This window comes from Lissotriton vulgaris, chromosome 3_1 (assembly GCF_964263255.1).
Source record: "Lissotriton vulgaris chromosome 3_1, aLisVul1.2, whole genome shotgun sequence".
In the NCBI taxonomy this organism is placed as follows: Eukaryota; Metazoa; Chordata; class Amphibia; order Caudata; family Salamandridae; genus Lissotriton; species Lissotriton vulgaris.
Window position 1 is genome coordinate 1,890,385,147 of NC_141689.1, and position 1,130,694 is coordinate 1,891,515,840.

Below are 1,130,694 nucleotides of genomic sequence, written 5' to 3' on the forward strand. Positions count from 1 at the left end.
TTGTGATATTGTGGTAGTTATTGAAGTGTAACTCACCAGAGTCCACTTACCCTCTATTCCTGACAAGCTTTCTGTATGCAGGATGCCCAAGACGTTTGCCTCCGAGGGTAAGAGTTGTAATGGTGCACTTGGAGGGCCACCGCCAGTCCTCTGAGTATCCAAGTGGTGACTGTTGTACTTGGTATGTACCCTCAACCTGAGGTTGTTCCACCACTTCCTAATGTCTCCCTGTGTGTGCACGGTGTTACCAACAGTATTCACTCTGTTTGCTATCCTGTCCCACATTTGTATTTCTTAGTACTGAGAGGTTTATGCTGGACTTGGGAGCCCAAAATGTGTGGCTCTACTCTAATGATTTTGTCCACCATGACTGTCAACTCTTGCTCAGTGAAGCTAGGTTGTTTTTTTATTGCAGGCATGGTGAAAAACAAAAATGGGAGTCGGTATATGAAAAAAAATAACAAACCAGTGATAGAGGTAAAAAGTAAAAAGGTGCAAAAATAAATAATGTGCTGGAGAGTGCTAAATGTGAAGATATAAAAAGGGGTGCCTTATCTAAAAAGTGCAATTAATGACTTTCTGTCTGTTTTCCCGCAGTTTGGAAACAAAGCATGCTGGTCAAGGATGGGGTGTGTTTTATAGTGTGATTTACAGACCTGTCCACTTGCCAAATCACATCAGGTGTGTAATTTTTAAATCCATCCAATGGTCACAGTTTTTATTTTTTGGGTGAGTACTGCAGCAGACAACCGTCATTGGGTAACCACCATTTTTTGAGCACTGCTGTGAGACCGCGAATACGACTGTATAGTCGTAATACCCTCCTCGGGTGGACAGCGGACCTGGTAGGGGAGTTGAATGCACCGCTGAAGTTTCAGAACACAACTGTCCTGCAGTGTAGACTGCTGTAACCGCGGTCGGAGTTTCAAACAGCACAACTCGTAATATGGCAGTAAGTAGATTACCGGCGCAGCAATGGAATGAACAACATGGATGCGGTTCTCAGCGGTCGGACTGCAAGCTCGTAATAAGGCCCTTGGTCTCTGAAATCAAAGGCAAAAATTGTCAGTGCCGCAAGGCAGTAGGCTGAGGCAGAGAAGGGCTCCACAAGGCCCGACAGCCATCAGATGAGGTTCTGGTGAAGCCGTTGACTTTTGGTGAGAAAGCTACGAGCGGTAGAAATTCAACATTTATGCTCATGGAAAGTCCTCACTAAGGATACTTTTGGCACCTTCGCCCAGTGATGATTTCTACATTCATACTTAATCATTTTTTTGGAGCTCGGATTTCTCCAGTAGGGCAAGGTTGAAACCTGTAGCTGAGAAAGGCTCCATGAGGATGGATTTCCTCTCCACAAAGTTGTGTTTAAATGCATTTGCTGGTATGGAAAAGCTCAGAGCTGGATTAACCTGAATCTTTGGTCCAGCGACAACGCATCTGTGTCAGATTGACTTGGCAGGTTTGTCCTAGTCCTCGGGAGTTCTATGGAGCCAACAAGTTTCTACATCACAATTTTTCAGGATATTATGAAGAGTATACACTGGCACAGCCAAGGTACTCAGAACTTCAAGAAAAAGCACTTTAGGGTCAAGGCTCACTCCAGCAGAAGTCACCAGCAGGGTCCACAGCAGGTCCAGCTGGAACTGGTTAGTTGGGCTCCTGAACAAAAGAGCTTATTGCATCTCGTTGTGTCCTTTGAGCTTAACAGGAGATCAGCCAACTGACACTTAGAATCCACTTCTTTTTCATGGGTACTAGTTGGAGCAGGTCCAATCTTTTTGGTCTCCTCACAGGCCGCAGCAGCAGGACAGTCCTTCTTCTGTCTTCTATAGGCCCAGTAGTGTTCTGAATAGGATACCCACGGGTGCCACATTTGTGACTGGCACTAGCCCGTGGATGTAGGTGACTCCTGACCCCTCCCAAACCAATTGGGGAAAGTTCCCAGGGGTAGTATGCCCACTTTTGGAGCAGTTTATGTGTGCCCTACTACAAACAACCCCACAGTGCCCCTCTCTACCTAAAAGCAAGGCGGTAGAACATTTCTACCTCTGTGCAGAAGTCTTGTTCCTACCCCAGAGGTGTGGCCAAGATAATGAGCAACACTTCCTCTGTGATCACTTCAAACCAGTCCTGTGGAGAACTCCTCACCCACTAGGTTTGGTGCCTGTCTGACCAGGTGCACAAAATAGGTCCCTGTCAGGTGTCAGCTAATATTTTTCTGTGGCAGTAAAAGATACATTGAAGTTAATCATGTTCCTGGGCACAGCTCAAGGAGGTCATCCAGCCAGAGGAACAGAACATGTCCCCAAACCCAAGGTACTTGTTTCAGCTCTAGGAGCATGTTTGCACCTCATTAAAGGGTTACTCAAATCCTGGGTGACAGTAGTAATTCATACACATGAGCCACCAAAGACTTTAGGCAGGTTAAAATATAACTTTCTAAAGGTATATTTTCCTAAATATGTATTACAAATCCAAATTCACCAGTGAATTGGGTTTGTAATAATTACTTCAAGATTTCCAAAAATTAAATTTGTAGCTGTTACCTAGCTGCAGATAACATTATTAAATGTAATATTGTATCCCAATACTTTCCTATGGAACTGTTAGGCCTCCAACAGTGAAAACAACTGTGGGGGATTTTCACTGCAAGGACATGTTTAACATTAAACCTACACATATCCTACTTTAAATATTATGCACCCTGCCTTATGGGCAGTAAGGCCTACTTATTAATGATTTGTTAATATTTAAAAGGAGGGTTTAGGCCTGTAAAAAAATGAGTATTTTGGCAGGTCGAATTTGAAGTTTTAAAACTGCAGAGACAGGCTACAGTGATATGCCTGCAGTCGTGTGTGCACTGTCAATGTAGTGAGTGGAACTATGGGTGGTGCTGTCTACTTGTGACATTTAATTTAGAGGCCCTGGGTTCACTGTGTACCATAAACTGAGCACTTATAGGTAATTTACATTGGCCAATTAAGATTATAGACAGGAGTTAGGGCTCAGATCACATCTCTTGGGCCTGGCTAGGGGAGTCTCAGTGCACAGAGTCAAAAACATAGCACCATCAGTCCAAACAAAATGAAGGGATCATGCAAAAAGAGGCATTTTTCTACAAGTGGATCAGTCAAATTATCATTGTAATTGTTAATAGAAGATAATCCTTCATCCGTGTTTGCGCCATTCTCCTTTATGGCATCCAATTGTTTATTTTGTACCACCAACATTGATTGTTCAATGTGAATACATTCCTCTCTTAGTAATGTTGGTCCTGGCACATTCTGTGGTACAGTTGCCTGTGGTCTCAAAGGTACCAATATTTGCCTTCTGAGTCTGTGTATGTAGAAAGTTGCTATGCATCATCAAGTTGGACATATGTCTGCTGTAGCTGTTTCTGTTCATATTCTGAGAGGCACTTTTGTATGACAGACACTTACAGGACTTGTAATGTTTGTTGGTGTTGGACTATTGATAATGATATTGAATGTATTTATAAAGCACAACATATACCCAGAAGTATCTTGGCGCTAGCCGTGATCCAAGTTATAAGTGGCTCAGTTGGTGAAAAGCCAGGTTTTTAACATCTTTCTAAAAGCTAAGAGCTGAGTTGTAGATTTTAATGAATGGGGGAGTCCGTTGGTAGTGGTGTTTCTAACACAGCTCCTACTCCCCCTCCCCCCCCCCATGACATCTGCTTGTAGGGGGAACAACCAGGTTCTTCTGAGAGCTAGAGAGTAAGGATCTAGTTGGAGCATACCAAACTAGATTCCTTTTTAGATAGTCTGGCCCGGTTCCAATAGAGTTTTATGCACAACACACAGTGCTTTAAAAGTAATGCATTTTTCTATAGGAAGCCAATGTAGTTTCTTTATGGCTGGAGACACAGATTCTAACCTAGGGGTGTTAAAAAGCATCCTTGCTGCTGTGTTTTGCACTGTCTGAAGTTTTTTCAAGAACAGTTTTTGGAGGCCTTGCAGGAGACATTCCCAAACAGCATCACCTCTGTTTTGGTAGAATTTAACTTTATGTAAACACACAGAAGGCCAGAAGAGGTATAACGACCAGAAGGGGCGACTCCACTACAATGAACTAACAACTCAAAAAGGCCACCCTGGGTCAAGACAAAAGAAGAAAAGTGAGAGGAGTGTTTGGGGTTTCCTTTTATAGGACGAATTCCCTCACCCACCCGTGGGTGGCATACTTCATCATCCGGAACTTACTCGCACTACGAGACTGGTCGGATTGTGGGCTACAACTCATCACTTTTTCTTCTTTTGTCTTGACCCAGGGAGGCCTTTTTGTGTTGTTAGAATTTAACTTTAGGCAGTTTCTGCTCATCCAATCACTGACCTCCCTCATACAGTTGTTGAATTTCTCAGCCATGGTTTGGATGTCATTGGTAACTGACACAATAATCTGGGTGTCATCTACGTAAATTACCAGTGAGAAACAAAATGATATTATTAAGATGACCTGGGAAGAATTAATCCTGGCACTAGGTTGTTCCTAAAATCATCCTGAACATCTTCCTCGTGGGCCTCTGTTAGACTTTGAACAAAGTAAGTTGTGGAAGGATGACATTTTTTTGGTTAAATAGCTTTCTGTTGTTTCTATTAGAAAAAAGTGATTTAAAGGACATTGACATGCCTAATTTACGGACAATACACATTATCTTCATGACTTTGTTGTTGTTATTAGTTAGTGGAACATGTAAAGGCAGTGATAACTGGTGTATTGTGTTTCAAAGTGAGTATGCTGATTTATTTTGCAATTAACATAAGAACATATAAAAATGTACAGTATTTCTAATCTATGTTTTTGATTGGAAATGTTTTTCTTGACAATAAAAATAACCAGGGGCACATAATACAGACACACTTGGAATATGATATAAAGGTGTGTTAAAAATTCAAATAAATACTTTTTTGATTAGGGGCAGAGTTTAACAGGCCAATACTGTCTAAATTATGTATTATGTTCAATGTGTACCTTTAAAATACCTTAACACACCATTTGTGTGCACGGGCAGCACACGTATAAGTGACTACAACTCCCATAATGCATTTCATCATGCAGTAAGAAAACGACTTTGCTTTAACAATTTGAAATAGCATGCTACAAACACATAAACAAAGACCTAAGATCACTGATATATTTCAAGATTTCATTATATTTACCTAGTGCATTTTATAAATGTAAAACAACTATAGTGAAGGTGGCTGTGCAGGTTTCAAATTGTCAATAGCTATCAATCCTGACACAGCCTCTGGTACCAAGAAACTCTCAATAGCCTCATCCAAATGTGTGACTGGTGGCTGAGTGGATGGCCCCCCTCCAGCTCTGGTAGCCTTCTTTTTCTGACTTGCAACCTCCTCCTTAGTTTGAAGCATACCAGTGTTTCGTACCGTCTGGTATAATTTGGCAGGTTAAACATACAGCATTAATTTGCTCCTGAATTGTGGTCCAAGCCCTTTTTTGATGGTTTAAGGAACTGTTCATGAATCATTACTGTTGGCCACACATTCCTCCACCAGAATTTCAATCACTTGGTAGGTGAATGTATGCTGCCCTCTAATGTCATCATTGAGTGTCAGTGCGGTATTCCCAGTTTGAGAATGGGACTAAATCGCAAATTGGATATGGCGATTTTAGGATACCAAATCATCTCTAAGGTACTTTATTGTACATTTAGGGCCATATGAAGGAAGCCTAATTGCACTTGCAAATGCTGAAATTCCCAGAATTTCAGCATTTGAGATCACAATTAGGGCAGTGTGCTATGTAGCACACAAAAAGCCACATGCAAAATAAGGAATCGCAAAATTTGCGGTTCCTTATTTTGCGATTGCATTTAAGGAATTGCAAATTGTCATTCCTTAAATGCAATGTAGGAAGCACCCAAGTTGTGCGAATTGTGGATTAAGGAATCGCAAAATACCACCAACTTCTGGTTGGAGGTAAATTGCTATTTCTTTGAAAAATGCACTTTTGGGCATTTTTCAAAGTGCCATGTGGGTCACATACATGCCCTTAGGGCATATATGTTGGCCACATGTGCACACATGTTAATTTCAGGGGTGCAACAGGGTGTCCTATTGACACCCTTGCAACCCTGAAATTGCATTCTCAATTTGCGATTCTCTAATTGAGAATCGCAAATTGAGAATGTCTTCCAATTCATTCCTATGGGCCTTCTAGCCCATAGGAATGAATGAGAAGGTATTCCTTATTCGCGAATCTCAATTAGCGATTCGCAAATAAGGAATAATTGGGATTTGCTAAAAAAATTGCTAAACCTACCTACATTTCTTTTTGAGATTCTCTAATTGCGATTCCCAAAAAATCGCAATTTGAGAATCGCAAAACACAAATTACCTACATATGGCCCTTAGTAATTTAGTGATTCGCATTTTGCAATTCAGCCACTTTCGCAAATTAGGAATTGCTAAATTTCACAATAGTACTCTGAGTCCGAGGAAAAAAATCATCTTTTTGAGGCAAATTGACATCAAAAAATCTCTGTTTTTAATGAAAAGAGCACGAATGGATAGGAGACATAGGGCCAGATGTGCAAAGCTTTAAACCAGTCGTAAAGACTCTAATTCAGTAAATTAGACGGTTTGTGCCCGTTTGAAAGCTTTTTCTAAAGTACTAAACACATTTTACAAATCACAAAGTGAGTTTAGAAATGGTTACCAAATCAATATTAGGAAGGGTTGTGTTTTCACATGCCTTCAAATCAGTACCCTATATATCAACGGTTTGAGGTGGTAATTCCGAACTCAAACCATTGATAAGTTATAAGTGCCAAAGCTATTTTTATTTCGATTTAAAACATTTATAGAGCGCGACAGCTGCCCCAGCCAAGGGGCGTCCCGGCGCTAACGGCAACAAAGCAGCAACACCACAGACAGCGGCCTACACAGCAGGAAAAAGAAAAGTTTTAATGGCTTTCAATTCAATCTTTATTCGGTTAAAAAAACCTTGTAAGATACAATACATACAACTAATAAATACAAGCGGATACAAAGTCACAGTAAAATTTGGGTACAATTAGCAGCACTTTTTCTTGTATCAAATAATACAGAGTATATAATTACATTTCCCTGAGGGTTTTTTTTTTTTTTTTGGTTGCAAGGCAGTTCATCGTAGTCAGCTTGCCTCATCTAACGAGATCACTTAATAAATATACAGAATAAAACAATAAAATATTTTCTATATAAAACAGTACCAGGATCACTAAAAACAACAATGTTATGCTAGCCAGTTCTTTATACTTCTGCACCTAACTTATACGTTCAATTCTAGCCAGCGATAGTGCAATACAATAGTAGATAAAGTTAGATTTTAAAACCTTTCCTCTTTCTGATCAAAGCTACACATAAGAGGAAACGGCTCAGGCTGAACACTATCGGTTGAGAGGTGTCTCCCTTAAAAATTCTAAGCCCAACCCCAATGTGGCGAATGCCTAACATTTTGCATATGGGCTTTAACCATTTTTTCCCTGCGTTAAGATATGCAGGACATATAAATAAAACATGAGACTCATCCTCTTTCAACCCCATTTCACAGAGCTCACATAAAACTGAAACAGTATTCCTGTCTGCACCCTTATTACAGTGCCATTTGATTGTCCTGTCCCTCGTTTGCAAAATGCTGTACCGGAATTTTAGATATAGACTTTTAGCCAACAGGGGGTAGATTTCATCCATAAGGGGCTCTAGTTGCATATTCATTTTTACTTCAAAGAATTTTGAAATCAGAGTCCCTATATTGGGGTTGGCTAACACTGAGTCACTAATAAACTCCCAGTACCTTTGTTTCAGAAGCTTTTTTGAGCTATTAGTGAGGGAATCTGGGTCTGACCAGAAGTTACTCAGGCCCAGTTTTCCAAACCATTTTTAGACGTACACTAACCATGGCAGATAAGTGATATTTTTTATAGCCATTATCTCTTTCAGTGCTTCTCTGTAGTCTACCAACTCCTCTGTAGACCACAGGCGGACCCAGTAAAGCAATGGGCGAAGAGAAGCATAATCATCTGTGCATCGAAAATTGAGGTCCCACAATACAGGGGTCAATGGCGTGGAACCAGGTACACCTAGGAGCTGTCTGATGAAGGTATTCTCTCGAACTAGAAAGGTGTCCTTCAATGCATAACCCCAAAGATCTGCTCCATAGAGGGAGGATGATTGTGCTTTACATTTAAATAATTCAATGGCCGGTGAAACTGATTTAAAATGACTATTCTTGTGCTTTTTTTAAATCGGGAACTGGTTTTGAGTCAACCTCAGTTTTGCATTTTCTAATTGAGTTTTCCATGTTATTTTGCTATCTAAAATGATACCAAGGTATTTAAAATTAGGGACTTCTTCAATAATTTCATCATTTATTTTAAAAACTTTGTTAAAACCTTTATGAGGGTTGATGGTCATGACCTTTGTTTTTGAGGAATTAATTTCCAATTTCCTGTCATGACAATACAAACTAAATTTATTTAAAAGGTTCTGAAGTCCTCTAGGTGTCTGAGAGATTAAAATGGTGTCATCTGCAAATAACAATGCCGGAACGGCTTCACCACACAATTTGGGAGAGTCATGCTCGCAGCCCAAAAGGGTGTCGGGAATATCGTTAACATAAAGGGAGAATAGGGTAGGTGCCATTACACACCCTTGCCTAACCCCTTTAGCTATTTTTATTTTCTCACTTAGTTCCCCATTTGGTCCCCATCTGACTCGTGCATAATTATTCTCATGCAGTCTGATTAATAACTGTAGAATGTTTCCGGGCACGCCCATATTATTTAGTGTCTTCCATAGGTCTGCCCGGGGAACCATATCAAAAGCTGCTTTCAAGTCGACGAAAGCCACATATATATGGGAGCTCCTTATGATAGTGTATTTCTAGACTAAACATAAAAATCTAAAAACCTGGTCCACTGTGCTTATTTTTGGTCTAAAACCAGCCTGGTACTTGGTAAAAATAGAATGATCTTCGATCCATAAGGCAAGACGACTAAGAAGTTGGCGGGCAAAAATTTTTTGTAACACGTCAATCAAACTGATAGGGCGATAGTGCAAGGGATTCGACCTATCACCTTTTTTGAATAATGTTACAATCTCCGCCCCCTTCCAAGTTTCGGGGACAGGGGCTCCACTAGCAATTTCATTAGATAATAAGTTAATGTAGGGAGCCCAAATGTAATTCGCGTGTTTCCAGAGGTCCCCAGGTATTTTGTCCGGGCCTGGGGCTTTTCCTGGCTTAACAGCTTTAATTGCTAGAATTGTTTCATTCAAGGTAAATACAAGAGGGGTTTCATGCAATGCCAAGTCAAGATACATATTAGCCTGGTCTTCATTTTCACCTAGGTCGGCACAAGCATATAGTAAAGAAAAATGCCTGACCCAAGTACTTTCCTCAAGAAATCTATCCTTAGTTTCAGTGACCCCTGAGGTGCCTCTAGCAATAAGGCTCCAAAAGGAAGTCTGGTCTTTGCACTTACAAGCATCTAACAGGTCAGACCATACCCTCTCGTCCCATTGTTTTTTGGCCGAAAGTAAACTTCTTTTGTACTGAGCTCTTTTGATTTTAACATTGTCTGATGAGTTTTCCCGGACTGCAATAATTAAATCTGATTTGGCTCTCCGGCATTCTTGATTGTACCAAGAGTTACCCATTTCTTTACACTTGTGAGCGGCATTTGATCTTTTTACCACTCTAGTCAAGATCTCACTAAGCTGGCCAATTAAATGGTCATGGGATTCTGTCAGACAAGGGCTATGGTTAGCAGTACTATTCTCAGCTAAGGGGGACATATGTCTAACAAAGACGTGGTAGATCTGGCTAATAGTGTTTGTATTTCCTAAGACTGCTGGCCACTTTAAGGACCTACGATTATTTGCTTCTAAGGGGTCTTGTAGTTGGTAAATATTTTGTCTGGCACTCTTATTAATAGGCTTTCCGAAAATCAGGGAGATTGTTTAGGCCGCGAATATGAGGGGGCAGAGAGTTCCAAAGAATCGCCGCTCTGTAGCGAAAGTAACGACCTCCGGCCCGAGTTTTCCTAACTCGAGGGGCCAGCAGCAAATGTTGGCCCATGGAGCGGAGTTGATGGGAAGGAACATAGAAAGAGAGCAGATCCGTCAAAACATTGGGGGATCCGAGCTTCAGAATTTTAAAGGCTATACAAAGAGCCTTAAACTCGATCCGTTGGGCCACGGGTAACCACTGAAGGTGGCGAATAGTGCTGGTCACCGAACAGACTCTGCGCAAGCCCACAAGAGCTATAACTGCGGCATTCTGTACTCTCTGTAGCCTATGTATTTCTGCCTTGTTCGCTCCTAAGTACAGGGAGTTCACATAATCAAGCCTAGATATAATTAATGCCTGAATAATGATCTGTCTGGTCGGGGCATCCAAGAAACCTAGAATGGGTCTAAGCCCACGTAATAGGCCAAAATAGGTACCCGCTACCTTCTTCGTTTGTGTCTGGAAACTGAGTGAGGAGTCCATCCAAACCCCCAAGTTCTTTTCCACCTGTTTAGGGGGGAGGGGGGCGCCTGGTCCCTTCCCACCAGCAACACCTGGGATTGTAACTGATTCACAAGGGTTAGGGGCCCTCCTTTCACCATTTTCCGCTTGGAAATTGGGGTAGCAGTTTCAGGGAGGAATAGACAAGGGTTTTAGGGTACCACTGTCAAATTTCATAGAAGTTTTTCACCATTTAAAACTTTCTTTTTTTAAAGCAGCCGTGTTTCCTTTTAGAAAATCGGGCTGCTTTAAACAAAACAAAACAAAAAGGTTTTCACTTTTGAAATGCAATCACAGGGATGTTCATCTGCAGTCCCTTGCAGGTCACCACCCAGTGATTGTGATCAATAGTAGGGGGTCGCACATTGTGATTTACCTAATTAATATTCACTAGGCAGGTCGTTCTGCGACCCCCTGTGATTCTTTATTTTGTAAACCGACCTATTAGGCTATAGGTCAGTTCGAATACTGGTCGCAAAATTTCGGAAACAATTTGTGACTTTCTGAGACCATATTTTAATGCATCTAACCCATACTTGTCTTTCTTGTGGGAAAAGAGATCTATTTAACCAAGTTCTTCCAAAGTACTTCCTACAGGCCAACCTATTGTATAAAGCTATAACCAGAAAAATATATATCACACCAAATCTTATTGAAGAGCTGCACAGTTTCGGTATCAGTGTTGTTATGTGTTCTTTTGACTGTGTTGTATCCTTCGACTCAGCAGTATGAGCAAATAAAAAGATGAAACTGCCATCCTAAATATCAGTTCCACTGTTTTCTTTTAAATAGTTTCTTAAAATGCAATCTCGTTCTGGTGCGTTTTGTAAAATGGGATTGTCCTCAGTAGCGCATCAATTTCCCCCAAGGACACGGCACAGAGAAGATAGAGGGAAGGAAGTGCTCTAATGGACACAATTGCAACTGCCGCTCGCCTTCTGTTTATGCTGCACGCGCCTTCTTCCAGAGTCCAGAACCTGTTGTTGTGTGTACACCCTGCACTATAGTGGCACAGGATGCTGAAACAGGATCTATGAACAAGCAGTCATTGTGTGTTCCTGTTAGGAAACTTTAGTGTCGCTCCTTTCGCCCCCACCCCCTCGCACCTTCTGCTGCTGTGCGCGAGACTGGGGGACCAGCGAGGGAAAGGCGCGCGGAGCTGCTTGGAAGCGCATCGCAGTGCACGCAGCCTCGGAGTGCCGCCGCGCGCCGCGCTCAGGGTACCGGCTGCGAGCCCGGCCTCCGCCACAGAAACCTGGCCGCTCTCGGGTGACTCCTGCGCGCCCTGGCGCAGACATGAGAGCTCCCGTCTTCTTCCACCTCTGCTGGATCGCCGCAGTGAAGTGTGAGTACAATGCGTGCAGAGCTTTGATGGCTGGTGCTTGAAAGCAGAATGGAATGGACTTGCAATGGGACTTGGGGCAGGTGAGGCGCGCGGGGACTGCTGAAGCGTCCTGCTCGGCGGTGAGGCAGCTGGGGAGAGACTGGAGAGAGGGGATGTGGCAGAGAGGCAATGCGTGTTGTTTCCCTTTCGAGATGCAGTGCTCATTTTATGTTTTATGCACCTGTTGACTCGGACAGTCCCGGAACTGGACACAGACTTTAATCATGTTTCCATGCGAAAAGTAAAGTGGAGTAGGGAATGTTTTTGCTCGCGAGGCGAGGGCAGACTCTGCAGGGTCACATTTGCCTAGTGCCACTTGCAGCTCGCGCTGAGATTGATGGAATGCCCTCGAGGTGTACCATCGCTGCGGGTGCCCACGGGTCGAGACAAAGTGGGAAGTGTGGTGCTTCGAGGAGCTGCACAGTATGCCTGAGCATCTGCAGCAAATGAACGTCTGATTGTGCCCCGCTAGAGAGCTTTACTACTTGCCAAACTAGAGTAGCGCGTTGCTTCTGTTTCTCTAAATCACACAGTGGCGCTTTAATAAGCATCCAATTGTTCTTTTGCCTAAATTGCTCACATTTTCACCTATTTGCCACCTTTCGCTCTTAAATGATCGCTTCCATCATTGCAAGTAAATGCATGTAAGAAGCTCCCAACATGTCTCTGTAGGATCACTTTAAGTCTGTCGTCGTCTCATTTCGATGACCCGTTCTATCGCGGGGGCACGTCTAAGTCTAATAAATAACCCATTTATTAAACTCACTGTCTGATTTAAAATGTGCTATTGATGGAGAAGCAGGCACCGAGAGCAGGCGCGCTCAGATCGCTGTACCGCTGAAGGGAATCCCGCATCAGTTATAATTAATTCCTCGCCACCGGAAGACGCCTTGATGAAACTGAATTCATTTTGATGGAATCTGTAATGAGGCATAATTAACTACGAGAACGATTGCCCCGAGGGGAGTTTATCAAGTACCTCTAATGGATTCCCTAAAGTCCTTCGGAAATCAATGCCTTCCTTCACGGGTTTTGGTTATTTGATGACTCAGCAGAATTAAGCTCACACCTTTCATCGGTAGCCTGCCCAGGTTGGACGGCCACCTCTAGCCTGCATGGCTCACACCGCTCGATACCTTTCGCTGAGGGCAAGGCAGCGATCACCAAGTCTTCTCTCTGATTGGAAGCTATGTGTACGAAGCACAGGCATGGTGCTAATTTTTTTGTCTTTTATATAGAGCGAACTTGACCCGAAGATATCAAACGTCTTTACATGAACACCAGTTGCGTTACAGACAGGCACATTCATTTTTGTTGGGCACGGGGAAATTAAGTGATTTGTCCAGAATTACAGGATGTTGAGCGTCCCTGCCGAGACTCGAACCCGGTTCCCCAGCTTCGAGGTCGACCGCTCTGGCCCTAAGGCCACATCCTCTGCCCTTACTACAAGCAGCAAGGCAACATGACTGGAATAAAAGATTACTTTCTGTACGAAAGCTGGTGGTAACAGTAGGAAAATATCATTACCTCCTCGTAAGTCTTCCTCGCCACATGATTTACATAGTGAGCTTTAGCTCCACAACAGAACCCTCCAAAGCAAAAAGAAACCACCTCCCACCCCCTCCCAACATGGCCGACCAGACCCACCTGACCTCTATAAGAGGCGGGCCGGCCCAACCAATCAGCCTGTTTTTTTTGTTCTGCACGATTCTCTCCAGAGCACTGTTCAGGTAAGATGGGCCGGCGTGAGCTGGCCCTTGGGGTTTAGGGTGGAGGACCTGCTCTAGCGGTCTCGAGTGCCTTATGCCTATATAAATCCCCCCCCTCTTCCTTCCCCCGGTCCTGTGGGGCCGGTTAGGTGCTGCTCTAGCGTGCCATGGGTTTACAGGGGGGGGGGCGGCCGGGAAGGTGGGATGTTGGTGCATTCCTGTGCCTCCCCCGGTCGTTGCTGTAGGGCCCTGGCCATAAAATGGGGGTCTGCGCTGTCTCCTGGGTGTGGTGCATGCTGGTGGACTAAGGAGCTATAGCTCAAAGGTTGCCAATGCTGTGGACACCCGAATTTTTTGCTACAGCAATTGAGGTGTTTCTTGTGTTCCTGGCTCCCCGGTTTGGGTAGGCGCCTGGAATTACGCTCTGACTGCATGCACCGAAGTGAGGAGATAGCTCACATTTCAGCCGTCTCAAGTGTAGACCACGGAGACGGGTCACTTCTAATTAGTGAGTTCTCTATCTGGCACTACAAACAGACATACTCACTAGAGCTTTCTGGACCATAGAGGTGCTGGCTCTTATGTGATTTGGCGCTGAGACGTGTTTCATTTTGTTACTTTGAGTAGTGCGCCAGCATGTTTTTGCACCCAACCTCAGACGCAGAGGGCGCTGTAAGACTGCCTGCGTGTGTACCACAGCCCTCACAGGCCAGGGTTCAAATCCTGCCAGTGCTGTAGAAGTATCCCAAGGTGGGAAATTTTCAAACAGTGGTTTACGTCTTCTCCCGGTACGGCGAGAGACTCACGGGGGGTATGTTACACGCATGGGCATGGCCCGCTTGTGTCGCTATGCGCGGCGCGCTGGGGCCATACCTGTGTCGGCGGCGCGTCTGCACAATGGCCGCGCGGCTGAGTCCGACTTCTAGAAGGGGTGTCCCAGACCTACCTTCTTGTCGATAGGCGGTCCGGACCGGGCGCTCCCCTCCGGCGGGGACGCGGGTCGCGGCCGAGTCTCGCCTCTGCCTTCCTTCGGGTTTGTAACTGCCCTACGGGCCGCGGCGGGTTGCCGCGCTGTGGTTGGCTCCGGGCACCTCCCGCCTCTCGGGGGCGGGGTTCTGGTTGCCGCCAGGTACGACCGGGGTTGTCCTTCTTCGGTCTTGGATCTCCGGCCAGTGGCGTCACTAGGGGGGTGCGGGGGGTGCGGACCGCACCAGGTGACACCCCTGACATGGGGTGACACCATCAATCAATCAGTTACGCTGTGTATGTAACACAGCTCAGTCTGCGGCCGGCAGGAGCTTAATGATGTAAATGAAAGCAATTCACTTTCCAACCATCACGTGAAAAACACCACAAGCAAGCACAAAAAAAAATCATCGCAGTGCAGATATCGAAGTGCTAAACTGAATGGGCATATATAAGTCAAAGGGAAACACTTCTCGGGTATAAAAACAGTTTTCTGGGAAGGGAAGAGGTTACTTGAAATGAGAGGGTTCGGTATTGCTAGTCACTGAATTCAGGCAGGCAATGGACTAAAATTGCCCAGAAAGCTCCCAAGATTGAAATTCCCACAGACAAAAACAGATGACAAATTCCAAGTAATACTGTAGTTAAAAGAAATCGCTTTCTGGATTATCGGCTGTGTTTCGCAGTGCCCCGGGTGCAGGCGGAGGGGGAGGGATGGTGCAGGCATAGAGGGAGATGGTGCAGGCAGAGGGTGAGATGTTGCAGGCGGAGGGAAGATGGTGCAGGCGGAGGGGAGATGGTGCAGGCGGAGGGGGATGGATGGCGCAGGCAGAGGGTGAGATGTTGCAGGCAGAGGGTGAGATGTTGCAGGCGGAGGGGAGATGGTGCAGGCGGAGGGGGAGGGATCGTACAGGCGGAGGGGGAGGGATGGTGCAGGCAGAGAGGGAGATGGTGCAGGCAGAGAGGGAGATGGTGCAGGCGGAGGGGAGATGGTGCAGGCAGAGGGGAGATGGTGCAGGCAGAGGGGAGATGGTGCAGGCGGAGAGTGAGATGTTGCAGGTGGAGGGGAGATGGTGCAGGCAGAGGGAGAGATTGTGCAGGCAGAGGGGGAGATGGTGCAGGCGGAGGGGAGATGGTGCAGGCAGAGGCGAGATGGTGCAGGCAGAGGGTGAGATATTGCAGGCGGAGGGGAGATGGTGCAGGCAGAGGGAGAGATGGTACTGGCAGAGGGAGAGATGGTGCAGGCGGAGGGGAGATGGTGCTGGCGGAGGGGAGATGGTGCAGGCAGAGGGAGAGATGGTGCAGGCGGAGGGGGAGTGATGGTGCAGGCAGAGAGGGAGATGGTGCAGGCAGAGGGTGACATGGTGCAGGCGGAGGGGAGATGGTGCAGGCAGAGGGAGAGATGGTGCAGGCAGAGGGGAGATGGTGCAGGCAGAGGGAGAGATGGTGCAGACGGAGGCGAGATGGTGCAGGCGGAGGGTGAGATGTTGCAGGTGGAGGGAGAGATGGTGCAGGCAGAGGGGGAGATGGTGCAGGCAGAGGGAGAGATGGTGCAGGCAGAGGGAGAGATGGTGCAGGCGGAGGGAGAGATGGTGCAGGCGGAGGGGAGATGGTGCAGGCGGAGGGGAGATGGTGCAGGCAGAGGGAGAGATGGTGCAGGCGGAGGGGGAGGGATGGTGCAGGCAGAGGGTGAGATGGTGCAGGCGGAGGGGAGATGGTGCAGGCAGAGGGAGAGATGGTGCAGGCAGAGGGAGAGATGGTGCAGACAGAGGGGACATGGTGCAGGCAGAGGGTGAGTTGGTCCATCCGGTAATTTGTGAGGGGGTGACACCATGAGTTACCCGCACCGGGTGACACCACCCCTAGTGACGCCACTGTCTCCGGCAGCTGCGTTCCTTGAGAATTCCGCAGCGGTTGGGACGCGGCGTCCTGAGTCCGGAGCACCATTTCCTGTGAGGTGCATCGCTCACAGGTGAGTCTTGAAGGGGAGCTAGTGGCGCGCGCTGTCCGTGCAGCCAAGATGCAAGCAGCACTTCCCCGGGTTCGAGACCCGAGACTACGTTATAAAAAACTTCAAATTCTGAGCTGGAGTCTCGGTATTGTGCTGTTAAATTCGGTGCTGACGGCCACACAGGCCAGGGTTCGAATCCTGCCTACGCTGTAGAGATATCCCACGGGGATCTTTTCTTACGGTTTTGTGCCCTGTTGTTCCGGGCGATTGACATGCGACTCAAGTTGCAGTGGGAAGTGTTTTCTTCCTTCGGCGGGCAGCCGCAGGGCCTGTGTGGTTGTCTCATTCACGGGGTGACTGTGCTGTTCGGGCGCGCCCTGAGGGGGCGCGGTGCTGCATGGGGTCAGGTCCCTTTGGTCCGTGTCCCATAGTCTGGCGCCCGGGGGGACTCGCCCTGGGCCGTCTGGTTGCGCCGGTCGCGAGTGTTCCACTCGTGTTGTCCCGTTCTACGGCTGTGCAGTAGCGAATCAGACCCTGGTGCAGTGGTCTGGCCCGGGGTTCGATTCCCCGCCTCGGCGGGGCTTGGTCTCGATTTCCCTGGGATCTGTTATTGCCTCTGGGCTTGGCTGGTTTGTCTTTCTCCCCGCGTCGGCCCCACGGACTCCTCCTTGGGCCTCAGGGAGTGGGCCGGGTGGGGACTACCGGGGCTAGTGACTCGATGGGTTGCTGCGTCTACTACAGGGGCTGGTGTTGACCTCGTGGTCGCAGGTTCAAATGCCGGCGGGCCCACTCGGCCTTTCAGCCGTCTGTGGTCGGTGTGAGTATTGCCATGTCGTTGGCTGACCGCTATTGTTCGGCACCAAGTTGCCCGTAGGGGTGAGTGGGCACCTTACTAGTCCTTGTGTTTTGTTATGGGACAGCGGCTTTCGTGCTTACGCCTTGTGCCCTTGCGGGGGACATGTTGGTGCGCTCCTGTATGGTCCGGCTTGGCCCCTGCGCAGTTCAGGTGCGGTCGTCCCGCCCTTGCGTGGGTAGGGTCCTGCGGCGGGTCCGGGCCCGAGTTTTCGGCGATAACCGGTCTCGTCCTGGTTCGGCCACTCCCGGTCTCACCCTTAGGGACTGACTTTTCGGCCCTCTCGCTCCTGGGGGTCCCCTGGGGGGGAGAGGGGGGGGCGGTTGCCTCCGCTGCGTACCGTTCTTGGGCTCTTCGGGCTTGCTGTCCGGTCTTGCGGAATTCCCGCGGGGGTAGTGATTCAATCCCCGGCACCGGTGGCAGGTTGGCCCGGCACCATTTGACTCTGGACAATAGCTTGCTGAATCTTCCCGAAGGCGCCCAGTGCAGGTAGGCCTTCGGGTAGCTGAGCGCTTTGCTGTCACTGGATTTCCAGTTTTGTACCCACCGTCTCGACGGGTTGGGGTCCCCGCTCCTTCCATTGTCTCTCTTGTAGGTTTTCTGGGACCATGGATTGGCCTGTGGGGCCGGCCTGCGTGTGGGGGTCCCCGCTCTCGACCTGGCCCACCTGGTGGATCTTACTCGCCGGGTGTGGGTCGTGGGGTTCCCTGTCTGGCCGTGTGCTTCCTCGCGGCCTCGTTTTTTGTCCCCCCCCCAGGGGAAGGTGGCTTCACATCTGACGGTGTCTCTCATCAGTCGGCTTCCTGGCCTAGGTCCGGTGGTCCCTTCGGTCCTCGTCTCGGGCTTATCCTCCTTCGGGGGGGGCGTGTGCCTGGTCCCGGTGCTTCCCTCTGGTTCTTTCAGGGGGGGGGCGTCCTTTGGCGCCGGGTCGTTTGGAGGTCGTTGGGTTCTCCCGCGGCCGCTCAGCACCTCGTGCTTCGGGGATTGTTGGATGTCTTCCTGGCCGGCCGTCTTTTTGCTGTGCTCGCTTCGGCAGCACTTTTCCTGACCTTGGTTGTGGCTGGCTTGGCCCCTGCACGTTGCCGTGTGGCATTCCATTTGCCGGGGCTTGGGTCCCCGGGTCTTGGTCGGGTTGGGCGCCCTGGTGGGGGTGTCACCGGTCCTGGCCCTTCGGGCTGTCTTCCCCCGGGGTCCGACGGAGTCGGGTCTGGCCTTCGTTGCATGGTCTCGCCCTGCCCCGGTGGCGTTTCGACGCCTAGGGCCTCGGCTCGGTCTGCCTCCGAGGTCTCTGGTCTCGGAGGGAGGCTCGGCCCGCCGGCCCGGGTTCTACTCCTCCTTCCGGGTCCTTATTGCCTGTCTTTCGCGTGGCCTTTCGGGCTGCTGGACGCATCTCCCCCGTGCCCTCTGGGATCGCGGTTCCTCGGCAGGAGGCGATTGGGCGGGGCCGGGGTGCTCATGGGCGCTCGGCTCGGCGGCGGATGGCCTTGTTTTGGAACGTTGCGGTGGTGTGGTACCTGGCACCCGCGCGTGGTTGCCACGCAAGTCGTGGTGCGTTCCTGTTTTTGGTTCCCGGCGGGGTCCACCGCCCTGGGTTCCTTCTCCTTCGGCCGAGCTGGCGGTTCGAGCCTCCTGGCCGTTCCCTGATCTTCCCGTACAGTGGTTGGGTCCCCCGCTCTCGATTCCGGTGCTCGCTTCGGCAGCACGCATACATAAATTGGACACGGCTCCGGCGCAAGAAGGTCACGCTAATTCGTGGAGCGTTCCATGTTGGTGGTGCAGTGTGGCTCAGGGGTTGGAGGCGGCAGTCCCGGTAGCTGAGATGGTCCTGGACCAGGGTTCAATTCCCCGCCTCGGTGGGTCTTGGGCTAAAATACTTCCTTGGACTCGTGAATTCTCATGCTGGTGCCTACTCGTCTCGCGTGTTCACACTCTGCAGCTCTGGGCAGATGCTTGCCTAATCTCCACTTGGGCCCCTTGCGGCGGGATGCCTGGCTCACGCCTTGTATCCTGCTGGGGTCATCTCACAGGGGTATACCAGGTCGGGTTCCCAAGGCCCGCACCTTGATGCCTTTTGGGTGATACGTGCGCTAGGCGCATCGCAATACGCTTGCATACTCCCTCTCTCGTTCTACGAGCTCTTCGGGGTCCGCCCTTTTGTGCCCCGGCCCTCGGTGGCTCTGCGGTTCCTCGCCTGTCAGGTTTCCATGGTGGCGATGGTGTCTGCTGGGCGGATGGACGTGCGGGGGTCATTCCTCCGCTCCCCGCCCTTCTTGCGGGTTTGGCCGGACGGGGTGGTTCCGCCGGCTTGTCCCCCGTGGCCTTCCCGGGGTCCCTTCCCTGGGGCCTCGGACTCAGGTGGTATCTTTACCGCTTTTTTCCGGCCAACGTGGTCCCTCCCTTGTCCGGGCTGGTTGTTCGGCGTGCTGTTTTGGCTTCTCTTAGCCGCACGTTTTATTCCTTTCCCGGTGGGATGACATGTGTTATGCCTTTTGGGCCCGGTTCGTTCGGGCCGCTAGCCCTCGTTCCTCCTTGGCTCGCGGGCTTACACAGGCTGGCGTCCTTCCCTACGCCTCGCTGGGTTCGGTGGATCCGGCGGGGGCCCTGGGTCGGTCCGCGAGGTGTGACTCTGTTCCCTGGGCCCCCTTCGTGGGTGTCTCCTCTGTGGAGTAGTGGACTGACTTCGGCGTGGTCGTCACCCGCCTGGTACGTGGGTCTCTAGCAGTCCCGGGGGGACTTCGCTGGGGCCGTTCTGAGTGCTGGAGCTGCGACTCCTGGTTGGCCTCCTTTTCCTGGAGGTCTTGAATTCAGGTTTCCTGTGGGCCCTGTGTTCTTTTCAGTTGTTTACATCAACCTGGGGTTGGTCTCTCTGCATCACCTTGTGGTGTTGTGGTTACGGTGGTCAATGAAGCCTTGTTGGCTTGGGTATTTGCTCACTATGTAAATCATGTGGCGAGGAAGACTTACGAGGAGGTAATGCCCCGGTTACTTACCGGTAATCTTCATTACTCCGAGTATAGTCTTCCTCGCCACATGAGTTCCCTCCCCCCCTCCCTGTCTGGCTATCGGCTTCATTGTTTGCTTGGTAGATCAGGCTGATTGGTTGGGCCGGCCCGCCTCTTATAGAGGTCAGGTGGGTCTGGTCGGCCATGTTGGGAGGGGGTGGGAGGTGGTTTCTTTTTGCTTTGGAGGGTTCTGTTGTGGAGCTAAAGCTCACTATGTAAATCATGTGGCGAGGAAGACTATACTCGGAGTAATGAAGATTACCGGTAAGTAACCGGGGCAACAACCTCTTAGAAGGAAGCCAAGCCAGCATATGCATAACAAAAGCTAAAGAACACGTGTTGCTGTCTAAAAGCGAAAGACCGGCCATCTTCTGGGGTGGTACCCTATAGACTTCCAGCATTCATATTAAATGTAGGCATCGGACAGTGGGCAAGGTCTTCCATCATGTCATAGCTCTTGATATTATTGTCATGTATTTAGTTAGGAATTCTGTGTCACCGGCATGTCACTTTTAGTCACTTTAAGGCTCTTTCAGGCCCTGTAAAGAACAGGATCATCAAAGCTAGGGGAAGAGACGGGTGTGAAGAAGAGCAGAATGGGACTAGTGAACATAAGCGTGGGGTGAAGAATATTGAAACAAATGCCACAATACATCCACTGCAGAATGTACAAAAACAGAGAGGACCCAATACACCAATCAGTAACACACACTTGCTTGTTAACAAAGAAAATGGCAAATCTTTTATTGTTTCTTGTTGTCATCATCAAAGAACACTTTTTTGGCATGTGATAGGTTTGACTGCAGTACCATGTCATCCTTACACGAAAGGAGCCTGTCTGAAGCTTGCAAACGCTGCCTGCGTATTTATACTGAGAAGTTTCAGTACGTACTTAATTTTCATATTCATCAGGACAAACATTTTTCAGATAGGACGGTGGGCAGAATAAAAAAAAAAGAAAATGGGGTGGTGGTAGAGTGAGTCTAACAGTTAGACAGTACTGTACAACATGATCAAGTCACTTGTGCTACATATTCCTTCATTTACAGATACTTGAAATTGTTTAAAAGTTGTATAGTAGCTGGAGAAACTTAGCTGCTGTTGTCTTTAGAAAATGTTGGGATGTTTGTTATGAGCTGTAGACTGCAGGGAAAGTTCTTAAGTGTAGTTTAACATGTAATCAAACTGGCGAATGGCTTGCTAATAACTTAATGATGCATCGGCTTTCATTTTAACATTTTAAATAACCAACTAAAGGTAACAAGTAGGCCTTTATAATTACAATCTAAATAAATACATAAAGATACTCGTTGCTAACCCAATGTGGCGTGTGGTGCTACAGAGTTTAGTGGCTGGAATTTGCAGTACAAATAACTGACAATTTATCCCGCCAACTATGTCTAGATAAATCTAATTGACTAGAAAATCTCCCTTAATCAAGTCTCTGTCCAAGACATTCATGAGTTCAATTGGAAGGGATGTGGGAGAGAGCTGCTTTGTGCCTTGCAAACAATCTATGCATCAAGACTTATCTTACACACTGTGCTGCCAAAAGTGTTTGATAAGAAGATTTTGTTTGCAAGCATATCTGCTCCATGTGCTTCCAGGGCTCATTGCTCAAGTCTTTGAAACAGGCAACTGTTCCAAGATCATTAGACCAGGAACACATAGTGTTCAATACAAGAGAATTTCACTGAGTCACAAACTACACATTTCTTTCATCGCATGTATTTTTAAGCCAAAATAAAAAAGAAAGGAATTAAAGTGAAATTTGAACGCACTTTTTGCAAGGTTTGTCCACTCCTGAACGTAAATTTCGCCTGGAACCAATCCTAAAATGACATGGGTTCAAGTTGGTATTTGGAACCCATCCCTAATTGGATTGGAGTCAAGATAAATATATTATTTTTGCTGAAACCATTGGTCATTTTTTGACCGAGTAGGAAAATATGACCCTTGAATCCTTGAGTGTATAAAGAAATGAAGATTTTTGTATCCAAGATCACCGAAGTAATTAGGGGTGCAGAACTAGAACTGCTGTGGGGATCATCAAGCCGGACCCTGCTGTGGAGCAGCAGCCTTCACTGTGGGACTGCACTCATTACTTGATTAAGGTTATGTTTGAAGTCTTGTGGTGGCGGGTTTCCAACCTTCTCGCGTGGGAGGCCTTCTGCTAGTGAACTCCTTTGAAGGAAAATGCACTTTCTATCTATATTGAAATCTTTTTCATTGTACTCAACCAAGTATATACTGCTTTAATATTATTTTAACAGGAGCAGGTCATTGGTTTATTAATCCCCGTTAAATGCTCTCGTGTCCCTCCTACTCTACTTTGTAGGAAAACATGTTATTTATATTTACACTTTGTTCTACTCGTTCTGGGGCGATTTAGAGTGTCTTTAAATGTTGTTTTGATGAGGAAATGGGAACGGATCAGCCTAAACGTAGCTAAGCTGATACATGATCATGAAGAGGGGATGCTCTTTTATAGCTCTGAAACATATACCCCCTTTCATCTAACACATGAAACCTAATACTGTATTTACATTGTTGCTGCTTTATTTATTTATTTATTTTTAATATTTCTAAAGCGCTGCTTATACCCGTAGGCGTCTTGGCGCTATGAACCAGTTATTTGTGAATGACTCTGAGCAGGGGTGATTATTGGGTAAACAACCAGGTTTTCAAGAGTTTACGGAATTGAAGAAGAGTGGGGCTTTGTTTGATATTGAGTGGCAGGGTGTTCCATAGCTTGGGGGCAGCTACCAGGAAGCGCCGATCGCCCCAGGTGACAGTATTGGTGCGGGGGATGACTAATTGATTGAGAGTGGCTGACCTTAGGGCTCTGGCAGGTTTGTGCATTTGTAATTGATCTTTTAGAAACTGGGGGCCTTGATTATTGAGTGCCTTGAATACAATACAGAGGGATTTGAATTGGATTCTTTTCTGCACAGTGAGCCAGTGAAAGTCCTTTATGCTGTTGGAGATGGATTCGAATTTGGTTTTGCCAGCGAGCAGGCGGGCTGCCGCGTTTTGAATAGTCTGCAGTTTGGTGATGACTCTAGATTGAGCGTTTAGAAAGAGACCATTGCAGTAGTCCAGGGAGGACAAGACAAGAGAGGTGACCAGTGTCTTGATGGCTGAGTCAGGAAGGAAAAGACGTATTTTCCTGATCATCTTGAGTTTCAGGTGTGCAGAAGACACCGTTTTATTGGCATGGTCCATGAAATTTAGGGCATCATCGAAGATGATGCCAAGGTTCCTGACTTTGGTGGCAGGCGTAGGAGGCGTGCCGAAGGTCTCAGGCCACCAGCTTGAAGGCCAGGCTGGCAGAAGTGTTCCAAAAATGAGTACCTCGGTTTTGTCAGAATTCAACTTTAAACAGTTGGTAGACATCCAGTCTCCTATATCTCAGAGTCCTGTCTTAAATTGTTCGGCCACTTGATCTCCATCCCCTTTGATTGCCAACACTAGTTGGGTATCATCGGCGTAGGAGGTTAGGCTCATCCCATGAGCTTTGATGGTTTTAGCAAGGTCCGACACGTAGATATTAAACAGTGTCGGACTCAGGGATGAGCCTTGAGGAACGCCGCATGGGGCTGAGAGTTGGGCCGATTGAAAGGGTCCTAGGATGACAGCCTGCGTTCTTTTGTCAAGGAAGGACGCAATTAGGTTTTTGGCGGTGTGACAAATTCCAAAACCCTCGACCCGGTCGACCAAGATGGTGTGGTCAACCGTGTCGAAGGCTGCAGATAGGTCTAGCAAAACTAAAATGGCTGTGCCTCCCTGGTCCCTAATTACCCTGATGTCGTCAGCAGCCTTGATCAGGGCTGTCTCTGTCCCATGGAATTTCCTAAATCCGAACTGGGTGTTATCCAAGAGATGATGTTTTTCTATAAAGTCGGAGATCTGGGAATTACCTGCTAAATTAGCTACTCACATAATGTTTGTTAGGAAGTGTCACACCTTTATCCTCACAAAGTGACTTTAATCCAGTTATATATTTGCATTTTTTTGTTCCTATGTCTTAGTGTACAACATTACAGATACTAGAACAAAATCTTGTGTTTGTTTGCAATATCCAAAGCAGTTCTGAATCTTTTTCTTCTCTGACATTTGCTTGGGTGACATATTGCATATTATGTTGTGTTTTCAATACATTTGACTTCAAATCTATGTGTTTCCTGCTCCAGGTTACTTTCACATATGTCAGGCAAAACCACCTCTGATACTCACCGTGAGATACTCTGTTGAACCTCACGGCCTAGGTCTCGGTTTACACCAGGATCTCAGTTTCCAGGGCATTTGTTACTAGTCTGCATCATAGTCTGTGTACTAAAATGTCAATTGCTTTACAAAGACAACATACTCAATTCAGCTGCATCTTCTTAGTCCACTGTGCTTACACGTTTCCCAGGATTGCTTCTGTGTGATGTGTTACCCTCTTGCTAGTGCTGTCGTGTTATTTCCCTGTAGCCGGGGTAAACACCGAGAAGAGCAATCAGCAGACACAAGAGGTCTTGCAGTGAACATTATTGAAAACAAAGTGCTGCATTCCTACTTGAAAACCAGATATGAGCAAGTCAATGTGTACAACATCACACTCAATAAACCAGGGACACCCCAATGCTTCTCTAAATCTGCATATGTTAAGACTCATGTATGCCCCTCCAGTCACATACAAACGTCGAGATCACACAGTGACCTATTCTCTTCGGCCAGAACAATACTATCCAGGGCACGTGGCTTTGCCTGCTGCTTCTCTACTTCAGTGTCCATCATTATATTCTCGCTGCCTGTTCTTTTCACCTCTCCCCCATATTATCCCACCTCATGCTTATACATATTTCCAATTACAGTCTCCTCCCTCAATTCTCTTGCATGAATTAATTGATATTATTAAATCTGTAAACTTTCCCGTGTTCCATCTTACGTTTTCAGACTCCACACCATCAAGCCCCGTTCTCTTTCCTCCAATATATTTGTTATTTCAAATGTGATTTATTTAAACCCATAGGTACAGAAAATGCGTTCTGGGCTCTTTGTTTTCCGTTTTTTAATCACTCCTGCCTACCTGGCCTCTAGGGGCTCGATTCACAAAGGTCCAATGAGAGGAAAGTGTAACTCTATGACTTTCGGTATTCACAAAGGACATTTACTACTCGTAAATGCCCCTTCGTAGATGTCCTTTGTGAATACCAAAAGTCGTAAAGTTAGCCTTTCGTCTCACGCCACCTTTGTGAATCGAGCCCTTGGAGCAAACGTCACAAGGCAATTTAACGCACATAAGATAGATGCACAAATGACATAACATATGGGTCCATATTTATGTTAGTGATTCAGGAAATGTGAACTTACACTTGTATGTGAAAATACTCAAACTTCAATGCCAAGGTGACAGACTGTGGCAATAGGCAGTAAAGACCAACAAATGCACATGCACTTTCTGCAGGTCTCTTACCACACAGGAAAATGTTGAACATTTACTTCTGTTAAGGGCATCAATAAATATATTTTCATAGTGGCGGTGGGGCGAAAAATATTCGGTCGGTATGCAAAAGATTTTCTCCCTCGGAAAAATAATTTTCTTCAAGGTGGAACAAAAAAGTTTCCAAGTGCAAATGAAGCGGTGCGACACATTCACGCATGTGCACATGTAGAATATGTTTAAAGGTGAGCGTGGCCTGCAACCCACAAAGAAAACCACGAACTATTCATGCACATCTGATATCATTTGTGTAACTGCAGAAGCATGTTTCTGAATATATTTTGTGATTCAGGCACTTAATTTTCGAACTGACAAAGTTCTAAACCCACACCCATATTGAGCTCCTGCCCACGGAATGCAAAACGTGCTCTCACTCCTGCTTCTAACTACACTGCCCTTCCCAGTCAGAATTATCCATCACTCGTATTCATCGACCGGGGCTTATTTTCAACCTTTCTCACGGGGGAATGCATCTAGACCTGCCTGGTGGCAAGTTCTAAGCCTTCAGAGGTGACTTTTCTGAAGAAAGAGATCATCTGTGATGTAACCCTTATGGTCCATGCTGCTGCTCAGCAAACCTTTTTGTATTGCAAAACAAACTCCCAAGGTGGGAGATTGTTCTTGTAAAATAAAAGAACTAATTAAACTAACCCCCTGGGAGTTTTCTCCCAGAGCGTGGGCATTTTTTCTGGCTGTCCTGAACAGAAAAAAAGTTCACCGGACTGTCCATGCTACATAGTGTGGATGTTGCCTGGTACTTACACTGTTAACCTTCAGTCCAGTTGCTTATTGATGAAACCAGGATGGCGAGGCTGGCTCTAAATAGAAAGGTCAGGCCAACAGCTTGATTTACATAGGAACTTGCTATGTATGTAGCAGACTATCCAGTACTGAAGGCTCTAATTAAGCCTCTAGTTCTCATTTTGACTCTTGTCACATGAGGAGATTTTAAATCTGCCTTCGATTGTTTCTCCTCCTATCTTTAAAATACCTTGTGTTCTGCCTCCTCACCCATTTCTTTCTCCACCTACCTGCATACCAGTGGGTGCCCTAAGGCTTGGTCTCCTCCTCTTCCCCCTCTACAGTACACCTCTCAGCGACGTTGTAGCCTCTTTGTCCTTTCATAACGCTAATATGTTGATGACACCTAAATATTTTTCCCTGTCCATTCTTCTTGGCATGCTGATGCATAATGACCCTGTAGTCGCTCAAGCTGCGTTCTGCTTAAATCAAAATACAATCTCATCAGGGTAATAAAAATAGGAAAGCAGATATATTGTCTCACCCAGTATATACTGTTGGCAACGATGTGAGAGTATCTTATTTTCCAGAAAACATTCTAATTAGCGGTATGTGGCTAGCATCAGCCCAAACTTTTCAGAGATTGCATAGAACGCTCACAATGAATGAATTTCTACTGACTGATCTAGCCAGGGAGAACGTCTAAAGGCAGGTTATTTTATATAGACAGAAGATTTTGTCTTTCTAAGGGTGACTTAAAAAAAATCTTTAAGATGATGTCTATATTTTCTATTAGCTAAACACACTGCGGAGACCAAACTCATTCAATTGCTCGAATGATAATTTTAGTGGTTATCAATTTCTTAAGATACCAGTTTTTTTGAAAAAATATGTGCAATGTATGTGCCCAAGGAAAGTTTCACATTTTGCTCCCCTGGGACTGTTACTTCCAATTCCTGTACATTCTGGGCCTTGGCACACTGTGTTGATGAACTCTATTGTGGAATTACCTAAAACTACGACTGGGTCTAATACCACTTTTGAGGTTATTGATAATTTTGCCACAATCCCTCATTTTACTCAAATCAAAGGAATTCCACTGGCAGTCAAGCTAGCAGTATTTGTTTGATTTTTTTTTTACAACAAGTGGTTATGCTCTATGATTTCTTTCTGTCTAGATTACTGCCTTTGTAACTCAATTTTTTATCTCAGTTTTGGGGCTTCTGTGGAATTTGATGCTCATCTTTCATCTAGTTGATGAAACTCTTCCAATTGGCGAACATCAATATTGCGACCCACTTCATCAATTCGAGGTGTCGAAAAGTCTTATCTTACTCAATATAGATGTGTATGACACTCTGTAGGAGTTAACATTCATTTGCATCAGCACTTTAGAAACCAATTTCTCTATGTATACCTGATTCTGTAGTAGTTTTGATCATTTGTATTAGTATCTGAGGAAATCTTGTTTTTTATATATCCGGGGTTCTGAATAATATAGAAGTCTTATTGCTGATGCAAAATATAATATTTATATGGATATTTCTGTTGTCACTACATGTTTTTTTCCTTAACAATAAATTCTGAATGAATGCAGTTGAATGTTATTTGTTTTCACAGCCTTTGCATTTACACATATACTACAAGGCAACATCATTCACTCCCAGGGAGACACTCTTGACTTAAAGAATAAAGACCAATATTACAAATACATTTGTATCTCACCTTTCTGCTCCAACACAATGGATTTCAAGAATATTATTTACCAAAACTAACATCTATGATCATCACTCATATGTCCTTTGGAAAACCAGTATTTGCAATAAACTAAGTCTTGAGTATCAGAGATGAATTGGTATGATCAGATCCATATCTAAGAGCCAGTATCACTAACACCCTCACAATCATGTGCAACTCCCCCTAATTGAAAAGCAATACTCAGTGTGTCATCAAACCATAGAAGATGCAGAATTGATTGACAAAAACAACAAGATTAAGCATTCATACTTTTTTAATTGCATCACCAGAAATGTCATCTGTGGCATAATCTGCTGATGTTCCCTTCTGTACACCAGTAAAGCAGGAGGTCACAAAACACATTTTCCAGCACACATCTAGAATTTGTTGCAAGGGTATTACAGCACCACTAGTACAATATATCAAAGAATCTGAACACATCGAAGGGCAATTGAAGTGAATCGTACTAGGTGTTCAAAATGTACATTGAAAATGAGGGAATATTGCCAACATCATTTAAAAAATAGATGGTGAGAGAATTATGAAGCTAAAATAAATCACCACTGGGCTTAATCAAACTTTAGAATTATACAACATTCTGTTATACATCTAATCTACACTGACATTTACAATTGCCCATGATGATAAACTAAAGAATATGCTTAGGGATTTTAAATATAGCAAATACTGAACAGTCATACACTTCTAACAATAACCTTTTACACCAAAATTCAGACTTGAGTCATAAAAAGAATTAATTCTAGTATAGGTTATGCACAGCGGTGTCAGACACTTGTGAGTGCATTGCAGAATGAGGGTTTAAAGTTGCCAAGGACGTTATGTAAGCCAATTTCTAACATCTTTATGGTTCACTAATTTCGACAACAGAAGAACTGACCCTAGACTCATCCAAAACACCATTAGTGGACTCCTGAACCACAAGGCTTTACAGTGCGTAGAGGCTGGTCTGCATTAGCAGGCTGCTCCTTAAGGGGTATTCTACTTCACCTGCAGCTCGAGCAGTTGGAATTGGACAAACAAGGTCAGCATGATTTTCAAGTATTGACACCTACAAAAGATACACATTTTCTTGACTCATGCATCCTTTCTATCTTACAAGATACAATTCCTGAGTGCTAGATGATCCAAAGCAGCACACCAACATGTGTGGGAAATCCTCACTAAATAGTGAGGTATGCCGTCCACCAATAGCATGTATAAAATTGTAAACACTACTGTTGTTAATATTTTAGCCATCACTTAAAAAATATAGATATGCCACATCGGCACTTGTCTTCAAAGTATAGATAATAGAAGGTAAGTGATGCAGGGTGCGCTACGAAATTCGTTTTATTTATTAAATTGTTTACTTACCTTCAATTATCCATACTCTAGTTTTTAGCAAAGCCCCCACCTTGCCCCTCCCCCGCCCCGCCTCTCTGCCCTTCCGAAACTCCCTCCACGGGCCGTGGCTGGAAACAAGACGGAGTAGGTGCACTCTCACGTGTACAGTTAGTAAGCATCTGTTCTGTTATTCCTTACACATATTACTTTCATTTATATGCAGACCATATGGAACACCACATTCTAATTCCTCAGGAGATCCTTAAGAAACACAATGGTGGAAACACATCAATTTCAGCAAAGGAGGAATTGGATGACGGCACATTGCTTAAAACTTAATGCTGAAAAACGGAGATTCTTCTATTTGGTGGAGCCGAGCACATACGGGATGACTCCCTGGGGACTTTGACTCTGGGTACAGCACCTGTACCCAATGATACGGCAAAGAATTTCGGAATTACTATTGATCAGTGTTTATCCATGCAGTACAAGGTCATGACCATGTGTGGTAAATGCTTTGGCCTGCTAAAACTTCTCAGGAAAGGTTTCTGATGGATTCCGATCAACTGGTGTTGCATTGTAATCCAAGCGTTAATTGGCAGCCGTTTGGATTATGGAAATGCATTCTAAATGGGGATGGCTGACTATATGTTTACACGTTTACAGGTGATCCAAAATGCTGGCACAAAGGTACAACAAGGATAGATATAGCTCTGCCACAATTTGTCTGAAATCATTTCACTGGCTGCACATATGAAAGAGAGCTAAGTTTATGCTTCTCTGCCATACCCATAGGGTTCTCATTGACTCTGACCCTCTGCTTCTCAGGCAGAAGGTGGAATTTTACCAAACTACCAGAAATCTAAGATCAACTAACCTTGCCCTAGAAAAAACAAATTGCACCAAGAAGGCCAGAATGGGTGGTCGCTCTTTCACCTACATGGCCGCAAACCACAGGAACTCCCTTCTCTTGGATTTCCATCTCATTGAAAACAACTTTAGGTTTAAAAAAAACTAAAAACGTGTCTCTTCCCAGATTAATGAACCTTCTCTTCATGCTCCCTGCCCTGTTTCTCCCCTGTTGACTGAACAGGCAGAAGTATCAGCGTCTTATATCCCTGTGGGGATGAATGATAGCGCTCTATAAATACTGCAAAAATAAATAAATTAAGGAAAGATATTATGGGCCCAATTCACAAAAGTAAACCGAGATGAAAATCTAACTCTGAATTTTGGTATTCATAAAGGCCATTTACGAGTAGTAAAGTTAGACGTTTGTCTCCAGTTAACTTAAGTTCTGGTCTTAAGTCTAACAATGACAAAATTGAAGTTAAACTGAGAAAAAAATCTCCAATGGTTTGGGGGGTCCCACTTTTTTATTTTTCTAAAAACAAACTGCCACTTTGAGAGTTCGCTTTTGAAAAACCAAAAAACATGTTAAAAGTTTGACGAATGTCCGTCAATTTCATGGTACTGTCCATCAAACATTTAACATGGATAGTAACCACTTTGACGGCTGCTCCTGCTAATGACTAGACATGTCCACATGCCGGTGGATATCTCTAAATTAGGACAACTGGTGCTCCATCAAGGAGACAGAGTATTTTACGCTGTGGTCCTGACAGAGTTCAAACCTTTCTCCGCATGCTGAATCAGGCCTGTAGTTTCCCAAAACAATTGTTTAAATACGGCAGCTGATAAAATACTAAAGGTCCCCCGTCTATGAATGAGGCAGGTGTAACAAGTTTGCTAGGTAGGGTACTCTAGCACGTTTACAAATGAATACACTGCCCGCCAAACTTTAAATCAGGCCTGTAGTGTTTAAAATAAAACAAGGGTTTTCAAAAGATATATTTTAATTTTGCATAATTAGGCTGTACCTGGTGCAAACATTGTTATAAGTGCCCATTAAAAAGACGCACTCCAAACCATAGCTGACTACCATCATCATCATCATCATCATCATCATCATCATCATCATAACTTTATTTTGATCACAAGGATCTTAAAAAGTAAATTGAAATAGAAACAAGTAAAAAATTGGTAAAAACATAAGAGCCATTAACAAATAAAATTTCTTCCATATATTCAGTTAAACATGCAACAAAAATTACTATACAATGTATTTTGAGCGTTTAAACCATAGAGCTAACAAAAATGTAGCTTACCAAAGACTAGTCCTCTACAGGTGTCTGTAGAGAGAATTCTCAGCACACCAAGGTAGTGGCTGGGACCGATAAGCCTACACAAGGGGATTATCCACTTTCCCCTCAAGGTCTTACAATGGGGGCAAAAGAATAACAGATGGACCAGGGATTCGGGGCTTCCTTTACAAGCTGGACATCTGAGGAATCATGAGTGTGCCACTCATTACAAAACAGTTTAGAGTGAAGGGACTTCTATCTGAATTGGAGGAATAGTTTACGTGCGAGGGGAGGAACAATTTCTCTGATTGTTTCCTCAAACAACTGAGCTGACTACAACCTTACATTGCGTCCTAATAAAGAATATATATTTTTCACAATAAGCTTCAAATACTGCAATTAAAGCCTTTACTGGTTCCAAAGTAGTCTTTACATTTTGGGATTAAACAATGTGGACACATTTACATTCCTTTGATGTAGCGGGCAGTGACAGCTCCTCGAGGGAGTGCTGTGGGGTGGGGTGGGGTGGGGGAAGGTCGGTCAGGGTGGGAGGCAGTAAACTGTGGCATACGGCCGGCCGGCTGGAGATAAGTGAATAAATTAATTAATAAAACAAATAATATTGTGAGCGCTGCAACGCAAATGGCATTGCAGCGTACGCAATGTCATTCATTTTATTTATTTATTTATTCACTTAACTCCAGTCAGCCATATGCTAGGGTTTACTACCCCCCACTCTGGCCCTCCCCCACCACGCCACCCCACCACCCGCAGCACTCCCATGAGGCGCCGCCACTGATAGAAGGTACCCTGGTGGCTTGCTTGCTTGGTCATTCATTTTTTTTGTCCCTCCCTAGGCTCCGTAGTACAGACAATCCCCCCACCTATCCCCCTTACCCCAGTTTGCTCAAACCTAGAGCCATCTTAAGATTGGTATTAACTTTTCAAGGACGGAATTTTTTAAACATAAAGAATGAGAACTGTAGTTGTAAAGTTAAAATAGCATGGGCACATCATTCACTATAGGCCCCACCCTCTTCAAGCTCTGTTTAGACGCTGATGTCATTTCAGGGATCTGTCCTTTGAGTGAGCAGAGGAGAGAGCTTGCGTTCCTGGGCTGTAGGTGTCATTAGTGTTGCAGGTGTAGTGGCACAGGGGCCCAGGGCTGTAGGGGCAAACTAAATCCCAATTATAACTGTTTACTATCCTTCCTATAGTTGTACACAGTGCATCCCTGCTGTGCCAGTGTTGTTTTGGGCTTCAGAGCAATGGCTGAATGGAGGGGAAAATTGAAGAAGAGAAGTCAACTTAGTGTGGCCCTTATAGTGTGGGGAGTGGGATGAAACAAGATGGAACTCATGCTTTTAACAAGGAGCAGCAGATACAACCCTCCTTGCACGACTGTAGCTATCATTAGTCAAGAAAGTACATTGGCACTGGGGTGTGAGGTGCCCACTACATCACAATTATTACTATCAAAATGGCTATTTATGGTAATTTTCTTTGATAGTAACAGGGATGAGGGCAGCCTTGCGACAAGGGTGTATTATGAGGGAGCTTATTGTTTTCTGAAAGGGACAGATAGTCTGTTTCAAGATTAGAGTGAGGGACAGTCATGGTGGTAAAGGGGGGAAGATTCAAAGGAGGCAGCCTGCAACTGAGGGCTGCAGCTGTCACTAGTGCACTAAGGGCTGTTGCATTAGAGCACAGCAGAATGAGGAGCTCACAATACCCCAATTTTGGGGAGTAATGTTTTTGGACAGTTTCTGTTTTTGGTAGATGTATTTGTACTGACATTTAGTATGGATTGTGAGCAACAACAAAAAGATCCTCTGAAATTATATCATATGGCCAGCCCCCCTTGGCACAGCCCTCATCTTACAGCTTCACCAATCCTTTCCACAAAGTTTTGGAGGGGACCCAACTTCAAAACATTTTGCTTAGGAGGAAGCTCAGAGCAACAATGTTTGAAGACCTCTGCCTCATATCACTATTAAAAGACCGTCTAAATGGTTGTATAAATCTTAAAAATACTGCCTTCAATAAGAGGCTAGATATCCAATTTGATAGAAGTGTGTGTGAGAGTTGTGTGGCAGTGTTTGATGGAACACATTGAAATTCAGATTAAATATTTCCTAAAATCAGAAACTTTCACATATCATGTGTAATTGAGAGGTAAATGGATAGGAACTGGACTTCATTAAAAGTTCTAATGTTTTGTACTTTTACTAGGAAAAGTTAGCAAATCCTCCAAAGGGATCTATATTATATTTTTATTTAAGACACAGTCTGCTAAGCTACTTAATCTAAAACATGCATGAGCAGATGAGTTTCAGGGTTTATTTTCGTGTAAGGCTTGCCAAGTGTCCACATTTTATGTATAAAAATACCTTACTTCTTACATCAAGCAACAAAATTAGCCTGTAAGAAACAAGTTAATCACAGTTATTTATTTTCGAATATCAATTTTTTATGCTAGTGCTCTGTTGGAGACACATATATTTATAACTTGGACGCTATTAACAAATATTTTAGCTCATCTAAGTGAACATAGGTGCACAAACAGTTGCATCAGCATCTACATAAGGCATACTCCAATTCATAGAATTAGGATCTGTTCACATCAATAAGCACAACTTCCACTTAATGCAATGCAAAACCTACCAAATGGTACCTAATTTGGTTTCTAATTGGTGATTGAAAATTAGTTAATGCAAAACCAAGGGTGCCCGGAGGCCTAAAGCCCTCTGTAGCACCCCCTCCCCCCCCCCCCCAACACAAATGTGCACATTTAAAGTACACACATGCCCTAGGGGCATATATGCGCTACATGGCACTTTGCAAAAAATGCAATTGAACATGGTTACCATCGACTTGAAGTTGATGATAATAGCATTTCCTAAATACTTATTTTGCATTTAGGAAATGCTTGGTACATGTCCTTAGGGAATTGCGATTCCCTATTTGGAGTTGCAATTTTAGGTAATCGCAAAAAAATGCAATTACCTAAAATGTACTGCCAAAGCCCTTCATACATCTTGAAAGGCTATATTGCATTTGCAAGTGGTCAAATTTAGCGATTTGCACTGTATACAAGTGCAAACTAGATTCAGACATGTGGCCCTGTGGGTCTAAAGGACCATCAGTGTGAATGGTTTTGCATTACCTATTTCATGCAAATTCTCTGGGCAGGTATTACAGCCTGTGCTCAAGATAGGCCCTAGTGCATTTGTTCTATATCAGCAATACCACGGCTTCCCCAGGGGTCGATTTTACCACAAGTCCTGCTGTGAGATGGGTGCCATACGCATACAACTCTCTATATTTTTACGCAGGTCAACAGTATTGTCATTCATTTGGTGGAAAATGTCCCATAAATACCAGGACATACAGATTTTGGTCCAGTAAGCATCAAAATCCATGTTGTGCCCCATTTTCACAGAGGATCTCATAATTGTCATTATTGCATCAAATAAATGACGATCCACATGGTATCGTTATTATCAAGTGTGGTCAATACCTTTACAATTTTACACACTTGAACCCCTTTTACTTGGTCCAATCTCTTTATGGTACTACAAGTTTTCTCATATTTCTCATTTTAAACTGCATACCTGAGTACCAACAGTGATTTACATTGCTTCATTATCTGACATTTGGCCAGCAGCATTTAAAAAAGTAGACATGTAGTGGTTTATGAGTTACAAAAGTAATTCTGACTAATAAAAAGGCTTTTGCAACCCTTTATGAATTGCCGATAGGTGGGAGTGTGAAAAGGACATCCTTCTCTTGTCTATGTCACAAAGGTATTTATCAATTGTTTGGGACCACATTTGTGATCAGTTATCGACCCCAGATTTAGGGCCAGATTTAGATCTTGGCAGTACTGGTCAAGGGCGGCTCCTCCACTATGTGTCATTGTGTAACGCAACTGGTGCTCATGTAAAGCACTCCTATATGATACCTTCGGGTCAGGTTTACGTTATATAAAACTCTGAAAAATAAATAAATTAGATCAATCTACTTTAATGAAATTTTGGAAAGGAAAAGAGTTAAATGCTTGTAACTTTTCACTGAAAGAGTTTGGCTATTTTGAAATTAAAATGCTCGCACGGTGAGAGCACATGGTGTCATTCATGGGAAGAAAGATTGTCACAAAAGTGTATGTAGCTGTTGAGGGAAAGGATTGTTTAGATTGTTAGTTCAAGTGAGATTGTGTATCATACTTAAACCTGGGCCATCCACTCTGGTTCAGTTGGGTCCCTGCTGGGTGAAGGAAGGCTCACAATATGTGAACATGGTCGACAGGAATCTGTCTTTGATGAAGATTGATGAGGTTGGGGTAGCGAACATTGAATTGCTTTTGAAGATTTACACCTCAGTATTTAACACCTTAGATGCGGCGCAAATATCCCTCCCCAGTGCTGCGCTGTCCATTGGAACTAGTGCTGAATGGACGTCCAATGGTCGTGCGCAGCACTGGGGAGGTAGTGCTGCCGTCGGCCAACGCCCCGACGCAGCACTTAAGAGGTTAAAGGAACTATTGGGTGTGTGAAGGATTTTTAAAATGATAGTGTGTTGAAAGAAAATTCTAAACTCATAATGCATAAGGTTAGGAATGTTCCGTAAAGTGTTTGCAATGATTTGAATTCCTTATTGGATAAGATGCATGAAGCTGAGATTATCATGCCTATGGATTGTTCTGAATGGATGTCAAGTATTGCTATTGCATGGAAAAAGAATGGTGAAATTAGGTTATGTGCTGGTCTTTGATCATTAAATAACAATGCTTTTGAATGTCATCCTCTTCCTAAAATACAAGAAACACAGATAGGGGGTGTGTGTATTTTTAGCACAATAGATCTAAGGTCCACTTACCATTAGATTAGACTGGTAGATCATTCACAACATCTTTCAACTTTCATTACATCATTCTGAGTTTTTCAGTATATTACATAGGATGAATGTCTCGGCCACTGTTTTACTGTAACTTTTGGCTCCCGTCGGTAATGCCTTCCATCATATTGATTATTTTACTCCCATTGATATGAACTGTGTTGTTCCTTTTTTATGCATTTTATCTATTCGATTTTATATGGCTAAGAAATGTTGTTACTTGTTTTTGTATACATTTCAATGATGATTTTAATATTGTTGTATGTATTTACATGTATCTTTTATGGTCTAAACGGCCGAAATAAAGATTTTTGGATTGGATTTCAGTATATTAGACTGCCATTCAGGTTAGCTCCAGCTGGTAGAGTTTTTGAGAGACCTATGGATGTTTTGTTTAGGGCTGTGCACATGACTTATCAGGATGATATCCTCATATTTGCATCTACTATGGTGCCATGTTGCCATGCCTGTCTTACCTTTGTTCCAAGGTCAGGCATGGCTGTGGGCAGGAAGAGGAGGAGCCGCGGGTGAAAGCGGCAGTTCAGAGATGGAGGCGCGTAAATAAAGACGTGCTTGCTCCACATCCCGCGTCCGTGTGTTTCTTGATTGTGGGGACAGGAAATATGGGTCAGTATGGTGAGATTTTATGCAGAGTTCTGTTAATTCTTCAGAAGCATAGTATGACTGTGCACAAGGAAAAGAGTAAGTGAAATTGGACATTTGAGCCATCACATTTCTGAGAGATGTATTGTGCCCAAAGAAGATTTACTTAAAGTGAAGAGCTGCCCACATCTACTGATAAGGACAGTTAACGTTCCTTTCCGGGACTGACTGAGCATTATACTAGGTTCATTTGTGGTTTTGGTGTTGATTCTTGAACCATTAAAACTATTATTGAGCAAAAAGAAAAGTTTTGCTTGAAGGAGGAACAAATTAAAGCATTTGATGAGGTAAAAGAACTGACTTTACAGTGTGATGCTTTGAAACCTTTTGGTCAAGATTATCCCTGTGAGGTTACTGTGGATGCCATCACTTTTGGTGTAAGTGCTGTGTTGTGTCAGAGAGTAGATGGTAGAGAGAAAACCACTGCATTCATATCTCATACCTTCAAATGTGCTGAATCATGATGTAGCACTATTGAAAGGGAGGCTCTAACCTACGTGTGGGTTGTGAATAAGTCGAAACGTACTTGTGGGGTCGGAAATTCAAGATTTTTACAGATCATAAAACATTATTTTTCCTCATGAGACACATTGGTGTTGGAAAGTAGTCTTTCATATTGGTCAGCTTGATTTGCTGATTTGCTGCGAGTGGTTAAGCCCTGCCGTGCCTGATCCCTCTGGTGCTGACACTTGTCTCCAAGTTCATGGTCACTCGCCAGAGTGCCCTGTGCCTCCTGGGATGTGAGACTGCGTGTGACGAGAGACAGCCCCCAGAGCAGCCTTATGGAATTTTTCCCTCGGGGCGTGGTGCTTGGCTGCTGCTGTGCTGAGCGGCTGGCTCCTTTGATGGCACTTGGAGATGGAGAACTTTCAAGTTCACTGTTAACAGTTTTGGCAGTCGGACAGGCGGAAATCACTCCTTACAGCACACTACACCTTACAGCTGCATGGCACTGTCTGCCCCCTTCTTCCTGTGCCCAGCGCTGCCAGCACTATTGCTATAATTGCCTCACCCCCTAAAGACTGCCCTAATGGACTGATGAAAGTGTGAATGGGAGGCAGTTGCCAAGTGTAATTTCGTTTTGCTGCCTATCCTACACAGGAATTGGGTGACAATTGGTGCTCTGGAAAATGCTGTTATTGCAGCGTTCCTGCCTAGCATGAGAGGGCAACCTAGCTCCTATGATGCACTGGAGGAGTGAGAGCCCTTCCTCTGTCTAGATCACCACAGAGAGGGTGTAAATCCTAAACCACACAACTTCCAGTGACTTCATCTCCTGGAGGTATGGGGTGGAGGAGGAAAACCTAACAGTCTGCTTGGGGCTTTTCAGTTGCCCCTTGGCAGGTGGTGGTGAATACCAACTTGGCCCTCCCACCATTCTTCGACCACATGGCGGTGGAGTCTGCAGGGGTTATCAAGGCTTTGTCACCAATGATGTCCGGTGGTAGAGGAGCCTGTGTGGTATACCAAATTAAATTGGACAAGTTTAACCACACTAAGGCGGGGCTAATAAATTCCCGCCAGAGGGCAAGCAGCTGACTAGCTCTCAGCTTGGCTGGACAGGAGGGAGGCGAGGTCCAGATGGGTTCTTGAAATCCTAAATGTGGCCAGAGAACACGTTAGGAACCAACAAGGTCTGGCCTCAGTTTTTGAAGAGTATTATACCCGTATCTATGCTTGTGCTAACACAGCCACAATTGAGGAATCACATCAGCTTCTCACGAACATCCAGATGCCTGGTCTAGCACAGTCAGACAAGAAATTAATGGAAATGGGTACCTGACGGAGGAGGTAGCGGAGGCTAGCAGAACTCTGAACTCCAGTAGAGCGGTGAGTGTCAGTGGTCTCCCCATAAAACTGAACAAACTAGCAGCCCAAGAATTGGCACTGCGCAACCTGCACATGTTTTTGGAAAACCGTGAGGCCTGTGTGCTGCAGAGAGATCAATGAGTGGATACCATAGTAGTGGTCCATAAGGAAGGCAAGCCGCCAGAAGAATGTGCCTTGTACAGGCCAATTTCATCGCTAAACGCGAAATTCCTGGCCACTTTTGATTCCGGTGATTCAACCACTATTTCACCTGGTCAGTCAAGCTTTATGCCGGGCAGGAGGACAGCACTTAATCTGCACCGATTGCATGGGGTCTTGGGCCATGCAGAGCAGATCCTGGTAGATGCCACCATACTGTCGCCAGAAGCGCATATGGCTTTTGACTGAGTAGAGTGGCCATTTATTTATGAAGTGTTGGAGAGGCTTAGGTTTGGCTCTTGTTTCCTGTCCTGGACTCAGCCCTTATTCTCCGATCCACTCGCCCAGGTTACAGTGAATGGCGGCACATCTACCCTGTTTTCCTTTCAACAGGCAGTCGTCTTTTCCCCTGAATCTTCATCCTGGCGCTAGAAATATTGGCAGCCTAGGTGAGGACTGACTCTATGATCAGAGGGCTGAGATGGACTGAGGAGTGGGAAGACAAAATCTCACTCTAAGCAGATTATATTCTGCTGTATGTTGCTGATCCCGCCAATTTCCCTAATAGAATTATGCACGTGTTCACACTATACTGGAGGTATTCAGCTATACCATCAATCGAATAAATCACTGATATATGTACTTAGCAATGTGACTCCGGTGTTGCTGACTGATTGTGAAGCTCAGGTAGTAATGGGTGGTTTTCGATATGTAGGAATTTTCATCATGCATGATCAGAGGGTATTTTATGCACATACTCTGGAGCCCCCATTGGCAAGACTGAGAGTGGATGTCCGGCACTGGAGGGCTTTGCCTCTGTCTCTTTTGGAGAGGTCAGCCCTCTTCAAGATGATGACCCTGCCACAATTCTTGTATGTGTTACATAAAATGCCACACCCTGTTCCTGCATCCTACTTCCAGGCTAGCAACAGTGTGTTGTGTACCCTTCTCTTGGATGGGGGGTCCCCTACATATTGCCCTGCAGAAACTGACTCAGATTTGGCTTGATGCTGTTATAGCCTTTCCCGACATAGAACAAGTATTACTGGGAGGCACAACTGATGACTATTAACCACTGTGTCCATGTGCCGGAGGTTTAACCGACATACAGGATACACAGGGATAATATGAGACCTGGTGGTCACCTTGGAGCCATAATGAGGGTTTGGGGGCTGCACCTTTGCTTCACTCTACCGATACTACACTAGCTCTGGCACACCACACTTAACAATATGGGGTGGACAAAATCATGCAGGCCACCCCCTTAAGGGATATGGCAAAGTTGGGCACCTTAGCAAACACAAAGAGGGTACGACAAGGGGAACTTAATTGGTCTTGGTCTGTCAAAGGTGGGTGACCGGTGGAGGCAGGGGGATATGCTGCCTTGCTCTGAGTTACAAAGAGAGTACAAGCTGGTTCCCACCTTCCACTGTCTACAGATCCGACATGCCCTACAGAAGGCAATTCCTGGGTGTAGACCTCCATGAGACCACTCCACTTGAAGATTGGTTGTTAGATGAGTACATCCTGAGACAGGCCATCTTGCTCACCTATCGTAAATTGATTGACAACTCCCCTGATTCTCGGGCCAAGCTGCTGATGAGCTGGGAGCGAGACATAGGAAAATTTGGAGGAAGGAGAGTGGCCTAAAGCCCTGTCCTAGGGAGGGTACTGGCTTGCCTCAGAGAAATAGTGGTTAGTGATCCGGCACTGTTGGCCAAATGGTGCCCCCTTAATGTTTGCGATACAAAAGGGGGCTGAAACAGATCTTAATTATATGGACCAACTCTGGCTCACATTGGAACTGAAGGCGGGCAAGTGAAACATAGCTTGCATGTGCCAATCTGAATTGAGCCCGAGTTTCAGGGACTAGAAGAGAGACATGGACATGTGCATGCTGGCTAAGAGGGTGGCATATGTTGGGTGAGGTGGTCCAAATAAGTGGACTAAAATATAGGGTAAGTGGAATGCATTTGGGGAACTCTGTGAGCCCCTGGGTGATACTGATGATGATGTTTCATTATAGTGATGGTGTGGATCTTGCCGCTGAACTGTGTATTGGTGATGCAATGGTCAAATGTTGTTATGTAACAATCATTCTGGGTCTTTGTCAGTTGATGCTGCTGTCTTTATCTTCTTATCTGAAATGTCTACTGTCATCGTAGTTTTCTTTGTTTAACTGTTTAATAAAAAGAAGTTGAAAAAAAAGAATGTTTATTATCTGATAAGAGTTGGGATTTGAACAAAATCCCATTAAGTAATGTGGAAATGCCTGAGAAACAATGGGAAAAATAGCTATAGATTTTTTAGGACAATTTAACCCCTTCCACGTGGGGCTAATTCCCCCACGGTGCAGGGGGTGGGCCTCACGCTGCGCAGCGTGCTCGTGTAGAGCCCAGCTCGTCATGCTGCACAGTCGAGCTGTGCTCATGATGAGCTGGGCTCGTCACGACTCAGCCCACTCCTTTAGAACGCCCGCACAGGTGGGGAATTAGCCCCGCCTGGGCTGTCCGCGGCAGTTATGACGAGCTCAGCTTGTCATAAGCACAGCTCAACTGTGCCTCATGACAAGCTGAGCTGAGCTCATCATAAGCATACAAGGGGTTAAGTGTCTTCCTATTGATCAGAAGTACTTTATTGTTGATTTTCCAAATGGATTTATATTAAGTCTGTAAGTGAGATTTCAACTGATTCAACAATCAAATTTTTTTTAAAGTGTTCTTATTGGAGGGTGATCCAAAGGTTTTATAGACCAAATATGAGTTTAGGAGGCAGACCGTCAGCCTGCCGCGGTGGCGGTTGGGAACACGCCACCAAGCTGGGGGCATCCGACCACCGCATTGTGACACACATCAACCTGGGGCTGATGGTGTGTTGGTAGCACAGCCATGGCAGCGATGTGCTTCGGCTCTTGAAGATAGCCTGAATTCCATGCCGGCTGCACTGCTGCACCTCCCGCAAGTCAGGCGCACTGTTTCCATGCACCATGTCATGCATGACAAACAGTGTGCACACAGACAGTGAAGGCATAAAGGGGTACAGCATGGTCCCTTGTCACAATCCACATGGACTTATCTTATTCGCCATGGGGCCCTTCTTGTGGCCCGTTACCTGCTTTTCAGCCAACCTTTTCATGACGGTGTCCCTGTCATTAAAGGTCGGGAGAAATGCAGGTCATAATTCATACAGCGGTGCCCAGGCTGGCACTGCCCGCATTGACTGCCTCTGTCCTCACCAACACAGCTGTAGGCGCTTGCATCTTGTTGGTGATGGCAGCCCAAAGGTGGTCTACCTGCCCACATTGTAATATAGCAATCGGACCGCCAAAACGTGTAAGCAGTTCCCGGACCTCCAGGGTCGTAATCAGTCCCTCAATCTCAGATAATGGACCCCAGTGGACGTCAATGAAAATGAGTAATTTCCTAAAGGAGAATGGCATCAATCACTACAAATTTGCTCTGTATTCACCACATTCTTTTAGGCTAGTAGAAAGGGCCAATACAATAATTTAAATAGGGGTTCAAACTGCCATCTCTTCAGGTCTGAATATAAGTAGTATTTACAATGTAAAATTTGCAGTTATCACAATACACTTCATTCTATGACTGTTGCAACAACTTTTGAACTGTTTTGAGAAGTTTTGATTTTCTAAAACATTCCCCCGTTGAATGGATTTAGCGAAGTGTTCTAATGTAAAGGATGTTTCCAAAGTTAGGAAAACTGTTCACGAAGCACAACCAAAAAGAAACATATATTATGATGCAAAGTTGAAGGCGAAATACATTTTTTTTCAAGTGGGTGATTGGGTACTAATACCAAAAAACGTTTTGTACCTATCTATCCCCCAGATGCATCAAGAACCCATTTTGCTATTCCTTAATAGCGAAAAATAACGATTCTCTATTAAGGTATAGAAAAATGCAAAGCATGAAGAAATCACTAAAAAAATTGTGATTTCTTAAAATTCCTTAATTGCTACTCGCAAATTGTGAGTCGCAATTAAGGAATACCTCCCCATTCATTTCTATGGGCCTAGAGGCCCATAGGAATGAATGGGAAGACATTCTCAATTTGCGAATCGCAATTAGCGAATCGCAAATTGAGAATGCGATTTCAAGGGCGCAGGGGTGCCCAAAGGACACCTTATTGCACCCCTGAAATTGATCTTTACACATATGTTGTGCACACACATGCCCTTAGGGCATGTGCGTGCGCAACATGAAACTTTGAAAAATGCACTTTAGTGCATTTTTCAAAGTTTTTGTAAATTAAGTTGTAAAAAGTTTTTGTAAATTACCATGAAGTTCAACTTCATGGTAATTTGCAAGCCCTATTAGCGAAATCTCTAGTTTTTAAACTTTAATTCATTGCATTTAAGGAATCTCAATTTGTTTATCAAAAACATTGACATTTTTTCTAAGCCCCAATGCAGAATGGAACCTTGTCACTTTTTTAGAAAAATCCCCCATCCCCAAGCAGGACACCGCTGAAATTGTAGCCGCTTCCACTGAACGAAAGGCCCAATTCCTGAAGCAGGTTGGTCCGGTTGGTCCCCTTGGAAGTTTCTTGCTGAAATGTTTTAAATCCCAACACAGAATTGGGCTTAGTCATGGAGGTGCAGAGATCTCTGAGAGAAATGATGCTGAAATTCACTCTAATGCTGTGGAACTGCTAGAAGGATACTTTTCCTAACGTTCTTATGGTGTCAAAACAATCATAGGAGTACACTTCTAAAGTCCCCAAGACCTCAAGTGAAGGCACTTAGAGGCTCCTGTTAGTCCTAGTGTAAAAAATCTGACAGTACCACTCACAAAATTCAACACTTTCTCCCTTTTGCAGTGCCTGTGCATCGACCCAAAGGGTGTGGTCAGCGTAATAAGAAGTCCCCACCTTGGTGGCCTCTCAAAACCGGTTATGGTCTAGCTTTCCTGACACTGGGTTTCGGTGCCAGACGGATTATGGGTACAGATACTGAGCCTTTCCAAGTGTCAGCCAACATTTTGTTGCGGCAGGGCAGCACAGCACAGTTTGAAGTTAATGAAGATCCTGGGTCCTCCTCAACTGGTCTTTAGGTAAGGGGAGAAAACACACATCCTCACACCCAGGCCGTAGTCTCTGCTCCAGGATCAGTTTCCACAACTTTAATTCAGGCGGGGCACTTGCTGGAGAGTTAATGCAAAGTAGCTTCAGGCAGTGTAAAGGTAACTTTCTAAAAGTTAAATTTCCTATATATGGAATAGAAATCCAACTTTGCCATTAGATTGATTTCATACTACATATAAAAATTGGTCTTCGAATAGTCTATAGCTTGTAAAGGCCATATGTTATACATTAAAGTGTAAAATCTACACCCTGACTAATGATATTGTCTTTTTGGGCCTAGTTCTTAGGGGAATGTGCAGTTTCCAGTGTTACCAATGTTTTCCTCTTAACTATATGCAACCTACCTTGTGGACAGCAAGGCGTGCTTAGAGATGATATATCTAATATTCAAAAACAGGTTTTCCTACCATTCAAATGGGTGATTTTGACAGGTACGTGAAACAGGGTGCCATATGTTCACTGCCACTAGTGGATGACACAATAGGTGCTGCAGTTCACAAGTGCAATGTAACTTTCCGTTCCAGGGGTGTATTTCTGCAACATAGAGGCCCACATGCATCAGAGCAAAAAACGGTTGCAAACCGGCAGGATCTAAGAATCTGGCTCTTTGCGACAGGTATTTTTGCATTTGGGTTGCATCATCCCAAACGCAAAAATCACAATTTAAGTAATCTCTAAATTGTGATTATTTAAATTACGACTGCATTTAAGGAATCTCAAATTGAGATTCCTTAAATGCAATGCATTAAAGTAAGAAAAAATCGCGATTTCGCTAATAGTGGGAGCAAATTACCATGAAGTTGAACTTCATGGTAATTTGCAAAAACTTTGAAAAATGCGCTAAAGAGCATTTTTCGAAGTTCCATTTTACACACACACATACCCTTGGGGCATGTGTGTGTGCAAGATGTACTCATTTGCAGATTTCAGGGGTGCAACAGGGTGTCCTTTTGACACCCTGGCACCCTTGAAATTGATTCTCAATTTGCAATTCTCTAATTGAGAATTGCAAATTGAGAATGAATGGGGAGGTATTCCTTAATTGCGACTCGCAATTTGCGACTCGCAATTAAGGAATGTTTAGAAATCGATATTTTTTAAGCGATTTCTACATAAATAGCCTTTCGCTATTACTTATCAGCGAATCCTTATTTTTCCCCCAATTAGGAATCACAAAGGTCATTGTTTTTTCATGTGCCAGATAGAGTGTACTCATGAGAACGGTAATTGCAACAATCAGGTTTAGGCCCATTATAAATCATACAGGCAAAATAAGATAAATGGAATCATGATTTTCAAAAAATGTAAGTGAACTTGAAATTGCGTTGTTTCCTTATCTTTTTACTTGAGAGATGAGTAATGGTGTATTTTAAGAAGATCACTTAAGACTTTTAGAAGGATAGCCGGAAGTCGATCCCACCAACAGCTATGTCGAATGAAGTTGCCCCAAGAAAAACTCAATATTTACATTTCCAAATGTAGATGTAAGTAGTTTTGCGAACAGCATAGAAAACTGGGACGAGAACAAAGATGATGTTTCTGATCTAAGGTTATAATAATTCCTATGTTAGTCAAGTGGACAGCCAAATTAAATTGTACAACACGATATACGAGCATATTTATGGCTGTGAAGGCCTTCCTAATGATTCATTGTATTAATAACTGAAATACCGCAAACTGCAATAGCCTGTGGAAGATATATAAATTCAAAACAATCTTTATTTTATACTGAAACATTGAGTACAAACTAACCAAACTTAAAATATCAAATAAGGAGCATTATGGTCCGTATTTTGTGAGCCTTGGCAGAGTGTATCAGATGGTCACAGTCTGTTTCATGTTTTTGATTTGACGTGGTCTGTCCGTGCATCCGTCCCTTACTGCATACGTACACAGCTTGTCTTCAGCTGTGCCCCCAATGAAAGCGTGAGAGGAACTGTTAAAGCCCTTATGGCAGAAAACTAAAACCCACAAAATCCTAACAACACTCTTACACTTATCGCAGACTAGCAGCCACACCAGGTAAGAGAGGTGGGACCGGGTTGGGGAGGGATTTCGACAGACGAGGACGAGAAAAATGAAATAAATAATTAATTTTCCCTCATCATTGTCCATCGAAATACCCCCCCCCCACCCCCCACGCCCCCCCAACCTGGCCCCACCGTCCCACTGCTCTTACCTGCATGGGCTACGGCTGAGCCGCACTACAAGAAGCATTCTTAAACCCAGTGGCGTAACAAACCTTGAGGGGGCCCCCCAGCAGGGTAAGTGAAGGGGCCCCCTCCGGACTCAATCTAGAGCTCCCCAGCAGAAGTGCGGTGCTGACGGGGCCCCCTGGAGGATGAGGGCCCCCCCCGCACCGCGGGGGTTGCAGGGGCCTGTGTTACGCCCCTGCTTAAACCCTCATATACCAGCACATTCTATTATAAGCAAGATATGTTGACTTTGCCAATGCATGTTTTTGCATGTATCTGAGATTCAAGGAAGGTTTTGTATACAGACTTTCAGTAATGACCTTGTAAGCCAGACAGATGGATAACTACTCAAGTAATGGCAGATCTGAGGATTAGACCAATTAATCTGATTACTGTAACAAAGTTAGACTCTTATCTCATAGTTCCTTATCATTTTATAATGTAGGACGCCAGGCTGAATGCATTGACTCCCCTTTGCTGCTTTAAAATGATTTACAATCTTGAAATAGAGTGTGTAATGTGTTCAAATACGGATTCAGAATTTCTTGTTTACGGTTTTAAAGCCTTCTGACTGCATAGGTCCAGTTTAGGTCATGATCCAAGCCAGTTTGTCAGCCTAACCACTTGCCATGTTTATTAATTTAAATTCTCTCCATTGTATACAAATGTACATTTTGTGGCTATCCTTGTCATTGGCACAAACACGATGCACCTCTGCCTGTGCTCACTTGTCCATATGTTTTCTTAAATATGAATTGCAAATGTATAGCAATCATATTAGAAGTTTTTTTATCTGCTTGTTCCTGCATACATAGCTAAGACCATCTATTAGTTATGTTGCTAAACCCTGTTTTCTGAAGCTTATTAACATTTCATTAATTTGCACTTTTCGAAATTGGACTCTGTATTTTAAAACGAGGCTATAATGAAAAAGCTGTGTGCCTGCGCATGGACTCAGAACAGAGCTGTGAGCCAGTTAACCAAAAAATTGCGTTGTTTATTGCGTATATACTAACTCAGTAACACTGTAAGCTAGAACCAGACCTGAAAACAGCACAACACAGAAACATGAATCAGTGGCTACCTCTACAGACAATGAATCTAAATAGATCACTAAGAGTGCGATATCCCGAAACAAGCATTTGCAATGCAATATATCACGCATTTGCGAGACAGGGGCGGCCCCACCACTAGAGCGGATGACCGTCACCCCACTGTTTTCTCGCAGTGCAAGAAGCATAAAATGGTAATAACTTTCAGTTATTACCATTTTATGTTTGGTTGCGGGCGGGTGAGCGGGGCTGCTCTGCGAGCAGGGCAGGGTAGGAGTGGTGTGCCTGCCCACTCCCAAGTCGGCAAAGTCTGTTTGGTCGGTCCCCTGGGGCCGCCCAAACCAGTCATGCACACTCTGCCCTTCTCCATGTAGTCTGCAATGCAGCCTGCATGGAGAACATGGCCTCTCCATAAGCCCCTGGCTGGGTGGCGCCCGACCAATCACAACGCTGCTTGCAGCATTGTGATTGGCTTAGGGGCGGAAGCCTAGCTGCCTGCTTCCTGTTCCTGCCGGAGGCAGGAGAGCAGGAGCACAGAAGGTGCGGGACCCGGCCGGCGAAAAGGTAAGTAATTTTTTTCTTATTATGAAATTAACCCCCGCGTGACCCCCTACTCCTTGCGTGATCCCCACTCCCTCCTTGCCCGATCCCCCACCCACGAGCCAGCTGGTCGCAGTGACTGACAATGTCTTTTACTCATGTGTTTTGGTTTGCAGTGGAGAGGACATATAAACAAGGGTACACAGACAAAATATCGAGTTTTAAATTTCGATATACAATTATATCGAAGTTTAAATATCGATGGGACATAATATAGAAGGTAAGTAATATCGACAGTCTTCATATCGATATTAGTATGATATTAGTAATTTCGAAGTTTTAAATATCGATGTCAATAATATCGAAATAAATAATTTCGATGTTACTAATATCGATTTTTAAATAAATGTTGTGTATATTATATTGTATTTATTATGTTTTATTATTTATTTTTAATATAATTTAATTAAATATTGTCTTTTAGTACTGTAGCGGGTTGTGGGTTTATAGGGGAATAGGGTGGGAAGTAATTTAATTATGTTAAATTAATTAATAATCAGTAGGAATTATTATTTAATTAATTGAGAATTAATTTTTAATTAATTTTAATTAATTGATTAATTGATAAATATGTTCTGTAGCGGGTTATGGGTTTATAGGGGAATAGGGTGGGAAGTAATTTAATAATGTTTAAATAATTATTAATTAGTAGGAATCATAGATTAATTAAAAATAATTGGTAATTATATTTAATTATTTTGGTAATTATTTTTAATTAATTGATAAATATGTTCTGTAGCGGGTTATGGCTTTATAGGGGAATAGGGTGGGAAGTAATTTCATTATGTAGAATTAATTATTAATTAGTAGGAAGCATACATTTATTTTTATTAATTGGTAAATAAATTTAATTAATTGGTTATTAATTTTAAATAATTAATTAATTGATAGATGTAATTTATAAGTATGTAATTTGAACCCCTACGCTATCCAACACTTTCCCTACTGTTGCACTCTCTGGAGTTGGAATAGAAATGTTTACCCCTATGCTGTCCAACACTTTCCCTACTGTTGCACTCTCTGGAGTTGGAATAGTAATTGTTACCCCTACGCTATCCAACACTTTCCCTACTGTTGCACTCTCTGGAGTGGGAATAGTATTTGTTACCCCTACGCTATCCAACACTTTCCCTACTGTTGCACTCTCTGGAATTGAAATAGTAATTGTTACCCCTACGCTATCCAACACTTTCCCTACTGTTGCACTCTCTGGAGTTAGAATAGTAATTTTTAATCCTACGCTATCCAACACTTTCCCTACTGTTGCACTCTCTGGAGTTGGAATAGTAATTGTTACCCCTACGCTATCCAACACTTTCCCTACTGTTGCATTCTCTGGAGTGGAAATAGTAATTTTCACCCCTGCGCTATCCAACACTTTCCCTACTGTTGCACTCTCTGGAGTTGGAATAGTAATTGTTACCCCTACGCTATCCAACACTTTCCCTACTGTTGCACTCTCTGGAGTTGGAATAGTAATTTTTAAACCTACGCTATCCAACACTTTCCCTACTGTTGCACTCTCTGGAGTTGGAATAGTAATTTTTAATCCTACGCTATCCAACACTTTCCCTACTGTTGCACTCTCTGGAGTTGGAATAGTAATTGTTACCCTGACGCTATCCAACACTTTCCCTACTGTTGCACTCTCTGGAGTTGGAATAGTAATTTTTAATCCTACGCTATCCAACACTTTCCCTACTGTTGCACTCTCTGGAGTTGGAATAGTAATTGTTACCCTGACGCTACCCAACACTTTCCCTACTGTTGCACTCTCTGGAGTTGGAATAGTAATTTTTAATCCTACGCTATCCAACACTTTCCCTACTGTTGCACTCTCTGGAGTTGGAATAGTAATTGTTACCCTGACGCTATCCAACACTTTCCCTACTGTTGCACTCTCTGGAGTGGGAATAGTAATTTTTACTCATACGCAATGTATTTAGCTTTTTTATTAGTATTATGTTGTTATTAATTGTTATTTATGTGAATATTTTATGTAAATAAATGTATTAGTAATTTATTACATTTTTATTTGTTTTTAAGTTATGACAATAATTAATTTAGAGTTATTATTAATGAAAAATATATTATGTATTATATATTTATTAACATTAATTTGTATTACCTTATGTATTAATTATAAATATTATAGTACATTTTTAAATATGTTTATTACATTTATAAGTATTATTTTGTTAATATTACTGTTAGAGCCGGCTGTCTCTAGTTGGCAGAGGTATACACTTCTGACAAATAGGGACACACCTTTTCTAGTCAGGGCAAGGGGATCACACCCTTTGATAACCCCTGCTCACCCCCTTGGTAGCTTGGCAGAGCAGACAGGCTTATCTCAGAGGCTGTGTGTTAAGCATTTATGACCACATACAGTATTAAAGTGAATACACTACAAATGGACACGACTCAGTAGTATTATAAAAATAAGTATTTTTATATAAGGCTTAGCACAAGACCAAATAACGACAAAAATGTACACAATCTTAATAAATACTTTGGGAAGGGAAAAATAGTTCAAAGGTAGTTTCTTCTTTAGCACAAAGTCTTTAGTATCAAAGCAAATCTTCTTCTTGGAAACACAGTTCTTAGCAACAGGGTAACCCACACGGGGGCTACACGACGTCGAGGCAAAGTTAGTCCAAAGGTTCGGCGTCGACCGCGAGGAGCGCTACGTCGAGCCCGGAGTCACACGGACCCCCAACAACACAGTACCTTTGGAAAATGAAGCACACGATGATCAGCGGCGTCGAGCAATCCGTCGTCGCGTCGTTGGTGTCGATCAGGCCTCAGCAGGCGTCGTTGTCGATGATGCGGTTGCAAAGAGTGAGCAGCGCTCACGGCGTCGAGAGGGCACGAGGGCGATGCGATCAGCAGCGGTGCAGACAGGAGGTCCCTTGGAGCTGGAGCCGAACTCACTACTCACTGGAGTTGCTGCTGGCGTCGATCGGGCCCGGCGGCCGGCGTCGAGGAAGCGGGACACTGGAGCCGTTACTCACGATGTCAAGCTGGATTCAGCGACGTCCGTCGGCGTCGAGGTTGCTGGCTCTTTCAGAGGTGCTGGATTCACAGGTTCCAGCAAATAGCACTTTAAGCAGATGAAGTCCTTTAGCCCTGTGACTTCAGCAGGAGACTGGCACTCTTCCAGTCCTTGGAGATTTTCTTAGCAAGCGTGAGAGTACACACACAGTTCCTCTCTCCTGGTTCCTTGGCAAAAATAAAGAAGCACTGCAGGATTCCCCCCAGCAAACAGCACACTGGCAGAAGGGGTAGGCAAGTCCTTAGATCAGCAGGCCTCTTGTCCTTGGTTACAAGGTTCCTTGTCAGAAGTGATCTAAATTCTTGGTTCAGGGGTCCTTCTCTTATACCCCTTTTCGGCTTTGATCCCTTTGTCCATGCCGGGGGATTTCTCAACATCCTGGGTCTGTTGTGGGTGGAGCCAGGCAGAAGCACCTGGCCTATTTACTGAGCAGGGCTGGGTCCTCAGACGCCCAGCGGGAGGTGGAGCCAGCATTGTCACGGCCAGGAGCAGAGCCATCAGTCGCTTGGTAGGAGGTGGAGCCAGCATTGTATCAGGCAGGGGAGGCTATCAGCAACTACTCTCCCCCTACTCTCAACGCAAATGTCCCACTCATCCCACACTGACTCATCCAGACCTCTGGAGCCACCCAGCTCCTGTCACACACACGCAAGACCAGCAGAAACCAGAAATGGTTAGACAAGAAAATAGACACTTTCTAAAAGTGCTATTTTCAAACCCAGAGTCCAAAAACCATCCACACCAACGGATGCGTAGTTAAACCCTGAGTTCAGAGATACCAAACTCGACATTTCACCATGCTCCCCGAGCCATCTAGGATCATAGCATTAATAATCCCGGCGGCCCATTCTAACTAATGGAGAGCAGGCTACCTCGCAATAGTGAAGAACAAAGATGGCTGTAATTCACTATTAGGACATGCCAACTTGGTCAGGCGTGTCCTACCTTATACTTACAATGCACCCTGCCCGCGGGCCTACCATAGGGGTGACTAACATGAAGTCAAGGGAAGGTTTGAGGGGCTGGCAAGTAGGTATACTTGCGCAGCCTGCGTGACAGCACTAGGCTGCACGTGGGTCTCGCAATGACCGACCCGTAGACATTCTTTTACGAGGCCGCTCCTGTGGGTGGCACAACACGTGCTGCAAGCCCACGAGCGGCGTTTGTATTTACAAGCCCCGGCACTCCTGGTGCACTAGACTAGGGACTGACAGTAAACCAAATAAGCCAAACATGGATACAATAGGTACATCAATTTAACATAGGGAGTACTTGCGCTGTGGCACTGATCAGCAGTGGCACAGCGCCCAAAGCATATACCAGCAAAACATCGTAAAACAGTGGAGGCAAACAGAAAAAATGGAGGAGAGACTCAAGACAATGATGTCAGGTCTAACACGTGTCCCCTCCAGCTGAAATGTGGGGAGAACTACCCTTGACCTAGGGAGTCCTCTTCACTAAGGCGGAAAAATCTGGACAGACCATCAGCATTGGCGTGATCTGTACCAGGGCGGTGTTCCACCGTAAAGTCCATCCCCTGTAGGGAAATGGACCACCTCAACAGTTTCGGATTCTCACCCCTCATCTGCATCAACCATCTGAGGGGCCTGTGGTCTGTCTGAACCCGGAAGTGAGTCCCAAACAGGTAGGGTCTTAGCTTCTTCAGCGCCCAGACCACAGCAAATGCTTCTCTCTCTATCGCACTCCACCTCGTTTCCCTGGGAAGTAGCCTCCTACTGATGAAGGCTACAGGCAAGTCTCGGCCCTCTTCATTCACCTGAGCTAGAACAGCCCCCACGCCATGCTCTGAAGCGTCCGTCTGGACAATAAATTCTTTCGAGAAGTCGGGTGCCTGGAGTATAGGTGCTGTGCACATTGCAGTTTTCAGGGTGTCAAAGGCCGTTTGACAGGCATCAGTCCAGATCACGTTTCGTGGCTGCTTCCTGGAAGTCAGCGAAGTCAAGGGGTGCACAATGTTACCGTAATCCTTGACAACCCTAAGGCGGAAAAATCTGGACAGACCATCAGCATTGGCGTGATCTGTACCAGGGCGGTGTTCCACCGTAAAGTCCATCCCCTGTAGGGAAATGGACCACCTCAACAGTTTCGGATTCTCACCCCTCTTCCGCCATAACCATCTGAGGGGCCTGTGGTCTGTCTGAACCCGGAAGTGAGTACCAAACAGGTAGGGTCTTAGCTTCTTCAGCGCCCAGACCACAGCAAATGCTTCTCTCTCTATCGCACTCCACCTCGTTTCCCTGGGAAGTAACCTCCTACTGATGAAGGCTACAGGCAAGTCTCGGCCCTCTTCATTCACCTGAGCTAGAACAGCCCCCACGCCATGCTCTGAAGTGTCCGTCTGGACAATAAATTCTTTCGAGAAGTCGGGTGCCTGGAGTATAGGTGCTGTGCACATTGCAGTTTTCAGGGTGTCAAAGGCCGTTTGACAGGCATCAGTCCAGATCACGTCACGTGGCTGCTTCCTGGAAGTCAGCGAAGTCAAGGGGTGCACAATGTTACCGTAATCCTTGACAAACCTCCTGTAATAACCCGTGAGTCCTAAGAAGGCTCTCACCTGAGTTTGGGTTTTGGGCGGCGCCCAAGCCAGGATGGTATCAATCTTGGGTTGCAGGGGGGCAACCTTGCCGCTCCCTACTTGGTGCCCCAAGTACACCACAGAACCCTGCCCAATCTGGCACTTACTGGCTTTGATTGTGAGGCCTGCTCCGCGCAGGGCCAACAACACTTCCTGGAGGTGGCGCAAGTGTTCCTCCCAGCTGGCGCTGAACACTGCGATGTCGTCCAGGTAGGCGGCACTGAAATCCTCCAGTCCAGCCAAGACCTGGTTGACCAACCTCTGGAAGGTGGCAGGGGCATTCTTCATCCCAAGGGGCATTACCCGGAACTGGTATAGCCCATCTGGTGTGGAGAACGCGGACCTCTCCTTTGCCCCATCAGTTAAGGCGATCTGCCAGTACCTAGACGTTAGATCAAACGTACTAAGGTACCGGGCAGCCCCCAACCGATCTATGAGCTCATCAGCTCTGGGGATGGGGTGCGCGTCAGTCTTCGTGACCGAATTGAGTCCTCGGTAATCCACGCAGAACCGGAGTTCCGGTGAAGCACCAGGCGCTGCAGCCTTCGGGACCAAGACCACTGGGCTGGCCCAAGGACTGCTAGAGGACTCAACCACCCCTAACGCAAACATCTTGGAGACCTCCTCCTTAATGTATGATCGAACCTTGTCAGTCACCCTGTAAGCCTTGTGCTTCACAGGAGGGCTGTCTCCGGTGTCAACGTCATGGACACACCAATGAGTGACACCCGGAACCAAGGAAAACAGATCCGGGAATGGCCTCAACAGGTGGCGACAATCCTGTTTCTGCTCAAGGGTCAGTGTGTCAGAGAGGACCACACCATCCACTGACCCGTCTTGCTCTTTAGCACACAGGAGGTCAGGAAGAGGCTCACTCTCCTCCTCCATTCCAGCATCTGTAGCTAGGAGCATGCCCACTTCGGACCTCTCTAAGTGGGGCTTCAAACGGTTGACATGCAGGACCCGCAAGGGGTTCCTGGGAGATTTCAAGTCCACCAAGTAGGTGACATCGCTCTTCCTCTCCACAACCTTAAACGGTCCAGTCCACCTGTCCTTGAGCGCACAAGGTTCCACAGGGGACATGACCCACACTTCTTGACCAGGCTGAAGCTCTACCAGAGTGGCATTCCGGTCGTACCATCGCTTCATCTCCTCCTGGCTGGCCTCCAGATTTGCCTGAGCAAGTTCTCTGAAGCGCCGAGTCTGGTTCCGAAAGGCCAGCATGTAGCTGTATACATCCTGGGGAGGTTTCCTGGGAGATTGCTCCCAGCCTTCCTTGACCAGACTCAAAGGCCCTCTTACCGGGTGACCGTACAGGAGCTCAAAGGGGCTGAACCCTAGAGACTTCTGCGGCACCTCACGGTAAGCAAACAACAGGCATGGCAAGAGGACGTCCCCTTTCCGCCTCATTGGTTCTTCAAGACCTATGATCATGCCATTAAGGGTCCGGTTGAATCTCTCAACCAGCCGATTTCCTTGAGGGTGGTAAGGAGTGGTGAACTTGTAGGTTACCCCACACTCCTTCCACAGAGACTTCATATAGTTAGAAATGAAGTTGGTACCACGGTCTGACACCACCTCTCTGGGGAACCCCATCCGGGAGAAAACACCCATCAGTGCCCGTCCCACCACGGGGGCCGTCACTATTCGGAGAGGGATGGCTTCCGGGTACTGTGTGGCATGGTCCACCAAGACCAGGATGAACCTGTTGCCCAGGGCTGTCTTGGGGTCCAGGGGCCCAACAATGTCAATACCCACCCGGTCAAAGGGGGTACTGACCACTGAAAAAGGTTGGAGGGGAGCCTTCTGCTTTCTCCCGCTTTTCCCACTTGCCTGGCAAGTGTGACAAGTCTTACAATGGATGTCTACATCCCTGCGCATCTGAGGCCAATAAAAATGGGTGACAAGCCTGTCATAGGTCTTGTCCTGCTCCAGATGTCCAGCTAACGGAACGTCATGAGCCAAACCCAGTAGGAAGGCTCTAAAGCGCTGGGGTACCACCAGCACACGGGCTGACCCAGGCTCAGCAGCCTTAGGCTCGCTATACAGGAGGTCGTTCTCCCAGTACACAAAATGTGACCCTGACTGATCACCTGAGGATTGGGCGGAGGCCTGCTGCCTCATACCCACAAGAGAAGGGCACACCTTCTGTTCGGCACAGAATTCCTCCCTGGAGGGACCACCATCCTGCTGCCAATGGGTCAGCTCGGGCAGGTCTCCCAGTTCGGCAATTTGTTCCCCTGTGGGCTCCAGGGCATCCCCCTCAGGGTCTACCTCCTCCTGGACCACGGGAACTATGGGGGCCGGTTTCCCGCGCCTCCTGCCTCTTCTCTTCACAGCTGGGTCCTGGGCCGTACTTTCAGGCTCCGGGACCCCATCAACACCCTTACTCGCTGTCATCGATCGAGTGGTTGCACACACCCACTCTGGCACGCCCAACATTCTCAAATGTGTCTCCCTCTCCACCTTAGCCCAAGGGGAGTCTTCTAAATCATTGCCCAGGAGACAATCGACAGGCATGGTGGGCCTCACAGCAACCTGAAGAGTACCTGAAACTCCCCCCCATTCAAAGGAAACCTGAGCTACCTCACTCTCTTTCTGGGAGAACCACCTGCTCTCTGGACACCAAGTGACACTTGACAGCTGTCGCACTCGCTCCGGTGTCTCTGAGAGCTTCCACTCTATGGCCATTAATGGTCACCCACTGCCTATATTTACTAATGTTACTAGGCAGCGGGGGTGGAGGGACCATTTCCATGTCTCCTAGCGAGACCAGGGACATTTCTGCGGGACCCCTCCCACCAGGGACAACCATCTCCTCCCCTCCCAGGGCTACACTCGCCAACTGACGGGGGGTGCACGCGGCGGTGCATTCGAATCCTTTTTGGGACACTGGGGGTCATAAAACCGGTGTCCCACCTGCCCACAACCGTAGCAGGTTAGGGGGCCCCTATGAACAGGTTTACCCGTCGGGCCCCTGGCTTCTTCTCAGGGGGAGGCTGGGAACCTTTCCCTTGGTTCCCTTGGGGATTACTTTGGGGCCCTTTCTTGGACTCCTTCTGTTTACCCTTGTCCCCCCACTCTTCTGCTGGGGACCCTGCCCACCTTTGGCTGAGTCTCCCACTGGACCCTTGTGGACCCTGGTACTGACCCAGCGGTCCGCCTCCTCAGCAAGTTTTCCAGGGTTAGATATCTTGCTATCAATAAGGTGCTGGCGCAGCTCTGGAAAACAGTTATTAGACAAATGCTCCCAAGCAAACAAATCATAAAGAGCTTCCTAACTTTCCACTTTGCTGCCCTTCACCCAACCATCCATGGCTCTGCAAAAATAAGACACATATTCAACCCACGTCGTACCAGGCAACTTCTTACATTCTCTAAAAGCTTGTCTGTACTTCTCGGGGGTTAGGCCATACCGCAACATTAAAGCATCTTTCATATGAGCATACGACATCCTATCCTCAACAGGCATGTCTAACAGGGTATCTCTCCCCTCATTCACAAAGCGACCCCACAACCCCGCTCCCCAATTCTTCTCAGGGACCTGGTGGGCCAACAATGCTAACTCATATGCTTTAAACCACTGACCAATATCTTCGTTCCTATGATAATCTTTTATCACATCTTTGGGAAAGTAAAACTTACTTTCTGCAGGCCCAGATGGGATGCTGCCACCAGAGGGATTCAATTCTAACTTCTTAGCTTGGATGTCCAATTCCCTCAACTTGGTATCACGCTCCAAAGCTAACTTCTCTCTTTCAAAATCTAACCTTTTGGTCTCCAAATCAGCTTCTCTTCTACCTCTTGCATTTTCTAACTCCAACTGCCCATTTATCTTTAGCCTTGCCATTTCCATGTTGTATGCACGCTCCTTTGCCCTTTCTTCTCGTTCTTCAGGGGAAAGACCTTTTGAGGAAACACTGCTTCCGGGAGAGGACTCAGGCCCATTCGCTGGCGCCTCCTCATCCCCTTCCACTGGCGGTACCACCACCGGATCAGTGGGATGTCTGGCTTCCAACCAGGCCTGCAATGCTTTGAGATATGTTTCCTTAGCCTTGAGACCTTTGGTAGGAACTTTAAATTTCTTGCAAAAGGATTTCAGCTCCTCCAATCTGTAGACGTTTATCTTCGCTCTATCAAATTCCTCCTCAACAACAACAGGGGTAGTGACTCCGGTGTCACTCATGGTCAAAACTGGCAGTGTTCAAAAATCAAGCTTCAGAAAAGCAGAGAACCAAAATAGAATCCTTCCAAATAGATTGTGACTGCGCTATGGTCTGCTTTCACTATGTAGCGCCCACTAATCACTGCACATGGGTCATAAATGCAAGGTTCAAATCCTCACCGCTGCATCCAATGTTAGAGCCTGCTGTCTCTAGTTGGCAGAGGTATACACTTCTGACAAATAGGGACACACCTTTTCTAGTCAGGGCAAGGGGATCACACCCTTTGATAACCCCTGCTCACCCCCTTGGTAGCTTGGCAGAGCAGACAGGCTTATCTCAGAGGCTGTGTGTTAAGCATTTATGACCACATACAGTAATAAAGTGAATACACTACAAATGGACACGACTCAGTAGTATTATAAAAATAAGTATTTTTATATAAGGCTTAGCACAAGACCAAATAACGACAAAAATGTACACAATCTTAATAAATACTTTGGGAAGGGAAAAATAGTTCAAAGGTAGTTTCTTCTTTAGCACAAAGTCTTTAGTATCAAAGCAAATCTTCTTCTTGGAAACACAGTTCTTAGCAACAGAGTAACCCACACGGGGCTACACGACGTCGAGGCAAAGTTAGTCCAAAGGTTCGGCGTCGACCGCGAGGAGCGCTACGTCGAGCCCGGAGTCACACGGACCCCCAACAACACAGTACCTTTGGAAAATGAAGCACACGATGATCAGCGGCGTCGAGCAATCCGGCGTCGCGTCGTCGGTGTCAATCAGGCCTCAGCAGGCGTCGTCGTCGATGATGCGGTTGCAAAGAGTGAGCAGCGCTCACGGCGTCGAGAGGGCACGAGGGCGATGCGATAAGCAGCGGTGCAGACACGAGGTCCCTTGGAGCTGGAGCCGAACTCACTACTCACTGGCGTTGCTGCTGGCGTCGATCGGGCCCGGCGGCCGGCGTCGAGGAAGCGGGACACTGGAGCCGTTACTCACGATGTCAAGCTGGATTCGGCGACGTCCGTCGGCGTCGAGGTTGCTGGCTCTTTCAAAGTTGTGCTGGATTCACAGGTTCCAGCAAATAGCACTTTAAGCAGATGAAGTCCTTTAGCCCTGTGACTTCAGCAGGAGACTGGCACTCTTCCAGTCCTTGGAGATTTTCTTAGCAAGCGTGAGAGTACACACACAGTTCCTCTCTCCTGGTTCCTTGGCAAAAATAAAGAAGCACTGCAGGATTCCCCCCAGCAAACAGCACACTGGCAGAAGGGGTAGGCAAGTCCTTAGATCAGCAGGCCTCTTGTCCTTGGTTACAGGGTTCCTTGTCAGAAGTGATCTAAATTCTTGGTTCAGGGGTCCTTCTCTTATACCCCTTTTCGGCTTTGATCCCTTTGTCCATGCCGGGGGATTTCCCAACATCCTGGGTCTGTTGTGGGTGGAGCTAGGCAGAAGCACCTGGCCTATTCACTGAGCAGGGCTGGGTCCTCAGACGCCCAGCGGGGGGGGTGGAGCCAGCATTGTCACGGCCAGGAGCAGAGCCATCAGTCGCTTGGTAGGAGGTGGAGCCAGCATTGTATCAGGCAGGGCAGGCTATCAGCAACTACTCTCCCCCTACTCTCAACGCAAATGTCTCACTCATCCCACACTGACTCATCCAGACCTCTGGAGCCACCCAGCTCCTGTCACACACACGGAAGACCAGCAGAAACCAGAAATGGTTAGACAAGAAAATAGACACTTTCTAAAAGTGCTATTTTCAAACCCAGAGTCCAAAAACCATCCACACCAATGGATGCGTAGTTAAACCCCGAGTTCAGGGATACCAAACTCGACATTGCACCATGCTCCCCGAGCCAGCTAGGATCATAGCATTAATAATCCCGGCGGCCCATTCTAACTAATGGAGAGCAGGCTACCTCGCAATAGTGAAGAACGAAGATGGCTGTAATTCACTATTAGGACATGCCAACTTGGTCAGGCGTGTCCTACCTTATACTTACAATGCACCCTGCCCGCGGGCCTACCATAGGGGTGACTAACATGAAGTCAAGGGAAGGTTTGAGGGGCTGGCAAGTAGGTATACTTGCTCAGCCTGCGTGACAGCACTAGGCTGCACGTGGGTCTCGCAATGACCGACCCGTAGACATTCTTTTACGAGGCCGCTCCTGTGGGTGGCACAACACGTGCTGCAAGCCCACGAGCGGCGTTTGTATTTACAAGCCCCGGCACTCCTGGTGCACTAGACTAGGGACTGACAGTAAACCAAATAAGCCAAACATGGATACAATAGGTACATCAATTTAACATAGGGAGCACTTGCGCTGTGGCACTGATCAGCAGTGGCACAGCGCCCAAAGCCTATACCAGCAAAACATCGTAAAACAGTGGAGGCAAACAGAAAAAATGGAGGAGAGACTCAAGCCAATGATGTCAGGTCTAACAATTACATTTTTATTATATTTAAAAAAAACTATATTTTACAAAAAACGATATTTTTGTCATTCTATATTTTATTTTCGATATTTTTGTACTTACCTTGTTAGGGATAGGATTCCTATATTTTTGACTTCGATATTTTTGTTCCGATATTTTTGTATATCGATATTTTGTCAGACATTCATAAACAAGCATTTGCAAAGCAATCGGTTTCGCATTTGTGAAAATTAGAGCTCTTGGTGTTGAAAATGACAATGTTTTTTACTTTCGTTTTTTTGTATGCAGGTGAGTGGTGTTATTTGCTTAGCGTTCTTGCCATTCGTATGACCTCACGGTGCTGGAGAACCAGAAAATGAGAAATAGGTATTGAGGGAAATGAGACAAGAATTATATGCTGGCTAAAAAAAAAAGTAACAACGTCCTGGACATAGCAAACACTTATAGGGAGTGCATTATTAATTAAGTAAAGCATGTGAAATATAAGCAGGAGCAACTTAGTAAACTAAACGTTTAAACACTTATGATTCAGAACTGTTGAGTGTTTTTGCCTGAAAAGTACAGAACATGTCTACAGGGCTGTAAGGGACCTGTTTCAATGTCCATTGCTTATATCCTTACAAAACGTAAGCAGTATGGTTTAAAAACCCAACAAAAGGAAACCCGCTGACACATTAAACATTTTTTACTTTACGCATCAACCAGGTATTGCAGTGCCTCCATGAATGGTATACATTCCTACCCAGGGAAAGCAATGTTGTTCAAAGAATGAGGAGCAAACTAAAGTAGCGCTTCACTGGCAAACTGTAAACTGGCGCCAATGTCTGTGGTTGTGGATAACAATAATAATATTTTTTTCTTTTTTTTTTTCACTCCGTCCCGAAGCTGCACTCTCAAATAGAAACATTTCTGAAAATTACGACATTTGCAGCCAAAGATTTTTTTGGTTTGTTTTTGCGATCAATTTCAAAAGGGAACAAATAAAGTAAAGGGGAGGAAAGAGAAGGTAAGAGCCATTTGTTGATGTCCTCGATTTCAGCAAGTGAGGATGAGTGAGACAGAATAGAGACAGAAACAGAGGGAATAAGAGGAAAAGGCAGAATGAGGGGGAGGCGCAGTGGCAAAGCAGGAGAAGTGAACACTGTTGTACAAAGAAAGAAGAGAAAACGAAAGCAGCGCTTCACTGGCAACTTTATAAAGTGGCGTTAATGTTTTTGGTTCTGAATAAAAACAATCTTGCCACTTTTCGTATTTAGAACCTTTTTTACTCTGCACTTTGGATTTCAAAAATTTCAAAAAAAGATTACATTTGCAGGCAAAGTTTTCTTTATTTTTTGGATCCTTATCACAGGAGAACACATCAAGGAAAGGAGAGGAAAGAGAGGGTAAGAGCTGTTTGTTGAAGTCGTGGTTTTCAGCAAGTAAGCCTAAGAGCAAACCTAATGCTGTCAGATTTCCTCATTGGAAAATGTTAGCGCGGTGAGCTGCCACTTTGGAACTGGAGAACTGGTGCTCACATAAAACGCTTCAATACATTCCTGTCAGGTTCACACAACAACTGCAAAAATAAATTACTGGAAAGCAGTGACTCCATTAGTGTGTGTAGTCGCCGAAGCGCTCTGAACTGTGCTTGTCGAATTGCAAAGTGAAATTAAACACTGCTTCATATTAGTGCACTGAGCAGTCGTGCCAGGGCCGGACTGGGAACCCAAACCAACCCTGGCAAATGTTGTCAGACCAGCCCCCCCCCAGGTGTGCATAGTGAGTACAAGCGTGTCTGACCTCCACTGAAGGGTACATTTGGAAAAAATGTCTAATACTGGAGCCCAAGAGAGACGTGTTTAGCCTGCAGGTCACGGGTTTGAAAGCTAACAGGGGCGGCTCAGCCTGTCATCTTGTTGAAGTCGATGGAACGGGGAGCATTGATTTTTGGTGACAGTATTTTGCAGTGCTAAAAAATCAGGTAGCAAACGCTACATACATTCAGATAATACAATCAAATGGTGTTGCTTGTTGTTGGGGGTCAGTCCCATCCATTGATTGGTTACATTGATAACATTCAGTTCGTACACATCCCTGATGCAGGCATAGTGCTGGGTGTGCGGCTGCAGTTAAATGTGTAAAGATAAACGTGTGCCTGTTGGGGGCGCGTTGCACCTGTGCAGCACTGGTACTCACTCACACCGTGATACACACTGTGCTGCACATAGGGAAGTTCTCATCTGATGGGCACAGGTGTTAGAGTGAGGTTGGTCGGGGCCCTTATTAATAATAATACACTGTCCTTCCCCTATTTCTGTGTGATGGACAGCCTCTCTCAGCCCCCCCCCCCCCTCCTCCTGAGAATCTCCCTGTGAAAAGTTCACGCTCCCTCAGCCGGGTAAGAGGGGCCCACGTACTTCAGCAGGGCATGGGTGGGGGTGCACCTGCCCCGCAGACGCTTCTTCCACAGCACCTCCGTGGCCGTTACCTGTGGGTGCTACGCCTGCCCTGTGTGGACCAGACCCCCAGGCTGAGTTAGACACAGGTGCGTGGCGCCTGTCCTGTGTGAACACCAAGCAGACGCCGATCCCAGACTGCCCACCGCTACTAGCCTGTCCTTGGCTAGGACCTGCTCCATGCCTGCACATGGGTACAATCTGACTTCTACGTGGACACTACTTGCAGCCTGCACAAAGGTACCCCATGCCTGTCCTCCTGCGTGGATCACGGCGCGCAGCCTGCAGTGGTACCCTCCCTGCGTGGATACCGGTGTACACCCTGCACAGAAGTGCCCTGTACCTGTCCTGCTGCGTATACTAACCATGGCGTGCAGCCTGCACAGAGGAGAGGAGCCATGTGCCTGTCCTACGACGATACTTCGCCCTGCCTGAACTAAAATACTCGGAACGTATCCTTCTGCATGAATACTTCATATGCTTTGCTCAGAGATGCTCTAAACCTGTCCTCCTGTACGAATAATTTAATCCACAAACAGAGATATTCCGAGCCTGTCCTGCGTGGATGGACTGTTGCCGCAACCTGCACAATCGAGCGTGCCACAGTATCTTTCTGCAGGGAAAATCTCCAAGATCAAACGGATTTGATCTGAGACAGTTCGGTTTGAAAACTGCTGCAGTCAGTACACAGAGTCACTTGCCTGGCACCGTCCTATGGGGACCGCGTGGTTACTTCTCTCTGCCCTGCACTCCAGAATTTCTGAGCAAGTTATGTGTGGAAATGCATCCGTGTTCCCTCTGCCCTGGCACAGCACCCAGCCTGCACAACCTTGCGCCGTACCCGCGAGCCATCCTTCCAGTATGGTGGGGCCTGTGCTGTGTAGTGGATACTATGTGGAGACTTCACCTAGCCTGCACCAATTCTGCCCATCTGTGGTAAGGACCTGATCTTCGTGGATAATTACTTCAATCAACTTGCACTCGCCTTCTGTGCCTTCCTGTATGGACAGTGCTCCCAGCATGATTACAGTACCCGTGCTGAAAGGAAACTCTCCCAGCCTGTAGTGTAGAAAGCCGTTCTGTGCTTGTCCTGCTTGGACACTTCAATCAGCCTGTGAGCGCCTTCTGTGCCCCCCTCCCCCGCCTGGACAGCTCTCCCAGCCTGCTTACAGGACCTGTGCTGAGAGGAAACTCTCCCAGCCTTTAGTGTAGACAGCTGTTCTGCGTGGACACCTCAATCAGTGGAGTGGTGTGGCTCACTGGTTAGAGGCGGCCGACCCGGGAGCAGAGGACGGCCCGGGACCAGGGTTCAATTCCTGACGCGGCAGGGTCGTGGACCAGGGTCAGCGGACTCGATAATTCTCACCTCGGTGCCTACTCTAACCAGGGATCACACTCGGCAACTCTGGGCATTAGCTTGCCTCATCTCCACAACGGCCCCCCACATATGCCGGGGATGCCTGGTTTCACCTTGGAGATACCCAGTAGGGACCATCTCACAGGGAAACTCGGACGGGTTCCCCAGCGGTCTATTGCGCAGAGATACTCCTTCGGGAGTCGATTCTAGCACGTTAGAAACCCGCAATTATTCAACCTGTGCGCGCCTTCTGTGCCACCCCCTCCCCCTCCCTCCCAATGGACACTGCTCCCGGCCTCCATACAGGACCTGTGGTGAGAAGAAACTATCTCAGCCTGAACACAGCCGCCATGTGCTTGTCCTGCGTCAACCCTGCACACAGGTGTCAGTACTTGTTCTATGTGGAACGGTGTCCATCCTGCAAGTAGCTCTTCTGAACGCTGCCTGCGTGGGAAGATCTGCTCCCAACCACTGTGCCTGACCTACGTGCACTCTGCCCCCAGCCTGCACACATGTGCTAAGTGCCTGTTCTGAGCTCTGCGCCTCTCCGGTGTGGACGCTACTCCCAGCCTGTCCCCTGGCGCCTGCCCTGTGTGTTCACTGCTCTCAGCCATGATAATTCAACTTCTGGCCCACCCCGGTCGCAAAAGACAGTGCCACCGTGGCAACCACTGTCGCCTGGTTGCGACTCAGTGCCAAGTGACGGAACTTGCGACCGGGTCAGAAAGAATTAAAATCAAAAGGGGCCTGGGGCAAGGCAAGGGCCTAGGCCCCGGCCACCACCACTGCGGATGAATCAAATCAGGCCAGGAGGATTTAAGGATAGGATATCATGCAATTTAAACAACTGGACAGCGTCCGGTCCAGTCGTAAATAGATTCACCTGTTGGTGGCAGTCCAGACAGGGGGGAAAAAATTATGGGGTGCCTCGCTCTTCTTTCCCAATCCCTGGGCTCTGAGATGCCTGCCTCGACCTCGCCTCACAGAGTCATGCGCACTTTTCATTGCGTGAGCCAAATGCGCATGAGCAGCACCAGGCAGCAGACCCCACAACTAACTAAAACCAAGGTGCGCAGACGCGCAGGCGGTGACATCTGCACGCTGCGCATGTTTACGTCACTCATGATCAACGATCACATGGTCAGGTGTTTTTTTTAAAATAAATTATAATGAGTCTGGTATGGTAGGCAGCAGGCTGACTGCTGCTGCTGCCTAAATGAAATTGAAATCGGCCGGCGGGTCACTGCTCGCGTCATGTCACGGACACGGACCGAACACTAGCATCTTATGCAGGAGAATCGTTGTGCTCTGCTCAGGCAGCCTGGTTGTGCTTAATGCAATGTTAATTATGTTTGACTTTACTTTGCACGGTCGGTCCGCCACCGCCATGGCCGAATCGGCCCCCAGCAACCGAACCGGCCCCCTGTCATAAAACCGGCCCCCATCCCATCCAGCCTACCGGGGGATTGCCCGCTGCCCGGAATTGCTCCGGCCCTGAGTTGTGCTGAATCTAATGCAATTGTCCTCATTGAAAAATATTAGCGCGACGAGCTGCCACTTTGGAACTGGAGAACAGGTGTTACGTAAAGTGCTACTATACCTTCCATTCGAGTTTGCACTAAAATGGCAAAAAAACAAGCAGTGTTGTGAGGATGCAGTACCACAGGCCGTCGCTAGGTGTCCCTTGGGACCACTTTTGCCCACATATGGTACTGCACCCTGCAACATTGCTAGGCAAAGGATTAGGTGCAGCAGTGAGAGCTGCTGACTGGTGAGCTGGGGATGTGTGTTTGAGTATACTGTCGGCTCAACATCGTTTGATAATGGGCTGATTGTTTAATGTCCTGAGCCCATGGCTAGGTACCAATATATAAATAAAAGTGTTTAATGTAAAATTTAATGTTCCATGCAGCGATCTCAGGGGCAAGCAGTGTCATGCAGGGAGGTGGGGGTAGATGGCAAAGGGATATCAAATGATGGCACTGCATTGCAAATTATGGTAAAGTAACCAGAAAACAAAGAAACAAGCAAAACACCAGTGGCCTCGCAGGGGTGGTAGGGGTCTGAGACCAGCATTATGGGAGGGGTGCGGGGGAGCACAGGGAGATCAAGGGCCATAAAGCAACCGAAGCAATGTTGTGGGAGGGCTGCGGGGAGGTACAGGGAGATAAAGCGACAGCAAGTAAGTAATGCAACCGAAGTTTCATTTCATTGCACATGTAGTTCATGAATAAAGGGGCAGGCCAACTAAAAAAGAATTGTCTCTGAGTATAAATATCTTGAAAAGTAAGAACACATGTAAGAGGGCAGGCCCTCATGGGAGGATACAAAATTCCAAATAGAGGGATTACTAAGAGCGTGATTACAAATTTGGCGCATTTGTGATGGCTATCCGCTGGTGTGGCTGCGCCAAAGCTACGCAAAGACTGACTGCCTGATTACGAGTTTTTTCCATGTAAGCGGACTGTCTCTTTGCCATTCCCATGATGGTGCCAGAAAAACAGGCACCGCAATGTGAATGGCAAAAAAGTTCTAGCACGGCATGGATATTGACATCCATGCTATGATGGAACTGGAGGTGCGAGCAGATAGGAGGCACATGTTGTGCCCTTAATGCACCCCGTTGGCAGGGTTATCGGGGCCCTATAGGGGAGCACGACATGAAATAGCTTGCGGTTGAAACATTTGTAATATGATTAGCAGGACTGCAACTGTCCTGCTCAGCATGTTACATTGGGCCTCCACTATGCCACTGCCAGGGAACAGCTGTTCCCTGGCGCAGGCGGCAGTCCACTGCTGTATGACTTTGAAAGTAGTAATCCAGCAGACAGTGGCCTGCCACTCTGTGCTGCCATGAGTGTGGCGGTCAGAAGACCGCAGCGATTGTATTCAGCCCCTAAGTGCAATCAGCAAAGAAAAGCTGGCATTTCTAAAGGACAACAACAGGAACCAATGTAAAAGATGGGCCTTTTTTCAAACCCATATCCTAGATACAGCATGTCTCAAAGACAAAGTGCAAGCTCTGCCTAGACAAGACCTAAAAACGAAGGAACAGTTCTGTTCTGCACTGGCTTGTAAAAGCAGTCCATTTTCATATTGAGGCCAGTGCTTAAACTGTAATAAAATAAGTGCCAGTCACAAAACATTTTATCAGGGTTCAATGAAGGTTTATCCTAATCTCTGTCTTCCCACTACAGCATTCAGCTTGACTAGAGAGCTTCATTCATGACACTATACAAGAGGGGAGTAGCACAATCCTTCCTTTTTTTCCATAATGTTTGTAGAACTAGGAGGGCTGCCAACACACCAAATGCTAAGGGATGAATACACCTATTTCCGTAGACCATTGTGGAAATGAAAAAGGAACGGCTTTGCAATATAATGTAATCTGAAAGAAAAAAAAACATTTATTATTTTTATATATTTTTACAACTTTTTTTGAATTTATATACAATTAATTTCCATTAAACTACTTATAATTAGCTTTAGAAATTGCATTTAATAATCATAATACAGAATACAATTTTTTTATTTACTCTGTAATTTAATTTTATAAATGTATTTTAAATGTAGAACATAATATAAAAATTGTACAGCACTATTACATTGATTTTGAACTAAATCTTTATTTAATTATAATATATTACATGAAATTGCATTAAAAAACATTTCTGAAGTTTATAATTAAAAACAAAATTCACTCCTAAAATAAAAGATTTCATATTTTGTTGTGCATTGTTAAATATTTAAAGTGATTTACAGCCTGAAACGGTTAATTTAATTATATTTTAATAAAAGTTAACTTTACATTGATTCATAAATTCAAAATTGTTGTTAAAATAGGTTAGAAAATGTATTTATAGATGTAACTATTTTACAACATTTAATTTAACATTATTTACCATGGGTTTTAATTTAAAGACCCCCACAAAAATTTCTATGAGAGGGTGTTGCAGTGCCATTGGTTGGCAATGTGTGGTGCTGACTTACTGTAGCTCTGAGCGGTAGTATTTTAATACTGTTTTATGTCCCTTTTTGTCTGTAGTAACTTTAGAAGTACAGTTTGCAAATAGCAATGGGCTTACTCTTTTGCAGGTGGGTGCAAGTTCCTCCCTATACCCCTCTCTAACCTTCCTTAAACCCTTCCTTACTCCTCCCTAAACCCTGTCCATTTAACAGTATGTCTGCCCCATTTTCTAGCCACTTTCCCTTGTCCCATCCACATTTACTACTTAGGGCCCAGTTCTGATGTCATTAGGAAAGGCTCTGGATGGGATTCGGTATTGCAGAATCCAATTCGGAACCATTGTTTCTGAATGAATCGTACAGATTTCCCAACGACCGATTACGATGCCCGGAAACTGTTCGAGCAGTCCGAATCGGTTCCGAAAGCCTGAGTCTTTCAGGGCCGATTCGTAAAGCTCTATGGACACGGTTTCCGTACGAGCAATTACAATGACCGATTTGGTTCGGTTTGTCTGAGACGAAATAGCTGCCGGAATCTGTCTTTGGGGGCCTGTTGTGGGCCTCCCTTTATCCGGAGAAATACGAATGCAGCCCATGGGGGTACCCAAAGGACCCCCCTTCCCAATCATGCACAATGTGGCAGGCAATGTGGGGTGCCTGCCACAGGGTGCAAGGTTTGCAACAACCACCCCTATTTTCAATGGAAGCCTGTTCTCTCATTCGAAACACAGGCTCCCATTGAAGTCAACGCGAGTCCGACTGAATGATGTTGGGAAGTATCGTAATCGGGCGTCCGGACTCGCAAGACCAGATTAGTTTGCAAACTAGTCCGGAACCAATTCGTTCAGGACAGTTTACTAATGACATTGTAATCGGGCCCTTGGTAATAAACGTACCTGCTTGAGGAGTAACCCATAGAAAAGATTGGATCGTGGAGGTGGCTATTTACCCTCATAGGTTTGAGAATAACATTTTGTTGTACTTTAGTAGTACCATTGTAGTTCTCCTAAACATACTTAAAAAATGCAGTTTGTGAATAGGCATAATTGTGTGGCATATTTGAAAAGCATCCTTTAATGCAGAAGAATAAATACTGATCTATATTCCAATGGCAAGGATTTTGCCCATGCAATCAACCATACACATTTTCTGCAGTATAATTGCAAAATATACACATGAAGAATAGTATGAAAAGTAGTATTATAAGCATGTGTAGAACATTTTCCATTAGTCATGTGCAACAAAATGAAAAATAGCCACCTTCTTATAGAAATACACTTTGCCAGGAAGTTTGCATTTATGTGCACTCGGAGTACATATTTGAGAGAATATTTAGAGTGTGATATATAGTGCATGGTCTTTTAATTGCAACAAAGTTATCAGAGAGTTCTGTCCATTTGAACGACTGTTCATAATATGACTGCAAAAAAAACAGGAATGTACCAAATGTAAAATATTTCAACAAGTCAAGCATCCCCTACTTTGACGAAAAATACAAGCTATGCTTTAACTAGGCACTACAACAGAGCCAGCCCTTTTCAACATTCCTGAAGACCAGCCAGTAAGACTCAGAGTGCTCTGATAAGGCCTACAGCATAATTAAAAAATAAATACAAATACTATAAATATATTTTAGATTTATGACAATTGTCCCCATACCATTTGGAACACCTATTAATCTACCCTGGATTATACACGGCAGGAAGGTGTCTCCTACAATGGCCGTTGGTATTATGATGGACTACCTTTCTATATTAAAAGCGGTTCAATGTTACTAGTCTCAGCTTGTTGTCTTTTAGCTACTTATGGAGACCAAGATGTCTGATGTCTGATGCTATATGTAATATAACTATTACCGGCTCACAACAATCATAGCAATTCAAGCTAACTCAGCATAGAGAATATATTATATTCACTATATGCCAAGGCAAGCTTCGATTTGTAAATAAAGATAGTTCACGTCCGAATGAACACCTGGCTCAAAGAAATTACTAAAAATGAAACCTCTCAATCAATAGGTAGAGGGACATTTTAAGAGAAATTCTGAACAAATTCTAGATTGAATAGACACATTTTTGATACACTAATGTGAAGGTTTTTTTTTATACATCCCCTTAACCCCACAAACAATTAGCATGGGACAGAAAGAATAATATGCTATTGCAGGATGCTTTGTTTGCTTTAGGACCAATATTATATGAAATAGCGTGCTTATTGCTATATTGTTTAGTGTTGCATGATTGGTGTTGAGAATTACCACTTGATTGCAAAAAGGAGGTGATGGTTGCCCACAGTCAATCCGCTAGAAGTATTATGTACATCACAAGCCATAATATTGAAGAAAAATTAATTGGTGTGTGGACTACAAGAAAAACAATATAATGCAGATTTTTTGGGCAGTTTGAATTAATTAAATTCATCGACACCACACAATAACAAATTTAAAAAACATGACAGACACAATAAAATCATAGAAATGGTTAAATCTTTCAATAAAATATTCACATTTGATTTTATAACAAAGAATCCACAAATTGTAAGTACAAACTAGCACCCAGTGTTTTATTCCATAAAGGCACAGGCCTCGGTAAACTCGTTACCCTTCACCTATATTCTCTCCCTACATTATACTTGTCAAGGTTTACAGGGACTGACCTTTTACCTAGATATTACACTGCATTCAGAACGCGGGTTTTCCCTAGTCCGAAATCTCATACAATATGCATGAGGGTTCTTGGAAGCACAGCTGGGCTGCCATCTCCTGTAAAAAATATATATAGAAACTTCATGCCCGACGTTATCCTTAGGCCGTCACAGTAATACAGCAAGATAGGACCCCTGGGTAGACCTATGGGTAAATATACATCACATCTTGCTAAGATAGTTAGAGGAGATCGAGACTTCCCGGCTGACACACTGACCAGAGACACTGAAGTTCCTGCATGTAGATGCTCCACCTCGCAGTGGTCTAACCTTCCTCGTTGAGTGTCCAACTCGAGACCAGGACGGGGTCCCACAGTCTCACTTAAGGTAATAGGGTTGACTAGATCCTAGAGGAATTCTTGGCTTAACACCTACACACATGCTAGGTACATTTAGGTACATCTAGTTAGGGAGGCATCGTAGGAATACACACCTTTTATTATCATGTGTTTTATGCACTTGAGTGTATTCATGATTTTAGTAAAACGGTAGAACTATACGATCAATGTACCTTTATAGTACTGTTAATCATTTATATCCTATACTGTCTAGCGGTTGTTGCAGCACATCTATTCTACACCAGAATAAAAACTGTTCAATAAAAGATTATTGAAAACACCCAGCTTGTTTCATTCGGTGTATCTCTCTGAGACAGACTAAGTAAGCACTAGTGACTGAGCGAAAGGTAGTATATTGTTTCCACTGTCCTAAGGGATCATGGTTGTCATGTTCGATGGTTGCCAAGAACTATTCTCTCCTTGGTAAGAGGAGATTCCAGTGGCACTGTGAGTTTGTTGATACGAAAGGGCCAACATACCCGGTGGGGGTGATCAGAGTTCGTCTGACACCAATCCTACAGTGTATGTTGTCTAAATGCACAGATCCTGTATATTTTCTATAAGAACTACACAATACCAGAAGGTATAAATGATTGCAAAAAGTAGCCTGTGCGAGTTTAGTGCCTAGAGATGAGCAAAAAGACAGTGCTACGTTTTTTTAATCTTCTAAACCAAGCTGCTGTCTAATCCCCGAGACTAGGCTTTATCCATTTTAATAGCAATTGCTTATATGTGAGCAGAATAAAAGTAAATGCTTGACACTTTCATAATTATCATCGCATACGGGGCATATTCCATGATCTGAGTTTGGCTCAGACCACCTATATGCAGAAGATATTAAAGGAAGAATGCCCAGCCTGATTTGTATGTACAGTTTCCTGACATGTAGGATTTGCAAGTAATGTAAAATTCCTCAAATTAATAGGCAGACCATATGTTTAAAAAAGAAGCTGTTAAACTCCCCACAGAGGAGGATGTCACTCTTTTTGCCTGGGCTTGAAGCCAAAAGCTCTTTGTTACCATGAGAGACACATCAGTAGGAATACAAGCTGGATTAGACCAAAATTATGCGAATCCTAGGTTGGCAAGAGACTCTATATTGTACCTTATCCATGAGATTTTTAATGCTTGGGGTCTGCTGATAACATCATGCAAGCCTGTTCTAAAGTGGGTTAACTCTTTGGTAGACCAGACTCTGAAGCAAAATAGGATGTGCTTCAATCTAGCACACTTGCTTATTGGTTGCAAGCCTAGATCTAGGAACAGGAGTGGTAAATGAGTGCTCTGAAGCAACCTCAGTAGTGATCTTAAAAAATTATTTTCAAAGGTGGCAAGATCTACAACTTCGCTATGGCCCCAGAGTTGTGCTCCGTAGGTTGCTGTGCTAACAGCCCATGTGCTATAGACTTTCAGTGCTGGGGAGATTGGTTGTTTGTAAAACCCTTTAAAAAGTTAGCTGTTGCGCACAGCCTGTGTTTTAGCAAAAGCTTGCTTTTTTGACTTTGTTCAAACCATCTATCAGAGTTGGACAGCTAATACCCAAGTAGTTAAGTCCTTCACTCTTTCCAAAGTGTTAGATCAAAAGTTATTCTGCACCTCTACAACCTCTTGGAGTTAATTATTAGTTTGGCCTTTTGGGAACTTATCTCTAAGCCATTTTTTCTACAATATAGACCAAACTTCTCGAGCAATATCTGGAGACCTTTCTGTGTGTTGGATATCAATAAGGAGTTGTATGCAAAGAGTAGCGCTAGGTTCTTTTGGCCTGTCAGTGTAGGTGAATCAACCTCACAGGCAAACAAGATCTAAAGCTGGCTTAAAGTAAGCTTAATGATTAAACTAATTGGACTATAGTTGCCTAGTTCTTTGCAGAACCACTTTTGGAATATGGGCACAATCTCCAGGACCTGCAAGCACCTGGATACCCTATCAGGTAATTAGCCTCGCTTTATAAATCCTGATTGATTGAAACTCCGTATCCTTCCAAGATTCGGGAATTGGACATGCCTGCTAGACCGCATTGTATAGGGTGTTTATGTACTGTCAGTGGCGGCTCGAGGGAGTGCTGCGGGGGAGGGTCAGCGTGGCGGGTAGTAAACTCTGGCATATGGATGACCGGAAGTAAGTGAATAAATAAATAAATAAAACGAATAACATTGCGCACGCTGCATCGCCATTTGGCGGGAACCTTGCCATGAAAAGGCTGGTTGTAAAGGAACATGGCCCCCACGCCATGGGGATACATTCAGGGGGGCACAACGTGTGTGCCCCTGTCTGCATTCCCTTAAAGTTCCAGCACAGCATGGACGTCACCTGAACTTTTTGCCGTTCCCATTGCAGTGCCTGTTTTTCAGGTGCCCCATAGGAAAGAAAATGACCATTCGCCGTACACGAGTTCAACTCGTAATATGGCAGGCGGTTCTTGCGCATGTTTCGTGCAGCTGTGCCGACAGAGAGCCGACGCAACTGCGCCAAACTCGTAATCAGCCCCTAAGAATAATTATTTTTGGCTGCTTTGAGTAGCTTCCCTATGGTCGCTATCTCCCATTCCTTTTTGGATGCCTGCGTAGTCTTTTGATGTAAATATCTAGTTTCTTTTATCACAGCTCTATAACCCACATTTAATAGCCTTACAGAGGCTCGCCTTTTTAGAATGGCAATTCGAGCTAAAAAAATCCAGGGATTTCTGCTGCAATACCCTCCAAGTCCTTGGTTTCACAAAAAACCTTTATCTCTTCAAAGAGTGAACCATGAATATCAGGAACAGTCATTGAAGAATTAGTGCGAGTTTTGAAGAGATCAAGTGCAATGGAAGTGCCTACAGAAATAGTTTCACCAACCGACCCATGCCCCCACCACGTCTTCAACAAGGCCGACTCCGTCATTGCACCCCAACTCCGAGACATCATCAACTGCTCTTTCAACACCGCCACCTTCCCGGAGAGCTGGAAGCATGGCGAACTCAGCGCCCTCCTGAAGAAACCATCAGCAGACCCCATCGACCTCAAGAACTACCGCCCCATCTCGCCCCTCCCTTTTCCTGCCAAAGTCATCGAGAAGACCGCCAACAGACAGCTTGCCACCTCCCTCGAGACGAACGGATCCCTCGAACACTCACAGTCCGGCTTCTGAGCCAACCACAGCACCGAGACCGCCCTCATCGCAACCACCGACGACATCCGAGCCCTGCTCGACAACGGGGAAACTGCAGCCCTCATCCTCCTGGACCTCTCCGCAGCGTTCGATACGGTCTGTCACCGCACCCTAGTACAGTGCCTCAGCAACATCGGAATCCAAGATAAGGCACTAGAGTGGATCATATCGTTTCTCGCCCGAAGAACCCAGAGAGTCCAGCTCCCCCCGTTCAGATCCGAGGCCACCGAAGTCATCTGCGGCGTTCCACAAGGATCATCACTTAGCCCTACCCTCTTCAATGTCTACATGAGCCCCCTCGCGGCCATCGCTCGCCAACACAATCTCAACATCATCTCCTACGCCGACGACACCCAGCTGATCCTCTCCCTCACCAACGACCCAGCCACCGCCAAAACCAACCTACACGAAGGGATGAAAGACGTAGCAAAGTGGATGATGAACAGCCGCCTGAAACTGAACTCAGACAAGACGGAAGTCCTCATCCTTGGATCATCACCCTCTGCCTGGGACGACTCCTGGTGGCCCCCTGCCCTGGGCAGCGCACCCAAACCAATGGACCATGCACGCAACCTGGGCTTCATCCTGGACTCCTCCCTCTCAATGACCGGACAAGTCAACGCCGTCTCATCATTATGTTTCAACATCCTACGCATGCTCCGAAAGATCTTCCGATGGATCCCCACTGAAACCAGGAAGACGGTCACCCAGGCACTGGTCACCAGCAGACTGGACTACGGAAACACCCTCTACACCGGGACCACAGCCAAACTACAGAAAAGACTCCAATGCATCCAGAACGCCTCCGCACGACTCGTCCTGGACCTCCCCCGACACAGCCACATCTCTGGACACCTGAGAGACCTGCACTGGCTCCCCGTCAGCAAGAGAATCACGTTCCGACTCCTCACCCACACACACAAGGCCCTCCACGACCTGGGCCCCAGGTACCTCAACAACCGCCTGACCTTCTACACTCCCACCCGCCAGCTACGATCGTCCAGCCACGCCCTCGCCGCCGTTCCACGCATCCGAAGAGCCACCATGGGAGGAAGATCCTTCTCCTACCTGGCAGCCAAGACTTGGAACTCCCTCCCCATCCACCTCCGTCTGAACCAAGATGACCTCTCCTTCAGGAAGCAACTCAAGACCTGGCTGTTCGAGCAGTAGCAGACCCCCCCCCCCCCCCAAGCGCCATGAGACCCTCTGGGTAAGTAGCGCGCTATACAAATACCTTGATTGATTGATTGATAGTGTGGGATCATTAGACTCTTGTGATGGACCATTTGATGTTTTTTACATTATTTGTCATGTCATCACTTCCCTGGGATAGCCCATCTAATAAATTGTTAATCAGAAAATCAACCACCTCTAGCTGTAGTAAGAATAACCGTAGAAGTTTAAAATTAAGCTTGAAGAAATTTGCTATAAGACTGCAAGCACACAACAATTTTTTTTCCATATCAACACAAAAGCAAAATCTACTAGCTTCTAATGTTTGTTTTTGTACCAGCCTCAGCTCAGTTAGGCACACTCGGGAGATCTTTGCCTGCCACGAAAATGAGTCTTCATTTTGACTTTCATATTTTGTGTTTATTGTATCACTGCCATCACCCTTAGAGACTTTGGTAATTGTGTAGTGTTGCATCTTTGCAGGTATTCTGACTGGTAAAGTATTTTTGTACAACTAATATACATGCAAGTGATAATTATGTTCCATTGTTGAAAATGGACATTGTATCTAGTATTATTAGGCATTACAAGGTAGCCAGCTCTTTTTTTTAATCACCTGCTATTTTACTTTTGCAACCTTAATTGTAAATAATACAGGGATATTCACAAAGGTAAAGCAATTTGCACATGCAATTTACCCTTACACGTTTGAGAAATGTTACTACTTTTGGCTATTCACAATATCAGAGTGTAACGTTACTCAAATTTATGGACGTAAAACATCTCCATCCCCTGAAAAATGGGATAGCGTCAAATTTACAAGTGTAAGTTATTATGGCCCAAAAAAAAAAATAGTAAGTCTGGCACCACACATGAACAGCCACTGATACTGTAACACCCTCACATAGGAAATAATGGAAGATACTTAAAACAAAACCACAGAGGAAAATAATGTTATCTTAAATTATAATATTTCAACACTTTAAAATATAAATAAATATATTTGGATGTTAAAATATCTAAAACTAAAACAGACTAATTAGAAAATATCTAACACACTTTTTAAATGAATTTATAAATTAATGTAACATCAATTCATCTCAAAATACAAATAAATTTACTTTTAATTAATTATGTACATCATTTACCAAGGATGCAGTGAAGCTGAACATATGTACTCTTCGGAGAACACAGTCTCATTTTGTAAACTTTGATGTGTTTTGAAATGAAGGATTACACTGTTGATCAAAGCAACTAGTTCTTCATTTACTTTGTTATATAAATATTTGTCTTGTTCTACCATTTACAAATAGTCCTGCAGCATGTGCAACAAGGGTATGGCTTGGTTAATGGTACAATCCTAATTGTTGACTTTCCTTTTCAAAATCCCAAAAGGCACTAGCCTTTGGTTCCGACTTTACTAGCCCCTATTTGTCCACTTTTATGATCATTCTTTATCAGTTTCATGCTGTCTTCTTTGCAATACTTAATCATTAATAGAAATCTACTGCTGAAACAGGAGTGGCAGCATGTATAAGGTGGAGTTGCAATGGGTTGGGACCTCCTATGTGAGAGTTTTATACTGACTCTATTACCTAGCTGAAAGCTCTGCAAATGCTTCCTGGCTTTGAAGGAATGGCTGAAATGGTTGCACATAAGCCAACAGGTGACGAACATTTTGTTAACTGCTTCTTTTCCTAAGACGTACTGCTACACAACAAGGTTGATGTAATGAGCTAAGCTTAGAACTCTAGAGTATCCTCCATAAGCCCTGGCTTTAACAATATTATTACCATAATCAGTGGCAACAAATCCAATGCTGAGATCTCTGGGTTAAAGCCATTCCTAGACTTTGTATTGATTTTTTTTGCGGATGCTGTTGTTCACATGTGGTGTGCTGATGATTGATTTAAAAAGCATTGGTTTCAGTAAGAGCAGTGCTAACCTTTGATTAGCCCCTTTTAAGGAGATTCAGCATACAGTGATGCACATATAGTCTGTAGCTTGACATCTTGTCCACATGCATGTTGTGAGATGTATGGACTGATGAACACTCTCCTTCATTGCTTCACCAAGCAATTCCAGCACTTCATGGTTAAATGCTGGTAAAATTGTTGAAAAATAAGGCGTGGCGTGGAACCTTTCATTTTTGACAAAGGGTCTCAACAATTTTGAGAAACTACTCTCCTCCGCCAATGAAAATGAGATGCTAACATTTTCACCAGCATCCAATTTGATAAATAGACTATCTCACGATGTTGGTGCTACAAACACTCCTTGCTGAACATAGCCTTGACAGTGTATTGCTGTATTTGTTGTTGTCTTTGTGGCTTTCCCACTTCAATTGATCTATAGGCAGTAATCAGGCTGCTTCCATCCCTTTTTTCACTGTGCCATGCTGAGGTGACCCAACTGGTCTTCCTGCAAGGGGAAGAAAAATACCTCTTCACACCAAGGCCATTGTCTCTGCTCCAGGATCAGTTTCCATACCTCTTTCATACCTCTTTCATCCATTCAGACTGGGCAGTTGTTGGAGATCTATTTCAAATTAGCCTCTGACATCTTCAGGCAGGGTAAAGGTAACTTTCTAAAAGTTACATTTCCAATATATGTAATAGAAATCCAACTTTGCCATTAGATTGAAGTTGCACTAAATATGAATATTAAACTTTGAATAGAGTCTATAGCTCGTACAGGTCATATGTTATAGAGTATAGTGTATAATCTACACTTGGACTTTTTTTATGTGCCAGTGATATCCTGACTAGAGATAATATCTTTTTGGGCCTAGTCCCTAGGGGAAAAAACCAATTCCTGTGTCACACATGTTTCACTCTTAACTATATGCAACCTACATTGAAGACAGCAAGGTGTGCTTAGGGTGACTTATTTAATATTTTCCTACATTTCAAAAGAGTCGTTTTGACAGGTACGTGCAGCAGGGTGCCATGTTTTTACTGACACTAGTGAATGGCACAATAGGTGCTACAGTTCACAGGCGAAATGTATCTTTCCATGCCAGAGGTCTATTTCTGCACTGTAAACTGTGTCCTTATGCGAAAGTTAATTGCAGCAATCAGGTTTGAGCCACTTTTGTCATGAAGAAGCACAGGCACTTAACTTCTGTTTTGCGTTAATAAAGTGCAAAAAGTTCTAATGCCAGCAAAACAGATAGGGAAAAGGTTGGGGGGGCAGGGGCACACAAAAAGATGGCCATTTTCTCAATCAATCAATCAACCCGTAAGGGTCTCAAGGCGCTGAGGGGGGGTTGCTACTGCTCGAACAGCCAGGTCTTGAGTTGTTTCCTGAAGGAGAGATGGTCCTGGGTCAGCCGTAGGTGCGTGGGGAGGGAATTCCATGTCTTCGCTGCCAGGTAGGAGAAGGATCTTCCTCCGATGGTGGATTTCCGAAAACGTGGGACGGAGGCGAGGGCGAGGCTGGCGGATCGGAGCTGGCGGGTGGGTGTGTAGAATGTTAGGCGGCTGTTGAGGTACTTCGGGCCCATGTTGTGGAGAGCCTTGTGTGCGTGGGTGAGGAGTCTGAACGTAATCCTATTGTTGACGGGGAGCCAGTGAAGGTCTTTCAGGTGGGCAGTGATGTGGCTTTGGCGGGGGGTGTCCAGGATGAGTCGTGCTGAGGCGTTCTGGATGCGCTGGAGTCTCTTCTGACGTTTGGCTGGGGTTCCAGCGTAGAGGGTGTTCCCATAGTCCAGGCGGCTGGTGATGAGGGCCTGGGTGACCGTCTTCCTGGTTTCGGTGGGGATCCATCGGAAGATCTTTCGGAGCATGCGCAGGGTGTTAAAGCAGGACGATGAGATGGCGTTGACTTGCTTGGCCATTGTGAGGGAGGAGTCCAGGATGAAGCCCAGGTTGCATGCGTGGTCCGTTGGCTTGGGTGCGCTGCCCAGGGCAGGGGGCCACCAGGAGTCGTCCCAGGCGGAGGGAGATGGTCCGAGGATGAGGACTTCCGTCTTGTCTGAGTTCGGTTTCAGACGGCTGATCTTCATCCATTCCGCAACGTCTTTCATTCCTTCCTGGAGGCTGGCTTTGGCGGTGGCGGGGTCGTTGGTGAGGGAGAGGATCAGCTGGGTGTCGTGGGCGTAGGAGATGATGTTACGGTTGTGCTGGCGTGCGATGGCAGCGAGAGGGCTCATTTAGACGTTGAAGAGGAAGGGGCTGAGTGAGGATCCTTGCGGGACTCCGCAGATGACTTTGGTGGCCGCGGATCGGAAAGGGGGGAGGCGGACTCTCTGGGTTCTTCCGGCGAGGAATGAGATGATCCACTCCAGTGCCGCTCCCTGGATTCCAGTGTTGCTGAGGGGCTGTATCAGGGTGCGGTGGCTGACGGTGTTGAAGGCTGCTGAGAGGTCCAGGAGGATGAGGGCAGCCGTTTCCCTGTTGTCGAGTAGGGACCTGATGTCGTCGGTGGCTGCGATGAGGGTGGTCTCGTGCTGTGATTTGCTAGGAAGCCGGCTGTGAGGGGTCGAGGGATCCGCTGGTCTCGAGGAAGGCGGAGAGTTGTCTGTTGACACTCTTCTCGATGACACATATCTTCAAAGATAAAATCATTAGACTTTTGCTGATGTATCCACCATTACTGTTACTCTCCATGTGTCTTGACAAGCACCTCCCATGTAGTTTTTTGCAATTTCCTACCATGCTTCAGGGCATTTTCATCACAAGGATCTTTCAGTGCCCTCACATGGGTTTCTTTCAGTTTTCATGTAGGGGAAAGATGTGTTAGATTTGTGTTAACTGCTAGGGTTATTTCTGGAGCTTAAAATGCTTATTAAAACCTTTCCCTCCCAATTAAAAAGTAACCTTTTAAGGGTTTCACTCCCCTTTTTTTACCCACGTCAATAAATCTTTGGTGAGCAAGCATTACTTCTGCATGTATTATACCTAGACATTAAATAGCAGAAACAGGGCCTCTGAATAGTTATGTACACCCACAGATGGTCGATTAGTTTCACTAAAAATCCACCAGTAGAGCATATTTTCCGTAGCACGAGGTTTAGGGATGAGATGCAATGTGAAAAGTGCTTGCATACGAGGGGCGTAGGGTGATCATTGAGAAGGCAGTATAAGCCAACAAAGTTGAAAATCTATGTCGAAAAGCCAGCATAAATTGGTAAATTGAATATTAGGAAAGCCCAAATACCTGTACATTTAATGGGTCTATAGGTCAACTAATTTATGTCCCGGAAAAATAATTTCTACTGGAGAAAAAAGAGCAAATGTATTTGAACCCTTAACCCTAAACCTGAAAATGAGGCATTTTTCACCAACCTAAAATCTCATGAGGTGGGATTTCGAGTGCAGATGGAAATCTACAAGTTTCATAGATTTTCATATTTATTTTCTGTGAATATCAATACATCTCCAGAAAGTCGGAAAATATAGAGGGAAAATATGATGAGTAGAATCATGACTTTTCAAAAAATGTAAGTGAATTTGCCACTGCATCGTTTCCTTATCTCTTTATTAGAGAGATGAGTTATGGTGTACTTTAAGAACAGCAGTTAGTAGGTTAGAAGGAAAGTTAGACATCGATCTCACCAACAAGTATGTTCAATGAATATGTCCAAAGAAAAACTCAATATTTACATTATCAAATTAGGTGTGAGTAGTGATTTGTGAAAACATTTCTAGGATACAACTTCAGAGCCAGGCATGGAACGCTGAGAGGAGAACAAAAGAACAAAGATTGTGTTTCTGATCTAGGGTTATAATAATTCCCATATTTGTCAAGTGCATCGCCAAATTCAGTTTTACAACGCGATATATGAGCAGATTTATAGCCATGAAAGCCTTTATAATGATGCAGTGTATTAATAACTGAATTCCTCCGTATGGCAGTAAACTGTGGAAAATAACCTAAATTCAAAACAACCTTTATTCTATACTGCAAAAGAGAGTACAACCTAACCAAAACTTAAAATACAAATCAAGGGAATACTGTAGCTGCATACCTAACCAAAACCTAAAATACAAATCAAGAGAACAATGGAGCTACATATGAATTTTGAAGATGGTATCTTGAGTCATGCAGTGATTAAATCAACTATTGGACTTAATAAACCTTCGGGGCATGAGTGGGAGAGACAGTTAAGCACCTTGATGATGCTAGAGCAGTAGTGTCTCCAGAAAATGCCCCTCCTTATCTAGAGGATGATATTTACCACTTAATACTATAATTGCATATTTTTGGTATAGTTAAATAGGGTGGTTTAGTATGCCTTTGTACAGAAAAGTGAGTTCATGTATTTGTCATTGCATCCTTTATGGTCGGGCAGTGCTTCCAAGATGTACCAAGCACTGTAGTAGGAGCGAGAGAGCTCCTCTTATGTCCTCATCCTATGAAGGATGCTCGGAGATAAGATTCAATCATTTCATTATCCCAGTCCTGCTAGGTTCTTCACTCCTCCATCACATCCGCTCTCTGTACACCTTTCATGCGCTTAAAAAGAATTTAGCACAGAACATGGAACAATACACAGAGTACTGCTGTGCCTGTTCATTCAGACTAAACATAGTTAAATCCTGCTCGAAATGTACAACCACATGAAACCGAGGTCCACATCTGTGTGCTTTCTAACCATACCATCATGCCAAACCTCAAATCCATGACTGGTGAGAACATTATAATAAACTACACAGCATAGAATACTAGGACACCTGTGTAACATGGACCACCCGAGGCGTTTATAAACACTGCAACTCCCATTAAAACCCAGAGCTCTTCAGTGCGACTTGGAACAGGAAACATCCCCCAAAGCAGAGACAGTCAAGAATAAAATATTTTAACATTGAAGGCATACTTGCTTTTTTATTTCGGGCAGATGCATTTTTATTGCTTACTTTTAACACCCACCTTTTATAACTAATCATATTAAAACGCACTGGAGTTTCCAGAGTTGCACTTTCCTTTTTCACATATTTCTCTTTTTTCATAAAAATAAACAAGGACTCAGTTAATAAAGAGAAAAAAACCTTGTAATTCTATGATATCATGCAAAGGCTGTTTGTCCAAATTCTGTGATTCTAAAATTAGCTTGTTGTTTTTGTATGTAGTTCAGCATACAAATTCCACAGTTAACGATTAACACTCATTTACAATCCAGTCATTTGAAATCACCTATGGGTGTGACCTGGGTAGCCTGAATTTAAAGTTTCATGTTATTGCATTACTTTGTTGAAGAGCATAATACGCTTTTTCTAATTGAATATGTTCTGTAAAGGAACTTAGAAAATGTCATGAATTTCTTTCTTGCTGGTGCCAGAACACGTGAGCTAAAAACACGTGAGCTACAAAAAGCGAGAATATTTGAATATAAACATGCCAGGCTTCATTGCTAAATGCATAGGACTGACTTTTGGATACCTGTTTCTGAAATCTTACTCGTGCGTTTATAGGAGATTAATGATGTGTTATAGTGGTACAAAGGTTCACAGAAATATGGAAATACATCTATGGATTTGGAGTACTCCAGATTACAATGGATGTGGCTTCTCCACCCTATGTAAAGTTCTGTATACATTAATGGCAGACAAATGTGCTTTAAAACTTGTACAATGTGTTGCTCTGTAAGCAAATATTTTACTCCCGTTGAATCGTCCTTTCTTAAGCTTCCAATAAATATGGGGGTGTTCCCTGCTCTTTGTCATCCTGCAAACGCACTTACTTCCACCTTCACGTGCATTTCTAGTGTAGAAACAGCCTTAAGAGATATGTAAATAACCACAATCTTTAGCGTTGTTGATATTAAGCTGCCGTTGCACGTTACCTCTCTCCAAAACATCTGAAATCCACCCAACCCTAAAATTGTGCGTGCTATACAGAGAACCTGTTCAAATTTGTAACAGTACATTGCAAACATAAATTTCCACCAATTCTGATTATGGAAATTTTAATCTGAAATTAAAGCATGGAAAGTGTTTTTTGTGTTTTAATTTATCTTGTGCAAACATCTTCATGCAGACTATCCCGAATACAAATAACGTGACAAAAATGATGAGGAAATTATAATTTTGCAATTATGAGACTTGGTGCAATTGCATGATCTTTTCGATTGTGCAAAGTACCTTCCTAGCATGGGAGCGGCAAGGAGGGAACTAGCGGTTTCTGCTTGTTTTCTCTGTGGAAAAAAATAATAGTGTGATCTTCCAATACTCTGCACCAATTATAATGTTTTTGTAATATGCATCATATGCAGGTTACAAAACATAATGAAAATGAAAATCGCAAAGCACATTAACATTGCAAACGGTAGCACATCTCTCTTAGGTCAAAGCACATGCTGTTAATCAAAGGGTCCCCAGGTCCACCTAAGTGTTAATCTTATATGTGCAACACTGGCAGAGATGTCAGTGTGGCATGGCCTGTATAGAGTGTGGCTTAGCAGAGCATGGATGATGGATAAAAGTGCACCAGTATATACAATAAAAACAAAGAAAGGTACTGCTACCCGTAGAACAATGGCTTATTTACGATGCCCGGATGCATGTTATATGTCCTGAGAAAACTTGTGGCTTCTCCTCAGTTTTCTCTGACAAAGTTCCAATTGGGATGCTATACAGAGGGTGTTACAACATCGGTGGCACTGGGAAAAGTACGCGGGGTCTTCCTCAATATCATTGAACGCTTGTGACTTCTGGGGTTGTTTAGTGAGTGAGAACTGAGAAAAGGTCATATACAGAGCATTATGGTCCGTACTTTGTGAGCAGAGGCAGAGTGTATCAGATGTCCAAAGTCTGTTTCATGTTTTTGATCTGTGCATCCGCCCCTCATTAAATACGTACACATCTTGTCTTCAGCTGTGCCCCCAATGAAAACATGAAAATAACTGTTATAGCCCTTATGGTAGAAACTAAAAACCCCAAAATACTAACAATACTCTTACACTCAACTCAGCCTAGCAGTCACACTACGAGAAGCATTCTTAAACCCTCACATACCAGTATTTTCAGTTATAAGCAAGACCTTTTGGCTTTGCCACTGCATGTTTCTGCAAGTATCTGAGAATCAACTAAGGTTTTGTTTACAGAGTTTCAGTAATGACCTTGTAACGCACTCAGACGAGGAACTACTCCAGTAATGTCAGATCTGAGGATTAGATTATTTAATCGTATTACTGTAGCAAAGTTAGACGCCTTATCTCATATTTCCTTATCGTTTTAGCATGTAGAACGACAGGCTGAATGCATCGACTACCCGGTGCTACTTTAATTTGATTTTGTGTTAGCAAAACATTTTAAAAAGATTTACAATCAGGGAAGAAAGTGTGTGTGATGTATCCAAATACTAACCGAGAATAGATTGTTTTGACCTTTTTTAAAGCCATCCTACTGCATAGAACCAGCACAGGTCGTGATCCGAAGCCAGATTGTCTGCACAACCACTCGCTATGTGTATTTACATTTTTCTTCATTGTGTACAAATATGCATTTTGTAGCTATACTTATAATTGGTACAAAAGGAAGCTCCTCTGCATTTGCTCACTTGTTCATATGTTTTCCTAAATATGTATTACCAATGTATAGCAATCTTATTTGGACGTTTTTCTATTGGCTTGTCCCTACATTAAATAGCTCAGACCTTCTATTAGTTCTGTTGCTAAACTCTGTTTTCTGATGATTATTACGTTATTTTCTTAGTTTGCACTTGTCGAAATTGAACTCAGTATTTTAAACACGAGGCCATAATGAAAAAGCGGCGTTTATCACAAAATTGCATTGTTTAAAACTGATATACCAGCATAGCTCAGAAACATGAAGCTGCATTACCTTTCCAAACAATAGATGTGAAAATATCACACACACTGCGATATCATCAAACAACGGGGGCACAGTTCTGTTTAGCCCCTATATGTAAAAGCAATCCATTTTCATGTTGCGACCAGTAATTCATTTTTAATAAAATAAGTGCAAGTTACAAAACTTTTGTCAGGGTTCAAGATGGGTTTATCTCAATCTCTGTCTCCCACCTCTACATTCGGTTCGCCCAGAGAGCTTCTTTACACCATACAAGAGAGAGTAGCACAATCCTTCCTTTTACTCCCTAATGTTTTGTTGAACTAGCAGAAGGGCTGCCCAATACACTAAATGCTAAGGGGTAACTGCATTGGGCGTCCTTCATCTATTTCCATAGACTATTGTGGAAATTAAAAAAAGACTTCTCCGCAATATAATTCAATGGAATAAAAACATTTGCAATTTTCGATATAAAATATTTTAACAAAATTTCTATTAAACTACTTTTAATTAACTATAGAAATTGAATTGAATAATTATTAATTCATAAGTTTTTTTAACTTCATGTCCAAATTTTTTTTAATATAGGTTTTAGAAAAGTAACTTTAATTAAATATATTTATTATCATTGGCAATGCCATTGTGACCGTCTTTGGTGTGGTGATGAAGCTAGTATTGGGAAACCTTTTTTGGTGGCCATGCGCTTTGTTAATCACCTGGAAAAAAATGATTGACAGTTTTATTTCAACATTGGTTAAATGAAGATGCAATATTGAAAAAAATAAAATCTAGATTTGAAATAAATATATCGATTTAATTTACAATATTTTTTTTAAACAATTTTTATTGAATTTTAAGCACTGGCAAGTGGCAAATATGAATATATGGCACACAAATAGTACAGTACAGGATGAAATATCAGGACCGCATAAGGCAGTAGCATTCAAGCAGTACTTCACATAAAGCGTACATAATGACCAGGCGTACATAGTAATGACTACCTCAAGCAGTTTGGCCCAACTATTCCCCCAAACCCACCTGTGTTTCTGGGGCCTCCCATCCAATAAGTGATAGTTGCTAATCAGTTGACGGATGGCTTCCCGCATTTTGGGTTTACCATCCCCATCCAAGGGGCAATTAAAGTCTCCTGCCACCATGAGTTCTCTGTCCTGTGTCAGGTCCAATGTCCAGAAGACCACAGTCAGGAATTCCCCGTCGTCAGTGTTTGGAGCATACATAAGCTTTCCTGTTGTTAGTTTTTATTTTTGGTTAATTCTGGTGGGGTTTTTTTCAGTGTTTTCAAGTGATTTCAATACCTTAAATAAACAGTGGTTATCATTGGTTAGACATTTTCGCGCTATTAAAAACAACAGAAACAGTGTTTTTCCGGTGTTTATGGAAAGTTTTGCTGTTATTATTTCTTGCTTTCTGCACTGATTGTGCATGGTATGTAGACAGTGTACGTACAGTGTATATGAGGTCCAAATACATTTTTGCAAATCAAATTTATTGCAGCACACCATACAATACTTCTTCTGTGAGACTTTGTTCGTGTGCGCTCGCTCTTTCCTTCCAATGTAAACCTTTGTCTGTGAAAAGGACCTCTCAACATTGGCACTTGGGCCAGTACACAATATGCTAACTCTGGCCACTGACATAGCTTTCCATGCCAATACTGGTGCACTTGAAGATTGCGATTCTCTCATAAGGTTCTGCAACACTTGCATTAAACTGGGCGCTTATGCCCTCAGAGTTATTGAAGCGGTCAAAAATGAAGCAGTACTTTTGAAACTATGGAGAAAATTCCCCTTTATGGAAGGTATCTAGAACTTGTAGGAATATCACAGTGAGGATTCATTGACTTCAAATGCCATGGTTAGTGAAGGGACATTTCTATGCATCATTGCAAGCCATTTCTCATACATTGTAAAATAAAAGTTCCTGAGTTGCTCTTTAAGATTGCTTTGCTTACCAAGTGGCAAGCACTCTAACATAGAACATGTTGCAGTTCGAAAGTCACTAAAGGTGTTGCCAGCCTACTCTCAAGAAGATGTTTCACCTATACATTAATTATGCTGAACACTTGGCAGACAAAGGTGTTTTCAGACTTTAATTTTTTTTTTATTATGTCCACTACAGCAGTTATGGTTTCCTGTAAAAATCTAAGAATGCAGTACAGTATACTTTTTTTTACAACACTATCAATATGAGACCAAATATCCTCACATTCCTTGCCTTTGGCATCATCACTCAGCCCAAATTCTGTAAACGGTTGGCACATGGATAATATAGCATTTACAATTGCTTGGACTGAGAACCATCAGCTAAGTTACACAGTTGGGATGACTGTTTCTTTGATGCCACACAAAGCACAAACTGAGAAATATTTGCATTTTAGTTCCTGCGCATAAATAAACAGCGCACCAGAATGGACTAAAAAGGTAATAGAATTCTTCATTAACTCTGAAGATTTTAAAGATGCTTTCAGCATACTATCTAACAAGTGGCAAGGATCTCTCACAGGGAAGCACTTCAGCTTAGGTATCGATTTTGTCAGGTCATCACACATCTTTTTCATATACATAGCTGAATCACTGCGAATGCAAACAAATTCACTCTAATCTTTGTTGAACTTGGAAAGAACCTTATAGTAGCAACTTTCCAAGTGATACTGCATTGCATGTTTTCTAAATGTCTGGTGTCATATTTTCACCACTATCCCATATGCTCGGTGATAGCACTCTTTTCACGTACACTTGTCAAGTCAAGTCAAGTCAAAACCACTTTATTCGATTAGTTAAAATCATAAAAGTATTCTAGACATATATCAGACAAGTCAGACATATTAAAATCAATTAATACAGTATTAAACATGACGTAAGTTTAAAATACAGTTTAAAAAGGAATATTTACACAAAATTCATTTCAGTTTGCGCTCAACAGTACAGTAGACAGGAATTAATTATGAATCCTCCTTTGTAAATCCAATCTTGACCTTAATCTCTTACTTCTAACAGATGCAGCCAGGAAACTAGCAGTGCAATACATAATTACAGAAGAATTCATCATCTGTAAATATAACAGTGCAGGCTTGTACTGCGTGAAACCCGACTCCTTCAGGATTGGTTTTAGATATCGGATACGAGGTTCACAATAAAAAGAGCAAAAGAACAAGAAATGCGCATTATCCTGGGTGGAAAACCGTAACATTGGCATGGGGACGCCTCCTCAAGCTTACACCAGTCTTTCTCGTCCCACAGGACCGTATAAATTTGATTGAAGCGGAACTTGGTAAGTAACCACCTATGAAAGAAATTAGTGACCACAGCCAAGTAAGGAGTCAGCTCAAAAGATGACGTTATCATTACATGTGCCCTCACAGAGGGTTTGCATAGCTCATCCGCTTCACGCTCGGCAACACGTAACCTGAAAAAGTTAGTCTTCACCCACATTAGGTCAGCTTTACACAGGGATTGTGGATTATCGAAGATCTCAGGGCGTCCCAACTTCGCGGCCAAGGACTCAACATAGGACAACCACTGAATATCCCTCCTGTGGTCTAAATTAAGACAGTCTTTGATGATCCTGTGGTTAAGGCTAAGGTTCGGATTTAGCCAGGAGCTTGATCCACATTAGGAGCGGAGCTAGATTTATTGTATCTAGAATATAGGCCAGGCCTAGCTCAAGGTGTATAGAGTAGGGTTGCAGTTGACTGAGGTAGTCCCAGCAAGGATCGAAGAAATTTATTTTCCTCTGTCTGGATACATTTAGAAGTAGCATATCCCCAGACTGCAGCACCGTATCTAGCAATCGCGGCAGTCTTGGCTTTGTAGATGGCCAAGATAGCCTCGATTGGTTTTCCCCCTAGTCTCTTTGCAAACCCCAGGATTGCAGAGGATGAACTTCTCACCGCGTTTGCTTTTGATGTTAACTGCGGTGACCAAGTACCCCTTTGATCAAAAATAACCCCCAAATAGGTAAAAACTTTAACACTTGTGATAACCTCGCCGTCACAGAAAAAGGTTTTTTCTTTAGATTTGCTACGACCTGCTGACATAGTGTGGGATTTACTCTTATTAACCACCAAGTCAAGACTAGACATGAAGTTTCCAAATGAATCAAGTAACTTTTGCAGGGCAATTGGGGTCCTGGCTATTAGCACCGCATCATCGGCATAGAGGAGCACCGGAATTGGTGCGCCCCCCATGCTCGGGATATCCTTCGTGGCTGCCGTTAAGTCATCCTCCAAAGAATTCACGTATAACGTGAATAACATTGGGGCCAGTATACAGCCCTGACGGACCCCTCTAGTTGATCTGAAACTTGCCGTACATTTCCCATCTGTTGTCATTCTGATCAGGCTCTCAGATCTTTATGGAGCTCAGCCAGGAAATGTACTAGGGAACTATCGAGGCCCAACTTCAAGAGCATTGCCCACAGCCTAGATCTATTGACAAGATCAAAGGCTGTGGACAAGTCCATGAAGCCTAGGAATATCGTTCCCCCTTTTGCCCTTGTATATTTGGAAATTATAAGGTGGAGATTGAGGCATTGATCCTCTGTACTCCTCCCTGACCTGAATCCGTATTGTGCCTCGGACAGAATATTATTCCCTTTGGCCCAAGAAGCTATTCTCGCCAGGACAACCTTGCCTAAAATTTTAACCGAGGAGTCCAACAGAGATATAGGTCTATAGCATCTAGGGTCTCCTCTCTGCCCTTTTTTAAATATTGGTACTATTGTTGCCAAGGACCAGGTATAAGGGAATCCCACTGCTGCAGAAGCATTAAAAACTTTCGTTAAGATATTGGCCCAAAACAGCGGATTTGCCTTAAACATATCCGCTGGTACTCCATCGGGACCCGGGGCCTTTCGTTCTGCAGTGTCCTCTATTGCTCTGAGCACCTCAATTATATCAAAATTCACAGGCTCCAGGGGGGTATCAGAAGTGGGGACTACAAAGGGTTCCAGCTCCCTGTTGCTATCATAAATTTTTTCGAAATGGCTAAGCCAATCCGCCTCTGGTATATTAAGTTCTAGCACAGAGTTTTGGTCACCTGAGAACAAAGGAGTGTTGATAATTGACCAGAACTTTGCACTGTTTTTTAGGGTGGCTTTGTCCATAAGTTCTGCGCAGGCATCGCTCTTTAGTTCGTTTTTACGCATTTTAATTGCCATAGAATAATCCTTTCTTAGTTGCGCAACTAGGGCTTTTTCCCTTGGGCGAGTATTGAGTGATTTCTTAAGGCGATTATGAGCTTTACTGCAGTTGTTATCGAACCAGCCCTTCACCGGTTTCTGTTTACCCCCCTGACCTTTGGCTGTCAGGCTTGTAGCCACAAGCCGACAAACACCTTCAAAGGAGGATATAACCTCCTCGCTCCCAGCGAGGGGATTAGCACAAACATTCAGATCTTCAGCAGCCAAAGAGGTTAGGTTTAAGAAAAAATCATCAGGAACAACCTTTTCCCATTTCATTCTTCTCCCCTGGTCCTTAACCTTTAGTGACAATATAGCTTGGGGTGTAACAAATGTTTTTAACAGCAAAGAGCTATTTGCTAGCTCCAACCCCACAGTAAGCATGGGCGAATTTTGCGAATCTCGCGTTCGCGAATTTTGCGGATTTGCGAACTCGCAATCCGCAAAATCCGCGAATTCTCGCGAATTTGCGGATTTTTTTTTTTTGTGTTTGCGCGGGTTTCTGCCAGTTCGCGAGGGTTTTGTACAATGTCGCAAATTGCGAACTTACCTGTCGGGTCGCAAGTTTCGCGAACTTGTTGTTTCTACGTGTCCAGCCTGTTTGGGACACTCTTCTTCATCACTGCCACTCTCTGTCACCACTGCCACTCTCTGACTACTCATGCCACCCTCTGGCCCACCCATGCCACCCTCTGTTTCATCACAGCACCCTCTGGTTGTCCAGTCAGTGTACATTATTGTGGCAACGCAAGCACACCTTCCCTGCCTCAAGTGACCTGAATTAATTTGGGGCTGATTAATGTGTCAGAGAATATTTTTTTAGCTGGCACCTGCTTCCTTAGTGCTTCCTGATTAGTGAACTTTTGCACTTGCTAAGTGCTTTCATTGTTGCAAAATTAGTTACAACACCTGCCCTGCCCCAACTGACAATAATGAATTAGGGGCTGATTAATGGATTTGAACTGCCAGCCTGGCTCCTGCTTGTCTCCCTTAGCTGTAATTCAGGACCTTTGTGGCATATGTGTAACTATTCTGAGGTTCAGAGCAGGGTCACATAATAGTTGCAACTGGCAACTGAACTCTGGAGGGGCCCCTCAGCAAGCACTACAGGAAATGGCTACTAATGATGAGCCTGAACTTTTGAACCTGGTAAGTAGTTTCAGTTTTGATTAGATCGTATTTCTGCAATTTTGCACTTATTCGCGGGGCGCGAAGTTGTACTGGGAAGCCGCGAACTCACGCGAACAGTGCGAGCAGTGCGAGCAAAATCCGCTGCTCGCGGATTTGCGGATTTTGCGGGAGATTCGCGAATCTCGCGGATTGCGAATTTCCCGAAAATCCGCAAAATCCGCGAGCGAAACGGATTTTCCGCCCATGCTTACCCCACAGGATTATGATCACTCATTGGCATAGCGATCGCATTGTAAGAAATCACATGTTTAAGGAAACCTAATGAAACAAAGATAAAATCAATTATCGAGTCACTAGCCCTTCCCGTATAAGTAGCGACCCGTGTACTGTTATCATAAAACTCTGGTTCGTACAATTCATTTTCCCTTAATAAATTTTCGAGCACCAAACCCTTCTGGGTATGTTCTAGATGAGGGGGGAAACACTATCAGGCCCATCTTCATCTGTTAAAGCACAATTAGAACATAAATGTACATTAAAATCGACCATTAAAATAAATCGACAATAAGTGGTTTGTTTTTCCTTATAGAGAGTTAAAAAATCTGCTAACCATGCAAGGTACACAGTTTCTGGGTATCCGTTCGGTGCATTATAACAGTTTACAAGAAGCAGTTTACAGCCATCATCCAACTTTATCTCTAAGACAAGAAAATTGTGAGAGGCACAGTCAATCATAGTAATTTTGCCCTGATGTTCACCGATACCAACGTCAAATGGCCTCCTCTATTCCTGCCTGCTGAGGAGGGCAAGGCAGGTACAAAAAAGGAAGTAAAACCATCCAACCAGTAATCACACTCCATGTCCCAGGTCTCTTGGATAGCGATGATGTCATAGAGCTTTACAAAGTTCGACCAGTTTGGGTCTCCCGTCTTTGACCGTAAGCCAGCAATGTTCCAGGATAGCAGCCTGACTATGTCCCCTTTTACAGTACAAATCTCAGTTGAAATATTGCCATCGTCACCGGAGGAAGGTACAGGAGCCGTGGGGATAGATTCCACTATAACTTCATCCACTGTACCCTCTCCGGCACCCCGTCAATCGCAAAGATCGAGTCCTGAAAGAGCATCGAATCTATTGTGAGTTGTAATGGGGGGTCCAAAAATGAAGAGATTATCGCTTCCCTGGATCTGTCTTTGACTTACCGATCTGGGCCCCACCAGAGTAAAGGGACTTAGCCCTTGTCTAGAGGGAGAGGCTATAGTGAGATGATTGTAGAAATACCCTAACGGGCGCACTTGAATACCATTGCTGTCATTTATCAACGATGCGGCCCGTAAAAGAACTGTGGCCACTTGTTGTGGGTATTTAAAGTTCACTACCACACAATCCCTTCTACAAGTTTTTCTCGAGGGACCGATCCAATTTACCCTCCTGGTCGTGATGATTTCTCCGGCAAATTTTGTGGTAAAACCACATTTTGAACTTAGTCAAGCCACCACTTTGTTTTTAAGGGAGTCGTGAGATTCCTCATGTGGCTCGGATGTAGCCGGGTTATAGGTCGGGACATTTTCCAGCACAACTACATAGTGGGCGCAATCTGGGGGTAGATTAATGAAATTACTACGCCTACTTTGGATGGAATTTGTGTTTTGTGCGAGACCTAGCTTTGGACCTAACTTTGGATGTATAACAGCTGAGTCTACTGGCGAAGAACAAGAACCTGAAGGGCCGATGGGTATATTGTCGGCTCTGTTAACCTGTAGAGATAAGTCGGTTGGTTTAGAGATCTTTACAGCATTTTTCCCTACAACCTCTGAGCTCACTGTGCCAGTTGAAGGGAGTGGGGGAGTCACCTTATCTAGGTTGGCCAGCTGCAGCTCCAACAGGCCTCCTAGTCTTGTTATCTCAGCATTAGCAGTATCCAGTTTGGCCGCTAAGGAGTTAAGGGATTCCTTGAGATTTAGATCGATTTTGGCTTCTATGGTTTTAATCAACAAGCCAAACTGCTCAGGACTCAGGGTGATACTAGTCTCTTTTTTGCCCTCTACGTTCGGGGTCACCTTAGGGAAGTGAGTGTCTCCCCTTCTCCTGTGGGTGATCCTACCCCCCCTTTTGCTTTGCTGCTTTCTACAAGTTCTGACAGGTCTCGTGCTTTTATTCTCTGCAACCACCTCTTCCTCAGAGTCCGAAGATGATTTATCAAGTGTTGCTGTGTTGGGGGCCTGATGGATCAGTGCTTCTACTGCACTAGCTACACTGACTCCGCCTTGCCCGCAATCAGTGCTATTCTCAATCTCTGGTGGAGCCTCCAACGGGGTCAATCCCACTAAAGAAAGATCATGGTCTGATGAACCACCTTTGCCCAATGAAGCCCTTCTGTCGTTGTTGATTTTGTTCACCATTTTAACTAAGAAATTGTCAATAGGACCTGCCCCCGTGACTACCTTATCTTTCTTTGTGCACGACATGGAAATAGTTCATACAATACAATACTTCTTTGAGCCTTTGCGAAGGTGTCACACGGAACTCTGTGGCCAGTTTTTCAAGGTATGTACAAGAAGACCCACAGCCTTATCCGTCGCAGTTCCAAGTAAAAAAGAAAAAAAGGTGCACAGTAGAGTACTCACAGGGTCTCTGGCCCAGCCCAGCCTCCTCCTGCCTCAGACGGCCCGCCCTCTGCCCGGGCTCCGCCCGGCGTCGCCCGCGCGCGTCCTGCAGAAGTACCGGCAAACCGGAAGTCGCCGCTAGGCTCCCTGGGAGCTGTAGTCTCCAGCCGCGGGCCGCGAGGTGTAGCAATGCGGCGCGGCGAGACTACAGCGTTAGGGACCCAGGAGTCTTTGTCCGCCCTGTAGTGTGTCTCCTCAGCTCCTCTGCGCGATGGATTTCCTCTCCCCCGCTCCACTGAGGAAGCGGCCTGCAGAAGTACCGGCAAACCGGAAGTCGCCGCTAGGCTCCCTGGGAGCTGTAGTCTCCAGCCGCGGGCCGCGAGGTGTTGCAATGCGGCGCGGCGAGACTACAGCGTTAGGGACTCAGGAGTCTTTGTCCGCCCGGTAGTGTGTCTCCTCAGCTCCTCTGCGCGATGGATTTCCTCTCCTCCGCTCCACCGAGGAAGCGTCCTGCAGAAGTACCGGCAAACCGGAAGTCGGCGCTAGGCTCCCTGGGAGCTGTAGTCTCCAGCCGCGGGCCGCGAGGTGTAGCAATTCGGCGCGGCGAGACTACAGCGTTAGGGACCCAGGAGTCTTTGTCCGCCCGGTAGTGTCTCTCCTCAGCTCCTCTGCGCAATGGATTTCCTCTCCCCCGCTCCACCGAGGAAGCATCCTGCAGAAGTATCGGCAAACCGGAAGTCGCCGCTAGGCTCCCTGGGAGCTGTAGTCTCCAGCCGCGGGCCGCGAGGTGTAGCAATGCGGTGCGGCGAGACTACAGCGTTAGGGACCCAGGAGTCTTTGTCCGCCCGGTAGTGTGTCTCCTCAGCTCCTCTGCGCGATGGATTTCCTCTCCCCCGCTCCACCGAGGAAGCGTCCTGCAGAAGTACCGGCAAACCGGAAGTCACCGCTAGGCTTCCTGGGAGCTGTAGTCTCCAGCCGCGGGCCGCGAGGTGTAGCAATGCGGCGCGGCGAGACTACAGCGTTAGGGACCCAGGAGTCTTTGTCCGCCCGGTAGTGTGTCTCCTCAGCTCCTCTGCGCGATGGATTTCCTCTCCCCCCTGCGCGATGGATTTCCTCTCTTACACTTGTCACTATACCTTACATTGAATATTTAAAACCTGAGGTGTTGGCAATTCACCTACTATCAATAGTGACTCACTAGAAAATGGGGGCTAATGTATCAAGGGTTTTTACCCATTTTTTGTAGGTAAATGTGATGGCACATATTGGGAAAATTTCTTATGGAAACCGGCCCTTTTACCTATCAGTGGACTCAAAAGCAGCCAAAATAACAAATATGATTTTGATATTTCCTAATTCTCTACAGTTTATAAAATAATTAAACAAGTCCTAAAACATGCTTCTTTAGACCAAAGACCACAAAACCGAAAAAAGCAAAAGGAAGAAGAAACAATATTTTAGTGACATCCCTAAACAACAAAACTTAAACAGAATAATGTTAGCCCAGTCTTTCTTGCTGCTAGCTTGTATACCAAAAATTATATTGTATTGGGCCCTTCAGAAAGAAAGAAAATTACTCCTTCACTCTCCTTTTCCTTACATTGAATGGCATTTATTTTGTGGTTGTGCAGGTGTTTTTTCAGTGTTTATATATTTACACTGATGAGGGCTATATCCCTTTCAGTGGGGTTTTATCAGTTATTATAGGTTTAAGCCTAAAACTGGACAGCCTAAGCATACACATTAATTAAACACAAGTGTCTTCCATCCAGCGTCCCTTCCACCACCACGTACCTCCTGATAGAGTCAGGATAGCATTTTAACATCTGAAATGGGACTCCAGGTACCACCCATATAAATGCCCCTTTTGCAAACCCCGAGTACGAGGTCGCAAAAAACTGGCCCCGCCATCATCGTTGGACATATTTCAGGCAATCCCCCCAAAGATGGGTCTCCTGGAGAAAAGCAATACTAATCTTGTACCGCCTCATTTTGACCCTGTTATTGAGTCCCCTAACGTTCTACGTTTTAAGTTTATAGGTTTGTCGATCCCCTGCCATAGGAATAGAAGTTTAGCTAACCACCGCAACAGATGCTGGAGAAGGAGGAATTGTAATGCCCAGCGTTGGGACCCTCTCTGCCCCCCCCCGATCTCTCCCAAGACTCTGGTGACCAGGTAGAGAGCATTCCCCTGATAGAACAAAAATGGAAAACCATATGAAACTATACCCCCCCACTCTCGGGCAGTAGAACCTCATTCACACAGCCCAACCTTGGCCCGAGAATTCCGGACTCTGCTCCACAATCAGCACCCCACCCTAAAAACCCCCCTCAACAATGCAAATAACAGTAACAGGCTACAGAAAAAAGAATCTCAGTCCTTGTAATTCAACCAAACTGCCGGTGCTGCTCAACCCCGCCCGACCAACGGTCTAGCCGAGCCTCCACAGCACAGCACAGTCTGGGCACCTAGACCACATTGTGGCGGAATAGCGCCCCCTTCCCCTCCAGCTACGTTCCCTCCCCCAGCACAGTCCCTTAACAGTCCCAGAGCGGGGCTCCCCTACAGGGGGTCCATAATAAAGTCAGAGCGCCGCCGCGGTCAAGTTCACAGTCCACGCTATCCATAGGACCACACCCTCCATCATCCCTCCAATCTCAACCCCCATACTTGCAGCCAGGCGTCTCACAGGCCATCCGCTGGCAGGCCAGCCGTGCCCTCTGGATCCGATTGAGTTTCTTGGACTAGGCACAGCAGGGAAAATTATTTCTGCGTCGGTATACCCCTCAACTCCTCTAGCAGGGTGCCTTCCAGTCCCACCAGGATGCAGCCTCCGCCCAGTTCCCCCTGTGACCTGGATCGTAGTCCACTATTGCGGCGACACTGATTCTGTTTCCGGGCGCCCCGTCTCCTCTGTTCCTGCCAATCATGTTGCTGATCCTGCCCTTCCATACCCATGGATTCCATCCAGTCCACCGCGTCTTGCGGGGTATTGAAGAAGTGGAGCCTATCCACTTGCTGTACTCTAAGTCGGGGCGGGAACATGAGACTGTACTTTATATTAAGGTCCCTCAGCCTCCGTTTAACCCTCAGGAAGTCGTTTCACGAATCCTGCACGTTTTTGGTGTAGTCTGGATAAATATGGATCTCCTGGTTTTCAAATCTGGGGGGACCATTCTTGCGGATATAATGCAGGATCATGTCCCAGTTCCTGAAGTTGACCAGGCGAGCAATCAGAGTCCTAGGCCGCGACCCCGGCTTCGGCGGGGGACCAAAAGTTAAACACACATATATAATTATTTATATACATTTACTTTAAAACAATTAATAAACAAATAATTTTAATTTATTTTATAATTTTAACATTATTAAAACATTTAACAAACAAAAATATATATATTTACATATACCATTGAAATAAAATCTATTAAAAAACATTCTATCATGAATTAAATCTTTCAACTTTAATGTTCTACTTCAGTCAGTGCAACAGTAGGGAAACTGTAGGATAGTAGCGGGATAAGATTTACTATTCCCACTCCAGTCAGTGGAGCAATAGTGAAAGTGTAGGATAGTGGAGGGGTAAAAATTACTATTCCCACTCCAATGAGTGCAACAGTAGGGAAAGTGTTGGATAACGGAGGAGTAAAAATTACTATTCCCACTCTAGTGAGTGAAACAGTAGGGAAAGTGCTGGATTGCAGAGGGATACAATTTACAATCCCCCTCCAATCATTGCAACAGTAGGGAAAGTGTTCAATAGTGCTGGGGTAATAATTACTATTTCCACTCCAATGAGTGCGACAATAGGGAAAGTGTTGGAAAGCGGAGAGGTAAAAATTACTAATGCCACTCCAATTAGTGCGACAGTAGGGAACGTGTGGTATAGCGGAGTGGTAAAAATTACTATTTGCACTTCAATGAGTGCAACAATAGGGGAAGTGTTGGATAACGAAGGGATAAAAATTACTATTCCCACTCCAATGAGAGCAAAAGTAGGGAAAGTGTTGGATAGCAGAGGGGTAAAAAGGACTATTCTCACTCCAGTGAGTGCAACAGTAGGGAAAGTGCTGGATCGCAGAGGGATACAATTTACAAACCCACTCCAGTCATTGCAACAGTAGGGAAAGTGTTCGATAGTGCAGGGGTAATAATTACTATTCCCACTCCAGTGAGTGCAACAGTAGGGAAAGTGTTGGATAGTGGAGAGGTAAAACATTCTATTCCCACTCCAATGGGTGTAAAAGTAGGGAAAGGGTTGGATAGAGGAGTGGTAAAAAATTACTTTTCCCACTCCAGTAAGTGCAACAGTAGGAAAAGTGTTGGATAGCAGATGAATAAAATGTACTACTCCCATTCCAGTCAGTGCAACAGTAGGGAAAGTGTTGGATAGTAGAGGGGTATAAATTACTATTCCCACTCAAATGAGTGCAACAGTAGGGAAACTGGGGAACGTGCAGGATAGCAAAGGGGTAAAAATTACTATTCCCACTCCCATGATTGCAACAGTAGAGAAAGTGTTGGATTGCGGAGGGGTAAAAATACCTACTCCCACTCCAATGAGTGCAACAATAGGGAAAGTGTTGGATAGTGAAACAGTAAAAATAACTATTCCCACACTAGAATGCAACAGTCGGGAAAGTGTTGGATAGTGGAGGGATAACATTTGCTATTCACACTCCAGTCAGTTCAAATTAAAAACAAACAAAATGTCAACAAAATCAAAAAACATTTTTAAACAAAATAAATAAATATATTACGCATTTTAATATAAATATATTTAATATTAAAAATTAAAAAATATATCAACATATTATACTGTTAAATACTATCACGAATACCTACAAAGATTATATTAAATAAAATAAAATAAATATTTTCAAACAAATAAATCTTTTTATTTAGAAATTATTTATGAATAAAAACATTAATTATTAAATAAATGTAGTTTATTTACTTCCTATCCTATAACACCACATAATTCACAATCCACATCTAAATTAAAAACAAATTGTCCATAATTATCATAATTAATTATCAATCGAACAAATATTAATAATTAAAAAGCAAATTAAAACACATAAACATGAATTACCTTCCCACACTTTACCCTTATAATCCCCACAAATCACACCTAAAATGCAACTGCAAAAAAATTAGTTACACAACTAAAATTTCAAATTAAAAACTGATAGTATTTAATAACTAATTATAAAGTATGTACAATTAATTTACTCCCCACCTTTTACCCCTATAAATCCCAAACAATTATCCTAATTAGTTATCAATTAATTATTAATAATTATCAACTATTTATTAATTAATTAAAACGAAATGACTTTTCATCATGGAGAAGTGTGGCTCACTGGTTAGAGAGGCAGACTCTGAAGCAGAGATCGGGCCCGGGACCAGGGTTCAAGTCCCGACGCGGCAGGGTTTCGGGCTTAATATCTGGGGACTCGATAATTCTCGCCTTGGCGCCTACTCTAATCATGAGTCCCACGTTGCAACTCTGGGCAATAGCTTGCTTAATCTCCACAACGGCCCCTACAACACTGGGATGCCTGGCTTCACCTCGGGGGTGCCCAGGAGGGCATCTCACAGGGAGAGCCAGGAAGGGTTCCACAGCGTTATACAGCGCAGGGACGCCCCGTTGGGGCAGCTGTGCGCTTTACAAAATACACTACTACTACTACTACCCCATAAACCCCTCAACCCACACCTAAAATTCATCACATAAATTCCATATTTACTGTTCAATTAACTAATCAATATTAATTAACAACTGATTATTACCTAATTAAAAATAAATAAGCCCCACCTTTTACCTTTATAAACCCAAAACCCACACCCCAAAAAAATACAATTACACAATTAACTAAATGATCAATTATTAATTACTATCAACTAATTATTTATTTTAAAATACATTAATTTCCATCCTTTGCCCCTATAAACCCCACATCCCACACCTAAAGATATTTACACAACTACCATAATTAATTACCAATTAATTAATTAATATTATTTAACATCGATATTTTAAACAACATTTTTTTTGCAGACAATAATAATAACTTGTATGTTTTTTTAAATAATATATTTCTTACCTTAAAATCGATATTCTTGAACACGATATTCTTGTTGTCGATATTTCTGTGTCACGATATTTGCAACTCGATATTTGTGTAGGTCGACATGTCCAGCTCAATATTTTGTCTAAATACCGCTGTCTGCAGGATTATTTTTGCACAGGAAGGTGCACCTTTTTGCTCAAAAACAATCCTGTGAGTCTTTTTCCTCTTTTTATGTGTGCTGCAGAATGCAGCACACAAAGAAAAAGGAATAAGCGAGGAGAAATAAAGTTATTTCTCCACGTTGTGCCCATGGCCGGACTGGCTACCAGGCGTTTTGGCATGCTGCCGAGCTGGTGGCTGATGTCACTGCGGTGAGGGCTAATTTTGTTGATGGAGACCTGCGTGTGCTTTGAAATAAACAAAGCAAAACAAATTTTGTTCAGCACACGCAGGTCCCCATCAACGAAATCAGCCCCCAGCTCGGCAGCATGCCAAAACGCCAGGTAGCTAGTTCGGCCCTGGTTGTGCCTCACCTGAGGAAGTGTAAGGAGAAGTGTGGCTCAATGGTTAGAGGAGGAAGACCCTGATGCAGAGGTCAGACCCGGGACCAGAGTTCAATTCCCGACGCGGCAGGGTCTTGAGCTCAAAAATGTCCAGGGACTCGATAATTCTCGCCTCTGTGCCTACTCGAATCCTGGGTTCACACTCTGCAACTCTGGGCAATAGCTTGCTTAATCTCTAGTAAGGCCCACAGCGATGGGATGCCTGGTCTTCACCTTGGGGATGCCCAGTATGGGTTATCTCGCAGGGAAAGCCAGTACTGGGTCCCAAAGCAAGCGCTAAGAGACCTGTCGGTGATTTGGCGCTATATGAAACAAAATTAACATAACATAACATAACATTCCCAGGTGTATGGTTTAGCAAATCCTGAAAGCGTAAAAATCCATGGGTTTGCATGGTAAAACCCACAGCAACATCCATGGAATGCCCCCTGTGCAGAGTATGGCAAGGCAGCAATTTGCACTAACTTAGTTTACTCCATATCTATGAGGCCATTCAAAGCCACACAAATGTGCTTTGTGTGACCTCATAAATATGATTTTGTAGTTTGTGCTGCCAGAGCTTCACAAGAAGTGAATCTCCAGCGGCGCAAGAGGGTTAATAAATATTTGCCCCATAATTTCTAACGTTTGTTTCGAAATTAATATATTCTCCTACCCAACAAAAAGCTCTACAAATTGTCCCAAAATTGCCTGTGTATGAGGTAGAGTTCCCATGATTTTTCCAATATTTTCACCTGAACCGCACACTGAAATGGTTAACTACACCAAAACATGTTTCTAAGACCTCAAAGATACACATAATAAGGGCAAATGAAACAATTAGATGGATTGTCAGGCCTTGTTCTTTTCAAACTACGCTGATTCTCCTACATGATTTGCCTACTGTGTAAAGCTCATTTAGGGTGCTTGTTCAGAGTTAATTCCATAATTCGTATTAATGGATTGCCTGATGAAAGGGGAATGGGTTTGGTATTGCTCTTTTATCACATTTAAACCACTTTAAATTAGGCGTTAAAGCGTTTGTTTCTACTGCTCCCAAGGGCCAAAAAAGCGCTTGAGCCTGCAGCCGCCGGCATCTCTTTTTCTTGCACTCTCTCAGATCTCCAGCCCCAGCCGATGGGTCGATTTGCATTACTGACACTCTCAATTACGGATGACGTGCTGCGATCCTCGGAAGTAATATCAGGGGGACTGAGCAGGAAACTGGAAAATACGCAGCGAGGCAACAACACAGGCGTTCGATAAAGCTCAATGTAAAGTTAAAAGCAACACCCTGACAGTTTGTCAGTTGCGATTTTTACACATCCATCAAGCATTGCAGATGTCAATAAACAGAGCACAATTAATCCGGGAACACAATCTATCAAATTAACAGTTTTCCCATTTAGACAATACTCTAAAGTCTTAGGATCACAAAGGGACCTGCTACATCTACTGTTCCAGAAATACAGTTTAGTAAGTATTTTGCACTCTATTTAACCGGCTGAATTCAAATCCAATAATATCATTTCCTTAGCCATGCATCCTCAATGTATTCATTGATAGGCAATATTGGTAGTGTCCCTTGCAAACCCAGTCACTTTGGATCCCTGAAGATTGGACAGAAGACAGAAGAATTAATAAAGAAAAAGTAGATGACAAGATGGAGTGCGTGGCGTAGATTTCAGAAATGTTATTAAAAGAAAATATTTAAAAGTGAATATTGCCACTGTTAAGATAAAGGCAGGAGAGTTTCAAACTACTGCTTTTAACCCCTTCGCTGCGGCGGCAATTCCACCGCAGCGCTAGGGGGGGGGGGGCCCGAGCGGTGCTCGCATGTTCGTGACGGAGCGGCTCCGTCACGAGCCACGGTTGCTCTGTGCTCATGACGGAGCGGTTCCATCATGGCCCCGCCGCTTAATAGAACGCGCCGCGCAGGCGCGAAATCAGCGCCGCGCAGGCGCTGCGGCAGGGCCATGACGGAACCGCTCCGTCATGAGCACAGCTCAGCCGATGCTCATGACGGAGCGGCTCCGTCATGAGCATGGGAGGGGTTAAAATGTCATTTACCTTCCACAGCTTGGTTATTAACCAGCTGCACACCCGGGTTCATGCTTGATTTTCCTCTCACCATCAGTGACCAGATATATCGAAGTACTAATCAAAAACAATTAATTGTTGAAGTGTCCATGCTAAAATAAAAATGTATTGATGTGATGTGTGCTGTTCAATGCATGAGAAGGAAATGCCCTCCAGCAGCTACTCTGTACTGAGGTGGCCTGCTGAAAGTCCTTCCTAAGGCCAAACAGACTTTCTTCAGCAGTGAAGCATCTACTATAAGACTAGCATCAGTCTACATCATATAGTATGCCATCCAGAGACCACACCGATCACATTTTTTAATCACATGTGAAAGCATATGGACTTCCAAGAGAGGTAGGCAACAATCATGTCCTCTGTCTCAGCTTGTCATGTAAGGAATTCCATCCAATCTGTGATGAATTGATTCCACATCAATTTTTGCGGTAGAGATCATACCTTGTCACTCAGTCGCGTAGCTAGACCTTGTGCCACCCATGGCGGACCCTGCATTTGTCACCCGTGGCAGTTGCATGTAAGAGCAGGGGTCTGGTGATTCCTGCGACGGCTGCCCCAAGATGGCCGCAGGTAAGGGAGGAGGCTGCCGCTCCTAAAACTTGTGCCGCTCAGGGCGGACCGGCCTCCCCTTGCAATGCTACTGTTGTCACTCACATTCGAGTTTGGCTTATGAACCTCCTTTGTGTAGCTGAAAAGGCTACTATTTGATCATTACTGCTCAAAGGCTTAGTACTGGTCAACGACCTAAATCATCAAAATATGGTATATTGCACCATACCTTATTTTTTTAGAATTTCTAATGTATTCTGCATGTGCTTTTTCGTTGTACGGTCTCTCTATGCCACAGAGATCACTCTTTTGAACTGCACACTTTTGATGTGTGCCTCTCTCTTTACTATTTTGGCTCCATTGTATTTATTACGTTTGTCCCCTTTTCAATTGTAGTTTATTTCAAGTTTGTTGGATATTGCAATTGTACTAATGCTACATAAGGCACTTTGGTACCCTGTATGCTTTGTTTGCATGTATAATAAACTACAAATGAATAAAGTGCTAATAAAAATGCACTCTTGAACCCTGTGGGCTGTGTACCCATTACATTAATTCACTAATAAATACAATTCCAGTCAGGCAGCAGCAGAAAGCAGTGACAGGCAGGGCACTTAGGTGTAAAGTGTGCATGTCTTTTTGGCCGGCTGTCTTACGATGGCCAGCCAGACATTCACAGTTTAAACCTCTCTAACTCAGCTGTCTTAGACAACTGGGTAAGAAACAGCATAGCATTCCAGTGCCCTCTGAGCGGCGAAAATGGCCGCTCCCTCCAATCCTGGCGCTGCTCTGATGCAGCATTAGAGAAGCGCCAGGATAGGTTACTGCAGTTTCCTTGAGCCAGCCCGCCTGGAGAAGACCTGAGCAAGGAGGAGGATGTCGCACAGAGAAAATAAATAGGATTCACTTTTCTTTATTTACTTCATGCTTGTCCCCCGCCACACCACCCTCCTTACATGCCAGCCGCCACTGCATCACTGATCACATATGTTAGGACCACTTTCAAGAATTCTTGAACATATAATATCATGCATCTTGATCCAGCTGCATCCCCACTATATTGCTCATCAAACACCCTTTTTATGTTGATTACTTAAAACTATACAAGATAGTTAACAAGATCCATATTTTATGCATTTTGTATTTTGGTAAAGTTGGTTGATATATTATAGTTTCTTCTAGGCAAATTATCTGTTTCTTTTGTTTACTTTTCGTTCTGGTTTAGAGACAGATTTAGCTACCTCAATACCCTCATGTTATCAAAAAATCATAAATAAAAAATAAATACGTGTGCGCACGCATCGGGTGGCTTTGGATCAGCCCTCCTTATACACAGACTGTTCTACATCCATTCACCTTTAGCTTCAGCCAGCATGGCATACTGCTTTGGGCAATAGGTTAGCTAAATTCAGCCACTGGCTTTTATACTTCAGGGTTTCAAACACTTCAGAATTTGTTTTCCATCTTTGGTGTTTAAACTTACATTTAAGTAGTTCAAAGCCACTAGTATTTTTTCTTTGATCTACCAAGACTTATATTTTCCTGTGATGTGCATTAAAACTTTAAAGGAGATGTATATCAGTTATAAACACACGTGGCTGCTAGTAAACACCCATGTTTCAATGGTTTCTTGTTAATTTAAAGGGGTAGATTTATGAAGGGCTTGCGCCGCCGGTGCGTCACTTTTTCCCAGGTTAAAAATGACGCACCGGCGGCGCAAGGCTTTCATAAATCTGCCCCAAAGTGTTTAGGACAAGCATAAGAACCCCACACTTTGGTGGTGAAATGTTTCCTTTTTTACTTTCTTTATGTTGTTGCGGCATATGCTTGCTGTAAAAAAAAAAAAAAAAAAACTATTGTCCATCGCACCAGTTTGCTATTAGGGGGCATATTGGTTTTGCCAGCGGCTTGTTTACTTTTTTCAAATGAGTTGTACATAATTTTATTTCATGACCTTTTGAATTGCGGTGCGTTATTAATATACTATTATGAGATTTAAATTAAAGCCTTTTTGGTCGAATAAAAATTCCCAGATAGACCGACATACAGACCGTCTATTCAAATATAATGCTAGTGTATTTAGAATCTGACAGAGGAAGAATCAAACATAGTGAACGAGAAAGGGAGACAATCAATAGAGATGAATAATTACAAATTGATTTCTTCTCTTATACACAGGAGCCACCTGTATCAAGTAATTTTGCTCTGGGTCTTTGCTGCTTATAAATCCATGTTTTCATCCAAACTCCACTCTGGAGGTCACCCATGTGAGACCACGGCTAGCAATGGGTGTATAATTTATGGTGCCATGGAAGCTTTAAGTAAAACATACTGTCTGCAGAAGGAAGCATGAATATGGATGCTGCATTGTACCTTTAAGCCAAAGCGCAAAACCAGTGAAACTGGGATCATTTATAAAAAGATTTATGAGAGCAGTAGTCTAAAGATTTGTTTGCACATTTTCAGTTTTGCCTAATCAACAGATGGCATTCCAGTACCAGTGTTTAACAAGTATAATAAATGAGCCATAGTCAATTCATTGATATAATGTAGTTAGTGTATTGAACTAAGTGCCATCTACCAATAGAACAAATAGCTGGTTTAAATAACTGAAATAAATTAGCAAAGAAATGTGATTAAATGTAGTGCAATCGATGGTACGGGATAAAAATTAACCCCTAGTTTAGGTTTTAAAAATAGGATATATGTATACATTATCTCAATGTGTACTACAATATATGGGTGGACGTGGATTATTAGTTGAGGTGGATAGTAGTCCTCATCAATTAATGATGTCACTGTTCCTTACTAGCCTCAGTTAGGTATCAGAATTTAGCAAGAGCTCAACCCTTGGTAGATGTAGCAAAGAGCAGATAGGCTTAATATAGGAGAAATGTGTATAGCATTTATCAGTACCAAAACAATTGCACCGGCGTCCTGAATGATCAGGGATCGTAGGTGGATCTGGGACTTTTAGTATTCTTTTAGCAATCCCGAAGATTTCCCTGGGGAGTTAGCTGTGTGGGAGATCTTTTCCTCGAAGTATAAGGCTTGGGCTTTTTTCATTTCCACCTTGTATGTTCGTAAGGATGCTCTATATTCCGATTTCTTACTGTCGGAAAAGTCTTTCCTCCACAGTCTCTCCAGCTTTTTGCATTGTTGTTGGATGAGGTGTAATTCATGGGAGAACCATGCTGTTTTATAGGATCCAGCTTTTTTCTGGATCAGTTTTTTGGGAAGCACTGAGTTGAGTGTGCCTTCAATCCAGGTGGTAAAGCGGTCACTGGGTTAGGGTCTGCCTTTCCAAGTTCAAGGGGCCATTCCTCCAGCGGGAGTTTGGACCAAGGACATCTAAGGGTTTGGGACAGCTGAGTATGAGAAACTGTAGTGGCGGGGGACCAAGAGAAGGGGACTATGAAATGCTCCGACCATGGAAGGGGGATAGGGGATTTTCCTGTTACTTCGTCCAGGCTGGAAAAAATGGGATCGAGAAGGTGACCTCTGATATGGGTGGGGTGATGCACCTTCTGTTGCAGATGGTAAAACAAGATGTCTTGGGTGAGGTCAGTGGCGACCATGGCGGTCGAATCGTCAAAATGCAAATTAAAATCGCCCAGGTGGGTGAAATTGGCATTTGTGTTTACAAGGTCAACTGCTGTTTCCAGCAGCGAATTGCAAAATTTGCCCAGCGCCACAGGAGGGCGGTATATAAGAATCCCTGAGAGTGAAAGTGTTGGGGTAAATTCAATAGAGAAACAAATGTTCTCACAGCCTAGAATTGGGCAGCCGAGTAAGCAGCAAGTCTTGTCATTTTTATAGATGATGGCCATGCCGCCACCCTTACCTGTCTTTCTATCTACCCTTTGAATTGAGTAAGCATGGGCGGAAAATCCGTTTCGCTCGCGGATTTTGTGGATTTTCGGTAAATTTGCAATCCGCGAGATTCGCGAATCTCCCGCAAAATCCGCAAATCCGCGAGCAGCGGATTTTGCTCGCACTGTTCGCGTGAGTTCGCGGGTTCCCAGAACAACTTCGCGCCCCGCGAATAAGCGCTAAATTGCAGAAATACGATCTTAGCAAAACTGAAACTACTTACCAGGTTCAAAAGTTCAGGCTCATCATTAGTAGCCATTTCCTGTAGTGCTTCCTGAGGGGCCCCTCCAGAGTTCAGTTGCCTACTTGCAACTATTATGTGACCCTGCTCTGAACCTCAGAATAGTTACACATATGCCACAAAGGTCCTGAATTACAGCTAAGGGAGACAAGCAGGAGCCAGGCTGGAAGTTCAAATCCATTAATCAGCCCCTAATTCATTATTGTCAGTTGTGGCAGGGCAGGTGTTGTAACTAATTTTGCAACAATGAAAGCACTTAGCAAGTGCAAAAGATCACTAATCAGGAAGCACTAAGGAAGCAGGTGCCAGCTAAAAAAATATTCTGTGACACATTAATCAGCCCCAAATTAATTCAGGTCACTTGAGGCAGGGAAGGTGTGCTTTGCTTTGCCACAATAATGTACACTGACTGGACAACCAGAGGGTGCTGTGATGAAACAGAGGGTGGCATGGGTGGGCCAGAGGGTGGCATGAGTAGTCAGAGAGTGGCAGTGGTGACAGAGAGTGGCAGTGATGAAGAAGAGTGTCCCAAACAGGCTGGACACGTAGAAACAACAAGTTCGCAAAACTTGCGAGCCGACAGGTAAGTTCGCGTTTGCGAAATTGTACAAAACCCTCGCGAACTGGCAGAAACCCGCGCGAACACACAAAAAAAAATCCGCAAATTCACGAGAATTCGCGGATTTTGCGAATTGCGAGTTCGCAAATCCGCAAAATTCGCGAACGCGAGATTCGCAAAATTCGCCCATGCTTAGAATTGAGTAGCCCAGAGGAAGGGCTCTAACAATGTCGGGTTTTGAACTAGGGTGAGCCAGGTCTTAGTCAGGAACAACACTTCTGGGTCGAGGTCAGTTAATAGCAATGAGATCACCGTCAAGTGTTTCGGAAGGCATCTGCAGTTGAACAGCAGTAGATTAAAGTTGGAACGTTTCCCCACGGAGATTGGGGTGTGTGTGTTTGTGAAAAGTTTGTGTTAACAATGTACGCACTTATCCTGAAGGTCCTCTAGCACGATAGATTGAGTGCATTGAGGGTCTAGTGTTCTGTTCAGCTGCTTTACCTGAGAGCTAGTGTAACCGCAAAAAACTGGTGTGGAGAAGCAGGGGTTCTGGGCCCTGGGCCCAGATGGGCACAGCCGGGTGCAAACGGGCGCAGATGGACTTGCCTTAGGCGCGCCAACGGCATGCCCGCTGCACGTATGATGGGTGGAAGGATGAATGGATGGGTTTAGATATAGATGGGAGGACAGACGGAATGTTAAAAGACTGGATGGTGTATGAAAGAATGAATGGATGACAGAATGTAAAGGTGAAATGGTAGATATCAGCAGGTGGATAGAAGGATGAAAGGATGAATGGATAGATGCTTGGATACAAAACACAAGAGAACTCTTCTGAGGATGGTCACAATGACTTGCTTTGTTTGCTTGGTGCCATAAGAGCTTTGGTTCGATGTGGAGTGTATTTTAATTTTCTGAATACTTCCGTGGTTAAAGCCGAGCGTGATGGAATATGGGCCGGATAGGGGGACCAGGTTCAACTTGGTGGAAAGTTTAACTTCTGGCTCAGTCATTGATCTGGAAAATGTTTAGCAAGTCAGGGAGCCAGCTAGATCCAAAGAATGACATATCAATGGTAGCCGACTGATCGCATGACCTCGGTGGGAGCCTGGGCTCTCATGGGACATTCAAGGCTCTCGACATTTAAAAAGAGAAGACTCAAGCGGGTGATGTCAAAAGTTTAGACCAAGGAAGGTGGCACTTTCAGATGTGTGCTGCTCAACATTGGTCTTGGTGGTCGTCTATGTTAAGACTTGTAAACTTTTCTGGAAGTTAAGATACTTTCTGTGGAGTGAACCAGCTAGTTGAGTCCAAACTGGCGTTCAATGTTGGCGACTTTGGCTCAAAGGCTGTTTGTTGTTAGCCTCTGTTTTTTTTTGTGAGAAGGTCAGTAAAAGTTTTTAAGTGTTCAGTCTTTCAATTTTTGACAGAGAGAGAGTACACTTTAATAGCAGCCAATGGTCTAGGACCTTTTCGGCACCACTGGGGGTTAGGCCCCAATTACCCAGAAGCCACCAGCAAGGTCTAGGGCATATCCTGTCGGAACTAGTCAGCTGGGCCTGGGCTCAGCAGAGATTTGAGATTCTTGCAGCTTTAGTGTTCTTTGAGCTGAACAGGAGGCTAGCTATCTAGCCCATGTAGTTTACTCTTCTGTCCTGGGAACAACTGGAGACCAAGTCCAGCCCTTGGGATTTCTCTCCTCAGGTTCAACAGCAGGAGCAGCCCTTCTTCTGTCTTTCACAGGTCTAGAGGTGTTCTGGAGAGGGTAATGAAGGTGCCACTTTTATGTCCAGTGAAAGCCTGTGGGTGGGAGATTCTCCTGGCCACTCCCTAACTAATGAGGTAAAATATCCCAGGGGTGCCCAAACCCAATTTTGTAGAACTTTCTGTATGCTTTAATGATAAACTATCCCATAGTGCCCCTCTGTATTTAAAATAAATACAGCAGAACCTGTCTTCCCTTGTGCACAGTTCTGGGCACACCCCTGTGGTGTGTCCTAGGGGAATGAGGAATTTCCCCTGTAAACTAGATCTAGAACAGATGTTCCCTGACTGTGATTGGTGTCACGATGGCTACTGCGATAATGGCAGGAGGCCAGCCTAGGTATGAGTTTCATTTGTCTGTGACAGAGGATGCCCCTTTGATGCTAGTGCATTTGGTGGGTAATTCCCCGGGCCATAATGTTAGAAGGAGGTCACACCTCCTACCAGCAAAGGCCTTTTTGTTCTATTTTCTGGACATTCACAACTTCCAACATACTGCTAGGTGACAGTTTAGGATTCTCTGAAATAGGTTACTAAAGGTTTGAGGCAGGAAAATGCAAACTTTCTAAAAGCAGTATTGTAAAATCCTACTTGACCATTAGATTGGATTTTAAATTAATAATAATTTGTTCCTTGAATTATTATTCTAGCTACTCCCAAACTGAATGTATGCATTATAAGGTGTTATAATGTAACCTAGTGCTTTTCAATAGGAGAGCCAGCCTTGCCACAGTGAAAAGAGACTTTGGAGATCTTTCACTGCCAGGACATGTACAACTAAAGTACATATGTCCAAATTCTTAAATGCCATGCATTTTGCCCTCTAGACATTTCGGGCATAAGTTAGGAGTGACTTATGAGTATTAAAAAGGAAGTATTAGGCCTAGCAAAAGATTAATTTTACAATGAACACTAGCCGGTGCCGAAACGGTGCGCCAGACCCACGGTGCACAAATGGCAGGTCTATCGACAATATTAGTCCAGTGCAATCAATTTTTGTCCAGCATACTACACATTTTTTCAATCTTCAACACATTATTAGAAACATGATGATCCCAATATTACACATTCGTGTAAAATGCCCCCCCCCCAGCTTGTTTCAGCAGCACATAACGATTTTGAGATTCATCATAAAAAAAGTTAATATCATCAACCAATACATTTTGAGACAACTGAAATACGCATTTTAAAAAGGTCAGGTCAGAACCAACAGTAGACAGCATGTTATCAATCAATAATGAATAGTGTAATTATGCCAATTTCAGTACCACATGCATAACATACAGCTCTAAAATATTAACACAAAACTCTGATCCAAACCAATCAGTGAGTACAATAAACTGAAATCTAAACAGCTGTTTATGTAACACAGCATGCATTAAGAACTATCACTAAGTGATAGACTCCAGACCAGCCCAGGAAAAAGGTAAGTGACTTATTCTGAATAGTTATTTGTACCGTTGCAATGTTGTTAAAGGAATTGTTTGCCATTTGCCATGTAATTCTGATATATTGTTTAATTACAGTCACTCGGGTTTACTCTCATTCACTTTGAAGCACGTAGTGCACAAATGATAATAGTATTTTGCCTATTTTTATTTTCCATAGGGCTAATTCCAGGTCACTTGGCATAAATTGTACACCTTTCTTATACTCAGAAATATATTACATAGTAGACACATTTGACAAAGGGGCTGTATTTTCAATCTGTCTTTAAGAAAGTCTATGCCTGCGCATCATTTAAATAACATGTATCTTAACAGTAAAGTAATGCAAATTAAGTCACATGAGGTATTAAAGATGGGCACGTTGTATTACCGATAGGCTAAGACATTCAAGAACTTTCCAAAATAAAAAAGCAGCAATAGGAATGTTATGCAGCATAGTAAATAAGTGAAAGAGTCAAGTCAAGTCAAGTCAAAAATTTGTATAGCGCACTACATACCCAGAGGGTTTCAAGGCGCTTAGGAAGGGGAGGAGGATTATTTGTCAAATATCCACATTTTAAGCTGCTTTCTGAACGCTAGGTGGTTCTGGGTGAGGCGAAGGTAAGCGGGGAGTGAGTTCCATGTTTTAGCAGCCAGGTATGAAAAGGATCTGCCTCCCATGGTGGTCTTGTTGATGCGAAGTACAGTGGCGAGGGCTTGGCTGGAAGAACGTAGTTGGCGGGAGGGGGTGTAGAAGGACAGTCGAGAGTTGAGGCAATCTGGTCCGATGTCGTAGAGTGATTTGTGTGCGTGGGTAAGCAGTCGGAAAGTGATCCTCTTATTGACGGGTAGCCAGTGGAGGTCTTTAAGGTGACCAGAGATGTGTTCGTTGCGTGGGATGTCTAATATGAGCCTGGCTGAGGCGTTTTGGATTCGTTGGAGTTTCTTCTGGAGTTTTGCGGTAGTACCCGCGTAGAGGGTGTTTCCGTAGTCCAGTCGGCTCGTGACCAGAGCGTGGGTGACTGTTTTCCTTGTTTCGGAGGGGATCCAGCGAAATGTTTTTCTGAGCATGCGAAGTATGTTGAAGCAGGAAGAGGATACGGCGCTGACTTGTCTGTTCATTGAGAGTGAGGAATCCAGGATGACGCCAAGGTTCCGTGCATGGTCTGTTGGGATGGGTGCTTTTCCGAGGGCTTCCGGCCACCAGGAGTCGTCCCATGCAGAGGGGGATGTACCTAAGATGAGGACTTCTGTTTTGTCTGAGTTCAGTTTCAGACGGCTTTGTTTCATCCATTCGGCAACTTCTTTCATTCCTTCATGTAGGTTAGTTTTGGCGGTGCTGGGGTCATTGGTGAGAGAAAGGATCAGTTGAGTGTCGTCCGCGTAAGAGATGATGTTGAGGTTGTGTTGGCGTGCGATGGCCGCGAGGGGGCTCATGTATACGTTGAAGAGGGTGGGACTGAGTGAGGATCCTTGAGGAACGCCGCAGATGACTTCAGAGGCCTCGGACTTGAATGGAGGAAGGCGGACTCTCTGGGTTCTTCCGGTGAGGAACGAGGTGATCCATTCAAGTGCTTTTCCTTGGATTCCGATGTTACTGAGGCGTTGTAGAAGGGTGCTGTGGCAGACTGTATCGAATGCTGCAGAGAGGTCGAGGAGGATGAGGGCGACTGTGTCTCCATTGTCCAGTAGAGTTCGAATGTCGTCTGTTGCTGCGATGAGGGCGGTCTCAGTGCTGTGTTTTGCTCGGAAGCCAGATTGTGAGGGGTCGAGGGATTTGTTGGCTTCGAGGAAGGCGGCGAGCTGGTTGTTGACGGCTTTCTCGATGACTTTGGCCGGGAATGGAAGAAGCGAGATGGGGCGGTAATTTTTGAGTTCGGTGGGGTCCGCTGTTGGTTTTTTCAGAAGGGCGGTGAGTTCAGCGTGTTTCCAGCTTTCCGGGAAGGTGGCGGAGTTGAAGGAGCAGTTGATGACGTCTCGGAGGTGCGGTGCTATGACGGAGTCTGCTTTGTTGAAGATGTGGTGAGGGCATGGGTCTGTGGGGGATCCTGAGTGGATGGAATTCATCAGGCGGATGGTGTCCTCAGTGGAGATTGGGTTCCAGGCGTTAAGGGTGTTCACGGGGGGAAGATGGTCAGCAGATGGTAGGGTGGGTTGGTTTCCGGGTTGGTTGTCAAAGCTGTTGTGGATGTCTGCAATCTTGTTGTGGAAAAAAGAGGCTAGGGAGTCGCAGAGGGTTTGAGAGGGGGTGATGTCGTTGGAGTTGGCCGAGGGATTGGAAAATTCCTTGACGATGTTGAAAAGTTCCTTGCTGTTGTGGGCGTTGTTGTCAAGTCGATCCTTGAATGCTGTTTTCTTGGCTTTTCGGATCAGTTGGTGGTGAGTGCGGGTGGCGCATTTGAAGGCGTCCTTGGTGCTGGTGGTTGGGTCTTTTTTCCAGGCCTTTTCAAGGGAGCGGCAGAGTTTCTTGGACTTCTTGAGATCATCGTTGAACCATGAGGCTTTCTTGCTGCCAGGTTTGCTTTGACGTTTTTTCAGTGGAGCTAAGGTGTCGGCGGTGTTGGATAACCATAGGGTGAGGTTGGTGGCGGCTTCGTTGGCGTTAGAAGAGAGGGCTGGGGAGTTTCGAAGGAGCGATGCGGAGATTTGGTCCGTGGTGATTTTGTTCCAGTTTCTTTGCAGGGTAGGTTGGGAGTGGTTGATGGGTTTCGGCTTGTTGTAGGTGAAGTGAACGCAGCTGTGGTCGGTCCAGAGGAGATCCGTAGTGTGGCTGAAGGAGACATGATTGCTGGATGTGAAGATGGGGTCGAGTGTGTGACCTGCGATGTGGGTGGGGGAAGTGACTAGTTGTTTAAGTCCGAGGTTGGCGAGGTTGTCCACGAGGGTGGCGGTGTTGTGGTCGTTTATCTTTTCAAGGTGAAAGTTGAGGTCTCCCAGAAGAATATAGTCTTTGGAGGGGAGCGCGTGTGGAGAGATGAAGTCCGTGATGTCTTCACTGAATTTTGCGCGGGGTCCTGGTGGTCTGTAGAGGAGGGTGCCTCTGAGTGTGGTCTTGGGGTCGATGTGGATCTGGAAGTGAAGGTGTTCGGAGTTGGCGAGGTTGGCGTCAGAGCTGGTTGAGATGCGGATAGATTTCTTATGGACGATAGCGATTCCTCCTCCTGTGTGGCTGGTACGGTCTTTGCGGGTGATCTTATAGTCTTCAGGGATGGCAATGGTGATGTCTGGTGCGGAGGAAGCATTCATCCATGTTTCCGTAAGGAAGGCGATGTCCGGAGAAATGGTGTCTAGTAGATTCCATAGGTCAATGGCGTGCCTGTGGACCGAACGGGTGTTGAGAAGGATGCATTGTAGGTGGTTGGGGTCGGGAATCTGTGGTGTGGTCGTAGCGGAGAAGTTGTCGGTGCCGCTGAATTTGCAGGAGTAGCAGGAGAAAGGTCCATGGGTGTGTCCAGGAGCGGCTAGGACGCAGGTGGGGGCGCGACCGGGGTCAAGGGCTAGGAGGGTGGCGGCCTCGTAGGTAATGCGGGAGGGCTGGGGAGCGCGTGGGGCAGGGGGTCTGGCGCTGGGCGCGGTCCAGGCGCGGACGGGCGTAGACGGGCTTACCTTTGGCGCACCTTCGGCGCGGATTGGGCGCGGTCGCTGCGCGTGAACGTTGCGCGTAAGGTCATTGGTCATAAATGGATGGTGGAGGGGGCGGAGCGTGGGAGGGGCAGCAGCTGGGAGGAGGCGGTGGCGGGAGGAGGGGCGGACCAGGGGAAAAACCTAAACACAAAATGGAGGGTCAAAGGCCAGGGGCAGCAAATGCACAGCGTGAAACGAGTCTTACACGCACAAAACAGCAGAAAAGTCTGAGTTACAGCCTCAGAGACGTCGCGCTGCTAATTAAATAAATAAGGCGACAGTGCGGCACATATAAATAATTAAAGCGACAATGCAGCGCAATTCAGCGAGTACAGTTCAGCGCTATGGAGCGACAGTGCAGCGCTAGCGGTTAAATAAATAAAGGACAATGCAGCGTTAGGAGCTGAAATGCAGACGATACCAGCGTGTAGTTCAGCTGTGGCGTGGGGGAGCAACCGGACTGAATGAGGGTCCAGGCGGTCCCTCAAAGAGCACCCACTGCATATCAATTACAAGCTACCAGCATTTCACTTCGCAGTCTAACAAAGGAGTTCATGGAACCCATCACCAAAACTTAATATGAGCCCAAATGAGACAACATGAGAATCCACAAATTGCGTAAGTCTTGAAGGACAGCCCATCCATGAATGGTAAAGTAGGGCAAAAAATCTGAAGGTCAATGGATAATGGCGCTAACCCTAACCCTGCTCTCTCCATATACTTATTGTGCTTTTTACAAGAATTATTGGAATGAGGTTACAGTAGATAGATTAAAAATCATTTTATAATGTTGTGTTTTTAAGTTGGTTGCTCTTAATATTTTCTTATTCAATGCTAATGCATAGTCCAAATCTACATTTGGATCCCCAATTCTAAGAGCCCATGCGTTTTCCACTTGCACCACGTCATCTTCCAGACTCTGCAACAAAAGACCATAGCCTATTTTAATCTTCCGACCACCATTCCTTATATATTGAACAATCGGATTCATCTCCTGGATAGAAATCCTAGGTCTTATGGATTTCACTGATTGTTCTAACTGATTATACAACATCCAGTGGTTCGCTGAGATGTCATATCTTTGTTGCAGAGTCTCGAACCCCAACAACTCTTCCTTACTCATTACATCCCCCAGATACCGGATACCCAGCCTTTTCCAAAGGGCACTATTCCTATTCTGTCCAAGATGTTTAAATGGGTTTGAATCCCAGAGGTCTAAAATACCATTAATTTTCGGGATCTTAAGAAATTTCAACATTTGCTTCCATACACCCCATGCGCCTAACATCAGTTTACTTTTACTCCTCTTATAAAATTGCGCATTTACTTCCCGTATTAAAATCCCCTTGGCTTTTTCACCTATTACTAATTCATAAATTGTGGGGATTCTGGAGAGGCCAGGCTGGCCTACCGGGGTGTTACAGCATAATAACTGTTTCATATGCAACGCCAAACAGACCCAGTGATATAGTCTGAGATTAGGGGCTGCTAGCCCTCCCCTCTCTAAAGGTAATGACAATTTAGCTAGCGATCTTCTTACTTTACCATATTGCCAGAGAAACTTTGAGAAGACTGATTCCATTCTTTTTATCAGAGTTTCTTCAATTAATAAGGAAATAGCACGAAATAAATACAGCAGTTTCGGAAACATTGTCATTTTGAGAACATTAACTCGTCCAATCAAAGATAAATGTAAAACATCGATTCTCCTCAAATCTTTCTCTATCACCGCCAATACTGGCAAATAATTTTCCTGAATTATCTTTCCCACATCTGCATTAATTTTAACTCCTAAATAAATAGCGGCATCAACATATCTTTGATCTCTTTTCTGGATATTTTTTGTACAGATTATTATAGTTTTCTCCGTGTTGAGTTTATACCCTGAATATGCCCCGAACTGATAAGCCAGATTATTTAATTCCTGTATTGCTATATCCGGCTTATTAGTAACGATTGCCAAATCGTCCGCGTACGCTAGTATCTTAGTAGTATGACCATGTGACATAACAGGGGATATTCTATCTGAGGCCAGGATTTTCCTAATCAACGGATCTATATATAACGCGAATAATATAGGTGAGCAGGGACAGCCCTGGCGTGTGCCTCTTTTGATTGTTACCTGCTCTGATTGAAGCCCCATAGTAGTGATTCTGGCAACTGGATCCGCATACATAGCCTTAATACCTTTCCTACAGTTTTCTCCGAAACCTCTTTTCTCCAACACCTCCCACATAAAATCCCATACTACACGGTCAAACGCCTTCTCGGCACCCAATAAAATCATAGCCATATCACTCCCTGTCATAGTAGCAGCATCAAATAATGAAATAGCCCTTGCAGTGTGTTCTGTGGTACCACGCCCTGGAACAAACCCATGTTGCCAGGGCGATACAAGTTTATCTATAATCCCTCCTAATCTTTTAGCCCAAACTTTTGAATATAGTTTCGCATCTGTATTAATTAAAGAGATCGGCCTATATGAGCCCGGGTTTTCCTCTGGCTTTCCCTTTTTGTGGAATACCACAATATTGGTCTGCTTCCAGCTATCAGGAATAACACCTGTACATATGACTCCATTAAAGAGATCCTCCAGTATTGGGAGGATTTCTTCACTCAAAGCCCTATAAACCTCAATCGGGATCCCATCTGGACCTGCAGCTTTGCCCAATGCCAGTTCACTCAGAGCATTTTTTATCTCCTCACTTGTTATACCCAATTCCAGTCGATCTCTATCATCATCCTTCACCCTAGGTGTTATAAAAGATTGGTCTTGTATAGGAAATACCGCCCCTGGATCCTGATCATAAATTTTTTGGTAGAAATCGTGAAACGCCTGTATTATAGAGTTTGGGTCCTTATATTCTCTCCCGTTGTAGCTTATCTTACTGATGTTATTTCTATTCGAATCTTGTCTTATACGCAATGCTAATGCTCTGCCCGCCTGCTCCCCGGTCTCATAGCGCCTTGCTCTTTGCGTTTGATATGCACAAATCTCTTTCTGAGTGATTATTTTTAGAAGGTCACCCTTAATCCTGGCCATATTTCTAGTAGTCTCACTACTATCTTTACCAGTTATTATTTCATCAATATGATGTCTCTCTGTTTCAGCCAGAGCGGCTATCAAATTATCTATCTTGCTCTTGTCTTCTTTCCTGATTCTTGTTGCGCAGCTAATTGTCTCCCCTCTTAATGCAGCTTTATACGATTCCCAGACTCCATTTCTGGATGCACTATATCTATTAACATCAAAGAATTCTTTTGACCACATTTTCATATGATTTAAAAACCTTTCGTCATTTAATAATTTCCTGTCGAAGGTCCATCTAGATGTTTTCCTTAATACACTGGGAGCTTTATAAGAGAGTACCAGAGGATTATGGTCTGAAATTATTCTTGGTAATTTCTGAATGTTTACTTTCCCAATCTCTCCAATTGTGATGAAGAAATAGTCTAACTTAGAATACTTTTGTGCTGGATGGGAGAAATATGTATAGCCACTATCACCTGGCATCTTATCTCCCCAAATGTCTACCAGGCCATGAGACTGCAGCATGGAGCTTATTGCTGCCTTAACCTTTCGTTTGCGGCCTGTATATATACTCCCCTGGCGCCAGTCTGCAGAAATGTTCATATCCCCACATACTATCAGCGGGGCATCCCAATTGGCCAATTCCTCTTCCAATTTATCAAACATCATAGGATCATCCTCATTTGGGCCATATTACACATAATGTGAACCCCATATTCATTTCCACCAATAGCCATCTGCCTGAGCCATCCGTTTTGATGCGTTTCGCTCCGCCTAGATGATTTTTAGCTAGTATGGCCACTCCTCTTATCATTGACGATTGGGTGGAACAACCAATCAAAGTGAACCCATACATTTCCAAAATCTTCCTTTTATTCCAAGGAATATGGGTTTCCTGAACGCAGACTATATCAATATTATTTGTTCTGACTAAATGGGTCAATCTCTGCCTCTTCTTCCAATCATTTAAACCCCCTGTATTAATACTACAAATTCTAATGTCTGACATGTTTTACATATTTGCCTTTCCTACCTTGATTCTTATCCAGAAACCTGATATCAACCTGCAGACTATTCCTTTCCATCTCTTGCTTTTCCCAATTTTCCCCCCCCCCTTACCCCCCACCCCAACCCTCTCCTCCCACTGCGCTTCCTCCCTCCCCCTGTCGAGCTCCGGAGTGGAGCTCCCCCTCAACCCTCCCCCTTGTCTTGAGGCGCTCAGACCGCTGGTCTGTGCACGTGATGGTTACAGCTTAGCGTGAGGAGAAGTGACAACTACTGTAACCTTTTGTCCCCCTTAGTTTTACCCCCCACCAAATTTACATTAACAAAAAGTGATCTCATTGTGATCCCTCACCTTTTACCAACCCCTCCACCATATGTGTTAGCTACCAGTTAGGATCTGCCATTTTTCTTTGAGCTCCTTAAATGATACACGGGAGTACCCCCTACTCTGTTCACTCCACAAGAAAATACTATACTACCGTACTCCCATTTCCATTCCCATTCACAATTTGGGTCAGCATTTGATCATTCTTTTAGCACACCAGTTACGACATCAAAAACTCTTTAGCTTTGATCTCTGACGAGAAATAAAATGTTTTTCCATCCTGTATTACTTTCAGCTGGGCAGGGTTGATCAGGTAGGCCTGCATACCCTTGTCTTGGAAAGGTTTGATCATCTGCCGTAATCTCCAGCGTCTCTCGACTGTAATATGGCAGAAATCGGGGCGAACGAAAAAGGTATATTCATCAACTATTTTTTTCTTATCAGGTCTCGCCCTCTCAGAAATGGCTTGTCTCAGATTAAAGTTGCCCAGAAAGATTAAGATTGCCCAGGCTTGACTCCCTCTTTTGCCTTTTGATAGATGTTTGCCGGGGTGCGGTGTGCTCTCTGGATCTCCCTCTCAAAATCCCAATCTTTCAACTCCTTAAAGGCATACACGAAGAGCTTGACGATGAATGCTTTCATATCTGACCCCTCGGCCCCTTCGGGGATTCCAAGGACACGAAGGTTGTTTTGCCGCGACCTATTTTCTAACGACTCAAGTTTCCACTGAACGTCGGTAAACTGTTTTGCTTGCATGTCGACTTTCTTGACTGCCGCTGCTGAATCTGCTTCTGTGGATACCACTCTATCCTCCAGATTAGTCACTCGCTCACCGAGGTTCACACACGCCTTTGTCAGCTTTCTCACTTCCCCTTGTATTTTCCTCACAGCCGCCTGGGATTTCCGACTATCTTGCCTTGCTTCCTCTCTGTGAGCCAATATCTCCTGGTGAATAATCTCCAGGAGCGACATTTGTGCCGAAGCCCCCTCAGAGCTGTCTAGGGGGGCATTTGAAAGCAGTGGCTCTCCATTTTGATTAAGTGTTTTTGCTCTCACCGCCATTTTTACCGCTGTGCTTGGGGGGGGTGCTTTCCTCCGGTTCTGAATCACTGCCAGTCTCTATATCGCTGATTTCTTGTTCCAAGCTATCCTCTCCTTCCTCAGACCATTCGGAACTCAATGCAAGTGCATTTAATACATGCTTTGCTAGGACAACAGCATCGGAAACGCCCCTCCTTCACAAAACAGGCACACCCTGGTTCCAAACTGAGGTGGCCTAGTGAGCAAATGAACAATGGATTTAATCCAGATCTTTTGACAGGGTGTTTTGTTTGATTTGTTCAGCATTCCATCCATCATTTGTTGCATTTTTCGCCCTAAGTGGGATGGGTAAGTCCTTTGCTCGCTGCGCCACTGGATTCAGCCTGGCTGATGAGGAGTGATACCCTGAAATCGGTCCCATGATGGTGGTTTCCGGTCCAGAGAGGACTCGGCTGGGCAGTTCGGGCTTGACTCATCCCATGAGCAGCAGGGTCAAGACTGCTTTGCATATGGCTGTGTCGAAACTGGGGTTGCGTAGTGAGCAAAAGAAGGATGGATTTAAACAAGATCTCTTGCCCAGTGTGAACGTTTGATTTATTAAGCATTCCATCCATCATTTGTTGTCGCAATACCCTGGGAAGTAACAATGCCAGCTTCTCTCTTTCAGAGGACACGTACAAATAGGTCATCTTACTCTCAAGCTTTGCCGCCAAAAGACATGCACAAATTGAGCAGCAGCAGGACAAGCTTTGCTTACTCATAAAACAGGCACAGAATTGCAGTAGCAAAGCAAGCATCCCTCTGTCACAGAAGGCAAGTGCAATCTTCATTTCCCTGTAAAGCATATTCAGCATGGCAGATTAGTCCAAGCTTCCATTGCTCACAGAACATGTAGGTAACAGACAGATCTCTGAGATAGGTGCCTTACCTACGGAGAAGAATGAATAGGTGGAGAAATGAGTAACTATGCTAATTCCCGCTCAGGTCATAATGAACATCAGCTCAATGAAAGGTCTGCTGCAGTCACTCAGAGACCTTCTGTCATGCCGTAACTCCTGTCATGTCCTGCAGTCTTCTTGATGTCACCTCCTGTAGATCTTACTGCTGCCATTCACATGTACATTTGTCAATTAACTTTAGATCTCAAGGACTGGGCCCTCACTATACCAATACATATGCTTTTCGTATTTCTGATGTGAAAGGAGTTGGAGTGAGATATATATACCCACTATAGTTATTTAAAGTCAAAAGGACAAAAGTAAATAAACAAGACAAATCAACTCGATGTTACAGATTGTGTCTCTATGTTCCCCTTTAATGGGTATTCTCCATTTCTTTCACCCACACTCGATTCATTCTCTACCTCTATCCAACTCCCCCTTCCTCCCTGTTCTCTTCTTCTCTTCCCCTACTCTCTCTCATATTCAGATCTTCAGCTTTAGTTTCTCTCTCTTCTCAATGTCTTCTCATTTTCCACTTGTTTAACCATTGTCTTTTCACATTTATCTTTCTGTCAGCTCCCTCTTTCATCCTCTTCTATCCTGTGTGATCTATTATACATTCCTCTGTCACACTCTTCTCATCCCCTCTGTCTCTTACATTTGTTTGCTATCTTAGTTGAAAGTATACTTTTCTGTGCTTTTCTGTGCCACCCACTCTGGTAGTGGAATCGCATTTGCTGCGTGTACTGGTGATATGACATCCCCTCCTGGTGGCAGCCTAGGGATTCACCAGGTAGCCTCGTCCCCAAAAAGTTTGTTTGCTCTCTTCTGTCACACACTGTCCTCTTTGCTCACAGCTATTCATTTGAACTCTAATTCCATCATTTATCCTCATTCCTTTTACTAAACCCATGATCCTCACGGTTTCCCTTCTTAGGCCTTCACTTCCCTTTCTCTATCCAACATGCCGTTCTTTCTCACACTTCACATTTTAACACTCATTTCTGTTTATTCTCTGATACCCTGCATTCTATAGCCTTCTCTCCTTCCTCAAGTTCAGCTCAAACGTGCACTATTATTTCTTACAATCATCTCATTATCATTTCTCATATATGCTTTTACGGTATCTTTCTTTCCCATATTTCCTAATCTCAGTCTTCTCTCGAAAATCCACTTTTCTGTTCACATACTTTATTTCCATCCCGTTCTTGCTGAAACACATACTCCCTGATTGCCCTCTCAATTAAATGCTACTCTCACAAATACATGAACACATTATCTTCTCTCTTTTGAACCCTTCCTTCCCTTGCACACCTCACACTTGACCTCCCTTACGTACTTACAGTGTGCCTTCTCTTGCTCATATACCTCTTTTTCGCACTTAACCTTTCTCACAAGCACCTTCACTTTCTTGCTCTCTCCTTCACACAGAAGCACCTACTCAATGATGACTGTGTTTTCTATGTTTCCTCTCTGCAGTACAAATGTTGAGCTATTCTTTTTGAATATAACATTGGTGAAAACAATGCTATGCCCTACATTTAAGCAATAAAGGGCCAAGAATTTTGTCTGAGGAGAGAGACATCTGCAGGATTGTAGATTTAAACCAATTCAGTGATGTTTTAAAGATGAAACATGAATATCGAGATGGAGCCAAATGAAATTTGGGAGCATTTACAAATGTCTGGAATTTGTGTAGATTGTTTAGTTTTACACATATTGAGAAGTAGCCATCAGCTAGTAGGTTATTGTTTTTAGGAGTGGCCACAGCCTAAGTAACTATGCTTTGGACAGGCACCCAGGTGATATGATAACCTCTGTGAGTACATGTCAGATGCATTTTCTATAGCGAGGGGGACGCGGCAGGGTTGCCAGCTTTCCCCCTTGCTGTTTGCTCTGGCAATGGAGCCATTGGCGTGTCATCTGCACAAGATACTTCTAGGACAGGGCATACGTGTGGGGGACTCGGAGCGTGTGGTGTCAATGTACGCCGATGACGCGCTAATATACCTGAGTCGACCGACCCAATCATTGCCGACATTGATAACTGAGCTGGCCCAATTCGCGGATGCCTCTGGGCTTTACATTAACAGAACAAAGTCACAGCTCTACACGCTTGGAACGGAGATCGATTGGGGAGAGGATCGACGACCGGTGCTGGAGCTTCCATGGGCGGAGTACACGGTCCGATACCTAGGTATATGGGTAGCTAGGTCCGAGGCAGAGTTTTTATCAATGCAACATGGGGTGGATAATCCTGGGGCTGCAGGGTAGTATTTCCTTTTAGAACACACTTAACCTCTCCTTGATGGGAAAGATTGCACTTATAAAAATGGTGGTCCTGCCCCGATGTCCCTATACTATGCAAGGCTACTTCTTTGAAATTCTGCACCAGGTATTTAGAGAACTCGATACACTGCTGGTTCAATTATTTTGGAATGAAAAGCGATGCAGGGTTAGTTTAGAAGTTATGAAACGTAGTTGGGGTAAGGGGAGTTTGGAGATCCCAGACTAGGAACTTTACTACTTTGCATCACAATTGCAGCATGCCATAGCCTGACTGGACACGGATCCCTCCTGGGAGAGATCCCTGCTGGCAGGTACGTAAGGGGACCAACAGCTCGGGCGATGTTATGGTGGGTTGGGGGGCTCACAGTGCAAGGTCCGCCTTTGGTGCTACTTGGGGCTGCAATTTGCAATCGAGTGGTCTGTAGAATAATTAAGGAAAGACCCTTCGCCCCGGAGGCGGACTTCTGGCAGATGCCGCACTTTGCTCAGGTTGAACAGGTGATGTCAACAGAGGCCTGGAAGGCGGGGGGCTACCTGATGTTGTCGGACCTCTACCCGGACGGTAAATTTATCACTTATCAGGAGGTGGTGACCGCCTTTGAGCTGGGAGCAGGGCAGTTTTCACAATATGCAAAAATAGCGGCAACGGCGCGGCAATTATGGCCCAAATTTCCAGAGGCCCCGAGGCACACCCAAACCCTGATCACTATGATTGCTATGGCAGGATGGCGAAAGTGTGTCACTCACCTCTACTGGGCATTGAGGGATTCTAAAAATAGAAGGAAAATTGCAGCAGGTGTGTCCACAGGAGGTCACAACGCGAGATTGGGAAAAGATACACGGGAGTGTGCGTAAGGTGTCGGTGAGCAATCGCTTTAAGCTAATCCAGTACAACATAATACATATGACATACCTCCCACCTAGAAGGCCGCATGCCATCGATAGCTCCAGAGACCCTCACTGCCCCAGATGTCGCTATGGTCTGGCAGATTTTCTGCATATGGTATGGACGTGCCCAACGATCCAGACGTATTGGGGGGCGGTTCTCGAGGATCTGACCCGGATAACGGGATGGACAAAAGCATTGGATCCACATGCTTGTCTTCTGGGTTGATTCCTCTTGACCTGAAGTGCAAGATAAGCAGGCGGTTCCTGATCCTGGGTCTAGTCATAGCCAAGAGGCGTATAGCAATCCACTGGTTACCTCAGCAGTAAATTTGTGAAAAACACTTTGACTATCCAAAACAAAGTGTGGAACTCTAGGAATCCGTAAGTTGTAAAAGATAACCAATTTCTGTTTTCTTTCTTTTTTTACTTAAGTGTTAAGGAAGAAATGCATTCATGTGTATACCTTCCACAAAGGCACCAGGAAACCTGCATTCCAAATTGCGGAAGAAACAAAAATGGTGCTTGATGAATTGAATAAAGTAGACTGCCAAGCATGACATTAAAGGCTAAATAACAGCTTAATTGTAATACCGCTAACATATCAAGTTGAAAGGCAAAGCATAAAGATAATTTCACGATAACAGTTTTGAAAAGGCCTATGCTCTAACAAGGCTTTTGTCAATCTGTTCGAAAAAGTGATTGAGTCTCCTACACTGGCACACCAGAATTGTGATCACACAGAAATACAGTAAAACACAACTGCATATATGCATGTCTATATATATATATATATATATATATATATATATATATATATATATATATATATATATATATATATATATATATATATATATATATATATATATATATATATATATATGAATGTATTTGGTAATTATCAAGCACAAACCTAACTGAACAGCAACAAAGAGGTGTATTTGGTCACCGGCAGAGATACAATGAGACTGTGATTCCAGGTAGGGTGTTCTGGGTTCTGGGAGGCCTATTTACTGCATCAGTAGGTAGTGTTCTTTAAAGAAATGTGACTTTTGTGCTATCCTAAATTGAAAACGGGTTGGTGATGAGTTTATATAACATCACGTTCTAGATGTCAGATTGTTTGTTAGGTGAGAGGTTGAGATCAAGAAAGTGAGGTCCTCACCTGCAAACTGAGAGAGCCATAGATAAGGTGGCACCTGCCCCGAGGTAAAAAGATAGGAACAAGGGCAAAGGGCCCCCCTGGTTCAACGAGGACAACAGGGAAAGGAAGCAAATTCTACACCAACAGGAGAGGCTATGGCGCAAATCATACGACCCAGTGCCGCCTGCAGGCTGCAAACCATGTTGGCCACATACAAAAAAGCCATCATGACCAGGAAGGCTGAATATTACGCGGCGAGAATCACGGATGCTGATAACAAACAGAAAGATACCTTCAGAAACTAGATCAGAAATCCACTGCCAGTCCGGGTGTCTGCACTAAGTTCTAGTCCTTCTTCTTCCACAAAATCAGGGACATCTTAACTGACATTCACAATACGCCCACTAACAAGTGCCCCCTGGCAGTGGACCAAGCCCCTCGCACCCTCGCTTCTAAGGTTAGACCGAGACTCCCTGTCCCTTTTAATGGACGTGTCAAGTCAGTCTCGCCAGCGGATCCCTGCCCACCAAGGGTGTTCCCAATGGCCCTACCCGTAGTAGAGAGGGAGGTCCTTGACCTGCTTAACCGATCTCTGGAGGCGGGTTGTGTCCCACTTACCTCAAGGAAGACAGGATTATCCCCCTACTGAAAAAACCAGGGGCAGATATAGCCAATCTTAAGAACTATAGGCCCAGCTCCCCTTCCTGGCGAAAGTAGTGGAACAACATGTCCTCAAAACTCATTATTGAGGAACAACAGCTACTCCAGGTACAGCAGACAGGCTTCGGGGCCCACTACAGTACAGAGCTGGTGATGCTGTCAGTGCTGGACGAGTTTAGACTCATGGCCGACAGCAGGAAGCCGAGCGTCCTGGTTCTACTAGACCTTTCAGCGGCGTTCAACACGGTCAATCACGAGCAACTACTGTCCAGGATCTCAGAATTGGGTATCCAGGAGCTGACACATCAATGGATTGCGTCCTTCCTGTCAGGTCGGTCTCAAAGGGTCCAACTGGGTGATCAGGTGTCTAATGTTGGTGCACTACCTTGTTTAGTCCCCAGGGTTCAGCACTGTCTCCCCTTCTCTTTAACATTTACCTCCAGCCACTTGTGGCTGCTCTGGCCCGCATGGACTGCCAAGTGTTTAATTACGCGGACACAAATAATCCTTCAGATTGACAATCCTCCCAGGCCTACGCATGCGTGCAAAACATACTTAGGTACACAGTTAACTGGATGACAGCCAACTTGTTTAAAATCAATCCCGACTGAGGTCCATGTCATAACTATCAAAAAAAAAACCTGGAATAACCTCCTCTGGCTACAAGAGCTGGGTACCACCCCTACGCCAGTCCGGGTACTAAAATGCCTAGGCATCAAAATAGATGCCAAGCTCACCATGTTGAACCAAGTGTCTACCGTGGCTAGGACCTGCGTGGGCTTACTGAGACAACTGCGGAAATAAGGTCCCCTCCTTTCATTCGCCACACTACAGACGGTCAATCGGCAAAAATTGTGTCTACGGCAGCGCCTTATACATTGGTGTCCCAGAGAAACTGCTTACTAAACTACAAGTGGCCATGAACGATGAAGCTAGGCTGATCTTCAGGCTCCCAGGATAGTCACATGTTACTCCTTTACTGCAGCAGTTGCACTGGTTCCCCATTAAACAGAGAGCAAGGTTCAAAGGCCTCTGCATCACCCACAAAGCCATCCATGGCCAGGCCCTAGTATACATCAAGGAGCGCCTAGGGAACTATGTGCCTGGACGTACCCACTGGTCATCCGAGGCAGGCCTACTGGCCTGCCTACGTTTCAAGACAACCTCTAAAAGCTGCAGATCCTTCTCTGTATTGATCCCTCAACTATGGAATAGGCAACCAGAGAGCCTACGCAAGGAATTCGCCCTTCTCCCCTTCAGGAAAAGATTCAAAACTCTGTTCATAGAGGCTCTGGGCACAGTATATGCCTCGACCGGGTGTATGTACATCTGACTGTTGGGGTTTAGTTACTCTCTCGCAATGCTAAGAGACCTGCCGGTGATTATGCGCTCTGTAAATCCCAGTTAACATAATAATAACAAGCAGAAGTCATACTTGTGTGAGTGCTTTATCTTGTTCCTTTTGTGTAGCCCCAAAAACCAGAATATCATCACTGTAATTAAAACCATGTGTAACAGGCTGAATTATTCAACTAATGAGATCTTGAAAGATTTCTGCAGCTGACAACACACGAAAACTGAGTCTTTTATATCTGAACAAATCAATATGAGTTAAAGAAGTAGTAATGTACCTATAGTTTTTTTCCAGTTCAAGTTGATGAAAGTTGTTTAAATCAAGGCTGCAAAAAACTTTGGCACCATTCATCTGCGTGATCATGTCTTCAATGTGTGAACCTGGATGTCTTTCTCTTTTGATTGCTTTGTTGGCCTATTGCATGTCAACACAAATGCGCACTGAATCTCCACTGTCTTTTTGCGGCAAAACCATAATGGGTGAAACCCATAGTGTTTCTAGGTATTTCTCAATGGCTTCCTGTAAGCGAAAAGCAATTCAACAGTGTTACTGTACAACAGGGCAAATATCTTCATTAATGTGAAGCTGTACCTTCATTGTCTTAAGTTTCCCAAGTCCATAAAGTAATGTTGGGAATTGACTCACTACTTCAGAATGGGCATTCAAGTTGTAGTTAATAGAGTTCAGTCCCATGTCAGCAGCAGTATTGAATCTTAAGAAGCATGCACTAGGCAATGTATCTTGGAGGACATGAATTGGCTCTTGCACTGTCTTCTTGTGCAGCATGGTCAATACAAAAGATCCTTTACTCTGCAAGGGAGAAAATGCTGCCCAGGTGTACACATTTGCTCCCAATGGTGTGAGATATGGTATCGGAAACAGTTCTTTGTGCTTTTCTGATGTTTATCGACTCACCACTGTCTATAATGATAATTGTAGGGCAACCATTCATCTTGAGCATGATTTTTGGGCAATGTCCAAATGAACTTTGTTACGTAGTGTGGCAATTCTCTTTAGATTTATGTTTTTCTTTGCAAGCGTCCAATCTTACATGCGCACGAAGATCCGTGACTGGCATCACCATCGCACATCCATCTTCCTCACTGTCACTCGAAGATGATGTCAATGAACCTTTGGAATATTAATTTTATAGCAATCAACTACATTTTGTTTCCACTTGTCTGAGTCGATGTTGGCGCTTGAACTTGTGGGAGTGGCTAGAGTGCTTCTGTCATTTTCTGGCATCCATCTTCTTGTCTCTTCGTGATGCACTTAGTTCCTCTTTGGCTTTGCAAACCATTATAAAATAGTTTTCCTTCCACAGCCTTTGCATATTTGTCTGATGTTAGGTTATTTACCTTCATGTGGAAAGGACAGCAGAAACACGATTTTTCTTCTTCCGAGACATCACCCTGTGGGCCTCTGCCTTGTTTTGCTGCTTACTTTTCATGCTCAATGGCGATTTATTTTGGGTTGTTCCAACTTCCATATCAGCAGGTTCTCAGATCGCACATTCCTCTGCTCTTGCAGCCATAAGTACTTTCTACAAGCTGGGTGTTTCTCGCAGCATGCATCATTGGGATCAATCCGAGAGTCAACCATTGATAACTCTAAGACGCTTGTGTTCTTCATTATTGAATTCATTTAACTTGCAATGCTTTATAAGCATATCAAGTTTCTCAACAAGCTCCTCCATCATCTCACAAGTTGTCTTGCTTGGTTAAAAGCATACCTTTCATGGGCGACATTTGGCATTGGATTGAACTTGGCCTCAGGCGTCTTTCTGATTTGACAGTATGATACTTCATTAGCTTGTGATATCTACTTTATCACTTCTTTTACTCCGTGAACTGCAAGCTTCTTTAAGTATTTGATGATATTTATGTCATCTGCTACTTCTGTAGCACCTATGAAGTCATCAAAACTTTTCAATATGGACAGTCTATCTGGCAACAATATTCTGCTTTCTGGCAGTATCGAAAGGAGGTAACGGTTTCAGGAATGCAGAGGCATAATATTTGGTGCTCTTTTCAACAGCCACTGGAGAGCTTCAAAGCTTGGAGATCTTTTCAATTGCACTGAGTACCACCAGCTGCCTCTGTGGCCACTTTTGCGAGAACCAACAGCTTCATAAGCACAACCCCATTGTTGTGGATGCTGTGTGCTACTTTGAGTGCACTGGCCCTCGGTCAAGTTACGATTGAAAGTCGGGTGGCGCTTTTCTCGTTCTCTGCGGCGAGTACAGTTGTAATTTCTGTACCTTGTTGTCTCTGCCTTAAGCGTTTTCTTGCACCTGGCTGTGGCTGCCTTCAACGCTTCTCTGTACTTGGTTGTATTTGCCTTTAGCGCTTTGCTACGCTTGGCTGTTGCAGCCTTTAGCACTTGTTCATATTTGCTTGTCACTGTCTTTATCATTTCTTTCAAAACCGTTTTTATTAAGAGTTCAAGCAAGATTCGGTACAGCCCTCCACAGTCAGGAGGAGACTGTCAATGACACATATGTAAAGGCACAGCATTGAACCCAGAGTTTTAGAATGACATACCCCAAACCTCACCCATCCCCAAGAACACCCTCCAACCCCGGTCCCAACTACCCACCCCTTATCCCACCCAAACCCAGTGCACGTGATCACAGCTTAGCAACATGGGATGAAAAGCAAAGGCTGTGTCGGCCAGCAGCCTAGGGTACAGGATGCACAGCTGGAGGCAGCACATCGTCAATGTCTATCGGGGGGTCAAGGGCCAGGCCCCTATAGTCCGCCCATCGTTTCCAGATTTTGTAATGTTTGCGGGGACACCCCCGGGCTTCAAATACAGGCTGCTCCAGGCCCATGAGAAAGTCGAATCGTGCCTTCCATGCACCAAGCGGGGGGGCACGTTCACTCTTCCAGGCCTGGGCCAGATCCCGCTTGGCCACCACCAGCCCCAGCAGCAACAGGTGACGTTTGTAAATGTTGCCCCCAACGTTTTCCAGGACATGAAGAAGGCCCAGCCTAGGGGTACGGGGCAGGTCCCACCCCAACACCTCCAACAGGCAGTCCCAGACCCCAGCACAGAATCTAGTCAGTCAATTACAGGACCACACGGTATGGAAAAGTGTCCCCCTTTCAGCACCGCACCTCAGACACTCCGGAGCGGCTATAAGACCCGCTCGCCACAGACGGTCCCTAGTATAGTATGCCCTGTGAAGATATTTGAATTGGATAAAGTGAAGGCGGATGGCTATAGCAGCACCACGGGGAGATTCAAGGGCCTCACGCCAGTCATCGTCGTCCAAGGGGCCAACATCTCTCTCCCAGGAGGCCTTCAATGTCGAGAGGGAAGGGGAGCAGTGTGTAACCAGGGAGCGGTATATCTGAGAGACCTTCTTGTCGCCCAGGTCTCCCATAAAAAGTTTTGCCTCAATGGGACTAAAGTCGGGGAGTTGCTCCAAACCCACCAGGCTAGGGGCGAGGGCGTGGCGGAACTGAAGGTACCGGGAGAATTGGGACCTGGGCATGCTAAATTCAGAACTAAGGTCCTGAAAGGACTTAAGCGTAGTGCCAGTAAGGACATGGCCGAGGGACGAGATCCCGATCGCGTCCCAGCCGCCAAACCCGGACAGAGACGCCAGCGCCGGAAGCAGGCCATTACGCCATAACGGAGTCTCGGCCGTCAGTCTACCCCAGCAACCCATACGGTGCAGGGCCTGTCGCCAGACCGCCAAGACCACCTGGGTGACTTTCGGCAGCAGTCTCCTCTGCCTGGCCGAGTACAGCAAGGTGTGGAGGGAGGCAACACCCATTAGAGAATGCTCCAGAGCATAGGCCGGATCACTACGGTCCCCATACCACCACTCGTTAAGCACAAGGAGACAGCAGATCCGCGGACGCCAAGCCGCCGCAGTATGTAGAAAGAAAGCACGTGCGCAGCGCAACCCTGGAGGCACCCCCGGCCCACAGAAACCGGCCCAGCACAGAGTTAACACTTCGGAACCACTGCGGGTCGATCTTAAATGGATGGTTCTGCAGCTGGTAGAGAAGCCGAGGCAGGGCCACCATCTTGAAGATGGCCGACCGGCCATAAATATTAAGAGGCATACGCGTCCACGTTTTGACGTCCAACTGAACCCGATCCCACACCGGCAGAACGTTCCGATCCCACGCCACCGAGGCCGAGGCAGAGAGAAAACGCCCAAGTACTTCACGCCATCTACAGCCATCTGAAGGGACGCAGCCCATGGACAGCTCACCGCGTCACCCCCCAACACCCATAGGGTCGACTTAAGAAAGAGCCCCGACGCCTGACCAAACTCTTGCATTAACTCGAGCTGAGCTCGTCATGAGCATGGAAGGGGTTAAAAAAGTCTTCTACACCTGCGTAAGCAATTTTGGAAGCCACAGGAACCAACTGATTATGCTCACTACAAACAAAACAAGAGCAGACTGGGATCCAATAATGACCTCATGAAGACCTTGTTGATTTGTTGACAGATTTGGGCAGATTTTGAAATGTGTTGCTGGCACCCAGGAAAATACACAAGATTTGAAGAGCCTTTAACTAGCAATAGAACCCCCCAATGACCATTAGGATTATGCAACACTAAATTGAGATTTTTATAGCCTTGGTGTCTGAAAGTCTAGATTTTATTTAAGGCACAGAGGTGAGTATTATGCTGTCTTTTCATAAAACCAAGGAAGAGAAAAAAAGAAATTTGCAGAAAACCTGGTAAAAGGACTACAAACAATGATATCACAATAGAACAACCGATAGGACGTTGAGAAACTCAATAATTATCTTAACTTACAGTAACAAATCCTCTTTTCTTGTAGTCATTCAATCAACATAAGGTATGGAAAAAATAACAATACCGAGTAGAAAGTAAGTAGCAAAGCCAAAAATTCTGCAAGGTAGTACAAATGGAGAAGAGGAACTCTGTTCCGAGCAGGATGAGATAATCCATGACATAGTTGAGAAGATTGCATCAGAGAAGAGACTCCAACTGGATTATGTTGAGGAAGCAGAAGAAGGTGCTAGAATTGCAGGAGAAACAAACCAGGGAGCGTTAATGAAACAGTAGTAGGATAATACTCGCCTCAGTTGTCTTTAAATAAATCTAGCCTTTCTGACACCAAGACTAGGAAAATCTCAATTTTATTACAAGACCGGAGGATCATATTATGCTTGTTCAAAGCATTGCAATAACAGAATCAGAATCATGGGAAATTGGTTTACAATAGAAAGTTCTGAAAGTATCAACTTTCGACCAAACTGCTGATTTGAGAATGATGTGCAAACTAACACCTGCTCAAAAGACCCTAAAGCTATAGCTCCGCGGCCGAATGGGCGCCAAAGGAATCAACATTAATACCAGCCAAAGAAATGATCCATTTTATCCAGAGGGCTAAAGTAGGAGAAGAGCCAGGTTATGGGGTTTCTGGAAAGAAATAGGCAGTTGGGTAAAAGAGAGAGATCTCAAATCTGCAGTTCGTGAAAAGTACGTTTTTAGACACCTTGCTACACATAAATTTGGTTAAGAAAGGAAAAAAGGATATGGAATAGTGGATACATTGGTTTTTGTACATCTATGAATTTGAAAAGAAGCACCAAGGGCTGAATAGTGGAAGAAGGACAGATCTAAGGTTTTGACATTGGAAACAGATTTCAAGAAAATTAAATATAAAAGCATTGTCAATTTTGCTGATAACTGTTTGAAAGAAAGATAAACATTATCTTGTCATGTATTGCATTTGGGAACCAAAGGTTTAACATATCGTACTCCCTTTAAGAGACAACAGACCAAGGGGGTGTTTTCCAATGAGTCTTCCATTCACTCTAAGATGTTAAGCTGACATGGGCAATCCGTAAGTATTAATCATACGTTAGGCCTTTCCATCCTTGAGAGGTTAGCGAGTTAAACAAATTACCACTAGATTTATATCTGCTTAAATGCGATCTGAAGCCCTGTCCATACACCAGGCCAACCAGGCCGACTTGTAGAGTTTAGAAGTGCCGGGGGCCCAGGATTGTTGAATGAGATGGATAGCCTCCTCCGAAATTCCTGGCGTTCTTCAGTAAGACCCAACATCCTCCAGGCGATCAGGAAAATAGAGCCCTCTAGAATCATGCTGTGTCAAAGTCCCTCAGAGATGAGAAGTAAATCGGGAAAGAGAGGAATCCAGTCTGTGAAGTCTGAGGCCAGCTCTAACAGAGTTGGATGCCTGGGTTCAGCTTGCCAAAACAGATTGATTAGAACTAGAGATGAAAACTGTCTGCAAGTCTGCGCTAGTTTGCGCACAATCAATAGTACGTGGGGAAATGCACAGAGAAGAGACTACAGCCAAGGTTGGAGAAATCCATCTATGGCCAGAGCTTGAGGATCTGGACTCCAGCTGAAAAAGGAAGGAAATTTGGTATTCAGTTGAGAGCAAAAAGGGTGATTGACATGTCTCCAAAGATGGAAGAAAGACGATTGAACACTAAAGGATGTAAACAGCAATCGCTTGGCTCTTGAAGATGTTTGGAGCACCAATCCCCTACAACATTCAAATTTCCTGGTAGGTAAACTGCTCTGAACAAAAGGTTCCACATGAAGACAATACTCCCAAAGATGTTTGGGGAGTTCTGCAATAATTTTGAACCTTGTAATCGCAAGATGATTTATATAGTTGACCGTTGTTAGATTGTCGATCCGTAAAAGAATGGTGCATTTTCGTTTTTCTTTTGTAAAGGACTGGATGGCAAAAGAACCTGCAAGCATCTCTAAACTGTTGATAATCAAGAATGATTCCTGATGAGTCCATATACCTCCAATTGAATATTGACCGCATCTTGCACCCCAACCTGTACGACTCGTATCAAATTCTAGGACAAGATCTGGGACGGCAGAGAAAGTTGTTCTCCTGTTCCAAGCGTCTAAGTGAGTCAGCCACCAAAGGAGTTCTTCTTTGGATTCAGGATCTAAAGAAACTGGGTCTGAGTAAGCGAGACCTCTGTGGAGATACCAGATTTTTAATCTTTGAAGATCCCGATAGTGAAGGGGCCCAGAAAATTCCCTTGAATCACAGAAGCCAGAAGTCCCACAAGATAGGCCAAAGATCTGAGAGAAAAATAGGTAAAAGTTAAAGAATGACCAATGTCCTTTTCAATGAGACTGACCTTGTGTTGAGGAAGCTGCAGGATAGACTGAGAGGTATCTATCAGGAAACCTAGTAATTTCATCTCTTGAGTGGTAACTAGAGCTACCTTTTGAACATTGATAAGAAAGCCTAATCGAAGTAGAAGGTCTTGGCAAAGATGTTAATGAGTAACAAGACCATTCTTGTCCTGGGCCGTAATCCGGAAGTCAACGAGATATATGATCAATCTGATTCCTTGTGCTCTGAAAAAGGCCACAACAGGCTTGAGGATCTTGGTGAAACACCAAGGAGATGTTGAAAGGATGAAATGAAGAGCTTTGTAGCAGAAGAAGGAATTCCCCCATTGAAATTGGAGATATTTTCTGTGAGAGAGATGTACCGGAATTGTAAGATAAGCATCTTGAAGATCCAGTCTGACTAACCAATCGTCTTGAAGCAAAATATCTCTGAGGTGGAGAAAAGCCTCTATCTTTAAGTGATGATACACCACGAAGTTGTTCAAAGCTTTTAGATTTAAAACAAGGCAAAATCTTTTGTTCTTTTTCTGTACCAAGGAGATAGTACTGAGAAAACCTGTGGACTCTAATTCTGTTTGTTCGATAGCTTGTTTGAAAAGAAGAGATTGAATTTCGTTTTGGATCAGAAGGTACTGATCTTGAGACAACAGAAGAGGACGGGGAAGTCACAACTGTACTGGGGATTGATAGAGTTCTATTTGATACTCTTGAACCATTTGTATAATCCAGGAATCTGTGGGGAGAGCAAACCATGTACTTAGACAACAAACTAATATCCTCTTACAGGAGGAAGGCCAGGATTGGAAAGTCTTAATTGTTCTCCTTTGTTTCTGTATCCACTTGACTGGAAACATCTGGAACAGCAGGGATACAGCAAGGGTTTGTAGCCAGTGTAGACATCGACCTGGGACTGCTGGTTGAAGGAGCCTCTGCTGGGAGATTGTCCCCTTGTGGGATGAGTGCCGGAAAGCGACTCCTACCTTTGCTGGCCCGGGCAAAACCCAGAGAAGAGAACATTTTCTTCAGGGAGATTTGAGCCTTATCCATCGTGGCAAAGGTGGAGACATTTTTCCCAAGTTCTTGGAAACAAGAATCTCCAAATAGAAGGCCTTTAGCAAGAGGTCCTTCTTCCTTAGTGGCAAGACTACTCAGCTTAGGGTCTATTTTTAGTAACAAACTCTTCCTCCTATCCTGCAAATGTGGGCGCTGGCATTGCCCCAAATGCATATGGCCTTTAGGCCATATTAGAGAGGGTATCTGGATTGACCGGCGTGCCCTCAATTTTTGTCTCCTCGGGCAAGCCTAATATTCTGGACAGAGGACCAACCAAATCTAAAATCCTGACTTGACAGTTGGACCAGGCCTTGTCAACTCCTTTCATTGAGTCTTTCCCATACTTAGTAAAAACTTTAAATATTTGGAACAATGATGGAAGTAGCTGTAATATTATTGGGAAGAGAAGGACATTCTGACTTCCACTTATTTCTAGAAGATTTATCAAGAGCATGGCGAAGGTAAAAAGAAAATATTCAGCTCCATGCCCTGAAGGGAACTCCTTGGTAGAGCTGGGATGATGGATAAGGGAGGGATCAAACATGGGTTCCCCAAGATGCTCAACTAATTCATCAGACACTGGGGGGCATATTTACAAGGGCATTGCACAACCGGAATATCACTTTTTCCGATATTCCAGTGGCGCAATGCACTGCTCCGTATTTACAAAGTGGCCTTAAGCCACTGTGCGTGGCTTCCTGCCACATTGTAAATATCATCCCATTTAAAGCATGTATCTGCATGAAAGGGGCATGCAATGGATGTTGCTCTGGGCATTCCACCATAACACCCATTGCTTTTAGACGCTGCCCCAGATTTACAAGGATCTGTATATTTGAGGCACTGCCAAAAACTAAAGCCAGGGAATGGCAGGCGTTAGATTGGCGCAACTAGGAAAAATTATTTTATTTCTCCTTGTATTTGCTCTTTCTATGTTAGAAAGAGTAAATCAACTTTAAAGATAGTTTATGTGCAGGAAGGTGTCCCTTCTTGCACACAAACAAAAATCCCTTTAACACAGACACCCTTGCACCATGGTGAAAGGGTGCCTGCGTTGCAGGGAATCATACATCCAACATAGAGACTGCTACAGCCTGCTAAACAGAATCCTTAAGAAAGGATTTAAAATTAACCTTAAAAATCTGAGGTTCTTCCTCCTCAGACATTCTTAGCACTACCCAAGGTAACAAATAACATTTATAAGGCTAAAAATGGTATAACCATCAGACAAAACAAATACTATCAACAATGCCTGAAAAGTCCCTGAAATTAGGAAGGAAAGGGTTAAGGCTGTGAGGAAATTAAAGGCAAAAGAACCTTTAAAGAGCATGGCTCTGAGAAGGGTCTTGCAAAATGGGAGGAGTTGACCTGCCGAGAAGGACTGTGAAATGGGAAGAGCTTAAAACGTGTTGCAGGAGGCGGCGGTGAAGATGCGACCTGGGACACACTGAGGCAAGTCTAACAGCAAATCGCTCAAGTGAAAGCAGAGTGTTGCAAGAGAGCACACAAGAACACAGAGACGAGCAAAACCAGTACGAATATGACCATTAACAATACAATATATTGAATGTTTACATTAAAAGTTTCCATGATATGAAGAGAAAAGTGAATATAATACTTATCTTGATTGCGAGAATCAGGAAGGGAGGATTTGTAGCTCTCAGTCAAGATAAATATTGAGTTACTCAACTGCGTATTGGTTGTTCTATTCTGATGTCATTATTTGTGATCCTTTTTACAGGTTTTCTGGGAAATGTTGTGACTTGGGTGTTGCCACACACCTTTTCCTTAATTACACCTTCCCTACTGCTCAGCCAGGATGAGTGCTGGAGTGTTTGCTGATGTAGTGGAATGCTGAATGCTTGGTGATTTCATGGAATGCATGGGTTCCTGGTGATGTGCTGAGAGTCAGTGGGACATGCAGGCTGAGCAGCAGGGAGGCTGCTCCTGGTGGAGCTATCTGTTATCATCAACCTACTTACCTTGTAACTAAGTATAATAAAATCATCTTATACAAACCTATTCTATGACTACATGGACCTCTTTTACCATCACAACATGTCGTTTTTCTCTTGCTTGGCTGCTGGTAATAAAAAGCAAGAAAATACAGCATAATATGAGCTTCGGGTCTTGAAATAAAATCAAGAATAGGGCTTCTACTAACTGCATCTTTCGGTGAGTTTCAGATAGCACATTTTGGACCTGAAAGGACTTAACTTCTGCATTGATACATAAGGCCTCGTGTGATCCTCAGAAAATATTTGAGACTTAATGATGCACATAATGCTTAATTTACAATGAACTAATCTGTTTCTTTGGTTGGAGAAGCCAATGTGAAAGTGTAAATGTTTTGTTTCACTTTTCCTGATACTATACATGATTATTTGACTAACATGCATTGATTTTTGACATCTGCTATTTGTTATACATGTTATATTTGGTGATTGGAAAAACATTTACTTATTGTTTACAAATAATTCCGAAATTAGATAAATAAGTATCCTTGATGCACTAAGTTTGGTTCCACATCTATGTTATCCTTTTTTATGTGTCACAAATTGGTCACAGGACCACAGTACCATGGCAGTGTTTCTTTGCACCTCACAGATTAATAATCGATTATCGTTGGGAAACAAATCATCTCCTTTTTGTTCCATTTTCAATGAGCCACACATTTGTCACCGGACTTCTGAATGATTGCCATGGTCCTTTTCACCTCAAAAATGGCTGTAGCTAGGTTGTAATATGGGGGAAATCTCAAAGCTGTTAACTTTGCTCAGAATGAAGGGCCCGATTCACAAAAATAATCTGAGACAAAATCCTAACTTTACGACTTTCGGTATTCACAAAGTGCATTTAGGAGTCGTAAAGTTAGGATTTTATCTCAGTTAAACTTAAGTTTTGGTCTTAAGTTTAACTTAAGACCAAAACCTAGGTCTAACTGAGACAAAATGTTGGTCTTAAGTTTAAGTGCTAAGTTTAAGTTTTGGTCTTAAGTTTAACTTAAGACCAAAACTTAGGATCAACTGAGACGGTTTCCTAACTTTACTACTCCTAAATGCCCTTTGTGAATACCGAAAGTCGTAAAGTTAGGATTTTGTCTCAGATTACTTTTGTGAATTGGGCCCATAGTTTGTGCTGTTCTTTCATATACTTAAATCCTCATTATGAGTGGCAAAATTCCTGCAGGATAGATAACTATGGGTGAAATTGTATAACTCTCAATTCCAAGTGGCTCTTGGCTTTGATATATTAGGTCTTTAAGTGTTGGAACAAATAATTCTGAACCCGGTAACAACGGACCTTTGTTTTATGCTACGGGCAGGGCCAGTGGGTAGCAGCAAGCCCCACTTCCCCAACCCTGCAGCAATATGTGGGAGCAGGCACATGCGTCTCTAACCCCAGAGCCTTCGATCAGCCCTCTTCCTGACACTTTATACCAGCTCAGAACTGGCACAAAATGTCATCAGTTTTATCCCCAGAAAAATGCATAGTAAAGGAACCAATCTCCAGTTCCCTGCTGTTAATCTCCATTCCGAGAACTTAAAAAGTAATCAGCAGATTTGGTGTATGAATGCTGAACAGAATTATGAATTCTGGTTTCTGTGCAGCAAAATTAAAATGAGTATGGATCCATTTTTTTTCTTTTATTCTCTACTTGACAATTATCTAACTCCTTGAAAATTAATATTTCTTTTAATTTAAAATGGAGCTTGTCACTTTTCAAATCATTTTTAGTTTGGCCCCCATTTGGTCGTTCCCCTTTTTAACTTTTTGAAATCTGAAAATATGATCTTGGCTTGCCCTTGGACCTGTAGATACCTGTACAATGCGTTTATATTTATGTACCAGTAAAAAACATTTCCCTCGTAGCATGTATCTATATCCCCCATTATATTTGCTGAAATGGTGAGTAGTTTAATTTAGTGACAGCATTACATTTCTCTAAAGTAAATGTTCAAGGGATTGGCATTTCATAGTTGTTAAAGTGAAGCTCGACTGTATGATTCACTCTGGGTGAAAGAAATAGATCTTAAGAGCTTTATTTTGTATCTCACTCAAAATATGTTTGGGATTGAAGAGTGTTTAAATTGGCTTCGCCTTCTTTAAATAACCTTTAGAAGATGACATATTAAAGCTGTCAAAATCCCCTAAAGCTTGCTCATTGTAGTTTGAATGTTTGAAATAAATGAAATCCCAGAGACTGTCAGGATGAAGTTTTGAACTTTATCCAGCCATAAGATGTGTATGCATCTAATGTCAGGGCCAATTAATTGGTGTGAATCAAAAAACAGACTGAGCACATGCAGCCCCGTCTCAAGTGCAGGTACAATGGGAGCTCATGTAAGATACTGGTAGATGGTGCTTCGCTTTTGCAATACATCGTTTTTAATTTACACCTTTCTTTATCACTCAGGTAGGTTAACTGCCTGCAATGTGTCTTACTGTTACAATATGGACAATTGACCCCTTCGCTCGTGAGACTTCCACTGCCCCACCTCCCTCCAGTTCTGAGCCCTTTTGTTAAGTTAGAGGCACTTTAAGCCTTCATAATATGTTTTGCAAGAGGTATCCAGGCCAAATTTGCATCCTGTTATAGGTGAAAGGCCCAGCCACACAAATGAGGTAGAAATTGTATGGGTCCCTGCAGATTCTGGTACTTATCCCTCACAGAAATGTGGGGATAGGTGTGACTTTAACCAAAGTTTTACATCTTCAGGGCTTTCTGGGTATGAAATCAATCATAGAGGGGTCTCTGCCCTGACAGCCCCAACTGTAATGGTGCCTGGATTTTTAATTTTTGTTGTGGGTGAACACGGATCATGTATGTGCGATATGACATAGACTTGTCTCATGGATTGCAGTCTTTTTTGAACGGGGTGCAGCCAAAGCGCTACCCTCATAGTGGTGAAAGGCTACTGCTTTTACCAGGAGTTAAGTAGAGCAAGTGCAGTGTTGGCAGCAAACAATGTAGTGATCAGTAGGAATAAACAGGCCTTTTTACCCGTGTCACTGTAGCAAGGCTTATGGACTAATTTATTTATAGTTCTGCCGCTTTGTGTTTAACTCACCCGTGGCTTACTTCGGGTTGGTGTGCAGTGCTGTGCAGTGTGTGTGTGGTATACATGTGCTTGGTGAATGTGTGTCTGTGAATGGCACAATATAGTAATTGTGTGATGCTGCGTATGGGTGTATATCATATGCATATGCAGGGTGTATGTATGTCTGTGAATAGTTCCATACATGGAAGTCCTGGGTTCCATTTTAGGTGTCTCAGGGCTAAGTGGAGGAACAAGAGGAGGTAGATGAACCCCCCAAGACAGATTTGTGAATTGATGCATTCCTGAGAGCTGGGTGGGACACACAAGAGGATGGTAGAGCCAGACTCTTCAGTGCACTTCAAAGGATGCTCCTTGTTTCAGCGATAGGTCACAAGGAGGGTGCCTGGGCACATCTCAGGAAGTAGTTGGGGCTGGCACCCAGGTATGAACTCCCAGTCACTCCCATGGCCTGTGTTGTTGGGCTATCAGACTTGGAGTCACTCATGCTGTGACAGACTGCTTTCTCGAGGAAGGGCAGGGATGAGGAGAAGGCCCTTTAAAAGGAAGCAGACCCTCAACGTAAACCTCAATGACACTGAATCACATTTGTAAATCCTTTTGTGAATAGCAAACAAGCGTAAACGTACACAAAAGAGTAGGTTTACCTTTGTGAATCAGGCTAAATGTGTCTGGAAATGAACTATAAGGGGAGCTTGAAGCCCACCAAACAATGTCAACTGTCAATCAGCCAGCCGGGCTGTGCTAGGAGAAACTCTGCAAGACCTCTGCCTGTTTCCAAGACTGGGAACCAAAGACTGCTGGTCTCCTAGCTGGCTGATGTAACATCATTTAGGGACTCACGCCCATCAGCTCCTGTAGCCTGAATTGCCAGTGCCTGCATGCTTTCCAAGACTATTGTGTCTGGTAATCAAGAGGAGAGCGTTGGAGAGAGTACGATCCAGTAAAAGATACTGTCAATTGGAACCCTGTAGCGAGAAGTGAAGAGGCCGTTGCTGCACCAAGGGTTTATTGCCTGTGTGCAAGGAAAAGTCGACAACCCCGTATGCCAGAGGAGCGATGCCATGAAGTGAGTCATGACCCTTGCTTGCACCAGTTGGATCATCGCTCGTGTGCAGGTTATCGATGACCTCATATGCCAGGTGGGGCTGCAGTGAAGGGTGCTGCTGTGCCATTGGGCTGATGCAAATGTGCAGAGTTAAGTTGGCGCCCCCATATGCCCGGTGATCTGCTGTGAAGAAGTGATACTGTGTTGAATGGGCCATAGCCCATGGGCCGAGTACCAGGTGGGGCCACCGTGAAGAGTGATTCAATGCCCATTGGACAGTAGCCTGTGTGCGAAGCTAAGTCGGTGAACCTGTATGGCAGGTGGGGCTGCCATGTAGATTGCTGCTAGGCTGACCGGGTCAAGCACATGCAAGGAACTCATGAATGCTGCCCCTCCCGAGAAGCATGTGAGTAACATATTGGAGATAGCCACTGAAGATTCAGCAGCTATGAAGCGGGTGTGCTCGTATACTCCGGGCACTCACATCATGAAGTGCAGGTACGACTGATTTATAGGGCAGAAGGCCCTGGGGGTACTTGCCTGCTATATAGTGCTTTGGATTTGGACCACTTTTGACTTTCATAAGGAGTTTGAGACTTAGACTACTATTAGGGCTTAAACCTGAATGTTGCCTATAGTGAATCGGGACTAAGCACTACTGCTAGTAGGAGAGGAGTGGGACCCGCTTATAAAACAGTAGAGCTCTGACCTCAGGGCTCTGTGTGTATTGTTTGTGAATGGTGTATTTTACTTTGTGTTCATATATAAATGCTCCTTTCTTCATAAAATTCATAAAAGCAAATATTTAACTGGACATTCATTTATTGCTGCTGCTGAACATATTTTGAGTGTTGAAACTGCGTTCACCCTCCCCGTGTCTAAATCCCCTCCCAAAAGCCTTCAACTGCTCAACCTGCACTACTACTGAAAGGCATGTGCTGAAGGGATACTTGGCCCAGTAGCTCCAGATCCACAGTAGGTCAGGCACTGGGACATCAGGAATAAAAGTCCTCAACGTCTATGGTTGGGCCCAGTAGCTCCTGCTTGCCCCATGGCCCTTTGATTGGTGTTCTGACACAAGCTATATAACCCTGAATATGTCTTGGTTCCTAAGTTTTATAAATCCGCAGATGGGTAAGGTTACTGGCTGACTCATAGCCTAAACGGTGTGGCCATTCATCATGACAAGTGAGAGAAAATTGGGATTTACCCCTTCTCTTCCAGCCCATATGTCAAAACTATGTCCAAAAGAATTCAAATTTCCTTTAGCTAGCCAACGAGCTGGGGATTCACTAGGCCATGGTGGGTAGAAAGACTGTTGAGACTTTAGGTAAGTGGTTGTGGCGCCATGACACTATAGGCTGACAACAGCCCCATATTTGTTTTCTGCTGAAACTTACTCCAGCATCCAGTGAGCCAGATTGGGGATAAACTCATTTCGCACAGAGGGCAGAAAGACTGTTGGGTTTTTTGAGGACTGCTCCCACACCCACTGTTTTTTTTTAAGCATCCATGGGTGTAGTGGGCTTTCTACGCCCCAGGAGGGCAGAAAGGCTGTTGAACCTATTTCAGAGGGGGGCATAGCTCATTGCCCCATTCCTTCTTTTTTTAGAGAAGGGGTTTGCGCTTCTCTTACAACATTGTTTAGCCAATTCTCTACATTCGTCATAAAGATTTCATTATCAAAATGAAGTAATGAGATTGATGGGTTGGAAGCACACTAAACAAAGTGTACGCTTTCTTAAGGGGACTATAATCCTAAGTTGCGCAAATCTTTCTCGTACTACCTCTGTACTCCTCTAAGTGCAAATCTCAGAATGTATGGGTGGAAGCAGTGTTGAAATTGAAATACAGAAGTGTAGGTATTCCCTGTCCCAGAGTGCCTGTTTGCTACTGAGAAGTGCTAGTTCTCTCCCAAAAACATGCATTGGAACAGTGCCGAGAAGTGCTGGTACTATTCTTTCGAAATTAAAGTAGTGCAGGTACTGAGGACCTGATAGTAACTGCTCATTTAAAGCACTGGGTGGAAGGTCTTCCTAAGACACCTACATAGATCATTTAAAAGAGCAACTAGACTTTGTGCGGAACCTTTGAATAGTCAATACGTTGACTCTAATTTGTCCAAATAGCCCATATTTAAAGAATATTTAAAGAAATATTTATTGTGGCCTCCAGTGTGTAGGCTCCCCTCCACCCCCCCAAGTATATATTGAATTTTCCCTTGTTACCCCGTCCTGAATTTTAACCCAGATCTGCCTATGACATGTTGGTGATGTTTAGCTATGACCCATCCAGCTTTAAAGAAACCCTTAAAGATGTCACAGGGACGCCCTCACTTTGGTAGAAAGGGGCTGTGTTACTGATCCTTCGCAGGATGGCAAAGCTCCAAATGCATTGCTAGAATCCCTAGAATGTATAGGTATTTGACAAACTGGTCTCTTGGTTTCATTAATTAGATAAAACTACTCTTGGAGAAGACACCTTACCTTGACCCACAATTGTTCTCTCTATCTGGCCAAGACTTTTAAGGTCACACAAGATCTTAGACCCTGAGGCTCGATTAAGTAAATACATAGTTTGAACAACCCTGCATTGCAATTGGATCAGGTATAACATAATATTTGCGTGAACTGCTTAACGCCGAAGGTGGGTATGGGAAAGTATATTCTTTTGGTTTGCATTACGAACTCAGTTGCAAGGCAGAGAGAAATGTTCCTGTTAGCATAAGAACCTCATGATCAGAACTGATGTGTAGATTTAAATATGTTTGGTCATTCTGCATCCTGTCCTGCTACTACCCTAAGATCAATTGTATTATGAGGAAGAGAAGAGCACCACATGGTACAGAGGAATTACTGGCTCACTGCCTATTGCCCAGGCACTTAATTGTAGCATTACATCAATTGTGCTGTGGTGCAATATTTGAATACTGGTTTTAGATGTTGTTTTATATACCAAAATTAAGAGGTGCCAAATGTCTTAGTACAGAGCAATCAGTTGTCAATTTTACATAAGACAGGTGGAGAAGGGCAGATAAAAATAGACTTGGGGTGGGTAGCTGGTGTATTAACCTGCCCCAAACACACATATGCTTTCAGTGACTACATGTTCCCTTGGTCACAGAATAGTAAACAAAAACAAAAACACTGCCCAGTGCCACGTAAGTTAGAATCTCATCACGTTATGTTATGTTATGTTATGTTATGTTAAAAATAATTGTAAAGCGCTCTTACACCAAGCTGTTTCATGGCGCTGGCAGGGGGGTGACAACGGTAGTCGAGAGACGGAAGTTTACTTGTATGTTTGTGAAAACAAGAGGGTTTTAAGATGTGTTCTGAAATGAGAATAGGAAGTTACAAATCGGAGTTCAGTCGGGAGGGAATTCCAAAAGTGGGGAGCCAGAAAGGAAAATCGGAGGCCGCCATGATTTTTCCGTTTAAGGGAGGGGATCGTGAGCAGGTTGAGGTGGGAAGAGCGGAGTTCACGTTCAGGGGCATAGCGGTGAATCCTAGAGGAGATGAAGTCTGGGCTCTGGCCAGCAAGGGCTTTCAAGATGGTACAACCCAGTTTGAATACACAGCGTTTAGACACCGGGAGCCAGTGAAGGCTCTTCAATAAAAGGCAGGCGTGTTGATGGGGTGTCAGCCCAAATATATAACAATCACTGATGACATTCAGCTCGAGATTGTATCAGTTTGCTTCAAATCTGTTGATAAGAATGTATAGAAACGGGTAGGTTGGCAAAAATGGACATTGAGTCAATGTTCTACCTATTGCCAGCTATTCTCAATGCTTTCAGGTTGTGAGGTTACCCACTTGATAACCAATTCTTCATTGTTGTGCATGTGCTTGTGGGGTGTGCTGTTTCCTGAACAAACTGTGAGCATTTTTGTGCATTTTCATTAACATGATTTTTCCCTCAATCTATCCTGGCTGGAGGGACAATGTGAACAACCAGTTTGGTATTTGATATTTGGCTAGGGCTATTTATTTTGATTGTCATTACTTGTACTTGTTATTACTATATTTGATTTGTACTCACAAATACTAAAGGCCTCATTTATGAGGAATTGGTGTGGGGCAAGGCCACACGACTTCTTGCTGTGCTGCCCAACGCCAATGTGAAAGGGCAGGAATGCACCGTATTTATGAAATACGGTGCATTCTTGTCCTTTCCCCCTGCGCTAGCGCACAATTTGCTACCTAGCGCCAAAGTAGATACCAGGCAGGATTGTTTTTGCACACAATAGGCACCTTCCTGCACAAAACCAATCCCTGGAGGCTTTCTCCTCTTTCAATGAGTGCTGCGGAATATAGCACACATGGAAAGAAGAAATAATTAGGAGAAATAAAAATATTTCTTCTTGTTACGCCTGTTCTGGGGATGCGTAAAGTTTTGACGCTGCCTCCGGTTTATGTGATTAAGTAAATCTGGGGCAGCATTAAAATGCATGGGTGGTGCATGGGAAAACCCACTGCAATACCCATGGAATGCCTTCTTGACACCGGGTAAGGCAAGGCAAGGCAAGGCAGTGACTTGCACTTCTTTGTCTTATTCTATATCTATGATGCCATGCAAAGTCATGCAGAGTGGCTTTGTGTCGCCTCATACATATGATTAAGAAACTTGCACAGTCAGAGCATCAAAAAAAGTGCCGTTCCAGAAGCATAAGCCTCCCCTCCAGTAGGCTGCCTTTAGAAGGAGCACTGAAGGTGTGCCACCTTTTTGTCGTACACTTTCAGTGCGCCTCCTAAAGGGATGATAGTCTCATCACCTGCATCCATAACACAGCGCAGGAACAGAGGCAGAGTGATTCCCTCATTTGCATGGGGCCACACACCCATGCAGATGAGGGAACAACCTCTAATGATAGCACTGTTGCTACATGTGCACCATCGCTATCAGTATTGCAGAAGGTGCCACACAAGAGTATGCGGCCCCTTCTGTAATACCAAAGTGCCACGGGGGTACACAAAGCAGGGGTGCATGCCCGTTGCACGAACAATCTCTATTATATAGCCCCAGGATGGCATACTGGCAACTGGAAAATGGTCTTATAATGGTACAAAAATACTGGATTGACTATCTTTAAAGAGGAGGCTGTTAAACGTATTGCTTCGCATTTCTGTACCCAGAGGTTAATTGCCCACTTCTTCTTACTTCAGATTTGCTCCTTCTTGGACTTTCTTTGGATTAGTTGAAGAGAGTGAGGTCTTATAAAGGTAATAATCTTACTAGGGCAATGTAATTATTTCTACAGTTATAAAGCATTGTCAAGGTTGCTAAATTATTCGCGTGGGCAGCAAGCTTGGCTCAACATGAGTAGCCCATTTGTATTGTATTTTATTTTGCAACCATATAAAAGAGATAAAGTCGCAAAAGGTAAACAGTTGTTCCAAAATTCTGAAAACAAAATTCATAATATCGAATTTTGTATCACCACCAATATTATGTGGGCCCTTATTCTGACTTGCAGGATAATACTAGGATTGGGTGCAAGCAAAGTTTAACTACAGATCCACATTCAACAACTTTGTAATGTCTCTAATGATACAGTGGTACTTGACTAATAATCACAACTGAAACAAGCATTGACAAAGCCAATAAGCGTGGCCTTGGAAAGCCTGTGGGATAGTTAAATTCTAAAGAAAACATGTGGCCACTTCAATGTGTCTTGAATATGCCTGCATTAACAAGTATACATGAAAAAATGTTTTAAAAAATTCATTGAGGTGACTCTTTCCTGTGTTGGAGGTTTATAGCCTGTCACCCTCTTGCAATCACAACTCATGCGTTGAATGAAAGAGTGACTCAACTACTTTTGACATCAGTCACTATGTTTTCCTAGCATTTGCGCCTCTTTCACATTTAGAAAAGGGGGTGGTGATGAACAGAGTGTCTGAATTAAGCAGACCACTCTTACCCAGTCCAAAGATCAGGGCTTGATCCATCACCGTTTTTTAGCTCACTGCACCATCCCAGCTCAGAACCTGGCTACATTCAAATTAGTCTGTTCCTGTCCCAGTGCATGATGGGAACAGGGCAAACCAAACTACCAAGCCAATTCTTATACTGGGAAGGAAACAAGCTTCCGGGGACCGGTTTCTGGCATTTCAGCCGTTGTCGGCCCGGCTTGCTTGAATCCTGATGGTGCAATGAGCAAGGGACTCACATCTGAGTATACCCTTCCATGCTTATGGTGGACAAAATGATTCAGAAAAGGGGGTGGTGATGAACAGAGTGTCTGAATTAAGCAGACCACTCTTACCCAGTCCAAAGATCAGGGCTTGATCCATCACCGTTTTTTTAGCTCACTGCGACATCCCAGCTCAGAACCTGGCTACATGCAAATTAGTCTGTTCCTGTCCCAGTGCATGATGGGAACAGGGCAAACCAAACTACCAAGCCAATTCTTATACTGGGAAGGAAACAAGCTTCTAGGGACCGGTTTCTGGTATTTCAGCCGTCGTCGGCCCAGCTTGCTTGAATCCTGATGGTGCAATGAGCAAGGGACTCACATCTGAGTATACCCTTCCACGCTTATGGTGGACAAAATGATTCAGAAAAGGGGGTGGTGATGAACAGAGTGTCTGAATTAAGCAGACCACTCTTACCCAGTCCAAAGATCAGGGCTTGATCCATCACCGTTTTTTAGCTCACTGCACCATCCCAGCTCAGAACCTGGCTACATGCAAATCAGTCTGTTCCTGTCCCAGTGCATGATGGGAACAGGGCAAACCAAACTACCAAGCCAATTCTTATACTAAAAGGAAACAAGCTTCCGGGGACCGGTTTCTGGCATTTCAGCCGTCGTCGGCCCGGCTTGCTTGAATCCTGATGGTGCAATGAGCAAGGGACTCACATCTGAGTATACCCTTCCACGCTTATGGTGAACAAAATGATTCAGAAAAGGGGGTGGTGATGAACAGAGTGTCTGAATTAAGCAGACCACTCTTACCCAGTCCAAAGATCAGGGCTTGATCCATCACCGTTTTTTAGCTCACTGCACCATCCCAGCTCAGAACCTGGCTACATGCAAATTAGTCTGTTCCTGTCCCAGTGCATGATGGGAGCAGGGCCAACCAAACTACCAAGCCAATTCTTATACTGGGAAGGAAACAAGCTTCCGGGGACAGTTTTCTGGCATTTCAGCCGTCGTCGGCCCGGCTTCCTTGAATACTGATGGTGCAATGAGCAAGGGACTCACATCTGAGTATACCCTTCCACGCTTATGGTGGACAAAATGATTCAGAAAAGGGGGTGGTGAATCGTTTTTGGCCACTATAGGTGTGGCAGGGTATACTCAGACATGAGTCCCTTGCTCACTGCACCATCAGGATTCAAGCAAGCCGGGCCGACGACGGCTGAAATGCCAGAAACCGGTCCCCGGAAGCTTGTCTCCTTTCTGGTGAAGAATTGGCTTGGTAGTTTGGTCTGCCCTGTTCCCATGATGCACTGGGCCAGGGACAGACTAATTTGCATATTGCCAGGTTCTGAGCTAGGATGGTGCAGTGAGCTAAATAACAGTGATGGATCAAGCCCTGATCTTTGGACTGGGTAAGAGTGGTCTGCTTAATTCAGACACTCTGTTCATCACCACCCCCCTTTTCTGAATCGTCTTTCACATTTAGACATGTAGAAGGACTGATACTTCAGAGCACACACATTCCTTGTGTACATGTGTATATAATATTCACATTCAAAGTCCAGTGACCAAAGCTGAGCTCAGCGCTGGTACACAGTACATTTTCCAGGCCCTTTCTCAAAATACTGACACCCATTAAAGGATGATTTTAGACACTTCCCTCTCCAACCATAGAGGAGATTTCTCTGCATATTGTTCATACATGGGATCCTTTTACCTTCAGCACACAAACATCTCTGTACTGAAGATGGTTTCTTGGATTACTAAGGCGTAAGAACGAAACGTTGACGCACAGTCCATCTTGCTTCTGGATTACTTATTTCACTACAACAAGTCTTGTCTCAATACTATGATTAACATTATTTTTTTGCCTAGAGCAAGTGGACTCCAAGTACATTGCCAGATGTCACGAGAATTTTTGACTTTAGTTGTGCTGTAGACAACACATTGTCAGTGTACGACATTTTTTTCATTTTTGTTGAACCCTTTCAATCCTTATCCATTTGACTTCCAATACAATATTGCAATAAGTATATACACCTGCCTTCGCAATGTATTCATTATTCTCTTATAACCTTATGTTCTTTGTATACAGTACAACCAATTGAATTGAGATGTTACACCTGGACATCACCCAGAAATTATATGATTATTGTCACTGTGTATCTAAAGTAGACAGAGAATGTGTATGTACTCAGAACTGCTTTGAATTGGCTCTTATTTCAGTATCTTTTGAGGCTGTCTTCAGACACAGCCTTTGCGTAGAGTGATGATCCTCACAGCAGGATCTTCTCGAGTTTGGAGCACACAAAACAGAGGCATATAGAGCTGTTAGCTTTCCGCATCTTGCTACCAGCAGCCACAGTCATCAGGGCAAGAGATAAAAGGCTGGGCTCCCATAAAGGACCCTTCACATTTTGAACAAAGACTACCGACCCACCTTTCACCCTCACCATCAACTAAATGGCAGTCCTCAGAAAGACTAATCAGTAGCTCTTTCAGCATAAGGGCTAGTTTTTCTCCATTTAAGGGACTAGATTGTCAACCACCAGCTTCAGGTATGTCAGCTACACACTTTCACAATCACATACCTCCATCATCTGTTTCCTTCATGCCCACAATGAATGCACCACAGCGTCCATGCAGATACATACATTCAAACAAGCGCTGGGATATTAGCATTAGAAGCTGTGGGCCCAATTCACAGAACTAACTTAAGACAAAATCCTAAACTTACTACCATTTTGGTATTCACAGAAGGCATTTAGGAGTCCTAAACTAACTTTACTACTACTACTAAACTGAGAAAAATCCTAATTTTAAGACTTTTGGTATTCACAGAAGGCATTTAGGCATATAGGAGTCCTAAAGTTAGGACTCCTAACTTCTGTGAATACCGAAATGAGTAAGTGTCTTCTGTGAATACCAATATGAGTAAGTGCCTTCTGTGAATACAAAAATGGTAGTAAGTTTAGGATTTTGTCTTAAGTTAGTTCTGTGAATAGGGCCCTATGTTAGTGCACAAAAGAAAAACTTTATATAAGTGGGCCAATAGACGTTCACGCCTGTGACACAGATAAAATATTCTGCCACTTTGTATGCCAAACCCATGACAGGAGCGTTAGTCCACTGTAAAACAAACGAGGGCACACTTTGTTCACCCATCCAGGTCCAGCTCATTGATATCAAGGGACAGGTCTAGAGACCTCCATACACTCACTGGATTAGTGCGAGGCTTGGACCAAAATCAAAAACAAGAGTATCAGATGCTATCATTTATGCACCCAAGACAAAGGAACGCAACTGTACACCACGCAGGGGGCATTCCCATACCAACAGATGCCCCTTCCACATCAGTTTATTGAGAATTTTGCTCAGCCATTGAAAAGGTCCTGTGGTTGGATGAGCAAAACTGTTGGGAACGTCCATCAGCATTCCCATGGGTCATTCCAGTTTTTTGCTCTACTGTGAATTAAAGACCTTGCAGGGAAATATACCATCTCAACTATTTGGGATTTTGACCCTTCATTGCTTTCAACCACTTGAGTGTTTTTGATCTGACTGGACCACAAACTTAGTTCCAAAAAGATATGACCAGAACTTTCTCAAAACAATCAATAAAGGCCAATGGATAATGATGATACTTGTAAAGCGCAGTGCTACCCCATCTCGGGGTGTCCTGGCGCTGAAGACCGCTGGGGAACCCGTCCTGGCTTTCCCTGTGAGATGGTCCCTTCTGGGTATCTCCAAGGTGAAACCAGGCATCCCCGGGGTCTGTGGAGGGCCGTTGTAGAGATGAGGCAAGCTTAATGCCCAGAGTTGCCGAGTGTGATCCCTGGTTAGAGTAGGCACCGAGGCGAGAATTATCAAGTCGGTTGACCCTGGTCCACGACCCTGCCGCATCGGGAATTGAACCCTGGTCCCGGGCCGTTCTCTGCATCTGGGTCTGCCGCCACTAACCATTGAGCCACACCACTCCACTTCTCATCATGTAGATGAGCCAGCACTGCTCCGAATGAGGGTTGGCTGTACTTACGTTCCTTAGTAAAGGTGCATTACACAGGGCTCTCTGCAGTTTCTCTTCTGCTTTTTGACATTTTTCAATCCAAATCACCTTCTTGGGCTGATTCTGGGATGTCAACGAACCCAAATGGGTCACTTTGGTTCCATAGCTAGCTCCAAAGTTCTTATAATAACCAGTGAGTCCTAAAATGCTCTCACTTGTACCTGAGAAGTGAGCACTTCCCGCTCCATAACTGACTGAATCTTGGCATCCAATGGGAAAATCTTCCCATTATCCATGTGAGGACAATGTACACTACAGTGGATTAGACCTGGTTAAAATTGACATGATGCTGGTGAATTTAGGGTTATGCTTGTTACACAAAATTGTTGAAATGATTATTATTATAGAGGCTTTTGTAGCGCGCTCTGTTACTAAGAAAATAGTATCCTGGCGCGAAAGGGATGAGAGGCAAGGCAGAGGGGGACCCTATACAGTGATGTTGAAAAGGTGGGTCTTCAGTCCCTTCTTGAACAGAGTGATGGATGGGGCTGTTCTTAGCTGCTGCGGAAGGGTGTTCCATGCTCTCGCCGCTCTGACTGAGATGGATTGGCCTCCGAGCCTGCTGTATTTGAATTTTGGGACAGTCATTTGGTGCAGGTTAGATGATCTGAGGGGGCGGTTGGGAACATATAGGGAGAATCTTTTCCTCAGGTAGACTGGACCAGCTTGGTGGACAGCTCGATAGGCGAGGACAAGGATTTTAAATAAAATCCTGTGGGCAACTGGGAGCCAGTGTAGGGTGCGGAGAGGTTGACGGACACTTGAACTTTTTGGAATATTAAACAAAAGCCGTACAGCGGCATTTTGTATAACTTGGAGGCGATGGATCAGATAGGCAGGAAGGCCGCAGAAGAGGCCATTTGCGTAATCCAGTCTGGATAATATGAGGGCGCGGATGACGGTCTCTTTGGCCGCTCTCGGGAGGAGTGGGAAGAACCTGCTTAAAGTTTTAAGTGTAGAAAAGCAGATCCCGGTAAGTTTTTTTAAATGATCCTCGAATCTGAGGTCATTGTTAAACCAGACTCCAAGATTTTTGGCAGGGCCTCCGATGGATTTGGGGCATGGTAGATCGGCCGGCCAAAGAGAGTTGCCAAAGTTGTCTGGGAAGGAGCCATATAGCAGGATTTCAGATTTGCTTTCGTTGCATTTTAGTTGGGCGAGGGCAAGCCAGCGAAAGACAGATGACAAGCAGGTTTGGGCTCCAGATGTATCCAGGTTGTTTTTGGGCCACGTGAACAGGAGTTGAGTGTCGTCAGCGTAGGCCATTATTTTTGCTCCCAGATGTTCAGCGAGGTAAATGAGCGGGGTTAGATAAGGGTAGAGCCCTGAGGTACACCCGTTGCAAGTTTCTTGGGGGAGGAGGCAAAAGGCGGCATCCAGACTTGTTGGGATCTGTTGTCCAAAAAAGACGTTAGCCAGTCAAGGGCGGAGCCTGTGATGCCTATGGCCGCTAATCTGGTAAGCAGGAGGGAGTGAGGGACAGTATCGAAGGCGGCAGAGAGGTCTAATAAAATCAGAGCCGCTCTGCCACCTTTGTCCAAACACTCCCGGATGGCCTCAGATATTTCCACCAGCGCCGTCTCCGTACTGTAGGCTGCTCTAAAGCCTGACTGCGCTGGATGAAGAGCCTGGGAATTTTCGACGAATTTGTCTAGCTGAGTGAAAGTGACCTTTTCACATACTTTTGCTAGAGCCGGCAGCAGTGATATGGGCCGGAAATTAGCGGGGATAGCAGGATCTAATCCATTTTTCTTTAGAAGTGGGAGCAGTTTAGCTTGCTTCCAGCAGGCCGGGACCGTGGCAGTGAGGAAAGAGCGGTTGATAATATGCGTTATCTCGTTGCCGATTGTGTCTGCGAGACGCGCAAGCACTCTGGCAGGACAAGGGTCAGAAAGGGATCCTGATTGTAGGGAGGCGAGGATGCTGACAATGTCCGTGATTTCTACTGGGGTGAACTGGTGAAACCGTTCCGTGGGGGTAGGTAACACAGGAGACGGGATGACCAGTGTGGGTGGAAAACTGTTGCATACAGTAAGTAGATCATCCTGGATTTTGGTGATTTTGTCAACGAAGAAAACGGAGAGTTCTTTGCCCCATTTCTCCGTGGAGGCAAGTATGGGTTGGGCAGCGCAGGGTGAGGTGAAGCTTTTCACTATAGCAAAGATTTCTTTGCTATTGTTATTGGCATTAGTTATGCGCCCTTCGAAATATTGGCTTTTTGTGGATCTGATCGCCGCATAATATTTCTTTTGCGCCATCCTTAGGTTCTTTTTAGCCTCGGGGAGATAGGCTTGTCTCCATGTCTGTTCAAGTTTTTTACAACCTGACTTAAGATCACGGAGGGTGGGGGTGAACCAGGGTTTGGAAGGGGTGGTACGCAGTCTGCAAACCCGGCCTGTTTTTATTGATGCGGCCGTCCCACCTTCAATCCAGGAATTGAATGTGCTAACGGCAGACTCAATTTCCGTAGGTAGAGTGGGGCGGGAGGTGTCGAGATGTTCACACATGATCTCTACATTGATTTTTTGTTTATGAGCAGTTGGGTCGTTAGTCTTGGCCGGGCGTGTCAGGGTCCAGGAAAATCTAATCAGCATGTGGTCGGACCAGGGCACAATTTCGGGATTGGTTAGATTAATGTCGAAATTGGTGCAGACCAAGTCGAGGACATGTCCACCTGAGTGGGTGGGAGTTTTAACCCATTGTTTGAGCTGGGCCATGGCAAGAGCTTCACTTAAGCGGGACGTGTCAGGGAGGTCTAGATTATCCACATGTATATTGAAATCCCCCAGAAGAAGGTATCTGGAGTATCTCAACGCCCGTGGGCCTACTATGTCCTCCAATGTACCTAGAAATCTACCAACATGGCCTGGTGGTCGGTAGACCAGGGTACCCCCTAGAGTGAAGTGCGCCCCAAGTGAAAGTGAAAAATGCAGTATCTCAGCATCAGCTGGGGGGCCTTGGGGTTCTAGAGAGAGAGTCCATTGTTCTCTGAATATGGCTGCTAGGCCACCACCTCTGCCTAATGGGCGGTCGTTCCTGGCAATTTTGAAGCCTCGTGGGATGGCAAATTCGACCACCGGTCCGCATGTCTCATTTAGCCAGGTTTCAGTGACAAAGAGGAAATCGAACTGGTTGTCACTCAGTATTTCAAAAATGTCCTCAGAGTGCTTGACCAGTGATCTGGCATTGATCAGGCCTGCACGAATGAGTGACGGATCACCGGGGAGCTGAGTTGGGTATGAGAGAATGGGCTGATAGCGAAAGTTGCAGGCTTGAAATTACACCTATATGCCACTTTGTGTCATTTGTGGTGAAATAAAATGTACACAGAACACACTGGAACAACAAAATGTTGTTTGTGGTGCTTTTGTTTAAATGTGTTCTCATGCGAAATTGATGCAAAAGTGCATTTTGCATTTAAATATAGTCCAAATTGATGGATTTCCATTTTGCATAATTAAGCATAATTTCATGTCAATTAGCTGAAATTTTGTGTAATTGCTCTAAAGCAAAATATGTAAATTTCACACACTCCTTAAGGGATCAGGATGAGACCTGCCTATTAAATATAAAGGGAGACCTGGAGAAAAGAAGCCTTTCTTCTATAGGCCATTTGTAGCCAGCTTGGCACTAGCCCAATAGCAGGGAGAACTGGTCTCAGAATCAGTTCTTTGGGGTTGAGGAGGGGTCAGTAATTTCGATAGACATACCTCTGGGTGAGACACGTTGTAGTAAGGCAGATGGGATGTGCTGCAAAAGTGGGAAGGTTTGGCCTTGGGAAATATTCAACCCTTAGATAGTGTCCAGGAGTCACCTCACACCCAACAGTTAGTGAATCTCACCCTGGCTCATCAGAACACATTCTGATCCTGTGGAAGAACATATGAGGAATGGACCTGCTGCATGTGACCTGTACTGAGGCATAAGGGGCTGGACGTGCTCCTATTTGTACCCAGGACTGAGAAGTGAACTCCAAAGTTCAGTTGCTGACATCTTGACTGGCTAAAGGGACACAACAAGCTGCAAGAGATCTTTTTCTTGAAGAGACCAGTTGATCAGTGACAACTGGATCTGGACTAGACTCTGGTTAGTGGCATCTGTTGGAGTGAGTCCTGGCCCCTAAGTGCTGTCCCTTATGACCAGGGAGATTTAGAAGAGACCAAAAGGGACTGCTAGGTATAGTCTAGAAAACTGTGAATTAGAAATTTTGGGAATCTGGAGCTTCAGCAGATCTTCACAGCAAAGGTGTCTGATTTTGAGAGGACTTTTTAAAGTACTGCTTCCAAACTTGTCCTGATGGAGGATTTTGAGCTCTAAAAAAGAGACTAAGGGTCATATGTGCAAGGAAATGTTGAGCGCAGACCGGCACCAAATTGGGCAGCGCCATGCTTTGACATTTCCAAAATGCAGGGATGTACCATATTTACAGCAATACAGTGCACCCCTGTGTTTTTGCTAGTGCTGGCGCTAAAATTCGCTGCCTAGTGCCAACGGAGGCCCACTTGCACCATAGTTCAAGTATCCCTATGTTGCAGGGAATGAGTGTCTATGTGCAGGATGGGTACCTGCGGGCACATAAACAATCAATGAGGGTGATTTGTTACTTCTATGTGTGCTGCAGAATGCATAGAAGTAGCAAATCGTCATTGTTTATGTGCAAGAAAGGACTTATTACTTGGCAAGGACTCCCATCCACCTCAATTAATAACCCATTTTCTTAGAGTCTGCTGCTTCAACCGCATGGTAATCCTGTTACCTACCCACTTGTCAGCCAACACAGCAAGTTTCTCTGAATCCATATCTGTCAGAGTTGACAGGTATTGCCTAAAACAGTTTTCATTAAGGGCCAGATGTAGGAGCCGAAATACCGGTCGGTAACGGCCTATTTCGGTCGTTACCGACCGGTATTTAGAAATTGGCATGTAGGGGCCCTATTTTACCGATTCGGTAAATTTACCGAATCAGTAAATTTACCGAATCGGTAAAATACCGAATCAGTATTTTTACCGATTTGGTAACTTCCTGATGTAGGTGGGACTCTTCTGAGTCCCAATGGCCTTACAGATTCTGTATTTTACCACCCAATCCCATTGGGTGGTAAAATACCGAATCCAGGTGTGCATGCACATGTGTGCATGCACACATATGCCATGTGACAGACAGACATGCCCTTAGGGCATGTCTGTGTGCCACATGGCACACATGCCAGTATTTGGGGTCCTAGAGGGTGTCAAAGTGACACCCCCTGCACCCTTGCTGGAATCGGTACTTACCGAATCGGTAAATAACGATTTGGTAATGCCCATTGATTCCTATGGGCTTCAATGCCCATAGGAATCAATGGGCATTACCGAATCGGTATTTATCGATTCGGTAAATACCGATTTTTACAGAATCGGTAATTCAATCACCGATTTTACCTACATCTCCCCCCTTCTATTTTACCGATTCATAAATACCGAATTGGTAAAATTCGGTATTTATAAATCGGTTTAAATAGAATTACCTACATCTGGCCCTAAGTCACTGAGTCACCACTAACTGGCTATGGGAACAAAAATCATTGGCCTCCAACTCTCTCACCGCTTATTGTAATCATGCAACTCTCCATGAGTTCAGGTGACAAATGGTACACCATTTTCGCTCGTACTGAGCTTCAGTCCAAACATTTTCATTTAGAACTTCTTACACTCGCTTATATATCATTTGTTCAACAAATAGCATCCTTCCACTAACTGTCACACCTTCCATGGGCAAGCGACTCATGAGAGTGGCTGCCTTAGACCCTTCATTCAAAGCGTGAGTCTACAAGCAATCTCAAAACTCACAAACAATTCCAAAATATTGTGTCCCTTCACATACATGTACATATGCTCATTTGGAACCTTGGCAGGAGCTCCTGGAGAACTGGAAGTGGAATCACTTTTCCAGATGCAGTTGTGTCAGCTGCCCTGTGCTTTTATCTCTAAAGCCACCCTCTACTCTTTTTTCCCTATTCTTTCTCCTTTTCCTTGTCCTGCCTTTCTCATCCCCTTTCCCGGTCCTCATGCTCCCTCTTACTCTACACATCGGCCCATTCTTTCTGTCTCTTCATCCCTCTTTCCTCTTGCTCCTACTGAGATAATATCAGCTTCTACCTTTCAAATTCTCTGGCTTCCTACCCTTCCTCACCCGTAGCTTTCGGGAGAGGTGACTGCAAGTTCTGGGTCTCAGATTTAACCTTCCCAAGGGAATAGCTCCTGATTTTGGTGATAATGCTACCTTAGAAATCGGTGGTGGTGATTATCTTTGTTGACCACTGGAAAGCAATTTTTGGGATACACTCAGGCTGTACCTAGGGAAAACCTATGCTAAGGGGTTAAGAGAGTCCGACGCTACATCACTCCCTCCCTGGTTCTTATCATGATAGCCTCCCCAGAATCCATCACAGGTCCTTTCCTCTTCTCCTGTTTCTCTAACTGATCTCCAATGTAACTCACAAGGGCCTCACTGGCCTTGTTTCTGATCAAAATCCAAACATAGATCTCTTAACTGATCTAGAGACAGGGTGCCACGTTCTGGCTCCAACCAAACTTGTACCTGACATGTGGCTATGTAGGTTTTAAGGTCCAAAGGTTAACTTATTACTCTGTTGTTCAAATTTGGAATGGGCTTAGCAGGATTTCACACAACTTTCCAACCATTATCAAACCATGTTTTGTAGGGGGGGGGGAAGGGTCAAACAGGGGCTGCTGGGCATCAGCCATGGGGGCTGGGGTTGTTTACATTCGATGCCCCAGGGTCCATCATTCTATTCCTTTGAAAACTGGACTACATACAATCCCTTCTGCACTTGACCCTGAGTTGTAGTAAATGTGAGTTGGCGCAGGTTGTCCTGGAAGTTAAAAATTCTAAGATTTGTTTTTCACTACTGCAAGGCCTACCTCTCCCATAGAAGCATTGCAGTTACTTTAATACATTTAATAAGTATAATTTCCAAATTGGTACAGGTGACCAGTTCATATTTGGTATCTTTGGAATTGTAATGAAATATCCTAACTTATGGTGAAGTCAGATTTTAAGTCGCAATTTTGAAAATGCCACTTTTAGAAAGTTGGCATTTTCCTGCCTTAGCAGTTTGTAGCCTGCAGTCTGGGTCGCATGACTGGGTATAGTTGACATTTGGGCTTTGTCTATTCCTCGGAGACAGCCACACACAATGGGGAGCTTAAGTGTGACTGTATGGGCTATCACTGGCAGGATGGGAGGTAGGACCTGGGCCCAGCCCCACTTACACTTCAATAGGCTGTGTCCTGCCTCCACACAAATAGCTGCACTCCCCTGTAGTTAGTATGGAGCCAGGACCAGGAAGGCAGGCACCTGTGCACTTAAAAGGTATGACTTTAGAAGCTTCTCTCCACTTCAAAGGCACGGCTGGGCATAAATACTGGACCTCAGACACCACCTCTTCAGTACACTTCTGGACCTGTGGATACTCTGCCAGGAAGAAGGATTACTGTGCTGCTGAATAACTGCCACTCTGCTGGACTGCAGCTCTGAATGCCTGCTGCACTGCTGTGCTGACCTGGTGTCTGCTGCCCTTTTGCCTGGGTGGGAAGGACTGGACCTACACCTTTTGAACCCATAGTGACTCTAGGGCTAGTCGCCTGGCCTCCTGATCTGAAGCCTCAGAGACATAACATGATTCCAACAACCTTGCACCTGCACGTGAATTCTGCCATCTGTGAGTTTGCCCTGCCAAGTGGTACCACTCCAGTCCTGGCCCCTTGGAAGTGGACTTTAGGTACTCTCCCAGCCTCTGTGGATCCAACAGAACATCCAACATCTCCTGTACAGCATGGCACAAACCAGAGCAGTACTGACCCATTGCCGCTACTGCGTGGACTGGACCAGTCGCAAAGACCCGGATCGCCTACTCAACCCCATCAGAACTGTCACTGCATGACTTTTCAGTGCAGGCCCTGGCATTCAATGTCAACGGTAGTCTCGACAACAACACTTTTTTTTATTTTACAGAGTTTTATATGGCACAAACTTGCCCTGACTCTGGTATCAGAGCACTTTACATAGCACCAGTTGCATTACATGAGGACACATACATTTTTGTTAGGTACGGGGAGATTAAGTGATTTGTCCAGAATCACAGGATGTTCAGCGTCATTGTCGAGACTCGAACACAGTTCTCCAGATTTGAGGTCGACCGCCCTAGCCATTGGGCCAACTCAGCCTCGCAGCCTTGCAGCTCCTCTGCAAAGACGCATTGCCCGCACTGTGCACCGCATGCTTGACACTGTACTTTGTTATGCAAGCCTATTCCACAGGAGTCTTGATGGGAATGCAGGACTTCACATCGCAGCATCACCACATCTTGGAACCAATGCATAACTTTGGCTGCGTAAAGCATCTTCCACACAGATCTTTGCAATGCTATGCAAACCAGGATTTAAGGTATTCTGTTCAGCGTGACTGCCTGTGTCCATGTAGCCTGCCTGTGCTTCATGGTGGTTGGCCTGAGCTTTAGACTTTGTCCCAGTCTGGTGCAACCAGATGTCCACATTTGGCATGTTGTGCTTTTTAACACTATTTTCACCGAAGTCTTTAAAATTGGATATTTTCAGTTCTACTGACTAGATTATTGTCAGTTTGGTCTTGTTGTCTTTATTAAAGACGTTCTAGTTTCCTAAGTTGCTGTGGAATCCTTTTGTGTGGTGTTTTCACTTTATTACTGTTTGAAGTGTTGCAAAAATGCTTTACACATTCCCTCAAAGTTCAGCCTGACTGATCTGTGCCAATCTACCAGAGGGTTGAGCACAGGTTAATTTAGGGTTGGCTTGTGCCTCTCCCTGACAAGGATTGTAGTTGCTGCTGGACCAGGTCTCACACCTCAGTCAACAGCAACCAATTTCTTACAATCAGTTCCCTTTCCCTTATGTAGGCCGAAAAAACACAAAAAAATATATGCCAAAATAGTAGAATTACAATAATTGGACACAGGGTTTAAAATGTAGAAGAGATATACATTACTTTATTATTCAGAGAGATTGTAGGAAAAGGCATATTAAAGTCACATTAGAAGAAATTAAAATACCTTTTATCGCACCCAACATTTTCTATGGAATCAAATAGCGCTTAAATTGGCCTATTTAAATACCATTTAAAAGATGACACATGCAGGCGTGTCATAATTCCTTTCATCTTGCAGATTTCACAGAAAGATGTCCAGGGGTGCCTAACAGCTTTGTGAGTGAAGTGTGCAGTGGCCGATAAAAGCAGCCATTTCTCTTAGTACATTCTCAGTTATTTTTAACTTCACAAGTGCAGTGCTAAATCTGTTCTCTAAATGGAACTTGTTTGACAATCTATCAGATCTGCCACTACAGCGAGAGCGACTATATCGCGTATGTGTAAAATGAAAGAAGAGAAAATGTTTCTAATTTTCTTTGTCACAAAAATGCCATATAATCTAGTTGTTCTTTATCCCTTACAACATTGAATACGTTAGACACTTCTATTTTATCCTTACATCACAGCTCTTTGATTGTAATGTGACCGGACTACATATGTGATGTCACAAAGGTCTGCAATTGTAATGTAACCGGACATTTACGCTGTTACGAATGTCAGATCAAATTCAGGCCGGCTTTTGCGCAGGGGGCTCCCAAAGCGACAATCTTTTTTGGTGCTCCCCCAATATCCTTCTCCACGCATTCCCTCCCTACCAACCTTCAGCAGTGCCCCTCTTCTCTCCACAGCCCTCTTGTTAATTTATTTTATAGCGCTACTCCTCCGATTGTAGGGTGTCAAAGTGCTTTACATAATACAGCGAATCATACTTCTGTAAAGCAGTATATAGAAAATGCTACATAAGACACGGAGGACAAGGTGTAAGAATTCAATGATCCATACAAGTAGGCAGTATATTTTAAGAATGTTTGGTTTGGGAAGCACAAACTATGGATTTAAAACGTACCACAGTGGTTGTTACAAATAAGAATGTATTTGTACTCAAACGAAACCGTTTTAGCATAATGAAATACTAGGAGAAAAAAATAGCGTTCTAACCTATCACATGCTGTTTGCATGCAGGCCTTTGATGGCATATCATAGGTCACTGTGCTGTATTAGGATTGTAATTTATAAACTGCAAGTAATAAAAGGATCTCGATGACAAAAGTAGTAACCCACTGAGCTAGCCACATAAAATACAGTTCTGTGATCTGCATGGTACACGTTCTTTGCAGCAGGCACATTTCTCTCTATACTATTGCACGATGAGTCAAAACTGCTGCTAGACAAAACTCTGACCTCGCTCCTGTGAAGAGCATTAATCTTTGCATGTTCATTGTTGCCTGAAAACTGCTAGACACACAAGGAACTCTGCATCAGATGCTTTTAAATGAGTTATTTCTAAACACAGCTTTGCTCGAACTCAGGTCCAGATACAGCTGCAGTTACACAGGCCCTGATTAAATGATATTCTAACAATCGTAGTGCCACCCCTTACTGACTTAGAACTCACTATCTCAAAAACTTCATTCTCTGGAGGAAAAACTTATCTGGTAAGCGCAGCATATACTTTTACCTGTTTATTTCCCAGACACTCACCAGACCTCCCGACTCATACATGCCAAATGTGCTCATACATTTCCAGTGCCATCACAACCTCCAGCAAACCTCTGTCTGGACCCCTGATAAGGAATGAATGAAACAGTGAACAAAAAGAACTAACCACCAACTTCAAAAATGAACAACTAATGTGTTCAAAAACTTGCACAGGACAAACAAAAATCAATTCAATTATTTTGACTCACTATATACATATGTGCAGACCTGATCCTAGGGGCAGTGGACTTCTGAATGGTTAACCGGAATATGAACCGGGTGGTCTGGTTGCGATATGGGGACTAGGTGTTAACAAAGTACAGCAGTACATGCATGTATTATTTGGATATATCTTTTGGTTGCTCCAAAATCCAATACCATTGCAATTACGACACAGCGTTGAAAATGTATCTCTATGCAGTGGCGGTCAGTAATTTTACCAGGGAAGGGTGTGAGACGGTACACATGCACCTCACTCACACCTATTCATGCACACAAATACACATTTACAACCCTCACTAACAAATACATATACACTCATACATACACGGACGTATGTACCAAACAAAAAATAACACATAAAACGTACTTTAATAGCAATTCTCCGATAGGAAAGCCTCGGAGGTGCCAGGAGGATTGGGACTGCTGCTGTCCCTCATTGGCTTACTTAGGTCCGGCAATGAGAAAAGGCAGCTGGACCAAGCCTCACAGGTCTTAGGAGGGTTGGGACTTCAGCCTTCCCTCATTGCCTAACCTTAGATCAGGCAATGAGGGAAGGTAGCAGTGCCCATCTCGTCACAGAGTGGGATGGGGTCATTGAGACTGCTGACTCCACCCCACTCCTTGATGAGGTGTCACTGATTGGCACTTGGCCCTCAGGACTTCAGGTCTTAAAACTGATGCACCCAGGCCCGAAGGCATTTGGTGACACTCCCCTTCACACTTTTGCTAGGCTGAGGAGTTCATTACTTACTGTGGCAAAGTTCAGCTCAGGCAACCTGGATATTGCGCATATCTAGCACCTGGCTGCTTGATCTGAACCAGAAGAGCATCTGTCCGGCTGACCTTTGTTCAGCCTGACAGACACTCTTTTTGCCTGGAAAAAGGTGGGGTGGAGTATCCCCTCAGTCCGTACAGATGGGCTGCTGCTGCCCCTATCAAGTATATTTTAAATCTTGTATGAATTACCTCAGAGATATTCCTGTTACAAAAATACATCTCTTACTTTTCCCTCCTCCTCTTTAATAAAGAGGAATCCATTCAAGCTCTTTTCATGTCTGCCTTGGCCTGTCCCTTGAGTCACATGACCTATGGCATTCCTTTTGGGTGAGAAATCATCTGCCCCACGAAGTAAATATTTGTGCAACATGTAATTACCAGCTCGAAAGTCAATGTATTCACTCAACCTTTCAAGGCTGACAAACTCAACACTGCTGATTTAGGTAACAATGAACACAGGTTGTCTGACACAAGCAACTTCTGTGTTATATTTGTACAGCATATATAAGTAGTTATGATATTATATTTGTGCACTTTCTTTAGTCGAGGCATTATGTGTGTGCCTCAGACTTCATTCACACCCATATGAAGATAAATAGATTGATACATTGAAGCTTGAAAACCAAATCAAGGGACATTGCACACTGTATTTGAGGAACAGAAAAACAGACAGGGCACTCAGCAAACCACAAAAACACCTGCAAAATTTAAATGTTTTCATCCATAGGCTTTTATTTACATGGTCTAGGAGGACAGACTATATGCACTCCAAATTCATTGTAATTCTAGTTTTCTTGCTATATATGTCGGGGCCTGGCCAGGCCCAGGGTTGGGGTCGAGCCGAGGGCACGCGGCCTTGTTATGTAGTGTCCAAAGATGGCAGCTGGGCTGGGGCAGTGGAGCTGACGGGGGCCCGGGCCAGCCGATACTGGGGTGTTCGGGAGCTGGAGTTCCGTTGCTGACGGGTCATGGGTTGCCCCGGTGGGTTGTTGGGAGGGTTCTTGCCAGGGATACAGGGCGAGCAGGGGTCCGGGCCCCGTCATGCGGGGAGGGAGCGGGCCTTCCACGAGGCCTGTCCAACAGAAACTAATATTACAAATAGCTGTATTAGTTGCCTCTTCCACAGCAGAAGATAATGATATTTGTACATGTAGGGCCAGATTCACAAACTGCATTTGAAGCATGTGAAGTAATACAACAGTAGCGCTACTCAGATACTCCACATACTACAAAATTTAATTTACAAACCTATGGTCGGAGACCTCCTCCTGTCCTATCTATTTTGTGCGGAAAGCTACTCCATGGTAGCGGGCATCTCCACACACGCAGGTACACAATTTATGTGGGACAGACCAGGGAGAGTGGTGGGGAAACTAGCACTAAATACAACTAAAAGTGAGAGGTTTAGGGAAATGTAAGGATGACTTTGGTAGTGTTAGACCTGTCATCCTTAGGGTGGTCTTCCCACAAATGTTTTGCCTCCTTAACTCCTGTTTTTGTTGGCCTTAGGACTGGTGGTGTAATGAAACTTGAGGGGGCCCCCTTGCAAGGTGCATGAAAGGCCCTCCTCTGGTCCTAATCAAGAGCTCAACAATCAAATGGAGAATGTATCACTTGATACTACAGAAAAGGGGGTGGTGATGAACAGAGTGTCTGAATTAAGCAGACCACTCTTACCCAGTCCAAAGAACAGGGCTTGATCCATCACCGTTTTTTAGCTCACTGCACCATCCCAGCTCAGAACTTGGCTATATGCAAATTAGTCTGACCCTGGCCCAGTGCATCATGGGAACAGGGCAGACCAAACTACCAAGCCCATTCTTATACTGGGAAGGAAACAAGCTACCGGGGACCGGTTTCTGGCATTTCAGCCGTCTTCGGCCCGGCTTGCTTGAATCCTGATGGTGCAATGAGCTAGGGACTCACATCTGAGTATACCCTTCCACGCTTATGGTGGACAAAAATGATTCAGAAAAGGGGGTGGTGATGAACAGAGTGTCTGAATTAAGCAGACCACTCTTACCCAGTCCAAAGAACATGGCTTGATCCATCACCGTTTTTAAGCTCACTGCACCATCCCAGCTCAGAACTTGGCTATATGCAAATTAGTCTGACCCTGGCCCAGTGCATCATGGGAACAGGGCAGACCAAACTACCGAGCCAATTCTTATACTGGGAAGGAAACAAGCTACCGGGGACCGGTTTCTGGCATTTCAGCCGTCTTCGGCCCGGCTTGCTTGAATCCTGATGGTGCAATGAGCTAGGGACTCACATCTGAGTATACCCTTCCACGCTTATGGTGGACAAAAATGATTCAGAAAAGGGGGTGGTGATGAACAGAGTGTCTGAATTAAGCAGACCACTCTTACCCAGTCCAAAGAACAGGGCTTGATCCATCACCGTTTTTTAGCTCACTGCACCATCCCAGCTCAGAACTTGGCTATATGCAAATTAGTCTGACCCTGGCCCAGTGGAACATGGGAACAGGGCAGACCAAACTACCAAGCCAATTCTTATACTGGGAAGGAAACAAGCTACCGGGGACCGGTTTCTGGCATTTCAGCCGTCTTCGGCCCGGCTTGCTTGAATCCTGATGGTGCAATGAGCTAGGGACTCACATCTGAGTATACCCTTCCACGCTTATGGTGGACAAAAATGATTCAGAAAAGGGGGTGGTGATGAACAGAGTGTCTGAATTAAGCAGACCACTCTTACCCAGTCCAAAGAACAGGGCTTGATCCATCACCGTTTTTTAGCTCACTGCACCATCCCAGCTCAGAACTTGGCTATATGCAAATTAGTCTGACCCTGGCCCAGTGCATCATGGGAACAGGGCAGACCAAACTACCAAGCCAATTCTTATACTGGGAAGGAAACAAGCTACCGGGGACCGGTTTCTGGCATTTCAGCCGTCTTCGGCCCGGCTTGCTTGAATCCTGATGGTGCAATGAGCTAGGGACCCACATGTGAGTATACCCTTCCACGCTTATGGTGGACAAAAATGATTCAGAAAAGGGGGTGGTGATGAACAGAGTGTCTGAATTAAGCAGACCACTCTTACCCAGTCCAAAGAACAGGGCTTGATCCATCACCGTTTTTTAGCTCACTGCACCATCCCAGCTCAGAACTTGGCTATATGCAAATTAGTCTGACCCTGGCCCAGTGCATCATGGGAACAAGGCAGACCAAACTACCAAGCCAATTCTTATACTGGGAAGGAAACAAGCTACCGGGGACCGGATTCTGGCATTTCAGCCGTCTTCGGCCCGGCTTGCTTGAATCCTGATGGTGCAATGAGCTAGGGACTCACATCTGAGTATACCCTTCCACGCTTATGGTGGACAAAAATGATTCAGAAAAGGGGGTGGTGATGAACAGAGTGTCTGAATTAAGCAGACCACTCTTACCCAGTCCAAAGAACAGGGCTTGATCCATCACCGTTTTTTAGCTCACTGCACCATCCCAGCTCAGAACTTGGCTATATGCAAATTAGTCTGACCCTGGCCCAGTGCATCATGGGAACAGGGCAGACCAAACTACCAAGCCAATTCTTATACTGGGAAGGAAACAAGCTACCAGGGACCGGTTTCTGGCATTTCAGCCGTCTTCGGCCTGGCTTGCTTGAATCCTGATGGTACAATGAGCTAGGGACTCACATCTGAGTATACCCTTCCACGCTTATGGTGGACAAAAATGATTCAGAAAAGGGGGTGGTGATGAACAGAGTGTCTGAATTAAGCAGACCACTCTTACCCAGTCCAAAGAACAGGGCTTGATCCATCACCGTTTTTTAGCTCACTGCACCATCCCAGCTCAGAACTTGGCTACTATGACACTCTGTTCATCACCACCCCCTTTTCTGAATCGTTTTTGGCCACTATAGGTGTGGCAGGGTATACTCAGACATGAGTCCCTTTCTCACTGCTCCATCAGGATTCAAGCAAGCCGGGCCGAAGACGGCTGAAATGCCAGAAACCGGTCCCCGGTAGCTTGTCTCCTTTCTGGTGAAGAATTGGCTTGGTAGTTTAGTCTGCCCTGTTCCCATGATGCACTGGGCCAGGGACAGACTGATTTGCATATAGCCAGGTTCTGAGCTGGGATGGGGCAGTGAGATAAATAACGGTGATGGATCAAGCCCTGATCTTTGGACTGGGTAAGAGTGGTCTGCTTAATTCAGACACTCTGTTCATCACCACCCCCTTTTCTGAATCGTTTTTGGCCACTATAGGTGTGGCAGGGTATACTCAGGCATGAGTCCCTTTCTCACTGCTCCATCAGGATTCAAGCAAGCCGGGCCGAAGACGGCTGAAATGCCAGAAACCGGTCCCGGTAGCTTGTCTCCTTTCTGGTGAAGAATTGGCTTGGTAGTTTAGTCTGCCCTGTTCCCATGATGCACTGGGCCAGGGACAGACTGATTTGCATATAGCCAGGTTCTGAGCTGGGATGGGGCAGTGAGATAAATAACGGTGATGGATCAAGCCCTGATCTTTGGACTGGGTAAGAGTGGTCTGCTTAATTCAGACACTCTGTTCATCACCACCCCCTTTTCTGAATCACTTGATACTACAGCACCAGGGTTTTTTGGTTTATTGGTGACCTTCTCAAAAAACCCTCATACACGCACGTAAGCGATGTGGTGGCATATCTTGGCTCTCCACCAATTTACGTAGTGCATCATCATAGGGTTTTTCTAGTTGTATGCAACCTCCACCCGAAGGTGACCACTGGATATATAGCAGTGTCCAGAAATAATGCTCCCCAAAACATATTTGTGAGTTTAAAAAATCCTTGGATCATCACAAGCAAAAAGAATTTTTAATAAAACATGTGATTCAAGAATTATTAAAAAAGGTATTTGTGTATATTTTGATTGCGTTACTAGATCCTCTATACATAAAGAGCTCTCAGGTCAGGGTACTGACAGGAGGGGGCCCCTGAAGCTTTGGCCCTCCCTCACCACAGGGGCTGCAGGGGCTGCAGGGGCCTATGTTATGTCACTGTTTCTACTCTGAGCACTTTACTACTGCTGACCTGTGCAAAACTGCATGTGCTTCTCCGCTAAACATGGGGACTTTGGTGTATACACAATGGTCATATTTAATTTACTTGTACGTCCCATATAATGTGGTGCACCATATATCCAGGGGCTGTAAATTAAATGCTACTAGTGGGTCCGCAGCATTGATTGTGCCATCCACACAAGTAAATGATTGAGGTAAAAAGTGTCTACAAGGGATTTTATTTCTTAGACTGAGTATATTTGATTAAAAAAGAGATTATTTCAGGATTCATGAGTCAATTGAACCTGACTGTATCCATCGGATAACCAATGTATTTCAATGTTGTTCACAATCATACATTAAATGAAGTGAAAAAGGAGGAGAATATGAACTTAAAAAGCACACAACAAACTAATTATATTCCAAAAAACTTGTATTTTGAGCACATCATGGGGATGTATAGAAATTAATCAAGATATGAAAGTCATGAAAGGCTGTACATATGAATTCACAGATCAATTCATAACAAGACATCAACTCCGTAAATTGATAAGGGAAAACCAGTTCATAAATGCAAAAAGGTTTCTTCCAATGCACCGTGGTATGAGTCTCACGATCGGCAGTTAAGTCAGTTTCAATTGACTCACGAATCCTGAAATAATCTCTTTTTTAATCAAATATACTCAGTCTAAGAAATAAAATCCCTTGTAGAAACTTTTTACCTCAATCATTTACCTTGCCCAAGCCTACAAGGGTGTATTGGGTCTCCCCAAGTATATCTATATAATCCACACAAGTAGCCCTTTACAAAGTCTCAAGCCTGCCACCTCAGAAATTGTGTGTGTGGTTTTACTGCCACTTCGACTTGGCATTTAAAACTCTTTGCCTTATCGGAGGACTCCATTTTTATTCTACACTAGCAGCCCATCCCGACGTTGTCCGGGTATGAATTGCTGCCGGCCAGTAGTATATTGTTTTGTAGGATTTCGTTTTGATAGCATTTCTTATCTGTGACAGGCCTGTGAAACGCTCTGATTCACAGTGCACTGCTGATGCACTTAAGAGTGCGCGTTCAGTAGTGTGTAAACTCAAGTTTCCCTACTTTATTTTTCTTTGCAATATTACAGAGCGCAAACTCGACAACATGGCATGAGCACAATTTACATTACAGAAGAACACATTCATTTGTGGTAGGCACGGGGAGACAAAGCGATTTGCCTGGAATCACAGGATGTTGAGCTGATGCCGAGATTCGAACGTAGCTCCCCAGCTCTAAAGTTCGCAATTCTAGAACTTGTGGCGGGAGGTGTGTCTAAAAGTGTATGTTGGTGCTGACCATCAATGAGAGAGACCTGTGCATTTTTCAAATGGGTGGTGAAAAAATATGAGTATGTTGCTGGAGATGTGGGCCACCGTCCCACCAATGTACTTACCGGGGGAGGGTAAACACCCATTATTCCGCAACTATCTTTCCGCATACCATCACTCCGCATACTTTCTTTATATGCTTTTACCACGCATACATTTACTATGAAATCCGTTGTAAATGCATGAATGGTAAAAGCATGTTTTTTTTTAATGTTTGGATAAGGTCAGTATGGGTATAGAGGTATATGTTTTGGGGTACTGAGGTATATGTTTTGGGGTGTTTGGGTATTTTAAGGGTTCAGATATAGTTTGGGTTATGGGGTAAAGGGGTAGTTTTAGGGTTTAGGGATAGGTATGGGTTTTGGGGTACAGGGGTATTTTTAGGGTTCAGGGCTAGGTTTGGGTTTTGGGGTATAGGGGTATTTGTAGGGTTCAGTGGTAGGTTTGGGTTTTGGGGTACAGGGGTATTTTAAGGGTTCAGGGCTAGGTTTGTGTTTTGGGGTAGAGGGGTATTTTTAGGGTTCAGGGCCAGGTTTGGGTTTTGGGGTACAGGGGTATTTTAGGGTTCAGAGGTAGGTTTGGGTTTGGGGTACAAGGTTATTTTTAGGGTTCAGGGCTAGGTTTGAGATTTGGGGTACAGGGATATTTTTAGGGATCAGGGGTAGGTTTGGGTTTTGGGGTACAGGGGTATTTTAAGGGCTCAGGGCTAGGTTTGGGTTTTGGGGTACAGGAGTATTTTAGGGTTCAGGGGTAGGTTTGGGTTTTGGGGTACAGTAATATATATATATCTGCATAGCCTATGTCCTTCTGCTGCAACTGCCCTTTCCAACGCTGTATTGGGTCTTGTGATTGGTGCTGTGGTTCCTGCGATTACCCGCCCCAAAGGTTTGGGCTCTCTCTCTATTATATTAGTATATATATATATATATATATATATATATATATATATTTTTTTTTTTTTTTTTTCACCTATATATAGTTAGGATTTTTTTGAATAGGGATTTCTGAAAATTCTATGTTGAATAACTTTGGCGTTGACGGACGAAATGGGCTGAAATTTTCCGGAAAATGGCACATTTTGTTTCTGAGCGTCCCCTGAAAGTTTGGGGGGGTTTCGTCAAGCGGGGGCCGAGAAAAAAGGGGGGTCCCAAAACGTGTTTTTAACATTGAGTTTTCCATAGGGCGGTTGGACTCACTTTTAGCTCGAACGGCTGAATGGATTTCTACAAAACTTGGCAAAATTGTAGGGACTGGTAGCCCGATGTGCCTTTGCTATGTCTCAAGATATATGCTCCAGTGGCTTTTACGAAAATTAACTTTGAAAAATATATATTGGGCTACATTGGGCTATATATATGTTAGAGCCCAAATGTAGCCCAATGTAGCCCAATGTAGCCCAAAGATCGCCACCGGAGACAAAAAAAACCAAATGTAGCCCAAATATCAGCCAGATGTAGCCCAACTATAGCCCAGTGACAGAATGTCCCAGAGTGTTCTAAAGAACAACTAGAGCGCTAACAGTCTTACTTATGACAAAAGTATGGCACACCTGAAGTCATCTTGATTGGAATAAAGTGTTAACACTTAAAACATTTAATTTGCAAAGGAACAAAATGAGGGGTTTCATTTTGCCATAGAAATGTTATATATTACCTACTGGCGGTCGCCAGTAGGTATATATAGTTAGGATTTTTTTGAATAGGGATTTCTGAAAATTCTATGCTGAATAACTTTGGCGTTGATGGACAGAATTGGCTGAAATTTTCAGGAAAATGGCACATTTTGTTTCCGAGCGTTCCCTGAAAGTTTGGGGGGGTTTCGCCAAGTGGGGGCCGAGAAAAAAGGGGGGTCCCAAAACATGTTTTTAACATTGAGTTTTCCATAGGGCGGTTGGACTCACTTTTAGCTCGAACGGCTGAATGGATTTCCACAAAACTTGGCAAAATTGTAGGGACTGGTAGCCCGATGTGCCTTTGCTACGTCTCAAGATATATGCTCCAGTGGTTTTTACGAAAATTCACTTTGAAAAAAATATATTGGGCTACATTGGGCTATATATATGTTAGAGCCCAAATGTAGCCCAATGTAGCCCAATGTAGCCCAGTGTAGCCCAATGTAGCCCAAAGATGGCCACCAGAGACAAAAAAAACAAATGTAGCCCAAATATCAGCCAGATGTAGCCAACTATAGCCCAGTGACAAAATGTCCCAGAGTGTTCTAAAGAACAACTAGAGCGCTAACAGTCTTACTTATGACAAAAGTATGGCACACCTGAAGTCATCTTGATTGGAATAAAGTGTTAACACTTAAAACATTTAATTTGCGAAGGAACAAAATGAGGGGTTTCATTTTGCCATAGAAATGTTATATATATATATATATATATATATATATATATATATATATATATATATATATATATATATATATATATATATATATATATATATATACATATATTACCTACTGGCGGTGGCCAGTAGGTATATATAGTTAGGATTTTTTTGAATACCGATTTCTGAAAATTCTATGTTGAATAACTTTGGCGTTGATGGACGGAAGTGGCTGAAATTTTCAGGAAAATGGCACATTATGTTTCTGAGCGTCCCCCGAAAGTTTGGGGGGGTTTCATCAAGCGGGGGCTGAGAAAAAAGGGGGGTCCCAAAAAGTGTTTTTAACATTGAGTTTTCCATAGGGCGGTTGGACTCACTTTTAGCTCGAACGGCTGAATGGATTTCTATGAAACTTGGCAAAATTGTAGAGAATGTTTGCCGGATGTGCCTTTGGTAGGTCTCAAGATATGTGCTCCAGTGGATTTTGAGAAATTAACGTTCAAAAAAATATATATATCTGTGACAGCGTCCCGGTTAGCGCCCCGGTTCGCGTACCAGACGCGTAACGGAACTTCGCGAGGAGAAGCGGATTGGCTCTCCGGTGACTCTCAACATTCTAAACAGTCCGGAGCGGCCGCCATCTTGTCTCTCGGTAGGATTGAGAGACAAGAGGTGGAAATAAACGAAGGGGGAAATGAATGAAAGGGGCAAGGTAGACCCCTCCTGACCCCCTAGGATTGATATGGGGGCTATTAAAGGCCCCGCGGGGCAAAAAAATAAAAGACATTTTTTTTCGATTTTTCGCGGTGGAAGCGCTACCCGGTACGTGAACTGGGTAGCTCACAGGTAGCGTAACGGGAGTCCGCCATCTTGTGTTTCGGACAAATTTAGTCACAAGATGGAGGATAAACAATGTTGGGAATGGGTATAAGGGGGTAAGGGAGACATATCCTGACCCCCTAGGTTTTCTGAGGGTGGCTGAGGAGGCCCATATATGTAAAAAAAAACCTTTTTTTTCACATTTTCGCACGGTTAGCGCCCGGTCCGCGCACTTGGTAGCGTTCCAGAAAGCGTAACAAGGGGAAAACCAAGGGAAATAGTAAAATAATATTTTAGAGTGCTTTGAGGTAGGGTAGCTCTGAATAGAGCTGTTGTGTTGTGTGGGTGATGTAAGTACCAACATGTAGGTACCAATGAAGAGTCTAAAATTCAATGTACACGTCTCCTCTGTAGATAATTGTATGTTCTAATATGGGTTATTTAAAATGTAAATGTGTGGAAAAGCACTTCATGCTTTAAAGCAATTGTATTTTTGAACTGATTGTTCTTTCCTCGTAGTCCTCCTCTTTGTTTTGTTTTCCCTACACTCTTCTTCAGCATGTTAGTTGATAAATTCGTTCCCTCAAAAAATTTATATACATAAAAAAATTATATTAAATACATATAAAATATATTTTTCCTTTAAAAGAAGAATACATTTTACAGCTTTTGATATTTGCTATTAAAAAAACATTGAAATTCACTGAAAAAACAATAGGTTATAGACCTTATATAGTTAGGAATTAGCATTTACAAAACCTTGAAAATTCACTGAAAAAACCATAGGTTATAGACCATATATAGTTAGGAATTAGCATTTACAAAACCTTATTTTACTCACACAAAACCATTGAAATTTGCATATATAGTTAGTTGCACTAACTATCTATCGCGCACCCGCAATCCACTGCTGATCATGTCACATATTACATCATTCATGACATGGTCAGTGACATCACTGATGACATCACTGATGACATCTCAAATGACATCACTGATGACATCACTGATGACAACATCCAGTGACCGTATGTTTCTGTAAAGTTAAAATATGTCTTACATATTGAAGAATGAGTGGATGTATAAGTGTCTGGATGAAGGATTTAGTAGGTGCATGACTGACTGTATGAGTGAGTGATTAAATGTGTCTCACTAAGTGCATGGGTTAGTGACTAAACTGTCTTAATTTGTGCATCATTATGTCTGTTGTTCTGTAAACTGCTGCATGTGTTGATCAGTAGCTATATGAGTAACTATATGGGTTATTGATTGGTTGCCCAAGGATTTGTATTGGAGACTGAGTGTGTGTGTGGGTGGCTGGGAGGTGTATGACTCTGTGCATAGATGTGTGAGCAGTTGATTCACTAGATGTATGGGTTCAAAAGTGCATGTGGAAACAGCTGTATGAGCAGTTGACTGTGTGCATGAGTGTATTGGTGAGTGAATGGATATCTCAGTGCTACATGTCAAAGTAAGTACATATGTAAAACACAGTACATGTGAGAGTTGACATATATAAATAACTGTGCATAAGAGCCAGTGAATGTGTGAGTGGCTGTATGGATCATTGTGAACTTGTATCAGGGATTGTATAAGAGAGTAAATATGTGTTAGCATATGTTTGAATAAGTAAGGTGTGTATAACTGTATAGTTGAGGAAATGGAGGTGTGATTGATTCTTTGCATGACTGACTAGGTGTGTGAGTAACTCCATGGATGAGTGACAGTCTGTGAGTGTCTGTTTACACTGAGTGTATCTAAGGTTATATGAGAGTCTGAAGAGGTTCATCGTATTATCACATGAATGATGTCATCAGTGATGTGATCAGTAATGTCAAATGAGATGTCATCAGTGATGTCATTTGAGATGTCATCAGTGATGTCATCAGTGATGTCACTGACCATGTCATGAATTATGTAATATGTGACATGATCAGCAGTGGATTGCGGGTGCGCGATATATAGTTAGTGCAACTAACTATATATGCAAATTTCAATGGTTTTGTGTGAGTAAAATAAGGTTTTGTAAATGCTAATTCTAACTATATATGGTCTATAACCTATGGTTTTTTCAGTGAATATATATATATATATATATATACTAGCAGCCCGTCCCGACGATGTCCGGGTATGAATTGCTGCCGGCCAGTAGTATGTGTATTGTTTTGTAGGATTTCGTTGTGATAGCATTTCTTATCTGTGACAGGCCTGTGAAACGCTCAGATTCACAGTGCACTGCTGATGCACTTAAGAGTGTGCGTTCAGTAGTGTGTGAACTCGAGTTTCCCAACTTTATTTTTCCTTGCAATATTATATAGCGCGAACTCGACAACATGGCATGAACACAATTTACATTACAGAAGAACACATTCATTTGTGGTAGGCATGGGGAGACAAAACGATTTGCCTGGAATCACAGGATGTTGAGAAGTTTGCAATTCTAGAACTTGTGGTGGGAGGTGTGTCTAAAAGTGTATGTCGGTGCTGGCCATCAATGAGAGAGACCTGTGCATTTTTCAAATGGGTGGTGAAAAAATATGAGTATCTTGCTGGAGATATGGGCCGCCGTGCCACCAATGTACTGACTGGGGGGGAGGGTAAACACCCATTATTCCGGAACTTTCTTTCCGCATACTATCACTACGAATACTTTCATTACGAAAGTACCATGACTCCGCAATGCCATTATAACGCATGGCATTACATTTTATATGCTTTTACCACGCATACGAAATTAGTTGTAAATGCATGAATGGTAAAAGCATGTTTTTTTATGTTTGGATAAGGTAAGTATGGGTATAGAGGTATATGTTTTGGGGAACTGAGGTATATGTTTTGGTTTTTTTTGGGTATTTTAAGGGTTTAGATATAGTTTTGGGTTATGGGGTAAAGGGGTAGTTTTAGGGTTTAGGGATAGGTATGGGTTTTGGGGTACAGGAGTATTTTTAGGGTTCAGGGCTAGGTTTGGGTTTTGGGGTACAGGGGTATTTTAAGGGTTCAGGGCTAGGTTTGGGTTTTGGGGTACAGGGGTATTTTTAGGGTTCAGGGCTAGGTTTGGGTTTGGGGGTACAGGGGTATTTTAGGGTTCAGGGTATGTTTGGGTTTTGGGGTACAGGGTTATTTTTAGGGTTCAGGGCTAGGTTTGGGTTTTGGGGTACATGGGTATTTTTAGGGTTCAGGGGTAGGTTTGGGTTTTGGGGTACAGGGGTATTAAGGGTTCAGGGCTAGATTTGGGTTTTGGGGTACAGGGGTATTTTAGGGTTCAGGGGTAGGTTTGGATTTTGGGGTACAGTGGTATTTTTAGGGTTCAGGGCTAGGTTTGGGTTTTGGGGTACAGGTGTATTTTTAGGGTTCAGGGGTAGGTTTGGGTTTTGAGATACAGGGGTATTTATAGGGTTCAGGGCTAGGTTTGGGTTTTGGGGTACAGGGGTATTTTTAGGGTTTAGGGATAGGTTTGGGTTTTGGGGTACAGGGTATATTTATAGGGTTAAGATGGGTTAGTGTTTAAGGGTGTTGGGGTATTTTAAGGAGTAAGGGTGGGTTATGATTATGGGGTGCAGGGGTATTTAACTCGTTGGCTGCTGCTGTCGGCCATTGGCCGACGCGACAGCGCCCGTTTTTTAAAACGGCCGCACTGCCGCAAAAAAAGCGGAAGCAGCCAACGGGTTAAAGGGAGCAGGGTGGGATTAGCACACAATATGAGACATGGCATGAAGGGCGGAATGTACCACACGCCCCCAGCGTTTGTCACGCCCACAGCACAACGCAGACACGCCCACAAGGACTACTTTGCTGGCACGGTTCTTTTACCTTTTAAATGTATATGGTGGGCGTCTGCATAGCCTATGTCCTTCTGCTGCAACTGCCCTTTCCAACGCTGTATTGGGTGTTGTGATTGGTGCTGTGGTTCCTGAGATTACCCGCCTCAAAGGTTTGGGCTCTCTCTTTAGTATGGATATATCAAGTTCCACAGGTTACCCACAAAGCAGGGCGCACTCACAGTTGTTTTCAGCAGAGCAAAACTTACAGGCGTATGGTTTATTTTGGAAGGGTGTGCCCTGGCGCATCCGCGATTGGATATTATTATTTACACAAGAACTGCCTGCAGCCCACTGGGGATTTATTGTATGGACTTCCAGTCCCAGCATGCAATCTGAAGTTTTAGTCACCTGAGTTGGATTGATTGTTTAATAAAAGGGTGATCGCTGGAAACCATTTTGCTGGCAGTTTGTTTGTGTGAAGCAGAGAAACCTATGATTAAGGGTGGAATACTCGAAACGCGTCAGGTTATTGCAGACGCTGGATGTACCTGACTCTTCCTTGTCCTGATGAAACGCCAATCAGTGAGTGCGCCCTGCTTTGTGGGTAACCTATGGAACTTGATAAATACGGCAACCGACCGGGGGGCGCACCGCCGCGAAGCAGGTGGCTCTGCCGCAGGAGTTGTTTTCAGCGGAGCAGAACATACAGGCATATGGTTTATTTTGGAAGGGTGTGTCCTGGCGCATCCGCGATTGGATATTATTATTTACACAAGAACTGCCTGCAGCCCACTGGGGATTTATTGTATGGACTTCCAGTCCCAGCATGCAATCTGAAGTTTTACTCACCTGTGTTGGATTGATTGTTTAATAAAAGGGTGATCGCTGGAAACCATTTTGCTGGCAGTTGGTTTGTGTGCAGCAGTGAAACCTATGATTAAGAGTGGAATACTCAAAACGCGTCAGGTTACTGCAGACGCTGGATGTACCTGACTCTTCCTTGTCCTGATGAAACGCCAGTCAGTGAGTGCGCCCTGCTTTGTGGGTAACCTGTGGAACTTGATAAATACTGCCGACCCGGCCGGGGGGCGCACCGCCGCGAAGCAGGCGGCTCTGCCGCTGGAGTTGTTTTCAGCGGAGCAGATCATACAGGCGTATGGTTTATTTTGGAAGGGTGTGTCCTGGTGCATCCGCGATTGGATATTATTATTTACACAAGAACTGCCTGCAGCCCACTGGGGATTTATTGTATGGACTTCCAGTCCCAGCATGCAATCTGAAGTTTTACTCTCCTGAGTTGGATTGATTGTTTAATAAAAGGGTGATCGCTGAAAACCATTTTGCTGGCAGTTTGTTTGTGTGCAGCAGAGAAACTTATGATTAAGGGTGGAATACTCGAAACGCGTCAGGTTACTGCAGACGCTGGATGTACCTGACTCTTCCTTGTCCTGATGAAACGCCAATCAGTGAGTGCCCCCTGCTTTGTGGGTAACCTGTGGAACTTGATAAATATGGCCGACCCGGCCCGGGGGCGCACCGCCTTGAAGCAGGCGGCTCTGCCGCTGGAGTTGTTTTCAGCGGAGCAGATCATACAGGCGTATGGTTTATTTTGGAAGGGTGTGTCCTTGCGCATCCGCAATTGGATATTATTATTTACACAAGAACTGCCTGCAGCCCACTGGGGATTTATTGTATGGACTTCCAGTCCCAGCATGCAATCTGAAGTTTTACTCACCGAATTTGGATTGATTGTTTAATAAAAGGGTGATCGCTGGAAACCATTTTGCTGGCAGTTTGTTTGTGTGCAGCAATGAAACCTATGATTATGTGTGGAATACTCGAAACGCGTCAGGTTACTGCAGACCCTGGATGTACCTGACTCTTCCTTGTCCTGATCAAACACCAGTCAGTGAGTGCGCCCTGCTTTGTGGGTAACCTGTGGAACTTGATAAATACGGCCGACCCGGCCGGGGGCGCACCGCCGCGAAGCAGGCGGCTCTGCCGCTGGAGTTGTTTTCAGCGGAGCAGATCATACAGGCATGTGGTTTATTTTGGAAGGGTGTGTCCTGGCGCATCCGTGACTGGATATTATTATTTACACAAGAACTGCCTGCAGCCCACTGGGGATTTATTGTATGGACTTCCAGTCCCAGCATGCAATCTGAAGTTTTAGTCACCTGAGTTGGATTGATTGTTTAATAAAAGGGTGATCGCTGGAAACCATTTTGCTGGCAGTTTGGTTGTGTGCATCAGAGAAACCTATGATTATGGGTGGAATACTGTTCGAGTAGCTGAGCGCTTAACAAAACTCTATATAACATAACATAAGAATACTCGAAACGCGTCAGGTTACTGCAGATGCTGGATGTACCTGACTCTTCCTTGTCCTGATGAAACGCCAATCAGTGAGTGCCCCCTGCTTTGTGGGTAACCTGTGGAACTTGAGATATATATATATATATATATATATATATATATATATATATATATATATATATATATATATATATATATATATATATATTACCTACTGGCGCGCGGCAGTAGGTATATATAATTAGGATTTTTTCTCTATGGAACTTTTGAAAATTCTATGTCTAATAACTTTGGCGTTTGTGGACGGAATCGGCTGAAATTTGCAGGAAAATGGCACATTTTGTTTCTGAGCAGCCCCTGAAAATTTGGGGGGGGTTTCATCAAGGGGGGGGCTGAGAAAAAAGGGGGGTCCCAAAACGCGTTTTTCCCATTCATTTTTCCATAGGGCATTTGGCCTCACTTTTAGCTCGAACGGCTGAATGGATTTACACGAAACTTGGCAAAATTGTAGGGACTGTTAGCCTGATGTGCCTTTGCTGGGTCTCAATATATGTGCTCCAGTGGATTTTGAGAAATTAACGTTTAAAAAAACAGATATATCTGTGACAGCGTCCTGGATAGCGCACTAGTTCGCGTACTTTTCGCTTAACAGAGCTTTGCGAAGCGAAGCTGATTGGCTCTCCGGTGTCTGTCAACATTCTAAACAGTCCGTAGCGGCCGCCATCTTGTCTCTCGGTAGGATCGATAGACAAGAGGAGGCCAAAACGAAGGGGGAAATGAAGGAAAGGGGGCAAGGTAGACCCCTTCTGACCCCTAGGATTGATGAGGGGGATATTAAAGTGCCCCGCGGGGCCAAAAAAAAAAAAAAATTGTTTTTTTCGTGGGGTGCGCCCGGTTCGCGTACCGGAAAGCGGTCTGGGGAGCGTACTATAAGGAAACAAGAATGATTGACTTTTAACTTATTGTATGTTTATTGATTGTTCGTTTTGTTGTTTTTTTTTTGTTTTTTTTTATTTACGTAGCTACATGTAGGTATCAATGTAGAGTCTATAATTTAATAAACGCCGTCTCCTTTGTAGATATCTTGCTTGTTGTTAAAGAAGTTATTGTGGTATATGGAATTCATACCATAGTCTGTCTGGAAAGCCGAAACAACATGGTGGCAGGAGATGATAAAGAGATGTTAAATACACATTGGGGATTATATAGTGGGAGAAAGGAAGTAACTATGAACAAAGTTAGTATGTAACACAAAAAAGTTGCACAGTATATTTTAAGTCTCACTTTATATTATATCTATTTTGGTACTATTTCATAATTTACATATAAAAAAGAACAATGTCTCAAACTATTTTTAATTTTTAAATAAAAATTTATTGTTGTGATTTTTCAAAATCTAAAAGAATTTCCAACATTAATTCATCAGGTATGTCCTCCTTTTCATTCCATGATTCAATTTCTTCTACACAATTAATTAAGTCTTGGTCCAGAGAGTGATCCATAAAGTCTATTTCCTCTTTGTCTTCCTTAGGATTGTTTTCCATATTAATTTCAAATGAAATATTAATTTCATTTTGTTGTCCTTCCATTTTCTTGCTGTAAATTGCATAAAAAATAAATATATCAGTACAGATAGGGCACTGTTGGGTTTCACTACAGACAGGCAGTTTGGTTATTTAAACAGTGTTTTTTTCTTTGGGCAGTGTATGGTATCAAATTGGAAGTAGAAATATGAAGAAAATTATCAAATAAACTCTTAGTCAATTCTGAATTATACTAGAGAAGTCTAACTCTATCCTTAACTCAGGGCCGGCGCTAGGCATGGGCAGCGTGGGCTGCCGCTCAGGGCCTCGCACTCAGCCCACCAGCATGGGGCCACGCACTGGTGATGTGTCCTTTTGTTTTCCTGGAGATCTATCACAAAGAAAGGTGTCACCTGCAATTAAGGTCCATTGGCGGGGGCCCCCTCCTTGGGCCTCTCATGGATGGTGTCAGGAGGTATAGGGGAGGAAGAAGGAGACGCTCCTTCAATTGCAAAGAGACCATTCACAGACACTGTGGGGGGCCCATTGTCCAGCATTTTGGCGCACCCTCAGTTTTAACTTTTAGACCACAATCAATTCTCACACCTATGAAGGTGTGAGAAATGCGTGTGGATTAAAAGTTAAAACTGTGGGGGCGTCAAAATGCTGGACAATGGGGCCCCCACAGTGTCTGTGAATGTTCTCCTTGTAAGTGGCCAGTTATGCAATTTGGAGGGGGCCTTGCGCACGTTCCCTTTTAGCCCAGGGCCTTGCAAATCCTTGGACTGGCCCTGCCATAACTAAAACAGAGAAGTCTTTTTTATTCTATAAGTATTACAGAGTGAAAGAATAAAACTGTCTGAAAATGTTTTTCTAATTAGCTTTCAGTACAGAACATACTTCAGTTTTAAAAATAATATCTTACCTTTTAAATATAACTTGAAGTTATCAGTTGATTTTTTGTTGTTCTGCACTTCACGAAGTAGTAGTCAAAATGGCTGTGTTTCTCTCTCTTTGTTTATATATATTCAGGTACATAACCAATCAAATGTCATGATATGATAGTAGAAATTGAAAGTAATATTTTAATTGGTTGTCATTTCCAACACTTCCGATATGTTTTGTGAAGTAATTTACCTCAGGGATTTTAGAGAGTTCTACATGCTAAATGGCTAAATGGTATTCCAACTAAATTTGTGAAAATGGTAGGGATTGGTATGTAGTATGAGCTACTGTTTAATTGGTGAAAGTGTCTCCAGTGGTTTTTCTGTAAATTACTTTCCCACCTTTTTTGAGCGAGTGCTTGTCAGTGCGTTTCCCGGTACGCGAACTTGTAGTGTTACGGGAGTCCTCCATTTTGTGTTTCGGTAGAATTGAGATATAAGATGGAGGGTAAATAATGTTCAGAATGGGTAGATTGGGGTACTTTAGACGTATGCTGTTTCCCTAAGTTTTCTGAGGGTGGCTGGTTTTCGATAAAAAAAAAAAAAAATGTTCGCGTGGTTAGCTGCCGGTACGCGAACTGGGTAGCGTACCGGGAAGCGGATATAGGTGAAAATAAGTGAAAAAAAGGTACATTCGAAATTTCAAAAGAGTACACTAAGTTAAGGTAGCTCTGAAAAGAGCTTTTGGGTTCTGTGTATGTTCTAGAAACTTATAAGTAGGAACCAATACACATTCTTAAATTTAGTATGAAAACTCTGTTTCCCTCATCTGAGAAATGCACGCCATCTCCTCTGTAGATATCTTGCATGTAGTAACGCAAGTTATTGTTGTAGATGCAGCCCATTCCATGGTCCCTCATGTAAGCTGAAACAGACTTATTTACATGCTTCCTCGATTTCTCAATTTGTGGACAAAATTGATTGGACCACCTCCATTTTTGTCTTTGGCATATATTGGAATATACCAAGGCAGTTTGAGGAAAAAGTGTCATCAATTGCTCAAAGGTGTCCTTTAAAAGCATTTCCAGACCTACCCCAGTCAAAGTGCCCAAATCGTTTCCTCCACAGTGCACTATTATGAGGTCAGGGGTTGGCAAATGTAAAAAGGTTTTCACCAATGGTATCAATTGGTGACATTTCAATCCTCTTCGACCAATCCATTTGATTTCCACATTTTGTAAATCGAGGTTGTGTAAATTTCTGTTATCAGCATACCTGTGAGCCCAGTGTATGTAGCTATGTCCAAGAATCCAGACTGAAAACATAGCTAGAGGAGTTTTTGCTGCAGTCAGATGAAGTGTGGGAATGAAATGGCAGTTGAAATAGTGATGTTTGTAATGTAAAAAACTGTGGAGTTTAAGTGCAAATGATTCATTAGCAGTGATTGGTGTATTTCCATTGCTGAAAACAGAAAGTTAGGGTGCATGGATGTGTTCTTTGAAAGATGTATTTTGAATGGTTATTTAAAAATGTTGTTATGAAAGATTGCAGTGGATTAGCAGGTGTACTGAGAGTTCAGAGTTCATTTGAAACATTGTTGTGTGAACTTGTGGTCATGACAGGTCTGGCAGGCGGTAGTTGCTATGGAAAAGAGGTTGAAAGGGCAGAGGGGGGGAAGGGTGTTGATTTGAAAAAAGTGAGGGAAGAGTTTTTATTGGCTGACATGAGAGATATGTGTGTTGAATATCAGCGTTTCGGTGCCTTTGTTGGTTCCAGCCTCTGGAGTGCATACCTTTAATTCTGGTACAGAATAATTGGTGTGTTTCTGAGACTGTTTTCAATTTCTAAAAGAATTTGTAAAGGTGAGTTATCGTTTATATATTTTAGTTAAAGAGTAGTATGCTTTTTTGCGTAAATAAGAAAGTCAGCTGTGCATTTAAAATGATGTTTTGGAGGGAGGAGCCAAGATGGCGGACGGGACAGACGCTTGAGCTCCCGGCTCCGTAAGCCGTCTGGCCTCTTTTGGTAATCCTGACCACTTATCCTGACCTGCGCCGTTCTACCGCCGTGGAACGCCGGCGCTGAAGCGACTGGCGTTCTCCTGGTACCTTTACCGGCGGATTTGGTGCCAGACTCGGTATTTTCCTCCTACCTCCGGCGCTTCCCCTGGACCCGGCGTTGATGGCCGCCGCTGGACGCTGAGGGACGTGGACCGGGAGACGGGCTGGGGCACCGCCGACGATCACGGGAGAGTAGAGCGCTGCCCGTGCGACTGGAGACGGACCCTTCATCCGGGTCGGACTCTCTTTCGCGCTGATGGCGCTGTGGATGACGCTGGAACCCCCCACGGGCAGCTCTCCTCTGCCACCACTCCGATGAGAAACGGACAGACTCCATTTTGGTGCGTCTCCCTGCAGTGTACGGCCGGTGTACACAGGAATCGTGGAGGGCTCCTATCCTGTGCTGCTCCCGAGTTGTACACGGAGTTCCCCCGGCGGCTGCACCCTTGCTTCAAGGGCTACCGTGATCACCCCCGTTTCGCCACTATTTGCTTGCTGCAGAGAGAACATGGCGCCTGCTCTTCCTGCCAAGACGCTGGCTGATCCCGGGTTTACAGTGCCTGTGAGCCCATATGCCCCTGAGATGCTGACCGTGTCGGGGGAGCAGCGGGATAGTGCGGACCCGACCTGCGGCGACATCCTGGCCGCCCTCGTGGAATTGAAGGCGGCAATGCGGAGCTCTGCCCGGGCACTGGTCCGGAGAATTGATGAGGCAATGTCTGACGCGGGGCGATCCCGGCTGGGGGATCCCCCGCCGCCCCTGTTCTATCCTGGAGGGGATACATTGTTGCCGAACGAAGAGACGGTGGTGAGGCGTTCTCCTGGTTACAATGTAACGCGTTTACCCGTCATCGATGACACAGTTGCAGAGGCACCCTCTACTTCGGACGCTCTGCCTTTGCCCACGAGCTATCCATCGGGGCCCGGCTGCTCGCTTTCCTTGTCAAATGTCCCCCTCGCTGCATCTATCACTGGAGTCCCTGTGACATGTTATTGCTGTGTTGGGGACCCTGAGGCACGGGGAGTCTTTATTGTTCCCTTTCCTCGTGAGCGGCCATCTTGCTTCTTTGTCCTGGATGAAGGTGGCTCGCAGCAATGGACAGGCCTGAAGAATTTTTGCCGGTCCGGACAGGGTTGATGGACTGCCTGTTGTCGCTTTGGTTGGATTGGCTGGCGGGGCCTTGGACTGAAACACATTCTATAACACTGGCTGAGTAATTTTAAGTGTCCTGTTCTTTCTGCTGCACGTCACTGTTGATTTCTCCTGATATTTACTTCTTCTGCTGGGGGGTGGGCTTGTGTTGGACTGAGGTACTGGGTATTACTGGTTCTGGTCTACCGGGTTTACAATTCTTTGACATTGTGTTGTGTATGGCGCAGGATACACTGACGGCGAGGGAGGCCGGGAGCTCGGTTGCTGGGTGGGCTCCTCCCCGCTTTTCCTTTTCCTGGGAGTAGTAGGGTAGTGTATTCTTCTCTCTCTCCCTGGGTTCAACCGTGAATTTATGGCCTTTTTCTTTTCTTTCTTTACTTGCTTCTACATTTCGGGTTCTCTTTTGGGGCGACAGACACACTGCTAGGGGGGGGTAGGCCATAGCCTCGGCATGCGTGTAGGGTGGGGGGTCTTCTTCGGTTCGTTTTTTATTTCTATGGGCCTTCTTTTTCTCTTTTCTGTTCTTCTTTCTTACGTGCTTTTTCCTGGGTCAGTGGGTGGGACTGGTGGTAGGAGGGTAACGGCTAGGGGGCACACTTAGTTACGTTTCATTATCCTGGTATTCTAGCTTTGTGCCGCCATTTTAGATATGTTATTGTTAGTGGAATCTCCCGATGAACGTTGCCCATTTATTACTTAGATATATGTGCTGTACACTGATCCGTTCTAGCTTCTGTATCTCCTTATATAAATTTTTCTTAAAATTAACCTTATTATCTCCTGACACTTGGTGCACGTGGAATTACTGTACCACATGTTGTATGCTTTTACGTGCTGACGTGCTACCGAGTGGACGTATAATTTGCTACCAAGCTTCAGAAGTGTCGAGGCCGGCCGGATGGTTGTAGGCCCGTATTTGTCTTATGAACAGTGCTAAATAAAGGTTTTCAAAAATTTAAAAAAAAAATAAAATGATGTTTTGCGTCAAGTGTTTGCATTCTGCTTTCAAAGGCGACTTTGCATTCTTCATTTACAGAATCGGAAAAATTATTGGTTCGGTAAAATACCGAATCGGTAATTTTACCGATTCTGTAAATTTGCTATGTAGGGGGGACTTTTCTGAGTCTCAAATGACTTAACGAATCGGTATTTTAGCATGAAATCAAACTTCATGGTAAAATACCGATTCCGGTGTGCATGCACATTTGTGCATGCACACGTATGTCATGTGAAAGGCAGATCTGCCCTTACATGAATGTAGGTGTATTATTGTTTTACATAAAAGGTTTTAAAACTTTGTTTGAAATCAAATGCATGCACACTTAGGGCCCGATGTAGGTGGTCGTTTAGGCCATTTACCGACCGGTTACGGCCGATTTCGGTCGTTTCCGACCTGTAAATGGCGAAAAGGTATGTAGGCGCCTAAATCCAGGGCCACATGTAGGTAAATCTACATTTACAGAATCGGTGAAATTGTTTTTGATGGTAAAATAATGTGACTCCTGCAATGCGTCGCTTTTGCGGAACAGATATATGATGCAATTGTGTTGTTAATGTTACGGTGTACATGTAAAAAATGATGCATAAGTGTTGCACGGGCATTGTAGATACTCTCCTATGTGTGCTTAGCAATTTCAAGTCACTTCCCCCGGGTTCAAGGGCCTTGTAAATACGTCCCCATGTGTGTCTGGTCATTTGAAGTCACTTTCCTCGTAGTGTAAGGCCCTTGTAAATACGCCCCCATGTGTGCCTGGCAAATTTTCATTTTGATTGTTTGAGTTACATAGCCATGTTAAAAGTTATTGAAAAAAAGGTGCAAGTTCCTTAAAAAAACGTTTTCATGTGTTTTAGGGCATTTTAAGTCTGTTCCCCATGAATGTAGGGGCCGGATGTAGGTGGCCGAAAATAGCGATTTACCGATCGTTAACGGCCGAATTCGGCCGTTACCGACCGGTAAATGGCCATTGACATGTAGGGGCCCTTAAATGTTGCATTTTCGGTAATTTTACTGAATCGGTAATTTTACCGATTCGGTAATTTTACCGATTCGGTAATTTTACAGATTCAGTAATTTTACCGAAAATGCAAGATTGAACTGTGGGTAGCCAATTTTCCATTGGCACATGGCTTTCAGACAATTGAGTTTATCTTTCAGAAAGTGGCGGGCAGAAAATAGTAACAGCACAACAGAGTATAAGCTGTTCATAGGATATCCTTTGACGTCATAGAAAGTAAGTTACTTTGGAGAAGTTCCTATTTCTGCTTATTTATATTATTTGGGTTTTTTAAACACAATCATTTTGATTGTGGTTTTTTTTCCCCGCTGTTATATGATGAATACCTTCAACTCACTGTTTTCAGTGAAATTTGATATTTTCTGATAACAGCAAAAATAAACCATTAAATATGTTTAATTAATTTTCTACTTTGAATTGTGATTTCTAATATGTATATGGATTGGTGTGGCTCACTGGTTAGAGGCGGCAGACCCAGAAGCAGAAGTCGGGCCGGAACCAGGGTTCGATTCCTGACGTGGCAGGATCTTGGGCCATGTTGAGCGGACTCGATAATTCTCGCTTTGGTGCCTACTCCAACCATAGGTCCCACTCAGCAACTCTGGGCAATAGCTTGCTTAATCTCAACTAACAGCCCCATCAGCGCCGGGGATGCCTGGCATCACCTTGGGGATGCCCAGGAGGGACCATCTCAGAGGGAAAGCCAGGATGGGTTCCCTAGCGGTATACAGCGCCGGGACACTTCTTTGCTGGGGCAGCTGTACGCATTACTAGTATACCACATTTAACATTTAACATTCATTTTGTCTCATGCTCACTCTTTTTTTACCACCTTGTATTAATTTAAATTTTTTTGTTCTTTCTTACACAGATTAAAAGTATAAAAATGATAATACAGTACAGTAATGACAATTATAAGGTAAGCGTTTAGTACTCTTTACGTTACATGTCTATCAGATTTAACTTTTATTAGTTTCTCTGCTTCTTTTTTATAACCCTTAGTTTCCTGTCTTTGCTAGTTCCTTCATTTCTTTTTCTATTACTTATTTATACTACTCTTTTCACTTCTTTTATCAGTCCCTCTTTCAACAGTAATTGTGTGTTACTCCTTCTATTTGTCTTTCTTTTCACATTACTCTCTGTTTATTAACTCGTCTTTTTTTTTTTAAATATTTTTTTTTAGTTCGCTCCTGGATCGCGTACCGGAACGCAAACCGGGAAGCGTACCAAAAGAAATAGAGGATGCTAGAGTGCTAAACATTCTAGCAATTTTTAAAAAAAGGGAAGGTAGTTCTGAAAAGAACTTTTTTTTTATTATTTTTGATGTTTTATATTTTTTTTGTGTTTTTTTGCGGAAGGGGAAACAAAAACTGATTTGCTTCAAAGGGCTCAACAGGAGCAACAAAAAAAAAATTACTTTCTAGGACGTTTTGGACATTGATGATTTTCATATGATCTATTTATTAAAGTAATACTCATTTCTCCGCATGAAATTAATTTTCCACATGCTATACAAGTGAATCTCATCTGCCCAAAGTTCTTTTGCAGATTTGGGACCGTTTCCCTTGCCTCTGACTCACTTATTGCTAAGTCATTGGTGGATGTTTTTGCCGGTCGGGGGTTATTCACCAAATCTCGAAGTTGCGCTTTAGAATAATTAAGAGGGTGCCACCTCTCCATGTGCCGATGCATGGTATGATTACCATAGCTATATTTTTTTTCGGTCCCTCTCAAGAGTTTTTTTTTGCAGATGAGGCAGGTAACGAACCTGGCATTAACTTTCTTTTCATGAGAAGGAAAAGAAAAAAATTGCCAGATAAAATTCACTTTCACATGGGACGTTCTTGGCATTTCTTTCAGAAAGCCACTTGTCCCTTGCACCTGTTCCTTGTCTTCCTCTTCTTCTTCTTCCTGGTCGAAGATGACCTGGCTAGTCGGTCCTCTCTTATTTGGTGGTGGTGGAGGTGGTGGAGATCCACCAGCTGCAGCTAATACAAATGCCATGTCTTAGCAAACAAAAACAGGTCTTTCTCTCATAAAAATGAAAGTCGGAGTGAGGAAAAAAGGTGGGACTTTCATCATTTGAGAAAAGAAAATGTTCTAAACCAATGAAAAGTGTTTGTTTTACGTCATATGATCAAGCGTTCCATCATTAGGAAACTAAAAGTAAAATCAACCAATGAAAAGTTTTATTAACTAGTCACATGACCTGTTATGCTTACGTTCCGCGTTCCGCGCCGCGCCTCGGATCGATTCCGGGGCTTTACGTTTCGCGCCTTGGTTCGCGTTCCAGAACGCTTTCGGGTGCGCTAACGCAGCACGTCATAAGGGGCATTAAGTAGTAACGCGATATGTTGCGTTTACGGGACGCGTCACGATGTGCCTTTCTAACGCGGTATTTGCACTAATGGAACATTTACCGGTTCGCGGATCGGCAGCGAAACAAGAAAAAATAATTTAAACTATAATATAAATTGAATTAAAAAAATATAATACAAATATATATAAAATATATTTGTGAATTAGAATAAAAATATATCTTACAGCTATAGATATTAGCTTTTAAAAAACCAATGAAATTCACTGAAAAAACCATAGGTTATAGACCATATATAGTTAGGGATTAGCATTTACAAAACCAAGAAAATTCACTGAAAAAACCATTAGTTATAGACCATATATAGTTAGGAATTAGCATTTTCAAAACCTTAATTTACTCGCACAAAACCATAGAAATTCGAATATATAGTTAGTTGCAATAACTATATATCGCACCCGCAGTCCACTGCTGATGATGTCACATAATACATCATTCATGACATGGTCAGAGTGCTGTGTAAGTAAATGGTAGGACATGTATTTTTACGTTTTGCGTGTCTTGGTGGTGAAAAATACTTACATTAATTTCTCACTACTGAGAGGCCTACTTCTCTCATAGGTTAACATTGGGAATTCCTTAATGCACTTTTTAGCTGTCATTCCTAATTAGAAAGGAGTAGCTAAAACATGTTTTATATCTTTGGAATGGTAATAAGAATTCCTCTTTAGTGGTAAAGTCGTATTTTCATAACTATTTTAGAAATGCCACTTTTAGAAAGTGTTACAAAAGGGGGTGGTGATGGAAGGAGCATCTGAACCAATCAAACACTCACACCAAGTCAACAGATCTGGGTTTAATCCATCACCTTGCTCACTTTGCCACTGGATTCAAGCAAGCTGGGCTGAAGACTGTTGAAATGCCAGAAACTGGTCCTGGTAAGCTTGTTTCTGGTCCAGCTAAGGCATGGCTTGGCAGTTCAGGCTGGTCTGTTCCCATGAGTCACAGAGTCAGACTGATTTGCATATGGCCATGTCTGAACTGGGGTGGCAGAGTGGGCTAAAGAACGGTGATGGATTAAACCCAGATCTGTTGACTCGGTGGGAGTGTTTGATTGGTTCAGGTGCTCCATCCATCACCACCCCGTTTTGTACTACTTTTAGAAAGTGAACATTTCTCTGCTCATAACTTTGCTCTGAGCAGCCTGTCTTCAATATATGTCTGGGCTGGGTGACAGTTAAATGTTATGCATTCCCTCTCGATGGCCCCACACACAGGAAGGGTGGGTGTGACAGAGGACTCATCTGCATTCTGATAGCCTTCCTGGGAAAGAAGAGGGGGAGGGAGCTCACACTTACATCTGAATAGGCTGTGCCCTGTTCCCACATAAAGAACTGATTAACCCCCACATATAGCCCGGCAGACAGGTCTGGGATGAAAGGGGACCTGCGTACTACAAGGAGCTGCTTGGAAGGCACCCCCACTTCAAAGGCACACTTGGGCTAGAGTACTGGGGCACTGACCCTACCAACCAAAACAGTAAACTACGGAACCTTGGAAGAGCTCTGCTAGAGTAAAGACTACTGTGCCATAAGGATTGGCACTGTGCATGGACTGATTGTTCAGAGAAGCTGCTTCTCTGCTTTGCTGAGCTGCTCTGCTTCCTGCTGATCTCTGCCCTGCTGAGGATAAGGACTGGACCCATCTCACTTGAACCCAGAGTGACTGCAGGGGCCTGCTGGCTCGCTTCCTGTTTCTGAAGTCTAGGGGCACAATAGACTTCCTACAATACTGCCGTTGCTGCTGTACTGTGCCATCTGTGAGTCCAACCCTTGCCCTAGGTGCTCCCTCCAGTCCTGGGCCTCAGGAGTGGTTCGGCTGCTTTTTTGCTACAAAATGATGCATTGTCACCACTGAGTCGGTCGGAACTGACGCAGTGCTCTTTCAAGCCATTGCAGAGGAGTTCGATGACATAGGTTCTACAGTCTGCGCAGCCCGACAATGATGCTCTGCATGGCTCAATGAGCATGCATTGCCTTAATCTCAATGAAGCACGACAACAACTCAGTGACCCAGCTGCGTGGAAAAGATCGACACATCGCGCCCTCAGCATCAACGTTTAGCTCCATCCAAGGTACTTTTACAGCAGGACCTGGGTTATTTTCATAGCTGGCCTGCCCTCCATCATGACTGGCCTGAATTTTGGATTTACCTCAGTGACTCTTGACCTCAAGTAACCTTTTAGAGCTATTGACTTCTAAGCACTGTTTTTGCATTTATGTTTAAAAAATTCTTATCTTGACGTCTGCTGATTAGATTTTTGTCATTTTGTTCTTGTTTTACTCAGATTAATATGGTCTATTTATAAACCTTTGTGGAGTCTTTTTGTGTTGTTGTCATTGTGTTACTGTGTGTGTGTTGCACAAATACTTTACGCATTGCCTCTTACGTTAAGCCTGCCTGCTCTGTGCCAAACTACCAGAGGGTGACACAGGTTAATATAAAGTGTGTATTTCGCTTACCCTGACTAGGATTGTGGTCCTACTTGGACAAGGTGCAACCTCTACCAACTAGAGACCCCATTTCTAACACACAGCTTGCTCAGCCTCTCGCTACAGTAGTCTGTCTGTAGTCAGGATGACCTACGAATATGAATATCGTGGCTCGCTGTCAGGCAGAAGGTCAATCCAGGACTAGTCTGAGGAGAGCTGATCAGGTAGCTGCATTCCATGTGCAACACAAGGCAAATGGCATTCACAACACTGCTGTTACAGAATGTAGGCATTTGCAGGCATGCAATTTGGCAAAGAAACCAAAACATCTGCAAATTTAGCCTCCGCTTCCTCATCTAGGGGACAAGAAAGCCAGTACATGTAAATATGGTTCAGATTTAAATGCATGCCTGCTCTGCTGCAGGAAAATGTGCTTACGGTTGCACTGGGCATGCACACAAGACAGAACCAAGGCTCAAATGTATTAACACTTTGCAACAGGATTGCATTACTTTTTTAACGCAAACCCAATGCAAAGTGTTGTGGTGGGATTTATGATTGTAATGACGCAAGATTTCAAAAATCATAATACATTTACTGATTTAAGATATGAAAAGCTGAAAGTGCACCTTGCACATGTTAAATGCAGTAACGCAAGTGTAGTAGAAACACCGTAAAAGCGTGATCTAAAATGAAAGATAAAGAAAACATAAGTACAAAGCAATGCTAATACTTATAAATTAGTTGCACTGAGGAGATTAATAATGAAAATGTTGTGTTTGGCATTTGCGGATGAAAGAATGTGCTATCAATAAAGTGGCCTAGTGTTTTTATTGCTCTCCATTAGAATGCACCATGTAGAAAAGCCGGTGCAAAACTGTAAAAATACTAGATATGAACTTGAAATTTAAAAATATAATACTACAGATTCCATAATCTATAAAAAGTTTGACACGATGTGTGTTATATACACTTAGAATGTTATATGCTCATGTGAAAGTTGAGAAAAATCGTGATAGTAGGCTATTTTTAACATTAGTTATTTACATGTGATAATGCTTGGTGAAAGTTGTACTTTCTTACCTATAAGAAATGATTTGTTGCATTATATTTGATAATTATGTAGAGTTTATTTAATTTAAAATTGATATGCAAACGTAAGGCATTTTCAAATGAGTTTTGTTCTCTAAAGCAGACCTACTTTTTGGCCTAATACAACGGTTCTTTTGCAGCTGTTAAATTTAGCTTTTATTTGTTAAGTACATTTGAAACATTTGACATTCCTAAAAGATTCTTTACGTGCATGGTAAAATGTTCCTGGGAGACAAAGTGTTCTTTTACAGTTAGTAGCTAATGGTTTGAGACATTTCTTTGTCAAACCATTTCATTTTCTTATTTCCCCTTTTTAGGTCTTGTGGCGATTACAGCGCGAAGCGCTGTCTCGCCAGAGACCTATTGTGAGCGACGCAGCTTTCCAGGAGACAGCACCTGGTCGCTCGCATTTCCTCTCCGAGAAGGCGATCGGAGCGGGCCACGCGAACGCGCTCGCTGTGGCTAGCTCCTGTCTCCTGGGAAGCTCCTACACCACACACGCATGCGCACACACACACGAGTGCCCACGCACGCACACATACATACAGGGAACCTCCCCACCCCCGCCGTCGCACACATACACACACGCGCGCACACACACCGGCACACACACAGACACACACGAGTGCACCGAGACACCCCCCCGCCGTCGCACACATACATACACGTGCACACACACATACACACGAGTGCACCGAGACCCCCCTCCCCCTCTCCCCTCTACAACTAAGGCCCACTTACCGCCACTCCAGACTTCAGCCACCACCGCGGGGCTCTCCCTCGGGCATGGGAGCCCCGCGTCACCACTGCTCCTCTCCTGGCTAGCCACTCCAAAGGCGCAAGCTTCCAGCATGAAACGGAAGTCCCGCCCCACGGTAGTTTGTCACTGCGCACGTCTTCAGTAACACGCAGCGTGTCTTAGAAACCAGTGCCAAACCCACGGTGATCCCGGAAAGCAATGCATTTATGAAAAGTAGGCAAACTTCAGAAATAAGGAAGGTGTCATTTGCATAGAATACTGATGGTTTTCTTCAACAAATTATTGAGATGAAACGAAATAAGAAAAAAGTAGCAATTGGTAAGCGTTTTTGATTGCATTTTTTTTACCCTGATTGCAGATTACCAAAAGTAATATACAGTTATGGCTGTCGCACTCTTCTGGTCTCAGGAAATCATTTGATAATAATAAATGTTCTACCATGCTATAGTCCTACACGTTTTATAGTTCTAGTACGCCACATGGGTGGCTGGGCTGTACATCGAGGCGAGTGACAGTCTGATAGAGGGTACAGCGCCTTGACGCCCAGAGGGTGCTTGGGTCTTATATGACATAGGAGGAAATTGGCAGACTTGCTGGCAAGTTTGTAGGGCTGGGGCTAGGCCAGTCAGAGGTGAACATCGGCCTCGCATCTGACTGACTCTTCCTTAAAGGCTGCCATGAGGCTAACCCCCGCACAGCCCAATGGGCAGCTCTGGAGCATCGCGTTGTAATATAGAACTTTACGGCCATTAAGGGGCTTCCAATGGCTCTGGGGATGGTGCAGTCCAAGGCGAGCAAGGGGTGGGAGAGGTAAAGAGGAGTGGGGGGATGGGGGCACCAACGCAGGCAGCCATGGAAGTTACACCGTGGGGGGGTTGAATAACAGGGGAAATGGGGTCATCAGAGTAAAGGAATTGGTAGGATAAGGAGGGCAAGGAGGTCCGCTTATGGGGCGGGCTGGTGAAGGGGTTGGTACGGGGTGGTCAGGGGGGCCGCTCCACCAGGCATGGCTGGGGGTGGTAAATACTGGGGTTGGTTGATGCGGGGTAAAAAGGAGGAGTTGGGCCAGGCCAGCGATGATCATACACAGTGTACAAGAAGCCCCCTATATATAAGCCCCCTCCGTGCCCGTTACCAACACCCACAAAATTAAGAGCTTCTATTTTGCAACACACAGACCACATAATTAATATTTTTCATGCACGAACTACCTTACTGATGCTCGTTTTTGTTAATTGTTGGACTTAGTTAAGCGCTGTAGTTTGTTTTTGCTGTAAGTGCATTCTGTCTGATTGTTTGTTGCTATGCGTGTATTATTGTTTTGACGTGCGGCACAGCCAATCAAATTGCACTGTTGTATTACGTAAGGTCGTGATTAATGCACGTTTAAATTAGAGTTTGTTAATGGCATTGCTTGTGCGAAGAGGCTCGCCTTGGTGTGGTGTTTTCGGCGTGTTTGCAGGTCAGTTATTTTGAAGCATAAAGGATAGATGTAAAACAAAATGTTAAGAGAGTGAATTAAAAGTGAACGGATCCCACCACAAAACACACATTTCCTGTGATATTGCAGTATTAGTACATGCCTGAGTAAAAGATGTTCCTTCAATTGACTGGACTGCACACAGTTGTTTGCGATCACATTGCAGTGTTTGAGGAAAGTAGTGCGAAAAACTGGTCATAGACCCCTGTATGCTTTAGCTGGGGGGCTGGAGATGGGAGAAAAGTGTCGGTCTGGTGGATGGCTACGTGGACAGAGGCTTGGCTACGTACCACTGGAGATTGTTACACGAACAGTGAGCTGCAAATCTAAGCATATCTCCTAGTTTCAGACATATAGGTGTCTGTGACACATGGCGTTGGATATGAGACATATGGAGGAACGAAGATGTAGAACACACGTAGCATGACACTTTACAAATATTCCTCACATGGGAAGTAGCTGGAAACTGGTGTCCTGGGACTATAAGACTAACCCCTTAATGTGAATAGCACTGATAGACTGGGTGAAAAAGCAATGGGAAAGGAACAGCCACAGAGTGGGTAACAGTGCTACAGTATACGCAAGTATGTTGAAACACGAGATTTAAATATACCCAGCTTAACTCCCTCTATACATCTCACAGGCTAAACATAATGGGTACTATAGAGCTGGCATGCCTCCTAAGCTCCTTTGGCGCGTGTAATAATGTTTTTTTTTGTTAATGGATGGAGTTGTTATTTGTAATATCAATACATCTAAGTCACGTAAATACAACTCATATTGCATTACAAATGCTATAGGTGTCACATTTGCAAAAGTTATAACTATTGGCATTATCATACATAATGTCAATAACTCTAACTTTAATGCTGCGAGACCTATTGCATTGTAAATGCTTGTTAGTCTTATGCTAATTAACTCTTCCTTAATAAACTTTAAACCTGAAACCCTTTCTTATTTTTCTTTGGGATTTTGAACTGTTAGATAAATGAACTATCCTTCTGCCATGAATTTTGAATTGTCAATCCAATAACCAAATTAATTTAATATAGTTTTTTTTACAAATGATTTAAATGCATTGTAGGGAGAATCAGGCGGCTTTTACGGAGCATCAAGTTCTGATACTTTTATTCTGTGTAGCTGTTCTAGTCCGACTTAAGTTCTTTTAGGAGTTTGGGTCTTCCTATTGCAATTCTTTATTTTTACAGCATTGTCTTCAGAGTGGTTTAGCTAAACCTGATTTCAAAGTTGTGACTTAGTTGTCAATTTATGTTCCTCACTGGACAGCTAACGTGGTGTTTTGGTCACCCTAATTTCCAACTTTCTTATCGGCAGAGAAAGATTCATCAGCGGATCATTCCCTCTGTGGTAAATGAAAATGCTGCAGATTACCTCATTATAAAAGGCCCAGGACAGAAAGGAGAGTACGAGTACAGAAACCTTTTTCCACACTTGCGCTGCAACAATTGTAGCCCAACTGCTTTGCATTACTTTGCTTCAAGGGGCATTCCATGGGTTGTTCTTGGGCATTCCCATGCAACCTTCTATGGGCTTTTACACAAATCCCTAATTACAAAAGATTGCAGACATTGATTTGCACCAAAATCCTCTCTCTCCTCGACGCAGGCATAACGAGAAGAAATGTTTTAATTTTTAAGTGTTTTTCCCATTTTGCTTGAGTGTGGCATTGTATAGCAAATATACAAAAGGGTAAATACCTTAAAACATAGTTTTTGTACGGGAAGGGACCCCTTTCTAGCACATGACCTATGCTTGCCATTATGCAGACACCCTTCCACTATGGTTCAAGGATGTCTGTGTTAGCATATGGCACTTAAAAGTGTGCAATTGCAGAGAGAGAGAGAGAGCAGAACAGCACCACATTTGAGAAGATATGACACTGTTCTGCTCTCTCCAGTTCATGCAGCACCACAAGTATACTTGCTGCCCTGCGTTCGGTGACTTCTATGTACATCTGGGTATTGGTGAGTCCACCGAAATGGTTTGAAATTAAATGATGAAATCAAGACTGTCTGGTGAGATAAAACTCATATAGAAAACAGGATTAGTGGAATTAATTCAGATCCCTAACAATAGTTTAACAGGTGGTCTGTTGTCAACATGGTCAGCAGAAAGAGAAAGTTATAGGGATCTGGGCCGGACTGGCCATAGCGGGCACTGGGCAATCCCCTGGTGCGCCGCAAGCCGGTTTTGGGCCCCTGGAGACCGTTTTTGTTACAGGGCCGTTTTTGCAGCGTAGCTGCAAAATCGGCCCTGTACCAAAATCGGCCAAAGTCCGGCCCCGGCAAAGAGCTTGATGGCACCTCCTACCCCCCGAGGGGGGGCCGAGCACTTTGCCAGGGTCGATAGTGGTTCCCAGTCAGGCCCTTATAGGGATCTATTAACAAAGATATTTGGAGCCATTTTCTGGCTGGAAATACCTTATTTACACATACCAGGAATTCAAAAAGGGATTTCTCACAGCCATAAAATGATCATCCCCAGATATACTGGGAGGGTAGGGGGTACTTTCTCCACAGGCAAAATGTTTTCTCTGCGGAGACAATAAATTGTACATTTGCACAATGGGTTCCTCCCTCCGTGAAGAGTTCTCTATACTGTAGAACTCCACAGAGTGGGAATAGGAACCCACAGTATTTTTTGCATGATCTTTGCAATAGGGTGCCTAGTTGAAACCATCTTTCCAGGAACACTACACTACAGGGAAAGTCGATGAATAAGGAAAAAAGTTAAATCAGGATGAGCTGCAACTCTCTATTGGTACTTACATGTTTTCTATTGTTTTTGTACATAGGACCCACCAGGTAGAATGTAAATTGGTTTTAACAATTGCCTTATGTAAAGATGTGAAAATATGTTAGATTAGTTCAACCTACTGGTCCTTATCCGCCATCACGTACTCTATTCATTTACTGGAAATAATTTTACACTCATAAGGTCAGTAAACACTTTTAATTTTGAGATTTACTTTACTTTGGAAATATATATATTTGTATGTTTGTATATATATATATATACATCTTTTTTTGTTTACACATTTATGTAATTGCATTTGCACTTTAATGTTATAGTATGGACAGTTATAACATGGCGCTAATTCTGGGATTATCCCGTGATGTCTGCAACTTACAGTCTGTTGTCCGTGTCTTTGATAAGTGCAACACGTGACCAAAAACCTACCAATCGGATTGTATTCCCACTTAGCACTAGCACTTTAAAAATTGCCTTTTTCCCAGCGTGCGTCATGTGATCAAGGCCTCTGTGTAGGCCGAAACGTCATGCTGTGTGCCGCTTCCTCGAGGGTACAATAAAGAAACATTGCTCACTGCACCTGAGGTCTCCTCTCTTCTTCCTGCGCAGCGGTTTCCAGCACTGGGCTCCGGGCGAGAGGCAGCAGGGACTGTTTCATATTGCCAGACCGGCAGTGTGCTTCGCCGGTATTTGGATGACCCCTCCCCTTGCTTGCGGCGGAACAACAGGAAGCCGAGACCTCTGCTGACCCGGAAGTCGTTTGTCTCTCCCGTTAGGGAGTAATTGTTCCAGCCCCCGGTTACTGCCAACGCTGTGCTGCTTGTTAACCCGACGTGGAGCCTGCCAAGCGTTCTGCTTTGGTTGAGATTCTTCGGCTGGGACCAGCGAAGCGGCACGGAGAAGAAAACACCGGTAAGGGGAGAGTGTGCGCGACTGTACGGCGGCTTGCATTTGCAGCGTTCGCTCAAACAGCTGTGAGAGCGCATCACGCGCAATATTGACTGAGAGGAAGCGGCATGTCGGCAGACGCACTAAAAGCGAGGGAACAGGCAGCGCTAAATGCGTTTGATGACTCCCCGGCTGGGGGGTCAGCTGAACCATCCGCCTCTAATGCACCGGCAGATGAAGTTGTGAGCGTTCGTGACCATTTTAAAAAACTGGAAAAGTTGATGAAAAGGGAACTCTCCAAATGGTGGGAGCACCGTTCACTGAGTCGCTATTTGGAAGTAAATAGGATACCGCGTGGTTTGCGGGTCATGTTGGCCCCAAGTTATGAGGATCCAGATCCGGAAATGCTCCGTGAATGGGCCGACTGCAATTTAGAATCGTCACGCAAACTAGTCCAAATACTGGTCCGCTATGCTGAGAGTGACCAGTTGAAAACACAGGCAAAGATTGAGGAGCTTAATCTGGTCATCGAAGCAGCCAGTGTGGACTGTCCAAATGAGTGTATCAAACTTAGAGGCGATATGATGGCGAGGATACAGAAGGAAGAAGAATCCATCAGCAAAAGGAAAGCCTGGAAATTCCAACGTGATAAGGCAGATTATGCGGAAGGTCGCATTTTCACCTTTGCGAGAAAGTATGACGCCATCAAAGCCTCACGGGGCCAAAAAATTGCAGGCACCGCAGATCGCCCTAACCAATCACAGGGAACAGCACAGCAGGATGACTCCTCGGAGTCCAACTTGAGTTCAAGTATGAATAGCGACTCAGACTCCAATTCTGCACAATCAGGAAGGCAATTGGGGTTTACAAAGCTCACGCCAGCAGAGGAATTGGACTGTGTGAGGAAAGACTGGCGAGGGACCCTACGCCCGAGAACGCAGTCGCGCTCAGGATCAAAAAAATCAACGCAAAACGCTACCAACGTCGCAAGGCCAGATCCAGAGCAAGAGCCAAATCAGCAGAAGAGGAAGAAAAAGAGTGCAAAGAGATGGAACAGGAAGTGAACCTATTATCTGGAGCTAAGGACGTTGCCCCCTCCCTCATCAACTTGACGGACATGGTCCTGTCCGATTCTGAGCTCAATATCCTATCTAAAGGTCTCACATTTTGTCCTCCATGCGATCTGAATTATGCGGACACAAGAATTGATCTTTACAAATTTGTCCGCAAAATCAAGCTACAGAAACACTTTGCTGGAGGAAAAACCCGCAGCAGTGCCACGCGGGTTGAAGCTGGAGAAGAGGGATTACAAGCCCGTGACTTGCCTGGCTTGGAAGCCCTAGAGTCTCTCAGATCGGAGCAGTCATCATCACAAACTACATCTGGAGGTGAGCCCAGCAGGGTGGGGGGACTTACGTCTTTTAAACCGCGCTCAACGTTCACACCTGTGATGATTTATGATAATTTGGACATTTTCCATGATGCAGTTGTCAAAGACATTAAGTCACTACACTCCAAGGTGCTCAATTCTAAACGGAAAAAATTTACACAAAATGATCAATACATGCGTCTCATCCAAAAAATTCAGGCCAATGAAAATGTCATCGTCAGACAGGCTGACAAGGGAGGGAACATAGTTTTGTGGCCACGAAAACTATATCTAGAAGAAGCCCTCTCCCAACTGAATGATCTGAACTGCTATAGACATAGTGACATTTCATTGGTCAAAAAAGCTCAGGAAGACTTCCACTCATTGCTCATGGGGTGGAGGTCCTTTGGCCTACTGAGCATGGATGAGCTGAAATATCTAAAGAATAACCATCCAGTCATGCCAGTCCTATACCTTATTCCGAAGATCCACAAGAATCCAAGTAAACCCCCGGGAAGACCGATAATCGCAGCGTGCGGGGGTTTATTAGAGAAAACAACAGTGTATGTGGACTCTTTCTTGCAGGAATTTGTTCAGGAGTTACCGTCATATGTGCAAGATTCCAATGATTTTGTAAGAAAGATACAGGATATAGAGTGGGGTATGGATCTGTGGCTCATTACATTAGATGTCACGTCTTTATATACCAGTATTAATCACCAAGACGGACTGAGAGCCATAGAATTCTACCTAGGATTGCGACCTATTATCATGGCTGACCATAACCGCATGTTACTTTCAATAATCTCATTTTGTTTACACCACAATTTTTTTATGTTTAACAATAGATATTACCAGCAGGTCAGGGGTGTGGCCATGGGGGCCTGTTTCTCTCCCAGTTATGCCTGTCTTCACATGGGCTACTGGGAGAGGCAGGTTCTCCATGGCACGCACGCTGACATTTCCAGACAATCTATTGTTAGGTGGTATTGTTATATAGACGATGTGTTCCTAGTCTGGAAGGGCACTCGCCAGGAGGCTGAGCACTTTGTTGACCGCATCAATAAGAATGATTACAATCTGCACTTTACCTCTACCATCAGCAGGGATCAGGTGCATTTCCTTGACATGACAGTCACACCAGGAGCAACAAATCTAGAAACGAAGTTGTATCGTAAGGAGACGGCTGGGAATACGATTCTCCACGCCAGCAGCCATCACCCTGCTCACCTTATACGCAGCATTCCGTATGGAGAAATGTTGCGTATACGTCGTTTGAGCAGTACAGAAGCCCAGTGTAACCTGGCTCATCAAGCCAGTAGGTCCAGATTCCTGGCTAGGGGGTATCAGGCTGCAATAGTGGATAAAGCCATAATCAAAGCTAATGCCATTCCACGTAATCATGCCCTCGAGCCCAAGGTCCACAAAAAGTCCATCACCACTAATGATCAACCAGTCAGATTGATTTGGGCCTTCAATAGGCAACATGCAGCGCTGGGGAAAATAGTTTCCAAGCATTGGAATCTAGTGAAATGTGACCCAGTGATAGGGGATAGAATACCCAATACCCCATCCATCACATACAGGCGAGCATATTCCATGCAGAATGCCCTAGTAAAATCTAGCCCAGAAGTCCTGACCAGTAAAAATTGGTTAGGGAAAAGTAAGGGCTTTAGGAGGTGTTCATCCTGCAAGGCTTGTCAGCATGGATTGAATAAAACCGAATATGCTATCCCATTCACCTCTGTGGCACGCAAAATAAAACAACAACTCACGTGTAAGAGTGAATATGTGGTGTATGTGCTGGAGTGTCCGTGTGCCCTGCGTTATGTTGGCAGTACCAAATTGCAGGTGCACAAGAGGATACTCCAGCACATTAGGGCCATCAATACCAGTGATCCAGCATATCCGGTGGCCCGTCACTTTAAGGAACACCATAACAATGACAGTTCCCTGTTGCGCTATTATGCTATTGACTGTGTTGGTCCTCTTAGGAGAGGAGGAGATAGGGATGGGGCCCTGAGAAAGTTAGAAACCAGGTACTTAGTGGAAATGGACTGCCGAGCTCCGGGGGGATTGAATTCCACTGAAGATTTTTACACGTGTTTATGACAATATTATACTGTCGTGCACTGTCTTTTGCTTCCCCTGTTGAGCAGTCTGATTCTTCCGAATGGATAATTTAGGTGTATCTGTCTGTCTTGTCATTGAGATTTCTGTTCTTAACAGTATACAGCTTAGAGGATTGGATGGTTCTTAAGTGGAGTGCAGCCTAGGCTTAGGTTGCACATGGATGTATTAAGAGCTTTTTTCACTTTCATATGAACTATCCAGCGAGCTCTACAGAGAAAGAGTTGGAGAAAACAATGTCACATAGTCACAAAAAAACTTGAAAATTATCACATAAAAATAAGTGCACATGTTAATCTTCTTATCTCTCACTAGTCACATAGGTACATCTGGTTTCAGGTATGGTCCATCCAGGCAATTCTTGAGCACAGGGGATGGTCACAGGGCGGAGGCTGCGATGGTTTCCCCTCCTCTTTGGGGGGGGTCAACATCTCCTCTGCCCGTGTACTTTCCAGCTCAGTATATACGTATGTGTAAACAAAATTTGTGCATTAACAATGGGATGCTGCGATCTTGGTATTAGGGCCAAAACATTTATACTTATGACATTATTCTTGTTTACTATAGATCTCATCCCGCATCAATGATGTTGTGTTTATCTGTATATTTATTTGCAATATACTGTACAGTCATGGTTTTAACATATATATTTATATATTTATGATACATTATTTATGAATTTATTTATATATTTTGTATATACTAGCTCATGAATGGGGTGTTATACATGACTTTTTGTACAGGATGTATATTGTATATAGCGTATATATTGAGATTGATCCTCATGATGCACATTGCACTTTGCACAACAATAGCGGTTTTGACATTTGGATTTATCCAGTGATCTTTTTTTGTTTACACATTTATGTAATTGCATTTGCACTTTAATGTTATAGTATGGACAGTTATAACATGGCGCTAATTCTGGGATTATCCCGTGATGTCTGCAATTTACAGTCTGTTGTCCGTGTCTATGATAAGTGCAACACGTGACCAAAAACCTACCAATCGGATTGTATTCCCACTTAGCACTAGCACTTTAAAAATTGCCTTTTTCCCAGCGTGCGTCATGTGATCAAGGCCTCTGTGTAGGCCGAAACGTCATGCTGTGTGCCGCTTCCTCGAGGGTACAATAAAGAAACATTGCTCACTGCACCTGAGGTCTCCTCTCTTCTTCCTGCGCAGCGGTTTCCAGCACTGGGCTCCGGGCGAGAGGCAGCAGGGACTGTTTCATATATATATATATATATATATATATATATATATATATATATATATATATATATATATATATATATATATATATATATATATATATACTCTTCGAGTGAGAGATCTCCTAAAACCCAGGAGTGTTAAATAAATCTTATCCGGTGACCTGCATGTGAAAGGAGTATAGTTTTGTAATGGATTTGTAAGCCCGTCTAAATGTTCCTTTTATACACCACTTTAAAAGAAACAAAGCAGAGCCAACTTCAGTTAAATCAGAGTCAGGAACTCTCCCTGGAGTTCAAGTCCACACAAAACCTGGGAAGGGCACCCTGGCAATAATCCAGTGCTTGCTAAGGCAGAAGTCACTGTGTCCTGATTCAGATTTTGGCAAAGCTGGTGGGATCGGAACGGCTGGGGAATGCGCGAAAGACACTCAGAGCAGGGACAGATTCGTTTTAAAAAAAGTCATCTAATTAAGACTGGTAATAACTGTTATTGTTTTAACTCTAGCTTAACAGTTTACATTTTTCCAAATGTTTTTTTTTATCAGTTTTATCTATAACCTTGATTTGTATCTTTAAGATGCAGTTTGACTTCTCGTTAAGTTTGTATCCACGAGTTTTGTTATATTTCAATTGCTTTTTTTCTGTTCTATAGCCTGCCTAGTCACACTGCTGAACACCACCCAGAAATAACACTCCCCAGCAGGTGTCAATTGTTGCTCTCATTCTTTCTGTTATATCTCAACATCCTTTGTTATTTAAGACAATTGCATTCTTGTTTTTTCTCGCATACACATCATCTCAGATCTGTTTTATACATTGGTGCTTCTAATTGTAAATACACCCATTAAATGGATGAGGCATTCCTATGGCGTACATCTTGGACAAGTGAGTTATGCTGCAAATAGGTGCTAAATTAAAGCTAACAACCAACCAACGTAAGCCTACACCAGGGGTAAACAGCATCTTATAGCCAATAGTTTTGTTCGATGGACTCGGGTAAGGGGTTCACAGGGGCGAACTTGATCTGCACTTGACGACTTAGCTACACTTTAGCTACCAGGAGCACATTCCTGCCACTGCTAGATTTTAGGTGTGGTCTCTGTGCCATTCACGATTAAGGAAATCTACCATTTCCCCCAGGTCTAACCATATCAAATAAAATCTAGTCAGACCCTACTTACTGAAGGCATTTTAAACTGTCTCACAACTGCGCACTCCTGTTCTTTCCACCACTGTGTCTCCTTCAACCACTACTCACTGCCTCGCCACCCCGCTCCCGCCTCCCAGCTGCTCCTCCCTCCCACTGGAACATAAGGTTAGACCGGAGCGGTGAAGATCTGTGACCGTCCTGACCTGGTCAGAAACGGTCGCTCCACCCGCTCCTGGCCGTCCTTGTACCGCATCAACACTCTGTGCCAGACTGTGCCCCCGATCTCGCCTGCATCCTGGAATATATCGTATCTGTGCCCCCGATCTCGCCCTGCTTGGTGTGGTATCGTATTTTCTGCTGGAATTAGTTTCTGTGCCAGACTGTGCTTCGCCTGGTATCGTATTTGCTGCCTTCATTAGTATCTGTGCCAGATTGTGCCCCGATCTCGCCCTGCATTGCTTTGTTGTTGTTTGGTGCGATTTTGTTGTCCCAGCCCGTCTCTCCTCCCCGCTCCCTGCTGCTGCTCCACCGCCGCCCCACCCCGCTCCCTACAGCATCTACAATCGATCCCCTCCCAAATCGCCACCCCGCTCCCGCCTCCCAGCTGCTCCTCTCTTGCTCCGCCAACCTCCACTCTCCACTTATGACAGATACACTGACGCGCAGCGGTCACACGCAGCGGACGCGCCCTAAGCGTGCCGAAGGCACGCCAAAGGTAAGCCCGTCTACGCCCATCCGCGCCTGGACCGCGCCCAGCGCCAGAACCCCTGGACCCCGCAAAGACCACCCCTCACGCCGAACTTACGACGCTGACACTCTCACTGCACTCAACACTGGCCGACTCCCCGACTGCCACCAAGCCGCCCCAGGATGCACCCACGTCCGCTTCACCTGCCAATCATGCACGTTCTGCTGCATCAGGACCCACACTACATCCAGAAACGCCAAACAGAGCTCCGACAACAACCACCTGAAGTGCATCCTGCTTAACACCCGCTCTGTCCACAGACACGCTGTGGAACTATGGAACCTACTCAACACCACATCGCCGGACGTCGCCTTTATCACGGAAACCTGGATGAACGCCTCATCAGCACCCGACATCACCATAGCCATCCCGGACGGATACAAGATTATCCGAAAGGACCGCATCAACCAAACAGGAGGAGGCATCGCCATCATCCACAGGAGCACCATTTGCATCTCGACCAGCTCCGAAGACACCCTCATAGCCACCGAACACCTCCACTTCCAGATACACACCGATACCAAGACGACACTCATAGGCACCCTCATCTACAGACCTCCAGGACCCCGCACACAATTCAGCGAATACATCACTGAATTTGTCAGCCCACATGCCCTCCCCTCCAATGACTACATTCTCCTAGGGGACCTCAACTTCCACCTCGAGAATAACAACGACAACAACACCACCACCCTGCTGGACAACCTCACCAATCTCGGACTCAAACAACTGGTGAATACCCCCACCCACTACGCCGAACACACGCTCAACCCAATCTTCTCCTCCAGCAAGCACATCTCATTCAATCACGCCACGGGACTCCACTGGACAGACCACAGCTGCGTCCACTTCAGCTTCAGAAAGACCAGGACCCACCACCACCGGAAACAAGCTCCCCGGCAGAAGCTGGAACAAAATTACCACTGACCAACTCACCACATCACTGAACCAAAACCCTCCCGCCAGATCAACTGACCCAAATCAAGCAGCCATCAGTCTCGCACAGTGGATCACCCACTGCGCTGACGAATTAGCACCCATGAAAAACCATCCCAACAAGCCCGGAAGCAAAAAAGCCTCCTGGTTCACTTACGACCTCAAGAACTCCAAAAAAAACTGCTGCACCCTCGAGAAAACCTGGCGAAGAAACCCAACCTCAGACAACATGACCGCCCTCAAGAACGCCACCCGCAAACACCACCAGCTGATCCGCACCGCCAAGAAATCAGCCTTCAAGGGTCGACTAGACAACAACGCCCACAACACAAGGAACTCTTCAGCATTGTCATAGAACTCACCAATCCCAGCAACAACGACATCACTCCCTCTCAAGACCTCTGCGACTCTCTAGCCTCATTCTTCCACAGCAAGATCGCTGACATACATAACAGCTTCGGCGACCAGTCCACTCCCCTCACCACTGAATTAAAGCCCCCCACCACCACCCTTCGCGCCTGGACCCCGATCAGCACCGAAGACACCATCCGCTTGATGAACTCCATCCACTCCGGATCACCAACCGACCCATGCCCCCATCACATCTTCAACAAGGCCGACACTGTCATCGCACCCCAACTCTGGGACATCATCAACTGCTCCCTCAACACCGCTACCTTCCCAGAAAGCTGGAAACATGCCGAACTCAGTGCCCTCCTTAAAAAACCTACAGCTGACCCCACCGAACTTAAGAACTACCGCACCATCTTGCTCCTCCCATTCCCCGCCAAAGTCATAGAAAAGACCATCAACAGTCAGTAACGGCTCCCTCGACCCTTCACAGTCCGGCTTCCGAGCCAATCACAGCACCAAGACCGCCCTCATCGCAGCCACAGACGACATACGGACTCTGCTCGACAACGGGGAAACAGCGGCCCTCATCCTCCTGGACCTTTCTGCAGCGTTCGACACGGTCTGCCACCGTACCCTTGTACAACGCCTCAGCAACGTTGGAATACAAGATAAAGCATTGGATTGGATCATCTCGTTCCTCCCCGGAAGAACCCAGAGAGCGGCGTACCACAAGGATCTTCGCTCAGCCCCACCCTCTTCAACATCTACATGAGTCCTCTCGCATCCATCGCACGCCAACACAACCTCAACATCATCTCCTACGCTGACGACACACAGCTGATCCTCTCCCTCACCAAAGACCCAAACACCACCAAAACCAACCTACACGAAGGGATGAAAGACTTAGCCGAGTGGATGAAGAACAGCCGCCTAAAACTGAATTCAGACAAGACGGAAGTCTTCATCCTAGGGTCATCCCCCTCTGCCTAGGACGACTCATGGTGGCCCCCGGCCCTAGGCAACGCACCCAAACCAACGGACCATGTTCACAACTTGGGATTCATCCTAGACTCCTCCCTCTCGATGACCAGACAAGTCAATGCCATCTCATCATCATGTTTTAACATCCTACGCATGCTCCGAAAGATCTTCCGATAGATCCCCACCGAAACAAGGAAGACGGTCACCCAAGCACTTGTCACAAGCCGACTGGACTACGGAAACACCCTCTAAGCCGGAATCACTGCCAAATTGCAGAAAAGACTTCAACGCATACAGAACGCCTCCGCTCAACTCATCCTAGGCATACCCCGCCACAACAACATATCCGGCCACCTGAGAGACCTACACTGGCTCCCCGTCAACAAGAGAATCACGTTCCGTCTCCTCAACCACGCACACAAGGCCCTCCATGACCTAGGACCAAGTTACCTCAACACCCGCCTGACCTTTTACACCCCTACCCGTCAACTACGATCGTCCAACCAAGCCCTCGCCGCGATTCCACGCATCCGGAAAGCCACCATGGGAGGAAGATCCTTCTCCTACTTAGCGGCCAAAACCTGGAACTCCCTCCCCACCCACCTCCGCCTTACACAGAACCACCTCTCCTTCAGAAAGCAACTCAAGACTTGGTTGTTTGATCAGTAATGAACCCCCCTCCCTTAAGCGCCTTGAGACCCTCTGGGTGAGTAGTGCGCTATACAAATTTTTGACTTGACTTGACTTGACCTGGCAGGCAATGGCCTCAGCTTCCATATCATTGTGGTGAGCTTTGCCACCTCTAAGGTCAAATCGAGAAATCTGCATTTTTGTACTTCATTTTCTTAATTCGGGGCAGCAGTTCTAACAGGCACACACGCAGCTCACATTTGGCACTCTTGTTTGTTAGCTTAGAGACTGACAATGCCTTCCTAGTATGTCAGTATGGACAGATGTGGGGGCATTCTCAGATAATGTGGTAAACATGTGGTAAAACCTATAATTGTGCCTGCTATATCCTGGGGATGCCCTTCATCGTCTGGGTCCATCCAACATAGTTTGCTTAGAGTTAAGTATGTTTGATGCAGAAAGGTAAACTATTTAAGTTTAAACTTTGCATTGTGTAATAGTTTTTGCGGTGTATGGTCCATAGATTGTCGGACATCTCAGACTCCATACGTGTTCCGATCTATGCATAACTTACAGTTGTTCTCATTGCAACTGTTTAAGCAATGCTCGGTATAAGTTAGTAACTATTTATGGCCTGGCCAATATGTGAGTATTCATATCAGTGTGGTGTGTCTCATGTTCACTCTTCCCTTGAACTCATGTGTGTGCTATTGCCCTCAATACAATTCTGTGACCGAAGAATTATGATCTCATTGAAAGTATGTAAGAGGCCAAAGACACATACCCCACCCACCAGCTCTAGAACTGTCTCTGCCCAGGCATAAGCATTTATTTGGTGTAACACTTGACTAAATCTGGGCAGATGCCCATGAGAACTTTTGGGGGTATGCCACTCATATGCCACTCACACGACAATTATTTTTAAATAGCATTTCCATCTGGAAAGAAAGTTTTTTAGTCAGAACATCACCACACATTCCCCTAGATTCATCAAAGTCCCGTTTTGCGAGTCCTTAATAGCGATTATTAAGGAATCGCTATTAAGGACTTGCAAAACGAGATTCATGTAGGAATTGCTAAATAATTTGCGATTCCTACACATTCCATATTTGCGATTAGCAATTTGCTAATCGCAAATAAGGATGCGATGTCAAGGGTGCTAGGGGTGTCAAAAGGACACCCTGTAGCACCCCTGAAATGTACATTTCGACTTATGTTGCGCACACACATGTCCAAAGGACATGTGTGTGTGTAACATTCAACTGAGAAAAATGCACAAAAGTGCATTTTTCTCCGTTTTCGCTATTTACCACGAAGTCAGACTTCGCGGTAAATAGCGGCAAAAGATAGCGAAATCGCAAATTTATTAATGGTTCATGAATAGCATTTAAGGTATCTCAAATTGGGATTCCTTAAATGCGATCGCAATGTGAAAAATCGCAATTTTTTGCGATTTTTCAAATTGCGAGTTTATGACCCATTGATGAATTCCAAATGCCATTTTTGCGGGCACAAACAGCCGAATTCTACGATTCGCACCGTTTGCGCCCGCAAAAATGCTTCATGAATCTAGCTGATTGTTTCTACAGAGGTTAGTGGTTGCATTCCTTCGAGAAGGTATTGATCCTCCAGGTTTCAATCTGTCGCAAATCACCCGGACACCCTTTTTTACTGTGCAACTAGGTAATATATTAACAAAGTATTATATCACAAAGTCTTGCGATTTCAGTTCCCCTCCATGAAAGGTTGATGAACTTTATCTATGGCTACTCTTTGCATCCCTCCATGCCAAATTAGGTATGTCCACAATATTCTTAGGGGCTTATTTACAAGCTCCTATTGCCACAGAAACATCACTTTTAACGATGTTCCTGTGACGATGGGGGCATCCCCTTATTTACAAGGCAGCGTTAAGCCACTAAACATGGGTTAACCCTGCCTTGTAAATAAGGCACCCTTTCACGTTATACTTAGCGTGAAAGGGGGTGAGCAATAGGTGTTACGGAGGGTATTCCGCTGCAACACCCATTGATTTTGATGCTGTTTCCTATTTACCAGGCTGGCATAAATATAAGGCAGAACCAACATTAAGACCAGGGAAAACCTGGTCTTAACATGGCAAAACGAGGAGAAATGCTTTAAATTTCCTAATGCTTGCTGTTGTTATGTGTGCTGCATTGTGCAGCACACATAGAAACAGCAGAACGCCATGAATGATTGTTTATTTGCAGGAAGGTGTCCCTTCCTGCATATAAACAATCATTACAAAAATGACGATTTGCAACTTCTATGTGTGCTGCACAGTGCAGCACAAATAGAAGTTACAAATCCCCATTAGTGATTGTTCATGTGCAGGAAGGGACACCTTCCAGCACATAAACAATCATTCCCTCAACGCAGGCATCCTTGCATTATGGTGCAAGGGTGCCTGAATTGGCGCTAGCCTGCTTACTTTAGCGTCAGCGCTAGGAAAAATGCAGGGGTGTGCCATATCTTTCTAAATACAGTGTGGTGTTAGCATTTTGTGTTTAACACCACGCTACGCCATTTCCTTGTACGTATGTCCCTTTGTTCCCTCAAACAAGAGGTCTGAAATTATTTTTTGGATGTCACAGTTTATTATAGTATTTGGACTATCATTATCGGTCTATTACAGAAAGCAGCAGTGTGCTCCAGAATGCCATTGATCTCAGTACCTCCAGAGCATGCCCCAGTTTGCTATCCAGGATATCTGTCTGGGAATATATATTCTGAATCCCAGTTTCTTGATTGTCACTGGGGCCCATCAAAGTATAGTCTCAGGTACTGCCTCCCAATGGTTTTTCTGTCTCAAGAACTTAAAAGTTGAAACAGGAATTACCCAAGATGATTTTTAGCCAGACACCAAACCAAAGTCAGTCATCAGCTCCATCATCCTATCTAAGTCAGTTGCTGTATTTCTAGCAATAACTTGACGTCTGTATAGCCAGAAATATACGTTGATGTGTTGTTGTGTGTCCAACACCGGTATCCCCTTGTTACACTAGGCAAGCCAGGAGCTCCATTGCCAAGGCAAATAGTAGGGGCAACAGCAGACATCCCTTCTGGTGCCCCTGCCAACTTCTATTGATTGGAGATCACCTCCTCTCTGTGGCTGTCACTGTTGGACCAGTCTACACTAGTTTCACCGATCAGATAAATTTAGGACCAGAGTTTATACACTGCAGTGTCTTGTAAAAGTAATTCCATCTCAGTGTGTCAAACGGTTTTTCCACATCCAGTGAGAAGACTGAAGCCATGTGCTTGGTCTCTGGTATGAAAGTCAACCGCCTAAGGTTGGGAGTCATACTTCACCCTGTAATAAATGCATTCTGATCTGGACGGGCCAGTCTACTGAGGAGAGGAAGCAACCTCTTTGGGAGAATTTTACTCAAAATCTTTTAGTCTAAGTTCAACTTTGAGGGGAGTCTATAAGGGGATCCGTCCGCATTGTGAAGACCAGATTTTGGGACCACTGCCACAATAGCCTTCCTAGTCAGTGGGAAGCCTGCCTTTATCTCTGGCTGAACTGTAAATTTCCAGAAAACCCTCATATAATGAGTAAGGTACAGCTGGGAACCCATCCGAACAAGATGTCATATTCCCAGCCATTTGGTGTATGGCAAGTTTTACTTCCTGAATGCCAACTGAAGTACCTAGTGTCTCTCTTTGGTCTTCCAGTAATGGAGGAAGAGTGGGTAAGGTAGGAGACCAAGTAATCACTCTACTGGGTTATTGGTCAGTTGTGCATACAGGGCTGTATAGTATGTAGTGAAGATATTAATAAGGGCCACTTGCAGTCAGTGTAGTTGCCCATCGTCCCCTTTCAGCATTGAGATGGGCAGTGGAGGGTGTCTCTGCCATTAACATGCATGCAAGAAGCCTGTCAGATCTATCACCCTTTGAGTGCTGTCAGGTTGCTTCCTCTTTGCAATGTAGACATTGTAAATTATGCATTGTCGCCTCAGGAACCCATATGTGTTCAAGTAAGTTAGCTTTGCATTCAGTGTCTGTTACAACTGATCCTCCTAGCCAGTGCCTGGACCCTCATCCGAAGACCACTGAAGCTTACACCACCCATTGCCCCCACTAGGGCTGGCAGTAACATTACCAGATTAACTAATAACCATCACACTCCTACAAGTGTGACAACTCAAACTGCTCCAGGCATCTAACACTTCAGGGATGGCTTGGTGGTGGGTAATAGTCCTTTTAATGCATATTGAGGTAATGAGCAAACAATTGCATTGCTCATTTCTAAATTAGACAAACAGTGCCACAATGTGGCGGACTGTCATAAGTGTCTGTGTTGACAATCAAATGCTGGTGCAGAGCACAGGAAATTAGCAACTCAAATTAAGCACTGCTTCTAGCATTCAAACATGTGATCCCCTCTTTCAATTTCCCTAAAACCTACCAGGATTTGCAACCCTGAGGCTAAATGTAACTACAACATCTTACTGCAACTTACCTACAGGAAAACAGAGACTCAGTCACTTCCTCTCAGTACTTGAACGCCAGGTTTCCCACCTTGCAGCCAAATACTCTACTATGCACGCCCCGGGATTCTCAGAAATCCTCAAAAAAGAAGGCAGAACTCAACTGCCTGTTTACCTACTGAGCGCAACAAGCACTATTCGGCTTAAAGAAGAGACATTATTAGAGGAGGAAGAAAGCTGGATGCTTACTGGCATATCAACTCAGGCAAACGGAAGCCGTCTATACTAGTCCAGCTATTAGCATCACCTCAGGAGAAAATATGACCCTCCCTTTTAATATCTGGAAGGCCTTCTTCTCTCTCTCTTGTGTTACATAGAGCCCACTGTAGTTTTTCCTATGTTAGCCTAACTGTGCACAACACATTAGCTTTTAGGCTGCATTCATTTTAGACACCTTACTATATAAACGCGATTGCCTCTGTGTCACATTATATTTTTACACACAGAACTTGCAGTTGTTTTCTCTTTCTGTTCTTTCCGAGGATTTAGTCTCAACTGCAGGCACGGTCAAACAACAGTGTCCCTTGTTATTATGTTCTGGTCAGGTACTCACACCTAGATACAACAGAGGAATGCATCTGTTGTTTATGAACATGTGAACCTTGTCATGTAGGTATGCACATCACTGTAACACAGAAAAAAAGGTGATATTTCCTTAGAGAAGATCACAGCTGTATCTGAGATATAATACTTCATCTGCTTGCTTTGGTAAAAGGGGGGTGGGGGGGTTTAGGCGATTCTATCTTAAATTGGACAGGGATTTTCATAATATACAGTATATTGACAACGCTGATGGTGTTTTTGCTAGGCAGATGTTTTGTAATTGTGGTACGTGTACTGCATTCCAGAGCACCATTGTTTAAATAACATTTCAAACTTTCTGCATGTTTCTTTAATATCTTATTGTGGATGAGCGAAAGGAAGTGACCTGTCATTGCAATCCCTGAGAGTGTTGTGTTATGGGGAATCCATTTACTTGTTCTTCTGTGTATGAGTAGGAGGGCAAGTGAGACACTATAGCTAGTCGGACTCATGGTACTGAGGTGGTATGGCGACTCAGTCCCTGACTACCGATGTTCTATTTTCGCAATTCAGAAAAGGGGGTGGTGATGGACAGAGTATCTGAATTAAACAGAACACTCGTACCCAGTCAACAGATCAGGGCTTGATCCATCACCGTTTTTTAGCTCACTGCACCATCTCAGCTCAGAACCTGGCTACATGCAAATTAGTCTGTCCCTGGCCCAGTGCATCATGGGAACAGGGCAGACCAAACTACCAAGCTAATTCTTATACTGGGAAGGAAACAAGCTTCCGGGGACCGGTTTCTGGCATTACAGCCGTCTTCGGCCCGGCTTGCTTGAATCCTGATGGTGCAATGAGCAAGGGACTCACATCTGAGTATACCCTTCCACGCTTATGGTGGACAAAACGATTCAGAAAAGGGGGTGGTGATGGACAGAGTATCTGAATTAAACAGAACACTCGTACCCAGTCAACAGAACAGGGCTTGATCCATCACCGTTTTTTAGCTCACTGCACCATCCCAGCTCAGAACCTGGCTACATGCAAATTAGTCTGTCCCTGGCCCAGTGCATCATGGGAACAGGGCAGACCAAACTACCAAGCCAATTCTTATACTGGGAAGTAAACAAGCTTCCGGGGACCGGTTTCTGGCATTACAGCCGTCTTCGGCCCGGCTTGCTTGAATCCTGATGGTGCAATGAGCAAGGGGCTCACATCTGAGTATACACTTCCACGCTTATGGTGGACAAAATGATTCAGAAAAGGGGGTGGTGATGGACAGAGTATCTGAATTAAACAGAACACTCGTACCCAGTCAACAGATCAGGACTTGATCCATGACCGTTTTTTAGCTCACTGCACCATCCCAGCTCAGAACCTGGCTACATGCAAATTAGTCTGTCCCTGGCCCAGTGCATCATGGGAACAGGGCAGACCAAACTACCAAGCCAATTCCGCTACTGGGAAGGAAACAAGCTTCCGGGGACCGGTTTCTGGCATTACAGCCGTCTTCGGCCCGGCTTGCTTGAATCCCGATGGTGCAATGAGCAAGGGACTCACATCTGAGTATACCCTTCCACGCTTATGGTGGACAAAACGATTCAGAAAAGGGGGTGGTGATGGACAGAGTATCTGAATTAAACAGAACACTCGTACCCAGTCAACAGATCAGGGCTTGATCCATCACGTTTTTTAGCTCACTGCACCATCCCAGCTCAGAACCTGGCTACATGCAAATTAGTCTGTCCCTGGCCCAGTGCATCATGGGAACAGGACAGACCAAACTACCAAGCCAATTCTTATACTGGGAAGGAAACAAGCTTCCGGGGACCGGTTTCTGGCATTACAGCCGACTTCGGCCCGGCTTGCGTGAATCCTGATGGTGCAATGAGCAAGGGACTCACATCTGAGTATACCCTTCCACGCTTATGGTGGACAAAACGATTCAAAAAAGGGGGTGGTGATGGACAGAGTATCTGAATTAAACAGAACACTCGTACCCAGTCAACAGATCAGGGCTTGATCCATTACCGTTTTTTAGCTCACTGCACCATCCCAGCTCAGAACCTGGCTACATGCAAATTAGTCTGTCCCTGGCCCAGTGCATCATGGGAACAGGGCAGACCAAACTACCAAGCCAATTCTTATACTGGGAAGGAAACAAGCTTCCGGGGACCGGTTTCTGGCATTACAGCCGTCTTCGGCCCGGCTTTCTTGAATCCTGATGGTGCAATGAGCAGGGGACTCACATCTGAGTATACCCTTCCACGCTTATGGTGGACAAAACGATTCAGAAAAGGGGGTGGTGATGGACAGAGTATCTGAATTAAACAGAACACTTGTGCCCAGTCAACAGATCAGGGCTTGATCCATCACCGTTTTTTAGCTCACTGCACCATCCCAGCTCAGAACCTGGCTACATGCAAATTAGTCTGTCCCTGGCCCAGTGCATCATGGGAACAGGGCAGACCAAACTACCAAGCCAATTCTTATACTGGGAAGGAAACAAGCTTCCAGGGACCGGTTTCTGGCATTACAGCCGTCTTCGGCCCAAGCATAGTTCTCTTCCTGAGCAGAATCCCACAACAACTTGTTTCATCGAAAGCTATATTCAGCAGACTGCTCCTAGTCCAGCCAAACTGAGGAAGACTTTTGCTCCATTGTAAACCTGCCCAGATTGAGCCCTGAATTTACTGCTCAGTTGGCAAAAGATATATCTGAAACTGAGGTCAATCAGTTCATAGATGACCTCCCCACGTTGAAAAAGGCTCCAGAGTTGATGGTTATCCAGTAGAGTTTTACAAACAAATCAAAACAATCTTAGCCCACCTAGTTTGAAGGCTGTTTAATGAGATCTGTGACAACTCCCACCTCAGAGAGATGAACAAGGCCAATATAGTGGTACTACTTAAACAGAATAAAGACTTGCTGGATTGTGTGAGCTACTGACTAATCTCCTCACTCAATACTGATCTTAAGTTCCAAGTGAAGGTCTTGGTGAACAGGCTGAGGGAACTTCTGCTACCACTGATCCACAAAGATCAAGTGAGCCTTATGCCTCACTGTTCTTCAGCCTCTCATCTTTGAACGGATGTATGTCGTTACTACGCATGCTTTTACAACGCATGCCTTTACCACGCAGGTGTTGGGGGGTGCTGGAAAGTGAATAGTTTAATTTACTATTCCAACTCCAGTCCCCGTGGATAGTAGGGAAGGTTTTGGATAGTAAATTAAACTATTCCCAATCCTACAGCGCCCCCCAGCGCAAGTCGTTGTAACGACTTGAGTTGTAAAAGTTGCGTGGTAAAGGTAATGCGTGGTAAAAGTTGCGTTGTAAACGCTGTTTCCCTCTTTGAACAATCGTTCATACCCTCTGGCTGGTGAGAGATGACTAAAACAAAAAGCTTATGATCTCACTAGATGCCAAAAAGACTTTTGATCAGGTGGAGTGCATACATCTCTTTCAGCTGCTGGCCACCATAGCCATAGCCCCAGAGTTCCTTTCTAAAGGTCAGATGGCTTTAAACCTGCTTTTCGGCGGTGGTCACGTGTCTCAACCCTTTGACATAGCCTGGGTAGCGAAGCAGGGATGGCCCCTATTTCCCTCTGCATTTTACCCTAGCCCTAGAACAGCTAGCCATAGCCATTTAACACTGCTAAGGGATCAGAGACCTAACCACCCCAGCAGGTGAATTGAAGGCATAACTTTATGCAGACAATCCTCCTGAACCTATCCCACTTGATGAAATCTCTAATCCAACTAAGGTCCCCTAAATACTAAGCGCCAGTATGATGTGGATAGATGGAGGGCCCTCAATCTCTGTCTATGAGTTAAGGTCCAAGTCGTTAAAACAAATATTACCTCTAGGTTAAACTATATCTTTGCGATGCTTCCTGTCATGCTTCCAAAAAACATTGCTTTCAGAACTCTCTCACATACTTAAATTATTTAACTGAGGGGGACGTAAGCCAATTAAAAATCGACAAATTATATACCAGCACTGAATGGAGGGTCTCAGGCTGCCTCATCCAGAATACTACAGGTTGGTATTTCAACTGTCTCCCATATGTTTCTTTCCTCACAGCACTATAAAAAAAAACAAGGGAAGTTATCATTGAAAACTCCCTGATTGATACAGGGGGAGGGCTGAGCATGTTCTATTCCCAAGATAAACAAGGGCTCGTCAAAGCTCACCCCAGTGTTGCGGGCCTTTGAACATGCATGGTGGAGGAGCACCGCATACACAAAAAGATAGCAGCCTGCATGAGAAACCACCAAGTTGGGGAAATGGTAGGATCTGTATTGACAACCGAGAACCTCATCGGGAAAGCTTTATTGATAAAGGGTACATACTGTGGACCACATGTTGCCAGAGGTAAGCTCCTCTCCTTTACTGATGCACACACAATCTTCCATGTCACAATGAACCAAAGGTGGAAATATCAACAACTTAAAACATTTTTACCGCCATCCTAGGCCCTCTACCCACCACCCTAAACTGATCCCATCTTCTGCAATATGTACAGACATGGAGAACAAATAAAGGGGTGGTCTTGAGTTAAAATAAAACACTCATAGATGAAGCTCTCTCAGGTCCAATTTGGGTGCATTTGAAGGGTGGTGGTCCGCATAACTGTAAGTAGATTACTCTGGTGAGTACTGGGCTGACCTCCTGGATCAACATGATACCTGTGTCTGGGAGACTTGACTCAAAATAGGGTATTACAAAATATCACACTGATGACACTGGCCCCGGCTCAGCTGACACAGGCTAAGATTGCTGGTGGGCTTCTGGAGAGGACTGTGAAATACTCAACTGCATAGAAATTGGGTCACTGGTTGAGGAGGATGAAGCACTTCCCAAGCAGCAACCAAAATTCTTCTCAGGGTGTATTCACAGGCAAACCCTAAATGAACCTGTGCTCAACCCTCAGGATGCCTAGCGCACAGCAGTATGGCTTAACCTAGAGGTAATGTGTGAAGTATTTGTGTAAAGCACACAGAAGGAGATGATGGGCGGAGCACTGACACTTTTCAGACACTCACCCCCAGTTACAGATCTGGGTTGACTCCACCACCTCCTTGTGTTTGCTTTGTTCACCCTAAGTTGGCAGAGTATGACCAGATGTGGGTCCCTTGTTCACTTGGCCACTGGATTCAAGCAAGCCTGGCTGATGTGGGTTGTTACCCTGAAATTGGTCCCAGGATGCTTGTTTCCAGTGCAGAGAAAACAGTTCGGGCTGGACTTTTCTCATGAGGAAAAGGGGCAAGACTGATTTGCATATGGCTGGGTAGGAACTGGGGTTGCAATGTGAGCTAAAAAAACAATGATTGATTCAACACAGATCTGTTTCTGGGAGTAAGTGTATGAAGCGTTTCAGGGCTCCGTCCATCATCTGCTTGTGTTTGCTAAAGTATTTGTTTACCACTTCAGGCAGTAACACAGTGAAGTCACACCACAAAAGGAGTCCACAACAGAAATAAAAAATAGAGTAACTTTTGATGAATAAAACATGACCAGAACAATACAAATCCAAAAAGGAGAATAGGAGATATTTAATTGAAAGTTTTTAGAGAAAATAGCATCAAGAGGCCTCTGGCTATCTAGTAACTCTGGACCGGGATAAACTCAAACGTTCAGGACGACCGCAATAGAGCGTGTAGTGGCTTCAGGGACTCAGTTAGGCCCGCTGAACAAAAGCATCTTAACACCTAATTTGCGGAGCATTGCGTTGATCTACATAGAAGATGTGTCGCGCAGCCGAAGTGATGTGCGGGATCCAAGAGGCGACAAAGCTGCAGTGGCGGGCCTGTTGCTTCAACGTCAGAGTTCCCATCAATGGGGTTTGCGATGTGTAATTCAGCATCGAGGATGCAGTGTGCAGTTGGGGTGATGCACCAATTCCGAAGAGCTGTAAGTGAGGAGTCCAGCATCTTCATCAAGGCTGGCATTGACAAGGTATGCGAGGGCATGTGCCGTGGATGCTTCCAGAAGCAGCAGTTTCGAAGGCGTTGCGGGCTGTGCGGCGATGCAGGTATTTCTGGAGGGTTCAATCCACGCAGCAGCGCTGATGCGTCTGTTCTGCTTGGTTTGCACCAAGCCGCAGAGGAGATGTGTCGATTCCCCTGGATCCATAGGTTGGTAAGCACTTTAAGCCCTTTTCCAAGTTTCCAGTACTAAGGTGGCACCACTTGGCAGGGTAGACTCATAGATGTCCAGGTGCAGATTAAAGATTTTTGGAAACCTGTTATGTCCCTGAGGCTTCAGACTAGATAGCCAGCCAATTAGCCCTTGAAGTCACTCTGGGTTCTGGTTCAAGTGATGAAGGCCCAGTCCTTCTCACCCAGGCAAGTATGCAGCTCATTGTGTGGAGGGGCTTTTCTTTTTTTTTATACTAAAAATGACATAGAAGCCAGAGTCCAAGTATGCAGTAATAGATTAAATCATTCTCTGAGACAAAGGCCTCCAGGAAAGTACCACAGTGCCTTGCTGTGTTTATTGTTTTATATGGAGGGGTGCCCTGAAACTTCACTCTCTCTCTTCATCTTTGTGTTATTGACTTGTAAACATAAACATAATTCCACACCACCAAAAAGGGTCTCTTACTTTTTAATTACATGCAGGTGTAGAAATCCATGTTTTATACCTGTTTTCTTGATTCCAGGGCAGCGTTTGTCGAGTTCAACAAAGGTCACCATTTTGAAGAAACTCTAAAACTGAGGAAATTACTGTCAAAAGATGGATCCGACCATTTACAACTGTTTCAACATATCAGCAACACAGTCATCCATGATTGTACTAGGATTAACCTGGAGATGTTTCTTAACATCTTTGTGAGCTATATTAAAATTACAGCCTTACTATCGGTGCGGGCCAGACAAACTTAAATTTGTACTTGTAAGCAGCAAAAGATTGGACCTTAGTTTGCTAACTGGCGGGTGAACTAGGTGTCCAGATATAACTAATCAGAGCTGAATTTTGATTAATGCGGTAGTCACAATTTTCAGTGGACAAATCTGAAACCGACAGCAGTTGCTCTTTATTTGTTTTAAGAAAGCTTTATGCACACCTAGCCAACCCCACAATATCGCCTATTGGAACTGCAGTGCTAGCTAGGAAATGTCTTCATTAATTTACGTGGCTAATCCCTTTTCAGTTTGCACTGCAAAGGGGTTAGCCAAGAGCACTATTAGGGTCAGATGTATATACGTTTGGTTTTGCGATTACCTAATAGAGAATTTTTGCAATTCGTCATTTGTGAATCGCAAATACCCATGTACTGATGTGTGTTTCACACATTTTGCCCCTCCCAGTGTGTAACAAATAGACCTACCTCATTAATATTCAGGAGGTAGGTCTTGGTTTGCAACCCATTGGGAATCGCAAAAATCACAGGGATTGTGCCTGTGATTCCCATGGCTGTGATTGCTTTTAACCTACTCGAGCTCGGCGGCGAAGGGTAGGTCTGACAACGCGGACACAGGAGTTTAGAGCTTAACCCTTGGGCTCTTCCCTGATGTTTTGTCCCGCCGACCCCTCATGTGGCTCATAATCCATGACCATTAGGCATAGGAGAACCCACAGAGGTAACATAAACCACACACATGACACCAGCATGTTTCCCCTCACTTTGTTAAGGTCCTGATGAATCGCGGGTGACTATACCCACTGCGAGAAACATGTCGACCACATTCACTTCTAGCCTGCACTAGGGTCACTTGACCTAACCCGTTGACACCTAGCAAGCTAGCCCCACCTTTTAACTGCAGCCAGGGGACCCCCAGAATAAAGTCAATTCCGGTACCCCTTGCTACATTTTAATTATCCTATCACAAGAAGACACCACCCTGCCCACACACCCCCACCTCACCATAAGGCTGTTGGATAAAAAGATCTCCGCCAAAGAGCCCCTCTTCGAGGTGAGCCCGTCGGGGATTGCACCGCCTCCCCGACGAGGAGCAACCGCCTATGATGAAGCATGACACCCTTCTGGGTGTGTGAGGCAACTACATCCAACAAAATGGATGCCCCAGGGTGTTACTCTAACATCTTTGGTCACGCCAGTTAAATCTTCCCTATCTCTCCGTAGGAACAGTTCAGCAACCCCCTGTTGTATCCCCTGCTTTTAAATAAAGCAATGATTTTTTTCTGAAATGAAGCCCATCGTCCTTAAATGAAAATGGAAGGTGTTTAAAAAAAAAGTAAAGGTTCTTTTTCATTTTTTTTAAACGTAGGCATCTGTCCGTAGAACTACTGCCTGCTCTTAAAAAAACGGTTTAACATACAAAGGGGAAAGAGTCCTTTAGGGACCCCATCCCATTTGCAAATGGGTTCCCACCTACTTTAAGTAGGCAGTAAAATGTGAATGTTTGGCAACAGCATTTCGGTCGCAAAACATTCACACATTCCACTGCGAGTCGCTATTAGGAAGGGACATCCTAAACATGCCCCTTTCTAATACCAAATCACAAACCCAATTTGTAATTCGGTCATAGTTTACCGAATTGCAAATTGGGCTTTTATACAAAAAATGCTTTTTCAGGTAGAAAATGGCCGGATTCTGCAAATCGGTTAGTTAGTGACCTCAAAAAAAAATACTCACATTTGGCCCTTAGATCTTTCTTCCACTTGCTTCATCCACATCCCAATCTCAGGTCAAACTTAAATGAATTCTAGCTCATGAAATCTTGGCAATGAGGGTCCAGATTTCAAAGAGAGGTTACAGATGGAAATGTACCCCTGCTGGCAGCACAAAGGCACAGTATGGCATGAAATTGGCAGTGGACTCCAGACGACGGCTACTCTGTGGTTAAGTGTTCTTAAATCTGACTAGCTTTACCAATACGTGGCATTAGAGTGTGTTATAGCAGACTTTAATTTGCACTTCAATATTATTCTTAAGCAGAAATAGCTTCTTAATATTTGTGCCTGGGGCCTTATTTACAGTTTGAGGGAGAAGATACTTCATAACAATGCAGTGGATGTTTCATCTACCATATTACAAGAACATTATAGCCGATGGCATTTATATTATGATGAATGGGATAACTGTCACGTGTTAACAGAGTATTGCATCCGAGAAGCTCTAAACAAGCCCCCTAGACATTCAAAATGTTTGCAGAAGAAGTCTGCTAGTTATATTCCCACACTTAGGCCAATGAGATTCAAAAGCTGTATGATATTCGGCCTTGTCATTGTGGTCCAGGGGCAGAACACAGGCCCTTGAAGCCACTGCGGTGCAAGGGGAGGGGGCACGTCCTCATCACATTCTGCAGTCAGACACGTCACTATGTGTAACACCACTGCTGTGGTCAGACACAAGTTTATTCATTCAATATTTCTCCTGTCAGCATTGAACACAAAGGCTCATAGAGTGGTGCAAATGGTGATATGGAGTGTCATTGTTGTAGTTTCACATCAGAGTCTCTGCAGCATATTGCTTGCTGTGCCCACCCTTTAGGGCAGCAGGTCACCTTGACATGAAATCAAATTGTATTTTATTTGAGGGGAGGTTTAAATGATGCGATCTTTCTCCATAAAATGAAGAATCTTTCAATAAGTACTCACTCTGTGATTAAATCCTTTTCAGCTTTTGCATTTAAGGCCAGGCTTGCACCTGTTTTTATAGCTAATGGTGCTTATTTATGAGCGCCCTACATCACTTTTGCGCCATGTAAAGTGCTGCATGCGTGATGCAGGGCTCTCATAAAGATTTACGAAGCCACACAAAGCCAGACTGCAAGGCTTTGAGTGGCCTCATAAATCATGAGTAAGGCGATGCAGTGTAAATCGCTGACTCTGGGCTTGGGAGACGTTTCCATGGGCGTTGCGGTGGGTTTTCCCATGAAACACCCATGCAATTTGAAGCTGCCCCAGACTTACAAAGTGATGTAAACCTGGAGAAGTGTCAAATCCATATGCCTCCCAAGGTTGTATATGTTTATTTCTCCTTGTTATTTCCTCTTTCCATGTGTTCTGCAGAGGAAAGAGGAAAACACCTCGTAGGATTGTTTTTGTGCAGGTAGGGAACCTTCCTGCACAAAAACAATTCTGCCTGCAACGAAAACACCCTTGTATCATGGTGCAAGGGTGCAAATGATGGCGCTTAGACCGCCAAAACAGCACCAGCAAAGGCAGAAAGGACAAAAATGCACTGTATTGTTTAAATACAGAACATTCCTGCCCTTTCACATTGGCAGGGCTAGATGCCTTGCTACACTGCGCTACAACAAAGGGGCATATTAGCAAGAACCTCGTAAAAATTATCGCCGTATTAGCGGCAGGAAAATGCCACTAAAACTGCGATAATGGGCGTGCTAATATGTGTTATAGAATTCCCAAAAAAAGCACAGGTTAGATGTCCTGCACTTCTAACCTGGGCTTCTATTGGAATTCTATAACGCATATTAGCAAGCCCATTATCGCAGTTTTAGCGGCCGTTTCCTGCCGCTAAAACAGCGATAATTTTAACGAGGTTCTTGCTAATATTCCCCAAGGTTTTATAAATGAGGCCCAATGGATGATAACTTGAGCTGATGAGGTATGACATACAGAATTAGCAGGGTATGATCAGGGCTGTAGTTTTTGCTCTAGCATTTATGAAAGTTCTTGGTTTAATTCGAGATTTTATCGCTATTTTTAGACTATTGATGTGCATTTGTTTTCTCCTTTGTAATGGTTGAAAATAATAATGCACAAAAGTATTTCTAGTTACGCCAAATTCCTGAACTTATGCTGTTGTGCCAACTCGCCTATTTCTGTTAAAAATTTAGAACACACACGAACAAAGGGAATGACCAGAATGCGAGCAGATGCTATTAGCGCATGTGTTTTGTGCACTACTTTTTACTCTGAAATGCGTCTTTGCATCCGAATGGACACAAGTATTTATTTAGCACTAAAATATTGGGCCAAATTATGGTTTTGCATTGTGTGTAATTGCATGTAATTTTGCATCATTTTCCGAACACTTTGTGTAAATATATATACACAAAAGCAAATTACGTGAATTTCGACACAACTAATTAAAAGTTCAGGGGCCAGATGTAGGTAAGTATATTTTACCGATTCATAAATACCGAATTTTACCGCTTCGGTAAATTTAACGATTCGGTAAATTTACCGAATCGGTAAAATAGGGCCCCTACATGCCAAATACTTAATACCGGTCGGTAACGGCCGAAATCGGCCGTTACCGACCGGTATTTTGGCTCCCACATCTGGCCCTAAGATCCCACGTAATATACTCTGTTTCAACATAAATTGACACCGTGTTACAGCCGTTTCACCTTCAGTTGCACAATTTTAGCATTGACCTCACTAAGTGTATCTTGTGTGTGAATCTGTGAAATGAGTTAGATGGTTTCACGCTCACTCTCACATGCCGAAAATGTCATTGGAAAATGAAATGCCTGGTACCTCAGGGGGGACCCTAGCAAATTCTGAATGTGCTATAGCAGCTTCCTCTAACTTCAATTCCTCCAACTCAGAACAGAAGCTGTAAGGAAAAAAGAGTTAGGTGACTTGCCATTGCCTCCACGATCGTGGTAAAAATATGCACTTCACAGTTTTCAGGTTTCGCTACCAAGCTTTTGAACATTGAAGCACTTGCTCCAGCAAAATAAGTGTTTTCCACAGAGACTTTTTTAGAAGTGAGGCATTTGACTCCATTGCCATATTTTTGATCAGCTGTTTTATGTTTAGCTCCAAATACCACCCTTGGATTATTGGGCTTAAATGTGAATGCCCTTGCTGGCTCTCTGTTATATTTATGCTCTTCTTGTGTTTTAGATGTTTTTGGGGCGTGGTCTTCCTAAGGCTATTGTGGGATCAAGTTTTCTTCCCCACTTTTTTCACCCCCTTTCTAGCCCTTTTTCTCACAAAGTTCATGTCCATGGGACCCTCATTGCTCGACTGTTGGTACCTCTCCTACTTTGTGTTTTCCAAACTGATGATCAGGCTATGTATTCACCAATTGCCAGGATATCAACTTCAGTGCTCCTCAAATAAGGTCTCCAACCCGGACTTGGGAGCAGGGTAACAATGCCTTCCTCTTTCCATTAATGGATGAAGAAAAATTCACTCGGATAAACCTAAGTTTTTCCCTGGATTTTCATAAATAAAATTAAACACCAATGTCCTGAATAACCCAACAATAGAAAACCTAGGGGCATATAAGAAAGAAACTCGTTAAAATTATCGCCGTTTTAGCAGCAGAAAACTGCTGCTAAAACGGCGACAATGGGATTGCTAATATGCGTTATAGAATTCCAAAAGAAGCCCAGGTTAGATGTCCTGCACTTCTAACCTGGGCTTCTATTGGAATTCTATAACGCATATTATCAAGCCCATTATCGCCGTTTTAGCGGCAGTTTCCTGCTGCTAAAACGGCGATAATTTTAACGAGGTTCTTGCTAATATGTCCCTATGTATGTTCGTGGGATTAGAAGAGATGTGGAAGTAAGAGCTTTGCTCAGGAACTCAACTGTTTCAAAATGCAACACATGAAAGGCAAAATACAACACATTTTAGATGCTATATGCTAATTGTTGGTAGATATGAGAAGACTTTATGGATCTTGTAACGTAGTATGTGTTTGCAGCTGGGCTCATAGTTGTGCTAACTTTTGCTATCACCTAAGGAATAGTAAGATTTACTATTCCAACACCTTCCCTACTGTACGTAGACTGGTGTTGGAATAGTAAATCTTACTATTCCTAAGTCCAGCGCCCTCCAGTGCAAGTCGTTGTAACGACTTGGGTTGTAAAAACTGTGATGTAACGTACCGCGATCACTTTGATCGCGTTGTTACATCACATATTCATCTACGGCCGGGCCTTTGCACATGTATTGTCAGAGGGTTGGTCATTTCTAGAGCGGACAAACCAGTGCAGCTTATGTCACACCCTGAATCTAGTGCACTTTCACTCTGAGTCCTGCTGCCACTGTTGTAACTTCTGTTGCCTTAACCTGCAGTCTTACTGCTGTCAAATTCTATTGATCCTTCTGCTACCATTCACATATACATTTGTTAATGGACCTTCCACCTCACAGGCTGAGGGCTGATGAGAACATTTAGCCCGAAACTGGTCCCGGGATGCTTGTTTCTGGTCCAGTGAAGACATGGCTTGGCAGTTCGGGCTGGACTGTTCCCATGAGGTACAGGGTCAAGACTGATTTGCATATAGCTGTGTCTGAACCAGGGTGTCAAATTGAGCTAAAGAATGATGATGGCTTCAACCCATGTCCGTGATTGGGGTTGAGTGTCTGAAAAATGTCAGCGCTCCGTCCATCTCCTTGTGTTTGCTTTGGCTTGTTATACGTTTGCAGATACTTTCCTACTTGTGAAGAAGCAGATTGCTGTCCAGTAGGACCAATTCTCATGTTCACCTCTTTGACTTACATGTCTGTTTCTTCTGAGCCTCATCCCCTACCCTTGTTCACCTCACACTCTTTGTTCACACCTGCATCTCTCTTGTGCCTTCTTAACACCAACTTACACTGTCATACTTATTGTTCACTTCTCATTTTCCCCACCCTCTCATCATTCACCATTCTTCTTTCCTACTTCTTTTACCACGCATGCCTTTGCGTTGTAATGGCATGCGTGGTAAAAGTATAGTCGTGGTAAAAATTTGAGTTGTCATAAATTGCGTGGTGATTGAATTTGTGCAGTAAAAAAAATGTTGTGGTGATGGTATGGGACTGCCTGTTTAGTAGTAATGCTTGGCAATATAACTGCAATTGTGTCTGCCTATATAATTGTGAAATATAGCAATATTGTGTGTTTTGAGGAGGTCATGACAAATTTCTGACATGATGCCGCTGCATCTGCTGCACCATTCAAATCATGACCCTCTTGTCTGCAAGGTAAATGCACTTGTGGCCACCTGTTTAGTAGTACAATATAGCAATATTAGGTGTTTAGTGGGGTGCCTGTACCTTTTGGTCCTGGTACTGCTGCACCATTCAAATCACAACCATATTGCTTGCTAGATAAATGCACTTGTGACTGTCTTGTGTAGAAGTAACATTTAGCAATACTCCGAGTTTAGTGGGGTCCCTTGAGCTTTTGGCCCCAGTGCCACTGCACCTGCTGCACCATTCAAATCAAGTCCCTTTTGACTGCATGGTAACTGTAACTGTGACTGCCTGTTTAGTAGTCAAATAGAGCAATATTAGATGTTTAGAGAAGCTCTGACAACTTTTGGGCTCTGCTGCACCATTCAAATCATGACCCTGTTGTCTGCAAGGTAACTACACTTGTGGTTGCCTGTTCATGAATAAAATATAGAAATATTAGGTTTTAGTGGCGTGCCAGGAGCTTTTGGTCCCTGTACCACTGCACTTGCTGCACTAATGAAATCATGAACCTAGTGCTTGCTAGATAACTGCATTTAGGACTGCCTGTTTACACGTGAAAATAGCAATACTAGGTGTTTAGAGGAGTTCTGACTACTTTTGGGCCTGGTGCCACTGCACCTGCTGCACCATTCACATAATGACTGTTGCCTGTAAGATAAATGCACTTGGGGCTGCCTGTTTAGAAGTAAAATATAGCAATATTTGGTGTTTAGTAGAGCTATGTCAACTTTTGGCCCTGGTGCCACTGCACCTGCTGTTTAGTAGAAAAAATATTGCAATTTTAGGTGTTTAGTGGGGAGGCTAGAGCTTTTGGCTCTGGTGTCACTGTGCCTACTGCACCATTGAAATCAGGACTCTGTTGTCGGTAAGGTAACTGCACTTGTGACTGCCTGTTTAGTTTTAAATTTTATTCTTGGTGTAGTGGGGTCCCTAGAGCTTTTTGGCCCTGTGCAGCTGCAACTGCTGCACCATTCAAATCAAGTCCCTTTCAACTGCAAGGTAACTACATTTGTGACTGCCAGTTTAGTAGTCAAATAAAGCAATATTATGTGTTTAGAGGAGTTCTGACAACTTTTGGGCCCAGCGCTACTGTACCTGCTGCCCTATCAATCGCGGCCCTGTTGTCTGTAAGGTAACTGCACTTGTAGCCGCCTGTTTAGTAGTAAAATAAAGCATATCTCTTGTATATTAACTTTATTTTTAACATGCAATGGTTAATACAACATTTAGAATTTGATCATCATGACCAACTAGATGAAGTGGGAAGCAAATCAATTTAATAATGCCTACAAAATGCAAAGAAAGGTACTGAGGCACGAATAGGAATTGCCACAAACATTCTAAAGCTAAGGCATCTGCTTTACACCGCTAAGTAATAAACAGCAAGCATTCCAGGATACTGTTAGAAGCTGTGTGCCTTTTTCGTGGGACGACATTTTATCTTGACAGTGAATGAGGCTGAAACAATGTGAACAGCTTTAGTAGAAGTATCAAAATGTTTTCAGCCAGGGGAAGTTAACAAAAAAAGTTCCACACAAAAGTGAATGAACACAATAATTCGGCTTTTAAGATATATTAAATACAAGAGATTTCACAGCGAAACCTAAAAAGGAAAATGGAAACAGGTCCCTATAATAATGATGTCCTGAACTTTACAGACTAAAACAAAGATCAGATGCGCAATAACTGTAAAAAACGTTAAGGTAATCAATGTTGGAGTTCCTGTTCACATTTCAAGCATTTTACATAATCTTGCATTCCCTAAGAGTGCTTACTTTTCAATGATATCGTGTTTTTGTAGTTCTGTTTTGCAGCATGTTAATCGTATATAGTGCCTAATGTGAAAGGAGCCACCTAAGGTGTTTCTGTGAGTTCAGATTGTGGGTGGGCATTTAACATAGCCCAAAATTGAATGCTCTAAAGTTTAGTCCTGAAAGCAGAGCACGTTTCTCACATCTGCCTAACAGTAGGTCATAAAAGATTTCAGAATACATGCTCATCCAATCCTTGGCCTCTCTACAGATCTCACAAAGTAACGTTCATGTGTGCCCATTGGAATTGGAATTGTATATGAAAGTGTGTGAAGGAGGTATACGGCTGACAAAATATTGACAGGGCGAAAGTAAAAGTAAATGCAGTGCATACAGGTGAGTCGTTGCGGGGTCTGTGTAGGGGGGCGGTGAAGTGAAGTAGATGCATGAAAGTACATGCAGGAGAGAGTGAAAAGAAGGTGCTGAAGAGGAAAGAGATGAGGTCTGAGGTCTACAAATGGAGAATTTCAGAAAGAAATGGAAAGAAAAGGGGAAGAGGTGTCTAAGAGAGAGATTACAGGGGGAAAGTGGTGTAACTTGAGAAATGGGAGTGTGTGAGACACGTTGAAGACTACCACCCCTCCCACAGACTTACTAATGCTTAATTCACTCATATTTTCAATATTCTAAAAATGTTCAATTCTAATTTTTCACACGAAGCCATTGTACTGGTAGCAAACATTATTAAAGCCAATAGTGTTGGCTTGTTTTAGGTGTATGTCCAGTAGGGTGTTATATGTCTTTGATGAAAGCTCACTGAAAAGGGACCAAAGTTCTGGTCTACATGTATTATGGGAAGCATAGGATTTGCTTTACAGGTTTTAAGCCATGCCGTTAACTGGTTAGGCCATGTCCCTTTGAATTAATTTCTAGTTACTCATTTAAGGCCGCATCCATTTTAGAGACAATCAATTTTTTTCATCCCACTTAAAGCTCTAATGTCAGCTACTTCAAAGATGTTTTGATTACATGTACATGGAGCACTTGGAATGCCTGCCTCATTGTTGCACCTGTTCAAAAATGATACGGTCCACATCTGAATCGAATTAATCAAATAAATAAAGATAATTAAAAAAATATGAAACGTTTCATTTTCTCTTCACTCTAGGTCATTCTTTTTAGAGACTACGCTAAGGACATCGCCTTAAAACCTTCCCCATTCTCCCTGTTTTTCTAACTTTCAGTAATGCTCCTTCTCCACAGTTACTTCTTGTTCAAGGCTACAATCATCCTTCTTACTCCAAATTTGTACTTCCAAAGAAGTTTCCTTTGGGTTCGACATAGTGCCTACAACCCCTGCATTAGTCATTAAACCATAAATGCTGATGTTCCCTTATTGTGCCTTTGTACTTTCCTTACATGAAGGTAACACCCACAAAATGCACAACAGAATCTTGTGTTTGTTCAGACGCGCACAATTAACTAATGAGAATTCAAATTCTTCAACATGGAAACAGTATCTTGGGAATCCAGTGTTCCCAGCTGTGGAATGCACTGAGGGCAGTAGAACGAAAACAACTAACCTAGGGCGTGGGCTTGGCACCAAAGGAACATGGAGTTCAGAGCAAAATCCTGTCCTCCCCGTGGGCAGAAAAGATATACGGTTGTGGATAGGGAAATTGGTGCAACTGGCAGCTTTTGAAGCGGACTTAGCTTTAGACTCCATGTCCCAAATTGGCGGGACGGCCAAGACGGCAGCCACCAGTTAGATTTTAAACGCTCTGCATCCAAACTACAGTAGGCAAGGTGCTGCGGCACACCGGAGAAGGCAGAGGGTGAGGGAGAAAGGTGGTGCCGGGAAGATTGAGGCGGGGGATCTGGCCTTGAACCAAGGCCCAGGAGGTAATCACGATCTTATTTGATCTTAACCCCAACCTTTTTTTGTCCCAGACAGTCAAACTAAAAATCAAACTAAAAGACAACGTAAAAGAGCAAGGAAAGCTAGGAAGAACGCTATCCTAAAAACCAAGCAGGAAAAAAGACAAAATTATGCCATATTCGCATATAAAAGTAACAAAAGTACGTTAGAGCAGGCACACAATTTGCCAAAAGCAGAATTGACCATTCAAGAAATAAATACACCAGACAATCCAGGGCCTCTTTACATTTCCAAAGAAAGTAACCAGGGGTCACCAGAAAATGCCAAAATCAAAACACAGAAAGGACAGAAAGTAGCTGAAAAAAGATTTAAAAAAATTAATACAGAGGAAGAGAAAGAAACCATGATTAAAAGGGAAAAGAACAAAGTGACAATGGGACTACAGGATACTGAATTAAGATCATTGGAAAAGTACCCCCCGAAGAAAAAACTTATGACGGCTTAAAAAACCCGGATCAAAGGAAAATAATCATAAGAAGAACCGTTGAAGATAAACCAATCTCGCCAAAATGGGGAAAGAGTATCAGTCAACCCATAGAACGACCCTCGAGTACTGATACCCAATTGTTAATCACTTTGGATAAAAAAGGCAGGACTTGCAATACATTAGTGGGGAAAATGTACAAGGAAAATGCCAGGACACCGACTAGTTACAGAACCAGGGAGGACAAAAGAGGTCAAAGCGAGGAGGTAGTCCCAACGTCAAAACCAAGCTCAAAAGAAAAGTCCACGATAGAGCCCCTGAGTAAAATTAAGATCTGGGAAAAGATAGGGAAAAAAAGCTAACAAAATCAAAACCACGAACCTCAATTAGAGCCGACAGAAACAGGCTGTAAATTAATCTTCATGCCGGAATACCAAACAAAAGGAAAAAGGGATACATTAAACAGGGGCAACTTAATGAGACTATTCAGATAAATTCCAAAACTAAGGGAAATTCCATCGTCTGAACTCTTGGCGGTAGAATTTGTCAAACTAAATAAGGAGACCGAATTGGAAGTAAAGTAGAACAACATGGGCATCAACAGAGACAATGGAACGGATCTTCTCCACAAGGGAGATCTTTGCAACTTGGGGTGTAATAGTATCCTACCCACCCCTAATAAAATATCCACACCCACTATTAAGTGACGACGCAACGCGGCCACCTAATACAAATGGAAAGACTTCCTCAGTATTAAAAGGAGCTAGAAGTATGGATGGTTTAGAAATTTCCTGACGCATAGGCGCCAGGTCATTATGTTGGGACAGTTCTGTTCAGAGGAGAAGGCCTTGAAGACAGGGGTACCGCAGGGCTCAAGTCTAAGCCCTACACTTTTTAATTTGTATATGGTCCCCCTGATCAAACTGATCTCTTCATTTGGCGTCAGCACGATTGCTTATGCCGATGATACACAGTTAGTACTTGTCCTTGACAAGGACATGGCAAATGCTGAACAGACCCTGAAAGAATACCTATCTGTGACATTTACTTGGATGACTAATAATCATCTAAAGTGCAATTCCGCTAAAACGGAAATCTTGCCGTTTGGATCAAATAATTATTTCTCCCCACAGTCGTGGTGGCCAAAGGAGGCAGAGCCCCCGCCCAACACAATCAATACAGCACGAAATCTAGGGATAAAATTTGACGATACCCTGTCCTTTAAACAGCAAGCCAGGGAAGTGGCCAGCTCTTGTTTTAACATCCAAATTCAAATTCAAAATTAGCTTTATTCGATTTGTTTGGTAAAATCATAAAAGCATACAAGTACATTTTATACAACAAATTTAAAAAGTTATCCCCAACGAAACTTTTATAAGACTCTGTAAAACAGTTTTCCAAATGATATAAAAGTCAATGGTGAAGTTACAACAATCGACCTCATGTAAAAACGTGTGAAAAAAGTTTAAACATGTAAGGGTTACATCATAGAATTTCTATATTTCATCACTGACATTAAAAAGCGAGAAACGACAAAGATGACATACACCTCCTCTAACAAAAGTAACTTATAGTAAGCGTCTTTGCATGTTCTTATGCCCCAGTGTTTAAGGAGAGGTAAAAGGTACAATTTCCTTGGGGCAGAATACAGATTACAAAAGAACATAATATGAATGTTACTTTGTGATGAGTGATCATTGCATGGGCAAATTAGATTCGGGGAAGTCCAATCATTTTGTTTTGGAAGAGTGACCATACGGAAAAAGGTGCCTAGGCGCAGCCTGGTAAGAAGCATACGAGGATAAGGTGCAGTTTCGGTCCTGAGGTACAATTGCAAACCTTCGATGGGAGTGATTCTTTGACAGCTCAGGGTGGTATTTTTGAGTTTCTCAGCATCCCATCTAACACCTTCCAGGTGTGTAATTAAAAGTTTTTTGAGGGACGACCTAGACAGATTTTCTAAGGACTCTGGGTCATCATAGTATTCAGGACAACCAATCTTGGAGAACATCAACCGGACATGTCGCATCCATTTTATTTTGGATGCGGCATCCAAGTTAATACAATCCGTGATGAGTTCTCTATTAAGTTGGCATTCCCTGGTAGTCCAAATTTTGTGCCAAAGCAAACACGGTGACAGCTTTATGGAGTCGCTAAGGTATTTGAGGCCAGTCTCAATGTGAGTGATAAAAGTTGAAGTAGATTTACTCACACCCAATAAGTAACGAATAAAGAGATTCTCACAAATTTGGAGTGAGGACACATCTTCAAAGCCCCATAAGCCTGCTCCATAAGTGACTGTCGCTACACACTTTGCTTGGTAAATCTGTATCATCTCAGCAGTCGGTTTGCCCCCAATTTTCGCTGCAAAAGTTCTAAGGGCCCCGATAGCACGGGTAAAGGCAAGCCTCCTAGCCGATACTGCATGTTTCCAGGCTCCTTTTCTCTCAAAAACAACACCCAGATAACAAAAAGTGTCTGTGGTCTCAATTCTTTGCTCGTCAAGGTATATCGAACATTGTGGCCTTTTACTCTTTTGGGTGCACGGCATGGAGAAGGTTTTTGAGGTGTTCACTTTCAAATTTCTTTTCCCCATGTAGGATGAAAATTCTCTTACCGCTCTCTGCAACCCTACCCTGGTCCTTGACATAATAGCTGCATCATCGGTGTATAATAGGATGGGTACAGGCCTACCATTGACAGCTGGATAGTCATTCTGGAGATTTGTTAGATGGTCTACAACAGAGTTGATGTAAAAACTAAATAGAAGGGGCGCGAGTATACAACCTTGCCTAACCCCTCTATTTATGGGAAATTTCTGTGTACATTGCCCCTGGGTCCCGTACCTCACTCTAGCAACAGCATCTCTGTACAGTTCTTTAATAAATACCACGATGGTAGGATCCACCCCAATGAGCTCCAATGTTGACCAGAGCTGCAGATGATCCACACAATCAAATGCTGAGCTAAGGTCAACAAATGTAACAAACAGATCCCCTTTTTTGGCCTCAGTATATTTGGACATCAATAAGGACAGGTTTAAACATTGCTCCTGGGTACCCAGTCCCTGTCAGAAGTTATATTGGAGTTCCGAAATAACCTTGTTTTCTGTCTCCCAGTGCTGAATCCTCTTAAGGACGATCCTTCCTGCAATTTTCATGAGGCCGTCTAGTAAGGATATAGGACGGTAGCAAGCCGGATCGTCCCTATTTCCCTTTTTAAAGATGGGGACCACAATAGCATCTGACCAGGTGTTAATTAAGCCGCATTTGTTTCCCATATTCAAAACGTTCGTTAAGAGCGGAGCCCAAAATTCCAGGTTTGTTTTATAGGCATCCACTGGTGTGTGGTCCGGACCAGGAGCTTTCCCTGAAGGGCTTTCCCTGATTGCATTTTCAACTTCTAGGGTGGTAAAGACCAAGTCGATTGGATACGGGGAAACTGGGGGGTCACTTGACTGATAGTCCTGCGTGAATTTGTTCAAGGGTGAAAGTGCCTTTTGTTGATTCATGTTGTTCCCCTGTCTGTTGGTGTAAAGTTTCCCATAATGTTCTTCCCAGAGCTCTGCTGTGATTGCTACATCTATACAATTGTCAGTATCTTTTGTGTTGTATACTGATCTTATCACTTTCCAGAAAAGGTTAGTGTCCTTATTCCTGGCAGCTTCTCCCAACGCTTCCCAGGCCTCCCTTTTCATGGTTGCTTTCCGGAGGTTAATTTCTCTCTTATACTCTCGTCTGGCCTCAGAGATTTGGACCCTGTTTTTCGGAATGGCGTTTAAAACTTTCTTCAGGTTCTTTAAGGCAGCTGTGCACCTAGAATCAAACCACCCGGATGCACGTTTCCCATTCTTTTTGTGGCTCTTAGTTAGAACGCCTTTTATATACCCCTGAATGTTGGCGAAAGCTGCCATAATCGCCTTAGGATCAACATCTTCTTCTAAACAGACAGATATGTCTGCAAAGCAAGATGATATTAGGTTGTGGAAGAAGATTGTGGGGTTCAATTTCTCCCACTTGAGCACATAGCCGTTTATCTTTGTTAAGGTGACCTCCAATGGATACAGTGGGCCGCTAGATTCCTTTGCTTTCCCCACTGGGAGCCTAACCCCAAAGGTAATAGGGTAATGGTCACTCATTGGGTCATCCCCTATCTCCCAAAAGGTTATAAAATTGGGTGTAGTGGGGGATATCAGTGCAAAGTCAATTGTGGTTTCACAGCCTCTTCCATTATATGTTGGGGCAAAGGGAACTGGGGGAGAGCATGCCTGATTAATGAAGGTGAGGTCAAAAGTAAACATAATACTGTTAAGGAGAGACCCCAGCTTGGTGTGTGAGAAGTGAAAAGGGCCGTCCTCCTCACGATCTGCAAGGCCGCACAAACCTAACTCAGAAAGTGGGCAGACGGCACAATTAAAGTCTCCTACCCAAAAAACTGTATGGTCTCCCGTGTTTTGATCTCTCACTTTATGGATGTGGTTTGACATTTTATTTAAAATGAGTTCCATTTCATTAACTGGCATATTGTTATAAAAGTTCACCAGTATGACCTTTTGTGTGGTGCCCCATTTAAAAGAAAGGATTTGAAAATATTGGTCCGAGTGGAAATTATACACCTTTATATCCCCTACATTCGAGATGTATATACACAAACCCCCTTTATTGCGGCCCTGAGTGGAGGGAGCAGCGGGTGAATGGAATGTTCGATACCCCATGATGTGCCTTTCCTCTGCAAGCCAAGTTTCTTGCAGGCAAACAATGCCATGCTTCTGGACGGTCTCCAGCCACGGTGTATGCTTGATCTTATTGCCCAGTCCTGCTACATTCCAGGATAATAATGAGTGTTTCAGTTCGCTAACTACCTGATGTGTATGGCCCACACTCTCTATTGCGTCTACCTGGTCTTGGAAATGTACCCTGTCTAGATGTTGTATGGCTCGCACAAGGAGCGGGTGCTGGACAGGGGAGGGTGGAACCACCGTCAAATGGGTCGAGTTGCTAGCAATGAGTGGCGATGTATTGCTATTACTGGCAATCATTGCGTGGTTTTGATCACTTGATCGGGGTGATTGATCGACGATTCCCAGTCAATCCACCTGATCTAAGCATCCAAACCTATTCATGGTGGATGCACCTTCCCACCAATTATTGGTGGGTTGCCATCCCTGCCCCTGACCCTTCCGTCTATGGTTGTGGACTATGGTCCAAGCCCCTGGATGCTCTGCTAGATGTTTTGGAGGGTAAAAAAAGGTAAGGGGTTTGGTGACAATGGTTTGTTCGGTCACGTATGGGTCCCATGTGGTGATGAGGTGGGCTGTATGAGGGTCTGCAAATGACACCACGATACAGTCTCCTGGTATCGATTTGTAGGTACGGCCCACCCAAGGGACTCTCCTGACCATTAGTACCCTACTCCTGTTGGTGTGAGGAATCTGCCTATTGGTATTTAACCAGTGGATCACTTTGTTTTTTAAGGACCACTGGGTTTCAACAATGTCAGGGGCAAGCGGAGGTACCCCTGCCAAGATAACCACGTAGGGCCCAGCCTCAGGGGGGAGATCAATATAGCCTCCGCGAAAGTTCTGGTGGTTCGGATATAAATTTGGTGTGCGCTCTAAGAGAGGAATGATAGGGTTATTCGCCTTCTGGTCGGATCTAGAAGAAGGTTTGGGCTGGACATGTTTTTTAGGAGGTTTTTCCTCTATTTTTGGAGAGTTGGCAGCGACATTTACGAGTGTTCTAGGTTTGGGAATTGGAGTAGGTTTGGATAACGGAGGGGGTAAGGGTGCGGGCAAAATCAAGGGGACGGGGGGAACTTCCTTAGACGCTGTAGCTGCTTTAATGCCAGTGTTAGAGGCTGGAGCAGGTTGGATACCAACATTTCTAGCCAGGGGTGGACCCTCATTAATATGGGGATGTGTTGCTTCCAGCTGTTATAGGCTAAGCGTGGCCAGGGATACTAACGTTTTATCCATTTCAAGTAGGTGATTTTCAATACGTGACAGTCTGAGTTCGAACGGTGTCAATAATTGTTTTAAAGTGACCCAGACTGTCTGGAGAAAGTCTTCATCATCACCCGCTTTATCCATGTCCCTCCATGTCTCTTTTGGCCCTCCCAGTGTTAGATTATCTACAAGAATAGTGGGGTTCTCTACCGCAGGGGCAATGGTGAGGTTACTATCCCCCCCTGTTAGCTGGATAGCTGGGGGTGATGTTTGTTTTGTATCCCCTGCGTTGGGTAGAGTTCTTCTATGATTGAAAAACTGCTTCCTTGCAACTTTGGCTTTCTTGAGGGCATAGGCAGATTTTGCATTGTTTTTCTTCTTCAAAACTTGGCGACCTGGGTTTATGCTTTTTGCTACAGAGAAGGAAGGGGCAGTTATGACCGGCAAGGTGGTAGAGTTTCCCTGTTCGGTAGGTGGTTCACCCTCACTAGGTTGGACGGTCATGGGTGAGAAGATGAATGAAGAGTCTAATGGTGGTGGAGAGGAAGAAGGGGGGGAGTGATGAACGTCGGCGAGAATCAACAAAGGAGGGGGACGTGCCGCCTGTTGGGGAGATGCAGCGGACGCAATGTTTCCCAAGGAAGATTTTTTAGAGTTAGCAAATGTTTGGGAAAGTCTGCGTGCGGCATCTAGCTCAATTGAAACCCTCTTCTGCATTTTTGTGATTTCGGCATCTATTGCCAAGTTTGTTTTAAAAAGAAAATCGTCCAGGGTACCATTTGGCTTAGACAAACCCAGCGCAGTCTTACTGCGACTCCCCCGAGTACACATTATGTGTGAAAAATATAATTTCTGTGGAGTACTCACTAATCTCAGAGTCCAGGCACGATGACAGTGGCAAGGGCCAAGGGGGGTGGGCCAGGCCAGTCCTCTTAGGCCTCGAACGGCCTCAAACGGTCCCGCCCTTGTCCCGGGCTTCTCCCGGCGCCCTCCCGCGCGCTCCCGCGCAGCGGGGTTGTTGCCTTTGCTTTATAGGAGGGCTATTTACAGCGTTGGGGGCGGGGCCGGCAGGGAGAGGAGCCCAGCTGGTAACGGGCGCACGGGGACTCCTGGTCCATGGAGTCCTCCGCTCTACCCTCGCAGCCCTGCCGGTTAGGTCAAGCCCCTTGTGTGATGACCGCCGCTGTGTATCCGCGAAGCGGGACCCGCGAAGCGGGTCCGGCGAGCAGGGGCGGCACACAGCGGTCGGAAGCAGCGTTTGCGGTAACAGAGTGCCCAGCGATGACCAGCGATGAGAGGAGGAATCCGAGGAAGTGAAGCTCAGCTGCCTTTTCAGATTTCCCGGCGTTGGGGGCGGGGCCGGCAGGGAGAGGAGCCCAGCTGGTAACGGGTGCGCGGGGACTCCTGGTCTATGGAGTCCTCCGCTCTACCCTCGCAGCCCTGCCGGTTAGGTCAAGCCCCTTGTGTGATGACCGCCGCTGTGTATCCGCGAAGCGGGACCCGCGAAGCGAGTCCGGCGAGCAGGGGCGGCACACAGCGGTCGGAAGCAGCGTTTGCGGTAACAGAGTGCCCAGCGATGACCAGCGATGAGAGGAGGAATCCGAGGAAGTGAAGCTCAGCTGCCTTTTCAGATTTCCCGGCGTTGGGGGCGGGCCGGCAGGGAGAGGAGCCCAGCTGGTAACGGGCGCGCGGGGACTCCTGGTCTATGGAGTCCTCCGCTCTACCCTCGCAGCCCTGCCGGTTAGGTCAAGCCCCTTGTGTGATGACCGCCGCTGTGTATCCGCGAAGCGGGACCCGCGAAGCGGGACCCGCGAAGCGGGTCCGGCGAGCAGGGGCGGCACACAGCGGTCGGAAGCAGCGTTTGCGGTAACAGAGTGCCCAGCGATGACCAGCGATGAGAGGAGGAATCCGAGGAAGTGAAGCTCAGCTGCCTTTTCAGATTTCCCGGCGTTGGGGGCGGGGCCGGCAGGGAGAGGAGCCCAGCTGGTAACGGGTGCGCGGGGACTCCTGGTCTATGGAGTCCTCCGCTCTACCCTCGCAGCCCTGCCGGTTAGGTCAAGCCCCTTGTGTGATGACCGCCGCTGTGTATCCGCGAAGCGGGACCCGCGAAGCGAGTCCGGCGAGCAGGGGCGGCACACAGCGGTCGGAAGCAGCGTTTGCGGTAACAGAGTGCCCAGCGATGACCAGCGATGAGAGGAGGAATCCGAGGAAGTGAAGCTCAGCTGCCTTTTCAGATTTCCCGGCGTTGGGGGCGGGGCCGGCAGGGAGAGGAGCCCAGCTGGTAACGGGCGCGCGGGGACTCCTGGTATATGGAGTCATCCGCTCTACCCTCGCAGCCCTGCCGGTTAGGTCAAGCCCCTTGTGTGATGACCGCCGCTGTGTATCCGCGAAGCGGGACCCGCGAAGCGGGACCCGCGAAGCGGGTCCGGCGAGCAGGGGCGGCACACAGCGGTCGGAAGCAGCGTTTGCGGTAACAGAGTGCCCAGCGATGACCAGCGATGAGAGGAGGAATCCGAGGAAGTGAAGCTCAGCTGCCTTTTCAGATTTCCCGGCGTTGGGGGCGGGGCCGGCAGGGAGAGGAGCCCAGCTGGTAACGGGCGCGCGGGGACTCCTGGTCTATGGAGTCCTCCGCTCTACCCTCGCAGCCCTGCCGGTTAGGTCAAGCCCCTTGTGTGATGACCGCCGCTGTGTATCCGCGAAGCGGGACCCGCGAAGCGGGTCCGGCGAGCAGGGGCGGCACACAGCGGTCGGAAGCAGCGTTTGCGGTAACAGAGTGCCCAGCGATGACCAGCGATGAGAGGAGGAATCCGAGGAAGTGAAGCTCAGCTGCCTTTTCAGATTTCCCGGCGTTGGGGGCGGGGCCGGCAGGGAGAGGAGCCCAGCTGGTAACGGGCGCGCGGGGACTCCTGGTCTATGGAGTCCTCCGCTCTACCCTCGCAGCCCTGCCGGTTAGGTCAAGCCCCTTGTGTGATGACCGCCGCTGTGTATCCGCGAAGCGGGACCCGCGAAGCGGGTCCGGCGAGCAGGGGCGGCACACAGCGGTCGGAAGCAGCGTTTGCGGTAACAGAGTGCCCAGCGATGACCAGCGATGAGAGGAGGAATCATAAAAGGCCTTAGAAAATTCTTTGACCAGCTTCCTCTGAGTGCCAGACGTACGGTCGCAGTTGCGCTTATAACATCTAGATTAGACTACTGTAACAGCCTGTATGCAGGGTCCAATAAATCGGCCCTGCACAGACTTCAGATGGTCCAGCACGCGACCGCCAGACTGGTACTCAGATGGCCGAGGAAATCGTTAGCCTCTGCTGCACTGGACACCCTGCACTGGCTCCCGATTCATAAGCGCATTCTGTTTAAGGTCCTGACTATTACCTATAGGGCTTTTCATCATCAGGGTCCGCTGTATCTGCGCAAATATTTTACGCAATACCATCCATCTCGGAAACTTAGGTCAACCACAGCCAATTTTCTCACTGTCCCCAAATTCAGGCTGGCGACAAAGGGAGGTAAATCCTTGGAAGTGATTGGGGCAAGGGCCTGGAACAAGCTACCTCACCAGCTCCGTGAGATCAATACTGAGCAAAGATTCAGAAAATCTCTAAAAACGTGGATCTATACCTTGTCAGACACAGGATGCAAAGCACTAATATAAATTTCCCTTCTAGTAGGGAAAGTCTAGACATTATCATCTTTTGGATTTCCCTTCTAGTGAAGACAGTATAGCCGCATACATCTGCTGGCAGATATGGAGTTTAAGCACCAAGATGCTCCTTGGAGTGGTAGTGCGATATATATTTATATGTCGTATCACATCACATCACACATCACAAGTATGACAACAAACCAAGAGACATGTAGGGAGACAAGCGAAAAGAACATTACCCTCAGACAAACAACCACCCAGTCTGACGGAAATGAAGATTGGTCCTGGATACCATACAACTTGAATTTACATCGATCCTGATGACAACAATACAGTAAGTGGGGAACAAAATAAGAAGACCACCAAGCAAAATGATAAAAACATTACGATGTGTTCCTGGAATGTCCATGGTTTCAAAGAAATGCAAAAGGACCAAGAAACCATTGCTTTCTTAAGTAAATTCAACATAATACTGCTACAAGAAATGTGGAATACGACACCAGAACACATAGCAGGATACGAAGAATACCACATAATGGCAGAAAAATTTGCCAAGTATGGACACCCAAGAGGGGGTTTGTCCGTATATACGACAATAGAATATGATTGGAAAACAGAGGAAATGGATTCCGGAGAAAACTGGATTTAAGTAATCAAATTGGAATGTAAGCAGCCTATAAACAGAATGGGGAAAAAACTATTAATTCTTAACATATACATTCATCCTGACAAGAATAAGAAAAAGGAAAAACTGTTAAACCTAATAAATGTAATAAAAACGTTACAAATTACACATCAAAATCATGAGATAATAATCTCAGGGGATTTTAACTGCAATTTGACAGGGGGAAAACCCAATAAGAATGTACATCAAAAAACAGTAAACGAGCTGGAAATACTAGGTCTTGTCATCCTGAATGGAAATATGAAGGGAGATCAACCGGCAGGTATCACCTTTTCATGCGGGAAAAAACAATCAATTATAGATTATACAATAATCAGCAAAGACCTCGTTCCCCTGATCAACAACTTCCGCATTACAACAAGACCTAAAAGCGACCACTTCCCTCAGGAAACAGTCCTACATTTAGACATCAAGCAAAAAGAGTGTGTAGCATCTCTAGTTGCACTGCCTGAAACGTATAAGTTACGAAAACTCAAATGGAGAGGAATAATAATGGAAGAGATAATGGATATGGAAAAAGAAACGAATACAAAATGCTGAGGACCCATCTGTATATTCATTAGTAAAACATTGGGAAAAATTATATACGTTACTCTTGGACACATTTCCAAGAAAATGAGGAGGTAAAGGCCCGCATGTGGCTAATAAAGATCCATGGTATGCAACACAGCTGAGAAACAAAAAAAGAAACATTGCCAAGGAGGTAAGACAAAAAGCGAAAGCAATCACAATGGGAAAACACATAGATAACAATAAGATTCAAAAAATGAGAAAAGAATACAAGGAAGAATGTAGAGTGAAAAAAAGGAAATATTAAAAAAAAGATATGGGAGGACCTGCTGTGAGCAAGTAAATTACCAAATAGCAGGGAATTTTGGGGCTTGATCAACAAATTAATGAAGGGATATGGAATGATGGCCAACATTGGAATAAACGAAACAACGTGGCTGGAATACATCGACAAATTGTATAACCCGAAAGTCGGACCACAAGAGAATGACGCATTAAGTATACACAATGCCAAAGGAAAAGAATTTACCCTTGAGACAACCGGTATAAAAAGGGAACAAGTATTAGACGTGACCGGCTGGGAAGCTAATGAGAAAACATCATTGACAACTGAAAAAAACACAACATTTATGATAAAAAAATTAAAGGCTGAAGGAGCAGCAGGACCAAATGGTCTACCAAATGCCTTTTTAATCAAGTGTTTTGTGGCAATAAGATCCCACAGTCCTGGAGTGGTAGCCTTTTCCACCCAATTTACAAGAACGGCTGTAGAACAGAACCCGGGAATTACAGGTTGATTGCCCTCATTGACGTGGAGGCTAAACTCTACGCCTCATGCATACTGCAACATATACAAGAATGGACGGAGGAAAATAACATCATCCCAAAATTTCAAACAGGCTTTAGACAAGGCATGGGTACCATCTCAAACCTATCAGCATTGACGATCTTGACGGAAAAGGCTGAAAGGAAAAAGGGAGTATTACTGGCTTGCTATATTGACTTGAAATCTGCTTTTGACAGAGTACCACATGATGGCTTGTGGAATAAACTGAAAGCCTGGGGTCTCCCACAGCCACTGATAAAAGCTTTAGAATCGTTATACAGCGAAACATGGGCTACTGTAAAACTAGGAGATGGAAGTAGAGTATCATCAAAAATAAACATAAGAAAATGGACTAAAACAAGGTTGTGTTCTCTCTCCATGTTTATTTAATTTATACTTGGCAGATTTAAACAACTACTTGCTACAAGTAAAGGACAACCTCCAAAGTTGGCAAACGAGTCAATCCAATTTCTGCAATACGCAGATGATATCGTGTTGTTGAGCCAAACCCCGATAGGTCTGAAAAAGACCGTAAACAAACTCATAGACTACCTGGATATCCATAGTCTGGAATTGAACAAATCAAAAACCAAGGTGGTAAGACTTGCGGGCCAGATACAAGGGAAATACAAATGGTATGCAAAGAACACACAAATAGAGGAAATAGGGATTTATAAATACTTGGGCATCAAAATGGCAAGAAATCTATCTCGGATACACCAGAAAAATGAGATCACAACAAAAGCCAATTCACTAATATTTGCCCACAAACAGTTGCACGAGAAATTGGAATGCCCTTCACATGGGCACCTCCTAAAAATCATGGCAGCACAATTGCTCCCAACCTTGTCCTATGGGTTGGAAACTTGGCATGGCCAAGAAATTAACATCTTAAACAAATTACAGATCAAGGTCTATAAAACAGTAATTAATCTCTATAAAGGTTCCTCGCCGGCACAGATACGTTTGGAATTTGGATTCCAGAATCAAGAATTTCAAAGGAAAGCAACCTTGGTAAAATTATGCAGGAAACTTAGAACAGCGGAATTTGGAACTTTGGACACCTTATGTTGGACAGAAATAAAACTACATGCTTTATTGTTATGATAATCCAAATAAAGTTGTCCCAGACAGTCTGGGAGGGAGTGCGCCCCAGAGATGGGGAGCCATGTGGGGAGCAGGCTTCTGAGAAGACCCTGCACTCCACTGACAGGCACCCTGAGAGACTGGAGGGGACCCCAGCAAGGGCCTTAAGGAGAGAGCAGAGGGCGAGCCCCAGATTTCGATTAGACTGATTCCAGGGAGAGTCAAGTAGAGTAGCCACAACCAATGGAGGTACACCAGAAGGCTACCCTGAGGAGAGTGGGGCCTGGGATCCCCCTGTAAAACCCATGACAACCTGGGAAGGTTTCACAGTTGTGCTGATCCAGCGGCTGACCAACAGCAGATACTCTGGTCGATGGACCATTAGTTGAACTAGTTGATGTTGAAATGACATAAATTAATCTTCTTATATTAAATTAAATGACAACAGACTCTGGATTTTTTTTAATCTCTATCTACATTAATTTCATGTGAACCACTTTCAAAGTACAGTACAGCAACCGTCACTCATAGGAGAGAAGATTCAATTAATCAATCATCAAACACATACTTTGTACTTTTGCAATGACTTATGCTCGGAAAGGAGAGGGTAGAGGGAAAAGAACATCTGCAATTTCACAAAATTATAGTTACCCAGGATGGTGTGAAGACCAACCCCCCTGGCCAAAAGGTTGGTATGGGTCCCCCGGGATAGATCAGGTGACAATGGCTTCAGGACAGGATTCAGGACAGGATAGATGACCTCTCTGGCACCGACACGTGCGTCGCACCCCCCTCTGACACTCTCTGCCTCCTCGAGATTCTTCCGCAGTCTTCTTTCTAATTCAATTAAATTAGGCTAGATGGTTCTGCATTTGATTCTTCATCAGCATCTCTCATACTCTGACAGCATCCCATGCTCTGCAGCTTTTAGCAAATCTTCGCCTGTCTAACGAACTAAGACTACCTCTATTATATCCTTCGTAATTCATGTACCACCCATTAAAGTTTCAATATCGTAAAAATACTAATTACCATTAGACAGGCAAGGGGGGGAGATCATCACACCATGCTTACATGTCACCCTTTTCAGTTGGCCCTTTGTTAACAAGTCCATCCTCTTAATCTTTACTCATATATTATTTTCCCACCAACATTCATATTACATTTGCAACAATTGTATTCATTAAAACATTAGGGGCCAGATGTAGGTCGGTCGGTAACGGCCGAAAATCTGTATTTTCGGCCGTTACCGATCGGTTTGCAAGATTTGGCATGTAGGGGGCAATATTTTACAGAATCGGTAAAATTACCGATTCGGTAATTTTTACCAATTCGGTAAAATAAAAAATCGGTAAATTTACCGATTTGAAACCACCCATATGTAGGTGGGACTCTTCAGAGTCCCAGGAGCCTTTACGAATCGGTATTTTACCATCAAAACCAATTTGATGGTAAAATACCGATTCCGGTGTGCATGCACATGTGTGCATGCACACCTATGTCATGGGACAGGCAGACCTGCCCTTAGGGCAGGTATGCCTGCCACATGGCACCTGTGCCTGTTTTGGGGGTGCCAGAGGGTGTCAAAGTGACACCCCCTGCACCCTTGTGAATTTTTTAATTACCGATTCGGTAAATACCGAATCGGTAATGCCTAATCATTCCTATGGGCTTCAAAGCCCATAGGAATGAATGGACATTACCGATTCGGTATTTACCGAATCAGTAATTAAAGAAGTGTTAAGGATTCGGTAACGAATCCAGATGTTGGGACCTACATACCATTTACCGATTTTGAAATACCGAATCGGTACAATTCGGTATTTTAAAATCGGTAAATGTTATTTACCTACATCTGGCCCATAGTCTTATTCATTCAGGTTCTTCACTGCTGGTTCCCAGGCTTCAGGCAGACTGTGACCTTGTCCTCTTCTTAACCTACTCGTTATCCTTCTGGGCTGTCTCTCAGCTGTCATGCGCAAACCCACGTGTCTCATCTCACTTCAGACATACCCAAGAGGCCCAAATACACACTCGTGATAAAGTCAGAAAGACAAATGTTACTTTAAAAAATAAATGGTTTCACTGTATACCACCCATCTCTACTCTAATCCCCTTTATTTATGAATACTTTCCCCGCATTAGCATTTAATAAAATAGCTCCATTTAGTTTCAACTAAACAAGTGCCATGCACGCTAGTGTTCAAGACTCCATATTAGTTTCTTCTTTTCATGCGCAAGAATTTCCCTCTTATCGACAGCTCATCATACTGCATAGATGCAGTTGACGCATGCGCAATAAAGATTTCCCGTTTGCAGCCATTTTAGAAATTGGATTGAGTCATTCATGTTAGTAAACACATATGCAAGCTTCTCTAACTCTCATTTTTATGTGGTGCGCATTAGTTTTACACAATACATAATTAATACCATGTTAGGGAGTTAAATGAGAGGATTGTGTCCGAGCAACTCTCTTTTCTAGAAGTCCTCACTCCATCAGTGCCAGGACGGGACAAACACACCTGGAGCACATCATGGTGCGAGACAAAAGCCACAAAGTGGTCGCATGTAACCAGGTGGATAAATATGACTTCAAAGTGACCGGGGACCCGCTGCCGGGTGGGGATGGCTCGAAAAGGAAAAACAGCGGCCCCACCAATAAAAAACTCCTATCGGCCATCACGGAGACCAGCTCAGTGCTTGAAACCAATATCATCACAGTGGTGGTTGTTGTCAATGTAAACCACAACAAGAGGAAACTAAATGAGAGGGTCACCATGGTGGAGGCAATTCTGTAGGACCACAAGTTATCCATAAGAGCACTTTCAGGTGAGGTACACCAACTAAAAAACACCATGCAGAGATTACATGCCAGGGCGCAGGTCGTGGAAGACAGGTCATGCCATAACAACTTGCGATTCCTGGGCCTCCTGGAAAAAGCTGAGGTGGCTAATGTATTGCAATTCATTGAGGACTTACTTACCAGCTTGCAAACTGTCCCAGCATATCTCGCTGGAAAGGTGCACGCAGTGTATTGGGGGTGCAGCCCAAGCCGGGAGAAAATTTCATCCAGACCACTCACAGCCCAGTTACTATACTTCCAAGACCGCAGCATGGTCGTATGAGGGCCATGACAACACGCCCTCTGCATTTTGGAAATCATACAGTGATGATTCTTAGACATTGCATAGGAGGTACATGCACAGTGGCGATCTTTCGACAGGGTCAAGCAGGAACTCCATAAGCACAACGTCCAGTAGCGAATTCTGGAGGCGCGGACATCATGGTTCTATTGTTCTCTGGTGGAGGCATGGGACAGAATGGAGGGGTGGTGGCTGGCGAGAATCCCTGGGCACAGGGATAAATGTTCCCATGTTGGAGAGGCAGGCCAGAAACCGGCAGTTACCAAGAGGCAGAGAGGCCCACGGAGGCGATGGAGAGCTCAGAACTGAGCATAAAGAACAAAAGCTGAGGCAATGGAAAGTGATGGACTTGAAAGGATCAGACCGGGCACAGAGTACTTCTGCAGGGTTCAGAGCACAGAGAACTACTGCATCCAGTTCTGAGGAGACCGAGTAGCTAAAACACATTTGAGGTTGGGCATGGGAGGAAGAGGGAAACCCCAGGCATTGGGGCGGCGGTCGTTTTAAACTTGCAGTCAGGTTTGGCAGGCCTGAAAGAGCTCATTGGACTGGAATGCAAAAGGCAGTGTTATATGATTGATGTATATATTCTTGGGGATATTTGGAGTCTGTAGGGCCTCTTGACCTTCGAGGAACTGCAGAGGCAGTTCGATATAGCGCACTCCCAAATATTTCAATAAAGCAAGTCCAACATGCTCTCCTGAAGGTGTAGAAGGAGGCTCTCCGGCACGTGGCGGAGGATTCCCCGCTGAGTTCAGAATCCTTGGGCCCGCTTAACAGACCCGCGATTTCCTAGATTGATCGGACACTGCTGTCTATGGGTCACCCCTAAAAGAACTCGGAGACACATGCGAGGTTGACTTGGGAAGTCTGTCAGATGAGGATTGGGGCGAGGCGCTTTGATGCTACAGAGTGGTAACCATTAGTTCTGACTTCAGTCTGGTGCAACTGAAGATATGGCACCAGGCATATTTCAAATGCCATCGTTTCCTCCACATGGGCAGGGTGCATATACTTTAGGACTGCCCAGTAATACAAACCTTCTGTTCATGGTGAGCAGATGCTTGACCAGTGAAATAGCAGACAAACTGACAGTCACAAGACTACTAGCTACACTGGGGATATGGGGTGACCAGACGCTGCCCAAAAACTGAATCTTTTGCACTGGCAGTGGCATGGTGGAACATTGTGAGAGGTTGGGGTAGCAGGGAAGCCCCATCATTCGTTCAGTGGAAAAGGGGCCTGGTCTGATGAATGAATGCAGACAGTATGGTGTATAAGGCTAGTGGATGTCCGAAGAAATTTAAGAAGGTCTGGGGTCCATGGCTGGAGAAGGACATTAACGATATGTACTGTGATGTCTGTACAAGAGTATTCAATATGAACGGGGGAAATGGTGCTTGTGGTCGTGTATGTGGCGACTTGACTTACATTTACGTGTTGAATTGTTAAAATTAATAAAAAGAATTAAAAAAAAGAAACTAACTGACCTAGTGCAGCGTACCTATAACCGAATTCCATAAAAATGGGGATAGTACGGTTTGATGTGAACCTTACTATCACTTTTTCAACTTAATCCCCACACCCCCCGTCCCCACCCGCACCCCCACCCACGTGATACAGGATCTGGAACATCTGTGAAACTCCAAAGTGAATGAAAGGTGAGTACAGCGCTCTGTAAAACATCCTGATAAATCAATGAATACCTAGCAGGCATGCCTCAGACTCCGCTTATAAAGGCTGATTTTAGTCTATTTATTTATTTATGTATTTATTTTTATTTAATGCATTCTTCTCAAGCGCGGACTCGATGTCTCGATGTTAGATGAGGACCAATAGTTAATGTCTACTGAATGCATCAACAATAGCAATGCCTAGTGGATTTACACATGCGAAAAGCCTTCCTTTACTCTTGCATTACTTAGATTTTAAAGTGTTTTAATTCTCTTAAGTGTTTTGTGTCTTCCCTGTCCGCACGTTCTTGTCTCATACACTGCACACATGCAGCGTCACGCGCCATATTCGAAATTATACACATGTCCACTTCACAGGTATCAGAAAGTCCACCCACACTTAAGTGTGATGCTATGCGAATGTACACCCGCTTGGAGCCGCACACACAGGAAGATGCAGGCACTCCCCACTGCCTTGTTAGGGTTCTTGGAGGCACATGACACGTGGTTGCAGTGCAGACCTGACCTGCCTGACCTTCTCCAGGGAGAGGCAGGGGGACCGCCTAACTGCTCACACTCACGTCAGCCTCGCTCACCGGCAACCTTTGGTTTTGTGTCTGGAATCCATTTCATTAGCCTACGTGTATAATATCTCTGTTTTGTTGGCCTGATACTGACGATTGTGAAATGGACTTCGACCAACAAAGTCCAGTTTGAGTGCTTGTTGTAGCTCGTCAAATGAAACCCTTTGAGCAAAGTTCGGTGCATTTGCTGCCTTAAGTGATGCTGCTTAACATCTTGTATTAGGCATGCCTTGAAGAACACTCAATGGGTTTCGGCATCAGTTTCTGCATCAGTTTCTGCATTAGCTTCCAGACCACATATGTGTGATTGTGCCTGTGCTGCATTATTCCATGTTTAGTATTGGTCACTTGTCCAGATTTAGGTGATTGATGGATATCATGGATGACATCTTCAGTGCCTCGGGTTTCCCTCCCGCCCTGTACTCCTGACATATTCAGCTTTCAAGAGAACGTAATGAGCAGCCTTAAGACCATAAATTAAAGGGCATACAGGCGCTTTTCTGTAACACTCCTGGCATGGTGAAGGCAGCATGGCACCGCTGAGCAGTCATTCACTGCTACAACAACTAATGGCAGGAACAGCTCTTAAGGGTTGCAGCTTCCACGGTAGCACAAAATTCACCTGAGAGGTGTGTGCTGTCTAGGCTATCCTATTTAGTACAAGTGCACGCCTGCAGAGCAGCTCACGTGTACTGATCTTCGGGAGCAGCGACACCCTTGTCCTCCTCAGGCTAGTGTCTCAGGCACACACAAGGATCTCTTTCAAAGTAGTCCTGAAAATCACAACTGTAATCCCACCCTAGGATAGGTCAAGTATGTCTGGTCTGGGGGCTTGGTGGATCAATGCATCCACAGATGTGTGTTTGCCTTCATGGTCACAGATTTGAATCTCATTGGGTCCATCAGGCTTTCATCCATCCAAGGTTTATAAAATGAGCACCATTGAGTTGGGTAACATTAAAGATCTGTTATTTTCAGCTCCAGTGGTCGATGCGTGTTTAACAAATATGTGTTATAATGAGTCAGCAAAATGGTAGTGATAGCAGAAATTTCATAATACAGACTTTCTTACTCAGTGACATGGCAAGGTTGACCCACTGCCCCAGCATCAGCAATCTCCTATTTGTTACTGAAGTGCTTTGGGAATGGCAAGGTGTGCTGGATTCAAAACTAAATATAGCTCTTGGGGCACTCCCTCCATTGTCTTTGCCGCTGGCCGCGCGACGCGAGTTGTATGGGGCTCAAGGTGGAGCGAGCGCTGGCGGTGTGGGCACTATCTGCCTGTGTCCTCATGACCTCTGACAGGTATATAGGGAGTATAGATTTATTATTCTTAACTCAACATCTATTTACCTTGATATGTTGCCAGTGAATACTGTGAAGTTGATTTAATCACAGGTCGATAACAAAACTTCAATATTATGGTGGAACTCCTTGCTGAGAACACAGGAGCAAGAATAGTTCCAGGAGTACCAAAAGGCAAGCCCTAATTGTTGTGCGTTAAGTTATTTTACATCTCTGTGTTGTGTCAGGTGCCTGGTATGGGTATGAATCACCATTTCACTGTGCCTGAAATACATTTTATGAGCTTGTGGGACAATGCACCCTTGCCAGCGCAGAAGATTGTTGAACAGTTTTATTTGGGCAACAATCAGCTTTTGTTTCTAACAAATGATTCATTGGGCTGTTTTGCATCTGTGTCGTGTTAATGTTTTATTGATGTAAGGCGTACTGTAGCATTTTATAATTCACCTATGAATGCATCAGGGAGGAAAGGCTTGCCATGTTTTCGAAGAACGTGGATGAGCCAGGGAAGTGCTTAGCTTATCAGAACGTGAACAGAGGCAAACTTTAGGCAGCCTGGTTTAGAGAAGATGGAACAATAATTCATTTACACTAAGAAAGCCAAGAGGATAATGCACCTGCTGCAAAGTGCGTACTCCCCGAATGTCACTTGGCTAGCAACTAAAAGAATTCCTTATGGGATTGAATTCCAGCGGTGGCTCCTCTGCGATGGCAGAGGAGCATCACCCCAAAACCCCCCACACTCCCTCCCCCCAGCCATCTACCTCAAAACAGCAGGAAGGGAATAATCAAATGATAATAAATACGCTTTATCATCGTTTTATTTATTTTTCCCGCGGGGCCAGGAGAATGACAGTCACTGGAGCGGGAGTGGTATGCACTGGTATCAGTGCGCATGTGGTTTGCCTGCAGTCACAGGACGGCCAAACCGACATGCGAACTGAAGCTGTCTCCAACCCGAGCTGCCTTGCCAGGTTGGAGACAGCAGACGCAGGCTCCCAGTCTCTCTCGGATTGCTAATTAAAGGCTCTCAGGCCAATCCTGATGCTGCTTTCATGCATGAGAGCAGCATCAGGATTGGATGCAGGGGAGTCTGGGAACCTGTGCCTGCAGTGGACTGGAGAAAAGCACGACGCAGCTGGCTGCAGGCAAGTTATATTTTTTGTATTTATTTTTATATTTTATTTGTTGTCACCCAGACACCTTCTTCCCCCACCCCGCCACTCGTCAATGACACCAGTCGCTGCTGGGGAATTCCACATACTGATTCTGAGTTTTAGAAACATAAATTACAGATGCGATAATGGAAATAAGATTCCTGCTGAATTTTCTACCTTTGCAATTTAAAGGCTAGCAATAAAAACATTGGTGTGCCACTGGGGCAATCGGCTGACCAAACAAAATGTTGCAAATATTCACAAAGCCGTATCCTTGTGAGCATTTGAAATTAAATGTCATTTTGCCCCCCATTTAGCCATCTAAAATATTTCCGAAAAATGGTTTGGGTAAGTGAGTTAACCCCTTCCATGCGTTGACGGCCCCTGGCCATTCGATGTCACAGTGGGTGTGTGCGGAGGACAGCCGGGAGCCATCCGGACCCTGCCCACTCATTGATTCACCAGCACCGCAGTGGAATTCGCGCCCGGTCAAGGTGTTAAAGCGTTGCCCAAACACTGCCAAATCAACAAACACATACTTTTTACAACAATTTTAGCTGAAGCAGTTTGTGGTCCTGGATAAATAATTTTGCGATGGACAAAAAGCAACAAAAGTATTATGTGCAACTAATGTATATATTATTTTACATAACGCACTGATGTGCTTTTCTGCCTAGTGCAAAATCTGCCCTAGTCAATATTAGCTAGTAATGAGTATTGTTGAAAATCTATAATTGTCTAGGAATTTCCATGGCTGCTCCTAGGAATATCTGTGGGCCTGATTCACAGAACTAACTTAAGACAAAATCCTAAACTTACTACTTTTGCTATTCACAGAAGTTAGGATTTTGTCTTAAGTTTGTCTTAAGACAAACTTAAGACAGACTTAAGTTAGGATTTTGTCTTAAGTCTGTCTTAAGTCTGTCTTAAGACAAACTTAAGACAAAATCCTAACTTCTGTGAATACCAAAAGTAGTAACTTTAGGATTCTGTCTTAAGTTAGTTCTGTGAATCGGGCCCTATGTATCTACAAAAAGTGAGATGTGTATCCTTAAGTTTAAGAGGAAACAAATATTAATTGTAAACTGAGAGGCAGATTCACTAATATTTGGGGCAACGCAGCAAGACAACTTGCTGCGCTGCGTCAAATGTAAAGGGCAGAAATGTGCTATATCTACTAAGCTGTGACGCATTCTTGCTCTCCTGCTGCGTTGGTGAACTTGTGGCTGCCAAGCACCACAGAGGCATCATTGCACCATGGTGCAAGGATGCCTCCGTTACAGCCAGGATTGTTTTTGTGCAGGAAGAAAAATCTTCCTGCACAAAAACAATCCTCTGAGGCTTTTTCCTATTTTTGTGTGTGCTGCAGAAAGCAGCACAAGTAGACAGGAGATGAATCGAGGAGAAATAAACATATTTCTCCTCGTTATGCCTTCACATGGAAGGCATACAATGTAGACGCATTCCTAGGTTTACTAGTGTTAGCAAATCTGAGAATGTGCCAAAAACCATGGCAACACCAACACTCCACCCATGGAACACCTTCCCAGGGCAGAGTAACACTAGGCAGTAACTTGTGCTGCCTTGTGTTACTCCAGATTTACTACACCACGCAGAGCCACGCAAGCTGGGTCTGCGTGGCTTGGTAAATCTCGCTTATGGCTTGAGTTGCTCTTGCATCACCTTGCAAGCCATTGATGAAGGTCTGCTGTATAGATGACCAGAACTGTAATATAAAGAAAAAAAACTTACTACTAGCTACTCCTTTTTAGGTCGAGCCTCGACCTGTTATATCTCTCTATGGGCTTTTAGCACACATCCCAATAGCTATTGTTTTTTTTGTGTGGCATTTAAAAATGTTGGCTTATTATTGGTGCATTTGTGGAAATTTGCCTCCTTTGTGTGCTGAGTTCCCTCCCTGGAGATTTCACTCAGAGAATGTTTTTGTTGGCCATCACACTGTAGAGCTGTAATGGCTCCCTTCTCCTGTTTGATTAATTTATAGCTGGTTCTTGCCTGCACTCTGCATGGCCTCCAGCTTTCCTGAAATACATGCAGCAACTGGGATAGCAGGCTCACGTGAGCACCCTGCTTGTTTTCTCTCGTATTAGAAGTCTTGTGTTCCACAATTACATATAAGGGGGGGGGCAAAAGCTTTGCAGTGGCACCTAGGTACTCGTAGTCAATAGCGTAGAAGTAAATAGTCTAGTAGAGGTGGAAAGTGTAACAACCTCGGATTGGTTGCGAAATGTCTTGTTAGGGCTTGGGCCTACCGTCCCACTGCGTCGGCAGTGGGCGTGGCCTAAGAGTCCTTTTCTCAGGGCTTCCTAAAACGTACCGAACAAATTCCAGGCTGCTCGTGGTTTTTCGTGTTTTTTTTTTTGCTAGGTGCATTGCAATTGGCCTTTGTGTGCGTGTGCTTTAGAAACAGAACACGCAATAGGCCATTGGCTGGCAAGTAGCTCCTTCTATGGCCTATTGGTGTCTGTTAGGCGCACCAGAAGGCCATATGTTATGAATTATCGCGGCTTGACAGCCGAGATAATTCAAAACGTATGCTCGCAGTGGTGCGCGCCTGGCACAACTCACAAGCTTCTTTGTTAGGTCTCATTATCTGTTTGTTTATATAACAAGCAGATAACACATTCTTTGAGGCACGGGAGAGCCTTACGCCCCCCCAGCCCCAACAAATTCTCAGCAACACGATATTTCAAGCATCTAAAAATACAAATAGACTTCAAAAATCAAAATCAGAAGAGTGGGCAAAATATAGTTGCAATACAAACATGTGTTTACCCACTGCCTACAAATGTATGACAAATGCCAAAATATCTATCAGCTGGTATTTAAGTTACCATCGCACTGTCAAGATAAAATGTATCTTACGGTTCTAGCACGACCATTTTAAGTATGCCCCCCAAAAAAAAAAATCAGACCGCAATGGTCACCAACTGAGCTTAAAAACAAGCCAATGAAATAACAAGGCAAACCCCGTTAATTGGAGCAACGGTGTGACATCCAAGTAAATACCAAATCGTGCTTCATAAGAACACGGATGCCCATAAGCCGTACACACACAATTGGGAGAGAGGGGTGGGGGAGAGTGAGCAGACCCAAAAACCATTGAAGTGTGAAAAAGGCCGCTTTATTGGAACAGGTGCACATTTACAAATACACAAACTCGGCAACCGCCTCACAATCTAAACCACAACCAAAGTTTTGTTCGTTTTTATTTCAAACCCCAAACCCCGCCCCCACCCCACACCCTCCATCACACCCGCCCCCACCCGTACATACCCAACACAAAAACCATACAAACCCCAATAACATTATAACATTATAACATCACCTATCAAATACAAAATATCACATCACCGATTATAAACCAACTGATCATATCCCCCGACCCATATTCTCCGAACCCCACCTCAATCAGTATGAAACATCCCCCAACAAGATCCGATTACAACTAACGGGTCCAAACCTGGCCCAAAACTGTCAATCACATAGCAAAACCGCCACGCACCTGTCCCAAGCGACAAAAGAACAACGTCAAACCCCATGCACACATGTCCCAAACAGCAGCCAAAATAGAAATAAATACACGAAACAACCCCCAAAAGAGGGAGGGAGGGAGGGACAAAAATTCTAAGCTCAACCGGCCACCAGGTCACCAAGCCCAAAATGGTGCCCGGAAAAAGGAGCCCCGCCCATTTATAGGGGGACGCACAATACAACTAAAAACCAGCCCAAAAAACGCCCAAATAGAATCTGCTAGAAGAAATACCCCCACCCAGATCTCCCAAACCGCCCGGGGGAGGAGACCTCCCAGGGGTCGGCTGCCCTCCCCCAAGCCCCCCTTGGGAGAGAGGGGTGGGGGAGAGTGAGCAGACCCAAAAACCATTGAAGTGTGAAAAAGGCCGCTTTATTGGAACAGGTGCACATTTACAAATACACAAACTCGGCAACCGCCTCACAATCTAAACCACAACCAAAGTTTTGTTCGTTTTTATTTCAAACCCCAAACCCCGCCCCCACCCCACACCCTCCATCACACCCGCCCCCACCCGTACATACCCAACACAAAAACCATACAAACCCCAATAACATTATAACATTATAACATCACCTATCAAATACAAAATATCACATCACCGATTATAAACCAACTGATCATATCCCCCGACCCATATTCTCCGAACCCCACCTCAATCAGTATGAAACATCCCCCAACAAGATCCGATTACAACTAACGGGTCCAAACCTGGCCCAAAACTGTCAATCACATAGCAAAACCGCCATCCAGAAAGCCGTGGGGTGAAAGACTGATTCGGAGAGAGCCCCACCTTTCTGCCCCCCACACAGACCTAAAAACAGGGGGGGGGGGGGGGAACCAAAAGAGAAGGTAAGACCAAAGCCTACAACACAAACGACCACTTATTCACCAACAAACTGTTGCACAGTCAGACAGCGAGATAAAACCTCCCGCAGCTCCAGCAGATATAAGTCCATACCCATCCGGGACAAATGGACACCGTCCCCCATAAAAAATTCCACCGCATCATATTTGATGTCACTATGGACGATACGACCGAAACCCAAATCCCTGCAGAAACGGGAAACCTCCAGATTCACTTTCCTCCGAGATTTATCCACCGCCTTTGGTTTCACCGCATTCCTCCAAACCCTCCTTGGCACCATTTCAGTCCACAGAACATGACAACCCGACCACTGTTTATGCAATAAGGCCAAGTCCTTTTTGATCGCCCGAAGCAGGACAACCCCCTTTACGGAACCCAAGTCATTTTCTCCTAAGTGAAGAACCAACACATCTGGGCAAACCCCCCCTACCAACCAAGAATTCAAAGCAGGGATCAGTTCCTTCCATAAAATACCCCCCCTACCCTTCCAAACCACATTAAACAAACGATCATTGAAACCCAAGGATGAACCAAAATAACTTTGACGAGCTTGCACTTGAGCTCTCTTAACAAAGGAATGGCCCACGATCCACACTGTAATGAAAGCAGCCCGAGGACCAGCCACAGAACCTGAAAAAGAAAACAGAATCAGACAGGCAAAACAGATGAAGACGCCAGCGCTCCAGCAGCCTCATTTCGAACATAGCGCCGAAAGCAATCAGAAGTCCAGCGCCCCAGGCCCATGATTTCCTCCCTCGACCAGCCCCTGTGGAAGGCCTCCGTGGCCGCCCCAATCCTGAAGGAGTGAGTACCGTATAATGACCCATCTAAACCAATATGTCGCAGCGCTTTTCGCAGACCCATGCGCAGTTGATAATTCGACACACATGAACCATTTAAATGTCGAAAAACTTGAAGGTCTAATGACCCACCCGACATTTTCTTCCAACAAAGAGCCCATCGTAAAGGGCACGTTTCCGGAGGGGACACCGCCTCCAACCAGACACCTTTACCCATACTCCTTTGATCCGTTTTTGAGTGGGAGAGCCAAATGTGGACCCCCCTTTCCGACAGTTGAACATTCCCCCACAGAAGGCCAGGGGAGGACTTGTTGCCAAGCAATTCAGACACACGAAAAGCTCCAAAAAACATCCACACCATCAACGTGGCGAACAAACACGCTTCCACTCGATCAGAACACACAGCCGGGAGTACAGAAATCACCTGAAACAGCTTCTGCCACGACAAAGGAGATCGCAAAGTACGAACAGCACCTCTCTCTCTAGACCACCCTTCCAACATTCTCCTACCCAACTCCCCAGCCGTTGGAGAGTAACCCCACAAAAGCTTACCCATGAAAGAAATACCCGCCAGTTTGCCAGAAATAGTAATTCTAGACAAATTCTTATCCATCATACACAAGATGAACTGAACCACATCCTCAGACCGTCGCCAATCCTGCTCCCTCCAACACGCACCGACTCCAAAAACTCTGTCCAGGCTAACTCACACGCTGTCCTCGTGGAAGTAGCCAAGGAACCTAAAACCAGTTGAAAGACCCGGTGTTGCCTACCGTCCACAGGTGGTCCGGCATGGGAGTCGGCTCCTCGTCTGCCGCCAAAGCAAGCCCACGGAATCTCTCCCACTGTGAACGAGACAAAGCATCTGCAATGTCATTGTCCACGCCAGGAACGTGCAGGGCCCGAAAACAGATATCATGTTTCAGACAACCCAACACAAACACTCGAAGGAGCTTCAAAATCTGGGGATCTCTGGCCGACTGTTTGTTAATTACCTGGACCACAGCCATATTATCAATCCGAAAAAGAACCTTTTTGTGGGCCAGATCCCCACCACACAGAGTGACAGCAACAACCACAGGGAAAAGTTCAAGAAAGGCAATACTTCTACCACCATTCATCCATTGCACGGGCCACTGTTGGGCACACCACCTTCCTTGCCAGTATAGACCAACACCCTCACTTCCAGCAGCATCAGAGAAGATCTGTACATCCCAACACCAATCCACCTCCCGACACAAAGGCACACCATTGAAGGAATGTAAGAAGAAGACCCACATGCGTAAGTCCTCTTTCACCCCCGCGGACAGCCTCACCCGATGATGTGGAAGGGAATGACCAGACAAAGCTCTGCCCAACCTCCTACAGAAAGTCCTACCCGCCTTGACCACTCTGCAGGCAAAGTTAAGGTGTCCTAGCAAAATTTGTATCTCCTTCACAAACACTTTCTCTTTTCCCAACATGATTCGAACCAGTTCAAGCATTTTCTGTTTCTTGTCCAATGGAAGACGAGCTTGCATCAAATGTGAGTCAAGCTCGATCCCCAAAAAAGACATGGTCGCGCAAGGACCCATGGTCTTCTCAGGGGCCAATGGTACACCTAAATAACTCATCAATGATTGAAACGATGTGAGAGCAGCTTGGCAAACCAACGAATTGGCAGTACCCAGAAAGAAGAAATCGTCCAAGTAATGAGTGACTAGTTCATGGCCACTCTGTTTAGTAAACCACCATTGTAGAAACGTACTGAAAGTTTCAAACAACGCACAAGACATGGAACAACCCATTGGCAACGCCTTGTCCACGTACCATTTTCCAAGAAAATGGATGCCCAGAAGACACCAGTCTTCAGGATGGACTGGAAGGAGCCGAAATGCGGATTTGATGTCGCATTTTGCCATCAGAGCATCAGGGCCCTCCGTGACAACCAGTTGCATAGCTACATCCACTGAAGAATAAGATACCGATGCAGCTTCGTTGTCAATGAAATCATTTACCGACCCACCTTCAGGCCATGACAGATGTTGAATGAGCCGGAACTGACCAGGCTCCTTCTTGGGGACCACACCAATAGGGGATACAATTAAGTTCACCAGAGGCCAATCATCAAACGGGCCCGCCATTCTTCCCTCACTCACTTCCTTGTCCAATTTTGACTGTACAATGGCAGGGTGTTCACTTGCCGACCTCAAATTCTTGGACCAACGTCTCAAACGAGGTCCCTCATACCCCAAACGAAAACCAACTTGGAAACCCAACAACAAGACTGACCGCAGCTCGGCAGGCTCGTAATCCCGCAAAGCAGCAGCCAATCGATCAACATTAACCGGTGTACGAGCCTTTGGGCCCAGCACCGGATGAAGACTTCCCTCCCCTGGGAGCTGGAGGTTGCTGTGGTGGCACGAAAGTTCCTGAACTCTGTTGGGAAACCTGGGGACCCCCGGAAGTCCTAGGACCCCAGCAACGGGATAACGGATGGTTCTTCCTACCACATTGTGAACATTCGTGACGGAATTTACAGAACTGTCTAGTACAAGTCCCGCTGTTAAAATCCCAACACGTGCCGTTAGGCGACTGGGTGGTAGAGTTGGCCCCCACCCCTCCCCGGGTGGGACGGGACTGAAAGGGACGATAGACTAAAGGAAGACCACTGGCTGTAAAAATTGTTTTACCAGAGGCAGACGAACCCATCGTGTGCTGCCAAAGGTCAGAGTCCAACTCACCCCATTTCGCCTCGGGATCCCAAGCCATACGAGCCCTAAACTCCTCATCATATTGAGCCCAAGCGTAATCATTCCTAGTCAGCTGAGCCTTACGGATAACGTCCATGTACTTAAATAACGACACGCAGCGCTCAAGGAACTTTTCGCAGTAGACGCTGGCATAAATTAAAAAGGCCGCCGTCCAGTTTTCGATAGTCAAAGGTACTTTAGGGCGTTTTGCCAATTCAAACTCCTCCTCTTTGGAACCCTCTTTAGCACGAACCTCCCTGTGTAGCAATTTTAACAGTTCCACATACTCACCGTTCCATATCCTTTCCTTTGTACTGAGCATCAGATGAGCCCCCAAAGGCTTCGTAACCCCCATATACGGCAACTTTTTGATTTTTAGTTCCTTACTGTGAAGAACATTTTTAGTAGTGCCCAAACCAACAGTGGACGTGCCGCTATCCACTTTTTCACCTGTATTGAGTTCATCCCCGTTTGTACCCACACCTTGATCCCTGACAACACGTCCTTTATATAATTTACCATCCTTTTCAGTAGATATTAAATCTACACCAACACCAATAGAAACCATATTTGGCCGCACGGCCTGAACCACAGTCTCACCTGGGCGTAAAAGAGGCGGTTGACTGGCTTCCGTCCTCCACTCTGTCTGTGCACCGTCGTCTGCCCTCCGAGGAGCCCTCACCGAGGGGCCGAGCACTCGTGGCCTTGACGATTCCGCACGACTCCGAACCACCTGTTCCTGTAACATACTATGAGAAACATTAACATGCCCCCCCCCCAGACACAATCTCACAAACTTCTCCCTCTTCAGGGCTGTCCTCATCATAATCTAAAATGAGCGATTCCTCTAACTGAGGAGGGGCAGTGACAACCACCGAAGTCTGTCTTGACTCCACCGTGTTCGATCGACCATGGGCCTTACCAGCCCTCACTCTTGACCTTGGCGGGGATGACGACTGAACCCGTCTATACACCCCCCCGCCAGTACCACTGACAACCTGTTGATGACCTGTAAAAGATAAGCCAGCATCATAACCACCACGTGGCACAAGAGAGGTCGTGCGTAACCCGCTCCCATGTACAACGCTGGATTCCACCGCCGAGGCCGGGAAGGTCGCGCTGGACCTGGATGCACCGCCCATGTTGAAATCCCTCGTTGGGGCCATCGAGGTCGTAGTAAACCTGCGTGTGATGGCCGCGGCGGGATCCCTCGATGGTATGGGACGTGCCGCGCCAGGCTCCACCCGCACTTCTCCTCGGCGTACCTGGGCTGCCTGCCGCCCTGCAAAGTCTGCTGCCGCAGGTCGAGCTCCCTCCTGTAAAGAAAAAGGCCGGACTGGTGTGCCGGGTCCCTTACTAAAACCAACTCTACGTGCAGAAGACAAACCGCCAACAGTAAAACCACCACCCCTGCCAGACACCTCGAAACTCCCCGAACCAACAGCACTTTTTCTTTTGAGAGCATCGCAAAGCCGAGGAGACGGAGGACAAACCTCTTCATCCGAACTAACATCCAACATAGCCTGAATAATCCGCGACGCAGGCCCCTGAGCAGCAAAATCCTGAACCCCCGTATCATCAAAAGAACCCCGAGATGCAGGCCCCGAAACCACTCTCATACCAGGACACTGAAAATCCCCGGCCAACCTATAAAAAGAACCTTCTCCAACCCCATGTTGCTGAACAAAACCATCTCCACTCCCGTCCCCTCCGAGGGGAAGGCCTCCTACCACTTCCAATGGGCGGCAACTCCCCACTGAAGCGCCCGCACCATACAAATCCCCTCCAATTAAAGGAACGTCAGTCCGCCCAGAACCCTCTCCCAAACCCATCTGGGCCCATTCCCCCTCTCCCAAAGAACCGCTACCTACAGACACAGCTTCCCCTCTGACAGACCCCGTGGGAGAAAACAATAACGGACTACTCAGATCCCTACCCACAGACCGTACAAGCACACCAGGGCCCTCAGACCTGACCCCCCCCGGACCCGATACCAAAGGCCGCGCGATGGACACACCAACCGAACCACTGTCAACCGTTACTGGGACCTGAACCACATGGTGGCGAATAACGCTCAAGGGAGCGACCACCTCCTGTACGTCCTGACCCGCCGCACCCCGTAACGGCTGCTGCGCCACAGGAACCACATTCAAAATGGCCTCCGCCCCCCCTATCTCGGTGACGTCAGCACCCGCCCCCGCGGAGGCCGAAGCTGAACGCCGCGTGCAACCACGTTGCCTGGAAGCACGACGGCCCCGCAAAACGGGAGCAGAGGCCGCCCTTTCACGCAAGCCAACATTAGAATCCTCCCCCACCACAGAGGGAAAACCACCTTCCCCAACCACTTCCACCAACGAGGCATCCAAAGAAACAGATGGATCCGAAGAACCAGAATCACTCCCTCGCCGGGCCCTAGAACCCGCCCGCCGAGTCCTGGAACGACCCCATTCACTTACCCCATCCTGCCTCCGGCGTTTCGGAGAGTAACATGCTGCCACCACAGCCGACACCCTCGCAGAGGCCTCCCGCTGGGGGCGCGGGGGCTCGGTCTGACCCCGGTCGCCAATGACCAGGTCCAAACGCCCCGCCTCGCTAAGCAGGCGAATAGCCTCCAACACTCGATAATCTTCACCAGCCATAATAACGAATCAGAATAGCTACAAGGAAAATAACGAAAATAACGAACTACCAAAATACTGACAAACATTCTAAGCTCAACCGGCCACCAGGTCACCAAGCCCAAAATGGTGCCCGGAAAAAGGAGCCCCGCCCATTTATAGGGGGACGCACAATACAACTAAAAACCAGCCCAAAAAACGCCCAAATAGAATCTGCTAGAAGAAATACCCCCACCCAGATCTCCCAAACCGCCCGGGGGAGGAGACCTCCCAGGGGTCGGCTGCCCTCCCCCAAGCCCCCCGTCTGTCACATACAAAGGAAAGAAACCAAACCAAAATATCTCACTGTCTGCCAAACGTCCTCAAGGCACAAAATCCGTGTGCGGAAAAAGGGAGCTTCGAAATATGGAAATACTTATTCTGTGCTCTTTTCTGTTAAGTGTAGATCAGCAGCAAGGTCTACTCACGTTTGTAGTTTATCAAAATGTCCCTAGGCAGTTGAGCGCCTACTAAAGCGTTCTGAGTCGGTTGTACTTCCAACATGTTAGAGGCCATCTCATTTTAAGGGTCAGCAGCATTTGATTTGTTGGTGGTCTGCTGTATTTTATTTCTCAAAAGGTTATTTCATAAAATAACACTGGCAACGGTGAAAACAACATCATATACTATAGTATTTTGCATAAGCGCTAGCATGCCACAATTTACTGCTGACCTATTCAAAGAGTGTTCATTTTTATCGTGCACGTGATGTGGCCAATATCGCCAATCAATTCAAGTACAGCAGACACAAAACAATTGACCCGATATTGAATCATAAAAACACGCACTACAAGACATCAGCGCGAAAGGTCACATGTACACATATGCATAGCGGTCTCCTTCGGGACTGAGTAGAAGTAAACTGGAAATCCGTAAGGTTTGTGTAAAATGACACGGGTGCCTTGCCCACAGTGCGAGGCAGACATAACTCAAAGTCAGGCTGCATCCCTAAAAAGACAATGTTTTCCAAACATTTGCTTTTCTCGTAGGCTCGAATATTCTTACCATCAGCAGAAGAACTGCGTGCACGAGCACTTCTAAGGCAAGAAAGACCCTAAGGGTCCAGCAGCAGAGGGCACGTAGCTGCTCCTACAGTCAGCAAACCCGGACCACGTGCATGTGAGGGGTTTTGGCCAACATAAACCGTCCTTGTATCACCTTTTTTTAAATACGTTCCAAAAGCCCTCTGCAAATGGAGGGCAAGGGGTGGTGTCAATATAGGCCACGCTTTGTGGGGGGGGGGGGGAGGGGCTCCTGGCTTTACAATAAAGCAGAGTGTGAGTGCAGAGTGAGTGCAGAGTGCAGAGTGTAGAGTGAGTGCAGAGTGAGTGTGACTGCAGAGTGAGTGCAGAGTGAGTGTGACTGCAGTGTGAGTGCAGTGTGAGTGCAGAGTGAGTGACTGCAGTGTGAGTGCAGAGTGAGTGTGAGTGCAGAGTGAGTGCAGGAGTGAGTGCAGAGTGACTGTGACTGCAGTGTGAGTGCAGAGTGAGTGTGAGTGCAGAGTGAGTGTGAGTGCAGAGTGGGTGCAAAGTGCAGAGTCAGTGCAGAGTGAGTGCGAGTGCAGAGTGAGTGCAGGAGTGAGTGCAGAGTGAGTGTGACTGCAGTGTGAGTGCAGAGTGAGTGTGAGTGCAGAGTGAGTGTGAGTGCAGAGTGGGTGCAAAGTGCAGAGTCAGTGCAGAGTGAGTGCGAGTGCAGAGTGAGTGTGAGTGCAGAGTGAGTGGGACTGCAGTATGAGTGTGAGTGCAGAATGTGAGTGCAGAGTGTGAGTGCAGAGTGTGAGTGCGACTGCAGAGTGACTGCAGAGTGACTGCAGAGTGGGTGCAGAGTGAGTGCAGAGTGAGTGCAGAGTGGGTGCAGAGTGGGTGCAGAGTGAGTGTAGAGTGAGTGCAGAGTGAGTGTAGAGTGCAGAGTGAGTGCAGAATGCAGAGTGAGTGCGAGTGCGTGTGACTGCAGAGTGACTGCAGAGTGACTGTAGAGTGACTGCAGAGTGAGTGTGACTGCAGAGTGGGTGCAGAGTGGGTGCAAAGTGAGTGTGACTGCAGAGTGAGTGTGACTGCAGAGGGAGGGCAGAGTGAGTGTGACTGCAGAGTGAGTGAAGAGTGAGTGCAGAGTGAGTGTGACTGCAGAGTGAGTGCAGAGTGAGTGCAGAGTGAATGTGAGTGCAGAGAGAGTGCAGAGTGAGTGTGAGTGCAGAGTGAGTGCAGAGTGAGTGCAAGTGCTGAGTGAGTGCAGAGTGAGTGCAGAGTGAAGAGTGAGTGCAGAGTGAAGAGTGAGTGCAGAGTGCACAGTGAGTGCGAGTGCGTGTGACTGCAGAGTGACTAAAGAGTGACTGCAGAGTGAGTTTGACTGCAGAGTGGGTGTAGAGTGGGTGTAGAGTGGGTGCAGAGTGAGTGCAGAGTGAGTGTGACTGCAGAGTGAGTGCAAAGTGAGTGTGACGGCAGAGTGAGTGCAGAGTGAGTGCAGAGTGTGAGTGCAGAGTGAGTGTGAGTGCAGAGTGTGAGTGCAGAGTGAGTGTGAGTGCAGAGTGTGTGCGAGTGCAGAGTGTGTGCGAGTGCAGATTGAGTGCGAGTGCAGAGTGAGTGCAATGTGTGCAAGTGCAGAGTGAGTGCGAGTGCAGAGTGAGTGCGAGTGCAGAGTGAGTGCAGAGTGAGTGTGACTGCAGTGTGAGTGCAGAGTGAGTGCAGAGTGAGTGCGAGTACAGAGTGAGTGCAGTGCTAGTGCAGGACAAGTGCAGTGCGATTGCAAGTGCAGAGTGAGTGCTGAGTGAGTGTGACTGCAGTGTGAGTGCAGCATGAGTGTGAGTGCAGAGGAGTGCAGAGTGAGTGTGAGTGCAGAGTGAGTACAGAGTGCAGAGTGAGTGTGACAGCAGTGTGAGTGCAGTGTGAGTGCAGAGTGAGTGTGAGTGTAGTGCAAACGCAGTGTGAGTGCAGAGTGAGTGCAGAGTGAGTATGACTGCAGTGTGAGTGCAGAGCGAGTGCAGAGTGAGTGTGAGTGCAGAGTGCGAAGTGAGTGTGAGTGCAGAGTGATTGCAGAGTGCAGAGTGAGTGCAGAGTGCAGAGTGAGTGTAGATTGAGTGCAAAGTGCAGAGCGAGTGCAGAGTGCAGAGTGGGTGCAGAGTGGGTGCAGAGTGGGTGCAGAGTGAGTGCAGAGTGGGTGCAGAGTGGGAGCAGAGTGGGTGCAGAGTGAGTGCAGAGTGAGTGCAGAGTGAGTGCAGAGTGCAGAGTGAGTGCAGAGTGAGTGCAGAGTGAGTTTGAGTGCAGAGTGAGTGTGAGTGCAAAGTGAGTGTGAGTGCAGAGTGACTTTGAGTGCAGAGTGAGTTTGAGTGCAGAGGGAGTTTGAGTGCAGAGTGAGTTTGAGTGTAGAGTGAGTTTGAGTGCAGAGTAGGTTTGAGTGCAGAGTGAGTGTGAGTGCAGAGTGAGTGTGAGTGCAGAGTACAGAGTGACTGCAGAGTGACTGCAGAGTGAGAGTGACTGCAGAGTGAGAGTGACTGTAAAGTGACTGCAGAGTGCGAGTGAGTGCTGAGTGAGTGTGACTGCAGTGTGAGTGCAGCATGAGTGTGAGTGCAGAGGAGTGCAGAGTGAGTGTGAGTGCAGAGTGAGTACAGAGTGCAGAGTGAGTGTGACAGCAGTGTGAGTGCAGTGTGAGTGCAGAGTGAGTGTGAGTGTAGTGCGAACGCAGTGTGAGTGCAGAGTGAGTGCAGAGTGAGTGCAGAGTGAGTATGACTGCAGTGTGAGTGCAGAGCGAGTGCAGAGTGAGTGTGAGTGCAGAGTGCGAAGTGAGTGTGAGTGCAGAGTGATTGCAGAGTGCAGAGTGAGTGCAGAGTGCAGAGTGAGTGTAGATTGAGTGCAAAGTGCAGAGCGAGTGCAGAGTGCAGAGTGGGTGCAGAGTGGGTGCAGAGTGAGTGCAGAGTGGGTGCAGAGTGGGAGCAGAGTGGGTGCAGAGTGAGTGCAGAGTGAGTGCAGAGTGAGTGCAGAGTGCAGAGTGAGTGCAGAGTGAGTGCAGAGTGAGTTTGAGTGCAGAGTGAGTGTGAGTGCAAAGTGAGTGTGAGTGCAGAGTGACTTTGAGTGCAGAGTGAGTTTGAGTGCAGAGGGAGTTTGAGTGCAGAGTGAGTTTGAGTGTAGAGTGAGTTTGAGTGCAGAGTAGGTTTGAGTGCAGAGTGAGTGTGAGTGCAGAGTGAGTGTGAGTGCAGAGTGAGTGCAGAGTACAGAGTGACTGCAGAGTGACTGCAGAGTGAGAGTGACTGCAGAGTGAGAGTGACTGTAAAGTGACTGCAGAGTGCGAGTGACTGCAGAGTGAGAGTGACTGCAGAGTGACAGTGACTGCAGAGTGAGAGTGACTGCAGAGTGACTACGGAGTGAGAGTGACTGCAGAGTGACTGCAGAGTGAGAGTGACTGCAGAGTGAGAGTGACTGCAGAGTGAGAGTGACGTGAGAGTGACTGCAGAGTGAGAGTGACTGCAGAGTGAGAGTGACTGCAGAGTGCGAGTGACTGCAGCGTGACTGCAGAGTGCGAGTGACTCAACAGTGTGAGTGTTCCAGAGAGAGCCGGGTATGCTTGTACGCTTACACGGTGCACTGACACACAGGAGCTAAAACAAAGAACAGCTGAACACGTGTCTTGGGAGCTTCATTGAGGCAGCCGGCCCTCTGTGAGGGGAGCAGCAAAGAGGGGACACCCCAACCAATCAAGCGCAACTACTCACCACCTACTGTACGATTACAACACAGGCCGAAGGGCAGAGCTAGGTCTTTTCGAACTACGTAGGGTGAGCAGTGTGTGAGTGTGTAGGGTGAGCAGTGTGTGAGTGTGCAGGGTGAGCAGTGTGTGAGCGTGCAGGGTGACCAGTGTGTGAGTATGCAGGGTTAACACTGTGTGTGCATGCAGTGAGTGCGAGTGGAGAGTGAGTGCTAGTGCAGAGTGAGTGCAAGTGCAATTGTAGCAATCGCAGCATGGTGCACTTTACTTTAAAACATATTCATCTAAAGCTCAGCATGCCACCATTGCTAAAATTCCAATCCAACCCACATAATTCCACTACACACCACATGCATACACTCCATAACACATGGCTAAAAGACATTGCCATTTACAATGCCATTAGCTCTAACTCAAATAAATCTGAGACCTATTGCATTTCTAATGCTTGTTTTCTCTCTCGCGTTGGTAAAAATGTTTAGGCTCTACAGGCCCGGCAACTATGCATTTGCATGCCTAGGAACAAGTACATGCTTGCTTCTTGCTCCTACCCCGATTTCTTTTTCAAACGTGACAACATTGTGGAATCATGTTTGTAAAACGTACAGATTTTATCTTTGTAGTCCGCAACCCAACTTCTAGCCTTTATTCCTTTGAAATATTGTGTGTAGTGGCAGGGCAGTGAGTAGTCATAAATGTGCATCGTGAATTACACATATGATAGATGGAAACTTTGGCTTCACTTTTTTCCGCACCCTCTATTTTTTTGTCTATGATTGAGGAAGGAAAGTAAAACGGCAGCAAATTACATCATTCATTCGAGCGAAACAGAGTTGGAACATTGCATTGCTGTGTTTTGATAGTGTTGGCGCACTCTGCATTGTGTGTAGTATGGAAATAAATAAATGGGTTTTAAAGCAATCGTAATGTGCAGCTGAAAATACATTTTACTAGTAATGGTACACCATGCACCGCTGGTCATCAAGCTGTGACCTTCGAAACAAGCCAAAAGGAGGAGTTGTAGGAAAGCAAGTTTTCCCATATTGGGTCACCTATTTTCATTTTGTTAATATTACCTTTTTGTTAAGCATGTGCAAACCATGCTTAACGTAGCAAAGAAAGTCCGTTGCTATTCTCACTACCCCCACTTTTTAGAGACAGTGATTGCAAGCAAAATCTCATAACAATGCCTCTAATCAAAAGGTCAAATCTAGTTGAACCCTACGTTGTGGATGTTGTTGAACATTTTTGAGAATGTGTTATTGGCTGCCAAGACCCATTTTGCTTCATTTGGGACTTCTCATTGTGAGTAGTCGGCATGCTTGATGAGTAGTAATGGTGATTGCCTTTTTTTTGTTTTTGTATACATTGCTTTAGTTAAGTAAGAGGCCACAAATGGAAAGGGGCGACCCCTCGGTCCCCCCGAACGTATGATCGGGTGCCCTGATCCTCCCGGGAAACCATTTTGGGCGGGGGGCGTGTCTCGGCTGGTATGCCCGAAGCGGCGTAGCCGGGGCGCGCCTTTTTCCCGCCCAAGAAGGGTTGTCCTAGACACCTACACCGATGACCACGCCCAGTAGGCGTACCTGGGGCGGGTACACGCCCGCCCGAAGAAGAATAAAGAGAGCGGGAATCCGAAGAAGCGTCCTCTTGTTCCTGTGCTTGGAAGGCTGCACCCACTCGTTGCTCGTGAGCCCTCGACGGAACAAGGAGCCATTTTTGAGAACTTGTAATTCTTGTGTTTCTCTTTCAGTGACTGTACAGCGAAGGCTCCAGGACCGTGTCGATCGACCCGGAGGAGATAATCGAAACTATGTCTGGCAAGATGGCGGGAAAGGGTTCAGAGACAGACCAGGTGCTTCGCATGTTGGTGAACAGGATGGCGAGAATAGAATGGAGCATTGGGCAGGTCCCAGCGCTTGGTCGAGATATGGCGGGCATCAAGAAGCAACTAGCCGCAATGAACAAGCCTGGTAACCCGAAGAAGGTAATAGGCCCGGCGTTGCCGGGTGTCGTCCCTGAGGGTAGAGGGAAACGGGTCAAGAGGAGGGCGGCGGCAGGGGAGGATCCGGTCCCTGAAGTGCCCCCGGTCAGCCCTGCCGTATCAGCCGATGGCCCGGTACCAACCCCTGACGCGGGTCAACCGATTCCGGTTGTGATTACGCCCGCTAATGAGGACGATATGCCTCCTGAATTGGCCACCCAGTTGGCCGCATGGCTCAATAGGAAGGCAGGAGGTGCTACGGCGCCAGGAGACACGGCCGAAGAGGCCACATTACTAATCCAGCAATTGCGGCAGTCACGGGATGCCGCGAAGGCGAATCTCCCTCTTGTCTCCCCACAGGTGACACCAGAAGGACCGGCAGCAGGTCTCGAGAAAACGGCGGGAACAACGATCGCACCAGGTAAGCTCGCCTTGCCAGTGGCAGGGGGGGGCTCATTACCCTCCAGGCGGGAGAGGGTGGTTCAACATATACCGTTGGCCACAAAAGAGTTGATCTGGGCAGACAAATATGTCAATATGTTTTCGTTGTTAACAGACCATCGGGAGATGGAGTATGCTAAAACACAGAAAGATTTGTGGCACCCGAGCGTCTGGCGTGCCAAGATGGCAGAGTTCAGGGTTGAAGAGACAATAACAAATTGGGCTAAGGCCTTTGCAATGTTTACTGCGATTATTGGGGAACGTAAGCCCGAGGTATTGCCCGAGCTGTCTTGTTATCAGGCACGTATAATGGATTTTTATGAAACGTATGAGGGGGGTGAATGGAAAGGGTACGACATGAAGTTCCGTAAAGCAAAAGAGTTTGATGCCTCTCTGACATGGGATTGCCTCAACTCCATTTCTTGGCATAAACAGCTCCTGCCTGGGGCGGCAAAAACTTCCGCGGCAGGTGGGAATGGGTCGGGGGTTTCCCGCCAGATGCCCGCGGTGCCCTTTAGAGCAGGCACCGGCGACGATCACCAGCCGAAATCCGGCAGGAATGGTGGAAAGCGGGGCGTCTGTTGGGGCTTCAATAGAGGCAATTGCAACAGGCCGCAAGGTACATGTAGGTTCAAGCACGTGTGTGCGGGTTGTGGGAATCCCTCTCACACGGAGAGTTCATGCAGATCAAAAAATAGCGGGGCGGGAGGTAAAGGAGGATCCAAGCAGGACTGAGGTGGATTGTTGGGTACAATTGCCTACTCCCGTTGATCTCATGGCTATGACTCCTTGGTTAAACAAATACCCGGATTATGTCTCCGCTGGAGTGTTGAGGAAGGGATTCTTATATGGCTTCCGCATCCTGGCGGGGGATTTTCATGGGGAACCTTTTTGCAAAACCAGCTTTCAACATAAAAGAATCCAGGTGTTGTAGAAAGAAAAATCGATAAAGAGGTGAGACTAGGCCGAGTGGCTGGGCCGTTTCGGCTCCCGCCAGTGGCGGATTTCATCTGTTCCCCATTAGGGGTGGTCCCCAAAAAGGACCCGGGGGAGTTTTGGCTGATCCATAATTTGTCTGCTCCAAGGGGCCTCTCAGTAAACGATGCTATTGACCCAGAAGTCTGTTCGGTACGGTACGCATCGTTCGATGATGCCGTCACCATGTTAAATCGCCTGGGCCCCGGAGCGCTGATGGCGAAATCAGATATCGAATCAGAGTTCCGGTTGCTCCCGGTACACCCACAGGATCAGCGTTTGCTAGGTTTTGCGTTCCAAGGACGTTATTACATGGATAAATGCATGCCGATGGGTTGCTCCATTTCTTGTGCCTATTTTGAAAAATTCAGCTGTTTCTTAGAGTGGGCATTCATCGAGGCCACTCGGCATAGGCATGTTATGCATTCCTTAGATGACTTTCTGTTCTTGGGAGCAGCCGGCGACACGTAATGTGCGCAGGCGCTACATGACTTTTGCATCCTTATGAGGGAGTTTGGAGAGCCATTGGCACCCGGTAAGACTGTTGGACCATCTACTTCACTCGAGTTTCTGGGAATTGAGCTCGATTTGGTGGAGGGATGTTTCCGTTTGCCTGTGGGTAAGGTATCTAAATTCAGGGCTTCCCTGGAACTTTGCCTTGGTAAGGCGAAAGTGACCCTGCACCAGTTACAGCAAGCAGTGGGTCCGCTTAACTTCGCCTTGAGAGTGATACCAATGGCCCGCCCCTTTTCACGCTCTATTGCCCAAGCTATGGTTGGTCTCAAATAAGGACACCACCGCACGAGACTGTCTGCAGAGGTTCGCCAGGACATGCGCATTTGGTTGGCATTCCTGGCGGACTTCAACGGTCGAGTGGTGTGGAACAAGCCGCCAGCATCCTCGGACGAGCTGGGTTTGTGGACCGACTCGGCGGGAAGCGTGGGATTTGGCTCCATCTTTGGTAATCGATGGTCGGCGCAAACATGGCCGACGTGGTGGCACACAAGCGGTCTCACAGGTAACATAGGGTTCCTTGAGCTATTCCCTATTTTTGTTGCTCTAACGGCATGGCCGAACGAGTTCCGAGACCGCTCAGTGGTATTTTGGTCCGATAATATGACTGTTGTCGAATGCATTAACCAACAGGAAGCACGCTGCAAATGGATCTTGAGACTGTTGAAGGAAATTGTGCTGCTTTGCATGAGACTAAATGTACAGTTCAGGGCGAAACATGTGCCGGGTGTACTGAATCATGCGGCTGATGCACTCTCTCGTTCACATATGCAGGCGTTCAGGGTTTATCTACCTACAGCGGACCTAGTGGCTGCACCATTCCCCGAAGCACTCTGGCTAATCGGTGCCCCGGATTACAAGACCTCGTGGCAGCAAGCTTAGCCCCCAGGACGAGGAAAGCATACGAAGGAGCGTTTTGCTCCTATTGTGCATTTTTGGGTCCAACAGGGAGTCAGAACTGGGGTCAGGAGGATTCCTTCCTTGGGTTCCTGGTCGCACTGCACAGAGAAGGCCGATCAGCGGCTACAGCCAATAGACACAGGGCGGCCATCTCTTTCATGGCCCAGGTGCATGGCATCAAAGACCCAACAGGTTCCTTTTTGGCGAAAAAAGCCCTTCGCGGCTGGCAGCGCCTCGAGGGTCGCAAGCAAGACGTAAGGCGCCCGATTGGCTTAGAAAGGTTGTCCCAGCTCATGGCAAGACTAGGCACGACATGCTCCTCCCAATTCGAGGCGGTGCTGTTCCGAGCAGCTTTCGCATTAGCGTTCCATGGGGCTATGCACGTGAGCGAACTGGTCGCAAGAAATAAGAAAGATGTGGAGGGTGGCTTGTGCAGGGATCACATCCTAATTAGGGGTGATTCAATGATAGTCACGATAGCTAAGTCCAAAACTGACCAGGGAGCGATTGGGAACAGTGTTGTTGTCCAGCGCGTGCGAGGGTCCCCCACGTGCCCAATAATGTGTATTGAGGAATACTTGGCACTAAGGGCGGATTCATGGGGGGGGAGTTTGCTGAGGCACATCGATGCCACCCCACTGACGAGGTTTCAGTTTCAGAGGGTGCTAGCACTGACAATCGCGGCGGCGGGCATGGACCCGTGCGATTTCGGGACCCACTCATTTAGGATAGGGGCTGCTACTGAGGCTACAGTCAGGGGTCAGAGTTCAGAAGAAGTGAAACAGTTGGGACGATGGTCCTCGAATTGTTTTAAAAGGTATGTGCGATTGCACATGTTGTGAAGTCAAGTTACATGCACTCACGCTTCTTGTCTTCTGTTTGATTTACAGTTTTGCGAGCATGTCATGCGGGGCGGAATTTGCAGTCGACCCAGTACCAGGGGACCAGCGGTCACGGATCACCGTCTGAGGAGAGAATGGTTTGGGTCGTGGGCCACTCATACGTGAGGCGGGCTGGGGACGTATTCAAAGCAGGTGACGCGACTCGCGCAGCTGGGGAGTACGGGTACAGAGTGGCCTTCCATGGAAGGGGCGGGCTCTGTGTTGACCAATTCGAATCGTTTATTGAGGGTCTCTTAGGGCGGCAGAGGTCACCGCCATCTGTAGTCATAGTACACCTGGGGGGCAACGACTTGGTGACTCTGGGTAGACGAGTATTACTCGAGCAAGTGTTGTCGGCCGTTAGCTGTTTGGCAAAAAGAATCCCGGGGTGCACGATTGCCTGGTCCCACATGATTCCCAGGCAGGTGTGGCGGGGGGGCCTTTCAGTGGCAGCACTAAACCATTCGGTGAAGAAGGTTAACAACAAAATTGGGAGATTGTTTCGCTCTGCGCAGTTGCATAGCATTCCTCATGGGTGTATTTGGGGTGAACACATGTATCTGAATGATGGGGTTCACCTGTCCCGGGAGGGGAATGTTTTACTCATAGGAGACTTCATAGCATGGCTAAGGGGTTTGAGGAAGCATGACCTTTAGGAGGAGTTTTTGGGGGGGGGCGGATAGCCGGTCAACTATCTGGCCTGTGGCGGTAAGGTCATGATCGGTGAGCAGTAATTTCAAGGTCCCTAGAGGGGGGCGCCACCCACTATGGATGGGAGCGCCCAGGGGGAGGTGGCCATTGGCCCCTCCCACTGGGAGGCGGCGCCCACTAAGGATGGGTCGCCTAAGGGGAGACGGCCATAGGCCCCTCCCAGGGGAGGAGGCGGCTATCTGCCCCTCCTACGAATTTCCCGGGGCCCGGATATCCGCGACGGCGGATGTGATAGAGAGTGTGGGGGTGGGGGGGGAGTCCATGCTGTCCTTCCTACAGATACCTCACACGGGTGCTCGGACGACCTTTAAGATGGCGTCGAACGGAAAGAGGGGCCCCCAACAAGACAAGGGAAATTACAGTTGGCCATGAGGGTACAGTCCTCTGCGCGGCCGTCACTCACACCGTGAGGGCGAGAGTTTTTGGTAGTAGGGATCTGACACCGGTTAAGACCTTGCCGTTGGCCCTTAATGCTAGGATGTACAATTTTAATGTAGAAAGTATGCATTTGCAGGATGTTAGACTCGGCTAGGATACCTTTGTATTAGAGATTTGTTAAGGTTAGCCAAATAACATGTCTTCATCGAAATGTAATAAATGAAAATTGTACATGATTATGAAACTTTTATTTAATGTTTTAATTTTGTTTCATATTTTAATAAATACGGCCGGGAGGGTGACTCCCTCCCGCCTTCCAAAAGTTCAGAACTGCGTCCGTCTTCCCATCCTTGGGGATTGTGTTGGGAGGGGGTGACGGGCATCCCGGGCATATAAATCATAGCAACACACGTCAAATCGCTTTATTTGGCATTCTAGAATATTTTGGCAAAACAAAGGTTTGGAACAAAAAGATAGTGGAATCAGTAGAATTTGAAGTCAGCTATAGTCAAAAGTTGTAAGAGACTGCTATTGAGGGTATATGTTTTCATGGTTGCTCTGACGGCTTTGAGAAGGAGATGGGGTATTGTAGGCCCAACACTTCTTGGCTAATACAGAGGTGGTTGTGCTTACAGAGGAAGTTACCATGACAGAGTTGGGATGTGGAACACGAGAGTGTAAAAAGCATAGTGATTGTATAAGTCATGGTTGAGGTGGAGATCTGCTTGGTGCATTGTCCATTCAGGTGTTGCTTTGGAGATAATTGTACCCTGCACAGTCCTTCATTTTACATGAGTCTCCTCCACATATGGCAGAACAGGACCAAGATAATCCCGCAACTCTTTCCTATAGTCTGAAGAGGCTCCCAGTGTATGCTTTAGAACACACCATCTCTTAGAAGTGCATCCAAATTTCTGCTTTATCTTTGGCAGCTAGAAGTTCATGGTTGTTCTACTGCTCACCCTCAATTTATAATATGCTGAAAATAGTGGTACCTTCAAAAGAATTAAAATTCTAAGATGCCATCTATAGCCAAATAGAATTTGTATGGGTACTGCCGTGAAATAGAATATTTTAGTTATTTTCACTCGTGGTCAGATGAGGCTTCTGGTGTATACTGTAAAGTGTTTAAACTTTACACTGTTCAAGCAGGCACCTAATTGTGCAATCATATGCCCACACTGTGTATAGATTAAACGTTGTATCTTTGCTTTGTGTGGGAACAGAATTAAATACCTTTTTAGGATCATCAGCAACCAGTGGCAAGACTGGTTTTGCGTGTCTGAGAAAAACTGCATGTGAACATGACTTTTAAGACCCCAAGCTGTTTCGTTTAAATTAAACCCTCCGTAACATTGGCTTTCAACCAATCTAGTTTACATTACTATTAGGAATTGCCTTTGATTGCACATGATTTGGCAGTCCTCAGGTTTACTGACTGTAGCATCATGTTTTCAACAGTGTACCCTGAGTCTACAACTGACCGCATCACTCTTCGGTTCATCTTCGCACAGGGTACAATGATTTTGTTTGCACTAGAATACTCTGGTTTCATGGATGTCCTGCTTACCTTGTAGTTTCATGTTGCCCGAGGGGTTGAAGATATTGTTAAAGGTCAGTGTAGGGATGGTATGCAGCAGTGAAATTTAAAATCCTAGTGGATCTAGCAAGACACCTTAGCCCCTTCAGTTCCTGGTAGGGTCGTATTAACATAATTAGGACAAATGTGTCCCTGCAATACCTGTATCTGTTCTAGTCACTTCAACTCCTTTTCCAATTAATGAACTAACAGGCACATGCATCAAAGGATTTTGCGATCGCAAACTTTGCGATCGCAAAATCTGCTTTTGGAATGCACGAAGGGTGAAGGCCCTCGCAATTTGAGAATTCGCAAATATTTGCGAATTCTCAAATTGCGATTGCATTTAAGGAATCGCATTTTGCAATTCCTTAAATGCAATGCATGAAACTTAAAAAAATTGCGATTTCGCAATTAGGGGGAGCAAATTACCATGAGGTTGAACCTCATGGTAATTTGCGAAAACTTTGAAAAATACACTTTTGTGCATTTTTCAAAGTTTCATGTTGTGCACACACATGCCCTTAGGGCATGTGTGTGCACAACATATGTGCACAGATTGATTTCAGGGGTGCAACAGGGTGTGCTTTGGACACCCCTGTACCCTTGAAATCAAATTCTGAATTTGCGATTCGCTAATTGCTAAGCGCAAATTGATAATGTTGTCCCATTCATTCCTATGGGCCTCTAGGCCCATAGGAATGAATGGGGAGGTATTCCTTAATTGCGACTCGCAATTTGCGAGTCGCAATTAAAGAATATTAAGAAATCGCTATTTTTTCAGCGATTTCTTGATGCACTGCATTTTGTGATTCCTTAATTGTGATTCCTTATTTTTCGCAATTAAGGAATCGCAAAAAGCAATATTGATGCATGTGCCTGTTAGGAACTTCTGACAAGGCATATTGAGATTCTCTCTCTGTCTCTCTCTCTCTCTCTCTCTCTCTCTCTCTCTCTCTCTCTCTCTCTCTCTCTCTCTCTCTGTCTATCTCTGGCTAACTCTACCGTTCTATAACTCTTTCACTCTCTATCTCATTTTCTCTCTTCACTCTACCTCTCATTTTATTTGCAAGTAACTCTTACTGTCTCTATATACTAGCTCTCTTTCCCTTTCTACCACTTTTGCACTCATGCTCTCTCTCACATAAGTAAAAAAAATTCCATTACAACGCCAATATCTCTAACAAAAAAAAATGCGAGACCTATTGCATTGCAAATGCTTGTTTATCTTGTCTCTTTCTATATGTAAGACACAGTGATAGAAAACATTACTATATATATCTTCTCTGTCGTTTCAACAGACTACTGTGATGCTTCCGAAGCCGACGCTACTGATGGCACGTGCCCCCTTGGATATTTCCCATGCGGCAATGTCACAAAATGCTTGCCTCAACTCCTGCATTGCAACGGTGTTGATGACTGTGGGAATCAAGCCGACGAAGACAACTGCGGTAGGTCAGAGCCCTGAACACATATTCCAAGACTACTGAGACATTGAAAGTAGACCACAAGTGGACTCAATGAGTAACACCATATGGTTCTGTGTAGGGTGCAGGTAACGGTCTCTTACCTGTTAAGTCAGGCACTCATACCATCTGAAGGCTTTGAGCCAGTTCCAGAATTAGCCTAATAGCACTGGAAGGGAGAGGGTCAAAGAGCAGCAATGCTTCAAAAGAAAAGATGGGATTTATATCACATGAAGCAAATCTCGATTTGGATGAGGGGGGAAGAGGTGGCAGATATTTGACCATGAGAAAAAATAGTGCAGAAATTTAAGGCTACAATCAAAAAGTGGCAGAGGTAAAGATTTACTGCATTGAAGTTATGGCACAAGTCCTAAAAAAAGAAGTGGGGGAACTAATCAAGTAAGGCAGTTTGCAAATGGCATCATGGCATGTGACATCACAGTGCGTGATATCACAGCTCATGACATCGCAAGTGGCATCACAGGATGTGGCATCACAACCGACTTACCACACAGAAAGTGACATCACAAGATGTAACATCATATCTTAAGACCTCACACTTATGTATAGAAGGTCTATCATAAGTACTTTTGAACACATTATAATATTTAACAAATCAGATTTTGCATCAGGTGTGTGACAAAAAAGTGACAGAACCCCAAACCAAATCTGGGATTCAAACGTATACATTTATTTTTTAAAACCCTGCCACAAAGAAATCGGCAACAAAGACAAACATGGAAGTAAATCGTTTCTGATTAATTGGTTTCAAAGTCTGCATTTTTAAATATCTTATGGGGTTAAGACAACCTTCTATCTTATCTAAGGACACAGGTCTCCTAATCCAGAATCTAGTTTTGTCCGCTCATACACGTTTTTAATTTCAATACAGGTTGGCCCACATTAAATATTTTGTTTGGGGTTCACCCTAGGTTTTTTAATTCTGCACTCACATTTGTTTAGCACATTTTGAGTTAAATCACTGTTACACTCACCACCAACCCGCTCTGCTGTAAATCAGGCGTTGTAGCACGCTGGGGGGGCATTCGGCCACCCCAGCGGGGACCCAATGATGAAGCATGTCACCAACTAGTGGTGAGTGAGGGTCCTTTTAACAAAGAGATAGACTTGCCCTTTCAGTTGAACACTAGGTTGCTACCTCCTGGTTGTTATTATTGGAATTTTCCAATCCTGCAGTTACCTTAACCGGGTAGGAGCTTCTGTAAAGTCTAACACATTTTTATTTTTACTTTTCACTAAGTCACTCCTTAGTTGTTTGAAGTTAAGACAACTGATGCAGAGATTTTGTGTGCCAATTAAACCTCAGGGAATAATAATAATTTTAGATAATTCTGGAGGATGAAGTATTTGCTGAAAAGATCTGTGTTTTGTTTAGTCCCAGTTTTGAATCAAAGTAGCATAGAGGGTTGAGGGGCGCCAGAGGGCGCACGGCAAGATGGCCACACTTATGTGAGGCTCCGCCAGACCAAGCTAAAATCCTTTAATTATCCTATACATCCTGCCTTTGCCACACAATAATTTGATGGCGACGTGTGCCTGACTACATTCGGCACTGACTTGAGCTGTTACTGGAGCCTGAGGCCCTTTGGAGGAGAAATCCGGAGCATGATTTCCCTGTCGCGTACTCCGCCTCGTGGCGTCCGGGGCCATCCTGCGGTTACTGAGGCTGTGAGAGCTGTGAGAGCCTGGCGATAGCGAGGCGACCCTGTGAGGAGCGGAGTCCACACCACGTACAGTCGAGGCACAGCGGATCATGCTGGATTGTAGCCTAAAGAAATCCTGGAGGTGCCCGGCGGCTTGGCGATTCGAGGCTGCGGCACCTGGCTGTAACCGGTGTTGGCGCCCGCCTACGCTGGTAGCGGTGAGTGGGGAGGTGGCCTAGGAAAGGCTGGGGCTGCGGAGGCAGCGCTGGGCCGGACTGGGCCGCTCCGCGCGCTCTGTGGCTGGCTGGGCGGGTTGCGGACCGGGACGGCAGGCGGGTAGAGACAGAGTAATGGTGGCATGTAGACTTGGCTGCACCACAGAAGCCTCGAGGGGCTTTACATCTGATCCTTGACGGAGGTGGGGAGGCAGGCGTACTGCGGAGGAACTTGTCTTGGCACTGTGCTCTGCTCGCTGTTGCTATCCGGCGGTAGAGCACGTGTGGTGCCTACAGAACTACTGCTGTGAAGCCCCAAACCACCACAAACTATAGCTTTCTGCCGCCAAAACAAGTGTTTGCACGGGGTGTTCACTGTTTGCTATCCGCCATTTGCACTCCTTTTCCAACTACGCCACCGCTGCATAGACCGAGGCTCTACAAGGCCGGAGGCAACATGGGCAGGCCAGAAAGGAACCAGCCGAAACTGACGTTTGACACGAGGAGGACTACGTTGTCGTCCTCACAGCCTCCTCCAGACACAGAAACGGTTGGAGCATCGGGGGGGACGCCGAATTTAGAGACCACGCTCCTAGCCATGCAGAGAACATTGCAATCCATTGAAGGCACGATGGAGGCGGTAAACCTTAGACTTGATCATATGGCCACGCAATTTGATAGGCAAAACGAGAGAATGGGCGAGGTGGAACAGAGAGTCTCGGCCACGGAGGATGGCCTCGCCACAGTAACTACTAAAGTGTTCAACATGGAGCGGGTGCTGGCAGTTATCCAGGCTAAAAATGAGGAGTTGGAAGGGCGGTCCCGACGCAATAACATCCGCGTCACGGGACTGCCGGAATCCACGAATGTTGGGAAAATGGAAGACTTTATGGAACACTTGTTTATTGACCTATTTGGGGCTGAGCGACTGTCTCGTGTATTCATAGTTGAACGAGCACATCGCTCTTTGGCAAAGCGGCCCCCACCTGGTACACCTCCCCGCCCCGTCATTGCCCACATACTCAATTATAAGGACAGAGATATGATTCTGCGTCTTGCACGAGGGAAGGGCACCATAGAATATCAAGGCAGCAAACTGGAGTTTTTTCCCGATTTCACAATGGCAGTGCAAACGGCGCGAAAATAATTCAATGTGGTGAAACAACTTCTCAGAGCGGAAGACATACCGTATGCCATGCTATACCCAGCTCGACTGCGGATCAGGGCCCCATCAGATAATAAGATATTCACATCACCAAAGGCGGCTATGGTGTATGCTAAAAAGCAGAAGAAACGAAAACGGGACTCCACTGTGGCGCAAGAAGGGGATGAAGGGCCCCATGACGAGGCTGCCTAGGTCTTTGGAATTACTTGGGTTTTTCAAGCTTCCTTGCTCATATGAACTGGGGAGATATGGCGGGTCACTGGGACACCCCCATTGCTGGTAAAGACCATTATCTGACTTATATAATGATGGGATGAGATACAGTGAAATTTGAAAGCCTTCAACTATAAGAATGACCGTTATATTCATATTCGCAGGGCTTCTGTACTGCTTGAGTTTACATTGTTTGGGGTGAACAGTTTGATCCCTAACAACTAACTTACATGGAAAGGATGGGGGTGTGGAAGTGACACGCACTTTTAAGTGAATATCTGCTAGTAACTACTGTTTCACCATTGTACAGTTATGTTGGTACGGAGACACTGTGACACTATATGAGTATATGCTTGTTCCGAACTCTTCGTTCATCTATGCAGGGACGCTGTGGCTCCTCACTACGTTACAGCCCTCAATAGGGGTCAAACAATGCAGTTAATGGGTTGATGGCTTTGGGGAGCTGTACAGCTCTCGATCGCGATCCCGGACATTTCAAACCGCTAAATGATTTATGCATTATTTACGCTGATAGTTGCTGGGGCACACAGATGTAGCCAGGGTGTTATCTTTGTGCACCGGGGTGAGGCTCCGGGAGGGGCAGCAACTCTTGGTTGCTTACATGCTCAGGTCACCGCATGTTTATATGCAGGTCTATATGCTGGGAGGCATAGTGTCGCTTATTAACGGCTATCTGATGAGAAGTCCCTAGATTTACGGGGCTAAGAACTGCTGCAATATAGGGACATGGACCTATGGTGGTAAGGATGGGCAGTTCATATAAAACGGCTTGGTCACCTCCCGTTTGTTACCACTTACGGGAGTTGAACGCCTCCAGGGCCCCACATATGGCAGTACCCCACAATTTGTTTGGTGCTGGGTTGGGAGTTGGGAGTTCGGGAGGCTGGGAATGGCTTTGGCAGGTTGGGGGAGCTGAAGTGGGAGGTGGGGCGTCAGGGGGGTTTCAGAGAATCCAAGTCTGGGTCGATGTTATTGATGGTCCGAGTAGGGCATCGGGAGGGATGGAGGATGGGAGAAGGGCAAGTTGGCTGAAATACTATCTGAACTCTAAGGTGAAAACGGCACTTACTTGCTTGATTTGTTACTCTAGGATTACCAACTGGTACTGGGAGGTGGGCACAGCAGTTATGATTAAGATCTTGAATGATGCAGAGCCAAATGGATAGGGGGGGCAGGATTAATTGGGGCACATGGAATGTGAGGGGATTGAACAAACCACAAAAGACGAGACAGGTTTTGGCGTATTTGAACAGGCACGGTGTACAAGTGGTCTTCCTTCAGGAGACACACCTTAGGGGACGGGCGGCAGAAACGGTTGCTAAACAATGGGCGGGTACTAGGCTGGCATCCAATTATTCCTCGTATGCTCGGGAGGTCATGATATTGATTAAGAAAAATCTGCCATTTGTTCCGATACATGAAGAAATTGACAAAGAGGGTAGATATATTATATTGCATGGCAAGCTGTGTGGTACACTGCTCACAATGGTCAATATATATGGTTCAAATGTTGATGATCCTGAGTTTTATGTCACCTTATGGAACAAAGTATATTCTCTACCACCCTCTGCAATTGTGTGTGGGGGGGATTTGAATGTGGCGTTAGACAATACACTGGATAGGAAGGATGATCGTCCCTACACAGCTAGGAAGGCAGCTACTGCGGTGCGAGATGGTTTCAACGGACTTGGATTGGTGGATGTGTGGAGACTTGGACACCCTGGAGTGCGTAAGGGTACTTGTTACACATCGGCACATGATACTTGGTCGCGCTTGGATTATTGGTTGGTGACCAGGGATGTCAGCGGATGGGTGGTGAAAGTGTCCCATCTCCCTCGTACACTATCTGATCATGCCCCTGTGCTGATGGAGATATTGCTTCCATCTCATACACCTGCACCCTTCCCATGGCATGTGCCACCTGGTATGTTATCGGACCTGGTACTCCGAGAGGCGCTTAGGACGGTCATTGCGGACTTCTTTGTTAGGAATGTTGGCTCTGTAAATGATATGGGAACTGTATGGGAGGCCTTTAAAGTGACTGTGAGGGGAGCACGTATTGGTATGCAGTCTAGTGTGCTGAAATCACTGAGGGATTCCATGGCCAAGTTAGAGCGCAAACTCTTATCCCTAGAACGACAACATGAGCTGCACCCGGCTGAATCTCTTTTGGCTGACATACGACTGAAGGTTTCTGAATGTAATGATCTGCCAGAACAAGAGGTGATGTTTCTGTCCAAACGCACTAAGGCAAGGTATTATGGTGAGGGAGGGCGTCCAGGACGTGGATTGGCAGAAAAAATCAAGGAACCATGGGCTAGGCACTGTGCGGTGCAAGAAATCATGGACGGTTATGTCAATGTGGAGAGTGCGGATGGTGTCTTAGATTGTTTTGTACGATATTATGAACAAATGTATGCGCATAGGGAGACGGCTGGGGAGGAGGAAACAGAGAAATACCTGGAGGATGTGGCATTGGTCTGGCTAACGAAAGGTCAGCAAGAATTTTTAATGCATCACATCACAGAGGAGGAGTTCCGGGAAGCTATCGCGGCTCTGCCTAATGGTAAAGTGGAAGGTACTGATGGACTACCATCAGAATTTTATAAAGAGTACGTCGACCTATTACTGCCACATTTGGCAATGGTTCTTGAAGAGGCCTTCGAGCAGGGACAGTTGCCTGCCACGATGAGGGAGACTCTACTGGTAGCTTTACTGAAGCCAGGCAAACCACGAAAACCACGAAACAATGTGAGTCGTATAGACCACTATCCCTGATAAATGCGGACGTTAAAATCAATGCCAAGGTGTTGGCAACGCGACTGCGCTTGATATTGCCCGTTATGGTGCTACCAGACCAATCTGGTTTCTTCCCCTCTCGCTCTACAACCCACAATTTGAGGACTCTGTTCGCAGTGTTGCACCTCCTTAAGCCAGACCTCACTCAGTGGCTGTGCTATTGGATGCTGCTAAAGCATTCGATTCCGTTGCCTGGCGATATATGATAACAGTGCTACATCACATGGGAGTGCCCTTCTTCTTCACATCCTTAATCACCCCGCTCTATACAAACCCAATTGCACGGGTGAGGGTGAACGGTCACGTGTCGGCACCATTTACTGTGCAGAGGGGGACTAGGCAAGACTGCCCCCTTTCACCCTTACTGTTTGCCATCATATTGGAACCCCTAGCCAGTATATTGAGACAGAGACATGCTCACACGGCGTTACGATTCCCTCTTAGGTCCCTGGCGGTATCCATGTATGCTGACGACATGGTTCTGTATGTAAGGGAGCCTGCCCAAAATCTGGAAGGAGTCCTACGAGAGTTTATTCGATTTGACCACTTTTCTGGCCTCTCCATTAATTTGGACAAATCCATACTCTTTCCTCTCACAGATATCACACAATCGTTCGCATTGGAATTTCCCCTAGCCTGGACCACAGAACCTGTTCGATACCTGGGGATCTGGGTACACAGAGACTCCAAAGAGATGATTCGAGCTAACTACGGAGTGGCTATATCAAAATTGGAAGATCAGGTGACCCGATGGATACAACTGCCACTCTCGTTTGCTGACCGGGTCTCCTTGACTAAAATGGTAGTCCTGCCTAAATTTTTGTACTACTTCGTTAATATACCTATTGCTCTTACATCTCATTTTTTACACAGCTTCAGTCGTTGTTACTCACGTTGGCCTGGGGAAGGAAGAAACCGCGTGTGAAATGGGACACACTGATGAAGCCATATGAATTGGGTGGTTTTGCCGTCCCAGATATGAAATTGTACTATCTGTGTGCGCAGGCTCATTTCGCTACTTATTGGCTCTCGGCACCGCCATACACTCCGCATGTGGCACTCGAGGCCAGCGCGGTATTGCCACTACTCCTAAAAGCGATGATAGTAAACTCATATTCGGTGTACGAGAAAGGCGAAGTGGACACGGTACAATGCACTTCTAAGGCGTGGGGGGGAATTGGGCAAACGCTCGAACAGACTACCACTATACGCGCCCAAAATGCCGCTGTTATATCATGCGGCTATCTCGGTTTCGAGTGAAGTGGGAGCATTGCAATTGCTGCAGGGTGCCGGGGTACGCACTTTGGGAGATATTTTTCTGAATACTCGGTTTCTCCCACTGCCGGATCTCTTGGAGCAGGTGCCGAATTCAACCATGGCCACCTTTATCTATTTTAGATTGCGTGCCGCGATACGAACCTTATATCCTTCTTTCCCAGCGGAACCACCTGTGTTAAGCGCCTTGCAGATAATATATACGACAACTGATAGGGTGAAATTGATCTCACGATTGTACCGCGCATCGCAGGAGGATGAGGGAGGTGGGGATGAAGCTGCAAAGGCAAGATGGGATGCGTGTTTGACTGACCCCTTAACTGATGATGAATGGTATGAGTGCTGTTCTATGACCGGTAAATTTGCAGATAATGGGAATTTTCGACTCATTCATTATAAAGTTTTGCAACAATGGTATTATACACCAGCACAATTGGCCAGGTACGGTCTTCGTGAATCATCTGTTTGTGTGCGATGTGGCATGGATGGCGCCGATTTTTTCCAGCTGGCGCGGGGATGCGCACGAGTATCTGCCTTCTGGATGGGTGTGACTGAAGCGTTATCCGAAATGACAGCAATAGAGATTGCTAAAGACCCGCGTCTATGCCTATTGGGCATGGCCTCTGAAGTGCCAGCCGGAATGAGAAAGTTGGTGGTATTGGCGCTGCAGATTGCTAAACGCAAGGTGGCTTCTTGCTGGGGTGGGAGATGGGCACCTGATGTCAAACTCTGGTTGCAAGACATGGCGTATTGCCATGATCAGCTGACGTGTTATTATGAGGAACTACGTGTCGCCTCGCGCCCACGTGACATTTGGGGCACTTACACTGCATACATGCTGTCTAAACTTGATGATGACTGATGTGCGACTTAATGCGAGCGTGCAGCGCTTGAGTGGATTATTACGACTGTCACGCTATGGATTGAATCCGTTGTCGAATTGTGATGGTGATTTTGATATCCTCTGTCCCTTTAGGGAATAGTTAATAGATAATTTTCATCTGGGGCCACTTGACCTAACCCTCTTGATTTTGTGCTGCGTTTTCTTCAATTGCATGTGCCTTGTGTGTGTGGGCATGAATGGACCACTGGCCACACTGCTGCCGTGATGAATGCGAAGTCCTGATTACCTTCACTATCTTCCGATATTTTGCACTTTTGAACGCTGACCTTATGCGGATTCCGGGGTCGTTGGGGTGGGGGGTGTTAACATGTTCAACTGTTAATAATGTATACCAAAAATAAGACTGCTTGTAACTATATATTGAAAATGCAAGACTTCAGATTGATTTATTGCCTGGTTATAATGACATGCTTCTGATTATTGCTGCTGTGCTTATACATGCTTACTGAGGCATGGATCTCGATTACATTTGCGGCCGGCCCCAAGAGCTGTGTTCTTGCATTGAGATACAATAAAGGTCTTAAAAAAAAAAAAAGTAGCATAGAGGGTTAAAATGTCTCCTGCAAATCATGTTATGTAATATGCATATGACAGATATTTATTTTATATTATTAGGTAAGTGTGTCACTGATTTTAACACAAAGATTCTTTTGTTAATTTCAGCTCATAAATTGTAATCCTTCTAATGTAGCACAGTGAGCTATGAAGGACATGTGGTTCGTACACCTTGGAAAATCACTGATTAAGATAGCACACCCTACACATTGATTTACACACATATGATGTATTGTCAATATGTACTTCTGATGTAAAGTGCACTGACACCCTACAGTGGGATGAGTTGCATTATAAAAGAAATAAAACAAAATAGTGTTATTTACATTGTTCTTTGTGTAACTACTGGGACAGACCAACACATCTGACATTGCTATAGTGCATGCATATCTCTTATATGAAGGGAATGAACAAAGTCAAAACCATGCCTCCCTTGAGTACCTGTGAAGTGATAAGCTGCTTGCCTTTGTTTTCTCAACCATTGCATTTAGGTGTGAGGGACCCAATAGCTCCCAGATAGGACACTCCAACAAAAGGAGGCCTAATGGCCCCCTTAACTTTGACCTTTGTTCGGGGCCCAGCTGGGATCGGACAAGCCCCTTCGGAACGAAAGTAGACAATGTGCAGGCGCTGGTGAATGTGTCCCGGTGTCTGAAAATAGCACTGGGACAAGCTTAGCATATTTTTGTGGGGACCAACCTCTTGGCAGGATAGACAGCATCCACCCTGTGAAAAGAGTGGGTAGATGCCATCTACCAACATATACCCTCAACTTGCCCACTGACTGAAGTGTTTTTGCAAAACCTAAACAGATCCTAATTCTAGTCGGAGATTACTGTGAGCTGCCCGTGGAACAGCCTGGGGCTAGGAGTCCTGGCAGGCCGAAATAAATTCTAGTGAAGACCACCGGCACAAATTAATGTCCGGGCTTGAGTGGTGTTGAATGTCATTAATCATGGATAGTTACTCTAATGAGACTGCAGGCAGGATTTCCTCACAATATTTCTTCACGGATAAGTTGAATTAGTTTATGCTCCTTACTTTTTCTAATTATTTAAAGCTGCATAAGATCCCTGTGTGACCTCTCAGGATCATTGAACTTTGACCAAAACAAATGAGGACATGCATGATATGTGGATAGGGATATAAATAGCTTTTGCGTGAATTGTGAATTATTTGATATCACTATTAGACATTTTTCTGAATTAATGCATATTCTTCTTCTTCTTTAGTTAACCCCTTCGATGCTCATGACGGAACGGTTCCGTCATGGCATCGGTTGAGCTGTGCTCATGATGGAACCGTTCCGTCATGACCACACCCATTTCCATTAGGGGTCAGCACCGGGCGGTAAATCGTACCGCACCAATGTGGTTAAAATAACGTATGTATTGCCAAACATTTCAGTGATTGTCAGATGTGTGGGGAAAAGGTAAGATGTAACTATCAAGGCAGCGGGTTTGGTAAAATAGGTTGATCTTCTGGTCCCCTGCACAAATAACAAGTGCTTTGTCTATTAAAAATAAAAAAGGAAATCTAGACTAGGGAAACGCCCTACAGACTAGCATTCCCATTAGCCATATGACCCAGCTAAGGGCAGGCCTAAATAATGCATAACAATTAGGGGGAGCTTTCCTAAGATTTTGCGCCGTTCTTGTGTAACAAAAGTGACACAAATCAGCGTAAAATCTTTTTTCCAGATTTCCTTTCCAGTGCTAAACTTGTTTAGCACTTGAAATAACGGGAAAGTAATGCAAAGCAGCGCATAGCACTGCTTTGCATTACTTAGCACCAAGGGGGTGTATTATGGGTGGACCTTGCAACCACCCATAATTTCTCCAGCTAAATCCAATTTACTAAACAACGTAAAAAGGGTTTAGCGTGAGAAAACTGCGCTCATTTAAAGTAGGCGCAAGGAAGGAATAATGCTTTCATTTCTCTTTGCATGTATGCTGCACTGTACAGCACACATACAAAGTGGGAAAAGGCTTCAAGTTAATCTAAGCATAGTATTTTTTTACTGGAAGGGTTCCCTTCCAGTATAAAGCCCATGCTAGACTCAGTTCAGTTCAGTTCAAAGAACTTTATTCGGTTAAAAACAAGTAACCATAAAAGTAACAGACATAAAAACAGATAGGTATGGCTGTGCAGACTTAGTCTCACATAGAGTAAGGAGGTGGGAATGTACTGAATGTTTCAGAGTTCCAGCTCTCCTCCTCTTATCCTCAAGATGGTCCAGGCAGAGGGTTTTCAGTGTACTCCTTGAGATGCTATCCATTGAAGATGGATCCGAATAATAAGAATAGCACCCAATCTCAGTCAGGAAACACTTTACGTATCCCAGCCATTCTGCTCTATCCACATGATCCAGGCTGAGGGTATCCTGTAATAGAGCCCGATTCATAACGCATTCATTTGTGGTCCATACCCTATGCCACAAAAGGATAGGTTGAATTTTAATAATGTCTGTTATGTAGGGTTGAGCAAGTTCAGCGTGACAGTTAAATGTGGCAACACACTGTGGAACTGCAAGGACTTCCCTCATAAATTTGTTTTCCACCACCTGGATTGGATCAACATTTGCGTACCCCCACAAACCTGAGCCATACATAGCCACGGATAAGCATGTTGCTTTATATATAGTTAACATTTCTTTTATCGGCTTCCTGCCCAATTTTCTAACAAAATTCTTTAGGGCCATGATCGTTTTCATAAATAGAAGAGTTCTGGCCTTAATTGTGCTTGTCCAAGAACCTGACTCATGGAATAAAATGCCCAAATAGGAAAAAGTTGGCGTGTTGTCTAATGGAACATTATTTAAAAACATCCGTTTCATCGGTTTACCTGATTTTGGACCACAGTTCATTGTGAAAGTTTTACTACAATTTACTAGTAGGTCTAGATTCAGCATAAAGTTCTCAAAACTTACCACTAGTTTTTGCAAAGCCTGAGGAGTATGTGCCATAAGCACGGCATTATCCGCATACATGAGCGCAGGGATTGCCCTCCTCCCCACCCTGGGCATATCTCTGCACTCCTGCAGCAGGTGATGCTCAAGCCCATTAATGTAGAGGAGGAAAAGAAAAGGTGCTAAAACACAACCTTGACGCACTCCACGGCCCACACTGAATTGTCTGGAGCATTCGCCCCCCCCTACCGTAGCGAACAGAAGCTGTGGTTCCACTATAAAGTTCCCTCAGGAAACAGATGATGGTGTTGTCCACTCCCAAACTTTTCATTATTGCCCACAATTTGGTGTGTGACACGCAGTCGAACGCTGATGAAAGGTCCACAAAGGTAAAATACAACTGTTCCAACTTTATCCTTATATATTTGTGTTGCAATAACATTAAATTTAGGCCTTGCTCGATTGTGCCAATCCCTTTTTGGAAACCAAATTGCAAGTCGCTCATGACTTCATTTTCCTCCGCCCAGCTTTGGAGTCTTGCCAACACTATTCGTCCCAGGATTTTTATTGAAGAATCGAGAAGGGAGATTGGCCTGTAACAGGCACAGCTGTTTCTATCCCCCTTCTTATAAATTGGGACGATGACAGAGGAAAACCAGGAATCTTTCAAGCCCCTCGATAAAGCCGCATTAAAAAGTTGTACCAACATTGGGCCCCAGATTTCAGTGTTTACTTTAAATAGGTCCGCAGGGATCCCGTCAGGCCCAGCTGCCTTGCCTCCTTTGGTAGCTCTCAGGGCAAGCAATACCTCATCAAGTGTTACAACCAAATTAGGGCCTGGTTGTAAGTCCAGGCTAATATGAGGGCCTCCGCTACGGATATCATCCTGTGCCTTGTAGAGATTGGAAAAATGATCCACCCAATTATCCTCGTTTATTGCGATCTCAATTCGCGCCGTATGGGTTTCGTAGGGGAAAGGGGTGTTAATTACTTTCCAAAATGCGGCAGAATTTTTAGTTTTTGAAGCCTCGCAGAGTGAATCTATTGCCTCCTTATTTAGCACAGTTTTCCTTACTTTGAGGGCCTGGTTATATGCGGACCTGCATGCTCTTATTTCACCTGTGTCCCTGGGGCTTCTGTGTACTGCATGTTTTAAATTTTTCAGCGCCCTGGTGCTTGCGTTGTCGAACCAACTCTTGGACCCCTTACCTCTACGTTTTGCCTCCACCCTTAAGCTACTTTTTATGTTTGTAGCTATTATACTAAAGTGCTCAATTATTTGATCATTACTAGAATTATCTCCCAAACAGGTCATTATCATCCATTATCAGTTTCGCAAACTTCAATTGGATTACAATGGATTACTTTGGAGTACCTGGTTGAAATATGGTTTATTTTCGCAGTGCAGCAGTAAGGGGCACAAGAGTTGCCCCTCAGTTCTAATCTTGATGAATGCTGTTTGTTGGGGCGACCACAGCGCTGTTATGCACGCACATTTGGCAGTCAAAGCAAACACAGATTAATTGATGAAGGGAAGGAGTGCACTCAATACCTCCACACTTACTTTTAGAAAGTTGGCATTTCTTGTCCCAACCATTTGCGCCTTCTGCCAATGTCCTGGGTCACATGACTGGGAATGGTTCTACTGTTAGGATTTGTGTATTGCTTCCAGACAATAACATAAAGGGGGCTTAGGTGTGGGCAGGATGGGCCATCCTGGCAGAAGACTGGGTGAGGTTCTCCCATCCCCCACTTACACTTTAAAGGGCTTTGCCTCCTACACACACACACAAAGGAACCTGACACCAAGCCTGCCCTGCTTTTTGTCACCCCCAAACAGTTCGGAGCCTTGACAGGGGAAGGGGAAGAGCTTTCCAGAACCAGATGCGGGGTTATCAAAGGGTGTCCCCCAAAAAAAGACAGGCACCAGGTATAAATATTGGACCTCTAGAGCCACTCATCAGAACACTCCTGGAACTGAAGAAGTTACAGAAGAAGGATTGCCCTGCTGACAGAAGACCGCTCTACTGCTTGATGGACTGCTTTGCTGTCTGAGAAGGAAGACTGGAACTGCTTGCCTTTATCCCAGGCTAAGCAGAGTGGCAGTTGTCTGAACTCCTGTGTGCACTATAGGCACACAAAACATTTCAAAAGCCTGCAACTACCCCGCTGACCTGCTGCAACTAGAACTGCCGGAGCCCCGCTGGCCTCTGCTGTAGTAAGTTCCTGGTCCCCAAGAGGTGCCCCCTCAGGTCCCGGACCCTTAGCTGCCATCAGAGTGTACTCCTCCTCCAGAAAATGTGAAAATCCTGAAGTTTGGACTCCTTGCGACAGCGAACGGACCAGTTTGTGGCAATAGTCTTCTGCATGTGATGACTGTCAATGAGAGGCTCTGGTGAGACCTGCTATTTGCATTGGCAGCATCAGCCAGCAATGGCCGGTCAAATGCACTCAAAAGACAGCTAGTGGCACTTACTGCTTTTAGACACTATCAGCCTGATTCATAAAGCTTTTTTGCGCTCGCAAAGGGCCGGATTCTGAGAATCCGGCCCTTTGCGAGAGCGATTTTTGCATTTGGGATTCAGCATCCCAAATGCAAAAATCGCTAATTGCGATGTCGCAAATGTGCGAGGAATGACATTTAAGGAATCTCTATTAGAGATTCCTTAAATGCAATTCAACATCAAATTTAAATTAGCGAATTCGCAATTACTTGCCGCTATTTACCGAGAGGTCAGACCTCTCGGTAAATAGCAAAAACATAGAAAAATGCTTTTAAAAGCATTTTTCTAAGTTGCATGTTGCACACACACATGTCCTTTGGACATGTGTGTGCGCAACACCTGTTCAAATGTGCATTTTAGGGGTGCTACAGGGTGTCCTTTGGACACCCCTGGCACCCTTAAAATCGCTATCTGATTTGCGAGTAGCAAATTGCTACTCGCAAATAAGGGATACTCCCCATTCATTCCTATGGGCCTTTAGGCCCATAGGAATGAATGGGGAGAAATTCCTTTTTTTGCGAGTAGCAAATTGCTACTCGCAAATAGAGAACATGTAGGATTCGCTATTGATTTAGCAATTCCTACATGAATGCCGTTTTGCGTGTCCTCAATAGCGAGTCGCTATGATTCGCTATTAGGGCCACGCAAAACGGCCCGTACATGAATCAGGCTGTATTTCCACTAAAAATCTTTAAATTCCCTATCTCCAGTTCTACTGATTGGATTTTTGTCATTCTGGTATAATTTTATTTATTAAAATTTACTCTAGGTGTCTTAATTACTTTAGGATTTTTCTTATGTTGTGTTTTCAAATTATTCCTGTTTGTGTGCTGCATATATACTTTATAAATTGCCTCCAAGTTAAGACTGACTGCTTTGTGTAAAGCTACTAGAGAGTTAAGCACAGGTTAACTTAGTGTATTTTGTGGGTGATCCTGACAAAGATTGTGGTTGTTGACCGAGTGTGGCTTCCACCCCCCCTTCACTTATAACCCAATTTCTTATACAATCACAATTTGGAATGAACAGCCATTTTATGCCCCTTTCAAATTGTGATTTGCCATGGGTCGTAAATGCAATTTAATGAGTCAGAAAAGCAAGTCTAACTCATAAAATGTTCTTTTTACATCGTCAAAAGACATTTTAGGGTCACAAACCCAGTGATTTTGTGAATTGTAGGGTTTGCAATTGCAAAATCCTTTCATCCATCTGGCCTCAGATGCTTTCTCAAGCTGACATACATTTTTCCCAAGGTCATACATGGAGGATCAGCAAGCTACTTATCCAAATTATGTGTACTTTCTGTTGCTTCCTGACCATTCGAAGCACTAACTCTCTACCTCGAAACTCCTTCCTTTAGAAAATGATGCATGCTAAACCAGTCCTTTTCAGGGAGCACTCCAAAAGTCTGGAACTCCATCCTACCTTCCTTAATAACAAACCCTGTTTATGGCACCTTCAAGAAAGAACTCAAATTACTGTTCTTCACAAGACACTTCTTTTATGGAAAGGATTCTTTCTGCTTGATAACCCCAACTTTTTAGACTGATTCTGTTGGTTTTTCAAGTCTGAGAGTGCACCGAGGCCTGCTAATGAGACCTCAGTGCATGTGTATTACCCTTAAATGTGTTTGTTTGATTAGTCTATACCCAACTGGCATAAGTTAACTTACTTTAAGGCCCCTAGTATTTGGTAGATGGGGTATCCAGGGCTTGTAAGTTTTGGTGTCCCTAAGGGCTGCACTTATTGAGCCACCATGAGTATGACAAAGTGAAGCATGTCTTATAGGTTGTAATTGCAGACTGGTAAAATAGATTGAAACAGTTTTGCCATTTAAACTAATGACAGAGCCCAAACCTCCCTTTTTCATATATTTCAGTCGTCACTAAGGTAGGCACTATCGAGTCCTAAGGCAGGGTGCTGTATATTAAAAAGTAGGGCATTGTTTTCATATGTCCAAACAGTACAAACCACAACTATCATTTTTAATGTGGAAAGGCTAAAATAGCCCCATTGGTAAGTACAGTTTATAACTCAGCTGTGCTAACTCCTGAATGGCAATACTAAAGTTGGTACTTCAAGGTATCAAAAGAGTTGATACATTAAACCTAACTAGATGTCAAAGTCGAATTTAATGTAACCTTTGAGTAAAAGGGAACTTTAGAAATCTGCCACTGTGTTGCCCAAATTTTCCCGTGACATTTTGCAGATGCTGGCAACAAGACAGCCTGCTGCCTTCCTAGGTAAAAATGTGAACAAATTCCAAGAAACTATACATAAGAGGCCTACCAACTGAAGATACTTTACCTCTCCCTGACAGAAAGCCACATAGGGTGTGAGCCCAAAAGGCGAGCTTCAAAGAGAAAGCGGCCTTTGAAGGACAAATGGTGGACACACACGAGAGGGGCTGCTCGCTTGTTCTGGTAGACAGGTTGGTCTCTGCAACAAAGAGGAGAAAACAATTGCCAAACTGACTTTCATGTAGGTGTGTAGACCTGAAGTAGCCAAACCTCTAGGGCATGCTACCAAGCTACACATACCAAGAGAGGGGTCCTGCCATCTTGGAAGTTGGCAGAATGGTGCACTCTGGGAAAGCTAAATGCCATACATTGCAGAAAGTCATCATCAAGTGAGAGGAGACCTTCTAGTCTGTTGGCTAGTAGTAAATGCATAACCAAGGGCAAGTTGTGGGCATAAAAGTGACACCTCTGGCACAAAGACCTCTGATCACATCTGCAATGGAGAGAGGACTGAGGAATAACTGCCCCCTTGTTCTCTTCCCTGCTGTTCCCTGGATCTGACAAAATAAGGGCTGAACCAAAGGCTGGACTGCACCTGCTGCTCCCGGGTTAGCGAATAGAGAACTGTGCCTGTGGCGCCTGGCTCGAGAAAAAGTCATCCACGAGCCCCAGACAAAAGAGGTGAACTCCACGAGTCAGGTGGCTGATTTTCTGTTCCAGCAACAGGGCCCCAAAAGCTGAACAAGCCATCTTGGCTGAAATATTAGCCACAACTGCTTGTTCACTGCTACCTGCAAAACCGCATCCTGGGAGACTGAACCCTGACACTAACAAACTGCACCCACGTCTGCTGGGCACAGGAGAGTTATCTCTTGTGCAGTTTGGTTTCCCAAGATGGGCACTAGCTGCAGTAAAAGGGCAGCATTGTAAACAGGGACCAGTAGACCAGTGGCAACTTGTTTTTGGCTGGACTTTGCCTGAATTTCGAGGGACACTGACCTTAGTGGCCGAAGTCAATGGGAATTGGCCCATAGAACCTGGAACCAGACTGGAGACTGCTTCGACTGAAAATTAACTGTCCTGCAAAGTCTTAAGGGCCCCATTCACTTGCTTCCTGACAGATTTGGTCTCCCAAAGTGGGCTGGAGCACCTGAACACTACTCTTAAAAAAGTTTTGAAATGTTTCCGAATCAATCAAACAGCATTTGTAAAGCGCAGCACTGTGTCTTCATCGAAGAGAAGGTCCTGAGCCTCTTTCTGAAGCCTGCCAGTGAGGGGGCTGTACAGGGCTGAAGCGGAAGGTCCTTCCATGTCTTGGCAGTAATGTAGAAGAAAGAGCGGCCACCACTGCGGCTGCATTGGATGTGGGGGTGCGAGGGCAAGTAAAAGGAGCGCAAGTGTCTAGAGGGTTACCCTCTAGTAACTGATACCCATGGTAGTTGACAATACCTGTTTACATTTCGAGTGAAAAGTTGTGATTTACGATTTGTTTAAACATCTCCTGAACCCTCCGGTGGATTTTGCTCATTTTGGTGTCAATAAATTCTTAAAAGTAAGGTCTATTTTTTATAAATTGATGTCGGAATTTTTTTGTGTCACATTTGTTTCTTATTCAATTGTTTTAGTGCTTCTAAATGCTTTGCACTAGTTCCTTTGATAAAGCCTAACTGCTCAAAGCCACAGCCACCCAGAGTTGAGATAAGGTTTTGCAAATGAGCATGAAGGAACTCAAGACAGGGTTTGAGATTATTAAATGGTGAGGTTGCACAACCGCACCGTATGATAAACCTCATTTCCTCACACAGATTTAATCAATTTCCTCAAAAGACACAACAAGATTTAACCTCCACGAGAGATCTTGCTGCACATGAAAAGTAGCATTGGTTTTGTAGGACCTCAGACACAAATAATTTGGTATGAGTAATCTTCTACGTGCCCTTCCTCTAATTTCCAAATCCTCGGATATGTTATTGGGGCCCACCCGTGACAGACCGGGGAGAGATTAAAAAGGAAATAGCCTTTCTACCCTTGACACCATGGCCTTGCCAGAATGAGGGACACTAATCATAGCACTCCCTCACCTGGCCCAAAAGTAGAGGGAGTTAATTTACTCCCTCCCTGGCACTGCCCTGTGGGATAGGGAAGGATGAATTCTATCCATGTTTCCCAGTAAGGGTGGGATGACAATTCCAGCTCACTTTTCCCAAGATGGAGGAGAGAGAATGTGTCCCCTTTCCTCCAATACTGCTGAAGTGCAGGGGTAATGCAGCTTAAGCCACACTCAGCTTACTCAAGGGTGAGGGGAAATGTGTCATCTCCCTTGAGAATTCTGTAGTGGACTATGCTTAACCGACCCCTCCTCTTGTACAAGTTGAGAGAAAAGATTTGCTCTCTCGTCTTATCACTGTCTAAGTCGCAAACATAAGGGCTGCGTGGAGACCCAGAGGCACAAAGAGCAGATGCTGGTGAGATGAAGGACACACAAAGAGGCTGCAAGGAGCAGAAGAGCATGAGCAGAAGATTTAGGAGGCATGAAAGGGCAGCGTGCAGGGATTGTAGAGGCACAGGGAAGCAGTGACTCCTCTGCTATGGCAGAGGAATGTCGGCCTCCCTGCCAGCAGCTGCAAAACCTTGAAAAATATAACGATAATAAACCATGTTTATTATCATTTTATTTTTCTCATACAGTGGATCTTGAGAGTGGAGCCAGGGGATGACAGGCACCTGAGTGGGAGTAGTGGGTACAGTCATCTGTGTGCTTGATGTTTTTGTCCAGCCATGTCAGGCTGACCAAACCGCCATGCGCTCTGAAGCTGACTCCAACCCGAGCTGTGTTGCCGGGTTGAAGATAGCAGGCACTGGCTCCCAGTCTCCCTGGGAGTGCAAATCAAGCGTGCTCAGGCTAATCGTGACGCCGCTCTCATGGTGTGAAAGCAGCATTAGGATTGGCCACGGGGCTGTCTGGGAACTTGTGCCTAGAGTGGAGCCAGAAGAGTGGCGATGCAGCGGGATTCTGGTACTTCTTTTTTGTTTTGTCCCCCCTTCCCCTGCCCTACCCCTTTGCCCCAACAGGAGCCGGGACTGGCACAAGGTAGTGGTTGTATGGAGCTGCAGGTGTGATGCAGGCTGCCACACAGATGGGCTGGAAGGGGAGGGGTACACAGAAAGGAAGCATGGGAGGGTCTGGGTGGCAAGCAGGGACTCTAACCGATGGGAGAATACATAGGGGTTACACAGATGGCCAGCAGAGGGCAGGGAAGCACATAGGGGCTTCATTGGGGACAGGGACACACCTAGGAGCCCTAACGGGTGTAAGCAGAGACAGCAGCTGCAAGCTAATAGGGAGCACACAGAAGGGCTGAAGGGAGTTAAGGTATACATTTAGTTGCTACGGGGGCTAAGCAGCACACAGAGGAGAATCATGTGGTCAGCTGCACATAGAAGGGACGCAGGGAGCGCTGATGACAAACATGGGGGTCGTAGAGATGAGGAAGGATTGCACAGAATGACTGCTGATGGGGTGATTAGAGCATAGAATGATTGTAGGTGTGAAGGGGCACGCAGAAGGGGTGGACCAGGGCAGGACAGAGGGACTTTACAAGGGCTGCAGCGTTGTGAGGGTGGCACGTGGAGGCTAAATGGCTTATGACTGCCAGACATACATAGAATGGCATAGAAGTGCACATAAGTATACACAAGCATTTCTTCCTGTTGGGATGGAAATGTCCACTGCATGTTGTACAGATGTATTCCTTTGCCTTATGTGTCCTACTGCTTCTCTCTGGTATCCTAGTTTTTGATTATTGACCTAGTCTCACACTAATCTGGTAGATGTGCTGAGGTCTACTATGGTCCCTTGACATGAGCAAGGTCCTGGACCTGTCTTGGAACCTGGAGGGGCATATCAAGTGTGCCCTCGTTATACAAACAGTAGAGTACTGCTGATATCGTGGGCTTAGTACATAGAGCGGGGGTGTAATGTGTTCAGTGACTCCAATGTTGTGACCGGACATTTTATCTATATCACTGGAGTCTGGATCAACTGGCCCACTTGTGTAAAATTCCACTTCTACGATCTTACCGGGACCGAAACTCTAACACCCCAAGCCAAGCGTATGTGCATGTGCTCTGTGCATGTAGTACATGCATAGTGTTTGTGAGTGAGCTAGAGTTATGGAGGCCTGCAGAATACATTTTGGATTCCCATATCCTTGCCTTTTGCACTAGATGTGTGTGAGGTTGTTTATCCAGACAGTTGTCTTGCGGACATTCCTGAAGCTGGAGGGAGGAGACCTCAACATTCAGGTGAAGGCAGAGGATATCAGCCTGCTTTAGAAATTTGGTTAGCCTTTTGCTGAGCAAAGAGCTGTGATTCTTCTTCTTGAAGCACTGCCATTTGGCAGACATTGAAGATTAAGAATGTAACTGCAGGCTCTGTTGTGCAAGGTCAAGGGGACTGCTTGGGTGAGGCCCAGCCTTTTTTCATTCCTTGAACCCTCCCTCAGTTTGGCCTATGACATCTAGATGCAAAAATCTTACACCTCTTTGTGCATCTGGTGTGGGTACTCCAGGCTGGAGACTACTCTACTGTGAGAAGTTTCACTCTACAATAAGGCTGAGTAAAGAGAACAGTCTAGAAAAGATACCTCAAAGGTGAACAACCTCAAACTTGTTCTGAAAATGCAGGCAATGGATACACATTTTCTGACTGCATTTACTGTATAAAAGTGGGTCACACCAACCGACTCAATGGCCATGGAAAAAACATCTGCACAAGACTACTGCTGACTACCTGACTGCCAGTTTCCCCGAGATGAAAGGACAGCACCTAGGTCCACCCCTTGCTCACTTGCCCAGAAGCACCTAGAAACCAGCCTGCCTGCCTGATAAGAGAAGGAAGGAACCTACCAACCCTGCAGGAGATGTGACTGTCCAGGATGAGTGTGATCCATAAGCCTTGTTCCACATCTAGCATGTACGGTCTGTTTCAGGCCTTCATAACTGTTTGAAGCAGCCTGAGGATTGCCTCATGAGTCCAGACCTGGTCAACCTGAGCAGAGCTGCACTGAGCTCCCGCTGGACCAGCCACAAGAGAACCAGCGCATCCCTGATCATCGGAGCAGCCTCATCATTCAGACATGACTGAAGAAGAGAATTCAGAGAACTGCTTTCTTATGATCGGCTTTGGAGAGGGGTGCTTGCAAGTCAAGAAGGAGCAAGGCAGCCATTTGGAAGCAGGAATTGTCTGTGAACTGAAAGACTTATTGGGTGAGGAGCCATGAGCTGGGAGACTCACTAGGTGAAAAGCAGTGCACCAAGATACTTGTTGGGTAAGAAAAAGTGAATTAAGAGACTCAGTGCATCAATATGAGTACAGGGTTATTCTTCATCTGAATCTATTAAGCTAAATTTTCTTGTCTGAACCTTTTAAGCTCAATTTTAATGCTGGGTGAAAACTGCCTTGACCATAAGGGAGAGCAGGTGGGGCTGTGGACAATTGCTGGTAGAGACACAGACCTACCTCAGCACCAAGACACTAAATTGTATAGTGTACATTCTTGTGTGTGTATAATTGAAAGTCAAGGACTGGATAGGACACTCCCTTTTTATGCTGTTGTGTGTTTGTTGAGTCCCGAGCTAGAGGCACCTCACACTACATCCTTAGAAAGCCTGCAACTGCTTGATGTCTTTAACCAGAGTCAAGTGGATATACTTGGTACAGTTTGCAGAGACATAGTAGGACTGCCCCTGGGACACGAGTGGCAAATAATCTCTATCCCAGTGGTGAAGCCCAGTGGCCTCTGTCCACAGAGGGGGAGATGTTGACCTAGATCTTAATTAATTTTAATTTTTATAGATTGCATGTACTGTTTACTTGTTTTTATTTTTAAGAGGGTATCTTTTAGATCGATCATTTTATGATGTGTTTCATTGCTCATGTTGATAGCTGTTCAGTGTCATTTTAAACTACATGCCAAAAAAGGCTTGCACTCTAAAATCCCTAATAAATTCTCAAACTCAAAACTCAAGCTATGAGAAAAATGTGACGTTTCTTAGCTTGCGTTTTAGAATGAATTAAACTGGGCCACAGAAATAAATCCGTGGATTAATAGTAATGCTTGGGCGATTTTCAATATGTGTATATATTCCTTCCAGGCTTGTTAGATTAATCTTTGATAGAAGTTGGAGTTGTGCGCAATTTTTGATTTCTGCCCAGCAGTAATTCATGCAGGAACAATGCCAGTAGCCCAAGGCGATTTTCACTAATGAAAGTGATGAAGGAAATTCTTCCTTACTGTACAAAATTCGTCCTTCCACTTTAAAGGTTATCTAGAACTTTTTAAAAAGTCAGAGTTTGTTTAAAACTCCTACGAAACATATTTAACTTTGACGGATCTGGACTACATCCTAAAAAATATTCTTAACATTTTTAAGATGTCTTTAAAGCAGATCAAAGTCTTATATTACATTTATAACCGTTGAAAACTCATTGATTTGCTACATGGGACTCGATTTCGAGTTTGGTGGACAGGTACTCCGTCACAACCATAACAGATATCCCATTCACCTTATTACAAGTGCATTATATGTTATGGCACTTGTAATAAGGTGGACAGGATAGCCATAGCATTTGTGAAAAGTATCCGTCCATCAAATCTACATCATCCTCAGAGTAATGAATGACTTTAAGACAGTGACGTAATTCCGCATTCCCTGCGGTTTGGGGAGGGAGCAGTGCTCCAGTGGGCCCCCTCCAGCACCGTGCACGGGCAGCGGGCCCCTGGCCTGAGAGCTCCTTACTGGGTCCGGAGCCCTCCATGTACTTTGCAGGGGGTCCCCCTCACTTCCCTTACGCTACTGCTTTAAAATCTATGTAATATGAAAATATTTAAAGAATTGTCAGTACTTTTGTACACTTAGAATATACAACTTTAGCACAATGCTTGCTTTGTTTGATAACAAATGATGAAAAAAAACAGTTTTAACTGTGTAACAAAATATACAATGTTTTTCAAATCCTAAACAGCTTCTATTATCTGTTAACAAAAAGGCCAAACATTTTTAAATGTATTCAGTGTAATAAATGTTTTTACTCAAACAATTACAATTTTACTGAAGCTATTTAGAAGTTTTAAATAAATTTCCTTTCAGTTGGATCATTCTTCAGTAGCACTAAAAGGATATTCAGAATCTCTGGCTGTAGCATTTATGATCATCTTAAATGTCTTGCATCTTTCACACTATTTTAGTACTTAATGGATAAATATTGTAGTACCTGATTGATAAAAAAAATGGATGAACAGAAATGGGTCTAGAATCGGGGGCAGGGGGGTGGCGAGGTGTGTGTGTGGATGTGTGCCTGTGTGCGCCCACACATATACTCACATATAAAATGTGTGTATATGTATATTCTGCTGGTCAACCAGGTACAGTACAAAAGGGGGTGGTGATGGACTGAGCATCTGAATCAATCAAACACTCACACCCAGTCAAAAGATCTGGGTTTAATCCATCACCGTTCTTTAGCCCACTCTGCCACCCCAGTTCAGACAGGGCTATAGGCAAATCAGTCTGACCCTGTGCCTCATGGGAACAGTCCAGCCCGAACTGCCAAGCCATGTCTTCCCTGGACCGGAAGCAAGCTTCCGAGGACCGGTTTCTGGCATTCCAGCCGTCTTCAGCCCGGCTTGCTTGAATCCAGTGGCAAAGTGAGCAAGGGACTCACGTCTGAGCATACCCTGCCACACTTATGGCGGCCAAAAGCGGTACAAAAGGGGGTGGTGATGGACTGAGCATCTGAATCAATCAAACACTCACACCCAGTCAAAAGATCTGGGTTTAATCCATCACCGTTCTTTAGCCCACTCTGCCACCCCAGTTCAGACATGGCTATATGCAAATCAGTCTGACCCTGTGCCTTCATGGGAACAGTCCAGCCCGAACTGCCAAGCAATGTCTTCCCTGGACCGGAAGCAAGCTTCCGAGGACCGGTTTATGGCATTCCAGCCGTCTTCAGCCCGGCTTGCTTGAATCCAGTGGCAAAGTGAGCAAGGGACTCACGTCTGAGCATACCCTGCCACACTTATGGCGGCCAAAAGCGGTACAAAAGGGGGTGGTGATGGACTGAGCATCTGAATCAATCAAACACTCACACCCAGTCAAAAGATCTGGGTTTAATCCATCACCGTTCTTTAGCCCACTCTGCCACCCCAGTTCAGACATGGCTATATACAAATCAGTCTGACCCTGTGCCTCATGGGAACAGTCCAGCCCGAACTGCCAAGCCATGTCTTCCCTGGACCGGAAACAAGCTTCCGAGGACCGGTTTCTGGCATTCCAGCCGTCTTCAGCCCGGCTTGCTTGAATCCAGTGGCAAAGTGAGCAAGGGACTCACGTCTGAGCATACCCTGCCACACTTATGGCGGTTAAAAGCGGTACAAAAGGGGGTGGTGATGGACTGAGCATCTGAATCAATCAAACACTCACACCCAGTCAAAAGATCTGGGTTTAATCCATCACCGTTCTTTAGCCCACTCTGCCACCCCAGTTCAGACATGGCTAAATGCAAATCAGTCTGACCCTGTGCCTCATGGGAACAGTCCAGCCCGAACTGCCAAGCCATGTCTTCCCTGGACCGGAAACAAGCTTCCGAGGACCGGTTTCTGGCATTCCAGCAGGTACTGCATTTATGAAAGATCAAGGTCTTTCTAAATGGTCATGTTTACCTCATTAGTAGAAATGAATGAAACTTTAATTATCCACAGCATGAATTGAAGAAACATGGGAAAGTAAATATGTCTGGTGTTTACTGTCAGCCTTTGTCAATGATGATTTGTTTTGCCAGGTTTTTGGAAAATGCTACTATTGTTGGAGCTGCAGGGCTCATGCAAATAAAAGCAAATATACTCTTAGTCTCAAAAGAACACATCGCATAGCATTCGCTTGCACTGAAGGGAGGTGGTTTGTGTGTGGATGTGATCCTTGTGATAGAGCTGAAAAGTGAGCTGGCCCATTCCCTCATGGTGTAGCGGATGGAAGAAAAATGCAGATGATGCAACAACAGACAAGTGGAGCAAGAGGGCTGGCTGAATTCCCCCATAAGTAAGTAAGCTATGCATACCTGTATATATAAAAACGAATGTATGTCTGTCTGTTTGTCCTTTATTCATTACTACACAATTCATCCGATCGGCATGAAACTTTGGGAAGTTATTGAGTACACTCCCGCAAAGGTGTCTGGCAAAAAAAAAAAAAGTTGTTACACTCCTGCGAAGGTTTCTGACAAAAAAAAATATCAGCCCCCCGGCCCACCAGGGACCTCATAATCTTTCCAATACTGAACGTTTACAGTTTACGGTGCGACTAGCTTTTGCAATGACCAGCAACAAAGCACAAGGACGCACCACACGGAAAAACAAAAAATACAGTGTATCCACAAGCACTCGGATAAAAAAACAGAATTAAAACAACACTTTAAAACGGTTTCCATATTAAAATGAATACGTTTCTATAAAAATGCCACAATGTAAATTGAATGTTATCATAACGAGTTTCCCTGAATTTCCTATCTTCGGAGATTTTTATTTTGGCATCATTAAACCAGTCCAAGCTTACACACCATATTCAAATTTCAGGTTCTTTCTACTTCTAGTTAATGAACTATGTTTTATGGGAAATTAAATCACTTTTCCAAGTTGATAACCTAAAGTGTATGAAATGGTAGATGTTCTTTTTCCCATTCTATGCAAGGCCGACCTTAATGTGTTTTCCAGCACATAATGTAATGAGTGTGTAGCTCCCTGCGCTCAGGTTCTGCTGCTGAGGGACTTTTAAGCAGCACAGTAAGTGGCAAAGTCAAGTAATGTAACTGTCTACGTAACGTAGGCTCTGCTTGTATGTACCTTGGCATACAGAAAGTCAAAAGTGAATTTTGCATTCCTTTTGCATCAAAAGGTTTTGTAAAATATATTCCTTCCAACGTTACCTTTAATACCTCTCAATATGTCATGATGATTTAAACTGCATTAAAGTCGAGCTCTACGGCAGTAATCTGTCCTTGATGTTAGTGGCATTTAACACGCTCTTTTTTTCTAAACTTGGGTATTTCCGAATTAAACGAACATTGAGGCGATAATTGAGGAGCCCAGCTATTCTTTTTTCTACCAACTTTTAGGTAGAGGAACTCCAGGAACAGGGGTGTGACCTCTTGGTTGAAGAAGTGTGGTTACCCTACAAAGTAATGACCCTGACAAGAGGGTCTTAGGTTTTCATCTCCAATATCCTCAGCCTGGAATCACCGTCAGTAAAATATCCCTAGACTATCAGGATGAGTACAACTCATTTAGCATAGGTAAGAACGCAACTACCATACCGAAAAATATAAAAACATATTAATATTGTGGATAGTTATAAGTCTTTGAAAATAGTGAAAAGGAGTACTAGCAGCTTGGGCATCCCCTCCCTTGAACACTCATTCTCCGTTCTGGGAATATATTTATATAGTTACTCCTATGTATATTTCAATACTGGTGTATTGCTTGATATGAGTAAAGTGAGTTACAAGTGCAATTTCATACTGTGCAAACTAGAAAAGTGGAATTGTACTCATACACAACCCTGTTGTGCTCCAACATTGAACTCAAGCACCCACATGACTTTGTAAATCAGGCCCAGTAGGCAGATGTTTCAATTTCATAAATGCCATTTTCCGAAGTCAAAAACAGTGATGTAGGATTCTAGTATAAGTGGATGAAAACGTGAAAAGATATAGGCATTCTTTGTTGTCAAAGAAGGCTGCAACTGGGGGCGTGTCCAAGATGGCGGCGTGATCGGACGCAGGTCTCCGAGGCTCCCTGCCCGATCCCGCTTAAACGCCTGCAACTGTCGCCTAATCTCCCCCGAAAGCAAAGAAAAGCACAGGGAGAGGTGCTGCATAGCAGCGGCGGCCCCGAGATCAAGCCTCTGACCGGTGTGCCTCGTGGAGGGGCCCGTACGCCGAAGGACGCCGAACCGCGACCCGTAATGGCGGCCGGGCCGGAGACCTGACCGGAGACCTGACCGGCCCGGACACCCGCCGCCCCGAAGCCTCTGGGGGCAAGCCTGACGGGCCGAGAGCTGAGCCTGTTGGATCGGGTCCCCGCTGCTGGCCCCGGAGCTGTGGAACCAAAATACAGCGCATCGCCATCCTCGCGACCCGGCCGGTGATCAGGCGAGACCCGGTCGGAGGTCGCGAAAATAGAGGACCCGGCTTTGGGCCTCCTACCCCGACGCCTGCGATCTCTGGCGCGGCCAACCGGTGCGCCCCTGTTTGGAGAAGGAGCGGACCCTAAAAGGGGCAGACCCTGCCATCGGTGGGCTGCAAAAACGGAAAGAATTCAGGAGAGCAACGGACTTCCTGCGACAGCAAGAGGTCCCCTACTCATGGGGCCACACGTTTAGACTAATATTCAAATGGAACGGACGGTTACATCAACTGCGGTCGCTTAAAGACACTTGCACCCTCTTGGGACTCGACCAGGAAGATGATGAGCCTATAATGAGAGAATCGCAAGGGCCGTCCAGGGGGGGCTGGCAAACAGTGAGTTATAGGCGATCCACATCACACCACCTGAAACCAGATGCCTCAGTCATCACACAAGAACGAGCAACAGCGGTGGCGGAGGTGGCGAAGGAAACTTCTTCCCCAGGGCCAGACGGCTTCTCGGCGGGATTCTACAAGACCTTCAGCCAGCTGATAGCTCCGGTGCTTACACGACTCTTCAATTCTTTTGAAGGCCCTGGTGCCATCCCCTCAGATATGCTGGCTGCCGAGGTGGTGGTATTGCCAAAACCGGGTAAAAAAACCTTCGCCCTGCTCTGCCTTTCGCCCGAACTCACTACTGAACCTCAACCTAAAAATCTTTACTGGCATTCTTGCCGCACGTCTTGGCCCCTGCCTCCCCGGAATTCTGGAACCAGACCAGTCGGGCTTCGTGCCCAACCGTCAATGCAGCGACAACACTAAACGAATACTCCATCTGATCGACAAAGCCCATTTTCAGGCCTCAGACTCCGCACTACTTGCCATTGACGCTGAGAAAGCGTTCGACCACGTGGATTGGACCTATCTACAACGGATTCTGAAGTGTTTCAGATTAGGTGATCGCTTTCGTTCTTGGATTGCCTGTTGCTACCACCACCCTCAGGCTAAAGTCCGGCTGGGCGGCCTTCGCTCAGACCCCTTTAAAATCCAGAGAGGCATGAGGCGGGGGTGTCCTCTCTCCCCCCTTCTATTCGCCCTGTATATAAAGCCCCTAGCGCAGAAGATCCGGGACAATACGGAAATTCGAGGCATCCCTTTTGGACACGAACCCCATACGATAAGCCTATACGCAGATGACGTAATAGCTGCCCTCGACCACCCTGACCGCTCTATACCCACCTTTACGGAGGAGCTTTATTCTTTCGGCTCCGTCTCGGGATTCCGCATTAACAGAGGGAAATCTCTGATATTACCATTGGGCAAGAATGCGCAGTCTAATGACTCTGCCATTGGACAAGGGAGCGGTCTTCAGCTTGCCACTCAGATCCCATACCTGGGGATCACCCTCGCCTCCTCAACGGAGTCGACGTTTCTAACTAACTACAAATCCCTCGCTACCCAGATCCGGATGGATCTCGCGCGCTGGTCAAAGCAGCCGCTCTCTCTATTGGGGAGGGTCGCGGCGGTGAAAATGTCAGTTCTACCTAGGATCCTCTATCTCTTCCAGACCCTCCCGATTGCGCCCCCAGCGGGCACCTTAAAAGATCTGCAGACCGCTCTCCACCACTTCATCTGGGAGGGGAAACGCGCGCGTATCCATAAACAGCTGGCGTGTAAGAGCATGGATGAAGGAGGCCTTGGCGTTCCCAATCTGCTGCAATACTTCCATGCCTCTCAACTCCGTTATCTAGTGGAGTGGTATAGACCAGAGTCGGAAAAGAGAAGGCTCTTCCAGGATAGGGCCATGGCTCAGACTCCGCTCTGGAAAATTCCATTCCTCGCCAAGCACCATCGGCCACGATACTTGTTAAAATCACCTATTACCCGCACTACCATGCAGGTCTGGGACAGGGTCGCTCTCAAGAGGGGTTTGACGACCTTCCCCTCCCCATTCACCACCATATTGGATAATCCAGAATTCCCTCCTGGCAATGACCCACGTGCATTTTCACAATGGCGCGGTACTGCGTGTCGTTCTGACGGTGACCTTTTTGACCTGCGAGGCTTCCTTCCTCTCTCAGACATCAAACAAGGGTACGGGATAGAGAATCCTCACCTTTTCTAATATTTCCAACTTAGACATTGGCTCGCTGATCTGGCCACCGCCACCATGGTGGGTCGCCCAATGACGACATTTGAGAAATGGTTACTGACCAAAGACACAGACAAACATCTCATATATACATACATCTTGATATCTACAAGATGCTCACACCACCACACATTCCAGACAAAACACCAAGTCAAAAGCGCTGGGTAGCTGAACTAGGTAGGAAGTTAACATCTAGGGAATGGGGATACGTGTACTATAGAGCTTCACACACCACACGCAACACAGCTGCAAGGGAAACTGCAGTGAAGCTGGCAATGTACTGGCACCTCACCCCGGTCCGGCTTCACAAGGGGAACCCATCACGCTGCGAGTTTTGCTGGAGGGGATGCGGGGAGCGAGGCACACTGACCCACCTCCTCTGGGAGTGTCAGGAAATCCGGAACTATTGGGAAGCGGTGCTAGACGACATCGACTCCACCTTCACAACTGAAATCCCAAGCTTCCCGGCTTATGCTATACTGGGACTCCCCAACGCACTCACCTTTCCTTTGAAATCAATTCAGGGCCGTCAAATGGGGATCCCCATGCAGGCAGCCATGCAACACATCTTATCACTGAGGGGCTCAACGACTAAGCCCACCCACACAGGGTGGTTACACAAGCGCTGGTTCACCCTTTGGATGGAACGCATACAAGCTACACTCACAAATTCCACCACTACATTTCAAAAAACATGGCTTCCATTGTTATCCCTCCTGTCCAAGGAATTCAATGAAGTCACATGCCCTAAATATCTCCGGGTTCTATGCCTCACTGACACTATACATGACTCTCGGTGACTCTTTGGCTACTTACATCAATCATCACTGGCCCACTCGTCGATTTTATGATGACATATGGCACACTGGTTGGGGCAGGGGAGGGGGGGTCGGTTGTTGTTTTTATTTTCTTTCTTTCTTGCAATACTTAACATTTGCCTCCTTGATATCGTACTCTCTTCTTGGCATATGTACCTCGCTTCGCCTTTCAATCTCAGGGAAGACATGCTTGTCTGTCCCGCCAGCTGTATATGCCTATTGCCTCTACATTATGTCACGATGTCTACTGTTGCTTCTATTGGAAAAATCAATAAAACACATTTGAAACTAAAAAAGGCTGCAACTGAGCGTGGAGCATGAAACCCACCTACATGAAATGTAGAATTGTGGATGGTTCTCCAACCACTGAAGAGTGTCATAACAAAATTAGTGGACTTGCTAACCTAAATGCCGATCTACGAGGCGGTACGAGTGAAGGAGATTCTCTCACTCACACTTAGAGAGTTATTCGTTATTAAGTTGCTAAATCCCAACAAAGGCGCACAAAAGTGTGATTTATTTAGAACACTGTCCTTAAATGCTGACAGCAACATCTTAGCTAAGATATTAGACAACAGATTGCTACCTATAATGCAAGGGTATGGTGAGACGAAATCAATCAGCATTCATACTCAACCGTTCCACAGCACCTTAGAACTCTAGTTGCAGTCTTGCACCAAATAGACCCAGAAATTACGGCAGCTGCGACCAGCTTAGATGCCACCAATGTGCTTGACTCCATCGAATGGAGATTGCTATGTGTTCCACGTTGTCACGCTCCGTTGATATGCACCCCACCATCTAAGCTTCGCTGGAGCACAGCTCGCCTGAGGAACCAAGGAGCCGTGGTCCTAGCTGCCAGCTGTCCCACAGACAACGATTCGCAAAGGTGCGTGAGCTGCGGAGCTTCCAGATGATCTCTCATGCCTGCCCCTTCCCAACTATTGGGGGGAGGGGTCCTCTTTTGTCAGATCAATTGCCTCAGAACTTGCAAAACTGCTGGTCTGGTGTTGCCTCAGCATCCCACCTCAAGACGTCTAAGCCAAACTGCAAGTAATTAACGCTGATCCCTTCTGTATTCTCCCAGTGTAAGCGTGTTTTTCAACCCTTACGCCCCTGGGAGGACTAATGTCGTAGCCCTCCCCGTCCCAGTCCTAACTACATGATCAAAGCTCCTCCCACCAGAAACTCCCAGGCAACTTAAAACCCATCCCTTCCCTCCAGGCCACACCCATACCCTGAGGCATATAACACTGTGATCTGCCAATCAATAACCTATACCTAACAAGCAGAAGAAGCCGAACAGGGAGGGAAGGATCGGAACCTGGACTGGGACAGGGAGGGCTACGACTCGGAGTAATGAATATTACCAGTGAGTAACCGGTCATTGCATCCTCGTCAGCCCTCCCTGTCCCAGTCCTAACTACATGAGCAGATACCAAAGCGAAAATCGGCTTCACTCAGTAGCAAAAACAGACTTTAATAAAGCACATAAAAAGTCACACCACCAGAGCAGAATGCAACACAGCGTCCCCAAACCCAGCAGATTCAGTCCCCCCAACCACAAAACGATAATGGGATATACAGATGTGTGGAAAACTCCAGGTAGCAGCCCTGCAGATCGCAGCCATGGAAGCCCCCCGAAAACAAGCCCAGGAAGCCGCCACTCCCGAGTCGATCTCCCCTGAACAGACCCAGCAGCCAACACACCACAGGCCTCATATGCAGAACCCACAGCCCATCGCATCCAATTACTGAGGGTAGCCCCAGAAGGCTTCAGACCTTGACCAGTCTGTCCAAAGGTCACAAAAAGGGATTCTACCTTACAAAATGGCTCAGTACGCATCAAATAGATCTCCAGAGCCCTCCGAACGTCCAAACAGTGCAGCCGCACCTCAATCTCCGAAAGAGGACCAGGACAGAAAACAGGCAAAACCAGATCTGCAGAGCAATGAAAAGAGGAAGGGACCTTGGAAACAAAGGACGGATCGGGCCGCAGTACCATCCGATCAAGAAAAAAACATAACAAAGGGACAGAACAAAGCAAGGAGCCCAACACCCCAATCTGCCGAGCCGATGTAATAGCCACAAGGAACAGCACCTTGATTGTCAGAAACCTCAAAGACACCTCCTGCAGAGGCTCAAAGGGAGCCCCCTGCAAAGCCCCCAAAACCAGAGGCAGATCCCAACTAGGAGCAAAGGACCGAATGACAGGCTTCTGAAGGAAGCAACTCCTCAACAAACGGGACACTAGGGGAACCACTGGGTCACAGACCAAACCCCTAAAGGCCGGAACAGCAGCCCACTGAGCCCTCGGGGAGAACACAGCCAGACCCAAGTCAAACCTGTCCTTCAAAAACGCCAAGACATGCACCGGATCCACCTCCAACGTAGACCACCCTCGTGCCATACGGATCCATGTTAAAATATCGATATCACATATATCAATAAAAAAATATAGATGTAAAAATATCGATAACAAAAACATCACCTCCCTATACTTAAAAAGGTAAGTACAGTAATATTGACTCAAAAATATCGATGTAAAACATATAGATGTAAAAAATATCGACTTTAAAAAATAAAATAACTTAAATTAAATAATTACATATTATTATTAGTATTATTAACAAATTAAATTAATTTTAATATATATTCTAACTAATTATAACAAATAAACTAAATGTTATTAGTATAAACACAAAAAAGTGTACATATACATATATTTATTAAATACATTTTATTAATTACGCCAAGACATGCACCGTATCCACCTCCAACGCAGACCACCCTCGCGCCATACGGATCCATGTTAAAATATCGATATCACATATATCAATGAAAAAAATAAAGATGTAAAAATATCGATAACAAAATCATTACCTCCCTATACTTAAAAAGGTAAGTACAGTAATATCGCCTCAAAAATATCGATGTAAAAAATATAGATTTAAAACATATCGACTTTAAAAAATAACATAACTTAAATTAAATAATGACATATTATTATTAGTATTATTAACAAATTAAATTAATTTTAATATATATTCTAACTAATTATAACAAATAAACTAAATGTAATTAATATAAACACAAAAAAGTGTACATATACATATATTTATTAAATACATTTTATTAATTATTATCTTTTTTTAATTTATGAACTTTAATAATTATATAAAAATACAATAAAAACATATATAAATAATTACAAATAAATAAAAATATATATTTAATATAGTCTATATTTATTTTACACATGAAACTATAAATTAAAATACATTTAATAACAAAATAAAAACATTAATAGTTAAAACATTAGATAGCGGGAGGGTAAAAATTACTATTCCCACTCGAGTGAGTGCAACAGTAGGGAAAGCGCTGGATAGCGTAGGGGTAAAAATTACTATTCCCACTCCAATGAGTGCAACAGTAGGGAAAGCGCAGGATAGCGGAGGGGTAAAAATTACTATTCCCACTCCAGTGAGTGTAACAGTAGGGAAAACGCTGGATCCCAAAACAATAAAAAATAAAAATATCAACATTTTCAATACATTTATTTTCTAATTTTATCATAATTAATATATAAATATAAATATATTATTAACAAAGATTAAAAAAAATATTTAGCACTGTAAAATTCACAACAAATACCTAAAATAAATTACATAATTATATTTAATATTTACTAATTAATTAATGAAAATTAATGTTTTATTATTTATTAATTAAACAATTAATTACTTACCAGCTTTCACACCATTTACACATATAAACACCACAACACACACCAAAAATTAATTACACAATTACAATTAATTACTAATTAATTATTTAAAATTATATTTTTATTATTTATTAATTAAACAATTACTTACCAGCTTTCACACCATGTACACACATATATACACCACAACACACACCTAAAATTAATTACACAATTATAATGAACAATTACTAAATAATTAATAGAAATTAATTTTAAAATATATAATTAATCAATAAAAAATGAATTACTTACCGCCCTTCACACTATTTACATATATAAACACCACAACACACACCTAAAATAAATTAAAAAATTAAGATACTTAATTATTAATTAACTAATTTAAATTAATTAACAACTAATTATAAACTATAATTACTTATTAAATTAACACATTAATTAATAAATTAATTTTACATAATTAAATTACTTCCCACCCTATTCCCTAAAAACCCACAACCCGCTACAGAACTAGTATGTTGTACAAGATGGCCACTGGAGGGGAGCTCCTCCACTGAGCTCCAGTTTAAGGGATCACCTTTTTGGTAAAAATACCCGTTATAACCCGGTCCCTCCAGTGATCTCCCTCGCCCCGCTGCCATACATCAACATCTGCAAACTTGACCCCCGCAGAACCGCATCGAACAGCCCAAGAGACCCCTCTTAACTCGGTTCTCCAAACGGGATGTTGATCAATTTCCACAAGCCCACTGGATGCTGCTGACGACTGGTGCCCATCGAGCCACGCATTCTGCGGGCAAGGACTGGGGGCTGGGCTGCTGGGAGTCCTACCCTCCCCCTCTGCCCCGCTGCAGGCCACCCCCAGTTCTCTGACCGGAATCACCCGGGTGAAGTCCTTCAACTCCGACGAGATGACGATCCGGGATACAGGCGAGGCGCTGCGAGGCTGCCTTGCCGTGTCGCTTTCCGGGGGCTTCAGAAGCGGAGCAAAGTGGAGAAAACGGAGCCAAGCAGTATTTGTGTGTACAGTGGTGCTGGGGGACCTGTTTCTTGCCGCATCGCCCCCTGGTGCAACGCTGCTGGGATACGTCCGAAGCGCAAGGAGGCAGCCTTGACGCGTTACCTTCTGCCCCCCTCCCCCTGTATAGCGCTCGCATGACAATCGCGCTCGGGGCATCAGCGGTAATCGGAGCCAGGGCACTATCGGGCCGAGCCGCGGTGATAGGGAACTGCTCTTGTTGCATAGCCCCCCCCCCCGGTGCAGCGCTGTCATCTGATCGCGCAGGCTGCAAAGACAACACAGGCTCCTGGCTCAAGACAAAGCCCCACTCCACGCCTGCACTTAAAGCAGCAGCAGTAAGATCTGAGGCTGTAATACGTGTACCTGCCTTAAATGCCTTACTCTGTGTAATTGCGTCCTAACTTTGGCACAACAACAATTTTTATTGCCTCTGCCATTTTGTTGTTCTCAATTTGCCTTCTAGCTGCCCAGTCACTACACTTTGGAAAATGGCAGCACATTGAAATGCTATTGGTATGAGGACTGAACTACAGAAACAAACAAGGGTCCACTGCTGTACCCAACAAGGCAGGTTCAGCAGTGGTAACAGAAAGAGGACTGCACCTTCTATACAATCAATGGTCACCCGGAACCATACTCAAGTGGGGGCCATCTTTAAGTGGCACTGATCTACCATAGTAAAAAAAAAAAAGGGGGGGCTGTTGGAACGTGGAAAGCTCCAGGAATCTCGTCTCCTGCAACCTGTTGGTACGTGGAAAGCTCCAGGAATCTCATCTCCCTTCAAACTGGCCTAACTATTACCTCTCAAAGTTACTATTCCAACTCTAAGGACAAATGGGTTTCTTTTGATTCCGACCTAGGTCGCGCCTCAGTGCCCAACCCGTGTCAACATGGTCGTCCTGGCCTGACTGCTACTGGAGAAACACATACACCCTAGTTTACCCCCCTACCCTCTCCAAAACAGCCGTGAAAAACTTCAAGCACCTCACCATGAAAAACCACCCGGAGACTCTGATCTCTGACCTATGCTTCAGTGCAGACAACGGCACAGTCATCAAAGACCTTGTTTTCTACTCCAGAAGAACCCCCGCTTGGCGCAATACCCTTGAACACCTCCTTAATGTATGCTCAACCAGGAACATTCCGAACGGCACTAAACTCTCAATAGCGCCCTCCGCAACCCTGCGAGCCGACCTTACCATCACCCTCGACAAAAGCGGCTTCGTACTATTCCAAGCCTCAACCAAATACCTCAATAAATTTGCAGAACTCTTTACCGTTCTCAGAAACCATGTGTATGACACTAGCAGGGCGACCAACACCCACGCGACAACATTCCGACCTGCCCGCCTCGTATGTCTAACCGCCCACTAACCACCTCACAAAGGTTCTCCAACGCTACTCCTCCCAACCCCTCCAGTCCCTTTACCGGCCCTACCAACACTTCGGCCCGAGACCCCTAGTCCCCTCCCATCCCTCTCCCCCCTATAGTATCGGGGGTCTCTTATACAGTACACTCTAACCTCCTCAGCTCATCTATCGGCCCTGCTAACGCAATCATCCAGAAACCCCTGGTCTCCGCCTGCCTAACTCTCCTCTCGAACTTTGAGACCTGCAATTCTCCAAGGTCCTATGGTGCAGGTCAAGCTAACCCTGCTAGCCCACAATTCACCCCACCTACTGCTCCCAATACAGCCCATCTTAACCCTCCTAGCACAACTATCGTGCCTGCTCCCATCACAGCCCATCCTAACCCTCCTAGTACCCCTATCACATCTGCTCCCCTCACAGCCCATTCTAACCCTCACCCTATCTCGCCTGATCCCTTCTCAACCCATCCTAACCCTCCCAGCACCCTTATCACGCCCACTCCCATCACAGCCTATTCTGACCCTCATAGCACACCTACCGCCCCCGTATGTGGATATCAATACTCTTCATTCCAGAGCCACCAAATTAATCCAGAGCATCCACTTCTCCATCCTGGATCTAACAAATGTCCTCCACCTCGCTGAACTCTCCTTCGCCAGCCTGAAGCCCCAATTGAGCTCCACTTCCCCACCTACTACAGAGCTCCCCAAACACCCTCTACCTGTATCCCTGAGGCACCTTCGCCCTCGCAGGCACCCCTGCCACCTATCAGAGGATGAAACCCTAGCTCTTGCCCTCTGCTATAACCCTCCCCTCACCTCACCAAATCCACTAGACCTCACTGAAAAAGAAATCCTTGCCATCCTACAGGACCACAATGCAGCCACAGTCACCCTTTGTTCCTCTGATATGAATGAAGAACACCCCATCGGCACGGTCACTATCAATCCTTGCAGATCTGCCACCCTCTGCAATAGAAGTGTAACTAGAAGCAATCTAACGCCTATACTCCTGTCTACCCCGACACCCGACACCCCCCCTGACGGCTCACTGACTGGTCTCTTAATTAACTGCCGATCGGCAGTAAAGCGCGCCGCTGATGTTGCTGCTCTCATCATGAACAGTAAGTTTGACTTAGCAATCCTAACGGAATCATGGCTAAATTACTCCTCATCCCCATGCCTGGACCTCTTAGTCCTTCCCAACTACAACATTGCGAGGCTGGACAAACAACAGAACAAGAAACGAGGGGGCATCGCCTGCATCTATCGCTCTAACCTTCTTGTCACGGAAATCCTGGCGGATACCTCTGACTCCTGTGAATGCCTTGCCCTCTCAATTTACAATAATTTCACCCTAATTTGCAACCTCCACATTTGTTACCAGCCCCCAGGCAAGAACGACTCCTTCACTGACCTCCTCTTGGCAATCCTCACAGCAAAGAGTTCCCCCAGTGCGAATAACATCTTCCTCGCCGACTTCAACTTACACTGGAATGACCTCAAGGATCCTCATGTCAACGCCATTAAAGACCTCCTGACCGATCAAGCTCTGACACAATCTTGTTTACTCTGAACCCACTCGAAAGGAGCCACTCTTGACTGGATCATTGCTAAGGAAAAAACCGTCAAGCTTATCTCAATAGACCCCTGTGACTGGTCCGACCACCATGCCAATACCTTCCTACTTACAAGGCTCCCTCAAGACAAGGGCCCCCCAGCCGGTGCTTCCCAAACAATGGGCCAGAGACATAAGACCCTTGACCACAAGGAACTCGAGGCTAGGTGCAAATCTGACCTCCCCCCTCCCCCACATATCACAACGGTCTGTGACCTCAACGGTCACTACTCTGCTACCATGTCAAACATTCTGGATGACCTGGCCCCTCTAAAACTAAAAAGAACCCAAATTATAGATAGAAACCCCTGGTTCACTGGATCCCTCAACATTGAGAGGAGATCCCTTCGACAAACCGAAAGAATATGGAGACAGCACCCTTCTGCCGCTCACCTAAAACTTTTCCGCCAGGCCAGAAATACATACAACAAGAACATCCTCAACTCAAAAAAGATTTCTTCAGAGCGGAACTGGGGAATGCTCAGAACAGGCCCAGCAAACTCTTCGAACTGGTCGAACACCAATCTAACAAATTGGGCAAAACATCAAAAGAAAACCCCAAGTACCTAATTTCATCTGAGGAATTATCCTCGTTTTTTGCGGATAAAATTAAAAGCTTGGGTAACGAACTTAGTTCCGCCCCTCTCTCTCTAACCCCCCCTGACCCGCCTCCTCCACCCACGCTGCCCCAACAGGCTGCATCCAAGAACCAAGCACAGTGGACTAAATTCACACTCTACGAAGAGGACTCTGTCTCCAAAATCCTATCCCTAGTTAGACTTCGATAATTAATGCCTCCCTCCGGAAGGGATCAATTCCTGACTCCCTGAAAGTGGGCAAGTTCTCCCCATTTTGAAAAAGCCATCTCTGAACCTAGCCTCACCTGACAACTCCAGACCTATCTCCAACATCCCTCTCTTAGCCAAAGTGCTGGAGAAATGTGTGCAGCAGCTGCTTTTTCGTCACATCAACATCTTTCACCTGCTCGATGACTTCCAATCTGAATTCAGGCCAGGACACAGCACTGAAACCACCAGGCTCCACATCGTCGATGATGCCCTCCAAGCCCTTGACCAAGGCAAAACCTGTCTCCTTATCCTCCTAGACCTATCATCTGCCTTCGACACGGTCAACCATGGGAAAATACTCGAACGTCTAAAACTTAGGATGGGACTAGATGGTACCGTTCTTGAATGGTTTAGCTCCTTCCTCCAAAACCGATCTCAAAGATTCCTAGTCAACGGCATCCTATCCGCTCCCTCTTCGGTCACAGTAGGAGTCCCTCAAGGTTCAACGCTGTCCCCCACCCTCTTCAACCTCTATCTAGAACCACTTGCCAAAGTCCTCCGCACCGCAAATATCTCCTATCATATGTATGCTGATGACACGCAGATCTACATCAAAATCTCATCTCTCGAGGAGGTTCTCTCCCTGAATGAGGCCCTGAAGCAGACCGTCCAATGGCTTGCCTTCAATCAACTCAAACTCAACGCAAAGAAAACTGAATTTCTTCTCATCTCCCCTCCTAAAACCAACCCTGAAACTCAAACTTGGATTAAGGCCATCACAGCCTTAAACTGTCCTCCGACCCCGCACAAGGAAATTTGATCCATTTCCCCACACTTGAAAATGCTGAACTGGCTTCCTCTCGAGGCCAGAATACAGCTTAAGCTGGCATGCATCACGCACAAGGCCCTATACACGAACTCCCCTGCATTTCTGTCACAGAAACTTGTGTTATTGGGCGGAATCAGAAACTCTCGGTCTGCCAGAGACCTCCTACTCCAGCCTGCACGCTTTCGAAAAAGAAAAACCTATAATCGGGCGTTCACTGGGGCTGCGCCAAGAATATGGAACTCCCTCCCACCCGCCATCAGAAGAATCCCCTCTGCTGCATGTTTTAAAAAAGAGGCCAAATCGTTCCTCATGAGTAATTTCCTCATCTAAACCCTGTCCCTTAACCCCACAGTGACTATTGCCTCCTTCAGTCGACCTTTCGCCCCACTTGGAAACCTGGGGCCTACCTTCAGCAACTTTAATGTTAACCATACTTGCATCCTTCCTCACTCCTTTGTCCTATACTATAGCAATGCTAACTGTACCTTGTGTTCCTTGCATCCCCTTGTACACCCATGATTCCCTTCCGATTGTACAAACTCCTTGACAATCTAAAGTCCTCTGATACCCTAACGGGTCAAGTTTGCACTCTATAAAACTCACAATAAATAAATAAATAAATAACGCTAAATTAATTTTAAAATAAGTTAATAAGTAGAAAAATTCTAAAGCATATAATAAAATGACAAACAAGTCTTATTAAAAACACTAAAATACATAACATTATTAAAACATCGATATTCTAGTAAACTATATTTTTGTAAATGATATTTATTACAACGATATTTTTGTAATCAATATTACTTACCTGTCAGTCGATATTCTTGTCATCTATATTTGTGGTCAATATTTCTTCCAAAAGATATTTCTGCAGTGATATTTTTGTCCCACGATATTTCCCCGTCGATATTCCTGCTCTGCACCGCGCTGTACACCAAGACTGAAAAGTAACCCAATGCCTGGCAAAGGACTTGAGAGTCCAAGGGTGCCAGGACCTCTGAATAAATTCCGCCACTGAAGGAGAACACCCCAACGCCACAAGGTTCATCCTCTCAACAGCCAACCCGCCAGTCTCAGGCAGACCAGACACTCTGCCTGAGACAGAGGGGGAAACGACAAGGGACCACCGGCATCCTACAGCAAGGCCCCACTGCCAACTTCAATAACAGAGGGAACCAAGGCCGCCTGGACCAATCCGGAGCCACCAGGATCACTGAAGCCCGATCCAGTTTGACCTTCAGCAGAACACGCAGCAGCAGAGCAATAGGGGGAAAGGCATACATCAGGTCCCCTCCCACCGGAAGGACAGGGCATCCACCCTCCAAACCGCGGCAGACCAAACAAGGGAACAAAACGTCTCCCTCAATGCGTTCCCTGGGGCTGCAAACAGGTCCACCACCGGGACCCCGAACAGGGCCGTCAGGCCACCAAACACTTCCTGAGACATGCACATGTCCGATAGAGAGGGAAACACCCTGCTCAGGTGATCCGCCTCCGAGTTCAAAATCCCTAGCAGATGTAAAGCCCTCAGAGACAACAAGTGATACTCCGCCCACAGGCTGATACGTTGAGACAACAAAATGAGGGAAGCCACTTTGGCGCTCCCCTGGCGGTTGATATGACACACTACCACCGTGTTGTCCGACCGCACCATCACATCCCTCTGGAGGACCCAAGGTAGAAAATGAGTCAACGCTTACTGAACAGCCTTCAATTCCCTCCAATTTGAGGACATTTCCACCTCCGGCATAGACCAGAGACCCTGCACCGACTCCTGACCAATGACCGCACCACAACCCAGTTCACTGGCATCGGTCATCAGGACCAACCTCTCCAGGGACACAAAGGGCGAGCCCTGTAAGAGGTTCCGATCCAGCAGCCACCAGGATAACTCACCGGCGATGGACACACTCCCCGGAATCAACAGCTCGTAATTCAGAGAGGCTGGATCCCAATGCCCCAGAAGATGATTCACCAGGGGATATAAGTGTAAACGGGCCCAAGGAACAATCATTACAGTAGCTGACATCAGCCCCTGAACACGCAACCACTGGCGAGCCGTGGAAGACTGAGCCTCCAACACCTTCCTCAGTTCGTGCACAAGAGTCGGTCTGCGGGGCGTCGACAGAAAGACCTTTCCCAACCTGGTGTTAAACACCCCCCCAATGAACAGCAGTTCCTGAGTGGGGCAAAGATGGGACTTCTCCAACTGTTGAAGGAGACTGCAAACCTCCCAGGAATGTGCCTGGAACTGGTAGTGATCCACCCCTACACAGAAACGCAGGAACCTCTGTGAATCCGCGTGCACTGGGACATAAAAATAGGCGTCCCGGAGATCGAGAGAATTCAGGAAATCCCCCACCGACAGGAAGGGAAGAATCAACTGTAGAGTCACCATTTTGAAGGACTGATGAGGGATACACAAGTTCACCGCCTTCAGATCCAGGACCAGACGGAAGTCCCCATTTGGATTCTGGATCAAAAACAGTATTGAGTAAACCCCCCAACCCTGCTGACTCACAGGCACCCTCACCACAGCCCCCTTTGACACCAAGTCCCAAACTCCGTCCAATAGAGCACGACATCTTGCCTGAGACCAGGGAACAGGGGTAGCCCTGAACACATCCACCAAAGGAGTCCCAAATTATACTCTGTAGCCCAGCCGGACCACCTGCAGTACCCATTGATCCCGAACGAACTCCTCCCAAACTGGAAAAAAAGAGGTGAGGCGACCCCCAACCGGCACCCTCAAGGAGCTCATCACGACCTGCAGAAGAGGAAGCACCCTGTTGACCCCGTCCCCTACCATGAAAGGGTTGGGCTGCCATCCTAGATTGAAATGCCTGCCCAAAAGCCTGCTTATAACCCGCAAACTTCCCCTTCTGAGAAGAGCTGACCGGAGCCAACAATTTCTTGTCCTCAGCTGTCTTCTTTATCAAAGCCTCCAACAGCTCCTCAAACAACTTAGAGCCAGTGAAGGGAATCTTCATCATGGCCTCCTTCTGAGCAGCCTCCGCCTTCCAAGACTTAAGCCACAACTGCTTCCTAGCAGCAACCGAGGCACCAGCAGCCGCCGCCGCAGCGCTAAGAGAGTCCAAGGACAAATCTGCCATGAAACACAACTGTTGTTCCAACATGGACAAAGACTCTGAGGGATCCTCATCCTGCACGAGCTGTTCAGAAATACCCTGACAGTCCTTGAAAAGCGACTGAACAAGATAGCTGGTGTAAGCCGCAGACCGAACTGCCAGGTTAGAGGCTGCAAAGGACTGCTTCAAGGCCCCCTCAACTCGGTTGTCCCCAGGATCAGAAAGCACCGCATCCTCAGACACCACCAGGCTCTGAGACGCCATACCAGCCAGCAGGGAATCCACCTTCACTACGGTCGGAAATTCCTGTGAATCCCTGCAAGCGATACCTCTTAGCCAGAAACCGGGGAAAGGCATGTTGGTCAACATACTTCCACTCCCCCTCCAGCACCTTCCTCACAGATGTATGAATGTGGAGGCTTACAGGATCCTTCTTTAGGTAATTTGCGAAGAAGTCTTCAGACTCTTCACCCTCCACGGGACCAGGGAACCCATATTTGTCTCCAACATGCTGCAGAACACAGTGAAGGTCAGCCCCCTGGACAAAACGACCCTTCACCTCCTCATCTGAGTCAATGTCCGGATCAACCTCCACTGAGGTATCCAATTTCTGCCTCTTAGGCCCCTTGGGATCACGAGCCACAAAGGCCGCCGCCACAGCAGCCTCAATCATCTTTTGAATATCCGCCATGGAAGGAGCAGTGGAAGAGCCAGCGACCACCACCTCATCCTCACAGCCAAGCTCACGCACGTCCGCACCTCTACTCTCCATGTTATGAACAGAACAAAAACCCAGACCCCAAGATATACTCAGACCAATCAAAGCAAAAAATCCCCAAGTGCCAACCAGGGAATGCCACCTGGGCCCACAGCCAATCCCCAAACAGGACCGAAGGCCGGCCTCCAAACCACCCAATCAGAGACAACTACAAACCTACAAAAGGAAAAGACTGAACAGGGCCCAACTGTAAGGATACGAAGGAACCCAGAAGCCCCCATCCCAGGAACCAGTGAACCCAGAGGTAAGAACACTCCAATGCTCTAGCAGAACTGCAGGAGAGTAGAGCCCCCAAAACACCACATGACCCCACAGATAGCAGAGACTGTTCGATGACAGGGAAAACTCCCCACCAGGACACCCTCAAAAGCAGATCAGCAAGTGGCTAAGACCCGATATCAAGCCCCTTGCATTTCTCCCCCAGCTACACAAAAACAGCAATTTTTTATATTGGACCGCCAGTAGAGGGAGCTCTAATAAAATAAACTCAGGGAAGAGAACATTAAATCAGGTAAAAGAACCGCATAAAAAGGACTGAACCACAAACATCGGGCCCCCACTGAACAAACAAAGAACGCCCCCCCGCAACCTCAGACTCCACCAAGGATTGCAGGAAAGTAAACAAGCACTGGCGTTGCCAATAGGTTTCGCATTTGGAAAGTTGGAGCTATTGGTTTTGTAAATGACATTTTATATTTATATATTGTTATTGACAATGGCAATAACGATATATAAATATAAAATGTCATTTACAAAACCAATAGCTCCAACTTTCCAAAAGCGAAACGTATTGGCAACGCCAGTGCTTGTTTCTCGTCTTTTTATGCTTTAATCCTCGTTGAGCGTGTGTGCGGTATTACTTTGCGAGGTTTGAGTTAACTGTGAGTGCATGGAAGCGACTTTCCTTGCTTTCTTGTTGGTCGCCGCTGGCACGTTCTTTTCACTCATTAACGCCATATCTGCTCCTTGAAACTCGCCTCGGAGTGCCAGGCACCCTCTGGGTTGAATCTGCTGTCACATCAATGGGAAGCAATGTGAGATGTTTACCGCTCTGTCCGCCCACGTGCATGGAGGCAGTTGATAACGTGTCATTTAGTGTGGGTTGTAACTGGTCAGCCCAGATGTTGAACAGCGCCAGAAGGGAGATGGCAATAACTTGTATTTTTCGCCCGTACTTCATACCTGACTTCTGCGTTTCGACTCCCTGTAACTAAGCAAGTTTCTCCCTCAACTTTGTTGTCACTTAATTCTCAACAACCCCGCGTCATCATTTTGCAAAAGATTTCGGGAAGGATGTGGTAGGTTCTAGGGCTGTGCGAGCCAAGTCTTCTGAAAATACGGGATTGACTAAAAAGCAAAGACAAAGCATAACATTGTTACAGAAAGCAATGGGTCAGGAAGTGGCATACGTATCACGAGTGAAAATCCTCTGTTTTGTTGCTCAAGTCTGGGTACAATCTTCAAAGTTAAAACATTAGTTTGTATGTGCACACAACACAAGCATAGTCTAGTTAAAAGAACACTATATATTTGAAAAAACATCCTAATGTCGAATAAAACCACTACAAGACTGTAGATTTAAATGCACATTAAGGAGAGCAGACATCGCATTGGGAAGCCCGGCTGATTTCCTTCAGACATGGAACTAATTTGGAACGGGTAGCATTTGATACAAGGGGTTTTAGTTAGTCTTTTGGCCGGAGGGAAGCCGGATGGGGGCGGGAGAGCCTGGTGGAGGGGCGAGAATGCGAGCGAGGGGAGGAGTAGTGTGGCAGGCGGATTAGGGAGATGCGCGGAGGGAAGCCGGATGGGGGCGGGAGAGCCTGGTGGTGGGGGGGCGGGAAAGCGAGCGAGGGGAGGAGAAGTGTGGCAGGCGGATTAGGGAGATGCGCGTGCTTGTGTGGTCACGTGACCCGCTTTTGTGGTCATGTGACTCACATGCACTGTGAAAAAACCGCAGTGGTTTGACGAGTCTATGGAGCACTTGAATTCTCGCCTATTACATTCGCAAGCGAATGATAATAGGCGAAACCTAAAAATGGGAAAACACAGGCTCGATATGAAACGAGCACGGAGACAACAAAATAATTTGAGAAGCCAAATTGCCACGCCCTCGGTGCGCTGAAAAGCCTGCCGCACCCCACACACATCCCCTTCCTCTCCGGGTAATCCTGCTAGAGCAGGGAACAAACCTGGAAGAGGGGAGGCTGCAGCAGGGAGTCACCACCCTACACCAGGCAGTCTGGACCTCCAACCCCATGGTCCGGCTACAGCAGGGACTCAAACATATGCCCACAAGGAAAAACAGGCACATTAGGGGTTAAAAACGGGCGCTTAACATCCAGTTTCATACTTACCCGAAAGGAGGCCAATTCCAGCACCCCCCACGACAAAGTCTGCTCGGAAGTGATTCCGAAGAAAAAACAAACAGGTTGTTGATTGGCAGGTTACAGGGTTATATGCCTCAGGATATGGGTGTGGCCTGGAGGGAAGGGATGGGTTTTAAGTTGTTTGGGAGTGTCTGGTGGGAGGAGCTATGCTCATGTAGTTAAGACTGGGATAGGGAGGGCTGACGAGGAGGTAATGGCTGTGACCTTAGAACTTGCAAGCACATCACTTCTTAAAGAAAATGAGTCAGGCAAGCCCAGTGTAGCTGCTGCTCAGACAGGATCCCAAAGAAGGAGGAGACTCTTACCCACAATGTAAAATCAAAAATAACACAGAACTGTAGCCCCTTGATCGCTACAATACCACTGATGTTCATCAAAAACTCAGAGGCTCAAAATAACTTACCTAAGTTCCCGTTTCTCAAAGACCCCTCTATTTCAATATTATTCCTGGGCAAGTGATTTACCTGGCCTACCAGTACCTATCATCCCGCTCACAGATCATGATGGCTCGAAGCGAAACAAAAGGGACTCAATATGTGAACTTCTTGACAACTTTCCACAACAGATAGCACTCACAGCCTCTCAGCAAACAGATTTCAGTGGCACTAGCATACTATCGGTCATGCAACTGCTAAACTGGGAAACAACCATTACAACACAATCATTACCACGCATAACCATTTTAACGCGACAGTTACGATACAGGCACTGTTTCCACGCATAACCATTACCAAGTAGGATTTTACAACGCATATACCTTTACCACTCAGCCTTTTTTTTTGTAATGGCATGAATGATAAAGGCAAATACGTTTTAAATGTATCAGGTAAGTATTTAGGGGCTTATTTACAAGCCCCTAGTGCCACCCGTAAGTCACTTTTCCCATGTTAAAAATGACACAAAAGTGGCGCAAGGGACTTGTAAATAAGCCCTATGGCGTTTTTATAAGTGTATATGTTTTTCTTTAAGAGTTTACAGTGGGCGTTTTTAGGGTTTAGGGTGGGTCCGGGGTTTTGGTGGCAAGGGTAATTTTAGGGTTTAGGGTGATTATCGGTTATGGAGTGGCAAGAGTAATTTTAGGGTTTAGGGTTTAGGATGGGTATGGGTTTAGGGGTGGCAAGGGAACTTTTAGGGTTTAGGTGGGTATAGGTTTTGGAGTGGCACATGTCATTTTAGGGTTTAGGGTGGGTATCGGTTTTGAGGTTGCAAGGGAATATTTAGGGTTTAGGGTGGTTACAGGTTTTGGGGTGGCAAAGGTCAGTTTAGGGTTTAGGGTGGGAAACAAAAGGGACTCAATATGTGAAGTGCTTGACAACTTCCCACAACCGATAGCAGTCACAGCCTCTCCGCAAATACATTTCAGCATAACCATTGTAACGCAACAGTTATAATATAGGCACTGTTACCATGCATAACCTTTACCAAGTAGGATTTTACAACGCATATACCTTTACCACTCATGCCTTTTTGTCGTTGTAAAGGTATGAACAGTAAAGGCAAATGCGTTTTAAATATAAGTATTAGGTCCGTGTTTATATATGATTATATGATTTTCTTAAAGAGTTTAAGGTGGGCATTTTTAGGGTTTAGGGTAGGTCGGAGGTTCTGGTGGCGAGGGTAATTATAGGTTTTAGGGTGGGTATGGGTTTTGGAGTGGCAAGAGTAATTTTAGTGTTTAGGATGAGTATGGGTTTAGGGAAGGCAAGGACATTTTAGGCTTTACGTGGGTATAGGTTCTGGAGTGGTAAGGGCATTTCCAGGGTTCAGGGTGGGTTTGGGTTTTGGGATGGCAAAGGAATTTTTAGTTTTTTTTTATAGGTATGAGTTTTTGGGTGGCAAGGGAATTTTTAGAGTGGGTATGGGTTTTGGGTTGGCAAGGGTATTTTACGGTTTAGGATGGTTATTGGTTTTGGGGTGGCAAGGGTGAGTTTAGGGTTTAGGGTGGGTATGGGTTGAGGGGTGGCAAGGGAAGTTTTAGGGTTTAGGGTGGGTATGGCTTTTAGGGTGGCTAAGGTCATTTTAGGATTTGGGGTGCATATGGTTTTTGGGGTGGCAATGGTTAGTTTAGGGTTCAGAGTGGGTATGGGTTTTTGGGTGTCAAGGGTAATTTTACGGTTTAAGGGAGGTATGGTTTTGGAATGGCAAAGCAATTTTTAGGGTTTAGAGCGGGTATGGGTTTTGGGATGGCAAGGGTAATTTTAGACTTTACGGTAGGAATGGGTTTTAGGGTGGCAAAGGATTTTTTTAGGATTAAGGGGGTATGGGCTTTGGGGGTAGCAAGGATAATTGTAAGGTTTAGGGAGGTGGGTATGGGTTTTGGGGTGGCACAGGTAATTTTAGGGTTTAGAGTCGGTATCCATGTTGGGATGGCAAAGGAATTTTTAGGTTTTTTTTATGGGTATACGTTTTTGGGGGGTAAGAATATTTTTAGGTTTTAGGGTGGGTATGGCTTTTGGGGTGGCAAGGGATTTTTTAGGGTTTAGGGTGGGTATGGGTTTTGTGGTGGCAAGAGTATTTTAGATTTTACGGTGGGTATTGATTTTGTGGTGGCAAGGGTGAGTTTAGGGTTTAGGGTGGGTATGGCTTTTAGGGTGGCTAAGGTCATTTTAGGGTTTAGGGTGGATATGGGTTTGGGATGGCAGGGGTTCGTTTTTTGGGTGCAAGGGTAATTTTACAGTTTAAGGGAGGTATGGGTTTTGGAATGGCATAGCAATTTTTAGGGTTTAGAGCGGGTATGGGTTTTGGGATGGCAAGGGTAATTTTGGGTGTAGGGTGGGTGTGGGTTTTTGAGTGGCAAGGGTAATTTTAGGAATTAGCGGGGTATGGGTTTTGGGTAGCAAAGGTAATTTTAGGGTTTAGTATGGTTATGGGTTTTGAGGTCGCAAGGGAATTTTTAGGGTTTAGGGTGGACATGGGTTTTAGGGTGGTGTGGGTATTTTAGGGTTTAGGGTGGATATGGGTTTTGGGGTTGTAAGGGTGAGTTTAGGGTTTAGGGTGGGTATGGGTTTTGGGTGGCAGAGGTAATTTTAGACTTTATGGTAGGTATGGGTTTTGGGGTGGCAAAGGAATTTTTAGAGTTTAGGGGGTAAGGGTTTTGGGGTAGTAAGGGCAATTGTAGGGTTTAGGGTGGGTATGGGTTTTGGGGTGGCGCAGGTTATTTTAGGGTTTAGAGTGGGTATCGGTTTTAGGGTGGCAAGGGACTTTTTAGGCTTTAGGTTGGTTATGGGTTTTGGGTGGCACAGGTAATTTTAGGGTTTAGGAATTAGGATGGGTATCGGTTTCGGGGTGACAAGATCTTTTTTAGGGTTTAGGGCGGGTATGGGTTTTGGTGTGGCAAAGGTCATTTTAGATTTTAGGGTGGGAAACAAAAGGAACTCAATATGTGAACTTCTTGACAACTTCCCACAACAGATAGCACTCGCAGCCTCTCAGAAAATAGATTTCAATGGCACTAGCACACTATCGGTCTTGCAACTGCTAAACCTGGGAAACAGACATTAGAATACGCCCATTACCATGCATAATCATTGCAACGCGACAGTTACAATACAGGCACTGTTACCACGCATAACCAATACCAAGGAGGATTTACAAGGCATATACCTTTACCACTCATGCCTTTTTCATTGTAAATGCAAAAACCACAGTTGATGGACAGAATGCAGAACAATGTCATACATTCACCCCAGTGCAGAGATCTGGGCCTAAATCCATCGTTTTTTTGCACTCCACACCACCCCAGTTCAGACATGGCCATATGCAAATCAGTCTGACCCTGTGCCTCGTGGGAACAGTCCAGCCCGAACTGCCAAGCCGCGCCTCCCCTGTACCGGAAACAAGCTTCCGAGGACCGGTTTCTGGCATTCCAGCCGTCTTCAGCCCGGCTTGCTTGAATCCAGTGGTGTGGAGTGCATGGGACTCACGTCTGAGCATAGCCATCCCACTCGGTGTGACAAATGCAAAAACCACAGTTGATGGACAGAATGCAGAACAATGTCATACATTCACCCCAGTACAGAGATCTGGGCCTAAATCCATCGTTTTTTTGCACTCCACACCACCCCAGTTCAGACATGGCCATATGCAAATCAGTCTGACCCTGTGCCTCATGGGAACAGTCCAGCCCGAACTGCCAAGCCATGCCTTCCCTGGACCGGAAAAAAGCTTCCGAGGACCCGTTTCTGGCATTCCAAAGTGAGCAAGGGACTCACGTCTGAGCATACCCTGTCAAACTTTTCCATGTCTGAACTGGGGTGGCAGAGTGGGCTAAAGAATGGTGATGGATTAAACCCAGATCTTTTGACTGGGTGTGAGTGTTTGATTGACTCAGATGCTCCGTTCATCACCACCCCCTTTTGTACAGGATATAACCCAGCATTCTCTTTTCCAAAATCCATACTGGAATATTTCATGTATTCCCTTTCAGTGCATTACTATTAGAAAATGTATTTCACAATTGTGCTTGAAATGCACTTTTTGATTTAATTTTATTCAAAACTCTCTCTTTTCTCAAGGAAGTGGGGCTCCTATCAAAACTTTACGTGGGGAAGGCTCACTGGCTGAAATTCAGATCAGGTATTGCATCTGGCTTTCAGCAGTGCCAGATGGGGGTGTGGATGCAGCATATTGAGAAGTAGGTTGAGCCAGTATTGGAGTAGGTGGAGCCGGGGGAAGTGGGTGTGGCCTCCCAATAAACTTTGAGCACCTGCACTTCCATCACCACCCCCCTTTTGTACCGCTTTTAGCCGCCATAAGTGTGGCAGGGTATGCTCAGACGTGAGTCCCTTGCTCACTTTGCCACTGGATTCAAGCAAGACGGGCTGAAGACGGCTGGAATGCAAGAAACTGGTCCTCGAAAGCTTGTTTCCGGTGCAGGGAAGACTTGGCTTTGCAGTTCGGGCTGGACTGTTCCCATGAGGCACAGGGTCGGACTGATTTGCATATAGCCATGTCTGAACTGGGGTGGCAGAGTGGGCTAAAGAACAGTGATGGATTAAACCCAGATCTTTTGACTGGGTGTGAGTGTTTGATTGACTCAGATGCTCCGTCCATCACCACCCCCTTTTGTACAGGAAATAACCCAGCATTCTCTTTTCCAAAATCCATACTGGAATATTTCATGTATTCCCTTTCAGTGCATTACTATTAGAAAATGTATTTCAAAATTGTGCTTCAAATGCACTTTTTGATTTAATTTTATTCAAAACTCTCTCTTTTCTCAAGGAAGTGGGGCTCCTATCAAAACTTTACGTGGGGAAGGCTCACTGGCTGAAATTCAGATCAGGTATTGCATCTGGCTTTCAGCAGTGCCAGATGTGGGTGTGGATGCAGCATATTGAGAAGTAGATTGAGCCAGTATAGGAGTAGGTGGAGCCGGGGGAAGTGGGTGTGGCCTCCCAAAAAACTTTGAGCACCTGCACTTCATATTTTACAAATTAAGCACTGGGAAAACTGAACAAAGCTCACAAAATGGGCCATGCCATCCCACCTGCTGAGAATAGAATTGCTTTATACAAATACCTGGATCAGAATAAAAAGGTGGGACAAGATCTGCCAATACAGGAAAATTCCGACAAACCAGTGCCTCAAACAAGAGCGTGAGCTGGCACAGTCTCTTTTTAATCTCTTATTATCAGATTTGATGAAAGTTCTCAATTCGACTAACAGCCTCTCCCCTCGGTTGGGCTTTTTTTTACCATAAACCATCTTCTGTATGCAGATGATGTTTTCCTCTGCAGCTCCACAAAAATCAGCCTTCAGCGTCTGATACATGCACTATCCAGGTATGCCAGTGAAAACGCACTGGAAATTAAAAGAAGAAGAAGCAAGTCAAAAGCCTTCTGCAACCTCTCTAATCATTTAAATGGGACGAGCTCTCTGCAACTGTTAACTGTAATGGAAGCAAAAGTCCTTCTGTCAATCACCTTTGGAGTGAGGTGCTTCTAAGTTGAGAGGCTGCCTCCTTGTATGGATTACACACCAAGGCTTACAGAAGAGTTTTTAAGATGCCAAAAAATGCGTCCTGGCACAGATTCGCCTTGAATTTGGGCTCACACAGCAAGCGATTGCAAGGCAGAGTGCATTTATTAAGTGCTGCGATATTGTCATTTAAGTCCTTCCTTGATAGTTAAAATAAGGGTCAATATTCAAACATCATAACCCATGACTATACAGAGAGGTATCAGGCAGGGATTACAACTGTCCTCAATCCTGTTCCATTTCACACTGGAACCACTAGCATGCATTTTGAAAACACATCTTCAAAATCGAGGCATCACATTCATGTTCCACAGTTTATTGCTATCACTATATGCCGATGACATACAATATTGGGAAATTATTGTTTTTGTGGATGGCCCGGCCTCAACATAAATTGGGATAATTCACAAATAATGCTATTAACCAAAAACACCCAAAATCCTACACTAGAGTATCCCAACATTTGGACAGAAAACTCTTGCAGTTTTTAGGTATTTACTATCTCTGGGATAAAATGTAATAGTGTGAGAACTTTATGGCAGATGCCTCAATAGTATTATTACACATGTGCTAAGTGGAACAGACAGTATATATCAATGGCGGGGAGAATAGCCCTCATGAAAATGGTGATACTGCCTAGACCAGAGGTCTTCAAACTTTTTGATGCCGAGACCCCCTTGTAAAACCTTTTTAGGCGTAAGGACCCCCTTCCGACAAAAGTTTCTAGAAACTGGTACTCCTCATCATCAACTTTTGACAACCATAAATGCGCCTGTTAGACCTCATCACATCCCTCCATCATTCATCCACCCACACTTTCACACATCCATCCATCCACCCTTTCATCCTTCCATCCATACATCCATCCTTCATCCATCCACCCTTTCATCCTTCCATCCATACATCCATCCTTTACCCATCCACCCTTCCTTCTATCCACCCATCATTCATCCACCCACCTTTTCACACATCCATCCATCATTCATCCATGCAACCTTTTATCCATTCATACATCCATCCACCCTTTCATCCTTCCATCCATACATCCATCATACATCCTTCCACCCTTTCATCCTCCCATCCATACATACATACATCCTTCCTCCATCCACCCTTTCATCCTCCCATCCACACATCCATCCTTCATCCATCCACCCTTTCATCCTTCCATCCATACATCCATCATTCATCCATCCACCCTTTCATCCATCCATTCACCCATCATTCATCCACCCATCTTTTTACATATCCATCCATCCATCATTCATCCATCCACCCTTTCATCCATCCATCCTTCATCCGTCCACCCTTTCATTCTTCCATCCATACATCTATCCTTCACCAATCTATCCTTCATCCATCCACCCTTTCATCCTTCCATCCATCCATCCATCATTCATCCATCCACCCTTTCATCCATCCATTCACCCTTCATTCATCCACCCATCTTTTTATCCATCCATCATTTATCCATCCACCCTTTCATGCATCCATCCTTCCGTCCACCCTTTCATTCTTCCATCCATACATCTATCCTTCACCAATCTATCCTTCATCCATCCACCCTTTCATCCTTCCATTCATACATCCATCATTCATCCATCCACCCTTTCATTCATCCATCCACTCATCATTCATCCACCCACCTTTTCACACATCCATCCATCCTTCAGCCTTTCATCCATCCATCCACCCATCATTCATCCACCCACCTCTTTTGTGCCTCTGTCATGGGTGGGGGGGGGGGGGGGTTGGTGGGATCAGTATCTCTCTGCTTCGTCTTCCTTCTTCTTTCCTACTCATGGGAGGGCATCTCTGTGCCGCCCTGCTGGGGGCGGGGGTCGTGTCACGGGACCCACAGCTCCAGGTGCGCAACATCCATTGAACTCAAAGGGCTACACTACAGCCACTAACCCCCCACCCCTCCCCCCCCAGCTCCCCCCAGCTCGTGTATGTGAGCCCGGCTGTAACAGCTTCAGGGACACACACACAGTCACACCCAAGTACTTGACAGGTCTTTAAAAGACCTTTTACTTGTTAATGAGGCGCTGATGTTTTTCACACCTCGATGTGAATTAGGCCTCCGCTGTGAGCACCCTCAGCCCAATGCCAGGAACTGCACTCTGCAGAATCTGCGACCCCCTTCCCAGGACTCCACGACCCCCCTGGGGGTCGCGCCCCACAGATTGAAGACCGCTGGCCTAGACTGTTGTACCTGTTCCAACACATACCCATGCCATTGAACTGAGCATTCTTCAATAACTGAATCACAAATGATTACCTGGACCTGGGCTGGTAAGCAGCCTAGAATTAGCTGAGATACACTACAACAACCATACAGACATGGGGAATTGCTGCCCCTTAGTTCAAGGTGTATTACCTGGGAGTCAAAGACAGGTTCGCACACCACTTGTTCCATAATGTGCTCAAGGTGCACCTCTGCAAAGTTGAGAAGGTCCTGGCCTAACCTTACCCATTGAACCCTGTTATAACCTCTGTGCCCTGTAGGCCACAAGATGGAATACATACAGTCAACATACAATGGACTGCACCATTTGGGCATGGTTCAGATTTGCTAAGATGTGTGCAATCGAATCACCATACTCACTCCAACTTCCACTCAAGAATAGCCCAACATTAAGGGTGAAGAAAGAACGGGGATTTATTCTGAAACATAACATTCATCATTCTGCAAGACTATATGGCACTGTGCCCAGGAACCCCCTTATACACACTACTATACTATTGATTTTGAGAGGAAGTAAGAGACACACATTGTTAATGCACACATGGCACCTTGATAAGTGAGTCACAAGAGTAGAAACTACTAAATATGGTGGTAACCAACCTCTTTAAAAAACAGCGCATAAACAGGCCATACAATAAGGGGCTCAGCAGTGAAAAAATATGCCTGTGAGAGATGGTGAAGGGAACCAGATTAGGAAATCTCAGATCAAGTTTGGCAATATGCTTGCCAACAAACTAAACAGATTTCCCCCAATGAGAAGCACAGACTAATACACTGTAAAATCTTACAAATGGCTCACATCACACCAGTGGCAATGGTTAGATACAGTCTATCGGCAACATCCAAGTGATGAGGTGTTCCTCTCCTGAAGCTGGTTTTCTACATTTGGTGTGGTCTTGGTCATCTATCTGGGCCTACTGGTGGGAAGTGTGGAGCACTGTCATCGAAATGACCTCTACACAATTGGTACAAATACCCCTGAAACGCCTATTGGGATATGTGAAAGAAATACCCAAAGTACATAGGATGTTAATTTATTGCTGAGCAAAAGAAGAGTGCCCATGAAATAGGGGAGGGCTGCTCTTCCTAAAAAGACAGAATGGTTAGTGGACCTAACGATCTGCAATACACACGTGGGGGTATACTCTAAACTGCTACCCACCAAATCTAGACTAAAAAACATCTGGTGGTATTTATCAATGTAAGAAGAAGAACACTCAATCTAAAATTCGGACTATAGCAATAGAAATTTAAGATATAAATGTGTACATGCATAATGCTACATTTAAATGTTTTGGTTTATAATATGAATACAGAAAATACAGAAAATATGAAAATCCAAAATGGGTGAATCAAAAGTTATCTGTTATACACTGTGAACCCTGAGGTGCTGAAGATCTAGCTGTGGATGATAAGGTTGTCTACAATATTATACTGTCTTTATCTCTCCCTGCAAATGTTCCATTCTTTGAGCTGTAAACATGAAGAAGTATGCAATATGAGAAAGCAAGTCTTTTGGAGTGGGTTCATAAATGCCAAACACTTGGTGGTATCCTAATTCCTTCCCCATCTCCTTTGCATCAAACAAAAAGTATATTATAATATCTACCGTCCTGTGTTCCTCCTTCATATTCCTCGGATACACCACCTTGATGGTCATACATGGATTTTTAGTACCCACCCACCTTCCTCAAGGTTTCTATAGTGTCAACTAAAACATTTACCTTGCCTGTGCCTCCTATCTACACCTTCATTAAGGTTTTTGCCTCCACTCCAAATTGAAAATATTTTTTGGTTTCCTGCTAGCCTGCTCCACCTTCCTCTTACCGCTGCTTTCCCACACAGACAACATGCGTATCAAAGCAATGAAAGAAGCAGTCAGTGTATTATCTTATGTTCTTGCGATGAGTATTGCGCACAGCCTGCCACTAGTATGGCATTTTAGCACTGTGTGTGTTATCGTCCATTGTTGTGTTCCAACATTTGCAGTGTAGACTGGAGTTTGAAACCCATTGTTTTGCTATGTTTATGGTGTTATGGTCTATGTATATGAGTATGTAGTATGGCTTGAAATCTGTGAGGTTGATCAATGTATTAATATGTGAAGAGTTCTCTCCAGTCTTGATTGAAGGTTGGTGTTAGGCAGTGCCTCTGCATTACTAACCACTTGCTTTGACAGTTCTGCCACCTGATTATCCACCAATTCTATTGGTGGATAATCAGGTGGCTAAAAGAGTGGCTAAAAGGTAGCCTTCCATCTTTAAGCGAGATGTATGCCATGGCAGATTATGCATTGCTGTTCTGCTTTTAGCAGTGTCTAATTTTTGCTCCGATATGTGAAATCACAGCAAAGCACAATGGCTTCCAGTTTTAACTGTTGTGTCTTACTAGACGTTCAGAGGTCATGCCAAACAAACTGATCAAAGTAAACATTTTCGAGAATGATCAGGGAAAGTGATGTTGCAAAAGATTTTATAGAATTATTTGCAAGGACAAGAAAAGGCATGTACGCACAAATTATTTTCATGCTGGTGCCTCACCAAAAATAGAGAATCAAGGCGCCAAAGAAATGGAACCCATTCCTACTAAGCGCAGGTGTGGTTGGTGGGAGATATGTAGTCACAGATTTCTTGTTTCATTTTTAAATATGTGAGCTTTGTTTGGGGGTGCGTTTACTGCACCACTCAAAGTAGTACTGTAGGTACAATCTTGATAACATTTTCAAAATTACGATTAAGCTTTTTCACATTCATTGTGATAACTTGTTTTCCCTTGAGATGGTGAATAATCGGTTTCCTCCCAAAGGCCAAGCGCAACTATCAATATCTACAATGTCATTCCAATAATTTAAAGGATGAGTAGGGAACTCTAATAGTATTAGTATATCATGCCTCGCTATCTTTCTAACTGCACATCTATTCCTTACCCAGATCTGAACATAAATTCCCTTGGGGGTAAATTTTTCAACCGCTCTATGCAAATCTTATCAATGCTACACTCTTTCCTTCCCATCATCAACTCTATACATTGATTTAAACAATCAAAGCTCACATTCTATCCTGCCCCTTCCTGAACTGCGATGGCTCTCAGCTTTAGTGAGCCCAACAACAAGCCTTGCATAATTATATCTTCCATACTTTATCTGAGAAAAGCTTAAACGACTGAATCTTGCAGTTGCTCTGAATCTCGTTTCCAGCCAACCACTTTTTAGGAGATTACAATGATTATGATCAAGAGAGATCCTCACCCTTGCCACAAGCAAGATACCTCTAACCTCTTCAACCTTATTCAAATCCCTATTGACACAGGGTCCATCATTAAAAATACACTTCTTCCTTAAATGAATTCTGCATAAATGCAGATCTGCAGCCAAATATTGTGTAGAAATTGCTGATCTGATTTCCTCTGATAGTCTTGACCTACTGATTTTAACAGACCGTCTACCCATCCTTATCCAACAACTGCATGAAGCAGTCATCAAATGACCCACACTTATATGGATTTGCTCCTTCCTGACAGACTGCAACCAGTTAGTCAACTTGGCCCCCTTCACTGCGGAAGCTGTCAACCTCATCAGCAGAGTACCACAAGGATCCTTACTCAGCTCCACCCTTTTCAACTCCTACATGGCTCCACTCACCAGCATCATCCATGCCCATGAAATCAAGATTTTATACTTCAGTAATGATGCCTAGCTCATACTCTCCCTCTCCTACAAGATGCCAAATACCCACACCAAATTTTCCACCTGCATGACCGAAATTGCCAGATGGATAAAAAAACAACTTCCTTAAGCTTGGCAAAGAGTAGTCTAAAGCAGGAATATTCTGCAAAGTCACCCTGCTCTGGTACTCTACCTGGTGGCCTGCAGAACTCGGGCCCACACCCCTACCAGAAAACCAAACAATGAACCTCAAATAGTAATCAGTAATCGGCAACCAACTCACAAAGACTGGCCAAGTGAATGTACTTTCTGACTCCTGCTTCCACATGCTCAAGATGCTCAAGAAGATCTTCAAATTGCTCCGTATGAACACTCACAGAATTATCACCCAAGCCTTCATGACCACAAACTGCAATACTGAAGCGCACTCTATGCTGGAATGCACACTCAACTGACCTGAAGACTTCAGACCATACAAAGCTCAGCAGCCAGGCTCACCATGAACCTCCCACCCTGCATTTACATCACCCACACCTCCTGTGCTCCACTGGCTCCCAATTCACAAAAGAGCATTCTTCTTCAAACTCCTCATGTACACATACAAAGCCTCGCTCAACATTCACCTCACATACCTCAACAACCCCCTAAACCTTCTCAAACCTACATGGTACTTCAGCTTAGCCAGTCTTCTACTCACATATGTATCATCAGATCTGGCTGTCATGCTTTCTCCTACCCTGCTACTAAAGTCCAGAATAGCCAGCCCTTGCAGTTCTGAGCACCCCCCTCAGTTTTTGAGTTCTGCCAGAAATAGAAGACCTGGATCTTCACCTAGCCCTGGCCCAGGCTCTGCCTTACAGCTCCAGCGTCAGTTCAAAGATACCCTCCTGGGTAAATTGTGCCCTACACAAATACACATACCATACCAGCAATCTGGCTTTCTAACTCCTACCAACCAATATTGGATCCAATCTTGCCATGTAGCTAATTCATAATACACTTGCACTGTGAAAGGTAGCAGGAAGGAGGCATTGAATTAATTCACAGATCGCCCATCCTATGCAAATCTCTGACAATGGATCAATTCCCTATCTTTGAATGCCCATCTATCAAAGTAAAAAAGCAGGAAGGAAGCCCACTGTTTTCCAAGTCATCATCTACTATTCCCCATGTGAAACTGTATTATTTATGAAAAATCTATTGAAACGTTTAGCTGATTGAATGATTTGAGCCACACATAAAACCTTTTTAAGCAATTTCAACCTACATTCAGGACATTCAAGTGATTTGGATGTATCTTACTTTCTAAAAAAAACTAAAATATTAAACAGCTGTGCATATCACTCACTCAAAACTGACTGCGTAGAGATTGCAGATCCAATTTCAGTGGCCTAGTTTGATAACTTGTACTTCTCACCTTTATGTGTAACTTGTTAATTCTTACAAAAACATGATTATAGAGAGGTAAAGATTCAAACTATTTCTGTGTGTTTAGCACTTTCTCTTCAAGCTTGCTTTCAAGCAGTTTTCAAGCAGGCCTACTCTAGTTCTGAGGACTAGTATGAATAAATGAAAAACTGTCTGGTGTTTTATGTATTCTAACACAATATTTGTGTCAAAGCTGCACTTTAGCTCTACACAATTTATTAAAACCAGCATTATTTCCTGTTACTTTTAAATTTGCATTCCCAAAGGCGAATCATGTCTTCTCGTTAGTACATCCTTGATATGGTTATCCATGCTTCTCGCTTAAAAACCATGGAATTGCAGTTTGAAATGTAAGGCTCAGTGCACAAGTTGTTTTGAGACCTACCTGACTAACTCACAAAACAAATTTAGCAACTGTGCTTCCTATGATGCCACTGTCTCCTTTAACAAGGATATTGCTATTTAAAATGAAATGTATTTAGAGCCCCACTCATTCAAACAACTCTTTCCACCTCTAAACAGATGATATGTAGCTATGGCTGAGAGTCCCCTCTTCTGAAAACTTTGCCAAACTGTCCAATACCATAAAAATCCTATAAGCCTGGATGTTCAACACTAACTCAACCTATAGTCCCTGAAAACAGTGTTCCTCCTCACCTCTCTCCGGAATACTCCATTCCAGTTCAGCCCTGGCTAGATGCAATAAACGTGTTGCACTACAAGCATTCAAATGTGGTCATTGCTAAATCTCTAACATGATCCTACACAAAAATCTCAATATGCAGGCTCACTTTAATGCCATAGATTAAAGCTTGCATTACTGTAGGAAATATGTTTTTTCTGTGCGATCATCCCTGATTTTTTGCCTTTTTCTTGACACTTTCTGTTCAGTTCTATTTGTGTTCGACTTAAACCTCTGTGCACTGTATGTGCCCCCTTTAAACATGGTTACTTTGGCTAATTTAACTTGACTATAAGTCCTCTCGTTTATGATATAGAAAGTATACTTAGGGCCTCACAGTTAAATGCAACCTGTGGACTGCAGCTCCTATTGTGCCATCCACCAGGGCTTCATCTCAGTCGGCCTCGAATAATGCACAGGTCATGGTCTACCACTTCAATAGACTACCATTGCCACTTTCGTTCTTTTTGACACTATTTTTACTTAAAAATTTTAAAAAAAAATCTTATCTCCTGTTCCCTTTACTAGAATTTGGGCATTTTAGTGTCCTTTGGTTTATGAAATGTTATTGTATTTTTATTATTTCTTTTGAGATTTTTATTGCTAGTTGTTTTGACTTAATTACTGTTTTGGTACAGCTTAAATACCTTACATGTTGCCATAAGTGAAGCCTGACTGCTCTGTGCCTTAGCTATTAGTGGGTTGAGCGCAGGTTAATTTAGTGATCTTGAGGGTTCGCCATGCCAAGGAGTGTTATTTTTCCTTGAGGTGGGCCATCACCCACCACAAATAATAATCCACTTTCTTCTAATTACCAAATCAGACACCTAGGAGATATACCGCCCATCACATGGACCAAACAGGGTTTCTACCTGGCGGATCAATGGCGGCAAATACTTTTTATTTGATTCAAGCTATTGACTATTTTTCAGCCAGGAAGGACAGAGCAGCTATTTTAATAATGGATGCAGAAAAGGCATTTGATCTGGTGGATTGGCAGGTCCTTTTTTTTTATCTTCCGGAAGTTTGGCTTTCCATCCCATCTGATAGAGATGCTAAGGCGGGCAACTGCAAAAATAATCATAAACGCAGAGCAGGCGGGTGAAGTGATAAGAAGGGGGACTAGGCAGGGCTGCCCCCTTCCCACCGCCTTTCATTTTAGTTTTTTATCGAGCCACAGCAATAAAGATTCAAATTAATATGTCAATCTTGGCACCCCTACCAGGAATAACAAAAATTAAGCTCTTTCCTGATGATCTGATTTTATATTTGGACCAAGAGAGAGCAAATATCCAGTTGTTGCTTGGGGAAATTCAAGCATTTACAGAATTAATGGGGTATAAGCTCAATCAGTCCAAAACTGAGCTTCTCCTTTTTAATTTACGAGCGGGCTAAAAGTTCTGCCATTAGGACCCCTTAGATATTTGTGCCTATTTGTCACAGCAGATTTCTGCAATCTGTTTAATTTAAACTACATACAAATGCTCAACCAAATAAAAAACCTGTTAGAAAAATGGTGGCTTTTACCTCTGTCAATAGTAGGCCGAGTCTCTTAAGTGAAAATGTTGATTCTTCCAGTGCTAATATTGCTGTTTTTAAATCTTCCTTTAAAAAACAGATTTCATATTTTAACAAAGTAGACAACATGTTATGGGAGTTTGTAAAGGCAAAAAAAAAGCCCAGAATCAAGCTATCTATTCTTCAACTAGACGTTGTGCAGGGGGGACTTGCAATACCTCACCTATCTACCTATTATCAAGCTGCGTTGATCAGTTTATTAACGTAGCTGGCTGCCCCCGCTCCGAAATTTGATAATTTTTTAAAAATCTTATGTTAATAGAAAGTGCAATGAAGCTACCAGCATTTCTGCGCACTGTGAAGCTACCTAAAAAGACAAGGTACAAGGTGATTACAATTGCTAACCATATACAGCGGTTCCATAAAGCTTACAACATTCCATTATGGCACACATTTACTTCCCTCAAAGACTGAGAGCTGTGAGGTCTCCAGGTTTCACAAAAGTTATTGCTGTCCTATAATAGGCTAGATTTTTGTAAACTGGGAGATTTCTACAATGGTACCAATTTGATATCGTGGGAGACATTCGCATTACATTGTGTACCTCTGAGGGACGATCTCTGGTTAAGTTTTAGACAGATAACTGGTTTTCTCATGAATAAGTATAAAATAATCAACGAGAGGGAAAGAATAATTCTGAAAGTAGCCCTAGAGTTGAATTTAAGTGGCATAGGTAATTGGTATTGATTACTACGTTAGGGTTCGAACAAGAATCTCATTGTGGCAATGCTTTCAAAAATTGCTCAGGAAACTAACTGCTGGTTTAATATTAAGGAATGGCAACAAAGGTGTGAATTTGGGAATAAGGCATGGAGGGCTGCTAATTTTAAGAGGAGGTCCTTCCTTTCGAGGTGGCTGGTGTATTATATGCCCCTCAGACTGCAAAAATGGTTTCCATCACTTCCGAACAAATGTTTTAGATGTAATCTGGTGGGGGCAAGCGATTGGACGCACATATTCTTTACATGTCTCAAACTACAACATTTCTGGGAAGAGGTGTTTAGGTTAATTAGTGATTGTATGTCTATGGTTATTTTACCCTCATCACCGCTAGCCATTTTTGTCTTTTCTCAGGCAATTAGTCAGCTGCCAAAGTATAGGCAAAATTTTGTTTTGCTGCTATAGTGGTAGTGAGATATCTGGTGTTTCAGAACCGGAGATCTCAGAAGGTGCCTACAATGGGACATTGGCGCCTCAAGTTAGCTCAGACCTATCAATTCGAAGAGGCATATCCAAAAAGGGTAGCTGCACTTCAGAGATTCAAGACAACTTGGAAGGGCTATGCTCTGGTTTCACGCTTAGAGGAAAATATGTAAGGCAGGCTATCTTTTGGGTAAAGAAGAAATGTGTGGTTTTATTCCATGTCATTCCTGCTTCTCAATTGTTAGGCCAAGGCCAGTTTGCAGCATGTTTCTTCCCTGTGTTCAGGCTTTTTAGAATGCTGGTTATACTATATGTGAATCTATTTATTGTCTACTGAAATATGAATTTGAGTATTATGAAACTTTGTTCATTTTTTACACCATGTTTACCATGCCTACTCTGTCTGCTATCTGCGATCAATAAAATAAAAAAAAGAATACCGCCCATCATTTAACAATAGTGTAAGCCTTTGTGCTCTCAGGAATTGACTACTGTTCATCCCTGCTAGCCAGAATTCTGGAAATCCACCTTGATAATTTAAAAACTAGTCAGCTTATATCTGGCTGCAGAGTATAAAAACAGGTTTTGTAGGTCAGAATATAGTTGTCACAAATATTGTCTAACAGAAGTATCATACCCTAAATATTCCTTACAAAACTAATGTCCTCTTGGATGTAGATTATTTTACTATTAACTCCAATAGGGCAATATTTTGGTAAATGATAATAAGTGCATCATATTTCTGTCACATGATATTTTGGTTATGATATTCGGATACTATTAAAAATAAAGCTATCCCCTAGCTATCTAACCAGCAAGTTGATCACCTCAGATGGATCACATATATTCTATAGTACGGACTGTTTTTTCCTATCAACTCCAGCTTTCAAGGTAGGACAAACTCTCCGTCCAGCTTTCTCAGGGAGCAGGCCCAGCATTTGGAACTCTTTTCTCAAAACCCCCAAAAGATTATTATTTCTCTTAGCACCTTTAAAAGACCTCAAAACCCAATGCAATTTCCTAGAGGAAATATCTTCATTATGATTTCTCACAACTTGATAGTATAATGTTTTAATTCTTGAATGCTGAATTAGAAGGGAAGCACTGGGTCTGCCTGCCACAACCAATCTGGGCTGCTGTTATTCTCTTCACTAATACAAAACAACAGGAAAGCAGCATCATGATTGTCTTAAATGACAGGCGACAAAGGCACACCACTCCTGCGGGACCCCTGCAAGCATAATGGCGAACAGGCTGAGCTGGGTATAATGTTTACAATGGCCTTGTTTCTGTCTCTTGTTTGACATGCACAATGCACCTTCCCTTCACAATGTCACCTGATAGCACTGTATGCAAGCTGCGAGGATGTGGAGTTGAGAGCTTCTTTGTCAATGAGAGAGCGACTCCTGAAGAGTATTTAGTGAGTTCAGCAGCCCTCTGTTATGTTGTGTGAGTAGCACTTTTCAGAATTGCCTCTGTAATGTACAGCCCATTCAGTCTTTTTTTTCCTGCTACTAATGCATTTCAAACTTCACTCCCAGGTAGGATGCATGTCCTTTCCTTGTTGCTGTTTATTACCCATGTGACTGTTTCGGCAAAAGCTTTATGATTTTTATGAATGGTTCGGGCCCATGAATGATTGTACAACTTAATCATTGGATTTGGATTCTTTACTTTACCACAGAGCCATTGGTCCTCAGATGGATCTTTCTTTGTCATAGTGAGGGGTGAGAAATGAAGTTGTCCAACTATTGATCACCCAATGACGACCAATAATTGGAAGCTAACTCACAAATTTGAAATAAGGTTCAAGTACACTTCCATCAAAACCACGCTATAAAAATAGAGTATTACAATTGGAAGACCCTAACATCTAAAGGAGTTCAATCTAACCAGGATTAGACAAATCAAAAGCTCTGCAATAGTTATGCAGAATAGGAGCATCAGAACCTGATGTTTTGAAAATATTGTACGCCTCACCCCATCTTGGATTTAGAAATCAATATCTTATTAGCACAGTTTCTATGGAAAAAACATTAAGACACAATAAAAGACTCAAGACAAATTTAAAGATAATTTGGATATTGTATTAAAGATCCAAAATAAATACATATAAGTAACATTTCAAGCAGTTCAGTCATGAGTCTTACAGCACATAGTATAAAAACCACACATTTAGACAAAGTACTCCATTGCTAAATAAAGAATCTGTAAAGAGGATGGTTAAGGTTAAAGATTCCAACCACCAACAAAGGCAAGAGAATGGTTCAAAACAGTTCTCTTACAAGGGGCCAAGGGATCCAGTAAAAGTCCAGGAGTATGGGCAAGGGGATTGGAGGAATAATCAGGGAAGTTCAGGCCTGGTCTCTCACCAGACGGCTCCAATTAGTCCAGCATGCAAGTTCATTAGCAAAGATAAAAGGGCCTGGGGCATGGAAAGGTAATTATACAGGCTGGGAAGGATTCCAGTCAATCTGTTAGGAACAACAGTAGCTACAGAAGCAGCCATAATAGGGGGTAGTATAGGTAGTGATGTGTGTCCCTCCTCCTTTGGAGAATCACTTTTTTATACTTCAAATCAGTTGTCACCATACGCAGAAGAAAGGACAAGCTGGCCCTCCCACAGACCAGATCAGCGATGATCTTGCTCTAATCACGACAGAAGGTGACCCAATTGCTGACGGGTTGTTGAGAGAGAAACTTATATCCCCCCTAATTCAATCAATTTTTATTACACAATTCAGGTTTATAAAAGACATTGGCGCCGCTCTCTACTCAAGCAACGCTACTGAGAAAGTTCTTCAGTCTCCTTTACTACCAGACCAAGCATCAGCATTGACACCTATGCCAGGGTAGAGAATACAGCCAACTCACCAATGCCTGCGGAAACAGCAAATAACAGCACAAGTCCATACTCAAGCTTCAGCCCAATCCACTGAGATATCTAATATATCCTCATCATTATCTTCATCTACACCTATAATTACACCCTTGACAGTGGAATATATCAATGAAGTTCCTCATAATAAAACAATACAGAGTAACACTCAGAATAATTCAGCAGTTGATTCCCCTTCCCCTTCAACTAGACCCTCAGACAGCCCTACGGCGCAGAAGGCGCAGAATAAGCTGTTTGCAGGAGACTCGCTATCCCCCGGAGGAATCCTATCACATTCTGCCTCACCAATAGGTGGTCTAGGACCTCATAAATCTCTGCAAGCAGAAGCTCAGCATTGAATAACTGCAGCCAACTCAATAACTGAATGAACACCAATTATAACATCAGGAGCACTTCAGACTGCGCAAGCACTGCCGACTTTAACAGGAGTAGGCCATACATTGGCAAAGGAAAAGGAACACCAGACGTACCGGAGCAAGCTTGCCTGGATAGACTCATCCAGCATAGATGATAAGCCAACTAAACACCACTCCCTACAGACAACCAAAGGATTTGCCACTGGACCTCAGGATCTAAACTCAGCTTGTGGCGTCATGGCTAATGTAGCTAAGAGCAAACTCAGGCCCAATAGCCAAGTCAGCCCTGTGACGAGTCCCTCGCCAGCTAATCTAAAATCTCCAAAGCAGGACGAAGGAAGGCCCGTCCTATCCTATTTAGGAACTCAAGAATGGGAGGACATGCCAGCAGCATACTGCCCAGACCAACAGACGGCCCCTCTCACGGAGGAGCTGAAGCACCTGCACCCATCTTTAGTGGACAATCAGCCCTAGTGGGGCAAGAAGGAGGTGGGTCCCAAGGTGACACTTAAATCCGCACAACGGGAGCGTTTGGGCGTCCCTCCTAAAAACCATGCAATTGACTGTGGAGTTGCTACAATATCAATCAAACAAGATGGATATACAGGTCTCTTTACTAAACACTCTGGCAGTATTTGCAGCAGGGATTGACAAAAAACTGGTGGACCTCAGGGCACAAACATGGACATACCATCACTGCGGGTGCAGCCAAATCGTGGACAAGCTCGCAACCCTTCCGACTATGCTTTCCATCGTGCTCAACAAGATGAAGAACAAATCAACTTGCTCCGCCAGAACTAGCTGTTCCACTGACGGCTCCACTGCAACCCCGACAGCTGACAGCAATTCAAAGCAGCTCTGTAAAAGCACTAAAATTGACACACAACAACGAGTGGGTATCATCGGCAATGGCAACCCATCTAAGACAGCTTTAGTCACTCCAACTGAGATGAAAACCAACGCCAAACAACCCCACCAGCTGAAAATAAAAGGTCGCAATCATAAACAACTCCTTCTCAACCAAGCAGCCACCTATTCAATCTTCAACAAACAATGCCCTAATTCAATAACCGCAATGAAAGAGGGGGACAAGCAAGATACTGATCTGGCCCAAATTAACAGCTGTCAAGGAACAGCAGTACCCTCCTGTTCCTACAACCTTGGAGGACCTCCAGCAGGAACAGGGGATAGGAGTTTAAAGCAAGCTGAGGTGGCCCCAGCGTCTGAAAGGTACAAAGCAGCCTCTAGCTCAGCTCTTGAACCTCTGCTACAAACCACCAGCTCCAACTTAAACTGGCCTGCTGGGCTTGTGATCATCAAAACATTGCGACACTAGCAAAAGATAGCAACCAGGAGCCCACCCCATAGGAAACCGGGCAAGTCTCTACTGTCGCTCCAGCTGGGAATGACCAAGCATCATCGAGAAAGATCTGTACAATCCAGACAGTGGCAACCTCAAGGGAAGTGATGCAAATGAGGACAGCCCCGGACCAACCGCCTCAGGCTTCTCACCCCTGGCTACAACAGAGCCAGTCCGAAACTTCAACTTCAATTATAAATACGGAAAGAGATCCTAACTCCAGCAGAGCAGTTGTACAATTGGACCAGAACGAGCCTCACTGACTAACACAACAAAACCCCGCAGCCAAATGGACAGGTCAACTCGAAATCACCATTTATCCCTCAAATGACCTGCCATCTACTCTGTGGTACACATTGCTCAAACCAGAGTACATCTCAAAAGGACGCCTTGATCTGCTGAACAGGGGCAACGTTCTAAAATTACTTCTGCCATATCTACTCTAGCAGACCTCAACACAACAGACTTACTCGCAATAGAGTTTCTTACACCAGATAACCCAGCCAAACCAGAAATAACAAGGGCACTTTGGAAAACAGATGCAATAGCCCAGAGAGTATTAAATCATTACCTCACCTTCAAAGACTGGGGCATCCAAGCCATCCCCTACCATCCTCCAGTCTACCCAGCTACGTTATCAAACTTGATCCCAAGGACAGATACCAAGCCCGGTCCAAGGCCCTCAACTTCTGTATTAAGAGGGGCACTTGGCTACTCTGCGCCACGATGGGCTTTCAATCAAGGCGCACAACGTGGATCTCCTAGGGCTGAAATGCCACGCGGTTGCAACTCCTGGTATGCTGATCCAATAATAAGAACTATAAACGTTCCCACAGCAACTCAAGGACATCATAACTATGTAGACCCCGAAAAAAATAACCTGCGATACGTCTCTGCTCTTGGAATGTTAACAGCTTGGCTTAGAAAATTCAAGATCCAGAAATTCTGCAATATTTTAATACATTTGATATTATTATGTTACAGGAAACATGGCTCATGGAACCACTACACATACATGGGTTTCTCTGCTTTGATTGTCCAGCCTTTCGAAGTAGCAAAACAGGATATTCTTCAGGGGGGCTGGCACCCTACATCTCAATAAAATCCATACCAACAGCGGTGGTAACCGACCCGGAGACAGATGTAGCTTTAGCAGTCAAACTTACTCTCTACCTGGCAGGGGTACAAAACAAAGTAACAATTTTCAATGCATACATCCACCCAAAACGGACAGCTAGTGACTCAGCAAAACTAACCGATCAGATAACTTCTAATCTAGGAAGTGCAGAAATTCCAAACCTTATACTATCTGGAGACTTCAATCAATACCTAATGGGATCATCCAAAGCAAAGGAAGTTCGTCTACAATCCTCAAATTACAACATACCAACACAAGTAACCTTTACGCATGGGAGACCTAACAGGGAAAACAGATTCCTTTTGACAGAATTAGAACATCTAAATCTTAGGGCCCTTAATGGAAAAACAGCCAGCGATATTCCTCCAGTGGCAAGCTTCTACACTGAACTAACAAGCTCGCTTTTAAACAATACGTTCGTAAGTCTCTCGCTGTTTACACATGCAATAGGTTTTACAATGGGAGATAAGGGGGACAGCAATCACCGTCAACAAGAGACTAGTCTAGCAGCAACTGCTCTGCCTAGCATTCATCTTGCTCCACACTTAGGCTCAAGCTTTACGATAAATTACAAGAGGAACAAGTACACGGCAGAAAGCATAGAGTCCTTAACAGACACAGCAATCAACCTTCTACTCGCTCAACTGTTCAAAAAGAACCTGATATATACCTGGGAATGCTTCACCATCAACCTCAGCAATTTAAAAGCTATGGACATATATTTAGGAGTTCTCCAGTGCCTGCACAAGAGAAAAAGATAACCAAGGCCGAAAAAAGTGCAAATTAAAGCCTTTAAGAGAGAATGATAAATGGCTCCATAAGATCTCTGTGTCACAATCCAGGGAATATACTACTCCTTTCATCCCTGCGGCAACAAAGAACTCAACTAAAGAAGCTGAAATGGAGCATCAACAAAAACTACGAACAGGACTTCTGGGCAAAACTCTTGTACAACTTAAACCATTCCGGCATTTTGGAGGAAACCTGGGCAAGCTACTTAAACTCCCACTTTAACAGTCAAAGCAATAGCCTGCCCAAACTGGAGCAGAGCAGAGCAGACTCGGACGGATATGATACCAACACCGGAAGTAGGGAAAGAGGCATTAACAATTTCCCTGACTGTTCCACTGCTACCCGATCAATGTCAAGTGGCACATTCAAACCTCATGGTTTAATCCATCACCAGGATTAAAGGTCAAACGACACTGAGCATCCAACAATCAAGAAACAGATCAGGAAGGGAAGAAAGGATGGAGCGCCGGGCCGGAATGGAATCCCGCCTGCAGTCTTTAAATTCAGGCCGGAAGAATGGGGAAAAATACTCCTTCCACTATTTCTGGATGTCAGAAGCCTAGGCACAATTCCAGACTCATGGAAGGGTTCAACGATCATATTGATCCACAAAAACGGCAGTAAGGCCTTGCCAGCCAATTATCAGTTAGTCGCACTGATTGATAATGAGGCAAAAATATTTTGCGGGAACAATGCTAAGCAAATTAACAACCTGGGCAGAAAATATTGATATAATCCCGCTAAATCAGACAGGATTCCGAAAAAACTCTGACACTATTTCTAACATCCTCGCACTCTCTCTGAAAATGGACACAACAAAATCGAGGAAAACACAGCTGCATGTCTGTTTTATCTACTTCAGTGCAGCATTTGACAATTTGGAGAGGCCTAAACTGTGGAATAAGCTAGCCAGATGGGGTATTCCGAACTCCCTTTTATCAATGATAATGCTTTTACATACCAACACCAGGGTACAGGTAAAATTAGGATCAGGGTCTCATCTCTCAAGAAAAATTAAAACAGCGAAAGGACTTAAACAGGGCGGCGTGTTGGCACCTATTTTATTTAACTTATTCATGGCAGACTTACCACAGACACTTAACACATGTAACTCCCACGATTCCAGACTGGGGGGACATCACCTTCTCCAACTTACTATACGCGGATCACATAGCCTGCCTAGCCATACAGTAGTTGGCTTGCAACATCTACTAAACGGATTGCTGGTCTATGCAGAAGAAAATAGCCTGACAATAAACTTACACAAAACCAGGACCATGACAATTAACAGCAAATTAAAATGAAAACCACAGCACCTGGGCGGCACACATATTGAATCAGCGGAGTCTTATAAGTATCTGGGTGTCTACTTTGATAAAGAAGGATCATTTACCCGCCAACAAGAAGAGATCAAAAGGAAAGGAATGATCCGTGCTATAACCATGAAAAGTGTATCTGCCAAACTACTGGGTCCCAAGCTGGGCCCTCTTCTAACGATAGCACGGGCTAAAATTCTACCAACAATCACCTATGGTAGCGAAGCTCTGCGAGGAAGAGATACCAATCTTTTGGATAAAACACTTCTAAAAGCATACAGAACCATGTTTAGCCTCCTGAACTACACCTTTTTGGTGCAACTTAGACTGGAGTTTGGCCTGCTAAAGCAAACCTGGTCCAGATATGGAACATACATCAACTGTTGGAACAAAATCAGATCATCAAACCCTAATTCACTAAACCAACTCTTGTGGCAAGATCTCCAACATAGGGAGAACTCACCCGCAAGAGTGTATCTTCAGGATACACTGGCATCACAAGTCGCTGAAAAAACAGTCACTGGTGGAGGATAAAGCTGCTTTTTCATCCAGAACACATGCCTGGATGACGCTGAACTCTTACAAGATTCTAGCCCACAACAATATTTTATCCTGGGCTACCTAAAAGCACAGAAATTAAAACTCCTAAAGCTTCGACTCAGAGTGATACCATGCAGGCAGCATCTTCCACCATGGAAAAGGGTGCAGACTTTAACAGTTTGCAGTTTGTGCAAAAACGGCCAGGGCGACATCATCCACACCATTTGCTCTTGCACAGAGATGCTTCAAGAAAGGAGGCAACTGCTAAAAATCCCCTTTAGACATAGGGGAATTCGGACAAGGCGGCAAGCAGTTTTGGCTTGCTTCGACCCAGCATCACCTAAATTGTACTCCAGAGTAGTCAGATTTCATGAAGCGGTCAGAGCAAAAATGCTGTCACTAAAGCTGTTTTGGGGCAAAGCAGAGTTTAGATTATTTATTTTCACAGGGGGAGTAACAATCGCTGCAATGACCGGACAACTTATATTGGCCGCTCTTGCATGTTTAAATCTGTATCTTTTAACTTGTAAGCAACAGAAGCGTTTTATTTTTTAACTGTGCTGAAATGTTATTATTACAAATTAATATTTTACATATGGTTTTATTTTACACACGCAATGCATTGGTTTTAAGTAACTCTGCAAAATAAAATAAACTGAAACTGTTGTCATCATACAGTGGTCTGACTGTCATGTGACTATTCTTCGGTTCACCAGGTAAGAAATGTATACTCCAGCATATTTTCCCATGTCGATCATGAGAAACGACTATCCATTCCGTCCTCGCAGGTTACTTGAGTAAGAGCTTACATACTTTGCTGTTCTTCATGGTTTATTCAAAAAGTCGAGTTCCCACCAATTCACTCACAATGAAGTACTTGAAAAGTGTCTTATTGATTAAAGAATGTTGCATAAACAGAACAGATAAAGCAAATTTTGAGGAATCGTAACAAAAAGTCCTTTACACCAGGCTATAAAATAATGCAGCTTGGGGAAAAAGGCAATTCAATGCATTTAAAGTTAGGGTTAGACCCGGGATCCCTGGTTGGCTGAGGTAGGTACCTTAGGCCAAGTAGGGACCCGCGTTCCAACGTCAGAGAAAGGAAGGTCACCTTCTTAGATAGCCCCGCTCACCCCCTCGGTACTTTGGCACAAGCCTTATCTTCAAGGCAAATGTGTAAAGCATTCACAACCGCGCTCACAATAATCCAATGATGACACCACAAATAGATCCACACAAGTTTTATGTAAAAAGATATACGATAGGACCACACAATATAAAACCAACATATGAGGTTGTGTAATATTTCTCCTGGTCGGTTGTTAGGCCAGCCAGCCCCTGTAAGTTCTGTCGATGTCAATGAGCACTTATAAACATTCTCCTGTACTCCTAATATCATGTCCTACAGTTCGTAATGCTAGAATCAGGCACTTTTGCAATGTAAAAATACTGTAATGCCTAAGGTAGCAATCAGACACTTTGCAATGAAAAGAATGCAATGCGTAACGCAACAATCAGGCACTTTGCAAGGTAAAATAATGAAATGCGTAATACAACCACCAGATAGGTCGTTCTGCAAAAATAAGGCATATTGTATACACTAATCAGGTAATTTGTTATGCAGGAATAATGCAATGCGCAATACGCTAATCAGGTAGTTCTTTATCCAGAAACAAAGCAACGCGTCATACGACAATCAGGTAGTTTGTTGTACAGAAATTATGCTATGCGTAATATGTCAGTCAGGTACTCCTTTTTGCAGAAATGGAATACTAAGTGGAACACTCATGCCCCAATCACTTGGCCTTAGGCGGTATCGCTGCCTCTTCTTCTGACCCGCAGTCAAACTCTCACAGTTGCCCCCAACACAGTATGATGTAATCCCAAAGTGCAGCTTCGCACTCCAGCCCCTGTACCGCCACTCCCTTGGCAATACGGGCCGTGATACGAACCGAAGCAGAGGCTCGTGCTGTCAACACGAGAGAGAGACCGAGAGCGTCTCTCTCCGAGCCCACACCCTGCCCCAGGAGTCGACACACGTTATCCACTCTCTTCGTGCAGCGGCTGGGCCTCCAATGCAGCTTTGTGAAATGCGAAAAGCGGCTCAGGCCGGCAATTGAGCTCCTCCGGGACTGCTGGTCCGGGCCGCTTCACTTACGAAGATTTCAGGCTGCCACATGCACACAGCATCGCTGAGTCTTCCTTTACTCCGGGTGCACAATCACTGGGCACTCCCCACACAGGTCTCAGGCTGCACAAAGATCACATGCACAGCTTCGCTGAGACTCATTGTACTCCAGTGCACATGATAACACGGCAAATCCTAACAAAAGTCTCCCAGTGCACAACGCACCCGTACACAGATGTGATGAGACTCACTTGGATTCCGGTGCACACGATAACAAGGCAAATCCTCAGGAAGGTCTCACAGTGCACAACGCACATGCTCACAATGTTAATGAGACTCACTTGGATTCTGGTGCACACGATAACAAGTCAAATCCTCAAGAAGGTCTCCTGGTGCATAACGCACCCGCCCACAGCGGCAAAGAGACTCACTTGGATTCCGGTGCACACAATCACTGGACAATCCTCACAAATGAGTTCAGGCTGCACAAAGCACACGCACACAGCGTCGCTGATCCTTGCTTGGATTCCAGGTGCCCACGATCACAGGCCGATCATCCTGAAGGTCTCAGGCTGCACAAAGCACACGCACACAGCGTCACTGAGACTCACTTGGACTCCAGGCGCCCACTATCACAGGGCAGTTCTTACGAGGTTCTCAGACTGCAACAGGCACTCTCTCAGAGAGCCACTGAGACTCTCCTGGAAACTTTTGTGTTCCTGTGTTTTTGAACAGGGAGCCAGCTCACCTCAGGCCCTTGGGGATAAGTTATTTCAGGACACAGCACACAGCAAAGTCCTTTCAAGCAGGGGGACACAGCACACAGCAAAGTCTTTTTAGCCTTTCCTTGGTTAAAACAGCAAACTGCTGGCCAGCCCCAGAACACACAGCAAAGGTCAGTCCTCTCCTGCAGTCTATTCAGTTGTTTCTTCCTTGGAAAAGGTTCTCTTGACCACAAAGTAGCTCCAGTCTAGTTCACACTTTATTGAGCCATTCTCCAAAGTTCGGGGGCTTCAGCTCTCATAGTTATACCCCTCAAGAGCTTTGAAGTCTGTGTGTTCAGGGGGCACAGACCCTTGTTCAAACCAGTTCTGGGTGCCTCCCTGCCAGTGACACCTTCTTCTTTTGATTAGTGGGAGTCTGGATTCTCAGTCACTCAGCAGGAGATGGGACAATTGTTTTATAGCAGCAACCAAGGCCTCTTCACCTCTGGGGGCTTCTCCTCCCCCTACACTCCAGATGCAGGTTAGCCTGTTGCTGTCTTACCTCCTCCCCTGGTTCAAGACATTCCCCAGATCCTATCGCTTTCAAATCCAGACAGTCAATCCACAGCCAGGGAGAGACACACAGAAATGTCAGAGCACAAAAACTCAGCCACTTCTAAAAGAGTGGCTTCTGAACAAACAATGCAAAAACCACTTTCATAAAAAGATGTGTTATTACATTGTGAGAACAGGCATTCTAAACTTCACCTTTCCATCTTAAGATTTCGGGAAGATAGGCTGGAAAACATATTAAACAGCCTTCCCATTCTATCCTATGGGCAAGATGGCCTTTCAACAGTGAAAAACGAAAATGAAGATTATTTCACTGTCCGGACATGACACACACCTTAGTACATGTCCTACCTTTCACATGCACTACATGCTGACAAGGGGGGTAGCCTAGACCTACCAAAGGGGTGTCTGATGTACATAGTAAGGGAAGGGTAAGGTCTGGCAGGTGAGTGCACCTGACAAAACAACATGGCAGTTTAACAAACTGCGCGCAGGCCCTGCAATGGCATGTCTGAGTTCCCTTTTTAAGGCTACTTGTGTGGGTGGCACAATCAGTGCTGCAGGCCCACTAGTAGCAGTTGCATTACCAGCCCTGGCATACATAATGCACTGTACTAGGGAATGGCTTTGATGAGTTCCAGCCAGCCCAAAACCACTGAATCTACCACCTATTATACAATTACCAATTTCAACTGTGTTGTTGAATAGCATACTATGTAGCGCCAGGCCCCTTGTGTGTGTGTTTTTTAAAGTAAATACACCAACTGTTACATTTATAGAAGCATTCTTAAGATACTGCTTTTAGAAATGCTCATGAAACTATGTTTCCCAGACTGGCGATTTAATTGCTATGTGCGTTTTGTCAATGTCGTCTGGTTCCAAATTAAAAAACAAGCACAGGTCTCCATGGGTTCCACTTTAGTTTACTTTCATAAGAACATCGCAGACAGCTTTTGTTATATTTATTGATATTAAAACATCGGACACTAAATCTTGGTCTTACATGATGATCTCCTTATAATGGAGAAGGTGGTTTGTTAGGTACAGCTTCCCTATCATTAGTAATTCCGGGGTATGGTATTTGACTTTTTAATTTATTGCATTGTAATCAAGGCGCAGGGTCCTAAAAAAAGAAGTGGGGGGACGAACCATGTTAGGCAGTATGCAAGTGACATAATGGTGTGTAACATCCCTGAGCATGACATTGCACATGTCATAACAGGAAGTGTCATCAGAACCCATCACCTCACAGGAAGTGACATCAAAAGAAGTGTTAATAGATCTTAAGACCTCACACATATGTTGAGAAGGTCTATCATGAGTATATTGGATAACAAGGAGAAATGTGCCAGTAAATCCCTTCTGCTTAATTGGTTGCATAGTCTGCATTTTAAAATATCTTCTGGGGTCAAAGGACCTGCTGTATAGATTCTTTGTGTGCCCAGTACATCTCAGGGACTAGTAATAGTGGAAAGATAACTCTGGAGGTTAATGTACTTGCTGAAGAGATCTGTGTATTGCCAAGTCTAAATTTTGAATCAAAGTACCATAAAGGGTTAAAATGTCTCCTGCAAAGCACATGATGTAACACGCAGATGACACATTTTTATTTTATGTTGATGCGTAAGTGGGTTACTGCTTTTAACACAGAGATTATTTTGTTAATTGCAGTTTATAAATTGTAATCCTTTCAGTATAGCACAGTGAGCTATGAAGGACATGGAACTCCTACACCTTGTAACCCTCACTGTCTTATGTAACACGTCCTATATATTGACTTAAACACATATGATTTATTGGCAATGTATTATGTGTACGTGTGATGTAAAGTGCTCCGACACTCTGGATTCGGAGTACTAAACTAAAACAAAATAGTTGCATTTTGATAGGTATTTGAGTAAATACTGGGACAGACCAACACATCTGACATTCATATAGTGTATGCCATTCCCTTACATGAAGGAACTGAACAAGTCAAAAGCATGCCTCTTTTAGGTACATCCGAAGTAATAACATGCAGTATGTCTATGTTTTCCCTGTATTGCTTTTGCAGCTAGGTGTGAGGCTCCCAGCCAAGACACTCCAACAAAAGGAGGCATGATGGCCCCTAAACTTCTGCCTTTGTTTTGCGTCTAGCCGGAATTTACAATAACAAAGCCCCCTGCTGGTTGCTGCTGGGAATAAAAGCAAGAAAGCAAGAAAGCAGACAATGTGATGGTGCTGCTGAATGTGTCCCGGTGTCTAAAAATTACACCGGGACTAGTTCAGCATATTTCTGTGAGTCCCAACTTCTTGGCAGGGTGTAAGGTGTCCACCCTGTGAAAATAGTGGATAGACGCCAGCCACCCGCTTGCACCCTCAACTTGTGCCCTGATTAAATTGAATGTTTAGCAAAAGTTGAAGTAAATTACACGATATTCTTAGACCCACATTAACGTCCCACTACCAGTGCTTAATTTGAGCCGGTGATTGCAGGTGGGACCCACCAGCGCTTATTTTTGGGAACCAGGACTTCTTTTTCCAAAACAAGCTTTTGATCCAGAGCAATACAAAAAATGTCACAAAAGAAATAAAAGGAAAGAATAAGACTGAAAACCATTTACAAAGGAAAAAAAAACATGGATTAAAAAAACCTGCAAGAGTGAGATAAAGAGACAGGGAGTGTCTGGTGAAGTACTAAATTTGCATAAAGTGGAATCAAGGCTATGCTGCATTAGTATTCGGAACCCTGATCCTCCATAGCGCCGGCTACGAGCTTCGGAACAGAACTTTGACCTTTCACTTATTCATTTACAAGTTAAGCATCGCCCACAGCTTTCAAAGGCCACAAGCCCCCACTGTAGAAAAAAAAAGTACAACTAAAGGAACACAATAAATGCTCCATAAGTGAAGGTCAACCCCTTAATACAACCATTTAACTTCCGCAGATAACAGGGAGATGTTACAAAACAGTATTAAGGAAAGCTATAAAATATCACTTTGTTCCAGCAGAAAATGTTGTGTTTGTGCTTTTGCTGTGGGTGCAGCTCAGGGACAAACAGGCAATGCTGCCGGGAAGAGTCCTTCATAAAAGGAGTGAGATTACATTCATTTGATCAGCCGCATGAGCCGCTGCATTATGCTGGCTCATTGATGTGGAACGCACTTGATGTTCTGAATTCATAGCTCTGAAACAGGGTGACCCCAACCCTTTCGACTGTGGCTCTGTTAGTGAACTTAAATCAGGTGAGCTTTAAAAGAACTTTAGAGCAGCTGTCTCGAGTGGGTTTGAATTTGGGCGTATTTTGTTTCCTTACAGTTACAGCTAGGCAGAAATTAACTTGGCTGGACTGGCCATAGCGGGCACCGGGCAATCCCCCGGTGCGCCACACGGATGAGGGTCAGTTTTGGGCCCCTGGAGGCCAATTTTGTTACAGGGCCCTTTTTGCAGCATAGCTTTTACAAGGTGTAGGAGTCCCATGTCCTTCATAGCTCACTGTGCTATACTGAAAGGATTGCAATTTATAAACTGCAATTAACAAAATATTCTCTGTGTTAAAAGCAGTAACCCACTTATGCATCAACATAAAATAAAAATGTGTCAAAATCGGCCGAAAACCGGCCCTGGCAAAGAGCTCGGTTGCACCACCAACCCCCGGGGGAGGGGGGAGGCCGGCCGAGCACTTTGCCAGGGCCGGTTTTGGTTCCCAGTCCGGCCCTGTGAATGCCCTTAGGAACATCCCCTCACTCGCTTTTACCTTGCCTCGTGCTGCCTTATGAATTGCTGATTTTTGCAGCATGAATGAAGCTGCTTGATATATGCCTAGGTCCCCTGTTTGGCGTTAAGCATCACTATGCAACTTGTAGGGGTATATTTACGACCCCTTGCGCCTCTAGAGAGTCACTTTTTGTGACGCTCATGGGGCGCCAATCACAAAATCATATCTATGAGGCCACAAAAAGCAACTATGCGTGGCTTTGAATGGCCTCATAGATATGGAGTAAGGTAAGGCAGCGCAAATCGCTGCGTTGCCTTACTCTGCGCCTAGAGGTGTTCCATGGGCGTTGCAGTGGGTTTTCCCGTGCAACACCCATGGATTTTGACACTTTCCCAGATTTACGAAAGCATGTAAACCTAGAGAAGCGCCAAAACCTTACACCTCCCAAGGTGAGGCATAAGGAAGAGAAATAACTTCCTTGTTTTTCCTCTTTCTATGTGTGTTGCATTCAGAAGCACACAACTCCTCTTAGGAGTGTTTCTGTGTAGGAAGGTGTCCCTTCCTACACAAAAACAATTCTGCCGACAACACAAGCACTGCCTGCATTGGCACTAGGCTGCCAAAATGGTGCCAGTGCAGGAGGAAAGAACAGGAATGCACTGTATTGCATAAATACGGTGCATTCCTGCCCTTTACTTTGGCGTAAGACAGTGCAGCAACCCGACTTGCTATGTTGCTCTACGCCAAATCCCCCTAAATGAGGGCCACAGTGTTTGAAAACGTACTGCATCAATTCTCAAAAATAGCAGCCATTTAAATGCCTAAATCTGCACATATAAATTTACTAAACCATAGATGTCTGCAAATCTACTGGAAAGTTTAATGTGCAAAGGCACTTAGGGCCACATGTATCACCAATTTTGCGTCTGCAAACAGGCCGATTCACAGAATCAGACCGTTTGCAAAGGCAAAAAAGGCTTTTTAACATGTAACAAACCCTAATTTGCAATTCGGTAACCTGTTACCAAATCGCAAAATGGGTTTGCTATACGGTATTTGGAAGGGGCGTGTTTAGGGCGTCCCTTCCAAATAGCGATTCGCAGCCGTAAGTATTAACTAGCAAAATACAAGTGATGCCAATGGTATTCAAATTTAAACGTAATTATTTGGAGAGCCTGATACAATCAATTATCTATCTCCACCATACACCTTTATATGAACTCAATCGACTGTCCACGTTATGTTTATCCCAGGGAGACCGTGAGGAACCAGCGAAGAAATACCATCGGGCGTGATTTATAGACGCGGTCCGGTGCGGATACTCAGAGGATTTGGTCTTCTAGGGGAGTTTAACGATCGAATAGTGACGCTTTCTGGATATAAGGTTTTCTACATCATGAAGAATTGCCATATCTTACGCTTGGTGTAAGATAGAATTGTAAAAACGATTTTGAAACTAGGCTGGGATTTTGACTGACTGTGAATGCAGTAGGTAAAGTACTGCTTGTTTTGTTTGCCCATTGTCCTGATGAGGCCTGAAACTGCTTGACAGGCCGAAACGCGTCGACAGTTTATTATTGATTTCGACACCTTTTTGACCTGGAAACAATATGAGATATATTCCCTAGGAGTTGGACTGACTTGAGAAGCCAAAAAAACATTTAGTTGTGCTTCACTTACTCCTACAGATATTTGTGGTGTTCGAAAAAAGGAATTAAGGTTACAAGAGACTTTACCAATTTTCCTTATTTGCAAACTATTGGGCTTCCGATACAACCCATGGATTAAGGGTCAACGAGTGTACAGCCGTTTTGTTTCTTGTTTTTTTCTTGTTCTTTTCTTGTATGTTGGATTGAAAATTGTTCGACACAAGAATATAGATTGTGTGATCCTTTGATGTGTATGACCAAAATACTGAAGATCTTAAAGAGATTCTTAAAAGATAACTAAAAAAGTATTATATATTATTTATGTGTTTTGTATTTCTTTTGAAAAATAGCCACAAGATGGACATTTAAATAGGACAGTCGATTGAGTTCATATAAAGGTGTATGGTGGAGATAGATAATTGATTGTATCTGGCTCTACCAAATAATTACGTTTAAATTTGAATACCATTGGCATCACTTGTATTTTGCTAGTTTATATTCACCCAGATGCCTATTGGTTGATTGGGTACCCCCTGTTGTTACTATAGTAAGTATTAATGCAGTCACAAAACATTCTCACTTTACCACCAAATTCAAGTTGGTGGTAACCCATTTGCTCTTGGGAAGAGGTCCCAAGGGGCCCCTTCCCCTTTGGGAATAGTGACAAAACCATTTTTTAAGAGCAGGCACTGGTCTTTAAAAAAGGATAACAGCGGGGAGGAACATGGCGGCCGTAGTGTAATCGGCCGTGGGCTCGCTCCCTCGGGCTCCATAGGGCGGCCTAGGAATCAAGGCTCAGATGTGCACCCGGTTACCTGTTTTCTGATCTACGTTTCCTGTACCCGATTTTTTTTGGTGTTCCTGTTCTGACTCAGCGTTTTTGTGTCTGCCGTCCCTGGTGATGCGAGAGGACCAGCGGGAACTCTGGAAAGCCGACTCCTCTGGGGTCGCAGTCACGGTTGGCTCTCTAGGCTTCCCGGGCGAGGGCGGAGCAGTCCCCGGGAAGCTGCACTGGAGGTAGGAGGCGGCAGCGGCTGCTTGAAGACACAGCGGGCTCCATTCTCTGCTGCTGCGGTGCTTGGGAAGAAGAGCGGCCTACTCGGATCACTGTTCTTCGGGCTTGGTGCAGGTAGGGGGGGCCCGGTCATGGGGTAAAGCTCAGACCCTGGTCTCCAAGGGTGAGCGTGACTCTCCTGCACGCCGACTGACCAGCAGGATCAGGACAGATAAGGAGAGTACCCGACGCCAGAGTGAAAAAAGCGGGGTAGTGCATAGGTGGGGCCTGGGTGTCTCACTGACTGCATGGATGATAGCATTAACATTCAAGAGGGTTTATCCCCCCCCCCCAAATTGAGTATATACACACTACGGGCGAGGGCAGCACATTTGGCAGGGGTCCAGGTCTTTTCTTATTGCAACTCTTTTTCTTTTAGCACAGTAACTTTCATTTTTTAGAGCATTTGCAGTCCTGGTTTGTGGAAATGTTCTACGTGGTCCATTTACTGGTTTGGCCAGTTCTGTTGTGCTTGCTTTCATTACACCATGGGAAAGATATGGTACTTCCAGCAACACAGCTTTACGATGGGCTCTGGGAATTTCTTTCCCTTGACAATCTACCTTCCAGGCCTGCATCGCATTTAAGCCACACGACAAATAGTTTTAATCAACAACTGCATTAATAATAAACAGTGTAAAAAGTCAGAGCCATCTGCTGTATCCAGAGGAAGTGAAAGAACAATTCCTCACAAGAGCACCAAGGCTAGACAAGTGGGTCAACAATACACCAAAATTCTCTGTATCATTAGAGTCTCTCTCAGCTACAGTGTGTTAAAGGCACAGGTTCTCTGTGTTTTGAAGAGGGGGGGAAGCATTTGTTTTATTTATTTTTTTATTTTCCCAAACAGTTTTCTCCTGCGCAGTCAATACCCAAGCTCTGTAATTGGCTGCAGCAGTGCCATTGAGGTGACATTCAAGCTTGTCTCTTACAAATATGCTCTTTCCTCACCCACTCTGATGGTAGTCTGTTTTGCATAAAAGGATTGCATCTGCTGAACATGCTTTAATCCATAAACTAAACCCTGAGGTGCAACATGATTTGCTTTAAGGTAGCCTAACTGAGTGTTCAGTGCTAACCATGAACCCTTCCCAGCCACTTTCACTGCTGTTGTTATTCTCTACCTCAGCAAGTTTTTTTCTTCCCCGCCCCCTTGAACCAAGGTTTTCCATTTCTGCCACCTCCTGATCTGTGACTGCACTACTCCCCTACCCACTTGTAGCAATGTTGCCCGTTCTGTCATTCCCCGGTCTATCACTGAACTTCTTCCCTGCCTACCTGCAGCAATGTGTCGTTTTCCTGCCAGCTTTCATTTTTTAGCTGAAAGCCTTGCGCGGCTTGGTTTACTAAAGACATTTTGGAGACATTCAGAAAGCTGACCTAGGAATGCATTCTGCCCGTTGCTTACCGTTGGCTTGGGGTTTGTAACTCACATTTTCATGCTTTCTATTAGCTGGCTTTATTTGCTTTAGGCTGTCCAGCTTGAGTCCATCCCTCCTGTTGCCCAAACTTTGTTTACTGTATTATTCCGCAAACTCCCTTTCTGTAAATAGGCCTTTACATCTTGGTCTTATCTTGTCACATTTGCTGTGCATTCAAAGACAGAGGTGGAAAGTCAAGCTCTCTCTTCAGAGGAGGCTTGGTGTTTACTTTTTTCCCTAACTTCAAAGTGAGTGAATGTATGCGACAATCCTGCTGAGCATCCATGTAAGAGGAGATAGTGTAGGATTTTTTTTCCTAGCGCATAAAAAAATGAACTGTGCTGATTTTTCAAAATAGATTATTATCAGTACAATGAAGCAATTTCTTTTGTTATTCTAAAGTGTGCTCGAAACAAATATTTGATTAAGATAAAATCACATCAATACACTAAGTGATGACTTATGCACACATTATTGTTTGAGTTTTACCCTATTTCGGTATAAATGTAATGCTTATTTAAATTGAAAATGTGTTGTCTGTAATGGTAGTTCGCTACCACACTATGCATACTCCACTTTATACCACTCCACTTCGCTCTATGCCCTTCCACCCTGGCACGCTACTCCATTCAATGCCACTCCACTGTACAACATGCTACTCCACTCCAAGGCACTCCACAACATGCCATGATACTCCCCTCCTCTCCACACCACTTACCCCACACTACTCTACCCCACCCCACCCCATTCTATTACACTCCAATTCACCCAATCTACCCTGCTCCACCCCAATCTACCAGTTGGAGTCTTGTGCTTTTCTAAACCTGAAATGTACTTGCCTGTATAACCAATTCATGTCATGGTGTGTTTATCCAATTTGCAAACTGGCCTTGAGTCCCTTAACGTGGAGCTGTATGTGAAAATGTACCATCTTCACTTTTTTAAGTAAACGTTTGGAGTGACATTTGTCGCTGCACACGCGCGCTGTCTGCTTCCTGGCGCACATAGCCATGGTTGTAACGCACTGAGACCCTCCAATGCCGCACACAGAGGAAAAAAATTAGAGGGAACATTGGCCATGTCACTCTCGTCTTCAGCCAAATCAACCCAATTAGTGAATAAAACAATGCTTAATTCTACTTCGGGGGGGCACCCCAGTTCGCTTTCCGGTCTCTAAATCTAACAAGCCACCTTCGGTCACTACTCCAACCCCCCCCCCGTCTAAAGAGAAGATGGGGACGGATGAGAGATGTGAGTTTCTACAATTAAATCATGATCAAACTTCCCAGCTCTTAAAATCTGCTGAGACAACTATGGTAGAACGGGATGTCCACCCATAGATCAGTCTTACCAACAGATATTCGGTGTTGGAGGAGCAGGAAGAGGAAGTACAAGAAATCGATCAAGACAGGGCCCAAGTGCAGGGGAAGTGCGATGAGCGGCAAGATCTCTCTCAGAAGGATCCGAGTCCCTCCACGTCAGTTTCAAATCCACATTCATTAGCAGATCTACTCCTGGCCATGAAGGATGAGATGGCATCCAGATGTACAGTCTCTGAATCAAATCAGGCAGGAATGGCAAGTAGGTTTTCTGTCTCAGAGGCAAATCCAGGCTGCAATCCGGTCATCCTGTGAGATCCTTGCTTAAAAACTAGAGGAGATCAGGGCAAGGACTGAAGCACCCGTGGAAGAGATGCCAAAATTGAAATAATCAATAGGGTCCACTACCACCCGGCTTGAGACACTCTCCTCCCAAACAAAGAACTGAAGGACGATCTGGAACGTTTAGAGAATCACTCAAGGAGAAATAACCTGAAGCTCATAAATGTTCCAGAAGCAGTAGAGGGGGAGAATATAAGGGGGTTTCTGATCACTTTACTGAAGAGCACAGTCCTTAAAAGTCATCCGGATATTGACCTCAACTATGAAATCCAAAGAGTTCACAGGGAACCTTTTAAAAGAAAATTGGGAAAGCAGAAACCACACAAGATCTTGGTAAATTTCCTTTCATATTCTGTGAAGGAGCTTATCCTGTCAGCTGCTTTAAAGGAAAGGCTTATTTCCTTTTCACTTTCTGGCCAATCCCCCTTTTCTTTTTCCATCAGATTCGATATCTCGCACATAACGGCCACAAGACAATGGGAGTTGGGGAAAAGATTGGATGAGCTCAATAGTCTTGGGGCAAAAGCTCAATTAAGGTTCCCTGCCACTCCGCGGGTGATGTGGAACAACCATATGCATATGATCCGATCCCCAGAAGAAGTTGATACACTTATTGCCAAAATCCATTATAAAAAACAGGGAGGGAAGTAAGGGAGGAACATCGAAGTTTTCTGTGGGAGCTTGGTTCTATATGGCCTATGATATATGTTAGGTTTTAAATAAGGGAATGTAGTCTGAGGGAGTAATGCCTGAATATGGGCGAAGCCTATTGGAAGGGAGGGTTCCTCAGGGTGAAGGGGCGTATGGGGTTTGCAGGGGGCACCGGGGGGGGGAGGGGAAAGGGGAGGAGGTTGGGGAGCACAGGGTGGGGAGCAGAGAGGGGGAAAAAAAAAAGCCTCATCACACTTGCTTAACAAGAAACCTCATCAATACTTAGCAGAGGATCTCCAAGCCCATGATAGGTAACATGAAAGATCGTAAGATTAATTGTATTTCTTGGAATTTGAATGGTCTGAGGTGCCCGCGCAGGCAAAGGTTGATTTTAAAGCTCTCACCAGCGCAGGTATTTTTGTTGCAGGAGACCCACCTAAATCCAACGGAGCTACAGTCAGTTTTTTCTAAGATTCCTTGGGTACAGTGTTTTTGTTCTTCACAACAATCATTAAGTAGTCGTGGGGTAGCAATAGTGGTAAAGAAGAGTGTTCCCTGTAGCATCAAGTCAGCCCAAACAGATCAATCAGGCAGATGGATAATAGCCCTTTTGGAATTTGAGGGGATAGAAATGACTTGTTCATCTTTCCACGGCCCAAATACAGATGACCCTGCCTTTTCAGTCAAGCTACAAGAAAGCTTAATCATGGTAACCCCCCCCCCCCCCTGGTAATAGGAGGGGATTTCAATGTTAGGCTTGACCCAGTTAAAGATAGATCCAACTTGAGACTTACAACAGCAACCCCTAAATCACGTAGGGTCATGAAAAACTTAATATCTAATATCAATTTAGTGGATTGATGGAGATCTAAGTTGAGCGACGCCCAAGGGTTTACTTCTTACAGTAAAAAGTATCATCATTCCTCAAGGATAGATTGGCGAAGCTCTTGATAATTTTATCAGTCTATCAATCCTGCTGAGTCACCTATCTGATCATGCTTCCCTCTTATTTGTATATTCATTGGGCGGAAACTGTTCCCAATCAAGATGGACGCTGAACAGAGCAATGCTGACAGACTTAGGAATTGTTCAATCCATTAGTAGATCCTCTATAGAATTTGTTTCTATCAACCTAGGATCTACCTCAATAGATAATGTATGGGACGCCTATAAGGCTAGTTTGAGAGGTACTCTCCATGCCTTAATAAGTTCCGAAAATCAAACAAAGACTGTAGAATTGCATGCCCTGGAGAGTAAGATATCAGATTTAAAGGTGGAAAGGAGTAATATAATCCCAAACGATATAGGTGAATTAAAGCAGATTGACAGGATATTGGGGGAGGTTAGGCAAGACCTTAGGTCTTTTTTAGATTTGAAATGTAAGGCCCAATGTCAAGCCAGAAACATGGACATTTTTAAGTATGAGGAAAAGGCAGGGGCCCTTTTGGCTTAGAAGGCGAGTTTGGATTAAGCAAAGAATAACATCGATGAATTTATCATTGACAGTAGTGGGAATAAATCAAGTAATCCAGAAGAGATGCAAAAATGCCGGGTATCGCTCTTCTCAGATCTTTACAGGGAAGATCTAGATCCTCCCCAGAACCAGATATCCTCTTGGTTGAGGTATAAGTCCCTCCCTGCTCTCACTGAGGCCTCTAGGGAGGCGCATGATGCACCTATAACAGTAGAGGAGATTAGGAACCAAATAAAGAGATCAAAGAATAAAACAACTGCTGGTCTAGATGCCCTCCCCCATGAAGTATACAAACTTTTACAAGAGGATCTTTTACCAGTACTTCATACACTATTTAATTCAGTTTATTACTCCAATAGGGTGATGCCTAGATCCTGGAGAGAGGCCACAATAGTCCTAATATTAAAACCTGGGAAGAAACCCTTATTGGCCAACTCTTATCGACCGATCTCCCTGCTGAACGCCGATTATAAGATCTTTATGGGCGTTCTAGCAGGGAGATTGGCAAAACTGGCACCCAATTTAATTAACTCTGATCAGAAGGGTTTTATGCTGGGGAAGTAATCCAGGAACAAACCCAATTGCTGATTGGTAATATTGACTTAGCAGAGATTAAGGCAGATCATCTGGCAGTAGTGGCAAATGATGCCGCTAAGGCCTTTGATCATGTGTGTTGGAGGTATCTTTGGGGGGTCCTGGAGACCATGGGTATGGGGCTGGTGTTTGTGCAGACCGTAACGAATTGTTATCTGGGCGCATCGGCGAAAATCCTCTTGAATGGTTCCTTGACTTCAAGTTTTTCTATCCAGCGAGGGACAAGGCAGGGGTGCCCCCTGTCCCCCCTCTTGTTTAATATCTATATCGAGCCCTTAGCTCAAACTATCAGACTGGATAACATCATCACACCGTTCAAATCATCAAGCTATGAGTGCAAATTGGCAATTATATGCTGACGATGTGATAGTTTATACTAGCGATCCAGAGCATACCATCCCACAACTGGAACATAGGCTAAGGCAGGGGTCTCCAAACCGATCCTGGAGGGCCGGATCCATGCCAGATTTTTAAAATTACTACATGTATCTCAATGGGGATATCCCAAAAATCTGGCATGGATCCGGCCCTCCAGGACCGGTTTGGAGACCCCTGGGCTAAGGGAATTTGGCATGTTTTCAGGGTACCTTGTTAATTAGGCCAAGACCGAAATAATATACTGGAACACCCTATACCGAGGCGGCCCTGTCAGCAATGAATTTAGATACCTAGGTATTAAAATCCCCCTGAAAAATTTGGGGAAAATAGAAAAGGACATTGATTACCTTTTTGCCAAATGGAAGAACCTCCCTTTGACAATCTATGGGAGGGTACATCTTGTGAAAATTTCTGTACTTCCAAAATTGACATACATTTTCAATATAATCCCGTTAACTTTCCCACCAAAAAATATAAGCAGGATTCAGGGGAAAATTGGCAGCTTTATATGGGGCCAGAAAAGTGCTAGGATGTCATGGAAAAAGCTTAGAAGGAAGCTCCTTAAAGGTGGGTTGGCCCTCCCTGACATTTACTGGTATTTGATGGCCTTTCAATTTAAGGGTATCAGGATGCTGCTGACTAGTCCACTGGAAACTGCGTGGGGAAGAGTGCTAGGGGAAATGGTGCTGGCTGAGGGAGGCAGTGGGCAAAGAGGGTTCCTATATAAATTCGGGGCCCCAAGGTTTTTTAAACGAGTCTGTCTAAAGGTCATAAAAACAGCTTTGAGTACCTGGTATAAAATCAGGCGCATCTGGGGTATAGGGTATTTTTCTGACTTCGCCCCATCTGGGACTCCCCAGGGACCCAACTCTGTCCGATAGCCTGGCTACCCCGATCAAAAGTTCCGGTTTGGTGAGGTGGTCGGATCTGGTGGATTCAGACGGGATTCTTCCTTGGGAAGTTTTACAAGCCAAGATAGGCCCTCTTTTTTCTAGGTTCAAGTATCTTCAATTAAGATCATGGTATGAGACAGAAGCAGGCGATATCACTGGGAGGTGGGAACTTGAGCAGTTAGTGCAAGACCCTCGGCCTAAAATGAAAGAAATATCCCTCTGGTATGCAAGAATCCAAGAAGCAGAGGAAGCCATGGTCCTCTCCCAAATATTAGTTTGGAATCAAACACCACTTGCCCACTACATCAAAGAATTTTTTGAACCATCATTTAAGATACTGTATAAATATGTAAAACCTCCTGACCTGAAGCAAAATCACTTCTTTGTGATTAATAGGCTTTATTATACTCCGGCCAAGATCGCCAAATTTGCCCATGACCCGCAGCCAAGCTGTCCTAGATGCAAACTCGCCAATGCCAATGATATACATATCTTTTTTTGAATGCCCGGACTTAAGTATTTTTTTGAAAAATGTGGGAGATACTTTAACATCCATTTTTGAAATTGTTATTGAAATAGATCTGCACCTGGTGATTTTTGGTAAGAAGGACTCCACCAGTGGGGTGCTCCCACAGGAGCAAATGGGCTTGCTGTTATATTTAGTGCTTGTGGCGAGGAGAGAGATTTGCATTAGATGGAAGGCTACAATCCCTCTGGGGAGGGAAGACTGGCTTAAAGCCGCCCTCAACATGGCACGTTTAGAACAAGACAGAAGGGAGGGGAGTCCCCCCAGCATTTGGCTTCCATTGATAAGTTGGGGTTGGCGACTGCGCCTGCTTAATGAGAAACAGACCAACATAGATCCATAGATCCAGCCCACTAGTCCTATGATTACACCAGTCCTCAAACATGTAAGGAAGGCCTGGTAGGCCTAGACTGATGCAGTGAGCCTAAGGGCACCCATCAGAAATGGAAAAAACGGCTTGTCAAACCTGCCAATGTTTTTGGTGAGATGAGGACAAAAAAAAAAAAGCAGCAGCGGTCCCATGGACCATGCCTGCTCTTAAAAAATGAAAAGCAAACTTTTTTTCTTGCTTTTAAACGCAACCCGTTTTCATTTATGGAAAACGGGCTGCATTTAAAAAAAGAATGATTGCTTTATTTAAAAGCAATCATGGAGATTATGGACTGCTGACCCCTGCAGGCCACTATCCCCGTGATTTTAGCGATTCCTAGGGGGTCGCAAATTGTGACCTATCTCATTATTATTAATGAGGTAGGTTGATTTGCGAGCCCTTACGAATCGCTAAACTCTTGGAGTTTCACATATTTGGAATAGTGATTACCTAATTGCGATTTGCTGAAAATCGCAGTTAGGTAATCGCTATTACAAATGTTGATACATTTGGCCCTTAACTTTTTTCTCCTTTCGTTTGTTTCTACCCATAAAAAATATATTTTCTTCCGGAGAAATCCCTTTTGATTTATCACCTGAAAATCTGAGGTTTGTACGGAAATTTTAACTTCCAATTTGCACTCTTTATCCCTGCATTTTTGCAACTAAGATTCTCATTATAAGAGAGCCTTGGTAATGCACTCAGGAAATCATTGCTTAATTTGTACAAAAATAAATATAAGGGCCCTTGTCAGAAGGCAACTGCAACTTCCACTACCTGCCAGCATGCCAATGGCAGTGCCATCACAGCTATTAACCATCTCGCTACTACAAGTGTGACAATTCAGACTTTTATTATACCATAAAATTGACTAATACCTGCCGCCCAAGAAGTTCTTATGGATTTGAGTGATAGGTATTAGCTATTTTTAATGTATATTGAATTATTAAACAACTGTGGGTGTGCTCATCAAATAATTTGTCATACAGCGTCACCATGTGGCAGGCTGTCATAAGTGCCAGAGTTGAAAAGGAAGTGCTGGAGCAAGCACCGGAAACCACCAGTTCAAATTAAGCACTGTGGTAAATGGCTTACCTTACCCACTGGAGTTAACAATACTGGGGATAACTGTAACATTGGAGGAGGGGAATACTGGTTGATTACAAGCAGACCATCAGGGCCCCCATAGAAATGAGGAATCACCACAGGAAACGGTGATTATGGACCCAATACCCCCAGTAAGGCCTTCTTTTTCCTGGTACTTCATCCTTCTGCGTTTAGAAGGTGTTGTATTGGGGAAGTGATTTGCTGAGTTAGCAGGGATCTTGTCATTTCAGTTGGGGTGATAACTCCTGTTATTGGTCTCCTCAGAATTAAGAGTCCACTCGGAATACGAGCTTAAAGTTTGCGCACAGACTTGGTAGGTGTAGGCATAAATCGCATTTTTTGCTGAAGCATAATTATTCAAAATTAGGGAAAAATGATGCGAGATTACATAGAGTTATACAATGAGCGTAACCCAGAACTTAGCATTATTTACGCAAAATGAACCCTTGCATCTTAAAAGGACCAGAGGATGCATTTTACACTAAGAAAATAGCACTGAATGCAATAGGACACGAATAGTAGCAGCCAGCTACCCTTAGTGCTCTCTAATTTCATTGTTCCGGTGCTCCAAATGTAGGATTTTTGTGCCCATTTAAGCAAACAAGTGTAATTGAATAATGTTGGATAATTTCACATCAAAAGATCAATGCAAAATTACTAAATTTACTACAATTAATATTTCGCTCAGGCAGAGTATGAAGGACTATTGGGTATGGTGGTGAATTGCAACTTTTGAGTGTTTACCTGATTTCCATTGATTATCCCTCTCCAACCCGCTGGAAGCACCTATGCTAATCCTTTGCAGGTTCTCTCCGATTCAAGCTCCAGTTGTAGTAATACAAGTTCAATACCGCTTGCACATGACACTTTTTGATTGTCTTGTAAAGCCAAAGAGTACTTTGGTTTACTTACCATTGCAAATACTATTAAAACTTTAAGCACATTACTTTCCAGGTAGGACTGTAGATAAAATCCTGAGCATAGTGCTACATAACAAAATACATTGCAACATTAACATGAAATCTAGTCTATGAAATTCTATTCATTTCGTATTTATGTCACAAATAACTACTTTTATGGAGAAAAAGTCCAATTTCAGTAAAAAATAAAAAAATAAAAACTCCTAAATGTAATTACAAAACCAGCTGCAAATGTTTTGCTTTAGTAATGCGGTTGTTAAAAGCTATTTTCACTAAGCACCATCTTACCACCAAGGATATGTAAAAGTGGCAGCCAAAAGTGTTTTGTGATCAGGCCCTATGAATTTAAAATGTTTGCTACTGGTATTTAGCACGGTTTGCCAGGACATTGGTCCTATCACACTTTTATAGAGTATTGTGAAAATAAGTCTGAGAAATTGGGGAAATAGATTAGGGGGTGAGTGCGCTCCACAAATAATGACAACAATCCTTTACAGGGTGAACGCTTAAAGACTATGGGCCCGATTCACATAGGTAAAGTGAGATGAAAGTCTAACTTTACGACTTTTGTATTCACAAAGAGCGTTTACTACTCGTAAGTGCCATTTGTAAATATCATAAGTCATACAGTTCAACTTTTGGTATTCTCAAAGGGCATTTACGAGTAGTAAATGGCCTTTGTGAATACCAAAAGTCATAAAGTTAGACTTTCATCTCACTTTACCTATGTGAATCGGGCCCATTAAGTTAACCTGAACTCAACCTTCTGGTAGCTATGGCACAGAGTAGGCAGGCTTTACTCAGTGACAATGTGTAAAGTATTTACTCAAAGAGTAATAAAGTTATAACACACCACAAAACAAAATCACAAAACAATTTAGAAAAATAGAGTACATTTTAATAAATGAAATAACAATGTGTAAAGTATTTACTCAAAGAGTAATAAAGTTATAACACACCACAAAACAAAATCACAAAACAATTTAGAAAAATAGAGTACATTTTAATAAATGAAATAACAAAATCCAAACAGTGGAACAGGGGTTATGATTTTTTAGAGTTTAAGGTTGACCATAGCACCAAAATGCATTAAGCGCCAACCAAGTTCATCTGTTTGCACTTGAACATCACAAGGATGTGGTTAAGGTCAATCAAAATGTAGCTCGGGTTGGATACAGGGACCAGGTTCATCCGGTGAAAAGATTTACCTTCGGACTTGGAATAGAAGTCAAAAACCTCAGCAGGCTATGGCTGAAGAGTACTCCATGTCATTGGGTAGCTGTTGGATGAGGCCTTGGTGATGCCATTGACTTTTGGAGGGAATGCTTCACGTGGGAGACGTTTGAATTTCACTCTCAGAGAAGGTTTGTTGCCGTCCGGATACTTTTGGCACTTGAACCCAGTGAAGTTTTCTACCTTCGGGCTTAGTCACTTTTTTGGAGTTCAAATTCTTCTAGCAGAGTAAGTCAGCAGACTGTTGCAGACCAGATACTTTCTTGCCAAGGTCCTGCTGAATTGGATTTGCTGCTGTAGAGAAGAACGTGGTGAGAGCAACCTGTATCTTTGACCCAGCTGCAATGCATCTTTGTTGGATCCTCTTGGCACTTATGTTCTGGAACCCCACCAGTTCTTGGAGCACAAAATTGGCTAAAAGTTTCCAAATCCAAAGTTTCAGGGAACTTTAGAAGGAGTACACGTTGCCATAAGCCAAGCGTAGAGGATGTTGGGGACAGCACTTGGGGGTCAAGACTCACTCCTGCAAATGCCCGGAGCAAGGTCCATTGCAGATCCAGTTGGAAGTATTCAGCTGGAAATGCAGGAAAAGGCCTCTTGAAGCTTGATGTGTCTCTGTAGCCCCCAAAGAGAGGTTACACTTATTACTCTTGGAGTCCACCTATTTTACCTGGGTTCAAGACAGAGAGCAGTTCAAGTCATCAGGGCTCTTCTCGGGCCACCAACAGAAGATCCAGTACTGTTTTGTTCTTCCACAGGTCCATAAGTGATTTGAGGGTGGTACTGAGGATGCTACGTTTATGCCCAGTGCCCTTCGCCTGTGGGTGGGGGAAACTCCTGGTCACTCCCTAATCAATGGGTGGAAGTTTACAGGGTTACCCCACCCACTTCTGCAGCACTTGCTGTGTGTTTATGGCAAACAAACCCACAGTGCCTTTCTATGCCCAAAACAAAAATAGCAGAACATTTCTTCTCCTGTACAGGGCTCATGTGCCCACTCTGGAGGAGTGGCCAGGGAAATTTCCAACCTCGCATCTGTAGCTACTCAAAACTAGTTCTGGGGGCAGCGCCTCCTCTACTGGATCTGGTATCTGATTGGCTAGGGGGACAAAGGAAGGGGCAGTGTTAGCTACATCTGCCTGTGACAGGGTGGGCCCCTCTAAAAATTAATTAAGTTCTTGGGCACAGCTTGGGTTGTCAATCTTCCAGAGAAACAGAACACCTCCACCCATCTAAGGGTTTGTCTCAGGTATGGGAGCAGGTACATACCTCATCAAGAGGGTGATGCAGTTTCTTGGTGACAGTTGGAACCTCTTGTAAATGGCTTTAAAGAACAAACAGGCAATTTTCTAAAAGTATCCATTCTACAATATTTATTACAAATCCAAATCCAACCTTACAAATGAATTCGGTTTGTAATAAATATGTTAAAAAGTCAAAGAATTACCTCTGTAGTTGTTTCCTAAGCAGATATTGCATTATTACATTTAATATTGTACGCCAATGCTTTCCAGATAACCATTCTACTGTAGAAATAGCCTTATTGGCCATTTCATTGTAAGGACATGTTTATAATTAAACTTTTACATGCCCGACTCTTAAATGCCATGCACCCTGCCTCAATGGACAGTAAGAACTACTTAGGGGTGACTTGTTGATATTTAAAAGAGTGTTTAGGCCGATCAAAAGGGGGTATTTTGACAGGTCGAATTTTGGCAGTTAAAAGCTGCACCACTGTGCTACACAAGGCAAACCTGCAGTCATGTTTGTCCTGTCACTACATTGGGTGGCACAGTGTGTGAATCAGCCCACTGGTGACATTTAACTTGCAGTCCCTAAATTGTGCACAGAGTTCTACAGCCAGCAAGAACAGTTAAGGCAAAAATCTGAGAGTACACCACATAAAATATGGTCATTCAGTCAGTATAAATAAGGCTCAAGCTCCCCCACACGCCCCAGGGACCGCCACCTCCCCGGGGCACTCAATTTTAAAATTGGGGGGGGGGGTCCGTAAAGCACGCCCCCAGCCCCAGGGACCACCACCCGAGGCTTTTAAATGTTGGGAGAGGGGCCACGTGACCCCCCTCCTGGAGCCTTGTGGTGGTCCTGGGAACTGCCACCCCCCAGGGCCGGCTCCTGCAGTGTCCCGGGGTATCTACCCCGGTACACTGTAGTTTGCTATGGTAGGGCGGGAGCCTCTCGGCTCCCGCCCTATCATAGCAACCTGCTTTCCTATTTGGAAGAAAGAGCAGGTTAACCTGCTCTCTCCTGCAGATAGGAAAGCAGATTGCTTTTTGTCAGGGGGAGCAGCATGTTAGCTGCTCTCCCTGACGAAAAGCAATGCCGGCTCCCGAAGGACACGGGGAGCCGGCTGGGACCGTGGGGGAATTGGGGCTCCCCCCACAGTCCCCAACGTTTTATATGAGCTCCGGGGGATGGGGTTCCCGGGGATAATAAAAATTAGAGATAGGGGCTATTTATTTTTTTAACAGTAAAATTACAGTACGCGTATCAAGCGCGGCCGTACCACGTATGCTGTGAGATTTCTAAGTCTTCCCGTACGCGTACCTAAGCAAGAAAAAAACAACTGAAAAAAATATATTTTTCAGATATCTATCAAGCTTATGTGTTCAGATGTTGGTTGGTTCTAACAAGAGCTTTTCTCTTTATTTGTTCTTATAAGTAAGTACCTATGCAGAGTCTAAACTTGTTGAGGAGGAGTGTTTTACAGTGTGCTGAACTTTTCACCTCTGTGGTCAGTTGAGTGTGCATGATCTGTTGGGGGTAGGGTTCAAAGTCCTGTCAGTTGGAAAGGGTTCAAATGTTGAACCAACAGAAATGTGTGTTTGCTTTTGAATTAATGTGGGAAGCAATTTTATTTGTTATTTACATGTATATATGTGTACATTGAGAGGGAAAGTGTGCCATTTTCTGGTTTTGCTGAGAACACTGAAGTAGAGAGATTCTGTATAAGAATATTTGCTGTGTGACTAACATTCTTCTTAATCTACAAATCAACTTGTAAGGGGATATATGTGGTGCATTTTGTTTTCAATAAGAGTAATGTGTTTATCCTTCTAAAGTGCAAGGAGTAGTTTAGTTGTGTAGAATCACATTCTGAGTTTGTGATAAAAGCATTTGATAAGTTAATGTGTTTGGTGAGCCAGCTTTGTGCAGTAAAGTGCACAAGTAAACAATTTAGAATGTGTGCAGTCAGTTTTCCAGTTGTAGAGTAGTTAATAGAGTTGCTTGTTTATATTTAGACTTGTGTTTCAAGTCTAATATTTTTTGTCTAGAATCACACTGTGCGTCTGTGTGCATTTAGGGGTTATTCTGAGTGAAGCATGTTTGTATGTTTTGTGTCTGCAGACACATTAATGCTTAAAAGTCTATCCTTTTTTAAAGTTTTGATAGAATTAGAAACTAGATATTGCTTTTGTATTTGCAAAATGACTCATGATTGTACAGTAAAATGCAGTATTTATATTTCTGGAATGTGTGCAGTCATATTAGCCCTTCAAGAGTAATTTATAGTGTTGCTTGTCTAGAATCAGACTTGTGTTTCAAATTAACAATTCCCTAGTCAGTATACATACACTGCTGCAAACACTCTTGCGGTACAAAAGAGGGTGGTGATGGACGGAGCATCTAAATCAATCAAACACTCACACCCAGCCAAATGATCTGGGTTGAATCCATCACCGTTCTTTAGCCCACTCTGCCACCCCAGTTCAGACATGGCTATATGCAAATCAGTCTGACCCTGTGCCTCATGGGAACAGTCCAGCCCGAACTGCCGAGCCATGTCTTCCCTGGACCGGAAACAAGCTTCCGAGGACCGGTTTCTGGCATTCCAGCCGTCTTCAGCCCGGCTTGCTTGAACACTCTGGGGCAGATTTACAAGCACCTTGTGCCTCTTTGTGGTTGTATTGTGCCAATTTTTTGATGTAATGTTGGTGCAAATAGTGCAGCTGAGGAGAGTGTCTGACTGAATTTATAAGTGCTTCAGCTTTAGCACAGTGAATAGATAAGCACATACTGCTGAATGGCTCACTACAATACTGAACCAGCAGTGACAGCGTGTTTAGTGAAAGAGTAAGGATGCAGACTGGGGAATTGAAGGTATAAAAGACAAGTTTGCAGGTACATAGAAGACTGCATGCACAGTGTATAAGGGTTTGAAGCAGTGCATTACCTAAGGCCTACTTTGCTGCATGAGTACTTGGGTACTGCCTGAATTATTACAGTTCTGCAAGGAGAGTGGCTGACTGAATTTATAAGTGCTTCAGTTTTAGCACAGTGAATGGATTAGTACATACTGCTGAAAGGGTCACTACAATACTGAATCAGCAGTGACAGAGTGTTTGGTGGACGTGTAATGATACAGACTGGGAATTGAAAGTATAAAAGACAAGTTTGGAAGTGGATAAAAGACTACATGCATGGTGTATAGGGGTTTGAAGCAGTCCATGCCCTGAGGCCTACTTTGCTGCATGAATACTTGGGTACTGACTGAATGATTACAGTTCTGCAAGGAATTTATAAGAGCTTAACTTTTAGCACCAAACACTCTGTCACTGCTGATTCAGTATTGTAGTGACCCTTTCAGCAGTTTGTGCTTATCCATTCACTGTGCTAAAACTGAAGCACTAATAAATTAAGTCAGCCACTCTCCTTGCAGAACTGTAATCATTCAGTCAGTACCCAAGTACTGATGCAGGAAAGTACGCATTAGGACATGCACTGCTTCATACCTCCATGCTCTATGCATGCAGTCTTTTATCCACCTTCTCACTTCTGTTTCTTACCTTCCATTCCCCTGTCTGTATCCTTACACTTTCACCAAGCACTCTGTCACTGCTGTTGCACTGTTGTAGTGACTCATTCATCAGTGTGTAGTAATCCAGTCACTGCATTAAAAGACACAGGGGCAGATTTACAATAACTTTCTCATCCCCAGGGATATGCAAGTTATTGTGAGCCATGCTACTGCCACCATGATTGCGCCGCATTTACAATGCGGCGCACCATGGGGCAAAAACTGCACAGATGTTTGACGCATCTGTGCCGTAAAGGCGGCGCATTGCTGGAGTTGCGTCGCAAGCGCAACACAGCTCCAGCAATGCTCTGGGGGCCCTATGCTTACAATGTTGTGTCAATCCTTACGCCTGCTTCAAGCAGGTGCAGGGTTTTGATGCAGCATGGGCCCAAAAGTGACTAAGTGAAATCTTGTAGATTTCACTCAGCCACTTTTAGGAGGCGTTCCTGCGCCGGAACGCCCCTCACCCCCCGCGCAGGAACACCTCCTTCTGGCGCAGGGCTTTACAACGTGACGCATCTCCCAGATGCGTCACGTTGTAAATACCCCGCACCATGCCGCATCTTTTGCGCCGCCGCTGTGTCACAAAAGTGACGCACCGACATCGTCCCACACACCTTGCAGGTGACCTTGGCAGCATTCACCTTCTTTTCTCCATCTGGAAATGTGAAAAAATTTCCAGATTAAAGCTTCTTTCCTTTTTGGCTGTGCATCCTCAGCCAGATATTCCTCTTCTGAGTGTTCAGAAGTATCTTCCACCTGACGTGCAGCCATATTAAAGTTGTCTTCTAAAACACAGGAGATTTAGAAAAGAGATGGTTTTTCAGTGAATGTCAAAGAAGAATGATTAAAATGGGCGGGGTCTTTCAACAGTTGAAATAGGAAGTATTATGAACCAATCAAATCTCTTGTTTTGAAGTCACATGGCGTGCGCGTACGGAACGCTTACGATGCGCGTACGTACGATGTACCCTGCGATTTGCGTAATTGCTTTTAAAAGTAATATACGCTTATTAAAAGTAAATAAAAACTATTTTAATCTCAGATAATGTCTTGCCTTAATATTTACATTAAATACATAGATATATCTTTTTGAACATTAAGAAGCTTTCGCTGAGTACGCGTACGGTGCTCCGTACAAACGTACATGACGTCACTCGGAAGCGCCGATCCAACGCGGAACGTCAAAACGTATTCGGAATGTATGCACGAGTACGCGTACAGTACGATTACAGATACAAAGGATGGTGCGAGCACCGTATGCGTACCGTACGTTTACCACAAAAAATGCAAACAAATATATAGAAATCAATTTTAATATATTGAAAAAAATAAAATGTAAAAAAAACATTTTTGAATTTAGTTTTTTTATTATTTTACATTAAAAATATGTAATGTAATTTAAAAAATGAAATAACTAAAAATAATTATTAGAAAAAATGTAGGAAATTAGTGTAAAAAAATAATATATTAATTAATACATTTAAAAAATGGCATTTACAAAACCTATGAAATTCACTGAAAAAAACCATAGGTTTTAGGCATGTTATAGTTAAGAATTAGCATTTGAAAAACCTTAGAAATTCACTGAAAAAAACATAGGTTTCACATATGGTATAGTTAGAAATTAGCATTTAAAAAAGCTTAGAAATTCACTGAAAAAAACATAGGTTTCACACATGTTATAGTTAGCTGGACATTTCACTCATACAAAACCATTGAAATTCCCCCGTTATAGTTGGTTGTACTAACTATCAATCAATCAATCAATCAATCAATCAATCAAAGCATTTGTATAGCGCACTACTCACCCGGAGGGTCTCAAGGCGCTAGGGGAGGGGGGTCCGCTACTGCTCGAACAGCCAGGTCTTGAGCTGCTTCCTGAAGGCGAGGTTGTCCTGGGTCAGGCGGAGGTGGGTCGGGAGGGAGTTCCAAGTCTTGGCGGCGAGGTAGGAGAAGGACCTTCCCCCTGTGGTGGCTCTTCGGATGCGGGGGATGGCGGCGAGGGCGTGGCCGGTCGATCGAAGCTGGCGTTTGGGAGCGTAGAAGTTGAGGCGGCTGTTGAGGTATCCTGGGCCTTGGTTGTGCAGGGGTTTGTGTGCGTGGGTAAGGAGACGGAAGGTGATTCTCTTGTTGACCGGGAGCCAGTGCAGGTCTCTCAGGTGTCCGTAGATGTGGTTGCGACGGGGGATGTCCAGGATGAGTCGTGCTGAGGCGTTCTGGATCCGCTGGAGTCTCTTCTGGAGTTTGGCGGTGGTTCCGGCGTAGAGGGAGTTGCCGTAGTCCAGTCGGCTGGTGACGAGGGCCTGGGTGACCGTCTTCCTGGTCTCGGTGGGGATCCACCGGAAGATCTTGCGTAGCATGCTTAGGATGTTGAAGCACGACGAGGAGACGGCGTTGACTTGTCTGGTCATGGAGAGCGAGGAGTCCAGGATGAAGCCCAGGTTGCGTGCGTGGTCTGTTGGTTTGGGTGCGCTGCCTAGGACGGGGGGCCACCAGGAGTCGTCCCAGGCGGAGGGTGAGGATCCCAGGATGAGGACTTCCGTCTTGTCCGAGTTCAGTTTCAGGCGGCTGTTCTTCATCCATTCGGCTACCTCTTTCATCCCTTCGTGTAGGTTGGCTCTGGCGGTGGCGGGTCGTTGGTGAAGGAGAGGATCAGCTGGGTGTCGTCGGCGTAGGAGATGATGTTGAGGTTGTGCTGGCGTGCGATGGCTGCGAGGGGACTCATGTATACGTTGAAGAGGGTTGGGCTGAGCGAGGAGCCTTGAGGAACGCCGCAGATGACTTCGGTGGCTTCTGATCTGAACGGGGGGAGGCGGACTCTCTGTGTCCTTCCAGCGAGGAAGGAGATGATCCACTCCAGTGCCTTCTCCTGGATTCCGACGTTGCTGAGGCGCTGTACTAGGGTACGGTGGCAGACAGTGTCGAAGGCCGCGGAGAGGTCTAGGAGGATGAGGGCCGCTGTTTCTCCGTTGTCGAGCAGGGCTCAGATGTCATCGGTTGCTGCGATCAGGGCGGTCTTGGTGCTGTGGTTGGCCCGGAAGCCAGACTGCGAAAGGTCGAGGGATCCGTTCGTCTCGAGGAAGGTGGCCAGCTGCTTGTTGACGGTCTTCTCGATGACTTTTGCGGGAAACGGGAGCAGCGAGATGGGTCGGTAGTTCTTGAGGTCGGTGGGGTCTGCTGATGGTTTCTTTAGTAGGGCGCACCCGCAATCCACTGCTGATGATGTCACATATTACATCATTCACGACATGGTCAGTGACATCACTGAAGACATCCCTGATGACATCTCAAATGACATCACTGATGACATCATCCATGTGACAAACTAATACACCTCATCATACAGTAGCATAACCTTTGAACACTCATTATAAATTATGAAGTTCCATATTTGAAACCATTGACACACCAGTACAAGTTTCTAAAAACTCACTCAGTAATTCCTACATCTACACACACATCTAAACACTTACCTATAGATTAACTCACACATGCTAACAAAGATCAATAGAACACTATTAAATATAATTATATACCTACATCAATATTACACACCAGCACATATCCTATTCCTTTATGACATCCTACTCACTTATGCAAACAATTGATCATACTTATATTTACTAAGCTACTCACTTACACAAACACCACTTTATTTATTCATATAGATTGTAACTCATACTTAGTGTGTTCAGTATTACAAGTATACAGTTATCCATACATCAATCATACAATCACTGAGTATTATGTATAGTTATTTATATACAATAACTGTCACATACACTGCCTTTTATATTTTTAGTTTGTTGGACATATATAATTGATAAATATATTTACTCATCACCACACCCATAAAGAGTTTCACTCACCCAAATACAGTCTTAACCTCATATACTGACTAAGTCAACTAATTTCACATCTTTCCACAGTAACACACGTCCCACCCAACCACACACACATTCATTCACTATCCCATACTAATACTCATTTAACTAATGAATAACTAATGTACACTTTCACATAGGTAGTAACCAACGTATGTAGTAGTTTACACAATAAGAGATAGAGTGATACAGGTACTCATACAGTTTAATCACTATCCCACATATTTAGTGAGACACTTAAAATTCCTCACTTAGACAGTCAATCACATTGGTACTAAATCCTCTATTCAGACACTTATACATGCACTCAGTCTTCAAGGCAGATTGCTATATATGTATACAATATTTATTTAAATATCGAACCAAACCACATTCACTGGATGATGTCATCAGTGATGTAATTTGAGATGTCATCAGTGATGTCATCAGTTATGTCACTGACCATGTCATGAATGATGTAATATGTGACATCATCAGCAGTGGATTGCGGGCGCGTGAGTTATAGTTAGTACAACTAACTATAACAGAGGAGTTTCAATGGTTTTGTATGAGTTAAATGTCCAGCTAACTATAACATGTGTGAAACCTATGTTTTTTTCAGTGAATTTCTAAGCTTTTTTAAATGCTAATTCCTAACTATACCATATGTGAAACTATATTTTTTTCAGTAAATATATATATGTATATATATATATATATATATATATCGGCAGTAACTCCTTGAAACCACCTCCAATCCAGCAGGACCGGCGAAGCAGGAAACAGACCACAGCGTTCAGGTAAGTTTTTTTATTTTTCCAGTATTTCCCATAACCAACCAACCATGACGCGTTTCGAGCTTTGCAGCCCTTGTTCACATGCAAGGCATTAGTGATTTTTACAGTGCTTTTAAAGTGCTAAAGTGCCCCGCCTGCAGCCCTCCTCCCTTCAAAGGTCATGTGACCACCATAAAAGGGAAAACAGACTATCTCAGTAAAAGTTCAAAACAAAGCAGGTGTTTCTGTAAACATCACATATTCGGCATAAATGCGCAATGTATACATTAGTATAAAAAAATTATACACAGCAGTATATATATATATATATATGTATATGTGTATATATATATATACATATATGTATATACATACACATTTATGTAAGCATATATATACATATATATATAGATCTATATGTAGATATGTATTTTTTTCAAGGTACATGAATAAGGAGTTAGAATATGAACCTGTACTTAACTGTATATACTTACCTTCAAGATATTTTGGCTGTTGATATTTTTCACCATGATACTCTTACAATGCTATTTCTGTCCTCGAAATTCTGACATACACTTTCTCCTGAGGCCAAAAAAGCGACACTTTGCTGCAGGCTTCTAAGGAAGGCTCCAAAAACCCATATCTATCTCTACTGTGAGTACACGTATGAGCAGCCTGCCATTGTAGGCCTCTACTAGAGTGCACCTGCACCTATGAAGCCCATGATTGTGTGTGCCACCTGCCAACGCAGGCTTGTGCATGCACACATAAACATGCATTAGTTATACCCAAATCCAGTCTGCACCGTAGACTCAGGTGGGCGCTGTTAGAATGGGGGTCTCTAGTTGGCAGCGGTAGGTACCTTTGTCCAAATAGGGACCCTTCTTCTTAGGAAATAAAAGTGAGTTACACTCCTAAAATAACCCCTGCTCACCCCCTTGGTAGCTTGGCACGAGCAATCAGGCTTATCTTAGAGGCAGTGTGTAAAGCATTTGCACATAACCAAGAGTAATACAGTGTAAGCACTACAAAAGGACACAACACCAGTTTAGAAAAATATCCAATATTTTTATATACTTAAAACAAGACCAGAAATGATACAAATCCACAATAAAGTACTTAGAAGTACTTAGTACTCAAAATAACCTTGAAATACAGTTCCTTGAAGTCGATAGCTCCATCCGGGGCTATCACGGCTTCGTGAACAATCAAATCCAAACAGTTCTGACTGACCGCAGCGCCACGGGCAGCTACGGTTTTGGGAAGACCCACAAAACAGTACCTTTCGAAATGCAGGGCATCGGCGACCTCTCATTGAGCTTCCGAAGCACGGTGTCCGCAGGCGTCATTTCTGGAGGTGGGTGCAGGAGTTGTCGGGCACTTAAAGTCACACACGTTGCAGATCGAACTCCTCGAGGTTGAAGTCAGGAGAACTGGCATCGGCAGGCGTCGGATGGTGTGGTGCGGCGTGCGATGCCCTCAAGTCGCGGTGCAAGCAGAGGCTCAGTAGGGCATCAAATGGCATTGTTGGTGAGACCAACAATGCCCTCTGCTGTGCCTTCAAGACACAGAATCAGCAGTGGTGTCGTAGATGGCGTCTGGTTGCCTTTTTTTCTGTTGAAGCACAAAACACACAGTCCCCAGTGCTGAGGGCACTTGAATCTTTACTGCTCCTGAGACTTCTTGAGCAGGGGGCAAGCTTTATCTCAAGCCCGTGGAGAAACTCCCAAAAATAGATTGCAGAAAGTTTAGTCCAGTCCTTTTACTGCCCAAGACAGAAGCAGCCACTGCAGGCCAACACAGCAAAGCGGTAGTTCCTCCTCACAACTTCTCCAGCTCTTATTCTTGGTAGTCTTCTTGGTTCAAAAGTGTTCTAAAGTTCAGGAGTTTGGGCCCCACTATTTATAGCCCAAAATCTTCTCAGGCAGAGAGTGTTTGTGCCCAGCCAGAACCAGTTTTGCCCTCTCTGGTGTGGCTTCCTGGCAGGAGGTGGAGACGGCATTGTCAGAGGCAGTCCAGGCCCATTCAGGTGAAAGGAAATCTCCCCCTACTCTAAATGCAGCCTGGGTCTATTCAGCCCCTTCCTGACCCACCTAGACTATCTGGAGGCACTGCCCCTTTCCAGCCCCTGTCATCCAAAACCCAGACAGTCAATCCCCAACATAGCAGAGGCCTACTGGATGGCTAAGCAAGAAAATACCTACTTTCTAAAAGTGGTATTTTCAAACACAGAATGTAAAAATCACCTTCACTAAAAGATGCAGCTTTAGATTTTGAGTTCTGGCATACTAAACTTTATTTTTCCATCTAGTTCCCAGGGCTAGTTATGTTTATAAGATGTTATAAACAAACTCCCCATTCTGTCCTATGGGAACAGGTAGCCTTGCATTAGTGAAAAAAGAAAATTGCCAGTAATTCACTATCAGGACATGCCACACACACCAGGGCATATCCTACCTTTCACATACACTGCACCCTGCCCACAGGGGCACCTTGGGCCCGCCTTAGGGGTGACTAACATGTAGAAAAGGGAGGGTTTAGGGCCTAGCAAGCGGGTGCACTTGCCAGGTCGAAATGGCAGATACAAATGCTTGCAGACTCTGTGGTGGCAGGTCTGAGTTACCTTTTTACCAACAACTTCTGTGGGTAGCTCAACCCGTGCTGCGAGCCCACAGTAACATTGGATTTACAGGCCCTGGCACTCTCTGTGCACTTTACTCCAGTCTGTGTTTTTGCATCGTCCTGTGGCAGCTGAGGAAAAGCAAAAGAGACGCGGGAGATGCCTCGCGGCTCCCGGCTGCCCCCGGCCCCCAGCCCTCCCATGCTATCCGGTAGCTCAACCCCACTCAAACCCTCGTACTTATTGCCTGCTGCCTCCATCTCGGCTTTCTGATATCTGCCGAGTACCTGCCCCCCTATTATGAGCGGGGGCTAGCGGGGGTTGTGGCAGATGGTGGCAAACTGTGATTGCGGTGAGAGCTGTGACAGCTGGCTGGAGGGAGGACAGTGAGAGACGGTGAGAGATGCGGAGAGCTGCGGGGTGTGAAAGCAGCGTGAATCCAGATTCCTGTCACCAGTAAGAACGCACATTGGAGGAAAGGTAAACACGCACAAGTCGGGGAGGCAAAACAGAGCAGACCAGCCTGCAGAGTCAAACTAAGCTGTGTGGTGGGGGAGTTGCAGGTGTTCTCCCAACGGCAATCAGCAGTTGTGTGTGTGTTGTCCGGACAGGAAACTAATAAGGATAAGGACAAGGACTCTGAGGGGAGAAGCGGGTAAGCGCACAATTGAAAATCAATGAGGCTAGCGAATCATAGCGCTGCCCTCCATCTCATCTCTTGTTTTATTGCCCTGTCCCAGAATTACGTGGGGGAGGCTAGAAAGGGCTGAGGGCGGAGGGAGACAGAGGGGAGCAAACAGCAGACTGTTCTGTCTTGGTAAAGCTGCTTGCTGCCTCACAGGGAATTTTGGGGAGAGCTGTTAGGAGAGAGAGGTAGCCATAATTAGCCAAATTGGTAAACTGAAGCTACCCTTGAAGCTGCTCCCCATGGCAAGGAATCTTGAGATGGACAGAAAGTGAACATTGACCCAGAAATGCTTGGAAAATACGGCAGCAGCAGCAACAGGAGGAGTACAACGTGACGAGGAAGAGCGGCCTCGGAAACGGGTACGGAATACAGAATAGGGAGAGCTTGAGCTTGAACAAGACTGGTGAGGCGGCAGACACTGTTGCTTGCTTGCTCACTCCTTCAACCATTCGCCTGCTCACACCCCGGCTTTGCTGGTGCTGTGCTGGTTGCTGGTACTGGTAAGCTCAGAGTGTTTCCAGCCTGAGAACTGGCAAAGGCCGTTACTCTGCTTGCCTGCTTGCTTATCTTGATCACCCATACCAGCTGGATCATCCTTTTTGTCCTTTCCCCCCTCAGCTAGGGAAAATAGGAAGTTGCTGAGGGAGAAGTCAGTCTCTGTTGCCGAAGGGTACTGCATGAGAACAGGAAGGACGACCGGTGGCCAATTACTATCATTAAACAAAAGAGAGAACTATGCGCTCAGGCAAAGAGAGGGTGACAGGTCCTTCCACAAGCCGAACAAAGAAAATGCAAATACCAAAAGTGATAAAAAAGGCAAAAGTAAATTCAATAGGATTGACTCAATCATTAATCTCGTCAATAGCATAGATGTTTGAAAAATCCTCAAAAGTCCCAGATAAATTTGATTTTATGAAAGATCCGTCTGGAGTCCTAATTACAATGCAAATAGAATCAGAAAAAAAATTACAAACTCAGATTAAACCAATTAGTAATGAGAAACAAAGTATACGAAACCAGTCAGCAAGAGGAGGAGCGACATTCACATGACAAGATATATCACACTGTTGACAATGAATTTCAAATTACTGACCATGAAATGCTAAATATAACATCACCTACCAATATAAGTAAAACAGATATGGCTATGCCAGGAATACTGCAGGATGAGACATATCAGGGAGAAGCATATCAAAGAAATCTGACCCCAAGGTCCATGTTACCTCTAGAAGTGAACGTAGAAATACGGAAAATAATACAACTGGTGATATTACAATGCATAGCCAATTAGTCAACCAAAACCTTGGCTTGGGGATATCCGAATCTACTCAGGATAATCAAGGAGACAATCAAGATAAAAACAATTCGGAGGTTGCCTCAACAATTAAATTAAATGGAGGAATCAATCCAAAAATAAAAAATGAGGACATGGAGGGGTATCCATTGAAGAACAAAGGGTAGGATCTGTGCAAGATAGTTGATCGAGAATAACTGAAAATATAGGAATAAAAGCAGACATGTTATCTAAAAATACCAGAAATAATAGTAAAATACAACATAACGGACAATAACAAGATCTCTGCAAACACATGGATATGGATAATTTCATTAAAATAACTACAGCACAAGAAAACCCGAGTATTCTACTTAAAGGTACTGCTATTAGTGTTCATGATCAACTAAACGAACAAAAAACACAAACTACAGATAACCAGGATATAGGGTCTATCTGGGATATTTTCTATCAAACCTCATCATTAATACTGGAAGCACTAAAATATCAGTCAAATAAAATGGACATACAAATATATCTACTTAAAATGATGGCAAATGCAGTTGCTGGAATTGATCAAAAACTCGCCCAGCTGAATGGCTTGATAGAGCTCAAAGCGAAAGTGCCAAAATAAGCATCGATTGTACTTGTGCACCTATAATAGACAAATTGGCCACAATACCAGAGGTTTTTAATACCATACTAGAAGATGTCAAAAAGAACATCTGGAGGGAAAGAAAAGAGGACAGTGGTGGAATAAAAGAAAGGAACAACACCACTATAGATACCGATACGGAGCATTTCAGTTGCCTAAAAGATGTGGATGGTCCGGATCAAATAACCCCTAGAAAATTGCAGATCCCTCAGCAAGTCGGCCAAGAAAGAACAACACAGGAAAAATTGCGGACAGAGGAAAGGGAAGAGATGATAGGTACAAAATCATCGGCTGCTCGAATGGAAAAGTTAATGGACGATCAAGAGGTCAAAGAGCTAGTTACCCCACTATTTACCATGTCAAAAAGACATAGGAAAAAATTACGTAAACCGAGAAAAAAGGCGAAATAGTAAAATACTGTATTTTTAACAGTCTGAGGATAAAGCACAATCAACTGTAGAGAGTCAAGGAAACGAATTATGGAAGGAAACCTCTAGGAAAGAAGAAAAAGTCTCGAACAAAAAGCGGCCTCCCATAATAAAGAACAAGAATACTAAATATTTTGCTATATAATCAAAAATTAACAAACTATTGACTACACAAGTTCACAGAAAAATAGACTTACCACAAAATCCAATGTAAAACATACTGTGAATGATTTGGAAATAATGGAGGAACGTATGAGTGAGAAGAAACTGAAGAAAACGGGAAATGGGTGCATCATAGATCAGGCACCAGAGTATATAAAAAGTGAACTACCAGAAGAGTTAGTGAAGCTAAAGACCATATCTATTCCACTCAAAGCTAAAGATAGGGTACAAGAAAAAGATGAGGAAGAAACCAATATCTTCCCAATTGTACATAGGCCTCAGGTTTGGGATTATAACATACCTCATAGTACAAATCTAAAAATAACCCAACAACAGAATCAACAAATTGGGCAAAATGTAGAAAAGCAAAAGAAATGTACTCCAAATATTGAGGGGAGACATATTATAATAGAACAAGCTGAAATGACAAGGCAATTACCAAATTGGGATCATCTGGTCATTGAAAGGAGAGACATCCTTTATGACGCAACGTTTACAACGCAGTGCCTTTACAACGTGGTATTTACAACGACAACCATTACAAGCATTGCGCTGGGGGGCGCTCTAGGATAGGGAATACGTTTAATTTACTATCCAACACCTTCCCTAGTGTCCACGGGGACTGGAGTTGGAATAGTAAATTAAACTATTCACTATCCAGCACCCCATAGCACTATGCGTTGTAAAGGTATTTGTTGTAAATACCGCGTTGTAAAGGCATGCGTGGTAAAAGTATGCGTTGTAACGTCATACATCCCATTGAAAGATACAGTGAGGAGAAACAACTTACATATAAGGCCATACAAAACATGGAAAAAGATAGGTATAAAGAACATTCAACTGATGAGAAGGTGCAGCTGATTTTTAAACCAGAATTTGACTCAAGAGTTAATCAAGATACACTAAATAGAGGAAACATCCTTCACCTTTTTAAATCAATCCTGTCTCTAGCAAAAGTGATGGGTAAGGATATTGAATCTCTAGGATTCATATCAAATATATCGAAGGTACCCAGGCATCGACCTTGATCACGGTAAATTCTGCGTTAATTGCAGAACAAGTCATAAACGAACAACAAATATTTAACAGCTGGGGTATAATAATTAGGAAGCCAGTTCCAAAGGTTTATCCAACCCCTGTCATTAATTATGAAGGTATGGCACAGAAGGTAAAGAACAACAAGCAAAGGTCCACCGTACTAAAAAAGGCCCTTGGTAGATCTGATCAAAATATTGTGGTAATACTGGCACAAACCAAAATAGAAAAGTATGTTGGAATAAATGAAAAATGGATAGCTTCTGCATTACACAGTAATAAAGACCTATGACGGAATATAGCTATTGTTTCGACAAAGGAGGAAAAAAAGGACACTGAAAAATACATGATGTGTTCATAGAATATAAACGGGGTAGGAAGTAAGGTTAACAATGGCCACTTAAATTCTATCTCTAACACATACCAAACTATTTTGCTGCAAGAAACATGGGAAATCAATCAATCATACTACAGGGATACAAAGGCTACATTGAGCCTGCAAACAAAACACATAAATATGGCCGTCCGAGCAGGGAGTTAGCAACATTTATATCCCTCAACTTACTAGCTGATCATGAGCAACTAGATACAATCAGTCCTAATATCTTAACGATAAAGCTGGAATACAAAGCAAATGATCATAACAAACCAAAGACCTTAATTTTGATTAATGTATATATACACCCAACAGAAAGTATAAGATAAATGTGTGCCACCCTTAATAGTTTTCTGTTGGAACAAATGTTGATTGACCCATTGGTAGATTTTATTTTGACCGGGGATTTTAATTTAAATCTATTAATAATATTTATTAGAGATGACATCACGCAGTCACAAGATCATCAATGGGCTATACCTCACCAGGTATTAGAAATGGAGACAAATCACCCTCAAACTAAAATTGGAACACATTCTGTAAAGGACATAGAAGCGATGGGATTACGAATACAAAATAGGAGATGTATCCCAGATTCACTGCCAGCATTTACTTTCCAGTCCTATAATGCAAAGACAAGGATTGATTATACAATCGCATCACAAAACATTTTTAGTAATATTACCACGTATCAATTGAGGTTGGTTCCAGACAGTGATCATAGTCAACAGATAATCACTACAAATTTCATGAATAATAAGCATCAAACGTACCTGTCCGTGCATGGTCAGACGGGAACGATCAACTACAGGAAACTTATATGGACGGTACATAACAAAGAGGAGACAAATGAACTGGTGCAGAAACTCACTAAAGATTGTTTTACAGCTAAAAGCTTGATTTCACCATTTGAACAATGGGTAAACTTCACTTGTAAGCTTGTCAAACCTCAGGTCACTACATCTGCAGTTAAGAAGAACCAAATTAAACAAGGAGAGAAAATGAAATCATATATTAATCTTCCTTATACAATAAAAAAATTGAAAAGTACTTAAGAAGACAGATCTTATATTTCCCGCATAACGATGAATTATCAATGAAACTAAAAACCCTAATCAGAATTTGAGGAAACTGATATGGAATGAAAGAAATCATGCTAAGCAAGACTTTTGGTCAAATCTGTTTTATGCAAGCAACCAAACAAATTCAAGGGGATTTTGGAAAACAATAAATGGCTTAGTGAGACCGAAAAAAGTTAGTGGTGTCATTGACGTTATCGGAGCAAGAATGGGTTAGATTTCTTGAAAAACAACTAAATTCTGATCCAAAAATAAAAATAAAGGAAGGTACCCAGAGCAGAACAAACATAACAAAGTATGGCATTGATGGTAAAATTGACATATCAAAAGCCCAAGTAAGTAAATTAAATACTAAACAGAGAGATGGGGCACCAGGACCTAATGGAATTCCGTTTGCCCTCTATAAAGAAAGCCCGCATTCATGGTCAGAATACCGTACGGAAGTGTTTGAAGAAATAGTACGGACAGGAACTATACCAGAATCCTGGAGAGGGTCATTAATATCCCCTATTTATAAAAAAAGAAACTGGGCACACCCTGAAAATGACTGGCTCATAACATTACAAGACACAGATGTTAAGTTGTTTGCAGGGATCTCACTTATAAATCTTACTGAATGGGCAATGTATAACAAGGTATTACCTCCGAATCAGACTGGGTTTTTTAAGAGACTTGGAACAACAACAAACATATTAGCTTTATCAGTTTTAATTGACAAATCAATTTTAAATAAACAGCCGCTGTACTTATGCTTTGTAGATTTTAGATCTGCTTTTGAATGTGTCCAAAGATGCCTCCTATGGAGATAATTACAGCAAACTAATATTCCAGATCAATTGCTGAAACGTATTCAACTTTTTTACAGTAAAACATGGGTCAGAGTGCGAATGGGGGATGGCCACACAATTACAAAGGAAATAATAACATCAGCAGGCCTTAAGCAGGAATGCATACTGGCCCCCTTACTTTTTAACTTGTTTCTAGCAGATCTAATGGTGACCTTGGATGAAATAAATGCACATCCACCGAAGAGAAATTAAGGTGCTTATATTTGAGGGAGTGCAGTGCATGTTGGGGGCGGTGAAGTGACAGATGTGAGGAAGGACATTCGGGAACACTGCTTAATAAGCATTGCTTTATCGCTGCATTCATTTGCTTTAAAATGCAGCATTTGCCAATCGTTTTAAAATTTCTTTCTCAGGAGCGGGATTCTCCCTTCACCCAAAGTTTTTCCATTGAACTTGTTCACATCACTAACTAGTGTTTTCTATTGGAAAGGGTAGAGCCAAAGCATTCTTGCTAAGTACCCTCGCCCTCTTCAGAAGTGAGACTTGCTTGGCAACCCAGAAATTCTCTGAAATAATGTGTAAGTTTTCTTTTATGAATGCCTAGAAGTACTGAATTTTTAGTCCATTTATCACAGAAATAGTGCTGAAAATCGCACCAAAAAGATGCCAATTTTTTTAAAAATTCTTCACTGGGAGAAACCCCCCCGAACCCCTCTATTGCCATCAGGGTCGCTTGCTGGGCTCGTATACGTTCATTCGTTCTGCATACGCCTCACCAGTTTCAAATTACACCAGCCGCCACTGCTGTATCTCTGAGTGTATATGTGTGTGGGTAAGAACGTGCTGTATGGAAATGCAGATGCCTGTTGCACCTTGTAGTGGTGCGGAGTGGGTATGGGTGAGTGAGAGTGATCATGTGTAGAGCAACTGTGATTCAAGACACTGGCTGGTGGGCCTGCTTTATGTGTTGGCTATTGTCAAAAGCACAATGTCTTTTGACATTGGGTTTTCCCAAATGGCGGCTCGTCCCTGCGGTCTTGCTAAAAAGTGTTCTATTTTCGTGTATGTACTTCACCTTGATATTGTGCATCACATAAAGGTGCTCTCTCTCAATTGGCGGGGTGAGATTATGAATTGTCCACTGTTTGCATACTAGTGATATCATAACCATATGAGCGGGCCTCCTACTTCTAGTAATATTTCAGAATGTGCTTTATGCCCCAAAAGTAAATGAAGTTGCTTATATGATGAATAAATATGTGTGTTGGATATAAACGTTTTTACATGCATTCTGTGTGAAGTCTCTTTTGTGACGCTGCGTGTATCTATCATGAGTGGCTGCTGTGCCTTTGCTTAACACATTGCCTCTGTAGTAAGCCTGGCTGCTCAATGCCAAGCTATCCAAGGGTGAGCACAGGTTATACAGCAAGTATAATCACCTGCCCTTGATGGGAGCATTAGTTCTGCCTGGCTGTTAGCATCCCATCAGCCAACCAGACACTGCAGTTCCAACAATTACATACACATGTTCCCTTATATTTTCATTTAGGTTGATCTAACAGTTGTCTTTATCATTTTAGCTTTGGGTCTCATTTTAGATTGCTCTATTTGGAATTTTGGTGCTTAACTTGTTAGCTTGTTCTTGCTCTATTCAGGTACTCCATTATATATTTTTGGGTTTTGTAGGGTATGTGGTTATTTTTTTTCATTCTAATTAATTTATTTTTCCCAAGTTATCCCTGTATTTTTGGGTGTTGGACCTTGCTTTATGTTTTGTTTTTCTTTTTCGTCCTGGCATATTTAGTGAAATATCTTTTAGGCAAACTTCTTTGGTCAAGTCTGCATATTTCACTTGCTATAGCTTTCGTTGAATGAATGGTGATTTCCCTCTCTTTTTGTTTTCTTCCTTTTTGTAAGATAGGTTTCTTTTTCTTAAGTGTCCTTTGACATCAATCCTGATGATGACCCTGCTCAAGTAATCTATTCTGGTGGAAACGCGATTTATTCTCCTTAGGCAATAGGATCTGCATCATCCGGAAGAATGTTGACTTAAAAACGTACGTTTCTTTCGGAATCTAGGCTCAAAATAGACGTACAGGTTCAAATATCACTAAAGATCCAATAAAATGTCTATTTTTATAGATTAATGTTTCGACCCCTATAAATTTACTTGTTGAGTATTCATCAGGACCATACTGGTGGTCACCTCTCACTCTAAGTCAAGTGCACAAGGATTAATCTTGTGGCATATAAAATTTACGGATTCGCTTTTCAAAGACCAACAAATGATTACAACATGTAGATGTATGATTACTAGTATTTGACCCTGTATGGCCATTTTGAGTTTAGGTTCTGAAAGAAACATATGTTTTAAATCAACATTCTTGAAGTTCACTAACTTCGATCACTGCACCGTCTATTTGGAGCACCGATTTTTTTGTACTTTATGTATTTCCCATATCCAGATCACTATTCTGGAAGTCAATAATTAAGTTGCAGTATTTTTGTTCAACAATACTTGAACCATGATAATATGATACTATATCCTCTAGAATACCTGGATTTGGCACCAGAGCTCTCTGAGACAGGCATGGCCTCTGTAGCTATGAATTGCTAGTTGCTCTCGTGCAAAGATATTTACAGAAAAGTTCAAGGTTGCTGAAGAGGTTTATGAGAACTTAAAGTGACTATGTTTAAATATAGGACTGAGTCAAGGCAACAAACATAACCCTGAAGCCTCCACAGCTACAAAATCAAGCTATGACCTCCTTGAAACTTTTGCTGCAAAAACCAAAGTCTTCTGTGGTAGATAAGACTCAACATATCTAACTTTAAGGGACCCTGGCCACCTTCAGCATCCTGTTTTGCACCCCTTAGAGATTTTAACTTCCCAAAACAAAAAACATTACTTTTCTCACTTTTTTATTATTGAATATACCACATAGCATACAAACAACAATGTCGAGAGGCAAGTTGTCGAGATATCATGATCGTCTGTATCAAACCAGGTTTCTCATGTCTGAGTCGAGGGCGCATCTGTATGGAAACAAGTATAGCAGAGTTAAATACTTCCATTCCCTGCTAGCCTATCAGTTCACTTCAGGCCCAATATCTCCACCTCCCATCAATCACTCATAGAACAAAAACGATTATTTAGATTTCGGGAGGTGGCCTTCTAGCCCACCAAGTCAGATGAGGCTATGGCAATGGCCTCTGCTCCTGTGGCAGAGGACTGCCTGCCATATTTAGAGAACCACAACAGAAAGGCAAGGATTTTGCATCACCACAGCAGGTCCTCTGAAGACAGTGAAACTTTGCAGAGCACATTCAGTATTTGATTCACCCACTAAGCATTTTTTTTCTTTCAACAATAATCTCTCAAAGTAGGAATTTCTTCCTGAAAAGCACAATATAAATCAACCCAATGTAGAGGACGTTTGCATGCCATTAAGCAATGCCCCTGCCGGGATGTGTTGCATGGCAGCCTCAGGTGGGGGAATCTAGTATCTGTAATTTTGGCCTGATGGTTCTGTGGAAAATGGGACATCAGGTTAAAGGTTTCATGGTGGTATAACCAACAGAGGCTTGCCTGGTGTAAAGCTAGAACTTTTCCTGACTCTTACCAAAGTAGGGGAACCATGAGTTTGGCTGGGGGAGGAGCGTTGGCGACTTACAATGGTGCTCCTGCTCCTCCACACTCTAAATGACTTACTAAAATCCAAAGTAAAACATTTAACCAGTGTAAACTGCAAGGATTACCTGACGCATGTGCCATTGTGGTTAGCTTTAAATCGCACCTAGGTCTAAGTCAGCCATAACTATTGATTGTAATTGGCCTTTTGTCATCTTTGTTCTCTTAATTTGATTGTTCCATTTTTTGAGTAATTTAATCAAATGCTCTTGATTTGTATTGGTTTGGTAATGTTATGGGCTTTTTTCATGACGTTATAGTTGTTTTGTCCCACGTAACCTATCATGCATTTTTGTAGGGAAAAGCTTGCTACCTCTGCCTTGACTACCAGAGGCTGAGCATGGCTTCTAAGAGAACTGTGTTTTGGGCTAGCAAGATGTTGGAGCATTCTCCTATCATAAATTAATAATACAAAATCTCAAAAGGCATGGTGTAGACAATAGAAATGCTTGTCTGACCCCTTCAATTTACAGTCAAGGCCCTTTTCACTGTTTGGTTGCAAAATATTTGAAAAAAGTGCCTCGCCTTCTTATACTGTGCATTATCTTGTACCCACCTACGAGAGATTTACCGTTATATACTGTGGCACGGATGATAGAATCCACAATGTCAAATAAACAAACTGCATTTCTAAAGAAATATAACCTCACAAAGACGTACTGATTGATTTAAATAATAGAGACACGCACTGACAACACTCATTTGAACTGATGGAGTGCAAGAGAAATATAGAACTTTTTAATGCATTCATATTATTTATATAAATGTTAACAAAGCAAAGCAAGTTATTCATTGATTCACAACAGGAACAAAAACTAAACACCTCTGATTTCTTTTGTGTTATATCCAAAGAGTTCACAGTAGGTCCTTTAACGATTTCAAAATAGAGCAAAGTCAATATTTTATCCTGTTCCTTTTGGCTCGCCGTCTAGAAAGATTTACAGGACCTTCCCTATTTCTACATGTTCCCTGCCCTCGCCATGATGTTCCATGTAGACCCAGCCAAGAGTTGCAACATGATTTCACTGTCTGGGGCCCTCCTGGGAAAGGAAATCTGGTGATGATCACCCTATGTTTAATACAGGGGGACATCTGTTGCTCCGACATAACGATGCTGGGGCAGATGGGCGTAGGTTCAGAGGTTTCCAATGGCAGAGCAACCTGAGTTCGGACATCCACTGCTTCCCCTAACTCGCCATGGAGCATGGGAACCGCAAGGATGGCAGGCAGCAGCACTGCTGAATTACGGCGGTGCTCCTTCCATGGCAAGCAGTCAGTGATGGTCAGAATCTGGGACATGCTCGCAGCCAAACTAGCAAGCAATCCAAAGAAGAGAGTTACAGCTGAAAGTTGCCGTGTCATGAACTTTTCCAAAAGAGATATTTAACTACAAGACTGTCTGAGACAAAACAGCTTTCTAAGTCTTGGAAGCAAGATTTGTGGTAGCCAAGGGAGCGGACACACATTTCCAAAGGTATGATCTCAAACAAAGCCTGCATGTATAAAACCACCCCGAAAAAGGGGGCTAGACCAAACAGCTGCTAAAGCATGAAAAACGCTATTTTTCAGGTTTAGTTTGTGTAAAAATGTCTCACGTCTCATACAGTTTTTATCTCTTGTTTTTAAGGATCACACTATATTTACATGCCTAGAATATCAATTACACTTTTAAGGAAGAACAAATATAAACATTTACCGTGAACATAGAGTACATAAATAGTGCACAGTAAGGCAAGTGGCTCAGCATATGGAGGAGTGTGGTGCTCCATTAAAACATCATATACCCACTGGTGCTTTTCTTTGTGTATTATCCTTATAGAAAATCAATTTATGGGCACCCTAATCCTTGTAAATTGAGCAGTTACATACTGCCTGTACAGTACCATACATCTGCTTTTACTCCATATGCATAAGGTACTGTCAGAAAAATCAAAATGGGTCCAATGGTATCCTTCTTCAGAAATGAGTATACACTTTGTTTGGATCTTAAACCTTTTGTGGTATTGCAATACAACCAAGAACAAGTTTAAACAAAAATATATCAAAACAGCTGATACATGTTTTGCAGGGTTTACCTGCTTTCTTAAAGCTGGAACATCCCCATTATGAAAAGAGAAAGAAATAGAAGAAAAGTAATATACACATCCCTTGAGAGAATGTGTGACATAAGTGTTATTATAATCATATGCTGCTAATTCATCACTTACGTCTAAAATCACATGTCTCGGAAGAGGATACTTATTTAAACTATTTCCTTGTAATATAATAGTACCCCAGGAAAAAAATATTTCCTATTCCTAATAGCTACCATTTGATCAGCTTTTTTCAAAGTTAGGCGCCATTCTGTGATAGCAAAATATATGGTCTGCACAGTGATCTCCATCAACATTCTATCACAATAATTGTGATACAATTTTAGTAACAGTGTATTGTTGGGCCCTGGGCATTTTTGATGAGGACTTCCTTGATAAAATTGGCATTGTTATACATCAAGTCGGATATACAATATACTATAACCCACATATTTATTGCATTTACTACCCTGATCACACATCCTTTATGGTTGGTTTAGTAAATATGTGGATTACACTATAAATTATTGTGTATCAGAAGTGTAAGAATCCTGTTTTTTGATTCAGGGGCCTGAAGACCCTTCTGCAGCAACCACCACAATCCCTGTTGTGGTTAACCACAAAAGTGTCGCTTGGCACAAAAAGCAGTCAAGCTTAACTTAGAGGCAGAGTGTAAAAAATTTATGCAACACTCCACTCAAACAGTAATAAAGTGAAAACACAACACAAGAATAATCCCGCAACAATTTAGAAATATAGAGTAAAATTTAATGAATGAAATGACACCAAAACAAATTAAATCCAATCAGTAGAAGCAGAATTCTGAATTTTTGTAAAGTTTTAAGTGAAAAATAGAACATAAAAGATCAAATTGCCAAACGCAAGCATCTAGTTATGCGAGAGTGACTCACATTCAAAAGCTATGGCTGACTGTAATGGAACACAGTGTGGATACATTAGGTGGATTGGGCGCAGTCTCAGCTTACCTTCAGACTTAAAAACATTTTTGAAGAAAAGTTCCTGAGAAAGTAAAGTTCAGTTGGGTAAGGCAGCAGGTGGTGTCCGAGGAGGAGACGTTGTTGTTATGTGGACGAAGTTGCAGTGAAGATTTCTACGTTCGGACTTTGGGTCTTATTCATATATTGATGGATGGAGTTTACCTGTCAGGGTGATGGAGTAAATTACTCTTTTGCCCTGACAAAGTCCCCATCTGTCAAATTTAGAAATGATGACCAAGCAGGCAGTCATTTCTAAAGCATCGACACGAACCGCGGTCACACCAGTTCTTGTCAATACTTATGGAAGTTTGCCGCACAACTCTACCATCCGTCAAACTTATTTTATTTTTATTTTCAAAAAGAAAATCCCATACCAGGAATTGCTTTTTAAAAATAAAACAAAATGCCCCACTTGACATGAGAGTTATCTCCCATGGCCAGGTGGGCATTAGATGGTTTTCACTAGAACTTAACGGCCAAAGTTTTTCTTGAGGTGACAGGCTGTGAAAAATTACCTTCATGTCCATTCATCTAAATTAGATGGGCAGGTGTAGAAGTCAACCTCTGACTGCCCTTTCTTCATCTGGCTGTCGGATTGGTGTAACCATGGTGGAGACAGAGCAGTCCACCGTGGTTACACTAATGGTCAGCCCACTTTAAACCAGGCAGGCAGACCATTATCTTGGCATTCAGGATACTGCAACAAAGTATCCTTACTGTCAAGATATAAATCAGGGCCTTTGTCACTTTTTGGAAGTTCAAACACTCCAGCGGGATGAAGCTGCAGGCTGTAGCCAACAGGTGTTCCATGAGGCAGGACACATCTTCAGAGAGGTCCTGTTGAACAGGATTTGCTGCTGGGGAGAAGCATGATGCATGGATCCAAGAGCAGGTAGGTCCAGGTCCATTGTCGATTCTCAGGCCACTTTTTAGTGAAAAATATTCTGTGCCCCAAGTTTTAGGTTTTGGCTGGAGAAACACATTTAGCACCTCTTCCAAGAGTCCAGGACTGGTTGAGCACCATTTTAGGTGTCAGAACTCACAGCAAGAAGAGGCCAGGCGCAGGGTTCAAGGTCTCTGGCACTTGTTATGTCTCTGTTAATCACTCAGAGGCCGGCATACTAGCCCTTGGAGTCACTCTGGTAACCCTGAGATCAAGCAGCAAGGCAGGCCTCAAGCCGCAGGGCAGTCCTCTGAGGGTACAAGTCAGGCTTAAAGCACCAGTGCATCTGCTTGCAGCAGGGCAGTCCTCTGAGATACATAGCAGTCATTAATCAGCAAGTTAGTCCTTTAAAGTATAAGGCAGTCCTTCTGGGGGTTGTTTGCAGGCCCAGGAGTGCACTGAAGAGTTGGTCTGGGGTCCAATATTTATAACTGGTGCAATCCTTTGAAGTGGGAGAAATGTCTGGCTATCTGCCCATCTGGTTGTTAAAATGTCCATATACCCACTTCCCAGGCTCCAAATAGTCTAGATTGACAAAAGGCAGGTGTCAAGTTCTTTTGTGAGTGTGCTGGAGGCAGCCCTTTGAAATGTAAGTAGGACAGGGAACAGCTCCACCCTACCCATTCGGCCAACTCCTTGTCCTCCTTTGTCTCACTGTCTTCAACGAATACCCAAAGTCCAACTGCAAATTTTTCAAAATCATGTGACTCAAGACACAGACTCAATGCACCAAATGGTTAGGACAAGAAAATGCCATATTTCTACAAGTCGACAAAACAACAGCAAAGAGTCTTGACTCTACTCAGTAAGGCTGAGCCAATATACAGCAAACCCAATTACAATGCCAATACTGATAACCATTTCAAAACATATTAAAACACAGGACCAATTAAATAAATCAAGGGTACCTGACAAACATATTTTTACTCTCAATTTTATTTATTATTTAGAATTCTTATTAATTATTTTCAAAGAATGGACCACATTTTTCTTTTTTCAATCACAATTATAATGCAATACAAGAACTAAGACTGTCTCCAATTTTTAATTTGTCAGAACGTATAATAACGCTGGCAGAATCAACAATATTGGAGAGAGGTCTTACGTTTGTTCCATCTACGGATTTTGTTAAAATGAACAGAAGCAATGGAATTCTGTCTCAAAATTAGCTTAAAAACCTTTTTTACAGAAGATCTACCCCCAAACGACCTTAAGGTAACGGGACTTCTGAAGAAACCCTTGTTTTGCCCCTCATCCAACAAAATTCCTAAGGAAGTGCTAACATTTGAAAAAACGGTCCTTTTGGCAATTTCCAACATGGAGACAAACAGGAAGTTTGTGAAATATAATATATCGAAGGATCAAAAAGAAGCCATTTCCTGCTTGAAAAATGACTCATCTATAGTTATCAAGCAGGCAGATAAGGTGACTTGGTGGTGGTGTGGGACACCGTGAAATACACCAAAGAGGTTATGAGGCAACCAGGTGATGTGGAATGCTATAAAAAGTTGTGAAAAATCCTACATTGGAACTCCAAGGTCAACTTTTTGAGATTCTTAAAACTGGTTTTGAGCAAGGGTTTTTTGGTCAAAAAGAATACGCATTTTTGCAAAATAAATATCCAAGGGTCCCTGTGTTTTATATCCTTCCTACCGTCCATAACAATTAGACAAGTCCGCCAGGCAGACCCATAGTTTCGGGCTGCAATTCCTTGATCGATCCCATTTCCTAATACATAGACTATTTCCTGAAGCCCTTTTTAAATAAGGTTCCGGCTCATTTGCAAGACACTACAGCATTTATCAACAGGCTGTCTGAAGTTGAATTTGAGGAGAACAAAACATCATGGTTACTCTAGATGTAGTATCGTCTTACACTCAGATTCCCCAGGATGAAGGTGTTGAGGTACTTACACATTTTCTGAAAACTAGAACCAAACAAGTTAGGGTACTCACAAGTTTCATCATTCAACTGGCCAACTTTACGTTGCAAAAAAACGTATTTTGTTTTGGAAGCGATTTCTTTTATCAGGTAAAGGGAGTCGCCATGGGTTGTCCATTTGCGCCTGAGTTAGCCATTTTGCTCATGGGGATGTTCGAAGAAAAATGTATCTACAATAACAACCTTTTTCAAGAGTATATCTCCAACTGGATGTGTTATATAATGATGACTTTCTGGTGTGGACTGACTCACAAGAACAACTGAATGATTTTTTCAACTGGCTGAATGCCAGGACAGAAGATATCAAATTCAGCCTTAATTCTTCAAACATCAAATGACCTTTCTAGATGTCGAGGTATGTCCATCAGATGGCTAACTGGTTACTACTCTTTTCAGAAAGCGGACGGAGAGAAATAAGGCTCTTCATTGTATGAGCAATGATCCAAGGAGCTTAAAACAAAACTGGCCCTTTGGTCAATTTTTAAGAATTTGTTGCAATTGCTCTTTTAAAGATGAGTATTTTCTGTGTACAAACAATTAGTTAAATCGCCTAATTGATAGTGGGGACCCCAAGATACTTCTACAAAATGCGATGAAGATAGCCTGGTGGACACCACTTGATTTGCTTCTAAAGAAAAATAAAGGCCACAGATCGACAGACTAGTCTATGTGTCTACATTTTGTCCTAATTTGAATCAACTGAAGAAAATCATCCATCAAAACTGGCATCTGGTTAAGAAGTTGGACAAAACACTCACACAGGCGCCCCGATTTGCCTTTAAGAAGGAGAAAAGCATTGCTAACCATGTGGTACAAGCAGAGTTACCTAAGCCTGTTAAATCGACGCAGAGGGACTATGTTGGGTTGGCACCTGTTAGCGGACATCATAAATGTGGTTCCTGCTCTTGCTGTGATCAGACAATTGAAGGATCACTATTTTCACATGAAGGGATACATAGGAAACATGAGACGTTCACCAATTGTAAGTCTAAAGGTGTAGTATATGGCATTGTGTGCCCATGCCCGAAGCTCCACATGTGAAAAACTAGCCAAGAAATTCATCAGAGAATCACGCAACATAAAATCTAGAATTAGGAAAAATGTCGAAACTGCTCCTTTCGTCAACCATTGGAAGTTAAAAGGACACATGGAAAGAGACCTTAGATGGACAGTAATTTCCAAAATTGAAGTAGACCCAAGAGGTGGTGACACAGACCTGCGGCAAGCTCAACGTGAGGCTATGCTTATTTTGAAATGTAATACTGCGGTGAACGGTCTCAACAAAGCTTCTGAACTGTTTAAACATTAAAATCTATGATGCCGGTAAATGATTCTATTCATGGTATTGGAAACCCTATGCTGCTTCTTCTCTGGTTGCCTACGGTCTGATTGGAGTGGCCCAATTGAGGTTTGAGCTGTTGTTCCTCTCGCACCTAAAATTACCATTATATTTATGATGTGGTACATTTGTCCCAGATTTGGTGCAATTGACGCTCTGATCAAGGGTTTTTTTGACGACAAATGGACCTGTCATGGTTGCTGCTAATTTTATGACTTTCATTTATGTTAGACTCTACAAATACAATAAAGTTGTTTTTGAAAACGTACTTGAATCTGCAAGCATTACACTGATTCCGGGTTGCCGCCTTTTAAAGACTACATTTCTAATAAGCACTCCCATAATTTCTCGGTAATTAACCACCTGACGCCACAACCCTAAGCGCTGCTGTTGCCGGTACAACGAACACACAACGAACGAACCATAAGGTACGAGACCAGCCCGCTTTGTATGAGTTTTACGAGCCGCCACTTCAGCGTAGATATCTTTCGCCTACTAGGAAGGGAATTTCAGAGGGTGAGCTGACGCTTTCCTTGTTCTCCCCTTAGATCTTTTGACTGGGTGTGAGTGTTTGATTGATTCAGATGCTCCGTCCATCACCACCCCCTTTTGTACCGCTCCCCTTAGATATGGCATAATTCAATTTCGTAGTTCGAAACACAGAGGAGTACTAATGTTGTTCAAAAGAAAGTTTCCTCCCTGTGATTAAAGCACAAGGTATGTCGGATGGACAGATGAATGCTTGTATCGGTTTTTGGAAAGGCCAGGGGATATATATTGGACGTTACACTCTTCCCACAGAGATCGTGCCTAATAGAAGTTGTGAGGAGACAGGCATCAACTGTTCTACAACAAAAGAATTCATGGACAGAATTGGCGGCATATAGGATTCTATTACCCCTGAACACCACCCTGTAAGTTCACACTGTTAGTGACAGACGTATATATTTGCTTTTAAGTTCAGGACGTTTTTTTCAAAATTTGTTTTGTTTGCATTTCTTGTATAGACATATTGGCAGGTTGAAAATCCATGAGCACTGTAGGCTTTGAGACGTGAGAATAAGGTAAGCTGAGAGAACACTGGGTTGTTTTGCATTTTTAGAAGCCTTGTTTATGAGCATTGTGCATACATCTTGACTTGGTTAGTAAGAAATTATTTTTCTCTCTCTTTTTTAGATATTTTGGTCGTGAAGAGAACCCTTTTAATGAGTGGGTTTGAAATGAGTCGACATAGCGTTGTTTTTTGTCAAACAAAAGTGTTGTAAAATTATGTTGGTCTTGGTGCACTGTAATATAATTTGGGTTCACTTTGCAATTTATGATTGTTAATGCTTTGTGTGCATTGGGAAAGACTGTAGTGAAAACTTTCATCGTTGTTTGACTGCTTTTTCCTTTTCCCCTTCTTTGTTTTTTCCCTTCAAAAACAAAACTATGGTAGTTTAACCTGTTGGGGAATATTTAGTATGTTTAAAGCATTGTATGGGTTATAAATGAGTGTGTATGGAATGTATGAAGTTGTAAAGTTGGTGTGGTGTCTCTGTGGTGGTTATTTGTAATTGCATAGGCTTTTGTATTGCAATATAATTTTGAATGAAAAAAGAAAAAATGTGGTCCATTCTTTGAAAATAATTAAAAAGAATTCTAAAAAATTAAAGAAAATTGAGAATCTAAATATGTTTGTCAGGTACCCTTGATTTATTTCGTGGGTCCTGTGTTTTAATATGATTTAAAATGGTTATTAGTATTGGCATTGTTATTTGGTTTGCCAGATTTCAACAAGTGGCATTTTCAGAATTGCAACTTAAAATCCAACATTATCATTGAAGATTGGTCTAAACCGAAGCTTACCGGCTCCAGGAGGGGTCGTGGAAACGCTGCCCAGACGCTGCTCGCACTACCTTCTTCACACAGCGCTGCTGGGTCCCTGACGTTGTGGTCGCCCCCGCCGCTGTGCAGCGCCATCGCACGGCCGCGGAGCGGAGCGGAGCGGACCACAACTCCCAGCGAGCCCTGCAACATCTCCCGCCCACTTCCTGCACAAGCGCCAGGAGGCGCTACTAAAGGCGGCTGCTCCCGGAGAGGAGCGGGGGTCTAAACCGAAGCTTACCGGCTCCAGGAGGGGTCGTGGAAACGCTGCCCAGACGCTGCTCGCACTACCTTCTTCACACAGCGCTGCTGGGTCCCTGACGTTGTGGTCGCCCCCGCCGCTGTGCAGCGCCATCGCACGGCCGCGGAGCGGAGCGGACCACAACTCCCAGCGAGCCCTGCAACATCTCCCGCCCACTTCCTGCACAAGCGCCAGGAGGCGCTACTAAAGGCGGCTGCTACCTCCGCGTCGCGGACGCGCGCGGGCGACGCCGGGCGGAGCCCGGGCAGAGGGCGGGCCGTCTAAGGACGACCAGGGACGGGACGGGCCACGTCCGTAACATCTTCCATTATGGGTAAGCGCAAACTGGCTACACCAGCGGCTGATGAAGCCAAAGCGAAGGTGCCAAAGTATACTAAAGTATACTCACATACCTAACTACTAAGGTGGGGGAACTATCATCGCAGATTGCTGAGTCCGAGCGTGAACTGGGCCTTGCTCCTAGCCCTGGGATTGTTGATACTTCGAACTCTTCTACCATAAACTGTATACCATTGGAGCCTCGGGTCATCATTGAGGCTTGTAGACCTACTTTGCCACTACCTGCCACAGTTCTTCCATGCCCGGCCTTACCTGAAACTGTGATACCTAACTTCCCTATGAACCCCGGGGATGTTGGAAGGTCTGCTTTAACTATGGCTGGCTCTGCCCAGCCAACCCTTCTGACGGAGGAAGGCATTATGGCCTTATTGGAAAAACTGTTCACAGATAGACTTGAGACTGCTCTAATCCAGATTGCCTCGGATATTAATGAAACTTTGAAGGACTGTGTCAAGAACCTTATGGCAAAATGTGATCGTATCAATGATGTTCTTAATACTCGGGCCCCTGCCTTCTCTATGCCGTTGGCTCCATGTTCTTCAGTTGTGCAGGTCGCTGCCCCTAAAGTTTGTGACCCACCCATAACTAGGCCAGTCAATATCCCTCTTTTACCTACTGTTAAACCTGTGCCACAAAAAGGGAAAGTAGATAATGGAATATATATCCCCACGACAGAGGCCGGCCACAGTGCAAGTTGCTCCACAAGGCCTAGAGGCCAGTGGGGGGCTGCGGAAAAAAGGGTACCTCCAATAAATCTACCTCCGGATGCAACACCCTTTGTCGCAATTTTGGTTAACGTGCCTAAACTTGAAGACGGGGTGGTAGAACAACATGAGACCCTGCTTAGGCACGTTAAAAAATGGTGTAATGCCAACTGTACGGGAGAAAGTGACATCGCAGACAATATTGTCACAAGTAGACGGGTAAACTGGGTGGGTAGAAGCAAGAAAGAGGTATCTGGAGACTGTGTCATTGTAAATTTCAAATCCAAGAATGTCGCTAGTCGACTTTTCTGGGATGACTCCCCTCTGGATCCTGTAAGTAAAGGGGTCCGGGCGATGCCTCTTGGGTTCTTTTATCCCCGACTTTATAGGCCAGTTGTTAATGAGAACAATAAGTTACAGTTTATTGATAATACTTGGGCTGAGGATAATCTTATCTTACATATGCCTACTAATGTCTGGATGACTAAGCCAATCAAAGGTAATGGTGTAGTAAATGTTGTAAGGAATACACCCTCCAATGATCTACCATTGTCAAACATGTTTTCGGCACTAGCTGATAGAATAGACATTGAATGACTAGAACCTGTACCTGAACAGGAAAACCTGACTTGCCAACTCCCAGGCAATACTGATGTGGCCCTACTTGATGTCAGAGTTGAAACTGTTCTAAACGACCCATTACAGTTGGGGGGAGGGCACATACGGTTATTATCATGGAACATTGCGGGCCTACGGGCAAAACAAGACGACCCAATTTGGTTACAATCAGTGAAGAACCATGATATAGTTGCCTTACAAGAAACTTGGATGAAAGATAAAGGTTTCTGGGTAGAAGGATACATTTCTTTTTTTGTTGATGCCCAGAGCTCCACATCGGGTAGGGACAGAGGGGGTTTGCTATTCCTTGTTTCAGTTAAAATTGCAGGTAATGTTAGAGAAATCCCTAGTTCTTCTCACTATTTTCAGCTGGTGGAAATTTGTTTGGCTGATAAGAATAAGATTGTATTAATAAACTGTTACAATTCTATGCAGGGGGGGCCCCCAAATTTTGTTTTAGATGGTTTATCGGACTTTTTAACTAAATATATGTCAAAACAAACCACTTTTCTCCAGTGTATAATGATGGGTGATTTTAATGTTCATTTGTGTGAGTCCCATTGCCAGATTATTGATGATAACGGTCCTGATTATACTTCACCGCCACACTTTGAACACAGCCCTAAGGGTGTGGCAATGGAAAACTTGCTATCATCAAATGACCTATATGAACCAGGGTTCTCAGATACAACAAACCGTGTGGTCACGTATAACGCAAGGGGCAGTGAATCGATTATCGACTACTTTTTTATGTCCTCAGGGCTCCTTCGTTATGTATTGTTTTATAACGCAATTGTTAGTGGATTTAGTGATCACAACCCTGTGTTATTGGTTTTGGATGCTCTTTCTGGTTTGCATAAAGGAGTATTAAGGGCTACCTCTATAAGGGACGTGAGGAGTAAAGATCAGGGTAGACGCCTTAAATGGTGTAAAGTCTGTCCAGAGGATTTTCATGGTCTTATTGTACAAGATATGGGAGTCGAAATTGGGAAATGCAGGAATAGAGAGATGAGGGGAGGGGAAGTCGTGAGTGCCTTTGAAGCTATTTGTGCTAGAGTGGAAAATGAGCTTAGAGTCAAACCAGGGAGGGGTTCTGCCCCAGTGTATAGATGGTTTGACCACTCTTGCTCACAGGCACACTCAGCCTTGCTGAAGGGTCTTAAACAATCCCCTAGAGATAGGACTTTGGTGGCAGATTTAAGAAGACAATATGCTTTGGCAGTCAAACTTCGGAAAAAAGCCATCAAAGATGAAGCCTGGGATTCTTTGATGGACCCCATAACCCTTAAACATAGCTCCAAATTTTGGGCTATAATTAATAATCCTTTGTTCTCCCACACTAACAATATGGATCTTGAAATTAACATCTCTGAAGCTGACTGGATTAACCATTTTTCTAATATATATGGTTCTAATGAAATTGCCGAGGTGTTTAAAATACCTTACTCCCCATCGCCTCCCACTAAATTAGATTTTACCAAATCAGAAGTAGAGCTGGCAATTTTAGGCTCAGCTGCTAATAAAGCCCCGGGCCCGGATGGGGTACCCCTGGACCTATACAAACTTAACTCTGAGATGTGGGCTGAGATTTTAGCTAATGTTTTTAGTTGTGTGTACGAGGGGGGTTTGCCAAAAACTTGGTCATGTGCTATTATAGTACCTATTTTTAAAAAGGGCCTAAGAAGCGACCCAAAGTGTTTTCGACCAATTTCGTTATTGGATTCTTCAATGAAGATCTTGGGCAAAGTCCTGCTTGCTAGAATTAACACCTGGTCCATAGACAATAATATTCTAGTAGATGCCCAATATGGGTTCCGTGCTGGGAGAGGGACTGAGGACCAATGCTTAAATCTTCATCTGTTAATCTCGAAATACACAACTGTTAAAAAAGGGTCAATTTTTGTTGCTTTTATGGACCTGTCCACAGCTTTTGATTTGGTGAATAGAGCTCGGCTGTGGACCATGTTGTTAAAGCTGGGTCTTGATCCTCCCCTTGTATATTTTTTGGCAGAATTACATAAAGATTTGAAAGCTTCAATTAGAATGGACCAAGAAGGTAATCGTACCGCTTGGTTCAAATCCAGCAGGGGCGTGCGGCAGGGCTGCATTCTTGCTCCCATGCTCTTCACTTTGTATATAAATTCACTTGAGGAAACTCTTTTAACTGCTACCTTGGACACTCCGCGTGCAGGGGAAACTCGTATTCCGGTTCTCCTGTACGCGGACGACGCAGCTCTAATAGCTCGGACCCCCATAGGTTTGCAAAAACTTTTAAATGCTTTTAATGATTTTATGTTATCATTAGACCTAGTGATAAACAACTCCAAATCACACGTCATGGCTTTTGGGGCTGGTAAAAACAACTCCAGACAGTTCTACTGCAATGGTGACGTGATCACTAATGTTAAAATTTTTACATACTTGGGTGTAATCTTTGACACCAAGGGGAGTTGGGCTCCGCAAATTGTAGCTAAAACCAAAGCGGTCAGAAGCTCGGCCACTGCTATCCTAAGTTTTGCCAGGAGATTGGGCGGGAAGCCAACAGGTGCCTTACTTAACTTGTACAGGGCAAAATCAGTGGCAATAGCCAGGTACGGCTCGGGTCTGTGGGGTTATGTAAATAGTGAACCAGTTCAAAGGGAAGAAAATAAATTCCTGCGTTCCACCTTAGGGCTTCCCCAATCTACAGCCACGTTCTCAGTTCACCAGGAAGTTGGGCTTGGGTATATATCGGACACCCTTCTTATGGCTCCTATCTTGTTATGGATAAGGCTTTGGACCAATAAAAACTTGGGTCTAAATCATAAAATACTGGTGGACTGTTTAAAACTAGATAATTATAAAAACATTATTTGGCTTTCATATATACAAAAGTGCTCTCTGGACCTGGGTCGTCCTGATATTTTTCAGGCCCCTCAGGGTCTTAAGAAATCTGATTTAGATTGGGTGAAGGCCAATTTTATAACAATGAAAAATGTGGAGAGGGAGGAACGCCAACTACTCAAGCCCACGATCAGAGCCCACTACCTGACCATTACCCGTCTTACCATACAACCGTACCTTACTATCGTCACTATCCCCTTTCATAGGTGGCTTCTGGTTAAACTCCGGTTTAACCAGATTTACACAGTTTTGTGTGATAGTCAAGGTTGGTTTAAGGAGGAGGATGCCCCTGTCTGTAATTGTGATAGTTTTTCTACACAAAATAATATGCACTTTATGTTGTTCTGTAATTTTTTTACTGAGCCCAGACAGAAATACCTGGTACCATTATTGAAGGATAAAGCTTTTTATCAGGCAAAACCCGCTCTCCTGTACCTCCAATTATTGGATTCTGCGTTGACCATGTTTAGCGTGGCCAATTACCTCGTTGCTGCGGTTAGGATCAGGAGGAAAAGACTTAAAAATGCAAATATTAGTGCTTTGTGAAGAAGATTGAAATGGATGTTGTTTACATTTTAAATGTCTATTTTATCGAGTACTTACTCTTTTTATGATGTATTTTTATAATGTATATTAATTAATTATTACTGACGTTTCCTCATATCATGTATTTTTATGTATATGTAAATACTACTGATTGATGCTTTTTGTATTTGCTTATGAATTTGTATTGCCCTTCTTGTGATGTGATTGTAGAATGCTTTTATGATTTTTAACTAAATCGAATAAAGTGGTTTTGACTTGACTTGACTTGACTTGAAGATTGACATTTATACCTGTTCCGAATCAAAAGATGGAACTTATTTAATGTAATAAGGTAACCCATTGCTATTATATGGGAGAGTTATGCCTCACAGTAGGGAAAAAAGAATGTGTGAGTTTTTCACTATCAGGACATGTAAAACTTACAAACATGTCCTAAGTTTTAAATACAAATCACCCTGCCTCATGGACTGTTCAGGGCCTACCATAGGGGTTACCTGTATGTATTAAAAAGGGATGTTTAAGTGTGGCAAAGGGTTTATGTTAGCCCACAAACAGAAGGGAAGAGAAATGTTTATCTTCCCTCGTTCTCCCAACAAATTTATATTACTCACTCTACGAGAAGGACTACAAACATGGGGAGGAACCAAGGTCAGTCCCCAACTAAAATTGGGCCTGTTGGTCCCAAATATATAAAGGGAAACAATGATAAAAGAGAAGGATGGGAAGGGAACAGCATAAAGAACAAAAAAGAAAGAAGGGACCTATTGAGAGTCCAAACGGTTGTAAGTAATGCCCTCACCAAAAAAATTAGTTGCATGCTTCATTTTAGGGCCATTATGACACCCCAATGCAGACCATCATATAGGGTGGAGTGCAAAAGAAAAACTTTTTAAGTAAAGAAAAAAGGAAGAATTACAGAAGGAGGGATCCCTGTTTCAGACAAGAGAAAATATAAAACTGTCTAAGTAGTAACCCAACTCCTTTATTGTGGGTCCTACTTGGCAGGATTAAAAAGAGTTTTTGGGGTATATGAGAGAAGCAACGTCTCCATTACTCTATCTGCTGTATCAGCATGTTGCTGTTATTTATCAGCTACAGATCCCTTAAAACATCTTCTTAGCGCTCCCTCATAGCCTTATCACTATCTGCTAGGGAACCTATCCATGGCAATATTTGCCCTTAGTAGACAAATATCATCTGCATACCCGAGTTTCAGCAATGATGGTCCAAACTCGGGGATAGGGTGGGGACACCGTCCTATAGTCACACATTCTTCAAAGTACGGGTGTCTACTATTTGACGATCGGTCCTTTTTTCTGTTTTGTTCGTTATGCTGTGCCCTCCCTTCCCTTCCTTCTCTGTTTTCTTTCATACCCCTTACATATTTGGGACCAACAGGCCCCATTTTAGTTGGGGACTGACCCTGATTTCTCGTCATTTTCGCAGTCTTTCTTGTAGAGTCATTTATAAAAAAAGTGTTATGTTGTCAGGCCGTATTGACTGATTAAAACTGCATGCAGGCTATAATGGTGGACCTGAGCAGTGTTTTAAAGGGCTACATAAGCGTGTGGCATAATAAGTGCTGCCAGCCAACTAGTATCAATTAATTTCCAGTCCTGGGACATGTAGTACCACTTTACTAGGAAATTATAGTTTTGTCAGTTAGATTTGAAACAATTTCACCATGTTTAAAGGAGAGAGTATAACCACTTTAGTACTGGTTAGCTGTGGTAAAGAACAGAGTCCTAATGTCAACAAAAAGGAATTTCGGCGAACAGGAGAGGAGAAGGCAAAATGTCTTGGGAAAGACTGCACCAAAGGCTGTCAGGTCTAACAACAACTTCATTATAATATTGCCAGTTTTATCAAGCAATTCATTATCATACAATGTCCAGTGCCAACAAATTCCCCGTTACTAAGATTAGATCATAATTATTGTGAAAGAACATACAACGAGAAGGTCCAAAGAGAACACTGTAGAGAAGCAAATATAATGTGTTATCAAAACAACAAGTTACTTCGCTGATATTGGTTGATGTAATTAGTGCACATTCACCAATGGTTTCTTGGCGCATAATTCAGACATCAACATAAGGCAAGATTTGAGGTTAGGAGAAGCCTTGTTAAACAGGTTTGCTTGAAAAGCCATGTCTTCCGTTTTTTCCAAAATCTCCCATGGTCCGACTGATAGCCAATATAATCAAGCATAGAGTTCCAAATTGTTGCAGCTCCTCCGAATTTTTGGAACAGTAAGTCGGTTGGCCTGACCAGATCTTAAATTGTGTGATAAAGTGTACTTCACCTTCTTAAACTTGAAATGGAGTGCTAGTCCTCTTTACCTCTTAAAAACAACACACCAGATTTTGAACAAAACCCTTTGGTACTGGAAGCCAGTGAAGTTTTAGAAGAAGGGGGTGGCATGAGCACTTCTTGGGAGTGAAAATATCACTATGGCTGTTTTTTTTAGATATTAGGGCCTAGATTCACAAAGGTTTAGCGTCCGGTTATTGTTACTTTTGTAACATTAATCTATTTGGGGATTAACAAACCAACGCTAATTGGTATTAGTGTTGGTTTGTATGGAAAAGTAACACAAAGTTGCGCAGAATGCTGCTTAGTATTACTTTGCATAAAGGGGCGTTACATGGGTGGTACATGGATGTTCCCATGCAACCACCCATGCTTTTTTATGCTAAACCCTATCTAGTAACATTAATAAACAGGGATTAGCACCAAAAATTAACGCCGCTAGAGTTAACAGAAGAAACGTTTTAATTTCTACTTTCTTTTCCTACTTTCCATGCGTGCTGCACTGTGCAGCACACATACAAAGTAGGAAAAGGGTTTAAACTTGTTTAGGCATAATATTTTGTACAGGAAGGCTACCCTTCCTGTACAAAACCTATTCTAGACTTGGGCACGCACCCTAGCACTATGGCGCTAAGGTGGGTGCTTGACGCACAGCAACCGAAATCCGCGCTGGCGCTAGAGAGAGGAGAGGAGAGTGTAATTTATCTGTGAATATTGCGCTCTCCTGCTCTCTCCCTGTCACACAATCCAGTGCTGCCTCTTTGGGTGCTGCCATGCGTTGCGTGACACCTTTCAGAATCTGGGCATAAGAATAGAATTTTTTCCTGGGGTACTATAGTGAAACAGAAAAAATGTATATTTTTGGGAAAACACCACAATTTCAACTATAGGTGCTGAGTTATCAACATATAACTATAATAATGCTTCAGAGAGCTTATGTTACAAATGGTCTCAGGTGACTTGTAGTAATATGTTTACTTCTATTCTTTTCTTCCTGTTTTTTGTATTCGGAGCGGAGGCATTACAGCTGAGAGAAAACGGTTCAATCCTGCGAAACGAGTCAACTCTATTGATATAATTTAGTGGCAAACTGTATTGACTATATTGACACAGGAAGTGAACCTATATGTATTGTAATAAAAAAAATAGTATTTAACTGCTTGATATTTAAAGATTAGGCTGCCAAATAGAATATTTACTGTAAGGATTCTTGACTTATTACATTCTATACATTCTTTTGTAAAACGTTCTACTCTACAGCTAGGAAGACTACTTAGGGCCAGATGTACTAGATACAGTCCAAAACAAATGGTAGCAAATTGACACCAGCATTTTTGTAACCGATATCGAATTTTATGCTATGGCCTACGTACTAATAGGTCTGTTTGCAAAATAAGGCATCTTGTGGGCGTGTCGCCTGTGAATATTAATTAGGCAGGTTGCAATTTGAGACCCCCTATAATTGTCTAAAATAGCAAGCATGGTGGCTGGAAAGAGACAACAGACCACCAAGGAAACTGTGCTGCTTTAAAAAAAAAAAGTCTTTCAATTTTGAAAAACTTCAGTGAGAGTTGTCAATTTTCCCTGGAACAACTGCCTACTCCCCTCGAATTTGCTGCCCTGATTCCCAGAAGGGAAGGATTTGAAAGGGGACCCATTCCGCTTTGCAAATCAGCTACCATGGGAGTCTTTAAGTATTCATTGTTTTGTGACTGGAATTAGGGTCGAAATATATCCCCTTCCAAATTGTGAATCAGTAACTATTTCTAAACCTATTTTACCAGTATGTAAAGCTTTGCAACTCGTAAAATGAGTTAACTAAATACGAAAAAGGAATTTTGCAGTCATAAACCCTGTGATTTTGAGAAAATTGACGGGATTGCGAGTGCACAGTCTTACAGTACATCAGGCTTTTAATTCCAAACAAATAAATACTTACGTCATGTGATGAAAGGGTTACATTATAAGTTCTGTTTCTTGTTACTTGTTTATTATGAGAGACCGGTAAACAAAAACAAAGATAAAGAACATTGACATTGATTGTTTAATTTCGATTCTGGTGTTGTCTTTAGCACTGACTAAATTTTCTTGGAACTTTGGTGCTACTCAGTGTGCATAATTTCACAGTTCTATATCGCCACTGCAATTCTGCTTTAATTGTTTTTAATATTTTAGGTATTTCTCCTTAATATATTTAGTTGTATAGTTGTGGCATGACGGTGTAGATATGACAGCGGAGCTAACTGCATCTGTGCCTTTTAAGGCAATGATCTATAAGTTATATTGTTTCGATGGTCTGTGAAGTCCATATATAAATATGTAGAGTTCAAAGTGCCTATATTCTGTACTAGGACAAATATAAAATATAATAGTACTCCAGTGACTGGCTTTACTTTTAAACCTACACACAGCAGTCCAGGGGAGCAAGAGAGAACTAGAATGGGGAAATGCTGGTGGCCAGATGGCAACATATTGTCTACAGAAGAGAAATAAGAAAGTAACACATTTTAACTATCTTGCAAATTATTGCTACATAGTGTTCTTTAGGTGAGCTTAATGTTGTTGTTATGTTATTTTATGGTATATTGTGTTATGTTATGTGATGTCATGTGATGCCAAGCCAAGTCATGTTATGGTATCGAATCTTATTTTACCTTTGTAAAGTGTAACGTTAACCATTCACATTTTCTCATGGTTCCGAAGGGCAATGTGCTCCTACGAGGAGGCCGTGTCAAGTCATGGAAACTTCCCACTTTCCAATAAGGGTATCAGTGGCAATTGAGACATTGGAAATCAAAAATGTATTCGTTAATTGACTTGTTGTTGCCCTGTCTCCCAGTCTTAGCAGGCATCTTGCTAATTACACGCACACGCACGCAGGCATGCCTTATCAAGTGTGTGGCACTTTAAAAAGCATTTCAGAAATAGACACAGAACATAAAAGGATGTTTGCATTTAGCTACTCCGTTTTAGTATGGAATTAAGCTCGCATTCATGGCTTCCACCCTATTCCACTTTTCGTGACAGCTTGTGAGGTGAACATGATGCATTTAACAAACAGCAACACGTTTGCTAAATGGAGCGCACTCGTACCTACTAGTCACCATTGTAATTTAGATCAAATTTCGGATTCTGGTGAGGTGATAAAAAATCGTCGCTATGTCAAGAGAAATTCACGCAGTCGTGATTTCATTGCGCTTGTTAAAATATCGCGAGAAAGGTTTTTGTCCCGTCGGCGGCGTTACAAACTCTAAGATGTCACCCGTGCTGTGCCTCAGTTTGACCTACTTGGTGTGTGATTTTAATCTCGCGTGTCCTATGCCATTAGCTACAAACCCAGAACAATGATGGAGGCGACAGAGGCCCATCAGGTCTGTAGCGATCCCGTGTAATGAACGCTTTCATCTTGGCAAAGTCACATCGCTTAATTGCTCTCAGCAAAGAGAAGTCTTTGTGCGAATGAGCAGTGAAATTGTATTGAACGGAACACCCTTGGTATTCCCTCTGGATTGAATGTTGTTCCCACAGAATGGAAGTTAGGAGGAGGAAGCCAGGGCAGCTATAAACTTCCCTGAGTTTTGTTGGAGAATAGGTTTTAGCAAGTAGTTAACAAGCATTTGCAATGCCATAGGTCTCGCATTTGCGCGAGTTTGAGCTGTTAGCGTTGTAAATGACAATGCCTTTTATTTATGTGTTTTGAAAACTTGCAAGCGGTGCATAAACACACACTTAGTACTTAATGTCCTTGCTTTGGAGAATAAAGTCTGGCTGTAACTGCGCCTCTTTTACTGCCAGCCTTGCTTGCTGTAAGCCAAAACTTTAAGTACGAAGGGGCAGATTTACAAGCCCCTTGCGACACTTTTACGCCGCTGTTGCGTCACTTTTGTGATGCAGCGGCGGCGTAAACAATGCGCCACATTGCGACTTATTTACAACGTGACGCATCTAGGCAGATGCGTCACGTTGTAAAGCCCTGCGCCACATGAAACCTGCGTCAGGTTTCATGTGGGTGTTCTGTCGCAGGGTGGGCGTTCCCTCGTATCAAAGCCCCGTAAAACTGACGCAGTGAAATCTACAAGATTTCACTGAGCCAGTTTTACGACGCTACTGCATCAAATCCTTACGCCTGCTTGAAGCAGGCGTAAGGAGTGACGCACTATGTTATGTATGGGTGGCCCCTGTGCATTGCAGGAGTTGCGTCGTGCTTGTGACGCGACTCCAGCAATGCGCCGCCAATACGCCACAAGATGCGTCACGCATCTTCCCTTCCTTGCACCATGGTGCGCCGCATTGTAAATGCAGTGCATCTGTGGTAGCGCAAGGAGGGGATTGCATGACTCATCTGTTCTGGCGCATCCCTGCTGATTTGCAGAGATGTGCCAGAAAATGTAAATATGCCCCAAAGTGTGTGTTTACGCACTGCTTGCAGGTTTTCAAAACACATAAATGAAAGGCATTGTCAATTACATTGTCATTAGCTCAAACTCTCGCAAATGCGAGACCTAATGCATTGCAAATGCTTGTGAGCTCTAAGACAGAGGCGGCAGAAACCTTAGGAAGGCAGGGACCAGATCCTGACACCAGGCCATGTGTTTTCAAAAGCAGAAGGGAGGAGGAGGGGGCAGCTGCAGCCAAAACATCACCAGATATCACCAGAATAAAGTTGTTCAGTACTCCCTTATCCAATTTTAAAACACATTTTCCAATTTTTATTTTTAATTATTTTTTTCTTTGTTGCACTGCACTTGGACCCCGCAATTCTCAAAACCAGCGCTTGTGACAGCTTCGAAACAAAGCAAAGGCGGTAGTGTTCCCAAAAGGGAAATGTCTGCACAACACCTTATATAAACAGTTATTCTTTATCTTTATGTTAAGTACACATTGTATCAAAAGAGAAGTAATTTTCTAGGGTGCTATAACCTCAAGGCACCTACCACCTAAAGATGCCGTCAGTGCACACCGTGCGGTGTGTCACAAGAACCAAACAAAATGAAGAGGATAGCACTCCTATGAAGCAATAGTTGTAAAGATTGGAGCAAAACTAAGTAGCCCCCAGTAAGTGAGACTCTAGTATTTATAGAGTAAACACAAAAACAAGTTATAAAATAACATTCAATGGCAATGATAGAGTTCTAGGATATAGTCCACTTGTTTTTATTTTCAATCTTTATTCTTGTGATTCCAAAGCACAGGTTATTCCAGCAGGATTAAACATCACCAACACGTGTTTCGTCCTACACAAGGACTTTTTCAAGGCTAATAGTCGGGTGAGCTAAGTTGTCCAATGGATGTCCAGAATGAAGTGATAGGCCAAAGTTGGTAGAAAAGAATAGGAATTCTAAATGTGAACGGTGGAGATGAACAATGTATGGTAACATTCAGCAACTTTCGGTCCAAAAAAACAGTATCAGAGGTCACATAAGACCTAGCTAGTATCCAGATACTGTTTACTTGAGGTCATGTAACGGTCCTAAACTTAGGCGTCCCAACTTATCATGGTTGTCGTTTTACATTACTGAATCCCTTACGGTCCATGCTCGTGTGTTCAGCTATGAGAACCTGACCAGTTTATAACTTCTGCTCAATTGTGCAGTTCGCGTACTAGCTAGGTCTTATGTGACCTCTGATACTGTTTTTTTGGACCGAAAGTTGCTGAATGTTACCATACATTGTTCATCTCCACCGTTCACATTTAGAATTCCTATTCTTTTCTACCAACTTTGGCCTATCACTTCATTCTGGACATCCATTGGACAACTTAGCTCACCCGACTATTAGCCTTGAAAAAGTCCTTGTGTAGGACGAAACACGTGTTGGTGATGTTTAATCCTGCTGGAATAACCTGTGCTTTGGAATCACAAGAATAAAGATTGAAAATAAAAACAAGTGGACTATATCCTAGAACTCTATCATTGCCATTGAATGTTATTTTATAACTTGTTTTTGTGTTTACTCTATAAATACTAGAGTCTCACTTACTGGGGGCTACTTAGTTTTGCTCCAATCTTTACAACTATTGCTTCATAGGAGTGCTATCCTCTTCATTTTGTTTGGTGCTTGTGACAGCTTCCACAAGGTGGAGCTGTCTGGCTAATTTGGAGGGGACCACACACTAGGTAATTCTTCATTCAATAAACATTAAAATGACTATTACCTGCCACCCAAACCATTCTCATAGCTTTAGGGGCCTGAAATAGTCAGAATAGTGACACTTGTGAGAGTTTGATGGTTAGTACTTGTGTTGTTTCTATCGTTGGCAGCATAGCAGGGGCTATGTGTGTTGCAAGCTGCAGTGGCCTCCTGACGAGAGACCCGGCAGTTATTATTTTACAAATTAAGCCCGTTAAAGCAAATACCACACCCGTACTGTGCATCAGAGTATCAATAAAATCACAAATCACTCCAGCATATCATTACATATTACCCATAAGAGTTAAGATCACATGGATATTGGGGCACACATTATGCATAATACCTGTACACCGTCACATTATCTGTAACACTGAATATCACACCGTTATGAAACCACAGATTATCAATAAAATCGCAAACTACAGCTTCAGAGAATTGCAGTTACAAGAGCTATATAAAATTACAATATTCGAAGATTAATCATTAAAATTCTAAAAATCTTTACACTCCAGTATTAAGTCTTTGCAGACATTTTCCAAGCTCATAATGTGTTATTTAGAAGAGAAATTGTGTTTTGTGTTATAAACTTTAATCTGCTCTCCACAGGCCATAAATACGTAATAGGACCACATCTGAGGAAAGGCCTGAAAATTATAAAGCTCTGAAGCATGGGGTTACCTGTAGCTGACCGCATCTTGTTTACAGTTTAGAGTGATGCTCTACTCATGTGGATTCAAGCACCCTGAAGCCATTAGAGGCGCTGTGACACTTTAAAAAGTAACTTATCCCTCTAGAGTTTTGTTTGTGTACATCAAAAGAAAGAATTCAGTTTGTGACCTGTTCAGACACGCGCAATAAAGATTGTATGGGCATGGTTGTTGAAAGTTGAATTTTTGCAGCCTGCTCAGAAACGGCTTATTGAAAAAGTAAAACTTTTAGCAACTTTTTGATCCTAGGATATTGCTTTTGTCTCACGAGGGAGAAGGTCCCGTAAGTGTTGGCCTTTGCACTGCTGATGGATCTAAGCCACTTGGACATTGCTTTGTTGTGTGGCCAGTGAATGTACCGAGGTTCAGCTTTACATGGTCAGAGATGTTAAATTCCAGGATGTGCAAGTGGCTGGCATGTTATAGACCGGCTTTGTTTTTCTCAAGCTGCGTCCATTGTGCTTAGGACAAGAGTTCCTGCCAAGTTTATTTGTTGCCAAGAGCTGAGAGAGCAGCAGTTTTTTCCTGCCTGTGCTTCTATGTTAGAAGCTATGTAGACTAGATGGCGTTGCTGCTTAAAAGGAATAGCTGAAAGGGGGTTGTCTGAAAGCTGACTAACTTGTTCTGTGTTTGTATAGTGCGTTATTACCATTGGCTTGGGACAAGTCGTTTAATCTGTTGTGGGCATGAGGGAAGGGCATTTTCACTCCCCTCCCTAGCACTACGTAATTCTGCTGACCATGACTGTACCGTAGGGTGTTACTGGACCAGAGAGTAGAGCTGAAAGCTGCAGCGGTCGGACTTCTGCAAAAACACAAAAGATGGTCTGGGCGGGGAGTGACCTCAAAAGGAAAAGATAAAGGCACACAAGCAGCATGTGTTTGTCCCTGCTCGCTCCCGCGGCAATACTCAATGGGATTGAACTTGCGGGAAAGGTGGGACATGCACCCACCATTAGCCATTTGTAGGCTACAAATTTTAAAAGACATGCAGCTCCAAAGCATGGGAGGAGTCAGACCCTACAAAGTACAGACAACAGATCACCTAACAGCAAAAGCACAGTTCAGGCTCGACCTAAAAATAGATTGTTTCGCTCATTCAACTAGTTTAACTTCTGCTCATGTCTCCTTGTCTGCCACCTTCTAACATTTGTTCACATCAAAAACTGGAGTGACTGCATCCATCTGCAGGGCGATGCCTGGGGGATCCCTGGGGCCATCCTTTTTCCCCCCACTAAGCACCGCCACTGGGGATTCACTATGTGTGCCTCACATCTGTGTAGTGAACAGTCGGTTCTCCTGGAAGCCTCTCTGCCTGTGTGCTCACGTCTGTAATATGGCATGGGGCTAAAGCAACTCTTTCCCATATATGCGTGGAGCCATGCTCCCAAGCAAATGAGGGAGTTGCCCCCTTTAGATTACACCAGCGCACATTTGGTACCAGTAGGATAGTATTATGGCAAGGGCAGCACTAGTTTCTAATTCACCTTCTGTAATACCAAAGTGCCCTGCAGTGCAAAAGATAGATGCACATATGAATTTCGCTGATGGAGTACTTTCTATAAATAAGGTCCTGGTGCACAAACTAAGTTTTCTATTGTTCTTTCTCCCTTGAAATGTTATTTCAAAGGTCTGCAATTATGTTAATACCCTTATATTCTCTCATGGGTGCTCTTCATTTTTTCTACATTTTAATATTTGCACACCTCATTATGTCTCTATTCAGTATTCTTTCTACTTTCTCTTCTACCTCAGTGCAATCCATTTTTTTATGTCAGCTTGTTCGAGGATTTGTCAAACAAGACATCATTGGAAGGATTCCATACTTTTCCTGAGGTCTTTATTTATCTTCCTCTTTCTTTTTAGGGGGGTTTACTTCCAGATTCATCTCTTCCAGTCTCCATCAGTTTCCCCCTTCCTTTTCTCTCCTAAAAATAAAAACTTCTTTTTATGGTATCATCCTTCTCTTCCCAGCTGAGGTCAGAGTTAACTTTTGTAGCTCCATATTTCTGTTCAGTTATTCTCAAATGTGCGCTGAGCCACTTTTTCACCAAACAACATTCAAGCCAGTGTTGCCTTTTTTCTCCAGCATCAGAGAGTATTCCCAAAATCTTGTCTCCCACCTGGCCTCTCCTCTAGGCAGTTTTTAACATGGCTAAATCTCCAACCTCACAGTGGACTCTTTCAACAATAGACATTCATGTTCTTAGTTCATTGCTTCTGTTTTTTTCTGTTCTTCCGTATTATCAGATAGTCTTAAAGCTAATATTACATTTGAATATTAATATATTCTCTTACTTAGAAATTTTTGCTCTCATCTATTCCTAGCCAGTGGTGGAACCAAAAATATATTTTCATAGCTATTGATATATAACTTTGCCAAGCTGGTACCACACGTGGGTGTACATCATATATAGCCATAAACTCAATCACCAAACAGGTGTACATACACGCTTCTCCTCCGACCGACACCGTTGCCGTGGAGGAACCGACTGACCATAGGTTAGCGGTTCCACACACCGAATTATGATCTTAAACTCCCATATATCAATGGGAGCTTGCACACCGGGCGAAAACGACCTGCAGCACAAGCTCCCTGGAGAAACAAGAGTTTGTGACATCCCTGCACCGTGTAGCAGTGAGGTACCTGCCACTCAGTGCAGGGATGTTCGGCGGGCACCATAGGTACCCCCCAAGCCCAGATGCGGAGGGACGGTGGAAAATGGGCCCAGCAGGACCCTCAATGTTGCTTTCTGACAGCCTTTCCATGTCAGAAAGGCCAAGGTGGAAAGGCTGTCGGAAACCGACATTATAATCCTGACGGCGGTAACACCGTCCTTAAGGGATTATGAGGAGTTTCTGACCAACCAACAGACACTTTTAAGTAACTTCCACTCATAAATGTGGAATACCCAAAAGTAGTAAAGTTACTCAAAAGTGTAAGAACAAACTTACACTTTTAGATTTACTCCCATGGAAGTTTATGAATAGGCCTCTAAAAGTAACTTTGCATGTGTAGACTTACTTATGTATGTAGTTACCCTTGTGAATAGCCTCAATGTGTTCTGCATTGTGATTGAAATTTCCTGTGGTACAATTCAATTCTCTAAAAAGGTGGCTGGAGGGTTGATTGTGTTGCTTTGAGCGTGGCACAAAGGTAGGGTATATATTACATTTTTAGTTGCACACACTTGATAGAGACTTCTACATTCAGGGTGGAGCTCTCTCTGTGGTAAAGTATAGCAAATGTAACTAACGTTTACTAAAAATTAAAAACTATTAAAAATGTATGTGTCACACATTTTAATGTTAATTTATTTTATTTTTTTATGTAGAATAGTTTTTTAAATGTAGAATGATAAGTAAAATGTAGATTACATTTTTAATAAATGTAAGATTATTAAATTAAATAGATTTTTTAAAAGATTGGTTTAAACAAATGAAACACACTGACATTTTTTTATATTTTTTTATTTTATATTAGAAGTTACTAAAAGGTATGTATAAAATGAATGTACTTTAATTAATAATAGTTGCATTTATTTTCAAATTGAAAAAAGACCATTAAATTATTTTATAATAAAATAATACTTATTCATAATTTACACTTTTTATAACATTAAAATAATGTTATATATATAGTACAAAAATATATTTGTTAATTTATTTTCACAGTATTTCTTGAGAGGTTTTATTTTAAGTCCCTAATTCCATTATTTTCTATGGTAGTGTGTTGCAGTACCACTGATTGGCTGTATGTGTTGCTGGACTTACTCAAGCTCCGAGCTGGAGTACATCTGCAACTTGTTGGCATAGTTTTTGGCATTGGTAACTAAATAAATCCAGTTTATGAATAGAAATCGGCTTACATTTTTGTGAGGTGATATCTGTCCCTCTCTAAACCCCTCCCTGTTACTCCTTTAACCCTTTCTTAAATCTCCCAAAATCTATGCCCTTTACTCACAATTATTTCCCTTCTTCCAGCCACCCCCGTCCCTCCCACATTTACTACCAATACTTATATCTACATGTGCAGAGATCTATACAGTTGGGGCGGAGAACACCAAACATAAAAGATAGGAGGAGGAGTGGTAGAAGGAAGCAGAGGCATAGACTTCTGCATGCAAGTTTGTGATATGTTAGTAGAACTATTGTAGTAGTACTAAATGTACTACAAAATGTAGTTTGTGACCAGGCCCACCAATGGCCTTGGGAAAAAGAAGCTGCAGGGCACCAATGTAACTGAAACGACCAACTTACCATCCCTATCAGCCTCCTCAGTATCCAGCCAGCACACAGAGGTCAACCCAAATAAGAATGACAAACCATCAGAGCACTTAAAACCTCATTCACTACCTAAAGCTTCATCTAATCTCTCACCCTACCATATCAAATTTCAATACTTCAAAGTAATTCTGGAAAACCATGTGAACACCCACACTTCAACTAAAACTTAGAAGGGTAAGCATAAAAATATACAACCCTGGTACTCCAATGACCTGGATGATAATAAATAGTCAAAATATTAAGTTAAAAAAACTGGACACTGTTACTTTGAAATATGTGTTTCATGTGGCAGAATGGATCATGTGTCAGTGACAGCTATGTCTAGCACAGTGATGATCAAAAAGGAAATCTAAAGCCTGTAAGCTGTCATCCAGTAGCACATAGCTGGAGTATTCCTTGTGTGTTGCTTCGCTAGTTGGTATCACAGGTTAGAAAATACTATAAAACTCAACATAAAATGATAGATAGGTAGCGAGTGAAGGAAAGTGTTCTGAAATTAAGTCTCATAGTTATATTTCCTCTTCAAGATCCGGGCACTATGCCCTTATTTTTGATTTTCACATGTAAGACCAATTTTACGCCCCATCCTTGCTAGGTTCTATTTCATAAATGCCAAGTGATCAGTGGTGTCTCGCACAGGTAAGAGCGGTAGTGGGGGTGGTGCAATTCAACAGACGACGGGATACGTAATATTAAATTGCCTCCCACCACCCCACTTCTCTTACCTGTGCAATCTGCTACTGCATGTGATGTAACGTTTGCTCAGGTGCTAGAACTAAGTATTCCAAAACACACATTTCTTCCTGTTTTCAACATCTTGCTTTCTCACCTGGCTATCACCATGGATGGTGTTTATTGAATTTTGGAAGGGATAGAAAAATGTTGTGCCATATCTCACCAAACCACTGCCTTTGTGGTTAACTTAAACAGTCTGTTTGCCCTCTGGTTGAAATCAGCTTTTAGTTGGGGGGGGGGGGCTGGTAGCATTTGCTAATTATGTTGAAGAAGGTTACGTTATGATCGATATTATTTTTCCATTTGGAGATAGGTCCTGAAGAGTAGACGAGTATGCTGGCAGGACACCTGGCATTTTTATAGACTTTGGGTTGGGGAAAGATACTGGTAAGGGTAGTGAGACTGGGTGAGCAGTAGAAGTGTTCACCTGGGGATGGTGAAGATCTTTTTTCAGGATGCCAAGTATGTTTAGTTTTTCCTGTAAAACACCGGAGAGGGAGCTGAAGGATATGAGGCCATGTTGTCTATGATCGGTGCAGGGGAAATAGGATTTGGGGAGCTATAAAGCAGAGTAACGTATAGATTGGTCTTCGCTAATAGAATGGATTTGTCAATCTATTGGATCTAATTAGCATCATATTCAATGCAAACCTTTTTCAACTCAAACGTTATACTTGCTATGTACCCAATATCATGTGTAACTTTTTTGTAGAAAACAACCTCTTTATTGACAGTAATGGCATATTATACCAAAATATGTGATTACATTATTGTTTTGTCACTTTCACATAATCAACTAAAGAAAAGGGTGTATATATTTTTTTAAGTTTAAAAATGCTTTCTTGAGCAATTACATTTGTGAAGATAAAGCAAAATGTTAAGTGAACATAGTGATGACATATACAAACAATGGCTCCAAGGTTATGCGAAAAAAAGATATGAGTTGAATAATAGAATAATTTAACCTAGGAAAGATAAAACAGGTCACATAAGATAAGAATATTTTGCAAACTTTCCCCATAGCATTTTATATATTTTAGAAAAATAAAGAGGGAGGGAAGGAACGAAAAAAGGGAGGAAGAAAACGTATAACTAGTGTGTTATGAAAAGTATGGCACGGATAAGAAGGTAATAGCTTGTCAAAAAGCCTACAGGGAGGAAAGCGTTGAAAAGGAATAGGCAGAAATAGAATATAAAAAGGGTATTCAGGGGGATTGAGAGACTTCAGCAGCTATAATATTAATAGCATCATGGTTTGATAAATACAAGGTCAAAGGAAGAAGATATAATAGATCCCTCTTAATGGCTACTTTTAATGTGAGGGAATGGGTAGAATCCAAACTGTGGTTATGACAAATAAAATTCTGCCAGGTAAGAAAGGAGATATTATTCCAATTCTTCCAATTGGAGGTAATGACTTGAAAGGTCACTGCCAAAAGAAGACCAGTCAACATTCTCCCAACCGTGTTGCTGAACCAAATATCAGAACATCCACCATGAAAAATATAATCTGTATTATAGGGGTTGCAAATAGAACATATCTGAGAGATCTTGTGCCATATTTGCTTCCAAAGGAGCGAGAACTTGTGGCAACGAAAAAACAGATGGCATAAATCTGTGTGAGAGACTTTGCAGAACCAGCAATTATCATTGGCTGAAAGTTTCATTTTGAATAGAGAGCAAGGGGTTAAAAACAACATATTGTAAAAGAAAAACATGGTTCTGAATGGTACTGATGGATTTAATGCCACATTTTATTCCATTAAGAAATAGAGAAGGAGAACTGTAGATCTTGATCCCAGGATTCTTCAGTTTTAGTTTTAACTCTGCCAGAATCTGATGAGGGGAGCTGTTTGTATATAAAAGAAGCTTTGGCTTCAGCGGAAAAATCATGGACAGAGGTAAGATCATTAAGGCTTTGAGTGGTAGTAAAAAAAGGATCTATGACAACTTGTTTGAGGATATCCAAAAGGAGAGTATATTTGTGTCGATGTTAGGAAGGAATATGAAAGTGAGTGTGTAATTCTTCTAAAGAAAGAAAGTGAATATTGGAAATAAATTGTGATACCGAAATGAGGCCTTTGGACAACCAAGCGGGCCATTTGAGGACCTTGTTAGCAATAGTGATATTGGAATTATTCCAGATAGTAGATAATAACAACTGAGAAGATGTGTGAATCTGGGAAATACATTTTTGGGTATTAGAACTATAATGGTTCCATAAAGGAGAGGACATGGATCTAGGTTTCTGCAGAATGAGGGAACATTGAAGAAATGAAAAAGGAGTAATCATGGAAAGCTCAACGGAATGTCACAGTGGATGTCAAGCGGAAGGTAATGAACCTAAAGAAGGCCAAATCTGTTTACGGGTGAAGGCAGAGTGATAATGTATCAAATTTGGAAAATTGACACCACCTGACGAATTAGAATTCCTTAGTTTGGATAAAGAGATCCGTGCCGGTCATTTATTCCATTGCAACTTAGATAATAGACCATCTATAGTTCTAAAAAAAGTATGAGGTAATCAGAGAGGAAGCATTTGCGAATAGAAATTAATAATAGGCAGGAACATCATTTTAATAGTAGCTAATTTACCCCACCAGGAAAGGGAAAGATAAAGAGAAGATCATAGAGCAGAGAAGGTAGAACATTTAAGTTTCAGAGTTTCTATGTAAGCCTTTATGGATCTTTAATGGAAGAGGAGTAAAGAATTCCTAAACATTTGACCTTGAGAGAATTCCATAAGAAACCTGTATCTTGAAACATATATTTTGGATTTGTCAATATTGAGTCGATAGCCAGATACCGAGGAAGATAGCAATAGGAGAAACCCAGGGACAGGAGTATGAGGATTAGAAATGTAAAGCAAGATGTTGTCTGCATAGGCAGTAAATTTAATATGGGATTTATCATGAATGTAACCAGTGACAGACTGAGATCTATGAATGATTTCCAAAAAAGGTTCCAAAGAAAGGATAAAAAGTAAAAGGGAAAGGGGACAGCCCTCTCAGATGCCTCTGGTGAGAAGGAAATATTGAGATTGAAGACCATTAGTAAATACTGAAGTGGACTGAGTGGCATAAAGAACTTTGACATACTGAAGAAATCTAGGAAGGAAACCATGCCATTTGAGGGCTCTGAGCATTAAATCCCAATTAACACATTCAGAAGCTTTTTCAGCATTCAAGGAGATTACCGCTAGAGGGGTTATACTTGTAGAAGCACCTTGAGTTATTTTAAGGAAAGTACAGGAATTTTCAGAAATAATTCGGCCTTTGACAAACCCAGATTGTTAAATGGCAATAACAGAAGGGATTAAATCATTAGCACAGAGAACTAAGATTTTTGATAAGATCTTGCAATCTGTATTAACAAGGGAAATGGTCCTGTGATTTTTACATTACGGGATATCCTTATTTTTTTTTAGATTAAAGAAATCATAGCCTTTGAAAAAGAGTTAATTTTGATATTGGAACCCTGAAAATGTTGAATAAGTAAGAGAATTTAGGGACAAGAAGATTACAGAATTTGGAATAAAATTAAATGGTAAAACCATCAGGACTTGGTGCTTTATCCTTTGGGAGTTTAGAAATAGCACAAGAAATGTCAGCATCAATTGGGGGAAAAGTCAATCTGTGCAATTTGTGATTTTGGGATAGAGCAAAAAAAGAATCAAGAGAATCAGTAATAGAAGTAGTGTCTTCATTATATAATTTGGAATAAAAGTCGGCAAAATGAGACAAAATATCCTGATTCTTAAATAATGGATTGCCAGAAGCATCATGGATAACTACTATTTTAGACTTATGTTTTTCAACTTTTAAATAATTGGCTATAAATTCACAGACCTTATTTGAACCGCCATAGTATTTAGCATTGCTTTTTAAAAGAGTATAGCAATTGCAGGCATTATGGATGTGTGTTCTGTTAAAGCTAAGTTTAGCCTGGATAAGTTGATCTAGAACGTCTTTATGGGAAGAGGAATAATATTAGTGTTCTAGTTTATTAATGTGTTTTGAAAGACTGGAAGATTCTTTGGCAGCAGTTTTTTTCTTATATGGAATATAATGTTTAATGTAGACTCGAGCAGAATCTGTGAAGAAATCCCAGTCGTGATGAAAGTGGACCTCAGGGGTAGTGGTAATAAAAAAGAATTCAGTGATACAGTTGTCAAAATCAGTGACCTACAGCTGATACTGCAAGAAGTAATTATTAAGACGGCATCTATTGGAGCAGTTGGGGGAATGAATGGTCTCTAAATAAGTTATGACAGGGGCCTGATCTGAGACCAAGTGTTGTGTAAGGTCTTAACTTAAAAAGATATAATCAATTCTAGAGTAGGACTAATGAGTGGGGTAAAAAAGAATATTCTAAAATGTCCTGAATAAAAATACACCAAGTGTCAACTAAATCTCTATTGGAAACTGTTTTATAGAAGGCCTTAAGCATACTGTTAAGGCTATATTTAAAAGTTGATTTTCCATCTAAAAAAGACCAAGCAACTGGTTACAATCACCACCTACAATAAGATTAACATTTTGACAGACATAAATTTAATTGAAAGTGAGTCCCAAATGTGCAAGTCTACACTGTTAAACGTAAACATTAATAAAAGAATAAGGGTAACTATTAATTACTGTGTGTAAATGGAGCCATCTGCCCTCTGCATCAAATTCTTGCCTGAGAACATTAACAGACAGAGTTTTATGAAATACTATACTCACCCCATTTTTATGATGAACAGCAGGAGAACAATAAACTGAACCAACCCAACTTTGTTTGAGCATCTAAATATCCTTTTCGAGAAGATGGGTTTCGTTTAAGAATGCAACATGGCAGTAAGGTTTAGAGAGATGTGTGAGAACTCTTTGGGCCCGATTCACAGAACTAACTTAAGACAAAATCCTAAACTTACTACTTTTGGTATTCACAGAAGTTAGGATTTTGTCTTAAGTTTGTCTTAAGACAGACTTAAGACAGACTTAAGTTAGGATTTTGTCTTAAGTCTGTCTTAAGTCTGTCTTAAGACAAACTTAAGACAAAATCCTAACTTCTGTGAATACCAAAAGTAGTAAGTTTAGGATTTTGTCTTAAGTTAGTGCTGTGAATCGGGCCCAATGTCTTTTGATAGGGCTTTGAAGGCCTTTGACATTCTAGGAAATAATTCTAGGTCTATTCATAATAAAGAATAATAAACTAGATACATATCACCACTCTCATAAAGGAAAAAACAGCATTAATGAATAACAGTGTAGCAACCCATTGTCAAAAAGGAAAGAATGGAAAGAAAAGGAAAGGCAAAGGGAGAGAGAGAACTGAGGCAAGAATAAGTCCAAAATAGACTCAAAGGAGATGAAGAAAAGAAGTATGACAAGAGTTCTATGAGACCTGAACCATAAAAAAAGGATTCGCAGCAGATAAAAAATTGAAGGAGAATCACAGTAGAGCACCAAAAGAGATTAACCAACCGGAACACTTAGAACCTGTTAAAATAAAAAATGAAAACCATAGAAGACCAAAGAAAAGAGAAAAGAAGACAGTAAATAAAAATATGCAAAAGACAAACAAATCGAAAGTCTTACCCATTTAGAACGAAAAACGCAGAATAAGGAATGAGGTATAAAATGCCAACAGCCATGACCAGGGTGCCTGGGGGAGAAAGAAAAAAAGAGACATAAGTAAGAAGACATTAGCTCAAATGCTATAATAACAACACAAAAAAGAAACAAGAACAATTGAACACCCAGAACAAAAGAACAAAATACATTTTATGATCCATCAGTGCCCATATCTTCTTTTTTATGAAGGTTAATGAATTCTTTAAGCTTTAAGAGTGTCAAAGGAGGTGGTTTGATCTTTGTAGGTGACTTTGAAGATACGTGTGTGTATAAGCTCGTTCAAAGCGTGAATAGATGGGCACAAGTCCTAAAATTCCTTACTAAGATATGCAGTAACACATATACAGAAATATCCTGTGATAAGAAAATATTGTGATGAGATCAACGTATCTGTTTCCTTTGCTTGGCAGTGGAAAGTACTTGCATTAAATCTGTATATTGTAGAAAAAAGGACGATAGTCCCTCTTATTTTAGAGGTTGCACCTGAAAGTTTGGACCAAAGTGTTGGGTTCTCTGAATGTTAAGGGGTTAGCTGATATTGAGGCCAGCAATTTTGGGTAAATTAGTGAGCAAGAACGCAATCATATCACCCCTCAGCTCCTTCTGGTATACCATAAACCTGATTTGATTTTTCAAATCTTATATTTTTCTTTACAGGGCTTCAATCACCTAAACCATTGTGATAACCTTTGAGATTACACTGCTAGTGTCAGTGATATGTAGCTCAATGTCCGAGACCGTAGACTCAAGGGAAAACAATTTGCCTTCTAGATGTTCAAGAGTGGTCACAATTCCTATCATGAAAATTTTAGGCATTATGGGGCTGATTCACAGAACTAACTTAAGACAAAATCCTAAACATACTACTTTTGGTATTCACAGAAGTTTGGATTTTGTCTTAAGTTTGTCTTAAGACAAACTTAAGACAGACTTAAGACAGATTTCTAACTTAAGTCTGTCTTAAGACAAACTTTTCAGTGAATACAAAAAGTAGTAAGTTTAGGATTTTGTCTTAAGTTAGTTCCGTGAATCGGGCCCTTTGAGTTGCATCCATTACATCCTCCATAGTGATTGGAAGAGTAGACCTCTTAGGTGAAGCAGGATCTTTTGCAGGCCTTTTATTAACAGCACCAGCACTGTCCTTGGTTGGGTTAGTAGCATTATTAGAGCCACCTTTCATGGAAGGACTTTCCCCCAAAGCCATATTGGAAGAAAGGGGTGACAAGAAATGGCTGAAATGACAATGAAGCCATGGAAAAGCAGAAAAAATGCAAAATGAGCTGAACTTTCAAACAAATTCAAATAAGGCACAATATACTAATTCAAAAATAGTAAGAGGGTAGAGCTGAGGTTAACTGACAGAACATCCAAATGAGAAGCTAATGCCCACAATCATGAAATAAAGAGGTATTGGGTAAACTGCCTCAAAAATGAAGGTTAAAGCAGTAAATAATGCATTCCCAGTACTAAAACTGCAAGACAGTGTCTTTGAGAGTAGAAAAGCAACGCCATGAAAAAGAAACGTGTTAAAATTCGGTTAGGTGAGTTTGGCGGGGAAAGCTTCAGCGCATCTTGCAATAAAAAAGAGGAGTCGAGCGAGAGTATTGACAGGAAATGCAGGAAATCCCCCCTCCCACAAACACTCACTGCTGTATGCTCCAATGCAAAAGAAGCATCAATCTGGCATTTTTAAATGTCGATAATGTCTTTGGTCAGCAAGAGAAGCCGTAATGAGGATTGAGGATCAGCAGTGTGGTCAACCGGCAGTCATCTTGAACACACTCCAACCGCGAATCCAAGACAAGGGTATATTCATCTGTTTCAAACTGAATAACAATGTAACAGCAGTGACAGCATTCCATATTTTAAACTTTGTTAATGTGTGCTGCATATGTCTTTTTGTAAATGTAGCAACACAGTTCAAATCAAAAGATTGTGAATGAGGGCATTAATAGTGTTCATAAAAATCATAATCTTGTTTTGTTTATACTACTGCTTCCCAGGTGCCTATTGCTGATTTACATAGGAAATAAGCTTTGAAATGCATTAGTTATATCTTTGTATATTATATGACTTGTAGCATGTGAAATGATAGCATCAGTGGTGCTAAGGCGGAGGAGTGTCGCCCCACTGCTCTTAGATCAGTGAAAGAGTGCCAAATAAAATGATAATAACTGAATGTTATCGTTTTTTTTTTGGTTGCTGCGAGGCTGGGTTAGGTCTGGGTGGGGCTCGTGGCTCAGGGAGGAGGGGGCCTTCATTACAATGTCAGTTGGAAAGGCTCCGAATGGTATTCAGATTTTCCTAACCCATGTGGGGAACCATGTTCCAGACAGACTTGTAAACATTTCCGACCTACCGACTATGACAGAAGGTAACCGTTCGGTCTTTCCAACTCGGTTCCGACTGGCATTTGGAGACTCTGAGTTGGTCGAAGCCAAATTGTACAGGTGTATGGACCGCATTTCCGCTGACGTATTACGATGTTGGATTTGGACAGCCTTTCCGAATAGGTCTGTCCGACACAAAAAGGCTTTCGGAAACTGACTTTGGGGGCCTTTAGCAGACGGAGGCCACCGGTGGGGCCCTTAGGGGTACCCATGGGGCCCCTCTTTACAACCATGCACAGTGTGCGGTCCTACAATGGGGTGCAAGGCATTCAGCAAACACCCCTTTTTTCATTGGGAGCCTGTGTTGTCTGTCGGAAAACAGGCTCCCATTGAAGTTAATGGGAGTCTGACCGAACGGTATTCAGAAACATCGTATTCGGTCTGTCGGACTCGCCAAAACAGAGTCTGTCGGAAACGATTCCGACAAGGAGTTAGTCAGAATGCTTTCCGACCGACATCGTAATGAGGCCCTCTGTGCGCATGACAGCTTGGCCGGCCGCTTTGGCCTGGAAAAGCAGTCATGCACACTTTGCATACTCCCCACCAGGCTGTAATGGACAGCCTGGTGGGGAATATTCACAGGCTCCCTATCCCGATCTGAGCGCCGATCCATGGCACTCAGACCAATCACAGCACTGCATTGCATTGTTGTGATTGGCTCTGGGGAGCCTGTGTGCCCGGGTGCTTCCTGCAGCTTCTTTGGGACCAGACTGGAGAAGAGAAGCAGAGACGGAGAGGTGGGTGGAAAAGGTACGTTTTCTTTTTTAATATTTTCAACCCCCCATCCCTCTGCCCCACCACCCCTGTTCCCCACCAACTGCCGCTGTATAGCATTTAGAAGAACACCTATGACATCTTAAATTACATCAATTTTTTAAAACACAGTGCATGGTAGAGTGGCCAGTTACAGGTACTGTAGTGTGGTTAGTGAGGTGACACGACTGTATGGAGATGTGTGACTTATAGTAAATGGAAGGCGGTACTCAAATCATACATTTAAGTTCTAACTGGTGATGCGTAAATTATAAATATAAGTTGTAACAAAACTTAAGAATTTCTAATGTATGTATAGTTTAAGTTGGGTTAGTAGAGAATAAATGATGTTTTCCTAATTAAACCTTATCCTTTAGTTTTTTCAATGAATTTTAATTTTAAAAAAGTTTTAAATAAAAATGTGTTTGAAATTATACATTCTACAGTTATTGAGTGGAGTCTCACTATGTGGAGCATCGTACAGTATAGTGGAGGCGTGTGTTGTACACTAGAGTGTCATAGAGTGTAGTGTCTTAGAGTTGAGCCAAGTGAAGTGGAGTACAGTAGAGTGCTAGAGAGTTGAGTATAGTGTGGTACAGTGGAGGGGCTTAGAAAGTCATTCAGTGGAGTACAGTATTGTGGAGCCGAGTAGAGAGCAGTGGTGTGTAGAGGAGTTGGACTGATTGGAGTGGCGTACAGTGCAGTGGTGTATAGTGGAGTGGCATACCGTGGAATACCACAGATTGGAGTGGCATACATTGGAGTGGTGTGTTTTACACTGTTGGAGAGTGGAGGGCAGTGAACAAGCGTAGAGTGGAGCAGAGTGTTGTAGAGTGGAGTGGCATACATTACAATTTTGTAGAGTGTGCCTGTAGTAGGATAGAGTGTTGTAAAGTGGAGTGACATAAAGTGGTGTAGAGTGAAGTGGCATACAGTGGAGTGGCGTACAGTGGAATAACATAGAGCAGAGTGGTGTACAGTGGAATAGCGAACAATGGAGTGGCAAAAACTCTAGTAGTATAAAGTGGAGTGGTGTGCAGTGGAGTGAGGTACAGTGTAACAGCATTCAATGGAATAGCATAGACTGGAGTGGCACACAGTGAAGTGGCATGGAGAGGAGTGTTGTAGAGTGGAATATCATAGAGTGAAGTGTTGTAGAAGGGAGCAGGATACAGTGTAATGGGGTAAGCGGTAATGGTGCACAGTGTAATAGCATTGAGTGTAGTGGCATAGAGCGGAGTTGCATTGAGTGTTGTGGCATACAGTGGAGTAGCATACAGTGTAGTAGTGTAAAGTACAATAATATTGAGTTTACTGGCATACAGTGTATTGAGGTAGAGTGGAGTGGCATATAGTGAAGAAGTGTAAAGTGTAGTAACATAGAATGGAGTGGTGTAGAGTGCAGTGGCGTAGAATGGGGTGGTGTACAGTATATTAGCACACACTGGATTGTTGGAGACTGGGCTGGCGTATAGTCCAATGGCGTACAGTAGAGTGGCATACAGTGGATGAAATATACTGGAATAACATACCGTGCAGTGGTGTACACTGCAGTCACATACAGTGGAGTGGCTCAGAGTAAAATAGCGTAGAGTTTAGTGTTGTAGAGTGGAGTTGCGCACAGTGGAGTAGTGTACAGTGAAGTAGTATATGATAGAAGGGCATACAGTAGAGTGGCGTAGACTGGAATGTAAAAACAAAATAGAGTGACGTAGAGTGTAATAGGGTACAGTGGAGTGTTGTAGAATGGAGTGGTATTGAGTGCAGTAGAGTGGAGTGGCATACAGTGGATTTGTTTAGATTGGAGTGGTGCATACAGTGGAGTGGCATAGGGTGGAGTGGTGGCGTGAAGTGGTATACACTTAAGTGGCGTACAGTGGAATACTGTACAGTGAACTGGTGTATAGTGGAATTGTGTAGGGTGGCATAGAGTGGCAAGCATAAGTATGTAGGTGTAGGGGGCGTTGCTTGGCTCGACCAAGATGGCGGTATAGTCCGTGAGCTCCGCCTGGGCCATGAACAAAGCCTACAATATCTGTACATACTCTGGCGGCTGGAGGTCCGAACTACCTGCATTGCCCATGTGACGTGTCCCGGAGCTGGGCATGCAAATTCCTCCCCTGATGAAGCAGCGGCTCGTGTGCTGCGGAGAGGGGCCGGCTTCCTGATCGGCATCGCAAGCGGAGGCGACGAGGGGCAGAGTCACGCTTCCACGGGGCCCGGACACGGATTGCGTAGCCCGGGATCACAAAAATCCAGATCCACTGCGCCGGGCTGAGAGATGGCGGGGACCATCAGTGGAGAGCTCTCTGGAGCCTGAGGAGGCCACAATGAAAATGAGTGAGGTGAACCAGCTCGCGGTCAGCGAGTAGCGCTGTGGCGACTGGCGGGAGAGTTCTTTCAACTTGGCCTGAAGGTGTGCGTGTGCTGGGCTCCCGACTGCAATAATTCACGGAGCTGGCCCAGGGTCATGGCCCATTAAAGATTTGCTGATCTGTGCCATTACCAGAGGGGGTGCAGAGATGCTCCAACAGGCACCTACATTAGTGCTATCAAGCGGTTGGGGCGCTATATCCTGGCTCAGCGGTGCCCTGAGTGGCAAAATGTTGGCGATTCCCCTTGCACGCCTCTCGGTAGTGAAACAGCCAGCGAGAGTGGAAAGGTCTGTCGCCCAAAAGGGTCAAGAGCGAGTAGGGCCTGGGGTCCTAGTCAGGGCTGCACAGATGAGTAACTGGAGGGATTCTTGACCTGTGGCCCCCATGAGAACTGTATGGCAGGGGGCTCTATCACTCTCTGATGCCTGGGACAGGGAACTGTGATAGTCTCTGCATCCTTGTTTCCTGCCGAAGTTAGCAACACGTTATAGCGTTGTAGCAGATCAGGACCTCCCCTGTAAGAGTCCCCCTAATGACTGATTTATAGCCTGTGAACGAGTTTATGAGGACACTAGCAGCCCGCCCCGACGTTGTCCGGGGCAGAAGGGGGCTGGGGGCAGCACCGCTGCAGGAGACGTTCAATTAAACAACAGGGGGTGGTGATGGACAGAGTTTCTGAATTAAGCAGAATACTCTCACCCAGTCAAGAGATCAGGGCTTAATCCAACACCGTTTTTTAGCTCACTGCACCATCCCAGCTACAGAACCTGGCTATATGCAAATTAGTCTGTCCCTGGCCCAGTGCATCATGGGAACAGGGCAAACCAAACTACCAAGCCAATTCTTTCACTGGGAAGGAAACAAGCTACCGGGGACCGGTTTCTGGCATTTCAGCCGTCTTCGGCCCGGCTTGCTTGAATCCTGATGGTGCAATGAGCAAGGGACTCACATCTGAGTATACCCTTCCACGCTTATGGTGGACAAAATAATTAAACAACAGGGGGTGGTGATGGACAGAGTTTCTGAATTAAGCAGAATACTCTCACCCAGTCAAGAGATCAGGGCTTAATCCAACACCGTTTTTTAGCTCACTGCACCATCCCAGCTACAGAACCTGGCTATATGCAAATTAGTCTGTCCCTGGCCCAGTGCATCATGGGAACAGGGCAAACCAAACTACCAAGCCAATTCTTTCACTGGGAAGGAAACAAGCTACCGGGGACCGCTTTCTGGCATTTCAGCCGTCTTCGGCCCGGCTTGCTTGAATCCTGATGGTGCAATGAGCAAGGGACTCACATCTGAGTATACCCTTCCACGCTTATGGTGGACAAAATAATTAAACAACAGGGGGTGGTGATGGACAGAGTTTCTGAATTAAGCAGAATACTCTCACCCAGTCAAGAGATCAGGGCTTAATCCAACACCGTTTTTTAGCTCACTGCACCATCCCAGCTACAGAACCTGGCTATATGCAAATTAGTCTGTCCCTGGCCCAGTGCATCATGGGAACAGGGCAAACCAAACTACCAAGCCAATTCTTTCACTGGGAAGGAAACAAGCTACCGGGGACCGCTTTCTGGCATTTCAGCCGTCTTCGGCCCGGCTTGCTTGAATCCTGATGGTGCAATGAGCAAGGGACTCACATCTGAGTATACCCTTCCACGCTTATGGTGGACAAAATAATTAAACAAAAGGGGGTGGTGATGGACAGAGTTTCTGAATTAAGCAGAATACTCTCACCCAGTCAAGAGATCAGGGCTTAATCCAACACCGTTTTTTAGCTCACTGCACCATCCCAGCTACAGAACCTGGCTATATGCATATTAGTCTGTCCCTGGCCCAGTGCATCATGGGAACAGGGCAAACCGAACTACCAAGCCAATTCTTTCACTGGGAAGGAAACAAGCTACCGGGGACCGGTTTCTGGCATTTCAGCCGTCTTCGGCCCGGCTTGCTTGAATCCTGATGGTGCAATGAGCAAGGGACTCACATCTGAGTATACCCTTCCACGCTTATGGTGGACAAAATAATTAAACAACAGGGGGTGGTGATGGACAGAGTTTCTGAATTAAGCAGAATACTCTCACCCAGTCAAGAGATCAGGGCTTAATCCAACACCGTTTTTTAGCTCACTGCACCATCCCAGCTACAGAACCTGGCTATATGCAAATTAGTCTGTCCCTGGCCCAGTGCATCATGGGAACAGGGCAAACCAAACTACCAAGCCAATTCTTTCACTGGGAAGGAAACAAGCTACCGGGGACCGGTTTCTGGCATTTCAGCCGTCTTCGGCCCGGCTTGCTTGAATCCTGATGGTGCAATGAGCAAGGGACTCACATCTGAGTATACCCTTCCACGCTTATGGTGGACAAAATAATTAAACAACAGGGGGTGGTGATGGACAGAGTTTCTGAATTAAGCAGAATACTCTCACCCAGTCAAGAGATCAGGGCTTAATCCAACACCGTTTTTTAGCTCACTGCACCATCCCAGCTACAGAACCTGGCTATATGCAAATTAGTCTGTCCCTGGCCCAGTGCATCATGGGAACAGGGCAAACCAAACTACCAAGCCAATTCTTTCACTGGGAAGGAAACAAGCTACCGGGGACCGGTTTCTGGCATTTCAGCCGTCTTCGGCCCGGCTTGCTTGAATCCTGATGGTGCAATGAGCAAGGGACTCACATCTGAGTATACCCTTCCACGCTTATGGTGGACAAAATAATTAAACAACAGGGGGTGGTGATGGACAGAGTTTCTGAATTAAGCAGAATACTCTCACCCAGTCAAGAGATCAGGGCTTAATCCAACACCGTTTTTTAGCTCACTGCACCATCCCAGCTACAGAACCTGGCTATATGCAAATTAGTCTGTCCCTGGCCCAGTGCATCATGGGAACAGGGCGAACCAAACTACCAAGCCAATTCTTTCACTGGGAAGGATACAAGCTACCGGGGACCGGTTTCTGGCATTTCAGCCGTCTTCGGCCCGGCTTGCTTGAATCCTGATGGTGCAATGAGCAAGGGACTCACATCTGAGTATACCCTTCCACGCTTATGGTGGACAAAATAATTAAACAACAGGGGGTGGTGATGGACAGAGTTTCTCAATTAAGCAGAATACTCTCACCCAGTCAAGAGATCAGGGCTTAATCCAACACTGTTTTTTAGCTCACTGCACCATCCCAGCTACAGAACCTGGCTATATGCAAATTAGTCTGTCCCTGGCCCAGTGCATCATGGGAACAGGGCAAACCAAACTACCAAGCCAATTCTTTCACTGGGAAGGAAACAAGCTACCGGGGACCGGTTTCTGGCATTTCAGCCGTCTTCGGCCCGGCTTGCTTGAATCCTGATGGTGAAGAATTGGCCTGGTAGTTTAGTCTGCCCTGTTCCCATGATGCACTGGGCCAGGGACAGACTGATTTGCATATAGCCAGGTTCTGAGCTGGGATGGGGCAGTGAGATAAATAACGGTGATGGACCAAGCCCTGATCTTTGGACTGGGTAAGAGTGGTCTGCTTAATTCAGACACTCTGTTCATCACCACCCCCCTTTTCTGAATCGCAGGAGACGTTCAGCAGAGCGGTCAGCAGCGGGAGCAGCAGAGCGTACTTACCAGCATCACGTGCCCAGGGTGTTGTTTCCTTGCCCCCGTTTCCTTGCTCCTGGCTGCTTCTTCCCACGCTCCTGTCCGGACTCCGGAGGCTGTCGGTTTGGCACTCCTGTCCGCTTCTGCCCACGCTCCTGTCCGCTCTTGGCATGTCGGACTCCGGAGTCAGTCGGTTCGGCGCTCCTGTCCTGCCCGCTCTGGCCACGCTTCTGCCCACGCTCCTGTCCGGACTCCGGAGGCTGTCGGTTTGGTGCTCCTGTCCGCTCTTGGCATGTCGGACTCCGGAGTCTGCCGGTTCGGCGCTCCTGTCCTGCACGCTTCTGGCCACGCTCCTGTCCGCTCTCCGAGCACTTTACTACTTTACTAAAATGGCGGACCCATGATTGTGATGTCAGCACGCATAAAACGCACACGCCCACCTCAGACATGGCGCTACTTCCAAGGGACTACTTTCTAAAAGAACGTACTTTGCCCTTCTAAGGTATATTTTTTTGGGTATATAGCCTATGTCCATCGGCTTACCCTGACGTTTCCTATGATGTATTGGGTGTTTTGATTGGCGCTGTGGTTCCCAAGTTTGCCTGGCTCAAAGGATTGTGTTCTCTCTTTATAATAGTAGTATAGATTAAGGAGGAGGCTGGCTTGCGGTGATGTCTGATGATGCCGCATAGGAGCACTAGCCTCAGCTTGTGATGCCTCTATGGAGTCATGCATATGACTTAAACACGGTCAGATGTACCAGCAGCCCTCCTCTCACTGGAAGCGAGGATGACATTCAACAGCATCGAATGGACCTATCTTTTCACTGTCTTGGAGAAGGTAGGACTTGGCCCAAATTTTCAAAAGTGGGTTCAGCTACTATACATTGCTCCGCTGGCGTGCGTCAGGGTCAACAGGGTGCTATCCAGAGCCTTCGTGCTCCATAGGGGCAAACGTCAAAGATGCCCATTGTCACCAATATTACCCGCGTTAGCATTGGAACCACTGGCTGCATGGATAAGAGGAGAACCCGGTGGTGAGGGGCATTGATGTAGGGGGGCTAGGAAGAATGCATATCCTTGTATGCAGACGATATCCTTCTTTATGATCACAGACCCCGACAAACATTCCACAGGCTCATTCACATAATTCAGTCCTTAGGCTCCTACTCAGGAAACAACATCAATTGGGACAAATCCCTGGTATTCTCTCTGGTGGGAATCCTCCAGCATTAATGTCGGCATGCTCGGAGCTGGTGCCTCAAGATAAGTTTACATACATGGGCATTTGGATGACAAAGTCTGTGGAGGAGTTCACACATTTAAGTCTCCCTTATAGGCAGAGCCATCCTCTTTAAAATGATGGCCCTCCTACGCATTTATTTATTTTATTTATTTCTGGTATTTATAAAGCGCGACACTCATCCCGGGGGATATCACGGCGCTGTAAACAAAAGAGACTGCTGAGAACTGTGCTAAGAGTTATGTTTTAGGGAACAGGTGAGTTTTTAGTTGTTTCCTGAATAGGAGGTAATTTGTGGTGTGTCTGAGTTCTACAGGTAACTCGTTCCACCTTTTTGCGGCTAGATAAGAAAAGGCGCGTCCGCCGGTCCTTGCTTTGAAGATACGTTTGGGTTTAGCCAGGGCCAGTTGGTTCGATCTTAAATTTCTGTTGGGGGTGTAGAATTCGATTTTCCCTTGGAGGATGGTGGGGCCAGTTTTGTTGAGAGCTCTGTGCGCGTGACAGAGTGTTTTGAAGGTGGCCCTCTGGCGTATTGGTAGCCAGTGGAGTTTCCTAAGGCATGCGGACGCTGAGTCTCGCTTGCCTTTGTTGCAAACCAGTTTAGCCGCCTGGTTTTGTAGGACCTGTAGACGGGAGAATAGTTGTTTGTTCATCCCCTCGAACAGGGCATTACCATAATCCAGGCGGCTGACCAGTAGGGCTTGGGTGACTGTGCGACGGCAGTCCAGAGGTATCCAGGGAAAGATTTTTGCCAGGAGTTTAAGAATTGCGAAGCCTTTGCCCCAAAGTGATCGGATGTGGTCCTTCATGGATAGAGTATCATCCATGATGATGCCCAGATTTCTGGCATGCTGTTTTGGGGTGGGGGCTAATCCCAGTGATGGTGGCCACCATGTGGCATTCCATGTGAGTTTGGCTTCTCCAAATAGTAGGATCTCCGACTTTCCGGCATTTAATTTTAAACATTGGTTTCGCATCCATTCCGCCATTTCGGAGAGGCAGCTGTGTAATTTTTTCTTTGTTGTCTCAGCCTCTTCACCCAATGTCACCATCAGCTGTGTGTCGTCGGCATAAGAGCATATGCCGATGCCCCACTTTCTTCCAATGTCTGCCAAAGATGAGACATAGACATTAAAGAGAGTGGGGCTCAGTGAGGCTCCCTGTGGGACTCCACAGCTGATGGGGTAGGGTTTTGAGTGGTATTGGCCCATGTGCACTGCTTGGGTGCGTTTGCTGAGGAATGATTTAATCCATCTCAGGGCTGTGGATTGTACTCCTTTACTCTCGAGAGTGTTTAGCAGGCACTCATGTGCCACCGTGTCAAACGCTGCTGACAGGTCAAGCATACTCTACGCAGTTCAGAATACCGCACTTCAGATACAGGAGTCGTTCTTCTGTGCTATCGAATCCAAACAGCGTAAACTGTTATGGGGTGGGGGCAGTCCTAGAATGGCGCTTAAGAAGCTCCAGAATCGAGTGTACGAGGCCGGCCTTGTAGTTCTGGATATCAGGAAACATTATTGGGCCTCTCAACTCATTAATATCAACAGATGGGTGGACCAGCATACAGGGTTGACCGATTGGTGATGACCAACCGCAGATTTCTAGCGGAACTGTACTGTGTGGGTCTGGGCAAGGCACTTCTCCCGACACATACAAGGATGGTTATTGACATCTGGCATAAGGCAACTAAAATGAAAGGCTAGGAGAATAAACTCACGGAACAGACACCTTTGTGGGAGGGAGATTTTCTGAAAGAATTAAAATGGCTGCAGGGTTTCCAGAAAGGCAGCCTCATTGGGATTGACGTACTTGGGGATGTCTGGAAGGGAGGCAATATGCTTACATTTGATACCTTACGGGAGGACTTCCAATTGTGGGAGGTGAGTTCCTCAGATACCAACAATTGCATCTTCTGCTCCACTCTCAACTGAAAGAAGGGACTTTGATACCGTATATTCTCCTCTGGAGGACTGGCTCCTTCTGGACGCCATGATTGATAAAGCAGTATCCCTTACTTACAAAAAACTTGTGAACAACTCCCCAGACTGCATGGGTTCATTGAGGGAGGCCTGGAAAATTGATATGGGGCTTCTAGAGGACGACGAGACATAAACATTAGAGCACGCTTTTGGCTTATTAAACTCCACATTCTTCACAAATCGTATGCCTCTCGGATGTTACAGTTTCTTATTGGGGGTTGTGTGTTCGAGCTGTGTACGAGGGGGTGTGGGGAGAAAGGGTCCTCCTTTCATATTCTATGGTCCTGCCACAGAATTCAGAGGTACTGGAGGGGTCTGACCCAACTAATGGAGGCTGTGGTGGGAGAGAGGGTCCCACTGGAGTCTAGATGGCACATCCTGGGTGTCATGGGAGAGATCACTTGGCCAAAATGGGCCAAGACCTGGCTAGCCTTAGTACGGGGGGGTCGCCATGAGGAATATTGCCTGGGTATGGGGGGGCAATGGAACCACCGAAACATGGAAGTGCGATGTGGACCGGTGCCATAGGGTGGAACAAGTGGTCTATCAAAGCCGGGGATGCCCCCGTAAATGGGGAAAAATATGGGGGTATGGGCTCAATATAGAGGTCCGTGTACGGGGTCCTGAGGTGTATCCTGCATGTTTTCCTATGAGAGATAGGCAGAGGGATCTGTCTAATGCCGTAGTGAAGTGTGCAGCATGTATCTGAGTTCGATATTTGGGGGGCTACGGGGAAAACGTACTCATTTCCTAACCCACAATTGTATGTCTATGTGTGCTAAGTCCCTGAAGGTTATTCTTTTGATTAATAAAAAGATGTTTGAAAAAAACAGGAATTAGGTGTAATTGACCAGGAATGTAGATTATGGTGTTCAGAGTAACCCAGAACAGAGAATTGTGCTGCCTTGCATTTCTCTTGTTTTACCTAGCAACGCATGGGCACACATGGTGGCCTTGTGTTACTTTCTTAATGTGACCTAAGTATTGCATTACCCAATGGAACCCCATGCATGAGTCAAAGGTAATGCAATACAGTTATTTCTTGTGCCATGGTATACTGCGGTAACTTTGCAGTATAGCATACTACATGGTGATGATAATCAGAAGGCAGGCTGTGTTGTGGGTTAGGGCCTCAGATATACATAACTATTAGGTTTTATTCTTGTTCCTTACCTATCACCCTTTTATTAAAGTAGTTATAGGTATGGACTTTTTTTATTTTTTTACATATTTTAAAATAATTCTAAGTAGTATAAATGTTTTTTTAGAAAATTATTCTTTTATTTTTGCAATTTTATTAAGTTGCACAGTAATTTCTACATATTACCAGAGTACTGTTTAGGTTTTAAAGGATCACTGAAATAATATAGAGCCCATTAATATCGACTTGCAAAAATATCGATGAAGAAATATCGAGGGACAAAATATCGAGTTTCTATCTTTATACAGGTAAGTACAAAAATATTGACTCTAAAATATCGACTGTAAATAATATAGACTGTCAAAATATCGTTTTTTTAATATATCTTTAAATTAAGTAAAAAGTAATATAAAAATAAATATATTTAATATAAACTTGGTTAAAATGATTAAATAAATGTAATATAAATAAATAATTAATGTAAATGAATTTTTTTAATAATAAATATATATATATATATATATATATATATATATATATATATATATATATAAATACATATTATTAACTAAACATATATAATATTTTTACCGTAGCATATCAAATTGTTTAAAATTTTGTGTAACAACTATAGTGAATTCAACAGTAGAAAAACGCTGGATAGCGTAGGTTTAAAAATTACTATTCCCACTCCAGTGGGTGCAACAGTAGGGAAAGCGTTGGATAGCGTAGGGGTAAAAATTACTATTCCCACTCCAGTGGGTGCAACAGTAGGGAAAGCGTTGGATAGCGTAGGGGTAAAAATGACTATTCCCACTCCAGTGGATGCAACAGTAGGGAAAGCGTTGGATAGCGTAGGGGCAAAAATTACTATTCCCACTCCAGTGGGTGCAACAGTAGGGAAAGCATTGGAAAGCATAGGGGTAAAAATTACTATTCCCACTCCAGTGGGTGCAACAGTAGGGAAAGCGTTGGATAGCGTATGGGTAAAAATTACTATTCCCACTCCAGTGGGAGCAACAGTAGGGAAAGCGTTGGATACCGTAGGGGTAAAAATTACTATTCCCACTCCAGTGGGTGCTACAGTAGGGAAAGCGTTGGATAGCGTAGGGGTAAAAATTACTATTCCCACTCCAGTGGGTGCAACAGTAGGGAAAGAGTTGGATAGCGTAGGGGTTAAAATTACTATTCCCACTCCAGTGGGTGCAACAGTAGGGAAAGCGTTGGATAGCGTAGGGGTAAAAATTACTATTCCCACTCCAGTGGGTGCAACAGTAGGGAAAGCGTTGGATAGCGTAGGGGTTAAAATTACTATTCCCTCTCCAGTGGGTGCAACAGTAGGGAAAGCGCTGGATAGCGTAGGGGTTAAAATGACTATGAAATAAATAACAATTAACAATTTTTATTAATTTACATAATTAATTATTTATCATTAAATAACTTCCCACCCTATCCCCCTATAAACTCACAACCCACTACAGAAATTAATTTACTAAATATTATTTATTTATCAATTAAATATTTATAATTAATTACCAATTATAATTTAATTAATTACCTATTAATAATGAATTAACAATTATTATAAATTTACATAATTAATTAATTATAATAAAATTACTTGCCACCCTATTCCCCTATAAACCCACAACCCGCTACAGAAAATACTTTACTAAAAATTATTTATTCATTAGTTATTAATTTTTACCAATTATATTTTAATTATTTACCAATTATTAATTAATTAACAATTATTAATAATTTACATAATTAATTATTTATAATTAAATTACTTCCCACCCTATTCCCCTATAAACCCACAACCTGCTACAGATTTATATTACACAATTAATAAAAATTATTAATAACTACCTTATTTTCGATTTTTTTTGTGTCTATAATCTATCTAGTCGATATTATGTCTAGTCTATACTTATGATTCGATATTTGGGCTATCAATATCGATATTACTCGATATTTTTGTAGTCTATATTATGTCTGGTCGATATTTTTGCTAGTCTATATTTTTTACTCGATATTTTGTCCAAACGATATTTTGGAATCAATATTATGTCTGTTTACCGTTTTAAAAATAGCTAAATATGTAAATACACAGTAGTACACTACCTTTGTGAAAAAGATTTCGGTACCACAGTACTTCTAAGGCAGTACCACAGTACTTTGTAATTTTTGGGGAAAATATATATATACTATAAATAATTGTTCCTACCTATAACTCCTTTAATGAAGTGGTAATAGGTAGAGAAAAATTATGGAACGTAATGCTTACATTGATTTAAGGCCCTAACCTACAAAACAGCCATTATGAGATTATAAAAACATGACTGCCTTTAGATTTTGTAAAGGCAATCATTAGCCAATCACATAATGAATTGTCATCAACTTGTGGAGCAGTACTTCCACGAAATTCACAAAACTGCTTCGGCCTGAGATATCACTTCGTTAAAATAGCTGGCTAGTTCCGGCATTTTAAACTGAGAGCAGTTCCTTTATATAGAACTCTCTAAATTACCACTGACTCCAAATCTGCTCAACTTAATGTCTGTCTTTCTAGCAAAGTTTTATGCATAGAATTTGCACAGTGTGATCCATGCCGAGCTAGAAAGTGGCAAAGCCTCTTCCCATTTTCACAACAGAGTCTTTAAGTGTAGGATTAGCAACTGTCGTCCATGCTGAGCTGAAAATTAACAAACCGCTTTTAAAATTCCAGGCACAGTATTACAGGTTTGGATTAGCAAACTACCATACAGGCCAGCCTGGAATGAATAAAAGCAACCCCTAATACATGTGTTTCACTCTTATTAGAGCTCGTCAGACAGGTATAGCATTGTCCTGACACAAGGGAGCAACAGTATCAGTCAAAACAATGCCCTATCAGGCTTATATTGCTGCATGAATTATGCAGAAAAGAGCAGGGGAACCTGGCTAGTTCCCATGTTTTAGGCAGGGAGCAGTTCCTTTACATGGAACACTCTACAACAGCACTGACACTTCAAATCTGCTCACCTTAAAAGTGTGTTTTTCTAGCAAAGTTTTTGAGCATAGGATTAGCAATGCGCCATCAAGTAGAAAGTGACAAGTAGAAAGTGACAAAGCCTCTTCCCAATTATACAGTGAAGTCTTAAACTATTAGATTAGAAAGTGCCATCCACTGTAATTTCATTTACAATTTTAGTTTAATATTAAATGTATTTTGTTTGGGGCAACACTCCCCCCCTCATTTTATAATTTTCTTCTATCTAACCTGTCTATGCCACTACACACCCTAAACCCTAAAATTCCCCTAAACACCCTTTACACTACCACCTCCAAATCTTAACATTACCCACAGCTCCCTTTGCCAGTACCCACCTAAACCCTAAAATTACCCTTCCCACCCTTGTAGTAATGAAGAAAGGGCGCTCCAAGCCAGGCAGTTTACCACGTAGATTTATTGAGGTGGTAAATTAGACACAGAGGGGTCAAGTCAGAGTCTTAGTAGGAGCCCCACAGGAGCAGCTTCACTGCTGCTCAGCCCTTTATCCAACTGATTCACGCATGCACACATTCCAAACACTAACATTCCATCAAGCAGTCATTCTGGCTGAGTAGCAGCATACTACAACCCTTTACTACTACCCACCCCTAAACCCGCTATACACACACCATGTATGGTAAAGGTATGCATGGTAATACTTAGCTGCATGGTAAAAGCATTGTTGTAAAGGCTGTTTCCCGTTGAATACACATCTCCCATAAGCTTGCATGCCCATCACAATCACTCTGGCCCACTTATTCTGTTCTTTCCCTCTCATAGCACAAACGTCCAAACTGGGTTTTGGATGGACTCCTAGTTCCTTTACTGCGTTTACTTCCTTCTCCCAAACACTGTTTTCTCATTTAATTCAGTTCTTTCCCAACCTTCAGTCTCCTCTCAACCAATTTGCAATAAAATCTTATCAGCTAGGCTTAATTTACAGGAAACCTTGAAGTTAGTCGATTTAATACATTTAGTTTGTGTGGTAGATCTCAGATAATGAAGCATTTGAATAACAGACTTTGTTCCTGTTCGTGGTTTTAAAACCTTTATCATAGGTGCATCGTGCAGAGATAGATCCTAGTTTGAAGATATAAAGAAATCATGACTATATTGCAAGAAAATGCATAGGTCAACTGCAAATAGTGGTACGTCCGACCAGCTGCGGTAGAAGCAGCAGCGGTGCATCCATTGGGGCGTTGGGGCATTGCCCTCCCAATGCGCACTGCTGCCATCCGGGACCGCCAGTGTGCCTAAAATCGAACATTATTCAGCAACTAGTTCCTGGCCGGCCGGTCACCGGGCCGGACCAGAAACCATCAGGAAAAGGGGGGGGGGGGGGGTGGGGCTGTGCAGACGCGCTAGTGCGCGTGTCCTCTTCGGACAGGTCATTTTTCTGCCCGGCGGGAACATGCGCACTAGCCCCCCACTTTGGAAACCGGGGGTTGCCTCATGCCGCAGCCCCCGGCCTCCTAGTGGGGCGGGGAGTTTGGCTGCTCTAACCAATCCTGACATGCCTGATGACGTCTGGGATGACGTGACGTCACTCACCTCCTTGAATGTTTTTGTCGACATGACTGAATGTTTTCGCTGTGTACAAAATGCATCTGCCTCGGCTTGTTTTGAAAAAAAACCTTAATAGATGGAGGAGGTTTCTGCATTTTAAAGTAGCATTAATGGTATTTGTAGATTGCGATTATATCATCTCTAACAACTTGGGCCCTGTTTAGTGAGATTGATAGACCTCCGTGCATCCCTCATATTTTACGTATGTTGATTATTTTACCGTTTTAGAAGTAGGTTTCAATAAGTTGTTGGGGGTTAAAAGCGGAGTTGCAGTGCAATAATATGGAGTTATTGGTATCTCTCGACCTACACTTGGGAAGATTTAGAAAAATCGTCATTTTAGGTATTAACTTGCTTTCTGTGCAACACTTGTCCTTCAGAGAGATTGCTGAAGAGAAACCTTAATATAATTGCTGTTGAAAGGTAGTTCAATGTGCCCCAAAGAAAACATCAAAATTGACCTTTCAGTAATTACTTTAACACAGAAAAAAATCAAAATTCAAAATCTACTCTTGATTCTACTTATGTAACACAGCAAAACTTTCAGTTTCTTTCAGTGTAAGTCTGTTAGTTCAGGAGGAATGTGGCTCGTTAATCAGAGCCGATTATGATATTCCCACGGACTACCACAGTTGATCACCAATTGGTGGCCGAATCCGAACCATAACTTAGGGGAAGCCCAGCACTATTGTGTCCTTTCGAACTACATGGCATATCATCGAGGGCAATATCGCCGCTTTAGCTGCACTTTTTGCCTCTAAAGCAGCAATATTTTTCTCACCCTATCAGTAAGCTGTTGCTACCAGCTGTTAGCGACAGTTTTCTGGCAATAGTGCCCGTTTTTTTGCCGCTTTGCATGTCAGCGATATTTATCGCTAATGACATGCAAAGTAGGCGTTCCCCAATAAAATGTAATGAATAATGCCGCTAACACACCATCACTCTATTATCAATGCGGAGCCATATCCGCAAATCGATGAATAAAGGTGCGCTAAGCACCGTTCATCGCAACTATTTAACACTTGAAAAATTGTTTACTTAACCACCTTTAACATGGGAGGTGGATTGTTATGTTAAGTCCACGCTTGCCCATAAGCACGCTTTTCAGTGTCGCACTCCCATTATCTCAGGATTTCTCCCACTAATCCCCACTATCGCTGGATTTCACATCGCATCTTAGCAAAGCGTTGATAATACGCCTCTAACAGGGCAAAGTGATCCAGAGATAGACGGATCGCGTTTTGCGATATTTATTGCATTTGCTTGCGAAAATGGCCATGCCTTTTTATCTTGCCGAGTTGGGCTTATGGTCTTTGCCCCCTAACTATATCACTCTTAAGTTTTTTCAGGTTTTCGGGTTTTTTCAGGTTTTAATTATGAGGTTAGTGTGACAGATGCTTCTTTGATGAGGCAAGTATGGAGGGGAAGATGGGGTTTGTTTTGATTGTTTGGTCTGTTTGCCCATTTATGTTATTTTCTTGCTCTCACGACTGGGCTCATTCTCCCTGACCCATACGCTGCAGCGGGCAGGTTCCACTATGGGCTCCAATCTGTTGTTGTTCATTGTGAGGGGGGACTGTCTGTGTTGTTCCAGGTCCCTCGTCATTGGCATCCACTATGGTCACTATGCCCAACTTTATGGTAATTAAATGGTATGACAATAGACTGCCGGACTGGATTAACAGGGGGTTGGTATAGCAGTTTGTGTATCACCATTCCCGATTATACTCATACTCCAGGATACACATCTCCAGGATACACATCTTCAGAGTACCAGAGTACTCTGAAGACCAGAGTACCACCTGCGCCCTGCAAGAGGTATGACAGGGTGTTCCACGCCAGTTATTACCGGGGGTCCCGTTGAGCTGCAAACTTATGAGCGGTATATCATCCGCGACAGATCCTTGGAAGGCACCCTGTATAATTTGGTGTGTGAATATGACTCACCTGTGATGGCCCAGACTACTCTGTAGAGGCTTTGGGCACTCATACTGGCACTGCCTGAGGGGGTGACTGTCATTGGGGGGGACATCAATGATAATATTTCTGACCAGGATTTGCACAGGTCCACAATGGGCTCACAGAGGGTGGATAGGGGCTGTTGGACTAGGCTGCTAGTCTAGTGCTGAGTGATGTATGGAGGATCTGAAATCCTGGTTGCAGAGTTTACACTTGGACCTTCCTGGCACAAGCGTCACTGTCCCACATTATTTACTGGTTCCAACCCGACCTTTTAGACATCACAAGTTCGGTGATACTCTAGCGGGGATATCAATAAAATGATTCAGTAATGGCACACTTTGGTGCCGCTGAATAGGGGCTTCTGCCCCTACATTGTTTGTATGCCTGGTACTTGATGGAGAAGTACTTCACCTCCTACTTGGAACTAGAACTCAAGGCATTTCTAGACTTCAACAAGGACACAGTACACTCCCCTACAGTGTTGCGGGGTACCTTTAAGGCCTCCATGCAGGGGTTTGCCCGCTCTTATGTTTGGGGTCAAGACTGCAAGCAGCTGGTGCATATTACAAAGTCTGAGGAGTCCACATTATCTCAGGAGCATGAGACACAGGGATCTCAATGGAGCCACTGTTGTGTTGTGTGGTGCTTGATAGAGCCTTCCTATGCCAAATGTGTCCTGAGGGAGCTGGATGGCTTCTACCCAACTGGTATATGAATGGGGGGATACATCCAGTAAGCTTTTCTATAGTTAGCAACCAAGATCATTGAAACTAGAATCAATCTCCCACTGTAGGACTCGACCAGTGTGCTGGTGAAAAGGGAAATCGAGATAGCACTCAGTATTATGAGGGCCTGTATGAGGAATGTGACCGTTTGCATGCGAAGTCGCTGCCCCCCCTTGTCACAGACATACCGCTGCTCCAGCTGTCACAGTCTGACAGGGATGATGTGGACCAGCCACACATGCTTGAGGAGGTTTGGGAGGCGTTGTCTGACCTCAACAGGGCAAAACTCTGGTCCCTTATGGGTTTCCGGTGGAGTATTACCAGCACCTTCAGCTGGCGATCCTTTCACCTATTCTGGACGTTTGTGCAAGTGGTCTCAAACTGACATTTTCCTGTGGAGATAGATCTTGCAATGCTGTGTACCTAGTATCATTCCATCTACCTCAATAATGCAGTGGCCAAGCTCTATGCAAAGCTGTTGGGTCATCATCTCCTGAAGATCCTGGCCCACTTGGTCCATCCAGACCAATGCAAGTTTATTCCGCATCATAGCACCAGACATCCTTATCAACATTGAGAACGCTTTTGACACCCTAAACTGGACGTTCTTTAAAGAGCCCCTACTTAAGTTGGGCTTAGGCCACAAATACCGGGCATATGTCAAGGTCTTGTATGTTGCCACAACCTTGGGCTAGGATAAATTATGTGAGGGGTCCCAAGTTTCCTATTTGACGGGGAATTTGGAAGGGTTATTTCCTATCCCCTCTCCTCGTCTTGTTGGCCATTGAACCCTTGGAGAGTTGGGTGCGCTGTGATGCGCAGGTGTGGGGCTTCGAATGGGGCCTCGCATTGGATGTCAGGATTGCCCTGTATGTGGACAATGTCCTTCTATTTCTTTCCCAGCCCACAGTGACAGGGCCCAGATTGATTCATATCCTGAGCAACTGAATTGCAGGTTAACTGGGAGAAATTTCCCTTGTTCCCCTGTGGGGTGATCATTAGGATGAGGCCTGGAACCCTGGTCTTCCCTTAGCTTTCTTTACCTGGGAGTGCACATATTGTGAGAGCCGGAGCCTGAATCTCCTTTTACTGTTGTGCAGAGCTTGTGACGATATGACCAGGTGGAACAAGCTGCCCCTTAATCTTATGGGCAGGGTTGCACTGCCTTGTTTCCTCATCATCCTTCAACATTTTCAAATCCACAGACTTGGTTTAACACTCTGGCCTTATCGATACAGCAGTTCCTCTGGGCTAACAAACCGCCAGAGCTACCTTTGGCAAATCCCTCCGTGCCACATATGATGGAGGGCTCGCCATGGCAGATATCAGCTTATACAATTATGCTTCACACATTATGGTAATGAATGACTGGCTACATGGGGTTTGGGAGGACCCGGCCTACCAGAGAGAGATTGCGGTGATGGGTTTAGATAACATACCACATATGCTATATGGGGCCCCAGCTCCTGACATGCCCCCGGACTCCACAAAAGAGGTGCTTAGGGACCTGGAGGGCAGCTCTGCATTGGATGGGATGGGACCGACGATTCAATGTGGAGACCCCTTTTCTGGACGGACCAGTGGCTGGCACGAGTAATGTGCATTAAGGGATCCCAAGGGTGGGACCAGCTTGGTATCACACGATTGGGAGATGTCTGGGATAAGGGTTACGTTCGCTCCTATCACAACCGTCAGCCAGAATTCTAATTTCATACATTGCAATTCGTCTGGTACCTCCAACTCCGAAACACTCTTTCTGATTATCACAATAACCTGCAGGATGTTCTGGACTTTAATCCACTGGAAATGTAGATACTTATGGGTCCTCTGGGAAAAGGGGGATATCACAAATGTATAAGACTTTGGTTGTGCACTTCCTGGTCCCTTGAGAGCAATCTGGGAGGAATGGGTGAGTCTCCTGGATGAGGCGGACTGGCGGGACACCTGTATGGTTTCCCTGATGTTGGTAATTCCCGCTAGGCTACAGTTCATCCAGTTGAAATACCTTCACTAGGTTTACCTTACACCTTACTGACTCTGAAGTACCCAGGTGTCTCCATTCCCTGTGTGTTTGCGGTGTAGGGTGCCTATAGGGGATTTTTTCCATACAGTGTGGGCCTGCCCTCTTATACAGCAATAGTAGCCAAAATATTCTGGATCCTATACAGCGTAGTGGGATGCCATTTGGAGGCTAGTCCCAGGACTGCCCTGTTGGATATCTTGGAGGATATGGGGTGACAGGACGCTGGTAGGGTTGGGCACACTGCTGGTTAAGAGGGACATAACTAAACATTGACCTCCGCCAGGGCACCGCCCTTGGTGGCTTGGAAGCATTGTATGGACTGGTGTGCAAAACTGGAGAAGACTCTCTACACTGCATGCAGGTGCCCCTGCAAATATACCAAGTTTTGGCATAAGTGGTGGGTTTATTATGGTTTGGAGGGAGCTGGGCAGACCAGAGTAGTGGTGGGGTTGTGTATTTATGCTCATGAGATAGACCGGACCCGCAAGGTGCTACGTGACATTCTGTTTACATTGTGCTTGCTTTGTGAAATTCATACTTATTGTATCGAAAATCAATTAAAAAATTCTCATTAAAAAAAGTCTGTCAGTTCAGTTGACTACAGCATTAGAAGCCTGCAAATATATACTCTAAAGGGACAAAATTCGTACTATTTTATTGGATGATACAGACATATTATTTTCACTGGATACTCAGGATACATAGCATGAACTTTCAATACCTGGACATATGACACTTGAATTCAGTCAATCAAAAATATTATCAATCAATCATTGTTCTAGTAGCATTATTCATGGCAGTTTGCTGATTCTCAAACTCATGTACTGTCAGATCAGGATCTCTCAGCAAAGTAAGCTCACTCAGGAGCCAAATACCTTTGATTAGGCACTCTTTGCCTTTTGAACTTCTGGTGGCTCACTGTCACTTTGTGCGATTGGCTCTGTTTCTTCACTGATCGCTTCTGGGATGCGTTCACCTGACGCAAGTCAGTCTCTCATTACTTTTTGGCCATCTCCCTCTCCTCTGTTCTCCTCTGGTCGAAGCCCTTGCACCTTCTTCCAGCTAGGTGTGCACACTTGTTGGTTTAACTGCTTGGTTCACTGCTATTGTCTTAGCTCATTCACCACAGATTGTGCCTTTGTCTCAACTTAGTTTCAAGACTCTTGCGTGCAATGTTCTTCTACCTTGGAGCGTTCGTTCTGCTGGACTTTCACTCTGTGAATCAGTTATTGTTGTCAAACCTTCTTCACTGGCTTGTCTTGCTCTTTTGGTGTGGGAGGCATAAATCCAATTTGGCAGACACCCACTTCACAGCAATGTTTGTTACGAGGATAGCCTATAGTGGGCCGCGTCAGCACCGCTCCAAGCAGGTCTTTCTGATGTGTCTTTCACCAGGGCCCAATTTCCTGGCCTTAAATCATGGTACTGTTCTTGTCTTGGAAATGGGGTTGCCAGGTCAACCTGATGAGAGACAGAATTCACCATGGCAGCCAATCCATTGCTGCAGTCAAGAATCATATCATCTGTTTAAATTCACAAGCACAGCTGCAGGCACTGTAAGGAAGTCTCATGGCTCTCCCCTTCAGGGTTTCATGGGAGGGAGAGTCCAGTTCTCTGATCAGAAGTGCTTCGGAGGCTCAGCAGAACCAGAGGAAGAACAAAGGAACATGTAACAAAACAGCTGAATAAGAGAGTAACACACCATAAGAAAACGTGACACGAATTTATAAAATGAGCTCTAATTTAAATTATTTGGAGACACTGAAAGAAAGGGCCAGATTTACGACCCTTAAATTTTGCGACCCACAAATTGCATCACTTTGCCAGTCACAAAATGCAATGTACAACAGTGTGTCAGACACTGTTAGCGATTCCTAATGGGGTCACATATTACCATCCTCATTAATATTTATGAGGTTGGTGCTATTTGCAACCCCATAAGGAATGGCTAGAACTCACAGGGATGGTGGCCTGATGGGGTCAGCAGACCACCATGTCTGTGACTGTTTTTTTTTTAAAACCAGTTTTTTTTTAATGCCGCCCACTTTCCTTAAAGGAAAATGGGATGCATTTAAAAAAGAAAAATTAAACATTTCTGTTTCATTTTTTAAGCGCAGGCAGTGGTCCCTGGGAATACTGCCTGCTCTTAAAAACTTTTTCGCACACACTCATAAAGGGGAAGGGGTTCCCTGGGATCCCTTCCAGTTTGCAAGTGCTTTCCACCTACTTGAAATAGGTGGTAAACTGCAAGTGTTTTGCGGCTGCAAACGCGGACACAAAACAATGGTACATCTCATTGTGACTCACTATTAGGAAGGAACGCCCCTTTCTAATAACGAGAGTCGCAAACGCTATTGTGCTAGTCACTGACTGGCAAAATCATGCTTGTACATGCCAGGACCCTTTTATGGGGTCGCAAATGGGCTGATTTCTTGTTTACGACCGCAAAAAACAGTAGTACATCTGGCCCAAAATCCATTGGAGGGTTCCAGAGACATAAATTAACAAGCAAATAATAAATCACTGCTTTTATTAAAATCACAAACAAGGATTGGCCACTACTGCGGTAACTTGGAAAACATTGGAAAACTTGTGTAAACAACTGCTCCAGCCTGTTTGAGTGACCAACTCTGGCAGGGAGGCAGTCACAGGGGCCAATGAGGCTTGGCAGGATAGTTAACTTGCAGTCAAAGCAGTCCCCAGTCCAGTTCCAGGCTCTATGGGCAACTGTCAAATATGGTCCTGATGCAAGGGATACAGGAGGCTGAAGATGGCCAAGGATGCTAGGGATGATGATCAGGTGACTAGGTCTTCCTGGACCCACCTCTTGGTCCATGAACATGGTAGGCTGGATTTGGCAACAGGGGTCAATATCCCTTGAAGTCTGGTTGAAGTCTAGCCAAAAAACAATTAACACCAGTCTACTGGTCTCCAGCTCCAGTTAAAGCATGGTTCCCTTTAACCCCTTGGCCTCGCCGGTAATTCCGTCGCGGCGCTGGGGGAAGAGGGGGGTCGCTCTGCGCCGCCATTTTTTTGACGGAACCACTCCATCACGAGCCAGGGCTGTGCTTATGATGGAGTGGTTCTGTCACGACTCCTCAAACTCACTAATTCGCCCGCATAGGCGGGGAATCAGTGATACGGTGGCAGGGCGGCAGAGGCATGACAGAACCACTCCGTCATGAGCACACGCCACCCGTGGCTCATGAGGGAGTGGTTCTGTTACAAGCATGGAAGGGGTTAACAGAGCCTAGTGTCTGTTGTGGGAGACCAAACTGCACTCTGGGGTCCAGCAGACTCAGGTGCAGCTTTTGAGTGCTTGAAATCAGTCTCCCAGGCTGCACATTGACAGTCAGCAGCAGTCAGATTGTGGCTTTCAGCTCGCCAATGCACGCTTCCTAACCTTTTATGGCCCTGTAACTGGACTAGGAATAAGTCAACTGACTCTTGGAGACACTTCTGTCTGGGTCTCGTGGATGATGTCACCTCAAGCAGGGCACCACAGTCCTAGTCCTCTCCATGTTAGTCAGAGATCATCAGCCTCTCTGCCAGAACTCGGTAGCAATCCTTCTTCAGTCCTCTCAACCAGTGCAGATGAGATCTGAGGTCTGTGTGCCACTTTTATGCCCAGAACTTGACCTTGAGGGGTGCGGTGGTTACTATCCAATGGGCTACCAGGTCCCCTCCCACCTGATGACAACTTCATGTAAAATGTGGTATCTAGCCATTCCAGGTGCATTGTTCTGCCACTTCCCAGATGGCAGGACCCCTCTCTCATGTGTGGAGCTTGGTAGCCTTCCCCAGAGTGTGACTACATAAGGGCTTCACACCCACAGGAAAACTGGTTTGGCAACAGTTTCCTGGCCTGGGCCAGCGTGAGCATCGATGACACCATCAAGACCATGCGCACAATCCACTCCGACTCTCCGTCAGACCCATTCCCGCACCACATTTTCAACAGAGCAAGCAGCTCCATCGCACCCCACCTGCGTAACGTCATCAATCTCTCCCTCGAGACCGCGCCCTTCCCAAAGATCTGGAAACACGCCTAGATCAACTCCCTACTCAAAAAACCTAAAGCAGACCCAAGCGACCTCAAAAACTTCCGGCCCATCTCTCTGCTCCCCTTCCTGGCCAAGGTCATCGAGAAAACTGTCAACAGACAGCTAACCCAATACCTAAAAAAAAATAGAATCCTGGACCCTTCCCAGTCAGAGTTCCGCAGCAACCACAGCACTGAGACTGCCCTCATCGCCGCCACCGATGACATCAGGACCCTGCTGGACAACGAGCAGCACTCATCCTCCTAGACCTCTCTGCCGCCTTCGACACCGTCTGCCACCGCACACTACGCGCACGCCTCCATGCCGCAGGGATTTGAGACAAGGATCTGGATTGGACCACCTCCTTCCTCTCTGGCAGAACCCAGAGCATCCGCCTCCCCCCATTTTGTTCCAAAGCCTCCAAGATCATCTGCGGCATACTCCAGGGATCCTCCCTCAGCCGACGCTGTTCAGCATTTACATGGTCCCGCTCGTAGCCCGACAGCATGACCTCAACATAATCTCCTACGCTGACGACACTCAGCTGATCCTCTCCCCCACCAAGGACCTCATCACCGCCAAAGGCAACCTCCATGAAGGAATGAAGGCCGTCGCCGACTAGATGAAGACCAGCCGTCTGAAGCTGAACTCGGACAAGATGGACGTCCTCATCCTCGGCTCCAACCCTTCAGCCTGGGACGACTCCTGGTGGCCGACGGCACTGGGGGCAGCCCCAACACCCACCGACCATGCAGGCAACTTGGGAATCATCCTCGACTAAACGCTCCCAACAACCAAGCAAGTCAACGCCGTCTTCTCCTGCTTCAACATCCTCGGCATGCTCCGCAAGATCTATAGCTGGATCCCGACAGATACAAGAAAGACAGTCACCCAGGCCCTCGTCAGCAGCAGACTTTACTACGGAAACACCCTCTACGTGGGAGCCCCGACCAAGCTCATCAAGCAACTACAATGCATCCAAAACGCCTCGGCACGACTGATCATTGGCGTACCACCCCACGGCCACATCACCCCCCACCTGAGAAACCTGCACTTGCTTCCCGTCAACAAGAGGATATCCTTCAAGCTCCTCACCCACGAACACAGACACTCCACAAGACAGGCCCAGCCTACCTCAACAGATGGCTCTCCTTCTACATCTCCAACCGCCAGCTACGCTCCGACGACCTCTCACTCAACACCGTCCCTCGCATCCGAAGAACAACCACTGGTGGGAGATCCTTCTCCCACCTCGCCGCCAAGACATGGAACACCCTCCCACTGAGCCTACGACAGACCCAAGACCTGTTGACCTTCAGGAGGATACTCAAGACCTGGCTGTTCGATCAGTAGCTACCCCCTCCCCCCTCCAGAACCTTGAGACTCTTGTGGGTATGTAGTGCGCTTTACAAATGATTGATTGATTCTGTCCTCAAGGCTAACCAGAACAAAAGACCAGCCCGGCTCATGTGTATCCACCATGTGCCCCTCAAAAGTGGCTTCCCCTTAATAGCTTGCCTTTTGGGCTCATACCCAGATTGGATTTCTTGCCCGGACGTATAACACCACTTCGAATGGCATGCCCTTTGTGCTCCTTCCTGAGACTTTTTCTCAACCCCCACCCCAACAGAAGGCACAACACTGTATTGTGGCCAGCAGCTGGAAATGGTGTCTGCAGGACTTTCTAAATTTGCCATTTACTTAAAAGTTACATTAGAAGTGACTTGGGTATATGCTGGGTTTAATATAAAGATTCTTTGATAGCCTGAAATACTAACTTTACTTGTCCCATTCAAACGTTAGTACAACTGAGTTGTCAGCGTATTTTCCTGTACTTGCCAATGGGGCTTCTAGGCATTTTATAGCAACAGCTGTATTTTGGGTTCTCTACTGTTAAGACATGCAAAAGTCCCATATTTTAAAATACATCACTCTTCCTTAGGGCTCGATAGACCTGCCCTACGGATGACTTATATACATTAAAAATGGAAGGTGTTGACTATGTCATTAGTTTAAATGGTAAGTCGAGTTAGCAGTTCGAAAACTGCTCTGCCAGCCGGCAATGGCAGACCGGGAATCTTGGTTTGCTTTGTCACACTTGTGGTGGTACAATAAGTGCTACAGTCCACGAGGGGCACTTTTACTTACAGGCACTGGGTACTCCTTTTACATATACTAGAGACTTATAATAAGTTATCTTATGTAAATTGTGGGGAACCAATCGAATACACACATTATAAGGGTCAGAGCACTGGCCCTGAAGCTTGCTTGGCAGTATCAAAAACAAAAAAACCTGCAGCATCAGTCCACAACTTTGAGGGGGATCATGCAAAAAGAGGGGTTTCCTTACACCAGACTAAGGATGTACACTTTTTTAAATTAATGTTGATGCATGGCTGATTATGAGACTGAATGATGCATTGTACATGATATACCAAAAACTGGTTGCACTACTAAATATCAACACCAACAAAATAATGCTACAAGTATATCGAGAACAGAATATCAAGGGATAAATATGGAAAGGAAAGTGCATATGGGAAAGTATTGTTTACAATTCAAATACTCCACATCTGCTTACCTTAAGCAATATTTACAGACAACCAAAACTTTATAGTTTAGCATATGAATAAATAATTAACACAACTCGACCCGTTATTAGGAATTTTGAATTGCAGCTCTGAAGGCCTTTAATGTGGTAGAAACTGTTCTTCCTTGTTTTAGATTTTTTCATTTTGCTGTAGCTATTTGAGGTCATGTTTAATAAATGCATTGAAATGAAGGCTACTACATGAATTGGAAATCGAACATAACCTCATTCCCTGAACGGTTCATCATTAACAAGTGATGCCCTCACTAGAGGCCAACAATTTTCTCATCTTTAGTCATTCGGCTGCCAGCCAGCTTCCATTATTATTCTACAAAGGAGATTACTGGTGCTTGACCAATAGTTGTGTGTTGCTAGCTTGCTCACTCCTTGACATAATAATGCTAATTTCCAGTACACTGCACACTGCAGAAGTACTAAATTGCAATTTACATTACAAATGTTTAAACTATGACTTTTCTGAGAGCAGGGTTAGGGGTTTCACTGCACTGATACATTCTTTGATATGGCTCTATAACAGCAATGATTGCTTAGAAAAATGTCCAAGCAGTATGGACCTTATTATGTTGATCAGAAAAAAAGGGGGAACTGGACCCTCCCATGCGTCTGTTCTTTGTGAGTGTCTTATCATTCACGTTTAGATGTAATTTATTTGGCTCCTTTATAACAGCCAGTTTTTATTTTGGTAATATTTTTTCATTGGCTCATATTTTAAAGTTATATGTAGAAAAATAGATTGTTAAACAATGGTGACGGAGTGGCCACAGTGTTTGATATGAGCCGTGACAGAGGCTCCACAAAGTAAAACAACCTAATTCCAGTAAAGAAAACTGTTGCCAATGCCACTAACCTGTGTTAGACTCAAGGCTCAATCCACAGGAGCGACGAGAACTCTCCCACACTCCTTCAAACAGTTCAAGGATGGGAACATAAAGTAGTCTCACACCCTTATACTGTTCCTTGGAGATGTGGAGATTAGAAGCCAAGATGGAGAGTCTTCTCATCCCCCAGCCGGTTTCCCCTCAAGGTGGACCAGGGAACAGGAGGGTCTAACCTGCAGGGAGACACAAGATAAACAAATTTAAAAATCCTTTGTCCCTCCCACCCAAGTAGTACAAAACAAAGGTAGATTCAGTGCCAGCTCTACAGAACCACACTTATCTCTTACCGGCTGGACATCTCTTGATGGGCCAGATGTAGGTAAAAAAAAAATTCCGACTCTTAAATACCGACTCATAACGAATCGGTATTTCAGAATCGGAAAATGGGATGTAGGTAAAAAAAATCGGTATCATTTACCTATTCGGTATCACTCGGAATTCAAAATCGGTATTCACCGAATCGGTATTTTCCGAATCGGTAAATACCGATTCGGTAATACCCATTCATTCCTATGGTCCTTCTGGGCCTTAGGAATGAATGGGTTTTACCGAATCGGTATTTACAGATTCGGAAAATACCGATTCGGTAAATACCGAATCGGGATTTTGAAAATAACAAACATGTGAGCCTGTGAACCAATCAGGAACACTCACCACACCCACAACAAAGGTACAGAGGAACCAACCAATCAGAATCAAGCACCCCTCCCCAGTACCTGGGAGTGGCCACACCCATTCAGGTGCAGACCAACTGAACAGTTTGGAGAGCAGGAGGAAAGACAGAGGAGCAGGCTTCCCTGAGCATACCTGAGCAGCATAATGGAGACCCAGGATGGCCAGAAGGATGCAGCAGAGCGCAGGAGGAAAATCAAATTCAGCCCAGCAGAACTGCAGGTGCTGGTTGAGGAGGTGGTGAAACACCACAGCAAAATATTTGGAAAACAGTCTCTGCATGTTGCAGAGTCTGTGAAACGTACTACCTGGCTTGACATCCAAGCCAAGGTCAATGCCATTGGGGTCACCCACAGGGAAATAGATGACCTTAAAAAAAGGTTGTACGATCTGCGTATCATTACGAAGAAAAAAATAGCTGCACACAGAAAAGAAGCTGCAGCAACAGGTGTAGGAAAAAACAGAGCACCACGACTGACAGACCTTGAGGATCTTGTTGAATCCACCCTGGAGCCAGAAAGCATCCATGGCATTGGGGATCCTGACAGCTCTGCCAACAAGGTAAGAAGCATGGACAATTATCCCTACCCATTTTCCTGTCCCCCTTCCCCACTGTGTTTGCCTGCATCCCACTCCAGAACAGGTTTTACTTATGTCCAGCAATGCATCATGGGAGACGTAGTCATAGGTAGATACATCAATGCAGTCACCATAGAATACAGCAAGGCATGCAACACACTACTACCAGAAGCAGATGAAGACCAGGCAAATGTGTGATAGTAATGTGATTAAATCATGACACACAGGTGTACTACTCCACTGACACAATGTCCATATCTGTCGACAGGAGAGTCATCACGCAGGACAGCACAGGAGAGGGAGGAGAGGGCACCGACAACAGAGAGGAGGGAGAAGACAAGAGAAAGAGCAGGTCCCAGCGCTGATCAGCAAGGTAAAACCACAGCGCAGCCAGCCAAGACACCTGAGCGAACAACCACACCCCAGCCTCAGTCACCTCTGTTGTTTGGGACTCAAGAGTCAGAAGCAGCAGCACTTTCCCCCACACCAACATCACCATCACCTGTGCAGGGAAGGGCAAGGCGGCTTGATGTGCCCCCTCTCCGGATTCTCAAAACTTCAGAGGAGGAAGATGAGGAGGGTGACATGCCAAACAATCCACCTGTGTCAAACAACGCTGTGCAGCAGCTCACTCCAAGAGCTGTGCTGGACAGTGTCCGAGGCCAAAGGGCACAGGAGAGAGGTGAAGGCCAGGATGTTGAGGGGGTCTTCTGCGGTCTGGCGGCCACCATGGGGAAGGTACCGCGCCTGCAGGCAAAGGCAATGATGGCAGTTCACACGTTGGTGTGCAGTATGAATAGCAAAATGGCAAACATCGACCAGGGCATGGGCAACATTTCGGACAGCATGCAGTCGCTGGCAAATGGGATGACTGACATGACCCAGTGCATGACTGTCCTGTGTGACAAATTAGATAGGGACCACTTAGAGAGGCGCAGGGATCATCTGGGTATGCGGCAACAGACAAAAGCATTGAACCGCTTTGCCACTGCAACCTCCCTGCTGTGCCACCATTCTGTTGCTATGCAGGATGCAATAGTGCACTGTTGCACCGATTTGTCAAGGGGGATGGGTAGAGTCACCTCTGCCATGGAGCTGATGCTCACGCAACAGGCAGCCACTGGTGGAGACACCGGTGTGGAGGAAATGGATGAATCCACCAGCAGGAGTGGCTCGAGCACTCCTGTTCCTGAAATGCGTAGGAGCAGTAGGCGACAATCTGCAGAGCCAGTTGCCACCGAAATCCTTGACACCCAGCCTCGTACATCCGCACTCTACTGCGTGGACGCAAACGTTAAAAATGCCCTCAACCCACAGGACAGGTCATGGTGGGGTTAACTGTGACCACCCAATCATGATAATTGACATTTTAATACCATGGTGTGGTATGATTTGAATGCCGTAGTGACAATTAAACTACGTACTTCATATACTAAGCCTGCCTGTGTCTCATTACTTACTTAGAAATATTGGCATGTGAACTCTGCCCATCTCAGTCTCCCGTCGGTTGCTGGTGCTGCTCCTGTTGCGTAGGGCTCTGCCTTTTCTATGTCATCATCAATTTCCTCATGATGTGTGATCTCCAGCTCTGTGCCTTCCTTGGTGGCAAGATTGTGCAACATGGCACAGGTCGCTATCATTTTACAGCACAGGATTGGAGTATACTAGCGTGCGCCTCCGCTCTTGTGAAGGCAGCAGAACCTGCTCTTGAGGAGTCCAAATGTGCGCTCCACAACGTTGCGAGTAGATCTGTGAGCCACATTGTAAAGCCTCTCACTCCTGGTAGATGGGTTGAGGTAGGGGGTGAGCACAAAGGACCGGATTGCATATGCACTATCGCCTAGGGGGAAAAGAGAGTGCCATTAGTTACATTATCATGATACATTCATCTGCTATGACTGTCAGGGTGTGTCAAAGTCATTTACCTAGCAGGTATCTGTCCCCAAAATCATCAGCGACTAGGCTTGTATATATCTCACTGTTCTGGAATATGTACGAGTCATGGGTACTCCCAGGGAATTTAGCCACTATGTCTGTAATGATGTTGCCAGCGTTGCATATCACCTGCACATTCATGGAGTGCGTTGACTTCCGGGTCCTGTATATGTGTTCTGTGGCTGCAGGCGGGCAGAGTGGAATGTGGGTGCCATCTATGCAGCCTATCACGTGAGGGAAGTGTGCCAGTTGATACAAATCAGTCTTGGTCTTTGCATGTTCCGCAGGTGTCTCAGGGAAAGAAATATACTGTTGCATACTCTGCATCATGGCCTCAAGGAACCTCGTAAAGAAATGGGACAGGCAGCTCTGGGACACACCACCTACTGCAGCAATCACACTTTGGTAACTCCCAGAGGCAAGCAGGTGTAGGCTACACTGCACCTGCACATGGGGTGGGATGGCGTGCGCCCTTGGTGTTGGGTGCTCCAGGAGTGGGTGCAGGTCCCTGATCAGGTTCAGGATGGTTTGAGGGTGTAGCCTGTACCTTTGCAGTACCTCTGGCTCAGTCAGTTGGAAAAGTGTTGTCCTCTGCCTGTAAACTTGCTCCTCCCTTATCCATTCCCTCTCTCTTGCTGCCTGTAGCCGTTGCCGCCTTGCTATGACGTAGAAAGCCACCATTCTGGTTACACTGTTGCATTTTGGGACCTTATTTTATAGCATTCACCTGGTTACCACCTGCTTTCAATCCATGGTAAATACCGACTGTTAAATACAGAATTTGCTTGAATTCGGTATTTTTCTGGTTTCCTACATCTTCATAGCCATTTCTTATTTACCGATTCGGTAAATAAGAATTCGGTAACTATGGATTTGGTATATTCCAAATCGGAAAAATACCGTCTCATATTTCCCGATTCTGTAAAATGTTGACTCCTACATCTCATTTTCTACATACCGGTCGGTAACAGCTGAAATTACCGAATTTCGGTTGTTACCGACTGGTATTGGGCTACCTACATCTGGCCCGATGTCTTCTAAAAATTCCAAAATGGTGGTCAGGAAAGTAGGTAAATACGTCTTCACCTATCCAAGTCACAAGCCACTCCTGAGATTCCAACAACTCAGGGAATTAGGGAGAGTATACAATTTGTTAGACCATATCCTCCAGCAGTAGCCTTCCTGCAAGAGTCGGGTGTAAATATCAAGGTACAAAACGTAAAAAGTGGCTGGCTGTGCTGAGCTGGCCCTAAACATACATTACTCTGTCTGACTGTGTGCGTAGGGAGATTCAAGAACATACAGTGGTAGCAGAGAAATACTGTAGCGCTTTTTGGGTTCAGGAGGAGTGGTAGAGTTGCGGGCAAAAACAAAAGAGCTGCCCCTTAAAGCTAGTAGATTACGGGAGCTTGAAGGTGCTTAACGCCGCCGTGGGTAAAACGCTACCTTACATGCGGCGGTGAAAAGGCACAATGGAATTGCAGGCAGTTTTAAAGGCGGCCGCTGCGGGAGTCAAAAAAGACCACCGGAGCCACAGCAGGAATTCACTGAAGCCGCCGTAGCAGGAGACGAGAAGCCTCCACGGCCTCTACGGAGGTAAAGGAAACTGCCAACTGTATAGGATTGCTGCACTTAAAGTGATAGTGGGAGGAAGGTTGGCGGAGAAGACCGAAGGGTCCAAATACAGGGAACACGGGGTAAGAGGGAAAGGACGCTGCTGTAGATCGCTAATGGTTAGCAGGATGCTAGGAAACTGGATTGGGGGCGTGGTACAGGACGAGATCCGAAGCCAAGCAACCACGCTTTGGTTACTCATGATTTTAAAGCAAGGGAGTGTTAGCAAACTCCACCTCTTGCAGCGCGGTAGGGATTGCCGATAAAGTGTCTTTATTTTCTATAGAGCCACCACTGATGTTGTCCCTGTAGCCCAAGAGAATTGTGCAAGAGGCTTGACGCCTAACAAAAACAAATTTTATTGACGAACAAAATGCAACAATCAAAATTTACTCTTAAGTGAGGAAAATCAAATGAAGGGATTGAGAATTATAAAAAAAAGCAACAACTATGCTGTAGGAAACAGTGGGCAGTCAACACCCATTGTAAGCAGGCTTGGCTTCAAGAGCTGAAACATTTCGAAAGTCACAATTTTCAGAAAATGTTCTGCAACTTGATGCTGCCTATTTTAGGGAAGTCTTCTTGGCCAGACCCTGGGTTCAATTTATGACACATCCAACACACATGGTGCTCTAAACTTTTCATAGATTTCTCTCCCTGTCTACCTAAACCCCACCCACTGCCACGCTATGATGGGAAGAAAGAGCGTCTACCTACCTAAAATACGCCCTGGCCTTCCTGAGTATTATCGCAGGAGAGGGTGTGGAGTGGACCGATTGGGATACGCTTGTATCTTGAAAAAGTAAGTGCCCTGGATGGGGGGACCTAACTAGGGTACGGGGAGAGCACGGCATATTAAAGATGCATTGCAGACTGGACAATGCCAGAATACCGGCAGAAGGTCCAATAAGATCACTCCAGCCCAGTCCTACTCCAATTTGATACACAGAGATTCTCTGTGTATCAAATTGGAGTAGGACTGGGCAGGAGATATAAAATAAAGCAGCGGTTGCAGATGTGAATGGAAAGATCAGGGCCCCTAAGAAGGATTTTTTAATTAAGAAAAGTGGAATGAATATCGGAGTTTATCAGAAAATCTATATATATAAATATGGAAATATTGAAATCAAACAAATCTGTTTAACCTTGTACAGAGTGTGACAATAGGATGACGACCCATTCTCACCCGAGTTAAGAGCGGAACGTATGAAACTCGGCTGAAGAATTATACCTACACTTATGGGTTTCTTTGAAAACAGAGAGGTGAATCACTGCAACTACACTATGGTTGGTGGCATGCGGGAGATGTGTGTGTATTCACACTGCATGTTGTGATAATTAAGTAGAAGTCGGGAAAGATGTAACTGCCAGATTCATGAAAACCGAGATCTGCGAATTCTAAATAGCGATTAATACCGAATCGCAATTTAGAATTCCCAGAATGGGATTCATCAAAAACTGCGAGAAAATAAAGCGAATCGCAACCGGCCGCAAAAGGCGATAGCGATTGTTCAAAATCGGTGAAAAACCGCTAAATCCGTCCATTTCCGTGTAGGAATAACGATCTCGCTAATAGCGAGATCGCAAAAACGGGAAGTCGCATTTCGAGCACAGTGATGACATCACAACCAGGAAGCAGGCAGTTCCCTCCCCCATTGAGAACACTGAGGCAGAGATTGAAGCAGCACCACTCAGAGCTCCTCTCAAAACACCTCCAGACTTGGATATTTTGGATATTGCAGACTGCAGCTATGCCACAGGATGCAGCAGCAGGGCCCAGTGACACCGGGCGCAAGCGCAAGATAAAATTCTCAGAGCAGGAGCTGGAGCATCTAATCGATGGAGTCTGCCAAGACCACAACAAACTTTTCGGCAAGGACTCCAGGAGGGTGCCTGAGGCCGAGAAACGGCGACTGTGGCTGCGCATCCGCGCCAGAGTTAACGCAGTGGGAGTAACACAGAGGTCCATAGACGGCCTCAAAAAGAGGTGGTACGACCTCTGAGGTCGTGCTAAGGAGAGGGTGGCTGAGAGGCTGGGTGAGAGCCTTGCAACTGGAGGGGGGAGAGCCAACAGTCCCTCCCAACACCCCCTTGGAGGATCGTGTGGAGAACACACTGCAGCGTGAGGCATGTGTTGGGGTTATCCCTCTGGACTCATCCCGACCCACCCAAGACAGCCAAGGTAAGTGGCATGCTACTGCAACCCTGTCCCCTAACAATGGCCATGACCCTATAGCCTCCCATAATCAACCCCAGTCATGCAGCCCATGCACATCAGAACATGCCCTATTGCATTGTGGGACATGTAGTCTGCCCACAATGTACAAAAACTCCAATGTAGCCAGACATGTCCCAATGTACGCAATTCAACAGCCAGTCAGGGAATGGTAGCCAGCATGCATGTAGCAACTGCACATTTCAAAGATACATGCAATTAATATACGTCCACTTTCCATCACAGGTGGCGCAGATAATACCAGCAGTGACAGCGAGAGGCTGCAGATAGATGACGCACCAAAGGAGCCTGAGGGTGAGGAGGAGCAAACATCCACACAACCAGCTCCATCTGGCCAAGCACCAGTGCCACCATGCATACCACCACAAGCAACGCCAGCTACATCAGGCACAGCACCATTGCCAGCTGCAAGACCCATTCCAGTGGCACCATCAACATCAGGTGCTGCTAGACCTGCGACACAGCGCACACCCACTGTGCCCAGCCAGCACAGCAGGCATGTCAGGGAGCCGCAGCAGAGTACACCACGCACCGGCAGGAGGGCGATGGCTGTGCTTGTGCCAGGGCTCAGTATTGAGCGCCGCATGCTGCGCGTGCACCAATTGCAGGCACGACGCCAAGGTGCTATACAACTGCAGCTGCACAAGATAGGCAGGAATGTTGCCAATGTGTCTGATCGAACTGACCGGATGACCACTGCCATGGAGGCAAACACTGCGGCCATCATCAGCCAGCGCAACATCACCCACCGCCAGCTACTCACACACCTCTAGGCCTACACGCGTTCCAATTACGTGACAGGAAATGCCACCTCAAAGCTGTCCCGTAGGTCTCTGGCAATGCAGCTGCAGATGGTACAATGCTGCAAGGACGTGGCACGTGTACTTGAGCAGGTGACCAGTGCTGTCCAGGCTCTACAACCAACTGGCCTAGCCAATGCTGGAGGGGATTACACAAGCGAGGGGACATTGAGTGTCAGCAGCCTGTCTGCGACACAGGGCGGTGTTCTACGCCGCAGCAGCAGGCCCAGTGCGGGATCACGTGCCCTGCCGGAGGAGGAGCCTGAGAGGCGACTGGGTGCCGCGCGCCGGAGGCGCCCATGACATTTCAATCCATGGGCAGGGACATGCTGCTGACATAAGCATGTTGTGTTTAAAACATTGAGCAGTATGGCGCAATACTCCTCACATGTAATTCATAACAATTATTCCTTATTATTGTGCAATCAACAATAATATTTTTTACAGCATTGAACATCGGACTCCTGTCATTATTTCCATTGTCATGCATATGTGAAGTGTTGGGTGAGGGGAGTGGGTGCACTAGAAACAGTTCATTGTGATGTGGTTGCGCCGTCTGTGTCCTTCAGCAGGATGTTCCCCGCGTGCATGACGCGCATGAGCAGGTGGCCGGTCGTCCCCTTCCAACTCACTGCCAGATATCTCTACAAGAATCCGGCGCTTGGTAGCAATGTTGTGTAGTATTGCACACACAGCCACAATGTGGCAGCAGACATCAGGATTGTAGTACATGGCCCCACCAGTCTTGTGAAGTATGTGGAATCTGCTCTTCAGTAGCCCAAATGTCCTTTCAATGCAATTCCTTGTGCGTATGTGTGCTACATTGTAACGCCGTTGCTGTGGTGTAGCAGGGTTGAGGTATGGGGTGAGGAGGTATTCACGGAGAGCGTAGCCACTGTCACCTGAATGAGAGGAGCAGAGGGTGAGTGCCTGTGCAGCGCAGCTACTTCATCACAGTGTAACATTGTGGGGCAAGTGTACTTACCAAGTAGGTGTCCTTTACCAAAGTCTCCCCTGGCCAGTCGTGTGTGGAGGCCGCAGTGCCGGAATATGAAGGAGTCATGTGTGCTCCCCGGGTACTGTGCCACTATGTCCGTGATGTATGTCTTAGCATTGCACACCATCTGGATGTTGAGGGAGTGGTAGGACTTGCGGTTGCGGTACATGTATTCCGTTTGTGCTGGTGAGCAGATGTGGATGTGGGTACAGTCAATGCATCCTATCACATGTGGAAATTGCGCAACATTGTAGAATTGATGCTTGGTCTCATCCAAGTCCTGTTGGCTTTTGGTAAATATCGCTATTCCTTGCTAATATGCCCCTACGTTTTGTATTGAACTCCTGCCATCTTGGAAGGAGGAGACCACTGGCAGGCTGGTCCTTTCATGTGCCGCCCACCACTCCACCATTTAAGGGTTTCAGCAACGAAATACGTTTAGGCTGAACACAATGTGTTTTTATTATTTCTGCTGCTGTTTCAATCTGAGGGTGTTGTTTTTCAATATTTTACTGTTATCTGAATCTGAACTGCAGAAACGGGGAGGGAAGGGGACTTGAATTTTTTGTTTTTCATTTTTAATAAGAATAAAAATGTGTAACTAGAGAATGGATTTGGGTAACATGGAGGATTTAATAGTTTTAAAAATAAACCGCACTAGAACATTTCTACTAGAATGAAGAAGTGGACTCTTAGACCCAGATTATGAATTTGGCAGACGGGTTACTCCATCACAAATGTGAAAGATATCCCGTCCGCAATATTACGAGTTTCATTATATCCAATGGAATATAATGAAACTCCTAATACGGCGGATGGGATATCCGTCAAGTTTGAGATGGAGTAACCCGTCTGCCAAACTCATAATCGGTCCCTTAGTGATCAAGTCCACTTTGTAGCTTTGGTATCGGACTCCCGCCATCTTGGAAGCAAGAGACCTTTCACAATCTAGTCCTTTCATGTGCTGCCCACTAGTCCAGCATTTAGGGGCTTCAGATGCCAAAGGCGGGCTAAAGGCAAGCTGTCTAAAGCCGTCAGCATCCTGGAAGTGCCGGACATGCTCCCCATTTGGAATTCAAATCGGGTAAAAGCGTGAAACTACTCCTAATAAAGGGGGGCTCGGTAATATATGTGGGAATATAAAAGGTGATTTGATGGAAAATAGCAATTGCAGTATTAACCATAAATGAACATTGAAAAGATGCACCAATTCAACAGAGTAAGTGTAATGCCTTTATTTTAATTACCAGGAATATCAAAAGGGAGCAGGTAGCAAGCACCTTAATGGTTGTTTCTCTACCATTTTCCTTTTGGAATCCTCACGACACACACCACACGAAGCATTGTCCCGTGCGGCCTGTTTTGTGATATGGCCTCCCAAGAGTCTAAATATCACACATCTCCCTCCTTGTAGTAAAAAACAGAATATCAAAGTCAATTCTCCAAAGATAATCTGGAAATGACATACACCCCACCAGCACGCCAAACCTTATCTTTCAATTTTGGAATAGGAAAATTCAGCTTCTCTCAGAGGTCTTGAGGCATATGCAACTGTTACTTCTTTTCCATCTCTGCATTGTGTTAAAACCAGCCATGGCCCGTGGAGGGAATTCCGTGGGGCAGAGAGGCAGGGCGGGGGAGGGGCAGGGTGGGGGTGGTAAACACCGTAATATGGATGATTGCAGGTAAGTAAACAATTAAATTAATAAAACGAATTTCATAGCGCGCCCTGCATTGTAAAATGCGATGCCGAGTGGCCTTGACTTCAGATAGAATGAGATCTAGTGAGACACTGATGACAGATCCAGAGTTGAGAAAAACTTAGCAGCTTTGATCGTAATCAACATATCACCAATATTGAGAAGAGGGTGATGATCTATCCAGGTACACTTGATAAGATCACGCAGATCCACACACATCCACAAGTCTTCATTACCTTTTTTTGCTAAAACTACAAGAGCAAACCACTCAGAAGCTTTAGTCTCTTCATTACTATCTTCTCTGCATAGCCTCTGCGGTTCCTTCAGAATAGGCTTCCTCAACGCCAATGGAACGCAACAAGGCTTCTGTACTATGGGGCACGCACCCTCTTTTAAAACTATTTTGCACCCAAACCCCTTCAATAAGCCTAGTTTTGCCTGGAAGACCCTGGGAAATGTGCTCTCCCACTTTGTCTCCCTAACCACATTTACATCTAAGAGCCCCGACACTCGGTGGGTGATCAGGATCCAACCTGATCTTAAGTTCGCTCTGCTGAGGCAACATATACCTTGGACACTGTTTTCACACCTTGAAACTTTAGTGCACCCATCCAATAGCCATCCAGTCTGAGGGTTTGTTTGCATATGTCACTAGCTTGATGTCTGGAGCATATAGTATTTTTCCAGGGAATTTCTCTGCCCCTTCTTCTCCAGCCAATGTGCAGTACCCACTTGAGTCAGCCATCATTTTCCTTTCCACTACATTGATGGTGACTCCACAGAAAGGATGATCTCTCTCTCCAGAGCCCCCAACCGCACCCACTCCTAACAGGGACTCCTCCGGTAATTCCTGCAATTCTCTCCTATCACCGAACACAATAATACCATTAATACTAACACTTTTTCTTGTGCATGGATGCACTGGTTTGAAGCAGCTCTTTCACTTTACAAATTCTTGCAAAATGTCCCTTCATTTCACACCTTCTACACACCTGACCCCCAGCCGGGCAACTAGGATCAGTTGCTACATGCCCCTTTTATCCACATTTGTAGCAAATCACAAACCACCTTGCCCCCAAAATGTCCTTCATTCATTCCTCCGTGCTTTGGGTTCCTTTTGCTATATCAATAGCTTTTTGTAAAGTTAATCCCTCCATGTTTAACAAACTCTCTTGAACCCTCTTATCTTTAATTATAATAATAATCCACATTTGTAAAGCGCGAACAAGCACCAGTAAGGGTCTCCAGGCGCTGGGGGCCCTCAGGAAGATTAAGCAAGCTATTGTCCAGAGTCACATGGTGCTGGAATAATCTGCCGCCGGCGCCGGGGATCACACCGTGATCCCCAGATTCCAGCATCAGTCGCCCTGGCCGCGGCGCCACACCTCTACCACCTTTCAACTTTTGCACTAATTGGTCTCTCAACATCTTGTCCAGAAACCTTTTGTATTTGCAAGTAGATGCCAACACTCTAAGTGCTGCAGCAAATTTGTTCAAAGAGTCTCCAGTAAGTAGAGTCCTTTTCAAAAATGTGTACCGCTCTACCACTTCATTTTTATTCTTCCCAAACTGCTATCTAATTTTAACAAAGTTTTCTTGTAGTCATACTCTTCTGACTTCTCCTCATCAGCTTCATCGGAAAATGTAGGCAAGTGCTTTAAAATACTTCTCCGGTCTGCTCCCAAACCGTTTTTGAACATGCCAACTTTCGTGATGCAGTGAAATCATCCCCACCCACAAACTCACCATAAGCTTGAAAACCCTCTTTCAAATCGGCCCAAATAACATTAGGTTCGTCTGGCAAGTTCAGAAAAGGTGATGGTGCTATCAATGCTTCCATTATATTCAAGGTTTCCAATATAATGGAGTCTGCACAAGAGATGACCACTTCCTACAAATATAACTCATGTGTGTGGCTGAACTTGAACATAGATGAGCACATTAAGGAAAAATGTATTCTTATTTTTTTAATATATTTTTCTCTCCCCTACTCTTTCAATCACTGCTTTTCGAAATTAATACATATGGTGTGCCTGTTACCATAACTGTAATAATATTTTCACATCGTCCCCGTGGACAGGCAAGGATCAATAACTGAGTGTGCCTGTCACCGTAATCTCCATTATCTCTAATAGACTTTCTCCCTAATGCAGCAATACTGTTCAAGCGAGTCCACAAAACGTAATGCTACCTATGGGAATCTTCTGAATTCCCCAAAATGGCCCCTGTATGTGCCGAACGTAATGTTTATCTATAGCGTATTGGGCTTGTTTTATAGCCGCAGTGATTACTTATTTCATTGGCGTGCCAATGCAAGATGGCTACTGTAGAATGTTAAAGTCGCACAATAGTCCGCAGCCTCTGGACATTGGCACAGTTTAAATATGCTTTAATGGCAAACATACGCCTCAATACACCTTAACGGTACTGCCAATCAACCGGAATGGGCACCGTCGATAACGTCTCCTGCAGGAAAGTCTTCATGTTGCATTGGTGCTAACAAGTAAAATAATTTTTTGCTGCAACACCACGCCATACTGTGCCGCTGGCCACAAGGGTGGCACTCCTCCTGACGGGGTTCTTCTTATCGCCATTAAAAAGATGCCCAAATCAATAGAGTACATGTAACACCTTTATTTTAATTACCAGGAACCTAAGGAGGGACCCCGAGCCAGCACCTCAACGGTCGTTTCTTTCCAGTTCTCCCTTTGGAATCCTCACAACACGCACCTCGCGAAGCAATGTCCCACACAGCGTGCCTCGTGAGGTGGACTCCCAAATGTCTAAATATAACAAAGATCTTATGCTAAAGTAAGGGGTGTAATATTTAATAGACTATCATTAAACAAACATGAGGAGGAGACTAAGGCTCCATATAGAATCAGAAAAATTAGACCTAATGTTTCTCATGGGAACTAGACCAAAAGACTGTTCAGGGCCAAATCTTCACAATCCTACATGCCAGAAAAAGGGAGATAGGCGGAGAGTGGCAATAATTTTCAAATCACATTTACTAATTTTAAAAGGCGAAACATTCAATTTTGAACAAGTTGAAACTTTTGATTTTCAAAATTAAAGGTTCAAATAAAGCTTGTATCACCTGTCTTCTATTGTATAGTCCTCCTACTTATTGTGTCAACTTTAGAGCGAGCTTGACTGATGCCGTCATCCCACATTTATTAATGTCCTCCAGTTTCTGTATGTTGGGGGAATTTAACATATGGTGGGATGTGACAACGAATTAGGATTACTGAGGACCTATATCATGCTATGACAGTTCTCTATCTAGAGCAACAAGTCCCCTCATCCACACATGAAAAATGTCACGTTATTGACCCTATTGGTACCACTAATTATCTTAAGCTAGGTAAAAGGGCTATTAAGTTGATATGGTCAGACCTTTATGGGATACCTTTTTTAGCTAAACAGCCATTCTCAACAAAATATAGTAGAGACTGTGCAGGGACAGTCCACAGGATGGCATGATCAAGGATCCCACTAGCATCGCTTACTAAAGATCTGAGGGATTTTCCAAATCCAAGCCAAACCACTACGGTGAAAAAATTACTCAGCCCTGGACTCTATTGCCCCGGTGAAAGTGAAAGCTAATAAAATAATATACCCCTCCTACCCCTGGTACTCTTTGGAAGTGTGCATGTAAAATAAGCATTTTGAAAAGCTGGAACACACATGGTGACTAGCTTACATGGAGGAAGCAGGCAGAAATGATAACGCTGAAATGAAATCCTATAAAACCTCCGTAGGTTGGCAAAATGTCCTATTATGCCAATAACATTTTTGAAGCTGATAACTCAGTTCAAGAAGGGTTCAGAGCAATGGCCTATCTTTTCCCACTATATCCAAAAGTGAGATGAGTCCTACAGAACTTTGTGACTGCTTTGCAACTTTTTTCCACAGTAAAAAACATAAGTGACATTAGAAAACATTTTTCCGGTTAAGATTCTTTTGGTAGGGACAAAAGCGAATTTTCAGATATCACCACAAATGTCATTAACAGGTTTTGAGCCGCTAAATAGAAGAGATAGTGATGGCCTAAAATCTAGCAATTAAATCAGGCTCTCCATTAGATCCATGTCCTGCCTTTTGCTATCAGCTGGCGATGGATGTATTAGCTCCGGTTATTACGGATCAATGAAATGTATCTAATTTGGTAGTCTGCCTTATACAATGGAAGAATGCTCAATTTAGGCCTATCTTGAAGAAGCCTTCATTACAATCAGATGAACTGTTAAACCTCAGACACATTTTGAGGCGGCCTTTTTATTGCTAGCATTATAAAAAAAGAAATTGACTGTTGAAAAACCATTTGGAGATTAACAAAATACTTGATGTAGCACAAGTAGATTTTAGACCAATGCATTCTACAGTAACTGTGCTGGTATCACTTCTAGATAATATTAGGATGTTATTGGATAGAGGAGGTAGCGCAGCATTAATCCTTTTGGATCTTAGTGCTGCATTTGGTACTGTCTCCAACAGTGTCCTACTCCAGAGACTACAGACTTTTGGAGTGCAAAGTAAATCCGTGGACAGGTTTCGTCTTTTCTGTCACACAAATCACAGATGGTGAGATTGGCATCCTTTGCCTCTAAAGAAAAAAAGATACTGTGGAGGATATACGATGAATCTGTTCTAAGCATCACTTTTTTAATATATTTATATTTCCCCCATAGCCACACTTATCGAAGGTTTTGGGTTATCTTTCATGCCTTAGGCAGATGATACCCAAATTGTTGCTTCGGTTGTGGATGAAGTCAAAACTGCCTCAAATCTGCATGACTGCCTGTCCTTGGTGATTAAAAAAAACTATAAATTGAATAGTGAGAAGTCTGAACTATTGTGCTTTGGGTAATTATCAATACTTTAAATTGGTGGTCCACTGTTTTGGGTGGTCCTCCAACCCCAGTAGGACATGCAAAGCATCTAGGAATAACAATGGACAATAATTTGAATTTGGTTATACAGATAAACAAAGTTTTGATCTCCTGTTTCCTATATTTAAAGATGCTATTTAAAGAACTCCCAATTCTGCCCAAACCAACCCACTAGAAAAACAGCCATTTTATTGCAACATGATTACTGTGGTGCACTACACTAGGAATTAGAGACTACAACAACAACTTGCTTACCGAGAATTCAGAACTCGTCTGCAAAACTGCTAGTTTGGGTAAAACGTAATAACCCTATCTCTCCCACATTGAACACCCTACATTGGTTGCTGGGTGACAAAAGAATCCAGTTTAAAGCTGCCTGCATGGCTCATAAAGCATGTTAGGCCTAGGAGTTATAATTGGAAAATTTAAGACTTATCTCCCTTGTTGTGCAATACAATCTACAAATGCTTTCCTATATGCATTTCCTCAAATAAACCTAATGCGGAAAAGAGGTAGAACCTTCTAATTTTTTGCTCCTAGGATGTCGAACCCACTTCCCTCCTACTTGAGGAGGGAGATCAATCACTTAAAATTCCGCAAAGGTTTCAAAACATGGCCATTTCAATAAATCTGAGTCACACCCTTCCTTAACAGTTTTAGACCAGGAAACCCTTTTAAGGATAACAGCCACGCTTTACAAATTCTCTCATCATCATCATCACCACCACCATCACTTCATTATCAGTTGTAGCCCCATATAATCTGTTTTTGGTTACAATAAAAGTATTGTAAATACTTTTGTCTTTTGGGAGCTCTTCTGTTTCTATTACTTCATTGTGAATTGTGGAAATTTGAATAATTTCTTTAGTCTGAGTATCAATATATGCTGAACTACTGCCTTAAGGCCACAGCATTCTTAAAGTGTTAAAAGCTAACTAGTGTTATATTTTCTGCTTACGTATTTGGTAAGATGTTTTATGCATGTTCTCACTAACTGTGTTTATCAATTTCTTTTTCTACAACTGATGTTCTGTTACATGGAGTTTTCTCTTCTATTTTTTCTTCTTTTTTGATAATGATTATGTTTTAGTGTAAGGAAAGTATTGAACTGCTCATTCGAAACTTACCAACTTAATCAACATCTCCTCTGAAGATCACTGCCTAATGACATGTTCCACCTCACCTTGACTGGCCTACTCAACTCTGTCCGAACATGCAAATTGCTCGGGAACCCATTGCACATTTGACATGCTCAAATGTGAACTGATGGTTTCCATTCAAACCAACCAAGGCTGCAGTCGTTTCCTTAGACATGTACATTACTCAGCTAAATAATACCATGCCCGATGTTTACTGATTATTTATGCATTATATGTTTCAATCTGAGTTAAAAGTGTTTTGCAGCCTCATTTAAGAAATAGATAACAGGCTAACCGCTTAGAAATTCTTAACACTGCACCGTCTCCATTTTGTTCTCCTGATAATTGTTTTTAGTTTTTGTATTGTGAGATTGGCAGATGTCTCACGGTATAGTGTGTGTTGTGTTCTGTTATTCATAACAGTCACTTTTCAGTGGTTTACCTTAACTCAGTTTTAAAATGTGTTTTTTTCAGTGAATTACAATTCATTTTCATGCTGAACAAAATTTGTACCCCCACTGCGCCCAGCTTTTGGTTATGCGCAGCAGGGATTAGGTGCAAAGCCTGGATGTGTGCAACCTGTGCTCAGCAGGCATTGAGTGCACAATGCCTATAGTGGTGCACATTTGGGGGTAGGCACCAGCCTGTCCTGTAGCCAGGACCTGCACTCAACCCACTGTCTATGGGCAAGCCCCGCTGTGCACTGCCTTCGGAGATGCACAGCACATGTTGGGTGATGGGCCTTATCTTGCCTTTTTATGTTATGTTATGTTAGTATGAATTTGTAGAGCGCACGTTCACCCCAGGGTTTCTTGGCGCTGTGTGCTGCTGGGGAACCCATCCTGGCTTTCCCTGTGAGATGGTCCCTATTGGGCATCCCCAAGGTGAAGCCAGGCATCCCCGGCAGCGAGGTGGCCGTTGTGGAGATTAAGCAAGCTATTGCCAGGAGTTGCAGCATGGGACCCATGGTTAGAGAGGCACCGAGGCGAGATTTATCGAGCCCGCTGACATTGGTTCCGTACCCTGCCGCGTCGGGAATAGAACCCTGGTCCCGGGCCGACCTCTGTTTCTAGGTATGCCGCCTCTAACCGGTGAGCCACACTCCTCCACTCCTTTTGTGCCTTGGGGGCACAAAACCTGCTGTGCGTGGACTTCAGCATTTTGCAGCAGGGTTGGACATCGGGTTTGGCAGTAGGACAAACCCTTCAACCAACCTGCCACCTTAGGCTGCACACGGCCCTCAATCTTACGCATAGGGAATAGGGAGCAAGGCCAGTGCCCAAAGACTGGCCCTTAAGGTTTGGCCTTTGGACATGACTTTCCGTTTTTTAATATGCTTACTATTTATGTTTTGCAGATCCTACGTAGATCAGGTGCAAGCATCCTAAAGCTTGCCTGACTCGACTCGCGAGCCACAAATACCTGTTAAGTTGTGTTTTTTTTTTTTTACATTACATGTATATTTTTGAGGTTGAAAGCTTGAATATGGTGTATTCTTCCAAGTGCAGCTAAAAAAGGGCATTGATTTGATAAAACAATATAATGGTAAGGGGCTGTAAATGTATGTCATTTTGGATTTACTTTGACAAAAGCTACGGGGCCCCTGCAACATAGGAGAAACCCTAGCAGGGAATTACAAATTAAAGAAAATCGAACAAATGCACCGGGTTACGTGCATGAATACATGGAACAAACTATGCGTTACCACTATAGAAAAACAATTCATAAATCAACCTTATGAAAGGATATTCTTTTTATTGTCACAACTTTTTTCTTTTTTTCTTTTTTTATTACAAAATATATATTGTGTGAGCGATTATTTATTAAATACATATATTCTATATACACATTCTTGCATCTAATAGTCTATTTCATACAATATGATACATGATCTGTATATTTCAGCAGTCAGTACATGATCCACCGAAGGCAAATTAATCACAAGATTTGATGACAATATACAAATTAATCAAAATATAAAAAATACAAGATCACGGGCAATGATGTGCAGAACAAATCAGACGTTCCTTTCCTGTGGTACCTTCCTCATGGATCCCTGCTAGGGGATAACTGTAGAACCATGATCCCTAAGCAGGAAGTCACCTACTAGACACCCAGGGAGAGGGGAGAAGCCCCAGCCATGGGAAAGAGCTCCCCCAATTAAATCTTAATTACTTCTCACTTGCCGTGGTAAATGGTTGTACTATTCGGGCTCTAGGTCAGCCGGCAACCAGGGAAAGGTAGTATCCTGTTTGAGGTTAGCAGGGCAGTTAGTGGAATGTGAAATTTGCATAATTTGCTTTTACATGTTTATCTGAAATTTCTGAAACTTTTGGTGAAATTACATGTAAGTACGTGAAAAGGAAAACTGTTATTTGGTGCTCTATATTAATGTCAAATGCATCCTCACGTCCATTTCAGAGATAAGGGTGTATTTGGAACTAAAAAATGTGGTGAAAAACACAAGTCCTGCAAAAAGCAAATGCTCGTTTTCTGCTCATTCCCTTTGTTCCCAGGCACTTGTGCTAAATTTTGCAGCAAACGATGCATAAATACACAACATAGCATAATAGGGTAATAATGTGAACTTCACATAAGCTTTATGCAAAATTATGTGAGACCAAGCCAGCATAACATAAATTTTGCCTTGGAATAATTGTGGGTAAGTAAATGTTGTCGGATCCACATAAATCATACTACCTTAGATTCCCCTGGGTATCTAGTTTTAAGAAATGTCTAGGTTTAGTAGGCTTACCTAGGTAGCTGCCAAACCCTGGCCTAAATATCACAGCTACCTACAACCCCAAAATGGGTCAATTTTCATGGTGAAAATTTGATATCTCTATTTTGCGTTTTGAGGCCCATCATGTAGCGGGTTATAGGCCGAGACAAATAAGTTAGATACTGTTCATATTGAGAGAAGTGTGGGTTCACTGAGTGGTAGGAAAGTTATGACTACTCCAGATTCGGCAAAGAAATGTGAGGAAAATACAAAACGTCAGCCAAAGTTTGAGGGTTGCAGGGCATTCAGGGTAAAAAGAAGTTGTAAGATCCATGCAAGTCACACCAATCTGAACTCTCCTTAATGTTTAGTATTCAGAAATATATAGATTTAGTACATTTCTCCAGGTGGTAGTCTAGCCCAGGCTCACATAGCACACCTACCCACAACACCAAAATGGTTCAATTTTCATTGCAGAAATGTGATGTCTTCATGTTCATTTTGGGCTCTGTAATGTCAAGGATGATAGGTTTAGCCACACAAACATAGTACCATTTTTATTTGAAGAAATGTGGGAATGCAGGGTGGTAGGAATTGTGTGGATGCTGCTGAGTTTCGAAGTTTCACTCACAGAAATGTGAGGAAAATGTGTGATTTTAGTCAATGTTTGAAGTTTGTTGGGATCATGGGTAAGAAAATGTAATAGCATCTATGTAAATCACACCATCCTGGACTTTCTTGTATGTCTAGTTTTCTGAAAGGTCTAGGATTAGAAGATGTACCTGGATGGTGGTTGAGCTCAAGTCCAAATACTGCAGCCGACCAAATCATGCCAAAATCTGGACAATTTGAAGTCTTTGTGTAGCATTTTGGGGCCTGTTGTATCCCAGAAATAGTCCCAGCCATGCAAGTGGTGTACTGTTTTTATTGATAGAAGTGTGGGGAGATAAATATTAGAACTTGTGTTATTATCAATTCAAATTTCTGTAAATTTTTTGGCTTTTAATTACAAATCAGTGTGCAAAAAAGAACAAATCTTACAAAATCCCCTCTGAATCACATGATAGTATGGGCAACCCCGAATTGAGAATTGCACAAAAACACCTATTCCTTAACTCACTATGATGAGTACTTTTAAAAAATGCACAGATTCCTGTTATGTTAATGTTATTGTTAATGTTAATATTCATTTATTAAGCGCTCGTACGCCCAAGGGCTTCATGGCGCTGTAGAAGGGAGCACAGCACAGCAGTTAAAAAATAGAAATATAGAAATGAAGCAGCTCAGCAATAAGCGTGGGAGAATAGCCAAGTTTTGAGAGAGTGTCTAAAGCTCAGAATGTTACCGCTCAATTTCAATTGAAGAGGAAGGGAATTCCAGAAGGTGGCTACAAGATGATCAAAGCAGCAACCACCTAGACGCTTCCTTTTATAAGAAGGGACACTCAGAAGGGATTTGTGAGCGGACCGAAGATTGCGAGAAGGATCATATCTGATGATCAGATCTCTAATGAACTTAGGGCCAGAATCATGTAGGGACTTAAATAATATGCACCCTGTTTTAAAAGCGACTCGCTGCGCAACAGGCAGCCAATGTAGCTGTTTTAACCCTGGTCTAATGGACTGCCTTTTAGAAAGGTTCAGAATGAGTCTGGCTGCCTGGTTTTGGACCAACTGGAGGCGTTTTAACTCTCCAGTTTGAAGCCCAAGGTAGAGGCTGTTAGAGAAGTCTAGTCGCGACAGGACCAAGGCAATTACAATCAGAGTAAGGGCAGCCGGAGAGAAGAAACAAGCGATTTTCTTAATTTTCTTTAATTGAAAAAAACTGGATGACACCACCGCGCCTACCTGTCTTTTCAGGGACAAATCCTCGCTAATGAGTACTCCCAGACTTTTGACTGAGGAAGACCTGGAAGGTGGAGTGCCCATGCTTGATGGCCAAAAGCATGGGTTCCAGCTTAAGGCGCTCTGCCCAGGCAAGACCAATTCAGTCTTGCCTGGGTTGAGTTTCAAATGATTGCAACTCATCCAACCCTGGATGTGTGACATGGTATTTTGAAATATCTCCACTGAGTCCTTGGTGTTCAAAGGGAAGATGAGTTGCAAATCATTTGCATAATTAAAGATAGTAACGTTCACTTTTCTCAAGGAGTACAATAGGGGGCGTAGGTACAGATTAAAAAGTAGAGGTGATAATGATGAGCCCTGAGGAACTCCACATGTGGTGGAAATAGTGGGGGCTGTAAAAAGGCCCAGTCTTACAGATTGAGTGCGGCCGGAGATGAATGAACGGATCCAGCTCAGCGCAGGTCCCCTAAGACCAGCTTGTTCGACACGGTTGACCAAAATGGTGTAGTCAACCGTGTCGAACGCTGCCGAAAGGTCCAGTAACACCAGAGCCTGGTGGATCCCGTTATCCGCATTCCGCCTCAGGGTATTTTGTACCGCCAGGATGACTGCCTCAGTCGAATGACATGGGCGAAAACCAGCTTGGTTAGGTTCGAGGTATTCAGTTACTTCGACAAATTTGGACATGTTGTCACAAACATGAGCTTCCAAGAGTTTAGCACAGTACGTCAATAGTGATATAGGCCTGTAATTGTGCGGGTCAAGCGGGTTAGCTCCGACCTTCTTTATCAGAGGGATAAGTAGAGCCTTTTTAAGGTTGTTGGGGACTTTACCCTGTATAAGAGATCCGTTCAACAGAGAAAGCATGGCCTCAGGCATAGCAGCTCCCACCTCTCTCAAGATGTGCGGAGGGCAAATATCATCGGGTGAGCCTGATTTGACCCTGGCAAACAGCTGAGATAGGGTGTCACCATCAATGAGGGGAAATGATTCCAAAGTCGAAGAGTTATAATACACATCATCCAGAGGGGGAGAGGCGGAGTAGAGAGGATGCTTTGTTTTATAGTGCAAATTTTATCAAAGAAAAAAGAATTAAGTGAATTGCAGAGGTCCTGAGTGGGAGCCACAGATTGAGTAGTTCTTTCACTGCCACTAAGATCCTCAACGATATTAAACAATTCTTTTGATTTGTTACGGGAGTTCAGGATTTTCAGTTTATTGGATTATACCATGTGAATTGCTGTGTGGTCGGTACACAATGAAAAATCATTAAAAGCTGCAGTTCTGTTGTTGGCTCTGGATACTGTGTATTTCCAGACACCCAACAAACCTTATACATCCCTGTTACCAGAAGTGTCTGATGGAATCAACAGTATATTACTCAGAAATGCTTTATTGTATTTTCAAGTCAAGGACAAGATACAGGCAGAAAATTACATGAAAAGAGAATGTATCAGACTGCTGTAAAGAAAACACGTGCTGAATTATGAAAGCCAGTAACAACAGCCAATTCAGTACTAAGGGGCCGATTAGGATGGCGGACGGATCGCCACCGCCATGCAGGTGGTGGCGATCCGTCCGCCATCCGTGCCCGTCCGCCACCTATTTCCCCCCGCCATATTACAATGGCGGGGGGACCACGGCAGATGGAAACACCGTCCGCCGCTTTTTCGCCCTGGTCACCTTGCAGCCGGGACAGAAAAGGTTTAATATGGCTGGCGGTGTCTATTAGACACCGCCAGCCATATTATGATTGGCCAAAGCAGATGCCTTTCCGTAGCAGCGATGCCGCCATGGAAAGGCATGCAGTCTTCACTTTGGGGGCCCCTTGCGGGCCCTCGGACTGAAGGAGAGGTGGGGGGTGCACACGGGGGGTACCTGTGGTACCCCCCTGTATTTGCATTAACAAAGTGGCAGGCACCGCGCGATGCCTGCCGCTTTGTTAATACAAATGCATTCGTGCATTTTTAGCATTGTGGCGGGAGGTGCTGGGAGCACAGTGGCGGGCGCATCCTAACTGGTGTTGCGGGACCGCTGCACCTATGGCGGATGGTCCCTTTTGCACCACGATGGCGGACGGATCGTAATCAGTCCCTAAGAGTCCAAAAGCAAGTACAAGTAGGCACAGGGCAGGTCATTGGCAATCTGGAGCAATGGATACTGTGCAGTCGTATGGCAGTTCAATGAGAAACATGTAAAACAGTACAATACAATAAACATGAAATGATCTGATCTGAAAGGTGAGATACAGCTTCCTGAGTCCCTAGAATAGAGTCAAATCAAGTCCAGACAGTACTTCTAAGGAAGGGAAGCGGAAGCAAGGGGGAAAATCAACAGGAGCAGTCAGCAAGGTTGGTGTTGAAGAAAGAGGGAACATATGTCCAGTTGGTCCTGTAAGTGGTAAAAGGTCTGTTCATGGAAGGCGGTAAGCACCATGTTGCACATCCAGGCAGTGTGCATCCAAGTTAGGCGTGATTTCCATCTCCTCAGAATAAATACACTGAGAGTGCTGTGTCTATCCATGCTTAGTGTGGCGGATGATCTCCAGTAGAGACAAAGCATCATGGAGAAAGATTAGTTCCCTAAAAAAACTCAGGGTCAGAGAATTGGAAATATTCACAGAGCCTATAACTTTGACCCAGTATCCTTGAAGGGAGTCATAGGCATAGATCAGGTGTACAATATCTCCTTCTGGATGTGCACGAGTTGGACGTTAAATTAGCATGGCATAACTTCTGTGGGGACCAATGACTATCCTGGAAGAGTTTGAGGAAGCTCAGCTTTAAGGGCGCCTCCCATTGGTTCCTGTCATGGTTGTTGAGGAGTTCCTCCCAGTCATCATCTGGATAGTCCTTGGCTAGCCTCCCACACGATTTCTCCTTCAGAAGCAATTAGTGAGGTCTTTAATTATGTTCCTCAAGGAGCCTTTTATACAGTCCTGAGACAACTCCAGTGTAGGAGATCCAGTGGTTCAAGTAGTCATGGACAACGGACCCTGGGAGGGCAGATGGCAGCAGTCGCAGTGCTGCGGACACACAAAGGGACTTGTGGCCTCCTGGAGGTAGGGAAACGATTTTAAGGTCCCATTTTGAAGAGGTTGGTCTACTTTAAGGATGCCTTTGTTGATTCCGGTCTACAAGTGAATCAGTGCTCCACCTATTCGAAGTGCTTTGCTGTCCTGTATAGCAGCCTTCTTGTGCAGATAAGCATGCTTTTCAAGATATTTGCATGTTAGGTCTTTGACCCAGAGCGTCGTCTGTAGTGGGGTTTAGAGGCACAGTCACCCATGGCTAAGGCTTTGTATAGAAGGTCGGGGCCTAGTAGTCCCTGCTTTATTGGGACCATATCTGGGGCGTCCAGGTCTCTCAAGAAGAAATAGGCTAGGTAAGCCAGCCAATTGGCTTTATAGTAGAGATCCATGTCTGGTATGCAATGGCCTCCTGACATCGAATTGGCTTTCAGATTGGAGAGTCGGAGATAAGGCTTCTGTCCATCCCAGACGTAATCCTTGATCATCTTGGTTAGTTTCAGAACTAGATGTTTTGAGACACCCATGGGGATAATTCCGAATGAGTTATTCAATCAAGGCACTGTGACCATTTTGATCATCTGGATGCAACTCCAAAGAGATAGCCACTTCTTAAAGTCCAAGGCTGCGTGGTCAGCACCAAGTCCATATATTTTTGCTGGCTGCACGACAGATTATAATCAATTCGTTTTGTTTCGTTTCAAAAGCTTTTATTCGGGTTGTCATAACAATCCATATAAGTGCAAACAAAAAAAACAAAACGGCAAATTACAATAATAATTAATCACAACACATTATGGCTAACAAAAATTATGAAAATTATTCACGGGATAACCAATGCATTTCTCTTTCGTATTATACATATGTACAAACCGAGTCCCCCCGAAAGATTGCTTAAATTGGATGTAAGGCCTTAATACATTATGGTAAAAATGTTCCATCAGTATTTAAAAACATGTTACCAAAACAGCAGTAAAAACAATCAGCTATGTACTAATGTAAGTATTAAAACTCTTCTAAAAGGAAGAATATGCCAGCAGGGTGAATATATAATTCATGTATTTTAACTATGTACTGATTGCTAAGTTAAACAGTGATAGATTTCCTAGCATCTATACATTTCGTTATATACATAGCAACAGCAAAGGAAATATCTGGATTTTCTAGGCGCATAATTAATTTCATTGCAAAATTTGTGGATAGAGCATTACATTTTAAAAGAATTGGTTTAAGATAAAAAAAAGCCTAAAAAAATAGTACAATTTACAAAACAGTAAAAAATGACGGCAGCTTTGTCGTGAGATTCCATCACAGGGGCAAACAGAGTTTGATCCAGTTCTCATAACAGGAAATGCCACCAAATGATGTACAGTACCCAATCTGAGACGCGTTAAAACAAATCGGTGTGAGTTATATGTGACCATAGACAAGTAAGACTGGAAGCCTTTATTTAAATCCAGCTCTTGGTAAAAGACAACCGTTGGTGGCGTCCTAGATTGCCTTACTCTATTCTCTCTCTTGTATGATAAAAATTTCTCCTTTAATTCCTTCTTAGGGATAGAGGCGGCAAAATCTGGATTTAACAGAATGTCATTGTTAAATAAAATACGGTACCAATAATGGATATATTTCAACCATGATATATGGGAAAAGTGATCAAGTTTTAGACAGTCTCTTATTATTTGTTGTGTAAGCAAAGTTTCTGATTTTGCCCAAATGGATCACCATAATGTTAAAGGACGCAAAGCTGCAAGATCTGTAATATAGTTAATACCTACTTCTTCATGCACCAATAAAGTTGATGCAGATTGGGGGACACACAATACTCTCTTTAGGAATTTGTTTTCATCACATTGCATGGTTTTCCCCTCGCAGTAACCCCAGATTCCTGCCCCGTACAATGCTGATGAAACACATCTAGCATTATAGATGGTTATAAGGTCCTTAATTCTTCTGGGGCCCCCCAATTTAGTGGAAAAACTGAAGATGCTGTTTGTATTCCTCTTCATCTTCAGGCCTATGTTGTTAAATTCTTGTGTCCACTTCCCATCATCTGCAAATGTTATTCCGAGATAACAGAATTTCTTTACAGTTAGCAGCTTCTCGTTACCAATAAAAAAAGAGCTTGTTAAATTAGTTTTTTTTGCCACATGACATGGCAACAGTCTTGCTTTTATTAATTTTTAGTTTCCTGCCCTGATAAATTCAGCAAAGTTATCTATGAGGCACTGTAGTCCGATTTTTGTACGAGATATTAAAACAGCGTCATCCGCATATAATAGAATTGGTACCACCTTACCGTCAATGCGCGGGGCATCTGCTGAAATTTGGCCTAGGGTTGAATCTATTTGATTAATAAACAATGAAAATAGGAGAGGAGCTAATACGCAACCCTGGCGTATGCCTCAACTAACTTTAAAAAAAGGGGTACATTCTCCGGATGGGCCGTATCAGACTTTACAAGACAGCATTTCATAGAGCCTCCCTAAAAAGTGTACTATTTCCTTGGGAGCGCCTAAGTCCAATAGGATCCTCCATAATATGGCGTGGTCCACGAGGTCGAAGGCGCTACTCAAGTCCGCAAAGCAGAGAAATAAAATCCCCTCCTTTGCGACAGTATATTTATTTATCAAGAGGTCAAGGTTGGCACATTGCTCTAGGGTACCTAGGCCCTTCCTAAAACCATATTGTACCTTGGTTAAAATATCCTGCTCTTCAGCCCAGGTTTCCAATCTCTTTAGCAAAACTCTGCTCATCACCTTGATGGAAGCATCCAACAAGGAGATAGGGCGGTAGTTGCTCGCCTCGGATTTAGATCCTTTTTAAAAGAGTGGTACTATTATCGATTGGCCCCAGGTTAGTGGGATTTGTCCCTCTGCTGCAATATTAAAAACCCTGGTTAGGATGGGTGCCCATAGATCCATTTTAGTTTTGTAGAGGTCTACGGGAACTCCATCCGGTCCAGAAGCTTTACCACCTTTACTATCGATTAAACCGTCATATACCTCATCTAGGTTAATCAACAGAGGTAATGGGTACCAGGTGGAAGTTACGGGTGTTAAAAGGTCTGGGGTATTCCTAGCTGGGTTAAAAATCTTCGTAAAATGCTCAATCCAAGCATTACATTCAACATAAGAAGTTAATTCAGGCATGCTATCAGACTTTAAAAAGGGACTGTTTATAATTTCCCATTAAAATTTGGCATTGTTTTTTTCTGCTGCAAAATTAAGATTAGTCCATGCTTAATCCTGAAGGCTTTTCTTCCTGTTGGAAATGGCTACCTTGTAATCTAAACGTAGTGATTTTATGGTTACATTGTTACGAGGTTTGACACTCAATGCTTGTTTTAATGCTTGCAAAGCCCGTGTACAATCCCCATCAAACCAACCTATTTTCTCGGCCCTCCTCAATGGTCACATTCATTTTGACAAATTCATCAATTATATTATAAACAATAACTCCATCGCTCAGGCACTTCTCAATTTCAACTCTGCATTTGGTCACCACCTCTAGATGTTTTATTTTAGGATCGGTACCGGCCCATTTGATTCTCATCCCATTTATTCTGGTGGCTGTGGCATTGACGACACGATTATTGTCAACTGGTTCTTTATTACCCCAGCACAGCAGTGATATATGGATACTGTTATGATCGCTTAATGGTTGTTCCATAACCAAAAGATTTGAATACTCGATGTTATTAGAAAGCAGAATATGGTCGATACTAGTGTTAGTATTTCTGCCTGTGTAGGTTGGACAGGGGAGATTTTCGTTATTCTTTGAGCAATTCAATAGATCCAAGTCCAATTTTGCCAATAGTTTGTTTCATAGCCATACCATAAATACAATGGGAGAAAAAAAGATCATCCCCTGCATCTCCGACACCAGACTCCTTTCTAAGTCCACAGGAGTTACTTTTAGCTAATGGGCATAGCTTGATGTTAAAATCCCCCGCCCATAGAATAGTTGCCTGTTTTCGGGATACCGCTGTATGTATGTATGTATGTATTGGCATTTATATAGCGCACTACTTACCCGTAGGGTCCCAAGGCGCTTCGACCGCTGCAAAACCCTTCCTGGCTTCCCTGAGAGATGGTCCCTTAGTGGGTATCTCCAGGGTGAGACCAGGCATCCCCGGCGGTCTGGTGGGGCCGTTAGTGAAGATGAGGCAAGCTAATGCCCAGAGTTGCCGAGTGTGATCGCTGATCAGGGTGGGCACCGAGGCGAGAGAATTATCGAGTCCGCTGACCCTGGTCCAGAAACCTGCCGCGCCGGGAATCGAACCCTGGTCCCGGGCCGTCCTCTGCTCTCGGGTCTGCCGCCTCTAACCAGTGAGCCACACTACTTCGCTAGGGCTTTCTCAAGGTTACTCTCTAGAGGAAGTAGGGTTTTCCATCTATTATTATCGAATTTGTTATTATAATAGTTGATCACTATAAGATCATTGCCTTTGCTAAATTTGAGACGAAGCACCTGGTTATTGATCCCATCTGAACTGTAACTTTTAGTTTGACATGCAGTTAGTTTATTTTATATCAATAGGAGGAGACCTCCCTTCGCACGTCTTGCAGCAGAGTTAGCCGCAGGTAACCAGTGGGAGGAGTAACCCTCTATAAAGATAGGTTCTTTACACCATGTCTCTTGGAGACAAATAATGTCATGACCGTCAGTGATAAAACCCTTCCAAAATGGGGTATCCAACTTATTCCTAAGGCCTGCTATATTCCAGGTAACTAGACTATAGCCTAAATCTTGCCCTATGATAATATTTGGCTGTACATCTATAGAAGGGAATGGTGAATCTACGGCACAGATTGTGGATATTTCTGGAGGAGTTTGAATTGGAATTTGTACCTGCTTGGGTTCATCAGGTTGCTCATCCATGCTGGTAGCCAGCGCAATGTGGCTTCCTATTTCTAATTCCTCAATGTCCAAGTGTAGAGAGTTAAGCAAAGCCCCACTACTGGATTCGTCTTTACCAGTTGACTGTAAATCATGTGGGAGCCTCTCTAGCACCGTCCCCGCAGGTGCCCATTGTCAATCATTGCACTCCAAAGAGTCAAATACCTGGAATCTATTTTGTGTTGGGATTGTATAGTGCGCCAAGGGAGCAGTTATGTTACTTTGAGTAGGGTTTTCATCAATACATAGTGCAGAATCAAATAAATGCCTGTAAAAATATCCCAGAGGGAGGAGAGTCATGTTAAACTCCCAGGGCGATGGAGGTGGGGCCAAAGCAAGACTACTCTTTGCCCAGTGTGGGGATCTGTAATTAATACTTATACAGTCCCCCTCAAACTTTTTTCTTAGTTGGCCCACCCAGCCTACCCTTTGTGTCATAATAATCTGATTGGCTCCTAGTTCAGGGTAACCACAATTATTGGTGAGCCAGTGTAAAGTTTTATTTTTAAGTGCATCATGTGTTTCTGTTTGACCCTTGCTCAATTTTGGGACATTAACGAATACTGCTACATAGGCGCCACATTCTTGTGGGAGATTGATACAAGTCGGAATTTTTTTTATCAATGCTTGTGGCCAGATTGGTGCTAGGTCTAGTGGCGCGTTCTGGCATAGGTTGCTTCCTAGTTACTTGGTTAATTTGGCAAACTGGAGGTAAGGATTTTGGTACGGCGTTCTCACTAACGCATGCATCACTTCCAAGTGGGGGATCTTGATTATCACTACTAATCTTAGTAGAAGCAGTCAGACATACATCACTTCCAAGTGGGGAATCTTGGTTATTGCTACTAGTCTTGGTTGAGGCAGTTAAACTGCCTACTGCATCCCTATACTTGTACAGAAGTCCACCCAATCTATTAACCTCTGCAGACATCCGGTCAAGTTTTGCCACTAGAGGTTTGATTATGCCCTGTATCTTGGAATCAATAATGCTAGCTAGGAGATTAAGTTGTTCCTCATCCATTTTTACAATGCCTGCTTCCACTGGGGTAATATCTTCCTTGTCTAAATTTTTAGGTAGTGTAGCTACTTTGTTCCTAGAGGTGCGTGTACCCCCGCGCTTGGTCTGAACTTTTCTACATGCTCTGACCACTCTGGCTACAGGGGTCGGAGGATGATGTACTATAATGTCTATAGAATCGTTCATCCCAACATGGGTAGAGGTAGACTGCCCGGGTATTACCCTATCAGATACATCAAGATTGATAGAATTACTACTATCATCCTGTACTACTGCAGCAGGGGAGGTGCATGTATTAAGGGGTAAGGGATCACAACATAACCCTAGCGACTGTCGCCTTTCATTATTAATTTTATGAACGACCTTAACAAAATAGTTATCCAAAGTGCCAAGTGCAGGTGGGGCATTATGTTTAGACATATTGAAAAGCTAATGAAGCCAAAGTATGGATAACCGAAAGAAGCTCTTGAATCAGTTGCACACTATATGCCGAACCGCCACCTAGTGGCACAAATACTTTATAAATAGCACAACAGTAAGTCAAAAACCATATATAATGTAGAGTCTCACTACGCAAGTAGCAAGGGGCTGCGTCAATCTCTGAGGTACAAGGTCTGTGGCCCAGCCCTGCCTCGGTCTGCCCCGGACGGCCACAGACGGCCCGCCCTTTGTCCAGGCTTCGTCCGGCGCGTCCCGCAGGTGCGGGAGGCGTTCCTCTCTTTTCAAGTGCATCCGGGCGCGGTGTCAGTGGCGTCAGGTGTGCGCCACCGGGGCCCCAGGGAAATGTGGTCCCAACCGTTCCCCTCACGGCGTTTGTAGGACAGACTCTGGTGCGGCCGTTCCCCTCATGGAAAGGACAGAGTCAAGGAGTGCCAGGTAAGTCTCCCAGCCGAGTTTTGCAGCGTCCCCGTGAGCGCTCGGCGCTCCTCTCTTTTCAAGCGCCTCTGGGCGCGGTGTCAGTGGCATCAGGTGTGCCCCGCCGGGGCCCCTGGGAAATGTAGTTCCAGCCGTTCCCCTCACGGCATTTGTAGGACAGACTCCGGTGCAGCCATTCCCCTCACGGCAAGGACAGAGTCAAGGAGTGCCAGGTAAGTCTCCCAGTCGAGTTTTGCAGCGTCAATTCAAATCAATTCAAATCCCCAAGTAAGTTATCGTGCCATCCAACCATTTATATTTGGAGTCGGCCAACAAAGATGGGTAGGTGTGCTGTTTCAGCGGGAAGGTCTTGCTTTTCCCCAATTGACCTTGTATCCTGAGAAATGGCTGAAGGCAGCTATCAGTACCAGAAACGATGGGAATGAGGTTTCAACCCTCAACAGGAGCATGAGGATATCGTAAGTGTAGAGCAGCAATTCAAGCTCACCCACCAGTGTTAGAATGCCTGAGGTCTGTGCAATCTTTTGGGTCTTTTGGATCTTAATCCCCAGGGGTGCCAAAACCAGATGAAAAGGAGCAGCGAAAGAGTGCAGCCTGTCTTGTTCCCCCGGAGATAACATGGTATGAAGGAAGCTTTTGCTGTTGATCCAGGCATATGGGCAAGGGTAGAGAAGTTTGACAAGTTGGAGAAGCGTTCAAAGAAGCTAGCCATCTCCCCAATGAGGAATAAATAGGGCCTTTTAATTGCGGTCAAAGGCCTTCTCAGCATCAAGGGAGATTGCCACTTATTGTTATGTCCTGTGGGCTTGCCAGATGAAATGAAAGGGCACCCCCATATGATTGGTAGAGAATCTCCAAGGCACAAAGCCTTCCTGTGATTTATGAACCAGGTGAGGAATTGTCTTTTGGAGTCGAGTGGCGAGAACCTTCCCTAACGTTTTCATATGTGCATTCATCAGAGAGATGAGTCTATAGCTGCCACAGAGCTGAGGTCTTTGTTTGACGATGATTGCCTCATAACAGTCCGGATGAAGAGAAATGAAGGCCAGGAGCACTGAATTCATCTTGTGGAATTCGAATGGGAAGCCATCTCTCCTGGTGCGTTACAGGAGGGCATTTGCTTTATATCCTCAAGAATTTCTGAGAGGGAAATATCAGCCTCCAGGACTCCAGCGGCATCCTCTGTACTTCAGGGCAGATGCAGGATGCAAAAGAGTGTGTTCTGCTTGGGAGAGTATCTCTCCCATTTTGGCTGTGTAAAGATCCTTGTGAAAGGCAAAATATGCATCCTAGAGTGTTAGCCAGGACAGCCTGTTCGGAGTCCGCCTGCTCCAGCTGTTGTCAGCAGTCACCCGACTTTTTCTACTAATTCATACTGGCGATGTTTAATTCAAGCTAGCACTTTTTCAGCTATGGAGGTGTACGTGGAGTTTAAGTCCAGCTTGGCCTGTGTTAATCGTCGAAAAATGGTCCTGCGTCGAGGAGGAGGTAAGACACCTGTAGAGAGAGTATTGTCTGTTCCAATTGTTGCTCTGTGCCAGCTAGCTTACATTACTGAAGGGCTGCTTACTGCTTGATTTGGTGCTGCATGTAGGCTTTGCAAGTGACATAGAAGATCTGGGGAGAGTCAAAGGAGCCAGTATTGGAATCCAGGCTAATCTGGAGATGGACTTGCAGGGTTTGTTTCACCTTTGAGTCTTTGAACTTCTATGTTGACATCTTCCTTAGGCTGCAGGGTGAACGGGGGGGTCGATATCCAGGACCAGAAGCCCTCGGATGAGGGTGTGATCAGAGACTGTGCCCATAACTATGTCACAGGCTCAGAGTTGAAGGACTAGCGCACCCATGAGCAGAAAAATGAATCCTTGCTTCTATGGCATGTAAGGTGTAGTCACAGTCCCTAAGATGCAGAAGTCTCCAGGGATCCAAAATGGTGTGATCAGCAAGCAATTCTAACAGTACCATCCAATTGCTGGTGGGCCCAAGGTCCAAGAGACCCATGTGGTCAAGGATCGAGTCCTGGGTGATAATCCAATATCCCCCCAGGAGGACTTCCGTACTGCCAGAGTCTCTAAACAGACAATGAAGGTGGGAGAAGAACATAACTTTGGAGCGTTTAGGCACGTAGGTGCTCCCCACGATATGATCAGACAATTGCATGACCAACTTGGCTATTTCATAATGTCCTTCCCTGTCCCTTCCCTGAAATAACCAACACGGAAAACTGTTTGTGTAGCAGTATAGCTGTGATCCCTTTCCTGGCGAGGGAGCCGCACTCTGTGCCCTATGATAAGAAGAAGAGAAGAAATGATGGATAGTAGTGGAGTAGCATGGTGGAAAGTGCAGTCAAGGCAACGGTAGTCAGGAAGTGTTAGCCATGCCTGGCTTGAAAAAGAAGGAGATGATGGACTGTGAGTGCACCAGAGTAATCAGGGATCAATGCAATGAGTGTCTTTATTTGGTTTTAGTGGGGATTTAGACTTGTTCCTGTTGGCGGGACGATGACCACCACGCTTATGCGATTTAGAGGATCTAGAACAATTGTTGCAGGAGTCTCCAGGTGGTCGTTGAGGGTCCTGCACGTTGCCCAGGGGGGCTGAGGCACCCACAGTGGGTCCACACGGGATACAAAAGTAGGAGTCCCAGCCATTCCCATCGCTAGGTCATCAACAGAAACTAGAAATTGCTCCAGGAGGGTAGGGTTGGTATATTCTTGGATGATGCCATTGTGTGTAATAAGCATGATCACCGGGTCAAGAAGGCATAATGCATGACTTTGACCTTGAGTTGGAGTCGAAACGCCAGGAGCTTCCTGCAAATAAATGTAGTGTCAGGAGAGTAATCAGCAGCTGCCATAAGCCTTTGTCTGTTGCAGAGATAGGAACAATTTCAACGGAACAGATAAGGATGCCAGGTGCTTGGCCATGGTGCAAAAGGCAAGCTATAAACAAACGGGGGTTATCCAAGGTAGGTTCTCATTATTTCTTTAAGTAATGGACTCTTTGGAACTTCAAGGGTGGGTCAAAGATAGTATTCAAGAAAGTTGGCAGTCAGGTAGTGAGAAATTGCTTAGCGTCGGGCCTTTCCACTTTCCTCTGTACCTGGAAAATTAGGGTATTGTCCCACCACCTGCGGTCTTACAGGTTTGTCATTGTCCCTTACAGCTTCCAGAGTTCAGAAAATCAGGTCCGGGATTTGGTCTAGCCCCCCCCCCCCCGGGATCCGACACCGTTTCATCAATGCAGGCTAATTCAGCCTGTAAAAAGGTCAAGTCCCAGCAAAGGCTTTTGAGGTCCATAGCCACCGTTGCTATGGTCTGTTCTATGGCCGCCCTGGAGGCCTTAATAGGCTTTAGCTCTGTTAAGATGGAGTCTAGTGCCGTCGAGTTCATGGCGAGAGACAGGCTGGGCTCTATTGACGGGCAGTGATCAGTCATCAAAGCTGCCATAGGGCCTTAGTGGCGGGCTTTGACACAGCCCCCAGTACAAAGGGAGGGCAAAGAAATGATGGGGTCACCACTTCTGATTTAGTAGTGGCTACTATAGATGGGTATTATGGGCAGGATGGCACGGTGTGGGAGGCACAGTGCTGCAAATTCCAAGGTGCTCGCTTCAAGCCTGAATAGGTGTAGAGGAAGGGACTCTCCTGTAGGCAGGAAAGTAGGGACAGGAAAGGTAGGCAGGTGGTCACAGTTGTACAGGCTGGTAGTACCTGTCTATTTTCATGTCTCTTATGTGGTAGTTGGGGAAAAAGGACTGTAAGTCCAAAAAGAGATAGACGATAATCTAGTCCTAATCCAAGATTGCCACCAAGATCAATGAGTGGTGTCCTCGAGCCCCCATGGATCAGTTTAGATTCTGTCACTGCAGAGAGATTTCCCTTTTGACGAAGTTCTCGTTAGAGAAGTGCCTTTGGCCCCCACAGCACAGTAGGAACCTGGCATTATGACCCCCTAACTGTGCGGAGAATTTCTTAAAACCTCATTCTTCAGTGAGGAACTACCACAGTCCCACAATTTAACGAAGATATGATTTTTGAATATTACACCTCAGTGAGGGGACTACCTGCAAATCTCTTGCTTTGGTGAGGTGGTGTGCTTTGGACACCATGCTTTAGTGAGGAGGCTTTCTTGAGACCCCTAACCTCCTGGGGTAAATGTTCTCAGGTATCTCATTAAATAGATGTTCTGTTGCACACTGTTTTAGTAAGGAAACACCTAGAGAAACTCACTCATCGGTGAGGAGATAGATTCTAGAGATGGTGTGGAGACAGTATCTAGAACCCACAACTGAGTGAGAAGATACCAGGTAAACACAAAACAACAGTCAGAAGAGGTCCTTGGTAGCCCATATTTAAGTGAATGATACTCTTAATACCACATGCATCTGGAGACATCTTAGAAATGAGATGTGCAAGAACCACATGTCTCAGAGAAGAGATACTTTGGGACCTGATGCTACAAAGCTAAAGGAATACTTGTAGCCCTTTGATTAGTTAGAAGACACCCTGGGTACTCTGGACTTTACAAGGAGATATATTTTGGACGCTGTAACGAGGTGGGGGCGCCTACCTCGCGTGACTGGTGGAACCCTCACCCTGCTGACCATCCACCGACTCCTTCTTTTCAGTCAGAACGATGGAACGAAGGACGACGCGAGCCGGATGACGACGACAACAACAGCGGCTCCTTTAACTGGGCGTTCTCCACTGAAGAGGAGGACACGCCCCCGAAGGACGTCAGAGCGACTGGATTGGTGAAAAGCAGGGAAGTGATGTTCGTTGGGTGTGCAAGCAGCCCAGAGGAGGAGAGACAGGCGGAAGCAAGCGGAACGGAGGACGGAGGCGAAACCGAAGAGAGCGTGGAGAGAGTCAGCCCGGAGGATCATCACGGAGGAGACGGAGAGACGGAAGTCGGAGGGAAGCCAGGAGGCCAACGACCCTGCGGACCGCCGTGCCACGCTCCCGAGGGAGGAGTGTGGCTGTCACAGGTACGGCGGCGTTGGGCAGCCTGGTTGGGGAGGCGAAGCGATAGCGTGTGAATAGTGCAGATAGTCCCTGTTCGTTCCTACCCTGTGTTGTTCTCCCGTCCCTTCCACTCTCCTATTCCCTTCCCTGTTCCTACCTTTTTGCCCCACCTCACTTGCACACCAAGCACTGTAAATATACGAAAGCACGATACACTGGGTTTCCCCTCACTTACCCCGGACCCCCCTGTGCAACCCCATTGAGGACTGGACACTAACGACTCCCTTTCTGTTGGTCTCTTGCATGCACCCGAGCCTGAGGCAGCGGAGAGAACACCCTATCCAGGAGGCACCTGGGAGACCAACCGTTCTACGCCCATTTAAAGGAAGGAGAAGACCACCGCCACGGACCCCAGCGTGTTCGCCCGAGAGAGACTGACACTTAGAAACAGAAAGACGTTGATGTCTAAACCTGCTAGAGCCATAAAAATAAAACCGTCTTTAACCCCACTACTTGGTGTCACGGTCGTCCCTACTCCCACGCCCACAGATGCCTACCCATTAATTTAGTTAACCATGCCCAAAACCTACTGTGGAGACTCCATGCTTAAGTGAGGATAGTGTGGAAACTAGGTAAGAATGGGACCACTAAGATTACCAACCCTAAGAAGAACACTATGGAAGTATGAGACAAACCGCTGACAAAAAATTCTCTCTCCCCTCCTTTTTAGAGCCCACCCGCCCTCTGTGAACCCAAGTGCATGACGGCAGCCTCCAAATAAAAAGTAAGCGCTCGTTTCCGAGTGATATGCTAAAAAGCCCCCATTGCAGAGCCCATATGACAAGATATGTATCTCTTTACAGGGCAGGCTGCATCTTAACATAACGCTAAAGGAAACTTTGCCCTTCGAATTTAGCGGGTCGGCAAGAACGCTGTACCACTAGGTAAGGACCATATTGCAAATAGCAAGGACTTTGACAAGCTTGTGCATGCAAACGGAGGACTCATGTTGCATATTACCTCATTTCAGAGTCCACCCGCCCTCCGTGAATCCAAATACGGACAGTAGCCACCAAATAGCAAGTAAGCGTCAACTACTCTTAAGGTATGATTAGATCCCTTATGGTTCGAATTAGTTAGTGACAACATACTTACTTTTTACAGGACAGGCTGCACCTGTGTCATACAGGCCTTCGTGATCTTGAGCAAAAGTAAGTTCTCTGACAAAATTCCACCAGAATCATGCTAAAACACAGTATGCTTGGTACTGATTGGTTCCCTTTTCACACAGATTTATTGTGTCACTGAATTCTTTGTTGTCCCGTCGGGTTAGTTCACAACCCCCAGCCAGCTTTAAATCTTTAGAGGTAAGAGAATGAAGCTTGAGTGATGAAGGTTGGAGTTAGGCCACCGTCATTTCTGTCATGTCCCTAATAGAAAAGTTTTGCTCTCCTTTTTCTTACAGCTTGTTGTCCTGATGAGAACTCCCCTACTTATGTGAGTTCGAAACGCGTAATTTATGCCATCTAAACAAAAGGAGTCATCAAAAAACTTTCACTCAACACAAACTTTATCGATAGAAATGTATTTTTTATGGCTTACTGTGAATATTTAAATTCCAGTGTGTATGTATGTGTATTAAGCTATGAATGGCTGTGTATGTATGAGGGTATGATTGGTCTTTGAATGTAATAAATCTATATTTTTGTAATTGTATAAATGTCTGTTCGTAAATATTGTGTAAATTTATATATTGTGTATAGGAGGTCTTGTAATGTATAATGAATTGGTGAATTAATAACCAAATGTCTTTTTTGAGAAAGAAAAATCTAAAAATAAAACAAAAGATTCACTCAGACATAACTGTGTCAATGTACCATAGTGAATAATTCATATGGTTTCTATGATTTATTGAAAAAAAGTGAGACAGTATTGGCATTTCTTTGTTCAATAGTAAGTGAGGATAGGTCCTCATGACTCAGTGTTGAGATGATCATCCAGCCCAAGACTCTGTGAAAAGATGGACGGTCTAGACAACAACTCAAACAGACATCCATGTATTTTCACTTCAGTGATCAGATGTCATTTTAAACCCATCCCACAGTGAGGAGATACCCTTGAGACCACTTTTGCAGTCATCAGATGGGCTTCAATCCCAACACCTCGGTGAGAATATACCTCAAGTCCAAGAGCACTGAAAGGAGACACCCTTGAACACCGCACATCACAAAAGAGATATGCATTGGTGCCATGGGGCACAATATTTGTTGCTATTTCATTAATGATTAAATAGATTCAAGCTTATCTCCCTGCAATGTCTGTAATGCCTGCCTGTTACTCTTTGCATTGGAATGGCACAACACACCTATCAATAATGCATCTGAAAAATATATGCATCGCTGACCCACTAAACCTGCTATGCTTGTGTACTGCCAATAGTGACCCACTGCCCCAACAGGACTACTAACCTAAGGCGCCTGGTGCACACTAACACACTGTATGTAAAAGACACAAATGTTGCCAGACCACTATAACTGAAACAAAGGCATGGCATGTTAACTACACCTACGATACACAGCTACTCACACAGTATGAAACACAAACACATTTTTGTGTCTGCTACACGCAGACACTGCATTATACAGACACTGCAAGCTGATTGTGCTTCTTACACACACCCACTGCCAAACAACACCACTTTGGATAATAAGGGACACAGTCAACCCATACCTTCCGGACTACAGAGGCAGCTGCCACAATGCTCCAGAGACATTCTGACCAACTGCTGCTTCCGTCTGCCTGTGTCTATGACACACATAGAGTGCTACCCTATTTAGCCAGTGACACGCATGCAAAGCTCACTGTATGCTTGAGATACACAAGCTTTTCAGACCTGCTGTGCCTACAGCATCCACATGCACTGCACACCTTTTGTTTGCAACATTAAGACATTACTGGCCCACAACACCTGGGGCACACACAAGTTCTCTTCAGCTGCTGAGCCTACAATAAAGTGGTATTGCAGACTCACTGTGCCTGCCACACACAGACAATGCCAACTCAATGTTTATGCCTACGACATACAATGACAATACCTACCCACTATTTCTGACATGCACTACTAACCCACTGCGACATATAAAGCACTGCTGACACACCCGCACACACACACACACACACACAGGAAAAGATAGGCCACTGTGTGTCAGACACACAGGCACTGAAGTTCTACTGCGGATGTTATGTACGCAAGCACTACCAATCCAATGTGCCTGTAAAGTGCAGGCATTGCCGATCCACCACACCTATGAAACAGACAGATATTACTGGCCCACTGCACCTACATAAGACGTAGATCCTAAATCACACACAGGCACTGCAAAGTCTTGTGTCTATAGTGGCCGCCCTGCTAAGTCATGTAACGCCTACCTGATGCAAAGTAAGGCAAGGGGAGGCTGTGTTTTTTACGAAGCCACACATAGCCACACAAATCAGGCTTTGCATGGCTTTGTAAATACCAAAATATATTTTGCTTTGAGCAAAACAGTGATGCAACCCGACTCAAAATCTTATTAAATCTGAGCCCAAATACCTCTGAAGCATGCTTAATAAACTGCTGACCAGCTGCTTCACAGACACATGACAACTCCTCGCTCACTGCATCCTGTGTGGGAGGGTGGTGCTAGCTATCATTAGTGCACCAGATGACGTGACTGGGCCCTGAGGCATGAGTAACACACTGCACTACTATTATGGTTGTGTTATACTAAAATGAATAAGGGGTCCATTTTATGTGTTCAAGTGAAGTGTGGCTCACTGGTTAGATGAGGCAGACCATGATGAAGAGGTCAGACCCGGGACCAGGGTTTAATTCCTGACGCGGCAGGGTCTTGAGCTCAAAAATGCCCACGGACTCGATAATTCTCGCCTCGGTGCCTACTCGAATCATGGGTTCACACTCTGCAACTCTGGGCAATAGCTTGCTTAATCTCCACTACAACCCCACCGCAATGGGATGCCTGGTCTTCACCTTGGGGATGCCCAGTAGGGGTTATCTTGCAGGGAAAGCCAAGACGGGTTCCCAAAGCAAGCGCTAAGAGACCTGTCGGTGATTTGGTGCTATATAAATTGAAATAACATAACATAACATATACCACCTGTGCTAACACACACTGATTTCTCAAATAGAGTTTATTGGGGCCGGTCAAAATACTAACCAGGACATCTTTAGATGCTACAAAATGTGTCAACTCATTTACTGATCGATCTTCGACATGGGGGCCATTTAAACCCTCCATTGGCTGCCTGTGAAGTGGAGGCACTTTTTCCAGAATGTTTAAACTTTACATAAACCAGCCTACTTCTCTCTCCAAGGGCAGATGTGAGGTGCTGTATCCCGCAGAGCCAATCAACAGACTTTGCAAGCTGAAGCATTCCGAAAGGTTGAATTAGGAGTTATCTAGAACAGGAAATTAAACCGGTTGGCTTCTATTGTTTTGGATCAAACATGTCATGCTAGATGTGACAGCAGAGTTAATGGGGGTAGTGGGAGAGAGGGGATAGACCAGGGAGAGGAGATTGGAATGAAAGTTATGGAAGATACATAAAAGCTGTTTTTGAAAGGCTCATTACTGGGGAAAGATTTGGCAAAATGAGAACTACCATATTTATGCCAAGCTGCTGTCCTCCCTGAAACAATGGAAGCACACTTTATTTTTACCCAGAAAAGCCATTCACGACTAATAATCAAAGTGAAAGTTTTCTGAGTGGAAATTCTAGAAGGACAGGAGGATGCTTCCTCATGTAAACTAGAAATAGCAAAGGTCTCTGAGGTGTAAGAAAAGTATTGACCTCACATGAAGAGGTGAAGGTAGAAAGGTAACACGGGCAGGCAGATTAGCTATTGCAATGTAAAGGCAGCAAATTGCCAAGCACTCCTTCTCTCATCCTCACAGGTATGGGATGCTAGTCTGCATAAAGTCTGAGCCATGATTCGATAGGGATCACCTGACCAGGGCTTATCCACCTTTGAGACCTTTCTTGACAATGAGAGGGGTTTGGATCCTGAATGCCCTGCTTCAAATGTTGCATTCCTTCAGTCTAGCAAGTGTGGGTGGAATCTGGGCCTTTTAAATAGATGTCTAGTGTCTGCTCAGATTGTCAGCTCTGATTGCTCTTCAACATCTTTCCCCTCCAGTAGTTAGTATCCCCTCCCTTTAGAAGAATGAATGACTACTTTTCATGTCACCCACATCCATTCCTACCCACTGGGCATCATTTCATTCATTTGACAGCATTTCTGCCTTGCATACATTGCCATATGGATTACTGGGACTTTTCCAATTACACAATTTTTTGGTATAGATGAAAAAAATACTTAACTAACCCCTCTGGATTGCTGAGTGCTGTGGAGCAGCCTGCCCTCACCCCCGGCGGACTACCTGTAACCCAGACTCTGCATCTTTCCCTGCCTGTAGCATAAAAGACACTAGGAATTATACAGCAGGGCCTGCAGAGTAAATGTTAAAAGCCAGCTAAATACAGATATACTTTGTGTTCCAGTTTCTCTGGCCTCCTCCTCCATCACACTGCTAGGCACTGCATCCCAAGACAAAATAAGAGCACCTCCCTATTCACATACACATGTCTCTAAAACTCTATCCACATAAGATCACAACATAAAACACTCTGCTAACCACTCACTCTCCTTAGTGTTATGTAGTACCCATCTGAAAATGTACATCAGCACCCTACAGCAGAGTATGAAGCACTGTAAATATTGTACAATACCATACACTAGTGGCTGTAGCCTAGCTTTAAAGAGCAAGGTGCACATGTATCAAGAAACCATTTTGCACTTCTCAAATAGCGATTGTTAAGGAATCGCTATTTGAGAAGTGCAAAATGGTATGTATGTAGAATTTCGCTATTTTTTAGCGATTCCTTAAAATTCCTTAATTGCGATTAGCAAATTGCTAATCGCAATTAAGGAATAATTTTCCCATTCATTTCTATGGGCCAGGAGGCCCATAGGAATGATTGTGCAGTAATTCTCAAATTGCGAATTCGCAATTTGCTAATCGCAATTTGAGAATTATTTCAAGGGTGCAGGGGTGTCTCATGGACACCCTGCTGCACCCCTGAAACTTGCATGTGTGTGCATATGGCACACATACATGCCCTATGGGCATGTATGTGTGTCACATGCCACCTTCAAAATAGTCATATTTTGTTTTTTAAAAGGATTTCGCAAATTAACACGAACCTCAAATTGGTGTTAATTTGCGATTCCTTAACCCGAATTCGCAATTTAAAAAAGTTTCATACATGCCATTTAAGGAATCGCAAAATTGCGATTCCTTAAATGCATAAGCAAAATAAGGAATCGCAATTTTTTGCGATTCCTTATTTTGCTAATGTGTGATACATCCCAAAAGATGCTAAATGTCCGTTTGCGATTCCTTAAGGCCGAAATTCGCAGAATTTCGGCCTTAAGGAATCGCAAAAGGCTTGATACATCTAGGCCCAACTCTGTTCTCAGAAACTCATGGGTATTTCAGGAAATAAAAGAGGACAGAAACTTATTCGGCAGTTCTTTGTACTTGAATCACAGAAGGGTTCCAATGCATCATAGATTGCCACACTTAATTTGTGTAGATTTCCAAGTTTTCCTGGATTTACTAACATCTGTAGGAATGTGCATTGAAATCGACACAAATCGTGTTTCCACACACCTCATCTACTAAACTTACTTCTGTGAAGAGTACCCAGGACAGACCCTACAGAGTAGAATGGAGAATTTGTACAATTCTGCATAACCGTCTTTTTGTTCTTCATCTCTCCACAAGAAACATTTGTTTACCTGTTAAGAATTCACTTCGCCCCAACTCACATGAAATCTAAGGATGTTTTCTTCCTTTTACCACCGAAGCAGGCGCCTTTTGTTGGTGCTGTTGTATGTGCATTACATGGGAGAAAAATAAATGACCTGTAAAATGTGCTTCAATACAGAAACCTATACGTTTGTGGCATTTCTATGCATTTTTGGTTATCCTTTTGGCATGTTATTTTTCTAACCCTGTCTTTGCATGAAGTGAATATATTACACATATCTAAGTTTGAAAAATAGATAATTTATATAATTAATGTAAAGAAAAATGTATAGCTTATATAGCTCTTCTTCCTGTAATATGTAGATTGCAATTCCTGATGAAAAAAAGCAAAAAAGTACAACAGTGTGTATGTTGTGAAGGGAGTTATATTATCTTTGCTTTTAGACAACCTACTCTTTTCTGACTATAATAGGTGTGTTAATTATGTTACGTTCACCGTAGGTTTAAGAAGAGGGATCCCACCTAGTGTCTACAACCTACCATGATAGTGAGTAATGGGGCCCAATAGCACAGAATCAGGGCAGAAGTTCTACAAGGAAGTGCACTTCACCTCACACCTATATTTTATCCCACATGTAACCAAAATCAACTGTATAGAGAATATAAACAACAAATACTCCCTCATATGGAAGAACAAAGCAGTCGACCAACCAACATTTACACAGTACTCTTGTTTGAGAAGCAAAGTGAAACCTACTCAGCAATCTGCAAGTCAAAAACGAGTCCCAATGAGGTCATCACCAGCATTCTAAAATGTAATAAAACACAGAGGCCTCTAGGTGAATCTGATGTTTGAAGCTGCAGTACTCACAGACCATTTTTAAGGTAAATTAGTGATGTTCTTCTCACAGCAAGTGTTTTCTGCACCACAAAGGACACACTATATGGTGGAGGTCAGCAGATGGAAACAAGACTGGCATGTTAGCCATCTATATTAATAACAAAGACTGGTTGTGTCAGGTAAACAGATTCGTCCCAAAACCCTTAGTAATGGTGAGATGGGTTGGGATAGGCTTGGTTTGCAGGATCTTGAGTTATGAACATGAGCTACAACCCGGCAGCAATAGTTCATTGCAGTCGGCAAAAATGCAAAGTTGAAAATATCTTTAACACCAGCATTCAAGTGGTTTAATAATGATGACACGAAGTGGAAAACTCTTAAGCATTGGACTCTAGAAAAAGTTCGACCCTACCTGTATTCTGGACCTATATCTGAATGCCAAAAGGACAGATGTTCAAAGTTCTCCTCTCCTAAATTGTCATCACTAGTGAACAGGATCTTAATATTAAGGGGGAAATTGGAAGAGTTTTTAGTTTATTAAGCACTAAATGTTGGCAAAATGGATGATGCTTGGGCCAATTGGAGCTAGTCATATGGGCTGGACGGAGAGACCTCCCAGCTGGAGGATTGTATCAAGGCAGGTACCTAAATGTGGGCTGAGAAAGGTCTGTATTTTTCTCAAAGATCCTCTAGAACTGAAGCAGCAACAAGAGAGAGTTCCATGCTTGTAAAGAAAAACTCTACAAATATCTGAAGTTCATCTGATAAAGACACAAGGGTCTTGATTCACAAGGGTAGACTTACACATTTACAATTTATTTGGTATTCACAAACTATGAGTTTAAACTAATAGAAATTTGACAACTAAGGAAAGTCCACACTCATGGCAGAGACTCTGCACATAAAAAGGATAGGCCTGCCGTATCTTTTTATGTTCTCTACCCCTACTGTGCAGTCATTACAGTAGTAAAATTACTAATGGCAAAATTAAACGTGTCGTTTGTGAAAACCTACAAAATAGTATACTTGCACAAAAGTGTAGGTTTGCCTTCGTGAATCAGGCCCAGAGCCTTTTAGAGTTCTCCTAAATATCCTCTCTCCTCTTAGGAGCATATTTATGACCCCTTGTGTTGCTGGAGCATCACTTTTTCTGACACTCTGGTGGCACAAACTTCAAATTCATATCTATGAGGCACCTAAAGCCATGTAGCTTAGAATGGCCTCATAGATATGGAGTAAGGTAAGGCAGCACAAATTGCTGTGTTGCCTTACTCTGCGCTCAGGAGGCATTCTACTGGCATTGCAGTGGGTGTTCCCACACAACACCCATGGATGTTGACGCTTCCCCAGATTCAAGACCATGTAAACCAGGGAAAGTGCTGAAACTTTATGCCCATATGCATTCTGGAAAACAACAGTTGATGGACAGAATGCAGAACAATGTCATACATTCACCCCAGTACAGCGATCTGGGCCTAAATCCATCATTTTTTTTTTCACTCCACACCACCCCAGTTCAGACATGGCCATATGCAAATCAGCCTTGGCCCTGTGCCTCATGGGAACAGTCCAGCCCCAACTGCCAAGCCATGTCTTTCCTGGACCGGAATCAAGCATCCTAGGACCGGTTTCTGGCTAACAGTCGTCTTCAGGCAGGATAGCTTGACTCCAGTGGTGTGGAGAGCATGGGACTCACGTCTGAGCATACCCATCCCACTCGGGGTGACAAAATGCTAAACAACAGTTGATGGACAGCACACATGGAAAGAGGAAAACGCCCCTCAGGATTGTTTTCGTGCAGGCAGGTGCCCTTTGCTGCACAAAAACAATCCTGCCGACAACACATAAATACAGTGCATTCCTACCTTTTCACTTTGGCGTAGGGCAGCTCTTTAAGGTGACTTTCTGCAAGGTGACTATGCCAAATCCCTGTAAATGAGGGCCTTAATTTGTTAGCCTTGCCCAGCCAATTTATGAATGAGGGGGGCTCCATCCCATGGACATTGTGATTATCTCGGAGAGCTCCCACCTCCTACCTGAACTGTGCCCACACAACCTGACCTAGGGAAACAATGATTGTCAAATAACTGTAATTTCTTCTTAACAATTGCAGTTCTCCTGATGCACATGAAAGCCTACCTGAGTCATGCTCCCTAGTTCAAGCAAGCCTTGAGCCAGCGACTACATTGGCTGGAGTTATAAACCAGTGATCATGCTCGCTGGAACTCCCCATCATAGAATCTATCACAGTCTCTGTCTTTACTGTTGTCCATGGTGAATTACCAGAACACTTAATCATCCACTCCAGCGTGGTCTTTGCTGATGATGTACAGATTACATTACTGTGTGGTGTAATCCATGAACCTGCAACTCTGCCTCTGACTGGGAGGGCAGGCACCTGATATTTCTCTCCTGGGGGCTGGAGGTACACAGCATGCCTAAAGGTCAAGTTCCCTGAGCACACATTCTGCCTCATATTAAAAGTGAGACCTATCTTGGCCCACAGAGTGGCAGTGCTCTGTAGGTGCTGCTCTTTGGATCTCAGAATGCCCTGTCCCTGGGAGGGCAGCCATGTCACCCAGTAGGGCTGTGGCAGGGCCTGATGGTGTTTCAGTGGAACTTGCTTGTTATGTGCCCTGGGGTTTAGTGTGTGTCAGAGCTGAGTACAGGTAGTCACCAGCCACCCTGGCCCTCCCAGTCTGTGTGCCGCCACTACACATGTCACAGAAAGCTCTGCAGGCTAGGCTCCACTCACTGCCAGTGGCTTAAGGAGGGGTATTCACCTGTTACAACGCATTTTTTACAACGCACTACCACTACAACGCAGGCATTACAACGCATACCATTACAACGCATAGCGCTGGGGGGCGCTCTAGGATAAGAGGTAAGTTTAATTTACTATCCAACACCTTCCCTAGGGTCCACGGGGACTGGAGTTAGAATAGTAAATTATACTTACCACTATCCAGCACCCCAAAGCGCTATGCGTTGTAGTGGTATGCGTTGTGAATACCGCGTTGTAATGGTATGCGGAGTAAAAGTATGCGTTGTAACGTCATACATCCTTAAGGAGGTGTCCTAGGGAACGGAGGCAGCATTCGGCAAATGCCACCACACAGTCATGTTTAAGTCTAGTTGGCTAGCAGTTGTAGCTATATTGGGGATCCTTAGGGGGTGGGGGCACACATTGGTTACAAGTCATTCTGATGAAGGCAGTTCAAGAGGGTCCATCATTCACTGTTGTTGTAGTTGCTTAAGTTTTTGACGAACAACCCTTGATACCAGTTGTTCTTTCATTTGAACTCTTCAGAAGAAGGGTCTGTTGCAAGGAACATTACCTGCTGCTTGGTGTCAAACAGCTCCCAGTTGCAGACGTAGGGCCCATAAACCAGTCACCAGCTCACCCATGTGGCAGGAGTTGCCATATACTTAGTCTCATGCAGATTATACGCAGTGGCAGCTCCTCCGTTATGGCAGAGGAGCGTCGCCCCACTGCTAGAACCAGTAAACGCATGTAAAATAAAATGAAAATAAACCAGTAAATAAAACTGCTTTATTATCATATTATTTTACTCCAGAGCCGTTGCCGGGTTTTATGGGGGGGGGCTGTCAGGAGAAGGAGAGGTGGTGAGCTCAGGGCACTGCCAGTGCGAATGCAGATTTGGGCGGCCGTCTTAGTACGACCAAACCGACATGCACACTTGGATATCTCCAGGTTATTGCTTGCAGATATCGCAGGCTCATGAGCACAGGCTCCCATTGCCTGCTGGAGTGTGGACCCAGTGGGCTTCACCCAATCCCTATGCTTCTCTCATGCTGGGTTTGTTCTTAAACACTTCAGAACTACAAAGAGTCTTCTGGGGGAAATGTCCATCAGCTTATTGCCTGCGGATGAGTGCCATACAGTTCCCAGGTGCAGACTTCTGGCTGCACCCCAACCTCTAAGATTAGAAAGTGCTCAGACAGGTGTGGAAGAGGAGGGGGGAGAAAGGGTAAGCCCAACAGGTCCAGGCAGCAGTGACAAGAGCTAAAGTGTGACTTGACAATCCCATTTTTATTGCAGGCAAAGTGCCACTTGCTGTAATGAGGAATCCTTGAAGTAGTAACTCTAAAGTTCCCATAAATTTGCCAACCAATTAACAATTTTGCCATTTAGCTTTAAAAAGCACCCTGCAATTAACTTCATTTGTTGAACGCGCTATGTCATTTACGAAAACGTTTGTCAAAAGTCAATTATAATAGCATATTGAAAACTCACTTGTGTTCACAGCTGGATTTTTTTGTAAAGAAAGAGATATATTTAGATTCAATAAAGAAGTACTGCTAAGATTTTTCTAATTTAGTTAGTTTCAAATTGGTTCCTGCAACTAAACCCAGTGGGTATGGAGGGGGCGGAATCTTAAACTTCTGTACTTCTAAAAGGTCTTGCAGAGGCTTAGACCTAACACGAGGAGACTGCAGAGGGAGAAGCGGCTGTATTGGCAGCTGCTGATGACTTAGAAGCTGAAATGTTTGTTGCTGTACTTGTGGTGCATCATCTAAGTAGTTTTACTCCATGATGCGGAAGCACAGAGGCATGTAAGAGTACATAAGAGCACTTCTGTAGTCTTATTTTACTAACATGCTCTTGTTCACTGGCGCCAGAAAAATAAAATGGGAATATTCATATTTATATCCAATTAGTACAAATAGAAAAGACTGTGTCTACCTTGCACTTTTACTAATATGGAGTTGGACGTCTCCAGCAGACTTACAGAGACACATAAGAGATCTCCTCCTGTAGTACTACTTCCCGTGTTCATAAATGCTTTCGTGGATCAGCACCCATATGTTTATTCATTGTTTTATCAGGAATCGAACATCAAGTACCTCAATCAATGGAATTCCCCTCCCAAGCAATACACAAGCTTTTGCAATGCAATGTGGATAAAACTGAGGTTATCATTTTTGGAGACAAGCTGGATATTTGGTCAAAGACCTGGTGGCCTGTTTCTCAAGGAGTCTGCCCTGTCCCCTGTCTAAGTGCCAAGAATCTAGGCATTATTGTAGACTCCTCTTTGTCATTAAAGTCACAAATAAATAAAACCGTTGCAACATTGTTGGACCCGCCCCTTTTGGCAGGTTCACCCCAAGACTTTTTGCTTTTTCCTAGCCTGTTTCTGTGACCTGGTGTTGGTGATTTTAGGCCTCTGCGCACTTTTTCACTGTGGTACAGTGTAAAGTGCATGAGCTCTCTGTGTATGTGTGGTGAGTGACCTGCCCTCCCATAGGAATGTATGGGGAATATGTATGACCATGGTAGTTCCTGATGTGTGGGGAGTGCAGGGTCGAGTGTGGTATGTGCGAACTCATGAGATTGAATGCTGTGCAATGATATATGCGGCATGATTGTGTCTAGTGTAGAAGTGCCACTTTTAGAAGTTGGTATATTTGTGTAATTTGTGTCTTGCATGTGATTGGCTGGTGAGCCTGGCTCCAAGAGTCTGGGAGGGTCTGCCCCGGTGGTGAGTGTTTAGCATGCTGATGTGAGGGGAGGGGTGCACCTGGGCCTGAATAGGGCTGGGCTTTCCCCACACAATGCTGGCTCCACCCCCTGTGGTGCGTCTGATGTCCCTAGCCTGGCATGTGAAAGGAGGTCCTTATAACCAGTTGTAGCTGGTTCTCACACTGCCTGCACCCTGCTAGACAAAGGATTTCTCTGTATAAAAAGGGGCGGTGTCCCCTTACAAAATGTTCTTGTTTCTGACTTGAATCCTGCCAGGGGCGTGCTGCTGCTTGTGCTCAGGGGAAGGCTTGCCTCCCTGGGCCCTGCCCAGCCCCTGGATGCCTGCTGGACTGCATTGCTGAGAGTCCTCCCTGGGGGGCTTGATGGACTCTGCCCCCCTAGCTCCTGGGAAGCGCTTTATTTTGGGATTACTTTGTTGCTGGGACCTGCTTTCTGCTGCTTGAGGGTTTAGATCGGTGTGCTCATCGGCACACGGTTTGCGAGGGTCGAAGTTCTGTGGTGCCTCCCCTCGTGAATTCTGCCCTGAAACAACGTCTGTGACTCTGAGGGCGGCCTAGCCGTGGCAAGCGCCCACAAAACCTTGTTGCCGCTAAAGTTTTCCGCTGCCAGGGGGCCGTAAATCGTCCCGCGATCTCGCCGTACATTGCCGGTGCTTCAGAGATGAAGATCGAGCCCGCTGCTCTCCCATTCGTCGAGGGAGTCGAGCCCCCTCACTAACGCCGCGCTGGGATTGGTCCCAGCACTGCCGCGTCATCATCCGAGCCATGCAGCCATTGGTTTGAGGCTACAACATCATTAGGGGCTCGTCCCGGGAGCCGCTCTGCCATTGGCTGACTCCCGGGCATCTGCGGAGGCTCGTCTGCAGAGCTGCGACCGGATTGGGGGAGAGACCCGTCCTCGCCGAGGGAGCCGCGCTCAAGGCCGAAGAGAGACCCGTTCTCACAGGGGGAGCAGCGCGTGTATTCCTTGCCCCTGGCCTGCCGTCCCAGTCAAAAAGTGCCGGTTTGAGGCACTGTGTCAGAGCGGCCCTGTGTGCCAGTGGGCCGCTTCAACGTGGACGTAGTTGTAAAAGGACCCCGTGGGGGTCCCAAGGCCTCGTGAGCATTTTCAGAGTGCAGAGGGCTAAAGTGTTTCAGGGGGTCAGAGTGCTCCCGTGGGCCAGGTGTTTGCTCGAGCCTTGAGAGGCTCCTGAGGGGCCTAGTTGATACCAAAGCCTGTGTGGCTCCAACATGTGGCACAATTTGCTTGAAGGGCTACTGAGAGCCCATGCCGCATTTTTGTTATTTCCCAGCTGCCCAGCAATTTGTGGACAGCTGCACCATTTAGGCGCTTGGGATTGTCCTCAGCTGCCCAGCAATTAGTGGGCAGCTGCAATGTTTAGGTTGTTGCACCGGTGGCGCACCCCTGACTGGCGCTGCATTGGCAGCGCGCCCTGACATTCTGGACACAGGGCTCTTTAGTCCCTTTATTGAACGGCCAGTTGGCCTGGGGGGGCTGATAGGTGAATAGGGCGCAAGGCCCTAAGGTGATTTTGCGCAATGTGGTTACCTGCTATGTTTATGATGGTAATTGCCTAATGTGAGTTTTGCGCAATGTGATGTGGTGCTAGGAAATGTAATGCATTTAATATGATTACGCACCTTGATCCTACACCTCTGAATGTTTTTATGCATCATGTGTCTTTCTTGTTCTTACACCTCTGAATGTGTTGGTTTATGCATCATGTGTTTTCCTTCCCTACACCTCTGAATGTTGTGATGCATCATGTGTAATGTGTTCTTTCTGATACCCCTAATTGTATTGTGATACTTAGGTGGTTGTTCTTTCTAGTACAGGTGGTCCTAGTGAGGTCCTGGTTCCCTGCGTGACATTCTCCTAAGGTGGTTAGGGTTGCGTAGGTGGTACTTACCTGTTACCAGTGGTTACTGGTTGTGTGCTATATTTGCTAATTTGTGCTACAGTGATTTTATATCCAATATTCTATGTTCTAAAAGTGCTATTTTCTACTAAGTGCTGATTCTGACAGTGGCCCACGTGGCCCTGTCCTGTGTAAATAGTCCCTTTTAAATATTGCCCGTGCCAGGTGGCACCATGTATATTGTGTGATTACTATCTGATGTGTTTTGACAATACAAACGTTATTTTTATATAACCTTGTGTGGAGTTCCTTTTGTGGTGTGCCTAGGATGTTGCTGTTGTGTGCGTGCGCAAATGCTTTACACATTGCCTCCGTGATAAGCCTATCTGCTCGTGCCAAGCTACCAAGGGGGTGAGCAGGAGTTATCTTGGCGTGTGACTCCCTTGCCCTGACTAGAATGGTGGTCCAGAACGGTCGCTCCCTCCCTCACTCCCTGGTCCCACGCTTTGAGGCTGCTACTGATCGCATTTGGGTATCGTTGTTAGCGCTGTGTGTGTTCTGTGATAGCGCTGTGTGTGCATTACATCCTAGCTCGTTTTTGTATAGCGCTGGGTGTGTTCTGTGATAGCGCTGTGTTTGCATCACATTGTAGCTCATTTTGGAGAGCTTTAAACTGACCTGGATTAGCCTTTGGCGCTGCTCGCCCCGCTCTGCATTGCAGCACGACATTTGCTGTGGCTCTCTGTGCTTGCTGGCGCTTTGGCTTTACTGTAGGCGCTTTGATTCCATTTGCTGCCCCTGCCTCACTTTCACTTTGACCCTCCATTTTGTTTGTGTTGGTGCTCCCTGGGCCGCCCCTCCTCCCCGCTACTGCCTCCCAGCTGCTGCCCCTCCCACACACGAATAGAGGGCTCTCCACCTCCTCTGACCAACTGTGACCGCCAGGACTTGCTCCAGAACGGTCGCTCCCTCCCTCACTCCCTGGTCCCACGCTTTGAGGCTGCTACTGATCGCATTTGGGTATCGTTGTTAGCGCTGTGTGTGTTCTGTGATAGCGCTGTGTTTGCATTACATTGTAGCTCGTTTTGTATAACGCTGTGTGTGTTCTGTGATAGCGCTGTGTTTCCATTACATTGTAGCTCGCTCTGTATAGCGCTGTGTGTGTATGATAGCGCTGTGTGTGCATTACATCCTAGCTCGTTTTGTATAGCGCTGGGTGTGTTCTGTGATAGCGCTGTGTTTCCATTACATTGTAGCTCGCTCTATATAGCGCTGTGGGTGTTCTGTGATAGCGCTGTGTGTGCATTACATCCTAGCTCGTTTTTGTATAGCGCTGGGTGTGTTCTGTGATAGCGCTGTGTTTGCATCACATTGTAGCTCGTTTTGGAGAGCTTTAAACTGACCTGGATTAGCCTTGCAGCGCGACATTTGCTGTGGCTCTCTGTGCTTGCTGACGCTTTGGCTTTGGCTTTACTGTAGGCGCTTTGATTCCATTTGCTGCCCCTGCCTCACTTTCACTTTGACCCTCCATTTTGTTTGTGTTGGTGCTCCCTGGGCTGCCCCTCCTCCCCGCTACCGCCTCCCAGCTGCTGCCCCTCCCACGCTCCGCCCACCCCACTTTCCTTGTTAGACAGATGTCCCAACGCGCAGCGTCCACGTGCTGCGGCCGCGCCGAAGGTGCGCCAAAGGTAAGCCCGTCTACGCCCGTCCGCGCCTGGACCGCGCCCAGCGCCAGACCCCCTGGCCCCCGTACCACCCACCCCTCCCGCATTACATACGACGCCACCACCCTCTTAGCCCTAAACCCCGGCCGTCTCCCCATCTGCGTCCAAGCCGCTCCTGGACACACCCATGGACCCTTCTCTTGCAACTCCTGCAAGAATGACGGCACCAAGAACAACTCCTCACCCACGAGCACACAACAGATATCTGGCACCAACCACCTACAATGCATCCTGCTCAACACCCGTTCGGTTCACAGGCACGCCATCGACCTCTGGAATCTACTAGACACCATCTCTCCGGACGTCGCCTTCCTAACAGAAACATGGATGAAGGCCTCATCAGCTCCAGACATCACCATTGCCATCCCGGACGGCTACAAGATCATCCGTAAGGACCGCACCGACCAAACCGGAGGAGGCATGGCTATCGTCCATAAGAATTCCATCCGCATCTCTACCAACTCTGACGTCAACCTTGCCAGCGCCGAACACCTTCACTTCCAAATCCACACCGACCCCAAGACCACACTCAGAGGCACCCTCCTCTACCGGCCTCCAGGACCCCGTGCACAATTCAATGACGACATCACTGACTTTATCACCCCACACGCACTCCCCTCCGAGGAATACATTCTATTGGGAGACCTCAATTTTCACCTGGATAAGAGCAATGACAGCAACGCCACCACCCTTCTGGATAATCTCGCCAACCTCGGACTCAAACAACTTGTCACTACCCCCACCCACATACTCGACCCTATCTTCACCTCCAGCAAACATGTCTCCTTCAGTCACACCACAACTCTACATTGGACGGACCACAGCTGCGTTCACTTTAGCTACAATAAAACCACAACTCACAACCATCCTCAACCTACTCTGCGTAGAAACTGGAACAAAATCACCATTGACCAGATCTCCTCATCGCTTCTCCAAAACCCCCCTGCCCACTCCTCAAACCCCGACCAAGCAGCCATTAACCTCACCCAATGGCTATCCAACAGCGCCGACATCCTAGCACCGTTGAAAAAACGCTAAACCAAACCAGGCAGCAAAACCGCCTCCTGGTTCAACGATGATCTCAAGAAATCTAAGAAACTCTGTCGCTCCCTCGAGAAGGCCAGGAAAAAAGACCCAAACACCAGCACCAGGGACGCCTTCAAAAACGCCACCCGCATACACCACCAACTAATCCGATCTGCCAAGAAAGCCGCATTCAAAGACCGACTAGATAACAACGCCCACAACAGCAAGGAATTATTCAACATCGTCAAAGAATTTACCAACCCCTCAGCCAACTCCAACGACATCACCCCCTCTCAAGCCCTCTGCGACTCCCTAGCTTCGTTCTTCCACAACAAAATCGCAGACATCCACAACAGCTTCAATAACCGACCCGGAGACCAACCCACCCAACCTTCTGCAGGACCTTCACCCCCCTTGAACATCCTTCATGACTGGAACCCAATCTCCACTGAGGACACCATCCGCCTGATGTACTCCATCCACTCAGGATACCCCACAGACCCATGCCCTCACCACATTTTCAACAAAGCAGACTCCATCATAGCACCACACCTCCGAGACGTCATCAACTGCTCCCTTAACTCCGCCACCTTCCCGGAAAGCTGGAAACACGCAGAACTCAGCGCCCTTCTGAAAAAACCCACAGCTGACCCCCACCGAACTCAAAAACTACCGCCCCATCTCTCTCCTTCCATTCCCGGCCAAAGTCATCGAGAAAGCTGTCAACAACCAGCTCGCCGCCTTCCTCGAAACCAACAAATCCCTCGACCCCTCACAGTCCGGCTTCCGAGCCAAACACAGCACTGAGACCGCCCTCATCGCAGCAACAGACGACATTCGAACTCTACTGGACAATGGAGACACAGTCGCTCTCATCCTCCTCGACCTCTCCGCAGCCTTCGACACAGTCTGTCATAGCACCCTATTACAGCGCCTCAGAAACATCGGAATCCAAGGAAAAGCACTGGAATGGATCACCTCGTTCCTCACCGGAAGAACCCAGAGAGTCCGCCTCCCACCATTCAAATCTGAGGCCACTGAAGTCATCTGCGGTGTACCACAAGGATCCTCACTCAGCCCCACCCTCTTCAACGTATACATGAGCCCCCTCGCGACCATCGCACGCCAACACAACCTCAACATCATCTCCTACGCTGATGACACTCAACTGATCCTATCACTCACCAAAGACCCCAACACTGCCAAAACTAACCTACATGAAGGAATGAAAGAAGTAGCCGAGTGGATGAAGCACAGCCGTCTGAAACTGAACTCAGACAAAACAGAAGTCCTTATCTTAGGTACCTCCCCCTCCGCCTGGGATGACTCTTGGTGGCCAGAGGCCCTTGGAAAAGCACCCATCCCGACGGACCACGCACGGAACCTGGGCGTCATCCTGGACTCCTCACTCTCTATGAACAGACAAGTCAACGCCGTTTCATCATCCTGCTTCAACATTCTTCGCATGCTCAAAAAAACATTTTGCTGGATCCCCACCGAAACTAGAAAAACGGTCACCCACGCATTGGTCACCAGCCGCCTGGACTACGGAAACACCCTATACGCCGGTACCACCGCAAAACTCCAGAAAAAACTCCAACGCATCCAAAACGCCTCAGCCAGACTCATACTAGACATCCCGCGTAAAGACCACATCTCTGTTCACCTGAAAAATCTCCACTGGCTCCCCGTCAACAAGAGGATTACTTTCTGCCTCCTAACCCACGCTCACAAACCACTCTACGAACTTGGACCCGAATGCCTCAACACACGACTTTCCTTCTACACCCCCTCCCGCCAGCTACGATCCTCCAACCAAGCCCTTGCTACTGTACCTCGCATCAACAAAACCACCATGGGAGGTAGATCCTTCTCCTACCTGGCAGCTAAAACCTGGAACTCCCTTCCCACTCACCTTCGCCTCACTCAGAACCACCTAGCATTCAGAAAGCAACTTAAAACTTGGATATTCGACAAGTAATTCCCCACTCTTCATCAAGCGCCTTGAGACCCTCTGGGTATGTAGTGCGCTATATAAATCTCTGACGTGACTTGACTTAAGGCTTTAGCGTCAGCCTTAGCCAACCAGAAATAGCCAGTTCTAACAAACATGCTTTGGGATGCTAAGGACTCTTAGGAAGATCTTTCGTTTTCTCTCCCTCTCAGCTCGGAATCAGGCAGTGGTTGCCCTTGTGGTATCAAGGCTGGATGATCGCAATGCCCTTTGTTTAGGAATAAATAGGGGACTTCTGCATCGACTCCAACTAGTGCAGAATGCAGCGGCTAGGCTGGTGATGGGTCTTCCTAAATTTTATACTATCTCATCCACCATTAGGAGCCTTCACTGGCTCCCACTTGGGAGGAGAATTGTGTTTAAAGCACTTTGTATGGTACACAAGGCCTTGCACAACAGGGGTGCTGAAGGCATTAATAAACTGTTTCACAGATATATTCCGAGCAAGAACCTGAGATCTGCTAGTAGGAATTGGATAACAGTTGCTAGGTTTAGGAAAGCCGATGGGGGGGGGGGGGGGGGGGGGGGGTGGCTTTCTCGCTGTTGCGCGCCAACTTGTGGAATCTGCTTCCTCTCTCAATCTCCAATTTGGAATTACATTCTGCCTTTAGGAAATCTTTGAAGACCTGCCTTTTCTCTTGCTTCAGCCCTCATCTCCCTTAATCCTTGAGTTTTAGTAATCTGTGAACTTTGATATACTGACCCTGTCTGCAGCGCCTTGTTGCCTTTGGGCTAAGTTCGCGCTTTAAAAGTTTTATATTCGTTCATTCATTCACTCAATAGGTCTCACATTTACACGAGTTTGAGCTATTGGCATTGTACATGACAATGCCTTCTATTTATGTTTTGGTTTTTAAAACATAAATAAAAGGCACTGTAATTTAAATGCTAATAGCTTAAACTCTCACAAAAGCGAGACCTATTGCATTACAAATGCTTGTTTTGTCTCATTAAGGGTGTTAGTAGTGAAAAACGATGACCAGGCTGAACGTGAGTGGCGAGAAAGCACAACATTGGCCGCGCTCGGGTTTCACTGGAGATAGAGAGTTTAAAATCGCTCTTTCATAGGTGCGACTTTACGGAGCTCAAAACAATAATGAAAATAACAGGCGGGGGGTGGAGAGCAATGATAAATAGAAGGAAAACAGAGGGGGTAGAGAAAAAACGAGAGGAGGGAAAGAATCAAATGGATAGAACAAAGGACAGCAAGAGGAAGAAAAGAGAGGCCCTGACAAGGAGACAGAGAGGGGGAGAAGTGAATGGGGAAGGAACGAAAGAGCGAGAGAACGAGGAAGAGAGAAAAAGCGACAGAGGAGATTACAAAGAGCAAAAAAAGAGGAGAAAGAATGGGTGGGATAGTGCAAGAGAGAGAGAGAGGAACATGGAGAAAGAGGGTTAGAGAACCACATAACGGGAGAGAGAGCTGAGAGAATGGCAAATCTAGAGCTGAAGGAAGAGGTTGAGATAAAATGGAGAGTTCTGGAGAAATAACCTGAGAAAGGAGAGATGTAGAGTAAGAGGCAGGAGACGGTCGGCGACAAGGGGACATATAAAAAGACAGAAGAACATGTAGAGAGTGGTGCGGTGAGAGGTAGGAGAGAGGGGGGGGGGCTGAGAGGAAGCATGCAAGAAGCCATGAAGATGTATTCTAATTGAAAAGGACAACCTCTGCTGGTTGAACTAAGTAATTTGGTTAAAAGAACGGCACAAGATATATACAGGGACGTTTGGAGACAGTGACGCCTTACAATTTGAGGTTTTGTTTGAAACCTCTTGAACCAGAGTGCGCACGTTGTGATTTTAAAAGCAGCATATCTGAGATTTTAAATGTCAGTCTCAATCAAGGTTGGTCCTCTTCAGTTCTGCCCCAAGACACTGAGATTTTTTCCTTGGCATATGTCTCCCTGAGGAGTGTCGCAGAGAGCTGCTGCACACTGCTGGTTGTCATATGTAAAGACTATTCCCCAAACGATATATCCCCATTTCTGACAGTACATTCAGCATCAGGGTAGTGTAGTGCACCCCTTTTTTCAGTTTAACATCTTAGGAAACGAGCGAAACGTGTTTTAAATGTGTCGCATTAACACATTCTTCCAGTGCGGTGCAACACAAAAGGATATCCTTGTTACGGCACGGGAAACAGTTTGATTAGTTTTGCATAACCAGGGCACACAAATGACCAATTGCACAAATGTGGGCTTACAGTAAAATCCGGAGAAGAAAAAAAAAGTAACATCACACAGGAAGGGCTTCGTAGCAGATATGCAGAAGACTGAATTAGCAACCCTTTCAGGCATAGAGAAGAACTACATACAAATAACATGAGTATTCTTAACATCCCTTGGTGGTGCTGGTTCAGCTTTGGACATGTTAGATATTAAAGAGAGACGTGCACTGTCACTGGTAACAAAGTAAGGAAGTCCTAAAATAGACCGTTTTCGAACTCAGATCGGATTTCATGTTACAGCAGGCCACAAGCATATCAGGTCGGGTCACTAAGAGCAACTGAGTCAACAGGAGGAAGCCTGAAATCTTCTGCACTGTGTAATAAAATTATAGAAGGCAACCTTAACTTCTCTGTACAAATTCAACCGGGGGGGTGGGGGGGGGACCACACTATGCTCAACCAAAGTCTAGAAATACATTATTAATCTATATTTGTCCAAAAACAATAAAACTACTAATTTCCTGACTAGTGACTGAAGACAGTATTTGCAGCAAAGCGATTTTCGAGCAATGGTTAGGGGCCACTCTCAGAAGGGCTTAACTCAGCCAGGAGAATGGCGACAGTGTTTTAGTTGAGAAATTTGAGGATGGATCTTCCTCATCTTCTGACGTACTGAATGTGAGGCCTCCTGAAGACAACACACTTCAGATATAGATTGTATGTTAACACTGACTGATAACATCTCATCTGCCCACCATGTAACAGTCTCAAACACCTATGCCTGTTGTCGGACAGGTTGCAGGAATATTTAATATAAATCTATATTGTTTTAAACATATTGGTTATGGACCTTAAGGGAAATCAGTCTTCTATGTAGGCTAGTCTAGATTTAAAACATGCCTCTGTCACCGGAAAATCTCCCACCCCTGTTGGTTCTGGCCTGAGGTGTGTACCCAGAACTGTACAAACACAAAAGCACTACATAACCTGCCACAGGAAGCACTGTCTAGACACTGCCAGTGCGGTCACTTATAATTGTAAGCACCTCCATAGCATACTGCAAACGCCAGAACCACTATTCCTGAATGTCCCGCCTATTGTTGCAGGATAAAGTGTGTGAGAATTCTGAAACTGAACATTTTTGACAATTTGTGTTATTTATTACATGACCTGCTGAGAAATCGCAAGTGCTAGACAACATTAACAACACTTTTAAATGCCCACAAGTGGTGCGTGCGCCACTGCGAGCCATATGTTTTCAATTATCGCGCTCGTGTCTGGGCACGATAATTGAAAACACACGGGCTTTGGTGCACGTAACAGACACCAATAGGCCATGGGGGGACCAATGCACCCGCCTTTGGCCTATTGTGGGCTCTATTTTAAAAAAACGCGCACTCAAAGCCCAATAGCGAGACCCAAAAGGAAAAGCACACGCACAAGTATGTGCGATTCCAGGGTCCGTTTTCAAACCCCACACGAAAGGGCTCTCGCCTGCACGCGCAGTGCTGCGCTCTGCAACGCAGGGCGCGAGCCCTAAAAAGCAACACAGGGGCTCGAGCATGCCCTTGTCACAACCAATCATTATTTACGAACTTTTCAGGAAATTTAAGGACAAAAGATATGTCCACTGAATATTTATATTCCAAATATAAAATATAGATTTGCAGGTCCACTGGAATTATGTAGCACAGAAGACACAAATTATGTGGCAGGGTTGAGTAAATCATGCATCAAGATATAGCAAATTATGCAGCAATAATTGGCCCATTTTGTGATAGTATTATTTCATTATTTAGTAATTTTTTTACATTTGTTAACATTGGCTGGGCATTAGTTGCACCTCATTAGTACCAGTTTAACACCCAAATATGACAATAAGCTACAGAAAGGTGACTAGTCAACCTTTGCAAAGAGCCCTCCACCGCACGGCAAAACATGTCACTGCGTTCTTAGTAATTTTTGAACCGTTGAAGCTAGAAACAACTTGTTTTTTGTTAAAATCTGCAGATTATGCAGCAGATGATGGATTATGTGGCATTTACGGCAAATCTATAATTATGAGAATATCGCAATGGCAGCGCAATCCCATCATTCCAGTGACCTGGATATAAGACCTTTTTAAATCAACGAGTTTAGTGCAGCACCGTTGGACAGCGCCTAAAAGCATGCAAATATCATTCCAGGCATATCGTGTTTACTCCATCCCATTCATTCAGCTGATTTTTCAATCCTTGCTCACTTGTATTAAAGACGTTTCTTGGACTCACTCCTTCTAGGACACTGGACACCACTTCCTGTCCCAGGGACTGGACAGGAAGTGCGCTGAGGAGGTTGGCATTCAAGTGCAAGGCAGCACATAGACAGCATGGGTGGAGAAAAGTTCCCCTGGGAATAGAAGGAAAAAGTAACAGAGAAGACCACTAAATAATACATTTAAACCATGCTTGTGTCTGTGTAATCCATCTACTCTACAGATGGAGCACAACGCTTGCCATCTAGATGACTATTGTTAACTACTGACAACAGCTCTATTTAGGTGAGGGTTATGATCTTTCTATTTCCTTCACATTTCTCTCTCCATTCCACACTTCTATCTCATGTAGAGCTTTGAGGTGTGCTTATGGGAGACTAAAGAGCTAAAAAAAACAAAGACCTACCTCTACCAGCAGTGTGTGTGTGTGTATGCACGCGCGCACTTGGAGCGGACACACACTATCCACAAGTCAACCCAATCCGCTTTGTCAATGTTAGTTTTGCAGTGTTTGCTACTATGAGCCTTCACTAGTGAGAGAGACAGTGGTGTTTCCTCGTCCCAAGAAATAGTCTGATACCTATCGGGATACTTCTAATGTTAAAATAGAACGCCTGGTGTTTCATTTGATAATCTGCTGTGATCAAGGCTACATTAAGATGCCAAACTATCACCTAAATGGCGTCACTAAGTAGGGCTTGGGAATTATATGATCAATTTTTTCATAATATCTGTGGGTATCAGTGTGAACACGGAGCTCATAAAATGTAGAAGAGAGAAAGCCGCAAGCAAGGAATTTTGTGTTTCCTTTTCAATTTGACGTGACAGGATCAAGCTGAGCTAACAGGGGGGCAGCACCATGGCTGGTATCTTGTGGCACAGGTGTGCTTGCTCAAAACATACAGAGATGGATGAAGGGCATTGCCATTTTACATAGTAATACTTCCTTTATGGTGAACACTGGTCAAACAGATTAGCCCAGGTGGTCAAAACACTTATTACAGAGATATCTGTGCAAACTAATAGTCACAGGTGTCAATCATCATAAAATGGTTACAGGATTCCTGTTGCAGTGCTCTGCATGAAACCTGCAGATCACATGCTCATAACATAGTAAGTAGCTCAGCTGATCATGCATTTGCAGCAAGTATCTACATGTAACCTGCCAGGCACATGGGTAAATGCCTGGAGATTTTAAAGCTATCTTTCATTCAATTTACATTGTATTGTGTCCCACGTGTATAGTAAATTTAGCATTATTAAAGATCTCAATCTGCATAAGTAAACTGTATATAAACATGTTGAATAAATACTATTTTCGTGCGTATGTTCCTACCAGATATAACATAATTTGCCGGCTTCCATTGCTCTACATGTATCATCACGCACATATTCTTCGTATCTGGCTTGAAAGTATTTTAATTTTACAGAGCGTTATAATGTATAATGTACAATACTGCATTCTCTCTATTTTGTGAATTTCAATCTTGCTTCCAGCCAGAAGATGACTTTGAAACAGCCATTCCAGAGTCATTTAATGGTTGGAAACAGATCATACTGCAACCTCAGCCCATAAGCAGGAAATAACTCAGCTCAGAGGAGACTGAAATGAGGGAGTTCTGCTGTAGCGCTTTCAGCTATCAGTGTCCCTCTCAGATGAATATCCTCAGTTCTCCAGGAGCAAAGAGGAGCATGCAGGACAGTGGCAGCTCATGCTGCCAATGTTACTGTGGAAGACCCGCCACTGAGTGTGTTATGTAATGTAATGATGTCTTGTAAAGCGCATGAATCACGGTATCTCCGCGCTGTAGACTGCTGGGGAATCCGTCCTGGCTTTCCCTGTGAGATGGTCCCTAGTGGGTATCTCCAGGGTGAAACCAGGCATCCCCGGAGTTTGTGGGGGGCCGTTGTGGAGATGAGGCAAGCTAATGCCCAGAGTTGCCGAGTGTGATCCCTGGTTAGAGTAGGCACCGAGGAGAGAATTATCGAGTCCGCTGACCCTGGTCCACGACCCTGCCGTGTCGGGAATTGAACCCTGGTCCCGGCCGTCCTCTGCTTCCGGGTCTGCCACCTCTAACCAGTGAGCCACACCACTTCACTATCAAACGTGCACATTGGTCTTAAATGTTTGGTGCCAGAGTAGGGCCTTATCTTGAGCGTGAGCCCATGAACAACATTTAGGGTATGAAGCCGCAACCACGTACTTGCCCCTTGTGGTCTCCGGCATTGCTTGTGTGACCTACGGCTTCAAAGGTGCCTTGCTTCAAGTGGGAGCCAGTTTAACATTTTTAGGTCTGGACTGATGTTGTGGAACTTCCTGGATCTCAACACTAGTCTAGCTGCTGAGTTCAGTCCAGCTCTCAATTGTGCTAGCCTGGTTTTGGGTAGGCCTGCGAGAGTAGCAATCCGGTAGTCTAATCTGGAAATGACAAGGGATTGTACTGCCATGTGAAGGTCGTCAGGGGGCAATAAATGTTTAATTTTCTTTAGAATGCTTAGCTGTTAGTTGGCTCCCTTTGTTGGTATGCTGATATGATCTTGCTTATTCAGATATTTGTCCAGAGTTATACCAAGCAATATCGTGGAGTCGATGATGGTGGGGACGCAGTTGAGAGCTGTAAGTTGTTTGAGCTATCCCTATATTGGTTTATAGCAGTTATGAGGGGTGATCAGGAGGAATTCCTCTTTGAGGGCAATGAGCATGAGGTGGTTGTGTGTTATCCAATGATGGGTTTGCAGCAGGGTGTATTTGGGAGTCTTGACATGTTCAGGGGTTGAGATTTTGAAGCATAACTGAGTGTTGTCAGCATGCATATGATAAAGAATATTAGAGTGCTTCAAAATTTCCGTGAGGGGTTCCATAAACAGATTGAATAGCCTTGGAGAGAGTGTGGATCCTTGAGGTACTTTGATACAGGCGGGTATGGAGTAGGAGAGGGTACGCTTGATTTTTATTATTTGAGATCAGTTATGTTTGAATGATACAAACCAGCTTGCATCAGCTTTGGATAGCCCCATCCTTTTCTCCAGAAGTCTGATCATGATGTCAAGTTTGACCATGCTGAATGCAGAGAATAGATCCAGTAGTATAAGGAGGCATGATTCATTTTGAGAAAGCAGTCTCAGGGCATCATCAACAATATGTGTTAGCACTGTTTCAGTGCTATGTCCCTTTCTGATGCCAGATTGTCAATTGTCCAGAAGATGGAACCTATCGATATGGCCACAGAGTTGTAAGTGCACACATTTGTTTAGGACCTTTGCTAGTGTAGGGAGATTGGTAATGGGGTGGAAGTTGTTGAGGTCAGACTGATCTGCATTAGGCTTTTTGGGTATAAGAGTGACCTGCCCTATTTTTAGACAGTCCAGCATCAGGCCCTGAGATAGGGATGCATTGATAATCCTGGCCCAGAGCAGTAGAATGGAGGATTGTAGTTCTTTAGTAAAATTAGCGTCACAGGATCAGAGAAATGGTTGAAGGGTTTTATCGATGTTATAATGTTGAGTAGTTCTACTTCGTCTGGAATTTTGAAAGCATTCCATTTAGCATTGTTTTTTGAGGAGGAGCTTCTTTGTGGGATATTCCCCAGTTGTTGGATGGGACGGTGATTGGGGAGGGAATATTCTGGAGGATGTTGGGAGGCGAGAAGTAGTTCTGATTCGATTTTCTTTGTCTTATCCCTGAAATGGATGCAAAAGTTATTTTAGCACAATGCTGATACATTATCATTCAAGTGGGAGTTAGGGTTGTGGGTTGCTTGTTGCTTGATTAGTTCAAATTGATTTTTGGGTCTTTTCTAATTTAGTTGTGTCTTGAAGTATTCTGCTTTGGATCTTTGAATGTGTTTGTTATAGGCACTGCTCGTCAACCTCAGATGCTTGAGGTGAGAGAGGTAGGGAGAAATTCTCCAAGTTCTTTCAGCAAGTCTTAACTTGCTTCTTTCTTCATTCAGGTCGCAGTTGAACCAGGCTTTGGACTGTATGCATGGGAGTCTTTTTAGCTGTTTCGGAGGAACTGTGTCAAGAATATCTGACATAAATTGGAAATAGTAATCTGTGAGATCATTAACATTCACAATGTTAGTAGGAGGTTGTAAGATTTTGTAGATTCTAGAAGATAGGTCAGTAAGGATAATATTTCTCAGGTCTCTGGTTCATTGTTTGGTTTCACATGGTTGCCCTGTCACACTTGCGTGTTTTCCAAGATGAGGAAGAAAACTAGTTAGTGATCACACCAGTCACAAGGGGATATGGACTCCATTTGTATGACATTGTTTTTGGAGATTATAAGGGACAGGCTTGCACCTCTATTATGTGTACGGCCATTACGTGAGATTGAGGTCCAAGAAGAAGGCTTTGAAGTTGTTCAATAGATGGTCATTAGTGTCATTCCAGTGACTGTTGAAGTCTCCAAGGAAGATTTGGTTGGTGTTATTGTCTGATTTAGATACAATGATCTCCATTAGCTTTTCGATGCAAGGAAGATTGTTGCCAGGGGTATGGTATAGAGTGTGTAGAGTACATACAATCTTGTTGTTGGTCCATGTATCAATACCTAGATATTCACACGGGGCATTGGAGCAGTAAGAGCTTGTTTCATGGTGAGCGAGTAGGGGAAGATGCAAGCTATGCCACCTCCTGTTTTTCTTGGTCTATCTAGTCTGATGATGTCAAGGTTTGGTGGAACCAGAACGTCCCTAATGGGCACAGAAGTATCATTGAGCCAGGTTTCCAATAAGAAAAGAAGTCAAGGTTTTGGGCAAGGATCAGAGATGTCTGCAACATGTTTAACTGCTGATCTGCAGTTGAGAAGTATGGACTTGATATGAGATTTGGTCGTTAGTGTCTCATAATGAGTAGTTGGGACCTGTAGAAGATTACACCTGTTCAGAGTTCTAAGGTTACTATATTCTCTGAGAGGGTTGGAGGGGGTGGTCTGGATAGTGAACCGAGAAGAGGACGGGTCTACTAGAATGGGGTTGTAGGAACCTATTAGCGAGTAAATATAATTGTGAGAAAGATGTTCAGTGATTCTCTGCGGTCTTGTAGAAGCATTAGGATGGGTCTTGATCTAAAAGGTGTAATAATAGGGTTCTCAGTGTTTGAAGTCATATGCATGGATACGTTTGAACATCTATTTCTAGTTAGGGTGTGCTGATTAGGGTCTGTAGTTCTATTGACATTGGGTGTCTGAGTGTGGTTCCAATATTTCATCTGTTTTTTGGTGGTCAGTATAAGTTTCCGGAGATCTGCTTTGATAAGCTGGAGGTCTCTATCCATGGTGTTGAGTTTGTCTATCAGGATAGGGTGACTGATGTTATAGGGGCAGGCGTGGCTTGGACTGGTTATGGCAGTGGTGGGCATATTCTCCGGTGTGGTAGGATAGCCAGGAGTGGCCTGGTAGAGGGCAGGAGAGTTGTGGGAACAGGTAGGATTGTATGGGCTGGAATTGTGGGAGCTGGGAGTGGTGGTGGGAAGCAGAGATGAGGCAGGAGAGGTGAGGGAAGAGGGAGGGGCTGTGGGACAGAATTATGGGAGCTGGGAAAGATGCTAGGTAGAGGAGATGGCAGAAGTCTACATGTCTTGTCAGTTGCAGGAATTGGGTGTTGCTGTCCATTGAAGGTGATCATGTTAGTGGAAGAGGTGGAGTGAATATTCAATATGTTTTAAAGCATGAGGGGAGGGAGCAGCTGTTCCTGGATGGGCAGATGGAGGTCCAGGTGCCATTCTGTTTGTCATCTCCGACAGGCTCACAGTCTTGTATATTAGCTCCTCCTGTGGGATACAGAGATGGGAGGAGAGATGGACGAGACAACGCTATGATGAGATGGTCTGTATTTATTTATTTATTTATTTATTTATTGACATTTATTGAGCGCGGCGAATACCCGTAGGCGTCTCGGCGCTGGCGTAAGGGATGGATCAGTATTTTAGAAGACCTAACAAAAAGTGGAGCTATTGGTCAAATAACCAAGTCTTGAGTTGTTTGCGAAATATGAACAGGGAAGGGCTGGTCCTAATGTGTAGAGGAAGGGTGTTCCAGAGTTTGGGGGCGGCAACCAGAAAGCGCCTGTCACCCCAAGTGACTGTTCTAGTACGAGGCACTACTAGGTGATTGTGGTGAGAGGAGCGAAGGGAACGGGTTGGGGTATAGTGATGAAGATTATGTTTAAGGAAGTGGGGGCCTTGGTTATTGAGTGCCTTGTAAAGAATACACTATGTAGTTTAATGTAGTTGGTTCTGTTATTGTAGGAAGGGAGTTGTTGCGAAGTGAGTTAGGTGCTAAGGTGGGGGCAGAAGGGAGTGCAAATGTGCTTCGGTAGGGAGATAATAGGCAGAGCCAAGAAGACAGCGAACATCAAATAATTATACCACTAGTTAATCAAAAATCAAGAAAATACAAAAAAAAAATCATGGCCGTTTATGAACATCATCAGACTAATTTCGATGTGTAACAATAGTAGTAGCAGGAGGTGGGGAAGCAAGCTTAGAGAGGTAAGTGGTAAGAGGAATCCATAATAAATCCCTTTTGGCAGCTAGGGAAACGAGGGTAACATAAATGGTATCCAATCTGTGATGGAAGCAAATAGCATTCCACCAAGCCGAACAACTAAGTTTTGTAGAGTCTTTCCAGTTGGAGGTAATCAGATGAAAGGCTACAGCCAAAAATAAATAAAAACAACTTAAAGTGTGAAGGGGATGAAGGTAAATCAGGTGAAAGGGAACCCAAAAGGACGTTGGGAAGAGAGAAAGGAAGAGTGAAGCTAAATATGTTGTGTATTTGGGACCAAACTGATTGCCAAAAGGAAACAACGTTGGGACAATGAAATAACATATGAAGTAAATCTGCGGACTGGCAAGGACAGGACCAACACTTAGGTGAAAGGTTATGGGAAAATGATGCCAGCTTTTGCGGGGTTAGTAAGAAACGCTGATATACGAAATAAAGAGTTTGGGTGGTATTAGCAGCTCTGGACGTTTTGTATATTTTTAACCACAGCTTATCCCATAAAGAGACAGGCCAAGATACCGATAAATCCTGTTCCCAGGCTAATTCAGTCTTTGTCTTGAGTCGCTCAGAGGGTGTTATAAGACATTTGTAAATGCTAGAAGCGGAAGGAGAGGTCTCTAAAAGCAGGGTAATAGAGGAGTGAGAGGATGGCGGCTCAGAGGTAGAAGGAAGAGACTGAAGATACTGATGAAGAGCCGGTAATAAAAGGTCATATTGTTTCCTAAAAGAGGTTGGTAGAAGAAATTGAGCTTGAAGGGCAACAAAAGATAAAGGCACATTATCAAGTAGGAGCTGGGAAATCCAAGATAGACCTCTGGATTTCCAAGATTTCCAATAAAAAGAACGGTTTTTAATGCGGAGTAATTTATTGTGCCAGATGGGTTGGTGAGACAAAGATGCAAGAGAGGGAGAGGAATAGGGTAAAAGAGGGAGTAAAAGCTGATGAGTTTGAGCAATAACAGGAGATTTTAAGAAAGAAGGCGTAGCAGAAAAGGCAAGAGTCTCCGAAAAATCAAACAGCGCAATAAGAGACTTCTCCATAGATAACCAAACAGGAGGATAAGTGGGAAGTACTGTGGAAAGCCGACGAGAAGATTGTTTGAGGATAAAAGAATAATGATATGATTTGAAATCGGGAAATTTAAGACCCCCAAACATCTTATCTTTTTTAAGAGAAGACAAGGCGATCCGCTGAGGTTTATTCCTCCAGAGAAATTTCAGTAAGAGTGAATCCAGCCGTTTAAAATAATAACAAGGTATTCGAACAGGAATCATGGAAAGTGAGTAAAGGACAATAGGGACTAACATCATTTTGATGGAATCCAAACGGCCCCACCATGAAAGAAAAAGGGGATGCCAGCTGGTGATAGAATCCGCCAGTTTCTTTGTAATATATGCAAAATTAGCTTTTAAAATGTCAGGGATAGAAGGAGAAAACAATAACCCTAAATATTTTACCTTAGTTGGCTGCCAAGAGAAGCCAGTGCGCTCAAAGTAATGATGTTGACATAAGACATTCAAGGGTAAGACCTCACATTTATCACGATTAAGACGGTAACCTGAGACATGGGAAAAGGCATCAACTTGACGGAAAAAGGCAGGTAAAGTGGATTCCGGATTAGAACAATAGAAAAGAATATCGTCTGCATAGACAGACAATTTAACTTGGTTAGGACCGGGGTTGAAACCAGTGATAAGGGCATCTTGTCATATTTTGGTAAGAAATGGTTCCAGTGCCACAATAAACAAAAGGGGGGATAAGGGACACCCTTGACGGACACCTCTGGAAAGGGAGAAATAGTCAGAAATTTTCCCATTGGCAAAGATAGAAGCCCTGGGGCCGGAATACAAAAAGGAAATGAGGGAGATTATTTTAGGAGAAAAGCCAATCCAAGTGAAAGCATGGAACATAAAATCCCAGCTGATCCTATCAAACGCCTTTTCAGCATCTAAGGTAATGGCCGCAAGCAGGTGTTTTAGGGAAGAAGCTGAACTAAGTACATTAAAGAAGACTCTGGAATTGTCAGAGGACAAACGCCCTTTAACAAAACCCGATTGTTCAGGACCTATGAGTTCGGGTAGAATGAGATCAATATGTAAGGCAAGTAATTTGGCAAATATCTTATAGTCTGTATTAACAAGGGAAATGGGGCAGTAATTCTTACAAAAAGAAGGGTCCTTATTATCCTTAGGGATGAGGCATATCATAGCGTCTTGAAAAGTACCTTGAGAGAAACCACTAGCAATGAATGAATTCAATAAGGCGAGCATGTGTGGAAGAAGAAGTTTCGAAAAGTGATCATAAAATTCAATAGAGAAACCATCGGGACCGGGGACCTTACAGCGTCTTAAAACAGAGACTGCATGGGAGATTTCTTTGAGAGTTATATCCGTATCGAGTGAAGCAAAATCAATGTGAGAGGAGGAAGGAGAAGTAATCGACTGAAAGTAGGAGGCTAATTCAGAGGGGAGAGGAGAAGCTTCAGGTGTGTAAAGGTTCTTATAAAAAGTAACAAATTCATGCAAAATCTCCTCATCCTTAAAATGAAAAGTTCCAGAAGAATCAATTATGGTAGCAATCCGAGTTTTATCACGACTAGTTTTTAAATAATTAGCTAGGAGTTTGCCTATTTTGTTCTGCCCACCATAATAACGAGCGCTACTTTTCAAAAGATAAGAGGCAGCCGCGTCTGTGGATAATTTATTAAAAGCAACCTTAGCGGAGATAAGATCCTTCAAGGAAGCGTCCGAAAAAGAATGAAAGTAGGCATGTTCTAACTGCTTAATTTGGGTTAAGAGTAGGGAAGATTGGTTTTCGAAATGCTTCTTTTTCTGAGAAACGAAATTCATTATAAAACCCCTAGCGGTTGCCTTAAAAGAATCCCATATCATGGTTGGAGAAGAGTCAATAGTGGAATTCGTAACAAAAAAGTCCTCAATAAAAGAACTGAATTGGCCAGAAAATGTAGGGTCTGCAAGGAGGGAATTATTAAAACGTCATCTGCCAGAGGAGGGAGAGAAAGGGATTAGGTCGAAGTCAACAGTGACAGGGGCATGGTCAGAAATAAGGATAGAACCTATCTCTGAGGCAAGGGCACATTGGGCCAAGGACTTACTAAGGAAAAGATAATCAAGACGGGACTGTGTTTTATGAGGAGGAGAGAAATAGATAAATTCCTGGAGGTCGGTATGTCAACCATGGGTTTACGGCGAAAGGTGAAAGTAAATTGAGTATGCATTTTAGAATGGATAAATATAACAGGGGATCGTCTGTCAAGAACAGGATCATGAACCTGATTACAATCTCCACTAAAAATGATATAATCGTCATCAAGGGAAACCAACTTATCAGCAATAAGGGGCCAAAATGTGTTGTCAACTAATTCCGGAGCATATACATTAAAAATAACTAGCGGTACATTGTCAATCAGTAATCTAATAAGCACCCAACAGCCATCAGAATCAGATTCCTCATGAAGAACAGAAACTGTGAACTTTTTATGAACTAAAATAACCACCCTATTTTTTTTCCCTAAAGCAGGGGAAAAGAAAACGTTACCAACCCATAATCTTTTTAATTTAGCAGCTTCAGTATCAGAAAGATGGGTCTCCTGTAGCATAGCAATGTCTGTATTTAACCTAGCTAAATGAGATAGCACTCGCTGTCTTTTAATAGGATTGTTTAAACCCTTAACATTCCACGAGGTAGTTCTGAATGTAACAAGATAAAGATATTATAATAATACAAAAAAGCATACAATGCAACATAATTCCTGTAAAACCAAACTATGAACAGTGTAGAAAAATATAGAGCCATAACAGGGAGAAGTAAGGAATAAGGAATAAATAGAGTAACAGGGAGAAAGAGAGCAGGGAAAGAAAAGGAAGAGGAAAAGGAAAAGATAAGAAGAAAGTCCACAAAAGAGAACACAATAGAGCATCAAAAAGATCATTAAAGGGAAGAACAAAAAAGGGAAGGGAAACTTACAGGACTTGCGAAGCAAACGTAGGGAGGGAGGTATCTATGGAGTCAGCACTGAAGGAGTAAAGAAAACTTTTAAGCTTCACTGGATCTTCGTACGTAGTAGTCTTATTGTTGATGGTAACCTTAAAGAGGCATGGGTGAAAGAGACCGTACCTGGCACCAATGTCACGTAATTGAGGTCTCATGGGCAAGAATTCCCTTCGACGATCAGCAGTTGGTTTAGCGTAGTCTTGAGTAAAAAACAGAGAATTCCCTGACCAGGTTATCTTTTTCAAAGCACTTGCTGCAGCCAAGACCTTTAAGAGGTCAGTGTATTCCAGAAAATATAATATCACCCCTCTAGGTTTAGTCATTGAAGTAGAAGAAGCATGGTGGGACAAGGAGCACAGTCTATGAGCTCTTTGGATATTTAAGAAGGTGCTGTCTGGAAGTTATGAGGAGCTTAGGTAGAAAAGACTTGAAGAAGGAGATAGAGTCTGACCCCTCTGATCCCTCTGCCAAACCATAAATGCGGAGGTTGTTACGTTGATTCCTATTTTCCAAATTCTCAATCTGTTTGTGCAGGGTAGACACTTGCGAACATAGGGAATCAACTTTGGACGCATTGGCACTTAAGGACTCAACATTTTGCTCCAACGACGAAAAACGAGACTCCACAGTCAACCATTTATTAGAAAGTTCTTGTAGAGTAGAAGTAGTCTCCTGAAGCGTAGTAGTAGTTTCCTCTACAAAAGGGCGCAAGGCTCTGATTTCCTCAAGCAAAAGGTACATGGTGACCAAGGACACCGGTGTCGGAGGAGAAGGTGGGTCTTTCTTAAGTCTTTTGGTAGAAGCCTTATTGCCGATAGCGCTTGAGGTGCTCCCTGATGATGGAGTGGCCTTAGAGGCAGAGGTGCCGGAGTCATCCATGTCCAGGCACTGATAACGTGAGCTAGTGTGCAGTGAAAATTTAGGTGAATTAGACAGGGTCTGTGACACCTGTTTGAGTATTCTTCCCATATGAAAGAAATAGAGAGAGTAACTGCGCAGCAAATAACATCAAGGTGTAAGAAGCATCCAGTGACTACAACTTCCTTCAGTGCTGTTGGTATCTAAGGAAGCACAGGAGGGAGGCGAAAAGCATCAAAAAATACAAAAATGTAGAGAAGCCATGTCACAGATCAGCAACCATCGTGGCAAGATGGACAGAATAAAGTTAGTCCTTCAAATCAGCGCCAAAAATGAGTAAATGCACACAGAATGCACTAAAAGTCTTGAAAAAGTCTGAGAAGCACGTGAAAATTGTCAAAATGGTGATATTTGAAAGAGGCAACAACCTGAGGAGAGGAAGACTGCTCATTAAAGGATAACCCATTAGCAGCAACACACAAAGACCGAAGGAAATGCTTGCAGCGTCATGCAGGTGTTGCAAATTCCTCAAGAAGGAGCAAATGTGTATTTAAATATAAGAAAATGAGTCCCACAATGTAAAAATCATGGCAAAGGAGCGTTCACATACTGCAGGCATCAGAGAAGTTCCTCGCGGTAAAATGCGCAATTCAGTCATGAAACGAAGCGCTCAAAATGGCGGGCGCATTGCTGTGAGCGCCGCCTCAGAAGTACAGAAATGAAATAAGAGGCAAAGCAGACCTGGCGAGATTGCAGAAGCGACTTGTAGTAACTCACAAGCGTTTCATAGTCCCTCTCGTTCAAAGTTGCGCGTAGATAGGCAGAAGAACTGCCTCGTCGGTCCGACTCCTCTCCCGTACTCCTCGGAGAGTCACGGATGCGCGTCCACAATCGCTGGGCGCAAGCCACGCCCTCGCAATTGACTAATTCTAGGGAAAAAATTGCTTAGTACTTGATGCTAATGAACGATACACCAGGGTCTAAAAGTCACCCAACCAACCTAATCAGAGTCACAGTCTTTGCTTTGTTGTTTATGTTTTTGTATCATTCTTTTGAGTATATGAAGATAATGTGCCACAAATCTATATTTTCTATTGATCTATATGGTTACATTAGTTCATCCCCCATTCCAATTGTCTCTTTACAACGGCAAATCACAGGTTGTGAGGCAGATCAGAATTGGAATTCTTATACTTGACACTATTTATATTTAGTTGTGGTAGTTGGATTACATCATTAGACAGCTGCCAATTCTGTTGTATGGTATGATGTGTTCAGGGTGGATGGAGGTAGGCACCATTTGTGTTTCTCATTACTTCCTTTGGTTTGAGTTCTACATGATAGTAAACAAATTGAAATACCCAAATTAAGGTTAAACTCCTCTCTCTACTACTGTTCAAAACTTGCCCAGACTGGTACAGTGCCAGAGAACCTCGTGAGTTGGCAGAAAATACGTGACTTAAAACTTGTAGCATGGCCAGTATCAAAGGCAAACTTACACAATCCTCCTGTGACCATACAAACAGGCTAACGTCAGGTTTCCTGCCAGTATTTGTGTGGCTGGATGTCAATTGCTCACTCCCATCCTCTCGTATTCTTGAGGGAGCGTAAGTGACCCAGTTTGGAGGCCATCCAGGCGGAGATGTGGAAATTTTATCAGAGTCAATTAGGTGGCACGCCTACTTTAAAGCTAAACTCACCAATTAATTATCTTTTGAATAAATGAAAAATGCCAAAAATATATACTTTCTATCTGCTCTCTAAGCTAGATAACTATGGTGTTTATACCTACAGCAGGCGTTGACACATTAATTGAAAGGCTATTCCAGACTATGCAGTAATTAACACATCGAATCCTCAAGGTGCTGAGACATTCCCGCCTCATGCTTGCTATTTCTCTGCTCTACACATTATGCATTGAGGCCATGTGGACACAAAGGCGCATTGTATATGTAACAGACTAATGTTAGAGGTAGTTGTGGTATGCGCTCTAGCTTATGGACGCTTACGTGAGCACGCGTTACGTCATAAGCTAGAGCGGCACGGCGCACGCGCAGGACTATGAAAGGAAAGGCGCGAACAGGACAGTTCAGTTGGCGGCTGGAGATGGTCATAGCCAGACGCTCGGCGCCCTTTAGCGAATTGAATTTCTAGTTGTATGAATAAACCTGTTTCCTTAACAAGAAGTCTCCGTGTGTGCTGTGGGGGAACTAGGAACGTTACAGTGGCGACGAGGCTGAGATTCGAACACCACCAGGTGCTAAAAGAAAAAAAACAACAAAGAAAGAGAGAAACGAAGAAGAACACAGGACACCTCCACAGCCGACATCCACGGGCCAGTGAGGCACAGGTACTACACTAGTGCAAGGGCGTGGCAGTAGCGCAACAGCAAAGGAAAGAACATTCCCAGGCATAGCAGAAGGTCGTGCGACCCAAGCCTCCAGTACCCCAGGCAGCACCCTGGCAACCAAGGGAGACACCCCCACTTCAGAGGAAGGGGGGAAGGACGCACAGGCAGCACACGCCACAAGGGATAACACCCCGGGCAGCCCAGGAGGCCCAGGCGACACGGCAGGGAACGCAGGAGCGTCCGGTGAGCCTACCCGAAGACCCCAGGAAGGAGGACCCAGAGGTGAAGCCAGAATGACGACTCAAGCGTCAACACTAATGGCGCCCGTCCCGTTCCTGACCAGACCAGGCGAACCCCAACTAAAATGGGAAGATTGGAAAGAGTACTTCCTAAATTACATTGAGGCGCTGGAAGACGAAAGCGAAAGTGAATACAAACCGGATAGAAAGAAAAGACTATTGCTACACAATTTAGGCCCAGAAGGGGTACGGGTCTATAAGAACTTGGTGCCTAAGGAGAGGGGTGCAGAAGAAACGGATGTCTTCGTGAATGCACTGGACGACCTGGACAGCCACTATCGCCCAGCCGTCTGTGTCTCGATAGACCGCTACAACTTCCAGCAGAGGAAGCAAGAGGCGGGAGAATCGATCGACGACTATGTGGCTGCCCTCCGCCGCCTAGCAATCACGTGTAGGTATGGTAACCTGCAAGACGAATACATCAAAGACCAAATCGTAATGCACACCACCAGCAGGGCGGTCCAAGACAAGCTGTGGGCAATGAACGAGACCACCCTGAAGGAGGTCGTGGCAATGGTCAAAAAGGCGGAAATGTCGAAGAGAGGCGCAGACGCGGCAAAGAGAGAAAGCGCGCCAAAACAGATGATCAACAAAATAGACGAGGCACCCCACTCCAGCAAGCAAAGAAGTGCCAGTGGAGACCTGAGGAAGGAGGCGAAAGGACCGGGGAAGCAGATGCCTCGCTCCAGCCAGGGGACGAAGTTCGCATGCTACAGGTGTGGCAGCGCCGCCCATGCAGCCCAGGACAGACGTTGTCCCGCGTTTCGCGCCAAGTGCTCCTATTGCGGACTGACGGGGCATGTTGAAAAAGTCTGCCGGAAGAAAGGGTTGAAGACTACGGTAAAGTGCATCGAAGCAGCCACTGCCGAAGCGAGTGAAGAAGAGGAACCGGATGAAGACGACCTGGTACTATGCATAGAGGACCAAGTGCTGGACGTGTCGGGGAAGCGAAGAGACAAGCCACGCACAGACATGCACATCGGAGGCGTCAAAGTCTATGTTGCGGTGGACTCAGGATCCCCCTGGACGATAGTGCAGAGGTCAATATGGGAAGAAGATTTTGCCCCGGTGTTGGGACCCGACCTATGGCCACCTGACATCAGACCCATCTCGTACACGGAAGATGCCATTCCCCTAGTGGGATGCAGAGACCTTAAATTCGAGTTCAGAGGAAGGACGGCCACGTGCACGCTATATGTGGCGGAGAAGGGTCCGTCGGTGTTAGGATGGAGAGATGCGGGCGCCCTCGGCATAGTGCTCAACCCAGGAGGGAGAGAACAGATCTTGCTGACAGAGGAATGGCCCCTCTCGAAGGAGGAAGACTGGAAGGCAGCATACGCCAAAGTATTCGAAGGCACAGTGGGCAAGCTGGAGAAATTCGTGCACAAAATGGTCCTCAAGGAGAGAGCAAAACCGGTCGTGCACAAAGTGCGGAACATACCAATATCCACCAGCGAGGCAGTGCGCCAGGAACTACGGAAACTGGAGGAGCTAGAAATCATCGAGCCAGTGGACAGCGCGGAATGGCTATCGCCCTTGGTGGTAGTTAAAAAGCCCAACGGCAAGGTCAGGCTCTGCGTGGACCTGAGGGAGCTCAACAAAAATCTGATTGTGGAAAGGTTCCCACTTCCTAGAATAGAGGAGATGTTGGCCAAGACCAAAGGGATCACGCACTACTCCACCATAGACCTCACGTCTGCGTACTACCAGATAGAACTGCACCCAGCGAGCAGGAGATACACGGCCTTCATAACGCCATTCGGATGCTACCAATTCAGAAGGATGCCCTTCGGACTAGCATCCGCCGCGGCCGTGTTCCAGAAGCTCATGCACAGGCTATTCAAAGACATCCCGGGAGTGCAATACTTCCAAGACGACATCCTGGTGATGGGCTCCGACAAGAATGAGCACGACAAGAAACTGCACCAGGTGTTGGGAGTGCTACAGAACAAGGGATTGACAGCCGAGTGGAGCAAGTGCAGAATTGGGGCTCGCTCAGTGACCTACCTGGGGCACGAGATAGGAACGCATGGCATCTTACCGAAGGAACTGAATGTCAAGGCCATAAAGGACGCCAAAGCCCCAACGACCAAAGAGGAGGTGCGGTCATTCCTCGGCATGGCCGAGTATTACAGCAAGTTTGTAAGACATTTCGCCACCAGGACACACCGGATGAGGCAACTGATCAGGCACAATACGAAATTCGAGTGGGACAAGGAGGCCCAGTCTGAATTCGACTCCATCAAGGAATGCATCAGCCAGGCCATCCCGTTACAGGGATATGTACCCACGGGCGAGACCATCGTAACTACGGATGCGAGTGACAAGGGCTTGGGGGCGGTCCTGGCGCAGGTGAGGACAGATGGAACGAAAGAAACAATCAGTTTCGCATCCAGGGCACTATCCCCAACGGAACAGAGGTACAGCGTGATAGAAAAGGAAATGCTGGCCGTCACATGGGCGTTGAGTAAATTTCGTCAATTCATATGGGGCACGAGGTTTAGGCTCCAAACAGATCACAAGCCCCTCGTCAAAGTGTTGACGTCATCTGGCCACGACACTGCCACCCCGAGAATAGCGAAGATGTCCCTGAAGCTGTTAGACTACACCTACGATGTCGAGTACCTTCCGGGCACGCAGAACAGGGTGGCGGACTACCTCAGCAGGGCGGCGGCGATGGAAGATGCCCCGAGTGCCACCCCCGAGACAGAGGAGATGGTCGCTTGCATGGAGGATCACGAGACAGCCATCAGCGCTCAGGAGTGGCAGGAGGCCTATGAACTCGACGAGGAAAAGAGAGAGGTCAGGAAACACCTCACGTCGGGGTGGCCGGACAAAAGGAAACTGACGGAGAGTGTCCGCCGCTTTTATGAAATAAGGGAAGAGTTGTCCTTGAGTGATTCGGGGATATTCTTATACCGAGGTGAGAGAGTGGTACCCCCGAAGTCATTGATACCAAGACTGCTGAAAACACTCCACGAAGGCCATCTGGGCATAGTGAAAACCAAGGCGCTGGTCAAACTGACGTATTGGTGGCCAGGAATGGATGCCCACATTGAGAGGCAAGTCAGGGAGTGCGTGCAGTGCCAAGGGGCGGACAAGGTGCTCCGACCACTCCGACCGGCGCTGGGGAAATTTGACACGCCACATGGCCCATGGGAGGATGTGGCGATAGACATTCTGGGGCCGGTTCTGGACAACCGGGGAGTGAACAAGTATATCTGCGTGCTGATGGACAAGTACTCCAAGTGGCCAGAAGTGGACATACAGGAGTCGATGGATACAGACACGATCTTGAAATTCGTAACCGAAGTGTTCCTGAGGGAAGGAATACCCAGAACGATCCTCAGTGAAGTGTATTTTAACTTGTATGTGCTGCAACGTGGTCTGCACCTAGTCAGGGTTGCAGGGGCAGTCCCGATGCCCTGATTTTAGAGTCACCCATACCAGTGGTGCAAGCCCTCATATGACTTCTACCTTTTTTGCCAATGGAACCATGCCCTCACCACTTTACTGTGCCCTTATTTAAAACTCAAATAGACATTTAAAGCTCGCCAATTATTTTCCGTGTATAGGGGTCCCAGCACATGCCCTGGGAGCTGTCGAGAGCCTCCATGTGCCCATAGTCCCAACATGCCAGAAATGTCAGTAAACACAGGGAAACCACAAAAAAATGCATTATCCTACAAAGACCGGGGAATTGAGCTGTGAGTGCAGATGTGAGTGTGAGAAGAAGAGATTAGCTCACACTTGGCTGAGGAAAATGTTCTATGGATGGGTTTTAGTAATTTGCAGGAATTACCCATTTTGACTGTCAGTATGGACAGGAGAATGTGGCTAGCTAAGTGCAGTGTGTATGAAGGGATTGTTGTGAAAGCTTTGTAGAATGAGATGGCACTAATTGCCTTGAAGACCAATGGAGAAGAGTTTAAACAGTACTCACAACAGGATGACAATCAGCAAGCTGGGTGTCATTGGAACAAATTGGTATGTGTTTATGGATTCCTAACTGGTGTGGTACCAAAGTGTTCTAAAATCTCACGATTGCTTGAGAATAGTGGCAAAGAATGAGCCGCATACATTTAAATGTTTAATATACCACTTAGTTTGCTTTTACCAGATCACATACTTCTCCAATGCTGATGCTTAATTTGATCATTTATTGGTGCGTAATGCAATCATTACTGAGCATAATATGGGATGCTTGGGTATAAATTATACTCATTCCAGAGCCTGAGATCATAAGAATCTCAATCTCCGTTTCTCAATTCACCAGGATCACCTTGAGCTGCAGCTGTCCAATAATATGCCACACAGATCTGTCAGCACACAAAAAACTAGGAGCCCAAATCAGAAACTCATTGACACCTTTTTAACTAGCGGGGGGAAGCAAAAGGGGGATTTGGTTCCATATATTTCAAATATATTAACACTCTTTTGAGAATAATTACATGACTGTCGATGTGCTTGCGGCATGCAGATGCTGGTGTTTGGTGAGGTCTACTCTTAAACTATGAACTTGGCTGAGATTGCCAGCCTAATCCACAAAAGCCACCAAAAATACCTTGAATCCATTTATCAATAAGTCTCAGCTCTTTATCACTTTGTGCCAGTACTGACCAAGCACTTAACCATATTTTGAATGAATAAATATATTGGAGGAAGGCGAAAAGTTGAATCACTAACAAATATCTGATTTCTTCTTAGGAGACAACAATGGATGGTCTCAGCAACTTGACAAACTTTATGAAAAGCACTACGAAGTTATTTCTTCATATCTGCTTGAAGTGAAGCCAGCTGAGTGCTGTAAGTAGTTCAACATTTTCAATATGATACTAATTTTAGAACAGGATTCATCAATAGCAGCACTATTTATTTATTTATTTATTTATTTATATTTGTAAGGTTTTATATAGCGCTGGCTAGACCCGGGGGTATCAGAGCGCTTTACATGAGTATCAGACCATAGTTGCATGTTACATCGTTACAAAGGTTATACAGTTATTAGAGCATATCTACATATTCGGTTGAGACAAACGTAAGGGCATATGCACAAGGGAAAAAGTAGGCAAGGGGAGCGATTCAGGGGGCAAGGGGGGAGGGGGGAGGAGCAGGGGAAGTGGACAGCGAATGAAAGAGGGAAAGAGGAGGGGGAGGGTGAGAGAGACAACATGAAAGAAGAGGGGGAGGGTGACGGGGGCACAAAGCGGTAGATGAGTAAAAGCTGCGTCCAAAGTCCAGTAAGCTGTGATCCCAGGGGAAGTGATATAATTCCCCCAACTCAGATGCAAGGGGCTCCTTTTTCACAGTGGACTTTCTCAGAGGGGTCTCTGAGACTCCAAGGCCTACCTACTGGATCCTTCCCCAAAAAGGGGAGAGAGAGTGCTTTGGCAAGGGGCGCCATACCATGCCTCAACTATGAGTGGCTCCCTTATCGCTGTAGACTCTCTCAGAGGGATCACTGAGACTCCATAGTAAAAGTAGTTGGATTTTTCCCCAGCAAGGGGAGAAAGAGTGCTTAGTTAAAGGGTACAAGGGACAGGGCGCAAGGGGCGTAGCAGGCAAGGGGAGAGATAAGGGGGAGGGGTGAGGAGCAGGGGAAGTAGACAAAGAATGAAAGAGGGGAAAGCGGTAGGGGAGGGTGAGATAAAGCATGAACAGTGGGGGGGGTTGCTTCATGCAGTTGACGCTCTCAGAGGGGTCTCTAAGACTCCAAGGTCTACCTACTGGATCCTTCCCCAACAAGGGGAGATGTAATGCTGACATGAATGTAAATGTCTCTGTCCGGCTCTCATGGCCGCCGGACAAGAGCTCTAGGGAAGAGCTCTGGGGTTAGGGATCTCCAAATATGGAATAAATCCCTGAATAACCCTTAGTGCGACCTAGAATCACCGAAGCTATCATTGAAGGAACAGAGCAGAGTAAAAACAGAAGGATCAGAGCTAAAAATCGCAGGAGACAACATACCTGGTCAGTAAACAACTAGGCTGACCCAGCTCATCGGACTCCACGGACAACGGACCTCGGAGGACAAGCCTCACAGCCTGGACACTCGGAAAGAGGGCGGACCCACAGCGACGGCATTGGGAGCCATCCGATGTCACCCTGGGCTGTTCGTGGCTGGGAAATAAGAGGTTTCCACGACTGCACCTCCGGTGCTGGGAAATAACAGGTTTCCGCGACTGCACCTCCGGTGACTGTGGGCAAGATCCGGTCACTGTAAAGAGAAGGAGCGGAGCAGCCTCGGCGAACGACGGGCAAGGTATGAGCACCCTTACCCCACTGCGCTGCCCCCCTCCCTTAATACACACAAGGGAGAAACAAATCGGGTGGAACTGAGAGGAGAGGGAGAAAGCGGCACGCCTGACCCTAAAATGGCGGCCGCTTAAGACAAGACATTTCACATTCACACGATCCCCTCGGTACTGCCTATAATTACCGGCAAGAGATTTATCCTGGCATGAACAGTGGAGGGGGTTTGACCATACTGAATGTGAGAGGAGCAAACCCAGACCACGAGCAGAGAAGGGGAAGGAAATGGTCTAACCACATTGCCACATTGCCAGCAAAGAACATCAACCCAGGGGCATAGACACTGAAAGGGGACTGTCGACATACCAAGATAGGGAAGGGAACCATCCTCAACCCATAACTGATGAGTTAAAGTGAAAGGGGACTAACTACAGGAGTGGAAAGTAAGAAAGTGCACTCCCCCACAGAACAACAACAGAAACAGAAACGGCGGACATCTTGTAACGGCTAGCTCTACACCAGACCTCTCTTAACTCAATAAGGGATAGTTAAACTAATTCCTATGGCATGGTAACGCAACTATAAAGGTATAATTAGAGTATAGCAGAGGAAACTATACTTACCACGAAATATTGGTACTTGATCTATTTTCTAATCCTTTGACTACCACTGTACACTTGCAAGGGATCAATTCAGAACAAATCATCATAAGACTTACAACGGGAAGGGAAAATGGATGATAGATACCGAGCGACGACTGGCCCCAAAGCACAGAGTATAAAATATCCTCCTACTCTATCCAAAAATGCTGCCAAAAAGTTCAAACATAACACCTTGAGAAAAAACCCGGACATACTGTTCGCTGACCCATACTTTGATAGAGTTAAAGGCACCATAATGAATGACTTGATTTTCCACACAAATAAAACAGCGAAATGGCGCAATGCCCTCACAGAAATGCTGTTCATAAAAGTTATGAAAAACATCCCTCATGGCACAAAAATAATGACTTCCCCATCAAAAAGATGCAATGCAGAATTATGCATCACTTTATATAAAACGGGAATAGTGCTGATACAAGCAGCCAATAGGGACCTTGAGGAATTTGAAAAGACTTTCCTAATAGTAAAAGAAGCTCTGGAGAGACCAAGATACCAACTACCCATGACCCCACATGAAGTCACTCTTGACAACAATGATACTACAACTAGAGACGTCAACCGAACCGGGGGCCATAACACTCAAACTTCCAGCTTTGGAGATATAACTTAAATTGAGATGGCAACCCCAGAGAACGAGAGAGAAAGAACAGAGAGGTCTACCAATCTGGCAAACGAAGAGCAGGACCAGGTCCAAAGGGAAGAGCTGATGCCGCCACCATTCGGTGCGAATTTGCTTGAAGAGGATACTTCAGCTCCTAGCGAGTCACTACATGACCCGATACCTCTCTCGAATTTGATACCAGAGTCTTATAGATCCCCACCCACAAATTCACTACTTGCATCGCACAACATATATAACACACATGACATCTCAAATAGAATCGGAAGCGACAACCCAACCAAGGATACAAAGGACAGAACTGTGAGAATGAGAACAGATCAATTACGGAGAAGAGCAAAATGCACAACCCGAACCGGCAGGTCAATCCTCCCTAAGAAATCACCCCGAAACCAGAAAGAAATTAAGGAGCTCCAGAAAATAGTAGGCAACCTGGCACAAGGCTCGATGAAAATCTCACATGCAATCGAAAAAATGTGGGAGATGACGGTAAGCACGCACTCCAAGGTCTCGCATATCCAGAATCTAGTACTCTCCGCACAAAAAAGGAATGGCGAGATGGCCTTGTCTCTAAAAAATAGGCTCAATAGACCAGACAGGATGAACCCCTTGTCAAACGAAGAAACCCTGGCCTTACTCCGAACCTATGAACAACCGGCCCGGGGGAGTGAGGAGAGAATCAAAACAGTACCAATTGATTCTAAGAGAACATCCAGAAAGAATGACAGAAAAGCAATCCACCTCAACCTACAACATATTCAGTTAACAGCAACTGAATCCGAAAATGGGAACCTCCTTAACTCAGATAAACCCTTGAATTGCCTTCTACTCAATTGTCGTTCGGCAACCAAACATGCATCAGACATAGCAGCCCTCATCATCAATAAGGAAATCGACCTGGCAATCCTTACGGAAACATGGCTAAAGGAATCATCCTCTCCCGCCATTGATCTCTTAGTACCACCTCACTATAACATTGTGAGATTAGATAGGCTAAGGAAAATAGGAGGAGGTATAGCCTGCATTCACCGATCAGAGATAGAGGCCAACCTGATCCAAGCCGACCCCCTAGAATCTTGTGAATACCTTGGTCTGAATATAAGATCATCAAGCAATCAAAAATGCAACTTGCATGCATTTTACCATCCACCAGGAGATAACGCAAAGTTCACAGAGCAACTAATAGAGATCATAACGGCCAACTCCAATCCAGATGCCAACAACATATTCCTGGGAGACTTTAATTTACACTGGGACGACGGCAATGACAAACTGGTTAATTCGCTTAAAGAGTTCCTCGCCGAACTAAACCTCACACAAGCATGCACCCAACCTACTCACGCGCAAGGAGCGACCTTAGATTGTATTATTTCAAGAAACAAAGAGTAATCAATCCGCGCTATAGATCCGTGTGATTGGTCTGACCATCACGCCATAACATTCGTGATTCCCACAGTGAAAAGGGGTAGGACTGTGCAACGCCCCAAGTCCAAAAAATTGATCCGAGATATAAAAGAGGCGAATATTGAGCTATTGGTCGAAAGCTGCGAGAGAGACTTAAAGCCACCTAACGACATGCAGAATGTAAACGAGCTGACTGATCACTACATAACCTCAATTGGAAATATCGTCAATGACACCATGCCTCTAAAACTGAAAAGAGTCACAGATAAGCCAAAGAATCCTTGGTTTAGTGGGTCACTGCATGAGGACAGGCGCAAACTGAGAACAGTCGAAAGAAAATGGAGGCAACACCCTTCCTCACCAGAGCTGAAAGCCCTCAGAAAAATCAGAAACGAATATAACAAAAAGGTAATCAATTCAAAAAAAGAATTTATAAGAGCAGAACTTGACAATGCCAAAAACAGACGACGAAAACTCTTCGAGATCCTAAAGCAGCAATCAGATAAACTAGCCAAATCAACTCAAGAGAACTCAAAAACTCCCTTAAGCTGCGAGGCATTCTCCACATTTTTCTCGGAGAAGACCAAATCGCTAGAGGTAGAGCTCTCAAACGCTGCGGCTATCCTCCCGACCCAACCTTTGCCGACGAGCGAGGCCTGCGTGACAACAGAGAGTAGTAAGACAAAAAATAAAGCAAACTGGGACACATTTGAATAATATGACCAGGACAAGATCGCCAAAACGCTGTCGGAAATCAGACCGAACAACCACTATCATGACCCTTTACCTGCAAAATGTGTAAGAGAAATCAGCCACATTGTGGTTCCAATCTGGACCAAAATAATAAGCGCTTCACTTACACAAGGGATCCTCCCTGACTGCCTAAAAACAGGACAAGTAGTGCCAATAATCAAAAAACCGACAGAGGATGCATCAGATCCGAATAACTATCGACCAGTAACCAACATCCCTTTACTGGCCAAACTAATTGAGAAATGCGTGCAGAGCCAATTGAATCAACACATCACCAAGTTCTCCCTACTAGACGAATGCCAATCAGGGTTCAGAGCAGGGCACAGCACGGAAACAGCGATCCTGCATATTGTCGATGACGCGCTACAAGCCCTAGACCAAAATCAAGCATGCCTATTGATTCTCCTAGACCTGTCATCTGCTTTTGACACGGTAAATCACGAAGCACTATTGACCAGGCTACAGGACAGGATGGGATTGTCCGGAAATGTGCTGAGATGGTTCAATTCTTTCCTAAGAAACAGAACTCAACGATTCCTGGTTAACCAAGCAATCTCACCCCCTTGTCCGAATGCAATTGGGGTCCCGCAAGGCTCAACACTATCCCCAGATCTATTCAACTTGTATGTCGAACCTCTTACAGACATTCTTCGGAAATCAAAGATATCCTACCACATGTATGCAGACGACACGCAAATATACTTAAAGATCGCCTCCCTTGATGACATAGATCTAATGAATGAGACACTAAAGATGGCTTTGCAATGGTTAACTACGAATCATCTGAAATTAAATGCCCAGAAAACAGAATTCTTGCTAATTTCACCTCCAAGGAGCCACCCTGAAGTAAAGGAATGGACCAAATTGGTGACTGCGCTAAACTGCACACCAACCCTAGTCAACTCAGCTAAATCACTAGGAATCACATTTAGATGAGAACCTCGACATGAAAGCCCACATTAATTCAATTACGAAAAGTGCCCGCTTCCATCTGAGCTACTTAAGAAAATTAAAACCATTCATCTCAGAGGCAGATCTAAAATTGGCTATACAATCCCTAGTTATATCCAGGATCGAATATGGTTGCTCTACATTAACTGGCCTACCTAAAACATCCACAGCACCACTAAAAGCTTGTCTCAACGCTGCGGCAAGACTCATCTTTGGATCTAGGAAATTTGATCATAAATCTCCTCACCTGAAAGCACTAAACTGGCTACCTTATGAGGCCAGAATTCATAGAAGATAGCATGTATTACTCACAAAGCGGTGCACTATAACACGCCAGGATACCTAGCCAAGAAAATTAAGCTATCGGGAGGAAACAGACCAGCTAGAAGCGCCAAGGAGCTGCTGTTGAGGCCAGCCATCTTCCGAAAGAAAAAGACCTATGATCGAGCATTCTCTGGAGCTGCCCCCAGAGTCTGGAATTCACTCCCTCCAAGCATTAGGAAGATTCAAAATATTGTAACATTCAAACGGGAATTGAAAAGCCTTATGATGAGTAAATACCCTGCATAGGGAAGCCGACAGATCGCTGGTATGAACATTTACATCAGTTGAAGGGTGGCCCTCTTCATGAATACTATCATTGACAAGAGACTGACTCCACACACAAGCCTCGGCTGTATCCTTATCGCTACCACAGTCCTATGCGAAACCATAGCTGTTTTTCACAGCCAAACTATATAACCTCTACCTCACCTTATCCATTGATAAGGACCGTGATATAAGCTAGGCCTTTCTCACCTTTTAATGCTAATGGCACATGTGTTTGGAATATATATATTTAGGCACCCCTTATAGCCATAGTTTCTTTTACCTCATATCTGTTTGTTTTTATAATTGATATTGTACTGTCAATGTGTAACCTACCTCGATGTTAAGCGCTCTGATACCCACGGGTCTTGTTCGCGCTATACAAAACTCTATAATAAATAAATAAATAAATAAATAAATAAACGTAATAATTTGTCATAAGGACGGTTAGAGAGCAGTGTTAAACTATGCTGTCCTTTTATCTTGCTTTACTGATTGATGTGATATTCTGCACCCGCTTGTATTGGCATTATGACCAGCCCAATAATCAGCTTTTATGCCTGGAAGTGGCTGGAGTGAAGGTAAAGGGTATAAAATCCTCAAATTTGTGTTCCTTACACTTATACCTATAAATAGATTTTGACGATTCTTTCTTGAGTGATAAGGAAATCTGTTTCTAAAGTAATCAAATAATGCGCAAATGGCTCATGAGGCATTTTAACCAAAAACATTAAGTAAGACAATCTCTGCCTTGTTGTTTTTTATCCCCATACTTCAAGGAACAATGTGGAGCCAATATCAAATCCAACATGTGTGTTGTGCATGTTTATATATGTGTGTCCAGGTCCTTTTTGTCACTTTTTATCCACAGGGTGTTTGATCTTTGGAGGAAATCTACAACCCTATACATATGCATATTTTTTGTCCTTCAGATCATTGTTACCTGCATGACAGGCACAACTGCCTAAATGAGAAAGGTATTTATTGTGCCCTTTTCTCCCTCCTGGTCTTGAAAATACGCCAAATGGGCGCAGAGACTACCAGTTGAACTATAAATTAGGTACATAACACCTATAGTTCACGTTACTATTTTTGTATGATACACTTTCACATTTACATCCATGTGAGTAAGGTGGGGACCTTTGTGCAATTCCCGTCCTGAAGAAGGAGTTTTCACACTCCGAAACATGTCCATGTAGACGCACAAAAGAGGTTAATGTACATAATTATACACCAGTAACCTCACACTGCACCCCTTTTAATGATACCAGCCGGGGGCTTAATTAAAATCCTTTTTTTACTCCACGAGCCAGGTATTTTTTAAGTATCACTTTCACCACTCCACCACTCACATTCAGTACCCCACACACATTCACACATAGTCCACAGAAAGTGCTCCCACGCAGTCGTCGGTCGTAGCACGCCGCATCCCGTAGAGGGGTGCGAAGACCCCGATGATGAAGCATGACACCAAGGGGCCTGTTGGTGTGTGAGGGGTATTTAAACAACACTGTGTGCTCCCCACCATAGTAGGGACCACCTCCACCTCCCAAGTGGATTCTATTTTGTTTAGTAAGCATACCTAGGGAGACTGAATCCACTTTTTCTCTCCCTCCCTCTTTTGTTATTTATAGGAATTCCCATAATGCCTTGCAGGCCAGGACTGGCCTGTAAGGGCAAACCAGCATTTCCTCTGCTTGTTGTGGCCCCAGGAGAATGGGGTCAACACCAAATGTGTGCAAGGGTGCAGGGGGAGCTGCAGGAGAACGCAGCTTCCCCAGCATGAAAAAATAGAAGTCCCTCCCTAAGTCTCATGGGGACTTGAGAAGAATAACCCCTCAAGGGTTCAGCCAGCATTTTAACTCCTCTTGGGCTGGGACTTGTGTTTTACAGCTGGAGCAGGATTGAGAAGCGTGCCAAGGGATGAAAGGCTGAGGTGTAATTGCACTCGTAGTGCATTTACTAATACTATTTCTTTCAGAGGGACTGAAGTTCACGTGTCTAATGTGAAGTACTTGATAAAGGTGATGTCATAAGCAAAGTGGGGTTCTGTTGCCAAACACTCCTGCTAGGATGTCTGGCTGTATATGTGTAATCCTGTTATGTTATGTTATGTTACGATTATTTATTGTGCGCACAGATACTCCAGCCAAGGAGCGTCCTGGCGCAGAGGCAAGGTAGCACGTAACACAACACCAGGCTAAGAACAAAACTAAGGGACAGCTAAAACAGGAAGGTTTTTATAGCCCTCCGAAAGGTCAGAAGGTCCTCCAGCAAGCGGATTTCAACAGGCAAGGAGTTCCATGCTGACGCAGCCATTACCTTAAACGAGCGGCCTCCCATACGGCTAAGCCTGAATCTGGGAACCACCGCAAGGGCCAGACCCTGAGAGCGAAGGCTACGGGCAGGGACATAAAAAGACAGGCAGCTCGACAGGATTTCCGGGCCTGTACCTCTCAAGATTTTAAAAGCAAAGCACAAAACCTTGAAGAGGATGCGCTTCCTAACCGGAAGCCAGTGTAGGGAGCGAAGGACACCTGTCACTGAGCAGAATCTGGGCAAGCCCACAATCGCCCTTGCCGCAGCATTCTGAACCCGTTGTAAGCGGGTTAATTCGGCCTAGTTGGCCCCAGCCAGGAGAGAGCTGGCGTAATCCAGGCGGGAGATGATAGTAGCCTGGATCACCAACTGCCTGGTCGGGGCGTCAAAGAACTTGAGAACAGGTCTCAAGCCTCTCAGGAGACCGAAACAACAAGCCGCGGTTCTTTTAGTATGGCCTACAAAAGAGAGGCCCGCATCCAGCCATACCCCCAGATTTTTCACTTCCGATACCGGGATCGGAGTAGGTCCCAACTCTGAGGGCCACCAGTGGTCACCCCACAGCTCCACTCCCTTCCCGACGACCATCACCTCTGTTTTAGTGGCGTTTAGCTGGAGGCAATTGCCTGTCAGCCAGCTAGCCACCGCCTTCAGTCCAGACTGAAACCTAGGGGCCTCAATCTCCGCATCCCCGCTGAGAGTAACCGCCATCTGAGTGTCGTCGGCATATGAGACCAAGGTAAGGCCCCACTGCCTAGCGACATCAGCCAGCGGTCTCACGTAAAGATTGAATAACGTGGGACTCAGCGAGGACCCTTGCGGAACCCCCATGGCCAGTGGCTGGTAGTTGGACTTGAAGGGAGGGATGGCAACACAGAAGGAGCGGTCATCTAAAAAGGAGCGGAACCATTGCAGCACCTGACCGCCAATGCCAGTCTCCTCGAGCCGGCGTAGGAGGATGCTGTGATCTACCGTATCAAAGGCGGCGCTAAGATCTAACAAAATAAGCGCCGCCGTTTGACCAGCATCCAACTTTGCCCGGAGATGTTCCACCATCACAAGTAACGCAGTTTCCGTACTGTGCCCAGCACGGAATCCGTTTTGTGTGGGGTCGAGGGCCTTGGTCCGAGTCAGATGTTCAGACAGGGCCAGGTTGACGTGGACCTCCGTGATCTTGGCTGGCCAGGGTAACAACGAAATGGGGCGGTAGCTTTCAGGCTTGGAAGGGTCCAGGGTGGGCTTTTTAATAATCGGGGACACCACAGCTTGTTTCCACTTAGATGGAACAGTCCCTGTTTCCAAGGAAAGGTTGACAAGGGAACATACGGCTGTACGTCCCATAAAAGCTTGGTCTCGAAAGAGAGCAGGCCTTACTGGATCGGATGGAGACCCAGATTTGACTTGCAATGCAAGTTTGTCAAAACCATCCAAGGTGAGGGGGGGGAAAACAAGCAGTGTAGTCTGATGGTGGACCCCATTAATATTTTCCTCAGTGAACCCTATGCTGGGGAATGTGGTTTCATCTGTGATGGCTTTAAGGGGCTGTAATTGTAATGCATTCTAATGATCCACAAATGTGTCTGGGAAGTGATGCTTAAACATGTATTCTTGCTGCTGTGCTTAGGTGAAGAACCCAGACTGCTAGCCCTTAAGATGTAGAGGTGCATACTTCATGGTCAGTAGGAAATGCTCAGTCAGGATTGTGTGTCACCAAGGCAGGGTTGCCTATTTTAAATGCTTGTTGGGATAATGGGGGGCGGTCGCCACTGGGCTGGTGCCAGTGCGCAGGGCCCTCGCTCCAGGTTATGTTCAACTAACTGCATTGGGGGCAAGATGATGTGCATACATGGGAGTGGTGGTACTAGACCCCACTCCCCTACAGGAGGGGTGGAGATGTTATGCAATGTAACCAAGTAATTCCAACAGCTTATATATATTTGTAAATTGGTGCATAGTATTGAGTAGTGTGTGTGCTTAATACATGTACTCTTACTTTTATAAATCAAAGTACAGACTGGACAATCAATTATTGAATGTTATTTCTTCGCACCTGCAAATGGCGATTACTAGCCCACACCACCTTCCTTGAGTAAGCCTCAGACTGCTCTGCAACGCTACCCTCTGAGAGTCAGGCGCTACAATTGGGTGTTCGGTTCTCAGTGAAGGACAAATGTAGGATGTTGTCTGTGCAGGCCTCACAGATGCTGCCTCGTTTTCCAACAGAAGTACACCTATAAAATGTAAAATGCAACTACAATGTTATCCTATGGGAGAGGCAGGCCTAGCAGCAGTGAAAAAAACGAATTTGAGAGTTTTCACCCCTAAGACATGCACAACTTAAAAGTACATGTCCTGTGTTTTAAGTACACTGCACCCTGTACTCTGGCAGGGCCTACCTTAGGGGCAACTTAAACGTGAATTCAAATCAAATGAGCTTTATTCGATTTTAGTCATTTAAAATCACAAAAGCATACAAACTCAAAAAAACAAATAAAAACATTTGATATATACATTAATTTAAAAGGTAAATTGAGTTCCACAATGTGCGTAAAGTACATGTTATATGTATAAAAAGAGAAGGTTTGGGCCTGGTAAAAGGTGTATTTGCCAGAGGGCATGGCAGTTTAACTGCACATATAGGCTTTGCAATGGCAGGCCTGAGACATGTTTAATGGGCTACTTCAGTGGGTGGCACAATCAGTGCTGTAAGCCCGCTTGTAGCATTTAATTCAAAGGCCTTGGGCACATGTAGTACCACTTTACTAGGGGCTTACGAGTAAACTAAATATGCCAATTTAGTAGGAGCCAAAATGATCATGTTAAGAGGAGTAGGCACATGCACTTTAAAACTGGTTCGCAGTGGAAATGTGTTCAGAGTCCTAAGGGCAACAAAAACATGGTCAGAAAAAGGGGAGGAGGAAGACAAAACGTTTGTTGGTGACCCTGCAGAAAGTGAAATTTTCCATCTTCGGTCACTCTCTCCACACGCATGCAGTTTTTCTTTCTATTGGTAAATCACTTATCGGCAAGCATTTGCAAAGCCAACTGGTCTTGTGTTTGCTGCCAGTCCTTGGGCTTTGTCAATGGTGGGGAGTTGCTGGCGATTGCCGGCTTCAAGACAGCAGGTAAGAGCAGGTGGAGGCCGTCGCCACCAAAACTTGTGCCGCCTGGGGCAGACCGCACGCCCATCCCCTCCCCTTGCTACACCACTGATCTGCATTGTTCTATTTATTATCTTTGCAGAAGACATAGGGGCATATTATCAAGCAGGGCAATAAAATTATCGCCGTTTTATCGGCAGAAAACTGCTGCTAAAGTGGCGATAATGGGCTTGATAATATGCCCTGGAGAATTCCAATAGAAGCCCATGTTCACACTAGAACAGGGGTTTCTATTGGAATTCATAAGGCCATATTATCAAGCCCATTATCGCCCCTTTAGGGGCAGTTTTCTGCCGCTAAAACGGCGATCATTTTTAACGCCCTGCTTGATAATATGCCCCCAAATTTATAATTGTCTGCTTAATGCTGTTATGTGAAGAAACGAATGGGAGAGTGTGCAATGTCAGATTCAATCACTGCGTTTCTCTATGGTAATAATGTCTTTTCTGTTTTCTCTTTTCTCTGCCTCCGGCAATCCTCTCTACTCCTCGTTCAGTGCTCGGTCTGGTGCCAGCAGAGTGTTTGTGCCGCGGTCTGGAGCTGGACTGTGATGGTGCCAATCTGTACTCCGTGCCTGCCATCTCTTCAAACGTGACTATGATGTAAGTGGAGCGGGACAAGCCGTGTCTTAGGCTGCAGGGCCTTCACTGTCGCCGCTGCAAAGTGCCTCGTAATTGCACCGCCTCTAATTACAGAGGCATGGCTTATATTTGAGGCTTTAAGAAAGGCAATTAAAATATACAATAGCAATTAATGACTCGTGTGCGCAATGCATTTAGGATTAGGGTTGCTTTGGGTAAAGAAAACAAGTTTGACAGAATAGGGAGGGTGAAATGCTATGCTCGGCATGTTGAATTAGGAAGTTTGTGTTTCCTAAAGCTCTCTTGTAAGGAATGAATGATGAGTGATGACTAAACTTTCTATTTTAGGAATGTACAGTCCATTCGACCCACTGGTATCGCCTGCTGGAGTAGCAGTGCACTGAAGGGCATGTACCACAGACCTCACAGTCCATACAATGCAGGGGGGCAGCCAGCCCCATCTCCTGAGGGAGATCCATTCTGTGCCCGTCATCTTAACCCTGGTAGTCTGTCTAGGGATGGCGGGGGGCTTCCACATACTTGAACGGGGGGCCCTCAAGTTTCGTTTTGCCCAGACGTGCCTTCATTTTGAGGGACCATTCCTTTTTTTTATCAGTAGACTTTGACCGAGAGCAAGCGAGAGAAAAGCTATAGACATACACGTAGTGAAATGGTGTAAAATGGAGAAAGCAGGGATGAAAAAACTGAGTGAAGAGACGGGAAATATAGAGTGATGGAAGAAAGATGCAGGAGGTGGAGTCATAACTATTCTCCTATGATATTTGGCAACCCCAGCATATGGTAGGACACTGAACGTGTTTTTTAATTTTTTTTAATAAGCACTGTAGACAACTAGTTCAGACCAGAAAGGAGGGAGTTCTTAGTTGGTAAACTGGCTATGAAGCATGCTAGCTCTGTAGCAGCACCAATGGGAGCGCGTAATCTTGTCCTCCTGTCATGTCAACATTGCCCTATTATCTAGGTGTATACCACCTTAGAAGTATTTGTCCAAAGAGGGAGTTGGTTAGGCAAGGGAAAAATAATGATATCTTTTGGCATAATAGTAATATCTTGAAGGAAGAGGTGAGATTTTTTCAATTCAAGTAAGTAAGTAAGTAATGGCCATTTCTAAAGCACACAGCTACCTTTACAGAGGCTCTCAGCGCCAGCCATGCTGCCGGTTTTGGGCCAGATGCTTTCAGGCTGAAACCTAAAATACAGTATAGTCGAGATATTCTTACCAAACTACAATGGGTAGGTAAAACCTGTACTGACCTGCGCATTGAGCTGCACAAAGCTCAGGGTGGAGTGCAATGCATGAACTGTGGCCTAACAACCGTGCACACCTCATTAACCACCCATACCCACATTGTCAATAAGACACGCCTCAGAGGAGTTTCTTGTGTTTTGTTCAATGTGAGGTCATTAATTAAGAACACTATTGCGTTTCGAGAGTTTGTGGAGACCAAACAAATAGATATAGTCTTTTTTACAGAGACCTGGGAAGACGCCTCTGCAGACCTGGATCTAGTACTGGCCTTACCTGCAGGGCACAAAACGCACAGAATACACCGGGTAGGGAAGAAAGGTGGGGGCATTGCCCTTATTCTCAAATCTAGCTTCAAGTCTTGTATAAAAATTAATATGCATAATAAAGACTGTGAAGAATTTGCTTTTAAAATTGAACTGCTTGGCCAACACTCATTTAATGGAATCTTACTCTATCGCCCGCCCAAATCCAAGGTCGCCTTCTTAGATAATTTAGGCACCATGTTAGCTCACAAAGCGGAACACCCCAACTTCACGTTGCTAGGGGATTTTAATTTCCATCTAGAACAATCTGCAACCCTGATACCAAATCACTCTTAGATCAAATGGATAGAGCAGAGATGTGCCAACTTGTCAAGGGCCCAACGCATAACGCTGGACACTGCTTGGATGGTATTTTCTCAAATAACCCCCTTACTGAGTTGGACTGGAGTTCTGCCCTTGATCTGGTCAGATCATAAGGCTATCTTATTTGACAAATCACTTCCGCAAAAAAATTGTCTTAAAACTAGTATTAGCCAGAAGTTCTGCAACTCATTAGCAGGATCCTTCCAACAGAAGGTCAAGGCGGTGTTTGACTTGTTTGCACAGCAGAATAAACGCCTGGTTCAAACACCAGACGAGCTTGACAGGAATCAATCAGTTCTATCTGCTAATTTATAAGCTCTGGTTGAATCAGCCCCCAACCGTTTTCTATTTTAATACATTGACAGTGGAGCAAACCTCTAAACTTATTGCTGCTACTAAATCTGCCTCTCCATTAGATCCATGCCCTCCCAAAATGTTGCATATTTCACCAGAGATTATAGCCATTCCTTTAACCGCTATTTTTAACTCAATGTTCACAAAAGGAAATTTTCCAACTTAATTGATAGAAAGCCTCCCTACTTCCATTATTAAAGAAACCTAATCTGGATGTTAAGGAGCCGCTCAATTATAGACCAATCTCAAGACTTCCATTTCCTGCAAAAGTAATTGAAAAAGCATTAAACACTGAACTCTCTGTTTTTATTAAAGACAATGCTATCCTGGATCCCTCTAAAATTGGACTTTGTGCTCAGACCAGCACAGAGTTGGCTCTCATCACAGCACCACAGGAGCTCAGCCTGATACTAGACACTGGGGGAATGCAGCGCTGATCCTCCTGGACCTGTCAGCAGCCTTTGATACTGTCAATCACGGGCTGCTGCAGGGGTAAGGCGCTATCCCTGTTAAGCTCCTTCTTTTCTGAGCAGTCTCAGGAAGTGGCTATGGGAAACATGGTGTCATCCACCTTTACGTTGCCTTGTGGGGTTCCTCGGAGATCTTCCCTGAGCCCAACACTCTTTAACCTCTATGTCACCCTTCTGGCTTGTCTAGTTAGAAAGTATGGCTTTGCCCTTGTGTCGTATGCGGATGACACAAAGATTGTCTTCTCGGTGAGCAGCTCTGCTAGCCAGACTGCTACTAGGTTTTGCGACTGTATGAGCCATATTGCAAAGTGGATGTAAGACAAGTGTCTGAAGTTTTGCTGCTGGGGAACAATCCCTCATTTTGGAGAAACAGCTGGTGGCCGGACCAATTGGACCCGTTGCCCAAGCCAGTGCCTAAAGCAAAAAATCGTGGTGTCTTGTTTGGCACCAAAATGTCCTTTGAAGCACAAAATAACTCGGCCACCTCTGAAAGCTTCTTTATCCTGAAAATATTGAGGAAAATTCTCCCTGCAATACCTATGGATCTAAGGAAGGCGGTGGTTTCAGTGCTGATTTCCTCCAGACTGGACTATTGTAATGCCCTCTTTTCCAGTGCTCCACGACGTAGCATCAACAAACTTCAATGGCCCAGAATGCAGCAGAAAGATAACCATTGGGCATCTCTAAATTTGAATCAGTCTCCTCAGCTTTGATCAGACTACACTGGCTGCCTATAGCTAAGAGGATCCAATTTAAATCTTTATGTATTACTTTTAAATCTCTTAACAACATGGGGCCATTAGAGCTGATAACATTCCTTACACCATAAACTCCTGCTAGAGCCCTCAGATCGGCCAAACTGAGAAACCTAGCTGTTCCCAGAGTCAGCAAGGTGAGATAGGGGGTAAGAGCTTTTCGGCCACAAAGGCTAGCCTTTGGAATTCCTTGCCTATCACGTTGAGAAAAGAACATAGTCTCTTTAAATTTAGGAAGGGCCTTAAAACGTGGCTGTTTGTGGTCTAATTGTTTACTTCCTTGTTTATACTGATTGGTTCACCAGGGTTTTGTCGCACTCGATACATTTTCCATCATAATCATCCCGGCACTCGCAGAAGGCTCAAGTGAGGGTCATTTGGCCATTTTGTCTGAATGAAGAGCCAGGATTTTAGTACCTTCCTGAATTCTAATTCTGATTCCATCTGCCGAAGGTTGACTGGCAAGGAGTTCAAGAGTTTTGCTGTTTTTACCGCAAAAGAAATTCTACCTTTCCGGGCTTTGCAGAATCTTGGAACCTGTAAAAGCTGCAAGTGGTTGGATCTCAAGACACGATCTTTATGATATAGATGCAACCTCTGCCAAAGGTACCTACGGCCCAGATCTCTAGTGACTCTAAACGCCAGGATCAATGATTTGAACTCTCTTCTACTAATTACTGGAAGCCAATGCAGCTGTCTCAAGTGAGGGGAGATATGGTGGCAGAAAGGTACCCGCCTAATCAATCTTGCAGTGAATTCTGGATTATTTGTAGCCTATGGATCAAGTAAGCAGGCACCTCCAGGTACAAGCTATTAGTGTCATCCAACTGTAAGGTCACCAAAGCATGCACCGTTGCTTTCCAGTGTTCCTCTGGCAATAAGGGTATGAATTTCTGAATAGATCTCATTTTCTAGAAACAAAAAGAGGAAATGTTTTGCACCTGTGCGTTGAATGATGGGTCCTTATCCAGCCTAATTCCCAAGTTTCTGATAGACTCTGATGGGATTGGCGGTGGATTAATCTCTGGCGGCCACCAGAGGTTAAACAGAGGGGGATGAGCCTGACTAAAAAACAGAACTTCCGTATTATCAGCATTCAATTTCTGGCAGTTCTCATTCATTCATTCAAAGATATTTTTTAAACAGTCCTTAAAATTGAGAAAGAATGCCACAAGTGTTCTTTAATAGAGAACACTAGCTGTCAAAACCTAGAGGCTAACATTCAGGTTCTCCCAACCCAGAGTCATGATATACAGGCAATCAGACTGACCACGTGTGACCATCTGAAAATAGACATATTTAACATCTACGCTAGAGGAACAAGAGGGAAAAGGCCAGGAGTTTTAGCGGCTCTCGATGATCTCCTAGATTCGCACCAAGATGTTCCTCACATATTAATAGCGGGGGACTTTAAAATAACGTTCGAACCTCTTACCCTTGAAGATGGTTACATAACAGTAGAAGTAGATGGTAAATGGGGTGTCCCATTATTAGAGTTATACCCCAAAAGGAAGTGGTCTGATGTGGCCATTCAAATGAATAGTATTTGCATGGAAAAGGGTCTACGGGCCTTAAATGGGCGTACACAATCTGATATACAGGGGGCATACACCTTTAACAATGGCCATAGTACTAGTAGAATTGATTATGTTTTGGTGAGCTCGGGACCATGGTATTCAGTGGTGGACATGGAAGTCACAGATAGAATAGAAAACGACCATAAACCCCTTTCTGCGGAATCCTGGATCTGAGCTTTCAAACGTCTGGCACACAATCTACAAATATGTATCCCATAGGCGAGGTTGTTTCAATTATCTACCTAATACGGCTTAAGTGGGTAAGAATAATAGAGATACCAGATATGCTAGATAACGCTCTCCAGAGTATAGATTGCGCCACTAATGAACTAGATTGTTGTAAAGAAGGGGTTGACCCAATAAAGTCAAAGGACCTGGGTATCTGATATTACAATAAACAATTGGTCCTCGACGAAAATTCACCATGTAAAACAATTACTGTATTTGGTTAGATCAATTTTCAACTCGTTCCTGAATAAATCTGTACAATTGATTAGATAGGTATACTGGCCCGCATTGTCAAATTATTACAAAAAATGCACCAAGAAACTGGAAATTTCACAAAAATCCAATCGGATTATCATATTTAATAGACAATTCAAAGGGAGAAAGAATTTAGCAAATCTTTTTACAAATATTTACATTAACAATAAACAAAAAATCGTTTCTAAGGTAAAAAAGAGGCGTGCACAGAGAAAGGTCAAAGTGTGTGCTCAGGTGATTGATCAGAGAGATCAGAAAAACAGAGTGTGGATTATTTATGTACAAACATGAGCCTGCCCTAGAAAAAGCTTGCAAAATTTTTTTTTCACTAATACTTTTTTGAAACACCACCTCCGTTATCCTAAGTTTGCACAATTGGTAATTGGATTTGGCAGGGAGGGAGGTGGGGGGGGAAGGGGCAAGGACTGATAGGTGCAGGCTCCCACAGGAGAATGTCGACGTTTCGACCCAACCATAAACCGGGTGGTTCAATTCCTCAACACAGGGTCTTCATCGGGACGGGAACTGGGGAGGGGACACAAAAGGTCTTTCAAAGTGCACGCAGGTTAAAAACCATTCACATTGGGCACCCTTGTGCGGTGTATCATCAACAGTGCGACGTTTTGTCCACACCCCAATTATTTTTGTGTTCACAATTAACACCACCAATAGCTTTCGGGACGCTCGCCAATGGAGAATCAAAATGAAATGCTAAATGCCCTATCCAGGGCGTGTTAGATTCAATCCTCTCTGAACACGCTAAGCGGCTCTCCGGTCCGGCTTCGCGTTATGGAATGCAGAATACACCGCACAAGGGTGCCCAATGTGAATGGTTTTTAACCTGCGTGCACTTTGAAAGACCTTTTGCGTCCCCTCCCCAGTTCCCGTCCTGATGAAGACCCTGTGTTGAGGAATTGAACCACCCGGTTTATGGTTGGGTCGAAACGTCGACATTCTCCTGTGGGAGCCTGCATCTATCAGTCCTTGCCCCTTCCCCCCCACCTCCCTCCCTGCCAAATCCAATTGCCAATTGTGCAAACTTAGGATAACGGAGGTGGTGTTTCAAAAAAGTACTAGCGAAAAAAAATATTTGCAAGCTTTTTCTAGGGCAGGCTCATGTTTGTACATAAATGATCCACACTCTGTTTTTCTGATCTCTCTGATCAATCACCTGACCACACACTTTGACCTTTCTCTGTGCACGCCTCTTTTTTACCTTAGAAACGATTTTTTGTTTATTGTTAATGTAAATATTTGTAAAAAGATTTGCTAAATTCTTTCTCCCTTTGAATTGTCTATTAAATATGATAATCCGATTGGATTTTTGTGGAATTTCCAGTTTCTTGGTGCATTTTTTGTAATAATTTGACAATATGGGCCAGTATACCTATCTAATCAATTGTACAGATTTATTCAGGAACAAGTTGAAAATTGATCTAACCAAATACAGTAATTGTTTTACATGGTGAATTTTCGTCGAGGACCAATTGTTTATTGTAATAACTAATGAACTAGAGGCCTGTGTTGCAGTAAATAGGGACCTAGCCAATTCAACACGTATACACAATACACAATTCACTGCATACTTACTTTTTTACGCAGGGGAAGAACTCTAAGGCAATTATTCCGAAAGTGGGTCAATGGTATATTAAAGAATGTCGAGAGACGCGTCAGGCCCTAGGGGCAGCCATCTAAGGGGGTTACCCCATAAAAGTTTGAGCAGCAAGGTCCCTCTATAGGGGCATCTAGGCGAAAGCCAAAAAATCATGGGACGACAAAAGGTGGCAGGAACTAAGGGAAGCCTGCGCCAAGAAAAACCCCAAAGAATTTTGGAAATATTATAAGTGGCCCAATGGGGACAGGCAGAGCGACCTCAAAAACCATCAATATATATAACAATAACCCTGTCACTTAGGTGAGTTATATATCAGTTTGTTTGTTGCAGAAAGAATGTCCCGTACTGATTTCTTCTGCTACAATACCACTATCATCCTTTATCTGGAGGTGTTGAACTGTATTTGACCATATATTTACAATTTTGAAATTGTAGAGGGAGAGGTGTGGTGCCGTGGCCAGGGCGACTGACGCTGGAGTCTGGGGATCATGGTTCGATCCCCAGCTCCGGCGAGAGGTAAGCCCAGCACCATCTGATTCTGGGCAATAGCTTGCTTAATCTTCCCGACGGCCCCCAGCGCCTAGAGACCCTTACGGGTGATTGTTCGCGCTTTACAAATGTGGATTAATAATATTATATATTATTATTATTATTATGGTTTATGAGTGTAGGGCAACCCTGTCCCTTGTTCCCCTCTGTGCTCCTGTTGAAATAGAGAGCGACCTCAAAACCATGTGTCACAGTCGGACTGGGTGAACCATTTTAAACCTCAATATGCTTCAATCCTATCAGAAGGGGAGGGAGAAATTATAAGAACTTTATACCTGGATGACACATTTAGCAGGGATGCGGTAGAGACAGCGCTCAAATCAGTACTGGTTGGAAAGGCACCAGGGCCTGATGGCATACCAGGGAATATCTTCTTATATGATATGGATAGATGGTGCCGCTATATCTTTTTGTTGTCAAATGCTGTTGCCCAAGAGTCCCCTATACCCGACTCCTGGAAGAGGGCAGAGATCATCCACGTTTTCAAGAAAGGGGACAAATCATGCCCGGTGAACTATAGGCCAATCAGTCTAATTGACTGTTTGCAGAAAATAATTGGGAGGATGGTGCTCAATAGAATACATGAATGGATTGAGGAGTTTGGGGTTTTGTCCCCTTTACAAGCCGGATTTCGAGCGTCCCTTAGCACCATCGATCAGGTGTTTCGATTTGTCCTGATATACTGGAAGATAGTGACCCTAGGTAAGGGAAGTCTTTATGCCGCCTTTGTAGATCTCGTCCCCGCACCAAATTATGGTTAAATCTACAAGAACTAGGGATTCCATCAGAGCTCCTGACCTTGATTATTAGATTGCATGAAGACAACAGCGCAAAGATTAGATGGGGTGGGCAGGGGGAAGTCACTGAAGCATTCCCTGTTGAAAGTGGCGTGTGCCAAGGTTGTGTGATGGCCCAAACACTATTCTCATTATATATTAATGGGATAGTTGACTATATGAGCTCTGCCCTGTCGGATGCCCCTGTACTGGCAGGCGATAAAGTGCCAATATTGATGTTTGCTGATGACACGTTGATCTTATCCAAGACCCCAAGCAGACTTCAGAAAGCCCTAAAAACACTCGAGGGGTTCTGTTCGCAGCAGGGCTTGGCGGACAACGTGTCAAAGACAAAATTAATGGTATTTAACCCGCACAGGGTATCCGAATGAATGATAGGCCGTTAGAACTGGTCAAGGAATTCACCTATCTCGGGGGTAAACTTTCAAGATAATATGAAGTGGGACCATTAGATTGAATTAGCTTCCCTTAAACATAGGCAGCTATCGGGGATTTTACACCTGGAACACAATCCTTCACACACAAAACCCATTAGCCCAGTCTTAGAAATCTATAATATGAAAGTCATTAGCTCAGCCCTCTACTGTTCGGAACTTTGGGGGTGCGAGAACTTAGGAACTCTCACTTCTTCAGAAAATAGGTTCTTGAGAAAAATGACTAGACTGCCACAAAGTACCCCAATGAGCCCACTATTAATTGATCTGGGGAGAAAACCAATCGCAGCCGTATCTAAACTCCGACCCCTCCTTTATTGGAGGAGACTCAGGACTACGCCGGAGCCTGCAGCCTATCTGAAAGGTTTCTTAGATAAAATAAGGGCTGACACTCTACACCATATTAAATGGCTATGGGTGGTCAGAGACCTCTTGTCAAACTTAGGTATGTCCCTCATATGGTTGGATCCCAAAAACTCAAACTTTCCCACAAAGGAGGTTCTGAAAGTCAAATATTGGGAATGGTTCCATTATAAAAATATTAGAGAAAGTGAGCCATCTTCCCTATCAGGCCTTTTTTGTGTCCCTTTGAGGTCATCACTTACATGTCAGATGCTTGTAAAGGAGACCTGGGGCTACTTCATAGCTTGTTTCTCCCCAATGTCTGTCAGGCCCAGTTTCCAATGTGATAATTTCGAGTCATCAAACTCATTCTAGTTATAGATTTCAAGACTCCCCACCCCTTACTTGACAACTGGATGTGGGCAAGAGCACGTCTCCAGGGGAGGATCCACCATCCTTAGTGGGTTATTGCAGTTCACTGGATGAGCCATTGCTCAATTCCCTGTGCTGTCGCCTATCCTGTTCCTGTCACCTTTGTGGCCCAGCTGCTCTTCCTTCTTCAAGCCAGTCCCACACTTCTTCCGGCATAGTGAAGTACCACGATTTGCCACCGTCCATTACTCTAAGCTTAGCCGGAAACAACATCACTATTTAAGACTCTCCGCCCTCAATGCTCTCTTAACCTCATCGAAGGTACGTCTTTGGCGCTGCACTAACAAGGTAAAATAAGGAAAGAACCTTATTGTAGCATTGCAATGGTTTAGTACCCTGACTATGTTGGTTCTGGGTGGGGCCCCTGGCTTTGACGGAGTACTGTGGGTCCGGTCAATGGAAAGGAAATAGTAGAGGCACTTCGGTTTCTGCTGATGGATGATTAGGTCCTCCAGGAAGAGGTCCATTGAGGTGCCTCCATTCCCCCAGGCACCCCCACCACCCTGATGTTGTTTCTGCAGGCCTTCCTCTCTTGGACCTCAAACTTGGGAGCCATTATTTTGTGTTGATGTGATAGTTGTTGTACTCTTTCTTACAGTTTTCGAGTGGCAAATTGGAGATTGCTAATGTTAGTTTCTGCTATCACGACTTTCTCTGGGGTTTTATTCATGTCTTTCAGGAGCAGGCTTACCTCTATGGTGACCTTCTCTATTTTAGACTTGGGGGTCTCTCCCAGGTCATGAATCGTCGCCATTATGGCCTCCAGCGAGGGCTCCACCATTTCCTGGTTTCCAGACATTACTGCTTCTTCCGCCATCATTTGCCTGGGCACAGCATATTTATCCAGTTTATTAGTCTGGGCTGTGGGTTCCCCCTTCGGTTGCATGGTGGCTGTTTTGGTGGGGTTTGGGGTATATTTCCCCAGCTGCTGCCTTAAGCACATGGATGTTGCGGCCCCTATGCTTCAATCTCGCGTTTGGCACCCCCCTCACTTGTCTGTCACTACGAGCATATCAGTATTAGCACTGTGCTTCAAGCAGATATTGATCTTTGGACGTCCCACTTCCAGTTTATCAATAGTCGCTTACTTCGGTTCACACTACTGAGGCCTGGTTTCTTGGGTTCAGGCACCCTCCTCACAGGCTGATGTGCGCTCACTTTGCAATTAATTTTACTGCAGTATTCCCACTGCTTCCGCAGCTCTATTTCTGCATTTTCCACCGATGCATCCCGCTCCCCACTGACCTTAAGCTACGATTGTCACTCTTTGCTTGTCTGTATGTCTTCAATCCAGGCCAGGCAGGGCTTACCGTCTCTTGGATGGCACCTAGGCCATGTCGGAGAGACTGTGACAGGCCGTTCCTTTGTGGCTGAGCCCTCTTACCATGTTCAAGGCCCACGCAGGGCATCCAGATGTTTCCAAGCCCACCGGGGATCAGTTCTGGATGTCTTTGCACCTTTCTCTCTTGCTCTTCTCTATGAGGGGCGGGAGGGGAGGTTTCAATCACAGCAGTGGCTCGCAGAGGTGTCGTCAATGTCCCCACCGCCTTCACCTCCAAGGGGAAGGGAGCCAAGAAGGCCGCTAACACTAATCCAACCCAGGCAGCAGCCCAAACCGCTGGTCTCCACGCAGGACAGGTCTCAGTTTGCGGTTGCCATTCTCATTCTCCGGAATGCTGGTCTCTGCATCCTCAACCACCGAGGATCGCATTCTCTGATCCAGCTCTGTCTCTAAGCATGTTCTTCACTACTGGGGCACCCTGGAGTGCCCAAATAATCAGGGCCGGGCAGATAATTAGCAGATAGAGGACGGATCTGAGAGGGCCTTCGTGGAGCTCACAGATTATGCGACGATCTTGGCTGGTGCAATGCCATGTCCCCATAAAAGTTCGACCTTTTAGTTTTTCTGATTTGTACATGCAAATCTTTGTAGGTGCAAAAGTATTCAAATGGTAGGATGGGTAATTGCAAAGTGTTAGGTGCTTGCTAGTAGTACACCGTAATAAGCAATAATTCAGAAAGCTTGTGCTTCCAGTTTATAGTAAATCTGAACTTCAGTCAACAGAGACTGGTAATTGTCAGTGTAATGCGCCAAGTCCATTCAAAGGTCAGTCAGCTTTCTCCATAAAAAGATCCAAATGATAAAGAGAACAATAGAAAAAAGTGACAATAAGTAAACTAGTGATGAAAAGTAACCTGAAGGAGTGAGATAAAGTGGCAGGTTGGTGGTGAATGAAAGGGGCATGAGGTGGAGTCAATTCTACGCAGCCTTAGGGCCTAATTATGAATTTGGCAGTACATAGGACTGCCAAACCCATGGTGGAGGTGTGGAGGTGGTCGGGAACCAGTGGTCTGACTGCCGTATTACAACTCTCCAGGGACCCGCTATCTCACAATATGCTTGGTGATGTCTTTGCGGCACCGCCAAGCATATTAAAAGTTGGTTGTCACAGCCATGAAAAGGGTATTTAATCCAAACAATGGTACAAAGTGTTTGAGAAATTTCAATTGCATAAACAAATACCAACAGTGAACAATTAATTAAGACAAAAACACATCAGTGCACACATAAAAAAGTGAAAAATAGAGAAACTGGCACTCCACCAGATACCTCCGCATTAGAGGATCAGCTGCTGGACGGCCACCTGCCTGAAAAGGCCATTTCCTAACCTATCGAAAACTCATTAATAATATTGAGGACCCCCTTTTGGCGCCATGACACAAATGGACTGAGGACGGAATCGAATTAGACAACGAGGGTTGGCAGGCGGCGGTCTCCTCCCCCAAAACAGTAGTGATCCCGACGTGACTCAGACTGGTGCAGTTAAAGATCCTGCACAGAATTTACATAACTGGTCCCCAATTGGTACACATGGGTGGGCTAGCAGACAGATCTTGTAGGTGGGAATGCACACAAATGAGGCCGTTCATACACCTATTATAGCACTGTGAGCCGATCCAGGAATATTGGCAAAACATACACGCAGTCATGAGTGAAACACTGGGGGTAGACATCAAACCAGAAGTGCCCAGATGCCTTCTTAACATCTGGGAACCTTCTGACCTCAACACTTTTACCATGCAATGGGTGACACTTGGCTGAATGATCGCCAAGAGAAATATTGCGCAACTCTGGTGAGCTCCGCACACACCCAGTTACAGATTGAGAGAAAGACCTTGACTGTTGTATGCTAAGAAAAAAGACAGTTTACGTGGACCGTGGCTGCCCCCAAAGATGGTCTAGGATTTGGGGCCCCTGGAATGCATACCGCGTCGATACATGTACCCCTCCCCGCGACGCTGACATGGATGACCCCCCATCCCCTTGAAATCCGACTAATTATATCACTGTCCTTGTATGCATTTCTAACTTCACTGTAAATTCCTTTACTTGACTAATGTGAATTTGTACCTCTATGTCAAGATTTTTTAATAAAATGAATTATAAAAAAAAATAGAGAAATGGCCCATAAAGAAAAAATCTAGAAAACATACACAATTTATTCAATAAAAAGTAATATCATAGAGCTCAGAGGTATAAGCTGGTACATATAACATTTGAATTAATTTGTTGCGTGATGGAATGATTTCAACCACACATATGAAGGGAGCATAGAGGAGAAGGGTTCTCCTACCCCGTGGCTAACTCTGCCTGATTCACTCAAAGCAGTCACTGAGGTAACCGAATGACTGGAGTTGAATAATAAAAATTGCTTTCAACTACTCATCATTTTAAAAATATTTTCTCCGGTGCATTGACAAATGCTATGCTCGCTCTTTTATGTGATTGGAAACTGTCTGTTTGGATGCGCAGCTAAATTTTATGTCCTGAAGATGACCGTGTATTTATAACAAAGTTCAAAACGTTGTCGACGCAACTGTGGCTGCAATTAATGGAGGACAAATTTCTTGTTTGTTGTAGTTTCAGTGTTGCTCTGAAACTCCTTTTTCTATGTCACCTTTTTTTTGTTTGCCACTTGTCTGGTTTTGTATTTTATCAAATGTTACATGTATCAGCTTATACCTCTGAGCTCTATCATATTACTTTTTATTGAATACATTTTATATGTTTTTCTAGATTTTTCCTTTGTGGGCCGTTTCTCTAGTTTTCACTTCTTTATGTGTACACTCATGTGTTTTTTTGTCTTAATTAATTGTTCAGTGTTGGTATTTCTTTGTGCAATTGAAATTTTTCAAACACTTTGAACCATTGTTCGGATTAAATATTGATTGCCCCTGGTTCAGCTGGATAGGGCTGCCCCTGTGGTGGTTAATGCCATGAAAAGGGTGGCAGAAAGGCACAAGTGAGCCCTACCGGGTCCCCTGTTGCCTCAAGGCCTTTGGGATGCATGCAGAGGGGCACTTGATGTGCCCCCTCTTGTATGCATGTATCCCCTGTTCCAGCACTGCATAGATTTTAGAATCCTGGAACGTGCTGTGGCTGTCCCAATGCGCTGCCTTTATAAAGCTTGTGTAATCCTATGTGCGGTCGACGATGGAGTTTGGCAGTGCGGTAGCGGGTGGTGGCACACTGCCCCCTCCCACACTGCCAAACTCTTAATCAGGCCCTTACTTTTTTTGCACCCCTGACATTCGAAATCTCAAATTCTCAAGCATGCAGGTATGTTTAAAATGCAGTTATGATTATGAATTAAAAACAAAAATGACTAAAACAGAAAGTTATGGTTAGGAGCATAATCCATAGCTCACACAAAAGCCATGCAAACTACAACTTGCATGCCAAATGCAATGCTCATGACCTCAACAGTAATGAAACAGATGCAAGTACAAGTGTTTCAAATCATTTTGAAGATTATATTACTTACCACATTACCCATACCACTTTGAAAGACATGGCTACAAATGCATTATAAGTTGGTCTGACTATGTGTTGTTGTTTAGATACATCTCACTTGTTATTTATTGGTATAAATAATATCAGAACATAAGCATTGCATTTTGTGTGCAAGTTATAGTTTGCATGACTGTTTAGGATGATTAGGAGCAAAATTTATGGATTTTGCTCCTAATCATAACCTAGCCTGGCAGTTCTGGATGGACTGTTCCTATTGGAGCAGGACCATGACTGGTTTGCATAAGATAGGTCTCTGATGTGGCATAGTGGCTGAAAAACGATGGGCTGAAACGTAGCCCGAGCAATTGAAAGTCGATTAGATTAATTCAAGCATTTCATTCATCACCTTGCTATTTGTTATTGTAAAAGTTGAGAGTATCTTCTGAAATATCAATAGGAGTTTGGTAAACTGGAGAGAATCTGGCCACAGCAAAAGATATAAACATCAACCAAAATGTTTGGTGTGTTTCATACACAAACATTTCCAATGCTATTTGTTTTACTATGGAATAGTTACACGAAGCCACTCGAGGGTGGAAGCTCAAGTTAAAATAAAATCCAGCGGAAACGATGATGGAGGACATTGTCTAACGAAATAAGAGTGATCTGGCAAGTGTAACAACTATGGCCTGGGGTTGTGTCTTTTACTAGTCTATACTTCCCCATACTGTTACTTCTCCACTGTTATCTTAACCTAACTGTACTTGTTCCACTGATCCAAAATACTGAAAAAGGCTTATTTTGACCCATATTTGGTCTTACCTTCACTCCGTCCACTATACCAAACCCTAAACCTTAATATTATGCTAAACGTTTCCTCAGACATGTTTAATACCGCTTAATTGCATTAAAGTTCATGCTTACTAACCTTTATTCTAAACCTAAATTGATAAGAATTATATGTTTATTTAAATAAAATATTACCTTATTCTAATGATAAACTTAACCCCAGACCGAAAATATATTTAACCAGCAATTTTTTAAAAATATATACATAATAATGCTCATATTAATCAAACGCTTTTTTATTTCCATGTTTAATTAAATGAATAGCTTTATTGTAAGCCAAATGTTAGCCCTAATCTTATCATTAATTTCATTTAAATCAAATTAAATAGACATATTGAGTTGCATCAAGTCTTACCATACTCCCAAATTAAATTCTGTTGAAAAGATAATTATAAAACGTATTCTAACCCTAATGCTAACCCTAAACTTACAATTGATTGCAAACATTTACATTTGGATGACATTTTTGTCACACCGCCACCAAAGAGGTATATTGGTATTTGCTGTTGCTAGAAGTGTGAAAAATAGTAATTTTTTCTTTACACATTTCAATTTAAAAGAATGTAATAGTTTTAATTCCATCCCAAAAATCACGTTGATTTATTTTAGATGGAATATGATTAAACTCATACACTTCTTTAGCAGTAACCCTAAACAAAAGTATGTTAATATAGATTACTTGCACATCATATAAACTTTTTTTACCTGTAATACTAAATTATACTTACTTTAAAAGTTGTTTTCCTACTAGTTTGGGCAACGTGATGTTGTAACTCTGTAAATGCAGACACATGCAGACAAAGTAAAATTCCTGTAAAAGTACTTACAGGGTAGTAAATGTCAGACAAAGGAACGGAGAAGAGTAAAGGTCAGTCACCCAGCCAGCCATGCCCCTCATGCTTTGCCATGTTTTCGAAAGTCAGACAGTGAAAAGGAGATTAAAAGAGAGAATGAAAACAGGATACATTCAGGTTTTTACGTCTCACCTACACACAGCTTTTTAGCTGTCTGTTGTCCAAATCCTATTGAGGGCAATAAAAATACTCAAAGTGGGCTTTGGGCCAGCCCATTGCTTTCCAATGGGTAGCTTCCTTGTCAATGTAATTTGCATGCTTCATATTTGGTGGATTTCCTTCCTCTTCTTGTGTTTGTCCCTACTCTGGAGCAGAGTTTTTTTTGCCATGCTTTTAATTGGATGTCTTGATTCCTTCAACTGCTCACATTCAGGGAACAATTTTTTCAGCACTCAATGGAGGGGAATGTGTTTTCTTACTCTCTTCGTGTTCTATTACCCCACAAATAAATGCCCTCTTATATGCTCCCTCCGCCATCTCCCTAGCTCGTCTCTTATTTCCCCTACAACCCCCACCCATGTCAGACTTTTTTTTCTTTCTTTTTCTTCACCCTCCTCCTGGCCTCAGGCTGCTTTGTTCCTCCTGTGCCACCCTCCCCCTCTCCCTGTTGCTATCCCTGTCATGAGTTTTGTGTTGTTTAATTATTTTTAGGTTTCGCGGGGGCGTTTCTGGGTCTTTTTTTAAGTCCCGCCCTCTCCTCCTCCCATTGGCTGGAATTTTACCTTCCAGCCAATAGTAAGGGGAGAGCACGAAAAACACGCCCCCGAATCCCTACAGGGCGCGCTGTGCTTTCCGAGCAGCATCTACCGAGGACATGAGGTAAGCCTCTGCCCCCCTGTTTGTGCCGTTCTTTGTGCCCCTGCCCCCCTGTTTGTGCCGTTTTTCCTGCCCCCCTGTTTGTGCCGTTGTTTCTTGCCACTGACTCCCTGTTTGTGCACCCCTTCCCTCCGCCCGCAGCTCTCCTTTGTCCCGCTCTAGCCCCCCCTTCCCTCTACCCATGTATTCTTTGCCGTGCTGCCTGCTCGTGATGTATTTAACCTCGCACTCTCTTGTTCCTTTAGCCCTTCTGTTCTTGCTCTCTTCCCTTCATCCATTCCTGTGTTTCTCTCTCTTTCCTCCGCATATCCCATTCTCCTTTTCACTGTGCCCCCACCTTCTTGTTCCTGCTTTAATTTTCACCAATATTTTCCGGTCTGCTCCACCGATTCATGCGAGATTTTATCTTCAACTTGCGGCGCCCACCCCCAAATACCGACACCACCCCCCCGCCGCCCCTTCGCGTCCCTGTCAGGTGCAGGAGACGGAGCCATGTTTCACGGAAATAGAATTGCTGTGGGTTCTTTGTTTTTCTTCATACTAAGGGGTGCTAGGAAAACCACATTAAATATAATCGCTATAAAATAAGCATAAACCGTTGAAGGAGAACCCAGCAGTCGCAAAACCCTGAGAGCTGTACCTGCTCCCGGAGGGCTACGGTGGTGCCCGCAGCCTGCGTGACAACACAACTGTTGTTTGACGCTGCCTGGCTCGAGCGCCACGGATCCGCCTTCTAGCACTTTCTGCCACACTCTTGTCCCTACTTTGGGCGGCAAAGTGCAGGGGTTGTAGAATCGCACTGACGCTAACTTCTGCAGCCGGGGCTCAAGCGCCTCTCAAGGGCTCCAAATATCACACACACCAAGGGCCAGTGGTTTCATTCACACTCGCACCAGCCTGTAAGCTGGGACCAACCTTTATCTCAAACCGCAGACAGGAGTCAAGCTCACCTCACACTGCAGAGTCCAGACATGCATCACACCAACGCAAACTAGAGGGCTCACCCTCACGCTGCACAGGTGCAAATGTCACACTCAAGGAAACTGCAGGGGTCTCAGTCACACACTCAGCCAAAATGTAAGTGGCATCAACATTCACCCAACACTGCACAAAGGACTCCAGTTTACCGCACACTGGAGTCCAAATCTTATTACGCTTGTGCATTAAACTAAAGAGGTCTCATCCTCACACTCACCTCAAACCGCAGCTGGGACCAACCCTCACCCCAAACTGCTGCCAGGACTCAAGCTCACCTCGTACTGCAGAGTCTAAAAATTAATTACACTCACGCACAGTACTGAGGGCTCATCCTCAAACTCCAGCTGGGACCAACTTCACCCCACACTGCCTGGAAGACTCAACTTTAATGCAGACCACAGGGGTCCAAATATTGCCCTCACGCAATCCACGCCGGTCAGCAGCTCCTTTTCGCTGCCTTGTCAAACTCTGCCTCACTTATTTCATATACGATATGATGTCACCAGCATTCCTCTTCCCTCACCTAGTGAGTTTCTTCAGTGTTATCGTTTTCTTTTATGCTGATGTTTCCGATTTCTTCTGTCTTTTTTTGCTACCTGTGGACAAGCGCAGGTCGGTGAGGGGGTGGAGAGCTGTGGGTGGAAGTGGGTGTGGAGTGGTTGTTACTAGAAGTTATTTGTCCAGGGCGGGGCATTATCCAGGGTTCCAGCATAGCCCCCTTAGGGTATGTTTTCAAGAAGCTTGCTCCGTTTACATCCTCGAGCTTTCTCAAAGCAGCTCTCATTGGTCGAAGAGTGGAGTTGATTGGCTTGTTACAGACCACATCTGCTCGTTGCATGCAACTTGTTTATTTCCTAGTATGACAGCTCAGCGTGCTGGTTACTGTTCCGGTGTGCTTGCATTCCTGCCCTCTGTTCCGGTGTGCTTGCATTCCGTCCCCCTGTTTGTGCTCGCTTTTTCTTACCTCTGCCCCCTGTTTGTGCCTGTTCCCTCGATGTGCTTGCTTTCCTGCCCCCTGTTCGCTCGTTGTGCTTGCTGCCCCCCGTTCCGGTGTGCTTGCATTCCTGCCCCCTGTTGTGTGGACTGTGAGAGCTGTGAGGGCTGTGAGAGCTGTGTGGGCTGTGAGAGATGTGAGAGCTGTGTGGGCTGTGTGGGCTGGGTGGGCTGTGTAGGCTGTGAGAGCTGTGAGAGCTGTGTGGGCTGTGAGAGCTGTGAGGGCTGTGAGAGCTGTGAGGGCTGTTAGAGCTGTGTGGGCTGTGAAAGCTGTGTGGGCTTTGAGGGCTGTGAGAGGACACAGTTGGGTTACAAGTGGTTTTTGGATTGCCCCTTCTACGGGCTAGAACTTTGACTGACTAATAGTTAGTCTTGGTGACCCATGTCCTGGAAATTGGTGGCTTCCTTGTCTTGTGGGTAGCGGCCACTTCAGAACATCTGCTCTGTCTGGTTTTACCCTGGTTGCTGGCTAGTCTCACCAGCCTTTGCTGCTTCTGTGGCGGAAGTGTATTTGGTGGGTAAGTGCTGAGTCTGAAGCTGTGCGTGCTGCTGCAGTCTGGGCAGTTAATCTGGAAGGTGTTTGACCGAAGCCTGTGTGCATTTTTGTCCTTTCCTTTGTGCAGGTGAGAAAATGTGTGTCTGTGTGTGGCTCTGTCTATGTGTGGCTCTGTCTGTGTGGGGCTCTGTCTGTGTGTGGGGCTCTGTCTGTGTGTGGGGCTCTGTCTGTGTGTGGGGCTCTGTCTGTGTGTGGGGCTCTGTCTGTGTGTGGCACTCTGTGTGTGTGTGACGCTCTGTTTGTGTGTGTGTGGCGCTCTGTGTGTGTGTGCGTGTGGCGCTCTGTGTGTGTGTGGCGCTCTGTGTGTGTGTGTGTGTGTGTGTGTGTGGCGCTCTGTGTGTGTGGAGATCTGTCTGTGTGTGTGTGTGGCGCTCTGTCTGTGTGTGTGTGTGGCGCTCTGCATGTGTGTGTGTGTGTGTGTGTGTGGCGCTCTGCCTGTGTGTGTGTATGGCGCTCTGCCTGTGTGTGTGTGGCGCCCTGCCTGTGTGTGTGTGTGTGTGGCTCTCTGTCTGTGTGTGTGTGGGGCTCTGTGTGTGTGTGTGGGGCTCTGTGTATGTGTGGGGTTCTGTGTGTGGGGGGTTCTGTGTGTGTGGGGGGGCTCTGTGTGTGTGTGGAGGGGGCTCTGTGTGTGGGGCTCTATGTGTGTGTGGGGGCTGTGTGTGTGTGTGTGGCTTTGTGTGTGTCGGGGGCTCTGTGTGTGTGTGTGGCTGTGTGTGTGTGTTGGGGGCTCTGTGTGTGTGTGTGGGGCTCTGTGTGTGTGTGTGTGTGTGTGGCATTTGCGAGAGATTAAGCTATTGACATTGTAAATGACAATGCCATTTATTTATCTGTTTTCAAAACCAACACATAAATAAAAATGTTGTCATTTACAATGCCAATAGCTCTAACTTTTGCAAAGGCGAAACCGTCGCAATGTAAATGCTTATTTTGTATTATGATTGTTTTGAAGGACCTGGCAACTGCGATTTGCTGCTGTGATGCTTCTTTACGAAATGCACTCGGCACACATTTAAAAAATATTTTTTTAATTTAGCATTTCAAGATTGGGTCTGGCATCTTGAACCAGCAAATAAACAAAATGGTGTCTGCATCATGCTATATGCACATGCGTGTGTGGGGAAGTATGAATGCATATACTCATCGTGGTTAATCGCCATAGCGTCATGACAGATAAGCGCACATACATGATAATGTATGCACTGCTACATGTCATAGCACTTTCTATTTTCCTTTTTGTTTTGCCGACGCTGCAAAGCATCAATCAAAACAAAAATCTTCTTTTCCTGTTGCTGACCAGTATTGGCAAAAAGGGTAAACAAAGCTATAATGTCTCCGTAGGCAGGCAAAAGGTGAAACCTATTGGCTTTGACATTTTTAACATTTTTGATGTCAAGTAAAGTAAGTGGTCTCCTCACAACTGTCCTTCCTGTTTGTGTGACAACCAGCTTGATTACAGGATGCAGCCTAGTAAACATGTATGATTTCTTCCCATCAGCTTACGATGTTGCATGAAGATCTGAAATTAGGTTACACTATTCACTCATTTTTCTACACTGCACATATTTTCTTTTTTTTTATCCACAGTTGAATTTAAAAGGACCTGCCATTTTTGTATCTTTACAGATCACTGAGGAGCAACCTAATAAAAAAACTCTACAACGATGGCTTCAAGCAATATCAAGACCTTCGAAATCTGTAAGGAACGTGTTTGCAACATGTTGTGACATACACTGAACAATCAGCATTTTGTGGCACTTACACACTACTTAAAGCATTTTTATTTCAATACAACAGTTTTTACTTAGTAGGCATCAGGTCTACTGATAAGATATTAGGGCAGGTAATATTGAGTATCTAGAAAAAGTTTGGGAAAGTCCTAAATTTCATATTAATTAGATTAGTTCACAAAGAAGCGAGTGCTGGATGTATCTGTGTCTTCCCTTATTAAAATGCAATATCAAGGAACTGGCTTCTTATGTATAAATAATCTGAGACAAATTCAAGGCTGCTCAAGCTAGCACAGTGCGGAAGGCTTAAACAACCTTGGCCTCTCTGCAGGCGCCATACTTAAAGCGTCTGGTACAAGAAGCAGGGGCAAGCTTCGTTTCCCGAGGGACTTGATTTGTAGAAAATGACGGAGTACTCGAAACGAAGTAGGAAAAAAGTTTGCTTATGTGCATTTTTATTTCTCCGAGATTCTGCTCATATCGCACATCCTATTTATTGTCTACGGAGCTGCAATAAAACACTTGGAGTAAGGCAAACCCGTTCGCCCAGTTGGGCACGTATCCTGCTTTTGGAGTGCCTGCATGGACCCCAGTAAAAGCTGGGGCAGATTGCAGCAGTTTTCGTCATTTTGCACCCACAGTTAAGGATAGGTGGGGCACGATTGCACGTGGGTCGAATCAGGGACCGCTCTAGGCTCATGGCGGCCCTGGCAGGGAGCGTAGGGGGCCCCAGAAGAGGGGGTCTAGGGGGGGGGGGAGGGGGGGGCGGGGGGGATTGGTCAGGGTATTTGGAAGTGGAACAGAGCCGGAGGCTGCCAAATCCCTGCCAGGGGCCACTACGTAAATATGTATCCATCCTCAGAGGATTATTATGTTAAGGAAATATATTGGTGTGGCGGCCCCTGGGTTTGGCGGCCCTGTGCAGGTGCACAGCTTGCACATGCCTAAAGCCGCCCCTGGTCGGATGATGGCGAGGTACTTACCACATGCAGTAAAGACCATTACAGTGGAGTGGGAAATTTACTAGGTGTGATGAAATGCTTGCTAGTCTGAGTTTTCAACTTGGTAATGTGACATAGCATACAAAATCTATATTCAGTACACTACATTCTATGTGATTTGCCTTTTTTCCTTTGCCTTTACCCCCAATGAATTTTGGCCGTTTTGACCTACCAATAACTAACTGGGAAATAGCAAGGGTGTGATAATTAAAATACCACTACAAATTGCGATGACTATGCAAACGTCACTTTGCACAGGGATCTTAATTCACCGCCCAGATTTTTAGCCAAGCCACAAGTTCATGTTCCAGGGCAATGTTGCACCACCTAGCAAATCCAAAAATGATATCAGTAATTATTTGGTAGTTCAAAAAAATAAAAGAGTCTTTTGCAAATGTCAGAGAAAGATTACACTTTGAAATATTGACAGAAACCTGCAGTGGCACTGGTGCCATCTATAATTAGGGGGCAAATTAGCAAGAACCTCGTTAAAATTATTGCCGTTTTAGCGGCAGGAAACTGCCGCTAAAACAGCGATAATGGGCTGACTAATATGAGTTATAGAATTCCAATAGAAGCCTCAGGACATCTAACCTGGGCTTCTATTGGAATTCTGTACCGCATATTTGGAAGCCCATATAGCCGTTTTAGCAGCAGTTTCCTGCCACTAAAACGGCGATAATTTTAACGAGGTTCAATCAAGCAGGGCGTTAAAATTATCGCCGTTTTAGCGGCAGAAAACTGCCGCTAAAGCTGCGATAATGGGCTTGATAATATGCCCTGAAGAATTCACAAGACCATATAATCAAGCCCATTATCACCGCTTTAGCTGCAGTTTTCTGCCGCTAAAACGACGATAATTTGTAACGCCCTGCTTGATAATATGCCCCAGGGTTCCTTAGATTTTAAGTGCTATGAAACTGCCAAACCTGTGATAGTAAAGCACGTGATTAGTGTCGATTCACGTCAGTACACAGCTATCATGCTGTGCATAGTCATGTGGCAGAGTACAGAGAGCTTTCACGGAACAGGGCGCCCCTTACCTCTGTGCTATTTACTTTCATATGCGTCTTTCTTATAGATGTATGTAATTTAACACTACATAGCATTAAGCCTTAGTCTGAAATGGATTAATTGCGGGCTTAGTCTTAAATCAGATAAAGTTGAAATTAAAAGAATGATACTATGTTCAAGAGCTGAATGTGGACTGCGACTCATAACTTAAGAGACACGTTTTAAATGGAATGATTTCTTACCAGCTGGCATCGGGTACCGATGTATCTGTCTTGAGATGAAAAGCTGAGTAAGTCTTGCTGGGTTAACAACCATTGGCCCTGAGCTCACGAGAAAAGCTGCAGTAGGTGCACTAATGAGGCCAGTTCTCTCTCGAGCATCCCGCAGCCTCGTATTGCTCTGCCACAGCCGCGATGAGAGGCCGTCCCTGGGATAAATTGCTCACATTGCACCTCCATTTTGTAGGCACCGGCTAATAGCTTCTCGTGGGGATCCAGACCTGGGAAGAGGGGGTGCACTGCACAGCATCCTTAGAAGTGAGGCAACTGGCAATTGGGATGTTTTTGCCCAAGGATTATGCAGAGCAGCATGAACAACGAGGGTGGAGATAAAGTGTAATTGAGGCTCTCCTGAGGTAGGGAAGACCCCGCTGTTCATGTTTAATTATTATGAAGTTTGTGAGTCGTCTGTGCTCCTTTGCTGTCTTGCTTAACAAACGTGAACACAGAAAATGTGCACAGGGTAGAGCTGTCAGGAGGTGGTCACAGCAGCCCCAGACATCTAAAACCGATAGCACCCCTGCTGCTAACTTTGCTAATGGCCTCTTGGCAACAGGCTGAAGTCCAACCGCTGTTTGGCTACAACCTGTGCACGAGAATTAAGGGAAAGAAAATGGTGCACCTACTGTGTTTGCAATTTATACTGGATGTTGGAATGAAACAAATGCTTTCTGAAATTGAGATAAATGCTACATCGAAATGATATTGTCGTATCAAACTCAACATCTCATTTATATGGTCATTTATCTAGGTGGTTTTTAAGCAGATGGCAACACCAAGGGCCTGGTTTGGATCTGAGCATTAATGGCTAATTCTAGAATCTGTGAAGCAAGTGTTAAACCTGAGTCTCCTCCGTTGGAGAATTTGGCTACAGAAGTATCTTCATGCCACGGAAGCAACTGTGCCATGCCACTGTTGACTTACTTTTATTTTATACTTAAAAAAATATTTTGTACTAATTAGGTCTTGCAACAAACATCTCTAGTTGTCAGAATGTAGCACTATTGTTTCCAATACATAACTTATAACATATACTTAAGATGGGATTTAGCCAACACTTGCTCATGAATTAATGGCCTTGTTGTCAATTTCAGTGATCTCCTCTTAATTTAGTGGCTTTCTTCTATAACCTTGTGTTTATTCCTGCCGGGTCTCACAGTTTTCTGACTAGCTTAGTTGCATCTTTCTAGGGGATATTTGAGGGGGTCTTTAAATTATTATTGAGCTCTCTAGTGAGTTCATCTGTTTCCTTGGTCTTGCACCCTTTCAACTCTTTATCCCCCAACCACCAATGTGCTGTCTTTTATTTTCACCCTTGCTCCCTACTACACGCTCCATCCTGCTGGCTGTGTAACATTTTACCTTTCTTTTTTTGTACAACGGTCCGGCAGCTGAAAAATGCTGCCAGGCTATTCACTCTATTTCTTACTTTTCACAAGCACTCTTTCTTCTTTTTTTAACACTTTAATTTACCTGTCATGTTTGAATGGTAATGTTATGTTATGTTAAAAGTTGATTTGTAGAGCGCACAGATACTCGACTGAGTGTCCCGGCGCTGACGCAGGATGAAGGCTCAACCCGTAAAGGGAGCCATGCACTGAGGTCTACCGCTGAAACAGGCACATTTTTAGAGATTTCCTGAACCCCAGGAGATCCTTAGTTAACCTTAGGTCGATAGGTAGATTGTTCCATAATTTGGCTGCTTGCACCTGGAAAGAGCGACCCCCGATACGTGCCCGAAAGTATCTGGGGGACTGAGCCAGTTGCAGTGCTGCTGACCTGAGGGCATGGCGAGGATGATAAAATTGAACTTTTTTTGTGATGTACCCAGCACCTAAATCGTGGAGCGCCTTAAAAGCCAGAACCATGGCTTTAAAATGAATCCTCTTGCGGACAGTGAGCCAGTGGAGAGACTTCAACTGTGCAGCCATGCGGGTTCTGGGACCCAGCATGAGTATGGCTCTGGCTGCAGCGTTCTGAGTCACCTGTAGTCTAGTCAGTAGATACTCAGGCAGACCCAGATAGAGTATATTCACGTAATCCAGCCTGGAGATTATTAATGCCTGGACCACTGTTTTTCTGTGGGTGGTAGATAAGAGGTGGGTGGTAGATAAGAGGTGGGTGGTAGATAAGAGGTGGGTGGTAGATAAGAGTAATTAAAAATAGGACTCAAGCATCTTGACATATTCACACACACGCATATTCATCACCACTCACACGTCATGACGCATGCAGACACCTTCATCACAGCTCATGCATGCACATCAACAGCTATCTTTGAATGGGTTTCTTTAAACATAAAACCCATTCTGACCTTAGTGTCCATGTGTGTTAATACATGCTTTTACATGCAAATGTCAACAAGCATTGGCAAAGCCAACAGCTTGGCCTTTTAAAGGCGAGACCTATTGAGTTTGCCAATGTATATTTTTTTTAGTTTTGACGTGATAACATATGCTGTTGATTGCATACTATTGGATGCAATATACAACAAGATGGAAGTTGCTAAGTAGTGCATTACCAGCTGTGTGCGTTAAAAGTAGGTTGTTTTATGCAGTAGAATTCTTGTAACACAAATTTGCAATTACAATGCAAGGTGTCATGGCTTTCTACTTGGCCTGCATTAGAAGAGGAGAAGAACACTTTTAACAATAATAAATGGCAGAAAATGATTGCTGTCCTTTAAGATAACGATACAAGTGAATTCTGGTCCTTGGTCGCTATAGGCTGTAGAAGCACCAAAGCTGCTCCGAACTGAAATATTGGTGAACATCAATGAGAGCAACATATTTTATCACAGTCACACAGTCAACAGACTTTCTAATATAACCAATAAGAACAACACTAGCTGTAATCAAGCTTTTTGCAACACACAGGCATTTGTTTTTCAGGACAAAGTTGAAGATGCCTACAATAATTTCGCTGCAAATAATCACCCAGAATCAGAGGCTCATGACGACTCTCTCCCCAACATTAGCACAGGAAATCTCTGCTCATTTTCCATGCTCACTATTGAGCAGGCATTATGCTTAGTCAATTCCATCAACTCAGGCTCTCCGTTTGATCCTTGCCCCCAAAAACAATACAGCTAGCACCTGAGACAAAAGGTGCTCTTCTCGCAAAAATCTGCAATTAAATATTTAGTTCAGGTATTTTTCCCTAGCAATTGAAAATGGCATTGATACTTCTGATAATAAAAAAAATCATATCTTAGTATATTAGATCCCAATACCTATCGACCTATTTCACGACTTCCAATACCGGCCAAAATTGTGGAAAAGACTATGAATCAGGAACGTAATGTAATGTAATGTAATGTAATGTAATGTAATGTATAGGCATTTATATAGCGCACTACTTACCCGGAGGGTCCCAAGGCGCTTCGACCGCTGCGAAACCCTTCCTGGCTTCCCTGAGAGATGGTCCCTTAATGGGTATCTCCAGGGTGAGACCAGGCATCCCCAGCGGTCTGGTGGGGCGGTTAGTGAAGATGAGGCAAGCTAATGCCCAGAGTTGCCGAGTGTGATCGCTGATCAGAGTGGGCACCGAGGCGAGAGAATTATCGAGTCCGCTGACCCTGGTCCAGAAACCTGCCGCGCCGGGAATCGAACCCTGGTCCCGGGCCGTCCTCTGCTCTCGGGTCTGCCGCCTCTAACCAGTGAGCCACACTACTTCACTAACCTCTTTCATCAATAGGAACTAGCCTCTTTCATCAATACAAACCTCAATTTCACACAGTTTGGGTTGAGGAGTGAACACAGCACAGACTCAGCTCTGATTGTAGCCTCAAAGGACTTAAAATCCACCCCTGACATGGGAGGCAGTGCTGCCTTCATCTTATTTGACCTCTTGGTGACCTTCGACATTGTCAATCATGACCTGTTGATTGAGCGTTTCCATAGTATTGGAACCAGGGAAGCGGTCTTACACTATTGAAATCCTTTCTGTCTGATCGGGAGCAGTTTGTTGCCTTGAACAAATTTGTTTCCAATCCTTTTGCCTTACCTTGCAGGGCCCCGCAAGGGTCATCCTTGAGCTCTACCCTATTCAATTAATATATCACTCCTCTGTCCAGGTTAATTAAAGCATTCAGCTTCTCTGTAGTGTCATAGGCTGCTGACACACAAGTTGTAATCTCAGTGTCCGTTAAACCCAATGATACTGCAACGAGATTTCACAATTTCATGCTGGAAGTAGAACTGGATGAACAATAATTGCCTCAAGTTAAACTCAGAAAAAACGGAGGTGCTTCTCTAGGGTCATGATGTCTCTTTCTGGTCCCCTAGCTGGTGACCACAAGCACTTAGCACTCTGCCCACCCCCTTCAGGAAAGTAAGAAATCTGGGGGTTCAATTTGATGATCAACTGTCTTTAGAATGTCAAATCAATGCTATCATCTCAGCATCCTTCTACGTTCATTTAGAAAAGTGCTTCCTTACATTCCCTTCAAATTACAGAAGACTGTTGTTACCACCCTTGTTTTATCAAAAATAGATTACTGAATGCTCTTCATTTGAACATGCAACAAAGATTCTTCACCAGACTCCAGATATTGCAGAATGCAGCAGCTTGAGAAAGTGTATTGAGTTTAAGGCCCATCTGCATTGCCGTCAAAGCTCTTTATGACTCTGGCCGGAGTACTTGAAGTGTAATTTACTTGGTACACCTCTTCTAGGATGCTGCGCTCCTCCACAGCTAAGAATACTGTTGCTCCCAAAGTCAAATGATCCACCTATGTCGACAGAAGTTTTATAAACTGCACCACATACTCTGGAATAGCCTTCCCATAAATCTGAAATCAATGACTAGTCTTCTTCATTCAGGAAATCTCTAAAAACCTGGCTTTTTCCTTAACTAGTAAGGACTCTTTTTTCTGTTTATAACCTTTTGTGCGGAATCAGCACCAAGACGCTGATAGAACGCGCAGGTCACCCAACTATCATTTTACCATACTCACTTGGGCCCAGAATCAATATCTCATAACTTAATCAGGTAACCTTCGCTCTACTACCAGTTATTTTCACTTACTAGGTTCTATACCATTAACTTACCAACCTTTGTCGCTGGTACCTGTAAACCTATCGGATCAGGGTGTTAGATTGAAGATAGATAGAGTAAAATAACATTTGCACTCATATATTAACCAGAGACTCAGGAATTTATTAAACTCTTTATCTAAATTTCTTAAATGGTCATAATCCAAAGATTAAACACCAAAAGACTCTCAATAATGAAAATCAGTATCAGAATGTAACTATGCAAAAGATGTATTAAACAGTTTTCAAACATTTAGCAATAGGGAGGGTAAGAAAAAGGAACATGATATAAAATCAAAAATGATTCTGAGCATTTAACAAAAGGAGGGTAAGAAAAGGGAACACATGTAATCGAAGCTTTAACTGTAGGAAGGGTAAAGAGAAAGAAATAATATTGTGACAAACCCACACAAATTTATATTTACCTAGAATGGTGTGAAGACCCACCCTGGCCACGGGCTGGACAAAAGGGCAGAAACCCCAAAAAGTTGCAGTCACCAGTAGGCTTGCAGGTGCAGATCAGAATCAGTACAGGTAGTGCCAATTTGGATCTGGACAGAACCACCAAAGGTTAAGACTGGCACCTGCAGTTCAGTTGCAACGCCTGCGCTACTCCCTCTCTGCAGCTAACAACCAGAACCCCGATTGGGTTATCGATTTCACCAACAAAGTGCTTCGCCAGCAATTCAGCTTCCCGGACCCCGATTGGGTCAGCAAATCTTCTGACAGAGTGCACCGCAAGCACCTCTGCTCCCGATTACCTATTGAGTGCGTTGGGTCCGTGACAGGTCAGCTATTCGGACAAATTAGATAGCTAGGCCTACCCTAGTTATACTATTTTTCGGATCAGTGCACCACCCCCCAATGTTGCAAGTGTAAGGATTCCCAATTTTGATTGGACAAGGAATGAGGAGAGGTCATCACACCATACAAAAATGAAACTTTTTGAGATGAATATTAATGTTTGCGTACCCGCCCATCAATTTATTTTCTCATGCACTTTTATTCCACCCGGCAGTGAATGTATCAATAATGATTACAATGTAGTCCATATTTTAGTTTAGCTTCCTTCACAGGGGTCAGAAGCTGACTTTCCCAGGAACATCTTCTAGCAAGTCATGACTTGGCTGGGTTTCAATTCCAGTATTCAGAGTTTGTGTTTCTTCTGCACATTCGCAGTTTCTTTCAATATGGAGTTCAGCAATAGGCGTCAGGCCCAAAATGATTTACATGTAAGAATAGAAAAGTAACTGTTTGAGAACACAGAATAAATTAATGCACTGTATACCACTTATCTCTACTCAGTTCCCATTACTTTATTTTTAACTATTGCGTTGATGTTAAGCAGAACGAACAGCTTAGCAAAGGCAGCTAAGCAAGCTTCATGCACGGGGTTACACAGAGCAGCCATTTTAGTTCTAGTGCGCAGAAGCGAAAGTTTCCCTCCAAGCGAAAGATACGTCATGTCACATGAGTGTGACAGACGCATGCGCAGTAAGAAAGCCCGCGTAGCAGCAGCCATTTTATTTGCAAGTGGATTAACATTAGTAGAAACACATATGCAAGCTTCTTCTAGATCCCCTAATATTTTGTGAAAGGCAATATTAATATGACAAACATGTTGATTAATGTATTAACGTTATGTCTAGAGGCCTGATTACAAGCAAGTCGCATTATGTGTGAATCCTTGCTCCATCAACGCCTCCAGGCAAGCAAGTGCTTTATAAAAATAATTTTCTTTCCTTTTTAAAAATTTTTTTTAAATAGTTTTATTTCAGCAAACAGTCATATATTAAACATACATCACAGCGTTATCATCATGTAAACAATACTCTGCTAGCTATTCATAATTCATTTACAAAAAAAAAGAAATGTTAACAATTTAGAGACAATGCAAAATTAAATCCAGCTAATGATAGGGGCCCATATTTTTTGTCCAAATTCCTTTCTTTTGGTACTCTTATGCTTGCAGATGGCCATTTGAAATTGGAAGATAGATAAAAGTTTGGCTTGCCAATTGTGAAACGCTGGAGGTTCGATATCTAGCCAGCTTGAAGTAATGCAAAAACGATACGCGGACATAGAAATAAATAAAAAAGCTTCTTCAGTTGCCGGCCTGGTTTCTGTCGGATCCATTTCTAAACCCATAATAACCATTTCAGCGGACAATTTTGCACTGATCCTCAAACTATTATTAAAAAAAAATTCAATATCAGAGATGTATTGAAGAAGTTTAGGGCACCTAAAGAACATGTGGATAGAGTCAGCAGCTATTTCATCACAGAAATACACACATGTGGTCAGTACTATTTTTCTATTTAGCCATCTTTATCGGAGAATAATAAAGATCATAGATTGCCATAAAGTGCTGGCTTTGCAGCGAACCATTAAACAGTAAATTGACTGATAATTGAATAGACCTTGTAATATCAATATTACCCATTGCCAATTTCCTTTGCCATGTGTTCTCGATGATAGTTAAGTCATCATCCATTAAATTAATAGCCATCTGATAAGTAGGTCCGATTTTATTAGAACTTCTACTAGCTTCTAGAATCTTATTTTCACTCATACCGATATGCTGAATAAGGCCTTTTGAATCCAAAAAACTGCGAATCTGGAGGTATTTAAAAAAATCTTTTCTAGGAAGATTATATTTAGTTTGTAAATTAGAAAAAGAGGCAAATAAAGTGTCAGAATAAAGATCTCCCAATTTACAAATGCCTGCAGTATGCCATCTCTTCATAATTTGATCTTTAAAAATTTCGGGAAGCATAGGATTATTTAAGATTGGAGAATAATAATTCAAATCGTTGAAACTGATAATTTTTTTTTGTTGATCTGGAGCCATATTGATATTGCAGTTGATATAATTTTAAATGTAGTCTTCTTATAGTAGCTGGGTTCTATAATTTTAATTAGACATTGGGAGACTTCCTCCCCTAACAGCATTCCGTAAATGGAGGGATTGATTGATTCATCTAGGCTAATATCGGGAAATATTAATATGCCCATATTTTTGAGAGAAATAAGCCAATAATATAAACGAAAATTGGGAATCCCCCATCCACCCTTCAATCTCGGAAGAGAGCACCATCTTAAAGCACGCCTAGATCGTCGATAGCCCCATAGAAACATAGAGACCATTCTATCTATTTTGGCAAAATAAGATGCTGAAAACAGGAGGGGAATTGTTCGAAATAAATATAGAAATTTAGGAAGGATCAGCATCTTCAAAATATTTGCACGGCCATAGAGAGCAAAATGTATGTTATTCAATCTTTCCAATGTGGTGTTAGAAACTTTGAGCACTGGTTCAATATTAAGAGAAACGATTTCCTCGATCTTAGAGGAAATAGTAATCCCAAGATATTGGGCTTCTGGGACAAAAACCAATGCATTAGGGCGACCAGTTTCAGAGTGAATCAGCTGAGTTTTTGCCAAATTTAATTTATACCCCGACAAAGTGCGGAATTCTTCTGCTAAGAAACACATTTTTGGCAGTGCAAGACTATTGTCAGAAGTGGTAATAGCGACATCATCTGCGTACGCAAATATTTTGAATTCGTTTTGTCCGACCATAACCGGAATGATATCCTCTTCTTTTGATAAATTACGAAGAAAAGGTTCAAGATAAATAGCAAATAGCAAAGGGGAGCTATAATTTTCATTTAATATTTTTTAGTTATATACTCAGTTAATTCAATTGATCTGTTAGCTGACTCACCTTGTTAGAAGCAGTACTTCATCTGACACTCTGGCAACAAAATAACCACCCCCACCTCAAATCTATAATAATTAAGTGGGTTGAAGCAGCACATTTAATTGGAAGCTAAAAGAATTCCAGAACAGTGAGTCCTAAGGGGGTTCCAATAGCTTTCTTAAAATTGAATTCCTATTTTTGGACCATGCTTTCATACGCTCTATTTGTCAAAGTGAATAAAAATATATCTGCTCCAGAGCCATGAATGAGAGGTATCAATCTATTGCCATTAATCATTAAAGTAGTTCCCTGAATGTGAGCAGTCAAAGTATATAAGTCTTCCAATCAAAAGGATGGTGAAGAGGCCGTACCCCAGGGATAGGAGAAACAGAGGAAGAGGAAGTCCAGCCATCAAATAAGAAGCAGCCAAACAATAGTGACAGGAAATTCAACCAATGGTATTAATTGAGGTGGGGAGACTCTAAGCCGACTGTACGTTTTTGGTATTTTTACACAAGAGGTCTTATGACAACAGTCAGATAAAAGCTGCCTGTTGGCAAGACCTAAAAATAGTGTTTAGGGTAAATTATTCATGTAAAGCATGAGAGAACTCCTTGGTTTAGAGGGCAACCTTTATGTTACATAAAAGTTAAAATGTCTCTTAGGTTGTACAAAGAAGCAGGCATTTGCCCTACTGAGCAATGTGTGATCCCTATAGTGCATCTTCTGTGGACAACACTGTAGTTGTGAGTGGACTAATTAGTAATAAAAGCAATTTTTACTGGTGTATGGTTGATTATGCAACCACTTTTCATAAAGGTAGCAGGGCTAGACTCCAGCCGCGGTCCGTGGAGGGAGTTCCAGTGGGGCAGGCAGGCGGGGCGGGAGGGGGGTGATAAACACCAGAATATGGATGATTGCAGGTAAGTAACATGCGATGCAGGGCACGGAACGAAATTTGTTTTATTAATTTAATTGGTTACTTACCTGCAATCATCCATATTCCGGTGTTTATCACCCCCCCACCCTGCCCTTCCCCCGCCCCGCCTGCCTGCCCCACTGGAACTCCCTCCACGGACCGCGGCTGCTAGACTCTCGAGTAAATTATGTTCCATGGGGATTGATCCAGAATTACTAAAATTGATACAAGCATTACATTGTATTCCTGTGTAAAAATCTGCGAGGGTGAATACTATAGTATTTCATACAAGCAATGGATTAAAGCAGTGATGCATACATGGTGACAACCCTTTTTAACTTTTACTTAGCAGAGGTATCTGTTTTTTTGGAAATATCAAAGAGCTGTCAACACAAGATTGGCGGATTTTCACCCTGGTTCATAAGGTATACACACAATCTACTGTTTATTGATAGTCTGCAACACTTGTTATATAAACTATGCAAATATATTATCTGTGCATCCACCTAAATCTCATTCTTAGCAAAACTGAGAGCCATATTTAGAATTTGATGCTAGGCAGCCCAGAGTGCACCAGCACAAGAATAGAGATTACCTGTGCCATATCTTTGTAAATACGCACAGTTCTGCTCTTTTCCTTTCACACAACGCCACACAGCAACTTTCTTTTCTGCGCTGCACTGTGTGGAATCCAGGCCTATGTTCATCCATCAGGGCCATGGTGCACATGTCAAGAAAACAATTCTGAGTGAGGATTTCCTGAGAAATCAAAAGAGAAACTCAACATAACATACGCTGGTCATGTCTATGTCACAGGTTATGGCAGTGGCACAGAAAGGGGGGTGCGGTGGGTGCGTCCGCCCCAGGTGTCATCACTGAGGTGGTGACAAAATGGCAAAATATGTGTTTTAAACAAATTTTTTTGCCATTTTGTTAAGCCGGAGCTGACAAGTGTCATCACCGAGGGGGGTGACAAAATGGCAAAAATATGTGTTTTAAACACATCTTTTTGTAATTTTCTCAGGCCGGGGGTGACAAGAAATTGTCTGCACCGGGTACCAACTGACCTTGCTAAGCCACTGGGTCATGGTCCCTCCCAGAAGCAGTACATGATAAAGGGTCACACAAATGAAATTAAACTACTCACAGTCTAGGCGATTTTACAGAGAAAGTGTCTGAATCTCAAAGAAGAAAGTGAGACATTTTCGGAACACTGTGTTAGTTCTTTTTGCTACCAATCACAATAAGTGATATTGACTGTGGAGGTTTCTAAGCAGTTCGCTTCTCTGTCTTTTTTTCGGAGACAGAGGAAAGAATGAGCTTGCAGTCCTGTGATCCCATATCTACAGTAACACAAAAAGAAGAATTGTCCTTTAGTATCCAAGTTGAGATTGTGGCAACATATTAATGTAAAACACCGTAGTTCAGGCAACCAATACAGTGGCAACTCAAATGAATGAACAAATCGGCCACCAGCTTAACCACCAACTGACCCGCAACATATAAATAACTTAGCAAATACTGATGTGGCAAGGTTACTGAGCTCACAAAAGAAGGAGATAGTAACACCCCGTGAGTATTAACAAAAAGCAGACAGGCTAGAGGTTCTGATCTATCAGTCTGTCATGCCAGCACATTGCTACAATACAAGACCCATCTAATTCTTACACAATGTATAAAATCATAAAATGCAAAGTCAATCAAAGCAACTAAACTGTTTGCTTCCATGGCTCTCACCCCCTAATCATCGCCTCCGCCGATCCCGCACAAACGCTATTAACATTCAATTCTTTGTTCTAGTGGATTATAATTCTGATTTAGTTCCACAGATCTCAAAGTCAGATGTAAATTGAATCTCAGTATTGAATATACCACTGGATGTGGCAGTCCTTGTTTGTCCTCAGGATGCTAGCAAGATAAGATGGTGAAAATGGAATTCCATAGGTTTGTTGTAGAAGACCCGAAGGTAGAGACCTTACTTAACGACTATTGCAAATTTGCATCATTTGCTTACTCGTAATTACATGAAATTATGGGAAAGTTAAGCTAAATCATGCTTATTTATTTGCACTGCAAGTCCATCATTTAGCGCTATATTTTACCATAAAATGCATCCGTATGTCAATCTTTGACGTAATGGTACATTTCATTAATCATGCCCAAGTAGGATAGGAGGGCGTTTAACCATTCTATCAAGCATTTGGTTGGTGGAATTGCTAGGGGTTGAAGTAGAGCCAAATGTGCCCAGCGGAAGTGTATTACAAAGGCTGAGGAGAGTCCCATTTTAGAATGATCATAAAATGGTTGCTTTATCATCAGCTGTCGGAAATGGGACTTACCAGACACTATATTGTGGAGCAGGCATTTGGAGATAAAGATGTCAGGGCTCACCTTTAGTCTTGTTCTTTATTTCAGAACCATGACACATCCTCACAGTGCTTCATAAGAAAAAGATAAGAAATGAAGTGCTCACATGGCCACTTATTATATTGAACAAAATTAATTTGAACTCAATCGCAATGACAGGGAGGTAGCCTCTGTATTTTCCGTTCATTTCCCTTCCATGTCTGTGTTTTTTCGTTTTTCTTGATTTCATTTTACTCTTTTTTTATTATACTTTTAAATTCGCTCAACTTTTGTCGCAGGGTATTCAACCAAAGATATGTAAGTGAACAACTCTAGTCATTAGCTTCTAACTTAGATGTACACATTCCACCTTTCATCCCGGAATACACCAGTTTCTTTCAGTGTATTTTTTACATTGCATTTTCTGTTTGTTTCTATTAACATTCTACAAGTGTGTTACCAATGTCTGCCTGCGGCTGGCTCTGTCATCTTTACTGAGGTGTGATCAATGGTGTCATCAAGATTGGGTCAATGGAGCCCACGACCTAGCTGACTTCCTCCTGGTCCTCTCTTGTGCCCAACCACCTTGTCTAATAGGCAGGGCAAAGAACACTTAAAAAATAAAGGAAGAAAGCAGGAATCGAGCTGTTTGGTTAAGCCTGAAGAAAAATATATGGCTGTAGCCGGATGGTATTAGGGAAGAAATAAAAAGAAAAGCCGAGATGTAAAGAAAATGGAAATGTGATAACAATTAAAAAAACATAAACTAAAAGAGGGATGATAGAAAAAAGAAATACAATGTGAAAGAGATAGGAGAGGTTGAAAGGGAGAATGAATAAGTGGGAAGAAAGGGGATAGCGATAGCTCCTTTGTAGTTATCACTAGATCCGATGTGCCATTCAAAGGCATTTTTGTTTTCTCAATAACTGTGGCATATTCAATAAATCTTCATGAAACTTCTCAAAAAAAGTCAACTGATTTATATTCGAAATGGCAAGTTTCATGTCGCTCCATTAAGTGGGGGTGGGGCGAAAAAATAGAGGACAAAAATGTTACATTTATTTTATTTTTATTAATTTAATGTTCTTGTAGAGCGCCTGATTCGACCCCCGGGGGGGTATCTCTGCGCTTTGCCGGTAGGAGGAATACAGATTGTGCTGGTCCATGTTCAAGAAGTGACTGATTGGATTGAATAAGTGGCTTTTAAATGTTTATGAAAAGATGGGTTTTAAGGGTTTTTCGGAAGGTTAGGTGGTTGGTGATTTGTTTCAATGTCTGGGGCAAAGAGTTCCAGAGGACAGGTCCAGTGTGAGCAAGTGCACGACCTCCCTGCCTAGATTTTTTTATTCTGGGTACCTGTAGTAGCTGGAGGTTACTGGAGCGTAAGGAGGGCCCTGGGACATAGGGTGAGAAGTCTTTTGTGAGGTACTTAGGCCCCGTACCTGTCAGACATTTATGAATGGTGCATAGGATTTTAAACTTAATGCGTTGTCGCACTGGGAGCCAGTGTAGTTTAGCCAATAGGGGGCGGGAGGGAGTCCTAGGTGGAGCGTTGAGGACTAGTCTTGCCACAGTGTTTTGGACTATTTGAAGTTTGTTAAGTTGTTCTTCATTAGTTGATAAGAGAAGACCATTGCAGTAGTCCAATCTGCTAATGACTAAAGCCTGGACCAAGGTCTTCCTGTGTCTGTCAGGTAAGTATGGAAAAACCCTTCTCAGCAGTCCAATGGCCCTGAAACAAGTGCCGGCAACTTGGTTTACATGATCTTTTAATGTTAGTGCTTGGTCTAATAGCACTCCCAAGTTTTTAACGTTCTGTTTGGTTCTGGGAACAGGTCCCAGTTCCAAGGGCCACCATTCGGGGGACCATAGTGTCACTGCCTCCCCAAACAACAGTACTTCCGTTTTACCTACATTACACTGTAGGCAGTTCTTGGCCATCCACTCTGACACTGCCCTCATTCCATCTGCAAAAGATTTTTTTAGTGCAGGTGTAAAGGTTTTAAAAGGGAACAGAAGTTGGGTGTCGTCGGCATATGACACCGGGGTGAACCCAAAGGATCTCACTAAGTCAGCCAGGGGGGCCACGTACACATTGAATAATGTGGGGCTTAGGCATGAGCCCTGTGGCACTCCCTTGGTGAGCTCCCTAGTTATGGACTTATGGGAGCCCAACCTGACTTCTTGAGAGCGGCCTGAGAGAAAACTCTCCATCCAGGACAGAGCCACACCCCCTAGTCCCACATCCCTCAGACGACCGAGAAGCACTTCATGTGACACCGTATCAAAGGCAGCGGATAGATCCAACAGCACCAGAATCATCGACCCCCCTCCATCCAGCGTCATCCTGATGTGATTGGTCACTGCCAGGAGGGCTGATTCGGTGCTGTGGTTGGGCCCTTTTAACTTGCAAAGGATTCGGTGCTCTCCAATTTAGAAAAAACTAGCTGGCCAGAATTGCACCAAACTATACATGAATGTAGAATTTATAATGGAAGTAGTGCCTTTGCTTGGTATTGTGTGAATTTGTTCAGTTGTTTGTAAGACATTAGTGTTGGAAAAGTGTCTCTTACATACTTGAAGTTCATGCGAGATATCAATCAAGTTAGAGATATTGGTACTGATAGTTTGCAGACCATCCACAGACCCAAATTTTTAAAAAATACTCAACTCTGATTCGGCAAGGGAGATTTTCGAGCAGGCAAGCCCAAATCTAGGTCAACAATCCTGGAGCAATCTAATTGACAAGCTGCACATTGGAGAAAAATGTTCCAGTCATCAATCTCAAATGCGGGGACATAGTCTTGAAGGAGCCAAAGGGCGCAGGCGGAGCATCCCCTAGACCTCTGGCTCATGGGAGGGACCAAGGGGACTGCCCAAGTTTAAAAAATGAAAATAATCCCAATTATGTTGGGATAGTTCCTAGAGCCAAGGGTTGGGTTTGAAGCCCTAGGACACAGCCCTCAGAGGTCCGCAAGCCTTAGTCGGGGATATGCGAACCCATGGTGAGTGATCTTGAATCCTTGCTACACCTCCCATACTGTTTGCTGCCCTGGTGCCAGGTTTTTTAACTCTGCGGGACATCCAACATGGATTCCCAGGTTTGCAAGCATTCTTAAACCCCACAAAAGTGTCCACAACCCCTTAGAAAAATGTAAGAAAAAATAGGAACATGACTTGGCAGGCCATGTGCAGGGGGGCGTTGGCAATCTGTGGAGGGTTGTGCATAGGTCCTACAGCCAACCACTGTTGCACATGGCCAAAGGAGCAGAAGGGATTGACCGTCTATAGCATCTTAGATTCAGGGAACTATTGAGTGTGGAATATGTTCAAAAAGGCTGAATTTCAGTAAAAAAGGAACAAGTGAAGTTATGGCTAGCTTTGGTTACAACATTCTAATGCATGTTTAGAAAAACACAGTTACTTAAAAATGATGGTTATGAATTAAACCAAAAATGCTGAAATCTACAAGTTATGGATAGGTCCAAAAATCATAACTCACACAAAAGCCATTCAAATAAAAACTTCTACACTAAATACTGTAGCGTCCTCCCCAGGCCACATATGGAACTTAGTATTACATGTCTTTATTCCTCAGCGTGTACCCATAAACTGAACATTCTATAGCATAAATTCTATACCCACACCCAAGCACCTACGTCACTGTTCTACGGAGTCCGTCAAGGGCCAAAAGGTTCCCGTCATCTCTAACTCACAAGACACTACACATACAAAAGGCAGCTATTCAAACACACACACACAAACCACTTGTTTGCGGACCCTCGTTTATGTTTATCTGGTATAAACAGAACCACCATTTTGACTGCTGTCTTTCTGTGCCCCCACTCCCCAAAATCATTTTTTGGGTCAGTACTGGTTGTGATTGTAATATAAATTAATATACATTTCTGCTTTCCCCATGGAATGAGTGTTACCCTGGAGTTTCGGGATTTAGAACCCAGAATTATGCTTTCACACATCGGCAGGTCAAACATCAAATCAAATACACGTGGTATTCTGTAGCACCATCTAGTGTTTTTGAAGTTAAATGCAACCGCATATTTATTTTTTAGAATGAGCTTGTTTATTTTACAATTTCCTCTTTTTCAGGTACCTGCAAAACAATGTGATCCGAACAGTTTCCTTGCACGCCTTCAGGGGATTGCACAACCTGACCAAACTGTAAGTAAGCTCTCTACACCCCCATCTCAAAAGATAGCAAATGGGCATTGCAATAGATGCTCACACCATTAGTCAAGAAAAATTTGTTTTCTCAATGTTCCTCAGGCATACCTGGGTTGGATTTAGCAAACAAATAGGGGTTGGCATCAACCGTTGTAATGCATCATGATGTCAGAAGAGATTACCTCTGTGATCTCTTTGATCTAAATGACTAAAAGAAGGTCGTTACCGCTTTGAAAATCGATCAGAATTACTGCTAACCATTGAAAACTGAAATTTAAAATGCAAGGGGTACATCTACAAAATGCACTCGGACATTCTCGAAGGCACAGGTCTGTGCAGAGTTCAGTGCTGCTTCGACTGTGTGCTACCACAGTAAGTGTGGCTCGATTATTTCACCAGGGTCAGACTGGGACAGAAGAAAGGCATAGAGACCAAAATAAAAGTGGCCCCCGTTAGTGAATTAGGTAGCTAAAATGAGTGCTCCATGTTTACAAAATGGGGCAGCTGTGAACTTTTAAAGATACGCTGTATAAGTATTTTGGCAAATATTGGAAGAAGATAAGGATTTGAACTTTCTGCAGGCATTGTTTTAATATCAGGGAAATTAATTAACATAAAAACAGGCCCCACAGACCATAAAACAGGCCCAACAAAGAGCCCAAAACAGGCTTACACGCAGACCAACTCTTCGGGGACTGCCTGATGACCAATAAAAGACATTTGAATAATATCTCTCTGGCGAGTTCATCAATAATACTTGCAGTTAAAAATATATATCGAAAGCAATAGAACAGAGTATTCCAAATAAATCCCTTGAAGGCGCTTTTTACCCGTTCATTTGATTTGCCCAAGCCCTCAAGGGTTGATTGGGTTTCCCATCATATTTAATTGATGACCAATAAGCCCGAGCGTCACCTACCTCTCTTGCCAACTGCGCAAAATAAGTTGCTTTCAGTATCGACCCCTCAAAGTAGTCACAGTACCCACGGATCCAGATGGGCCTATTGTGACAAGTCAAGCCACAATTTCCAACATTCAAATTCCGTTCCACTGTCAACTCCCTGTCTGCCCCACACATTAAGAGCGGTAGCACTCTCTGTGCTTGTCTCTGGCCTATACACCGGCCCTCTACACCCCTACACTCCTTGGAGTATCAGTGCGCACTACAAGCTTCATTAACATAACATCTTTCAAGGACCTAATAACCTAATAACAGAGAAAAGGAAATAGGATGGGGTTTCCCAAATCTAAGAGAACTCCATTGTACCCCCTCCCAGACCACATCAAATTCAAGACACACTTCATCTAATTCCTTTCAGAAATGCTTTCCAAAGCTCTGGCTTCGTCCCAATCTAATTGAGCGCTGCACTGGCATGAAGGAAGGACCAGAAAAGTGCACAGAGGACACGCCAGGACTCATGTCCACACAGTCTGGCTCTCATAAATCACATTACCTGGACCTTAGTCTTTCTGCATTACTCTAACAATCCAGGACAGAAAATCTAGACCCACCAATTCAAGCAATAAATCTTAATTTCAATCTTGCTCTCTGACCTTCCTACCTGACTTCCCATCTTCCTATCAAAGCACTGTTCTTCACCTATTTACTTTCCTTTCATTTGCTTTACAAAGCCGGTGCATAGACCTTCTCCAGCCCAGACTATGTTACTTTGCATGCTTACCGGCCTTTCACATTGGCCCACATTTTGCAGGTGCAAATTGTGCAGTTGCAAATTTACAGTAGTGCAAGGTTCGTAATTTGGGGATGCCTTATTTGGGTCCAATTAGACGGAAATTGATTACAACTCGCAAATAGCGCATATTAGGCCAGATGTACGACCCTGCCAATTTGTGAGTCGCAAATTGCATCATTTTACGACTTGTGAATTGCGACTCCCAAATAGGAATGTACAACAGTGTCTCAGACACTGTTTGCGATTCCTAATGGAGTCACAAATTGCATGCCTCATTAATATTCATGTGGCAGGTGCAATTTGCGACCCCATTTGGGATGACTGGCACTCCCAGGGATGGTGGCCTGCTGGGGTCAGACCAACATGTCTGTGACTGCTTTTTAAATAAAGCAGTTTTTATTTTTTTTAATGCAGCTCATTTTCCTTAAAAGAAAATGGGACCACTACCTGCTCCTAATAAATATTTTCACATTCATTCACAAAGGGGAAAGGGTTCCCTGAAGCAGGTGGTAAACTGCGAGTATTTTGCTACCGCAATCGTGGTTTCAAAACAATCAACCATTGAAGTGCAAGTTACTATTAGGAAGGGACGCCCTTCCTAATAGCGAGTCGCAAATCCTATTTTGCGAGTCAGTAATAGGTTACAGACTCGCAAAATAGGGATTGTACATGGGGCAGACCAATTTTGCAGTCGCAAACGGGCCGATTTCTAGTTTGACTGTAAAAAAACGGTCGTACATCTGGTCCATTGTTTCCAATTTCTCCAGGCACAAATAGCACATTTGCTTTATTTGCTCCGGCAAGTTGAACAAGGTTTCCCAGCAGTAAATCACAGGAGAAAACATCTGGAATTTGTGCACTAAACCCAATCCCGTTTTGGCTGCAAATAGGAGTTTGCACCTAAACTTAGATTCAAAGCATAATTGTGATTGGGGCTTTAATATGCTATGTAATAACATTTGTTAGACCACTATGCTTCCTGCACCGCAACTTTCCTTCTAGTAGTTTATGTACATCCATGTATCTATGACCCTTTCTGCTCTGTAAACTCTTCTATTCTAGTTTGAGGCTGACTCCACACCATGTGATAATGCAAAATAAAATACAGAAGCATTTCTTTATCACAATGCTACGACCTTTGTTACTGGGTTCAACGTATCTTTACCTCTTTCTAATGTGTCCATCAGTATCTCTTGCACCATTATTGAATTTATTTAGTCCTGTTAAGGACTCATAATCAGAGGACTTGATGGAGACAACATTAGACTAGGATTACTATCTGCACTGCTGGGAGATCCCCAGGAACTTTGGTGTGGTCTGAAGTTAATGGTAGTAAACTTGTTAGTAGTATTAGTAGTAAACTTGTTAGAAGTTAGGCGCCTTCTGTCTGCCAAAGGACTGCCTGCAGTTTTATGACGAATGACAACAATGAGTCCAAATCATGATAGAAACAAGAAAATCATGACAGAAACAAGAAGGGTGGGTTGTCTGTCCAAGGACTGTATCATCCCATAGAAGAACATAGTGTACGTAGTGTACAGAGGAGGACCACGCGTGTAGAAACAAAGGCGGGAGACTCTCATTGACTAATGTGTGACTGCGGAGGGCTGATATGGTATGCCCTCTGTGGCTCCCCAATAAAAACCATTGGAGGTTCCTATATTGCAAGAACTTTGCACAAAGATTTGAGAATAACAATGTTATGCTTGAGTGTGTATGTGTATGCATGTGTATGATTGTGATTGGGCCACCTGCACCAACACCTATTTAATCCTAAAGGATCTCAGCTAGACAAGAAGCTTCAAAACTGTCTATAAATAAGGCAAGGATCCAAGTCCTGATGAAAGCCATGAGACCTGCAACACACAGTTGAAACATGTCGACCGGGGAATGCAGGACCACTAATTATCCTTATCCATCCCACATGACGTTTTTAATATTACCTTAAATCCCCTTAATAAAACAGATCCCGGCGATCTATATTTTAGCAACTAACATATAGAGCACCACAACCCTGTTTTAATTGAACATATGCAGGTTTTTCAGTGTATTCTCATCATTGTTAGTATAGCTAAGTTCCGAAGTTATGGCCCTAGCTTTCACAGATAGCATAAACACTTAAACAGCGAAGATGGTGGAAGGACTTGCCTCAAGCCCACACAGGAGGACAAGGGTTCACTGCAGCACACAGCCCACGTGGATTAGAAAGTTCCTGCCAGCCTAGGCTCAGAGCTGCCTGTGCATGATTTGCTCTACTACAAAACATAAAATGGGAGGCAAGGCTTTATCGCTTGTAGGCATTGTCGGGGTGCAGAGTACAGCCCAATGAATGTTGTAAAGAAACAGCCAACACCAATTACTTTTACCTCTGTTCCTCGAAGCCCAGGCCCCTTATTTTATTGGCTTCCTTGTGCGTCATGGCTCATACCATTAGAGCCACACATGACAGGTTCATTTACTCATATTCCCTCCCTCAATTCGCATGATGACTTATACCATCCCAACATAACATTCCTCCTTTATCACACAAAACCAAAGATAAGGCAAACACAAACTAGAAACCGAATCATGCTAGAACCTGCACTCGAAACAAACAGATATAGACATTATTTGCACAGCTGTGCATAAGATATGTGAAAGCACCATTGCATGAAGAGCTATAGAATGCACGGATGCAATAGGATACCTTAACAGTAAATAACAAAACATTTTTTACTTAGAACAAAATCCTTCAACCTCGTGGTAGCCGCTGACCAACGTCGTAGTAGGTCATAGCTCCACATGCCTTGCCTCAGGGAAGCTGGTTCATCTTTTTCAGGCTCACCTCCACCTATGTCGTCTCTCATGACAGTGCCTGGGTACTCAGGGGAATTAGGCTACTGGAGTTGACCCTTAAATTCCCCAGGTGAAGGGATTGACATTGACGTGCAGGCCCCACCTGGCAGACAGCTGACATGGTTCTCGTCACTGCCACCCTCAGCCATTGGAAAAGTACCATAACAATCCTCTGGTTCAAAGTCGGGCTGCTGGTACAGTTTAAAGAATAATATGTTCCATGTGATTGTCTCACCATTTCTCTGACATTAACCATGGTTCCTTTCACCTAACTCACTCTCCATGGCTCGATCTCAAATTGTAGATTAAACATGCTTCCTGGGCGTCACCAGTTTGGAGATCCAGTTGCTTGGCCCGTTTCCTCTTTGATTTGCGATGATTTTGTGCACGATGTCAGTGCAATGCCTCAGCATCCTTGTCAAGTATTGGAGACGTCTCTCCAATGTGGCGAATGATGTCTCCTACCATCTGGTTTCATGCACAAGGTGCTGGGGGACACTCTGGTTGTAGCATGCAGAGTGAGACGGTACAAATGGAGGAAAGTATACAACGCACACTCCTTATTCTGAACATTGGCTAATGCAATTCTCAAAAAAAATGTTAAAGTCCTGAAAAAGCGTTCTGCCTCACCGTTCGCTTGCGGCCAATGGGGAGTGATGTTCCGCTGATAGATCTTTCTAAAGGCCAGGTACTCAGCAAACATTTGCCTTGAAAAAAGGGGGAACATTGTCTGTCTTTAGCTCATTCAGCAGACCATGAGTGGCCATGACCTTCTCCAGCCGGGGGTATGTTCTGGGCGGCCATTATTGATTCTAGGATCTTCTTTTCAAGGTACTTTGAAAAGTCATCCAGCCCCACAAACATGTGGTGACCATCACATAAGCTTGCAAAATGGGACTTGCCCTGTACCAGGGGATGGATGGAATGGATTCCAAAATGAAGGGTGCATGTGGCTCGGCAGGGCCAGCAGCTTGACACATGGAACACTGCCTCACAATGTGTTCAACCTGGTCATCCAAACCAGGGAACCATACCTCGCTTCGGAGACTGGATGGCAGAGTGAGCTAGATCCACGACTTGCTTTTGCAATGATGCTGGTATTCCTTAACTGAGGACCCCTCAGTAGACACCCTTCGGGGGAAACAGCAAGCTTGTGTCTGACATTATGTAATGATGACAATATCAAACGAGCTTCATCTGTGTGGTGGGACATCTTGTGAGTGAGCATGCTCCAGTTTCCTTAGGCTACGGCTGAATAAACATCTCAGGAAGCTCCCACTCTCGCCATAGTACAGAATCTCAATCTCAAGAAATTCTTGCATTCTATAAAGCCAGAAACCTGAAACAATTTTTCTCAAGAACTATATGGAATGCCAACCCTCTGCCATTAAGACAAATCCTTCCAATAGGTACTTTAAAAGAGAACTTAAAATGAATTTCTTCCAGCAACATCACCTATTTTCAAAAGAGTCCCTTGATCCAGTTCGCCATGAATAAAGTCTTACCTTGGCATATATGTTATAGGGTAGTTTTATGTTTATATAGTTTTCCTGTTGTTATTACATGGTTGGTATGTTTTTGTGACTCCTGTGTAAAGAACTCTGCTGCCTCTGACGTCTGGTTCAAGCTATATAAAACTGCATAAATAAATGCAATTAAAATAGATATAAGCATGTCAATGCACAGTGCCAAGTCCACAGGAAAAAGGCAGGATCCCCCTTAAGGTCATCCCAACAAAACACCTAATGCTTTCTAAGTAGGCCAGCGAAAATCCATACACTCTACCAACCATGCAGACTAGCCCCTGCCAGTAACAAAGCATTGCACAGTACTTCGGAAACACTTTATGCAGCACTGCACTATACAAAGTCCCAATACCACAATAAATGGTCTTGAGTTTTTCTAAAATCCTTAACACAATGCTTATTCCTTAGAAAACATTGATTAGGTGTTATCCCACCAATTTCTTGTGATACTTTATTATTAATAAATTCAAAATACATTTATACTAATCGGATTTTCAATTTGTATTTGTATTCCACCAGTAATCGTGTTTATGTAATTTCCAAATGGCTGGTGATTTCCTCAATGTTTGCTGATGTCATATGTGAAATTTAAATTTGGGCACCAGAAGCAACACTATGTTACTGCATTTTTGAAGTTAGTACTAACCAAGCATTTGGATTCTAGACTGAGTAAACTGTGAAGGACTGCTGGTAAAAATCCTCTTGTACCTATGCTGTGTAAGCATTGCAGACAGACTCCAAAAGCAGCTTTGAAGAATTGTAAAGTATGAGAATTCCATGAGGACGTGCAAAAACTACACTTTGATAAATAGCCCTACCTCTTGCCACAGCACATGCTGATCTGTGATAGGCACTCATGTCCATTGTATTTGTTATGGCCCTGATGATGAATCTGACAGTCCGTATGTTAGTAGCCAAAGCAGCATAATTCACAATAACACAATTACATGAGGAATTTAATGTATCATTCCTCAAGGAACCATATATAGGCCTTCGTTACGAGTAGCCCGAAAATGGACTGAATTCTCCCCATCCCCAGAGTTTGTGATATTGGGGTACCCATACCTCTGGAAGACAATAAATCCAGTCCATTGCAAATTGGACCAGGAGGGTCCCCTAAGAAATTATGTGGAATCAGTAATTCCTATTATGATTGCCCAGGTAATTCCTCATTAGGGCCAGACTTTCATTCAAACATTTTCAGCTGCTGCCACCAGCCGAAAACGCTGAATGAAAGTGAAACTATGTATTGTTCTGATGGGGCTGATAACTGCTGTTATTAGGAATACTGTAATTAAGAGGCCACATATAATAATGGTGCAGTAATCTTGAAAAGTGCCCAAACAAGGGCGGACCTAAGATCCCTCACAATTAGCCCATTTAGAAAAACAGATAGACAAAAATCAAAGCTCTGAATTAATTGGATGTAAGTGGCAACTAAACAAGGGTGACTCTAGAAGTGGAAGTGGTATAATTGCATCAGTAGCCCTTCCGTCGCTAAGTCTTCATCTGCTGCTGTCTGTTGCTCTCCCTTAATACATGTTTTGTGTTTCCTGTGTATTTCAGATATCTGAGTTATAATTTGATCACGTCCCTGAAGCCTGGAGTTTTTCAAGATCTCCATAAACTTGAATGGCTGTAAGTGTTTATATCTGTACATCTGAAAGTTCTGGCAGTTATAATTGTATTTGGAAGTTCAACATGTAACTTGTTGCTTGTTTAATCGACAAATAAGTAAGACGTGAGGGAAGAAGTTAAAAATGTTTAGCTCAATTTCTGAAAACCTGTGGCTGAACGGCCCATTTTACACACACACATATATTATATATATATACATATATACATATATACATATATACATATATATATATATATATATATATATATATATATATATATATATATATATATTACACAAATCCCTTAAGATAAGAGAATAAGTCCCCACTCACAAAAGAGTTTCTTTCCCAGTCCTTAGGTTTATTTGTCAAAATTCATCATATTAAGTTACAAAGCCAACGCGTTTCGCAACCCACAGTCGCTTGTTCACGGTAAATGCAAAAGTGTGCAAACTCCTCCTATATTTTCGAAGGACCCGCCACAAACTTTCTGTTGCTGATCTCACTTCCTGTGCTTTCACAGGAAGTTAGATGGGAAATGTAGTTTTTAGTCATTTCTTCATATGTTTCAATATTTTATGAACACAGACTTGTGCGAACAATTTTGCGGCCATAGACAATTATATTACCTCATATGTATCATCAGTACAGTGGTCCGATAAGCTTTTACAAATTAATCATCGTTTGCCTCGTTTTGCTAAAAGGCAAAAAACAACACATTGGGAAAAAAAGCAAAAAAAGCAATGAAGCCCTCTAGTGGGCACATTCATTTACAAACGCATTGATCTCATGAATTGGCTTCCATATTGAAAGCACCAAAAAACATATATTCAAGCCCTCCGGTGGGCATAATCAATGCTGTAAGAGATCACCAATTAGTAACACAAACTCTATTGTCTTGTAGAGGATGATACAACAAATCAGAGGCATGTTTGTATCATGTTTTACCCACTAATTTAGGTTTCTATACATATTGACTATGCATTGTGTCCTACGCTATATGTTCGTAATAAAGCCGTCTGTGCCACTCAGATTCACTGTGTACATCATGATATCATGAAAACTATTTTTCATTATATCTACATTTAAACAATTCCATATTTCAAAGTTCTACTGTGGTCTCTTTTCTTATTCCAAGGAAATTCATCTTGTCACAACAAGCACCTCCCAAAAACACTATTTATAAATGTGCATAAAGTTCTTCACTCTGATTTAATTCCCATGGGGTCATTGTTCGAAAATTCAGGATTTGTCTTGATTCTCTACATCTTAGTTGTCTTTCCTGATCTCCACCCCTCTCATGTGGCAAAATACATTCCAGTGCATATGTCTTTAGGAGTTTCCAATCACTATTGTGCGCCACCTCCATATGTTTGGCGACTGCGTTACTCCTATCTTTATTTGTAGTCGCTCTGATATGCTCTAGGATGCACTTTTTAAATTCATTTTTCGTGCTTCCAATATATTTTAACGAGCACGGGCACTCAATCACGTATATCACATGTGTACTCATGCAATCAATCAGTTGTCTTATCTGCCACATCTTTTTGTTGGGTACATTATTCCTTTTTGTTTATTGCAATTTGGCACACCTTGCAATGTTGACATTTTATAAACGCGTTGGTTTTGTAACTTAATATGCTGAATTTTGACAAATAAACCTAAGGACTGGGAAAGAAACTCTTTTGTGAGTGCGGACTTATTCTCTTATCTTAAGGGATTTGTGTAATATAGAAAAGCGGGGCTCTGCTTAGTAGTCCTAGCTAGCACCGGTGGAGAGAGCGCCATTGAACCGCGAAAGGTTGAGCCAAGGCTGTGGATATATGGATATATATATATATATATATATATATATATATATATATATATATATATATATATATATATATATATATATATTCACTGAAAAAACCATAGGTTATAGACCATATATAGTTAGGGATTAGCATTTAAAAAACCTTATTTTATTTGCACAAAACCATTGAAATTCCATATATAGTTAGTTGCACTAACTATATATCGCGGACCCGCAATCCACTGCTAATGATGTCACATATTACATCATTCATGACATGGTCAGTGACATCACTGATGACATCACTGATGACATCTCAAATGACATCACTGATGACATCACTGATGACAACACCCAGTGACTGTATGTTTCTGTAAAGTTAAAATATGTCTTACATATTGAAGAATGAGTGGATGTATAAGTGTCTGGATGAAGGATTTAGTAGGTGCATGACTGACTGTATGAGAGAATGATTAAATGTGTCTCACTGAGTGTATGGGTTAGTGATTAAAGTGTCTTAATTTGGCAATCATTATTTATGTTGTTCTGTAAACTGCTGCATGTTTAAATCAGTAGCTATATCAGTAACTATATGGGTTATTGAATGGTTGCCCAAGTATTTGTATGGGAGACTGAGTATGTGTGTGGGTGGCTGGGAGGTGTATAACTCTGTGCATAGATGTGTGAGCAGTTGATTCCCTAGGTGTATGGGTTCAAAAGTGCATGTAGAAACAGCTGTATGGACAGTTGACTGTGTGCATGAGTATATTGGTGAGTGAATGGATATCTCAGTGCTACATGTCAAAGTAAGTACATATGTAAAACACACTCCATGTGAGAGTTGACATATATAAATAACTGAACATAAGAGCCAGTGAATGTGTGAGTGGCTGTATGAATCATTGTGAACTTGTATCAAGGATTGTATAAGAGAGTAAATATGTGTTACTATATGTTTGAATAAGTAAGGTGTGTATAACTGTATAGTTGAGGAAATGGAGATGTGATTGATTCTTTGCATGACTGACTAGGTGTGTGAGTAACTCCATGGATGTGTGACAGTCTGTGAGTGCCTGTTTACACTGAGTGTATCTAAGGTTATATTAGAGTCTGAAGATGTATTATCACATAAATGATATCATCAGTGATGTAATCAGTAATGTCAAATGAGATGTCAGTGATGTCATCAGTGATGTCATTTGAGATGTCATCAGTGATGTCATCAGTGATGTCATTTGAGATGTCATCAGTGATGTCATCAGTGATGTCACTGACCATGTCATGAATGATGTAATATGTGACATCATTAGCAGTGGATTGCGGGTCCGCGATATATAGTTAGTGCAACTAACTATATATGGAATTTCAATGGTTTTGTGCAAATAAAATAAGGTTTTTTAAATGCTAATCCCTAACTATATATGGTCTATAACCTATGGTTTTTTCAGTGAATTTTCAAGGTTTTGTAAATGCAAATTCCTAACTATATATGGTCTATAACCTATGGTTTTTTCTGTGAATTTCATTGGTTTTTTAAAAGCTAATATCTATAGCTGTAAAATATATTCTTTATTAAGTGACGTATCACGTAGCCCGTGAGACGCCTCATGATGCATCGCATAACCGTGACGTATCGTCTCTGCAGCGCAAACCAAACCCAAAACACGCTTAAAGATATATATATATTTTTTTAACCTTAATTAGACAAAATCCACACGTGCACATATCACAAACGTTCAAAAAACACAATATGTCGGACTCCCGTTACGCTGCCGGTTAGCTGCCCGGTTAACGTACCAGGAAGCACCTTTACCGCGAAAAATCCCCCTCATCAATCCTAGGGGTTCAGGAGGGGTCTGCCTTACCCCTTTCATTCATTTACACCTTTTTTTTCCACCTCTTGTCTCTCGATCCTACCGAGAGACAAGATGGCGGCCGCTCCGGACTGTTTACAATGTTGACAGCCAATCAGCTACTCCTCAGACTCCCGTTACACTGCCGGTTAGCTTCCCGGTTAGCTGTCCGGTTAGCTGCCCGGTTCGCGTACCAAGACGCGTCTCTACGGCGAAAAAATCGGATTTTTATTTTTTTTATTTTTTGGCCCCGCGTGGCTTTATAATATCCCCCTCATCAATCCTATGGGGTCAGAAGGGGTCTACCTTGCCCTCTTTCCTTCATTTCCCCCTTTGTTTTGGTCTCCTCTTGTCTCTCGATCCTACCGAGAGACAAGATGGCGGCCGCTCCGGACTGTTTACAATGTTGACAGCCAATCAGCTACTCCTCAGACTCCCGTTACACTGCCGGTTAGCTTCCCGGTTAGCTACCCGGTTAGCTGCCCGGTTCGCTTACCAAGACGCGTCTCTACGGCGAAAAAATCGGGGTTTTTTTTTGGGGCCCCGCGTGGCTCTATAATATCCCCCTCATCAATCCTAGGGGGTCAGAAGGGGTCTACCTTGCCCCCTTTCCTTCATTTCCTCCTTTGTTTTGGCCTCCTCTTGTCTCTCGATCCTACCGAGAGACAAGATGGCGGCCGCTCCGGACTGTTTAGAATGTTGACAGACACCGGAGAGCCAATCAGCTTCGCTTCGCAAAGTTCCGATACGCGAAAAGTTCGCTAACCGGATCGCTGCCCGGAGCGCTGTTACAGATATATATCTTGATTTAAACGTTAATTTCTCAAAATCCACTGAAGCACATATATTGAGACCTAGCAAAGGCACATCGGGCTAACAGTCCCTACAATTTTGCCAAGTTTCGTGGAAATCCATTCAGCCGTTCGGGCTAAAAGTGAGTCCAACCGCCCTATGGAAATTAACATGGGAAAAACGCGTTTTGGGACCCCCCTTTTTTCTCGGCCCCCCCTTGACGAACCCCCCCCAAATTTCCACGAGCTGCTCAGAAACAAAATGTGCCATTTTCCTGGAAATTTCAGCCGATTCCGTCCACAAACGCCAAAGTTATTAGACATAGAATTTTCAGAAATCCCATAGGGAAAAAATCCTAACTATATATACCTACTGGCGACCGCCAGTAGGTAATATATATATATATATATATTTTTTTTTTTTTTTTTTTTTCTTCAAAAACCCAGCCCCCCAATCTAACCAACATAAAGGGGTTCTTCCCATGTCTTCGCTGCAAAGCGTGCAAATACAGTAAAAAAAGTCTCTGAATACCCAGGTAGAATGGGAGTGTGTTATATCCGGCTCTTCCTCTCTCTTTGTCCCTCCTTAGTGTTAGTGTCTGCTTGTCTATGTCATGTCTCTGTGGTGTCATCCATGATTCTACCTGTTGCTTTTCAAGGGAGTTACTTGGAGGCTGAGCAGTTATCTGCTCCCGGTGGGGTTTCTTACCATATTACATTCCTACTTGAATGCTGTACCTGACTATCTAATCCCAAGAATAAATATACTACATGAACATTACAACAAGGACCCATCATCTTTATTTTATTGAATTCAACAGAGAGGGTAGACCAAACAGGAAAATAAAAAAACTCCTAAACTGCAACTCGGATTATACCATCTATTGCCTAGAGTGCCCCTGTAAAAAGCGGTATATAGGAAGCACTATTCACCCCGCCAAACTTAGGATCCTCGAGCACATGCGAGCAATCGCTAATAAGGATAAATCCTATCCGGTGGCTCGTCATTTTGCAGAATGTCACCAAAGCAATAGGGATCTCCTAAGTTTTTACAGTATAGATCAAGTGAACCGTCTAGAGCGAGGGGGGGGACAGAGAAAAGGCACTCCGGATTCTAGAGTCCAGATACATCATTGACCTTAAAACTATGACACCATGGGGTCTCAATAATGATGAGGAAATGTGGGTACACCTGTAGATTAACACATGGGACCATGTAAAATATCAGCCCGTCCAACCTGGTCACTAACTGAGAGAAAAACACATAATATCAACTGTAATCTCCAAGCACCCGTGGGTCTGACATGAGACAACACAGCTCACTGAATTACTAAATGAGATCTCTGCCCATACAGGGCGACACGACCAATAAGAATGATTGAATAGTGACCTAGTTCCTTGATAGAAATTATAAATAGTATACATGGGGGATACACTCCCTTATAGGCACGTAGACCAGAATTATGCGATATCGTAATGATGCCATGTAGGATCCGGTCACGATTCCCCGTTAATTAAATCATTAGTATGTACTTAAATGATTAATTGTTTGTTTTTGCAATGTTTGTATTATTAAGCACTTGAGCACTTTATTATTCGCCAGGTTAAACAACTGTAATGTATGTGGATACATATATTTAAAGATGGCCACCGTTTTCATAATTTTTACCATCTTCTATGTCGATGAACAGAGCAATGACCGGTGGGGTTTAACACAAACTGACACTGACGAAGCTGGTATAGCGAAACGCGTCTGTCTGGGGTGAGGGGGGTTAATAATTTATCAAATCGGATACCTGAGTGCTTGCCGGCCTTTCGACTACATTAAGTTGGAACGTGTTGCTATATATATATATATATATATATATATATATATATATATATATATATATATATATATATATTACCTACTGGCGGTCGCCAGTAGGTATATATAGTTAGGATTTTTTCCCTATGGGATTTCTGAAAATTCTATGTCTAATAACTTTGGCGTTTGTGGACGGAATCGGCTGAAATTTTCAGGAAAATGGCACATTTTGTTTCTGAGCAGCTCCTAGAAATTTGGGGGGGGTTCGTCAAGGGGGGGCCGAGAAAAAAGGGGGGTCCCAAAACGCGTTTTTCCCATGTTAATTTCCATAGGGCGGTTGGACTCACTTTTAGTCCGAACGGCTGAATGGATTTCCACGAAACTTGGCAAAATTGTAGGGACTGTTAGCCCGATGTGCCTTTGCTAGGTCTCAATATATGTGCTTCAGTGGATTTTGAGAAATTAACGTTTAAATCAAGATATATATCTGTAACAGCGCTCCGGGCAGCGATCCGGTTAGCGAACTTTTCGCGTATCGGAACTTTGCGATGCGAAGCTGATTGGCCCTCCGGTGTCTGTCAACATTCTAAACAGTCCGGAGCGGCCGCCATCTTGTCTCTCGGTAGGATCGAGAGACAAGAGGAGGCCAAAACAAAGGGGGAAATGAAGGAAAGGGGGCAAGGTAGACCCCTTCTGACCCCCTAGGATTGATGAGGGGGATATTATAGAGCCACGCGGGGCCCCAAAAAAAAAAATCCGATTTTTTCGCCGTAGAGACGCGTCTTGGTAAGCGAACCGGGCAGCTAACCGGGCAGCTAACCGGGAAGCTAACCGGCAGTGTAACGGGAGTCTGAGGAGTAGCTGATTGGCTGTCAACATTGTAAACAGTCCGGAGCGGCCGCCATCTTGTCTCTCGGTAGGATCAAGAGACAAGAGGAGACCAAAACAAAGGGGGAAATGAAGGAAAGAGGGCAAGGTAGACCCCTTCTGACCCCATAGGATTGATGAGGGGATATTATAAAACCACGCGAGGCCCAAAAAAAAAAAATCCTGAGGAGTAGCTGATTGGCTGTCAACATTGTAAACAGTCCAGAGCGGCCGCCATCTTGTCTCTCGGTAGGATCGAGAGACAAGAGGTGGGAAAAAAAAAAGGTGTAAATGAATGAAAGGGGTAAGGCAGACCCCTCCTGAACCCCTAGGATTGATGAGGGGGCTATTAAAGTTTCTAAGACTCTAATATATCTAAGGTTATATTAGAGTCTGAAGAGGTTCATGGTATTATCACATGAATGATATCATCAGTGATGTGATCAGTCATGTCAAATGAGATGTTATCAGTGATTTTATCAGTGATGTCATTTGAGATGTCATCAGTGATGTCATCAGTGATGTCACTAACCATGTCATGAATGATGTAATATGTGACATCATCAGCAGTGGATTGCGGGTGCGCGATATATAGTTAGCGCATCTAACTATATATGGAATTTCAATGGTTTTATGCGAGTAAAATAAGGTTTTGTAAATGCAAATTCCTAACTATATATGTTCTATAACCAATGGTTTTTTCATTGAATTTTCAAGGTTTTGTAAATGCAAATTCCTAACTATATATGGACTATAACCTATGGTTTTTTCTGTGAATTTCAATGGTTTTTTAATAGCAAATATCAAAAGCTGTCAAATGTCAAGTATGTGATAGGTAAAAACGTTTTTGTGTTTATGCACGCGCATGTGCTTTGAACGCTTCCCCCCCCCCACTCCCCTCTTTTCTCTTAGTAGTACTCTCTCTTTGCAGATAGTGAAGGGTAGTTAACGCAGACCTTTACCCCCGTTGTAATCCGTCGTACCTGCTTGTCTCTCCATTTGATTGATTGTTATCCAAGCATTTACTGTTTTAGAATTGGTTCTCTTTGGATCATTCTCTATTTACAAACAAGCACAAAGTCGCAATACTCTGTTTAGTCTTTGCAGATAGTGAAAAATCGTGTAAAAAAATAAAAGTAATCGTGCAAAATCAGTAGACCACTAATTGGATCTCTTTTTGACCTCGCTAAAATACAAACATTAGGAACAACCCTTCATGAGAAATACGAAAATAGTGAAATGAACTGAGCTCCACACCATGAGGGCTGCAAGACAGCTCGGCTCCGTCACCCACCCCGCCCAAAATAACGACAAACCCTATGCAAATATTATAAATATAGACAACACACCAGCAAAGAAACAGGGTAAAACATTTTATTAAATAACTTTTTACATAACTATTTTATACTTTTTGTTGCCCGATCCGGCTAGCTCAATCGATCGAGCATGAAACTCATGCACTGATAGCAAGCGTTGAGAGTTTGTAGAACGATGGCTTCAGATTTTCTACATACGGTGTAGTGGCGCGAACTGGGAGGGGGCGTTCGGATCCTGCCCCTTCCCCAAATAAGATTTTCATACGTGAGTGTTCGTTCATGCTTTTGGTCCCTGAGTTGCTTCGATGTCACTGCCTTACACAAATGGCATAAGTTCTGGATGTTGAGTGCCATACTTCAGAGTTCTAAGCAGCGCTTGTAACACTGTCTAAACCTTATTTGCACCTGCTGCAGCTTCACTATTCAAAGTAAGTGGGGTCCGTTTGCGGACCTGACTGCATTGGAAAACAATGTGATACGGTGCCTCCCTAAACCGCTTGACGGAGGCCCCCGAGGGGCGGTGAGATGGCGCGGACTGGGAGGGGGCGCTTGGCTCCTGCCCCCTCCCCAAGTCGTGTTGCCCTGGTGTGGCCTGAGATCGCCCCCAACATAGGCGGCCGGCTCCCGGGGTCCGGCGGAATTTTTTGCCTTTTGATGACTCTTCCATTCTGGACCTTGTCCCACAATCCGTTTGACCTGAAGACACGCTGTAGTGGGGTGCCCCTTTACCGTTTTAGTTGCCATTCCGCCCGCTTTTGGTACTCTGTGCCTCTTCCGCCATTCAGCTGTTTACCGCCCGCTCTTGCGACTACAGCGTTTTGCTCACCATGTAGTTGAGTTGCTCCCGGTCTTAAGATTTAACAGAACTTTTTGGACTGCTGAAAGCGGTTGTATTCCGACCGCTGGTTGGTGAAGACATTTTGACTATATTCTGGACCTGCGTTGTCGCGTAATGCGTCATATGACGCGCCGCGTTAGCGCACCCGGAAGTGCTCCGGTGCGCAAGGCGCAGCTTCCCGGAAACGATCCAGAGCGCGCCGCCCAGCGCGTAACGTAAGCATAACAGGTCATGTGACTTGTTAATAAAACTTTTCATTGGTTCATTTTACTTTTGTTTTCCTAATGATGTAAGACTAGGTCATGTGACCTAAAAATAACACTTTTCATTGGTTTAGAACATTTTTTTTCCCAAACGATGAAAGCCCCACCTTGTTTCTGGATGTTTCAGACTGAAGCTGGCGTCACCATGAGAGCACCACCATCTTGTAGCTCCGTCGTGGCCATTCCGCAAGCAATCATGGCAGCCGCTCCCCACCGGAAGCCTGCGGGAGTCGAGGGCCCCCAAGACTTTTGTACAATCTTCAAGGCTGAGGGGACGCTTTCGAGAATGGGACCCAAGCCCTGGCAGACAAGCGTCCGAGTTCCAAGGTGTCCCAGGGCCATTTTACTGGACCAGGCCCAAATCCGAAGAGCCGGCCGCCATTTTAAGAGTCCTGTGGCAGCCGCCTATCGCTGCACCGCAAGAGTGGGAGCAACTCAACTACATGATGAGCGAGACGCTGTAGCCGTAAGAGCGGGCGGTAAACAGCTGAATGGCGGAAAAGGCACAGTGTAGCAAAAGCGGGCGGAATGGCGACTGAAACGATAAAGGGGCGCCCCACTACAGCAGACGAGCCTCCGCCATGTGCTTCAAAACTGCATACGTATCTCGTGATATCAAGGTTGGGCAACCAGTACACAACAAGCAGTTACGAGTCCCATTTACACCGGCGCCATTTTGGGCGCGGCCGGGCAGGTCCAGGATCTAGTCAAACATAACAAATGAGGCTGACGTCTCTGAAGCAGTTGACGCACAGCAGGACATAGCAAATAAACATGAAGTCTCTAAAGCTGTTAACTCACTGCAGGACAAAACAAGTGAACCTGAAACCTCTGGAATAATTGTCGCTCAAAAGAACAACACACAAAACTCTGTAGAGCCTGAAGAAAGAAAAACAGAAGGGCACTGTAGTTTCAGACACACTTAACACTAATGACTAAACAAAGATATCGTCTGTCTATGAAGCAGCTGTCATGTTCACAGAATTGACAAAGAAGTGTGCAGACACCAATGCTATTAAGAAACACAAGGAAATCCCTAACGTATCAGCATTCTCGGAAGAGGTTGACACAGATGACATCTTAAGGAACAAAGAAACACATTGTAATGGAGATTAGAGAGGCTACGGATAGGTGGCCCAGGATATCACCACTGTTCCCCATGTCATAAAACCTTAGGATGTTCAATAACTGAAACAGCTAATACGGGTTTACTTACAGGGGACATCTTTTGTTCTGTTTTGTAAAGTAAAACTATTGTGAACGCAAGTATTATACATAGTAAGTGTTTAATATAGCATTTGTCAGTCATTGGTTAAGCAGCTAGAACCTGTTCACTCTTGACACCCCAGGTGCTGTGTATGTTGCACTATAGTGCTGCATCGGGAATACGGACAACCCTATTGATGTTGATTTTTCATTATTGATTATTGTAAAGAAATGGCGACTCCTCCCTTTAGCAGATTAGCTAAATGTTTGCGTAATTTGGGCATAAAAGTTATATTATTGTTGTTGTTGTTGTTATCGTTATAGTTCTGGTTAATTTCCATTCAGAGTGTCCTACACAGCACCACTCTAGGTAAACACTACTTTATGTATAACCTGGGACATAGCACTCATTGAAACTATAGTTGGTCACCATGGGGTTTAAAGAAGGGATGGTTCTTCACCTGGGTGCCTTCCACAACTCAGCACGTTGTGCCGCCTTGGGACTATTCGCACAAAAGACAGCTTCTGACCATTGTTGTTTTTTTTTATCAAAAAATGTTTAAATATATTTACAGTTTTTGTTGCGTTCGTTATATTTAAAAGTTAATAAAGTTTTATAATCCAACTTTCTTGGAGTACTATATTTTTTTTAAAAATCGGGTGAATGGGGCCTTGAATCGGGTTATTGTCATGTGTGGGCTTTGCAAGTGTACTGCTACAGAATCGGACATTTCAAACTCAAATGCACGTTCTTTTTCTTACCTTTCCGAAGCATGGAGCGCAATAGCAGGCAGAGAAAGGGTGATGCACGTGTTGAACACTGCCTGGCCTGGCAAGTTGCTAGCAGTGCCCCCCCGCCCGCTCCTGAAAGAGGGCACACACACACCGCCGCCCCGAGTACTTCACAAATCTTTAAAAGACCATGCGCTTGTTCATGAGGCTTAAATGGTTTATCACCCCTTCTAGAACCCCTACATCGACCCTCTGACGTTTCCTGGAAGAATTAGCACGTAACACAATACCAAGCCCTGTCAGCTGAAACCCCCGAGGAAACGTGGGGCATATTATCAAGGGGGTTTATTTCCGCTTTTTTGGCTTTAAAAGCCAAAAAAAAGGAGATAAAATTATCTCCCTATTACCAAGCTGTCGCTAACACTAGTTAGTGACAGCTAAAAGGAGATAGCGACCATCTTGGGCCCCGCTTTGCATGTCAGTGATATTTATCACTAATGACATGCAAAGTGGGCGTGCCAAGATGTTAGCGACTGGAAACAGTCCCTAACCATCGCTATCTCCTATTACCAACTTTTGGAGATATTCGCGCTAAGCGCGAATATCTCCAAAAGCTAACACCTGCCCTGAGCAGTTTTTAGCCATGTTATCCAATGGAAGGTGGATAACATGGCTAAGAGCATTTGCTGGATAATGCATGAATATCGCTGACTTTTCAGCGATATTCATGCATTGCGGCCGTTTTTTATCGCATTTGTGATAAACCTTGCTAATAGCAAGGTTTATCTGCGATAAAATTCGCCGATGTGCGGCGATAATTTTTGTCTCTAAACAAGTTAGAGACAAAAATTATCGCTAGTTGTTGGTAATATGCCCCCGGGTTTTTCCTTGCAGGAATCGGGAGGCGGAAGACTAGCACTGAAATCAGTAGTCTCACGCCTGAATCGGGAGGATTGGTATGTCTGGATTCTCTACAGCTGGGGCCATAAACTACATCCGCAGGGCTAGGTGATAGCCTGGGTCCGGCCTGGACAATCGGACACAGAGGAAGAGGAGTGTCAGAGGGTGCGGTAGTGAATAGGGTGAAAGGGAGGTGTCGGGCGGGCACAGGGTGTGATTCTCAGGGAAGAGCAGCGCAGATGGGGGGAAGTATATGGCCCATGCATGAGAGAGAGAGCGGGGGTGACCAGTGCGTGGGGGAGATGCTTGCGAGGGTGGGGAACCGTGCTGAGAATCGACGGCGTGCAGAGAGAGGGTCTGGTCAAGGCATCTAAAATGGCTGCCGTGCACGACAAAATCGTGGCATTGGACAAAAAGGCAAAATGGCGCAGACAATGTTTATCTATAAGGATTCATTGGGCCCCGCTTTGCATGTCAGTGATATTTATCACTAATGACATGCAAAGTGGGCGTGCCAAGATGTTAGCGACTGGAAACAGTCCCTAACCATCGCTATCTCCTATTACCAACTTTTGGAGATATTCGCGCTAAGCGCGAATATCTCCAAAAGCTAACACCTGCCCTGAGCAGTTTTTAGCCATGTTATCCAATGGAAGGTGGATAACATGGCTAAGAGCATTTGCTGGATAATGCATGAATATCGCTGACTTTTCAGCGATATTCATGCATTGCGGCCGTTTTTTATCGCATTTGCGATAAACCTTGCTAATAGCAAGGTTTATCTGCGATAAAATTCGCCGATGTGCGGCGATAATTTTTGTCTCTAAACAAGTTAGAGACAAAAATTATCGCTAGTTGTTGGTAATATGCCCCCGGGTTTTTCCTTGCAGGAATCGGGAGGCGGAAGACTAGCACTGAAATCAGTAGTCTCACGCCTGAATCGGGAGGATTGGTATGTCTGGATTCTCTACAGCTGGGGCCATAAACTACTTCCGCAGGGCTAGGTGATAGCCTGGGTCCGGCCTGGACAATCGGACACAGAGGAAGAGGAGTGTCAGAGGGTGCGGTAGTGAATAGGGTGAAAGGGAGGTGTCGGGCGGGCACAGGGTGTGATTCTCAGGGAAGAGCAGCGCAGATGGGGGGAAGTATATGGCCCATGCATGAGAGAGAGAGCGGGGGTGACCAGTGCGTGGGGGAGATGCTTGCGAGGGTGGGGAGCCGTGCTGAGAATCGACGGCGTGCAGAGAGTGGGTCTGGTCAAGGCATCTAAAATGGCTGCAGTGCACGACAAAATTGTGGCATTGGACAAAAAGGCAAAATGGCGCAGACAATGTTTAACAATAAGGATTCATTTATAACAAAATATTTACTCGCAGTGACAAAATGGTGGTCAACACTTCCTGATTTCCATCGAATCGAACGTTAACAGACGTCACGCAGCAAAAAAAAAAAAAAGCTCACGCACAGCCGCTGGAAGACATGTATCAACATATATGAGCCTCCTCAGCCACCCTCAGAAAACATAAGGGGTCAGGATACGTCTCCCGCACCCCCTTATACCTAGTAATTTAATTAAAACAAAACACAAAATGGCGAATTCCCGTTTCGCTACCAGTTTGCGGCCCAGTTCGCGGCCCGGGAAGCGCTTCTACCGCGAAAAATATATATTTTTTTATTTTCCCCACGGGACCCTTTAATAACCCCAACATCATTCCTAGAGGGTCAAGAGAGGTATACCTTGCCCCCTTTCATTAAATTCCCCCTTCGTTTTTCACCTTCTTCTCTCTCGATCCTACCGAGAGATAAGATGGCGGCCGCTCCGGACTGTTTAGAATGTTGACAGACACCGGAGAGCCAATCAGCTTTCTGCGCGCAAAGTTCCGTTTCGCGAAAAGTAAGCGGACCGGAGCGCAGCCCGGAGCGCTGTTACAGATATATATCTTGTTTTGAACGTTAATTTCTCAAAATCCACTGGAGCACATATATTGAGACCTAGCAAAGGCACATCGGGCTAACAGTCCCTACAATTTTGCCAAGTTTCGTGCAAATCCATTCAGCCGTTCGAGCTAAAAGTGAGGCCAAAGGCCCTATGGAAATTAACATGGGAAAAACGCGTTTTGGGACCCCCCTTTTTTCTCGGCCCCCCCTTGACGAAACCCCCCCAAATTTTCGGGGGCTGCTCAGAAACAAAATGTGCCATTTTCCTGAAAATTTCAGCCGATTCCGTCCACAAACGCCAAAGTTATTAGACATAGAATTTTCAAAAGTTCCATAGACAAATAATCCTAACTATATATACCTACTGGCGAGACGCCAGTAGGTAATATATATATATATATATATATATATATATATATATATATATATATATATATATATATATATATATATACATATATATACATATATATACATATATATATATATATATATATATATATATATATATATATATATATATATATATATATTCTCCAAAGCAAACGTCCCTTCCTAGAGGAGGAGCGGCCGGCCAGCTGGTGCAGGTGACAAGTCAAGGACAAGACTCATAAATTATTTCCGAGCAATTTCAAAAAAGAACACCGCACTCTTCTCGGATGTTTTCAAAGCTGTTTAATCCATCTCAGTAAAACTTCCTCACCTACGCGTTTCGAACAATAAAATGTTCTTGATCACGGTAGTAACAAGTCCGTCTTTACTTTTTGGTATTTACACCCTACTACCCACTTAACAGTTAGGATGCATTGTGGGAGGGGTAGTTTGTGCTTGGTTATATTTTAACCTTTGTCAATTTCCTTTTTCAAATTTACAAGCCACATTATCTATGATAATTTATAAGCTTAAGTTGGGCTTAAATTAGATGTTTTTAGAGGGCTAAGTGCCCTTTGGGACAGAAGAGTTTGGTTAAGTTCTTCTGTTTTGCGTAATGTAAGACTGCTTACACATACTCGCATATGTATGTATGCCTGCATACATATACCGGAGTGATAGCTAAGTGCTATTCACTTTTGTGGGTGGCTTGTATGTTGGTCTAGGAGATTGCCATTTTTGAAATTGCTCGGAAATATATATATATATATATATATATATATATATAGTATTTTTTTTTTGCAAGAATATATATATATATATATATAAATATATATATATATATATATGTATATATATATATATATATATATATTCACTGAAAATACCATAGGTTATAGACCATATATAGTTAGGAATTAGCATTTACAAAACCTTGAAAATTCACTGAAAAAACCATGGGTTATAGACCATATATAGTTAGGAATTAGCATTTACAAAACCTTATTTTACTCGCACAAAACCATTGAAATTCGCATATATAGTTAGTTGCACTAACTATATATCGCGCACCCGCAATCCACTGCAGATGATGTCACATATTACATCATTCATGACATGGTCAGTGACATCACTAATGACATCACTGATGACATCTCAAATGACATCACTGATGACATCACTGATGACAACACCCAGTGACTGTATGTTTCTGTAAAGTTAAAATATGTCTTACATATTGAAGAATGAGTGGATGTATAAGTGTCTGGATGAAGGATTTAGTAGGTGCATGACTGACTGTATGAGTGAGTGATTAAATGTGTCTCACTGAGTGCATGGGTTAGTGACTAAACTGTCTTAATGTGTGCATCATTATGTCTGTTGTTCTGTAAACTGCTGCATATGTTGATCAGTAGCTATATGAGTAACTATATGGGTTATTGATTGGTTGCCCAAGTATTTGTATGGGAGACTGAGTGTGTGTGTGGGTGGCTGGGAGGTGTATGACTCTGTGCATTGATGTGTGAGCAGTTGATTCACTAGATGTATGGGTTCAAAAGTGCATGTGGAAACAGCTGTATGAGCGGTTGACTGTGTGCATGAGTGTATTGGTGAGTGAATGGATATCTCAGTGCTACATGTCAAAGTAAGTACATATGTAAAACACAGTACATGTGAGAGTTGACATATACAAATAACTATGCATAAGAGCCAGTGAATGTGTGAGTGGCTGTATGGATCATTGTGAACTTGTATCAGGGATTGTATAAGAGAGTAAATATGTGTTAGTATATGTTTGAATAAGTAAGGTGTGTATAACTGTATAGTTGAGGAAATGGAGGTGTGATTGATTCTTTGCATGACTGACTAGGTGTGTGAGTGACTCCATGGATGAGTGACAGTCTGTGAGTGTCTGTTTACATTGATTGTATCTAAGGTTATATTAGAGTCTGAAGAGGTTCATCGTATTATCACATGAATGATATCATCAGTGATGTGATCAGTAATGTCACATGAGATGTCATCAGTGATTTCATTTGAGATGTCATCAGTGATGTCATCAGTGATGTCATTTGAGATGTCATCAGTGATGTCATCAGTGATGTCACTGACCATGTCATGAATGATGTAATACGTGACATCATCTGCAGTGGATTGCGGGTGCGCGATATATAGTTAGTGCAACTAACTATATATGCGAATTTCAATGGTTTTGTGCGAGTAAAATAAGGTTTTGTAAATGCTAATTCCTAACTATATATGGTCTATAACCTCTGGTTTTTTCAGTGAATTTTCAAGGTTTTGTAAATGCTAATTCCTAACTATATATGGTCTATAACCTATGGTTTTTTCAGTGAATTTCAATGGTTTTTTAATAGCAAATATCAAAAGCTTTAAAATGTCAAGTACGTGGTAGGTAAAAACATTTTCGTGTTTTAAAGATGGCTCTGGGCAACCGTGGAACTCGGACGCTTGACTGCTAGGGCATGGGCCCCATTCCCAAAAAAGTCCCCTCAGCCTTGAAGATTCTACAACAGTCACCGGGAGCCCCTACTCCTGTAAACTTCCGGTGGGGAGCGACTGCCATGATTGCTCGCGGAATGGCCACGACGTAGCCACGAGATGGTGGTGCTCTCATGCTGACGCCAGCGTCAGTCTGAAACATCCAGAAACACTGTAGACTACCAATTCGATCACTTCCGGTGGAGCCCCAACGTGACCCGGTAGAGAAGAACTTGCCCTCCCCTCTTTGACTGATGATTCTTGTTGCCTGTCCCTTCTGTTGTCATTTAACAGAACTTTTTGGACTACTGAAAGGGGTTGTGTTCCGACCGCTGGTTGGTGGAGACATTTTGACTATATTCTGGACCTGCGTTGCCGCGTAATGCGTCATATGACGCGCCGCGTTAGCGCACCCGGAAGTGCTCCGGTGCGCGAGGCGCAGCTTCCAGGAAGCGATCCAGAGCGCGGCGCGCAGTGCGTAACGTAAGCATAACAGGTAATTTGACTTGTTAATAAAACTTTTCATTGGTTCATTTTACTTTTGTTTTTTTAATGATGGAAGGCTTGGTCATATGACCTAAAAATAACACTTTTCATTGCTAACCACGCGAAAAAAAACAATTTTTTTTATCGACATATATGAGCCTCCTCAGCCACCCTCAGAAAACTTAGGGAAACAGCATACATCTAAAGTACCCCAATCTACCCATTCTGAACATTATTTACCCTCCATCTTATATCTCAATTTTACTGAAACACAAAATGGAGGACTCCCGTAACACTGCAAGTTCGCGTACCGGGAAACGCACTGACAAGCACTCGTTTAAAAAAGGTGGGAAAGTAATTTACAGAAAAACCACTGGAGACACTTTCACCAATTAAACAGTAGCTCATACTACATACCAATCCCTACCATTTTCACAAATTTAGTTGGAATACCATTTAGCCATTTAGCATGTAGAACTCTCTAAAATCCCTGAGGTAAATTACTTCACAAAACATATCGGAAGTGTTGGAAATGACAACCAATTAAAATATTACTTTCAATTTCTACTATTATATCATGACATTTGATTGGTTATGTACCTGAATATATATAAACAAAGAGAGAGAAACACAGCCATTTTGACTACTACTTCGTGAAGTGCAGAACAACAAAAAATCAACTGATAACTTCAAGTTATATTTAAAAGGTAAGATATTATTTTTAAAACTGAAGTGTGTTCTGTACTGAAAGCTAATTAGAAAAACATTTTCAGACAGTTTTATTCTTTTACTCTGTAATACTTATAGAATAAAATAGACTTCTCTGTTTTAGTTATGGCAGGGCCAGTCCAAGGATTTGCGAGGCCCTGGGCTAAAAGGGAACGTGCGCAAGGCCCCCTCCAAATTACATAAGTGACCACTTTCAAGAACATGCACAGACACTGTGGGGGCCCCATTGTCCAGCATTTTGACGCCCCCACAGTTTTAACTTTTAATCCACACGCATTTCTCACACCTTCATAGGTGTGAGAATTGATTGTGGTCTAAAAGTTAAAACTGAGGGTGCGCCAAAATGCTGGACAATGGGCCCCCCACAGTGTCTGTGAATGGTCTCCTTGCAATTGAAGGAGCGTCTCCTTCTTCCTCCCCTATACCTCCTGACACCATCCATGAGAGGCCCAAGGAGGGGGCCCCCGCCAATGGACCTTAATTGCAGGCGACACCTTTCTTCGTGATAGATCTCCAGGAAAACAAAAGGACACATCACCAGTGCGTGGCCCCATGCTGGTGGGCTGAGTGCGAGGCCCTGAGCGGCAGCCCACGCTGCCCATGCCTAGCGCCGGCCCTGAGTTAAGGATAGAGTTAGACTTCTCTAGTATAATTCAGAATTGACTAAGAGTTTATTTGATAATTTTCTTCATATTTCTACTTCCAATTTGATACCATACACTGCCCAAAGAAAAAAACACTGTTTAAATAACCAAACTGCCTGTCTGTACTGAAACCCAACAGTGCCCTATCTGTACTGATATATTTATTTTTTATGCAATTTACAGCAAGAAAATGGAAGGACAACAAAATGAAATTAATATTTCATTTGAAATTAATATGGAAAACAATCCTAAGGAAGACAAAGAGGAAATAGACTTTATGGATCACTCTCTGGACCAAGACTTAATTAATTGTGTAGAAGAAATTGAATCATGGAATGAAAAGGAGGACATACCTGATGAATTAATGTTGGAAATTCTTTTAGATTTTGAAAAATCACAACAATAAATTTTTATTTACAAATTAAAAATAGTTTGAGACATTGTTCTTTTTTATATGTAAATTATGAAATAGTACCAAAATAGATATAATATAAAGTGAGACTTAAAATATACTGTGCAACTTTTTTGTGTTACATACTAACTTTGTTCATAGTTACTTCCTTTCTCCCACTATATAATCCCCAATGTGTATTTAACATCTCTTTATCATCTCCTGCCACCATGTTGTTTCGGCTTTCCAGACAGACTATGGTATGAATTCCATATACCACAATAACTTCTTTAACAACAAGCAAGATATCTACAAAGGAGACGGCATTTATTAAATTATAGACTCTACATTGATACCTACATGTAGCTACGTAAATAAATAAAAAAAGAAAAAAAAAAAACGAACAATCAATAAACATACAATAAGTTAAAAGTCAATCATTCTTGTTTCCTTATAGTACGCTCCCCAGACCGCTTTCCGGTACGCGAACCGGGCGCACCCCACGAAAAAAACGTTTTTTTGTTGTTTTTTTTGGCCCCGCGGGGCACTTTAATATCCCCCTCATCAATCCTAGGGGGTCAGAAGGGGTCTACCTTGCCCCCTTTCCTTCATTTCCCCCTTCGTTTTGCCCTCCTCTTGTCTCTCGATCCTACCGAGAGACAAGATGGCGGCCGCTACGGACTGTTTAGAATGTTGACAGACACCGGAGAGCCAATCAGCTTCGCTTCGCAAAGCTCCGTTACGCGAAAAGTACGCGAACTGGTGCGCTATCCAGGACGCTGTCACAGATATATCTGTTTTTTTAAACGTTAATTTCTCAAAATCCACTGGAGCACATATATTGAGACCCAGCAAAGGCACATCGGGCTAACAGTCCCTACAATTTTGCCAAGTTTCGTGCAAATCCATTCAGCCGTTCGAGCTAAAAGTGAGGCCAAACGCCCTATGGAAAAATGAATGGGAAAAACGCGTTTTGGGACCCCCTTTTTTCTCGGCCCCCCCTTGACGAAACCCCCCCAAATTTTCAGGGGATGATCAGAAACAAAATGTGCCATTTCCCTGAAAATTTCAGCCGATTCCGTCCACAAACGCCAAAGTTATTAGACATAGAATTTTCAAAAGTTCCATAGACAAAAAATCCTAACTATATATACCTACTGGCGACCGCCAGTAGGTAATATATATATATATATATATATATATATATATATATATGCACATATATATATTACCTACTGACGGTCGCCAGTAGATAGTTATAGTTAGGACCTATTATCCATAGGAAATCCGCAACATTCTATTTGGAATAACTTTGGCACCGGTTGATGAAACTCCGCGAAATGTTCAAAACTGGTGGCCTGCTCCGTTCCGCTCCCAACCTGAAAGTCTCGGAGTGATTTGTGAAGCGGGGGCCGAGAAAAAAGGGGGTCCCAAACGTGTTTTCCCCATGCAATTTTCCATAGGAACTGTTAATCGCAGGTACAGCCCGAACTGCTGAACGGAATTCCACCAAATTTGGCAAAGAGGTAGCCCTTGGTTTAGACATGTGCCTTTTGGTTAAATGGTGTGAATCTGTTCAGTAGTTGCTGAGAAAATCAAAAGTAAAATCATAAATATATATCTATGGCCGCAGTGGATCCCCCGCATCCAGAAGGCACCCTTACGATCATGAGCTGCATACTAATTGGCTGTCAACTGTTTGTCAATGCTCCAAACATGGAAGTGTTGGCAGCCATTTTGTGCCTCGGTAGAAGCGAGGCTCAAGAAATCAGTGGAACAAGTGTGCAAAACATATGAAGGGGGCAGGGTAGAAATATCCTGACCCTCTAGACCTGCTTAGGGGGTCCCACAAGGACCCCCAGGGCCGGAAAAATATTTATATATTTTTTTAAAATGGAATAATGTGCGCAGGGTGCGCGTATCCGCCGTAAAAAAAAAACCTCAAAGCCCGTGCTCCAAAACTTGGGGGCTAAAATATTAAATGTGGTGAAGACCAGAGGGGCTCCATAGCTCCAGGGACTGCCATCTCTCGAGGCTACAAAATAAATAGGTGCAGGGGGGCTCGAAGTTTCTTCCCACCCCCTGGGACTGCTTCTCCCGGGCCTTTCAAAAAAATTAGCCCCAGGGGGGCCAAATCTTGGGGGCTAAAATATTAAATGTGATGGGGGCCAGAGGGGCTCCCTAGCTCCGGGGACCGCCATCTCTCAGGGCTACAAAATAAATGGCTACAGGGGGGCTCAAAGGTCCTTCCCAGCCCCGGGGACCACTACTCCCTGGGGCTTTCAAAAAAATGGTTGGGGGGCTCAAAGACCCCCCTCCCAATCCCCGGGGATGAGCACACCCTAGGGCTGTTTATATTGTGGGAGTGGGGCCGTGTGGCCTGTGGTAAGGAAACGGGAGGCGTGTAAGTAGGCGAAATCCTATTTTATTTGAAGCTCTCCAAACAAGACGGGGATCCCTGCCTGCTGTACGTCTCAACTGCCTCTCCAGGAATGGCGTGTCACCGTAGAACCTCCAAGTAGATTCCACGGTCAACACTCCATCCCCACGAGAACCGGCAAGACATCAAGAGACAAATACAACATATCCCCATTCGTCATATGAAAGAAAACCTACAAAAACAGAACAAGCAGAAAACAAAAGTGCCCACCAGCGTTTACGGTAACCCCAATCCAATCTCTATGCTATTCATTATGTTATGTTATGTTATGTTAATAACATTTATTAGGCGCAACAGCTGCCCCAGCGAAGGGGCGTCCTGGCGTCTGATCATGTACACAACACAACAGATCAGAGCTGAAAAGAGGGAAAATCAGATAGCAGAGGTGAACAGGTGGGTTTTGATGGCGTGGGTTTATGAGTCCTTCGTCTGTGTTGAGCCACAGGAGTAGGAACAAGCAGTAGCAGCGGGAGCAGGAGCTCAGCAAGTGCGGAAGCCCGGCAGCCCAGCAGTTGAGTCCGACCCAGCAGCGACCCAGCAGCGAGAGCCTCGCCTGCCTGGTAAGAATCGCGGTTGCATGTAAGAGCCGCGAGCCGCGAGAGAGCTGTGGGAACCGTGGAGTCTGCGTCAGCCCAGCACGAGCCGCGGCAGGCAATCAGGCCTACAGGAAGAGCGAAAAAACGTCAAGCCTCGAGAGACGTGGGGAGAGAGACCCGAAAAAGCTGCAAAAGTCACGGTAGGTCAACAGGAACCGCAGCTGCCCAGTAGGGGGGTTGTAGGAGCCCCACAGGAGACAGGACCCCACAGGACCCCCGTAGGATCCCCACAAGGAACTGCACTAGAACTGTAAGAGATCCGGGAGAGAAGTAGGAGCCCAGTGTGGGCCACGTGCAGCGGGAGAGCGGCAGTGGTGTTCGCCAGAGCTCCTTCAGTATAGTCAGAGCCACAAGAGAGATACAATAGTGCCCACACATCTTAGCCCACTAGGGGGGGGGAGCTCCAGAAGTCAATATGCAGACCAGCAGGAACCACAGGAGGAGCAGTTGGTGCAGGTGGTGCAGGAGGTGAGCCGGGGGAGGAGGAGGAGAGCCGTAGCTGTGAGGAGCAGAATTGATGCTCAAAAATCACCCATTCGAGCTACATTGCCCGAAATACCTTAGGGTCCTCCGCTTGGTAGACGAATTCCACAAGCAACCAGAGACCAAAAGTTGAGGCCCCAGTCACCATACCTCAACGGCGACACGTAGGCAGGCAGCGGAACACACCGGAATTGGGGGGGGGGAACGGGGGACAGTTAAAAGGGGGGGTGTTGGGGTAGGGGAGGGGATTGGGACGTTGGGGCATGGGAGTTGTTAATCACATCATTGAGAAATACCATCCTCACTGGCTTGCTTGGACATATTGCACCCTCCTGGGGTTAGGATGATTGACGCAAGGGAGGGGTGGGAGGAAAGAGCAATTTACGATATTGTGATTGTCCAATAGATTATGTGTACCATGCTGATGAACCTAATAAAACAAATTTGATCTAAAAAATCACCCATTCCTACTCCAGGTGAGGTGAGGTCGCTGCTGCTTGTTCCAGACGAGGACCTCCTACCGCCAACTGCTCAACAGCATACCGCCCCTGCGGACAGAGGCTTGGTAACCGTGAGACCCTGAGAGCTTGATACTGGATAACTGGATAACTGGGGGGCGTGGTATACCAGGTAGAGCACAGGGAGGAGCACCCAGAGCCCAGCGGGAGCGGCACGGGGTGCGTGGGTGAAAGGAGAAAGTAGCAGGAGCTGGAGGAGGTGTGGGGTAGGAGCAGGAGTAGGAGTTAGGTGGGGCACAACCAGTCCCCCGCCTCCCATCCAGCCTGCCCCAAGTGTTGAGTAAGTCTCTCCCAAGACTCCCCCAAAAGGAACCCAAGGAGAGTTACGACACCGAAGTCCACAATGAGATCAAGGAGAGACAGAGACAGAACAGAGATCAATACAAAATAAAAAAAAAGAAACCAACAGAATAGCGGCAAGTCGAGTGAAGGACCAAGCGCTTCCATAGATAAAGGCAAAGCGCAGGAGACTAACACCAACAACCTTTCTCATTTTGTTAAGATGCAATTGAAAACACCAGGTCTCACAAATTCAAAGATCACAGATTTTTTTATTTCACCAGCATCACTAGCGTCACGAGCTCAGAAAACGAGCTCAGAAAACAAAAACCGTCACCAGCACCCAGAACCCCAGGATACCTGCCTGCCGTACGTCTCAACCGCCTCTCCAGGAATGGCGTGTCACCGTACAACCTCCAAGTATATTCCATGGTCAACACTCCATCCCCACGAGAACCGGCAAGACATCAAGAGACAAATACAACATGGCCCCTCTCCTGGAGCCGTCTAGGGTCGTGGGGACTGCCACTCCCAAGGGGCAGGTTCTACAGTGTTTCCGGGTGCCCACCCTCGGGATTCTGCTGTTTGCTATGGCAGGGTGAGAGCCGAGGCTCCCACTCTGCCATAGCAAACTTGGTTTGGATTTTGAAAGAGAGAGCAGGGAAACCTGCTCTCTCTTTCAAAATGCAAACCATATTTCTTTTCCCCATGGGGAGCTGCATTTTAGCAACTTCCCATGTGCAAAAACAATGGCGGCTTCAGAAGGACTTGGGGAGCAGGATGGAAGTGTTGGGGCATTGAGGTTCCCCCCACGGTCTCCAATGTTGTTTATAGACCCCTGGGGATGGGATTGCCGTGGAGAATAAAAATGAGTGGTCTCTAAGTTTTGGAATGTCGACATTCCCGTCTTCCAATTAGATAGCAACGAAGTATTTAGTGAAGCCCACACTGTGAAGCGTTTCACAAATTGTGAAACAGCAGTGTCTGATTGGGATTGATAAAGAATTGCCCATTGTTGAGGACAGAGTAGGCAAGTTGGACATGGGGTTTTGTAACGCCAGTGGCTGCTGCTCGTGCCCTGTCTTGAGGTTAATTCTAAGAGTTGTGTACTCCTTTTGCTCCTATTGGAGACAGCGCTCCATCGTCTTTGTTTGGTTTCCTCTCTCTCATGTAGAGGCCCCAGGGTAAATATGATGGCTTACCTACAGCCAGCACCTCTGAAAAGGTAGAAGAGCTGGTAAAGAGTCAGCCCTGGTATTACACTTCCAGTCATAAACACCATTGTTTTCTTAGTAAAACTTTGAGCCCCAGCACTTATTCTTTTACAAATTAAGTACTGTCTTAATGTCACATGTGAATTGGTTGCAGAAGGGTACAGAGACGTTTTGCAGTCTAGCAGAGCGCCACCTTCCCGGGTATTATTTACTAATTGTTCGAGGCCAAATAAGTCCAGGGATTGTCATACTCAGGATTTTTATTTGAATATGCAGGGTGTGCATTGGCAGTCCCTGAAGCCTCGGTGGTGCTAGGCAGTGCCTTATTTGTTTTGGAATCACACGGGCAGTACTGGTGGTGTTATAAAGTGATACACTCATAGAACTCTTCGACTTGTATACTTACCCAGAATTCATGTGCGTAACAGTTAGTTACATTATTTTTTGTAGGTACACTGTAATGTTAAATAGTATTGATTTAAAAAAATTCTATAAACAGATGATTATCACAATAAATAATAGTTAAGTGTTCTCAGAAAAAGAAGACGCATACACTGTTATTTTTTTTTTAAGTAACCTTTATTAAAACAGAAATAAATAAAAGTGTAACTTTAACACTCAGTAAGGAGCTAACTAAAGTGTCCTATAAGCCAACGCCACGTGTCTGTAGAGCAGCGCTTGTTGCTGGCTGAGGTCTATAGTACGCTCTAGTAGGTCCTTAAAATTAGATCAATGTGATTGAATGAGGTGAGAGATTACATCATTATAGACAGCAAGATCGCTTTCCTCACATGCACACTGAGGGTAGTGCACCCCACCCCTTCCGCAGAATCACCCTCAACAGGAGTCTGTAGGGCAGCGCTGCCTGTAGGCTTAGACCTACCTTATGGTACAGATGGTATTTAAAATGAGACAGATATGTGACTGAATGAGGTCAAAGATCACAAATTAACATAACATCTGGAAATATTGCTTATTCGCACGTATGCAGTGTGCCTGATGCATCCCACCCCTCTCGTAGGCCCGCGCTGAAGAGGTGTCTGTAGAGAAGTGCCCGCTGGCTCATATCTACAGTATGGTCCATCAGGTCTTTAAAATGATTCAGAGATGAGACAGAATGAGGTGCGAGATCACGTCATTATGCAGGACAATATCGTTTGTTTGCACTGCGCTTGATTGGAGGCCTTGTGCACCTAGGCCTCTCTGCTTACCTTTTGCAAACACTGCATTTAGCAGAGCTCACAACTTGAATTCTGCTTTGGATCTATACTACAGACAGCGTTAAATTCAGCCTTGATGTATTAATCTGCACTGTGGACAGCAGGGTTCATAACTTGAAAAGAGAAAGAGAAATAGTGTGAGAGAGAGGAAGAGAGAGAGAGAAAGAGTGAAGAGAGGAAGAGAGAGAAAGAAAGAATGAGAGAGAGAGAGGAAAAGAGAAAGAAAGACATTGAAAGTGTGAGAGAAAGAAAGGAATAGATGGAGCAGGAGAGGGAGTGTTGACACTGGAGAAAATCTTTGCAGCTCACCTTTTTGCCACCGGTGTGTGTCCGACCACGTGCCGGGTTATAGAGCACCCTCAAGTTTAGTGATCTGAAAGATAGTATACGATTAGTAATTGCAGAGTACATACAATTGCACACGTATATTTCTACGTTACGCCTATGCACACCCAGACTGCTGTATTCCATCAACTCCCACTGCAAGGAGGTGTCTGTGAGCTCTTTTCCTCCCAGGGTGCTATACCCCATGCACTCCCACTGCATAGCGGTGAATTCTCATCACTGCACACCCAAACTGCTGCGACCCATCCACTCCCAGTATCCGGAGGTGAGTGCCCGTTCCTGCACACCCAGACTTTTGCAACCTATCGACTCCCACTGCCCACATGTGATTGTACATTCCTACGCACTCAGGTTACTGCACACTATCCACTGTCACTGCCTAGAGGTGACTTCTAGTTGCTGCGGAAAGAAACTTCTCTGCTCGCCTTGTGCCACTGGCGTGTTTCAAAGAGGGTCCACCACGTGCCGAAGCAACCTTCTCAGGCGTTGTTATGATGGCCATGCATCATCGCAGATTCCTCAGACATTGAGGTTTGGTGGTGTTGGGAGGTGGGTGGCAGGGGGGACGCCAATTTGTGAAAAGAACCTGTTAGATAAAAAGTAAGATAAGATTGTGTGTCATTTGTTCGTCAAAGGAGAGAGGAAGAGAGAGAGTGAGAGAGTGACACTGAAAAGAATATTCGCAGCTCACCTTTCTGTCACCGGTGTGTCTCCCACCACGTGCCGGGACATAGTGCACCCTGAAGCTCCACATCTAAAAGATAGCCGAGAATTAGTAATTGTAGAAAAGTCAAATATGCAGGAATAAAAAGATAGAGGCGATAATTCTGTTGATTTCAATTGATCCTCAGAACATGTGTTGTATATAGCAAATTTAAAGCAAGAATGACTGAACACCCTACATTTCTACTTCTCAACCTTCTCATATTCAAAACATATCATTCTGAAAGTGACGTGAAGCAGCCACAAGCTGTGACACGAATGTCACACTCGTGTCTACATACTTTGATGCTCGCAACACACCATACCTCCTTAAAAACAAGCATTTGCAATATAATAGGTGTTGTATTATTAAAGTTTGAGCTATTGGCATTGCTAAATATTGCAACACCAATAGTTCAAACTTTAGTAATGTGAGACCTATTGCATTGCAAATGCTTGCTCTATTGTAGAGCTGAACTTAAAGTGATATAGCAGAAACCATTATGTATGACACAGATTCTTTAACAGGAATAACACGAAGGATGATGTTATGATTGGTAATTGCCACTATCTTAATGTGGAGTAGAATAACACCGCCCTCTTACACCCCTCCCTTCCTCCATTAAAAACACAACCATCTGCACGGTTCCAACTTTTTTAATGGGCTTTGAATTATCAACAATTAGTAGAAGTAGTAATGTTTTCCATCCGGTCATAGAAAACAAGTGGTGTGCAGCCATACACGTTGTTTTAATCATCATGCATGTGTCTGGGCACGATGATTGAAACCCGATGTCGTATTGGAGGCTATTACGTGCAGAAAGCGCGTAATAGACACCAATACGCCATGGGCGGAGCAATGCGCCCACCTCTGGCCAATTGCGTGCAGTTTTTTTAGAATAAGTCGCATGCAAAGGCCAATGGGGTAGCAGGGAAGGAAAAGGACACGTACGACTGTGTGCTATTCGTAGGTTAGGCTCATATTCCTGTTTTTTCACTTACAAAATGTCTTGCGCTGCATGAGCAGTGCTGTGCACTACAACGAAGGCACGAGCTGTACTGCGCACAGCGACGCAGGCGCGAGTCCTAAAATGATTGTTGAAAGAAAGGTTGTCAAATTAAGATGGTAAATTTAAGGGTACATAGTATAAAAAAAAATACTCATCTACTTTGCTACACATGTGGGAGCGACGGACATTTGACCGACTATAAAAACTTTCATGCTATTGGAAAAAAAATCAAAATGCAATTAAAAAGGGTATATAAGACTGCGTACGGCTAAATCGCTGTGTCGCCTTTTTGTATCCAGTCTGCTGCACCCCATCTACTCCATCCGGTGCGCACCCAGGCCTCACTGCTCACCTTTTCGCGGACAGGGCACCTTCTACTTCATGCAGTCCCGCTCTGCCACCAATAAGTCTCACATTTGGTGCTGAGTCTTGATATCACTATGGCAAAGGACACACTTGTGCACCCATCAACATCACAGGTTGCTCACCCGCTCAGTCCTTGCGGTACCACTAACTCAGTAACCAAAGAGGCCACGCACGTGGTGGTGGGCCCCCCTATTCAGTACTTTGGGCCTACATGAGACGTCCAAACCACGAGGACGGGCCATCACAGCGCTAGCGATGGGAGCAACTCTAAAATGGCATGGAGCACATGCGCCCGGTCTTTTTTATTGGTAGGGTCACGTGTGTTGTGATGCCTGTGCTGGGTGGATGTGGAGTGGGTGTATACCAGCCATGAGGGAGTGTGTGGGTGCCATTCTGACAACTAGACCTGGAACTAGCAAATCACTACAATGAAAATCTGGACCATGTAGCATTGTTGTGTTTTCCTGTAAGCGTAAGTGGAGTGGGCTGGCCTGACGTATGCCAATGATGCGCGAGGCTGTGACAATGACTCCGGAGCTATGGGCGTGGCTCCATAATGAGCTATATGAGAAATCAACTGATTTGGGTGTCTGTGTTGTAGTGCTGCCGTCACCCAAGTCTTAAACGCAGATGTGTCATTATGTCTGTGAAGTCCCACAACATGGCCAACATGGAAGGTACGGAGAATCACTGACCCTACATTCATCCATAGTTCCACACATTAAAGATGGTGGACAAGACGCATTTCTGCGAATATGAATGTTTGTTGTACATTCAGTGGAGTGTTGTAGTTGTAGTAATACAGGGCTATGAAATCTTTAGGTTGCAGTTTTTGGCACATGAAGGGCAGCTAATTTATATACTTATGTGGTCATTGGGGTATACTGTCGAACTTGGTGCTGGAAATCAGTGTTCGAGCATCGGAGTCGCGTCCACATCCTGTTATTGTAGGCAAATCCCGTAATCTCAGCGTGCCTGAAAATGTACTGTAAATACGGTGCTCATGTTAACCATTGAAATAGTTTTGGGTCTACTTCGCGCTATATAAATATGCTACAAAAAAAACTCCAGCAATCGCAGACACTTATAAATTTACTATACACTTCGGTTGCAATACTCTAATGATCCACTTTCTATGTTCGTACTTGTAGAATGAGCGAGAGAATGTTACATGACCAAATTTTTTCGGACTGCCCGTGGTAAGATGGTTGCATATGCTGTTTACAGTACAATGTAATGTGGTAGGGCCCAGGGGCAGCATTTTACAAACATAATGAATACACAGACACAGATAGATAGTTGAATTGGGTACGGGCACGTGCGCTTGACTCCAGTTTATTACCAGGGTAACATGTCTAGTGATGTCTGTGCTGGGTGAATGTGGGGTGAGTGTAAGCCAGCCCTCCGGAAATCGTTGCTGTTGGTAACAAGTACAATCGTAATAATAATATCATACACAGATATTCCATCATAAACGGTTTATGACTTGTGTTGCACAAAAGTAGGAGCACTACATGTGATATAATACACAACAGATTGTATCGTAAAGAGTTCATGACTTGTGGTGCGCTGAGGTATGGGCGGCTTGTGTGGAGCTTGAGATGATGCATGTTGCGGGTAGGTCTCACTCGTAGCAATGTCTTTTGCCTATTGAATTTTTCCTTAAGAAGGCCATGTGTCAATTAGTTATGGTGCATTGAGTTAGTGGTACGTCTGACGCTCAGCGTGCACGCAATATGCGACGATGCGTGATCCGAGCAGGCTGCACTGGAATTGTTTGTTGCCTACTGGACTGTATCATTTGTAATCGAGATTCAAATAAAAGATGAAACATGTGTGGAGTGGTGTGGCTCACTGGTTAGAGGCGGCAGACCCGGACGCAGAGAACGGCCCAGGACCAGGGTTCAATTCCCGACGCGGCAGGGTCGTGGACCAGGGTCAGCGGACTCGATAATTCTCGCTTCAGTGCCTACTCTAACCAGGGATCACACTCGGCAACTCTGGGCATTAGCTTGCCTCATCTCTACAACGGCCCCCCACATTCGCTGGGGATGCCTGGTTTCACCTTGGAGATACCCAGTAGGGACCATCTCACAGGGAAAGCCAGGACGGGTTCCCCAACGGTCTACAGCGCCACGACGCCTGAGGGCAGCAGTGCGCTTTACAAGACACACATACATTACATTACATACATTACATTGTCGAAATATGTAGGTTTCAGAGACATTATAGTTCAAATTGTGGGCTGTGCTGGCCGCAGTGTAGACTGCCATTCAGTGTTCCTTTGGACTTGAAGGATCAATTTGGTTATTCTACTAAACCTATAACTGATATAAAAGAAGTTCTTGAAGGAAGGATGCTAAAGGGTTATTGTGTAGGTTTGAGGGACGTTATACTTAGATTGGTACTGCACTCTGCAAATAATGAATAAAAAGTCAATTTAATTGTGAGCTCTGATGACCGCGGTGTAGGCAGGATGCAGCGGATAGCAAGGACCCACGACCACGTGAGGTTGAGTAGAGCTGCACAGTATTGGTAATTTAGCGTGTGTGCAGCGAGCGATGATAAGTGGTGCGCGGAGTTAGTTTCATCTGAAGCAAGGTTCTCTGGAGCCTGCGATGATGCGTGCTCCAGGCAGGCCGCACTGGTAGCAATGTTTTTGCTTTGTGAATTCCACATTAATAAGGGCATGTGGCAATGATTTATGGTGCACTGAGTTAGTAGTACCTTCGGTGCTTAACATGTACGTACCCTACAATGATGGGTGGTCCGGGTGGGCCCGTACTCAGACCAATATTTTTTGTCTATTGAATTCTGTATCAATTCCATTTTTGAGTGGTAGTATGCCTCATTGCTGACATAAAACTGTTCACTCTTTTTTGTGATGAGTTATAGTGCACTGAGTTAGTGGTACCTCTGGCGCTCAGCTTGTGCACACTCTGCGATGATGCGTGGTCCGGGCCGGCCGCACTGGGAGCAATGTCTTCTGTCTAAAGAATTGTGCCTTAATAAGGCTACGTGGCGATGACTTGTGGTGCAGTGAGTTAGTAGTACCTGAAGAACTCAGCGTGTGCGCACCCTGCGACGATGCGTGGTCCGGGCGGGCCGTACTGGAACAAAGTGTCTTGGCTACTGTACTGCACAGACATAGACGAATCATTTTTGTCACATCCTTTAACAAAATCTGAAGACATAAAGTACAATTGTCTCTGCATTAAATAATGAGAAGCTTAATTTCATGCTGTCCGTAGTATAGATCCCAATCTGAATTCAAGTTGTGAACCCTGCTGTCCGCAGTGCAGATCAAAGGCAGTAGTCAGCACAGACATCGAAGAATACTTCTTGTCATATCCTTTAAAAAAATCTGAGGACATAAAGTACAATTGTCTCTGCATTAAATAAAGAAAAGCTTAATTTCATGCTGTCTGTAGTATAGATCCCAATCTGAATTCAAGTTGTGAACCCTGTTGTCCGCAGTGTAGATCGAAGGCAGTAGTCAGCACAGATATCGAAGAATACTTTTTGTCACATCCTTTAACAAAATCTGAGGACATAAAGTACAATTGTCTCTGCCTTAAATAAAGCAAGGCTGAATTTCATGCTGTCCGTAGTGTAGATCCAAAGCTGAATTCAAGTTGTGAACCCTGCTGTCCGCAGTGTAGATTGAAGGCAGTAGTCAGCACAGACATCGAAGAATACTCTTTGTCACATCCTTTAACAAAATCTGAGGACATAGAGTACAATTGTCTCTGCCTTAAATAAAGCGCAACGTTACAAATAGAAGGGTAAACCCATAAGAAAGTCGCTGGGACCTGGGTATGTAGCAGTACAGAAGGAGGAGTCCCAGAACAGAGGGAAAGCACAATACAAATGACTAATTGTCAAAAATAAAGAACAAAAGTATTCAACTTAAGAATACATTGTTATTTAATCACAAAGTACTAACACACATATTCAAGTACAAATCATGAGTTTGTAAGATCACAAGTCGTAGTGCGCAACGGGTAGTGGGGAGGGAAGTGAGAGTGGTAGGAGGTAGTGCAAGGTTAGGAACCTGAAACAAGTCAAGCGTACTTATTTAAAATAAAACTCTTCAGAAATGGCTTCAAGCGAGAGCCAGACATAGGTACAGTAAATGATCATGTAGTTCGGATAACCTGACTTCCAGAGTAAGCAGTATAATTTGTGCTAGGGATAGAAGTTGGCAGGAGAGACAGTTGTCTACGTTTTGACCCAGATACGCGTAGGGAAAGATGACCCTTACAGAGGGGTCTTCCTCAGGACGTGGAGGGGTGGTGGGCAAGCTTCCTGAAGCAGAGACATTAAAAAAACACACAGTCATGGCGGTTCCATAGGGGATCAAAAGTTAAACTAAAAACGGTGGAAAACGAAGTTATAATATTAGATAGTCAATTAAATAAATAAATACTGTGTGGGCATAGTCTCACACGGAGATGGGTCAATGCATGCAACTAGGAAGTCATCTGTGAACAAATGCGCACAATTTAAATAAACTGAATGATGTGTAGACTAATCCGCCAGAATTGAGGGAAAAAGGACGTGTCAAACTTACAGGGGAACCATATTGATGTCCTCGAGTGAGAGACAGGATCTCATCTGTAAAAAATGATGCATACAGTGTCATAATGTGCTAAAGGACATACTCATGAATCTAATGGAACGGGTTAGCATAGCGGGGTTCAGACTTACAGAGAAAAACTGTTCGTGGGCAATGTCCTCGATTTACAAATAGGAAATGTAGAGCCGCTAGGGAGAGGTCGGCAAGACTGCGGTCTCTGAAAAAGAATAAGACCACAAGTTACACTCCAAACAGTGACAGTTTGGTGTGTACAACAGCAACGGTTAAAACGGAGTTAGAACGGGGTTACCGGGACATATCTGAAAAGAGGGAATCAATCCGTCAGAGCCAAGGCTGTCATCAGTCGAGCGGGGGACCCGATAGACAGACGCTGTGATGTCATTTGGGATGTCATCAGTGATGTCATCAGTGATGTCACTGACAGTGTCATGATTGATGTAATATGTGACATCATCAGCAGTGGATTGCGGGCGCGCGTGTTACAGTTAGTATAACTAACTATAACGGAGTAATTTCAATGGTTTTGTATGAGTGAAATGTCCAGCTAACTATAACACCCCTGAAGCCTATGTTTTTTTCAGTGAATACATATATATATATATATATATATATCCACCACTAAGCTTACACAATCAAGTAAGCACGAGCCACATCGATCCAAGTTTAAAGATGAAATTTATTCCGGGCACAAACCATGCCTTTCGAGCACAACAGCTCTTGGTCACATATATATATATATATATATATATTAATTTTCAAACGCGCAGCGAAACACCACGCTAGACGATACCATGTGCTGGCCAAAGTTCTTTTATTCAAGTCAGCCCCTCGTGGGGCTGACTTGAATAAAAGAACTTTGGCCAGCACATGGTATCGTCTAGCGTGGTGTTTCGCTGCGCGTTTGAAAATTAATGTTAAGGACTTGACTACGGAAGTCCTCCCACGACGATACACCCGCTGATTTGGCAGGCGACGGCGTACTCTGTAGGAAGGAGTTGGGAATATATATATATATATATATATATATATATATATATATATATATATATATATATATATATATATAAAATCTAATGTATTGATCTTGACTACCATCTGCTCTACTGCACTATTTAATTTCATTCCCTCGTATAAAAAAGAGATTTATGCCAAGGAGTAGTTCACTATGATAACAGGCACAATAGAATAATTTTTCCCACTCTTACTGTCTTTACCGTCTCTCTGATGCAAGAGGGAACTCATTGCTATGATGTGGCTCCCAAGAATCATCCACTTTCATTTATTGACTTTCTCATTGACTCTACTGTTCTCTCTGATGTCCAATTCTGTAGAGGTCTGAACACTCTTGTTTAACGTATGCATTTGGTACCACTTTCGATGTTCCCTATAGTATGCCTATTAACTTACGAGACCTAGCTATCAAACCACCTGGGAGACAGTCCTTAATTTGCAAGCATCGGTGAACAAATACCATCGCTCTACACACATAATCTATTTGAGCAAAAATGTAAAGGGCTATTCTTTAAGGAGCACTACTGACTTCATACCCAAGAGAGATTTTAGCGTAAAGAGTGGTTGTTCATCCAATCTAGATAAAAGCCCTTAAATGTAGTTAGAGAGAATATTGGGAACATGGGTGATGCGTATGCCACAAAAGATTGTAGAGACAATACTTGAACCTGTGTACATTTCTAATTGTCAACACTATATTGTAGAAGAAAAACATGGGCAGTTCCTATAATGTCATATTAATTATCGGTAATTGCATTACTCTGAGTCCTGTTCCTTCACCTGCTGATATTAACATTTGAGGCCTCCCCAGACACCAATCCCACTTAATTAATAAAACGTATAGACCTTCCCCCACCACGCCTCCTGATAGTAACAAGCTACAACGAACACAATTATTAGTTGCCCTGTAGGGAGAGTGGGAGGGACCATGACTGCAAATGAGGGAATAGAACTCAGAGTAATGCAATTACCTGTAAGTCATTACGACATTACCTCCTCGTCCATTCCCTCGCTTGCAGTAATTAGCATGTGGGACGTAGCATGCAATAAAATCAGAACAACGGACAAAGCCTGCTGAAAACACAAATTTATATAGACACGTGACATCAGGATTTCATCTATTTCTCCATAGAAGAAATCATCCCCATGACAAAACACATCAGAGATACATTGAGCCTCAGCAAGTCTGTAATGCTTAGCAAATATGAAAGAATGAGCCAAGGTCACAGCCTGGCAAATTTCCCCAATGGATGCACCCTAGATACCCAATGGAGGATAGATATACCCTGAATTGAGAAAGGAAGAACCCAACACTTGAACCTCATATGCTTTGGAGACCAATAAACTGACCCATCTGCTCAAAGTAGCAGTTACTGGTTTTTCCCCTGCCTAGCCGGACCAAACATCACAAACAATGTATCGACCTTATAAAAGGGCTGAACCTTCTGCAAATAGACCAGAATTGCCCCCTGACACCTAGATAATGCAACCTCTCTCCCTCCAGAAACCCTGGGGAAGAGAAAAATTCTATAAGAATATCTTCCTGCTGCGAATTAAAAGAAAGCAAAAGACACACAATTGATGGACGGAATGCAGAACAAATCAAAACATTCACCGCCAGTCAAGCGATCTGGGTTAAATCCGTCATTCTTTTGCTCACCATGCCACCCCAGTTTAGACCTGGCCATATGCAAATCAGTCTTGACCCTGTGCCTCATGGGAACAGTCCAGCCTGACCTGCTAAGCCAGGTCCTCCTTGGACTGGAAACAAGCATCCTAGGAAATGAGATTGCGATTTCAAGGGTGCAGGGGTGTCCAAAGGACACCCTGTAACACCCCTGAAATGTAAATTCACACAGATGTTACACACACACATGTCCAAAGGACATGTGTGTGTGTAACATGCAACTTAGAAAAATGCATTTAAATTTATTTTTATAAGTTTTCGCTATTTACCACGAGGTTTGACTTCGTGGTAAATAGCGGCCCAAAATTGTGCATTCGCAATTTTTAAATGTTTCATGAATAGCATTTAAGGAATGTCTAATAGAGATTCCCTAAATGCTATTCCTCGCAAATTTGCGAGTTCTTAAATAGCGAATTTTGCATTTGGGATGATGAATCCCAAATGCAATAATTGCACTCGCAAAGGGCCAGATTCTCAGAATCTAGCCCTTAGCGAGCGCAATTTCGCTTGATGAATCAGGCTGTAAGTCTTGATTACACCATGGCAGAGAACATTATTTATGGCTGAGTTAATATCACTATGCTAGCTAAAGGTAACTCTGAAGCTTTTAAACTGAAAACAAAATGGTTTCCATTTTCTTGTTTCATATTGCTTAGCCAGGCTGTTTTGTTTGAGACTTTGTACAGCCTACACAAGGAGTAATAGAAGCTAAGTGAAAAAGACAGCCAGTTAGGCAGTGAATGAAGTGGAAGAAGATACTGCTAGTAGCATGAGGGATGTAGCGTATTTGTCAAACAATTTCTGATTAGGTTTATTTTATGCTCCATAAATTGGTACATATTGGCATAACTTAAGTTAAGAATATGGCTGCTTTTATGCAGAAAATTGACAGCTATAGAATGTTTGAACATATGTGGCTTCGTTCCAGTTTGTTCTATATAAATCTTATATATACAAAACTCTTCCTCAAAAATAGCATGGTGACAGTGAGAAAAGCACTGGAAATATATGTATATCAACAAGTGCATAAACATTTTCTGATGCTACGGTTGGAAACTGCTTTAACTAGAACCACTTGCAATTCTAGCATTTTCATACAAAACGTGGTACTGCTACACAGAGTATTTAAGCAATGTTTTAAAACAAATCTGAAAAAAACCTCACATCAACCGAAGGAAGATCTCGACTTAATGATACGCTAGGTTAGCAATTTTGCACTCCACAGAGTTTCCAGACAGAAGTATGATCTTAAGAAGTGGCACGCTTTGTTTGATGGTTGTGTTGAATCATCTGACTGCAAGGGAAGCAGAAAGAAGGGACATTCATGCAGTCATTATTTTCTGCTCGACAAAACTTTACAAAGTAGGTAATTTTTGGCAGAAGAGGTAGTGGAATAAAAAATACCGTAGAAACAGAGTACCATTGGTACCAAAATAACTTATAATTGAGAGACAGGTTCAGAGACAGGAAGAAGACAGGAGACCTGATGAAAAGTTGCATTTATGCAACAACAAAGATACACAGAATAATAAGAATAAAGATAGTGTTTTGGGACGGTCATGACTGTTTGTTAAGGTTCAGACCACATTTTCAATGAAAAGCCATTTTTAGTTGGGCCTATCATTTCGACCCCCATGGATCGATCTACATAACTTTTTTCATACTTAGGTAACTATGAGCTGTAACTATGAGCTATATGTACAGAAGCATTTTTTCCCTCAGGAAACTTTAGCAGAAATGTGCCCTTTTTGACCATAAAAATGCTATTACATATGTACAGAACACAATTTGTGATCCGCTAACATGTTACAAATTACAATTTATGTTTAGCGGTTGGGTATTTGGAAGGCATGTGTTTAGGACTTCCACATACTGAACTGCAGTGGTATGTATGAATGTATTGCCATTAAATTACGGTTGCAAAACACTTATTGTTTACCGACACCTCAGGGGTGGTGGTAACCATTCGCAAATGTGAATGTTGAAAGAAATCATTTTTAAGAGCAGGCAGTGGTCCAACGGCCCACCGCCTACTCTAAGAAATTTAAACTTAAATGTTTCACTTTGTTTTTTGAAACACGTCATTTTTTGCTTTAAAGAAAACGAGCTGCATTTTAAAAAAAATAGCTTTATTAAAAAGCATCACAGACATGGTGGGCTGCTTACCCCAGCAGGCCACCTAATGGGTTGCAAATTGAGACCTGCCTCATTATTATTTATGAGGTAGATCCAGGGCCAGACTGGGAACCACAACTAGCCTGGCAAAGTGCTCGGTCGGTCCCCCTCCCCACTCGGGGGCGGGGGGGGGGGGAGGGTTGGAGGTGCTGCCAAGCTCTTTGTCAGGCCGGTTTTCGGACGATTTTGGTACAGGGCCGATTTTGCAGCTATGCTGCAAAAACGGCCCTGAAACAAAAATGGCCCCAAGGGGCTCAAAACCGGCCCCCACCCATGCGGCTCATAACCCTAAGTTTCCATATGTCAATTTTCTTGAATGACAAAAAATGAAGGGGCAGCCAAAAATAAGCATTTTCCATTTTAGCTACCATAGGGCATTTTGCCCTCCACTGCAGCAAAGGAAAAAAAGCACTGAACAGAGTTACATGAAAACTTGACATGGATTTATCAATTTACTCTAAAAGCATGCTATCTGTAGTTTGGTGTTAATTTGTTAAGTAGTTTTTGAGATATCTGGTGGACATCAGAGGGCTAATTTTAGAGATATCATGTCCATTAAATTCATAAATCGTTTAGAAGTCTGTAAATCACATTTGACTTTTTCTAAGAAAGTGACAGGCTGAAGAATGGCTTTAATATTTTTTTTTTGTTGCTATCTTTGAATTTGCAAATTCCGACAATTTTCCGACTTACATGCAATTATTTTGGAGAGCAAGAAGGAGAGCCCTGATGACCTGTTTATATGGAAAGAGCAATGTGGAAAAAAGCAAGAAAAGTGATAAAAACTGTATATGGAATGTCTAATTTGCACATTTCTTAGCAACTCCAAACAGCCACCATCTTGTATTCGGAGAGCAAGGATCATATTATTGCCTTCACAAATGTCAGAAAATGTGCAAATTCCAATAATCAGGAGCAGGAGGAAATGTGCACATTTTGGGGGATGGGAGTTGGATGGCAGACCACCAACCATGATGCCTGCCTGAGCCAAAAGCTCCTGCCCACGCCCGACTAATCTGCTTTGCATCTGCGCCAGGAGTGATAAGGGTCCCCCCTGGTAAAAGATGGTGCGACTGTAGTGATCACTACTGGCCCCCTGTGATCTAAGGCCCAATGGGTGTAGGAACCAAGAGCGGTCAGCCCATAATAGCAGCAGTGTGAGCAGGCCCTGGGGAGTCGGTACCTGGTCAAGTCGTCCCAGAGTCCCTTTACATTTATAGTTGCTCCTCCTTACCTTAATATGTAGCTGTCCCAGTCTCCCACGGACGTTGTGGATTAAAGAAGGCAGGGAGCTAGGCTTTTGGAGAGAGCCACCATTTTGTAAGAAACAGATGTAGCTGAAAACGGGCACAACCCTCAGGATAGAGATATAGGGCCATATGTAGGTAAATTGCGAATACCGAATACTTAATACCGAATTTTAACGAATCGGTATTAAGAATTCGGTAAACGTGATGTAGGTAAAAAATCGTTAAACTTTACCGATTCGTTACAATTCGGTATTAAATACCGAATCTGAACTAATCAGTAAAAAATCAAAAATACCGAAAGCCTAATACTGAATCGGTGTTACAGAATCCATTACCGAATTCGGAAATACCGATTCGGTAATTCATAAATTCGTAATTTGGTGAATCAGCCAATCCTGATACACCCAATTACCTCCCAAACAGGAAGTGGTCACACCCAACCAGGTGCACAGGACCAGGAGCTCACTGTGATGCAGGCAGACAGGCAGGAGAGCTGAGGAGCCAGCAGCAACACAGCCACAAGCAAGGCAGAAAAACAACAAAACAAGCATTGAAATGGCAAGCCAGGACAGGGAGAAGGAGGGAGGTGACAGAAAACGAAAACTCAAGTTCAGTGACAAGGAGCTTGAGGTCCTGATCCAGGATGTCAGCCAAGAGCACCACAAGCTTTTTGGAGCCCAGTCCCACCAAGTGCCACAGTCACAGAAGAGGCAAATCTGGAGTGGCATTCGGGACAAGATCAATGCCATAGGTGTTTATTGTATTTATTTATTTATTTTTAGAGTTTTCTATAGCGCGAACTTGAACCGATTAGGTTATCAGAGCGCTTTACATAGCACCAGTTCCGTTACATGTTATCACAGCACTTTACATAGAATCAGTTAAGTTACACATTTCAGGAATTTGAACCGATTAGGTTATCAAAGCGCTTTACATAGCACCAGTTCCGTTACATGTTATCAAGGCACTTTACATAGAATCAGTTACGTTACACATTTCCGGAACACATTTCTTTTTGTTCTAGTGAATAGGGTTATCTCTTCACACGGGGGAAGGGATACATCTGGCTATATTCCAACAGTCACACAGGCGATTAGTCGTTAAAGCTATAATTCTAAACACAGGGAGGGGATACACATGGATACAATCTAAAAATCACATAGGATACTAGTCGTTAGAGTTATCTTCTATCTACACAGGAGGGATGTGAATGGAAACACTCTAAGGGTCACATAGGGGTGGTAGAGAGTACAAAGGTCCCCTGCAAACACTAGTGATAAGAGTCAACTACATATACATAGGAAGGGATATGACTGGTTAAACTCTAAGAGACGCATAGGGGTGGTATATGGTTAGGCTTTCCTGTTTTCAGTTTCTATTTTTGGTAAATTCTGGTGGTGTTTTTTCAGTGTTTTCCAGTGATTTCAATACCTCAAAAAAACAGTGCTTTTCAGTGATTACTCATTTTCGCGCCATAAAAAAAACTGAAACAGTGTTTTACCGGTGTTTATGGAACACTTTGCTTTTATTATTGCTTGCTTTCTTCATTCAAATACATTTATACAAGTCAAACTTATTGTAGTACACCATAAATAATTCTTCAGTGAGTCCTTGGCGTCATTTGCGCTTTCTCTTTCCTTCCCAATATCGTGAAGTGGTGTTTTCCTATATTTTTGGATGGGTATGCCTACTCTGCATTTCATTAGCGTTAGTTGCCGCTCTCATCGTGGCGATGTTTTTTGCGGCAGCTATCACTGAAAAACTGGCAATGTTGGCAGTTTGCACCAGCATTTGAATGGGGCGATGAATCCATTGCCACATTTGACGTGCTAAAGTCCAGATAAATCGGCGATAAGTCCTTGAGAATATGCCCCTAAGCTGCTTCCAGGAGCTGAGCAGAAGTACAAGGAGATAAAGGATACAGAGTCTAAATGTACAACAGAGGGTCATGAGTGAGTAAATATACTTTACATAGTTTACATATTTACATAGCTCCCAGAGGCGCAACTAGAGTCGAAATCAGCAGAGTGTAGCTGTAGGGGCTCTAAGAAGGGATGAAAGAACAATGAAACCTTGTTAAGTAAATGGTCTTTTAAAGACCTGTGAAGTACTCGGGTTCGGGTGCGGCAGACCACAACAGCTCCTCTCCCCCATGTGAACCAGGCAGGGGTCCTGGTGTTGCTCTGGCCCTTGGGCCAGTCACACCTCGGCTCCCCATATGCCGGACCGGCCCAGAAGTAGTGGTTTCCCCTGACACCTCTGCGCCAGGCCACCACAGGCAGGCCAATGGGGGTGTACATACAAGGGATGTCGGGCCTTCATTCCACCTCGTACCTCAAATTGAGAGTGCTAATACCAGGTATTGAGTTAAGGGAGCATGTGTAGTGAGAGATCCATTGGCTTCCCATGAGAGCTGTTCTTATCACACTCACAAATAATTGCCAGAGAGTGTATCACTGCGTACCTCTTTGCCAAGTGAACATGATAATACTAATATGTGTGGGATCAATTTTGTTTTACTTTTAAACGTCTTTTAATTTCCTACTTTTGCACCTTCTGTCATCTTTTTGCAGTTACTGTACACACTTTGCTTTTTTATTCATGCTTGTTCTTCTTTGTTTTGCTTTTTTATTTTCTTTATTACTTTTTAAATTGCATATTTACATTATTTGTTCTTTCTTATTTTTAAATTAACTTGTACCTTTCAAAATACTCTTTCTTTTCTGGCGCCCGTTTTCTTTAACCCATTTTGAAATGCTTTTAACTACACACTGTGTCTTTCTCCATGCCTCTTTCCAAACCATGGTGAGGCATTGTTCTGTAAACGTGCCTGCACCTGTCCCAGTTGATAGTGCCTGCCTAAATGCTAGTGAAGAAATTATCTGTGGAATAACGCTATCCAATTAGATTTATCTGGTCACAATGCACGCATAATGTCAGGGCTACAGATTTCTGATCCTGTTTCTTTTTTTTGCCTTTCATAAAGAAAAAAAAAACACAAAGTCATGGCATTACGGTGACATACAGCCTCGCCGGCAGCAGGGCTCGCTCCAGCGCCCATGCACTTCTGAGATCAATTTGTTTAGCTGCACACTGTCTCTTTGACCTGGCTGCAAATGTTACCTCTCTTTTCCTATCAAAAACACAGCAGGGCGGGCCATCTGCTCTGAACGGCCTCCCACGGCGCCCCTCTCGGCTGATGGTTTGTACAGCTACAGGCCACAGCCCTTTGCTAAAGAGTCCACAGTGATTCGTCTGATGAGTAAAAACAAGTGTAAAGTGAAGTGTAAAAAGGTCACACCGACTTGGCGACGTGAATGGCCTCAAGGCACCATTTTTGTCAGATAAGCCCAAATTTCCCACCGTAATGGTAATCAACTTGACGACCTCTGAAGGATCAAAAGGATGACGGAATTTCACCCTCTGCCTTGCACGTCACACACGGGTGTTAGCAGCGAGCGTTTAAGTAACTGGGCCATTTTTCGTAAATAGGCCAGCACTTGAATTGATATGTAGATTCTGCACCACAGTTTTTGTACTAATTGTGGCCACTTAAGGATCCTGGTGTTGAACAATGGTATTTTAAACAATGCCAGACTGGGCAGGTCACTGCTGATAAAATCTGAAGGCTGCAGAGAACAAACTGTTAATGGCCGCCTTCCTGGAATCCTAAATATGTTCCATGTTGAATGAATGCGCTTACCTCGGAGAGTTTAATGGCCAGAGGTATGAGACAGGGGAGGAAGCACCCCAATAACATTGCCAGGGAAATCAAGCAGACCACCAGCAACCCGCTCATGCTTAATGGATTTAGCGCCTGGAGCGCGCAGTGCTCTGCCACCACATGCTGCGATCAGTGAATAGGTGTTAAAGACAAGTGGCGAGCAGGGGAGTAGTTGCGGAGTCAGATGCAGTTTAAGGACTCATGGCGAGTGCTTCCACGCCACTGGCATGGTTAGCATCTCCTTCTCTTCAGGTTCCTATCAAACATCAAGGAAGGCCTGGTGTCTCCCTGGGCAGGATTATGTAGAGGTTAGCCCCATTCCCATTGTCCCTCCCGGAGCGCCTGTTAGTCTACGCCCCCTGTGTTGTAACATTCGCCTGCCACTCACGCTACCACAGTTTCCATTAGATGCCCCAGGCAGCGCCAGCCAGAATGTTTCTGAAGTACATTTTCTGTTCTAGTTTGTGACAAATACATTGGCTATTCCTCTACGAGATAGAGTGATTAAGATCCGTTTTTCTTTTTCCTTTTCCTTTAATTTGATGCAGCGCTGTACGCTCCATAACTGTCCTGCTGCCATGTCACTGTTCTCGAGGATGCCTGGCCCCTCCCCGGGCTGTCAGGGAGCTCGCGGCTGCAGCGTCCCCCCTCGCCTGCCTTTCTCTGGCTGTCAGTTAGCTCGGGATAGCTGAAATACAGCTCTTCTCACCTTTTTCCTAGTTACCATGTATGTGAATGTGTAGCGCCCCCTTCTCTAGCCCTCTCTGGTGCCGGCCTCTTTTGCTACTCCGGTACTTTGGAGACTCCAACCCGCGTGCTCTTAGATCACGAGTCTGCCTCTGTACTCACGCGCTGCTGCTGCTCCTCTCCAAGATTTTCTTTCACGTCGCTCTTCGTGCCTCTAGCGGCAGATTCCGCCATACGATGTTGTGAGTTTTGTGTTGCAATGCTTTGGCTCCCTCATGTGGCCAAACAGTGCAACACCTATGAAAATCAGTGACACTCGGTTTAAACCGGGTCACCAGATTTTCTTCCAGTAGTGTTTTGTCGGTCAGAGTCGGTTTTAACCGAAAACCGGACAGCCTATATATGGTGTAAGGACTTCAGCGAATACCAAAGCTTAGCATTATTGCAATCGGTCTAAGATGCAGTCACAGCATAGAGGAAGGGTGGGTGGGATGCAAGGTATGGAGGGAAGGGCTAGAGTCCAACGAAAACTGTCCGAAAACAGCAGCATTCACAGCATAGAGGAAGGGTGGGTGGGATGCAAGGTATGGAGGGAAGGGCTAGTCCAACGAGAAACTGTCCGAAAACAGCATAGCATTGCCATCTTGGAGAGCCTGCGACCCTCAGAGTCCACCAGAGGCACTATCCTCTGCGTTCGTGTCCCTGGAGCCTGTGTCCGCCGGTCATAGGAAGCGTGTCCCCAAGGGCGCCATCTTGGAGTCAGGCACCGTTGGCGCGAAACAGCGTGGTCAGCAAGGGGGGGGGGGCACATCTCTGCCCTCGGGCCCAGGCCCGTCTGTGGCGGAGAAAGGATGTATGGCCCCCGGAGCAGGTAAGTGGGATGGTTTCAAGGCGGCGCCGTCGTCAGCAGGGGGCGCCGCCGTCAATCACCGGCCCTTTACTGGTGTGCCCCTGGAATGACCGCAGAGTCTCGGCGGGTGGCAGCGGGGGACGCGGTAGGAGCCCTACATACCGCTCGGGTGATCAGCGCCTGTCAGACTCGCCCCCGGTCTCCGCTCCTCGTCCTTGTTGTTTAGCCCGGGCTGGTAACGGGCGGCCGCCATGTTGGGTCCCAGGCAGGGATCGGGAGCAGTCATCCAACGCCGCTCCACAGGCACCAGCAGCGATCGGGGTAGCCCTGCAGGTGCCCCACACCTTCCGCTTCAGTTAGGAAGCGTGTGCATCGCGGGGGGCCTCCTAAGGACGCTGGGCTCCAGGCCGGAGCAGCGCGCGGACCGGGAGCCGAGACGGCCCACGTCCATCCCGTCTCGGCTCCTCCTCCTCTAGTGACCCTGTGTGTGACCCTGCGCACCATAGAGGACATCAGAAAGAGGTGGTACGACCTCAGGAAGACAGCAAAACTGAGGATGGCAGAGAGACAGAGGCAGGCTGGCAAAACAGGAGGAGGTAAAAACCGAGCCCCAGCACCAACACCACTGGAACAGATAGTGGAGTCCAGCATCCAGCCGGAGAGTGTGAGTGGCATGGGAAACGCAGATAGCTCAGCCAGAGCAGCAAGAAAACAAGGTAAGAAGCATGCCCAGCATGCTGCACTACCCCCTCCCCAATCCCAATCCCCATAGTGGTAAAAGGGCTCCCACTCCACACCATGTCTTACTGGTTACCTGCAATGCATTATGGGTGATGTAGTCAGTGTGAACTCATGATCAGGACAGTCAGGCCAGCATACACAATAGCATGGTTAATAAATTGGATAGGTCAGGACAACCACTGTGCACTGTAGGCATGTAGTTTAATGTAATGCCATTGCAGACAGAGCATTGAGTATATTTACATTTGTGTCATTACATGCGAGTCATCTCGCAGTGCGGCAGAGGGCAGCAGAGGCAGGTCAGCCAGGCCAGAGGGGAGGCAACAGGATGATGACAGCATCTCTGCAGGGACCACCAGCTCTGCGCCATCACAGGCAGCCAATCCTCCACCACAGTCATCACCACAGCGCCAGGGAGGGCCGCAATCCCCTCTCACTCAGTCACCACTGCGACGTTCACCAACACCACCACCACTACAGTCAGGCAGGAGGCATGCCATGGTCACCCTCCAGCAGATGGAGGAGTCGGAGGAGGAGGGCAGATTACGCGAACAAAGTCCCATAGGAGATAGATCCAACAGGGAGTGGGCTGGTTCTGCATCCGAGGGCGCCCACATCTCATCAAGACGCCGCAGGGCAAGGCCGGACAGTCCAGAAGCATCCGAGCAGGGTGACAGTGTGTTTGCTGGACTGGAAGGCAACATGCTGAAGGTCCAGCGCCTGCAATGGAGGGAGATGAAGTCAATGCACAGGGAGGTGGCAAACATAAACAGGCATATGCACAAGATGGAGAAGGGCATCAGTGCCATGGGGGAGAACTTGTGTGCAGGGATGGAGAGAGTAGCTACCTCGGTGGACAACCTCTGCAGCCAGCTTGAGCAGGACCGTGTTGGCAGGCGCCGGGAGAGACAGAGACTCCAGGCCTATACCAACTCAGTGAACGGGCTGGCCACTACTACATCACTGATGTGTCGCAGGTCCATCGCCATGCAGGAGGAGATGGCGCATTGCAGCAGGGATGTGGCCAGGGGGATGGTGTCCATGACCTCAGTGCTAGAGCTCATGCAGAATGCCAAGGTGTCCAATATGGAAGGGGGGGGACAGTGAGGAGGCTACCAGCCGTGGTAGCATTACACCCTCACCCACCGAGTGCAGGAGGCATAGTGGACGAAACGTGCCAGCACAGGAACAGTCCAACACACCAGACAGTGTCGATGGGGAACGTGCACGTGCAGCACGTGGACGCAGGAAGTAAAGGACTATGGCTGTGTATTAGGATGTGATAGGTGATGTAACCCATGTCCAATTGGACAATGCTCGCAATACTGGAGGCGTGCCCAATAAACACCTCTACATGTAACTGTTAATGGCTCAGTGTCATTACTCACTCAGAAATAGTTTGACGTAATCTCTGCCCGTCTCTGTCTCCCATCATGTTCAATAGCAACACCAGCTGCGCAGGGCTCTGGCTGAGGGTTGTCCTCATCCTCGTCCTCTGACTCAGTTAGTTCCACTGCTGTTCCTTTTTTAGTGGCCAGATTGTGTAGCATTGCACACGTAGCAATTATCTTGCAACATTTGATGGGGCTGTACAGACGTGCACCTCCTGTTTTGTGGAGGCAATGGAATCTGCTTTTGAGCAATCCAAATGTGCGCTCCACCACGTTGCGTGTGCTCCTATGTGCCACATTGTATCTCCTCTCCCTTCGGGTGGTTGGGTTGAGATATGGTGTGAGTAGATACGGCCGGAGGGCATATGCGCTGTCACCTATGATCAGAAGTAAGTGGCATTGATTTGTGTGACCAACAGCTTGAGCCAGGGTGTACATCAGGGTGTGTCACATTTACTTACCTAGTATGTATCCGTCGCCAAATTCACCAGCAAGCAGACGTGTATGTATGCTACTGTTCCTGAAGATGTACGCGTCGTGGCTACTCCCGGGGAATTTGGCCACGATGTCAGTAATAATGTATTTGGCATTGCAGATCACCTGCACATTGATTGAGTGGGTGGATTTGCGGTTTCTGTATATGTATTCACTTGCTGCAGGTGGGCAGATGGGAATATGGGTCCCATCGATGCAGCCAATGACGTGGGGGAAATGGGCAAGTTCGTAGAACTCCAGCTTGGTTCTCTGCAGCTCCGCCTGTGTACTGGGGAAGGAAATGTAATGTTCCATTTTGTCCATCATGGCGTCCAGGAAGGTGTTGAAGAAACGGGATAGACAGCTCTGTGACACTCCACCCACTGCAGCTATCACACCCTGGAAACTTCCTGATGCAAGGAGGTGCAGACAGCAGAGTACCTGGACATGGGTGGGGATTGCATGGGCCCTTGGTGTCTGATGCTCCAGATAGGGTCTTAGGTCCCGTATTAGGTCCAGGATGGTGTCTGGGTGCAATCTGTATCTTTCATGTATTTCAGGTTCTGTCAATTGGAACAATGTGATACGTAATCTGTACACCCGCTCTTCACGTCTCCAGATCCTCATTCCTGCTGCTCTCAAGCGTAGCCGCCTTGCTATGAGGTAGAGGCCTGCCATTGTGTTCACACAGGTGCATTTTGGGCCTGTTTATATGCACTGCACCTGATTACCACATGCTCTTGAAACGTGGTAAATACCGAATCGTTATTACCGATTTTGGTCATATTCGGTATTACCGAGGTTTGCTACATTGCATTTTTAGGGGTTTTACCGAATCGTTAATTCCGAATAGGTATTCATTGTTTCGGTAATTTCAAATCGGTAAATATGATTTTTTACCGATTCGTTATTATCGAATCGATTCGGTATTACGTACATCTCACATGGCTAAATAAATGTCGGTAACACCGAAAAAGACCCTTTTTCGGTGTTACCGACCGGTATTTGGCCACCTACATATGGCCCATAGTCCTTCTGCATGAAACTCATCTGGACTCAGACACGGGTGGGATGTTGCTCAGAAATGGGGGAAGTGCAAATATATTTCATCGTATAGATCCTGTGCTGGGGGGAGCTATTATCGCAATCCGACCCTGAGGGTAGTTTTAGTTGGTATCAGGTATACTATGTGAACAAAAATGTAAGATAGGAACCATATATTCGATAATGTGATTTGCCTCAATTTTTGAGAACGGAAGTGCTATTGTTCAAAATAATGTGGACTGCACATCAATCTGTGGAGGGAACTTCAACTTAGTTGATGACCCTTCCCTTGATTGAGCTCATCCCCTTTTGGATATACCCGTAATATCAGACCAATATCCCACCTGCTAGATGACACATGCCAGGTTAAATGGGGTTATGAGAAAGTGTTCTCATTCTAATCATTGGTGCGTGATAAATTCTCGAAGTTAGACTATTAGTTCCTTTGATCCAGCATTGCACACTGGGCTGCTGCTGTTAAGTATCTTCCACACATATTCTTTGTCCCTCCCCAGTGGTGCTGGAGCTTGATATTCCAGTTGGGCTGCCATATTGGACAAGTAGTAGGAGATGTCCTTCCCTGGCATTGCATGATAGAATGTTTTGTGATGAAATATGGGATGCGATTGTTAATTTTTTCAAGAATATTGCAGGATCTTTTGCAAAATAACTTACTGTATGGGAGACTTATAAGTTATATATATGTGGAATGTCAAATTCTAAACATTCAAGAGTATTCATAGATATACTGCAACAGCTCCAGAGGCAGGAGGTGAGCCCATTGCTTTTGAAAAACAGTACACAGAACACCCTCAGTAAGATACATTAGGATAAATTAATGGGGCCTCATTTATGAACCCTTGCATCACTTTTACGCCGCTGGTGCGTCACGTTTTGTGACGCACCAGCAGTGTAACTTTGTAAACCCCTGCGCTACATTATACCTGCACCAGGTATAATGTATGCAGAGTGGACGTTCTGATGCAAGACAGGGTCATAGAAGTGACGCAGTGAAATCTATAAGATTTCACTGCACCACTTCTATGACACAAATGCGTCAATTTCTTACGCCTACCTCACAGCAGGCGTAAGACTGCCGGAGGCCCTTTCACATGGGGCTTGCCCAACATTGCTGGAGTTGCGTCACTTTTGTGACACACTACAGCAATGCGTCACTTTTGCGCCATACAGATGCGTCAGAAATACTGACGTATCTGTAACTCCTTGCGCCATGATGTGTCATACTGTAGATATGACGCATCATTGATGTTGCAAGGAAGGCGCAGTAAAAAGTGACCCATCGCTGTTTTCACGCAGCGAGGCGTCACTTTTCATAAATGAGGCCCATGGGGTCTTGTTAAAGTATAAGGAATGGATGGACAGGGAGGTAATTCTTGGACAAATGAACACTGGATTGCTCTTAAGGTAAGGGAGAAATATCTAGTAGAATCTTGCCGCCGCTCCTTAAGTGCACTGACAGGTATCGCCCTTTGGTGATGGTTCTTCACACGGACTGAGGGGAAAAGTTACAATGAGTAAGAAAATGCTGCAGGAATTTGCATCTTATTATGCTGGCCTAGACACAGGTATAGGCAATGTAGGCCCTGAGGAAATTGTCTACTCGGATGGATTTGCCATTGCTTGGGTGGGGGATGCCCTCAGAGAGCAGTTAGTTGCCCCAATAGAAATTCAGGAAATCATTCGGTCAATTGATAGCTTCCCATGTGGAAGGGTCCCAGGTTAGATGGGCTTACTGTCAAATCTTATATATCGTTTAAAGATGTTCTTGCACGTCATGTTCTGAATGTGTATAACAAGGCACCTGAACTGAATCAGCTCTAGAGAAGTAATCAAAACTATCCTCCCCCATACCTGGACAGATGGGTTAAAATGACAGTTATATCGCCCCCTTCATTGAATAATATGGATGATAACATTCTTACTAAAATATTGCTATCAGGTTGGCACCATACATGGACAAGCAGGCTCAGACAAAACAGTCATGATTTATATCGGAGAAAGTCACATCCCATAACCCCACTGCAGACTCTTTGCAATGATACTGCAGATTTACCCCAAGGTCAGCACTTTCTTGGCTTCTTTTAGGCTCAGAAAATGCCTGTGAATCACTAGAGTGGCTCTTTCTTAGCATAGTGCTGACACGTATTAGACTAGGCAGCTATGTCAATGCACTGACCCATAAGTCCCTGCACGGAAAAGGGTTGATTTGCCTTTCCTCTAAACTCATCCACTATAAACCAGATATACCTTTAAGATCTAGTGATAAAGCCTTACTGACATTACCACAGATTATTAAATCTCATTCAGGAGGTAGATCCTTCTCTTACTTAGCCTCCTTGCTTTGAAACAAGTTCCCATTCCATGTTTGTCAATGCGCACATCACTTCAAATTCAGAAAATATCTTTAAAAAACTGCTTTTTCTGGCCTACGTAGTCTGATTATTTGGCTATGTGCTGTGTGGCTCTAAGATACCTCTTCCAGGGTCATTTGCAGGCATTATAAATTAAATTAACATAACATACCATTGGGGTGAGGTGAGTGCAGGTGAACTATATCCTAAAACCCTTTCTCAATAATTCCCATTAGGCAGGGGATCTAGGCAGGGTGTCCAATGTCACCCTTTTTGTTTGCCCCCTGCTATGGAACCACCTCCATGCAAATATTTCAAGACTTAGCCTTCTCTTGCTTTATACGAATGACATATTGCGGTTTGTTATGACAGGAGCCATCAAGCAGCTAATTGCTCATTATTAAAAGAAAACGGGTCCACCTCGCAGTGCTCTATGGTTCCACATGATGAGGCAGGCCCTAGCCATGGAGAAGATCATGCATAATCTAGCCAACTCAGACAAGAAATGTACCCACTGAAGGCAATCTCTCATAGCCTATGTGTCATGACTCAAACACAGGAGTCACAAACTGCAGAGGCTTCGGACCCACCAAACTTACGACCTGTCCTAGAAGTACGGTTGTAGACTCAGAAAAGATGGCAAATGGTCCCTCGCTCCATTCCAACTCCCAGTCCCCGCTTATTCCCTGTTCTATCTCCAAACCTCTTCTTCCCCCACTTTGCACACCTCCTTAAATTGAGTCCTACTTCTTTGATTCCTATGCAGATCCTTTAACCAGACATTTGGCTTTGCAATCTAAGTGCATTGGAGGTTGCATGGGGGACCCTGTTAGTTGTTCTTTGTTATATATTGGTAAGCAATGCTAGACAGCCATTGTATGTGCTTCATTTTCTACTGAAAACTCAATAAAAAGATTTGACAAGAAACAAAAAGGCCATGCAAAAATGTACCCCAGCATATTAGGTAGATAGTCTATTTTAGGCTGTAATCAAGAGGGTGACAATAGAGTAGGTCTCCCTTCCCTTGGTCACAACCAGACCGGATGTTGAGTCTTCGCCAAAGCAGTGCATCAGCTTGGTCAAATACTTGGGGATAATGGTTCAGCACGGTAGAGATGCCAGATACTTAACCCCAGTAATTATGGCTTGGTTATGGAAAGGCTGAAATTGCAAACTGAGTGAGGGGGCAGCATGCAAAAAGAAAGAGGGAAAGAACAATTATTTAATCAGTGTTCTAAAACTATCTTCAAATGGGCAAAGTACAATTTTATTCTGGCACCCCCATTGGATAGGATTAAAAATTTGGAAGGAAAGGGGGTAACAACTACCCTATCTCAATGGGTCAACATGGTTCAGCCCCTTAATGACTATCCAAAGTTCACGGGCATTTGTCAGGACCAAAGATAAACTGTCACTCTGCTTTCAAAATTGAGATCAAATACTAGCCATATATTCAATTTGGTGATTTACTAGGTAAATTATTCTTGTCCTCAGTTTTCACCTATGGCGCCAAGGTATAGGAACCTAATCCTTTCTCAAGCTTTTCAAGTTCCCATCAATGTACATGGAGCTATTAAATACTTGAAACCGACTACTTGCAAGGGGCTGGCGAGAGCTCCTCACTCATCTACATCAACATTCTGCTCATCAAAAAGCACCTCTGCTCCTCAGAGTGTATTTGGGAGTTGGAGCCTACACAAACGTACAAATACAAATAGTGTTTTATATTTAAAGTTCTGTGTCATCATCATCTGGTGTTGATAAGGAAGGTGACAAGAGAAATTCCGTCATTCATGGTGTAGTGTAGTTCCTATATTCCCAATAGGCTCTGCGCATTGGAATAATATATCCCATAGATGTGACGTAGGACTTATGTCTACTAGGTCTCTATCGAATATATTAGACTTAATTGTGAGTGCCAGCTAGCTCAGAGGTCACTAGAAACTTTCTCGAGTTTCTGACAACCGCATAAACATGACAACTTTGTTTGGCCAAGATAAAACTGATCTTCACAGTCGTGGAAACAATAGATAGATATTTCACTCAGTTACTCGTGCATACTTCGTTTCACCAGAGGTGCCGAGAAATAGATAGATGGGCGATTTCAATAAAAAGATTTATTGAACAGTCTTCTTTCTCAAGCATAAGAAATGAACTGCTGCAATCGTAAAACTGGTTGCAAAATACAATGAATACAGTAGAAAGAGTAGAATAATATAATACTGTAAGAGCATTGTATGGTTCCTAAACCGTAGATAAATACATACATAAATAAAGAGGCTAAAAGTACTCAACTGGTGCGTCTAAAATAGGCCTACCCCGATGTACCTAACCTAAGCTTAGTACGAGGGAAGAAGTAAGTGAGGTGTAGCATAAATGTACTATTCTTTGCCAAGAATCTGTCCAAGATTTCTCTTAGGGTCTAATCAGCTCTGTACCTTGATTTGGAATGAAGAAGGTCAGGCTCAGGACTCGATTTCCCAACAACCCGCAAGGGTAGCTTGGAAACACTGGAGCTGGATTTCTCGGCAGGAGAAAAGACAGCGTCTCTCTCAGTGCGTCTGCTGGAGGATCGGCTCCCTTCGGCACTTGCTGTAGCAGGATGCGTCAGGCAAGTAGATAGTCAAACTGCTCCAAACCACCATGTGTTTGCTATGGCAAGTGTGGGCATATTTATACCTTGAAGGTACCGAGTTTAACGTAAAGGTGGACATAATAACGTCATCAAAGATTCTCAGTTCTTGGACAAGTCAGTTCTCGAGCAAGGGAAAGTCCCTAGCTGCTGAAGCAGAGTTTTCCAAGAAATCGTTGTAGATTTTCGGAACTAGTGGAAGTAGCCCTGCCGTATTTGGACTGCATGAGCTATGTCTAAATATGGTTATGATTTCTATGCCTATATAAGGATATGGTGATTTATACCTATATAAGGGCATGAATCGGGAAAATTACAATAGGGTCCTAAAATGGTACACAACAATGGTTAATGAGAATAACATTTTCATCCACCAAGACTTTGCCAAGGAGACTGTTAAAATCCACAAAGAGTTCACTGATCTTGCCCAAGACTGAGAAGCTACGGTTATAAATATGGCCTGTTTGATCCTTCTACTATGCACATTTGAAAAGCTGGCTTCTCAAAGTCATTTCAGTGTCCAGATGATCTTTGTCCTATCTTAGACCAATCTTCACAGCTCTCTATGGAAATGAATGATACTAATACATGAGCACTATGCTTTATATTTCTTTATGACTAGCCTATTTGCCCAAGTTTCTTATAAGAACATTTATGGTCAGGTCATTCTTGTCATGTGCGATTCAAGAATACTCTTTATGTTTTTATGTTGTCTTTTTTGTGTTTATCTGTGTCTTTCCTTTTTCTCCTCACTCTTAGTATTAGAGCAGCTTTTAATTTGTTCAGTGTATCTCGTTCTTTCTTTTCTACTGTCTTTACTTTTTTATGATGATGAAAAATATTAAAGGTGTTAAAATTGTTTCTTTTAATGTTATGTTTATGACAACCTGTTAAACGTGCTAAGGTTTTAGATTACTTAGCTAGACATAAAGCAGATATATGTTTACTGCAGCAGACCCCTATAGATGATAATGTTTTATCCACAGCCCGCGTGTGCAGAACTCCCCTGCCTGCAGAGGGCTTCTGCTGCCTCAAAAAGCGCCTTCTTATTTATACGCACTTACCCTGACTTCTAGTGCGAAAGTGATAGGAAATCCATGGCGGCTGCTGGACCTCATGCGTACGATAGCCATATGTATTGTGCATGTGTTCTGGACAGGTCATTCAAAATAGAGTGCGAATTCACCCAGCTAATCCAAAGACAAAACAAGCATTTTAAATGTAATAGACTCGTATTTACATAAGACCTACTGTACTTAAAACGGAAGTGCAGGTGTTGAAGAAGCCACGAACGGGAGGTGGAGGTGGTGGGACAAGAAGTCACAGACTATAGGAGGGAATAGTGGGAGGCAGGGGAACAAAACGTTTTTTAAAGTAAAGTGGCCGATAGCCATGGAAGGACAAAAATGACCACTTGGCCATCAGGAGGTGGGACTAACTTGCCAAAAACCAATCAGAATGCAGCATTTAGGATTTCGGACAATCAAAAAGATAGGCAGAAAGTGGGCAGGGCTTCCCCCACTATACTGTATACTGTATGCCTCGCAAAGCGAGCAGCACATGTGCTGCAACGCTAGTTGAGACCTAAAAATGGTCCACTTTACATTTATCCTGGTAGGGACACCACAGTCCCCACAGCCCGCATTTGCAGGCCTCCCCTGTCTGCAGAGGGCTTCTGCTGCCTCAAAAAGTGCCTTCCTTATTTATATGCACGTACCCTGACTTCTAGTGCGAAAGTGATAGGAAATACATGGCGGCTGCTGGATGCATGCGTAAGATAGCCGTCTGTATTGTGCATGTGTTCTGGACAGGTCAGGCAAAATAGAGTGCAAATTCACCCAGCCAATCCGAGGAAAAAACAAGCATTTAAAATGCAATATGACTCATATTTACATGAGACCTATTGCATTTAAAACGGAGGTGCCGGCTTCAAAGAATGCACAAACGGGAGGTGGGGGTGGTGTTGGATTGAGAAGTCACGGACTGCGGAAGGGAATGGTGGGAGGCAGGGGAACAAAACAGTTTTTAAAGTAAATTGGCCGATAGCCATGGAAGGACAAAAATGACGACATGGCCGTCAGGAGGTGGGACTAACTTGCCGAAAACCAATCAGAATGTAGCACTATGGATTTCGGCGAATCAAAAAGGTAGGCGGAAAGTGGGCGGAGCTTCCGCCGCTATACTGTATACTGAATGCCTCGCAAAGCGAGCAATGCATGCGCTGCAACGGTAGGCAAGACCTAAAAATGGTCCACTTTACATTTATACTGATAGGGAAAAGTTGACGCTATTAAAATGGTTATTGCTCCTAAAACTGTATATCTTCTTTCTATGATAACAATTCAACTTCCTCTTACGTTTTATAAAAATATGGTCAAATTTTTTTTTAAATGTAATAGGTATATTGCTTACTTTTATTGGCTCTAATAAGAATGATCTGTATCGATGATTCTATTTATTCCCTTTTTTCTTTCCTTTTTCTTTTTATTGCATAATTATTATTTTATAGGTACCATATTAATTTGTAGGTAATATTATCTACGCTATAATTTTATGAGGTCAGTTATTATATTGATGTAATTTTCTATGTACCTTTTTGGTGCTCTTAATTTTTACTAAAATGTAATAAAATATTTTGAACACAAACAAAATGCAAACCACTCATATTTCGACAACCATCTCCCTATATTTTTATTTCTTACCCCAAATGATCTAAATAAAAATTGACATTTCAAAATTAACCCTGATTTTCTTTTTGAGGAAAGTTTCATATTGATTGGTCAAAGGCTACCAAAGTGATAAAAAACAAAAAATCACCTTTTCAAAAAGTTTTTAGAACTTATATGTAACCATAACTACAATTACTTTCCCTGACTCAGTAATATAAGTTGAATTGGAATTCAGGGTGACTAATAGGTTAGCAATGGCTTTGCCATGAAAACTTAAAAGGCAAACAATTGAGGACTTAAGATACTGCCTTCAGGCCAAGTGCGGGGATTGGCCAGACAGAGTAGTGTGATGAAGAGTGGGGTACACTACCAACAGAACCCCTTTACTTACCTTTCTCACCACAGACCTCCAGCTGCAGTCTGGAGCGCCGACAACACCATCCCTGGAAAACAGAAAAATGAAGAATTAAACTTCTCCCAATGGACTCTCCTATACAGGATCAAAGGACCAGCTTGGAGTCCCCAACAGAGAAGAGAAAGACCGTCACAAACCCGTAAGAGGGTGCACCTGAAGACAAAGGGCGAAGCTGGGAATAGCCAGAGGATGCCACGGAGAGCAGCCCAAGAAGGATGCCGTTGGCCAGTGAAAAGATGTCAACTGAAGAATTGGGTCAGGAGAAATGGAAGACAACACGGAAGCTCCGGAGTACTGGAGAGAGGAGTGGTGGATACCCATGGAGTATGCCTACACACCTTTGCAACTCAGTAGAGTTGCGGCATTTGCAGTACATGCCCAAATGGGGAGGGAGTGTAAGGAGAGTAAAGGCCATATGGGAATTACACTCTTAAAATAAATTATTTGTCTTTGGTGTTTTATTGTTTTGTGTTATTATGTGGGAGACATACTAGTGCTACTTAAGCTGTAGGTCTCAGCCCTTAACTACTGAAAGAGGATTGCGCAGTAATTGGGACGGAAAACTAAAATTCGGCTGTCTGTACCCAATAACGAGTAGGGAATAAAAACATCAGGGAAAAACTGGTCAGTATTTTGTTTATTCCTTATCTACCATTTAAAAAAACAATCTTTATCCCCTCATTTCTGTTATGTGCTTCCAACTTGCTTGAAAGTGGGAGGGAGAGAGAGGGACTAAAGGGAAAACATAAGAACCTCTACGCTGATAGAGTTATTCTCCCCGCTATCAGTGACCTCACCTCTTTATTGCTTGGGTGTTTTCCCTTTTCATCAATCTGGGTGTGGTGAAGGATACTATTCTAACCCAGTTATCTTAAAACCCAAGATATTTACTGCGACTTTCTTCTCTTCCGGAGCTTCCTGGGTACACCCTCTTGGAAGAAGATAGCTCTAGAAGAAAAGAAGAAGAGAAGGTGTAACCTAAAGGAAAAAAAACAAGACTCTAAGTGACAAACTCAATCTGTTCACCCCATCCCCCAAATAAAGTACGCCAAGATTGAGAAGCACATTAAGCCTCCTCAATTCTTTTTCCACCCATCCCTCTCAAAAGTAGGTTGGGCACAGTGCCGTATCTAATTTTATGGACATCGCAAAGGGCCGCCAGACAAAGGCTTGGCAGTTAGAGTGTGCTTACCGTGCCTCCTTAACTGCTATTACACAAACCATGGTCAGCTGCTCACTGATACAAAAGGTCCAACAGGTCACCTGCCGGACACACACTGGACAGAGTATTTACCTCCAACACAAATTTAACGATTGGGGAAATTATTCCAGTGCCTTGGTCGGACCACAAAGTCATCAAGTTTTCCTTGGCAATTAAGCTAGCCATAAGGCCAATATGAACGTACCCAAGGTTCAGGAACAATTGGAACGGACAACGCCCAAATTAAACCCTGACTGTAACATAGCTAATGAGCAACTAAATACCTGGATCAAATCCGCGGTCCTAAAAGCTGCTCCTATGAAAAAGGCAAGATCTAGAAGAAATAAAGCCTCAGAACCTTGGTTCTCGGAGAAATTAAGACTATTAAATCAGACCTGTAGGAGGGCTGAACGGAAATAGAGGGCCAACTACGAAGAAGGGGCTAAAGAAACTTATCGAAGGACTCCTATAAAAAACTGATTCTGGAAGAAAAATCTTCCTATTATGTAAAGAAAATCAATGAGGCCAAAAACTCCTGTAAAGAACTTTTCTTTACAGTTAAGAAACTGACTAACCCTGAGGCTAACGTCCAATTGGAGGAGAGTGCCGTATTTGCAACACATTGGGACAACTCTTCATTAACAAAGTAAAGTCAGTATACGATTCAGTTAGCTCCACCAATCACCCATCACTTCACAAGCAGGGGCTTATCCCAGCCTCTGTGGGTTTAGAGAAACCGGAGACTCAGGGTTCAGATTTACGACCCCATCAGTAGAACAGATACATCAAACAATTCTGAAAACTAGGTCCAGAGGTATCACTGACCCATGTCCACCTAAGATCTTCCATCTGTTCCCAGAGATTCTAAGCAAACAAATCCAAATACTTTTTGAGAAATTAATACAGGCAAGCGTCTTCCCTGATGGCTGAAAAACGGCATCTGTTACACCACTGTTGAAAAAGCCTGGTCTGGATCCCCTAGACCCGGCCAATTATAGATCAATATCAAAAATACCATTCCCGGCAAAAGTGCTGGAAAAGATTCTAAACTCACAGCTGACATGGTTCCTTAGGTCCGCCCACGCTCTAGACCATTCACAGTATGGTTTTAGGGAAGAACACGGGACCGAAACAGCACTGGCAGTGAAAGAGCTCAGGAGTGTACTGGATGCAGACGGGAAGGCTGCCTTGATTCTGTTAGATCTATCAGCAGTCTTCGACACCGTCAACCATGATATAGTCCTTGCTCGCCTTGCTGATTTCGGGTCCACGGCTCCGCCCTTGCTCTGATGGCATCATTCCTTAAAGATAGAACCTTTACTGTTAAAACAGGGAATGTACTTCTAAATCCTTTAAATCCCCATGGGGGGTGCCACAGGGCTCCTCCTCAAGTCCCACCCTTTTTAACATATACATAGCCCCTTTAGCCTCTATCATCAGAAACTGTGAGTTCCTTCCAGTCTCCTACGCCGATGACACACAAATAGTGGTGTCCATCTCTAAAAACTTTGATGAAACGGCGGAGAGGTTCAGGAAATGCATGGAACAAGTCAACAATTGGATGCAAAAAAACTGTCTGAAATTAAACGGCGCTAAATCAGAGGTAATGCTATTTGGTATAAACCCCATCATCTGGTCACATAAATGGTGGCCGGACAGTCTGGGGGCTTGTCCATTACCAGTGGATAAAGTCAAAAATCTGGGTTTGTGCTTGATGATAAACTCACATTCCTAGCCCAGACAAATAAATGGACTTCTTCAGTGTGGTACACCTTGAAGCTGATAAAAAAGCTATTACCATTCATCCCCTTAGACATCCGCAAAACCTTGGTAACCATGCTAGCCCTTGCAAGGCTGGATTATGGAAATGCCTTGTTTGCAGGGTGCAGCAGCAATTAATGCTAAAACTACAATGACTACAAAATGCAGCCGCCAGGCTGATTCTAGACATCCCCAAGTATGAACCAGTAGCCCACAGACTTAGGAGTCTACACTGTCTTACAGTTGAGAAAAGGGTGCGTTTCAAATCAGCTTGCCTGGCCTATAAGGCCCTCCATGGGATTGGTTCCCACTTTCTAAAACAGAACTTAAAACAATATGAACCAATAAGGAACCTCAGATCTAGCAAGGCGAAACTAATCAAAACCCCCAGATTTAAACTACTGAGATGGGGGGGAAGAAGTTTCCTGCTGCACCCAGCCAAGGCCTGGAATCTGTTGCCTCTTTCAGTAAAGAATAGTCCTTCACTTCCAGCGTTCAGGAAAGCCGTAAAAACCTGACTCTTCTCGGTCTAGGCGTTTTTCCAGCTTGGCAGGCCTAGACTCTGTACATTCGACTCAGCGCCAAGACGCCCCAGGGCATTTGCGCGCTCTACAAGTCTTTAAATCAAATCAAATAAAATCAATCCTTATCTAGGCTTTCAGTATTTTGGTGACAGGCTTGCATAGACTGTGCCCAAGAACCTACATTTTTTTATCTTGTGGTAGTCAATCAAAGCCTTAGGATAAACTGACTCATTTTTGAGTTTACAAACCTGAAAAAGAAGACAGGAGAAAAGGCTCCTTCTTTCAATCAGAGTTCATTTATTTTATAAATTTGGGTCCAAGAACTATCCTCAAACCCGGTTTCTAGGGACGTAGCTTCAGGGTGGGTGTTTAGGGTGTAAGCATGTATTCTGTAGTAAATAGTTGGGGACAAGGGCTTTCAGTCAGTTATGATGAGGTGTCTGTCGGATTTCACCTAGGATTTTTAGATGCCCACACTGACAAAAACACACACACACTATTTCTCCTCTCTATTTTGAAGGCTTTAAAACTTTTGATTAGTTTGAAAAATGTTGTATTTTAAGTGCCCCTATCAATCCGCCCTCCTCTCTCTTTTCACTGCTAATTAAGACTCCTCATGTCCTGTTTCTCACAGAATATGTTTTAACAAGACATCCAAGCGTGACTTGAGAAATCTAAAGTCACCACTCCCCACCTCCAGTCTTATTAACAAAGCTACGCCCCTGCCAGTATCAAGTGCAGTTGTGAACTTACAATCCAGAGACTTTTCAACTATTGAAAGCTCAAACACTTTTGCAGTGCTCATTTTTCAAAAACTACTGACCTGATTTACACAAGACCAAGCAAAGGCTTTTTCTTGAATAAAGTTCTAGTTTCATACCGAGCTTTGTATTCAGTTATTGTTTACATATTTAAAAAACACCATTTCAAGTTTATTGCCCCAAAATAAACCTGTGACATAACAGACACATAGGGCCCTATCATGATGTCAGTCAGAGGCAACTCGGTGTGGGAACCGACCGACTGTAGGTCGGCGGTTTCGAACACCATATTATAATGAGACCGCACCATGCCATTTCTCGAGGGGAGCTTGTGGTGCGGGTGGCATAGGTGCCCCTCAGGCCCTCAAAGGTAGACCGCGGAGGGGAGGGGGCCCCCAACGTCGCTTTCTGACAGGCTTTCCATGTCGGGAAAGCCTGACATGGAAAGCCTGTCGGAAACCGACATCATAATCCCGACGGCATAAATGCTGTCCGTTAGGGATTATGTGTGGCTTCCGACTGGCCGAGTCGCTCCTTGAGCCCATTGGAAGCCAATCAGTTTGACTGGATGGTTTACACTCTGACGGACAATATTATAATTCGGTGGTTGGAAGAGCGGTCAGAGGCTTACCGACTGACATCGTAATGGGGCCCCTAATTGTTATTGTAATATGGTCCAATGTTGCCAATGGAGGGTGTCCATGACATTTGCAAATTCTTGGCCTTTTCACTTCAGTTTATGGTCTCAGCCTCACCGGAAACTATCAATGGCAGTAAAGGACCAAGTATATTGAAAGATTCCTTGGTCTATAACTACATCAAATATGGAGCAAGCTTGCACCCCTACGCAACCCCGACAGTCAGCACCCAAGGAAGGCCACCTGGTTCAACACTGAACTACAAGAAGTCAGACGCACCTGCAGACGTCTCAAAAAGAACTGGAGAAACAGCAAAACATCTGTTTGAGGCAAAACTCAATTTGGTTACCTCAGCATGTTTCTTCATCCTGAAAATGCTGAGGAAAATCCTCCCGGTAATACCCATGGACCTAAGGAAGACGGTGGTAACAGTCTTAATATCCTCAAGATTGGACTACTGCAATGCCCTCCTTTCCAGTGCCCCAAAGCACAGCATTAACAAACTGCAGACTGTGCAGAATGCTGCAGCAAGAGTGCTGATGTGCATCTCCAAATTCAATTCAGTTTCTGCGTATCTTGCCTGACTCCACTGGCTACCACTAGTCAAGAGGATTCAATTCAAATCTTTGTGCATCGCATTCAAATCCCTCAACAACTTGGGGCCAATACACCTGGCAAAATTTCTAAAGCCATATATCCCAGCCAGAGTCCTTAGATCCTCCAACACGGGTAATCTACTTGTTCCGAGAGTCGACAGGGCCGGATGGAGAGGCAAGAGCTTCACGACTACAACGGCTAGCTTATGGATCTCCCTACCCACTTTGCTGAAAAAAGAGCCCAGTCTCCTCAAATTCAGAAAAGGCCTTAAAACATGGTTGTTTTCAGCATCATATTTTAGCTCAGGGTCCGTTTTGACTTATGTGTACCTCAGTGTCCCTCTGACTTATATATACCAAAGGCAGCACCTAGACACCTCAGGGTATTTGTCGCGCTTTACAAATTTCTCATCATCATCATTATCTAAGGATCAGACTACCTACAAGAACGCCCTGTCAGAATACCACCAACGCATCAGAACCACCAAAAGGGCCTTCATCCACAACAAAATCCTCGCCAACTCCAGATACTACAAGGAACTCTTCAGCATCATCCAGGAATACACCCAACCCCCCAGCGAAACCACGGACATCACTCCTACCCAGGACCCCTGCAAAAAGCTTGAATCTTACTTTCATCTGAAAATCAAGAGCCTCTACAACTACTTCAATGACAGGACACTGGACTCCGCAACCACTCCCCCCTCCGGCATCACCACCCAGTCCATCACCTCCTCCTGGACACTGGTCACAACCAGGAAACCGCTTCGACGATGAAAAGCATCCACTCGGGGACCCCCACAGACCCCTGCCCACCGTACATCTACCACAGAGCTGCCATCGCGCCAGAACTACGACGCACCATCAACACCACCTTCAAAACCAGCAACCTTCCACGATGACTGAAAACGCTTAGAAGTCAGACCCCTGCTCAAGAAGCCCTCAGCAGATCCCATGGACCTAGAAACTATCGTCCCATCTCCCTCCTCCCCTTTGCAGCAAAAGTCGCCGAGAAGATAGTCAATGCATAACTAACTTGGTTCATCGTAGACAACTCCATCCTCGATCCCTCCCAATCTGGATTTCCCAACAACCACAGAACCGAGACCACCATACTCGCCGCCACAGACGACATACGCACCCTCCTCGACCAAGAACACACCGCAACCCTGATCCTACTTGACCTCTCAGCAGAATTTGACACTGTCTCGCACCCTACACTCGCCACCAGACTCTACGACGCCGCCATACTAGAAATGGCCCTCGACTGGATCCGCTCATTCATCACCGGCAGAACACAAAGAATCAGACTGCCACCCTTCCTCTCTGAACCCACGGAGTACCCCAGAGATCTTCACTCAGTACAACACTCTTCAACATCTACATGGCCCACCTCACAGCCATCGTCAGACAGCACAGCCTCAGCATAATGTGCTACGCCGACAACACCCAGCTCATCCTCTCTCTCACCAAAGACCCCACTACCACCAGACTCAACTTCCAGGAAGGAATCTAGGACATTGCATCCTGGATAAGCAACAGCTGCCTGGAGCTCAACTTGGAGAATACAGTTGTCCTCATCCTCAGAATGTCCCCGTCATCATGGGGCAACACTGGGTGGCCCATCACCCTCAGCAGCCCACCTAGCCCCACGGACCACGTCCGGAACCTCTGCATCGTACTCGACTCCTCCATCTCCATGAACAGACAGGTCAATGCCTTCGCCTCCAGCTGCTTCAACACACTCCGCATCCTCTAAAAGACCTTCAGATGGATCCCCCCGAGTCAAGAAAGACCATCACCCAAGCACTCATAATCAGCAGACTGGACTACGGGAACAAACTCACCACCGGGATCAACAAGTCTCTACTCCGCATACTCCAGACAATACAGAGCACTGCAGCCAAACTCGTCCTTGGCCTCCCCCGACAGGAACACATCACCCAACACCTACAGAACCTCCACTGGCTCCCAGTCAAGAAGAGAGTCATTTTGAAAATACTCACCCACGCCTAGAAGTGCCTCCACAACACCGGACCTCAAAACCTCAACAAAAGAATCTCCTTACACGTACCCAAAAACTAACTCAGATCCGCCAACCTCATCCTCGCCAAAACACAGCACATCCGCAGAGCTAGAACAAGAGGTAGAGCCTTCTCCTGCATCGCGGCCAAGACCTGGAATGCGCTCCTGAACGACATCAGACGCGCCCCCTCCCTGAACGTCTTCAGGAAGACACTCAAGACTTGACTGCTCGACTGAATGGAGCTGCTTCCCCGCCCCCCCCCCCCACCAGCGCCATGAGACCCTCACAGGTGAGTAGCGCACTTACAATTCCCTGATTGGTTGATTGATTTAATTGCTACACATATTATGTTGGATAACACAGGAAAACTATATGATTGGAGCATTAAGTATAGTGAAAATGTCTCAGGATGCCTTCTGAATTATTTGGACACAGACACAAAAGGGTTACGAGATTGTGTAAACATATTAAAAGTAGATGTAGGTAATTTAAAATTACAGATTCTAAAATACCGAATTTTACAGATTCTGTATTTTAGATTAGGAAAATGGGATGTAGGTAAAAATTCGGTAAATATTACCAAATAGGTCAAATTCGGTATTTACCTATTCGGTAATTTACCGAATCGGCTATTCAAAAAAACAAAAATCCAGGTGTCAGCCAATCAGGTGCAACCACCCCCCTTCCAACCAGGAAGTGGCTACACCCAGGCAGGTGCAAGCAATCAGAAGCTTCTGGAGAGGCTCTGAGAGCAAGGCAGAGTCCCGGAGCCACAGGAAAACTTTACTGCTTTTGAAAGTGAAAAAATGGCAAACAACACTGAGAAGGAAGGTGCAGAGAGGAAGATGAAAATCAAATTCAGCACCTTGGAGCTGCAGGTCCTCGTGGAGGAGGTGGTAAAGGAACACCAAAAATTGTTTGGGAAGCAGTTCCTGACGGTAGCAGAATCTGCCAAAAGGAAGATTTGGCTTGAAATACAGTCAAAGGTAAATGCTGTTGGAGTGACCCCACAGGAGATAGACGACCTGATGAAGAGGTGGTACGATCTCAGGAGCTTAAAAAAGCGAAAGATTGCAGAGCTCCACAAACAGGCAAACCTTACTGCGGAGGGAGGAACAGGGCACCTGCCCTGACTGAGCTGGAGGAGTCCACCATTGAACCAGAGAGCGTCTGTGGACTGGGAGATGCAGATAGCTCAGCCAGAGCTGCCACCAGAAAAGGTAAGAAGCATGCCCAGCAATCACCCCCACCCCATCCCCTTCCCTTTCTCCTATGTGGCAGTGTTAACCCCACTCCAGTAGAGGTAGCAATATACACCAGCAATGCATTATGGGAGATGTAGTCATTGAAACACCTACCATGTCATACAGCATACCAAGCAACAAGGCATGCAACACACATCAATGATAAGCAAGCTGAGGCAATAGCTACAGTGTTTCAGTGATTAAAATGTAATTGTATAAGCAGTGCTGCAAGAACACAGAGCTAATGAACACTTTTATGTCCACAGGCGAGACATCTCGCAGGTGTACCAGGGAGAAGGAATCCAGGTGCACCACAGAGGGACGACACACAGGAGGCAAGCACAAGTGCAGGGAATACCACAGAGGACACAGGTGCACCAATAGCACAGCCAGCCTCCCAAGACCTGCAAATGTCACCACAGCTGCAGGCCTCCCCAGAGCGTTTTGGCTCCCCTCTACTACTGTCCTCACCTGAACTGCCTGCGTCACCGCCTAACACAACACCTGCAGTTCAATAGAGCAAGAGGCATGTAGTTGCCACACTAGTTCAAATGGAGCCATCAGCAGGTGACACGATGGGGAATGAGACATACAGCAGTCCAGCGCAGAGGGTGCCCACACAGGTACCAGACGGTGCAGGCCCAGAGACAGCAGTGCTTCGCAACATGTGCAGGGTCCCAGTGTCTTCCGTGGACTGAAGGGTAGCATGGTGAAAATACAACGTATGCAGGGAAGGCCATCCAGTCGGTGCAACGCCAGATGAGGCACCTGAATGAAAACATGGCAACAATAGGAAAGGGCATCAGCGCATTGGTGGATGAAAACAGGGAGATGGCATCAGGCATGAGGGAGATGGCTGCAGGGATGCGGGACATGTCACAGTCCGTGCTGCTCTTGTGCACCAAACTTGACCAGGACAGGAATACAAGGCAGAAGGACAGGCAGCAAGCACAGCAACACACTAAGGCAGTCAACCGCCTGGCCACACCAACTTCCCTTCTTTGCAGGCGATGCGTGAACATGCAAGAGGGACTAGCACACAGCAGCAATGAGGTGTCCAGGGGCCTTGCAAGGGTGACAAGTGCTGTAGAGGTGCTGCTTAATGCGCAGTCAGCACAAACTGCTGCTCTGGATGTACCTGAGAGCGAGGAAAGCACCAGTAGGAGCAGCATGACCACCCCCCTATTGCTGAGACACGGAGGAGCAGCAGGCTCCATGGTGCTACCACTGCCCACACACCCAGTGAGGACACCCAGCCAATTTCATCTGGCACCGGTAGGCGTGGCCGAAAATGACTAATGCTTCCCACACTCCATGGCCTTGAATGGGGAAGTGACCCAGGACTCCCATTATTGATGGATACCATTTGGGTTGCACATTTGTGCTTTTCAGTACTTGCGTAGTGCCAAAAATGTAACTACGTTGGGTACATACTCTACCTGGCTGTGTCTCTTTACTTACTTAAAAGTAGTTGCGTGTGATCTCTGCCTGTCTCTGTCTCCCATCTGTTGCTGGCGCCACTCCTGCTGTGTTGGGCTCAGGCTGTCCACATTCGTCATCGTGGTCTTCATAATCACTTAATTCCACTTCTGTACCTTTCTTGGTAGCAAGGTTGTGCAACATTGCGCAAGTCGCAATGATCTTACAGCAGATGAGTGGTGAGTACTGCTGTGCGTCTCTATTTTGTGGAGGCAGCGGAACCTGCTTTTTAACAGCCCAAAGGTGCGCTTCACAACGTTCCTAGTATATTTGTGTGCCCCGTTGTATCGTCACTCGCTCAGGGTTGATTGGTTCAGGTAGGGTGTCAGGATGAACGAGCGGACAGCATATGCGCTATCACCTATTTGGAAATGAGAGAGCCATTTATCACATGCGCACCAACACATACATCTGCAATATTTATCAGGGTGTGCACAGTGTTTTACCTAGCAGGTATCCTTCTCCGAATTCTCCTGCTGTCAGGCGTGTGTAGATCCCACTGTTCTGAAACATGTAGGAGTCGTGGGTGCTTCCCAGGAATTTGGCCACAATGTCTGTGATAATGTGTTCAGCATCACAGATTACCTGCACATTGATAGAGTGGGTTGACTTTCTGTTTCTGTAAATGTACTCTGTGGCAACAGGTGGGCAGATTGGGATGTGGGTGCCATCAATACAGCCGATGATGTGTAGGAACTGTGCCAGTTGATAGAAGTTAGTCTTAGTCTTTAGCAGTTCCGCATGTGTGTCAGGGAAGCTGATGTAATGATGAATTCTCTGCATAATGGCCTCTAGGAACTTCCGGAATAAACGGGACAGGCAGCTCTGGGACACCCCACCTACCGCAGCTATCACCCCCTAGTAACTCCCAGATGCAAGCAGGTGTAGGCTACAGAGCACCTGCACATGGGGTGGGATGGCGTGCGCCCTTGGTGTTGGGTGCTCCAGGAGTGGGTGCCGGTCCCTAATCAAGTCCAGGATGGTGTGGGGGTGTAGCCTGTACCTTTGCAAGATCTCTGCCTCAGTGAGTTGGAAGAGCGTTATCTGCTGCCTGTAGACTTGCTCCTTCCATCTCCAGACCCTCTCTCCTGCTGCCTGTAGCCGTAGCTGCCTTGCTATCACGTAGAATGCCGCCATTCTCGTCACACTGTTGCATTTTGGGGCCTTTTTTATAGCCTGCACCTGGTTACCACCTGCTTTCAATCCATGGTAATTACCGACTCTTAAATACCGAATTTCATGAAATTCTGTATTTTAGAAGTTACCTACATCACTATTCTCATTTTTTACTATTTCTTATTTACCGATTCGGTAAATAAGAATTCGGTAAATTCCGATTCGGTAAATTCCGAATCGGTAAATTCCGAATAGGCAAATTCCGAATCGGCAAATTCTGAATCGGTAAATTACTGATATGTATTTACTGAATCGGTCTTTTTTGGGCTCCTACATCTCAAATGCCCAATACCGGTCAGTAAGGGCCGAAATTCGGTCATTTCGGACGTTACCGACCGATATTTGGCTACCTACATCTGGCCCTAAGCTCGGCGCCCTGTTCATACATGAAAAGCTGCTTAGTGGAAGGAAATGTTTGTGCTGCAACAAGACTGCCATCTACTGTTCAAAATAAATATTAACAACATTTCCATGAATAATTATATATCAAAGCAAAGAAACTTAAGAACTGCATGCCCTGAATCGGCGACTGAGCAATGTTGCACTTATCTTTGGTGTGATTCTGCATCTATATTTCAGTAACGGGGGAGAGTAAAATGACTTTTAAACTGATCGGTCAATACAAAAACGATATTTACTCAACCTAAAAATATGTTTAGCACCATTAGGGCCTACATTTGGTGCGAAAGAGACTGCCGCTCATCAGTGTTAATTTGATCAGCGGCCTTTGCAATGCATGTCATCTGCCCATTGAGTTCTCATTGGGAAAACCTGTGCTCCTCGATATCAATGTGTTTTCACTTGAGTTTGTTTCGAAAAATGTACAGTGAGTGAAGTAGTGTGGCTCACTGGTTAGAGGCGGCAGACCCGAGAGCAGAGGACGGCCCGGGACCAGGGTTCGATTCCCGGCGCGGCAGGTTTCTGGACCAGGGTCAGCGGACTCGATAATTCTCTCGCCTCGGTGCCCACTCTGATCAGCGATCACACTCGGCAACTCTGGGCATTAGCTTGCCTCATCTTCACTAACGGCCCCACCAGACCGCCGGGGATGCCTGGTCTCACCCTGGAGATACCCATTAAGGGACCATCTCTCAGGGAAGCCAGGAAGGTTTTCGCAGCGGTCGAAGCGCCTTGGGACCCTACGGGTAAGTAGTGCGCTATATAAATGCCAATACATTTACATTTACATTTACATTTACATAAATAAGTAGATTATTTCAGGTATGTATATAGTTTGCCCTGCCCCTCATGAAGGCTCAAACCGAAACACTAAGGGGGCAGATTTATTGAGACTTTGCACAATCCAGTGCAAAGTCTTGATAAATTATTGGTTTTCATCGCAAACGTGTTTTGTGCTGGAGAGTGGTAAAAACAAACACAAATATTGTTATGCACTTCTTGGCGTCACTTTGCATCAAGGGGGCATTCCATGGGTGCCCCATTCGTTTTCATATGAAACCGGTCATGGGTGGTTGACACAAAGCTCTCTATATGCTAACTATGGTAGAGAGTTGTTTGTGCCAAAAATAACGCCTCCTTGAGGTAGGCGTTAGCGCCAACATTTCATATGTGCTGTACTGTATAGCACACATCCAATGTCAGATTTTTTTCCTAAGTCTAGCCATAAGATTAAAAAAAACCTCAGCTAGACATAGCAGACATACCTTTCCAAAAGTGCAGTTGTGTGTGTGTGTGTGTGTGTGGGTGTGCGTGTGTGTGTGTGTGTAATACAAAGCAGGCTCAAATAGTGCTAACACCAGGGAAGATAGAAACAGTACTATATCTTTGTGGATATGATGCTTTGTTGCGCTCTCCCTCTCACACAACGCAGCACAGAAACTTTGGTTACTGCACTGCATTATTATTATTATTATTATTATTATTATATTGAAATTTATAACGCGCTCAGATTACCCGGGGGCATCCCGGCGCGAAACAGACCAAAAGGAGAGGCTCAAATCCAATCACAACTGTGGGAACAAATAGGTCTTCAAGAGTTTCCTAAACAGTAGGATCTTGGGCTCTGAACGAATCTTAAGGGGCAAAGAGTTCCACAGAGTCGCCACTTGCACAGAGAAACGCCTGCCCCCAGAACGAGCTCTCCTCACTCTCGCTGACTGCAGAAGATGTTTTTGGTCCGAGCGCAAAAGACGTGTGGGCTTATAAGGACGGGCCATGTTAAAAAGGATGGGGGGGCCCTTACCATGCAGAATTTTGTGGGCCGTGCATAAGCTTTTTTAAATTTCACCCGCTCCTTCACGGGGAGCCAGTGAAGCGTTTTGAGGGCCGGGGCGGCAGACTGCCTTCTGGGAACATCCATTAGGACTCTCGCAGCTGCATTTTGCACCTGTTGGAGGGTTTTGAAAGTCGCTTCGGGAGCACCGAGAAACAGCGCGTTCCCATAGTCGAGCCTCGATAGGATTAAACCACGCATCAAGAGCTTCCTTGCTGAATCAGGAAGCAGTGGTAGCACCTTGCGGGCTGACCGCAGCAGACCAAAACAGACCCCCGCGGTCTTCCTGGCGTGGGTCCTAAAGGACAGATCTTCCTCCAACCACACTCCCAAGGTCTTGATCTCCTTCTTGGGAGATGGTGGGTCACCCAGAGACCGGGGCCAACAACTAGCAATAATAGAGGGGCTGGAATTACCCAGGAGCATCAGCTCGGTTTTTCCACCATTAAGCTTTAAGGCAGAGTGAGACATCCAGCGATAGACATTAGCAAGGCAGTCGTGTAAAACTTCAGGTTGTTCCGCCAACTGAGTGAGGCCCACCACCAGCTGAGCATCATCAGCGTAGCTGATGATCTTCACCCCTGAGGGGGCGACCACTTTTTCAAGTGGAGTCATGTATATATTAAATAAGGTAGGGCTCAGCGATGAGCCCTGCGGGACTCCACATTGAAGAGGGAATAGGGTCGATTGCTCTGCCCCTTCCCAGACTTGGTAAAAGCGGTTGGAGAGAAAGGATTCCAACCATTTCAGGGCCGTCCCTGAGACACCTACCTCTGACAGACGTTGGAGGAGCACCTGATGACTCACGGTGTCAAAGGCAGCACTCAAGTCCAGGAGGATCACTGCCACTGACCCTCCTGTGTCAAGAGTGCTCCTTGCTTCCTCCACTACTGCCAGTAGGGCTGTGTCCGTTCCCTGGCCGGGGCGGAAACCAGTCTGGGAGCTCCCAACAGGTGGTTGGATTCTAGATGATAAGAAAGCTGACGGTTGACCAACTTCTCTGCAACTTTTGAGAACCCAGGCAGAAGTGAAATTGGCCTGAAGTTGGTCAAGTTGGAAGGATCCAATCCTGGTTTTTAGGTCTCGCCTGTCGATGCGCATGCGCATCGAGCAAGGCGAGAGTATTGCGAGTTATCAACTCTTTATCCACACTGCAAGGAATCGTGGCGATTCCTTGCAGTGCCCGTGACTTTTAAGGTCAATGCGCATGCGCATTAAGCTTATGCGCATGCGCATTGACCTTAAAAGTCACGGGCGCGTGCATGTCCGTCTTTGTTTACCCGCTCCGCCCCCTCCCGCCGTGTCGCCTTGCCTACTCTCTTCCACAGCCTCCCCCAGCTCCGCCCCCTCACTACTTGATTGCACGGCCGCTAGGCCGTGCCTCCCCTACTCTCCTCCCCCCTCCTCCTCTCCTCCCCTGCCTGCCTGCCGCTAGGCCGTGCCTCACCTACTCTCCTCCCCCTTCCTCCTCCTACTCTCCTCCCCTGCCTGCCTGCCGTGTCGCACCTCTCCCCTCTCCGCCCCCTCCCCTGCCCGCCCCCTCCCCTGCCCTCCGTGTTACGGTGAAAGGCTTGTTTCCGTTTGTCTCTCTCCTTTCAGGTATTCCCTTCCTGTATTCTTTTTCCTCGTTTTTTAGGCGATGCACGGTGCTAGGAGTAGATTGTCACATCCTGTGGATCGCCTCGCCCCCGGACATCATGGGCCAGCCTTGCTCTGCACAAATGTTTCCCAGCACCAGTCCCAGCATCTCTCAGCAGCTCCGCTCTTCCTGCACTGCTAGAACGCAGAGTCTCCCACCACTGAGGGTAAGACAAGGAAGCGATCCCTGAAGACTGCGTCCAAGGGCCTCCAAGGCAGCCTGCCCCCAGCCATTTGGTTTCCGCACTGGTCTCTGCTCACAGAGGGGGTGCAGCTTCCAGGGCAGAAGGATCTGTGGCTTCCGCGTTGTCCTAACATGAGTGGCATCCAACACGACGAGGCCCCGGTCGCCGTACCCACCTCAGAGCCTACGTGCAGCCTCACGGAAGCGAAATCACCACCGCTGGTCGGTTCCGCCTCACCTCAGACCCTGGTCTTTGCAGACTGATCCAATCTGCTCCAGGGGACAGCAGGGCCAGGCTTGAATATGCCACTTTTTCGTTTGAGTTTTGAGTTTCACTATATATTTAAAATAATCATACTTTTAAAGATATAACCGTAATTTTGACTGAAGTCTAAATTGATTATAAGGCTACGAATCCAGGTCATCCTTCAGTCTCACAGATTGCTTGGTATGTTATTAATCACAGTGATAAACCTTCTACTGCATGCCCTTTTCAACGTTGTTTGAGAGCAGGTTTGAAATGTTCGCTATAGCCCACTAATGAGCTATTGCTTGTGGCCTAGGTTTCTTGGAAGCAGATTATATAATTATATATGATATGTGGTTCAGTGCTTCTGAAGTTAAGGTGATTCTTGTAATACCCCTGATGTTTCATGAAAAGATTATCATTGAGTGGTCTTGAAATGCTCTTTTGCTACGAGTAGTGATTTGATTACATTAATTCCTAGCTCTGTTCTTTATCTGGGTTTACACTTTTCTTTCGTGTTTTGGCCTTTTATATTTTATTCATTTTGTTTCAAAATTGCCATCACATTCCAGAGCTCAATTTAAAAGGGAGACTATATTATTATTGGTTCGCAACTGCAGTAATTGTGGGGCCAGATTACATTCAGATAAATGAATATATCTGACCGGTTCCCGGAACAGGATCCTCCTTCACCAATTAAGGGGATGTTGTTTGATTAAAAGTTTCGTTCCTCGCAAGCGTAACGGTGGTGAGTTTGCTTTGCACTCCAAACTTTAATGGTTTAAAAGTTATTGCCATGGTGTCTTTAAATTCCTTACCTTAAAGTGCTAGCAAAACCGCTAGGCGCCCTATAATATTGCCATGATTCCGAATTTCGCTACCGAGATTTGTATTCTGGTTGAGAGAGCTGCTTAATGTTTTCACTCATTATTTCTTCTCTATAGTGGCAAAGGAGGGAATTTCATGCTTAATATGTCAAGGAGCCAGCAGTCTCTGCCTCGCGCCCGCCATTGCCCCCTCCCCTTCAAGGGGACTGAGCACGTGCTCTCATTATCTCACCTCCCTTTATAATTAATTTACGGTCTTTGCAACTCCCCAGCCATATGTTGCTTTGTTTTCGCTGCTTCTTTGTTGTTGTGTCGCCACACATCCGCCTCTCACCGCACCGACGCCACTCACCCTCACTCACCCTCAACCCCTCACCCTCAACCCCTCACCCTCACTCACCCTCACCCTCACTCACCCTCAACCCCTCAAACTCACCCTCACTCACCCTCACTCACCCTCAACCCCTCACCCCCTCACCCTCAACCCCTCACTCACTCACTCTCACTCACCCTCAACCCCTCAGCCTCACCCTCACCCATACTCACCCTCACTCACCCTCAACCCCTCACCCTCACTCACCCTCAACCCCTCACTCACCCTCAACCCCTCACCCTCACTCACCCTCAACCCCTCACCCTCAACCCCTCACCCTCACTCACCCTCAACCCCTCCCCCTCAACCCCTCCCCCTCAACCCCTCACCCTCACTCACCCTCACTCACCCTCACTCACCCTCACTCACCCTCACTCACTCACCCTCAACCCCTCACCCTCAACCCCTCACCCTCAACCCCTCACCCTCACTCGCCCTCACCCTCACTCACCCTCAACCCCTCACCCTCAACCCCTCACCCTCACTCACCCTCAACCCCTCCCCCTCAACCCCTCACCCTCACTCACCCTCAACCCCTCACCCTCACTCACCCTCAACCCCTCACCCTCACTCACCCTCACCCTCACTCACTCTCACCCTCACTCACCCTCACTCACCCTCACTCACCCTCACTCACCCTCACTCTCACTCACCCTCAACCCCTCACCCTCACTCACCCTCAACCCCTCACTCACCCTCACTCACCCTCACCCACCCTCACCCTCACTCACCCTCACTCACCCTCAACCCCTCACCCTCACACAGTGCAATAGGTCTCGGAGCATTTGAGTTAGAGCTTTTAGAAATGTTTATGGCTTTTTTTTTTAATTCTTTAGCATTGGCTACAGGAAACAAAAATGCTAAAGATTTACAAAAAACCCATAAACAATTCTAAAAGCACTAACTCTAATGCTGCGAGACCTATTGCATTTCCAATGCTTGTTTCAATAGGGCTTTTACCACTTCCTTCTTCCATCTCTGGGGCACTGTACCATGAGAGAGTGAAAGATTAACGAGGTCAGCCAGCGGAGTTGACAGAGTGTTTGCCACAAGCTTGAGGTATTTCATGGGCACTGGATCACTCGGAGATCCACTCTTCATCTCTGTCAATACTTTTATAACCTCCTCTTCCGAGAAAGGGCCGAAGGAGGCTAGCTCAGCCGGGCATCTTACTGGACTAACAGCCAACTCAGGGATTTGAGGGGTCGCGGGCAGAGAGGATAAAATCTTCTCTATTTTAGAATGGAAGAAGTCAGCCAGTTCTTCGCATTTTTCTTTAGGTGTATCATTCACGACTGGCGGGATCGGGTACTTCAGAAGTTCCTTAAAAATTTTGAAAGATTCTCCTGCAGAATTACTTGCCCTCTCGATCCTATCACTAAAGAAGTTCCTTTTAACATCCTTCAATGCACATGCAATGCATTCCATACATCAATGTAAATCAGCCTGTAGTATCTTACTGCGATGAGGGCCATACTTGTTTGCACGTATAATTGATAGAATTCAATTGGTGCCAACGTCGAGGAAAGCATTATATTGAAAAACAAGAGTTTGTTGAACTTTTAATTTTGAGCAATTGAACATGCTGGATTGCCATGCCAAAAGCAAAAGAAGGGGCCGGACAGCAGGGAGAGAATGCCCCCCCCAGCGGATCATAATAAGATGGATGGAAGGAGCAGAGGTGGCTGCCCTTCGGACAGTACATGAAGCAACTGGAAGATGGAGGTGATGGGGCATTGGTTTGGAGAGGCTAAACGGTGTCATTATTTTTCTCTTCTTTTTTCTACGGACCTCTCACTTTTTGCGGCTGGAGCAACCACAGCACTGTCTCCTTCAATAATGCACTTGGCTATGTTCTGTCCTTGATCACATGTATTCCTGCAGACAACTAAAGCTGCTTGTAGCCAAACCTGCAAAGACAGATATTTGATTCACGACTGACTACATCATAGGACTGAAAGTAATCCTCGCCTTTCACATCACCCCAACAAATCCCGTTTACCAGAGAGTGAGACAATTAAATCTAAGCCTCGTAAAAATACTTAGCAATCGAAATGTAAAGAGGGCTTTAGGGGGGCACGTGAATGATTGCTTCCTATGTTTACTTCAACGTGTTAATGCGTCAAAGTACTACGAGCCAGCAAAATCAGTTTTTTATATTTAAAAAGTTATATTAAAAGTTAGATATTGCAATAAAATCTTACATTTAATTTCTTCTATTTTTGAAAAACTTGTGGAGTCAAAATATTAGCACTAATAAAATAATGGTGTAGCACAATAAACTGCAATAAATATGTTAGCATACAATGGTGAAACTATATTTAGCATTTATGTAACACATTGGGTAATTAAAAATACCATTTTAGTTTTGATTGAAATAAAGAAGAAAAAGGAAGAGGTAGGGCTATTTGGGAGGGTACTTTACAATGTTTTTTATGTCCGACTTTACAATGCCCAAAAATTCAAAAACAAATCTCTCAGTTCCGATGAAATAGGTCTCCCAGGCCAGGTTTCCAGTTGACTCGCTGATGTGTAAACAGCTTGTTGTAAATGCATCTGCTTGAAAAGAAAACTAATTTAATCTTTCTGGAAAAACTAAATATCCTCATAAACCCAGAGCACACTAACATAAATGGCAGAATATACTGATTTTGATCCAAAATGTTGCACTGCAGATTTGTAGAGTTGTGTTAAACTCTATGGGGCAGATTTATGAGGCCGTTGCGCCTCTTTGCGCCGCAATTGCGTCACTTTTTTTGACGCAACTGCGGCGCAAACATTGCGCCCTATTTACAACGTGACGCATCTAGGAGATGCGTCACGTTGTAAAGCACTGCGCCATAAGGAGGTGTTCCTGCGCAGGGGGGGCGTTCCTGCGCAGGAACGCCTTCTGAAAGTGGCTGAGTGAAATCTATGAGATTTCACTCAGTCACTTTCAGGGCAATGCTGCGTCAAAACCCTGCGCCTGCTTGAAGCAGGCGTAGGTCTTGACGCAGCATTGTGCAGATGGTGTACCCCCAAGCCTTGCTGGAGCTGCATCGCGCTTGCGACGCAACTCCAGCAATGCGCCACATTTCCGACACAGATGCGTCACGCGATGTGAGATGGCTGTCTGGAAAATATGCAAAAAGTGCAGTTGTCAACCAGGCCTAGACGTGGATTGGAGTCTGGCTGCAAAGCATATAGAGTCATAAGCACAGAGAAATGCCAACTTTCTAAAAGTATTATTTCTACAACAGGACAAGCCAATCTTTCCCCAAGGAACTGTGTACTATAGTCTACATACAAAAATGTTTCCGGAGTAATTCTTTACACATCACTCAGTAGTTTAATTGGTCATAAAAAATGATCCCACTACATTAGTTTGTTCGTCTTTCGTCAGGACCAAGGCTTTCGTCAGGGCCAAGATATATCATGGGCTAATGTGATGAAAAAGTGTTTTAAAAAAATGTGACAACAAAAACAACAGTAATGTTACTATACAGAACCAGTAATCCCACGTCTGGTGTGGTCGATTTACTGGTTGTACCCATTGTGTAGGGTTAAGTCGCATCACCTCAACCTGGTGACAGCTCAGGGAAGGGTGCGCTCTCTCCGTCGAGACCTCAGGCTTTCAATGAGCTAGAACCGGAGGTCCTGACGAAAGCCGCTACACCTTAGAGGATCCTTTAGGCTGAAACATGTAGACCCCATCATGTCCACATATGCAGTTATTATTTTAAACTGCAGGTGCTCTGTTTTTAATCGTGTCACCAGGAACAAACTAATAAAGTCCATATTGCTCTCGGTAGTCAGTTTTAACATCACTTCCCCACATTATTAGTGTCTTTAAGTTCTGCACTGCGCCCACCACCGACCAATTTAGTTGTCCTCTCACCTGAAGGATTTATTATATCCTTAACAGTGTAGGAATAAAAACATCCCTGAGCTCCTCCCTCACAGTGAGGGGGTAGTAACACTTGGCGGGGCTAGGTTTCGCCGTCAAGAGGAGAATCCCAGATGATGAAGCATGCCACTTCAGTGGGTGATGGCATTACATCCTACTTAAGGGATTCCCTGAGTAGCACTTTAAGATCATCTTTGCTGTCTCCTTTCCAGACATATATGTGTGTTTTAAGACCCGAGGATGAAGAGAATCTAACCAAATAAGTATGTTCTTTTTTATTTAATATAATTTTTTTATTAGAAACAAATCTCCAATCGTCAAAGATATAAATTGCAGACAGTGTGATCATATTGCATCAGATGTTAAATATTAAATACAGTTATATATTCAATCAAGCATGTCACTTGCAAAGTGATTGTCCCTAGACATTTCCATCTCTACAGTTGGATATACACATAGGTTTCCATGATAAGCATTGCACCCACTCCATTTTCTGTCCCATTTTTTGGGGCATCCTCTAAATTTGAATACTTCTTTCTCAGCAATCATGCACTTATCAAGTGCAGCCACCCAAGTGTTTATTGAAGGTCGCCCGCTACCCCCCACTTCATTTTAATTGCACTCTTAACCAATACATAACCCAAAGTGACCAGTTGCTGTTCCACTTCTGTAAGGTCGGTCGGTTCCCAAATATTGAGGCGCCCCAATGGTGGAGTGAGGCTAATCGTCTTGCCAAGTGCATCTTGCAGGTGTGTAGTTGCCCCCTCCCACATGTGGCGTAAAAATGGACAATCCCATATGGTGTGGTAGAAACTTGCCTCCTGGTGACATCCCCTCAAACAAAACGCATCCAGCCTCGTCACAATCCTAGCCAGTGTAACCCCAGTGAGGTAAGTTTGATGTACTTTTAATTGGATCAGCCAGAAACAAAGTGAGATGGCTGCCTCTCGTGGTGACATCAGCGCTGTTTGACAATCTTTGTTGTCGATTTCACCTATGTCGGCTTGCCAGCGGCTGCAGAGAGCTTGGAAGGGGTCAGGCAAATTGTTACACAGCTTATGATACGTTAAAGAGATAGCCTTATTAGGGAGTGGTTCAGGGAGTAATCTATCTTTTAGCAGAGACGATTCATGGAGGCTGCCCCATATCTGGGAGAGCAGTCGTTAGGGCATGACGGATTTGCAGATATCTAAAGGCTTCCCATTGGGTCATTTCGTATTTCGCGCGTAGTTCCGAGAACAATAAGAGTCTACCCTTGTTTACAAGATGACCTATATTGGAAACTCCGATCACATTCCAATTTGTCAAACCCCAGTTGGTAGCACAGGAGTCCTAACTTCTAGGTATACCACAATGAAGTAGACTGAGTCAGTATATCAGTCCAGCCCAAGTGTTTGGTCGCCTGGTGCCAGAGTTGTTCTGTGCATGCGGTGGGGAAGTATGTTCTTTTAAAACTGTATGGTGCCTGCTTTTGTCTGGGGGGAGTTTTCCTCTTCCCGCATAATTTGCAAAAGATTGATAAACTGAAATGTGATCACTAGGGATATTATTTTATTGCTTTGGAATGGAATATCCACACGAACCAATGCGGTTGAATGTATTGCGTCATGAGAATGAATATACATTATTAATAATGATGCGCACATAATTGTCTCAAAATTGAGACTTTGTCAGAAATACGCATGCAGCAGGATATGCATGCTTCATTACAACTCACAGTTTTTTTTATATGAACTAACATCCTGTACAAGAGTCAGATGTGAACTTTATGAAATGCCTGCTGTGGATTTTTCTATTGCAGGTGTTTTACAACAAACACAATTGACGGGCAAGTATTAGCACTGCCCCAGTATTAATGCATGACATTACTCTCCTGGTTATTGTTTTTGTTACCTAATCACCAGGTAGGTATTGATCTGATACCCTGATGAAATCCCCGGACCTTGTTAGGCCTTAGAGTAGGGCTGAAACATGTCAGTATAAAAAAAGATTTTTAGGGTCATAGGACCATAAGAGTCCGGATGTATGACGTTTCAACACATACTTTTACAACGCATACCTTTACAATGCATTTTTCACAACGCAACATCCATTACACCGCATTCCATTACAACGCATGCCATTACAACGAGTTTTTAAAAACTACCTTTACTACGCATTCCATTACAACGCATACTACCTTTACAACGCATACCATTACTACGCATACCATTACATTGCATGTATGGTAAGTATGCTAGTGTAGGGGTAAAAATTACTATTCTAACTCCAGGAGGTGCAACAGTAGGGTAAATGTTGGATAGTGAAGGGGTAAAAATTACTATTCCTACTCCGGGGGGTGCAACAGTAGGGTAAGTGTTGGATAGTGTAAGGGTACTATGCGTTGTGATGGTATGCGTTGTAATGGTATGTGTTGTAATGACTGCGTTGTAATGACATGCGTTGTAGTGGTATGCATTGTAGTGTCATACGTTGTAATGGTTGCATTGTAATGGCATGCGATGCAAAGGATTTTGCATTGTAAAAGTTTTGTTGTAATGGTAGTGCGTTGTAAAAGTTGCGTTGTTAGATTGTTTCCCAATAGTCCACATTTCCCACAAGTCTTATTTTAGTTTCCCCAGCATCTCCACGAATTAAGGGATACATAGGAGAAGGTGAGGAATTTTTAATCTCTAGTCAAGCCCCCTAGTCACCTTTTCTTCAAGTGCTCCCTAAAACATGGTTGAGCCCACCCTGACCTTCAGGAGTCAGGGTGAACCCGATGATGAAGCATGACACTACTAGATTGTGTGAGGGTTATATATAAAAGAAATGTCTTCCTTCCCAGCACTAGCCATGCAGAGCTAGCATTCCCACCCTTTGTATCATAATTTCCATGAACCCTGGTGGAATACTTTTTTGTTGAATTTAGTTACATTGGGAAAACGTATGCCTCCACACCCTCCGTTTTCGGAGGGCCCTCTCAACCTTCCAGATCCAGCAGGCTTCCCTGGTCTGGATCTTTTTGTTTATTATATCCTGTGGTACTGTCACTGTCTGAGCCTAATGAGGCAGTATTTGAGTAGGTTATCCTTGTGGAACCCTACTTTGTTATTAGGGCCCGGCTGGTAAAAGTCCTTTCTTAAATAGGGGTATTTATTCTCTTTACTGTACTTCCTGATATCTTTTTGGAGATTGTCCATTTCCTTTAGATTATTTGTTTTAAAAAACTCTAAGAAGTTTTGTAGAAATGTTTTTGCATCTGCAATACTTTGGTCTTCTACTACTTCTTTTCAAATTCAGCAACCTCCTGTTTTATTTTCTCAATATGTCTCAGTGCGGTCTCGATACTCAGGACCACCCACTATGTAAATATTTGTTGGATACACAACAAAACCCCGTCTTGAACTCCTCATCATCTATAAAGATGATCAGAAAATTCATTACCTGGAGCTCGACTGGGATGATATTGGTATTGAGACAATCAGTCAAAAATGTAGCATGCAATTCAGTCCCTATCAGTTTTTGTGCAGTCTTTCAAGTCGAAACCTGTTGTGTGCCTGATATTGTGGTATTCTATTGTCCTAATAGCATGGTGCCACTCACCATTTTAGCAATGTACTCATCACTAAACGACAAAGTTTCTTGTTCAGACATCTACACCCCAACTAAACAAAGCCAAAACACAAATCTAATAATACAAAATGAACATACAAGTGGGCGTAAAGCATGTGAAATGTATACATACACAGAAGAATTATAAAAACAAATAGCTACTAGTCTACAGATGGGCCTTTGTAGATGTAAAGTCTGCGCTAACAGTACTCTTTCTACAACAGGGCAACCCAATCTTCCTCCAAAGAACTGGGTACTACAGTCTACATACAAAAGTGTTACAGCAGGAATTGTTTAAACATTACTCAGTAGTTAATTGTGTATTAAAAAGTTATCCCACTACATACCATCAAAAAATCACTCATGTATACTAACACTTTTGTATGTGGAGTTTCCAAAAGTGGCAATTCTACAATAGTAATAAAAAATCCACCTATACCAGTAAGCAGGAGTTTTCACCACTATTCCAAACATACCAAACATGGCCATGATACTCCTTTTGGATCAGGAATTACCACTTAAGTATCTTTAAGGGAATTCCCAATGTTAACCTATGAGAGGAGTAGGCCTCACAGCAGTGAGAAACTAAATAGGTTGTTTGTCACTACCAGGACATGCCACACGATAAAGGCACATGTACTACCTTTTACCTACACAGTACCCTGCCCCTAGGGCCAACTAGGGTCTACCTTAGAGGTGACAGATAAGTAGTAAAAGAGAAGTTTCAGGCTTGGCAAGTAACTTTAAATGGCCAATCAATGTGGCAGCAAACTGCGCACATGGGCCCTTCAGTGGCAGGCCTGTGACAGGTTTGAAAGGCTACTTCTGTGGGTGGCACAAGCAGCGCTGCAGGCCCACTAGTAGCATTTAATTTACAGGTCCTGTGTATATGGGATACCACTGTACAAGGGACTTACAAGTACATTAAACATGCCAAACAGGTGTAAACCAATCATATTTAAAAGAAAGAGCACATGTAAGTTATCACTTATTAGCATTGGTAAAGGGTCCAGAGTCCTAAAGCCAACACAAATGGGTTCAGGAAGGCAAAGGTCTGGGCATAACGCTGCATAAAGGGCCAGGTTCAGCAGTCCAAATCATTGCCGCTGTGTCATTTCTGGTGAGGATTGTCCATTCAGTCAGGTGGCCATCATGGTTGGTGGTCGGTAGGTGAGCAACAAGTACTCTGGGGTTGGGTTGGCGTGCAAAGTTGCTGTAAATATTTGCGATTTTGCTGTAGAAGAATTTGGATAGGTTGCCACAGAGTTGCTGGGAGGCAGCGATGTTGGTGAAAGTGGCTATGGGGAAGGTGAAACCCTTAACAATCTAAAAGATCTCCTTGCAGCTGTTGTTCCTTTGATGTGGTCCACTAGTCCTTTATTCTTGCAGTCTCTTATTTGCTGGTGATAGCGTCTGCCTTATAGTTAGTTCTGTCAGAGGTTTTGTGGCTGTTTCTCCATTTATTTTCTAGCTGTTTACAGTATTGTTTGGTGTCTCTGAGGTCTTCTGTGTACCAGCTGGCCTGCTTGTATGATCTAATATGCTTCTTGGGTTTGATGGGTGCAAGGGAGTCCGCGCAGTTCTTGGCCAATAAAAGCATTCTAAATTCAAAAAAGACTTCTTCAGGAAAGAACTTGATAATGCAAAAAACAGACAGAGGAAACTATTCAAGCTGCTAAAAGATCAATCCAACAAAACGGCCAAATCTGCACCTACAGCTACAAAATGGAACATAAGCAGTGAAGATTTCTCCTCCTTCATTACAGCTAAAGCCAAATCAATGGAGATGGAGCTCAAAAAAGCAGCTGAATTCCCTTTGATCAAAAAGAGCACCCCAGCTAAGTCTCAATATCAACCAGCTCTTGAAATGACTAAATATAATGCTTTATGGTCAGATTTCAAGCCTTTCATTGACTTAGGTATTATAAAGATTATCTTGACCATAAAACCAAACAATAATTTCAACGATCCTCTGCCTGCAAATTGTTGGTCTACAATAAACCATCTGCTCATCCCCTCATGGACAAAGGTCATTAATGCTTCACTATCACAAGACTCACTACCGGACTGCCTAAAAACAGGGCAAGTAACTCCAATCTTAAAAAAATGACAGAGAACCCCTCAGACCGCAACAATTTCAGACCAGTAGCAAACGTTCCCATGCTAGCCAAAGTCCTGGAAAAATGTGTACAATAACAATTGAGCCAACACATCTCTGAATTCAAACTGCTGAATGACTTCCAATCAGGATTTAGACCAAACCACAGTAGTGAAACAGCAATTCTGCACATCGTAGACGGCGCTCTACTTGTGCTCGGAAGCAACAAAACTTGTCTCCTAATCCTGCTTGACCTCTCATCGGCATTCGACACTGTAAACCATGCCAAAATACTAGATCGCATGAAAAATAGGATGGGTGAACCGTCCATTGGCTAACCAGTAATCACCCAAGCTTAACCCGCATAAAATTAAATTCCTTCTGATTTCCCCACAGAAAAGCGATACGAACATCCTAAAGTGGACCAAACTGATCACAGCACTAAGCAGTACTCTGAGGATTGTAGATTCAACCAAATCCCTGGAAATTATGTTAGACAAAAACCTGAACATGCTATCACATATTAACACAATGGCAAAAATACCCGTTTCCATTTAAGCTACCTCAGAAAACTGAAACCTTTCATAAATAACTCAGACCTAAAAAAAAACAGCAATCCAGGCACTAGTCATATCGAGGATCGAGCAGGGTTGTGTTGCAAAGTAAGAATCTTCAGGATGCCAGGTTGTAGGTTCCAAGTATATCTTTATTTGTAGTTCAGTTACAGGAAGCTTAGATAGAGCCAAGATGGTAATTAGGTTAAAACGTATGCCCCACCGGGAGCAGTATATCCTTACTGCTCAGCCTGCTGACACCATCTGCCTAACCTCATGCACCCAACATTCTATGCAGTCATCACATTCCACACACCACTAGGCTGAACAGCAGGAAAGGGGTAAAGAAAGAAGAAGGGCATGAAATAACATCACAATAGGTTGCACAACCCTAGCTGGTCTCCCTAAGATTTCAACAGCACCACTAAAAGCCTGTCTAAATGCGACCACAAGACTTATAACTGGTTCCAGAAAATTCGACCACATCTCCCCTCATCTGAAAGCGCTCAACTGGCTGCCTTAGGAAGGAAGAATTCAACTAAAAAATGGCATGTATCACTCACAAAGCGATACACCACAAAACACCAGTGCACTAGCCCAGAAAATCACATTATCTGGTGGATTCCGTGTTTCCCAGAGTCATCTATTACTGAAACTGGCCCTTTTCCTAAAGAAAATAACTTATGACCGAGCTTTCTCTGATGCAGCACCGAGAATTTGGAACACTCTCCACCCTAACATTAGCAGAATTTCGTCCACCTCTGCTTTCAAAAATGAAGCCAAATCTTTTCATATGAGCAAATTGTAGTGAATGTTTGGGTGCATGAGTGTTGTCAGTTGAGGATGGGCTGAGCAGCTAGGAGGCTGCTCCTGGTGGGGCTTGATGTAACTTCATCTAGAACTTAATAAACTTCATCTACATTTACCTGGCCATGTCTACAGCGTCTACTTATGACTCATAAACATGTGGTCTAAGCCCACGACACAAATATCTTCCATAATCTCAGCGGACCCAACATTATCGGGGATTCTTCTTGATCAAACACATGCTACCTCTCATCGAACTCCAACCTCATTATGGTCTTGTATATATATGAATGTTAAAGCTCATATGTTTCTCTCACAAATCAATGTATAATTACTTGTGACCTAGTAGCACAACTGTTTCTAGAAAATTGCTGTATACTGATTATTTTCACAAAATTTGCATGATGTTCATGCTGTTCTAAGTTTAAATATATGTAAATGTAAAGCGCTCTGATACCCTAGCCAGGGTCATGTTCGCGCTATATAAAACACGAAGGTGTACATGCATCAAAATTCGGAAAAACAAGTCCTTATTAGCGATAAATAAGGAATCGCAAATAAGGATTTGTTTTCCGGGATTCATCAACAGATTGGGTATTTATTAGCGATTCTGTAAAAATCAGTAAGAAACACCGAATACACGATAGCGACTCTTCAAAATAAAGATGAGCAAATTCCGAAATCGCTATTACCGATTCCGGTATTAGCGAATTCGGAAATAGCGAACTCGCAAAAAACGGGTCGCTGTGGAAGCAGGCTGATGACATTACAACCAGGAAGTCATCCAGCCCATCCTTCATTCAGTGCCCTGAGTAGCTCAGATGAGGAGGCAGAGCATAGGAGCTGACCTGAGAGATTTCACCCTCACAACCCAGCCACACCACAGCTATCCAGGATGGACAAGAAAGCATCAAAACCATCAGACACGCCCAGGAAGAGGAAGAGAAAGTTCTGTGATAGGGAACTGGAACATTTGATAGAGGGGGTGATCAGCAAGCATGACAAGCTTTTTGGAAAGCTGTCACTCAATGTGCCCGAAGCCGAGAAGCGGAAGATGTGGTACGCATCAAGCAGAGGGTAAATGCGGTAGAGTCACGTACCGCAGCATTGATGATCTGAAAAAGAGGTGGTATGACCTCAGAAAAAGGGCAAAAGAGAGCATTGCACAAAGGATGAAGGAAGCAGCTGGCACAGGAGGGGGGGGCATCCAGAGTACCTGCCAACACAGCCCTGGAGGGCCTCGCCGAGGGGACTATTGAGCCAGAGGCAGTCATGGGAGTCACCCAAATGGACATTTCCGGCGCAGCGACCATAGAACAAGGTAAGATGCATGCTTGTGCTGATTCGCTGCGTATTGTATACCCATGTCCATCCCCCCAGGTTAATCACAGTGTGCAGAAAGAAGTGCATAACACATATACCCTCACAGAAGTGTTGCATCATGGGAGTTGTAGTCATGTCAGCCAAGTGTGCATGTATGATCACCAATGCGCAAGAAATTATACCAGCAGCACAGGTCTAACAGTCTGTTTAAATATGTCATTTATAATGTTCAAAGTATGCACAATGTTGAACAGATAAAGTAACAAAATAAAATAACAATTCACTGTTTCATACACAGAGGCATCACCCGTGGACTCTGATGACAGCGAACGCCTCATCATTTCCAAAACACCGGCAGAGACCGATGGAGAAGACTCAGCAGGGACGTCAATCCATACCAGCACCACCACCGCCACCCCCACCGACATCACCACCACTACCGACAACACTACCAAGACGCAGGGCACATGTCCCCCCCTTGCAGGTAATTGAGACAGAGACGAGTCCAGCACCCACAAGTGTTCCCCGCCAGTCCCGTGTCACTCCCCAGCTCTAACACCAGCACATGGCCGAGTCAGACAGCGGCGTAGGGCCATGATCAGTATTGATGAGGGATCCGAACAGCGTGCAAACCTCTATGGTGGGGTAGAGTCCCAGATGCTGTGTGTTCAGCGCCTGCAGAGGAGACATATGGGAACAATGAACCTCAACCTCTCGAAACTGGCAAAACACATGTGCACAATGACAGACGCTGTACGTCAAGTGACCACTGTAGTAGCAGAGGGGAATCATGACATCAACAAGGAGCTCACTCGTGCAGTCCTAGCAGGACAACACAGCGAGCACAGGAGGCATCGGCAGAACATGCTCCATTCCATTGCATCGACTAGGGCCATCACCAAGCTCTGCAACAGCACTGCTGTTTTGTCACGCAGATCAGTGTCACTGCGGATACACCTAGGTCATTACTGTGGGGATGTGGCAAAGGCCTTAAGCCTGGTGACCACTGCAGTTGAACATCTGCAGTCTAGCACATTTAGTGTCAGCAACTTAGGAGGGGAGGTGGGCAGTGAGGCGGCATTGAGCGTAAGTAGCGTCTGTGCCGGAGACCAGTAACAGGAGGTGCAGTTCACGCAGCTCCACAGCCACCGACACACATCGTGGTGATGTAGAGGAGCCATGCGACACGGGGCTGGAGATACATAGAAAGCGGCAATAGACATGCACTTCTGCCTATTTGTCCATGGTGGTGTAACCATGGGCCACTAACATATCGTGATCGTACCCCCATGATGCCAATGGATATGTATCTTTTCACAATGTGTTGAGTCACAGTCAAGTCTACAAATTATGAATATTCACTCTGACAAGTGCTCATGTGAATTAAACATTTGCACTCCTGAATATATTGTGATGCCTCATTCTTACCTGCCTCTGAAGTGATGTTGTGTGATGTATGCCCGTCTCCTTTGACCTTCAGCTGTGTTTGGCACGTGTGCCTGTTGGTGTTGTGCGGGGGGTGGTCATTTCTGTTCACCTCTATTGGTATCCACCTTCTTGTTGCAATATTGTGCAGCATGGCACACCCTGCTATTATCCTGCAGCAGATTACAGGGTTATACTGCAATGCACCGCCCGTCTTATGTAGATTCCTGAAGCGACTTTTAAGGATACCAAATGTTCGCTCTACCACATTCCTGGTACTGATATGTAACGCGTTGTAGCGCTGAGCCAGATGTGTTGCTGGGTTGAGGTAGGGAGTGAGGAGATATTCACGCAAGGCATATGCGCTGTCACCTACAGGGTGGGGAGTAAAGGGTTAGTAGCATGAATACAATTACATATGTGATGATGGCGTAACAAACAGGTATATGTATGTACCAAGTAGATGTCCCTCTCCGAATTCACAGTTGAGCAGACGCCTGTGGATACAACTGTGTCTGAATATGTAGGAGTTGTGTGTTCTCCCGGGAAATTGCGCTACAATGTCCGTAATGATGTGCTTGGCATTGCACATGACCTGCACGTTTAGTGAGTGAAAGGACTTCCGGTTGCGGAATATGTACTCGTTGGCTGAGAGGGGAAAGATGGGGACAAGCATGCAGTCAATGCATCCTATGACATGGGGAAACTGTGCCAAGTGGTAGAAGTCCTGTTTGGTCCGGTTCAACTGCTGTGGGGTTTTAGGGAAGGTGATGTGGGTATGTATCATTGTCAGCATGGCATCAATGAATTTGCTGAAGAAACGTGAAAGTGTGCTTTGTGATACGCCTCTGGCAACCGCTATGATCCCCTGCAAACTTCCAGACGCCAGCAGGTGCAGGCTGCATAGGACCTGGACGTGCGCAGGGATGGCATTGGTCCTATGGGTCTGGTGCTGCAGTTGTGGTTTCAGGTTAGCAATTAGGCGCATGATCATGGCACGATTTAGTCTGTACTTGTCATAGATTTCGTCGTCATTTTGGCCCAGTAATGTGATGCACACCCTGAATACCCTCTCCTGGATCGACTTCCTGTGCTGTGCTGCTGCATTAATTCTCATCCTCCTTGCAAGCACGTAGAGGACAGCCATTTTGGTTAACATACGGGGTCTCCAGTGCCCTTCTTGAAGGGATTCATAAGGTATCCACCTGTTTCACATATATATATATATATATTTTTTTTTTCCTTCCTTCCAATAACTTTACCTCCTGGTTGGGATTGCCCTTATTCTGCTCATGCTTAATAGCGAATTTGGGGATTTTCGGTATTTGAGAAGTTTGATGCATTCCATTGCGATTATTTATTTGCGATTCGCTATTTCCAGGAGCAATTGAATGTATTGGTTATTTCAAATCGCTATTTGGCTCTTAAACATCAAAAGGATCAACTTCACTTTCTATGAACCTTGGTACTGCTTCTGACTAAAGGACTTGGGTATTGTATTGGAATGGTAGTCTGTGTTCAGCCACTGCAAGGAAGGAGTTTCATGGACAAGAGGACTTGCCTTTGAGCAATGCCATTTGAAAACATAATAATGCATTACAGCCTCTCTCTCCCTACAAACCAGTAGTCACACATTCTCACTTTCTTTCCAGCATCCTCAAGGAACCCGTTCTCCCACTGCAGTGCGACAGTGTTACACATTGTGTGTGTTTTCCTATATACATTATTATAATTAGGGCTCCCGGTTTTCCGTTTTTACGGATTTCTACATATAAATACAGACGGAAATCTATATTTCCTTTGTCTGTATTTATATTTAGAAACGGCAAAATACTAGCAAATTTTGCCGCGCTGCCGTCGGGTATTTTGCTACAAAGGTTCCAAGTAAACAATTCTGCTGTCCCTGGGAAAAGGGCAGCTCTTTACGTGTTTCGGTGTTTAAGCCACTGAGCACAGGGGGGTCCTGTAGACACTGCCCGCAGTCTGGTAAGAAGGTGTGAAAAAAACAACAAAGCCTTGTAAACTAGTGAATGGTCTTATTAAAGACCTGTGAAGTACTCGGGTGCGGCTGGCGGTCAATCACACTTTGAAATGTTTATCGCCATGTGGCTAAATGTCCCCATATGGCTATACAAAATTCACGTGCACTTTTAAAGACACATTCATCAATGAATTACTATGAAACGGAGGCGGCACAAATTTATATTGTTTGAATATCATGAGAAGTGTAACCTAACGTTGGGGTGATTTCCCTCATAAAAATCCGCAGCGAGTCCATTTATCACGTCCAATGCTTTTTCATTTTGGGCTGAAACTCCATCACACACCAGTTGGGTAAGGGACGCAGCGAGCATGTTATCACGTGAAAAGCACCTTAATTTTGGGATACCCTCCCCTCATAGTCGTAAAAATGTCTCATAATTTCACTGAAATTATGAAAATGTCACACATGTCAATCTGAAACCTTGGCAGCTATGAGTTAGTCCACTCGCTTCCAGTAAAAACAATTAGGCTGACTTAAAGCCACATTAGAGCTAATGTTTAACATGGGGCTCGCTCTGTCACAACCAGTACAGCCTCCTTCCTATGTTAATTTAAATAAATGTTGAAAAATACTAGCTGTTGCTTCGTCTTTTGCTTATCGCAAAAATAAATGTGGATAAATACAGATAAAATGCCCAAAAAATAAATATGGATAAATACAGACGGAAATGGCAAAATAATAAATACCATAAAACCGGGAGCCCTAATTATAATTGGTTGACTTTGCTTGCATTGCATCGTCTGTATAATATGTGTAATCTTTAATTTGGCATCTTGGTGTCCCGTCGTTCTTAAGGGTGCATAATGTGGGTGCATCTCTATTTTCTTTCCGCATAGTCAAAGACCACATTCACGGTATCGCTTCTGCCTAGCTACATTATATACATCAGCTCTGTATCATTTAAAACATAGTTGTTGCTTGCAGCACAGAAAAGCATGCAAAGTTTGGAATTTTTGTTAACAGTGGAATGTCTATCGAAAAGAAAGATTTCTATAGTTCTATCCAGTGAATCAGGTTTTACCTGCTTTGGCACCACACCTTTGTGACTGTGAAGTAGGAAGTACCTTCTGAGTGTGGCGAGACAGAAAATTAGGGTTGTGTAAAGAATGCACTGGGAGAGTTCTGGAATGCAGCCCAGAGTTTTCAAAGAAAATATGTGGGCCTATGGTTCGTCTTTTATTACGGGGTTCAGTGTTGGTGATTTAAGGCCCAAGGCAACTAAAATGGTAATATGTACCCAAGTGGGGTGAGATCTTTGATCAAAAGTGAAATGTGCAGAGTCCAGAGAAATTAGGCTCTGCCCACTCCTCGGAATATTGTGTTGTGCCATACTGCAGACCCCAGAGGAGAGTGTTCAGTGGCTGAGGCACTCGGGGTGGACCCCCATGCCTGATCCACCCATGAGGATATTATTTAAGCCTGTATTCAGTCAGAGGTTTTGCATAGGATCACACGTCACTGCCGCAGACCTCGGTTACTTACAAATGCCTCCTGACATAGGCTGCAATTTTATAATTACTTGATACAATACTAACATTATTTGGTGACCAATTACAGAAAGTACAAGAACAAACGTACCAACTTCAGAGACGAACTTCAAAGTTTCTACAGGAATTTGACTTCGACAGCAAGGTGCGTTTAAAAAACATCATGGGGTCGGGTTAGTGATACTTAATAACAGTTGAGAGTTTGAAGACCGATTAAGACTCTAATTGCTGCCAATGTTCCAGGCAGCCCTGTCTGGGTCCGCCCTCTGTCCCGAACGCCTTTCAAAGGCTCATTTCGCAAGCGGTAAACACATCAATCACTGCGCAGAGTGAAATAGGTCAGGGAGAGCTATTTTTGTGGGTTCAGATTTGGCATTTGCGTAGAACTAATGATTGTAATTCTGCGAGAGTGGAGGAAGTGAGCGTTCATTAGTTTCTTCGTATCACTCTTCAGTGTTGTATCCAAATGTTGCATCAAATCGATGATTGACAAGAAGCATATAATTTACGATGAAGTGGAGCCGAGCTGAATCTTCTGCACAACAACGAGTTCGCCTGAATGCTGCATAATGTGGCGCGTGTGTGTGCTATTCTCTAGGATAGCGCCGCGGTTTATAGCTGCTGAGAAACATCATCCTGACAATAGCCTCAAATGAACCATCCCTGGGCTCTATGGGCCTTTAATGAGCACTCCCTTGGCTCTACAGACTGTCCATGAGCACTCCCTTGGGTCCATGGGCTTTCAGTGAGCACTCCTCTGATTCTATGGGCCATCAGTGAGCACCCCTTTGGTTCTATAAGCCATCATTGAGACCTCCCTTGTTCTTATAGGCCATTTATGAACACTCCCTTGTGTCTGCGGGCCATCAATGAGCACTCTCTTGTTATTATAGGCCATCAATGAGCACTCCTTTGGTTTTATGAGCAATAAATGAGCACTTCCTTAGTTATGTGGACGCCAGTGAGCACTCCCTTGGGTCTATATGCCATCAATGAGCACTCCAGTGTTCCTATAAGCCATCAATGAGCACTCCCGTAGTTCTGTGGGTCATCAATCAGCACTCCCTTGATTCTGTGTGCCATCAGTGAGCACTCCCCTAGTTGTGTGGGCCATCAATGAGCACTCCCCTGGTTCTATAGGCCATCAATGAGCCCTCCCTTAGGTATGTGGGCCATCAGTGAGCACTCCCTTGGGTCTATAGGCCAACAATGAACACTCCCTTAGGTATGTGGGCCATCAGTGAGCACTCCCTTGATTCTGTGTGCCATCAGTGAGCACTCCCTTAGGTATGTGGGCCATCAGTGAACACTCCCCTGACCCTATAGGCCATCAATGAGCCCTCCCTTAGGTATGTGGGCCATCAGTGAGCACTCCCTTGGGTCTATGAGCCAACAATGAACACTCCCTTAGGTATGTGGGCCATCAGTGAGCACTCCCTTGGGTCTATAGGCCTACAATGAACACTCCCTTAGGTATGTGGGCCATCAGTGAGCACTCCCTTGGGTCTATAGGCCATCAGTGAGCACTCCCTTAGGTATGTGGGCCATCAGTGAGCAATCCCTTCCTTATATAGGCCATCAATAAGCATTCTCTCAGTGCTATGGACTGTCAATGACCACTCCCTTAATGGGTATATGTAGCTGTACAACATATAGGCATTTGATAAGAATACATTTCTTTACATGAAGATTTTACTACTTCAATGTCAGTCATGTACAAATGTTAACTTGCGAAATCTGTGGCCCGCTGCTCGCTTTTTGTGCGTTTGCAGGTATTTGAATAAGTCTGCTTATATCTGCTTTTTGTAAAAGGAAGGATAAAATTAAAAGAGAAAAGAATTATTATTTCACAGCAACTTGAACATCATCACAAACATAAATTAGTATTGAAATGTTACAACTAATTGAGATCACAGCGGGCCCACTTTTATTACAATAGTGTACCCAGTGCCATCTTAACATAAGGGCCTGCTGGGCATATGCCTGGGGGCCCAAGGAGCATAGGGGCCCCATGCAGACCAGAATCAAACACGAATCTAATTTTTTGTTAAACATTTTTATTCCTATGAGTGGTTGTGTAGGCAGGGCCCAGCGCATTGCTTTGCCCGGGGTCCGATAATGCCGTTAAGATGGCACAGAGTGTACCCTAAACAATGTTTTCTATGTCTTGTAGAATATGCAAAGGTCATTGGTGCTTATCAAGAATTGTTTATAAGTGTGTTTGAGCATTGATTTATCACTCACAACACCATGGACTAGATGGCTAGCCTTCATTAATGCTGAACTGATTGAGACAGGCAGAGGCTCAGCTATGGAGTGTTAGCACGCCGGACTGGAAACTGCAACCAGGCCTGGCCATCACCTGGACCGGCCCCCGAAGGGTGGGGGGTGCGAGTGGAAAGCACCACTACAACTGCCGCTTTCGTTACAGGCAGCCGATATTGCATCACTGCTGCAAAACCGGCCACCTTGTAACAAAACTGGTTCCAGGGGTCAAAAATAGGCCTCCACTCTTCCGGCCAACCAGGGAAACGCCCAATACCCGATACAGCCAGCAGGGCCAGACTGGGAACCAAAACCGGCCCTGGCAAACTGCTCAGCCACCCCCCCTGGGGGGTGAGGGAGGGTGCGGCTGAGCTGTTTGCTAAGGTAGGTTTCGGCCAAGTTTGTTACAGGGGGGCCGATATTGCCGCCCCCGGTAATAAAAACAGCCCCCCAGGGGCCAAAAATCATCCCCCACCGTAGTGGCCCACCGGAGAAACGCCCGGTGCCCGCTACAGCCAGTCCGGCCCTGACAGTCAGTCCGGCCCTGAGTGTTAGTTGAAGTTCAGCAATCTAATTGCATGCGTACATCTGTAGCTGAGCTTCTTGTAGCTGAATGCTCCTGCTGGAATGATCTAATCGTTTTCTGGTAGCGTGTGCTTGCTAAAACCAGTGAATCTGATATTTCAGCTGTCTCAATTTAGTGGCCATCTATCCTGCCACAGGGCTTTGTGCTTCCCTGACAAAATCATGTAAAGTTGCAAAGGGGCATCATTTTGTGTTCTGATACTGGTCACTTACTCATATCATCTTGCTTCCTTGTGTTGTCATATAATATGGTAAATCAAGCAAATATCCGTCTGAAAGAAGATCATTTGTAGTCGGATTCATAGGCAACATTTTAAGGGAAGCTTGACAAAACTGAGTGACTATTTTTAGTTGATGAACACTAAAGGGTTTTCTATTCAAACTCATTGTTTTTGATTGATATCTCTTCTGCCGGCACTCGTGATGAGATCACGCCCCTCCCATACACACGCTCTCAGCTAAGGGATGGGATAACAGCACAGTTGCTGCATAACTAAGGCATTGTGAACACTGGTTCTTGATGGTCCTCTTTTGTCTGCTTGTCGTCATTCAAAAGCTCAGAAGTATCACTCTATGGCTATACAATAGCAAAACTGAGGGGAGAGGCACAGAGACAGAGACATGGGATGAAAATGTAACAAAAGGTACAGAGAGAGAGCAGCAAATAGAAATAGTGGACAGGAGAAAGTATGAAAGGAAAATACTAAATTAAGAAAAAGAAGGAATGGGGATGAAAAGGGAAAGAAGGAAGGAAGGAAAGCTGAAAGGAATGTGGAAGAAATTGGGATACTAGTTGAGGGGGTGAATTCCTACTCAAGCAGCAACCATTATCTTTGTCAAGGTGAAGTCACAAGCAAACCCCAAATTAACCTGTGCTACTCCCTCTGGTTATTTGGCGCAGAGCAGTCAGGCTTAACTTAGAGACACTGTGTAAAGTATTTGAGCACCCCTTCAAGTAGTAATACAATGAAAAACACCACACAGAAAAGATCCTGCCCCAAATCAGAAAATTAGAGTAGATTTGAAATAAATAAAACAAGATCAAATAACAAAATCCAATCAGTACATCCCAAGATATGCAATTTTAAAGATTCAAGTGAAAAGAGCACCAAAAAGCCCAATGCACCACTCGCGATTATCTTGCCGTGCGAGATTGGGAGAAAGTCACAAGTTCAGGCCCATTGTGATGGAGCACCGGTTAAATGCACCACCTGCAAGGCATGTCCTTTAGCATTGGAAACAGACAACGTGTGCTTTAATGGATATAAAATCAACTCCAATGTTGTTACCAATTGCAAAACGAAAGACAATCTATCTTCTGATATGTCCATGCAATTTAGGTTATCTAGGAGAAACCTCACTCGCCCAAGCCACGAGACTTACTGAGCACAGATCAGCCATACGCACAAATAATTTTTCAACCCCTCTGGTCTAACACTACATGGACCTTAACCACACACTAGATGACATCCAGTGGTTTATCCTGGAGAAAATACAAGCTTGTCCAGGTATGGACCTTGAAGCCGTCTGCAACGAAGGGAGGTTTTTTGGATATTTAGCCTAAACACCCACACACAGGGTCTCAATCTTGAAATCCTGTGGGATCAAGCAATCAGGTTTAACTATTAGTTATCACTTTGGATTTAACATCAGTCCATGGTGGGCTCACATGTAAGTTGTCTTCAATGCGATGAGACCTATCGATATGGGTGATATGGGGAAAGGGAGAGAATGAAAATACTTTTATCATCTTCTATTTGTATGTCTCAGACGCCTCATCATGTCTTCCTTAAGATTACAGTCCAGTTGCACTATATGCAGTGTACTGAACCTGTTAAGTCTTCCTTCACATCCTCATATACTGACTCATAGTCGCACTATGAGGAGATAATTATTTATATTCCAGAAGTTCTTCATCAAATCTCTATTGTGTTAGTTCTATCTACCTCTATTATAATTGTAGGCTCCTTCATTGTGTGGGGTATGGGGTGTCCATTTCAAGATGGCGCTTTTCTTTCATCCAAATCTCATGACACACCCTACCTGTAAGTTAAGACTCCACCGTAGAGAATCTAAGCATTTTTTGGCTTGTCATGTATTAGCCAGGTCAATTATTACTACTGTCTGCAGGTAACAATACTAGTCTTCCTTCGCCAAACACATATAATCACAACACACTTTCTGACCACCCCCATGTTTTTAGACTGCTTGAACATAATATTCATGCCCTGTCACTTTAATCCGGATACAGTTGTCACCTACTTAAAGATGGTGCCTCTTCTTCATATCATGTAATTTGATTTTCTACTTCTGGGTCTTCACCCCGACATAGATATTTTAGGCACAAGTTATGACCGAGTGACATACAAGCTCAGTAAAGCAGCCATATCGTGGCCAGTGGCTATAACGATGTGGGAGTATCAGGTATATGGAAATGACCCTTACAGATGGTATCATTTTCAAGCTCCAGGCGGGCACCACCCTGACATATACAAATAATTGGGAGGGACCCAGCCTTCACCAGATCTGTATGCTGCACACAAGAGTGCACAAGTAAGTAGTTAGGTCTTTGCCCTCTGTGTTGGTGGACTCTCACGCACCTTACAGCAAGTTTTTATACCCGGCGAGAACAGTGTTGTGTGTAATTCACACAACTGCATACTCAATGGTAAGCTCTCACTAGGGCCGACTCACTTCTAATTACCAGCAGCACCACTTTTGTTCTATGTTATCTGCATGAGCCTGACCATCCTTATATCGTCCTCAGATATAATTCAGCTACCCTCATCAGGGCCCAGATGCAAGGATCTTCCTCCCAGTTGGACGGGACTCCGTATCCGAGTTATCTCTACCGATTACCCTGATCACCCTTATGTAGTAAGTTGTACCCTGCATCCTATCCTGCGCGATGCTTTGACTAAAATATCAATCTTGTCACGCAAGTGATTCTTTTAATTTTCTTCAGGTCGCCGCTCCATTCCTAGCCCTAATAAGGATTTCAGCCCATGGACGTGTGGCCATGTCCACCCTGTCTATTGCTACTTGCTTGTTTCCCCAATGGATAGTGACCCTTGAGCTCCCACAGGTTAGCTTACCATTATGAGCATTATTCACATCAATTACCCGTCACTCACGGCCCCTTAGTTTCGACGAGTGCACTCACAAGCATATCTATGCTGGGTTTAGCTTGAGGGGCACATGGAGCTCTTAAAACTTCACTTACGCCACTGGTATATATGCACTTAACGCTAGTGCCTAGATTCAATGATCTATTTCTTCACCTATGCCTACAGGTATGCATTAACTGCACACTGGTGCCTTGATTCTATAGCTTTATTCGGAACCGCCAAAATCCCAATTTGTCTTTTTCTTCCTCCTTCATTAACCTTTCTTTCGGGGGCGCTAGGTGGCGCTTGACCGTCATGGCCGCGCTGCAGTAAGGCTCCCGCCGAACCGGGCTGCTTTTCACACATAAACCCCATCCGTGGCGATTTAACTGGTCGGATTCGCGGAACACAAGTGGCTGCCAGGGCACCAACTCTGAGGCCTCTACGACGCTGGTGTGCGAAGCGGTGAGCCGCGGAAATTTGGAGGCGGGGCGAGGAAGCTGGTGAGCCCGCCTGAAGCCCGACACTACGCGAGGCCGGGGATTTACAGGCCCGGCCACGGCGCTGCCGGAGGATCTGTGTGGCAGCTGGGTGCTGGGCAACGTGACGGGGACCCGCATGTGAAGAGCGGACCCTAGCGGCACATCAGTCCTGGCGAGTGAGAGCGCAGACAAGGGAACCCGGAGCTGTGCTACATGAGGCGCCCGAGTTCCTGGTGAGACGTGAGGGGAGCTGCGGGCGGCCTGCAACCCGACTACAGAGGCTAAGTACTGGGCAAATAAGCACCTGGAGGTGTTGGAGGGGTCCTTTTTATGACACAGGACCCGGGGACAGTCTTCCCCGTGGGAAGCATTTGCAGACGGAGAGCACTGACCGCGGCAACGGCCTGGGGGACACCAGCTCAGCCAGGTGGGCCACGGGGCACCATTTTGAGTGAGGGTTGTTGCTGCGCTCCCGCGCATGGCGGACATTTGCAAAAGCGCTTCCTTATCTTGATGAAGATGTAACTTCCCTCTATGCTTGGGGGAACGCGCTGAGTCATAGCGGATCAGACACTGACCTTGTACTCAGGAGAGGGAGGAGTGAACTGTGGACCCGGGTGCTGATACTGCTCGTGGAGTGGGGGAGCGAGACCAGAGGGGTGTCTCAACCGGGCCTACCACATTATCCCGCGCAAGGGGCGCGCCAGCCCTGCCTGAAGCACATCATGGGGCGTACCGAGCCCAAACAGGCAAAGCTGTCCTTTGAGGCCAGGAAGACAGTTGGCTCCAGCTCCAAAGACCGGACTGACCCGGATCCCCCAGAACCACGAGATGAAGACTGGAAGGCCCTCCTGATAGGAATGCAACAGAGCCTCACCTCCATTGACTCCAAAATGGATGCCATGAATAGCCGGCTGGACAAGGTGGTGGAGAAATTGGATCAGCACGAGGAGCGACTTAAGGAAGCGGAACATAGAGTGTCGATTCTGGAGGATGGGACAGGCACAACTAAGCAACACATGCTGCGGATGGACAAACTATTAAGGGTCATCACGGATAAAAATGAGGAGTTGGAGGCTCGTTCCCTAAGGAACAACGTGAGGATACTGGGCCTTGCTGAATCAACAGACACTGGCAGACTGGAGGACTTTATGGAGCGTCTGCTGGGGGAGCTATTTGTTAAAGACTCTTTCTCTGCCCATATGTCTATTGAAAGGGCACACAGATCTTTGGCGGCGCGACCACCACCAGGAGCCCCACCTCGGCCGGTGATAGTAAGATTTCTAAATTATCGTGACCGAGATACTGTTCTACGCCTGGCCCGAGAGAAAGGGAAAGTGCGCTATGACAATACCACCTTGGCCTTCTACCCCGATTTTACCCAAGCAGTACAGGAAGCCCGCCGAAAGTTCACGGCTGTAAAGAAAAAACTGCAGGCTAAAGAGATCACATCACGTATGCTATGCTCTACCCTGCGAGATTGAAGATCAACCACCGGGGACACCAGCACCTCTTCAATTCTCCCCAGCAAGTTGAAGAGTATCTGAAGCGAGATCGCAGCGCGGAGCTGAGGGAAGAAGCCACTCGGAGACAGTCCAGATCCCACTCGCCTTTGTCGGACCCTGGCTTATGGAATACTCCTGCGGCAGCGGGCAATAGTAGCTCTGAACTGTAAAGACTCCTAACGACTGTTCCGAGTTGGTGATTGTTGGACAGGCCACGTGAAGGGCCGCTCCCCCTCTGCCCGACCAGGCCCGAGCCCGGTCCCTCAAGTGTCACACACCACCACTTCACGTTTTCCGTCCCCTCCGGGACCCTTGCCTCTGAACATATCGACCTCGTGGGCCCGATCCATTACTGGCCCGCGCGCCCAGCCTGGGCGCCATCTTGGACACTCCGCCACGAGGCCGCGTGGCCCCCGATCGACCCCAACCCTGGGCCTGGCCAGGCCTCAGACATCCCGGCACCACCATCCACCCAGGAGGTGAGCGGACTACTTGGCAGGTCAATGGGAGAAAGAGGTGTCGATGGTTCTCCCTCGCCAGGTGCCGCTCGCCCACAACCTCCCCGGGCGCTGGCTCCACCCCCCTGCTGGGTGTCTGGACCCCTTCATCCCGGACCCCCCAACCTCCAAGTGCGAGGGTCCGGACATCAAAGGGCACCAGCCCTATAACTGGGGCAGCTCCAGAGCAGGAAGGAGTTGTATCCTGGAGTCGAGAGACGCAGAGAAGAACTCATCCTTGACGGACTACTGGCGCTGCCGTAGCCCTGCCTTGCGAACCATCGTCCTGCCTGTTGGCGCTGCCGCAACCTTCGTAACCATCATCGTCGTCGGGACCTGCTGGCGTGGCCGCGGACCGTTTGTAACCACCATCTTCATCGGGACCTGCTGGCTCCGCCGCGGACCGTCGCTTCCTTCATCCATCTCGGGACCTGCTGGCTCCGCCGCGGCCCGATCATCTAGAACGCCGAGCTCGAGGATTGAGAGCTATTTTCATCTATTGGTAACAAGACTGTCCCGCTACCCTTTTCCCAATCCAGAGACCAGAATTGAGGGGACCCCTGAGTCCAGACCTCCTTGTATAATTTTACCGTACCTAAAGAATTGCTGATAAAGTATCATTGAACCTTATCCTGGTGTGGTGTCCGTCTGTGGGGGGGAAGTTACTTGTCTGTACGATCGCTGGAGACGGCTCTCCCCGGAGACCTCTCCCCTTGTCCTCGGCCGACCCTCCCGGTCCGTCTAACATTGGTGGCCAGCGGCGCGATCCGAATCACCGCATAATCGTACAGAGAGTAGCTTACCCCACGACGAAATCACGATGACAACCAAAGAAAGCGGATCCACCGAGAAATTTCAAATGGAGAAATTGAACGAGTACAGCCATCGTGAACTAAAACAATTCTGCATCGAACTAGGTATCGCTACCACCGGTCTAAGTACCAAAGACGATTTTAAGCAGGCCTAAGAGTCCTGGGCAGAAACCGGGGCCGTGGGAACCACCGACCAAAACATTGCAGCAGTAGGAAAAAACACCACGGCCCCCGAGGAGCAAAGAACGGGTCTCTCGCAAGACGAGATCCAGGAACGAGAAAGAACACGACTACACGAACTAGAAATGGCCCGGCTCAAAATGGATGTTGAACTTAAACTGGCCGAACAAAAAATAAGCTTAGAGCACCTGCGTCTCTGAGAAGAAAGAGAGGAAAAACAGAGACAAAGGGAGCTCGAGGAAAAGAGGCTGGCGTATGAACATGAGCGCAAACTAGCTGAGATAGACTTACGCAAGCAGAACAGAGAATTAGGGGTGCCCGAGCAACCCCGCGACCCAGGGGCAACAGAGAAAAAGGTACACATCCCCAAGGATGTCGTTCGAGAATACTTCCGAGAGGACGACATCCAGCAATGGTTCAAGGCCTACGAAATCGCTATGACCGCCCACCGGATCGATCGAAGCGATTGGGGAGCCGGTCTATGGGGGAGATTCCTCAATGAGGGCCGCGATGCCCTGCTACAGCTCCCGGACCATCAGATGACCTCCTATGACCACATGAAAGCTGCCCTCCTCACCCGCTATGGGCTCACACCCGAGATGTACCGTCAGAGGTTCCGAGACTGCACCCGCATCCCGGGTACAACTTGGGTGGACTACGTGAACTATTTTAGCCGAGCCTTCGAGGGCTGGATCAAAGGAAGCAATGTCACAACGTACGAACAACTCTTCAACCTCATGGTGTGGGAGCATCTATCAAACAATTGCTTCATTGAGCTCCGGCAGCACCTCCTCGACAGCAAATTGACTGATCCACGGCAGCTCGCAGCCGAGGCTGACCGGTGGGAAATCACCAGAGTGGGCCGAAATGGATCCTATGAACAGAACCGGAACAACAACGGTCAGCACCGTCCCCGAGGAGGAGGAGGGGGCCAAGGGCGAGGAAGAGACAACGCTCCGGTCGCCCCCGCTACCAGCACCACCCCCCCGGCCAACCGGGGCAGCACCCCGGCGCGACCGGGATACAGAGCCAATGTAACGTGTCACCGATGCCAACGAGTCGGCCACTATGCAAACGACCCAAATTGCCCGCAGTACCAGAGTCCAAGACCCCGCCAAGTGGCCGCTGCTGCCCTCGGGGAAGAACAGATCTCCGAGGAGCAGGAAGAATACGAACAAGAGCATCAAGAATGGGAGCCAGCCGCCATGACTTTAGCATGCTTAGGGGGGAAAGACATGGTCCCGCGGGTCCCCCTACCCGCTAACACCCGGAAGTACAGCCAATGGGTGAGCATCAATGGACGCCAGGCCGAAGCCCTCCGTGACACCGGGGCCAGTGTAACAGCCGTCCGCTGTCACCTGGTGACCCCAGAACAGTTCATACCAAACATTCTCTGCCCTGTCCGTTCAGCCGATAACTCGGAAAGTCTGTGTCGGATGGCCTGCGTCCCTTTCGAATGGGGAGGGGTCTCCGGCATGTTGAAAGTAACGGTCCGAGATGATGCTCCCGTAGACTGTCTCCTAGGAAATGACCTTGAAAGCTCTCCCTGGGCAGCCGTAGAACGAAGAGAACACCTGGGGATGTTGGGCGTCCCGGACTGGGCGTGCGTCACCACCCGGTCCATGGCCGCCCGTGCCAATCCCCGACAAGAGGAACCCGAATGGCCGGCGCCTCCTCCCCCGGTCGCCCCAGTCGAAGACACCGACCGTGCCGTCCCCCCAGAACCAGCTCAACCTCCGGACCTCGCTGGCCTCGACCAGTGGCATCAAGAGGGGGGACCCACACAGGAACAGTTTCGCCAAGAGCAAAAGACCTGTCCCTCCCTCGAGGGACTTCGCCAACAAGCCCACGCCCAGAGCGCAGGGGATACCTCCGGAACACATTGGATCTACTAGGACAATGATCTGCTATACAGTGAACAAAGGATCGCGGAGTTGGGGGCCAGCCGAGTGCTAGTGGTGCCCCTCCGTTTTAGAGACTTCTTGCTAAACCTGGCCCACGATATCCCCCTGGCTGGACACCTGGGTCAGGATAAAACCTACAGCCGCCTAGTAACCCACTTCTTCTGGCCCAAAATGAGGAATGATGTACTCCAGCATTGCCGATCTTGCCCCACGTGCCAAGCCAGTGGAAAGAGCGGCCGCAAACTAAAGGCCCCCCTGCAACCATTTCCCGTGGTCACCACCCCGTTCGAGAGGGTCGGGATAGACATTGTGGGGCCCCTGGACCCCCGTACAAAACAAGGACATCGGTTCATCCTGGTACTGGTGGACCACGCCACCCGCTACCCCGAGGCTATTCCCCTGCGAACTGTGACAGCCCCGGTGGTCGGCCGGGCCCTGATGGGGATCTTCTCCCGTGTGGGCTTCCCCAGAGAAGTCGTCAGCGACCGGGGCACAAACTTTATTTCCAAATATATGAAGTCCCTCTGGCAACAGTGTGGGGTCACCTACCGATTCACGACCCCCTATCACCCTCAAGGAAACGGACTCGTTGAGCGGTTCAACCGCACGCTCAAAGGGATGATTGGGGGGTTGGAAGAGCCCCTCCGTCGCCAGTGGGATGTGCTGCTGCCGTGCCTCCTCTTCGCATATCGAGAGGTCCCCCAGAAGTCCCTCGGCTTCAGCCCGTTTGAGTTATTGTATGGACACCCCGTACGGGGGCCTCTCAGTCTAGTCAAGGAAGGCTGGGAAATGCCCCCTCTAAAGAACCCCCCAGATGTCTTCAACTACCTCCTAACCCTCCGCAACCAGACCCGAGGGTTCAGAGAGCTAGCAAAAGCAAACCTGGAGGCCAGTCAAGAGGACATGAAACAGTGGTATGACCAAAATGCCTCCTCCATCGAATTTGAACCCGGACAACAGGTATGGGTGATGTCCCCCACCGAGCCCTGCGCCCTGCAAGACAAGTGGACGGGGCCCTTCAAAGTAGTCGAGCGTAAGGGTCCTGTCACCTATCTCATCGACATGGAATCTTCACGGAACCCCCTTCGAGTCCTCCACGCTAATAGGCTGAAACCCCACTTTGTGCGTTCAGAACTCAGCCTCCTGATGGCCACAGACAATGGAGCCGAAGAAGACTCCGAACCCCTTCCTGACCTCCTACGGACTCGGGAGAAAGATGGCTCCGTGGATGGGGTCCGGCTCTCGGGAGCCCTCACCCTGGACCAACGCCAGGAATGTCGAGACCTTCTGTTGCAGTTCGCCGACCTGTTTTCCCTCACCCCAGGTGTCACTTCCTGGTGTGTGCACGACGTGGACACGGGGGACAGCCCCCCTATCCGCCACCGGGCCTACCGCGTACCAGATCGGGTACGGGCTTGCATCCAGGGAGAAGTAACCAAAATGCTCACCCTCGGGGTCATTGAGCCCTCAGACAGCCCCTGGGCCAGCCCAGTAGTACTGGTCCCCAAAGCAGCCGCTCCCGGCACCACACCGGAACTCTGGTTCTGCGTCGACTACCGGGGCTTGAATGCGGTCACCAGGACGGACGCACACCCCATCCCCCGCGCCGACGAGCTAATTGACCGCATGGGAGCTGCCCGCTACCTCAGTATTTTCGACCTGACGGCGGGCTACTGGCAGATCGGCCTCACACCCCGGGCCCAAGAGCGATCTGCATTTTCCACTCCTGATGGCCATTATCATTTCAAGGTCATGCCCTTCGGCATGAAGAATGCCCCCGCAACATTTCAGCGGCTAGTCAACCAGGTCTTGGCCGGGCTCGAAGGATTCAGCGCCGCCTACCTAGACGACATCGCTGTGTACAGCCACCACTGGTCCGACCACCTCCACCACCTCCGAGCGGTGCTACAGGCCCTTCAGCAAGCTGGCCTCACGATCAAGGCCAGCAAATGCCAAATTGGTCAGGGGTCCGTAACCTACCTCGGACACCAGGTGGGAAGCGGCCTGGTGGCCCCTCTGCAGCTTAAGATTGCCGCCATCCAGTCCTGGCAGCCCCCCATCACCCAGACCGAGGTCCGCGCCTTTTTGGGACTCACGGGCTATTACAGACGGTTCGTGAAAGACTATGGTACCATAGTGGGGCCCCTCACAGAGCTCACGTCCAAAAATCAACCCAAGAAGGTCAACTGGACCCCCGATTGTCAAACAGCCTTCGAACAACTGAAGGCCGCCATGTGCTCCGCCCCTGTGCTCCAGGCCCCCGACTACAGCCGGGAATTCGTCGTCCAGACGGATGCCTCCGACCACGGCATTGGGGCGGTCCTGTCTCAATTGAACACCGAAGGCCTTGATCAGCCAGTGGCCTTCATCAGCAGGCGACTCCTACCTCGAGAACAACGCTGGAGCACCATCGTGAGGGAGGCCTTCGCCGTGGTATGGGCCCTCAAAAAGCTCCGGCCCTACCTCTTTGGCACACACTTCCGGGTGCAGACCGACCATCGACCCCTGCAGTGGCTGATGCAGATGCGGGGGGAAAACCCAAAACTACTACGTTGGTCCATCTCCCTACAAGGGATGGACTTCACTGTTGAACACCGGCCTGGGCCAGATCACGCCAACGCAGATGGCCTGTCCCGGTTTTTCCGCCTCGACGAGGAGAGTCCCCAAGAGGATGGGTGACTCTCCCCGCCTTCAGCTGGGGGGGACGCATGTTGGACAGGCCACGTGAAGGGCCGCTCCCCCTCTGCCCGACCAGGCCCGAGCCCGGTCCCTCAAGTGTCACACACCACCACTTCACGTTTTCCGTCCCCTCCGGGACCCTTGCCTCTGAACATATCGACCTCGTGGGCCCGATCCATTACTGGCCCGCGCGCCCAGCCTGGGCGCCATCTTGGACACTCCGCCACGAGGCCGCGTGGCCCCCGATCGACCCCAACCCTGGGCCTGGCCAGGCCTCAGACATCCCGGCACCACCATCCACCCAGGAGGTGAGCGGACTACTTGGCAGGTCAATGGGAGAAAGAGGTGTCGATGGTTCTCCCTCGCCAGGTGCCGCTCGCCCACAACCTCCCCGGGCGCTGGCTCCACCCCCCTGCTGGGTGTCTGGACCCCTTCATCCCGGACCCCCCAACCTCCAAGTGCGAGGGTCCGGACATCAAAGGGCACCAGCCCTATAACTGGGGCAGCTCCAGAGCAGGAAGGAGTTGTATCCTGGAGTCGAGAGACGCAGAGAAGAACTCATCCTTGACGGACTACTGGCGCTGCCGTAGCCCTGCCTTGCGAACCATCGTCCTGCCTGTTGGCGCTGCCGCAACCTTCGTAACCATCATCGTCGTCGGGACCTGCTGGCGTGGCCGCGGATTGAGAGCTATTTTCATCTATTGGTAACAAGACTGTCCCGCTACCCTTTTCCCAATCCAGAGACCAGAATCGAGGGGACCCCTGAGTCCAGACCTCCTTGTATAATTTTACCGTACCTAAAGAATTGCTGATAAAGTATCATTGAACCTTATCCTGGTGTGGTGTCCGTCTGTGGGGGGGAAGTTACTTGTCTGTACGATCGCTGGAGACGGCTCTCCCCGGAGACCTCTCCCCTTGTCCTCGGCCGACCCTCCCGGTCCGTCTAACAGTGATGTATAATTACTGTTTGTTGAATGTTGAGATAGATACTGCCGCCTGGGCACTCGTCGAAGTCCCATCACAGAGTACCCCATGATCATCGGGGTAACAGATGGGTGAAATAGAGCGGTGGAGTGATAGTGCGGGAGCCCCTAGCGGTCCCCTTTGGAGGGCATTCCCCTGATTAAGAGTTTGGGTTCAGACTACTTGGGGCGGATAGAAGTTGATGTGTTGGATGACTGGGGGGGAGGGAGGGATATTTCTGGCAGGTTGAGGGTGCCGGTGTGGGTGGGGGTAGGGGGATGGAAGGGAGGGTTTAGGCACACTATGAGATTGGGCAAGACGGGTATGATTATTGCAACAGGCTGATTGCGTTGGGTACGACTCATGGCCAATAGCAATGGTACTCATAGTGATTTGAATGTAGTGTCCTGGAATGTTAGGGGTCTGAATGACCCAAGAAAGCGGAGGCAGGTACTGGGATACTTAGACCGCCATCAAATTCATATCGCCCTGTTACAGGAGACACCTCTCACATGGCGGGTCGACTCAGTTCGCCTCACATTGGGCTTCTCACCACTGCTTTGCCTCCTACTCCAGTTACTCCAGAGGGGTCGCCATCCTTATTTAGAGGGGGGTTAGATTTGTGCAGGGAGGAATTGATCTTGACCATGAAGGGAGATACTGTTTACTGTGGGGGAGGCTGAATTCTCATGAAGTCGCGATTGTAAATTATTACGGTCCTAACATAGATGACGCACACCCCCTTCTTGTGCTCAGAGGAAAGCTTAACACGCTGGGATTCATCTATGTCATATGGGGAGGGGATTTTAATACGAATTTAGATCCCAAATATGACCGCTTCCATGCTGTAGCATCACACTACACCACTACACAACGTACACTACAGGACATTTTAAAGTCAGATTACTTATTGGATACATGGCTTCATCTGCACACCTCCAAGAGAGAAGGAACGCACCACTCAGTAGTACATAACACGTGGGCCAGACTAGATTATGTATTGGTAGCACTGGGAATGGCACACTGGATAGGCAAAGCACTGCATCTAGCCCGCACATACTCGGACCACTCCCCTGAATTGGTGACGAATAACCCTCCGGTAGTTCTTTCCCCCTTTGTGGGTTGGCGATTAAATCCACGACACTTGCAGGACGCAGTGTTCAAAACAGAGATGGAACTAGGCATTCAGGACTTTTTTGTTAGGAACACTGACTCGGTTGCAAGCCTAACGACGGTATGGGAGGCATTTAAAATGACAGTACGTGGATGGTGCATGGCTAAGGGTGGCGGTATACTTCAGGACCTTGGCGGGAGCTACAAAAACTAGAAGGGGAACTGAAAACACCGGAGAGGGAAATAAGTGCTGGAAGAGATTCCGGGGAAGTGTGCGCCAAAATGAGAGAGAAAATATCAGAATATGAGAAAGCAGCGGACAGGGAGTGCAAATTCCGTGGGAAACACCATGTGTCCCGTGTGTATGGTGAGGGGGATAGGCTGGGTAAAGCTCTTGCCGGCGCGATACGAGCCCCTAGGTTTAAAAACTATGTCACAGAATTGCAAGATGAACATGGATGTGTGCGTCCAAATCTCCCAGATCAAATGGAAACCATGGTGGGGTTTTATACAAAGCTTTATACGTCACAGAGAGGCACTCCGCTAGACGTTAATAGCTATCTGGAAGACATAGCGCTGGCGTGGCTTGGGGACATGCAGCGCAAGTTCCTAGCACATGACCTGGAGGTCGACGAGATCACGGAGGCTATTATGTCCATGCCATCGGGGAAGGCGCCGGGATCTGACGGTCTTCCTATAGACTTTTACAAAGCCTTCGTGACTACCCTGGCACCCATACTTAAATCAGTGTTTTATGCAGCCCTGGAGGAAGTTCGCTTACCTGCCACAATGCGGGAGGCACAAATAATGTCACTGTTAAAGCCCGGTAAGACACCACTGCTATGTGACTCATATCGGTCTCTATCGCTTCTCAATAGCAATACAAAAATCCTTGCCAAAGTGCTGGCGACGCGGCTTAATTTACTTTTAGAAAAGCTAGTTTTACCTGACCAAGCGGACTTTGTGCCCCACCTGGCTACAGCTCATAATCTACGAACCCTCTTGGCGGTCCTACAAGACATTGACCCAAATAGCGCAGCGGTGGCTGTCTTCTTGGACGCCACCAAAGCGTTTGATTCTGTCGAATGGGACTACCTGATAGGGGTACTTCATCATATGGGGATGCCCTTTTCCTTTGTTAATTGGATTCAGTTATTATATACCCAGCCGAGTGCCAGAGTTCTCCTTAACAGCTCTAGATCTGTGAGCTTTCCGGTAAACAGGGGCACGAGGCAAGGTTGCTCCCTCTCCCCAGTTTTATTCGCCCGATAGAGCCCCTTGCTGCGAAGTTACGACAGCACCACAACCATAGGAGCCTCATATACCCATCCAGGCAGCTGCTAGTGTCGCTCTATGCAGACGATATAACGCTGTATGTTCACAAGCCACAGGATAATTTAAACCCCGTATTGAGGGAAATCACCAAGTTTGGTGCAGTGGCTGGAGTGCAAAGAAATTGGAATAAATCTGCGGTTTTACCCTTGACCGACAACACTCAGCCACATACGTTGGATTATCCCCCGACGTGGGAGACAGATGACTTTAAGTATTTGGGCATCCATGTCTCCATGGATCGGGACGCTCTTCTGAGGCTTAATTATGGGCAGGCTATGGACAAAGTAACAGATAATGTCTCCAAATGGATTAAATTACCCCTTTCAATGGCAAGGAGGATATCGGTGATTAAAAAGAACATACTTCCGAAATTCCTTTATTTATTCATAAACATTCCCTACTACCCTGGAGCCTTCTTTTTTTGTACACTTAATTCACAGCTAGTGCGCCTTATTTGGGGAGATAAGCAAGCACGGCTTAAATTAACTACACTTATGCTGCCGTACCGCGTGGGCGGGTTTGACGTCCCTAATTTTGAGCAATACTATTATAGCGCGCAGGCATACTTTGTGGTATACTGGTTTCACCCTCCCCCGTATATGCCTCACCTTGCAGTAGAGGACGGCTACATGACCCCTATTCCGACATCCGAGTATGTGTATACGCCCTCTAAGGAGCGATACGAAGACCCCTCCACAGTGGACTGCACAGTTCGAGCATGGAACTGGTTAGCGAAAGCTGAGGGTATACACCTGATTTACTCCCCTAGAGTGCCCTTGAGCCACTGCCCATTGTTGCCTGTCACAAGTGAAAGGATTTGCCAACGTATGCTAGAAAGACTAAAATTGGGAACATGGGGAGACCTATATGTTGGTGGGAAATTTTGCATGAAAGAGCAGTTTTTGGGAGACCATACGCATTCCTTCATGGATGTGTTCCTCTACACGCGCCTGAGGCAGAGCGTTAGGGCTCAAACCCCGGAGTTCCCGCAGGAACCGGACACATTTACATCATTACACTTAATGTTGCAGCCTGAGGCCCCCACACATGTCACTTCCATGTTGTATAAACAGGTGCGCAGCGCACCCCCCATTCATCCTGTTCGGGCCTGCCGGGAGTGGGATGCGGATTTAGACAGCCTCCTGACGGATGATCAGTGGGAAGCGGCCTGTCTTCAAACAGAAGCCATTTCCAGTAGCTGTAGACTTCGGTTGATGCACTATAAGTTGATGCACCGACTTTATCCTACCCCGTCGCGACTACATAGGATTCACCTTAGGGAAGATGACAGATGCCTACGCTGTGGTCAAGGGGAGGCGTATTTCATGCATTTAGCTTGGAGATGCCCCCAAGTAGCTTCTTTCTGGGAGGAGGTAATTACGGGGTTAACTAGCATGGTGGCCAAACCGCTGACACTGACTCCCCTAAGTGCCCTGACGGGTGACATACAAACACCACATAAACAGTTCCTTGCCATAGGTATCCTCCTGGCACGACGACAGGTGGCCTGCTGATGGGGTAGGGGGAGAGCCCCTAAGTTTAAGGACTGGCTCCACGACATGTCCACTTGGCAGGAATACCTATATGTGTATGCAGAGCAACTACCGACGAGGTCACGGCCACGGGACATATGGGGCCCCTTGACAACTTACTTACTGAGGCAGGGGAGCAGCGAGGAAGAGACTGAGGGAAGTGCGTAGGGGGAGTGACTGCAATGTGATGTGAGGTTGGAAAGGATGTGGGAGAGCGGGGGAGCGTTGAGAGGCAGCAGGGGAAGGTGGGAAGATCAAAGTGCCGCAGATCATCATACGCTTTTGTAGTTCGGACTGGACTGTTCCCATGGGGCACAGGGTCAGAGCTGATTTGCATATCGCCATTGTCTAACCCAGGGTGGTGTGGAGTGCAAAAAAACGATGGATTTGGGCCCAGATCTTTGGACTGGGGTGAGTGTGTGACATTGATCCACATTCGGTCCATCACCTGTTGTTTTTGCATATTCCGCCCTAAGTGTGCTGGGGATGCCCAGACGTGGGTCCCAGGCACTCCACACCACTGGAGTCAAGCTAGCCGGGCTGATGAGAGGTGTTACCTCGAAACCGGTCCGGTCCTCGGATGCTTGATTCCGTTCTGGGAAGGACATGGCTTTTGTAGTTCGGACTGGACTGTTCCCATGGGGCACAGGGTCAGAGCTGATTTGCATATCGCCATTGTCTAACCCAGGGTGGTGTGGAGTGCAAAAAAACGATGGATTTGGGCCCAGATCTTTGGACTGGGGTGAGTGTGTGACATTGATCCACATTCGGTCCATCACCTGTTGTTTTTGCATATTCCGCCCTAAGTGTGCTGGGGATGCCCAGACGTGGGTCCCAGGCACTCCACACCACTGGAGTCAAGCTAGCTGGGCTGATGAGAGGTGTTACCTCGAAACCGGTCCGGTCCTCGGATGCTTGATTCCGTTCTGGGAAGGACATGGCTTTTGTAGTTCGGACTGGACTGTTCCCATGGGGCACAGGGTCAGAGCTGATTTGCATATCACCATTGTCTAACCCAGGGTGGTGTGGAGTGCAAAAAAACGATGGATTTGGGCCCAGATCTTTGGACTGGGGTGAGTGTGTGACATTGATCCACATTCGGTCCATCACCTGTTGTTTTTGCATATTCCGCCCTAAGTGTGCTGGGGATGCCCAGACGTGGGTCCCAGGCACTCCACACCACTGGAGTCAAGCTAGCCGGGCTGATGAGAGGTGTTACCTCGAAACCGGTCCGGTCCTCGGATGCTTGATTCCGTTCTGGGAAGGACATGGCTTTTGTAGTTCGGACTGGACTGTTCCCATGGGGCACAGGGTCAGAGCTGATTTGCATATCGCCATTGTCTAACCCAGGGTGGTGTGGAGTGCAAAAAAACGATGGATTTGGGCCCAGATCTTTGGACTGGGGTGAGTGTGTGACATTGATCCACATTCGGTCCATCACCTGTTGTTTTTGCATATTCCGCCCTAAGTGTGCTGGGGATGCCCAGACGTGGGTCCCAGGCACTCCACACCACTGGAGTCAAGCTAGCCGGGCTGATGAGAGGTGTTACCTCGAAACCGGTCCGGTCCTCGGATGCTTGATTCCGTTCTGGGAAGGACATGGCTTTTGTAGTTCGGACTGGACTGTTCCCATGGGGCACAGGGTCAGAGCTGATTTGCATATCGCCATTGTCTAACCCAGGGTGGTGTGGAGTGCAAGAAAACGATGGATTTGGGCCCAGATCTTTGGACTGGGGTGAGTGTGTGACATTGATCCACATTCGGTCCATCACCTGTTGTTTTTGCATATTCCGCCCTAAGTGTGCTGGGGATGCCCAGACGTGGGTCCCAGGCACTCCACACCACTGGAGTCAAGCTAGCCGGGCTGATGAGAGGTGTTACCTCGAAACCGGTCCGGTCCTCGGATGCTTGATTCCGTTCTGGGAAGGACATGGCTTTTGTAGTTCAGACTGGACTGTTCCCATGGGGCACAGGGTCAGAGCTGATTTGCATATCGCCATTGTCTAACCCAGGGTGGTGTGGAGTGCAAAAAAACGATGGATTTGGGCCCAGATCTTTGGACTGGGGTGAGTGTGTGACATTGATCCACATTCGGTCCATCACCTGTTGTTTTTGCATATTCCGCCCTAAGTGTGCTGGGGATGCCCAGACGTGGGTCCCAGGCACTCGACACCACTGGAGTCAAGCTAGCCGGGCTGATGAGAGGTGTTACCTCGAAACCGGTCCGGTCCTCGGATGCTTGATTCCGTTCTGGGAAGGACATGGCTTTTGTAGTTCGGACTGGACTGTTCCCATGGGGCACAGGGTCAGAGCTGATTTGCATATCGCCATTGTCTAACCCAGGGTGGTGTGGAGTGCAAAAAAACGATGGATTTGGGCCCAGATCTTTGGACTGGGGTGAGTGTGTGACATTGATCCACATTCGGTCCATCACCTGTTGTTTTTGCATATTCCGCCCTAAGTGTGCTGGGGATGCCCAGACGTGGGTCCCAGGCACTCCACACCACTGGAGTCAAGCTAGCCGGGCTGATGAGAGGTGTTACCTCGAAACCGGTCCGGTCCTCGGATGCTTGATTCCGTTCTGGGAAGGACATGGCTTTTGTAGTTCGGACTGGACTGTTCCCATGGGGCACAGGGTCAGAGCTGATTTGCATATCGCCATTGTCTAACCCAGGGTGGTGTGGAGTGCAAAAAAACGATGGATTTGGGCCCAGATCTTTGGACTGGGGTGAGAGTGTGACATTGATCCACATTCGGTCCATCACCTGTTGTTTTTGCATATTCCGCCCTAAGTGTGCTGGGGATGCCCAGACGTGGGTCCCAGGCACTCCACACCACTGGAGTCAAGCTAGCCGGGCTGATGAGAGGTGTTACCTCGAAACCGGTCCGGTCCTCGGATGCTTGATTCCGTTCTGGGAAGGACATGGCTTTTGTAGTTCGGACTGGACTGTTCCCATGGGGCACAGGGTCAGAGCTGATTTGCATATCGCCATTGTCTAACCCAGGGTGGTGTGGAGTGCAAAAAAACGATGGATTTGGGCCCAGATCTTTGGACTGGGGTGAGTGTGTGACATTGATCCACATTCGGTCCATCACCTGTTGTTTTTGCATATTCCGCCCTAAGTGTGCTGGGGATGCCCAGACGTGGGTCCCAGGCACTCCACACCACTGGAGTCAAGCTAGCCGGGCTGATGAGAGGTGTTACCTCGAAACCGGTCCGGTCCTCGGATGCTTGATTCCGTTCTGGGAAGGACATGGCTTTTGTAGTTCGGACTGGACTGTTCCCATGGGGCACAGGGTCAGAGCTGATTTGCATATCGCCATTGTCTAACCCAGGGTGGTGTGGAGTGCAAAAAAACGATGGATTTGGGCCCAGATCTTTGGACTGGGGTGAGTGTGTGACATTGATCCACATTCGGTCCATCACCTGTTGTTTTTGCATATTCCGCCCTAAGTGTGCTGGGGATGCCCAGACGTGGGTCCCAGGCACTCCACACCACTGGAGTCAAGCTAGCCGGGCTGATGAGAGGTGTTACCTCGAAACCGGTCCGGTCCTCGGATGCTTGATTCCGTTCTGGGAAGGACATGGCTTTTGTAGTTCGGACTGGACTGTTCCCATGGGGCACAGGGTCAGAGCTGATTTGCATATCACCATTGTCTAACCCAGGGTGGTGTGGAGTGCAAAAAAACGATGGATTTGGGCCCAGATCTTTGGACTGGGGTGAGTGTGTGACATTGATCCACATTCGGTCCATCACCTGTTGTTTTTGCATATTCCGCCCTAAGTGTGCTGGGGATGCCCAGACGTGGGTCCCAGGCACTCCACACCACTGGAGTCAAGCTAGCCGGGCTGATGAGAGGTGTTACCTCGAAACCGGTCCGGTCCTCGGATGCTTGATTCCGTTCTGGGAAGGACATGGCTTTTGTAGTTCGGACTGGACTGTTCCCATGGGGCACAGGGTCAGAGCTGATTTGCATATCGCCATTGTCTAACCCAGGGTGGTGTGGAGTGCAAAAAAACGATGGATTTGGGCCCAGATCTTTGGACTGGGGTGAGTGTGTGACATTGATCCACATTCGGTCCATCACCTGTTGTTTTTGCATATTCCGCCCTAAGTGTGCTGGGGATGCCCAGACGTGGGTCCCAGGCACTCCACACCACTGGAGTCAAGCTAGCCGGGCTGATGAGAGGTGTTACCTCGAAACCGGTCCGGTCCTCGGATGCTTGATTCCGTTCTGGGAAGGACATGGCTTTTGTAGTTCGGACTGGACTGTTCCCATGGGGCACAGGGTCAGAGCTGATTTGCATATCGCCATTGTCTAACCCAGGGTGGTGTGGAGTGCAAAAAAACGATGGATTTGGGCCCAGATCTTTGGACTGGGGTGAGTGTGTGACATTGATCCACATTCGGTCCATCACCTGTTGTTTTTGCATATTCCGCCCTAAGTGTGCTGGGGATGCCCAGACGTGGGTCCCAGGCACTCCACACCACTGGAGTCAAGCTAGCCGGGCTGATGAGAGGTGTTACCTCGAAACCGGTCCGGTCCTCGGATGCTTGATTCCGTTCTGGGAAGGACATGGCTTTTGTAGTTCGGACTGGACTGTTCCCATGGGGCACAGGGTCAGAGCTGATTTGCATATCGCCATTGTCTAACCCAGGGTGGTGTGGAGTGCAAAAAAACGATGGATTTGGGCCCAGATCTTTGGACTGGGGTGAGTGTGTGACATTGATCCACATTCGGTCCATCACCTGTTGTTTTTGCATATTCCGCCCTAAGTGTGCTGGGGATGCCCAGACGTGGGTCCCAGGCACTCCACACCACTGGAGTCAAGCTAGCCGGGCTGATGAGAGGTGTTACCTCAAAACCGGTCCGGTCCTCGGATGCTTGATTCCGTTCTGGGAAGGACATGGCTTTTGTAGTTCGGACTGGACTGTTCCCATGGGGCACAGGGTCAGAGCTGATTTGCATATCGCCATTGTCTAACCCAGGGTGGTGTGGAGTGCAAAAAAACGATGGATTTGGGCCCAGATCTTTGGACTGGGGTGAGTGTGTGACATTGATCCACATTCGGTCCATCACCTGTTGTTTTTGCATATTCCGCCCTAAGTGTGCTGGGGATGCCCAGACGTGGGTCCCAGGCACTCCACACCACTGGAGTCAAGCTAGCCGGGCTGATGAGAGGTGTTACCTCGAAACCGGTCCGGTCCTCGGATGCTTGATTCCGTTCTGGGAAGGACATGGCTTTTGTAGTTCGGACTGGACTGTTCCCATGGGGCACAGGGTCAGAGCTGATTTGCATATCGCCATTGTCTAACCCAGGGTGGTGTGGAGTGCAAAAAAACGATGGATTTGGGCCCAGATCTTTGGACTGGGGTGAGTGTGTGACATTGATCCACATTCGGTCCATCACCTGTTGTTTTTGCATATTCCGCCCTAAGTGTGCTGGGGATGCCCAGACGTGGGTCCCAGGCACTCCACACCACTGGAGTCAAGCTAGCCGGGCTGATGAGAGGTGTTACCTCGAAACCGGTCCGGTCCTCGGATGCTTGATTCCGTTCTGGGAAGGACATGGCTTTTGGAGTTCGGACTGGACTGTTCCCATGGGGCACAGGGTCAGAGCTGATTTGCATATCGCCATTGTCTAACCCAGGGTGGTGTGGAGTGCAAAAAACCGATGGATTTGGGCCCAGATCTTTGGACTGGGGTGAGTGTGTGACATTGATCCACATTCGGTCCATCACCTGTTGTTTTTGCATATTCCGCCCTAAGTGTGCTGGGGATGCCCAGACGTGGGTCCCAGGCACTCCACACCACTGGAGTCAAGCTAGCCGGGCTGATGAGAGGTGTTACCTCGAAACCGGTCCGGTCCTCGGATGCTTGATTCCGTTCTGGGAAGGACATGGCTTTTGTAGTTCGGACTGGACTGTTCCCATGGGGCACAGGGTCAGAGCTGATTTGCATATTGCCATTGTCTAACCCAGGGTGGTGTGGAGTGCAAAAAAACGATGGATTTGGGCCCAGATCTTTGGACTGGGGTGAGTGTGTGACATTGATCCACATTCGGTCCATCACCTGTTGTTTTTGCAGATCATCATACAGCACAAATGGCCGAGGACCCAGAGACATTTTCTAGCTTGGCGAGTGGACTTCTGAATTTTGAATCTATGCACGGCCGAACTGATGGACTTTGCTCTCTTGAGTGTGCAGGTTGGGGTGGGGGTGGGTGTTTTGGGGTAGAGGGGGGAATGGAGTTGGGAGGGGGAAGGGAGATTGTATTCGATACTCGTCTGTTAGTTTAAACACTCCTGACGAGCAGACTCCTCTGTTTGAGACTGTTTGCACCATTCTTTACGCAATAAAGGTTTTTGAAACTTAAAAAAAAACTTCTTTCTTCTTCTCTCCCTCTACAGGCTATCACTCAGGCATAAACCCTTGTGTCCTGATGATGATCCCCCAACTCTAGTTGGGATCGAAACATCATCGACTTTTGCATCTTGACTTTCTACTGGCTCATTTGAATTTTTGTGTAGCATAAGATGTTTGTGCTATTGTGACTGATTGAATATGTAGTCACAATTTATGTAAATGCCGGAGGTCTGGAAATCTGTTGACTTCCAACCTTTTACCCACGTCATTTTGTAAATGCTTTTTGTTTTTGTTTTTTAGTTACTTTGATGTTAACCCCTTAAGTGCTGCCGTCGGCCAACGGTCGTCACGAGCACTACCTTGCCAGTGCTGCGCACGACCGTTGGCCGACGGGCCAGCATTCATTCTTCGAACGTTCAGCACTGGGCTCTGAACGTTCGACACTCCTATGAGGTTAATAAATGTATTGTTTCTCCATTGGGAGAATTTCAACACATCCTACTGTGGTTCTGAGCACCATTGTTCTTAACTCTTTTCGTAGGGACCTATGTCTCTGATAACGGTGTGTAATTCTATTGCATACTTCTCGGATATCCTTGTAACTTTGAAGAAAGCTGCATCTCACTGCTATCTGGCAGTGAGTTACTGCCATTTGATGGACATTTTCGGGTGGCTGGGCATATGTCTTATTAATAATATTCTGTCCGCCACCCAGTTAATGAGAAGGTTTAGTTTTACACCTGTTCGCACATTTTAGAGCCTTGTACTGCTAGGGTTCTTTGGGTGCGGTGATCAACTGCTTCCTTCTGAACATACCCTAAAGTGATGCACAAGATTTTATTTACTTGCTCAATAACTTGAAGCCTCTTATATAAGAAGTACATAAAATCTCTTGGCACACATATGCATTTACAAGTTAGTAATATAGCTTCATCTGTGTTTATGTATGTCCATAGGCACACACACCACAAGGAACCATCCGATTCATTCAGAATCTGTTCTGTAGTACAAGTCTCCATTCCTTTTGACACTGCCACTACATGTAGCTTCCCATATGCTTCTGGGTACATATTGGCAAGTACTTTTTATCGTGTTCTCGGTACCGGCCTCCTTGCGTACACACGCCTCCCCCTTCTTTCGGCACTGCTGTAACATACATTTTTCCGGCACAGGTACCTATTTCCATCGACATTGCCACACACTCAGTGATGAAATACATATTATCGGGTAAGATAGGGAACGTCTTATATTGTAGGAATTTGAATTATAAAATTCATCAACACACAGAGCGTAGCTGCTCTGTTGCAAGTTGCCAGTTTGAATATTTACACTCTTTTTGAATATCTTTTATAGTGTATCCCTCAAACCTGTGCCTTTTCCATAACACTGGATTACCCCCACTGTCCATTATTTCAACTCAAGTCTGGGCCTAAGAAATATCGGGCTCAACTAATCAGCTTCCACATTCATGGAAATGTATTTTTTATGCCCTTATAGGTACTCTATCTATCTTCCATTGGTGTAACAGCATGCTAAAGGTGTATTGGGAATTCACCTGATAAACCAACATCATGCTCTTAGTAGAAAGACTTCTTGATCTGCACACTGGGTTTGAAGACTGTTTATTTTATTCACAAATATTTGTGTATTTTCCTTTCCTGTGAGTGTGGTGGTTAAATTCAGAACAACACACCAAGTTGTTTTTGTTGTGTTTTTTAGATTTGTATCAGTTTATGTAATTTAAACATCATTTTTTAATTGATTTTATTCGACACAAAACATCTGCCATTTGTAGAAAAAAATTGAATTGTTTAGTGCACACTTGTATAAAAGTTCCAGTTTGTTATGTGTAAAAATGCCTGAATATCTTTAATATCACCATACACTACATTATTGCATATGTCCCATCTACTTTGGAGAGTCCTGCAATCACATTTATACGTATTCTCTTTCTTCTTTTCTAAACAGGCATCTATGAGTCTACTGAACTTCGTATCTATGTTCAAAAGAAAAGCCAGTCCCAGTCCTATAACCCCCCCCCCTTGCCACCGGTGTGTTCAGCATTCACATACAGGAAATTACAATATTCTGTATCATTCTAACTCATTGTAGCACTTCAACCTCCATACTGCTCGCTCCAATCTGACATTCCCCAGTAATATAGCAATGCCCCCCAAGAATGTTAGGAGCCCCCCCCCCTTTTCTCCATTGGTTTTGGATGCCCTCAGTGGTACATTCAGTGTCAAGTCTCCATCTGACTCTGCCTCAGGGTCTGTAGAGATACAACCAAGGCATCCCATGCCCTAGCAGTCTCAAGCACTTTATCATTATTAGTCCTCTTAGCTTGCCGGAATCTAACTGGGCTCTCACTGGTCGCCCACTTAAGTAATTCTGTCTTCCATCTGGCAATGCTGGGCCCTTGCCTAGACTTCCAGTGCGTCCTAAGATTCCTCTTGGCCAACAGCAACCCCAAATCAAAAAACTTACTTGTGACTTTTGTCCTATGTGTATGCGGAAACCAGTGTATTAGGCATGTACCGATGTCCGGCACTATCTGTCGGTCTGTAACCTCCCAGAGCATGCTAACCACCACTTCCCAGTACGTTCCCAACTGTGGGTAATTTAAACATCATCATGCTACAGGCATATTATAGATGTAGACTATCAGTTCATAATCTTTATTCGGTAAATTAATCACCATAAAAGACAACAATACATGTTAAAAAATGTTAAAATACAATCATCCTAATGTACTAGCAGCAACTGGGAAGGACCAAACTTACACTACCACTAAACACTAGCGTAATAATAGTAAAAACAGGACAGAAAATACTCCAGTTACTCGAACTTAGCAGCTTCAGACAACTCCACTCACGGTATCTGTTCATGTGTCCTTTACAGATATTGATGTGTTGGCTTAATGATGAAGGCAATTTTGCTGAAACGCACGTAGTAACTACGTGTTCAAGCCTTCCATAATATAATGCGATATCATGTTTGACACTGAATGGTTATCACAGATTCTGTGTCTTCAAATTATATATAACAATAATTGATGTTTACTGGAAAATATGCTTTCTTATTTGTATTTATACTAAAATGCTATATCATATTGATATCTGATAATCTATGAATGAATCTATAGGACAACCTTAAATAGCTATGACATGACTTAGAAAAAATCAATATTGTATAAGAAATAAAAGATATTTTGATATTTTGAATCAAAAATATTTGGTTTATTGTATTTTTTTATTTCAATTTATGTCCATTCCATGCTTGGATGTTAAGGTAATATCTGAAGGCCTGCAAATCTGTATGCAATATTTCTTGCTCAAGAATGTTTTCAAAATTGCAGCACAGGTCATATACATGGACGAGGTTAGCCCCACTGAAAAGTTACCTTCTGCGTCCAGTACAAAGATTCCCATTCACAGTGTAGGGGCCAGTGTAGGGGCCATGAGGAGCAGGGAAGAGTTGCGGAGAGGGCCGGACTGGGAACCCAAACCGGCCAAGGCAAAGTGCTCGGCCGTCATCCCCCCCTAACCCCCCCCCCCAGGGTGTTGGGGGTGCCGCTGAGCTCTTTGCCAGGGCCGGTTTTCAGACGATTTTGTTACGGGGGCGATTTTGCTGCAAAAACGACCCTGAAACAAAAATGGCCCCCGTGGGCCCAAACCCGGCCCCCACCCGTGCGGTCCACCGGGGAATTGGTGGGGACAAAATAAACAAATGGGCCTCGTGGGCGGAACAATCATTATATTTGAGGTATAAAGGCGGTAGAAAAATAGAGCCTAGCCTTTTGCAACTCCGGACACACAAATAGCATGTGATTAATATCTTGAACTTGTAAACAACACATTTAGCAGATTCTCCCTTTTTTCGGTATTTTGTCCCAAATACCAGTAATTTCTCTTAATGGTAACAAATGCAGTCTCAACAAGAGCATCAGCCTTCTGATTCCATGTGGTAGGTTCCAAGTTAAATAGGTCAGTGGTTTGTTCCCCAAAGCACTCCCACAGACCACCTAATTGTGCGACTTGGGCTCACTTAAAGCAATTTCTATGGCCAAGCTAATGTAGGACGCAGACTTATTTATAAACAGCTTCAGCGCGTACTTTAGCATGGCGGAATCAGTATTCCAGCTAAGCCCAAATGAGACATTGCTTGCTCAAAGGACCTGAAGAATGTCAACTGTTCTTTCAGCTTCAGAAAGATTCCAACATCAGGCCAGCCCTAAGTGTTTCCTCGTCCCCTGAGAGGAGGGGATTGCCCACCCTCAGAACCACTGCCAAAGAGGAGATATAATAATAATAATAATACTGAAGTTTATAAAGCTGAACAGCTACCTCAACAACAGAGGTGTTCCGGTGCTCAAGAAGCAAGCAACGCATGCAGGGTAGTTTCGGAAGCTGGGGAGCAGACCTAGTTATTGCTGAAAAGCCATGTCTTCAGTGCTTTTCTGAAGCAGGACTCTGTAGTTGCATGGCGGAGGAACCCAGGCAAGGTATTCCACATTTTAGCTGTTCTAGCAAAGAATGTCCTACCATCCAGCCGGGCTGTCGCAAAGCGGGGGACACAGAGCAGGTTCTGAGTGTTCAATCGCAGAGACCGATCTTGTTATAACAGCAGAGTCTTAGTTTAATATAGCTGGGACATTTTCCCTTCGGAGCGCAGTAGGCCAGGGTCAAGGCCTTCTATTCTAGTTTTTTTGCTACTGGGAGCCAATGTAGAACCTATAGGTGCGGCGAGACATGATGTTGAAAGGGAATACGTCTAATCAGTCTCGCCGCCACATTCTGTATCATCTGCAAACGTCTAATCGCATCTTTGGACAGGCCGAAATACAAGCTGTTGGCATAGTCCAGACTGGATGTTACAGTGGCATGGACTACAGATTCATGGCAATCTTCTAGAAGCAAGTGTACGAATTTACGAAGGTTTTTTAATTTACTAAAGCAACCAGCGGAAACCTTTTGAATTTGGGCCGAGAAGGTAAGGTCGGCCTCCCATCTCACCCCCAGATATTTGATACTAGAGCTGGGGAGGGCGAAGGTCCCATTTCTGATGGCCATCACAGATCTGGCGCAGGCACTGGGCCCTTTCAAAAAACAGCACCTCTGTTTTTCCCGCATTAAGTTTTAGTTTATTTATGTTCATCCAGAGGGCGATGTCGCGCAAACACCCTTTAAAATTCTTAAAAGTCTCTGCTGTCTGCTCCTGATAAGAGAAACCAACTGGGTGTCGTCAGTGTAAGAAATTGCCAAAACACCCCAGTTGGCAATCAAAGAGAAGAGAGGATCTAAGAACACATTGAAAAGTGAAGGGCTCAGCGCAGAGCCCTGAAGGATGCCACACCAAAGAGGTTTAGGTTTAGATGTACATGGTCGTAGGGGGACTTTTTGAGAGCGGCCACTGAGGTAAGATTGCAACCAGGTCAGCACCTTCATCCCAAAGCCTATATCTTTTAATTTCTGAACCAGCCAAGCATGAACAACAGTGTAAAATGCTGTGGACAGATCCAGGAGCACCAGCAGTGCTGATGCCCCTGTATCTAACGCCAATCTCACTGATTCTGCCACCTCAAGTAGGGCAGTCTCCGTGCTAAAACCCGACCAGAAGCCAGAATGTGTTTCATGCAAAACGGCATTACACTCAATGAAGTTGGTCAGTTGACGCTGGACCAGCTTCTCCAGCATTTTACCCGGAGCGGGCAGTAGAGAGATTGGCCTAAGATTGTTAAGGTCTCCTGGGTCTCCGGTAGGTTTCTTTTTCAAAGGGAGAAGCGTAGCATGCTTCCACTTATCGGGAAAGACACCAGTATCAAGGCATGTATTCCAGACATGAGTTAGCGTATCAGTAAGGGAATGGGCTATTATTTTCCAGAGTTTAGGGCGGCATGGATCATCTTGGGCCCCTGATCTACATTTTTCAATATACGCCATTGCATCCTGATGCGAGATTGGTAGGAAATTTGAAAACAGAGGGACCTCCACCCCTCTCAAAGGTGAGTCTGGTTTCTATGTAGCCTTGGGTGCTGAAAAGGTCCTAGACCTTTAGGATTTTATTTTTTTTAAAACTAGAAATGTCTAAACACAAGAGCTGGAGAAGGTTGCACTTCGGTCTCTATTGCTTTGGGCTTGAAAAAGGTCTGAACTACCTTAAACACTTCTTTACTGGAATGATCTGCCTTGTGGATACAGGAAACAATGTGATTTCTCCTGCCCGTTTTTAGTGACTTATGCACGTTTTTCAAAGCATTTTTATACATTGCTTTTAGCCAGGTCACACTAGTTTATTCTCCACAGGCGTTCTAATCTCTTACAACTCCTTTTTTCTTCTTTGAGTGCCTCCGAGAACCATTTGGCCGATGGAGATAGTCTACGAAATACCATCATTTTGGCTGGGGGAACGACCTCTACCGCCGAGGAGATCCAGTGATAAATTGCCAAGGCATCTATATTAGGGTCTGAAGAAAGAGAGGTGAGACTGTTCTGTCAAATAGGACCCAGTGCCGCTGCAGTCAAATTTGTTCAAATTTACAGATATATGAGGAGACTAAGCCAAATTTAAGATGTAAACCATGGGGGGCAGCAAGAAGATTTAAGTTACAGATGTGGCGCAAGATTAAACCTTCAGCCTTAGAAAAGGAAATCCAGTGGTTCATATTCAGCACCTCAGCAGCATAAGACAAAGAAGGAGGAATTTTTACCCTAAATACTGACAAAACATGGCCAAAGTAGTGTCACCTGCAGATTTTGTAGAATCTGTGCAGTGCACTAGCCCGAGAAAAAGCCCTGCTTACACAGAGTTTAATATGTTCTATATCCCGCCTGGTTTTTGAGAAGACATTTCCAAGATATAGATAGGAATTAACCAGATCCAGTTTTTCAGACTCCACCATCCACTGGTAACACCTATTTATTCTAAGCCATTTCCTACGAAAAACCTAGATCTTCCATTTGGCAATGTTAATTTTCAAGAAATGGACTTCTGCATATTTGGTCCGGGCTTCTAAACGACGTTGCAAGTTAATCGGCGTTAAATGGGGATGCCACATCATCAGCCTATAACAGGGAACCAACAGACATTGTACCAATTCTGGGAGCATCCCCCTCGCAGAATGTAGGGTACCAAGAAGATCTGATATGCATAAAGAAAACAAGTGAGGGGCCAGCAGGCAGACCTGCTTAAACTCAATATGTGTTCTAATCCTAAAGGATAATCCCTATGTCATCCCATCGAAACTTGGCACCAAGTATTTGAGTGTTGTTCCATTATGAGACCCAAGAGATGATGTGGGACATCCAATCAAAGGAACTTTCTCCACAGCTTTTGGTGGTCCACTTTATCAAACACTGTAGAGAAATCAATACATACCATATAAACTGGCATGCCCTGAAGGAAGACATATTTCTCTACAATAGCCTGGAGGACCACAATGTTATCTAGTGTGCTATGCTTCTTCATCACAGGAGCGACTAGTCTATTGTTTGAATATAATAGGGAGATATAATACACCAAGTCCTCCTCTGAAATTGAGATAGGCAGTGCCTTCTGCATTAAGTCGCAGTATTCTGCAATCAAGCTGCAGTACTTCGTAGAATCTTCCGTCTTGCAGCTTCTCTCAAGCCGATCAATTTAGAATCACAATCCCTTTTTCTTTCACCGAGTTTATGGTGACTTCCTACCCATTTAAGGTGATTAATGTCCTGCTGGTGACCCATGGAAAACTGCAGGTGCTGTTTTCAGATTAGCCAGTTTATTTCTTGATTTAATATTTTCAAGAAAATGTGTTCTGTTTGGGCATACGTGGGCCAATGAAGCTAGAGCTTAAATTACGAATGTCTTCCATTAGGGCCTTTAAACACTGAATAGGATTGAAGGGAGCACATCCCAACTGCTCTGCTTAAACCCCCTTAATTTTCAAACTGACCACATCTATATGTTTTTGATGTTCAAAAGATCGACCTTTTGTTTTATTAAAAGCGGCCATACCCAGTCCAAAGTTCCTACGATCCAGTGCCGGTAAGTTAAAAGCCACTGTCATGCCCACTCTCCTATGGTCACTCATTACCGACGGGAGAACATAGACATTTTCATAAATCCCAAACAATTGATAAGAGGCAACCACATAGTTTAAAAGGCTCTGAGTAGATAAGGAATGAAATATAAAAAGAGCTGCTTCACCTGTAGGTATTCTCCCATTTAAAATGATCAAGTCCATACTTCTAAGGGTCTTGAGGAAGGAGAACCCTTCTTTATCCTTTCTTATTTTTTCTGGTAATAAGATCTCAGGTATAGACCAGATTTCTTCTTTGTCTGGGTTGGCTTAAATCTCGGAGGTTGAGTTAGAGACTTTGGCGTTTAAGTTTCCCAAAGATTATTACTAGGAGACATTCTTCCCTGATATCAATATCGCAAATAAATGAAAAGAATACACTAACCAAATAGTTATAGTGTATACAAATTTGCCAAAAGGAAGAAAGAGGGACAAATATTAGTTCCCAAACATGCCAACTTCTGGCATAGGCACAGGTAAGAGGGATGACAAAAAAACATCTGGTTCCAATTAATCGAATTCTTAAGCAGGATACCCAATCCCCACTAGCATATCTCCTCACAGAGCACTTAGCATTCCTGGAGAACACAATATATCCATAACAATCAAACACTTTACAGGACCAGGTATATTAATGAAAGGGTTAAAAATTTTCAAAAAATTAAGTGACCTAGACCTGAAATGTTCCATCACAGGAGTAATCCCTCTGAGCTACCTCAAAGAATCACTCCTTTCCACTGGGGGTCGGGCATTATTCAAGGCTCCCGTGACCCAGCTCCCCTGGGTCAAATTGTCTTCTATACCCAGAACCTGAGGATCAGCTGCCAAGCCCGGCACCATATTTAATAATCGTCCCCTTTGATCCAAATCAACCACAATATCTTTTGGGTTACGGGGTAAATACTGTAAGTCGGGACCCATCACTTCGGATACCACTGATTTAGTGGCCCTTGGAACATTCAGACACTTAGGTATGGAATGCGTTGGGGAGATCGCTCATATTCTAAAACAGGTGGTATGTCAATCCCTCACTTAAGGAATAGCTCACAATTCTGCATGACGACATTTGCAACAATCGTGGCTCAGAAGGTTACTCTAGAGTAGGGAAAAGTATTGAATGAGTGAATCTTTATATTTCAACTTTAAGGCCCCAATCTCAGAGAAGGAGCTGAGTATAAATCCTCTATATATCGGAGAGGATTCATTGTCAAATAACCAAGTGCAGTCCAGAATGGAAGATAAATATTCTGTACCACACTGGTTTTCTTTATAGCATCCCTCGAGGGAATCCATAAGGGGAGCCTATCCCTGTGTCCCACTGTACCCGTTACAGTGAAGGATTCCAATACAGGAGACTTACGTCCGTGCGATTTATGCCACGAAAAATTTGTCAATCCAGAAAAATCTTCTAGCAGAATTATCTAATCCGGCAGTTTTAGCTGACGTCACAAGCTACTGCAGATCCTCAAGTTGAAACATACAGAAATGGGCGACCAGGTTTCAATCACGCCCTGTTTTCGAAGGGACTCTTTTTTAAAAATTAGTCCTGATGATGGTCTTATAGATGTCAACAATCAAGACTGAAACGTCGACCTAATCACCATCTCCACATCATTACTGCTTGAAGGACACCTTTGTACATCATTGAACTTGGTCTTCTTCCCTTACTTTTGGAGTTGCTGATATGTTATGAATTGATTTGTTGATTTTTCTGTACATCCATTCATAACTGTGATTACTGATTTGTTTCTCCATTTTATCCCCATGATTTATTTTCTTTGATCAAGTCAATACTAAATAATTTTTCAGATCAAATTAGTTTGCTGTGTGCTTACTTATTTAATTACTTTTTTGTATTCTTTAATTTACATTCATTGAATATTCTGGAATAACTTAATATTGATTTAGTTATGTATGTATTGTATATTTGTATAGCGCTTTACTGTCACCCCAAGGGCATCCTGGCACTTGAGATCACTGTCAGCAACAGAAACAACATCTTAAACTGCCCTAGGGAACAAGTGGGTCTTCAACGCTTTTTTAAATGGTAGAAAGTCCCTTTGACCTCGTAGAAGGAGTGGCAGAGAATTCCAGAGTTTAGCCGCTGCGACACTAAACGAGCGTCCACCCATCCTCACTCTCTGGAATCTCGGTACCACCACCAACCATGCAGAAAAAGAGCGCAAACAACGCATGGACGAATACCATGAAAACATATTCTGCAAAGCCCTGAACACCAGGCAGGCAGCTTTGTACTGAACACGTAAATGGACCGGCAACCAATGTAAGTCCCGAAGAGCAGCGGTGGAGGAGCTGAGGTTAGGGCGAGAGAGGGCCAGCTTGGCCGCCATGTTCTGCACCCGTTGCAGCTTGCATACCAACGTTTTAGGGGCTTCCAGAAGTAGAGCGTTGCAATAGTCTGAACGACTTAGGATGGTCCCACGCACTACTTCTGGTCTAGACTGTTCAGGTAAAAGGGGCAGAACTTTACGGAGCATGCGCAGCAGCATCATGCACGTAGCCGTGGTCTTATTTACGTGTATATCCAGCTGCAAGTTAGGCCCAAAAGTAAGCCCTAAATTACGTGCAGACTCAGCGGCTGACACTGTCTCAGGAAAGGTCGAGGGCCAAAAGTTGTCGGGGAGTGAGCGCGGTATTTTATCAGAAGAACAGTAAAGCACCTCAGTTTTTTTGCTGTTGAACTGAAGGGAGTTAGATCGGAGCCAGTCAGCTGTAGCTGACATACAGCAGTGGAATGTTTCCAACGGGACCGAGTTGTTTCCTTCCAGTGAAAAGACCAATTGGGTATCATCAGCATAATTGAATGCTGAGATACCGAATGATTTTATCAGATGGACCAGAGGGCGAAGGTAAAGGTTGAAAAGTATGGGGCTGATGGCCGATTCCTGTGGTACCCCCCGCCCCACATTCCTCACCTCCGATCTAAATGGGGGCAGCGCCGCCACCTGCCAACGGTTGTTCAAATAAGAGACCAACCAATCCCTTGCCAGCCCGGTGACCCCGTACTCTTCCAGTCTCCTGATGAGGGTAGAGTGGCAGACCGTGTCGAACGCAGCCGACATGTCGAGCAGCACTAAGAAGGCTGCCCAACCCATGTCAACCCGCGAACGAAGATTGTCCAACACGGCCACCAGCGCAGATTCAGTCCCATGCACTGGACGGAAGCCAAATTGTGCCTCATCAAACCAGGTGTTCTCTTCCAGGAAGCCGGACAGGGCGCGGGTCACTAACTTCTCCATGATTTTGATAGGGAACGGCAGCAAGGAGATGGGTCTTTAATTAGACAGGCAGGCAGGGTCCAATGTGGGTTTCTTTAAAAGAGGTGACACCACTGCCAGCTTCCAGCACTCGGGAACGATTGCAGTGTCAAAGGACTGGAGGCAGATAGAATGCAAGGGCTGGAAAAGTTCATCTTGGAACACCTTCCAGAATTTAGGAGGCAGTGGGTCCAAGGGGGAACCCGATGACACAGTTAGTGCCAATTTGCAGAACTCCTCGTAGGACGGGCTGGGGAAGCAACAGAGCTGGGGTCGACTAGGGTAAGCCGCCAAGGCTTCCATGCTAGGAGAGCAACAGCTCAGCTGGGGTCAACTGGGCGCAGCGTCCGGAGCTCCCAGACTAAGAGAGGGACCACCTAGCTGGGGTCGACTGGGCGCAACGTCCGGAGCTCCCAGACTGAGAGAGGGGCCATCCAGCTGGGGTCGACTGGGCGAGATGTCCGGAGCTCCCAAGCAAAGAGTAAGGCGGCTCTGCTGGGGTCGACTGGGCGCAACGTCCGGAGCTCCCAGATTGAGAAAGGAACCACCCAGCTGGGGTCGACTGGGCGCAACGTCCGGAGCTCCCAGACTGAGAGAGGGGCCATCCAGCTGGGGTCGACTGGGCGAGATGTCCGGAGCTCCCAAGCAGAGAGTAAGGCGACTCTGCTGGGGTCGACTGGGCGCAACGTCCGGAGCTCCCAGACTGAGAGAAGGACCATCCAGCTGGGGTCGACTGGGTGAGACGTCCGGAGCTCCCAGACCAGAGGAGGACGGTGCTGGGCGCTTTAGTCCCTCCAAAATCGTGGCAATCTTCTCTTCAAAGGCACTTGCCAAAGACTCACATAAAGCCTGCGATGCAGGAACATTATTTGCCGCGCAGGTAGGATGCATCAGGTCGTTGACGATTTTAAACAGCGCCTGGGATTTGTTAGGGGCCTGGTTCAAGGCGGATTTCAGGTAGGCCGCTTTCGCACACTTAATCTGTGCTTTGTATTCCTGGAGCGACTGCCTGAAAGAGGCCTTCGCTATGTCCGAATAGTCCTTCCTCCAGGCTCTCTCAGCTCGTCTGCAGCACAACTTCATCTGCCGCAGATTGTTCGTGTACCAAAGGCATGCCCGATTCAATCTTTCCCTGGACCTCCGAAGGGGGGCCACCTTATCCAAGGAGTACGAGATATGCCGGCACATCGAAGTGTAGCTCTCCTACACATTATCTCCCAGGATGAAATTTCCTGGTAATAAAGTAGGCAGAACTGAAGATTTTAGAAGTCGGGACCAAGGTCTGCCCATTTTAGCATGTCTGGAACCAGAATCCGCCGAAGAGTTAGTGCCCAGACATAGAGAGAAAGCAACTAAGGCGTGATCCATCCAATACTGGCAGAGGATATCGTTCACCGTCACTTGTTGTGCATCGGCTAACACTAAATCCAAGACATGGCCCTGCCGGTGCGTGGCCGAGAGGACAAGCTCCACCGCCCCTGTTCAACAGGCGAGGAGTATGGTTGATTTTAAATCCCGGAGGACAGGCCAGGCCTAATTCGACCTCACAGTCCGCCGAGTCCAGGTTTCCGTTAGGAACAGCACATCAAGCCCCATGGACTCAATAAGAAAGGCAATCTCCGTGTGGTGCTTACAAAGAGACCGAACGTTAAGCAAACCACAGGAGAGCTTTCTGGGTATAGGCGAACAGCTGGCCTGCTGACTAAGGGGCGCCTGAGGCGCTCTCAAGGCTAGTAGGTCAGTTCGAGAATAGACTATGCGGGATGTGCACAAAGTGCCAGAGGTAGCGGCCCTAAGCGCGCCCGTTGCGCGAACGGGCGCAAACGGGCTTACCTCTGGCGCACCTCCGTCGCGCCCGCTGCGCGCGGACGCTGCGCGCCTGCTCGTCCATCTTTATATGGTATTACACTGAGCGGAAGTCCGCCTCCTGCGCCCCCTGCCCTAAGCAAGATGGCGCCCGAAGTGCCCCTGGCCTCAAAACCCACCCAAGATGGCGGTCGGACCCGCTAATGCTAACTATATCCCGCCGAATGCGGGTGAGATCCAATTATGGTGCCAGTAAGCCTAGCTGAACCCCGGCCTAAGGAAGAGCGTCACTAAGGTAGGCAAGAATTAATAAGCTAAACAGTAGGCTATGCAAACTATGCAGCGCAGTACAAGCAGCGCGAAGTTAAAAGAGAAGCCACACAAGTTAAAATTAAAGCAGCAGCAGTAGCGCGCTGACAGCAAAATCTGAGCCAAACCTGACCCGGTGGCTTAAATAAGCACACCAAGTGCGGAAGTCGGCCTCCTGCGCCCCTTGCCCTAAGCAAGATGGCGCTCGAAGTGCCCCTGGCCTCAAAACCCACCCAAGATGGCGGTCGGACCCGCTAATGCTAACTATATCCCGCCGAATGCGGGTGAGTTATCCTTTGGATACAATTGGGTTCAATTGCTTATACAACCCCAGAGTGATATGTGTAAAATTATACGTACTAAGTTTATGAACAAAATCCCGTGTAGCTTCCTCTTACCCTGAACTTTCTAAAAGAAGCATTTTCAAAATTTTTATTTAAAATCTGACTTTACCAAAAGAGAGGATTTTTCATTACAATTCCAAGGACACCAAGCAGTAACCAGTTGCCATTTGTAAATTACAGCTTATTAAACGTTATAAGGCAACTCTGATGTTATCCTATGAAAGAGGTAAGCCATGCAGTAGTGAAAAACAAATTAAACTGTTTTTCACTGCCAGGTCATGTAAAACTAAAAGGTAAATGTCCAACTTTTTTAATACACTTTGACCTGCTATCTGGGCTTTTCAGGTCCTACCCTAAGGGTGACGTATATGTATGAAATATGAAGGTTTGGCCTGGTAAATGGTTAATTTTGCCAGGTCAAAATGGCAGTTTACAACTGCACACACAGGATGCAATTGCAGGCCTGAGACATGTTTAAGGGGGCCACAGACCCAATAGATGTGTTTGATTTACAGGCCCTTAGTACATGTAGTACCACTTTACTAGGGACTTCTGAGCAAATTAAATATGTCAATTGTGGATAGGCTAGTGATACTGTGTTTAGAGCAGAGAGCACAAGCACTTTGGCACTGGATAGCAGTGTTAAAGTGCACTGAGTCATAAGGCCAACAAAAACGAATTTAGTAACAAAATGGAGGGTAAAAGCAAAACATAAGGGGGGTGACCCTACCAAGAGGGCCAGGTCCAGCAGAAGGATGTAAATAAAGTGAAAGGGTGTAAGGAAGAACGAAACAGGAATGTAAAGACGGAAAGAATAAAGGGTTAACAGAAAGAAGGCAGGCTGAATGGATGGTAGTACAAAAGGTAACATGGATGGATCTGACCAGATCGTCGCCAATGTTGCAAAGTAATATTCTTCAGGAAGGCAGGTTGTAAGTTCCAAGTATATCTTAATTTGTAGTTCAGTTACCGGAAGCTTAGATAAAGCCAAGATGGTAATTTGGCTATAAAGTATGCCCTACCAGGAGCAGTATATCCTTACTGCTCAGCATGCTGACACCAACTGCCTAACCTCACGCACCCAACATTCTATGCAGTCATCACATTCTACACATCACTAGGCTGAACAGCAGGAAAGGGTTAAAGAAAGAAGAGAAGCGTGAAATAACCTCACAACAGGATCCATGGCAAAAACATTAGATGGGTGATAGGATAGATCGATGGAAAGGTGAAAGGATTGCTGAATGGATGCGTATAAGCAAGAATTTAAGGTTGCAGTGATGGATGGATGGATCAATTTATCAATATTTGATAAAGTGCACAGCTGCTCAAAACAGAAACTTTGACGCAATCAGAACAGACAACAAAAAGCTAGCCATGACATCTTAAAAACCTTGGTAGTATCAAACAGCCAGCTTTGAGTTTCCTTTTGAAAGTTGCCAGTTACTCAGACCAGTGCAAATTAGATTGCAAGCTGTTTCATAATTTAGCTGTAAGAACGGTAAAGAAGCTTCCTCCAGAGCGCTTCTTCAAATATTTTGAAATCTGTAGCAAGTGGCAGTCGTTAGACCTAAGTACTCTCTCTTGACTACACAGGGATAATATATTCATCAGGTTGAGAGGGTCATCTACGCGTAAAGCTCTAAAGGCCAGTGACAAAGCTTTAAATTTAATGCACTGGGCCACTGGGAGCCAATATAGTTTTCTTAGATGGGGAAAGATATGCTGGCAGCAAGGGACTCTTCTAATAAATGAAGTTGCTGCGCTCTGGATTCTCAGTAGTCTATGTATCAGATTCGCAGGTAGGCCTAGGTAGAGACTGTTCGAGTAGTTCAGACAATGGGTTACCAACAAATGGACTACCGTTTTACGGGTCTCCTCAGCTAATAAATGAAGGAACTTCTTTAAGGTTTTCATTTTTATGAAGCAGACCAACGGAATTTGTTTGATTTGAATTACGGAGAGTGTAGATAAAATATAATGCAGAGGCTTCTATCAGAAGGAGTCGGTGTTGGAGAGAATAAGTTCAACAGGCCACCAGAGAGTGGCCGGCAGCACTACCTTTTGACTGAAAACCAAAACTTCAGTTTTATCGGGATTAAGTTTCTGGCAATTTGCCTCCATCCATGGATGAATGGTTTGACGCATCGATGAGGTGGGCTTCGCTGGTGTAGTGCCTTTAGAAGTGTGTTTCAAAGTACAGCATGTTTTAATTTTCTGGCTACTCCATTGTCCGGATACAAACTGATGTTTTTTTGCTCCAAGGATTAAGTGCTAGAATATATGATTTTAATTGTAGCTGTGAATTACTCATGGCATAAGCACAAAAACGGGCACCACTTTGCGTATTGTTGAGAAGTGTGACACTGTGCAATATCCACAGACCAGACACTAGGTTTAAATCACAAATGTCAATAATCTACTGCTCGTGGTCTTAAAAATACAACTTGAATACAGTTAATTACCCGTAGAAATTAACAGTGCATATTATATAAATTCATCCAGATTACCTCTGGGGATGTTGCAGTGACCATACTTTATTTTATGTGGTATAATTGCAGGATCAGCTAAATTAAAATCAAAGTATCATCCTGGATGAAAAACACTGAGAGATGAATCGGTTACTAGAGAAATTACAAAATGGTGGATAGAATATTTTTGTGGGTCAGGGGTTTAAACGCTGGAAAAACAGATTGGAGTTCCAAAACAGTGCCGAAACTCTGTTTGAGTCTGTTATACTTTTAGGCTGACTCCTCTTAAAGCATGTATAACTGAAGAGGAGATATTTAAAGGATTGCAAGACAGTACTGCAAAAAATAACTGGGACCTTTGATAAAAACAACTTACAGTGGCACCAGAGAAAACTATCTTAGAATAGGATGGATAAAGGTTCACACCTGCTGCCAAATCCCCGCTGCATCAGCAAACTTGATCTGAAACACTGAGTTCTAAAGATGTATTGACCATCACTGAGTCGTTGGAAGGCCGGGTAAGCATAAATGTGATATTTTGAATTCTCCTCAAAGCATCACTGGTTAAAGCCCATGTTGGCTGTCCCTCTTAAGTGATAATCTCCAGGAAAGAAGGACTCATTTGCTTACTATTGAAAATTACTGATTAATTTTACAATGGCGCGCATATGCACTCCCTTTATGTCTACCTTCTGGACACATTTTCCATTCATCCTATATTGAATATTATAACTGCATTATCCCATATGTTCCATATGAGAAAGTGCCTCTTTTGCATGGTTAGCCTCCACTTTTTGCTTGGTATGGATGTGGTTTCAAATGCAGTGCACAGGGTCCTTGCCAACCAGCTCCCCTGTGCAAGTGCTCCTTCCCTAAAACAAACTCCTAATTGGTATTTCTGCCCCCAGTAAGTCCCTATGGGGAGAAAACAACAAAGTCAACATGTCATCCAGCCTGGGTGCCATGCCATCTAGCATTGCCTGACAGCATAGATAAGCCACCCCTGTAGCAGGCCTCACAACCCTAAGGCAGAGTGCACTATACTACAGATAAGTGCATATCTGCCTGAGCAGATTTGCCCCTACAATATTGGACACAATTGTACGTGCCAGTGAAGCCGTAGAGAGTACATGTGGTACAACTGGAGTTCCACAGCACCATGATGGCTCCACTGAGTATAGGAGTGTTTGGTACCAAACTATTCCTTTGAAGAAATCCACACTGATGCCAGTGTGGGATTTTATGTATCATCTACCCAGGGGGCACCTCAGAGGTGTCCCCTGATTCATTACCAAACCTGGTGTGGTCTCTGACCGGCTGTAGACAGCAAGCCACCACCAGACAGTTTTCTTGAACGCTCGGTACGAAGCCCCTGATCTCTACGGCCAGAAACAATGCACATCCCGGGCAGAGGTGCCATGCCTCCTTCCCCAGGATGAGCCTGTGCTCAAAGAGGGACGCTTCAAAGGCCTGACATGTTTGTAATGGGACCCCCAGCCTCTAGCAGCAGATGGCAGCCCCTGGTTTACACCCCCACGATGGGCAGGAAAATCAGAGGGAAAATCCAAAAAGACAGGAGGTGTGCCCACTTCTGCTAACCCCACCCCTAAGGTGGCGGAAGCAAGGTGAAGCACAACTTTAGGTTCCTATCATCGTGAAGATGGGGGAACTCCTCCAATCAGGGTTAGGTCACAGGAGGGTGTCATAATACAGGTTCTAGTCACCCCAGGTAGGGTGCCCATTGGCCCTGCCTACTACTCCCCTAAATCCCCTCCTAAATGAAGTATTTTAGTGGCTCCCCCAGACCTGGCACTCAGATTCGACGCACCAAATAAGAAGAATGATGATGACCGCTGACCAGGAACTGAGCCTTTTCAGGAATGATTTGGCAAAACCCTTGCCACAGGTTCAACCATTGGCCCTGCTGTTCTTACAGAAACTCTGCAAAGCCTTCAAGAAACCCCAGAGACCTTTAAACCTTAACCAAAGTGCCAAGATCCTCCTTTCAGACTAGAGGCTCGAAGTCGAATCCCTGGCTTCCACCGGGACCAGAACCGCAGTGGTGAGGATCGACCCTGGTGTCAACGCGACTCACTGCTAGCAAAGAACTCCACGACCGCAGTGGTGGAAGACTGGCACTTGTGTCAACGTGACTCTACCCGGTCAGAAGAACACAGTGCAGCATGACAGCCTCCACAACCTTGAGGGATGCTATTGGCCCAACAACCTGAGCTGTGCCCAGCCCTGTGCCTGAAAGCCCATACCCTCCTGTAAGTGCCCCTTCCAGCCTCATCCTGTCCCTCTTGCACTGCATGCTTATCGCTACCACCCCGTGACGGTCTGACGATGGCAGAACTTCTCAATCCAATCGACAGCAGCCGGCTGCCAGCAACTGCGATGGTAACCTTGATGGTGGTCTGCTGAAAATCGAATTGCTTAATTGCTTCCCGTGGACTGTGAGTATAAATCTCATTGCCGGTATCAACCACCTTGGCGTTAATACTGAATCCCGCACCTATTGGGTGCCCCTAGTCCACCACGACTGACATTGCTCACAGTGTTGACCTGAGACACCCTAAGACTGACTGGACTGGAACTGTAAATGGTATAGGCACCTGTTACACTGCACAATTGCTTTCCTCCACAGGATAATATTGAACTGCTCCTGAAATTTGCAGTGTCAACCTTCTGAAACCCGAAATGTATTTTTAATGAGAACCCTACTCACCATCATGCGAAGACCTTGGTCTTAAAATAAAATATAAACTAAGCGTAATTTTCTTAAATTGGGCTTGATCTCCTTCTTGAATAGTGATCCCATTATTGATAACTGTTGCACAATAAATGTCTTAAACTCCTCTGTGTTAGGCCTAAGGCAGCTCGCTCACACTACCACAAATAGAGCACTTTAGGTTTTACACTGAGTTCTGAACACTTTTGGGGAATCCCTGGACTCTGTGTACTACCACGTAGTTGCAATATCATATACAGAGCCAGCCTCCAAAATTCCTTGTGGACCTACAGTATGAAGAAATATTTTTTAAGGTTATTGCTCCTCTACAGAAAGAAAGGTCAATGATCCCCAAAAAACATGTTTATTTTAGTTCCAAGAGAAAAAAACATTTTCAATCGACAGTACATTTTTAATACTAGTGAGTAGATTTTTTCTTTGTACTGTCTGGAATACCTGCCATTTTAGACGAGCTTCTCTGATTCCATAGTCTGGAAATCTATTGTACTGTAATTGAATGTACACAGCAATGGGGGATGAGTCAGATATGATAGTATTCACAGCACTAACTAATTTTTGGGAGAAAAATGGATCAGACTTTTGATGTCTAAAGACAACAGATGCGGGTATTAACCTCTCCACATAAATAACATTCCAATCCCCCTTAAGCCATTCATAAAACACTGATTCACACATACAATCTAGGATATGTTCAATATGCAAGTGCTTAAAAGAATTCATCGAGATCTGTACCCGAACAGGGCCTCGGAACCTCTCCTGCCCTTAGTCTCCCTGTCCCCGACAGTTACTCCTCGCCACACCCATTTTTCTCTAGCCTCAGCCCGCCCCGCGTCCTCCTGTCCTCCGCTCTCCCAAAGCTACCTTCTGCTGACCCTATGTCCACCCTTGATCCTCGGCGCATTCTACCTATCTCGCCGATACCCCCCCCCACCACCCTCGTGTTCCTCGACCACTCTCCTCGTGTCCCCCTGACACACCTCTCCCCAGCTCATAGCACGTTACACTCTCTGCACCACCCCAATTAACCCTCCACCCCTCTGTCCTCCACCTCACTCCCGCTGAGCCTCTCCCCCCCGCCCAGCCAAGATGCCCCCAGCCACACACTCGGTCACTCATCTCGGCCCCTCCTCTAATCTCCTTTCCCCCCAAGGACCGAACACCTTCGCTATATCGTTCCCACGAACCCTCTCTTTCAAATCTTAAAAACGCTTCAAACAGAACATAATAAGGCAACACCCCGAAACGCTAATTGTTGACATTTACCACTGCACAACTAGAGGTCAGAAGAAAATGGACTTCATTTTCCACACCAACAGACCTGACGTATGGGCCACCATCTTTAATTCATCCCTCCCCGTCTCCAAAACCACCTTCACTGATCACAACCGCAAACTAACAATCGCCCCCCTGAATCATCTATCCCTGTCAGGAGACATCTCCATCACCATTTATAGGAACGGCACCATTCTAATCCAGGCGAAAGAGGAGAACCTAGAGTTCTTTGACTCTCTCTTCCCCACTCTTAGGATGGCTACCACCCATTACCCACTCAAAACTCCCCCCGCCCAACCTTCTGGCTCCGCTCAAACTCTCATTCTCCAGAACTCGCCTCCCCAGCGTCCTTCCACTACACTACCTAGTCCCTCCACCACCCAGCTGCTACCGACAGCCCTAGCCCCCCATAACTCACAACTCCCGCCCCCCGCCCGCCTCACCCAACCTCCCCCCACTCAGCCCCCCTCGCTCCCCCTAGGGACCCCCAACTCACCCCTCCCCAGCCCCCGTAACTCCCCCTACTCTCAGTCCTACGCCCTCATTGACCCGCCCCAGCGTCCCCTCCCGTCCCTATCCCTCCAACCTGTCAATCTCTCGTCCTCACCAGACCCAGCTCCCCCTTTCTCCCTAGCCCCGCCCCCCCATTGCGCCCAATCTCATCCCCAAAGGACCCCAACCCCCCTACTCCCTAGCCCACAAAGTTCCACTAACTCCCAGCCTCCCCCCCCCTCGTGATCCTAGACCATTCCCTAGCTCCAGAAGCACCACCCGCTCTCTGCCTCCACCCTCAGTGATCCCAGACCCCTCATTAACACCAGCGCTCAATCCACCCCCGCCAATCCCCACCCCTCTTGTTCACATTGTACCCTCTAACGAAGAGAACACGCACCCCCTTTTGGCCAGCAATCCACCCCACCCTTTAACCCTCCCACAATTGATATATAGACCTGACAACCCCATCACTCAACCACCTAACCCGCCATCCCTCTCTCCTCTAGCTCTCACTTCCCCCTCCACTGAAGATATCTCCCTCCCCCGAAGGGACCGCAACACCACACCCTTAACAGCCCTCTCACAACTTAACCCTAATCCAGATCCTGCCACCTCCCGTTCTTTTATTCCTCCCAGTGGAAACTCGCCCATAAGCCCCTCACACCCAGGACCCAGTTCCACTGATCCTCCTCTCCCCCCCGCACTCGAGATATCGCACCGCCTCGACCTTGTTGAAGCACAGATCTCGACCCTGATACTAGGACTGAAGGAAACCCTTTCTGCCCTCGGGAATCTCCAGCTACCCCCCTCCCCCTCCACCCCACTCCACATCCCCCCGCCTCCCCCTAGGAATGACTATCCCCGTACCGTCCAGGCTCATACTCTCCCTTGTGCCCGGCCCCCTATCACGAAAGTCCAGACGAAGCCGCGAGCAGTCATTCCCAGCAGAAACTTAACCTCCCTCTCCCCTCTAGAAGTGAGCGCACTCGTCGCTTCATACGAACTCCCCCTGAACCAGCCTGCCCTGGCTCCACCCGTGAATTTGACCCTCTCCTCCTCGATCCAAGTCATCACCGGAGTAGGTAGGGACCTGCCCACCCGTAGAACCGTCAGACCCCCACTCTATCTGTCCCCCATTCCCAGAGCCAACCCTGACAATTTGAAAGCAAAAGAAGACCCCCCCACTTGAATTGCATGCTTATCAATAGCCGGTCCGCAGTCAAACATGCAACGGAAATAGCTGAATCCATCCTCTCCCATGACCTGGATGTAGCCTTCATAACTTAAACGTGGCTAAACTCCCTATCCCACCCCATTCTGGATATGCTGGTGCCTCCCGGCTTCTCAATTATCCGCAAAGACAGGCCCATTCACAAAGGTGGCGGCATAGCGATCATCTACAAAAGCAACCTCGCAGTCTCTGAAGCTCCCTCCTACCTGCACAGCTCCTTCGAATGCCTGTCGGTCAACATCAAATCTCACGGTCATAGCTCTCGTCAGTGCCACCTCCTCTACCATCCCCCAGGCAATTCCAACAAATTTAAAGCTCAGTTATCGGATCTGATCACCCAATCCGCACTTACTGGCGACGACAATCTAATTATGGGCGACCTCAACCTTAGATGGAACGACCACAAAAACCCGCTGATTCAATCTCTCAACACCCTTCTACAAGACAACGACTTGGTCCAACATTGTTCAGAAGAAACACACTACAGAGGAGCGACCCTGGATGCCATCATTGCGAACAAAACTGCAGTCTCGATTGACCACATCATCCCGGTGGACTGGTCAGACCACCACTTAATTTTATTTCATATCATCCAGCCGGCTGTGTCACTCCCACCCACTCAAGCCCCCCCCCCAAATGGGTCAGGAACACCTCCAGAGTTCCCCGAGACAAGCTTGAGGAAGGACTCAGCACTCTCCTCCCGAACACGTCGGAGCCCCTCTCTACCTCGGAACTCACCTCGCTCTACCATTCCAATCTAGAGCTCGTCCTAGATCAGCTGGCACCTCTGAAACTAAAAAAATCCAGAAGCATCCCCTCCAGAGCATGGTTCTCTACTGACATTAATGAGGAAAGAAGACACCTTAGATCCGTGGAAAGAACTTGAAGAAACAACCCCTCCGCCATGCATCGGGACCAACTCAAGGCAGCCCGCAAAATCTACCATACTCACATCAAAAGTAAGAAGACTTCCTTCTTCAGTTCTGCATTAGACAATGCGAGAAACCGCCCCAAGGAACTCTTCGACATCATTAGAAACTAAACCACCATTCCCAAGGCAGCCAACTTAGCTGCCTCCAAAACCCAATGCGACAACTTCGCAAGCTTCTTCAATGAAAAAATCGCCAAAATCGATCGCTCCTTCATCCAGAGCACTGCAATCATCCACAACCCCCCAATAACCTCATCTTTCTGCTGGTCTTCTTTCCAGCCGGTCGAGGTTGAAATGATAAGCAATCTTATCGACGCAGTGAAACCCTCCTCTCACTCTCTCGATCTACTTCCCTCGAGACTGACCAAGGACTTGAAGCTCACCCTAGCCCCAATCTGGGGCAAGATCATCAGTAGCTCCTTAAGCGAGGGCCTCATCCCTGACTGCCTTAAACTAGGACAAGTCACTCCTCTGCTCAAAAAACCCGGCCTTAATCTCACAGACAAGAACAACTTCAGACCGGTCTCGAATCTTCCGTTCCTAGCCAAAATTCTGGAAAGATGTGTGCTTTCACAATTAAACCAACACTTAGAGAATTCTAACCTACTGGATCCTCTCCAATCCGGGTTCAGAAAGGGCTGCAGTACGGAAACCGCTATCCTAAATGTCCTTGATGACTTGCACATGTCACTTGACTCCAACCAATGTAGCCTCCTCATTCTCCTTGACCTCTCGGCTGCGTTTGACACAGTTGATCACTCTCTCCTACTTAATGTCCTCCGAGAAAGAGCGGGCTTCGAAAACACAGTCCTAAAATGGTTTGCCTCCTTTCTTAACAACCGCTCTCAAAGAATAAAGATCAATAGTTTCGAGTCAGACCCCCTCCCCATCAACAGAGGTGTTCCCCAAGGATCAGTACTCTCCCCGCAACTTTTCAACATCTACATGGAACCCCTCACCTCTCTCCTAAGGAACTCTAACATCCCCTTCCACCTGTACGCGGATGACACTCAACTTTACTTGGAAACCACTTTGATCGCTGACATTCACAGACTTAATGCTACACTCATGGAGGTTCAACACTGGCTCTCAGCCAACCACCTCAAACTGAACGAAGAGAAAACGGAAGTCCTCCTAATTTCGAACAAAGATGAAAACCCACAAATAGTGGAATGGCTCAAAGCCTTAAATGCCCTCAATGTCTCTCTTACTCCAACGGACTCAGCAAAATCACTAGGAATCACTCTCGACCCCAAACTGGACATGAAGAAGCACATCTCCAATACCGCCAAAAGCGCGTTCTTGAACTTGAAACTTCTCTACAAAATTAAACCCTTCCTCCCCCCCAAAGATCTGAAACATGCCACCCAGGCACTTGTGCTCTCAAGAATTGACTATGGCATTGCTGTACTGACTGGAACAGTCAAGTCACACCTGGGACCCCTCAACTCCACCCTCAACGCTGCCGCAAGAATGATCACAGGAACAAAGAAATTTGACCACATCTCACCGGCACTCAAAAAACTGAAATGGCTCCCGATTGACCAACGAGGCAACTTCCGCACAGCTTGCCTCACACATAAAGCCTTGCATACAGGCAAACCAGAATACCTGGCCTCTAAACTCAAAAGGGCTGGACAATCCAGGAACCTCAGAAGCTCCAACACACTCCTGCTCATCCCGCTGAAATCACAGAAACGCAAGACCTCTAACAAATCCTTTGCGGGGAACGCTCCCAGGATTTGGAACTCCATCCCCCCACATATCAGAACGACCGCCTGTTTCCCACAATTCAAAACGCTACTCAAAGCCCTCTTCCTTGAACGCTCCGGTGCTTAGCGAGAAGCCCATCTCCCAACAGCAGAAATCTGATAGCCTTTGCGGAACTCAGAACTAACTGATTCGCCCCCGAACTCCGTCTCTTACTGCGTTATTATTGTTGTTGTTCTGTTGGTGTACAGGCTATATTGCCCTCCTATCCTTTCCGATTCTTGTTTTCTATGCTTATTGCCCTGGTTGCATCTCTCTATTTGCTGTGAAGCGCTCTGATACCCTCGGGTCCAGCTAGCGCTCTACAAAACTTCAATAAATAAATTTAAAAAAAACTTCTATGCGGATTTGGCACCTGATCCAATACACATGCCAGTTGTGTCCTATATAGGGACACAACACTAATACCCTACCTTTATTCTTACCTGTTTGACAGTTTTTGGCATCTGAAATTAGAGGATGCAAACTTTTTAAAATCTGCAATTATGGATCCAAAAATGTGACACACAATCATGGTAACTAAGAGTGAGGTATTTGAATACCAGACGTTAAAGAATGATTTCAGACGGGAAGTTTGTAGACAACTTCATAGTTTTATATAAAGGCAGGGTCTGCAGTGCTTTAGACGGGAACAAGATCATTGTGGACTTAAAACATGGTCCTATCAAAGTTCTTTATTCGATCCAGACACAACTCAGTCGTTATGCATCCTGAAGAGGAAAAATAATCATTTAGGTGATCGTGGCCCACATTTAATTATTGAAGTTATACACAGAGGTCTGTGCAATGCAACACAATGCTAAATATAGCATATATTTTCTTCCCTCATAAAAGGACACATGTGCAGTGCTAAATGGTATTGCATTGATGAGTACCCATACAAACTTTAGTAAAAGTGTGCGTTCGTGGTTACCCCTACACAAGTGAAATGTTCCATAAATTTCAAAAAATTGTAATGAACACAAAAAATAAAGAAAAAAGAAATGGCAAATTTACTATGAAAAAAAATAAAACCAGATTAGGTTTCAGATTGTTGAATTTGTCCTTCCACTACAGGGAAGAAATAGTTATGAAAGTAATGGGAGAATTATCGCTCTACAAAAAGAAAATTTAGATTGCATGCATGATTGCAACAAATTAAGGTGTTACTGAAAGCTATTTAAGTTTGGGACACTAATGAGTGGATGAGCAGTACAATACTCTGGGAACTGTAAACAATCTTATGTCATTAAAGCTAAAATAGGATGGCTAGCCTTCCTGTACCTGGTTTGCAAAATGACAGTATTAGACTTTACTATGAAACTAGTTGAATCAGTAGCATCTCCTCGAGAGAGTGCTGCCAGGCGGTGACGCAGGGCAGGGGGAGGGTCAGGGTGGGAGGTAGTAAAATCCGGATTATGGTCTAATGGAGGTAAGTATACAAATAAATAAATAATTTTGTTGCACAATGAACATCCACAGCAACACCCATTGCACACCCCTTTCAACCAAAGTGAAGCGTGTAAAGGGGCTGTATTGACATGGCAGCGTTAAGCTAACCAAAGTAGCGTAGCGCTACTTTGTAAATATGGAGAAGGGCACAGCACCACCAGAACGTCGCTAAAAGTGACCCAAATAGTGCAGTTGCTTTGGAAGGAAATATGACATAATTCTCAATGTGATGTGTGCTACTTCGTCATGCAAGTAGTGAGAGCATTCTTCACTTTACAAAGTATTGAAGCAAAAACTTGTAGGTACTGGAAATTGATTTTTCATTTCCGTTTTAACAATTGTTTTATTTTCATATATAATACTTTAAAGGATTCTATAAAAAAAAGTAGGTTTATTACACTTGTGACTGCCCGCACACTGATACAGAAAAGCACAGATATTAGTTAACCGAACATATTGAAGGAAACAATTTTAAGAAAATTAAAAACTCCCTAACTTATGTTTTTGAGACATAAGAGAATGGAAATATTCAATATGAATTGAACATTGAAATGCTTGTGGTGCTGTGCTCTTTGCTTTATCAAATACGTCAAGCTCGAATCATGGGAGCATCTGAACTGAAATCATGGGAACTGTGATTACACAATACTTTTCCTTAATTAATAATGTGTTTTGTCTTTCTTTTTGTCTTCTTCAGGATAATAGATAACAACCAAATCAACAGGATCTCCCCACAGACGTTTTCTGGACTCAACTCACTCATTCTTCTGTAAGTTTAGGTGTGAAATAGGGGAGAGAGTGTGGCTTAGGAATTTTCTGTTGGATTTGAAAGATCTAGGATGCAGTCTTCCGACTTCTGACACTTGGTCATCAGAAAACTGGTCCATACATTTTTGATTCCATCCTACATCTGCTATTTCTAGGCAGAGTGGTCACTTTTGCAAAATGAATATTGGGCCGTAGGAAAAAAATATATATTTTCAATAGTTTTTTTCACTTTAAAAACCATTCTAAAAAGGAGCGGTACTACCACATTTTATGTGCAAAGAAATAGGATAAAAACTGTGATAAAATCCGTCATGCTGTTCAAAATATAGTGAACAGAAATAACTAAACGTATTTGTATCTAATTGATTACTATTTTAATTTACCCATAAAATGTGCATACATAATACAGCAGATAGTTAAATAATTGTTTATCTCAAAAGCAATCACTTGTCAATACAGTATATAAAAACCTTCATCATATCAGAAGTGACTAAAATAATCATCTTAAAGTACAATTCCTACCTATAACAAAAGGAATTGCTTCTTGCTGACATCATGAAATGTGGCATGTTTCCCATACTACACAAAAAACGTTCTATGCACTAACAATAAGAGTAGGCCTTGAATTTGCCAGGCACTCCAAAGACATTTAGTGACAGAAAAATTCAATTTTTGGCACCCAAGTATCATATATCATTCACATATACTGAACTACTATCTTTATGTTATGTTATGTTATGTTAAATCATGTCATGCCATGCTATGATATGTTTCATGTCATGTTGTACTATACTATGTTATGCCATGTTATGGCATGTTATGGTAATTATTTAAGCGCACGTTCTCCCAGGGGTTCTTGGCATTTTTCAGGTAAAAGGTAACTTGTGGCAAAAAATTGTTAAAATAAATACATACAAAAATATTTCAGAAGTATTTCTTTCTGATTGGTAGATAAAAGTTACATTTATCACATACGTGACCACTAGAATATCAGTTACAGAGAAATTTAACCAGGAATGGGTCATCAGCATAAACTTTCTATAGGGACACACCAGGATGTATTCAAAATCAAGCTAAGGTTCTCTGATAGGCAATAGTGTTTTTCTCCAGATAGGATCGAACTATAATACATTTACAAGGTGCAGTTAAGAATTGCTGATTTCCCCAACTCCATAAAAGATTTCATAATTCAATAAGACTGGTCTTACTGATGGAATTAGATCAGTCCATAACTCATAGACGTGCAAGGAAAAAAAAGCTACTTTTTAATGTGAATCCATGATAAATTAGACCTGTGTAGTCTCTTCTCTATAGGACGGAAGCTGAGGATTAATCAGACTCAGATTACTCATTTCGGCATTATTTCATTGTAAACTTTTTTGAGTCCTAATTCACTTTGCTAGAGAATCGTGCAAATGCACTTGTAGAGTGAGAATGACTTTTTCAAGAACACATTTTTGAGGAGAAAGTAGTAGTAATATGTCTCTAAATATCAGTGACGAAAGTAGCTACTGGGACAAACTGAGCGTTATTGGATTTAACAATAGGATAGGTATTTTCCAAGTCCTTTATTAAATTGCAACTACAAATTTTGCTAAATTAAGCAACTCATTTTGATACCATCTTTAAAAGAGTGACTAGGGATGGCATTTTAGGTCTACATAGGAGATAACCTATTGGGGTGGGTGCTTTTTTTCATGAAGAGAGAGACTATCCATTGATAAAAATTAATGGTGTGATAGAACTGAGTCCCATTGAACCCAGTTTGTTCAACGTGTAGTCAAATAGTTGTGTTGGCTGTCTAAAACCATGTTTTTTTTCATAATGTTTATTTTGGTTTTGCTTTGTGTATTTTCAGGGTGATGCTCAACAATTCTCTTGATCGTCTTCCAGACAAGCCTCTGTGCCAGCATATGCCTAAACTGAACTGGCTGTAAGTGGCATCTTTGCTTTTTCTATATAGTATTGCATTTCTGCAAACAAACCTACTTCTGTGCACCACTGCCTATTAACCACCAAGACAGTGGGGTTGAGATTTGCCTGGACTGTAAGTGTGCTTCTGCATTGCCTCCTAATGTTGGTTGTTTTTGCTTTGGATCCTCTGTTCAGCACAGCCTTGCCTTTCAGCACTCAGGACTATAGTTTCCAATACAGGGTGTTGAATCATATATTTAGACACAAACATTTTCATTTAGGACTGTAGAATGCACTGCATTAAACTGAATTAGTCTTGGAAGAATTGATCAGATCATAACTAAGCCATAATGGTTACTGAGACATGCCTTACTCATTTGATTACTTGACAAGTGCTGTGATATGTCTAAAGTCTTCCTAAACGCATCGGCCTCACTATCTGCAGTATTTGTTGTCACAGCCAAGCAGTGAATATTGAGAATATATTCAAGTTTGAGATTGTTCTTAATTTTACAAAAAACAAGACATTATGTCTATATTTAAGAATGGTATTAAAATAATTGATTCTCTGCTGACATTATGTATGTAATAGAAAGACAAGCTCTTGTCACTAAGAGCAACATTCCTTTGCCCCCATATCATCTCTTATTAATTTCGGAAATTGCTCCCTCCCCTAATGAGGCCTAAGGTCCAATTTACAGTCATCTCCATGAAAGTGGAAATTTTGCTCTATGTAGATTCTGACTATGGTTTGTTAAGATCAATGACTTTCTGAGAATTCACAAAAATATTCAGGGTTAGGGGTGGAATTATTTGGAAGTTGTGAAGTTTCTCTGCACTAAAATAACCTAAACAGTATAAGCCACAGATTGTTTAACTTGGAAACAGAAAGGTTTTCAGAAGTTTTCTAAAATGTGTTACAGAGGATTCAGATTGGATAAAGTGAGGAAGACCATTCCGTTTCCTGGCTGCTACCGCAGAAAAAGCACAATCATCAAACGGGTGGTTCTTGTTCTGGGAACAAAAAGAAGAGATAGATGAACTGGAAGCCAATGTTTTTGTCTCTGAAAAGGAGCAATGTGTTGATATTCTGGCAGCTTGAAAAAGATTAATTGAATTGTCAGTTACTAATAACAGAATAGAGTTACCAAAGTCTACACAGGATTGAATAAGGCCATTCATGACTGAAATATGAAATGTATTACTGATAAATGGAAGAAAGTTCTGAACTTTTTTAGATGAAAAACAACAAAAAATTCCGATTTTAGTTGAATGAAGACAAGAGGAAATTATCACGTCAAGGTGAATCCTCAGATTGTGAATGACAGGGGATAATGAAGAGCAGATGTCTATTACAGTGGGCTAAGAAGGACATTCTGCTGATTTCTGTGCTCATTCAATTGCCTGCTGTGCGCTGTGTTTGCCGCTTTGCATATTGTTTCATTATTGTGTCATTTCACATTGCCAGCGCGACTTTGCTGCTCTTTTCGACTTTTCCCCCAAGCGCCCTCCATTTTGTTGTTGTTGTCCTGTTACCTAGCCCGCCCCGCCTCCCAGCTGAGACGCCCTCCCACAAAGTTAAAGAGCGCTCCGTTACCTAGAAGCGCCGTGACTCACTCTACGCTTCCCAGCCGAGTGGTCGCTCCCTTTGGCTCCGGTATCGTTTCCTAACGCTTTGGGCTGATTTCTGTGCTCATTCAATTGCCTGCTGTGCGCTGTGTTTGCCGCTTTGCATATTGTTTCATTATTGTGTCATTTCACATTGCCAGCGCGACTTTGCTGCTCTTTTCGACTTTTCCCCCAAGCGCCCTCCATTTTGTTGTTGTTGTCCTGTTACCTAGCCCGCCCCGCCTCCCAGCTGAGACGCCCTCGCCCCTCCCCCTCCACCATCCATATATGACAGGAGTTCCCGCGCGCAGCGTCCACGCGCAGCGTCCGCGCCCAACCCGCGCCGAAGGTGCGCCAAAGGTAAGCCCGTCTACGCCCGTCCGCGCCTGGACCGCACCCAGCGCCAGACCCCCTGCCCCTCGCGCCGCCCAGCCCCCCCGCATCACCTACGATGCCGCCTCCCTCCTAGCCCTTAACCCCGGCCGCGCTCCCAACTGCGTCCAAGCCGCCCCTGGACAAACCCATGGACCTTTCTCCTGCGTCACCTGCAAATTCAGCGGCACTGTCAACATCTCCGCTACGCCCACAGCACAGATCCCAGACCCCAATCACCTTCAATGCATCCTTCTCAACACCCGATCCGTCCACAGACACGCCATCGACCTTTGGAATCTACTAGACACCATTTCTCCGGACATCGCCTTCCTGACAGAAACATGGATGAATGCTTCCTCCGCACCCGACATCACCATTGCCATCCCTGAAGACTATAAGATCACTCGCAAAGACCGTACCAGCCACACAGGAGGAGGAATCGCGATCGTCCACAAGAAATCAATCCGCATCTCTACCAGCTCTGACGCCAACCTCGCCAACTCCGAACACCTCCACTTCCAGATCCACATCGACCCCAAGACCACACTTAGAGGCACCCTCCTCTACAGACCACCAGGACCCCGCGCTAAATTCAGTGAAGACGTCACAGACTTCATCACCCCACACGCGCTCCCCTCCAAAGAATACATCCTTTTGGGAGACCTCAACTTTCACCTTGAAAAGAGCCACGACCGCAACACCACCACCCTCTTGGACAACCTCGCCAACCTCGGACTTAAACAACTAGTCACTTCCCCCACCCACATCGCAGGTCACACTCTCGACCCCATCTTCACCTCCAGCAATCATGTCTCCTTCAGCCACACTACGGAGCTCCTCTGGACTGACCACAGCTGCGTTCACTTCACCTACAACAAACCAAAACCCAACATCCACCTCCAACCTACCCTGCAAAGAAACTGGAACAAAATCACCACGGACCAAATCTCCGCATCGCTCCTTCAAAACACCCCAGCCCTCTCCTCTAACGCTAACGAAGCCGCCGCCAACCTCACCCTATGGTTATCCAACACCGCCGACACCTTAGCTCCACTGAAAAAACGTCAAAGTAAACCTGGCAGCAAGAAAGCCTCATGGTTCAACGATGATCTCAAGAAGTCCAAGAAACTCTGCCGTTCCCTTGAAAAGGCCTGGAAAAAAGACCCAACCACCAGCACTAAGGACGCCTTCAAAAGCGCCACCCGCACTCACCACCAACTGATCCGAAGAGCCAAGAAAACAGCATTCAAGGATCGACTTGACAACAACGCCCACAACAGCAAGGAACTGTTCAACATCGTCAAGGAATTTTCCAATCCCTCGGCCAATTCCAACGACATCACCCCCTCTCAAGCCCTCTGCGACTCCCTAGCCTCATTCTTCCACAACAAGATTGCAGACATCCACAACAGCTTTGACAACCAACCCGGAAACCAACCCACCCCACCATCTGCTGACCATCTTCCCCCATGAACATCCTTAACGCCTGGAACCCAATCTCCACTGAGGACACCATCCGCCTGATGAATTCCATCCACTCAGGATCCCCCACAGACCCATGCCCTCACCACATCTTCAACAAAGCAGACTCCGTCATAGCACCGCACCTCCGAGACGTCATCAACTGCTCCTTCAACTCTGCTACCTTCCCAGAAGACTGGAAACACGCTGAACTCACCGCCCTTCTGAAGAAACCAACAGCGGACCCCACCGAACTTAAAAATTACCGCCCCATCTCGCTTCTTCCATTCCCGGCCAAAGTCATCGAGAAAGCCGTCAACAACCAGCTCGCCGCCTTCCTCGAAGCCAACAAATCCCTCGACCCCTCACAATCTGGCTTCCGAGCAAAACACAGCACTGAGACCGCCCTCATCGCAGCAACAGACGACATCCGAACCCTACTGGACAATGGAGACACAGTCGCCCTCATCCTCCTCGACCTCTCCGCAGCATTCGATACAGTCTGCCACAGCACCCTTCTACAACGCCTCAATAACATCGGAATCCAAGGAAAAGCACTTGAATGGATCACCTCGTTCCTCACCGGAAGAACCCAGAGAGTCCGCCTTCCTCCATTCAAGTCCGAAGCCTCTGAAGTCATCTGCGGCGTACCTCAAGGATCCTCACTCAGTCCCACCCTCTTCAACGTATACATGAGCCCCCTCGCGGCCATCGCACGCCAACACAACCTCAACATCATCTCTTACGCGGACGACACTCAATTGATCCTTTCTCTCACCAATGACCCCAGCACCGCCAAAACTAACCTACACGAAGGAATGAAAGAAGTCGCCGAATGGATGAAACAAAGCCGTCTGAAACTGAACTCAGACAAAACAGAAGTCCTCATCTTAGACACATCCCCCTCTGCTTGGGACGATTCCTGGTGGCCGGAAGCCCTCGGGAAAGCACCCATCCCGACAGACCACGCACGGAACCTAGGTGTCATCCTGGATTCTTCACTCTCAATGAACAGACAGGCCAGCGCCGTATCCTCTTCCTGCTTCAACATTCTTCGCATGCTCAGAAAAACATTTCGCTGGATCCCCTCCGAAACAAGGAAAACAGTCACCCATGCTCTGGTCACGAGCCGACTGGACTACGGAAACACCCTCTACGCAGGTACCACCGCTAAACTCCAGAAGAAACTCCAACGAATCCAAAACGCCTCAGCCAGACTCATATTAGACATCCCACGCAACGAACACATCTATGGTCACCTTAAAGACCTCCACTGGCTACCCGTCAACAAGAGAATCACTTTCCGACTGCTTACCCACGCACACAAATCACTCTACGACATCGGACCAGATTGCCTCAACTCTCGACTGTCCTTCTACACCCCCTCCCGCCAACTACGTTCTTCCAGCCAAGCCCTCGCCACTATACCTCGCATCAACAAGACCACCATGGGAGGCAGATCCTTTTCATACCTGGCTGCTAAAACATGGAACTCACTCCCCGCTTACCTTCGCCTCACCCAGAACCACCTAGAGTTCAGAAAGCAGCTTAAAACGTGGATATTTGACAAATAATCCTCCTCCCCTTCCTAAGCGCCTTGAAACCCTCTGGGTATGTAGTGCGCTATACAAATCTTTTGACTTGACTTGACAATTGAGAGCTTTGATTGTAGACATCTGGGGCAATATGGTGACAACTTGATGATGATCTGCCAAGTAAGATGTCAGCAATTTCAAGGCAATGCCTGATATGCCAATATATCTAAGCCTGGCAATTAGAATGTCATGATCAATGGTGTTGAACACTGCCGGCAGGTCCAATGGGACCAAGGCAGCAACTTCACCACTTTCCAACAGCTGTGAGAGTTCCTACACAACCGGTAGTGCAATTAACACCGTGCTTCTACTAAATTTAAAGCCCACTTGGAAAGGTTCCACGAGCCTCTGGTTCTCAATGTAATTTTGTAATTGTGTAAAGACAAATTTATCTAAATGTTTTAAACAATAAGAGTAAGTGATATTGATCTAATATTATCGACATCAAAGGAGCCCAATGAAGCCTTTTTAGGAGTGTTTTCAAAAAGGCTGTTTCCACTTATTGGAAAACGACACCATTTTCCAAGGATTTTTTAAAGATGGTTACTAATGCATCTATATGTGAAAGGCTCAGAACACAAAGTTACAAGGGAGGGCCCAGGTCAAGTGTGATCCCAAAGGGCAGCTGTCTCCAATAACTTCCACAACACTTCCTCTGATGATAGGATTAAAAGTATTTAGAATAGATGAGTAATGCTTAGTGGCTGTCAGTGAATCATACATCGGTCAAACAGGGGTTTCTTCCATACAATTGCTTTCCTGATATTAGCAATTTTATTTCAGAAAAAAAAGAGACTAGGCTTTCACTTCGAGTTTCAGAGGGGAACTTTTTGAGGTTAGCATTAGGACTTTGAAGCTCTTTAATAATTCAAAAGCACCTTTTAGGTTATGTGCTGGGGACATATGTGTATTGAAACTGACGCCTTGTTTATTTTCAATTTGTGTATTTTGGCTTTGAGAGGATAAATAGATTTGAGGTCATGCAAAAGATTTTCTCCAGTCTTTCCACTTGACCAGTTTCAAGTTTTAGTATAGAAAGTACAGAAGAGAACCATGGGTTGTTCTTATTTCTACTACGATTTTGCTTGATGTGAACAGGAAAGAGATTGTCAAGGCAGTCTTGAAACATTTGGGTGAAAGTTGACAACAAGACATTTATGTTCAGGCTATGTTCAAACTTAAAACATTCCTCTATGGAGGAGCTAGGCTAGCAAGCAAGATGGCCGCTTAAGCTCCCGGCTCCGCCGACCTCCGCCAGCAGCTCGTATATCCTGCAAGTCATCCTGATTTCACACCGGACTCCCGTATGTGTGAGGAGTAGCTGACTCTGAAGGCGCAATCCCGAACTTTTTATCATACTGCGTGACAGAGATTTGCCGTGTTTCATTCTTGGCCTACCCCTGAGCTGAAGCCGGGGCCTCGATTTCCAACCCATCCGAGCTGGATTTGAACATCGCTGGAACCTTGGGCTTTGTCCGGTCTCCCGAACGGAGATATAATCTTCCTGGTTTTTGACGGCGACTTAGTATCCTGCCTGCAACACACACGCCACGGCGTGTCACATCGTTTGCTGGCCCCGTATCCGACGCCTGGAGACACAGTAAGCTTGCCGTGGGGGTGCGGACGGGAGCCTTGATCAGTGGCGAAGGAGTAACATCGTGAGGTGAGAGCGCCTGTTGTTGGTGTCCGCTCCAGATTTGCCTGCTACCCCGGAGAAGTCGGCCTCCGGGGATCTGCATCCTGATCTGTTGCTTGCGAGAGGAGATGGAGGGGACAAAAGACACGCCACCGCTGCACACCGTAATGGCGGCCATTAGAGCGCTCCACTCACACATCATCGTCAACTACCGGGCACTTTCGGAAACGATGGAAGATCTTTGCCGGAGACCGGACAGTGGCTTTTTGCCATCATCGCAGCCAGCGGTGCTACCAACGGAACATCGTATATCCGACTTCGAGGTCCCTGTGCAGGAGCCGGACTTCTTTGGCGCTGCGGATTCCTATAATACAGATCGTGCGCCCGTGAACATTGTCAGCGTTCCCTGCTTGAGCCCTATCTCGCCGAACATCACTATGGACAACCTTGACTGCCTCAACAAGATCACCTGTGACTATTGGAGAGTTTTATCATCCTGCCACGCTTTTCCTCGCTTGCTTTGTGTAGACTGTGAACTTTTATCCTTTAATTGGCTTGCTCGTACTGACTCGAATTTCCATGATAGCTTTACCGCTCTTATTGCTGCTGTGGCCTGGGTTACAATTGCTCCAGTGAACACTCGTACTGGCCAGGGTTGATTGGTGGGGCTTTTCAGGACACAGTACAATAATGTAATCGGTTGCTGGGATTGTGTCCTGTGAACTGCGGGAGTCGGGTGGTATGTTTGGTACTTCCCCGGATTGTTTGTGTATTTTGCTGCCCTTTCTTTTGAATTTCATTCTGGGGGGGTCGCATCTGGTGGGGGGGAGGGGAGTCCGGGAGCGTGTGTTTGTGTTTCTCCTCCTCCGCTGCTTCCTTCTTTTAGGGATGCTTCTGGGCGACAGGCACGCTGCTAGTGGGTTAGGCCGTAGCCATTGCAGGGGTGCAGGGTGGTGGGGGGGTTTGTTATTTTGCCTTTATTTTGTTCTATGGCCCCTTTTTTCTTCTCTTCTCTCTTTCGGGTATTCCTCTGGGCGACAAGCGCGCTGCTAGTGGGGTAGGCCCTAGCCATTGCGGGGCAGCAGGGTGGGGGATGTGAGGGGGGTTTGTTATTTTGCCTTTGTTGTGTTCTATGGCCCCTTTTCTTTTTCTTTTTCTTTTTCTCACAGGGTCCGGTCGCGATAACTTTCGGTTTCATCCTGATGTATATGAGTGGGCGGGGTATGGAGTGGGTGGCTGTGATGATAGATAGGTAGCGTAGTTCTTTACCCTTAGTGACCTTACTGGCGCTTGCGTTTCTACTGTTGGCCTATTTTGATCCACGACTGCTTTTACCACCTACCCGCATATTTTATACTTCCGAATGTGTAGCTTCGGCTATCCTGTATCTTCTTCTTTATCTCGTTCTGGGGGGGGGGGGCTAGGGGGTTTAAATATAAAATGAAACCTTACTCATATCCTTGATTCGAAATGTTTCCGATATATCGTCTGTCCTTTACCGCTGCCGGACCCATGGGTTGTCGGCTGAAGAGCTGTGTGATTGGTATTATTGATCCAGGGTTACTTTTGTATCTTGTGTTGAACGATATAATAAAGGTTTTCAAAAATTTTTTAAAAAAAAGCATTCCTCTATCTGTTCGCCAGTGGAAGTAACAATAGACTTGAGGTATTTTCTTCCAATATCTTTGGGGTTGAGGGACATTAGTCAGGGATACACCAATATTCTGTGTATATATATATGAGAGTGAATAGAAGTAAAAAAGACCCGTCCAAGAAAGGGGAGCACATTCCTTTTAAAATGTTGTTGACATTTGAGAATATAGGATCCTGGGGGTGGCCCTTCAAATGATTCAGCTCATACGAGAGTAAAGTTAGCTTAAACATGTTCAAATTGTCTTTGGATTGAAGAACCACACCATTAGGTGCTTCCAATCTAGGATTTAAGTTATCTAGACTATTCACATTATCCCTGATGAAGCAGTGAGAGAGAATGTGACATAACTGCTAGAGCGGTCGACCTCAAAGCTGGAAAACTGGGTTTGAGTCTCGGAAGGGATGCTCAACATCCTCTCATTCTGGGCAAATCACTTAGGGCCATATGTAGGTAGCCCAATACCAGTCGGTAACGGCCGAAATTACCGAAATTACTGAGATGTAGGGGCCACATTACGGATTTGGTAATTTACCGAATCGGTAATTTAAGGAATCGGTAAATTACTGAATCCTTAAAATACCGATTTGGTAAATTACCGGAACTGTAATGTAGGGAGCACTCAAGTGAGTGCATTTCTGAGTTAAGGATACGGTATTTACCTCCAACTAAAAGTTGGTCGTAAATATCGAAAACCTTTGAAAAAGCATATTTGTGCTTTTCCAAATGTGCCATGTGGCAGACATACATGCTCTTAGGGCATGTATGTGTGCCCCATGTGCACCCATGCACTATTCAGGGGTGCAACAGGGTGTCATTGTGACACCCTGCCAACCTTGTAAGTCTTCCCCCTATTACCGATTTGGTATTTATCGAATCGGTAATTCCCATTCATTCCCATGGGCCTCCAGGCTGATAATAATGAATGGGGAATACCTAATCAGTAAATACTGAATCGGTATTTACGAAATGTTACCGATTCCGTAAAAAATTACCGAATCAGTACCTACATACCATTTACCGATTCTGAAATACTGAATCGGTAAAATTCGGTATTTTAGAATCAGTAAATTTGGATTACCTACATATGGCCCCAAATCTCCCCGTGCCTACCAAAATGAATGTGTCCTTCTGTAATGCAACTGGGGCTCATGTAAAGTGCTCTGATACCTTCGGGTCAAGTTTGCACTATATAAATCAAATTAAAAAATCTTAAGCCAGAGGAACATGTTTCATAGCTTGGGTGTGAAGGGGGAGGGGGACAAAACATTAGTAAAAATGACACATTGTCTTTTGTAACTGGTAGGAGAAAACTATGTAATCTGCAGATAGCATCAAAGCAGTCAATTTTTACTTCTAAGTGAGCACACTTAATAGCCACTACTCCACCACCTTTTTTTCATTGGGCGAATGTTACAAATATCTTGTAATCAGGTGGGAAAAGTTCACTCATAAAAGGGTCAGTGGGGGCTGTGAACCATGTCACAGACTTTAGATAGTAATTAAATCGTAAACATTTTAGCATATGAGCAACAGGCATAGGCCATAAAGGCCTGTGAGTAACATGTGTTGGTTGCACATTAGGTCAGGAATACTCAGCAGGAGAGACACTATGAATAAGGATGTACAATACCTAGCTCTGATATTAGATGGAAAATACAGGGTTTGATAGAGTTACATACATCAGCAAAAAAAAAAACAGAAACACAACACTCACCACTAGGAGAGTAATGGGAGGCACAAGACACAGCATTGCTGTGTGCTGTGCACGTCCTGGTGCGGACGGATGCAGAAAGGCTTAAATAGGCCAAACATCACATCACAACAAGCAGAAAAAGACTTAACTAGGACTCATTAGCTGGAACTAGCTCTTGTAGGATAGTGCTCAATGGCCACAGAAGTGATACTAAAGGGTTGATTCATATGTTGGCAGTGTGTTTGTTTAGACAGAGTACTGCCACCATGAAGGTCCACCCACCCAATTTAGCTGCAGGCAGACCGTCAGTTTGTCTACTGAGGTGACTACTCTGTCAACGCTGTACCCAAACCTCTCAGACGGCCTAACGAAAACGAGAATGTAGCCATTTTTGTACACTCTGTCACCACCAGGCAAGCCTTGGTAGTGAGGGGCAGTTACATGTAAATAATCTCCTCCCACCATGGGAATTGACTCCCAAGGTGAGGGGAGCATTATTTTTATTATTTTCAAAAAGAAAATCTGTTTCGGGATTTTCTTTTTGAAAACAATAGAATATACACCTGTTTGGTGCAGGGTTGCATCATGCTGACGCAACCCTGCACTAAACAACGATATGCATTGACAGGAACCACAGTGATGGCAGTTCCTGCCAATGCTTTATAAATGATTGCCATCTTGGCGGTTATTTATAAATTCAGCGGGCGGTTCCTACACCAGGCGAATGGAGTAATCTTTTATGTCCCCTTGGCACAACAACGGCTATCTTCTGAAATATAAATCACCCCCTACATCAGGTAAGGATATAAAAAAATACCCCAAATATAGAAGTGCAAGTTAAAAAGAACCCCACACAGAAACTCTACCACAATACAAATCCATCACCCACAATAAAATAAAGATCCATTATGTAAAATTTTACATAAAGCGTGTGAAGAAAACCCACTAATGCATAGGTATTTCTAATGCTCAAAACTTGGAGCACTAATCTGAACCTAAAAAAACTTTATAGAACAGTAGCACTTCCACAAATTGTGTCACCACATTAAACCATGCAGCATATGGATTGGATTTTAGTTATCAGTTGCACTTCCTGGTGTAAATATTTCACGCGACACTTCACAGCAAGTTGAAAAAGCTGCACTTTTACAAGGTAGCTGGAATCCACTACTTGTAAGATGGCATTCAGTCAGCACAGAAGAAATACAACAAGGTTAGGTTATACCTGTCAGCCTTAGAGTGGCCCTCCCCCAAACACTTTGCCTTCTCCTCTTCAGTTTTGCCGAATTTGTGCTTGTTTGCCTTTGGACTTTGTGCACTTTATCGCTGCTGATCAGGGCCAAAATGCTTGTGCTCACTCCCTAAACAATAGTAAAATTGACTTACACGTAATTGGCATGTTTAATTTACTTATAAGTCCCTAGTAAAGTGGTATACCATCTACTCGGACCAGTAAATTAAAAGCTACTAGTCGGCCTGCAGCACTTTTCGTGCCACCCACTTAAGTAGCCATTAAAAACATATCTCAGGCCTGCCATTGCAACATATTTGCAGTTTTAACCTGACAATTCGACTTCGCAAAATAAACCTTTTGCCAAGCATAAAAATAAACCTTTTTAATACATCTAAGTTACCCCATGGGTAGGCCCTTGACTGTCCATAGAGCAGGGTGCATTGTATTTAAAAAGGTGGACATGTACTTCCCAAGTTTTACATATCCAGGTAAGGAAAAACTCCCAAATTCATGTATCACTGCTGTGAGGCCTACCAGTCCTGTATGATACCATTTAAAAAGTGATAACATTTGTTTAGGAACAGGTAGAGATATCATGTTTGGTGTGTAAAGAATTGTAATTTAAAATCTTTGTTACTGGCCTAATCGGATTTTAAGTCACAATTATAAAAATGCCGCATTTGAAAAGTTCAGCGATTGTTTTCGCTGGTTTAAATAAAGGATCAAAACAAAGGAATAGGATTCATACCGGATAAATACACAACAGCGTTTAAATTAAAAGAACTTTTGCTAAAAATTCTTTTGTGTATCAAAAATAATTTAATCTTTGTTCCACATTGGGTTTGTTGTTTATGTGGTTGTATTGTGAAAAGTATTGTAATAGTCTGTTTCCATTGACATAATTTGTTTTTTTTGTAAATATAAATGTAAATCGTGTTGTACATAAATGTATGTTGTATATGTTGTTATACTGGTGGAGTTGCTATGTGAAGGCCAGATTCCTTCCTTATAAAAAAATGATGAAATCATGATAAAACAGGGTGATTAAATAACCCAATCACGAAAGGAATATAGCGTGGTTTGTTCTAAGTAAGACAATTCTAAATGACAAAGGATACCAGGTATATCATTGTTCATAATATATACTAAGGCCCTACTTGGTTCCTGTCTGTTGGGCCTATCTCCCCTTTCATAACTGCATTTGAAAAGTTGGCATTTTCTAGTCCTATTTGTTGCCTTCAGCATATATCCTCTGTCATATCACTAGGTGTCGCTGGCAGACAGCCTTTGTGTATTCCTCTCCACCAGTGCCACTATTTAAATTTCAAATGAGCTCCCCCAGCACTCACTCAAAGGACTTCACACTAGCCTTTTGTGACCCCAGACCATGTGGAACCTAGACAGAGATGTTAGAAATTCCATAACCATCTGTGTGGGGTGCGGGGTACTCTAGCAGTTTCTTCTACTTCAAAACTGGCATCAGGTCTAAAATTAGGACTCTCTCGCCAGTACAGCTCTTGACCTGTGGATGCTACAGAAAAAGGACTGCCCTGCTGCCGGAGGACTACCCTGCTGTTGGAGGTCTAGAGGTCTGCCTTGCTGTCTGAGAAGGAAGTCTGGGCCTACTCCCTTCATCCCAGTCATCCCAGGCAGAGTGACTCCAAGGTTGAATGGTGACCTGTTCTGAGCTACAGGAATACAACAAACAATAGAGGCCTAACTGCAATTGCCTAGCTGACCTGCTGAACTGGACCTGCGGCTGGACCTGCATCAGTCCTCTGCTGGAGTGAATTCCTGATCCCCAAGAGGTGCCTACCAGATCCTGGATCCTTGGCTGGCATCAGTTGAGCTCTTCCTTGGAAGAATAGAAGAAATCCTGAAGATCTGGACTCTTCGTGACTTCTAAGACTTTGCAGTTTGCGATGGACGCCATCACAAAGCTACGGTGAACCAGACTCTACAGACTACAACGACCACCAGCAATGACCTGCAATGTGAGATCTGCACTTAGTGCTACAGCATCGACAGCCTGCAGTGATCACCAACTCGAAGCTCAAGCAATGAATGTCTTTGATAACAGAAAGGATATTCACACTACAGCAACAACCGTCCGGGAAACCTGGCCTGCTCTTCGTGCCACATCTGCAATGCTCTCCCTGCTTCTTGAGCCCTACTTCCCCATGAACTGGACTCTTCTCAACGAACATTCAGACGGTAACTTTTCAGCTGGTCTTTGTATTCATCCGGTGCTCCGTAGCAGTCAGCCTTAACCTGTAACTTTCCCCTGGTCTAGCATGACCAGATAACCTTGAGTAGTGCTTTGTGCTTTTGGGCGCTATATTGAACTAAATCTTTGAAATTACATATCTCCAGATCTACAGAGTGGATTTTTGGCAGGGGTGAAACAATTTCTTAAATGTTTCTCAATTTTTCTAAAGAAGTGTGTGATTCTTAGTGTGTTGTGTTTTCACTTTATTGCTGTTTGTGTGCTGCATAAATACCTTATACTGCCTCTAAGTTAAGCCTGGCTGTTGTTGTGCCATTCTAACAGAGGGTTAAGCACAAGTTGATTTAGTGACTTTTGTGGTTCCCCCTGACAAAGATTGTAGTTCTTGCTTGAGAAGGTTTTCCAGCTTCCAATAAAAAAATCCAATTTCTCACAGAGCACAGCAAATACAGAAATGCAGATAAAAAGATCACCACACACTATCCGCAGTAGAACGGGTTTCTTAGCAAAGGGCATGAGCACATTTAACTTTTTACATTTGTTTCTGCATCTCAATTTTTTTTTCATTTGTATATACTGAATACTGGTATCAAGCACAAAACAGGACGTGAACCTACAAAATGAGAGAATGGGATTCTTAATATGCTATATAAATATTTAATACAGGCAGGAATATATTGCCGACTAAAAAGTAAATTATATGCAGAAACCTGTCTAGAGGTTCCAAAAATGAGCAAACATATCTCGTCGGAATTTTTCTTGTGAAGCCCATCTTCCTGTGACGGACCCTGGCTGCTAAAACCCTGAAGGACCAATCATCCACCTGATAACCATGCCACGTATTAATTAAGCCGAAATGCCACTTGGACACTTTTCAACAATATACTGATATTAGCGAAACTTCACAAATTCACTGAAGAATTATAATTTATAATTCACTGAAGAATCTTCAAACTAAAATTATGTTCAACGAGCTTCCCACTCACCTGTACGCACAATACAATGGAATGTACTTTAATTATGTTAACAAATTAAACCCTTAGATAAATGTGCATCAGTGAATGAGAACGGCCATAATGCAGCGTGAAATAAAGTTACCACGAGCTCTGTCTTCTAATATCAACAGTGCACAGGAGCGTGTACTTTCCATTGAACGGTATTGCTTCAAAATGGCCATGTCACTAGTTACAAGAACCTCACAGAAGAGTCACCTCGGAGAGAGGTTGCAAATATTGCCCATTAACTTGTTTTAGAGAGTTTATTTTAAAACTCAAAAAATATTTTCATTCTATAAACATCCAAGAACACAGAAAACTATTTATTTTTATTTTAGAGACATATTGAGCCTGCGAATACCCTTGGGTGTCTTGCCGCTGTGAATCGTGCTAGCAGGGAAAGAATGGTTATTGATTGAAGAGCCAAGTTTGAATATGCTTCCTGAATGTAAGCAAGGATGTAATTGCCTTTATTTGGGGTGGAAGGCTATTCCAAAGCTTAATCGTGGAAACGAGGAAAGACCTGTCACCCCATGAAACTTTTTTTGTTCGCTGTACCTTCCGAAGGCTTGCTGTAGATGAGCGTAAGGTTCTTGTATGGGTATAGGGACACAGTGATTGTTTTAAGAATGCTGGTCCAGAGGCATGCAATGCTTTAAAGGCGATACATAGTGCTTTAAATGTTGCTCTATTTCTTACAGGAAGCCAGTGTAGCTTTCGAATGACGTTGGAAATAGGTTTAAATGTAGGTGTCCCTGTTAGCAGTCGGACTGCCGCATTTTGCACCAGCTGCAACTTGTTTAGTACTCTTTCCTGAGCATTAAGGAAAATCATGTTACAATAGTCAATACGAGACATAACTAGTGAGCTGACAAGCGTCTTTGCGGCAGGAGTAGGAAGATAGGGGAGGAGTTTCTTTATCATTCTAATGATATAGAAAGAAGATGAAACAACCGCATTCGCATGGTGCAGAAATGACAGTTTAGTGTCAAAAATCACCCCCAGATTTCGTACCTTAGCAACAGGAGATGGTGGTGATCCCAAATCTGCTGGCCATCAAATGGGGGACTAGGCTGGGTATAGATTACCGAAAATCTTCACCTCTGTCTTATCGGAGTTTAATTTAAGGTAATTCTCTGTCATCCATGCACTAATTGCAAGCATTTCCTGTTGGAAATTATGGGCCAACACTAGTTGGGTGCCATCTGCATATGATGTTAAACCCAGGTGATGAGATTTAATGACCCTCGCCAAGTCAGACACATAGCTGTTAAAAAGCATTGGCTTAGCGAGGATCCCTGGGGAACACCACATGGCAGGACAAACGGCGGAGAGTTAAAGTTGCCCAGGGTGACAGACTGTACACGATCAGCAAGAAAGGAGGAAAGGAGGGCTTTTGCCCCATGGGAGACCCCAACTGCTGTGACACGGTCGATCAGAGAGGCAAGATCGACCGTGTAAAATGCCGCCGAAAGATCCAGCAGTTTCAAGACTGCGGCCCCCCCTTCCATCTGCTATCTTCCTAATTTCATCAGCAGTCTTAATAAGTGCAGTTTCAGTTCCATGTCCCCTTCTGAATCCGAACTGAGATACATCCAGGCAGTTCTTTTGGTCAATGAAGTCAGATAATTGGGAGTTCATAACTTTTTCAACAATCTTGGCTAAGAATGGGAGACAGGCTATAGGTCTATAGCTAGTTACATTGGTAGGATTCAGAGTCGTCTTTTTAATAAGGGGTCTGATGACAGTTTTCTTCCAAATGGACTGAAATATGCATGTTTTAAACATTGAATTAAACATTCCTGCTAGGTTCTTACCTATAATGCAGGGAATAGCTTGAGAGTTGAAGGAGGGCAAGGGTCTTCAGGGGATCCAGAATTAATGGTGGTGAGAAGATGTGATATAGATTCTGGAGAGACCTGGGTGAATTCTTGAAAGGAGGGAGAATCATAAGTGTCTGCGGATGTTGTTACAGTTTCTGGCACACATTTAGAGTCTTCTGATGAAACGGATAAAGGAGAGTTACTAGAAGTGTGAGTTTTAAAAAGGGAGTAGACATCACTAACTTTCCCTCGGAAATAGGTTGCTAATAAATTACAAAGGTTTTGAGTGGCAGCTATGGAGGTTGATGGGCCATGTCCAGATAATCGAGTAGCAAACTGATAAAGATGTTTCACTGAATCTTGTGCAGTTTCTATTTGGTTAAGTAAAATGCACTCTTTTCTGTAAATAGAAGTTGTTTATTTTCAGAGAGAGCCTGTTTGTAACATGATTTTTGGGCGGGATCGTAATCTAAACGTCATTTACGCTCTTGGCATCTGCAAATTAGTTTTTCGATCCTGAGGGTTTCATTGAACCAAGGAACAGACTTCGTGGCCCTGTTGGTGGATCTTTTTTTTGTGGAGACCGTCGTGTTGACTGTGTCCAAAATCCAATTTGTGTAAAAGGTGGCTGCAATCTTGGGATCAGGGGGAGCATCTGACTGAGAACCAAGCAATTTGGATTTCAATTTTTGTGAGTCAATATTGCTCTATGCTTTAAAATTGCTGGGGATGGAAGGTTTAGTAGGTAAAGCAGGATTAGCTCTAGTTTGGATGTTGAAAAGGACCGCACACCGGTCCGTCCATGGCAAAGGAGTAATGTCTCCTATTGTAAGTTGCATGTGGTTTGAAAAGAGGCCATCTAGTGTGTGGCCCGACGAGTGAGTCGGGGATGAGACCAGTTGGTTAAGGCCTACTGCCTCGATTTCCGCCAAGAGGGTCGAGGTATCATGGTCCTTTTGAGCCTCAAGGTGGAAATTTAAGTCACCCATGATGGTATAGTTATTTTCCCCCGCCACAGATTCTAGGAGACAACCCATGGAGGTGAGAAATTCTGATTGGGATCCAGGAGGGCGATAGAGAAGAATGCCTTTAAAAGGAGCAAAGTGGATCCACTTTGGTCCATTGGTTTGAATCTGTGCTTCCGGTTGGAAACGCGAGAGAGAAGTGAGGTGAAGACGCATCTGGCGGCAGCAGCGTGTTCAACGGTTCAACCGTTCCGCATTCTCGGAGCCTGTGCTGAGCGTGCACCCGTAGACCCATAGACCCGTGGCTTGAGCCCGAGCCTGGGTGCGAGCCACGAAAACCATCAAGGAGCCGGAGCGAGAAGCCGAGAGCCGCGAGCCGCAAGAAGAGGAACGTGGTGGGGCAGGCTCTGTGAGGCCGTAGTGAAGGAGCATGTGCGGAGACCAGCGAGGAGCCGCGAGCTGCGAAGAGAATGACGCGGTGGGGGCAGGCTGCTCCCTGAGCTGGTGTGCTCGAGGCCCTGCAGCTGCAGGAGAGATACACATGAGAGGAGGGCGTGTGCACTCGCTCCGTGACCAAGTGAGCCCTGCGACCCTGTGCTAGTCAGTGCACCTTGTGAACAGGAGAGGCGCTGAGAAGAAGGTGTGTGCTGCCCCTGTGAGCGAGAACAGTGAGCTCTGTGTGGGGGGGTCTGTGGCGCCTTGGTTCCTTTGTGTCCCCTGAGCCCTGTAAGCTTGTACTGACCCCAATAATACTGTATTGCAATAGTACTGTATAATACTGCATATTGCATACATCTGAGGCTGACTAGGCTATCGGAGCGGGCACGGTGCAGCACGGTGCAGCCCAAATTGGATCTATAGCCTCCAATTTTTTGTGGTAAAGAACCGAAGTGGGGGAAGGAGTTGAAGTTAGTAGTTATCGGCAGAAAACGGCAGAAAACGGCGGTAATGGTAGAGGGAAAAAGGATCATTAACTGGATCAGCAAACCCTACCGCTGGGTCCGTTCAGTAGTGGGCCATTGAGCCGTTGAGCTTCCCCGGAACTGTGAATGTGATCGTTCGTGCTCTGTCATTGTCGGGTTCCATTATTTGATAAGTCCCAAAATCTTGAGCTTGGCTAAAATCGTGGGCTGCTTCAAGAAATAAAGAGGGGGGGCAGACCTGACCGGAGTCTAAGTAAAGATTGTGTGCCTGTTCTTTTTTTTATATAGTGCAAACCTTAGCCTGTGGACGGTAGATATGAGATCAGGCCATCAGCGTGGGGCTCTACCTAAACAGAAAAAACGACAAAAGCCTGAGGAGATTGTGGACGCTGCAGCCCAAACTAAGCCAGGCCAAGATCATGAAGAAAGTAATGGTGTCTTTGCTCCTTTAAGGCATACAACTGAGCCAGCTGAGGCAGCCAAATTGGATCTTAAAAAGGAGCATATGAATGAGCCGGCCAAATTGGTTGTTGCCTCCACTATTTCAGGACAAGACTGTAAGAATTTACTGCATGTTACTCATGTTATTCAGCCGTCCATTAAGAATTTTTTCTTTAAGTATCATCAAAAGCAGTCGCAAAAACAACAAAGAAATAACAATTATGGGTCTGATAATATCTGGTAATGCCTACTTTACCTTCCTAGCCTTAGGTAAAAAAAGTGCCCACCCTTGTGTATCAATAGGGTCCACAAAAGAAATAGAGGAGCCAAAGGAGGATGCTGTCTGCCATGATAGGATTATTATTTCTGATAAGGTTGAAAAGGTGAAAAGAGTTGATAAGGATGAAAAAGCTGGGGTACCGTCTATATCCAAACTTTTTTTTACCATCCCCTGGTCAGACAAGGACAAAAGCACAAATTCACTCGCATGATTCTGTTGTATGTTGCACCGAGTTTATGGAGGCCGATGGGCCTCAACATAGTAGACAGGATGAGTTCTGCAAACATATAGCTGGAAGTCAAAAAGAGTCCGGATCGGTCATTGATATCTCCTCAGGTCTAGATCAGAACATAAGTGAGGAAGTTTTCGTATTAGATTATATCGCTGAAGATTGGGTACTAGCAACGGCTGAACTAGTATCCAGCCCACTGGCCAATCCAACAAACCTGGTAATGTAAGGCCTTTTAACCTGCAAAAAACACAGTTGATGGACAGAATGTAGAACAATGTCATACATTCACCCCAGTACAAGGATCTGGGCCTAAATCCATCGTTTTTTTGCACTCCACACCACCCTGGGTTAGACACTGGCTATATGCAAATCAGCTCTGACCCTGTGCCTCATGGGAACAGTCCAGTCCGAACTACCAAGCCATGTCTTTCCCAGACCGGAATCAAGCATCCAAGGACCGGTTTCTGGCTATCAGCCTTCATCAGCCTGGATAGCTTGACTCCAGTGGTGTGGAGAGCCTGGGACTCACGTCTGAGTATACCCAGCACACTCGGGGTGAAAATTGCAGAAAACACAGTTGATGGACAGAATGTAGAACAATGTCATACATTCACCCCAGTACAAGGATCTGGGCCTAAATCCATCGTTTTTTTGCACTCCACACCACCCTGGGTTAGACACTGGCTATATGCAATCAGCTCTGACCCAGTGCCTCATGGGAACAGTCCAGTCCGAACTACCAAGCCATGTCTTTCCCAGACCGGAATCAAGCATCCAAGGGCCGGTTTCTGGCTATCAGAGCCATGTCTTTCCCAGACCGGAATCAAGCATCCAAGGGCCGGTTTCTGGCTATCAGCCTTCATCAGCCTGGATAGCTTGACTCCAGTGGTGTGGAGAGCCTGGGACTCACGTCTGAGTATTCATAGGACTCAATATCCAACTCTGTTGATTCTTACTAAATCTCCTTGTAGTTTAGCCCTAAAAGAGGGCGGACAAAAAATAGTTCAGGCTTCACCTGTTAGAGTGCTGAAAGGTGCTTCAGGGCCATCAACAGAGCTGAATCTGCTACCCGGTATTAAGATCAGGAGTTGTCAGTCAGGTTCGCGAATATGTGAAGAGTTAAGGACTACCCCCAATCCTCAATCGGATTGGAGTTGGCTTCCTTCAATACTAACAAAGGTAAATACTGCAAAGAGAGATTGATGCCGGCCTTTCCCTGAAAAAATATTAAAACCTTTCAAACTCTGTTCTTGGAATACAAATGGTTTTAAATCACTTCTTGAGGACTCGAATGTAATGAGTTTTCTGAAATCTTTTGATATTTTAATACTACAAGAAACTTGGAATATGTGCAGTGAACCTATTATTGACTATTTTGAATATTTGAACGTGGCAATTCGTGAGGCCTCTATAGGTCGTCCTAGTGGAGGCCTCTCTATATATGTTTCTTTGAATCTTGATGTTAAACACTTTGAGATAGATCTTCAGGTAAAGTGGTTACTGTGTGTTAAATTAATTGCCAAACAATCAATTTTTTTTCTAAATGTCTATTTGAGTTCGAAAAAAAAGATCATTTCTACGCAACTCTTAGTGTTATGCTATGACCATTTAGACTCAATGATCATCATTACCGGGGATTTTAACATGCACCTTTTTTCATATAAAAAGCAGAATATACCTTTAAACCTTTTATTAGAATGGGTTAACTGTGAGTTTATAAAATATAACTTACATATTTTTAAAGATGCTGATAATACACCAACATTTAGTAAAAGTGATAGCCCTTCCATAATTGATTATTGATTATTGCATAATTTCGGAAAACCTTGTGAAGTTAGTCCAAAGCTATCATGTAGTACCAAAGATTGAGAGTGATCATAATCCACAAGTTATTTCTCTTGTTTTTCCTTTTGATTATTTGCCAGAATCGAGAATAATTAAAACAGTGTCTACCGCTTTTCAACCTTAAAAGACTTATATGGAATGATAAAATTGAAAAAGACATCTTACAAGTGCTGGCCGGTCTAATTGTAGATGTGCAAGAAGCGAATTTTGAAGGTAAATCTGTGGTAGAACTTTGGCCTTGTTTATGTACAGCTCTTTTGGCTAATTTTTCTAATTTGAAAGTCTCCGGTGGTATGACCTTAAATTCTAGGAACCCAGGATGGTTTTCCCATCGCTTACTATACCTCAAAAGTAGTCTTAATAAAACAATAAGATAAATGTATAGGAAAGCGAATGGAACAACATATTTTGTGATAGCACAACAAATTAGAAAATTGAAAAAAGCATATAGGAACGAAACTTGGAAGGCCAAACAAGTATATTATGAAACTACTTAGTCCAAATTACATTATGCTTGTAAATCGAAAGACTTGCTGCTATTTTGGAGTATTATTAACAATTTAGAAAATGGAAACCATAGAAGTAATAGTGCCAATATTGATTAATTATCTTGGGTAAACTTTTTAAATAATTTTAAAATTGTTCCTCTAGGCCCACAGTGCGATGATGGTAAAATAATTTTTACTTGCAATAACCAACAAGAGATAATAGAAATAGCCAGGCAAGATCCAATAAGTGCTTTGGATATTGAGCCATGGACGGTTGACAAAGTTAAAAAAGTGATAATAAGATTCAATCAAATGGGGCATCCGGTCCCAACGAAATGCCGAATGCCATTTTTAAAGCAAATTTAAAAGATTGGCCAGAGGTACTAACGCTCCTGTTTAACGATGTACTTAGAACCGGTAAAATTCCAAAATCATGGCAGGGAAGTATTATACAACCAATTTATAAAAGTGGTCCCCAAGATAACCCAGCACATTATAGATTAATAGCACTAACAGATGTTGATGCGAAAATATTTGCAAGCTGTCTTTTAGAGGAATTGGAATCATGGGCCTGAAGAGAAGATTTGATACCAAACTTACAAACTGGTTTTAGAAAGGGTGAATCAACTTATACAAATTTGGTTTTATTAACATTATTAGGCGAAAGAGCCAAATATAGGAAACAAAGATTGTATATATGCTTTATTGATTTAAAAGCCGCCTTTGATTCTGTGCCCCGAGACATACTATGGTCAAAGTTAGCGGATTGGGGTATATCTGATACACTTTTAAAAATGATCAAATGACTATACTCTGATACTTGGGTCCAGATCAAAGTTGGCGATGGTAGATACACAACTCGTCACCTTGAAACTAATATCGGCTTGAAACAAGGATGTGTTTTGGCTCCTTGCCTTTTTAACCTTTTTATGTCTGACCTCCCAGCCCATTTTAAAGATGTTAATGCTCACTCCCCCTATGTGATGGGTAAAGAGATTAAATATTTACAATACGCTAATGATACCATTCTACTAAGCCAAACTGTTATAGGTCTTAAAAGATTAATAGATTCTTTTAACCTATATGTTACAAGAAATGGTCTAAAAATAAATACAAAAAAAAGGAAAATAATGACCATGGGAAGAGGTAAAATAGGAGTAAAAGAATGGAACATCAATGGTCTGGTTATTGATTGTGTAAAATCTTATAAATATCTGGGAATTACATGTGATGATAATTTGTCCTTTAGGAAACATTTCAATAACCTTGAAGCTAAAGGCACATCTCTTGCATTTGCTTTTAGAAAACTGAGAGATAAATTATTATGCCCAAACTATGATCACTTGATGAAAGCTATGAAAGCAAAGTTAATTACATCTTTGGACTATGGTTCTATTTTTTTTCGGGGCAAAGATGTGAAATTACTTGATGATATTGAATTAAGGACATATAAACCTTTTTTTAGGATTCCCAGACATATTAGCCGCGCAAATGTAAGACTTGAATTTGGATTGAAGAAACAGTTTTTAGTTAGACAGTCTACATTTTTAAAGTTCTTATTGTCATTATCCAGATCCGATGAAGGTTCGCTAGCAAACCTGTGTTGGCTTGAGATCCAAAGAGGGGTACATGTGGAAAGTTGGCAAATCTATTTAAATGAGTGTTTACGTACCTTTGAATGCCCACACTTAGTGGATGAAACGAGGAGTAAAATAGTTTATAAAAAATCAATTAATCAATCAGCTTCCCTGCTGTCTTGATAAAGATAAACTAAGGGAAAAAGACATCTATGATCAATAGCGGACTCTTTTATCAAACTGTATCCGCAACCTTATTTGCTATTTCATTTAAAACCTTTGATTAACCGCATCGCTGCCTTGCAAATTTCCGCGGGGCGCTGACCGCAAATGGAAACCTATGCGTTCATGACGAGCTCAGCTCGTCATGAGTGTACGAGAGGTGTACCTCATGACGAGCTGAGCTCATCATGAGCGTCAAAGGAGTTAAGAATACATTTATGTTATTAAGGTTTGGGAGATACCCAACTAAAGATCGAATTCCAAAATGGGAGAAAAAGTGGCCATCTAATGTTTGTAGGTTATGTGGGAAGAGTGAAGAAACCATACAGCACATAGTAACCTTATGTCCAAAATTGCTTGAAGAATGGAAGATGGTTTTAAAGCCTATTTTTTAGGAAATGGGAGTAATCACTTGCAGAACCGCAACTATTGTATGTCTAAGAGGTATTAACACTCGTTTTATTCATCAATTTGTTAAGTTTATTCTTATAGTTGAAACGAAATTATGTAAGGTAAATTGATAAAGATATATTGATTTTAAACACTTTTAGGGATTGTCTGGGCTACTTTAAAGTATGTTTAATTTTAACTACTATAAATGTATTGACCAGCACTTTAATGTTACCCCTTTATAGTGGATTACATCTCATTTATATCTGGAAACCTCTCTTTTTCGGATAATATTAGCTGCTAGCATATGTTACTTTAATCTTTGCTGCTATTTGATTGATTGTAATCTATGTATTACATTATTTTATTTGTAATTCTGTAATGGCGTATTTCTATTTTATTATTTTAAATAGTTTACCCAACGATTTTATGCTGATAGGTTAAGGCACCTTAATAATTTTTCTTAGTATATTGTTTGTTACGTATAAGTTGATGTGTAACCTTCGCTGCACTTTAACTGTTATTCCATGTATTGTTCTGACCTAAATGTAAATTCATAATGATGGACGGCTCATCATGTAAAGTTTTTCCAAATTCAAAAGTTTATTAATAACCCAATGCTGCAAGTACAAAGCACTTTAATTCTGGTTGGTGGATAGTATATTATGTATTATTACCAATTTAAAACGGCATATCAGCAATCTTTTCTGTTTATTTTAATGCTTTTAAATTTTTGATTCAAGACTGCACAATGCATTTTTTTTTTTTTTTTGCTGTTAAATCGCTTATTAGTAAATTGACTTATTGCAGTTGAACAAATTATGTAAAAGTTTACCTGTGGATCTCATCTTGGACTTAAAAACTCGCCGTTGTCGTATATTTTTAATTAGATCTTAAATTGAATATGTTTTCTGCTGTTTGTAATGATTTTAATTAATCAACAAATAAACTTTACTTACTTACTTACTTGCCTTTAAAGGGAGTGAAGTATGGTATAGAGATGGTGAAGCTGACTGCTTCACATATCATTGTAGGGACAGGTACTGTATGTACTGTATGATCATTACGGTTTATAATTGCCAGACCTCCTCCTTTTTTAAGGCTCTATCAAATCTAATATTCAAATAGCCCTCAGGGGTTGTTGTGGTAAAATCAGGGCCGCAGGAAGGGCCACCCCAGGTTTCAGTTAGAAAAAGAAGATCTAACTTAAAATTTTCAAGTAAATTTAAGATTTCGTATTTATGTCTGGGGAGTGATCGTACATTTATTAAAGCAGCCTGGATGATTCTGGGTGCCAAATCAATCTTTTTAGATAACGAAAGTGAATGAGGATAGTGATCAGTTAAAGAAAAAAATAGGTAGGACAGGCAAAAATAAACTTCGTTATTTGTCCTACATTGATGCTCAGGCATCTATGAGAGTGCCTGTTTATTACTATGAGCTGCTCTGAGTTGTAAGGCAGTAATCTGGGCCAGATTTCTTTAGGTATACCGGCAGCGGGGGTGGCCCTGGGCCCGGTCCAGGCGCAGACAGGCGCAGACGTGCTTGCCTTAGGCATGCCCGCTGCGCGTGTCCGCTGCGCGTCGCGGGTAGCATGCTGTTTAAATAATGAAGGGGAGGCAGACTAGCCTGCTAACCTTCGTGCTAATGTGTCTACTGGAAGTGGGGAACTGCCGGGCATGCGTGAGTGAACTTCCCTTCCCTCCACAGCAAACTGAAAACTCAGCGGTGGACCGGGGAAGTAAAGTTCAAGTAAGTGAGGTGTAATGAAAAGCAATGCGGCGCAAATTAAAATATTTACAATTGTAGCTTCCCTCCACAACAATCTGAAAGTTCAGCGGTGGACTGGGGAAGCAAAGCACAAGTAAATAAAGTATATTAAAAAGCAATGCGGTGCAAATTAAAAGATTTACAAATGTCACGTCCTAAGAGCCCTTTAGCAGGCGTTCCTCAAGTGTATCACAGCTGGTATCTACTTGCTCGCGCCCAATACGTTTGAATGTTTTTCAAACAAAAGTTTGTGCCTTTCCTATCAAGAACATGTTGAATTCAATAACGTATGATGGTGTGTTGACATTTTAATGCCATAAACTCAAAGGAGTTTGAGAATTTGAATTCTGCTGTATGTTGAAAGAATTTTGTTTTTTTCTTTCAGGGATTTTGAAGGTAACCAAATCCACACGTTAAAAAATGACACATTTACATCCTGCACTACTTTAACCGTGCTGTAAGTATCTAATTCTGTCTTGTTTGAAGAACCTTGTTGTCAATTTATTTTAGCATAGATCCATTAATGTTGATAAGTATGTGAATCAAGGCACAAGTCATATGCATTGAAATCGACATGCCGTTACGTTTACGGCTATAATGAACCACATCAAGGTTTCCTTGGTAAGGACACTGCACGGGGTGAAACAAGCACATGCGAGGGCCTCCCCACTGTTAACCACACCATCAACATGTACCTGGCTCTTCTTTTTCCTTTCTTTTTGGATTTTGGAGCAGAATGCCAATTGCATGCTAATGATAATTAGCTATATATCAGGTCCAGGCAGGCCTCACAGGACCTTGAACCGATACAGGCATTTCTTCATGATATTAGAGCTGAATTGACAAGATGGCCGACTGTTAGGTGTTCCAATCCGGGAGCTAGGAATCGACATATGGTGTAAATCCCAGGAGTGTGCCCCCCTGCCCGTCATCAGCAACCCAGGGCACTGACGCTGCAGAGCACCCCATGATCCATTACAGGCTGGTGATGCCTGGGACCCAGGAACTTCAGCGATCAGGTAAACCCTGCTTTCATTCTTGAGGGGACTGGTTGAGAGGTGTCCCGCTATCTCCTCGCTCCCGACTACCCCGTGGCCGATGCTACTCGACCAGTCCCCGCTGCACCAGCGCCGAGTGGCACGGGAAGAAAGAGGCGGCAGCCTTTTCTATATGGATCCCAAAACCCTCTGGCTATAGGATGCCCCGAAGACTCCCTCGGTCAGTCCCCGCTGCGTTAGTGGCAGGTGAGCGGTGAACGACGTGTGGACACCGCAATAGAGGTGGGTCCGACAGCACTTCCCGTGGCGAGACCCCTGATCCCTCGCATTAAAGCTGTCCCACAACTCACCTCATGGCTTGGACTGGCTCCCGTTACTTTAACTACGCTGTTATGAGCGTCCAGTGAATATAGGAGTGCCCTGGTGGACTTAACAGTATAAAGTACGGTGGCCATATTGGAGGTGGGGAGACCGTTGCTGCGCACCTCTGCGATTCAGCTTCCCTCAGCCTGTGATGCTCAACCAATGCCTGGTGCAATGCTGGGGGACAACCAGGAAGGTTGTCCCGCCTGGGGCACCTTCTAGTTTGTCATTTCCTAAAATACATGTTTTCATAAACGGATTTTGGTAAAATATGTTATTTATTTTTCACTCGTCTGTCAATCACTGCAACCAGCTACCCAAGCTCCTCCTCCTACCCCAGGAAATGACATGATGCATGCCAGTTATACCACCTACATGTACAATTTTTCCCATTAGACACCTTTATGTTAATGATCACTGTCACAGTCAATACTATAACTCCTTTGAGTGTCATAAGGCACCTCTGATGAGCCCCATATGCCAGTCACATTCTATGTCCCCCTTTTGTCCCCATTTGTCAACTACTGTTTTTCCAGGATACTTGCATTTGCACCTACAGTATAACAACATCACAGGTGAGATTACAGATATTTCTTACTACAGCCCCTCGAGACCCTCACTGGGTGATTTGCCACGCTTTATTAATGTTGATTGATTGACTACCCTGGGCATTGGATGCTCAGTTTGTGATGAAAGGTTGGTTGTCCAATCACTGGGTAGCTTTGTGAAGCAGTCAAATACAAGATTCTGCTTCTCAAAGGAACTGCTGTAAAGTTAAAGTTGAGGTAAAACATAGCAATCATACTTCCAAAGAGGGTCGGAATGAGCCCACTGAGTTTAATATTTTAATAATACTTATAAATATATGAGTACAATAAAAGAGTACCCACATGATCAAAATTACGGAAATTGAATAAATAACAAGGGAACACAAAGCAATGAAGTAAACACTTGTCACATAAGGTACACACAATATATTTTTCAGGATAATTAACCTTACAAGTACGGTGTTGTTCATTGAACAAAGAGAACACAGATGATCACAATACTTCAACCTCAGGAGTCGGGGAGCAGCCCACAGCACATGCAAGTGCATCTCCAAAGTTCATATTTCCAGCCAACCAGGTTGGCACAGAATTTCTCAGAAGGGATTCTGGTTCCGGCAGGACTGCCCCCCTCTGAAAATCAAAATGCACTGTTATGAATGGTGTGGACATGACTCCTCGCAGGGGCCTTCTGTAAGTGCATGTTCTAATGAGAAATCTTAGGTATTCTCCTCAGACAGAAATTGAGGCAATGCAATGGAAAGAGGCAGAAGTTTGGAGTTGGGACAGTCTTTGTTGTTTCGCCATGAGCAACAGTCTCCCTACATCTTATACTCACTATTTAAAATAAAAACAGTTTCCACAATGTTATGTTATGTTATGTCATTATGACTTCTAAAGTGCACGAATTCCCTGAGGTGTCTTGGCGCTATCAGTGAAGAATAACACTAATGACAGGTGTATTGAAGGTGATTGTTACAAGCCTTCATTCCTCATTCATTCTGATGTTTGCAATCATTAGCACAAAAAACATGATCATAGAGTTTGCTTATTTACGCATTAAAACAATAAATGCAATGACAATGTACCTCCTTGTGTCACAAATCACTGCGCTTAATTTACATGAGGAGCCCAGCAGGAAAAACTTCGAGTGTGCCAGAATATCTGTTTCCCCACCGCAGGGGTGCTGTGAAACCTGACAAAGTGAACACTCAGCCCCTAAATCCCTCAGACCAGGTCCTGCTGGAATAGAGTCAGAACTGACTGGTAGATTCTGATCAGATGAGTCCAGGAGAGACAGGAATGGGATGCAGAGAGAGAGAGAGAGAGCCTCCTACCAACACCACATCAGTAAGGCATAGTGTAGGGCGACCTCTTACTGTTGATAGAGTAATTCCGGTTTTATCCAATCACTTCTGCAACATTCTTTAGTGGAAAATGAAGAACAAACAGAGCGACTGAATGATTGAGCTGATTGACATGGGAGTCCTGAAAGGTCCCTATATATTCCTATACCCATCTTCTTTATCCAGAATAGATTCTTCAGCTAAGGCTTCACCGCACCCACTAGTCATGGCTACAAATAAAGGAAAAAGGATTGAGTGTTTATGGATGATTACCTTCCTCTGCCTTACTCACACACTACTGTGGTTAGGCTGTATGCAGTGTGCTTATCATAGTTATGCCTTGTGTTAGACCTATCAGCCTTAGGGTAGTCTTCCCCCAAACATTTTGACTTACATCTCCATATTTTTCTGATCTCGTTTTTGTTGCCCTTAGGACTCTGTGCAATCTACCACTGCTAAATAATGCTAAAGTGTGTGTACTCACTCTTAAAACATGGTAACATTAGCTTTTCTCAAATTGGCATATTTAATTTCCTAATAAGTCCCTAGTTAAGCGTTACTACTGTAAATTAAATGCTACTAGTGGACCTGCAGCACTTGCTATCTACTTAAGTAGACTTTGAAGGGACGTTTTTAGAAAAATGCAAAATAATACAGTTAAAATACATGTGCAACATTAATGTACAAATTTAAAAGAACCTAAAAATGCATTAAAAAAGTGTAAATGACAGTATGTAGTCAAACTTACTCGTCTTAGGCCTCAAAATGTTTAAGGCAGCATTGCTTAACAATTAGTTTAACAAGATGTGCCGAAGCACTCATAAAATGTTTAATTCTTGACCTTTCAATGATCCTGTTTTTTATTAAATAAGTGTTTCACATAACTTTGCAAAATGTTCCTACACAAAGAAGGTTTGAAATACTTGCTTAGGATTTATCTTTACAAGAATTATGAAGAACAATCGCACACAAAATGCAGCACATAAACTGAATTTGACCTCTTTTAACATACTTGTTTTACTTCCAAGGGATGATGTTGTGCTAATAATTTCTCTTGTTACTGCAGATGTTTGGCTTTCTACATAGCCCATTGTCATCTAACATACAATTTTCTTTATTAGAAGGTTAGAGATGTAGGATCATTTGTGGAACAGAGGTATTGAATAGAAAAGGCCTCATGTGTAGTTTAGAGAAACAACAAAGTTGCACACTTAGAGATTACTGTCTGTGGACCGTTGTATTTGTGTGAGGAAAAAAGGAGTAATTCTTTTCCCAGGAGAGCCTTGAAGGATGATTGGACGAGAAGAGGAAAAGATGCATCATGAAACACAACATCATTCTCAACTGTTTATAATAGTACATGTTCTAGAGTAGGAAAACGCTTTTACACAGACAATACTGCACAGTTACCCTCTCTCCTTCCTTATTGTTTTGAGACTCTACTGAATTTTTTAACTTCACTTTATGGGAAGTTCTGCTTTGATCGATTACTGAATTTTTGAATAATTTTGAGCTTTATGCTTGATCTCTATGCTCTTTCGAACTTGATGGGTTCCTTCTAACACCTTTTCAGCCCTATTCTTAGTATAGGGATTCTTCCTTTATGGAACAGCTTAATGCATTTTTTTAGAATTTTGAATTAACCACTTTTTTAAATCAATTTCTATAACTGATTGATTGTGGAAACTAATACGAATATTTAACTTATGATTTTGAAGAAAACATGATTTACTAACCTTGGAACAATAAAACCTTTAAAAACATTAATGTACTCTCATTATTGACTGAATTTAAGATAGAGATTGTGATTATTTTTTATGTGATGCTTTGCTCCTGATCTTCTCAAATACAACCTCCAAAGGCCACCGACCTGTTGGAAGGAGAACAAGGGAGATCAGCCCTGTGTGCTATGTTATGTTATGTTAATGAGTTTTATACTGCACACAGACAGAACTGCACCCACAGAGTTTAGCCTATGAAGATTGTTGAAATAGACATATCTTTAATTTTTTCTTGAAAGTAGGGAGATCAAAAGTAGTACTTTGCTCTAAAGGGAGTTTGTTCGATGTAACCGGACCAAGATAGGCGAAGGATCTACCGCCTGTTCTGATATGACAGATTTTAGGAACTCTAGCCAGATGTTTCAAAGAACGTAGGGGCATATTATCAAGAAACTGAGTTAAAATTATCGCTGCTTGAGTGGCAGGAAACTGCAGCTAAAGAGGCAATATTGGGCTTGATAATATGCGGTAGAGATTCCCATAGAAGTCCATGTTCACACCAGAACATGGGCTTCTATGGGAATTCACAAGGGCATATTATCAAGCCCATTATCGCCGCTTTAGTTTCCTGTCGCTAAAGCGGCGTTAATTTTAACTCAGTGTTCGAGGCATATGAGCTGCAGATTGTACACCTTTGCATTAGACCGTCACCTGGTGTTGGGCTTGGATGATTGCAGGTTGTTGTTGTCTTGGAAGAAGTCTTTGTAGTGATGAGATAGGGGACTCCTCTCTTGGACAATATTGTTATGTTATGTTATGTTATGTTATGCTGGTTTTTTGTATAGCGCACGGCTACTCAGAGAGTGTCCCGGCGCTTTGGTTGCGCACCTATCTCATAACACAACAAGAAAGAAGAGAGATAAAAAACGGAAGATCCAGAAAAGAAAGAAAAACAGAACCCAGGACGCAGCTAAGAGGTGAAAAGCCAAGTTTTGAGCCCTTTCCTAAAAGCCAGTAGGTTAGACGTGCTGCGTAGCACCACTGGCAACATGTTCCAAAGCTGGGGGGCTAACAATCTGAAGGAACGGCCTCCAATACGTGCCCTTTTGACACGAGGAACATTGGCAAGGTACAAGGACCCTGACCTCAAGGACCTGGCTGGATGATAAAAAGCCAGCCTTTTTTGAAGGTATTTCGCTCCGGTGGTATGTAGAGCCTTATGCGCCAACGTCAAGGCCTTAAAGATTATCCGCTTCCGGATGGGAAGCCAGTGCAGTACCTGCAGGAGGCCCGAGGCTCTAGCACGGCGGGATAGTCCAAAGATAGCCCGTGCTGCCGAGTTTTGGACCACCTGTAGCCGTTGAAGCAGATATTCCGGCAGGCCAAGATAGAGAATGTTCGCATAGTCAATACGCGAACCAATTATCGCCTGCACTGTGACCTTCCTGTGCTCCTCTGATAGTAAAGGGAGTATATTGTGCATGGGCATCGACTCCATCCATAGATAATTTTTTTCTGCCACTGGGTTCGGATGAAAGTTTCTCCGCTCCGGCCAGAAAAAGACTTTTCAGCAACTTCGAAGCGCAGAACTTCCACAAACTTCAAGAAACTACCTTTGACATCGAAGACAAGGCTTTTCGACGACATAACTTCCATTCCGGTCATCGAAGTGGGCCGTTAGGCCTATCAACGCCGTGCGGCCTACACCGCATGGAAAGAACTCCATTCAAGAAATACCTGAAATGTCAAGCAAAATTCCCACATAGCAATCACCACGAGGTCTGCAACCTCTGTCTATCTCTGGAACATGACGAGTCGACCTGCACAGCTTGTGCGTCCTTCCGATCAATGAAAACCATCCGCGATCTGATGGCCCACGAGATGAGGCGATCAGCCCCAGCACCGGAGGATATCTTCGACGAAGATTTTCCCCTCATTCCCGAAGAAGACTCTCCTGATCTCCAGATCGTATCAGAGGCAGAAGACTCAGTTGACTCCATTCCATCGGGTCAGCGCGTGAGTACTACTGCCTCTGCCCAAACCGAAGGCAAAGGTCAGCACTTCGCCCAAGGGGCCCAGTTGAGACCGAAAATCCACTTCGACAGCCTTGCTATCAAGCCCGGCTCCGAAGAAACTAACAAAGCCTTCTAGTGCCTCGACACCGAGTAAAACTCTCCCGTCGGTACTGAAACATAAAGACACCTCGGCGCCGAAATCAAAAGACCCTTCGTTACCGAAGCCAAAAATCGTACCGGCACCGAAACATAAAGAAGCACTGGCTCCGAAGCCGTCCACTTCTACATCTTCAGTGCCGAAGACAAAAAAGCCTGATTCTGAGGTGCCCAAATCCTCGAACATGCCTATAAAGTCGAAAACAACGCCTTCAGCACCGAACAATATGCCATGGGATGTTACAACACCTCCCAATGCTAAAGAAAGACCACAACCTCCGCCGGAGCCGAAAACATCTTAGTCCAGGAAGGTTGTAGAAGAGGAGGAACTTTTTACACCAGATCCTCAACAAAAGAAGATCTATATAGACCCAAGGACAGGACGTGTGTGTACTACAGCTCAAAAGAAGAGACCAGCAGATACACCACCCACACCTGTGGTGCCTGCAAAGAAGAAGGTCTGTGCAACATCTCCTATGCACCCTTCCTCTCCTACCCCTCTTCTTCCTCCTTCTCCTGTACCTCCTAACATATCACCTCATATATCTGCTGCACATTCTCCATTATCATTTGCCATACACTATTTAAAGATCAGTATGCCAACGCGCAGCGCTCGCGCACAGCGTCGTGCCGGAGGAGCGCCAAAGGAAAGCCCGTCTGTGCCCGTCCGTGCTCCGGACAGGCTCAGGGCCAGGACCGCTGCCTTCTGTAGGTATTCTAGGGACGAGCTATTAGCCATAGGTAAGAGCGTAGAGGGATTACCTCAAAATACTCTACCACAGTCCGCTGTAATGCTGGACTGTGGACTGATCAATAGCAGATCCCTAGTAAAACACCACCTGGAAGTGTCAGAGTTGCTAAATGATATGGACCTAGATGCCCTATTCATCACGGAGACATGGACTACTGTGGACACCACTGTTGAGTTGGGCCTGTCATGCCCTGAAGGGTACAAGCTATTTCATAAACCTAGGCCACTGGGAAGAGGAGGAGGGCTTGGAGTGATCTATAAAGATAAGTGGGACTTTTCCCCTTTACAGATTGATGGGGTGGCGGGGGTAGAACTACTGTGGTTCTCCCTGCAAGAACCAAAAGGTAGGATCCTGACCGGATTGATATGTTACAGACCACCTGGTGCGGAAACACAATACCAGGCGCTGTTCGACACCATTGCTGCCCTTGCCTTGTCCCACTCCAGAATGCTGATCCTAGGAGATTTTAACCTATGGGACAACGGGTCCCTGGGGAGCCACCTGAGGGATGTGAAGGACAACTGTGGAAACTGGGGTCTGGATCAGTTGGTACATAAACCAACCCATTCAGGGGGACATATCCTAGATATAGTCTTCGCCAACCAAACTGAGACTAGGATGGTTGATATCCTACCTCAGCACTGGACCGACCACTCCCTAATCCACTTCCAGATCTCCATATCTACTGAGGGGAACAGAAGTGAGCGACCGGTGACTTATAGGAAGGGAGGGAATTGGTCTAAATTACCAAAGGACAATACAAAGCCTATTTTTATGAGCAATGTTTCCTATGATCCAGAGGAATCGGTAGACCTGAACTATCAAAAGTATTGTAATCACATCATAAAGACCCTGGATAGACTTGCCCCTCTGAAAATTACAAAGAATAAGAAGAAACCATCTGCTCCCTGGTTTAATGAGGAGCTGAAATCCCTACGCAATGCACGCTGACAGGCAGAAAAGAAATGGCTTAGATACTATTCAGAGATGGATAAAAAACAGCTGATAGTGGAACAGGCAAAATATAAAGGAGCCATCGCCAAAGCTAAGGCACTCTTCTATGTCACTACTATTCTTCAGTCCCCTAACAGTACCAAAACCCTTTTTAATATCATAAGGGATCTCTCACATCCCACCTGTACGAGTGATAAGGTGGTTGCTACACAAGAACTCTGTCATGAGATTGCGATCTATTTTGAGGAAAAGATTGCTAAAATTGTCTGGGGGCTGAAGGAGGAAAGGGATAGCTGCAAAGAGGCAGAGGCACAGGCAGAAGAAGTGGAACCCTTACCAATATTGTCATCACTGGAAAACGTCACCCCTCTTACAGAGGAGCTCTTTTTTAGACTGGCCCAGAATGTGTCATCTGGGTCCCCTCTAGACCCCCTTCCGCACAGGATCTGGAAAGAATATGGGCCAGAGCTGTTCCCCTGGATGCATCAGATCTGTCGCCAATCTCTTCAAGAAGGCATAGTGCCGGAAGCATGGAAGCAGACAGTCGTTACCCCCTTGCTTAAAAAGCCTTCGCTGGACCCTACTATTCCGGCGCATTTTAGGCCCATATCCCTCTTGCCCTACCCGATAAAAATTCTGGAAAAGGTGGTCAGTAGGTTCTTGTCAGGTTATCTGGAAGACAACTGCCTTTTGGATAAGGACCAATTTGGCTTCCGCCCAGGCCACGGAACAGAAACTGCATTGGCAACCATGTTGGACACCCTTCGAATGCGAGCCGACAATGGCAACTCCTCAGTCCTGGTGCTGTTGGACATGTCGGCCGCATTCAATACGGTTAGCCATGCAGTTCTGCTAAGTAGGCTGGAAAAACTGGGCGTGAAGGGCAAGGCCCTGAGGTGGATACAATCCTACATGACAGGTAGACAACAGGTGGTGACCCTAGCACCCTTTTCATCTCCCAAGTCCCTGGTCAGTCATGGAGTACCTCAGGGCTCCTCGATCAGCCCTATTCTTTTTAATCTTTATCTGCAGCCCCTGATCCCCATGATCAAATCCTTCGGTATAGATTTGATAAAGGACGCCGATTATACACAACTGGTGTTCTCCTTAGAAGGAAGACAGGCGGTGACCATGGAGACCTTCCAGAACTTCATGAACAAGGTGTCCAGGTGGTTGACAATAAACTCCCTTCAATTAAATGAGGGGAAGACAGAGGTTGTCTACTGTTCGTCAGCCAAACTGAGTCAACAACCTTCCCATGAGATCAGGCTTGCGCCGGGAGCAGAACCTTGCATCCCAGTTAAGACCGTGCGCAATCTAGGGGTATTGTTTGATGCGGATCTCCAAATGACCTCTCAGACCAATAAAACCATCAGTGTCTGCTATGGATTGTTGAAAGCACTCAGACAGATTTTGCCCCTCCTGCCTAATGAGTCTAGACCACTAGTAGTTAGGAGTGTGATTCTGGCCAGACTGGACTATTGTAACTCTCTATATTTAGGGGCCCCCTTATATATCCTACAGGGGCTCCAGAGGGTCCAGTTTATAGCGGCCAAGCTGGCACTTAAAAGACCTCGCAGGTCCTCCACTACGTTGGCGCTAAGAGATCTACATTGGCTGCCAATCGGGAGTAGATTTGCCTTCAAGTCCCTATGTATCGTGTACAGAGCCCTGCACAACACGGGACCTATCCCTCTACAGGAAAGGCTCTCCTGGTATAGACCTTCCAGGTCCCTGCGCTCCGCTAGCCACAGTCTGGCAGCTACTACCAGGATCAGGAGATCGAGGATGGGAGGCAGAGCTTTCTGCATCTCTGCCTCTAGGCTGTGGAACGAGCTTCCCCAGAACATCAGACAAATTGACACCCTACTGGGTTTCAGAAAGAGCCTGAAAACCTGGCTGTTCGCCAAAGTATAATCCCCGTGACTCTATTTAATAGCTCTGGCGGCTGTTCTATATGTCATGACAGCTAGTGCATTGTTGTACCATCTGATAACTTTCTGTTTGGGCTCCAGGATACCCGTAGGGTGACAGTTGCTCGTTACTAAATACAATACAATACAATACAATACAATCATCACATTCCTCACAGCAAAATGATAATGAACATAATTTAGAGGGAGGGGAGGATGAGGAAGAGCCTAGCTCATATCACATAGATGAGGACATATGGGATTATTCAAACCCAAAAGATGTACCTATATATGACCCACAGAGTATGCCTGACATTTCAGAACCGCACTCATACCCATCAAAGCCTTCGCGTCTAGAAGACCCAATTAGTTTTAGTCATCTGTTAAATAGAGCTGCTGTTTACCACGGAGTCCCTATGCATTCTGATGATATTAAAGAGGATTTTCTTCTAGATACCTTTGAGTACTCTCCGCGGACTGCTCAAAATCTTCCAATGATTAAGGAAGTAATCAAGCATGCTCCAGAAGTATTTAAAGACCCTGTACGCACAAGAATATTAAACCCTAGAATTGAAAAGAAATATAGACCAGCACCCACAGACCCAGTCTATATTAAAGGACACCTACCACTAGATGCATTAGTTGTGTCCAATGCGAGAAAGAGGGCGAATTCTCAGACCTCTGGAGAAGCGCCCCCACCTGATAAAGAATAAAAGGTCATTGATGCATCAGGGAAAAGAGTAACTGCACAAGCTGCAAACATGTGGTGTATAGTAAATACACAAGCCCTACTTTCTCGTTATGATAGGGCCCATTATGATAATTAGAAAAACTACTTGAACATCTGCCAGATCAGTACAAAGATAATGCAACTGACCTGATACAAGAAGGCAAGTTAATATCCAATGCCTCAATAAAATGTGCACTAGATGCCGCTGACACAGCATCTAGAGACGTAAATACCTGTGTCATGCTTAGGAGATATGCGTGGCTACGCATTTCAGGGTTTAAACAAGAAGTGCAAACTACAATTTTAAACCAGTCTTTTAACCAAAACCAATTATTTGGTCCTGAAGTAGACACCATACTAGTAAAAATTAAGAAAGACACCGACACTGACAAGTCTATGGGAGCTTTGCAGTCTACATCAAATAGAGGCTCCTTTCGTCGCTCCTCCTACAGAGGAGGCTCCAAACAGACTGGAGCAGACACTACAACATCTTTCAAGTTACGCACATCCTCCAACAAGGGATACTTTTGAGGAGGATATAGGGGCAACAATAACAAAGGAAGAGGCCACGGTAACAACAACAATCGATCCTCTTCCACCACCAAACAATGACTTCTCTCTGCTCCCCCCACAGCATACCACTCCTGTAGGGGGCAGATTAGCACAGTTCCTGCCTGTCTGGAACTCCATTACAACAGGCAAGTGGGTAAGACAGATTATCCAACATGGCTACTGCCTAGAACTTACAGCAACCCCTCCAAACATACCTCTGAGACAACGTCCAATGTCTACAGACCATCTGACTCTGCTTTGACAAGAAGTGTTATCACTTCTACAGAAGGATGCTATTCAAATAGTTCCTTTATAAGAACAGGGAATGGGGGTTTACTCGCTCTATTTTCTAATCCCCAAAAAGGACGGGACACTGAGGCCAATCCTAGACCTCAGGCACCTCAACCGTTACATACAATCAGATCATTTTCATATGATCACTCTACAACAAGCTTCCACTGCCACAACAGGGCAACTTCCTTACAACACTAGATCTAAAGGATGCCTTTTTTCTTATCCCCATACATCCTGCTCACAGAAAGTACCTAAGGTTTGTACTAGAAGGACAACATTATCAGTTCAAAGTACTTCCATTCGGAGTAACAACGGCACCAAGAGTATTTATAAAGTGCCTAGCAGTTGAAGCAGCACATCTCAGAAGACAACAGATACATGTCTTCCCTTATCTGGACGACTGGCTCACAAAGGCAAAATCTTTCAATCAATATGTCCAGCACACACATCAAACAATTCAAACATTGCACGACTTAGGGTTTACAATAAACTACACCAAGTCGCACCTGCAGCCTTTGCATGTACATCAGTACCTAGGGGCTACACTAAACACGTCCACAGCCCTAGCGTATCCCAGTCCAGCCAGGATACAGAGCATTCAAGCCTTAGTCGCCAATTTTCAACACCAGCAGTCTTTGCAAGCTAGGGTGTTCATGAGACTAATAGGCATGATGGCATCTTGCATCTTCATAGTACCACACGCAAGACTGCAGATGCGTTCCTTATAAGAGTGCCTAGCACAACAATGGAACCAAGCTCAAGGTCAACTAAAAGACCTGGTGTTGGTAGACAGTCGCACATATCGCTCTCTGCAATGGTGGAACACCAAAAACCTGACAAAAGGGTGGCCGTTCCTCGAGCCTGTTCCACAAGTAGTGCTTACAACAGAAGCATCCCTCACAGGGTGGAGAGCCCATCTCTTACATCACACAACTCAAGGCCAATGGACCATACAACAGAAACGGTTCCATATCAACCACCTAGAGCTGCTAGCAATATTCCTAGCACTCAAGACCTTTCAACTTCAAGTACAAAACAAAACTATCCTAGTCCGAACAGACAATATGACAGCAATGTATTATATACAAAAACAGGGGGGGACACACTCTCTGCAACTGTCCCAACTTGCACAAAACATTTGGAGATGGGCCATTCCTCAAAACATACATCTGCTAGCAGAACACCTTCCAGGAATCCACAATCTGATAGCAGATCTGTTAAGTCGGCAGGCACAACAGATTCACAAATGGGAACTACATCCACAAGTCCTTCAGCCATTCTTCCAAAGGTGGGGTCATCCACACATAGATCTGTTTGCCACCCACGAAAATACAAAATGCCCAGCCTTCACCACCAGGTTCCCACACCCACGGTCTGAAGGCAATGCGATATGGATGAACTGGTCAGGCAGATTTGCGTACGCTTTTCCGCCTCTCCCACTCATTCCATTGGTAGTGCGCAAGCTCAGACAACAGTCTCTCACACTGATCCTGGTGGCTCCAACATGGGCACGCCAACCTTGGTTCACCACACTACTAGACCTTTCTCTAGCTCTGCATCAAAAGCTATGCCTCACACCATCCCTGCTCACACAGAACCATGGAGAAATCATACACCCAGATCCAAATCAACTGAATTTGGCGATCTGGCTCCTGAAGTCTTAGAGTTTGATTATCTAAACCTACCACCAGACTGTATGAACATCATTAAAGAGGGTAGAAAACCCACTACCAGAGCGTGTTATGCCACTAAATGGAAAAGATTAGCAATTTATTGCAAAAATAATCACATTGATCCCCTGGATGCATCCATCCAGAATATTATCTGTTACCTTTTACATCTACAAAGGTCTAACTTGGCATATTCTTCCATACGCCTGAATCTTGCAGCAATTGCAGCATACCTACAGAACAGACAACATCTGTCTCTCTTAAGAGTACCAGCAATCAAAGCATTCATGGAGGGATTAAAAAGAATAATCCCACCAAGGTTACCACCTTCTCCTGTGTGGAACCTAAATCTTGTACTCACAAGGCTCATGGGACCCCCGTTCGAGCCTTTACATAAATGTGAACTGCAATTCCTAACATGGAAAACAGCTTTCCTTGGTGCCATTACCTCGCTTAGGAGGGTAAGTGAAATACAAGCTTTCACAATACAAGAACAATTTTTTCAAATACATCCTAACAAATTGGTTCTTAGATCCAACCAAAATTTCTTCCAAAGATGATCACATCTTTTCACCTAAATCAATCCGTAGAGTTACCTGTGTTTTTCCAAAACCCAGACTCTGTGGCAGAAAGAGCATTACACACATTAGATGTTAAAAGAGCTCTTTTATACTACATAGATAGAACTAAATCCTTTAGGAAGACAAAACAACTGTTTGTAGCTTTCTCTCCTCCTCGTAAAGGCAACCCTATCTTCAAAGGTGGGATTGCGAGGTGGATTGTAAAGTGTATACAAATATGCTATGTTAAAGCGAAACGTACATTAACAGTTCCTCCTAGAGCGCATTCCACTCACAAACTAGAAGCCTCTATGGCTTTCTTAGGAAACATACCATTAGAGGACATTTGCAAGGCAGCTACATGGTCTACACCACATACCTTCACTAAACACTATTGTGTTGATGTGCAAGCCAAGCAGCAAGCTGCAGTAGGCCAAGGTGTCCTTAAAACTTTATTTCTAACAACTGTAACGGATACAGGTGACCACCGCTAAGGGGAGACACTGCTGCACAATGAATGAATGAATGAATGAATGAATGAATGAATGAATGATATTTATTGTTTGGTTACTGAAAACCATTACATAAAAACAAAATACAAAATAACAGCATTACAAAAGTTAAAATAAAGAACATTTCAAAAGTTCAGATTATCTAGTTCATGGGCCGGCAGGAGACTCTATGCTCGGACCAGTAGAAGTCACCAACATTGCCCGTGCTTGAAAGATGAACTTTCCAAAGGCCGCCATATGCTTTACCGTGGACAGGGTATAAAGATGAGTGATCCCCTCCTTTGCAGTACGTAAGCCCGATTGTAATGGCCTAAGATAAAGACTGGGGGCCAGACGCAGGGCCGGGCAGCAGAAGAGGAGGTGGGCCAAAGACTCACGTTTATACCTGCAAAGCCTACGTTCCTGGACTCCTGAGCTGGCATGACCGCAAGGGTATAGTTCTTTGAGGGGCAATGGATGTAATCTGTAAGCCAAGATCTTGTGAAGAGCAGCACGGCCCACGGACTGCGTGAGATGGTGTTTAGAGGTGTGCAGAGTATGCAAGGAACACAAGGTCTCATGCAAATTTTTCCTTCCCAGCGACTCCAGATCAAGTTCCCGTGACCTCGCACGCACTTGTTTTTTAATAGCATTTTTGATGGCAGAGTATTTGACGTATTCAGGATTCCATGAATCTATTGCGAGATTGAGGTGGGCCTTAGCCGCTTCAAGGATGGCCGGCCAGGGGTTCCCTGGCTCTCTGAAGATACCTTTCAAAACTGCCTTTAGTGTGTTCTCCTGTGCCGCCGTTGTTAAAAAGTAACATTTGCTTACGGCGGCCAGCTCTTCCAGTTCTTGCTGGTTAAGTGAGAACTCCAGGCGAACGAGGGTGTTTCTAGTGCACCTTGGAAGATGGAAAAGTTTCTTATATGCTCTACAGTGGATTTTTTCTAATTCATTACTTAGTTTGCCCGGAAATGCCTGTAGAGCATAGTTGAGTGCCGGCATGAGCTTGGCTTTAAGTACTCTGTTAATGGCCGTGGTGGACGGGCTGTATAAGGAGGCTTGCAGCTTACAAATGGCATAGGTGATGGATTTACCTTTAGCCAGGATTGACTTAAGATGGGCACTAGCGCGCCCTGATTCCTGAAAACAAATGCCCAAGTAGGTGTACCGCTGCGTGCTTTCCAGCAGGAGATTGCCTAGCCTCCATTTTAAAGATTTTTTCCTTGGGTAATGTCCAAAAATAATTACTTTAGACTTGGTTGGGTTTGCTACAAGCCTATTTTTGTCATTGTATGCGGCGAGTGCCGTCAACATCTTTTGTAGCCCCATTCTCGTGTGGTCCAAAAGGACCAAGTCATCGGCATATTGCATAAAGTGAATTTTGAACTCACCAATCTTTGGAGTAGCCAAGGCGGCCCCAGTCAAGGCCTTCTCCATATCCGCTGTGTATAGGTTGAATAATAATGGGGCTAGCACACACCCTTGTTTTAGGCCTCTGTCTGTGTTGATCTTGGCAGATGCGTGGTCCCTCGAAAGTTTGATTCGCACCCATGTTTTTTGGTAAAGGGACTGTATCGCTCTTAACAGAACCGGGTTGATGTTCCATTGGGCCAACTTGCGCCACAGGATTGCGCGGTCTACCCCATCAAACGCCGCCGAATAATCAATAAAGCAGGCGAAGAGGGGAAGACTTTTACGTGTCCGTGCGCGATGCGCCAGGAAAGAAAGTGCGGTGATGTTGTCGACTGTGGCAGACCCAGGTCTAAATCCGGTTTGGCAGAATGGAAGGATGCCTTCTGCGCTTGACCAATCTGCAAGGTCCCTCAAGATGGCATTAGCGTAAGCTTTTCCCTCAATGTCCAGCAAGGCAATCATACGATAGTTGGAAGGTTCAGATTTTGAGCCTTTTTAATGGATAGGCTGTAAAAGCGAGCCTCTCCATGAATCTGGTACGTCCCCCTGGAGCCAGCATTCAGAGTACAGATGGGTCAGATTTTTTGACCAAAAGTCCATGTAAGCCTTGAATAAGTGACCAGGGAGTCCATTAGGACCTGGAGCAGCATTTTGTCTGATGTTTTTTAAGATGTTGGCAACAAGCAATTTTCCCGGTGGAGCCATCTTCTCGACGAACAGGTCTAGGTTGTCTCCAGCAGTGAATGTGTAATGTTGCATGTGAGCAGGGCCATCATTAGTATAGAGTGCTCTTACATGGGCGACCCAGGTGGAGGCTTCAAGGGAATTTTCTCTATGGTATGGGCCTCGGCCCAAGTTGCATATATACTTCCAGAACTCCTGTGATTTTCCCGGGCTCAGCAAGTCGAACATTATTAACCATTGAGCTTCACAATGGGCACGTTTTGCTGCCCAAACCTTTTTAGCATGGCTTTTTTTGGCTTCTTGTAATTGGTTCTTGTTTAGGCTTGTCCCGATTTTACGGAAGAGTTTGCGTTGCTTGTTTAGTTTTTTGGCGCTGATTTTGATTTCAATATTGTGACCATATGTGGGTAAAGGGCCCCTGTGCAATATAGTGTTCGAGCTCCAGCGAAGAATCACCGCCAGAGTCTCTGTTGTGGCATTCCAAGTTTCTATGGCGCCCTTTTTATGTTCGCTCGGTGGCCAACCTGTCCACTGATTTGCCCAGGTGTTAAATCCATTAATTGCGGTCTGTTCCCATTTGATCCTTCTAGGCAGCTTTATTAGTTCTTCTCCATCGGCTTCTCCGATGAGTTCAAGCTCATACCGATGGTCCGCTGTGAGGTTCAAAGTGACGGTAAGGGCAGCGTGGTCGCTATCATTACGTGAATGCACTGAAAAATTTGACATTAAAAGTTGGAGTTTGCCACTTAGGATTATATAGTCGACCATAGTTTGGTTGTTAAATGTGGGACCGACAGTCAGCCCAGGGCTGTTCTTTAGAAGGACTGAGTGCGCCGGCGCCAGATTGTAGGTTTTTAGTAGGTCGTTCAAAGCGTTGGTGGCCCCGACCTGGAGCCTGCGTGTGGTTGATACCCCAATGTTATGAATGTTAAAATCACCAAGGATGATGCATTCAAGGGCCGCGAATTGAATCAGTAAACACTCGATGTGTCGTGTCAGCGTAGCCGTGTTAGGTGTGGGCCCGTGAGGGTTATGATAAATATTGATTAATAGAAGTGAAAAATGACTGTTTATTAGGCGACAGCCTTTCCGGATGCCTGCCTGGATGGTATCCGGCAGGTTGGGTATTTCTGCAAATTCCAAATTGAGTGAGTGTTTTATGTAGACGCATATCCCGCCCGAGGGTCTACCGAAAATGTTGAACTTTTTTGCTGGTTTTCCATACTCAACGTATCCTCTCAGGGAAAGAGGATGGATTTGCCAGGTTTCTTGTGTACAAATTATGTCTGCTTCCTCCATAAATGACACCGCAGTTTGCATGAGAAGAAACCTCCTGAGCCCAGCAACGTTCCAAGATATGATTTTCAAACTCATCGGAGACCATTCCTTCTCGGGGGGCTTTGGGTACATATTTATCGAGAGTCGATAAAGTTGGCCCCAGGCGTTAAGGCGAGGACCATTAGGTCTTGGAATTTAGGGCAAGCGGTAGCCAGGACCAGTCTTTATTCACATGTACCAGTGTTGCGCATGTGCATGTGCCCTGGATTGGATTTGTAGTTATCTTTATAGGAGTGCTAATGGGTTGACCAGGGTTTGAGCCGCCTTTGGACCCCTGGAGGGTAGGAGCCATTTTTGGTGCATGGAAGGAGAGCGCCTGCGAACGTGGAAGCTCTCCAACTAGTTGTACCATGTTTCCCATCTGGGGCTGTGCAAACTGTAATTTTAATATGAGAGGATATTTTTGTAACCGCTTGGGTTTTATCTTTATACCCCAGCTTTCCAGTAGCTTATGCTGGCTTTTCAAGGCCTCTGCCATGACCGAGTTTGTGAAGGTTAGCTCCGTGGTTTCGTTTTTCTCTCCCGCGTCCGGCGGTAGGAAGGAGATGGTTTCAATGTCAGTAGATTTTATTCCCTCCAGCCCTGGGATGTTTGCACAGAGTGTCAGAAGGTTGCTGCGGTTGAGAACGTCCCACCTCCCCTGCGAGACACATTCTAGATACAGTCTGATTTCCAGATCCTGGGATTGGGCATAATTTAAGTAAGCAACGGAGTCCGCGACCTGACCGCCTGTTTGTGATGCCTGTGAAAAGCCAGATGGGAGGGCACTTGCCTGCCCTTTTGGCCCCATGGCTCGTTGAGGGGCCACCGTAAGTGGGAAACTGGGAGGGCAATTATTAAATGAAATATTTTCAATATTCTTGGTATCTAAGATGGCCCGTGACCCTTGAAACGCACCATTCGTCGTCAACGTTAATGGGACAGTGACCAAAGGGTAATTTAAACGAGCATCATATTCAATGGAACCCGTTTGAGTTGCTTCCGCGGCGTATTGACCTTGTAAATTTTTTGCTAGGCATATTGCTGGAACTGGTGAGACTGGCCGGGGCGCTGCCAGAGAGGCAACCGGCCCTGGAATTATATCTGCATCAGTCAATTGAAGGACTTTGTGCTTTGGTTCCAAGCTTTCTGATGTTGTGAGGGTAACATCTGGTACAGTCGTTTCTGGGGTCTCTGTATCGCTTTGCGTTTGATTGCCGGGACAAAGCCATTCCCGTATGGATTTATTTTTGTTCGCCTTGTTCAATTTTTTAAAAAATGTTCTTGTTTTTTCTAGATCGATTCTTTTGGGAGTCTAGGCTGGTCGATATGGGAATCTGCTCCCAAGCTTGAATTATTGTTACGGTCGGTGAGGCCTCTACGGAATTGGCGTTGATCACCGAGGGGAGCCCCGCCCTAGCAAATTTATTTTCGTTATTTTCATTGGTTTCTGTTCTGTCTAGTGATGCAATTTTTATGCCTTCTTCTTTAGACGGGTCGGGCACTGGTACCTTTACATTTGAGTCCTTGTTCTTGCCAGCTTCTGTTTTAAGATCCTCAATTAGTGTAGTCATAATATGCGGAAGTTTTTCTAGATTTTTCAAAATAGGACCGCAACTACATGGTTCCGGCTTAATATTTGTACTATCCTGTGCTCTGCGGATCAAGGAGTTCAAGTGATCCAATTTAGCATCGACCCCAGAGATTACATTTGCCACTGTTTGTAATATATTTATCTGGGCATCAAGCTTATCGGCATGCATGATTGCGGCTCCAGTCATGGAAATAAGATCTCGTTGATCAATGTAAGGTGGTCTACAAACACTGGGGGGCTGTCCCCCCTTCTGCGTCTTGGGGATGCTGACTGAGATGTTTTGTCATGACCCAGGAAACTCCAGTTTAACAGGATCGGAGACTGGGTGTGCCGGGCCAATAGTTCTGTGATTACTCCTCCTTCCTCAAGGCCTTTACTGTTACCAGACGCATCAAGTATATACTCTCCGTTTGCTGATGCACTGAGGCGTGGGCCGTTGCGAGCATCAGCCATTGGGGCCCCATTTGGGGACAAATGAAATTGAAGATACTGCCCTGTCGGCTGACTCTAGCTTGGGCAGGTCACCCCCCTGAAACGTAATTATTGTTGGTGAAAGGGGTGGCCCTGGAGCCTGCCCCGCGGTGGAGCTCAAGCACTGGCCCTGTCCGTACTCAGGAGAGTTAGTAGGCAATGTACCACTCTGGGTCCTAAAAGGTGCTGCAGAACTTGTTACCAGAGGGTTCAAGAAAGATCTTATATCTCTGTTGCCTAAGGGCCCAGTGATGGCTACAGTAGCACCCGGACGGGGGGTTAGGAGGGCTTGATTATAGCGATTCTCCTCTTCACCTGTTTGCGGCGGTACATTATTCAATGTCACTGTCCGTGCTGGGGACGCCGTAAATGAGACTGGGAGCATTGGAGTGGCCCCTGTGGCTCCAGATTCTTCCAACAGTGCCCCCTCCAAGAGCACTGGCCCAGGGTAGAGCTCCCCCACTCCCGGGGGGTAGAAGAGTTTTGCCTTCTGTCTTCTGGCAGATCTATGAGGGCGCAGCTTTGCCTGTGTGTGGGCCTGCAGTAAGGTTGAGTTTCTAGTCCTCATTGTTTCTCCTTTCTCCTTTCTCCTGTAATTTCCTATTAATTAATTTCCTGCTGGGTTACTTTGTAGACTCTGGGATGGTCGGGGTAGTGAAGATGAAGGTTGCTCCCGCACTCCCCTAGAGGAGAACCCAAAGGTAGACCGACTCTCTGTGTTCCTTCAGTTCGTAGTCCTCCTGCGCTCTAATTCACTTGAGATTAGGGTCTTAGAGTCTTATCTCAATAAGTGTGTAGCCCAGGTGGTCAGACTGAACTGAACAGTGTCGGTGTGTAGCCCAGGTGGTCAAACTGAACTGAACAGTGTCGTTGGTGGCGTTGTTGTCGCAGCGCTCAAGCTTCACACAGCGCTCACGCCTGCCTGCCGCACATTAGAACATTGGCCCCCGGAGGCGCTGGGTGATTATGCGAGGGACCAAAATGTGACAACACCCTCACCCCCCCTGCTAGCAGGCGTTGTTATCACAGCGCTTGGAACAGCGCTCACACCTACCAGCAGCCCCAGCGACGCCATGGACCTCGCCGTAGACCTCGGACCTTAGTCCGTAGACCATGCGCCTGTTTGAATTTTTGCGGGGGGTTTGCAAGGAGTATTTTGAATGTTTAAATGTTTTATTTACTGAAGTGGCGGGCAAGTCTTGATCCTGACTCAGTGCCTAGATCGGGGCTTAGAGCACACAGGTGCACGAGCAGGTACTCTCGCCTTCCGCCTTCTGCCTGTGCCTGCCCGCAGTTCGCAGTTCACTGCAGCCTGCAGCCAGCTCCCCCTCCAAGCCCACCGGCTCACCGTGTCGTCGTGTCGTCGTCTCACCTCCCTGCAGCAACCGCTATGCCCAGCCTCGCTCGGACCAGCAAAGAGCCAGCAGACAGGAGGGCAGACGGACGAAGTGGCGGTGATTGGGGCTATTTCGGGCTCCTCGTCCACACGCCTGATACTGCGTGACTCCTAGGCTCCTGAGCTCCCCAGCTCATTCATGATCATATGGTTGCGGATGCGGGTGCAGTTTGCAGAGACGGCAGAGACGGCAACCACCGTGACCTCCTCGCTTCAGTGAAGATGGCGATCTGATGTTTCTGGCGTTCTAGAACAGCTCACGAGCTCCCTCTAGCGGCAGCAGTCGACAGAAATTCCACACTATCAATGCTAAGGTGTACAATCTGCAGCTCATATGCCTCGAACGGAAAATGCTACTTACCAGTATGCATCTGTTCTTGGCATGTAGAGCTTCAGAGTTGTACATGCCCTCCCACCTCCCCGGGACTTGCATCCGTTTCAGTTTTTCATCTTACTTAGATGCACACTCATGGACATCCTTTTCTTACTGTATCTCTACTAACTCCATAATTTCCCATCATGGCAAAAAACAATCTAAGGATGAAGCCGATGCCCATGCGCAGTATTGTCCAAGGGAGGAGTCACCTATCTCATCACTACAAAGACTTCTTCCAAGACAACAACAACCTGCAATCATCCGAGCCCAACACCAGGGGTACAACTCTGCAGCACTACATGCCAAGAACAGATGCATACTGGTAAGTAGCATTTTCCTTCTTGATAATATGCCCCGTAGGGTTCTGGGAGGAACGTAGTCATGAACCATTTCCTTCAGATAGCCGGCCACTGAGCCGGGCAGAGCTTTGTGTACCAAGACCATGGATTTGAACAAGATCCTTTTTTTATGGGAAGCCAATGGAGGGCCTTCAGATGAGAGGATGTGTATTCTCAGGGGAACATTGAGAAGCATCTGGGCTTCTAAGTTCTGTACCACCTTAAGTCTGCCAAGGAGGAACTCCGGGAGACCTGGGTAGAGAGCGTCCCGGTAATCTAGTTTAGAAGTGACCAATGCTTGGATTACAATTCTTTCAGAACACTCTGACTAAAGGGTAGAAATATTTTCAGCATCCTTAGCTGCCTGAAGCAGAAGCGTATCAGCGGCCTACAAAAAGCACTGGTCTGCGGTTGGAAGGAGATGGCACTATCAAATTTAATGCCTAAGTTTTGTATTGTGCTCTGTTGAGGACACAGGAGGGAAGCATCCTTCTGCCAGAAAGATCTCCATAGGTCAGGAGCAGATGAACCAAAGATCACGATCTCGGTCTTATCAGGGTTACATTTTAGTTGATTAATGGACTGACACTGAAACACCTTAGAGAGCAGGTTTTGATTGCCTACCCAATAAACTCTTCTCCCTTCCCGCAGGAGAAGAGATGCTGGTTGTCATCTGCATAGGAGATTACTTTAGTTCATAGGTACTCCGCTAATACTGCTAATGGTGTGAGGTAAACGTTGAACAAGGTAGGGCTCAGAGTAGAGTCCTGAGGTACCCGAACCATCAGTTCTCATGCTTTGAAGAAAAAGGATGCAAAAACAACAATTGATGGATGGAATGTTGCACAATGGCATAACATTAACCCCCAGTCACAGATCTGGGTTTAATCCATCGTTATTTTGCTCACCAAGCCACCCCAGTTCAGACATGGCCATATGCAAATTTGTTGTTTTTGCATTTATCACCCCGATTGGGACGGGTTTGCTCAGACGTGTGTCCCATGCTCTCCATGCCACTGGATTAAAGCTAACCTGGCTGATGACGGCTGATAGCCAGAAACCGTGCTTGTTCGGGCTGGACTGTTCCCATGAGGCATAGAGTCAAGACTGATTTGCATATGGCCATGTCTGAACTGGGGTGGTGTGGTGAGCAAAATGACAATGGATTAAACCCAGATCTGTGACTAGGGGTGAATGTTTTGCCATTGTGCAACATTCCATCCATCAATTGTTGTTTTTGCATTTGAAGAAAAAGGAGGCATCCAAACCTCTTGGCTTCTTTCATCAAAGGAGGTTAGCCAGTTCAGAGCTATATCCTTAATCTCGATTGCCTGAGGCGATTGAGGAGTCTTCGATGGGGGACAGTATCAAAGGCTGCCAACAAGTCCAACATGATCAAGAAGGTCTTGCCTCCTTTGTCCAGGTGTTCCTTATATATTCCACAACTTCCAGCAAAGCAGTTTCAAAACCGAAGTGGGGTCTAAAGCCTGACTGGCTTGGGTGTGAGAGATTGTTCCGCTCCAAAAATTGAAAAAGTTGTGAGTTTATTTTTTTCCCCTAGATTTTTGAGGCAGCAGGAAGTAGGGAGATTGGTCTATAATTAGCTAGAATTTTGAGATCTGCTGTGTTTTTTTTAGCACTTTTCCAATGTGTAGGAATCTTGCCAGATTGTAAAGAGGTGTTCAGCACTCTATTTACAATCGGATTAATGACCTGGGCTACTTTGGCCAATATTGAGAGAAGGCACGGTTTGGAAGGGCATCCCGGCTTCAAACTCTTGATCGCAGTCAGGGAATCCTCTAAAGAAATACGATTGAAATTAGCAAGAGTTGACCTCCCATTGAATGGTGTGGAGACCTTTACTGTTTCAGGATAAATTCCTGCAGATTGCAGATTCATGAGTAGATTTGCCTGGATAGTGGAAATCGTATAGTTAAAAACAATTCCAGTGAGTCACACCATTCTGCTGAAGGTTGGCAATCTCTAGAGATTACCTCGGGACTCAATAAGGTGTGAGATAGTTAGCCGAACTTATTTAAACTGATTGCCACTCCAGCAACTTCCAAACCTGTCTCAGGACTGCCATTTCAGCATGTTTGTGCAGAGTTACACTGCCGATTTGACCTGGAAAATTCAACCTTTTCCACGCCTTCATTTTTAATCCACATAAGTCACCCCTAGGGTAGTCCCTAAACAGCACACAGATCATTTACCTTTAAGTTGTGTATGTCCTGATAGTGAAAAACTCCTAAATTTGTTTTTCACTAGTCCAAGTCCTTCCTCCGCCTTAGGATAAGATTAAGATTATCCTATCACATTTAATGAGGATAACTTCCATATGGGAACAGGTGAACAGTTCCTGTTTGGTTTCTTTGGAATTATAACTAAAAGTCCTCTGTGATAGAAAAGTAGAATTTTGAAGTACAATTTTCAAAGTGCCACTATTCAGCTGTGTCTTCGCCTACGGAAGTCGCTATTCTGGCCCGCCTTCCTCAAGACGAACGGATCCCTAGACCTCTCGCAGTCTGGCTTCCGGGCCAACCACAGTACCGAGACCGCCCTGATCGCAGCCACCGATGACATCCGAGCCCTGCTCGACAACGGAGAAACAGCGGCCCTCATCCTCCTGGACCTCTCCGCGGCCTTCGACACTGTCTGCCACCGTACCCTAGTACAGCGCCTCAGCAACGTCGGAATCAAGGAAAAGGCACTGGAGTGGATCATCTCCTTCCTCGCTGGAAGGACACAGAGAGTCCGCCTCCCCCCGTTCAGATCGGAGGCCATCGAAGTCATCTGCGGCGTTCCGCAAGGCTCCTCGCTCAGCCCAACACTCTTCAACGTCTACATGAGCCCCCTCGCAGCCATCGCATGCCAGCACAACCTCATCATCATCTCCTATGCCGACGACACCCAGCTGATCCTCTCCCTCACCAACGACCCCGCCACCGCCAGAGCCAACCTCCACGAAGGGATGAAAGAGGTAGCCGAATGGATGAAGAACAGTCGCCTGAAACTGAACTCGGACAAGACGGAAGTCCTCATCCTGGGATCCTCACCCTCCGCCTGGGACGACTCCTGGTGGCCCCCCGCCATAGGCAGCGCACCCAAACCAACAGACCACGCACGCAACCTAGGCTTCATTCTGGACTACTCCCTCTCCATGACCAGACAAGTCAACGCCGTCTCCTCGTCGTGCTTCAACATCCTGCGCATGCTACGCAAGATCTTCCGGTGGATCCCCACCGAGACCAGGAAGACGGTAACCCAGGCCCTCGTCCCCAGCTGTCTGGACTACGGCAACTCCTTCTATGCAGGAACCACCGCCAAACTCCAGAAGAGACTTCAGCGGATCCAGAACCCCTCAGCACGACTCATCCTGGACATCCCCCGTCGCAGCCACATCTCCGAACACCTGAGAGACCTGCACTGGCTCCCGGTCAACAAGAGAATCACCTTCCGTCTCCTCACCCACGCTCACAAAGCCCTACACAACCAAGGACCAGGATACCTCAACAGCCGCCTCAACTTCTACGCTCCCAAACGCCAGCTTCGATCGATCGCCCACGCAGTCTCGCCGCCGTCCCCCGAATCGAAAGAGCCACCACAGGGGGACGGTCCTTCTCCTACCTCGCCGCCAAGACTTGGAACTCCCTCCCGAATGCTCTCCACACCACTGGATTCAAGCAAGCCGGGCTGAAGACGGCTGGAATGCCAGAAACCGGTCCTCGGAAGCTTGTTTCCGGTCCAGGGAAGGCATGGCTTGGCAGTTTGGGCTGGACTGTTCCCATGAGGCACAGGGTCAGACTGATATGCATATGGCCATGTCTGAACTGGGGTGGTGTGGAGTGCAAAAAAACGATGGATTTAGGCCCAGATCTCTGTACTGGGGTGAATGTATGACATTGTTCTGCATTCTGTCCATCAACTGTGGTTTTTGCATTTGTCATCCCGAGTGGGATGGGTATGCTCAGACGTGAGTCCCATGCTCTCCACACCACTGGATTCAAGCAAGCCGGGCTGAAGACGGCTGGAATGCCAGAAACCGGTCCTCGGAAGCTTGTTTCCGGTCCAGGGAAGGCATGGTCTGGCAGTTCGGGCTGGACTGTTCCCATGAGGCACAGGGTCAGACTGATTTGCATATGGCCATGTCTGAACTGAGGTGGTGTGGAGTGCAAAAAAACGATGGATTTAGGCCCAGAATTCTGTACTGGGGTGAATGTATGACATTGTTTTGCATTCTGTCCATCAACTGTGGGTTTTGCATTTGTCACCCCGAGTGGGATGGGTATGCTCAGACTTGAGTCCCATGCTCTCCACACCACTGGATTCAAGCAAGCCGGGCTGAAGACGGCTGGAATGCCAGAAACCGGTCCTCGTAAGCTTGTTTCCGGTCCAGGGAAGGCATGGCTTTGCAGTTCGGGCTGGACTGTTCCAATGAGGCACAGGGTCAGACTGATTTGCATATGGCCATGTCTGAACTGGGGTGGTGTGGAGTGCAAAAAAATGATGGATTTAGGCCCAGATCTCTGTACTGGGGTGAATGTATAACATTGTTCTGCATTCTGTCCATCAACTGTGGTTTTTGCATTTGTCACGCTGATTGGGATGGGTATGCTCAGACGTGAGTCTCATGCTCTCCACACCACCGGATTCAAGCAAGCCGGGCTGAAGACGGCTGGAATGCCAGAAACCGGTCCTCGGAAGCTTGTTTCCGGTCCAGGGAAGGCATGGCTTGGCAGTTCGGGCTGGACTGTTCCCATGAGGCACAGGGTCAGACTGATTTGCCTATGGCCATGTCTGAACTGGGGTGGTGTGGAGTGCAAAAAAACGATGGATTTAGACCCAGATCTCTGTACTGGGGTGAATGAATGACATTGTTCTGCATTCTGTCCATCAACTGTGTTTTTTTCATTTGTCACCCCGAGTGGGATGGGTACGCTCAGACGTGAGTCCCATGCTCTTCACACCACTGGATTCAAACAAGCTGGGCTGAAGACGGCTGGAATGCCAGAAACCGGTCCTCGGAAGCTTGTTTCCGGTCAAGGGAAGGCATGGCTTGGCATTACGGACTGGACTGTTCCCATGAGGCACAGGGTCAGACTGATTTGCATATGGCCATGTCTGAACTGCGGTGGTGTGGAGTGCAAAAAAACGATGGATTTAGGACCAGATCTGTGTACTGGGGTGAATGTATTACATTGTTCTGCATTCTGTCCATCAACTGTGGTTTTTGCACTATTAGAAAGTTGGCATTTTCCTGCATTAGCCATTTAGTGCCTGCAGCCTGTCTCTGGGTCACATGACTAGGTATAGTTGGCAGTTGGTCTTTGTGTATTCCTCCCAGACAGCCTCTGTTGGACCGGGCCCTTTCTGCAAGGTTATCCACAAATGTCTTGCCTCCTTCTTCCTATTTTTCTGACTATCTTTGTATTGGCTTTAGGACTCTGTGCACTTTACTACTGCTGACTAGGGCTACAGTGCATGAGCTCTCCCCTTTAAACATGGTATGACTGGTTTACACCTGTTTGGCATATTTAGAGTGTTATACCATATACTCAGGGGGCCTGTAAATTAAATGATGGTAGTGAGCCTGCAGTGTTGATTGCGCCACCCACAGAGGTAGCCTTTCAAACCTGTCTCATGCCTACCACTGCAGGGCCTGCTTGTGCAGTTTACTGCCACTTTGAAGTGCAATTTAAAACTATTTGCCAAACTTTAAATTCCCCTTTTACTACACTTCGATCACCCCTATGGTGGCCCTAAGTAGCCCTATTGACAGGGTACTGTGTAGTTAAAAGGTATGACATGTGCCTTTCTTATTCGGCCTGTCTTGGTAGTGACAGGCACCCTTTTTTGTCTCTCACTACTGTAAGGCCTCCTTCTCTCATATGCTAGCTTTGGGAATTCCCTCATATATGTTTAAGGAATCATTTCTGATCTGAAAGGAGTACCATGACCATGTTTGGTATGTTTAGAATGGTAGTGAGACATTCTGCTTACTGGTGCAATTGGATCTTTTATTACTATTTTAGAGATACCACTTTTTAGAAAGTTGCCATTTCTCTGTGCTTTGCAGCCTGACTTCAATCCAGATCTGGGCCTGGTTGACAGTTACACGGTGTACATGCTTTCCAGACAGTCACCACGCAGGAAGGGCTGAGTGTGACAGGAGAGGCATCTGCATACTGATAGTCTTCCTGGGCTGATAGAGAGGGAAGCATTTGTATAGGCTGTGTCCTGCCCTCACACAAAGGGTTTGTTTACCCACTACTGATGTCTGGACCTATGGCTGGGTTGAAAGAGGTTTATGTTACACTTGAAATATTTTCTTTGATGTTACCCCTAGAAACAAAGACATTTTGGAGTATAAGTATTGGGGCTCTCACCCCATGATTTTAGACACTTTTTGGACCTGCCACCGAGCTTTGCTGGAAGAACTGCTATACTACTGAACCAGTGCATTCCTGGATTTGGGGAGCACTCTGCTGGATTAAGCATTGCTGTGCTGTAGGACTGCCACCTTTTCTGTACTGACTTCTAAGGGACTGCTTCCCTGCTGTGTTGAGCTACCCACCACCTGTTGATCTTTCCCTGCTGAGAACTAGTACCAGACCCCCACACTGGAACCCAAATTTCTCTCCAAGGGCTTGTTGGCTAGCCCCATTGTTGGGAGATCTCACGGTCAACAAAGGTCTCTCTGTGCAGCTGTACTTGACCAATCAGAATTTGTTTTTCCCTCGAGCAAAGCGCTCATGTTTCCTGCCAAGCGCTTCCTCCCAGCTCGAAAAGATGTGCTCTTTCTGACAACAAAATTCCCATATTATCGGAAACGCTTTCACCTACGCAAGCGCCCAAAGAGCAGTGACTCGAGTTCAAATCAACATCGACAATCTACAGCAGTAAGCCAAGCCCTATTTTCTACCCGAGCACCAAAGGAGCAGTGCTCAGCCTACAAGCAGCACAAGTAGCTGATCAAGTGCCCCGGTCCAAGTGCTGAAAAAGTAGCGCTCTTCCCCAATCTGCCGCGGTGGCGTGTGTGCCCCACTGCTACCTCGCCGAGGGGGGGACAGCTGGGCTCACTGCCGCTCCACTGTATGTGGTCTTTGGGACACACGGAACGTACCAGATCTCGCCAAAGTGTACTGTCATAGTAGGACAGCGCAGTCTCCACAGCTGTCCCGCAACCTCTGTGTACTGTACTGCTTGACAAGTTCTAGTGTTTTGCCTAGCGCTAACCCACACTGTACACCCACCCATCACAGGCGTCACTGGTCAGGTGACCATGCCAATAAAAGAGGCCTGGTGCATGTGCCCTGGGCCAGTTACAGTACCCCACCACGCTGTGTCTGTGTCTATCATTATTAGCATGTGGGCCCCAGGCCCACGACGCCACACTGGTGAGGCCACATTTCAGTTTCCCTCAAGACTTCCTATGGACCTTGGCAACCACTGTTGTCATTCCTATGTTAAGAGTATTACTGTAAGGTTTCTAGAAGAAGCCCAGCTCATTTAAGCACTGCTCTTTGTCCTGGTTGTTTGAATGGTGATATCTTGGCAACCACTAAACCGATTTTGATCGTTTCCCCCTTTTTGTGTTCCGGATAACAAGGGTTATCCTAGGAAATGCCCCATGGGCACAGATTATACCACAAATGCTGGCGTTATTGTGTTTGGTGCAACACAATGAACACTGTTTTTAAACACTGATAATATGAAAATGAATTGTGTGCTGTAGATCGTTTTTGCTCTGGTTTTATCAAGGTAACCAGCACTATTATGATCTATGATATCTGGTAAAAAGTACACCAACTATTTAAATCATTTTGTGTTGAGGTATTTTTATACAACCCTGTGTAGAGTCTCTTTTGTGGTGTATTGATTGTGTTACTGGTGTGAGGGTGTTATGCAAACGCTTTACCGATTGCCTGTGGGGATAAGCCTGACTGCTCTGTGCCAAGCTAACAAGGGGGTCAGCACAAGTTATTTTCTGTGTGTAACTTAATTGCCCTGACTATAATGGTGGGTTCCGCCTGGCTTAGGTGCGTATCCTAGTCAACCAGAAACACCATTTCTAAAAGCCACACACAATTGAGAGCTTAGGTAGGCTTGACGGGCCATCACTGGCAGGATGGGGGGCAAGTTAGGCATAGCCCTACTTACACTTGAATAGACTTTGTCCTGCATTCACACAAAGGATTACATACCCCCTGTAGTTAGTCTGTAGCCAGGGCAGGGGAGACAGGACACCTGAGCACTTCAAAGGGAATCCTCTAAAAGTTTTGTTCACTTCAAACAAAGCACCAGGTATAAATATTAGACCTCAGACACCAACTCTTCAGTACACTTCTGGACCTGTGGAAGACTCTGTGAGGAAAAAGGACTGCTGCGCTGCTGAAAGGACTGCCACTCTGCTGGACTGCTGCCTTGAAGGAGTGCTGTGCTGACCGGCTGTCATCTTGCCCGGGTGAGAAGAACTGGACCTGCAACCTGCACCCACGGCCACCAGAGTGACTTCAAAGGCTAGTCTCTTGTAACCAGCACCTGGACCCTGCAACTGTGAGTCCTATCCTGCCAAGTGGTGTTTTCCCAGTCCTGGACCATTGGAAGAGGGTTTGAAGGTGCTCTGCCCGCGCACCTGTGGATCCAATAGAATTAACACATCTCCTATGCTGCATGGTGCAACCCCAAGGAGAACCGATACATTGCCTCTGCCATTAGGACTCTCCCACCGCGAGGACTTTGCATCAGCCACGCAGCCACATTGGAACCACTGCTGAGTGTTGCATCGACGATGCAGGCTCTCACATCGCAAATCCCTCCTTGACAGCATCCTCGACAACGATGCAGGACTTCATATCGCAAGCCTCAAAGCTTCTTCAAAACCAGCCAGAGAGTGAGGCACCCTCAATGCAGGATTTCGCATCGCAAACAATCCCCCATCAATGACCTCCTCAACAATGATGCAGGACCTCGTATTGCAGCCTCACAGCTCCTCGGAACCAACACTGCACAGTGTATTGTCGCGTTCTAATCTAGGACCCTGATAAAAACTCAGCAACCTGGGAAAGCCCCGCTTGCTATGTTTTGAGTAGTAATAGAACTCTAATGAGCACTGATAGACGATCACTTCCTAGTGACATCTTTATTGACGTCTTATGTCCAAAAACTTACGTCAAACAAGGCACCTTTCAGGTATAAATATTACCAACGTTGCCTTAAGCAAACGCTGAAGTTGCTGCTGTTATACTGACACTATCGCTGCTAACGAGCGAACGATGGTGTGGTGAACTTAGGAGCTGAACAGCCGTCCCCCTGCAAGAGCCCAGCAGATGCAAGCTGCCCGCGGACGCTGCCCCTCCTCTTCCTCGACGCGCTGAGAGAGACGCTGTCTTTTCTCCTGCTGAGAAATCCAGCTCCGGCGTTTCCAGCCTACTCTTGCGAGTGACTGGGATATCGAGTTCCCTGAAGGAGATACCAGACCTCCATCATTCTATTCCAGAGGTATGGTGTTGACTAAACCCTTAGAGAGAATTCTTTAAGCAAACCTTGGCAAAACCAACTTAACTTAAAGCTACTTACTTACTCCCCTCCCAAGTATTAGGCTTAGGTCAGGTACACTGGGGTAGGCGTAGTTAGAAGCACCAGTTGAGTATTTTAGCCAAATGTATATATGATTGTATTTATGTTTTATTCATTTTAAACCATTGTATGGCTAAGAAACCATATCAATGCTTTTACAGTATTATTTCGCAATACTCATCTTACTGTACGTACTTTTTATAATAACAAGTCTTACAATTGTGGCAATTCATTTCTCTTGTACGAGAAGAAAGACTGTTGAATAAATGTTACCTTTTATTGACAAGCCCGTCTCTCTATTCTCTACATATTGTGAAAGTAATATGCACAACAACTGACTGAGTAAAATAACTGTCTATTGTTCACACAACTCTAGAGATTGACTCTTATCTGAGGAGCAAAGTTGTCATGTTGCACGGTTGTTGGAAAACTGAATCCCTTCTTGTCTGTACCAGGGAAGCTGATCACTTCCTATTCAGTCAAGAAAGTTTCCAGTGACCTCTGAGCTAGTTGGTAACAAACCCAATTAAGTTTAGCATAGTCAGTAGAGGCCTGGAAGATCCGCACTTCTACGTCGATACTACTGTTTATGTTATTCCAATGCGCAGGGCCTATTGGGAAAATAGGAACTACACTACAGTATCTCCGACCCGATCCTCGCATCTCCTCAGCTGTGTAACACTTCCTGGATGAGGACTCCACACCTCTCCCCAACCAGGCTTTAAGTTACTCTTGCTCCGCAGGCCTAACTAGATCCCTGTAACTGGCATGTGCTCCACTGAGGTTGGCCTGAACTTGTGAGTTGTCTCGTCCCGAGCGACCAGATAACTGCAGTTGGCGCATTGTGTTTCTTGGCACTATATTCACTGACATTTTTAAAACTGTATATCTCTGGTTCTACTGATTGGATTTTTATTGTATTGGTCTTGATTTCTTTATTAATATTTACTCAATTTCTCTACAATTGTATGGGGTTTTTCTTGTGTTGTGTTTTCACTTTGCTTCTGTTTGAAGTGCTGTAAAAATATTTTACAGATTGCCTCTAAGTTAAGTCTGACTTCTCTGTGCCAATGTACCAGAGGGTTGAGCACAGGTTAATTTGGGGTTTGCTTGTGACTTCACCTTGACAAGGATCGTGGTTGCTACTTGACTAGGGTTTCACTCCCTCCGACCAGTGACGCAATCTCTTAAACCTTGCAACAAAGTTCTGATGTACTTAGGAGTGGCTTTTTTCCATTGCCTACCACTCCAAAGAAACTTCTACAGTATACTTATGGGTGCTATATTTCTTCAAATATGATTTTGTCTACTGGTCAATTTTTGCGGTGTGCCAAAATACAGACTCCAGTGCTCGCTGTGCTTTGACTGACAGTTTACCAAGTTCATACATGAAACCAAAAAGGGATATGAGCAACAAAGGCTATAGGCGAGTGTTAGAGCACTTTGCTTCATGCAAATTGTGGTGTAAATTCTAGTTTAATGAATCTGCAGTTCTGACTGAGGCTGACATCAAACTCAATACAGTTCAATAACACCAAGCACATTTAACTCCACAAGGAAGATAAACAGAGCCAGACTCATGAAGGTAAACTTACCGTTTTGTGTAACTTTATTGTTATTTACAAACAAACGACTAAATAGCAACTTTACGACTGCTGTGACATCGTAGTTGGGGTGGAGAACTCCGCACATAAAAAGGCCCTATCTTTTTTATGTGCGGAGCTCTTATCTCTGTCTATTGATAAAGTTACTATTAAATTGTTTTTGGTGAATACTAAAACAGAGTAAACTTACACAAAAATGTAAGTTTATTTTTGTGAATCAGGCCCAGAAAGTTAAAGTTCAAAACCATAAAAGTGACTAAAAGATTTGTCAAATTACAACTCTAATCAACTGGATTAAATGTAATTCAATAGCCAATGCATGAATGCATTAGTCAATATATTAAAAGCAATTCAAAATCATATAAGCAATGACAAACTATTATAAAGGTGTCTCACATAGAATGAAGCAAATCCATTCTCCCATAAAGAGTAACTTGTGACATTGCTAAACTAGGGGAAAATCAGAAAATCTGAAAAAAATCAACATAGTGGAATTCTGCCAGAAAGACGCTGAAAGGCTATAGCAAACATCTGCTCTAAGTGAGGGAAAAGGGAAATTTGCATCTAAAGGCAGGCATAAGTACAAGTGAAAAGGCTTCTGAATCTCTATCATGAGAGAGAGTCTGAAGCAAATCTGCACAGAATCTGAAGGGTATCTGAATCTAAAGGCTGTAGGCACATTCTTAAAAGATACAGTTTCAGTCTCATTAAATAGGAAAATTCTAGACAACGGAGGCTGCGCCACCATTGTGCTTTTTGATCTTAGCGCAGCCTTTGATACAGTCAACCATCAGTTGCTTATTCAGAGACTTAGAGAGGTAGGAGTCACTGATATGGCCGTTAAGTGGCTTCACTTCTTCTTGGAGGATGGGTCATTTCAGGTGTTCCAAGAAGAATGTACCTCTGATCCTTTGCCACTCAGATGTGGGGTCCCTCAGGGATCGTCCCTGAGCCCCACTCTTTTTAATGTTTTTAATGTTTATATGAGCCCTTTGGCAGGTGTTGTGGAGCCGTTCAGCATTCAGATTGTCACATATGCTCAACCAGCTCAACAACACTGGCCCTGATCTGGCCAGGTGCCTTGAAAAGGTTTCAACATGGATGGAGGATTCATTTCTGAAACTTAATGGGTCCAAAACGGAGCGGAGATGATGTTTTTAGGTAAACCTCCCTCACCTAATGTAAGTCTACTGTGGCCTAGTTGGTTTGGCTCTCCCCCTTCCCCCAAAGAACAGATCAAGAGTTTGGGGGTTTGGCTGGATCGTAACCTGGATTTTGGGGAGCAAGCACGGAAGGTTGCAAGTAGTTGCCTTGGGTTGCTGAGGATGACACGGAAAATTATTAATGAATGTTTATTGTTCGCATAGATTTTTAAAAGTGCAATAAAATATCTTTGTGCTTTTAAAACAAGATTTCACATTTTAGGCTATATACCCTCTGTAGTTGCGATCAATAGTATTTGTGTACAATCAATACAGTTCCTAATATGTACAATAACATTTCTTAACAATTCAGAAAATGTACCCATTATACAGTATTCACCTTTGATGCTCATGATAGATAGTCTTCCTGTGTATCGAATAATGTTCCTTATCATAGGTAATAAAATCCAATATCTTCTTAAACAGAGGTCAAATTAAACTTCAGCTATGGTTTATGATAATCTAAAAAACTTGATCCACAATTAATTTACTTTCCGAATTCAACAGCACACTTTTTACTTTATAAACAGTTCATGGTAAAATAGGATATTATAGTGTTTGGATGAATTACATGATCATTTGTTCCACTGTAAAACATAAGACCTCTGGCTAACAGAATTCAATACAGTTTTTAATTACATATTGATTTAATGTTTTTTCAAGCATTAAAACCATAAGATGCCACCACTTCACTTTAAAAGGATATGGTCAATGCTCCTATTGAATTTTGATTTTTAAAGCCTGGTCGTGAAGAGTGAGACATGCTATCAGCTTGCAGTTCATTTGAGGATCTGACGGATCTATCCCTTGCGTTATAGCAGCTCTGCATGTCCTTATTCCTCTGATAGTTTGGGCTTTTCGAATACAGTGGCTTGTGCTGTGTAAAGTTCCGGGCATTTGCAGATTAAATGGCAAAGGTCCTCTTTTTGACTGCCGCAAAGTCAGCATATTGTTGACCCTGTATGTACCCAGCTTGGCTGGTCGCAATCGACAGTAATTTTCCAAAGCGCAGGGCCATCAGCTGTCTTTTTAGATGTAATGAAAATGTAATAATTAAGTACGGTGCTGGTGCAAGGATCTTATAATTTTTAATCACCATCCAGGCATGGGATCTAAGGCTGACGGTGTTTTTGTCGAGTACCAAGGAATTAAATTTTGCAGTTTTGTTTATGACTTGTTTAAAAGTTGAAAAAGGGAGATTACAATCCCATAGCTCGGCCATGCAGGTGGTTGGTAATGCTTGTTGGAGATATTGATTAAATGCAGATTTTTTATTGTTTTCGAGTTCTGTCCATATGGCCTTATTGAGTAGGGAATGCGCTGTATTCTGTTTCAGTCAAACACTGAGCTTATTGTGTATATATTCTCCCTAATGTTTCATTTATAAACCCAAATTCAAGTTGCACCTGGGCTGGTGATGTTGACTGGTGGATCTGGAAGACCTTTCTATCGGTTGTAACTAACAGTTTATTCAAAAGTACAGAATCTTTACCGTGTAAAGCATTGCGGCGTACGTTATTGTTGGAAGTATTATTGCCTCTATCACGGCAAGCAATGGTTTGTAGAACGGTCGCTTCAATTTTTTTGCCAGGATCCTAAAGACAACAGCTAATTAACTAATTCTCTGCTGCATATCATTTTTCTGCTCTCGATGGTTTAATCTATTATCCATGTAAAACCCTAAGTATTTATAACTGGTTACTTCCTCTAATGGTTTACTGTCAAGCCAGATGTTCTGCTTGGTGCTTGGACGATTGCTGATGAGCATTGTTTTACTTTTGGATGGGTTAATTTCTAGTTTGTTAGTTGTTATATATTCCATCAATTCTGTTAGTGACCCTCGGAGACCAACTTTAGTTAGGCTCATTAGCATCACACTGTCTACATATGAAAGATGCAATAATAATAACTTTCCCAACTGCAGTGGATGAGAATTGATCATATCAAACCATTGTGTCAGGTCAGACATACATAAATTAAAAAGGTGCTGCGCCAACACGCATCCTTGTTGTAAGCCTTTGTTGCATTCAGCTTTCTTGATAATCTGTAGCCATCGCCCAACTTTATTCTTACCCATGCTTGGGAGTAGAATAACAGTATACCTCTAAGTATTCTATCAGGTATGTTCCAAGCTCTGAGTCTTTTCCACAAGTGGTGCCGATCCACACTGTCAAATGCTGCCTTTAGAGCTATAAAGCAAAGGTGCAGTTGTTTTTCCCGCGTGCAATTGTCTGCTATTAGTGAGAGCGTTAAAAAATTTGTGATCAATCCGATTGTTGAACTTGTCTGACCAGTCGATCACGTCTGCCAAGATCAGAGAGGCGTAGTACTTTGCTTCTACATCTAATAGAGTAATTAACCTATAATTTGACTGGCTTGTTTTATCTCCAACTTTGTAGATCGATGTGATGATTGGGCCTTGCCAACTATTTAGAATTTGATTTAGTAGCTCAACTTCTTTAAATAGTGTGGCTAGATTTTTGCACCACAAAGTTGGATCGTATTTAAAAATTGCTTGAGGAATGCCATTGGGCCCTGGTGCTCTGTCTCCTCTGCCTTTCCGTATTGGGTTGATTATTTCATCTGCTGAATAAGATGACAAATCTGGTTTTCTGCTTTTCCTGTTGCCGTCGCTAGATCTTGTTGATAAGAACCATCCAGGTACTTCAGAGACATTTGTTCGGGAGTTGTGATCTCCATAAATCTTTTTGTTAGAAAATTGGCCCAATCGTGTTCTTGAAAATTTGAGGTTAAGGCATTCACTGGACAATTAAGGTTATTTATTGATTCCCAAAATGTCCTAGAGTTAGTTTTCCTAGCACTAAACAGTAATTTTGAATAGAATCTCTTGTTTCCATTTCTATTATCTTCCCATAACTTCTTTTTGTATTTTTCCCTCAGCCAATGTGAGTTTTACCATGCTGTTTATACAGGATCCCTTGTTTTTAATTTCCTGATGGCTTTTTTTACTTCACGTTTCAGGATTTGAACTTTAGTGTGTGTATGTTTCGTTCCTCCAGACCGTCAATGTCATGATGTGGTTCAACTATCCTTGTTATGGTAGTCAACACCATGCAGTGTAAAATGTAATCTCACATTCATGTCAGTGTGCCCTCGTTTTTCTATGTTGATTGCCATTAATTTCGTTTGAAGCGTCGCACTCCCACATATACATTGCTAGTCAATGGCACTATACAAAAAGGCAACCCTCCCAAATTCCATGCACACACACACATTTACAGAAATTCATATACACAGGCGTCCACACAGGTGACACATATACACAAACACAGTAACTCCCCAGTACAACATCACTTTGTCACTCCTCACAGGCACCCACTTGAGGAGTGCCTGGCCACGTGGAGACGGCTGATAGCCAGAAACCGGTCCTAGGATGCTTGATTCAGGTCCAGGGAAGATATGGCTTAGCAGATTGGGCTGGACTGTTCCCACGAGGCACAGGGTCAAGGCTTTTTTTGCATATGGCCACGTCTGAACTGGGGTGGTGTGGTGAGCAAAAAAAACGATGGATTTAGGCCCAGATCTCTGCACTGAGGTGAATGTATGACATTGTTCTGCATACTGTCCATCAACTGTTGTTTTTGCATTGGCCACGTGACTCAGCACAGCTTTCCAGGAAGCCACTCTTCCGCTCCATGACCCAGGGCCATGTGCATCACCATTACCCAGGCCTGGTAGAAGGCTTGTTTACACACTATAAGAGAAGCATGCTGAGGCTTCGTGAAGGGTTTCCCACTAACGAGGATAACTGTAACCAGCACTCTGACGATAGGGGAACCTGCTTCCCCTTGCCCTTGTCCAGCACTTGCCTGTCTATGAGTGAGGGCTGCAGCTTTATGCACCCAGAACCCGCACATGGAAGTGGACTGAATTCATGAGCTTGGTACTTCACAGTAGCAGCTGGCAGAAGTGGTGGAACTCTGTGTCACGTGATACCGCTCCCGCTGCCTTCCCTTAAATGAAGAAGCAGACCTCTAACTGTGACGGCTGGACTGGTTATGTTTTAGGGGTTGAGTTTGGGATTGAGGTTCACTCAATTCTGCCATATTTTGTCTATAAAGATTTTGCCAATGTTTCAAAAATGTTTGCTAGGCAAGAGTGTCTAGAAAATGTTTTGAAATATTGTATGGTTTTGGATTGTTTTTGAGTACCGGACGCTTTACTCTTGACTTCTTATCGTGTGAATCCTTCACGGTGTAGCACCAGGTAACATTTAATAAAAGACTTAACAGAAGCCAGACTCATCTTTGACAAAGTAGTAGTTGGGTTGAACTCTAAAGTTTGTATGCAAGCAATAATTGTAGTTTTCTTTTTCTGTTGTCACAGGGTTTTGAGAAAAAACGAAATCAGAACTCTAAGTTCACATTGCTTTTCACCCCTCCGGAACCTAGATGAACTGTAAGTTTCACAAATACAAATACTTTTTCAGCTGTATGAAAATGAAATTGCAACAGAACAGGCAGTCAGTGAATGATCCTGAGAAAAAGGAAATCACCAATGTATGTGTAGCGTGTATGTGTACAGAAGCAGAAAACAAGTGACATTGTAATTGCATTTCTGTAACTCTTGTGGAAAGATGAAAAATCATTCTCATTCATCGGATGAGCATCTAGGAAGTGATTAGCATGTTTGATGTAAGTAACACATAGATGGCATTGCATAGCCGTAGGATTTGCATACACATTTTGGGTTTGAACATAAATTTTCGTGAAACTCAGGCTTTGATGTGATTTTATTTGAAACAAAGCTGCTGGGACAGGAATGCTGTAATACATATAACTACAGTGCTTAATTTGAGCCAGTGGTTCCCGGTGCTGGGCACTGGCACTTAATTGTCAGCACTGGCTCTAGTGACGGTCTACCATATGGTGGTGTTTTCTGTCTAGTTTTGAGATGTGCACAACAATCGTGTTCATTAGGTCAATATACATTCACAATTAATAATACCTGCCGCTCGTGCCATTATTATAGCTTTGGGTGGCCTGGAATAGCCTGAATTGTCACACTTGCAGGAGTGCGATGCTTAGTCGTTGTGATGGTACTGTAATTGGCAGCACTGGAGGGGCAATGGGGGGTGCAGGCTGCAGTGGCCTTCCGACAAGGGCCCTGATACTAAGGCGGGGCATAATGGCAACAGCATTCGAATGGAGGCATACAGTAGTTATGCAGATGATTTGCAAGAAACCGGGAAACATTGGCAGGGGAATACAGAGACCCTGCACCAGAGGCGGCAGTCAGGCAGATGTCAATCATCCCTTGAGCTGTAAGCAGAGGAAGATCTGAAGGCTAGGGAAAGGCACTAAGGGTAGGCTTGCTGACAGGAAAGGAGGACTTGTCCCAGAATGTTCCTGAAGTGTACTTGTTGTTCATAGAACTTGAACCTGATTGGGGAGAAGGGTCCTTTAGGAACAAACATGTGATTGAGCTTAAATGAATGCAGTGTTGAGGAAAGAAGGTCTAAAGAGAGGTTCTGGGGAGGTCTTGGCTGTGTATGTTTTGAAGATCATGGTGGTGAGTTTCAGAAGTGTCTTGTGATTGACCAAGAGACAGCGGGCTGAGGCATAGGTATCATTAATGCTGTAGGCGGAATCTCACAAGGGCCCGGTGATATGAGGGGCCACCTGCAATCCACGTTTCCTTATTTGCATAATGGCCCTGGCTGAGGATGCTGGGAAGCATATAATTTCAGCTTAGAAATAGGGCACTGTGGGTCATCCAATACCTCATACAAATAATACTGTAAAAAACTTTAGTTTGAATGAAAACGTTGAGGCATAGAAAGGAGGGGCCCGATTCACAGAACTAACTTAAGACAAAATCCTAAACTTACTACCATTTTGGTATTCACAGAAGGCACTTACTCATTTCGGTATTCACAGAAGTTAGGAATCCTAACTTTAGGACTCCTAAATGCCTTCTGTGAATGCCGAAAGTCTTAAAATTAGGATTTTTCTCAGTTTAGTAGTAGTAAAGTTAGGACTCCAGCTTTACGACTCCTAAATGCCTTCTGTGAATACCGAAAGTCTTAAAATTAGGATCTTTCTTAGTTTAGGAGTAGTAAAGTTAGGACTCCTAATTTTACTACTCCTAAACTGAGAAAAATCCTAACTTTACGACTTTAGGTATTCACAGAAGGCATTTAGGAGTCCTAAAGTTAGGAGTCCTAACTTTACTACTACTAAACTGAGAAAAATCCTAATTTTAAGACTTTCGGTAGTCACAGAAGGCATTTAGGAGTCCTAAAGTTAGGAGTCCATACTTCTGAATACCGAAATGAGTAAGTGCCTTCTGTGAATACCAAAATGAGTAAGGGCCCAATGTAGGTGGCCATTTACCGGCAGGTAACGGCCGAATTCGGCCGTTACCGACCGGTAAATGGGTTTTCAGATGTAGGGGGCCTATATTTTACCGATTCTGTAAATTTACTGAATCTGTAAATTTACAGAATCGGTAAAATACCGAATCGGTATATTTACCGATTTGGTAAATCCACATGTAGGTGGCACTACTAAGAGTGCCACAGGCCCTTTAGAATCGGTATTTTACCACCCAATCCTATTGGGTGGTAAAATACCGAATTCATGTGTGCATGCACATCTGTGCATGCACGCCTGTGCAATGTGACACACAGACATGCCCTTCGGGCATGTCTGTGTGCCACATGGCACACATGCCTGTATTTGGGGTGCTAGAGGGTGTCAAAGTGACACCCCCTGCACCCTTGCTGAAATCGGTATTTACCCAATCGGTAAATACCGATTCGGTAATGTCCATTGATTCCTATGGGCTTCAATGCCCATAGGAATCAATGGGCACTACCGATTCGGTATTTACAGAATCGGTAAATACCGAATCTTAACGATTCGGTATTTACCGATTCTGTTTTACCTACATCCCCCCCTCTATTTTACCACTTCTTAAATACCGATTCGGTATCATTCGGTATTTAAGAAGTGGTAAAATTTAATTACCTACATTGGGCCCTAAGTGACTTCTGTGAATACCAAAATGGTAGTAAGTTAAGGATTTTGTCTTAAGTTAGTTCTGTGAATCGGCCCGAGAACATCAGTCTGCATGGTGCTGGAATGAGAGTTGCTGGATGTGCTGAAGAACCCCCATTAAATTTGAGATAGTTCAGATGGAGAATGAAAAAGTACGGGCCCTTCAAGTTTTTTTTTTTTCTGGCACTAATTTTTTTTTGTTTTTAAATACAGAAGGTCACATATTCTCTATACCTTTTGTAGAGTGAGGTTACGGTTCAGCACCCCAATCTAAACATTGTTCCAGTGCCACTGTCAGGCTGCTATCAGTATAGAGGTCACTGAACAAGCAAAAGGAGGACATGTTGTCCACAAAGCATAGCAGGAAAAGTAAGGGTCCTAAGATCAGGCCTGGGTGTGCGCCCACTGGCTGGGAATGTGAGGCGCACCATAGGACATCAAAGGAGCAGCTTTAACATTAGGGAATAAGCAGTCCAGCACTGTGCTTGAGATATCTAGAGAGGCAAGAGGAGGTAACTGGTATGGGTGGTCACCAAAGCTGAATGATGCTGAGCTGTCATGGAGAAGAAGGAAATAAGAAAGCTGAACACATGTATGAGGGTAGCCACTGTGGCATGCAAGCGACGAAAAGCAAACCCAATTGTAAAGTGTTGAGGATGTTTTGAACAACAGACACTCAAGCATTTAGGGATGAAGAAGAGTTGGGAGGCTAAGAGATACTTAGGTGGGAAAAAGAGATCGGGCGTTATTTTCTTGAACACCAACATGATAACTGTATATTTTATGCATTGTGGATAGGTGCAAGAGAGGAGAGAGTAGATGGAAGAGTTTAGATTGGGAGATGAATACACTGGAATAGAATACCAGCATGAAGGACTGAATAGGTAGGATGTGGCACAGGGAGGTTACTGAACTAGAGAACAGGTATGTAAGTGTTGCATAAGGTGTGCACATAGATGTATTGCATTGATGTAGAATGGAGGATTACATCTATTTTACCAAAATATTCACAATGCATGGAATGCATAGGGACAGGAAACGTATGCTATTTTCACACCTTTCGAAGTTTATTTTTTTCCATCACAGTATTTTTTTCATGCCTGCCACCACTTTATATTCACATTTTTTAAAATACTGAATTAATTGATTCAGTTCATCCTGCTCTTTGCACAACTCGCTCAAGTCCATAAACATTTATACAAAGGGCCTTATTACGATGCCGGTCAGACGCACGTCCAACATATATCGTTTTGGAATGGAAACCAACCGACTAGTAGTTGGCGGCTCCATCTGACAAATTTGGTTGCAAATTCTCATTTTTCCATTGTCGGAAAAGGGCCGTAGCACAAGCCTCACTGGAAAAATTGATGTTTTGAAACTAGGGGCCCCCAAAGTCCGTTTCTGACAGCCATTGAAAGGCTGTCTGAAAAGGGACATCATTATCTCTTCAGCAGTGCCTGAACAGACACCCCCCTAATGTAGGGTATTGCATTCCGACCGATGGTTGGACGGGCTCCGTGAGCCTGTTGGAAGTTGTAGTGTCCCTGAGGGTCCCCCCAAGGATCACACCCACACAGTCTTCTGTAAGTTACCTTTATTTGCTCTTCGTCTTACTGCTTACACAGATGCGTCCTGCTCCTGTCCCTGCTCCCCACGATCTGCTTCCTGCCCCCTTGACCAGATGTGGTGTCTGGTATCCTTTCCTCAGTGCCTCTGACCCTGTGGGTCCTAGTGCCCGACTGCCTGGTCACGACATCTCCCCCTTCGTTACAAACAGACATTTTCATGACATAGCCTGCAGTCACTGTTGGAGAGTGCTGGTAGAGAGAGATAGAGAGAGAGAGAGAGAGAGAGAGAGAGAGAGAGAGAGAGAGAGAGAGAGAGAGAGAGAGAGAGAGAGAGAGAGAGAGAGAGAGACCTTGTCACATTACATCTCTTCAATCAGTCTCTGTGGTATCTTGCATGTTCTTCTAGGTCTTGTTTCATTTTCGTTCCCTTGTCCATTGTCTTCTTCCTCCACTGCTGTTGTAGTTGTTGTCAGCGGTTCTTCGTCTTCGGTCTTCAATTCTTTGAAATCCGAACTGTTCCTTGTGATGTTATACCGCCCCGCCACCGCCGTTATCATCGGTCCTTTCACTTCCATCACAGTCAGCGGGTCTTTCGAGAATGTGCTGTCTGATTTCCTCTGTTGTCGTTGCCGCACTACCACGGTGTCGCCTTCCTTTATTTTCTGTTTGGAGGCATGCCTCCGTTGATCAGCATAGGCCTTAATCTTTGCGTTCGCTTCTTCATCTCTGACAGCTATGTCGCTTCGGTCTACATTCATCGTTGCTTCCATTTGTGGCAGCCTGGTCTTGCTCGAATGCCCTAGAGCTAGTTCGGCCGGGCATCGGCCTGTGGAACTGTGAGGGGTGTTCCTGTAGTCCCTCAGTATCTGGCATAGTGCCTGTCCTATCAATATTTGTGTCAATTTCGCTCTTTGGACTGCCTTCTTGATGGCACCCATGAACCGTACCGCCATTCCATTTGCTTGTGGCCACAGAGGCGTTATCTTCCGGTGTCTGATTCCTAGGTATTCCATGAATCTTTGGAATTCTTCTCCCGAAAACGGTGGGCCATTGTCAGTTTTTAGTGTTTGGCGCGAGCCCCATGAGGCGTATACATCATCCATTACTGGTAGGGTTGCATTTGCTGATGTGAATGCTACTTGTCTGACTATTGGGAAACGGGAGAACTCATCTACGATGACCAGTAGATAGTTTCCTGTCTCTAGTGGTCCATAAAAATCTGCCGCCAATTCGGTCCGAACCGCCTTTGGTAGTTCAGACATTTGAAGTGGCTCCGGTTTGGGTGGTGGCCCCGTCACCTGGCAGACGTGTCAACGCATGACAATCGCTCCAACCATGCTATCTAGCCCCGGGAACCACACTTTTTCTCTCAGCATTTTCTTAGTTGCCACTATTCCTCGGTGTGACTCGTGTGCCAATTCTATTGTTTGCTTTCTCAGCGTGCGGGGCATCACTATCCTTGTTCCTCTCATCAGGATGCCATTTTCGGTCTCTGAGAGCTCTTCATTAATCTTCTTGAATGCTAGCAGTTCCTCCTTTATCACCCCTTCATCCAGAATTCTATTGTTGTTTATGTTTCTGGATGGCTTGCATGGTGCGGCTCGTTTTGTCTCCTGTTCCAACTCTGACATTGTTATTGAGACTGGCATGTTGTGCTTCAAGATAAAATTCAGATATTCCTCTGCCATTGTCGTGGCCTCAGCTTTGTGTGGCAATGGATGTCTGGACATATAGTCAGCTGGGTTGTGTTCTTTGCCAGGCTTGTGTATCATTTTGAAGTTATAGTCCATTAGCCTTATTCCCCACTTCTCTATTCTTGGTGGTATCTTAGCGTTTGGATTTCCATAGATTGTAATTAAAGCTTGGTGGTCCGTTACTATCATGAATGGTTTCCTATATATGAACATGTGATAATGTTCGCAGGCCCACACAACTGCCAGGCTCACTTTCTCCGGTTGAGAGTATGCTCTCTCAATGTCTGATAGGCTTTTGCTCCCATAGGCCACTACGCATCTTGGCGAGTCCTTTCCTGGTCTGTGTTGCACCAGTATTGCCCCCAACACTAGTGGGCTTGCGTCTACTGTTAGTTCAGTGCACAACAGTGGATCAAAGTATGCCAGATGATCTACGGCAGTCACAGCCTCTCTTATTTCCTCAAAGGCCTTGCTGCAATCTTTTGTCCATGCAAAAATCTGTCCTTGTTTTGTCAGTACCCGCAGTGGTGCACTTACTGTCGCAAAGTCTTTGATATATCTTGCACAGTAGCTGGCAAGACCAAGGAATGACCGGACTTCTGTGACATCGCTTGGGGGCTTCGCTTTTTCCAACGTGTCTACCTTGCTGCGAATTGGCCGCATTCCTTTTTTTGAAAAAATGTGTCCAAAGAACACCAGTTCATCTTTTCCCAGTTCACACTTGTCTTCATTTAGTGTGAGGCCAGCCAGTTCTATCTGGGAGCATACTTCTCGCAACGCTTTGTCGCGTTCTTCATCTGTCTTGCCGAACACCAGGATGTCATTGCTATAGTTCAAACTGTTTTTCACTGGCCTTATCACTTGTCTGATAGTCTCTTGGAATATTTCGGCTGCTGACGATATCCCAAAGCTCAGATGTTTATAGTGGAACAGACCTAGGTGTGTGGAGAATGTTGTTATGTATCCTGATTGCGGATTCAGCTCTAACTGGTGATATCCCTTGGACAAATCCAGTTTCGAGAATCATCTCGTTCCTGTCAGGCAGCTGATCATGTCATCAAGGTGCGGTCCAGGGTGTCTTTCTCTTTCAATTGCCATGTTCGTTACCCTCATGTCGACACTGATCCTGATCTTTGATGTGTTTTTCTTTGGTACGGCCACTATTGGCCGGCTCTGCCGGCTCTATGATGTCCTGTTTCAGTAATGATTCTATTTCTTCCTCTACCTGTGGTTGCAGGTGTATTGGTACTCGCCGGTGGTGCTGAGCTTTAGTTTTTTTTGTTTCGCCGATATGTAGCGCAATTTGTCACCCTTTTAGCTTCCCTAGTCCTTTCAGTAGTTTTGGATATTCTTTTAGGATGCTTACTTTTTCTGACATGTTGGATGTCATCTCGAGCAGGCCCATCACTTGTGCTGTGATATTGCTCAGCAGGCATGGTGCTGGAATGTCCCCTCTCAACACATGAATCTCCTCTTTTGTCGTTTGGTTTTTGTATGTTAAGTTCTCTGTGAACTTTCCTAGGTTCGTTCCTTGGTTACTTGATGGTCGTAGCTCTTGTTTTATTTCCATCTTCTCATACTCCGATGCACCCATGATGTTACATGTGGCACCGCTGTCAAGCTCGAACCGTGCCTTGTGTGGTCCTACGTCTATTATCACATATTCCGTCTTTTTGATTGTTTTCTTATCCACCAGACGAATGCTTTCCTCAGTTTTGCCTTCATCTGTGGACATCAGGTAAAGTCACTCCACTTTTTCTTCTTCTTCCTCGTCTCCTGACTCTAATGATGAGCTTTTGTTTGCTGTTTCGATGTGCCTGGCATGCCTGCTTGTCGCCATCCGCGGTCTTCTTGGTCTTCCTCTTTCATTTCTAAACTGCATTCCTTGGCACACACTGGCAAAGTGGTTGCTTCTGTTGCATTTTCTGCAAGTTTGACCAAACGCTGGGCATGCGCCTCTATGTGGAAATTCCAAAAGGCATCTGTAACACTGTGACTCTTGTTGTTTCTTTGTTATATGTTCGTTTTGTCCCTTCTTCCAGTTGCCGGTGCGCCTGTTGTCTGTCATGCGGTGCGCCTGTTCAATTCGCCTTTCCATTTGCTTTGATTGTATTTTTGCCCTTGCTTCTGCTGTTGCTAGTGACAGAATGTTCTCTAGCGATGTTGGTTCCTTCAAGACTCATGTGCGGAACTCTGTGTCACGACACCCTTCGATGATATGTAGGCGAATTGCTTGTTCGTTGTCATATTTATCGAACTCGCAGTGCGTTACTAACTTCCTTAGTCGCGTTGCAAAGTCATCCAAAGACTCATCGGTCTGTTGGAAAGCTATGGTGAAGGTGTATCTTTCGAAATCAATGTTTCTTTGAGGGTCAAATTTGTCTGTCTGGCATTTGATGAGCTTTTTGTATGTTGATATCTCACTTGCTGGTAAGGTCACTAATAGTTCATGCACTTCATCACCCACTAGGTTGAGAAACAGGCCCAGTTTCTTGGCCTCTACTACGTCAGTAGCCTCCATGTATCTTTCAAATCTTGCGATCCATCGCTCCCATCTTATTCCCACTTGTGGCTCTGATATGTTAAATGGGAGGGGTCTGCGATATTGGGCGCTCTGTCTTGGCTCTGCCATATCTCCTCTCTTTGTTCTTTGTTCTTATGTATTTCTCTTTGTTACTTCCGTTCTTTGTTTCCACCTCGTGGTGCTCTTTCTGGCACTTGTTTCTTTTAGGGCTCTTTCAGGCCCTTTTTATCTCTTTCTCGTTATCTGGAGCTCTTCCTTGCTCTTTATTTTGTTCTTGGCTTTCTTTGCCACCTTTTTCTTTTCTTTTGGGGCTCTTTTCGGCCTTTTTCCAACCTTTTTCGCTTTTGCCTGACTTTAAAATGGCCGCCGGCTCTTTCTGCCTTCTTATTGGCTCCTTCGCCTGACGTCAAAATGGCCGCCGCAACTCTCGCGAAATTTCTGGACCAATCGGGCTTTTGCCTGACCTCAAAATGGCCGCACATCTTTCCTGCACGCTGATTCGTTTATTCCGCCTGTCCTTAAGACGGCCGCCGAGACTCTCGCAAGAGCTAGCGCCAATTTCTTTATCTTCACGCTCTTTCACACGGCGCTTACCGGGCACAGGCGATCTTGCTCGTGCAGCGGTCGGGGTGGGCTCCCGCTTCGCTGCGCTTCAAAGGGGTGCAGATTTCCACTTGTTTCTTGTCTTCTTGCACATGAAGCGATCCAGGGTGGGCTCCTGGTTTTACGATCGCGATGCAGACGATACGCGTGACTTCCTTCGACCTCGTCGCCAGTTGTAGTGTCCCTGAGGGTCCCCCCAAGGATCACACGCTACACAGTCTTCTATAAGGTACCTTTATTTGCTCTTCGTCTTACTGCTTGCACAGATGCGTCCTGCTCCTGTCCCCACTCCCCACGATCTGCTTCCTGCCCCCTTGACTGGATGTGGTGTCTGGTGTCCTTTCCCCAGTGTCTCTGACCTCGTGGGTCCTAGTGCCCAACTGCCTGGTTACGACAGAAGTGTTGTAGGTCCGTCCGCCCGCTGACTTCAACCACCATGCATCATAATGCGGCAGACGGACTGCAGCACGAGATGTTGGTCGGACTGCAACCAACAGCCTGTCGGCTGTGACTCAACAGACATCATAAGGAAGCCTTAAGTGTTCGGTTGAGTGTAGCGCCTGCATTCCTGACCGTTTGTTAATTCCTTGTGTTTGTTTGCTTTTTCGGTGTAAAGCAAATTTACATTGCATGCCTTTGGCCACTTCTCTGACACTGCACTGGATATACGCACTATTTTCAACACATGCACAACTGACATGTGCATAAAGCACACAAGTGGCACACATTTCGCACACATAGCATACACATGTGACATGTATATCGCTTTTCTTTTGTCATTTACACATTATTTACACATCTGTATGTTGTGAATTGCTTGTATACAACTGTTTCTACCATTTTTACTAGGAAAGGTCCTCATAATTTCCGCTTATCATTCTCATGTGGCATCCCACATCTTTTACCATAATGAAGCAGCTCTTTAAGTCCAAAGCGAAAACACAGCTTGTCTCACTGAGCATGAATAACGTGTACATGTAGATTTTCGGTGCTTTGTTCACCTCTATTTTAGTTGGAGTATGTTGAACACTATCATTGATTTGCCAATTATGCTCATGCTACAATACTACAACGGCACAGTCTCCCAGTAGAAATCACAAATGTTTATCAATTGATATTACTTGTATAATTTTGCGATCGTGACTTTTTTGGTACTTTTTTCACAGAGATTTGGCTGATAACAGCATAGAAATATTTTCACCATCCTTACTGAAAGATTTGAAGGATCTCTCTCAATTGTAAGGTTTAGTATTATATTTTACATTTAATTTTATTGCACTTGCAGTAATTGTTAAAGGACTGGATTAGACACACAGTTGAAAAAAATGACGTTCAGTTGTTCCCTTCAGGCCATTTGTTTAATGCAAGCCTTGGGAGCTTGCCAACCATGGCTGCTAAAGTGAAGCTTTTTTAATTTACAAAAAGCAAATTGTGAATTGGTAACTTGTTACTGAATTACAGTTTGCATTTGCGACCCAATACTGATTTGGTATTTACGAGGGGCATCTTTAGGGCATCCCTTCTAAATACTAAATCGAAGTGATATGTATTCATTTTTACCATTTAATTTCAGTCACAAAATAGTAATAATTTACAACCCCTTCCGCTTTGAGAATGCTAAACAAAATATTTTTTAAGAATGGGTGGTGGTCCAACTCACCACTACCTACCCTTTAAAAATTAAACTAAAACATTTCATCTTCTTTATTTAAACGTATTCCATTTTCCTTTAAGGAAAACGGGCTGTATTTTTTAAAAAAAGATTACTTTATTAAAAAGCAATCACAGTCATGGTTGTCTGCTCACCCCAGCAGGCCACCGTACCTGTGATGGCTCCCATTCCTAGTGGGTCACAAATGCAAACCTACCTCATTAATATTCACGAGTAGGTCAATTTGCAGCCCACTAGGAATCTGTATTTTAAAAATAAAACTGCCATACACGAGGAATTGTGATTTTCACATTGTGATGCGGTATGAATTGTAAATTGGAAATCACAATTTCTAATGTTGATAGATCTGACCTTTAGTTCTCTATGAAAAAGGGTTGATCATCACAAACTCATTTCACACTGTCATTCAAGAAAATGTGATATTGTTATGAATCATGTTTAAAAATGCAAATTTTCTTTGAAAAACTATTATGCCTCCAATGAATACAGTAGCTCTGTATTAGTCAGGTGTTTCTTTGTTTCCTCTGTAACAAACATATTTTGATAGCTCGGGTCATATTTTCACAGAGCTTTCCTTGATGGGAGACGGATAATACTCTCATACCCCGTGACCTTCATCAAGTCAGATTCTGTCTGTAATTATTAGTCAAATCAGTGGCTGTGGCTCATCTCAAAATAATCATATCTACTGGTGAGAATCACATGTGGGGTCAGCTACACACTTTAATAGATGGTAGAATGGACACAGGAACTCTGTAAAAATTGTGCTAGCTTTAGAGTTTGCCCAGGCTATTACCGCTATGGTGGCGGATGTGCATGCATTCTTGGAGGCCATCTTTAGATGCTATTAGAAATTGGGTTTCTGGTTGGTAGAGGTATGCACCCTGTCCAGAAAGGTACCACAATCCTAGTCAGAGTGAGTCCCAACATACCTTAAATTATCCTGTGCTTGCCATCTTGTACCTTGGCACAGAGAAGTGAGGCATAACTTAAGAGGCAACGTGTAAAATATTTGTGCAACACTACAAACAGTAACACAGTGCAAACACCACAAAATTAATCCCCACCAGATTAGAAAAATAGAGATTAAATTTATGAATGAAACAAGACCAAAACAACAAAAATCCAACAAGTAGAAGTCAAGTTAGGAATTTTTCAAGAATAAATGTAAAATGGCACTTAGAAGCAATAACCAATTAAATGGGTTATCTGGCCGCGCTAGAGCAGGGCAAAGTCAAAAGTTTAGGCCGACCATAATGGAGCATGGGCTAGATACAGGGGCCCACTTGAGCCCGGTGAACCAAAGTATCTTGATCCGAGATAGGCCATTGTCAACAAAGATACAAGGTGCAGCCACGCAGCGGATAAGATGCGTTGATTGTCTCCACGCAACGGCAGAGCAATGCGTCAGTTTTGAGTGTGAAGCTCTGGTTATGAATGCAATGTGCAGCTCCTTCTCCCTCAGTAGGTGATGAGTCGATTATGAAGGCAATGAGCTGGGTCTGCTCCATGCAACAATGAGGATGCACTGGTTCTGACTCAAGCAAAGATGAAAATGCACCAGTTTCAATGATGATGTGTGGGTTCTGGTTTCAGAAGCACCATAGGCCTCATATCCAAGGGTCCAGGAAGCCACATGACAGGGCAGACTCACAGCTAGTGGGGTCCTGGTGCACATGCAGGTAGTTGAAATCTTTGAAATCTCTGAACCATAGAACAGGAGGCAAACCGGCAAGCCCTTGGAGCCATTAGGGGTTCAAGTGATGCAGGTCAATTCTTGTCACCCAGGCAGGGGAACAGCAGGCAGTAGGGTATCCCAGCAAGTCAATAGCATAGCAAGGCAGGAGTCCAGCAAAGCAGCAGTCCATCATGGTAGAAGTCATTTCAGCACCACAGCAGTTCTTCTTTCTAGCAGAGTGGTCACAGGTCCTGAAGTGTACTGAAGTTATGGTACCAGAGGTCCAGTGTTTATACCCAGTTGTACCTTTGAAATGGTCCCATCCTGCTATGGCTCCAGACTCACTGCAAGGAATATGCAGGCTTTTGTGTGTGGACAGGACACAGCCCATTCATGTGTAAGTGTGAAGCTGTGCCCAGATCCTCCCTCCCTTCTCCCTAGAATGGTCCATCAAGATACATCTAAGCTTCCTTTGTCTGTGGCTATCCAGAGGGAAACAAAGCCCAGCTGTCATCCAGCCCAGACTAAACAGAGGCAGGCAGCAGACACCAAATGGCTAAGTAGGTAAATACCTTTCTAACAGTGGCATTTGCTACTCTATAACTTAAAATCAAACTCCACCATAAGTTCTGATTTTTAAACTGCGAGCCCAGTAACACCAAACTTGAAAAGTCTATCTCTTCCCATTTGGGAATTACACTTAAAATATGTAATAAGGTAATCCCAATGTTAACATATGGGAGAGATAGGCTGTGCAGTAGTGAAAAATTAAATTGGGAGACTTTCACTACCAAGACATGTCAATCTTAAAAAGTACATGACCTGCCTTTTAAATGTATTGCGCCCTGCCCTGTGGGCTATACAAGGCCTGCTATACGGTTGACTTATTTGTATAAAAAGGGAAGGCTTAGACCTGGCAAGAGATTTATCTTGCCATGTTGAAGTGACAGTGTAAACTGCACACACAGGCTCTGCAATGGCAGGTCTTAGCAATGGTTAGAGTGCTACTAAAGCGGGTGGCACACTGATTGCTGCAAGCCCACTAGTAAAAAGAAAAAAATATGGCTAGAATGCTGAATAGTGCAAACATTCAACCAGAGTCACAAAGATCTGGGTTTAAGCCATTGGTTTGTTGCTCACTACGCCATACCAGTTTGGACCCAGCCATTTACAAATCAGTGTTAACCCTGCTTCTCATGGGAATAGTCCAGCCCTCACTGCCAAGCCAGGGCCTCCTTGGACCGGAAACAAGCATCCTGGGACCGGTTTTGGGTATCACCCCTCATCAACCAGGCTGGCTTGAATCCAGTGGCACAGTGAGCACAGGGCCCACATTTTGGCATACCCTTCCCACTTAGGCCGACAAAACCAAAAAGAACAAATGATGGACGGAATACTGAACAATGCAAACATTCACCCCCAGTCACAAATATCTGGGTTCAATCCATCCATTTTTTGCTCATCACGCCACCCAGCTTTGACCCAGCAATATGCAAATCAGCCTTGACCCTGCTCCTCATGGAAAAAGTCCAGCCCGAACTGCCAAGGCGGTTCCTCACTGACTCAGAAACAAGTATCCCGGGACAGGTTTTGGGGTATCACTCCTCATCGGCCAGGTTAGCTTGAATCCAGTGGTGCAGGAGCACTAGTGTTTAAATAGCAAGGGAACCCAATTGTAATGGTCAGGGACCTTGGATAGTCGTACATTACAATTAACAAATACTTTGTTGTATGTTAAGCAGTGAGCACTAGTAGCATTTAATTACAGGCCCTGGGCAGATGTAGTGCACTTTATGAGGGACATATAAGTAAATTAAATATGCCAATTTGGTATGAGCCAATGTTACAATTTTAAGGGAGAGGGCACAAGCACTTCAGCCCTGGTAAGCAGTGGTAAAGTGCACAGAGTTCATTTACCACCAAAAACGAAGTCAGAAAAATGTAGTGAGGCAAGCAAAACGTTGGGGGAAGACCACCCTACGCCTCTATGATCTGCCAGATGGCATTTGTTAATATAAAACAAACAAAATGGGAGTTGTCCTCCATGCATGCGTGTATATACGCAAATGTCGACAGGTATCTTGAAAAAAATAAAAAATAAAATTCTTTCGCTGATAGGGCGGTGGGCACAAAAAGTGGAAAAAAGCATGTAATGAAACAAAAAATATGGGTGCCAGAAGACATTAGGTGGGATTGGGGGAGAGAGGATATGGGGAGCAGTGAGAGAGAGAAAAACGAAATACTCCCTCCCAGGTACTGAAAATGAAGGTCTGATAGGAGATGTGGAAGGATACATCATCCAATGAGAGCATTGTAAGACCAAAATGCTCCTGAATAGGACAAACACAAGCATAGGGAGGAAATACCTTTTTGGAATGCGAGATAGAAAACAAAGACAAGCACTTATATGCAAGCAAATAACTCTAAGCACACCATACACATATGTTGCATATTGAAAATAGGGACTGCTAGCCAAGGCAAAATAAAACACTAAATCAGAGATGGGCCTCTTTGTAATAATATTCAAAGAGTCCTTTGAATGATAATTCTCAATGAAGCCACCAAGTCGTTGTGCATAGGTCAAAGTGTTTTTTCTGTTTTTTTCTTTTATTAGTACTTTATTTACAAGACAAACAGCCAACGCGTTTCGTCCTAGAAAACAGGACTTCTTCAGAGCAATTCGAAAAAATGCAGAGAATTGGAAGTAGTAAGACCTGGCCAAATTGTATGTTGCACAAGGGGTGGTATTTAGACCCATGCGTTCCACTCATCCATTTGCGTCAATACGTAATCCAATCAGAGCGGTGGATGAGGAATGGTAAAATCTCCTAACACAATCCTATAATTGCTTAATAATTTTCTCAGCGGGATTCTGGGTGGCAGGAGGACGCGAACTACAATATCGCATCTGAATATATGCCAGGGGGAATATTGGAAATACCGCTGATATGGACTAAGGAGTAATAATTGTTGTGATACTATTTTCGTTGTGGCTATCATACTACTTTGTCTACGAATCCCGCTGAGAAAATTATTAAGCAACTATAGGAACGTGTAGGGAGATTTTACCATTCCTCATCCATCGCTCTGATTGGACTATGTATTGACGCAAATGGATGAGTGGAACGCATGGATCTAAATTCCACCCCTTCTGCAACAACCAATTTGGCAAGGTCTTACTACTTCCAATTCTCAGTTTTTTTTCGAATTGCCCTGAAGAAATCCTGTTTTCTAGGACGAAACGCGTTGTCTTGTACATAAACAACTAATAAAAGAAGAAAAAGAAAAAAACTTTGACCACTGCACAACGACTTGGTGGCTTCATTGAGAATTATCATTCAAAGGACTCTTTGAATATTATTATAAAGTGGTGCAGCTCTGATTTAGTGTTTTATTTTGTGGCCCCTGGTAATAGGGGAGTGCTCTTGGACAGAGGGCACGTTTGGAGATCTACACAAAAGAATTTAAAGTTGCATCTGTGTAACTTCGATTGGTGATTGTATTGGATTGGTGCCTAAATGGTTGCTCCTTTGGCCCACTGTTCATTTTTGAGTGTTTCTTGCTAGCCAAGACCTCAAAAGGGCAAAGATGAAAGAAAAAGAAATAGGATATAGGGAGATGAGCAGGAATGTATTCCAGAGCAAAATTCATGTTTACTTAAGTATACATGGGTAGGTACAACCTTTTCACTTACATTCTGCTACTTCTCAATAAATTAGGTTTTGAAGCACATGGTAAATTATTTGAGCACCTTGAACCTATAATAGATTCCTAGAAATCAGAATGGCCTATGAGCTTGGGTATGGGTGGCTTCAGGCCTAAATTAGTAGATTACTGTAGATATGACGTGGTATTTTATAGTTGTCTAAAAAGGAAAATTACTCTGGCCCACATTCACTGTAAGATGTTGTTTTAACTGGAGATATTCAATGAAGAGCAATCAAGTGTGATTCAAAGTTAGTCATCTGCACATATTAGCTTTGAAATGCCTGCACCCCATAACAATGGTAAGCATGTTAACATTATGGTTACTAATAATTGGTGAATGGAGGGGAGGACAGAAACAGTTTACATTGTTGGAAACAGAAGAGAAGGGCGTTGGTGTGGAATGAATCCACAATAAGAACACTTCAACAGAAGAGGTACATATTTTCTAAAAGTATCAAAAGGTGGTGAACTTTGGGGTAGTATGCACGTTTGATCTTTTGAATGGGAACTACGATTTCACTAGGTGCATACTTCTTGAAGCACAAACAAGTGAAATATTGCAGACAAGCCTGGTTTAATAAACAAATTCTCACTACAAGTTCATGCAATATTTGGCAAACTTCTCTCGCAATTTGGGCTGCGGGTGGTCATTAGGGAGAATAGGTTATTTTTTTTCTCTCTGGCACATGGATGCAAATCACAGGAAATATTCACAAACATCACCGGATGTGCATCCACACACATTGGGCCAAAAAGGAGAACTACAGGTAGCAGACAGATTGGAAATTTTGGAAATTTGAGGTGGGAGACACGTGAAATACATTTGTTTCAGTGGTACGCCCATTGAACAATTTTGGGTGCTTTATTTTTCATTTTAGCTCAATTGTGCTCAGCAAGATAACTTCTATATTGCAGATTTTGCTCACTGTGCCTTTCTACTAATTTGTCACCCAATCTAGTTACTGGCTAGCAAAAAGTGAGCATATGGGGTTGAATCCTTGCAACATAGAAAACTCACAGAACCACAGAAATACAAACTTGCCATTAAGGTTTGATTTATTAGCATATAGTACAAATATTTGTGAAAAGATGTGAACTGGGTTGAGTTCTCAAGATCATTTATTTCAATAAAATGACCCTGTTACAATACACTTACGGGGGCCAACTTATACATCCAGATCTTGCTCCCTTTAAATCCTTCTCTTCTTAACTTTTCCAATGGGCTGTGATCTGCTGATCCACAATGGTGATTCTGTATGCCCAAAGTGTGAGCAACACTTCCTTCCTCCAACATAGACAAGAGTTAACAGCTAATTGCACAGTACCTTTAATAATCCTATAAAGCGCTCCGTGGTGCCATTTCCAGCAGGGTTAAAAAAACAGATGAGTTTTTTTGTACAATGCCATTGCAAAACAAACCATGACCACATTTGCGATAAACTGAGACCCTTATCACTGATAACAATTTTCGGTAAACCCTCCTTCAGAAACACGCCATCAAGAAACTGCTGCAGTATCTACCTTAGAAACAAAATCAATTTCTGGCCATTTAGAGAAATGGTCAAACACCACAATGACATATTTCAAATCTTCTTTCTCAAGAATAGGTCCTGTATATCAATGCCAATTCTTTCCGAAGCCATGTTGGGACTACTTATGGGACACAAAATTGGCCTTAGGGTTACTTGTGTCTTGTCTGAATCATTACAACTAACACACTCTCTTAATTTCCTTTCAATTGCTAAATCCGTTCCAGGCCACCAATACAAAAATGTCTTCCTTCCTTCGCTCATAGTAATACCTATGTGGACTTGATGACAAATATTCAACATCTTCCCTTTGACCCCTTCAGGTGGAATTGCTCTACCATTTCTCGTGGCCTTGCCTTCTACTTCAGAAGTCTCATTCGTAACATCAAGTTCCTTAAATCTTTCCCAAGAGCTCCTTTTTTAGGCTATCCTTGGCTAATCCTAATTCTCACCTCTTTTACTAAGAAATCATTGTCTTGAGCTTCTGACCACTCCTCAGTAGAAATATGCTCATCATTCACCTTAGCCACACACAATTTCACATTCATCCATAGGTGCCTGTTTCAAAGACATTGCGATACCAAAGGGGATGATGGACGGAGCATTTGAGCAAATCAAACACTCACCCCCAGTCCACTGATCTGGGTTTGATCCATCATCATTCTTTAGCTCACTCCACCACCCTAGTTCAGACATGGCCATGTGCAAATCAGTCTGACTCTGTGCCTCATGGGAACAGTCCAGCACCGAACTGCCAAGCCATGTCTTCCCTGGACCAGAAACAAGCTTCCTGGGATCGGTTTCGGGTTCTTAACCCTCATCAGCCAGTCTATCTTGAATCCAGTGGCAGAGTGAGCAAGGGCCCCACGTCTGGGCATACTATGCCAACTTAGGGCGAACAAAGCGAAAGGGATGATGGGCGGAACATTTGAGCAAATCAAACACTCAACCCAGTCAACTGATCTGGGTTTAATCCATCATCATTCTTTAGCTCACTCCACCACCCCAGTTCAGACAAGGCCATGTGCAAAGCAGTCTGACCCTGTGCCTCATAGGAACAGTCCAGCGCCGAACTGCCAAGCCATGTCTTCCCTGGACCGGAACCAAGCATCCTGGTACCAGTTTCAGGTTCATAACTTTCATCAACCAGTCTATCTTGAATCCAGTGGCAAAGTGAGCAAGGGACCCACGTCAGGGCATACCTTGCCAACTTAGGGCGAACTAAGCAATACAAAAGGGGATGATGGACGGAGCATTTGAGCAAATCAAACACTCACCCCCAGTCAACTGATCTGGGTTTAATCCATCATCATTCTTTAGCTCACTCCACCACCCCAGTTCAGACATGGCCATGTGCAAATCAGTCTGACCTTGTGCCTCATGGGAACAGTCCAGCGCCGAACTGCCAACCCACGTCTTTCCTGGACCGGAATCAAGCATCCTGGGACCGGTTTCGGGTATATGTCACTCATCAGCAAGGATATCATGAATCCAGTGGCAAAGTGAGCAAGGGACCCACGTCTGGGCATACCCTGCCAACTTAGAGCAAACAAAGCAAATACCAAAGGGGATGATGGACGGAGCATTTTAGCAAATCAAACACTCACACCCAGTCAACAGATCAGGGATTAATCCATCATCATTCTTTAGCTGACTCCACCACCCCAGTTCAGACATGGCCATGTGATAATCAGTCTGACCCTGTGCCTCATGGGAACAGTCCAGCGCAGAAATGTCAAGCCATGTCTTCCCTGGACCGTAAACAAGCATCCTGGGACGGGTTTTGGGTTCATAACCCTCATCAGCAAGGCTATCTTGAATCCAGTGGCAATGTGAGCAAGGGACCCACATCTGGGCATACCCTGCCAACTTAGCGCGAACTAAGCAATACTAAAGGGGATTATGGACGGAGCATTTGAGCAAATCAAACACTCACCCCCAGTCAACTGATCTGGGTTTAATCCATCATCATTCTTTAGCTCACTACACCACCCCAGTTCAGACATGGCTATGTGCAAATCAGTCTGACCCTGTGCCTCATGGGAATAGTCCAGCGCCGACCCGCCAAGCCATGTCTTTCCTGGACCAGAAACAAGCATCCTGGGACCAGTTTCGGGTTCATAACCCTCATCAACCAGGCTATCTTGAATCCAGTGGCAAAGTGAGCAAGGGACCCACGTCTGGGCATACCCTGCCAACTTAAGGGGAACAAAGCGATACCAAAAGGGATGATGGACGGAGCATTTGAGCAAATCTAACACTCACCCCCAGTCAACTGATCTGGGTTTAATCCATCATCATTCTTGAGCTCACTCCACCACCCCAGTTCAGACATGGCCATATGCAAATCAGTCTGACCCTGTGCCTCATGGGAGCAGTCCAGTGCCGAAACCGGCCCTAGGATGTTTGTTTCCAGTTCAGGGAGGTCCTGGCTTGGCAGTTCGGGCTGGACTGTTCCCATGGGGCACAGGGTGAAGACTGATTTGTATTTGGCTGGGTTCAAACTGAAATGGCGTGGTGAGCAAAAACGCATGGATTTAGGCCCAGATCTCTGTACTGGAGTGAATGTATGACATTGTTCTGCATTCTGTCCATCAACTGTTGTTTTTTACATTTGTCACCCCGAGTGGGACGGGTATGCTCATACGTGAGTCCCGTGCTCTCCATGCCACTGAAATCAAGCTATCCTGGCTAATGAGGACTGAAAGCCCGAAACCGGTCCCATGATTCTTGTTTCCAGTCCAGGGAGGACCTGGCTTGTCAGTTCGCGCTGGACTGTTCCCACAGGGTCAAGACTGATTTGCATATGGCTGGGTTCAAACTGGAATGGCATGGTGAGCAGAAAAAGGATGGATTTAGGCCCAGATCTCTGTACTGGGGTCAGTGTATGACATTGTTCTGCATTCTGTCCATCAACTGTTGTTTTTGCATTTTTTAAAGCCATTGGCATCCTCCTCTAAAAAATCTGCTACTCTGTTTTTTACACCTGGTACATATTGTACTTTATAGTTATTGTCCAGCAATTTTATAGACAAATGCGCTTAACGGGGAGAAGCATTGCTCAATCCTTTTGTCGTACGGATTTTCGTCAAGGTTTATGATCACTTCTTATGTAACAGGCAAACCTCAAATACATTCCCTAGAGTATTCCAGCCCCCAAACACACGAAAAGGCTTAATGCTCTATTACAGCATGTTTCTCCTCAGATGGAGATAGAGAACGTCAGGAGAAGTTGACAACATTTTCCTTTCCTTATCTGCTGTCCAATTGGGTAAGATCTACTCCTATACCTTTTCCACCTGCATCTGTGGTAACTATGCTTTTAAGTTTTTGGTCAAATCGACACAAGTGAGGAGCCTGACAAATATCTTTTTTTTTCCTGTAATGCATTCTGAAACTCACTCATCCATTCAAACTTTTTCAAGAGTTGCCTAATGTGATAAGTTATACTCAAAAAAGTCTTCACGAATTTTGAGTAATACTCCACAACACCTAAATACATCCTTCCATCATCCTTACTCTTCAGAGGAGAAGCATTCGCTATAGCATTCAACAATTCTGTTTTAGGTTTTATTCCTTCTCTGTTTATCACATAGCCCAAGTATGTTACCTCTTTCTTTGAAAACTTGCATTTCCCATATTCTGCAGTAAGACCTTTTTCATTTAAAATGCTCAAAACTTGCTCGCGTTTCTGATCATGATCCTTCTTGGTTTTCCCCATCAACAGTATGTCATCTTGAAAGAAAATGACAAACTCCACCCCCTTGAACAATTAGTACATTATCCTTTGGAACATAGCCGCTGTCAACACGAGTCGAAAAGGTACCCTGGCAAATTGGAAACACCGAAAAGGTGTTATGAAAGCAGTAAGTCTCCTACTTGAGGGGTATAGTGGGACCTGGGTGTAGGAAGTGGTAAGGTTGATAGTTGTGAATAATTAGTTGATTTTAGGTAGAGGAAACTGGCCAACCAAAATATTCCTATTCAAATCTCTTAGGTATACACATTTTCAGTTCTTCCCATTAGCATGTCTTGGCAATTCATTCAGGACTTCATCCCTGATGGTCGTGGGTATCTGTTTCGCCTTCTGAACATATGCCCCAGCTTCTTCTTTCAGCACAATTGTATGTTGGAACCTTTGCAATTTGCAATATCTCCTTGAAAATACAGCGTTTCTACTCATTTTTCCTTGTCTCATGGCACCAACACAAGCTCAGAGCTAGTGGAATCATTATTATATCTAACTCACCGTGATCCCTCCAACCCAAAACATGGGCCTTCCTTGAATATATACAATTTACACTCAGCATGTCTCTCCTTGAAATCAAATAGTAATTTCCTGAACCCTAAAATGTCAATGGTTTAAATGGTGAAACTTTTGGGTGCAATACCTGACACCTCCGGATGCTCGCCAATTCAGTTGAAATATAATCTTCCCATATTTTTCTACTAATGTTCGTATGGGGGACCCGGAGTCTGCAACAATGGACATTTTCACCCCAACAAGTGTCATCTCACATATAGGTTTCCTACTTAATTATCTTAATGATTCACTGCCATCTATGCTCAATATACATATTCTTCTCACATTCATCCATTTTATTGGATTCTGCATCTAAATTTGAGTCACAAATCCCTTCCAAGAACCTGACTGTATTGTCTTTTCTTTTGCAACACTCTTTTTATAAATGACCTATCGTGCCACAACCAGAAAACCTTTTATTCCCAGCAGGGCATTTCTTGTAAATTTCAAAGTGGCGTTTGTAACTACATCTGCAACACACAGTCGATGATGCATTTTTCTTTTAATATGTCTGCAGTACATTTCCAGACATCTGGCTTCTTTTATAGTCTGTGTTAAAAAAATATCCCATTTTAACCTTAGCAACAGTTTCTTTGTCTTCCTTCTCCATTTCTTTTATCAACACAGGCGTATCGAATCTACCCACTAGTTCAGCTCTTTTACCATATCAATAACATCTTGGAGAGATGACTCTCCTTTTGCCCACAAATTCTCTTTTATGGTTGAATTAGAGGCATACATCACCATTGGATCACAAATTTCTATATTATTCATCTTTACCTTGTTTCAGTGGTGAAACTTTTATCAATGCAATCCTACGTAGACTGTGGTGCAAAGTAACAATACAGGTGCTCCAGTACTTTTGTAAAAACATCACCCTGTCCAGGTTGTCAGACTCTTTTCCCAATGTTGTTATACATTTTTAGTGACTAGTCCCAAACAATGTAACAACATTTTTTTCTTTTTCTCAGGAGCAAAGTCATCATCCTCATCCAGAGTGGATATGTAGTTTAAAAAGAATTCCCGCCATACTCCCCATTTTATATACGGTTCACCAGAAGCTGGAATAAAAGCATGTGGTGGAGTAAGATTTAAAGGTGAGGCCATAGTAGCAAACTATAAGTAAAACTATTCTTACCCAAAGTGCTATTCTAATATTTGTCGGTACAATGCATGTACCTGCACTGCTGTGGTACAGCTATAGCAACTTATATGATAGTAAAATATTTTTGCAGTCTCGAATTGTCGCATTCCCAAAACTCGTGCTGGAACAAAGGCGTCGTAAAGTTATCGATCTATGTGACAAACTTGAGTGCTAACCCTGAAGTATGAAATGGCTAGTTGCTGGAGTACACGTTGTGAATAGCTCTGTGTAGAGCACAGACAGTAAATTCAAGATGGCGACACATGATGTCAAAGTTTATATTGCATTGTGGTCAGGCTGTCACATATTCTGTCAGCACTGCTGATTAACGTTAGAAGCAGTGTGCACAGGATTGTTGTGCTCGTGGAGGAAGTAGTTCCACAAGCGCTCAGGAGGTGCGCTCAAGGAGGAAGCAGCTCGCAGGGCAGTGCACGTTAGAATGTTGGGCCCGTTTTAAAAAAGGCAGTCTCAACTTACAGTTTTTCAGCTCTTAAAATTGTTGAATTGTTAAAATTCAGTTGGAATGTGAATTCCTCAGTTGTGCATACCCGGTAGGGCATAGGCGATGAAGTGTGGCATTTTTTTCCCAACTACTGTCACGATTCCCCTCACACTCTTTACAATGTTATGAATTCACTAATGCAGTTCTGCTGTAGTAAACTGTAGGAAGATTGTACAAGGGTCGGTCGAGCCACTCCCATCGCCGATTTGTAAAGATGTGGACTTGGTTGTATTCTCAAAATGATTTCTTTCAATAAAATGACCCTGGAACAATTCAGGTACAGAGAGGCAGGAAATGCATCCAGCTCTAGTCTCACTTAGATCCTTCTTGTCTCCACATTCTATTACTTACATCACTGTAAGAACCTCCAACTATGGAAGCTCAAAAGGCTTAACATGGGATGGTTAACATGTAATGCAATTGTAGTCACAACAATGTGCCCACAGAATAAAGGGAAAACCTTTGGCCAATCATCTGCAGATTTCCCAATAAGTAGAGTGGGGATAGGAGAGTACTTTGATACATTTAGCATTTCTTTTTTTTATTTAGTCTCTGTATGCTTGTTAGACAGGGATTAGGTATTCCAATGATGTACTAGCTGTAATCTCAATAAATTGCTCGATTGATACTTTCTTTTCAGAAATTGCTCTGAGTAATAGTTAGAGCGTTGTGCTATAAAACAACATAAAACTGTGCCAAGCTATTTCTGAGCATACAAGGCTAATTTTTATTTTATTTCGCCTATAGGAACCTATCATGCAACCCCATCCAGAAAATACAAGCAGACCACTTTGATCACGTTGCGAGACTTAAATCACTGTAAGTATCTTGTTCTCATTATTATGTCTTACCTTTTATTTCTGCATCCAGTCTGAGCTTTTCCTCATAAATATAGTTTCTTATGATGCACCTTATGCTACATATCTTTGTTAATATTATAAAAAATATAAGCAGAGTAGCAGAGCATTGCGGTAAGTAAGTAAGTTATAGTTAGCTCAGGTAACTTTATTGAGCCTGTAACCTTTTTCCCCAAAAACGTGGCCTACTTTGCTTGGTTGTACATGGAACATTTTGGGGTGATTCATCAAGCGGGGACTGAGAAAAAGGGGGTCCCAAAATGATTTTCCCCATGCAAAGTCTTTGGAGATTTTGCCATTTTTAGACACGGCTACAGGCCGAACCGCTTGAAAAATGTACACCAAATTTGGCAGAAAGCTAGCTCTTTGTCCAGAAAGAGCTCTTTTTGTAATTTACTGTAAATCTTTTCAGTAGTTTTGGAGTTAATAAAGAAATACAAATTTGTATATCTAGGCACTTGGATACTCCGCGGATCTGCAGATACCTACCCACCGATCCAATTATATATTACTTTACATTAAAAAAAAACACATACAAATTCACTGATAAAAACAAATGTTACAGGGACGTGATAGTTAAGTTCACCTTTTACCCATACAAAACCAATGAAATTCAGCAGCTATAGTTATAGTTACTCGCGCCGTTAAGTAACTTTAGGCCATGAGTTTTTGTATCTTATCATAAGTATAACTGTAAGCATAACTAGAACTGCTCTATTTCTATGATTTTATGTGGGTAAAATATGAATTTAACTATCCCTGTACACTTTGTTTTTTACAGTGAATATAAATATATATATATACTACCTACTGGCGGTCGCCTGTAGGTAGTTATAGTTAGTACCTAGTTTCCATAGGAAAAGCGTTTTTTGTTTTCCCAATAACTTTGGGGTTGTTTGACGAATTCTCGCACAATTTTCAAAACTAGTAGAGTGCCCCGGTCAGCTCCTGTCTTGAAAGTGTCGGGGTGATTCGTCAAGCAGGGGCCAAAAAAAAGGGGGTTCCCAAAATGTGTTTTGCCCATGTTAATTTCCATAGGAAACTTTAGACAAAGCTACAGCCCGAACTGCTGAACGGAATTACAACAAATTTGGTAAAAAAATAGGTCTTAGTCTAGAAAGCGACCTTTTTTTAAATGGTGTAAATCCATTCAGTAGTTCCTGAAAAATGTGAAAAAGAATGGGTTCGATATCTGTCCTCCATAGGAAACTTTAGGCAAAACTACAGACAGACTGCTGAATGGGATTACACCAAATGTGGCAAATAGGTAGCCCTTGGTTCAGAAAGAACCCTTTTTTAAATGGTGTAAATCCGTTCAGTATTTCCTGAGAAACTGAAAAATGAAAGTTTCGATATCTGGGGAAGCGGTGGGTTCGCGAACCCTCCCGAGCACGAGCTTCACTGTGATTGGATGCCAACACTCTAGGAAGTGTTGGCAGCCATCTTGTGACTCGGTAGAACAGAGTCACAGGAAAACAGTGACAAAAAAGATGAAAAACAAGAAAAGGGGGCAGGATAGAAACACCCTGACCCCCTAGGCCTGCTCAGGGGGTCCCACAAGGACCCCAAGGCCAAGCAAAACATACATTTTTTAATAATTTCGGCGGATTTGAGCTGGGGTCACGAATCCTGCGATTTTTATTTTAATGAAGCGCGGGCTCCCGCGTTTCATTTTAATGAGGCCCCCGGGTTGACCAGGTCCCAGGGGCATTGCCCAAAAAATAATAGCGGGGGTCCGCAGGGTCCCCTGCAGCCCCGGGGCCTGCTAACTTCCCATGGCTATGCTCATTATATGCGGGGGCATGCAGCCCCCCCACAGCTATTTGGATGCGGGGGACTTGCGAGCCCCCCAATCCCCGGGAACCACCACCTCCCTGGGGCTTTGAAACTGAAGGGAGGGGGCTGCATGGCCCCCCTCCAGGAGTCCCCGATGGCCCTGGGGGCCGCCACTCCCCCAGGCCAGCTCCAGCAGTGTCCTGCAGTGTCCCGGGGTGCTATGCTGTTTGCTATGGCAGGGCGGGAGCCATGGGGCTCCCGCGTTGTCATAGCAAACTCTGCTTTGCTTCATTGAAGCGAGATCAGGGAAACCTGCTCTTGCTTCAATAAAGCAAAGCAGAATTGTTTTTGAGCAAGGGGAGCTGCTTGTCAACTGCTCCCCTTGCTCAAAAGCAATGCCGGCTTCCGCAGGAGGCCGGGAGCCAGCAGGGGCTCCCCCTACGGTTCCCAGCACAGAGGGCCGGCTCCAGGGGATGGGGTCCCCCGGGCCAGAAGTGGCCCAGGTGGGGGCCACACAGCCCCCCCCTTCAATATTAAAATGTAAAAATAAATGAATAAATAAAGAGGCACAGCACCGGGGGATGGGGTCCCCGGGGCCAAAAGAAACCTAAGGAGGGGGTCACATAGCCCCCTCCTTTAAAAATATATATATTTTTTAAATGTGGCCCTGCCCCGGGGAATGGGGTCCCGGGGCAATAATTGGACTCGGGAGGGGGGGCCCCTTCCTGTTTTTTTTAAATGTAAAAAAAGAGCAGGCCCTGGGGGATGGGGTCCCCAGGGCACCAATTAATGTAAAAGAAGGGGGCCACACAGCCCTCCTTGTAAAATATATATATAATTTTTTTAAGCCGACATCGCCGCGGAGGCCCCGCCCCCTCCCTGCAGCACTCAGCAAACGTGGCCCTGATGCATTGTAAGTTGGGGAATTAATTCACCTTGAATATTGAGGGTCCCGGGGGCCAACTAGCGCACCAGGTACCTCCAGTATGCGCCACAGAGCTGCATTGCAGAGAGGTGTTCAGAGGCCATGCCCATTTTTACACCTCTCTGCAACACAGCTCTGTGGCGCTTACCGGAGGTACCTCGTGGGCTAGTTGGCCCCCAGGGACCCTCAGGACCCAATGGGAATGAATCCCCCAATTTACAATGCGCCATGTTTCTTTTTTTTTTCTTTCTCAGGAACTACTGAACGGATTTACACCATTTAAAAAAAAGGTTGCTTTCTGAACCAAGAGCTACCAATTTTGGTGTAATTCCGTTCTGCAGTTCGGGCTGTAGCCATTTCTAAAGTTCCTATTGAAATTAACATGGAGAAGTGTGGCTCACTGGTTAAAGCAGGCAGACCCTGAAGCAGAGGTCAGACCCGGGACCAGGGTTCAATTCCCGACGCGGCAGGGTCTTGAGCTCAAATGTCCACGGACTCGATAATTCTCGCTTCGGTGCCTGACCTAATCATGGGTTCACACTCTGCAACTCTGGGCATTAAGCTTGCTTAATCTCCACAACGGCCCCCTGCGGCGGGATGCCTGGCTTTCACCTTGGGGATGCCCTGTAGGGGCTGTCTCACAGGGAAAAGCCAGGACAGGTTCCCAAGGCAAGCGCTTAGAGACCCCTGGGTGATAAGCGCTATATAAATCCAATATACAATACAATACAATACAAAACGTGATTTGGGACACCCCTTTTTTCTCGGCCCCTGCTTGATGAATCACCCCGAAATTTGCAGGACAGGAGCTAACCTCAGCAGTCCATTAGTTTTGAAAATTTAGCGAAGATTCGTCAAATGTTTACAATGACAGGGCGGGAGCCTTGCGGCTCCCACCCTGTCATTGCAAACACTGTTTTGCTTCATTGAAGCGAGAGCAGGCACACCTGCTCTCGCTTAAATTATTATTATTATTATATGCTTCTATAGCGCCTGAATAAATCCCCGAAGGGGTATCTCCGCGCTCATGTTGGAAAGGGGGATTAAATGAAGCAAAGCAGATTGCTTTTCCACATGGGGAGCATCATGTAAGCTGCTCCCCATGTGGAAAAGAAATGCCGGCTCCCGCAGGATGCAGAGAGCCGGCTGGGACCGTGGGGGGATTGGGGACCCCCACGGTACCCAAAGGAGAGGGCCAGCCCTGGGGGATGGGGTCCCCAGGCCTACAAGTGGCCCGGGAGGGGGGCCACGCGGCCTCCCTCCATGAATGATACATTTTTAAAAAGAGGCAGGCTGGCCCTGGGGGATGGGGTCCCCAGGGCCATAATAGGCCTGAGGAGGGGGGCCACATGGCCCACCTCCAAAAAGACAATGGCCAGGCCCGAGGGATGGGGTCCCCGGGGTCAAAAGTGGCCCTCCTTACAAAACAGACTGGCATTGCGCCGAAGGCCACGCCCCCTTCTTTCAGCACTCTGCAAACGCTCCCCCTGGTGTGTTTGCAGATGGGGAACGAATTCCCCTTGAGTACTGGAGGTCCACTAGCCCACCAGGAACCTCCGGTATGCGCCAGGGGGCTGCGTTGCAGAGAGGTGTTCTGAGGCCATGCCCATTTTTACACCTCTCTGCAACACAGCTCTGTGGTGCTTACTGGAGGTAGCTGGTGGGCTAGTTGCACTTCAGGGACCCCCAGTATTCAAGGGGAGTTCATCCCCAACTTAAAACGCGCCACGGGCGCGTTTGCACAGTGGTGAAGGGAGGGGGAGGAGCCTGAGTTCACATATGTACAAACACACCCTGTGGCGTAGTTTAAGTTGGGGAATTAATTCCTTGTAAATCCTGAGGGTCCCTGGGGGCCAACTAGCCCACCAGGTACCTCCAGTAAGCACCACGGAGCTGCGCTGCAGATTGTTGTATAAAGGGGCGAGGCCTCTGAACACCTCTCTGCAAGGCAGCCCCCTGGCGCATACTGGAGGTACCTGGTGGGCTAGTCGGCCCCCAGGGACCCAACCGGATTGAAGAGGAATTAATTCTATAACTTAAAAGGCGCCACAGGGCGTGTTTGCAGACATGTTACCTCAGGCCACACCAGCTTCCTTCACCACTGTGCAAACGCACCCGTGGCGTGTTTTAAGTTGTGGAATGAATTCTCTTTCAATACTGAGGGTCCCTGAGGGCCCAATAACCCAACAGGTATCTCAAGTATACGCCAGGGAGCTGCGTTGCAGACAGGTGTTCAGAGACCACGCCACTTTTTACACCTCTCTGCAAAGCAGCTCTGTGGCGCTTATTGGAGGTACCTAGTGGGCTATTTTGACCTTAGGGACCCTTAGGATTGAAGGGGACTTAATCTCTCAACTTAGAACGGCCACAGGGAGCGTTTACACAATGGTGAAGGTAGGGGACGGGGCCTGAGGTGATGTGTGCAAATACGCCCTGTGGTGCGTTTTAAGTTGGGGAAAAAATTCCCCATCAATCCTGAGGGACCATGGGGGCCAAGGAGCCCACCAAGTGCTTCCAGGAAGCGCCACTGTGCTGCGTTGCAGATAGGTAGTGCAGGCTGTGCCCCTTTTTACATCTCTTTGCTACGCAGCTCTGTGGTACTTACTGGATGTACCTAGTGGGCTAGTTGAACTCTAGGGACCCTAAGGATTGAAGGGGAATTATTTCCCCAACTTAGAACGCGCTAGAGGGCGAGTTTGCACAGTGGTGAAGGGAGGGGATGGTGTAGGAAAGTGGCTCTATATATACTGGACCGAAGTAAAATCAGCCGAACTACAAATTCCGATTTACTCACCTGTTATCAGGAGAGACCTCAGTGCTGCATCTTTGAGCCCAGTACTGATCCTGAAAAGTAATTTTAACCGTACTTACCAGTACCTTCAATTTTCTTCCATAGGATATCATTGCCTGCTTTTTTCTGAAAAAGTTTTGAAGTGTTGATTTTATTAAACTTACAAATATTCCTCTAAAATCAGCCGAACTACAAATTCTGATTTACTCATCTGTTATCAGGAGAGACATTAGTGCTGCATCTTTGAGCCCAGTACTGATCCTGAAAAGTAATTTTAACCATACTTACCAGTAACTTGAATTTCCTTCCATAGGCTAACATTGACTGGTTTCTAAGTGTGGAGTTTTGGAACTTTAAAATATTCACCTAAAATCATCTGAACAACGAATTCCGATTTACTCACCTGTTATCAGGAGAGAACTCAGTGCTGCATCTTTTAGCCCAGCACTGACCCTGAAAAGTAATTCTAACCGTACTTACCAGTAACTTGTATTTCCTTCCATAGGAATCTATTGTCTGGTTTTCACCAGAAAGTTTCGAAGTGTTGATTTTCACAAACTACAAATATTCCTTAAAAATCACCTGTATGACTTAAACGCATTCTTTCAACTGTTTACAGGAGATGCACCAGTGCTGGATCCAGGATCCACCACTGAGTAAGAAAAAGTAACGATAACACTACTTACCTGCTAAGTGAATTTTCTCCCATAGGATAACATTGGTGATTCTATGTGAAAGAGTTTCTGGCAACTTTTAAAGTACAATAATATTCCTTAAAAATCACTACTGTAACCAAAACGCTTTTACTCAACTGTTTACAGGAGATGTCCCAGGACTGAACCTAGGATCCAGTCCTGTGGTTAGAAAAGTAATCCATAAAGTAACTAATTGCATTTAACTAGAAATTCACATTGAGCTCAATGTTGCATTGTGTTTGAAATTGTGTTGCCCATTGCAACAACTATAACTACTGTACTTAAAAGTCTATTGCCTATTTGCAAAGTATTTAAACTAAAGTAATTTATTCTGAGAAAGCATATTTTTTAATGTAATGTATAATGTAATTATAATGTAATTTAAAAAATAAAATATCTAAAAAGAAATAGTTTAAAAAAATGTAGTAAATCAGTATCAAAAAAATAAATATAACAATTATTATATTTAAAAATTGTCATTAAAGAAACCTTTGAAATTCACTGAAAAAACATAGGTTTCAGACATGTTATAGTTAGGAATTAGCATTTTGAAAAACCTTCGAATTTCACTGAAAAAAACATAGGTTTCAGACATGTTATAGTTAGGAGTTAGCATTTAAAAAACCTTAGAAATTCACTGAAAAAACATAGGTTATGGGGTGTTATAGTTAGCTGGGCATTTCACTCATACAAAACCATTGAAATTCCTCCTTTTTAGTTAGTTGTACTAAATAAAACTTGCGCGCCCGCAATCCACTGCTGATGATGTCACATATTCCATCATTCATGACATGGTCAGTGACATCACTGATGACATCTCAAATGACATCACTGATGACATCATCCACGTGACAATCTGATACATCTCATCATACACTAGTATAACCTTTCAACACTCATTATAAAATATGGAGTACATATTTAACCATTGACACATCAATTCAAGTTTCTAAAAACCCTCTCAGTGATTCCTACATCTACACACACATCTAAACACTTACCTATAGATTCACTCATACATGCTAACATAGATCAATATACTTATACACCTACATCGACATTACACACCAGCACACATCCTATTAACTTATGCAGTCATCCCAGTCACTTATGCAAATAATTGATCATACTTGCATTTACTAAGCTACACACTTATACAAACACCACGTTATTTATTCATATAGATAGTAACTCATACTTAGTGTGTTATAAAATCACTATTACAAGTATACAGTCACTCATACAATCACTGAGTCGTATGTATACTTATTTATATACAACAACTGTCACTTACACTGCCTTTTATAGTTCTAGTTTGTTGGACATGTATCATTGAGAAATATATTTACTCATCACCACACCCATAAAGAGATTCACTCACCCAAACAATTGGTTCCACATACAGTCGTAACCTCATATACCTTCTAAATCATTTATTTACATATCTGTGGACAGTCACACACCTCCCACCCAACCACACACACATTCACTATCCCATACAGATACTCACTTAACTAATTAATAACTTATATAGACTTTCACATAGCTAGTAACCAACTTATGTAGTAGTTTACACAACAAGAGATAGAGTGATACAGGTATTCACACAGTTTAATCACTATCCCATATATTTAGTGAGACACTTTAAATTAGTCACTTAGACAGTCGAACGCTGAGAACGAGCGCTTCTACAGAATTAGTACTCCTGAGGCGGAAGCCGGGAGCCCACAGGTTTTTTAAAAATTGAGTGTCACGTTTAAACTTTGTCTGCTATTTTAAAAAGAATTCCTTTACCTGGCAACTTGAGGGCAGGAAAGCAACTCTTACTCCTTGGACAGCGGATCTTAGCGCTGTCAAGGACACAAACAAACCACCACTCGTGGACGCCATTGCCGGCGTTCACCGAGGCCACGCCCCCTCTGAGGCCACGCCCCCCCCGCCCAGCTTAAAAGCGCTGAGAACGAGCGCTTCTACAGAATTTGTACTCCTGAGGCGGAAGCCGGGAGCCGACAGGTTTTTTTAAAAATTGAGTGTCACGTTTAAACTTTGTCTGCTATTTTAAAAAGAATTCCTTTACCTGGCAACTTGAGGGCAGGAAAGCAACTCTTACTCCTTGGACAGCGGATCTTAGCACTGTCAAGGACACAAACAAACCACCACTCGTGGGCGCCATTGCCGGCGTGCACCGAGGCCACGCCCCTCTGAGGCCACGCCCCCCTGCCCAGCTTAAAAGCGCTGAGAACGAGCGCTTCTACAGAATTAGTACTCCTGGGGCGGAAGCCGGGAGCCCACAGGTTTTTTAAAAATTGAGTGTCACGTTTAAACTTTGTCTGCTATTTTAAAAAGAATTCCTTTACCTGGCAACTTGAGGGCAGGAAAGCAACTCTTACTCCTTGGACAGCGGATCTTAGCGCTGTCAAGGACACAAACAGACCACCACTCGTAGACGCCATTGCCAGCGTGCACCGAGGCCACGCCCCCTCTGAGGCCACGCCCCCCCGCCCAGCTTAAAAGCGCTGAGAACGAGCGCTTCTACAGAATTAGTACTCCTGAGGCGGAAGCCGGGAGCCCACAGGTGTTTTAAAAATTGAGTGTCACGTTTAAACTTTGTCTGCTATTTTAAAAAGAATTCCTTTACCTGGCAACTTGAGGGCAGGAAAGCAACTCTTACTCCTTGGACAGCGGATCTTAGCGCTGTCAAGGACACAAACAAACCACCACTCGTGGACTAGCTTTTAAAATTGTTGATGTGATACTGTGTATTTCCGAGTCAGGCGCTGCAGAGGGTCGCAGGCGAATCGCCGGGACCCCAGGGCCACGCCCATTGAAACAGGCCACACACCCCCTTATTCCGCCATATAAGGATGTGCTGGTTTCGGAGGCGCAGCGGACGGGCGCAGCGGGCGCGCCGGCGGTGCGCCGAAGGTGCGCCAAAGGCAAGCCCGTCTGCGCCCGTCCGCGCCCAGACGGGACCAGGGGCCACAAACCCTGGTTCCCCCACAATCCAGGGCAGGACATACAGCTCGGCAGCCCTCCACAATATAGGAAGCGCAGCTGCTGCTCAGTGCACCCACATCTATGCACCAACAGAGCTCCCCCCTCGCTGCCCTGACTGCAAACACTCCTTTCGCAATACCTCTCCGACGGCCGCGTCACAGAAATACTATATGTATGCGTTAAATTGTCGATCACTGCCGAAGCATAGCACACAAATCGCACTGCTGCTCGAGGAGCACAAGCCAGATGCTATCTTTTTAACAGAGACATGGCTCACAGCTCAATCTGAGCCAGATATAGTCTCAGCCCTGTCCGCTGGCTATCAAATCTTTCGACTGGACAGGCCAGAAGGGAGAGGCGGAGGTCTGGCAATCATTCTAAAGGACCAGTATCGCTGCCGAACTACAGTGGAAACTATTCATGAGTACGAGAGTGTAGAATTTAGCATAGAGTTTAATGCTAATAGCTCATTCTCCGGCACATTGATATACCGCCCCCTTGAGCCAGCAAAACTGCTCCACAGGTCTCTCCCAGAGATCATAGCAAAAAGAATTCTGACCTCTGCCAACCATACGGTCTTAGGGGACCTTAATTTCCATTTCAATTCCCCTTTAGATCACATCGCTAAGGAACTAATAGATGACCTAGGAGCCCTTCAACTATCACAGCTGGTCACAGCCCCGACTCACGAAAAGGGTAATCTACTTGACCCAATCTTTAGTAATTGCACCGAGCTGACTGTAGACCAACCCACCCCCCTCCCCTGGTCGGACCACTTCCTAATTCCGTTCACCTGGGTTACACTCAAAACCCCCCAGTCATCCCCCCAAGCCACAACAAGGAGGAACTGGACAAAACTCCCCATGGAATCCTGGACACACATCCCCCCAAGCCACAACAAGGAGGAACTGGACAAAACTCCCCATGGAATCCTGGACACACATCCTGGACTCCACCCGTCCACCCCCCTGCCTAGACCCCAATGTGGCAAACGAAAACTATGTAGGCTGGATCACGAACTCTCTAGACACGATCCTCCCTCTTCGCAGATCCTCCTCAAAGAGAATGCATAAATCAGCACCCTGGTTCTCTGATTCTCTAAGAGAGCAAAAACGCCTTTGTAGGCAAAGAGAGAGAGCTTGGTGATTAGACTTCCAACTGGAAAAAAAGGCACACTACAAAGAGGCAATCAAGGCCTACAGAGAAGGGGTCAGGGCGGCCCAGGCAACCTACTATTCGGACAAAATTTGGGAAGCCAAATCCAAGCCCAAAGAAATTTTCCACATAATAAAACAATGTACCACTGTCAAAACTGCCCCCCCCGACCAAAACTCAGGACCAGTGTGACGAGCTTGCGGAATTCTTTCATAATAAAGTCTCGACTGTCCCACCTCCCCCAAGACCCCCTCTCCCCCCAGACCAGCCAACTCTTGAGCACTTCTCTCCTCTTGATCTTGACACCCTTGGCAAAGTGGCACGCCAAGTGAAATCGGGCTCTCCTCGCGATCCAGCGCCACCTGAAGTCTTGATGCAGGCATGCCAAGCCACCCTACCTGTAATCTTGGAGCTACTAAACTCCTCCATTTCCGCAGGCACAGTGCCCACCGCTTGGAAGCAAGCCATGGTGCGGGAGCTGTTGAAAAAACCCAACCTGGATCCAGACGACCACTCCAGTTACCGCCCCATCTCACTCCTCCCTTGGGCAAGCAAGGTTCTGGAGAAATATATAAACGCTCAGCTGGTCCAGTTCCTAGAGAATAACTCCCTATTACGCACGTCCCAGACCGGCTTCAGACCGAAGCACGGTACCGAAACCGCCTTGCTAGCGGTCACCGAAGAATCTCGAAGGGTACTGGATCAGGGAGGATCAGTGGCAGTGATCCTCCTTGATCTAAGTGCTGCCTTCGATACGGTCAGCTATGCCACCTTGCTGAACCGTCTCTATAACATCGGAGTATCAGGCGACGCATTGAGGTGGTTCGACTCCTTCCTGTCTAATAGATCTTTTCAGATCTTTGACGGTGACACAGTGTCATCCAGCAAACCACTAAGCTGCGGAGTACCGCAGGGCTCCTCCTTGAGCCCTGCGCTATTCAATGTTTACATGAGACCGCTGGCTGGGGTCGTCGAACCGTACGGTATCAAAATCGTATCGTACGCCGACGATACTCAGCTAGTGGTCTCGTTGGCACAAGAGAACAACAGGCTATCCCCGGAAGGTCTGTTGAAATGCTTAGAGGACGTCATGGAGTGGATGACTAACTCCTCCCTCAAATTAAACGGAGAAAAAACAGAGCTCATGCTCCTAGGACCAGCCTCGCCAGTGCCTTTCACTTCCTTATGGCCCCCCTGCTTGGGCTCTCCCCCTACCCCGAAGGAAAATGTAAAGAGCCTGGGAGTATGGCTGGACAAAAAGCTCTCCTTCTCCACCCAGGCCACTAAGTTGTCCGCCACATGCTTCGGCCTACTTAGAACCCTGAGGAAGGTCCTTCCGCTCTTACCACTGGAAGCCAAACAGGTGGCAGTACAAGGCCTCATCCAGTCCCGCCTAGACTCAAACAATGCCCTATATGTAGGGGCCCCTGAGATGACTCTTCGGAAGTTGCAGGTGGTACAAAACTGCGCAGCCCGTACCCTGCTACAGATTCCGCGAACCCAGTCAGCCAGACCTGGACTAAAAAGCCTGCATTGGTTGCCAGTGAGGCAGAGAGTGGCATTCAAGGCCCTATGTATTGCGCATCGGGCCTTCTGGAAGACAGGCCCAGCAATCAATGACAATCTAGTCATCCCCTACCACCCAAATAGGAACCTTCGCTCCACGGAGGCTTTCCTGGCAGTTATTCCCAGGGTAAAGAGAGCCAGGACCGGTGGTAGGTTGTTTTCCTTGAACACCGCTAAGCTTTGGAACGCTCTTCCCCTTCCACTCCAGTCCAATCCAAATCTGCTTTCATTCCGTAAAAAGCTGAAAACCTTACTGTTTGCCAAATCCTCCGAGCTCTAACTCTCCCGCTCCGCCCCATCTCTGTTACTATTCAGCGCTTGGACGCCCGTTGGGCAGCAACCGCGCTTAACAAATTTATTTACAATTACAATTTACAATTTACAATCACAGTGCTACTAAATCGTCCATCCAGACACTTATACATTCACTCAGTCTTCAATGCATATTGCTATATATATAATACTTATTTAAATATCTGGATGATGTCATCAGTGATGTTGTCAGTGATGTCATTTGAGATGTGATAAGTGATGTCACAGACCATGTCAATAATTATGTAATATCTGACATCATCATCAGCGGATTGGCCCCCAAGGAGGTCCTTGGGGGCCAACTACCCCTCTTGTTACCTCCACTAAGTCCCACACAGTGGGATTGCTAAGACGTCTTCGGAGGCCATACCCCCCTTTCTCCACCACTCTGCAAACGCGCCTCCTGGCAGACTACAGGATGAGGGATGGAGTCCAAATTACTCCTGAGGGAATTTGGGGGCCAAGAAGCCCTGCTGGTACCTACTTTAAGTCCTACGCAGCAGAATTCCTGAGCGCTGGTCAGAGGTCCAGCACCCTTTCTCCACCACTCTGCAAATGTGACTACTACATAAAGAAGCATCTTTTTGAACCTCTAACTTAGAGGTAGTTTTAATCCCCCTGCCCAATTATATACTAGGGCCTAAGAGAGGAGGTCATGACCAATCACAGTCTTACCCCAACCCGTAGTAAACCCTAGTGTATGCAGGTGTTTTCACTGTATTCTAAGTGTCTTTTAGCATAGAACTGGCTCCGGGCTTGGTGAGTCAGAGTCAGTTGCCACCAGTACCAGTTAGCAAAATGTTGGGGGCACAGGATGACTTTGCAACAAGGCCTCGTTCTGCACCTCTGTTGGTTCTTTCTGCATATCTCTTTCCTCTTTCTGCACCTTTCTTTGTCTTTCTGGACTTCTGTTGCCTCTTTCTGCATTTCTCTTGCTTATTTATGCACCTTTCTTCCTCTTTCTGCACATATCCTACCTCTGTAGGCATAGTTACAAATTAGCATTTAAAAAAACCTTGGAAATTCACTGCAAAAAAACATTTGTTTCAGGGACGTTATAGTTAGTTGCACATTTCACTCGTACAAAACCATTGAAATTCGGCCATTACAGTCAGTTCAGCTAACTATAACTCGCGCCCCTGCAATGCACTGCTGATGATGTCACATATTACATCATTCATGACATGGTCTGTGACATCACTGATGACATCAATGATAGCATCTTAAATGACATCATTGATGACATCACTAATGACATCATCCATGTAAAAATCTGATGCACCTCCTCACACCCTAATATAACCTTTGATACACCAACTCTAAAATACAGGCTACCAATTTCGAAACCATAGAAACACCAATACCAGTTACTACATAGCCACTCACTGATTCCTAGGTCTACACACACATCTACTCATTCACCCATACAGTCACTCATAGATGCAGTCACTCATCAATACAACACTATCATATGCACTCATACACCTAAACAGACACTACAATCACTGATACAAGTACACACTCATCCATACAGCCACTCTCAAAATCACTCACTCTCACGTATAATCATTTATATACTCCAACTCTCACATACACTGCCTTTTACATATGTAGTTACTCAGACATGTACCACTGAGACATCCATTCACTCACCAGCACACCCATATACACACTCACCCACCCATACAGCTGTTTCCACATGCACTCTTGAACCCATACAACCAGTGAATGAACCACTCATATATCTATGCACAGAGTCGCACACCTACAGCCCATCCACACAGACACTCAATCAATAACCTATATACACACTCATATAGCTACTCACCAACCGATGCAGCCACTTACACAACAATAAACAGACTGATACCGACATTTACACAGTTTAGTCACTAACCCATGCATTCAGTAAGACACGTTTAATCACGTTTATTTTAGTTGTGTTGTGTAGCTGCCTTGTCGGGCGCCAGGACGCTCCTTAGCTGGAGCATCTGTGCGCCAAATAAAAACCACATAACATAACATAACATAACATAACATAACTCACTTATACAGTCAGTCACGCACCGGCTAAATCATCTATTCAGGCACTTATACACCCACTCATTCTCCAATATATATATATATATTTATATATATATATAGATATATATATATATATATAGATATGTGACCAAGAGCCTGTGCGCTCGAAACGCGTCTTTTTTGTGCCCATTAAATAATACTTTGAACCTACCCGGCTGGAGTGGCTCGTGATTCCTTCACGTCGTATTGCCTGTGCAGGAGATCGGAGTGAATAGATATATAGATATATATATATACATATATATATAGATAGATAGATAGATAGATAGATAGATAGATAGATAGATAGATAGATAGATAGATATACATATATATATATAGATATATATACATATATATATATATAGATAGATAGATAGATAGATAGATAGATAGATAGATAGATAGATAGATAGATAGATAGATAGATAGATAGATAGATAATAAATATGCAATCCTCCAGGAGTCCCTCAGGATTGCAGCATTAAAGAAAAAGGAAACTGTCACCTAGCATTTTTATTTAGTTATTTGACCCCCCCGACCCAGATGGACCTGGGCTGGGGTTGGTCTACATTTGACTATATTTGGGGAGGGGGCATGAGTTGGGCCCCATCCCCCTTGGCAAAGGGAACATGGGTTCCATGGCCTGCATCCCCTAGGCCAAATACTAAACATAGGGGAGGGGCGTGGGACCCCTCTCCCTTAGCCACCTATGGGCCCCGGGGTACCCCATATCCCAGGGTCGAAAATGTAAAAAGAGAGAAGGGCGTAAAGAGTTTCTTTCTCTTCTCCAAAGTATAAAATCAGGTTCTCCAACTGGCCCGGTGAATATTCTTAACTTACTAGCATCTGTCATCAATCCTGCAGCTAATGAGCTGTGTATCCTATCCCTTTCTTTTGGCAATATGCCCAACATATGGAAGCAGGCAAATACCCTACCCCTCTTGAAAAAAAGCTAAGGCAGGTTCTAATGATCCCGCCAATTACAGGCTAATCTCCCTACTTCCCTCCTCTCTAAAGTGCTAGAGAAACATGTAAACAGGGCTCTCATAAAGCACATCGAAGACAGGAAGCTACTTCATGATTCTCAATCAGGATTTAGGTGTAATTATAGTACGGAGTCTGCTCTGTTGGAGGTGACTGAATTTATCAAGGGCAAGCTTTCCACAGCTTAGGTGATGCTTATCTGTGAAACTAAAAATACAAAAATTAGCCTTCCGTCAATCCGAAAGGAGATGGAGACTCTCTTAACACCTTCTCCATAGATAAAAAATTGTTTCAATCAAGGACAGTATTCCAAAGTGCAATACCCTCAAGTCTACTCCAACTATGCCAAAAAACTCCCACTCTCTTGAGCAGTTTACCGCGATAGACAGCCTGGAATTTTTGGACCTTTTGTCCAAAGTAAAATCGGGGTCCCCGACTGACAGCTGTCCCCCCCTGTCTTAAAAGAGGTTTTCTTTTCACTTCCTAGGCCTGCCCTCTACCTCTTAAATGAGTCATTGTCTCAGGGCATCGTCTTGAGAGCCTTTTAAATAAGCTATTATTGTCCCCTTCTGAAGGAACCAGGGGCTGACCCTAAGACGCTGACTAATTACCACCCAATCTCGCTGATTCCTTACCTAGCCAAGGTACTTGAATACTAAGTGGCAAAATGCTTATGTGCCTTTATCGAACAGTCGGAATTTCTAGACCCCTGCCAAGCAGGATTTCGTCCAGCTCATTCAACAGAGGCAGTCATATTGACCGCTCTGGACACACTTCGGAATAAAACAGATAAAGGATCCCCCCCAGGTGTTGGTGTTGTTGGACCTGTCTGCGGTATTCGACACGGTCGATCGCAGAATTCTAATCAATCGTGTCCCGATGCTGGTCTTCAGGCATCAGCTCTCAGATGGATAGGTTCATTCTTGGAAGACCGCTCCCAGTCAGTTCGCCTATCCAAGTTCACAGCATGTAAAACAAACCTTACTTGCAGAGTAGCCCAGGGCTCCTCGTTATCTCCTTGTCGGAGCAGGCCTCAGCCTGACCCACCAGTGCAAGGGGTTCGCCCTTCTCTGCACAAGTCCTCAGACCAATAGGAAGAAGTTGGCACAGAAACTGGAATAGAAAAGTAACGTTTATCACACCTCATGAGGTGGTGCTACGGTTCAAACACTACCCTTCGGCATTGCAAGAAGTAGCACCACAAGCTAGGAAAGCATGGTTTATCTATACCCGCACAGGGGCTTAAAAAGAAGGCGGTACAAACACAAGACCACAGTTAAAGTACATATAAGGTAATATCGAGAGGCACAATTGATCAGTGGGAGGAACTAACAGTTTTGAGGGTCGACAAACACATTCCTATCTGGAACTAATCCCTAACAGATGTGAACCCTACTTGACATGCGCAAAAGTGAGGGATGCTAAATATAACTTGTTGCCGGGCAGATCTCAAGCGCCGTGGAGAGCAAGATAGGACAAAGCACATTGTCGACACAAGGCAGCAAGTAGCAGACAAAATGGCTGCCGTGAATACAAAATGGAGTCCGCTAAATGTCAAGTTAACGGCTAGAACTAAGATACTAAGATTTCAAGATGTTAAGCTATTAAGATATTAAGATGTCTTCTGCTAATGCTTAATCCAATCGCTGTTAGTTTACAACTGACAACCCTTTCAGCATTAGCTGAAGATATTCGCTTTTCTAGGATAATCCAAATACTCATCTTGTATATCTATTCGAATCATATCAGCTACTTCTTTATCGAGTACGTGTTGTGCTTTCATTTTCACAATATTCTCTTTAGTTGGCATACAGATGGTAATACACATGGAACATAACAACGGGCCACACTGAATACACATACAAGAGATAAAAATCACTGCAATAACGATACATAGAACAGTCAGTAGTTTCCAACCCCAAGCAGTGACTAGAGCCCAAAACCATCCTGCAAACGACCAAGTGCCATTCTTTGTGTGAATATCTGTAGCTATCTTATGTAGTTTACAAATCGCATCATACACTGTCGGCAAGTTGTCCGGAATATACACGCAAAAACTGCTACCAATAATTTTACATGCTCCTCCTCGATCTGCTAGCATAACGTCTAAGACCATCCAATTTTGGAGCGCTACAATTCTAGCAACTTGCAGTTCTTCAGTGATATTTCCTAGTGCTATAGCAGTTTCATTAGTGACAGGTTCTACAACTCTAGTTAATCGTCTTACTTTTCTGCTATTCAGTGCAGCGCCCACAAAAGAAAACAATCCCAAATTAAAATCAACATATTGCTGTAGACTAGTGTCTGTTTGAACCACTTCATCAGTGCTTATTGACCTTTTATTCCTATTCAATGAAACATTTTGATACAGTTTAAAATCTCGGTGATACGATGCAGGTGCCAGAAAAACAGGTGGTAAGAAGAAAGATACATAACATACACCTCATCATCCAATTGGTAATTGATGGTATCCATTACTGCCACATACTAGATATGTGTTATATGAAGCTAAAAACGAACTATTATTTACACCATCTATATTCAACACTGTAATATATTCACTCACTCCAACTGGAATTCGTCCAGTACTTTGTACACATAGGTCTGCTTTAGTCTTTGTAACAGTAATCACAAAAGGTTCATTTTTGGCAAAGTCTCTTGTATGGGTGAAAACATGTGGCATAGAGAAATTGTCCGGTCGGTATTCCTCCCATTCCCATATAGTTCCATTGGCTTGAGGATACCCATCTTTGTCCTGATAACACTCTTTATTCAGACGGAAAAGAAGTCCACCTACTGTAGGTTTCCTAGTTGAAAGTAGCAAAGTGTACCAGGCTCGACAAGAGCCATTATACGAGAAAGGAAGTGGGATAAAAGGGGTTCCTCCTTTCTTTTGATGTGCTGGAATCATACCACATATCCAACAATCAGTGGTGTTGGTAGCACTATGTGTATGGTGAAGCATCTGAACAAACGTATTATTGAAAAACAGCTGATGATGCTTCCGTTCATGATAAAGAAGAGTGAAATGCTGGTGCTCCTCTGGGAATGGAGTAGTAACAACAAAGAACTCACGAGCAGGAACCATTACTTCAACAGACCAAGTGATCACTGCTATTACTGTCAAAGTAGCAAAGAATCCTATAACACCAAAGATGTGTTTCTTATTCATTTTAGCAACAAAAATCAACTCTTTCTAAAGAACAAAAACCAAAAACAAAAATAATCGTAGAGCTCTTCTCCCGTGGGTAGACGTTGGTTTCTTCACCGAAGATTAAGACGGGTGTCACTACACTACGCAGGGCTGATCCCCCCCTTGTCATATCGGCATTCCGTTTCCACTACCCAGGGCGGTTGCTCAACCTGTCTCTGAAAAAACTGTAGACTCTTTTCTTGGCCTCAAGTTGTATCGCAATGCTCTTGGAGTCGTCTGGTCCGGGAAGAACTCCGCATATTCGTTAGGTGACAAAGCTTGGCCTTTCTCCGTAGTCAAGATCTCTCGATCAGCACAGCAGGTTCCACCAAGGTCGACAATACCTTGCGACAATGGGTACTATACACCCAATTTTTCTTGTTGGTAACTCGAACCGCTGTTCTTGTGGCCAGGAGGACTTGCTCTGGTCCACGCCACCTCGGCTCCAAACTGCTTAACCTCTCAAAGATTTTAATCATCACGTGGTCACCAGGTCAGAGCTCGTGGCCGTCACCTGCAGATCTGTCGGGAATTGCTTCTTGAACCTGTTGATGAATAGAAACCAAGCTATCAGTTAATTGTGCCAAATAGTCATTCATTAACCACATCAGCGCGGCGCAGATTCCTGCGCTGTGCTGAACGTTTTAATGAGCCAACGGGCTCATGACGGAACGGTTCCGTCATGAGCACAGGCCAACCGACGCTCATGACGGAACCGTTCCGTCAATAGCATCGAAGGGGTTAAGACACAAGGTACATCATACACAGAACTCGGTTTCGGAACTCCCCAGATATTCATTGGCCTTCCAAACACCACCTCAAAAGGGGTGAGGCCTGTTCGAGAGTGTGGTACTGATCTGATAGACAACAATGCCAAAGGCAACGCATCTGGCCAAGTCAAAGATGTGGAAGCCTGTATCTTGGCTATTTTCAGCTTCAGAGTAGCATTATACCTTTCCACCAAACCTGCTGATTGTGGGTGGAATACTGCATGGAACTTCTGTTTAATTCCTAATCATTTCAGGACATACTTGATAACTTCCCCAACAAAATGAGGTCCGTTATCATTCCATAGGAGTCTGCAAACACCAAATCTAGGGAAGAATTCCTTCAGCAACACTTTCGCCGTAGTAATAGCAGTATTATCCTTCATGGGGTACGCTTCAATCCATTTACTGAAAGCACAAACCACCACTAGAAAGACTTCAAATTATTACAACGCTCAAGCTAGATATAATCCATTTGCAATACTTCGAAAGGTGCAGTTGGTGTATCGAATCCTCCGGCTGGAGTTTGCGTCCCTTTTCCAGGATTATATTGTAAACAGATCAAACAAGACTGCACTACTCTCTTAGCTGTGCTAGCAATCTCTGAATGCTCCCAAACTTGCATAAGCAATTTCGTTATTGCTGAAGCTCCAACATGTGCTAGCCCATGTGCCATCTGAACCATAGGTTGTACAAAAGCTATAGGCAGCTTCCACCTATCCATCTGCTTGTTCCGCCGACAACCTTCATCATCCAACTCTCCTTCTTCAGACCATTATTCACGTTCCTTTACAGAAGCAGATTTCTGTATCTCTCATACTTCCTGTCTAGCATCATGCCACCGCTCAGCCTGCGACTACACTACATACATAGAAGTAGTGCTGCTCTGTGTCGCAGTTTGGCGTGCCACCTGATCTGCAAAGGCATTACCTTGTCCAATCCTGTCTGTCACTTTCTTATGCGCACTATACTTTACAATGGCTATTTTCTTTGGGTATGTCAATGCAGTTAAAATATTATGCCCTAGATCTCTGTGCATTATCTGCGTTCCGTAAGATGTAAGAAAGCCTCTTTCCTTCCAGAGTAGGCCGAAATCGTGCGCCACTCCAAAAGCATAGCGGCTCTCTTTATAGATGTTCACACACAAATCTTTGCTAAGCTCACATGCTCGTGTCAAGGCTATCAATTCAGCTGCTTGGGCCGATTTCTGTGGTATGCGAGCTGTCTCCACTATTGTTTCAAGCGTGGTGATTGCATACGTGGCTGAGGTCGCACCATCCGGTAGTTTCAAACAAGACCCATCAACCCACAATTCACCATCCACATCTGGAAAGGGCGTATCCTGCAAAACAATGCAACCCTTTGTCTGTTCCTCAGTCAAGAATATACAATCATTTGTTTCTTTTGACTGAGGCTGAGTCGCCGGATACGGTAATTAAGTAGCTGGGTTTAAGGTTGCACATCTCTTCAATGTAATATGAGGAGCTAGCAATGTCAGTTCATATCCTGTCAGACAAGCACTAGTTAAGTGCTGCGTTTTTGTCTGATTTGAAAGGGCATCAACAGCATGAGGTACCAACACTAACAGCTTATGCGACAGAATTATCCCTTCAATCTGTTGTATTGACACAGCTGTTGCTGTAACTGAGAGAAGACACCCAGGCAACGCTCGGGCAACAAGATAAAGGACTGCTGAAAAATAAGCACAGGGACGTTGCTTATCGCCATGTAACTGGACTAAAACTGACAACGCGCATCCATCTTTCTCATGCACGTAAAGTGTAAAAGGCTTCGTATAGTCTGGTGTACCTAACACTGGTGCAGAACAAAGGGCTTGTCGTAACTGCCGAAAAGCAGTTTCACATTCATCTGATCAAGGAAGAGGTATTGGAGTGTCTTTTGTCAAACGTGCTAACAAAGGTTTAACAATGTACGAAAATCCCAAAATCCACTGTCTACAAAAGGAAGTAAGACCAAGAAATGCACACATTCCTTTCTGTGTGGTAGGTACTGGAGTGTCTAAAATTGCTTGTATGCGATCTGATGTCAATGCACGTCCCTTCTTAGACAAAAGGTGACCTAAGTAGTTTACCTTTGGTCTACAATATTGCAATTTCTTTCGTGACACTTTGTGATGATGTAAGGCAAGAAATGAAAGCAAAGACAGAGTGCATTTTTCACATTGTTCAGGGGTATCGGCTGCCAACAAGATGTCATCGACATATTGTATGAGAGCCACACCTTCAAGTAAAGCAAAGGAATCAAGTTCTCTTTTCAATGCTTGACTATAAATACTCGGACTCTTGGTATAGCCTTGAGGAACTCTACAAAATCTATACGATCGGTTATTCAAAGTGAAACCAAACAGATACCGGCTGTCAGGATGAATAGGGATCGAAAAGAAAGCGTTCTTCAGATCAATCACAGAAAATGTGGTCACTGTTGGAGGAACCAAAGAAAGAAGTGTTGTAATATCAGAAACCACAGGATATTGTGACACTACGATCTTGTTCACCTCTCTAAGGTCTATAATGAACCTGTAAACTCTAGTGTCAGTGTCATTTTTCAATATCGGGAGAATTGGGCTGTTACAGACATTAAATGGAACTTCTTCAACAACTCCAACTTGAATAAGATCATGTACAATTTGTATGAGTGCTTCCTCACCCTCCTGTGAAATTCTGTACTGAGGCAATCGTGGTAACACAGCTCCCTCCTTGACAATGATGTGTACCGGTGGAATGACCATCTGGCCCACATCAGTGTCTGAGGTAGCCCACAAGGTATCAGGAAGTGAACCTAATGCAATATCCTCTTTGACAAGACAAGCTCTTTCGGGCACAGAGTAATTGTCATTCAAAATGACACGCACTCCATCAGGAGAGTATCGTATTGTGGCTCGGAAATACTTGAGCATATCAAGACCCACAATATTGTCTGGTGTGTTTGGGGAAAGCAAAAACAAACATTGAGCACTAAATTTATGATCAAGAAATGCAAGTGGTTGTGAGAGTGGGCTAAGGGAAGGTGTTCCATCGAAACCTATCGAAGTAATAGTCACGCCAGACAGGGGAGCCCTTGGAACCAATTGTTTAGACAAAGCGCTACGAGTAGCTTCTGTATCTACCAGAAACCAATCAGTAGAACCCAAAACATGTGCTGTAACATAGGGACCCGTCTGATCTACTGGAACTTCAACTGATTCCTTACCCCATCCTAGGCAATCCTATGCATGAGCTGAATCGTAAGGGTCGGGTTGCACATAATCAGACATTTGATACTGGTTTCGTCTGTCAAAAGTGTTAGGCCTATCCTGTGTTCGTACATTAGTGTCAAATCGAGCATGATTGTTTACATTTCCTCTAGGCCCTGAATAGCCAAAACGATTCCTCATTTGTCCCCGGCCTCGCGAGCCCTGTTGAGCACGCAACACTGGACAGTCGGCCATCCAGTGACCAAATTGCTTACAATACGCACATAGATTAATAGCCAAATTTGCATGAGTATGAGGGGGATTAAAAGAACCACGTCCGCCTCGATCATAGCCTCTAGAAGGCGGGTCATAAACTTGAGCTAACATAACCTTTGTTTTTAAATCTTTTGATTTCTTATCGTCATTACCTTTCGCTTCTAATTCTTGACGCTCATAATATTGAGCCATCGTTAAAACAGATTCTGGAGAAGATGTAGTCCAAGAACTTTCACTGGCTTTTAAACGGCTAGCTATCCCTGGTAACAAATTCGTAACATATTTGTCGACAAACAGATGTCTGCCTGCATCGTCGGTCAAAGACTGACCGCTAAAGTCATGAAAAGCTTCTTCGAAACGTGTAAAGAAATCGGAAACCAATTCATCTACCTTTTGCTTACACGACGCTAACACAGTCCAGTCAATCTTTTTAGGGGGGATAACTGTTTTAAGTTTAGTTAATATGGCTGCAGGGAGATCTAAAATTAACTGATGTGGTTTTTGAGCGGGTTCCCTCCCCACATCCAATCGTTCGAGCTCTTTCAATTCCGCGCCAAAAGTGGCACAATCATTAATTCTACGAATGGTCCTCCACATATCCGGTGGTAATATTAACCCGAAAAACAAATCAATGTCACACAAAGTCATAGTACAGGAATTTATAGCGCCTTCAACTTCCTCATAGAAAGCGTCTGGATTTTTACATGGATCGGGCAACGCTGCTTTAAGCGCCATTACGTCTGCCCTATTCCAAGGAGTATACACCCAATTATAAAGGAAATAACCCTTAGAATCAGCAGAATCTTTATCGTCATTGTGGCCCGTTCCTTTAGGAGGAACATACAAAGGAGCGGCTTCCCGCATGGGCTTCATATAGACCGCCATTTGCTTATCTGATCCGAAGATAGGCGACTGTGACTCTCCGGTCTGAGATTTCTGCGCAGCTTGGTCCGCGAGCTTTTTCTTCTCCTTCAAATGAACCGCCTCAGTTCGTAATTTGACCAACCGTCTAATCGTGTTATCCACCTGAGAGAAAACAAAAAGACCGTCGCGCATATTTTTACAATCAGCTGCTACATCATCAGGTTCTAATTCTGGAGAGAATTTTCGAAACATTTCAACGACTTCTGCAGCAAATGTTTCAGTAAAATACAACTGCTCCTTTTCCGACCATCCCTGTATACTAGATAAAAGATTGGAAGCAGGATCGATGCTACATAATGCTTTGTGAGCAGCCTTTCTGATATCGGCTGCACGTTGTACAGACAGCATAGAACGGGTGTTCCTCGTTTTCGTTGATCCGAGTCGGAATCCTCACCACCTTTTAACGGAGCGGACGGAACAGCATACAGAGGTGGACGTCGATCTAGTAACGAAAAATCATCTGGTAGATTATTAAGGACAGGATAGAGAGGCTGTCGGATAGGGTATTGGCCGGATACCTGCAATCTGTGTACTTTTTCCTCTCTCTCTTTCAGTTCTTTCAGTTCTTTCTTTCTCAACTCCAGCGCTTTCTCATACACATTCTTTCGCTGCTCTTTCTCAACCAATGCTTGCTCACGCTTCGCTCGTTCACGTACTTCTTTCTCCCACATACGCAGACATTCAAACATATCACCTCTAGACTTCCGCTCAAAAACACACCGCTCCACATACTCAATCTTTCGTAAATCAAATGACCCATGCATTGGCCAACGTAACTCAGGATCCTTTCTGGTATATGTATTCCACAATGTGCTATACATTATGGAAGAAATACCATATTCAATATACATATCCCTATTAGGCGTTCCCTCTGGGGGAGCCGGTTGCGAGTCTTCAAGTCTAAGTCGGGTCCCATTACAAAAGCAGCACATCCTTCGAAGTGCGCTCAAAACAGGCATGTCAAAAATAATGCAAAATATGCTGTATTATACACCAAGTGGCACTTAAGGTACTTCTAGTACGTTCTGCCGTTCAAATTTGACTCACTTGAAGAAAATCTCCACATTGCCTGCCTATATGGGTTGCAACTCATATATCATATCTTACAAATACTTCATACAAATAAGACTAGTCTTTACCAAATACCAAATACCAAATATGTCACGGTAAGTGTTCCTAAAACTACCTTACCATTCAAGGGCATCCAAAACCCCTAGAATGTGCCAGGTGTCCAGGTTCCAACTGCCAAGTTCTAAATTCGACCAAACGGCCTCTGCACAGCAAATCAACAGAAGAGATCTCAGTCGAAGACCAGCGCCACCTGGATGGTCAGATCGGATAGAAGGGGAAAAACGCCTTGGTTTTCCAAGACTCGGGTATTCGCGGGCAACGATCGTCCACGGCGATCCGAGTCGCCGATGAGCCCCACGTGTCGGGCGCCAATTTGTCGGAGCAGTCCTCAGCCTGACCCACCAGTGCAAGGCGTTCGCCCTTCTCTGCACAAGTCCTCAGACCAATAGGAAGAAGTTGGCACAGAAACCGGAATAGAAAAGAATTGTTTATTACACCTCATGAGGTGGTGTTACGGTTCAAACAGTACCCTTCGACATTGCAAGAAGTAGCACCACGAGCTAGGAAAGCATGGTTTATTTATACCCGCCCAGGAGCTTAAAAAGAAGGCGGTACAAACACAAGAGCACAGTTTATGTACATATAAGTTATTATCAAGAGGCACAATTGATCAGTGGGAGGAGCTAACAGTTTTGGGGGTCGACAAACACATTCCTATCTGGAACTAATCACTAACAGATGTGAACCCTACTTGACATGCGCAAAAGTGAGGGATGCTAAATATAACTTGTTGCCGGGCAGATCTCAAGCGCCGTGGAGAGCAAGATAGGACAAAGCACATGGTCGACACGAGGCAGGATGTAGCAGATAAAATGGCTGTGGTGAATACAAAATGGAGTCCGCTAAATGTCAAGTTAACGGCTAGAACTAAGATACTAAGATGTCAAGATGCTAAGATATTAAGATATTAAGATGTCTTCTGCTAATGCTTAATCCAATCGCTGTTAACTTACAACATCCTCACCTGTTCAACCTTTATATCCTGCCACTGATCCAGACTTTAAAAGAAAGGAAGGTGTGTACGGTCAACTATGCTGACAATTTACAGCTAATGTTCACCATTAATAATTCTCCTGAATCAGTGCTGGAATTCCAAACCACCATGCTGCACATCCGAGTATGGATGAACAGCAACTAGTTAAACTCAATCCGGATAAGATCAAACTTATCCTGATAGGAGGCACTCAGAATCCTCAGAGCCCTCAGTTCTGGCCAACCAGGTTGGGTGCCCCACTCCATTTTCCTCAGCTAAAAGCCTCTGGATGAAAATCAACATTGATCTCTCTAAGAAAACCCAAATTGCATTGGTTACTTTGACCTGCTTTCGTCAGATAAGGAAATAAGGAAGATCAGCAGACTCCTTACTAGAGAAGCACGGATCCAAGCTGTTCTAGCCATGGTAATTTCACATTTAGATTATACAGGAGACTGCAACTAGTGCAGAGCCAGGCCGCCAGACTTATCTTCCAGCAACCCAGATAGCAACACGTTTCCGGCCTTCATAAGAAAGTTACATTGGCTTCCATTCCCACAACGATCTGCTTTCAAAGTGGGTTGCTTGATTTTTAAGTCCTTTTATTGGTCCAAACCCAAAATTAATCTCCAGCCTTATTCAAAAACATATAACTGTTCGCAACCTGTGTTCATCTCATATGAACTTCTAGGCCAAACCCTCTTACAAACTGAAGCGACAAGGTGGCTGCAGATTTGCATTGCTGGCACCTGGTATTTTGGAACTCTCTTCCACCAAACCTCAGAGCATGTATGATCTCATGAAATTCAGAAGACTTCTCAAGACCTGGTTATTCACCCAAACCTATAACTAATTTGAAGCTTATGACAGATCAACAGGGCTCCAGCACATTCGAGAGCCAGCGCCAAGAAACCAAATCGGTGAACGTGCACTCTACAAGAAATTTTAACATAACATAACAGGTGCCTGCTACCTGAATAAGTGTGTTAACAGTTACATCCCAACTAGATCCCTACGATACACAAATGCTAACTTTGCCCTCGTTCCCAAACTACCCGCATGGGGGGGGAAGATCGTTAGGTTTCCTTAGCGCAAGGATGTGGAACATGTTCCAGATCCTCTGAGATCAACCACTGACCAGCTAACTTTCAGAAAGAATCTTAAAACCAGGTTTTTTAAAGACTAACCCCTCTCCAACACACCGCCATTTTCCCGCTGTTTTGCGCCAGGACACTCGAGTTTGAGTAGCTGTGCGCTATATCAAATGTGTTTATTTCCTTTCATTATTTCATTTCATTTAAAAAACAGATCCTCCCTAGGGGTGGCTGGACAACTCCGTTCCGCCCTCAGAATGTGCGGAGATTTGCCCCTTCCGCGATGTAGGCGGAGAAAAAAGGCAAATCTTTGCACACTCGGGCGGAACAGAGTTGGCCTCGTGCCCGCCTCCCGCCCGCAGAATTAAAACTTAACAAAGCAGTATAAATAACAATTTAAATGACCTTACCTTATCGGCGGCGTCCCCAGGCTTCCCTCCGTCGAGTCTTCTTCTGGGAACTGCACATGTATGGGCGCCCGCGCATGCGCAGTTTCCCAGAAGAAGACTCGATGGAGACGGAGGGAAGTCCTGGGATGCCACCAATAAGGTAAGGTGATTTAAATTGTTATTTATACTGTTTTGTTAAGTTTTAATACTGCGGGCGGGAGGTGGGCGGGAGGCGGGCGCCGAATAACAGAACTATGCGGAGAGTGCGGAGATTGGTTCCATCTCCGTGCCTCTCCGTGTAGGCCCCTTGCGCAACTTACGCCCACCTTTACTCCTCCCTCAAGGCAAGAGCAAAGTCTACTCCTGATGCACCCAGGATGGGTGCCTGCGGGAGCTGGTGGGCTGCAGTACCTCTTGGATTCCCCCCATGGCACCCAACTGTGTGCAATGTGAGTGCCCCCGTGGGCAGTGGGGCACCCACTTCAAGGCCCAGGGGATGGGGTCCTCGGGATCCACAGAGGCTCAAGAAGTGGGGCCAGGCATCTCCCTCCCCTCTAAATATATGTTTCGACCCTGGGGCTATACTCACTGGTGTCATAAAGGCATGGGGAGGTGGACTGAGTGACCCCTTATAAAAAGTAGCATTGCCCATGCCAATAGGTCTCGCCTGTGGGTCACCTGTTATTGGTTCTGGTAATAGGGTGTGTAACGGATGTGGAAGGCGGGTATCTATGGATAAAGGGGTGGGGTGCAATGGTTGATAATCGAACAGTTTATTTAAAAAAACGCTATGAAGCGGCCAGCAGTGGCTGCTTCATAGCTTTTTTTTCCTAATCTGTGACGAGGAAAAGAAATATGGACAGGAGGGAGAGTGGTATTAGGACTCAGAAGAAACAGGGATGGGAGGGGGCAAAAGAGGCAGGAGTGGGGTGGGGCGGGGTAAGGTAAACGCTGCCAGGGCCCTTCTTGTTGGCCCTCCCCATTCTGTTTATAGTGCTATAAAAATCTATATTATACAAGCAGGGACATATTGACTATCTATTAATACTAGCATTACAAGATAGAATACGACTGTCAGGATATTTTTTGGGGGATGCAACATTATTCATTTCATGCAGTGCTAATGCTTCACACTTGTGTTTTGGCGAGACACTAAAACATGCATTTTCAAGTGGAGAACAAAGTCTAGGACAATAATAAATAAGACTGGCTTGGTGTGAGGATGGCCGGCGACACTCCATACCTTCTGTTGCAAGCAGTTCTGTCCCTCGTTGTATGCATGATACTTCAATGCAGGGTGCAGAGGAGTCAGATAGCAAAGGTGTGTTATGCCACAGCTGATCGGGCAACTGTAGAATGAGAGCCTTTACATGCAGAAGGCACATACTGGAGAAACATGCAGAGAGGGAGTCTTGGGGTGCAGCAAGCCCACATTGGAAAGGACTCCAAGGCTGATGCAGGCATACACAAGAGTTCAGATTACATAAGCGTAGCAAGGGAGGCCTGGGCAATAACATGCACATGCAGGAAAGGGGATTCTAACCGCATTATGCTCACACAAGACAAAAGCATTATGCTGCAGCAGGCATGCACCAGAGTGGAGTCCATGGTATAGGTTAGAGGCAATACTCATCATGAAAGGTATGGTGAAACCAACCTAAAAAGGCAGTATCATGACGCAAAATGATGGGCCCAACTTGAAACTTTGTTGCTATGTCCTTAAATGTTTGTTAAGCTTGCCAAGCTCGCCACGTCATGGATACAAGCTTATATTGAGTATAGAAGTCAAATAAGCTGAACACAGGAACGTTGGAAACTAATATTCAAGGATTTTACAGTATAAATCACATATGTAAGTTAGTTTTCAAACAATATTCTACAGACAACCCGAATTGAAATAGCTCAAAACTGTCAATAACAAAGTTTACCAAATCTGACCTGCAAGCTGAAACCATGAGCACTCCATTCACACTTAAGAAATGGAGAAGAATGACTTGTACTTTTCATAAAATGGAGCAAAAACAGAGTGAGTTCTCTGGGTCCCTGAAGAGCATGGGGTAGCACACTGTGTACCACGCTATGGGCCACACACACCCCCAACCAGGGTGAAACGAAATTGAAATCACACAGTAAACTCCCCAACACTGCTTAATTACACCATGCAATGGTGCGCCTTGATGTTGAATTGAGAAAATAAGCTCTATAGATGCAGTAAAATAACCCAAAAACAAACTTCACCTCACAACTGCGTAGTTGGCAGTAAAACTAAAAGTCTTTTCCAAACCAACTTAGGGTGAACAAAGCAAGCACAAAGAGAAAATGGACGGAGCGCTGAAACGTTTCAGACACTCACCCCCAGTTTACTTTATTCGCCCTAAGTTGGCAGGGTATGCCCAGACGTGGCTTTCTTGCTCATTTTGCTACTGGATTCAAGCTAGCCTGGCTGATGAAGGGTGTTACCCAGAAACCGGTCCCAGGATGCTTGTTTCCGGTTCAGGGAAGACCTGGCTTGGCAGTTCTGGCTGGACTGTTCCCATGAGGCACAGAGTTAAGACTAATTTGCATATAGCTGGGTCTGAACTGAGGTGGCGAAGTGAGCTAAAAAAATCATGATGGATTAAACCCAGATCTGTGACTGGGGGTGAGTGTCGGAAAAGTTTCAGCGCTACGTCCATCATCTCCTTGTGTTTGAGTATGGCCAGGACCTGCAAGACCAACTGCATGTTGCACATGCCAGAAGGCCATGCATGGCATGGAGTTGGCTGCTTGTAATTGGTTGGAGGGAGGGCCTGGCCTGGCCTTCTCCCTTAATAAGTCATAGGGGCCGATTTTTTCAAGACTTTGCACCAGGGAAATGCACAAAAAGTGATGTAAACCAGCACAGAGTGTTAATAAAGTATTTACTTTCTGGCACAAAAAACTCAAGTAACGCAAGAAGTGCTTTGTGCTGGTCTGCGTTACTTTATGTGGTCATTCCCATGCTATCACCAATAGGGCCGTGTGTACGACGAAGTGGCAGAGCGTGTCGTTAGCGTCCTCGTCTTAACGACACGCTCCGCCACTCAATCCTAAAATGCCATTGTTTGTGCTGCATCATGCAGTACACATAAAAGTTACAAAATGGCATTTTTTAAAAGGTTTTTTCATGTACAGGAAGGGTCAAATACAATGGGTGTTGTGGTGGAACGCCCACCACAACACCAACTGCACACCCCTTTAACGCTAAACATAGCATGCAAGGGTGCCTTATGTACAAGGCAGGGTTAAGCCACGTTAAGTGGCTTAACGCTGCCTTGTACCCAAGGCAATGCCCCTTTCACAAAAAGTGACAAATAAATGACATTCCCGTGGCGTGAAGTACCCGTGGCAATAGGGGCTTGTACATATGCCCCATAGTTTTTTATGCAAAGCCCTGTCTACTAACATTGGACAGGTTCTGGCACCAAAAAATAAAGCATCCTGGAGGCAGGCATTAAAAAGGAGTAATGTTTTCATTTCTCCTAACTTTTCACAAATTGCGTATGTGCTGCACTGTATAGCAGATTTCTACTATGGGAAAAGTTTTAAAGTTAGCCTAAACATAGTATGTTTGTATTGGAATGGTACCCTTCAAGTACAAAGCATATTCTAGATATCACACAACCTTTGTACTATTGTTTAAAGGTGTGTGCGTGATCTCTAGTGCAAAGGTGTGCATGTGATGCTAGACAGCCTGTTTGTACACTAGTGCTGGAGAAAAGATCATAGTTAATATTGCTCACTCCCCCTCGCACAATGCAGCACAACAACTTTAGTTGCTGCAATACGCAGTTTTTTAGTAAATGTTCTCGTGTGAGTGAACAATATCTTGTGATGGAGAAGGCTCTGCTAGTGCCCATGGATATCATTAACAAAAACATTTGTTTTGTTGCATTCAAAATACATTACAACAGTTCCACAAATGTGAACATAACAGTCCGTGTTTGAAGGGGGTGTGCAGTTCCTGGCTGGGAAAGGGGGGAGTGGGGGGACAGGGAGGTCTTTTTTCGTAATGCCCTCACACACTCCGGAGGATGTCATGCTTCATCATTTGGCGTTTACTCCTCGTCAGGCCGGCGCTGCAGTGCCTGACGGGCTCCCATAAACGGGGCTCTTTATCAGAGATCTTTTTGAAGAAGCCGTCAGGTGCGTGCAGGTGTGAGGGCTGGGTAGTGCACAGGAAAGGGAAATTAAAATAGGTCTGGAGCAGTCCTACTTAGGTCAAGTTTAATAGTTTGGGTAGCTCGAGCCTGGTTAAAAGCGGTGCAAACGCCCTTATGTGGAAATAATGTTCCTAAAGGGCTACCAAGGTGAAGTTGGTCAACATGTTTCATGCCTAGATTGCCCCTAATGGGTCAGTTGGCACTTCCGGAATAACTAAATGTGAATGGTGCACTACCGTCAGGTATTATAATTCTGTGAGCAAATTACCAGATGCGGTAGGGAGTACCCTAGAAGAGTTGTACTGGGGAGTATTGAGGACCTGTGGGAGAATGGGAAAAGAAGGAGGGAAGGAAGGGTCAACCAAGGATGTTTAAAAGCAAGGGCGATAAAAACAAAAGCCAGAGGTGTGGCAACATTTTCATGTGTATTACAATGCCTACTGCTCGGGCGTAATGTTGTGCAATGGTCGATTTGTGAATTACACGTAAGGGTGCTGTTAACATGCTGGCCATTCGGAGGCCAAGGGCCTTAGTGTATACAGGTAAGCCCAGACCGTCATGCTAGGCTGAGACAAAAGAGAGAACGGGGCCCTTTGGGGGTACGTGCATTGCACCTCTATTAAGTGCGAACATTGGTAAAAACCAACAAAAGTGAAGTAGGAGCCTTGATGTTAAAAGTGAATTAAAAAGTGTAGTTTACGTTTTAACAATCATGCGTCAGATACCAAACAGGGTAGCCAGTGTGCAACGGCAACACATGAACTTAGTAGGCAAATGGTTGTGATGAATGGAGCCGCACCAGAAGAATTGCGGGCAAGAGCAGTAATGCGCAAACGTGAAATGACTTAAGTGCCGAAATGTGTGCGCACAAAAGGGTAGTAGGGGTTCGGTCGTATTTAAGCAGTGCCAAACGAGACAGACCAGTATAGTGTGAACTAGCAGGGGTGAGACGGTCTAGGTGCCGGAAATAATGCGCCAGATTGGCGAGCACGGTATGCACCTGTTACAACGCAATTTTTACTCCGCACTACCACTATAACGCAGGCATTACAACGCATACCGTTACAACGCATTGCGCTGGGGGGCGCTCTAGGATAAGAGGTAAGTTTAATTTACTATCCAACACCTTCCCTAGGGTCCACGGGGACTGGAGTTAGAATAGTAAATTATACTTACCACTATCCAGCACCCCAAAGCGCTATGCGTTGTAGCGGTATGCGTTGTAAAAACCGCGTTGTAATGGTATGCGGAGTAAAAGTATGCGTTGTAACGACATACATCCGCGAGCACACAAAGATGCTTATGAGTAAAAGGCAGTGGTCACACATTAACCCCTAGATACGAAGCCTAAGGTGTTAGGGGGGGCGGACCAAGATGGCTGCACGCATGTGAGGCTCCAGCCCAACCGGACCTTTCAATATCCAGCATGCCCATCCTGTAATCACTAATTGTGTTTTCAACGGCACCGCAAGGTTCCTGTCATCGTCCTGCACCCGGGGGTGTGATTCCTGTCCATCCGATCCGAGGAGAAACGGCAGCCTCCTTTGTGTGGCGGACAGTGGAGAGTGGCAGTCTGCGGCCGTGACCTCCCGGCGGCCAGCTTGCATCAGGAAACACTGCAGCTTTGGGGACCAGAGGGTCCGAGATCGGCGAGGGGCAACGACGCTCCTGAAACGCACTACATTTGACCGGCACTGACTGCGGTCTGCGTGCTTTATTCTTTGGACAGTCGCTAGGTCCGGACACTTGCCTCCATCCCGCAGTAATTACCACTCGGTTGTAAGTGAATGAGAGTATGGAGGGAAGTGGGCGGGTTGTGAGCCGCTAGTTTGACCCCGAAAGGGCATTCCCCCTGTAGCTATCTTAAGGGGACTTTTGGTACTTGTATTGTGTTTGTTTTGTGGGATGGGAGAGGGTTCGTTCCCGGCGAGTTGGGGATGCCGTTGTGGGTGGTGGGTTAGGGGGTTTTCTTTTTCTTGTCTCTTGGTGCAGCGAATGGCTCAGTTTTTTGCAGACAGAACAGTACAGATTTACGCCAGTTCTTATATACAATTAAATGATGACTGATAAGCAGGATATTATTAGTATTGTTGTAGCCTCCTGGAATGTTCGAGGTCTTGGTGACCCACGGAAGAAACGTCAGATCCTAGAATATTTGGATAGACACCATGTCACGGTAACTATGTTACAGGAGACGCACCTGACACCAGGCGCGGTCCCCCCCTTCGCCTTGAAATGGGCCTCACATCACAGTTTCGCGTCATATTCCACATATTCCTGAGGGGTGGCCATTCTGGTCAAGAAGGGGGTTGCCTTTTACCCAAGCGGGACGGAAACAGATTCGGAGGGTAGATACTGTTTGCTCTGGGGCAGGTTTTACTCCCATGACGTCCTCTTCGCCAACTACTATGGGGCAAACATGGATGACCCACGGGCACTTCTCCGCCTCTGGAGTAGAATACAAGAGATAGGTATCACTTATGGTATTTGGGGTGGGGACTTTAATACCGTTATGTTTCCTCACTTAGATCGGTCCCACCACTCCTCTACACACTGCACTACCACTCAACGAACATTGCGAGATATTATAGAGGATAATTGCCTCTTAGATTCTTGGGGACATTTACACCCCGAGAAAAGGGAGGGCACACATTTCACAACCTTCCACGCCTCTTGGGCCAGGTTGGATTACTTATTTATATCCACGGGAATGGCTCCTTGGTTGGGACGTGCGTATCATCTAGCTGGCACACATTCAGATCACTCCCCGGTTGTTATTGAGCTGCATGCACCCATAACTCACTCCCCATATGGAGACTGGCGCCTCAACCCGCTACATTTGCACGACACAGCGTTCCGTACAGAGCTGGAACAGGACATACGTGACTTTTTTTATCGTAATCTCGATTCGGTCCCAAGTATCACAACAGTTTGGGAAACGTTTAATGTCACGGTCCGGGGAAGGTGCATTGCTAAGGGTGGGGGCATTCCTAAATCTTTGCGCACCAGCTTATCCACACTAGAAAAAGAACTCAAGCACATGGAGGGTGAACTGTCTTCTGTGGCGGCTGAGGGGGATCTCAGCGTCAATATGCGTAGTAAACTCACAGAATATGAAGACCTGGCTGAGAGGGAATGTAATTTCCGAGGGAAACCTCATGTAGCTAGGGTTTATGGGGAGGGGGACCGCCCGGGCAAAGCCTTGGCATCCGCAGTCAGCTCACCCCGATTCTCCACTTATGTAATGGAACTTCGGGACGACAATGGAGAAATGCGTAGGAACCTCCCCGACCAATTAAGTACACTTAGAAATTACTATAGTGCAATATATTCATCTCACAGAGGTACTCCTCTAGATTTGCCATCCTATTTTGCGGACACTGCCCTGGCCTGGCTGGGCGATACCCAGCAGAAGTTTCTCAGCCTGGATCTAGAATTGGATGAGATAACTGATGCTATAATGCAAATGCATCCTGGTCGTGCCCCTGGGTCCGACGGTTTACCCATTGAATTCTACAAAACAAATGCCCCCATCCTGGCCCCAATCTTGAAGGAAGTTTTCTATTCTGCGTTGGAGGAGGGCAGCTTACCCTTAAGAATGCGTGAAGCGATAATTACCTCCCTACTAAAACCAGGGAAACCTCCCCACAGCTGCGATTCCTACCGACCCCTCGCCCTGCTAAACTGCGACACCAAGATTTTAGCCAAGGTCCTCACGACCCGCCTTAATCTCCTGACTCCTTAAAAGCCTGCCTGGCACTCCCCGACCAGGCAGGCTTCCTCCCCAGCAGAGCCACGTCACACAATCTTCGCACCCTGGCAGCGGTCCTACATGACATTGACCCTAAAAGCTCTGCAGTTCAGTATTCCTCGACGCTACCAAGGCATTCGATTCCCTAGAGTGAGACTATCTGCTAGGCACGCTGAAATACATAGGCATACCTGACGCCTTTTTTCAATGGATTTAATTACTGTATACTCGCCCAGTAGCCTCGGTGCTCCTCAATGGTGCTAAGTCTGCTCCTTTCACGGTGTCCAGGGGTACCCGGCAAGGGTGTCCCTTGTCCCCCATCCTTTTTGCCTTGGCCATTGAGCCTTTAGCTGCTAAGTTGCGTCAACACCATAATCACAGAGCGTTAATATATCCAGCCAGACAACTGCTTATTTCCTTATATGCGGATGATATGACGCTGTATATACACAAACCTCGGGATAATCTTAAACCCGTCCTCCGAGAGATCACTAAGTTTGGAGCTATATCGGGAGTGCAGATAAACTGGTCTAAGTCAGCGGTCTTCCCACTCACTGACAACACCCCTGAACACTGCCTGGACTTTACCCTGGTTTGGGAGGGTGAGGATGTTAAATATTTAGGAATTCACATTACCAGAGACCGGGATGTGTTCATGCGGCTTAATTATGAAACAGCGATGGACAGGATCACGGATTTGGTTACCAAGTGGCTTTGCCTCCCATTGTCAATGGCTGGCAGAATCTCGCTAATCAAAATGGTCATATTGCCCAAATTACTATACCTTTTTATTAACATACCATATTTCCAGGGGACCTTTTTCTTTAAGACACTTAACTCCTAGCTTACGAGGCTTATCTGAGGTGGGAAACTTGGTGCATTGTCAACCATGATGTTGCCATATCACCAAGGGGGAAAGTGTATTATTATTGTGCGCAGGCCCCCTTCGCGCTGTACTGGTTCCACCCACCGCCCTTTATGCCGTATCTGGCGGTGGAAGATGGTTACATGGCCCCAACCCCCCCGGCATGCTATCTATTCACTACAGTGCGGTCACATGATCAGGACCCATCCACAGTGGACTGCACTGTACAGGCATGGCAATACATAGCACGGCGGTTGGGGTACCTTTTATGTACTCACCTAAGATGCCACTGTTGCGGAACCCGCTCTTGCAGGTTACCTCTGAGGGACTTTGTAGGAAGATGTTGAAGAAATTGAAGCATAGCACTTGGGGAGATTTTTATGTGGAAGGTCGATTCCGGTCCGGGGAACAATTCTTTGGTACTTGCGAACCGGCAATTATGGACACGTTTATGTATACTCGGCTGTGGCAGAGTGTCAAGGCACTGACTCCTGACTTTCCGGGGGAACCTGACACACTGGCCCCATTACATGCTCTATTACAAACAGACGCTCCACTACATGTATATCCCTTCTCTACCGACACACATGTGACGCTCCGTCTCCCAGCCCACTGCGCGCCAGGCGTGAATGGGACGCGGACTTTCATATCACCCTCACCGATGAGCAGTGGGAGGCTTGCTGTGCACAGATAGACGCGGTAACAGGCAATAATAGACTGCGTCTTAATCATTTTAAGTATATCCATCGCCTTTACCATACCCCGGCCAAACTCCACAGGATTCGCCTTCGTGAAACTGACGCATGCGCATGCTGCAGTTGAGAAGGCACAGGGTTTCTCCGCCTAGCATGGGAATGCCACCAAGTTCAGGCATATTGGACACAGATTTTTCAGGGACTGTCGGACATGGTGAGTGACACACTTACTCCATGCGCACTCATGGCCCTTCTGGGCACTATCCCTGGTCCCATAACAGCACACACCAAATTCATAGCGATGGGATTGCTGCTAGCCAAACATCAAGTGGCCTGAAGATGGGGCAGGGGCCGCTCCCCCAAGTTTAAGGATTGGATCCATACCATGACCATGGGGCAGGACTTTACGCATTATTACGCAGATATGCTTCCCATTAAAACCCGTCCTAAGGATATCTGGGGACCGTTAACCTCATACCTTCTGTCACAAGAACCTGATCAGGAGCTGGGAGGTGACGAGTTGGGCCCCAGCCAGTAGGTCACACATGGAGGCCGGGATGCTGTGCTGTAGAAGGTTATTGAGATGCTTCTGGAGGACACTGGGAGTGAGACTTCTGTAGCTGCACTAGATGGGGTACCGTAGGTGGATGGTGTGACTATCAATGAAGACTGGAGGTGATCTGTTGCTTCTAATGCCTACAATAACTGAATTTTCCTACAAGATACATTGTATATGTTGGTTATAATTTGGTCCTAATATATGCTATTGCTATGTACTGCTGTCATCTCATTTTGTCGCAACTTTGACTATAATCGCTGCACTGTTGGGGTTTGTTTACGTTCAGACTATGCCTTTATCGAGAAGACTCCTGCATTAATACTGATGATGGAATATGTTATTGCCGTACAGGTCATTCCTGTCTTCATATATTGTAACCTTGTGCTTATTTTGAGAATAAAGGCTTTTGAAACGTAAAAAAAAAGGCCTAAGGCGTTAGGTCATATCAAATTGGGTGGACGACCGGCCAGTTAGTGCGAACTAGCAGGAGTGAAACGGTCTAGGTGCCGGAAATGATGCGAGAGATTTGCGAGAAAAACATTGATGTTGATGAGTAAAAGGCAGCTGTCACCAACTCACCCCTAGATACGAAGACTAAGGCTGAAAGGGAAGCGGAGCACGTCGTCTCTCCGGGAGCTGTGAAAAACAAATTGAAACAGCTCTCAACCAGGTGAGATGGTGGGTGCTTTAGGCCAAGCAGGAATAGTGAGCATACTCACAGGTGTAGGCAGCCGACTTACATTCGTCTTACCCGAGCTCAGGGCCCCGTAGTAATCGCTTCCGGGTCTCTGCTATTTGTAACAGTGTCTGAAGTGTGTGTCGCCCGGTGGAAGAGCGCAATGGCCGTCTTGGGAGTGTTTTTCAAGGAAAACTTTATTGAGAGTGGACATGATGGGATGGGGTTAGTTGGTCTTACTAGCATCCGGGTAGGTTCTAGTAGTGAGTGTGCCACTTTGCTCAAAGGAATTGTTAATTCGCTACATACGGACTGCCAACGCAGAGTGAATATGGGGTCCTTGCGTGTTAAAGAGTGCTGGGTGTGATTCTACGCAAATTGTTATTAAGGTAGGGTAAGTGGAGAATAACTCTGTTGTGGTGTGAGTGTACGTGCTCCATGGTTGTACTCGGGGGGGGTCCTGTACCATAGTGTCTTGCTGTGTTTAGTGAACCCATGTTTGTCGGTAAACAGACAATGCTAGCTCCTCTGTTGACCCATGGTGTCCATGGAAGTGATCTACAAATGCTATTAGGGGGGGCGGGCGGTGGGTTGTGGGGTTGCCGCACCCAGGAGTATGGCAGCAGTCAATGAACCAATGTGTGACGGGCAATCAGACAATGACGGGGATAGTTAGTGCGAGCTAGGAGGGAGAAGATGCGGGCCTTAGTGGTTCAGTTCTGCCCACGCTATTTCCCAATTTGAAACCCAACATTATTCTTTTCTAAATAAAGCTTCCTTAGTGATGTTTGGAAAAGCTTCAAGGATCGTTAGAAGTGTGATTGAGTTCAACATAGTGAGCACACATCTTTGTGTTTGTTTTTTTACAACGAAAATTACTCCTATGTTGTGATTCTTGTTTTCACAGGGCGGGGAGTCATCCCTATGTATTGTCGATGGCAGGGGCACGTAATGATGTAGATGCAATTACGTGTGTTACAGTTTGTGTGCTTGTTTTGGGTCCATGTTCAAGTATCGATTAGTGGAATTGTTTTGTGTCAGAGGGCAGACTACACATTGGCCACAAGGATAGTGCCCGGTCACAGGTGGTAAACTCCAAAGTGTGTTAGGTGCAGTGGGCGTGGATTTTTTAGGTCTTTTATTAATGAGTAGATCTTTGATGTTAGAGGTGTGTTTGAACGCAAACCTTAGTTTGCTAAGGGCAAGTTCTCCCATCTGCAGTATTTTCCAATGTTTGTTTATGACTCTTTTTAACATGTTTGACTCAGGGGTGTAAGTGGTGACACATTTATTGAGATCAGTTTCAGGTTTGGTCTGCGTTTCTAAGATGCCTAACCTGTTGGTATTAAGGGCTCTTTTTTGTGCGTTGGTTGTGATACGTGGAGGGTATTGTCTCCTGGCCAGGTGGGTACTCAGCTCTGATGCTTGTCTTTTATAGTCCTCTACATTGCTGCGGTTTCTACGAATGCGTAGAAACTGGCCATAGGGTAGATTTTCCCTGAGGGCCTTTGGGTGGAAGCTTTGGTACAGAAGAGGACAGTGGCTGTCAGTAGGTTTTCTTGTATGTGATGGTATCTAGTCTATCTGTTTTTTTGATGATCATAAGATCAAGGAAAGGACCTCTTGTTCAGAGCTGTTGACTGTGAATTTTAGGTGAGGATTGAGGTTGCTGATCCATTTGAAGAAACTGGGAATCACGTCTTTTTGACCCTTCCAAAAGACCGATATGTCTTCAATATAACATCTCCACAAAAGGAGTCCATAAGCACATACCTTGCCTCAAAATCTGACATGCAAAGACATGCCAGACTCGGGGTGAAGGTACTGCCCATAGACGTACTCTGCGTCTGGTGGAGCAAGCTATCTTCAAATTGAAAAAAGTTCTCAGTTAATGCAGTGTGAGCACATTCCATGACCAAACTGATGGGCATGGGTGAAGACCAGGGGATGCTGTGGAGTATCTCCTCCACAACCTCAAGTGTGTTCAATTGAGGAATTTTAGTATAGAGGGCCTCCACGTCCAGTGTGAGAAGTACATCTGGCAGGGGGGCCTCTGAGTTGGTTCTTTCATTGAGTCTTAAGACATCTCTGGTTTCTTGAAGGAAAGTGGGTGTGCTGCACATATGGTTGAAAGAAATGGTCGCAGAACCTGGACAAGGGTTCCAAGACTGACCCTATGCCCGAGACAATGGGTCTCCCAGGTGGTGGAGTGACCCCTTTGTGAATTTTGGGTAGAGTGTAGAAATAGGGCAGTCTAGGATTGTGATTTGTCAAAAACCCAGCCTTGTTTTTTGTAATCCACCCTTGGTTAAGGGGCACTGTGACCATGGATTTTATTCTGGTTAGAAGGCGCAGGGTAGGATCTTGGGTGAGGGGAGTGTAGTAGTTGTTATTCTCAAGGTGACATAGACATTCCATCCGGTAGTCAGTGTTGGCCATGATGACAATGGCTCCTCCCTTGTGTGCTTCTTTTATGGTAATGGTTGGGTCATTCAATAGTGCTTTTATGGCTTCGGTTTCAGAATGAGTGAGGTTAGAGAACCTGAAGTCTGAGCATTTGTCATATATTTCTTTCAGGACAGCTCTCTTGATGGTAAGTACCTCCGGAGGCACAATGCTTGTATTTGGCGTAAAGGTGGATGGTTTCCGTAGACCTTTGTCTGTAGATGGTGATTCAGGTTGATTGCCGAAGTATGCTTTTAAACTGATTTTTCTGAAAAGATTTTGTATTTTACAATTGGTGCAAAAGTGGTCCACTTTCGGGGTTGGGACAAAGCCCACACCTTTTTGGAATATGTTGGTTTCCGCAACTGTAAGGGGTCGATCCAAGAGATTCACAATCAGTTTCTCTTCTCCTGGTGGCTCCTCAGTTCTATGTGAAGTGGTTGTTGCTGTGCCTGGTCTTGCCATTGTACTTGTTTCGGTTGGTTCTGTGCGCCTCTTCTTCTTCTGCCCTACCCTCTGCCCCAGCCTCTGCCTCAAAAGGGTTGTGGTTGGAAGGGGGCAAAAAGTGGTGGTGGTCCATATTGGTAGGTCAGGTATTGCCACATCGGGGATCCTTGGAACAGTGTGGTTCCTTGGTAAGGTGGTGGGCCAGAACCATACATAGGGTTCGCAGGTGTTCTGAGTGGATGTATGACGTTACAACGCGTAATTGTACAACGCAGACCGTTACATCGCAATTTTAACAACGCAGGATCCATTACAATGCATGCCTTTTCCATGCATGTCATTACATAGCAGATGCTATTACAACGCATGCCATTACAACTTAAGTATAGGTAAGTATATATTTTTTTAAAAAATGTAATTAAGTTAATTTAATTAATTTAATTTAATTAATTTAATTTAATTAATTTTAAAATTGTAATTAATTTAATTTAGTAAATGTAATTCTATTAATTTAATTTAATTAATTTAAAAATTGTAATTAATTTAATTTAATTAATTTAATTTAATTAATTTAATTTAATTAATTTTAAAATTGTAATTAAATTAAATGAATTAAATTAATTTAATTTAATTACATTAAAACATGGAATTAATATAATTTGATTAATTTAATTTAATTAATTTAATTTAATTAATTTTAAAATTGTAATTAATTTAATTTAATTAATGTAATTTAAATAATTTATAAATTGTAAATAATATAATTTAATTAATTTAATTTAATTAATTTAATTTATTTAAAGTCGTTTTTTTTTAAAAACGGAACCCTAAAAATACCCCTGTACCCCAAAACCCAAACCCAGCCCTGAAACCTAAAAATACCCCTGTACCCCAAAACCCAAACCCAGCCCTGAAACCTAAAAATACCCCTGTACCCCAAAACCCAAACCCAGCCCTGTAACCTAAAAATACCCCTGTACCCCAAAACCCAAACCCAGCTCTAAAACCTAAAAATACCCCTGTACCCCAAAACCCAAACCCAGCCCTGAAACCTAAAAATACCCCTATACCCCAAAACCCAAACCCAACCCTGAAACCTAAAAATACCCCTGTACCCCAAAACCCAAACCCAGCCCTAATACCTAAAAATACCCCTGTACCCCAAAACCCAAACCCAGCCCTGAAACCTAAAAATACCCAAACACCCCAAAACATACACCTCAGTACCCCAAAACATATACTCCTATACTCATACTTATTTTTAAAATTACTTAAATTAATACATTTACTTTATAATATAAAAATACATAAATAAATATATTTATTTATAATTAATATTAATTAAATTAATTAAATAATATTAAATAAAATTAAAAAAAATTATATACTTACCTATACATACGTTGTAATGGCATGCGTTGTAATAGCATCTGCTATGTAATGTCATGCGTTGGAAAGGCATGCGATGTAATGGATCCAGCGTTGTAAAAGTTGCGTTGTAATAGAAGTCCGTTGTAAAAGTTGCGATGTAACGGTGCAATACCGTTCTGAGTTGTTGGTTGTATTGGTGACTTCCTCGGCTATCGGTGCTGGAGTTACTTCCTGAGGAATATGTTTTCTACCTGAGCTTGTGCTGTCATCTAAGGAGCAGTCGTCTCCCGGATGTTTATAATCCTCTTTAAGGTAAGAGAATTTTTTTCTTTACTGAATTTTGAAATATCCTTTTGCAGTTTGGTGACTTTTTGCCTCATTAGGTAGTCTTTGTTGTTATTGATTTCTTTAGTAATTTCAGCCAGTTTTGCTTTAAAGGTAGCATTGGCAATGTTGGCCTCCAGAGCACCCTCAGCTATGGATATTTTTATTATGAGTTCATCGGCCAGTCTGATGGTTTTGATGATGAGAACCAGTAGATCCCTGGTAAATTTCCACGCCACAAATGACCTTTCTTCCTTGAACTGTTTGATCTCAAGAAAGATTCTTGGGGTGTTGGTAATGACAAGTCCATTTGGGGCTATTTTGGCACGTAGGTATTCCGACATGAAGTTGGCGTTTAATATTCGTGATGGTGGTCCAATCTCTGGTGCAGCTGCTAGCCGCAGCTCCTCCATCTGGATCCACTCAGTATTTCTGTGACGCATTCCTTGCTGAAGGAGAGGCCTTGGTTGTCCTCCCTTGTGGCAGAGAGGCGGGAGGAGGGGGGCTAAACTTTCTAAACGTTTAGCACGGCGGCTCAGCCATGGGACCGACCCTTGCCCTTAACCCTATAGTGGCAATAATAACCCTCTTTCCCCTTTCTCACACCCCATCCCTGTCATTGTCTGATTGCCCGCCACACATTGGTTCACTTACCGCTGCCATACTCATGGGCGCAGCAAACCCACAACCCACCGCCTGCCCCCCCCTAATAGCATCTGTAGATCACTTCCATGGACACCACAACCCATGGGTCAACAGAGGAGCTAGCATTGTCTGTTTACCGTCAAAGATGGGTTCACTAACCACACCAAGACACTATGTTGCAGGACGCCCCGATTACAACCATGGAGCACGTACACTCACACCACAACAGAGTTATTCTCCAATTACCCTACCTTAATACCAATTTGCGTAGCATCACACCCAGCTCCCTTTAACACGCAAGGGCCCCATATTCACTCTGCGTTGGCAGCCCGTATGTAGCGAATTAACAATTCCTTTGAGCAAAGTGGCACACTCACTTCTAGAACCTACCCGGATGCTAGTAAGACCAACTACCCCCATCCCATCATGTCCACTCTCAATAAAGTTTCCTAGAAAAACACTCCCAAGATGGCCGCTGCGTTCTTCCACCAGGTGACCCACGCTTCAGACACTGCTACAAATAGCATAGAATCGGAAGTGATTACTACGGGGCCCGGAGCTAGGGTAGGACGAATGCAAGTCAGCTGCCTACACCTGTGAGTATGCTCTACTATGATCCACGATTCCTGCTTGGCAGGTAAGCACCCACCATCTCACCTGGTATAAAGCTGTTTCAATTTGTTTTTCACAGCTACCGGAACCACGACTTTCTCTGCTTCCCCCATCAGCCTTAGGCTTCGTATCTAGGGGTGAGTTTGTGACCGCTGCACTTTACTCATCAACATCAATGTGTGCTTGCAAATCTTGCTCTTAATTTCCAGCACCCTGACCGTTTCACTCCTGCTGGTTCACGCTAACTGGCCGGTCCTCCACCAAATTTGATACGACCGAACGCCTTAGGCTTCGTATCTAGGGGTTAGTGTGTGACCGCTGCCTTTTACTCCATCAGCAATTAAATGTGTGCTCGCCAATCTGGCGCATTATTTCTGTCACCTAGACCATCTCACTCCTGCTGGTTCACACTATACTGGTCTGTCCTTCACTCATTTGGCACTACTTAAATACGACCGAATGCCTACTATCCTTTTGTGCGCACAAATATCGGCACTGAAGTGATTTCACCTTTGCGCATTACTGCTCTTGCCCGCAATTCTTCTGGTATGGCTCCATTCATCACAACCATTTGCCTACTAAGTTCCTGTGTGGCCGTCGCACAATGGCTACCCTGTTTGGTATCTGACGCATGATTGTTAAAACGTAAACTACACTTTTTAATTCACTTTTAACATCGAGGCTCCTACCTTACATTTGCCGGTTTTTACCAATGTTCGCACTTAATAGAGGTGCTTGGCACGTACCCCCATGGGGCCTCGTGCTCTCTTTTGTCTCAAACTAGCATGACGGTCTGGGCTTACCTGTATACACTAAGGCCCTTGGCCTCTGAATGGGCAGCATGTTAACAGCTCACTTACGTGTAATCGACCATTGCACGACATGACGCCTGAGCACTAGGCATTGTATTTCCACATGAAAATGTTGCCACACCTCTGGCTTTTGTTTTTATCGCTATATCAAAGGAGAGAGTCAGGGAATTTTACATATACTATGTGAGGTGGGAACTCCCGGTCCCCGGAACAATTTACAAAAACAATGGAGGAGTATCCGCTCAAAAAGGGAGGCAGAGAAAAATTTCTCTGAGTCTAGGGTTAGGCGCTCGAGTCAGCACAATATGCCCCAACCCGTTGTTGGATAATGCATATCCTTATAGAAGACCCCTCACTCACCAACCTGGTTGGTGACATGCTTCATCATCGGGGTCCCACCCAATAGGCCGAGTGCCCACAGGGTGTGCTGCGACACCTGACTACAGTAGAGCTGGTTAGTTTTTCTTTTATGTGTGCATAACTATCAAAATTAACAAGTGTATTAAAAAAGGGCCAAAACTACTCACTTCAAGTATTTATTCTTGAGTGCTTAAACCCTTATAAAAACAGTGTGGCACCTGTGCCTAATTAGGTAGGCTTTGGTGTCTTAAGAAGTATGGTGCGTTAAAAATAGCGAGGTGTGCTATGTGAGATGTGAAATTCTACAAAAACTACTGATAACTAGGTCTACATGTTTCAACCATTGAAGTGATTCTTTGGTTTTCGTCAGGACCGTGAATTTTGAACTGGGTGGTCCGCACACGCTAAGGCGCGTCCTGCCCTAGTTCAAATTGGAGACTGCAAATTGCGATCTCGTGTAAAAAGGTGCGTTTTCCTTATTCGGGAAAAAACGCTTGAGGCGGAAGCTACCGCTTCATGGGCACCAACATTTCCAAAACGGCAAGTGTCCGTCACTTGCGACTTCTGTTCATCTAGCAGTAAACCTACTTGGTTACTGCTGGAGGTGCCCCGTGGAATAACCTGGGCAGCATGTTAACAGCTCACTTACGTGTAATCGACCATTGCACGACATGACGCCTGAGCACTAGGCATTGTATTTCCACATGAAAATGTTGCCACGCCTCTGGCTTTTGTTTTTATTGCCCTTGCTTTTAAACATCCTTGGTTGTCCCTTCCTTCCCTCCTTCTTTTCCCTTTCTCCCACAGGTCTACAATACTCCCCAGTGCAATTCTACTAGGGTACTCCCTTCCGCATCTGGGAATTAGCTCACAGAATTATAATACTAGGCGGTAGTGCACCATTCCCATTTATTTATTCTGGTCCTGATGAAGTGCCAACTGACCCATTAGGGGCAATCTAGGCATGAAACATGTTGACCAACTTCACCTCGGCAGCCCTTTAGGAACATTATTTCCACATAAGGGCACTTGCACCGCTTTTAACCATGCTCGAGCTATCTAAACTATTAAACTTGACCTAAGTAGGACTGCTCCAGACCTATTTTTATTTCACTTTCCTGTGCACTCCCCAGCCCTCCCATCTGCACGCAACTAACGACTTCTTTAAAAAGATCTCCGATAAAGAGCTCCATTTACGGGAACCCGTCAGGCATTGCAGCGCCGGCCTGACGAGGAGTAAACGCCCAATGATGAAGCATGACATCCTCAAGGGTGTATGAGGGCATCACAAAGAAAGTGCTCCCTGTTCCCCCATGCCCATCCAGGAACTGCACACACCCTTCAAACATAGCCTCTTCGGGAGCCAGTGTGCAGGACCTTATAACTCGGCTCCCTGTCCCTCTCTTGTAAAAAACGTAACAGTCCAAGCATTAACTGCACCTTACATAATCCATTAATGCATGATACCCTTTGGCATGTGGCATAATTTTGCTAGTCATCAACAGTTGCATCTTGCATCCCAGTTTAACACCTTCCTGCCCCGCTACTATGCATCTTTCCTTATCTTATATATTTTGACCTGTCCCGATGTGCAGCCAAATAAGCTGTCTGTCATAGGCGCCCACATATCTTTAGGTCTGGAGGCCGCAGGCAATTCATCTGCGTATGTATTAAGTTGGTCCCTGCAATATGCAACATCTCCAGCCATTGTTCTACCTTTCAGAAAAGGGGGTGGTGATGGACAGAGTTTCTGAATAAAGCAGAATACTCTTACCCAGTCAACAGATCAGGGCTTGATCCATCACCGTTTTTTAGCTCACTGCACCATCCCAGCTCAGAACCTGGCTACATGCAAATTAGTCTGTCCCTGGCCCAGTGCATCATGGGAACAGGGCAGACCAAACTACCAAGTCAATTCTTTTACTGGAAAGGAAACAAGCTTCCGGGGACCGGTTTCTGGCATTACAGCCGTCTTCGGCCCCGCTTGCTTGAATCCTGATGGTGCAGTGAGCAAGGGACTCATGTCTGAGTATACCCTTCCACGCTTCACAATTTGAAATATATTGAACTTGATGATAGACCACCCTTAAATACAAAAGTAAAAAATACTTTTAAAAAGTGCACAACATTTTCTAGATTTTTTACTTATCAGTACTATTGGTGCAGCCAATCGATGGATTTTACCAATTTGATAATGTATTTTATGCACCCAACTGGAAACAGTCGCTAACATCGCTATCTCCTATTACCAACTTTTGGAGATATTCGCGCTAAGCGCGAATATCTCCAAAAGCTAACACCTGCCCTGAGCAGTTCTTAGCCATGTTATCCAATGGGAGGTGGATAACATGGCTAAGAGCATTTGCTCGATAATGCATGAATATCGCTGACTTTTCAGCGATATTCATGCATTGCGGCCGTTTTTTATCGCATTTGCGATAAACCTTGCTAATAGCAAGGTTTATCTGCGATAAAAATCGCCGATGTGCGGCGATAATTTTTGTCTCTAAACAAGTTAGAGACAAAAATTATCGCTAGTTGTTGGTAATATGCCCCTGGGTCCCTATGCACCCACCCCCACAGATATCTGACCGGGTCTCCGCACCACATGAGGGGAAATGGAAATGTCATACTTGGTAGTTACTGTCGTAAGCAGAATGATGGACGACTGATCCCAGACAGTTTATACTGAGCCCGGAATGGTACTCATGTTTAATTTGTTCTCATTTGAGGGGTGCCAGGTGCAGTTCCCGATCTCGCACATAGAGTACCATGTCGTCCACGTACAGCGATATTGGTATCAGACGTTCTCTGAAGCATAGCGCTGCCGCTGCATGTCTTTGACACATTATGCAAGCCAGTGGTTCTCGGGCTATGGAAAAAGTATTGGTGACAATGGGAATCAGTGCCTGGTACCCCTGCATATTGCTACAGGAGTCAAGATATATTTATTCACCTTAATTCTGGCTATCAGGCTGTTATATAACAGGCTGATTCATTGTAGAAAGACCTACAGCATACCCATTCAACATAAAACAGTGAACATAAATTCCCATTGTATCGAGTCGAAGACTTTGGCAGAGTCAAGTAGCGCTACCGTGGCCATCCTCTCTGGGTTCAGTTGGAGCAGGATGGCGAACAATGTCCGCAGATTATGTGTGGTCGATCACTCAGGAATAAACCCTGATTGGTCTGGTAATACCAGACTTGGCAGGAGTGGTTGTAAACGTGTGGCGATAATTTTCGCCAGTATTTTCGTGTCTGTGTTTATGAGGGAAAGCGGATGAGTCGCACCTAGTGGGTGGTTTTCCAGGTTCCAGTAATGTGACTATGGGTGCCTCTCTGAGTGTTGGGGCAGTCTTGTCTCCTCGTAAGCCTCCCTATACATTGCATGTAGATGTGGGGCAAGTTGTTCTGTGAATGTTTTGTAAAACTCACTTAGAAGCCCATCCCCGCCACTGCTTCCCATTGGAGAGAGTTTGAATGGCCTCCTTCACTTCCTCTAATAATATTAGTTGCACCTGATATTCCTGTTGCATGGGAGATTGCCAGGCCAGGGCTATGTCATCTAAGTATCCGCAATCTGGGTTTCAGACGCTCCAGTGGGTAGCCCATATAAGTTTGTAGAAGTCCGTGAATGAAGATATGATTTCAGGCGTAGAGTGGTGCATCTTCTGATTGTCGTCCTCTATCTCAATTATGTGCGTTTGCGCCATGGCCATGGGTGTTGCTATTTTAGAGGCTAGCATGTGCCCTGGTCTGCCGCCATCCCAATATGCCCGCGCCCTCAATCGTCTGGACATGTGACGCACTACCTGCTCTTCCACTTCATAGTATTCCATGATCTATTCCAGTATTTTAACTAGTGAGTTCTCTGTTTGCCGCTGCATGTATCTGCGCTCTAGACCCTGTATTGTGTCCTCTATGTAGTTCAGTCTGTTATGGAGTGTTTTTAAAACCCCAGTGTGGATTCTTATACATGGACCTCCGATTGTGACGTTGAATGCCTCCCAAAGCGTCTCCTTTCCCTCAACTGATCCTGTGGTTTTCATGAAAAAAGTATAGTATTGCCTTGCTTACACTGTCTTTGAATACTGGGTCCAGCCGAGAGGAGGGTTGTAGTCTCCATTTATACAGCTGCCTAGTCTGTGTGGGTAGCTCTATTTCCAATAAACCTGGCATGTGATCAGACAATGTCCTGGCTAGGTGTGACACTAATTTAGTCCAAGTGCTGGCCTTCCTTGACACCAGCCAATAATCCAGCCTTGACCATGTGTTGTGGGCTGACAATATGTATGTCCCCTCCTGCGTTCCTTGGTGTCTTGCCCTCCATATGTCTATCAGGTCCATCGCATCCATGACATTGTGAATAGCACGAGAAACCTGTTTCCAATGTCTCTCGGAGGCAGATTCTCCGTCTATATGCAGGTTTAAGTGTGTATTTAGGTCTCCTCGACATATCACCACTTTATAGCAAAATTCAGGGTCATCCATGTTAGGGCTGTACATGTTAACTATTGTCATCATAGTTCCCTCCAATTTTCCCTGTGCTAATACAAACTGCCCCTGATCTTCCGATTCAGAGTGTGTGAGTGCAAACGAGGTCCCTTTCTTCACGGGTATGATCACCCCTCTTGAATATGAGAAGTATGATGAGGCTACTCTGAATATCGCCCACCAGGCGCCTATGCGGTCCTCGAAAGATGTGTTTCTTGCAGTATGGCAACTTGTACATTATAGGAAGCAATTTACTTAAAAAACACACTCGCTACACATAATACAAATGACACATCGATCAATAAAGTACCAATTTTCAAAAACCAGAAAAGAAAAAACAATCCAGAAAGAGTGGGAAAGGATCAGAGAAACCCCATATGCAAGGAGAACGGCAAAACAGTGTTTAGAAAAAGATCACAAATGTATTACATATTATAAATTGATTAAGACGATGAGACAATAGCGCTCAGAACAATCATTGCTGGTATACAAACAATACATATCAAAAGCCAGACAGCTGGCAAACGAAAAAATATATGTTACAATAAAGAAACAACATATACAAAAATTATTTGCCCCCTGGTAATTTTTGGCCACATAAGCGTTAACGTCTTTTTGACCACTGTTGAACTACACGGTCATCATCAGTACTTAAAGTTTTCAATGAGCGTCAAAAACAGTTCTGCAAGTCAGAATGCATATGGAACAAAGTACATTAAATGGTAAACTGCCTCGAAGGAAAAGGCTTATTTAAAAGGAGGGGGAAAAAAAGCTTAAGAAATGAAGAAAAATGTGCCAAGGGTTAAAGCATCCAGAAGAACCCAAATGAGAAGTTATTTAGTAAAGACTCATTTACACAGCCAGTGGACCAAAAAAGTAAATCACCATCACCAAGATAAAATTCACAGAGAACAAGACTTCATCTGTTTTAAAAATTGCAGAGCAATCCCACGACTTTGAGTTGCTCAAAGAAGAATATTTTCCAAAATAGGCTGAAAGAAAAAATGGAATGAGAAACCGTTCCACCTTTCTCTAAGGAACTAGAAACCATCAGTCCAAATTGGACCACCACTTACTTAAAAAGGGGCGAAGAGGACTTCAACACTTCCAAAAGGTAAGAATTTTCAATTTGGCTGCTTCTTATCCATATAATTAGGAAGGCAGAATCCAAAGTGGGATAAATAAATCACCAAAATTCCTTCCATACAGCAATAAGCTGGAAGAAAATGGGAAGGAGAAAATATGTTGTATAACTTTCCAAACCCATAGAGTAAAATTAATCCTGGGGTCTAAGATTACCCGTGTTAACTAGGGACCCACTAGACACAGATAGCCATTAAATGTCAAATAGGGTCTCACAATCACAAGGGGTTAGCATAGTTACAGTCCCCTTTTGGAATCACCATCTAAACATTAGATGTACTGCATACATGAAAAAATTGCATGCATAAAGTAAAGCAGGGAAGTTTCAGCAGTTTTCAAAGGTTCAGAATTTACCCTTACGCCGTTACCGAGCCGTAGCCTGCACCACAACTGGTGGACAATGCGACATGCAACGCCTCGCTACACCGACTCATACTCGTCTGACCGAGGAGATCCCTGCTGCTGACTTCGAGTCCTGTGACCGTACTGGAGTTGGGCACCGCCTCGCACGCCTTGCGATGCACCGCCCGACCAGTATCACTGTCCGGACTGATCGACGCCAGCTGCCGAACTCCGGCTCTGTTGCCGCAAGCTGCAATCACCGCAACGAAGCACTGTCTCGCCCTGCAACGCAAGCCTTGGATCCACCGACTCTGTCAACGGGCCGCTGCCTGCACCGCATCGAGGGACAACGTGTCCTGCAACGCTTCCTTTCTGCACCGCGATGAACACCGGAACCGGCTCGCGCATCTGTGCCGGCCGCCCCAAGTAAAAGGTACTGTGACTGAGTCTGTAGATATTTGAGTGGGCCCATACCGAAGCAGTCTGCTGGATTTGCTAGACTCTGTGTTATTTTCAACAACACTGTAGCCCACCTGGGCTACCGACTCGCACAGAACCTTGATTGAAGCCTTTTTTACAAGAACTCTTGAAATTTAATAGTACTGTGGATTCTTTTTGTCATTTATTGGTCTTGTGGTAACTCTATATAAAATATACCTATTTTTGATATAAAAACTTGTGTGGTGTCCATTTGTAGTGTTGTCACTGGGTTACTGTATGTGGTCACAAATGCTTAACTTACAACGCCTCTGAAATAAGCCTTACTGCTCATGCCAAGCTACCAAGGGGGTGAGCAGGGGTTATTTTAGGAGTGTAATACCCCTTACTCTGACTAGAGGAGAAGATCCCTATTTGTCACAAGTACCTACCTGTGCCAACTAGAGACCCCCAATTCTAACACTTTCCCACTCTTTCTGGATTGTTTCCTCTTTTCTGTTTTTTGAAAATTGGTACTTTATTGATCGATGTGTGATTTGTATTATGTGTAGCGAGTGTGTTTTTTAAGTAAATTACTTCCTGAACTGTTGTTAGGAATATACACTGACTGCCCCTGGTTCAGGTTGGTTGGGCTGCTCCTGTGGTTGGTAATGACTTGTACATTATGGCAATCTAAATAACCAATCACCTGCCTCATTTTTGAGTGGTTCTTAATCCCCTTTATATTCCATGACAGAAATCTAATTGTCATGTCTTTTCTGGTTTGGTGATGTTTGTGATCTGCAGTGGGGTAGCACCAAGTGCATGCAACCATCCTTGTGGCGACATCATGCCCATGTGAGACATCTTGTAATGCTGCTTTAGCTCCTTAAACAAACAGAGACCACCCCTCCACCCCTTTAAGCATCCCAATTATGCCAAAGCTTTCCCATTCTTCCTCAAACAATATGTGAACAATAATGGACATTCGGGTCATACCATCCAGGGCTTGCCAGTGGCCAAAAGTCCCTCCTGATGGCCGGAGGTGGATGAACTTCGAGTTTCCCGCTGTCACCTTCCATAATGATTCAATAGAGCCCTTTTGCCCCCCCCCAGGACTAATTCTGTGTTATAGTTGGGCCTGTGTTTGTTTTGTATGCCCTCCACCAGTATCTGTACAGGGTGCAGCCGGTTGCGTCTGTCTTCGATCGTATTCAGTTCAGGTGACCTGCACTTAGTATAATGGGGTAGTCTCTTTTCTGTCTTAGGGTCTTGTGTTCATCAATGTTGATCTTGCTGGCCCTGTTTGTTAGACCTGGCATCTTTGGCGTGGTGTCCCCCTATCTTTTTGCCTCTACCTCCTGTATTTTTGATGCTGTGCTGGATTTTGTTTTTGCTGGTTTAGATGCTTTGGGTACTTTGCCACTGCTGTTCAGTGTCAAAGTGCAAGTGCTCCCTGTGTAAATTGTTATTATGATTGGTTATTCATGATTGGCATATTTGTGTCACTAAGAAGTCCCTAGTAAAGTGCACTGAGTGTGCCAGGGCCGGTGATAACAAATGCTACTAGTGGGCCTGCAGCACTGATTGTGCCACCCACATGAGTAGCCCTAAAATGGTGTATCAGGCCTGCCACCGCAGTGCCTGTGTACAGTCTGTGAACTGCCATGTTCTCCTGGTCAGTGTCCCCACTGGCCAGGCCTAACCCTTCCCTTTCTGTACACATTGGTCACCCCTATGGATGGCCCAAGGTACCCCCTTGGGCAGGGTGCAGTGTATGTGAAAGGTAGAATATGTACTTGTGCAGGTGACATGCTCTGGTAGTGAATTACAGCCATTTTTGTTTTTCAATTTTGTAAGGCTGTCTTGCCCCATAGGCTATCATGGGGGATGCTGGCTACAGTGGCTACCAGCATATCTTCCCATAGGAGCAAGATAGGAGATAAAAGTCTGGTATCCCTGAACTCAGAATTTAATAACACATCTTTTAGGAAAGGTTGTTTTTAAATCCTGTGCTTGAGAACAGCACTTTTAGAAAGTTGCTGTTCTTTTGTCTGACCCTTCTGTGTGCCTTGGCCTGTTTGTGAATTGGCTGTCTGGTTTGAGAGTGACAGGGGCTGGGAGCCCCCAGGAGGCTGGCTAAGTCAGCCCTAGGCTGATTGACTGCATCTGCATCTTGAGTGGTGGGAGGGGATAGCACCTGGGCCTAAATAGGGCTGTGCCTGCCTTCCACAATGCTGGCTCCACCTCCTGCTGGGCGGCTGACGACCCTGCCCCTCTACCTAAAGAAAAGGAGAGACAAGGAAAACAAAGTGCGCAAGGAACACGCAGAACTGGTTCAGACCGGTCTCAGAGCTCTCCTGCACAAAGGGATCAAAGACTTTTAGGGGTATAAGTACAGGACCCCTCACTACAGAAAATTAGGTCATCCTGGAATCAAGAAGAAACCTATGCCAAGGAGAAAGCTGAAACTGAAGGAGGAAGACTTTGCTTTTGGTGCTGTGTCCCCTTGCTTGAAGGAATCTCCAAGGGCCTGAGAAGAGCTGGCTCCCTGTTAAGAAGTCCCAGGAACAAAAGGACTTCACCCCCAGCTTCCCTGAACTCTGCTGAGAGAGTTCTGTCCTTCCTAGAGTGCTAGGGCCAGTTGTGGTGCCTCTGGAAGTTTACCTGTTTTGGGAAGCTGGTAACCAAGCTTTTAAAGACTTTCTGCAAGTTTTGTCGCATCACTCGCTTGTGGAGCGCATACGCGACATTGCGAGGAAATTCCCACCGCTACGAAGGCCGAGATCGTCGCAGCTCCTGTTGCCGCTGCCAGAGTCATTGCATCCTTTGTTCGGGGGACGCACCAGACCGGTGCGGGATGATTGCCATCGCTGCGAGTGTTGTCGCAGAGCCTGTCGTCGCTGGGTGAGATCGTCGCACCCCTTGCTTGCGTGACCGCATCACGTCACTGTGAGTGTCGTCGCAGAGCCATTGCATCGAGGAGCTGCGAGAGGAAGATCACCGCTGGTCCGTGCATCGTCGCCCCGGGGATCATCGCAACTCCAAATATCATCGCATTGTGCCTTTGCAAGCTTCTTTCACTATGGAACCTCCGCACCGGAATCCATACAAGGTATCACATCCCTCCCCATACAGACCGTAGTCACCGCATCACGCCCACTATATCCAACGGGGCGGTTGCATCGCCTCCCCAAGGTCTCAGGAGTGACGCATCGCTTGTTTTCCACCGCACCAGCTTCTGTTTTGGAACTTTGTTGCATTAAAAGGTACTTTTGGCTAAATGCGACGCAACTGTGAACTTTTTACTGTGGATTATTTTATCGCAACTTTAAGAACTCTTTTGAAACCATATTCTTGAACTGTGTATGTTGGATTTTTGTCGTTTTGGTCTTGTGTAGTTTAGATTTAATACCTTTATTTTTCTAAACTGTTGTGGAGTCAGTTTGTGGTGTTTTTACTGTGTTACTGTGAATGTTGGTACAAATACTTTACACATTGCCTTTGATAAGCCTTGACTGCTCGTGCCAAGCTACCAAGGGGGTGAGCAGGGGTTATCTCAGAGGGTTTCCTCCTTACCCTGACTTACCCTGACTAGAAGCAAGGGTCCCTATTTGGACAGTGGTATCTACCTCTGCCAACTAGAGACCCCCAGTTCTAACACTGTTGATTCGAGTAGTACTGTTATGTTGTTTTCTTCACTTGTCTGGGTCTCCCATCGTGTTCCTGAGCAGTTGATGGTTTCTTGTATCCTCTGAGCAGCGTTTTTGTATAAGTCATGAATTCTTTTGATAAGGTGAAAATGTTGCTTCTCCTGTCTGTTTCGATGCGTAGTTGAGAAAGGTACAGCGTAGCATATTTGATTTGTTGTAATATTAATATATTTCCACCCGCTGGAACTCCTTCCATGCGGTTTGAACAGCCATTGTGAAGTCAGGGTAGAATGCCAGATTATTCCCTTGGTAGGTTATGCTCAGCTTCTAACGTGCCAGCCGTAAGACCGTATTGCAGTCTCTATAGTTGAGCAGTTTGTCTATGATTGGGTGCGGTGGCGTTCCTGGTGCAGGTCAACCCTTTAGAGATCTGTATGCCCGCTCTACTATTAAGACATGGAATAGCTGTTCAGTGCAAAAGAGGTCAAGCAGCATGTTTTCAACATAGTGCTCTGTCTGGCCTGTATTGGGGGACTCTGGTATTCCGGTAATTCAGAGGTTATTACAGCGTGAGTGTGCCTCCAAATCTTTGTTTTTTGCTTGTATCACAGCAAGGATTTTTTCCATGCTGGAGCATTTTGTGGTGATTGATTGTAGGCTGTTCTCCACATTAGAAATGCGCTGCTCTGCCTCCCCCAATCTGGCGCCATGTTTATCTAATTTTGTCTCTATGTGGTCCATGTGCAGATTGAGGGCATCTATTTTGCCATCAATTGTGTGTAGACTTCTGCATTTCTAGGCTTGTAGATTCCAGGGTCATGGACCTAGTCACTGTAAGTTCTTGCTCTGAGTCCTAAAGCGCGTGCTGTACTTTTGCAGATTTGCGCATCTCAAACTTTTACTTTGCTTGCTGCTTCTCAGTTTTCTGCACAGTCTCAGCTGACCAGCGTGTGTAGGTTGTAGCTATTCCCTACCATACTATTGATTGTGAGGAAATTAGTCCACAGCGTGCCTGCTGCCTTCTTTCTAGGATGTGAGGTGCCCAGCTGCGCTGAGTGATTCTCTAGCATACCACTTTCAGATTGCTTATTTGATACAGAGGCCCAGGGCTTCCTATGACTAATGCAGCTTGAGTTACTTCTTCCGTTGTCCTGTACTATTTTCACGCAATGCCTTTTCTGTATTTCATGCAGAGCTTCTCTTCCGCTTTTCTATTCCCCGCTTAAGCCTATTTTCGGCCTGCACCTCAGGCCTACCGAGTGATTCTCCTTCGCGGTGTGGCCTGCAGCTTGGTGCCCGCCCAGTCCTTCCTCTCGTGGGCCTGTTCAGTCGGGGGCAGCGCCACCTGCTCTTGCTCACTTTTGCTGCTGCCCCAATATTTTACAGATCTACGTCACTTACGAGGCTCCAGACAGCAGAATCAAACGCATCCTGCTGCAGCACTTACCAGATCATGGTGAGTTGCTGGGAAAGCTACTCACACTGTCCGCTGCACCAACATCTTTAACAAAGGGTCTCTGTCTGTGTCCGGGGGTGGGTACATATAAGGTCAGACTGGCAGTGCAGGTCACAGCCCCGTTTACTCATCTGCACTATATTCCGCTGCACCGCTAGCAAAGCGGCTCACCTGTGTCACTTCAGCTGTGTCACTGCCCTCTCCCAGGCTGCTCAGTGTGCGGCTGCCATTTTCTCCCGTCCGTGGACGGAGTTCGCCGTTCTTACTTTTGCTGCTTTCAGTGGCCGTTACGTGTTCAAGTCGCATGTATACTTGCTGCGATGCTTCAGTTATTTGCCTACTCGTTCCATCCAGACTGGATGGCAGTTTTGTCCCAGGATTTTTGTCAGATAGTATGTTCAGCTGGCAGAGCAGCACTAAAGTCTGACCATCTTGCCATGGGCTCTCTGGCACCCCCGCCCATGGATATAATTTAAGGATCACTAGAACTAGCTGTTAGGTGTACACCTTGCATGAGAGACGATTAGCCATGACACTAAGTTCTGCTCATGATATAAGGGGTAGTGCTAGGGTTGAAAAGAAAATGAGGCTCCAGAATTGTAAAAAGCGCAGGGTTACTTGGATTACTGCACAAGGAATTCGATCATATTTACATTGTATCAGTACTAGGCTTGATTTATTCACTTGAGTTCCAGGCAAAGGTGAAACAAAGCTACTTGCTCAATTAATTTTAATGTTCCGAGGACAAGGAGCCTGGATTTCACATAGGGAGAACAGCAAGAAACTTATTTTATTAGTGTGACATACAACCTAGGGAGTCATTTAGAGTTTTTGCAGACGGAGTGAACCACAATAAACTGCCAGTTCCACCTCTATGCCAAACGCATTATTTCCCTGCCTAATTCCGAGATGGGGGAACTACAATATTTCCACTGATGTAGGCTCAGTCGACTCAATTAGTCATAACCTTGAACACAGTGCCACCAAGTTATAGTAATGATTTCACTGTCCCATTTAAGACATTTGACTATCCCTGGATGTCCTTACCTGGGCCTGCCCTGCATGGCACTCTCGGGCAATACAATCAATCTCTGGTCCCAACGTGCAGTGAGAAAAGCCCCATTAAGCAATGACCAGCTTTACAGAGTTAGACAAAATACAAGGTGCCCACTCTTCAAAGAGCTCTGCCTTCATTGCACCAAATACACTGGCAGTTACAGTTAAGGCAGTGGCACTAGGAGAGCAAAGGTCAGAACATCTGTTGCCCTTGCTGACTTGCAACTGCCTGTCCAACAATAAATGGTCATCTTAGTCTGTTAATATAAGAGAATAACTGATTTCATAAATCTGGATGCTTTAATGGGATTTGCATGAACGTTAAAATCAGTTTATAATCAGAACCAGTGGGGTGGCAAAGGTGCCTTGGGCCCTAAAACATGAAAAGAAATTGCACCCCACCCCATGGCTTGCCCTGCGCTACAGATAGCAGCACCTCAAATCAAAACCATGAAAGTGTATTGTCATTTGAATGTCATGAAGCACTGACAAGGACACAGGGATTATGCTTGAGGCAAGTAAGAGGTGAAGTTGCTAAATACCAACTCTGATATAAAAACATGAAAGAAAACACATTCCAAAATTAATGCTGCTATTGTATCAGAGTTTTCAGATTTGGGGAAGGCAACTGAATAAAAGTGCAACCATTAGTATTTGACGCTACAGATGCAGAGAAGCCAGAAATATCCATGTAATCATCAGCATTTGGGATTTTTAATTCCTCTCCTGAATGGCACCCACACATCATAATCATTTTTACAAAAAATTAAACTGCCTGAATATTGTATGTTGGAAAAAAGCTTTCCCTCATGTTTTGCAAAAGATTATTTTTAGAAAATATGTCATCCTTTCCAATCTAACATATTTTTTGCTCGTAAGTGACTCACATTTTTCACTCCATTTTAGTCAAGCAATGACGAGGTCCATGCCCTATTCACCTGCTACATGAATCCATTTCAGTGCATTTGATATAAAAATTCTAATTCAACCATAATTTTACTGTTTGTTACAACCCTGATGGGCTGACAGCTAAGATATATTGAGCAATAACATAACCAAGCTGTGTTTTAAAGTCACTTATCCACTCTATCACCTTCTACGAATTAGGGCATCTAGTACACATATTTGTTAAGTCTACCTGCTCAGTGACTCTTAAGCTTCCTCCCCAAACCATTGGCACGGAGCATAAGTCAAGTGAGCTCTCTCTCGTCTGGCTGAGATAGAAAGCTGCAATAAGGCAGTGCTACCACAGTGGCTGCTCCTCAAAAGTGCACCTGTAAGATGACAGGTATAAAGTGAAAGCCAAATGGCAGGGCCAAGACTTGGAAGAGACCATGTGGGGTAGAGAAAGCCATTCTGTGATGATCACCTGGCCTTAAGGCCTCCTGACAATAACTTTTTGAAAGGTCAATGAAACCTATGTATTTGGCTTTTTCCAATCATTTTATGAGCTTGTCCACTTAGGCATTAAACAGGCATCTGAAGATTTATACTAGATTTACTCTTCGGAAATCTACACAAAATCACAGTGATCTAACAGTTTCAATACCAACACATTAGGTGATGTCCAGTTGCTGGATGAGGGTTCAATGATACCCATTTGAACCATGATTTCTAATTCAATACCTAAAGCTTAACATTGGACCTCCAATATGTAATATAGACGTGATCTTACTATAGGGCACTGTGTAGCATTTAGTTTGTACTCAAATATCTCTGTCTTTCTGGTTTTATGGAAAATACATGCCTGGCCTGTCCATGACATGTATGAGATCCACTTATTGAAAAGTTGACAGGGTCATTTTGTTCACAAGATTCAACAAGATTCTTCGAAGTCCTGGGGGAGCTCACATGGCACATATCCTTCTCATTCCTCATGTTCATTGGGATGATGGCAATCATGCATGCAATGTCAGGTTGTTCCCATTTGTTTAACATGTTTAATTGATATTGCTACTCTCTGTGTTTCCTGACGGGTAAGTAGTTTTGTAGGGGACTCTTTCAACTACATCAATACCCTCATAAGGTCAATGCCACTGGCCCAGTACTTTGTGTTTAGAATTGAAGAGCAATACTAATACCTTATCACCGACTTGCAATATTCTTTGCACAGACCTCTGATTGAAACACTTTTCTTGTAGGTTCTTAGGTTCTCGAATACTGTCTGCATTGGTCTGTCCAATGGCTTGTCATTGTTTCTAAAGATGAAGAGCATACTCTACAAATTACACTGAGTTTTCTTCCTCCTCTTCAGCGTCTTCTAGTGATCTATAGAGTACTGATTGAGGTTGATGTCTCAATAATACCTCAAACAGGCTAAATCCTGTTGAAGATTGAGTGGTGTTCCTCAGAGTGAATAGTATTAGCAGTAATACTTTCTCCTAATCCTTTCCATCATGGCTAATTGCTGTCTTCAACATTTTCTGGATTGTTTTATAGAACTGTTCTACTAACCCATTTGTTTGCGGATGGTACACAAGAGTCTTCAACTGTTTTATTTTCAAAACGTATTTCATCAATTGAGACATGAAGTTCGGTACTTGGCCCATGGGTACTTCCTTTGCTATGCCTACACAGGAATAAATGGCTTATAGAGATCATAAATATGGCTGCAAATGATACCTCTTAATTGAAAGGCTTCAGAATACTTTGTGCCAAAATCCACAACCAGCAACAATAACCAGTGTCTTCATCCTGACTATGCTATGGGTCCCATGGGTCCATGTCCATTCTCTAGAAAGGGGGTTGTTGGATCTGTAAAGATTGTAGAGGATTGTTTGATAAATATTCTGGACTTTTCAGTTTACACACCTGACATGTTTGTAAATACCTGATAATTTCTACTTATGTACATGAACATAACAACCTTTGTAGCATCCTATTTTGGGTTTTCTCTGCTCCTTGAAGGCTTCCAATGATGTTGTTATGGACTAGCTGTAGAACAGCAGAGCAGAACTGCTGATGTACAGTGCTTCTCTGGAGTGATATCTTCTTCTCCTCTGGCTCTTGTTCTTGTTCTGCCCCGGAGGACAAAAACGTCTCTAAAATCCAGTCCATACTGGTGGATATGATTTGGGTACCTAACAGCACCTTTCCAGCTTACTTCTCAGCTAGTTAGTGTTTACTTTATTTGGGTGTGGGTTCAGTTCTTTTAATGTCTTCTTTTGCCAGAGGTGCTTCTTATCCCAACTTTGCAGAAGATTGCCAAAGAATAGTTCCCTAAAATTATGTACATTAGTCCCCAGTATAATAAGTTCAGGCATCTTAGGTCATAGCTCTACCATTAGGGAAATCTTTCTTTCTTGACCCTGGAGTATTTCTGCATTACAAGGGTAGGATTTCACATATTCAGGCATACGACCGATAAAAGCGTGGTTTTTCTCAGGGAGATGGGAGAACCAGCATTTGTAAATATCCACTGTCTACTAGACCCCATGTTTTCAGGCAATTTATTTTCACTCCGGTTATAAACAGATGGGGGCTGGAAAAGGTATCAGCATAATTGTTCCCCAAAACACTGACATTCAAGGATTCAGGCTTGTTTTTAGAAGGACCTATATCGGCTATGTGATACCACTCCTCAGAGTCATAACTTTGGGGTACTATCAGGGAGAGATTTCCATAGGTAATTGCATTGGTGCCACATCTTCTTTTTTTAATTTGAGAGTGATATTTGTTAGGAGCAACTTCAGTTTGTGATAGCAGTGGAGGAAGCAGAGGATTATTCACAGCAGCTCATTGGCACGAGGTCCCCAAAGCTACTACACCAGAGAGAGAGTGGTTAGGGTGCTGGAGTACCCATCTCAGAATTGGTAGCTTTCCCACGTCAAGGAATTACTCAATAACAATCTAATCAGAAATTTGCTTTGAAGAAGCTGCTGGGATGTTAAATCATTTATCTGTGTGAACCTTAGTACAAAACAATTGCTTTTCACTGTCTCTGTAGAATTGATTCCTGTAAATCTTCTCAACAAACCTAGTCTTTCTAATATTACCTTCTTGGAGACTGCCTAAGCAGTTGTTCCATCAAGATTTGCAGCCTGGCGCATGGCCTGCATTTCTCCCATTACTAGGGAGGCAATGTAATGAGCCCATAGCTCTGGAGACCATATGGCATTGTGTGCTATGGTATCAAAAGTATTGCAAACATATTCAGTATCTTCACCAGATGTAGATTATTGTGGCACTGATACAGGTACATTGGGGTGTACTCCTTAAGAAGCCATAGCATCTGTAAGCTGAGTGATGGGTCTTAATCCTTTTCATAGGCAGCTAACCATCTAGCAGCTTCATGCTACATCTAATTTTCAAAGTCTTGATAATTGAACTGGGTTTGTTGCTGCAGATGTTGGATCACTTGAATCAGTTGTTGCTGAACTTCAACCAGCTTCCGTAACAGCAATTCCAATGTGCTGATAGGCACGTTATGGCACATAGTGGCTATCAGGTGCAGATCTATGGAAACTCCCCAAAAGGATGGCCAAGATGAATACATATTGTAGAACAAACATCAAAAAATGCATTGGGACCAACAGGTTTGTGGGACAGTGTAAAGGGTGAAACCCCAGTCTGGGACTGCCACCTCTTGAAAGAGGTCAGGGCATTGTTAGGGTTCCAACAATGGGACAGAATCAAGATAGCTATGGTCATTGATATAGGGATGGACTCAGACATTAAGATATATGAAGAATTGGAAGTGGAATTCAGGTATGGCTGTTTCAGTTTTCGCAACTTAGATATGCATTATACTAATACAAGAAGAGAATGACCGAGGTCCAATAATGTTCCCCTATCCAAACAGAGTACTCACTGAAGGTATGCCAACTGAAGCAATATCATTAATTTATAATATTCTAATTAACAATGCCTCTGACTGTATGGCACTGGTAATAGACCGGTGAGATGGAGGTTTTAAGAGGTTGGACAACACAAAGAGGGGGGTAGCGATGTTGATGCCCAGAGAGTTTGTGGCAAAGGTTGGATTCTTCCTGGTTTAGTTCAAACTACTGAACTGGACATATTACACATGTAAACAGCTGAAAACTGTTCCACGTACTGCGTATGACAAATGCCTCAAATGTGGTGGAGATAGGGAAAATTCCTGCATACATAGTGGGGTTCCCCACAGATAAGTATATTTTGTGATAAGGTTTAGAACCTCCTAGATTGAGTATCTAGTGCAGATCACTATGTATGCCAAAGGACTGCTTCTGGATGTGTATATGGGGGGAGGGGGGGGAGAGGGTTGCCATACCATACCCAAATATGTGAAGATGCTATGTAATACCCGAATGTCAGACAGGACATAGGTGCAAGATGGGGACATGCACAACCATCTGGCTTTAGAGATGGTGCCCCAAATATGAACTGGTTCATGGAGGCAGAAAATACAATGAACAGAAGACATTTTAAAAAGTATTGGGACAATGATGCAAGTTCCATTGCTTGTCACAAGATACCATGTATGACCAGGAGTCTTTTCTGGATGTATGTTGAGGATATACTTAATCAAAACAGTAAGAGTCTGAGCAATCAGTGACTCCAAATAATGTAATAAGATGCAAATCTACATGCTTGGTCTGTCACCTAAGCTTCTTTCTGTGACTTCAACTCAAGAAAAAATGCTTTTAAACAAACAGAAAGGAACAGCCACAGGCCAACGAGCAGAAGGTACCTCGCTCTCATCACAGCCATGGCCAGTCCCTGTTATCTTCTCTTTTTTATGAGTCACTCAACTGCCTTCAAGCTGTTGTGTAGTTGTCAGGAAAAGCACGTGCCCTGTGAATTGTATGCTGAGATAAATTAGCTAGAGCTGCACCCCTTGGTCACCCATGCTATGGACCTAACCGGGGCTCTGAATAAAATGATCTCCTCCTTGTAAAGAAGTTGGGAATGATAGACCCCGGTTTTTCAGTGTGGGCAAAGAGTATACATTATGTGATACCAGTTGGCATCCGTGGGTGGAGTAAAGAGTAGAATTATTATTATTGATGTTACATATGGATAAGTCACTCCCACAGCCACATTCAACTGAAACCACAACATCTAATTCCAAACAGTGGACACGCTAGGAAGATAATAGCTGTCTACTTGTACCAAAGTTCAATCTTTTGACTATAGTTGGCCACCATTTTGAATCCACTGGCCCCAGACTCATTCTGGGACCTCTGACATTTTTCCGATCATTGTAAGTTTAAGGTGTTGCTTTTCAAGTAGCTCCCACACAGGAAAGAAACTGGATTACGGTTTTCATAAAATATTTGTGGGTTGTCAAATACTTGCGACTATTACCATATGTGTAGCAAAGAAATATAATCTTACATAAGAATGTCAGTGATGGTTTGTTTTTGTCTTTTCTTTACACATCGTAGGAGCCTGGAGGGCATTGAAATTCCAAATATCCAGAGACGGATGTTCAGTTCACTGAGAAATCTTTCTCACATGTGAGTTAAGTATTATTCTTTGCTATTTTTTAAAAACGTTTTATGTTTCTTAATCTAGCAAAGAAAGGCAAACATTATGCAAGATGTATTCTGTAAAGAAAATGCTGTCAGGGGTTGTAGTCCCCTTTACTTTCCGATTATGATTCCGTCAAACTGTTCTTTACAGGGAAGTATCTGGTTGTAAGCCATAAATACACGTAAAACGTAATTTTTAAGTTACCAGAAAGTGTGGGGCAAGCTAAATATACACAAATAAAATAACATTTCATCTACACCTGTGATGTCATAGGAAATAACACGGTACAAAAGGGGGTGGTGATGGACGGAGCATCTGAATCAATCAAACACTCACACCCAATCAAAAGATCTGGGTTTAATCCATCACCGTTCTTTAGCCCACTCTGCCACCCCAGTTCAGACATGGCTATATGCAAATCAGTCTGACCCTGTGCCTCGTGGGAACAGTCCAGCCCGAACTGCCAAGCCATGTCTTCCCTGGACCGGAAACAAGCTTCCGAGGACCGGTTTCTGGCATTCCAGCCGTCTTCAGCCCGGCTTGCTTGCTTGCTTGAATCCAGTGGCAAAGTGAGCAAGTGAGCAAGGGACTCACAGCTGAGCATACCCTGCCACACTTATGGCGGCCAAAAGCGGTACAAAAGGGGGTGGTGAATAACAGGCATGTGTTTTCAGTACTAACAAAATGAAACCATTGTGGTCCTTTATTCAGTAGCTTTCCACTCAAAGCAAGGTCATTAGATGTGCATACAACAGGGACCATGGATTCTTTTTTATTTTCTGATTTAAAAATGAGTAGAAAGAGACTAATATGATGCTTCAAATTTGTTCAATCCAAGAAGCACTATTTAAAACATCATAGACATGGAAATGTGACCGACTGCTCCAAATATGTCATAGTGGACGTCACCAACCCACAGTTTTTCCATAAAGGTCGATAGGAACTCCTTAATATCAAACTAGTTGCTGTGGAAAGCTAACAAGATTAGGAGTCTCGTTTTGCCTCTAAACATATAAGCCAATTAATAAGAATCCCATTGTCAATCAATCAATCAATCAGGGTTTTTGTAGAGCACGACTAATCATCCGTAAGGGTCTCAAGGCACTGGTGCAATGATATGATATCTATGATGGAAAATATTCATGGAGGACGTGTCATGACATATTGGTTTATGGTGTATCAAATCAATACCATAAATAAAGCTCTTAAGCAGACATTCATGTCTTTTTTAGTTGAACAAACCTGCATCTACCATAGAATGCAAACAACGGTGGTGTAACGGGCCGAACTGGTGAGACCCGCTCAGCATGCGGATCGTGCTCCTAGAAATAACCAGACTGCACACCAGATTGTATGCACTGAGATAGAACCTCGAGCAGTTCTAATCTTCTTTACCTCTGGCCGCACCCAGCCGTCAAGTTGAGGGAGTTCCGAGGGTGAGTGGAACTCTACAACCCCCCAAACGTCAGTTACAGACATTGTCTGTGGAGAACTTCATAACACACATCTCGAGATGGGTGCAGGATTGGGGCGCATATTATACTGTTGAATTCGAGATTGCAAATGGATTGTTTCAGTCCCCTTTGAAGGCTCCTTAGGGAAGATCCTCACTGTCAGCACTTCCCTGTGGTTGTTTGCAGCCATGATCATTTGAACCTATGTTTTGGTGTCATGGTGGTCACACTTCCTGCACGTTCAACCCATTCCTCTTTTCCGCCTTCCCAGGGACCTGTGTCATCCTCAAGTTCTCTTTCTTGCAGCTCGGTTCTGACATGGATCTTCTTGAACGTGATTGCGCTCCCACTTGATGGCTAAGGCCTCTCTTTAAATTCGAGCATGCTAGGCTTCAGCGCTCATTGGCGCTCTGCTCATGAAGGCAAGGGGATGCCACACTCCCAGTTCTCATTCTTGTGTAAGTACTGCACCAAAGCCAATGCGGCTGGCATGGACAATTAATTCTGTGGCTTTCACTGGGTCAAAATAGCATAGTGGAGTGTTGCTCAACAGTGTTAATTTGAAGTTGGCAAATGCTGTCTCTTCCACAGGGCCCCATTACCATCTGGCTGCCGTCTTTGTCAGGGACTTCAATTGTCCTGAAAAGTTCACCAGGTTTGGCAAGAAACCATTCTCAGTAGGTGGTCATTTCCAGGAAACTGCACACTCCCATAGCGTTACGGGATGCCGGGGCATGCTGTATAGCTTTAGACTTTCTCGGATTGACCTTAAGTCCATCTTTTGAGAAGATGAATCCAAAGAACTCGATCTGTGACTCAAAGAAGAAGACTTGTGCTTGTGTAGATGAGTCCATTATCACTGAGGTGCTGTAGGGTGGCTATTAGCAATGGTGGCGCTCCTCAAGGGTAGATGAGTAGATAAAGATATCATCACTGATGACTATCACCCCATCATCTCTAATAGTGTTTTGGCACACCTCTACCACTGATGATAGTCTGAAATAAAGTTGTTTGTACAGAGAGAGGCCCAAGTGCATCAAAAACATCATAATGTACTGCCTGCCCTGAAACAGCGGCAGTTGCTGGTAACCACCATTGAGATCTAGCTTCGAGAACCACTGGGCCCCATTGAAGTCTGCCACAATGTTATCCATGCTCAGTGTGATGTGCCGATCCCTTTTAATCGCCCTGTTGTGGAGGCGCATGTCAATACACAGCCTTATCTCTCCTGGATGCTTGGGTTTTTCCACAATCACCATCTGGGAGACCCATGAAGTGGGTCCAGACACCTTTTCAATTACATCCAGGTGTTCAAATTCCTCAAACTACTTATGCACCAGCAGCTAGAGGTGAAACGATATTCTTCCGTGGTGAAGCACTAGCAGCTTGACGGTGGGTCTATTAACTTGCTGAACAGCTGATGGGCAGCAAGAAAACTATGGACACTCACCACCCGAGCTGGCCATGCGATTGATGTCTCACTATTCATCAATGGTGTTCATGGTATTATTCATGGTCCATTTGTATCCTTGTTGTAATTCTCAGAGGATTTGCAGGGATGCGAGCAGGTCAGAGTTCCTTTTTCGGTCTCGGCTCTAGTTGGTGCACATGCCCTTTCTCGAACCGTTCTACATCTGGTAAGAAGAAAGTGGGAAACCCAATCTACCCTTGGAGGCTTGGGAAATGCAACAAGTATAAGGTAACTGCGCCTACGAGGGATTTCATTTAGAAAACTTTTTTAAACAGATACCTTTGTTAAGCCCCAATTGGTGGCTAACATAAGAACAATCTAAGCATCAATTAGCTCATTTACATCACGATAAATAAACAAACATTTATTGTAATTTATCGTGATGTAAATGAGTGAATTTATGTTTAGATTCTTCATATGTCAGCCACCAATTGGGGCTTAACAACTAAGTTATCTGTTTAACTGGTTTAAAAAAGTTTTCTAAATGAAATCCCGTGACGGGGCAGTTACCTTATAATAGTATCTACATCTGGGCTTACAGCCCATCCATAGGCTTCCCATTTGCTGGCACCATCATTGCTCTATTTTTCGCTCTACCTAATTTTGAAGGCCATGCATATGTCATGCCTCTTCCAGTGTTTAGCTTTCTCCGCGCACACTGCCCAACTACATTTAAACCTATGAAGATGTGTTTTGGGACTACATTTTTCTTTAAGAGCGCTTCTGTTTGTACTTGATCCTGCTCACGCCGCTGTATGAGGAAGCACACTCACCCACCCCCGTCGAGCATCTTGACAGCCATCTCTTCACTTACACTCCTCAAAGTGACTTGTGTACACACAGCTGGAGGTGAATGAAACCCATATCTGGTCACTCTCCCCTAAACAATAATCTCACGCCCCTTCTCTCACGCTCTTCTGGCGTGACTCTGGCGCGACTCACGCGCCTTCTCTGTGCGTGAGTCGCGCCAGAGTCCTGCCCGTCTGCGCCCGTCAGCACTAAGGAAGTGCGGGGTGTGGCAGGACTCTATCTTTTACGTCTTACAACATGGCCTCATCTATTATCAGGTATTACAGAGAAGATCTGTTGGCTATTCGAGAACGTCTTTCTACCTGCTCCTTACCTCTAGTAGCACCGCTATGTGGCCCTTACCGCTGCACTTGCTGCTGCTGGCGACTGCCTTCCCCCTCCCGTATCCGCTCTTTAGAAATACCATCCCGGCAGATTTGCGTGCCTGGGGTGAGCGCTATTAGTATATATAGCTTAAATGTCAGATCTCTGGTAAAACATCATTTGGAGATCTTTGACATCCTTACTAATGATTCTCCGGATGTGTTTTTTATGACCGAGACCTGGCTACAGGATGCAGATACGTTGATACTAAACTTATCTTTTCCCCCTGACTATGCCGTGGCTACCCTTAATCGCGGCTCGAGAGCGGGTGGAATTGCTATGGCAGTGAAGCGCCGTTACCCCTGTGAATGGAAAGAATTAAAACTTCCGGGATGTGAATGTGCCCGGTTTAAAATCTCCTTCACTCACTGCTATAGCTTTACTGGTCTTTTAATATATCGGCCTCCGGGCTGCGATGCCGCTTTAGGGCCGCTCTCCCGGATGTTATTAGCTCAGAGGCTCTCGGCTGTGCGAATTTTAATGTGCTAGGTGACCTCAACCTGCACTTCGACTGCTCATCTCAGCCCTCCATTCGGAGCTGTCTGGCCGATTTAGAAGCCTTACAGCTTTTACAGAGGGTGACTTTCCCCACCCATCAGGGCGGGCATATACTGGACCCGTTTTTCACTAATTTAGAGGAAATAAATATATGCTCACCTATCCAGCTGATATGGACTGACCATATGTTGGTGAAAGCATCTATTCCTATGTCTGTACCCCTCTTTTTGCTGCAGAATAAAATCACCCACATACGACAGTGGAATAAATTAAAGTTAGAAGACTTTTATCTTCTACTGGAGAAGGCACCCTTGCCTCCCTTCTCCGATGTCAATTGTGGCTACGAATCATTCTGTAACTGGATTGTTACGGCCCTTGACTCTTTAATTCCTCTGGTCAGATCTAACTGTCGGACTAAAGTCCACAGTCCCTGGTACGATGAGACCTTAGCGTCTCTTAAGAGAGACTGTAGGCAGGCAGAAAGACGGTGGAGAAAATCTTTTGACCCTGCGCTTAAAACCTGCTATTTAACTCAAACTAAGTTATACCACAGAGCGGTCTGTAGAGCCCGCGCCGCCTACTATGCGCAGGAGTTTTGGAATAGCCCCAACCCCTCTAAACTGATTTTTAAGGTCCTAAAGGACCTCATGACCAAGAGGGCCACCGCAGCGGAAATATGCACAGACTCCCACTGTGAAAGTCTGGCATCTTTCTTCATCGAAAAGGTGCAAGCAATTTATCGCACCTTTCCAACTTATCTGCAACACTCGGACCCAGTTGGTTGCCCTACGGGTGATGATGTGATCTTGGACCTGCTGGCCCCCCTCTCCGAGGAGGGGTTTGATTTACTTAGCCAAAAATTAAATCTGGCTCCCCTGCGGATCCACTTAAACCTGCCCAGTTTAAGAACATGCAGGCGACATGTCGTACACCAGTGCTAGCTCTCATCAACCTGTCGCTGGCCTCAGGGATCGTGCCCACCAGGTGGAAGCAAGCGGTAGTGACACCCATCCTAAAAAGCCTTCCCTAGATCCGGTAAAACCTGAGAATTATCGCCCCATTTCACTGCTGCCGTGGGCCGCCAAAGTCACCGAGGCCCACCTGAATGGGATCCTGACTGACCATCTCGCCAAAGCCAACATCTTGGACCCCACTCAAAATGGGTTTAGTGCAGGCCACAGCACGGAGACTGCCTTGTTGTTTATGGTTGAACATCTGCGCTCCGTGCTGGATACTGGTCGAACAGCGGCACTCCTGTTATTAGATCTGAGTGCCGCGTTCGACACGGTTTCTCACGAGATCCTGTTGCGGCGGCTAGAGGAAGCGGGTGTCAGAGGGTCCGCCTTGTGTTGGTTCCGGTCCTTCCTCTCTGACAGATCATTCCAGGTTGCTATCCCACCCGGTAAATCTACCTCTTACCCGCTGACACTGGGGGTCCCACAGGGATCATCCCTGAGTCCCACTTTATTCAACCTGTACGTTAGACCGCTGGCTGCGGTAGTCAAGCGCTGGGGCCTGACAATGGTCTCCTACGTGGATGACACGCAGCTGGCGGTCACGTTGAGTGGGGACTCAGATGTGGAGGCCATCAGGTTTTGCGAGGGTCTACGTGCGGTGGCCAATTGGATGAATCAGAACTGTCTCCAATTGAACACTAAGAAGACAGAGGTTATGGTTGTGGGAAAGCAGGCAGGATGGTGGAATGATAACTGGTGGCCTCCCGAATTAGGAATGACCCCTTCTCCTGTAATGGAGATAAAAAACCTTGGGGTCTGGCTGGACCCTACTCTCAGTTTCACCTGCCATACTAAGAGGGTGGCAGCCTCTTGCTTTGGCATTATCAGGGGCCTTAGACCTGTACTTAAATTCTTCGATGCCCCCACCAGACAGCTAGTGGTCCAAGCCTCAGTACTATCTAGGATAGATTATGCCAGTGCATTGCTAGCAGGAATAAACCGGGCTGAACTCACGCGGCTGCAGCGAGTGCAGAATGCCACAGCCAGAGCGGTGGTGGGCTTGCCCAGGCGTTGTCAGGTTTCGAGAACAGAACACTGCAAGCGTTCCACTGGCTGCCTGTTGGTCGGAGGATCGAGTTTAAGGTGCTTTGCCTGGCTTTTAAAATCTTAAAAGGCACGGCCCCCCCAATCCTGACGAACCTCCTGACCCCTTAAGTCCCCTCCCGATCCTTGAGATCGATGGGTCAGAACCTGTCTGTTGTCCCACGTTTCTTGTTGAGTAGGACAGGTGGCCGCTCCTTTCGAGTAGTGGCCGCAAAGCTGTGGAACTCTCTTCCTGCTGAAATTCGGGCACTGGATGACTTACTCCAGTTTAGACGGGCTATTAAAACCTTCCTTTTTAATAAAAATCTCTGATTGAGTCTCTTTTATGCTGTGTTGTGTATACCTTCTTATGGCGCCAGGACGCCCCTTTGCTGGGGCAGCTGTGCGCGGTACAAAAACAGTTAACATAACATAACATAACATAACACATCTGTTTTTTAACTTTCTTCTCCTGGGAACATTTAGAAGTGCAGATATTAGTGTGCAACAAAGCGGCGTACAGCTTTCTCACTGTGCACGCACAGTAGCCTGCGGGACGAGGTGGACAGCTTCATGCATGTGCTGCTGGAGATATCGGGTGAGTGTCCAGCACTGGGTGCCAAGGTATCTGCCGACTCCTGTCTCAGGAATTCTTTGCTCCTCTAAAAAACTTTTTTTAGCCATGTCATTCAGCGCCACAACACAGTTCCCATACTTATTTCAATGCCCTTTAAGGACTGTTGGGCAATGATCTGTGGGCATGGAACGCTCAAGTATTTACAAACAAACCAGGTTTTCGAGCTGTGCTCGTTGGCAGACTTTTCACTGGTAATTACGTTAACTGATGCTGGAACAGTGGACTTTTGCACTTTGTTACCAACTGGAGGGGCTCATTGTTTGCTTCACTCATTTTGCTTAGCTGGTAGTATAACCCTGTGACCACGTGACCTGAAACTAATAAATATGGGGATGGCAAGGCGGGGCCAGGAGACCTCCTGTGCCTGAACTGATTGAACATATATATTTACAACAACAAGGGGCCCCAATTTAGTCAACAGGGGTCCTCGGGAACTTACTTTTTCAAACAACAGTGGTCCCAGGCATACATGAATAAACGAAACGATAAATATAGACAGAATCAGTTCTATATTCTGAGTGACATGTCCAGCCGGACAGAGGTCTTCAAGTTTACTCAATAAACAATTTAGTTCAAACAGAATACCTTCAACTAATCACCAGTGTGGTACACAAGCCTGTGCCCAACATTCACGGATCAAATACAGAAGGTAGGTTTACAGACAAAGAAGGGCTTTTAAGGCAGACAAACATTTTCTGTGTAAGAAATGCAGTTGTACAGAAAAATCAGAAAAACACCATTACATCACATAGCAATCACGTTTTGTATAAGATGTTACAAAGGTCGACGGCGTTTAGGTCCCCCTATTAATCATAGGGACCATCATCAGGACATTAGAATTATGCCTTAACGTTGTTAGCCTCTAATTGCCTAAGAAGAAAAAAATGGAAAAAAAGGATTCACATTTATTGGAGAAGGACTGATATTACTTAAGGTAAGTGACTTATAGTGAAGGTGAAACAGTGTTTTTAAAAAAACTTAATAATGCAGCCATCAATGTGAACGTGACCAGCAGAGGTGTCGCTAGGCTGGTGGGTCTTAATGGTGAGGTTGAACTAAGATTGGACAATAGCTCAGAGACCACACTAGATATGCCTATCAAGTGCAAGGCGCAACGAGGTGAGCGAATCGAGTGAGCCGGCACGTTACCAGCGGAGGTGTCGCTGGGCTGGTGTTTCTGAATGGTAAGGTTGAGCTAAGAAGGAACGTTAACTCAGATCCCACAATGGACATACCTATCAAGTGCAAGGCGCAACAAGGTGAACGACCCGAGTGAGCCGGACCGTGCTAGGGAGAATGGGATTTAAAAACAAGAACCAAGTGTTCAAGATTCTGCGGGGTAAAAGTGCGGGTGGAGCCGAAATGATCACGGGGTGAATAGTGAGTAAAAACTATAGGCATAGGAGTATGATAAGACATACCCTCCCAAAACACGGCGCAACGAGGACTAATTTAAGTGAATGATAAGACATACCCTCCCAAAACACGGCGCAACGAGGTGGGCTAATTTAAGTGAATGAAGTCATGCTTGGGATGAAACATGCAAGGAGCATCCCGAGGACGAATATCCCAGTGTTTACGCTCGTTCGAGTGTGGAATCAGAACAAAGCCGTAGTGAAAAAATCACAAGGCATTACGTAGGATTTTGTTGAGGCCGGAAATAGGGCTTACCAGGGCACTCTTGTGTGGCCGGCTAGGAAGAGTACCATAAGTATAGTACCGCAGCCCTAAAATAAAAATAATTTATTGAGGGTGGGAGAAACCGGAAGTAAAAGGGTTCATGCCAGTAACCGAGAATAGTATCTTACCAAAATTGGGTGCTCTGTGTGCCGCGGTATAATAACGTGCTCCAACCGCGCCAGGATGCTGCCTGTCAAGAAACAGCGAACATCAGAATTGTGCAGTTAACTCTTACCGAGTGGTGGAGTGAGCGGATTGCCCAGTGCTTACGGGGTTAGTCTGTAGTTCAATGATTCCCTGGCGTGCTCGGCGAGGAAACGCGAAGAGTTACAAAAAGGTAGAGTGAAGCCGATTGGTTAAGGGGCGTGCCGGAGCTAAGACACAAACAGTGGACAACAACCATGGTAGCCATGTTGGTGGAGGCAGAGTGTTTCTCTGATGTGAAGTGCACAGTGCAAGGTGAATAAGGAAAAAGGATTAAAATTGCGCTGACAATAGTATAGAGATTCAAAACAAAGGAAATTCAAACAGGACAACTAGATCAGAGCATTTAAGGTTTAGATGAGAGCAGTCCATTCCTCTTGAACATTCAGGCCGGAGTTCATACTGTCCGTTTGTAGTATCCATTTCAGCTCCTCTCTGTTGAGCATTCGGGTCAGGTCACCACCTCTGGGCGGGATGATGACTTGTGTGATCACTGTCCAGCGTATATCATTTTCTGTGTGGCCCTTATCGACAAAATGTTCGACCAAGGGAGCATTCGGTGTTTTACAACGAATCCCGCTTCGATGTTGAGAAATTTGCAGCTTTATTTTCTGCTTGGTCTGGCCCACATAAATTAAGTTGCAGGGACAAAAAATGGCATAAATGATATTACAACTATTACAATTAGTAAAAGTTCTTAGTTCATATTTAGCCTCTTTGTATACAAATTCTTTGGAGTCAATTGAAAAATCACACACCACACATGAACCACAATTGGAGGACTACTTTAGTGAGGCAAATTTACTGTTTGAGAAGCTTAAAACCAGAGGCTTCCCAAGGCGCCTAATTAAGAACGCGATGAAAAGGGCCTGGAACTGCCCCCAGGAAACACTTCTGGAGCCGAAGCCTAAACAAACCTCTGACCTAACAGTGTGTGTCACCACTTTTTCCACTATTTCCAATCGGGTTAAAAAGAGCATAAAAAGGAATTGGCACATACTGAACTCTGGAACACTTAATTGGAAAACCCCTCTTTTTGCATTTAAGAAAAATAAAAATCTGAAATACCATCTAGTCAGGGCAGTTTTACCGACAAGTAATGTAACAAACACCACCCTTCATGATCTCTGGTCATTACCCCCTCTCCGGGGTCATTCCAAATGTGTTTCATGTGTGGTGTGTGATTTTTCAATTGACTCCAAAGAATTTGTATACAAAGAGGCTAAATATGAACTAAGAACTTTTACTAATTGTAATAGTTGTAATATCATTTATGCCATTTGTTGTCCCTGCAACCTAATTTATGTGGGCCAGACCAAGCAGAAAATAAAGCTGCGAATTTCTCAACATCGAAGCCGGATTCGTTGTAAAACACCGAATGCTCCCTTGGTCGAACATTTTGTCGATAAGGGCCACACGGAAAATGATATACGCTGGACAGTGATCACACAAGTCATCATCCCGCCCAGAGGTGATGACCTGACCCGAATGCTCAACAGAGAGGAGCTGAAATGGATACTAAAAACGGACAGTTTGAACTCCGGCCTGAACGTTCAAGAGGAATGGACTGCTCTCATCTAAATCTTAAAATCTCTGATCTAGTTGTCCTGTTTGAATTTCCTTTGTTTTGAATCTCTATACTATTGTCAGCGCAATTTTAATCCTTTTTCCTTATTCACCTTGCACTGTGCACTTCACATCAGAGAAACACTCTGCCTCCACCAGCATGGCTACCATGGTTGTTGTCCACTGTTTGTGTCTTTGCTCCGGCACGCCCCTTAACCAATTGGCTTCACTCTACCTTTTTGTAACTCTTCGCGTTTCCTCGCCGAGCACGCCAGGGAATCATTGAACTACAGACTAATCTGGTAAGCGCTGGGCAATCCGCTCACTCCACCACTCGGTAAGAGTTAACTGCACAATTCTGATGTTCACTGTTTCTTGACAGGCAGCATCCTGGCGCCGTTGGAGCACGTTATTATACCGCGGCACACAGAGCACCCAATTTTGGTAAGATACTATTCTCGGTTACTGGCATGAACCCTTTTACTTCCGGTTTCTCCCACCCTCAATAAATTCTTTTTATTTTAGGGCTGCGGTACCATACTTATGGTACTCCTCCTAGCCGCCACACAAGAGTACCCTGGTAAGCCCTATTTCCGGCCTCAACAAAATCCTACGTAATGCCTCGTGATTTTTTCACTACGGCTTTGTTTCGATTCCACACTCGAACGAGCGTAAACACTGGGATATTCGTCCTCGGCATGCTCCTTGCATGTTTCATCCCAAGCATGACTTCATTCACTTAAATTAGCCCACCTCGTTGAGCCGTGTTTTGGGAGGGTATGTCTTATCATTCACTTAAATTAGTCCTCGTTGCGCCGTGTTTTGGGAGGGTATGTCTTATCATACTCCTATGCCTATAGTTTTTACTCACTATTCACCCCGTGATCATTTCGGCTCCACCTGCACCTTTACCTCGCAGAATCTCGAACACTCGGTTCTTGTTTTTAAATCCCATTCTCCCTAGCACGGTCCGGCTCACTCGGTCGTTCACCTTGTTGCGCCTTGCACTTGATAGGTATGTCGATTGTGGGATCTGAGTTAACGTCCCTTCTTAGCTCAACCTTACCATTCAGAACCACCAGCTTAGCGACACCTCCGCTGGTAACGTTCCGGCTCACTCGATTCGCTCACCTCGTTGCGCCTTGCACTTGATAGGCATATCTAGTGTGGTCTCTGAGCTATTGTCCAATTTTAGTTCAACCTCACCATTAAGACCCACCAGCCTAGCGACACCTCTGCTGGTCACTTTCACATTGATGGCAGCATTATTAAGTTTTTTTTAAAACACTGTTTCACCTTCACTATAAGTCACTTACCTTAAGTAATATCAGGCCTTCTCCAATAAATGTGAATCCTTTTCTTCCATTTTTTTCTTCTTAGGCAATTAGAGGCTAACAACGTTAAGGCATAATTCTAATGTCCTGATGATGGTCCCTATGATTAATAGGGGGACCAAAACGCCGTCGACCTTTGTAACACCTTATACAAAACGTGATTGCTATGTGATGTAATGGTGTTTTTCTGATTTTTCTGTACAACTGCATTTCTTACACAGAAAACGTTTGTCTGCCTTCTTTGTCTGTAAACCTACCTTCTGTATTTCATCCGTGAGTGTTGGGCACAGGCTTGTGTACCACACTGGTGATTAGTTGAAGGTATTCTGTTTGAACTAAATTGTTTATTGAGTAAACTTGAAGACATCTGTCCGGCTGGACATGTCACTCAGAATATAGAACTGATTCTTTCTATATTTATCGTTTCGTTTATTCATGTATGCATGGGACCACTGTTGTTTGAACTGATTGAACAAGCACTACTCCTCCGAGTAATTTTCTCAGGCCTTGCAAACCCACACATGGGTGAACCCTTGCTTTGAAGTAAGTCAACCAGTGCCCTGCTTACGATCCGAGGTTATCGACATAACAGCCATGGCTATGGAGTGCAACTCTCTGTAAAACAATACAGCACTCTGTTTAACCGATTCCAAGATCTTCTCTGATTCTTTAAAGGAGGTGGCCAGTTCTGCACAGATGGCTAACCTGCTGACATCACAAGTAGTTTATTTTATGTTTTTAGGGCTGAGCATGATGTTTTACAATGATTGAGCCACGCCCCTTTAACAAGACACCCATTCCAGCTTATCAGGAAGGAAAGGTTGCATCTTCATTGACACCGTTCTTCGCTCTATAAAGTGCTCTGGGTAATGTCTGTGGTCTTTCAGGATACCTCAGGGTCTCCACGTCGTGGACTAGGTAGGCCCAATTTAATGCACGTGAAATAACACCACGTACACACAGTATTGCAGTATGGGCCGAGACCCTGAGCAGTCATGCGGCCTTTTATTTATACCTTCGGGCGAGCCCCCCCTCTGGGTGCATACAAACTGCAACATGTTATAGTGCGGGCCGGGTGGCTCCGTCACTACATCCCTCCTTTCCTTTAGATGCAATGCTGCTGAATTTCTCCACAGCTGTCTTTGGGCATGCAGCACACAAAGTCTCGGAATCTCTGGCTGTGGGCAGGGTTCGGCCGGAGACTATAACTCTGGCCCCGGGAGTTGCTGATAGTCTCTGTCCCTGCCGTGTCCCCTTAGGATGACAAGGGACTCAGACTGCTCATTGGCTGTTCTTCACTTGCTGGTGCCCGTTCCTCTTGGTGCCTTGGCACGGGGTCGGCATTTTCACCTGGGGTACTTGGTGGTGATACTGCTTCTTCACCGTCTTCTTCGCCTCTGTTGTCACCTCCGTGCTCTGCGCATCGCCTGGTGTACACTCTCTTGAACCAGGATATTCCTGGTGATTGTGCGATGTCCATGCTGAGCAGACACTATAGTTCCCTGAACCTCCGTGACTTTCCACACCTCTGGTTCGTATGGGGTGCGATATTTCCATCTAGGATAACTATCTTTTACTATGACACGGTCTCCCACTCGGATGCAGGTCACTTGTGCCTTCAGCGCTTGGCTTACTTTTTCATTGGTGGCCTTCCTCCTGGCTTGCACGGCTGCTTTATCTAAATCACTTGGGCACCATGAGGAGTCAGTGGGAATACCATCTCGTGGGGCTTTCCGGAACAGCAAGTGCGCTGGGGGACATTGTGTCGTACAGTGCGGCATCTGATGATATGCCCTCAAGAACTGTTGCAGGCACCACTTCTCCTTTCTTGAATCCGATCCGCAAGGCTCGGTTTAGGGTCCCCATAAAGCGTTCTATCTCTCCATTGGCCTGTGGCCACTGTGGCATTAATTTGCGATACCAGATGGCATGGTGCACCAGATACTCCTGAAACTGTCTCCCCTGGAAGGGCAGCTCATTATCCAATTTGATCTCTTCTGGGAGTCCTAACATCCCGAAGACTCAGTCCAGGGTGACCTTGACCAGGGGAAACGCATTGGACGACACCACCTCCACGACTGGGTGTCTGGAGTGAGAGTCGATGAGGACGAGTGTGTTTGGCCCATCGAGGAATGACCCAAAATCGATGCTGATGTGGGTCCACGGGTCCTGACATGGATCTTCTGTGATATTGGGATGAGGTGTCGGGTCATTGCTGGTGATGTTGCATGAATGGCAGGTGTAAATTGTATTGTCAACTCCTAAATACCTATAATGCCAGAAGAACAGAACTCAACTCCTTCCAGTTGAAGGACCATCGCAGTTCTCTTTTTCTAAAATTTCCTGGACTGAATGAGGATCCAGTGTTGCACCACAGCCATAGCAGAAGGAATCTGCATTCAACAGAACTGGAGTTGAAAACTGAAGAGTAGGTCACCCTCCCTCACCAACACATCAAATGACACTAGACTAGCCACCAATGCATCTATTTCTCAATTTCGTTCAAAACTGCAATCCTGCTGTTATATTGATGAGAGGATGGATCTCACCACCGGAGGATGTGTCTGGATATTGGACCGAGACATTATATGCCCAAGGTACAACAAGCACAGTGGAAACCTATAAAATTAGATATAAGAATATTAGAGCTTGAATGTATAACGTTAAAACGCATACATTCACAGCGCATACCATCACAACGTAACTTTTACAACGAAAGATCCATTGCAATGCATGTCTTTACAACGCATGCCATTACAACGCAGATGCTATTACATCGCATGCCATTACAACGTAAGTATAGATAAATGTAATAATATTAATTTAATTGTAATTTTTAAATAATTTATTTAAAAAATGTATTTTAATAAAATGTAATTTACTATTCTAAATCCAGGGGGGTGTAAAAGTAGGGTAAGTGCTGGATAGTGTAGGGGTTAAAATTACTATTCTAACTCCAGGGGGTGTAATAGTAGGGTAAGTGCTGGATAGTGTAGGGGTAAAAATTACTATTCTAACTCCGGGGGGGGTGTAATAATAGGGTAAGTGCTGGATAGTGTAGGGGTTAAAATTACTATTCTAACTCCAGGGGGGTGTAATAGTAGGGTAAGTGCTGGATAGTGAGAGGGTAAAATTTAGTATTCTAACTCCAGGGGGGGTGTAATAGTAGGGTAAGTGCTGGATAGTGTAGGGGTTAAGATTACTATTCTAACTCCAAGGGGGTGTAATAGTAGGGTAAGTGCTGGATAGTGTAGGGGTTAAAATTACTATTCTAACTTCAGGGAGATAAAATAGTAGGGTAAGTGTTGGATAGTATAGGGGTAAAAATTACTATTCTAACTACAGAGGGGTGTAAAAGTAGGGTAAGTGCTGGATAGTGTAGGGGTAAAAATTACTATTCTAACTTCAGGGGGGTGTGATCGTAGGGTAAGTGCTGGATAGTGTAGGGGTTAAAATTACTATTCTAACTCCAGGGGGGTGTAATAGTTGGGTAAGTGATGGATAGTGTAGGGGTAAAAATTACTATTCTAACTCCAGTGGGGTGTAAAAGTAGGGTAAGTGCTGGATAGTGTAGGGGTAAAAATGACTATTCTAACTCCAGGGGGTGTAATAGTAGGGTAAGTGCTGGATAGTGTAGGGGTAAAAATTACTATTCTAACTCCAGGGGGGTGTAAAAGTAGGGTAAGTGCTGGATAGTGTAGGGGTAAAAATTACTATTCTAACTCCAGGGGGGTGTAAAAGTAGGGTAAGTGCTGGATAGTGTAGGGGTTAAAAATTACTATTCTAACTCCAGGGGGGTGTAATAGTAGGGTAATGTTGGATAGAGTAGGGGTTAAAATAACTATCCTAACACCAGGGGGTTTAATTGAAATAAATTTAATTTTAAATATTTAATTTAAATAAAAATATTAAAATGTATTGTAATAAATTAAATTATAATTATTTTAAGAAAATTAATTTAAAAATAAATTAATATTATTTTAATTAAATACTTACCCATACTTACGTTGTAATGGCATGCGTTGTAATAGCATCTGCGTTGTAATGACATGCGTTGTAATGGCATGCTTTGTAATGGATCTTGCGTTGTAAAAGTTGCGTTGTGATGGTAGTGCGTTGTAAAAGTTGCGTTGTGATGGTTTTTTTCCCTTAGAGCTTAGGAACTGATACCCAAACTAGGTGTTCTATCCAAAGGAATCCTCTGCTTGCTATATCTCTATGTAGCTGCATCTATCTCCTGGCAGAGGCGTACAGCTTGTACAGGTGAACTGACACATGGGTACGGATGACACCGGCAAGGACAACAAACCTACTTCCATCTGAAATCATGTTCCAGTAAATTCAAAATTCTTGAGCAGCAGTTAACCTTGGCTAGGTTGATAAGAAACTCAAGCTCAACGTTTAACAAACTGTTTACACATGGTGCAAGTTCCCTATTTTGGTCTTTGCATGGATCAGCCAATTGTACAGGTATAGAACAGATGGACTTTGATGCCCTTGAAGTGGAGTACTGCCGGCAAGACCTTGGCGAAAAGTCTCGGGCTGGTTTTAGACTGAAGGGAAAGTCTTTGAACTGATAATCTAACAGTATGGCTGCAAATCATAGGAATTTCTGATGGCCTGGTCAAATGTTGATATAAAAATAAACATCCTTTAGATCCTGAGCTGCAAGAAACTCCACCGTAAAAATCAAGGCAATACTATTCTACAGTGTGTCTGTCTTGAAACAGATTGTCTGAATGAATTGATTCACACTTAACTTGATAACCAGCCTGAATTCTCTTGAGATCATTAGCACCAGAAAGATATGGGAATAGACCCCTGAGCTACCAGAGAACCATGTCTCTACTTTTAACCACGATTGTTTTTAATCAGACAAGTAGACTCACCTATTACAACTTGCTTCAGAGAACTACTTAGTCTATTTTAACAACACCATTCCTATGCACTAACACTTCACTACACCTATCTGCACCTCATGGCCCTACACCTCCACTTCACATAATAGCTTTGGTGTAAAAGAACTCCGATAAGTGAGGGTGAGGGCATTAGTTCATAAAGGAGTGGATTCCCCCGTCCGTTCCCTTAGACAATTGACCAACCACATATTCTCTCTTCTGCTTCTCTTGAGTAACTGCATACTCTGTTGATACACTTAATAGATCCCTGAGCTCAGCTCCTTCTAATGAATTGGAGTAATAGGCTTTTTGTTAAAAAAAAGATTGAATACCAATCTGGAAAGCAACTTGTCTGTCTAGCATGAGGTCAGAGAGTTCTTAGCACACCTGAATCTAGTGGAAGAGAGGAGGCTCATAATTGGAAGAAGCATCTCTCCTGCTGTGTTTGCCACGAAAGTTTCACCCATCTCTAAAAACAAAGGGCAAGCAGGGAGAACCAGAATGAAAATTCACACACCATAGACTAGTGACTTACCTTTGTCCCAGTTCACCATTATGCAAGAGCAAGAGGATTGCACACGCAATCCTGTTATGCATCCAGAATATTTCTAACACTATGGAGCTACATGTTGCACTTTCCAAAAGCTGGAGGGCCGCCATCAAAGTTCAACTGGAGAAAGCGCATGGGGATTTCTTCCCATAGTTGATGCTGTCCCACTTTCAGATACTCACCCCAAGAGGAATCAAACAAAAAGATTCTTAGTCCATCAAACCCTCCCTCCTTCCACTACCGGCCCAGCCAGGAACTGAAAGAGGTCTCCCAGAGAGCGCCTGTCCATCTCGAACCTGCGCTATGCCACAAGAGTGCTATGTAAAAGCAAAAGTCGCAGGATCCAGGAAAGGAAAAGGGTAAGAACCGTACCTCTAATATGTACACAGAAGTGTGCACAGACATACAGAAAATAAAAACAGGAGGAATGTGGCCAAGTTCCCATTGCACAGGATGCAACTAAAGGGGAGAATTTTAAAAACAAATGTTATGTGCTAGGAAGTACCTTCCACGGAAGTGGGCCTTCTCATGAGAAATGAATGGGTCAAGGAAGGATGACGAGGTAATCTGCTACCCCACTTATGGTGAGGATTCCCATGGCAAGTCCATTACCCCTATCTTTAATAGAACTGGACTGGAAACCAGAACCAATATTGGTAATAAAAATGTTCAAACCAGCACCACACACTATAGGTTACCTCAAACAGAATGGAGCCACAGGGACATGGTTGGGAAATGGGAGGTCCCTGATCCTGCAGCCTAATGGGGAAATGCAGAGTAGCAGAACCTGCTATCTGTATGCTTTTACAAGGAATCTTTGTAGCCTTCTCATAGTACTCATGTTGACAAACTCACATTGTTAGCCCTATAGTTGTGATTCTTAGTTTGCCCTTGTCTTCACGACTTTCCTCTTGTCCCTTTGCTCTTGAAATTCCACATTTATAACGAGATTTCGGCATTGATGTTAAAAAATGTTAATATGCATGTGAATATGTTGGGGTTTTTTCGAAAATGAATGATTATGTTTGTTATCATGGTTCCAAGATGTCCCTTTCTCCTTCCTATTAGCAAATATGTATTACATTCTGCAATTCTTCGTTATAAACAAAGATACATTGTAGATACAATGAGATAAATATCAATAGAAGAATACCTGTACGTATCGTCAACATAACTTAAATTTTAATAGGCTTGTCTTTCAGGTTGTAGTTTTCGAAAAAGCTTTTTATAGGACTCCACTGCACGGACTGCACAGAGTTTCATTTCTATCACAGTGCAGCAATAGGTATTGTCATATTTAAAAAATGCAATAGTTAAAGATGCGTAAATCGGAAAGCTCTGTACTGGGAAGTCATTATCAATGGAAGAGACAAATGGCCTCAATCACAAACACCTGATTGCAAAAGTCAGAATTCTACTCTTGGAACTTTCATTCATAAATTTCTGACTATTTGGGGTAGGAAAAAGTCAGTAATTTCTTCTTCAACTGTTTGAAATTCAGAGAGTGCCCAACAGGTATACTCCTGTAAATCTAGAACAGTCATACCTCATTTTCCAGAAGAAATAAAATACAGAATACCAGCCTGATGACCAGATTGATGTGACATTTTCAAAAATTAAGAAAACCCCGTCCTCAAAAAAATCATGACATTCAATAAATAAAAACACCATAGTAAGGGAACAAGGGATACAAGAAAATGGCACAAGAAAACAAGTAATGACAAAAGGGTCAGGAGTAACAGATGGATGAACGGAAAGAGGTTTTAGGGATTTGGGTTACTAGTATATAAGGGGCAGTAGTACCTGGTGTAGAGGCTGAGTAAGAGTACTAAAGTATAGGTGATGGCAGAGCCTTGTGTGGTAGGTATGTGTAGGGATAACAGTACTAAGTTATAGGTAGGGGGTAGAGCTCCTATTGTATAAGCAAGAGTAACTTTGCTATGGTATAGGCAGGGGTGGTCTTACTAGGGTGTGGCAGAGGGAGTAGACGATAGGTAGGTACAAAGATACTAAGAAATAAGTAGGGGATGAAGGAATATAGGTTTAGTTGTACTAGGGTCTAGCCAGGTTAGAGAAACTAGGGTATGGGAGAGACAGAGGCAGTAGGATAGGCGGAAGACAAGGTACTGGGTTATCAGTAGAAGCAACGTGGTATAGGTAGGGGAAAAGATATCATGGTATATACTTCAGTGCTAAACCTACTTGCCAATAGGTAAGAAGTCAGGTGTAGAGCAGAGAGTTAAAGAAAAAAATTTCTGGGTCAATCATGTAGAAGGGTACAATAGCTTTTCCTGCTGAGAAACACCTTCCTTTGGCAACAGTTGGGTTTGTTCTCTATTGACCATGTACCTTTGATGGTAGTAGGTTGGCACACCTTTTCAAAGTGGGAACCTACCTGCAAAGTGTTGATTAATATCCACAAACATATAGGATTGTTGGTGTTCAATGCATTATGCATAGTTTCCTGCCCTAATAATAAACAAAGTGGGCGTAGCTTGGCATGCCTAGATGGCGGTTGCACTCTAAGAGTGCTCTGGACCCCTTTACGATCCGTCTCCATCCTGCAACTCATCCAGTGGCATCCTTTCAACTGGGCCACTTCCAGCTTCTAGAGACCCGTCCTGCAGCAACCTGACAACAAAAAAGCACTTACGATGAGTAGGGAAGCTGGCAGCGGCAACCCAATGAACAGCCCCAAAAGGGTCAAAATGGTGGCCGCCTGGCTCATCATCTGGATGCAGTTTCCATGATTCCAGTGGCAGAGGAGTGCACCAGGGCCCTTCTGACTGGCCTGCCGCCCCTAGGGGCATGTGGCTCCTTCCAGGATGTTGCCTGAAGCGGCTCTGTGACCCTGAGGAAGCCACGGCGCCTGGGATCGGGGCCCGTCCCTGAGAGGGACTGCTGGCGCTCACGCAGTCCTATGAGGTGAAAAGGGGACCCTAGAAGAGGCAGAGGAACTCCTGCACTGCTCCTAAAGTCGGTGGCAATCCTTACCCGTACTCGATGAGCATGTATAAAGATAACCGATCCGCAGCTGGCAGCGTGCCCTGAGCGGTTCAGTGGTGACTGTGGGGCATGGACCTGGGCGCAATACATAGCCTGTGGGACCTGTGGGCTGGTGGCGTGCTCCCCTACTGTTGAGTCCTGCCCCTTTGGATCTGCTGAAATAGTGTCGGAGCTGCCTCCCTGCGTTCTGCGGAGACCGGCACTGCCCTGCACTTGGCGTCTGGGACCTGCAATCACTGGATATTGGAGTGACAGCCTACAGCTGCAGTGGGCAGACAAGGCTCCCAACAGAGTGTAAGGTGAGGAAGAGGCACCTGGGGAGGGGGTACATGCTACTGACTGTCCACAGAGGCAGGTATGGTCCGTGGCCACCGCGGGGGCTCTCCCATGTGGACTCCGTAGAGGCAGTCAACCTTTGATCGGCAGGGTGCCTCGAGGGAGTGGGTGAGTGATGCGAGGTATAGCTGTCCCGCCGGCTGCCACATATAAGCTAGGAGGCCCAGCGGTGAGCCCCTCGGGATCAGGCCCTGTCATCCCCGACTCCTCCTTGGACATCAAGAATGCTGCCCGACCCGCAATCAGAGGGCCTGAACACTATGTCACTGGTACGGCCTGAGACCCTGGAAGAGGGGTAGCCTGAGGATCTGGGGCAGCCCTGCAGCTCTCGGCCTGCGATCGGCAGGACATAGCTGCTAGGCCTCGGCACATTGACTGTCACAGCCTTGGGTGGTAGGACGCCTGGAGCAGTTGGGGACCACACGTTGGGCTTGTCGCGGCGGACCCTGGACACGTCAAGATTGAGGGGGGTGAGTGCATGTAATTCAGCCCGCGACCAGCGGGACCTCTCACCTGCCCGTGGGAGAGGCCCTCCTCTCCCCCACCACAGTCCTGCACAGAAGATGAGACTGAGATAGCGGTGACACTAAGGTCCCTCGTACCCGCACTGACTGATAAACGACACCGGACCGGTGCTTCGCCCGGGGGGGGATCTTGCCCCTGGGTGTGCGACATTGCGAGGTGGACGGGAGCTGCATCAGTTTCCCCCTGGAAACGGAAGATGAGTGAGATGCCAAACACAGCCCAATAGGGACACGGCTCCCTGATCGGAGGGGCCCCCCATAGATGAAAGCGACACTACTGGGCCACCGGCAAATATCTGCAGCGTCAACAACTAAGGGGCACTGGGATCCCGAGCAGACGCAAGCAGTCCCCCAAATCGTTACTTAAGTGTATAAGGGCCCTCACAAGATCCAGTGCGCCACCAAGATAGATTAGCCAGTTGATCCCCCTGTCCCTGGGGTACCGCAGTTGTGTCTCCCCATCCTTTGAATCTCTAGCAGGACAGATGACCCAAGCAGATGGATACAGCGTCCCAGGCACTCTCGCCTCCATAGCCTGCAGGGACCTTACTGAGTCAGTGGGACCCTACGGCATGGATAAACCAGCCAACATCTTCATAGCCCTGGGGACGAAGACGTGATGAGGTTGACCGAGCAACTATGGGGAAGGACAGAGGGGCTAAACCCGCGTTGACTCAGACCCGGATGGAGCAGTACCCAATCAATTGCCCCAGTCAAGGTCAGACTGCACCTCCTGCGGTTACCCACATCGAAGGTGACTTGGCCACCATCCTGCAGGCCTTCAAGACCTGTCAGAAGTCAATGGAGACTAAGATCGGGGAGGTGCGAGTGGACATGTCCCTCATTCCACAGAAACTCTGTAATGCAACCGCTCGCATCGCCGAAACAGAATCACGCAACTCGGAGATTGAAGATAATGTCTCCACTCTGAAGGCGCAGGTAAAGCAGCTCTAATCCCACACATCTGACCTTCATAAGCGAGCAGAGGATGCCAAAAATCAATCGCATTGAAATAATCTTTACCTGGTGGGTCTTCCTGAGGGGACAGAACCCTTGCAAAAGAACACCTTCATTGAAGACTGGATTAAATCCTGCATGCCCCCGAACGCCTTGTCATCGTGGTTTGTGGTGGAGTGGGCCACTGAGAGCTTGTCCACAATGCTAACAATCTCTTCCTGTCCAGTCCAAATGACACAGCTGAGTGCCCTCAGGCGCCCACAAGAACTAACCCTTGGGAACGTCTAAGCACCCCAGACCTCTGGCCCAGCATGTTGCAACCCTACTATAATGACACAACCTTATGCCGGGAGTGAACCCCTCAGAGTCCTCTCATGGAACATTAACCCCTTCAAAGCGGATGACGAGCTCAGCTCGTCATGAAGTACACCTCTCGTACGCTCATGACGAGCTGAGCTCGTCATGAACCGCGGGATTATTCAAAGTTCAGCGCACAGCGGGAAAATGCGCCGCACGGATAGTGTTAAAGGGCTCTAAGTGTAAATTAAACAGACAGCGATTTTAAAATATGCATGCCCAACCCACCCAGAAGTCCTTTTATTGCAGGAGACACACCTGATGGGAAATAGGTGCCCCTTTTTAATGCGTCAGGAATTCGACAGGGTGTGGCACTCAGGGTTCACTTGAGGGGCTCGTGGTATGGCGATACTTCTGCAACTTTCCCTTCCCTTAACACTGGCCCACACAGTAAGCGACCCTCAGGGCCGTTTTGTCACCCACACAGGTACCCTTCTTGACGCTCCCATCAACCTGATGTCAATTTATGCCCCACCGGCAAACCTAGACTCCACTCTCCAAGCAGCAGTAGAGACAATATCCTCCCTCCCTCATGGTTCGACGGTGATTGGAGGAGACTACAATGCCATCCCCGAACCTGCTAAAGATGCCACGGGCTCACCGTCCTCCCATAGAAAAGCAGGGGCAAAGCGTCTTGGAGACTGATCCTCCACACTGGGCCTCTGCGATGTTTGGTGAACTTGGCACCATACAACACTGCAATACACGCATGTATTGCCTGCACGTAATACCCACTCCCACATTGACCTCATCTTCATGCCAGCCCCGGTTTGCAGCTCGGTTACAGAGAACCAAATCCTGGAGCCAGGCGTATCAGACCACTCCCCACTCCTGCTGCAGATAGGGAGCCCCACTGGAGCTCCCAGCCCTATATGGAAGTTGAATACATGGTTCCTTCAGGACCCAGAGTATAAACAAGTGATTGGGGGTGAACTGAAACATTATTTTCACACCAGTGAGGGCACTGTCCAACTTTAGGGTACATTCTGGGAGGCGGGTAAGGCCACAATCCGTGGGTATGCCAAGGGGTTCCTTAGGCATAGATGGTGGACCCAGGACCATAATCTCTCCCAACTTGAAGCCCGAGCCCTCCGTCTGGAAATGGCGATGGCTACTGCAAACGCAGTAGCAGATCTTTGAAAAGGCCTTTGACACCGTTGACCGGAGCTACTTGGGGAGTGTGCTGGAGCAGGTGGGTTTTAGTCCTCATTACCCGATACTGGTAGGAGTCCTGTACTCCAACCCATCTGCCAGGGTGCTTGTGAATGGGGCATTGTCAGACGCCTTCCCCATCAGGAAGGGAACCCGACAGGGGAACCTTCTCTCCAATCTCCTGTTTGCTCTAGCGATAGAGCCCCTGGCCTTTATCATACATGTGGACGAAGAGATACAGGGGTAGCGCTGGCATGGTTCCCTTGAAGACCGGATTGCCCTGTATATAGACAATATCCTGCTTTTTCTGGCAATCAAGACCATGGTGCCTTCAGATACTCCAATCCTTTAGGGGAGTGCCGGGTCTGCATCTTAACCAGGCTAAATCCAGCTTGGTGCCCCTTCACACATCACAGGAATGATTGGACTGCCAAACAAACATTCCCTTATGGAGATGGTCCTTTAAATATCTCGGTATGTAGGTGACCCTTCTCCTGGAGCTGACTTGGACCCTCAATGTCAGCCCGCTACTCAAGCGTACAAAAAACGATCTCTGTCATTGCCAAACCCTTCTGCTCAACCCCATTGCCCTCTTCAAAATGATGGTTCTGCCTGCCTCCTATACCTGCTCCAGAATTTCCTGCTTCACCTCCCTCACAGCTGGTTCCCAGGAGTAGATGGAGTGCTCACGACTGTCCTCTGGGATGGCTCGTGATCAGTCTGGCTCTCACACATTGCCAATGGCCCCCATACGATGGGGGAATGGGAATGACAAATCCTTTCCGGTACTACCTGGCCACCTGGTGATTCATGACTGGTTCAATGGTGGATGGGCGGATCCGGCCTTTCAGCTAGAATTGGAGAGCCTCGGTGTCCCACAGACCCAGGTCATGTTGTATGGGGCACCAATTTCTCACACTTTGCCAGCAGTCACCCGGACGACTTTCCTAGCATGGCTATCTGCACTGGGGCACACTCAATGGGACCTCAAAATTACACAACAGACACCCCTTTGGCATGGTACCTGGCTGGGGAAGGTTGGGACATTAGCGGGCTTTCACAAATGGGATCTCATCGGTATCACTCGCTAGGGGGATGTGTCGAGGGGTGGGCACTTGTCCTCCTTCCAAGAGCTGCAGCAAACATATTCCCTACAACCCACCCACTTTTACAGATACCTCCAACTGTGCCATGCCTTGACCCTCCACAACTGTACCACTCGGAAATCCCGGACTTTAGTCCTAAGGAAGCTAAGATTCTCATGGGGAACCTGGGGAAGGGGGGAATATCCCAAATCTACTGACTACTGATAATCAACACCCCACCCACTTTGGACTCCCTCAGGACCAGATGGGAACTGTGGGTTCGCCGTTTAGAGGTAGAAGGCTGGAGAGATGCACTGATGGCCCCAAGGGTATTAACCATGTCAGCCAGGCTCCGTCTCATTCAAATTTACTACCTTCACTGGGCATATCTTACTCCTGGGCTTCCTCTCATCCCTTAAATGCCCTCATTGCGGGACAGAATCAGCTGACTTTTACCATATGGTCTAGTCCTGCACTATCCTCTCCAGCTATTGTAGGTTGATTATAGCGGAATTGAGTGGCATACTGGGTTAGACGCCCCTTCCTCTCACCCTTCCCCTGGGAGTGATGGATGGATTGGACAGTTCCTGTAATGACAAACTACTCTTGGGGACCGCCTCATTAGTGCCCAAGAGAGACATTGTAGAGGCATGCAAATATTCAACAGCTCCCTCTCTTGCTAAATGGTGCAATGGAGCGGACTGGTGCTCCATTCAAGAAAGAACTGTTTACGAGGCGCGGGGCAGCCCAGCCAAACACGGAAAAACATGGGGCAAATGGTTGAACCTGCTGGACTGAATGGTCATTAATAATGGTTGGGGGGCTGGGGATCTGCTAAATTCTATTCGTTCCTAAGCTCAACAGGGAAAATTCTATGCTTGTGCTGAATTGTCTAACATGTCAAAGTGACACCTTGTTCTGTTTGCTGGTTATACAATCCAATAAAATTGGTGGGAAAAAAACCCAATAAAAGTGGTAAAAAATAAACAATATTCTCATGGTTTCTGCTGCCATAAGTACATATTGTAGTTCCACTAATTCATATTCTGTAAACTAGGATGAGGACCTTGAAAGCACCATTGCATGTTTTTACACTGCTAAATCACAACGAGATGTGGAAAACCATATGTTAAACAGGTTCTAAATGTTTCCTCCATATTCATGTTCAATATTCTTTGAATCTTGTTTCTCTCCTAAAGATATTTCAAGAAGTTCCAGTACTGTGGATTTGCCCCTCATGTGCGGACTTGCAAACCGAACACAGACGGTATCTCATCTCTGGAGAACTTACTGGCCAGCATTGTACAGCGGGTGTTCGTGTGGGTGGTGTCCATAGTCACATGTTTTGGAAACATCTTTGTCATCTTCACAAGACCCTACATTCGATCTGAAAACAAGCTCCATGCAATGTCCATCATATCTCTCTGCTGTGAGTAGATTGCAGGAATCTAAGTAGTTGGCTCCTGTAGCGAAGTCCTAAAAAAATGCATACTTATATCATGCATGCAAAGCAAAGTTTAACAATTTCTTAGGAAGCCTGGCAAATTGAACTCAATTAACATGTGTACATTGTTTTAATGGACCTTTGTAAACAGTATTAAAAGGTGCACCAATCAATAAATGGTTTAGCTAGGAATATGGTCAGAGACAGTAATAATACCAAATGAAATACCAGTATTTGTAAAGCGCATAGCTACCTCCGAAGTGGTTTTCCGGCACTGCGGCCCTCGGGAAGATTAAGCAAACTATTGCCCAGAGTCACATGGTGCTGGGCTAACCTGCCGCTGGCACCGGGGATCAAACTGTGAACCCTGTAGTCCGGAGTCTGGCAACCTTGCCGCTGCACCACACCTCTTCCACATAAGGCACTCTGGCCGCTGCGCCACACCTCTTCCCCATAAGAACCAGTAAGAACTATACATGCCGTAAAAATACAAACTATTAAAGTTACTGTGAGGGTAATGCCCTTGTGCGCAAAGTGAGGTATTCCTGTGAAATTTTGTAACTAACTGTTTAATTATTTGGCGCTCAACTCCCAGTGGCTCACCGTAAAAGCCACCCCTCATACAACTACAACTATAGATAGAAGGAGCGTCAGAGAGTGTCATTAAATTATCGCACACATATTAGTGCTATCATAAGAAATCATGAGAAATTATTACAGGCAAGTATCCTATACATTCTTGATTTGTTATTGTTTAATTGATATTTTCATAATATATTCCAAGTCTGTTTCTATAGACGATGACAATATGTTCCCAATCAGTTTCTCTATACAAAAAACATGTCTACATTTGAGAATAATAATTATTCAACACATCAATATAGTTTTACAAAATCACAACATGATGCAGATCTCCTTTGCATAATCCAGAGCCTAAGTGTTTCGTCCCATCCGGGACATCATCAGGGCTAATCATAAAGACGGTGCAGTGCACCCTGTCTCCTCCACCTGCTTCGCCCTTGAATGTAGAACCAATTTCCTTTATATCTTTCAATTATTCTGTCTATAGAAACTGACTTGGAATATATTATGAAAATATCAATTAAACAATAACAAATCAAGAATTTATAGGATACTTGCCTGTAATAATTTCTCATGATTTCTTATGATAGCACTAATACGTGTGCGATAATTTAATGACACTCTCTGATGCTAACTCTATCTATAGTTGAGGCCTAAAAATACCATTTTAGTCTGAAAGGCTGGACAAGAGCCATGAAATGTTAAATACGAAGTGCCCAGAGGTGGGTCCAGTGCACACTGTGTCACCGGAACCAAGCTATACCTGGCTGATGAGCCCTAACTAGGGCAAAACCAGTCCTGGGTTGCTGGTGCTACGGTTCAGGGAGGACCTGGCTTGGCAGTTCAGGCTGGACTTTTCCCATTGGAGCATAGTCAAGACAGGTTTTCATATAGCTGAGACCATCCTGAGGTGACATGGTGTGCAAAATAACGATGGAGTGGGATGCAGCATGAGTAATTACCAGTGGCTGAGATTAATTTCAGTACTTCATCAATCACTTTTTTGTATGCTCTAGTGTGCTGTCCCAAGAGGGGCAGGTATGTCCAGATGTGGGTCCCGCACAAACTGTCCCTGAAACCAAGCTATACCTGGCTGATGAGCTGCAACTATGGTGAAACCAGTCCTGGGTTGCTTGTGCTCTTGTTCAGGGAGGGCCTGGCTAGACAGCTCAAGGTGGACTATTCCAATTGAAGCAAGGTCAAGCCTGATTTGCATATAGCTGTGTCCAAATTAGGGTAGCATGGTGCACAAAATAACTATGGACTGGGATGTGGCCAGAGCAATTACCAGTGGCTGAGATTAATTCAAGCATTCCATCCACCACTTTTTGGTATGCTTTAATGTGTCATTTGTTTGGGAATGAATACCACACATGCACATGCCTACAAAATAACACTCTTTTTCGTTTTAGTTATCGATAACAGTTGGATTGTAACTAAAAAGAAAATGTTTTTTTTTAAAGCAGTGTAGCGTAGGGATAAGAGAAGCAACATTGGGATGTTTGTGGTGAACGGTGAAGCAACAGAGTGGAGAGCTGAGGGACCGCCGAAGAGGCACAGGAGAGGACCCGAAAGCAACGGCAGGCAGGAGCGAAAGCAACATGCAGGTTTAGGGAAAGCAACAGGCAGAGCGTAGATGGGGAAAGCCATAGGGCGAGTTCAAGAGAGAGAAGGGCAGGGAGAAGTAACACAGAGCAACACAGAGGGCAGTTGGTGAAACATAACAGAGGGAAACAGCTCAAAAACCCATGCACTCTAATCTACTGCTTCACACATAACAAAAAAATAGTGCTTGAAAAGAAAGCAGTAGAACCAGCGATGACAACTAATCAAAGAGATTGTAAAGAGGCAATGCTCCATTGGAGGGACAAACATAAGTATGACAAGCTGGGACATGAATAAGCAGCAGCAAATGTGAGTGGCACAAAATGCTAACTAGTGGTAAGCAATGGGGAGGCTCCAAGCCCCTCTATGTTCTTGGTAAGGCACAATAGGCCTCACAACAGGCAGCGCATACACTTTCTAATTGGCTTGACATAAAAAAGTAGGAAAATGGAAGTAGATCTGGCCAAACAGAAGCAGCCTTTTCAGATCTTATGTGGCTGTGGCTTTTTATTGGCCATTCCCATATTTCTAATTGGTGATAGGTGGGCTGTCTGTGTGTGTGAGAGAGGGTGGATGGGTTACCAATAGGGTGGCTTGCACTTTAAAGGCAGAGCTTATTTGTTGATGGCACCAGCTCCCTGCATGGTGTCTGTGTTCACTAGAGCACCTTACACTGTGGACATTTCCCCTCCACAATAGTTGGCTGCACTTTCCATGGTGCTTTTCCCTGTAACTACAGTCTTTTAAGACCACCTCTTCCCCCATTGCCCGGTATTCTTGGTGAGCTTTTTGGATGTTCCTGAAATGTGAGGGGAATGAGTGTTGATAGGGCAATTGCAACAACATTTAGTCCTAAGAAAAAGGTGAGCAGCCATGCGTAGTCATGATCTCCTAATGATTGAAAAAACAGCTATCTGCCTTCCTGCTCAGACCGACACTGTCCCTTTTTCCCCTTTCCCATTATGTTCGCACCGTGAATTCTCTGAAACTGAAGTCATGTGGTGATCAGGGGTGTAACAGAGATCCCTGCAGCCCCCTGTGGGGTCCAAACCCTCCAGGTGCCCCCAACCCTTGAAGGAGGCCCTTATTCAGATGAATGCCAATGAATATCTCTAAGATACAGGAGACACAGTGGCCCCTCGTCACATTCTGCAGGGGAGCCTCATTTATTTTTTGGTGTTACACCTCTGGTGGCGAGGATTGCAAAGAAGTCCACTTCTCTCCCATTCCACTCATAAGAATGAAATTAAAATACAAGGCTTCTGAACATATCTGCTGCCGCCACCTGGGGATAAAGGCTCCCAAAATTCAGAAATGTCCTTTCCTCAGAAAGAAAAGAAGGAGAGATAGAGAAAAGGGATTAAACCAATGATTTCACACTGGTGAAAGTTTTGGGAAAAGTGAGACACTGAGAAATTTTTTCCGGATAGATAATAGAAACTACATTTCTCCCTGAGTTCATGTGTTTTTATTTTCCTTATTTAGTGATAGGTTATAAAAATGATGTTCATATTTCTTTCCATATCAAAAAATCAATGGGGGAAGGGATCACTTGTCCTGAGTAACCAGTGTTTCTGTAATCTAATCGTTTCCGGTTCCGTTAAAAAAAAAACCCTTATTCACGTACCAAGGCTCGAATGGCGGTGTATCTTGGTTCTCCGCCTTTATGTTAGCGACGTAACAGCATCATCATTGGGTTTAGTTGTATACTTCCTCCACTCAGAGGTAAACCACTGGTTAGTGCAGTAGTGATTAGTAATGTTTCAAATAAAAAGGCTTATATGACCAGTTGAAGTGAATTTAATTAGTACTGGAAAAGAGGCCTGTTTAAAAGAATTGGGCGTGCGTAGGAAGCTGTAGTTAGGGGTCTTCCGCACTTTCGAAATGTCCGTAAAAAGGTCGACATGTTTCAGCCACTAATTGCCATAAGGGGTCAGGTTGGCTTTCTTCAGAACCTGGTTTCTATGATGAGGAAATGATAAAAGTGATAAAATGACCTTATTCTGTAGGTTAATTCTTGGAAAACGTTTCCGAATTACAAGAGGCCTTAAAAGTACCTGTGGATGTGAAAAAAAACGGGGGAGGGGTAAAGGGCAGACAATACAAACACATAGATAGCGTCATTGCGTGGTTTCATTGATGCTGTGCTTGAGAAACAGTAGAAATAAGAACTTAAAATGGATTTTTGCAACTCCCAAAACGGGTTTAGAAATGGATACTGCATTGCACTTTGGAATGGGCGTGCTGTAGGTGCCCATTCCACATAGCAATTACTATCCATATGAATAAGTGGTTTAGAATGAAAATACCAAAAATTAACCGACCTCCAAATTGGCATGATAACCCATTTGCAAATGGAAAGTGATCCCCTTGGAATCCCTTTTCCTCTGTAAACTAAAAAAAAAGTAAGTTTGTTGTAGAATATGCAATGGTCCATGCCAAACCTCAAACATATTTTTTTTTAAAGCAAGCATTTCCTTTTAAAAGCAATGCTGTTTACTTTAAGGGAAATGGGCTGCATAAAAAAATGCTTACTTTATTAAAAGGCAAATACAAACATGGTGGTCTGCCGACCTCAGCAGGCCATCATCTCTGTCATGCACCCCACCAGAGGGAGTTGCAATTTGCAACCCATCTCATGAACTTTATTGAGGTAGGTTGGATTGCGACCTACTCCAAATCTGAATTCAAATCTACATTTCCCAAAACGATCTATTTCTGCATTGGTCTGTAAGGAAAATTATATATTGTTCGTTAAAACTCAGGTCACAAATTGCAATTAGTATTTTGCTGCCAGCAAATAGTACATCTGGTCCTACGTTTCTTGTCCATTATATGTACTGCATCGTCTGGACAGAATCCTGGATCTTGGAAACCTCTGGTGAGTTTAGGAATTGAGCTTGTCTACCCTACATCACGTAAGCCTTTCGTGAACCTGTCTTTGAATAGTGTTTTGTTCACCTGAGGTCTAGACTTGCTTTCTTTAATGTCCATCGAAATTAATCAGATTTTATACAATGGAGGTGACATAATCTGTACATAGAAAATCAGTCCCATTCCTGCTTATTTTCATGTAACTTTTCAGAGATTTGATCCATAAATACAGATTGTAAAACTGTGTGATAATAACATCATATCTGCTATTATCTTTATCACCAGGTGCTGATTGTCTCATGGGAGTATATTTATTGGTAATCGGGTATTTTGACCTTAAGTTTCGAGGTGAATACAACAGGAATGCTCAAGCTTGGATGGACAGTACACAGTGCCGCTTGGTCGGCTCTTTGGCAATTCTTTCTACTGAAGTCTCCGTTTTGCTGCTGACTTACTTGACTTTGGAAAAATACATATGCATAGTCTACCCGTTCAGGTGCCTGAAGCCGGGAAAGTGCCGGACAGTCACCGCACTTATTATAATCTGGATTATTGGATTTGTGGTGGCTTTCATCCCACTGAGCAACAAGGACTTCTTCCAGAACTACTATGGTACCAACGGTGTCTGCTTCCCCCTTCATTCGGAGAAGCCAGAAAGCACAGCTGCACAGATCTATTCAGTCATCATCTTTCTGGGTAAGAGATGCTTCCTACTTCATTTCTTACTGGACTGCATTAGTATTTCTCCAAACAGCCAGGTGAGGTTTTGGTTGAACTGATCTGTTATAAGGCTTCAGTGTTTTAAACAATACATCCCTTTGAATACACACGCAGGGGCGTAACGCAAGCCCCCGCAGCTCGGGGGCGCCCAAATATTTCAGGTGGCCTCATTCTGCCCCAATGCCATTGTATCTCTGTGATTTATTGTAGACTCAGGGGTACCTCCTCCCCTTCTGCAAGGGGGGGCTCATCATTTTACGTTAGCCCACTGCACACAGGGTGAGGTACTCCCTGGCGGGACATGCTGGTATTCCACACAGTCTAATCCTCCAAGATGCCTATTCTAAATCACCCAGCGTTGGCATCTACTGCCAATAAGTCAGTATGTGCTACACTTTCACAACCTGGCATCACAACAATGGGTCGTTCATTTGTAGACGCTAGCTTCCTCACACCACAGCAATTCAAGGCATTCTGTGAGACTCATGTTCATGATCTCTTCACCCACTTCAGGTGAGGGCATTCTGCCTCAGTGCATGGGAGAGCTTCAGGAGTTTGTACAGGTGATGCGGATGCTCAGGGCCGGACTGGCATTAGCGGGCATCTAGCATTTGCCTGGGAGGCTGGAAGGGTGGGCATCGGTTTTGGAGAGGTGAGCGCTGGTTTTGTTACTGGGGGGGAGGGGGTTATTTAGTGATGTTGCAATATCAGCTCCCTGTAACAAAGGCAGCAGTGCTGGTGCCCAGTTCTGTTAAGCAGCAGTGCTTCCCTTGCCTTCTCCCACCCCTGATGCGGGGGCTGGTCCGACAATTGCCAGGGCTGCTTTGGGTTCCCAGTCCGGCCCTGAATCTCTCCTTGTGTAATATAGGGGCTGGGTGTTGCGATTATATAAAATGACAGAATGTCTGCTGCTCTCTGTGGCAACAATGGGGTGTTAATGTTAATGTTATCGCAACTTATAAAGCGCACTGTAACCCAACGGGCATCCTGGCTCTAAAAGACATGTGTCCTGCCAACATGAATACAGGCTGGGAAAGACCAGGATTGTAAAAGGTTATTGTACCCAGAGTCCAGGCTCCCATTGGTCCACATATTAAAATCCCCCAAAATGAGAAGTCTAACATGAGAAAGTGCCATATTGCTAAAAACGTCAATTAAATCCTGCTGTTCTTGGAGACTTGCTACCCCGGATGGCAGATAACAAATAATTCCAGTCAACACGTGTCTCTTTTGATCTTTTAATGAAAGGCCCAGTAATTCAGTGCCATCCACCTCATTCTCATCTATATCCATAGTAGAAATATCCCATTTCTCCTTGAAGATAATCCCGACCCCGCCACCTCTGCCACTGCAAAGTGGCTTATGAAATGCGTTATACCCCAATGGACAGGCCAGGCCCAACTCCAGGTCTGACCCGGGGTGCGTCCAGGCCTCGGTCATAAATAAGGCATCTAAGTTATGTGACTGTATCATTAGTTGAGTCTCCACATAGTGCCTAAGTAGAGACCTGCCATTAAGCACGCCACACCTAAGGGTATCCCTTTTGACAAAGTCGGACTCCAGCCCAGCAGTTTCTGCCAATCTAACATCCTCTGTGCCACCTCCCTGCTCACCTATGGCCCGTAGTGACTCACTAGAGTAACGGAAGCCTGATTTTCCAACAAGATTCCCCCCCAAACCGGCAGCCTGGCTGGCGCTGTGCACGGCCGGCTCGCAGACGGGCTTGCCTTCTGCGCGCCGGTAGCATGCCCGCTGCGCGGTTGCGCCAGCGTGACTATTTATGGCCCAGATCTCAGAAAAGACTAGAAGGCTGACCCAAAAAAGCACAGTGGGCCCGCTCTAACTCTAACAGGCGGACACCGCTGAATCAGGCAAGTGAGATAAGAAACAATGCAGGGGTTACAAATATGAGTTAAAATGAATTTTATATTTGAAAAATTGTAAGTGCAAAAAATGCAGAGTGCAATTAACAAATTAGCAGCACAAACACCGACCTGTGGAGTCCCTGAGTTGCACCTTAATGAACACACCACGCAGGTTTGAGAGTTCAAGAGGATTTATTATTATTAATGAATCAGCAGGAAGAGCGCCGGGCGTCTTAGCGCTCCGACTAGCTCTGTCGAGGCGCAAACTACCGTTCGCGCATGCGCACACCATCGCGCTCTTGCCCCAAGCGTGTACGTCACCCGCGCGCTTGCGCGGCTAGAGCGCTAACACTACATATCTCCTCTTTTTATACAACGTTTAAATGCAGTTCAAAGTCATAGTCCTCTCACTCAAAGTCTCTGAGATATGCAGGCCTGACTATCACTCTTCCAGCACGCGTGCGCCTTACCGGTGTGGAGGCTTCTCAGACACCCTCGGGCACGGGGCTCCCCACCTCTTCTCTCCTCTGACCTTGTTCACTTCTCCTGGGCGTTGCTTCTTTAGTTGCTGGTGTCTCCTTCACACTCAGTCTTTCCAGATCTTCTCTCTCCATGCACGCGTCTTCTCCTCCCTGGCTCTCGCCGTCTGACGCTCTTTCTTCTACGTCTCTTCCCTGTCTCTGAACAGGACAGCCACTTCCTTCCTCCACCGGCCACTGCACGATCTTATTGATCTTCACCATGCGATCCTGGGACCACACTTTTCCGTCGCTGAGTAGCGCGGCTCTGCTATACACTTCTTCCACTTGTAGGGGTGGGCTGTACTTGCTCTCTCCCTTCTTTCTCAGTACTGCCTGCTTGACTCTCACCGATTCCCCTCTCTCCAGAGCAGATTCTTTTACATTTCTTCGCTTGTTGTAATGTTCTGACTATATTTTCGGGGCCTTCTCCAGATTGTGCTGGACAACAGCCGGCGACCATTTACTGGTGATGGTTTTTTCTCTCCATACCACATTGTCTTTCGTAAAAGGGTGTCTGCCTCGTAGGATCTGGAAGGGACTATACCCTGTTGAGGTGGGGGTGATCCTGTACGCCCACATCATCCTTTGGATTTCTGCTTCCCAGTCCTTGCCTTGCATGATGGCAGCTTGTATGGACACCATGAGGACTCGGTTAAATCTCTCCACCTGTCCGTTGCTTGCAGGGTGGTACACGGAGGTGTGTTTGGGTTTGATTCCCTTCCTTTCCGTGTATCGGTACCATTTTTTCGATGTAAATTGCGGGCCATTGTCAGTTAGAATCGTTCTTGGGATGCCTTCTCTTAGGAACACTGAGGTGAGAAATGTAATCACTGCTTCCGAGTCCATCTCCTCCTGCACTTGCACTTCTGGCCATTTGGAGTATTTGTCTACTAAGACGCACAGATATTTGGCTGTACCTTGGCTGTCTAATATCGGTCCTAGAATGTCAACTGCAAATTCTTCCCATGGATCGCGGGGTTGGTCAAATCTCCCCAACGCTGGTCTTAACGGTTTGATTACTTCGTCTACCCCTTGGCACTGGGCGCAGTCCCTCACGTGCCTCTCCACTTGGATGTCCATTCCTGGCCACCAGTACATCTGTTTCACCCTTGAAATGGTCTTAACTATGCTGAGGTGACCTTCATGTAGTTGGTTCAGCAGGGTTGGGACCAGCTTCTCCGGTGGCACAACTTTGTCGCAGCGATACAAGAAGATTCCAGAGTCACTCATTGATAATTCCTCTCGCACTTCGTACAATTTTCTGGGCACCTCTTTAAGTCTTTTCTTTTCCGGCCATCCTTTGACGAGATATTTCTTGACTTTTTTTATATTTTCGTCCTCCTCGTATGCTTGTTCCCACTCTTGTATGCTGATGACTCTTTCTGTGTTCTCCATCACCGCTACCATCTCCTCATTCTCTGCTATAGGGGTGGACACTCCATCCATGGCAGAGGCCCTGCTGAGGTAGTCTGCCACTTTGTTGCGTGTCCCCGGGATGTACTCCACATCGTATGTGTATTCTAGCAGTTTAAGAGTCATTTTTGCTATACGCGGGGTGGCTGTGGCATGTCCCCTTGAGGTGAGCACTTTAACTAAAGGCTTGTGGTCAGTCTGTAAGCGAAACCTCGTACCCCACAGGAACTGCCGGAACTTCCCCATAGCCCACGTGACAGCCAGCATCTCCTTCTCAATCACGCTGAACTTCTGTTCAGTAGGGGATAACGCTCTGGACGCAAAGCTGAGAGTTTCTACGGTGTTGCCTTCTCTTTCTTGTGCGAGGACCGCTCCCAAACCCTTTTTACTGGCATAAGTGGTGAGAATTGTTTTCCCTGAGGGGTCATGTCCATGTAAGGGCATGGCCTGGCTGATGTTTTCCTTCAATTCCTCAAACTCTCTGCGCTTCATCGTCCCACTGGAACGTTGTTTTGTCTCTTATTTGTAGTCTCAACTTGTGAGTTTTCGTGGCAAAGTGCTTGACGAACTTGCTGTAGTACTCGGCCATTACTAGGGAGTGATCCCTTGTCCGCTTATCTCGTGTCCCAGATAGGTGACGGACGTCATACCTAACCTGCACTTCTCCCACTCTGCCGTCAGACCTTTCTCCTGTAGTACGCTCGGTACCTTGTTCAACTTGTCGTCGTGGTCCTTACGGTCCTTCCCCATAATCAAGATGTCGTCCTGAAAGTACTGGATGCCTTCGACGTCCTTGAACAGATGGTGCATGAGTTTTTGGAACACCGCTGCGGCGGACGCTAGCCAAAAGGGCATCCTGCGGAACTGATAGCATCCATAGGGCGTTATGAAGGACGTGAGTTTCCTGCTTGATGGGTGCAAGTCAATATGATGGTATGCTGACGTGAGGTCCACGGTGGAGAACCATTTTACACCTCTCGTTTTGGCCAACATTTCTTCGATTCTGGGGAGCGGAAATTTCTCTACTATCAAGCACTTGTTCAACTCGCGTAAGTCCACGCACAAACGTACTTTGCTGTTGGGTTTCCTGGCGACCACCAAGGGAGCCAACCACTCTGAGCTATCTATGGGCTCAATTATTCCCTGTTCTTCCAGCCTGCACAGTTCTCGGTGCACCGCTTCCCTCACTGCAATGGGCACATTACGGACTTTGTGGGACACTGGCCGGGAGTTCTACTTGAGTATGATCTTGTGCATGAATTTCTCCAGTTTTCCAACTTTACCTCCAAAGACTTTGGGGAACTCTCTTCTCACTCTCTCCATGTCCGGCCAATTTTCATTGTCCGTCAGCAGCACTTGTTCTATGCCTCCTGGGTCCAGTTTGATTCCGAGGTCTCCTTGATCCCTCCATCGCTGACCACACAGGCATCTATGTAATGTAATATGGTATTTGTAGAGTGCGGCTGTCACTCTGAGGGGCATCATGGCGCTAAGCAGAACCCAGAGAAGGAGGCAAAAACTGGTTATCTGCTATTGGTAAGAAAGAGGCATCAAATCAGAGTTTTACAGAGGGTGTCTGATGCAGTGAAGATCCAGGTTTTTAGGGCCTTTCTAAAGAGAGACTCGGATGTGATCTGGCGGAGCTGAATAGGAAGTTTATTCCATGCCTTTGAGCCTATCACTGTAAGCGATTTTCCTCCCTTCGAGGCTAATCTAAAAGCTGGCATTTTCAACAGATTGGGATTTGATGATCTTAAACTTCGAGAGGGAGTGTAGTGCATGAATCTGGTTCGGAGATATTGAGGGCCCAAGGATTGGAATGCCCTAAAATGAATGATGAGGACCTTGAACAGGACGCGTTCATGGATTGGCAGCCAGTCGAGTGTTTCTAAAGCCGCTGATGCAGATGACCTCCTAGGCCATTTCAGCACTAAACGTGCTGCAGCGTGCTGGACCATTGAAGCTTGTATAGGACCGACTTATTGGTACCTGCATAGAGGCTATTATTAAAGGCCAGTTTGGGGAGGCCATTTTCTCTATGTAAGCTGCATGCAGCCTACATGGAGAAAAGTAGAGTGCACATGACTGGTTTGGTCAGTCCCAGAGGGTCGACCAAACAGTCAGGGCCTACAGCATTGGGCTAGCCATTCCTCCCCTGCCCTCGAGCACAACCGCCCCCAACCAAATCCGTCTGCTCTCTCGCAGTACGAGAAGCAGAAACATAAAATGGTATTTATAACACCATTTTATGTTTCTGCTTCTCGCACTGCGAGAAAGCAGTGGGGCAACGCTCCTCCGCACACATGGAGGAGCCTCTCTGCAACAAGCCCCATTACTCACTGCAGAAACCAGAGAAGGAAACTAAGCAAATCTACTGCTGCTGTTCGAGACCGCCCAAAGGGAGTGTGGAAGTAAGGGGGGTTCACAGACGACCTAAGAAGAGTAGTAAAATATATTGGGGGTTAATTGTGTCTTTGGCACCTAAGGGTATGGCGTCTAGATAGGTACGAACATTTCAGCGCTTCTGTCGGGAACACTAGTGCTCCCACCTTAAATATGTAAACTGGGTTAGATATCAGTGGAGCTAAAGTGTAAAAATATGATAAAGTGTCTTTGAAATTCAAAAAGAGTATGCTTTTAACATGCAGAACCTTTCACCTTAGTAAATCAGATTCTATCCTGCACTGAGGAAGTATTGTTTTTTTAAAAAGGTGATAGTTTTCAAACATGAATTAAGAAACATTCATGCTTTCCCACCACCCTGGCAGCAATGGCAATAGTGAACTAAGACGCAAGTCAGTTGTAACGTGCACCCTTTGGGTGGCTAAGGTTGTTATCATATATGGACAACAGTTTATTAAATGAAACACAGGAGAAGTTTTTGTACAGCGCACATTTTGAACTCATGTATTTTGAGATCCTCTTACATGTGAAAATGAAGGAAAATGAGGTAAAGCTAAATATAACAATTGCCTAGGCTCAAACAATTTGGTCAGGTGGGAATGTCAGGATTGTTCATTTCAGCCAGTAGATGTACATGCTTCACTTCCCCTACAACCACCTAACTTTTCATCCCCCCCCCCCCCGCACCACCACCCTGGTATTTGTGTGCCCCTCGGTCACACCAGAGTCCAACTTATTGGCCCCAGGGAAAATCTTTGCGAGTACTAATGCACTAGACAAGCCTCCTGTCTCTCTCCTCTCTCCTGAACATTAATGACCAGAATTACCTTGACATTTTTATTATTGCCTGAAAATTGCTGGAGGCCAGGAACGCGGCAGTAGGTGCTTTTAAAACCATAATATACTTCAAACATTATGCCCCCACCCAAAATCAGTGGCTGGTGCAGTCGCACAGCCCTAGAGCCAGCCATGGGTGTTGACACCCACCTCCAGTCAGTACCTCATTTGCTGAGTTGTGAAGTATCAGCCTCTCAGGGTAGGCAGTCCCACGAGAGGCAGCAACACCCATTTCCAGCAGCGCAAGCCAATGGCTAAGAGTTTAGGCTTTCCGACCCGGCCCCGTTTAATCCCCATCAGGAGCTATACCTGGGTTCCCTCTCTATGGGGTTCCCCAAACTTGCCCATCTTTTGGATGTTCTGGCTAGTTAGCTACTGTAGTTGTGCTGCCAGTTAGTGTAATCCATAATTGGGTACCCACAGTCCTTTGCGCTGGGTCGAGAGCTGTGCCAGGGCCGTGGTTGATCTGAAGGCAGAGAAGTTTGCTGAGTGGGCACCAGGTTGTTTTAGCCCTGTTTGGCAAACTATTTTGCATGAAAAATAAAAAAGAATGTACTTGATGCAAAGGAAGGTATCTCACAATGTGTGAGGGGGATTTGCGTTGTCTTCTGTCTGGGACCGATCAGATGTTCTAGGCAGTCCACATAGGAAAAATGTACATCAGAGATTGCCCTAAATAAGGCAGCCTTTCCCTTATACACTGACTGTCCCTTTGGCAATTGAACCTCTACTTGGATTTTAGGGCTTCCACTCTGCAAACTCTAAATTAGGCCCTTTGTCCTGTGGGCTGGGAGAGATGTACCTACGCTAAAGCATATCTACAAAGTTTTAATATGCCTTATGCGTGATTTGATCATGTTTTCAGAGTATTTATATGTGACATTTCAAAAACTAGTGTCCCACTTTGAATGACACCTTATCATGAGTAGAATAAAGCACTTACATCCATGAAATGAAATGAATGATACAAACGATATCTTTTTTTGCAGTTTAATATTCTAGTAAAGGCCAAAACATAGCCCAGCAATATGGGGTGTGTCCTTGGCATAAAGACAGGGCTGGCTGAAACAGTCAGCCGCAGAAAAAACATGGCAGCTTGGCCCCCGTCTCAATAGTGCACAGGATGGAATTTGGATGTGCCTTTAAGTGTCTAGGGTTGGTCCAGAGGATTAAAGACGCTTGTCAGGGAGGTGTAAAGTGGCAGGTGAGGCCTACCACGTGTTACTGTAATGTCTGAAATAAGTACACACGGACACCAGTTGAGGGTTAGCCGGAAAGACCCCGAGCGGTCTTCCGCATGTTTATTTATACCCCGGCGCGAGCCCGCCCCGGGGTTGTGCGTGCGTGCGTGGGGGAAAGGATACATTGTAGGGGAGAGCCCGAGTGGCTCTCTACATCCCTCCTTTATTTTAGTTCTTTCTGCTCCAGGGCATTCACACAATCAGTTCACGGAGATGTCCATGCAAAGTCTCTCAGCCGTTGGCTGGGCACCGGATTGGGTCTCAGACTGTAGCGACGACTCCGGATCCCTGACGGTTCGGCAGCCCCGGCCGGGGTTGCCCTCGGATCTTCGCTTGGTTCTGACTGACTCCGCTCGGCGCCGAGGCCGGGTGGCACTGGCCTCGATGGACTCTCTCCGCGTGTCGGTCCTGGCAGAGAACATGGGGACCTGGGGCGGCTTGCGTCTTCCAGCACCAGCTCTTCCTCTTCCCTTTCCTCCGCTCGCTGGTGCCCACCGGCTGCTCCGGTTGCCCTCCTGAAGCATGATACGTTTCGTGTGACGGTTTGCCCGTTTCTCCTGGCCGTGACCATTGTCCCTTGAACTTTCTCTACTCTCCACACTTCGGGCTCAAACGGTGTACGAAACTTCCATCCTGGATAGCGATCCTTGACGACCACTGCGTCCCCTTCTCTGATGTTCGATTCTTTGGCGTGGCGATGTAGGCTTGCTTTGGCGTTGGTGACCCGTCTCCTTACTTGGGTGGCCTCTGCGTCTCTCTCGGCCGGCACCCACGCGCTCACCGTGGGTATGCCGTCTCTGGGGGCCCGCTTGAACAGCACATGAGCCGGGGCGCATTTTGTCGTCGAGTGCGGCGTTTGCCGATAGGCTCCTAGAAACTGATCCAGGGCTATCTCCAGATCTTCCCCATTGTCTACCGCTATCCGAAGGGCTCTGTTTATTGTTCGCATCAGCCTCTCCACTTCTCCGTTGGCTTGAGGCCATAGCGGAGTGATCTTCCTGTGATGGATACGGAGAGATTCCAGGTATGATTGGAATTCTCGCCCCTGAAAGGGAGGTCCGTTATCGGATTTAATTTCCTCGGGAAGTCCCATGGTTGCGAACACTCGATTTAGCACCTTTCTGACGTGTGGGAAGGCGGTGGATGCGACGATTTCCACGATGGGGAACTTCGAGAAGGAATCCACCAGTACCATCATATGCCTTCCGTCCGGGAAGCTGCCGAAGTCAATACTGAGTTGGGTCCAGGGAGCCCGAGGCGCATCTTCCGTGATCACCGGTGCTGGAAGGGGTTCGCCCCCGGAGATCGTGCATGCATGGCATGATCGTATCATTGCCTCCACCTGGGTGTCCATCGCTGGAAACCACACCTTGCTCCGTAGACGCGCCTTCGTCTTAGCCATGCCTTGGTGTCCCACGTGTGCCAGGCTTAACGCTCGTTGTTGAAGGCTTTCTGGCATGACGAGGAGGTGTCCCCTCAGGATTACTCCCTCTTCTCCCACACTGAGTTCACTGCGAATGTGCCATAGCTGCTGTCTCGCATGGCTGACTTCTGGACGGAGGCTGGTGGCGCCATCGAGGAAACGAGCCCACTGGTTTTCCTCGAGGGCTCGGCGGACTTTCGTGAGGGTCTCATCTTCAGTCGTGGCGTCTCCAATCTCCTTGAGGGTCATGTTGTCGGGACACGCGGCCTGCGTGACCATGTGCACGATCTCCTCCACGTCCTCTCCGTCCTCGGTGGGTGGTAGTTGCGGGGTGACGTCTGGGTGCCGCGACAGGTAGTCGGCGGGATTGTGAGCCCCGGGCCGGAACACAACTCTGAAGCGATAGCCCTGTAGCTGGACTGCCCACCGTTCGATCCGTGGGGGAGCCAATCTTGAGGTCCCAGCGAAGAGGGGTAGGAGAGGCTTGTGGTCGGTGACCACGGTGAATTCCTGTCCACAGAGGTAGAGATGAAAATGCTGGCAGGCCCATTTGATGGCTAGGGCCTCCCTCTCTATCTGTGCGTACCTGGTTTCTGTGTCTGTCAGTGCCTTGCTGGCATAGGCGACTGGCCTCCATTCTTCCGGACCATGCTCTTGCAAGAGAACGGCTCCTAGTCCCACGGGACTGGCGTCCACGATCAGTTCAGTTCTCCTCCGTGGCTGAAAGTAGGCCATAGTGGCGTTGTCCAGAAGACCGGCCTTGACGTTCTGGAACGCTTTGTGTGCGGCCGCGGTCCAGTCCCACTTCTGATCAGTTCGGGTGAGAGCTCGGAGGGGTTCCGCGATGGCAGCTAGGTTCGGGATGAACCCGGCCGCAGTACGTGGCCATGCCTAAGAAACTGCGCACTTCAGTTGGATTTCGAGGTGTGCTGGCAGCTTTGATCGCCTCCGCTTTCTTTGGGTCCACTTTGAGGCCTTCCCTGGTGAATGTGTATCCGAAGAAGTCCACTGCTTCCTGGTAGAAGGCACATTTGGCCCGATGCAAGGTCAGCCCGCTGTCGGCAAGCCTTTGCAAGGTCGCCCTCAGGTTGGTGTGATGCTCCTCGAGGGTTGAAGAATATACTAGGATGTCATCGCTCAGATTGATGACACCCGTGAGTCCTGACAGTACCTCACGAATGGCGTTTTGAAAAACCTCGGCTGCCGATGACACGCCGAAGCTGAGCCGGGTGTAGCGACGCAGCCGTACGTGCGTCGAAAATGTGGTAATGTATCTGCTGGCTGGCTCCAACTCTAGCTGGTGGTAACCTGAGTTGAGGTCCAGCTTCGAAAACCACTTTGCCCCGTTAAGGTCAGCTATGATATCCTCCATGGTGGTGGGGGTGATATGCCTTTCGCGCTTGACGGCGGTGTTCGGGAGTCTCATATCCACACATAGGCGAATGGCTCCTGGCTGCTTCGGCTTGGGGGCGACGACCAACGGGGAGACCCAGGGTGTCGGTCCCGACACTTTCTCGATCACCCCCAGCTCTTCGAGCTTCCTCAGCTCCTCTTCCACTTGTGGCCGGAGATTGAAGGGCACCCGCCTATGCCTGAGTGCGACGGGCCTCACGGTAGTGTCTATGTGAAGTTTGAACTTCCGCCCCTTGAGTTTGCCGAGGCCTTTGAACAGCTCGGGGAAGTCTTTTAGCATAACATCCGCATGTGCTTGGTGCACCTGGTTGGCGAAGAATACCAGGCCGAGATCCTCCGCGGTGTGGCAACTCAGGAGGGTGCCTTTCTTGCCTTCAGTAATATGGAATTTGGTTTCTGTGGAGTACTCCCCGTGGACGACTGTGGTTTGGATAACCCCTCGGAGAGGGAGCGGTTTCGTACTTCCATACGTGTATATTCTTGCCGTCGACGGTGCCAGCATCGGCTTCGGGGACATGCTGTCATATTGCTCCGAGTCCATGACGTTGACGGACGCTCCGGTGTCTATCAGCGCGTTGACGTTCGTCCCGTCAACGGTGATGGAGCACATGGGTGGTGGCCTTTGTTTCGTAGATGCTCGGCTGACATAGGAGACGATGTATACCTCGTCATCTTCATCGTCCTCGTACCTGGGCCGTCGGTCCTGTGCTTCAGTGTCCGGCGGGGGTCGCTCCTGATCGAGTGATAGCTGGTGGATCCGCTGCGTCACCGCGCGGGCACGTGGGCCTGCTGATTTGAATTTGCCTCCCCGGCAAACGGCGGCAAAATGGTTGAGGCGCCCACACTTGAGGCATGTCTTGCCTCTGGCGCTGCACGTGGCGGCTGCCGGGTGATCTTCTCCGCAGTACCCACAGCGGTTGGTTCGGGGAGGGCCTTGTCGCTGCCTCGCCGGCGGGAATCGCCTGTGAATGGCGTCCGCCCGCTCTTCTTTGATGGTCGGGGTTCGCGCCGTCGCTGGAGCAATGACTGGAGTGCGCAACGCCACCTCCATTTCTTCAGCCCTGGCATCGGACAGTTCGTGAGATCTGGCCAGGACGAGTATCTCATCGAGCGATATCCCTGGCTGCCTGAGGATTAGTTTTCTGAGCAGCTTCGACTTGCATCCGACAATTATTTGATCCCTGATTTCTTCCCTGGGGTCTGTGAACGGGCACATGCTCGCAAGTCGACGGAGACGAGCATAGTACATGTCGACGGATTCAGACTCAGTTTGCCAGGCGCGCTTGAACTTGAATTTCTCGAAGTCGTTGTTTAGCTGTGGGTCAAAGTGGGCGTTGAGGGCCGCGACAGTGGCATCGTAGTCGTCTTCGGATCCGGTATTCGGGAGCGACTCGAACAGGTCGTAGATTTCTTGTCCCCCATAGAGGATGAGCAGCGATCTCTTTACCGTACCATCAGTTTCTCTGGTTCCCTTGAAGTATAGATTGAGGCGGCCGTTGCTGGGTCCGACGTCTCGCTGAACGGCGGGATGGGCGCTGCGCCGGCATGCAGGTGGGCAGGCATCGCAGGAGTAGTGGGCCCAGCAGGGGCCTGGTTTCCTGCCTGGGCGTTGGCCTGTGGGAGGACAACAGGTGGCGGTGGCTGGGCAGCGCCGTCTTGAACCGCACCGGCGTCTGGATTCATGGTGAGGCACCGTGTGGGGAGGTTCGGTGCTTTCCGGGGTCGTGGCTGCGCTTAAACTATGGCGCCAGGGGCCTGTTGTCTGCTGGTACCCTTTGTAGCTGTGACTGTCACTTGTGTTTCCACCTTGCCTTGAGTTTTGCCTTGTCCGCAGGGCTCCAGGCCTCTCACATGTCACTGAATGCAGGCACAAGCGGGGCCCGAATTGTGTAAGCCAATGCTTGTTGGACACTGAAATGCCACTGTTCATAGGCAGGAGTGGGGCCCGACTTGTATCTGCCAAGGCTTGTTGAGGCCGTGAGCGCAGCGTGGGCCAGAGGGAGGAGGGTGGAGTGCAGCGCGGAGCCCCGCGCGCACACGCTGCAGAGGCGTCGCTCAAAGGCCGTCTGGTGAGAGCGAGAGAGGCGGGCCTGCTCCAGGCCGCGGTCACGTGGTCCTGCCGGAGCTCTTCTTCTCGCCGGCCGGCGAGACGAGGGGGCGCGGTGAGCGCGCGCAGGCGGGGCAGAATGAACACTCACCCGCAGGAGGCGAAGGACGACCACCAGCACCGCGAGTCCCGCCAGCTGAAGGCGCACCCTCACGGGTGACGCGTGGGCGGGTCTCGGGCCATGGGGGCACAGCTTACGGGAGCGGCTGGGCACCGCTGCAGGGGCACACGTAGCAGGATGTGCAGGAGGCGGCGGGCACGCGTGGCAAACGACCGCCTCGTCGCCAGTGTAAAGTGGCAGGTGAGGCCTACCACGTGTTACTGTAATGCCTGAAATAAGTACACACGGACACCAGTTGAGGGTTAGCCGGAAAGACCCCGAGCGGTCTTCCGCATGTTTATTTATACCCCGGCGCAAGCCCGCCCCGGGGTTGTGCGTGCGTGCGTGGGGGAAAGGATACATTGTAGGGGAGAGCCCGAGTGGCTCTCTACAGGAGGTTTGGCTGCTCCTAATCGGGTGCCATTCTTGTAGATGTACTTGGAAAGGAAAAAAGTAAGGTTTTGTACAATGTTGAGTACAGACTGCTTTCTCTGTTTAAAGATTACTACAGTGTAGTTGTCATACCGACTTTTATGGACAAATGTGAGAGCTTGGAGAGCCACTGAATGAATCTTTCGTGGAATGCCTTCTCTGATGGTGCATGGCAGCTCGCAAACCACGGATCACACCTTTGCTGAATTTCCAGTGTTCTGAAATCAAAATGCAGAAAGACTAAACGATTCATGACTTTCAAGTCAATTGTTAATAGTTGTGATATTAACATGAGCAAGACAATCAAGTTACTTTACTCTGAAAGAACCCTCTCTCTCTACAGGCAGTGATTGGTCCACACTGGAAGAAATTCACACCACATCTTTGGTGGGTCACTTGGGAAGGCTCTTTTGCCACTCAAAAGCAGTACTGCTCCCTTTACTGTTTTTCAGTAATCGTATGTATTTAAAGAATCATCCCTCTTTATTTTTGCACCCAGTGGAAGGAACAGCAGGGGCGGACTGGACAGTTTGGAGAATGCCTAGCACTATCTACCTCTGGCCGCCCTGCACACAGGGACCTGAGAGCGGCAGATTTGTTTGCAAGGTGATGTGGAGGGGGTGGCTTCAGTAAAGAAAGTGCAATTTTAAAATAACCTTTAGTGATGCTATTGGAGAAATGTACTCTCCTGCAGTGAAGCTAAAAGCCTTTCGTGGTGAAAAGCGTCCCTCCTGCATCCGTTCAGCATCAGAACAGTGACAGCAGGCTCCCAGCATGTGCCATCTCGTCTGGATGCTCTTAATGGCGCCCCTGTTGTCATTCTTGGGGAGAGGAGGACAGGTCAACGCAAACTGACCACAGAGTGTATAAAAAAACACACACTGGTGACTGCGAATCAGGCTGCTGGGGAAGGGGGGGGCTGGGGGTGAGCCTGAGGAGGTAAGGGGACAGGGCATTAAAATGCTCTTGCCCACCTGTCTAAAGCTCTCCTGGGGCCACGGCACGAAGAACTACACTGGCTGAGCGCAGAGCTGAGCACCTGTTTTCTACATTTCAGGCTTCTATAGTTCAAACATACGACACAGAACTTCTCCAAGTTAATGTATGAAATGCAGGCAGCAAAAGTCGGGGACAATGGGCAGATATCGCTTCTCTCTGTTTCTTACTCGCTCTGTCTAGAGTTCATGCATTAATTTTGAGAAATTCTGAATTACATGTATGAAGTGTTAACGAAACCTGAGAGGGCTCCCCTGCAAGGTGCATGGAGGCCCCCCCTCTGGACTCAAACAGGAGCTCTGAGGTCAGGGTACTATGCAGAAGGGGCCCCCTGAAGCTCGCCCCCGCATGGCATGGGCTACGGGGACCTATGTTACGCCGCAGGTTTATACACCTCCCACGCAGTGGTGCTAGACCAAATTTCAGAGTGGGGGTTATACCATCAGTGTTGCATCACTGAAGTCATAGGGATTGTGAAAAATCCAAGCGTCGCTCAAACAACAAGTATGGCAAATGAGCCATTCCCATTCAGCATGAACGTGGCAAGGGTGTGATATGTAGCTGGTGGTGCATTTTGGAGCACACGGTCACCAGCATATTACTAAAGCATGGTGTTCTAGCCCTCCGTCATTTACAGACAACAAAGTTTCCACTGATGGCCACAAAATTCACACCGACACGCAATTGTACTGGTAAAACTATAGAGCGCACTCACAATAATGTGTGGGAATTGTTTTTCAGCTATTATCATTTGCACATCACCAGGTAAAGCGTCTTGATTTGTTTTGATCATATTAACATTTTTGTTTGCATGGTTCTTCAGAATTGCATAAAATAGGATGTATTTAAGCTTTCCTATCTGCTGATATATTTTGAAATATTTGTACAGTTAATTTACAGGTATTTAAATGTTGTATCCATTTCCTCTATCCAAGCAGGAATGTTAGATCATTCACTTCACAAAATCCTCTAACTGAGCAGACAGAGAAAGTAAAGTAAACACCACTCTCTATATTAAAAGAATAATCAGTAATTTGTCAGAAGACAAAGTCTGACCTTTGACCTCTGTGTCTGAAGACACAGCAAATCTGCCAAGTTGAAAACACAATGTAAACGCATCATTCACCTTCTGAACTTTAGCATGATTATTTTGGGGGTGCTGCAGCAACCGCTTCCTGCAGCTCCTATGCTTGCCAGGCATCCAGCCCTGCATTGCATCCTATATTTGTATCTTCTTTCCCGCTTAGATTCACAATTTGTGATGCCATTAATACTAATGCGTTGTCTTTTCTCCCGAAACAGGTGTCAATTTGGCAGCTTTTATCATCATTGTGTTTTCCTACAGCAGCATGTTCTACAGCATTCACCAGACCGCCATGACAGCGACAGAAATCCACAACCATATCCAGAAGGAGATGACTCTGGCCAAACGTTTCTTCTTTATTGTGTTTACTGACGCACTATGTTGGATACCCATTTTTATACTAAAGCTGCTTTCGCTACTCCAGGTCGAAATACCAGGTATTCCATTTTACACTACTACACATCATGTTTTTTACTCCATTCAAAATTGCTTTTCTCTCATAAAAATAATTTCTGAGCTGTGTAGCCCAAAGAAAATTAAGGCCTTGAACGAACTTGGGAGCATATTACCAAGCCTGGCGAAATGACATTATCGCAGCTTTAGCGGCCGTTTTCGGACGCTAAGCTGCAATAATTACATCGCCCTATTAGCAAGCTGTCGCTAACTGATATTAGCGGCACCTGGCTGCCACGCGATGTCCCGAGATTGAGGAACTGCTCGAGACTCGTGTGAGTACAGAGCCGCCCACCGCACTGGAGCATTTGCTCCCTCACCCCGCTGCACAAGCTTGCATGATGGAGCGTTGAAAGACGTTTCACCCCTCCTGCTCAGTGAGGCTTCTGAGCGGATAGAATAGGACACAAAGAAGTCTACAGAAAAAAAGGGATAATAATTAAAAGACAGAAAAGTGAAACTACAAGAGTTGCAAGCAAGAGAATAAGAATTCCCCTAAGTCAATGCCACTAGATGCAGATCAATCGACACATTTCAGGAATCAGCATTGATAAACAAGCAACGGCACAACAAAACTACTAATAAACAAGCATTGGGACAACCAAACCCATACAAAAGGAACAACGGGCAAATAGTCATCTCCCTACTATCCAGCAGCACCCACTATGGCTGACGAAGCAAAAGCTGCCTGACAACAGCAGCAACCTATCATACAACATGCCCCTACAGGGGTGCTACCCCGGTTTAATGAATTGGCTGATCCAGTGACCGCTTCCCTGTGGTGGAAGACCTGCATAGGGGGTCTGGACAACTACTTCATCACCACACATGAAAATGACGGCGCAGTCAAAATATCCCTACTATTAAACTATGCCTGGGAAGAAATATACAAGTTATTTGAACACTTGACAAACACTGGCCCTGCCACAGACTGTAACAAAGCAATGAGAGAGCTTAACGCTCACTTCGACACCCAATTGAACCCTGACTTCGAACGGTTCAAACTTTGTCAAGCCTGCCAGTGAGAGGGGAAGTCCATTGACACGTTTTATGCCCAACTGCATGAGCTGACAACCATATAAAAGAAATTCAAGGCCAAATTATTCAAGGCTGCTGCAAGAAAATACTACTTAGCCTCATTCTAAGACAACCGAACATCAGTCTGAATGACATCCTGATCCTAGCAAGGTCGCATGACTTGTCTGCTGCCTGGGCCTACAAGATGGACATAGCCATCACCCAAGCCCCAGAGAAGACCACCACTGTACAAAATCCATGTACAAAAACACCAGGGGAGGGAAACCGCCAACAAGATCCCTCCTCCAACTGTCCCTGACAAATGTAGCCCAGAAGGATGGCGCCAAACCGACACCACGTCAAAAACGATGGACTGAAGACTCATGTCCTGAAGAAGAGGAAGACACATTCCTCATTTCATTTGCCAGCGAACTCAAACTTCACAGGAGGCCACAGCCTATGTGCATCGTCCGCATCACTGGGTCCAAAGTCAAGGCCCTCATCGACACTGGGGCCTCTGTCAATGTGAAGGGGATTCAGCAATACAATCGCCTTCAGCCAAAACCATCACTGACCCCCTCACACACTAAAATCTTTGCATATGGGAATCAATCACCCCTACCTCTTCGAGGGCGCATGTCAGTACAAGTACAGTCAGATAACCAGAAGGTCACAGCGATGTTTCACATCATAGATAACGAAGCAGACACATTGGTGGGTGGTGACTTGGGCCTAGTATCATTTTCCAGTAGTGTGAAATCGCACAAAGTCGACGACCTGCTGGATCAGTTTCCTGACCTGTTTAGAAGGCTAAGGTGCCCCAAGAATCCGCCAGTCAAGTTACACATTGACCCTACTATCACAGCAGTGGTGCTGCACCATCACTGTGTCCCCTTCCACCTGCAGTCCCTGGTGGAACAAGAGTTTGACAAGCTCAAGAAGCAGGGAGTGATCAAGAAGGTATCAGGTCCGACACAGTGGGTCTCACTAATGGTGATAGCAGAGAAACCTAAGCAGCCGGGCAAAATACACCTCTGCATTGACATGAGTCTCCTGAACCACGCCATGAAATGCGAGCGTCACATAACGCCCACCATGGACAAGAACATAGCGGATGTGAACGGTTCACGATGGTTCTCCAAACTGGATCTCAATGCCTGATACCACCAACTACTGCTGGCTGAAGAAAGCAGATACATCACCACGTTTAGTACACACTTGGGACTGCGCCCGTACAACTAACTAAACTTTGGCATTTCTTCTGCAGCCAAAGTCTACCAGAACTTAATACGCTAAACACTGTCTGGACTCTCTGGAGTCATGAACATCGGTGACGACATTCTCATTCACTCCCAGCCATAGCTGAACATCACCAATACCTCTGAGCCACACTGTGGCATCTTTGGAAACACTGAGTTACCCTGCATAAAGACAAGTGCCTATTCTTTCAGTCGTCCATCGAATTCTTTGGCTATCTGTTCAACCAGGATGGCATCCAAGTTGACCCCCTGGAAGTCACAAGCCATCAAGCAAGCTCTCGCACCAACCTCTGAAGGACTGGGTTCTTTAAGACCCAGCGGTGCCAGGGGACAACACCTGAAACCTTTGTGGGTAACCTGCTCCGGCGTACGAATGACAGAGACACGGGACACTTCCTTCGGCGTCAAAGATTCAAGGTTTATTTGCTGCAGGGAAACACAGAAATCACGGAAGTACAACGAGTGTAGTTCAGGGAGACTGCTTCAAATTGGTTCTGTGGATCGCTCCTTTTATACACGATTTTCCCATAGGTTTACATAGCAGACAAAGGTTTACAACCCGGTTCCCACAATTATCCCCAAGAGGGGTCGCTTTGGTCACTTTGATACTCATAAGGTCCGGAACATAAGTGCGGAAACATTTGGCGGTTCCCAACTGTAAAAACCCATCTTCCCACCATTAGTACATTCCAATCAGCAGTAAAACAGATCGAAAAAGGAACAAGGACAGGTGCAGAGGAAGATGGAAACAGTGGGGAGATTGGAAAGGGTGTAAAAGGGGAGGTATCGGGAAACACGAGCTACAGGCATCAAAGGGACGTGCCTAATGAGATGCACGGCTGAGACAATAAACCGACACGGCGAGATGAGCCTCGAGCGGGGCCATCTGCCTTACAGTATCCCCCCCCTCATCATAAAGACACTTACAAAGGACATGTGTCTTCCGCAAATATCTTGGGAGTCCCAGGGTCGCGAAGCGGACAACGTCCGTTCGCTGGCTACTTGAGGGCAAGAGACAAAATGGATGCCGTATCTAAGATGGAACCCGTGGGTACAGATGAAAAACCCACGTAGCAAACGAACGGTTTAAGTTAGCACAGCGAAACTGCGCACACTTACTAAACTCGTCATTTGCGGTTCGTAGATACCAGACTCGACCATATTCGTGCGAGTCGAAAACATCACTTACAATTGTCACGGAACCTCACCTCCATCTCTGAGGTGCGCAGTTTCCTCAGCATGTCCACCTACTGAGGCATATTCCTCCTGTACCTTTCGATCCTTGCAGAACCTCTAGGAGCCCTCACGAAAGGAGATGCGAAGTTGATGTGGGGCAAGAAGGAAGATGACGCGTTTCAGAAGATAAAAGATGCGCTGCTCGACGATGTTATCATGGCCAACTTCGATCCGCACTGGCCCACTGAACTCCTTGTAGATTCCACTGTATGCTACTCCACTGTACCCCTCTCGACTTTACGCCACTCCACTGTACTTCATGCTGCTTCAGTATATGCACCCTGTACGCCACTCCAGTGTATACTATTCTACTCTAGTCCACTCAACTTTACACCACTCCACTCTATGTCACTCCACTTTATGGTATCACAATGTACGCCACCCAATCTACTCCACTCTTCTCTACTCCACTCTCCAGTACTCCACTGTACGCTATTGCAGTGTACACCAACTCCACTTCCCCTTGCTCTGCTCAACACTTACTCCAATCAACAACAGTCTACGCCCCTCCACTATACCAACTATACTCCACTGTATAGCACTACACTGTAGAACAATGTACTCCTTTCAATACAGCACTCTACTTTACTCTATAGCACTATATGACACTGTACGCCACTCTATGCAACTACCTCTATGCCGCTCAACCCCAGTTAATATAGTCTACTCTTTGAGTCACTACACCAAGGTACTCCATTGTACTCTGCTACTACACTCTCACTTTATCCACTCTGTGATACTCTACTCTACAACACTTTCCGACACTGTACAGCACACCACTCCACTCCACTGTACCAAAGCACTCTCAAACACGTTACTCCATTGTGTACTATGCCATTCCATTCTACTCTACTCCATGCCACTGCACTATAGAACATGCTATTCCACTCTATGCTACACTGCTCTACTGGACTCCGTTTCACAGTACTCCACTGCATGACACTTCACCCCACTCTATGCCACTCTACAACCCTTCACTGTACACCTCCCCACTCTACCACACCCTACTCCACTCTACAAGACTCTACTACATTGTGCGCTACTATACTCCACACTATGGGACTGGACAAACTAACCAATCTAGACAGTGTCCGCCCTAAAATGACACCCACCCAGACTCTTTGCAACTCACTTAATGATTATTTAATTGAGAAAATCTCGGATATCAAAGCCAGCATTTCACAATCCCCCACTTCTATCATCCCTGTCTCTGCCTCTGGCAAAAATAACGACACACTTAGCAGCTTCCCCCCTATTACCCCAGAGCAATTCCAAGAGCTGCTTGTGAAAGTCAATCTGGTGCCCCTTCAGACAGTTGCCCCCCTCATATTTTAAAAGATTGCTTCTCTGCCTTCCCTGAAAGTGCCTGTACCCTCCTGAATGATTCTTTATCATCGGGACAGGTGCCATCAGCTTCTAAGGAAGCAACAGTAGTACCACTGCTGAAGAAACCTGGGGCTGATCCAGCATGCAAGGCTAACCACCGCCCGATCTCTTTGCTCCCCTTCCTAGCAAAGGTGATGGAGGCCCACGTAGCCAAATGTTTGTCCAACTTTTTGGAGGAGTCAAACTACCTTGAGCCCCATCAGGCAGGTTTTCGGCCCGCGCACTCGACGGAGGCTGTAGTACTTACGGTACTGGATACACTCTGCGATCGCGCAGACAAAAGCTCCCCTCAGGCCCTGGTGCTCCTGGATCTCTCGGCAGCGTTTGACACGGTCGATCATACCATCCTGATCGACCGTGTCATCCAGGCCGGTATCCAGGGCACGGCGGTCAGTTGGTTAAAATCTTTTTGAGAGAACAGATCTCAGGCAGTCCGCCTTGGACACCTGGTTGCCCACAAACAGACAATCTCCTGAGGTGTCCCACAGGGCTCCTCCCTGTCTCCCCACTTGTTCAATCTCTATATCTTTCCCCTAATCCAGTCACTCAGAGATAGACATGTGACGGTCTTCAATTACGCAGACGATTTGCAACTGCTCTTTACGATTGATAACACCGATATTTCTATTACCAGCTTTCAGTCTACCATGAGGTTCATTCAAGCTTGGATGGACCAAAACCATCTGAAATTGAACCCGGGTAAGACTGAGCTGGTACACACAGGGGACAGCATCAAATACTGGGGCCTGCACTACTGGCCGCCAGACATGGGGCCATCTCCGATTCTGATTCCCTCAACATCGGCAAAGACACTAGGAGTCACCTTAAATGACGATCTCTCGCTGAAAACACAAGTGGGCCAGGTGTTCTCCAAGTGCTGTTTCCAACTCAGGAAGATTAGGAAGGTACGCCGCCTCCTTACACAGGAGGCCGTCACCCAGGTGGTGATAGCTGCGGTGCTGTCTCACCTGGACTACGCCACTTCTATATATCTTGGCATACCTCTCTATTTACTGAAGTGACTACAGATGGTCCAGAATTATGCAGCCAGAATGATTCTGAATCAACCTAGATGGCAATCTGCCACCCCACTACTCAGGAAACCTCACTGGCTCCCCATGGCCCAGCGTTGCACCTTTAAAACAGGTTGCACTATTTTTAAATAACTGCACTGCAAAAGCCCCAAATTTATTGATAAATTGATAATTAGGCACAACCCTTCCCGCAACTTGCGCTCAGCCCATCGTGCCCTTCTTTATACCCCCTCTTTCAGACGGAATCGCACAGGCGGCTGTCGATTTGCGACACTTGCTCCTCGCCTGTGGAACTCCTTTCCTCTTGAGATCCGGACCTGCCCAGACCTCATGAAATTCAGAAGAGCACCTAAGACCTGGCTCTATAAGCAAGCATACCACTAAAATCAAGCACACTACTAAAGCCCTCCGGAACCTGCTCCTTGTCTTCTCTACAGCGCCATGAAACCAATCGGTGTTAGTGCGCTCTATAAGCTCCTTTAACATTAACATTAACATTAACATGGGGCCTATTAGGATGTTGGGTGGATCACCACCGCCCATATGGCGGTGGCAATCCACCCGACATTTACCTCCGCCCGCCTCCCATTTCCCCCCGCCATATTAGGATGGCTGGAGGAACCCCGGCGGACGGAAAGACCATCCGCTGGTTTTCCGCCGGTCAAACAGGTGACCGGGCGGAAAAGGGGCTGTTTATGGTGGCGTTGACCGCCATCCATATTACAAATCAGGCGGAGATGTGCCTTTCCATGGCGGTGTTGCTGCCATGGAAAGCCGAGCGGTCTCTGAATTTGGGGCCCCCCCAGGATAATAGGGGCTTTGGGGGTGCACATGGGGGGTACCCATTGCACCCCCATGCATTTGCATGCACAACGTGGCAGGCACCACGCGGTGCCTGCCACGTTGTGCATGCAAATGCACAAGGTGCAGCCACAGCATTGTGGCGGGCGGTGCTGTGTGCACCTCCCGCACAATGTTGTGGATGAGCATGCCACCTCCACCGTGCCGGTGGCATCCTAATTGCTGGTGCAGGACCGCCACACCACTGGCGGTCAGACCCAGGCCTGCCATCCTAATAGGCCCCTATGTTTCTACATTACATTGTACAAACCTCTATTTCACTCCATGCCCCTACACCCCAGTGAAACTCTATACCACTCTACAACACTGTTCAACACCCTACAACACACCACTCCACTGTATTGTACTGTTCAAGACGCCATTCCAATATATAACACTTTACTTGACTCTACACTACATCGGTCTACTCTAGTACAAAATAGGCCTCCAAACTATACAACACGGCAATGCACTATGTATCAATTTACTACATTGTACACTACGAGATTCCACAAACCTCCACTCTTCTCTACTCTACTGTACGACACTACACTGTAAAACACTCTCCTCCACTTTACAACAGTAAACTCTACAACAGTATAGTGTACAACACTCTCCTCCACTCTACTGTAAATCACTCCCCTTAATGACACGCCACTTGATGACAGTGAATTCTATGATTTGGAGCACATTTTTATGAAAAATAAAAAATTACTGAAATTCAAAAAAAAAAAAAGGTGGAGCCTTTGTTATCGTTAGGAAAACTTTATTTATTCTTTCAATACATACCAAACTTAAAATAAACAAATATTAGAAATTCTAAAGCTATAGTTATAGTTATACCTTAAATTCATACATCTCACACCACCTTTAAATGAATATAACTTTATTTATTCTTTAACTACAAACCAAACAAACTGCACCAAAAAATGTAAAATTCTAACGTTATACTAATAATTTGTAACTTACGCATCACCTTCAAATCATTATTACTCACACACCACCTTGCACAATGTATTCAACTTAGTATCCATATTACATTACCCATAACTCTAAATATACATATGCACTTTAAATATACAGTCTACAATACATGAAAGGCACTCACTCAGGAGAGTTGCAATCCATAGTTGTTGACTTATGGAGTCTCTATCTCAATAAACAACTTTGGTTTACAACTCTCATGAATGAACACTTTTCATGTTTTGCGGACTGTTGATCTTTTTGACTGGAAAGTCTCCTCCAGTCATAGAGCTACACATTTCTGCTGTGGTTGGGGTGCAAAGGGAGCTTTTTTATTGGGCATGTGCACATATTAAATATATATATAATATATCTTTAAGTAAATGATGACAACTATTTAACGTTATATTATTTTAACTAATTTATATAAATTACTTTAAAGTTGATATTTGTTTAAAAATAATTTTTTTTACCTTTTCTGGTTGATGGTCTCTTACATTATATTCTTGACACAATATTTTGGTTGTTCCCATTATAAGTATAGGACCATGTTATTATGATGAATGATATTTTGACACAGTATATGAGTCTCTTGATAATTTGTCACCTTCAGTCACACCCCCGAACTTCACTGGACCGACCATCGCTGCATCCACTTCACCTTTCGGAAACCCATCACGCATCCCCACACCCAACAGTTCCCCTGCCGCAGCTGGAGCAAAGTCACCGAAGACCAGCTGAACACCACCCTTGCCCGAAGCCCACCCGTCGACCCCACCGACACCGCCGCCCGCAACCTCAGACAGTGGCTCGAAGACTGACATTCCTGACAGCTTCAACAACCTGACCGCCCCGACAGCCACAGAGACCTCCGACCTCACAGCTACCACCCACACCGATTCCCTGCTCTCATGGACCAACATAGATGACGACACCATCAAAATCATGAACACCATCCACTCCGGCTCTCCGTCAGACCCATGCCCTCACCACATCTTCAACAAAACCAGTGCCACAATTGCACCCCATCTCCGCAAGTACATCAACATCTCCTTCGAGACCGCAACCTTCCCAGAGAGCTGGAAGCACGCCAAAATTAACGCCTTACTCAAAAAACCCAAGGCGGACCCGAGAGACCTCAAGAACTTCTGGCCCAGCTCCCGTTCCCGGCGAAGGTCATCGAGAAGACCGTCAACAGACAACTGACCCGCTACCTCGAGGAGAACAGCATCCTACACCCGTCCCAGTCCGCGTTCCGCAGCAACCACAGCACCAAAACTGCCCTCATCACCGCCACCAATGACATCAGGGCCCAGCTGGACAACGTCAAAACCGCAGCCCTCATCCTCTTGGACCTATCAGCCGCCTTCGACACCGTCTGCCACCGCACCCTACGCACACACCTCCACAACACAGGGATCCGTGACAATGCTCTGGAATGGACCACCTCCTTGACCACCTCCTTCCTCTCCGGCAGAACCCAGAGCTTCCGCCTCCCCCTTTCCACTCCAAAGCCACTGAGATCATCTGCAGTGTACCCTAAGGATACTCCCTCAGCCCGACATTGTTCAACGTCTACATGGCACCGCTCGCCCACGTCGCCCGTATGCACAAACTCAACATCATCTCCTACACCAACGACACCCAGCTAATCCTCTCCCTCACCAAGAACCCCCTCACCACCAAAATCAACCTCCACGAAGGAATGAAAGCCGTCGCCAAGTGGATGAGGGACAGCCATCTGAAGCTGAACTCGGACAAGACGGAGGATCCTCCACCCCCTCGGATGACTCCTGGTGGCCGACCGCACTGGGAGCAGCACTGACACCCACCAACCATGCACGCAACCTGGGGTTCATCCTCGACTCAACACTCTCTATGACCAAGCAAGCCAACGCTGTCTCGTCCTCCTGCTTCAACACCCTCCGCATGCTCTGCAAGATCTACAGGTGGATCCCCACCAAAACAAGAAGAACGATCACCCAGGCCCTCGTCAGCATCAGGCTGGACTACGGTAACACCCTTTACGCAGGAGCCTTGGCCATACTCCTGAAACGACTACAACGCATACAGCACGCCTCTGCACGTGTGATCCTCGGCATCCCCCGCCACAGCCACATCACACCCCACCTGAGAGACCTGCACTGGCTCCTCGTCAACAAGAGATTCACCTTCAAGCTCCGCACCCATGCACACAAGGCACTCCACAACACCGGAATGGCATACCTTCTACACCCCGAACCGCCAGCTCCGCTCTGCAAACCTCACCCTCGCCACCGTCACCCGCATCAGAAGAACAACCACCGGCCGCAGATCATTCTCCCACCTCGGCGGTAAAACCTGGAACGCCATCCTCATCCTCCTATGGCAAACCCAGGACCTACTAACCTTCAGGAGACTTCTCAAGACCTGGCTATTCGAGCAGTAGCAGCAGCCCTCCCCAACCCCACCCCCAGCGCCTTGCGACCCTCACAGTTAAGTAGTGTGCTTTACAAATGTTCTGATTGATTGACTTATCGATTGATTTGTTTACAATATTCTTTCAGAAAACCTGTTGAATGATACCCTATGAGTCCCTGTGCTCTTCATGTTGAAATATTTTTCAATAGCACTGAAGATGCCTTAGTATATAAATAAACTATATTGCATACGGACAAACTGACACAGTACCATTGTATGTAAAACAATAGCAGCTCTCTTCACATGCTCACCCAGTTAAGAGCCAATATCACTAGGTGCAATACAGGGTGAGCTGGAAACCGCTGCAATGACTAGGTTTCTTATTCACTTGTGATGGCACCTTATAGCTGATGTCCAGACATATAATTTCAGCAGACCATCAGCAGCACTCTAAGAAGCTTTTCTTTGTATTTTAGGGGTAGGGAGGAATGGGTCTCAGTTAGTGCCCATTATAACACTCTACCCCTTCCCATTTTCTTTCACTCCGTGAAGAAGTTTTTTCAAGTTGGCATGGACAATATTATTGGTCAGATGTATATCTGACAAAAGAATATCCTCAATACTTGCTTTATAATTCTCAATCAAAGAGCCCTATGGACTACACTGTAACACTCATTTTGAAATAAGCTCTATGATGCTGGGTTGAACTATGTTGTGCTGTTTCTCCATCAAGCAATGCTCCTAGATTCATAAGTGCAGCATTATTCCCTCTAGTAAAATCCGACTCAAGTTACAATTCTAAATGTGTTTGTTGAACTTGGCCCTTTCTGTCGGGTCATCCCCAAACATTTTGCCTTCATCCTCCTGTTTTCTGCTAAGTTTTTGTTGGCTTTTACACTTTACTACTGCTAACCAGGGATATGTGCGTGTTCCCCATTCTTTAAACATGGTAGTTGTGATATTTTTTTTATGTTGTATTGTTTGTTTATTTGTTTTTGGATCTTTAGTGTATTTATTTCATTTAATGTTATTATTTTTTTTAATTTTTGAGTGTATGTTTAAAATGTTTGGAATATGTTATTTTTTTATATTATTGAAAAATGTTTATTTTTATGTTTAAATGTTATTTTCGGTATTGTTTATATGTATTTTATTGATGCTTGTGTCGTCGATATTATTTATATCGATGTTTTTGTTGTGTTTCATTTAATTTTAATGTTATCGATATTTATTTTTCCTTATTTTTGTTGTCAATATTTTAGTCAATGAGATTTTTTTAAACTACATTTTTCAACGTTTGTCGTATTTCTGGTTTGTGTATTGGTTGTCGATACTTTTGTATACGATATTGTTGACTCGATATTTTTGTAATTCGATGTTATAGGAGTTGATGTTGTACCAGTGATCCATATTTGTCACTACTACAAGGCTTACCTTCCCAATAGAATAACATTGTGTTGACTTATTACATTTAATAAGTGCTAAACTTCAATTTGTAGCAAGTAGGAATACTGAGTTTGGTGTCAAATGAATTCTAATTTAAAATATTATTTAATGGTAATGTTGAATTTTAAGTCACCATTCTAAAAATGACACTTTTGGAAAGGTGCCATGACTAGGTGTAGCTGGCAGTTGATCTTTGTGTATTGCTTCCATATAGTGAGAGAATAGGTGTTAACAGCATGGGTCACCTCTGACTTGATAGGAGCGGAGCTGTCACCTACCATACTTGCACATCACAAGGCCTTTGCATGAGCACACACATCACAAAGTCTCTGCCTGAGCACACTCATGAAGGGTTTGATACTAGTCTTTTGTATCCCCAGATAAGCTCCGACCAGGGCAGGGAGGCAGGAAACTCTAAACACCTCTGGGGGTGAAAACCTCCAAAACCTTCTCCTACTTCAAAGTGGGCACCAGGCATAAATTATGGACCCTCAGACCCAACTCTTCAGTACAACTCTGGACCTGTGGATACCTCAGAAGGGCTGCTGTGCTGCTCTGGTGTCAGAAGGACTGCCACTCTGCTGCCCTGGGCGCTGAAAAGGGAGACTGGACCTGCACCCTTCAGCCCAGGCTGAAATGACTCCAATGGGCAGCTGACTGATCTCCAGTTCTGAGCTACAGGGACATAGCAAGCTCCAGAAGCCTCCCTGCATCTGCCCGGCTGACCTGGACATGCAAGTGGACCTGAGCCCTGCTGGTCTCTGCTGGAGTGAGTTCCTGAGCCCCAAGAAGTGCCTCTCGGGTCCTGAACCCTTGGTGTGGCATCAGTTGAACTCTCTCTGCAAGAAAATGAGAAATCCTAATGTTCTGGGCTCTTTGCAAGAGTGAAGGGGCCTGTTTGCACCTACATCTTTCCACCCGCCAACGCAAAGCTCCAGTTGTGATGCCTGGCAATGCGTGATCTGCGCTTCAAGCTACAGCTTTGGCAGCATGCAGTGATCCCCAAGGTGATCTCCAGCAACAACTGGTCACGATGCACGACGGGATCTTCGTGTCCCATCGCAGTGGGTCTCAATTTGTGACTTTCACTTAAACTTGCATGACCACATAACCGCATGTGTTGCTTTGTGCTTTAACGCACTATACTTATCTTAAATCTTTAAAATGGCATACCTCCAGCTCTACTCATTGAGCTTTTATCGATTTGGACTAAAATCATTTATTAAATAGTTCTTTTTTTCTACATTGGTGTGGGATTTTTTTTGTGTTGTGTTTTCCCTTTATTACTTTATGAAGTGCTGCATAAATACTTTACACATTGCCTCTTAGGAAAGCCTGACTACTTTCATACCAAGCTACCAGAGAGTTGAGCACCTGTCAATTTAGTGCGTCCTTGTGTTTCACCCGGAGAGAGTACGGTTGCTGCAGGAGTAGGGTTTTACCCCTCTCAACTAGTAGCCAAACTTCCAACAGTATTTATCTGTTCTCCCTGAGAACAGTTGTTACGGTTAAGCTCGCAACATTATTCTTCTAGCCAGAGAGATAATTAAGGGGCTCATTACGATGGTGGGCGGACATGAGTAAGCTCACCATTGTTGCAGTATTTGGGACCGCCCGCCAGTCATGCGATTGTCCCACCACTGCAATCACGATGCGCCCACCAGTATGGCTGACGCATCCAGGGTATTTAACATTGCAGACAGTGCTGCTGCACCGTACTCAATGTCAAAATGTAATGCTGTGCATTTCCCTGCACTACGGTGCCTGCCAAGCAGTTCAGGGAAATGCAGGGGGTACCATGGGTACCCACGAAGTGCAGCAACACCTCCCCCCAAGACAAGAGGGGCCCCAACGGGCCCCCAAACCCAATCCCCGCCAGCCTTTCCATGGCGGTTGCACCGCCATGGAAAGGCTGGCTAATGCCAGCATTGTAATTTGGCGGACGGTGCCTGCTAGACACCGCCACCATTTCCCCGGTCCTGTCCGCCTCACCAGGCAATCCTAACGCTTGCGAAACGATTCCACGCACCATCGTAATATGGCGGGGGACATTGGCAATCAGATGGCGGAGGGCCCACCACCGCACAGCTGGCAGTGGCGGGTCTTCCGCCAACCTAATGACCCCCTAAGTGAGGTAACACTCACCACTGGCATTACCTTCCTTGTTCGTCTTGCTGGTCCCAGTCCTCACCACATCAGCTTCAGTCTCATTGTGGTACAGAATTCACCTATATTCAAAAAGATTAGTTTAGCCCCTACCAATATGGCTGTTTTATTAGATTAATTGAGGACAGGATCATTTTAGGACTGACCCATCCTTTTTGTCTGATGTGGCTTCAACTTTCGACCTCTCTCTGAACATAGTTCTTCCTGTGTTTTCCTTCTCCCTCTATATAGACGTAGTTTTGGGGCACTCTTTATATCTTCACAGAGCCCTTTCTCTCTCTCCAACGAACATCTTTTTTTCCGTCAAGTAGATTACATATTTGCTACAGTTAGGTTGTCTAATAAGGATCACCAACTTTGCATATATCCATTTGAAGTAGATGGGTTAAAATGTTTTTTTTGTTGTCCACTTGCCTATTTGAAAGCTGCTGTCCCTTTGCCATCTACTATCCATGGTAGATGTACTAAAATGCAATGTCTTCATCGTGGGCAGTTTTGAAGGGGGCTTCAATTAAGGATATTGGACCAGCAGCGCCTGGGCCTCTCCAAATACTTTTACTTCTCATTATAGACTGCATATGGGAAAGGTAATTTCTTCTTCTTCTTTAGATTCAGCTGAAGTGTCTGCTGTACAATAAAGTGTTTGTCTTTTGTTTTGCTGTGAATATAATAAATACCAACTGTCTGTTGCAGTTTCTGCTAGCGATTGTTAGACCTGTCATCCTTAGGGTGATCTTTCCACAGACTTTTTTTGCCATTTACCTACTGTTTTTGCTGATACTTTTTGTTGGCCTAAGGACGACTCTGAGCACTTTACCACCACTAACTAATGCTAAAGTGCATGTACTTCTCCCCTAAACATGATGACAATGGGTTTATACCTGATTGACATATTTCTTGTACTGATAAGTCCCTTGTAAAGTGATACACCATATACATAGGGCCTGTACTTCAGATGCTATTAGAGGGCTTTTAGGGATTTAGACCCAGATCTCTGTACTGGAGTGAATGTTTGACATTGTTCAGCAATCCATCCATCAATTGTTCTTTTTGCATGTGTCACCCTAAGAAGGAAGGGTATGCCTAGACGTGGGTCCCGTGCTCGCCATGCCACTGTATTCAAGCTATCCCAGCTGATGAGGGCTAATATCCGGTATACAACGTTTAGCACGCATTTTTTACAACGCACTACCATTACAACGCAAGCATTACTACGCATACCATTACAACGCATTGCGCTGGGGGGCGCTCAAGGATAGGGAATAAGTTTAATTTTATATCCAACACCTTCCCTAGTGTCCACGGGGACTGGAGTTGGAATATAAAATTATACTTACCACTATCCAGCACCTCAAAGCGCTATGCGTTGTAACGGTATTCGTTGTAAATACCGCGTTGTAAAGGTATGCGTGGTAATAGTATGCGTGCTAACGTCATACATCCGGGCTAATATCCTGATACCAGTCTTAGGATGCTTGTTTCCACTCCAGAGAGGGAGAAAATTACAAAAAACAATTTGATGGACAGAATGTAGATCAATGTCTCACCTTCACCCCAGTACAAGGATCTGGGCCTAAATCCATCGTTTTTTGCACTCCACACCACCCTGGGTTAGATAATGGCTTTATGCAAATCAGCTCTGACCCTGTGCCCCATGGGAACAGTCCAGTCCGAACTACACAGCCATATCTTTCCCAGACCGGAATCAAGCATCCGAGGACCGGACCGGTTTCGAGGTAACACCTCTCATCAGCCCGGCTAGCTTGACTCCAATGGTGTGGAGGCTCTGGGACCCACGTCTGAGCTACCCCAGTACACTCAGGGAGAAAATTACAAAAAACAATTTGATGAACAGAATGTAGATCAATGTCTTACATTCACCCCAGTACAAGGATCTGGGCCTAAATCCATCGTTTTTTGCACTCCACACCACTCAGACGTGGGTCGCAGGCACTCCACACCACTGGAGTCAAGCTAGCCGGGCTGATGAGAGGTGTTACCTCGAAACCGGTCCGGTCCTCGGATGCTTGATTCCGTTCTGGGAAGGACATGGCTTTTGTAGTTCGGACTGGACTGTTCCCATGGGGCACAGGGTCAGAGCTGATTTGCATATCGCCATTGTCTAGCCCAGGGTGGTGTGGAGTGCAAAAAAACGATGGATTTGGGCCCAGATCTTTTGACTGGGGTGAATGTGTGACATTGATCCACATTCGGTCCATCACCTGTTTTGTTTGCAATACCGCCATAAGTGCGCTGGGGATGCTCAGACGTGGGTCCCAGGCACTCCACACCACTGGAGTCAAGCTAGCCGGGCTGATGAGAGGTGTTACCTCGAAACCGGTCCAGTCCTCGGATGCTTGATTCCATTCTGGGAAGGACATGGCTTTTGTAGTTCGGACTGGACTGTTCCCATGGGGCACAAGGTCAGAGCTGATTTGCATATCGCCATTGTCTAACCCAGGGTGGTGTGGAGTGCAAAAAAACTATGGATTTGGGCCCAGATCTTTTGACTGGGGTGAATGTGTGACATTGATCCACATTCGGTCCATCACCTGTTTTGTTTGCAATACCGCCATAAGTGCGCTGGGGATGCTCAGACGTGGGTCCCAGGCACTCCACACCACTGAAGTCAAGCTAGCCGGGCTGATGAGAGGTGTTACCTCGAAACCAGTCCGGTCCTCGGATGCTTGATTCCGTTCTGGGCAGGACATGGCTTTTGTAGTTCGGACTGGACTGTTCCCATGGGGTACAGGGTCAGAGCTGATTTGCATATCGCCATTGTCTAACCCAGGGTGGTGTGGAGTGCAAAAAAACGATGGATTTGGGCCCAGATCTTTTGACTGGGGTGAATGTGTGACATTGATCCACATTCGGTCCATCACCTGTTTTGTTTGCAATACCGCCATAAGTGCGCTGGGGATGCTCAGATGTGGGTCCCAGGCACTCCATACCACTGGAGTCAAGCTAGCCGGGCTGATGAGAGGTGTTACCTCAAAACCGGTCCGGTCCTCGGATGCTTGATTCCGTTCTGGGAAGGACATGGCTTTTGTAGTTCGGACTGGACTGTTCCCATGGGGCACGGGGTCAGAGCTGATTTGCATATCGCCATTGTCTAACCCAGGGTGGTGTGGAGTGCAAAAAAACGATGGATTTGGGCCCAGATCTTTTGACTGGGGTGAATGTGTGACATTGATCCACATTCGGTCCATCACCTGTTTTGTTTGCAATACCGCCATAAGTGCGCTGGGGATGCTCAGACGTGGGTCCCAGGCACTCCACACCACTGGAGTCAAGCTAGCCAGGCTGATGAGAGGCGTTACCTCGAAACCGGTCCGGTCCTCGGATGCTTGATTCCGTTCTGGGAAGCACATGGCTTTTGTAGTTCGGACTGGACTGTTCCCATGGGGCACAGGGTCAGAGCTGACTTGCATATCGCCATTGTCTAACCCAGGGTGGTGTTGAGTGCAAAAAAAACGATGGATTTGGGCCCAGATCTTTTGACTGGGGTGAATGTGTGACATTGATCCACATTCGGTCCATCACCTGTTTTGTTTGCAATACCGCCATAAGTGCGCTGGGGATGCTCAGACGTGGGTCCCAGGCACTCCACACCACTGGAGTCAAGCTAGCCGGGCTGATGAGAGGTGTTACCTCAAAACCGGTCCGGTCCTCGGATGCTTGATTCCGTTCTGGGAAGGACATGGCTTTTGTAGTTCGGACTGGACTGTTCCCATGGGGCACAGGGTCAGAGCTGATTTGCATATCACCATTGTCTAACCCAGGGTGGTGTGGAGTGCAAAAAAACAATGGATTTGGGCCCAGATCTTTTGACTGGGGTGAATGTGTGACATTGATCCACATTCAGTCCATCACCTGTTTTGTTTGCAATACCGCCATAAGTGCGCTGGGGATGCTCAGACGTGGGTCCCAGGCACTCCACACCACTGGAGTCAAGCTAGCCGGGCTGATGAGAGGTGTTACCTCGAAACCGGTCCGGTCCTCGGATGCTTGATTCCGTTCTGGGAAGGACATGGCTTTTGTAGTTCGGACTGGACTGTTCCCATGGGGCACAGGGTCAGAGCTGATTTGCATATCGCCATTGTCTAACCCAGGGTGGTGTGGAGTGCAAAAAAACGATGGATTTGGGCCCAGATCTTTTGACTGGGGTGAATGTGTGACATTGATCCACATTCGGTCCATCACCTGTTTTGTTTGCAATACCGCTATAAGTGCGCTGGGGATGCTCAGACGTGGGTCCCAGGCACTCCACACCACTGGAGTCAAGCTAGCCGGGCTGATGAGAGGTGTTACCTCGAAACCGGTCCGGTCCTCGGATGCTTGATTCCGTTCTGGGAAGGACATGGCTTTTGTAGTTCGGACTGGACTGTTCCCATGGGGCACAGGGTCAGAGCTGATTTGCATATCGCCATTGTCTAACCCAGGGTGGTGTGGAGTGCAAAAAAACGATGGATTTGGGCCCAGATCTTTTGACTGGGGTGAATGTGTGACATTGATCCACATTCGGTCCATCACCTGTTTTGTTTCCACTCCAGAGAGGACCTGGCCTGGCAGTTCTGGCAGGACTGTTCCCATGGGAGCAGGGTCCAGACTGATTTGCATATAGCTAGGTCCAAACTGGAATGTCATAGTGAGCAAACAACAATGGATTTACGCCCCGATCTCTTCACTGGGGTGAATGTTTTATATTTTTCCACATTTTGTCCATCAATTGTTCTTTTTTCACTAGCAGGCCGGCAGCACTAATTGTGCCACCCACATAAGTAGCCTTTCAAACCTGTCTCAAGCCAGCCACAGCAGTGCCTGTGTGTACAGTTTACTGCCACTTCGCCTTGAATTTTTAAAAACCACTTGCCAAGCCTTAAACTCCCCTTTAATTGCATATTTAGGGAGAGTGTGTGGCATAAAGGCAAGAGTTGCCGACTTTGGAGCTGGGGATCCAGGTTTGAGTCTCAGCTTTGGCTCAGCATCCTGTGATTCTGGGCAAATCACTTAATCTCCCCGTACCTAGGAACAACACCTAGAGACTCACACGGGTGATTAGCAGCGCTTTACAAATTTGAGTATTATTAATATTATTATTTATAAGTCAATCAATCAAAACATTTATAGAGTGCGCTACTCACCCGTGAGGGTCTTAAGGCGCTGAAGGGAGGGGGGGGCTGCTACTGCTCGAATAGCCAGGTCTTGAGGTGCCTCCTGAAGGTGAGATGGTCCTGGATCAGTCGTAGGTGTGCGGGGAGGGAGTTCCATGTCTTGGCGGCCAGGTAGGAGAACGATCTTCCTCCGGTTGTGGTTCTGCGGATCCGCGGAACGATGGCGAGGGCAAGGCTGGCGGAGCGGAGCCGGCGGGTGGGAGGGTAGAACGTGAGGCGGTTGTTGAGGTATTCGGGGCCCATGTCATGTAGAGCTTTGTGTGCGTGGGTGAGGAGCCTGAATGTGATCCTCTTGTTGACGGGGAGCCAGTGCAGGTCTCTCCGGTGGGCTGATATGTGGCTATGGCGAGGGATGTCGAGGATGAGTTGTGCGGAGGCGTTCTGTATGCATTGTAGTCTGTTCTGGAGTTTGGTGGTGGTTCCTGCGTATAGGTTGTTTCCGTAGTCCAGTCGGCTAGTGACGAGGGCCTGGGTCACCGTCTTTCTGGTTTCGGTGGGGATCCACCGGAATATCTTTCGGAGCATGCGCAGGGTGTTGAAGCATGATGACGAGACGGCGTTGACTTGCTTGGTCATCGTGAGGGTGGAGTCCAGGATGAATCCCAGGTTGCATGCGTGGTCCGAGGGTGTTGGTGCGGAGCCCAGTGCTGAGGGCCACCAGGAGTCGTCCCAGGCGGAGGGGGATAAGTCACCCCTATGGTAGGCCCTAAGTAACCCTACAGGCAGGGTACTAGGTAAGTAAAAGGTAGGACATGTACCTTTTTGATTTGCTTATCCTGGAAGTAACAGACATCCTATTTCATTTTTCACTACTAGGAGGCCTACTCCTCTCATTTGCTAGTATTAGAAATTCCTTAATACTTTAAGGATGTAATTCCTGTTTAGAGAGGAGTAACTTTTTCATGTTACGTATGTCTGGAATGGTAATGATAAATCCTCCTTACTGGTGAAGTTGGATGTAACCTTACTGTTTTAGAAATTGCACTTTTAGAAAGTGGATGTTTTTATGCACTTACTGCTCAGTGTCTGTCAGCCTGTCTCCAATATACGTCGGGGAAGGGTGACATCTACACTCTGTGCATTGCCTCTAAAAACCACAACACAGGAATGATAGGTGTGTCTGAGTATTCATCTACATACATCTGCATTCCGTTGGATTTGCCTGGGCAGGATGGAAGGGTGGGGCTAACACTACACTTGACTAGGCTGTGTCCTGTCACAACACAAAATACTTATTACCCCCACCCCATCACAGACACACACTGATAGCCTGGCAGGCAGGACTGGGTTGAAAGGGATACTTGTTCACTTCAGAGAGCTGCTTTGAAGTCACCCCTCACATCAAAGGCACTTTTGGGTACTTGATCTCTGGTCCCATATAATCAGTCACTACTGAGCTTGTAACTAAGGTCTGCCAGAAGGACTGCTGTGCTACTTAAAGGAAACAAAACAGGACTGCTGATCTGGAAGGTCTGCTTTTCTGTTTGTTGCCCTGCTGTTCTCTGATTTTGCTGAAGGAGAGCTGGACTCTGCCTTCACTCCAGGTGATATTCAAAGGCTTGTTGGCATGCCTCCTGTTGCTTGAGATGCAGGGATATCAAAGTCTCTACCCCTGTGCCAGTGCTTGGCTCACTGGGAGTGGCCCAGATGCTTGCAACACAGATTTTAATGAATTACTTGGTTGTGTGTAACAGAACTGCGCAGGAGTAAAATCGGCGCATTGCATCGGAACCAATGCTTTTCCTCCAGAGAGCGACGATTTGGACAGCTGCAGCTTGGTGAGATCAACGCATCTCACCAAGATGCATGGCAGAATCTGCCTCATCGCTCAACACCTCTTGACTCCAGCAACCGTCTTCAGAATTGAAGCATCGCCTTTACTGCATGGAGAAGATCAACACATCTTGTTGTTTGCGACCAGGAAAAGTACTTTGTTCACCGGCGCCTTCATGAGTCCTGCAGCCGGATGGAGCTCCATCGCGGTCAGCCCAAACTTTGACTTGGCCCCGGTGCAGCATGACCTAAAGAAACCTTTTTGGCGCTACTTGCTTCAAAGCGCTTTACTGCATATCGTTTTAAAAATATAATATCTCAACGTCTATACATTGCATTTTTGTCAATTTGGTCTTGTGTTGTTCAAAATATAATATGCTATTGTTCTAAAGCTCTGAGGAGTTCGTTTGTGGTGTATTCATTGTGTTACTGTGTATGTGTGTCTGTTTCACAAATACTTAACACATTGTCTCTTTAGATAAGCCTGACTGCTTTGTGCCAACCTTCCAGAGGATGAGCACAGGTTATCTTTTAGTGTGTATCTGGCTTACCCGGACTAGGAATGGTAGTTCCTACCTGGCCTGGGTGCATACCTCAGTCAACCAGGAATCCCACTTCTAACAGTGATGTTTTTATTTATCTCACAATTTTTACTTTGCTTGGATATACTGTGGGGACTGGGATGAGGAAGACGGATGAGAAACGTAATACTCAGATTACTTTGCAGTACGATTCATAACTCCAAGTTGTAGTCTTCCTCATCACAGTCCTAGTTCCCCCTTCTACTCTTTCAGGCTGCTTGATTTCAAATTCTTTAAGGAAAGTAAATATTGTGTGAGGTTATGTTTTGGCTTTTATATCAAGGTGTGTGTAGGGTTAGTGTACTCTTTATGGGTCATAGAAAGGAAGTTCAGTAGCAACCATATTCATAAGGGTTAAGAAAATATTTTCTAAAATAAGAGAATTCAGTTCCTAGATAAGACTGAACCGCATGCTGTGTGGACAGTGATGAAGAAGGCTATGTCGCAAACTAATGAAGCTTAAAGGTAAGTAATCCGAGCTCTACTGTAGTCTTCAGGTCCCAAGTTTGAATTTTATAAAAACGAGTCAGTCAACTGCGATAGTAAATTCAGTTAAATTATTGGGTAATCTTAACACCAGTAATTTATAATGGTTTCAAATATCAGAACTATGGCATCAAAAGTTAAATTAATCTTACATGTGATATTGTTTTCCATCTAACTGTTCCTGTACTATTTTTCAGGTTCCATCAGCTCCTGGGTGGTCATTTTTATATTACCAATCAACAGTGCTCTCAATCCACTTCTTTACACCCTCACCACAAGACCCTTCAAAGAACTGATTGGTCAAATTTGGACTAACTACAAGCAGCGGCGGTCCAGAAGAAACAAGCATAATCAAAAGGCCTACACACCTTCATTTTTCTGGGTGGAGATGTGGCCGCTGCAGGACAATTCCCCAGAACTAATCAAGCCGGATGCATTCATGGACTCATGTGAAATGTCAGTCACTACACATTCCACGAGACTGAACTCCTATTCATGAGAACACCTGAATTGAACATTTGTGAGAGGGTTTGCATCCAATCGTATGCAGTGCGCCTTACAACTGCTCTCATTTGGCTGCAAAGTACTGATTTACTGTACCCTATCCATGACTAAGAGGTTGCCCCAAGAGAAGACAACTACTATACACCAACAGACATTCAAGAGTCAGAGTGTCATTCCTGAGAAGGAGGTTTTTAACGTGATATAGTTGTGATTAATCGAACATTTGCATTGAAATGGAAAATGCATAATGAATGCTCTTAAACTAATGGAATGGTGAAGGTGTCATCAAACTAAAGCCAATCAGCTTGCCAAATACTTACCTTTGTCACTTGAAGACCAATTGTTTTCTTTTCCCTTTTTTGGAGTGTGAAGATTAACAGTGACATCCTGTATCACAATTTATTTTCTTTAGATGTTTGTATAAAACGGATGGACACTTAACATTTATTTTTTTAAAGACGCGGCGTTTAGCTTCTTCCGCTTTTCATGATGTTGGTACAGGACGTGCATACAGATCCTATGAACCCACTGCAATCGATACTATTTACCAGCAGGTGAAAATCGTGGAGAGATTTATGTGAAAGAAGCATTAGCCATACCTGGGTATAACACTAAACTAAATTTTAAAAGAATAAATGCACTATAAGGATTTAGGCTCATTATTCATATTAATGTAAAAATACCTGAGCTAAGTCAGTGTATTTGGTTGTCCATCATTTTTTTAATCATTTATACAGAAGTTAATTATTCCATATGGAACTGGATAAGGAGGGAGGGTAAAAATATGTTAACTACAATATCTGAAGATAAATGCATGAGATGCAAAGTCTTCAAACTATGTTGATGGGCAGAAATATAAAATAATCTTTTCACATGCAAACCCAACTATCCAGGTACTCAAGGATATAAATGGGTCCACTCAATGACAGAGTGAGATAAAGCAGCATGGAGCCTGTTCTAGTGCTCAATAATTTACGACAGAATGTTTCCCTTTTCCATCTGAAAGGAGTTCTCTAAGGGATTACTGGCACTCATAAATAGTTTTAAAAGTGCACACAGTTCTGCCACAGAAATGGAGAAATGTGCACTTGCACATCCCACTCAAGGCATGGGAAGAAGGCATTCCATGGTGTGGTTTGCATTGAAAGTTTGGGAACACCCACAAGCATACACCTTTTTGGTCGGCCAAAAACTTTGATCTAACCGTTTTCCAACCTGCAGGACAGGATTTCCATGGGAAAAGGAGAACGGAATACTCCCACATTTGGTGAGGATGTAGGCAAAGGGATTTCTCTGGCAGAGAAAAAAAAATTTGTTTTAGCAAAGAAGGATCCATTTCCCCTGTGTGGACTTCCCCGCTATGGAGAACTCAAACCAGGAATAACAGCCGCTAGGAAGAGTCACCTGACATTCCCAAGAGTATGTCTCGATGCCTGCACTTGGCACAGCTTTCCAAGCGTACTACTGAAAATGTTGGTGAATACCAAAAATTAATAGGTCTCCACCCGCAAATAAATAGTAATCTAGCGTTGCAGATGTAGCAATTTTTTGTGGAGCAGGCTACAAGTGTTGAGCATCAACTTGATACATGATCACAACTGTTTGCATCACCCACTAAAACACCCCCATACAATATAAAAGATATGATCCAAAACTGAGCGAGACAGGAAATGTAACTATATATGTTACCATGGTATGAACTTGCACCCAGTAGTGTTGTAACTTGAGTCAAAACCAAAACTTGCAGGGAAGATCCCCGGAGTATTGCTGACATCTGGCACAAAGATTACAAAGAGTTGGATATCCCTCCTTCAGCTACTTGGAGAAAGATTATGCTGTTGTACTTTTTAAAATAAAAATAGTTTAGCATAGTCTGTGAAAATAACTTCAGTGGCCTAATGCATTTCATGCCAATATTTTTCTGGTATGTCTTTAGTAATGACAAGTCATATATATTTTTGTAGGGTTTTATTAAGGCTGGAAACTGTAAGAAATTACAAAGTAGCTAAACTTAGGAAAATTGGGGTTCAACCACCAAAGTACATTTATAGAGCACTGAACACCCAAAACAACTAAGCACAGCAGCAGTCATCCACTACAAACGCAAAAGAGGAATATTTCTATGGCATCCTAAATGAGAGCTGCTGCTCCTGGTACCAGATTCCGTAATGTGTTAGCATGAGATATGATGGCAATCACACCTGCTGTGTTTTTTGGCAATTCAAGGAATAGGTTACTGCTAGACCTCTAAGGCCCTGATTGCATGTTCAGGAATACATTTCTATTTATGTGCAGACATGAGTTTGCACAGGGGTGAGGATTATGAGTTGCATAATAATTAACACACCCACACAATTGTGTTCTGATAGATTCAGGCAGGTTAAACGTGCTAACATTTATAGCAGAGAAAAGGCCGGGGAAAAAAATAAACCTGCAGAATTTGGGCCATATTCATCAACACTTTCCACTGATGCATAGTCAAGCAAAATGTCACAAAGCAATGCATGGGTATTTACTTTCCAGTGCAAAAGGCATTTTGCGCTAGAAAGGTCCCCTTTTTTCAGCACAAAAAGCCCGAAGCTCTGCTTTGCAACATGTGGGCATTACAATGCAAAAACACCCCTCATTTTTTAAGGAAAGCCCAATTTACTAAGCTAGCCATATTTAGATTCGCTTAAAAACGAAGGCCTCCTTGAAGCAGGCGCTAAAAGGAGAAATGTTTCCATTTATCATTCATCAAGTGTTTGGGATCCTTCTGTGTTTGGCTTGACATAGGAAGTTGTGTTGGAAGGGTAAGCTTCCGGTACAAATCCTATGCTAGAAAGCTCATATTCATCTCCGTGACTCTGTGCAGCATAGAGGAAGACCACAACAACAGGCCAATTTTATTAGGCATGGCAAATTTGGTTGTTGCACTGAATTGCGTTAATAATTTGGAAATCTGTCCCTTATGTGTGTTAAATAAAGATTCTGCATGGCAAGACTAATTTCCAAGTCAAAAACACAGAATGTGAGTGTGGTATCTCCCACCTCTGTTACCCCCGGCGGCTCCGCGCCTAATGGAGCTGCTCGCGGTGACATCACTTCGAATGTCACCGCGACCAGCATTCCAGAGCGAGCGCCGGCGACTGTGTGAAGAGGATCTCGGCATAGAGGCTGTGGCTGAGGTCGACAGGATAACTTAATGTTAATAAACAAGTTTGGCGAACCTTTCTACCCGTCTTGTGTGTGTGATTAAGCACACTTTCACACTGGCGACGAGGGCTGGTTCTTTCCTGCGACCTCAACACACTGAAGAAAAGGAAGAACGAGGAAACTGAAGCGGACGTCTGCTGAATGTGTATGGAAGCGCCGCGGTGAAGTACAGTTAAGGCTCTAAAGCGAGTGAGGGAGCAGCAGTGATTGGAACATCACGAGGGTGACTGCGTCTGCCATCCGTCAAGCCTGTCATCCGTCTACTGAAAGTAAGGTGACCCCTGCCAGCAACCTCTGCGCGCATGTTAGTGGCGTAACTGTTTGACTTTATGGCCCCACGTTAGCACGTTATGATGTGACACAAATAGGCTGTGGCGGAGAAGAAACCATTGCATTCGCCTCTAGATCACTCCAGAAGTCCGAAAACAACTACTCAGTCATTGAAAAGGAGGCTCTGGCAGTTTCCTGGGCACTGGGCAAATTCAGAGACTTCCTGTGGGGCACACAATTCACACTGCGTACTGACCACAAGCCGCTAGTCGAAGTCTTCAGCAAGAAGGGCCTAGATGCCATCTCCAGCAGGATCAGGCGATGGGTGGTCAGTCTTCAAGAATATACCTTCAGCGTCGAGTATGTCCCTGGTACGCGCAATCTTGCAGCGGACTGCTTGTCAAGACTCGTGAACGAAGAGGAAGTAAAGGAGGCAGAGGTTGAGGCGGATGAACACCAGATGGAGAATGTCTGCGCTATCCAGAGGGCAATAGGAGAAGAAACATGGAAAAACGCTATGAAGGAAGATGAAATCTTGGAGAAGGTGTACAACAGAATAAAGAGCAGGTGGAAACAAGAAGACAAAAAAGAGGAGAGCATGCGGCCGTACTGGATGGTCAAAGATGAGCTATCCATGGTCGATGAATGCCTGTTCAGGGGTACAAGACTGGTACCGCCTGCCTCGGTGAGAGAAAACCTTGTCGAAATAGCCCATGAAGGCCACATGGGTATCACCAAGACGAAACAAAGGCTGAGAGAGAACTATTGGTGGCCAAGTATGGACATTGCAATTGAAAGGAAAATTAGGGACTGCATTCCGTGCTGCAACAGTGACAAAGTCTTGAAGCAAATGACACCACCAATGGTATGTAGGCCACCCCCGTCAGGACCCTGGGAGGAAGTGGCACTGGACATTGTGGGTCCTTTGACAGGAGAAGTACGCACCCCATACATACTGGTGCTCATGGACATGTATTCTAGGTGGCCGGAGGTGAGACTAGTGAGCGAGGTCACAACGAAAGTTGTCATTGAATTCATGCAAGAGCTATTTGTCAGAGAGGGGCTACCCAGCAGCCTACTCACAGACAATGGGGTGCAACTGTGTTCCAAAGAGATGGAGGACTTCCTGGAGGGAAGAGGTATCAAACATAAACGGTGTGCCCTGTATCACCCTGAGACTAACGGCATGATCGAACGTTTCAATAAAACCCTCAAGGAAAGCATCCAACTCGCAAAAGCCAGTGGTTTGAGCTGGAAGGAAGAGATGTGGAGACGTGTGGAAGCATACAGGTTCACCCCGCATCAAACAACGGGGGTCACTCCTTTCGAGTTGCTCAGGGCAAGGGTACCCAACACCAAGCTATCCCCAGGATGGATGGGGTGGCACAAGGGATGGTCGGATCACTCGAAAGAAACTAAGAGCCTAGAGAAACAAGAAGGAGCCATGAGGGAAAGGAAGGAAAGATATGACCGTCTCAAATCTACGCGGGAGGCTGAGTTCAAAGTAGGAGATAACATCAAGATCAGGACACCTACGGGTAGAGCAAGTTGGTCGGGATACAGTGGTCCAACCAAGATCAAAAAACTGTTCAAGAACGCTGTGAAGACTCAGGAAGGGAAAATATGGAACCTGGGAAGAGTAGTGAGGTTTCACCCACCCGGGAATGACTCCGATAGTGAAGGGGAGGAGAAAAGGGACATGGGAAGTAACAATCGTCCCAATGCTAGGAAGCCGTTGCCTGTCTCACACCCAGGTGTTAGGTCTAGTAGGAGAGTGACCAGGCCCCCCAGACACTGGGATCAATATGTTATGATGTGACTTCCTGTATACTGGATTTTGGTCAAAATGTCATGATGTTAATTTCTGTACACTGTTGTTCTTCTTTTTTTATTCTCACTTTTCATTCCGCAGGGAAGGGGGATGTGTGGTATCTCCCACCTCTGTTACCCCCGGCGGCTCCGCGCCTAATGGAGCTGCTCGCGGTGACATCACTTCGAATGTCACCGCGACCAGCATTCCAGAGCGAGCGCCGGCGACTGTGTGAAGAGGATCTCGGCATAGAGGCTGTGGCTGAGGTCGACAGGATAACTTAATGTTAATAAACAAGTTTGGCGAACCTTTCTACCCGTCTTGTGTGTGTGATTAAGCACACTTTCACAGTGAGGTATCTCGCTATCTAGTAAGTACCTCAACCGGCCAGTGGCATTTATTGGGTGTGATTAACAGCTCTCCTTCACCTTCCCCAGACTTGTGGGACAATATTATTGCAGTGAGATATTTCCCCAATGCTCTCGTTGGAGAATTTCGTTACAGTTGAGATTTATAAAAGTTATTTTTGGATATGCCTTCAAGAAACTAATTGCAACATTCGATCATCGCTCAAAAAGAGTCACGCCATAATTTTGGTGACAATCCGGTTCCTTTCAAGTATAAAACGCACGGTTGATTAACCAATGTACCACGGAAAGGTTGCTTACGGTAAGGCCTCAAAGTACTTGCATATAATTTAAGGATATAACAATTATCAATGTCAATGGTTTGTGATAAAGTACCTATGCTTTTCTTTCGGTTTTGCAAGAAAAGAGCCAAAACCAAGTCTATCGTCCTTAAATGATGGTTAATATTCGTATTCACAGGTTCAAAGAAATTGCAGATAAATAAAGACCCTTCGATAATCCTTTCATCCAATTTTACACCTGCTGCACACTCAAAGTCGTCTTCTTTACCACAATAAACTCCTGTTACTTTCCCTCTGCTGAATGTACCATTAATAAGCTTCTTGCATCTGAAGGGTTTTTTTTGTTGCAATTTTATATAGGGCAAACTCGACCCTACGGCATCAGACCGCTTTACATGAGCACCAGTTGCATTACAGATGAACACATTCATTTTTTTTTTAGACACAGGGAGATTAAGTGATTTGCCCAGAATTACAGGATGGTTGAGCCTAAACCAGACTCTAGCCTGGTTCCCCAGCTTCAGAGTTGGCCGCACTAGCCGTTAAGCAACATTCTCGCGTGGTGCAAGTTAAATTACAAAACAACAAGACTATTATCATTTAAGCGCCTTTTCATTGTCATTAATGGAATGGGAAAACAGGAGAATTAGTCAATCCGATAGCTTGGGGGCCTAGTGACAAAACTTTTTTCAACTTACATATTCGTTCTGCATGTGAGCACATAAAAGAAAGTCACAAATTGCGGACACAGAGGGGCCAATCACGATGCCAGACGGACTGAAGTCCGTCTGCCATTGTGGAGGTGACCGGGACCTTCTGCAATACATGCGGCAGTTCCAAACACCACATTAGGATGCGATCGCCACCATGGCGGTCACATCTTGCCTTTGTAACATTGAGGCGGATGCTGCTGACAGCAGCACCTGCTGCAATGTTGAAAATGCATGTTGTGCATTACAGTGCACTACGTGGCAGGCACCACACGGTGCCTGCCACTTAGTGCACTGAAATGTAGGGAGGTAAAATGTATACCCCCCAGTGCACATACAGCCCCCCCCCAAGTGGGGGCCTGCAAGGTGCCCCAGAGCAAGATCTTCACCAGCCATTTCATGACGGTGTCGCCATCATGGAAAGGCTGGCTCAGAGCCTGCATCACAATATGGAGGGCGGTGCACGCTAGGCCCGCCACCATTTTATGCATGCAGACCACTCCGTCAGGCAATCGGTCCAATTGCCTGTGGCGGTTCCGTGGAGGATGGTCTTTTTATCCGCCACAATCGCAGTCTGGAAATTAACAATCCGATGGCGTAAGGACCACCACCGCATGGCTGGTGGAGGCGGTCCTTCCACAATCGTAATGACCCCCTTAAATTAGTAAACTGCAACTGGTCGTTTTGCTTAGCATGTGCACAACCTAAACAGATGCAGGGCGCCTAAAACATGCACCCAAGGTACGTCTCCGCTTAATTGCAGTACATTTATGTTTATTAATTCATATTCACTGTGCAGTTATAGTTGTGAATTAAAACAACTGAACTGAAATTTTACACTTATGGGTAGCTCCATAATCCATTAGCCGTACAACCATAATTTACACACCAAATGCAACGCTTGTGATCTCACCCACAATGATGGATCACATCTCAAATTACATTGATGAACTCACAGGTGACATGACTTACGACATTACCATTAACATTTTCAAGTATGGATAAAGTATGATTTCTTTGGGTATGTGTTATTATTTAATAATGAAGCACTGTTAGGTTTTCTTACTTATTGCTATATTTTTAGTAATTACATCTTCACATGAAAGAGGAGACACCCTTTCAAGCCAAAAGGGACGGGGTAGAGTCTATCAAGTACAAAAAGTTTCCCTTCTGTGCTATTGTGATATGTGTGGAACACACACTGTTATCCCAACAACACAATACAAATGCACCAAACAGAAATTTCCTTCTAACCAAAATATTACTATGTCTCCTTTGTTAGAAAATATCATACATGTTTATTGTTATCATCCAAGTTTAAATACAATGATTAATATAAAACACTATAAATGTAATTATCAAATTCAGTTCTCAAGTATATATCACACTGTCATGTTTATATTCATTCTCTCATTGATTTATATTCTCCTCCTTGTTGTCTCATATCCCACATGTCCTAACACTTCCAAAATAAGGACAACAGTAAAAATAGTAATATTCAATCACCAATTTGTATAAAAATCTAACTTTTTTTAAAACAATATCTATAAAAATATTTTTTTTTTAACAAACAGTGTAAATCAAAATATCAACAAGCGTTTCAGCGACATTCTACGGTTGATCCACCGCCTTCTTCAGGATGAATTTATACATGTAACAACTTTTCACCATAAAATCAAATATTCTAGGAGGCAAGAAAGACATAAAAGACCCAATCAGTCAAAACATTTCTAATTATAAGGAAACATCCCTCCATTACATCTATATTTTGGTGCAAATTACTGGTTGGGATCCAATAACCCCAATGTTTCTTGTTTGGGGATAGATTCAAACCTGTCTAAATCCAACCCGAATTAGGTGGTCATTTTAGATATACCCTCTTCAGCATTGCTAGTATCTAGGGTAATTAGCTTCAGATATTAAAAATAAGGATATCCATATTTCAAGGGTCTATACCATTCCACCTATATAGGATACATACTACAGTTACCCATCCCTTCTAAATTTGGGAAACTGCTCTGAACCCATAAACACAAATGAGAAACAGTGTTTAAAAGGGAGTGCATATATAGTCAAAAAATGTTACTGAAAGAAAGTTTCATTAGTCCATTATTCATCCACGTTGATCAAGTCAATGAACTCTTCTTAAGACCCAATAGAACGAAGGAGCCATGATATGATATCCCAAAAAAATATCTTTATTCGTAAAAATATCAGACTTCAGCCCGGCCAACGCATTCCATCCTGCATCCTGTAAGAGGACTTCATCAGGGCTGTTAAGTTAATGAATAATATGTATATATATATATATATATATATATATATATATATATATATATATATATACACATATATATATATATATATATATATATATATATATATATATATATATATATATATATATATATATATATATATATATATATATATATATATATATTCACTGAAAAAACCATAGGTTATAGACCATATATAGTTAGGAATTAGCATTTACAAAACTTTATTTTACTCACACAAAACCATTGAAATTCGCATATATAGTTAGTTGCACCAACTATATATCGCGCACCCGCAATCCACTGCTGATGATGTCACATATTACATCATTCATGACATGGTCAGTGACATCACTGATGACATCACTGATGACATCTCAAATGACATCACTGATGACATCACTGATGACAACATCCAGTGACTGGATGTTTCTGTAAAGTTAAAATATGTCTTACATATTGAAGAATTAGTGGATGTATAAGTGTCTGGATGAAGGATTTAGTAGGTGCATGACTGACTGTATGAGTGAGTGATTAAATGTGTCTCACTGAGTGCATGGATTAGTGACTAAACTGTCTTAATTTGTGCATCATTATGTCTGTTGTTCTGTAAACTGCTGCATGTGTTGATCAGTAGCTATATGAGTAACTATATGGGTTATTGATTGGTTGCCCAAGTATTTGTATGGGAGACTGAGTGTGTGTGTGGGTGGCTGGGAGGTGTATGACTCTGTGCATAGATGTGTGAGCAGTTGATTCACTAGATGTATGGGTTCAAAAGTGCATGTGGAAGCAGCTGTATGGGCGGTTGACTGTGTGCATGAGTGTATTGGTGAGTGAATGGATATCTCAGTGCTACATGTCAAAGTAAGTACATATGTAAAACACAGTACATGTGAGAGTTGACATATATAAATAACTGTGCATAAGAGCCGGTGAATGTGTGAGTGGCTGTATGGATCATTGTGAACTTGTATCAGGGATTGTATAAGAGAGTAAATATGTGTTTGAATAAGTAAGGTGTGTATAACTGTATAGTTGAGGAAATGGAGGTGTGATTGATTCTTTGCATGACTGACTAGGTGTGTGAGTAACTCCATGGATGAGTGACAGTCTGTGAGTGTCTGTTTACACTGATTGTATCTAAGGTTATATTAGAGTCTGAAGAGGTTCATCGTATTATCACATGAATGATATCATCATTGATGTGATCAGTAATGTCAAATGAGATGTCATCAGTGATGTCATTTGAGATGTCATCAGTGATGTCATTTGAGATGTCATCAGTGATGTCATCAGTGATGTCATTTGAGATGTCATCAGTGATGTCATCAGTGATGTCACTGACCATGTCATGAATGATGTAATATGTGACATCATCAGCAGTGGATTGCGGGTGCGCGATATATAGTTAGTGCAACTAACTATATATGCGAATTTCAATGGTTTTGTGTGAGTAAAATAAGGTTTAGTAAATGCTAATTCCTAACTATATATGGTCTATAACCTATGGTTTTTTCAGTGAATTTCAATGGTTTTTTAATTGCAAATATCAAAAGCTGTAAAATGTATTCTTCTTATAAAGGAAAAATGTATTTTTTATGTATTTAATATAATTTTTTTATGCATATAATTTTTTATTTTTTTTCGCTACCGGTCCGCGCACCGGGTAGCTTCCCATTAGCTCAATTTGGTGCCACGACCCGATCCGCGCACCGGGAAACGTTCCGTTAGCGCAACTGCCGCATTCGAAAACAACATCGTGACGCGTCACGTAAGCGCGGCGTATCGCGTTGCCACGTAATGCGTCTTATGACGGGCCGCGTTAGCGCACTCGGAAGTGCTCCGGAGCGCGACCCGAGGCGCGAAGCGCAGCACCCCGGAAGCGCTCCGGGCGCAGAGTGGGACGCGTAACGTAAGCGTAACAGGTCATGTGACCTGAAAATAACACTTTTCATTGGTTTAGAACATTTTTATTTCCCAAATGATGAAAGCCCCCATCTTTTTTCCTCACTCTGACTTTCATCTTTGTGAGAGGAAGACCTGTTTCTGCTTGTTCAGTCATGGCATCTGTAGTAGCTGCAGCTGGTGGACCCCCACCACCACCACAACCACCTAGGAAGGAAGTACCACCTGCAAAGTTCCTTCTAAACCCAGAGGAAGAGGAAGAAGAAGAGGAAGAGGAGGTAGAGCCGAAGCAGTTCTTGCGTGAAGAGCCCCGGCAATCCCACCGCTTAGACCATTTTATATGGCAATTTTTTTCTTACCCTCGAGGGCAAAAAAAGGTCAATGCCCGGCTAGTGACATGCCTCATTGCGATGCAGTTCTGTCCCGAGGCACAGACAAAAAGTATAGTTTTGGAAACTATACTATGCACCGCCACATGCAGAGGTGGCATCCAATCAATTATAGCGTTGCTGAGGTGCGTCATCTCCAGGATAACCCACCAATATTATTTTACTGTTTCCCTTGGTTTTCCCCTTGTTACGCTTTCCGGAACGCTACCCGGTGCGGGGACCGGGCGCTAACCGTGCAAAAATTTGAAAAAGAAAGGCTGTTTTTTTTTACATATATGGGCCTCCTCAGCCACCCTCAGAAAACCTAGGGTGTAAGGATATGTCTCCCGTGCCCCCTTATACCCATTCCCAACATTGTTTATCCTCCGTCTTGTGACTACATTCGTCCGAAACACAAGATGGCGGACTCCCGTTACGCTACCGGTGAGCTACCCGGTTCGCGTACCGGGTAGCGCTTCCGCCGCGAAAAATCGGAAAAAAAATGTTTTTATTTTTTTGCCCGCGGGGCCCTTTAATAGCCGTGTGGAGTCGGGGTTAGGGCGGGCCGGAATAACAGGCGTGGAGGCCGTATGAAGTGGGCTATGATTAGCGAGAACTTTATTGGTTAGACAGAAAATTAGTCCAGGAAGTACAGTTGTCCGGGTGGAAGTCCGGGTACGGGTGTAGAGATGAGGTTCCAGGGAGGTGTCGTCGGTAAGGTGTCCGCTGCTGGGCTGAGGTCGTCTTTCCGTGGTGTGGGTAATGGTGTGCCCCTCGGAGGTAAAGAGAAAGAGATAGGGCGGTTATTCCAGAGGACAACGAACCTCGTAATACTGTCACCAGCACCGGGAAGTGAGAAGGGTTGAAACGGTCGTGAGGGAGGGTGGTAGGGTAGAAAGAGAGAGGAAAACGGGTAGCGGGTAGAGAGTGTGGTCGGGAGGGGGAAAACAGTGCGCAATTCTATACAGTGTCGGTGCACGTTTGTACAGTGAGTGTGGTTCGGGAGACTATTTACGCTATGTGCACTACTACAAAGGGGAAACACGGAGAAAGGTAACAAGGTACTCAAGTGCCCCGCCGTAACTCTCCTCCGAGTTACGGCCGCTCTCCAGCCACCTCCTGAGGACGCCACCAGTCCTCACACCAAACGTCTTCTTCGTCTTCTTCTTTTCGGCTCTTCCTTTCTTCTCCGCTTTCCGCTGCTGGTTCTCCGCGTTCTGCTAACTCCTGCCACGAGTCCGCTGCTGGGAAAACCCCGAGTCCTCCGAGTCGCCGGCTTTTCTACCATCCGGCCGGAATCCAGTAGAACGACTTCCGGGGTCAGGTGTGGTCACTTCCGGTCCTTCAATACCCTCCACACTTCCAGGGTCACGAAAGGTCACTTCCGGTCCGCCATGTACCGGTGTTACCGACGGCGCCTGTGGGGAGACAGAGAGAGGAGTAGTTCCGAAGGTATGAGAGTCCACATTGGTTCGCCGCCCCCTCGAGGTAAGGGTCGGCCCTTCACAAGCCCCCACATCAATCCTAGGGGGTAAGGAGGGGTCTACCTTGCCCCCTTTCATTCATTTCCCCCTTCGTTTATTTCCACCTCTTGTCTCTCGATCCTACCGAGAGACAAGATGGCCGCCGCTCCGGACTGTTTAGAATGTTGACAGTCACCGGAGAGCCAATCCGCGTCTCCTCGCGAAGTTCCGTTACGTGTCTGGTACGCGAACCGGGGCGCTAACCGGGACGCTGTCACAGATATATATATTTTTTTGAATGTTAATTTCTCAAAATCCACTGGAGCACATATCTTGAGACCTAGCAAAGGTACATCGGGCAAACAGTCTCTACAATTTTGCCAAGTTTCATAGAAATCCATTCAGCCGTTCGAGCTAAAAGTGAGTCCAACCGCCCTATGGAAAACTCAATGTTAAAAACACGTTTTGGGACCCCCCTTTTTTCTCGGCCCCAGCTTGACGAAACCCCCCAAACTTTCAGGGGACGCTCAGAAATAAAATGTACAATTTTCCTGAAAAATTCAGCCAATTCCGTCCATCAACGCCAAAGTTATTCAACATCGAATTTTCAGAAATCCCTATTAAAAAAAATTCTAACTATATATACCTACTGGCGACCGCTCATTTTGTTCCTTTTCAAATTAAATGTATTAAGTGTTACCACTTTATTCCAATCAAGATGACTTCAGGTGTGCCATACTTTTGTAATAAGTAAGACTGTTAGCATTCTAGTTGTTCTTTAGAACACTCTGGGACATTCTGTCATTGGGCTATAATTGGGCTACATCTGGCTGATATTTGGGCTACATTTGGGCTCTTTTGTCTCTGGTGGCCATCTTGGGAGACTGCATATCAGAATTTTTAATTTTTTTTAATTTTTGGAGGACCTTTATTTAGAAAAGGGTGCACACAGCTATTCAGCCAAACATCCCGGAGGCATGGCAGCAAAAAAATAGAAAATCGGACTGTTTCGGCACACCCAGGAGAGCATCTCAGGATTAGAGAGGTCAATTTTTTAAAATAAAACAGGATATACACTGTAAATACGTAATACAGTTCCATATGTTAACGAGATGGAAAGAGAGAAAAGAGAACAGGAGGGGGCCGGCTACAGGATCTAAAGTAGATACAATCACCGGGTGGGCAGGGAAGCATGTCCAACTGCAGAGACGACAACATTTTGAAGCGAACAATATAAGCAAGCATACATTTCTGAAAACTCCCGACTAATGCCCCACCCAATGAATCCAATGACAGGAGAGACTGAGCGGCCACAGTCCCAGCACCGCCCAAAAAGACCAAACAGTAACCCGATAAACTGACCCCCAACCCAGGGAGAGAGAAAAAAGGAAGTCCAGTCAAACTAAAAGAAGAGAAAAAGGCCATAGAAACAGAGAGCGGAAAAACAAAAAATACCCCACCCCCTACCCCCCACCCTGCACCCCTGCAGATGGCTACGGCCTACCCCCCTAGCAGCGTGCCTATCGCCCAGCGACCAAAAACCCGAAATATAGTAGAAAAGAGATTTATAAAGGAAGGAAACACAGAAAAAGAAAGAAAAGAAAAGTTAAGGGAGGAGGAGAACCACGCATCCCCGGTCGCACTACCCCCCCTCCTGCGACGTACAGTCCTGGTCATTAAACAATCAGCAGCAAAGCAAAGTAAATTCTGTAGAACCCAGGAAAGACGTCCTACACCGCCCAGCCCCCTGATACAAGAAAATGGCGGATCCCGGGTCCCTCACAAACCCCTAGCATCCGAGTCGAACACCAGTCTCACCCTTGACCTCTACGAGTGTTCACCATGAGTTCCGCACACCGCACCCGCATATTCACAGGATAAATACAAAAGTTCAGCCAGTCCACGAATCTGTGCGGCGAGTCCAACGGATATCCACCGTCCACCACAATCCTCAGCCGCCATGACACTCGCCACGGTACGACCAGATCCCAACCGTTCCATACTCCACCACACAGCACAGCTCACACGATCGATAGATGTTCGCTGTTTCCGTCGGGTCACAGTTTCAATTAAATCATAGGGGGACGAGCACGTGAACACGACCACAGGTGGACTCGCCAACGTGGGCGGGGGCGATACACCATGGCGGCGGGTTCAGACGCACACAGCGGTACAGACATTGCTATCCAGGCTTCGACACTAGATGGGCCTCGAGTCGTAGATTCCGGGATCAAAGTGGGAGAAACGGCTCGCTTAGGGGGACCAGACAGATCAGGGTCCTTATGCGATCAGGCAGTTTCGGTGTCATCCACGATCGACTTATGTGAAAGAGCAACCATGTAGGAGCACAGACCCTTAATGGTGGCCATCACGGTTCGCAATGATGGCTCTTCTTTACCCCGCACCGCCGCAAACTGATCGACTCCAGACATCAATGCGCCCTTCGGGTCACCCGATTCCCCCAGGGACCGAAGTGCAATGAGGGCAGGCGGGGGCAGGAGGCACACAGTCCAACAACGATAGGGCCTCTCGGAAGGGGGCCCCACCCCGGCGGGAAGGGAACGCTGAGAAGGGGACCCCCGACCTCTCAGCCACTCACAGGATCATTACACCTCCACAATGCGGGTAGAACCGCAGGCTCTCCACCAATCCTGGGGCAGGTTGCTCTCCACTTCTATCGACCGGACCGTGTCTGGATCCCCCGGCCGCCGTTGTTGCACTGCAACCCGGCAGGGTCAGTACTCGAGGTCCCGGCTCTCGGTCAGTGTTAGGCCAAGAACTTCCACTCGATGTAACTCCGGCAATCCGGGCCGGAATTTTTCCCAGGACCACACCGCCAATATCAGCAACGGGTCACCCACACGGGGGTGAGGCGAAAAAGCAGGATTTGTAGCAGGATATTCAAGCAGCAGGAGGAGGTTGACGTTGCTGAGAGCTTATGCGGCCATCTTCGTTCGGCGCTAGGCTCCTCCCTCCCAGAATTTTTTTTAATGAAATATAAGAGGATTTGAGAAGTCACTCAAAATGTGCCCTAATTTTTTTTTCTTCAGCAATAATCATAATTTCTATGGCAAAATGAACCCCCTCATTTTGTTCCTTTGCAAATTAAATGTTTTAAGTGTTAACACTTTATTCCAATCAAGATGACTTCAGGTGTGCCATACTTTTGTCATAAGTAAGACTGTTAGCGCTCTAGTTGTTCTTTAGGACACTCTGGGACATTCTGTCATTGGGCTATAGTTGGGCTACATCTGGCTGATATTTGGGCTACATTTGTTTTTTTTGTCTCTGGTGGCCATCTTTGGGCTACATTGGGCTACATTTGGGCTCTAACATATATATAGCCCAATGTAGCCCAATATATATTTTTCAAAGTTAATTTTCGGAAAAACCACTGGAGCATATATCTTGAGACATAGCAAAGGCACATCGGGGTACCAGTCCCTACAATTTTGCCAAGTTTGGTGGAAATCCATTCAGCCGTTCGGGCTAAAAGTGGGTCCAACCGCCCTATGGAAAACTCGTTGTTAAAAACACGTTTTGGGACCCCCTTTGTTCTCGGCCCCCGCTTGACGAAACCCCCCCAAACTTTCAGGGGACGCTCAGAAACAAAATCAGCCAATTCCGTCCATCAACGCCAAAGTTATTCAACATAGAATTTTCAGAAATCCCTATTAAAAAAAATCCTAACTATATATACATAGACCGCCAGTAGGTAATATATATATATATATATATATATATATATATATATATATATATATATATATATATATATATATATATATATATATACAGAACAGATGAATTACAAATCATCCAGACAAGTGCATTAACAAATAACATCCAAAAACATCCATTGGCTTTCTAAACCTAAAAAAAAACATTCAACACAACCATATAAATATTGTTTTACCAAAAATGTGGTTACCACCCAAATGCATCCCACCATAAGTTGATATTGTAACGTACTTTTAAAAAACACAAACATACATTAAAAATGAGAAGAAGGACCCTTGAAAAAGATAAACCTCATGGTATGGTTTATATCATGTGGCCCATAGTATCAATAAATGTCATGTTTTAATCACTTTCTCATAAAACTTCTTGAATGCTCTCTTACTGGACAAGGATTAGTCAGAAAGGAGAAGATTGTGCTAGAGAACTAAGTCACCAAAAATCGCTTACAAAGAAATATATAAGATCCTGTAACTACTGATAAACAGTATGGGCCTGATTACGATGGAGGTGAACCCTCCCATGGGCAGCCTGCCGGTGGTGGGTTCACCGCCAATGTAAGGCCATTCTCCGCCTGCCAGATAAGGATGAATTGGAGGGTGCAGATGGACGGAAAGCTCGTCTGCTACAGGTCCGAAACAGGCAATCGTTACGATTGCCTGTCAGAACCGGCCAGCATACCTAGAATGGTGGTGGTGCCTAGCAGGCACCGTCCGCCACATTAAGAGGCTGCTTCAAGACAGCCTTTTAATGTCGGTTCAACCGCCATTCAAAAGCTGGTGGAGATGTACTTTGGAGGCCTATTGCGGTCCCCCCCTTGTGCAGTAGCATGGGAATTGTGCACTTGGGCAAATCCCTGCACCAGGTGGCAGGCACCGCATGGTGCCTGCCACATAGTGCAGGGAAATTCACAACATGCATTTTTTGCCATTGCGGAAGATGCTGCAGCCAGCAGCACCCGTCGCAATGGTAAACATGCAAAATGCAACCGCCACAGTGGCAGTCGCATTGTAATTACATGTGCGGGACTGCCACCATTTAGGCGGCCGGTGCCAATTCTCGGGATGATGGCGGAAAGACTTAGGTCCGTCCACCATCTTAATGACCCTCTATGTTATTAAGTAGGTTCTATAGTCCCAATGGTCCCAGTATTAAACCTAATCTTTCAGTTAAAGAAATGTAAGTGCCGTTTTTACTCACAATGAAGAGTTCCGCTATTTTGACTTCTTACTGGACAGGAGTGGGGAAGGTAAGTGAGAAGGCTTGATATCAGTATCCCCATTGGCTCTACAAAATAAAACAGTACCAATAGACGTTGCAATAAGTATCCTACCCCCACATAGAATCTGCTAAAATTATATCCTCTAAAAAATTCTCCCTAGCACTCATTTATCTGAACCAGATTTAGAAAGAGCACTATAGTCACATTAAAATAAATATTTTTTTCCATTCCTTTGAATAAAAAATATATATGTCCTAATATTTAAAAGATAAATGCTCAAAGAAGGAATATGAAGAAACCATATACCCATGGCCTCTCTTTGTATCAATGTCCAATTGTCCAAAAGCTTAGTCCTAAACCTACGCTCAGTTAGTATAACTGTGTCACTAAACCAAAAAATATCCTTCATACATTCATTTAATATCAAAGTATAACCCATTTATTAATATAAAACTTTGCACCCAAATCAAGGTCTACTAGCCTGCAAGCTTATGCAGAGAAACACAACACCACACAAATGCGAACCCCTCTCGCGTCCTACACTCTGGGTATTCAGTCTTTATAGTGTAATACAGCAAATCAATGCATGCAAAAATGTAAACTAACAAATCTGTGCCCTTCTTACATAGCACTAATCATGTTCACCTATATAGCTATTGGACAAAAAAGCTACAATCATGAGCTACATGCAGCCTGCTAGAAATGCAACACGACTAATCCAATGAGTAGCCACCTTCCCAGAAACATATATTGCACAATTACACAAACACGCCAAAGTACAAACACTCCCACCACATCACTGATAGGCCACAGGTTAGCCCTAGATTATCTGATCTAAATGGCACCATGTATTCAAAAGCACTCTCTGTACAATGGTAAATTCACGTCAACGACCAATAGTCCGAATTTATCTCTTCCTTGTGAAGTATTTTGGCAATGTCACCCAGATCGTGCCGAAGAAAGGTACGCATTTATACAAACGCTATTGGATGAGCAAACTACCTATCAAAAACTTGAGCTATGCCGGACATCTTCTGGTATAGCTTAGAGTTCAGTTTCCGAATACTACGTAAACATCAGGCCAGAAAGGAAACAGTCTATGTGAAATCCCACTGGAGGACCAGCCCCTTGGCCACCCACCGTATCAGCAGGTGATAAGTCAAGAATGTTGCGGAAACAGGGGTGTTGTATTTAATTTACAAAAATCGGGGTAAATCTTCTAGGTATTTAATGGTGACACTACCTTTAGGTTTTTGGCTTAGTATCCTATTCTTTTTGAGGGGATATCAAAGTGATAATATTAAAGAATATCCATTCCATCACTATTTACACCTCTCCTCAAACAGCATTCTTTTCTTATCTTGTTCAGCATGATACCAGCTGCGTAAAAGACGTATTGAAAGACATTCTGTTGCCTAATTACATTTCCTATCTTATTCAAACTACGCTATGTGTATCCCATATGGCTATTCAGTTGCACTCCCGAATAAGCATCCCTGATCAGAGAGGAAAACGTTCCAAGAAGTACCCAGTTGGAGCATTATACTCCAATCAACATTTTACCTTAATCAGAATCGGCCAATCCCTTAGCCTCCGATATATCATCAGGTGACAAATTCTTCCATCGCTGATGTAACATCGATGGGTTTGCCCCAGATTGTCTATAGCTCTACTGTAGTCCAAATAACACTGAGACATCAAATTGTTTCTCATGTTTTCAAACCTTCCCTTATTATTTTTTTATCCCTGCCGCAGCTGAGCACCCAGCAGAACACCCATCAAACTCAAATTCAATGAGAAAATCAAAGGTGAGATGTAAACTATAATGCCTTAATATATATGAAAAGAGCAATCATGCTCCAATGTTGGAACAAAGATTCTCAGCAGATTTAAACATTAAGGTCAATACTCACAACTCCAATTCGATTGCCCAAGCAATTTCTCAAGAAATAAAATCCTTGCAGCCTTACCACAAAGGGAACACAAAGCCTGGCCATAATCTTCACAGGAAATAGTGCATCTCATTCGCTAAATGTAGTCCCTTTTATAGTGTTTTCAGCCTGCTCATCTATCTGACCTCATTTGGCATGAAATTGTAAATGTAATCTCTCTGGGTGACAGCCCTTTGTGTGTTGGGCCAAGGGCAATCTTACATCCTAATTCTTTGCTGCCCTGTTGTGTTCCTATATCCTCAAATTAAGGGATGTCTTGGTAATTCTTATATATACATTCAGGCAGCTGCATGTAAAGGTATAAATTACAAACTGACTGTTACAGTTCATGAACTGCTGCACATTGTATATTTTGCTGGTATTATAACTGAATACCTTTGTTTTATTGATTACATATTGGCAGACATTACATCTACCACAAGTAAAGAAACCACTGCGTTGTTCAGGTACCTAATCATCAGATATGTCCTGGAGTGGTTCTAAATTTCTGGTAACGTTGTCTCATGCAGTCAAGCTTCTCCTGTAGGTAATTTGGTTATGTGAAATAGTGTCTGCCAGTCCAGATACACCTGTAAGAAGGGACCAATTTGTTTTTGCAAAATTCTCTAAATCCCTAGATGGTGTTGATTACAGCTGTAACTCTAAGTGAATTATTCACCTTTGAAAAAGCGGTCTTAAAAGACGTGAATCAAATGAAACCCATAACATCTTTTGATAATCTACCTGCCAGACAGAGGAGAGCAATCATGGACCAGACAACAGACCAGAATATTGTCATCAAACCGGCTGGTAATGGGGGCGCCACAATCTTCATGAACTCGAAAGCCTACGACACTGAATGCCAAAAACAACTGGTCAACAGCCGATACTACAAGAAACTCGAATCGGATCCAACTGAATCCTTATCTAGACAGATTAGGATCATGGTCAAAGAAGCAGCCAGCAAAGGGTGGATTTTGAAGAACAAAGCTGATTTTCTAGTGAAGACATCTCCATGGATTCCTTATTTCTACATCCTCCCGAAGATCCACAAGAACATACAGCCTCCATCAGGTAGGCCAATAGTATCCGGGATCGGATTTCTCCTTGAACCTCTAAATCCATTCTGTGACTACTATTTACAACCCTTGGTAGAGAATACTCCATCCTTCCTAAAGAACACCAAGTAGACACTATGTCTCATCAATGTCTTTCCGAATCCTCAGGAGATTATCTTCCTTGTCACCCTTGATGTGGAGGCCCTCTACTCTAATATTCTGCAAGATGCCACCATCAGGGTTATTGACACCATCCTGAGGTCCACCATGACCCCTTCATCTACCCCAGAAGACTTTGTTATAGAGTGTGCGAGCATTGCCCTGAAAAACATTTTTTCAATATAAAAACCAACCGTATCACCAAATACATGGGACCTCTATGGGCAGCACATTTGCCCCATATCTGGTATGCCTCTGCATGAACCACTTCAAATACACACATGTTCTCCAATACCAACCCCTACCAGACTGACATCATCGAATGGAAAAGCTACATCAATGACATCCTGATTTTTACGCTACATCAATGACATCCTGGTTTTTCACGGAGGTACAGAAGAAAGATGCCAAGAATTCCACCTATGGATTAATTCAGTGGATCCATACCTGAACTTCACCCTCTCAAAATCCAAGAAGGAAATCACCTTCCTTGACTGCCTCATTTCCTTGGATCGTGGAGTACTAAAAACCACAACCTTCGAGAAAAACACCAACAGCAATAGCCTCCTGCATTTCAATAGCCATCACCCAAAAGCATTACGTGAAAATTTACCCTACGGACAATTTTTACGCCTGAGGCAGACTTGCAGTGACCGAACTGATTATGACCAACAAGCTGACGACTTGAGCAAAAACCTTAAGGCCAGACACTACCCCACCAAAGTAAATAAGAGAGCATGCAATAACCACGTGAAGCCTTACTGGAAACCTTTCCCAAACCCAAAAATTAAACCATGACATGCGTAACAACTTTTACCCCGATGTCTAATAAAATTAAGAACATCTTAAAATATTGGAAGATTGTCAACACAGGGGAGCTGAACTTGGAATGCCCCAGATTTGCCTTCAAAAGAATACAAAACCTCGGGGAAATCCTAGTATATATAAGACCACGCCCTCACACCGCAACACAACTAACCACACTATGGAACTTACCAGCAGTGAAAGGTCACCACCCCTGAACGCGAAACAAGAATCCTTGGACCGGTTTTGTGGTAACAACCCTCATCAGTATCTACCCACTCTGTGTTTTACTCTCCACTACATGATGCCATATATCAGCACCCCTCGCTATAGGCTGTGTACTGACTATACAAACAGATATAGACTAGCCAATATCGGCAGCTATCCACCATTTGTTTTGCATGACTCCGTTTACAAACCCCCTTAGTTGTGTACAACTTTGTGTACAAACCCCCAGAGGCTTTGTATTGAGCATACCTACACACCCATGCTTGCCTTTATCGGCAGTCAGTCACTGTTCCAAGATGGCTGCCGCTGTCAATACACACATGTTTTCCATTGACAGCCATTCACCATTCCAAGATGGCAGATGCGAACAGCGTGACAGCAACCCCGTTTCCAGTGACTCCGGAAACCATTTCCTGAAGCTGAGCACTACAATACCTGGGGGCATTCCTCCCGCTTCTATCTATGAGCACACAAGAGGTTGGGTGGGTGTGGCACCTTGTGCCTCCCACCACAGCCGTAAGTACCGTTCTGGCTTTTGCAATGCAAACTCTTTGCGCTCCGAGTTGGGTAGGCGGTAACTTTGCTATTTTCTAATACAGATTGTTACGGAATACACCCTGTTGTTTGACTCATGGGTACTATTCTCTATGTCCTATAGGTAAGAGCTTCCTCTATTTCCTTCTCTCCCCGTCCCTTGAGACACAAATCACCTTTTAGCGAAGGTTCTGCCATTAATCGAAATACTAATAAAGCTTGACTGTACATTTTTTAGAGCCTGCTTTAACGGTTTTTGATACTTCTCTTGATGTTTCTTTATAAATATTCTGGCATATGGCATATAACAAAGTTGAAGTGTAATAATCATCACAATATACTTACCCTTCTTTGTCCGTCTCACTTATAACTATTGAGGCGCCATTGCCCAAACTAATCAAAAGGTTTTGTTCCTCAGGACTTAAATAATCAGAATAGTCAAAGCGTGTATTGGTGGTACTTTTTCTCAAAACGTGGTCTTCCATTTTATGTAATTCATTAATAGTCTTTTTCACAAACAGATCAATACCTGGATATCGACTTCCCTGAGGTACAAATTTAGATTAATGGGGCAAGGCCACTTTAACAGCTGTAATCAAGTTCCACATCCACCAAGGTATATACATCATCAACATAGAATTCTTCATCATCATTAAGGGACAAAACTAGATGTAAATCTTGCACATCAGATATGGTTAGGTTTGACCTTTTAATTTTGTGTTTGCATGAACATGATTCTTATCAGTGGTAGCAAAAAACGTTTGAGTTTTGAAAGTCTAGCAAATGTATACAATTCAATTTGTAGTTCTGAAAAATTACAGTAGCTACTATGACAGAAAGTCAGACCAAGTAGTAAAACATTTAATTAATTTACACACAATTCCCTGTCTCAAAGATTATTGACCTGTAACATTTCTGTAGTTTCTGAACTTCCTTGATCGCCATTAATATTCACACCTAGATCTTTTTCTTGGTTTAGTATCAAGTTACAATCCCTGTACCTCCTATGTTTCCTCGTCCCTCTCCTTGCTTGCCAGTAGTTCTTTTTGTGCTCATCCTTGTTCTTAGTACTTCTTGAGAACCAGTAAGAAGCCACAATAACGAAGAACTCTTTAATGAGACTAAAAACTGCACTTTAAGTTCTTTAACTAAAATATTAGATTTCATAGTGGTACCATTGGTACTCGAGAACATATTTAATAACATACTGTTTAGAAATAGCTATAGGATCTTATCTATTTCTTTTCTAGGACGTTTTGGTGGTTAGGTTCTCAAGCACTTTCTTCTCCTCCCTAACTAATTTGTGTCCACTGAGGGAGCATCAAGAAGTTTTATTAAAAAAAGTGAGTAGAACATGACATTCAATGACCTGATACTACGGGCCAAATGAACCGAACTGTGAGGATTCTCTTTTTTATGGGGTATTTGTAGAAGTCAAGGCACAGGTCCTTCTTCTCATTTTTGTTATATGTGGTTTTTTTATTTTATTTTGTTACAGTGTCAACTTATGTTGCAATCCATTTGGATGGTAACCAAATTTTTGGTGAAACAATATTTATATTGTAATGTTGAATGCTTTTATTAGGTTTAGGTGTAGGGAGCTATGTTTTCAGATGTTAAATGTTAATGCACTTGTCTTGATGATTTGTAAATGTATGTACTTATTCATTTACAGCCCTGATGAAATCCTTTTACAGGATGAAATGCGTTGGCCAGGCTGAAGTCTGATATTTTGAAGAACAAAGATATACGGCTCCTTCGTTCTATTGGGTCTTAAGAAGAGTTCATTGACTTCATTAATGTGGATGAATAATGGACTAATGGAACTTTCAGTAACATTTTTGGACTATTTATGCAGTCCTTTGATAAATTGTTTTGAATTAGCATTACAATTAAAAAAATGCCACTTTTAGAAAGATTTTGAAAAATAGAGGAGTTAGGCCCACAGGACGAGGACTAGGCAGGGTGCATTACTATATGTAAAGAGAAAAAATTAGCCTGTACCTCAACTTACTTAAAAGCTTTCACAGTTTCTGCTTAATGGCCAAACAGATTTCTTTAAGTTTGTACCGGTATTTTATTTATACCTTTTACTTTTCACTTTTATATTTTTCATTAAATCATTTCTTCATGAAAAAGAGAGTTTTCCAATCCTTTTACACATTTCATATATATAAACGTTTAACAAGACATTTCAAATCCACATAAATGATAAACTGTACTGTACTTAATACATCACAATGCACATTTGTATACAAAAAGACTGAAAAAACAAGACCTAAAAGCATCCAATACTTATATCTTTCTTCACTAGTTACGGTGGATAAATCAATGATCCTAGACTTTTTTTGGAAAGATGTCTATAACTAGTATCCTTAATTGCACAGGGAAGTTATTCAAGATTTGCATGGATAGAAGTTAATTCTAAATTATCAAAGAAAGGAAATTTTAAATCACTATTCCTCTGTGCTTCATTGTTGTTGTGCCGTCGCGTTTCAAATCCTGGGAGTTCAATGTCAGGATTCTCATCAGGGTTTTTTGAATTTCTGCATAGGATGTATAACAGACATTTTCGAGGAGGGGCCTCACCTCTTATAATATTTTCATGAATTCTGGGACATGTGGTCTCCTCGAAAATGCCCTTCCTGGAAAATGTCTGCCGCAAATAATGGTACTCGTTAACCCGACACAAAGTGCTGCTAAATCGTAATTGAATTTGAGGTAAGAGCAAGATTCATAAGATTTAGACCGAAAAGCACTCGTTAAAATAATGAGACCAGTCAACAGGAATTTCTTGTTGCATTTTAGAAAACCAGAGTAAGAGACGGAGGACGTACAAAGAGTAGTGGCGTGACTCGCGAGCATGGCTTAACGAAGAACGTGTTTGATTTTTAGTAACCGCCAGATTGAGAAACAGTGTTGCGAGGGAATACTAAATAAACAAAGTTCTTTTTCCCCTGTAGATAAACATAACGCCGGGATGGAAATACCTTAGTGACTCAAATGAGCTTAGAGGATACTGTTCTACAAACAAGGCGCGATATATTGAAAGCGGATGCATGATTGCATAATCACGCATATGAATAATAAGCCTACCTAGAAGGTAGGAAATATAAAAATAAAATCTGTTGGACTAATATTGAGGGGTCCGATATGAATATCACTTACACAATCTTCTGTTTGTAAACAGAGAAATTTAGAGCTAGAGAAGATTCATGATACAGCCATTGACAAGTCTTATCAGAAAGAAAGAATCGCATATTTCAGGTACACCAGAAAATGGAATGAAGTGCTAGTAAAATTATGGTAGAAAAGAATGAAGCCCCATCCTAAAAATTGTCTTGTGTTTTTAGTTATACATCCTGTGAAAACAAAAAGCCCTGATGAGAATCCTGGCATTCAACTCCCAGGATTTGAAACGCGTCGGCATAACAATGAAGCACAGAGGAATAATGATTTAAAATGTCCTTTCTTTGCTAATTTAGAATTAACTTCTATCCATGCAAATCTTGAATAACTTACCTGTGCAACTACGGATACTAGTTATAGACATTTTTCCAAAAGAAGTCTAGGATCATTGATGTATCCACCGTAACTGGCGAAGAACGATATAAGTATTGGATGCTTTTATGTCTTGTTTTTCAGTCTTTTTGTATAAAAATGTGCATTGTGATGTATTATGTACAGTACGTTTTATCATTTATGTGGATTTGAAATGTCTTGTTAAACGTTTATATATATGAAATGCGTAAAAGGATTGGACAACTCTCTTTTTCATGAAGAAATGATTTAATATAAAAAGTAAATGGTATAAATAAAATACCGGTACAAACTTAAAGAAATGTGTTTGGCCATTAAGCAGAAACTGTGAATGCTTTTAAATAAGTTGAGGTACAGGCTAATTATTTTCTCTCTTTACTTTTAGAAAGATAGCATTTCTCTGCTCTTAGGGGCAGCACCGAAAATTTGGAACGCACTACCCCGAGCATTAGAAGAATTCCATCCATCGCAGTATTCAAAGAAGAAGCAAAATCGTTTTATATGAGGAAATTTCTCCCGTAAGGCCATACAGCAGTATACAAACCTTTCATGTCTGTTTCCATGCATCCACTAGCCTTTCACTAACCACGCATGGGCTTGTATATATGTTTTACACGTTGGTGTATGTTTTAATCTTTTTGATATTAATTCAACTTTTGACTAATATATATGTTTATACGCTTTCCTCAAGTTTATTGTTGTAAAGATTTAGTGACTTGTAATCTATAAGGTTCTAATGTTGAAATACTTCTGTAAAGCGCTCTGATACCCTATGCAGGATCATGTTCGCGCTATAGAAAACACTAAATAAATAAATAAATAAATAAAAATATGCATCAAGATATGCTTTTGCGAGTCCTTGATTGCGATTAATAAGGAATCGCAATTAAGGACTCACAAAAGCCTATGCATGTAGGAATCGCTATAAAAATAGCAATTCATGAACATTCCTTTAGGGGACACTTATTGGTACTCACAAATTGCGAGTCGCAATTAAGGAATGGATTCCAATTCATTCCTATGGGACTACAGGCCCATAGGAATGAAAGGGAAATTGCATGCGCAATTTGCGAGTACCAATAAGTTTCCGCTAAATTCCAACAGGTTGCAATAACCTATATTTAGTGGTCCATAATAGCGAAATCGCTATTGTAAATGCAATCGCAAATCGCGATTTTTGCATTTGGGATGGATTCATTCCAAATCCAAAAATTGCGGTCGTAAAGGGGCAGATTCTGCGAATCTGCCCCTTTGCGACCGCAATTTTGCTTGATGCATGTGCCTGTTAGCTCTGTGTCCCTACTACCCGTCTCCAAATACACGTCCTGGGTGGGTGACAGCTACGCCTTGTGCATTCCCTTTAGCAAGACACACACAAAGGGAGCTTAGAGTTGACTGATGGGCCAACCACATCCTAATGGGCCATCCTAGGCAGGATAGGAGAGAGGAGCTGGGCACAGCCTCACACTTACACCTGAATAGGCTGTGTCCTATCCCCACTCAAAGGACTGCTTAACCCACTGTAGTGAGTCTGGGGCCAGGGAGGGAAGGACGGACCTCTCTTCACTTCAAAGTCACAACTGGGTAGAGGTACTGGACCTCTGCCACCATCAACTCAGTACACTTCTAGACCAGTGGATACTCTGGCAGGAAGGATTGCTGTGCTGCTGAAGGACTGCCATTCTGTTGGACTGTGGCTCTTTAAGTACTGTTTTTCTGCTGTGCTGACCTGCTGCCCTCCTTCACTGGGTGAGAAGGACTGGACCCACATCACTTGAACCTAGATCCAAAGTGATTCCAATTGTTTGCTAGCTTGCCTCCTGTTCTGAAGTCTCAGGGCCATCAAAAACTTCCAACCACTTTGCTACAGCACCTGGATTCTGCCATCTGTGAGTCTTGCCCTGCCAAGTGGTGCCAATGTAGTCCTGGGCCCTTGAAAATCGGTATAAAGTGCTACTCCAGCAGAAATTCACGCATCAAAGCGCTTGCACTGCTTGGAACTGGCACATCTCTGTTGGCGACAACACATTACAGCTGCAGCGAGGACATTGCATTGCTGATCACGCTGCACATTGCCTCCATTCCTAAAACATTCTCGACTTTTCGTGGCTCTGAGACGAACGTATTACCTTTCTCCTGAGGTTCGATGACGATGCGTCGTGCATCTCAGCTTCGCAACTAAGGTACTTTGCAGCAGGTCAAGGCTAGTCTCTATATCCAGCCCACGCTCCATTGCGGTTAACCTAAACTTTTGGATTTCACCCATGCGACCAGATAGCCGCAGTTGGTACTTTATGCTTCTAAGCTTTACGTTTCAATTTATTCTATAAAACTCATAACTTCGGTTATACTGAGTGGATTTTTATCATTTTGGTCTTGTTTTGTTCATTAAATTAAGCTCTATGTTTCTAACCAGGTGTGATATCTTTTTGTATGGTGTTTCCAATGTTTGAAGTGTTGCATAAATACTTTACACATTGTCTTCTAAGTTAAGCCTGACTCCTCTGTGTCAAGCTATGAAAAGGTAAACACAGGTTAATTTAGGATGTGTATCTGACTTACCTGACTATGATTGTGATTTCTGCTTGACAGGGTGTCTACCTCTGCCAACCAGAAACAAAATTTCAAACACACCAGCATTTTCATTTAGAAGCCACACCTATTGGCTTAGCAAATGTTGCTGGCAGGAGACACAGAAGGGCTTTAGGGACAGGAAAGGGCTGCAAACAGAAGGGCTGCAGAGGTGAGGCACACTGAAGGGCTTCAAGGGGTGTGGGGCAAATAGAGGAGGGTGCTGCACACCGAGTGTTTAAAGAGCAAGGGAATGCCTGGTTCACATTTGTGTAGAATCTTTATCACTGCTAGATGCTGGAGTACAAGAAGTATGAACAATGAAAGTATGAAGGGTTCACAATCCACTGATCAAACCTTTTCGTCCACACCACCAACAATTAACTCAAAAAAGAGAACCTGACGCAAAATTGCTAAACAAAAACTTTCTATATCCAACTTGGGCTACTATTTGAAAACATACAGGAAAAAAACATGAAGCTGTCAATAATAAAGGCAGCATAATACCTGGAGCACAAGTTTGATGTAGAAATAAGTTAACGTATCACAAGTTGCCATAATGAAACAGCTGGGGCTAGACCGGAAGCACATGGCAAATTGCAAGATAAAAAAGGCAAACGTAGATATGGGTCATTGAAAGATTAGAGATAGCAGGGTCTGAAATGGGAAGGTACGAATGGTCAGAAGCAAAGCAAATACAATATAGAGGGAGTGCCATGTGAACTCTCACTTCCCCCAAGCAATGAGGCCTCAACCCTTGAAACAACCAGATGACAACAGGAGAAGCTGAGTGCCAAGATGGGGTGAAAGGGATGGCAGGTGAGAAGGCACACAATAACAAGAATAACAATACAAATCAAAGACAAGCTATATCTGTAAAACATGGGAGAGGAAGGTCTCTCGATTAATTCAAAATGGCAGTGCATATGAATGGAAGTTGGATGAGAGCAGGAAGAGCGCACAAGGTTCTGAAGCAAAAGCTAAAACAGGCCACCAGACAGCTTAAACGTCATTTCAAAATATTAAATTAAAGTATAGAGAACCTAAACAGGAAATACATGATCCAGGCAATGTGTGAGGAATATACTACAACAGTCTCACTGGATTCGAAGCTTCCACCCACAATCCATTATATGCTGCTACCAAGGCTAGTGTACATCTTTTGAAGATATCACTATGTGTAAGAGAAGACTGCCTTCTGAAGATTGGCTGTTTATTGAACTTGTTGGGTATTACTTCAACTATTATTCTTGTGTATGTTAGACAACTATATGTTTGCCTATAAACTCAAACTTTGAATAAGTAAGGGGTATGAAGTTCACATAATAACAGTGCCTCAACATACAAAGGAAATGCCTTGTACATAATCTATTATGTGGGCCAAAAAGAAGGATGAGGATAGGTGATGGGTGGCTCTGAAGCTAGCAGAACTGAGATTCGTGGATACAGCAAGGTATAGGGAGGAATAGGCAACTGAGTTATTTGCCAGGAAGGTAATGATGGGTCAAGGCAGGTTGGAAGACGGCTACCCCAGATAAAAGGGAAGGAACTGCACTGACAGCTTTGAAAGCAGTAATGTGGGCTTTGCCTAGAGTCCATGCACCACAGTGTCAAGCATCTTTATTTCAATATACATTGGTTCTAGTTTTTGCCAAGGGAATTAACAAGTAAGATAGTGGTGACAAGGAGATAGGCAGGCAAGGGTGGTGTGGTTGTAGTATCGATTTGCATTGGATTGAAACATATACTGTGGAATCTTATGGGGGCAAGATTCTAGAAGGCATGAGAAAACTTCGCTGGAGGGTGGCCAGGTAGAAACAGGATAAAGATGTCCCTGTGTAGGGCTGTTTATAAATAGAGGGACTCAAGTTCAAGGTGTATTAGCAGATTTGGCAAAAATTGACTCGAACAGCCGAAGAACCCATGCCACATCGACTCTACGCACAGATTATTCGCCCAACTCTTACTAGATACAGAGAAAAAGAAGGTACATTTAAAATGTAAACTTCATGCACAAACCTTTGTGTGTTCAAGCAGCAGTCCATCAGTGTGTGCTGACTGATAATTTTGACTCTGATTGGATGGAGCGCCCTCGGGGATTACTCTGACCGTTAACTGTCAGCTTTTGCTTGCACTTCGCTGTGCACTCTCCATTGCACCTCTTTTCCGACATCCACTCCGCTGCAAAGGGTGCACGTCAACTGCATATGACGCTGCAGCACCCCCATACGCCTACTTCACTATAGTTAATGGGCAACTATACAAAATGGTGTGTTATCCTTTCAGCAAGTTTTGGAATTTTCCCCAGCAGCAACACTTTGTGTGCTTACACACATTAAGGCATTGCATACATAGGAATCTATCTACCTTGAATGCTGGGACACTGAAATGTTTATTGGAGTGACTCCAAACTATAACATAGAACTTGTTGCGGTGCCCAAAAGTGATACTGTTTGCAGCTACCACATATTTATATGACTATAAGATATAATTCTGTTTTTATTGGAATTATCTACAAAATGTTCTTCCTTCTTTCTTTTTGACAAGTAAATACATAAATTGTTCCTCATATATTTAGCAATCTTCTGATTTTAAAATGTCAATTCGACATATCAATTTAAACACACCAATGGAATTCCTTCCTGTATTAGGTCCACCTGCTTTGCCACGGTTTCAGAAGAAAATCTATTTCCTATATTACATTAGAGCAATAGAAGAGGAAGAATGTACTTTGTCTCCCGAGTGGAAGAAAAGGTTGCTCCTACACAATTTAGGCCCAGAAGGCCTAAGGGCTTCTAAATGTTTGCAGAAAACAGGGAATTAGTGGAGGAGATGTTGACGTCCTTCGACAAACATTAAATATTTGGATAACATTATTCACCCACCATATGCACTACAGTAAAGAGACTGGGTGTGTTTCAAATCAAACAACTTAAAACTGAATCCATTGAAGAATAGGTTTTGACTGTTCAACTTCTGGCAAGATCTTGCAGATCTTACACGATGATTGAATTGGTGATGAGGTGGTCATGTACATAAAAACTTGGGAGTATTCAGCAAAAGGTTTTGGGTCAATGGAGATGCAGAATTTAAAGAAATGTTCTACTTGTTCAGAGGGCACCATTATCAGAATGATGTGGAAAGCAGCTCGTCAACATAGCAGCAAAAGCATGGAAGAGTCGGTCAGCAAGATGTCTGATCACTAAAGTGGCAAACCTTCAGTAGTGTGTTATCATTGTAATACTCAGCATTCCATAAATTTGCATAAATGTCCTGCTAAAAATATAAAGTGTCTGGAATGTGGCATCATGGTCATTTTGCCAGAGTTTGTAGGAATAAGTATAAATAGAAAGTGGTCAAATGTGTCGCCAAAAATTAGGATACGTCATCATCTAGTGATGAGGATAATTAAGGATATTCCTAGAGGAAATGCTGCTCTCAACATTAACGGCAAAGAATCAAACAAAAAACTCTGCTGTATAACATTTGGAGGTGTGAACTTAAAGGTAGCTGCTGACTTCAGGTCACCATATACCATCATAGCTGAGTCATTTTAGGAGAATTATTTTGATAGGTAAACTTATAGACATCGAAATCCACCTAACATTAAGACTGAAAGTTTCACTGGGGATTCCATAGAAATGATTGATTACAGATTGTTAAATCCAAAATTTAAAGGCAGTAAAGCTTTGTGTAAATTATTGCCAAGGAAGACCCGTCGGTTCTGGGTTAGAGGCTAACCTTCTTCACGCATTGTGCTAGATCTCAGCAGTCGCGAACAGGTCCTTCTAGCTTGTGAAAGTAAAAACACTAAGGGCCAGATTAACATTTTTTCACACAAAACAGTAAGACAACTTGCTGTGCTGTGTTGTGTGAAAGGGAGATGGCAGAAATGAGCCAGGTCTATCAATATTTTGCAAATTACTGTCCTCTGCCTGCGCGCAATCTGCAGTCTAGCACCAACGAAGGCACCATAGCACCATGGAGCAATGGTGCCTGCATTGGATTGTTTTTGCACAGAAAGGGGAGGATTGCTCGGGGGAGGCCTAGGATGGGTGGGAGGGGAAGAGTGAGGGAAGGAGTGGCTCCTCCATTAGGGCTGAGGAGCGTTGCCTCACTGCTTACTCGCAGTGCGAGAAACAGAAACATAAAATGGTAAAACTATCATTTTATGTTTCCGCAATTATATGAAGAGGGCAAACAGGCTGGATGCTTTCTTGCATGGTCGGTTAAAAAGAGGTAAAACCATTCTATTATCAAATCTATCTATCACAAAGCTAGCGGTCAGCTGGTCTCTCAACCAGAGGAGATAGAAAACGTTTTTTTATCCCACTACACGCATTTGTATACGTCTTCATTGACGGAAGTAATTAACAAATTCCTAAATGGCATAGATATGTCAATTCTTACTCAACAACCATGCCAGAGTGTGGTTGTCCCCATCACTCTCAAAGAGATTCAAGAAGCGATTAAGAAATCCCCAAATAGCAAAGCGTATGGGAACGATGGTTTACCTGCTGAGATGTATAAGATTTTTGGACCTCAACTGGCTCCCTTTCTGGTTATCTAGGTTTGGAATTCCATCTAGCTTTTCTGAGTCAGTAATCTCGTATCGCCCCCATCAGCCTCTTAAATGGTGATTATAAGATCTTGGCCAGAATAACTGCCACCAAAATAACAGCAATGGCACAAGAAAGTAGTTCATGTAGAGCAATCTGGATTTCACCCGGGAAGGACCTTCTTGGCAAATACCAACTTTCTTCTTCAAGCTATAGTTTTCTTTGCTAATAATAACATCCATGTGGCTATTATTATGATAGACCCTGAAAAAGCTTTTGATCTAGTGCAGTGGGAGGTTCTTTTCTCTATCATGGATAGATTTGGCTTCCCTTTGAAATTGGCGAAGTATTTGGGTAACCTATACAATCAAGCCCAAGCTAAGGTTATGATAAACTTACATTCGACAGAAAGAATTACAATCAGTCAGGAAGACCCACCAGGGGATCTCCTCAGTTCTCCTTGAACTATCCATTGGACCGCTAGCTCTTTCTCTTCGCCAAGATCCACAAATTCAAACTCCGGTTTTTGGTGCTCCAAACCTAAACTGTTTGCAGAGGAATAGATTCTCTATCTGAATGCTGAGGAATACAATATTATTAAGATAACCTTGGATAGAATACAAGTCTTTTCCGAGCTAGGGGGCTATAGAACCAATCAGTTGAAATTGGAAATGTTACTATTCAATGCCCCCATTTCTGTACTACCTATGGAAATACAATTGCAGGTGCATGCTATGCGCCCTATTAGATATTTAAGCGCTTTTATCTCATATGATGTTTTAGATCTTTATCATCCTAATTACATCCCCACATTGGCTAGAACTCAGTTATTACTTTCAAATTGGCAGCTTTATCCACTTACAATCATTGGCTGTATCGCTTTAATCAAAATTATGATTTTACCTCTGTTCCTTTTGATCAAATGCTGCTGAATTTAATTTGGTCACGTAAAAGGCCTTGGACAAATTTTATAAACTTTACAGCGATCAATTGAAGATTGTGGTTTAGCAACTCGTCACCTTAAGAAATATTTCCAAGCCTCTTTTTTAGATTGGTGTATGCATGCAACAAACTGTCAAAATCCTATGAAGAATTTGTATCTTCCTCTTATGTTAAGATAACCTGACATCAAGCTTTTCCCCTTTCTCAAAATTCCACAGCTTCCAAAACAGTATAGGTACAAATTTCTCTTGGTGGTAGTATTGAGGTTTAATCAACTGAAGAAAATCAAGAAATTTCCTCAATTCCATCCCAATATCCTATCGAAAGAGTGTGACTCGCTAGGCATTCCGTTAGGAGGGCGCGGTCTTCAGAAGTGGGAGAAAGCAGGATTTTGCAGGCTCAAGGACTTTTTAGTAGTAGGGACCATGATGCCTTGTGTACAGCTAAAGGAGGTCAATCCAGCAATCGCTGATAAGCTGTTTCTATCATACAACCAAATACAGCATTCGTTTATAATAAACCCCCAGGGGATCTTCCAACTTCGGCATTAAGTTTTGAATTTTATGTTTCAGGACAAGTGGGAGTTGGTAAATGGAATGATACGCTGCTAGGACTACTGTATGCCAAGGTAGTTACAGTTGCTCTAGTGAAAATTGCATCTGCTACTGGTTGTAAGATAGAACCCTCAACTTGGAATGCTTATAATCAATGGGTTTATAAGGCCATTAGGGGTGCTAATTTTAAGAGGATGCTATTTTTTTCGAAATGGCTACTATATTATACACCAGCTAAACTTCAGCGGATGTTTCCAACCCTATCGGGATTATGTTTTAGATGTGAGGCAGATAAGGGGGATTGGCTCCATGTAATTTTTACTTGCCTATTATTATTTATGTTTTGGAGCAAACTTTTTCAATGGGTAGGGACGAAGTTCCAAATGACATTAGTACCAGAATCAATGGGGACCTTTTTTGGGATATGCAGCCTTGCGAGCCTAACGATTCATCAGAAACAGCTATATTTTATTTAAACCCTAGTGGCCGAATCACTGATCCTCCACAAATGGAAATCGAGAGAAGCTCCATCTTATGAGCAATAGATATAGATATCAAAAGTACTGCAGGTTAAAGCAAGGGAAGTGCTCTGTGCTTTGAGAAAAATTACAGAAAATATAGGAAGGTGAAGTTAGGATGGTGTAGGACTCATGGCTTAATGTTAGTAGGTTGGCGTGCAAAACCTTTAGGATAATAATGATTGCTTTTGGTCTGATGAATGACTTAATGGGGATTTTTATGGATCATAATAGATATTTGTTGACTGTTCTCTAATCTTCATTTCTCATTAACTAGTTACCAATGTGATATGAAGTAGGATGTTTTTTAAAATAACATGCAATACTAAGACACTGTACTCTTTTACCCTGGGTAAATGAAATGAAATCTTCTATTGCTTTTTTCTTGAGCAGGGGGGGAAAGATATTATCTTTGCTATACAAATCTTTAACATATATTCAATTACCTGCTGGTGTGGGGTTTAATGAATAGCATTTTAAATGTCTTTTTAAAAAAAGATTATGGGTAAATCCAATGATTTATTGATTTGTCGTTCTATTTGAGAAGGTGAGACAGTTCCTACATTTGATGCTTGTTAATATAGAATTATGTATCGCCTGGTGACATGGGGTAAGATTAATGTTATCCTATTTATTCTTATTGAACCTCTGCTTTATTTTTTATACCTGCTGGAATTCAAAATAATATATTTTTTTAAACAAATTCTGATGCCAATGGAAAAATTCACAAAGATTGTAAGTATGGGAGATGCCATAGTCCGCGCTCCATGATCTGAGACACCTCTGCAAAGATTGTACGTTCAGCATTTAAATGGTTTGGTGGATTTCCCCCACTCCTTTCAGTGGTCGCACCTTTCTTTGTTCTTCCCCTCCTTCGCCTCTTTGCCCACATATAAGAAATGTAATGGCCTTTATTATTGCTGCTCTTTAACCCGCAGGTACTGTGGTCACATGATGACGCTGGAGTTGTATTGTTTCTTCTTCTATTTGCAGTCTAATGCATTCGGGTACAGCAGCGGCAAACTTTCAATGACCATTTGCAGAAAAGATTGTTGCATATTGATACCCAACAAGTCAAACAAGCCTCAACTGAGCACATCTGGGTCTGGCACCAATGGTTACAGCATTCCTGGATAAAAAACACATTGTCAATGACAAATATGTCTTGCATATATGAACAAGAGCTATGAGGCTTTGTCCATGTTTGTTTTATGGGGGATGGAAGGAACAAGCAATGCGGGATGGAGTGGGAGGCAGCCAGCAGGTGCTGCAGGGAGGAACAGTGGCAAGAACAAGCAAAGTAGGGGAGACAGGCAAACAACAAAGCAATAAGCAAGAAAAAAAGTACTGCAATCCGAGCGTGAGCAATGGAAGAATACCAATAAAGCAATGAATCAATGCTTGGTCTATGGCATTGAATGGACAAATGCACAAAGAAGAAACTGAAACCGATGCGATGAATAAACAGTAAATAAGGGGTTGGCTAACAGCACCAATGGTAGGTAATGGGCTGGCTAAAGGCCCCTTATTCAGAGTTGTAATTTTTTTTAGTAACAAAAAAACATCGGAAGTAACAGCCCATGCGCAGTCTCAGGCGAGACCTAAAGAACCTCAGGCAGATTATAAATTAGGTGACATGCAGACAACTGTACCAAATTATTATTCAAGGAAATAAGGTAGTCAAAAAAGAAGAAAAAAAAATCAAGATTCGCGAAATCATTCTGCTCTACTGGAAATTGCTGCACATTATATTTATAAATACCTATGCCCAACCACAAAAATTCAGCTCCTTGTAAAAGAAAACTGCAATGGAGCAGCAATGAGAGCAGCTGGTGCATCACCAAAGAAAGAGCAAAAAAAAAAAAAAAATAGGAGTGGAGTAATTAACGTGGAGTGCATCATGAGGCAGTCACTTTGCAGTTGGGGAGGGGTACACTTAGAGAGACAAATGAGAACTAATATGCGTGAGGGGTGCAGACACAGACATCAAAGGGGAGGCTTGTCTGCCTAAAAGCAGCAATATAGGAAATCAGGAAGAGCGAACGTAAGTCAGAACTACACAACAGTGATAGGAGAAACAGGTCGTATGCTGCAGGCAGAGCATGCTGCAGGCATCAGAGGCAATCTGGATTGCCACAGAGCACCAACAGAAGCAGCAGGTATTCATGCATTTCTGCTTAAGTGAATGGACTCTTCACCCACCATTACATAAAGTACTAATGAAATGGCTGCATACCAAGCAATCACGAAACTCCGTAAATACCAATTGACCATAAACGAATAGCCAATAAATGTAGGCTGATCAAAAAGTGAATGACACTACGACTGTTTGAAGGTGCTGACCTTTTCGCCTCTCACTGTGTAATTAGTACAGTGAGTCGTGTGGAGAAGTGTGGCTCAGGGGTTAGAGGCGGCAGACCCGGAAGCTGATATCGGCCCTGGACCAGGGTTCAATTCCCCGCCTCGGCGGGTCTTGGGCTAAAAAAATTCCACGGACTCGATAATTCTTGCTCCGGTGCCTTCTCGACTCACGGGTTCACACTCTGCGACTCTGGGCAATAGCTTGCTTAATCTCCACAACGGCCCCTCGCGGCGGGATGCCTGGCTTTCACCGTGTGTATACCCTGCCTGGGGTTATCTCACAGGGGAATACCAGGACGGGTTCCCTAAGCAAGCGCCGGGAAACCCACTGCGGGTAGCTGTGCGCTATACAAGTTCAAAACATTTACATTTACATGCTATTTATTCAATGGACTGACTGTGCTACAACAGAAGGGGATACTTAAGTATCGATATGAGGTGTGACATACATAAGGCCCAAGTAACAAAGTAAAGATCTGCTGCAGCGCTCATCTAATGGAGCTGCATGAGGGTCTCCCCTGTAATGTGCTTCTAGCAGCCTCCTTAGTATTCTGGAGTTTCTCTTCAAACAGACACGGTCTATGTAGAGCTGCATCTGAAGGTGACGGACAATGTGTTCAAGATACCCCAAAACCTATGATGAATGAGTCTTGATTGAAGGGCATTATCTTCATATAACAAACAAACCAAATGCATTGAATAGACTTCAGTGGTGATCATCCACAATGAAAACATTTTTCACCATCCAAAAAGTGTTCACCTGTGTTTAATACTTCTCTTATCGCCGGAACCAGTAATTACCAATGAGGTGATCCCTTCTCTCTGACACAAGAAAGCTACATGAATGCTGAAAATGAAAGGCCTGTGTGCCGAAGTGTACCCCTTATACCATCAATATTGAAAATGTGCGTAGAGAAAACGTCTCACCTTTGTTTCTCTGGTAGTCAATATTATATCATAAGCCGTAGCCTTCGTCCCCAGGATCCACAAGACTAGAACCGGAGGATCCTGCCCCTACCTCGCCACCAAGACCTGGAACACCCTGCCCCTCCACCTCAGGCAATCTGCATTGCTGACCAAATTCAAGGACCTCAAGACCTGGCTTTCCAAACGATCCTACACCCAGAAGGACCTGCAGCTCCCCTGTAACCCACCTCCCAGCACCTTAAGACCCTCACGGATGAGTAGCCGTACTATACACTCACTTGATTGATTGATAAGTTGACTACCAGAGTAGTCTCTACGCAGATTTTCAATATTGATGGCAAAGGGGGTACACTTAGACACCGAAATCAGATCACTCTCCATTAAGACAATTATAATGAAAATGAAAAGCCATCACTGCTACTGGGTGCTATAAAATGACATTCCTTTCCAGCAACCTCCTTTTGATCGGGTTTTTTTCTGTCTTGTTGAGACAAGGTATTCAGGTTTGAGAGATCTTGGCTGGGTCTTGATCTCTGGAATTATTTTTGTAAACCGCTTATCAAGATCCTTCGCTGTGTGACTTGGAAGGGGGAATTAGCACTTTCTCAAATTATTACTGGAGTATATCACTGCCTGACCTTGGTAGAATCAGCAATTAAGGATTAATTCTCTGCTAGTCTTGAAGCTGGGAGATGAAATAGCATTTTCATTAAAATATCACTGGAGTATTAGGTTGGATTCGTACATTGAGAAGCTGATGTGGATCCTGTAGATTACATTTGGTTTTGGTGTCCTTGTTGTAATGAGGAAATGTCATTATGAGCAGCAATGCATGTGAAGTCAAAGATGGACCCCGCATGTGCACACTTTCATTTTAGACCCAAAATAGGAAGAACTACTGAATCACTTCTCATAAAAAGTTGCAGTGTTGGTAGGGATTTTTAACAACGGGGGAACAGAGGAAGACGATATTTAATGGGGTCCAGTGTACATGTCCTAAAGTAAAGCTAACAGCAGAGATTGAGTATTGAGTCCACATTTGTTTTTGTGTAGTACTTTTCTGAGGTCCTGACGAATCGCCTCTTGGCGAGAAACATGTTGACCACACTAGGGGGTAGAGTTATTGTTCTGTATACCTTTACGGTCTCTAAACTCCCCTCCCACCCCTTTTAATTAAGGAATCAGCCACGTTATTAAAGTTGAAAGTGGACTGATTACCTTTTTTATTACTTTCACTCACTATTACACTGACTACACCTTTCTTCATCCTCACCTACACCAACCATCGGCAAGGAACAAAAGAACCCCGTCAAAAGAGTACCTTTGGGGACTCCGTCAGACATTGCAGCGCCGGTCTGACGAGGGGCAGTGAGTCGATGATGACACCGGACACCCTCCAGTAAGGGTGTGTTTCACGCCTCTTACTTTGGGTGTGTGAGTCTCTCTAAGTTCCGACTAGGGAACCCTTCATTGGTATCCACGGTATTGACAATACCAACTCCTTGCTCCACACTGTCACACGCTCCCCGGGGAACTTTGTACTCTGCTGTTAGTGTTGGTAGGGAACCATCTTTGATGAAAAGGTGCATCAAAAGTGTGGTTTCTAATTCTGTGTGGCATGTCCAGATTGATATTATCATGGGAAAACATAATAGAAAGAGGAATCATGCGTCTCCCTCATCTTTGAGCAGTTCCACATGTTGATTCTCTTCACCTCCATTGAAGAAGTAGAGGTCTTCATCCAGAAATAGCTGATTACAAAGTCAATCGTTAATTGTTAGACATGAGCAGAGACCGACAACAAAAATCTCAGACTGATTATAGATCTTTTTTGTCAGATTGAGAAGCGTCTGGATCAGAGTGTGGATTTCTCTCCTGAATAGCAAAGGGGCAAGTATGGGAACTAAGACTTACTTCTTGGAATGTTAATTCACTGAGAGATAATATGGAGTTTCTAGCCCCAGAAGAGCCTGGAACTTTATCAGAGGATGTACTAAGACAGTGTCTTCCTTTTCTTTGGCTTAATCTTCGGATCTACACACATGCCATGCATTTGGTGCTCAGGGAATAGAAGAACCTGGTAAACGTCTTTTTTTCCGGCTCCTTCCCTAAGGGGTAAAGGCAATGATGCAATGTATTTACCCTTTAAACGAAATAGACATACAATACCTGACTATTTCTAAGGATTCTATGGCGAGGAGCCTAGTAGGAAGAAATTCTATGACAAAAGAAGCAATCCTTCAAGATGCAACACATAAAAAGTGGACTCTGCTTAAAAAGTTGTATTTAGGCTCCCATTTGCCTTTAAGAAAAGGATTATATGGGGGCCATAAAATTCCCATTTCCTCATATATGGCTTTAAAAAGGGGTTTAAAGCAGTGGAAGAAGGCAGAGAATGCTCTGCTGCGTTAGAAGCAACAGAAAAGCAAATGGAGGTAATTTTTGGAAAAATCCTTTGTAAGAGCAGCTGCTTTTGCTGGGAGCACATCAATAACTACTAGAACTCATTTGTTTCTGAGACTGACGCTTACAAAAATCCTTAGCTCTTTGTATGCCCTTTGATTAGACACATCTTTTTGTGCAAGAGTTGGTAGACAAGATGAGAAAAATTTAAAGAAAAGAAACATTCCTCTTCTTTTAAAAAATCTTCCACCGAATACTTTTTCTACATCTGGATGTGCAGGATGTAAATGTTTTTATCAGCTGTCAAGATGTCAGCTAGAGCAATCATCCTTTAAGAATCGTAGGAAAGGATTCCAGTCAATACAGCCTTGAAAGCGGAAGCATGGACCGGACGAATCCCAGAGATCTTAAATATGGCAGAGATGGCTGAGTGGCCAGTTGGAGGAATGATTCAGTATTTCAGGACGGCTCCAGAGGAATCCACTTCAGGTGGGTGTTTTTCTCCATATAAAAGTGAATATCAAATAGAATTTATATCCCCCCCCCCAACTTCCCGAGACAAGTACACTTCATGGCCAAATTGTCTACAGAAAAGGATTGTATTTTCGCAAGCATTTTAAGATCACATGTTAAAGAAAGCTGTGATTCCTACCATATGTGAGAAAAGTGAAGGTTATGTACTCCATCATTCTTCTGGTCCACAAAGTTAAAGAAGGATATATAAGAATGATCGATCTCAAACAAGTGGATCAGTGAGTCAAAGTGACGCACTTGAAAATGGAGACACTCCAAAGAATTATTGCTTTGATTGCAGCAGGCAACATTATGGTAACCTCAGACCTTAGGGATGCTTACTTCCATGACCCAATCACCAACAGTATCTGAGATTCTAAGTAGAATGAAAGCACCATCAATTCAAGGTTCTACCACTTGATCTACAGTCAGCACCCGGTGTGTTTATGAAGGTGGTGGCTCAGTTACACTAGCAAGCCTGGTCTCTTTCTCTATTTGGATGACTGGCTCCTGCATGCTCGATCCAAACTGTTGGAAGACCTGGAAGCAGTATGAAATTCTTTGAGAAGTCACAGATTTCAGGTCAAAAAAGTGTCAGATGCTTGCTTCACAAGATTTAATCTTCATAACGGAGATGCTCGGGACAGATCTAGATATCCTGTATCTTCTGTAAGCCAGAGCAGTTTGGATTCAACTTCTTTTGTCAGCTCTCAAGAGCCTGCCTCAAGCACCAGCAAGGATGTGGCTAGAAGTCAGGGGCATATGGCTTCTTGTATTTTTACAGTATCCTGGGCGTTGCTGCATCGGATAACCCTTGAGTCACATGAAGATGTATGAGACCCAGCTTACAGAACTACAAAACAAGAATTCAAGTCTAAGATTCAATCAAGAAGTCATAAATGTGGTGGATGGATTTGCAAAATCTTTGCAAGGGTTTTAGTCGCTACCCTGGGCCCCCAAAAACTATTAAAGTAGAAGCTTGGCTGGGGTGCAGCTTTGGAAGACAGACTGATTCAGGACATTTGACAGCCGTAGGGGAATCACTTCGCCAACTGGAGATAATGAATGGCTATGTTCAAAACCCTGAAAAGGATCAAGGAAGCCATTGCCAATCTTCCTGTGCTCATATGATCAGATGTGGTGATGGTAGCATCAATAAACCTCCAGAGAGGATGGATGTCCACCTCTCTAGGATCTGTGTGTCATTTGATGGGGTCTTGGGCAGAATGTCATCTTGTGTCCCTAACAGCTCTGCATATCTGAAGGACAGACCATGTACTTTGAGCAGGAACTTTCCCTCCATCTAAAAGCTTTCCCTGTTGCATCCGACATCTCAAAGGATTTGCAGGAAGTTTTATACCTCAGTAACAGATCTCTTTGCCAGAAAATTCAACAGTCAAGTTCTCTGCTTTTGCTCCAGGGGTTCCGAAGAGGGAGCGGACCCACAGCTGGATGGCTGGGAATCCCCTTTTTGACTTTCTATGACTATGCATCTGTGTCAAAATGAGATCTTTCTTTCTAAGGTTGCCTCCTCCTTTCACGGATACCAGGAAGCAGTTTGTCCAGAAATTTTTCATTAGCCTTGGATGAGGAAGACAGCCTTCATAGTATGGATGTTGTAGGAATTTTAAGGATGTTTTTGGACAGAACCAAATTGATTAAATACTCTGGTGGCAAAATATAGGGCCTTTATCGTATCCACCAAACATTACAGAAAGATTCACAATTTCTGAATTAGGCCCACTATTGCCATGGCCTATTCTCTTGCTGATCTGCTTGTACTACCTAGATTACCCGGGAAGATCAACTAGAGGTTAGAGCTTTAGCAGCTTCTTGGCCGAATTCAATGGTGTCCCTTTTATCGAGATCTGCAAAGCTGCTACCTGGGCATCCCCTCACACTTTTGTTTACAATTCAAGGGTTTCACGAGGTTGACAAATATTTTGGTGCGCTGTTCACTGTTCCGTTATGTCATGTCATAAAATATGTTGTTTCAATTAAACACAGGGGGCATTGAGTTGCCTTCGTTTTTGGCTTAATTAAGACAGTTTATGTTGCCTTGCCTCTTTAATAATGACTGGGATGAGGCTAAGGAATGTAGAGGTTAAACCTACTTACCCTTCCTTTTCATTACTTAGTCCTTCTCTTACTTGTGCCAGTCATTATAACCCACTCTCCATCTGTTGACTGTCCTTTGTCACAGCTAGGTATGTTAGGGTGATACTGGAAATTAAAGGCATTTTTGTGGCGCCCAGGAGAAGGGGCAGATTTTCATTTGCCGCATTCCTGTAGGTTTCCTGTCTCTGTGAAGTGAGTTAATCTCATTAGTAATTACTAGGGCTAATGAAGAATTCTGGAAGGTAATCAGGCCATTCTTCGCCCTCCAAAAAGTGTTCACAGTCCAAAAAGTTCTCTCCTGCTTTAATTTTATGGGATCACCAGCCACAAACGCCTAACCTTACCCTCCTTGGAGACTCCACAGGTTGAACGTTACATTTGCAGATTGAATGAATAAGCAATGCCATTGCCTTTGAAAAGTGTTATATCTTTTGAGTGTGTGTCGCTTAAATATGAGAAGCTAGGAAGATGGGCAGGATACTGGCCTTTTTTTTCCTTTTCATTTTAAATGTATTATGTACACTTATGATTCCTAAGTTCACTTTTCAAATCTAATTTCAAGATTCTTTTATAATATTTGAGAACCTTTTTCTGTCTGCAGCTGGCAATCACGGTATGGATAATATGCCTCTTGCGGTGAATAACATTAAAGAGACTGGACCCCAGCACCGACGATCTTCAGACAACTCAAGAAAGGGTCACCAAAGTCCTGTTGAAAGCAAGAGCGGACGGAGCACCGGGTCCCAACGGACTACCTCAGAACTTATTCAAATCTAATTTACCCCTCTGGTCGGGTCATCTAACCAACCTTTTTAATTACTCCCTTAGAACCTCGATTATACCGGATTCTTGGCGTGGAGCAATAATACACCCAATCTACAAATCAGGTTTACATTCATCACCAAACAACTACAGACTGATAGCTCTCTTGGATATTGAGGCCAAACACTATGCGAGCATTCTTCTGAACGAGCTGAGAGCATGGGCGGAGAAGAATCTGATACCAATGAACCAAACAGGCTTCACTGCCAAATACAGGACCACGACTAACTTATTGACATTAGCCATCATTGTTGACAAAGTTTGCTTAACATCTAGTGCTGTTTTTTGCTGCTTTGTTGATTTTAAAGCCGCTTTTGACAGGGTCCCCAGGGCAGCCCTATGGGAAAAGCTAAGGAGATGGGGATTCCCTCGAAAACTTCTGGAGGCAATAATTCAGTTACATTCAGGTACATGGGTTCAGGTGAAGTTAGGGACCGGCACACATCTCTCTCGGAAAATCATGACAACTAGGGGTGTCAAACAGGGATGTGTGCTGGCCCCACTTCTTTTTAATTTGTTTATTGCAGACTTAACGACAACTTTAGATGAAACTAATAGTCACCCTCCAAAGATGGGTAGTGTTCCCATAAGTAACCTGCTTTACGCTGATGACTTAGTGCTTCTCAGTCTAACACACGTTGGTTTACAAAGGCTCCTGGTAAAACTATACAATTACACTGCCGCAAACCAGTTAGAGGTTAACCTAAAGAAAACTCAAGTGGTTACCTTTGGAAAAAAAAGAAAAGACGGGGGAGGATGGTCATATAACAACATGACCATTGCAGTGGGAAGTGTATACAAATACCTAGGGGTCAATCTCGACTCAAGGGGCAATTTTGTGAAACAGCGTAAGGAGATATCTGCCAAAGCTGTGACCCTACAGGTGACCCTCTCCAAGCTCTCAAAAAAACTGTCTGGCCCAAGTCTAACTCCTCTACTAGAGGTCATGAGAGCAAAAATTGGTCCGACACTGTCATATGGTAATGAGATTTTCAGGGGTAAACTGAACACGAATTTAAACCAACACGTGACTAAAATGTATTTTAAAAAAAGTCCTTTGTTTGCCCAAAAATGCCTCTGCTGCCCAGATTAGGTTAGAATTTGGTCTATTAGACTATGAAGTCTCCAGCATTGGCACATTTCTAAATCTCTGCCATAAATTCAGACAAGCAGACACAGGCTCATTGGAGTCACTAGTTTGGCAAGACATCTTTGTGAAAAACCCAGGGGGCACGTATGGTCGCCTTTTTAAGGAGTCCATTCAAGAACGGTCTGCAGGTGACCTATGGGATCTTAACCCCAGTACGACAGCATTTAAATCCATCATTAAGAAAAGCGTCCGAATAAGTTCCCTCATGGATAAAAATCACCTTGCCAAACATAGACACGCCTGGGCCATTATGAACTCGTACGGGCGTTTAGCTCAGGCAAACTATCTGTCCTGCACCTACTCCTTGCACCTAAAACTCAGTTTCATGGCCTTCAGACTTGGTGACTGGCAATTTCTAAAAGATCTGCCAGGCTGGCGTCGCACGTCAGATGAAATACGGTGCAGAGGGTGCGGCGGCACTCATGGCACAGCGCAGACGTAAACTGAAAGTGGAGTGGAATAGGTTGGGAATCTGGTCCTGCAGACAGGCAATCATTGCGGCCCTATGCCCAGAAAACACAGCTTTAAATATCGGCCTTACATTGTTTATACGCCTTGCATACCGCAACTTTTTGCATGCTTTCCTCGTGTTGGGAGCAGCCTAAACCAAATTGTATCATCTTTAACTTGATAAAAAAAGTTTTTATATTCACTTTTGCACTATCATGACTTGCTGCTATTGATCTGCTGTTGCTATTTTATCTGATCTCTTCTTTAACATTTGTAATTATTTATTAACGGTGGGTTGGCCTATAAGTTTAATACGGTAAATCACTGTATAACAACCTCCGTATTTTTTTCTTTCTTCTTTTTTAAAAGTTATTTTTAAACGTTACCCAGATTGTTCAATAGGGAACTGCACAATGCAATGTGGGAACTTTGTATCCACTTAAAGTTGATCATTGATGTTAGTTTTGCTCTTACAATGTGAATTGCTGTTGGTGCTTCTTTTAACAATGTTATTTTATATCCAAATAAAGATTATTATTATTATTATTTATAATAAAATTACATTAAACAGACTGCCTGCTCTAACATAGTGGGTAGGATGCACAGGTATTCTCTTTTTTTCTCCTTCGTTTACATGTCATTCCACACTGCTGCTTAAAATATTCAGTCAGCCAGGTTGTTCCAATGAACTGAAACAGCAACCTTAAAACTACAGACGCTATGGCGAAACCAGTTAATCTTTGACAAGGAAAAAGGACTACAGAGCCAATGCTCCTCTGAACTTTATCCTAAAAAGCAGACATTTATTATTCAGCTTTTTTTTTTTTTGCACTGCCGATGACAACGATGACAAAGAAAAGTTAGCTCCTTGTCCTTTAAGTTTTGCTTATTTTTTGTTACGGTATTCTCACTTTCCATAAATCGATGCCTCACGCTTAATTAAAATGAATAGACTGAACTGTTGGCGCTCTGAGGGATATAACAATCTTCTTAAACATAATTAGATAATGAGATCAGAAGTCATGCACTGTTTGTTAAACTTATTTTATGTTTTACCTTACACATAACAAGTCAATGAATTTCTTTTAGTCGCTTTTCCACGATAAATTCAAGAATCCTTGTCCTAATCACGTGATAGTATTGAAACATGTTCCAGTTACACTTCTTGTCTATTAATGTGGTGCATGAAAAAACCAAACGTTATCGTAGGGCTAGAGGGACGTTTAAAGACCAGAGCCTAAGTAATGTCCCCCAGAGGACTAAACTATACACAATAAACTTAGGGGTCTAAAAGCTGAATCCGATATTGATTCGCTGATGTTATTCCTATGCCAGACACGTGCTTAGGAATCCAAAAGTTGAATGCCAGACCAAATCGCCAAAATGTGAAACACCTGTAACCGTGAGTCACCCCAGATTTAGGATTCCCATCAAAGTCTTGTATAGATCAATATTCTCATTTGGTAATCCTTAACGGGTATTGTGTCTCTTGATCATTGAGATCACATGCATACCCTCACAGATGGTTCGGGGTAGCGACCACAATCACTCAGATATCTCAAATGATATAGATTCGATGGGAAAGTGCAGTGCAAAATTAAGAGTGGTGACTTAAAATAGGATAGGGAACTGACAAAAATCACTTTTAATGGGCGTTGGCCCCTTCCTGGTTAAAAACAAGAACAGTTTGGCAAAATCGTCGCAGTAATAACAAATAGCTGCGAAGAGACCAACATGTTTCAGCCGCGGAGGGAGGTTCCTCAGGCTTTCGTCAGGGTCTCTGTTCTTTGATAAAGCTACTGCCTATGAATGTGTAATAACGTGTGTGAAAAACTATACAAAAAAAACACACAAGTGAAATGTAACAGTAAAGGATATGATGTTTCTTCATCTGTGCGAACTCCTCTTCGGAATCTGGTGTCTTGTTACTGTAATGAGGGGACAAACATACAAGTGAGACACTTCCAGCTACTCTGGTCTGTGCCGTACAGTGCAATGAGTCAAAATGTTGTCAGCCTTCAGTACTCACCCAGTATTTCCGGGGAGAGCACCTCACCTAATCAAGGTCTTAGTGGAGGAAGCCTTAGCAGAGGGCTGGATAACCACTCTAGAAGCGCAATTCTTACAGGCCAAACATCCTACCATGCCCTATTTCTACACCCTCCCCAAGGTGCACAAGCCCCAAAGACCTCCACCAGGCAGGCCAATCATATCAGGACAGGGCTCCTTACTAGAGCCCTTATCTGCATTTGCGGATCATTTCCTTAAACCTCTGGTACACACCATGCCCACCTATCTCAAGGACACCACCGATGTCCTGAGGGTGATTCCCGATATTGACTTTCGCCAGGAGACAGACTACTTAGTCTCCCTGGATGTAGAGTCATTGTACACCTCCATTCCCCAGGATGCCACTCTAGACACCATCAGAACCATCCTGGAGGAGTCGGAACTTGACTCCATCACCCCTGTGCCCTTCATCATGGCTCTGGCAACAATAGCGATAAAAGACAACTTTTTCATGTATGAAGAACAGATATACCATCAAATCTCGGGGACCAGCATGGGCAGTATTTTTGCCCCGTCCCTGGCGAACCTTTATGTTCACAAATTTGAACAAACCACAGTGCTACACCCGAGCAACCCTCATTTCTCGTCTATTATCTGGTGGAAAAGGTATATAGACGATATCCTGTTAGTGTGGAGAGGGACCAAGGAATCTGTCCTACTATTCCATCAATGGCTTAATAATCAAAATGATTATCTTCGCTTCACCATTGAAATCAGTAAAGAGCGAGTACCTTTTTTGGACCTCTGGATTTATAGCACTGAAACTGGTCTACAGAGTGAACTTTACCGCAAACCCATGGCGAGAAATTCACTCTTACTGTACGAGAGCCAGCATCCTAAGTCTCTGAGGGACAATCTACCCTTTGGGCAGTTCCTACGAGTACGTAGGAACTGCTCCACTCTGGAAACTTTCGAACGGCATGCAGATGACCTGACCAAACAACTTATATCTAGACATTACCCTAAAAAACTGGTGCAGCGTTCATGTAAAAGAGCAGCCAACAATCACAGGGCTGCATTGCTGGAACCCAAACCTGGAAAACCACCCACAGACCGACTCACCCTTGTGAGTACATACAACACAAAGTCCAACAGTGTTCAGAAAATAATCAAGAAGCACTGGTGCATTCTAAACAGTGGTAAAGACAGACTGGAGTTCCCTCTCTTTGCTTTCAAACGTTCAAAAAATCTTAGGGACCGCCTGGTACACACTCGCCCTAAAGCTACACCCAGGAGAGAAGTTGGCACTCTTTGGGACCTAACGCCAGTGGTAGGTCACCATCCCTGCGGAGGCTGCTCTGTTTGCCCACTAACATCGAAGATTACCAGTGTAGACATTGGGACTGGTCGACCCTGGGAGTTGAGACAATTTTCGAATTGCAACAGCAACAATTTGATCTACCTCCTCACCTGTATTTGCAATGAACGATATGTGGGCATGAACACTAGAAAAGTACGAGTGAGGATGCAGGAGCATAAGAGCACTTTTCGGTGCAAAAAAGACATCTCCAAACTCACCAAACACTTCATAACACACAACCACAGTGAAACAGACTTCAAATGGCATGTTTTGGAGAAGCCCTTCATCCCTCCCCATGTAAGTGATGTGTCCAACTTTTTGTTTCGTAAAGAACAGAAATGGGTATTTAAATTGGGCACTGATCAACATGGACTGAATGACGACATACCCTGGTTCAGTCTATCTTGAATACATAAACAGGCAATGCTGACCAGCCACTGAGAGATAGCGGGGTCCTTTGTATACTTATTGAACTACTCATGCGAGTACCATTACGTCATCCAGTAGTTCAAGTTGACCTCCCGTTACCTAGCTGCCCGAGTAGCTTGAGGTTATTTCAACTATTACCATTGAGCGGTTTTTGAGCCCAGGGAACCCCCGACACCATAGCTTACTATGTCGCAATGAGGGCCAAGATACCACACGAGCCCTTAGCTACACATCTTGAAGTAGCTCGGATACGCACGTAACGGCAACTCCTTCGAGATTGACGCAATGAACTACTCGTTCACTTGGCATTACATCATTTTGTAGTTCCATACATAACTGCCCCGTGAGACACTATGCTAGTGGGAGACTCTTTTTCTACTTTATACTAACCTGGGGACACATTTTGCCTCTATTCTCGTAGATGCCCGTACTTTTATCTGCACAGTAGTGTTAATGTGTACACGAACGTCACATCTCACGTCCCAGTGGAATATCCCCCACAGCGGCTCCAGATTGGTTGAGAGTTTCTCTCTAAACCATTTAAATTGGAATGACGTACACAGTTCTGTGCCTCCCCCTGACTCAGTCACGGTTCGAGACAACGACGGACAGGTAGGACGATAGCTCCTCGAGTCTATCATGAATGATATGTAAGAAATTGATTTTTAGAATACACCTAGTCTCTCTAGACTAATATAATTGAACCCATTAACGCAGTTAAGATATCACGGCAAGTAGCACAAGTGTGTGAACTTGATGGTATATTACAGTTTACTCTACGTTCGGAATACCATTGACTTCATGTAACATGCAACATCAGAGTAGATCTACGCTTGATCCCTCCGTTATTGTAATCATGAGGTCGGTTTCTGTTCTTGTAGAGCGGGGTCTCACATATCCTGAGCCAGGTCCAGGAAGAGGTGAGGTCCACTCCCCGGAAATACTGGGTGAGTACTGAAGGCTGACAACATTTTGACTCATTGCACTGTACGGCACAGACCAGAGTAGCTGGAAGTGTCTCACTTGTATGTTTGTCCCCTCATTACAGTAACAAGACACCAGATTCCGAAGAGGAGTTCGCACAGATGAAGGAACATCATATCCTTTACTGTTACATTTCACTTGTGTGTTTTTTTGTATAGTTTTTCACACACGTTATTACACATTCATAGGCAGTAGCTTTATCAAAGAACAGAGACCCTGACGAAAGCCTGAGGAACCTCCCTCCGCGGCTGAAACATGTTGGTCTCTTCGCAGCTATTTGTTATTACTGCGACGATTTTGCCAAACTGTTCTTGTTTTTAACCAGGAAGGGGCCAACGCCCATTAAAAGTGATTTTTGTCAGTTCCCTATCCTATTTTAAGTCACCACTCTTAATTTTGCACTGCACTTTCCCATCGAATCTACATCATTTGAGATATCTGAGTGATTGTGGTCGCTACCCCGAACCATCTGTGAGGGTATGCATGTGATCTCAATGATGAAGAGACACAATACCCGTTAAGGATTACCAAATGAGAATATTGATCTATACAAGACTTTGATGGGAATCCTAAAACTGGGGTGACTCACGGTTACAGGTGTTTCACATTTTGGCGATTTGGTCTGGCATTCAACTTTTGGATTCCTAAGCACGTGTCTGGCATAGGAATAACATCAGCGAATCAATATCGGATTCAGCTTTTAGACCCCTAAGTTTATTGTGTATAGTATATGTATTAATGTGGTGCACCTGACATGCTAACAAAACTTCCAAACTAAACTTAGGGTCTCCAAGTGCTGGGTAGGAATGGATAACAATGTGATGTCAGTCTCCCAGTCATGCCATGTTAGTGTTAGTAATCCAGAGTTCAATATCTGTTTTCGCTCAGCACCCGGCTATTATAGGTTATTGCTTTGCAGTCCCTATCCCTCTGTGGCCTGTATCAATCACACAGTGTAATGCTCTGACAAGTGATTCCTTCACCACATTTCTAGCTTCTCTATATCATGAGTTCACACTGTCAGCCCAAGTCAACTCTACCCATTTCTGCCTAGCCAAACTGGCCCCCGCAGTGCCTTCCAGCTCATTGTTTTCTGTCATTTTCCTAGTACCAACGCTTGCTAGTGACCCACTGGGCAACCCTTAGATGTGTAGACTGCCTTATGTCCGATTTGTAAGGCGCGTTACCGCTCTTACTACATCATTAGAGTCAAACAGTCCCAAACCGTCAGGGACAGTATTACATACAGTGCACATGTTTTCGCAACCCCTGGGGCACTGTTGTATCATAAAAGGGGTAGCAGATGCTTGTATGCCCCCTCTGTAATATAGATAGCACTGACACACATAGCAGCAGCGCCATCTCAAGGGTGAATTCGTTCATTTGCATGAGGGTACGGCCCTATATAATTGAGGATAATGCTTTGCTGCTGTACCTATGCCATATTATGGATGCGGATGCACAGAGAAAGAGGCCGTCTGGACTGTTTGCCATAAACAGGTGGTGCACAGTTAGTGAAATCCCCCTTCCCCAAGGTCTCCCCTATGGATGGGAGAAAGAGGGTCCCCTGGTCCTGCCCGACATCCCCCTGCAGGTGCATGCAGTCACTCACTGAACCCATCAACAAGGGGCTCTCTATACCGCCTTGGAAGTGCCAGCTGGTGCTGCCTGCACAGTAAAGGACCGAGTAGCTGCTACAAGCAGCCACTATATCTTTTACTAATGCACTGCCACCAGGGCAGGCACGAGTTCAATAATGCCGTGGGGCAGCACAGATTATAACAAGGCACACTATCCCGGTTTGCACCTGGCACACCTATTTAAAGGAGCACCTTGGTGCAAAAAGGATACTGCACCCTTTACATAATAAAGGTCCTGGACGATATCAGCAACTACTTCTCCAAACTTGGTGAATGGTGCTGTTGCTCCTGAACAAAACGTGTTGATTTTCCAGAGATTTACATATGTCATTTGCAAAAACAATTATTGAATCAGACTGAAGGTAGTGTTTCTTGAGACACTCTAGCTGTGCTGAGTATGCGACCCAGTCATCATCCATAGTGCAGTTTTTCAAGTCTTAAAGGTTAGGGGACATATTCAGAAGGTGTATTTATGTCTTGAAAAGTGAAGAAAGAGAAAATTAAAAACATGGTCTAGGGGTTTTAGTTAAAGCAACTGAAATCATAGTATTGCACACAAAGGGCCTTATTATAATGTTGGGCGGATGACCGTTGCGGAATCGGGACCGACCGACCACAGGTCATCGGGCCCGACTGTAGCATTACAATGCGACCACACAGGGTGCGGTCGCATACTTCCATTTCTCTATGGAAGGTAGTGCTGTGGCTGTAAACCGGCCGTAACACAAGCTCTCATAGAAAAATGGGATAATCTGCTCAACGCTGCACCAAGAGGCAGGGACTGTGTGTAGGGATTAACCTCAGCGCCCAACTGGAAGCCGCAGAGAGAAGGGATCCCTGCTGGGGCCCCCAAAGTCGCTTTCCGACAGGCTTTCCATGTCAGAAAGCCCGACATAGAAAGCCTGTCGGAAAGCGACATCATGATACCGATGGCAGAAACGCCGTCCATTGGGATTACGGTCAGGCCTCCGACTGGCAGACCGGCTTCTCGAGCCCGTCAGAATCCAGCCGGAACGACAGTCCAGTGTCACTTTCAACTGCCTGCATTGTAGTGCGGCAGTCGAAAGTGAATCCCATGGTGTGACTCGGAAGGCCTCCGACCTATGGTGGAAGGCTTTCAGAGTCTCATCGGAATAAGGCCCTTAGTTTGGTTACTTTTGGTGTGTAAGGAAACATAGAAAAAAGTGACAACCTAGTAGAAAGCACTGCATCAATTTGAGGAAATAGAGCTGGTGCCCAGTGAGGAAAGGATGCTTACTGTTAATCCAAATCCTCCATAAATGGCATGCATTCCTTGATCAATTATAAGTTGCAGGTTGTATTGGACAGCTAAAAGGCTCACAAAAATGAAGAATGCTTCTGCAACAAATTTCAAGGAGTGCACCCATACAATAGCCAAAGATCTGTATATGGTTTGGTCCTGCAGAGGTCGCACAAGTTTCTGGAAATCTGTGATTAAAACATTTACAAAAATAATGGGCCACAAAATATAGGCAAGTGCAGAACAGATTCTTTTTGATGTCCATGAAAATGTTATGAGATATCCTAAAGACTATCGATCTTTTTTAAAAAAAAAAATTTTAGGATTACATCTTTTTATTGGAGGCCAACACAATGCGATTCAATGCACATCATAGTCATACTATGTACATATGCTGGCCCTCAACTGGGGCTTAAGGCCTATAGGGGTATGTGCAATAGCGGCAATGTCCATCCTGTCGAATGAGAAAAGGCATTGAACCAGGAAGACATCAGAGCAAGAGTAATCCAAAAAACAAACAAACCCCCCCCAACCGTGGCCTACCCCTCCCTCCCCGACCCCCCCTCCCCCTCCCCGTCCAGTGCTCCCCACAGTCCCTCTACAGCTCGATCCTTCCGATCTTGTATCCCCTTCGCCTCAAACATCTCAAGAGTCTTTAGCTATGGGCGCTGTAAAACGTAATAGCCTGAGATAACGAGGGCATGTTATCTCCGTGAATTCCGTCAGCAGTAGAGCTCTAAAAGGTTGCCAGAGCTCTTCGAATTGGTCGTCTTTCCCAGCAGCAGTGAGGGACAATTTTTCCATACCCAACACATGCCACATCCTGTGGAGCCAGCCTGTTGTGGAAGGGACGTTGGTGGTGCGCCAGTGTGTGAGGATGTTCAGCAGCGCGGACCCTAGGGCTATGGCCATTTGGCGGCCCCTACGAGAGCGCAGTGGGTAAGTTAACGCATTAGGGAGGCCCAACAGTACATAAGCCAGGAATCAGGGTATTTCTGTCTGAAAGTGAGTGTCTACCTCATCTAATATGTGTGTCCAGTATGACTGGATGAGCGGGCAGTCCCACAGGATGTGTACTAAGGTTCCGATTTGCCCACACCCCCTCCAGCAGAATTTATCTTTTGAGGGATCCATTTCGGAAAGTCTCTCAGGGGTGTAGTACCAATATGTGGAAACTTTTGTAAATGTCTCAGTGAGCCCCATGTGGTATGCTGAGTGACGCGCTCTGTATGCAATATTCCCCCACTCTTTATGGTTTAGGGATCTACCCAGTTCCTTCTCCCAGCGTACCCTGCCCGGATTGTAGATGTGTGTGGATGGTGTCTGAATCAATTTATAGAGGTCTGAGATAAGCTTGGAATTAGTGGTGCGTGAGAAAAGCCAACGCTCATATGGAGTGAACCGCTTATCCGCTAATTCTCGGACTTGCGGCTGCAGCGCCCAATGTCGAACCCGCATATATCTAATACGTTCTGATTCAGTGAAGTTATATTTCTGCTTAAAGAGCTGGAAAGGAAGTATGCCATCCGGGGCGTACACATGGTACAGGAAGCGGCAACCAGCCGGCCTCCAGTGTGTAAATGCTCCCTTAGCCATGCCAGGGGTAAAGTCTGGGTTGTGCACCAGGGACGTGAACGGGAAAGGGAACGTGGTCAGGCCATGAAGTGCGTTCGTTGCATCCCAGACCTCCAGAGGGACCCGTGTTATTTAGGAGGCATAGAGGTTGGCTGGTCTATGAGCCCGCAGCAGAAACGAGATCTCCTGCAACGGGCGCCCCGCCACCGCCTGGTCCTGAAAGAGCCAATGCTTGTCTGACTCCCACTTACTCCACTCCACCAAGTAGCGCAGTTGTGTCGCTTGGTAGTATTTATAAAGATCAGGAATACCTAATCCTCCCACTTCTGGGGCCAGGGTAGCGAGCGTTCTCTTCAGTCTGGGCTTCCGACCTTGCCAAATAAATTGGGTCAAGCCTGATTGGGTTTGCTTTATCCAGCCAGCGGGGGGCCGAAGTGGAAGGGCGCGAAAGAGATATAAGATTTGCGGCAGTACGGTCATCTTAACTGCCGCAATACGACCCAACCATGATGGGGGGGAGATGTCGCCATCTGTCTACCTCACCCGGAATGCGGGTGCGTAGTTGGCGGTGGCCATTCTGGTGAGAGTCGGGGCAAGCTGAATTCCTAAATAAGGGACCGTGTCGTCAGCCCATTGAACAGGGAGAAGGTCATGTAGGTAGGCCCGTGTCGGAGCTCTGAGTGACAAGTCCAATGCTATCGATTTGTCTGTGTTCATCTTGAATCCGGATACCGCGGCAAATGTCTCCAGCTCTGCAATGCAAGCCGGTAGCGCTGTATGCGGATGGTCCAGAGTGAGCAGGATGTCATCCACATACAGACTGATGGTATGGAGGTCACCGCCGAATTTAACGCCAATAGCGTCCTGACAGTGTCGAATCCTATGTGTGAGAGGTTCCATGTATAGGGTGAAGAGGTGGGCGACAATGGACACCCCTGCCTCGTACCTCTCTCGATTGGAAACGCGGTCGATGTATAGCCATTAACTCTTACCACTGCGGAGGATGCTCTGTAGCAGTTAAAAATCAGTGTCCGAAATTTTACCCCCATCCCGATTCTTGCCATTACCATGTCCAGATACGGCCAGTGAGCACGGTCGAACGCTTTCTCAGCGTCGACTGCCAATATCATGTGTTCCCCAGGTATGCGGGAGACTCTCAATCAGATGAACTACCCTTTTCGTGTTGTCTACCGTCTGCCGATCAGGGACAAACCACGCTTGGTCGGGGTCTACTAAGCTTGGCAAGTGGGAAGCAAGACGCGTCACAAGTATGCTGGTGTATAGCTTAAGGTCTACATTAAGGAGGGAAATCCGCCGATATGCTCCACATTTAGCTCTGTCTTTCCCTGGTTTAGGGATGACCGAGATGGAGGCACGCAAGAGATCCGGTGGGATAGCTTCTGGTGTAGCGAATGAATTAAATAGGCGAGCGAGCAACGGTGCCAGGGTGGTGCAGAAGGTCTTGTAAAAAGAGGAGGAATAGCCGTCTGGCCCAGGTGCCTTCCCTGCTTTGAGGCGCGCGATTGCTGCGATTACCTCCTCGAGCCGAATGTCTCTCTCCAGCCATTCCGCTTGTTCCGGCGCGAGAGATGGGAGTGTAACAGTGTCTAAGTACTGTTCCGCTGCAGCGACTTTCGGAGGGACGCCCCTATAGAGCTCAGCGTAAAAGTCACGAAACGTCTCCGCAATGTGCGCATCTTCGGATACTATCGATCCGTCAGTGCGAGTTATTTCCTTCACCTTCTGATGTTGTCGCGCCACTCTGAGCTGGTTAGCCAATAAGCGACCACTCCTATCCCCACCTGTATAGTTGGCATGTTTCAGCCTCAGTGCCGCATATTCCGCACGATCCGTGTCCAGGGCCGCAAGGTGACCTCGTGCTACCTTAAGTTGTTTCCAGATTCTCAGGGGCCCCATCCGTTGGTGCATCCGTTCGAGCTCCTGCACTTTCAGGGTAAGCTCCTCTCTTTTTCCCTGTCGCAGTCGGTTTTCAGCCGAGGAGATGGCAATGATTCCCCCCGAATGACTGCCTTCAAGGCGGCCCATTGGGTCGCTAGTGCGGTATCTGAGTTTGCGTTGTGACGTAGGAAGTCCTGTATCAATGCCTGAACCTGTTTCACCGCATCCTGCCTGTGTAAAAGCGCGTCACGGAGGCACCACACTCTGGGGGCTGGGCTAGGCGGTGGAGCGGTGACAGTCATGGTGACTGGCACGTCGTCCGACAGTGCTATAACCCCCATATCCATCGAAGTGGTGAGAGCTCACTGGACTGGTCACTAAAAAGTGATCAATGCGAGCATACGACTTGTGAGCCGCAGAGTAATAAGAGTATTCCCTTGCTCCGGGGTGGCGCCGTCACCACAGTTCGTGAAGGTCAAGATCATGCAGTCTGCTTATGCATGAAGTAGAGCGGCTTCCGCCATGGCAGGTACATTGGTTAGACCTAACAAGGGTGGTGTCAAATACAATGTTTAGGTCCCCGCCCAGTATTATGTGCCTGTCCGAAGTCACTGCGATATCCGTAAGGGCAGCGTGTATGAACTTCTCCTGTCCGTCATTGGGGCAATACAAGAAGCCTATTGTAAAAGTCAGTCCTCCCCAAGGCAATGCGGTACGCAAGGAGCCTGCCCTTCAACTCCGCAATTTTGTGGAGGACCTCCCCTTTGAAGTGTCGCGCCACCAGGAGGGCTACCCCAGCAGTCTTGGTGGGCCTGGAGGAGAAGTACTGTCCTGGGAATGCTCGTGAGCGGAGTCTATGGCAATCCCGGGCCAATAGGTGCGTCTCCTGGAGGAGGCAGACATCCTCATGTGTGTTCTCCAAATAAGAGAGGATCGCCCGCCTCTTGACCGGGTTGTTGAGACTCATCACGTTTAGTGTCAGTATCTTAAAGGTGTTAGGCATCTTGGTGTGTGAGGTAGTGGAGTGAAGCTGTGTCATTTGGTTCGTGACCCATGGCAATGGGGGGGAGGGCCCCCCCTGTTGGCGTCGTTTAGGTTGAGTTGAGGTGTGAGTATAGTGTATACGCCGGAACTGAGCACTGGACTGCCCACCTGACCCCTCCCCAACTCCCAACCGGGTCCCTATCTAACCCCAACTGGTAACTCCCCGAGCAACAAAATAGTCTTGGGCCAGTCACAGTCTAGTTCAGGCCACAGGTCAAGTCAGTATTGGGAAACGTGGCACTGGCGACTTTTGCAGCCCCCAAGCAGCCCCCCATCGACCCGCTAGAGAAAAGACCTATAGTAAAGAGAACCCTTCCCCCTTACATTCAGTTCAAGGAAGAGTCCTGTTCCGAGGCTGTAGTACCCATGGTGACCTCCTGGATGGCGGCTTCACGCTCCTGCGCCACCAAGGCTGGGTCTGGTTTGTGATGACTCTGTTCGACCTCCTCCGTCGTACTCGTTGCCAGCCCTCCCCCGGTGATCGGGAGGGTCTACCGTGTTATGAGTTGTCCCTGTCCGGACTGCTTGCAGATTCGTCTGCCAGATCGATTCCTAGTAAAGCACAAGTATCCTTCAAGGATCGAAGTTGCCGTAGGACACCGTTCCACTCGAAGATGAGGCGAAAGGGGTGGCCCCAAGAGTACTGGATGCCCTTATCTTGAAGGAAGGCTGTAGACACTTTGAAGGTTCGCCTTTTCTGTAGGGGGATCGCCGAGAGGTCCTGGAACAGAGCTACCGGGTGCCCTCGGTGGCAAAGCGGCTGTTTTCTGCGTGCCTCTCTCATAATACGCTCCTTCAGCGGGAAGTCGGGGAGGAACGCTAGTATATCTGGAGGTGGGGCGGCTGTTCTGCAAGGGAGGCCCACTCTATGGGAATAGCAAAGTCCGCTCTCTCCCCCAGTATGTCCCTGAAGAGACCTTGCAGGTAGGCATTGATGTCACTCCCTTCCTCTTTAGATGGCACTCCTCGGACCCTTATGTTCCACCGAGCGCGGTTCTCAAGATCCTCCGCGTGGGCCTACAAGTCTAGTTGTTGTTCCTGCAATCGCAGCAATTCCTGTTGTAGGTGTTCCACCTCTCCACTTCGCGATTGCTCTACGTCTTCGACCGCTGCCACTCTTTCTCCCAGGCCATCCACGTCGCGCCTCAGTTCCCGAGGTTCGCTTGCCATGTCTTGCTGAAGGGTCTGGATGTAGTCTCGCAGCGATTGAAAGAGAGATCCCATGAATGCCTTGGTGATTGGGGCGCACTCCTCCTCCCGTTCCGTGGTCGCCTTGGCTGTTGCAGCTCCCGACGGACTTCTATCACCTCTGGCGGCCCCCTTCGCCAACATCTCCGGTATGGTGCGGCCGCCCCGTCTCTGGCTCCCCGACATGGTACGAACGAATGGATGCGTTCAGTCGGTGGGCTGTGTGTCCGTGTCTCCTGGGTCCAGTGGGATCTCCCCGCCGTGTGTGGTGCTGGCCTTCCAAGAGGGCACGCACCCTCGTCCTTCCCTGGGACCGCGCTGATCTGCTCCGGCTCCCGCCGGGTTGCTGCGGTCTCCCTTCCTCGCGGTCTCTCTGCTACTCCCCCTGGTGGCTCTTGTCTCTCGGCCCCCGGCTCTCGGCCCCCCGACTCCGAGGGGGCAATGCACAGGCTCACTCTGGTTAGTCCGACTAGGCCAGTCGCTTGTGGGCCAGTATGCTCGTGCCCGGTCTTCTGCCGCTCTCCCGTGCTCCCCACTGCCGCCGTCCAGCTCCGATTCTCAGGGTTCCTCTTTCAAGGACCGGGCCTCAACTCCCCCGCGTCCCTTCTCCCGGGCCTCCGCGGACTACAAGCGTTCTCAGGCAGCAGCGTCCCCAGGTGGATATTGGCAGCGTCCTGAGGGTCAGGGCAGGCGCCGCCGGCCGGTCTCCGAGGCTGTCTCCCACTCGCCGAGGGTTCTGCTCTGGTTGCGGTTGGCGCCCGTGCGGCTGGGAAGGTCGCTGGGCCCGCGACCGCCGCAAGGGCTCCCTGCTCCACTTTCTCGCCTTGCCTCCGAGTCTTGCCAGTGCCTGTGATCCGGGCCGATCGCCCGTCGCGGCTCGCCGTCAGGCCCCTCCACCGGGTCCACTGGGGTTCACGCCGTGCCGCTGCTTCCCCCGCAGTGCGGCTCCGGAGCTAGGCCCCAAAGCCGGGGTCTCGATTTAGGCCTTCCCCAACGGCTGTCTCCGGTTCGGCAGGGGGTGCGTTCCGCTGCTCACCTCCGGTCGCTGGATTGCCGAAGTCACCTGTTGCAGGGCTACCGTGCCCTCAGGCCCGGCTCTGTGCCCTAGCGAGTAGGGTGCTTCCCTCCGTAGGCCGCGGCATTCGGCCGTCGTTGGCGCCGCTGTGGGTATGGGGCTATGGAGGAGTGTGCCGCACCGGGCTGCCCCCGCCGACCATTCAAAGCTGCCGAGGGTGTCACCTCTGTTTTCGGGCTCCGAGCGGCACAAATCAGCGACAGGGGAAGGGTTTTAATGCTAAATATGGGTCAATAACGGGGCCTGTGCCGGGAGCTTCACAGACTTGCGTCCGCTCCAGTCGCCATCTTGGCCACGCCCCTATCTCCAATCTTTTAATGCTATTTTACTGGTCTTGGTGCAAGTAAGTAAACAGAGGACAAGGAAGGACCACCGGATCCTTTGATTTTTGGTTATATTTTGTGGAGACTATAAGAGTGGCTTGTGTTCCAGTGTCAATTCTCAAATCTAAAGATACAAACAGTTGTAATAATTGGCAAGGAAAGTCCATTGAATATCTGCCTTTCAACATTGATCATAATTGGCCGAGAAACCTCCAGTGCTTCCCATTATTAGGCTTGAGAGCCCTTAATGGATGGGTTTTCCACTCATAGGTTGAAAGGAGTGCAAGATAGGACTCAATTTAAACAATGGTAACAACATTCCTCTATTATAGATCTGAGAGGCAGCCCCCTCAGTGGCCTTTGCCCACTTATTTTGAAGCCCGCCAAGTGAGCATTTAAAGCTCTTGAGGAGAACTTAAGTAACATGGCCTTGCTCCTCTCCCAATGTATAGAGTACTGCGGTCCCTTGTGTTTACAAGTGGTAGAGTCACCCATCTTCCACATCCATCATATCATAGCTCTTAAAGACCTTGCATTAAGACTTAATAGTCCCCAAGAGTCTCACCCTCATTCAAATTGTGTACCACTGTAAGGCCCTTCTCCTGCCCAAGTTGGCAATCAACTCCTTTCCCCCAACCCATATGCCCAACAGCACAGTTAGTAGTATGCTCAGAAACAAACCGCCACAGTATATTTCCTTCATAGCCTGCACCTCCAGCAATAATTGAAGAATACAAAGAATTGTAGCAAAGCCCCAGCTGTGCCTCTAGGTTTAAGAAGGATACATATTAGGTCTTTCTCTGTGGGAGTGCAGGTGCTTCTTCGGTCAGTCTCTTATGTCCATCCAGCAGATTTGTAGTCCATTTTAGTTGGGTGGTCAGATAATACAATTTAAAGTCTGGCACGACCAAACCTCTCTTTGTGGTGGGCAAGTAGAGTTAGGACAGTGCTACTCAACATCTCCTCGAACCCCACACCAGATCTACTAACAAAGCGTTAAATTGTAGAAAAACTGCTTTGGGATCCATATCGACAGGACACCAAAGTAGCAACCATCCTCGAAAGGGCTACACTTCATTTCACTGACTGTGTCACGGCCCGCCAAAAAGCTGTACTTCCTTCGGTGGTGCCAGTATAGGCTTTATATTACCATCAAGATGAGCCTCCTCAGTATGGGAAACCTGTATCCTTAGATAATGAACTGCGGTAGGTTACCATCTCAATTTGCTGCAAATCTAAGGTAAACCCCTCAAATGTAGTGGTAAGGTGGTGGACTGTGGGTGAACTCCAGATCACCTAAAAACCAGAGGCCTCCCCAAATGCTTATAGCATCCTGATGGCCCATTCAGCTTTGTTGCGTGCATCACTCACTCAGCAGCACAGAGAGAAATAGAATGAGTTGTGGCGCACAGTGATACTTTCGGAGTCCTGTTTCAATAGGTTTGCGAAGAGCTCCACTGCCAAGGTGAAAAAAGAGGGGACAGACGGCATTCACTTCAAGCTCCCTTTTTACAGTGATGGATCAAAAGCCAGACTCTTATACTGGGATCATTATAGAGCAGTGGGGTCCAATTAAGTAACAGTGAAACTACATACAGAGCCTCCTTTACGGTTGATAAGAATTTTCTACTAAGTATGTTCAATGTTTTTTTGTTTATTTGCATTTGTCGAAAACTCTACCACTGTGTGCAGGGAGGTTGCAGAGCCATGGAGTAGCTGGACTAACATTCTCCTACTGATAGTCATGGACATGTGTCCCAAGATGAATCATACTCTGCATCAATGGATGGAGTCAGTCAGCCAGTACTTTACTCTGGATTTTAGAAATGGTATTAGGCATTAGCAGGGGTCTGTATGATGCCAGGTCAGCCGAATAGCTCCCCAGCTTGGGCACTGATACTAGTAGGGCCGGTGTTGTGAGAGAGCACCATGTTGTATACATCTCTATATACACGACTTAGAATGCAGCAGGGAGGACGTCCAAGCCTGGCGTTTAACAGTGGCTATCCCTTTTGATTGCAGGTTTCCCTCCACTTCTGAAATATCAGCCTTCCATCACATGGTGGTGGGGGGTGGGGGGGGGGGGGGGGGGGGGATCATTGCCAGCAGGCCTGGTAGCTTAATGTAGTTGTAAATTTCCCTGACATTCACCCCCGTTATCCAGGTACTTAGCTTTGTCATGCTCATTAAGCTCCTTGGTTAGGTACATCCTACAGTGAAGCATCTCAGTCTTTCTGTTCAGTGTGCCAGGTTGTCGCTCTCCTTTACAAACCTCTCCAGTGTTATCAGAGTTTCAGGTCTCCTTTCTTGCTGGTCAATATCTTGCAATAGTTGAAGCCTGCGATTGATTTGATGCAGTGCTCACATATGACCATCTTAAAAACTTCCCACATGACCAGAGAGGAGGATGTGGTGTTCATGGGGTCTTTAAAAAAAAATCTGCCCTTTCTTGCATTTTCAGGCATATCTCAGTGCACAGTACTCAAGGGAGATTATGATCAGAGTGTTTTTCAGGGTAATCTTCAGTAGCAGAATAGATATATCTTTATAAAAACAGAAGAAATACTAATGAACTAACCGGCCCAAATTATGCTTTCGAGCTCTGCACAAAAAAAAATCAAATGCTATATAGTTACTTGAATGGGACTATGGCCAATGTGAACTGATGAAGAATATGCTGCCACACTCACTTCTGTCACATCCAGGGAATATTCTGTACATCCAGAAAATACACTCCTAGAATAGAATAAGACGCACCCTCTTAAGAAAAAGTTCAACCAATAGCCAGGCTAATGTTCAACAATAAAAAAAATAACTAAGTTTCCAGAGCCTAAATGGGCTTACTAACCCAAAGGCTAACTAAATCTATATTCACAACCGTCAGAAAAAACTCCTTCAAACGTTAAATACCTTTAAATACCTTTTCATACGTAAATTATAAATCCTCCACTCAACAGAAGGAACAGGGATTCTTAAGAGTATAGCAGAAACTCCACAGGGCCAAATGGGCTAGAAAGGATCCAGAAGCACAATGCCCCTTTCAGCTACTACTGCTGCTGCTTTTTTTCCAGGCTGTCCAGTTCCCAATCGGCAGTTTCTTCTTCCGTAATTTTTGGGCATCATTTTAGAAGACTTCGCATGCTGGCAATTGTAATTCTAATGGATACCAATGTGTAACCATCACCAGAAACTGAGTACCTTTTGTCTGAGAATTACAAACACTGCACCATCTCCGAATGAAACAGGCCATGCTTCCAAACCACCATTTCTTCCGATACCATCAAGGCCTACTCAATCTACTACGCTGCTGTAGGAACTGGATATCACTACAACTTTATAACAAAAAGTATTAAGAGTAGTTCCAAAGCTGGGTTGGAGGCCAGTATGGCGATAAGTTATTCTGTGCTTCAGCTCAGACAATCAAATCTCCCAACTAACGTTTGGCATATAACTTGGCTTCAATGTACAGAAGGGTGATTATAACATGGATATTAGGAGTGGCTGTTGTGCCATTCTTCAACATCACAACAGAGATTGAACCAAGCCAAGAATAAGGGACTGGGGAGAGGTAACCTAAGACACAACTTACCAGTGCTGACTTTGGCTGTCAAATAAATGAATCTTGTTCATTATTCATAATATGGTTTATCAACAATACTCCCTAAAATGTAATCATCAACACAAAATTTAAACGGCAGTTTTATTTGTACCTTTTATACAAATGATCCAAATACATGTTTTGTAAATAGAATAAAGCTATCTTATTTTCTGTCAAAGAATAAACAGAATATTTAATTGTAAAGCACAAAATAATATTGAAGGACTCTACTTAGTCTAGCTACCACTGTTTGTGGAAGGAAATACTTCCACAGAGAACTACAGATTCTGCTGAACATGTACAGAAAAGAAACTCAATATGGTAAAGTATTACAATTACTGATCAAAACAATTTGCCAGTTAGTCCATTTCAGTTTAACAATGGCTAAAGACGTTTGCTCCTGATAGCCTTCAATAATCAACTGCTTGGTTGCATTGCCTTATGTCCGTCTTTTAGTAAATCAAGCCACATTTTAAGAAATCTGGCATTTTCAGTGCTTTTGGCTTCAAGTTGCTCCACTTGGGCAGATACAGCAGATGTTTTCTCAAGCAGCTTGGTCAGTGAGAATGCGGCCTGTTAGAAACAGAAAAAAATAGAATAGTTCAGGATTAGCCATTCACTGTTGCTTTTATCAGCCTCGCTTCCCCTGTAAGAAAAAGTATGCAATACCAGACGTGAACGGTACACGTATACCTACATAACTATCTGCAGTACAACTGTACATTTGAAATAAACAGGACTGCTCAGCCAACATCTGCATTTGTGGTAAAGATTCTAGCAGTGCTATGTACTAAATAGTATTTCTGTGTATAACCTGCAGTGGAATGTGTAGACAGCTGCATTCCAGGGGGGTGGTCATGGAGCTATCTGGGAAGTCAGGTGGACTGCTGAATGGCAGGGAAACAGAGTGCCCTCTTGTGGCCTGCACAATTCAATAAACCTGCATTTCAACTTTGAAGTGACTCAAGCGTCATTATTACAATTTGGAGACAAGGCCATCAGCAGTCGCCAGGAGGTGCAGGAGAGAAGGAGTAAAGGTGTGTGTGTTCTAACCTGACCAGTGTGTTCTATGAGTGTCAGTTGATGGTCTGGTCAGCTGGCGAGGTTGTGTACTCAGCTGTGTCCTACAATAAATCTACATGTAATCAACTAGAAGTATTTTGTCATCTATGACCATCCTATTTACAACATTTTGGCGACGAGGGTGGGATTAGTGGTGATGCCTATTAGTTGTTTTAAGTGTTGTGTCTCACCTCACACTTCACTTTTACACTCTTTGCCCCAATTTGCTCTTTTGCCTTCATGAACTAAGAAATTAGTTCAAGTCGTCTTAGACCTCCTTTCTGTTATTTTTATTGTTGTTGTCTCCCATGCATCAAGCTTTATTTTTATGTTCGTCTCATTTTTTTTCTGTAAGGAGGGAGATGTGTTGTACATTGATTCTTTTGTAATATGGCGGACTGTAGTCTTTAGTCCTTCCTTAGTGTTTTCACCTTCTCAGCCTTCCTGTATACCTGTGTGTGTTCTAACCTGACCAGTGTGTTCTATGAGTGTCAGTTGATGGTCTGGTCAGCTGGCGAGGTTGTGTACTCAGCTGTGTCCTACAATAAATCTACATGTAATCAACTAGAAGTATCCTGTCATCTATCACCATCCTATTTACAACACCGGGTTTTCAGCGCACCACAACCTAAATTGCACTGACGGCAGAAGACTCTTCAGGAGTTTCTCTTGGTTTGTCTGTACAGGAGAAGTTTTGAGAGGAGCTTTCGTTGTCGTGACTGAGGCATTCAGGATAAAAGCCTGTTAAGTACACATATAAATGTTGATTGAGTAATGTACTTCTTTATTGTCTGGAGCTGACGGCAACACGTCCAGCTTCTCTGCCTAGTCCTCTCCTAGTGGCACGCTCGTGCCCTAGGTTCTAAACACAATGTTCCAACACAGAAACCCCAGTGTTGCCAAGCAATACATAAATGCAAGAACAGAATGCATCCCCGTTCTTATGACAAAATCTAAACTAATACAAAAAGAAATATCCTACTACAACTGAAATAAAAAAAACAAGGTTAACCATGTTCATGATTTATTCTGGAAGTGAAGCATAATGTCTTCCTGGAACTATTTATATTTCCGCGCTCTAACATTGTCTCGTACTTAATCTTCCAACCATTTAAGAGATTTCCTAGAACTTCCCACAATATTTGCATAACTCAGAAACAGTAACCTGCTCTGGCATTGTTACCTCAAGACGTACATTCGACTGATACACATCGCTACTAGGTTGTGTAATCACACTACCCCCAGTACCCCCAGCACCTTCCTCATTCACACTGCTCTCCGCAATCTCCTCAATATCTGTTCGCCCACTGACTCCATCCTTACCTTCACCATCACTGGCAGAATAAATATCCAACCAATGGAAATCACAAGGAATGTTGTGCATGGACTCATCAGCTCCATTTAACTTGGAAGTTAACCCCTTCCATGCGGCCGCGATTCCCCTCTTGTGCTGTAAACAACACGAACAGGGGCCGGCCGTGACGAACCCCAGCCGTCATCAGCACACGAGCACCGTAGTGCATGACGGCTGGGGTTCGTCATCAGCATGGAAGGGGTTAAGGCAACACTATACATATTCCACACTTTACTACTTCTGAGTCTAACTGTATTATTCAGGACCCCCAGAACGTCCTCCGGCTCAAAAAACTGGCTTTCACCCTTTTTAGCTTTGCCTGGCTTATTTATGCTAACCCAATCTCTAATGTCAATAATGGCAGGTTTGGATCCCTGTTTAGCATCACAACAATTCTTAACTTTAGCATGACTTTCCATTAACCTGTTACGAACAGATGACGGAGACCAACAACACAAACTTAAATTCACTCTTAGTCACCCTGTAAGCCCAAACAGCCTTGTATAACTGTGTCACCCAAACAAGCCCGCAATTACACCCTTAATTACTCGGTTGAACCTTTCCAAAGCACCATTTCCACTAGGATTGTATAATGCAGTAGTCTTGTGAATGACGCCAACCTTCCTAAAATATTCCTTAGCTGCATTAAACAGAAATTGTACACCATGGTCACTTAAAATGGTCTTGGGAAAGTCTTCAGATACAAACGTTTTGTCCACAAGTTCAAGCATTACTGAAGTGTTTATTTCATCCACAACCTCCACCACGGCCATTTAGAAAAAAAAGGTCTAGTAAGACAATAACATACTTTTGGTCATTTCCAACAGGTCCAAACAAATCAATGGCTACAGAATCCCAAGGACACCGAGGCGGTACATTCTCCAACATGGAGCGGGCAGAAGGTTTGTAAAGTTTTATCAGCCGTGAAACAATTTCTACAATTCCTCACATACCTTTCCACTTCCGCATCAACCTTAGGCCATCAAAATAAATCTCTCTCAAAATTCTTGGTTCTGACAATCCCAAAACGACCATCATGACACAACTGAAGAGTTATTTTCCGTAACCCAGCTGGAGGAACAATTCTCTCACCTCTCAAAAGCATGTCATTCTCAATACTCAATTGCGTTCTGACCTCCGGAAAAGGACTTCTCATTACACTTTGATTTATTCACCCAATTATTTTGAATACACTCTGTAACTCGTCAAAGCACATCATCTTTCCCACACTCAAGTAACCATTCCTCTTTACTCATCGCACAGCCACCATCGTCATGTACAAATGCCACTTGAAAATTGTTGCATACATCCTCTTCACAGTCTTCTAATTTAAGCGGCAATCTGGATAAACAATCTGCAAGTACATTGTCCTTACCAGGTAGATACACCACTTTATGGAAGAAATCTTGCATCTACATAGAAAGTCTCGCAATTCTTGCAGATGCGTTGACAGTACCTTCAGTTGTCACCAGTTTAACAAGGGGTTTGTGGTCGCAAAAAATAGTGACAGGTTTTCCCCACACAAAGGCCCTAAAATGATTAATTGCCCAAGCGCAGGCTAGAGCCTCACTTTCTGTTGCGGGAGACTTCCCTTCAGTGGGGGTCAAAGCGCTTGATGCAAAGGACACAATTACTTCTTTACCACGGTCATCTTTTTTAGATGGTACGGCTCCTAATCCTTTCCCGCTTGCATCAGTGGTGATATAACTATCTAGATTTGGATCAAAGCACTCCAAGGCCTAACCTAAACTTTAGCAATGGTTGTGGTGAGGAAAAGGAACTCCTCGACATGCTTTTGCCCATTCAAATTTGACTCTATTTTTAACAACTGCCTCATATTGAAACTTCTAGTTGTGAAATGGGAAAAAAATTTAGAGCAATATTCAACAAGTCCTAAAAAGGACCTTAATTCATCGGTGTTACTGGGGGTAGGAACTTCCTTGATGGCATTCACCAGAGTTGCCTTAGGTTTTACCCCATCAAATCCAATTTCATGTCCTAAGTATGAAACTTTTTCTTCAGCAAATTTACATTTAGACAATTCAACAGTAAGGGCATTGTCCCTTAAAATACTACAACGTTCTTAAGTCTACAGTCATGACTTTCTTTGTTCTCCCCAAACATGAGGATATCATCTTGAAAAATCAAGTACCCTCAATTTTAAGTCTACAGTCATGACTTTCTTTCTTTGTTCTCCCCAAACATGAGGAGATCATCTTGAAAAATCTGGTACCCTCAATTTTGCTGAATAATTTAAACATCAATCTCCGGAAGACTGCGGCGTCGGGCCGAGTGGCATCCTTTTAAATTGAAAACAGCCAATAGGTGTGATAAAAGCGGTTAATTTCTTGCAAACAGATGTTAATGAAATTTGGTGATACGATCCTGACAAATTGATTGTAGAGAAAACTTTTGCACCCTTTAAACCACTCACCATTTCATTAATTTTGGGTAGAGGAAAACGGTCAATGCCAATGTTCTCATTTAGATGACGTAAATCAACACACAGACGGATTTTACAATTACTCCGTCACACAACAACTAAGGGAGCAATCCACTCTGAACAGTCAATGGGTTCAATGACTTCAGCTGCTACCAGTTTGTTCAGTTCATTTGACACCTCCTCCCAGAGCACGATAGTAATGTTCCTAATCTTATGAATCTTAGGAAGGTCTTAATTTCTCATACACTTTGACTTATTTGCCAATTATTTTGAATACATACTAAAACTTGTCTAAGCACATTATCTATCCCACCCTCATCGCCAATTGTTATGTACACACATAGACGTTGATTGACTAATGTATTTCTTTATTGTCTGGAGATTATGGCAACAAGTTCAGCTTCTCTGCCTAGTCCTCTCATAGTTTGTTTGTTTGTATACAAAACGGAGTTTGGTCCTGGGACAGGGGGTCAGCTGGACCTAATATAACTAGAAAAACAGAAAAAATGCTGGCCCTAGGAATGATTTTACCTCACAATTTATGAGAATACAAACAAGGGGAAAACCTTTTGTTTGTATGGGTTATTTTATTTAGACCCTTTTTATCAATTTTTGATCATTTTAAGAGGAGTTTCTCTCGGTTTGTCTGTACAGGAGAAGTTTTGAGAGGAGCTTTCGTTGTCGTGACTGAGGCATTCAGGATAAAAGCCTGTTAAGTACACATATAAATGTTGATTGAGTAATGTACTTCTTTATTGTCTGGAGCTGACGGCAACACGTCCAGCTTCTCTGCCTAGTCCTCTCATAGTGGCACGTTCGTGCCCTAGGTAAACACAATGTTCCAACACAGAATCCCCTGTGTTGCCAAGCAATTCATAAATGCAAGAACCCAACAAAGCCATTTACAGGTACTGCTTACTGTTGCTTGGAATATGAAGTTTTGAGCATGCTGGGAAGCTGCTGTCCATGGCGATTCCCTGACATTTCAGCACTGCTCAGCAAAATATAGAGCATCAGCAATTGCCAGCATTTGATGTTCACGTTTCGAGGGGAAACAAGGACAAGTGTAGTAGACATTTTTAAGCAGTGCAGCACATTTTCAAAGCTATAAAAAAAAGAAAAATAAAGGTTAAATTTGGGGAGCCTTGACTAATTTGTACTGTATGGCAAATTGTGTTTGTATTTTGGTCTGGGGTCTTTATTCTTCTAGGAAAATATGTGTGCGTTGCATACTTTATCTTTAACACCAGCCATTCTTAGGAGATGCTGGAGATCCACCAATTAAGTGAGAACTGTGGAAACAATATTTTTTCAATTACAGTCACACTATTGAGGATGAGGAGCATTCACAAGTAAAATAAAGAAGAACATTGTTTTGCATTCCTTAGGGTCTCAAGGCATTACAGTGCATAACGCAAGGGGAAAAACACATACAGCAGTGAGTCTGATGTGTTTTTAAATGCCTTGGAGGATTTAGATAAATATTACTCCACGTCAGTTTGCATAGCTATAGACAGGCATAACTTTTTCAAGAGGAAACAGAATAAAATAGAACCTATTGAAGAATATGTGTCTGCCTTGAAAAAATAGCACTGACCTGTAGGTTTGGGACCTAGCATGATGATTTGATAAGGAATCAAACCATCAGGCATTTGAAGAATGAACACATACAAGAAAGGCTGGAATCTCTAATAAGTGTGCCAGAGCAGCTGAAGTGAGTTCTTAAGGACGAGCAGAAGAAAGTTATTTGTACGGTCAAACAAAAGAAAAAACAAGGTGTGTGTGAACAAGAGAAGAATAAGAAAAGCTCATTGAAACAGCCTTCTAGACAGCAAGACAAATGTTAAAGGTGTGGTATTTATCACCCAGCTTATATTAGGAAATGCACTGCCGGCAATCAAAAACGTGGAGAGGGAAGATTTTTTTAGGGCATTTACAAAAGTATGCAGAAGGGCAAATCCAACAGAAAAATTGGTGTGGTTAAGGGTGAGTCTGAATCGAATTTTAAGAGGAGCATGTTTTCATGGAAGATTGGAACTTTGGAAGGATGCTCACACTTCACAATTTTCTCGCGCTTCCACCAATGTGAGCAATATTAAAATTAATGCAGGTGGCACACCGCATACTGGGGACCCAATGTAGTGGGTATGAAGTTGCTATGCAGGATTAAGTGAAGATGATTAAGGCGTACGCTCCCTAAAGTGACGGCTATTAAGCACACTGTAGATAAGAGATGGTCTTACAAGGGAGGAACAGAGTCCCATCCAAGGATGATTGTTTGTGCGCGGACTGCAGGGGCCCAGGTATTGGGTCCCTAGCATGCGGTGTGCCACCTGCATTAATTTTAATATTGCTCACATTGGTGGAAGCGCGTGAATTTAGAGTTACCTCGCCTCCTGATCTATTATCTCTTTTCTCCCCATACTTTCCCTCCCTTTCTCCCTTCACCTTCTTTCCCCTCTCCCCTACCTTATCCAGGCAACTTCTCAGGCATTTTGATTCACTAGTCCTGATGATGATCCCATAAAGGTTGTTGGGGATCGAAACGTCGTCGACAACCACATCTTAACTCTAACCGTTATTTATGCGAAGTACAAGATGTTCTTTTCATTGTGACCATTGTTATTATCTCACTAAAAAGTCACTCTAACATTACATGCCTGAGGTAAGGAATTCTTTTGATTTCCAGAAACCCCGTCACTTCTTGCTCAGTTTATGTTTATGTATTATTTCCTTGTTTTATTTTGCTTGTTAAATAAATCCTAACACTGACCATTTGGACATAAATAGACCCGGTCCGGATTGCAGTGTTGTGGCTGTGATTATGTATCTCGCTTGAAAGGGACAGCTGTCTCTAATAACTCACTACTACCCTTGGTCCCGTCTGACTATAAGGGTTCCCTTGTTCTGTGTTTATAGAAATGGATTTGGGGTCACGAGGGGAATTTAAATTTATATTACGTTTTATAGAACACTAATATGTTGCTATGGGTTCTCTCATGCCGAGATTCCATGAGGGACATTTACTGGCTGTTTGCTGTGGAGGTTGGACGACTTGGCCCCAACTTCTCCTTTAGCTAATAAAGATATTGCTACTCTCATGTTGTCTGCCTGGATAGCTCAACACAAGCCAAAGACAGGCTTATCAGCAGAAGCCCTGAGTAGGTCCACTCAGAAATATTCCACACAGTCACGGTGAACAAAGATCAGGAAACTTCGCGGCATACAAGAGAAGTGTGTGCTTTTCATTCTTTTGACACACATGCCATCTAGTGGCCAAAGGAGAGCTTTGCATCCGGAGAAAACACAATTGTATGTCTTTAAATTAGCAAATACGAAATCATCAGAAACAAACATTTAACCAGTCTTGCTACCGGTGTACTATTTAAATATTAAAAGGCTATATTTTAACTACACATTTCCATCAATGTGGAACTGAAAGTCCCAAAGAATGACTGAACAATCTGTCATGGAAGGTGCTCAAATAACTCAATCACCCAATTTCCTACCCCACCCTGGTCAACCAGTAACACAATAGCAATACTGGATTCCTTCAAATACGATCTGGTAGCAATAGATGGTCAGAATTTTACTCCAGGACAGAAAAAAGCATTACTAATAAATGCAATAGAAAAAGGACGACCATTCAAATTTTACTAACTGCGGCAGATCTTCACAACCATCAAATAAGACAATTATAAAGAAGCAAAGCAAACATTAGAAACGAGATTTGTATAATCAGTGATGTAGCAATGACAAGAAACAAACTTCATAACCACAAAGATGAGACAGTGGAACAGTTTGCAGCACAATTGAGAGAGTTAGTAATAAAGTGCCAATTCAGAGAAATGAAAGATGAACTGATAAAATAACAGCTAAATTTGCAATGTCACAATGACAAATGCAAGAGAGACTTTGGGCAGCAAGGAACCCAACTCTAAAGGGTACTATTAACCCCTTCCATGCTGATGACGGCTCCCAGCCGTCATGCACTACGGTGCTCGTGTGCTGATGACGGCTGGGGGCCGTCATAAACCCGCCCACTCGCGGTTCTGCCGCACAGGCGCAGAATCGCGGCAGCATGGAAGGGGTTAAAATAGCAAAGGTTGTAAAGGAATCATCCAAAAGCATGAAGGAGATGGAAAACAAAGACAATAAACAATATAAAGAAGTTGCATCGACTAAACATAAGGCCTCAGCGTAGTTCACGGAACTCTGCGAAGTGCCCAAAAAACTCTGCAGAGTTCTGCAAGTGGCTGAGTGCAGTGGGAACTGCCGTTCGCGCTGATCTTCCAGCCGGTCAGGTATAAATTCTACCCAAGCGGGAGCTCGTGCTCGCCAACTTACTGTTCACGAGCAGGGAGAAAACTCTGCTGCCCTACGCGGAGTGGAGTTTTCTGCACTCTGCGAGCTCCGCGGAGCGCAGAATGCAGAAAACTGTGCAAACTCTGCGAACTGGGCAGAATTCTCCGCCCAGGCCTACTGAACATATGAACAGTGGTGTTAACTGGATTAGTAACAAGCATTTACAATGCAATAGGTCTCGCATTAATTAAGTTTGAGCTATTGGCATTACTAAATATTGCAACACCAATTGCAACAAAAGTCTATAAATTGTAGGCCAAAAAAATTGGTATTTATTTTTGCAGCAATGGTGGCATGCTGCGCTTTAAATGAATATGTTTAAAAGTAAAGTGCGCCATACTGCTATTGTTACAATAGTTAATTGTGGATGCGTTAACAATTGGTGTGTGCACTGATGGCTGGTGGTGTGTGTGTCTGTATAAATTGTGCACCGATGGCTGGTAGTGTGTGTGCCTGGTGGAAGTGTGCACTGCCGGCTGGTGGTGTATGTGCCTGGTGGAAGCGTGCACTGACGGCTGATGGTGTGTGTCCTTGGTGAAAGCGTGTACTGACGGCTGGTGGTGTGTGTCTGATGAATGCGTGCACTGACGGCTGGTGGTGTGTGGGTGTGCTTGGTGAAAGCATGCACTGACGGCTGGTGGTGTGTGTGTGCCTGGTGAAAGAGTGCACTGACGGCTGGTGGCGTTTGTGCCCGGTGAAAGCGTGCACTGATGACTGATGGTGTCTGTGCTTGGTGAAAGTGTGCACTGACGGTTGGTTCTGTGTGTGTGTGGTTATATGTGTGGTTGTGTGCGTGGTTGTGTGTGTGTGTGGTGCTGTGTGTGTGTGTGTGGGGCGGGTGACGGGGCAGATAAGCGTAATGTTGTCAGCTCTGAGGAGCACACAGTTTATGCTCATATTCTGAAGCATGTGCTTCCAGACTCCCTGCTCCCCCTTGACGGTTGGTCCAAGTTATACCTTGCACTGCTGTTAAGCCTCCATAAATCCCAGGCACACTTCTGCTTTGCATCTATCGCCACTGGGAAGAAGCAGTGTACCAGTACATTGATTTATCGGCCGGCTGATGGAGACCCTCCTGTGAAATTTAAAGTATTTAATAAAATAACCCTCATGTTAGCTCTTAAAGTGACCATCACAATATATCCTCAAATTACCTTCACGTGAGATAATAAAGTGACGCTACAGTGAGACCCGAGAGTTAGCCTCTTGAGATCCAAGGGTGATTATACCTGAGACGCCAAAAGAAGATGCTGTGACATGTCCAGGAGCCACCTAAATTACCCAACTGTATTTACAAAAACTACCGAAATGTGAGAAAATAGATGCAAAATATGTCATGTGCAAGACCCCGACACTCCGCCCCTACGGTAGACGATTACAAAAAGTATGCACATGTCTATTTCTGAGCTTTTAAACTCTCCTGACATAGAAATAGTGGTCTAACTAGAACATTATATCTAGGACCACTGGGATTATGTGGCAGTGATGGACCAAAGTATGCCGCTAAATTATATGGCAAGAAAAGGCAAATTATGCAGCATAATGCAACACATTTTGTTGTATGTCACGAAGCCGAGCTCCCTGACCTAGATGAGCTTCCTGACTCGGACGGACGGGGTGTACTTGCTAACGTTTCTTCCTTTCCACCCCGTCCGCAGGATCCTTTGGACATTTCCTGGGTTTCCCAGGCTCTGCCTCCGGTACGTTCATCTCTGTATCCAGCTTCTGTGACGCTGGGGGCGTGTTCTCCAACGGTCGGCCAATCAGGTGAGCGGACATCATCTGACGCTGCCCAATCAGAAGAGCTGGGGGCGTTTAAGGAAGCCCCGTCTTGGATTGTCGGCGCGGAACCTTCGGAACGCCAGCCGAAGCACGAGGAGGACGCCACGGAAGAAGACGGAGGAACTATTGTGGAACCGCTGCTGGGACCCCTGGAGCTGAGAGACGACAAGCCAGGAGGCCAACGATACCACGAGCCGCCCCGCCACACTTCCAGGGGAGAAGTGTGGCTCCACAAGGTACAAGGGCGTTTTCAAGGGTTGTTTAAATCACGGGGTGGGACGGGGTAGCCTGAGGGTGGTCACTATCGTCGTACCTTGCCGGCCGCCTACACTCAAAGACTGCTATAGTTGGTGGTAGCACCCTGGTGATCCCTCACTACCCTATCCTCTTCTCACCTGTTGTATATACCGACCCCAGCCCCTAACGTGGCTGCTTTTCGTTTCCTTTTCCCGAGTGCATCTCCGGACCTGTGGCCACCTCCAGCTGACTCAAGACTGGAACCGAAGACTTCGGAAGTTCCCCTACGGAGAGACTCCACGTTTATTGTTTGTACCCTCCAGGATACTGTACTCTTAAATCCTTTTGAACCTAACTCGGTGTTTTCAAACCGAATAAAGTGGTTAAAGATAGACTCCAACTCGTGGGACTCTCATTCTCCCGACCCAGTTCCCCACAAGTGGTGCCGTGACTCGGATCAACCAGCGAACCACGCCATCCGATACAGAATGGAGGATCTCTTGACGTAAATGGAAGCAGACCGGACTGCGTTTTCCCAAGCCATCCAAACGCAGTCCGATAACATTCTAAAACTGGCGGAGGGACAAACACAACTAATGACTGTATTAGGACAGGGAAGGGCTACAGCTCCACCTCCGGGCACTGTTGTACCGTTACAGAAGTTTAGTCCAGGCGAAGACCCCCTTGCTTTCTTTTTGAACTTTGAAAGAGCGGCAAGAGCTAGTTCCTGGCCTGGCGATAGGTGGCCCTTCTATTTGGCGCCATTGCTAGTTGGTGAGGCCCAGGCAGCTTATCAGACAGTAAACCGGGATGGAACAACTGCCTATGCGGTTGTGAAACAGTATATCCTTGATAGGTTGGGAGTAGACGAGGAAACCCATCGACTGCGGTTTCGTCAAGAGAAAGGGGCACCCGGGGATTTACCCAAAACCTTGTTTTTCAAATTAAAGGAGTCTGCGGACTTATGCCTAAAGCCCCATGAAGGAAACATCGACGCCATTATGAACAAGGTATATCTTGAACAGTTCATCGAGGCACTTCCCTATAGTACCCAGAGGTGGCTTAAGCAAAACGCAGGTTTAACGTTGGAGCATGCTATAGAAATGGCAACTTGTTATGCCCAGGCTCAGGGTAAGCCTTATATGAAGGAACCCGAAAAAAACACTAAAGTCTTACCACCTGTTAAAACTGATAAACGGTTCCAAAAACCCATCCCGGATCCTCGAAAGGTGCGGTTCCAACGACCTGAACTTCCCAATTCAGGACCTCAATGTTATGACTGTGGTGAATGGGGGCATATTGCTCGGTTTTGTCGGAAAAAAAAAGAAAGAGAAGACGAACCTATGGACGTGAGCTATGCCCCAAGGTCCATCCTCTATGCTCAAGAAACAGGAACCACTTTCTATGTACGTGTCTCTTTGAACGGTACTAGTATAAGAGCATTGTTAGATTCCGGTTGCAAACATTCAGTTATAAGAGAAGAGCTGGTAGACCGCAACTCTCTCATTCCGGGGAGACGGGTCAGTATACGTTGTGTCCATGGGGACGTTAAGGAGTATCCTATAGCCAAAGTCACGCTTCACACGCCTTCAGGGAAAGACATAGAAGTTGTTGTGGGAGTTATGGCTGGTTTACCTGAACCCATAATCATAGGGACTGATAATCCTTCATTCAGTACTTTGTTGTTGGATACCCTTCACCACTTATCCCTTCCCCGTGATACCTTGTTAGCTGCAGAACCCTGGGCCAGGGACACCCATTTTAGGACTGCCCAATTGAACGATGCAAGTCTCACCAATGCATGGCAGGTTGCACGAAACGGACAGGATCCGACCACTAAAAGTTATCCCACTTTTGTTGAAAAGAATGGTCTGCTTTATAGACTCGCCAAGGCTGATGCTGAACCTCAACTGCTGGTCCCGAATGATTTTCGTGATCAGATATTGTTTTTTGGTCATGCTCATTTGTTAGCTGGCCACTCTGGGGTAGAAAAAAACGAGTCAGTCCATATTGCAACACTTTTTCTGGCCAGGTATTTACGCCCAAGTACAAAAATATTGTCAGGAGTGCAGAATATGCCAGAAACGGAACCCCTACACACCCCCTCCTGCCCCGTTGGTACCCATGCCTATTATAGGGGTCCCATTTGATCGTATAGGAATGGATTTAATCGGCCCTTTGCCGGAATCCTCCCGAGGACATCAATACGCCCTGGTTTTGGTTGATTACGCCACGCGATATCCCGAGGCTTTTCCTCTTAAATCAGCCACTTCAGTAGCGATAGCCCAGAGGTTAGTGGAAGTGTTCTCTCGCATGGGTTTTCCAAAAGAGATCGTTACCGATCAGGGCACCCCTTTTGTTTCCCATTTGATGCAACAGGTATGCAAACAGTTAAACATCAAACACATTAAGACGTCTGTGTATCACCCGCAAACAGACGGTTTGGTTGAGCGATACAACGGCTCCCTTAAGCTAACCTTAAAAAAATTGTTGTCGGGTGATGGAAAAAATTGGGACCAGTTATTGCCCCTGGCCCTCTTTGTGCTCCGTAGCCAGAAACAGTCCAGTCTAGGAACCTCTCCATTTGAATTATTGTTTGGGAGACCCCCTAGAACACTTCTTGAGATCACGAAAGATAGTTGGGAGACTGAGGGAGCACAGGAAGCTGAGGCCCTGTTGGATTACACCAGACAACTCCAGAGCAGGCTACACAAACTTCGGACGCTTGCTCACGAGCATTTAGCGGTAGCTCAAAACAAACGGAAAACCCTGTATGATCGTGGTACAAAGTGGAGGGTATTGGATGTAGGTGATTGGGTTTTGATTCTATTACCCTCCTCTACACATAAAATGAGGAAGGAGTGGCAGGGACCCTTCAAAATTATGAAGAAAATAGGACACACTACGTACCTGGTACAGTTAGGTAGGCAAAACCCAAATGTACCATATTAACATACTTAGAAAATGGTTAGGTCCACCCCCTCAGACAGTCAACGTGGTGTCTCCTGTACTCAATGCAGACCATACAGTCAGTGCTGCTCCTGTCAATCCTGAACTATCTGTTACCCAGCAACAAGAAGTTAGGAATCTGCTCTTGTCTCATTCCGTAGTCTTCTCGGATCAACCGGGCCGTATCCACTTGGCGGAACACAGTATACCTACTCTCCCCAATACAGTGGTAAAACAGAAGCCCTACCGAATCCTCGAGGCAAGACGCTCAGCATTCCAGGCTGAGGTAGACAGTATGCTGAAGTCCGGGATCATAGTCCCTTCCCACAGCAACTGGTGCTCACCGGTGGTCTTGGTACCGAAGCCTGATGGTAGTATCCGCTTTTGCATCGACTTCAGGGCCGTTAACCGGGTGTCTAAACAAGATGCATACCCCTTGCCTAGGGTCGATGAATTACTGGAACGCCTTGGAGAGGCTCGGTATATCACCACCATAGATCTCACCAAGGGATATTGGCAGATACCCCTTGCTCCTAAAGACATGGAAAAGACGGCATTCTCAACCCCATCTGGTCATTACCACTTCACGGTACTTCCCTTTGGTTTGCATGGGGCGCAAGCAACGTTTCAGAGGGTCATGGATACACTATTGGCACCTCACTTACAATACGCGTCAGCCTACCTAGACGACATTGTAGTCTTTAGCAAAACCTGGGATGACCATTTACAACACCTTGGGAACATACTGACCAGTCTAAGGGATGCCAATCTCCACATTAACGCGAAGAAGTCCCGATTTGCTTTCCAGCAGGTCAAGTATCTTGGGTACCTTTTGGGGGATGGACAGATTAAGCCCCAGACTGAGAAACTGGAAGCGATCAAAGCTTTACCCTACCCCTCTTCAAAAAAAGAACTCAGGGCCTTCCTGGGGTTGGTGGGTTACTACCGCCGATTCATTGCTCAGTTTGCTAGTTTGGCAGCTCCTCTCACAGATCTCCTCGGGAAGAACATCAAGTCTGCTGCACTTCCCGCTCCTTCTCTTGTGCAGTCTTCGGCTTTCCAAGCCTTGAAGGACTCTTTGACTTCTTCATCTGTTCTCATTTCCCCTGACTTCCTCAAGCCCTTCATTCTTCAGACGGACGCTTCTGGGGTTGGTATTGGAGCGGTTCTTTCCCAGGAGGACGAGAATGGGGCTGAAAGACCTGTGCTCTTTATCAGTCGCAAGTTGTTTCCTAGGGAGCAGGCGTATTCTACAATTGAGAAGGAGTGTCTAGCTGTCCGTTGGGGAGTGGAAAAACTGAGATACTATCTCGAAGGGAGACCGTTTGTGTTGTATACGGACCATGCTCCCTTAACTTGGCTTCAGCGTAACAAGGGGAACAACGATCGCATTCTGCGTTGGTTCTTGGCCCTACAGCCTTTCCAGATCGAGGTCCGTCATCGAAAGGGTTCCTTGCAAGGAAATGTTGACTTTCTGTCCCGCTATCCGATTCCCCCCGATCGGGTCAATCCTGGGGGTGGGATGTGTCACGAAGCCGAGCTCCCTGACCTAGATGAGCTTCCTGACTCGGACGGACGGGGTGTACTTGCTAACGTTTCTTCCTTTCCACCCCGTCCGCAGGATCCTTTGGACATTTCCTGGGTTTCCCCGGCTCTGCCTCCGGTACGTTCATCTCTGTATCCAGCTTCTGTGACGCTGGGGGCGTGTTCTCCAACGGTCGGCCAATCAGGTGAGCGGACATCATCTGACGCTGCCCAATCAGAAGAGCTGGGGGCGTTTAAGGAAGCCCCGTCTTGGATTGTCGGCGCGGAACCTTCGGAACGCCAGCCGAAGCACGAGGAGGACGCCACGGAAGAAGACGGAGGAACTATCGTGGAACCGCTGCTGGGACCCCTGGAGCTGAGAGACGACAAGCCAGGAGGCCAACGATACCACAAGCCGCCCCGCCACACTTCCAGGGGAGAAGTGTGGCTCCACAAGGTACGAGGGCGTTTTCAAGGGTTGTTTAAATCACGGGGTGGGACGGGGTAGCCTGAGGGTGGTCACTATCGTCGTACCTTGCAGGCCGCCTACACTCAAAGACTGCTATAGTTGGTGGTAGCACCCTGGTGATCCCTCACTACCTTATCCTCTTCTCACCTGTTGTATATACCGACCCCAGCCCCTAACGTGGCTGCTTTTCTTTTCCTTTTCCCGAGTGCATCTCCGGACCTGTGGCCACCTCCAGCTGACTCAAGACTGGAACCGAAGACTTCGGAAGTTCCCCTACGGAGAGACTCCACGTTTATTGTTTGTACCCTCCAGGATACTGTACTCTTAAATCCTTTTGAACCTAACTCGGTGTTTTCAAACCGAATAAAGTGGTTAAAGATAGACTCCAGGAGGAGGAGCTACGCGGGCATCCAAGATGGTCGCGTGAGCAGAGAGCTCCCGAGACCCGCGCCGTCCTTCTTTATCTATCCTTCACCTATCCTGGTCATTTTGACGGGCTTTTGCAGCGCCATCATCGCTGATGCTACTGATCCTTTTCTGGTCAAAATCGGACCCTGGGGACCATTTTCTGAACTTTGCAACTTTCTGGCCTGCCCGCGGGCGCGACCGGGGACTCGGCTGCCCACTGTGGCCGACCTGTAATTGAACAACAACGGCTGCCTGGCATCTGGCCCGCCGGAGGTGTATTGCTTTCACTTTCGGTTTCCTTCCCTTTGTTCCTGTCTCCTCCTACTCTGCCTCGCCTGCTGCCCTCTCAGCCTGCACTATCCTCCGTTGGACTGGCGAGGAGGCTGCGACACCTCTGTCTCAGTGGCGCATCGGAGTTTCGAGACTTTTCTACCTTCTCGTCACTTCCCCTGGCTATCCGGCCGACACTGAACGCGAGATGGCGACGAAAGTGGAGGCCGAAAAACGCCGGAAGGCGGCGACCCGGGGGGGAATCGATCCAGTCGAACATGATCGAACGCTACACCCAGCCGAGAGGCTCCCCCGGGACCGTATGCATGGGTGCTGAAGGACTTCAAACGGACACATCGTCTACTTCGGAAGTGTCGCTCCAAGACCTTATGGCTGCCATTACTGGACTCAAGGCTGACATGAGTCAACAATTCGAAGCCGTAGTGACCAAAATAGACACGGTGGCGGTGGATGTGACTCTGATTCGGGCCGACTTGGCCAAAACAAATGAGCGGGTGAAGGCACTGGATCTTAAAACGTCGAGCCTGGTGAACGACATGGCTGAGGCGCAATCCGAAATTGGCAATCTGCGTGCATCGCATGACTTACTGCTCAAGCGGATGGAGGACTATGACAACAGGGCCAGGCGGAACAACATACGCCTTGTCGGAGTGCCGGAAGGTGATGGTGCTGTAGCGACCGATCTTTTGGTCGAGGAACTTATAGTCGCCCAACTGGCTCCGGCAGGACTTAGTAAGTTCTTTGCCGTGGAGCGCGCCTATCGTTTTCCTGGAGGTCAAGTGAAGCCGGGCAACCCGCCGAGGCCTATCATCGCCAGGCTTTTTCACTACCGGGACAGGGATGCTATCCTCCAGGCCGCCCGTAAACATGGTCCCCTGAAGTATGACAATAACTCTGTCTCCATATATCCCGATTTCACTCCTCAAGTGCAGCGGCAAAGATCAGGTTTCCTTGGAGTGAAGCGTCGCCTAAGAGACCGGGGACTGAAATATGCCATGCTGTTTCCGGCCCGGCTCCGGATCGAATATCGGGAGCGTGCCTATTTCTTTGATCAACCTGAACGTGCAGCCGACTGGCTGGACTCGTTGCCGGCAGATGACTTTGGGAGCGGAGGCCCTGGTGGTGCGGAAGGTGGTGCAGCGGCCCAGGAGTAACAGATGCCCTGGAGGTTCCGATTGAGACTATGCAACGTACTGTGTAAATTGACTTATTCCCTAATGACTCTGCCCGTGGCGGTGCGGTAACGGGTGATTTCTCCCTTCCTCCTCGGGGGGTTCTTTGTGTAGAAGTATGGGGCGACAGGCACACTGCAGTTGGGGGTGGCTTTTTAGTCAGCAGGGGTGCAGGGAGGGGGGTGTTGTAACGGGTTTGGGTTTTGGGGTTGGTGTTTGGGGACTGGGTTTTGTTTCGTTTAATTTGTTTTGTTCTCTGTTTCATGGTATTTCATATCTTGCAATGACTTGTCATAGTGGGTCCTGCTGGGGGGTGGGCGTGGAATGTTTTTGTCGCAATGGGGGGGGGGGGTGAAATGCGGGTTCTTTCTTGGAACGTAAATGGTTTGGGTGACAGGATTAAGCGGGGCATTGTACTGCAATTCTTGAGGCGCCACGCCCCTGATGTTGTGTTCCTTCAGGAGACCCACTTGATTGGCAATGCTTGCAAGGCCTTAGACCGCCGGGGTTATCGACTGGTTGCACATGCGGGTTTCACCTCGGGTTCCCGGGGTGTGGGTATTATGGTAAAGTCTTCCCTTGCTCTTGCTATCGACGATGTTATCCTTGATGAGCGTGGGCGGTATGCTGCTGTTTCGGGGAGGTGGGAGGGTAAGCAGGTCGTGTTTGTTGTTGTCTATATCCCCCCGGGACTGCAGGCTACCACTTATGCTGATTTAGGCAGGACTCTCCTTGGGCTGCCAGACGGCTTGTTGGTCCTGGGCGGGGACTTCAATTCTGTCATGTCCGGCGATTGCGACCGGCTACCCCCTAGAGTATTGCCACAGTCCCAGATGTGGCTCAGTGAAATGGCTGACACTTTTGGCTTAGTGGATGTCTGGCGCTCACTACATCCCACACTCCACCACTACACTTTTCACTCTGGTGCGCACGGCAGCCTCTCCCGTATCGATTATTTTTTTATGTTAGCCTCCACTTTGTCCACTGTTCGTGAGATTCGGCATCTCCCCCGGGGTATCTCGGACCACTCCCCCCTACTGATTACGATTTCTGTGGGCGGTCTGCCTGGTAACAGAGTTCCCCCGATCCCTCCCTGGCATTTTCGAAACCCCCGGCTCCGCTCTGACTTGATTAAGGCAATAGATTGCTATTTTTCTGAGAATCTGGGCTCAGTCGCTTCCCCCACTGTTCTCTGGGAGGCCTTCAAGACGGTTATTCGGGGTTCCGCCCTGTCACTCATTGCCACTGAGCGTAGGGTCAAGAGGGAGGCTGTTGTGGCTCTTGAAACCGAAATCACTGCGCTTGAAAGTGAGTTGGGTGGGAATGACACGCCTGCACTGTTGCACGAATTGGAATTGAAGCAAGCAGACTATAAAGCCTGTGTCACGGATGCTGCTAAATTGATGTGGTCTAATCAACTTGGTCGACTGTATGATGTGGGTGACAAGGCTAGCAAGCTTCTTGCGTGGCTGGATAAGACTGAGCGTGCGAGTCGTGTTGTTCCCTCCATTGTTCTCGATTCTGGTGAGACTGTCTCTGATCCGGGTGAGATTGTTGAGTGCTTTGTTGACCACTTCCGTAGGGTTTATACGCCTGTTAGTGATCGAGATGAGGCCGACTCCAGGCTACTCCTACGTGACATTGCTTTGCCTACTGTGTCTGATGCGGACTGCCTCGCTCTGGAGGCCCCTTTTACTGTCAACGAGATTGCCCTTGCAATTCGTTCCCTTCGCTCGGGTAAGGCAATGGGCCCTAATGGACTCCCCATTGAACTTTACAAACTTTGCCCCGACAAGATGGCCGCCCACCTGCGTCACATGTTTCTCGAGGCGGTTGAGGCTGGATGCCTCCCTCTTGAGCAGCGCCTCGCTACCATAGTGGTCATTTATAAGGATGGCAAACCTCGTGACCGTTGTGCCTCGTACCGCCCCATCTCCCTCCTTAATGCGGAACCCAAAATCCTCGCTAAGGTGCTGGCCAATCGGATGCTTGCTGTGATTTGTGACCTGATCCACCCGGATCAATCCGGCTTCATCCCCCACAGAAACACTGCTCTTAATTTGCGTAGGCTCCACAGTGTCCTCGCGAGAGCTTCTATTCTCGCCGAGCCAGCAGTAGTCGCTTCCCTTGACGCCACGATGGCATTTGACACTATTGAATGGCCCTACCTATGGGCTGCCCTCGCTAAATTTGGCTTTGGCCCCAATTTCATCGCATGGGTCAAGCTTCTCTATGAACAGCCGTTAGCTCAGGTCGCGGTGAATGGTAGGTGCTCAGACCCCTTCCCCTTGGGCCGTGGCACACGTCAAGGCTGTCCTCTTTCTCCGCTTTTGTTCGCTTTGGCACTCGAACCTCTTGCCGCGTGGCTCCGGTGGGAACCCTCGATCAAAGGGATCCGATGGTCCCCTGACCTCGAGGATCGTGTCTCCTTGTACGCGGACGACATCCTCCTTTATCTCACTTCCCCTCAGAAGTCACTCAATGTTCTCTTCGACGTCCTCACGTCCTTCGGTAAGAACTCGGGACTTGTCATTAATTGGACCAAGTCCTGTGTCTACGCCATAGCTGGTACTCTGCCGCCTCTCCCCCGCAGATTTCCCATCCTGGTAGCGACGGACGGTTTTAAGTATCTTGGGGTCTATGTATCCATGATTTCTTCGGTCCGCTATGAGCGGAACTTGTATGCTCCACTCCGCAGACTGAAGCAGGATGTTCGGCGTTGGCGCGATCTACCTTTATCTCCATTGGGCCGGGCGGCGCTCTTTAAAATGATGTCGCTCCCCCGATTCCTCTATGCCCTGCAAAATTTCTTCGACCCTGTTCCAGCTCGCTATTTCCATGAAGTCGAGAGTTTACAGCGGCAACTTATCTGGGACGGCCGTGCTCGCATTGCCTTATCCAAGCTCACGCTCTCCTGGTACGACGGAGGTATTGCGCTGCCGGATATTAGACGATACTACTGGGCCTCGCACCTGAGCGCCATCAACCATGCGACATACTCTCCGGAGCCCGCTCCTGCCTTTGCTTTGGATAAACTGCTGTTGCCCGGTGGCAACTTTAATAGGGCGCTGTACTCTAAGGCCCCCTTCCGACTCCTTACGGGCCCAACGAAATGTGCTGTGCGGGCATGGCGAGACGCTACGGTGGCCACGGGCTGGGGTGGTAGACTGACACGTATGACGCCACTGTATGATTCGGAACGACTGGGCAACCTGTGGAAGACGAAAGGGTTTGAGAAATGGGACATGATTGGGATTAGCACGGTGGGGGACCTGTGGACACGTGGCGCGGTTAAATCCTTTGAATCGCTGAAGCTGGAATACCGGCTCGATGATAGGGAGCACTTCCGGTATATGCAGGTGAGGCATGCCTTGTCTTCTGTCTTCCCCTCCGGTACGGACGTTCCGCAGTCCTCCCCTTTGGAGGATCGAGTTCTAGATGGCCACGTCCCAGACAGTACCATCTCCTTAATTTACAAGAAGCTCATCAATAACAGAACTGACCAGCTCGAGAAGCTCCGGGCTGCCTGGACGGCTGACGGACTTGAATTGGACGACGAGGACTGCGAGTCAGCTGTGTCCTCCCCTAAGGAGGTGGCTATTCCGGCACGACTTCGCTTTGTCCAATTGAAAATCCTTCATCGCGTGTATCTTACTGGAATGCGTCTGGTGCGAATGGGTTTGGTTTCGGATGGCCAATGTAAGCGTGGGTGTGGGATGGATGGTACCTTTCTTCACGTTCTATGGGAATGTCCGATGATTGTTGCGTACTGGTCTAGGGTGCATGATGTGATGAGTCTTGTCACGGGGGTCCCATTACTTCCTGAGGCGCGTCGTTGTCTGTTGAATGTGTGGGAACCGTCTGACTGCACTGCTGCCCAGACACTTTGGGTTACCCTAGGCAATATGATCGCGAAGAGGGATATTGCGCAGCTTTGGGGCTCCCCTAGACCGCCAGTGCTAAGTGCCTGGAAAGAGAACATGGACTGGTCCATGTTCCGAGAGAAGACGGTATATGAGGCCCGGGGGCGTCCAGGGAAGTGGTCCAGAGTTTGGGCTCCCTGGAATACTTATCGTGGAGACATCTGTTCTCCCCCACTTGACTACGAGGTCCCTCTCCCCTCCTCTCCGTGATTTACGTTCCTCTCCTATTCTCACCACATGCTTTGTTCTCTTGCGCGCGCCACCCCCCCCTCGCCATCGTCGTTTCTCCTACATTCATTCCCCCCTCCCCACCTCCAGCAACCCTTGCCACAATGATACCATGTGTTTGTTTGTTTGTGTTCACTTCAACAAAAACATAAAATTAAACCTTTCCTATCCTATTTGTATGATGTTCCGCTCTTGCCGATAATGTTGATGTGAGAGATTGCTCCAGCAACGTGCTGCCTCGTATTGCACTTTTCGCTCAGCCTGTTTTTGTCATAGCGGCCGGCCCTGCGGGGTTGTAGGCAGACGCTGTGTATTGTGCATTTGTAAATAAAGGTTTTAAAAAAAAAAAAAAAAAAAAAAAAAAGATAGACTCCAACTCGTGGGACTCTCATTCTCCCGACCCCGTTCCCCACATTGTATTATTTAACTATTTTGTCTTTTTTACTCACGGTAACACCATCTGGGCAAAGATTTCCCCTTATTAGCAGTACCTGTTTAACATCCAAATGTACTAATAAACAAATGAAAGATAACTAGTCAACTATTGTAAAAGGTCTTCCACTGCGCTTGAACTCAATGTCAAGCTTTAGTGAGGCTTTAGTGAGCTAGAAGTATGCAGCGCTAGGAGAAAGCAGCTGTGTGCAGAGCGAGGTGCTACGGGAGATAGATGTACAGAGAAGGAGACGAGACGCCTTGTGCGCAGAGCCATCAGGAAGGAAGCGAGGACTCGTAGCATCACCTTACAGTACACAATCTTCGTTTAATGCCATCCACATCAGCAGAGCAGAGGCCTGTAGAGAGGTCCTGGCAGGCTCGGCTCAGCTCCCTAAATACTGGAGGGGGGGCGGGGAGGGGGGCGGGGGGAGTTTAACGATGCCTGGCTCTGGCTCAGCCCGAGGTCCTGTTGGCACCTCGAGCCCATGATGAGCTGAGCTTCATTGTGGCATTGCCTGCCCCTTTCCCCTTACCCCAGGATGCGGTAGAAATGGCCAGACCTGCTGACTTTAGAACTGTGAATCGGGTTTGAGTCACGGAGTTATTCGACATCCTATAGTTCTGGACGAATAAGCTAATATTCCCGGGACAATAAAAATGAAAGTGACCTTGTGTAAGGTAACTGGAATGAATGACGCCCCTTAACAGGAGACACGCCCATCCAATACCTGCCTTCTCTGAAGGGAGCATGCAGCGATGGTCAGCTATGTGCGAGTGTGTGAAGGGGTGCACAGCGCTGAAGGAGGTTACAATGAGTTGAGAGGGGGTGAAGGGTGAAACAACTTGCAATACCACCTACCATCGTCGTGCCTTAACAGCCCCACATAACGCCTTAATTTGCAAAAATGTGAGGGACAGTACAGCAGCAAAAGGTGGATTGAAAGGATAACGCCAGCAGCGTGGGTAATGTAATAAAGAGAGTGGCTTAAATAACGTGCAAAAAAAAAAAAAAAAAAAGCAATTGCAATACAATAGGTCTTGCATTAGGAAAGTGTGAGCTATTGGTATTGTAAATGACATTTTTTTTAATATGTGTTGGCTTTGAAAATATATAATTTAATAGCATTGTTATTCACAAAGCCAATAGCTTACACTTTCCTAATGCGAGTCCTATTGGCTATGGCAATGCTTGTTGGTAGCAAGCAAGGACAGTGCTGTTGTGGTGCTGAGTAAAGATGTGGTTGGGCTGAGTGATGTGGTGGTTGGGCTGAGTGATGTGGTGGTTGGGCTGAGTGATGTGGTGGTTGGGCTGAGTGATGTGGTGGTGTCCCAGAGTGATGTGGTGGTGTCCCAGAGTGATGTGGTGGTGTCCCAGAGTGATGTGGTGGTGTCCCAGAGTGATGTGGTGGTGTCCCAGAGTGATATGGTGGTGTCCCAGAGTGATGTGGAGGTGCCCCTGCGTGGTGCCCCTGAGTGATGTGATGGTGTCCTAGAGTGATGTGGTGGTGTCCTAGAGTGATGTGGGGGTGTCCTAGAGTGATGTGGGGGGTGTCCCAGAGTGATGTGGGGGGTGTCCCAGAGTGATGTGGGGGGTGTCCCAGAGTGATGTGGGGGGTGTCCCAGAGTGATGTGGGGGTGTCCCAGAGTGATGTGGGGGTGTCCCAGAGTGATGTGGGGGTGTCCCCGAGTGATGCGGTGGTGTCCCCGAGTGATGTGGTGGTGTCCCCGAGTGATGCGGTGGTGTCCCCGAGTGATGCGGTGGTGTCCCCGAGTGATGCGGTGGTGTCCCCGAGTGATGCGGTGGTGTCCCCGAGTGATGCGGTGGTGTCCCAGAGTGATGCGGTGGTGTCCCAGAGTGATGCGGTGGTGCCCCCGAGTGATGCGGTGGTGCCCCCGAGTGATGCGGTGGTGCCCCCGAGTGATGCGGTGGTGCCCCCGAGTGATGCGGTGGTGCCCCTGAGTGATGTGGTGGTGCCCCTGAGTGATGTGGTGGTGTCCCTGAGTGATGTGGTGGTGCCCCTGCGTGGTGCCCCCGAGTGATGTTGTGGTGTCCATGAGTGATGTGGTGGTGTCTCTAAGAGATGCTGTGGTGTCCTAGAGTGATGCGGTGGTGTCCTAGAGTGATGTGGTGGTGCCCCTGAGTGATGTGGTGGTGCCCCCGAGTGATGTGGTGGTGCCCCCGAGTGATGTGGTGTTGCCCCTGAGTGATGTGGTGTTGCCCCTGAGTGATGTGGTTGTGCCCCTGAGTGGTGCCCCTGAGTGATGTGGTGGTGTCCCTGAGTGATGTGGTGGTGCCCCTACCTGGTGCCCCCGAGTGATGTTGTGGTGTCCCTGAGTGATGTGGTGGTGCCCCTGCGTGGTGCCCCCGAGTGATGTTGTGGTGTCCCTGAGTGATGTGGTGGTGTCTCCGAGTGATGTGGTGGTGCCCCTGCGTAGTGCCCCTGAGTGATGTGGTGGTGTCCCTGAGTGATGTGGTGGTGCCCCTGAGTGATGTGGTGGTGCCCCTGAGTGATGTGGTGGTGCCCCTGAGTGATGTGGTGGTGTCCCTGAGTGATGTGGTGGTGCCCCTGCGTGGTGCCCCCGAGTGATGTTGTGGTGTCCATGAGTGATGTGGTGGTGTCTCTAAGAGATGCTGTGGTGTCCTAGAGTGATGCGGTGGTGTCCTAGAGTGATGTGGTGGTGCCCCTGAGTGATGTGGTGGTGCCCCCGAGTGATGTGGTGGTGCCCCCGAGTGATGTGGTGTTGCCCCCGAGTGATGTGGTGTTGCCCCTGAGTGATGTGGTTGTGCCCCTGAGTGATGTGGTTGTGCCCCTGAGTGGTGCCCCTGAGTGATGTGGTGGTGTCCCTGAGTGATGTGGTGGTGCCCCTACCTGGTGCCCCCGAGTGATGTTGTGGTGTCCCTGAGTGATGTGGTGGTGCCCCTGCGTGGTGCCCCCGAGTGATGTTGTGGTGTCCCTGAGTGATGTGGTGGTGTCTCCGAGTGATGTGGTGGTGCCCCTGCGTAGTGCCCCTGAGTGATGTGGTGTTGTCCTAGAGTGATGTGGTGGTGTCCTAGAGTGATGTGGTGGTGTCCTAGAGTGATGTGGTGGTGGTGTGTGGCGTTCATCAGTGTGAGGCGTGCAGCAGTGTGAAGCGTGCAGCAGGGTGTGGCGTGCAGCAGTGTGTGGCGTGCAGCAGTGTGTGGCGTGCAGCAGTGTGTGGCGTGCAGCAGAGTGAGTAATGCAGCAGTGTGCAGCGTGCAGCAGTGTGAGGCGTGTAGCAGTGTGAGGCGTGAAGCAGTGCGAGTCGTGAAGTAGTGTGCGGCGTGAAGCAGTGTGCGGCGTGAAGCAGTGTGCGGCGTGCAGCAGTGTGCGGCGTGCAGCATTGTGCGGCTTGCAGCAGTGTGTGGCGTGCAGCAGTGTGTGGCGTGCAGCAGTGTGTGGCGTGCAGCAGTGTGTGGCGTGCAGCAGTGTGTGGCGTGCAGCAGTGTGTGGCGTGCAGCCGTGTGAGGCGTGCAGCAGTGTGAGGCGTGCAGCAGTGTGAGGCGTGCAGCAGTGTGAGTAATGCAGAGGTGTTGGACTTGGCCCTTCTGGCAGGTTCACCCCTGGACTTTTTGCTTTTAATGGTGACCTGGTGATGGTGATTTTTGGGTTCTGCGCACTTTCACTGTGTCCCAGTGGAAAGTGCCTGCGCACTCTGAGTGCGTGGAGTAAGGTTGGCCTGCCCTCCCATAGGAATGCATGGGGAATGTCGGTGTCCCTGGTAGTTCCTGATGCGTGAGGTGTGCATGCTCGAATTTGGTATGTGCGAACTCGTGAGAGTGAATGCTTCGCAATGATGTATGTGGCATGAGTGTGTCTTGTGCGGAAGTGCCACTTCTAGACATGGCTGTGTATGTGCTGTGAAGGTGCTGGTGTGTGATTGGCTGGAGCTGGCTGGGATGCCAGGCTCCATGAGTCATGATGGGTTTGCCCGGTGGTGAGTGTGGAGATTAGCATGCTGATGGCTGGGGAGGAGTGTACCTGTGTCCTGAATGAGGCTGGGTTTTCCCCAGACAATGCTGGCTCCGCCCCCTGTGGTGCGACTGATGACCCTAGCCCTGCCAGTGAAAAGAGTGAGGGAATGAGCCTATCAAGGGTGCTCCAAAACCAGCTGCGACTGGTTTCTCCCCCACCCTGCACCTACAGACAAAGGAATGTGGTGTATAAAAATGGGGCTGTGTCCCCACAGAAGTTGTTCTCTTCCAGGATCTTGCCAGAGGGGGCTGCTGCTGCTGCTGGGGCCAGGAGGACCGCCACTTGGACTGTCTCCCTGCCTGGAGACCCTGTGAGCTGGCTCTGGGCCCAGCCTTGCCCCCCCCCCCCCCTGCCTGCCTAGAAGGACTTTTGCTGGGCTTGTTGGCTCCTAGCGTCTGGGAGTGCTATTGATGGTCCTAAAAGCGCTTGGGAGTGCTCTATTTGCTTTATCTTTGCCTAAGCGCCTGGAAGAGCTTCATTGCCACTTACAGCGCTTGGGAGCGCTTTGTTTGTAAAGGCCGGTGCCCACCCGGCATTGGACCCGGTTTGGCCGATTTTCGGCGCATTGCCCCTCTTTTGGCAGCATTCGTAATTTATTTACGAGTGCCCACCTCGCTTTATTGACATAGGAGCTCACCCCGGGTTGAAATCCCCGCCGCAGCCCAGGAACCCTGCCGGGCAGACGCGCTGCCTACGGCGACCCGGAAGTCCCGCCTCCATTCCCCCAGCGCCGCGCTGCTATTGGCTGCAGCGCGACCCGGAAGTGTTGCCCCTGTAACCGGAAGCGGACGGGAGCCCACCCCGTGCTCCGGTGGACAGAGAGCCGGCGCCTGGTCTTTCCCCCCCCCGGGGGGGCGGGCTCCCAAGAGCGAGGGAGAGCCCCGGAGAGAGAGCCGCCGCAGCAGGACCGGGTGAGTGAAGCAGTGTTGCCTGGAAGAAGGGGGAGGCATCGGGGCACATTGCCGGTGCCCGCCCCCCCACAGTGCTCTCTCCCTGAGTGAGGGGAATGGTCGGTGAAGAGCCTACCAAGGCTCCTGGGGGCAGTATTTTAGTTCGAGTCCCCCGAGAGGGGCTCCACTAAAATCCTGGGGGCATTTGTTGTTGAGCCCTGAGAGGCTCCGGCGGCACCTTTTGTTGGAGAGCCCCGCAAGGCTCGAGGACACCTTTGTGTAGAGCCTGCAAGGCTCTTGGCGGCATTTTTGTTTATGCGAGTCCGGGAGGGACTCCAACTACGAGGGGGCATTGAAGCATTGCCACTCGAGTCCACGAGGGACTCCAACAAGCCGCCCCTTTGTTGTCAGAGCCCCGAGAGGCTCAAGCCGCATCTTTGTTTGTCCAGAGGCACGGAGGCTCAGGGGCAGAGTTGAAGAAGGAGCCCAGAGAGGCCCCACTCCGGCCCATCCTTGCTTGCACCAGTTGCCCGGCACTTTGTGGGCAACTGCAACGTTTAGGCTTGTGTTCTTGGCTGTCTGCGCAGCCTGCCTGACACTGGGACGCAGGGCGTCCTAGCCCCCACAAGGCCAGTAGGCCTATGGACAGTCACAGGTGGTGACTTGTGTAAGAGTGGCGCAATTGTTCTTTTTCTGCACCTCTGAATGTGTTTTTATGCATCATGTGCCTTCCTTCCTTACACCGCTGAATGTATGTTTATGCATCATGTGTTATGTTCCTATGCTTATACCCCTACAGGTATTGTGATAATTAGGTGGTTGTTCTTGCTAGTACAGGTGGTGCTAGTGAGGTCCTGGTTCCCTGTGTGACCTGTTCCTAAGGTGGTTAGGATTGCGTAGGTGGTACCTACCGGTTACCAGTAGTTACTGATTGTGTGCTTTATGTTCTATTTTTGTGCTACAGTGATTTATATTCTATGTTCTAAGTGCTAATTCTACCTAGTGTTAAGTTCTAAAAGTGCTGATTCCTGACAGTGGTCCATGTGGCCCTGTCTTGTACATGTCCCCTGTAAATTCTGCCCGTGCCTGTTGGCACATTGTAAAGTGTTTGTTTCTATCTAATGTGTTTTGGTGTAATACAAAGGCTATTTTTATATATAACCTTGTGTGGAGTTTCCTTTGTGGTGGGCCTCGGGTGTTGTTGCTGGGGTGCATGCGCGAATACTTAACTCACATCGCCTCCAAGTTTAGCCTTGCTGCTCGCGCCACGTTACCTAGAGGGTGAGCAGGGGTTATCTTGGCGTGTAACTCCCTTGCCCTGACTTAGGAGTGGTGGTCTCTGACTTGCTGTGGCGCAAGCCCTGGCCAGCCAGGGATCCCATTTCTAACAAGAGGCGTGCAGCAGTGTGAGGCGTGCAGCAGTGTGAGGCGTGCAACAGTGTGAGGCGTGCAACAGTGTGAGGCGTGCAACAGTGTGAGGCGTGCAGCAGTGTGAGGCGTGCAGCAGTGTGCAGCATGCAGCAGTGTGAGTAATGCAGCAGTGTGCAGCGTGCAGCAGTGTGAGCCGTGCGGCAGTGTGAGCCGAGCGGCAGTGTGTGGCGTGCGGCAGTGTGTGGCGTGCGGCGGTGTGTGGCGTGCGGCAGTGTGTGGCGTGCGGCAGTGTGTGGCGTGCGGCAGTGTGTGGCGTGCGGCAGTGTGTGGCGTGCGGCAGTGTGTGGCGTGCGGCAGTGTGTGGCGTGCGGCAGTGTGTGGCGTGCGGCAGTGTGTGGCGTGCGGCAGTGTGTGGCGTGCGGCAGTGTGTGGCGTGCGGCAGCGTGTGGCGTGCGGCAGCGTGTGGCGTGCGGCAGCGTGTGGCGTGCGGCAGCGTGTGGCGTGCGGCAGCGTGTGGCGTGCGGCAGCGTGTGGCGTGCGGCAGTGTGAGGCGTGCGGCAATGTGAGGCGTGCGGCAGTGTGAGGCGTGCGGCAGTGTGAGGCGTGCGGCAGTGTGAGGCGTGCGGCAGTGTGAGGCGTGCGGCAGTGTGAGGCGTGCGGCAGTGTGAGGCGTGCGGCAGTGTGAGACGTGCGGCAGTGTGAGGCGTGTGGCAGTGTGAGGCATGCAGCAGTGTGAGTAATGCAGCAGTGTGCAGCAGTGTGAGGCATGCAGTGTGAGGCGTGCAGCAGTGTGAGGTGTGAGGCGTGCAGCAGTGTAAGTTGTGCAGCAGTGTGAGTCGTGCAGCAGTGTGAGTCGTGCAGCAGTGTGCGGCGTGCAGCAGTGTGCGGCGTGCAGCAGTGTGCGGCGTGCAGCAGTGTGCGGTGTGCAGCATTGTGTCGTGCAGCTGTGTGCAGCATGCAGCAGTGTGAGTAATGCAGCAGTGTGCAGCAGTGTGTGGCGTTCAGCAGTGTGGCGTGCAGCAGTGTGAGCGGTGCAGCAGCAGTGTGAGGGGTGCAGCTGTGTGTGGCGTGCAGCAGTGTGAGGCGTGCAGCAGTGTGAGGCGTGCAGCAGTGTGAGGCGTGCAGCAGTGTTAGTAATGCAGAGGCGTGCAGCAGTGAGGCGTGCAGCAGTGTGCAGCATGCAGCAGTGTGAGTAATGCAGCAGTGTGAGGCGTGCAGCAGTGTGTGGCGTGCAGCAGTGTGTGGCTTGCAGCAGTGTGTGGCGTGCAGCAGTGTGTGGCGTGCAGCAGTGTGTGGCGTGCAGCAGTGTGCGGCGTGCAGCAGTGTGCAGCGTGCGGCAGTGTGCAGCGTGCGGCAGTGTGCAGCGTGCGGCAGTGTGTGGCGTGCAGCAGTGTGCAGCGTGCGGCAGTGTGAGTAATGCAGCAGTGTGAGGCGTGCAGCAGTGTGAGTAATGCAGAGGCGTGCAGCAATGTGAAGCGTTCAGCAGTGTGAAGCATGCAGCAGTGTGAGTAATGCAGCAGTGTGAAGCGTGCAGCACTGAGGCGTGCGGCAGTGTGCAGCATGCAGCAGTGTGAGTAATGCAGCAGTGTGAGGCGTGTAGCAGTGTGAGTAATGCAGAGGCGTGCAGCAATGTGAAGCGTGCAGCAGTGTGAAGCATGCAGCAGTGTGAGTAATGCAGCAGTGTGCAGCAGTGTGTGGAGTGCGGCAGTGTGTGGCGTGCGGCAGTGTGTGGCGTGCGGCAGTGTGTGGCGTGCGGCAGTGTGTGGCGTGCGGCAGTGTGTGGCGTGCGGCAGTGTGTGGCGTGCGGCAGTGTGTGGCGTGCGGCAGTGTGTGGCGTGCGGCAGTGTGAGGCGTGCGGCAGTGTGAGGCGTGCGGCAGTGTGAGGCGTGCGGCAGTGTGAGGCGTGCGGCAGTGTGAGGCGTGCGGCAGTGTGAGGCGTGCGGCAGTGTGAGGCGTGTGGCAGTGTGCAGCATGCAGCAGTGTGAGTAATGCAGCAGTGTGCAGCAGTGTGAGGCGGGCAGCAGTGTATGGCGTGCAGCAGTTTGAGTAATGCAGCAGTGTGTAGCGTGCTGCGAAGCGTGTAGCAGTGTGAGGCGTGCAGCAGTGTGAGGCGTGCAGCAGTGTGAGGCGTGCAGCATACAGCAGTGTGAGTAATGCAGCAGTGTGCAGCAGTGTGAGGCGTGCAGCAGTGTGAGGCGTGCAGCAGTGTGAGGCGTGCAGCAGTGTGAGGCGTGCAGCAGTGTGTGGCGTGCAGCAGTGTGTGGCGTGCAGCAGTGTGTGGAGTGCAGCAGTGTGAGGCGTGCAGCAGTGTGTGGCGTGCAGCAGTGTGTGGCGTGCAGCAGTGTGTGGCGTGCAGCAGTGTGAGGCGTGCAGCAGTGTGAGGCGTGCAGCAGTGTGAGGCGTGCAGCAGTGTGTCGTGCAGCAGTGTGTCGTGCAGCAGTGTGTCGTGCAGCAGTGCGAGGCGTGCAGCAGTGCGAGGCGTGCAGCAGTGCGAGGCGTGCAGCAGTGCGAGGCGTGCAGCAGTGCGAGTAATGCAGCTGTGTGCAGCAGTGTGAGTAATGCAGCAGTGTGCAGCGTCCAGCAGTGTGCAGCATGCAGCATTGTGAATAATGCAGCAGTGTGAGGCGTGCGGCACTGTGAGGCGTGCGGCACTGTGAGGCGTGCGGCACTGTGAGGCGTGCGGCACTGTGAGTGCGGCACTGTGAGTGCGGCACTGTGAGTGCGGCACTGTGAGTGCGGCACTGAGAGGCGTGCGGCAGTGCGAGGCGTGCGGCAGTGCGAGGCGTGCGGCAGTGCGAGGCGTGCGGCAGTGCGAGGCGTGCGGCAGTGCGAGGCGTGCGGCAGTGCGAGGCGTGCGGCAGTGCGAGGCGTGCGCCAGTGCGAGGCGTGCGCCAGTGCGAGGCGTGCGCCAGTGCGAGGCGTGCGGCAGTGCGAGGCGTGCGGCAGTGCGAGGCGTGCGGCAGTGCGAGGCGTGCGGCAGTGTGTGGCGTGCGGCAGTGTGTCGTGCGGCAGTGTGTCGTGCGGCAGTGTGCAGCGTGTGGCATTGTGTCGTGCGGCAGTGTGCAGCGTGTGGCAGTGTGAGGCGTGCAGCAGTGTGAGGCGTGTAGCAGTGTGAGGCGTGCAGCAGTGCGAGGCGTACAGCAGTGTGAGTAATGCTGCAGTGCGCAGCAGTGTGAGTAATGCAGCAGTGTGCAGCAGTGTGAGTAATGCAGCAGTGTGCAGCAGTGTGAGTAATGCAGCAGCGTGCAGCAGTGTGAGTAATGCAGCAGTGTGCAGCATGCAGCAGTGAGTAATGCAGCAGTGTGCAGCTTGCAGCAGTGTGAGGCGTGCAGCAGTGTGTGGCGTGCAGCAGTGTGCTGCGTGCAGCAGTGTGCGGCGTGCAACAGTGTGAGCGGTGCAGCAGCAGTGTGAGGCGTGCAGCAGTGTGAGCGGTGCAGCAGCAGTGTGAGGCGTGCAGCAGTGTGCAGCTTGCAGCAGTGTGCAGCTTGCAGCAGTGTGAGGCGTGCAGCAGTGTGAGGCATGCAGCAGTGTGAGGCGTGCAGCAGCAGTGTGAGGCGTGCAGCAGCAGTGTGAGGCGTGCAGCAGCAGTGTGAGGCGTGCAGCAGCAGTGTGAGGCGTGCAGCAGTGTGAGCGGTGCAGCAGCAATGTGTGGCGTGCAGTAGTTTGAGGCGTGCAGCAGTTTGAGGCGTGCAGCAGTGTGAGGCGTGCAGCAGTGTGAGGCGTGCAGCAGTGTGAGGCGTGCAGCAGTGAGTAATTCAGCAGTGTGCAGCTTGCAGCAGTGTGAGGCGTGCAGCAGTGTGAGGCGTGCAGCAGTGTGAGGCGTGCAGCAGTGTGAGGCGTGTAGTGAGGCGTGCAGTAGTGTGTGGCGTGCAGCAGTGTGAGGCGTGCAGCAGTGTGAGGCGTGCAGCAGCAGTTTGTGGCGTGCAGCAGTGTGAGCGGTGCAGCAGCCATGTGTGGCGTGCAGCAGTGTGAGACGTGCAGCAGTGCGAGGCGTGCAGCAGTGCGAGGCGTGCAGCAGTGCGAGGCGTGCAACAGTGCGAGGCGTGCAACAGTGCGAGGCGTGCAGCAGTGCGTGGCGTGCAGCAGTGCGTGGCGTGCAGCAGTGCGTGGCGTGCAGCAGTGCGTGGCGTGCAGCAGTGTGAGGCGTACAGCAGTGTGAGGCGTGCAGCAGTGTGAGGCGTGCAGCAGTGTGAGGCGTGCAGCAGTGTGAGGCGTGGGGGAAAAAAATGCACTGAGTGGGGGGAGCACGAGCCGACAAAAGAGTGGGGAAAGGGATACTCGAGCAGACGAAAGAGTGGGGGGAAAAAAGCTTGAGCCGACAAGAGTGGGGTAACAAGCATTGGAAATGCAATAGGTCTCGCAGTAGTAAAGTTTGAGCTATAGGTGTTATTTATTTTTTTGTTTTTTATTTATGTGTTGTTTTTTCTAAATAGCTAAATTAATAGCTTTCTTCTTTACAAAGCCAATAGTTATAATTTTTGTAAATGTGACACCTCTAGCATTTGTAAAGCAACATGTTTTGTATTAACGGGACTTGTATGTGACATATGTATTGATATAAAAAAAATCAATGGCTTTAAAAAACAATTAATAATTAATACGTAAATAAAATGGATTTTATTTTATATTGCCAATAGCTTAAAGTTTATTAAATATATTAAGTGAAGATGCTGTGGTTGCGCTGAGTGAGGGTGAGTGAGGGTGAGGGTGAGGGTGAGTGAGGGTGAGGGTGAGTGAGGGTGAGTGAGGGTGAGGGTGAGGGTGAGTGAGGGTGAGGGTGAGTGAGGGTGAGGGTGAGTGAGGGTGAGGGTGAGTGAGGGTGAGGGTGAGGGTGAGTGAGGGTGAGGGTGAGTGAGGGTGAGGGTGAGGGTGAGGGTGAGTGAGGGTGAGGGTGAGTGAGGGTGAGTGAGGGTGGGTGAGGGTGAGTGAGGGTGAGTGAGAGTGAGTGAGGGTGAGTGAGGGTGAGTGAGGGTGAGTGAGGGTGAGTGAGGGTGGGTGAGGGTGAGTGAGGGTGAGTGAGGGTGAGTGAGGGTGAGTCAGGGTGAGTCAGGGTGAGTCAGGGTGAGTGAGGGTGAGTGAGGGTGAGTGAGGGTGAGTGAGGGTGAGTGAGGGTGGGTGAGGGTGAGGGGTTGAGGGTGAGTGAGGGTGAGGGGTTGAGGGTGAGTGAGGGTGAGGGGTTGAGGGTGAGTGAGGGTGAGGGGTTGAGGGTGAGTGAGGGTGAGGGGTTGAGGGTGAGTGAGGGTGAGGGTGAGTGAGGGTGAGTGAGGGGTTGAGGGTGAGTGAGGGTGAGGGTGAGTGAGAATGAGGTGTTGAGGGTGGATGAGGTGGTGAGGGTGAGTGAGGGTGAGTGAGGGTGGATGAGGTGTTGAGGGTGGGTGAGGGTGAGTGAGGGTGAGGGTGAGGGGTTGAGGGTGAGTGAGGATGAGTGAGAGTGAGGGGTTGAGGGTGAGGGGTTGAGGGTGAGTGAGGGTGAGGGTGAGGGGTTGAGGGTGAGTGAGGGGTTGAGGGTGAGTGAGGGTGAGGGGTTGAGGGTGAGTGAGGGTGAGGGTGAGTGAGGGTGAGGGGTTGAGGGTGAGTGAGGGTGAGTGAGGGTGAGGGTGAGTGAGGGTGAGTGAGGGTGAGTGAGGGTGAGTGAGGGTGAGTGAGGGTGAGGGGTTCAGTACAACCATCTTGTTAGCTAACAAAGTACTCCTAATATGACGGATAATTACGTTGCATCAGGGAGCACTGTGTGTTGTTAGGAGGGCATTGCTGTGGGGAGGGGGGAGGAGAAATGCGACATGGCGGGGAGGGGGCGGAGCGGGGGAGAGGGTGTTAAGCAGCAGGGTACAGAAAAAGGTTTGCCAGGTGTTGCGATGTATTTAGTTGGTTGGCGAAGGGGGTGTTGTGGATTTTTCCTGCTTTTTTTAGCCGAGCTGCTGCAGATGTTGTGAAGACATTTGGCAATGTAAACAGCTGAGCTGAATGGCCGGGAATGAGTGGGCGGTCGAGGAGGCCGCTGCCGATTTGGTTAATGTTGGAGAAGGCTGAGAACAGCATGCTCGGGAACCAAAGGGCGGTGCAACCTGACGACTGGCCATGCCTGGGTCATGCGATACGACACCAGCAAAGCTGAATGGGGCGCGCAGGTCACATGACGCTGAAAGGGCTAGTTGACTGGCTAATGTAGACCCAGAGGGTGGTGAGAAGAGACATGATGATGACTCTGTAACGGGGTTCATTTTTATTAATGATGGTCCAAAAGCACAAAAAAATTAAAACAAGCCATTAGTACAACCATCTTGTTAGCTAACAAAGTACTCCTAATATGACGGATGATTACGTTGCATCAGGGAGCACTGTGTGTTGTTAGGAGGGCATTGCTGTGGGGAGGGGGGAGGAAAAATGCGACGCGACATGGCAGGCAGGGGAGGGGGCGGAGCGGGGGTGTGGGAGGAGTGCGGGAACAGACGGCGAGGGGAGGAGAGTAGGGGAGGCTAAACCATTGTTTTATATATTATATGTCCCGGTTCCTACTGGCAGAAGGGCTGCTCTAGTTATGTGTAGTTTGCTAACAATTGAGAAATGATTGCTTCATAATGGAACCCCATGGCCTCCAGAAATCTCTTCAGAAAGCATACATTTCAAAACACGGGCAAGAGGAACCAGCCGCATAGCAAGAATCCTTTTTTTCCGATCTGTTCTCATTAGAGAAAGGGGGACATGGAAAAACCAAAAGGAAGAAGCATTATGAAAGTTTAAACCATCTGCTGAATTATATAACCGTTCTTGTTTTCCGCCCAGGACACAAGTGAAACAGTGAGAGCTCAGCCGCTCGATTCCTCAAGTCGAGCAAATCGCGCACATAAACAACTCTCTTGGTGCCAAGTTCCTGCGGATTTCAAACAAGTGTTGCATTGAGTCACTTAGCAGACTGCTGTGCCAAAAGCCATGCACGTGCTACCAGTCTGCTTGGAGCCCATGAAAGGTGCGGGAGACATACCTTTACCAGGAGCAAGCCAGGGCGCGAGGAGGGCGTCAACCTCAGAGATTTGGGGGTTAGGAGGTAGACTTTGCAATCGGGATTATTGAACGCCTTTTTGTAAAGTGCGCAAACATTGCCAGGTTGATTTTATGTTCTAACGCCCCAAACCGGCTTGGTAAAAAAAAAAAATGTCAAATAGGAAATACAAAACAATGGCTATCGAACAGACGGCGAGGGGAGGAGAGTAGGAGGAGGAGAGTAGGGGAGGAGAAATGTGACGCGACATGGCAGGCAGGGGAGGGGGCGGAGCGGGGGTGTGGGAGGAGTGCGGGAACAGAAGGCGAGGGGAGGAGAGTAGGAGGAGGAGAGTAGGGGAGGCACGGCCTAGCGGCCGTGCAATCAAGAAGTGAGGGGGCGGGAGAGTAGGCAAGGCAGGCGGCTGGGGGCATGTGCACGCGCTTTTAAGCTCAATGCGCATGCGCATTGAGCTTAAAAGTCACGGGCACTGCAAGGAATCGCCACGATTCCTTGCAAGTTGGATAAAGAGTGGATAAGCCCCCATAGTCTTGCTTGCTCGATGCGCATGCGCATCGACAGGCGAGACCTAAAAAAGCACTAGCAGATGAAAGAGTGGGAAAAGAATGCACGATTCGACGAAAAAAGCATGAGACGAAAGTAAATGTGAGCCAGGGAAAGACAGGAAATAAGTAACGAGCCATGTAGAAGAAAGAAAAAAAGCTCTCGGCATTGCTGTGGTAGGGGCGGGGAAGTGCATTCCTTTCAAGTCTGATGCGGGGGCGGGGGAGCGCAGCCTTTGAAGTCCGATGCTGAGGCACAGACAAATGGTGGTGTGTGATGTGGCTGGCGATGATGTGAACGTGCATAGCTCACAAACTGTACGCGATCCGCAGCTAGGTAGACTTTTCTTTTACGCTTACTATTATCTCGCCTATTTATCCCTGCAGGATGGAATAGGCGAGATCTAAAAACAAGCAATTAGTGAAGTCCAGCACAAGAAAGTTATTGATATAAGTAGAGGCACCGAAATTTAGAAACCGGGGAAAACTTCAAGCATTTAAGCACACGGTCTGGGTTCAAGCAGAGTATTATAGAATCTGAGCGCTGGACACTCGCTGAAAAGAACATGTATTAGAGAAAAGCGGTGAGGGGTGACCACCTGAGAGAACGAAAGGCAATAACAGGGGCTGTTTAGAAGCAGGCAGAGAGAAAACAACAAGCGATGCGCTCTCTCTGCTGGGGAGGGCCAATAAAGTAAGGGGGCGGAGAGGAGCCTGTGAGAACTCTTGCTGAAAGTTCAAAGAAAAGCAGAGATCAAAGGAAGGGTGGGAGGGACATTGACGAGCGAGCATATGGAGGGTGAGGGGGTGTGCAGCCTGGTGAGCTGAATGCGTGTGGTGGCAGAGGCAGAACGCGGCGCGCGCACAAAGTGTCTGGTGGCAAATGGAAGCTGTGCAAAATGCACGTGGTTGTGTCACATGCACTGTACCCAATCCGCATTTTAGGAGCACTTTTCAAAGCCCTTACTTTATATCTCTCAAGCATTGCTAACGCAATGTCTCAGCAAGACCTAAAAACATAGAAAGTAGTTACCATAATAGTGGCAGCAAAACCATGTAGAAGATGTGGAAGTAACTAGCACTCGTAAGATTTTAAGAATTATTTTGCATTAGACAAGGAGTGTAGAAGATGTAGCAAAAAGGGGCACTTTGCAGAAGAAATGGCAAAGGACGTGTAGCATTAACAGAAGATGAAATCCAGACTAAGGAAAGACTAGGGAGTGTGGGGGAAGGAGATAAAAATTCAGGAAGAAAGAAGACCCAAGGAAATGTTCACAGTTAATGATAAATTAGTTAATGTAATGATGGCCTCAGAATCAATGTTTACCATAGTGCCCGAGGATTTGTGGGAGAGAATGTGGGGAAGGTGGGAGCTAAAACCAAAAGATATTAATCCCACAAGATTTCAGGGAAGATCAACTGGTGTTTTGGGATTCATGAAGTTAGTTATAATGTTTAAGGACAGGATGATATGAGGGAAAGTCTATGTAGCGAAGACAAGGTCAGCAATATTAGGATGGCTACACCAATACAACCTTAGCATTGTTACTAACGCAAGAGATGAAGATCAACTGAGGATTGTTGATGGTGCATTCAATACAAATGTTGAGAGTGTCTTGGAAAAAGTCAAGGATGTATTTGAAGCCAAGTTGGGAGCATCGAAGGGTTATGCTCATGCGATTGTTTTGAAGGAAAGGGCTATACCAGTGAGACATAAACCAAGAAGGATACCAGTATCATACATGCATAAAGTAATTGAGTTGCTTGAGGAAATGGTTCACTGGGGTGTAAATAGAACCCACTGAGTCAGCCCAATGGTTGTCACCAGAGGTTAATACCCAAAAAAATGATGGGAAGTTGTGTTTTTGCATTGACCTTGGTTCTTTAAATAAAAGTATAGTGGTTGAAAGTTTTCTATTACCAAATAGTAGAGATGGTCCTGATGTTGAAGAATGCAAAGCACTTTTCTAAATTAGACCTCAAAAGTGCATACCACCAGATAAAGCTACACCCGGATTCAAAGGCACTAACTGCTTTTATAACAACAGAAGGTGTGCTTCAATTTAATTGCCTTCCTTTTGTCTCACTAGTACAGCCAGAATATTCCAACGCATGATGGCGGATATATTTAAAGGTAAAAATAATATTGTGTTTTTTCAGGATGATATCCTGGTCTTTGGGGCAAACGTAGAAGAGCACAATATAGTTTTGGTAAAGGTGCTGTGCAAATTTAACAAAGCTGATTTAACAGAGACAGGACAAGAGTAATTTCCTACAACAAGAGGTGGAATACCTGGGCTATGCGATCTGTGCCCAGAGAGTAAGACCAAAAGGAGATTCAGTTAAGGCGTTTAGGGAAGCACCACAGCCACAAAATAAGGACAAACTGAGATCTTTTATAGGTCTTATAAAACGTTATGGATAATTTTTAAAGAGATTTGCACACAAGACTGAACCAATGAGGTAATTGCTAAGAAACTAAAACAAATTGTGGGATTACATGAGCAAGACGAAGCTTTCAAATTAGTTAAGAAAGAACATTGTGAATGCTGAAATTTTGAGGCAATTTGATGTTAAGAAAAAAACCTGTGTAACTGTCGATGCAGGTGCAGCTTGAATAGGAGTGGTTTTGGCCCAGATGAATGGGGGTGTAGAAAGGACAGTGGCATTTGTATCTCGTTCATTGACAGATGCAGAGAGAAAATACTCTGTCATTGAGAGGGTATCACTTTGAGCTGCATGGGCCATGGAGCACTTTAGAACCTACATTTGGGGGTTAAGTGTATCTCTTAGGACTGACCACAAGCCACTATTGAAAGTATTGTTGCCAGGTGGAAGAATGAATGTGTCAGCTGAACTAGCAAGACTACAACAACATTTGAAGTATAAGCTAGGATATATACCAGGGTGGAGCAATAAACAGGCAGAATGTCCATCTCGTGTATCGTTGCCTGCACATGGAGAGGATGAAGCTATAGCGGTCGAAGAAGTGATTGCCAGTGTGAATGATATAGTAACAGAGAGTACAGGAGCAATAAACACAGGGGGAATTGATGCGTTCCCTTGAAGGCGACGAGATTTTACACAAGGTTAAATAATTGTTGGTGAAGACGAGCAGTGTAAGAGAAAGTTGTGAGAGAGTTGACGTGAGCCCTATTGGAAAATCTTGAATGAGTTGTCTATTGGCGGGAAGGGCATGTTGATGCATGGAGAAAAATGTATTCCACCAGTAACATTGAGGAAAAGAATATGTGAATTAGCACAAGACAGACACTTAGATCAAACTTTAACAGCCAAGTGCCTGAAGGAGAATTTCTGGTGACCAAAAATGTATGAAGAGACAGTGAATTGGGTGTGTGCTTGTAATGTATGTGAGGAGAATGTGATGTGAGAGGGATTTGTATAGCGCACTACCACTCCAGGGAGCATCTTGGCGCTTTGACTTGTGTACTCAGAGATGGTGAAGTTTGTTGTTCTCACATTGCCGTTGAGATCCTAGACAAGTGTTTTGCAGGTTGCCTCCGCCATACTATAGATCCATGTTTTAAGGGATTTTCTAAACTTCCATTCGCAGGTGATTGCACGGAGTTGATGAGGCAGTTTGTTGCTAGCCTTAGCACCTCTTACTGCTAGAGTTTTTCCTCCTCTTGTAGCAAGTCTAAACTTTGGAACAAGCATCAAATTGGCTGTTGAGGATCTAAGTTCTCGAGTAGGGTGGTAGCAGTTAAAGTTTTTAAGCAGATATTGTGGACCCTGCTTGTGGAAGGCCCTGAAAGTAATTATTAGGACCTTAAACAGGATGCGCTTTTGAATGGGGAGCCAATGAAGCACATCCAGTGCTGCCGAGGCTGAGGTTTTTCTGGGCCATCTAAGAACTAGTCTTGCTGCAGCATGTTGGACCATCTGCAGCCTATGCAGGGCCGCTTTGTTTGCCCCCGCATTGGTAAGCTAAAAATGATGAAAAAAATCTTTCCATTCTTGCCTATGGATGCGCGCCGAACAGTCACTCAGGCGCTAATAACGTCCCATTTGGACTATGCCAACAGTCTTTATGCAGGTGCCCCTCTATATCAAATCGAACGCCTTCAAGCAGTTCAAAACGCGGCAGCAAGACTGATTGGCAATATTCCTTTCCGACATTCGATTTCCATGTTTCGTAAAAAGCTCCACTGGCTGCCTATAGCTTCTCGGATTAAGTTCAAAACACTCACTCTTGCTTTCCGTGCTCTCAACGGGACCGGTCCTGAATACCTAAGAAAGAGACTGACATTATCCCATTCTGTGAGAGACCTACGTTCCAACAGCCTACGCCTTATGGTTGTGCCACGCTTTCGCCGCACACGAATGGGCGGCAGAGCTTTTGCGGTCCTGGCCGCAAAACATTGGAACTGCCTCCCTTTAGACCTCAGATTTGTCTCATCTGAAACACTGTTCCGCAGCCGCTTGAAAACCTGGCTATTTTCCTCTTCCTAGATAGATACTTCCTTCTCCTTACTGACAGTTTTTAGCGCCGGGACACCTCCGACGGAGGTAGCCGTGCGCTCTACAAGATCCATAAATAAAAAAATAAATACAGGCTATTGCAATAGTCCAACCTGGATGTGATTAGCGCCACTGCCACAGTGCGTCTGGCAGACAAAGGGAGGAGGTCAAAGAATTTCCTGAGGCCCTTTATTATATTAAAGCATGACCCCGCTACTTCTCTTACCTGTTGTTTAAAAGATAGGGTCTCATCGAATTTAATTCCCAGGTTTCGCGCAGCTACAATGGTGCTGGGCGGGGCCTCTGCCTCTTTCGGCCAGCAGGTCTGGGGGAGAAGGGATTTTTTGACCAAACGGTAGGATTTCTGTTTTTGCAGTATTGCATCTCAAATGATTGTTGTTCATCCAGGCAAAAGTTGCCTTCAGGCAATCCCTCAGAGTCCGCTCAGCAGTTGCCGGGTCCTCATCCAAGGTAAGGACTCATTGGGTGTCATCGGCATATGCTATTGTGCTGATGTTAAAGGAGAAGATGAGCTCGATCAGGGGGACCATGTAAAGATTGAATAAAATAGGGCTCAAACTGGAACCTTGAGGCACTCCTGACTGCACCCTCTTCTCTTCGGAACAAAACTACCCCAGCATAGTAATCTGCCTTCTTTGCGTCAGAAAGTTATTAAACCATTTTAACATGGTGCCCGCTATGCCTGCACTCGTCAGGCGATGTAATAAAATAGCATGGGGCACCGTGTTGAATGCTGCAGATAGATCTAGCAGGATCAGGACTGCTCTTTTGCCCTGATCCAACTCTAATTGTTTCCGTACAAAACAGCAAGGCAGATTCTGTAGAATGGTGGGCCCTAAAGCCAGCTTCATTTGGATGTAGAATATTATTCTCCTCCAGATATGCCGTGAGCGGTTTGTTGACGCAGGCCTCTGCAAGCTTACATACGGCTGGAAGGAGCAAAATGGGTCGTAAGTTAGATAAAACTGTGGGGTCTTGGAGAGCTTTTTAGGTCTCGCCTGTCGATGCGCATGCGCATCGAGCTTGCAAGACTATGGGGGCTTATCCACTCTTTAACCAACTTGCAAGGAATCGTGGCGATTCCTTGCAGTGCACGAGAAATTTAAGCTCAATGCGCATGCGCATTGAGCTTAAAAGCGCGTGCACATGCCCCCAGCCGCCTGCCCTGCCTACTCTCTCTCTCACAGCCTCCCCCAGCTCCGCCCCCTCACTTCTTGATTGCACGGCCGCTAGGCCGTGCCTCCCCTACTCTCCTCCCCCCTCTCCCTCCTACTCTCCTCCCCCCTCCTCCTCCTACTCTCCTCCCCTGCCTGCCGTGTCGCACCTCTCCCCGCTCCGCCCCCTCCCCTGCCCGCCGTGTCAGCTTTCGGGAAAACAGCTTTCGCCCACAACACGGCACTTTGACCTTTCTGTAATCTCACCACTTCTCTTACCTGGCCTCTCACTCACAAACATGCAGCCCCACACTGCCCTTCATGTTAACACACAAGCACACACTTCCCTAGTCACTGTCCTACAATTCTTTTCTCATGGAAAAAAGGAAAAAGAGGACTTCAGCAGGAGCAGCAGACTCGCTCTGAGCCTAGCACTGGCCATTGTCCGGAATCCCTTTGGGTGGTTTGTAAATTCATGAGCTTGCCACTGTTTACGCCATGGCCTACCATCTCTATCCATTAACGCTTACACAACTTAGTTACAATTCGAATTAGAAGATCCTTCGCTGTATTGCTTTAAAAATACATCGTAACACACAGCGGAGACATTGCATTAATTATTAAAGAAGAGGAAGTATCACAAACCACAGCACGAAATTTAAATACACATCAAAATAAAACATTTACTCGCTGCACTGGGGATGAGATTGCCGTGCCTCCCCTACTCTCCTCCCCCCTCCTCCTCCTACTCTCCTCCCCTGCCTGCCGTGTCGCACCTCTCCCCGCTCAGCCCCCTCCCCTGCCCGCCGTGTCAGCTTTCGGGAAAACAGCTTTCGCCCACAACACGGCAATAATGTGCAATGAGCAAATACTTTGTTTTACCATAACTGAAAAAGCTAAAAAAAATAAAAAAAAAATATTCACCTTACAAAATTCTCATTAAATTACAATTTTTTAAAAATAAATTACGAATACATATAAAAGGCAGCTCATGTTTTTCTCGTTCTACCACCTAGTGCACCATGAATTTAATGTAATCATCCCTTCTCCGATCAAAGAAAACGCTGTACATTCACCTTATACATGTACGGAGTATGATGTTTTTCAACTGCAACCTTCTCCAGCAGCAATAGTCGACAAGCATGCAAGTATACACCCAACGCTAGTTTAACACAAGGACCCCCTCAATCCCCCAATGCAGAATGTGGTGGGGTAGCCATTTACCCAGCCTCCTTTTTTGGGATCCTCCCGCCCAACTACTTAAAAAAAAAAATACAACTTTATGGTGGCATTACCAGAAATAACTAGGGTTTTTACTTTTGTGTGTGGAGATGTGGAGATTAAATGTACTTTGGACCTGTACAGTTGTTTAAAATTGCCATCGGTTTTATAGGGGGCTTGGGTGTACTCCACAAATAACATTTGCATTATTCCACTAAGACCAATCAAATTTAGACAGAATCTGAATATAATTGAACCTGGAAGATGTAGTTCTCCCAACAGTTTTTTTTAAAGTTGCTTGAAAAAGTTATTTTTAAGCACTTTGGACAATGAATATAAATCAAAATACAATAGCATTCACAGATCACCTTATTGGAGAAATTAGGATTCTTACTTAAGTAAATATGAATCATTACCACTAGCTAATTGCGACATTACTAATACTTCCTAGGCACAGACACATTAGATTTTGCCAGGTACACATGCAAAATGATGCATATTACCACCATCCACATGCTCAGCTTTGGCCCACTCATAAGGCCAAGTAACACGAGTCGCCACTTTGACCTTTCTGTAATCTCACCACTTCTCTTACCTGGCCTCTCACTCACAAACATGCAGCCCCACACTGCCCTTCATGTTAACACACAAGCACACACTTCCCCAGTCACTGTCCTACAATTCTTTTCTCATGGAAAAAAGGAAAAAGAGGACTTCAGCAGGAGCAGCAGACTCGCTCTGAGCCTAGCACTGGCCATTGTCCGGAATCCCTTTGGGTGGTTTGTAAATTCATGAGCTTGCCACTGTTTACGCCATGGCCTACCATCTCTATCCATTAACGCTTACACAACTTAGTTACAATTCGAATTAGAAGATCCTTCGCTGTATTGCTTTAAAAATACATCGTAACACAAAGCGGAGACATTGCATTAATTATTAAAGAAGAGGAAGTATCACAAACCACAGCAAAAAATTTAAATACACATCAAAATAAAAAGCTATACAAACATACATTTAATAATAACTGAAATAACAGAACGTAGAGATGAAACAATATAAATTATTCACGCAGATATACAACATACTACACAATTACACACAAAAAAAATGCTCTAATTATTAACACAACTACTGACCAAAAGCAACCATTTTAAACATTAGATCTGAACAATAGGATACAATGCATTACATACATAAAGAGCCGACAATTCGAAATAAACATCCTTCGTTGCAAAACAAAGACACTACTATGCCAATAAAACTAATAGGAAACAACAAATCGAATAATTCATAACACTATACACACACAAAACAAACAACAAATAACAACTTACCTGTCGAACGATGCACGGAACAGACGACGAAGCCAACACTCCTTACACGGGACCCGCTTTCAACAATATGGGGATTTCCAATTAGACGCGAGTAAATTGTTACGCAACGTGAGAGGATTTTGAAATCTCATTGGCTGACACGGACGTCAATAAAAATAGTACGGGATTCAAAATAACAACTAGAACGCAATAACTGAAATACTTTAATATAATTATGGGACAGTCACACAAGCACACACACCACAATCACACAAAAAACACAACACACAAACACCCTCACACACCCTCACACTCACACACCCTCACTCACACCCACCCTCACCCGCCCACCCTTACAACACACTCACCCTCACTAACCCTCACACACACACCCTCACACTCCCTCACCCACCACCACCCTCACTCATACACCTTCACACCCTCAACCTCACACATCCTCACTCACCCTCACACACCCTCATGACCTCAACCACACACCCTCACATGCACCCACCCTCACACACACCCACCCTCACACACACCCGCCCTCACACACACCCGCCCTCACACACTCTCACACATCCTCACACACCCACACACATTCTCAATAAGCCTCACACCCTCACCCTCGCCCACCCTCACTCACCCTCACTCACCCTCAACCTCACCCCCAATAACCCTCACCCACCCTCAACCCTCACCCTCACTCACCCTCAACCCCTCACCCTCACACCCTCAACCCTTCACCCTCAACCCCTCACTCACCCTCACTCACCCTCAACACCACAGCCTCACCCTCACCCTCACTCACCCTCAACCCCTCACACTCACTCACCCTCACCCTCACTCACCCTCAACCCCTCACCCTCACTCACCCTCACTCACCCTCACTCACCCTCAACCCCTCACCCTCAACCCCTCACCCTCACTCACCCTCACTCACCCTCAACCCTTCACCCTCAACCCCTCACTCACCCTCACCCTCACTCACCCTCAACACCTCACCCTCACTAACCCTCAACCCCTCACCCTCACCCTCACACCCTCACCCTCACACCCTCAACCCTTCACCCTCAACCCCTCACTCACCCTCACTCTCTCACCCTCAACCCCTCACCCTCACCCTCACACCCTCAACCCTTCACCCTCAACCCCTCACTCACCCTCACCCTCACTCACCCTCACTCACCCTCAACACCTCAGCCTCACCCTCACTCACCCTCACCCTCACTCACCCTCAACCCCTCACCCTCACCCTCACTCACCCTCAACCCCTCACCCTCACCCTCACTCACCCTCATTCACCCTCACTCACCCTCAACCCCTCACCCTCACTCACCCTCAACCCCTCACCCTCACCCTCACTCACCCTCAACCCTTCACCCTCAACCCCTCACTCAACCTCACTCACCCTCACTCACCCTCAACGCCTCACCCTCACTCACCCTCAACACCTCACCCTCACTCACCCTCACCCTCACTCACCCTCAACACCTCACCCTCACTCACCCTCAACCCCTCACCCTCACCCTCACTCACCCTCACCCCCTCACCCTCAACCCCTCACCCCCTCACTCACCCTCAACGCCTCACCCTCAACCCCTCACCCTCAACACCTCACCCTCAACACCTCACCCTCACTCACCCTCACAGCACATATTGTGTTACAATAGGTGTCACATTTGCGAAAGATAAAACGATTGGCATTGTAAATAACAAAGCTATTATTTCGCTATTTTAAAAACTAGAACATAAATAAAAAACGTGTCCTTTACAATACCAATAGCTCAAACTTTCCTAATGCAAGACCTATTGCATTGCTGTGCTTCTCTCCCCTGCTGCACTCTCCTGCTCTCTAGAGATGTGGCCTAACGACAAGAGCTGCCATCTAAGTCACGTAAATACAAAACATGTTGCATTCCAAATGCTATAGGTGTCACATTCGCAAAAGTTATAACTATTGGCATTGTAAATGACAAAGCCATCAATTTAGCAATTTTAAAAACCAACAAATAAATAACATATGTCATTTACAATACCAATAACTCCAACTTTTCTAATGCGAGACCTATTGCATTTCCAATGCTTGTTTCTGAAGGGGTCTAACAGCTGCAACCTTCCAACAGGCTGGAATATCTCCTGTTTGGAGTGATGAATTAAGAATAGGGTTGATCACTAGATTGACTTCCTCTTTTATAACTTTTAACAGCGCCGGAGGACAGGGGTCAAAAGGTGAGCCTGAATTGAGTTTGGAGATAGCCTGGGAGGACTCCTCCAGGCTGATCGGGGCAAAGGTTTCCCACCTTATAGTGCAGGGTCTTTTCTTTTGAGCTTTATATGCTGTATCTAATTCTTCTTGGTGGATCGGAGGAAAGTCTTTTGTAAGGTTAAAAAATTTCTGTTCAAAGATCATTGCTATTTCATTGCAGAGAGTCTGTGATGGCGGAATTTCCTGGGAAAGTATTTTGGGCTTCCTAAAACTGTTGACAATTTGAAATATTTCTTTTTGCTTATTTTTGGTAGCTTCAATCAGATTTGTGTAGTAATGCTTTAGCGCATTTGATTGAAGCATGATAATCCCTCCTGGCTTTTTTATAGGTCTCCCGGTCATCACTCTTATAGTGGTGGCGCCATTTATGCTCTGACGCTCTCACTTCTCCCAGTGTTACTTTTAGTGAGCTTGTATACCAGGGGGCAGATTTTCTTCCTTGTCTAATATGGGATTTTGTTCCCCCAGTTTTCATTCTTTCCCCAATAGTTGTCATCCATCCCTCATAGCGTTCATTGTCAATGGTCACATTCCCTGACAGCGATGGTTTATCCGCCTCCACCCAGCTTTTCAAATCTAGGTGTTCTATGATTTTCCCCCAGCAAGGGATTGACGTCTCATTACCTGGAATTAATCTTTTAGTTGCCTTCTGATTGTCAACTTTAAGGCTGAAACCAATAAACTTGTGGTCTGACCACGTTTCGGTCAGCGGTGGTTCAACCTGAATTGTGTTTAAGTTGGAGCTGATACAGTCCAGGATATGCCCAGCTGTGTGCGTTGACTCTCCTGTTTGTATTGTCAGTCCTAGAATGTGTAGAATTTCTTTAAAGCACAATACGTTGGGATCACTGACACTATCCAGATGGAGATTTAAGTCTCCCAGTAAGGTGAAATTGGCAAATCTAAGAGTTAGATTGGTTAGTACTTCCCCCACACTTTCTAAGAACTGAGTTGCTTGTCCGGGGGGTCGATATATCAGTACCCCTGCAAAAGTGAAAGAGTCGTGGGCCTGGAGATTAAAACCGAGACATTCTGCTCCTTTTATGTCTGGTAGTTCCATAGTGGTACATTTAAAGGTATCACAATGGATAATTGCCAGCCCTCCTCCACGCTGGAAGGGTCTGTCCAACCTCTGTATTCGGAAGCCCTGAGGTAATGCCTGGGCTATATCGGGGTTGGACCAGTCCCTGAGCCATGTTTCTGTCACTAATAGGCAGTCTAGGTCTTTTTCTACAATGAGGTCATATATATGAAGAGCGTTCTTACACATGGAACGAGCATTTATAAGTCTCCCCGTAAGAATTCTGCCTGTCTCTTTACCCCGTGATGTTTGGCAGGGTTCTAGATTTTGTTTACATTGTTGACAGCCTATGGGACCTGTCCACTTATCCACACTGAGGGCTTGATGACAAAGCTTGGATTAGGTATTCAGGGATAATATGAGTTCTTTAGTTGGTAGATCATTTATAGATCCCTGAGCAGCGTATCTAGCCCTAGGCCCGGCCTCAGCGCGGACGGGCGCAGACGGGCAGGACTTTGGCTTGACTTCGGCGCAACAGCGGCGCAACAGCGGCGCCGCTGCACGCGGCCGCTGCGCGGAGAGGTGGCCATCTTCTTTAATAGTCCCGTCTGCAGCGCTAGAGCGCTGGGTCTTGCTTGTTCCCCCAATATGGCCGCCACGAACCACTCTTCTGGCGTCTCCGGCCCAGCACCTATTTGGCTGCGTTCGGAGGGGTCAGTGCAAGTTGTTTCTGATTGTGAGGGGATTTAGAAATATTGTTAAGATACGGCGCAAATCAAAATTTAAGCAAACGTTCCAAAGCAAAAGTTAAAAAACACAAGTAGGCTAACACCCGGCTTTCTGCCTCAGGTGTACACGAAGTCTCGCGAGCTATCGCGTTGCCTTCTTTTATAGTCCCGTCTGCAGCGCTAGAACGTTGGGACTTGCTTGTTCCCCCAATATGGCCACCACGAACCACTCTTCTGGCGTCTCCGGCCCCAGCACCTATTCGGCTGCGTTCGGAGGGGTCAGTGCAAGTTGTTTCTGATTGTGAGGGGATTTTGAAATATTGTTAAGATACGGCGCAAATCAGAATTTAAGCAAACGTTCCAAAGCAAAAGTTAAAAAACACAAGTAGGCTAACACCCAGCTTTCCGCCTCAGGTGTACACGAATGAGATGAGTCTGACAGTTGTTGGTGGTATTGCCCAACACATACAAGATCGTGGTAAACCTTGGATGAGAGTGTGTCTTGACTTTATAATACCGTAGTATGGGTTGTCTCACAATTTAAGGTTTGCAGTGGTTATGATTGATGTGCACACCAAATGGAAGGAAGTTGAATTTGTGAAATAACTTCTACAACGATCAAAGTACATAGCAGAATTTTTACTACGGAAGGTGTGCCACCATATTTAGTCACAGACAATGGTGCACAGTTATCATCAAGGGAAATGAGAAACTTTCTGATTCAAACTGGGGTGAGGCATTGCAGGACCTCATTTTACAAACCAAAGACTAATAGCATGGTGGGAAGGGAAAATAGGTTGGTTAAGGGAGTGATTGAATTGGCATGCAGAAGCAAGCTGGATGTGCAGAAGTTAGTAATGGATGAAGTACAGGCACATCAGACATGTCAACTGGTCAAACACCATTCATGATGATGAGAGGTGGAGAAGGGAATACAAAACCTGTTCCGGGATGGATGACCCAAGAAGGTGGAAAAGGAATTAAAGATTACAGGGAATATGAATATTGTAGGAAGGAACGTTGAGTGAACCCTAGAATGGTTTAAAGTGAAACCTTGGCAGTTGGAAACTTGTTCGGAAGAACTTGTCAGGTGCAAAGTGTGAAGGAAAATCACATGGTTTTGTCTAATGGCCAAAGGTGGGCGGGAGAAGAGTTGCTTTTTATCAAAAGAGCACTGAGAGAATGGAGGTTTTGAGGAATATTGAGAATGATGGGTGTTGTGAACCAATGTTAATGAGTGATGCAGAGTGTCTGGATGGCTGAAAAGGGATAAGTGTTTCAGGTGGAGGTGATGATGTGAATGAATCACAAAGCGATTTAAATATTGGGGGAAATGTAAGCCACTGAAAGTTAATTCCCGAAGAACTCATATGGTACCAGCTAAGTTAATGAAGTGTGGGAGATGATTTTGCCTAGTTCACCCTTCTCTTACACTAGTATGATGTTTTTCAGCACCATGCTGAGTTCATTACATATGGTTACTGCATTTCACTTGTTTTTGGGACACTGTTTGGCCAAGGTTCCTTGTATGTTTTGTTTGTATAAATGTCATTTGGTTATGTGTTGTCTGTTGTATACTGTTAAATGTGTATGTATTCATGTGTTTTACTTCAAATTAAAGTGTAAGGAGGAAGGGTTGTACAGTAAATAGTATTCTGTGTATATCCTGAAGCGGAATGTGTAGTTATCTGCATTCTAGGGGGGCTGCCATGAAGCTGTATGAGAAGTCAGCTTCACTGCTGAATGGCAGCAGACCGCGTTCCCACTTGTGGCCTACGCAACTTATTAAGCCTTCATTTCTACTTTGAAGTGACTCCAGGGTCATTACTACACACTAACATTCGAGTAGCTTTTTCATATAGTTAACCAGCTTCTATTAAGTATTGTCTATATAAAAATCATTAATATACAAGACATTGCTTTGCTGCCTTTGGTCATTGCTACTATTTAAAGGGAACCCAATGAGTAACTAAGGACCCTGGGTGTCAAGTATATAACATAACAATGGTCCTTGGAGTACCACATATAGCACGAAAAATTAAATATAGACCAAGATGGGCGATATATTCAACAGTGTGCAGCCGGACAAAGTATTTAATCAGATAAGCAAATTTTCATTATTAGCAAAAGCAACAAACAATGGAGCGGGATGCAGTCCTGCATCCAATACAGAAAACAAAACACGGGTACATACAAACAGTAAGGATTTCAGGCAACAAGCAGTGGAAGCTTAGATTTGATAAAAAGCTTAAACAAGCTATCTATAATAGTATCCACACTAATATCACACAGTGGTTACATACGTGGAACTATTTCAGTGGTCGACGACGCTTTGGATCCCTTTCAGAACAATAATGGGATCATCATCAGGACAAATGGGTTAATTGCCTGATTGTCAAGACACTGCCTTGAGACGGTTTGAGGTAGATGTTCCACGTTAGTCGTAGGTGAAGTAAAACACAAGTGCCTGTTGGCTCAGAATGGAGCCGATACAGGAAACGATTTAAGCAGCGAACGGTCTCTGCTTGTAGGTAAAGCAAGCCGTAATAATTATAAGGATAAGTAATGCTCGCGGAAGTGAATTGCGCCTATAAAGTAGCCGGTATCAGGTATCCGGGCAGCAGTGACCGAAATGGAGGTTCCAAACGCTCGCTTTACATACAAGCAGACACCGTTCACTGCTTAAATCGTTTCCTGTATCGGCTCCATTCTGAGCCAGCAGGCACTTGTGTTCTACTTCACCTACGACTAACGTGGAACACCTACCTCAAACTGTCTCAAGGCAGTGTCTTGACAATCAGGCAATTAACCCATTTGTCCTGATGATGATCCCATTATTGTTCTGAAAGGGATCGAAACATCGTTGACCTCTGAAATAGTTCCACGCATGTAACCACTGTGTGATATTAGTGTGGATACTATTATGGATAGATTGTTTAACCTTATCAAATCTAAGCTTCCACTGCTTGTTACCTGAAGTCCTTCCTGTTTGTATGTACCCGTGTTTTGTTTTCTGTATTGGATGCAGGACTGGCTCCCGCTCCATTGTTTGTTGCTTTTGCTAATAATGAAAATTTGCTTATCTGATTAAATACTTTGTCCGGCTGGACACTGTTGAATATAGCGTCCATCTTGGTCTATATTAAATTTTTCGTGATATATGTGTTACTCTAAGGACCATTGTTATAATATATATTTGGTCATTGCTACAGCGTATGTAAATATTGCTCAGTGCTGTGTTTGATTATGAAAATGTAAGATTTTTGTGACATAATAGGTCTGTTTTAGGCAGCTGAAGCAGACTGCTTTATATTTCAGGCTGTCTTTTGCTAGCTTGTGAAGTGACAAAACACAGTGTTTCTCTCAATGGTCTCTGCTGCCAACTTCCGACATATACTCTTGGACATTCATGAACTGCAATTAAAGACTGGATGAGGCGGCCTCTCTTTTTTTCACTTATCTAGTTTGTTTTATCTCAAGAAGCAGAGCCTGAAAAGAAATTGCAAATGAACTGGTGGTAGAGGGCAGGCGAAATAGTCTTTAGTGCAGCAGGCCTAACCACAACCCCATGGCACCTACTTCCGCAGGGAAGGGGAGCGCCCAAGTAGGTTGAAGTCCCCAGGTCCATACTATTAATAAACAACTGCCTCTTTCGTGTACTCATCTTTCCAACTTGGATCCTGAATAAGCAGCAGTCTGCATCATTATTTAAAATCTTCCATAATCAAACAGTAAAACACTCTTTTCAAAACCTTACAAGATACCCTTTTTCCAACTGTTGCCTTTGCATGTATTGTCACTTATATTGTCATTCGGTGAAACCTAATTGAGTGGAGAAGATACCAAACTGATACTTCTCACTCTTCCCCTCTACTGTACTACTTGATCCGTGTGATCATCCATTCAACATCAGGGTGCTTTGTTGTGAACTTTTCTTTTTCGGAAAAAATGCATAACAGAACTAGGTCTGTCACCGTTCGTTCGCTGTGACGGGTTAGGCTGATTCAAATTCAGAGTGTTAGCAGTCAAGCCAACCCTGCCAGAGTAACTCTTATTCGCAGGGGTTATTTGTAGGTGTGTGACCCCTCATCTCCGAGCCAAGAAATATTACACCCACAGCTGCTGGTGTTCTACAATATAAGGTTATTTATTGGTTCAATTAGTATGTAAATCCTATGCTGAGATTACCGTAGTAATTACCATTATTCTTATACAGTAATTATATAGACTAAGATGAACACTAGGAAAACGAAAGCACATTAACCACTGTGAGAAACTGAGTTACTTGTTGACTGGGGGCGTGTGCCCTGGTCAAGCAGCAAACACAATCCCGGTCAGGGCAAGGCACCAGAAAACCATAAATTAACCCATGCTCAGCCCCCTGGTAGCTGTGCACAGAGAAATCAGGCTTAACTCGGCGGCAATGTGTAAAATATTTGTGCAACATTTCAAACAGTAAAACTGTGACAACACCACACAAAAAGGAACCCACAACATGTTAAACAAATAGAGAAAGAGCACGGGAAGGGTAAAGTTAAGGGGAGAAGGGAAAACAACGACAGAAAGAGAGGAACTACTTCTTTAGGCACTGCAATGTAAGGTCCTGTTAGCAGTGGAAGGACACAATTCATCACAACTGCACACATAACAACTGAAATATTCTCTGGGCACGAAAACACAAGAATAGGAATAAAAGCCACTGAGACAGCAGCATGGAAATAAGAGCCCAAACTCTTGCCACTCTATAACCGAGATCAACAAGAACACAGAAGCCAAATGTTTCTGTAACTGATGCAAATGGGCGAAACATGACCATCCAGCAAAACTACACTAATTTGGAAAGCAAGCTTCAGATAACACCTTCCCAGAAGGATCACGTTAATATTTTTTGATACCTCCAGTTTGCCAATTGTCAAAACTTTACAAGGCGGCGAAAAGGAGGAAACAGTAATTCCACAATAGTGACACATTATGTAACTCCAATTTAAATCATGCAGAACGTTTAAAAAAAAGTGCAATTGCAATTAATACCACAGGATTCCAAAATAAATCGATGTAAAATGGACTTCTAATTCAACTGAACTCAGATGGCAGTATGTTAAGGCTCGCAATCTCTTGCAGCTCAGAGATTACACTGCCCCAGACAACATGCATTAAAAACATAAAGGGCTTTGTCATTTACAAAACAAATAGCTCCAACTTTCCTACTGCGAGACCTATTGGCAACGCCAGTGCTTGTTATTGCATATAAGTCCCCCCTAAGGAAGGGCTTAGGTAGCCTATAAGGTAAGGTGCACTGTAAATAAAAGGTTAGACATGTACTTTTAAGTTTTATATGCCCAGTAGTGAAAAACTCCTACATTTGTTTATAGGTCTCGCCTGAGCCAGCGCATGCCCTGCTCTGGCAAGACATTTAGTGAGTGGGCTTTAAAAAGCCGACCACAGCTTTTTTGGTGGCCTAGAGCATGCGGTTATGTGAACAGTAAAGAGCAAAGGCGCTATCTGGCTTTCCTCTCTTGTCATGGCTCATTAAGTGCATCGCTCGCGGGCACCTTTACAGCCAGCGATCGCTTTGACGGCTGCATCACTTTCACGGCTGCACAGCCAATGCTTGTTTTTACTTTCATCCTTCCTGTTCTACACTCACCCCATTTTCTCCCTCTTCTCTGTATCTTAGTCTCCGTCAGTCTACCTTTCTCTCCGTTTATAATTTTCCTTCCTCGGATCTTTCTCTGGCCCTTCTACATCCCTTCACACATCACAATGTTTCTTCATTCCTTTTGTTATATCTCCCACTCCCTCCTCTTTCTCCTTGCCATAGCTACGTAGTGCTCTTTTCATTCACTTACCTTTCGCAGCTTTCTCGTCACTCGTTTTATTCTCTTTCATAGCTCTCACTCGCCCACCTCTTTCCGTTCTCCCAGTCTCTCCCACCCTTCCATGTTTCATTCTTTCTTCTTGCCCACCTCGTCCCACTCATCTCTTTCCTCACATATCTCTGACTCTCTTTTACGTTTCCCTCTCACACATCGCTTCGTCAGGGTAGTGTGCGCTTTGTAAATACAATTACAATCTTCAGCCACTCTTCCCTTTGTATCAAATCACTTTGCTCGCTTTCTTCTATCCCATTCTTCATCTCCACTACCATATTCCTTACAAGCTTCATGTTCGCCCTTCCTCTTTATTATTATTCGTGTCCCTATTTATTGTTCCCCCCTTTCTCCAACCTTGAGCTAACACGTTTTTCCCCTCCACTGCCCCTTCTCTACCCTTCTCACTTTCCCTCTTCCCTATCTTCATTTTTTCTTTTCCATTCTCCTCCTCTTGCTGTACTTTCACTCCTGCCACTCATCTTTTTTTATTCTCTCTTGTCTTCAATTCTTCCTTTCATTCTGCCCCGTATTTTATACTGTCCCTCCTTTCTTATATCTCGTTTCTCTCCCTCTTTATCTCTTTTTTTCTCCCACTCGTTTTAGCCAGCACCACTGGAGTCAAGCTACCCTGGCTGAAGACGGCTGGTAGCCAGAAACCGGTCCTAGGATGCTTGATTCCGGTAAAGGAAAGACATGGCTTGGCAGTTCGGGCTGGACTGTTCCCATGAAGCACAGGATCAAGGCTGATTTGCATGTGGCCATGTCTGAACTGGGGTGGTGTGGAGTGCAAAAAAACGGTGGATTTAGACCCAGATCTCTGTACTGGGGTGAATGTATGACATTGCTCTGCATCCTGTCCATCAATTGTTGTTTTTACTTTCGGAAAGTTGGCATCTTCCTGTTATTTGGCATTTGGTGCCTCCAGACTCCCTTGGGTCACGTGAATGGCTAACCTGGTCTAACCAACATGACTGTGTGTAGTTAGGACTTTGTGAATTCCTCCCAGACAGTCACAATAGAGGGATAGGGCTTGCCTGAATGGGGCATCTGCACGCAGGTTGGGGGCGGATCGGGGCAGAGCACCACTTGCAACTGAATAGGCTGTGCTCTATCCTCACACAAAGGGCTTGTACCCATTGCATTGTCCCTGCAACCTGCTTGGAGCCAGGTCAGGGGAGTAAGGAAAGTCCAAGAACTTCAAAAAGATATCTCTAGAAATTTCTCTAACTTCAAAGAAGGCACCAGGTATAAAAATAGGGCCCTCAGACCCACTCTCTTCAGTTAACTTTCTGAAACTGTGGAAGAATGCTCTGGGGTCTGCCTGCTGCTGTGGCCTGCAGAGTACTCCACAAGACTGCTTTACTGCACCTGGAAGGGCTGTTTTGCTGCCTGGTGCTTGCCTTGAACCAGAGGCCTGCGCTACTGCTCGAGCCCTGCTGCTTCACCTGAACCCAGGACTACCAGAATGTCTTTAAGGGCAAGTTTGCTGGCCTCCTGTTCAGAGACACAGGGACATAATAGGCTTCCACCATCTTGAACCCACAACTGGACCTAGCCTGAGTGAGTCCTAATCCCCAAGTGGTGCTCATTCAGTCCTAGGCCCTTGGTGGTGGTACTAAAGGTGCCCAAATAGCCAAAAGGGAAAACTTGGGACTTAGAAACTTTTTGGCTGAAAACTGCTCTGAGAACCGAGGGATGACCGAGACCAACCTGCTCATCTAGCTGTCCAAGTTGCATCACCGGTCAGCCTGACTATGCAACTGCTCCCGCTACATTCTTTTTCGCAGCAGCATATCCTGTTCAGCTGTCCTTAGCCAAAGGAGTATCCTGGCTCCTGGAACTCTCATCGGCTACAGCGTCCTGTGTTGTCCCGCTGGAGATTTCTGACTTCCATAAACAGGACTAAATCTGAACGTGGAAATCTTCATGCGACTTCGTCCAGCGGCCCCCCTGACAATGCTCCTTCCTCAGACACCACCTGCAGCCTTGCCCCACTGAACTTTACCTTGTTAGACCATTTTTTCAAGAATTTCTTCTAGGTCGGAAGGTAAACGCCGACCGGGCCCAACCCACTTTTTGTATCAGACCCACGCTGCATCGCAGTCGGACATATTTTTTTTTTTACTTTGACCCAGTCTCACATGACTAGATAACTGCGGTTGGCGCTTTGAAATTTTAGGCGCTAGTTTTTTCTAGAGACTTTAAAAATTCATAACTCTGGTTGTACTGATTGGATTTTTATCATTTTGGTGTCAAATAATGTATTAACATTTACTCTATTTCTCTAAATTGAAGTGGGATTTTTTGTGTTGTTTCTTCAACTTATTCCTGTTTGAGTGCAGCATAAATACTTTACACATTGGGTCCAATTTAAGACTGACTGCTTTTTGTGCCACACTACCCAGGGTTAAGCACAGGGTAATTTAGTGAGTTTTTGTGGGCCATCGTGCCAGGGACTGTGGCTGTTGCTTGAACAGAGCTAACAAAACAGACAACCAACAACCCAATTTCTCACAAAGGCCATAAATCACATCACAGATCAACATGTTTTGTGTAGTGCATTCTTTCCTCTCTGGGTTTTGTGTAAACTTATACTGATAACTCACAGGCACTTCTGCACAGGTTGTGTTTACGGTCTGCAGGGCTGCACAAGGCATTGCAATCGGCTCGAGTCTTACACCACTATTAAATCAAGAAGAAGCTTGAGAGTTATGGCACGGTACGCTCAGTCACCTAAAAGACAGATAGAAACTGCCAACATGGCCAATGTTTATTATACAGCCATAAAAGGGAATATGTTATTGACCATTACTGAAGTACTAAAAGAGTGGTTTAGTTTGTCTAAGACTGGCCACGGACATTGCTAAAACAGGGCCTTTTCTGAAATGTATATCACTGCACACAGGACACAAGTCTGGGTACACATGGGTAGATGCCATCCACCCTTCGAAGAAGTTGGCCCACTGAAATATGCTGAACTCGTTCTGGTGTAATTCTTAGACACCAGGACACATTCAGCAGCCCCTGCACATTGTCTGCTTTCAATTACCAGCAGCAAAGTGCAGGCTGCAAGGGCCTTTTTTATTTTCACCTCCAGCTGGGCCAAAGATAAAGGCCAAAGTGAAGGGGCCAGCAGGCCTCCTTTTGTTTCCATATGATCCTGGCTGGGCGCGGTCTGGAGCCTCATACTTGGCTGCAAATGCGACAAAGGGGAAACAAAGGCACACCGCTTGTTATTACTTCACAGACACTTAAAAGAGACTGTGTATAAAAGATATGCCTGCATTGTAAGAATGTCAGACATGTTGGTTTGTCCCAGTATTTACACAAATAATTTAAATAGCACCATTTTATTTATTTTATAGAGCTACTCATACTCACCCAGTGCTTTACTTAACATACACATTATACATTGATACTAAATTATGTAAGTGTGTAAATCTATGTATAAGATGTGCTACATAAGACAGTGAGGGTAACAAGATGTAGGAGTCACGTATCATCCTTTAATAAAAGCTCACTGTTCTAGATTAGAAGGATTACAATTTATGAACTGCAAGTAAGAAAAAGACCTCTGTGTTAAAAGTAGTAACCCACTTACTGATCTACATAAAATAAAAATATGTCATCTGCATGGTACAAGATGTGGTGAGCAGGAGACACACTAACTTTCTATACTACCTTGATTAAAATCTTGGACTAGACAAAATACATATCTCTCCAACAAAAAGTGCTAACCTCCCAAGTTATCTTGCAAGTTATAATTATTCCTTGAGATTTACTGGGCGCCCAAAGACCTCTGCAGCAGGTGTTTTTACCCCATGAGATATTTTAAAATGCAGACTTTGTAGCCAATTAAGCAGAACATATCTACTGCCATGTTATCCTTGTTGCCAATTCCTTTTGTGGCTTAGGTTTAAAAAAAAAAAAAAAAAGTTGATGTGCAGACTTTCAGACAGGGTTGCGCCACTTTTTGGGCACAACTCTAAGACAAGATCTTGTTTGTTAAATCTTGTAATTTGCTTAAATGTACTCATGATAGACATGCAAAACATACGTGTGAGGTCTGAATATTGGACGTCACTTCTTGTAGGGTCCCTTCTTATGATGTCACATGCGACGTCACGCGCTTTGATGTCACGTATCATGTTGTCACTTGCATACTGCCTAACTTGGTTTGTCCCCCCCACTTTTTTTTTTTAAGACTTGTGTCCAGAATTCACAAATGTAAATGCTTTGTCCCATGTGCAATAAAGGGCAAAACACAGGGAATTTAACGCACAGAGAATTTGGAGCAGTCAGACATACGTAAACTGAAATCGGTATAACCCCAAATATTAAGCATGACATGCTATCAGAAGACCAGTGGAACACTCAACTCCCACACTCAACATTCAAAACAGAACAAGCTGCGAACAACTCTCCCAGTGGATCACAGAATGAGCCGACAGAATCTCCCTCGCCAAGCCAGCCAAATTCAAAGGACCTGCTAGCAGAACCAGCTGGTTCAACGTGGAGCGGAAATCCACCAAACGCAACTACCGGCAACCAGAAAGGAAGTGGCGCACCAGCAAAGAGACGGGAGACCATACCACCTTCAAAACAGTACTCAACCAGTATTACTGCCTCCTGAAATAAAAAAATAAAAGAAGAGGAAGAGGAAGAAGACGACAACGACTACTAGTGGACTGCATAGAAGCCAGCACAAACCGCAGCAAGGAACTCTTCGCCATCATGAAGGAGTTCTCCAACCCCACAGAGAGTGACATCACCACCATTCACAAACTGTGTGACACCCTGGCGGACTTCTTCCACAACAAGATCGCACTCATCTACGAAAACTTCAAACCCCAACCCTCCACCACTGACAGCATCACCCTGCTCAAACCCACTAACCTCAACCCTGAACATCTGCTCACCCAGTGGGACACTCACAACTCAAGTCACAATCTCCATCATACACTCTGTGCACTCAGGAGCACCCACGGACCCCTGTCCCCACCACATCTTCAAACTAGGGAGCAAGACCATTGTCTACAAGCTCAAAAAAATCCTGAACAACATCATCACCTCAGCCTCCTTCCCTGGGGACTGGAAACACGCTGAAATGAGGACCCTCCTGAAGAAACTATCCACCGACCCAGCAGAACCGAAGAACTACTACTCATCTCTCTGCTTCTTTTTCCAGAGAAGGTTCTCAAGAAGGCAATCAACGACCAACTCACCGATTACCTGGAACACAACCTCCTGGACCCCTCCTAATCCGGATTCCGATCCAGCCACAGCACCAAGACAGCCCTTATTGCACACACCGACAACATCAGGGACCTCCTGGACTGCAGCGAAACGGCAGCCCAACACCTTCTCCCATCACTTCTTGATCAACAGACTCAACCACATCGGAATCCAGGGGGACGCCCTCAAATGGATTGCCATATACCTCACCACAAGAACCTAGAGAATCCGTCTCCCTTTGTTCACCTTGGAACCCAAGAAGATCTCTGCGGGGTCCTCCAAAGATTGTACCTCAGTTCCACCTTCTTTAACATGTACAGGACCCCCCTGGCCACCACCGTCAGTTCGCACAGACTCAACATCATCTCTTATGCCGATGACACCAAGCTCATCCTTTGCTGTCAGAAGACCCCTCCACCACCAGAGCCAACTTCCAAAGATGTATGATTAACGTCACCGACTGGATGAAGCACAACGGTCTCAAGCTCAACACGGACAAGAAGGAAGTACAAATCTTTGGGAACAACACCTCGCCATGGTGGCCTGCTGAACTCTGCCCATTACCCGCCCAGACAGACCAGACCCGATCATCTTGGACAGCAAGCTTTATATGAAGAAACAGGTAAACACAGTCTCATCCACCTGCTTCCACACCTTACGCATGCTCCACACGATCTTCAAGTGGCTCCCAGTCAACACCAAAAGGAACGACACGCAGGCCCTCGTCACCAGCAGGCAAGGCTACGGGAACACACTCTATGTAGGAATCACCACAGGCCTCCTGAAGAGACTACAGACAATACAAAACTCAGCAACAAGACCCATCCTCGACCTCTTCCAGACGGGCCCACATCAGACCACACCAAGAAGCTGGACTGTTTCCATGAGGCACAGGGTCAAGGCTGATTTGCATATAGCATTTGTCTGACCTAGGGTGATGTGGAGTGCAAAAAAACGATGGATTTAGGCCCAGATCTTTGTACTGGGGTGAATGTAAGACATTGTTCTGCATTCTGTCCATCAACTGTGTTTTTTGCAATTTTCACACCAAGAAGCTACACTAGCTACTGACCCAGAAGAGATGCCAATCTAAGATGTTGGCCCACACATACAAAACCCTGCATAACAAAACTCCATCATACATCAACAAATGCATGCTCTTCCACCAACCGACCACACATCTACGATTTGCCTCCCTCTTCCTTGCAGACACCCCCTCCTCCAGATCCGCCAAAGCAACAGAGGACGCTCCTTCGCACCCCTGGCAGGCAAAGTTTGGAATGACCGTCCCCTGCACCTCAGGACCGCCTCATCGCTCAGGAAATTTAGGAAAAGACTCATGACCTGGCTGTTTGAATGAACAGATCACCACAAAGCAGTTACCAACTTCAACTTCGATGCCTTGAGAACCGTACGGGTGATTTGCTGCGCTTTATAATTCCCCAATTGACTTTTCAACCTGAAAGAGTGGATGGTGGATTTATATTTCTGAATGTGTAGTTGAACTTAGAAGAACTAAGGTGTCAAAAGAATTCCTGTCTGGTTTCTCCAAAACACGTCCCCTTTCTCATGACGAACTGCTCGCACTCTGATGGTAAATGTTTAACTTCAAAAGTTATTTAAAGCAATTTGGAAAGTTTGGACAAAAGGTTGAATTAGAGGACGAATAGCAGATGGATCTAGGGGTTGTACTCAGCAATTTGTGTTTCCAAGTCGTGCCTCCCTTCTCCGTGTAAAAAAAAGCTCGCTTTTAATGACACGGGCCTTGCCTGTGTTTATATTAAAACAAAAAAATCTCACGTCATCGATCTGCATTTCCACCTCCTCCAGCAGTTCTTCTCTGCCGCCGCGACTGCTCCTCATATGGACGTCCCCGCCGGCGCTAGCACTCTGTGGACGGCGCCTACTATTGTTCGTTGATGGCTCAGCCATCATTGAGATTTTGTCAGAAAAGAATGAGAAAACTGCGCCACGAGACTGGTGGTATATACAGAACTGTTCGCATGTGTTGTTCCTTAAGGGCGGACCGTGTCCTGAGCGGTGCCATTTTAGCATCAGGCTCGAGCTCATTAGTCTCAATATACGTTACGTGGCGCATTGCCTGACCATAGCCTTGCCTTTGCGCACATGCGTTTTAAGTGTTTTGAACGTTTAATGAAACTGACCTTGCGGCTCGCGCCCAAAAACTTTTAAGAATAGAAGTAAAATCACTACGTGGAAACCAGGCACATTTTTTTGTCAACAGTAAAACAGCGTAAAGGCTATAATCAGGGTTTTAAGTGGGATGAAACAACTGGGGGGGTCTCTCAAAGGGGCGTCGCACTGTAATTAAGGGCGTGGCTAAAAAACACATGAATCTTGCGTTTCATAAATTAGCAGCAACTATGGCTTGTATATAGTATTGAAAAAGCTTCCACTTAAAGCCCTGGTGTCACCTCGACAATGTTGCTCCTGAGTTTCAAAAAGAGAAGGGCAATCCAGAGAGAAAATGACTCTCTTTATCATCCCATCCGTAATCTAATGTATATTTTAACCCCTTCCATGCTCGTGACGAGCCTCGGGTGGGCTGTGCTGGTGACGGAATGGTTCCGGCACGGCCGCGCAGGAATTCCGTGCCTGCGCTGACGTTCTCTAGTGCGGGCGGGCCGTGACGAAACCGTTCCGTCACAAGCACAGCTCACCCGCGTGCCGTGACGGAGCGGTTCCGTCACAAGCACGGGACCGCCGCGCGGCCCCCCCACCCCCTTAGCACTGCAGCGGAATAGCCGCCGCAGTGAAGGGGTTAAAACACGAGTGAAAATCCTATTGCAGTAGTGTAATTTTGGCTCCACCCTTACAGGTATTAAATTATATATATATAAATATATATATATATATATATATATATAAATATATATATATATATATATATATATATATATATATATATATAGAGAGAGAGAGAGAGAGATATGTGTGTGTGTGTGTACTTGGCACTACATACGTTTGAGTTCTAACTAGTGTTGCACTTCAATACAATACTAAAGTGCATTCACTGTAGAACTTGGAATGTACACTGTGTGCCCTAACCTTAATAAACAAAATATAATCTTTAGAGTTTTGGTGAACCATTCTCACACTATTAAAATTTATTTACATTAGAAACCTGAGAGATTTATGTAAACGTGCACTAATGTTTTCACATTGGTTGTTCATCATAATGTAGTTCTTAGTTAAATTTGTATTTGTGCATTTAAAGTTACTTTACATTTACTTAAACTGCAACATGAATCTAATGCTGAGTTTATGTACTTACATGTGTTATTAATTTGTAGTTGTATGTTCACAAACAAGGCGTATTAATGTGCACCATTGAATAAGATGCTTAACTTGACTTAACTAGGCTGTATTTCTTTCTGCATAAAATATTGGCTTTCCATTTTTGCCTGCGTGTCTTTTTCTTTGCTGGTCCATTCATATGGTTTGTCTGTTTGAGAATAGATGTAACTCTGCACTAGCGATATTGAGCGTGAGAGGAAGACTTGACTAAGAACATGGAGAGCCAGACCATTGACTGACAGGCTCTATTCAGTAATGTTGTGAGGAGTTCAGTCCTGCCATGTACCACACATGAGGCGTAAGACTAATGCATTTCAGTGTGGTGCTCTGCATCACCACTCTGAAATGAAATGCATTGTCATGCAGTATAGACATAGTGCTTCAGCTGTGACTCAAGCCGTTAGTTCTACCTAAAACTGTGTTAAACTAGAGTGGCAGCTGGGCGCATGCACGCTGCTACCGCAGGCTTGGGGCTTGTTTGACTGGCTGAGCTACTAGTAACAGATACATTTGGCCATGGACGGAAGACACTAGGAGCGCGGGGGTAGGACCTCTGGATCGAGCCAGTCACAGCGTTAGAGCTGGATTATCCCCGGAGCTCTCCTTGTAAATTAAATATACTTAAAATTACACTAACATGTCTGCCTCGTTCTTACCCCAGCGCCTCGGCGACGAGGATGGGGGGCAGACACGTTGCAGCCAGGACACATCGCGGCAGCCTACTGTATGAGGCGGCGAGGCACCAAGGGAGAGCGCGGCAGGGGAGCTGCGGGAGCCGGCACACTGACGCGGGAAGCAGCACTGCAGGGGAGAGGAGGAGCGCCACACCGGCAGCGGGCATAGAGGTTGCCCAGCCTCAAACCATACCAGTGGGAGGGGCAGAACCATGAGTAAACGGTGCCCCTCCCCCGCAGCAGAAGTGCTTTGGAGCCACAAGCGGGAGGTGCATGCATCAGCGCCCACGCTAAGGACATAGTGGAGACCAGGTGCAGGGCCCAGCGACCCCTCCCCCGGAAGCAGACAGAGTGCCACACCAAGGGTCTGATTACAGGGTCATACACCAGCCACACAGCAGACCCCGGTCCTGGGGAGCAGCAGCTAGTGGAGCGCGCCACCGCTTACAGGGAGGCACATCCAGTCCCCAACTCCAGGGGTGTGCACTCTACCCAAAGCCACCACCCAGCCAGTCTTGTGCACCGCCTCCCCCCCCCCCCCCCCCCCCAAAGACGAGGGCATTGGCTGCAAGGAGAAAGAGAGAGCAACTCAGCACCAGTGGACACCACAGAGCAGGACAAGGCCGGAGCTGACTAGCCTGCCGAGAGGGAGCAAGTAGCCGTGAGGCACCATCCTACACCCCACGCAACGGCCAGGAAGGAGGCAGACCCACATTGGAGGCGGGGGAGTCCAGAAGCACCCACACCAGGCACCCAAAGACCGGTGCAGGAAGGCACGCTGAGCTACAAGAGGACAACCGATCCTGGAGCATCATTCTCAAGGCAACATGGCTGAAGACCTCGGGCCCCAGGCAGAAGCAACAGATTCGCAAGACCAAAGCGCGCCATGGTGCCCTCCGCACAGAGCAGTCGATGCCACACCCAGACTGCAAGCCGCCATGTGTGCCCAAACCTTCTCCCTCACAAACCCTGTCCCCTTCTTACCAAAACCGGGGGAACCAGCCATGAAATGGGAGGATTGGAAGGAACACTTCCTGAACTATTTGTCAGCTCTGGAGGACGAAGGTGGTGAGGTGTTCCCGAGCAAGTGCAAAAAGAAGATCCTTTTACACAACTTGGGTCCGGAAGGCATCAGGGTGTACATGAACCTGGTAAAGAAGAACAGGGATCAGGACGACGATGATGTGTTTTAACATGCCAATGAGGACTTGGACAGCCATTATCAGCCAGTGGTGTGCACTGCAATAGACTGCTTCAACTTCTTTCAACGGAAACAGAACGTGGGGAAATCAGTGGATGACTACGTAGCGTCGTTGAAGAGACTAGCGTGCACCTGCAAATTTGGAGTCCTCCACAATGACTTCATCAGAGATCAAATCATTATGCACACGGTGAATACATCCATACAGGAGAAGCAGTGGGTCAGTGGAGAAGCCCCCCACTCAAGGAGATAGTGGTCATGGTTAAAAAGCGGAACTCTCAAAACGGTGTGCGGAAGCCGCCAAAAAAGAGAGTGCCAGCAAAGCCATAGTGGGCAAAGTATCGGATGCCACCCCCCAAGTAGCCATTCGCGGGAAACTCAAGACAGTCCAAAAGGCATGCTCCCAAGACACCTACAAATCGGAAGCCCCAAGGGGAGGACAAGAACTCTTGCTTCAGGTGCGGCAGTCAAGCACACGCAGACAATGACAAACGTTGTTCCGCCTTCAGAGCCAAATGCCTGTACTGCGGTATCATGAGACACTTCGAGAAGGTCTGCAGACGCAAACCCAAGAAACCCACAGTTAAATACGTGGCCCAGGACTCGGAGACAGAAGAAGGTGGGGGCGAAGACGACAACGAAAGTGTCCTGTGCATTGACGACCAGGTCCTAGGCATAGACTGGTCACGCACACGGAAGTCATTGTGCAAACTTTTAGTTGGGGGAGTCCAAGTAGCAATGATGGCCGACTCGGGTTCCCCATACACCATCATACAACGCAGCATCTGGGACAGAGACTTTGCGCAAACCATGGGCAAACGCCTCGTGGCCCCAGACATCCACCCAGTCACCTTCACAGGGGAGCCCATCCCCATGGTGGGGTACCATCCCCTCCAATTTTAATATAATGGCCGCACGGCGGAAGGAAAACTCTATGTAGCAGAGAAAGGACCCTCTGTCTTAGGATGGGTGGACCAGGGAGAACTCAGTATCCAACTGAACCCTGGAGGCACAACTCAAGTCCTGATGACGTCCCCAGCGCAAGCATATGAGGCGGACAAATGGAAGGCGGAGTTCCCGACGGTATTCGGAGGCACCATCGGCAAGTTAACGAAGTTCACTCATAAGATCTGCCTCAAAGAAGGAGCAAAACCAGTGAACCACAAATATTCCATTCCAGAGCAGGGAAGCGGTACAGAAAAAGTTACACCGCTTAGAAGATAATGGAATTATTGAACCGATTGAGAGAGCAGAATGGCTGGCGCCCCTTGTCGTAGCCAGGAAACCCAACGGCAAGGTAAGCCTCTGCATCGACTTGCGGGAGCTCAACAAAAACATCTTAGTGGATAAATTCCCATTGCCCCGGATCAATGAGATGTTAGCCCTGACGAAGGGCATCAAATGGTTCTCCACTATAGACCTGACCTCCGCCTACCATCAGATCGCACTGCACCCCACCTGCAAGAAACTAACCTCGTTCATTACACCCTTTGGGTGCTACCAGTTCCGACGGATGCCATTCAGCCTAGCATCTGCCGCTGAGGTCTTCCAAAAACTAATGCATCAACTGTTCCGACATACAGACGGGGTACAGTACTTCCAAGACGACATCTTGGTAATGGGCAAGACCAAAGAAGACCATGACGCCAAGCTCTCCACCGTACTGCTCATACTAAGGCAGAATGGGACAAGTGCAGGTTTGGAGTGTCATCAGTCACGTACCTGGGACACGAAATATGTGACAAAGGCATTGCACCAAAACAGGCTAACACGAAGGCCATAAAGGACGCACCTAACCCCAGGAATAAGGATGATGTGGGGGCAGTCCTAGGAATGGCAGAATTCTACAGCAAGTTTGTGCCCTATTTTGCCACCAAAACACACAACCTGAGTCAGCTATTAAAGGAGAAAACCGCCTTCACTTGGTCGGAAACAACGCAGGCAGAATTCCAGCAAATCAAAGAAGACATATGCGAAGCTGTGCCACTACACGGATTTGACCAACGGGCATTGTTCATTCTCACCACAGACGCAAGTGACACAGGGTTGAGAGCGTTCCTTATGCAGGAATCCGCAGAAGGTGAACTGACAACAGTCAGCTTCGCGTCCCGGTCCTTGGCCCAGAATGAAGAAAAATTCAGTGTGGTTGAGAAGGAGCTGTTAGCAGCAATTTGGGCTATGGAAATATTCCGCCAATTCCTGTGGAGCTCCAGATTCCTGCTCCGGACAGATCACAAGCCGTTAGTGAAGGTACTTACGTCAAGTGGACACGCAACAGCCACACCTCGCATAGCAAAAATGACCTTGCGGCTGTTTGATTATGTGTACGACATCCAATACATTCCTGGCTCCAAGAACAAAGTTGCCAACTTCCTCAACAGAGCAGCAGCAATTGAGAACGCACCGGTGCTAAAGGAAGAAGACGATTACACCATAGCCTTCATGGAGGACCAGGAAGCGGTCATAAGTTCACAAGAGTGGAAGGTGGCATATTAGGAATTAGGAGGACACAAGCCTCACCACAATCAAACAGTTCATATCAGGGGGTGGCCGGAAAAGAAACACTTGAACACGGAACAGCGGAAATTCTATGAAGTACGAGAAAGAGCTGTCAGTAGGAGACAACGAGACGTTTGTGGTCAGAGGAGACAAAGTGGTGCCCCAGGACGACTGGTAACCTGGTTGCTTACTATTCTGCATGAAGGAGTCTTGGGAATAGTGAAAACAAAACAAAGAGCCAAACAAACATACTGCTGGCCAGAGATGGATAGCCAGGTGTAGAGGCACGTCAGAGAATGTAAACAGTGCATCAATGCAGACAAAACACAGTCCACAATGCGACCAAAGACGGTGTCCTTCTCAGGACTGGCCTGGGAGAATTTGCTAATGTTGCAGCTCACAATGTGAGAATTACAAGGACAATGGAGCCCCTGATGGTGTGATCAATTGGTGCTACACAGATGATCCTTGTGGTGTTAACTAGTGTTAACTAGTGTTCTCACAAGATGATGTTGGCTACTTTTCCATGGACTTTGAGCGGTACAGACCTCTATGCCTACCCCTCTGATTCTTTGCTGAGTGTGGCTTGGGCTAACACATATTTCCCTTTCCCTAGAAGACTCTTTATCGAGCTTCTGAAATGCTGACACCTTCCTACAACCTTTCCTCAGCTTCCCATTATTTTCTCTCTTTTTCTACCTTTTCCTGACCTTTTGAGATCCTTTTAGACTTAACTATCATCATTAGTTTTAGACTCTAAATTAGATGACTTTATACATTACTCATGTTTAAGAGAGAAGATCGAAGACTCTCCTCTGAGCATTAGATTCTGCTGTTAATTCTTTATATTGCTGTGACTGAATTGTTGTTGGTCCCATACTGATGCGCCTGTACTTCTTCAGGAGATTTGGCAATGCATTTGCTATTCTGTACCTTTACAGCATGATATGGAGATTGATTTACATTAACCTTATTGCTAACCTGTAATAAAACTTCTTGCCTTTATTTATTTAGTGATTCCTGGTCCTTATTGCGAAGCCAGATGGGTTACATTGTTAATTATATGTGCGTGACCAAATGCTAACTCCAGTCACCTCTCAGTCGCATAAAAAAGACCCATCAGATAACCAGTGGTAAGTGGGTTGTTCCAGCGCTGGTCAACTGGTATCACTGTCAGATGGTTATTACTAAAGTGATGGAGTATGGGTATACCATTTAGAAATTGCCCAAACCTAGTTCAAACCCCTAAAATCCCATGGTTCGTTCAGAGGATTGATGGAGTTCTAGTGGTTCAGGGGAGTTGTAACAACGGAGGCATGAATATTAACATGGTTGTACATTGCAATTACTTATACTTAGCTTGTGATTTCTTGCAGTTATTGTGTGGTGTTCTTCAGAGAAGTTTTAAGTTTGTGTGTGAATGTGAAGCTTAATGCAGAGAAGTTGAAGTGGTACCGGGCCCGATGTGGCCTTAGATAGCAGAATGGTGTTAAAAAGTGTAGAATACACTATATTGTAGTTGTCTGCTGTGTTGTGGTGCTAATCATGAGAAGTCATCGACAGCACAATTGACGTATGGACTTTATTTTTGCGTGATTGTGATATGGGGTTGCTATAGTAAATCTCAGTGCACAGGGAGGAACTGTATCAATCCGAGTGAGTATCCGCTGGTTGAGGTTTTGTTCAAGTGTACGTCACGATAGGTCAGAAAGTGTTGCTGCGGACCATTTCTTGTGTGCATGGATACTTTAAATTCTTTAGAGGGTCAGACAAAGTTAGTTGTTGAAATTGCTTGCATTTGTTTTGTGCGTAAATGTTGAGAGAACACGTTTGTGAAAAATCGTAAAGGAGGGTGAGCCAATGTAAGAAGTGAGATTGACATTACAGTGTGTCACACTGGGATTGGTTGGTTGGTGTAAAGCCGCCCTGGTATTGGTTGCCTATGTCATAGAGTGCTGTGCTGTGATTGGTTGTTGGCGCTGAACGAGAATTGTGGGTGAAGAAAGTATTTCCTGGTTAGAAACGTAAAGATTTCCAGTAATTGTTGACTTACTGCTTAAAAATTTCATTCTTTAAGGCTATACAAGGTTTGTTGATGGTAGATGTAAAGATAACTGTTCGAGAGGGAGAAGATGCACCACCTGAGGATACACCAGGTCATTATATGACTGTAAATTTAGGACCCCATACATGCATTTGGCTTAACTAATGGCATAAGATCACTGAGAAAGAAAGCACATTGATGTTTCCACGCTATGGCACATTTAAGTTGAGAATCATTGAGAATCTGAGGAGAGTAATATACGATATGAAACCACTTCCTAGACCCGCACAGTACGAAGAATTTAATGCTTGGGAGCAAGCAGCACAGTAAAGGCAGAAGGAAACATATCAGGGAAGAGCTAGAAATGCAGTGCGTACTTACACTGATGGTAGGTGGGAGGAAGAACAAAAGAGGTGGAGAACCAATATGATAGAGGTGCTAGATTGTACATTAACAAGTGAAGAGACAGGAAAGGAAGAGAAGAAGAAAAGGAGGAAAACAATAGTAAATGTAGAGAGTGTGGATGAGACCTGTCATAGTGACTCTAGTGATGATCTTTTGAACGCATTATTTTCGACCCGTACACCCTATACAATGAAGCTCAACAAGAAGGAATGAGTGGTGCAGGTGTCAATGGAACTACAGGAACAGCTTCTGCACCAGTAAATACAAGTACTAATGTGATGGGAGGGAATACAGGGATCAGCACCCCCATTAATCCGATAATTTTGAATGGCCCGGATGCACTTACTGTTCCGGTCAATATAGATCCCTTTGTACCACTGTATAACCCTGGATCGACAGGGAACACAACACATACTTTGGCTGTTCCTACTGAAATAGGTGTCTCGTGTTACAATCCTGCTGGCCTGACAATGATAAGGGTTCCTCAATTTCCTTCGGTCCGACACAAGTACAGACCCCTTGTGCTGTGAGCGCACTTTGAATCAAACCAGATTTTTCCCTACAATAGGGCTTGTTCAAAGATCACATCCTTTCTCATGCCCCTCACGTCTGTGCCTCCAAGTGCTTATTAAAGTACTCCCAGGACAAAAATACCTATGGGTTTGGCAATTTCTGATATGTCTCTTGAATTCACCACCTAGTGTAAAGCCTAGTACATTTAGAGGAGTGATAATACTCGATTCCCCTGCAGTAGGAACTTGATGACTGGTTCAAGCAAATAGAACACTCAGATGAAGGTAAAAGTGCAGGGTTAAGCGGAAATACGGTTTAGTCTCCAGTGAGCAAGAATAGAGCGGATGTTGCCAATTTAAAAGTAAAATTAGAAGGATTAATATTTGGAACTCTTGATTGTTCCTGATTAGATACATACCAGGAGAATTAACTTGTAACCATGTGTAAAGATGTTACTAGGAGTGCTGGATAAGTTCATGAAAGGTTGTCCGAATCGGCTCAAAAATACAACATTGATTTGAATAGGACCAAGACATTGCAGAAAAGTTACTGTGCATGTTTTAATTATGAGGACTTCACTAGAATGAGAACATCAGGAATGAAATGACAAATTAAGGAATTAATGGGCCATATCCGAAAATGGAGTGAACTAAATAAATGGGAAGGCAAATTGGCGAAAAAGAAAGAACAAAAGAAACCAGGGGTAGTAGACCTGCCTTCGTCTATAGCAGACAAAGGGGTGTGTCAAGTTTTCCAATGAGAGAAGTGCCCAGTGGAGGTTATGTTTTTGAGCCTTGGAGTAGAAGGGATTTTGCGTCATTCACAAATGATTTCTCGAAATTGAGAGAGAAACTACTGGAGTGTTACAAACAGGTAGATCGGTTTGTGAAAATATCAAAGGTTTTGTGAACAGATTTGAATACCTTGTTTGACACTGTAGTTACAAGTGATTTGTGGACTAAATCTGTAGAATGGCCTGATAGGGAACCCAAGAGACATCCTGTGACAAAAGATCAATCACTATTAGTGATAAAAAAGTTTCAGCATGTGATTACATTTTTAAAATGGAAAGTAAACGCTAAAGATATTGATTGCCTAAAGATTGACAAAATTACTCAAGAGTCCAAAGAAACAATACAGTCTTATTATGGGAAACTGCTGCAAGTGTTTAAACAGTACAGCGGTATAGAGATGATTGAAGCCAAATACATGGAACATTTTGTGTTCAGATTTGTGCAGGAATGGAAACCTGAAATTAGCTAGATGAATCAACACCATCTGAATTGCTGGCAAAATAAGTCAATTGATGAGATCTTGAGGTTTGCAAAGTATTGCAGTGATGAATTGGAGATGAAGCATAAGAAACTGAAGGAGAAGTTCATGGAGGTATAGATGAAAGGTAAACAGCAAGGTCAGAATTCACAGTTAGTTGGGAATGTTGGTCGCATGCAGGTAGTGTATCAACAGGGAGTTCGGACAATGCAAGGTGGTAATGGATTCAACAACAAGGTAGAAGTCGTGGTGTACCAGTTGATCTGAATACAGGGATTGATGTTTCGACTTTGAAGAAGTCAAATCCTTGTCACGTTTGCGGCAAATTGGGGCATTGGAAATGGGAATGTTGATTGAATGCTGGGAATCAGGTTCACAATAACGGATTTGTGCAACCCCAAATTAATAATCCAGATCAGACACATCGTGTACAGAGGAAAATTATGCAAAACGTTCAGGTTCCCCAAGCAGGTAATGCAGGTTCAATAAACCCGGGGCAACAGCTGAATGCAAATGCGTTCAGATTTAATGCAAATCAGGTCCCCAATGCAAACAACAACCCTTTTGTGAATCATGGTAGGTCTCAACAGTATCCTATGATACAAGCAGATGAGGATTACAGTTCAGACTTGTCGCTTTGACAGTGCCTAAGGGGAGGAGGATTGTGTGCTTGGCCCAACCTTAGAGGTAGACCAGAGTGGTGCATTCGTGGATGGTGAGATGACTAGCCACACCGTATCATTCTTGATTGATTCTGGTGCTACCCACTTTATTGTTAGAACAGCATAGATTTCCAACCTACCCCTCTAGGAAAAAAGAATCAAAGTTGTAGGAGTTGCCAAAAACCAAACGATTAGCCCCATTAGTGAAGCAGGAACTGTTAAAATAGTATCCTTTGAGGAGAATCACTGATTTGTGGTGAGTAATTCAAGTCCAGCAAATCTGCTTGGATATATTCCATCTACTGTATACCAAAGGGTATTGAGTTTCAAACTCATGATGAAGATGCTGTCTTCAATCTTGTAAATCAGAGTTCAGATGTCAGACTGTACCCAATGTTCACAAGCGATAATCTGCCACCAGAGCTGAAAGACACAGTGCCACCTGAAGTCTGGAACTTTTCAGGGAAAGACACAGGTCTCATTAAAGCTATCTGCATAGCAGTGAAACCTAATTCTGAGTATATAGAGAATCCCGCCATATAATCTCACCCCTGAAAACATTGCTGGGATTACTCCAGTGATTGACTCAATGATTCAGCAAGGCATTCTAAAGGAGATTATGAGGATCCATGTGACTCGCCCATTATGGGTTTGCAAAAAACCCAATGCAAATATCTCATAGTGCATGACCTGAGATTGAGAAAGATCAACACCATAGTAGTCCCTTATTGTCCTGTGGTACTGAATCCAGCTGTCATTTTATTTAACATTCCATGTGAGGCCGAGTGGTTCACTGTCATTGATTTGTGCCAAGCATTTTTCTCCATATTAAACAGTCAGTTGCTCTTCGCATGTCGGTTAAGCTGCCTTGTTTTTGCATGGTGCTGAGTCCCACAAGGGTAAACAGAGAGTCCATCCCTCTTCAACCAGATCCTTAAAAAGAATCTGGAGTCCTTAGTAATGCCCTATCACTCAATCTTGGACATAAAGTATCCCCGACTAAGTTGCAGTATCGTAAGAGAGAAGTCCTGTATCGCCGACATCACATTGAGAAAGACGCAAGGTAGGTGTTGCAAGAGAGAATATCAGTGATTTTGAAAAAGAATCCGCCAACCACTCAGAAAGAAGTCAGAATGTTCTTAGGAATGGTGGGTGTTGGAACTGGGGGTGTCTAGTTGGCAGAGGTAGGTACCTTTGACCAAATAGGGACCCTTGCTTCTAGTCAAGGTAAGGGGGATACACTCTTTAGATAACCCCTGCTCACCCCCTTGGTAGCTTGGCACGAGCAGACAGGCTTATCCCAAAGGCAATGTGTAAAGTATTTGTACCAATACTTACAGTAACACAGTGAAAACACCACAAATGGACACCACACCAGTTTAGAAAAATAAAGTATCTTTATCTGAACTACACAAGACCAAAACGACAAAAATCCAACATACACAGTTTAAAAATATGACTTTAAAAAGGGTTCAAGAACTTGTACCAGAGAAATCTATGGATGCGTGACTTTGCACCAAAGTATCTAGAGATGTGACAAAAGTTCCCAAGCCAAACAGCTGCAGCGTCGAAAAACAAAGAGATGTGACACTCCTGAGACCCTGAGGAGGCGATGCAACAGACCCGCTGCACGCAGCAGACAAGATGCAACGAGTCCGGCCTGCAGGGGGAGTGATGCGTTGAGTCTCTGGTTTGCAAGTGATGCGTTGGGAAAGCGTCTCGCACAGCTACGACGCGTAGATCTTCGGGATGCGACAGCGATCGATGCGGCGGCGTTGCACGGTGCGGTGTCGGTCCTCTTCAGCCGCGATCCCTCAATGCGTCGGTTCTTACAGCCGCGACAGGCGCTGCGACGATCTTCACAGCGTCATGTCTTCTTCTTCCAGCCCCCAAACAGCAGCAACCACCTCCAGAGGCCCCACAACTGGATCAAGCATTCTAGGCAGGTCAGAACTCACACAGCAGAGTTTGAGGGAGGCTGGGGGTAAAGTCCTTTTGTTCTGGGACTTCAAAACAGGAGGCCAGCTCTCCTCAGGCCCTTGGAGATCTTCTTCAAGCAGGAGACACAGCACACAGCAAAGTCCTTCTCCTTTCCTTGGCAGAATAGCAACTGCAGGTTAGTCCCAGAACACCCAGCAAGGGCAGTCCTTCTCTTCAGTTTCTCAAGCTCTTCTCCGCAGCAAAAGTTCCTCTTGAATTCCAGGATAATCTAAAGTTCAGGGGTTTCAACTCTCATATTTATAGCCCAAAATTCTATGTTCTCTTGGTGTAAGGGGTCCTGGACCCAGTCCGAACCAGTTCTGGGTGCACTCTGCCAGTGCACAACTTCTTCCTTTGTGAATGTGGGCCAGGGTCTTCAGCCGCACTGCAGGAGGTGGGGCCAGCATTGTGGAAGACAGGCACAGCCCTATTCAGGCCCAAGTGCTACTCCTCCCACCACTCCAAATGCAGATCGGTCTATTCAGCCTACTGCTGACTCACCCAGACTCCTGGAGCCACCCCATCTCCCGTCACTCTCAAACCAGACAGTCAATCCACAAAAGGGCAGAGGCACACAGAAAGGTTGAACAAGAAAATAGCCACTTTCTAAAAGTGCTATTTTCAAACACAAAATTTAAAAACCATCCTTACTAAAAGATGTGTTATTACATTCTGAGTTCAGGGATACCAGACTCCAATTTTCTATCTCACTCCTATGGGAAGATATGCAGGTAAACATGTTACACAGCATTCCCCATTCTGGCCAATGGGCAAGATAGCCTATCAATAGTGAAAAACGAAATTGGCAGTATTTCACTATCAGGACATGTTACACACACTAGTACATGTCCTACATCTCACATACACTGCACCCTGCCTAGGGGTGGTACCTTGGGCCTACCATAGGGGTGACCTATGTGTAAGAAAAAAGAAGGGTAAGGCCTGGAAAGTGGGTACACTGACCAGGTCAACATGGCAGTTAATAAACTGCGCATAGGCACTGGGGTGGCAGGCCTGAGACATCTTTTCTGGGCTATTCATGTGGGTGGCACAATCAGTGCTGCAAGACCACTAGTAGCATGTGAGTTACCAACCCTGGCACACTTAGTGCACTTTACCAGGGAGCTACTGGTAAGACAAATATGGCAATCATGGATAACCAATCACAACAACAATTTACACAGAGAGCATATGCACTTTAGCACTGATCAGCAGTGGTAAAGTGCCCAGAGTCCTATAGCCAACTACCACAGGTCAGGAAAAACAAAGGCGGAAGAAGCAAAAACTTTTGGGATAACCCCGCAAAAAGGGCCTTTTCCATTAGTGGTCTACTGTCGACAGAGGATTCCTAACTTTTCTCTAGTGACCAAGCGTTTGCAGAAGCTGTCAGATCCAGTGCCATGGGATGACATTTGCATTTGTGCCTTCTCAGAGCTGAGAGACAATATTTGTTGTGCACCGGCACTGGGAATGCCCGATTACGATAAATGTTTCACTTTGTTTTGCAGTGAGAATAAGGACTCAGCTTTCTCAGTGCTAACTTAAACACGAAGGAATGGCCACTGAGCCTTTACAAATTTTTCAGCTACACTTGACCCGGTAGCTGCTGCTTTGCCTCGCTGTCTCAACGTCGTGGCAACCACAAGTGTCAGCATTGAACAGTGCAAGAGCATTGTTAAGGGCCATCCTCTTATAGTTATTGTCCCCCACTCTGTGGAAATATTTTTGACCTGTACAAATACACAACACCTTACCAATAGCCAATTGACCAAATATGAGCAAGTCATACTTGTAGGGGACAATGTAACCATCAAGAGATGTACCACCTTAAACCCTGCTAATTTACTGCCTATTCCTGGAAATGATGCTATTGAAGGTGAAGTTAAGCATGACTGTCTCAATGTTACTGAAGTATTCACCAAGACTTGGCATACAGTTTCAGTTTTTTGAATTATGATATCGAACCATAGAACTCCTAAGAGGTCCACATAAAGACAGACAAAACTGTACATAGGCCAATACAGCAGCACATAAGGGATACATACATATTATATATATATATATATATATATATATATATATATATATATATATATATATATATATATATATATATATATATATATATATATATATATATATATATATATATATATATAATGTACAAAAAGTGCTGTAGCAATCTTGATACCATGCTCTACATTAGAAATCCAGAATCAAATAAAGTGCAAATGTGAAAGAGAAGTTGATCGGACAGTATAGTACAATGCTTATCTATACTACTATACTATTATAAAGAGAGAACTGTGTCCTTTGAGCCAGGTAAAATCAAAAAGTACACCACCAATCGCAACACCCAATACAGCCTTGGAAAGGGGGGGTCCAGTAGATGGACATAGGCTATAAAAAAAAAAACAATAAAAAAAAGTAGTCCCTAAGAAGTAGCGCCGGCCGTGTGTGCTAACAACGTGCGTGCTGACATCATCGGAGGACAGGAACGCGAGGAGGAGCGGACAACAGCACGGGGAGGAGCGGAAAACTTAGCCAGACTGGAGGGATTGAGGTACGTGAACCGCGGGGAAGAGCGGTGAAGTAAGGCGGACTGGAGCGGAATGGAGGACAACCGCGTATGGAGGAGCGGAGAACGTAGCAAGACTGCAGCGCCATGAGGTATGTGAAACGCGGGGAGGAGCGGTAAGTGAGGCGGAATGGAGCGGGATAGCGGACTGCAGCGGGCGTGTAGACTGGCTTGGTGTAGTGGGGGGCGGTGAAGTGAGGCGGACTGGAGCGGGATAGCAAAATAAATGATAGGTTTTAAAACGGCGTTCACATTTGGTGCAGACATTTAAGTGAGAGTAGTGGGGGGCGGTGAAGTGAGGCGGACTGGAGCGGGAGCCTGGGTTTGTGCGACTGGGAGCAAGCGCTGAGGTAAGGTGCACGCAAGCCTGAAATGCTGCCCCCAGCCCCCTTCTGCCCCGGGCAACGCTGGGGCGGGCTGCTAGTAACATTATAAAATGGTATGCATTGTTTGATACAGTACATAGACTAGTAATGCAAACATGAGCAAAATAAACAAAGGCAACAATTTAATTCAATTAAACATTACAATGAAATGCTGATAAAATACCTGCTAGTATAGAGCATTTATTCAATGACAATTGAGCAGGCTCTTTTTACTTGTGCGAATATGTGAAAGAATTCAATTATGTATACATACAATGCTAATAAAATACAAGCTAGTCTAAAACACATACTATTTAAAGTGCAACAGAACTGTTAAGATGCTACAAAAGTTACAAAAAAGCGAGCAAAAAGACAATGAGACACAGAACACATATGTCGAGCAGCCACATTAATCCATAACATATAAAATACAGTTTTTGAGGACAAGGTACTAAAAACCTTTACTACCACCACTGAGCAAAAACGAAGGGAAAGCAATTTGGGGAGAGGATGTAGCCTTACGGCTAGAGCGGTCGACGTCGAAGCTAAGGGAAAAGGGTTCGAGTCTTGGCAACAAAGCTCAATATCCTGCTATTCTGGGCAAATCACCAACCCCCAGATTCATCATGCTCCTCTTTTGCGAGTCCTTAATAGCGATTATTAAGGAATCGCTATTAAAGACTCGCAAAACGGGATGCATGTAGAAATCGCAAAATTTATAGCTATTTCTACATCTTCCTTATTTGCGATTCGGTAATTGCTAATCGTAAATAAGGAATGACTCCCCATTCATTCCTTTGCGCCAAAAGCCCATAGGAATGAATGGGGAGTCAATCCTTATTTGCGATAAGCAATTAGCGAATCGCAAATAAGGAAGCGATTTCAAGGGTGCCAGGGTGTCCAAAGGACACCCTGTAGCACCCCTGAAATGGTGATTTACACTGGTGTTGCGCACACACATGTCCAAAGGACATGTGTGTGTGTGTAACATCCAACTAAAGTGCATTTTTCAAAGTTTTCGCTATTTACCACGAAGTCAGACTTCGCAGTAAATAGCGGCCAAAAATTGCGAATTCGCAATTCTAAAATGGTTCATGATTTGCATTTAAGGAATCTCAAATAGAGATTCCTTAAATGCAATTCCTCGCAATTTAGCGATTTCAGATTTTGCGAATATTGCTTTTTGGATGATGAATCCCAAATGCAATTAAATCGCTCGCAAAGGGCCAGATTAGCAGAATCTGGTTGTTTAAAGCGAGGCTGGGACGGGAATAACGTGATCTATAATTATTAACTATTAAATGCAGAAAATTGTAATACTTTTTTGATATGCGTCACTACTTGAGTCTGATCCGATACAGCGCTCCATGAGTGCAAGTCATCATCGCGCCCCTTAGATTATCAAATAACAAACCTCTCTGCACTGGGAGATATTAGCTGGGCCACAGTTCTAAATTGTGCCCTGCAAAAGTCCTATAGGATTAAAAGTGCACACTCGAGTGGGGTTTGACTGAGACCTTAAAAGGTGCAGCCTTGTGCTTAAAAAATGATAATATAAAGGCATACATATCTATGTATATAGCTTGACGACCAGAACTGCCAACTTAGTAACTGGGGAACCAGGTACGAGTCTTGGCGACGGCTCATCATCCTGTGATCCTGAGCAAATCACATAATCTCCCTGTACCTAAAAAGACAAGAATAACCTTAAAAATAATGGCACAATCTTTCAGGATTATTTCACCAAAACAACGCAGGTACCTGGAAGCACAGTGCAAGACGCCGAATTGTTCACTGATCGCTGGCCCTGGCAATCTGGCCAAACCGGGAGCCTTGGGGTCTCGTCTGGCAGTCAGTCTGTCCTGCTATGCGTCTCCTTTACTGCAGGTGATTGCTGGAGTTGAGCTTCCGCCTGTTGAGGGGTAATGGCCACGTGTCTGAGCTGGCAGGAACATGATCACTGGTACACGGTCCTGAGGAGACGAGCAGAGAGATCTCCTCTAATTGGCAGACAGGTCAATGTGTCTGTGCCTGCCTTGCAGCGCCTCAATGAAAGGTGCGAGGAGTGTGACAGCTTCGGCTGCCCATCACCTCCCCTTACCATTCTGCGATAGCTGGAGCCGGGCCTCCTACTCAACACCCGCTCTTCCCCTAAATATCCATTTTAAGGATTTGCGGCTCCTCCTGAAAGTGAGTGGGTGGATAATATTTAGGAAATGATCGAAAGCTATTTCTGTTTGGTCCTTGGGAGCACAAACAGGAGCTAAGGCGGATACAAATTACAGACTCGGCGGGGCTCGTCTCACTTTCCCATTCATTCTGTGTCCATCGGAAGCAGCTGCTGGGAAATCCAGACAAGCATGTGCGGCGGGAGGGGGGCTTGCGCCAGTTTCCCTTGGGGGAGCGAGCAGGAACCATCTGTTAATTACTAACAGTTGGTGTCCAAGCTCGCTCCCGCAAGGAAATTGCCAAAAGTGCACGCGTTCCCATTGAAAGCAATGCAACGTGTGCACGTTTTTAGGGCGAAAAGTGAATCTATTCCAAAAGGTCTTTTTCCTATGCAGCGCATGCACACTGCTTAGGCGAGACCTAAAAATGAATGTGTCCTTGTGTAACAAAACTGGTGCTATGTAAAGGGCTCTGACACCCGATATTTTCGAGTCTAGTTTGCGCTATATAAAACGCTAAAAATAAATAAAAATGAAACAGTTAAACAAATGTTACAATTTGTGGACATAGAAATTATTTATTTTTTTGATTAAAAAATTGTAAAAAATGTGTGCAGTCTGTTTCAGTTGCGGGGGCAAGTAAATATTGATGAGCTTCCTCTGCCAAGGTTTTACAATACTTCATAAAGAGTGGTCTTAACAATTGGCGACGCAGCAAATGTAAAACAGGGCATACAAATATCATGTGATTTAGATCCTGGACATAGTTCAAACAAAGATCACAAAACCTCTTATTCCTTGGTACGTCTTCCCAGGGCCCAGAAACAACTTGTAGCAGAAGCAAGTTCAGCCTTGATGTTATTGTTTGAATCTGTTTTATTGATATCTTCACAATGATTGCTTGGACAGCAGAGCTCCACCCTGAGATGAAAGAGGCTCTCTTCTGCAGACAGGTGCAGTGTGGGACTGCACCCATCTGAAAAGGGGGGGGGGAATACCTTTGTGGTCTCTGGGACCCCAGTGTTACTTCCCAAGTGGTGCCCATGGGGACATTGTAACTGGCCACCAATTCCTAAGTGGATCACAGTTAGTTTAAGTCTCTACAGTCTCTTTGATCCTATACTAATGTCAGCGATAAGGCATGGGTCGAAATATTCCCTGGTTCCATAAGGCCATACCCCCAGCAAATGAGAGATTAACAACTGAGAACACATTGGCGCACATAGTCAACACACAGCCTGCAATCACAAAGGGCCCTAGTACGCAAAACTGATGTAAATGCTTGTTGCATGCCAGTGGCACATACATAATATAGTCCCTGATCTCAGTGCGGTTTTATTGCTGCATTGGCAGGCCTGAAATAGTCAGGGATCCCCACGAATTTTTGGCGGGGACGAAATCAATTTTAAAAACATGACAAACATAATGATGGTTCGGAAAGGAAAATGAACAAGCATAGGGGTGGATGATAAATAGGACACTGACAGTGAGGCACCACAGAAGGTGCATTTAACATAAAGGTGTGACTATAGACAGGCAAAGTAAAAAGTGAAACTAAGTTAGGGGTACATGGGTCCACCCATACACTTGTCAAGAGTGCAGCTGCAGACTTATATTTCAGACGTTTGCCGCTATCATGTCAGCTCAACAAAAGCAGACAGGACATCTGCACCATCAGCGGGGGAGCAGGAGGTGATATCAGGATGTCTCTGTGATGGATGTCTGGTAAAAGGCGGCAGCAGCACAGGACAGGAAGAGAGCACAGCAACTGATGTATACAGAAGCGCAGAAGGACCAAAGAACAGTAGGGAGACCAGTAAAGGAACAATAAAGGTGAGCAGCAAGAGTGTCAGTGGATGAGGACAGAAAAACAATAGGGGCACAAGCAGGGGCGGATTGGCAAGGCGGGCATTCAGGAATGGGCCGAAGGGCCGGTGCCTCAGTGCCCTCTGTGGGCCGTTTTTTTCTCCCCTGTCCCAGTCCACAGAGAGTGGACTAGGAAAGGGGAGAAAAAAAACGGCCCACAGAGTGCACGAAGACAGACAGAGAAAATTAAAGCAGCCTCGCTGTGCGGCCGGACAGCGATTGTCAGCTGTGGGCTCTCCTTCACCCCTGCCCTGCCAAGCAATCAAGCTGAGGCTGAGCTGGGGAGGGGTGATTGTTTGCAAGAAATGCCTCCCCGGGGGCCAGGTGTTTCTCAGGCCTTTGAGCCATTTTCACATCGGCCCCCCTGGGGCCCATGCAGCCCAGAAACGGTGTTAGTCTTAGCACCTCGCCCACAGCCCTTCACATTCAGGGCATAGTGGACGAGGAAGAATGGGTCTTGCTGTGGGGGCCAGGTGATGTTTGGAATTTTTTTATTTTATTTATTTATTTATGCGATTTTATATAGCGCGGACTTTACCCGAAGGTGTCAGAGCGCTTCACACAAGGAACAGCAATAATACATGAGGAGAAAAATTACAAGTGGACAAATTACAAAAGCAAACGTTAAGTTACATGAATCAAAAGTGACAATAGTGAGCAACCAAAATACATGAGGTAGCAATCGGTACATTACAGGAGGAAAAAGTGATATGTGTGCAGGTTACAAAAGCGTACAAAGTACAAGTAGAGGTATAATACTGCAATAAATGGCAGACACCCCAGCACAAGAACAAACGTTACGTAGGCATTAGGCAATGGTGGCACTTGTGCAAGTATCTAAAGCAAACAAAAGTGAGAGGTAGCAAACAGTGTGTTACAAGAGAAAAGTGACGTGTGCATGTTACAAAAGAGTACCATACACAGGTACAAGGATAATACTACAGTAAATGGTAAACACTCAAACTGCCAGAACACACTGGGATGGCACTTCCCATGCACCAGCTTCACCTCAGCCTCCCCCCTGGCTACCTGGCTACCTTGGATGACCCAGAAAGCTGTGTTTTGTGCTCCCCCGCCAGGACATTTTTGCAAGGCGTGGAGGGCTGATTAATTTACTAATTGCAGGGGCCTTACCTGTTCATGTGCTCCTGAGCTGAAGGTCTGGGGGGGCTAAGTAGGTTAGTAATAGCAGGGGCTTTGCTGCTTTTCAGGTGCTCCTGTGCTGGAGGGCTGGAATAATTTTGTGACAGAAAGGGGCCTTGCTATTTATTTTAGTTGCTCAGCATGTAGGCCATTGGCACCTTTGCCCTGTGTCCTGTGCAAGAACAGTATCCTCCCACTTTCATTCCTTGTCTGTGCAAATAGTGTTTCACGAAAGGGCATGCCCCTTGAATGTGGGCCACACCCCTTAAATATGGGCCACGCCTCTTGAATATGGGCCACTTTTTTCGTCAGTGCCCGGGCCGAATTGTGATCCCAATCCGACCCTGGGCACAAGTAGCTCAGTGGGTTCACATAGAAGACACGGGGTCGGATAGTCCATCAAAAACATACAAGCTGGGGCATGGCCAACCATCAAGGTCGAGCGGACGTGATCCGGATCGGCTCCGCTCAGGGCCCTGCGATTACAGATGCAGCAGTGAGCCAAATGCCACAAACTTCTCCCGTAACTCTGCTGCAGGGTGCGCTGTAAAGAGAGGACACCTTTTGCTTTGGGCTCCCAAATCCAGGTGGAATAACAGCTTTCTGGTGCCACCTGAGGCCAGGGCGAGGAGTAGCGTTGTACCAAAGATGGCGGCGGTGCCTGCCTATCGAGCTGACTTTCCTGGACTGCAGGCACCACCCAGGCAGCAAGTGGGCCAGCAGGGCTCCCTTTATCGGCGCATCTGGGAAGACAGAAGGCTCACTGCAGCAACAAGGACTCAGGTGGGAGCACGCCCTGTGAGCTGTGAGGGTGGGGGCTGTAGAAAGGAAGTTGACGCGGTTGGGTAAGTTTAAAAGTTTATTCTAATACAGTAAGTTTATTCTAATACAGTGTGCGGTTCGCAGATCAGGGTTAGATTCAGTTATGACAGTTGACAGCTGGGAAGGGGAAAGGGTTGGGAGAGTGGAACGTGGGGGAACCAATAGGAAAGGGGGAATCACAATAAGTGCTCTCGCGCAGATAGTCTACCGTTATTGTCATGCGCTGGGTGCAGCACGATAACATGGATTGTGAGTACATTACAACACATCTTAATCTCTTGAATGTTTAACAACAAAGCATATTATTCACAAACAAAATCATCAAAAGTTTGGGTTTGTTGATGTTTCTGCCAAACCTCCCTCTCAGACTGTGATGGTTTGACACCACCTCAGTGTCAGAATGAGGGTTGCTACTGGTTCTTCCAAACCTACCCTGTGAGACCATGACTGTCAAACCTGACTTCAGAATCAGAATGAGAATCACCATCATCGCTCTGATCAAAACCAGGAGGGTGAGGACTGACTTCATCATGCTGGTCTGGAGTGTGGCAATCTGTGGCGTCAGCGGTGGGTGGAGGACGGCTGTCATGAGCATCTTCATTTCTAGGACACAACTTATCGTTAAAGGCCATGGAAAAGTGACCCCTTTCAGGTTCGTCGTAATCAACTCACAAATCTTTATTGGTACTATTGGGCTGACATTGACTTGACCCAACCTTTTTAGTATTATTGAGCTGATGTTGGCTTGGCTCTATTCTTGCTGAATGACATTTGGCCAACCTGTTCATATGCCAGACCTTGCCATCACTGAGTCTGGCTGCGTTGTTGTATAGTTTGCTGATGCGGAGGGGAGAGGTGAATCTGCTTTCGCCCTTCCTGACTTGCCTTTCGAGGCAAACTTTAACCAGGTCACCAATCCTGTAAGAATATTCCTTGACACCATGTCTGGTGTCGTACCAATCTTTATAGCACTTTCGTGCCATTTCTATGTTGTTTCTGATGTTTTCAATGACCATTCAATTTGTTTGGAAGCAGGCATCCAACCTCGGTCTCTGCTCAGGGGTTGTCTGCTCATCATGAGAACAAAAGGTGATTTTTTGGTGCTGGTGCAAGGGTAGATCCTGTATGCCCAAATGAGTTTGAACATTTCCTCTTCCCAGTTGAGGTTGGCATTCCTTGACAATTGAATATTCCCTTTAATGACTCGATTAAAACGTTTGACGAGGCCATTACCTTCAGGATGGTAGAGTGAGATTGTGTGATGGGTGATACAATTTCTTTCTAAGAATGACTTGAATGACTCGGAGGAGAAATGAGGGCCATTGTCAGTGAGCAAGTACTTGGGCAACCCCTCGTTTAAGAATAGCTTGTCTAGGAAAGAAATGACCAAGGAGCTATCTGCACTAGGAACAATTTTTATCACTGGCCATTTGGAGAAATGATCCATGACCACTAGAATGTACTTTATCACACCATCATGAACTTTGATGGGCCCGGTAATGTCCAAACCTATCCTTTATGTATAAATGCGCGCTACTTGAACCCAAGCTCCTCTATCACATGGGCACTCGAAGTGACCTTTCATACTCTTTAGAAATAGTTGTCTTCACATATTATTTATGCTTTCTTCTCCTTTAATTTCCATTGGCATGTTAATTTTCAAATCATTAACTTTTCAAGTTCATTACATATTTTTTCATTCCTTAAATGCCCGATGCATTTCAAGCATGACTGCTCTTCCTCAGGGGACTTTTTTCTGAAACAATATAGTCACATGTCGGTACATTACCACCTGGGTGTACAAACACGTAATTGCTCATCCACAGTATTTATAATACATTTCACGTACCCACTATGTTATAGTATAATTCTCATATAATGTCACACCTTATAACCCTTTGTGTAGAAACGTATCAACAGGTCTCACCCCGTACTACATGCATAGTAAATGCGCGTGTGTACTGTTGTTCCACTCTTCACTATAATGTGCTAAAACACTAAACTTACACAGTACTTCTCTATTCTTGTACCTGGTGCTGTAAACAATAAATCATAAACGGGTTACTCAAGTGTCGCGATTATGGCCTCGTATTATGTGGGCATCCCCGCTGCCTATTGATCAATCTTACCGAGTAATTAAGATTGAGCAATAGGCAGCGGGGATGCCCACATAATACGAGGCCATAATCGCGACACTTGAGTAACCCGTTTATGATTTATTGTTTACAGCACCAGGTACAAGAATAGAGAAGTACCGTGTAAGGTTAGTGTTTTAGCACATTATAGTGAAGAGTGGAACAACAGTACACACACGCATTTACTATGCATGTAGTACGGGGTGAGATCTGTTGATACGTTTCTACACAAAGGGTTATAAGGTGTGACATTATATGAGAATTATACGATAACATAGTGGGTACGTGAAATGTATTATAAATACTGTGGATGAGCAATTACGTGTTTGCACACCCAGGTGGTAATGTACCGACATATGACTATATTGTTTCAGAAAAAAGTCCCCTGAGGAAGAGCAGTCATGCTTGAAATGCATCGGGCATTTAAGGAATGAAAAAATATGTAATGAACTTGAAAAGTCAATGATTTGAAAATTAACATGCCAATGGAAATTAAAGGAGAAGAAAGCATAAATAATATGTGAAGACAACTATTTCTAAAGAGTATGAAAGGTCACTTCGAGTGCCCATGTGATAGTGGAGCTTGGGTTCAAGTAACGCGCATTTATACATAAAACTACATCCCATGCTCAGTGGGAGAATCACATGAGGCACCCACCACATTGTGAAATATACTATAAACTGTTGAACATTGTAATCAAAATTCATAGAGTGCGGAGCCACATCCCTAGTGGTGTTTGTACAAACCTATCCTTTCCCATGGCATTCCAGGAGGATTGAAGGGAGAAAGAGGAACTCTGGAGGTTTTATGGCTCTTGGCCGAGTCGTTGCAGCTCACACAGTATCTAAGCACGACTTCAATCTGCTTGTCGATTACAGGCCACCAATAACTGTTTCTGACTCTTTGCTTGGTTTTGGAGATACCTAGGTGACTTACATGGCATAAGCAGAGGATTTTATCTCTGAGCATGATGGGGGCAATTGCTTTACCAATTCTGTACAGTACCCCATTTTCCAAATTTAGTTAATTTCTAATCTCCCCAAAAACTTAGATTTTTTTCAACAAGATGCTTTTTCTCAGGCTAGGAGCTGTTGATGTATTTGCATAACGCAAGTAGGGTGGGATCTTTCGACTTGTGTTCTTTCCATTCATTCACCGTTATCCCATCCAGGTCGGAGTTGAACAGAATTGCTACTTTATCAGTTCTTTCTGGTCGTTTATGACTTCTTCGTGAGGTAGGGCAGGCTGCTTAAGAAATCAGCTACGTTGTTCTTGACTTCAGGCCAGTATTTGACAGTGTAGTTGTAGTCCAGTAACTTGACTGACATCTTACTGAGCCTGGGGGAAGCATTCTGCAGGCCAGATGCTGAGAGGATCTTGACCAACGGTTTGTAGTCCTTGCACAAATGTATGTTTTACCCTGTAAGAAATGGGGGTTACCAAAATCTCCAAGGGGGTAGCATGGCACCAAGCGGGCAGGCCAAACTTCGAGGACATGTGAAGCATTCACACAGTACCCACAGACGACACACCAGGCACACTACAAAAGAGTCGCAACTCCACCTTTGGTTGGAAAAGAATAAGTTTAGTGATATCTCCAACCTGCAAGGTAAAAAGGAAAAATACACTGGTAATCACAACAAGGCGCCAACTGGCACCAGAGCCAAGTACATCCTGGGGAATTATTTACATGGGACAAAAAGGGTTTAGTCCATAGCTGAAAGGAAAAAGGGGTGGTTAAATGAACACTAGACCTGGAGCCAATCTGGCAGGGCCAACTCGGGCTCTCATCCTTAGGAGGTTGGCTGAAATTGTAAGTTGCAACATTAGCGTAATTACACCTCATGCGTGACAACGCCAACCCAACCCCTGTAAGGGAAAAACATCATATAATACTAGACAGGAACATGACTCCTCAGCCCCCCCGCAACCTGCAACACAAACATTAAGCAGTGCATTGGCATCAATAACATATGAACCAGGCCTGTATCACATTTTCCGTGGGCACCATCCGGCCCCTACATCATGTGTAAAACCAGGGGGGCATAGGCATCCCAACCCTGCACTAGGAGTACTTCCAGGCCTCTAATGGACTCCCTCGGGCACCCCACACTGGCATAAAGGGTAAGATCCACAGTACCTAACAGGCGTGTAAAGTCAACATACACTAGTAACAGGTCATAACCATTAATGGGCAGGGATAACCAAGCATTTCCTCTCACCCGGTTACTGTGCAGGAATCAACACTTCGTCAGGGAATCATACCCATTCCATCACAGGGAAAAACCAAAAGCTCCTTAGTCAGCAATAGCATTTCTTTCCGCAAGGGCAACCACCCGATTGGGTAAAGCAAACAGTTCATTAGGCCGCCATCGCATTAATAACCTACCCCCTAATACGGGGTTAACCCTTCCATGCCTCAGTCATGGGGCCTAACGGGGCCCAACCACAGTCTCCCCCGTAGGTGGGGTGGTCGTGGGACTTCCGCCCGCCCCCTCGGGGTATTACCTTCCTCTTCGGCTCCTCGAGGGGCCCTTGCGCAGATGCCTGCAGTCAGTAGGCCTCACACGGCCTTTGGTCTGATCCCGGACTCCCCGGGGCTTGCACCAGCTGATGGGGGCTCTCACTCCTCTCGGAGCCCTCCCAGAAGACGACAGGCTGCACCCGGGCCTTCTGCAGCCTCCACGGCCCGGGAACCAATCGAGACGCGGCGGTGAAGGGGCTCGGCCCCTGCGGCCAATCGCGGGGCAGCTCCTGAGGGATGCGGCCGGGAGGACCAATCACGGGCCTGCACGGCCGAGCTCAAACTCCAGGGCCTAGCGCGGCCCACACGGACTCCGGCGGCCCTCTCCTCACACCGGGGGCCGCCGCAACGCTACTCCCAGCGGGGATCTTCCTCAGGGCCCTCCGTCAAGGGCGGAGGCGGGGTAGGCTCCCGCCCTCCGTTCTCGCTCCTCACGGTGGCAATGCTTCTTGTGTGGCGGCGGGGCTGGCACCGACAGTGTGCCCCGGCCCCGCCTCCTCCACCAGCTCACTCCCGGCTGCCCGGACGGCAGCCAATCCCTGCGCGGCGTGGCTGGGGGCGCGGCGATGACGTCACCGGCGCCCCAGCCACGTGATGCTGGACGCGCTGGCTTCAGGGCCTATCGCGGCCCTCACCTCCTCATCGGCGGCCCCCTCCTGGCACCGGGGGTCGCCGTGACGACGACAAACACGGCGGGGGTCCTCCAAGCTAGCACCGGGCCGCGGCGGTGATCTGTGGCCAAAATAAGGGGTAGGCTCCATTTTAATAAATTATATTTATTAGCCAAAGCGCACCTCCACAACGGCGCTATTCACAGTGCATCGCTCCACCCTCAGCTCACACAGCTCTCAGGGCCACAAGCACTAGGGGGGTATCAACAGTCCCAGGCCCAGCGCTTTCACAGAGGACAGCAATGAGGGGTAGGCTCCCTTCTGGTCAGTTTCTCCTCACGCAGAGCGCGCGCCACAACAAGGGGTAAGCTCCCTCAGCGCTGTTCAGTCACAAACTTCCTCAGGCCACACAGCAGGCACAGCGCTATCACTGGCAGGGGGGGCGCTTTGCGATCTTCTAGCGCTCAGGGCTCCTCAACTTCCAGGGTCCTGAGACACAAAGGGCACAGTTCCTCCAGCAGGGCGCAATCCTCCCAGCCCACTGCCTCCAGAGGGGCCACAACTTCCTGGGGGCACCGACCTCCCCAGACAGCGTCTGACAGGCGCACCTCATTGAGGGGAGGGGCGAACAGTTCCACAGCCAGCCCCAGGGGCACACTCCTCACCTCCTGGGGGGCTCAGGCCCACAGCATTCCTCCTCTTCTGGGCACCTCTTTCTCTCAGCGCTGGCGTAGTTCAAGGTCCCACAGTGTCTGGGACCTGGGTAGGGGCCCTCCCTTATCAGGGGCCCATGGGGACAGTAGAGGGGGGGTTCAAAGGGGTGCAGGGCCCAGCTCACAGGCCCATGTGGCGGTAGCACCTCACAGCAGGTCCCCGCTCTTCCTTGTCCCAGCGCTGACTGACCCTCTGGTGACACTTCTCGCTACTTATACCCTCCTCCCTCACTGGCCCAGCACCTTCCGGAATGTTGGGGAAATCTGGTTCACACTGGCTCAAGGGGAGGGGTTGAGCACCCTGGGTGCCAGGCTTCCCTCCAAAAGCTAGGGGTAGATGGGTAATATTAACTAGACCGCCAACCTAACGCAGTCAGGTGGCACTACCCAGGCCATGGCATCCATTTTAAAATCACAGTACATTTTAGTCAGGTACATTTTTAAAATGGGGGATATTTTCTGTACATCATTTAACAACATGTAATTTTACATCATGGCAACTCTTACCACACATGGTCCTTACATATTTAATACCATGGGGGAGACATTCAAATTAGGGGGGGGCGAAAAGCGAAAAATTTGGGGGGAAAAGGCCAAATCCAACATACTCCCATACATACGATCTGAGGTAGTTGAGGGCCCAGGAACAGGCAAGCATCTCAGGTTCAATCACCGAATACCTCTCCTCAGCCGAGGTGGGTGATCTCGACGCAAAGGCTACCACCAACTCATTGTTGTCAGAGTCCTTCTGTGCCAGTACAGCACCAAGCCCTTTGTTGCTGGCATCGGTGGTAATGTACATTTCTGCTTTGTGGTCAAACCCCTTAAGAAAAGGTGCATTGCTAATTTCCTTTTTGATGATGTTAAATGCATTGTGGCATTTCTGGGATCACACAAATTTGGTCTTCTTTTTGAGTAATTGTCTCAAGTTATACGTTATCTCAGAAATTTTTTGAATAGTATTCAGTTAAGCAGAGAAAGGCTCTTACATCATCTTTGTTGGAGGGAAATGGAGCTTTAATGATAGCATCAACTAATCCTCGCTTAGGTTTAATGTCTTCATGACTAATGGTGTGGCCAAGGTAAACCACTTTTTTTCTGGAAAAATGTGCATTTGTCTAATTCAACAGTCAACCCATGTTTTTTAAAATTCTCAAATACCTCCCTGAGATGTGCATCATGTTCCATTTTGCTACTGCCCATGACCAAGATATTGTCTTGGAAGAACCTTACACCAGCTATGCCCTCAAAAAATGGATGTCATGACTCTGAAAAAGCGCTGAGGCTGAGTCAAGTCCAAAAGGTACCCTCGTGAAACGATAACAGCCAAATGGCGTAATGAAAGTAGTGTACTTTCTACATTCCACATGTAGCGGTACCTGATGGTATGCGGTTTTAAAATCTATAATTGAAAACACATGCATATCTTTTGTAGCATTGAACATTTCACTAATGCGTGGCAAGGGGTATTGATCAACAATGTTCTTATTTAAGTCTCTGAGATCTATGTAGAGTCAAATTTTTCCATTGGGGCGTCTACCAATATCCAGGGGAGAAACCCACTCTGCAGATTAAACTTTTTCGATTATTCCATTGTTGACCAGTCTGTTAAGTTCCGTTTGAACATAATTTTTAGCAGAAACAGGTAGTTGTCTAACTTTGTGTATACATGGGGCAGCAGTCTTTTAGTTCAATTTTGTGTTGAAAACTGTTGAGAAGACCCACTCTCCCTGAGAACACTTCAGGGTAGTCTCTGTGCAGGGTGCTTTTGCATGTATCATCGATGGACATAACAGGTTCAGCGCGGTTTGAGTTAAGAATGATTCCAAGATCAGCTTGATCACACCATCCCAATAAAGAGTTTGCAGAACGATTTCCTGTTTTTAAATTCAAATTCCAATTCACGAGTCCCTAAGCATTCAACGTTATCCCCTGTAAAACTTCTAGCAATTACATTGGATTTTTCAAGTGAAGCACCAATTTTACCCGCAAAATGCTGCTTCCACACATTTTTCGTTAACAATTTTAACGGGGAGCCAGAGTCAGCCATAATTTTCATAGGCACCCCACCCATTCTAATTTCATGAACTGGTTTCTTGACTCTAGTGGGAGCAAGTTCCAGTATATAATATTCAATCGAGAACACATAATCTTGTCAGACTCTGAGTCATCTCAATTCTCTGATCAGAAGTCATCCGCATCTTGGATGTGTTTCACTGGCTTGCTATGTCTGAAGGATTTTCTATTGCATACCTTTGCGAAATGTCCCGCCAAACCACACGACGTGCACTTTTGGAATCTGCTAGGGCATTTCTTAAAGTCTGCGAAGTGGGTGGAAGACTCACAACGATAGCATCTTCGTTCGGTGTCATCATTGTATTTCTTGTCATGTACCTTCTCATGGTCGTGTTTTTTCTTGTTAGGTTCACCTTTCTTGTGTCCATCACTTATGTTCTGGTGAGAACTTTCTTTAGACCCGTGTTTGCTAGCATTGGATGTGTAGACAGCTTTTACTACATTGGGCTCTTCTAGAACAGCTTTGGCACATCTGCCCGTAAGTTCTGCTTTTTTAACCAAGGCAACCACTTCTTTCAATGGTGATTCACCATTAACCCAAAGTTTGTCCTGGATGTTGGGGTTGCTAGCGGGCATTATTATTTGATCACGTATGAACTCTTCTTGTAATTGCTCAAATCTGCAAGTTGAGGCTAGCGTATTTAAAAAGGAGACATATTCATCTATGCTCTCATCTTTACCTTGTTTCCTCCTTGAAAATTTGTAGCGGACCACAGCAACGCATACTATTGGTGAAAAATGAGCATCCACGTCGCCTAAAGCGTGCTGAAACACATCATCACCCTCCCTGATTTTATTCACACTTCTGTTGTACGTTTTTAAACCTCCTGGACCCAAACAATACAATAGTATTTCTTTACCGGAGTGAGATCTTCATCCTCAACTGTTTCAATGTAGTTGCAGAAATATTCTTTCCACTCCTTCCATGGCATACAAGCTTCACCTTGGAGTGGAAGAAAGGCTTGTGGCTGGGAGAGATTCAATGAGCTTAAGGCACACATTTTGGACAAAAATGTAAAGAAAAGCGCTGTAATCTGTTGTACTTGAAGAAAGTGTGTGTGTCACTGTGAGTGGAAACGCACTGTAGACATGAAGGATGTGCATATATGGAGGCAGGTGACACACACACTAAAAGATTTGGATGCCAGTGATACTGTCACAATGTCACTAAGTGCACAATAATACTTCCTATTCTTTTACTTTCTTGTCATAAAGTGCACTGAAATGTTTGAATGTGCACAGGAACGTCTGAACTTGTGGGTGAAAGTGTGCGCGTCACTGTGAGTTGAAACGCACAATAGATTTGGCAAGTGTGGGCATCACAGAAACAGGCAACACGCAGCAGATCAAGCGTAGCGGTGAAATTGACGATAATAAGATGGCGCCGGACGTATGCGTTTCATTGACGCCACACGCGCTTGTCCGCTGCTGTGAGGGAAGCTCCAGAGCTGAGGAAAGGTGGGAGAGTGCGCTGACAGAATAATCAGCTGCGCGCAGGGTCGGCGGGAGGCCACTGGACTCCTCTGTGGGCTCAAAGATAGAAGCCATGGGTGGAGCTCCTCTGATTACATCACACACTGCATGGCCCTAAGATGGCACCTAGACAGCCCGACAAGACACGAGAGGCCCTATCCCGTGGCTGACTCCACAGAGAGAGCTGCCTGGCATGAGGGACGTAAGCCCAAAGGAGGTGATAAATTTAAAGACCCTCTGCCATTACCATAAGCAAGGAGCAAGGAGCAAATGAGCGACACACAGGGAAGCACCGGCGCTACCTGATCTGCGACCCCTCTGAAGCAAGGCTCTCTGACCGAATGTGAGAGGCCAATCCTGCCCCAGATTACATCGCCCTAGCCAGGCTCCTGAGACCGAGGGGATGGAAGGCACAACATGGCAGCAAGGACCCAGATGGGAGGGCACCCTTTGAGCACCGTGGGTGGGGGGTCTCCCTGAGCACTCTCCACAGACAGGAGCCTGGGGAACCCCTCTAGTAGCATCAGACACTTCCTGGCCCTGGGATGTGGCCCCATGGACGAGAGATCCTGGTCCATGGCTGACTCCATAGGGAGAGCTACCTGGCACGAGGGACACAAGCCCAGAGGAGGTGAACATTTGAAAGACACACTGTCAGCACCTTAAGCAAGGAGAATCTGGGCGACACACTGAGGGGCATTGGCGCTATCCTGGTCTACGATCCCTTCGAGGCAAAACCCTCTGACAGAGCCTGAGTGGCCCATTCTGCCCCAAATTAGAACGCCCTAGCCAGGCTCCTACACCGGCCGGAGGCTACATCGTGCTGACTGTGGCCCTCGCCCATATGCCACCAAAAAAGACTCAAACCAACCGAGTCTCCAGCTACTTTGCCTCAACTGGAGAAAGAAGGAGAGATCAAAAAGAGGGAGATAGAGCAGAACATTTATACATAGTTGTTCGCAAATATGTTTAATACAGTTGTTTGCAAATGCGAACAGTGTATAAATGTTCTGCTCTATCTCTTTCAGAATATTTTTCCCCTACACAGAACGCTGTAAGGTTGCCTCACCCTAAGTACACTGTCTGGCTAATTGCTGAACCAGGGACAGGTGCACCTTAGCGTATGCAGACCTCCCGGTTCTAAACATTTAGTCCTGACGAAAACCTTGTATTACCACGGCTAGGTTGAAACTTGTTGACCAATAATTTTCTCACTTAAACACTGATACTTTTAGGTCGATCTGGCCATCTTAAGTATCACACTTGGTTTTAATCTTATCCTTTTTGCTCCAAATAGAAACTTAGGGAGTACAATAAAGACATTTTTAATCCACTCACTCACACTATTTTCACACTGTTCAAGAAAAAACAGCTTTTCTGTAGTCCAGGCGTTGAAGCACACCCGAGTGGCATTCGGCTACTTGGGTGGACCCCGATGATGAAGCATGTCACCAACTAGGTTAGTGAGTGAGGGGTTTCTTAAAAAAGGAATGACTTTTTTCCTATGTTATCTCTCTCCATCTCTCTAATTCACCAGGACGTTGTTTGTCCTAGGGATACTCCCTCTTCTTGTTTTGTTATTTTGCCCCTTGGGGACTGGAAGTCTGTTCCCAACTCTAAAACCTTTACTCTCTCTTTGTTTAACGAAAGAAGGAGAAAGCTCATTGGCAGGCGGGATGGCACTTACCCGAGAAGACCTCCTGGCGACACCGAGGGACTTCAAGAAAAAACTCGGAGAAGACAATAAAGCAGATATCAGCATCTCATTCAATGCATTTCGGGTGGAGGTGAGATCGAATTTGGTGGCGCTCCAGGTGGACGTGGACTCTGTGGGAACCCGCACAGTAGAACTAGAATCAAAATGGCAAGATCTTGAAGGGCGTCACAGATGTGAAAGCGACCACCATCCCCAGAGAATAGAACTACAAATTGACAGCGCCATTGTGGGCACAGCAGCCCCACAGACTGGTACTATATACACAGTAGATTACAAACGATTAAGATGGACTGAGTACACACCTGTCTCATCGTGGGAAGCAGAGAAAAGTTGACACAAGACTGCCAGAACAGACCATTAGAGAACTGGGAGGTCTTCCAAAATAGACTACTAAACTGGTGGACACACAAAACCAGAGTAGCAACACAGAATAAAACATCTCTCATAAAACCACCAAAGAACGTTCTAGCACATGACAATCAGCATAAAAAGAAGTAAATAGCACATGGAGATGCCTACAAGAAAACCCGCTGTTTTTTGGGTTGAGTGTAGAGCCAGCGCGCAGGCACTGCTCTGCAAGACTTCTTGTAGCAGAGTATGGAATAGAAGACACACCCACTCCCAGAGGCTTGTTTAGTGGAGTATGGAATAGAAGAGCCACCCATTCTCCGCCCATATTTGTCATTGACCTTCCTAAATGCTGGATTCTGATTCATAAATAAGCTTGTTAGTCCCTCCTTAGTACTGCATTGTCTAAATTTGTTACCTCTAATAGCAACTGCCATTTTTCTTTGGTTGTTACAAGGTACGTGTTAGTCTGTAAGCACTACTTTCTTTATTGAGGTTCTCTTATTGCAGGCGCCACATGGGGGCCCGTTTTCAATACCAACAGGGGTGCCCGGTATTATCTCAATTCCCCACCCACCCCGTTCCTGATTAATCTCTCTCCGTCGCCCTCATGACTATTTCTCCCCACTCCCAACAACCAGATCTTAAGCCTCACCGTCTCCACAAGACCATCTACGTTGCCCATATCCTAGCTTGTTACAACTGTTGCTTATCAGTGCCACGGCATGACTATCATTACCATGTTAAAATGCACAAAGGATGGCAGTCATGATCTTGGATCATAATAAAGAGGTACACAAGGCATAAAACTTGCGCTCTTTCTTACTGCCTGAACAGCAACAGTTGAAAAACACAGCAAAGGTCAAGCAGCACAAGCTCCTGTCTGCCATATTAAGGTGTCAGGGCCTTGCATTGGAGTGCTCCCAACAAGATAGATATGGAGAAAATCCTAGTCATGGTCGGCAGCAGGAGAGTTTTACATTCAACAGCTGTCAGCCTTAAAGTTTCGGAACTGTCAGAAAGCGATCAATTATGTTTTTGCGATGAGACAGAAAAGCAGAAATATATGTATGGAGTGAGACTGAAGAGAACATGGTGAGCTACCAATCACAGACCAGCTCATCATCCAGGAGGAAGTCCGCAGGATTGGGCCCATGTCTCAGCTTGACTTCTCGAGCTTAGAGAGTGAACCTGTGCAGGAACCTCCTCATCAAAACTATTATTTTGAGATGTTGTACTCCAAAGCATTTTCAGCATTAGAAATTTGGAGTTACACCTCAAGAGGAAAGGCAAGATACTTATTTTGCAGAAGCATATCTGAGCTGGAACATAACACGGATTAGCTTTAAAATTAAACACCTTATTTTCAGTCTGGAGAATGTTTGGAGCAATTATACTCAAACGTCAAGACACAGACAAGCGGCCTGTGGAGGAGAATGGAATAAGCCCAAGGAGAGCTCTGTCAATCAGTTAGGTCTCTGGCATTAACGCTAGAAAGCAGAGTTAAGTGGATATTGCAAAGGAGTTGGGAAGGCACCTTTGGCCCACTAGAACAAAGATTTTCATTGTAATAACTAACACGACAAAACAGAAAGAAACATCTATCGATCTCATCTGGTGAGGTGTTGCTTTATTACATCAATGATGCACCACCCTAATTCTTCCCTGTTTTCTTTTACTTATGGCACAGATCATCCTTCTATGTAAAGGAATTCTGGATTCTTCAGGTTTATTTAGTCCTACTGTGTTAACCATTTGACAATACTTCAATTAATACAGGTTAATAAATATGTCCTGATTCCTGGAGTCCGGGCACAAGTCGTAAACAAGAAGATACAATTCATTAGGTCTCACATTACTGAAAGTTTGAGCTACTGGCTTTGCAAATAATGCAACACCAGAGCTTCAACTTTAAGTAATGCAAGAACTATTGCAGTGCAAATGCTGGTTTTAGTTCCTACTAGGAACTAGTGACTGCCTTAGAAAGAGATCAACCTGTTGAAGAGTAATTCCCTGTGCTAAGCATAGATCAGTGTGCAATGCACTAACCTGGTAGATGTGTAAACATTCTAGAACAGGCAGGAGACCATACCCAGGACTGGACTTCATTCAACTAGTAAGATGTGCATGGCTGAGAAATTGAGCGCTCCACACCCTTTGTATATATGAAGACTGGGACAACCGACTCAAGAGGACAACAGCAATGGTGACTATTTACTGTTTCAGTGGTAGCAGTGATAAAAACTAGTTGCACGTCTTATTAGAAGTATAAGGCATTGGTAAAGAAAAACTGGTACCATGACACCAAATATATATCTGAAATAATAGTGCGGTTCTCTGGCCAAACCAAAATGCCCAGATACCCTAGGGTGTTATATGTGGGACCCCTAAGAAGTAAGGTCCCGCTACAGACACAAGAAGAAAGATTGGAGGACACTTGAAATCAGTTACAATAATAATCATGAAGTCTATAGAAGGGAGTGAAAGAGCAAGTCCTTCAATATATAGATACTATATTTGTTGATGGCTTATCATGGCCTGAAAGGCTAGTGAATAACAGCTTCTTACTGGACCTACATATTGGATTTCGAGCAATTGGTCTTTCACTCCCTTGACGACCTCCAACATACCGTTCCCTTGTCAGACCATTTTAATATTTCCGTTCTTTGTTCAATGTTTTCATGGTTGATATTTTTGTAAGTTTGGATACAAAATGAAAAATTATTTTAGTGTTTCTTCTTTTGGTATGTACAGCACAAAATCTATAGTATGCCAACATTGACCACATACATGGTGCTACATGAATAAATAACCACTTAGGTTACACTTTTGATTTATAGTCTACCATTTGTTCCCAGGTTCCCATAATTTTTTTTATGATGGTCATGCCCCAATTCTTTGTAGATATATACTTACTATATATTCGCCCTATGTGCACAGGTATTATTTTTCTTTATTTTGCTTTAGTTTCTCCCATCACTTTGGGACTAAGGGTCTTAAACAAGTGGAGCAAGTCCCTGTTCGTCTAAAGACAGTCACCCCCTCCGATCTCACAATGTTCCTCTGTAATGATCTATTGAGTTACACAGAACTATGGCAATTTTACTATAAAATTATGATTTATTCTTTGTTATATTGTAGCCTTGAAAAAAGTCCTGAAACTTGACAGCTGCACTGATCGCTATATGTATCAGCTGTTCTTTCATAACTTCATAAGTATGACCGCCTGTGAAGAAGAAAAAGTATATTAAAATTGACGGACTGAAATATATGCCTTGCATAGACTTCATGACTATTTTTGTAGCCGATTCGGAGTATGGACCATTCTATAGTAGTTTTGTAAATTCATTTATCAGACTTTGAAAACAGTGAAAGTAAGGTTGTTAAACTCTCCAAAGCGATTAAGAGGAAACATATCCAAAGACAGTACACTGCAAAACAGAAGAAAGGTACAGATGAAGGTGCCCTAAATGCCCCATAAAATGAAATGTGGTTTCATACCAGGGCTTTGGTGGCATATTAGGCAGTTGGAGTCACTCATTGTAAAGGCAATTTTAATTTTTAGAAAGCAGAACACTGTTGTTTTTTTTTTGTTCTTTCTTGTTTCTAGAAACGACATAGCGTCTTTGTGCACATGACGAAAAAATTACGTACACCATTAGTTTAGTAGTGGCTTCTGAGACCGTGGGGAAAACTACATCTAACTTTGCAAGGATGAGGAATAATCCAACTTCAGCTCCTCTGCCACAATTTCCAAAACAGGTAGCAGATCTCTCCCGCCTGCAAACTTCGCCTTAGGTTGACTTCTCCACAATTCCCTTTCACATTTTGGCCTTAAATACTCTTACACAAATGTACCCAATGACAAACAGCAGCATGTACTAACTGTTACGATCCAAAAACAAAACCTATAACAAATTTTCCTCGATGACCTCAGCTCCAACCTCCTGGCCAACAGTAGCATATGGACCACCATCAAGCAAGTCAAATCAGAATCGGACACGCAAACTGTTGTCACAAGAAAGTATGGGCTACACAGCACTCACAGTCTCTCCACATAGTGAAATACAATTAAAAGATAAAAGGTAATGTGCACAATCAAAAGCAAGGATTTGTTCAGTACATGCAGTGTGTACATAAATAATAGGAACATGACTGTAGCACTTTTGGCTGTTTCATGAGGGAGGATGTGCCGACTAGACATGGTGTAATAATATGTGTTTCTAAACAGGTCTGATTTCTGTTTAATTTACATAACATCCCTATAGGCACTGTGGTCAGCAGACCCCTTAAAGAGTGAAGACATCACTGTTTGGTGACATAACATTGTGAGCGAGGCAAGACTTTACCTAAAATTAGAAATGAATAGGGACCTGAAGACGAACTGCCTCGAAACTATGAAAACACTGTAAAGCTATCTTTTTAGGTCGAGCTCTCTCGACCTATTGTCATCGAGTTGCTCCTCAAGGGAGCCAGACTGGTGCACGAGCGCCGATTGCACATCGTGGACGCACATGCCCAGCCCCCCCCCCTCCCGTGCACATCTTTGCTCCACATTCACAGCAGCAGCCTCTCACAATCACGCATGCACACAGCCACACTCAAGGAAGCGCGCACACACACAATCTCTCTCTCTCCCCCCCGCTCACTCACTCACCCGGCTCTTTCCGCGTGTCCCTCTCCCTCTGCAGCGGGTCAGTGTAGGCAGCAGGCAGCCTCGGAGGTCGGCGTGTCTTCTCCGGCGATCCGATGTGCAGGCTCACGGCGACGTGCGCTCCCACTGTGCTGTTTTGCGCCATTTCCGCAGTTGCACCAACCTGACCAAAAAGTACAACCATTGACGTGTGGAACGTGCTCAGCCACCGATGCAGATGACCCGTGGAACAGTGCTGGTATTACATTATTTCAGCTCTATGAGGGGCGCCTGTCGGCATGCTGTCATAATGACTTTCTTTGTTTCTCCATTGTAAGCCTTAATTAAATTTAATTATCAGGGCCGGACTGAGACTGCCGGTGTGCAGCAGCGCAGCATGTTCACGTAGGTGTCTCCTCCGCCCCCGTGTCTGCGCACCTTAATTCAGTTTAGGATGGGCTGGGGCTGGTGGGTCACTCATGCCGCATGCGCACTGGGCTTTCACAATTTAAAGTGCGCGTAACTACCATGATCCTAGAGAGGCACGGTGACCGCTGCCAGGGCCATCATTTAATTAGCACCCCTGTCTGTCGACTGCCGCCCGCAGCAGGTGAGTTCCAGGGCTTTCCAACTCGGCTCTCTGTGTCCGAGCTGTAACGTGATGCTGGGAGAGCCAATGCAGAGGGAGTTTACCGCATGCACTGTGTCCCACTGCTCTGTTTGGATGCCCGGTGCCGGACGGTGTTATATGGGTCGTCAGATCACTGGTAATCGCCCCTCTTCCGCGCCCCCAACCTCCCGAAATCTCTCTGCCTCCGTGATGGCCGCTTCAGGAGTCGGACCAGCAACCTAAAGAATGGCGAAACCTTGGACAAAAGTGCTTCAGATTGTAATGTGGGACATTTTCATAATTTTCGTGTATTTATGAGGGACATTTGGGCGACTATGAGTGATACTTTCTTGCGAGTGAAATCAGCAATTAAGACGAGGGAAACATAATATCTTACACTCGGAAATTACACTCGTGCAAGAGCAACTCTAAAATCTAGACTGCTGTAACCTAATTGACCTGTTGAATAAATATCTAACAATTATATTAAAACTTTAACTCCGACCTTAGCAGGAACTGCAGCGTTAATTGTTTATACTTACCAAGTCTCTCTGCTTGGCTGCAGATAACTGCTGTGATTCGGGATATATTCTCACTTAGTGACAACGGTGAGAGGAGATGACTGGTGACACTAAAGCTAACACTAACGAGACAAACTCACTGAGGGCTTCACCTTCCATAGTTAACATGGAGTTGGCCATAATCACTCTTGAAACTCATAACCCCACTCCCTTCCTCCGGTGTCAGGATCTTATTCTCCACGGAATTAGCTTATTGCTCAAGGAGGCCTTTCACCCCCACAGCTGATAAGCACATCAGTTAATGCCACTGGGCAAATCAGCTCAAAGTGGCAACTTTATTACTGGATGGCAAAGATAAATATGCTTTTTAGACAAGTACATTAAAAAAACACTTGCTCTAGATCTGGAACTAGGAAAATGTACCCAAGGCTGCATCGATAGTCAATGTAACATGTATTAATCAAAAGTTATAATTCAAACCAGCTCAAACATAAAATGTAGTAGAAACACCACAGGTCTTACACTGAACCCAAAAGTGTACTAAAAACACCACAGGTCTTACACTTACCCCCAAAAGGAAAAGCACATTCACTGTCACTACCCAAAAGGGTATCAGGCCATACACAATAGAGTCTGGGTCCTATCTGCCACCGTTTTAGCTTTGTTCAGATGGCAGACTGAGTCTGGCAACAGCATTCCTCACTCACCCTAAACTTGTGCACAAGTATTAATTGTCATGCACAACCTGCTCAGAGTTCCTTATCCCATCAGCTGACCTTATTTAAAAAAGATGGGCAGTGGATGTGACTCGTAGTCAATGTGTGATGTTCCACCTATACATGAAAATAAAAATATAGTTAGGTCATAATTTCTTTAAAAAAATATTGTGGTATCCACAGCATCGTGGGGCGTAATATTGAAGGTACGAATATTGTTTTTTTCAGTTTTTTCTAATGCTCTGCAACCTCCCTCAGAAGGAGGTTGCTGTTTCATGTGTTTGCCACATGGTCTATTTAATTTCACAGATATCGTACAGCTATTCAGATATGGTACAGCTATTTGTTTGCCAAATGTAGGCCACAGTACAAGTGTACAAGTGATCGTGTTGAATATCAGACAAAATGTTCATGCAATTGAACAGAGTTCTTACCAACAAACTCTGTCTCACCTTCTTTCGGATGCACAATTCGTTTCCATAAGCGAAAATTATTGATTAAAGATGTTTAGTCTTGTATTTGTCACACACATAGGTGGTTATTTGAATTTGAGTATGTAATAAGGAATAGTGCATAGTGTTGAGTATTTAACTTGGAGTAGCATAACTTTCTTTATCACATGCATGATGGGTATATTTTGTTCCCACTATATGGAGTTGAGCCTGGCTATTGTGACACATGAGGTTATGCTGTTACTTCACTCACATTTATTATAATTTTAATTAGTTCTACCTTATGTTCTTTTAAAGTTTTCTATTTTTGGTTAAGGTGTTACTGATTAGGTATTGGATTGGAAGGGTCTGCTGTTTTTTTGCTTTGTTTTGAATCTAAAAAAAACGTTAAATATATATACACATTTGAACATTTAGTATTTTATGATATATGATTCCCTGGCCCTGATGAAGTCAGCTAATGATGAAACACGTGTTGGCTAGGATAGAACAATAGAAGAAGATTCCAGAATTCTTCCAGTATCGTGATTCATTTTGGTCAACTGGATAACAAGAGTGCTCAGGGGACCAATTTTGAATTTCTTGGAAGATTTTTCCTACTAAGGAGTGATTGGCAGTCACTCCTTCCTCTTCTAAGCACGATACCTTTATGAATGATCAAAAGAACCACAGCCTATGTTAGTTAGAATGAGCCCCTGCATACAAATAAATGTATACTTAGCAAAAAATATAGGGACACCATCCTACACACAAACAATCCCTAGAGTGCAAAATCAGGGTTGGGGGAGTCCCCCCATCTTCAAGATGGAGGGGACTGTAAAGTGCGCTTAACTTTGCCTCCTCCACTG

At 45.0% G+C, this 1,130,694-nt stretch overlaps 2 protein-coding genes and 1 pseudogene across 2 annotated transcripts; 1 reads left to right on the forward strand and 2 right to left on the reverse strand.

Moving 5' to 3' along the window:
* The first annotated feature begins 11,814 nt into the window (after positions 1-11,814).
* Positions 11,815-966,885, forward strand: RXFP1 (relaxin family peptide receptor 1). Its single transcript, XM_086962355.1, has 18 exons — positions 11,815-11,878; positions 277,027-277,176; positions 535,338-535,436; positions 547,836-547,941; positions 569,089-569,160; positions 587,600-587,671; positions 595,296-595,367; positions 737,974-738,045; positions 739,903-739,977; positions 765,778-765,849; positions 804,780-804,851; positions 815,010-815,081; positions 829,127-829,198; positions 893,123-893,194; positions 919,331-919,560; positions 924,922-925,332; positions 941,410-941,628; positions 963,603-966,885. Exons 1-18 carry the CDS (start codon positions 11,830-11,832, stop codon positions 963,902-963,904), a joined length of 2,289 nt encoding a protein of 762 aa, XP_086818481.1. The 5' UTR covers positions 11,815-11,829; the 3' UTR covers positions 963,905-966,885.
* Positions 135,729-136,466, reverse strand: LOC147728584 (uncharacterized; annotated as a pseudogene).
* A 61,249-nt stretch (positions 966,886-1,028,134) lies between the features above and the next one.
* Positions 1,028,135-1,089,856, reverse strand: C3_1H4orf46 (chromosome 3_1 C4orf46 homolog). Its single transcript, XM_086963314.1, has 2 exons — positions 1,089,607-1,089,856; positions 1,028,135-1,028,622 (listed from the first exon to the last, which is right to left on the reverse strand). Exons 1-2 carry the CDS (start codon positions 1,089,739-1,089,741, stop codon positions 1,028,467-1,028,469), a joined length of 291 nt encoding a protein of 96 aa, XP_086819440.1. The 5' UTR covers positions 1,089,742-1,089,856; the 3' UTR covers positions 1,028,135-1,028,466.
* Positions 1,089,857-1,130,694: the final 40,838 nt, after the last annotated feature.

Bases quoted from the DNA above. Each gene is read 5' to 3' on its own strand.
- RXFP1 (XM_086962355.1), top strand. From the start codon at position 11,830: ATGAGAGCTCCCGTCTTCTTCCACCTCTGCTGGATCGCCGCAGTGAAG. The intron at 547,942-569,088 runs GTAAGTGGAGCG...GTATCTTTACAG, and splicing joins TCTTCAAACGTGACTATGAT to ATCACTGAGGAGCAACCTAA. The intron at 587,672-595,295 runs GTAAGTAAGCTC...TGTGTATTTCAG, and splicing joins TTGCACAACCTGACCAAACT to ATATCTGAGTTATAATTTGA.
- C3_1H4orf46 (XM_086963314.1), bottom strand. From the start codon at position 1,089,741: ATGATGGCTGAGCCATCAACGAACAATAGTAGGCGCCGTCCACAGAGT. The intron at 1,028,623-1,089,606 runs GTGAGATTTTTT...TGTTTCTAACAG, and splicing joins TGGAAATGCAGATCGATGAC to GCCGCATTCTCACTGACCAA.